Genomic DNA, 1,118,450 nt, shown 5'->3' with positions numbered 1-1,118,450 from the left:
TCACTCTCTCCAAGGTGCACAGGGCCCACCACTCCCCACCGGCTGTCCGGCTGTCTCCACAGTGGTGTGGCGGCTTCCCTGCCCTCTGCCCTCACGCTGCCGCCTCCACAAGGAATCCCTGGGAGGCAGTCGTAGGCCCCAGGCCAGGTGGCCTGCGTCTAGCTCAGATTTCCCAAATCACACCCAACGGGTGCCTCCTCTCAGTCCCCAACACAGCAGCACACGGGCCAATCCGGGCCACCATCCACCACCAGGTGGAGAGAGGAGCTGGGGCCGCTGCTGTCTGTGTATGGGCAGAGGACTGAGGCTCAGGTGCGGTGTGTGAGTGGCCGGCCATTGTCCTACGGACACGCCACCAAGGGCGTCCTCCCGTTGCTATGACCATCTCCAAACACTGCACCCCAAGTGCCAGACCCCATCTCCCCACCCCAGGGACCACAGGTGCCCCAACAGGTGTGCAGCGGTCTCTCCACCTGGGCGCCACCTGGCCCTCACCTCCCGCTGTAGTTGGCGGTCACGCCGGCCATGGGCACGTTGGGGCAGTGCACAAGGAAGACGAGGACGGCCAGCAGGCTGGTCAGGGTGCAGAGCAGGCAGGACTTGATGATGCCCGAGCCACGGAGCTTGAGCTTGTTCACAAGGAAGCCGCCCAGGAGGGTGCCTCCACCACCCGCAGGCACCACCAGGTACCCTGCGGAGAGGGAGGGGCTCAGTGGTGTCCTGGGGAGCTGTGGGGCTGGGGAACTCAACCCACTGGGTCTCTTTTCCGCTTTACCGAAGGGGAAACAGAGGCCACAGCCATCGGTCCCTGTCCACGTGGCAGTGCTGGGTTCCCCACTCAGTTCCGCCGACCCTGACCTGTGCTCTCAGAGCACAGGGCAGGGCACTGGGGGAGCCTTGGCCCTGGGCCTGGGGAGGCCACCTGGCCAGCTGCTCAGAGGCCGTGGACAGGATAGAGAATAGGAGCCGTCATTGGCCCCCGCCCACCTGTTGGGAAGGCCCCAGGACAATCGTGGTCCCTGGGCCCACCGTGGCCTCTGCGGAGTGCGACCATAAGGAGACATGTGGAGAAGCCGGTGGCCACTGCCCTTTGGTAGAAAGTCGGGATTCATTGGTGTGTGGCTCCTAGGCCATCCCGGGGAGGGGGTACAGATGGGGGGGGCTCTAGCAGGAGTGGAGCAGACCTCAAAGCCCCCGGGCTCAGTGACCCTGTTGCCCCAGATGGAGACCAGCTCTAGGAGTGGAGAAGGGGGACCCCAGAGAACGTGGCTGTTCCAGGGCGCATGCTGGTTGCTGTGGGGAAGGGGGCAGCTTCTGCGGGGGCACTCAGCTGAGAGGCCAGGCCAGGAGGGATGTCTGGGGACATTTATTAGAACTAGGTGGGGTTCCCTATCCTGACGCTCTCCTCCCAAGCAGGGAGTGGAGCCCTGTGGGGAGGGGATGGCCAGGGTTGACCCTGTGCTGCTCAGATGCCCCATCTTGCACCGGTAGCCCCGACCCTCATGTCCAAGATCGTCCCCCGACACCTCCTGCACAACGAGGCCGTGGCCGCCCCCATAGCAAGGGGCTACCCTGTGACCAGGGGCCGGAAGAGGGCGTTCGAGGAGGACCCTTGTTCTCTTGGTAGGACAAGCCTGCCTCTGGCCACAGAGCGCCTCCGGCCAGGCAGGTCCAGGGCTCCAGCCTTAGGAAGACTCCAGGACACCGGCCACCGGGCTCACGGGGACAGCCAGGTCCAAGGGAGCCCAGGGGAATCGGCCACCCAAACCCTTTCTGCCACGAGCCAGGGAAGACGAAGGCTAAGGCCCCAGGTGGCGAGGTGGGGGTGGAGAGAGCCGGTCAGCACGCTGTGACCAGTGCTTCCCAAACTGCCCTCAGGAAGGACCGCTCTGCCCGTCTGGGGGCGGTCTTCGTAAGTGGGAACAGAGCTGTTGTGCAGGAGCCCAGGACCCTGCTCTGGGGCCCCTGCCTGGGCTGGACCACAGGCCAGGACGTGCGCCCCAAGTGAGCAGCACTGCCTGGGACTTCCTAGCTGAGCCTTTGCGAACAGGGGAAGAAGCAGAGGCCCTGCCAAGACTCGGGGGTGTTCTCACCAAACAAGCTGGCAGCTTCCGAGGCGCTCAGGCTGAACTGGGACTCGAGGAACTTGGGGCCAAACGTGGACATGCCAGCGATGAGTGTGGCCTCGGTGGCCCCGGCCAGGCAGAGCAGGACAAACGTGGGGTTCTTCAGGAGGAGCCAGGTGGAGCTGAATGGGGGAGGGGGATGAAAGCCAGAGAGAAAAGACAGAGGGTCAGGGGGGGCCAGAGCCATGGCCTGTCCCACCTGAGCACAAGGAGCCCTGGTTCTGAGAGGGGAGGCGAGTGGGGAGCAGGCAAGCGGCAGGGCCCCTCACACTCGCTCCTGGGCCGTGGTAGGCGGCGAGCTGGCGCCAGGATCTAGAGCCCACGCTGTTGTGAAAGCCGCTGTCACAGAGCTCTGGCTCCCGCGAGGGGTGAGACCCCTGGTGACTGTGACGCTGTTGAATCACCCCGGGGGCAGCTGTGAGGACCAGCAGAGGGGCCTGAGCCAGGAGGGAGCTGGGGGGAGGTGGCTGTCAGCAAGTAGAGGACTTGTGGCCCCCCAGGAAAGGGAATCTGGGCCTGAAGGGGTGGGACCCCTTCTCAATCAGCAGCTGGCCAGGGGGACAGGAGATTCTGACCAAGAGGCCCCTCCAAGGAGCCCCTGGGGGGCTTGCTGGCTTCCCAGCTTCTCTTGGTGTGCTTGTGGGGCTCGGCCAGTGGGGTGAAGTCAGGAGCCTGAGAAAGGGTCTTGCCATTAGCCCCTAGGACCTGGCCTGCGAGTTCCCCAGCGAACCATCCTGGACACCCTTCTGAGGACACGGCCCTGCGGGGGACTGGGCCCCTCATGGGCTCTCCGTCAGGTCAGGGGGAGACTGTGCTCACTTTAGGTCACAGCTGACTCTGTAGGACCCAGGAGCACTGGGCGTGGCTGAGACCGGGAGGTGCCCGCATCCCCCAGCTCGCTGCCCCCCTGCGCAGGTCCTGCGCAGTCTACCTGTAGGAGGAGCACAAAGGCTGCAAGGGCCACGTGCTCTGGGTGAACGGGGTCCTGCATCCTGTCGGGGCTGGAGGCCTGAGCAGCGGCGATGCCTGAGTTCTCAGTGTGAATGGGTCAGACACTGAGCGACTCGTAAAATGTCAAGGGTAGCACAGAACAAAACAAAGCTCCTCACTGGGCAGTGAAGGTGCCAGGCTTAGAACAGGACGTGGGCAGAGACCCCAACCACAGGGGTCTGGGAACAGAGGCTCAGTGTCCCCAGGCAGCCATCCGCCGGTGCACACAGCTAGACGTGACACCTGCCTTTCCCGGGCCCGGCCCCTCAGCCCCAGACGGCAGGTCCAGGGCTCGTGAGTGATGTGGGCGGTGTCCTGGCGGGATGGGCTCCCTCTCCGGCACCGTGAGAAAGGGCACCGGTAACAAGGGACTGTGGTCCGACCGCTGTCCCCGGGGCTCTGACAAGTGCTGCCTTTGTTCATTCTCCGTGTCTGCAGCTAAGGCCTCATGAGCCTCCCACCCGGGGAACCAGCTCCCATGACCCCCCAGTCCTCCTCCACCAGGAGGGACCTTCCCGCCCTGTCCACAGGCCGGTGTGGACACCTCCCCGCACGTGTCAAAGCAGCTCAGACAGCTTGACACGCAAAAGCTCTTTGTTTCGAGGACGCAGGCCAACAGCAAATTGGATTCTGCAAGTAGGAACATACAGTGTAGCCACAATTAGCCTTTGTGCCCCGGGGAGGGGGGCGCTGATGCTAGGAGAGCCGCCCCGCCCTCACCCACCACTTCCCAGGGTGACCTCAGAGCAGCCTCGCTCCCTGTCCTGACCCAAATGGGGACTTGATTCCTTCAAAACTGACTTCTGAACTTGAGGACTGAAAAGGCTTCTTTCTGGTCAATGGCCTGCGTCCCACGTCCGTGGGGCGAAGAGGACACAGAGGAAATGCCGTCCTGTGTGGCTGCTGTGGCCGGGCGGGCTCTCAGTCCTGCTCTGTGTGTGTCGCATGGATGCCTTCCCAGCCCTGCCCAGCCCTGCCCAGGCTTCGGGGACGCTGGCCAGGTGCGGAGGGAGTTGAGTCTCCCCGGAAGTACGCAAACTTCCTACTTTCTTAACCCCAGCCTGCAGGTTGCTCGGCTGAAACTCACGTGTTGAATTTGCTCAGAGAATTAATCATGACCTTGACAGAGGGCCCATATTCTGGGATTTTTTTATCACTAGCAACTGGTTTGGGGAACCGAATCTAGGAATAAACATCCTTATCTCGGACCTTTGTCCTGGGTCCACTAGGGACCAGGCTGTTGACGCCCTCGGTGCCAGTGCTGCTCAGATGGGACAAGTGGCCCTGCCCCGGCTGGAGCAGCTCCCCTGTGGGTGTCCAGGACCGGGCGAGCCTGCCCCTGCGCCGATGGCCCCGCACCCCGGCCAGCGTGGCCTGGGCCAGCTCTGCCGGCCTTGAGGGCAGGCTCCTGAGCGGGTGGCTCTTCAGGGCGGTCTAGCCAGGCAGCAGGCAGCCCAGGGGCTGCCCTGACCGCAGGCCGCCCTTCCCGTGTTGAAGAGAGCCCGCAGGCTCGTTCCCTCCCCTAACGGCCCACTGCCCTCGTGGCCACAGATGGGCTCAGGAAGTGGAGGGCGGTGGGTGCTCAGTGAGGCCGAGGACTCGGGAGGCCCCTGCCAAGAGCGGCGCTGGCTGCCAGGAGCCCCAGGTGCCACACTGTGCCTCTGAGGCCCCGGGAGCCCAGGGCTCTGTGTGTCCTGACGGTGCGTGAAGACGGCAAAGTAAGACCGGGCCACGCACAAGACAAACAAGGTGTTGCTGCCCTGGGAGGCGGGGCGGGGGGCTGGGGGCCCCTCTTTGGAATGAACCGGCCGGAGGACGTGGTGCAGGGGCCACTCCCGGGGAACGATCTGGGGTCAGTCACCTCCCTGGGGGTCCAGGACCCGCTGGCTGTGGGGCCACTAGCCCGAGCCGCAGGGGCTTGCTCTGTGACCAGGTGGCTCCAGGTGCAGCCCCCGAGCCCGCCATGCGGGGCCGGTGCCACAGGGCTGAGGCCCTGGCCCTTCCGTCGGAACCAGCTCTCAGCGGCTCCAAGTCGGGAGGCTCTGTCTGATGCTCCTTACTCTCCCGCCCAAGTTTTGGCGCCAAGACCCGAAGATTGTTGGGTCATGAGGAGGTTTAGGGGCTGTGCCCCCCACGTGGCCCTGGAGGGTCACAGGGACTCTCCTAACTTGGGGTTCAGACCCAGCACACGTGGGGGCCCCAGAGTCTTCAAATCACACGGGCGCAGATGAGAGGGCCCCACCAGGTCCTTACAGAGGCAGGTCTCTGATGGTTTTCCCGAAGTCAGGGTTGCTGGTCGCCTTGTGGCCACTGTCCTTCACCTGGTGTGTTTCAGATGCTCTCATGACCACATATCGCTGGGAGCCTGGGAGGACACGGACGTCAGTGAGGGGCAGGGGCCAAAGCCCCCTGCTGGGCGTGGCACCAGCCAGCGAGGGGCTGGCAAGGATGGGGAGGTGGGAGGGACCCTGACGGGCTCAACCTGGGACCAGAGGGAAATGGGAGGAACTGAAAGGGGCCCCCACCCCCTCCCCCGAAACCAGCTCTCTCTGTGGGCCCCTGAGCAGGGAGAGGCCGCAGGGGTGGAGGGAGCCCGGGGGTCAGGTCACCCTGCAGGAAGGCAGCGACCCCCGCCCAGAAGACAAAGACCCCGGACCCTCTGCTGGTGGAGGCGGAGGGGGGAGGAGCCGGGAACAGAGTCCTGCCTTCCACACACCGTGGGCGGGAGGCACCCACCTGGCAGCTGCCGCGGGTAACCGAGGATGGGGACGGCGGTGAGGAAGGCGGCAGCTCCGGTGCCCAGGAAGCCGACCCACCAGGCGCCAACCCACAGCGGGCTCTCGGTGGTGAGCTCTGTCCTGCGGGAGAGGCACTTGGGGTCAGCGACTCACTCACAGCACCAGGACACACACACTGCATGCCCCTCCGCTTGCTGGTCAGGAAGAGGCAGAGCCCAAAGGCTCTGCTCAAGGTGCCTGCCCTGCCAGGTCTGGGAGTGGCGGGGCAGGGCACTGGGACAGCCGTGGAGGGGGATGCGCCCCGGTGACCGGAGGGCAGAGTGCCGCACTCCCAGGTCCACCCCGTCCTCTGGGGCCCCAGAGGCTGCCCCCCAGTGAGATGAGGCCCCGGGGGGCTGGGGCCTTGAAGGGGCAGGCTTTCCCAGCAAGAGCAGGCGAGGAGCGCACCCCAAAGCAGAGCTGCAGCCCTGGCCTCACGAAGCTCAGGGGACAGAGGGCCCCTGCGACCCTGACCTGCACACTAACTCCCTTGGAGTCCCCTGGGTGATAGGGGGTCCTTTGCTTGATGCGGCCCTCTTGGCAGGCCCCTAGGGAGCTCAGAGGGGCCTGGCCACCAGAAAGGCCAGCCATGGGCCTGGCGAGAAGCTTGGACTTCCCAGCCCTGCTTCCAGGGAGGCTGCTGACCGCTAACGGCCAGTAAGTCAGTTACTCAAGCCCAAGTGACACTGCCACAAACACAAGGTGACAGGGTTCGGAGAGCTTCCAAGGGGGAGCACACGGAGGTGAGGGGGGCGGAGCGCCTGGAGAGGGCGTGGGAGCTCTGGCCCCTTCCCACCCCGCCCCCCCCACCTGCTGCTCCTGAGTTCTGTTCTGTCTCATAAACTGGTGGTCGAGGGGGTCCTGTGCTTTCCTGGGTTCTGAGAGCCGTTCCTGCAAATTTCCGAACCCAAAGAGGGGTTGTGGGAACCTCTGATCTGCAGCCACGTTGGACGGAAGTGTGGGTCGCTGTGACCCACCACTGTGGCTGGCGTCTGAAGTGGGGGTGGTCTTGTGGGACTGCCCTTCACTTCGGGGGTCTGAGCGGACTCCAGGATTTCAGTGTCAGGTTGAGTTGAGTTGGAGACACTCAGCCAGTGTCCAGAGAGAACTGGGGAATTGCGTGGTGTGGCAAAACCTGACAGAAGAATCTCACATGGGCAACAGGAAAATCCTCTCCTGGTTCTGCAAAGGGCTTTAGAGAGGTCGTGGCCTGGTCTCACCAGCTGGGAGAGGACGTCCATCTATGCTGTCCCCTCCCCCAGGCAGCCCAGGGCCTCCCAGGTTCACCGGAGCGAGGCCACTAGGACCGCCCCCTGCTTGGGCCACGGTCCTTCTGCACCAACAGTGGGGCATGTTCTCTACGGGGCGAGAAGGCTGCTCTAGAGCCCAGGGCGCTCACCGTTGGCCAATGTCAGTGTAAATGTTCAGCAGGGCTCCTCCAACCAGGTAGCCAGCCGCCGGGCCGAGGATGGCCGCGGTGTAGAAGATGCCTGGAAGGGAAGCGGAGTCGGTGAGAACCAGCTGCGCCCTGTGCCGCTGCCCGGGGGCTCACGGGCGTCTGGCACGCAGCAGCCGCACCGGCCCACCTCAGAGAAGCCCCCGTACTCTGCGCCTCCAGGCCTGCTCCCGGCACAGACCCTGCACGTCGGGGTTCTCCCTGGGCAGCCTCTGCTGCATCTGCCACCTGGCTGCTGCCAACCCTTCAAGGTGTTTTTAAAACACTTCCCTCAAAGCCACCGCAGGCATCATTTGGACTCTTCCCTCCTCGAAAGAGCAAAGCTCCAGAGAGCCTTGCTCTGCAGGTTGAGGGCAGCACCGGGCAGCACCACGGGCTCCCTGCGACCCCAGTGCAGTGCCCCCAAGTCCCCGGGACGGCAACCACTAAGTGACTCAGGTGAGCGGAGATCAGGTGGATACGAGGAAGCAGGGGCCGCTGGCAAAGTCCGGCTGGGCTGGAGCGTCGGCCAAGGCTCCTGACCGGCCCTGGTGCCTGCCTCGGGAGAGCTGCCCTCGCAGGAGGGGCTCAGGGAGTGGCCGGCACGAGGCTGGAAACTCAGAAATCGCACCCCGGATAAACATGAGGGTCTGGGGCGGCGTGAGGCTTGAGCCCAGCCCCTGCGGGTGGCGTGGCAGCGCCCAGCTCTGCAGCCCAGTCACCAGCCGACCCTGTGCCCAATTGCTCCCCGCGCCCCGGACCCTGCAGGACGCGCCCAGGGATCACAACGGTCAGCAACCCCCCCCCATCATCCGAGGCGTCCAGGTGATACGCAGACCAGTGCTCACCTGCCACCTCACCCAGGAGTGCCGGGGCCACATCTGGCCACATGTGGCCCACGGGGAAATGCATGTAAGGGGCTTGGACGGGGCCAGACTCTGTGCAGGTGCCCTGCCAGTGTCACCACCATCACACCCACCCACTCACCGAGGTAGACGGGCGAGTAGCTGGACTTGACGTTCTCGTCCAGGTAGGTGACTCCCAGCGTGTAGAGGGGCGTGGCGCCTATGCCGTGCAGGAACTGGCCCAGCATGAAGACCAGCCGGTAGCGGGACAGGCTGGAGGCGCGGTCCCCACACGCCACGCTGCGGTTGGCCCCGCATGTCCCGACGGCCTCGTCCACCTCCGCCTCATAGGGGCCTGCAGTGAAGTGGGGCAGCGCGAACACCAGCGAGCCGGCGCCCATGACCAGCACGCCCCAGCCCAGCCAGCGGGGCTTGTGACCGTTGCCCCCAAAGTAGCTGACGAAGGTGAGGCAGAGGCAGGTGGCCACGTCGTAGGAGCTGGCGACGAGGCCGCTCTGGTAGCTGCGCAGGTCATAGCGCCGCTCGATGGAGGTGATGACGGTGTTGATGAAGCCGTTGACCGTCATGCCCTGCAGGAAGGAGGCCGCGCACAGGAACAGCAGGAAGCCCCGGGGCGTGTTGAAGGCCTGCAGGCACGCGGGGGCGAAGGCCCGCCAGCCACACGCCTCGCCGGGCTGCCCTGCCGCCACGTAGCGCACCTCCTGGGCCGCCCGGGGCCCGCACTTCTCGGCCCGCGGCTGGCACAGTGGCTGGCTGCTGGAGTCCAGGGGACTGTGGGCGGCGGGGCACAGGGCACCGTGGCCCAGGGGCGAGCCGAGGGACGCCCGCCTGCTGGAAGGCAAGCGGTCACACCTGCCATTGGTGGCCGAGGGTGAGCCGGGAAAGACCAGCTTCGGCATCGAGACGAAGGGCTTGTCCCCCATTTCCACTGAGGGTGAGACCACGACGGCCACGCCCAGGATCCCAGCAGCCGGCTCGATCTGTGGGAGGAAGTCCTGTGAGCATTTCCACCTGGGCTCCAGCTGGCTGCCGATGGCTCTGCCTGCCTGGGGCCCAGCCTGCAGAGGACGGACTCCTGACCAGCCCCCTCCCTGAACCCAGAGCTGCATACTCAGGGCAGCCCGGCCTGGTCGGAGGGCAGAGCCTGCCTGAGCGAGACCACACGCGGAGAGATGAGCAGGGCCTGGCTGGACGCCGTGCGAGCCCCTGGACCTCCCAACCTGCACTGCCCCTGCAGCCCGTGAGCTGACGGCACCTAAGGGACCTCCCCGAGTGGGCAGCTCTCTGCCCTGAGCACTGGCCCGGCCTCGATTCTCTCTCAAACTCACAGCCTGCTGGCTTCTGGGCTCTTTAGCTTTAAGGGAAACCCGTCCTAGTGCAGAGTGTGGAGGGAGCGGGGAACGGGTCCCTGGGGTTGCAGCAGCGCTGGTCGGCACAGGTGGAAGTGTTGGTCGGCGCTGGGCCTCACCCGTGGCGGGTCTTTGAAGATGTTAAAACAGCCGCGGTCTGCAGCCCCCTGGACAGGTTAACGGAAAGTTGCGCCAACACTCCAACTTCCCGCAGCCTCCCCGCCCAGCCTGTTCTGTTGCCCTGCCTGGGCCATCACTTCCCACTCCCGTCCCGTCGACCAAAGCAGCTGGGGCGGGCTGAGAAGTCACCACGTCCCGAGGCTCCCGGGGCTCCGATGTGTCCTCAGCACCCCTCACCTTTTAGAAAGGGCCGTGCCTTTTCCCAGGTAAACAGGTTCCATGGCTGCCTGGGAACCCAGGTGGCAACAAACACTCTGCATCTTAAGAGGAAGAACACGGGTTTTCCCACCAGAAATACACCAGTCGCTGTGATAGGAGACACCTGGTCTGGTTGGACCTGCAGCCACAGGCCCTCTGTGAGGGCCTTCTGCAGACCTCGGCACACTTCTCAGGTCGCCTCTCGCTAAGGGCTGAGCCGTGTGCCCCCCCCCCGTTGGAAGCCCAACCCCCAGCTCCTCAGAATGTGAGGCATTCGGAGGCAGGGTCTCTGAAGAGGTGACTAATGTAAAATGAGGTCACGAGGGTGGGCCTGAGTCCTTCAGGCGGCCAGTAACAGAGCCCTGCTCTGCTGGGCCCTGCGCTGGGGACCCGAGGGGGAGAACGGTGGGCCCCTCACAAAGACATGTGCACGTGACACTGAGCATCACCTTCTTTGGAAAAAGCGGCTTTGCAGATGTGGTCAGTGATCTGAGATACGGATATGCTGACTTGGGATGTGACCCAAGTCCCGTGACCGTGTCCTTAGAAGAGAAGCCACGTGACGATGGAGAAGGAGACTGGGGTAACGCGGCCACAAGCCAAGGGTGCTTGGGGCCACCAGGGGCTGGGGGAGGCAGGAAGGACCCACCCCGGAGCCTCCAGGGGGAGGGCAGCCCTGCTGACACCCTGATTCCAGACTCTGGCCTCCAGAATGGGGGGGATAAAGTTCTGTGGTTTTAAGCCCCCAGCTTGTGGCTCTCTGTGGGTTGAGCCTCAGAGGCTGGGGCTCCGGTCCTTCTGCCAGACCTCTGCCTGCTCCCCAGTCCTCGGCGCAGCCGTCTCGCTGAAGCAGTTGGCACTGTCTCCTGCGTGCACTTGAAGGTCAAGCGCTCTTAGCTCCTTTCAGCCTCACTTGGGTGCCTCCCTGGCCTCCCCTGGGGCCAGGCCGTGGGCATGAATGCCACAACAGGCTTCAAAGCATCCCACTTCCCACTTCCCGGCCCTGTCAGCTCCGACATCACGTATGCCCAGGCCGTGTGCATGCTGCAGGTGCCACAGCCCATCTTACAGGCCAGGGAAGTGGGCCCAGCGGGGCAGCAATCTCCCCAAGGCCACACAGCCAGCCAGGGCCAGGGAGGCCGAGACCACACGGTCTGGCTTCAGAGTCAAGTGTGCGAGTCATGGCTGTCCTTGCCAACATTTTATTCAAAGAACCGTGACCAGTTGTGTGGCATTTACACCCGGGGCCGACTGTTTACTTTGGAAACTGCACTGGCAGACTATCAGAGACCATATCTGGAGGCCGAGCCTGGACAGCAAAAATTCCACCCGGGCCCCCTCCCGGGGCCTGTGACCACGCCCAGAGCTGCACTGCAGCGCCCCCGCCCCCGTGCACCCTGGCACGCCAGGCCCGGGAGCGAGGGAGGCAAAAGGAAGGTGCCCAGGGAGGAGCCAAGAGGAAGTGCCAAGGCTTCCCCGAGGAACAAGAAGCGTTGCGCCCGCACACGCAGACCAGTGACTGAGGCAGCTGCCGCCCAGATGGCGCCCGCGCACACATTTAATGCAGGCCGCGGGGAGCAGCGGAGAGGAGGGCGCCAAGCGTGGGCCTTGGGTCAGGAATGCCAGCTGCCTCCCACCTGCCCGCAGCTCCGACGGACTCCTGACACAGAAGCACGGAGACACATGGAAAAGGCTTAAGTTGGCCCGGGGGCCGCCCGGGTTGATGTGCACACACAAAAGCAGCAGGGATCCCACTCCGGGGCTGAGGTCGACCCCTCAAAGGGAGGGCGCCCCAAACCAGGTTGCGTGGCAGCGGGGGCTCAGAGAGGCCGTCCAGTGGCCTGTCGGGGCGGAGGGTCAGCACCGGCCTGGATTGTTATTGGCGGTGGGAGCCAGCCCAGGCAGCAAGCTGCAGACCTGAACACCTGCTCAGCCCGCCCCCAGCTCTGGGCTTAACTCCCCGGCGAACCCTGAGCAGGAGAGATGCGGGGTTACAACGGGACGGGAAGGACCAGGTCCACGTCAGGGACCACGAGGCGGCCAGACCACTGAGCTCCCGTGGCTCGGATGGCCGCGAAGAAACAGAGTCCTTCCTATTTGAAAATAAATCCCTCAAGACACGAACGCCTGGCGGTGGGCGGTCCCACAGCTCCACGTCGGGGGCAGGTGCACGAGAACTGAGGGCTCTGCTCCCCGACAGAAACACGGGGAGCGCAGCCTGCAGTCACACACCCCATGTGCCGGTCGACTTGCAGACTGAAAGTCCTATTTAGACATCAGCCAGGCGACGGGTGGTCACAGCCCCCACAGGACAGGAGGTAAATGGTGCAACTCGGGCCCGCCAGCCCTGCGTCCGCCTCCCTGGGTCTGTCAGGAGTGGTTCTGACAGCCAGGACACAGCAGCCTGAGTGTGGACCCAGCCCCAACCCTCCATCACCACAGCGTGGGGGGCGGCACCTGTCCAACCTCCTATAAGCCCAGATTCTGCTCCACGGACTGTGTTCCGGGGGGAAGGCTGGAACTCTGTCTCTGGAGGGCTTTCGCCCTTATCAGCGGCATCTTGATTGGAAAGTGGAAGGCTGGGCCCTCCCGGTGATGCAGGCCCCAAGGTGCTAGGAAGGGTGAGCGGAAACACTTGCCACGTGGAGCCAGGGGTGCCTGGAACGTCCCCTCCGTCCACGGGCAGTGGCGAATCCTGGGTCTGGGGCTGTGGGACACTTGGCATCTTAACCACGAGGACCATCCCATGTTCACGGGTCTTCAGGAGGAAGTTCTTGAGTTTGTATCAAGATCTTATGTGGCCGCATCTGGGCAACGTGTGCTGGGCGTGCACTGTGTTAGGAGACTGCTCTGGAAGTGAACGCACAGATGGTCATGTCGACGCCTGCCCTGGACTTAAAGGACAGCTTGCTGCGTGTGTGGCTCAAGGACTTCATCTCGAGGCAAAGGTTTGTGCAGAAACAGGCCCGCAGAAGAGCCCCTGACACCCGCGGAGGGCATTTCGGTGCAGCGGCCGAGTCCGGCGATGCAGACACCGGGTGTGGGCTGGGCGGGCGCAGCCAGCCGCTCTGTTTGGGTCTCCTGGTCATCAGCTCCCTCCGGACGATGCTGCTGGGCCTGGGGCTGTAACCCTATCCTGGACCCACTTCTGAGGTGGCCAGAGCTGGCCTCCATGTGGTTCAGCTGGGAGAGGGTGACTTGATGGCTATCTTCCCTGTGGGTGGCCTGGCTTATGACAGCTGATCCCTGTTAAGGCTGGGCTGGCAGCCCTGTGGCCACTGCCCTTTGTTCATCTGTCTCAGGCCCCCACCGCCAAGACATGGGTGACGGGGCTGGAGAGTCCAGCGGCAGCAGCACACAGAAGCCACCTGGCTCCTCTGATGAGGATGAGGACAGGACCCCGCAGCTGGGCCCGGGGAGGGAGTCGGGCCCACCCTTCCAACTCCTCTTCCGGGGCCCGCTGAGCCTGCCCCCATGGCCCACGGTTTCCCCCCACTTGGAAGTGGTTTTGGCAAGAAGGTGTGTCTGCTTCCCACCTGCTCATGAGGCCTGATCCAAGGTGCGGGCTTCTCTCCTGGGGACCTGAATTCTCAGGCTTGGCTGATGGTGGAGGAGCCGGGTGACCTCAGCCAGATGGTGGATGAAGGGTGTGTACAGGAGACGGGAGGTGGGGGATTGGGGAGCCCTAGGGTGGGGACCGCACTGCAGAAGGGACGGGCGGCTCCAGCCAGCATTCCAGGTCCAGTCCATAGGCATCCTCACCCGAAAGCCCCGTTGGCATCTATCTCCTGGCGTCTCCTCCCTCCCTCTGCAGGGTCCACGGCCTCAGAACCAAGAGCAGTGTGATGGTGGAGTCTACCTGTCCGTCTGGTGGGCCTCAGGGTGCCTGGACATTGGGCAAACTGCCAGGAGTGTGGACTTGAGTAGCCTTTGGATTGGTAGACTCAGTGCCGGTGGGCCTCATCCAATCAGCTGAAGGGCCAAATAGCACCAAAGGCAGATCCATCCCCGAATTCCCTGCGGGACTGCCTTTGAACGTCAGCGTTTCCTGCCTCTAGACTCAAAATGAAGCATTACTCTTCCTGGGTCTCAAGGCTGCTGGCTTTCAGACGCGAACCACAACTTCATCTTTGCTGGGTCTCCAGATGCAGGCAGGAAATCTCACAACTTCTAGCCTCCAGACTCATGTGTGCTGAGTCCTTAGATCAGCCTCTTCGTTGAGCTGTCCATCCAGGGATCTCCTGTGGCTGGGTTTCCCTGAGAACCCTGCCCGATGCAGCAGGTCGTCCAAGGCCAGCACCTGCTGGGCAAGGCCTGTGCTGGGCGGGTTTGGGGACCCCCAGACTCCACCCCATCCGCGAGGAGCTCCCTGCCCCCTACACGGAGGTTGTCATTTAAGAGCCAGCAGCAAACTGTCCTGACTGCAAATCGGAACAGCGCAGGAGGCAGAGAGCCAGAGGCAAGAGACATGCAGCTTGGAGCAGGACTTCAGAGCAGGGGCACCTGACAGGACACGCCAGCACTGCCGCTGAGCCCCTTCTGTGCATGACAGACCCATGAAATCCCCATAGAGGGCAACCCCACGTTACAGACATAACTTTCACCACCGACTTGGGCACGCTCCCCACGGTCTTCGAGGTGCACCAGCCCCGTGACCCCAAAGAGGAGGGCAGCAGGAAGGGGCTCCCTGCAGGGGGCAGAGGGGGGTGATGGCCCTTGGGCAGTGCCCTCCCTGCTGCTCCACTCTGACCTCGTTGAGGGACTTTGGAGGCCAGGAGCAGCTCTGATGAAGCCTAAGATGGCTTTCCTGGCCTGAGAAGCACAGACAAAATTCCCATCCTCCCACCTGTCCCCGGCCAGATGGCAGCAGGAGGAGGGGTCCGTGGGAGTCACCCCTACTGCCAGAGGCCCTCCCCGCCCCCTCGGGAGAGTCAGAGCCTGCGGGCTTAGGCAGGGTGATTAGCAGAAGGGATAATGTTTACCCTGGGGCCTCCGGCCAGCCGCTCTGCACCTGGGGCCTCAGCGGGGCAGGCCAGAGGGCTCGCGTGTGTGCGCACGTGTGCAAGAGTGTGTGTGCACTTCTGTGTGTGCCAAGCTATCTTAGCAGGAGATCATGGGTTTCTTCCAGCTCCCGAGGGGCCTGGCCCATCAGCTGAGCCTTGGGTGTCTGTGCAAAGAAATCCAGGGCTTTCCCCTCCCCCCTCCTCACATCCTCACAAGCCCCCCACTACCGCTGCCCTGGGAGCCATCAGGGGCCCCATGTGGATAGCTCACCACCACCACCTGCAAGAATCGGGACCGTAGTTTCAACAAGGAACTGAAAGGATTTTAATATTCGTACGCTTAGCACTGCCCACTTCTTAGATGCTGACACAGGTCCTGTGCATTTATTCGTCTCCTAGTTGAAGGCTGTCTGCCAAGCGTAGCAGGTGGGAGGCATGCAGGGTTACAAAGAGTAGAGAGTAATATTTTAAGCCTCCAGTGGCGGCCCCTGGGCCTTCTGGGCCTCCTTCCCAGAGGTAGTCCCAGCTCCAGCTCCAGTAAACGCCCCAGGGAGGCCTGAGGCTGGGGATGGAGCAGGTGGGGCCCTTCCTCGCACTAGGGGTGCTCCCAGGCTCGCTCCTGGCCCCACTGGGAACTTGGCAGCCAGGGGAGAACCCAGGTTTCATTTCTCCTCTCTCCTTAGGCTCCAGCCAGTAGACTCCCGCCTCGCTGACCTGATCGTGCTGAGGCCACCAGCCAATGACACACCATTGTGCCATGTCCCACACCCTGATGGCAGCACCACCCCCACCGGCTCCGGCACCGCCAGCCCCTCGGCCCTTCCCTCCCTGCCTCCCCGTCCCCCGCCCCGCCCCGCCCCTCCCCGCATGGCCTCTGGGGCCTCCGAGTGAGTGAGTGAGTGAGTGAAGGGGCTCTCACTTTTTGCAGATGAGGCTTAAAGCTATTTATAGAACAGGGACCTGGGAGGTAGGCCCCTGGGGGCCCGGCACACCCTAATTTGCATAATTGGTGACCACACACAAGTGAATGGGCCGGAAGCTGGCTGCTTTGCATGGAGGCCCACAATGAAGGATTGTCTGAGGAAGACCTGGAAAGACCCGTCCCTCCCCTGGGAATGGGGAGTGTCCTGCTGTCTGCATGCTCCTGTTCCCACCCTGTCTCCACGGCTGAACCCAGGGTGTGGGAGGGCGGGGTGAGCAGACTGGCAGAGGCCCTCCCGGGGCTTGGGGGCACCAGGGAGTGGGTTCTGTCCACATGGTGGGCCTTCTCCAGGCGCAGGCTGGGCTCCGCCACTACCAGGTGGCCTCTTAGGCCCATGGGTCCAAATACCAGGGCACAGTATGTGCCACGTGGTAGACCCCAGACCAAAGGCAAGGGTCCGGCGCAAGCCCAGGTGGGGCAGGGGCACCGCTCTCAGCCCAGCCCAGCCCAAGCCCTCGGTACTCAGGGTGGAGGGGCCACGCCTCAGGAACCCCCAGGACTTGCTGGATAAAAAAGCCATTGAGGAAAGACAGCCCCGTGGATTAGGGTGTTCATGGGGCGTCCGGCTGCGTGGGATGAGAGAACCTGCTGGAAGCCCCCAGCCCGGGAGCCTGTGACACTCTGTACAGCAATAAGCTGACCCTCCTGGGCCTTGGTCAGCAGGCCCCGCCCAGTGCTGGCCTGCAGCCAGCCCCACCTGGCCACATGGGGAGTGTGCGCCTTTTGTGAAAGGCATGTGGTTTGTGAACGTGCCTCCCCACCCCCGGAAATGTGGTCCAAGAGGCTAATTCTGTGTCATGCTGGTGGAAAGAGGGCTGTGGCATGGTCACCAAGGGGAACAGGGATGTGTGAGGACAGAGGGCTGAAGGCTGACTCAGGGCACCAGCGGGAAGAGTCCCCAGGACCAGCCTACGGCGGGAAAGGCCTGGGCCCAGCGTGCCAGCAGCCAGGCTGGCTTCCATTCCCCCTGCAGGACCTGGATCCAACGAGTAACTCTGCTCACCTGAGGCCTGAGCTGGTGCCTCCCTCCCACTCTTGGGTCGGAATCTTGGGGGGGCCTGTCTGATTACTTGCCATGATGAAGATGGGGGCCCTGCCCTGATGTCGACAACCAAGCCCACCATGACCACGCCGAGGTCACATGTCCAGGAACAAAAGTGGCCCAGAGGTCCTGAGGCTTATTCTATGTCCCTCCAGAAGCAAACAACGGGCCCTTTGCCACGGCTGCCAACAGGAGGCTCTGGAGGGCGTCCCTGCCCACACTCCAGCTGGACAAAGCCACGGAGGAAGCGGAGCACAGCCCAGCGGAGTCCGCTGGGTCCCCCCGGGCCCAGGCTCTGTCCCGCTCCCTGCCTGTAGCACTCGGGGAGGTCTCGGGAAGCGAGGATTCGATCCAGGGCACGAGTGCGCGAAGCTGTGAGCTTGTGCTGCCCTGGCAACAGGCTCACACTCACAGAGACTCCTAGATCGAGGGTGTCAAGGAGATAACACTAAGCTCCCTAAGTCGCCTTGGACTTCACAGTGAGCAGAGGAACCTTCTCTGTTTGGAAGCCAGACCAGAGCCCACTGCAACTGTGGGTTTGTCCATCAAGGCCCCACCAGGGGCCCAGGGAGAGCCAGGCTCTCCCAGCGGGGTCACTCAGAATCCGGCTAACAGGACAGAGCGCCAGCCCCAAGACCGCCAACCACACGGCCCTCCTCCTGCCTGACCTCCAGGCACCCAGCCACCTCACCACGGTGGCAGGGAGGGACTGGGTTGGGACCTGCCCAGCACCTGCCGGGGGGGGGGGCATGCCCAGAGAACCATGGATTAGATCATAGCCCCCCAAAAGGGAAGCAACCTGTGAAGGATTTCCAAGTAGTGTCTTCCAGCCCTGCTCAGCAGGTCCTGATGCAGGGCAGTCAGCAACACGGGGGTCTGACCCAGAGGCCTCTCCCTCCATCCCTCCGCAGCAGGGGGAAAGGCTGGGCTGAGCAGACCCAGAGTCATCCTGCCTGCATCCCACAGGCACGGACTACCCCAGACAAATGCTTTTGTCCTCTTAGGTGCAGCCACCTTTGGGGACCTGTTCTGTGTCAGACCTGGCTCTCCCGGGTTTCCTTCTTCCCCAGGAACAGAGCTATAAGGTGTCTGGAATCACACAAACTTGGATTCAGATCTCTCCACCACGTGCTGCCTGTGTGACCTTGGACATGCACTTCACCATGCAGAGCCTCGGTTTACTAATCTGTGGAATGGGAGCGATAGTAGCTCCTTCGTGGGTTGTGGCAAGGATTCAGTGAGATAAGGCTCAAAGCCCACAGCGAGGGCAGGCACATTCTAAGTGTGCAATAAAGACACATGTTTCGTTAGTGTTACTGCTGGTGTTGGATTTATCTGCAAACCTGGCTAAAACCGGGTGTTCCCTCTCCTCTGAAGTCCACTTGCCCCAAGCTGCTCAGAGAAAACCTCACAGCACCACCAGGCTCACAGTTCACCGAGCCCCACCGGCTCTCCAGAGCTGGCTTCTGATTAGACAGAGGAAACCCAAGTCCCCCAAAGCAAGCAAGGAATGGCCACTGGGAAGCTGGTTCCTTCACTGTGGAAAACTGAAGTTCCTAGGGGCTCCGGACAGAAATGGGCCCATTACCAACGCTGACCTTGGCAGAGGGAGTCCCTAGCCCTCTACTTGGGGTTGCAGTGCCTGGGGGACAGGACCAGCCAGCCTCTCGTCCTCGCGGTGCTGATCCCACTGCCCGGCGGGCTTCTCCCATTAGGTTCCACAACCCCAAGGCTTGCTCTGCGGGGTTGGAAATCTCAACGTCCATCTGCCTCAGGTTTCCACGTCTTGGGCCGAGTGTGCCCACTAGGTGCCTCATTTCCACCCTGCCTCGCCCTCGGCCTGCATCCCGGGGCACCCGATCCCCCAGCCACCGCTCTGCACTGCGCACCTGGGGACCTTGCGTGGAGGGGCCGGGACAGCAGAGCGACTGGCGTCGCAGAGGCTGGAACCAGTCTCTTGCGCCCACACCGTAGCTGCACCGCTGGGACGACTCTGCCTGGCTCCCCTCCCCGAGGTGTCTGGAGCGCGATTGGCGCGAACAAAGCCCTCCATCCGCGAGAAACTTCTGTGCATGACCATTTCCTCCTTGACTCAGCAGCAGCGGCATCCGCCACAAGTGGGGCGCCCGCCGCAACCCTGCAGCTCAGAGAACCGCGTCTGACTCCGGCCGACCCGCGTGGCCTGCGCACCCGGCCACCTGCTCCGGCCCCCAGCCCTGGCCGCTCCCTCCCTCCCCACCCGAGCCTCTACCACCGCTCATCCCCTTCCCCTCCACCCTCCTCCTCAGAGGCTCCTGGCCCGGGGGGAGCCGCAGAGAGAGGGGGTGCATTTTGCAGCAAATTCCCCGGAGGCAGGCTGGGTCCGGCTCCTCCGGCCGCGGAGGGGTTCGGGGCCCACTGCTGGTGCCCAAAGTCCTGCCCCTCCCGGCACACGTGCCGCGCCAGCGCCGGCGCCGGCGCCACCCCGATCCCGCTGGCCCCTGCCCAGCGTCTGCGGGCACCTGCCGCGCTCCTAACGTCAGCAGGTCGGGGCCCGGCGCACCCGGGCAGCGCGCCCACGAAGGCGCCCTGACCCTCCCCGGCCCGCGCTGTCCGGGGCACTCACCGTCCCGAGGATCCGGCCGCTGCGCCGCGAGCCACACTGTCTGCCGCTCGCCGCCCTCTCCCGCTTCATTCATCCCCTCCCGGGCCCGCCCCGCTGCAGGGAGGCGGCCGCCCGGCCTCGCCTGCGCCGGCCAATGGCTGCGCCGAGCGGGCTGGGCCCGGCCCCCGCGCCCCGGGCCCGCCTCCTGAGCTGACAGCTACGGAGCGCGCGGCAGGGGCGGGAGCTAGGGGCGGGGCCCCGGGCTGGAGCAAAGAGGAGGGGGCGCGAGACCCGCTGGGGCGAGGGGGCGAGGGGGCGCGGGGCGCGGGGCCGGGGCGGAGGGGCGGGACTCCTCGCCATCCCCCAGGTCGCCGCCGCTCGGGAACAGAGCGACCCCTCGGCGCCCCGCGCCGGCCGCGTGCCTTCCGCTGACTAATTCCTCCCCAACCCCGAGAGACCCCGACGTCCGAGCTACAGGCCGGGAAGCCGAGAGCCGAGCGGTGAAGTCCGCTCCCCAGGCCATTGGTCGACTCAGCTTCGCACCGACTAGGAAATGAACCTGGGCGTGTGGGGCCGAGATCCTGGGAGAGGACGTGGGAGGGAGGGAGTTTCCCGGCTCACCCCTTCGGAAAGACCACCGGTGGCACGGCGGGGGCCGGGGCGAAGGCGCGGAGAGCGGCGGCCGCTGCCCTGGGTCGGGACGCCCACCTCTGCGCGGCCCCTCGGGGGCCCCCTGGCGCCCACGGGAGTCGGGGGTGTGGGTTTGCGGACGTGCCCTGGCGCATGGTGAGGCCAGCACCCTCGCCTGGGGAATCCACTGCTTTCTGCCTGTTGCCTTTTCGGTAAAATGACCCTCTATTTGACGTCAGGGCTGATGTCAGGCGGAAGGGGGGCACCAGGCACGCTGCCGTCCGTAGGAGGCCCTGTTTGGATCCCACCAATTTTCGTGTTCTGTGACCTTGAACACATTGCTTAATCTCTCTGAGTCTCAGTTCCCTCGTGTGTAGAACAGGAGTGACACGGAGCTTCCTTCAAGGGCTGTTGAAAAACTGAACAGAATAAGACAAGGGAGGAGTTTGGCGGGCATCGGGGCTCCTGAGAGCCGCCAAGCAGTGGCGCTTCAACAGCGGGGCCCAGCAACGTCCACAGTGCTTCCTTTCTATTTTCCTTACAATGAACTTACTTTAAAAGAAGGAGGAAGGTATAGTCCAAGTGGCAGAGCACATGCTTAGCATGGCCCAGGTCCTGGGTTCAGCCGCCGCGCCTCCTCTAAAGGTAAGCCTGGCTTCCCCCCACCAAAATGCCTTCGTACAGTAGCACAACAGTAAATACATGCGCACACACATACATATGTACGTCGAGAGGTCTACAGAATCAGCTGTGTGCGTCTGAGTGCTGAGGTAAGTGGGCTAAGGGAGTAGCGGCCAGAGCGTGACCTTGCTGGTCAGCAAAGCCCATGGACACACAGGGAGGTGCAGGGCTGGCCTCTTCCTGGGGGGTGGGGCGGAGAGTCACAGCCAGAGGAGGGGTGCTTATGGGGAAGTGTCCCCTCACACAGTTATTTATGAAATGCTCTTCCTTCCGAGCTGGGCTTTGGCCCGCTCCCATCTGGTCCCGGGAGTCCCTGGCGATGTCCTTGGGGCTCCCGGAAGCTGGGCCGAGGTCCAGCTACACCTGGAATACTGGCCTCCACTCCTGGCACTGCCCTATAAGAGAAAAAAACAACCCACTGTTGTTCCCGGATGGAGAAGTTCCCTCTGAGAGGATGAGGAACTGCTGGGAAACTGGTCGTTCCACCTGGAAGAGGAGGCTGCCTGCTGCTCAAAGCTCCCCCAATCCCACCCGGCAGGGGAGAGGGCCTGGAGCTCTGTGTGGGAACCCCGGAGCCCCAGCACTTCCCAGGGGAGCGGCCCAGGCTGCCCTTGGACGGGTGGTGAGCTCGCGGTGTGTGAGCAGGACTTGTCAGTCTTCCGACCACGTGCGGTGAAAGCATTTCAAATGTCAGCAGCAGGACCAGACTCGTGTATCCAATCTTCATGTTGGATTTTATTCTTTAAAAGCTTTATTTAGACGTTTTCTTCCTTTGAGCAACTCATGTATTTTACTCAAAGAGTTTACTTTGAAAAATGTTTATCTGTGTCATTGCCATAGGTTACCATAAAAAAAAAACAGATGAAAGAAGAGAGAAAGTGGTATTAGACTGTAGCCAAACAGTACCGAGGGCCCGAGTCTTAGACCTTGTCTGAGAAGGACACTGGGTAGGTCACACAGGTGTTGGGGACAGGCCGTGGTTAATGGAGACTCCATCCTGGATGTGACAGGCACAGGGGACCGAGTGGGAGGACAGGGCCAGTTCAGGCTCTGTGATTCACTGCTGCCTGCAGCCTTGTTGGAGCCCTGCCTGCTTCACCCACACACCACGGAGGCCCCCTTCCCCCGGGGAGCATGGCCCCCAGGCCCACAAGGCGCCTCATCATGTTGGCTGGTCTCCGCTCCAGGGACCCTCCCACAGGGCTTGGCCACAGGCCCAATTTGAAAAGTAAATGGGGAACAAACATTTCGGGCATATTCGTGCAGAAGGCAGCCTCGGGTCCTCCTGGCCAAGCTGGAGCTCAGGTCCCTGGGGAGGACCCTGCGAGGACCCCCTGCTATGCAACCTGCCACAGAGGCGGGGCGTGCCCTGGGGTGGGGGGGGCGACTCCACCCTCCTCTGGCGCTGGAGGAGTTAGGGGGGTGGGGAGGAGGCCTGAAGGTCAGCCCCAGACACAGCAGCCTCTGAGAACAGGGCAGCCTGACAGTGCGCCCTGGAACACTCTGAACTCGATAAGCTCCGTCCCGCTGGGGCTGTCTGGAGAGGAAGTCATTAAAAGGGAAAGAAAGCATGGAGCCAGGCCTCACCGGCTCCCCTCTGCTGCCCGTCTGGGCAGCTCCAGGAGGCTAGAAACGGTGCTTGACATTTTTCTGGGCAATGACTGTTCTCTGACACCCTGTTTGAAGGCCCCCCCAGAACTAGGAAATGAACCTGGGCGTGTGGGGCCGAGATCCTGGGAGAGGACGTGGGAGGGAGGGAGTGGCGGAGCTGGTACAAACACACCCCTTCCCTCCATGGCCTTCAGCCTGCCATCTGGACATCTCACTTCGGGGAGAGTGTGTCTTCTGAGATCAGAGGAGAAGCGAAGGGAGGGAGGCAGAAAGTTTCTCCAGGTCGTGGGACAGGTTCTCGGCCAGACAGGAACACCATCCCCGCAGTAAGGCTTGACGCCCCCGCCTGGGGGTCGGGCCCGGAAAGCGGGGCGGGGCATCAGGCACGCAATCCCGCAATGACCTCGCTTAGCCAGCACGCTTTATCTGGGGAATACTTAAAACCTCCTGTGAACACAGTGCCCGTGGTCACGGCTATGTCAGTGACTTTTGCATGTGTGTCAGCTGGACTGTTTGATGCTCTTCCTTTTTTGATTTCACAAGACGTCCGTTTCAACCCAGTGTCAACTGACACCTGCGCCCCTGCCCTCCAAGGCCTTCCTTAGAGCCTCGAGTCCTAAGGACACGTGGGGCACCCTAAGTTTCAGGAAAGGTGGACTAGGTAGAGTGGGGAGCAGCCCCCCTTGGTGCTGGCGGCTGCATGGCACAGACACTGCCGGAGCGGCAGGTACAGGCGTGCCAGGCCTGGTGCCCGCAGAGCCCAGCTCTTTTCCAGACGCAGGGCCACAGCTGCCCAGTGTTTCCCTGTAAAAAGCATTTGAATTTCACCGTGGACCCACCTGGGTGGTCCTTCTGCATTCGCTTCCACAAGAGGCAAATGACTTTGCCAGGCAGAGGGCATTGGCCCTGCCCAGGCCTGCCCGGGGCCCGCCGTGCCAGTCTGGGGCGGAGCTGGGGTCAGAAGGTCCATGTGGCAGAGACCTCACATTCCGGAAGGGCCTCACTCCAGGGGCGGCATTACGTAGCTTCAAACACAACTGTGCCTCACGGGTTCCACTGACAAGCAGCAGGGCGCCCGCCGGGCCTTCCGCCTGGCGCCCGCGCCAGCCCGCCCGCCTGTAAGGCAGAGTGGTGTCTGCAGGCCCTGCCACTGCCGTGTGACTCGGAAGGCGGTGGTGCACTGAGGGTGTTTTTGTGTTAAAAACATTAAATGCAAACACTCGGATTATCAGCAGTTACTCACAAAGCCGCACGGCGTTTCTTCATGGTTTATTTGGGTGGGAATCTCAGCAAACTCAGTGGACACGACCTTTCCCTGCTGCGGAGACACTGCCTCAGGGGGCATCTTCGCCCCCAAGCTGCTGCCCCCCCAGGAGCAAATGCCCCGACTGCTGCTCGTGACAACCAGCAAAAAGGAGCGACGGCCCAGGGGGGCGAAAGGCAGGGGCCCCTGCCTCCAGGGGCGCTGGGGAGGCTTGTCCGGCACTCAGCCTCTGGACCCCACCACACCCCTTCCACCCTGTCCTTCCCTTATCCAGTGGCCTTCTCCCGTGTCCCCCACTGGCCTGGTGCTGGAGCTCACACCCACTCGGGCTCTCGGGTCCTGGCCCAGCCCAGCCCACCGCCGGCCTTGCCCACTCCAGCCAGGACCTGGGGTCGTGCCCCCACCCCACCCCCAGCCTTTGCACTGCAGGGTTCCTGAACGTTCCCTCCTCTGCTGACTGTGCAAACCTCTACCCTGCTTCCTCCAGGAAGTCTTCCAGAACCGTGTCTCCTTCATCCCCTGGGAAGCCGAGGCATTGCTGAGCTCTGTGTCTCTGTAAAGAGCTATAAAAAGCCACCCCCACTGTCCCCTCTGCTCAGCACGGCCTTATCAGGGATCTAGAACAGCTACCTGGGATGACCCCTTCCTGCTGCCCACACTCACCGAGGCACCAGGGCTGACCGAACCCTTGACCCACCTTCTTCCCCCACCTTTTCAGCCTTCAGAGGGACAGCTGCTGCCAGACGTCCTGGACAGCCCTGCTTCCCCCGGCTGATCAGGCCCTGGAGCCCTCTCCTGGGAAATGAGAGACACGTTCCCAACCGAGAAACCTACCTCCGGGGGCTTCAACTGGTGACAGGGAGGTGGCGGCCGGCTGCCCTCAGGCGGGCCTCCGTCAGTGCTGGGAGGGACACGCCACCTCTGGGGGGGTATGCTGCCCGGGGTCTCGGCACGTCCTGTGTGTCCTGGTGTTGAAGGTGGTGTGAAATGGCTCTGGGGCAGCTGTAAAGGGGGGCCCACCGTGGTGGGCGAGCCTGCGGGTGTGGGCGGGAGGGCCGAGTGGGAGCTGTGGACAGAAGGGCTGCCAGGAATGCGGGGTCTGTCTCCTGGGGGGGCCGGGGTCAGCAAGGAGACAGAACCACGGAGTCTGCAGGTAGAAGGGGCTTGCGGGGCCTGCGTCTGGGAGGGAAAGTGATGCAGGGGGCAGAAGACCATGAGGTGGCCCTCCTGGGGACAAGCTGGGACTTCAGGGCTTTGCCCAAGGGTGTGTCCCCCAGAGGAAACTCGCCTGGGGGCACAGTGACCGGCTCGGTCCTCTCCAAGCTCCCGGCTTGTGGGTGGAGAGCTGCCTGGCCAAGGCCACTGCAAGGGCCTGGAGGACGTCAGGAGAGAGCCCAGGGGCACAAAAGAAGGGTGCCTCCTGGTCCCCGAGATTTCTTCCCAAGAAGAGTCTGCTTTTTGCGGGGCCCGGAAGCTGGCGGCCACCAACTTGCTCTGACCTTAACGGCCCAGTCCAGGGGGTGAGGAGGGTTCAGGTGGGTTCTCAGAGAAGGAGAACCGCAGCCTAGCCCACTGAGGGGTGAGGAACTCTCGCCCAAGCTCTCCACGAGGACGTGGCCGGCGGCCAGCGCCCTGCAGAGGGCCTGGGCCCTTTCCCACTGGGGAGAACTTTCATTTTCTCATTCCGAGGTAGAAATGCGATTTTCTGGCTCACTGAGAGGCCTGAATGTTCTATTAAACCCCAGAACATGGAGACCCAGAGGGCATTTGAAGAGCCGGCTCAATTTCCGGATCCCAGATGGCCTGTTCTTCGCAGGAAGTGGGGTGACTCAAGGCTCCACAGGGCCTGAGGGTGCCCGTGTGTGCAGGCCCCGCCGGGCCTCCTCCCGGCCTCAGCAAGGCCTTCAGAGGCTCCCCTGCCTCCTGGCCGTCGTCTTCTCCTGGTGGCTCCTCCTCTCGCCTGGGCGGGGGCCAGGCTGGCTGGACCGTCTCCGCCGAAGTGCTTCCCACAACCCCCCTCCAGATGCTCCTGGAAGGGCCAGGACCCACCAGGTCATGGGGCCAGCTCCGAGCCTGGGCATCCCAGTGACTGCAGCCGGGTCCCCCACATCCTCCTCCTGTGCGGACCGCACTGCTACCGCTTAAGATGAAGCCAAAACCCCTGCCCCGAGGCTGCTCCCTCAGCTCCATCGAGGCCCCATCCCTGCCCGGCCCCGCCCATCAGCCCCCATCCTTCAAACCACTCAGGTTTGTCCGGTGGAGGCCCACCGTCCAGCAGCCTCCTCCTGGGAACCTGCGCCCCTGCCCTCCAAGGCCTTACAAGCCCCTTTTCACTGCTTCTCTGAACCCACGGCCTGTGAGCTGGGGGAGACACAGGAGGGACAGCCCCAGGCAGCCCGTGGCAGGCCAGGCCAAGTGACCAGAGGATGGTTTTCGGGAGTCAGTCAAGCTGGTGGGCTGGGAGCTGCAGCTGTCAGGGTCAGAGACCAGAGCGGCCAGCCGCCTGCCCCCCAGGGGTCCTGGGTCCCAGATGGATGCCCTCCTGGGCCGGGCTGTTCATGGGGAGGTCCCCTTCTCCTGGCTGCTTCCCGTGTGCTGGGCTGTGGGGCCCCGGCCCCACTGACGACCCCACCCTGAGGCAGCCCCCCGGCCCCTCCTCCCCCCGCAGTCTTGCCCACCCTCAGGGTGCTACCCGTTCTACTTCCTGCCCTCTGGAACGCCCTCCCTGTGTTAGCAAGTGAGCCCGGCTGCTGCGGGGCCCAGGCTGCTGGGAGCTAGGACCTCAGTTTCCTGGGAATTTATGCCAGTATTTCTCAAGAACACACCCACCCCCTCCTGTGTCCTCTGGGGGCTTCTCAAAAGTACACCTGCATGCACTGCTGATGGAAATATAAAATGGTGCAGCTGTTGTGGAATACCGTCTGACAATTCTACAAAAACAAAACAAAACAAAAGCCCAAAGCAGAATTACCATACAGTCCTGCCATCCTGAGCGTATCATCCCCATGAGAACTGAAAGCAAGGACTCGAAAAGATCTTTGCACACCCGTGTTCACAGACACATTATTCGCAGCTGCCAAAAGGTAGGAGCAGCCCAAGCGTCCACCGGTGGGTGAAGGGCGAACGCAATCTGTGTGCCCACCTGGTGGCGTGTGATTCAGGCTTCGGGAGCCGGTGTGGGGCAGTCGTGCGGGGTGGGGTTCCAGATGGCAGGCTTCACACTTGGCCGAGCGAGGTGGGGGCTGCCCAGCCTGGATAACTCAACTTCCAGTGACAAGTGACTCACAGCCGGTTGCCTCAGATCAGGGAAATGGAAAAACCCCAAGAGTGTTTAATAAATATTTTCCTCATAACCTTCATTAGTTATGTCTCTAATGGCCTGGGAGGTGTTAACTTCCTTCTGTCCAGGCCTCGCTCACGGCGACAGGAGCACCGTCTGGGGCCCTTGCCTCCTGGGTCCCACTTCTAGGGAGACTCTCCCTTGCTTTGTAAGTGAGCTGTGAGGATGATGACGATGGTGATGATGGTGGCGACGGTGGTGACGAAGGTGGCGGTGATGATGGTCATGACGGTGGCGATGGTGGTTGTGATGTGATGATGATGATGAGAAAGGTGGTGGTGATGCTGGTGGTGGTGGTGGTGCTGGTGGTGAGGAAGGTGGTGGAGGATTACGACGATGGTGGTGACGACAGTGACGGGTGGATGTCTTCCTTATGCCAACGCCCCTCCCAGCACACAGCAAAGATCTTGAACTTTATGTGGAGAATAATGGAGAGCCATGGAGATGTTTGAACTGCTTTGTGACATGATTCTAAGTGTGCTCTCGGGAGATGTCCCACATGGAGTCAGACTGGTGTGGGTGCAGGGGACCAGAACGAACACAGGGAGGTCAGGCAAGAGGTGGTAGGGGCAGGAGGGGTGGTGAGAAGGAAGCTGATTCAAGAGATGCTTTGTAGGTAGGACCCAGGAGGACCCAGGAGGACCCAGGACGCGCTCTTGGAGCAGACATAACAGGTAAAGGTCACCCGTGCGGTGGGCGGGATGGGAGAGCAGCTCTGAGCTGGCCAAAGTTTCTGGGTTTGGCCAGACCGAGATGCTTGCTGGACACTCCAAAGTGACCGAGGTCAGCAGCTGGACATGCTGCTCTGGGTTTCAGGGACAGTCAGGTCTGGAGGCAAGAGCAGGGCGCCATCTGTGAAAGTTAGGTGGCACTTATTTGGGACCTGGGGCCCTCCAGGCGGAGGCTGGCAGGAGCGGCCAGGGCAGAAGATGGTGGCTAGGACGTGGAGAGGGAGGGCGTGTCAGTGTGTCCCCTGGGATGCTGGGAGCTGCCAGCAGCGTCCGAGCAGCCAAAGTGAAGGCTGCTGAGCTCTCCTCAGGTGTCCTTCTACCGGAGACCCCCACCCCTGGCCTGAGGCCTCGGTGGGCCCCGAGCTGTCCGGAGTAGAGAGGGGAGTCAGGTGATGGAAGGAAGGGCACCCAGGAAAGGCAAGGCTGCAGGAAGAAGGCCCCCTGCTGCTCGCTGCATCCCCCCACCCCCGTCCCCCTTCCTCGGCGGGGCTCTTCTCCCCGAGCCCAGCGCCTGGACCTGGCTCTGAGCAGCCCCGCACTGCTCACTGTGCAGAGCCCAGGGGCGTGGGGTGGGGGGTAACCGGCCCAGGCCGGCAAGGGTCCTGCCCCACGAAGCTCCGCCCACCTCCTGCAGGTGAGGTTGCGTGGGGGCCGGGGCGGCTCGCATCTCCTGGAGACCCACCTCTCTGTCTCCTGATTTCCCTGAGGCTCAAGCCTGGCTTGCCCACGGCCGCACCTTGTCGGGCAGGCCTTCCAGTCCTCGTCCTCGGTGTGGCTTCCCGGTGCTGGCCACGCCCTCGGCAGGACGGGCCCAACACGGAAACTGATTCCCTGGGCTGCGGTCCTGGCCCTGCGGGTGGGGAGGGAAGGCGCCGACCCGAGGGCTTTCCTGTGTCCTGGTTTGTTCTGTCTTGGTCGGGGCCACATTCAGTTATAAACCGTGTATAAACCGTGGAAACCGATGGAAAACAGCGGGAACTTCACTGTGCACGTGGAGCAGTGATGGTCAGGGCCCAGCCTCAGCCCACGGGGCGACGCTCTCTCGCCACCCAGATGTGACCTGGCTGCGCTCGCTGGGTGGGCTGCAGGGTCACCCCTAAGCACTTTCTCAGCTTTTGCTCTGCCTCGCGGGCAGTTACCTGGAAGCTGGGCAATGGTATACAAGGCGACCCAAGCTCATAAAATGGGGATTTGCATTGAGATTTTTTGCCCTCATTTCTGAGGAAGGGAGCAAGGGTGGGGGCCTCTACACAGGTGGTTCCGGGCTCTGCTGACCTGCAGGGACCCCATGGGGTTCTATGCAGACCGACTTGGAACTTTCAGTGGCTGGCAGAGACGCGGGGATGCTGGGACGCGGGGACATGGTCTGCGTTGTCCCCACCTGTTGGTGTTTCTTGCAGAGACTGGAGGCTGGAGACAGTGCAGCCCCCCTGGAGGTCTGCATTACATGTATTGAATTTGGAAAAATGCAAAATATTTGTAAGTTTCGTGTTGAAAAGCTAGGTAATGCTGCTGCCGTCAGCCAGCCCCGCTGCCCGGCCCGTCCTGCAGGGCTTGCCCCGGCCTTTCTTACACCAAGTTCCGGGGCCATCTGTGCCTTCTGGTCAGACTGGTAGAAGTGTGGTCTGGATGGGCATCCCCCCTTTTTTTGATAGTGACTTACCAGATAACAATAAAGAACTTCTTTAAAAATATCCAAATACAGAATTGCAGAAGTTGCTTAGAAGAGAGGGCACTGTTCTTGGCACTTCTGGGACTGAGGCTGCGTCAGTCCACATGAGCCCTGCTGTGCCACCGTAACAAGCTGGCCCGAGGTCCCGGGGCCTTGCCCCCCGGCCCCCTGGGTGCAGTGCAGGGGCTGAGGTCATCGGGGGATGGGAGCAGGTGAGCCTCGCACCTGCTGAGTCCTGTGGGTTCCCACTCAAACCTCACTTTTCCCGGGGGCCCTCCACCCCTGATGTGGGAAGGTGACATCCTGCCACGTGCCCTAGGGGTGGAGATGGACTTCTGGGCAGAGGTTCAGCCTAACACGTGGCTGCTTTTTTGTTTCAGTCTGGCTCAGGGTTCATCACGGGGGAGCTGAACAGCGCTCAGCCACACAGCCCCTGCCGACCTGCACAGTGAGTGAGTGGAGCCTGCCTCCGTGGACACTCCTGCCTTCCCCTGATGCCCCACCAAAGGGGACAGGAGCCAGTTACCTCTGTGGCCCCCTCTCCCACCTTCGGCTCTGATCCTGAGTCTGCCCGCTTGAGCCTCCTTCCCCAGAACGTTCCGTACCCATCAGTGCTGCTCACGTGGGCCAGGGGCGCCGCGGTCTGAAAGGTGGGGCATGGCCAGACCGCCCAGCCCCTCCCCGGCCCAGCTCTAGAGGCACCCTGCTGTGGTGGCTCCCCGGCGAGGCAGCGGTGCCCCCCCCCCCATCCCCGGGGCGGCCTGCACCCGCCCCCTTCCTGCTTCCTCTGTGCTGCTGAGTCACGCCCCAGCCCCGCTCGGGCGGTTGTGACTTGTGGTTGGTCAGAAATGTTTCTGGTTGAGCTGTGGGTGGCCGAATGTCCTTCCTGCCCCTGGAGAGGAAAGTTTCTAGCTCTGGAAAATTACCAGGCCAGGAAGCGAGGGAAGTTTCTGCCCTGGGGCAGACTGAGAGAGAAATTTCCCGACTGGTCTCAGCCTGAGAGAAGAAACACCGGCTCCTGGCAGCCTTTGTTAGAACAGCTTCCCCGATTGTCTGGCCGTCTGGCAGCAGGACGGCTGTGCCCCGGGCTGTCCTCGCGGATGCAGCCAGGTTGTGTCAGAGGAGAAACAGCCTGGTGACAGGTGCAGACTCCAATCTAAGACTTCAGAGTTACATGGACGGCTTCCAGAAAGCACGGCAAACTCCAGAGGCTGCCTGAAAGGACTGGCTTGTGCACAGGAGCCCCATCCCTCCCCACCCCTTCCTGGGTAAACTCCCTTCCAAAGCACCTGGAAGTCAGCTAAACACCGCCAGTTAGATCATTAGAGCAGAACACATAATTGCCCAGCAGCATGCGTAAAGCTGCAGGTCCCGGGGGGGCGAGCTCAGAGCCCGCCGAGCCCCCACCGACACGTGATGCCCGGACCTGAATATTGCTGTCTCCCCTCTTTCTCCTGTCTGATGGAGGAGGGGACGTGACTCCCCGCTAAGCCCCTCTGTCGCTGGTTGGGGCATTTGTCACGCCTGCGTGGGTGTCACACCAGCACACACGGTTTAACACAACCAGTCCCAGGGAAGGCCCCTAAACGCCCAGAGGAGGAGCCCCTGGGAGTAAGCCTGGCACAGCTCAGTCCGTCCAGGACCACAGGACGCTTGCCTGGGGGAACCCAGGGTTAACCGGACCAGCCCGACGGGGCTTCCCGAGTGAGGGAGCTTGGGGCCAAGTCTGACACGAGGAGTCAGCCTGTCGACAAGGTGCATCGGGCACGTCTGTCCTCCCATGTGACGGCATCCGGCTCCTCCGCGACCCAGTGCCCACGAGGCCGCCGTGCAGGCTGCACTGTGGACCTGTCCGTCCATCTGGGCGGTCCGTGCATCTGGGCAGTGGGGGGAACCAGTGGGGCTGTTGGAGAAGCACTGCCCCAAGTTGCCCAGAGCAGTGTGAGCCGTCTACCAGGCTGGCCTTGGGGCCACCACCCCACCCCACGCTCGTATGTAAGAAGCATGGATCAGACGGTGTCACTTTCTCGCCTCCTTGGCTCCGGGTGGCCCCCCGGTGCTGGGGGCACCTGCTCCTCTCCTGGGAGGCAGTGTGGGTCTCCTGCTGCCATGACAGCCCCGAGCCCGGGGCCAGGGCAGCACGCAGCCCTCAGTCCTGTGGCCAGAGTCCCGGGGCTCCCTGGGATCTGGCGTCCGTGGGGCGGAGCTCTCCTCGCTGGTTCCAGCTCACAGCCCTTTCCTCCGTCACCCCTACGCCATCTCCTCTGGTTCTGACCCTCCCACCTCCCTCCTCTTGGGACCCTGGAGGCTAGTGGGCCGCCCAGACCGCCAGGAGGATCTCCCATCCCATGGTTGACGCCCCTTTGCCAGGTGAGGTGACGTATTCGCAGATCTCGGGATTAGGCCGTGGGACTGTTGGGGCCCCTCTCCTGCTGGCCACTCAGCTGCTGTTCAGGCACCCTCCCTCCACTGGTCACCTTCCTGTCCTCCCTCCGTCCTTGTGCTTGCTTCCGGGGCCTTCAACCCCTCGGCCTGGTTGTCCTCACCCGGGTCTCGGCTGCTGGCCCTTCTGCAAGGTGGGGCTGGCCCCCAGGGCTCACGACACTGGCTCCTGGTCACTGTGGCTTTTCTGCTGTGTTGGCTGGGAGTCTGTCCCACCTTGCTTGTTCCTCAGAACACTGACACCATCATTGCATAGCTGTTAATCCAGGTGGGCTGCCTGTGGGTGGGGGTGCTGGAGACAGGCCTCTGAAACCCAGTCCCTTGCAGCAGCCACGGAGCCCTTTAATCCGCCTCTAAGTTAAATTTTAAAATATAAACTCGATACATGATGCAGTTACTGGAAACTTTCAAATGTATTTAAAACAATTTAGGTAAATGAGGATCATTTTCTGGCTATAAATTTTATGAAATTTAAGTATAAGCAACAACTTAAAGTCTGAATTTAGATGTGCTGTGAGTATAAAACACATGGGACTTTGAAAACTCCGAAGGAAAAAGGAAAGCAAAATATCTCATTAAGAATTCCTCACGTGGGTTATATGTCAAAATGATCATTTTTGGCTATTTGGGGTTAAATTAAAAGATTAAATTAATTTCACTCGCTTCATGTAAAATTACAAGAAGGGCTGTGCTCCTCCAGACACACACAAGTTTAAAAAACAAAGCCTGAAGTTGTCCATGCACCACCTAGCGGCAACTTCGGAAGGGCGGCTGGTGCTGCGAGCATCTCTGCCCCAGAGGGCGGGTGAGCGGGAGCGTGTGCGTGTCTGTGTGTGTGCGTGATGGGTGCGGTGCGGCCACACAGCCCAGGGAAGCCGGTGGCCTTTGCCACCAGGGCCCCAGCACACTGGGCCGAGAGTGGACACCTCACTGACCCCTCCTTGGCAGAGGGGGGCTCAGCTCACCAGCTGGGGCCCCGGGAGATGCTGGTCTCCGTCCAGAAGTGGGGGCCCTGTCTTGGGCTCACGGGCAGGGTGGCCCGGCCTGGAAACCTCTTCCATGAGCTGCACGGCTGGACCACACCGAGGCTCTTGGGGCCTACGGGGAGGTCCCACACCCCACCCTGCACGTCAGGGGAGGCGGGTTCCGGGCGGCTTGGGCAAGAAGGCCAGTCTGTGTGGCGGGGGTTCCCCCGCAAGGCCAGCAGACCTCGAGTGGGCGTTTCCCCGGGTGGGGGGCCTTTCCAGGGAGGGGCTGGGCTCCACTTGTCACTTAGGCTCGTGACCAGTGGCCTTGGCACACTCACATCAGGGCCACTTCCTGGGGCACCACGATCCCAGAGTTACTCAGTGCCCACACCCTGTTCTCAGGAAGCAGAGGTCACGCCAGGTCGCCTGGTTGCGCAGGGACCTGCCATCAGCAGCCGGAGTGGAAACGTTTGACAAGTCGTAACTCTTGCTTTGGGAAACTCTCCAGTCTCGTGTGGGGCCACCAGGCGCCCCAGGCGGGCCGGGCTGGGGGCCCGGGCTGGGGCTGCAGCAAGTGCCCTGGGTCACCTTCTTGGCTGGCCTTGAAGGGGGCCCATCAACCCCTCCGGCTCCCTGGGTGGCTGCGGGGTCAGTGGCCAGACGGACCCAGCGGGCAGTGGTCTGGTTGCCTTGGCCACGAACAGGCAGGGGGTAGGGTGCAAGCTTGCCTGACCCCACAGGCTGGAGCGAGGGGCCTGGGGCCTGTGACCGGCAGCCAAGCCAGACTGAAGCAAGAAGCATGGGAGCCTCAGTGGTGAGGGGACCAGGGACAGCCCCCCAGGATCAGGTCCACTGGGGACGTCTGTCCTCCTGTCCTAGGTCTGCCAAGGTGGCCGTGGCTTTATTCCTGGGATGCTCAGTCCTCCGTGCTGTGTCCGCTCAAGGTCACCCTTGCCTGGCCGCCTTTCCCGTGGCCACGGAGAGAGAAGGTCAGGAATTAGATGAGAATAGGCCTGCTGGACACCCGCTTCTCCTGGTGCCCCACGGGCAGTGGGCCTGGACAGGCTCGCACATAGAGCTGGATGCTGCCCAGGCCGCCCTCAGCACCCGCCAGGTATGGGGTCACTGTGTTTCCTACCTGTGTTCTTCTTTTATGTCATTTACGCTGCCCCTGCAGGCAGCGCCGCCCTGGGTGCGGAGAGGGCGGCTGTCCTGGCTGAGCCCTGGCTTCTGCAGACCCCCAGGAGACGGCACATGTCTGCTGTGTGCACTTCTTGGGTGCCTGGCAGGATCCTTCAGGGGCCCCCCTGCAGCCGGAATCTCCAGGGAGGAGCTGAGTTCTCAGATTAACTGCCCCCCGCCACAGCTGTGCCCGGAGTCGGGGGAACAGCAGGTGGATGGGTTGCTCGGGCCCAGGGAGGCACAGCTTCCACGTCCCCCTGCCATTTGCAGCAAAGCCTGGCTGTCTCTTCAGGGCCGCCGGCCGCCACGTCCCACCGCCAGCCCCCAGCTCCCGGCCCCCTTTCCTTCTCTCTTGGCCCGAGTCAGCCAACTCCCTGGGGAGGCTCTCCCGCTCTGTGCAGAGCTCCTCCCACAACCTGCTCTTTGTTGTACTTGGCAGGGCAGCACCCTCAGGACGCCCTGGTTCCACGACCTCGCCACACTCTCCTCGCCTCGGGCTCCATCCCCCTGCCTGGGTCTGCGGCTCTGCGTCCTGACTTGGACCTGCTGCTGTGGTGTCGATCACGTCCCCGGGCTGGTCTCACGTTGTCTGTCATCTGGGAGATTCCTTGTCTGTTTCTTCCCGGTGAGACAGCCCAGAGGGCGCAGCGCGGGCGGGAGCCTCCCTCTTCCCTGCTGTTTGGGTCTGCACCACTAAGGTCACCCCACTGCGGGAGCCGCCTGGCCCGCCCACGCCCCCTGGAGCCTCAGGCTTTGGTGAAGCCCCCAGTCTCCCTCCGCCGGCCCCCGGCCCCACCGTCTGCTTCCTGTCTAAGGATCTGACTCCTCTAGGGACCGCCTGTAAGTGGAGGCATACGCTCTTCCTCCTTTTGTGACTGGCCTATGTCACTGAGTGTGGTGTCCTCAGGGTTCGTCCACGCTGCAGCCTGTCCCTCTCTGAGGCTGGGTGGCAGTCCACTGCATGGACCACATCTGGTTTGCCCATTCCCCCACCCGTGAACGTCTGGGTTGTTTCCACCTTTTGGTAGCTGTGAATAATGCTGTTATGAACCCAGGTGTGCAACTATGTCTTCACAACCCGGCTTTCATTCTTTTGGGGCAAATCCCCAGAAATGGTCATGTGGTAATTCTCTGCTTGATGTTTTGAGGAGCTGCCATCCTGCTCTCCATTTTGGCCTTTTTTTTAACTTGAAGTGGAATCACTCAGGACTCACGCTGTGTCTGACTTCCTCCAAGAAGCCACGTAACGTGTGTGTATACGCATGCCTGGGACGCTGTGCTGGGCAACAGTAACAGACACATTGTCACTGACTGTGCTTCAGCTAAAAATAAACAAGCAAATAAATAGCAAGGTCGCTCTAAGAAGCCACACGGCGCCCACAAGCTCCGTCCTGGCCGCTGCGCACGGTGGGAGTGTGCTTCTCCAAATTGCCAGAGTGTCGGCTGCAGAACCGGCACACAACACGCTGCCCATCAAGAGGGCCATGGACACTGGGCCGCTTCCAGTTGGGGGCTGGTACGAACAGTTCTGCCGGGCACGTGGCGGGGCTGCCCAGGGGGACCTGCTTGCGCTTGTCGTGGCTGCGGGAGGGGCAGCAGACCTGCCGGGTCCAGGGTACAAATGTGCCTTAACTGGATTTTCATAAGCCTTATCCAAGCAAAATTCCCGTGGGCCGGAGCTGTGCCGTGCTCGCATGCATGTAGCAACGTACCGAAGTTGACAGTAGCCACAAACAGTTATCAGATACTTCCAAAGTGGATTCTAACCCTGTGCCAACTCATCTACGGGGCAGACACGATCGTTTCCCCAGTGTTGCAGGTTAAAACCCTGAGGTTAAGTGGCTTGCTCAGGGTCCCACTGCTGGTGAGAGGACAGCTGGAACTCAGAGGCCGGCGGGCACTGGTTCCCACGGTAGGCGCAGCCTGGGCCACGTCACTCACACTGCCCTTTAAAAAAGCAGTTTTAATTGCAAGGAACATATTATGGCAGTAGACCTGCCCCTGCCGCCCTGCCGTTCCCCCTCTGTTATTACAGTAGTTGACTGGCGGGGTCCAGGGCCGATGGAGACAATGGCTTCCGTCCCCCTCGTCTGTGTTTGCTGGTCCCCTACACGTGCGACCCTCTCTGCTTTACGATTCCAAATAACTCAGTGGAAATCAGCGGGAACAGAAAATTGCTTTGTCAGCGTGGCGGCTAGAAGACGGCCCACCTGTGATGTCATTTCTTCCAATTTGAAGCAAGAGAGTTTTCCAAGGTCCCTCGGTCATCCGAGAGCAGGGGTGACCTGTGACCAGGTGCTCTTGTCCATCTGTTTACATCCTGGCTCCTTCCTTACAAAGTAGCCCGCACATGACGTCCACGGCACTTTGCAACGCCCTCTACTCCACTTGGCTGTGTCTAACAGACACCACTCGGTGCCTATAAACAGTCTCCTACGGTGTTTCCGCGGCTGCACCCTGTTCTGCCGTAATGCCTCTAACCCACGCAGACTGTCTCCAGCTCTGGGGCTCATGTGGACTGACCGTTCTTGCAGGCACTTCTTCATGCAGAAACTTATCTCCTTAGGGCACATTTATATGCATTTTGCTGGGATTTGTGGTCCATCTCTCCACCCTCTGCAAACGACATGCCAGTTTACCCTCCTACTGGCAGGGCACGAGGGTGTCTTTTCTCGGTTCTTCGGCCAGAACTGGCTTTATAACTCAAAACATCATTTGTGAGTTTGACAGAAGATAAACTGAAGGTCATCCGTGCTTCTCTGTGTCCCTTTGATTCAGGTGAGGTTGAGCGTTTGTCCCGAGCTGATGGGCAGTTTGGAGGCGACTGTTCAAGACTTTTGCCCATTTTCTGGGGGTGTGCTTGTCCTTCAGACGCGTGCTGCTTTTTCAGAGAGCCATTTATCTGCAATATATGTTGATACCCTTACTCCTGGTTTGCCATCTGCTTTTAATTTTGGTTTATGGTATCTTTAACCACACAGACGTTTTAAATTTTCCTGGAGTCAAACATGTCAATCTTTTCCTTTGTGGTGTTTGGAAAGGCCTCACCCTCCCAGAAAAAAAAAGGATTCATCTGTACGCTCACGATTTTCTCCGTCTGGTGGATCTGGGTATGTGGTGATGTAAGGCTTCTGGGCTTGGCTTCAAATACTTTATTTAAATAATTAGCTGAGGGTCTTGCATTAGTGACCAGAGACTGCAGGCGGAATCTAATTACATGGTTTTAAATGGGTAGAAGCTGGTATTTCCCATAGATCTTCATCAGACCCCCTGAATACAAAGTTTGTCCCAGGTCAGTGGAGTTGGAGAGAGCTGCTTTCCCCTAGTAGGCCATCTGTCATCTACTGTGCAGTGACCACACCCTCCCCGGTCAAGTTCAGCTTCAGAGCCCCTGCTGAGCCCAGCGCGCAGGCCCGCACACAAGGGCTCAGAGAGGGGGCGGGTGACAGCCGTGAGGAGCGCAGAAGCAACGTGCCCCTGAACACACCCGGTGCCTGAGGGCGACTGGACGCCTGCGCTGCTTCTGCCGTACTTGGAGGTCAGGTGCCAGGGCACCGGGGCGCGGCAGGAGCCCTGCGCCCGCCGGGGCTGCCTGGCAGGACGTCGCTGCTTCTAACGCCGGGCAACATAGAGAAGCCCGACTTGCGGAATTTCATAAATCAAGGCTGTTTTCATTTCAGGGCTGAAAGTTGATTGCAGTCCGAGCCATCACGTGTCGTGTGGATCCCAGAGGCCCGACCCCCTCGGCTCTCTCTTTGCCAGAGTCCCGCGTGTCAGCAGTTTTCCCGGAAAGCAATCTTTTTATGTTTAGCATCATCGTGGCCGATTACTGTAATGCTGCCGCCTGGCCAGACAGGGGACACTGAGGGAGGGCGCTCTGGGACCGGCGTTTGCTCTGCCGCTAAGAATCGTGGTCCTCTGATGACCCTGGGGGAGAAATCTGAGCCCCTTGGCTGGGGGCCGCTGAGCCTTCCAGCTTCTCCACGGGAGCAGCCTGGGAGGGCTGGGGCCGCGGCCTCACCTGCCCGTCTTCCATCCTCTGGCCCAGGTCTGCGCTGGCACCGGGCAAACCCCGGGGAGGGGCCTTAAACTGCTTTCTGCTCCTAATGACCATTTCCCCTTAAACGGCTCAGTGCCGATGCCTCCCTCATCTCGTGAAACGTCTCCCCTGACCTGCAACAAGGTTGCTGGCCATTCCTGGTGGCAGAGCTCTCTGAGATTCTGGGGAGACCGGGGTATGCTCCTGGTCAGGGGCCCTTGGGGAGCGACCCCTTTGCTCCTGGGGCAGCCCTGGGGCCCCACGCCCCTGTGAGGGACCCCCCCGCCGCCGAGGGAGCTTTCCTCTTGTCCCGTAACTTCCACCGGCCAGTGGGACCCTGTGAGCATGACACAGCGAAGCCTTGGCCCCTGCATCGGCGGCTGGGCTGGGCTCCGGCTTCTGCATCCCCGGGGGAAGGACCGGCCCTGGTACCTGCTGCTCCCAGAAGAGTACAAAACACAGTGAGTAGAGCTTGTGGTTCCGCAGCGTGGAGCCGGCTGGGTCAGCCCACCCGCAGCGAGCCCGCAGACCCAGGACAGACGCTGGTTTTGTGGTGATGATGGACCAGGGCAGGAAGGGGCTCGGCTGAGCGTGACTGGGGCTCATGCTACTGTCTCAGCTTCTGAAGACTCTTCACATCTGCCCGCTTCTCTCCTTCCACCAGGAAGCAGCCACCATGTGTCCCCGACACATAACCCCCCCCCACCCCTGCTTCCTCCCGGGCCCTGCCCCCTCCAGCCAGTCTCCAGAGCAGTGACCCTTGATTCAGCCAGGAATTTGCTGAAAGTCAAAGGGAGGCATGTTTGCGCAGTAGGAAGATGCAGCTTGGAGCCAGAGAGACGGTCCTGCCACCACCCCGAGGGCCTCGGACTGGAGCCCTGATCTGCCTCTGGTTTGAGGGGCCCCCACAATTCTGGGGGTCTGCAGGATACAACACTCTGAACCCCCCTCCGACTCAGGCCCCCCCCCGACAACACTGGCAGCCCCCCCAGCTCCAGCCGAGGAGGGTGTGGGAGCAGCCAAGCCCCCGCTCGGCTACCAGGGCCAGCGGGCGGCATGACCGGCCGGCTGAGCGCAGCCTGGAGCTTCTCCTGGTGGGAAGGCAGGCGGGCGGGCCTCACGGCTCCTCATCCTACAGCTTGGCGGCTCCCACTGGGTCTCCCCGGACGCCTGACCGCGGTGGGGAGGGGGCGCTGGCTCTGGTCCACAGACCCGTGCGGGAGCCCTCGTTTACATGGGCCTGTCCTCAGAGGCCCAGTGGGGGCGTCCACGCTGGCCCAGCCCCGGGGTCCCTGCCGGGGCCTCCCAATATCACCCGGCCCAGGGCGGCAAGGGGCGGAGCCCTCCACCCGGTGCTCCAGGAGCCCCCTGGGCAGTTCCCAGTGCGGCCTCTTCCCTCTTCTTTCCACTCCACCTGCTCCTGTGGCTCCCCTGCCCTGGGCGGGCCACCAGCCAGGGCACAGCTCCGGGGAATGGGGGCGCCCTCCACTCCAGGTCCTTGGTCCTCCGTGTCTCTCCCTCACCCCCAGCCTGTCAGCAGGTGTCTTCTCCCACGCTTGTCCCTGCTGCCTCCACCTGGCCAACCGGCTGTTCTCTGCACAGCACCCCGTTAATCTAAACATTTCACCTTTATCATGGCCAGCGGGGCCTCAAATCAGCGACTCTCAGGTCTGACTGCACGTCTACAAACACGAGGTCCATCCCGCCCCACTTGGCTCGTCCTCGCAGGCCCACGGTTCCAACATGCAAGCCGCCCAGGGGAAAGGCAGAGCCTGCCCCTGTGTTGCTCCTCCCAGGACTGAGCGTCCTGACTTCACCAAGGTCATGTGCTCAGCCCTGGACTGGCCGGCTAGCCCCACCTGAGACATGTGGGCTGGAACAGGGTGGCAAAGGACCCCCCACAGCAGAACCAGGTCCACTCCTTCAAGAAGAGGGTCCCCCCAAACATCCCCTACAAAGGGGAAGGAAGCCCGACAGCCCTGTCTCCCTGTGGTCTCGGGGTGCCAGGACTCCCCTGAGAGTGGCTGCAGAGAGGGTGGCTTTTGACCTTCAAAGCTGCTGCAAACACTGCTTCCCCACCCCTCAACCCCATCTCTCCGTCTGGGGCTCCCAAGTCTGGGGCTCCCAAGTCTCAGAAAGCGAGAGCTGCTGGCTGGTTTTCCTGGGGCAGGGCCTGGGGAGGGGTGGTGAGCTCTGGGGGTGTGGAGTCCCCGGGACGTGGCCCCCAGAGCATAGCGAGGAGGATGCCGGGGTGGGGTGCACCCTGCCTGGCCCTGAGGATCGTTAGCCCAGAGGCCTGCATCCCTGTAGCCCAGGAGGCAGCTGGGGCTGGGCCAGCCAGCTGAGTAAAACAGCTAATGAATAACACCAGTTAAGACTGGGCCTGCTCTCAACTCCGAGAGTGCTTCGCTGGCCCCCAGCCCAGGACTTCCCAGCGCGGGGTCAACGTGTGGGTCCTCGGAGAGTCAGGGGGGCGGGGGCTGGCACCACTCCGCTTGGAGCGTGGTCCATTTAGCTGAGACGCTATTTTTACACCATGTTCTCCAACGAGGGGTTTTCTTGATGGCAAAGACTTCACCAGCCCCAGGCCCTCCCCTCCCCCTCCGTCTCCGTCTCTCTGACCAGTGGGGTCTTTCTCTCCTTTTGGAATTTCATAGGACGTCTTCCTCGGGCATGAAAGCCAAGTCTGATGAAGGGGTTGCCCTTAAGTGCGCGATTCGTGATTAACGAAAAGGTGCCACGGAGGCTGGAGCCGCTGTCTGGACTGGATGAAGCTGTTTGGACAGGTGTGAAAAAGGACCGTCCGGAGGAAGGCGCTTCACTGCAGTTCCCGAAGGCGAAAGGGCTTAAACATTCTGGGACGCCCAGCCCAGCTGTTAATCAAGCTGTAGAGTGACATTTGAGAGGCGACTGTGACAAGTCACACGTGGTGTGACTCAGGACGGTGAGCAGGTCTCCACCAGCGGCCCACTCACTGCAGCGTCACACTTGCACCTGGAACAGTGACCACCGGTGACGGGCCACTGCAGGCCCTCTGGGTCGTGAAGCTGCTCTGAGCTGCCCCTCGGCCCCAGGAGGACAGGCCTGCCGAGCACCCATCCTCCCACTGTCCCTGGGCGGGCGCTGGCTCTGGCGGAGGACGGCCAGCCACCCCTGCAGAAGTGCTGCGGGGCCTGGGGAGGGCGGCACGCGGACACAGGCGGGGGCCTGGTGGGAGCTTCTGGAGGCCTGGGCCGCGGGCCAGTCCAGGTGGCCCCGTCTCCCCACTTGGGGCTCCTCCAACTCGGCCTCTGTCTGTCCCACCAGGATGGTCCTCTGCTGCCCTGCACAGCCCGACGGGAATGGGGACAGTGTCCCTGGAGCTGGTGTAGGGGCCTTGTCCTCAGACCCCAGCCAGGCTGAGACCCCCACCTGTCATCACCTCCCCCCCATCATGGATAGGACAGAAGAGCCAGGCCCTCCATCAACTGTTGACCCCTTAGCTGAAATCCTGAATCTTTAGCTTACTGGGATTCCTCCCCATCAGGCGGAGTGACCTGGGCAGCTGTGCAGGCAGGCCTCTTCCCAGTGGGCCATTTGAGCTGGGCCAGGTGTGCACGCAGGTGAGTCGTGGGCCCTGCCCCTGCTGCCACAACTCCAGGTCCTCTTGTCCCCAGGAGTGAAAGGGAGTGACGGTCCCCTGCTCTCCCCACCCCCAGAGGAGCTGAGCTGGGTGTTCCTGTCCTATTCTGGGCTCTTTGGGGAATGTGACCAAGTCCCCTCTGACCTCACTGTTCTCCCCAAACCAAGGGATACCAGATCTGGAGGGGCTGGTGGGGCCCGGGATTCAGCACCTAGAGGACAGGCATGTGGTTCTGGGTCTTCCAGCCACAATGCCTGGCCGCCCAACTCCTGCTGGTGGGTCCTGGGAGGGACCCTCAGGGGAGGTGGGTGTCACGGTGAACAGGCAGAGTAGGGCCCAGGTCTGGCCCACAATCGTCCCCGTGTAGGTGTGGCTGGGTGGTCCAGGTCCCCAGGATGCACCCTCCTCCTCTGCCCACCCAGCGTCCCCCCGAAGCCACAGATCCTGCAGCAGGAGATGCCACCTGCACGTGGGAAGTGAGCCTGCAGCCCCAGCCCAGCCTGGCCAGATGAGTGGCCTCAGCTAAGAGCCTCCTGGTGCTAGCACATTCAGGGGACGCTTTAACCAAAGGCCATTAAGCTGTCACGGCCCATATGTCTCATGTCCCCCTTCCTGCCGGTTACCGATGGGCCGGGTGTGCGTGAGATGCCTCTGCTTCCCGTCTCTTCCTCCCCACTGAGTCACCGCCGCCCAGCCAGACGGCCCCGCCGCCAGCTCTGAGCTCATCGGCTCTACCATCAATTATTCACCCCTGGAGCTGGGTGTGGGGCCAAGGAAACCTGGGTCCAACAAGGACTCTGCCACCCTAGGCACCCTGGAGTAGCTCAGAGAACGGCAGGCAGGGCCAGAATGGGCTCCGGCCCCTCTGCTCCCACCTCGCTCAGTGCCCGGTGGTCCCCCTCAGGCTCAGAGTCCAGCCCCGCCCGCCCTCCCTGCGGCTGTGGCAGGGGGATGGGCGGCTGCCACCTGTGTCTGAGGATGTTGGTTCAACTTTGATGCAGGAAAGGAAGATGTCGCATCAATGTGCTGATGCCACTCCCCACCTGACCTAGCTCGTGGCCTCACTCAGCCGCCCACACCAGACGCAAGACAGCTCGGGCCGGTGCCCCGGGTAAAGAGCTGTCCACAGAGTCCTCACCACCTCCTGGAGTTAATGGCCCTGCCCAGGTGCCTTGCACACAGCCAGGTGCCCACTCCCACCTTCAGGGGTCATGAAGGTCACCCCACCAAGCTTCGCTGCCAGGAAACAGGTAACACCTCATATACAGCCCCAAAGGACTGATCTAGCTAAGGCCTGTCCCTCCCTCTGGCTATGACTAAAATCTGGACAGCATGCAAACAGTGGCTACTGAGGCCTCGGGGATGCAGGCAGACCACAGAGGGGCTACGTGGAGAAGAACCTGCCTGGAGTCTCTGGGTTTCCTTGAGGCTCTGCCCAGAGGGCAAGCCCTAGTCTCACATCAGCACAGCCACATGAGAGGCTCAAACTCCGAGAGAAGCCCCATCCTTCCAGCCAGAGGAACTGGACAAGGGGCCCTGCAGGCAGCAGGGTGGAGAGAGTGCAGAAAGGGGCAGAGCCACCCAAGAGGAGCCCCGATTCTGCGTGCGAGTTCGCATGCGTCTCAGAGCAAGCCCGGAGGGTGCGCGGCGGGGCAGGCCCAGCCAGCCACGGCGGCGGTGCAGCGCTGCCCACCGAGTCGAGGTGACTGGCCTGCTGGGGCGTAGACGCCAGCATCTCCGGAGGGAGAGAACAGCCCAGAGTCTGCACAGCACTGTGTTCACAACCAGGACGTAAAGCAAGTTACTCAGCAGAGTCCAGAAAAACGACTGCTTCTCAGAGGAAAGACACTGATCGGAGGCCAGTCCCGGGTGGGCCAGTGCTTGCAGCAGGAGTCACAACGGCCGTGTGAGGTCACACTCGTGCGCACACCCAGAGCGAAGACGACATGAGATGAATAAGAATTCTCGGCAGAGAAGTTGGAAACACAAAGTAAACAAGTGAGTGTTTTAGAACTGAAAAATACATCTGGAATGTAAAGCTTCACTGATGGACTTGGTAGCAGAGTGGAGTTGAAAGAGGAAAGTCAGTGAACTTCAAGATAGATAAATAAACAGAAAATATCCCATGTGAAGACCAAAGAGAAAAGGAAAAACTGAACAGAGCCTCACGGACCAGTGAGGACAATGTCAAAAGTCAGGGTACGTCTGGGGTTCCAGAAAAGGGGGAGAAAGAGATTGGAGTGGAAAAGCTATTTGAAAAGAGTCATGGCTGAGGGGGGAGGGTGTGGCTCAAGCGGTAGAGCACACGCTTAGCATGCATGAGGTCCTGGGTTCCATCCCCAGCACCTCCTTTAAAAATAAATAAATAAACCTAATTGCCAACCCCCCCCCCAAACAAAAGAAAGAATAATGGCTGAAATATTCCAAATCTGGTGAGAGACACAAATCTGAACATGCAAGAAGCCTGGAGAATCCCAAAGAGGATAAACTCAACAAACCCACACCTGGAAACATACGCAGCAAATCGCTGAAAAGCAAAGAAAGTATCTTGAAAGCAGCAAAGACAGGTCTCACCCAGCTCCAGCCTCTTCTCCAGCATGGCTGTGACCCCCTCCATGGAGAGGGGGTCTCTGTCCCCTCACTGGGAATCCGGTGGCTTCTGGAAGAACTGCACATTCCACGTGCAGAAACGATTCCCATGGCGGCAACTTCTCGTCAGAAACCATGGAGGCCAGGGAGCCAGAATTCTATTTCCTGTAAATACGTCTTTCAGGAACAAAGGTAAAATAAAGATGCTCTGAGATGAAGGAAATCTAAGAGAGCTTCTCTACCAGAAACGCTAAGGGCTGGAGGGAAACGACCCCAGAAGGAAGCCGAGCTCAGAGATGAAGGCGGGACGACAGAGATGGTGACCAAGGATGGAAGATCGCCTTCCTTCCCCTTAAGTTCTGTGAAACATATAAGACTATTTAAAACCAAAAAAAATGGTAATACTCTCTGGTGGGATTTCCAACATATGTAGGTGGAACACACATGACGATGACAGAATAAAGGCCGGGGTGGGGGAGGGGTGGAGAACGGACCTGAGTGTTGCAAACTTTTCCACACTTGGCGGGCAACAGTAAAACACTGACTCCAAGCAGACTGCAAAAGATTAAGGATATTGAAATCTCTAGAGCAACCTCTAAAAAATAACACGAGACAGTCGAAAAGCCGATACGTACGTGAAAGCAGAAAACTGAAAAAATATTCATTAGAAGGAATAAGTTTTAAAAACCCAAAGGAGACAAACAGAAAACAAAAAATAAAGCGGGAGCCCTGAATCCAACCAGGTGGATAACTGCAACAAATGTTCATGGTTTAAGCATTCCGGCTGATTAAAAGGCAGAGTGGATATGAAGAAGGCCAGATCCTACCACACACTGGCTACAAGAGACAAGCTTTCCACACGGACACAAGCAGATAACATTAAGTGAACAGGAGAAGATACTCCATGACTCAATGCAAACAGCGTAAGGAGACCAGAGGGGCTACTTCAATTTGAAGAAAGGGACAATACGCGCGTGTGCAGGGCAAGTGTACGATTCTGTGGGTTTTGACAAGTACAAATACTTGTGTCTGTAATCAGGAAGGGAAGAACCCATCCTCCTGGCCCCCCGAACCCTCGCAGTGCCCCCTCCACTCCCCCACGCAGGCACACGCTGATCTCTCGTCCGTCCCCGTAGCTTTTTGCCACGTAAAGGGAGTCGGATTGTGCCTCACCTTGGGGTCTGGCCTCCTTCGCTGAGCGCAGCGCCTCTGAGATGCGTGGACGTCAGCAGCTTCCTCGCTCTTAACCGCCACGCGGGATTTCATCGTACAGATGTGCGCAGCTTAGCCACCCATTCCGAGAAGGACGTTCGGGGCGATATGAACAAGTCCGCTATACGCGTCCACGGGTGAGACACGTGAGAGCGTACCTTCGTTTCACTTGGGCAAGTAACCACGAGTGGGGCTGCTGAGCAGGCTTCGCTTTGTAAGAAGAGCTGAGCTGCCTTCCAGAGTGGCTGCACCATTTTGCTTTCGCACCAGCGAAGTGCAAGGGTTCCAGTTGCTCCACACCCTTGCCAGCACTTGGCATTGTCCGATGTTTTCCTTCAGTTGAGCTGTTCTAGTAAGCATGCACGGGCATCTCTGCTACGGTCTTAACCTGCATTTGCCGAGTAACTAAGGATCTTGAGAGTCTTTGCATGTGCTTACTTGCCGTTCGTGTGTCTTCTCTGATGAAGTGTCTGTTCAAATTGTTCGCTTATTTTAAGCCCTGGGATGTCTATTGTTCCTGGGCTTTGAAAGTTCTTTATGTATTCTGAATACAAGTGACTCATCAGATACTGCGACTTGCAGATACTTTCTCCCGGGCCACAGCTTTCCTTTTCATTCTCTGAACTGTCTCTGAAAGAGCTGAAGTTCTTACTTTTGACCAACTGACAAATTCGTTCCTTTACAGATCAAGGCTTGTAGTGTCGTAGCTAAGCTCTCTGCCCAACCCGGGGTCACAAAAATTTCCTTTCTTGCCTTCTAGAAGTCTTATAATTTTAGACTTTATGCTTAGGTCTATGAACTATTTTGAGTCAATTTTTGTATACGTTGTGATGCATGAACAAAGTCCCTTTTTTGCATATGGGTATTGAATTTTTCCAGCGCAATTTGTTGAAAAGACCATCCTTTCACTACTGAGTCACCTTCGAACCTTCGCTGAAAGTCGGTTGACTGTGTATATACGTGGGGGTCTGCTCCTGGGGTCTCTCTTCTGTTCTTCTGATCTCTGAGTCTACCCTGTGGTGAACCCTGCCCTCGGTGGCTGCAGCTTTAGAGTAAGACTTGAAATCAGGCCGTGTGACCCCTCAACTTTGTTCCTTTTCAGACTTGTTTCGGTGATTCTAGCTCCTCTGCCTTTCCATGTACATTTTAAAATAAGTTTCCCAATTTCTACTGAAAATTTCTGCTGCTCCCCGCCCTGCCTCCCCAGAACGGCGTTAGCCCTTTAGGTCAGCTTAGGGGAAACGTGTAAACAATCCATGAAGGTGGTCTATCTCCCCATTTCTTTGCCTTTTGTTGACTTCTTAGACCAGTGTTTTGTAGTTTTCAGCTTACAGAAGTTACACACATTTTTAGATTTATATCTAAGTATTTCATATGCTTTTGGTGCCATTGTAAACGGTGCTGTTTCCAAATTTCAGCTTGTAATAGCTCTTGCTAGGGTATAGAAATACGACTGATTTTTGTATAGTGACCTTGTATCGGATGACCTTGCAAAACTCATTTCTTAGCTCTTGTCGCTTTTTTGGCTATTCCTCAAGAGTTTCTGTATAGACTGTCATGTTACCTGTGGTTGGAGACAGTTTCACTTCTTCTTCCCAAAATTACGTGACTTGTCTGTCGCCTTATTATACTGCCAGGTCTTCCACCAATAAAAATGCTGCTGGCTGTTGGCCTTCTGTTTACGCTTTGCTGTTGTTTTGTTTTCTGTAGATGCCTGTAACCAGCTTGAGGAAGTTCCCTGCAGAGGGACGAGAGCTGGAGATGGGGACACCACCCGCCTCGTGCCCCATCCCCGCCGCCAACCCACCTCCAGAGAGGTTCCTTGGGGACGCTGCATGCTGGGTCCTCGCCAGTGCTGGTGGTGGGGGAGGGCCTCCCCGGACATCCACCATGGCTCTCACCCTTCTGCAGGCCCTGGCTTCCCCGACGCCTTTGCCAAGTCAAGGGGTCCAGCCGCCCCCTTGGGAAGACCTTGGTGAGAAGCACTGGTGGGGGCTGAGGGGTGAGGTTGAGAGACAGAGGCCTGGGACCTGGACCAGCACGGGGCTCCACGCTGAGAGCTGAGGTGGCCGCAGCCTGTGCAGTGTGAGACCGCACTGTGCCTGTCCCCTGGGCCTTGGTCATTAGCCACCCCCCACCCCACCCGGCCCGGCCCGGCACCAACAGACACCTGTGGGTCTCGAGCACTTGAGCCCGAGGACCTCAGGACAGATAGATGGTTCAGGTCATTGTCCTGGGGAGCAGGGCCCCAGGGGTAGCTGGACCCCTTGACTTGGGACCAGAGCCTCCTGCCCAAAGAGGCCCAGGAGCCCGCCTGGACCCAGAAGCTCCATTGCCGCCGCCTCCAGCCTCTCCTCCCGCCCCTCCCCTCCCCTCCCCCTCCACTCGGCTTTAACTGATCATTAATCACCAGAGCCTGGGCTGGGCCTGGAGGAGGAAACAGGCCTGGTCGCCCCAGGTGGGCAAGGTTGTCTGCAGAGGCTTTAAAAACATGAATAAGCCCAAATAAAACTCGGGCTGCTTCTCAAGCTCCCCAGAGAGGCGACTCTGAGTAAAGCAACGAGAAAGCACTGCCCTCTGCCCAGCGGTGCCCCAGGCAGCGAGCTGCTGGCCACAGGGCGGTCACACGGGCCATGACAGCAGCTCGCCCTGGGCCCAGCGCAGGACACGCAGGTAGGCAGGCGTCTCTGGAGACAAGGAGCGTGTGCGTGCGTGTGTGTCCTGGTGTTTGGCCTCTGTACCTTTGCACAATGCCGTTGTTCGCTCCGCTCGGCGGGTCTGGAGATTATCCCACAGGGCCGCCTCCGCTGAATCCAGGACCCCCGACAGTCCTGCCCACAGCCCTGACCTCAGGCCCCCCTGGGCTCCAGGGGGCCGGCGTGTCTGCGCTCACCGGCCGCGCTGCCCGCCCAGCCCCTCCCTCTGCGTGGCTGCATGGTGTTGGACCACGTGCAGGACCACATCTGATTCACCTGTTCTCCCCCACTCCCCCCGCCCGTGATGGAGTCGTCCAGAGAACTTCGAAGACTCACCATCCGGCTCCTCATCTCTCTTCCCTCCCCCAGGTTCTGACGTAATATGTCTGAGAGGGGCCAGGCTTGGTTTTTAAAGCTCTCCAGGTGATTTAATCTGGAGGCAGGAGTGTGGGAACCCCCACATCAGTGGTTCTCAAGGCGGGGTCCCCAGGCCAGAAGCACCCTGGAAAGGCATTTTCTCAATGCCCCAGACCTGCTGAGCCAGAAATGGGGGGCCCCAGCACTCTGGGTTTTGACAAGCCTTCCAGAGGCACCCCAAGTTTAAGAACCACCTCCCTCCCAGGGCAGCTAGCTGGGCAAAACCCCAGCCCACAGGTCCACAGCCTCAAGGGGGCTCGTGGTCCCGGCCGTGCCCCTCTGAGCCATCAAGGGTCAGGATACTGCGTGCACGTGCGCGCGCGCGCGCACACACACACACACACACACACACACACATACACACACACACACACAGCTTCCAGCAGGGAAGCATTCTGGGGGCAACGAGGCATCCTTGTGGTCCCGCCTCTTTTGATCCCTGGAACCCCGCTAATTGGGCATTTGTGGAAACTTACGCAGCCCCAGAAGACAGGGGAACAGCAGGCGGGTGGGTGGGGGCAGGCGTGGGCTGGCACAGGCCAGTCCCCAGTGCTCTTCTCCCCCTCTCATCGCAGAGCTCCTCTCTGTACTTTGCTAACCTAACTCTGGGTTCCTCTCGAGGCAGTTGGAGCTTGGAAATCTCAGGAATCCAAGCTTCCCGTTTGTGGGTGAGGCGAGGAGATATAGGAGCCCCCGGGCCTCAAGGGGTGAGGGCACGGGAAGGCAGCAATGACTGCTTGGGTCCGGGGAGGCCCTGTGCGGCCCTGGCAGCTCGTGTGATCCCAAGGCTCACGTCCCCCTCTTTGGCTGAGGAGGGGGGACCCTGCTGCGGAGATGGCGCGGGAACAGCCACGGTGCCACACCTGACACGGGGGCCAGCTCGCTGCCCACTGGACGCAGGCGGGCGAGTCCACGGTCTCTTCACCAGGGAACTTTGTGCCAATAACTTACTGATTCACATTTATTGAACACGTACTGTGTGCCCACCTCACCGCACACACCGTGTCACCCACTGTCCCCCCCAACGCCCACCCCCCCGCCTCCTCTTTCCCTGCTCTCAGGTTCTGGGGCCCGCAGGGTTCAGGCCTCCCCTGCCAGCTGTCCACACCCTCCATGACCTCAGCCAGTCCTGAGGCTTCAAAGATCACCCAGACATTGATGACCCCAAATTCATGCCCACGTGCAGGCCTTTCCCCTGAGCTGGCCTTAGCCCTCGATTGCCCACTCACCCCTGTGGAAGTCCAGTGGGAGCCTCAGGCTCAGTGTGGCCAGGCAGCACCCCCTCCCACCCAGGCAGGCCCAGGCTGTCCCAAGCCTCTGCCCCCTAACACCCCAAACTCTGGTGCCCTCCAACTCAGCTCGCTCACCCCCGGGCCTCATCCAGGCTGTGGTTTGTTGCTCCAGCTCCCAAATAAATCTCAAATCCCCCTCCTGGCCCACCACCCACCTGGGGGATCACAGCGAAACTCCAGCCGCCCCAGCTGCCTTCAGGCTCCACCCCTCCCGCCCCTCCCCTCAGCAGCCAAAGGGCCCTTGTGAAAATGTGGATTGGATTAGATCCTGCCATCTCTGCCCCCACCTCACTCAGAACAAAACCCAGCTCCTTAGCGGGGTCCACAGCGCTCCCCCCCCAGACCTGTCAGTGGCCCTCTCTGTCTGGGCTCCAGCCACGTGGGCCTCCCTTCTGGGCAGGGACCACCCCCCCCAGTCCCATCTGCCTCAGGGCCTTTGCACCTGCTGCTCTTGCCACCTGCAGTGCTCTCCCCCACATGTTGTGTGGTGGCTCAGGCACGAATCAGACATTCCTTCCGGGAGGGGTCCTTGGCCTGCCATCCCCCATCTGCCTGGCTCTGTAAAGAAGCCTGACAGGATCTCAGCTGTTCTTTGCAGGAGCAGAACCCAGACTCCTCCCACTAGAATCTGGGCCCCTGGGGGCAGCGGCCTCCTCTGTCTGTCTTGTTCACTCCTCCCGGATCAGTGCTGCCTGTTGTTTAGATGGAGAAACTGAGGCACACAGCAGTGAGGGGTGGAGCAGGGCCTGGACCCAGCCATGGGGGCCACGGCCTTATGCGGTCTTGGGCAGGAGAGAGGTTATGCTCATGGCTGCCTATGCACAGGATTGCGAGGGCACCCTGCCACGCTCCGGCAGTGCCCCGGCAGGACGGTGGTCCTGAGGGGAGGCTGCTGCTGCGGATTCCACGTCCAGCCTGGAAAGGTTCCAGGCAGCTGCCAGGGGCCCACAGAGCTCCTGCTGGGTGGGGCAGGGCCTCCCAGGAAAGAGGGCTGGAGCCGAGAGTGCTGTCTCTACCAGCTGGGATGCCTGAGCGACCGACCAGTCTTGCCCACATGCCACCCAGCCCAGCCCCCAGGCCAGACCCTAGAAGGCGGCCCTCCCAGCCCCAGTGCTCCCTCTGTGAGGCCCCACGAGGAAGCGCGGCTTGCCTGGCCCTGGAGAGGGCCCGGGCAGCTACCCCAGGTGACATCCATCTCCAGGGACTCAGGAGCCTCGGGCCAGTCAGGTGCTGGGGACTGGAGACGACCCAGCAGCATCCTTACTGAACGGGACAGCTCGGTTTATGGCGTCCTGGGCTGGCAGCCTTGCTGCTTCCCCCGGGAGGTGCATTCTGCCCTTGGAGGCCCCGGGGTCCTGATGTCACAGCGGCCACATCTGTCACGGAGCCCAGGCCTCTGCTGAGCTCTGCGGGAACAGGCCCTGGGGTGCAGAGGAGTCAGCCCAGGGGCCGGTCAGGGAGCCCTCTCTAGACCTCAGCCTCCCCAGTTCCAAGTAGTCACAGCTCTCTCCAGGGCCGTAGGGATGGCATGGAACCCATGGAGCACGTAAGCCTCGGGCTCCGGCCTGCCTGCCTTTCCTTGGCCACGCAGAGCCGCCCTGCCTCCCGTCTCTGCCGTCCTGCTGAATTATTCACTCGGCACGGGGCTGGCCTAGGCCAGACGAGGCAGGGGAGCGTTCCCCTGGACCACATCCCATCCCTCCGGCGCTCTCTTAAGTCATCTCTGGCTCCAGCTTGGAGCCTCCATCCGTTAATGGACCTGCAGCACAGGCCGCCTCCCCCACGGGCCGCTGCAGCCCAGCTGCCCACCCCCTCCCTGCAGCCCGTCTCTCTGCACCTGGCCCCAGGCTGACCTGAGCCCTCCCCCAATGCCTGCCAGGCCCCTGGTCACCATGCAAGGCACAGGCTCTGACCAGCCACCACGCTGACCCCCACCCTCTGCTGCCGAGCAGGCAAGGACTCGGGCCGAGAACGGCCTCAAGACTCCCAGGACTGGGACAGTGCACAGTTTCACAAGAAGTGCTTCCCGGGGTGTGCAAAGGGCAGCTGTGGGTTTGCTTTGGGGTGCACGTGTGCAAACATACGTGTGTGTTCACGGGTGTGAGCACGTACACATGTGCCGCATGTGCACCGCTTTGCACTCAGCATAGCTTCCATTGCCCTCCGGCTCCCCTGTGTTCGCGTGTGTGCACTTGTACACACGCACACACACGTGTGCAAAGTTCCTGGCCAGGCAGGGCTTGGAGCTCAGGCCCATGTGCCTCAGGCCTGGTCAGACCCACACCCCGGGATCTGGTTTCAGAGCTTATCTCCACATGCCGTTTCCCGCTGATTTATTCAGACCCCCCAGCAGACATATCACAGCCAAGATGATACTTCATCTCACACCTGTCAGAATGGCTGTTCTCAAAAAGATAAGAAAAAACCAGTGTTGTCGAGGGTGTGGAGAAAAGGGAACCCTTCTACAATGTGGGTGGGAATGTAAATTGGTGCAGCAACTATGGAAAACAGTACGGAGGTCCCTCAAAAATTAAAGACAGAACTACCATATGACTCAATGATTCTACTTCTGGGTATTTATCCAAAGAAAGGAAAGCATTAATTCAAAATGTTATGTGCACCCCTGTGTTCACTGTAGCATTACTTACAATAGCCAAGGCATGGAAACAATCTAAGGGTTTGTCAGTGGATGAATAGGTAAAGAAGACGTGGCACAGATATACAATGGAATATTACTCAGCCATAAGAAAAGAACGAAATCCTGCCATTTGGGACAACATGGATGGATCTTGAAGGTATTACACTGAGTGAAGTGAGACAGAGAAAGACAAATACCTTATGATTTCATTCACATGTGGAATCTAAAAACACACACACAAAAAAAAAACCCAAAATGAAACAAAAACAAAAACTCATAGATACAGAGAAGAGATTAGTAGTTACCAGAGGCGGGGATTGAGGGGAGGGGGAAGGGTGGGGACGGACGACAACTGGATGTGTGCACAATGTTGCGCCATAATCCCATACACCGAAACTTGTGTAATAATAATAACGATGACGACAGATGTGTAGGAAATCGATTATTCATGCCCCAACTGAAAGAGTAAGTCTTGCCCCCACGTAAGCCCCTGCCCGAGTTACCCTTGGCAGCTGCCTCAGCAGGCCGGTGGCAGAAAGCTCTGACTCTAAAGTGATTTACAAGCCCTATTGGAGCCTGCCTCCTGCCCGAGACGCGGGGCGGGGTGCAACTTCTGGGAGAAGCGCATGCCGGTGCGGAGCAGCACCGGCACGGCCTCCGCTCTCCTTGGTGCTGAAAGTGAGTCACAGCAGGAGGGGGTGGCTGTGGACATCCCCGTGGACAGCCTTGGACAGTTCCAGCATCTCCCACTCACCCGAGAACATCTCTGGCCTGAGGGGGTGGTGTGTGGGGCAGGCAGAGAGCATCTAGGAGAGACCCCAGCCGAGAGGAATGGGAGTTGGTGGGTAGAACCCAGCGTCCCCCACTCCAGGGTCTCCGACTTAGGGCAGCATTAGAGGGTCCTCGGCGGAACCGAGCCTGGCTCCCCCTCTCAACTCACCCATTACCGTCTCTCTTGCCCTCCCATCCCTCCTCCTGGCTCCTTGCTGTGTTGCCCACATCACCTTCAAACAGTGTGACCAAAACTTTCATCCCAGAGTCTGCTCCAGGGACCCAAACAAGGACAAATCGTTCCCCATTTGTGGCGACCTTGATGCCCAGACCAGCGGTTGGCTCTGGAGAGGGTGTCACTGAGTTTTTCTTGAGGGAGGATCCCTACCTCTGCCCCCCAACCTCACAGGCCCCACGGCTCTGCAGGCAGTGCCAGAGAGGGCACAACCCCACAGTCCTGGGGGGAAGTCTGGGGGAAGCAGCTCTTCCCAGACTGAGCCCCCCGGACGCTCTGCCCCACCAGCACTCCGCAAACCCTGTGGCCGGAGGCTTGGCCCAAGGCGGGGCTCACATGGCCTGCAGCCGGCGTGAGGGGCTGTGAGACTTTGGGGCCAGGGCCTTCCGGTGGACCCCCCAGGAGTTCTGCTGACACCTGCAACCGTCTCCTGAACTCAAGTTTCCTAGTCACCCTCAGCTCACGGAAGGATGCATCAGACCCCCTCAGACTGGGTTTCCTTAAAGCGTTTAAATAGTGTGAAGCCACCAAATTAGATTTCCATGCTTGGCCTCAGGAACACGTGGTTCACATGTCTGTGAAATCCCAGAGCAGCAGGGACCTGGCACCCTGGGTGTGTTTCCAGAGCCACAGGGCAGAGCCCCAGCAACCCAGGAAGTGTCGGCAGCAAGGATGAGCTGTGTGTGACATGGGTCCCGCAGAGGGATAGACCTGGGCAGGCGGGGTGGCCTCTCCAACCCAGGTCTGGGCCTGAGCGCCCTCCCCTGCAACGGGCCCCACTGGTTCTCTGTCCTCCCACTTTACAGATGCACAACCGAGGCCCAGAGGCAGCAGCTTGCCCAGCTCACGTGGGCCTGCAGCCCCTGCCCACTCCCTGCTCTGCCTCTGAGAGTCTGGCTGAGCTGTGCCAAGGAGCATGGCCAGCAGGGGACACAGCTCTGGCAGGGCCACCTGCTGCCACCTTGGCCGGGAACATTCTGGATGCCGCCAGCTGTAGTCATGGGTACACTGCCCTGGATGTGTCCACAGCCCACCCTGACTGGACAGCTTGTCACCTTGTCAGTGTGGTGACCTGTCACCTACGGACAACGCGTGTGGTGTTTGTGGGGCTGTGTGGCGTCTGTATTTTGTGGTGTGTTGGTGTGTGTGTGCGTCTGCATCACACCTGACCTGTGGCCCAGGTGGGCCTCACTCCCCAGTCCTGTGCTCAGGAAGTGTGGGCTCAGCTGGCCGCCCCTCCAGCAGCCTCCGCTCCCGTCTTCTCCCCTCCCGTCCCCTCCCCTCTCCTCTCTGGTTTAAAAGCTCCCCACCCATCGGAGCCCTCGGAAGTGCCATGTGCCTCAGAGCCCCCCTCCCCACCCACCCACCACTCCTCAAAGGGACCAAGCCTGTCCTCGTGTCCCCCACACAGTATGTGCACAACAAAACCACAGTGACCAGGTCTCTCAGAAAGTGATCGGTACCCCATCGTGTCCGCACTGCGGTTGGGCCTGGGAGGGCGCCACTCACACGTCGTTTGTTCAGTTCGGCCATGTGTGTCCAGGTGAGCCCAGGGAAGGCGGGCAAGTCCGCAGTCACAGCAGACCCATGCCTCATGGTGGTGTGGCCGAGACCTGCTGGGGTGCGTTCCTGGAGCACACTGTACCCACCTACCCCATGCCCAGAGAGCACCCCAAATCCCAAGTAACTAGCGTGTCTGGGGACAACCAGAGAATTCACCCGCTCAGAACCCCTACCCATCATCTGGGTCTCATTTGACATGTCCCCTCCTCCAGGAAGTTTTCCTTGACCACTCACCCGAAGCAGAAAAGAAGAGCCTGCCACCAGCCCCCCAGTGACTTGGTCCCCATGGACTGTGAGCCTCGGGGCAGCAGATGTCCCTGGCGGTGCCGCGCCTTGGGGTGGGGGAGGTGTCATCTGGAAGGCCCATGGTCCCAGCCCCTCCAGCTGTCGGATCGGAGGTGGGGCACCCAGGGCTACGCTCTCTGGTTCTGGAACTTCTGCCTGCACTGAAGCCCAGCTTGGCCATTCCATGGTCACTGACCTTGGGCAAGATACTTACTTGCCAGGGTCTCCCTTTGGAGAGGGCTGTTACATGGGGCTAATGACAGTGACCCGGGCGGCAGTGCCACCATGAAGAGACACCACGCTCACACAAGTCAGGAGGGCTCCCAGCACCAGCTTCCAGCGTTCTCCACACTCCAGCCCTCCAGCCCTTCACTTTGGAACAAGCCTGGGCCGTGGCCCTCGCCCTCTTTCTGTGCCAGTGAGGAGGACGATGCTGGGGAACACAGCAATTTCTAGAATCTACTCCAGTGCTTTCCAAGGAGGGAAGTCAGGGGAATAGTAAAGCTTGTCCAGGCGCCTGCTTTTGCCAGATGCCGCACTCCTACCTGGTCTGGACCCTATGCAAGGTGACCCGATGCTGTGTCCATTCTGCAGACAACACCACGGAGACTCGGAGGGATGCAGAGACCTGCACGGGGCCTGGTGACTAGGAGAGGAGCTGGGACTGGAACCCAGGCTGTCCGGCAGCTCATGCCCCTACCCTGCCCCCAAGGGCCAGCTCCAGGAGCTGGAGCTGCAGCTGACAGCTGGGGACACCTGTGCAAACAGTCAGCTCAGGGATATGCCCAGCGGTGCCCTTGGGCTCCCTGCTGGGCACACCTGGAGGGGGCCTGCGTCATGACGCCATTTGGTGCTGCTTTTTCTGCACCCCTTCCAGCAGGATGGGGTGCTGTCTGGTGAGGTATCCACTGACCACCCCCACTGCCCTTCTGCAAGCCAGCGGCCCCACGGAGCTGTCCACTCTCACCCCAGGGAGGACATCACAGAGAGAGCGTGAGCCAGCAGCACAGGCTGGCCACAACGGCGGTTATTAGCGTGTCATTATTAATTATTAATATATCAATACAATTAACGCAGCGCCACATGAATAATTCACACATTGGCGCTCGCCTATGGAGGGCGTTTTAGAAGCTTGGCAGGCCTGCTTTCGGGCCAGGGAGTCCCCAAATATATTGAGTCTCTGTGTTAACTCCCTCATCCCAAGTTGTGCCCAGAACCATTAGTGAGCAAGCATTTTAATTAACTTGCTGAGACTCAAATTAATGGTCCTCATCTTCCAGCTTGAGGGTCGGTCGGATAGAGCTGAGCCTGTCCTCCTCTGGACAGAGCATCAATGCCTGGGGCTTGGGGGCCCATGGAGGGGAGCGGGGCCGGGCTCCCGCAAGCCTGCCTCCCAGGGTGCGCCCACAAGGGTCCCGGCGCCTCCCCCGCCTGCGGACGGCCCGGGGCGGCCGTGAGGGCGGCCGTGAGGAGCTGTCCGCGGGTAGGTACTGAAAAGGTGCTCGATGCTACGGAGCTTTTCTACTGTTTAACGAAGCGCCGTGCCCACATCCCCTGGCCTGACGCGGCTGGCCTTCCCGGGCAAGGTGTGCTCGGGTGCAGAAGGCAAATTAGTATCCAGGGTCCCTCCAAGAACCACTGGCCAGTCCTGGAACAAAACCTGGCCAGCCTTCCTGTCCCCAAGCCTTCATCAGTGCCCCGTCCAGTCCCTGAGCAGTCTATCCCCACATGGGGACCTCCTGGTCAGGGGCGGGAGGACTCTGTTCGGGGGTGGGGATGCACGTGGTGTGCAGACACAGCTGCTATTTTTATTATTGTGACATTATTTTATTATGTGTTATTATGGCATGACTGATTGGAAACTGCCAAATCAAGAGTGACGTGACCTTCGTCGACAGTGGCCAGAAGGCTGGTGCTGTGGGTGGGGAAGGGCCCTCTTAGGATGAATAAAGATTTGGGGGAGGGCCTCTCAGAGGGGGACTCTTCTGACCTTATAGCGTGGGTGGCCTCCAGGCAAGGCAGGAGCAAGGCGCACGAGGAGACCACAGCCCCTTCCAGCCCCGTGGGACGTAGGTCCCAGGGCGGGTTGGGGTGCAAAGGAGCATGCCCTGCATATCCAGGGGCTCCCCTAATCCATCTGCCCCCAGATGCCCTGCCGGCAATTGCTGCAGACGGTGTGAAGCAGAGCAGGGATGGGGCTGGAGGTGGGCCCCTCGCGGGCTGGGCACCCCGGGCTCTGCGTCTCTGACCCTCCACCCCTCTGTAAGGAGGGCTGCAAGGCAGCCCCGGCTTGCAGACCAGATCGGGCTCAGGGACCTTCCTCAAGGCGCCCACCCAGGACCTCGGCGAGGCCTGCACACCTGAGCCCAGGCAGCGTCAGGGCAACGCACAGCCACCCGCGAGGGCTGTGGCCCTCGCGGCTCAGCTCTTGAGCAAAGGGGCTGACTCTGCGTTTAGATTCTCATGCGAGGCCTCTCCTATCTCCCGGTGGGCTTGGCCCCCACCCTCCCCCCAGCGGGAGAGCAGCCACGTGCTGGGGTCCAGCCTGCAGCTCCCAGGGCGGAGGAGGCCGGCAGAGGGCCGCAGCCCCTCCCCACCCCAGCATGAGCTCGCCCGGCTCTCAGGCTCCAATTTGTCCAATTCATGACGGCCCCACTATTGGAGCCCAACGGTAGCACCAACAAATGGGGAGAAATGCGCTCTTTGGGGCAATTTCCCTCATTCTCAGTTCCAGGACTTAGCTGTCTGAGGAGACGCTGGGCTCTGCTGCCTGGGCAGCCCCGTGGACAGAGAAGCTTCTCTGACAAAAACTGAGCCAAGGACCCAGTGCCCTTCAGTTTTGTGGCTCAGATGCACATGGCCCTCGTCTTTCTCAGCAGACACCAGCTGGCCTGCCCTCCTGCTCGCCCCTGCCAGCAACTCCAGCCCCGCTTTGCATCTTTGGTATGCCCAGGAATACGGGGGCAAAAGACGGTCTGAGCCAGACCTGGAGTCCCCACCAGGCCCCCCTTCTCCCCTGTGCTGGTCCACACTCTTCTCCCTCCCTGATGGAAGGAAGTTTCCAGCCCCTGAGGGACGCTTGCCCCATTCCTGACACGTCTGTAAGCAGAGCTGCCATCCCCCTGCCTTGCTCCCTTCTCCTGGGCACCCAACCATCCAGGGGAACACGGTCTTCTGCCTGCCCCCCGACCCCTCCGCCGCCTTCAGGAGGAAGAGGGGGGCCCTGGAAAAGGGATATCAAGTTGGAAAAATTTCCTCAGAAATCTCCCCAGGAAACCATGTCTGAAGGCAGCCCTGGGAGCCTGTGCCTCCTGGGATGACGGCCCCCACCCCTGCCCCTTACCTCAGACAGACCCTCGAGGGGCTGCCCTGGCTGCAAACCAGAGGCCAAGCCGGGGCCGTGGGCATCCAGAAGCTGTTAAGGGATTAACGCGAGCCGAGCCCCCGCCCAGGCAGACCCTCTTGGCCGAGCACCCCCACATGGAGGGGCCGGGTAAGGAGGCCCAGGGCAGGGGTAACCCCAGACACCCTCAGGAAAAGTTCAGAGCCCCCAGAGTTGCTCTCCAGGGATCTGCCAAGTGCTGGGAGACACAGAACACCCTCGTCACCAGCCCAGCCCCTGGGGCCTCCCAGAGAGACCCCAGAAGGGCTGGCCGAGGGGGGCCTCCAGGGAGCTGCTGCGGCCAGCCCCCCCGTGCAGCCCCCAACAGCAGCAGGAAGGCAGGTCACACGAAGCAGAAGACCCAGCGAGAAGCGGTTTGTGGAAGCTGCAGTTTGACTCACGGAAGAGCGTGTGGCTATGAACCTGATATTTTTGCGCAGGACGGGGACACTTAGCAAAACACAGGGACTGGCAGATTTAGCCACGTCGCCATCAGCGTCTCTGCAGCGATGTCAGGCTTCCACTGACAAGATGCCAACTACCCCATCAGTCACTGGGTGCCCCGGTGGTGCCCGGTGGAGGCACAGCAACTCTTCCTTTAGAAGTTTCTGTGGGGTCTAGCCTCGCTCCCCCAAGAAACCCACTTCTGGTGAGAGAGCCGAGAAATATGGACACTGCAGGGTGGGAAACGCCTTTGACTCGTTTGCCCTTTGCTTTTCACTCCGATCTTGACTGGGAACACACAACCCCGCCGCCTGCCAGCGAACCGAGTGACGGACGTCGCTCACTAGTTGGAGAAAGTCCCCCTCGGGTGCCTGGCAGGGCCCCGTGTTTCCACCCACCCTCCCTAGAACGTGCCCAGTGTCTCAGACGCTGGAGCCCCCCGGGGGGGTGGCACACCCCCAGGGGCCAGTCTCAGTGTGTCCACCTGTGGGTCTCTCACTGCAGACACGTCGCATCCTGGAAAACATACTAAAATCTGCTGAAGTGAGCCCCCGGCCGCCCGATGTTGTCCGCGCACGCCGGCCTCAGCTACACGAAGCTTACAAAGCGCCGGCTTCTCGCCGCTGCCATCCTGTTCTGATATTTCTACTTTCATTTATTTTTAGAAATAAGGCAAGAGCAAAGCACAGGAAAGCAGCTCGACACCCGTCCACTGCTGTACCAAGAGGGCCGAGCTGTGGAAGTGACCGCTGACCAGTGGCCAGCCTGCACGTGGATGTTGCTCTCGGCCACTAAGGGTGGCTCCCGTGCAGGGAGCCTGTCTCTGCCCCCCGTCCTCCCCTGTTGGCAACAGAGCCCTGGTGTTTTCTGGGGAGCCTGGAGATTGTGGTGGGTGGCCTCCTCCCACCCCCGGGCAGTCAATGTCCCTGGCCTGGCCAATGAGCCACTTGCAGCCAGGCCTCCCCTGGATGTCGCCCCTCCGTCCCTTCCTCCCTCCTTCCTCCCCCTCCCCCTCCTCAGGTGGGCTGCTGCCCTGGTTGGATCGACGAGCCCGGAGTTGCCAGGGACCCTGTGTCCCCACCTGGACAGAGGGGAATGAAGCCCCAGAGTGAAGCCTGCCCGGAGGAAAGGAGCTGAGATGTGGAGAAAACAGACTTCGGATGGCACAGTGTGAGGTTCTGGATCCAGCCCTGTATTTGGACCTCTTGGCCATAAGAGCCAGTAAATTCCCCTTCTGAGTTGACTTTATATCCCCGGCCAGCACATCGCCAGTTTGGACCACGCGAGAGTGAAGGCAGCCGTGCCCCCCGTGCCTGCAGCCAGACCTTGGGCCCCTCCTCCCGGGGGCTGCGGCTCCCAGGCCTCCTCGAACGGCAGTGTCCACCCCAGGAAGCTCAGTGGTGGGACGACACAGGCGCGGATGCGGCACCAGGACGAATCAAAGGACAACGGGGGCCGGGGGAGATGCCGAGCATGTCAGCACGTACTGACGGGCCCTGCGCTTAACTTCCGGAAGAGACGGCGCTGATCTCTGGGGACAGAAAGCAGATCGGAGGGAGAGGAGACAGGACCCCAGGCCTCGGGGGCTGCAGTGGAGCGACCGTGTTGTCACAAAGGGAGAGAAAGACGAACCCCTTTCAAACGAGAATTTTCTTCTCTTTACTAAAATGCAATGGACACTTCGGGGCCACCTTGTAGGAAAGAAGTGGTCTGGGCAGGAGTGAGGACTGGGCTTCCCGCCCCAAAGCCACAGACCCTCGGCCACTGAGGCCCAAGGCCCACCCCAGCGCAGACGTCTGTCTGCTGGAACCGCTGGCTCACAGCCGGCGGCCACACCCAGCCAGGGGTGACACGGAGGCCGGGACTATGATGAGCAGACGGGGCGTGAGGCAGGAGGCGGTGTGGGCCCCCAGACGAGCCCATGTCCCTGCACTGTGACCCGCTTCCTGGGCCCTGGTTCCCCAGAGACACCTGCGCCAGAAACGGGAGCTCATCTGGAGGCATCTCTGGCTTGAGCCACAGGGGCTGCCTGGTGGTGGGGGTTTGGAGACGCCCACCCGAACCCTCAGGGCCCAGACCTCAGCCAGGGCCCAGGACGGAGCCTGTCCACACCACGGGGAAAGCGGAGCCCACGCCCAGCAGCTGCAGCCGTCCCGGGCCCGGCCCTGCGGCGGCCGCTGGGCTCCCCCTCCTCTGCTCGCCCAGGTGGGCCGGGCCTCCCGGTGCTGCTCCCAGGACCGTGAAAGCAGGCCCGGGCAGCAGCGGGCAGAGGGGCTTCCTGGGCCTCCCATTGTCCACCTACCAAATGCCTGCTCAGCAGCTGATCACAGCGACAGGCCGCCGCGAGGAGTACTGGTGAGCGCTGCTCAGCTGTCCGCTCAGCCCGCCCGGGTGCCCGCTGCCGCGCAAGGTGGGGTCCTAGCCACTGCTTTTCCGCTGACTGAAAGCTGGGAATGGCGCTCATGTTTTTAAAGATCAAGAAGGGATAAAAATCAAAGGAAGAATAACATTTGTGACCAGTAAAAATAATCTGGAGTCCAGACGCCAGTGTCCACCCACCCACGCCTGCGGGCTGGAAGCTGCCGCGGCTGCTCATGGGGCTGTCCGGCTCCTGGCCAGGCCCTGCCGGGCACGGCCTGCTTCTTTGCTGCACAGCACCTGTGTGGTCACCCGTGCTGAGTAAAGCAGAAGTGCAATGGGCCTGTGCGATGCTTCTTGGGGACCAGACCCCGGGCTGCCCAGGTGGGAGGGCGGGGACCAGCAGCACCCCCTCCACAGGGATCTAGGACCTGATGTCCCAGCCACGGGTGGAGGTCGGCCATCCTTGTGTTTACAGGAGAGCTGAGGCCAGGAGCAGGGAGGGGCCTGGGGCTCGGGCACCCGGCCAGCGGGGCTGGGCTGGGCCTGGGGTGACCTTCGTCCTGCCCTAAGCATCATGGAGGCCCTGAGGTCCCCGGGGTAGGGACCCTCTGTGCCAGTGCTTTTGGCTGCAGTGCCATCACCACTGGCAGGGCCCACGTGGGTCAGAATCAGAACCAGGAGTCGGGCAGCATGGGGCGTGGACAGGAAGGAAGGGAGGGGCTGAGCCCGAGGTGGGATTAGGCGTCCCCACCCTCGGCCACGGCCGTGTCCTGACTCGAACCACAGCTGACATTCAGAGGGCCTCTGCCAGTGCGGGGCGTCCTGTGTGGGAGCCCAGCCAGGAAACTGGCCCTTGGTCTGGGCCGTTTTTGCACAAAAGCCTCCCACTTGGACAGGTCCTCCCTTCCTGGGCTGCTGACAGCTCCGGCCACCACAGGAGCTGGAGAGGAACCATATCTAATCAATCGAAGGCTAACTGATCAGCTTCTAGGGCAGCAGCCAGCGTGGGGCGGGGGGGGGGGGGCGGCAGACTGCGGCGTGGGCCCGGCTTTTCCTTTCCCGAGGACTGGGATGGGGCCCAGGGTCCTGTGTGGGTGCGCCTTCCACATGGGACCAAGAAGGCGGCAGGGAGATGAGACCCCAAGCCCCTTTGTTTGGGGGACTTTCAAAGCGGCTCACCAGCGTGGGCCAGGCCCTGCTTCTCCCATCCTTCCCGGACCCCCATCAGGAGCCCGGCGGCCCTCCAACTGGCTATCCCAGGAGCTGGGGTGGCCGCAGTGATGCCAGGACACACAGACATAGGGATGCAGTGGCCCTCCCCAGCCACCACCCTCCCGGTCCCTTGGGCCATCAGTGGCCAGCACTGTGGACGGCTGCCAGGGCTGAGGTCGCTCTGAAGGAGAGGGCAGAGCAGGGCCGGTGGGGTTCTGCCTCGTTGGAATGGGCAGGGACCCACACGGCACAGGCTAGGGACACACACTCTCAAGCAACGCTCTGGTGTGAAAACGAACATTTATTTTCACGGTAAACGGGCGAGAGCTGGGGGCGGGGCAGTCACAGCTCTACTGCCACCTCGCCCGCGAGGGGCAGGCGTCTCTGCGGAACTCACACTTGCCGGGCGGCCTGGTTCCCGCAGACGCCCCGAGCCGCGTCAGGCGGGGTGGGCCAGATCCCACCCCAGGCTGGTCGGGGCCGGGCGGGCAGGGCTTCGCGTACTTGGAGCTGGCCGGGCCGTGCTGGGCCTCCGCGTGGCTGCCGTGTCCTTCAGCCGGGCCGACGGCGCCATCAATGCGCAGCTACAGCTGGTTGAAGGGGACCAAATCCATTGAACAGTTGATTTGGTTCCATTTTACCAGCTTTAGCAAAGCATTTGTGTCCCGGATCCGCGGGAAACAGCGACGTCGACGTCAAAGGCGGCTTCCATGGGACATCCGGGCGAGATGTGGGCACACGGGGTGTCCAGGCTCTGCGCCCCCATCCTCCCCTGCAGACCACCCACGTTGGCGGAGGGGCCCCAAGGTTGGTCGGGATGGGGCTGGAGAGGGCAGGGGCGTGAGGGGCATGTACACCCCGGACACACAGATAGACAGACATACCCCCAAACACACAGGCCCGGACACACGCACCCCAGAAACACACAGACACACACACACTCACAAACCTATCTTCACACACCATTCACACCCACTCACACTCACACACTCACCTGTCGGGACCACTGGATGCTGGGAAGGTGGGTGGGGGAGAGTCCTTGTTCCCCGGCGCTGACACCCCTGCTCTGTCAGCGTCTGGCCCCTCGCTTCTCCCTCTGTGGTTCACTCACTGATTCTTCAGCAGCCCTGCCCTTCGTCCAGTGCCCAGTGCATCACCCGAGCCTCAGTCCTGGGCACAGCCACAACCATCAGGACCTGCCCTGGTGGACGTGCATCCTGGGGGCCTGGACCCGGCAGCTTGGAGCCCTCATCCCCCGCCTCCTGCCCAGGTCACCTCCACAGCCAGAGCCGAGGCAGGACAGCACCCTGAGTCCCGCCTTGGGCCCTGGCTGGCAGTGAGCCCAGCCAGCAGCGGCCTCTGCCCAGCCTGGCTCAGGAGGGGTGGGTGGGCTCTGACCCTCCGCGGCGGGGCTGGGTGGGCAGGGACGCACACACTCCCGGGAAGCCACCCCAGGTGGCTGTGGGACAAGACAGGGGACCCGCACAGAGGAGCCTCACCAGGGCCCTGGGCCCTGCCTGAGAACCTGCGGCCTGTCGGGACGATGGGGCTGTCCCCTCGGCTCCCGGGGGTGGCCCCAGGGCCAGTGTGAGGACGGCACGGGGCCAGCCCCAGCCACATCTGCCTGGTCACCCTCAGTGACTCAGAGGGAGCAAATTCCTTTTGAGAAAACTAGTTTCCTGCCAAAACTCGACTCGTCAGGCGCGCAGGGGCACTGCGGCTCTGGCCGTGCCGGGGACGCGCCGTCCGGTGCGTGGGCTTCCCTCTGACCACAGCCCACCCGGCCAGCAAGGGCGGCCGCGTGCGCCCCTGCCCGGCCCAGCCTCGGCTCCGCTGCCTCTTCCCGGGGCCCGCTCTCTGTCCTCCGTCCTGACATGGCAGCCACAGATGCTCAGGCGGTGGGGGCCGGCTGCATGGCACCGCGCCCACCCTCCGGGGTCAGGGCAGGACCCCCGAGGCTGCAGTGCCCCCTCCGCAGGGCTGAGCTGGGCTGTTCCACAGGCCCCCGCCTGTGGTGGCCATGGCCTTGCGCCTCACGTCCAGCTCCCCGAAGTTTGCTGGGAGCCCAGGGGTGGGTACCTCACATCCACGACCAGACGGACGGCCCTCGGCAGAACTCGGCCCTGGAGGACAGAGGGGCTGGCTGGACCCCAGCTCTGCAAACAGCTCTCTTCATTTCACTCTGGGAGCACAGAGGGTGGGGGCAGACCGAGGCTCCCCAGAGCAGCCGCTCCCCGGCCCCCGGGGCAGCCCGGGCAGCGGGGCCCCTTCACCCACACTGTCCATATTCCTGACGAAGTGGAAGATCTGACAAGCTACGGAACTGCCTCCCGCTGGCGCCACACCTGGCCACCAGGAGGGGACCAAGCAGAGGGCCAGGCGGCTGTGCCCCATGTCGTCACGTTGCGGTACGTCATTCCTGGTCCAGTCTCAGGCCGGAGCCAGGCCCAGGCACCCACCTGGGCACGTGGCCCCCGCACCTGCGCGGGTGAGCCCCCACCGCCCCTCTCTGATTTCTACCCACGTGTCACCGCTTCTGGAGGGAAGTCCCTAAATGACAGACCTTTGCTTCTGCGCCACACCCTCCACTCTCCCACTGGAGCTGGCCCCACGTGCCCCTGGCACATTTCTGTCTGCCTCTGGCCTGGCAGGGGCCCTGCTCAAAGCCACTTGGATACCAAAGCAGGACACGGCAGAACACCAGGCCAGGGGCTTGGTCCAGAGCCCCCGTTCTTCTCTACCAGGAGCTGGGAGATTCTGCATCTGCCAATGAGCACAGCTAATGTCTCACTTATGGACACCAGGCCGAGTGTGTTGGCTGCGAAACCCAGTGCGACCCCGGGTGACGGCCGACGGCCTGGGGCTGGGGCTGTCTCGGCAAGCTTGCCGTGAGCCCCCGGTGCCTGCTCGCGTGTGCGCACCCGGGGTGCCGGCTCCCCAGCCCTGTGTGGTCTCGGTCTAGCGGACACTGTGCTCCCCTGACACCGCCGCCCATCCCCCACCAGGCGGTCCCCCGGGGGCAGTGGAGGGCCAGCCCCTCCCTCCCCGCGCCACCCCCACGCCCTGTCCAGGGACTGTTCCAGCTGCTCTGTGGTGAATGAGTGATGTCCACACTTAACTGAGGGTTTGAAGGGCACTCGGGGCTGTGTCCACCGTGGGGTCCCCTGTGAAGAGCCCGGCAGCCCGGGACCCGGCTGCCCTGCTTCTCGCAGTAGTCGCCCCAGTTGGTTGTTTCCACTCACTTTGGTAGGTGTTTCTGTGTCCCTTCCCTCTGCCTCCTGGGGCCTCACTTACCCTCCAGGGCCCCCAACTTCCTTGCAGTGTTTTTCTTTACTCTCTGAAAATGGCCAAGATGCTGAAGTCCCACAAGCCCCAGGCTTCTGAACAGGCTCATGGCTTGGAGGTGCCGGTTGTCCCTCAAGCCCTCCACCCTGCCTCCTCAGGCCCTGTGCTCACCTCCCCCGAAGGGCCCCAGGGAAGCTCTGCCCCAACCTGCAGGCAGCCTGCAGCCCCTGCCACAGGCCACCCCTGCGGACTCCACAGGAAGAAGGTGGGGCCGCTACCAAGCCCTTGTGACTGCAGTCACATGCAAACTGCATTTACATGAGCACCCCTCCCCCCGCCCCTGCCAGAAAGCAGGCTTGCCCAGGGCAGGGCCTGCACCTGGGCCTGGGCTGCCAGGCCTGGCAAAGACGGCCGTGTCCTGGTGAATTTACCATTTGCTGGAGGAGTGAGGCTGCGGCTGGAGCTGGCCAAGGTTCGGCTGGAGCTGGCCAAGGTTCCGCTGGAACACGCGCCCTCCCACCCCTGGCTCCTGCCTCTCTTCTCACCAGGGTGTGAAAGAACGAGGCTGCAGCTAATACCGTTTGTGCATTTTACGAACCAAACAATTAAATAGGTTTTAAAACATCTGCTGATGGAGTCGCCCCACACAGGGAAGTACACTCAGCATTTTTAAGCAGCAACTGACACGAGGTGTGGGGAATCGCTGCTGGAAACACCAGCAGCCCCGCTGACATCAATAGAAAATCAGCTGCTATGAAAATGCAATGTGTCCAATTAGTTATAATCGGAGCAAACAGTGATGTGGACAAAGGCCGGAGCTCCGTGTGTTCGCCGAGACTCCCGCCTGCAGGAGGCTCTGGGCCACGCCAGCCAGCCTCACCCAGAGAGGTCCCTGGTGGGCGGTGACACACCGACACCGGGGCCAGAGGGTAGTGGTGCCACTGGCGCTGCCCCTGCGCACCACCAGGCCCCGAGCAGCGGCCACCGCCTCGTCCAGGAAGCCCTCCTGCATTTGAGAAGGCCCCAGACCCAGGTGCAGACTCAATGAGCAGGATCGAAACTGAGCACAACCTCACCAGGTGAACGCCACCCCGGCACCCCGGCTGTCCGCGGGCCTGCCCTCCGTGGAGCAGAGGGTGACCTTGGGCTCACGAGCACTATGCATGGAACTGGGGGTCTTCCTTGGCCCCCTGAGCCTCAGTTTCCCTCCACAGGAGTGCCAGCGCCATGCAGCCCCTAGTCTCTGCCACTCTGTGCCCTGTCACCTCTGTCAGCTCAGTGGAGTCCCCTGGCCACTTGCTCCTCAAGGGCAGCCAGGCTGTTCTTCACAAGCCCTGGTGACCCAGGACCTCAGAGGACGGCAGCCACTTTGGGTGGAAACCGCACAGGACACCCCCCAGGCGAAGATGTCACTGTCTACCGAGAGCACGCACTACGGCCAGTGTCTCTAGTGAAGGTTGGCACCAAGTACTGCTCAGGGGTGACAGACAGCCCAGACACACCTGCAGCGGAAGACCCTGCCCTGGGGGCCACAGGGCGGGGGCAAAGCTGCACCCCACCCAGTCATCACAGAGACCCAGGCCCCAGGACAGAGGACCTTCCCTCTCCTCTCCAGCCCCGCCCGCACCGCCAGGGCAGGGGGCAGCTCCCAGCCACGTCGCCTCCCCGCGTGGTGCCAGGGTCCCTCCCCTCCCGGCCCAGGGGGTGTGACCGACTCCTATCTGGATCCATTTTGCGTTTTTCACTAAGGAGTCTTTAAAATTTAAACATAGATAACCTAATATTTCTTCGGCAGCGACATTACCTATTAACACTCAGATTCACCACTGAATTAATTTTTAATTCCAGATTTTGGTTAATTATTAAAATAAATAGCAAAGAATTACGATTATTCCTGAGAGTGTGAGCAGCCCTGGCTGCACCGCGGGAGCCTTCCCGGGGGCTCTGATCCGGCTGCGGGGCCCGGACGGCGAGTCTCGAGGGAGATTCACAGTTAAAGGCCAAAGGAAGCCCCGCACCCCCCAAACAGCCTGTTTCTTATTATCACCAGCGCTGCCCAGCCAGACACCCGACAAGACCCACTCAGCCCAGCACTAACTTTTCCATTCCAAAAAAAAGTACTATTTCTCAACCCTGATAAAAGTTTAACACAGAGTTGCCCTGGTCTTTAATAAACTTGTCAACAAAAGGGCAGGGCACATCGATGGGCCCCTCCTAGAGATAAATTTTGCCTTAAATAGACCCAAAGAGCCGGAGCGGGGGACAGGCTGGTGGGGGGATGGGGGCATGGGGGGACGCACGGTTTTTTTGCTGTTCTTTGCAAAACGGCAAGATAGGTTTTTGTGTCTTATTACCTCAAAGATACGGCCGAGGTCAAAGCTGGTGTAACCTGAGGAAAGCAGGCCGCTCGGCTGAGAGCCAGATGGGAGCACCCTGAGGGTGGGGAGGGGGCGGTGGATCTGCTGCAAATCAGTGGCCGATGGTCCAGAGATAACAGAAAAGCCACTTGGCACTACCGGGCCTCACAGGACCACACGGCATCCCACCCACGGCAGAGGGGGTTCTGGGCCCACAGGGCTCAGGGCACAGGGACGGCCGTGTCGCTGCGCCAGGCACACCAGCGGGAGGGGCCTGTCCAGCCAAACACACGCTGGGGCACTGTGGAAGATCCGAGCCGCACAAACAAATAGACAGAGTGTACCTGCCCCCTAGCCCTGCCCAAGTTCCCTGCCCTCCCCCAGCTTGGTGAGGCCTTCAGGGTGGAGAGACATGGAAGTGTGGCTGCCTGCCTCCGGGCCCCGGGACCGCTTCCTACACTTTGAGGGGGACCCAGCAGGCCTATATTCTCTCACTCAAGGTCATCCATTCCACTCCACAGGCCTTAGAGGGTGGTTTGAAATTCCACTGTTAGAGAGTCACTTCTTGGGTTATAGATGGAGGGAAAGCAAGCTCCCCTGGAAAGGAGAGTGACAAGCTGCTGGCCCGTGGCTGTGAGGCCTCTGGGGCATGTGGCTGCATCCGACACAGGAGGGAATGGCTAGGGACAGGTTCAGGGAGCGGGGGCTCAAGGGACCCAGGAACAGCGTCTACCTGCTGCAGGAAGGAGCCTGTGGGAAGAGGACCAGGCGGGTCCCCCTGCCTCGCCACACCACGTACACAAAGCCCCAGCCCCTGGCGGGAGTCCTGGCCCTCTCCCACCCTTCGGTAGGCAAAGGCCATGCCATGCTCTGGGACAAAGACCACCGGCGTCCCCAGGTCTGGCCGGGTTTGATGCCCACACCGGGCAGGGGAGGAGGGGGGCACACACGGACGGAGCCGGGGGTGGGGGCTTGGAGCCTCACCGCCCTCTCTGTCGCTGCCACTGCAGCTGCCATCAGGCACTCCGGTGGCAGGCGGGGTGCGAGGGGCCACCCTAGCCTCCCCCGGCCCGGAGTCACCCGAGTTCAGCCTCTCCAACAGGACAGCTGAGAATGTGGACTATTTATACCGGCCGCGGCGGCTGGAGGGGCGCACAGCCCAGTCGCCATATGTGGGCATGAACAACGGGGCGCAGGCCTGCCAGGGGGCCAGGGCCCAGAACAGCGTGTCTGTCCTGGGTGTCCTTCAACCTCCAGAGGCCCCACTGGGCATCCATGATAGGCCCTGGACACAGCTGCCCTCTCCCCTCCCTGCTGTTAAAAATATTCTGGGTCACTGTCCCTCCCACCCCACACTGTCCTCCACCTACTGGCACATGCATACACATGCCTCTGGCCCCAACCGTCCTCACTGGCTCCCACCCCGAGCTAGAGGTTTGACCCCATGGGGGACCCCAGCCTCTCAACCACCAGGTCCTTTGGGTGTCGCCCCGAACAAGGAAAAGCCAGTGACCTCCCCACCCCGTGCGTGTATAGTGGGGCCTTCTTGCTTTGTTCTCTGCCTGGGCTGGACACCAGGGGCCTGGAGGTCCCTCTGCGCCCAGCGTGCCTGGCCCTCACTGTTGCCCGGCCCTCACTGTTGCCCGCACCCAGTCGGACCACCTCCCTTGGCCCAGGAAGCACACCTGGCCTGAGACTTAGCGAGGCCTCTGATGCCCTGGGTGGGTCGTTTGAGGAATCTGGCACCTTTGCAAGATCTGCTGCCCCGAGTCTTTCCACCTAAGGAGCAGAGCAGGGCTGTCGGCTGTCACAGGTGGCCTGCCCTTGAGATGCGCAGCCTGCACACAGCCTGCCCGCCAGCCCAGCCCACAGCTGTGCCTCCACACTGCTCCGCCCCCAGCCCCTCCCTGCTGGCAGCTGGGCCTTCCCAGGGTCAGGGCCAGCCTGGAACTCTTGAGCACTAAAAGCAGTCGCCACTGGGCAGCCAGGATCACAGCCCTGGGGCGGCCCAAGCTCTGCCTGGCCGGGTCCTGGGCCAGCTGAGAGAGGCCCAGAGCAAGACACAGGCTGGACCTCCCGGGAGCTGCTGGTGGCCCCCTCTCTTCCCAAAAGGCCTGTCCGCCTCTTCCCATCTGGGAGTCCAGCTCCTGGGGGGTCAGGGACACTGGGCAAGGCTGGGGTCCCTCAGAAACCCCCAGGGGCTCCAGGCTCGGTCACCCCAAGGAGCGGCGGGCCTCAAAGGCCGGGAGCGGAGCTGCAGTGAGGCAGGAGGGCCCTCTGCAATCGGACGTGCAGCAGCCAGCGAGGCTGAGTCAGCACAGAGCTCTCAGACTGAGGGCCTCGGTTGCCCTTTATGCTAAGGTGGCAGCAATTAATGCAAACTGCTGGCCCCGCCCACTGCCCTGGCCCCGCCCACTCCACCTTCCCAGCCCGCAAACGGCTCCAGGCCCCATCGTCCCCGCCGCACCCTGGCCCTAAAATTACTCAGGTTCCCTTATTTTTCATTTAGGGCACTTTAGGGCGGGGGATTTGCAATTCAAGCCATGTTCGCTTTGATTGACGTGGGCTGCGGGTCAGTCTAATCATCTCAAGCAGTTTGTTCTCCAACAGGACGTTTTCCACCGGAGGCTGCCAGTTTCAGAAGAGACCGCTAATTCGCACCCCAAGACGCCGCCACCGGCCGCCCCCACCCAGCTGGGAAGCCTCGGCAACGAAGTGCTTCCTTGCACCTGACGCACCATCCAGCAGGAGCCACCGGCCGCCCCTCAGAAGCAGAGCCACACTGTGCGAGGCACCTGGCCCTCCGTGCAAAGCACAGCTGCGCACGCCTCGACCCTCCCCCGACCCGGAGCTGGCCGTCCTCCAGCGCGGGAGTCTCGCTCGGAGCGAGGCTGGAGTCTGCGGGCCGCAGCACAGGAGAATCGCACTGAGATGGCCCCACCACTCTTCGACTGTTTCCACCTGCGGGAGTGGGGGCCTGCTGCCCCATGCCAAATCCCCAGAGTGTTTTCAGAAAATTCAGGAGCCACCCCTCTCTCAGAGCACAGAGAAAGGGGCACTGGCCCCCTCGTCCAACCTGGGTTTCTCCCCACAGCCGCACAAAACCCACCCGGGGCCCCATGACATCAGGCAAGCCCCCCAAATGTGGGGCCATCCCGCTTGCGCCCTGCCCGGCACAGCCAGCTTCTTTTCCCTCTGCTGGAGTCCTAGAGCCCCGAGGTCAGCGTGTCTGGGTGGGTACCTGTCCAGCAGAAGCCCTCCGGGCAGAGCACAGACACCGTTCCCTCCTGCCTCTGCACTCCTGGACACAGAAAGGCCCAAGACCCTACTCGGAGGAACCCACCCTTGCTAGCGGGGTCCTCGCCAGCTGCCCCCCTGGGGAGCCAAGAGCTGCAGCTTTGAGTACAGAACATCCCAGCGGGGTCAGTGTCACAGAGAGGCAGCAAGACCGCTGCGCAAGGGGTGCACGCCAGGAAGGGGCTCTGCCTGCTGCAGGGAGGCGTCCGAGGGCTGCCCACTTTTAACTCGGCAGATGAGAGACCCGCGGTGACTTACGGCTCAGAGGGCCATGCCTCTTCTCTCTGCAAACTCTCCAGTTTTACTGCTCAGCCAAACCTAATTCCAAAACACTAATGCTTTTATTTAAACACCACATCCTGCCATAAAGCCTTAATGTGCAGCGGGACGCGTCGAGGGGGAGAGAGCGCGTGTCTGCGGCCGGCCTCTGTGGCTGCACCCGGCTACTTCCCTCCCTGTGGCCGGAGCTGGAAGCGGGCAGGACAGAGATGACCTTCCCGGGCATGTTGAGCTCTGGGCCCAGGGGCCGGAAGGAAGGCAGTGCCTGAGGACAGGCCTACCTCCCCGCTGTGGGTGTCAGCGGAGCCAGAGGTGGTGAGACCTGAAAACTGGGCAGCGGCCCCAGGCCACCCAGCCCTCCTGGACCCTCAACTACCATCAACTCCTTGGAAGGTGGGAGCCACATGCAAGCTTGGAACTGCCCACACCTCCTTGTCCCATGGCTCCTTGGAGGGGCCTGAGTGGCTCAGGGAACCTGGCTGCCCCCAGACCTGCTCACCCCCTCCTCCCCCAGCCCACACTCCACCCAAGAGCCAAATTCCTGCCAAGGTCAGGGTGCAGGAAGGTCTGGGTCACCTGCCATGGGTCTGGGCATCAGTGCTAGGAAAGGCAGAGCTGACACACACTCTGGGAAAACAGCCCTGCGGCCCACGGAGGACTCACCCCAGGCTGCAGATGCCACCGCTCCAGCAGCCAGAAGGGGACAGGGACCCCCTCCCACAGCTGCCCAGCCCCCGCCAGCTGCCCTAGGACCCCTGCCCTTTGCCTCCCCAGAGAAGGGCCGGCACTGCGGAGACAGGCTTCAGAGACCAGTCACAGAACCTGCCCTTGTCCCCTGGGCAGTCCTGGTCCAGCCGTGGGACCTTCAGGACGTCACCCTGCCCCCGTCCTGACTGAGACCTGGCTGGTGGCAGGGCAGGTGAGTGGTCCTGGTCTGCACGATGCCAGCCCGTGTGACCCAGCTGTCCTTCCTAGCACAAAGCGCTTCCAACCAGAGTTGCTAAACACAGAGGAGAGCAGTGTGGGGCTTTGACAGGAGTGGGGCGGGAGGCAGGCCGAGGTGAGAGACACACAGCCCCTTTGGTTTCTTGTCTGAAGCTTCACAGGCACCCGAGATGCCTCAAAATGCTGGTCTGTGGATTTCAGAGCATGGGCCGGGCTCAGGGCTGCAGGTGCCTCTAAGCCCCCAGGAGGCCAAGCTATGAGACACTGTGCCTTGCAGGCGGCCTGAGAGCGAAGACCAAGTGTCTTTCCCTCAAAAAGCCTCTCGCGTGTGCCCGTGAGTCCCTCCCCTCCCTGCGGCCGCCCAGCCGATGGGGAACAAGCTGCTTTGCTTGCCCTCTGAGTGGTTTTCAGCCCCCATCATGCAGACAGCCCTTTCTGCTGGAAAATGACCCCTTCTGGGGGGGTCACTGTCACCAAGTGACACGCCAGGGCCACTGCCACCCCACGTTCCTCAGCCAAGGCCTCGCACCCCCAGCCCCTGCATGTCCCCCCCCCCGGGCGGACCCCACGCCTGCCACAGGCCGCCTTCCCTCCGCCGCAGTCAGCACGCTGAATATTTAATGTCTGATGAACGCTTCCACCTGCTGACACAGGCAAAGTGACAGAACAATACCGGCGGGGACAGGCCGGCCACTGACACACAGGCGGCCTTCCACCAAGGCCTGCCCCAGGCAGCCCCTGCCTCCGGTGAGAGGGCCCTGACCTGGAACACACACTTCTCTACATTCCATAGCATAGCAGGTCCATATGGGCACGTAAAGAAGTATGTTTCCCAAGCAGGTAGTTCAATGGGCGCAGTCTGTGGGCTGGGGGGCCCCGGGGGAGAGAGAAGGCTGTGGGTTCCCAGGGGGTCCAAGCCCCGGAGCCTCCCGGTGCGTGGAGCCCGCACACCCGCTGCCGCAGCCCTGCTCATCACCCGGGCTCCACGGCCCCCTGCCCGGCTCTGACCTCCGCGTCCCTCTGTCCCCCTCCCACAGGCACACACCCAGTTCAGAAGGGCAGAGAGACCGTGCGCTCCAGAAAGACTCACGCGTCCCTCCGATCGCCCCCACAGTCGTTTAGTTTTGCATCAATGACACAAGAAAGGAGTCAGGCTGCCACCTCCCACCCTCGCCCCGAGAAGGGTGTGACTTTCCCTCCCCGAGACGGTGCCCGGGCCTCCGCCAGCACCCTTCCTCTCCACCGGGGCACCCCTGTCCTGCCGCTCAGGAGGACCTGGCCACAAGCGGTCAGGGAACAGGCGGCCAGAGCCAGCAGGGAGCCTGGCCCCCCTCCCCATAAGTGCAGATGATTGAGAGGTGGACAGGCCTTACCTGGGCAGCTGGGTGGCTTCCCGGGCGGGTCCCTGGTGATTCAGTCTCCCAAGAGCCAGCGCCCATGAGGGCGGGGCTTGTGCCTCTGTCTTTGAAGATGTGCTGAGAAGGGCAGTTGCAGGTGGACCCTGTGTCCCTGGAGGGCGGCTGGGAGCTACTGAGAAGTGGCCTGTGCTGCAGCCAGCTTCCCCGCGCCTTGGCCTGACCATGGAGCAGACGCCCAGCCGGCGAGGGACTGGTGCCGGCTTGGCTCCCCCACTCTGGCCGCCGCCTCCTCTGACTCCCTCCCTCCCTCCCTCCCTCTCTTCACCCTTTCTCTCCCCTTCACTCCTGGTGCATCACCACCTGAAACGATGCTTGCGCCAGCGGGCGGCTCGCTCGGGCATCCGGGGTGGCCCAGGCACCCAGGCGGCCGGACCTCACCTGGCTCTTTGTGGCCTGCGCCCAGCCTCCGCCGGGCCTGATCAATACCAATTTACAGTCAAACGCAGGGGCCGCCTTCCTGTTAATGAGTTTCCCCTGAGCTCACCGCTTCTAATGAACCCGTTAAAGAGGGTTTAAGTAAACTTAGCAAGCGGCAAACTAAGCACTTTGGAATATTTAATTGTATCGATATTATTTTCCACTGCATTTCAAAATTTCCCTGTGATGGAGCAGGAGAGGCCCCTCGGCCCCCTCACTTTCTATGGCCACCACGAAGCCAGGAGGTTGAAGACCACGGAGACCTGAAGGAGAGCGACGGGACCTCGGTCAGGTCCCCACCACAGGGAGGGGCACCGCCCCAGCGTGAGGTGCTTGGGGAGCCAGAGGAGCCGTCGGGTTGTTAGGAGCAGCAGGGGCGGAGGCCTTGCCGTGGCCCAGGTAAGGCCCACAGGTGACTGGTGGGGCCTGGAAGGGGGGTGTCACTGACTGCAGGACACACCTGGGGGCCAGGAGCCAGGCCAGGAGCAAACACAGAGGGTCTGCACTCTGGGCCCAGGTCTTGTGTGGCTGGGAGCTGACCCTGGCCTGAGGACGAGGCCCTGGGCCAGAGTGGACTTCCAATTCTTCCTCCATCAGCAAGATGAGATCCGGGGTGACCCTGCCCACCCCTCCCCACTGAGCAGCCCACTGGTCCCTGCAGATGGGCCAGAAGGGTGTCCAGATGCAGCCACCACCCTGGGCAGGGCAGTGTCTGCAGAGCCTGCATCACACAGAGGCAACTGAGCAATTTCTCGAGTCCCTGGTCTTGGCAGCTGCACCGGGCACGGCCGGGCTGGCGTTTACATGGGGGGCGGGGCATGGTCAGGGCTCCGGGGGGCACCCCCACTAACAGGAAAGAGCTACCAGCAGAAGGACATGGCGGCGCAACGTCCCATCTCTGTGTGACTGTGCTGTCTGTCATCTTCATGGAGCCAAGGATAACAAAGGGAAACTGAGACAGCTCTGGGCCCCCCACTTCTCCTCAAGCCCCTCAAGGTGCCCCTAGAGAGCCTTGAATGAAGTCTAAGGTTCCTCTCCACCCTCTGACAAATGAGGCCTCGGGTTCTGGGAAGAGTGGCCCAGACTCAGGCCTGGGACGCCCCCCTCGCCCCCACCCCCAGGCGTTTATATGGATGGTGTCTGGAGGTCAGAGGGAAGTTGGGAGCCCCCAAGGGCAGGAGAGTCACCCCAGTTCCAGCCAGAGCCCCCACGAGCTTCTGTCCACTCAAAAATGAACCACAGCCACTTTTGAAAAAGTTTCCCTGCTTGATGGAAAAGGAGGACCCAGTCACCTCTAAGGGCACCCTGTGAGGGGCAGTGAGCTGACCCCGGGCCCCAGGCCTCGGCCGGAGCTCTCCAGCTGTGAATGCTCCCAGCTCTCAGCCCCCAGCCCAGCGGAGGTCGCGATCTCTCGCCAAGACCACCTGGCTGCTTCCCCTCCAGCCCCCAGTCTCCGCCCACATGTGCCCCCGCTGTGCACGCCCAGCACAGGGAAGCTCCCTACCCTGACCCTGGCTGTGAGAGCCGCAGAAGTCCAGAGTCCCCACCTGGGGGAGCCTCGCCATGTCCTCTGCTCCAGGACCCTTGCCCCCAGCACCTCCACCATTATTGCTGCAAGTTCCAGGGTAAGTTTCGCCACACTTGCGTCTGCTCTGCGCTTTGTTGCAGGTTAATCACGCCCTCCCCGCCGAGGACCCCAACCCGGCACCCGACCCCCAGGCACCCTCAGGGCGTCCGGAACTACCGCTTCCTTGCAAAATGCCCGCATGTCAAAGTTCGTGCATCCCGGTTGGACGCGCCCTCCCGGCCCTGTTGGCTGCTGGCTCTGCAGTTTTCCAAATGCGGACGATGCCGCGAGCCAAGAGAAAACTCCAAAGCACCCCCGGCTGGAGCCACGCGGCGCCAGCACGACAGCTCCCACCTCGCCGGCGGGCACACCCCCACCGCGGCAGCCGGCAAGTTTGCGGGGGCCGCCCGGGCGGGCTGAGCGGGACTCACCGCGGAGCCCCTCCAGCCGGGCTGGCGACAGCGGCCGCGGGCGCAGGGTCGCGGCTCCTGGGTACGATGCGCCCCGTGCGGCTCCCAGGGAGATGCTGCAGCCGTGGCAGCACCATCCACCTTCTCCCGGAGCCAATCGTGAATGCAGAGGTGGGGGAGGCCGGAGCTCTCAATGCGTCCGCACTTGGGGGGCGGGGGGGGGGAGCAGAGAGAAAGAAGACACCAGGCACCCCCTCTCCGCACCCTTGCCCTTCCCCCAGCCCTCCTGCAGTAGCAAAGACTTAGCAGAGAGGGAGATCTTGAGAGAGAGAGAGAGAGAGAGGGAGAGAGGTGCAGGGGCGGCAGGCTATGCGGAGTTCAGGAGAGCGACCTTTCCGCCGCACACCTTGAGCGCTCCCTGCCTGGGCTGTGTCTGCAGGACGCTTCTGCACCCCGCTGGGGTCAGCACAAGGTAGAGGTCAGGTGAACAAAAGGGGAAGGTCCCGTGGGCTGCAGGCTCACACAGGCAAACGGCTGACCGCACGCGAGACCCACACGGGCCGGGGGAGGGGGGGAGGGGAGGGAGTGGAGGGCCGACCCGAGAGGCCAGCGCGGGCGTGGGCCCCCCCTCGGATCAGGAGCCGGCCTCACCTTTGCAGTCCTTATATACCCGGCCAAGCATCCCAAACACGCGCCCCGGCCAAGTGGCCCCCTCAGGCTGTGCTCCCTGACCATATTTAGTCAAGCAGGGGAAAAAATAGCCTGTCAGCTGGGCCGCGGCTGGCCGGCCACCGGGAACAGGGTGGGTGCGCCAGCGCCATTGACGGCCGGTCCTGGGCCCAGGCTGCCGTCCGTCCGCTGCCCCTCCCGGCCCCTCCCCACGGGCCTCCCACCGGCTGTCCCTGCCCTGCCGTCCCCCTGCTATTTTTAGTCCAGCCCAGTACAGAGGCGCCTCGCGCAGCCAGGCAGCAACCTCTCTGGCCAGGCAGACCGTTCCTAGGGGTGCTCCAGGGGGACCCAAGTGGCCCCTCCATATCCTGGGCCTCCAGCTGGCTGGATCCCACCAGTGCCTCCTGGGCTTTGTCCCTTTGCCCAGAATTGGGGCCCAAATCAGGTGGTGAGGGAGCCGCTGGGTTTCCAGAGGCTCCCAGGCTCCCCAAGTAATAAGGACAGGTCACCTTGGACAGAGTGCTTGCTGCCCTCCACCCAGGCCTGCAGCTGGGGCTGCATGTGCATGGGACACCCCGAGTCCACGCACTGGTTGAGCTCGGGCACCCCCACCCTGGGCTCACGCCTACATGATGTAATGGTTGCGTGCCGAGCGTAGCCTGCAGGAATCATCCTTGCAAGGCCAAGACGCAGAGACCAGTCGTCCCCCCTAATGTGTGGGCAGGTCTCTTTGCCTCTCTGGGGCCCCCTAGGACCAGGATGGGGGGCTGTAATAACAGGATGGACCCATTTCCCCAAAATCCAGGTGCAGAGTTTACACGGGGAGAGGCGGGGAGCAGTTGGCATCCCTGATCCTGGAGTTTTGCCCTGGAGAGGCCTATTGCTCCGGAAGGCCATTCCACACCCTTCATTTCCCAAACACTGCAGGCCTGGCCCAGCCAGGGACCTGTTCGGTGGGGGGTGTCTGTGCCTTTCGGAGTAGGTTCCCCTGTGCCTGACCCCCCAGGACATGCCGGGCCAGGCCCTGGAGCACAGGGTCCCAGCCTGGGGACCTGGGTGTGGTGGGGATGCTTTGTGGCTCACCCTCTGGATCTAGCCCTTCCCTACAGCAGCACAGGGCAGAGAAGGGAGGGCCGCACATCCCAGCCTTGTCCTTTAAGGCCCGGAGGAGGGGCAGGGCAGTGGAGGGGCCCTGGGGCAAGAGCAGGCCGGGGGACGGTCGGTAGTGGGCTGGGGGAGGTGGGGCCAGGCCGGAGCCCAGTGGGCCAGCACCCTTGGGAAGCTGTAAGTGGCTGGGAGGCCCAGACTGGCAGACTTTGCTCCCAGAACCACAGGCCCAGCCAAGGGATCCTTGGTTCACCCCGAGAGAAGCAGGAACCCTGGGAGGTTTCAAGCTGCCCTTGTTCAAATGCGTTTCTGGGAACCTCCTGCTGACAGTGGGAGGGCAGCCAGTATGAGGGGCAGCCCTGCACGTGCTCACCACAACCGCCGCCCACCGCCTCGTTCTCCGCCCGCCCCGCATCCTCTCCTCCCTGCCTCCCTCTCCGGGCAGCAGGTGGGCTCGGGAGGGAGGACCCACAAAGGTTGGGCAGGGAGGGAGGGTCAGGGCAGCCAGGGACCCTTGGCTGGGCCTGAGGTCGGGGCCAGCCCACCCTGTAAGTGATGCTCCTGGCAGTGGGGGAGGGGTGCAGAGTGGGCTCGGCCGTAAATCAGCCCCAGAATCACCCTCTCTCACAGTGGCAGCGCGGCCCTCACAGACCCTGGTGGGGTGCAGGGCCCTCTTCCCAGGAGAAGGGCTGGTGTGAGTGGCTGGTCCCAGCGGTCCCCAAGATCCCCAGGACAAAGCTATATGACAGGACGTGCATTCATTCACCCACACCACCGGCATCGAGGGAACTCCAGGAGCTTTTCTGTGGATTATCTCTTGATCTTCAAAGCACCCCTGAGAGGTGGGTACCCTGCTGTCCTCACTGTACTGGGGATGAGCGGGGCTCAGAGGGGGAGCTGACTGGCCTGAGGTCACACAGCTGAGGGCAGAGCTAGGCAGCATCGCGTCAGGACAGTCCAGCCACTGCTCCCGCCCAGCTGCCTCCCAGGCCCCCTCGTGGGGGCAGTAAAGATGGACCCAGTGTCAGCTGTGTTGGACGCTGAGTGTTGTAGAAGCGTGGGCAGCAGCCACGGGCCCCCTGGACCTGTCCCCCGGCTCCTCAGGGGGGGTGGCAGGTGGCACGATGGCGTTTCCCAAGCAAGGGTGGATAAAGCAGCAGCCGGAGAGCCGCCAGCCTGCCTCCTTGCTCACTCCTGCTCGCGGCCACCTGGGGCCAGCTGCTCGTGCCCAGTGGAAGGTTCCGCCGTGGCCGGACGTGTTGCACTCACCCCCAGGGCCACGGCGCCGCCCCAGGCTGCTGAGATCTCGAGCTGGGGCTGGCGTAGCTGCTGACTCAAATGCTCAATTTGATGTGATTTTGTTAGTTTCAGTCGCCACCTGTGAGCGATGCCTACTGTGCTGGGCAGTGGGAGACAGAGGACGGTGAGTGTCATGGAGGTCCAGATGCCCGCAATGGGGAGCAGGGAGGGCGCAGTCTGGGGAAGGTGTGGTCTTGTAGGTCAGAGGTCAAGTGAGGCCTCTATGGGAGGTATACGGGGGCCCAAGGGATGTCAGAGTGCAGTGAGCAAATGTCTGGGGAGGAACACCCAGGCAGAGGGCACCGGGAGCACACGGGCTGGGGCGGGAGCATCTGGCTGTGCTGGGACAGCAAGGGGGCGGGAGGGCAGGGCAGCAGTGAGGGTGGACTTGCCCACGGCCGGGGCCGGGGCCGACTGGGGTGAGGCTGCTCAGGTGCAAATGCTGCAGGTGCGAGGGGGTCCGGGGAGCTGGCTGGCCAGGGTACCCGGGCCACCAGGGCCGATGACAGTCCAGTGAGGCCCAGGTGTGGTGGGGGGAGGCACTGAGGCTCTGGCCAGCCCTTGAGAGTTTGCGCACGAGATCCGCTGACCAAGCAGAGGTGTTCACAGAGAAGGAGGGGGTCTGGTGCCTGGTCCCCCAGGGGAATAGGGTGCCTCTCCTGCGAAGGGGTTGGAGGAGGAGGGGGAAAGGGCAGGTGGGATCTTTGCCTGGTGGGAGAGGCTCTGCCCGATGGCTTGGAAACTGGCCTGCCCTCTATGGAGCAGGAGGAACCTGCCCGGCTACGGAGGGGAACTCCCTACTCAGAACCTGCTGCAAATCTCAGAAAGGGTCCCTGGGGTTTGGCCTGGGGAGCTACTCCTGGTGAGAAGCCTCCAGAATTTGGATAACCTGAGGCAGGTGCCTTTCTGGGTCACAGGACCCGTCACCTGGTGAACCCCTCACCCCCTGAGCCGGGAAGAGGGGGAGTGTTGCTGGAGAGCAGTGATTTCCTGGAAGCACGGAGGACAGTAATGGAGCCGGCAGGGCCCCCAGGAGCAGTGGCTTCTGCCTGAGAGCATTTCCTGAAGCTCCATCCCTGGGGGCACAGGGTGGGGGCGGGGGCTGGGCAGGCAGGCCTCACGGGCATCCAGCACATCTACCAGCCTGGGAAGAGGGAGGGGTGCAGGCAGTGCCCTCTGGGCCCCAGCAGAGCCAGGTTCCAGCCTCACCGAGGCCCTCAGGGGCCTGAGTGCAGCAGGGGCAGTGACAGCCCCTCTGACCTCTGGGTGGAGAGGAGGCTGAGGTGTGGACAGAGCCCCTGACCGAGGCCTCAGACCAGGAGGGCCCCCAGATAGGATCACTGTCTCACACGCCAGAGGATCTAATGAGTAGATGGATGAACGAATGAATGAGTGACTCAACCAATGGCTCCAACTGTCCCTCCACCACTGGGCAGCTGTGGCGGTGGGGAGCACGTGGTGGGGCTGGCAGAGTGCGGCTGGACCCATGTCAGTGTGTGCTCAGCTTTGGAGGTGGGGGCAGTGAGGCTGGGGTCTTATTGGTAGAGGATGGGGGCAAGGCAGTGCCAGTGCCCTTGGAGGGCCAGGCCCGGTCAGAAGGAGGAAGCCCCTCACCCCTGCCTGGGCACACCCCACCACAAGGTGTCCAGAGCCATTTGGAGCGTTATTCCCCAGTCAGTCAGCGGCGGTCCCCTCCGACAAGACTCTGCTCTTCCACGAATCTTTAAGCAAAACAAAATGAAACCTATGCTTTATTTTTAAATTTCACTTATAGTTTCAGACAACAGGTGACACTCTCCCGGCAGCGGCCTCTCTGTTCCGATGCGCCCAGGCTACCCCACGGAGCAGGTGCGGAGCACCTGGGGGCGTCTCTCCGGGGGCCGCGGAAGACGCTCACCGCCACCCGTCACCAGGGAAACGGCCGTGGGGAACACCGCCCCAATACCCTGGGATGGCTATAAAACACAAAAGCCCCAAACTGGAAAATGACAAGTGTTGGCGAGGATGTGGCGAAATCTGAACCTCACAAGTTGCCGCTGAGAATGGGAAATGGTGCAGCTGCTGTGGAGAACGGCCGGCAGCTCCTCAGAAAGGGAAACAGCGCATGCAGCAATCCCACCCCACGCTCCGTGCCCCGGAGTGAGACAAGGACCCAAACAGAGACCCCGTGTGCCCTCACAGCAGACCGCGCTGGGCCCGAGGCCGGCGCCTCGCCGGCTGTGGTGCGGGCGGACCTGGAAGGCCCAGTGCTGAGTGCGGGGTCAGACCTGGAGTCCACAGACACGGAGCAGACGGGGCTTGTTGGGGCCTGGGGGAGGGGGAGACAGGCCACTTGGTGGGAACCAGGCCGCCTCCGGGGGAGGAACGCTCTGGAACCAGAGGGAGGTGGTGCTTGGTCAACACTGTGACTGTGCCAAATGCAGCTGAACTGTTCACTTTAAAACGATGAATTTTATGTTACGAGAATTTCACCTCAATTAAAAAACAACAAGAAAACAGAAGTGGAGCTCAGGGTCCAGCCCCACGCCCTCTCCCCATTGACCCTTGTGGCCTGGACACAGGGCCACTTGGACTGCAGCACAGGCGCCTGATTGTGAAGGCCAGGCTCCTGCTCTCCCGGGACCTGAATGAGGGGGACCCCAGCTTCACCTCTCCCAATACCCCGATACCTGGCTCTCCCACAGATGAGAGCAAAAAGGAGGGAGGTGGGGGGGGGGAGGGAGATAGGGGGAGGAGGGGAGGGAGGATGGCCAGGGAGATGGAGGTGGCTGCTGCCTCTCTTGGCTAAGGACAGCCATCTAAGGACCACAGCCATAGATTTTTGGGGGACTGTAAGAGATACCACACTGCCAAGCACAGTCTGCTGCTGGAATATTCCCTGTGGGGTGGACAGAATAATGCCCCACAAAGAGGTCCACATCCTGATCCCCAAAACCTGTGAGTGCATCACCTTCTCTGAATGCAGCTTCTCTTCTGCCTGGATGGCAGGACCACAAACCCAGAAGCTCCGAAGGCAACATCCTTTGTGGGGGGCGTGGGCTGCACTCGGCAGGGGGCGTGCACATCGGCCTGCAGGGCTTCTCATAGCCTTTCCGAGGCCAGTGCCAGTGTGCACTTGGAGTCCCCAGCAGCCCAGGCTCAGCTGACCACCCCCTGCTCACCAGACACCCTCGCCACCCCAGCATACAGAGACGCGTGACATCTGGGGGAGCTCAGAGGAGGTGAGGCACGGTGGGTGCCCGCGGAGCAGAGCCCAGGGCGACATGCCCATGGAGCGAGGCAGGAGGACCACGACCTCTGTGCCTGGGAGGTCTCCTGCTGCCAGACCTCAGTGCCCACACCCCGAAATGCACATGTGCACACAGGCACGCGCTCACCCGCACATGTGCGCACACAGGCAGCAAAACAAATGTGCGTACGTTAGCGCGTGGCAGTGGGGAAGCCTCCCTGATAGCTCGTAGAGAAAGTTACATTTCATTGCCGTGACGTCAGCCGAGAGCAGTTTGTTTCCAGAGACACCCCACCCAGAATGGGGGCAGCTGTACCATCATGGAGACTCGGGGGGGGCAGCTGTACCGTCATGGAGACTCGGGGGGGGCAGCTGTACCGTCATGGAGACTCGGGGGGGGTAGCTGTACTGTCATGGAGACTCGGGGGGGGCAGCTGTACCGTCATGGAGACTCGGGGGGGGCAGCTGTACCGTCATGGAGACTCGGGGGGGGTAGCTGTACTGTCATGGAGACTCGGGGGGGCAGCTGTACCGTCATGGAGACTCGGGGTGCTTTAGGGGCTTGGCCACATGGCACCACTTAGGGCCCCCGTGAGGGCCAGTGCAGTTTGGGGCTAGCAGGGAGGCCTCAAGATGAGCCCCTACCAACCCAGAGCTCCTGGGGGAGGTAGAGGAGGGCCCTGGAGGGAAGGGGGCACTGGAGCAGAGTGGTGGGGCTCCAGGCCGAGCCCCAAGCCCATGGGCTCACCCGGGCTGAGGGCGGAGACTGGCCGGCCTCTTCCCCGCCTCCGTCTCCTCCCGGTTCCCCATCGCAGCGTGCGCCAGGGTAGCGGGGGCTTCTCCACCTGCAGAAGCCTCGCCCCTGTTGGGGACTCACATAGACTCCCCTCAGAAGAAAACGAACTGCCAGGAGAAATCGGGGAAGATGGAGCCAGCTGGGCTGCTCCGAGCCCACCCCTGTGCCCCCGCCCCTTCCTCGCAGACGCACCCCACTGCCCTCGGCATCACCCCTGGGACAAGGCCTGTGCCCCTGCCTCGCCCATGACTGGTCCTACAGGAAACAGGAGGCAGAAAGGCGAGGAGGGGTCTGGCCCCTCACCCTCTGGGCCCAGGGGCCCTTGGGGAAGTATTTTTCTGGGCTGAGGGACAGATGCCCGTCTCCAGGGAGAAGGAAGCACCTGAGTATGAAAAGCTGGAGACGGGCAGGGGTGGGGGTTTCAGGGCCGCTTCTGGCTGCATTCTAAGAAACCCTGCCTGAGATGCAGAAACTCATCGCAGCAGAAAGCTTTCCTGGCTCCTGCAGTGATGCAGAACAAGCTGTGAGACAGGCAAGTCCTGACGCCCAGCAGAGCCGGGGGCCTGGGGAGCTGGCGGCCCCCGTCCGGTGGGCTGCCTGCCGGTTCCGAGGGCTCCCGCCTCATCAGTCATCGTCGTTTGTCCCAGTCACTTCAGGGCTGGGGGGCCCGGCAGGGGGCCCGATCCATTCTCCCGGGAGTCTGGGGATGCTCAGAGCGAGAAGGACATGGCTTCAGGGTCCAGGGGACCAAGGAGGCGGCTCTGGTGGGAGGGCTGGTCTCGCGGCCGCAGCTGCGCTGGGAGGAGATGGAGGGTTTCAGACGACGGTGTCTGCCGTCATCCTGCGTTTGCCAGCAGAGTCCACTCAGTTTCCAGCCCCTGCCCCGCCCCCCAGGCATCTGGAAGGGCAGAGCAGGGGGCCCCGAGGAGCCAGGTGTGGACGCAGAGTGGGCTGGGCGGAAGCTGTCAGTCTGGCTCTCTGGCGGGAAGCCCTTCTTCCTACAGGTCACACCTCCCTCTTCGTTCCGAGCCAAGCAGAGCGCCCCGCCCTCCGTGTGACAGAGGACGGGTGCGAGGAATTGACAGAAACGCAGGCATCTAGACCACTGACCTGCAAAGCCATTCAGCCCCCAAAACGTTTCCCCTGGATATTGTTGGAAGTGGGGACAGGATCTCCACCCAGGTGAGCGAGCGTCCCTTTACCTGTGCGCAGGCTCCGGGGAGGGTGTGCAGAGCATACGCTTGGTAAAACCCGCTCCTCGAGGCCAACGCCAAGACGCTCCGTGCAGGTCAGCCCTCCCCCCGGCTAAGAGCAATGCCGGGGAGATGGCTGAGGGGCACCTGCTCCCTGCCTGCACCCCTCCCTGGGGCTCAGAGGACGTCTCCCCCCTAAGGCTGCCCTCGGGGGTCTGGGGCTGTCCTGGTGGATGCCCACGGGTCCCGGGGGGCCCAGAATCCTGGCCATTGCCTTGCACAGGCACACCGGGCCGCCACGGCCTCCCCAAAGGGCCAGCTCCTGAGAACACCCCAGCACCCTGATTCTCCTTGATCCTTGGCACCACGGTGCAATCCGCTTGGCAAAGGCTCCTCCCTGGGCCCTCCTTCCCTCTGCCAGGAGCCCTGGGACACGGGGGTGGCGTCACCTCCTAGGGAGCCAAGGAGGGTGGACCCACCAGGACCTCAGCCACAATTAGCCCATGTCCTCATCCCTGCCCTATAAATATTCATTCTGGGAGTGTTATAAAGGTGCTTTAGAAAAAAGAACAGAAAAGCAAAAGTCTGTAGCGTCAGGAACTGCAGAGCTGCCAACACGCAGGCCGCCACGCCAGTCCCACGTGGACGGGATGACACAGTCGCCTCCCAGGTGGCCTCTCAGGGCCACGTGGGCGCTCTCTGGGGTTTTGCTTAATTTGGGACAGTTTTCTTCGTTTTCTGCACGTAACATTTATAAATGTCACAGCGTGCCCGGGAAGTGCCAGGCCAGGGGGTGTGTCCCCCGCGAGCAAAGCCACGAGGAAGCCTGCCCCCACATCTGGCCCCCCCCGTGGCCATCAGGGGGTACTGGCGGAGGTGACCTGCTGGTCCGTGTCCAGCGCAAAGTCCCAGTCCCGGCACAGGGTTCCCGGTGGTGGCCCCCGAGTCCCAGGCAAGAGGCGTCTCCAGACAAATTCCCCACCCCACGCCAGAGCACCCCCACCCGGATCAGGGATCTGGGGTTCTGCCCAGGAGTCTTCATTCCAACAAGCTTCTCAAGGTCCCAACGCCGTCACTTTGGGAGAGATTCTGGAGTGATGGTTGTGAAGTCACCTGACAGCCTGGGCTCAGACACCAGCTCGGGTGGAGCCCCTCTCCTCGCCCTCCTCCCCATCCCAGGGGGGCCTCAGGCAGCCTCCTCATGTGAACTCGAGGTGGCTGCACCCCCACCCGACCCAGGACCCCAGGCGCCAGGGGGTGTCAAGAACTGGGGGCCGTCACAGGGCTGGGCAGCTGAGACCCCCAAAACCCATCTAGGGGAGACAGTTCCAGGGGTGCCTGCGAGAACCCTTGTGGAACCCTCCTAGAGCCCAGAGGGACAGTCCCCTCGGTGCTTTACCCTTTCCTGTGAGTAATGTTGACCCCATGATCATTTCTCGGGGGGTGGCCTGTCACACTCACGCAGGGGCCGCTGGGAGAGAGGGGTTCTGGCCCAGCCCCCCAGGCACTCAGAACCTTGTCTCACCAGGCACCCCAGTAACTAGCCTCAGCCCCCTGGTTGGCTTCTCAGCCTGGCTGGCAGCTGGCCACACGGTGACAGGCCTTCCCTCCAGCCCCGGGATGTGAGGAGAGGGTGAGGGCGCCCACAGCTGTTGCATTATGATCTAACCCCCCATTCCTGGGGCAGGCACGGCCCACTGCCTGGCCTAGAGAGGGGCGAGGGTGCCCCGCTCATACCGTCCTGGCCAGGGCGCCCACTGGCCAGGTCCCCCCCAGAAGAGGACCTGGTGAACGTGGAGCCACGTGGACCGCCCTGAGTGTGACCTGGGCAGCTGCATCTGGCCGGGAGTTCAACGAGCGGACTCCTCTCTCTCTCTGCACCCTGCGTGTCAGACGCCAGACCTGCGTGTGGCTGTGGCTGACCCCCCCTTCCCCCGGGAGCCCTGGTGAAGTTTCTAAGCATCTGAAGCAACAGATGATCTCCGGCTGGGGGCAGGGGTGGGGGGCAGGGAGTGGGGGCCACTCTCAGGGCCCCCGGAGGAGGTTTTGCCTTCCTGACAACACGGATTCCCTGACAGCGAGATTGCAGAGGCTGAGAGCCTTCGGGCCCTGAAGGGAGCCGTCCCACTTGACAGATGGGACTCTGCTCAGGCCTGACGGATGGCTTTGCCGGGTTCTCCGAACCTCGGAGATATTCCTTGAGTTTATTATGTGACTTAATAAATGATTGAATCCGAGTCCTGGCGTGTATCTTCCACAGGACGGCAGCGGGTCTGTAGCACCGCGAGGCCTGTGGGTCTGGGGACTTGCCTGCCGTGCGTGAGTCCCTATTGCTCTTCTGGGAACTTGGGCTGGAAATCCAGACTCTGAGGGCGGCTTTCCCGAGGTCAGAGGGCAGCAAAGCCTGAGAGGTCCCAGGGTGGCCTTTGGGACCTCTGTCCCCCACGGCCCAGGATCTTGGGCATTTTGCTGGGCAGACCTCCTTCCAGCCCCCTCAAGCCCTCCCTGGGGAACAAGGGGCTCAGAGTCCCCCAACTTCCTTTGAAAACAAACCTGTGGGGGGCAGAATCCCCCCCCCGCCCCCCCCCCCCGCCTGAGTGTGGGCAGGACCAGCAACGGGGACAGGGGATCGCCCCTGAGATCGGGGATGGCAATCTGCCGACCACGAGTTAATCACGAGGTGTGGGCCGGGCCCAACCAGGTGAGCTCTTTAAAAGGAAAATCATCGGAAGGATGGTGTCCTGCTGGCCTCAGAGAAGGAACCGACAGCCAGGCTTTGACTTGCCCATAGGGGCCCTGTGGCAAGGATCTGCCAGCGGCCCCCAGCCCACAGCCACAGACAACACAGAACTGCAGGAATGAGTCCTGCCACCCACCTCCACAAGCGTGGAAGCGATCTTAGCCCCCGGCCACACCTGGCTTCAGCCCAGGGAGACCCTGAGCAGAGGAGCCAGCCACGCCGTGCATGACTTCTGAGCCATGGACACTGGGAGGGAGTAACTGGGTGGTGATTTGTCCCACAGCACAGGAAGCTAACCCGCAACCGAATCTCAAACTATAAACTGTGTCAGCACACACAGTTCAAGCCGCGTCCACTGGCACCTCTGCCCAACCCGGGCAGCTGGTTCCCACGTCCTCGGCCCCCTCCCACCTTTGTGTGGTTGCTGGGCCGTGTTGGGAAGGATGCTGAGCATGCGTGGTGGCACGTGGGCCATAGATCCAGCACAGTCTGAGGGGTGGGCGAGGGTCTGCTGGGGAGGTTCCCTGACAGGCGCCCCCTCTCCAGCCCCTGCACCCAGGACGAGAAGAGAGTAACGGACCCTGTGCATCGCCGGGCCCCGCCTTCTCACTGAGATGCAGGGTAGCCGGTCCTGCATCCTGCTCCAGGCTGCAGACCTGGGACTCCCAGCTGCCGGTGGTCCCATCCAGGGCCCCCGTTACCCTCCTCTCCCCCTCACTCTGGTGCCCACAGGCCTCATGACTTAATGCAGGTCCTGAGGTCCCCTGACTCTCCTCCCCAAGATCCTCCATCACCCCAGCCCCCCGCTAAGCTAATCTCACCTAGATTTTCAAAACTGTCAACAACCTAACTCGTGCTGGTCCTCAGGGGAGTTGCCTGATGGGGTAGCATCCCCACAGCCACAGAGGGGGAGGCAGGGTCAGCCCCGGGGGCCCTGCAGCCCAGAGGGGCCGCACGCTCTTACGCAGAGAGGGGGTCTGGTCTCTGCAGTGCTCTCAGCCAGGACTAGCTGCAGCCCCCTCTGGGGCTTGCCTGTTGTGGGGGCCGCCACCCTGAGGCAACCTAGCTGAGCCCCAGGAGTGACCTTCGCCAAGGCTGCAAAGCCTGCAGCCAGCTCTGCTGAAGCACCGTGCATCCACAGTTATGAGCTATTTTATTGCCCAGTCAGTAAAAAAAACCTTCTGATTATGTCATTGCAGAGGCAGGCGGGTGCCAAAAAATATAAATTTTCTTCCGTCCACCGCTGACCCCTCCGCCTCCACGCCGGCCTCGGTTCTGGCTCTTTCCCTGTGCTCTCACTAATTAGCGGCGGCTGTGCCAGGCTGCTTCCAGGCCCAAGGGCTCCTTTCTGGAGGTGGGAGGAGGGGCGGGGGCTGGGGGGGCTGTGGGGAGTCTCAGCTCCGGAATGGGGAAGCCGCCTGCAGGCCGTTCTTCTGACTCTGGTCCCTCAGACCGAGGGTGTGGGCCCAGGGGAGGGCCCCAGGTTGAAGGCTGTGCCCACTGGAGCCGGGGCCCCCTCCCCAGGAAGCAGGGCCTCCCAGAAGCAGCACCAACCCCCTAGAAACAGGTCTTTGTGCCCCCTTCACATGGGTCACCGCTGAGGAGGGGTGCACTCCACTCACCCCTTCATTCAGAAGACGTTTGCTGGGCCCACAGCGGGTGCCCGGCTCTGTGAGTGCTGGAGCTCTGACCCTCCGGTGCGAGTCTGGTGGGCACTGCACCCAGCCCCTGGAGAGGGGCCTAGCACAGGGAGTGGTGCAGAGTTGGACCTAAATGCCAGCTCAGACGCGCCCAGGCCTCCCAGCCAGAAAGCCCAGCTTAGAGCCGGACGTGACGCGGTACCAGGGTGGGGAGGGGGCAGGGAGGGCTTCCTGGAAGAGGTGGTATCCGTCCTCACGTTAGGAGTTCACACCCTCTTTCTAGCTCCTGGGTGAGTCCTGGGAGCATCAGGATGCAGCCTGGAGCCCTCCCTGCAGAGCCAGCCTTGGGGTGCTTGGCTGGTGGGGAGCAGAGGTGGCAGAGACGCCCAAGCAGGACTCTTTGGGAGGCTGACATCAGCGTGGACTCAAGCTTCACCTCTGCACCTGTTGGGCAGACCCAGAATAGCCTTTTACAAGAAGCCAAGTTGGGTTGGGTGAAGGGAAGGCTCTGGGGGCGGGGCTAGGGCGGGGCTGGGGCGGGGCTTGGGGGCCAGGGCTGGAGAATGGGCACAGTGGTCATTTTCCCCTTTAGGCCAAGGGGGCCTGCCATCCTGCTCAGCCCGGCCACTCCTCCCACAACTGAGTAGCAAGTCTCCAGCAGAAAAGCAGGACCCCACTTTGAAAGGCATGGCATGTGGGATGCCCTGAGTCCCCTCCATCACTACGGGTCCTCTGGTGGCCGTCCCCCAGAGCCTGGAGCCCCTTGGCTGGGTCCTGGCATTCCCAGCCTCCCCAAGGATGGGCCCCATGCGCCCCCCGGTGCACAGTGGGTGGTCAGTTAATCTTCACAGGCCGCACAGCAGATGCTGGGGGAGCAGAGTCAAGGATGCCTCGGACACCAGCTCCCGGCCCGGTTCCCCTGCAGGGGCTTTTCTCGCCACCACCTCCGTCCCCTCAGACCCCCTCCCCTGCCTGGCCCCACCAGCCCCCTTAGGGCCCCTCACTGGGCTGGAGACAGAAATGCGGACGGATCCTTTCCAGGAGGATGAGGAGGCCTGTCGCCCCTCGGAGGACTGGGACCTGGGATTCACCCAAGTGCCACCACCCCCGCCCGGAGTCCCCACCTCCCCCGGTGGCAGCCCCACTTCTCTAGTAACTTCTAATCACCAGCTTGTGGTTTCCAGAGGTGCAGTTAAATATGACGACCACACTGCCTCCCCCGCCCCCAAGATCAGGTCGGGCCTTTCCATCAGCCTCACCAATAAATATGTCAGATGTGCCCCTTAGAAATGTGTCTGTCCCCCAGGGCCAGTGAGTGGCAGAGTAAGCAGGGACTTAGAGACCAGACACCATCGCCACAAGCTCCCTACATCAGTGGTCCCGCCTGGGAACGGAGGAGACCGTGGCCTGCCCAGGGTCTGAGTGCTTAGCCCCGCCAGGCCCGTGACCACAAGGCCCGTGACCTCGGGACGACCGGGAAACAGAGGGCTGTGGCTGGTAGGCTGGCAGTTTCCACAGCAGCCCAGGCCTAGCCCCCATCTGGGCCCAGAAGATGGGCACAAGGCAGCAAACCCCAACTCTGGCCAGGCAGCAGGTGTTTGGGCCCCTCAGCCTCCACCCACCTCTTAGAGGACATCCTGGTGTCTTGGGGGGGGTCCTCTCTCCAAAGACACTTGCCCTCTTGGGGTTTATACCTTTGCACACATCTCTCCAGCCCCCACTGTCAGTGGGCACCAGTCACAGGGGGTCAGAGAGAAGACAAGACACAGAAGGTCACATTCAGAGTGTGACCTGGTCTTCCTGCTGCCTGGGTGAATGGGGGTGGGGGGGGCAGGGAGGCTGTTTGACTTTGAGCCTCCCTGTCCCGGGTTAGGGATAATTTCCAGAGCACTCTCTATCTCCTGGAAGGTTCCAGACCCCCCCGATCTCCCCACCATCTTGCCTGGTGCTGAGCCCCAGTCCAGTGGGTGTCCCCGAACCCTCTCCAGGTGGCCCCAGCAAGTGCCTCCATGGAGGAGGCTGCTCGAAGCCCAGGTCTCCCAAGTGCGGGGTCGCCCAGGGGCTCAGCGTGGCCCTGGGAAGGGAAGAACGTGTGAGGAGGTTGTGACTCGCCCTGGGCGGGCCTGCGTTCAGGCGGGGACCTTCTCCACCTGCCCTCCACTCCTCCATAGCATCTCCCAGATGAGGAGGAGAACAAGGCAGAGGAGGCCACACGCCCTGAGCGGAGCTGAGGGGACCGGCAGGTGGCAGGAAAGCCCCCTCCCCGCCCCCTGCACCCACTAGGGCACCCGGACCTCGCTCCCCTCTGATGCCCTGGCAGAAGCAGGCGGAACGCGAGCAGATGTGGAAGAAGGTGGCGGCTCTCACTGTTGGTGCAGCCAACATCCATTGAGCACTTGCTGTATACCTGCACGTTATACTCTCCGCACTGCATCTTTACAAGCTTGTGAACCGGTTCTGGTTTTAGGTCCAGAGAGGGTGGCATGGAGGCCGAGGTCCAGTGGACAGGGCCGATTGCTGACTCCTGGTGAGGACTGAAGGGGTCCCCACCACGGCCCCAGGGCTCACCACCCCTGCCACCCTCTGGACGTACCCCCGCTGCCCCCTCTCAGGGCCCCCAGGTGGGTCCTCCTGCTGGCTTCCTGAGCACCAGAGAGCCTGGTATTGACTGAGTGCAGACTGGGCATTGATTGGCTGAAAGGTGAAACCTGAAATAGTCCCATTGCCAGTAAACAGGATTTTTAGTTGTTTAGGCAGCTAATCTCCGGTCACCGCCCAGGAAACTAGGGGGCATGGAGTGGGGAGGGGCATGGGGGCTTTAATCCACGCACAGCTGCAGGGCAGGCCTGGTGGGCGGCCCCCGCCACCCATTCCGTGCAGGGCCCAGCGGGAGGCCCCTCCTCCTGAGCCCAGGCCTCCTGGGCCCCTGATCAGGGAAGACGGCCTGGGACACGTCTGTGAGGCAGCTGTAGGAAGTGGTACCAGCTCTGAATCCTAGTGCTTGCTCCTGGCTCTGCCGTGTCGCCTAGGTGAATCCGTTAGGCTGTCTGTGCCTCCGATTCCTCGTCTGTAAAATAAAATTCCGACCGCAGATGACGCTCCCTGACTGAGCCAATGCGGGCATCCCCTGGAGGAGCTTCTGGCTTCGGAGGGTGTTCGGTTAAAGGCAGCCATCACTTTGAATGTGAACCTCCTACAGAATTCACAGAAGCTTTTCAGAATGCGCTCCTCATGTTCGGCTAGCCGTGTTGAGAGACAGGACACCAGCCTGCAGGGTGGGTTCTCTTACAGGAACACGTGCACGTCTGATGCGTGCAGTCATCCTTCCACGTTGGAGGGCTTCAGCCCCCTCGCCACGCTCCTAATAGATCGGAGCAGACATTTTCTGCAACACTGAATAATTCCAAAGGTGCTGAGTGCCCCCAGGTATGTGGCAGGCAGCCCTGGGAGGGGTGGGGGGGGCTACAAAGAACTGTACAAACAGGAAAGCAATGTGCAAGACCCCGGAGGCTGAGGCAGCACAAGACGAGTGGGAGTGAGGCTGGGAGAGCCTCCTGCAAGGTTGCAGGACAGGGTAAGAACTCTGATTTTATTCTAAGGACGCCGGAACCCCCTGGGGGTTTCCAGAGGACCGGAGCGGAGCCAAGGGGAGGCCAGAGCAGGGGCTGAGTTGCAGCTGCTGGGAGGGAGGTGGGCAGGCAGGGAAGCCTTCACAGCGCTTCACTTCTGGGCCTGTGACCCTTTGCACTCCACGGTGACCTCACCTTCTGCCACCGTCCCCCACTCACCAAGGCCACCAAGGCCTGGAGAGGGAGCTTCAAACCCCCACGTGCCCCACAGAGATGCCGCTTCCAAACACGGGGCTGTGCCCAGCGCCCCCCAGCCCCCGCTCCCCGTGCCCAGTTTGCCAGGGAGCAGCCCCGCCTGCGCGTCTCCAATTCATTAGGGCCCCGCTGACAATTCTCCCAGAAATAATTAACTTTGACATCACAAAGGGCATTTCCCACAGCCAAGGTCATCCCAGGGCTGGCCACTGCCTCTCTGCCCACGCGGTCCCTCCTCAGCCCGAGGCTTTGACGAATGGGGTTCCAGAGCCCTGGGCGCACAGTGAAGGAGTGATGAGAAGCCGAGTCTGCTTTTCCTGCAGAAATAACCGCTGCCGCCTCGGCAGCTGCCAACGGCCAGGGCGGGGGCCGGGCAGGGGCCAGGGCGGGGGGAGCAGCGTTGGGGGTGTTGGCAAGGCCGCTCCCTCTCCAAGTCCCCGGAAGGGCCGCAGGGGTGCAAGCAGGGGGCTGCTCTGGCCGCCCGCTCACGGTCCTGCTCTTTGGGAAGGAACTCCCCCCACCCCGGGCAAGCTGACCTCGGCCCACTAGGAGACGGCGAGAGCGGGGTGAGAGCAGCCCCCTGTCCCCAGCTGCAGACGGGTGACACCACCGCGACCTCACCGGCGTCCGAGGCCAGTGAGAGAATGTGTAGCCCAAGTGTGTGCTCACTGGGCGTGTAGCTGTTCCAGGGCCACTGCAACCGAGCCCCCGCAGACCCTCTCAGGCCCCAGGCCTGGAAGCCGGCCCTGCAGGTGTGGGGGGCTCTGCCCCAGGCCTCCCTCCAGCAATGTCGGTTGCTGGCGTCGCTGGCTCCCCGGCTTGTAGATGCGCCATCCAGGCCTCGGCCTTCGCCTTCACGTGATGCTCTCCTGTGAGCGTGCCTGTCCTGGTGCCCCTTCCATAAGGACACCGCTTGTGCTGGATTAGGGGCCACGCTACCCCAGTGCGACCTGAACCTAGCTGATTACATCTGCAACCACCCTCTGTCCAAATAAGGTCGCACTCTGAGGTCCTGAGGGCGAGGAGCTCGACATACAGATTCTCAGGGGACACAGGCCGCCGCCCAGCACCAGGCCTGAAAGGCGCTGCCCCACAGAAACTCGCACACGGGTGTCACAGCAGCTTCATCCACAGCTGCCAAACCTGGAGTGAGCCTGGGTGTCCTTCAGCAGGAGAACGGAGAAGTAAACGGGGTGCGTCCAGACAGAGGACTGTTACTCAGCCTAACTGAAATGAGCTGTCAAACCGTGGAAAGACACGGAGGAGACTTAAATGCATTTAACTAAGCGGAAGAAGCCAGTGCGAGAAAGCAGCTGTGTGAGCCCATCTAAGTGACGTTCTGGGAAAGACAAAACCATAGACAGTGAAGGATCGGGGCTGCCGGGGTTAGGGGCGAGGAGGCAAGGCCGGGCGGAGCCCAGGGGACCTTTAGGGCAGCGAAGCTGCTCCGTGTGACGCTGTAACAAAGGATGCGTGTCATCACACAGTTGTCCAAGCCCCTGGATGGTACCACACGGGAGTGAGCCCTGACGTCACTGTGGACTCTGGGTGGTGATGACTAGCCGGTGCAGGGTCATCGGTCGTGACAAACCTCCCGTCCGGTGGGGCATGTGGGTGACGGGGGAGGCTGTGAATGTGTGGGAACAGGGGCCACGTGGGAAATCTCTGGACTCACTACGCAATTTTCTGTAGAACTAAAACTGCTGTTTAAAAAAAAAATAGTTCACCAGAGGGACCCTGGACCACGTCTGCTCCCAACTGTGCCCGCCCTGCCTCTGCCCTGTAGTCAGGGTGACAGGGCGCCCCCCCCCGTCCCCCAGGAGCCGTGCTCCGCCGACCTGGGGGACCCGCCGTGAGCGGAGCCGGAGCTGGGCGCCACCGCCAGGCAAGGGTGGGACGGGGACACAGGCGTGGTCAGCGGTTGCCCCAGGAGAGGAGCCCAGGCAGACACCACCGCCGGGAGCGCTGGGGGAAGGGCAGGGAGGGGGGACGGCGGCTGGGCGGCTGAGGGTGATCATCTGTGGGACTCGGGGCGGCTCCCCCGCAGCCCTCCTCGCCTGCATCTCCTCCCGGCGTGCAGGCCAGGGGGGCCCCTTGTTCCGGGGCAGCCCGCCCGCCCTGCCGGCCCCCGGCCCCAGCAGCCCCTCTCTGCCTGGTTCTCGACGGCAGAACTTCCTTCAGGTCAGAAATCCAGCCCCGCGGTGACCTTTGGCTGAAGCAAGGTGATCGGATTAGATGACATGCAGAAGGGACGGGCCACTACACTGTCCCCTGGGAGGATTGACACCAAGACTTGTCCAGTTTTCCTGAAAGCCAGGTTGCAGCTCAGAAAGTCCACGGCGAGGTGCGGCTCGGGTGGCGCTCCAGCGAGAAAGCGTCCTCTTCCTGGCTGGTCCACCAGCACGTCGCACGTCACCACGTCCCCGTGTGGGAGGCAGAGCCACAGCCCCCAGGGACACAGCCCCTGTCCTGACCCCACGGCTGGTGAACATGTCACCTCCCAGGACAACAGGGCCTTTGCAGACATGATGCAGTTCATGACCTCAGTGGGGAGATTATTCTGGATCATCTTGGTGGCCTGAACACAGGGTGACAAAGGTCCTTGAAACAGAGAGAAGGAGGTGTGATGAGGAGGCTGGAGATGCTGGAAGGTGCAAGCTGCTGGCTTCGAGGATGCGGGGAGCCGGTTCACAGGTGGCCTCCGGACGCTGGAACGGACTCTCCCCGGTGCCTCCAGAGCACCAGCCCTGCGGATCCCTTGATATTAGCCCAGGAGACCCGTGTTGGACTTCTGACCTCTAGAACTATGAGATGACAGATCTGTGCTGTTCTAAGCCACTGGATTTATGGGGATTTGCTCCGGCAGCAACAGGAGGCTGGTGCAGCCTGTAAATTAATCATTGGGTTTGGCGCCAACAAGTGCTGTCCTGCCTGACCAGGGGCCACAGGGGCCACAGGGGCCACCGTCCCCTCCGCAGTGGACAGAGGGACGCCGGGCAGCCAGTGTGCCCCAGTGGCTGCCCACAGGGACGGTATTTCTGCTTCTGCGAGGCCTTCTTGCTCTCACCACAGGCCAGCGCTGGGGGAGGCGTCCCTGGCCGCGGCCCCGTCCGCCGTGTCAGTGGCGGCACAGAGGCTGCGAGGGGCCCCGGCGCCAGCCCTCACCCAGGTGGCGGGTACAGGCGCACCGGCACGCCCCGCCCCCATCGCCCGCCTGTTCGCGTCCACCTGGGCTGGGACCGGGCTGGCCCTCCCTTCCCCAAGCAGTGGCCCTCCCTTCCCCACACACTCTCCCAGGCTGTGAATGACGACCGCAGACCTGGGGGGGCGGGGGTGGGCTTATCCGCAGCAGACATTTACTTCTCCCCGTCTGGAGACTTGGAGTCTGAGATGAGGGTGCCAGCGTGGTCAGGTGAGGGCCATCTTCTGGGTTTCGGATTTCTTGTTGCATCGTCTCTTGGAGGAAGGGGCACTAATTCCATTGAGGGGGGCTCCGCCCCCATGACCCCATCACCTCCCGGAGGCCCCACCTCCTGATACATCACCTTGGGGATTGGGGTTTCAACACAGGAATTTGGGGTGACACACACATTCAGTCCTTAACATTCCCCTGGAACTGGGTGGGCTGGGTCCATGGCACGAGTAAGGAAGTGCAGCCGCAGACCTCTCTGGTCAGCGCAGGGGCCAGTCTGCCCGTCGCCAGCAGCCCCCAAGGCTGCTCCAGGTGAGCTCGGACCCATCTGGCTGCTGTCCCCTGCCCAAGCCAGCCGGGAGGGGGAGTGGTGCGTGCTCTGCTTGCATCAGATCATGCTTTAATGAGACCTGTTCTCCACGGCCCCTTCTTTATAAGGGCGCCCACCAGGGGTGAGGGCACCCAGCCCCAACCCCAGCAGCAGCTGAGCCGACTCCACCGAGTTCCTGGGTTTGCGGTGCACACGGGGCGGGGCAGCCCGCCACCCTGACATCAGGCGAAGAGCGTCATCCTGCTAAGGGGATTTCCCTCTCCTGTCCCAGAGCAACTTTGGTTGGAAGTTGCCAGAGAGAAACTTCACTTTTACTCAACATTTCTTGCCCAGTTCAGTGTGTAATTGGCTTTCCCCTTGGCGATTTAGCAGAGAGCACTGCAGCTTACCAAAAAAAATAAATCTAAATAAAACCGGAGCAAAAAGCCTGCAAAAGCACTCAGCCCTTCTGCCTCTTAAAGGGACACCGGCTCCAACTAAAGGAACTTGGTTTGGGAGGTGGCTTTTTAGATACGACACCAACCAAAAGCACGACCCATGACAGAAAAGACTGATGACTTGATGGCACCAAAATTTTAAATTCTGCTCTGCAAAAGGCGCTGTTGAGAGAACGAAAGGACGAGTCACGGTTGGGAGAAAGTATTTTCAAAGCACACGTGATGGGGGAGGGTATAGCTCAACTGGTAGAGCGCATGCTTAGCAGGCACGAGGTCCCGGGTTCAACCCCCAGCACCTCCATCAAATGAATAATTAAACACATGAACCTAATTACCTTCCCCCTCAAAAAAAAATGTGATAAAGGATAAACACATATCTGTTACCCAGTATTTACGAAGAATTCTTTACACCTCATGAGGAAAAACACAACCAGAACTAAAAGCAGGCTGATGACCCTGGGAGACTCCACACCAGAGCTGAGCTGCAGGCGAGAGCAAGCATGTGAAGAGACGCTTGCCATCGCACGTCTTCAGAGACGCAGGTCAGAACGATGAGGTTCCACCACCTTCCTCTTAGAACAAGCGGACCCCAGCGCAGCAGCACGTCAGGAGCTGGCGAGGCTGCGGAGCAGCGGGCGCCCCCCGTCGCGGCTGGTGGGAAGGCGGAGCGGCGCGGCCACTCTGGAAGGCGTGAACACACGCTCGCCACACGATCCAGCAGTTGTGCGCCTTGGTGTATGAGAACCCACGCCCACACGGACAGCGGCACATGGGTGCTTATCGCAGCTGTGCTCACAGCTGCCAGAGCTCAGAAGCAGCCAGGGTGTCCTTCAGCAGGTGAACAGGTGAATACACTGGGGTCCATCCAGACAGCGGAATATTACTCAGTGATAAAAAGAAATGAGCTATCAAGCCATGAAGGGACACGGAGGAACCTTAAATGCACTTAACTAAGTGAAAGGAGCCACTCTGAAAATGTGTGACTCCAACTGTATGATATTTTGGAAAAGGTAAAACTATGGAGACAGTAAAAAGCTGAGCGGTTGCCAGGGGTTGGGGGGAGGGGGGGAGGGAAGGAAGAACAGACGGAGCATAGAGGGTTTAGGGCCACGAAGCTGCCCTGTGTGACGCTGTGAGAGGAACACGCGTCATCATACATGCGTCCAAACACGCAGAACGCGCACGGCACAGAGCGAGCCCTGGCAAGGCCGTGGACTTCGGCTAACAACAGTCTGCCGCGCTGGCTCGTCATTATAGCAGACGAGCACGCCAGCACGAAACTCTAGTAAGAGGGAAGGGATATGTGAGAATTGTCTACACTTCACACTCAACTTTCCTGTAAACCTAAAACTTCTCCCAAAAATTGTCTGTTAATTTTATTAAAAAAAAAAAATTAACTACTATAGCAATTCATGGCATCCTCTATATTGAAAGTACTGCACATACTTGAGATCATCATGAACACATGGTTTGGAACCCAGAAAGCCACAGCGTGAATAAGAAGCTGAAGCGTGATGGAGAAGCCCGGACGTTCCTGAACCCGGCGTGACCGCCGCTTCACCACGCCTGGTGTGAAAGCCAGAGCCAGCGGTCTCGGCAGGTGCCTGCCGGGGACGGGGGCCCAGGGAGCCGCGAGCAAGGCCAGGGGGCCCAGCATAGCTCCAGGGGCTGTAGACCCCGCCCAGCATGGGGGGGCAGCAGCTCCGGAGGGGCCAGGCCTGGGGTCAGCGTGCCCCTCCTTCTCCCTGGTGACCTGCCCCAGGTTAATGGTTCCTCCCCCGAGAAGCCTCTGTCACCCCAGACTCAGCTGCCCCCCTGTTTGATGACCATCAGCACCCCGCCCTTCTGTTGAGTGTTCCTGAGGCTTGTCGCACTGCATTCTCCGTGTGGTCATCTGTCCTGCATGGCCTCCTTCACCAGGCGATGTGCCCCAGGAGGACAGAGTCCCCTCCCCACTTCTCAAACCTTCCCTCCCCACTGGTCAGGCTGGCCGGGCCCGCTGAGCGCTAAGCCCTGGGAGGGGCTCTCATCACCGACCCCACTTCCACCTGCTCGGAGCTGAAGGTGGAGGAGGGGCCAGACCAGAGAGGGCCGGCGTCCCGTCCTCACCACGGCCCCTCCCTAGCGGCCCCGGCTCCCACTCTCTTGTCCACCCACCAGCCGCTCCCTGCGCTCTCTCTCACTTCATCTGCAGTTCGCTCGGTCACTCCACAAACGTGGCGAGCGCCTGCTTCACGCCCAGCCCTGTGCGGGGCGGACTGTCATGTCCACAGACAAGTCCAGTCTGACAGGCCTGATGCCCCTGGCCGAAGCCACTCCATCGGTGCGCCTGCTGCGGCCCACACGAGCCAGCAGCCCTGAGCTCCTGGGACCTCCCAATAGGCACCGTGTACAGGAACTGGGGGCTTGTCCACCCAGGGGGCGGGCGCTCCCAGTCCTCCACAGGCCCCCTGCGCCCTGACGCCTCGCACCAGCCGGCTCATTGGACTTCGGCATCTGCAGCGCCGGCTCCAATGCCCAGCTCAGGGCCTGGGGTGTGGTGGGGGTCGGGGGGCCTGGTTTGGGGCAGGACAGGCCCCATGGTCTGGCCAGCGGCGGGGGTGGGGGGAGGCTTGGAGGCAGGCTCCGTACATCAGTGCCGGGGACACAGTCCTGCTGCAAGTTCTGGTTACCGACACCCTGCTCCCTGAGCCGCCGTGCTTGGCCTCTGCCCGGTGGGCATCACTTACGTGTTCACAAGCCCATGCCGGGAAGACACCAGGGCCTGCCAGTCTGCAGAGGGACCTGACTCCAGGACGGGGCAAATTTGGGATTCCCTGTGAACTCATTCGGAATGCTTTTTCCCTTTGCAGGGAGAAGGTAAATACTTACAGATTCACTCTTGACCTCGGGGACTAGAGGAATTCTCAACTTACGGCTGTAATTATATCATTGGCTCGGTGAATGCCCACGAGAAATTTTATACCACATGTGACATTAACGTAGCACCTCTGGAGTAAATGGCTGGGCCGGCAGCACAAGAAATCCCGGCGTTCACAGAGTTTACTGTTTAACAGATGGTCCTAGACTGTGCCATTTATCCTTGTCTGGTTCTCACTGGAGACAGCGCCACAAGCAGGTGGCTGGGCTTCGAGTCCCCGCTGGTGCTCAGGACCCTGGGGGGGGCAGTAGACGCAGCCCCGCCTGCCCCGCCCCCAGGAGCGCCCGCTGCTCTCCGTGGCCTGAGAACTCCAGCCGGAGGCACAGGGTGGGGGTGTGTCACAACGCAGGGGCAGCCCAAGGCCCCCCCAGTGAAGGGAGAGCTGGAGTGGGGGGTCTGGTAACAACGGGGCACCAGGAGAGGCCTGGGGAGGGGCAGGGGGACCCCAGCCTTGGGAGGGTCTGGCCCAGGCAGGGTGGGCGCTGGCCCTCCACCTGTGCCTGGCACTGTGTTACTGTCATTAAGGCCATCATTGCTCTTGCTAGGTTTTTATTTTCATCTTCTTCAAAGACGATATGTATGTGTTTTGTTTTAACTAACAGGGCGAAGGCTATGCTGCAGAAGCGACTCTCCCTCTCAGCCTCCCCCGCGCCGCACCCAGAGCAGACGGGTCCCCTCCTCGGTGCTTTCTGTCCCTGGGAGCCACACCCACCGCTGCTCAGGAACCCCGGGCTTGGGGTGGCTCAGGGCGTGCTCAGGAGTGATGTCACAGAGTGGGCGAGTCTCCCCAGAGCCAGGTCCCTCACGCGCCTGGAAGGCTCAAGGGGATCTCGGCCCCCCGCAAGCCCAGCCCCGGCCCGGCCCCCCCGGCCCCCGAAGCCCCATGGGGCCAGCGACCAGGGCAGCCCTCACCCCAAGAACAAGTCCTGGCTTCACCCTCCAGGGGCTGGGCCTCTCGGGCCACCATCACTCTGCCGTGCTCACTGGGGGACCCGGTCCCCAAACCCTCTGCCCCAGCTGTGGCCCCGGCACCAGGCGTGATTTCAGAGTTATATTAAGGAGCCACAGCGGTCTGGGGACGAGTGTCCGTAACTAGATAAGACCAGCAGAACACAGTTGTCGAAGGAGCCGGATTTATCCTGCCCCGGTCAGCTGCCGGGTTCCGGTTACAGCCTGGGCGGGCCGGCCAGTGCGTGTCCACGCCGGCAGCTGCGGGATTGATCAGGAGAGTGGTTTTCCTGAAGAAATGCACTTACCACACGCAGGTTAAAAATAGCCTCGAGCCAGAGCACCGAGGTGCCGCCGGAGAGGGGCTCTCAGGGCTCCGCTCGGCTCGGGGACAACCACCCCGACAGGCCCCCGCCCGGCCGCGCCCAGACCGGCCGGGCACAGAAGGGGCCGAAGTGACCACAGCCTTTGGGAGAAGGCAGCACACGGGCCCGGAAGGGTAAGGGTGGCCACGCAGGGACCACTCCCAGGCCTTGCAGACGGGCCACCTGGCGGCTGCAGAAGCCAGCCCCCTCACCCGGCCTCTGGTCCCACCTCACGATCGCAGCGAGTGGGAACCCGGGCGTCCTGGCTCTCCAGCCACCCAACCCGGGGTGTCCTCTGGCCACCTTCCTGCTGTGCTCAGGGCAGGCCAGCCCGCCCATGGGCAGTGGGAAGGGGCAGCTTTTTTGGGAAGCCCGTGTTCTGTGTGCTTGGCCCCAGCAGGGGAGGGAGGGGCAGGGGCCTAGTCCCAGCTATTTAAAGGCCAGGAACGGACAGGTGCAGGGACGGAGGAGGATCTGTGCTGGATGTGGGGGGGGGGCTGGCTCACGAGGCTCCCCCGCCTGGGGCAGGAGCCCCCCCGGGGCTCCCGGGCACACCTTGCATGTCCCCCATAGTCCCAGTACATGCTGAGGCGGGAAAGGGGAAACGTCGGTGCCCGCCCTTGAGAATGCCCCCCGCTGGGTCAGGACAGGGCTGGAGGTGGCCCAGGCTCCACAGCCTGTCCCTTCCCCAGTCAGCACCTGAACAGGCAGCTGGATCAGGCCTACAGCGTGAGCTGGCCCCAGCTGATCTAGGGTCCAGAGGCAGTTTACATGACCCCCAAAAGGCTGGAACCCTTGCTCCCCACACTGGGAATGTATGAAGCCAGAACCAAGCCTTTTCTGTCATTCCTACTGGGATTTTTGCCTCCCCACTAAATCATCGTTACCATCATGATGGCCAGAGGTCGACTCTGACCCTCCCGGGTCAGGCCGTGTTCCCACCACACACACAGTAAGACTCTGGGTGAGTTCATTTATCTGAGCCTCAGTTTCCTCGTCTTTAAAATGGGAGGGTGGGGGCACCCCTGCCTGCCTCAGGGAGGCATGGCACACCCAGCAGGCAGCCCAGGGCCAAAATCCAACAGACACACTGTAAACAGTGGCCACCGCAAAGCCCCTGGGAAGACAGAGCAGGCTGACTTAAGTCTCACTAAAGTGTTAATGACTGCTACAATCCCACTCTCTGGAAAGGGTTCCCAGGGGAAGCGAGAACAGAGAGGTTAAAGGGAGGGACTCTGCCCGAGCACTGTGGGTCTCACCCAGCACTCACTCACCCTATCGGGCTCCCCAGACCCACTCTAGCCTGACTCGGGCCTGGTCTGGCTGGAGCAGCAGAAGAGGCTGAGGGTCCCACCCCAGGACCCCCACCCAGGGTGCTCGGCACGTTGGCTCAGCGCTGGTGACTGAGCACAGCTGGGCTCCAGAGCGTCCGCTGACGCAGGTTTCATCCTGCAGCCAGGGAGGAGGCTCCGAGAGCACCCTTGCCCCGTGGGGCTCCTCCAGGAGGTGGGGCGCTCAGAGCGAGCTGGCCGGGCTGGCAGCGTCTCCCCGGCTCATGCTGGACAGCTGGGGGCACGCCCGTGTTTGCGGTTGACTCCCTCTGCAAAGAGGAAGTTGCCTCGTGCCTCTGGCCCCATCGGCCCCATTTCTGCACTCATTGAATGGAGGGCCCAGGCTGGCATCCAGAGGCCACCAGACCCCATGGGTGTGTAACGGGCAAGGGAGGGGTTTGGCCTCCACATCATTCATGTTACTGAAATGATGGCCCCTCAGAGATGTGGCCCCAATCCCCACTCCCCACTCCCCATCCCCAGAAACCACAACCATAAAGTCACATCCACACTCCTCACCAGGCAGGGTCCACCCTGGGAGGCCCCGTGCCCCGCGGGCAAGAGGGCAGCACAAGGGTCTTGGCAGCACCCCCACCCCCTCCTCAGGGCCGTGTCCCAGCTGTTTTGGGGGGCCCAGAAGAGCCCTGAGGTCCTGAGGCCGGCTGGTCCCATGGCCCCAGGGGGCGGCCGCTGCAGCCTCCGTGTGCCCTCCGGGAGCCCTCAGAGCGTCCAAGCCCCTGCCCTCCTTGCAGCTCCAGCCGCACCTGCACCGCCGCTTCCGCTGTCGGCAGTCTAAGGCCAGGTGGGGACGCACGTGCTGCGGGCCGGACCCGCAGGCCAGCTGGCCGGGGGGACAGGACAGGGTAAGTGGGGAGAGCAGGTGACTCTGGGGCTCCCTGAGCCCTGTCAGCCCTGAGAAGCTGCCCCCATCACCGTGGAGCTCTGAGGGGTACGGCCAGCCAGTCCGCCAAAGGAGGTGGCTCGTTCACGGGGAGCAGGGACCCCTGAGGGAGGTGAGGGCTCAGCTGTTTCCACGGAGGGTGCAGGAGGCAGTGTTCGGAGAAAGAAGCAGGGGGGACACAGAGACTGGGGGGGCGAGGAGAGGTAGAGGGAGGGAAGGGAGGGCAGCATCTCAGAGGTGGGAGCGCGTGAGGAGGACAGGGGACAATGAGGGCGGGCACCCCAGGCGGCGGCCATGGGCGGGCGCCAGCCTGCTCCTCTGCAGTGTGATTAAAGTGCCGGGACACCCAGGGCAGGCGTGCAGCTCAGCCAGCATCACCAGGCCACGCAGCCACGTGCCCACCACACTCGGCCCAAGAACAGAGCCCAGACGCAGCTAAGGTGGGCCGGGGAGCCCCCAGGTTTCACGGGAGGCGCAGCCCGGCAAAGGGGGGAAAGATGTGCCCAAGGTCACTGGGTGGATGGGGCCCGGATCCTGGGAGGCCGCAAGCTTCACGGTTGGTGGGGAACGGGGGAGGGGGCCAGCTGAGCCAGGAGGAGGGAGGCCCCAGGCAGAAGATACCCCTCAGTGTCCCCAGACTTCTTTCAGGAGACACGTGTGCGGGAAACGCAGAGCTGAGGGGCTGGTGGAAGGAGTCAGGGTGGGTCTCTCCTCCTTAGCAGTGGCTGGGACTCCCCCCTTGGGGGCAAGCCCACTCCCCACTGTGACTTCTAGTGGCTTGCTGGATGGCTGTGTCCAGAAGGATTCTGAGGCTGCATCTGGGCTCAGCCATCGAGGGCAGTGATTGATTAGTGATGTCTGACAGGGGCACAGGAGGAGCACTGAGGCGTGAGTGCTGGCATCCACCATCTTCACACTAACAGGTACTTCATTCCCGCATTGAACTTGACCTGAGCAAGTGTTAGCAGGGTCCTGGAGCAGAGGGCTTTTCCTCTGCCTTCGGTCTAAAGCATAGAAGATGGAGGCCCCCTTCCTCGGACAGGCAGCATCCTTGGCCTGCGGTAGCCCTGTCTTCATTTCTTTTGGGGTCACACACACCCACTGGACCCCTTCCTCTTCTTCCATTTGGACACCCGCTTCTCCACTGATTGGCTGAGAACCAGTCCATCAGCTTAATGTTTTCCCCATCAATGTGGTCCCACTCCTACGGTCAGATCTCAGTGCTTCCCAAGAGGCCACCAGAATGCGCCCAGGGCCCAGCCAACGCAGCGACCAGACGGAACCCCAGTGCCAGAGCACGCCCTTGGCCCCCATTTCCCACGGCTTGCGAACATCCTTCGGTATTTTTACAAAAACTATACGCGCAAATGTAAAGTGGGTTGAGCTGGCAGGGAGGAGGGAAGGCCCAGGACCCCCGCCTACTTGGTCTTACTCCCACCTTTCCCAGGGTGCAGAGCTGCCACAGCGAGGGCAGAGCAGGGCAGCCTCCATCTCACAGTGCCGCTTGGAAGGAGGGGGAAGGGACTTGGTGGTGGAGACATCCAACAACCAGGACTTCAGTTGGGTGGGGGTGGGGTGGGGGCCAAGGTCGGCGTCCCTGGGGATGGGCCCCGTTGACCACAGAGACACGATGGGCTGAGAAGCGCACTCACCTCTGTGGTCCCCAGAGAACCATCACGCTGCTCTAAACGCAGCAGTAGGTCTGTTTCCGAGTGGGGCAACAGAGGACACATGCGGTCAGAGCACGCAGGCGGTCCAAGGGTTCAGGCCAGAAGGCCCGACCCCGAGACACACGCGTCTGCAGGCGCCAGGCGCCCCCTGGGCCGAGGAAGGGGAGGTCAGTCTGCATGAGTCCAGGCACCTCCTTGGGCCACTCTGGGGTTAGACCCCCCAGGGGTGCTATTTGGTGACCCTGGGAACCGGCTGTTAGGGCGGTGTTTTCTGAAGCGGAGTATCCCTGGCTTGTCTCCCCCAAGGCCAAACCCACGTGAAATGGGCGAGGCGGAGGGGACTGTCAGAGCCGGCTCAGGGCCTAGGAGGCCTCCCTGCCGGGTGGCCCCACACAGCCAGGCCAGGCAGAGCGGCAGGCCAGTAGCTGAGCCCCCCGTCCCTGCGTCTGCCCCCCGGGTGAGCCCTGGTCTCGTCTCCAGGCCTGTCCGGGGCACGTGGGGCCAGGATATCACTCGCAGCCGGCCCACTTACAGCCCAGCTCTGCAGGGCGTGGGCGCCAGCCCGTTCCCGGGGGAATGTAACACCCGGGGGCCGGCGGAGGTGACCCTCACCGGCAGCGCCTCCACCCTCGGGCAGTTTGCTGATGACAGGAGCTGCGGCCGGTCTGTGTGGAGCCACATACGCAGACACGGGCTTGGCCTGGGAATCGCTGTGTCAACTGGCAGGGCCGTGTCCGGAGCTGCCGCCAGCAAGCCCTGCGGCCGGGCGTCCCCTGGAGGTGCAGCGGGGCCCAGTGCTCGCCCAGCGCTCCGAGGGCCTCACACGCTCCCCAGGGAGGTGGGGGGTGCTCAGGCCAAGCCCCCGCTTCAGAGGACTCTGGGAACCCTCGGCCAAGAGCAGCCTCTGGGCCTTTACTGGGTGCCCCAGGGCAGAGCTCATGGTCTCCCCTGCCCCTCGGGGGGCAGCCCAGCACTGCCCCTGGCGTCACTCTGAGTAGGTCCTGGAGAAAGAGGGGGTTACCACCCTGCAGCTCCGCTGGGAATGATGCCTATCTGATCGGGGGCCATGACCCCACCTCTCTGCCCAAAATATACAGGGGGCTGCAGCCCCACCCCACCAGTCCCGGGTGAGGACTCAGGAAACCTGAGGACTGATGAGGGGCACGTGGCCCCCCGGCATTGCCTGTGACACCCTCCCCAGGCCTGACCCACCTCGGGGCGGGTGGAGCAGGCAAAGGGGACATCTGGGTGTGCCCAGTACCTGTTAGAAAGAGGCCCTGAGAGACCCAGGCAGGTCCCTTCTCCCCAGCCTGTGTCCCTCTGCTGCATGAGGTCATCTGGGGGCCCTCTCAGGTAGGGAACTGAGACTGACCTGGAGGAAGAGCCCGTCTTTGCCCTGAGCTCAGAGGACACCAAAGCCGCCAGGCAGGTTGGTGGGCTGGGGGGCAGGTGGGCAGCTCTGGGACCTCCAAAGGGAGGGCGTGGGACTAAGGCTGGCAGTGAGGAGGGCAGGTGTCCCCTCTCCCCTTCACGGGGCGCAGACAGCAAGTCTCATGGGGCTGAGAAAGGGCCTCTGGCCCCCGTGACACAAACCTGATTGGGAGGCCAGGAAACTCTTTCCCAGACCCTCAGGGAGCCAGCAGCTCCCTGTGCATGCCCAGGCCACCCAGGAGTGAGAAAGGTGGCTCAGGCCCCTTTCCCACAGCACTCTCCCACCTCCACGGAGAGGACGCTCAGCCCATCAAGCCGCAGGGTGGCTCCTGCATCTGTGTCACCTGCCTGACTCCTTTGTTATCAGAGAGGCCAGAGGCCCAGAGCCCAAGGAGCCTGCTGACAGAGGCTGCCCCCACGGCACCCTGAGGTCACTGCCCCATCCAGGGTTTGGGAGGTCTCTGATGAGGAGACGCTGAGAGAAGAACCAGGACATCTGGCTATCAAACATTCCAGATGGAGGGAAGAGCAGATGCAAAGGCCCTGGAGCAGGAACAAGCTTGGTAGCGGCCCTGCAGTGGCGTCCAGGATGCAGTGCACCCACGTCTGCTGAGGGGGTCACCCACCAAGGCTGGTGGCCCTGGGGGTTGTTGGGAGCTGGGGGAGGCAGCTGGGGCACCCAGCTGGGCATCCTCCAGGATTTTGGCAGCACCTGGAGGTGAATGTGCAAATCACCCTCCATAGCGTGGAGAGCCTGGTGGGTTTGGATATTTTTAGCTTAAAAATATTCCCATCAGAAGGTCCTCTAAGAAACATGCATCCGTGACAGGAATTTGTCCATCTCACCTACCCAGGGTCTGTCCTGGGCTCCTCCGAGGGCTCCAGGGGCATCCAGCTTGGTGTGCTGGGGAAGGGGCAGCAGGCGAGGCTGAGCCGGGCAGGGGGGGCCTTTGGGGCGAGTGGCAGGGGACTTGAGGGTCACTGAGGGCCCACCTACCTGACCGACCTGCCTCCCCCCAGGCGATTGTTACCTCACTTCACACACCAGGATCTGGAGTTGACCGGAGGCGGCCTGGCCCCAAGCACTGGGCCACGTGGCCACAGCACCTAGAGGGCCCACCAAGTGACCTGCCACGAGTCACAGCCCCCCCGCCGCGGGGCTCGGCCCCAGTCACTCAGCCAGGTCTTTACCAAGCTCCTGCTGCGTCCAGGCTCTGAGCACATGGCCCAGCAGGAGGACAGGCTCCTCCCTCCTCCCTGCACGCAGGGCTGAGGCTCACGCAGGCCACCCCTCTGCGTCCCAGCTCCACACACACGGGGGATGCGTGCCCACCGGGAGACCGTGCTGGGCCGCCATCCGGCAGGGTCCCCGCCCCACCTGTGCTCAGACCCCGGGTGTGTGTCCCGCTGCTCCACGCGCATTCTGGGAGGTAGAGGGACCGTGGCAGAGAGCCCAGGAACCTGGACGACCAGTCAGGGCGGGCGTGCCAGGGCAGGCTGTGAAGTCGGGGTGGGGTTGGTGGCCAGTGGGGTCCCCGCTGTGCAGATCCTTTCCATCTGCAAGGGTCTTCCAGAGAGGAGAGCAGCGGGGCAGCCGCGCCCAGTGTCCGGGGCTCCAGTGCACACAGCGGGAGAGCTGGTGGCACACCGACAGAAGTCCCCGCCAAGTGTGGCGTGGCCATGGGCTGAGCCAACTGGCCGGGGCCGCCTGCTCCCCAGGAGGGTGGGGCTCCCACCACAGCAGACCCTCGGGGCCTCACAGGCCAGCAGCTGAGGGTTCCAGAGCCCCAGACCAGGAGGGCAGGGCCTGCTGGGCTCCTCTTGGTCAGACACCCTGCAACCCACCCCTTGCACCCAAGACCCCCACCTGGGTTGCTGCTCACAAACCTCTGGGGGGTGTCCAAAGGGTGCTGGGGTCACACAGAGTCAGAGAGGAGATTCTGGTCCTGGGGCCAGCAGCCGGCAGGCGGGCAGCTGTGTCCACTGCTCAAGGCTGGTTCCCACCCAGATCGGGATGGGGGTCCCCGCTTTGCAGCATAAGAAGCCAAGATGCCTCGTGACACGCCAGCTACTCGGAGAGCCAGCGCTTCTGGTTTTGCAAGGGAGTCGCGGCTCCGAACCCGCCGCTGTGCATGCAGACGCCAGCTCACACATCACACGTGGACAAGACCTTCATGCACAGATGCACCCTTACACGCTTACCCTGTAGGACGCTCCTGCACTCACAGAGACACACGTACACACTCTTGTGTGCAGACGCTTGCCTGCCCCCATCCGAGGCAAGGCCTCGGGGCTCCCCCTAGTGGTGAAGCCTCACAACACACCCCATCCCCGCGGAGAAGAGTCCCTTGTCCAGGGCTGTTTTCTCCACCAGAGGACAGGGCGGGCTGCCTCCCTGATCAGACGTCAGACGCAGCCCTAGAGTCGGGTTACGCGCTGCGGGGGGGCGCCACTGCACCCCAGCTCTACACCTGGCCTGCTCCCAGAGTCCCTGATGTCCCCGGACACTTGCACAAATAAAACAAGATGTCTTCTCCCTGCCCCGCGTCCCCACACTGTGTTTTCTCCTGGCTCTCACTGTAAGATAAATTTATTTATTCCACAAAAGTATTTTGCTGAAAAAAATTATTCTTCCTCCAGCGTCTCCCGAGTGTGTCTTGGAAGGACTGGCGGAAGGAGCATGAGGAAAGCTGGGGCCAGGCCGGTGGAGGCTCGGCCCTCCCGGGCGAGGGGGACAGCGAAGGGACACTCAGAGCGTGACCAGCCCCAGGCCAGGGGGGGAAGGACCCTTGCTGCTGGACCCTGTGTGAGCCGCTCTGAGCCACTCACATGCTATTCCCTCTGCCCTGATGCTGTTCCTCCTCTCCCCACTCACTCCTGCACATCAGCCCAGAGACCCAGTCCCCTGCCCTCAGAGCTCATCCTGGAGAGATAGACGTGCGTGTGTGTCACTGTCTCACGAGCGTTGTCCTGACCACTGGGCTGCGTTGGGCCCACTGGACAGATGGCCGTGATGTCCAAGGCCTGGCCCTTGTGCTCTTCATTGTACAGGCTCAGGAAATGCGTCTGGAGTGAATGAATGAATGAATCATAAATGAATGAACAAAGGCGCGAGCCATCCTCCTGTCACTGTGATCACAGCCCTGTGACTCCTTTCCCTGGAGTGCAGGGACCACGTGTGACCCAGCTATCCCGACGGTCTCCCCATTCTGTGGATGAGAACACTGAGGCCTTGCCCAAGGCCATGCAGAGATTTTCCAGGAGAGGCTGACCCCTGGGAAAGCGGCCATGGTGACCCCTGAGCCACCACTTCATATACACAGCTCCCACTGGACTCAGAGTCTTAGGCCTGGGCCCCCTGGGAATCCCTGCTGACCCTAACAGCCCAGGCGGAGGGTCCACCTCTCCCCACCCCCGGGGAACTGGGTGGAGACTGAAAGGCACGGGCTCTGAGGCCACACAGGCCCGTCCCCACCTGGCCTGTCACCTGGGCCTTCTGGCTCTGGGAATCGGGCTGAGGGCTGTGCAACACCTTGCAGGCCCTGAACACTCTGGGGGACAGGGTGCGCAGCCCCACCCCGGGGGGGACCTGCTGACCTCAGGCCCTGTCAAGCCTTAGTGCAGGATGTCACAGCTCTGCCCGCAGGTCCCTTGTCCAAGGTAACAGAGCAGGGGCCAGCCCACAAACACTGTCGCCTCCCAGCCCCTACAGTGGGAGAAAGACACAGTTGCCCCTCAGACCCATGACCAAGCACTTCAATGTCCCCTGCAGCCCTGAGCAACGCCTAATGGCTTTCCCTGATGTGTAGGGGGTGGGGGGCCTGCCCCCAGGCCTCATGCACCCCAGAGCCTGGCTCAGTCTTGGGGTTCCTGCTCTGAGGCCCAGGCAGTGGTGATTCTGCTCCATGGTCAGGAGGCCGTGACTGCCGGGGGAGGCTGAGCGGGGGCACGTGGGGCCCTCTGTACTGTCCCTGCATCTTCCTGTGAATCTGCAGTTACTTCAAAATAAATAACTTTAAAGAATCACATATTTATGTTTATGAGTCTATGTGGCATTTTAATCATCACATCTATGTGGGGTGCTGGCCACCTCAGCCACACAGCCTCCAGAGAGGCTCCAGGGTCCCCTCCACCATCGGCCAGTGCTGCCTGCCAGGAGTGGGGGGCTGGGGCTCCACCTCAGGGACCGACCTCAGGCTGGTATTTCAGGACAGAGTGACACCAAGGGTGACATGACGAGCCCCGGAGGGGGACGGTGTATTTCCCGTGTACTTTGATTTACACATAGCACGTCCCTGAAATCCCACCGTTCCCGTAAACTCAAGCCCCTCATGTACTGGGGAGAGGCTGGGGGCTCTCCTTTCCATTCTGCTGAGCCTCTGATTTTACACTGAAGTGTTTCGGTGGTGTGACATTGGGTAAGTTCTGTTCTCTGGCAGGCCGGCTCCCAAGAGTTGAATCCTATAAGCTCTTCCTCCTTGGACCACACCCCCACCCCCAGCCGTGGGGGCAGCAGCCCACACAGGGCAACGGCCCCAACCTGTCCCCGGGGCCTCACACTGCAGCCACCTCGGTGGCGGGGACTCAGAGAGGCTTTGGGGAACTGGTGCTGGGCTGGTGGCTCCACAGCAAACCCCACAGTGCTGTCACAGTGGCGTGAAGCCCGGGACCTGGGCCCTGTCCCTACCCTCCCCCAGGTGGCGGGAGACAGAAGGAGGGCAGAGCAGTGACCCAGTGCCAGCCCCACCTTGAGGTGAGCGAGGCAGGCGGGGGCAGCTCAGACCTCCCCCAAGGCCCTCACTCCCACGCCTCCACGGGGGCGGCTGCGTCCACAGTCTCTCCTCCTCGTCGCCCATGAAATAAACGGACGTCTGTGTCTGAGACGCTGCGGTTTTGCCTGGATTTAATTAGGCACCAAGAAATGAGAATTAATGGCCCGTCCATTTTCTGAACACATTTGAAGAAGAAACTGCATCTTTGTGGGTTTGAGTGCTGGTCGACGAGATTCGGTCTCATATTTGCACTGAGGCTGGAGGCCCTGAAGCCCTGGGGCTGGACGGTGCTCCCGTCTCCCCGCGACACTCCTGCTCCCACGCGGCCACTAGGGGGCGCCCGCTGCCCGCCCTCCAGGGTCCAGGTGGACACCCCTAGCCAGGACAGACCTGGGGCCATGGGAAGGGGGCTTCCTGCCCAAGACCCTGCAGGGTCCCCTGTGGGGTCAGCAGGAACAGGGGTGGGGTCTCCTTGACCTTGAACCTGAGGGGTTGGCCGTTCAGCCAGGCCTTCCCCAAGGTTCCGTGGCACAGTGAATGTCCAGAGCACGGGCATAGCAAGAGACTCGCCCCTCCGGAGGAAGGCCCACTGCCAGAGGTGGGTGCCAACCTCGGGCCCAGGGCCGCCCTTCAGGCGCTCTGTGTACAGAGATGGTCGCTGCTGAGCCACGTCGCTCCCACACCCCATGGGACAAGCCCTCCGGTGGAGGAAGGGGACTGCGGAGAGGAGGGGCGAGGCCAGGACCCCGGCGCCCACCTGTCCTGGACCTCAGCCCTGCGCCCGTCTCGCTCGGCGCCCCCTCACACTCCACAGGCCTCTGAGCTTGGTGCTCTGCACCCGCCAGGTCTCAGTCCTCCCTGGAGAAGCTGTGACGTAGGCCTGATTGGGCCTGCCAGGGGATACCCACCGTCAGCTCGCCCAGCCCTGGGCCCTCTAGGCTCCTGTCATCGGTGGCTCCTGGAGGACCCCCAGCCTGAGCGCCTGCAGTAAATCAGCTGGGCCTGGGCACCCCACCCCCCGCCCCTCCCCTACAGATGGAGCTGGGCTGCCCCTGCCCCTTACAGTGTGAGTGGAAGGCTGCAGCGACCAGCAAGGGGCACTGCCTGCTCAGGTGGCTGTGAGCGGGGCAGGCAGGTGGGCCGGTGGGCACCTGTGTCTTGCCCCCAACCCCCCGCGCCAGGCAGACCCTATGAACCACGAGGCCCAGTCCCTGGCCCAGCCAGATACTGGGCAGGGCATCGAGGGGGTCCTACAAAGCTCCCATCACCCCTGCCTGGTCCCTGGGAGACCCCACCATCCGGCCCTGGAGGGGCCCCCCAGCACACTTCCTTCACTGGGGGTACATACAAGCACCCCATAAATAATGATCTATGCCGGCACATCAGCCACCCATCCTCCAACAGCCCTGTGAGGAAGGGACCACGACAAACCCCACTTTGCAGATGGGGAAACTGAGGCACAGAGTGGCTCAGTGCTTAGCCCAAGGCCAACAGGGAGCAGCCACAGTCCAGCCCCGCAGGAGAGAGAGGATCTGCGGGGGGTGGCCAGCAGACAGGATGAGAAGCCGGGGGCTGGATGTCCAGTCTTGAGCTCGGCACCCCACACTGGGCCCCCCTCCACGCCCACTGTGAAACAGGGGCTTGCAGATGACCAAGAAACCTTGGCTTCCTGCTACTACACTGCTCCCCACCCCAGGCCTCAGTCTCCCTGGCCATAGCTGAGAGCAGGAATGAGTGGGTCGGTGTGATGGTCTGGGAGCCGCCCTGCGGGGTTGGAGCTCTGCTCAGCTCAGCTGTGGGGAGGCGTGGGGTGCGGCCAGGCCAGGGCTCCAGGGAGCCTGTCACCCTGACTTTATGGCTGGGTGAGCCATGAGTCACCACAGTTCCTGGCCATGCCATGCACCACCTAACTCCCCAGGGCACCCCAACTGCCACCAGCTCCCCACCCCCTAGACCACAGTCGGGGTGCTTCCAAAGGTCAGGGCAGTCTGTGCTGGGAAACACCCTCTCCCAGGTGCCTTGGGCCCAGGCGCAAAGTCCAGGCCTGCTCGCCGGGCCAGGGCGTCTGTCCCAAAGGCGCTCAGCAGGGCAGCAGGGGCCAGAGGAGCTTGTATCAGAAAGGCCCAGGTGAACCCCAAGTGGCCAGGCCACTGCCAGACAGCGGGAGGTGTCCATCTTCCTCACAGTCAGGGCGAGTGAGGGCAGAGCAGCCCGGAGCCTCATGACCTCACCCACCCAAGGGGCTGAAAGTGAAGCTGCCACCTTCGGCTGGGGAGGGCAGGAAACCGGCCTCAAGAATGGGGCGGCCTCGCCCGTCAGCACTTCTGGAATGGGGATCTGGCAGCATTTACCAAAATCACACATCCTCAGAGCTGTCCCCAGCAAGCCCACTTCTGGGAATTTATAAAGCTTCCCAGACGTGGCAGCAGGCCACTCGACAGGCAGTTGGCACGGGCCGAGAAGTCGACCTGGTCACACCGGAACGTCCGCCCCGGGGACCAGTCAAACCCACCATCACGTGTCCCGCTACAGAGCTCGGTGCAGCTGCTCAAAACACGTGCTCGTGTGGACAGATCCAGCGTGGACTCTTCAGGAAAAAATTAATGGCAGGAGACTCAGGTTTGTTCAAAATAAATCAAATGAGACCCTTTTCATAGACTGATGTCTGAGTGTTTATATAAAGGGGTGGGTGAGTCAGGAGGGAGAGCAGGTCTGGGGGTTTCCGGGGGGCCTGTGGGGAGGGGGAGGCAAAAGATCATTGGTTTTCTTTCAGAAATTGTTACTGGGGACATAATTACTTTTGTAATTAATAAAGAAAGGCCAAAAGGAAATCCAGTGGAGGCCTGTGCTTTGACCAAAAAAAAATTTTTAATGACTCCCCCTGCCAAGTCTTCCAGATAAAATCCCAGCTCCTCTGCCTGGAGCACGTGGCCCCCAGGTGTCCTCCCACCATCAGCCTCCCCAGCTCCAACCACTTGCTCATAGCCGTCTGTCTGCATCCTCTGCCTCGAAAGCCCTTTCCTCTCACCTCGTTTAACAAACTCCTACTCATACCTCAAAGTCCTGCCCAAACGCCCTCTCCTCTGCAAGGCCAACAGACACACTTCTATGGTGGGTAAGTTCCTGGCTGGGGATCAGATTGGCCTGAGGGCCTCTTGACAATTACTTGCTGAGCCCTGCATTGGCCCCCAGCTGTAAAACTGGGCAGAAGGGTCTCCTGGCCGGGGTGTTTCCAGGATCGACAGAGAAAGCTGTCCCCATTGGGCTCTCAGCATTTGATGAAGATGATAATGTATGTGAGAACCACGAGCCGGGCCAGGGTGAGCTCCCTGGGAGTCTGGGCTTATCACCCCACTTCTTAGATGAGGAGACTGAGGCTCATGGAGTGCCCTGACTTGCCCGAGACAAATAAAATGAAGGAAGTGCTGGACTTTGCTCCAGGTGTCCTCTTTTTGAGACAGGAAACAACAGACAGACATACATTCAAAAACTGGTGGGTCGGGGGTCCCAAGCTCACTTCCTAAGGACTCCAGGGTCCCCTGGTCCACTGGCCAGTGGCCACAGGGTCACACAGCTCAGGGCCGCAGCTGGGAAGTGGACGGTGGAAGGACGGCTCCCCTACTCCACCCAGGAGCAAGAGGAAGGTGTCCGCGGAGCAGAGCCAGTGGTCAAAGGTTGTGTTTCACTTCCTCCAGGGCTGCGGCTTCAACCTACGGCGCTCAGTCCTCGGAAGGAGGCCGGGCCGGCGCGCACACTGGGACTCCCCCAGGAGGGCCCTGGCGGCGCAGGGGACAGAGTGCAGGCCTGCAGATGGCTGCACATCCTTGTGCGGCTTCGGGCCAGTTCATCTCTCTGGACTCTAGTTCTCTATTGTCACACCAGAAATGGTGCCAGTTTGTCTTTCTGTGGATCCAGGCAGGCTGACCTTCCCAAAAGCAAAATCTCTCCAGGTCCCAGTCTGGAGCTTGGGAACCACTGGAAGTGACGTTCTGCAGCTACCGGGGACGTATGCGGCCGTGTGGTTGCAGTGAGTGGGGGTGCAGGAGCTGGGCGACCGTGTGGACAGGCCCCTCGCCCCCAGGACAGACGTCCCTACCCAGAGGGGCCTCCTCACCCACTGTGGCCCAGGTTGAGCTGAGAAAGGTGACGGGAGGGAGGGGGGAATTGATTCCATCCCCAGCCCCTCCATCTCCATCCGAAACTGCCCATAGAGGCCAGGAGAGGGGCAGGGAGGTAGGTGCTAGTTCCCCAGCCAAGGCCAGAGGATTATTCAGCCAGATAAGCCCCCGAGAAGGCTCTGGCCAGAGCAGGCTCATTTATCAGACCTGGGTAAAACCAACAGAGGAGAATGCCACGGCAGGGCTGGGCAAACACCCGCCCCGCCCTCCGCCCTGCGAGCCCTCTGCAGGGCCCTCACTGCCTCTTATCCCAGCGGGGAACTAGCCCCGGCTTCACAGGCTTATCTCCACGGAAAATACTCGCCTCCCTGAATCAACGAGCAAACCTTGCCAGCCGTCGGCTGCGTGACTTATCAGCCCCGCAAGTGGGGAAAGTGTGAACCGCCTTTGGGGAAAAAGCAGAAGGAGCTCAAAGGCGGCTGCTCCACGGGAAGCTCAGGGGCCCAGCACATCTCTCCCCCAGTGCCCAGAAAAGGCACCAGCAGCAGGGGGCCCCAGTCCTTCCAGCCTCCCGCTGAGATCTGGCCACCTTGGCCAGGAGGGGTCTCTGTGGGGCTGCTCCCGACTCCACGCACCGTCCGTGAGCACCTTTTACCTGACAGCCCCGCAGAGAAGAGACGGCCCCTCCCCCAGGGGGCGCAGGGCAGGGGGCGTGGCGGGCGTGCGGGCGGTGACTGCTCAGCAGGCGTGTTGGACGTGTCGTATTGCTTAGTCCTGCGTCACTTTAAGTGCTGAGGAACATGAGTCTTCGGAAATGCTCCTCCGGAGCGGGCTCACCGGCCAGTGCCTTTGGACAAAGCTGGATGCCGCTCTCCCAGCCCCAGTCCAGTGCTCGTCGGCAAACGAAGCCGAGGCGAGGAAGTCCTCCCAGCTGCGGTCGTTGTCAGCCGATCTCACTTTGATTCCTCCTCACTCTGAATCCCAGGCAAGGAAGGGTGGAGCCCGATGGTGTTGCTTTCAGAAACCTGCTCCACGCCTTCCATTCATTCAAACAGTTTGAGACCCAGAGAGGGTGACCCTAAGGTCTGTCCCCACAAGGAAGGAATTACGGATAGCCCCAGGGGCTCTCGAAGCCACCCCCAAACCTTCCAAAGTCCAGGTTGCCTCTTGATAGTGGAGCTGTGGAGACAACTCCCCACCAAGAGAGGGGCTGCGCTCGCAGCATGTGCCGACTGAGAGAGCACTTAAAGGCCCAAAGTTACGGCCGGCCTGGCAGCTCTCAGAGGGCTGTGAGTCTTGTGCGTGGCTTCAGCGGTGCAGACGCAGGAACCCAGTGCATGTGGGCACACGCTCCCCCCCGCGGTGGGAGGTGTGCGTGCAAGGAGGGCGGCCCCCCTGCTGTCTTCTGAGCACACAGGCATCAGCCACTCCTAGGGGTAAAGACACCGAGGCTCAGGGAAGGTCCTCACTAGTCAACCAGCAAGTCAGTGACGGGTGTCCAGCAGCGACCGGTGTCCAGTCTCCTGAGCCCAGGTCGAGTGACCTTCCCGCAAACCCTGTGGGAAGTCTGGTCTTTCGATGAAATAATGTCTGACTCGGGGGCCAGCCACAGAGAGACCTGCAGGGGTGGGTGAGCGGCAGGGAGGGGTGCGATCTGCGGCAGCCAGAGTGTCTCCGCCTCTTCTAGAGGCGGGGCTCTTCCTGGTGCAAGTGTGCCCAGTGTCATCCTGTTGGCAGCCTCTGACCCCAATGTCCTCAGACAGGACAGAGTTGTGGGCAGCTGGAGGTGTGCCAGGGGCAGAGGCGGGCACTGCTCCTCAGCCTCCATCAGGACTCCCTGGACCTCCCCACACGCCTCCCGGCCCTGGCGTGGCTCCTGCACTCCCTATGTCTCCATGCCTGCCCCACACTCTGTCCCCAGGCAAGGCCCATCACAAACTCGGTGAAGGAGAGGACACACTTGCTCCTCCTTGGCCAAGCTCAGCTCCAGCAGGCTCTGACCGGGAGATGACGGCTCCCCTGGAATGAGGGTGACCCCCAGGATTGAGTTCAGCCACATACCAGGCACCCCTCCCAGTCCTTTGCCCCAGGCTGGCACAGATACCCCCAGGCTTGGGCCAGATGTGGCCTTGGGCCCTGGGGACTCCTTTCTGCATCTCCAGAGGAAAGAAGGGCGGGGGAGCTGCCCGAGGGGGTCTCTGTTGCCTCTGACACACTGCCTGCCCCCTCCCTACGGTCAAGTCAGCACTCTGGGCGGGGTCACCAGCCCACCAGATGCCAGCAGCCCCTTATCTTCTCTCCAAAGGAAGCCAAGCCAGGGCAGGGGGATTCCGGGGCCTGGGACACCAGCCCATGTCTGCACCAGGAGATGAACACGCCGGTTTCCCTCGGAACGGTCCAGCTGCAGAGAAGGTCCAGCTGCGCTGCGAACGGCTGCACGGGAAATTCTTTGCACATGAAGAATGAGGTTGGCGGTCTCTGGGCGGGGGCTCGGAGGCAGGCGCAGCCTGGGACGGGTTGGAGTCGGGGCTTGAGCCGGGCAGCCGCCCTGGGGTCAGCCTGGAGGGGTGTCCACCGACTTGCTGGCCCCGCCTCCTGACCGAGGCATCTCCCGGGTGAGCTCGGCTCGGCATCAGACCCAGGATCAGTCTCATCCGGAGGGGTCGATGGGGCCCTGCTGACCAGTGAGGCCTCCCTCCGGGCCCTGCTGGCCGAGTGAGCCGTTGTGCCGACTTGCCGTCCAGGGCAGGGCTTTTCCAGCAGTGGCATCGCTCCCTAGCTCCCCTCGGGCCAGCTGGTGCTCCTGGTGGGCCCTTTCCGTCTCCAACAACAACCCCCACAGACTAGGAGACCGAGACTCAGAACCCACACGACATGACAAAGAGGATGCAGCCCTTAGGTGACAGAGCGGGCTGTAACCCCACATCCCAGGATGCACTGCCAGCCCCCAGGTCCCAGAGCTGTCACTGAGCAGACCGCCCACTGAACAGCACTGCGGGGAGGCGGGCCTGGGATCCTCACCCTGAGACACAACTGGCCCCCTTCCCAGGAGCGGGACCCAAGGTGAGGAGCCCAAAGGCCAGGCTGGGCCTGACAGCCTCTGAGGCGACACCCAGCTCCAAGCTTGGAACTGTCCGGCAGTGGTCCCCAACCACGGCCTCACAAGGGCCAGTTTCCTGGTCTGCCTGCAGCAGCAGCTCCCAGCTGAGGCCCCAGCTGCCTCCCCAGGGGACCTGGGCCCCAGAGGGGAGGTGGCAACTCCCTGCTGCCTGGGAGGTACCAAGGGAATCTGCTTGCTGCCACCCCCTGCCCACCAGGCCCCCGGACCAGCGGGATGTGGTTGGGGGTGCCCCTGGGCCTGGCCTCGGCTCCTGGCCCCTGGGGACCACAGGGCCTTCCCTGTCAGGAAGGAGGTTTCCATTAAAGCTGGGCCTGCCTACCGTGCATGAAGTCCTTGCTCGGCACGGAGCCTCCCTGGGCGCCGGGTCAGAGGCTCGAGCAGCCCAGGCGGCCCATTCGGAGGTCCATGTCCCAGCTGGCTGCCCACCCAGGGGTGACCAGTCCCCAGGCCCATCGCCAGCTCCTGCTCTGGGCCTGGCATGGCTGTCAGAAGTGACCAGCAAAACTGGAACGGAGGAGTCAGGACCTACTCTGCTGCCTCCAGTCAAGGTCAGGCGGCCGACCGGAAAGGGGGAAAGAAATCTACCTTCAAGGCACCTGTGTGCACAAACACCGTCAGGTGTGCACGCAGGCAGATGTGCACGTGCATGTGCTTGTGCAGCTGTGAGCGCGTGTGTGCACGTATGCCCGCCGGTGTGCACGCAGGACCTCGGCCCTTTGCACCGTTGCTCCTCTGGGGGGAGGGAACAGTCCAGAGCCTCGGAGGGGCACCCCACACCTCAGCCTCCAAGTGACGGTGCTTGAGCCAGGGCCGCCCCCAGGAAACACTGGCGGTCCTTTCCCGCCGTCGGCTCCCTCTCTGCTCAGGCAGAGCAGACACGTCCCTCTCTCTGCAGCCCCGGAGGGCCTGGGACTGCGCCCGACTCAGAGGCACCCACGCACTCTCTCTCTCTGAATGTGTTTTCCTGAAGCCACTGGAGCATCTGCAGCCAAAATCTGTAAAATGTTATTTATTTCCCACTGCATTTGTACTTATCTGCTTGCTCCTTGCAGAAAACATGGGAAACACAAAACCCGTCAAAGATGAAGATGAAAGGCACACATGGTCCCGCAGCAACCGTCCTCTGCTATCCAGACTGCTTGACGCTTTCAGAGCCCTTTAAGGTCCCTGGATTCTCACCATGGTCCTCTCCTGCCAGCAGGAGTGAGGCTGATGGCTTTGACACTCCCCGAAGTCTGTACATTGAGCAGACGCATTTGAGATGCGATAAACTTCTGCTCTTGGCCGGGAGACTCCGCCGTCCTGCCAGCAGAGGCGGCTGGGGTGCTGGCTCCTGGGCCCTCCTCCCCCGCGGGCCTGGCAGCAAGAGCCCGGAGGCAGGCCTGGGGCTCCCCACTCCTGTTCGCAGAGCCCAGGAGGCCCCCGGGCCCAGGATGGACACCTCGCAGGGGATGTCCTCAGGAAGACGGTGGAAAAAGAGCGGAGGGTGAGGCCAGGGCAGGAGGCTGCGGGCTCCCCGGGAATGGGTGGCATCAGGAGAAGAGAAGCAGGAGAGGCAGCAGGGAAGACAGAGGGGGGAGAAGGGAGGAAAGGTTTTGTGAGATGAGAGTGAAGGAGCGCAAATCAGGGAGACAGAGCAGAGAGAAGTGGGGCACCAGCACATCCCCAGGCAGCAGACGAGGCCGGTGCCCCTGCCCGGAGGGTCCGCGGTGTGAGCCGCCCCCCACTGGCCCCTGGCGCCTCCGAAAGCGGCCCCACCCCCAAGCCCTGGTGCAGCCCACCTGAGCGGCCGGGCCAGCCCAGCCCACCGGGCCAGCGCAGCCCGGCCGACCCAAAGCAGCACCGACTCCTGGAGCCGGAAGTGGGAAGTAAGCCCACTCCCGCAGTAAACCCCCAGCGGTTCCAGGGCCGAGTGGCCACCCAGCGCCGTCTGCAGCCCTGGCGAGCCCGCCGCCCGGGGTACTCCAGTGGGCGCCGAGGGCTGGCCACGGAGGACGGGCGTGAGGCGGCTCGCTGACAGAGCCCCAGGCCTGCTCCTATTTGGCTGAGAAGGGTTATTCTGGGAACAGCGTTCAGAGGAAGAGCTGCCAAGTGCTAACTAGCAGAATAGACCCAGTGTGCCCCCCGGTGGGCTTCTCGCTGCCTGGCGCCCCCCACCTGCCGGTGATCCAAACTCAGACCTAGGACTGGCCTCCGAGGGGCGTCCAGGGCCGGAAGGGGTGTATGGGGCATAGACCAACCAGGCGGTGCTGGCCCTGCCCTGGGAGCCAGAGCGGCTTCCAGACTCGGGAGGGGTCATTTACAGGGGCCGCAGGCTTGACCCCAACTTGGCACCACCACGGCCACCCCAACCCATTATCTCCCGGCCCCCGGGAAAATGGACGGCAGGGCCCCTCTCCACCCCTAGGCCAGCAAGGGAGGACTGGTAATTTACACCCTGCAGGCGAGGGGGCTCCCCCTCCCTGAGTTCCTGGGTGCACACAAGGTCCCGAGCAGACTGAGGGAGCCTCAGCGCCAGCGTCCAGTCACTACTTCATTCAGGGTCAGGCCGGCGGCTGCTCTGACAGGGCAGCCGTCCATCACCGAGTCCGGCCTCAGTGTCAGGCGATTTTGTTACCCCAGGCCGAGCCTGGTCACCAGGCGTCCAGCAGGATGTCACTCGAGGTGAAGTAATTCACGGCTAATAGGCATCAGGGGGCTGCCTCCACCAGCCACCCACCCCAACTGGAGCGCAGGCCGGGAGAGCCAGAGGCCCCTGAGTCACCCCCTCCCCAGTGGTCAGCCTGGCCGGTGCACCCTGCCCGTGACCTGCCCTGTCACTCTGTGCCCTCCCCTGCGCAGGCCTTTGGGGAGCTGGCCATAAACATCCCATCGTGTGACAGGACACTTGCCAACGCTGCAGTCGCACTGCACACTCCCGCCGTTGGCGCGATGAACCCTCTTGACGGTGATTACATCTCCCCGAAGACAAACTGGCCTGAGTCCCTCCCCAGATGGCTCCGTCCACGAGGGCTGTCTGGCGACCTGGCCTCGAGTGCCTGCGGCGTTTAATGCCGAGGGACTTCCGGAAGGGCCTTTGAAACCAGATTCAGTTACATAAATGATACGGCGGCCCGTGAACTCTGTTTTCATTTCCTGGTCCCCCTTTCTCGGCAGCCAACTGGAGGCCCCGGCTGGGTCATCCACAGTGCAGGCTGTTTCTAAGGCCCAGCATCTCCCGTTCACTGACGCCTGGGGGCGGGTTGGGCCACAATGCTTCCACCACACAGACTCTCTAGGGGCTGCAGGACTTAGAACAGGAAGACCCGGCCTTGGACAGGGAGGGGGCGGCGGCCCGAGGAGCGGGCAGACTGCAGGGGCAAACGGGAGGGCGTGGAGCAGAGCACAATGAGGCCCAAGAGCTGGGTTCGATTCCCGTCTCAGCCTCTGCCCAGCCCTGGCCCTCGGACAAGTCCTTTCTGTCCAGGCCTCACTTCTCTCATCTGTGAAATGGGCATGACAGCTCACAGGAATTGCCCCAGCTCTCCAGATGGCTGTGAGCATGAAAGGAGTTAAAACACAGATGCTCCTGGGCCCAGCCAGGCACAAGGGACACCCAGGAAACACCAAGCAGTGGTGGTGACCACAACGATGACAAGCAGCCTCAGCTTGGGGGCCCTCCCCCGGCAGTCACTGCCCCTGCCCCAGCCAGGGGCCCTTGGGCTGGACCGTACCTGCAGGAGAGGGCACAGGTGCACACCCCTATGTGTCCACAGTGACGTCTTGCACCTGCGTGGCTCCCACATCCAGTGCGCCAGGCTCCCCCAGCCCCTACCAGGTGTGCCCGGAGGGTCCCCAGCCTCGAGCCCCTCACTGTGGTGGGTTCTGCGGCTCTGGTTGGTATTGGAGTCTTGGACTCCTCCACAGAGACTCTGCCTCATCTTCTCAGGGCAGCAGGACCTGAAGACACTCTGAGGCTCCCAGGGCAGCAGACACTCCAGGGCACTCTGCTCTGCAAGGGTGGAGCCTGGGGGAGGAGGGGCCTCCAGGTACAGGGAGCAGGAGGGGGTCTTTGAACTAGGCCCCCCACCCCCGCCTGGGATGAGAGGGCATGGGGCTTACCTGAATAACTGGGGAGGACACAGACCTCTCCGCCTATCCCCACCTCCAGCCCCCACCCCAGCACAGCCTACCCAGGCATCCTTCCCTGAGACCCCACTTACAGGAAGGGCAGACCCCCGGGGCTGGGGTTCAGGGAGGCCAGGTTCAGGCCCACTTGTGCAGGTCACCCAGACAACCCCACGCTAAGGAGCTAGTTCCTGGGCACTGCACCCTTCCCAGGGCTGGACGGACACTGCCTCCCCAGAGCTCAAAGCCCCGCGTGGCCACAAGTCGGTGTGCGTGCAGCAGGGGCCCTGCTGGGGCCCTCCCTGTGAGGGGTGGTTGGCCCCGGGGCTGCCCTGCGGCCCCAGAGAGAGTCCTGGGTCCCCCCTGGGAGCCGGCCCAGAGGCCCTGACTGCCCGCCTTGCTCTCCCAGGTCCGTCTTCTCTTGTCATTGACGTGTCTGAGTTAAGAGGCAGCTGCTGGGCAAGTCGCAGACACCAGGGTCCGTCCCTGTAGCAGACACGGGAGCCTGCCCCCACCCCGGCCCCTCCGGCCCCGGCCATCACTTTCCCCAAGGCCCCCACAGGCAACCACTCATGTCCCGGAATCACAGAACTCAGCTCTGCCTGGTCACCAGGGGGTTAACAAGCCAACCCTCTAATCTTCCCAGGGCCTGGGGTAGGGTCCCCACCTCAGAGCTGCTTCCCCCTGGCCAGAGAGAGAAGCCTGGGGGCGCAGAGGGTCACGAATTCCTCCCTGTGCCTCCCTTGCCCATCCCAGCAGCCCCGTTCTCAGGGCCCCAGCACACAGCTCCACCGCCTCCAGCTGGCTGCAGCGAGATCCTGGGGCCCAGCCCTCTGCTCCTCTCACCTGGCTTCCCCTCAGCTTTTGCCCGGTGCCCGCCGGGCGCCCGCTCTGTGCGCATCCCAGGGAGACGCTGCAGCTCTTTTTCCCGCTAACTGCGCCCAAAGCCAGTGTGAGGAGCGGGCACGACTGACACCCCCACCTCACGGCTGAACGGAGACACAGAGGCTCAGGGTCTGGCGGGGAGGCAAGGCAGGGACGCACAGCCGCAAAGCGTGATGAGGCAGAAGGCAGGGGAGAGAGTACCGCGTGGGAAAGGCCACAGAAGGGAGGGGACTTGTGAGCCGGGTGCTGAGGGATGTATAGGAGTTCAGCAAGTAGAGAAGGCAGAGGAAGGGCCCCCCTAGTTGAGGAGCAGCATGGGCAAAGGGCCAGGGCACAGGCCGCTTACAGCGGATGGGCTGGTGGGGAAAGTGAGGTCCTGGTGGACTGGGGCACCTGGCTCCCTCCGGAGGAGCCCAGGGAGCCTGGCTGGGGCAGTTGCACAGAAGGATGACAGGTCCTTAGCCTTAGAAAGTGACTTGGCGGGTGAGGGAGGCTGGGCAAGGTGTGGGCAAGTGGGGAGAGAACTTGGCTTTGAGTTTCAGCTGAGACGCCTCTCTTTTTGGTTCAAGGAGAAGAGATCGTGAAGGGGTCCAGATGCTGCACAGATACCAGCGCCCCTCACCCTGTCACTGTGCCCCATGGCTGGCAACCATCAGCAGGGTGTCAGCTGATCGGATGAGGAAATCCCACCAGCAGCCTCTGCTTCTACTGGTCCGGGGGCGAGAGCCCACGTCCCACCTGGAGGGGCTGCTGCACACTGAGACTCCCCGAGCAGCAGCACAGCCCTGGCACCCCACAGAGAGCCTTTGTCGGGCCAGCCTGGGACGAGCCTTCAACGCCTAAATCTTCTGGAGAGACCAGGGATTTAGAGGCGGCTTCTGCCACCCCACCCCCACCTCAGGAAATAGTCTCAGCCTTTTAATTATTTTCTTAAATGTCCACTTAAGAGGTTTATTAATACAGGAGAAGTGGCTGGAGACGGCTTCCTTGCGTACATTTTGCGTCCTTCCTGTTTTAACCACCTTGTTTACCAGCTGTGTGACCTTGGCAGGGTATCTAACCTCTCTGTGTCCTATTTTCCCATCTGTAATAGTAATAATAATAAACTTCTCTACCTTAATGAGGGTTGGTGTGAGAATCAAACGGAAGCATCACAGGGCAAAGCACAGCACCCCCCGGGTGTTCGTGTCTCCAGGTGAGAACACTAGCCCCTCTCCCCCCCACAGCAGGGTCCCAGGTATCTTCCATTTTTATCTGAACCCTTTTTTGGCAGGGTGGAGGGGGTGTCTCAACTCCCGGCAAGGTGACTCTCCTCTTTCCTCCTCACCCCCGGGGCTGGCAGGGCATCTCCCCATGTCATTCAAACTCTCTCCCTGGGGCTCCGAGGGCCGAGGAAGCAGTGCGGGCTCAACCAGCGTCACTGCGCTGCGGCCCTAGCACAGCTGCCGGGTCTGCAGGCGGACCTCACCGGGGAGACCGCGTTCTCCAGCCATGCAGGGCCCCTGAGCGCACCCGGACCTCTCTGGGCTATCCTGGGGCTCACCATGAAAAAGAGAAAGATGGGAGAACCACTGGCGAGGTCTGGAGGGATTGGGGCGGGGCGGGGTGGGACCAGTTCGGACCCCAGAGGGGAGCACGTAGGGAGTCGGTACCATGGGAGCCCATCGCAGCATCGTGGACCCAGGGCCCTGAGGGCGGGAGAGGATGGAGTGACCCTCAGTGGGTGAGCATGGGGGGAGGGGCAAGGAGCAGAGCATAAAGGGGATACCTGAGACCCTACTTCCCCTCCCAGTGGCACACACAAGGCTTGTGAAGAGTCCGGAGCCGCCTGGAACCTTCTGTGGGACCCCCTACCCAGGATGAGAGTAGAGGCCTTGCCTACCACCTTCCAGAGCCCCTGAGTGGTCCAAAATGTGCCCTGAATTCTGGTCTGGTTCTGGAGCACATGGAGAGGAGCGAGTGCCAGGCCTCCCCACCCCTCTACAGGCTGAAAGTGCCCTGGCCTGCAGTCCATCCTTGACACAACAGAAGGGACAGCCCGTTTCTGCAAACGAAAAACATTCATGGCCCCGAGCACCAAGCACCGAGGCCAAGGGCCACCTGGTGAGCCCTGCTCTCACCCAGCCTTGTCACCCAGAGCCTGCTGTGCACTCGGAGAGTGCTGGTAATTCCAGTGAAGCTGCCCGGGAGACCTGTTTCTCCGAGGTGCTGGCACCATCGAGCCCACCCAGGGAGTGCCAGGGGCCACCTCCAGACCCAGGGGCCTCCCACCCATCCCACATTTCTGGTGCCTCTTCGGGAAACCCCCAGGACCAAGTGAAAGTCCCACGTAGGGGTGGAGGCAGGGAGCTGGGCGGTGACCTTGCAGAAGGGAAGTGCATGTGGATGGAGCCTGCCAACCCGACCTGCGCCCCGCAACTGGGACCAAGTATGGTAGTTGCCTTCTGGGTCAGAAACAGGAGACTGGGATTCTGCCAGACTCTGCACATGCAGGGTTGTGGCACACGGGTTTGAGTCCAGAGAAAAGGAGCTAGAAAGTCCCTTTGGAAGCCGGAGCTCTGTTGTGGACCCCAGACCAGAGGTCAGTGAGGGGTCCCCACCACCTCTACATCACTGATCGCATGGAGCCAGGGTCAGGGACTCATCCATAGACAGGGCACCAGACATTTAGCCAGTCTTAGGGGGAACCTGGGACTGGCGAGGAAGGAGGGCTGGAAACTTAAGAATCCCCGGAACAAATGTAGACGTCTCCACTCCGGGAGTACTCCAGGGCCCCATGGAGCACCTGGCCGGTTCCTGAGGCCGGCGCTGGCTGGGACTCAGCGCTGGGTGCCCGGCGCCCAGCGTTCCGTCGCCTTTCCCGCGGGAGCCCCGCGCGCCCTGCCTGCTCCGGTCACGTGCCACCTTGGCCGCAGCCCCGTCGCTGACCCCGCGCGGAGGGAGGGGAGGGCGCCGGGAGCGAAGGGGCGGCGCGGTGGGGGCGGGCCGGGCCGGCCCGGGGCGGGGCGGGGCGGAGGGGCGGCCGGGCGCCCGGGATTCCCTGTGGAAGTGCGCGGACCCCGTCTCCCAGTCTCCAGCCGTCGCAGCCCACCGCGCGCGCCGCGCCCTCTGGTCCTCACAGTCAGCCGGTGAGTACCCCAGCCCCGGCCTGGTGCCTTGTCCCAGACCCTGCGCCCCACGGACCTGCCGGGCCTCTCGTCCTCGGCACCCGCCGAGCCCACTCGGGAACCTGTGACGCCCTGGCTGTGAAGGAGGTGATCTCGGCGTTCCGGCTGTGCCGGCGATGCCCCACGGGCCGCTCGAGCCGCCCCGCCGCCCCTGCAGTTCTGCCCCTGCGGGTTCCGGGACCCACCCCAAGAACGGCCGGGGCTGGGGAGCAGGGATCGCGGCCTGAGCGACATCACCTGCGGGGCACAGCGGCCAGGACTCCGACGCCCGTCCCTCTTCTCTGCAGGTCAAGGCCGCGCCAGGGACGATGTACCAGAGCCTGGCGCTGGCCCCGAGCCCGGGTCAGGCCGCCTACGTGGACTCGGGCGCCTTTCTGCCCCCGCCGGGCGCGGGTTCCCCCGTGTTCGCTCCGCCGGCGCGCGTCCCTTCCATGCTGCCCTACCTGCCTGCGTGTGAGCCAGGCCTGCAGCCCCCCGCGCTCGCCACGCACCCCGGCTGGGCGCAGGCGACCGCGGCGGACTCGTCTTCTTTCGGCCCCGGCAGCCCGCACCCGCCGGCCGCTCAGCCGCCCGGCGCCACCGCTTTCCCCTTTGAGCCCAGCCCCCCGGGGCCCGGCGGTGGTGGCCCAGGGGCCCGGGACGGCGGCGCCTACCAGGGCGCAATGCTGGCTCGAGAGCAATACCCGGCCCTGCTCGGGCGGCCGGTGGGCTCCTCGTATCCTGCTGCATACCCAGCCTACGTGAGCACCGAGGTGGCCCCGTCTTGGACCTCTGGACCCTTGGACGGCAGCGTCCTGCACAGCCTGCAGGGCCGCCCAGCTGGGCTCCCCGGCCGCAGAGCCGCCTTCGGTGAGTGCAGGACTGGGAGGCGGCTCCACTGACTAGAGTCTGGGTGCCCGCCCGCCGTCCTGAGATGCAAACCCGCACCCTGCAAAATGCCTGCCGCCCCCCAGTCAGGGCTTTCTCAGCCAGGTCGGGCACCAGCATAGGGCAGCCCAGAACTCTGGGGACAAGGAAACCCGGGTGGAACCCAGCGGCTGCCACAAGCTCACCCGCCCCGAGATGAAAACCCCAGCTCTGAATTTCCTTCTGCCTTTCATTCACCTGAACCCAGTATTCTGGGATCATGCCATTTGGAGCCTGCATCTTAAACGTTTTTATGAGAAGTTTTGAAAATTATTTTCTAAGAGTTCAAAATACTGGTTTATTTAAGTAAACTGCCACACTCGTCTCTGTTCTAGGATGTTTATGTATTCCAACTTGAGACCCAGTTCCAATCGCTCTCCAGGGTATAAATTTGAGTAATCGGATTCCAGGCCTGTACAGAAGGGAATGCTCCCCATCCCCGCCTTCTCAGTAGTGGGCGCCACCGACACTTTCCTACCCCATCCCCGAGCCGAGGACCATGCCTTTTTTTGCTGCCCCAGTCTTTAGCGTTGGCCCCCACCCCAGCCCCCAGCTCCTCCATGCAGGAAGCGGGATCCACTTGGCGCCCACGCCCAGCGGTGATGATTGATCCCCGCCCCGCCTCCACCCGGGGTCCCCGGCGCCCAAGTGTCGCCAGTGCCTGCCCCAGTCTGGAGGGGGCCAGGAGTCCTCACCATCATTGCCGTGTGCACCACTCAAGTAGGGGACAGTGACTCTGGTCCTTGTAGGATCCAGTCTGATTCAGCCTCACCACCACTGCCCCTCCAGATCGGCCCACTTTGCAGAGGACAAGGCTCCCACCTCCCCAGGGATCAGAATCACCAATGCTGGTGCTGGACCCCCATTTACAGGCAGTTCCCCGTCGCCGCCCAGAGGCTGGATTTAGTAACCCTCCCCCCACCTTATAAAGCAGCCCTAATGAGTTATTTAAATCCGGCACAAACTTCACTGTATGTAAATTGAAAGTTAGAAATAAAATTAGAGAAAATAAATTTTGAAACAAACTAAAGTAAAGGCACAAAAAGGGAAGAAAGGGCCAAGTGCTGCGGGCTTGGGCAGAGCCTCACCCTCTCGCTGCCCTCCCGCAGCGTCCGACTTCCTGGAGGAGTTTCCCGGTGAGGGTCGCGAGTGCGTCAACTGTGGGGCCCTGTCCACCCCGCTGTGGCGCCGGGACGGCACCGGCCACTACCTGTGCAACGCCTGCGGCCTCTACCACAAGATGAACGGCGTCAACCGGCCACTGGTGCGGCCGCAGAAGCGCCTGGTGAGTGTTGGGCGGCTGCGGGGCAGGAGGGGGCCAGGGAGCCCAGGGGAGCTCTCTGGGGAGCAGGAGGCCCAGGCCAGGATGACCTGACCGAGCCTGGCCCACTGCTGCGGGCCCCTGCGCTTGGGGCTGTGCACCCGCAGTGTCTGCCGAGCGTCCCAGAAAGGCTCCTCTGCCCCTGAGCGGGCTGGGACCTGCTGGGCAGGGGAACCTCCGTGGGCCCTCTGGGGGTCAGACTTGCGGCTCCAAGGCTGCCTGGGGCTTCGGGCTGGCCAGGCGGTGGTGGGAGCAGGGCAGGGTGGGGGTGGCCTGACCCCAGGGAGGGGCTCGGGGGAGGGGCTGCTGGCAGCATGCTTTGTTGGAGAACGCTGAGCCCTCCAGGGGAGGGGACTTTCTACAGTGCTGCAGGGATGGGAGGAGACCAGGTCTGTGGTTGTTTGCTGGGCGAAATTTGTTTTCACTTTTGGTTCCTTCTGGTGTGTGTCTGGGTGGGGAGTAGGGGACTGGGAGCCCGACTTTTGCCCCCAGCAGGGCAGAGTCCCCAGAAGCTGCGTCAAGGTTTAGAGTTACTTTATACTGTACTGTTTCACGGGCGAACTTTGATGTTCAAGTCAGTTTGTAGATGAGTGGTAGGCCTGCCGAGGTTGGCCAGACGTGCAGACAGCGAGGCCGCAGTGGCTCCCGGTGCCAGGCCTGGGCAGGGCTGTGTTTCTGGGCTAAGGCTGGTGTGAGCGCCGTCAGGCCCAGCTGGCTGGTTCTGGTGTGTCGGGCCCCGGGGGTGCGTGGGTGGGCTTTCGCTGCCGGGTGCCGGGCTGACCCAGCCAGCTGCGGCGGTCGCTGGTCTGGGCGTCAGGGCGGTTGGTTGTCGTCCTTTACTGGGAGCTTGGAGCCCCGGCTATGACAGCGCCAGGGCCAGACTCTTCGGGGCCCCAGCCTGGGCGGGCAGGAAGCAAGACTGACTCTGGGTCCGGCAGCTTGAGGGCAGTCGCTGTTTTTCTTCCTCTGATTTTGCCTGGAGTTTGGGGTTCTGCTGGTCCCCCAGCCTCCCCCCACCCACGCCGTGCCTCTCGGAGGGAGAGAGGGGGGACCCTCTGAGTCTACCTCACCCCTTCGGTCTCTGCCCTGTGATCACGCCACAAGTCCGGTGTGCCTCACCGGCCCGGTATCTGGCGTGGCCTCAGTGAGGGGGAAACTGAGGTTAAGAGAGGGTCCTGGGGGACAGCAGCCTAGACCTCCTGACCCCAGGCAGCAGGCCAGCCCCCTCCTCTGACTCCCTGCACGCTCCCCAGGCCAAGCCCTGAACTGGGTGCCAAGGACAGGCTGGTGAACAGGAGATGTGAGTCCGCTCCACCTCGGCCCCCACCCCTCAAAGGGCTCACCTCCCAGCAGAAAATCTCTGACTTGAGGGGTGGGCGGGCAAGGGCCACCATCTAAGTGTTGAGGCTTTTACCTTCACAGCAGCCAGATGACCCCCCGGGGCTCCAAGATGCTGAGCCACTTCCCTGGGCTCGCGGCCTGCAAGCGGCGGACCCAGGTTCGGCCCAGGCCTGTGGCCTCGGTCTCCCGTGGGCTCCCCACTCCTGCTAAGCCCCCTGCCCCTGACCTGGGCCTTCGTGCCCAGGCCCGTGAGATGAACTCAGGAACTGCTCCCTCGCCTGCCGGAAAGATAAATTAGACGGCATGTTCAGAGCGCGTGGACGAGCCGTGCCCCAGGCCGTGGGTGGGCTGGGTCCGGCACTTGGCCTGGTGAGGTCTTTGTTTTCTTCGTTTCCTAGTTTAAGGATATGGAATAATCAACTTTGGGGTGCCTCCTAGGGTGCGTGCGTGCTCACCTCCCCGAGGCCACAGGGCCTACACAGATCTGAGTGTGGGACACACCCAGGGAGTGTTTGCCGAGTGGGGCTGAGGTCGGGGGCGTTCACACGGCCCCTCGGCTCTCCATCTCTCCCTGAGCAGATCCCAGAGGGCTCCTCTGACTTGCCACAGGGTTCCTGACTGTCACTCAGGGAGGGTGGCCCCACTGCTCGCCCGGTGGCTGGTCCTGGCATGGCCAGGCTCGCTGTGAAAACCCCAAGATCCTCCGAGACCTGAGACGAGAGCCCAGTCCACGTGGCTGGTCACCCAGACTTGCCCCCACGCCAGTGCCTCCCTCTCTCATGCGTGAGCTGAACTGACATCCCAGGAGGGGCCTCTCCAGGGAGAACTTATCCATTTTTCAAATAACTACAAACGTCCTAGAAGCTTGCCACCGAGAGCATAGGAGGGGGACAGTAGCAAGTGTGCTCCGCCCCCGACAGGAACCCAACAGGAACCCGTGTCGTTTTTACCCCCTGCCTCCCGCGTGCATCCTCGGTCTTACGCTGTGGGAGTAGGGTCACACCTTTGACCCGAGGCTTCCATCAGTGTAGACGAGCAGGGATGATCGAGGTGGTTCCACGGATCCCGGTGTGCCTGTGCCTATGGCCAGGTGAATTCCACGTGCCACTCGGCCTGGCCTGTCCTGGCCCATGAGTATCGGAGCCAGGCGGCCAAGGTCAGTGGACGGCAGGCCTGTTAGCCCACAGCCAGTTCTGGCACCAGCTCTGGAAAGTGGCCAATGCCACTAGGGCCCGGTGTCCTCCGCTGCTCACCGCCCTGGGTGTCCCTTCCTACACAGCCCCGCCTCACAGGCTCTGGTCCCTGTCACAACTTGCCCTGAGCAGCGAGGGACAGTGGCCCGTTGTCAGGTTAAGTGTCCTCACGGCTCCTCTTCCAAAAGCGTCCAGAGGCCCGTTTGAAATGGGTTCGTCTTTGCTGCTCTCCAATCTGCAGTTTTTACTTTCCAAAGCACGTCTGCATGTGAGCTGGCCACACCCCTCCAACCACCCCCCCGCCCTTCCCTCTCCTGTGCCCCTCACATCTCCACCAGCAGCCCCCTGCCCAGCTCCATGCTGCCCACCACCATGCTGCCCACCACCCTGGTCTCTCTGGATGTTCGGATGGTCCTGGAGCTCAGGGTGGCTCTGCAACAGGCTTTGAAGCTCAACTTCTTTTGGAAAGAACAGAGCAAAAAAGAAAAACAAAATGCAGCCGGGAGAGGCCTGGCAGTTCGGGGGCCCTGAGAGTGGCCCAGCCTGGCCGCTTGTCCTGACAGTGAATGAGGAAGGACGAGGAAGCGCCGGTGCCTGAGGGGTGTGAACGGCGCCGGGGACGTGTCCTGTCCACCCCGGGACGACCCCTGTGCCGCTGGCCCCTCAGTATTTCGGAGCCTCAGCCTTCCTCCGCAGAACGCAGTCTGGTGAGGGGCCAGGAAAGAGTAAATGAGCAGGGACTTTAAGAATTTTTTCATGATCATTCTTTTCTTACCACTTTCTTGATTTTAACCTCATTTCCAATTTCTTGACTTTAATTTATGCTCACTGAAGAAGGATTCAGAGGTGGCTTCCAGATTTTTCACCTCCCCTCCCAGGGGACAGGGGATGGGTTCGCATGCTGGGGTGGCGTGCTGCAGGCACAACCTCCGTCGGAGCGTAGCTCTGCTTTTCCCTCCGCGCCCCGGCGGCTGCGGGGGGCGCCCCGGGTGTGTGCGTCTGCAGATGTGCCCACGTGTGCGCCCCCTCTGAGCGGGCAGGCGGAAACAACACTGGGGTTGAGTCTTTGCATGGGTCCCTTTACGCCCTCGTGGGAGATTCCTGCAGGAAGGATTTTAGTAGGAAGTGGCCTGAGGGCCGAGGAAACGGCGTTCTCGTGTTGTGCTTCTCAATTTCAGTGACGCTGAAGTTTTCTTGGAACGTGGGATGGCAGCGTGAACTCTAAGGGAGCGAAGGCTGGTAGAAGTGCCTGAGGGAACGGGGAGGGACCTCAGGCCTTGGTTCCTCCTGGTCCAAAGGCACAGCAGGAGCTGGGATGGTGGCGGGGGCCGAAGAGGGCAGGTTAGGGTCACCAGATAAATACAGGATGCACAGTCAGATGTGCGTTTCAGATAAACAGTGAGTAGCATTTTAGTACAAGTGTGTCCCAAATGTTGCATGGGGTGAACTTATGCAAAGTATTTGCTGCTTATCTGAAATTCACATCCAGGTGGGCATCCTGTTTGCTTACTTGTTTGTTTGTTTGCTAAATCTGGGAACCCTGGGGAGGTCCCAAGGCCTCCTCTCACTTTAAGAAGGTGGATGGATTGGGGTGGGGGGGTTCAGGGGAACCCCGGGCTGGGGCGAGCAGCAGGGCTGGAAGGAGACCCTGTTTCACGCTGGACAGTGGGCTCGGGGAGGGCAGGGGGCCTCCACTTTGTGCACAGCTCCCCGGCACCGAGAGGCAGCTAAAGGGACGGAGGGGCAAGGAGGGGGATTCGAATCGTGTCCAGTAGCAGCTGCTCTGTAGATAAGGCGAGGATGTGGCCGCAGGCCCCCGGGGCGGGGCACTCGAGCTGGGGTCCCTGCCTCAGAGTGTGCCCCCCGTCTGCCCCGGGCTGCAGCCTCCACGTCCCTTCCTCTTCTGCGGGGCCTGGGCCAGGCGCCAGCGCTCTCCACGCCAGTGAGTGCGCAAGTCTTCCCCCGTGTCAGGCACCCCAGGGAGACAGCCGGAGACCCCTGCGAGGCTGGACATCAGGTCTGGTGGCCATTGGCCAGAGGATGGGGTCTCCCCAGCCAGGCTGGGAGCTCCAGCCCTGTGTTCCCTCTCGAGCCTCCAAGGTTTCGTCCCTTCCTTGTCTTGTGGTCCTTTTTCCCAGATCCTGGGGCAGAGTCTCGCCTGGAGGCCGAGCTGGAGACTGAACAGGGTGCGACTCTATGGGGTCTCCGGTGGCTGCCTGCAGCCTGTGGGAGGGAAGGGCGACGAGGCGGTTCCAGGTCTGAGTCTTCTTGGGAACCGCTGGTGCAGAGGGCTTCAGGCAGACCCCACTGTCCCTCCCAGGCCACTCTGGGGGGCAGCCTGTGCCCTCGACCAGCTGAAAGCCTGGTGGGAGAGGGGGTCAGCTAGGTGGCCCGAAAGGTCATTGCAGAAGGAAAGACCCCAGAGACCGCTGACCGACGGGGAAGCACGCTGCCCCCGACGGCTCGGCCCCAGCCCGGGACAGACCCTTTCTGCTGCCTGGTTTGGTTGGTCTGGTTGTCTTGCCTTTGGTTGCTCTCTGGCTTGGTCCTGGGCCGGAGACCCCGAGCAGAGGACGCACACCCTCAGGGCGATTTTGCGTGTGGAGACTTGTGGGCTTCTCTCCCGGCTCCCCGAGGTGCGGCTGAAACCCTAGAGCGGACGTGGCTTGGTCTCAGCCCCGGGGAGGTGGGAGTAAAGACCCTGCATCGCTGTTGTCCCGGCGAGGGGCGGGGACTGGGCCAGGCCAGAGCATTGCAGAGGAGGAAAGGGCCAGCGCCTGAGAGGCTCCAGAAGGTCCAGTCTTGCTCCAGCAGCAAGAGGCCGGTGTGGACAGGGTGACCTGGCACTGCAGCCCACTCTCCAGCGGAGAGCTGTTGAGCTGACTGTGTGCCCAGAGCCCCAGGTCTTGGGAAGCAGGTGCCCAGAGGGGCCGGTGGGCCCCCTGAATTTGCAGTCTGGGGCCTCATGGAAGGTGCTGCTGTACCCCAGAGACACAGCGTGAAGGCCCAGCATCGGTAGCTGAAAAGGGACCGCGGCAGAAAACCAGCGGCACATCCCTCCGGGCTCTTCACAACGGTCTGACCCACAACAGGCATGTGGTGGGCCTGCTCTCACCCCCATTCTACTGACAGGGAAACTGAGGCTCAGAAGGGTGAGGTGACCTGTCCCAGGGCTCGTGGGGCACCTGATCTAAGCGCCAAGGAATCACGGCCGTCCCTGTCCCGGGCAGGCCTCACGATCTGAGCCCCCAGAGACCGTCTCACCTGGCCCCCCGTGGCCCCCAACCTGTCAGCCAGTCAGTTCCGAGTCCGGCGTCCTTCCCTCCCACCCCGGCTGCCACTTGCTGGGCCAAGCTGAGTGGCAGGAGGGCCCTGGGTCCCCGGCACGGCTCACACCGGCCTCCCGTCCACAGTCCTCGTCCCGCCGGGCCGGCCTCTGCTGCACCAACTGCCACACCACGCACACCACGCTGTGGCGGCGCAACGCGGACGGCGAGCCGGTGTGCAACGCCTGCGGGCTCTACACGAAGCTGCACGGGGTGAGCGGGCCGGCGTGCAGGGGCTGAGGGGCTGGGGGCGGTCGACCAGGCTGGGCCTGGGCTGAGTGCGTGCCCACAGCCCACCTGCGTGTCACTGTCAGGCCCACTGTGCGGGTGGGCTCGCTGAGGCCCTGGTGTCACTGGCTCGTCCTCCGCCGTTCAGCCTCGGGCAGAGGCTGGACCCCTCAGTCTTGCCTCTCTGCACCCCCAGAGCCCTCCTGGCCCCTCTGGCCCTGGGAGACTGGGGTGGGACGGGCTCCTCCTTACCCTGCCCGGGAAAAGTGTGAAGCCCAGGGTGGCAGCTGCCCAAACAGGGCTGCGGGAGTGACCGGCTCTGTAGGGCCGAGATTAGGGCAGGCAGCCACGCAAGAGGCCCCAGGGGTGAGCAGAGAGAGAGCCCAGACACCCACCGCCTGCCCACCCTGCCAGGTGCCGCGGCCCCTGGCCATGAAGAAGGAAAGCATCCAGACGCGGAAACGGAAGCCGAAGAACGTGGCCAAGACCAGGGGTGCCTCAGGTGCACGGGCTGGGGCGGCCGAGACGCGGGAGGGAGCCCAGCCCCCCGACTCTCCCGTGGGGCACACATCCTCCCTGTGGAATCCCTGAGTGTCTCACATTCCACCATTAGACATTCACATGTTTGGTGCGAGTGTCACCCCCAGAAGGACATGTGCCCCCCTTGCCCTGAGACGGCTCCAGCTGGCGGGAGCCAGCAGTGGGGCGGGAGGTCTGGTGAAGGAAGCCACACCCAGCCCCTCCCTCACTGTGTGACCAGTGCAGCCAGACCTGGTGGCTTCTGTAAATACCCCACCTTCCCTCCCAGGGTCCACGGGGATCACTACAGCCTCCCCACCAACCTCTATCCCTGACCCGGAGGTCTCAGTGGCCACTCTGAAACCCGAGCCCAGCCTGAGATCCCCTTCACACCCAGGTCCCAGTGTCACCTCCCAGGTAAGGTGGATGTGGTAGGGGAGGGTGGGGTGCCTGGAGCTGGCTCCCAGACACCTCCTCGGGGAACCCTGTCTCCCTGGCCAGGTCAGAGCCCCTGTAGGAGCCTCTCGGGACCTCGGGGCTGGACACACAGCTGGTCGCTAGAACCAGAGCTGAGCACCAGTGGAGAGCCCTGCAGGTGTTCCACGTCGATCCTCAGGAGGGGTCTCCGCCCCATTCCAGGGATGAAGGAGGCCCCTTAGAGCAAATCACCCCGTTCTGAGGGCTCCCGACCCCACGTGAGGCTGGCCCGCTGTTCCTGATCTGATGCTCACGTGTGCCCTGTCCTCCCTGCAGGTATCCGGGCCGGTGGACGACCCCCTGGCCCCCAGCCACTTGGAGTTCAAATTCGAGCAAGAGGACTTTGCCTTGCCTCCTGCAGCCCTGGCTCCCCAGCCTGGCCTCGGCGGGGCCCTGCGCCAGGAGGCCTGGTGTGCTCTGGCCTTAGCCTAGGTCTCCGGCACCCACCAAACCCACCGTGCTGCCTCTTCACTCCAGCACAGCAGAGAGACCTCCAGGCCCGCTGCCAGAAGAGACTGGAGCCAGCCGGGCCCAGAGGCACTGGGCGCCCCTCAACACGGCGGCCCGAGGCCTTTTGTGCAGGCGGCAGTCTGGCCCCAGAGCAGGAGGAAGGCTGGTGGGGGAAGGGCTTGAGCCCCCCTGGACGGCAAAGGATCCCTAGGTGTTGTGAGAGGCTCTGGACCACACCGGCCACTCCAGCCAAGGCTGACCGGGGCACCACCACCTGCGTGAATTCCATTGTCAGCACTCGCCATCGTCACGTTTACAGGCTGCAGCAGTCAGAGACACCCCGACTTCCTGTTGTAAAACCAGGGCCACAAGTAAGAGGGTTGAGGCCGAGCAGGCAGCGCTGATGAGGGGAGCAGCCAGACGTGGACTCCTCGGGCCTCGGGTCTGTCCTCCGTTTCCCATGTTCGATGGATAGAGCCACGGCACGGGGAGCTTCCCCTCCTCGGAGCACAGGACTGCCAGGGACAGACGTGCAGGCCGTGCACTGTACCGGGACGCCACCCCAGGGGGGAGCGTTCACACAGTCATCATCGTAGACTTGTATTTATTTGGACAGTTATCCCAGAGGGGGCAGTAAAGGGCCTTGTTCCGACTGAGTCTGTGTCTTGAGACCATTTCTGAAGAGTAAAGTACCTGGGCCCCTGTTCTAACGCACACAGGCACTCTCAGGGCTGTGGTGGAGTGACCACATGGCCTGGCCTGTCTGCGACTGTCCCCGGAGAATCATTACTATCACCCCCTTTCACGACAAAAGCCGTCCCCTCACAGGGTTGGATGATAAATTTGTTGGCATCCAGGCTGGAGGCGGCTCTGCCCCAGGGAGCTGGTAAATGGCTGCTAACAGCTTGATGGCAGAGAGGCAGTAGGGAGTGGCAAGGAGTCGGGCGTGCCCTGCAGAAGGGCCACGCATCACTTCTGCCCAGTTGCTGCCCTTCACCAAAAAGACCTGATTTTTCCTTGGAAGCCAGAAACCTGGGATCTTTCTTGTTTTGTGTAAAGCCTTCCAATTGAAAGCTTTCTCCCCCTAACTCCCAATTTGATTCAAAATTTTGTACGGGGCACTGTCCACCTCTCACCATCTGGGTGTCCATAAGAAGTGGACACGAGCCTCGGTGCCCTGGTCCCTGGCTGGTGGTGCACCCCCACCCTCCCTCCCATACAGAGGCTGCAGCACGGACCGCCCAGATCTGGATGAGCTGAGGGGCAAGTTAAATGCAGTCACTCAGGGCCTGGGGCCAGTTTAGTGGTGGCCGGAGCTAGGGAAACCACATAGTCACCTGCCCTCAGGGCCCTGCAGCAGCCACGCCAGGAACCACGTGGCCAGGGCCAGGCAGAAGAGGAAACGCCTTGGGGACAGGGTCTGTCTGCGATCACAACCTGGTCTTTCAAAAGCGGGCTGGATGGGAGAGATGGGGATAGAGGGGCCTGCGAGGGCTGTGCCTGTGGGTGGACGTGACTGGTGGCTCAGACTTGAGGCCGCTGTTGTGGAAAAGAGCCCGCCGCTGTCTCGTCTCCACACCTTCCCAGGGGACTTGCAGGTGAGGAAACTGAGGCACAGAGAGGATATGTGGTCACCCAGCTGCGGGAACAGAGCCCCTTCCCACCCGCTGTCCTCAGGGCTCATGATGGGGTGTCGGGGCCCCGAGCTGAGCAGGAGACCAAGTCACTGGCTGGAGAGGAACAAGTTGGGGTGACATCCGCGGGTCCCCCACCCAGAGCTGCTGCCCCGCCAGGCACCCCCGGACCTCTCAAAGGCAAGGCTAGCCCAGCCCTTCTCGGGAGGGGGAGGGGAGGAGAAGCAAAGCGAGGTGGCGGGGAGAGCCTGGCGGGGGGTGCCTGGTGAGAACCATGTCGCGGTTGGGAGCGCCCCTCCTCTGGGCAGGCGCAGAGTCTCGGGGTCCAGCATCCCTACTGTTCCCTCCAAGGGGCAGGTGCTGTTCCCCCTCTTCCCTGATGAGAGAAACAGGCACCTGAGAAGTGGCATGTGGCTCCGCAGGGACCTGGAGGCATCCACGACGGGCGGGCAGAACAGGCAGGGTGGATGGGAGGAGGGGCTGGGCGCCTGGCCCTTGCAGAGAGGTCCCCAGGGGGGTACTTGACAAAGAGGGAAGGAAGATGTCATCTCTTCCTCCATTTTTGTCATTTTTTTAGGACGTGCCCTGGGAGAGAGGGGGTGAGCCCCTCCTCTGGACATGAGGAGCTTTGGGCAGAGCTGCTAAATTTAAGCCTTTCTCCCCAGTGCCTCTTCGGGGCCCGGAAGCTGTCGGGACCTGGAGCCTTAACATAGCTGCCTGGCACCCCCTTCCTGCAGCTCTTCCTCCCGCCAGCCCTCCCCGCAGCTCTGCCCCGCAGGCCAGCCGTAAACAACCGGATGAGCGGGGAGGCTGGCGGGTGTGGGCAGCCCCAGGCCGCTTATCAGACGACAGGATGGAAAGAAAGTCCAGTTCATCTGCACTGCCTGGCTGCCCACACCTCATTTTCCTCATCTTTTGAGCTAAAGCAGATGTCCAGGGAGCCCAGGGAAGGGGTGCCATAGCCCCTCCATCCCGCAACGGTCCCCTCCATCTGTGGGAAGTGTCCATCGAGCCCCCACTGGGCTCTGTCCTGGGCGCCTGGGGAAGGGGGAAGACCGGCCAGTGAAGTCGGAAAACTGAGCACACAGCACAGAAATGGGGAGACACCCAGGGTCTCCTCGGCTGGGGTTTCTTGATCCAAAACTGTTGGCCGAGCACCCTCTCCTCCCACTTAAAGCCCTTCACCTGTCACTTCCCTCCAGATCCCAGCAGGGAGGCCGAAAGCATCCCAGGGGCCGCCGGCACCCGCTCAACCACTCGGCGGCCCGGCCGCCGCCCCGTCCAGCTGTGCCCAGACCCGAGAGCCTCCCAGTGGGGCTGGGGCTAGGGTTAATTTTCCCTTGGCTCCCGAAAAAAATGGCTCTTTGAAAAATGGATGTCAATTCTCTAAGGCGCTTGTCTGAAAAATGTAACGAGCTTATTAAAAAGGGAAAGTTGTTCTATGGGGGAGCAACGCAGGCCACCAGCTTGCTGATGCTGTGTTCTTTGGGGGCAGTAATTAGGTTTATGTATTTGTTTGTTTGATGGAGGTGCTGGGGATTGACCCCAGGACCTGGTGCCTGCTAAGCACGCGCTCTGCCACGGAGCTGTACCCTCCCCACCCCACAGCTTCGTATTTGACCAAATAGGGGCATTTCTTAGGGAAGACCAGGTGCTGCTGTCACCGTCATCACAGACAGGCTACTCTGCCGCCAAGCACGCGGGACAGCAGCCTCAGGGAAGGGGAGACGGGCCGGCAGCCTCCGCCTTTCCTCTGTCACAAAACAGTGGGCAGCTCACTGCAGCTCGGGGGTGGCCATCCTCCAGGGTGTGTGGACGGGCACTCAGGAAGAGGGTGACCAGGCTCCTGGGTCCCAGCCCCCAGGAGGACCCCCCCATTCAGCAGACGAGAAAGGATGCCGGAGGGCCCAGCACCCACCGAGGCTGTGAGGCTGCAGGCCCCAAGGTGCCCCGTCCTCCCCACACACATCTCCGCAGGGGCTGAACCAGCTCCAAGCAGGGGGCTGGTGAGGGCGAGCCCCGCAGCCCCACTGGAGCTGGGGTGGGGGTGGCCGGCCCTCGAGGGCCACGTGGAAGCCATGGTGGGCAGCCCCCACACACACACAATGCCCTGTGAAGCCCGCCAAGATGTTGACACGGACGGCTCCAGCCGCCTTATTTATTATCTGATAAAGGGTTCTCGGCACCGCTGGTGGACAGCGTCTGGCCGCGCTAGGGCCTGGGGGAGGGAGGAGGCTGGGGGTGACGGGAGGCCTCAGCAGGCCTCCACACTGGACTCTGGGGCAGGACGCACTGAGGAATCTGGACTTTTCCTTCTCCGGCCAATAGCCTTCCTTCTCCGCTGCCAAGGAGCCAGCGGGCCAAGGAGAAGTTCAGCTCCTGCACGGAATGGCCCGGGGACCTCCCCAACGGGTGTTCCACCCCCTGAGACCTACCCCTTACCCCGCCAGACCCTTCTCCCCCTGGTACCCGGAAAAGCCCCAGTTGGGGCCCTCCTCCCCGTCCACGCCCTCCCACCCAGTTATTGCTACAGCCCATCCCCCACCCCTCCGCTTGGCCCGGAGCTCAGACTTTCCATGATGCGTATCTGGGCCTGCTTCTCCTTCGCTTCCAAACACTCGGGCCCATGTACTGCCCCAGCAACGGCACAGATGGCCCAGCCATGACTGCCTCCTGGCCTCTGGGGCCCCTTCTCCTGGCACCTGTGTGCACTCTGGGGTACAGGGGCCCTTACCAGCATCCAAACGCATCCCACCTCTGGGGCTCTGCACGTGCCATTCCCTCTGACCGCGCGCATGTGGTGCCTTTCTCCTGTTCACCTAACAGGTGACGTGGCACTCAGGGGCCAAGACCCTGATACCACCCCCTCCACAGTCTTTCTTGGGCAGCGCCAAGAGGTCAGAATCCACAGGCCTCCTCCAGGCAGAGCCACCACGGAGACAGCCTAGATGACCAACAAGAGGGATCAATTAAATGACCGAGGGGATGTGTGTGGGGAGCTTTAAAGGTCAGAGCTCCTAAAAGTATCTGACAATTACAACTTACTCTAAATTTTTCCCCCGAATCTTCTTCGAGTCGGCTTTCGTAACCACAAAGGAGGCAACACAGGCGCCGTGCACGGGGTCTCCATGGCCAGCCCCGCCCACCAACGTCTCTGCCTCCTTGTGCAGGGGTGTCTTGAGGGAGGCTGTGTGGGAGGGGGAGTTGGGGTGGAGTTCCAGGACAGGTGGGGACCACCCGGGGCCCCCGGGGGCCTGGTCATCCTTGAGAACAGGCCACAACACACCTGCATCTCTCCACCGACAGGGCCTCGAGCAGAGGGAGGTGCTGGTCACTGCGCCGGCCTGCCTGTGCCTCCTCTTTGGCAGTGATGCCTTTTCCCCTGTCTGGTCACTCCCCACACGTCCATTCTCGGCTTAACGGTCCCGGAGGCCCTGCTGGTCCACACCACTTAAGCAGTGCCACCCCACCACCACTGGACGGTGTTTCTCCCCTGCACTTCCTGGGGCCGTCCCGGTACTTGTCCATCCTGTAACCACAGATCTGAATGCTCCCGAGCTCTCTCGGTCTCACTAGAAAACAGCTTCCCTGAGGACAGGGGCCTCATCTAGCCCCACCTTGGCCCCCCTCCGCCCCGCCCAGCGATGAACCCAGTGCCGGGCTGACACTAAGTGATGGTGGAACAAATGTGTGAATGAACCGTGTGCCTGACCCCTGCTGACCAGTGAGGAGGGGGGACTGACCAGCCCCCCCCGGAACACGTCCACCCACCCGGGCAGTGGTGGGCTCCGAGTACCTTCCATCACCCTTCCAAGGCTCTTAGTCCTGCCGAGGGTGCCAGGGACGGGGACAAAGTGGGTGAGGGGGTCCCCAGGGGGCCCGGATGAGTTGGGGTCCCCAGAAGCACGTCCCCAGAGAAGGATTTGGTGGGGGGATTCACGGAGGCCATGCTCCCAGACGCCTGGGCAGAGCAGGGAGAGGAGGAACCAGCTGGTGCCCCTTCAGGCCATGTCTCAGCCCAGGCTGACCCCACAGGACCTCCAGCACCCAGTAGGCTCAGAGACGGTCCTGGCCCGAGGCGTGGAAGCCAGCTTTCACCCTCCACACCAGCAGGGCCCTGTGCACGCAGGCAAGGGGCTCCAGGAACCACAGCCTGGGACCTGCCTGCCTGCCCTCGGGGTGGGGAGAGGATGTGGGGCTGCAGTCTCGCTCCCCCCAGGCCACCGGCCTTCGCTCTCTGAGGTCCCCATCGCCAGGGCAGGTTCAGGCAGCTGAGACCCTGAGCCTATCCTGGGTCGGGGGCTGGGCAGGGCCGGAGGGACCGGGAAAGGAAGGGGCCATTTGGGGGCCCTGTGGAGCCGCACGTGCGCAGGGTGCCACGTGGCGGGCAGGCCTCGCCCAGAAGGCCCGTGGACACTGGCCAGGCTGAGTCTGCCAAATTCTGGTTCCCAGCAACTTGAAACTGACTCCGGAGGGGAGAGCAGGAGGCCCCAGTGTGCGCTGAGGGCTCCGGCTGACCTCTGAGCTAATTGCTTCCGAGTCGCGTCTCCTGTGTGGGGGGCGCGCCAAGTGGCTCGAGATTACACAACTTCCAAGTTCTACTCTGGCGCTTCCTGGTCTTCAGCATGCAGGAGACCTCTGAGCAAGGCCATGGGCGGGGGCCGTGATCTTGACCCCGGGTGCCCGGGGACACCTACAGCAGGCCGTCCGTGTGCATGGGGGGGGAGGGGGGAGGGGGCCGCCCACCTGTGTGGGGAGAAAGGAGTGAGGCCGTGACAGGGCAGGATGGGGACAGACAGTTCTGGGCTTGGATAGTTTGGGGGTGGCATCTTCACAGAGGATAGGTGACCATCCTCAGCTTGAGCCTGGCGCCCACTGGCCCATCTCTCACTGTTGGGGACAAGGGCTCGGGGAAGGGGGATAGAAGGGGGACCATTGGCTGGGGTGGCAGACTGGCCCTTGGTTCCAGTCACAGTGGGTGGTGTGATGTTCTCAGCCGAGCCTGGAAGTCCACCCGGACACGTGGGGACAAAACCGGCGGAGATGAACAGTTGGGGGGCCCCCCTCAGTGACTCCCCGCTGGGTTCCAGAAGGATGGGGTGGGGGGCAGCCACCGCACACGAGCTCCTCCGAGTCCCTCACTGCAGAGCCCAGAGCCATGAAGTCATGGTCCAGTGGTAGGGAGAGAGGATAATGAGTTTTTCTGAAGCTTTTAAACTAGTCCCAGAAAGCCCTGACTACGGCCGCCTCCTTAAATCAGGCGCGCCCGAAGCCCGCATGTGGCGCCGCTGAACTGACGATCAGGCGGTTCTCCTCGAGGCCACGCCAGGGTTTTCTGGGGAAAGATTGACGATACGCCAGCCCAGCCCCGTTAACCTTCCTAACTGAAACGTTGGGTCCATCCGCTTCCGGCCTGCAAATCGCCCTGGTCACGTTCCAAGCAGTTCCCTGCACTGTGGTCCCGGGACTCCCTGAGCGCCTGCGAGGGTTCACAGCCACTTGCAGATAAATCTCCCTTGTTTATTTTATGAATGAGAGGGGACATTAAATACTCACATGAAGCACATCTCCGCACTCCAAGGCCAAGAGACACTTAGAGAGCCAGCCCTTCATGGGGGCCCTTAAAGAATTCAGAGCCAGGTCCAGAGCAGCAGCCCCACGGGGTCTCAGGGTGGCAACAGGCTCCCTAGCCCCATCCCTCAGGTCCACCAGGCGGTCCACAGCTCCAGGGACAGCACAGGCAGGTCTCGGACAGGCAGAGAAACCAGCACTAACCAGGCTGGCAGAGGGCGGGCACTGGGCTCCATGACCTAGTTTGGCTCCGGAATCACTCTGGCCGGGATCCGGGTCTGTCTGCATCTGAACAGGGGCAGGGACGGGGTCTGGGGCAGGGGCGAGCACTCAGCTGCTCCATGCCTAGTCCCCCTGCCCTGTGCCCCGTCCCCCTACTCTGCACCCTGTCTCCCTGCTCTGCACCCCATCCCTGGTCTGCAGAGCCCGAGTGCCAGCTGTGAAGGCAGGAATGGCCCAGCCAGTGCCACCCGCCACCTGGCCCAAGAGAGAGCCTCGGTTGCTGGCCTCTGTATTCCCTCCATGTCCTGCAGGGGTTTTACGAGGACCTTGCAGCGTTTCTGACACCAGAGAAAATACAGGCCAAACCCATAACCTGTCTCCAGCTCTCTTACCCACCGACGCCTCCCCAGGCCAGCAGGCCAGAACAGCTCGTCCCGGCCCCACTCCAGGGCAGAAAGAGCCCCTTCCCGGGTCCTCCCCGCAGATCTTCAAAGAGAGATGCAGCCCCTGGGGACCCAGGAGGAGAGAAGGCTGCTCTCAGATCCTTGGGACATCTTGGCCTGCTCCACTGCCCCCTCGCCGCCCCCTCCACCACTCCCCCGTTGGGGAAGCCTTGGCCTCAGCCCTGCTCAGCCCCTCCCTGAGGCTCAGCCACTCCACCAGCCTTCCCTGGAGCCTCACACACACACACTTGCTCCCCTGACAAGGCGGGGGGCTCTCAACATCTCGCCCCTCCCACCTCCCCTAGCTCCCGGCTCAGGGATGGGCATAAACAGGTGTTCAGTAAAGACCAGTCCTGGGCAAGCCTAGGACCAAAGGGGTCCAGGGCCCACTCCAGTCCTGTACTGAGGGGGATGGGCACCCCCGCCTTTCTCTACAGGAGTCTCACGCTCCCTCCCCAGCCAAGATGCAGCTAGAAGAACCTCGTCAGGACAGACAATAGGCTCTAAAAATACCCCGAGGGCAGGCAGGATTTCCCAGGAACATCTGTAAGTTCTGTTCAGCGGAAGTTATAAATACTCAATAATGTTAATTCAGAGCCGTTAGTCATCTGGGGACAGCCTCGTCCTCTGTGGGGAGAGGGATGTTTTCCCAGATTTGTAATTTATTGCTTTTTACAGTTAAATCCAGCTACAGGCAAGAAAAGGAAATATGGAAAGAGCAGGGTCTCCCCTGGAGCCACTGAGAGTCGGTGCCCGGACCACCTCTGTCCTGGCCACCAGGCAGGTGGGCAGCAGCCCCTGCCATCGCCCCCACTTGCCCCACCCCAGCAACCCTGCCTCAGGCGGGACCAGCCCTCCGCACAAGAGCCCTGAGGCTCCCCAGGGTCCAACAGGGATCACTCACCGTTCCTCCAGGCTCTGCACGTTTGCTCCCCTGCAGACCCTCGCCCAGTGCCTCGTCTCCCACCTCCCTGCCCTCACACTCCAGCTGGACCTCTGATCTGCCCTGTCCTCAGACTGTCCCCAGTGGGGTCCTGTCAGCTCCTGGCATGGCCACCCCGCACACAGGGTCCAGCACAAATCTGGGTGCAGTCAGTCCCCCAGGGACCCACTGGCTAGGACAGCAGTGTCTCCAAGGGAATTCAGAGGCCACCTGCCTCCTCAGGCTCTGATCTGGCCTCCTTCAGCCCACTGGCCAGGGAGCCAGGTTGGGGGCCACCGGGGAGCCACGGGGGCTGTAGGGTCCAGACCACACAGGTCCAGGGTCTGGGTCAGTTAAGAACAGGTCAAGAAAGGATGGCCCAGGTCCCAGCACCCTAGGCGGGGCAGTGGGGTTAACACCCCTGGGGATGTTTGCTACATGCGGGGTGCATGGGGATCCCAGTGCAAAGGTCCCAGAAAAAGGGAAAACAGCCATAAACCAAAGGGCAGCGTTCCACTGAGCTGAGGGTTTGGGCTGCAGCTGGCTCCCAGGGGCAGGACACCGTGGGGGCTGGGACCTTCCAAGAGGCTGGGCTCGGGCTGGCAGGCACCAGCTGGGGACACCAGGCAGGCGAAGGCAGCAAGAGCGAAGCAAGAGGGCACCCCGCCCTCTGGGAGCTGCTGACCCTCGTAGTGGTCAGGAAGGACATGAGGCAGGGCCGACGGGATGAAGGGGTCACAGGGCTGCTCCTCCTGGGGACCTGAGGATCTAGAGGAGGGTCTGTCCCAGCCTCTGTCCCAGCCTCTGTCCCAGGGCCGATGAGGGGGACCAGGCAGAACCACACATGTGTCAGTCCCACTGTGCGCTCCCAGGGAAGCCCACGGGGGCCAAGAGAAGCAGCAGGGACCCCGTTGTGGGTGAAGGGTCCAAGGTGTTGCCTGCGCCCAGGGTACGAATTCTATTTCCGCTTCCTCTCGGGGCCGCTTCATGGGCAGCCCGGGCACGAGCGCCTGGCGCAGGACGAGGCGTGACCCGCCTCCCAGGTGCATGCAGGAGGCGGGCGGCAGAGGCGGCCGGGGCCGCCTGCCTCCCAGCCGCTCGCAGCGCGGGCCCTGTTGGCTCACAGCCACCCCTCTCCAGAGAATGGCTCTGGGCCAAAGGCAAGCCTGGAGACGGCCGATGCCCACCTCTGTGGGGGCAGCCACGGCCAGGGGCAGACAGGCAGGGGGCGCGGGGACCACCCCTTGTCAGCAGCGATGGGACTGACTCAGGGTATTTCCTGCTCGACCCACCCTGACCCCGTGGGACCAGGCTGAGGCTGGTATCCAGCCGAGACCACCTCCTTCTTTGTTCTCCCTGTCCCATCCAGCCCCCCACCCCCACCCCGGACGTAAAGGGCCCCAGGGAGCTGGAATAAAGCCTGGGAGCCAGGGGTGACTCAGGACCAGGCATCCCCGCACAGGCTCCTCTTGACCTTGGGGTTCCCAGCCCCGTCCTTTACCAGCATCAAGTGCAAGTCTGGTTTGGGGCCCCTTGCACACAAGACCAGAGCCAAGGGCTGCCCTGTCCTCTCCACACCAGGTCATGGCTTAAACCATCCCCACAAAATTCACATTGAAGTCCTAACCCCTGTATCTCAGACCGTGGCCTTATTTGGAAACCGGGTTTTGCAGATGTAACCAGCTCAGGTGAGGTCCTTTGGGTTGGCCCTGACCCACATTAGCAGGTGTCCTTAGAAGGAAAGGGCATTGGGACACACACTCTCTCACAGGGAGACAGCTATGTGAAGACGGAAGCAGAGTTGGAGTGAGGCACCCTCAGGCCGAACACCGAGGGCTGCCAGCACCACGGAGGCTGGGGAGGCTGGGACGGACCCTCCCTAGGCCCTCAGGTCCCCAGAAAGAGCCAGCCCTGTGACCCCTTCCTCCCAGACCCCTAGCCTCCAGAACCAGGGGAGAATGAATTTCTGCTATGGAAGTCCCCAGTCTGTGAAGCTGGTGACAGCGGTCCCTGGTCAGTCCCACACGGGGCCTCTCCCTGGAGTGTCTGCCAGGAGCGAGGAACTCACAACCGTGGCCTCCCCAGCTGCGTGGAGCCTGGCCAGGCGGCATCCTTGCCCTCGTCGCCCAGACGAGAAGATGAGGCCCAGAGCCTGGAAGGGGCCCTGCACCCGGATCCAGGTGGGCCGGTGACAGCCCCCAGGGCTCTGCCCGCTCCGGTCAAGGGGGTTGGGTGCGTGGGCACTGCTTCTCTGGTTCTGCTCCACGTGTGAGAAATGGGAGATGCTCCTGTCCAGGCTCACACAAGCCACCCTGTTCATGGCCATCAGGCCGTTACCGCTAGCTGAGCAGTTCCCATCCCGGGTCACGCCCTCCATCCAGGCAGTGCTGCCCAGTAGAACTATGGCTAGAGACACACGTGTGACTTCAGTGGGCTGGTGGCCACATTAGGAAAGACAAACAAGCAGGATTGGTTTTCATGATATATTTCAACCCCGAGTACCCGTGCTCAGATCACACGTAAGGGGCACGTACGACTTTCCCCACCCCTGCACGCCAGCTGGGCCTTTGAGAGATCAGTGTGTACTTCATGCTGGCCGCGCAGCCCAGACGGGGCCAGTCCCAGCAGCCACGTGTGACCCTGGGCCACAGGGCTGGACCGTGCAGGTACAGACAGTCCCCGGGACTGGGCCTGACACTCCTATGTCCTGTCTTCATCCCCAAGCAAACAGAGAGTGAGGCACACACTGCAGACAAGTGCACATTTGCTAAACAAACTGGTGACCCTGTGGGTGCATGCGCAGCCACCCAGGCTGGCCTCGTGGTCTGCGCCTGCGGGGGAGGGCGGGGCGGCCGGACGGGAGTAGGGTATGGTTTGAGGGCACGGGGCCCACACCTGGCTCCAAGGTGCAGAGGGGACAAGACCTGGGGACTGGGACCCAGGTGCAGGGGGAGGTATGGGTGAGGAGGAGGGGCGGGGGAGGCTGGGCCCCCCTCAGCCCCCTTCATGACACGCGGGGGAGGGGGCAGGACAGTGGCCTTGCTGCTTCCCACACCCCGGCCAGCGGGCTCCTGTGCTTAGTCTCCATCCCAAAGAGGAAGGCTGAGCCAGTATTTGGAGCCAAGGCCTCCGTGGACAGAAGGGTGCACAGGCTCAGCCCCGTCCCCCGTGCCCCATCGGTGGCAGATGGGATGGGCAGTGACAGGCAGCCTCCTGGCAGACACCCCAGAGTGGCCAGCCACCTAGGCGGGGTGGGGGTCCTGCCAGCTCTGCTGCCAGGCAGAGGTGTCTGCTGATGCCCTCGGGAGAGGAAGGGGTCTGGGGGCAGCCAGCTGCCGGGCGATGGGGGGAGACTCACATTTTCCGATGAGAGCACCGCCACCAGGGCTGCTGGAAGGCCCAGCCGATAAAGGGAGGGGGCCCCTTAATCCTTTCCTGGGTCTGCTTGAACAGTGGTCAGCCGCAGCCATGGACAGGGGACAGGCATGTCCAGGGAGGTCCAGGCCAGGAGCCAGTGTAACGTGTGCCCCACTCCCTCTGATGGGAGATGGTGACCTCCCCAGGCCCCTGGCCAGCTCCAGGCCCCAGAAATAGGCCATGGGTTCCGCACCCTGTTCTCACCGCCCACCCGGGGCTGAAAGAGCAGGGCTGCAGAGCGGATGAGTGCCGCTTGAAGGGAGGAATGAATGGATGGAGGTCCCTGGGGCCCTCAGGGGGGCGCATGCTCATCCCGCTTAGCCCACAGGTCCTGCAGTCCCGGGCCCAGGCTGCACCTCGCCCTCCGGGCCGGCAACCGGACAGTGGTGCGCCCAGACCTCCGGCCCTGGCCCCAGCGAGCCCCCACACAGCCAGAGGCAAGATCTGGACGGACAAACCCCACACCTACACGTGTGTGTCATCAGGGAGGGGCAGGTGAAGGCTGGCTAGGACGAAGGACCCAGGGCACACCCCACAGCTCCAACCCCAGCTCTGCACATCCTCGCTGTGTGGCCTTGGGCAAGTCACTTAACCTCTCTGTATCTCTGAGCAGCGCTGCTTGGACTACAGACGTCGGAAGCCCCTCAAGGCTGTCGGCAGGGCTGAACAGAGCCCAGGCAGGGGGCTGGCCACGTGGGGACGTTTCCTAGACGTTTCACTTCATGCAAAGCACTAAGGTGCCCAATGAGGTGTTTGTCCAACCACCACTTCTCTGGTCCGCGCTCCTGGGGCTGACACGTGGCCAGGTCCTAGCAGGATGAGGAGGAGGGTGGTGGTGAGGGCCTGCGAGTCCATATGGTGACCACGTCAACCAGAGTGCCTGTCCCCCTTCCCAGCGGCCCCTTCCATGCACAAGGGCACGAGGGCCCAGGGCTTGGGGTGTGGTGCCCAAGGCCCCTGGTACCAGCTGTGCCCCCAACCTGGCGCCTCCAGGGCTCCCACTGCCTCACTGTCTACAGGGCTCCAGGCCAAGCATGTGCACACAGCGGGCACCTCTGGGGTGGGTGTGGGTGGGATCCACCTGCATTATTGCTCCCAGGGGATCCCAGATAGAATCTGGGGCACTGTGGACAGGGGGTGAGCCCTGAGGAGGCCTGGCCCCTCCGGTTAGCCCAGTGCCTCCCTTCTGGGCCCCTTCCAGCTAAACTATCAGACACACGGGGGCCACCAGCCAGCTGGCAGGACTGGGTGTGTGTGGCCGGTGATGACCAGCCCTACAGTCACAGGAACAGCGGCTACAAGAGGGCCAAAGAAAGGGCGACTTACCAGAACATTCTCTCTGAAACCCAGGGGGGTTTAATCACTGTCCTGAGTAATCGTGAACCCCAGGTAAGGGTCCATGCATCAGCCTCGGACCCTGGACCCTGGAGATGGGCTGGACCAGCCCCTCCGCTCCACCCTCACCCACCTGCTCCTTGGTTCACCTGACTCGGTTTCAAGGCGAGCAGCAGAGACACCCCCACACCTGACCAGTGCAGTTTAGGAAGCCTGGCTGCCCAAGGATTCTGTGGGCAGGGGCTGGGGGGAGGCAAGACCTGCCCAGGCCAGAGGGGTCTGTGTCCGAGGGAACAAGACTGGGAAGCCTCCGGGCCAAGAGGTTAACCTGGACCATCATGGTGGATACTGACAGCATGTGAAGGTCGCCTGGGCATCCCTGAGGTCTCCCCCTTCAGATCCCAGGCCCAGTGACAAATGATGCTCAGGTGACATGTAGGAAGATCCAGAGCGGGCAGGCCGGGGCTGCACTCACGTGTCCCGACATCCGGGGCCGCCCTGGGGCCCCACACAGACCGGGTGCCCACACTGGGGCAGCGGCTCGGCCTCCGCCAGCCAGCTAGCTCCCTGGCGCCAGCCGTGGGCTCCGAGGCCTGGCAGCTGGCGAGGCGCCCTGCAGCTCGCAGGCGCCCACTGACCAGCACAGACTCTCCTGGACGGCCCTCACCGGCCGGCGCAGACTTCAGCGGTATGCCCTAAGACGAGTCTACACAACGAGAACTACGTCCGTGGAGCCCGAGAGGGCCTGGGCCACGGGAAGGGGCGTGGGCCCACAGCTGCCGAGATCCCAAGCCAGCTCGGAAGGACCCGCCTTCGGGAGGACCAGGGTGCGTTTCTCCTTGTCCTCTTTTCCTCCAAAAAGGAGGTCTCTGGTCCTGCCTTTGATCTTCCATAAAGCCCTGCGGCTTCTGCTCCATGTCGGCTGTGACATTGACAATTGTTTATTAGTTCTAAAATAGCTGAAATTCATGTCAAACATTCCGCATGTTAGAAAAATGTTTATGAAGTGTTATCACCGTTTATGTAACTGTGCGTGTTTGGGAAAGCAGCGTAGGATGTAAGGACCACACAGGCCTCGGGCCGCAGCCCCAGGACGCGCCTGCTCAGGCGGGGGGGGGGGTTCCAAAGGGCCCCCCTGCTCCGGGGCTCTCACCTCCTCTCAAGGTCAGGAAACTGTCCCCCACCCCCTGGTGACACACCAGCGTCAGGCTCAAGGGAGGGAAGTGCCCACCACCTCCACCTCTAAAGCAAAGAGCCAGGGGAGGTGGCCTTCCTCCCTGAAGCCGCAGGAAGCCTCTCCCACTAGCCAGCCCTCAGCTGCAGGCTGGGGTGAATGCCCTGTCCTGCTTGTCTCTGGATTTTGTAGCGTCCATTCGTCACCCAAGGGATGGGCTTCTCTTTGCAGGCTGTTCTGGGATGCAGGCACCAGCTGGCTTGGGAGGTTGCGGCGGTAAGAGTCCGGGCACCGGACACGGGCAGGCTCCGACTCTGCCGGCGACTCGCCATGCCGCCCTGGACGGCTGACTTTGCCACTCTGAGCCTCGGTTTCCTTCTCTTCAGACTGGGATGAACACCCACAAAAATGGCTAAAATTAAAAGGACTGCCACCATGTCAGAGAAGTCACCGTGTCAGAGAAGTCTGGGCAACGGGAGCTCTCCACGTGCAAAACAGGCCAGACGCCGCGGGAACCGGTGTGGCAGTTCCGTGCAGTTACATACACACCGTGTGACCCGCCATCCACTCTTGGGTGTTTGGCCTGAGAAGTGGAAACCTGCGTTCACACAAAACCCGCACACGAGCGCTCACAGCAGCTCCACTCAGTACGTGCTCACCAGCGGGGAGCAGACAGACAGGCTCGGTCCCTCCACGCCCGGAGCTCCGCTCAGCAGGGAAAGGACGGCCGCTGGGAGAAGGGCCGTTGTGTGCATCTCAGACGTGCGGCTCCGACCTGAAGCTACACGCCATGTGGCCCTGTTCTCACAGAATTCTAGAGAATCGGTTCACCTCTGGTGGCCGAATGTGGCCTCGCAATGGTGTTGGGGGGCAGAAATGGGTGACATTTCCCAGGAAGAGGCAGGAGGGAGGTTCTGGGTGAGGGAAAGCCCTGAGCTGTGATCTAGGGGTCACGTGGCTCTGTGTGTTCATCAAAATTCATCCAACTGAACCCTTCAGACTGTGTGACCCTTTAGCAAAACGCCTGCCACAAATTCATGTTCGAGAAAAGTGGTTATGGTACCATGAGACTGGCTTCACCAGGAGGAAAATGCATCTCCGTCCCGAGTGAAATGTCTGGAAGACTGACAGCAGGTGCTCGGGTTGCGGGTGCACAGCGGTCCCCGTGGTAGCCACGAGGGAGTCAACCCGTGTCCGCCCAGGGATGACAGACAAACAAGATGTGCTCCATCCACACAACAGAACATTATTCAGTCATAAAAAGGGACGAATCACTGGCACTGGCTGCCTGGGGATGAACCTCAGAAACGACGCAGAGTGAGCACGGCCGGACACCAGCGACCCCGTGTGGCAGGGGCCCCTCTACAGGAAACGTCCAGAACAGGCACTTCCACTCAGACGGAAAGCAGGCTGGTGGTGGCCAGGGGCTGGGGGAGAAAAGGGAGTGGCTGTGGAATGGACACAAGGTCTCCTTTCAGGACGATAAAAACGTTTTGGAACGACGTGGCAGTGGTGGGTGCACAGCACTGAATGTACTGAATGGTTCACTTTAACATGGTTAGTTTTAGATCACGGGGATTTCAACTTATTAAAAAAAAAAAACTGAAACAAAACAGGATCAAAGTTCTGGAAGACCCTACCTCGGGTGTGCAGTGCTCTGAGTACACGCAGGCGGCCCTCCCACACTGACCACAGAGCCGCGGGCGGACCCCGGGGCGGGCAGCGCCACGGCCGGACGAGAGAGGGGCTTCACCTGACGACCCCACCTCTCACCCTCGTGAGCTCATCAGGCAGCAGCTCCGGGTGAGCAGGAGCCCACGCGAGGGCTGAGGAACGGCCACCCTGACCCCTGGCCACCGCAGGATCTTCAGGGACCCCGCAGTTTGCTCATTTGAGGGTCATTCAAGCTGCTCAATACATAAAGACTGAAATTCCGCACCACAGAGTGTTACCATCTGACAAGGAACACGTGGTGGCCAGAAAAACGTCCTTCTAGAAAGAGCCGGGGTGGGAAGGAGCCAGTCCTCAGAGCATCCCGGCCACGCCCGGGGCCAGGGGTCCCTGCTGGAGGCCTGGCTGCTGCTGCATCTCGGCCCTGGACGCACGGGGGGCCCCTCTCCTGGGCCTGAGAAGGTTTGCACAACCCCAACACCCCGCTCCTGTCACTGGCCCTCCAAGCCTCCCTGAGGGGAAGGCCCCTAGCTGGCCCACGGTCCACAGAGGGGCTGCCAGGGGCCAGCCACGCCCATCAGAGGCAACCCACCACCTCCCGCCACCTCCCACCTCGTCCCAGGGCCAGCAGGGAGAGATTTTGATCTTCTTTCCCATTTCCCCATGATTTAACTTTTTTTAAGGCCATAAAATTCTGACTTTTAGTATTTTCCACTCTTGTTTCTCATGAGACAACAATATTAGTATTCCTTTAAAGACACACGGACCATTAATGTATCTTTATTATGTGTGCGGGATGGGTGGTGTATGGGCCGACATCACACTCCTGGCCACCAGGCATCGTTACAACATCTCTGTCGGCAGTCTCCCCCGTGCGCTGCAGGAAGATGCAGTTTTATTATCTGTGAGGGGCCAGTGGACAGCACAGCTCAGGGCTGGGATCACTCCCATCACAGACACCTCCTCGCCCCCCTTGTCCTCTCCTAAAACCACGACCGGCAGGGACGTACGGTCCCCGCTAAGTGTGCGTATAAACTCCCGCAGCTCGAGGAAGGCCAGGCCGCTCCTGCAGACGCGCAGCGCCCAGGAGCATGGCTGCCAGCGCTGAGGCTGTTCCCACCCAGCTTCCTGGAGCCAAGCGAGGAGGCCCAGAACTGCTGGCCCAGGCAGGCGACTCGGCCCTGGTGACCGGGACGCCGTGTCCAGTGGCAAACCCGCCTTGGCTGACAGCCCTGTCCCTCTCCCACCTGGCTAGGAGGCTGAGGGGTCACACCCTCCCCAGCCGCTGACCCCCAAAATGGCAAAGAGTGCAGCGACCTCAAGAGTGCATATCTGGGGGACTCAGCGGGCCTGGCACCGCCCCGAGCACCCCACCTGGGTCACTCTTTCCTAATCCTCTCGCCCGCCTGGAGACAGACATCCCAGGAGCCACCGTGTCCCACAAAGGAAGCTGTGGTGAGGAAGGGTCCAAGGCACCATCCGGCCCCAGGCCCCCGACCCCCCAGAGCCCCGCCCCACGGCCGCAAAGGCCGGGTCAGGACTGCGTGGGAGGTGCCGTGCGAGCCCAACCCGCATCCCGGCAAGTGATCTTGTGGATATTGACGAACTGGTTCTAAAGTTTATATGGAGAGAAGGCAGAAGACCCAGAACAGTCAACACAGCACTGAAGGAGAACAGGCTTGGAGGAATGACCACTCCAAGCCTCACTGTAAAGCTAAGTACTCAAGACAGTGGTGCTGGTGAAAGAACAGACAGATCAGTGGAACAGCACAGAGAGCCCAGAAACAGACCCCGTAAATGTAGCCGGCTGATCTTTGGCAGAACAGCAAAGGCCGCACGACAGAGCAGACAGTCTCTTCAACGAACGGTGCTGGAGCCACCGGACGCCCGCCCACACGCGCAGATGAACCCAGATCCAGGCCTGGCGCCACGCACAGAACGAGCTCAGAGTGGGTCTCAGGCCCCGGCGTAAAGCACAAGCCATAACCTCCCAGAAGGTAGCGTAGGACAAAACCTAGATAAGCCTGGGTTTGGTGATGACTTTTTAAAAATATTTTATTTTTTAAAAAAATTTTGTTGGGGTGGGAAATTAGGTTTATTTACTTATTTATTTAATGGAGGCACCAGGGATTGAACCCAGGACCTCGTGCATGCTGAGCACACGCTCTTCCACTGAGAGACACCGTCCCTGGTGATGACTTTTCAGATACAACACCAAGGGCATAATCCTTGAAAGAAAGTGGTAAAAGCTGGGCTTCATTAAAATGAAAACTTCTCCTCCGTGAAAGACAGTATCAGGAGAATCAGAAGACAAGCCACAACCAGGAGAAAATATTTGCAAAAGACACATCTGCTAAAGGACCGTTATCCAAACACACGGTGAGCTCTTACATAAGAAGACAACCCGAATAAAGGCGGGCCGATAAATCAACAGATAGATGGATACATAGATAGATGGGTAGATAGATGGATAGATAGATAGTTTAAATAAGAAAAACACATTTTTAATAACAAAAATGGGCCAAAGGCCTTAACAGACTCGCCACCAAAGAAGCCATACAGACAGCAAATAAGCACATAAAAGATGCTCCCCGTCCTACAGCATCAGGGAAACACAAATTAAAACAACAGCGAGTTACCATTGCACACCTACAAGGATGGCCAAACCCAGAGCGCTGACAGCACCGAGGGCTGGCGAGGACGGGCAGCAGCAGGAGCGCCTACTCACGGCCGCGGGGACAGCACGACGGTGCAGCCACTTTGGAAGACAGTTTGGAGGTTTCTTGCAAAACTAATCATGCTCTGGCCGAAAAGTCCAGTAACCGTGCTTCCTGGTGTTTAACCAAAGGAGCTGAAAAGTCCACACAAAAACCTGCACGTGGATATTTATAGCAGCTCTATTCGTAACTGCCAAAGCGTGGAAGCAACCAAGATGCCCTTCAGCACGTGGATGGATAAATGAACTGGGGTCCATCCAGGGAATGGAATATTATTCAGCCCTAAAAAATGAGCTGTCAAGTCATGAAAAGACGTGGAGGAAACTTAAATGCATGTTCCTAGTGAAAAAGCCAATCTGAAAAAGCCACATACTGTCTGATTCCAACTCTGGACTTTCTGGAAAAGGCAAAACTATGGAGACAGGGAAAGGATCAGTGTTGTCGGGGGTGGGGGAGGGGGAGGGGTGAACAGGTGGAGCCCAGGGGGTTTTTAGGGCAGTGAAACTGCTCTGTGTGGCACTGCAATGGTGGACACGTGACTTCATACACTTGTCCAAACCCCGAGAACACACAGCACCAAAAGGGACCCCTGATGTGAAGCTCGGACCGTGGGCGATGATGACGTGTCAATGTAGGTTCATCCTTGGTTAAAAAAAAGGGGGGGTGCTGTAGTTCAAGTGGTAGAGCACATGCTCAGCATGCATGAGGTCCTGGGTTCAATCCCCGGCACCTCCTCTAAAAATAAGTAACCAAACCGAATTACCTCCCCCCACACACAAAAAAAAAGTCCCGCTTTTGTGGGACATGTGGGTCATGGGGGAGGCTGTGCACATGTGGGAGCGGAAAGTGTATGGGAGATCTCTGTAGCTCCCCCTCAATTTTTTGTAAACCTTAAACAGCTCTAAAAAGTAAAGTACTTAAAAAACAAACAAAACACTAGGTGAACTATAAGGTACTAAGAATTTTTTTTCCTTTTTGCACAATTTTTAAAAACTCTAATAGATTTAATGGTTGTCTTTTTTTTTTTTTCACTCTATCTTCTTATCAGCAAATAATTCCCAAACAGGCCAGCAGTGGTCTGTATTTCTTTTCAGTCCACTGGAGTCCCTCTCGGAGACCTTCTCCTGGGCCACCTGGCTGCCTCGGCCCAGCACCTGGTGACTGCAGGGGACCCATCTCCCAGAGCCCAGCACGCCCCCCGCTGACGTCCCATCCACGGGGACACAGAGCCTGCAGCTGCCAGGGAGGCCACCTCGTGCCCCAGAGCTCACGCCGCTGGGGAGACACTTCCGGGTTAGAAATCGTGGTCCTGAGAAGGCAGACCTTGTGCCACTGCCCTCCAGCCTCCTGAGTCACTGAGGACAAGTCCGAAGGCCTACTGAGTCCCGACCCCTGCCTAGGACCTTCTCCTTCCTGTCTGGAAGCTCCCAGGAGTGCCTCCACATTCCAGGTGCTCGGGAACGTTGCCCCAACATGCCCCGGTATGGGGCTCGCCCGTCGCGGGGCTCTGGGCCCTCGGGGGCCTTTCCTTGTGGACCCGTGCGTCCTTCCTTTGGGGGAAATTTTCCTACATTATTTCTTCAACTGTGGACAAAATCTGCCGGGCCTGGAATCACATCGGGACCCCCTGTTCAGGCATTCATCTAAGAAATGTCGCCTTGCTGTCCATCTGAAACTGACAGTGTAAGCCGACTACATTTCAATAAAAAAATAAGAACTAAAGAAAAACAAAGATGGTTAACGGGGGAGGGGGATAAATTGGGAGCTCAAGATTTGCAGATATTAATACGTATAAAATAGACAAGTTTATACTGTGTAGCACAGGAAACCGTATTCAATATATAGTAGTAACTTATGGTGAAAAATAACATAAAATGAGCATGTGTGTGTTTACGTGTGACTGACGCACTGTGCTGCACACCAGAAATTGACACAGCACTGTAAACTGACTGCACTTCAACAAAAACACATACATGAAGTAAAAAGAGAGAGAGAGAAAGGTGTGGAGCGCTCGCCACGTGCCAGGTAGCGGGGCTGGGAGGTGGCAGTCTGAAGCTACGCCGACCGCCAGGAGGCCACTGAGACCCGCACCGTGTGAGCCTGGGAGAGAAGGGCCTGACCCAATCTGCAGTCAAGGAGGGCTGCCCCGAGGAGGCGGTGCTTGAGCCAAGACCTCAAGGATGCCCCGGAGGTGGCTAGCAAAGTGGGGCAGCTGGCCACAGTGGGCTCCTGTCCAGTGGGCGTCCCTGGGCCCGTCCAGGAGGGAATCAGACCCCCCAGGCTCTGAGGAGGCCGCTGGCTGGGCTGGAGATGCGGAAGCTTGGCCCAGGGAGCCGTTGGAGGCAGGTGGAGGACGGCAAAATTCCGTGGAGGGGGCTGCCCAGCCCAGCCTGGCCCTGACTGGGTTCGGAAGCCGCCCACCCACAGAGCAAACTGGGGAGGCGGAGGTGCGGTCAGCCCTTCTACAGATGAGAAGACAGAGGCCTGCGCCCGGGGCGCCACCGCCGGGGCCTGAGGCGGGTTCCAGCCTGAGCTTGCGCAGCCCTGAGAGCGGATGCTCCCCCGCCCCGCCCTGTCCTCAATTTGTTTAAAACGTAGATATTCTGTCATCGTGGGGGTTTCCTCTGCATTCTTTTAAAATATCGCATTAAAATATTCTTGGCCATTTCTCTAAAAACTAAACACGCACCCACGACGTGAGCGAGCAGCTGCCCCTCGGGCTCACATCCCAGAGCGAGGAAAGCCGATGCTTCCACGAACGCCCCTCACGCGTCCACGAATGGGGCCTGGACCCCCTTCCGCGGGGGGAATGGACACGCGTGGCCCGTCCACACGGCCGAGTGCCCCTCAGCCACAAAGAGGAAGGAGCTACTGTGCGAACCCAGACAGTGGGGAGGACCCCGGGGAGTGCAGGAGCTGTCCCCAAAGGTCACACGCGGGATGGTCCCATCCGCACCAGGTTTCTGGAGTGACAGATTTTAGAAGCAGAGGACGGATCTGTGGCTGCCAGAGTTTAGGACGGTGGCTGGAGTCGGGGGGTGTTTTTAGAAAGAATAAGGGGAAAGTCACAGAGGATCGCGGGGAGCGTTCTCTGTCTCAGCTTTGGGGGTGGGCCCAGGAGACATCAGAGGAGATAAAACTGGATAGAATTTAACACACACACACACACACACACACACACACACACACCAGTGCAGGTCACGTGACACCCCTGGGGACGGCCATGCCTTTGGTGCAAAAAGCACACAGGACCTCTCTGCATTCTTTCTTGTCGCTGCATGTGACTCCCTGACCATCTCATCAAAAATTTCAACTGAAGCAAGACCCAGAAGTGTACATTTTGTCTCTTGACTGCCAAGTGTTTGGTGCCACCTTAAATTTTGGAAACTCTCTTCACCCAGATCTAACCCTGGTGGAGACCTTCCAGCCACACGGACACCCCTCCGGTCCTCCCTCCCCCCAGGACCTCTGTGAGCCACGCTGGACCCTCGGCCTCGTCTCCTGCACAGCCCAGCTCGGAGCCGGGCACGCAGCCTCCTGGCCCTGCAGTGGCTGGCGTGCAGTCCACACACCCCGGCCGCCCCACTTCCTGTCTTTCTGCCCGAGCCGGTTGCCCCCAGGCTCAGGGAGGATGAGCCTCCAGCACTTTGTTGTCGGCAAGACCCGAAATGAACCGCGGAAAGGGAAGCGATGCGGAAGTCCATGAACAGGGGTGGCTGAGTCCCGAGAGGTGCTGCTCGGGGCGGGATGCCCTGGAGCGGGCTTCTAAGACTTGCCTGATTCTACAAGCCGCCTGGAGCTTGCTAAAACTGGGTTCCCGGGTTTCACCTCCGACCTGCTGAGTCCTGTCTCCACACCAGCCTGGCCACCCATCAGTCCATCCATCCATCCATCCATCCACCTGTTCCCCTACCCTAGATCCATCTGTCAGTCTGTCTGCCTGTCCTCGTCTGTCTGTCTACCAGTCACCTGCCGTCCCTTGACCCGCCTTTCACTCAGTACAGAAGACACATGAACAGCCGTTTTTAACAAGAACCCCGGGTGACTCCACCATCTGGTGTGCGGATGTGCTGGGTCCTCCTTAGCTGCTCAGTTAAATCACCTCCAGGTTGGTTAAAATCCTGAACCCTTTGGCGGCTCCCCAAAAAGTTAAACATGGGGTCACCTTATGACCCATCTCTTCCACTCCTAGGTATCTACCCAAGAGAACTGGAAACCAGTTTTTAACCAAAAATTCGTACATGAACGTTCATAGCAGCGCCGTTCACTGTGGCCGAAAGGCAGAAAAGCCCAGGTGTGCCTGGACAGACATGTGCGCCAACAAGACGTGCATCCGTACAACGGGGAGGCACTCAGCCGCAGAAAGGCGCGCTGACGCGGGCAGCAGCACGGATGAGCCTTGGAGACGTCCCGCTCCGTGAACGCCGCCAGGCGACAGAGACCACCAACTGCATGATTCCACTTCCATGAAATGTCCCGAACAGGTGCATCCACGGAGACAGAAGGCAGTCTGGCTGCTGCCCGGGCTGCGTGGAGTGACAGCTACTCGGTACAGGCTTTGCTTTGGGGTGATGAAAATGCTCTGGAATTCACAGTAATGTGAGTGAACGAAATGTCACTGCACTGGATGCTCTTAAGACAGTAAAATGCACAGTAAGCGATTACACAGAGAAAGATCTGACAGGAAAGCCCCAGCAGAGGTTGCCTTGGGAGGGGACAGAGGTGACAATAAAAAGAGACTTTGGCCGTATTTGTAGAGTTTTACTGCTTTGCAAGGCGGATCATCCCTACAGCTCTTGTGTTATTGAAAAGTAATTTTAAAAATAGAGTGCCTAGCGTTGAGGCCCCGTGGAGGGAGAATTGGGGGTGCCTCAGCCTTTCCCTCCCTCAAGAAATCCCTAGGTCCTCTCAGCCATCCCAGCTGCCCAGGCCAGGCCCAGAGCCCAGGCCCACAGCCCCTCCCCCCGCCAGGTCACCAAGGGCCTGCCTGCCGGGAGGGTGGGGACAGCAGCCCCAGGCTTCAGAGAAGGTTCCCCCCCTCACCCTGCAGGGCCATATTAATAGGTGACCCATTTATCTGGGGGCCTGGCCGGCGCTCCCCCCACCTCCCCACACGGCCTTCCCACCCCATCCATCAATCCAGTAACACAAACAGCAGGCAGACCAGGCCCTGCTTTTAAAGGTGCATTTGCAGAAGGCTTTGAAGCCTTATCTCCAGCCCCTCCCAGCGCAGGGATAGAAGCCAGAGAGAGCCCCACCCACGGCCAGCATTGTGCCTCCTGCTGTCTGTCCGGGGAAGCGAGGGTGTGAGGGGAGGGCTGCCGGGTACAGAGGACCCTGGGGCTGGGTTCTGGGAGCTGCCCCTGACTCCCTGCTCCCCTGCCAGGGGCCGCCTGGCCCGCTCGGGCCTCGGGCTGCAGCTGAAGACAGGGCTGTGGACCAGTCCCTGAGCTCTGGCGCGGCCACAGTCTGCTGGGTGGTGAATTTGCTGTGAGCCTGGACGGCGAGCCCTCGGAGGGGCGGGCGTCTCCTGGTCAGTTCACCCCGTTCCCCAGCTCTTGGCCCCCCTGGGCTGCAACGCCAAGCGACTCCACTCTTCCTTCCATCTTCACGTCCACCACGCGAGGTGGGCGTCTCTGGGTTACAGACGAGCAAACAAGCTCAGAGAGCCCCCTGTGCGCCGGATTCTGACAGCCAGACATCTCCCAATTAGGACAGAAGCGCGCACATCATGGTCACGACCGTGCGTGTGCCCGGAGCCCAGGACAGAGGAACGAATGAGTGATGAGTGAGTGAAGGAACCACCGGGAAGGACAGCCGGTACTCGCCGCTGCCCAGGCCCCTCCCACGGCCGCCGCCCTCACTCTCCCGTTGCTGTCCCTCCGCCCGCCGCACCCCCAGCCTCCAGGCCACGAAGGTCTGCCTGGTGCTCCCCGAAGCTGCTGGCTGGTCCAGCAGTGCTCACGCCCAGGGCCCAGCCACAGACAAGACCTGCACCCGAGCCCTGGCCCCTCGGTCACGGTGCTCCGGGAGGGTGCCCCCAGACACCACAGAGACTTTCCCTGGACTTTCACATCTGCCGAGCTGTTCAGCCTCCACGGGCAGGTCCTTGGAGACCTGGCGACTGCTGCTCAGATGAATGGGGAAACTGAGGCCTGAACCAGGGTCCCCCAGTGGATCAGAGGCAGCTAGGCTCAAGATCCAGGGCTCAGGATACCCAGCCCACAAGGAGGGGAGACGGGGTTCCCCCAGGCTGCTGGGCTTCGGAAGGGACCGTAACAGCCCTCCCTGACCTCTTGGGCCCTGTTCTGACCCGCCCCCCCCCACGCAGGTGCACACTCCAGCCATGGTCCTCACTGCCCACCTCCTCACCCGCATCGCCCTCCTGCCCCCCACCTCGGGCCTCAGTGGGCGCCTCCTGCCCTGCACCCTCTCTAAGGTGCCCTCTGCCACTGACCGCCCTTTGCTTCCTTTCCCCGTTGCACCAGCACCAGCTCACACAACCAGCATAACCACCTGTCACCCGGGCCCGCACACGGTGGGGCTCTGTAGATAGGGGCTCCCCTCCTACGTCATCCCAGTCTGCAGACAGCGGACAGCGCACAGCCAGGATTGAAGACTGCCGCGTCTCCCATCTCACCTGCGTGGGGCTGGCCCCACCCCTCCCCACCCACGTGGCACTCAGTGAACAGTGGCTGCACGTATGAACGCACAAATGAATGTCATATGTTAAGTGCCTGCACATGTCCGGGGTGAAGGGGTGAGCCTGAATGAAGCTGTGCACCTCCCGCGCCCCCGGGGACTGCTGGTCCCTGAACGGTGGTGGCAGGACTGGCAGGAGGTCCAGCAGTGTGCCACCTGGGAGGCAGCAAGGGGCAGGCCGATGTGGCCACCGGCCTGGCTGGACAAGGGAGTTTCATTATCTTCGGGGAGGGCGAGGGAAGGTGTCTGGCTGGGAGGACACAAGCTCCCCTGCCCGGGCAGGGTTTGTCAGGGGATGCACACTGGGGCCCTCTGTGTTCCCTGCCCGGCACCCCCTGCAGACTCTGATCCCTGACCATCCTGAGGTCAAGGCCACTTCCCCAGAACTGCAAGGCCCATGGCTGCATTCAGGAGCTCCTGTTCTCCCCAGGGCAGTGGGGATGGTTCCAGCCTCCTGGGTCAGCCCCAGGTCCGCCACCCCCTTCCCTGGGCTCACACCTCCCATGGGCAGCCACGTGGTGGATGCTGCAACGCCTCCGTCTTCACGGTTGGGACGGGCACCCAGGAAGAGGTGGGAATGCATCCTACCTGCACAGCCCAACCCTCCCCCGAGATGAGGGTATCCTGAGCCCCTGCCCTGGGGCTCCACAAGAGGACAGCCCTGCTCCTGCCCTGCAGGGCTGCGCGACCTGGGAGAGCAGGCCGCCACCTCGGACCTGGAGGTGGGCACCAGGCATGCCTTGGAGGCGCAGGGTGGGGCTTGTCACAGTCAGGCATCCAGGAGGCGCTCACCTGGGCCTCTGAGCCAGGCTGTAGCACTAGGGACCTGGTCAACAGCAGAAGTAACATTTATGGGGCGTCAACTGCATATCTGGCTTGTGTGAGGGCTTGACTGGCCGGGTGTAGGAGGGGCTGAGCCCTGAAGGGGGAGTGGATCCCTGAGCGGGGAGGCGATCTGATGGGGCCTGCAGAGCCTCCCAGTGTCACAGTCCAGACACCTCCCAGACTCTCTTAGAAGCAAGCACACCCACTCTCTCATCCACTGCAGGGGGTCTCAGACCCTCCACTCCCACCTTACAGCCCATCTGGACCCCAGGCGGGGAGCCCCTCAGGGGCAGAATTGAAAATGCGAAGCTGGGGAGAGAGTTTGAGAAAGAAACTTGCAGTGGAAGAATAGGATGGGTGGAGCCTAGGGCTCCAGGGGAGGGCCCACGCTCTCTGTGACCTCGCCCAAGAGACAGACCGCCGCCCCATCAGCCGGACTCCCCCTGTGTACAGAGGGGCTGCATCCTGGTGGGGGGTGGGGGGAGGCGAAGGTACTGCTCTCAGACAAACCCCAGTTCAAATCCTTCACCAGGAGATGCCTGGGACCTGGATTCCCCACCGAGGAGAGAGGGCAGAGGGGCTGGGGCCGGTAAGCCTGCGGCCTCTGGTCCATATTCAAGGACAGCTGTTGTGATTCCAGCAAGACGGTGGGGGTGGGGGTGCTGGGTGCCATGCGGGGAGACACCTGTTGGTCCTCTGGCTCGCACCCGCCTCCATGCAAGCATGTTGTCTGAGGGAGGTGACAGGTTCCCCATGGTGGTGCCGGATCCGGCCACTTACCTCCCCAAGGCAGGGTGGGAGCGGTGGCCTTGCCACAGCCCAGGGGCCAAGCCAGAACCCAGACAAGGCCTGAAAGAAACCAGGGCAAGCAGGGAGACTGAGGCTAGTGCCCAGCGCCAGTGTCCTGCCCCAAGGCCAGGCCGGGGCTGCGGCCAACTGGCAGGCAGGACAGGAGCCCGGGGCTGAGGCTGCGGGTGGAGAGTGGGCAACGGATGGTCACACCCAGCTGCCGGCCCTCAAGAGTGTTTCAGCTTTTTTTTTTTTTTTTTTTTTTGATGGGGAGTAATTAGGTTTATTGATTTATTTATTTTAATGGAGGTTCGAGGGATTGAACCCAGGACTTCGTGCATGCTAAGCACGCATTCCACCACTGAGCTACACCCTCCCCGCCAAGAGCATTTTTAAAAATCAACTTTATTCTTACAGAACTAAACATGCTTTTACCACACAACCTAGCAATCATGCTCCTTCATATTTACCCAAAGAAGTTGAAAATTTTGTCCAGACAAAACTTGCACATGGGTGTATAGCAGCTGTATTCCTAATTCCCAGAACTTGGAAGCAACCGAGATGCTCTTCAAAGGTGAATAGATAAATGAACTGTGGTGGAATATTATTCAGCTACAAGGAAATGTGCTCACAAGCCATGAAAAGACACAGAGGAGCCTTACATGCACTTTACTAAGTGAAAGAAGGCAGTCTGAAAAGGCTACCAACTGTGGGATTCCAGTTAAACGACAGTCTGGAAAAGACGAGCAGATTAGGGGAACAGATTAGGGGCTGCCGGGGGCTAGCAGGGAGGGAGGGATGAACCGGCAGAGCCCAGGGGACCTTTAGGGCAGTGAAGCTGCTCTCTGTGACGCTGTAACAATGGATACGGGTCCAGACCTACGGCATGTGCAACACCGGAGTGAGCCCTGGTGTCGCTGTGGACTCTGGGTGGTGGCGATGAGCCAGTGCAGGGTCGTGGCTTGTAACAAACCTCCCACCTGGTGGGGGATGTGGGTAACGGGGGAGGCTGCGCCTGTGCTGGGGCAGGGGGTATGTGGGAAGCCGCAGCGCCTCCTCATTTTGCTGTGAAACTAACACTGCTGTAGTAAATGAAGTTAATTAGGGGGAGGGTGTAGCTCAGTGGTAGAGTGTGTGCGCAGCAGGCACGAGGTCCTGGGTCCATCAGAGGTCCCTGGTACCTCCATCAGAATTAAATAAGTAAGCCCAATTACCTTCCCCCCCAAAAAAAACAAAAAAATTTTAAATAAAGTTAATTAATTTTAAAAAACAACTTTATTGGGGTTTAATTTGTATTAAACAAAATTCACGTTTTCTAAGTGTAAGCTGAGTTTTGCCAAGCAAGCACTCAGCTGTAGTCGCCACTGCTGCAGCCAGCGGACAGGGCTCTCCGCCGGCCCAGAAGGACTCTGCTGCCGGTGTGTCCGCTCCAACCCTGGGCCCAGGCAGCCTCTGACTGCCTCTGGCTGCTGTGGGCCAGGCGTGCCTTCCTGGGCTCCTGGCGGCGGAGCAGGACTGCGGCCCTCTCCATCTGCTGTGCGGCTGCCCTCAGCCGGCAGGATGCCTGATGCTCACGGCGTCCTGGCGCTCAGAGGTCTGCTCCTCCTGACGGGTGCCGGTGCCGGTGCCGGTGCCGTGGGCGGCCGCAGACTGACGACGGCTGGGCAGGGATGGAGCCAGAGCTGTGAGCACCTCGGGTCCCTGGCTTGTGCGGCAACTGTGAGTGCACCTTTAGGAAACCTAGCGCTTTTGTTCACTACTAACATCGTCCAGTCAGAGCCCCTGCCACGTCCGCTGACCAGAGACGTGAGCACCTGCTGGGGTGACCCTGGCCCAGCCACCATTATAAAGCCAAATTTGCAGATGAAGTCCTGGCTCAGAGAGATTGGGTCACTGGCCCGAGGTGGCCCAGCTCTCAGGGGGCAGCATCAGGATTCAAGCCTGGCTGAGGTGAAGGGAGTTAGGCTGACTCTGGCCAGTTTGAGGGCCAGCCCAGCTGCAGGGAGGGTCTGGCACTGCTCCCACGTCTGCCCTCCTCAGGGGTCACATGTGCACCAGCCACACGACAAGAACATACCGAACACAAGCACACAAGCCAAGGGGAGAGCGCATACAGGCACACGTGTGCACATGCGGTCCCCGCACACCAGGTGCGCCCACACGCACCACGTCCGCTCCCTCAGGCAGTGCCCGCACGGACGGCCCGCAGCGCCAGACATCGCTCACAAAGGGCCCAGCCGGAAGGCATCCACAAGCTCCGGGGCCTGGCTGGAACTCGGGGGTGCCTGGCTGACCACTACTCCCCTGAGAGCCAGGGCCTGCCAGCAGTGGCCGGTAGGGGTTTCACCAGGGCTGCTGGCCTGGAGCCCGGCTCCTCCCCACTGAGCCCAGAGCACTCCCTGGGGTTCACTCGGGTGACCTTGGGGCAGAGCTCCTGTGCAGAGCTGAGGATGGGGAGCTTGAGGGGGGTCAGGGTGAGGGGCTGGGGGCCAGTCGGGGCAGGGGAGCACAGGGTGGGGGACTTGTGGAGGGAAAAGAGGAGGGCTGGGGGACAGGGGATGCAGGGGGCAGGGTGTGGGGTGCCCACAGCCCTCAGAGGCCAGCTCTTTTCTGCATGAGTGAGGCCACAGTGTTGCTGTGCAGAGAACAAACACGGAAAACCACAATGCCCGGCTCCTCCCCTGCCCTTGACAGCGCCCCCTGGGCCCGGCCCCACAGGACACCCCTAGCCTGCCCTGCGACCCAGGGAGGCCCACCCACCTGCCTGCTCTCCTCTGGAGAGGGTGGTGCGGGGAGGAGGGGGCGGTGCTGGGCAGGGGCCCCCAGACCCACGGGGCCACTTCGAACCTCACTTCTGGATTTCCCTCTCCTGAGCTCTGATGGGGACAAGCCTGTGCTCATTATCCCCAATTTGCAGACAAGGAAACTGAGGCCAGAACGGTCAGCCTGCAGTGAGCCAGGGTGAGAGGCAGGAGGCCACACCCCAGGCCGAGGAGCCCTGCCGCCCTCCTCTGCCCTAGAGTGGCGACCAGACCAGTGAACGCGCCCCCTCCTGCCCACCCCACGCGCCCCCACTGCCCTGCCCCTCATGTCCATGTCTGAGCCTGGATTCTCCTTGTTAACTGGCTGCTCCGGCCAGAGGCACAGGGTAATTACAGGGAAACAACCCCATCTCTATGAGGGCTCAGACCCGACCCGTTTTGCCACTTTCTGTGCGATGGCAGAACCCGTCGGGTGGCTTTGGGCACTCTCTGCCTCCTTTCTGCTCTTGGTCGGGGAATCGAAAACCTGTCAAGCGGGTTTGGCCAAAATTATGTCTTGTTCCAAAGCAAGTTCACAGGGCTGGCTTCTATCTCTCAGGCGGGAGCCTTCCGGATCCAGCGGAGGTCCCCGGAGGTCGATGAGGACCAGGGGCCACGTGAGTACCTGGGGGACCGCTGGCCGGGCCAGCAGCTGCAGCAGTCAGGGTGGAGGGGAGGGTGGGAGCTGGGGTCCTCGTGGGGGTGCTCGCAGCGCAGGTGGAGGCAGGAGGCACAGCCCCTGTTCGCTGGGTAGGAGGCGGGGCTGGCGGCGGGGCTGGCACAGGGGCACAGCCACCTGCTCTGGGGCATCTGGTCCAGGGGGCCGAGTGGGGGCTTCTTGGGCTGAGGGGCTTGTACAGAGCTGAGGCTGAGTCTGGCACAGCTGTGCCAGGAAGTCCCCATGGTCTAGGGAGGGTCTGGGGGCACCAGGAAGGGGCTGGTGGCCAGACACTTCATCCTGCCCCCCTGCCTAGATCCTCACGGGGCAAAGGGGGTGCAGCCATGGGAGGGAGGGGTTGTACGTAGTGCAGCTGGCCACAGCTCAGTGCTGAGCCCCATGGAACACTCAGCTGCCCTCGACTCGGTGTCCCTGGGGAGGCAGTGACAGATGGCTCCTGGGAGACCCGGGTCCTGCTCAGCCTTCCCCCTACCCTGCCAGGCCTCAGGGAGGTAGCCAGTGAAGGCCCGGAGGGCACAGGGCAGGGGTGGGGGCCCGGCCCATCCCTAAGGAGTCAGGTTGCAGGGACCGCTGTTACTTGAGCCACCAAGCGACACCTCAGCCTGTGGAACTGAGCGAGCGCGCACCCGCCTTGTTCCTCTGTGCATGTGTGCATGCACACAGGCGTGTACAGCTTTCCCCGCGCCCCTGCTGAGCTATGTGTGCGTCGGGGGAGGTGGCTGAGGGTGGCAGCCCCGTGCGCGGCGTCTCTGTGGGGATGTGCACTCGCGTGTGTTAGGATGGTGTTAGGATACCGTTGTGTCTGCATGGGTGAGTGTGGGCGTCACACGTGTGTGCACATGCGTCATGAGTCAACATGATAGAAATCGTCCTGGCAGTCCCTCTCTGGATGGGACCTGCCACCTAAACTGACCCAGGAAGTCACTAGGAGACCGCACCGTGGACAGGTGCCGTCACTCTGAGCCTCAGATCCCTCATCTGTAACATGGGGGCTGCCGTGGCCACTTGGAGAGGGAGGTGTGCCAGTGCTGTTGGAGCCTGAGCCTCTGCCCTGACCTTGGGGTGCAGGGCGTTCCTATCCTCCTGCGAAGGGCCTCTGTGGCAATGGGACTTGGACTTGTCCAAGAGGAGGGTCTCTGGAGCGCAGCACTGCTAGCCTCCTAGGGGATGCCTGTGAGGGAGGTGCTGGGGGGGCAGCAGGCGGGGGCTGCAGGGTCTGCATCTGAAGTTGGCTGCCACTCGCCGGGCTCAGAGCTGAGTGCGTGTTGCCTGGACACGCCTTGCCTAGACCTGTGTCACTAGAACATAGGTCACCTGGACGCACGTTGCTCAGTAGGAGGCTCACGACAACCTGATACAAGGAGACAGTACTCCTTAGCTGAGGAGACTGGCTCAGAGGGGTAGGGCACTTGTCCAAGACAAGCTGAGGGTGAAGGCAGGACGGGACCCTCCGCCCAGGCTGACCCTGTGCCCAGTGTGAGTGGCAGACGGGCAGAGTCATTGGCATGGCTGACCCACCTGCCCTTCCCTCCCACCTGCTCCTTCCAGGGGTCTCAGCCCCAGTAGAGACCTTCCAGCCTGGGCATAGAGAGAAAAGGCCAGAGTACCCCTGGGCCGATCTGGGGGCCCAAAGGAGCAGAGCTCAGGCCTCTGCCCGCCCCCCACCCCAGCAGGTGACTCAGGCCACCTTCTCCTGTGTGCAGGCCCCCCAGGTCCAGAGGCAGCAGCCCAGACCCCCACCCTCATCCCAGCAACACTACAGCCTCCCCCTGGCCCTGGTGTCCGTGCCTGGAAGCGCCCAGCCCTGGGGGAGAGTCCACCTGCCTTGAAACCCCTGAGCCCCCAGCCCCTCAACGCAGCCCCAGCACACCCGGCAAACACAGAGCAGGTCTGCAGGGGAGCTGGCCCGCTGACCCCCAGCAGGAGGCCGTATGCACTTTCACAGCCTGGGTTCTTCCCACCCACGGCCACCACGTTCCTCCCCGAAGCACGAGAGCTTGCAGGCTCTGCCTCAGGTGGGGATCTGGCTCCCTCCGTCTCCCACCGCTTCCTGGGACCCTCCGCACACTCCAAGGGTGGAGGCTGGGACTGGAGGCTGCCCCAGGAGACTGATTCTGTCCACTCTGCCTCAGCCAAATGCACTTCTGTCACCTGCCCGCCCAGGGAAGTCACACCATCCCCATGGCACCGTTCCCGAGAGGCTAGATGGCCCTGGTCCTCCCAGCAGGATGCATTCATTCCAGCTCTGTCCCCAGCCACCAGCACATCTGCTCAGTGTGCAGAGGCCTGAAAGGAACAGCCAGGCGGGGCCTTTGGGCGGTTTAGGACAGAGAGAGGAGCATAGGGCATGGGGGACAGAGGAGGGTGTTCTGGGCCCCACCAACCCCCCCAAACCCTCAGTGGTATCCTCAGGGATGAGGCCGGCCTCCCTCAGGCCCCTCTCGGGCGCTGGCCCAGCCCGTGGCCCTGGGCAGGCACAGGCCCTGGCGGGGAAGGGCTGCCTGTCAGGCGGGTCTGGGTGGAATTTCAGGAGCAGCTGCTCAGCCCTGCCCTGGCCACCCTCCCCCGGCCTGCCAGGGGCCTCAAGCATGGAGGCCCTGCTCCCAGCCTTACCTCCCAGGAGCCCTGGTGCAAGATGAAGACCAGCAGGGCGGCGCAGCAGGGCAGCCGGGGAGCATGTCCCTGGCCCTCACCGGGCGGGGGTGCAGCAGCCTCCATCTTGGAGTCAGCTCAAACCCCAACTCACTCCCACTTCCCACTGGACGGCCGAGGAGCGCGAGTTGATCTCTGGGCCTCAATTTCCCCAGCTGGAAAGTGGACTCCGTGCAGTGTGGTCGGAGTCAGAAGGGCTCCGGAGGCAGGGCCGGGATTATCACGTCCACCCCGTTGGAGCCCTGGTCGCCCCCAGCCTCCAGAATTCAGCATCCTGTCCCCTAACCTCCAAGGGCATCCCTCATTAGGTGAGCTCTGGCCCCCCAGCCTTGCGATGGAGACCCTCCCAAGCTTCCCTCATTCCCAGAGCCCTCACCACACCCCTGCCCTGACATGGGGCTGGCAAGCAGGCACCCCCATCCCCCAGCCATCGCACAGGAGTGCCCTGGAGGCCAGGCGGGTCTAAAATGAGTTTGAGGAGCCCCACCTTCCTTCCTCCAGCACACCCGTTGGCCCTGCTCAGCCGGGCCCCACGGCCACCGCGGGACACAGGACTGTGCTCTGTCCTCCAGCTGGGCCCAGCCTCGCATCTGAAAGTTGAAGCTTCTCCAGTGCTCTGACACCTGACCCGGGGTTCAAAGGCCAGGCTGAGAGCCGGCCTCCACTGTCAAGTCTCCCCTCGGGCAGCTCCAGAGCCTTGCTCCCTGGCCCCTGGCTCCACTTGGGGCTGCTCCCTTCAGTTAGAGATGCCCCCCGGCCTACCCCTCAGGGCGCCCACCAACCGTACATCCGAGAGCCCAGAGTGGTTGTGCTCCACGCGTGAATCCTGCAGGCAGTTGGCTTTTGGTTCTGACTCCCCCTGTGCAGTGTCACCCACGGGCAGTGTCATCGTTCCACCGCAGGATGTGCGCCAGGAGACACTTAAGGGTGTCCAGCTAGGGGGCTGTTGCTGCGAGCCCTCCTGTGCCGGTCTTCAGGGCAAACTTTGAAATGCAACTGAGACCACACTCTGTCTCCTGTGTGCCTTGGGGAGGACTCTGGCATGGCCAGGGACAGTGGGACCACAAAGAGCTTTGAGCAGAGGTTTCCAGGGCTTGTGCAGAGTGCATCCTGGGGGGCAAGGTGGAGGCAGGGAGGCCATTGCAGTGGCCCAGGCCACCATCCAGTGGTGGCTTGGCCCTGGCCAGACACAGTGAAGGAGGGAAGGGTGAGATTCTGGGCTTACGTAGAAGGCAGTTGCTGCTGACCGATCAGCATGGGGTTCCAGGAGCCCAGCTGCTCATTTGCAGGGTCCAGCACATCCCAGAGCTCCTTGGGTGGCAAACAAGGGGGGACCAGGGGGCCGCCTCACCCTGTCCTGGAAGTGAGACCCAAAGGGGAAGACAATGGGCCTTGGACCCATGGGGGCCAGGGTGGGACCCTCTCTGTTCTTTGTGGGACTTGGGAGCTAAACTGACACCCAGAGCACGGGTCCCCTTCCTCGTACAGCAGGGCTGGGGTAGGGGCAGGCAGTCCCTGGGGTGGGCATGGGACAGGGGAGTGGGGCTGGTACAGCCTCAAGAAATGCAGGCCGGTGTCAGAATCAACATCCACAGTCACTCAGATGCGAGACGGGCACAGGGAGAAGGCGCCAGGGGCCTCAGCACCCAACACACATGCAGCGCACATGCACCATGTGCAGGGCACGTGCACTCGGGGGAAAGGGCAGTTCAGATGGGCCAGAGCGCGCCGCGGTCACACAGCAGGCAAGATTTGTCCAGCTCCCAGCCTGGGCTCTCAACCCTGCACCCCTGAGTTTTAGCAAAAACCTCATGGAAGTGGAACAGACAGGAAAAAGGGCCCAGGCCACGAGGGGTGGCTGGGTGGGCTTCCGCCAGCGCAGAGCCCACGGTCACCAGCTCATGGAGGGGAAGCACCTGGCCGGCCCCACAGGGTCATCACGCTGCTGCGGGCACCCATGCCCCACTGAGTGGTTTCTGCTGGGCGACGTGCTGTGGCCGGCAGACCCGCCGGCTGTGTGTAGGCCTGGTCATCCAGTCCGCAGCCCCATCGACATGCAGCACATCCTGCTGTGGCCGGGCACCAAGCTGGAGCTGGGGCTTTAGGCGTCTGCCTTGTGGTGAGGACTGGATTAGGGGTTGAGATTCAGTGAGAATGTCCCACCCCTCTACGTGCCTCCTCAGGTGTGGACATGACCCAGTGGGGTGGCAGGGGGTGGCCCACAGGACGGGACAGCACTCACCTGCTCTCTGGGCAGTGGCCCCTGCACTCACAGGCCCTTCCCGAGCCCATGTGACCATCTCCCCTCTTCCTGCTCCACAGGCTGGAAGCAGAGGGGCAGTAGAGGCTGAGCGGCCGTCCCTGAAGCTTGAGCACAGAGGGGCCCGGGCCAGGGCTGTGGGGAGCCATGGAGAGCTTCACGGAGTCACTAAACAGGCTGAAAGACATCCACGAGAATGAGGTCATGGGTGAGCGCCGTGGGGGCACGGCCAGCCCGCACCCGGACAGTGGCTCCCAGACAGCAGGCTGAGGCTCAGACCTGGCCGGGGGCTCCTGCACCTTGCCTCCAATTCTTTCTGGCCAAACCTGGGGACCTTGCCTTCCAGGCCCGGGGGGGAGTCCTGGCCCAGAGCCCAGAGCTGCAAAGTGGCCAGGCGCCCGGCCTCAGACCAGCACCCCCGGGTGTGGCCCTGGAGGGGTGGTCCCCGAACAGTCAGCTCGCGTCAGGGCAAAACTAAGCCAGCCCAGCTGCAGAGAGCTGAGAAGCTCGGGCCAAGACGGGCCTTACCGCGGGGTGTGGGCCTCCGCGTCCCCCAGAAGGGAAGTGGCCCACTCGCAGAAGCGGGCTCTCATGGCTCTGGAGGCCTGTCTGGAGTGTTCCGGGGGGTTAAGTTGCAATCCCTCTGCTTCCCTGCAGGACACCCAGGCTGAGGTCTGCCCCGTCCTGCACGTCTGTCCAATCCCCCACCAGCAACAGGGCTGCAGCCACCCCAGCCCCCTCGCGCCAGTGCCGCAGCCAGAATTTTCTGGGAGCTCTCAAACACACCCCTGAAGGCCCAAAGGACCTGGGTCACCTCCCCAGAGACCCAGAGGGGTGGAGCCTGCTTGGGCTAGCCTAGGGCCACAGCAGACACAGTGAGGTGGGAAGGAAGGGGTCTGCTGGGGTCTCCCCAAGGGCCCATTTTATTTCAACCCTGGAGGCACCCCCCAGAAACACCCCTCTCAGGACCTGGCCAGGTAACTGGTCACTGCCAGCATCAGGGTTCCTCCCAGTCTCCAGACAGACACCAGAGCCAGAGACCCCAGGGAGGGCAGCATGGCTGGGCCTGACCCCCTGGCCCTTTCCTTGGTCCTCCAGGCCTGCAGAACAAGCTTCTGGAGCTGAACTCAGAGAGGTGCCGGTGAGTGAGGACGGGGCCCTGGCCCAGAGGGAACCAGGGGAGAAGGGAGATGGGGAGACAACCCAGCACTCACTGCCCCTCACAGCCCCAGGGCGCCAGCACAGCGAACATCCCGATGCAGAAGGGGAAACCGAGGTTCGGGGCAGGGGTGGTGGAGAGTCACTGGTCCAAGGTTGTGCCTCTAGTAGCTGGTGGAGGCGGGACTGGAACCTCCAAACCCACCAGAGTGAGCAGGGGCCCTCCGGGGGCTGGGGGAGCCTCGTCCACACAGGGAACCTCCAGTACCAATAATTATCACTAGGAACGTTCCTCAAGCGTCCTGGAGACCCGCAGGGCATGGTCCATCTCATGTCCCTGTTTCACAGACGAGGCTGCAGTCGTTTTTTAGCTCTGCAAGTGTCACATGGATGAGACAGAGTCCCCAAGGTGCCCCCGAATTCCGTGCTGGGTTAAGCATTGCCCTTGTAAGGCCTCACTTCTCAAGGAGGTCCTGCACTGGGGCCCAACCCAGGACCGACGCCTGTGGCGGTGGGAGAGGCTGGAGGGGCAAGGGCAGCATGGGGCTCCCCAGGCAGAGCAGAACCCCGTCCTCGGGTCGTCCCCCCACAGGGACGCCCAGAGGGTGGAGGAGCTCTGCGCCAAGAACCATCAGCTCAGGGAGCAGCAGAAGGCCCTGAAGGAGAACCTGCGGGTGCTGGAGAACAGGTCGGGCCGGGGCAGCCAACGGCCTTGCTCATGGGGGTTGCGGGGGCTGGAGGGACAACGAGGACAGGGAGAAGTCACTCTGAGGAGGGAGCCTGAGTTTGAGAGGCTCTGGGGGGAGCTACTCCAGGCAGGCTCCGCCGCGGGACTTCTCAGATTGAGCCAATTGCACTTTTAAGGTTCCTTCCCAAACTCAAGAGCATGTGGCATGCTTAGCCCGCGGGGTAGGGGATGGGGCAGGGCTTCCAAGGACCAGCGCCTGGGGAAGGCAGGGCATGTCCTGGGAGCAGGGCGGTGAGGGTCCCAGCCCCTCTGTGGGCCTCAGTCTCCCTCCTCCTAACAGCCTCTTGCCCACTCGCCCCTGCAGGCTGCGGGCTGGCCTGTGCGACCGCTGCATGGTCACCCAGGAGCTGGCCAGGAAGAAGCAGCAGGAGTTCGAGAACTCCCTCCTCCAGAACCTGCAGCACGTCTTCCTCCTCAGTGAGCCCCGCCCCTGGGCGTCCTCTCCTGCAGGGGCCAGTGACCCCCAGGGCCTGCTCAGCTAGACAGGGGTCTCCAGGAAAGGGGAGGAGGCGATCCTAGCCCGCGCGTCAGGAGGACATCCCCACCCCAACTCACAGACAAACGGTGCCAAGCCCCCCGCTGGCCCCACGTGCCCTCTGCTCATCAGTCACCCAAGCCAGGGCATCCCTGCTTCTCAGGGCCTCAGCTCCCCACTTCCTGTGATGAGGAGGGTCCCACAGAGCCCTGAGGTCCCACCGGTCCTGCCAATGAGGACGAGCCCCTTTCCCTTGGTAGGGAGGCTCCCAGAGACAAGGGGTTCCCTGTCACTTTCCACACCCTTCAGGCTGGTTCTGTTTACTTAACATCCAACCACGCACCCACTCAGGCAGCAAGCATCTATGGGGCACCTGCTGTATGCCAGGCCCTGAGCCCAGTGCTGGAGTCACAGCTGAGGATAGGAAAGGAGGGGGCCCCAGGTGCAGTGAGGACCCCCCCACCCTGCTTACCCTCCCGCAGTCCTTCCTAATCAGTGCCTCCCCACAGCCAATGAGCTGACCCGGCTGCAGGAGGAAAACGACACCTTGAAGGAGGAGGTGAAGCAGCTGCGGGGTCCAGGGTGAGTGGGGGGCCAGGGCCTGACACCCTCAGTCTCCAACACCCCACTCACAGCAGGCACCCGGCATGTCCACGGGGCACTGGGCACGCAGCACGACGGGAGGGGGCAGAGCCCCTGCAGGACCTGCGCCCAGGGCTGGGGAGGAGACCCCCACAGGCCATCACCCCGAGCGGACTTGGGACCTCTCTAGTGCACAGGGACAGTGCCCGAGTAAATGGACACCCTAGAGACAGAGCTGGGTGCCCAGCTCCCACGGCAGCCCTGTCACTTGGGCTGCACTGGGACATCAGGACATCGGCCCCTCTTGGCCGCACAGTGGGGGCCAATGACCGTGCTCTTTCCTGGTCCCCTGGGTCTCCCGCTCCAGCCGCTTGGCCCCCAGAGGGCGCCCTGGCCTCTCTGATCATCTATGGGGGCACCGCCCTCCCTCACCTGCTCCATCTTTGCCTTCCCTCTGGAGACAGGCCCAAGCCCCTGTTCAGGGAGGGCACCTCAGACCCCCCATCCCCCCTGCTGCTCCCCTCCCTGGGCGCCGGGAAGGCTGTCGCTGAGAAGCCACTGGGAAGCCACGAGGAGACAGAGGACGACCACGCAGGTGCGGGTCCACAGGAAGAGGGTGCTACGGGGGACGGGGGAGGCCAGGAGGCTGGGCACCCCAGGACCAAGGAGCCCTCTGGCAGGGGTTGAGCTGGCCCCTCTGAGCACCTCCCTGGTGTCCTGCTCTCTGCTTCTCCCCTCACAGAAAGGCCGGTAGGGTACAGGGAGTCTCCAGTGGCCAAAATCTCTCCAGGTGCCAACCTGCCAGAGCCGCGGGCCCCGGACATGGTGAGGGTGAGGGACCCTGAGCCCACTCCTCCCCTCTGGGCACCCTGCTGTGTACCAGGCCCCACGTACCACCCCACGTGGCATGTGCCTCCTCCATGTAAGGCAGGGACCCCTGAGCTCCATTTGACGTGGGTGGAGGCGAGGCTCAGAGCGGGTGGGTGACTTGCCCAAGGTCACACAGAGAGCAAGGGCAGAGGGCAGCAGCCAGCCCCACCCAGGCTGACCTGTCCACCCTGTGCAGAGCCCCCAGCGCATCTCCAACCAGCTGCACGGGACCATCGCCGTGGTGCGGCCGGGATCCCGGGCCTGCTCCGTTGACCAGGGCTCCACCAACGGGACACCCCCACTGCCACTGACCAGGAGCAGCCCACCCAGCCCACCCTGCGGGCACAGCCTCTCCCTGGACAGGTGAGGCCCCGCCCACCACCACCACCACCACCAGGGGCGGCCTCAGCTGCTTAGTCTCCAACACTGGTCCCACCTTTCGGGAAGGGGCCGGCAGCCCAGGGAGTCCCTCCAGTCGTCCCTCCAGGAGCCTCCACTCTTCCTCAGCTTGGCTTTCCTAGGGAGCCTGCCCAGAGCAAAGTTCCCACATAGACATCCCCGAATGGCCAGTGAGGGGTGGGGGGACGTCGGGGGAGGAGATGGGGATTTACCCCGGGAATCACTCTCAGAAGGGCCCACACAAGGCCTTTTGTTGTGGTCTGAGACCCTTCTCAGTGTCTGAGAGGAGAGTGTGTGTGGGCTGGTGGCAGGTGCACAGGTAGGCAGGTGCTCCAGGTGACTGGGTGGGCAGCTGATGCCCAGAAGGGGGAGAGGCTCCGAGTCCAGGTCCCTCCTCAGAGCTCCAGGCCCCAGCTCAGCTCTGGCCAGGCCCACGATAGCCAGGAGCCCAGGACCCCACCCCTCCCCACGACCTGTATGTGACTAGGGCCACTCACCTCGCCTCCCTGGGCCCTGGTCTTCCCCGCCCGATGAGGGCTGACTGTGGCCCCTGGGCCTCTCCTCTCCGCAGCTTCCTACAAGCCCCTCGGCCCTCCGCCCAGACCCGTGAGTCCTTGCAGGGCCCCCTCCAGGCTGACCGCCTCTGCCTCCTGAGCCGCCGCCTGTCCCTGCACCTCCGGAGCCCCAACAGCAGCCCCCGGGCTCCCACCACAGCCCCCCGTGGCCCCCTGCCCCCGGGCCTGAAGGCTGGGGAGGCGGAGGCCTGGGAGGAGCCTGCAGGCCTGCTGGGCCTGCCCGGCACCCTGGTGGGCATGCGAGACCCGCGGCTGGAGGGCGCACTGCGCCTGCTCCTCGCCCAGCAGCTGCGGGCACGGGGGAGCCCCAGCGGTGCCAGGCGGAGGGGCCCGCCCATGCCGGGGGAGACGCCACCCTCCCCGCCAGCAGGCTCTGACTCCGAGGGTCCTGAGGGTGAGACGGCTGGGGCAGCCCTGCCCAGAGGGCAGCACCCGCAGACCACAGGCCCGGGCAGCCCTGGGGACAAGGAGGTCACAGCCACACAGGACCATGTCCCAGACACGCCCCTGGACCTCTCAGAGAGGGGCCGGGGCCGGGACGGCGCCCTTCAGCCTGCCAGCCAGCCAGGCTCACTCAGCCCCACAACTGCCCACACTCCCAGTCCGGAGCCACCCCAGGGAGCAGAGCCACCTGCCCAGCCTGGAGCCCAGGGACTCAGCAACGGCACCAAGGGGCCCAGAAAGCCAGAGGAGGCGCCCCCGACTTCCAAGGTGAGGGACCAAGCCCATTCCGGGCCTCCACATGCCCCACCTCAGAGCATCCAGACTCCCTCCAGCCTCCATCCAGGCCACTCCCTTTCCTCCGCGCAGCAAACCAGTTCCCAATGAGTGAGCCTGGCTGCCTGCGTTACATGAGACAGGAGGTGGCTGATCCTCTGGCTTCAGCCCCAGTCAGGGTCCTGCGGGTTGTGCCCGAGGCTGGGTTGGAGGGGAGGGCAATTGCCTCAAGGGAATTCAAGCCACTTAAAAAAACGTCCTTCTCCCCAGGACCCCCCACATCCTCTCCCAGAGCAGCCCCCAGGCCTGCCCTCTCCAAATGGAACGGGAAATGAGGCCAGAGGGAGGCCAAAACTGCTCTCCTGCCCTCAAAGGTCTGATGGAGACAGCCACCCAGGTAAGGAGGAGTACCAGGGTCTTGAGAACTCAGGAAGTGGTACCACAGAGGGGAGGGGGGTGCCATGGTCAGTGTCAGCTCAGCCTCCTGGGCCTGACCAACCAAACCCTGGGTCCAGGGCTTGGTGTCTCCCACATACAGAGAATTGAGGCCCAGGGTGGGCATGTCTCTGACCACAAGCACTGGAGAGGCAGCATCCTAGCAATTAGGGATCCAGGGTGGGTAGTGAGTTCCCCGTCACCCAGCGACCAAGTCAGCTGGTGGGATCTTCATCATGGTGCTGAAGACACTAGGCCTGGGTTTGAGCCTGGGCAGGCTACTCCATCCCTCTGGGCCTCAGTCTCCTCTTCGGCAGAGTCGTTGCCACTCGTCCCAGGCAGGCAGGCAGGCTGGAGAGGCCTGTGCTTCCCCTAGACTTTCAGGCCACCAGCCTGGCCTGACCCACGCCCTGTGTCCTGCAGAGCTCAGCAGAGCCGAGGTACAGCGGATGGAGAGGGACCAGCTGGATGAGCCAAACACCTCGGACAGTGAGGTGGGTACTCAGCCCCACACTGGGGCGGGGCTGTGGCAACAGGGCTGCCCCAGGCTTGGGGGGAGGGTCCTTCCCCTGACCACGCCCCCACCCCCCTCAGGAGGGCCTGAGCTCCGAGGCAGGGGCCACATTGAGCACACCAGGGAACAGGTGCTTCTGTGCCAAGGAGCATGCGTGTGGCCTGCAGCAGAAGAGGAAGCGGGCCTTGGACTCAGACCCGGACCCAGACCCGTGGAGAAAAGGTACCCAGGGCCAGAAGCAGGCTGTGGGCCAGTGCAGCATCGGTGCCCCCAGCCCACCTTTCTGGCCACTTGGAGCCCAGAAGCCAGCCCTGCAGCCTCTCCCAGGGCAGCCCAGGAGAAGGACCAGGGTCAGGCCAGGGAGAACCCTGACTGCACTCCCTCCTCCCTGGGCTGGCCCCTTCTACCCTAGCCTGTTTCCCTCCAGAAGCAGAGCGATACCAGGGCTTGGTGTGCGATCTCAGCGGGATAAAGCTCAGGACAGCCGTTGTCATCACGGGGGAAAAGCAGCCACCAGGCCTGGCGGTCCCGAACCCCTGCCCCCCTCAGGCCCAGTTTGGGCATGCGCAGGGGCTCCTGGACCCTCCTGTCCACTTTCAAAACAAAGTAGCAGCAGAGGGTGCAGCCCTCTGGGTGTGGGCGCGTTTGTTCCCTCCAGGGGGCTGGGGGCTGCTCACGTTTACCCAGGGTGGTGCCTGGGGGCTCCTGCCAGGCCAGCAGGAGCCAGGGGCCCCGGACCAGGATATCGGGATGCCCTTCCACTTCCTACTCTGGCCACAACGGTAGCTCCGGCCGGGCCTCCAGGCACCCGTGAGAGCCTCTGGACGCCTGAGTTAATACTGGGTGCTACCCTAGTGCTTGTCCAATAGGCCCGCGACGCAGGCTGGGCTGTGGCCGCCACAATGCGCCATTGTTGCCAGGAAGGTGATCGCAGCCTGTGTTTGCGGGCAAGCAGTGGAGGAGGCCAGCACACGTGTGATCTCATGGCACTTCCTGGGGGACACTGAGGAAAGCTGACCTGGTGGGCAGCTGGTGTCCGCCCCACCCTCCACTCTGAGTCAAGTCCGCCGGGGCAGGGGCTCCCAGCAGGCACCCGCATGCCCCAACACCCACAGTGCTGATCAGTGAGAACAGGGCCCAGCTTGTGCCAGGCAGGAAGCCACACGGCTCAGCGCCAGGGGCAGTACCCTGGCATCTTGTAGGGGTTCGAGGCAGCGTCCAGTCATTACTGCCTTTGGTCCTGATGCCCCTGCCCAGGGATGAATTATCACTGTTCCACAGTTGGGGATACTGAGGCTCAGAGGTGAGGTAACTTGCCCAAGGTCCTGAAGCTGGGCAAGATGGAATCCTGACCCATCTGACCCGGAGCCAGAGCTAGTTCTTCATCAGAGACAGGCCTGAGGCCCAGCATCTCAGCGGGTCCCACCTGTGAGGGTCTCAAGGACCAGATAGCCTTTCTTGTGGCCCCAGAGGGCAGGCCTGTGGAGGCACCCAGCCCGTGTCTCAGGGATTCTGAGCATGTTTCCCCATGAGCTTGGTTGATTCAGAATGTCCCAGAACCTCTGCAAGGCAGCAAGGGAGGCCCCAGGGCCAGACCAATTCCAGGCTCACACACCTGGGAGAGGGTCCACCCTCCCATCAAATTTCCAGGGTGTGCCCTCCAATCAGGCCACCCTGCTGCAGGGTCCATTGCTCTCAGGAACAAGCTGACTGCCAGCGTGGGCTCTTGAGTTCCCAGAAACTTCCCACGAGGGCCTGGGTGAGAGCCCGGTGTTGCTGCAGAGGAGGACACACAAGGGCCCCTCGTGCCTCCTGCCTAACCTCGGTCCACTTCCCATAGCCTCCAAGAAGCCGTCCTGAGGAAGAAGGAACCTAGGGGAGCCAGGAGCCCGAGGGATCCCGAGGACGGCAGCCTCTCACCCAGCAACAGCAGCTGGGAAGAGATCCAGGGGCACCACAGCCTGCCCAGGTGGGCTCCCCACCCACTGCCCGTGGCCAGGACAGCTCACACCACCAGCCCAGCAGTGGGGGAGTAGACTGAGTCCTGTCTCACGTCCAAAAGGGTTGGGAAGCCCAAAGCGGGTGGCCTTCGGCTGGTCTTTCAAAGCTCTCCGTCTCCACCCATCTCATAAATGGCCCTGCTGCCCACCCTTACCACAGCATCTGCTCACTTGGTCAGTGCTGGGGGAGCGGAGCCCAGACGGCTCAGGCTCCAGCCACACCCCCGCCCCTGCTGCACACAGGCAGCCCTTCCCAGGCAGCTCCCTACTCCTCCGGCCAACACACACTCCGCTGGCTTCCCGGACCCCCAGGGCCCTGCGTGCCTGGCCGCCCATCCCTGGCAGGCATGGAGCTCTGAGGGGTAGTCTCGGGCGCCCCCTCATGGAGTCCCACAGGCAGGCGCTGGACAGTGAGGGTGCAGGGCCTTCTGCAGAGAGGGGTCGCAGAGAGCCAGAATAAAGCGTCAAGAAGGAGGGCGTGTGCAGCTGGCAGGGTCGGGGGTCCGCCAGGTCTCTGCTTTCCTGGGCAGGTGACTCAAGAGGCTCTTAAGTGCGTCCAAAGGTGGGGAGGTCACTCCCATTCTGAGGGGCAGGGCCCAAACCAGTCGCATTTGCAGACCATTACAGGGACCAGAGCACACTCGGGGAGGGCTGCAGGGAATGGAACCCAGAACACGCAGCAGCCTCCACGGAGAGCCCCCTCCTCCCTAACAGCTCTGAGCCCCTGGCCCCACACCTGCCCCTGACTTGTCAGCCCTGCATGACCACAGCGCAGCTTCCACCCTTGGCACTTGGGGATATTCTGCTTTAGGAGGGTGGGTCTCAGAGCACCTCAGTGGGAGGAGCTTAAACAGGTTCCTGGATACACTCCAGACTCACTGAATCAGGATCCTCGGGTGGGCCTGGGAATCCGCGTTTTAAGAAGCTTCCAGGGGCAATTTCCCTGTGGGTGAAGTTTGAGAACTGCCCTTCCGAGGCAAAGGCAGGACACCGGGCAGTAGCTGGGCAAACTGGGGGTGCAGGCCTGACAAACAGAGCCACTGCTCCCCGCCTCACTCCCTGTGGCCCGTCTGCCTGCTGGCCCAAGAGGTCAGAGAGACTAAATTCCCAAGAGGGAAATCCAGGGGGAGGGGGGTATGCAAAGTTCCAATTGTTAAAGGTTGCTCTGATTTTTCTGAAATAAAATAAAACGAAACCTGGGTGCTCCATTCACGTCCGACATGTAGGCCAGGTTTGGCTCGTGGGCACCCAGGGTGGTGAAGAAGCCAAGTCTCCAAGTGCCTGGCGAGAGGGCACAGAACCTGGAAGAGGACCACATCCCTCCCCCCTGTCCCTGCAGCACCCCCAACACAGCACCAGCTGGCAGCGGAAGAGTCTGCACAGCCTGGCTCCCTTGTCATGCAGCAGACAGCATGGTTTGAGGGCTGAGGGGCACAAACAGGTGACACCCCTCCATTGCTCCATCGTCCCTTTTATCAACTTAACTACTAGCCACCCGTGTGTGAGCCCCCAGCCACCGGCCGGGTCCTCTCACTCGTAGCAGCTGGCCAGCAGGGCCAGCCCCTGGAGCCCTCGTCAATGATGGTGATGCCACCCGGACACTCTGCCTCCCTTCCCTGCTGCACGTCCATGCCAGCCTCCTCCAGGCAGGCAGGAGCTCCGCAGGCCAGGGCTGTGCCTGCCCCACCCTACCTGCACCCCCAGCACCTGCACAGATGAGACAAACGTGTGTGCCATGTGTGGTTCCATGCAGAGCTGCGGGAGCGAACCACAGGGCAAGTGCCAGGCCTCCAGCCGCACCACAGACCCGGCGCTGGGGTTGTCCTGGCCGAGGCAGCTCGGTCCTGACAATACCCTGAGGTCGCGAGCACTGTCCCCACTTGAAGGGAGAAGTAAACCTGCCGGCAGAGCGCTGGACAGAGCAGGCCAGTGGCACAGAGGTGGCTGCAGGACCCTGCCCACAAAACACAGGTGGGCTCCTGGGGGCTCCAGAAGGCAGCACGTGAGCGTGAAGTTGGTCCTGGATACAGAAGACAGACGAACTGAGGCCTGGCAACCCGCAGACTCAAGGTCGTTTGCTGCTTTGGGAAGAGCAGGACCGTACCTGGGGCTGAAGGCCCAGCACCGGCCCCACCTGCCTGTGGCAGGTGCCTTCTCCCTTCAGATCCGCGGTCTCCTCTTCAATGAGAGAGGTCAGGTGGCACGGCGGCCATTCCCAGGAGCCCGGGGGTTCCCTCTTCAAGGGACCGCCCAGGCGGCGGAGGGCACAGCTCCAGCCCCCGCACCCCAGCTCCCCCGCAAAGACACACACCCGCATAGAGGAAGTGCGCTGGAGCCTGAAAACGAGGCTCAAAGGCGGCTGGCCACGAACGCCGCAGCCCAGATAGTGGAACAAGGCACTTGCGCCCCCGGGCCGCGGCTTCCGAGGAAGGGACTCGAACTCGCGGCGCCGCCGCCGCCGCTCTGCCGCGAGCCAGGCCCCGCGGGGCAGCCCGGCTGGCAGACGCGCGGTTCCCGGGTCCCCCGAGCCGCGTCATAACCGCCTCTAGGACCCAGGAGAGCTGCCTCCGAGCCGGGCGGACCGCCCAGGGCGCCTCGCCCAGGGCGCCTCACTGGCCAATGGGCGGGCGCGGCGGCGGCTTATTTGCATGCGAGCGCGCCCCGGCCAATGGGTGGAGGGCGCCGGCGCGTGCGCGGGCGGTGGCGGCGGCTGCGGGCGGCCAGCGGGCTCAGTCGGAGGATGGCCGCGGCCGCGGCGGGTGGGTCCCCGGGCCCGTCCTCCGGCCCTGCAAGGGCCGCGCCGGCCGCCGGGCCCGGCCCCGGCCCCGCCGCCAGGGCCCCGCCGCAGGCGCCGCGGAGGCGCGGGGACTCTCGGCGCCGCCAGGCCGCGCTGTTTTTCCTCAACAACATCTCCCTGGACGGGCGGCCCCCGAGCCTGGGCCCGGGCAGCGAGAAGCCCCCGCCCCCGCCCCCGCCGCCGGCCGAGGCCCGCGAGCCGCCCGCGCCGCCGCCGCCGCCGCCTCCGCCGCCGCCCGCGCCGCCCTCCGGCCTGCCCTTGCCCGGTCCCGCGAGCAGGGCCTCGGCGCCCCAGGGCCTGCTCAGCCCCGCGCCCGCCCCCGTTGGCCTGGGCCTGGGCCTGGGCCTGGGCCTGGGCCTGGACGGGCAGCGCCAGAGGTGAGTGCCGTCAGGGTCACCTGCGGGCGGGTGGGCCGGGGGCTGGGTCAGCGCAGGGGTTGGGGTCACCTGGTGGAATCACCTGGGGCCCAGCTTGGGCAGGGTGGCCCTGGGGCCTGACAGCCTAGAGCACAGGGTGGGGGTGACCTGGGGGCCACCAGCACAGCAGGGGGTGGGGGCGGGCTCAGGTGACCTCTAGGGGATCTGGATGAGCCCTTGACACAGGGTTAGGTGGTCTGTCGGCATAGAACTTGGAGATCAGTAGGTGAGCCCCAGACTCACAGTTGGGGTGTTCTGGCCCTGTCAACAAGGGACAGAGGGTTGGGGCATCCTGGGCCTTGCCAGCCCTGGAAGGGAGTCGCCCGGGCCCCATCAGCCTGAGATGTCAGAGCCAAGGGTCATCAGGGGCTCTGTCACCACTCCTGAACATGGATGTGAAGGTTTCATTTGGGCCGTGTTAGTCCCCAGAGTTAAGGGTCAGGGTTCTCTTAATCTTGTCAGCCCCTGAACATGGGTCAGGGTTCCCTCAGCTCTTATCAGCCCCCAGACACAGAGCCCTGTCAGCTCTGGACACACCCCCTCCCCAACCACTCTGATGAGTCCCATGGACACAGGGACTCACAAACATCCCCACACAATCCCCTGCTTCTCTGAACTGGGTGACCCGCTCCGTGTGGCCCAGGGAGCTTCCCTGCGTTGTGACGTCTAGCCTCAGAGTCTCCTGCAGCCGGCCAGACCTCCCAGCCCTCCATGCCACAGCCGCTGGTCATTGGAGCCCCCACCGCCAGTCCCTGCCCTCACTGTCCCCTCGAGCTCAGGTTCCTGGGCCTGTCACATCCCAGGTTGCAGTTACTGCCCCTGCCCTGCTTGCATTTCTGAGAACCCCTCAGCCCATCTTAGAGTGACACCCCTTCCCCGAGTTCTGCCCCTCTTGTCTGTGCCCCCTGCCAAGGGTGAGTGCAGCTGCTGGACACCTCACATTCTTCGCCCAGAGACCCTTTCACAGCCACTTGCAAAGCTCCAGTTTCCAGTACCCTTGAGCACTGCTTCCCTACCTTCACCTTGAGGAGTGACGTGGTTCCTGGGTCTGGGACCAGGACTGGCTGCTCGCCAAAGTCCCTTCTCAAGGGCCACTGTCTGGGGACACAGCTTCTGGACATGCTTGCTCTGGGACAGGCCCTGGCAGTGTGCGGGGAGGGGCTGAGTGCAGAGTCTTGCAGCTTGGTGCCCCCCAGGGTGGTTGACACCTCGAAGCCACCACAGTTCCCTGGTGTCCAGAGGTGGCTCTCCTTACCTGGAGGTCATCCCAGCTGCACTGGCTGCAGTTGCCTCACACCCCTGGCCCTCAGGAGGGTCAAAGTGATGGGTCTTCTAAGGGACTTCTGGTTGGGAGGGTTGAGTCCCGAATATAGTGCTTCTGGCCGGACTCCTTGACTTTACATTCAGAGTTCTTCTGAATGGCCCTGAGGCCGCCGTCACGCTTCGTGGGTGGAATAAGAAAAGCAGCTGCCTCCTGCACAGGCCGCGAGGATGCGTGGCCTGACCCTGTCCCCAGGCCTGGCCAAGGCTCCAGGGAGGGTTGGGGGCCTGTTGGGACAGAGAGATCAGCTTGCCCCAAATGTGGCAGCCAGGCACCACCCTTCCCTTGTCCCCGGGGAGACGGAACTGCTTATCTGACAGGGCTGGTATCAAGAAGACTATTTTCTTGATGGAAATCAGACCACTTTAAAAACGGAGCCCCAAGGCCAGCCTGTTCTTGGCTGGCAGACCATCCCACAAAATAGTCATATCTCCTGGCGGCTGTCAGCCAGAGGATGGTCCCCTCATCATGCCAGGTCTTGTTCCAGCCACTCGGTGCCCCTCCAGGGCCGGGCCTGCCGTGCAAGGACCTGCAGCCAGCCCACGCTGTGCAGCTTTGTCTTCCTGTCCCAGTCCTGGGTCCTGTGTGTGGTGCTGGACAGACTGTTCAGCAAACACTGTAGGTGCCCCCGTTGTGGGCCAGGTCCTGTGAACCAGACAGGCCAGCATCCAGCCCCACGGAGCCGTTCTAGTGGAAGGGCTTCCAAGAGGGTGGATGCTGCGATGAAGCGGGAACCAGGAGCCTGGCCTGGCAAGGGTGCTCACGCTGTTTCTGGAGAATGCGCAGGTCCAGCGCCCTGGAGGACATGGGGACCAGCTGGGATGTGGTGTGAGTTGGGTGCCCTCCAGCGTTCCCACTGTGCCCTCCCTGGTCCCCATCTCCCTCCAGCTCGCCTGGCCCCACCTGTACAGTGAGCCCTCTCCTGCCCCTCCCTCCCACTTGGCCTTCAAATCCTGTTCAGGTATCTCTCCCCTCTTCAGGGCGACACCTGCCCATGCAGAATACGCCCCTCGGGCTCTGCAGCCGAGCGCAGGGCCCAGCCCTTGTGTCTGAGCGTCACTGCCCCTCCCCTGACAGACTGTGGGCTCTCAGGGTGGGGCTGTCCGTGTCTGTGCTCCCCAGGCCTGGAGGGGGCCACAGGCAGTCACTGCTGAGTGCAGGAGGGTGGCTGGTCTCGCAAAGGGGGCTGCTAGCTGCAGGCTGTGGACTTGGAAGGTCAGTTGTTTCGGGGAACGGAGAGAATTCTCTAAGGTTCTCTTTCCAAGGCCTGTGTCGCGAGTGCGGCGGTTTGATACAGGTTCTAGGAACAGACTGGGTTGGAATTCCAGCTCCACTTTGAGCAGGTAGCATGGCTCCTCTGAGCCTCAGTTTGCTTCTGTGTGAAATGGGTTTACGTTAAGCACTACCTCCTGGAGGGGCTGTTGTGAGGTCGGGTGAATGGCAACGGCTCCTCAAGGGTGGCAGTGGCGGGGCCAGGTCACCGGAGACACTAGTTACATCCACGTTGCCCAGGGAGCACTCATGGCTTGGTCCGTGGTGGGGAATTCATGTTTCACACCCAGGGCACAGTCTGGTGTGGCTTTTTCCACTATGCCAGTGAGCAGATCATCAGAATCTGTGTTTTCCTCCCCAGAACTTCTAACCCAGCGTTTCTTCTCATTTCAACGCGGTGGGCCCTTAACACTCAGGAGCACACCAGGTTTCCGGGCTTCCTCGGCTGGGTTGGAAACAGGCCTTCAGGTGCTCTCTCTGCCCCTGCCAGGCCCCTGCACCTCCTCCGCCGTCACATCAGCGCCCTCTCCTCTCTGTGGGAGCCCGGGGCTGCCGTGACTAAAGCATCATACACTTGGCAGCTTAAAACAGCAGCAGGTTTCCTCGCACAGTCTTAGAGGCCATGGGCCTGCGGTTAGGGTGGGGCGGGGCTGGGCCCCTGTGAGGGCTCTGGAGGGCATCCTCCCTGCCTCCCCGACCTGGTGCGGGTGTCCTGGGCTTATGGCTGCGACGCTCCAGTCTTTGCCTCCATCTTCACACAGCTTCTTCTGAGTCTCTGTCTTCACCTGGTGTTTCCCTCTCCTCATGAGGACCTCAGTCACTGGGTCAGGGCCACCCTAACGACCTCATCTTAACCTGATTACACCTATAAAGATCCTATTTCCAAATGTGGTCATAGTCACAGTCAAGAGGGGTTGAGACTTGAACGTGTATTTTGGGGGACACAGGACACCAGCCCTCACTAGCATCCCCGGCACTAGCAAGGCGGGAGGCAAGGCCAGGATGCTGCCGGCTCAGCTGGGAGCAGAGACCCTCGCCGTCCCGGAGGGCCCGCACAGGGATGGCTCTGAGAAAGGGCCTGGGCTCTTAGTTGCTGTCTTGGTCAGCAGCCACCTTGTGGTCCAAGTTAAAGCAATTTCAGTGTAGCATCTGGCAGTTTGTTCCTGTCATTGATTTTGGAGGCTGGAGGGGAACCAGAGGCCTTGCTGAGACCAGCCCCAGGACCGCTGGAATTTGGGGGTTTCATTTTGCCTGGCAGGGACTTGGTGGGACGAGGTACCTAGGACCACCCACATATTCAGCAGGTAGGCACAAGGGCCTGCGATGTGCCAGGCCCCCTGCTCAGGCGGGGGGGGGGGGGGCAGCTGGACGAGACACTGCCCACATGCTCCTGGCAGCGGCGGCCATTGGAGCTCAGACAGTCTGATCCCACTTCCAGCAGCCCTTTCACTGGGCCCCTGGCTGGGACTGGGTGGTCTTCAGACGAGACAGGAGCCCTTCTCTGCTTGCCTGGGGGTTTTCAGTTACAAAGAGAAGGAACTTTATCAGATGCTCGAAACAGTGTCTAAAAAGTAGCAGTTTCTTTTTCTGTGAGCACGTCTCAGGGGGAAGGGAGTGTGGGTCCCTGATTGTAAAGGGGCACTTCTGAGAGTGAGTGAGAGCAGTGGGCAGGCTTGGGGAGACGCAGGGATCACGTGTGCCCCTGACCCCCGACCCCTCAGTAACTGCACCTGAGCTCAGAAAGCAGGGGGTCTGCAAACCTGGGCCTCCCGTGCCGGCCAGCGGCCTGCAGGGTGTCCTCTTCCCTCACACCCTGGGTCCTGTGGAGTGGGAGGTGGGCCGGGGGTGAAAGCAGGGGCCCCTCTCTTGGCTGGCCTGGTCTGTCATAGCATCACCGGCAACACAGGCTGAGCTCAGAAAAGGGGCCCAGAGAAAACGGTGTAGGAGCAGCCTTGATCCCAGCTCACCCGCCAGGGCCAGGAGGGCCCCCCCCGGGGGGGGGGAAGGGTCAAGGGGCCAAGGCTGCGCCAAGGGGGCCGGTGCCCAGACTGCCCGCTGGGGCACAGATTGCAGCCCCGCCTCTCACCAGCTCTCAGTCTTGCCACCTGGAAACTGTGGGTCGTGAGGACTGAATTTATATGTAAAACACTTACAAGGAAGGAAAGATAGAGGAACACCTCAAAGTCAGATCCACAAAACCAGCTGGGGTCAGATCTTCGGGCTTGGTGGGACCAGAGACATCTGTGCTGCAGTGACTGGAATGAACAGGGCGAGCTGGGCGGCAGAGCTCAGACGGGCCCTGGGCAGCAGCCTGGTGGGCGGGGGAGCGTGCCAGGGGCCTCCGCAGCCTGCGGACAAGGCCCCAGGTGTGTGGGAGCCAACAGGCCAGCCGGGAAATTACCGGAGGAGACGAGGCAGGGGAAGCCAGGCCAGGCCGCTCTGCGCTCTGCGGGGCCACTGAGCCCAGCCGCTTTCCAGGGGCGGTCCCGCCCCTGCTAGGCCGGCTTCTCTGCCGGGGCCCAGGGCCCGCGCGTCCTCCTCCGGTGGGCGCTCTCTCCAGGCAGGCCTGCCTCACCTGGCCCCGCCCCGGGCCTCTTGGGACACTGGGTGTCTGCCTGACACAGCCTCCCGCCGCCCTCCTTCCCTCCCTGCTGTCCTGGCTGGGCCTGGGCCCCAGGTGCCCTTACCTGAGGCCTCCTGCACTTCCCCGTCTCCCCCAGGCACCCTCCCTCTGGCCTGGCCGGTGCCCTCCTCCCTCACAGGCGGCGGGGCGGGCGGATGAGCATCCCTTCTCTGGAGACAGGGCCGCTGTGGGGCGCCAGCGCTTGCCTAGGTTTAGGTCTGTGCTCAGTTCTAGTTTCTTTTCGATAAGCTCCTGCTGCCTTATCACTTAAAAGGCTTCATTAGAGCCTGGACCTTGTATCAGGGTGACAGCCCGGCTGTGTGACCTCGGGCAGGTGCCGCGCCCCTCATGCCACCAGCTGCAGTTGAGCAGTGGCATGAGGGGGCGGCTGTCACACCCCAGCACGTGACACCCCAGCTCCTGGCAGACACACTGGCTCATGGTGGCCTGGACCCCAGCAGGTAGCCTGACCATGCCAGGCCTCGTCTGTAAACCAGGGGTCCTGCTGGGAGGAGGGTCCTTGAGTTGCTGCGAGGAAGGTGGGCCCTCGGCAACGAGTCCTCCTCGCTGTCCCCCCACCTCCCTGAGCCCAGATGGAGCTCATGCTATTACTGAAGTGGCTGCTTCTGACACCCAGGCCCTGGGCCCCTGCCCAGCCTGTGCTGAGTGCGGGACCCGTGTTGCTGTGTCTCGTAGGCCACGGGCCCTGAGCTCCAGGAGCCTCCCACCCTGGAGCAGTAGGGTAGCAGGGCCCACCCTCACGGCTTTTCCCTGAGCGGTGCCTGCTGGTGAAATGTGCACATTGGCCTAGACCACGGTGGTGGCCTTGACCTGAGGGTGCAGCCCGCTCTGGGTTTCTGGGCCCAACACTGGGTGGAAGGCTGCCCTCCCAAGCTCCCTAGCACGTGTTAGGCCCTGGTAAGGCCCCCACCCAGAATGGTTTTGAACCAGACCAAACATCTGTTTGTCTCTGGGACAACCCTAGCACCTTCCCCACCTCAGAGGGCTGGTAGGAGCCCCTGTCATCGGGCAGCTAGTCCTCAGTCACCTGTGGGTACTGGGACACGCTCCTCCCTGGCCACCCAGCACATCTGTGGGTCTCTGGGCTTCAGTCTCAGGCCTGACCTGAGGCCACATGTGTCCCCTCCTGAGGAGTGGCTAAGGCCGTGCCCCCAGCCCACAGGGCCTCATGCCCAGATGCTCAGAGCCTCCTCAGCACGGGTCTGGTGGAAGTGCTAGTTAACAAGCTTTCTGCTCCCTGTCACTGGGCAGGGCTTTGCTCCAAGAAGAATCCCAGCCACTGGGCCTAGACCATGGTGAGGAGGAGCTGTTGGCCGACGGGAAACCCATTGGCTCCTCTGATGCTCAGTTGGGGATGGAGGCAGGAGAGTGCCAAGCACGGTGTCCGGTGTCTTCCGCCAGGTGACAGGCACGAGTGGTCCCAGGAGAGCGATGGTGCTAGGGCTGCAGCTGCCCTGGAGGGAGTGAGGGCCACATATGAGCTGAGTCTAAAGTCGGGGAGGACATAGCCACTGGAGGAGCTAGAGAAGGAAGATTCCAGACCAAAGGAACAGCGCTCTGGGGGCCCTTGGTGGGGGGCTGTGGTGCGTGCAGGGAGCGGAGGGCAGACAGTGGGCAGGCTGCGTCGCCTCCAAGTGCTCCTGGGTGTCCTGTGCTGGGGACAGGGGCGGGGTGTGCACAGGGCCCTTGTGGGGCCGAGGCAGGGCTATCAGCACTGGCGATGGCTCCAGGCGGGTTTCTTGGCCGCTGCATCCCCAGGTGGGCAGAGGAGGGTTGGCGGGACAGGTGCTCACCTGAGGGCCAGTCCTGCAGAGCTATCAGTGGACCTTACCCAGCCCACCACACCCCCTTCCCGGGGCTTCCACCTGGGCCCTCAAACCTGCAGAGACCTTACAGAAGTGTCTCTCCCTGCCTCCAGCCCGCTGTGGGCCAGCGTGGCCTGCCCCACCAGTCCTGGGCCTGAGAGGGCTCTTGGGACCCGTGGGCTGAACTCCGAGAGGCGGCCGGCAGACCAGGGTACAGCCGGCCACCCCTTCCAGTGCCGTGTCCCCCTCAGATTCTTCTAGCAAACTCTGGGCCTTGGGTGGCCCAGCACGCACACCTTTCCGCAGACCCAATGGCCTTCTGTCCCTGTGGCCTGGGGGGCCTCCCTTCCCAGAGGGGAGCCTGGTACCTGAGTAGCAGGTGGCACCCTGTGGGGCCTGTGGCCCTGGTTCTGCAGCAGGGCCTGCAGGGCAGCCCCCGGTGTGTATCCTAAGGCCCCGCGGTTTCCTCTTCACAGAAGGCGCATCGCCTCCCAGCGCTGCTCCCTCGAGTTTCTGGAAGACACAGTGGGATGTGCCTCGGTTCAGCGGTAAGGAGCCCCGCTGCCGGCCACCCCAAGACCTGTGCCCCTGCCACTCACCTAGGGCCAGAGAGAGTCCCAGAGGGGAAGAGTGACCTGCTTTTCACCTGCAGGACAAAACACATATCCGGGTCCCCGAGACACAAAGGCCTGAAGAAGACTCACTTCATCAAGAACATGAGGCAGTACGACACCAAGAGCAGCAGGTACCGCCCGGCGGCCAAGGCCGGGGCTGCCCTCCATGCCCCCTAACCTCGTGGGCCCGGGCTGCCCTCGTCAGCAGCCCTTTCTTCCTTCAGTGCACAAGTCTCATCCCCACAGCCCGCCCCATGTTCTTTTAGAAGTGGACCCTCCTCCCCATCACCTCCCTACCCTACTCCCCACATTCACTGAGCTCCAGGGCCCATGGTGCGTCCTGGGTGAGGAGCCACCCAGCAGGGACCACCACTGAGCAGGCGTGCTGAGGTGCAGGCACAGTGGAGATAGTGGGGATGGGCAGGGGCATCCAGGAGAGAAGGCCTTGCTCTATTTGGGAAGCACAGAGGGGACCCGTCCTCCTGGAACTGGGGTGCCGAGTGCAGCTGGGGCCCAGCACAGCCCTCGGAGGCCCTGTGTCTGTGGGTGCTGGGTGAGGGGCCTTTGGGGGCCGCTCCTGTCACCTGTCCTTCACGCCCCATGTCCCTCGTACCCCACATCCTTCACACCCCACCCTGCAGGTCCTGAGGCATCATCCTCGTTCTCCTGACCCAGAGGGTCCCCAGACCCTTCTCCTGCTGGAGGCCGTGCGCAGGCCTCCAGCAGGCAGCCCTGGTCGGGGAGTGCTGTGTCTTCCCAGCGGTGGCCGTAGCTTGGACGGTCCCTGATGCCCCAGCATGGTCCCCAGCAGGACAGGTGTGGCCTGGTATGAGGAGCAGGCCCTGGGCCTGAGTACTGAGCTGGCTTCAGTGGGCCCCAGTGCCCAGTTGTCACAGCCAGAAAAGGGCAGTGGGTCTCCCACTGTTGTCTTCCCTGCTAGACTGAGGCTGGGCCAGGCAGAGCCATGCCCAGAGGGAAGGGAAGGCCATCCTTCCTGCTGTGTCCCTCACGCAATGGCCCCTCAGGACAGTTTGGCTCAGGACATAGAACTGGGCACTTTCTGGACCTGTTAGGGTCCTGTCCCTCCGGGATGCTGAGGACAGACTCCCTGAACTGAACATCCTCTGGGCACCTCTGCCTCTCATGTCCTCCAAAGCCTGGCCTCCACCTGCACGGGACCAGGCATGACCCTCCATGTAGCGCATCACGTGGAGGTTGCGTGCTCACTGACTGGAAAAGACATGATGCCCTTGTTGAGTGCCTGGAGGAAACCAGGGAGAGCCAGCAGCCAGGTGGACTCACCGCGAGCCCTGGGCCTCCTGACCTGAGAGCCCCCTGGACACTGGGGCAGTTCCCATCACCTGAGTCTAGGCAGGAAGGACCCCTAGAAACCCCTGCTGCCCTGTTCTAACCCCCATCCTCCCCTCAGGATCGTGCTGATCTGTGCCAAGAGGTCCCTGTGTGCAGCCTTCTCAGTTCTGCCGTATGGAGAAGGCCTGCGGGTCAGGTGAGAGGCTGGTCCCCACCCGGCAGGGGCCTGGTCTGGCTGCACCCACTCATGGCAGCCTCACGCAGGGGCCAGCAGGCCAGCTTCCACCGAAGCTTCTCGGGAGTTCTGAAGGCCATCTGGGTCCAGGTTCTCTGGGAGGGGCGTGTCCGCACTTGTTATCTTGTGTGAGCTGCTGAATGCAGGTGCCTGGGACGTCCCTCCAGACAGGACACTGCCGTACATCCCTGTGACCAGCCCAGGCAGCTGTGTCCCCACGTAACTGGGGAGAGGGATATGGCTGTCGGGGTGGGGACAGCGTGACCTGGCACGAGAACAGGCTGGGAGGAAGCCCTCTACCCCCGTGGGCTGAGCCAAGCTGGCCGAGGGCATGGCTGCAGGTGGAGGGCACACACCTGGGGAGCGAGCTGGATGGAGTGGAGGTTGGCCCACCTCCAGGGAGTGTGAACAGGAAGTGCCTGGGCCCCGGGAAGGAGCAGGTTGCGGACAGTTCTTGCGACAGGGGTCCTTCCCTGTGTCCCCGCTGAGGCCAGTGCTGCTCTTCCCTCAGTGAGAAAACCAGTAGCACCTGGGCAGGCACGGAGGGCGTGGCAGAGGGAGAGCCTGTGTGGGGAGGTGGGGGGCCCAGCAGCTCACCCCATTCTGTGCGTTGCAGTGACCTGCGGGGGGACAGCCAGAAGCAGAGGCATCCGTCCGGCGGCATTTCCGTGTCTTCAGAGATGGTGTTTCAGTTGGAAGGTGTCGAGCTGGGAGCGGACGGAAAGGTAAGAGTTGGCGCTGCACTCAGCGGCGGGGAGACTTAGTGTATCCAGGAGGTGGGCTCAAGGTCGTTGCAGTTCAAGCTTCTAAAATGCAAGGTATCCGTGGGAGGGAGCCACGCAGCCTGTGGGGCGAGCCTGCCGCCTCTGGCAGCTGGGCGGTGAGGGTGTGGGAGGTCGGGGCTCGGAGGCAGGACGAAGCTCCCGGCTGCAGACCCCAGGTGAGGGATGGGGGGCTCGCGGAGCGAGCAGCGGCGGTCCTGGCGGCATGAGCCGCCAGGGTCCCTTCCTGGTCTGCATGTGGGAGCGTTTGTGCGGGGCCTTCCTGCCGCAGGAAGGAGCAGAGGGGAGCTGGCTTGACCTCTGGTCTTGGATGGGGTCATGGGGCTGAGCCCAACCCACTGCCTTTCCAGGTTGTGTCTTACGCCAAGTTCCTGTACCCCACCAATGCCCTGGTGACACTCAAGCCGGACAGCCATGGCCCGCCGCCTCCACCCCGGCCCAGCGTCCCCCGCACTCTGCCGGGGTCAAGATGTAAACCAGCCCCTGCCCGGGCAACACCAGCCGGCCCGGAACTAGGTAGCCTGAGGGCCCTGACCATGCAGGGTGAGCAGCCACAGGCGCTGGACCAGGGGCGCCACGTGGCAGGCAGACCAGTGAGTCACACTGGAGTCCACAGTGCTCAGTCCAGGCTTGGGGAGTGGGGTCCACTGATGGCTCTGGGGGTCCTTCCTTGTCAGGACGTCCATCCTCCCACTCAGCCCTAGGGGAGGGGGAGCCCCTGGACCCCAGAGTGTCACTCCCTTGGTCCACAGTGACGCCCTCAGCCCCAGCTGCTCCCTGGCTCCAGACAGCTTCTGACTGAGGCTCGGGTTGGCACAAGCTGTTGACCAGGGCGCAGGGCTCATGGTGGGTCAGGGCTGCCCTCTGCTTGCAGGGACTGACGCAGGGGATACCCTAGAGTACAACCCCGACCTCCTGGATGACCCTCAGTGGCCCTGCGGCAAGCACAAGCGTGTCCTCATCTTCGCGTCCTACATGGTACGGGGCCGCCGCCGGGGCTGGGCTGCGCCGAGGGGCGCATGCGTCGGGAAGCGGTGCTGGCACACACCTGGGTCAGCCCTCGCCCTGAGTCACTCAGGCCTCAACCGGGCGCCCGGCTGCGTGGGCCTGGCCCCTCTCTGTTGCAGACCACGGTGATAGAGTACGTGAAACCCTCCGACCTCAAGAAGGATATGAACGAGACCTTCCGGGAGAAGTTCCCACACATCAAGCTGACGCTGAGCAAAATCAGGAGGTGAGGAGGGTCGAGGCGGGCGTCCCCGGGCCCACCGCAGCAGCACATGGGCCTCACCTCCCATTTTGGGTAGATTCCTGAGCTGGACAAACCCAGAGGCACCCCTCCCAAGCCCACCCGCATGCCTTCCGGCCAAGCCAGCAGCAGCAGCCCCCTTGCGGCCTCCCCCAGGCAGGCCCCCAGTGCATGTCACACCTACTCCCACGGCGCCCTCCTGGCTGGCACCCACTGCACCATCCCCGCTGTGACCGTCCCCCCTCCCAGGGGAGGAAACCAAGGCCCCACAGCACCTGGTCCAGACTCCACTGCAGCACACCCATGCCTCAGGGCCTTTGCATTGCCAGTTGCACCCCACACTGGCCCATGCCCTGCTCTGTCCTCTGTGAGGCCCCCTTGAGGACAGTTGGGTGCCACAAGCCCCAGCGAGGGGCAAGTGGAGGCCAGGACTGGCCTGCTGCCCGCACAGCCAGCCCTGGGGCTGGGCCTTGCCCTCCGGGGAAGGGTGCTGGAAGGCACATCCCTCAGGAGGGTGTAGCCACTCCTGGCCCCACAGCCTTGGCTCTGTGTGAACCCACAGTTTAAAACGAGAAATGCGGAACCTGTCTGAGGAGTGTGGCTTGGAGCCCGTGACGGTGTCCATGGCCTACGTGTACTTCGAGAAGCTGGTCCTGCAGGGCAAGCTCAACAAGCAGACCCGCAAGCTGTGCGCGGGCGCCTGCGTGCTGCTGGCCGCCAAGATCAGCAGCGACCTGCGCAGGAACGACGTGAAGCAGCTCATCGACGTGAGTGGCTGTCTACCCCCCCCAACCCCGTCCCCACCCCGCCCTGCCCCACCTGCCCCTGCCCGCCCTCGCCCAGCCCAGCCCGGCCCGGCGGGACCCGCCGCTCACTCCGCCTCGCCCTGCTCTTCAACACAGAAGTTGGAAGAGAGGTTTCGATTCAACAGACGGGACCTCATCGGGTTTGAGTTCACCGTGCTCGTGGCCTTGGAACTCGCTCTGTACCTTCCCGAGAGCCAGGTGTTGCCTCATTACCGACGCCTCACGCAGCAGTTCTAGCCTGGCCCGGCGCCCCGGCGCCGCAGCACGCGCATGGGCCCGGGGTGGCTCCGGGCCCTGCGGTGCGGGCGCCCAGCCTCCCTGGCTGGTGCTGCTCCTCCTTCCCAGCCTTGCTTCCTGGGGACTCCGCTCTCATCCCAGCGCACATGCGCCGCCGCACACTCTCAGGCACCTTCCTGTGATCTCCCAGGGGCGGAACGTGGGGCTGTCGCTGTGTCTTTTCTCCCTGTGCCCGAGACCGTCTGGCACCAGGGCTTTGGTTGGCGACGTGTGGCAGCGAATCCTGACTTCGCAGCGTCTCCTTCCTGCTGGGCGTGCCCCGGCCTTCTGCAGGCTGCCATGGCCACAGCACAAGCACCTCAGTAGCGACCTGGGTTTCCAGATCTCCCTCAACACACTGAAGTGCTGAGTTCACCTGTTGAAGCATCAGTCTTGGCTAGTTCCGGTCGGTGTGGAAATTGCACTGTGGAACATGGCCACCCCAGCCCCGCCCCATCGGCCTGGCTGCCTCCCAGCCCAGCCCCTGGGGCTTGTCCACTCACCTCCCCGCAGCCCACAGGCAGAGCTCGGGCATCAGCCTCAGCCACGAGAGCAGGCTCTGGTTTGCTTGATCTCGTCTCCTACTCTCGGACCTGTTCTGAGGATCGCGTCACTGTGAAATCCTGTGTCACACCCCTCAACATCCTCGCCCACCCCGGGCGGGGGTCCACCCTTCGCCTCTCACCAGGAAAAGCCCTCTTGCCCGTGACACTGGGAACCCTCAGGACGATGGGACTGCCGGCTCTTGATCTTCCTAAGCAATATTATGGAGGAAACAGTTTATTTATTGTCACTTAGGATGTGGGGTTTTTTTAAGGCAACAAAAACTGGTTAAATGCAGTCTGCCGAAGCTGTGACTTGAACCACACTTGACCCTCGAGCAGGGAGACTAACCTCGCAGCCCTGCCTCTCCAACGGGTTGGTGCCTGTGCCTTCCCCCAGGGCAGGAAGAAGAAGCGCCTTGGCCAGTGCAGCCCGCCCCAAGCAGATCCCAAGGGCAGGTCTGTGCCCACGTCAGCTCCTCCGCGCCATCTCTGCTCATGGCCCCACCAGAAATACCGAAGACCGAGGACTGGAGTTTCTCCCTTCATGGGTCAGCTGCTCTAAGAAAGGACCATGCTGGCTGGGCCATTAAGCTGCTTCCCCATTGCTGTCCTATCAACCTGTCACTGGAGGGGCCCAGGACAGCCCACCCTACATGCCATCTGTGCAGACTGGTGCTTTTGCAGCAGGGAGATGCCAGCCCTCATCACTGCACTCAACCACCAGCAACTTGGCCTAGACCGCAGCAGAGGTGCAGGGGGCCACCTGCAGACCCGCTCCCACCCTGTTGGCTGCTGCTCCTCCTTCCTCAGTCGCTCACTTCCTGGGAGACTGTAGGGTGGCGCTTGAAGCCCAAATCTGTATCCCACCCTTATTGAGGAGTGCCTCTTCCCTGCCTCCCTAAGATGGCCCCCCAAACCCCGATGTGCACCAAGGGGGGCCTGGAGGATGAAGCTGCTATGCCCCAGGCAACTCTTCTGGAAAGTGACCTGTCCTGCCACCACAGCGTCTCAAGTCTTAGTGACACTCCTGTTACAAGCACTGCAAGGGACTGACTTCCAAAACATATGTCCTGGTTTACACTTACCCTTGAGGGACACACCTTGGGAATTTCTATACAAACGGAATGGCTGATACAGTAATTTAAGTTTGAATGATTATGTAGTCAGATTTAATCGTTTACCAAATCCTCCTGTAACCTTCCCCTTAGTGTGTTATTTTTAACAATGCAAGAGCTGCCACCGTGTGGTACTCGAGCAAAGCCAGTATTTAAGGCAAACTTCAGCCTAAACCCTCTCCCTCTAGAGCCAGCCCAGCTGTTCCTATGTCCAAGGGCCTGGTGCCACCCCCTCAGCCCCCAGCAGGCACTGTGGATTTAAATGTTCTAAGCAGGCTGTTGGACCTCAATGTCAAATTGTGTGTCACGGAAGTTTGCAAACAGTGATGTATTTGTCCTTTAAGTAAAATTTGGTTTTGCAACATGCTTCCTAGGCCTTCAGCTGATCAGCCCTGGTGAACCATTAACAACAAAATGCCGGCCCCTCCAGAGCCCACAGGCGTGTCCCCACACAGGCACAGGATGAAACAACACTGATGGGTTTTCACTGTTTTATTTATGACAAACATCCCACATCCATGATCCTCTCCAGTCTCAGAAATTCCTAGAACAAAAGGAAGGACAATGTTGAAACCTGATTTCTAGAGACGTCCCAGGCCTCTGCCCAAACTCCAGCTCTCTTACTTTGAAACGATGCCGTCGGCCTTGGCCAGTCGGAGAATGGAGTCATCCGACTCGCCCTAGAGGGAAAAAAGCACGCTGGGGCCATCTCCACAGCTGGCTCAAGTGAGGACACCCCAGCAGTGGGCAGACACCTGACTGTGCAGGGGAGGCCCTGGGGACCTGAGAGGGCCTGTGGTAACTGGGAAGCTCCAAGGTCAAGGCCTGCCTGAGTGCTTTCTCAGGGGGGCCCTTCCTTGGGCCCTCAGCACCTTTTCCACCCCCACGAAAGGACTGCAGAGTCCAGTCCAACAGGCTTGAGTCTATTCTGCCAACAAACCTGCTCAGGCCTGAGGACAAGGAGGGAGATGCCATTCCTGCTCAAAGGCCCCCCAGGTGGGCAAGGCCGAGGACACTCACCATCCTGCGAATGGCCCCGCAGATAGCATAGGTTTTAAACTGACCGTTGAACCTTCCTGTCACCTTGTCAACCTATAAATTGAGAATGAGGGTCACAAGGAGGAGCACCCAAGTGCCTTTAGATCTAAATCTGGGGTTTGGGAATCAACGCCCAGGCCGGCACAGACTCGCCCCCTCCCCAGCCGGCAGGCCCTCCCGCCGCCCGGCTCACCTCGGCCACGTTCATCTGGATGGACGCGTGGTCCTTGGCGCCGATGATGCGATTGCTGGCGGAGCTGCGGGGGGAGCGCAGTGAGCGGGGAGAGGGCCGGGCAGAGGGAGGGTGGAGGGGCCGGAGCGGGACGGTGCGGGGCGCTCACCATTTCCGGGGCACGTACAGGTCCACGAACTCGCCGGCGTCGTTCTGCATGAGTGCGGCCTGCGGGACCAAGCGCGGCGCCGTGAGGACCGGCCGTGTCCGCGAGCCCCCCTGCCCCGACCGACCGACCGGCCCGACCCGACCCCGCGGGATTGCGTCCCTCCCGGCTAAGCCCCGACCCCTACGCGGTCTCCAGCCCAGACCCCGAACCCCGCGCTGTCTGCTGCCCCGACCCGGACCCCAGCCCCCGCGCGGTCTCCTGCTGCGACCCCGACTCCGACCCCCACGCGGTCTCCCGCCCCGACCACGACCCCAGCCCCCGCGCGGTCTCCCGCCCCGACCACGACCCCAGCCCCCGTGCGGTCTCCTGCTCCGACCCCGACCCCGACCCCCGCGCGGCCTCCCGCCCCGGCCCCGGCCCCCGCGCGGCCTACCTGATGGCAGCAGGACGAGCGCGAGCGCAGAAAGGAAGCTCCGCTTTCCCCGGCAGCGCTATTGGCGGGCGAGGCGGGACCTCGGCGAGTACTTCCAGGTCCCGCACGCCGCGGCGACTCTGCGCAGGGAGCGCGGCCTGCCGCCGTGACGCACTTCCGTTTCCGGGGCGGGAAGCCTCGGGCGTCCACGAAGCTGTGTCGGTGTCCGGAAGCGCCGGTGTGGCCACAGCCTGGGTCGCGAGGGCCGGTCGGCGTGCCGGCGGGCGTGTCCCCGCCGTAGTGGGCTTCACCCAGAGTGCACGCTTCCCGCCGCCGGGCCCAGCTGGTGCCCACGGCCGCCCCGCAGGACCGTGTTCGTGTGAACGTGGGAGGTGCGGACCACGCCGGGGAACGCTCCCCCGGGGACGGGCGAGACAACGCGAAGATGGACACACGAGGGGCAGAAGAGCAGCGGGCGCGGAGAGCCCGTGGGGTCTTGAGGGTGGCCGGGACGAAGCCCCAGGCAAGGGAGAGAGGACGGCAGGGCTGGGGTGGGGGGCGCCCTCCTAGGATATAGAAGCCGAGGCCTGAGCAGGGAGGGAGCCTGGCCAAGCTGAGTGGCAGAACCCGGTTAGACGCCCCCACAGCCTTTGCCCCGCACCCTCCGCCCTTTCCCCCAAACCCCCTCCCACCGCACCCCCGCCTCCCACTCACCCCCACTCCATTCCTCCACAGAGCAGCAGTGACGAGAGGAGCCCAGCCAGGCCCGTTGCTGGTGGCAGGGGTCTGTTAAGGAAGAAAACAGAAAAAGCCCAGACTGCAGAGCCAATTTCCCAGCGTCCCCCTGCCCATGTTCCTGGGAGTGTGCCCACAGTCTCTCGGCTAAAATATCCTTTGGGACTTCATCTCACAGATGAGGCACAAGGCCCCTTGGGGTGGACTCCTGCCAGCCCCTGCTGCCCGTGGCCGAGCCCGGCAGTGGCCTCTGACATACAAACGCCCCTTTGCTTGGCAAGTCCTCTCCATTCTCCAAGCCTCAGCTCCCACATCGCTTCCCCACTCAGGTCCCTGTCGGGTGGCAGTTAGGACTCTCAGTGTTCATGCCATCCCTGAAAGGTGTGTGCTCTCCAGGGCCCCCAACATGTGCAGGGACGCTGCGTGTTTGTGGTTGGGGGTCTGCACAGCTGGCCTTCCTGTCTGTGTCTGCGTGTGGGTCAGCCCAGTTAGGCCTGCTGACCAAGAGATCTGTAGTTGGAAGTCAAGAGACGAGACAGCACCAGAAAGGAGAGGCAGTGTGGGGAGATCTTTGAGAGTCTTCCTTATTCACCAGAGTAAAGAGTATGGACAAAACCCCTTCTGTATGTGGTCAAATGATTTTTGGCAAGGGCGCCAAGTCCATTTAAGGGGGAAAGGGCTATCATTTCAACAAATGTGCTGGGTAACCTAAAAACCCACACGTAAAAGAATGAACTGGAGCCTCACTTCACACCATGTGAAAATTAATTCAAAATAGATCAAGGACATGAATGTAAAACCAAAAACTATAAAACTGAGAAGAAAACAGGGCACAACCTTCATGACATCGGCTTTGGCAGTGATTTCTTGCACGTGAGACCAAAGGCACAGACAGTAACAAAAAAGACAGGTTGGACTTAAAGAAAATTTTAAATGTGTGTGTCAAAAAGATACCATCAATAGTAAAAAGACAAGCCACAGAGTGGGAGAAAATATTTATAAATCATAAAACTCTTAAAACTAAACAACAACAAAAAACAACCTAATTTGAAAGTGAGCAAAAGACGCTAAGAGACAGGTTGCTACAGGAGATACACAAATGGCCAAAAAGCGCATTTAAAAATGCTTATCGTCCACGTGTCAGGGACACGCAAATCAAAACTTGGACACACCACACACCCATCAGGATGGCTACTATAATTCTAACAAACAAAAACATGATGAGGAACCCTTGTGCGCTGCTGGTAGAAGTGTAAAATGGTGCACCTGTTGTGGAGAACAGTATGGTGGTTCCTCAAAAAATTAAAAGTACAGCTACTGCAGGATCCAGCAATTCGACTTCTGGGTGTTTACCCGAGCTAACTGAAAGCGGTGTCTTGAAGAAATACTTGCACACCATGCTCACAGCAGCATTATTCACTATAGCCAAGAGGGAAGCAGCCCAAGTGTCTCTTGTTGGATGAATGGGTAAGCAAAATGTGGCCTATACACCTGATGGAATATTACTCATCTGTAAAAAGGAGATTGTGGCACATGCATGTGGGGCGAACCTTGAGGACATTATGCCAAGTGAAATAAACCAGCCACAAAAAGGTGAATACTGTAAAGTTTGGCTTCTAGGAGGTACCTAGAATAGTCAGATTCAGAAAGTAGGACGGTGGTGGTTGGGCTGGGGGAGCAGGACTGGGGAGCTAGTGTTCAGTGGGTACAGGGTTCCGGTCTTACAAGATGAGGAAGTCCTGGAGATGAGTGGTGGTGATGGCTGCACAACCCTATGAAGGTTTAACACCACTGAGCTGCACACTTACAGATGGTCAGGGTGTACTCTATCACTGAAAAAAAGCCTCATGTTCTTTAAGGCTGTTGGACACATTCACCCAGGCGCACACACAAGGCATCACGGTCTCCTCTCTCCTGGGGCAGGGTCCCAAGGCAAGTTCTTCGAAGGGAAACTCGGTGCCTCACTCTCCAGCTCATGAAATGTGGATGAGCCCCTCTTCAAGAAAGCCTGCTGTCCGAAGTCCCAGATCCCACAGGCAGAGGAGCAAGTGTTCCCTGAGGTAGGCCTTTCATCAGCAGCGCCTTCCAGCATCTGAAGTCGGGGTGGGGCTGGGGGCAGCTGCTCAGACTGGAGCCCCGGGCTGCCAGATGTCGGGAACCTGGGGAGAAGTGTCCCCATATCCCAGCTGTACTGCCCCCAGAGGCCACAACGGGGCACCCTAGAGCTGCACCTGGCCCTGCACGCAGCCCTGCCAGGGGCCCAAGGGCAGAGTCTCACCTGCCTGCTCCCTGCCTACTTTTCTGCTGGCGGGAAGGGGCTGGCCACCTCCCTCAGGCACCTGGCCCCTCACCCAAGGGGTAAGCGGCTTACTGGGCTTTCTGTGGGGTCTCCAGGTTGGGAAAGGGCCAGAAGCTGGTGGGATGAAGGGAGTCAGGGGCAGGAGGACATGGTACTTGCAGACTCTGTCAGGCTGAGCCCTTTTTGCAGATCCCAGGGCAGCTCCCAGGGGCTCAGAGCAGCACCCGTTCAGCAGGGTCCCTGGGTGCCTCCACGTCTCCCTCAGAACGTGCACCTGTTCCCACTCACCTCCCCCACCCCAGGTGCTCTAGATGACCGTGACCTCCAACGTCACATCAGGGTTACAGGCTGAGTTTGCACTCTCCCTCTGCCACCGGCACCCCCATCAACACTCCATCACCACCGTCGCCGTCAGTGTCGCTACCACCCTCACTGTCACCATTGTGGTCATGTGTCACCTCCATCCCACAGCTGTAGATCTGAATCCTGGGCAGGTGACTCCGACCGCTGCACCATAACCGCCCATGTCACACAGGTCCTCGTTCAGGCTGCCCAGCCAGGTGACGGTGGCAGTGGCGTTGGTTGGGTCTGGGTGCCGCATCCCCTGCCCATTCCCCAGCACCGCCCTTGGGCCACCTCACAGACAGGTAGTCGAGGCTCTCCGATGTGTGCTGAGGCACCTTCCAGGAGGGCCCCCCTGCCCCCAGAGCCGCTGTTTCTGGGCCAGGAGGGGCCAGGTCAGCCTGAAACGCATTGTGTGTGGAAGGGAACCAGCCCCAAAACCAGGAAGCTCTCCTTCCGGGCCTGGGCACAGGCCCAGGGTGAGCCGCAGGTCAGGGCCAAGGGACAAGGTTTTCCCTGGGCAGCCCCGGGCAGGAGCTGTGGCCACCGGCCCCTCCTGCCTGCCCTCCGTTCTCAGAGTCCCGGCCTCGGACAGGCTCCTGGGGGGCAGGGAGCATGAGGGCCTCAGGGAGCCTCCGCCGAGTCCCCAGACCGTCCTCTGGCTTCAGGGGTCCGTGGGGCTCAGGGCACGTCACAGCGAGCATGCAGCCCCGACACCGGGTCAGGCCTGGTGACCTGGGGTGTAGGGCCTTGGGCGTCACAGCTGCCACAGTCACAGGGAGCCTGTGGGCATCTGGCCAGCGTCATGTCCTGTTCCATTTTACCTTATTTTGTCACTTAATTTCATTTGTTTTCCTGTACTAGATTTTTTCACGGAGGTATAATCGACACGCGACAAGGAGTGCAAACCGTAGAGTTCCACCTGCGGGGTTTTCCATCCGCGCTCACCCCGGCGGGCGGCGTGGCCCCCTTCCCCGCCTGGCTCCCGGGAGGCTCTCGCGGGCCCCGGCCCCGGTTCCAGGTGAAGGCACTCCAGGTGAAGGCACTCCAGGCCTGGCCTGTGCCCCAAGTCCAGGTGGACGGCCAGCTGGCACCCAGCGGAGAGGACTGTGGGGCTGGACGCACCCAAGAGCATTCCGTCTCCCGGCCCCACCCTCCTGTGGGGCCTGGCGGCAAGGACTGACTGAGCCAAGTGGCAGGAAAGGAGGCACTTCCGCCCCAGGCACACAGCGTCCAGCTGTCCCGTCCCAGTGGACACTGAGGGCTCGCCACGCTGGCCAGAGGCCAGGACATTCAGCCGAACCGGGTGGAGCTTCAGGTTCAAAGGCAGAAGCTGTAGGGCACAGGCAGCAGGGCCCCGTCACCCCGGGCCAGGCCCGCTAGCAGCACACCCTAGGGTCGGTCCCCAGGCTGACCTCCGACCCAGGCCCCTCCATGTCCAGGCAGGGCCACACAGTCTGTGGAGGTACAGGCCTCGTGGCGGGACGGGCCCGGTTTCCAGGGCCGACCCCCCGCCCAGGTCCCCTCCTGTCTGCACCTCTGTTTCTGCATCAGGAGGTTGAAGCTGCTCCCGGTCCCCCTGGATGCAGTGAGGGGTCATCAGGTGGAGGGCAGCCAGGGGCCTGAGCACAGGCTGCATCTTTTCTGCACCCGGGGCCAGACCCAGGTCCAGGCCCCAGCAGCGGAAGGTGGCCCTCCCCGCCTCCCCTGTGCTGCTGTTCTCACTGGTCTGCCGGCCTGTCTGTCCGGGAGTTGCCCTTGGACCCGCTCTTCCGGCCCGTGGAGGAGCAGGCGGCAGGTGTGGATCAGCGAGCCGCCGCCCCACGCAGGGCCGGGCACCCCAGCGCCCGCCGCCACGCGGCCGCGTGCGGGGAACCACAGAGTTGCCAGCGGGTTCTTCCTCAGCGGGCTCGCTCTTCCTGCCTGGGAACTGGGCCTGAGGGTTGCTGCCCCCTCGGGAGCGTCCTGACCGCTGGCCCGGCCTGGCCCAGGCCCCATGGAGGCCCCATGGCAACCCTGTGGGGCAGTCCAGTTACAAGTCCCTTTACAGGGCGGGAAACTGATGCCGAGGGAGAGGAAATGGCTCCCCGGGGAGTCGGGGTGCAGGGCGGGGTCTGAGCCCAGCCCTGGGCTCTGGGTAGAGAGGGAGACACAGTGCAGGAGGGGCCCTGTGTGGGAGGAGAGGCGCCCCCGCCCCGTGCTTAGCCCCGCGGAGGGTTCATGGTGGGACTTCAGTCATGGACATGTTCAGAAACCCCCGTCTCCTCTCTGTGCCCGGGGACGCCAGCGGGGAGCCTGGGAGGGACTAGGGAGGGACCTCCGGTGCTGGGTGGTGACAGGGCCTGCGCTCCGGCAGCCTCCACGCACCAGGCAGCTGCAGAAACCTGCCCAGAGGCAGAGGTTGGTCTGGCCTGGAGAGCGACTGGAATCCAAATTCCCGCCCCAGGGGGTGGGCCTGGCCTGGGCTTGTCGGTGCAGCCTGGCCCCCAGTTCCTCCCCCGCCCCCGTGGCGCCCGGCTCTGCAGGCGCTCTGGGACTCTGAGGCCCTGGGATGTACGGCAGGGCCCAGCCAGGAGATGCCATTGCCCCCCACCTGCTATGACCCCGTGCAGGTGGCTGCAAGCAGGTGGCTGTGTGGGGCCGGAGGCCATCCTGGGCCCCAGGGTGGGCATCAGGCCCCAAGGTGTGCAGGACCCCTGACCCCTGACCCCAGGGAGCTCCTGGCCAGGGCAAGAAGCCAATCAGCATCTCATCTCAGGAAGGTCTGGGGCAATGGGTCGAATCCAGGTCGGTTCCCTCAGGACACATGGCAGCACTGGCTGTCACGACAGGGGAGGGGAGGGCACTACTGGCCACTAGAGGGTGGAGACCAGGGATGCTGGTCGGCGCCCGAGTGCCCAAGCCAGCCCCGCAGGGAGACATCCGCCCAGAATGCTGACTGCGTCGGTCCAGAGCTTTGAAGGGCGATGGCCCATCTGAAGGGGCTGTGGGTCGGGTGGTCAGGGAAGGCCTCTCCGAGGAGGAGACGTTGTCGTGCAGGGACCAGGCCTGGAAGGTCCGTCCCTTCGTGCTGGTCATCCCAGTGTCCCGGCAGCCAGAGAAGAGGAGGACCAGCCGCTGGCTCTGCGGTGGGGGAGGGAGAGCAGGCAGGGATCTGGTGCCAGGCCTGCGGAATTCCAGAAGGCCGAGGCCTCCTCACCAACCCCCTCCCAGGCTCCTAGCTCCCAGGAGCCGCTGCCACATTCCTCCCCCTGGGTGGGCAGGGGCTGGGGTCTTGGTGCATTCCTGGTGGAGATACGGGGAGGCCCTGAAGGCAGCCTGCGCCAGCCTCCTGCGGGACCCAGATAACCTTTGTGCGGGCTCTGCTCCACTCAGCTGCCCAAGGCTGGGGCCACAGGGCCTTGCTGAGGACGCTCGGGGTCAGCCATCGTGAGAGAGCAAGCATGTGGGCGCACATCCAGCCAGGAGCAACCTGTCGGGAGGGGGAATGAGCACCCTGCGGATAAGGTCTGGACTTACCAGCCCGGCGCGGTCAGCAGGCAGAGCCTCCTGACCCCTGAAGACCCCTGGCTGGTGGGGCCGTGTCGCCTCGGGGTCATAGTGCTGGGGACAGTGGAGTCCACACGGCCTTTCTGATCCCTAGTCTCCGTTCTGTAAGCTGGGCTTTTGTGAACATCAGGTGGGGGCCTGCCCAGCACTGGGCACAAGCCACCAGAAACAGCAGCTCCTTAAAGACCCACTGGGCACGCGGCCCCGGGAGGCACGGTGGCGCTGCGGTGCTGGGGCCGGGGACGAGGCAGGAAGTCACCATCAGCCCCTTCAGCTCAGGGGTCCAGAGAGGTTGCGCCTCCAGCCTGAGGCCACAGAGCAACCCTGGAGGCGAGAGGCGGCAGGAGGCTGGGCTCCAAGAGAGGGGCGGCTCTCAGCTCCCGGCCTCCACCTCCCTCGGTACCACTTCCTGGAAGGCCAGGCTCAGACCCCCAGACCCCCTTCAAGAAGGAGACGGCTCCCAGGAGACGCTTCCACCAACCCCCGACGGCGGACCGTCCAGTCTTGTGTGTTTACATTCCTCTAGGAAATGTTTCCCCAGGAGGGCCAAGGGACAAATGTTTTGTAAATGTTGAAACCCAGGCAAACAGAGGCCTGGCTCCCAGCCCACCCACCACCCCTGCTTTTCCACAGGGCAGAGGGGAGGCCCCAGCGGGGACCCTGGAGGGGATCCCCGCCTCAGCTGGCCCACCCCCTCTTCCCTTCCAGCCAGAGCAGAGCTGCCGGGACAGGCCGGGTGAGGACTGGGCACAGCACACAGCACGGGTGGTGCCCCCAAACATTCCTGTATTTTCAAGGCCTCTTGTTAAGAAATTGGGGTGAAGTAGGTGGAAGTGGTTGGGGTGTCACTTGTATCTGAAACACTGGGGACCCTGGGGAAACCCCCAGTGTCGGGCAGGCCGGGGTGAGGCCTGGTGCCTGGGCGGGCTTCACCCTCAGGCCTCCAAGGCAGGAGCCTACGGCTGAGCTGCGTGTGACCCAGGGGCCCAGGGCCCTCGGCAAAGGCAGGGTGGGCGGGGCCCGTGGTGTGTCACACTCCAGGCTGAGCCAGTCTCCTGTTCAGGGCTGGGTGTCTTGGGTTCACCATGGCCCTAAACACAGGCCTCTGCCTCCGTGGTGCTCACAGAAAGCCCAGGACCAGCGGGAGAGCAGCGCCGCGGGCACCTCCACGTCTCCACCGCCGGGCACCGCTCCCACCTGAGCTGCGCCCGCACACGTCTGCGACCTGCCCCTCCACACCTGGGAGGCCAGCGGCCCAGGTGCAGCCCGAGCTGCTGGCTCCTGGTCCCCGCAGCCTCTGCAGAGAGCCCGCCACCCAGGCTCGCGCGTGTTGTGGCAGGTGCGGGCGGCGAGCCTCTCTTCAGCTAACACGCCTCGCGCTGGCTCAACCCTTCACCCGCTGACGGACAGCTGAGCTGCTTCCGCCCTTCGGCTGTTATGGACGATGCTGCCACAGACAGGGTTCGCGCGCTGGGGACCTGGGAGCGGGAGCCCTGGGGATGCTGTGTTCCACCTTTGAGGAAGCATCACCCTGGCTTCCCCAGCAGCAGGGGGGACCCCGACTTCCCATGTCCTCGCCCACACTTGTCACTGCCTGGTGTTTTCACTCTGCCCAGCAGCCAGAGAGGAAGCTGTGGCTCTCAGGCTGCCCAAGAGGGACACTAGGTCTAGACACCGAGCCCTCTCCTTTCAGCCTGCCTGTCCCCACCTGGGGCCTCCTGGCCAGTGTGAAGGCGACGGGGCACAGGGGTCCCAGGGTCCAGCCACGATTGCCCAGCACCTGCTCAGCACAGGGCCTGGGACGCACAATAAATAATAAAATGATAAGATTAAATGAAATAAATGAGAATTTTAAATAGTTGTTGAATGAATGAAGGAAAAACTTACAGCAGACTAGGGGCCCCTGGGGCCTTCAGAGCTGGGGTCTGCAGGGTGTGCCTACAGAGTGCGAGGTGGGAGAAAATTCCTCGTGGAAGTTGTGGCTCAGCTTGTGCAAAGGCCCTGCGGTGTGAGGGGGCACTTAGTGTTTGTAAGGAGGCCAGTGAAGCTGGAGTGCTGAGGGCTACAAGGAGCAAGCTGCTGCTGCAGGTGGGGCCAGGGGCAGGGACGGGCCCTCCAGTGTTGAGGCTGCTGGAGGGCTGAAGAGTTTCCCACAGGGGCAACTGCACAGTTTGCCTCTGAAAAGCCACCTGAGGTGACAGAAGAGAAACCCCTCACCACAGCCGGGGCCCCAGCAGGGTGAGTCTCAGCGCTGGGCCAGCATCCAGGCCAGGTCTCCTGAGGGCCCCACCTTGTCCCCTCCTTCTCCTGCCAGCCCAGGGGGAGAGCTGGGCTGACCTGCAGAGGATGCACAGGGCAGGTGCTGCCCCAGGCCTCCTGCCCAACCCGGCCCAGCCGCCTGATAGCCCTTGTCCCTCTGCTGTGTCCTGTCAGAGCCCACCCTGGACAGACAGCTGTCAACACCTCTCTGTGTAGGGCCCCTACCCTTCCTGGGGCAGACAGCCCTGGCAGGTAGGAAGTGGCTCTGTCACCACTGCGGCTGCCTCCGTATCAGAAACAGATCCCTTCTCCAAGGGTCAGCGAGGTGCTGGTGGTGCTCTGAGGCCAGACGTAGGGACAGTGCCCAGGGCTCCCCGAGGAGCGGGGCTCGGCACACCCAGGGCAGCAGGCGTGGGGAGAGAGAGAGAGGCAGAGAGAGAGAGACAGAGGCGAGAGAGAGACAGGAAGAGACAGAAAGAGACAGGGAGACAGAAAGACAGAGAGACACAGAGACAGGGAGAGCAGCCGGAGAGTGAGAGCCCAGAGAGGAAGAGTCGGGAGACAGGGGAGGGCGACGGAGGGCAAGGGGGAGGGCCAGGGAGGGTGAGGCAGCTCGGGAGGCCCCTGGCCTGGCTGTGGAGGGGTGCTGCTCTGAGGGAGCGGCTGATGCCAGGCCAGGCCAGGCCAGGCCTGCCCAGGGGTGGAGGCCATGTGCTGAGGGCCAGTGGCCCGGCCGGTCAAGGCCGGAGCAGGGGCTGCTGGACCTCGGCCCCGCAGGCACGGAGGGGGCCATACCTGGTGTGGTTCCTGTGGTGCCGGGAGGGGCAGGCTGACCTGCAGTCTTGCTGCTCCTGCCAGGGTGACAGACCCGCAGGGCTCAAGGGAGCCTGCCTGCCCCGCCGGGAGCTGCCAGTGAGCCCCTCTGCCGCAGGGCCCCCGACCAGGTGTCCCAGAGCTGCTGAGGGGCTCGGGCTAATGTGGCTCCCCTTAGGGGGCTGCGCGCCCAGGAGTGGGGGGCGCCTTGCAGCCACTCTCAGCGGTTGGCTCCCGCAGCCCCTGCCCTGCCCTGCCCGTGGGATCGGATTCCTCCCGGGCAGTGAGGCCTCCTGGCCATATAAGGCCGTCCGCGGGCACCTCTTGCAGAAGCTGCAGAGCCCTCGCCCCCGCCCCGCGCCCCAGGGGAGCCAGAGCTTGGCCAGGTCCCCAGGGACGGAGGCGGGGGAAGGGGCCTGCTGGGCACAAGTCCAGTGAAGGAGAAGGGCAGGGGCAAGCCAGGTCCCAGGATGCCACCCCCTCCCTCCATGCTGGGCACCCCCGCCCCTCAGTTGACTCCCCCAGGGCTGCCCGTTGTGGAGTACAGAGCAGAGAGGTGGTGATGAGGTGACGGTGGGGGTGGGAGAGCCCTGAGGGCCAAAGGTCAAATAGGATAAAAAATGCCACTGCGGAGACGTCGGCTCCACGGACATCAGATGAGGATGCTGCAGTCCTGTGCGGAGGATGCAGCGACCGAGGTAAACTCAGTGGTCACTGCCTTCTTCCGAGGTCCCCCATGTGCTCCCCACAGATCTGAGATCAGAAGGCTGGACCCCCAACTTCACACCCCAGCAGGCTGCTGGGGGACACCCGGGTCTGGAGTCCTAAGAGCAATCTCATTACTGCAGCAGCCCCTCCCTTTACTCCCTGGGGATGGCTGGGTCTCCAGGGAGGTCCCAGGCCCCCACCCTGGGGTTCCCAGGACCACTTACCCCACCCACACCGTTCCCTGAGGCTGGGGCCCGAGATTTGTGGCTGAGACTTGTCCCTCAGGCCAAGGGCTGAGTCCAGGGGGAGCATCTAGTGAGCCGGGGAGGGGTAATGTCTTGCAAGGATGCAGACATCTGGGCCCATCACAGGCGGCCCCCTCCCTGCACCCCTTTCCACAACAGGGGCTGCCTCTCTAGACTCTTGGCCAAGAAGGGGCACGGGATGGGGACAGGATTGGGACCATCGGGGCTCAGAGGTGGGGCTTCTTCCTGGGAACCCGGAGACTTCCTCTAAACTCGCGAAGTCACAGGGCCCTCTGACACCTGGAGGGACCTGCGGGAGGTAAGTCCAGGAGGCCATTCCTGCCTGCAGTGGGCAATCTCTGGGTGCCTCCTCTTCACCAGGCCTGAGGAAATGGCCAAACAGGCAGGACACAGGTCGGATATAGTTTAATATAATGAACGCACCCAATAGATCAGGCTGGGCACACACCTGCTGGCTCTGGGGAGATGCCTGGAGGCCCATATGGTCAGAAAAAAGGGGCAAGGGCTCTGTTGTGTCCTGGGTGGAAGTAGTAAAGCCACTGTCCCCATGAGATAGATGGGGGACAGCCTGGAGGGTCTGCTGACTGACCAGACAGGCAGGGCATAGCTGGGAGGTTCCACGGGGCATGGTGGGCTGCAGTGCTGGGTCTGGTTTTATCCTAAGACAAGCAGAAGCCGTGTTTGGCCAGGGAGGAGGCGGTGAGGTGGGTGTGCTGCCCAGGGCCCAGGGCCCAGCAGGGCCTAGCTGTTATCATAAGGGTTCCAGCCCACAAGGTGACTGATCCGATTCCTTCCAGCTGATGGTGTGCTTCACAGAGCCCAGTGTCAGCAGGGTGGGGGTCCCCTACACTCAGCTGGAGACACAGAGGCCATGGGAGAGGGGTGTCCAAGCTGGACCCTGGACTCCAGCCCAATCAAGGGCTCTCTGCTCATTGATATCACACCAAACACCCCATGGAGAGTCACGAAGCCTCAAATTTATTTTTTTATTTTTTTAAAAATTATTTTTTTTTGTAGGGAGGAGGTAGTTAGGTTTGTTTGTTTGTTTGTTTGTTTACTTACATGGAGGTACCGGGGATTGAGCCCAGGGTCTTGTGCATGCTAAGCATGTGCTCCACCAGTGAGCGACGCCCTCCCCCCCTGAAGCCCCAGATTTCGGAGTATCCCGGGGTCATGTGCTTTTTATAGGGTCAGGCCTGCCAGTCCAGGACACCAGCCAGGAAGATGTTGGTCCGAATGGGAGAAAGGAGCCTTGGGGAACCTCTGTGGATAGCCCAGGACCTGGGGGGCTGGCAAGCCCAGGTCTCAAAGCACCTCTGGTGTGCAGGCGCCCACATCAGGACCCCCAGGGATCAGGCCTGCAGTGGGCACTCTGGGGGAGTGTGGCCTGTGAGCTGGGCACACAGCTGGCAGAGGTGGACCCTCCAGTGCTCCAGGGTCAGAAGGCTCCCAAAGGAGCGGCCTTGGCCAGGCAGCGTGGGGTCAGTGCCATCTGGTTGGGGTCAACCCAAAGTCTGGGGGCCTCTGAGGTTTCCCAGAGCCACATGCCCTGAAAGCTGGGGAGAGCCCAGAGGTGGCCCAGGTGGGCCTGCAGGTGGAGAGGAGACACCACTCCTTAGGGAGCAGCAAGGGACCTGTCCCCAGACCCTCCTCATGCTGGAAATGCTGGGACTCACCTGGCCCCATCCTACTGAAGGCAGCAGCCCTTGGAGGGCTGGGGACAGGTGGCAGCCCAGGAGGGGATGGGATGCTCCTGGCCTGCGGGGGTCCAGCCACTGCCCTGGGCCTCCTGCCGTCCTCGGGCCCTGATACCCGTTCGGTTCACTGAGGCTTGTCCTTTGCCCGCTAGCCTCCAGCTCCTTCAGCACCTGGGAGCTGGGCTCCTGGGCAGTGGACTGTGCCAGCCCCAGGTCAGGGGAGGACTCCGGGCTGAGCAGTGGCCAAGAGGCCTGAGAGCTCTCCTGGTCCCCGTCCTGCTGGGCTTACAGCCTCCTAAGTAACGAGGCCTTGTCTCAGGGCTCCCAGCTGGTCCACGTCCTCCTCCACCGGGCTGGCAGCGGCCACCAGCCTCAGCCTTGCCCTTGCCCACCCCCCCACCTGCTGCTCTGCCCTCGGGACATGGTACCGGTTCTCGCAGCTGGGCTCCCTGGAAGGGCATCAGAGCAGCCCAGGGGAGGGAGCGCAGTCTCAGATACGCCACACCACAGCCTGGGGGCTCCGAACCCTCTTCCTGCGGAGACAAACACTCCGGGCAAGGAGCAGAGAGCCTAGCGCCTCGCTCGCCCGCACGCCCGGGGATGGGGGCTTCCTTCTCCCCACATGGCGCCGCACAGACCCGCCTCGACCGTGCAGCTCCTCCCAAGGGTGCAGGGCCCCTTGCAAGAGCTGGGCTCTGGGACAGGCGCTCCGGCACAGCCATCTGTTACCGGTTGTGACGCGGAGATGCCGCGCAAGCGTAAAGCGAGTGGCTCCCCCTACAGCTGCTTCCCGGAGAGGTCACTTTTAGGGCTTAGGCTGAGGCAGGTGTGTCCCCACAGCTGCCCCGCAGATGGGGCCGAGCAGGGGGCTCCCGGGGTTGCTGTCAGGCTCCGGGCTCAGGAGAGGGGCGCTGTCCCGAGGGCAGGCTCCCCTGGCCCAGGCCCCACGTCCCGGGGCTGAGGGGCACTCCGCGAACCCGCACCGCGGTCCAGGAGCATCTCTTCCCCAGTTGGGCTGCCATCTGTGTCTGACCTCCCACAGGTCCTGGGGCTCCTGTTACCCTGGGGCTGGGTGGGGAGGGGCTCTGGGTCTGGGGTCATCCTTGGGGGTTGGCGAGAGCCTCGAAAGACAGAGGAGGACTGGCAGCCTCCACGCCCCTCCCCCGTGAGCTGACTCCTCCCACTCTGACCCCCCAAGAGTGGGCATCCCCCTCCTGTGGACTTGGGACAGAATGCTGAGCCAGTCTGCTTTGGGGAGGGGGCGCTACATTGGGGACCTGTGCCCGAATGGTGTCCAGTACACACAGGGGGAGAAAATGAGTGACAGACCAACTCCCTCCCCCTTGCTAGCTACGTGTTCTTGACCCACCGCTGGACCTTTGTCCTCAGTTTCCCAGCTCCTAAGTAGGAAAGTGCTGGGTAGCCCAGGAGTCAAAGCAAGACGGGAGACACACTCGCTGGGCTGTCTGGAGATGATTTGATGGAAAGGTGACACGGGCAGCAAGGGGGAAGGTGGGCAGAGGTGGGCCCCTCTCCCCTGCCCTGCCTACCACCTGCCCCCAGAAACCCCTCCCCCCACCCAAGAGGCCCGTGTGCCTGGCTGGGATAGCACCTCCATCCTCCACGCTGCCCCGGCTGGGGCGCACAGCTGGCACAGGGTAGGGGCAGAGGGTGGGCACCTCGCCCAGCCCCTTTCATCACATTCTCCTCTGCCCACTTCGCCCCACCATCCTCCCCTTGCCCAGTTGCTCCTGGGGCAGCTGTCGGCTGGGAAGCAGCTAGCCCAGGATTAACCCCCCCAGTGCCGGATGCTCGGCTGACTCAGCGCATTCTCCAGCAGCCGCCGCTCCCTCCTGCCTGTGCTTGGCTGCCAGGAGGCTCAGAGGGCTCCCACCCCTCACCTCTGCCCGCTAGCCGCACCACACGTAGAGAAGCCAGCGTGGGGGGTTTCCAGCCCCAGCCCCCAGGGCTGCCTGGGTCCCCAGCTGTCAGGGGGTGCCAGGGCCAGAGGGTACTGCTGAGATGTGTGTGATGGGGGCCTCTGGACAATAGGGAAGGCGGAGTGGAGCGGGGGCGGGTCAAATCCCCCATCTGGGGACCCTCCGTGTGTGCCTCCCAAGGGATCATAAATTACGTCTCGAGCTAGCCTGTCTGCTCCAGGACTCCAGATTCCTGCAGGTCCTCCTCCCCCTGGGCCAGCCCCTCCCCCACTCAGAGCTTCTCCAGCTTAGGGAACCACCTTTTCTTGCCTTCCGCAGGTGAAGGTACCGAATTGCTGGAAGAGGAGGGAGAGGGAAGGGGAGAGGGGAGAGGGGAGGGAGGTGGGGAGCAGGGTCATTTCATTGCCTGTTTCTCAACTCCTAGAGAAGCGTCAGTCCAGTCCCTTGGGATTCAGGATTTGCAGGAGTCCAGGGACAGCCAGGAAGACGTAGCTAGTGGTGCAACCTTCCGGGAACAGCTGCTGGGGCAGGACCCCTGCCAGGACCAGCTGGCCATCACCCCACACACTCACCCGGCTCCCCAGGACTGTCCAGGGGGTCCCACGTGGGGCAGACACCCGGCTGGCCTGGCTCAGAGAATGGGGGGGGGGGAGCTGCCAGCCCAGCAGCTGCACCTGCCCCGCCCCATCAGGGCTTCCCTTGAGGCCAGTTTGGGCCAGGAGCCTGAGGGGAGGAGACCCAGTGGCTGAAGCCACCCAAACACAGAAACAGCTGGGACACCGCTCTGAGCTCAGGCTTCTAGGTTCCGGCCCATTTCCCTGGTGTCCTTGAGCGCCTGCCGTGAACGGGAGGGTCTGACCGGCAGACAAAGACGGCAGAGTCCACAGAGCCCCAAAACAGGGCACACCCAGGCACGAGGGTGGGCCCACGCCTGCCTGCTCCCCCCCACCCCGGACACAGCAGGTGCCCAGGAGATGTCCTCTTTCACAGCCAATCTTCCTGGCACGCACTGGGCTCTGAGCATCCTGCATTGGACACAGGGCCCCCCTGGGTGGGTCCAGTCCCTCCTGATCCATTTCCGGATTTTAGAGTATTTTTAAGCCAAACCCTGGGCAGGTGGGAGCCAGGTGGGTTGAATCTGACCTGGCCACCCCAGGGAAGATGGGATCCCCTGTCGGGCTCTCCCTGTCTCTCATCAGATCAGATTCCCAGCACACTCACAGCTGGCAGAGTGCACCTTCCCACACACCTGCTAGATGGGGCGGATAAGGGCCAGTATGAGGGGAGAAAACCCAGAAACCTGCGGGGGTCAAAGAGGTGATGCTTTGTCTCCGGACTTCACCCCCTCAAGCCTGGGAACCCAAGCATCCAGGCTCCCGGGTGGAAGTCGTCTGAGATGCTGTGGCCATTCTGGAGTTATGGTGAGGACGAGCTGGGCCGTTGATGGGGGAGATGCCAGGACTGGACCTGTGGCGAACGTGTCCGACTCCCGGCCGCGTCGCCTGAGTTGAGGCCGCCGGGGGCGCTCCGCCACGATGTGCCCGAAGTTAGGGAAACAAAGAACCGAGCCGCCAGACTAGGTAGAGCGGGCCGGCCCGCCGGGGCGAGGGGTGCTGGAGGGCGCAAGGGGAGCGCCCGGGACCGGGAGCCACGCCCTGGGGGCCGCCGCGGCGTCGCGTTCCCACGGCCTGGCCCGAGGCCAGCAGGTGTCCTTTCCGGAAGGCCAGCCGGGCCGGGGTCCCAAGGGTTAAGGCCGCCGGCCGCCCCTCCCCCCGGCCTCCCCCGCCCCCTCCCCGGGGCGCGGGGCGCGGGCGCCCGGGCGGGCCGGGGCGGGGCCTGACGTCCTCGGGCGGAGCGAGCCGGGCCGGGCCGGCGGCCGCGCTGCAGACTCGCCGGGCTCCCGCCGCGCTCGCTGTCCCCGGAGCTGGAAGATGGCGAAGCCGGGCGCGCGGCCCCGCGGCCCCTGGGGCCCCGCGCTGCCGCCGCTGCTGGCCGGGCTGGCGCTGCTGGGCGCGGCGCGGGCGGCGGCGGCGGCGGCGGGCGGCGGCTTCAGCCTGCACCCGCCCTACTTCAACCTGGCCGAGGGCGCCCGCATCGCCGCCTCGGCCACCTGCGGCGAGGAGGCCCCGGCGCGCGGCGCCCCGCGCCCCACCGAGGACCTCTACTGCAAGTTGGTGGGGGGCCCGGTGGCCGGCGGGGACCCCAACCAGACCATCCAGGTGAGCGCGGGCCGCGGCAGGGTCGCCGCGGGGTGGGCCGGGGCGGGGTGCTGGGGACGCCGGCGCGGGGGCGCCACGGGCTGGGACTCCGGAACTCCGGCCCAACTTTTTCGGGAGCCCCGCGGGCCTCGGAGAGCCCAGGTACGGACTGCAGCCCCCTCATACCGTCCCGAGGCTCTGGTTCCGCATTTCGTGGGACAGAAGTGACCCCAACTCGGCCATTCAGGCTCAGCCAGAGAAGTGCGCGTCGCTCCGGGAAGGCGGAGCGCAGCGGACCTGAGGGCGGCCAGCGCCGGTCGAGTTCGGCCGAGGGGGGCCGATGCCTCGTCCCTGGCGGCGCCAGGTCCCGGGATCCCGGCGAGGGCGGGACTTGGCCTCTGCGGCCGGCCGTCTGTGGGGAGGGGGCGGACCCGCTCCGCCTTCCCCTGGGACAGGCTGGGACCTGCTGGCGTCGGGATGGGACTGGGATGGGGGCTGTGTTTAGGGCCAGGCACAGGAGGCTTCCTCTCCTGCTCTAAAGGGTAGAAGCCCTCTCCGCAGGGGTCTCCGGAGTTGGTGGGACCCTCATGGTGGGAGGGGAACACACAGAGGGAGTTTTAACTGGGGTGGGAGCACGCTGCTGCAATCAGGGACAGCCCCTTTGCCCCACAGGTCAGCCTCCACGGGATAGGGTCTGCTTCCGAGGCCCGTGTTCCCGCCCCTGCCAAACCTTAGGGACAGTCTGGGGGCCCCAGGCTGGTGTAACGTGAGCCTCGGCCGCCAGGGACTTACTGCCACCTTCCCGGTAGGAGAGGCTGGGGGAGGGGAGGAGGGTAGTTGGAGAGTGGAGTGATGGGGTGGGTGATGAATGAGGGAGCCTCAGCTGGGTCAGCTTCACTGCGCCTGCGACTTCCCTCGGCCCCTCCAGGGCAGTGAGGAGTGGGAGGGAGCACTGGTGCCGCAGAGCCACCAGGGACAGAAGGGCGCCTCCCTCAGGCTCCTGGACACCCCTCCCTGGACTCACTCCTCTAAGCTCTGCACAGCTGAGCAGGAGGTCTCGAGCCCACATTTCAGGTGGGGAAACTGAGGTCTGTGAAGCCCCAAAGCCAGACCAGGGTCTGGGGGAGGCAGTGAGCGGGGGAAATCTGGGCCCCCACCTCAGGCCCTTAACGTATCTGGGTGACATCAGAGGGACCAGGTCAAGAGGAGGAGCCTTGTGGGGTCTCCAAAGCTGCCCAGAGGGCTTGGCTGGGCCCCACCACCCCTCCTAGATGCTCATCTGGGATTCTGCAGCTCGAACAACCCAGGCTCCCAACCACCGCCTAATTGCCCACCTGGGCTGCCTGGCCCAGGCCCTTGAGGAGGAGCAGCTGTGTGGATCTCTGAGGGAGAGACCGTTTATTGCCCCCTCATAGTACTTAGAGCAGCAGCTTGGGAGCTATTGGCTCAGGGTCAAAGCCCCTCTCCTTTGCCTTTCCTTAGCTGTGCGACTTTCCTCCCTGAGCCTCCGGCTCCTCATCTGTAAAATGGGCACAGCCAGAGGGCCCGCCTCCCCTGAAGGTGTGAGCTTGGCCTGAGGAGCCTGGGAAGCCTGGTGTCATGACCTCTTGCCACATAGCGGTGGCTGTGTGTGGTGTTGCAGTCGAGGGAGCGGCCCTGGGTGAGAACTTCTGGCCAGTGCTCCCAGCCCCCAGCCCAGTTAGAGCTGAAGCCCTCCCTTTGAAAACCTGCAGCACTCAGCCGTCAGCACCCCTGTGGCAGGAAGGCTGGTGGCTAGCAGACGGGACCCGAACAGCCGTGAGACCTTGGAGGAGTCACAGACTCTCTGGAGCCTCTGCCCTGTCCTCTGGAGGCAGCGGGGCTGCTCCCGGCCCTGGCCTTCTGTTGGGTTGGTGATAGGGCCTTGTCCATAGGCTCCGTCTGGAGCTGAGTGGCCAGGCACACTTTTCAGTTCCAAGAGCCCAGTCCTGTGCCAGCCTGATGGGTGGGGCAGGGAGGACCTGGGCCCCAGGGCTGCAGGCCAGCCGCTCCCAGGGGCCTCCTGGGGGAAATGGGACAGAAGCTGGCTGGGGGCATACCAGCCAGGGCCTGGGGAGAGTCCTGCTAGGCATGTGGGCAAGGCGGTCCTGTGGGCAACTGGGGCAGGCAGGGGGCAACTTGGGAACCCAGCCCTGCGCCTTCAGGTGGGCCTCGGAGGAATCCGGGCTGGCCCCAGCCCCACAGGGGACGATGGGGGCTTGGCTCCCAGCGTGGTGACTCACTGGGAGGGGAATCCCTTATCGCTGCTCCTTGTTTCCTTGCTCTGTTCCTGGCAGGACCCTCTGCAGCAGAGGGGTGGGGGGAGCCCTCTTTCCCCAGCCCCATCCACTGCAAGCCCAAGTCAGGCCGAGCGGTCAGCAGGAACCGTGTCGCGGAGTGGCCCCACTGTGGCCACATGGGGGTAGAGTCACCTCTCCCTGATTCTCTGGGTGAGGCCTGAGCAGAAACTTCCCTTGGCTCCCTTGACCCTCGACCACAGGCAGCTTCTTTGGGAGGCCCAGCCAGAGGGCCCTACTCACCTCCTCCGGGAAGCCTCCCAACCCTGGCGGGTCCCACACCACTGCACCCACGTGCACTGTGCTTTCAGGGTGCCTCTGAGCCCCTACTCTGCTCGCCCTCTGGGATCCCCCACAGGTCTGGGAGCCAGTACCTGGGCTCTGGTTTGGGGTCACTGTGCTTGGGGACATGGCCTACACAGATCATGCGACTTTTCTGGGTGCCCTCCATCACCCCAGCCTCTCGGTATGCCAGCTCTGGGTGGTGGTGGCCTCAGGGGCGCAGTTAAGAAGAAGGCAGGTGCGCACCCCCTCCCACCCGGAGGGCTGTAAGGGGGTATCGCTAATCGCCAGGCAACTCTGTGTCTCATGCGGTAGAGTAAATAGAGCAGGGTGATGTTGGGGGTTGTCAGGCCAGCTCCTTGGGTGGTCTGGAGCTCTGGGGCCCTGCTGAGGAGGTGACATGTGAGCTGAGATGGAAGGCGAGATCAGGGTGCCAAGGCCCCAGGCAGGAACAGGGTCAGGGGTGGGGTGACCCAGAGCACCCAGCACAAGGGGTCCTGGGTGGGAGGCTTGGTGCCTGGTCTGCTGCCTTTGATCTCGCTGTCCTGGGTGCTCAGTGGAACCTGGGGCCAATGTGTCTGGGGAGGCAGGGGCCTGCCGGGGGTCTGTGGACGCTGGGGGCTCTCTGTGGCTGCCAGCCCAGGGATGGTGCAAGGCATCTCCCACGCTCCCACCTCCAACTCCTAGGACGAGGTCTGGCCCCCTGGGAGGCTGGGAGGGGTGGGGCGGCCGCATTTCCCAGACGCAGCCTCTCTAGGCCTCAATCAATGCCAAGTCTCCAGGCCCGCTTTTTGTGTGGAGGGCCAGCAGGTCTGGTTTCCTCTGGGGTGGGGTGTGGGGCCTCCCCTGGGCTGGCAGCCAGGCTCAGCTCTGCCCCCTGCCCCCGGCCCAGGCTTCCAGCACCTGCTCCTCCCCCACAGAGACAGTGCGCCCACGATGCTGGGAGCCTCCTCTGTCACCCCAGAGGACGGGCCCCCGGCAGGTGGCTGGACCATGGCAGAGCAGCTGCTTGGCCCCATGTGGGGTCCATTAATCCTCCGGTGGCCGAGGCAGGTGCCAGCATTACCCCCACTCTTCAGATGGGGACACTGAGGCTCAGTGGCTGCCGTGACTTGGCCCAGTTCCAGGGCTCGGAAGCAGCAGAGCCAGGAGGTCCAGGCCTTGTCTGCCGGCTGCCCACATGCCTCCACTCTGGGGCCTGTCCCCACAGGCCACAGGAATGGCTTAATTTCGTCTCTCTGGAGATCCTAATCCACATGGCTCTGGGCGAGAGCCTGGCAGGGAGATTTGGGGGGGACTGGCTGGTGGGGGTGGGGAGGGGCACACATCGGGCCTGGGCCTTCTAGCTGTAGCCCTACCTTCCTCACTCTTTCTTCCCCACCTGGCACCATCCTGCCAAGCCCTTCTGAAGCCCCCCTGCAGTGGCCAGTGGTGGTGGGGTGGGGGAGAAGTGTGTGACTTGGCCCTTGACTGGCCCGTTGCCCTCTCAGCTCCAGCTTCGTTGGCCTCCGTGCTGTTTACTGCTTGAGTCGAATTGCTCCAGGGCCTTTGCACAGGCAGTGCCTCTGTCTGGAGCACACCCTCCCCCACCTTTTTTCCCACAGTTGGCTCCCCCTCGCCCTTTAACGGGCACTGGGGGTTGAACCCGGGACCTCGTGCACACACCAAGCACAGGCTGTACCACTGAGTGCTGCCTCCACCCCACCTCCTCCCCTCGTGGTGCAGGCCTCGGGTGCCCCCTCCTCGGAGAGCCCTGCGTTGTTTCCCACCTGAAGTGGGTGCCCCTCTCCCTCCTTGCTCTCCTGTCTCTGCTGTAACAGGTGTGACCACCTCTCACATGAGCCGTATCCCAGGTTGAGAACGCAGTAGGCACTCACGTCTGTTTGCCAAGTGAATGAGTGAACGGCGGACAAGGGGCCACAGACTGGGGGTGGGGCCAGCGTGATGCGGTAGCAGGGTGACGGGAGGGGCAAGGGGTCCCAGCGCTTCTTGGCCATCTCACCACCCCTCCCCCACAGGGCCAGTACTGTGACATCTGCACGGCTGCCAACAGCAACAGGGCGCACCCCGTGAGCAACGCCATTGATGGCACGGAGCGCTGGTGGCAGAGTCCGCCGCTGTCCCGTGGCCTAGAGTACAACGAAGTCAACGTCACCCTGGACCTGGGCCAGGTACAGTTCCTTTCTGGTCTGCGCAGCCCGACCCCCGCTTCTCCAGCTGACAGACCGCAGGGTGAGGCACCTGCCCAGAGTGAGCTCGGGAGGCCGGGCCCGGGCGGGCGGCAGGCCCGGCGTGGACAGAGGCGTGGCAGTGGGCACTGTGTTTTTTCCACATCCTGTGGTGCACGGGGAGAGAGGGGGTGGGACACGGGGTTTAGCGAAGGTCATGTGGAGAGTTAGTGGGAAGGGCGTCGAGGGGACAGCATGGAGATGGGGCCAAAATGCTGAGCCCCTGGTGCCCTCAGCTGGCGCCTGGTGTTTACTCTGAGGAATTCCTCTGTGGACGGGCTCTGGCGGGGGAGTGGGAGGGGCTGCAGGAATGCAGAGGAGGCCTGCGGAAGTGGACATTCCTAGGATACCTGTGCTGCGCAGAGGCCACCAAGGGGTTAGGTGTGCCCCGCCTCCACCAGCCCCTGTGCAGGCAGGAGGGTGGGGCCCAGTGTTTCCCAGTGACCAGCAAGCCCCCTTGGTGGACTTGGTCTGGGTCCAACTCACACAGGCTGAGTCCCACCCCCATGTGATGTTGCTCGGTGCTGGCTTTGGTATCCCGGCCTGTGAAATGGGCTAGCAGTCCTGTTGCCTCCTTGGAAGGGGCAGGGGGATGGGGGCAGATAGGTGAGGCCAAGCCTGGAAGCCGCCAGCTCTGGGCCTACCTGGGAGCCAGGGCTACAAGGTCCACCCTGCTAGACCCCATCCCACCCCCTTCCCTGTTCACGGGCCTCCAGAGGCCTGAGTCCAGGCGGGCTTTGCCACCACCCCGGTGTGTGACCTTGTGGGTCTCTGCTCCTTGTGGAGCCTCCATCCCACCGCTGCCTGAGGACATTCAGGAGAGGTGGGGAAGCCTCGGCCGTGAGCCCGGCTGGAGGGGCGGCCCTGCAGGCAGGTTCTGGGGATAGCATTGGGTGCCTCTTGCTAGGGTTAGCTGTGAGGCCCTCGGGAGGGGTGGCCCATCTCGGGGCTCCCTGCCTGTTGGCGGGGCTTGTGCTGCCTGACCCAGGTCTGGATGGGGCTGGACCCATTTCCCTTCTGTTCACTGGGCTTTTGCCCCATGCTCCCCTGGAAGCTGGGAGGGCCCTCAGCAGCCCTGTGTGCCTCCGGGGTCCCCCTCTCTCTGGCACTGCCACAGGGGTGCCCGTGGGAGGAGGAGGGAAGTGGAGCCTGCCCCGCCCTGGGGTCAGTCACAGAGTTGGTGCCGAGCTGCTGGGTTCTTCTCCGCCCCCTTTGTGGACAAGCCAGGCTAGGGCAGGGTGCAATGGCCTGGTCTCCATGGCAACCCAAGGGTGGCCCAGAGCAGGTGGGCAGGTGCCCTCCCGAGGTGTGGAGCTCAGACGGCACTCAGCACCCACCCACCCGGCTCTGTGGCCCCTGAGGCTCAGTGTCCACATGTGTGAGATGGGCGGGAGATGTTGGGGCAGGCGGGCGTGTGCTTTCTAGACTGGGCCCGGGCCCAGGAGAGGGTTCCACTGTGTGTGCACCCGGCCTTCCCAAACCTAGTGTCCCCAACCTCAAAGTGACACAAACGGGGAAGGGGTCGTTTCCACCCCTGCTGGGGGAGGTCGACCCGTGACCCTCTTAGCCATCCTTCCCCTCTCCCGCCCCGACCTCTCCTTCCTTTTGCCATCCACCAGCCCACCCATCTAACATCCATCCATCCATCACCCTTTCCTTTTCCCTCCCTCTTGTCTCCCCCTTCCTTCCCCCTTTCACTGACTGCAGAGGGGTCTACCCAAGCCTCCATCTTGGTTGGGCCAAGGAGCCGCCAGCCTTGGTCGGAGGGGACTGCCCTCCAGGGTGCTCTAGAGTTAGGTGGGGCACAAGTACTCAGTTTCCAGTTCCGTGGGCGAGAGAAATCTCTTTCCTGGGCATGTTCTGAACCACTGTGGAATTCCAGAGCAAATTCCTGCATTTGCCACCTTCCCTGTCCGAAAAGGAGCTCCCTGCGCCTGCCCCCCTGAGCCACTGTGCACCTACTGGGTCGGGGGACAGAGACCAGGTCTTGCATCAGCAGCCAGGCCCCACGAAGGGAGGATGGAAGTGGCACCCGCTGGAGCTCTGCGGGGAGGCGTTTTGGAGGACGGGGCCTGGGACAGGTCCTACTGGCCCTCATTGACGCTGAGGTCTGTGCTCTCCAGTCCCCCCAGGTCTGGTGACGGGAGCGTCTGGGGCCCACAGTCGGACCGAGAACGTCCGTGAGGCAGGGCCCTCTGCGCGCCCTCTCTAGTGCACATGGGGAGAGAGGCCAAGGGGGAGGGACTTGGCTAAGTGAGCTCAGCCCGGGGTTCCCTTGCTCTGGGGCTCTGCTGTCCTTTGAGGTACAGGTCCTGGGGTGGGGCTGGGGCTTCTGTCAGGAAGCTGGGCTGAGCAGGCAGTGGGGCTGGGCACTCCCCCTGCGGCGGGCTGCCAAGGGCCTTTGTTCTGGGATCTGGAACGGATGCTCCAGGAAAGGGGAGGGGGCGGCGCCCTGGCATCAGGAGGACTTCCTGCCCAGGGAGGACCACGAGGGGCCTGTGCCGCAGCCCCGCCTCACACCTGGGCTGGAGCAGGGCTGGTGGGGCCAGGCCTGCGGTCCCATGTGTGGCGGGGCCCCAGGAGACCGCTCCCTCTCTCCTCCGGCCGCACCTTGTCCTGCTCTGACCTTCCCCACCCCAGGGTCAGGTCGGGGCCCCCTGGACCCTCTTCCTCCTACTTTGCAGATGGCGAAGTCGAGGTCCCAGGAGCGAAGTCCTGGCTGAGCAGGCGTGGAGGGGTCCCGGCCTTTGCTCCCTGCCCCGCTCGCCACGCAGACCTCAGCTGGGGCCTCTCAGACTGAGCCGTGGGTCTGAGCCTTGTGGGGTGCCGGCCTCCAGGGTGGGAAGGCACCGTGGCTGGTGACTGAGGAGACGCTTTCCCAAGTCCCAGTAATGCCTGCCCCGGGGCTGGGGGCTTCCCGCTTATGTCCTGTCTCCTCCAGGGCCTCCTGCTGGCCTCACTCTCCCCATTCTGGAGCCTCACCTGGACCAGGTGCCCAGGTGGTCTTCAGGAGCAGGGCAGGCTGAGTTGGGACTGGCTCTGGTGGGGTGTCCGCCCCCCTTCCAGACACCCCTCTGGTGGCCTGGCCATGGGGGAGGGGCTCTCCCCAGCAGCCCTACCCCTTCCCTGCAGATGAGGAATGCTGATTCTCTCCAACTGTGTCCTCCCCTTGTGCCCTGTGGCAGGCGGGGTAGGTGGGCCCTTTGTCCCAGCCTGGAGAGGCCAGGGCTGGAGGGAGCAGACTGGAGACCAGGTGGGAGGTACAGTGAGGGTAGAGGTGCAGAGCCGGGGCTGGGCTGGCCGTGGGGTGTAGGCTGGGGGGGTTGGGTGTGAGGCCAAAAGTGTTGGTTGGGGGACTAGAAATGCCAGGTAGAGGGGTCTGTACCCTTCCTGGGGGACAGCAGGGAGGGTGCCCTGTGTCCCCTCACCAGGTGGGGGTTTGAGCAGCAAAGCTGTGGTGAAGCTTTTGGAGGGTGAGAGCTCCCCCAGGCACTTGGGGAGACTGAGTGCCAGTGTGGGGAGAGGCTGGGCTGGGCCGCTGCAAGGCCGTCTGCGCCTGGGTCTCCTCTGCCTGTGGGCTCGAGAGCACCTACGCAGGGCCTTTGTGCCTCGGCGAGGACCCCAGACACACTGGCTCCGGGGGCTGTTAGGGGCCCCCATAAGGCTGCCCACCCCAGTTCCAGGCGGCACGCCCTCCGAGGCTGGCCCGCTCGAGGCTCCCTGGGCAGGCCTCCGGGTCTCCGCGTGCCAGCCGGCCTGCTGGGTTAAGAGTTCGCAGCCACTGGCCTGGCTCTCCGGGCCCTGCTGGGCGCTCGGCCATGTGGCCAGCACCCCAGGAGGGTCAGCGGGGTTGTTTAAGGGAAGTGGCAGGAAGTGTGACTGAGGTTGGCCAGGCCCTGGTTACAGAGTCCAGCGGCCAGCACAGGTGTGGGGGCTGGGCTGGACGTGGGCCTTGAGCTGGGCTCCCTGGGAGAGGACAGCGTGGGGGGCTGGAATAGCATCCCCAGGGTAGTCCTCAGGCCAGCACAGGCCCCATCTCTCCTCCTGAGCATCTGGACACCCTGCCTCTGCTTTGCTCAGAGGACACAGGGCCATTTGTCCCCGGCCCCGCACACCCTGCTGCTGCCACACTCGCCTGGCCATCCTGGCCCCACTCGTCTTTGGGCACACAGATGCCCCCCCCAACACTCACTTCTGTCTTCTGTCTGTGTTTAAACCAACCCTACGGTGTTGGCCTTAAGCAGTGCCACTCAGCGGAGAGTAAGCAGTTTGGGGGTCAGGGCTCCCCTGGGAAAAACTCCACTCCCCGTGGCCTGGGGCTGCCCGTCTGGCCTGACCCGGGCCAGCTGCAGGGAGGTCAGAGTGGGAGCAAGGAGCTCTGGGCTGGGCCTGGGCCTGGAAAACCGCCTTCAAGCCTGGGGGCCCAAGACAGCCCCTCGGTGTTTGGGGTCCCTGAACCCCCCCAGGCCAGCTCCACTGAGGTGCTGGGCCACACGGGGCATCTGCCCTCCGCCCCAGCTGGTGAGCGTCTGCACACCCGTCAGGAGTGCTTCAACCCCAACCCGCTCTGCTCCATACACCTGTGCCTCGGGCGCCTGGCCCCGCGGAGCCGTGGTGCCTCGGCCCTCTGCCTGCCCTCCCTGCACTTCCATGGTTTATTTTTCTTTCCAGCAATGGCTTTGGCACTCCTGGAGCTGCGTCCACATGGGGCCTGTTTTTGGCTCCCTGGTCCCGTTGTGTGGATGGCCGTGTGGATTTGCCCTGTTGGGGGCCCTAGCAGACACGCCTGGCTGGCCCCCCTCCTGTGGCGTTTCTCTTTATTGAGGTTTCCAGGTGGGGTCTCTGCCCCAGGGCAGGCACACTGGGGAGGGGGCAAGCCCAGGGGTGCTGGGCCAATTGGATCCAGCACACAGCACCCCGAAGGCCAGCCCAGGAGTCCAGAGTGGTGGGGGGGGGTCCAGGTGGATTCAGCACACAGAGCCCTGAAGGCTGGTCCAGCAGTCTGGGCCAGGGGGATTGGGAGATCTGGGTACCCCAGGACTTCCCCTGGGGGGAGCGCCTGGGCTGGGAGGGGCTTCCTGCCTCCACCGGCCCGCAGCCTGGGACCCTGGCCCGTCCTGGGAATCAGCACAGGGCCTGCTTCCTGTGGGGCCGGGGCTGAGTCACAGATAGCCTGGTGACTCATGCTGCCCGGCCCAGCGGGTGGGGGTGGGGGTGGGGCCCCCCCTTCCCCAGGACAGGGCCACAAGGGCCGGCCTGGGGCTTCCCAGCCCGGAGAGGCAGGGTGTGCTGGCCCCAACAGCCTTGTGCTGCCGGGGGCTCCAGCCTCAGCCCTATCCTGGGATGTGGGTGCCTGAGCCCGGGGGCTGCTGGCCAGCTGCCGTCTTCCGCACCCCCAGCCCTGGGGCTGCGGGGACCCGGCAGAGCCCGAATTACCGGTTTCCTCTATGGCCCCTCTGTTTTCTGACTGCAGCCCCAGCCCCTGTTCACTCCCCTCCCCGCACCTCTGCCTCCGGACAGCAGCAGCAGGTGTGGTGTGGCTCTGGGGCCTTCTACTGCGTCCCTGCAGGTGGCTGCTGGCTTCTGCTTGCCCACCTCCAGGGACAGGTGGCCTCTTCCCTTTCAAGGCCCTCAGAGCCTTCACACCATTCTGAAAGGCCTTGTGCCCTGACCCCTGGACTTTGACTTCTGCTGTGTGTGTCCCCTTGCCCAGGGCCCACCCAAGGCTATACAGTCAGGGAAGCCCAGAGCCCACCCTGCTTTCCAGGCTCTTGTCCCCCCCCCCATCCCCCACTGTCAGGCCGAGGTCACAGGGCAGGTCCCCTCCTGGAGAGCCCTGGCCCTCCCAGGTCAGGCTGGGTGTGGGGGCCCTGGGGGTGTGATGGCTGAGAGGCGGGTCCAGCTGCTGTCCTGGAGACGTGCCTGCCCCGAAATAGCCCGATTTTTAAAAATAACTCAGGAGGCTTTTGTTTGGCTTTTGCTTTAAAAGCCGTTTTTTTCCTTTCGCACAGAACTCTAGCAGCGGGAAAGGTCAGCCGGAGTTGGCAGCTGAGCGGGGCTGAGCAGGCGGGGCTGCTGGGAGGGCTGCGCCCAGGGAGGCCGGGGTCTCCGCTGGCTCCCCGGTCATGCCTAGGGCGGCTGTGTGGCCCCGGGAGCTACGACCAGGTCTGGGCCAGATGGGGAGAGCCGGGCACATGCCTTCCCATCCCTCCAGCCGGGGCCGGGGCCCCTGCGTGACAGACAGATGACCAGGTGGACAGGAGGACAGAAAGCAGGCTCTGTCCGTGAGCGCACCGCGGCGCGCCAGCCGTGGCCGTGGCCGTGGCCCCCGCGCCGCCCCGGCCTGCCTGAGCGCGTCTCCGCGTCAGCATTTGTGCGAGTGCTCTCAGCTGGGAAAAATGCGCCCGGCCCGCCGACCCCGGGGGAGCTAGAGCCGACCGGCTGAGGGTGCGGCCTGCTGGCCTCGCTCAGGGAAAGGCGGGGGTGGGCCCCAGCAGGCTTGGCTGGAGCCTTTAATCTCTGGGGGTCCTTTGGTAGGGGCCATGCTGCCGCTCCCCAGAGCAGCCAGTGTCCCGAATCCAGTGCACACCCAGGCCCCCCACGTCGCCATGCCCCCCCTTCCTCACGAAGACCCCTCCTGGCACCGGGGTATCCGAAGTCCCCAGAGCTCCCTGGAATGCCTGAGGGTTGGCCATGGTGCCTGTCGGGTGTAGGGTCCATCCCCTCAGAGGCTTGAGCCCCGTCCCTGACCAGGCAGGGCTAAGTGGAAGATGACCTCAAGGCCTGGCAGTGGGTAAATAGGCCTTCTCTGCCCCCCACACCCAGGGAAAGGCCCTTCCCTGCAAACGCCAGGCCTTCCGGGAAGGGCAGGACTCAGAATGGGTGTGCCTCAGGGTCCTGGGACCTTCCACCCCCAGCCACCCCACACCTGGACTCTTAGCAGCCTGCCCTCCTGAGGGCTAGGCCATAAGGTGTCCACGGCCCCTCCACTGTCCCTTCATGGGGTCACCGCAGCAGCTTTAGGCTAACAAAGGGTCAGAGGGCCGACTGTGGGCCTTGGCCGCCCTGGAGGGGACCCTCCACTCTGCTCCATGTGGCTCAAGGCTCGGGACCTGGCCAGCCACCAGAAGCCCAGGTGGTCCAGGCAGAAATCCAGACCAATAGACACCAGAAGGGAGCCTGCTCCCCTGGGCCAGGCAGGGCCCCACTGAGGGTATGGTGGGTGGTTTGCGGTGTGACATTGCCATCCCCTTTGAGTGGCCAGCAGGCAGTTCAAAGCCCACCTTCGGGTGCTCCTGTGAGGGGCCTGGGGTGGGGGTGTGGTCTGGGGGCCTAGGGCAGGGACGGGCGCCCTCCAAGCGTCGTGCACTCACTAGCTGTGTCTCCGCCCTCATCCGGGGCTTCCCACTCTCCCCGTGTGCAGGTTGGGTGCCCGTATCCCCTGCCAGCTCTGCCCGGGTCTCCTCGGAGCCCAAACTTCGTACACAGAGAGTAGCCTGGACAATGGCTCTGTTCTGCTTTGTTCTCTTGGCTTTGGGGCCAAAGTGAGGGTTGGGTAGAGCGCCCTCTACCCACTGGCCCTCAGAGCTACATGGTCCGGACACCACAGTCCCTCTACTGTGGTCCCAGGTAGGGCAGGCTGAGGCCAGGGTGCCACCCCCAGTGACAGGCGCACAGCAGAGGTGCACTCTGCCAGGTGCCACCTTCTCGGGGGTCTCCTTGGCTCAGCCCCTCATCGAGGCCACAGGCTGGGCAGAGGCTTCTGCCTGAGCCATTCTCAGTGGCTGTTCTCAGTGGACCCAGAACCCCTTCCCAGGGCTGTGGCCTGTGCCCTGGGCAGTGAGAACCCAGCTCCCCAACCTGGAGGGGCCCTTCAGCCTCCACAGAGCAGCTGCCTCTTGGAAGGGGCGTCTTAATCACCCCGCCCCCTGCATCTGCATGTCCAAGGCCCTCAGGCCAGCATGGCTGGGCTGCAGTCAGGAGGGCTTCCCCAGGCAGTGCCAGGTAGGGCAGGGGGCCCAAGGCTAAGACCGGCCATACTGCAGGGCCAGGGGGCAGTTAGCCGAGGAGGGGCACAGGACACAGGGACGGCCAGGGATGCTGACCTCTAGCCAGGACGAGGTGAGTAGAGAGGCCAAGACCCTGGGGAGAGAGTAGAAGAGGTGGGCGTGGGGCCTTGGTGGGGGTTCTGGGTGCCTCTGAAGAGCAGCCTCCCCCTCCCTTGGCTGGGTGCTGCCCTGATGTGCCCAGAGCCCCCCAAATCTCCAGCCTCTGACTCCTGAGTTGGCAGGGTCTCCCCAGCCCAGCTCTGGGAAGGCCCATTTTCCAGTCCATCTTCCCCCTTGGGGCTCCTGACATGGTAGGGGCTGGGCCCTGGTTGCTTCGTGCTGCCTGCCCCTGGGGCCCTCTGGGAGCGAGCTGGTCAGTGTTAGGTAAAACAGGCAGGTCCTGAGCCAGCTCTGAGAATGATGGGGGTGACTGGGGTGAGGCTGGGACAGGAGCCCCATCCCGGTACAGGGGTTCACCTGTCGGCTATGCCAGGCTCCTGGGAGCTTGGGACACTGTCTAGCCACCTTTTCAGGCTGGCCACCAGAGCTCTGGGGACAGTGGGATGAGTCTTGTCTTTGCCTTACCCAGCCCCACTGCCTGGGCCCAGTAGACAGGCTGCCCCACGTGTGCCCCATCTGACTCCAGCCCCCGTCAGGCCTGTCTGCAGCCTCAAAGCCCAAAGGACCATTGTGGCTCTCTGAGCTCCTGGAGTGGGAATGGGGAGGCAGGTGGGTCTGCGCTCTGGGCTCAGGTAACCCCAGGTCCAAGAGGGGAGCCCTTCCAAAATGATGGGTTCCTGATGGTCATCTCTGTGTCCCCAGTGCAGGCCTCGATGGCCTTGGGCCGGACAGCTGGCCCTCGCCCCTGGGTGCCTCTGGCCCTTGTGGGCAAACCTACAGATGTCCCCTGTGGGAAAAGGGAGCCCTGCCTTGCAGGGTTAGGGTGGCCCTCCAGGCGCTCGTGGGGCCCCGAGTAGCATGGAAGGGGCTCAGGGGTGTCCACACACTCCCTGCCCCACAGGTTTTCCACGTGGCCTACGTGCTCATCAAGTTTGCCAACTCCCCTCGGCCGGACCTCTGGGTGCTGGAGCGGTCCACGGACTTCGGCCGCACCTACCAGCCGTGGCAGTTCTTTGCCTGTGAGTGTCCCAGAGCTGGGGGCTGGGGGGGTGTCCCCTGGGATGGGCTGCCATCGTCATGCACGCTCAGGGTCTCCAGATGCCAGGCCTGCCCTCACCCCGGCTTTGGGTGGGTCAGGGCACGTTCCCGAAGGCAGGTGGGGGTTTGGTGGCTCTCCTCCCTGATGAGGGCGCAGCTGGGGCCAGGGCTGTTGGTGTAGGAGTCTCAGGCCATCTCCTGGCTCCTGTGGACTGGCCTTATGCTCCAGCAGCTCCAGAGATGACAAAGGCGGCCAGCTTAGCTGCCAGGTCCGGAGAGCACAGGAGCCCTGCTCACTGGCCGGCCATGCGCCACCCTACCAATCATGTTGATGGGGATGCTTTGATTGGGGGAGTCTGGGACATGTACCTCCCCAAACTCCAAGGCCCAAGAGTGAGAGTGGGGCAGTGCTATAAGGGACAGTCAGGAACAGCGGTCCCCTGAAGATGGGGATGAGGAGGGCCACCCAGGGGGACACTGGTCCTGTACAGAGAGCGGGGCAGGAACAGCAAAGGCCTGGATGTGGGCAAGTTCAGAGTCACTGGGACATGGGCAGGGTCAGCCTGGGCAGGGGCCTTGCCCTCCTGAGGGGGCGCCCTGTGATCCAGAGTGCCACACTCCTCAACAAAGCCCTGAGGGACGGGCTGGGTTCCAGCCGCTGATTGATGCTGCCTCTCGGTTGAGGCTGTGAGGCTCCAAGAAGCCCAGGCAGGCAGGGCAGTGACGTGGGACGGGACCTGAGGGCTTCCCGGAGCACGGCGCCCTCACCCTCCAGCCTTCCTGCAGCTTCCAAGAGGGACTGCCTGGAGCGTTTCGGGCCGCAGACGCTGGAGCGCATCTCCAGGGATGACGCCGTCCTCTGCACCACGGAGTACTCCCGGATCGTGCCCCTGGAGAACGGCGAGGTGCGCCCGCCCGAGGCAGCACGGCGCTGGCGGGCGGCTGGTCAGGGGTGGCGGTCAGTGTTGGGGCCACGACCCGGCCTGACCCTTGGCCCGTCCGCAGATCGTGGTGTCCCTGGTGAACGGGCGCCCAGGGGCCATGAACTTCTCCTACTCGCCCCTGCTGCGTGACTTCACCAAAGCCACCAACATCCGCCTGCGCTTCCTGCGCACCAACACGCTACTGGGCCACCTCATGGGGAAGGCGCTGAGGGACCCCACGGTCACCCGCCGGGTGAGTGGGCGGGGCCAAGGGCGGGCCGCAGGGGCTGGTGGGGAGGGGCCACGCAGGGCTCGGGCTGGGGGCTGACGTGCATGGCGCTCCGCTTACCCGCGCTGGGTGCAGTACTACTACAGCATCAAGGACATCAGCGTCGGCGGCCGCTGCGTCTGCCACGGGCACGCGGATGTCTGTGACGCCAAGGACCCGACAGACCCCTTCAGGTGAGACCTGCAGCTTCCTGCCCAACCTGGGCGGAGGAGGCCTGGTTGCATTACCCACCATGACCCTGGCCCTGCATGAGCTGCACTGGTTCCCCGCCCCGTGGCCTGTTTCCCCACGTGCACAGTGAGGCAGAGGGACAGTACCACGTGCGGCCTCCCTGGGCGCCCTGTGCCAGGCGTGGGCCTGTTTGCCCTGCTGCCCCTCCACACCGCAAGCCCAGGGCCCTGTGGAGGGGGATCAGTGAGGGAGGTAACCTGTCCCCCGGGACAGGGGAAGCTCCCCTACCTTCCTGGAGAACACAAAGGATACACTCCCTACTGCTTCCACCCTGACCTTCACGCCCCCTCACCAGCAGGGGCCAAGGCTCCGGGCAGGGAGCAGCCCAGAGACCACCCCCCACCCCGACATGCCCTGTGGTCGTGCCGCTGGGGCGGCCAAGGGCACTGAGCCCACAGGCAGCAGAACCCGGGCCCCACCCGGAGCTAGCCAGTGAGGCAGGGCCCAGGAATCTGCATCTTTACCAAGCTGCCTCTAGATGCTGTGTGCCTGAGTGGCTCTGGTCACCCTAAATTCGGCAGTGAGTACTCAGCCAAATTATCCAGTGGACCTGGCGCCAGGCCAGGGCTGTCCTCCTGGCTTGCACCCCCAGCCATGGGGCTTGTTTGTTCATCCCTCCCTTCCTTTTTCCCTTCTGTCTCTCCTTTCTTCCTCCTTCTCTCTTTCTTTCCTCCCTCCCTTCCCCCTATCCATCAGCAGCTGTGTTGAGCGGACACTGGGCTCTGTTCCTGCCCAGGGGACACAGGTGGGCTCCCAGCCCCAGGAGCGCCTGGTCTGGGTAGACAGGGAACGTGCAGACCTGTCCCCGGTGCAGAGGCCCCCACAGGGCTGAGTGCTGTGGGGTCATAGAGCAGGACAGGGCTGATCAGGAGGTGCCAAGAGAGGCAGCAGAGCCTGCAACGGGGAGCCTGGGGCCAGCCCCCTGGAGCCCCCACCCCCTGCAGGGCTAGCTCACCCTGCCGTTTCCCTCACCTCAGAATCATGCAGCCCCCCACTTCTGCTGTGTCCACACCCTAATTTATGGTGGAGGCAAGTGAAGCCCAGACAGTGCAGAGGCTCGCCCCGATCCTCACAAAGCCGCACCCACAGGTGAGCCCCAGACACCTTCAGGTGTGGCTGCTGGGGCTGAAGGAGGAAGGGGTGCAGTCGCACTCACTGAAGGGCTCGGGCCACTTCCCTCCTGCAGGCCCTCCGGACCTGTCTGGCCTCCAGTGGGCCCCAGGCATGGGCTCCTGCCTGCAGCTTTGGGAGCTGAGCTCAGGCGCAGCTAATTGCACTGGGAAATTAACTGCCAAGTGGGAACTTGTGATGCTTGGGAGGGGTGCCTGCTGGGCTGCCAAATTGGCCTCACAGGAGAGGTGGGCCTGCCCTTGCCTGCTGGGAAGGCATCGGCATCCGCCCTGACTCACCTGCGCCTGGGCGTGAACCGCGCTCAGCTCTCCCTGCAGGGCGTGTGCGGTGGCTCGGGATGGGCACCTTCCCCAGAACCACAGACACCAGCATCTCCTCCCACACCAGTGTCCCTGAGTATCAGCCAGGCGTGTTCTCCCTGCACACCTGACTCCTTCCATCTCTGCCTCTCTTCCGTGGACCCTGCCCCTTACCTCCACCGCCTCCAGCCTCACCTGTGTCCTCTCACTGCATCACCATCCCCATGGTTCTGAGTGCTGGCTGCCTGCCCAGCCTGCACTGAGCCCCTCACTCGCTCTTGCCCGCCGCCTGGTTTCACAGCCCCATGCTTTGATTCCCTTGGTGTCGTAGGTGGGTCAGGCTAACAGAGCGCCTGGGCTGGGTGGCGCATAAATGACAGAAGTGCACTTCTCACCATTCCGGAGGCTAGCGAGGCCCCCTTCCTGGTTCGCAGGTGGCTGTCTTCTGGCTGTGTCTGCGCAGCAGGGAAGGCCTGAGGGGGCTCTCTGGGGTCTTTTTGTAAGGACCCGATCCTGTGGACGAGGCCCCACCTCCAGACGCCGTCGAGCTGGGGTCAGATTTCACGTGTGAATGTCTGGTGGACACAAACAGTCTGGCAGTGGGTGGCACCATATGTTTCTTTCTGGTTCTGTTGCTTGTGATGGTGGCCCTCACTCTGCAAGGCATACTTGACATCTCCAAATCCAGATTTAACCAGCTGTCTCCCTGATGAGCGGGGACCCCAGAACACTCACCCCAGGCACAGCACCTGCTCCCGGCGCTGCCCACGGAGCTGCCCACCGGACGCCCTCTTTCTTGTTTCCCATCTTTTCTTGGCCCCCAGTACATCTCTGGGGACTCAGTTTCCTTTTCCTGAGATGCTCTGTTCAGTTCTTCTTCCATGAGAATCTGGGAGTTGTTGAAACTGCCCATTTTGTCCTCGCTCTTGGATGACAGACAGTTCAGCTGGCCATAGACATTCTGGGTGATGGCCGTGCCTCTCAACACTTTGGAGATGTCACTTCACCGTCTCTGGTGTCTCTTGGTGGTGGGGAGAGGCCGCTGTCGCCTGCGTGGTCACCGCTGTGGGTTTTCTGCCTCTTCTGGACACTTCTGTCGTCTCCCCTCCAAGCTCCACGGGCTTCTGTTCTCTGCAGCGTTGAGGAGGGGACGTCATTTTTGTTGCCCAGGAATCTCACTTTTCGAATTTGAAAATACGTCTTTGTTAATTCAAGGCCACTTCTGGCCTTTGGCTCTCTCGGGAGCCAGCTGCTCCCCTGGGCCTCTGCTCTCTCTCGGGAGCGTGTAGTGCCGGAGGTGCCCATGGCTTCCTTCCCTCCCAGGACTTCGAGTGTGTCTGACCCTCTGCCTTCTGGGTGGCTTCTTCAGGTCCCTGAATCTTCAGCTGTGTCTGATCTGCCGTCTAGCCCATCCTTCGAGTCTTTTTAAAAAATTTATTTTGTTGGGGAGATAATTAGGTTTTTTTTATAATGGAGTTACTGGGGATTGAACCCAGGACCCGATGCATGCTAAGCATGTGCTCTACCGCTGAGCTAGACCCACCCCCATCCTTTGAATCTTTAATTTCAATAATTTTATTTTTCATTTATAGACATTCTGGTGGACTCTTTGGTCACATCTGCCTATGTTTCGTAGCGTTGCAGTTTTTATTATGTTCTAGATTCTTTTGTTATAATCTTGAAACGTTCTGTTTTTGTGGTTTCCACTCGGCGCTCCATTTTTTTTTTCTTTTCCATCATAAGAAAACATTTATTGAGAGCTTGTACTATGGCAGGCATCCTGCTCAGTGCTTTAAATGCATAATTTAATGTTTACAACAACACTGGATTACAATGCTTATTTCACAAGTGAAAAAAAATGGAAACACTCAAAGATGTTAAGTATCCTGTTTTTCCTCAAATCTTAATTTCCTGCCCTCTCCTTGTTCTGTATATCAGAGAACTACATTTCCCAGGCTGCCTGCCCTGTGACTTTTGGGGGATGTGGCCAGTGGGAGGTACTTGTGGAACATGGGAGGGTGGGAGAAGGGGAGAAGTTAGTGTATTTCTCCTCTCCTCTTTCTGCTTCCTGGGGCATCTCCACGAACAGCTGCTTCTCCTCTGTGGTTCTAGCTCCCATCCACTCCGGCGCTCCATTAAGTGCCATTCCCAGGGTCGTGTCCTGCTGTTGGGTGCGTCGGCTGACCCTGTGGGGACGTTCCTTTGCAAGCTCTTCATCAGGGCTCCATCCATGCAGCAACCATGCGCCCTGGGTTGGACGGACCCTCTCCAGAGTGGTTTTGTGAGGGCTTTTGCCAAACACCACACTTTTTGCATCAACTTCTTGGTTCAGGCGTGCCCCAACCACGTAGATTCTTGAAGAATCAAACATCAGCCACAGGCTGCTGGTCACAGATCCTCGGGCCTTCCCGTGGTGAGACGTCTGGCAGGTTATCCCTGTCTCCTCCCTGGATGCCGAGGAGCAGCAGGCCTGACTCCCAAGGCCCTGATTTAACTCCCGTGATTTGAAGCTCCGGGGGTGTTCTTGGCCTGGCTCCTGGGGTCCTGCTCAGGAGATGCCCGGCACTGCCGCTGTGCTGCTGGCCCAGGCGGTGGAGCCAACAGCCCGGGGAGCGGGCCGTGACTCCTGCCCCTGCTCGGCTGAGCTGTGTGGGTGTGTGCTGGGGTGGGGGCTGTGCAGGAGGTGGCCACAACCTCAGTCCTCAGCTGCGGCCAGCTGTCCCCCTGAGCCGACAGAGCTGCTCTCCAGGACAGCAGGCAGGATTCCAGCCCTCTGACCGGTGTCCGCCCCCAGATGGAAGAGGAAGCAGTTCTTGGCCACTTGCCTCTGGGGATCCGTGGGGGCGTCTGGCTGAGCTCAGGGCTGCTTGCTGAGCGGAACCTCGATCTCAGAGCTGGCCCAGGAAAGCTGGAGGCTTGGCCTTGGGTCCTGGCCCTGGCAGGGAGGGCATGGCTCGATCCTGAAGGCCCCAGCGCTCTGGGCTGACCTGCAGACAGGTCACCTGTGCCGACCACTCAGCGCCCTGCCCCGGACTCCACCCACAGACACACAGCCCTGTCACGGCTCCCACCCCGACAGGGGCCCTACACGGCCCTGCTCCCACTGCTCTCCCGTGTCCCTCTGGGTCCACGGTGGGTCTGAGTCCTTCCTGTGCCCTTGTGTCCCCGCAGGTTGCAGTGTGCCTGCCAGCACAACACATGTGGGGGCTCCTGTGACCGCTGCTGCCCTGGCTTCAACCAGCAGCCGTGGAAGCCAGCCACCACCGACAGTGCCAACGAGTGCCAGTGTGAGTGCCCCACGTGTACCCCCGAGCCCTTACACACGTGCCCATGCGTGTACACACAGTGCTGGTGCACGTGCACTCACGTGCGCATCTCTTAGACGCCTTCCAGATTCTTGGTAAGACGTCATTTACATAGATGACTGCAGATTTTCCAATACTTGTCATGTTAATATAGACCGCGTAAACCCCCCTGCGCACACACATGCACACACACAACACCTGTGCTTGCTCTCGGACACATGCACACGTGCTCCCATAGTACATACAGCGCTCACACACATTAACACGTGCACTCACATACACACACGCTTACACATGCTCAAACACATGTTGTTGACACATTCAGGCAATAAGGCCCGTTCAGTCACCTGAGCCAGGCCACATCTGGGGTCACCCATGGTTTGTGGGATGTACTCCGGGGTCCCAGTCAGGGGGGGGTTCGTGGAGACCTGCTGACGGCTGAGCCCCCTGCTCTCCAGCCTGCAACTGCCACGGCCACGCCCACGACTGCTACTACGACCCCGAGGTGGACCAGCGCAACGCCAGCCGGAACCAGGACGACGTCTACCAGGGAGGGGGCGTGTGCATTGACTGTCAGGTGGGCGGGGCATTCTCAGGGGCGGGGCCGAGGACGGGGTTCAGTCACTGACTGTCAGGTGGGCGGGGCACTCTCAGGGGCAGGGCCGTGCCAGGTCAGGGGCGGGGCCGTGCCAGGTCAGGGGCGGGGCTGAGGACGGGGTTCAGTCACTGCGTTGAGCGGATGAGATGTTCTGGACTCAGCAGCCCTGCGTCCTTGCAGCATCACACCACCGGCATCAATTGTGAGCGGTGCCTGCCCGGCTTCTACCGCGCCCCAGACCACCCCCTCGACTCGCCCAACGTCTGCCACCGTGAGTGGGGCGGCCTGGGCGGGAACATCCAAGGACGGGTGCCCGGAAGCAGGGTCTGCCTGGGTTGGGGTGCCCTGGAGCCTCTGCGGCTCTCTGGGGGCCTGGCCACGGCTCCCATCCCACCTCCCAGCTTGGAGAGGCAGACCCTGCCCTTCCTAGGCCCTGACAGCCAGGAGCTTGGGGCGCCCTGACCTTCCGCCCGCATCCAGGCTGCAACTGTGAGTCGGACTTCACTGACGGGACGTGTGAGGACCTGACGGGCCGCTGCTACTGTCGGCCAAACTTCACGGGGGCGCGGTGCGACGCCTGTGCCGAGGGCTTCACTGACTTCCCACACTGCTACCGTGAGGGCGCCGGCCTGGGGTGGGGGGCCAGGGCCGGAGCCCCCAAGCATTGCTGCCTGTGGGCCCGGAGCCCTGGGTGGGGGGATCCAGGTGGACCCTTTTGTCCATCCCTGCACCTCCCGTGGTGTGGAGCCCACCTGACTGACACGTGGTGTCTCCTCCCTCAGCCGTGCCCTCCTCCCACAATGACACCGGGGAGCAGGTGCTGCCGGCCGGACAGATTGTGAGTAAGTGTCCCCCTAGGTCCCCATCCTGCCCTGGGCCCCCTGGAGTGGGCAGAAGGGGCACCACCTGGGGCCCCACCCAGGCCCGCAGAGAGGGAGCGGTTCCATTTTGCTCACCTTGTCTTTGGGTGTTTTATTTTTGTGCAAATAATACCTATTTATGCTAAAAAATCTTCAAAATGTAAGCAGAAAGCTGAAGACAAGGGTTACCAGAGTCGCACTGCCTGCAAACAGCCCCTCCTCCATCCGTCGTGCGTGTGCTGTTTTCATAAACACTGCCGTGTGCTGCTGTGTAATTGTTTTCCACCCACACGTCCTGTAAACACGTCATTTTAGGGTCCACGTTACGCAGACAGATGTAGCTTTTATTTAATCAACTTCTGATTCTTGGAAATTGAGGTTCTTTCCAGATTTAAAAAAAAAACACTGCGGTAAACATCCTTGCAGCTAAAGCTTTCCATGAATTCTTAACTGTTTCTGCAGTACGCTTTCCTGGAAGGAGGGTCTGGGTCACTAGACGTGCACGTCTGGGGACACTTTGGGCTGCAGGTTGCCAAACCGCTCTCCTAACAAAATCGCCCAAGCAGTGGTGTGTCCTGTAACTGGTGGCATCTCAGATTAGGTGGCATCTGGTGTTTCATTGTTTTTAGCTGCGTTTCTTTGGCTCGTTTGCAAGGTCGAATCTTTACTCGCGTTTCTGGATGCCTTTGGTTGCGTTCACGTGTGAGCCGCCCACCCGAGGTCGCCGCTCACCCCTGTCTTCATCTGTTCCTGGTCACAAGCTCTGTGCATATGAACTAGGTCAGCTGTTCCCCACGAGTCCTGGCCTCTCCTCCCAGCGGGTAATTTGCCCTTTTTAAACATTTTTCACGTGCAGGTGTTTTAAACTTCAGTTGAATCCGCTGACCTCGTTCTTCCTGGTCTCTGACTCAGTCACATTTTGATGATGGTCGCCGAACCCAACTATTTCCATATGTCTGGTTCTTTCGCAGTTTTTCTTTTTTTTTCCAGTTTTTTTCCTTTTTACATTTAAATGTTTAGCTTCTCATCAATGAAGTAAACCAGGGATCGGCAAACGTTTTCTGAACAGGGCCAGTGCTGGCGACTTTGAGAGCCAGCTCCTGCTGCTGTGTGTTGTAGCTCGGAAGTAGCCGTGGACCATGTGCACGTAAATGGGTGTGGCTGTGTGTCAATAAAACTTTATGTATAAACCAGGCCGTGGAGCACTGGACTGCAGTGTGACGATCCCTGGTGTAAACCGCTGAAAATCCCTCCTTTCTGCGCTGGCCCTCGGTGAGCACCGGGTCATCGCGCTGATGCAGGGTTTCACTTTTAATCTGAATTCTACGATGCATTCTTCTAACGTTTTTCCTAATGTGGACCCAGTGTTGGACGTACGTGTTTTGTGTCTTTATTCGTGAGACTGGGTGAAAGCTTTTTTGGGGTTTTTTGGTGCCGTCTTGTTCTGGTTTTGTAATTCATCCTGTAAGATGTTTGGGAGATGACCTCTGCTTGGTTAGGCTCCAGATCAGTTTGAAAATCACAGGAATGACCCATGTCTTCCAAGTTCGATAGAACCTCCTATAGAACCGCCTGGTCCCGATGCGTGCTTCGCGGTGGAGATCTTAGCTGAGGGGCTTCATTGCCGTTGTGGTTATTACGTCTGTGAGCTTCCCACCCTCACCTTAAGTCACTTTTGGTTATTTGTGTTTTCTTAGCAAATTGTTTATGTCATTTGGATTTAAAATGTGCTGGCCTAAAGCTAAACAGTTATAAAGTCACACAGCATTCTGTGTGTGACTTTTAAATGTCCTTTCATTCCTTTTGTCTGATTTTCTTTTCTTTCTTTCTCTTCTTTCCTACATTTATTAGACCTAGCAGAAGTTTGAGTGTATTGATGTTTTCAAAGTGCTGCTTAAGGTTATATTGATAGGTCTGCTGGGGTTCTTTCTTTGTTTAGTTTGGGAGAGAGATTTTACTTCCTAATATAGAAAATTTTGAACTAAAATTACTCATTTTTCCTTTCACTGAGGTGTGGTTGGTGTATAGCGTTATGTTAGTTTCAGGCAAAAAACACGATGAGCTGGTATTTTTACATGCTGTGAAGTGACCACCACATTAAGGCTGGTGGACACCTGTCGCCACACATAATTACATTCTTTACTCATGAGAACTTTTAAGATCTATTTTTTTAGCAACTTTCAGTCATACAATATGTTATGATTAACTGTTGTCACCATGCTGTGACTTAATTGTTTTATACCTGGAAGTTTGTACCTTTTGACCCCCTTTACCCATTTCACCCAGCCCCCAGTCTCCACCTCTGGCAACTACCAATCTGTTTTTTGTACCCATGAGCTCTGGGTGTGTGTGTGTGTGTGTTTTAAGATCCTACAGCAGTGAGGATGTAGAGACTAAATGAGATCGTAGCAGTATTTGTTTTTCTCTACTTTCTTTTGATTTATTACTCTTTTTATTGCTTCTTGAGTTAATTATTATTTTTTGTCTCTCTTAATTATCCACAAAATGCTCAAAGCAAGAGTGATTTTGATCCACAGGAAAATGTCTGGAGACCTCTTCAGTTGTTAGAACTGGGGGGAGGGTACCACTGGCATCTGGTGGGTGGGGGCCAGGGATGCTGGAAAGTGTCCCACAGTGACCGGGACAGTCCCCACTCCCGCACGGAGAGTTACCAGCCAGAGTGCCACTGGCGCCAAGGCTGAGACACCCGGAGTCAAAGCTCGGCACTTGCCCCCGCGTGTAGCTTCGGCTGCGCGTCGCCCGTGGGGTTGACGTCCTGCGCCCTCACTGCTGTCCCTTTCTGGGCAGTGCATCATTTCAGTTTTCATTTTCCTCTTGACCCGAGTTGTTCAGAAGAGTGTTTGTCGTTTCAGGTGGTTAGGTTTCCTTCCCGCCCATGTTTTGATGGTTCAGCCCTTGTTTTACTGCATCGTGGTCAGATTTGGTAGCCTGATAATTTCTGCTTTTTGTCTTTGGAATTTGAGATTTTCTTTCTCACCTAGTATATGACCCCTTTTTGATTGTTCTAGACATGTGTTCTCTGTCGGGGACAGATTTCTGTATATACATCTATCACAGTACACCTGTTTATTATGCCTTTTAAATCCACTCTGTTCTGAACGTTTGTCACATCCTGGGAACAGTGAATTCAGCCTTTCTCTCTGTAATGATGGTTTTGCCGGATTCCCCTCGCAGTTTCAACAGTTTTAGTTTCAGGGCCTCGTGACTGCTTTATCCTGCTCTTGGAGCTTGGGTTTGCGCTGTCTCTGGGGGCAAGTCCGCCTTCTCAGCACACAACCCCCGCTCCGTCTGCCTTGGTGTTTGTGCCTTGGGCTCCCTGGCTGTTGGGTCTCTGCGCTCACCTGCTCTGTGTCTGGGCCGCCACCCTCCCTTTCAAAGCTCTTTTTCCCCTGTCGGAGTCCTTGGTTCTTCAAGGTGCACACTTGACAGGACAGGCCCAGATTCTCCTTCAAGAGTCAAGCCTGCACCTTTGGGTGTATCTCCCGGGAGGCCGTGTGGCCTGGCAGAGGGGCTGTGGCTGCCGTGGGGCTTGCCCTGCCCTGATGGCATCATTTCTCCCTTTCTGCTTCAGTTTTTCCTTTCCTGACTTTAGCTGGATTGACCAACGAAACATGACTCAGTTGCCTTATGTTTCCCCCTCTGAGGCTTTGGGAGTTCAGTTTCCATCTTCTGATCTGGCCCGAGGCTACCCTCGCAGTTTTGACGAATGTTAAACCTTTTTTTTCTGTCAGTAACAGAAATTAAACAGCACTTACGACCCTCTTTTTGTGCGTAAGTGAAGACATTTAGCCAGCTTTTTCCTCCTTCCTCCTAATCCCCAGAGTTACTTTTAAAGAGCAGAGTTTTCTGTTCACCTGGACGCGGTTTTGTTGTGCGTCTTCTCTGGCTGTGTCCACGCCTGCAGGCAACCTGGTGTCTGCATCACAGACCCGAGTTTGTGTGTGTTTACAGTGGCTGTGAGTTCGCCACCCGCCACTGTTTTCCTGATACAGCAGCTCCCCCTTGTCGGATTTGTGTTGTCTTTTCCGTTCTGCATGAGTGCAGTATAAAGGTGTAAGGCGATGAGTTTGCGGAGAAGGGAGGGTTTCTGGCGGGAAGGCCTCTGAGGTTCCCCTCCCGCCCCCAGACTGTGACTGCAGCGCCGCTGGGACCCAGGGCAACGCCTGCCGGAAGGACCCGCGGGTGGGACGCTGCGTGTGCAAGCCCAACTTCCAGGGCGCCCACTGCGAGCTCTGCGCCCCGGGGTTCTACGGCCCGGGCTGCCGGCGTGAGTCCAGCTTCGTCCCCGCCCTGTCCCCCTGGGATCCCGTGGCCCTGGCCCCTCCCTGACCCAGCGTGGCCGCCCCTCCCCACAGCGTGCCAGTGCACCAGCCCCGGAGTGGCGGACGGCAACTGTGACCGCGACTCGGGCCAGTGCACGTGCCGGGCGGGCTTCGAGGGGGCCGCGTGCGACCGCTGTGCCCCCGGCTACTTCCACTTTCCTCTCTGCCAGCGTGAGCGAGGCCTTCCCAGTGGGCAGGGGGATGGGGCCCGGTGCCCGGCCAGCATGTCTTAGGGACGCCCCCCGTGCACCTCTTGGCCCGCAGTGTGTGGCTGCAGCCCCGCAGGGACCCTGCCCGAGGGCTGTGACGAGTCTGGCCGCTGCCTTTGTTGGCCTGAGTTCGATGGCCCTCACTGTGATCGCTGCCGTCCCGGCCACCACGGCTACCCTGACTGCCAGGGTGAGCAGAGGCGGGGGAGCCTGGGTGGGGTTGGGGGCCCCCGCGGTGTTCTGGGGCCTGACCTCACATCCTTTGCAGCCTGCGCCTGTGACCCCCGGGGGTCCCTGGACCAGCTCTGCAGCGCGGGCGGGCTGTGCCGCTGCCGCCCTGGCTACGCGGGGGCCGCCTGCCAGGAGTGCAGCCCCAGCTTCCATGGCTTCCCCGACTGTGCCCGTGAGTGCCCTGCAGGAGGGGGGAGGGCAGCGTGTCCCCGCCAAGTGCTCACGCCTGCCCTCCTCCCCAGCCTGCCACTGCTCCCCCGAAGGCTCCCTGCACGCAGCCTGTGACCCCCGCAGTGGGCAGTGCAGCTGCCGACCCCGAGTGATGGGGCTGCGGTGTGACGTGTGTGTGCCCGGTGCCTACAACTTCCCCTACTGCGAAGGTGAGGCTGGCGGCGTGTGTGCTCCGCGTGCTCTCACGTGTGTTCACCTGGGTGGCACGCTGCATTCACGTGACGATCGTGTCGGTGTACTGTGTATGCACATCGTCACGTGGTCTGTGGCCGTGCACCTCCACCTGCGTGTGTGCGCGTGCCGTGCCTCTCTTCAGGCTTGCTTCTGTGCTCTGTGCGTGTGTGTGCTCGCTTGGCCGCTCACACGCGGTGCCTGTTCACCCACAGGTGTTTGCGTGCCCTGTGCTCACTGCACGTTTGCAGCCATGTGCTCTGTGGTGGGGACCAGCACGCAGAGCCACACCTGATTTCATGCCTGTTCACATGCATGTGTTCACATGCGTGGGAGGCGGGTGTGCTGCTCCCACGGAGCCTTGGGTCCTGGCCAGGCCTGGGGAAGCCCTTGGCCATCAGAGTCAGTGACTGAGTAATGACGATGGCCTGCGCATCTCTCTGCAGCTGGTTCCTGCCACCCTGCCGGCCTGGCCCAAGATGACCACGTCCTTCCTGAGGTGAGCCCAGGTCAGCCCTCTGGACCTGAGGCCATCACTCCCAGAGAGACTGTCACCTCCCCGTCCCTTGGTCACCATGGCAACCTCAGGGCCCATTTGTTCCCCTGGCTGGTCTTCTGTCCCTGCCCCTGGGCCATGCCAGAGATGGAGCAGGGCTCCAGGGCTGAGGGTTTGTGGGTAGGAGGGCAGGGACCCACCCTGACCCTCAGTCTCATCCTCTCCCAGGCGCAGGCCCCCTGTACGTGCCGGGCTCACGTGGAGGGGCCGAGCTGCGATCGCTGTAAACCCGGGTTCTGGGGGCTAAGTCCTGGCAACCCCGAGGGCTGCACCCGTGAGTCTTCCCTGAGTGGGGGGGGCAGGGTGCTGGGGGGGGGGTCTTGTCATGGCAGGGAAGTGAGGACTGGCCCCACTGGTCCAGGGTGGGGACAGGCCCGGCCCTCCTGCTCCTCCCCCGCTCTCAGGCCTGCTCTGCCCCTCCCCCAGGCTGCAGCTGCGACCCCAGGGGCACGCTGGGTGGAGCTGCGGAGTGCCAGCCGGTGAGTCTGGGGCCAAGGCGCTGGGGGCCGTGGGCTGTGTGTGAGGCCCCTCCCCTGCCTGGTCCCACCTTCTCCCTCGGCTCCCAGGGCAGCGGCCAGTGCTTCTGCAAGCCCCACGTGTGCGGCCAGACCTGCTCAGCCTGCAAGGATGGCTTCTTCGGGCTGGACCAGGCCGACTACTTCGGCTGCCGTGGTAGGTGCCCACTTGCTTGGTCCTTGGGCCGCGTCCCGGGGAGGCTGAGGCACCGGGCGTGGGATAGAGGAGGGGGTTTTGGCCCGCGGTCCTCACCTGCATCTCGTGCCCCAGGCAGGCATCACTGATCAGTCCCGGTGCCCTTGCGCCTGGACTCAGAGCCTCCGTGTCCCGAGTCCCAGACAGCCCCGAGCGGGAGATAAAAGTTGGCTTCTCAGCCCCTGCCGCTGTTCCCGGAGGGAGGATGGAGCAGAGTCCTGCGGGGCTGCGGGCTGGGCTGCACTGACCGCGCTCCCTCCCTGCAGGCTGCCGGTGCGACGTTGGCGGTGCCCTGGGACAGGGCTGTGAGCTGAGGACAGGCGCCTGCCTCTGCCGCCCCAACACCCAGGGCCCCACCTGCAGCGAGTGGGTGCCCCTACCCCAGCTGGGCCGGGGGGCCGGGGTGGGAGCTTGTCCACTGGGCTTCTCCCTGGGGACCCTGGTGAGCTGTGTAGGAAAAGTGCCCACCCTGCCCAGACTGGGTGACGGCTGCCCTGACCGCCCCTGCCGTGTCCAGGCCAGTGCGGGACCACTTCCTCCCTGACCTGCACCACCTGCGCCTGGAGCTGGAGGAGGCAGCCACGCCCGAGGGCCACGCTGTGCGCTTCGGTTTCAACCCCCTTGAGTTCGAGAACTTCAGCTGGAGGGGCTACGCACAGATGGCTGCCATCCAGGTGGGTGCGGCGCTGCCCCGACCTGGAGCCCTGCTCAGAGGTCCTGGTGTGCCTGGCGGAGTGGGTGGGTAGATCCCTGAGGTCCGGGGACTGGGCTGGGAATGGCCAGGGAGGGGCAACCCTGATTTTCCATGCCCACCGCCCCCCCAGCCCAGGATCGTGGCCAGGCTGAACGTGACCTCCCCTGATCTCTTCCGACTCGTCTTTCGATATGTCAACCGCGGGCCCTCGAGTGTGAGCGGGAGGGTCTCCGTGCGGGACCAGGGCACGTTTGCCACCTGTGCCAATTGTGAGTGCAGGGTGGTGGGGAGTGCCCTCTCCCGCCCCCTCCCAGCCCCCCAGCCCCTGCCTCGCCCCCACATGCAGGTGTCCACTGGCCCTGGGGAGGTGCAGCCTGTGTGCTTGTCCAGGACTCTGGCCGTCTCCGCCCCCAGGCACAGAGCAGAGCCAGCCCGTGGCCTTCCCCCCCAGCACAGAGCCTGCCTTCGTCACCGTGCCCGGGAGGGGCTTCGGGGAGCCCTTCGTGCTGAACCCCGGCAACTGGGCCCTGTTCCTGGAGGCCGAAGGAGTGCTCCTGGTGAGGCGGGGCTGAGCGGGCTGGGGCAGGGGCCAGGACGAGGGCGGCAGCACCTGACCTCCCGCCCTGCCCCCCAGGACTATGTGGTCCTGCTGCCCAGTGCCTACTACGAGGCGGCCCTCCTGCAGCTGCGGGTGACTGAGCCCTGCACGTTCCGGCCTGCTGCCCAGCGCTCCGGGGAGAAGTGAGGGCCAGCCCGGCGGGGGCGGGGGGCCCAGCCCTCCCTGGGCTCTCACCGCCCACCCCGTGCTGACCACAGACTCTTGTGTCCCCACCCAGCTGCCTCCTCTACACCCACCTGCCCCTGGACGGCTTCCCTTCCGCCGCTGGGCCTGAGGCCCTGTGTCGCCATGACAACAGCCTACCCCGGCCCTGCCCCACGGAGCAGCTCAGCCCCTCACACCCACTGCTGGTCGCCTGCCGGGGCAGTGATGTGCGTGTCCCCAGGACCCCCGAGGGTGGGCGGAGTTGAGACCTGGGGGAGGCGTGCCCTTGGCCTGGAGGATGGGGTCCATGTGGTAGTGATGGGACACGGGCAGGACAGGCGTGACGTGGGCAGGTCACAGGCAGTGGGTCCCGGGCTCCAGGCCAGCCGGCTGGCTCCAAGGGCACCTGCTGCCTTCCACGGCTTAGACCTTGGGAGTTGGCACCCTCGGGCCTCATCTGAAAATGGGGTATTGATGGCCAGCCCTCCAGTTTATTGTGAGGAACTGTCAGGTCATTGATTCTTCCAGGCACTGGGCACTATTTAGTGTGAGGCCAGTGGGCTGCAGGCGGGCACAGGAGCTCAGACTGAGCAGAGGTTGGAAGGCCAGGTGCCCCAGGCAGCAGGGGTGGCCAGTGCACAGGCCCTGAGACCTGGTGGGGCAGAGGGTGGGAAGGGCCTTGTCCAGCTGTGTCCTGTTCTCCAGGTGGGGGACTGGGGTGGGGACCTCACGTTGCCTGCCCCCCTAGGTGGACATCCAGCTTCAGGTGGCAGTGCCCCAGCCGGGCCGCTATGCCCTGGTGGTGGAGTACGCCAACGAGGATGCCCGCCAGGAGGTGGACGTGGCCGTGCACAGCCCCCAGCGGGACCCCCAGCAGGGGGCGCTCACCCTCCACCCCTGCCCATACAGGTGTGTGGGGAGAGGATTGAGGTCTGGGGGCTGGGTGGGCTGGCTTAGGGCCCCAGGGCTGCCCGGCCCGCTGACTGCCCCTGTCCTGTCCCCCAGTACCTTGTGCCGGGGCACTGCTCTGGATGCCCAGCGCCACCTGGCCGTCTTCCACCTGGACACAGAGGCTAGCGTCCGGCTCACGGCTGAGCAGGCTCGCTTCTTCCTGGTGAGGCCCCCACCCCTTCACCTGAGCCCCGCGGTCGGGTTAGGTCTTTCCAAAGATTTTAAAGATGCACAAAAGGAGAAGAATGCGATGAGCCCAGGGACCCACCCCAGCCCCACCGTTAACTCACACCCGGTCCAGTTCTGGGAACCCCTCACCTGCAGGGTCTCTTTTTCCCTGTGGGTATGAAATGTTTATTTAGAAGTAATACGCCCGGCTGCATGAGGGGAACCACGATGCCCCGGAGGCAGAGCAGAAAGAAGGAGCAGTTTTAATGCTTTTGGGTGTAAGTTACAAAAATGTAACACCGTGTGAGCAAGGCCCCTGCCAGATTAGGAAGCGGTCCATACAGCATGGGTCCTGAACCGGGTTCACCAGCAGCCGGGTAGCTTGCTTGTGTCAGCCTCACAGAGTTGAAAACTAAATCGCAGGACTCACCCTCTGCCGAAAACCTGCTTTGTAACCACAAAAGCCCGTGCAATCTTTTTCACTGTTTTGATGCCCAGAACTAGGCACCGATGTTTATTTGATGAGTAACAAACAACGGCATTTGTTCTTATCAGAGTAGCATGCAATCTTACTGTGTTTTGTTTCCCCAGGCCTTTAAAAGTTTTAGCAGAGTAATATACGCACATATTTTTATACAAGCATCAAACATTGAAGAGACTTGCAACAAAATGGAGTAATCCCCTGCCCCGCCTAGTTCCACCCTCCAGAGTCAGCACGTTTCTCCCACATTGCTAAATAACGCATCACGTGCTGTCTCCTGATTTTCCTGCGCAGCACAGCGGTCATGGGCTCGGTCGTTGTAGACTCTCCGTGGAGCTGTGCCCACAGAGCACAGCCCAGCGAGTCGCCCCCGTGCCAGGCCAGGAAGGACAGGGGCCCACCCCGCATGCCTGCCGCTCAGGCCCCCACCCCGGGTAGCCACTGCCCAACACTCGCGGCACCGCCTAGCCTGCCTGTTCTGGAACTTTCTGTAACTGGAATCACACATGTTCTTTGGTGTTGCCGACACCGTGTCGAAGATGGGTGTGGCGTGGCCCTGGTCCTGCAGCTCTGTCTTTGCTGTGGGGTTTTTCTAGACACGCTGCTGTTGGTCACACTCATTCCGACACCGTTGTAGATGGCCCAGGGCAGGAACGCCCACTCAGGACCCCGTGCTCACGGAGCGCCCTCCTGTGCGGGTCCCTGTCCCTGTCCCTGTCCCTGTCCCTGTGAGCACAGCTAGCGTCGGGGCACGTGGCAGGGAGAGCTGGGGAGCATTCCAGGCCCCAAGACCACCCGTGGGCGAGGGCTGGGAGAGGCAGGTGGAGCAGGGCCGGGGACCTGGTGCGGAGAGTGTGTATGGACCCCGCACCCACGCCTGCTCCTCCACCTGCAGCGCAGTGTCACCTTGGTGCCCGTGGAGACGTTCAGCTCGGAGTTCGTGGAGCCCCGCGTCCACTGCATCAGCAGTCACGGTGCCTTCGGCCCCAGCAGGTAGTGGGGCCGGAGGGGACCAAGTGGCCCGTGGGTGTTGGCCGGGACCTGAGAACTCACCCTTGTGCTCCCCACCAGTGCCGCCTGCCTGCCCTCCCGCTTCCCAAAGCCGCCGCGGCCCATCGTGCTCAGGGACTGCCAGGTGCTGCCTTTGCCACCTGGCCGCCCGCTGACCCACTCGCAGGAGCTCACGCCAGGCGCGCCCCCGTCCGGGCCCCAGCCTCGGCCCCCTACTGCCGTGGACCCTGATGTGGAGCCCACCCTGCTGCGCCACCCCGAGGTGAGGCCGCGGCCGGGAGGGGCAGTGTGTGGGCTGGGTGGGGCTCACAGCCCCCCACCCTCCACGTCCCCGCACCTCCGCCCACTCACCGGGGCCTCTCCCCGCAGGGCACCGTGGTCTTCACCACCCACGTGCCCGCCCTGGGCCGCTACGCCTTCCTGCTGCACGGCTACCAGCCAGCGCACCCGGCCTTCGCCGTGGAGGTTCTCATCAACGGGGGCCGCGTTTGGCAGGGTGAGTGGCTGTGGCGGGTGGTAGCCAGAAGGACACCAGGCGAGGAGCCTGCCGGGGGTCTCACCCACGTGGCCCAGCGTGTGGTACCACACGACGTGGACAGGGCATGGGCTGGTTCCACGGCTCGCGGGGGCCACGGCACAGTGCCCGTCGCCTGGTGTGAGTGACAGGGCCGCACGCCCTGTCCTGCTCTTCATTCTCAAGTGAGGCGCCCCCGGGCGCGCTGCAGGGGCAGCCCCGGCCTCCTGGCCCCTTCACAGACCCTGCTCCTCGTCTGTGCTGTGACTCAGAGTTCACGCCGTCACGGGCTCAGGTGATCGAGGGCTCACTGACATGTGTCCCCACCTGTTTGCCTGTCCCACTCCACCAAACCCGGGGGCCTGCGCCTCAGCCTGGTGCCTGACCATGGCTGTTTCACACAGTGTGAGTGGGCCTAGCCACGTGGGCCTCCACAGGCCGGTCACACAGCCATGCTGTGTTATGCTTGCGTGCTCCTTGGTGGCTGGTGCTGTCCGTGGGCCCCCTCCTCTCTGGTGACTCCAGGAGGGCCCTGGGCCCTGGGTGAGGCCATGAGACCACGGGCCTGGGGCAGTCTGTGTGCTTGGGGTCCTGACCCACTTTTCCTCCTCCAGGCCACGCCAACGCCAGCTTCTGCCCACACGGCTACGGCTGCCGCACCTTGGTGGTGTGTGAGGGCCGGGCCGTCTTGGACGTGACCGACAGCGAGCTCACAGTGACCGTGCGCGTGCCTGAGGGCCGGTGGCTCTGGCTGGTGAGTTTTGAGGCTGGTGTCTGTGTGCAGACATCCTGAGCCTGCTCAGGGACCAGCTGTCCTCCACTGGTCAAGCCACCATGGGTCACTCAGCCGGAGTGTGCCCCCTGCTTGCTGTAGCCCCGCCCTGTGCCAGGTGCTGGGGGAAGCAGCCTTTGGGCACCTCGACCCATTATGTGGGGCTCCTGAGGGCTCTAAGAACCAAGATGTTGCCCACCAGCCCCCTGGGCCCTGCTGGTCAGAGTGGCCTGCCTGGAGGATGGAGGGAGGCATCCAGCAGAAAAGGATAGGGGTGGGGCTCTCCATCAGAGCTGCCACCTCACTCCCCAAGCTTTCAGCTGGCCGTAGAGGGTGGTCTCCCCCATGAGCGACCCAGGCAGGGACCTGGTACCTGCCAGCCTTGCTGGGACTCGAGACCAGGGTTGCCTCCATCACTGTCTCAGCTGCCCAGCCGGAGCCTGGCTGGTTGCAGAGGAGCCCTGCTGGTTTGCCCTGGCCAGGGTAGAGTGACCAGGCCTTGATGCCATAGGATTACGTGCTGGTGGTCCCTGAGGACGCCTACAGCCCCAGCTATCTCCAGGAGGAGCCCCTGGACAAATCCTACGAGTTCATCAGCCAGTGCGCCGCCCATGGTTACCACATCAGGTGGGCCGGGCATGGGGCCGGGCCGGGAATGGGGCCCCGGATTGGGGGTCCAGGCCGGGAGCCAGCCTCACCACCCGCCACTCGCTGCAGCCCCACCAGCTCGCCCCCTTTCTGCCGCCACGCCGCTGCCTCCCTCTCCCTCTTCTACAACAACGGGGCTCGGCCGTGCAGCTGCCACGAAGTGGGCGCCACGGGCTCCACATGCGAGGCCTTCGGGGGTCAGTGTCCCTGCCGTGCCCATGTCATCGGCCGCGACTGCTCCCGCTGCGCCACCGGCTACTGGGGCTTCCCCAACTGCAGGCGTGAGTAGCTCCATCCCAGGGCCACCAGTGCTGGGGCGGGGGTGGGAGGCACCGGACCCCAAGCAGGCTTCCTGGTGAAGGGGGCCCTCCAGGAAAGAGTGGTCGGGGGGAGTATTCTGGAGCCCGGAGGACCAGCCCTTCCGCCTCCAACCTGGGAGGCCCCAGGCCTTGCAGGGTCATCCAGAAGGTTTCAGGGGCTAGACGGTTCTGACCAGCTGACCCCACGTCAGAGGGGCTGCCTGGGCTGGGGCCCGGAGCTGGGTGGAACCCGGCTGGGGAGGGTGGGTGTGCCTGCGGTCCAGGCCCCTGATTGGGGCTGTGCACGCGCCCACAGCCTGCGACTGCGGTGGCCGCCTCTGTGATGAGCTCACGGGCCAGTGCATCTGCCCACCCCGCACCGTCCCACCCGACTGCATCGTCTGCCAGCCCCAGACCTTCGGCTGCCACCCCCTGGTCGGCTGTGAGGAGTGTAACTGCTCGAGGCCCGGCGTCCAGGAGCTCACGGACCCCACCTGTGACGTGGACAGCGGCCAGTGCAGGTGAGAGCTGGCATCGGAGGGCACTGTGGCCTCAGGGCAGTCCTGGCCAGGATGCGTTTCTGTCTGCCGGCGAACCCTGACCGCATGCTCCCCCGTCAGCACTCCCGGCTTCAGCGGTGCTGCCTCCTTCAGTTCTTGGGGGGCAGTGCCACTGTGGTGGGGGCACCTGTGGTCTCTCCCTTCAGTGTGAGGGGCCAGGGGGAGGGGAGGCCCAGCCAGCTCCTGAACCCTCCTGACAGGTGCAGACCCAACGTGGCAGGACGCCGCTGTGACACTTGTGCTCCTGGGTTCCACGGCTACCCCAGCTGCCGCCCCTGTGACTGCCACGAAGCAGGTTCCGCGCCCGGCACGTGTGACCCCCTCACGGGCCAGTGCTACTGCAAGGTGAGGGCGGCCAGCGGGGCCAGGCTTGCCACCCCCATCCTGCCTCTCATCCTCTCGGGGTGGAGCTTCTTGGCAGCTTTCAGGACAGTCAGGCCTTCTGTGGGGTGACGGTGAGCCAGCTCGGGCCAGGTGGCCTGGCACACAGCTGACCGCCCTGCCCCACCCTCCCGCCCCCAGGAGAACGTGCAGGGCCCGAGGTGTGACCAGTGCCGCCTTGGGACATTCTCCCTGGAAGCCGCCAACCCCAAAGGCTGCACCCGCTGCTTCTGCTTCGGGGCCACGGATCGCTGCCGGAGCTCGGCCTATGCCCGTCGGGAGGTGTGCGGGCAGGACGGGCTTGGGACCAAGGGTGGTGCTGCCTCGGGGAAGGGACTTGTCAGCTCCCAACCAGCAGGGACTTAGGACGGGGCCCTGCGACACCTGGGGGTGTCCGCCTGCGTGACCTGCCCTGTGCCCGCAGTTCGTGGACATGGAGGGCTGGACGCTGCTGAGCGGTGACCGGCAGGAGGTGCCCCATGAGCGGCAGGTGGAGGCCATGCTGCTTCGCGCGGACCTGCGGCGCGTGCCCGAGGCCTTCCCCGAGCTGTACTGGCAGGCCCCGCCCTCCTACCTGGGAGACCGGGTGAGCAGGCTGGTCGCCCCTGGGAGGGCGCCTCCTGGAGGCCTGAGGGGGAGGCAGCAGTGAGGATGCCGGCGTCCACGGAGGGGCGGGGCCTCGGGAGGGTGCCCAGCGCCCAGCCCCGTGGTTGGGGTCTGGCCAGGTCGCATCCCTCTGCCTGGCTTCCAGGTGTCGTCCTATGGTGGGACCCTCCGCTACGAACTGCACTCAGAGGCCCAGCGGGGAGACGTGTTCATCCCCATGGAAAGCCGTCCAGACGTGGTGCTGAAGGTGGCTGCCAGGGTGATCTCGGCAGGGTGGGCGGCGGGCACGGCCAAGCCAGGACGGTGGGCAGCCCGGTTCCCAGCCCTCATCCGCCCACGTGCCCCCTAGGGCAACCAGATGAGCATCACGTTCCTGGAGCCAGCGTACCCAGTGCCGGGCCACGTTCACCGAGGGGCGCTGCAGCTGGTGGAGGTGAGCGGGGCTGGCCTGGGCAGCCGGGTCCCTCCTGGAGCCTGGCGGAGAATGCCGTCTGTGCCCGCTCTCCGTGGCAGAAGACGCAGCCTGGGAGCAGGGTGCTTTGGGACGCCCCCCGCCATGCCTGTTTTCTGGTTCCCTGGGGCTGCTTGCCGGGCCGCTTGCGGATCCCTGCTCCCTGATGGGCACGCAGTCCTCTGCAAGCTGCTCGTGGGGTCTGTGACCTGTTGTCTTTCGGGGGCGCTCTGTGTTGGTCCTGATCTGAACGTAGCCACCGTTTTCTGGCCCGTAGCCCCTCAGCCTTTCACTGAGGTGTCTCGTGATGAACAGAAGCTCTCATTCTTTAACCTGTTCAAATTCACAGGATTTTCATTTACAGTTAGTGTTTTTGTGTCTTAAGAAAGTATTTGTGTCTGAGATCAGAAGTTACCTACGCTGTGTGTCATTCTTCTTACCCCGTGTCACCTGAGCCCCGTCCCCCATGGAGGGTCTGCTCGGCTCCTGTGTGCCCTGGGCTTGTGGCCCCACTGAGAACCTGTCGTGGTCCTGCAGGGGAACTTCCGGCACATGGAGACCCACAACGCCGTGTCCCGGGAGGAGCTCATGATGGTGCTGGCCGGCCTGGAGCAGCTGCAGCTCCGCGCCCTCTTCTCGCAGACCTCCTCGGCCGTCTCCCTGCGTAGGGTGGCGCTGGAGGTGGCCAGTGAGGCGGGCGGGGGCCCTCCGGCCAGCAGTGTGGAGCTGTGCATGTGCCCTGCCAACTACCGTGGGGACTCGTGCCAGGTGAGGCGCAGGGGCGGGCACCAGGCTGGGAGGCTGCCGCCCCCTGGTCAGTACAGCCCGCCCCCCGTGCCGGGCACATCCGTACCCGCCAGGCCTCCACTCTCGCCCTCCACCTCGGCCCCTCCCACCTTCTGGATGTCACCCTCCCAGCCTGCTGGCTCACCTGTTTGCTGATCTGCTGTCACCCGCCCCGCCTCCTGTGCACACGGCTGCTCTTCGTCCACTTACTGCCCAGTGCATCCCATGTCCTCCGAGTCACCCAGGCAGCGTGTCTCTAGCCACCTCCCCTCCCTTGCCCACGGGGCATCCGTCCGCCCACTGGGAAGGGGTGTTTGGAGAAGAAAGAGGAAGGCCCTGGCCCGCTGGGAAAGAGGGTGGTCGCCTGAGCCAGAGCATCCATGCAGCTTCGTGGGCTGTGACCTTGTGCCTTCCGCTAGCCAGGGTCAGGACCCCTGAGGGGCTGACCTGTGGTGGCCCCTGGCCTGCCCCCGCAGCGGGCTGGCCCTGCCCCCTTTCCTGATCCCTGATGCCCCCCCCCCCCAGGAATGTGCCCCTGGCTACTACCGGGACGTCAAAGGTCTCTTCTTGGGTCGCTGTGTCCCTTGTCAGTGCCACGGCCACTCGGACCGCTGCCTCCCTGGCTCAGGCATCTGCGTGGTGAGTGGGGACCCTGCGGGGCAGGGCAGCCATGAAAGGCACAGACTAGGGAAGACCGGAGGGCCTCTGGGTTAGCAGTTGTGGATACACTGAGGTCGAGGGGGCAGAACCCAAGTGGGGCCCCCCTGGCCTTGGGCGTAGAGCCCCACAGGGTTGCAGAGGGAGCTGACCAGGCCCTGCTGGTGGGAAGCGGGGCCTCCTCTGTCAGTGCTGACCTGTCCCCTCTGCCCCAGGGCTGCCAGCACAACACAGAGGGCGACCACTGTGAGCACTGCCAGGACGGCTTCGTGCGTGGTGGGTCAGAGGGCGCCGCGGTCCCCTGCGTCAGCTGCCCCTGCCCCCTCGCTGTGCCTTCCAACAAGTAAGCTGGGCCGCCCCTCCGGGGTCCCGCCCCTTGGCTGGAGCCAAGAGTCCTCATAGACCCGGGATAGAGGGCCACCACCCCCTGCCTGGTGGAGAAGCTCATTCTCTGTGGAGGCCAGGACAGCTGGGGGTCCACGAGGAGGGGACCCCCAACACCCGGTATCTGGCCTAGCCCGAGTACGCATCGTGCTCGCCTAGGGTGTGCAGGTGTGTAACAACCCCCTCCGTCTCTGCAGCTTCGCCATGGGCTGCATCCTGCGAGGTGGCCGCACCCAGTGTCTCTGCAAACCAGGCTATGCTGGGGCCTCCTGCGAGCGGTGAGCAGGGTAGGGGTGGCGGTGGGTGGGGCGGGCACTGCGCGCGTGCAGGGGCAGGGAGGGGGCACTGCGTGCGTGGACGGGCCCGGGGTGGGGTGGGCACTGCGCACCCAGGCCGGCACAGACTACAGACGCCGCCTCCCCCAGGTGCGCTCCTGGCTTCTTTGGGAACCCGCTGGTGCTGGGCAGCTCCTGCCAGCCCTGTGACTGCAGCGGCAACGGCGATCCCAACATGCTCTTCAGTGACTGCGACCCCCTGACAGGCGCCTGCCGCGGCTGCCTGCGCCACACCACCGGGCCCCGCTGCGAGAGCTGCGCCCCCGGCTTCTACGGCAACGCCCTGCTGCCCGGCAACTGCACCCGTAGGCGGGGAGGGCGGGGGGCCCACGGGTGTCCCCCAGGAGCAGGCTGTGTCCCATGCCGGGGCTCACGGTCAGACACCCCCACGGCCAGACTGAGGGTCACTCTGGGACTTTGGCTACTCCTGCGAGAGGGCGTCACCAGGAGGGGGCTGGCAGGACCTCTGGTTGAGCCCGGGCTACTGGGCAGAAGGCACGGGGCAGGGGCGGCGGGGGGGACAGTGAGCAGGCAGCTTTGTGGTCTGGACCCAGGTGGAACGGGGAAGGTGGAGAACAGTGAGGGTCTGGAGGCTTCACTTGGGGCGGGATGGAGATTGGCCTGGAGTAGGAGCCCACAGGATTTGGGGGTGGGAGGAAAAAGGCTGGGGTGGAGATCAGGGCTGTGGTTACAGCTCCCCCTTCTGTAGGGTGTGACTGCTCCCCGTGTGGGACGGAGGCCTGTGACCCCCACAGTGGGCACTGCTTGTGCAAGGCGGGTGTGACAGGGCTGCGCTGTGACCGCTGTCAGGTAGCCCTACATGGATGGGGTGGGGCTTCATGGCTGGAGGGGTGGGACTTGGGTATGGGGCAGGGCTCAGGGCTGAAGGAGGCTGGGTCTCGAGGGTTGGGCAGAGCCGTGACTGCTGTCTGTGCCTGCAGGAAGGACACTTTGGTTTTGAGGGCTGTGGGGGTTGCCGCCCATGCGCCTGTGGACCAGCCGCCGAGGGCTCCAAGTGCGACCCCCAGAGTGGGCAGTGCCACTGCCGGCCAGGGGCTGGGGGGCCCCAGTGCCGCGAGTGTGCCCCCGGCCACTGGGGCGTCCCTGAGCAGGGCTGCAAGCGTGAGTGTGGGTGGGTGGGGCACCTCGGGGTGGTGAGTACCCCAGGGCCCTCAGCCTGCCACTCACCCCACCCTTCCCACCCCAGGCTGCCAGTGCCAGGAGGGCCACTGTGACCTGCATACAGGCCACTGTACGTGCCCCCCTGGGCTCAGTGGGGAGCGCTGTGACACCTGTAGCCAGCAGCACCAGGTGCCCGTGCCAGGGAAGCCTGGGGGCCACGGCGTACACTGCGAAGGTGTGAACCTCCCCCCCCCGCCCACCTGCCCCCTGCCACCACCCGGCCCTCCCAGCTCCACCTGGGGGAGTGCAGGTCCCAGCCCTGTGCTGGCCTGGTGACCTGTATGTTAACCTCAACTTCCAGAGGAGTCCTGTGGCCCCAGTTCCCCATCTCAGTTTCTGAGGGGCCCCATATCCCATCCTTATGTTGACCCTGGGGCCCACACACTGATCTCTGACCGCTACTGACCTTGTCACCTTCAGCTCAGCATCCCTGTTTCATCCGCATGACCCCCAGTGACCCATCGGCACCACGCCAACCCTGTGACTTCCCCTTGGCCCCACACCGATCCCTAACCCCATGCCAACCTGCCCCCCTGCTCACAGTGTGTGACCACTGTGTGGTTCTGCTCCTGGATGACCTGGAGCGGGCCGGAGCGCTCCTCCCCGCCATCCGCGAGCAGCTGCGTGGCATCAATGCCAGCTCTGTGGCCTGGGCCCGGCTGCACAGGCTGGACGCCTCCATCGCTGATCTGCAGGTACTGCACAGCCCGGCCCCAGCCTCCCCTTCTCAGGTCGCAGGCTCTCACCTTCCCCTCCCCTCAGAGCCAGCTCCGGAGCCCCTCGGGCCTCCACCACGAGACCGCACTGCAGCTGGAGGCCTTGGAGCGACAGACCTCAAGCCTCGGGCAGGACACACAGCGGCTGGATGGCCAGGCAGGTCCTTGGGGACTCCTGCCCCAGAACCCCCTGGAATGCTTCTCCTCCAGGAAACCCCTCCCCTGAGGGCTCTCCCTCTCAGCAGACTCCTCCCCCAGAGGCCCCTCTCCCCAGGCCCCAAACCGTGCAGTGTCACCTCTGACCCTCACCTCAGGCTCAAAGCCCCTCCCCAGGCCCCCAGCCTTCCCCCCGGCCGGCAGGGAGTGAAGGCTGAGCAGGTACTTCATCCGCAGGCTGCAGGGGCTCGAGCCCAGGCCAGCCAGCTGCTGGACAGCACCGAGGCCACACTGGGCCGGGCACAGACACTGCTTGTAGCCATCCAGGCTGTGGACCGCGCCCTGAGCGGTAGGGGCTGGCCCGGCTAGGCAGGGGCAGGGGAGAGTTGGGCAGAATGGTGTTCAGGGCTCAGAGCAGGGGCTCATGCCTTCAGGGGGCTTGGCCTTGAAGAACTGGCAGGGTTTGGATGTTTGGATACAGAGACGGTACTTTGGCCATGTAAACAGCAGGTCAGAGTTGGAAGGTGAGAGAGGTGGCCAGTGTGGCCAGGGCCAGAGGACAGGTAGACCCTGCGAAATGGGCTGGTGTCCCCTCGCAGGTCCCCTGCCTCCCTAAGAAAACTCAAGGGTGAAACTGAGTTACAACCTGGGGCATGTCACCAAGAGGGGACTTGGGGGACCAGGCACAGCCCAGGGGCCCAGAAGGAAGTGAAGTTCCAGCTGAGTGCTGGACTGGGAGGAGGGGTGGGTAGGCAAGGAGGCCAGGGAGCAGGCTGAGCAGGTGGGCAGCAGGGGTGTTAGGGTGGGGGCTGTGAGGGGGAGGGGGTTGGGGGAGGGGCCAGGCAGGCCTAGAAGTCATGGCCTTGAGCCAGGAGCTCTGGGAGCTGTTCTGGGCATGCCGGGTTACATGTGGTCGTCCAAAGATGCTCAGGCAGGGGTTTCCGGCCTGGAAGCTAGTGGGCAGGGGTCTGCCCAGGCAGCAGGCCAGCCCTGGGCCCTGACATCCCCCTCCCCAAATCCGCACAGAGCTCGAGTCTCAGGCAGACCGCCTGTCACCAGCCAATGCCTCGGTCCCCTCGGGCGAGCAGCTACGCCGGACACTGGCCGAGGTGGAACGGCTGCTCCGGGAGATGCGGGCCCGTGACCTGGGGGCTCCGCGGGCAGCTGCTGAGACTGAGCTGGGGGAGGCCCAGAGATGTGAGTGGTGTCAGCCCCAGCAGGGCAGAGATGGGGAGGGAGCCCTGGGCCTGAGGGCAGCGTGGAGTGGTTGGGAGGGCAGGCACCAGGGTCACTGCCCGCGTGACCTTTCCTGTACTGGGTCTCGACCAGTGCTGGCCCGAGTGCAGGAGCAGCTGACTGCACACTGGGAGAGGAACCAAGCGCTGGTGGCGCGCACCCGAGACCAGCTGGCCCAGCATGAGGCCGGCCTCATGGACCTGCGGGAGGCTCTGAACCGGGCGGTGGGCACCACTCGGGAGGCCGAGGAGCTCAACAGCCGAAACCAGGAGCGCCTGGAGGAGGCCCTGGTAGGGAGCCTGGCCTGGCCTAGTCCCTCCCCTCCCCTCCCCCCCCATGATCTTCCCCTCCCCCATCACCTCCATGATCCCCCTCCCCATCACCCGTCCTTCCCCCATCATCCCCTCCCCCACCTCCTCCCCGTTTACCCCATCTCTCCTCTGTTCTGTCACCACCTCCTCACTCCCCATCACCTCCAGCAACGGAAGCAGGAGCTGTCCCGAGACAATGCCACCCTGGGGGCCACTCTGCAGGCCGCCAGAGACACCCTAGCCCAGCTCTCTGAGCTTCTGCATGGCATGGACCGGGCCAAGGAGGTGAGCGCCACCCCTCCCAGGGCTGCGCACCAGGCGTGTTCAGGCACTGGTTTGCATGCAGAGTGTGGCCCCTGGGGTTCCAGATCAGGTGGGAGTGAGTAAAGGATGAAGGTCCCACCTAAGCCTACCCACCCTCAGGAGTACGAGCACCTCGCTGCCAGCCTGGACGGGGCCCGGACGCCGCTGCTGGAGAAGATGCGAGCCTTCTCCCCCGCGAGCAGCAAGGTGGATCTGGTGGAGGCCGCTGAGGCCCACGCACAGCAGCTGGACCAGCTGGCGTTCAATCTGTCCAGGTACAGGGCCCAAAGTGGGTGCCCTGGGGGGCAGCCAGGGCCTGGAGGGGCCACGGTTGGTCTGGGAGGGCTCCTAGAAGGAGAGGCCATTGTCCCTGCAGGCCCAGGCTGGCAGAAAGCAGGAGAGGGACACGGGGCAGCGGAAGGCCATGAGCCAAGGCTGGGGGTTTGGAGCCGCTGGCCGGCTGGCCCAGCAGCTGGGAGGGTGGGAGGCCCATGAGACGCACTGAGCCCCCACCCCACCCCACGGCCTCGGATCCTCCCCACCTCTCCATATAGCATCATCCTCGGAGTCAACCAGGACCGCTTCATCCAGCGGGCCATCGAGGCTGCCAACGCCTACAGCAGCATTCTGCAAGCAGTGCAGGCCGCCGCGGGCGCGGCTGGGCAGGCGCAGCAGCAGGCCAGCCACACGTGGGCGGTGAGGCCCCCACCCTCCCTGCCGCCCCGAGGAGCCCCTGATCCCCCGACTCCACCAGGCAGGTGTGACCTGCGTTCTGTCCCCGCATCTGTAGATGGTGGTGCAGCAGGGCCTGGCGCCCCGAGCCCGGGAGCTCCTTGCCAACAGCAGTGCCCTGGAGGAGGCCGTCCTGGGGGAGCAGCGGAGGCTGGGCCTCGGTGAGTGCCGGGTCCACCTGGGTGTCCAGGCGCTGTGGGGACCCTCACTCTCCAGCCGTGTGGTATGGGGTTTGTGGTTGTCATCGTGTGAGTCAGGGTGGCGGCTGCCCTGCGTGGGAATTTTCCCCACCACCCTGCAAGTTCGCCCCTGGGAGCCCTGCAAAGCCCCCTCCCCACCCCAGGGCTTTGTGCCGGGTCCCCAGGATGAGGACATGGGGACCCACTGACAGTTTTCCTGCCGTCCTGGCTGGGCCCATGTGCACGCTGGGCTGTCAAGAGGGGCAGGCGAGGAGTGAGGGTGGGGCTGCTCCCTCTGCTGCTAGGACCTCAGCGCGCTGGTGGCTGGAAGTGGCTTGGTTTTTCTGAGCCTCTATTGTTTTCATCCATAAATAAAGGGTAATTACATCTGCTGTGGGACCACGAGCCTCGGGGTGCCAGCACATCCCCGAGCCCAGGCCTCTTGTGTCCGCATGTCTCCGTCTGTGTGCACATGGGCTGGTCCTCCCTGGTCAGGAGGGCTGCAGTGGGCCACATGTGTATCCTGGGGGCGGGGGTTCTTGGGGCTGAGGCTGCCTCCCCCGCAGCGCGGGCCACCTTCCAGGGCACCGGGACCCAGCTCCGTGACGCCCGGGCCAGGAAGGAGCAGCTGGCGGCCCGAGTCCAGGAGGTACAGGCCATGCTGGCCATGGACACAGGTGTGTTGGGTCTTCTCCCCATGCTGGCCTCACTGCTCGTCCCCAGAGCAAAGGGACGTCTGCCCTGCACAGGCGTCCTCCAGAGGGCACCATCCAGTAGGGCTTTTATGCAAGGGCATGTGTTCACACACTGTCCAGAACAGTGGCCAGGGCAGCTGAGGGGCTCCTGTTGTTGGGGGCCCCGGCCTTGGGAACCTGCCTCTGTTTGGGAGACATACCCAACAAAACAGCCCCAGGTAGTGAGTGAAGACCAGGAGGGACAAGAGGTGCTGGGAGAGAAATAACGCAGGACCCGCGGGGGTTGTGCGGCAGGGACCTTGGGGGCGTCTGGGGAGGGTGCAGGCGGCTGGCAAGCAGGGAGGTGAGGGGCGGAGGCCAGTGTGGCTGGAGCTGAGGGCACTGGGGTGACTGGGGTGTGGGGGCCCTGGGAGGGCTTAGGGCAGAGGAGCGGTGCGTCTGGCCCAGGTTAGGAGGGATCTCTGCTGACTTGAGGGTGGACACTCCCAGCAGATCTGGAGTGGTGGCCCTGAGGACTCTGGCAGGGCCTCAGGAGAAATGCTGAGGGGGCAGTGGTGGCCGTGGGGAGATGAGGCTGAGCTGACCTGGTCAGGCCCAGGGTGACCCAGCTCTGGCCAGAGTCGCCAGCATGGAGGAGGGACCGTCTGGCAGGGGACGGTGTCCACTGCTCTGAGGTTCTCACGAAACCTGTGGGGTGCGTCCCTCTTGCTGGTCCTGACAAGGGGGTCTCAGTGGTCTCCCCAGACGGGGATGAGACCAGGATGGCTCTCCCCTGTCCCCACTGAGCCTGCGCACCGCCCACCACAGACGAAACCAGCAAGAAGATCGCCCATGCCAAGGCCGTGGCCGCCGAAGCCCAGGACACAGCTGCCCGCGTGCAGTCCCGGCTTCACGACATGCAGGAAACCGTGGAGCGGTGGCAGGGCCAGTACCAGGGCCTGCGGAGCCAGGACCTGGGCCAGGTGATGCTGGACGCAGGCCACTCAGGTGGGCCCTGGGATTCGGTGCCCTGCGAGCAGGCGGGCCAGGGTGGGGAGGTCCAGCTCTCAGGGCTGCCCTCCCCCCTGCAGTGTCAGCCCTGGAGAAGACGCTGCCGCAGCTGCTGACCACGCTGAGCCTCCTGCAGGACCGCGGGGCGCGCAACGCCAGCCTGGCCCTGTCCGCCAGCATCGGCCGTGTGCGGGAGCTCATTGCCCAGGCCCGGGGCGCAGCCAGCAAGGTGGGCGTGAGTGCCGGGCGAGGCAGGCCTCCAGGAGACCAGGAGTTCGGCGCTGACAGGCCGTATGCTCCCCGCAGGTCAAGGTGCCCATGAAGTTCAACGGGCGTTCAGGGGTGCGGCTACGCGCCCCTCGCGACCTCAGCGACCTTGCGGCCTACACTGCTCTCAGGTTCTACCTGCAGAGCCCGCAGCCAGCCTCGGGCCAGGCCGCCGGGGACCAGTTTGTGCTGTACATGGGCGGCCGCCAGGTACTGGGCGGGCTAAGCGGGCTGGCGGAGCCGGGCAGCAGGTCGGAGCGAGTGGGCCGCACTGGGGCCTCGTCCCGCTGAGTCTCCTGCTGCCGCCATAGGCCACTGGCGACTACATGGGTGTGGCTCTGCGGGACCAGAAGGTGCAGTGGGTGTACCGCCTCGGGGGGGCGGGCCCTGCGGCCCTCAGCATCGACGAAGACGTCGGGGAGCAGTTCGCAGCCGTCAGCATTGACAGGTGGGAGGCCCGGCCCCACGCACGGCCCCCACAGCGCTCGCCCTGCCTCCTGGCAGGGCTGCCCGTCCACCCCGCATCCTCTCACCTCTGCCCTCAGGACCCTGCAGTTTGGCCACATGTCTGTCACGGTGGAGAACCAGGTGGTCCAGGAGACCAAGGGCGACACGGTGGCCCCGGGGGCGGAAGGGCTGCTCAGCCTGCAGCCCAACGACTTCGTCTTCTACGTGGGGGGCTACCCCAGCAGCTTCACGGTGAGCCGCTGCACCCTGCGCCCCCGGCCCAGCAAGTGCACTCAGCGTCTGGCTCCAGTCCGCCTGCGGCAGCCTGGGTTCCTCCCCTTGGGTCCGTCCTGGCTGGGGCGGCGCCCTGACCGCACGCCGTGCCCGCAGCCCCCCGAACCCCTCCGCTTTCCTGGCTACCGGGGCTGCATTGAGTTGGACACGCTCAACGAGGACGTGGTCAGTCTCTACAACTTCGAGGAGACCTTCCAGCTGGACACGGCCGTGGATAAGCCTTGTGCCCGGTACGTGCGGCCTGAGCCGACCCTCGCCACAGCCCGGGCCGCCCTCGACTGACCCTGCAACCTCTGGCCGCAGCTCCAAGTCGACCGGGGACCCGTGGCTCACAGACGGCTCCTACCTGGATGGCTCCGGCTTCGCCCGCATCAGCGTGGAGAGTCAGATCAGCAACACCAAGCGCTTCGAGCAGGAGCTGCGGCTCGTGTCCTACAGCGGGGTCGTCTTCTTCCTGCAGCACCAGGCACGTCCGATGCCCACACTGCCCGGCCGGCCCGCCCCTCCCCACGCTGACCTGTGCCCCACCCCTCACCCCAGGACCAGTTCCTGTGCCTGGCCGTGCGGGAAGGCAGCCTCGTGCTCCTCTATGACTTCGGTGCGGGCTTGAAGGAGGCCGTCCCAATGCAGCCCCTGCCTCCTCTGACCACGACCAGCAAGGCGGTAAGGCCGGGGTCCGGGAGGGCAGGACATGGGTGGGGAGGACTGGCAGGTGAGGGGGTCACGGCTCACCTGAAGCCCCTGCGCCGGTGCCTTCCAGATCCAGGTGTTCCTGCTGGGGGGCAGCCGGAAGCGTGTGCTGGTGCGCGTGGAGAGGACCACGGTGTTCAGCGTGGAGCAGGAGAACTCGCTGGAGCTGGCCGACGCCTACTACCTGGGGGGGGTGCCGCCCGGCCTGCTGCCCCCGAGGTAAGCACCAGCCCTGGGGGTGGGGGCGGGGCCCGGGAGGCGACCCCTGCCGCTCACCCTGCTGCCACCATCCCTGCTGCCACCATCCCGCAGTCTGCTGCGGCTCTTCCCCTCCGGAGGCTCCATCCGTGGCTGCATCAAGGGCATCAAAGCTCTGGGCAAGTACGTGGACCTCAAGAGGCTGAACACCACGGGCATCAGCTCCGGCTGCACCGCAGACCTGCTGGTGAGCCACCCTGCCCGGCTGGCTGGCGGCGCCGCCCTCTCCAGCCGCGGGCCTCACGGTCATTCCCCTCCCCTCCCTGCAGGTGGGGCGGGCCATGACTTTCCACGGCCACAGCTTCCTGCCCCTGGCACTCCCCAGCGACCTGGCGCCCCTCACGGGCAACGTCTACTCCGGCTTCGGCTTCCGCAGCACCCAGGACAGTGGGCTGCTCTACCACCGAGCGTCCCCGGTGTGTCCGCCCCGCCACTCTGGCCGCAGCAGCAGGGTGGGTCTCGGGCGGTGGAAGACAGAGTCTGGGCCCCCCAGCCTGCTGACCTGGCCGCTGTCCCCAGGATGGGTCGTGCGAGGTGTCCCTGCAGCAGGGCCACGTGACACTCCGGCTTCTGAGGACCGAGGTGAAAACACGAGGGAGCTTTGCCGACGGGGTTCCCCATTATGTCACGTTCTTCAGCAATGCCTCAGGGTGAGTCCAGCCTGCTTGGCCTCTCAGCGCCGTCTCCAGGGAGGGGGCAGCAGAGCTGGGGGCCTTGGGGACAGCCTGCAGGTTTGAGGGCAGGACGGGGGAAACACTGCTCCCCCCCCCCAGGGTTTGGCTCTACGTGGACGACCAGCTTCAACAGATGAAGCCCCACCGGGGTCTTTGGCCCCCACCCCCGCCCCAGCCCGCTCGGGCCCCTCGCCTCCTCCTGGGAGGCTGGCCTGAGGCCGACACCCTCCGGAACTTCAGTGGCTGCATCAGTAACGTGTTTCTGCTGCGGTGAGCAGGGCAGGCATCGAGGCAGGGCTGGCGGCCACCCCCCTGCCTGCTGCCGGCCACTGACCCCTGCCCTCCGCAGGCTCAAGGGGCCGCAGCGCGTGTTTGACCTGCAGCAGAACCTGGGCGGTCTCAACGTGAGCTCGGGCTGTGCCCCGGCCGCCCCACCCCTGGCCCTGGAGCAGGGCCCGAGAGGACTGCGGGCCGCCGCGGCTCGGAAGGTGGGGTGCGGGGGCGGTGTGCGCCAGAGCTGGGGCGGGTGGAAGGTGGCCTCCACGCACCCCTGCGTCTCCGACCCCCAGGCCTCCCGCCGCAGCCGGCAGCCCGCCCAGGACCCTGCCTGCTCGCCAACCCGGCTCCTCAGGACCATTCGAGACGCCTACCAGTTTGGGGGCCACCTGTCCAGTCACCTGGAGTTTGCACACGTCCCAGCGCCCCCCGGGGACTGGTAGGGCCGGGCAGGGCAGGGCAGGGCAGGGCAGGGCGGGTGGGGTGGGTGCGGAGGGGCCGTCCCAGGCTGACTCCCCTGCTTGGCTTCCAGGTCCCAGGTCTCGATGCTTGTCCGCCCACTCGCCCCCCAAGGGCTCCTGCTCCTCGCCGCCCCACTGACTGCCCGCAGCCCCTCCCTGGCCCTCTTCCTGAGCCACGGACGCTTTGTCGCTCGGACAGAAGGCCCAGGGCCCCAGCTCCACGTCCAGAGCCGCCGGCGTTCACGGGCTGGCCGGTGGCATAGGGTGAGGGGCTGAGGAGCGCTGGGCAACGGGCAGGGCGCCAGAGGTCCCACCCTGACATGCCTCTCCCACCCCCAGGTGTCCGTGCGCTGGGAGAAGACTCGGATCCAGCTGGTGACGGACGGGGTCTGGGCCCGGAGTCAGGAGGAGCCAGGCCAGCAGCACCAGGGGGAGGAGGGCCCCCGGCCCCATACTCTCTTTGTGGGGGGCCTCCCTGCCAGCGGCTTCAGCCCCAAGCTCCCGGTGAGAACCACCGCCCCCCAGCCTCTCCCCAGCCCAGCTGGACGCTGTCCGCCCTCCTCGGCTCCCCAGGGACCTGACCTGGCCCACCCCTCTGTGCCCCGCAGGTGGTCATCAACAGCTCCGGGTTCAGTGGTTGTGTGAAGAGACTGAGGTTGGACGGGCAGCTCCTGGGGGCCCCCACGCGGATGGTGGGGGTCACACCCTGCTTCTCAGGTCCTCTAGAGAAGGGCCTGTTCTTTGCTGGCAGCGGGGGAAGCATCACTCTAGGTCTGTCCAGCACTGGTGTCCCCAGATCTGCTTGTTCCTGGTCTGGGGAGGTGGGGGTGGGAGTGATGCCCAGAAAGGGAGGGGCCTGGGGCCGAGGCCTTCCTCCTCTCACGGCCCCTCCCCGCAGACATCCTGGGGGCCACACTGCCTGACGTGGGCCTGGAGCTGGAGGTACGGCCCCAGACAGCCACCGGCCTCATCTTCCACTTGGGCCGGGCCCAGGCGCCCCCCTACCTGCAGTTGCAGGTGTTGGAGAAGCAGGTAATTAGACCAGGTGTGGACAGCAGTCTCAGGATGGGATTCAGGTTGGCAGGGCCCTCCTGACCTCCTCCTGCCCTCAGGTCCTGCTGCGGGCAGACGACGGTGCAGGCGAGTTCTCCACGCTGGTGACGCACCCCAAGGCGCTCTGTGATGGGCAGTGGCACCGGCTGGCCGGTGAGCTGGGCACCCTACCATGTCTAGGACACCCCTGACCCCCACCCCCCACTGCAGTTGAGCCTGGGAGGGACTGGGCAGGGGGCGGCTACGGACCCCCAGGCAGGGGAGCTCATGAGCCACAGCCACGTGGCAGAGAGCCCCTGGCCGGTGGCTGGTGAGAGGGCCCCTCCCGGCCCGGCCACAAGGAGGCTGTGCCCCGCAGTGACCAAAGTGGGGCGCGCCCTCCGGCTGGAAGTGGACCTGCAAGGCAACCGCACCCTTGGCCCCACGCCCGGGGCCTCGGCTGACACCTTGGTGCCTCTGCACCTCGGGGGCCTGCCTGGTGAGTGGGACCTCGGCCTGGGGACAGTGGTGGCAGGGAGCTGCCCCTGGGGACTGGGCATCGGGGTCACCTGCTCTCACCCTATCCTCCTGTGAGGGGACATCCAGGGAGACAGGCCTGGTGGGGTGCTGGTAGGGCCCGGCCTCTGCGCCAGCCTGCCTCCCTCCCTCCCTCCCTCTTCCCCTGCACCCAGAATCCAGGGCCACGCAGGCTGGGCTCCCGACGTGGACGCACCCTCAGCCTCCAGTCTACCTCGGCTGCATGAGGAACCTGGAGGTGAACCGCTCCCCAGTGGCCCTGCCTCGCTCTGCCCGCGTGCAGGGGGCTGTGGGGGCCAGTGGCTGCCCTGCCACGTAGCACAGCTGCCCCCGGACCCTTGCCAGAACCAGTGGTATACGTGCAGGAGGGTCTTCAGGACCCCCAGGTGGGCCGCCCATCAGGCAGGGTCCTGCTCCTCAACCCCAGGCCCCCCACAGAACTTGCCGACAGCACCGCCCGCAACCCTTTTCACAGAGGAGGTTTGTGTGTATTTATCTAGGCTCCAGGTTGTACAGGTTGTGAGTCTTATTTCTGGAAATGGTTTAAGTTATGTCTGATTTCCTAATCGAAAGGATAAATACTGTAAAACGGTTTTTATACTTTTTATCTTTCAGTTTAATATGAGATTCTCTTTCCACTCATTTTAATAGTACAAGAAACCTGTAAACCACTGGTCCCTGCTTCTTAAAACAAAAATTAAAAATTTAACTCCATGTAACTGAGCGTTGACTTTGATTTTGAAAAGAGAAAGCTGTCAGACAGGTCTGGGGCAGCAAGCAGAGCCTAGCCCTGCCTGGCGTGGGGTCCCCGCCCCGGAAGGACCACCCCTCAGAAACCTGGAGAAGCTTCTCACCACAGCTCCCATCTGGCCATAGTGAGGACGGGCCAGCATGGTGCCCCGGGCACACAGACAAACCCAAGTTGGCAGATAAAAGAAAAGACTTTTATTGATCAGCAAGTGGGGATGGAGGTGCGAGGGTGCGCGGGGCATCACAGGAGCCACTGCTGCGGGCACGTGGCGTGGCCCGGCCCCCGGCCCCCGGCCCCCGGCGGCAGCAGACGGCTCAGTCCAAGCTCATGTCCTCCTCCTCGTCCTTCTTGTCCTTGCCATCGCCCTCCGGCTGCTCGGGGCTGGCACTGTTCTGCATGGCTTTGGCAAACGCCTCCACATCTGCAACACGTGAAGGACGTGAGCCGACCTTCCCTGAGCGCAGCCGCAGCCGGCGCCACTGATCGAGGGGCGGGGAGGCGGGACCCCACCCCATGCCCTCCAGCTACAAGGACAGAAGCAACCCGGGCTCAGCCGCAGCCACAAGGCAGCCAGGCAGGTACTCACCGCCCTTGTTGGCGGCCTCCACGGCCTCGGCGGGTAGCCCGAACTGGCACATGAGGGGGCCCAGCTGCCCCGAGGCCAAGGCTGCGCTGAACATGCCCAAGGCCTGTGAAGGAGAAGCCGGCTCCTCTGAGGTCACGCTCGGCAGGGCCCTGCCACACTGCAGGCGGCTGGGCGGGGTCCCCCGCCCGGCACGCACAGTGCGGGCGCCAGGCCATGGCTTACCTGCTGGAACTGGGGCGAGGTCAGCGTGTTCTGGATCTCCTCTGCCGTCTGCGGCAGCGACTCCCCAGAGGGGAGGTAGGGCAGCAGGCGCTCCTGGACGTCCGCGTTGGCGAGGATGGGGGCCATGATCTCGGGCGTCAGCACACTGGCCAAGTCAACTAGGGCACAGGCGCGTGGCCATCAGCGGCTGGAGGCCGGCCCAGAGGCCCCCGTGGGAGGAGCACGCCAGACCCCGAGCCAGGGGACTACCAGGTGTGGCCTGGCGAGGAGCACAGATGCAGGGCAGCAGCGCAGCCCCAGGCCTGGGAAAGCCGGCGGGCGGGGGCACCTTCACCCCCAGCTGCAGCCGAGGAGCCGTGTTACCTTGCTGGCCGCCTGTTGGCCCGGCCGGCACGTTCATGGTGGCGAGGATGCTCTGAAGGTCGCTCAGCTGGATGGGCTGGGTTGGGCTGGCTGCCGTGCTGGTTCCATTACCTGAACTGGGTGTGGGGCTCGGGCTGGTCGCTGACGCAGCTGCTGGAGCAGAAGGGGCTGGGGTGGCGCGGGTGGAGGAGGCGGTGGAGGATGGGGTGACCGCTGCCGACTGACTCCGGGAGCTGGGAAGAGGGGAGTCCACACTGGAGCAGCGACACCCCCACAGAGGTGCCACGACACATCCCCATGCTGCCAGGATCCCCACCCCCACCCCCCAGGTGCCTATTTTGTCCCTCTGTGTCTCCGACATCCAGCCTCCTTGGAGGAGGGGACACCTGGTGGCGCCCAAGGATGTGGGCATGAGGCTCACCTGGATGAAGAGCTGCTTGCCGGAGGCCCTCCGCTCCCCAGCAAGCTGGCCAGGCCCGGCCCAGTTAGGGCCCCCAGCCCACCTACAAGGAGCAAGGAGACATGCACTCACACCTGCGCTCAGAAGAAGAGCCCACCTCTCCCCTCACCCCTCGCCAAAGGAGCAGAAAGACCCCACACTAAAGGCAAGGGACAAACGGGGTAGGTGGTGACCACAGCACACCTGGGGGGGCCGCGGAGTAGGGGCTACCAGGTAAGTAAGATCCCCACTGTGCCACCCCTGCTAAGGCGCTTGGGGTCAAGTAACGTGCAGTCCAAGTCCAACACAAAGCAACAAGCCCCTGAGCTGGACAAGAGGTGGCAGAAGGCAGGCCGACGAGGGGGCCCTGGGCAGGGGCCCTGAAGGCCCAGCTCCCAGCTCCAATGCTAAGGCAAACCGGGCCCTTCCCCAGGGACATCAGCACACAGGACAAGCATTCAGACGCTGCTCAGACAGCTGGGTAGACGCTTAAAGGAAACACAGGTGGCAGCTGTCCGACTCAGGACCAGGCCCCGGGGCAGTGGGCAGTTACCCAGTCCTCCGAGGCCGGCAGGCCCGATGAGCTGCATCAGCTGGCTGTGGCTCATGTTCCCCAGCAGGCTCTGCAGGCCGCCCTCGCCTGGAAGACACGGCCGCTCAGACCTGGGCCTCCAGCGGAGAAAGTGCGCCCACCGCGGCGGCCCGGGGCTGGCCCCTGGCGGCTGCGGAGCTGCCCAGCGAGTGCCCCCCAGCACGAGCTAACCAGCAGGCTCGCACACTGCTTCACCACTGGGCGGGTACTGACTCTGCAACTGGGGAGAGGAGCTTCTAACTGGGAAGCCTCTATGTTCACTTAACGAGTGGCCCGCGCCATCTGAAATCCCCTCCGACCTCACGGCACGTCCTGGCAGGAGGGGACTGTTACCGCCCAGCGCGGAGAGCTCATGGCCTCCACTCCCACTGGCACCCAGGGCGCCAGGCATCGGGGGGTTGTTCAGATACTCGTTGACCTTCCGGCAGTGTTCCTCGTCCTGGTCCGTCTTGGGCTCCTGCGGGGAGGATTCAACGGGCACCCTGAGCAGCCCCTGCCACTGAGCACCTTAGAGGCGAGGAGCCTGAGGCGCTCACACCAAGGAGAGGCCCTGAAGGGTGGGTACCAGAACAGCGGTCTGACGTGCCCACAGAAGCTGGCGCCCTGCATACAGATGGGAAAACCCAAGCCCCAGGGGCACGCCCCACGCAGATCCCACCCTGCCGCCCACCAGGACGCAGCTCCTTACTCAAAGAAAACCACGAACTCTCCCTCAACACATGGGATGCAACGAGACAACCCGTTCCTCACACCGCTGCCCACTGACCAGTCCCGGCCCGCAGTCGGCTGGGCACCGACTGAGCACCCGGGGGTGCAGGGCTCACCAGGCAGCGCCACCCTGTGAGCACTCCCAGAACTGCGAGACAGCACCCACGACTCCCTGGTCACTAAGCACGTGCCATGGGCCTAGGAACACGGGGACACAGGGCAGGGGGACGAAACACAGTCCCCACCCTCGAGGCAGAGGGAACCGAAAGACATGCTCTAAGTCTGACAGCTTTTCTTGGTGAAACTGAAGAAACAAGCTCTCTGCCAGCAGCTGGCAAACCACAACCCCATCTGTGTTTGCAAATAAAGTTTTATAGGAACATGGCCGCACACAGTCATTTACTTGCTGTCCACACCCGTCACACAGCTTTGGCAAAGGTGAGCAGGTGCGACACAGGCCATGCAGCCCACAAAGGGGAAAACTTTTCCTGCCCTTTTCTAGAAAGTACTGGGGGGAGGGCAGGAGTTCAGCCTCTGTGGAGGGAGTATGGCGACATCCGTTGAAGTTGCGCACACACACGTATACCGACTGCACAAGCAAGCCCATCTCCGGGGGCACGAGGCAGCCCTAATGCGCCCAGAGCACACCACAGCGGAGGGCGGACAGGGAGACCACGCACAGCCACCAGGCTTTTGGTCCGGGCTCCTCGCAACCCTGGACAGGGCACTGGGAGCCACGCAATTACAGGCAGAGACGGGACCCAACCCGAAAATCACTGTGGTCTGTCAGCCAGGGCATCCTGTACCTCGAAACGGCACCTAAAGCCCAGTGACAAGAGTCTGGATCCTCCATGGCCCCCATGCCCCCACCAAAAGGAGACACATTAGAATTACTAAGTTCTGGGGCAACTGTGTTTCGTCAGCACCAGCTGATCTGTGAACGCAAATCCTACCGGATATCCAGTAAGCAAGTTTCTAGCCTCATTTTATGACAGGGAGAAAAGATAAAATGCAAAGAAAACCCACATACCTGCATCCAAAAGAAGAGCCGTTTGGACCCCGCCTTAAACTTGAGCACGTAGACCCTCCCGCTGGGGCACTGTGGCACACGCTTGAACTCACAGTCATCAGGGAAGATGATCAAATCCTACAAGAAGCCAGAGGATAAGACAGTCAACTTCACAAAAACAGCATCGTCGAGCCCCAGAATGTCCAGGAAAACATGCCGGATCCCGTGTTTAGTGTGTGGGGGTGGGGAGGGGAGGACACAGGACACAGAAACGGGCAAGTGTGCCAAGCACCTCACCAGCAGGGTCTCTGCAGGGCAGGTAAGCCAGGGTCGGGGGCACCCCAAGAAGGGTGGGAGGGCCAGGAGAGGGGCTCAGTGCTCAACAGGGAAAGAGAGCTTGCAGGTCTTGAGGAATTTTTAATAGAGACACTTTGGGAGCAGTATTCTAAGATGAGTTAAAAAGCCAACCCTGACCTGCTCTCAAACCTAACAAAAAGTGATCGAGTCTGAAGAACAAAGAACCCAAAACAAAATGTCCTCTAGAGAAAGCTTTCTGGAGGGCTGTGATGGAGGCGAGGGCCTCTAAACGGCGTCTCTGATTCTAGGACCTCATCTTCAGAGCTGAAAGGGAACAAACACATCGACAGGAGAAACCTGTACGACGGCTGAGATCAGAAAGACCCGTAAGCAAAGGAAACAGCCGATGAGAGGACCAAACCCAGGGTTCCACACATCCCACCCACACTCCACACTGCACAACAGCTGCCCTGCTCCCAGAATGCAGTGTCCCTTTGTGAACACCGCACTGTTCTGAAGACTAGGTGGGTCCTTAAAGTTCTAAGACGAGGGGCAGGCCACCAGACACTCACGTCTTCCACGTTACCAGATGTCCTGTCTTTCCAGCAAAAGTGAATGAGGGAGTCGTCGGTCTGCTGAATGTACACAAGCCCTTTCCGTTTATCTGGGGTGACAGTAGTTCCTTTTAATGACATTTTTCCTGCTCGAAACTCCACCAAATACTTGTTGGAGGACCCACGGGAGCCTGGCACTAGGCTTGGAAACAGAGCGCCTGAAGTCGTCATCCTGAAAGAGGGATCAGCGCGCAGACCCGTCACTACCACGGAAACCCTAACTTCCTCCTCGAGTGTGAAGCTGTCGCGGGCAGAGTGGAAGCCCCTCTCTCCGGACCCCCGGGTTCGACCGTGCTGGGAGCAAGTGAGCGGGCGTGAGCTGTCCGACACCTGCTGCGAAGCTCGCGCCGAGGTGGACCCGAGCCGGGCAGTACCTGAGCCGGAGGAGCCAGGTTCCCAGCTTCTCACGTTTCACAAAGAACAATTATAACCTCTACATCCAAACCGCATCGGAGCCGGGGACCCTCCTCAACACCACTTTCCGTACTTTTAAAAATAAACTTTTAAATCTGCAGCTCCGGAGAATTTAAAACCTTGCACCGGGCAGAGACACTGCCAACACGTCGTTTCTGACGGACACGGGCCCGGCAGGCTGCAGCGCTCCCTTAGAAAAGAAAAGCCGAGCAGCGGGGGGAACTCCGCGGTGTCTCCCCCGCGGGGCCCGGGCCTCCCCCCGCCCAGCAGACCTCACTGCCCAATGCCCAACGCCGTCGGCTGCGCGCTGGGCGGCGGGGCCGAGCATCTAGGGTGGGGGGGGCGGCGGCCGGGCTGGCCGAGAGTCCGGGCCCCGAGAGCCCCCGCCCGCGCACGGCCCCCGGCCCAGCCCCTCCGGCCCCCGGCGACCCAGCGCCCGAACAGGGGCCGCCGACAGCGCAGGCCCCGCCCCCGGCCGCCCTGTAACCGTCCCCGCCCCCGACGCCCCCCGCACCTGGCCCGCGCCGACACTCGGCCGAGAGGCGCCGTCCGGGCTCGCTCTTCCTCCTCGGCGCCTGCCGGGCCCCGCCGGAAGCCCCCGCTAGCCCCGCCCCACCCGCCGCTCTCGCCGCCGATTGGGCCGCGTCGGCGCGGGGCGGGCGCTGGCCAGCGGGCGATTGGCGAGAGCGGCCGCTCATCGCCCCTCCAGGCCCGCCCCCGCCCCTGCCGCTCTCTTCCGGCGGAAGCGCCGGCGAGGGATATGCGGGCTAGAGCGGCCCCTATTGTTGCTGTGTCATAGGGGCGCGGCGGCGGCCCCTGGCGGCGGCGCCGGAAACGGCCAGGCGAGCGCGGGCCGAGCCGTGGGCGTTGGACCCAGGTAGCGGGGCGGGGCGGGGCGGGGCGGGGCGGGGCGGGGCCGGGCGGGGGCACCTGCGGGGCGAGAGGCAGAGTCTCGCGGGTTCGCTGTCAGTGCGGGACGCCGGCTCCCGAGACGTAAGAGAGGCCGTCACCGGGTCAGGGGAGGGGTATCCTAGCCCGCTGGGGCCGGGCAGGACGGCTTTGCGTGCCGTGGGACAGGTGGCCGACCGCAGCCCCGGACGCGGGTGCGTGGACAGCACCGCCGGCCGGACCAGCGGTGGCCTCGAGGGGGCGCGTGCGGCGCACAGCACGGACTCAGGCAGTGGTCCCGCCCGGCGCCCCCAGACCCCGCTCCACAACGCCCCCGACCCCCCGTGACAGTGCGGACGTGGCTGCCCCTCATTCCTTGTCTGTGCTTCCGGAGGCTGATGAGCGGGGTCAGAACGGAGCGAGGGCCGCGTCCTCCGAGAAGCTAGGCAGATAAGCGCAAGGGTGTCCTCCCAGCTCTTTCATCTTCCCCGTCGTCTACACGCCTGCCCTTCCGAGCGCTGCGCCCTCCCAAGCCCAGGCCGACGGTGACGCTGGCCACCTCCTCCCCCAGGCAGGTCCTCCCCCAGGCAGGGCCTGCGTGCTTCCGTCCCCCCACCAGGCTTGATGGCTTGCTGTCTACGTATGCATGCATAGAAGTTTTTACTAAGTTTTTTATAAACGGTATAAAAGGGAAAAGAATCTTTCTTTTCAACGTTTCTAAGATTTATTAATGTTGATATTCGTAGCTGTAACCCACTCATCTTCACTCCTGAATAATATTCTAATGGACAAAGGACCTCAAGTTCTGTATCCATTGTCTTGTGGTCTAAGATTCACTTTTTTGTTTGTTTGTTTTGGAAAATATAGCTGTTTTTCATTTAAGAATATTATTTTGTGTTAATAAGAAATGGGTTTGTTATTTTTTAAATTAGTTAATATATATTTTAAAATTTCTAATATGGTAATTACCCATAGATAAAACCCACCTACACAAAAGGTCCTTGTTAATTTTTGAGGATCTAAAGGGTTCCAAAGACCGAGGCGGGGAAGGGCTAACGGTAAGCACTGCTGCGGCGTGTGAGCACGTGCACTGCCCGCAGACAGCAGCGTGCCGCGCTCCATGAAGCCAGGCACGAAAACAAAGCCCAATCTGGCTTCCCTAGAGAGAGGCCGGCAGGCCAGGGGCCACTTGTTCAGTCTTGGAAAGTTAAAAAGCTGCCCCCAGAGGTCACAGGGAAGCCAGCTTTCCAGATACCTGAAGGCAGGGACTTGGGAGGGGCCCCCAAATGAGCACCTCCTCCCCTCAAGCCAAGGGAGCCTGTGTCCTGGGATGGCTCAAAAAATGCCCAAGCTTTATGCACTTTCAATAGTTCCCATGGAAAATCAACAGTAGGAAACAAGATACAGGTAGCCAGGCATCACGCAGGTCAGTTTGTGTGCCCGCCCCAGCGGTCACACAGGTCAGTCTGTGACCCTGGCCATGTGCACCTGACCACCGGCAGCCACAGCAAAACAAAAGAGCAGACGCTGCAGCTCTTCCTGAGCCTCACCAGCCCCCTCCGGTGAAGGGCAGGGTGTGCGGTGCCTGTGGGGCTCAGGAGGGTCCAACACGGAGGTCGGCAAAAAACATGCCCAGACGTTTCACAAGGAGGGTGTACACATGGCCAGACGCGCTGGAAAGGCCGCGTCACTACTCATAAAGGAAATGCAAATTAAAACACACCTATGGGAATGCTAAAAACACCAGAAAATGCACAATACCAAGAGCTGGGAAGTCTTTGGTGCTGGGAATACAGAATGGCACAGCCATGTGGGAGGACAGTTTGGAGGTGGTTTTTGTTGTTTTCTTTCTTTTTTTTTTTAATACCAGACTTTCTTTTTTAGAGCAATTTTAGGTTCACACAAAAACTGAGCAGAAAGCCCAGAGTTCCCATACACCCCCTCCAACAGCCTCCCCACCACCCACACCCCCAGACCGATGCACTGGCTGTAATCCCGGCTCCCACCCAGACACGTCCTGTCGCCCGCGGTTCACATCTGGGCTCACTCATGGTCTCGTAGCCCCACGGCTGAGACTAACGCTGAAAGGCTTGCCTCCGTCCCGCAGCGCCGCCCTCTGCGCCCTGCCTGCCCGGCCATCCCTCCTCCGGAGCCCCTGCCAGCCACTGATGATGGTCTTCCAATTTGTTTTTATTGTGGTAAAATACACATAAAGAAAATTTACCGCCTCGATCACTTTAAAGTGTTGAGTTCAGTGGTAGCAAATACGTTCATAGTGTTGGGAAACCGTCACCACCGTCCATCTTCAGACGCTTTTCATCTTGTAGAACTGAAGCTCCGTCCCTTCAACACCAGCTCCCCACACCCAGCCCTCCCGGCACCACCTGCCTTCTGCCTCTGTGAACCTGACTGCTCTCGGCGCCGCACATCCAGGAGCTGACACAGGCTGTGTCCTTGTGTGACTGCTTTCTTCACTCAGCACAGCGTCCTCACGTTTCATGCGTGCTGTGGCCTGGGTCAGAACTTCCTTCCTTTTTAAGGCTGAGTACCCTCCCGCGGCATGTGCGCACAGCCCGCAGTTTGCTTGTCCAGCCCTCAGCGTGGGCGCTGGGGCTGCTTCCACGATTCAGCTGAGTGATGCTGCTGTGGACGTGAGCGCACAGATGTCTCTTCAAGACCCTGCTTTCAATTCTTTTGAGTAAACACTCACATGGAGTTGCTGGGTCACATGGTAATTCTGTCTTTAATTTTTTGAGGAACCGCCATTCTGCTGGCCACAGTGGCTGTCGTCGTTCCGTTCCCACCAGCAGCGCACAATTGCTCCTGTTCCTCCACATGCTCGCCGAAGCCTGCTGCTTTCTGGGTGGCCTTCTGTATTTCTGTTTTCCGTTTTTTTGACAGTAGCCACCTTAACGTGCGTGTGGTGGCCTCTCATTTCGATTTTCGTCTCTGATGATTCATGAAGCTGAGCGTGCTTCCATGTGCTTGTTGGCCACGTGTGTGTCTTCTTCGGAGAAGTGTTTTGTAAGCTCTTGCTTTTTTTTTTTTTTTTTTGATGGAAGTACTGGGGCCTGAACCCAGGACCCTGGGCGCGCCAAGCACGTGCTCTGCCGCCGCGCGCCGGCTCCCCGCCTCGCTCAGGTTTGAATCAGGTTGGTCTTTTATTGCTGCTGCTGTTACCGAGTTTGAGGAGGACTCTGTATGTTCTGGCTATTAATGTGGTAGCAGATGCATGGTTTGCAAACATCTTCTCCCGTCCTGGGGCTGCCTTTTCACTCTGATGATCATGCCTGAAGCACAAAAAATGCTTAGCTTTTCATGCCGTTCCATCTGTCTGTTTTGTTGTTGCTGTTGTTTGTGCCTTTGGTGTCACAGTCAAGGAACTGTTGCCAGATTCCAACTTGGGGGTTTGTGCCCCATGTTCTTGTAAGAGTTTTACTGTTTAGGTCTCACATTTAGATCTTTGACGCATTTTGAGTTAGCTGCCGTTTACTTTTGTACGTGAGGTCGGCTCAGCACCGTCCCTCTGCACGGGGATATCCAGTTCCCTGCACCACTTGTTGAGGAGACAGTCCTTCCCCCCGGGAGTGGTCTTGACACGCTCGTCACCTAACTGCACGTGACCGTGCTGGCGGTTACGAGATGGTGTGAGCTTGTTAGCTGCACACAGGGCGAGCGTCCCTGAGTGGAGGGGTTGGATTCCACTCACCTGCTGTGAAGCTCAGGCGAGCCCACGCTTTCCTCCTCCGTGGGTCGGACTGGTCGGTAATTGTGGGGATTAAGCACCCAGGACACCAGACCCGGGCTCTGTCAGGGCTCAGGACTCTGTGCTCCCAGCATCAGACACAGCGGAGCCCCACATCCATGCACCTGGGCCTGCCGAGAGCATTACAGCTGCGTGGACTGTCTGTCCCTTTGCCCGGAGCCACCGTGGCTGCTGGGAACACTGCCTCCTGCGAAGCACACAGCTTCTGGGCGCCGAGGGCAGCAGTGGGGCACAGGGACCCGGAGTCACTCACACCTCGTTCTGGGCATTTCCTGCTTCCAGCCATGGGGTCCGAGCCCCAGGAGAGAGACAGATGGTCAGTCAGGGCTGCCGGCGGCTCAGACAGCCCCGACCTCTTCATCCTTCATGTGGACCACCCGACAGTGTCTCAGGTGTCCCCGAATCCCCTCTGCTGTAATGAGCAGTCTTCTGAAACAATCCGTCCCATCCGCTGGGCCAGTCCTACAGGACACACAGGCCAAACGCCTGATGCCGTGGCTCGAGGACATGTCCACAGCTCACGCGCAGTCCTTCCCAGAGGGGCCGGGGTCGCCGAGATGGTGGAAAATTGTTCAGTGCAAGACAAATGTCAGCTACCGCCCATTTTCAAAGAATCTTTATTCTGAGCTCGGGTTTAACATTTCTCTCCACGGTTCTGTCCAGTCCCCCCAAAGAATCTGAGAATACAGATGAATATTGACCGTTACTACAGATCATCAAAGCGTTCAGATCAATCCCCATTCACCAGCATCCTTTCTTGCCTGACACTTCGTGTGGTGCTGGCAGGCTGAACCGTGCAGTGAAAACCAGCCCAGCACACGCACAGCAATGGAGGGAGGCCCCCGTCTGCATGGTCATCCTCCGCGGAGACCGGGTAGCCCTTCCCTAAACGTCTGGCCCAGGACAGTCGGTTCCCAAAGAGGCAAAGGAGCAGTGTCCCCCAGAAACTCGCACCGAGAGACACCGAGATGGCATTTTCACTCTGCAAAACCCTCACAGGCAGAACGCGGGAGGCGGCGAGGCCCGTCGACGTGCTGCGGGCATGTGCGCGGGCTCTGTGACTGGGGGCCCCCAATCTTCACGCCCACTGTGGACACAGAAGGGTGCTCTGGAAGGTATCTGGAGGTCTCCATGTTGAGACAGGAGACACCAGGACTAGGGAGACCTTTCTGCCGACAGAACGCGCCTGTGCGGCCAGACGTCAGTTCCAAGCAGGAGACGGCTCTGCAGGTGCTGCGCCCTCCCCGCCCCCGGCCGCGCAGCTCAGCAGGGCGAGGGCGCTGGGGCGTCTGATTCGGGGATGCTTATCAGCATTGTACACCGTTTCTTCGTTTCACTGTTCCTCGTGGAGACGTGGGCCTTGTGAATCTCCCTCTCTGTGGGGAGCACTTTTCCCAGGAGCAGGAGTTCTGCGAGGAAGCTTCTTGCTGGGGTGATGGGAGGGCTGGCTGGCTCTCGGGGAGACTCCCGGCCTTTCTCTCCTCCTGCTCTGATTTCCTGACCTGTGTCCTGACAGGGACCCAGCAAGCAGGTGGCATGCCGCCTGCACTTGTGGTTAACGCCTCCCCAGCAGTGTAGCTCTGAACTCACTTGACAAGTGGCTGGTGGCCTCGGCCCGGGGCCAGCCCAGGGCTCCCCATAGCCACCAGTGCTGTGCTTGGTGCTTCTCTGAGTGCGGGGCCTGCTGGGCCCACCTTGTCTCCTCGCCCCAGACTGTGTGCCGGGCAGATCCTTTCAGATCACAGGCATCGTGAGCTTTGGGGACAGTCTGAAAGGGAGACGGTGGCCAGGAACACCTGCCTGGGGCCACTTCAGGCTTCCCTGGCTCTGTGGCAGCTGTGATAACACACGGTCACGTTCAGCCGCCACCCGGCAAGACCTGTGATCCTGCAGAGAAGCAGGGCCACCTCTCCTGTGCCCCTCAGAGCCCAGAGGTAACGTGCAGGGTTCTGGCTTTTGTAGCGAAACGCGGAAGCGGTGAGGGCCAGGGCCTGCTTCTCTGCGACCTTCTCATGATGGGGCCATGCCCAAGCAAGGAGCCCACCGGTGCCGGTGATGCCCTGACCCTTGACCCCACCCGGAGAACAGTGCCCCTCCTGGGACAGACCTATGTGGCCCAGCAACCGAGCCGCGACCAGACGCCAGGCGGCCTGTTAAATCCAGCCAGCACCAGCATGCGCGTAACACTCACATTTCCATGAAATGTGCTCTGACGTGTCTGCCTCGCATGGCTGACCCCCGATGGTCCACGGTAAGTGTCCACTGAATCAGTGGGCATGTAACTGAATCCCCCCTTCAAAGGAGTAAAACCAAAACACAAAGTTCCTTGGGAAAAGTGTGCTCTGCTCCTCACCCCTAAGGATGTCCTGAGTTACAGGAGGGCTCTAACGAGCCCCCAGGCCCTTTGTCAAAGCCACAGTCACAATGGGGGCCAACAGCAAGGCCACCACTTCCCACACGGGCCAAACACGCCTGTTGCGGGTGGGCCTCCTTTAAAGAGCATCTTCCGTGGAGAAACTTTCTTAGAACCGTAACGGCCGAGCTTCTGTGTCCACAGCCGTCCCACCCTTTCTCCTTTGACTCTTGAACCAGCCATGCTCTGGAACCTGACCTCAGGGAGGACCCAGAGATGCAAGCCGGACGACAAATTCCTGGAGGTGACGAAAAACGGGATCCACGGAAGCTGCCAAGCTGCCCAAGTGCCGCTGTTGGAGACGTGTCCTGCGCTGCCCCCTCGGCACCCCTGGCTCACCCCTTCCTGCAGGAGGCCGGCTTGGCTGCGTCTCCCCACTCAGAGGCTGGCAGCTCCCATCCTAGCGCCCAGGTGTCTCAACATCTCCTCTCTGCATAATGTCAAACCACGTGTCCTCGGGGGCCTCTGCCGGTCGCCAGCCACCTGCGCAGGTCCCATTGGGTACATGCTCCCAGATTTGACACCACACCACGCTCCTGGTCTCCAAAGGGACGGAATCAGCCTTCAGAACAAGGATTCACTTTTAAAAGTGTTTTAATTACAAATGTGGTTTTGAAGCTTGGACACACAATGACGACACCCTCTCGCTGAGAACCCACCGCTCCACACAACTGCGTGTGCACACGCGTGAGACTGTCTTCCATTCAAAGAGCTCTAGCGTGGACGGGGCTGGCTTGTCTGCAGACAGAGGTCGATCACTGGGCGCAGACCGTGCAGAGACGGACGGCACAGCTGGATGCAATCCACTCGGCCCTCCCCCGGCGCCCGGCCCAGGCCCGTGTGTTCCATATGTGCATGCTGGGGAGACGGGGCCACGCGGGCCGTGGGGACAGGTGGACGTGAGCGAGGACTCCTGCTTGTGGTGGGGCATGGCCTGCGGGGACAGGGACCCCGGTGACAAGAGGGGCAGCCATGGCCGGAGGCAGGCTCCCTTCAGGGTCGGGAGCCGGCTGGGGACCTTCGGTCAAGGACTCAGTGTTGCGGGCCACCCTAGGTTGTCGTGGTTAACGCTTCATTTTGGACAGTGTACGAGTGGTGATTAACACGTACCTTGCTCTTCAGCAAAATACTATTCAAGTAGTTTTAACTTAAATATTTTAAAAGTAATCTTTACATTATTGAAGACTGGTAAAAAATACAGACTCTGACAACTTTTCATTTCTTTCAATCTGACGCTTTGAAAACCTTCACTTTGGGGTCACCACAATTTAGACAGCGACTCCCGGCCTTTGTGAAGCTGCGTGCAGGGTTAGGATCCATCTTTTCCTGTTACTGCTTCACATTCAAACGCTTTCAGAAGCCCTCTGTCGCTGCATGGCAAGGAGGAATGTGGACCCCTGCCTGCTACTTCCTTCAGTTATAACTTTTATAATTAAGAGGGTGCTGTAAGCTAAGCGAGCCCCAGCCAGCCTGTCACATGAAAGGGAGCTATAAGAATTTTCCTTTTCAAACCTTAATGGAAACATGATGATCCCAAGTGAAGCTTTATGAAGAGACTGCAACAGTAGTAAAATGTTTGGCAATCAATAGTTAATTAGAATTAAATCCTCAACCAGGGACAGTGCTATCTCCACGAACAGCCCTTGGAAAAGCTGGTTTCTGCCATGACCGAAGGTCAGAGCAGCCGCTCGACAGAGGCCAGCCTCTCGGTCTCGGGTCCGGGGGTCGGTCCAGCCCCTCAGTAGATGTCTGGGCAGCCTGAGAAATCCCGCTCAAAGTAGCCCCCTGTGTACAGCCAGTCGGGGGTCCCGGTGTAGGGGTTACTGCCTCGGTGAAACCACCTGCGACACAGAGGAGGTGGTCAGGAAGCCAGCGGACACAGGGACACACGGCTGTTGGTCTTTTCTTCAGCTTAGTGTGACCCCTCTAAGTAGGCAGCACCAGGGTGGGTGTGGGCCCCCCTCTGCCCCAGGTGGGGGGGTTATGTGGGCCCCCCTCTGCCCCAGGTGGGGGGGTGGTGTGGGCCCCCATCTGCCCCAGGTGGGTGGGTGGTGTGGGCCCCCATCTCTGCCCCAGGTGGGGGGTGTGGGCCCCCTCAAGCCCCCGGGGTGAGTAGGTGTCCATGCCCCTCCCCGCCCGTGGCCACTGGGTGCCTCACCGCGTCTGCCACTCGGCCTCCTCCCTGGCCCGCTCCCGCCGGGCCTCCCTCTGCTTCTCCTCCAGCCGCTCCTTCTCCTGACTCGCCAGGTCTAGGGCGCAAGCACAGGGTCAGGGTGAGGACTCAGGGGACAGGCATGTCGGGTGCACGTCGAGCAGGCCGGGGCTGAGACAGCACACGCGGGACCCCTCTTCGACCCCAGGTGAGAAGCCGCACTTAGGGGAGGAAACCACAGACGTAAATTCCATCACAGGAAACCAGGCCTGAGAGCAGGACGCGGCGAGGCCCAGACCTCGGCACGGCGGGCTGGACGGGTAGTGCGTTCCGGACACCAAGGGCAGGTGGGCGGCTCGGCGGCCCGTCGGCCCATCTCCCCTCGGGGTGGCGCCTTTGGTGACCCCTGGGGCACAGCCCAGGGCCACCTCCCTCAGGGATGATGGGCCACCGGACCTTCGACCCTGGGGGGCACTGCTGTGCTGGTTCCCGAGGCACCACCGGCCTCACTGGAAGGAGCGGGGAGCCACCCATCAGCCTCCTTCCTCCACAAGCACTTCCTTTACTGGAGCCACCGGGACACACCCGGGACACGAGACAGACGTGGCGCATTGCCTGGCCGACGGCGAGCCACGTGCAGGAAGCGAGCACAGGGGCCCCCGGCCCGCCAGCGTCCTCGCAGAGAGGGGCCAGCGTGGGACCAGCATCTGTCACAGCCGCGGGGCTGACCGGATCAGGGGCTTCCCTGATGCGTGACCTTTTTATTTGAATATGTGTTTATTCTAATGCTTTGAAAACTCTTTATTTTTGATCTAAAGGTTATCGTTAAAACTGAAACTTAAAACAAAACCTTCAATCCGTGTCTGTTTAGACAGAATCATTAACTCCCCCCGGGGGGCCGTAAGCCACAAACCAGTGTATTCCCCTTTCTTTCCCCTTCACTCCTCAGTTCAGCCTGAGTCGTCATTTTCCTTTTTCCTTTCTTTTCTCAGGTAAGTTACGGTAGACAACACACTGATGCGCAGTTGCTAAAGGTCACGCTCCACTTGTAATGATCGCAAAGCGCTGGCTGCGCGCCCTGTGCTGCTCGATGCGCCCTTGTTGCTTCTTTTATACGTAACAGTCGGTGGCCCTGAATCCCCTGTTGCTCACATGCCGCATGGCTTTTAAATAACATGTCTGGTTTTTGAAATACCACCTTATTCTCTATCGAACCTACAAAGAAAATAGGAGACTTGGATCTTGTAGGTATTAATTTTCATTCCATGTTTCTAGTAATGCAATCTTATTTATAAGAGGACCGGTCTGGGCCAGGCTAGGCATTTTCTCGTTCGCCACAGGCGTCTGGGCAGCACTGTCCTAGAAGGTTTAACGCTTGCTTGTTTAGTTGAACCAACTGCATCCCTCTTCCTGCATCTGCAGGTTCAGCCAGGCCTGGGCGCCCCGGCTCCCCAGCCCCGCCACGCACACGCCCGCCCCCGCCGGAGACGCACCCATGTTGCCGTTCTCCATCCCTCGGATGTCGGGGCGCAGGCGGCAGTCTGTGGGCGCCAGGATCTTCTCCATGCCTGTGTGCAGCTCGTTGAGGCTGACCGTGAAGCTGGTGAAGTTATACATCTGCAGGGACAGGCACAGGGGTGTCACCATCAACGGTGCCCTCTTCTGTGCACCACTCACAACTCGAAGCCACAGACACTCTGAACCCCTTCAAAGCAGTGAGCGTCACCGGGTCACTGGAGGTGCTCCTGTCAAGGTCGCCCAGGGCAGGACATGTGCTTGCCAGGTTGACCCTGGGGGCTCCCCTCCAACCCTGGGGGGTCTCCCTTCTTAGGTTGCCCAGACCCTCACCCTGACTTGCAGTCTGCACGGCTGTCTCCTCAGTCTCCTGTGGTGTCTGAGAGAAACAAACTCAGCACCTCCGACAGCCGGGACCCTGGGACCCGCCTCCCCCCAGACTCCCCCTTCTGTTCTTGCCCACGGGTCCCCTCACTGCTCAAATGACCCCATGGTGCCCCACGGACAGTGGAGCTCCTGCTCGGGCCCCGGCTGCCCCCTCTACCCGACCAAGGCCCAATAGCCACACGGCCCGCCCTGTCCCCCCAGGTCCTTGCTCAACGTCTCCCCGTCCTGAGGAGGCCCACCTGCCACTCCATCAGCACTGACGCCAGCACCCCGGGCCCCACGCCGGCCTGCTCCCCAAGCACCTCCTAACGGCCCGGCCTCCCGGCGGGACCAGGGGCTGGGTCCTCACCTGCCTCTTCTCTGCTCGTCCGGCCCCAGCGACTGGGCCCACTCACCCGACTCAGTAAATACTCCCCGAGCCGAGGGATGGAGCGTCATTTTTCAACATCAGCTTTTTCTCTCTATTATTTCACACTATCTTGTATTCTACTAAATTACAGCAGTGGCTGTGCTGGGGTAACGTATCTATCAGTGAATGCTTCATTTTGTTCCCTCTATTTTACACTCCGTGCTTTGCTTATAGGATGTGATATAATAAAAATTAAACGTACGTTGTATATGTATTATATATACAAACAACATACAACTTACATACTAAAATAACATGTAATTCATTACGTTATTATATTCAATCATCGCATTATTTTTACATATTCTACATTATTGTATGTAATATAACAAATGTATTAGATGTAACCCAAATTATAAGCGCAATTTTCCAAAATAAATATCAAAATGTATTTAAGCACCTAAACAGACAAGTCAGAGAGATAACCTCAAAATCAATTTGGAAACTATTTCGGTCAGGTGCTGCCAGCGTAGACCCAGGGCACGCAGTGTGGCACGGGTACTGTGGTGTGTGCATGGGCCAAGTGTCACCGTGATGCGTCGGGCGGGGTCAGGACCTGGCTCTGCGAGGGCAGGGAGCCCCCAGGTGACAAGGGACTCTCTGCTCTGGGACGATGGCCCGAGGCAGCTGGCAGGCACGGGGGTGGGGGGGCACGCACCTGCGCGGAGTTGGGGGGCCGGGTGTTGACCCTCCAGAGCAGCTTGCTGCCTGGAATGACCTGCACGGTGTCCTGCGCCTCCGGCACGGCATCCACCACATCACCATCAGCCTTCTCGGGGACGTCGTCCTGAGAGACAGAGCACCCTGGTGTGGTGGCCAGAGCGCAGCTCTCCCGGGCTCCCCAGCACCAGCTCCCAGCCCCACGCAGGGTGAGCACAGAGGACTGCTCGCCCTCTCCTTGGGGGCATGGTCTCTGGAGTCTGACCGCCGCTGGGTGGGGGGACACCGTCTCAGATAGCTCAGGGTAAATCTCCTGAGTGGTCACGTCTGGGCCGAGGGCCTCCCCACAGGCCGTGGTTCTGCTCTCAGCCGAGAAGGGAGTCATACTGGCTGATTTCACGGTATCTTAGCCTTTCTAGCCCGAACCTCAACTGGAGAGCGCATCTTAATGAAAAGATACAACTGGGGGAGGGTATAGCTCAAGTGGTAGAGCGCATGCTTAGCATGCATGAGGTCCTGGGTTCAATCCCCAGCACCTCCTCTAAGAATAAATAAATAAATAAATAAATAAATAAATAAATAAATAAATAAATAAATAAATAAAAAAAATTACCTCCCCACCCAAAACAAAACTTAAAAATTAATGTAAGTTACAACTGCACTCATTTGTCAAAATCAGTGGGACCTGGAGAAGGAAGAGCGAGGTCATTCAAGCAGCCGTTAGGGGAGCACACTGAGACGATGGCAGACTCGGCCAGGGACGCCCCCCCAACCCGGTGCAGGGCCTGGCACCACCGCCCGTGGGGGTGCGGTTTGATGCCAGAAGCTGAGGAAAGACACAGCTCAACGAGAGGTGTCCACAGAACCTCCATCTCATTCTGAGGTTGCCCAAAGGAGCAAGAAAGCTAAGCCTATGCTTAGGAGACATCACTAAGCAGATTCAATGTTCTACTGCAGAGTTTTAAATGGAACTTTTTTTTAATTTAAAAGAGCATTATTTTAAAAGATGTCTAACAGCACACACGAAATAACACGATATTAAAACACACTGACAGTCCTAGCAGAGGTTGAATATTTTGTTAGATAAATATTGAACACCTTGGGTTTGGTACATTCTAATTTATTATCTAGAAAAAAATGACACCTCTTTTGAACTATGACTCCCAATTTTAGGCTCAAGAAGAACCAGTCTTAAGGTAATCAGTATTTCAAAATATGCTCGCCGAAACTTTCCAGCTGCTGGATATGTGACCTGGTCTTCAGAAGTGAAAACGCAGAGATGACATTCACGTGACATTTAATAGGTCAAAGCTAACAGGGTGCGGGGAGACAGGAGATTTATCAATAAGTGCCCAGGAAAAAACAGCCCAGAGGGACAGATGCTCAGAAGGATGAGCCCCGGGGAGGCCGGGCCGGGGTTCCAAGGGCAGCCTCACACGGCCAGGATGCAGGCAAACTCCCCGCCCGCCGAGACTCAGGCAGACGGGCAGCTCACTCTTAGATGGGGCTCTGCGCATCGCTCCTTCCCAGCCAGGCCGCGAAGGCCCTGCACCCCAAGTGTTGGGCAGGCATGGCCACTCCCCAGAGCTGGCCTCCAGCAGGGCCGGCCCGGGCCATCGGATGGGCCCCCCCACCCCACCGGGGACGCCCGCGCCGGCAGCCCCTTACCGGCCTCACCTTTCTCAGGGAGTCGCCTCTCCTCTCCTGCTTCCTGAAGGACTCGTAGGCACCAGGGTCCACACCCCACAAACACTCCGTCCACTTGCCATAGATCATAAAGAGCTTCTTCCTGCTGTGGTCAAAGGGGGGAGTTTTAAAACCAAGTTCACAGCAGTTATAAACTCTTCATCTAAGCAAGCAGCACCTTAATTTTGACCATGGACGAAGTCCCCGTTCTGGCATGTCTTCTTATGAACTTCAGGGAGATCTCTGGACACAAAAGCAAAGGTGGAACGCTGCATTCTAGCATCTCTTTTCATGTCGTTTGAGACTGACTATTCGTGCTCATACCAAAGCAGAAACGCAAAAATGAAGGTACAAAATCCAGAAGGGAGGAAGACAGGCTGCGGGGACAGGGCGGGGGCAGGTGTGGAACAGCCGACGCACCTGATTACTGCCTCAAAGACACGTCACAGTTCCACGTGCCATGCGTCCTGCAGCCCTTTTCTATAAATGCCATGCACAGCCCTTCTGCTCAGCTGACACTGTCTTATCTTCATGACCACAGGCGGACGCCCCTGTCGGCACCCGCCTGCACTTTTCATTTAGCAATAACCTCCAGAGATCTTTCTAGATCAGCCACCAGGAGCTCTCGGCCTGGTTCCAAAGAAACAATGCCAACCGTATTGGGCCCTTGTTTTTCTTTTTTGCCTCTGCCTGGAGGGGAGAGCACACAGTGGCCACTCTGTCCCTGGAAATTCTGCTCCGCCAGCCACAGGACATGCCAGGAGGGCACCTGTGTCCAGGAGGCTCGGCCTGGAGAGCTGGCAGGTGGGGAGTCGTGGCCAGCTTCCCGCAGCAGCCAGCTTGGAGGACTTTAAGAAAGAGCTCACTTCAATTTGGGGTGGAAAACCAGAAACTCAGATCCGGGTCAGCACGGCTCGCCGAGGGCTGGGGGGCGTGGCCCTGATGCCGTGTCCGCGGACGCGCTGACCAGCCTCTCCCTGGGCGGATTCCGCAGGGAGAGGCCACTCACAGAGCTGTCCACGCTGGTTCCACCAACAGGACCGCTGTCCCGTGAGGTCCGCACACCGAGCCCTGACGCAGTTCAATGGGTACAGTGGTCTGCCCTTGAGTCTAGAGGCATGTTAAGGCCGTCTGAACAGATGAGTGTCTGGCACCCACAGGGTGGGAGGGGCAAGAGCGCCCACTGCTTTAGCCTGGAGACTTGTTTCTGCTGGAGAATGTACAGACGTTAGGGGCTGGGAGGAGTCTGATGGCCATTATATGGCCCAAACTACTTGCTGAAAAAAGAGAGAAATTTGAGACCTAACACATGAGGTAACTAACTGAGGGAAACCCAGAAAATTTGTTAAAATAGTACTGGCCGTTCCTCTGCTCCCCAAACCGCTGGAAGACTCCAGCTCACAGACGGACGGGCAGCCACACGAGCACAGTGCTCGTCAGCGGGGCTTTGCGTCTCGCCCGACAGCAGACGAGCGAGGCCAGCAGGAGGAGGACACGAAGGGTCGGACTCTAAAACCTCGCTCCGCCTGTGCGGCCGCGGGACCAGCAGCAGGGAGACGTCTGATCTCTCACGTCCAGTTCATCACAGCCAAACAGGCCCAGATCTCTCACCCTCAAGAGCAGGGAGCCGGCTCCATCACGCACCGAGAAATCACACCTAGCTTAGCCCTGTCTCCTTTGTGCTCAGCGAAGAAATGCTGTTTCCTGAACAAGAGTCGTAACTTTTCTACCACGGACAGACGTCCCCCTCACAACGCCATCTTTCGCGGAGAATGCGTGCAGCACTGCACCCCGTGATCCAACCCACGTGCGGACCTACTTTTTGTCTTGAATGTAGCCTTCTACTTTGTGAAGTTCCTTTCCAAACAGTCCACACGGTTTAAAGTGAAGCACACACTTGTCTCCAGTTCTGCGGGAAAAACAAACACAGGCTTCTATTGTGGCCATGACACGTCCAGAAAAGGCAAAGAGAGAGAGAGTGTGCGCAGGCGGGTGCTGCCCAGTACAGGGGCAGCGTGGGGAGTGACCGCAGACAGGCACGGGGACCTTCCCGGGTGATGGCAATGTCCTAGCACGGCCTTGTGGTGACGGCTGCACAATTCAGAACGTTTCCTAAGAATCATCTGAATGTCCACTTTAAGTGGGTGGATTGTATGATACGTAAATTATATCTCAACGAAGCTGTTAAAAAACAAAGCCAGACAGCCAGACAGCCAGCCAGCCAGGAGCTTCCAGGAGTACAAGGCAAGGCAGGCTGGACAGTGGGCAAGCCTTCTCACTGGCGATCACACGGATCTGCAGTGCAGGTTACAACATCAAAGCAGATGAACGGCTGTGACTGCGAGCAGAGCGAGCACCCACGTGGCGCGCTGCTGGCAGCTCCTGCCGATGCCGATCAGAATCAGCTCCAGCCGCCACCCGCGTGGGGTCTCCCGCCTGAAGCTGAGGGCCACGAGCGATGGTGGGGGGACCCCGAGGAGCCGGAGAACACGGCCTGGGGCGCGGCAGGCACCGCGGGGCGCCCCGCGGCCGTGGCCGCTACCTGTGGTTCACGATCTCCACCGTCCCGTACTGCTCTATCCAGAGCTTCCCGATGATCACGTTGTGCACACAGCAGGTGGGGTTGGTCCAGGTGTAGGCTTCATTATGTCTGAAATGAGCCCAGGAACAGGCGCGTCAGAGGCCAGCAAAGCAAAGACACTGTGTGACCTCAAAAGCAAAGTACCAGACGGAATTAAGCCGTAATTGACTTAAAACCTGGCGAAGGGCAGAACGCCGCTTTGAACTCCCTCCAACAGCAGCTAATGGTTCACATTTGTTTGAAACGTCCTTCTTTCCTTTGAGCATCAACAAAGCTTTCTACTTCAATGTCGAGACACGTTAATAAGCAATAAAAGGCAGACGAAGACAAGAGGCTTCCTGTGAAGTTGCCAACAGAACAGCCCCTCAGCCCCGTCCTGCGGGAGCAGCGTGGCCCGGGGCGCCGCGCGGGGGGGGGGGGATGGGGGGAGTGGGGGCTGGGCGTGCACACACCTCTCCACCAGCCTGTGTCCTCCCCAGACGCCTCCCCAGGAGAAAAGAAACCCCACAAACATGAGGGGAGCAGACCACCAGGCCCGGGGCTGCGTCAGAGCCATAACCAAGGGCGGAAGCCGCGCAGCACACTGGCATCTCGTGGCGAATATTTGGATTTCCTTGAATTTCCCAGCGGAACCCAGAAGGTCTGCAACCTTCCAGCTCCCCACGCCTCCCCTGAGAAAGCCAAGACCACGCGGGACGAGCACATCTCCCTGAAGGGGCTGCCCTCCCCGCCGAGGGACCTCTTCTGCCCCGAGGTGCACGGGGCAGGGGGGCAGTACTGGGGAGATAGGGCTCCTCAGCCAGGGGGGCCCCGGGAAGCAAAACCACATCAGGAGCTTCCTTACAGGCTCACCCCTCGGGGAGCTGCTGCGCACCTGGCCTGGACTGAGTCTGCGACGGGCCTGCCACACCACGCGGCTGCGAGACTCGAGACTCGGGTTTTGCCGAGGCTCTGAGCGACATGGGATGGGGAGTGCTGAGGTGGGACTGAAGATGCACGGGCAGCGCGGACATGGTCCCTGCTGCTCCCCCTCCCGGAGTTTGAGCCCCATGTCACCCCTCCCTACACTCGACCAGGGCTGGTCTGCGAGCTGACAGACGTGTGGGGGGCAGTTAAGGTGACGGCCGCTCCTGAGACTAGGTCAGGTCCTGGTGCCACTCCCCACCGTGGTCCTGGCCCTGGGGGTGGCAGCCCTGCATCTGAACAGCCCTATGAAGAGGCGGGCAGCCAGGACCTGAGGGCTCCGGCTGGTGGACACAAAGCAAGCTGGGAAGCAGACGTTCCGTCTGGCCCGCGGCCTGACCGCACCCCCATGGGACCCCGACAGACACCCCGCCCCGCCCCTAGGAGCTGCATGCGCCCAGACCGCCGGGGCAGGGGAGAGGATGGGTGGGTGCAATCAGCACGGACTTTATAAGGAGAGCTCTCCGAGGATCAGCCCGGCCCCGGCAGAGTCTCCAGCCCAGAGCTCTCCTTGGAAGACGTCTCAGCCATGGGAAAGGCTGCCCGCCCCAAGAACACGCACGAGCCCTCAGCCAGAGGGCGTCCCCGTCCTCAGTGGAGGTGGATCTCCTCCCGCTTACCTGAGAAGCTCCAGCGTGATGGTGCCCCGCGGCTCGGCCTCCACGCTCTTGCCCCAGAACTTCAGCTTCGGGTAGATGGAGCCGTGGAACAGGAAGTCCCGGTGCAGGCCCTCCGAGTAAAACGCGCTGATGGGGGGGTGGTGGCTGACCTGCTCGGATATAAATCTGAACCCCAAATCTTCCCTGGGTACAAAAACAGGAAAAGAAGGAGAGGGGCAGGAGGGACAGTGACAGAGCCTCGTCAGTGCCAGGAAAACCCAGTGAGGTCAGCCCAGCACCCCCCGCCCCCCAGTGCAGCCACAGCTCGACCCACAGGAGCCCCCACCCCCGAGTCTGGGAGGGGCCTGGGATGATGGGGCCACGCCGGGCTGCCACACGTGGCAGATACCCGACACTGCCCTCGACGTCACAGGTGGCCTAAGGCTGACCACGCACACACGCGTGCGCGCACACACACTGTGCCTCCAGGGCCAGCGTGAGCCCCACACAGAGAATGACGGTGCGGAGAGGCCTTCCCCCTGGCCCTCTGCTCAGCCCCCACACAGGTGAACAAGCAGCTCTTAGAACCAGTGACTCAGAGGCCTGAGAGCAAACTGTCATCCTAGCCTCGAGGGACACCCACTGCCCAATAAACTCAGAGAAGGACCTCACAGCCTTCCCGAGGGGGCTCCTCTCCAGCCTTCTTCCAAGGCTCCTGGATTTTTTGTGATGAGATGTCTTATGCCCCAAGATATTTCTGGCCAGGAAATAGGATTTTTAGTGCAGTCTCTTTTTCAATAAAAATGTCATTTTTTAATTGTTCCAGAACTGTGAATACACCTACAGTTGTAGTCTTTAAAAATTATAAAAGCTAAACCACATAATTACTAGCTTAACTGGAATTAGACTTTCCAATCATTACAGAGGAAAGAAAGTTGAAAAAATTAGATTTTAAAAGGTTGCCTACCAAAGTATGTAATTTACAAAATGAATACTTGTCTAAGAAAAGAAAGTGTTATTTTTAGCTCCCCAAGAGCAATCGTAAGGAGGAAAAGACACTGGTGAGCGACTGGGTTTAGTCGTGTCGCTCCCCAGACGGGGGGATGGCTCCGTCTCGCACGCATCACGCACGGAGACGCCGGTGGGAGCGGGACCTGCCGGAGTCTAGAGACGTGACTGTCTCCTGTCAGTCTGTGGAACTGCGTTCAGCCCGCGTCAAGCCCGGAAAGAGACGAGCAAGCAGGGGTCACGCTGGACTCGGCGTCTGGGGTCATTCACGGTTTTTTTTAACACATCTGCTCACTTTCCGGTGTCCAGAACTTCTTTCGTATTATGCTTTGATTTCTCTTTTCACATACTGCAATGATGCTGCTGATAAACCAAAACGCTAACAATCTTCCAGCAGCTGGATGAGAAGACTTTCCGACATGGGCACAGAAGCACACTGAGCGGAGGGAGGAGACCGTTGCTCAGCCCAAGCGTTCCGGGCAGGAGGGACACTCTGCACAAGGTCAAGACCAACAGGTCCCCTTGAGAGCGACACTCTAGGCCAGTCTCCCCTCGCCTGCAAACTGAAGACACAGGACTGTCCCTCCTGCCGTGACGTGCCGGGACCCCAGGTCCCTGCTGAGTCCCTCCGTCACCTACCAAGGAGCCCCACGCAGCACCCGCCGTGCTTCCTCCCAGCTCAGCCCGCCCTGGGTCTGTGGAGGAGGGGCCGGCAGCCGAGCAGGCCAGAACAGAGGAGAACTTGCATCGGTGACATTTGAGTCGTTTTCCCAACTTGGTAAGCGACGTGTACGCAGGTGTGCGGGCCACCCTCGTTACTGAAGATGCCAGTTTTAGACTCTTTGCACACCTAAAGCGTGCCCGTTTTAACCAGACCAGCATCCCCAAATCCCACAATCACCACCAATGGAAAAACCCTTAATAATACACGTGCAATAAAGAACCCAAAACCACAGCCGGAAGTTTCAGAGAAACTACATTTCTCTGAATCCCAGGTGCATCAGTCACACAATACCCCGTTCTTTGCTTTCTGAGAGAAAGAAAAGACGCTGTGAGTTGCACCACGCGGAAGCACTCGGGCGTGGAGACACAGCCGCCCCACGCTCCGCTCCGCTCCCCGTTCCTGCATCGAATGCGTTCTTCTGCTCCTACGTGTTTCTTTCTCGGGTCCTGTTATGTCATTAACATGACCCCCTCATGTGTGAAGCACCTCCCGCCCCCAGTGTCTCCAGCCCCTCAATTAGAAGGGCCTGTTCTCAGCGCGGAGACATCAATGCTCGTCTGTCACGGAGGGTCCCACACGCCAGACCCTCCGGAAGGGCCCGGTGCCCTTACCTGACCAACTCGTACGTCTCTCCCAAGAGTGGATTGAACGGCTTGCCGGTCCTCTCCCACTGGGAAGCCACAGCCGACACGGCAAAGGCAGCCACAGACTGGAAACAAGCACAGGGCGGTGAGGGGCAGCTGCCGGGACACGGGGGCCCGGGGCTGCTGAGGGCACCCCAGGCACCTCCTCCCTGGGGACTTCTCAGTCTTCCACTTGTGACACATTTGAAACCACAGCACTTCCGAGGAAATGGTGTTTATCACCCACCACTTCCTCAAAGCCACAGACAGCAAGCCATTGCCTCTCACCCCCCCAGCCCGGGCCTCCCTTCCTCGCAGGCCCTGCCTGTCACACATGCACACACCTACAGACACGCGTGCATGCACACGCACACACGCGCACGGGGTGGTGGTGCTGAAAGGACCCAGAGGGGCCGAGTGCCAGCCCCGCCACCCCTGCAGCTCCCTGGGCCCGGCCCATGGGTGGCTGCGACGCCCGATGCCACACCCTGGAGAACATGCCCGAACACACGCCCAGCCGCTGGGCAGGACAGCTCGGCGCGTCGTGGGAGCTGTGCCGGCCCTCCTCCCAGCGTCCCCCTGCTGTGTGCCCGGGTCCCTGGCACAATGAGGCCACTTGAATGGCAGGTGCCATGTCCCCTCAAGGCTACGGTCTGCACCCAACCGGGCACGGTCCCTGGCGCCCCCGCAAGGAGCCCACCGCCCACCTGCATCCTTTCCAGGGGCTGGGCCTGGCAGGAGGCTTTGTGAATGAGGTACACGTGCTCCATGTACTCCGTGATCCGCTGCAGGAAACTCAGGGGCTCGTTGAAGGCGATCGGCATTGTGATCTTGGACAGCTCCTGGAAAGAGTGGGGGACTGGTGATCGGCAGGCTCTCCCCAGACACCAGGCCCCACACCCGCCTCTCCCTGAGCATCACTTCAGGGGCCACAGCCACCTGCCCTGGACAAGATCTTAAGGGTGCTGTGGGTGAACCCTGGTCTGGGAGGGACAGCTGCCTCCCACATGCTGGTGCCCAGTACCCTCCACATCTCCTCCGGCATGGCCCATGCCCATGCGTGGCATGGGACCACAGGAGCTCCAGGACGGACTGCCCCACCCCAACGTGCTCTCCACACAACCTCCAGTTCTGTGGTCCTAAAGCATCGTTTGAAGCCATCACCCCCGGGTGACCTGGAAACCCCCAGCCCGGCAGGGGAGACCCCCAAGGTGGCCCTGCTCTCAGGCACCTTGAGGGCACAGGAAGCAGACAGCCCTGGCCTTCACGTGGCCACAGTGAGAGGGGAAGCAGGGAGGGTGTGGGGCACCATGGGAGCCGGTGTCCAGGAAGGCATCGCTCAGGAACTTTGAGAAACAGAGGTCCCTCCAGGAAGAGGACAGCTTCTCAAGGAAGGGCAGGGCAGGGGCAGAGCAGGGGCAGGGGGAGAGCTGGTCAGAAGGGAGGGAAGGGGAAGGGGGGAAAAGCAACACGGCAGCCGTGAAGCCAGGGCACATGCTGGCCCTGCTCACATCAGGAGAAGGGAAATAAATGAATGTGGAGTCTCCATTCACACTCCCTGAAGTGTCAAATCCCTAAACCCTCGACCCTGCCCGTTGGCAAGGCTGTGTGGAACCAGGACCCCACACCTGCTGCTGGGAATGCAAAATAGTGCAGCCTACAGGGCAGGGCAGGGGACTCTGGCCACACCAGCAAGCCTGCACACCCCTCATCCCCTGGTCCAGCCGTCCCACGTGCAGAAGCCTACCCCGCCATTCCTCCAGCAAACACACATCGGAAGGCCAGAAAGGACCCAGTCGTCCAACCACAGGGCCCTGACACAGCCCAGCGGGGCCGGCATAGCGCGGTGACCCGAGGACCATGGCTGGGAAACGGGCAGAGAGAAGCCCCTCGTCCATCTACAGAACCAAGGGGACCACTCCGCCAACTTTCTCAGCCGCAGAGAGAGCGACCAGACATTTAGCAGCCACCTCTCCGTTAGGAGGGAAGGGAGGCTGCAGGGAGGGCAGGGGGCAGGAAGTAAATTCCTGGAATACTCCTTGTTTGAGAGACTTGACTTTGGACTTACACTTTTAAAACAAAATTAAATTTAGAAAAGCAATCTCCAAACACCACAAATAAGATGAGACAAACGAACCCGAACCACCTGCCTGGGGCCCGATCACCCAGAGAAGAACCGCTCTGGAGGGCCAAGGGCAGAGCCCGGGGTGCCACCCTAAGGACAAGGGCGACAAAAGCCACAGCCGTGCTCTGCGTCCTGACACACGGTCGCTGGCGCTGCCCCGGCTCCCAGAACCCTCACGTCGGGGGCACAGCACTGAGTCTTAGCTTTGCGCGGTTCTGAACCCACCGGCGCCAGTGTTGTTAGAAACTGGGATTGTCGGTGCGGAAGAAGAGGGAAGAGGTGAGATAAGTCCTGGAGTCCCAAACTTGAAGCATCGTTGAAACAAATTAAAACAGTTCCTAACTCAGTCCCCTGAAAAGACCTAGAAACAAGACCGACCCAGCAGCCCCCCAGGCCCAGCCGGGGTCCTGAGCTCTCTCCCTGGGCAAGAAAGGCACCAGACGAGCCAGAGGCATCTTCTGTAAAGGACCATGGGCGGACTGAGGAGGCTCTCACAGCGAGAGACTGAACCACTTGTAGACTGGAGCGCATCCCAGAGGTTTCACTCCACGAGTTGGTTGGGTACACCAGCAATGCTGGGCGATGCCAGGAAACCAAACATGTCATCCAAACACTTTGACAAAGAGGAGGGCTCACTCAAGGATCCCAGCTTTCTTACGCAAACCACACTCACGGCAGAGGAAGGGAAACTTCTCATCATTGCAATATTCCAGGCACTACACGAAGACGGACAGGGTTCATGTAGCCCCAGGTTGCAGCTTACAGTCAATTAAGGGCTCTAGGCCCTGAGTATCCACGGCTCTTAAATTCAGAAGAAGAGCGACAGGAGGGTCTCGTGATGGAAGGACCCAAACAGGTCCACACACAGACCACAACACACACGAGATTCTCTCTGAGACAACTGGTAACCCCCACACAGAGTGGATATCTGATGATATCAAAGAATTATGTTACTTTTTAGAGTAGAGTAATAGTAACATGGTTGTGTTTTTTAAAAATCCTTATCCTTCAGCGATAGGTAAGAAATATTTACAAATGGAAAGGTGTCTGGAATTTGCTTTGAAATACCAGGGGCGGGCAGTGGTGGAGGCACAGGTGTGCTCAGCACAGTCGGACAGCGGCGGGGGCTGGTGAGGCGGGGCGGGGGGGGGTCGTTATACGACCCGGCTACTTCTCTATGCCTTGGAAATCGCCCATTTTCTCCAGTCTACGGCTGTTTCCGTGAGTTGATGAGTGGTGGGAAGAGAGCTGGGTCACCTCTCTGGAGGTGGTCCACAGAACTGGGCACCTCACGGGGTGCAGTGTGAGCGGCAAGAGGAGGGCCTCCAGCCCCAAGCATGTATCCAGCTTTACTCTGAATCCAGCTGTGGGCAGCTCCTCAGGGATGCAACGTAACGACGTCACTGCTGAAAAGACGCTCTCAGACAGTCAGCAAAGACCGTGAAAGGAAAGGTCTGCGGCTTCCGGACACTAAGGACCCAACTATGTTTCCTGTTACAAAGTCTGGGCATCTGCACCCCGCCTGCAGCCCAGGGACACGGAGCCTCCGCCCTAAGGGCCTGCCCAGTGGCTCACCTCCGTGTGCGGCCAGGAGCCCACCAAAACCCCCCGAAGCCGGCTGACCACAGCCACATCACAGGACACGAGCTCAGCGGGAACCCTTGTGATGCTCCTTGTGCCAAGAAGCTAACCCACAGGACGGGTCTCCTCCTGCACAGGAACAATTCAGCTTAAGAAACAAGTTTAAGTCTCACGCTTCAAAGCGCGTCCCTCCGAACTTACCAAGCCAATGCATTTTTTCAATATACTCCACACGCTGAAATCACTTCTGGTGAACATCGGGGCAGGCAGTGCCGTCCTGTGGAGGAGTAACCAGAGTAACACGTTTACTCATCCAGCGTGAGGTTCACTTGTGATGGCTGGTTTTGCTCAATGACTACTTTTTCCTTTAATTTTTATATCTAAGCATTAGCGCTTCTCTGCACTGGCGTGCCCAGGAATAGAAGAGACAGACTGCTGCTGAAGCCTCAAAGAGGGTTTCTGCACTGATGTTCTGGAGGGCCTTCTGGGAAATGATCCCGACCACACAGACCCCTTTCCTCCGGTGACCCCGCGGCAGCAGCAGGACCATGGACAGAGGCGGGGCCACGAGGACACCAAGAGGGAATCACATCAAGAAGACCTCGGAAACTGGCTCTCAAACCCCTTTGAGACACACGCTTGTTTTCCCTGAGGTGTGCTCCTCCTTAGGGCTCTTTCCACGATACCAGGGAAGCCCCGGCACCAGGAGGCCCCGCTCACAGTCACTGGGATCAGGGGCCCACGTAGGAGGGAGGCAGCGAGGATGCCTGGGGGATGCGGCCGGGCCCATGCACACTGAGGACGGAGGCTGCAGGCACCAGAGACGCCACAGCTACCCTGTGTGGCCCAGCCTGGCACCGGCTGCATCCCCTCAGGTGGCGCCTGAAGCTGCAGCAGAGGGCCCGGCTCTGACACTGGTCTTCAGGGTCACTCGATGGCAGCCCAAGTCCCCCCGGGGGTCACACTGGGGCAGCCATCTGTTTTGGGGGCAGGTGGGAGAGGAAGACAAGGCAGCTGGAGATGAAATGGGAAAGAAAACCAACATTCACTGGGCAGGATGTGCCAGGCTGCCAGCCACCAGCACGCGGCTCCACTGGGCCAGCTCTCACGGGGCACCCCAAGTGGCCACAGCGGGGCAGACCTCACAGCGCGAGGGGGCCATGAGGAGTGGGCGTGGCTCCATGGAGGGGAAAGGGCCCTAAGGATGATCTGTGAGCAGATCAGGGTGGGCAGGAGCTAAAGAGACGGAGGAGGAGGAGGGGACCTGGGCAAAGGGTGCAGAGCAGAAGGTGGGACCAGAGCCCATGGGGAGGGGCCGCCCCTCGTCCCAGGAGAACCTTACAGTTCACTGTCCAAACCCAGACTTCTGAGAGGAGGCAGAGCTGTGCAGCCCTGAGTTTTGAGCAAGGGGCAAAGGCGGCATGATCAGATCCGTCCTGAGACGGTGACTCTGCCCACAGCACGAAGGCCAGAGGACAGTGGCAGGGAGCAGTCAGGTACAAGAGGCACAGGAGGAACGGTGGTGGCACGGACGGGGCTGGGACAGAGTCACCGAGCACTAAAGGCAGCAGGATGCGTCTGAAGAGGCCGGCATGTCAAGTCGGGATGGGGAGGGGGGGCGGCACCAGGTCTGGCTCGTGAGCCCGATTCCTGGGGCGCGGGCAGGATGACGGCGGAGGCCCGGGCCACGTGAGCAGGCAGGAGGTGCTGCAACAACTCCGAGCATGAGGGAGCACCTGAGGCCCCAGGCGGAGACAGCAAGCGGGCCCTGGATCTCGGTGCAGGGCAGGGGTCTGGGGGGGACGCTGGCCTCCCTGGAGCCGAAACGCAAACAGCCTGGGTGGACGGAGGCTCTGCCCGACTGACGGCCTGTCCTGCCTGAGTCCTCCCTTCTGCTGGCAAAGGCCAAGGGCCCTGCTGTGAGGCCTGTGGCATGAAAATGGCATCTGGTGGGAAGAGAACGGAACGTGGTCTCGCTGCACTAAACGGCCCTCCGACCCCCACAGGGTGCGAGGCCACACGTGGGAAGAGAACACAGGCAGGTGTGCACGCAGCCAGCAGGAGGGTCTGGGAGCAGGTGACCGCGGGCTGCATGCCAGGCCCCGTGCGGATGCGGGGCATCCAAGCGTTCAGTGCCCAGGGCTCCACCAGCATCTACGGGGGTCGTAGGTGAGGAAGTGCCATCACCGGTCTCCAGGGGCCACACGGGGGCCGCGGGTCCCAGAATCTCTGGCTGAACTGGGCCCTGATCTGTGCAGGGGCCGCCCAGTGACAGGTGGGCGGCTCTTTGACTCCAGGCCCATGAGGGCAGCATGGACGCCACAGCACATCTGGGGCGAGTGCAGACGCTCGCGGGATGACGTACCTGTGCTTCCGAACCCCATTCTCCTGAGGAGGCCTCTCCCCGGCCTTCCCGAGCCTGTTGCTTTTGCTGGTGTCCACGTGAACCACTCCACTGGCTCTCGGATTCGCCTCTGAAAATTCCCCAGAAGAGTTATCAGAATCAAAGCCTGCGCGAGACAAGCAGAGTGGTGACTCCTGCAGGACTTGAACGTGTAAAGCCTGCTTCTAAGAACCCCGACCACACCCGCCAACCCCTCAGGCGCCACACTGTCTTTACTGACGCGCTCAGAGTCATCAACTCCGCTTCCCAGGAGCTGAAGGCGGAGGCCGAGACGGCAGGACCCCTTGAAGGAGCTTCCCAAGCGGGGCACCCAGTCTGCACGGCCACCAAGTGCTCCAGGTGCCTCACCTGCCGGGGCAGGCGGCCCGCAGCTCAGCCCCCGGGCAGGAGAGCACAGCTTTTCACCGCTGTGGTCAGTGACCCGCACCCCGTGGGGCGTGCCACCTCTGCAGGGTCCAAACCTAACTCCTGGCTGCAAGGCCCTCCTCCTCGGCACAGGGCCTGCGGTCACACTGCATTAGGTCCTAAAACACAAGCCACCGCTGCAGCTTCTAACCGAGCACCCGGCCCCCCCGCAAACACGGCCAGACCCAAGCAGACCAACGAACGGTAACCGAGCGTAAATGGGTGGTTTGAGCTGAGAGAGCTCTGGGTGCAAATGGAAAATTGAGAGAAATGAACTGATGGGACTCGTGTGAAACAGTCGTGGGGCCTCCCGGCCAGCACAGCCCCAAATGAGTCACACCTCCCACACCCCTTGTCCACCAGGAGGGCCTCCCTCCAAGCACCCGGCGGCTCCGGGGAAGAGGAAGCCGTGTCCCCTCCACCCACCCCGGCCCGTACAATTGCCCGGACACTCAAGTTCTGCTCCCCAGCGCCCGCCGGGGCGGGGCTCCTGGCGGCTTCACAAGGAGGCTCTCATTCCACAGAGAGGAAGGCCAGGCCCAGGAGGGTGACTGTCGTCAGACACAAAGCGTAAACAAACTTGTCGCTAATAAACCTCCCTGAGAAAACACAAGAATACCTTCTTTCACGTATTCTCTACTGACAAGATTCACAAAACTCACGTACTGAGATCTGTTACACAATAATTCTGAAAGGAGGTCTTAAAGATGAATCTCTTCACTGATGAACGCTTTCTGAAACAGCCGCCACCTCTGGTCTTGCTACCTAGCCGAAAAGCGGCAACTGCTAACCCCGTCGAAGCGAGCCCGGACCGTCTCCAGCCTGAGGGAGCTCCGTCCTCCAGCCCTGCACACCGCCCTGCACTGGCATCCCTGTCCCCCACGCCGGCTTGGGGCCGACCCCCTGGGACGTTGTTAAGAAGAAAGTTCACTTACATCACAACCCCAGCATGTGCCCAGGACACAAGGCAGCGCCTCCCTGACAAGCGCGTTGAAGTCTTGTCTCTGACGAAGCCGACGCTCCGGGACAGTCTAAATGTCCTGATACACAACGGGTACTTACCACAGAAAAAGAGAGACCACAGACAAGCCAAGGAGAGACTCGGCACCATCTGTGATCTGATCACCGGGAGACGCGCTGCTGACAGGTCAGTCTGAACTTCTATCTCCCTTAATCTGGACGTATTTTTCCTGCACTTTAAAACTTGGTTCTTGGAGGACAACTGCCTATGAAGCCACTCATTTAATAACTGCAGGGTTTACTTCCTTCTCAGAGTATCAGACACAAAGCGTCAGTACTAGTCGCAGAGCAAGATCAAGTCCACAGACGACGAAGCCAGGGCTCTGCACCTCACGCCGGTGTCTCACTGCACTGGGAGACTGAGTGTTCTTCGTCTTTCTACTGTTTGTTTTGAAACCAAAGGACTGAGGTGAGAAGTATTTTCACCAAGACAATTTCAGGAGACAAATTATTTTCACCTCCATCTCAGGGACACGCGGGGGCCCTGCCGTGGGAGAGGCGGGGGTGGAGCTCACTGACACACCGCACGACAGGTGCTCAGGTCCCCCCGGGGACCACCTCGGGAAGGAGTTCAGAGACGTTCAGGAGTGTGGCTTACACTGGCTCCCGGGTGAAAGGGAACTGCCCCAGGGCCCCTAGGAGAGAGGGACACACTGCGGCCGGGCTAGCTCGGTCTCAGACGTGGGCGCCCCACAAGGTGCCATTCCCAGACAAGCACCCCACCTGGTGGGAACTCAGCTGCAGACGATTACCGGTGAGTGTGCAGGTCAAACAAACACGCTTCCCAGGAAAACACACGCACGAGGAGCACGTCAGCTGTGAAGTCACGAGAGGTGACTTACTAGCTCAGCCTCTGAAAACAGTGGGGAGCCCAGTGCCTGCTCCTCCTGGGGTTTCAGACAAGAATAAGTCAGCATCTTCGGCTGCCAGTCCAGCGACCTGCTCCGACCCTTCGATCGGAAGAAGCATGCCTGACAGATGACACAGGACCCGGAGCTCGGGGACCAGGATCCACAAGACAGGCGTCCCAGCAGGGACAGCAGAGTGTCCAGGGAACAGGGACAGGGACCAGGAAAGAGCCTTCTGTTGTGCTGGGCACCAAGCCATTTTGGCAATAAGTGCGGACATGCCCGTGTGCCTGCACGTGGAAAGAAGGTCACTAGACACCTGGTGGCAGCAGCATCTCAGAGCTGGTGCGTCTGCGCCCAACCCCAAGGAGGGAGGGGCTCAGAGTCTCCTGAGGTCCCCTCCCACCAAGAGCAGCCCCTCAACAGAAAAGGCAAAGTGATGCTCCTATGCTGACGAGGGAGGATGGGGGGCAGACAAAGGGTGGCCGTCTTGAACGTAAGAGTTTGGGGGTCCCTGTGGTCACCTGCCCTGCAGGCTGGTTCACGGCTTCTCCCCGGTGACGGGAGGGGGAGGGGCAAAGGGGCTATTCTAAGCCAAAGTCAACGGACCCACCCAGCCTCTCCTTCCCCTGCCGGCCCTGCCACCCACACGCAAGCAAAATGCCCGCTCCGCCACACTCTCTTCTCCACCAGGCTCGACACCAGCACTTCACGTGGTGTGTGAAAAGCAAAGCAGAACTGAACTTTGAGACAGTATGAGCTGCTGTAAAAGCAAATCAATTTACTATCTGAGGGGTACTTTACTATTTTGGTGTACTTTGGTATACTCTAATAAAGTAGCTACTTGCAAAACAAGATACAGTTATAATGCAGGAAAAGAAGTTTTTAATCATTAAGTATAAATAATATAAGAATGCTGACCATCTCACTTAGGAACCAAATAAAAATACTTATATCCCAGGGCAACTCTTTTAAAGATTAAAACACAATTGTTCTCTCTTGTTATCTCCTGTGGTCCAAAGTTGAGGCTTTCCCCCCCCCAATCTGGGATACGGCACAAGCTTTTACTAAAACGCGGTGCCTGGGAACACGTCCCCTCTTGTCCACACGGCTTCCCTGCGCACTCCTCATGTCCGCAGGCTAAGTCTCAGGCCCCAAACGGAGGGCTTGGCGCTCAGGACTCTCTCTCTGAACCAGCATCTCTCTCCACTCACCTGTGACGGCGTCAAAGAATTCCTCCTCACCGTTCATCCTTCAGCAGCCAGGCTCCCCCGCCGCCTGATCCGTGGGCGTCTACTGAATCATTGTACTGGATCCACGTCAACAGTAGGAGAAACGTCGCGCTATTTTGAGGGTAAAAATCCGATGGGCACTGGAGACCTATGAGGGGAAAGACATTTTGGTGTAATTAGCTTTCAGAAGTTTTACAGATTAGAAATATTTAAAAATACTCATTCACCATTCCTGAAGTCAATCTCGATTACACCCAAGCAAAGAGGTGAAATGAATGCTCTCCTGCGAGAGGAAACAGGCGCGATATTTGTGTCCATCAACGAGAAGCGGTCAACACGCCACCGTCGTCTAAAGGGCCACTGTCCACAGCGGAACAAAACGACGGTACGACCCATCTGGGGAGTCACGTGGGTGGCTCGAGAGGCGGCTTAGCCACAGGGCGGCGTCCACACGCCGGGGCCCCCCGCACTCCTCAGGAGGTTTTGCTGAAGGTCACTTGAAGGTCACTGCAAATCTTTACCAGAAGCTGGAACAAGTGGTTACTAATAAATGCAAATTTATGTTAAAACACTTATTTCACATGGACCTTAAACCAATTTTCAACTCTAGAGAATTAAGGCCGCTGTGTAAGTTAGCTGTTACAGCATAAACTGTAATCAACTCAAATTTTCTCAAAATTATTTTAGCTCAATATTTTAGTAGAACTCATGCATAGGAACTCCTCCCACCACGAAGAGCAATAGTTCAGAAATGGCAAGAGACTGAAGGAAAAGGTCACCTTGCCCCAAAAGGTCTTTTTATGATATTTAATTGTGTGAGCAACATACCAAGGGGGCCAGAGCTCTCCACACCCTTCGGAGGGCAATGAGGAGCAGGCGGCCCCGAGGGGCATGTGCCCTGTCCTCGGAGTGGCCGCATGGTGCTCGGTGACGCCTGCACATCGCTGTCTCTGGGCTCCGTCCTGAGCATGTGGCCCCGTCTCCATCACACGACAACTGGCACTCAGTGACACCGCTCCTCCTCCCCGGAAAGGCTCTCTGAGTTCCCCGTCTCTCCCCCACCTTTTCAGCCAGCCCAGCAGAACCAGACACACGCGTAGCCTCTGGGCGCACCCGTACAAAGTCTCATTTCCTAGTCCTCAGTTTGGGTTTTTTGTTTTGGGTTTTTCTATTCTTCTCTTTTTGCAAATTAAAGAAGGTGTTATTACTTATGTCTGATTCCTCTCTGACACGACAGGTCCCATCTACAACATCCAGCTACACACTTTGCCTCTAGAAGCCCCCGAAAAGAACCAGGGTTCCCTGGAGGAGAAAGGCTGAATCCAGGGCTGGGACCCCCCCTCAAGGCAGCAGGAAGCTGTCAGAACCACCGGGGTCAGGGCAAAAGGCTGAGACGAACCTACAGAGGCTCCCACTGCAACCTATCTGAGCACCACAACCTGCCAGGGACCAAATGTCCCACATGCTTAAGCCCCTGAGTGCAGAGATGTGGAAAAAAATTAACTGGTCACCAACGGACAATGCCAACACACTCTTTTGAAAACCTAGACACAACAGGAATGCATTGTGCCTTCAAGCTGCCTTTCTGTGCAGGTCTCTGTACAGGCCACGGAGCGGAGGTGGGCGGGCTGCCTTATAAAGCCATCCTGCCCATCGATGCAGGAACCAGGGAGCGTGCGGGTTGCAGTGCGCAGCACTGACCAAGTTCCGCATCTGGGCACCCACCACCCTTGGCTGTGCCACCACAAGACCTGGATGCACTCTGCGTGCCAGGTGGGGGGGAGGGGGGTGCAGCCTGCCTCCTCCGAAGGGGTCCTGCCCAGAAAAGCAAGCCACAATCTGGCCCTCCACCAACTGGAACCCCAACTCAAGGAACAGAGGACAGAGGAATGTGTTCAACTCCACCACTGGGACGTGCTGGCTAGACGGGACCCTGGGAAAGTCTACAGGGCAAAACCCAGTGTCTTCAGCCACTAAGTCACAGAGGAGAAAAAGCACATGGCAGGGGGTGGGGGGTAGGTCACGAGGCTGGAGGAGCTGGTAGTCCCGCGGGGGTGCCCAGGTCACGTTAACTCACGTCCCACTGCCTCTGGGGGAACAATCAGCAACAGGAGACAGGACAAGACCTGGGTCCCTCAACAAATAAATGAGGAAGGAAGCAGCGCAACGGAGGCGAAGGGACACCCCATCATCTCTGTGGATGCGCACACGTCCAGACTCACACTTTGAACACCTGCAGTTCACTGTGTGTCCTAACTGTGTTTTTCAGAAGAGCCTTCACCTTTCAGAGCTACACGCTGGAATACGCACGGGGAGGCAGTGCCGTGGCCAGGATTCTCCTCACAGTGACTGCAGAGGGTGACAGGGCGACTCGCGGGATGAGCCGGGCCACGAGCTGGTGAACAGGTGAGGCTGGAAATGGGCTCGCAGGGACCAGTGCGCTATTCCGCCTGCTTTTCTGTATGTTTAAGATCCCCCACAATGAAAGGCGTCTTAAAAGTCACAGTATTTTCCTTTCTCATACCTGTCCTCACCCACGACAAAAATACTGCCGTGAAAAGTAAATGAATCAAAACACATAGTAAGTCTCTAAAATGAGGGTGTAAGATGTCAGGCTGGACCAACACTGAAGACAGACTTGGCTGACAAGTGGGACCGCGACCCGGACATGGCCCTGGCGTCGCTGCCCGGGCCCCCACCGAGCAACTGAGCCCCGTTCGGGGAGGCCGCTCCCTTCACGCCACCCGCGCCCCGAGGTCGAGGCCAAAACCCCCACGGCAGCCGTCAGACTGCGCGCCCGCAAGCTCCAGGTGAGCTGCACACGGCCTGCAGGTGATTCCTGGGAGGGTCACCTCAGCTGCCACACGCATTCTTTTATTTTGCGAGTAAAACCACCCACCACTGCAGAGCATCAACACAGAGCAACAGTGATCTCGTCTGTCCAACAGGAACGAATGCCAGGCCTGGGCTGCTGAGGGAGGGAGGGGTGGGCAGGCAGGGGTTCACCCCCGACCCCACCCCTGTGCGGGGCTCCCCCTTCCAACTGCAGGGAGTGCTCCCTCCCAGCCTCCTCGGGAGACACCAGCCCAGGACACCCACCCCCCCATCGCTTCCAGTTCCACACAAGGTGCCTGCCCGCCCCGCCCAGAGCCCCATCCTGCGCCCTTCAAGATGCCCACTCCGACTGCTGTCCCATACTTCCAGGACCCAGCTCAAAACACCAAACGTCCCAGCAGCACCTACACGAGTGTTTGCACTCAATTCTGACAAACCCATCTTTACGTTTTCTGGGAAAAACAGGCCTACTAACTTAGGAGTAAGGACTGGCTAAGGGACCGGGGCTTCATCTCCAGGGCCAACTCACTCGAGAGTCAAATTGCACGTTATTTCCCTTTTTATAAAAAATGGGCACGGCGACCTAGACGGGGTCTTCACCACGTACAGAATATGGAAATTTGGAAATTCTGAAACCACTTTTGCAGTTAAATATCAACTCTGAATATAAATTGCTCAAAATAACATAAATTCTATTTAGTAATTTAAATATACATTAACAAGCGTCAACCAGACAGAAGTAAAGAAACGGAAGACTCGAGCAATGCAATCAACAAGCAGTCTGACAGACGCACACGGAGCATACTGCCCCACGACAGGGCACGCTTCCTTCAAGCGCACATGGGACCTTCTCCAGGACAGACCCCGTGCCAGGCCACAGATTATACCTCAAGACATCTGAAGAGCCAGACGTCACACAAAGCATATTCTCTGACCATAAAGGAGTGAGTCAGAGATCAATAAAAGAAGGAAAACTGGAAAACTCACAAAGTTGTGGGAAGTAAATAACACACTCTTCAACAACCAACAGAGCAAAGAAAAGAATTACAAGGGAAATCAGGAAACCCTTAGAAACAGATGACAATAAAAACACACCACACCAAAATGCATGGGATGCAGTGACAGCAGTGCCAAGGGGAAAATTTACAGCTACCAGTGCTTACATTAAAAAATAAGACAGATCTCACTCAACAACCTGACCCTACAACTGAAGGAAGCGGGGAAGAAGAACAAACACCAAAGCCAGCAGAAGGAAGGCAGGCACACGGATAGAAAAGCAGAGAAGATCAATGAACCCGAAAGTTGGTTCTCTGCAAAGACCAGCAGCAGGCAAATGGACGAAGAAAAAAAATAGAATGTTCAGAAAGTTAAAGTTATAAATGCAAGTGGGGACATTACTACTGATTCAGCTGAAATAAAAAGGATTGTAAGTACAACCCCCAAAGCTGAATAACCTAGATGACATGGACAAACTCCAGAGACATGAAAGCTGCTAGACTAAGCCCCAGAGAAACAGAATTCTATCCGAACAGCCCAATCAGTAATCAGATCTCACAACAAAGAGAAGTCCTGGACCCAGTGGCTTCGCGGGTGAATTCTACCAATCACGGACAAACACACACCAGTTCTCCTCAAACTTTTCCAGAAAATCAAAGAACAGTAAACAAACACTCCCTCACTTATTCAATGGGGCCACTGTAGTCCTGACACCAAGGCCAGACGCCGACATTACAAGAAAAGGAAACTACAAACCAGCCCCCCTCACGGACACAGGTGCAGAAAGTCCTCAACAAAACACTAGCAAACTAAACACACTGAACACACTCAGCAGCGCACTACAAGGATTCACACGCCATGGCCAGACGGGGTTTACTGCTGGAACGCAAAGATGACTCAACGTATGAAACCCAGTTGGCACAACAGATCAAAACCACAGGGTCGTTTCAGTAGATGCGGAAAAGTCATTTGACAAAATTCAACACCTTTTCGTGATAGAAACATTTGACAAATTAGTAGTAGAAGGACCACTACAACATAACAAAAGCCACAGACGAAAAACCAGCAGCAAAGCTTTTCCTCTAAAATGAGGAACAAGGCGAGGATGCCCGCTTTCTTCAGTTCTATGCATTGTAGCACTGCAAGTTCCAGCCTGAACGACTCGGCAAGAAAAAGACATAAGAGTCACCTAATTCGGAAAGAAAGAAGTAAACCTGTGTTTGCAGATGATAAGATCTTACGTAGAGAAAACCTTAAAGATTCCACCAAAAAAAGAGAAAACAACATTAGAATAAACAAACTCAGCAAGGCAGCAGGACTCAAACATGAGACGCAGAAAGTAGCCGCGTTTCCATGCACTAACAACGAGCGACCTGAAGAGGGGATTCCAAACAATTCCACTCACAACAACATCTAAAAGAATAAAATACTTAGGGATTAACCGAGGTGGTGAAAGACTGAAAACCGTAAGACGTTACTGAAAGAAACCAAAGAAGACATAAGCAAATGGAAACACACCCCAGGTTCCTGGGTTGGAAGACTGAATATGAAGATGTCAGTACTGCTCTAAGCAATCTACAGATTCAACACAATCCCCATCAAAGCCCCAAAGATGCTTTTTGCATAGACAGAAAAACCCATTCTAAAATTCACATGGACTCTCAATGGCCCTGGAAGGGGCAAAACAATCTTGAAAAAAGGAGAACAAGGCCAGAAGACTCCCACTCCCTGATTTCAAAACTTACCACAAAACTACAGCAATCAGAGAGTGCGGCGCAGGCACACAGACAGACAGGCAGCCCAGAGAGCCCAGAAGTCAGCTCCCACATGTAAGGGCAAGTGACTTTTCAGAAGGGTGCCAAGGCCATTCAAGAAGGAAAGGACTGTCTTTTCAACAAGTGGGTCTGGGAAACTGGATATCCGGGTGCAAAAGAAAGAAGCTGGGTCCTATCTGACACCACATATAAAAACTAACTCAGAATGGATCAAGGACCTAAATGTAAGACTTAAGACTATATAACTCTTAGAAGAAAACACAGGGCAAGCGTTCACAACTCTGGACTTGGCAGTGGTTTATCGGATAAGACACTAAAAGCAGAGGTAATTAAAGAAAAGTTAGAAAAATCGAGCTTCATGAAAATTTTCAAAATTTGTGCCTCAGACACTATCCACAGAGTACAAAGGCAACCTCAGAATGGGAGAAAATATTTGAAAATCATACATTACATACATACAAGATTAATATTCTGAATATATAGAGAACTCCAAAAACTCAATTATTAAAAAAAAAACCAACCTGATTCAAAAATGGGCAAAAGACTTGAACAAACATTTCAGCAGAGAAGATAAACCAATGGCCAATAAGCACATGAAAAGATGCTCAACTCACTAATCACCAGGGAGCTGCAGATCAAAACTATCATGAGAGCACCTCACACCCAATCAGGATGGCTACTATCAAGAAAACAGAAAATAAGAAGTTTGGGTTAGGATGTAGAGAAACAGGAACCCTTGGGCATCTCTGGTAAGAACGTAAAACGGTACAGCTGCTGTGGCAAATGGTATGGCAGATCATCAAAAAATTAAAAATAGAATTACCATATGATCCAGCAATTCCACTTCTGGGTAGCTACCCAAAAGAACCAAAAGCAAGGTCTCGAAGAGATATTTATATACCCATGTTCATGGCAGCATTGTTCACAAGAGCTTAAACTTGGAAGCAACCCAAGTGTCCATCCGTAGAAAAACACATAAGCAAAATGTGATCCAGACATACAGTAAAATGTTATCCAGCCTTAAAACAGAAGGAAATCCTATTACACGCACAGATGAACCTTGAGGACATCATGATCAATGAAACAAGCCAGATACAAAAAGACAAATACTGTGCGACTCCACTTACATTCAGTCCCTGGAGAAGCCACATTCGCAGACACCGAGAGCAGACGGTGGCTCGGGGTGGAAGGAGGGGACTCGGGCACTCGGTGTTTCACGGCAAAGGCTTCCGCTTCCCCAGGTGCAAGGGGCTAAGGGGCGGACAAGCGTGTAGACACCACTGAACCGCGCGCTTAAAACGGTCAAGACGGCAAACTTCACGTTACGTGTATTTTACCACAATTTTTGAAATTAGAAAAAATTACATCAGCAAGTAGGACAAATAAGAAACAGACAGCTGCGCACAGAGCTCAGCGTGCTGGTGCCAAACTTGCCATCACTGGCCGGAGAGGACAAGCTCCCCCGGCCCCAAACCTACACGACACCCCAGCCTCAGCGGTGCTTCGCCTCCTGCCAGGTGAAGGAAAGCAGCTTCAACGTTCCAGCTCGCTCCCACCAGCCAGGGCAAAGAGGCCGAGGGAGACCGGGACCGCAGAGCTACAAGGGCAGCTGCCCGGGGGGAGGCGGGTTGGGAAACTGAGGGAGGGGGTGGGGAAGAACCGGCCAGGAACCCGCAGAGAGAAGACGCCACGAGGCCTGGTCCCGCCCCCTCCCCAGGGAGCAGGCGCCCCACGGGCACTGCAGGTGAGACCTGCTGAGGGCCTCGGCCCAGAGGCAGGCGACACTGTCCGGACACCTTCTCAAGCCACCGGACGCATGAAACTGGGTTTCTGTCGGACACAAGTCAGAAACAGAAGCCACCACACTCCCCCAACCCCCTGCACCCCTCAACAGCACAGTCCATCGGTCCATCCGCCAGGCTCTCACTGCCCCGCAGCTCTTAAGGTCAAGGCCAAACCCTTCCCAGAAACAGACAAGCGCGCACACAGGACGGCAGCACAGCAGCGGTGGGCACAAGGCCAGCCGGCGACGGAACAAGCCAAGGCACCGCCACACCCCCACAGGGCTCTCCTTCCCTGGGAGCAGCCTGGCAGGGTCCAATCTGGCCTCATCCCCTGAGGGGCCTGTCAGACCCCAGAAAGACGGGACAGAGATGCTTAAACGTCACTGGAGCACACAGCTGTTCCCTGCAGTGCCCACCAAGAACGTGGAATCACGTCACTTGTGAGTGTGAAAACCACTGGTATCAGGAGGAATTGAAGAACCGAGGGATGGGACGGGCACATTAAATGGGGAAAGTGAAACCGAGGCGGCTGGGTGATGGGACTACACCCTGGGGCAAAGCCGGCGGGAGAGAAGGGCGGACAGGGCTCCCCAAGGAAGGCGGGAGGCCCGGGCCCACCAGTCCTGGGGCCCCCTGGAGGCCGCACCCCACTCCGCACCGCAGTGCCACCATGGATGGACGGCGCTTCCTGGCCACAATGTCTTTGTGGTCACTGATTTTTCAGTGTTTTTGTCTTGAGACCCCTGCTTAGCCAAGGGAGCCCACCTGCCACCTAGAGGCCTCAAGAGCCTTATCTTACTCGGGGAAAGAGCCCAGCTTCTTTCTTTTGTTTTTTTTTAAAAAAAAAAAAGTTGAGTCTGTTTCCAAAGTCAGATTTTAGAGTCGCACTGCAGAACCCCGAGCCGCGCTGGAAACGCTCTAACCTGCAGAGGCCCCAGGCCACAGGTGGCTCGGAGCACTCGCAGCGCGGCTGGCGCTACAGTGCTGACTGGCTGAATTCCTCCACTTACGCGGACCAGGTGGTGGGTGGCGTCCATCCCAGACAGGGTGCTCTAGGGCCCCACTGGGCGGGGCCACCCGAGGGGCTCTAGGAAGCTCCAGGGGCCCCCCAAACGGAGGGAGGCAGCCACAGACAGAGCAGGCAGGGCCGGCCTTCCACAGACCAACCGCGGGCCCAAGCACACGTCAGGCCAAACCCACTCACTATTCTTATTTCTAAAACCACCTGGTTCTCTTGACTTGCACTCACTGAAACATGCTTCTTGCTAACTGCTGAGGAAAGGTCCGGCCTTCATATTCCTGTAACTGTAAAAGCCTAGTGGGCGAATCAAATGAACACCCCCAACTCTATCCACAGCAAAGCCTTCTAAATGCCTTCTAAGTGACTGCCCCTGCAGGGCAGTCATTCACATGCGTGTCCCGGTGACCAGGGGGTGGGGGGCGAGAGTGGCCTTTGGGACACTGGTTCCTTAGACTCGAGAGAAATCTGGTCCCGTCCAGTCGCGCCTGAGGCCCCATCAGAGCCGCTCTGAGGGCAGAACAGGCAGGTGTGTGTTTTCTGTCTATGCAGCTTTACCGGGCTCGGCTGTCTGCAAGGCTGCCCGACGCCGCAGGGACCTGAAAGGGTCCTCACTGAGGGCTGCGTGTCGGCGTGGGCCCCCAGGAGGCCCAGCCTGAGAAGCCCCCTGTCCCATCCTCACCAGCGAGCAGGCTTACCTGTCAGCGTGCGAACTGGCCGGTTTGGCTTGGGGTTCAGGCGAGAAACTGAAAGTTTCCAGACTTGAGGTAGGTAAATGAACCTCTCCTGCTATGTAAACAGCCACACTAATCGCCCGCTGTTTACCATTCCCCACCCCAACAGGGCGGCCCAGAAGGGCAGGCACAGGGCAAACCAGCCCGGCCACGGGAGTGGCCGCTGGAGCCACACTTCCTTCTGGGGCTCAGCAAGCAGGAGCCTAGAGCCCCTGTCCCTGTCCCCGACCCCATCCACAACATGGTCCCTCGAGTCCCGTGCCTCCCCTGGACCACAATGCCCACTACGCAACGGTGAGACCCAAGACACACCCCGCGCCGGGAGGAGTTCTGGAATCCAGTGTAGGGCCGAGGCGAACGGATGCTCTTCTGGGCAAACACGTTTGTTTGCATCACTCTCCTCTTTCTGTAACAGGGAGTAAAGTGGAGCAGTTTAAATGCAGTCCGAGGGTGGGGGGAGAAAGTTCTAGATCGGGAGGGTGGGCTCCGTCTACACTCCACAGGGCTGTGTTCCCAAAAAACCACAGAGCGGCAGCCATGCCGGAGAAATCAGACATCCATGGGCCCCTCCCTGCGGCGTGTCCATCTCTGACAAGTGGGACCAAGGGCTGGGACGGTGTGGCAGCTGGAGAACCCAGGCGGCCCCGCCGATGACGGCACATGCATGGAGGGGCAGGATGCTTCAGATGCCGTCTCCACCGCGCCGCGTCCAGGCTGATGTCCTCGCCCCTTCTCCTGCTTGCCTCCTCCCCACCGCCTCTTGCCCAAGTGCCACCTGCCCAGGCTCCTAACCGGTTTTACCTGCTGACAAATTCATCATGCCGGCGTCACTCCCAGCCACACTTCCTGAGCACTAAGGAGTGTGGGTGCTTAAACCGAGGTCAGGGAAATCCACACATTTCTACACCGTAACCCTAAAAAGGAGAAAATTGCAAAACTCTATTGCTGTTCATTTTTGTCCCCAGGAAGATGACTCAGACTCTTCGTTCAGTTCTCTACCAGGGGTCCTTGATCCAAAATAGGTTACAACCCGCAGTGGGTCCCAAGCTCCGGCAAGCACACCAGCCACATGGGACTCATGGGAGTGCACTGCACACCGCCCGGGGCCCCCGGGAGCCTGGGTCCAGGAGACCTGGGGCCAGGCCTCAAACCCACACTTTCTACAAAGTTCCACAGGTACTTCTGGTGAGAAGCCAGGTTCAAACACCCTAACACCCAGAGACACCTCAGTGTTCAGCCCAAAGCGCACCAGCTCAGACACAGACTCTAAGGCCGTGCCGGGAGCTGCATGGGCCCGGGAGCCCCCCGACCTCCTCCCTCCCGGCGACCTGCCCGCTCCCGCCTCTGCTGGGACGTCCCCGCGGTCAGGGTCTCTCGGGAACAGGGGCACTTGGTGCCTGACCTGTCCGCGTCAGGACAAGACGGCTCTGGTTCTACCCCTCCTCCACGGTGCCTAATAAGGTGGCCCCGGGTCACGTCTGCCACGACTGGGTTCTTCGCAGTGCTCCTTCCCACTCTCCCAAGTTCCCAGGTGGGCCATCAAATCATATGCTTGCCCTGGTCTTAGGACAACAGTGGAAGTCACTGCCCAGCCAGGCACGAGGGCACTGGCACCAGGTCACAGCTGCTCTTTTCTCACGGTCCGCCTCTCCCTCTTTCAGGGAAACACAGCTCCGCCCCCACGGCCGCCACTGTCCTGTGCAGAATCCGGGCTCAGCATGACTTCCCGAAAGACTCTCCCCACGCCGGGCCCCCCAGGCTTCCCGCACCAGCCCGGAACAAGCGCTCCTCTGGGCCCTGTGGGACCAGGGACCAGCCCAGAGGTCAGACGGGCCTGTCCGAGCCAGAGCCATGCAGACCACCGCCACTGCTGAGGTGACCCCAGCACCCGGGGGTGCGGGGAGGCCCAGGGCTGACGTCCAGGAGAGCGCACCGGCCCGCAGCCCTCAGCCGCGTGCGGCCCCCCACCCGGCCCCTGGCTCGGGGCCCCCGGCCAGCACTGACACTGGAGTTTGTGTCTCAGATAAATCCTGCAAGTGTCCCCGCTGAAGAAGAGAGAAAGCAGAGAGAGAGATGCACAAACACGAGGCAGCGTCCCCAGGCCTCCGTGCTGCCCAACCATGGGCCCCGCTCGCGCCGCGGGCTAGACGGCGCTTCTACCCGCAGGAGATTCCGTGGAAAGACGGGGATGCTTCGAAATTCTGCCAAGTGACCCTGAGCTCTTCTCTGAATTTGGAAAGAAAAGGAAATAAGCACCACAAAGCTCATGGACACGTCGGAGTGACCATCTCATCACAGGCGCGCGACAGAAGCTGCAGGGCCGGGCCGACGTCCACACGACGCTTCCAACCAGCGGCGACCGGGCAGCGACACCGACGCCTGGGCTTTGTCAGCAAAAACACTTAGACGGGGTCAACGTGCAGCACAGACACGAATTAATCACTGTGCGTGGAACCTGCATTTAGGGTGCCAAGCCAGAGCTAAAATGCCAACAATCCTCAGGGTTTAAGTATTTGTAAATAATCCGTCACGTTCAAATGCTAACTTCCCTTCAGTCTCAATAAATCACCCTTAAAGTGCACCGAGCTCCAGCACTAAACCCCGCCCCGCCGTCGGCCTGTAGTCCTAAACCCTCAGCTGAGGCCCAGCGGGTCCCCTCTGGGCCAAGGGTCTTTTTATAAACACAAGCTCCCTTGAGGAGTCATAACTTAACAGTGTTACTGCAGCTCATTTCTAGAGAACTGCGACCCACCTACCAAAGACTCCCTTGGCTGCTCTTCGACACCACGTGCGTCTGCGACATGGTCAGGTGGGGTCAATTTCAGTGCTCTCAGGTCAGGTCTGATGGTGTCCTGAGCACCTATTACAGTACCGCACGCTCTCCACTACCTTTTCACATATATTCCTCATCATAACTCATTTTACAGGCCAAGACCCTGGAGGCAGGAGCAGACAAGTAACTTTCCTCCCATCAAAGGTAGAGAGACCGGGGCCAGAACCCGAGAGCCCCAGGCCACCTCCAGAAAGATCCGTAAACTCCCCAGTGGGACACACGGGTCTCCTCAGGACCCTCACTGCTGCTTTCGCTCAAAGACGCAAGCCCTGCCCGCCTCACATCCGCCTCAGCCAAATTCCTAGGCAAGGAGGGGGCCTTGGCTTTTCACAGGAGTACCAAAGAAATCAATCATTTGCAACAGACAGCTAACTCCCTGTCTGAAGGCAGTGTAAGAGTACATAAAATGTTTCAAAAACTTCCTCACCAAAAAAAGAAATGTCACTTTTGTAATTAGCTGAATGTAACAAGATTTTAAAGGTCCAGCCAATTGTAAGGACATATCCAAGACTTATTTGCTAGCATTTCCTGAAGGGCGTGAATAAGAGGCCCCAGCACGAAGGCCAGACGGCACTTAAATATTGAAATAACACTGCTCATCAAAACGTTAACCAAGAGCCTGACCACTCGGGATGCACTTGGGAGGAGAAGGGGATGCCCTAAGCGCACACTTGACGGCTGTAAGCTTTACTGCATTAAGTTCGCTCAGAACTGGTTTCAGAACTACAACCTCACGTTTTAAACTGCGCAGCTGTCCATCCGTCATCACCCCTGCTCCACCAGCTCACCCGTCTCACACAATGAGCATCAAGGACTTCACTAAGAACCAAGGAAAGGAACCGGCAGCAGGTGAGGTATTTTGGCAAAATCTCAGCCAGATGGAGAATTACTCCTTTATTTTAGCAGAAATAAACTGGTTTTATAAACATTCACACTCACAAAAAATGAAACTCTATCAGTTATATGTACTGCAAGAAACAAAGTTCTGACACACAGCAGTGCAGCACAATTAAATGTTCTAACGAAAACTGAGAATCTTGGTTTTAAAGGGCCGTAGAGAGAGGCATGCAAGAGTGTGAACTCTGGAGCCAGACTGCCTGGGTTCAAATCCCTGCACCGTAACTTACTACCGTGTGATTTAGAGTCAGTCAGTTAACCTCTCTCTCCTGAGCTTCCGCATGAATAGACTAGACGTAACTAAGGACCAGCCTCGTAGGTTGTCGTGAAAGCCACGTGCACTAAGTGAGTGTGATGTGCTTGCAGCAGTCCTGGAATAACCTGTTACTCACTGTCATCACCTTGGACAAGCGCTGTTATTAACAGAAGGCCAGGTGAGGCAGGTAGGAGAGGTAAACTCTAAGGAGACGAGTCATCCATGTGCTGAGGGTCATGTTTTACACGAGAACACGGGGCACTGTGCCGGGCAAGGAGGAAGTGTAGCCCATAAGTTCCTGTCCTCGTGGGGGTGGGGGGAAGGGAACAACTGGACACCACAATTTGGAACTGTGGCGCAATCTGGAGCACCACCAGGGACAGCTGGAGATAATCCTTTCAATTGCCCCTCTCATCAGCCCTGCCAGGTAAACAGGACGTGTCGCAGGGGAAGGAACTGAGGCCAGAAGAGATGGGATAACACTGCTCAGCGCACAAACTCATTAAGGGCCTTTGCTCTGCCACCAGGGCAAGGGGCAACCGGGGGGGGGGGGGTCCCAGGACGCCTCTGCTCCCTAGCTGTGTCCTCTCAACACCTCCAGTGGATGGAGAGGTTCTGCAGCTCACAGCCAGGCTGGCAGCGGACATTCCAAAAACGTCTGTCAAACTGAACTGAATAAGACCCCTTCTCCAGATGTGCACAGGCAGCCCGAGAGAAGGGACTAACGCAAAAGCTGCTGGCTGCCAGTCCAGGGCTTGTCCTAGACTGACCTGTCAGGATAAAAGCCCCAAGGACAGGAGCACAGCTTCCTGGGAGCTGGGAGGTGACCCTCACACTCAGGAGTGCCAGGAACATCCTAACACCCCGCTGGCTTCTTGTCCCAGAAAAACCCTGGGGAAGACTGATTTGTGATTACCCAACAGTCTTGGTCTGGGCTTGCAAAGTCTCAAGACTCATCTGCTGATTACTGAAATGTAACTGCGGAGAAAGAAGGAACCTTCTAAAAAATCAATTTATCTAATTCATCTAACGTGTTAAGTAAGGAGCTCTGGACGGTATGGATAGTCTGCTAAGGGGGACAAATTAAAAACAAAACGAAGAGCAGGGGAAGGGGTGGACACATGCGCAAAGCCCTGCAGGGCCCAGACAAACCCACAGGTGGTCGCCGGGGCAGGAGGGAACCCTGCCTTACTGGCTGAGCGCGGACACGCGGGAGAAGCCGGGGGTCGCAGCGCCCCTGCCCGGCGCGCCCCCTCACTCATCCCTGGCCGCAAAGGCGGGCTGGCAGGCGCCGGGCCCCATTGCTCCCAGCCCGACTTCCGGGTGCGGCGGCGGCCAGGCGGGCCCCGGGTCCGCAGTTGCCCGGCGACGCGGGGTCTGGGCGGCCGCCGGGGGACCCAGGCCCGCCGCACCCGCCGCCGGCCGCCCCGCCGCCCCGCCGCCCCGCCGCCCCGCCGCCCGCCGCCCGCCGCCAACTTTTCTCCCAAGTTTCCTCGGGGCCGGGCCGCGGCCGGCGGGCGGGAGGGCGGCGGGAGGCCGGGCGGGCCGGGCCGGGGCCGGGGCCTGGCCGGCGGGCGGGGGGCACGGGTCTCCGGCTTCCCCCGGCCCGGCCCGCCTTACCGCCGCCCGCGGCCCAGGCCCGCCCGCCCGATGCCGGGCTCGGTCCCGGGAGATGCGGGGTCGGAGTCCCGGCCGGGTCACTCACCTGGACCGCGGTCCCTCCCGCGCCGGCAGAGCCCCGCTGCCCGCCCCGCCCCCGCCCCGCAGGCCCGCGACCCACTGACACCGAGGCGGAAGTGCGGCCGGCCGCCCTGCAGACTGACAGCCCGCGCCTGCCACTCGCTGAGCCCGGCGCCGCTGCGTCGGCCGCCTCCCGTCCAATCAGCGCCCGGCCCGAGAGCCGCGCCGAGAGGCAGGACTATGCTAATCAGTCTCTAGAGCGGCACCTCCCTCCGCCCCCCGGGGATCCCGCCCACGCGGAGGAGTGACGACCCGAGCGACCAATCCAGGAATGAGTGGGAGGGGTTATGCAGATATTGACCCGAAAGAGGCGGGCCGGAGGGAGGAAGGGGCGTGGCTGGGCGAGCGGAGTTTACAAACAGTGAGTCAGGTGGCTCCAGCGCTGGCGCTGAGGCTCCGCCGGCAGGGGCCTCTGTGCCCGCGACTCCCAGCCCCAGAGGACGGGTGGAGGCTTGAGTCACCCAGAGCTGCCTCCCTCAGCTCAAGCATCTTGCAGGGCTTCCCACCGTCACCCTCCGTGCCATGCGTTTCACCGCTCACCCAAACCCGGCGCCACTTTACCTTCCGGCTGCATCCCTGACAGTTCACTCCCTTGTTTGAAATCTTTTTGCTCTCACTGACCAGCAGCGGCTCCGCGGCTAAGCCCAGAAGCTCTGGAGTCAGACGCGAGCTTCATCCTTACCTGCTGTGTGGCCGTGGGCAAGTAAACTAACCTCTCTGAGCCTGTGGATACCAAGATTTTCCTTTGCAAACCAGATTTCTCCCATCCTTATCCCATTTGAGTCTTGGGTCTGGTTTGGGGTAGATGGAGTAACATGAATCAGGCTGCTGCTCAGAGTCACAGCGATTGGTTCAAGGGTGAGCAGGTGACCCTGTCCTGGCCAGTGAGGGTCAACCTTGGGTCTTCTGCTCAGGCCAGAGGGAAGATAGGGAATGACTCTCCCATCTGCCCACATATCTCCACAGAGCTGGGCTAAGTGGCAGAAAGATGTAAACCTGGGCCTACTGAAGGGTATCTTGTCACCATGAGGGAGGGGGACACCTGAGAATGACACCAACTCAGAGGAAAGCAAGAGCAAATAGCCCTGGGTCACCTAGAACCAGCTGCACCTTCACCAAGCTCCATCCTAGACTTCTCAGTAAAGTGAGCTGCCACATTTTCTTTTCTGCGTAAGCCAGTTTGAGTTGGTACCAAAAGCACACTGGGACCCTGGCCCCGTGAGGTTGCTGACAGACTCCCCGTGACTGTGCAGCTCATTCTGAAGTTCCTGCTTGTCACTGGCTCATCCGCAAAGCGAGCCCTAGTTGGGCCCTGCCCTCCCTCCTCAGAACACGTTTCCCCTTTTCCAGCCGGGGTGTGGGGGACTGGACCGTGGGTGCCTTGAGGGCAGGGGTGGGCCTTAGCTGCCTCCGTAGCCCCCATGCAGCTGCCGGTGCCTCCCGTACGTAGCAGGATATAAGCAAGGTTTCTGGGCCCAGAAAGCCAGTTGTCCCCCATCCCAGGGTCTGGCCCCAGCTCACTGGTGGACCCACTGTCAGCAGGCGCCAGAGACGTGCAGGGACTGAGAAGGAGCTCTCCCAGCCTCTGCTGAGGAGAAAAGCCCAGAGGGAGGTGGGGCCAGGCCTCAGAAACAAAGGCATTGCCATGGTTACCTCTGAAGAAACCGACTCTAGCAGGAGAGGGAAGGGTGTAGCATGCAGGCTCCCAAGCCAGGACAAGGACAAGGCCGGTTGCCACGGAGATGCCCCGCAGCTTCCCTTGTAGGCCTGGCCCGGGTCCAGCACAGGGTCCCAGAGCCACTGCCCTCCACTTCTCTCACCCTGACAAGCCTCTAAGACTCAGACCCCTGTGCAAAGGACATGCCCCTGAGGGGTTCAACCTAGCCATCATCCCTTGGCCATGAACTCCAGGAGTGAGTGCAGCATCAGACTGCTCAGGCCAGAGGAGGGGCTGGGTTGGGTGAGCCTCCTTTCTGCCCACGGCCATCCTAGGCTAAGTGTGGCCATCTCAGCCCTGGCTTTGGGGGTGGGCGTGGGGTCTGATCCCAGCTGGGTCCTGCGCCTGGGATGACGGTTTATCCCCTTTAAACAGATGCAGTAAACTGGGCTGAGTGTCAGCTGCTGCTTCCTCTTTCCTGGTCGCTGTGGCCAGGATTGGGGAGGACTCCTCCCTCAGGTGGAGACTGGCAAGAGGGTGCCTTGGGACCATCTCAGGAACTTTTTTTTTTTACATGATCTTCACTAGGTCAAGAGGCCAATTCCAGAGGCAAAATTCTCCAGGAATGGGATGGAAATTGGAGCAGAAAAGGAGACAAAGAGGGTTTGGGGCTGTGCAATAATGATGAGCGGATGATGACAGCTGGCGGTACCCAGTGCCTCATAATTTACATGCCTCACTCAGTTTCGTGTTTCAACAGCCGATCAAATAGATACTATGTGTCAGTGTGTCATCATTCCCACTTTACAGATGAGCAGACTGAGCCTCAAGCAGGGGAAGTGACTCACCTAGGACCTGCAAAAAGGAAGTGGCCCAGGCTCAGTGGGTTCCTGGCGCTCAGCAGCCTGGCACAGTCCAGGAGCTTGTCAGAAAGGCAGAGCCCAGCCCAGACCTCCAGGACCAGGATCCACACCTGAATAAGGTGCCCAGGTGTTCCTGGGACCTGGTGGGGAGGGGGATGGTCAGAGGGGGCTCGTGGCCAGGATCTCAGATTCCTGCCACCTGGCGGGGAGGTCGTCATGGTGTCCCCTCCATCCTGAGCACTCGCGCCTGGCTTGGCCCCAGAATCCCCGCAGGACCCTAGGGATCCATCCACATATGCACTCTCAGAGCTTGAGATGTGCTGGACTAGCAGATAACTTTTGGGGTGGCTGTCCCACTGGAGCTGCTCTCAGATCAGGCCAACCCCAAAAGTAAACCCCTCAGTCATGTCTGCCTGTGACCTTCCCCCCACCCCAGGCAAGGATGACAGGAGCCTCCCGGTCCAGCTCCTTCTGAATCAAGATCAGGTGATATCATGGCCCACAAGTCCCCTGGTGGCAGCTTGCCTTCCCTCGGCCAGCTGACCCTGTTGGCATGAAGCCTGGTGTCCTGGGGTCCCGCAGTCCCAGCGGCGTGGGAGGGAGCACGTTCACGGGCACTGCCCTCCTTCCTTCCATCTCACCATGAGACGGCAGAACAGACTCTTGGCCCCCCCTTCAATGGGGAAACTGAGGCTCCGAGAGCAGGCCACACTGCAGTGGTGCTAGTCCTCCCCACAGCCCATTGCTCTCTCGCTGGCTTCACTCCTCCCTCCCAGCAGTTTTCTGAGCCTGGGTGGATCCCTTTAGCTCAGTCTGTGGCCAGAGCTCCAGCAGAGCTGGGCACCGTGGATGCTGGGTGCCCTGCATTGCTGACCTGGCCTTTGCCCCTGCGGAGTTCCAGCCTGAGGCTCACTCCCCTCCCTGACACCCACCAGGTCCATGGAGAGGACATTTCCCCACTCCCTTCCGTGGAATGCCAGGGAATCTTCTGGGGTGCAACCTGGGTGGCCAGAGGACAGCCAGCCACCGAGGCCTGGCCATGGCCCTCACGTGGCCCAAGCTGATCCTTCCCCATGCCGCTTTCAAATCTCCTCTGCAACGTGACAGTGCTCGGCTTCCCTGCCGTCGAAGAGTATTTTTAGCGCTGAACCCACCACGTGGAGAGAGACAAGTTATCAATAGCAGCGGCAAAGGGCTTTTTCTTTTTTTCTTTCCCGTGGCTTTGGGACCTGAGCAATCTGCAACCGAGAAATTCTGCCAAAAGAGAACACATGTATTCCTCTTATAAACTTTTTATCCCGCGCCTTCCTCACTGCTGCATCTCTTTGCAAATCCACCCTTCCTGGTGGACCCCACCTGATTCAGTGGCGCGCTGCCCCCAGCCCCTGGGCCTCTGTGGGAGGAGATCGGCCCTGAGACTACTCTGCCCCACAAAGGCCCAGGCAGGAGCAGACCCGCGGGGGCAGAGAGAAAGGGCGGGGCGGAGGCAGGAGTGAGGCGTCTGGTGGAAGGGGGCGACCTCCACGCTCAGAGTTGACATGGGCCCACTGCCAGCTTCAGTAGCAGCCCTAGCATTTATTGAGCACTTACTGTGTGCCCAGTGCTGGGCTGAGTTCCTCTGGGTGCACTGTCTCAGTTAAACGCCCTGAAAAGTTTCCCAAGCGAGGTGCTGTGGACCCCCGGGGCCTGTCGGACTGCTGCTAGGTGTTTCTAGAGGAAAGGGTGCCGTGGCCAAGTGGGTCTGTGATGCTGTTTAAACAACGCCAAGTGTCCCCCTTCCCGGGGCCCTTTCCACTCCGGTGGGGTCGGCCAGGACATAGAAGGCACTGCTGCAGACCCATGACCAACTGGAACTGGGAAACATTTTTTCCCCTATGGAATGTCTTGTAGGACTCTGAAGTGGCCTCCTCTTTTGCTGGGGGGCCATTTGGGCCAACTTGACTGCCTGCTTTTTTAGGGTTAGTTAGAGCTGCATAGATGAGAAAACCCAGAACAACAGAGACTTCAACAAAACAGAAATGTACTTATCTCCCATGTGACACAAGTCTACGCTGTCCAGGGTTGGCAGGGTGCCCAGTTCCTACCTCATTGTATCACTGCTCTAGTGCTTGCTTCCATTCTCAGTGTCACCTCATAATCCAAGATGGCTGCTGACACTCCAGCCATCACATGCATATTTGACAACACACCAGGCACTTCTGCTCATGTCTCGCTAGCCAGAACTTTGTTCCGTGCCACTCTTGGTGAAACAGCAGCATTTTAGCTGAGTGCATTGTCAGCCTGAATAAAACAGAGGACCTAAAGAAGAAGATTATGTGTGGCCACTTGTCAAAGGGCGTGTCTACTGTCCTCCCCTGACAGAGACCCCTGAGACCACCCAGAAGATTACGTGTGGCCAGGCCTGCCCTTGGCCCCCAGATCTCCTCCAGCGTCCTCTGGCAGGTCCAGAGATGTGAACACCTGGCACGGTGTGGGCTCACAGTAGCTGCCTGAAAAGGAAGGACTGTGCCAGATGCAAAGTGGAACTCTCAGCTCACAGTCCCTGATACCCTTGGCACACACAGCCTGTGTGCCTACTGGGTGCCCCAGTGTGGTGCCAGGCAGGGAGCATCAGCTGGACAAGGAACCTGTGGCAAGGAGCCCTGGGCAAGTGGGAGTGTCTGGCCCTCCTCTCTCCACCCTCCCCAGGGGCTCACGTGGAGCAGGAGGGGTGTGGGCGCATCTGTGCACAGAGGACCAGGGGGCGAGTGGGAGCGGAAAGAAAGACAGCTTGGGCTGGGTTAAATTTAACTTGTTGGAGCTGCTAGCCCGGCCAGGGGAGCTGCCAGGCATGGGGGTGGGAGGGGGCAAAGTTTAAACTTGTCCAAGGAGCAGGGATGGGGTGCTGAAGGCAGTATGATTCATTCCTCTTCCTGGGAGCAGCCGAGGCCAGTGGGGAGGGGCCTGGTCGTGGCAGCCCCGCCGCCATTCCCAGCAGCAGCACTCTTGCTGGGGGGGTGAGATGGGGGTGCGAAAGCGGGGGGCTTGGGTAAGAGAGAGCTGGACATTTGGGGTCCTTCAGAGGAGAGGCGTGCTCTGCCCATTCCATCCCTGCAGAGGAAGGCAGGGAAGGGGAGAGGTGGGGACAGCTAGCCATCAAGTGCCAGGCTGTCACAGTGGGGGGGCCTGCCCTGGTGGGCTCCCAGTGGCAGGAGAGGCAGCCACTGCAGTGGGGGCAGTGGGTGAGGCAGGCTCACAGGTGTGCAGCCTGCAGTCTCGTGGGCTCCATGCTCAGTTTAATGCTCTGCTCTTGCCATCTTGAAATTTTTAATTTCGGGGGGAGTCACAGTTTTATGTTGCACAGGGAGCTGCAAATTCTGTAGCTGTGCTGAGAGGGGTTCAGTGCAGGAGCTGCAGCCCTCAGGGTGCTGCCTCTCCACTTCTGGGGCCATGAGAGTTGCGTGCAGCCAGCAGGGTGGCTCCGGCCCCCAGGCAGGGGATAGGCTGGGCGAGCAGGCCAGGCCTGTTCTGGGAAAGAGGCAAAGGGGCTGATAGGAGGCTTCGTGCTGGGCTCTTGGCCAGCCCTGCCCCAGCCCAGGGAAGGCAGCCTGCCTAGGAGTCCCACGGCCAGGAGCTTGGGCCCTCAGGACCTGGCCATGCCCTCTCCAAGGCACCCCTGGAGGCAAAGTTGCCTGGGACCTCTGCACACTTACCAATCTCAGGAACAACTCTGCCTTCCGGGCTCCTAGCCGAGCCGCACACAGTAGGTGCTCAATAAACGCCCCTGGAGGCCAGCAGGAGGTGGGTGGGGCTGGGCTGGGGAGACAGCTGGGGGTGTAATGGAACCCACGGGCCCAAATGAGCCCACTTGCTAGCAAAGGGGCTCTCCGAGCCTCAGTTTCCCCAGGGTGCGGTGAGGCCCAGAGGAGGCAAGGTGTGTGAAGGTGCCCCACAGTCAGGTAGAGGGGACTGTTTAGGGTGGGCTTGAGGGCAGAAGGGCACAGCCGTGGCCCCATGACCAGCATCTACTCCGTCTTCTGGGAATGACCCCAAATCCTCCTGTGGGGACACCCATCCACAGGCTGACCCCACCTCTGGCCCAGACCGTGGCATGTGACTGGAACCTGGGACATCACTACTCACTGAGATAATCAGCTGGGCCATGGGCTTGGGCAAGAGGCCCTGCATCAGTTCTGGGGGCAGTGAGCTGTGGGAGGTCAGCTTGGAGGTGCCACAGCAAAGGGAGTGACTGCAGGAGAGGCGAGTGGGGCTGAGAGATGCAGGCTCTGATGAGAGCAGTTGGGCTCCTGGATCCAGCCCTACCTGAAGGAGATACGCCACCAGTGAACGGTCAGATGAGTGCCCTGTTGAGCCAAGGTTTCCACGCCCACTTCTTCAGGCATGGGGAGGATGGCTACCTGTCAGGACAGTCTTTTGGACCCTTCCTCTCTCCTTCAGGGCTTCCCAGTGAAGAGCCTTGCAGTGAACATCGTTACTTATTGCATGAGTGTTTCCAATTCTATATGAATTGGCTCAGCAAACTTAGAAAATGTGAGAGAATAATGCAACGCCAGGAAAAGGTGGACCCAAACTAAGGTCGGGCCACGGCTGGGGAAGAGGACGGGGTCCCCCTGGGGTAACAAGCTCCCAGGGCCGTGGGGAGAACCCAGGTGGCCCTGCTGTGCCCCTGCAGATGGCAGGACTCTGGTCTGGGGCTCAGACTCCATCGTTCTTAGTCAAAACCCAGCCCTGCCACTTTCTGCTTGGGGCCTGGGTCAAGCAGTGTCCCAGCTGGAGGTGGGAAACCGCACAGCCACCTGGCCAGGCGGGTCCTAAGGAAAACAAACAGCTTCCTAAGCAAAGCTCCCTTAGCCCCCGGGGCAGGACACAAAGGGTGCTGCCTCGCCAGGCCTCTCACCTGCTGAGCTGGGCCGGGCGCCCAGGCCTGGCGGGGGCTGCCCACGCTTCGCGTGTTGTGTTGTCCTGCTGCGTGTGTGAGTGTGTGCTCAAGTCTGTGTGCAGCCGGCCAGTGACTGGGGGAGGGGCTGACTCGAGAGCTTCTTGCCCCCTTCGCTGGCCCCGGACCTGGTCCTACAGTCAATGCCCCTTGTGTAGGGAGAGGGGACATGTCTCCGACTTGACCTGTCCCTACAGGGTGGGAGGAGGACACGTCCCAGCTTCCTCCAGGAGCCCCTACCCCAGGCTCAAGTCAGAAACACACCCACAGACGGACACGTGTGCACATATGCACTTGGACACAGACACACACAGACCCACAGCCAGGCCCGCATGCACACATACACAGGCCCCCGTGTACACAGACATGCAGTCATACACACACACGTACCTACACACACATACACACGTGCACACAGACAGGCCGTGGGAGTCGCCCCGGCCCCCTCCTTCCTCCTCAAGGACTCGAGGGACGTTTCATTAACTGAAGCCGGCGCCCCCAGAACTGAGACAGTCGGCTCATTTGTTACTTTCCTGACAGCACAGGCTCCCAGGGGACTCGGGGAGTAAACGGAGGTGCAGTTGTGGGGCTGGCTCGGTCTCCGGCAGGAAGCAGCTCCCGGAGTGGGCCCCGCCTTCTCACTCCACCCTGAAGGCCGCCTGCCTTGGGAGGAGGAGGGCCCCAGAGGCCCACGCAGGGTCAGGGCGCTGCTCCTTTGCCCGGGGCTGACCCACGCGTCCGTGACACGCACACCTGCACACGCACGCCCTCTGGGCCCCAGCACGGAACAGCACGGGCAGATCAGGAGGCTGGGGTAACCCTAAGGGCTTCTGGGAGGGGAGGGTGGCACAGGGGCGGGGCAGGGTGGGGGGCGTGTGTTGGGAAGAGAAGGTAGGCGGCTGCTCCAGGATGGGGCTGGGCCTTGGGGGCCCTGATGAGGTCTGGGGAGGCAGCTGCTGGCCTCTCAGCCTCACCCCCAGAGCAGAGCAGTGCATCAGCCAGACAGAGGGTGACTGTGCCAGCAGTCAGACCCCCAGGATGGCCCCAGCGTGCCCAGCCAAGCAGCCACCCAGTCCCCTGCCCCAGACAGACCACTTTACCTGCACTGTGACGTCAGCTGCGCCTTCCACGGGGAGGGCATTGCAGGGCAGCTGCCCCCAGCCAGCCGTCCAGCCTCAAACCCCAGGCCTGGAGTCTGCAGAAAGGACTGGGGCCACCAGGCCCAGTTCAGCTCATCAGCATTCTCACCAGGGCCACCCCACCTGGCCACCGCAGGAGAGGCCCAGCAGGTGACAGGAACCCCAAAGGGAGGGTGATTCTGGGGGCGGGTCTAGGGGGCAAGGCATCCATGCTCTGACGCGCTGTGACTGGCGCTGCTGGGCAAGAGGTGCAGAGCAGGGACAGGCTCCTGTGGGGGGGGGGGTCCGCAGTGGGGAGCTCTGGGGTTGGGTGCAGCTGCAGCTGGGGAGAGGACCCTGGAGCAGGGCCGCGCAGAGCTGGGCATCGTCCCCCCTTCTAACACACGGGCGGTCCTCGCCCCTCCTCACCCAGTGCTTCAAGCCCCTGGTCCCAGCGCTTATCAGAGCAGCTGTCCCCACCTCTGGCCAGGCTCGGTGACCCTTAGGGTTTGACACTGACTGTCCAGGGTCTGATCGGGGCAAACCCTGGTCCAAAGGCCCTGGAGCAGTGCTGGCCGGGACTCCTGGTGTGTGCTTGGCTCAGGTCCCAGCCGCAGTAACACTGCTGGGTCACAGCCCCACCGAGCACTCTAGAGGGTGCAGTGAAGGTTCCCAGGCTGGGGCTGGCCCCCCACTGCTGGATTTGGGGACCCTCCTGAGGCCTCGTGCCAGCCCATGCCCAACCACGCCCAGAGCTCCGGGGAAGGCTCCTTGGAGAAAGACCTGTCTTCTCCCCTCTTTCTGGTCTCGTCTGTGGCTTATGCATTTTTAATCCATGGAGAGAACCTGCATAGGTGAACTGGTTTCATTTATTCATCCAGCAAACACTTAACGGCCAGCCCTGGGAGGCAGGCACACCCAGAGCCACAGGCTGGGCTATGCAGGGGGCCTTCCTGGGGCTCAGGGGTCCCCTTCCTTAGAGAAGGGCATGTATTCCTCTCCGGCCCCCTGGGCCCCCCCCCCCCGAGCCTCCCTCGGGTCAGACCTCCTGGAGGCTGCCTCTCCTCCGGGGAGCCCTCCTGAGACTTCTTCCCTTGTGTTTAGTGTCTCCACCCGAGCACTGTCCTTAGGGGAGAAGGGCAGGCAGTGAAGACATACCAGACCCAGGGCCGACTCCATGCTCCCTTCAGCTCTTCAAACCCTCTGTGCTCCCTGCAGCCTCCGAGCCTCCGCACCTCAGCCTCTCCTTTGCCTGCATGGAGACCGAGGCCCCAGGGGGTCTTCCCAGCAAGGCTGAAGCAGGAAGGGCCGCCAGCTTCTTTCCTGCAGGCCGACCCAGTGGGGTACTCCAGAGCTGTCTTGCCCAGGCTCTGTGGTCTGCTGCGTCCGACATGCGAAGAGCCGCCCCTCATCCCTCATGCTCTCCCTCACCCCCTCACCCTCACTCCCACCCCGGGCCCCGTGCTCCCAGCAGCCAGGCAGCAGACGACTCAGAGGCCCAGGGAGCAGGCCAGCTCTGCAGGCCCCAGTCCCCGCTGCCCCAACCTGTGAGCTTCATCTCGGGGACCTCCCACTGAGCTCTCACTGAGTGCCCTGGCTGCTGTAAGCTCAGGCCATGCTGCCCCAGCTGGCCACCATGATTGTCCCAGTCAGGCCAAGGGGGCTAATTCTGGAATTCTGTTGGCAACGCCGTTCCTCCTGGGAAGTGGATGAGAATACAGGAAAGCAGCCTGGCTCTTCAAGGAGAGAACTCAGGGAGACATTGCTTGCTGGGAACGAGGTGAACATAGAGAAAAGATGGATGAAAAGAAGCACCAGGTCTTTGAGTTCCTGGATGCAGCTGTATCTGAAGTCCACCCCCTAGACTTTATAGCCATGGGCAGCAATAAACACTCCTTTTCCTTAGGCTTTTTTGAGTTGGTTTTTGTCATTAGCAGTCAAACCACAGAAACTATATTCCTGATTCTCCTGTCCCCTCTCTCCTTCCTGCCACCTGGGCCCTGGGCCCAATTCAGCCTTGTCCCTAAAGACAGGGAAATCAGACTCGGTATTTATTCCAAATCAGTGGCCTTGGGGAACATTCTGATTACAACCGGGCCCTGATCTCTCAGGACGCACCGGGAGCTGCCTCAGAATGTCACTAGGGGGAAAAAAAGAAGACAAGGAACAAAAAAAGAAAAATCTGCATTCCCATATTCAAATGAGCTCCCGCAGAAAGAGAGAAAGCCAACAGCGGTTCCCCTAAAGAGGTGTCACAGCACTGGACTCGGAATCCTGACAAGTGCTTGGGCAAAAGTGCCTGGGCCGTGACCAGCAGGGCGATGGCCCTGCAGCTGGCCCCCAGCAGCTCCACTCCCTCATCATTCCTCGTTAGTAGCCACGTCCCCGCGCAGCAGGGTGGGGCTCCGTGGGAGCCAGTGCAGGGCATGTAGTCTGTTGAAGGAGAGAGGTTTTTCTAGCACAGTGAGGTGGCTGGAGGGAGAGCCTGCTGCCCTGTGATGGCCCTGAATGACCAGAACGGTGTCCTTCTGTGCTGAGGCTGTGACACCCAGCTCGGTTTCTCCAGCCCGGGGGTCCTGTGGCCCCAGACTTAAAAGAGGTGGGTGGGCTATGGCTGGGTCAGGCTTCAGATTCCAGGGCTGGGCCTGGGGGCCTGACGACTTCTCCTCCAGAAGGTCCAGTGGGCAATTGCCTCTCAACACTCCAATCCGACTACCCCATTGTCCCCCAAACTGCTCCTTCCACAGACTCCCTGGCCCATTTGTGTCAACGCCATCCTCCACATATTTGAGCCAAAATCCTGGAGTCAACCCTGACCCGTCTTTCTCTCACACACCTCTTGTGTCAGCTTCGAAAGACACTGGGAGTCCGGCCGGTCTCCCCTCCCCCACTGCCACCGCCATCCGCACCTGGAGCACTGCAGCCACCTCCCCACTTCTCTCTGCCTTCCCCTACCAGAGGCCGTCCTGCCCCGAAGCAGGCAGTCCTGCCACATTATCTCTCAAAACGCCCTGGGCTCCCTCTGAGCTCCTCACAAGGCTCGAGGCACCTTGCCCCTCCTCCACCCCAACCCTCCCCACCCTGAGCTGCAGCCACAGATGCATGGCCTGCTACCCATCGTTCTCGGCTCCCGCGGTCCCCTCTGCCAGACCACTGTTTCCTGCATCTCCACCCGCTGCATCCCGCCCCCTCCTGCAGGCCTCTGCTCCAATCCCCTTCTCAGCGGAGGCTCCCTGGCCATCCTTTCAGAATCAAAACCTGACTTGTGTCGACTTGGGTCTTCCAGGAAGCAGACGCCAAGTCAAGGTTCAAGGTCGAGAGGTTAAGTGGGGACACCTGTGAAAGATCAAGGGCGAGGGAACAGGCCAGGAGCCTTCAAACTGCTGCGCAGGTCTGATGCCCAGACAGGGAGAAGGGTAGGTGGGACTGAGGTGCTCCTCTGAGAAAGCCAGCCAGCCCCACAGGAGCCCCAGAAAGCATCACCCACAGAGGGGTCCCACACAGTGGCCAGGAGGGAGATGCTGGGGGAAGAGACTGCTCTCAGCTGGAAGGCGGCACTGCAGCTGGGGCTGACCATCTGCCCTCCTCCCAGCAGGGTCCTTCTGGAGGGCCCTCTGAAAGGCACACCTCTGTGCTGCACGCTCTGCTTCGTGCGGTGAGAGGGAGGCAGGCAGACAGCCCCTCGCTGTAGCTGGTCTCAGGGCCTCAGCACGTGCTCACCCCTCCTCCACTCTCCAGCCTACACCCCTCCTCAGCTGTCACCTCTGCAAGTTTGGGGAGCCTTCCTGGGGATGTGAACCACGTCCTCATTTCTGAGGCTCTGAGCCCCAGTGACTGTTCCTTCTCAGGCTGGGGTAGCTGTTCTGTCTATTCACAGTAAGAGTCACACAGCAGGCGCCACGGTGCCAGGAGGGCCCTGAATCCCACACTTGTCCCTGGCCACTTTGTGGACAGCAGCCCCAAACCCTCCTGCCGATGGGGGCCAATGAGCCCTAACAGAGTGGCGACTCCCCCTGTCCGCAGCTCTCTGGGCGCGAGGGCTCCCGTGCCCTGGCGCGGTCCACCCTCCGCCCGACTCCGTTTCTCTCCCCAGAACTCGTGACCGTCAGATGCACTGCATACTCCCCGCGCTGTGCTTGCCCCTCCACCAGGGCGACATAGCGCAGGGCTTGATGTTCAGAAGGAGCTCCGTAAAACCTTGTAGAATGGATGAATGAACGAGTCAGTCAGTCAGCGAGCTATCTCCTGTGAGAAGGAGGGGTTTGCAGGGGATCTGGTTTTGCGCATCCGGCTAGGGCTTATGTGAATGAGCTCTTTGCGCAATGGCCTCCATGTTGGACTGGACACTTTGAACCCCAGATACTGGCTGTTTGGACAAATGGAGAAACTCAGGCTTCAGGCCACTCTCTCGGGAGTGGGAGGGGTCTGAGTGAGCTGAGAATAGGGGCCTGTCCTTGTCCCCCAACCCTCAGCCAGACTTTCCCAGAGCCTTGGAGGGTTCCCTGCCATCCTGGGGCCCAAATGCCCACCCCTTGGGATGAGACCTCAGGATAAGATACCCTGCGGACAGCCTCTTGGGGACCTGATTCTTTTACCCCAATTGCCTTGGCTAAGTGGGGCCCGCTCCAGAGGATTCAAGGCTCCTGTCCAGCCCAGAGGATTCAAGGTCCTGAGAGTTGGTACATTTGCTGGTCTCAGGGGCCGAGACCTCAGGGCTGGGCCGGGAGTGTGGAGTGATCTCTGGCCTTGTGTGACCTTGGACAGGTGGCTTCTTAGCTCCGTGTAGCTGCTGGTCCTACCCACCTTGCAGGGCGTAGGGGATGCTAGTGAGGTCCTGCATGTAAGTGCTGATATGGGGCGCCCACCACCCACGGCCATGGTCAACCTCAGATCTCTGGGCAGCTGTGGCCGTCCCTCTCCTGATGGCCTCAGTTTGGAGAGGAAGCTCTCCAGACTCAGAGAGATTCAGGGACTCCCCCAAGTTGCACAGCTGGGTGCTCAGCACCTGGGTCTGCACTGAGTCCACCCCGGCTCCAGCTCCAGCTGCCGGGGGACAAGAGACCACCAGGGGAAGCTCAAGAACCCTGAGACCTACGAGGACAAGCGGGGCCCGGCCTGACTGAGACTTTAACTGGGCGCCCTCTGCACAGACTTCCCCTCAAATCAGCCCTTCACCCTGGACAGGAAGCAACACACAGCCCCCATCCCAAGACAGGGACACTGAGGCTGGGCAGGGGGCTCCTGGCCAGCGAGGAGAGAGCCAGAGGCCCCCTCTCAACCCCCACCCAACTCCAGAGGCCTGGGGCGGGGATGATGCAGAAGAAGCCCGACCTGGTGGGGTCCACTCAACAGGGAGCTGCTGGCTGAGCACAGGGATGGAAAATCCTTACCCAGCAGCAAAGCCCGGGAAGGCTTGGACGGTGGCAGCCACCTTGCTGCCCACTCCAGGAACTCTCCACCTCAGTTTGTCCAACCACCAGCCGGTGCCTGGTCCTGGTATAGTTCTACCCACCAGGCAAGTCGGGGTGCAGTAAGGGGGAGCTGGAGGAGCCTAAAAGAGGAGCAGGGCTTGCTGGTGGAGGGGAGACTGGTACTCAGAGAAGGCTTCTGGGAAGGTAGGCTGGAGCCCCACACCGCTCCTTCAGTGCAGGCTGAGAGAAGCCATGGAATCCTGCATCCACTGGGGCAGGGGTGAGGGTCTGGGGTCTCCTCCCTGCAATCAGCTGCAGGCGGGGGGGAAGAGGCAGCTCCGCACTGCCCACCCGCCAAAGTTTAAAGTACCTCTTGGGGCTGGGAGAGGGGTGGGTCCCAGCATGATCACGAATCTGCTGTAAGTATGGGAATGCCTGTGTGTGTCCCCGCGCCTGGGGTCCCTCAGCAGCCCCTCCCTGTCCAGCCTCGCTGCCCCACCCCCAAGGCGGACACATGCATTTCTCTCCTTTTTGAGGCTTCTGCAGATGTGTGCTGCTGGCAACAGAGTCGCAGCTTCCCTCTCCCTCGGGCACTGCTCCCTCGCTGTCTGCTGTCTGCTGTGTGTGTGTGTGTCTAACTGCCATTCGTGGGTCCCCAGTCTGACGCTGGGTGGCTGTTTCCCTGGTCTGTGGGTGTCTGTCTGCCCGTGGGCGTGTCTGTCTGTTTCGCTGTGTGTGTCGTCCTTGACCCAGTCTATTTGAGCGTGTGTGTCTGGGGGGAGGGGGCCCTCCTTCCCGACGCCTCTCCTCTCCCTTCCCCTCCGCAGGCGCTAACGCAGCACCACTGCCTTGGCTGCGCCCGGAGCGCAGTGACCTCAACTCTCCCTGCAGCAGTGACCACCCCACCGCACCGCCTGCTGGGAGGGACCCATGGCGGGGCTCCAAGCCAGTGGTCGCTCATCTCTAAACCTAGGAACATCTGAGTTCGGGGTGGACACGCTCCCTTCCGGGCTAGGTCCACTGGTTCCCCGTCTTTCCTTATGTAACTTCCACATCTGTCTGCGCCTTGCAGGTCACCCTGGACCCTGCGCTGGGCCCTGCCTATGGGGAGACTGAGACCCAGAGTCCCATGCATATGGGGGGTGGAGCAAACCCCTGGCCAGAGCACTGGCTATCGGAGACCCCCTCCCATCCTTTCCGCTTGGGAGGAGACCTGCTTGCCCGAAGCGTGCAACGAGGAGGGGGTCCAGCTGGGCAAGTTCCCCTGAGCTGGGTGCCCTACTCCAGGCCCCCGCAGGCGCCTGGGCTCCCGACGAGGGCCGGCCAGAGGTCACTGGGGCCGAGGGCACGGGGCAGGCGGAGCAGCCCAGAGACTGGCTCCTGTGTGCTGGCCGGCTGACCGCAGGCGAGGCCCCAGCTCTCGCGCCGCGGTGCACACTCGGGCTGGAGCTCCGGCGGCCCGGCGGGCACGCGGCGCTGTCCGTGGTGCTGCCGGCGCCGGGCGGGGCGGGGGCGGGGCGAGGGCGGCAGCCAATGGCGGGGGCGCTGCGCGGGGCGCGGGGGGCGGCGGGCTGGGCGCAGGGCGCACTCCGCTGCGCGCGGCACTCGGGGCGCACGGACGCTCCGGCAGCGGCTCTGGCTCCATCTCCGCTCTGGCTCCGCTCGCGCTGCAGTGGTCGTGCTGCTGACCCCATTCGGCTCAGATTCCGGACCGGGCTCCCTCAGCGCCGCCCGCCCCGGCCCCGGCCTCGGCGCCCGCGGACCATGAGCCGGGCACCCCCCGGGGAACCCGGCCCGGCCGAGAGCCCGCAAAGACCAGGCTCCCGGGCCGGGGCCCCTCCTGGCCGCCCGGCAGGCGGTCCGCGCCCTGCCCCGCGCCCCGGCGCCGCGTGAGCCGGAGGGGCTATGGAGCGCTCTCCGCCCGACGGGCCGCTGAACGCGTCGGGGGCACTGACGGGCGAGGCGGCGGCGGCGGGCGGGGCGCGCGGCTTCTCCGCCGCCTGGACCGCCGTGCTGGCGGCGCTCATGGCGCTGCTCATCGTGGCCACGGTGCTGGGCAATGCGCTGGTCATGCTCGCCTTTGTGGCCGACTCGAGCCTTCGCACACAGAACAACTTCTTTCTGCTCAACCTCGCCATCTCCGACTTCCTCGTGGGTAAATCCCCCAGCCCCCGCCTGAGCCCAGAGGCGCCCAGCAGGGTCGGGCCAGCGGGATTTGGAGCGCGGACCTAGGGTGCCGTTTCCTCGGGGACACGCTCCGCTAGGGGGCCCGGCCTGGGGAGGGGGAGTCCGGGACTTGTGGGGCGGTGGGCACAGGCGAAGTTCCTTGCCTCCCTGGCCGCGGGACTGGGACTGGGGAAGGATGTCCCGGGGGAAGGGGCGCCAGAGGGCGGGCTGGCGCTCGGCAAGGCGCAAGGCGCTGCGGCCGCGGTGCAGCGCTGGCTCCTGCGCCGAAGCCAAACAAAGGCTGCATTGGACTCAGGACATGGGGAGAGCTCTGGGGGGAGTTTGGGGGAGATTCGGGGTAGGCGACATGGAAGAGGGATTTTTAGAGCCGTGTTGGGGGAGGAGGCTATAGGGAAGGCGAGGGGGTGGGGAGATGCTCTGAGGAGCGCGCTCTCACGTGTCCGTGCGCTGCTGCCGGCTGGGGGGCGGGGCGCAAGGAGGGGGCCGGAGCGCCAGACACCTGTTGGGGCTGTGAGGTGCGTCTGCCAGACGCTCAGAGCGGGGCTGGGCGGTGGGAGCCGCCCGCGTGGCGGCGGCCAAGTGCCCTCTGAGTCCGGAGAAAGGCTTTCTCGGTTTCTGAGCTGATGAGGGAGAGCCGTCCAAAAGCCAGAACAAGAGCTGAGGTCCGGTGGCGCCAGAGGAGAGGGAGGAAATTCACCTTTCTTGCTTTGCGCCACCGGGAGGGGCTGGACGGAAGCCCGGGAATGACTGAATCAAGGCTCTGGGTCTTATCCTGGCCAGTGACCCTCATGCCTAGGTCTTCCTCCTGCCCCTGAGTCCAGGGGACACCAGTGAGGCTGGGGGCTGGGCAGGGGGTGAAGGCCAAGTGCAGGGCAGAGACTGTGCCCAGGTATGAGGTGGAGGGAGGATTGCTGGGCCCAGAAAGGGGCCCACGGTGTGACCCCAAGTCCTGCCTGTTTCTGCTGTGGCGGGTCTGACCCCAGACCCCTGTCCAGCCATGGCCCACCAAGGCCCTCCTCTTCCCAGGGGCCTTCTGCATCCCACTGTACGTGCCCTACGTGCTGACTGGCCGCTGGCCCTTTGGCCGGGGCCTCTGTAAGCTGTGGCTGGTGGTGGACTACCTGCTCTGCACCTCGTCCGTCTTCAACATTGTCCTCATCAGCTATGACCGCTTCCTGTCGGTCACCCGAGCCGTGAGTCTGGGCTGTGGGGGCCCGCACTCAGCCCTCAGGGACGGGCGGTCAGCAGTGGCCAGGGGAAGCCCTGGGCAGGGTGTGCAGCCACTGCCAAGGTGTGGGTGGTGCTGGGTGGCCTTGGTCCTCACTGGCCTCACACCTGACACACCTGGCACTCTATGGCCAGCTGCCCGCTCAGGAGCCATTTGCCGCTAGTAGGGCTGGTCCTGGTTCAGGCAGAGGTCACAATGTGGACCTGAAGGAAAGGGGTCACTTCAGCTTCCACTCTGGAGCAGGTCCCGAGTCCCTGGAGCTGAGGGAGGATCTGAGGGTGGTACCTCCCCGCCGGTGTGTGCCCCAGGAAGACAGGTTCCATAAGCTTTCCTGGATGTGGGTGGCCACCAAGAGTCAGGGACCCTGGACTGCCTGGACTTCCCATGTCAGTGCCATTCGGGCATGTGGCCAGCAGCACTGAGCAGAGGTCACTCCTGTGCCTTCTCATGTTCCCTCTGACAGCTTTATCGAGTACCCCAGGGCCCTCTACTGGGGCCCACACGGGTCCCAGTCTAGAGACGCACTGGGTCAGAATGCAAAGAGCGTGGGTTTGGGGTCAGCTCTGCCCCTTGAGCCAATTCACCTGTGATCTGTCCCTCCCTGCCCGAGCCTTCAAGAACGTGGAGATAATGGTGGAGCAGCTGTGAGGATTAAATGAGATGATATCAGCAGGTGCAGAGCCCAGAGCCGGGCACACGGCAGTTGCTCAGTAGACGGGGACAATAACATGACCCTGGGGGAGTGCACACTGGGGGGGACATGGTAAACAGGCTGCCTGGCACAAGGTTAGGATTTGGGTTGATCTGGGGGAGGTTCCAAGGCTCCAGGAGTGTGACACACACTGCCTGGGATTCACAGGAGGATAGAGGTTAAGGGAGAAGCGTTTGCTGTGAAGGAAGGCTGAGCACAGAAGCTAGAGGCTGCTGGGAGCGCCCAGGCCGACGTTCCTGCTGCAGCTGGGGGCAGCGGCTGGCCTGGGCTCTGTCCTTTCCCCTCCTGACCCAGTGTGTCCCACTGCAGGTCTCCTACCGGGCGCAGCAGGGTGACACGCGGCGGGCAGTGTGGAAGATGGTGCTGGTGTGGGTGCTGGCCTTCCTGCTGTATGGCCCGGCCATCCTCAGCTGGGAGTACCTGTCGGGGGGCAGCTCCATCCCCGAGGGTCACTGCTACGCTGAGTTCTTCTACAACTGGTACTTTCTCATCACGGCCTCCACCCTTGAGTTCTTCACACCCTTCCTGAGTGTCACCTTCTTCAACCTGAGCATCTACCTGAACATCCAGAGGCGCACGCGTGTCCGGCTGGATGGGGCGTGCGAGGCGGCGGGCTCGGAGCCCATGCCCGAGGCCCAGCCCTCTCCGCTGCCCGCCGCCTCCGGCTGCTGGGGCTGCTGGCAGAAGGGGTGCGGGGAAGCCGTGCCGCTGCATCAGCATGGGGCTGGGGTCAGTGAGGTGGCCCCAGGCACTGAGGCTGGGGAGGTGGCCCTCGGGGGTGGCAGCGGTGGGGGTGCCGTGGCCTCACCCACCTCCAGCTCCGGCAGCTCCTCGAGGGGCACCGAGCGGCCCCGCTCGCTCAAGAGGGGCTCTAAGCCATCTGTGTCCTCAACATCTCTGGAGAAGCGCATGAAGATGATGTCCCAGAGCATCACCCAGCGCTTCCGGCTCTCGCGGGACAAGAAGGTGGCCAAGTCACTGGCAGTCATCGTGAGCATCTTTGGGCTCTGCTGGGCCCCGTACACTCTCCTGATGATCATCCGGGCCGCCTGCCACGGCCACTGCATCCCTGACTACTGGTACGAGACGTCCTTCTGGCTGCTGTGGGCCAACTCAGCCGTCAACCCTGTCCTCTACCCGCTGTGCCACCACAGCTTCCGCCGAGCCTTCACCAAGCTGCTCTGCCCCCAGAAGCTCAAGCTCCAGCCCCACAGCTCCCTGGAGCACTGCTGGAAGTGAGCTGGCCCCCTCTGGCTCCGCCCCCACCACCAGGCCCCGGGTTCCCAGGCAGCTGGGCCATGCCCCGCTCCACCTGGCCACCCCCCAGGTGTGAGCCACGCCTTGTCTTTGGCCCACCCTGAATGCCATGGCAGCCTCTCAGACCATCTGCCGGCAGCTGAGGCAGCTTGGTGGCCTCGCTGGAAGAGCCCTTGCTGCCTGAACGGGAACGTGGCCACCCAAACCCCGCTCCACCCCAGGGGGGACAACCCAGAGGTCCCAGCCACTCTGACTGTCCCCCACAGACGGCGCGATGACCAGTGATGTCCCCCTTCACACAGTTACTGCTCAGCGTTCTTCCCAAAGCAAGCACTGGTGTGTGCTCCAGGCCTCCTGAGCCGGCGCTCTGCCCCTGCACCAGCACACACCTGCGCACCTTCCTGGTGCCAGACAAGCCCCGGCCACTCCTTCGCTGCGGCCTGTCCCCTGCTTAAATCTGGGCCCGGATCCTTCATCCCTCTCCGCTCCCACTTTCGCTGCTCCCAAAGTGCCAGGTGCCCCCCAGGAACCGCAAGGCAGTTCTCTGCTTCTCCATTTTGGGTGTTTCAAGAAGACGGAGAAGAAAACACGTCCGTGAACTTGCTGTTCCTTGGATGTTTAATCAAGAGAGACAAAATTGCTGAGGAGCTCGGGGCTGGATTGGCAGGTGTGGGCTCCCACGCCCTCCTCCTCTGTGCTGCCGCTTCCGGCTGAGCTGTGCCAGCTGCTTCTGCCCACCCCGCCCCCAGCTTGGGGTGTGTTGGGCCCTGACTGGCAGCTCTGAGCATGGCCAGAGCTCCGGACGCCTGCTTGTCCAGAGGCCACCCCTCCCACTCCATCTACTCAACCAGAGTTTGCTGGGGTTGGGGGTCCTGAGGCTCGCAGGGGCCATCAGAGGAGGCCGGGGCCAGGGCCCAGCAGAGGGGCCACCTTGCCACCCCCCGCACCTGCTTGGCGCTCTGCATGCCCTGCTCCCCGTGCACCTGTGGCGCTGCCCCTGCGGACCCCGAGGCCCACAGTAAAGTGTATTTTCTTACTGGTGCTGATCCCTGACGACTTTGTGGGGGGGTGGGCCGAGCTCCCCAGGGAGGCGCATGAGGGCACTCAGACCTGCGCCTCCTCTGGCCTCAGTGTTTTTTCCCAAGTCGGGGACTGCGGTCGGGGAGAGGCCAGCCCAGTGGTTGTACCAGGGTTTAATCCTAACAAGGGATGTGCGCCCCAGCGGTGCCCCACCTGCTGGACCGCCCCTGTGCCCTCCGTCCTGGAGGGTGGCATGGCGCTGGGTGGGGGCTCATTCGGTCTTGAAAATACAAGCCACAGCCCCCACTTGCTGCAGCCTGTCCCCTCCCCCGCATGGATCTCACCTTTCTTGGCCATGATCTTTGCCTGGGGAGCTTCCAAGGGCTGGGGGGCTGGAGCCAATCGTGAGGGGTGGAGGGGAGGGGAGGCCAAGGGAGCAGAGGTGTCTCTGGTAAAGGAGCTTTGTGGGCAAAGGCCTGGAGGCAGGACTGAGGGTGATGGACCGGAACCAGGAGAAGGACCTGATGGGGGTGAGTGCAGTGGGCACCACGGAGAAGGCCAACACTAACCTTCACCCCAGGTGCCCAGAGTCCCTGGAGAAGGGGCAAGCCCAGCCTCACTTAGGGGCTATACAAACTTGGGTGGGTCAGATGCTACCTCCTCCAGGAAGCCTCCCCTCCTTTCTAGCCACGAGAGCCCTCTCTCCCCTCACCTCATGCACACAGCCTCTGCTTCTCCCCCACCGTGCTAGCCCAGCTTCCGCAGTCCTTCTGACCACGGTAGAGAGAGGCTCTCACCGGCCTGGTGGTCCTCTCTCACAGCCAGGCACCCGGGGCCCCGTCTCCGGCACTCAGATGCACATCGGCTCTGACTGTCACCACTGCAGCATGGAGAAGCTGTCCACAGCGACATCTAAAACTGACAAACCTTCGTCTTCCAGACATCTTCTCACCCCACAGCTGTGCCAGCACCTTGTTCTCCCAAGCGCTCAGAAGACTTCCTCCAGAATCCTAAATTGGCACCCCTTCCCTCGGCTCCCCGACCGACCACAAGGGACCCCTCTGGTCCAGGCAGGACCACCTTCTTGGGCCCCCTCCTTTGGAGCCAGCAGGAGGGGTGAGCCTAGGTCCCCTTGCATGGGCAGAGAGGCTGGAGCAGGGGCAGCCTGGGAAGGTGGTGGCAGGGGCAGCGGACCCCGCCTGTGGCCCGGAGCTCGGGGAAGCCCTCACAGCCCTGGAGGCCCCATGGGGTGGCTGGCAGGCTGCCACTGGCCTCCCCTCTGGCCCCCGGGTGGGTGGGCCTCGGTCCGCAGCGCGGGGCTGCCTGAGGAAGGACAAAGAACCCATTCTCTGCAGCGGTGGGCACCTCTCAGCTGCCTGCACAGCCAGAGTCCTCACTGCCCCTCCACCCGGCCCTGCTAAATGGCCACAAATTGGAGGATAAAAGTGCAGGCTTTCAAGCAATTTTGCCTTCAATCTCTGGAAACTGCTGCTCCCCCAGCTCCCGCGCAGGGATGGAGGAGGAGGGAAGAAAGACACGGAGTCTACTGGGCCTGCGTCCTGCAGCAAACAAACACGCCAAGGGGGTCCTTTCTCCTTGGACCCGACCTGCTGGGCCGAGAGACAAAGCTGAGCCCCGGGCTGCGCAGCCACCTCCACAGGCACCGCCCACGCCAGCCGCTGCTCTTTATTGAGCACCAGCTGTGTGCCAGGCTCTACGGTGGGCTGGGCTGCTGGCAGCCAGGTGAACAAACAGTGGGCCCATGAGCAGAGCCATCTCTGTGGGGGCTGAGGACTATGGGGATGTTCAATGGGCAGGGGACCAAGAGGAGGGGGTGGCCTGGCTCGTAAGCCAGCTGGACCGGCAGCCTGTCTGCGGTGGTGGCATTTCATTTATTCATTCCACGAACCTTCATTAAGCCCGGTGGCAGGCACCCCAAGAGGCAGGAGGGGCTGAAGGAAGGGCAGGCAGGTGAAGGGGGTAGGGGTGGTGTGGGCAGCAGAGAGACCCCGGGAACTGGGGGCCAAGGTAAGGAGTGTGGCCTTGCTTCTGAGGACAGTGAGGCACTAGGGGGAGAACCTTAGGCCCTAGGGTGGGGCATAGGCTGGGTGGCCTACCTGTAAGTGTGGTCCAGCTGGGCCGGCAGTCCTAACAGTGGGTGCCTGGAGGAGCACGTGAGGAAGACTGGCAAGAGCATGAGGCTGGGGAGGGGACAGCCCTGAGGAACTCAGCAACGGCCAGATGCATGGATGGCCTGGCTCTTGTCAGGGCCAGCCCGCAGGGAACAGGGGCTTGAGGGCAACAAAAGTCTACAGGGTCCTCTCAACTGGGCCCCTCAGGCTGGCCCTGGCTGGGGGTGTCCAGTCACCTCTCCTGCCCTGGTGTAGCTCTCGGGGAGCCCCCCAGAGAAGAGGTTCTGGGCACATGCTGAGTGAGAGTCCTTCCCAGCCTGGGATGAAAACCATAAGTTCCCCATCCTTCTACAAAAGTCTGAAGTATTCAGTGATCTTTTTGCGGAATTAGGGCCATGACAAGGGAGCCTGGGGTCTCCCAGCAGGGATGTGGGGAGCCGTGCTGTGTCTGGCCACTGCCTCCCTACCCCTCACCCTGACCCTCATGGCTGGGCTCGGGGGGTGCAAAGAAACTTTCACCAACATTTCCTGGCACGCTGTGTCCTTGCAGCCACCCCACGAGTGGTGCTCAGCTCTCCATTCTGGAGGCCCCCAAGAGCTGGGGCCCTGGGGGCTAGGTGACTTGCCCCACATCCCACACTCAGCAGTCGGGGGGTGGCCAAGACTCCATCCCCACATTTGGCTGGGTTTTCCCTGGCACACACACCTGGTGGTGTGTAAACTGGTCCCCATGGCCCTGCACCCTCCTGGCGGCCCAGCTCTGTGCCCCCCAACCTCAGGATGGAGAGCACGGAGGGGAGACCTGCCTGGTGGCTCATCTGGGAAGGGCTCCTGCGAGCCTTGGAACCAGAGCTCAACTCTGCTGATTTTAACACGAAGCATGAACTGAGTGCCTGCTGTATGTCCTCCACTGCTGTGCAGAGGATCCAGGAAGCCTGAAGTTCCAGTGCTCAGCTGTTCAGGTTGGGCAGGAAATGTGCTTCGGGGGGAAACTGAGGCCTGGGGGAGGGGACTGCCCCTGGAGGAGGCTAGGACTGAAACCCAGGAATCCTGAGGGGACCTGGAGCCCAGTAGGGTGAGGGGCCAGGCAGGGGCTCCTGGGCTCAGTTTCTTCCTCCAGGAGGGGCTCAGTCATGGCTCAGTGGTGTGGCTGGAGCGGGAGGTGCGGGCACTCTGCCTGCCTGTCATTCCTGAAACAGTCCCATTGTTCAGGACACCTGCACCTGCACCCACACCGAGAAAGCCCCTGGGCTTCCCTGCTCCCCGCAGCCAGGTGGTGGGCTGGAGGGGCTGGGTGAGGTTCCCCCTCGCTGGTGCCTGCAAGGACTGTCTCTGCCCCATTCTCTCCTTCCTTTCTCACTGGGTGGGAATGAACTCAGGGCCCAGAGTCACCTAGATGGAAGGGAAGGTGGTCGTCTGAACCATGTCACGTCCCGGCCGTCTGACCTGGGCAGGTCCCTCAGCCCCTGCAGACCAAACAGCCTCCCTCACTGGTTTGGGGAGGACAAAGGGACATCTTGCTCCTGGTGCCTCAGGATGTGGGCCTGGCCCTCTTGGGCCCAGGACCCCTCCCCAGGCCTTGTGGTACATGGGGAACCGGCAGTGGGTGGGGCCCTCCAGGAGCTAGGAGCCTGAAAGAAGGGTCAGGGTCAAGTCCCAGAGGGGCCTGGGTTTCCTCTTGAGGACACACAGGGGTCAGGTGAGAGGTGGAAGGAGGCCAGGGCTGGGGGCCCTGGAGCAGCAGGGAGGCCGGGGTGGATGGAGATTAGCAGGTTTGGATCTGGGGAGGGGCAGGGCCTGAGGCTGGGGTCCCTGGTGCCTGCCTGGGAAGGATGGCCACGGCCCCTGGCACAGGGAAGGCGCTTAGATTATAACGGTAACTAACAACACCTATGACGTTCCAGGCACCACTCTGAGCCTGTTCTAGCCCCCAGACAGAGTAGTTAGGATTATTCCCATTTTACAGATGAGAAAACAGAGCGACAAAAGGTTAAATGACCTGCTCAAGGTCACACAACTAAAGACTTTCCCTCCATGACCACTTTTCCTACGCCCTCTGCTCTCAAGGTCACCTTCTCTTTCCTCTCCTGGAGCCCGATGCCCCAGGCACCTGCAGCACGACTGAGAAGTGCACACAGGCTCCTGAGCACATCCACGGCCCCTTGCTGCACCCCTTCTTCTGGAGACAGAACACCTGCTCTTTCTTTGGAAACCACTCCACCTTTACTCCAATGGGTCCAGGGGGCCAACCCCACCCCTGGGCTCCAGGACGGGAGATGGTCCCAGGTGTGGCTGGTCAGGATCACTGAGAGAGGTTGGGGTGGTGCCTGTCTCCAGTGCAGCCAAAGCATGGCAGTCCTGGGACTTTGACTGGAGCCTTAGGAGGCCGCAGTTGCCCTCCAGCTGGAGTCGCTGACCTGGTGGCCTCCAACATTGTCCTCATTGAGGCCACCCCATGAGGGAATATACCTGGTGCAGCCATGGCAGAGGAAAGCCACACCGAGAGCTGGACAGAGATGGCTTCCACATGCCATTCGTTGTCAGAGCACCTGGGTCCAGCCTGACCTGAAATCAGCCCCTGGACCTTTAGGTTTCATGAGTCATCAAACACTCCTTCCTCCCTAAAGCCAGCACAAGATGAGGTTTTGTGATGTAATGGCCCAGGCTGGTACCCTTCTGTCTTGGGGTGGGGTGGGGGGATGGAACACTTCTGCCCACAGGAGGTCTGCAACTTTAATAAAAAATGGGGAAGGGAATTAATTATTGGGTAAATAGTAATTAGTTGTTTGCAATGATTGTTGGTAGGAAAGCAATCTTTCAACATACCGGCTTTAAGGGTTCGAAGGTCAGGAGGCCAGCCGTTCACCTGTGATCCTTCCTGCCCACAGGCTACCGCTCGGGGGACCTAGACCAGGCACTCTGTCTTGGCCTTATCTGTTAAACAGGGCGTCCAACGCAGCATTCAGCACCTGCCCCCAGGGTGGCAGGCACTGTGTCCAGAGGAGGCAGGAGGTGCTCACTCTGAAGTCTGTTGGACACAAATCTCAGAGGGGCACAAAAATATCCTTCAAAAGAGAAAGATGAAAGAAGGGAGAGGAGAGAAAAAGGAGAGGTTTTGGGATGTAAGAGGGGATGGGGGTGGATGGTAATGTCGTGGGAACTGAACTGGGCTAAAAATGCATCTGTGACACTCCGAAGTCACCAGTTTCCAAATTCAAACATGACAAATGTGATGACCTTTAAATGCTCTCACTTTAAATGCTGGACGATCTTTTAAGAGTCCAGAAAACCCTGGTTCCGAGCAGAAGTGGGGGAGGCGGGCAGCTCAGTGGACGGGGAGCGCCTGCCCTCTGCCCTCTTCCTGGGCCGCAGCTTGGCAGAACCACAGATTCCTGAGAAGCCAGGAGGGTGGACAGGTGGGCAGATCCTTCCCTCGCTGGCCCCTCCCTGGTGCCCCAGGGCCTGGGGCTTCCTTCGTCAGCGAGTGTCTGCTCCGTCCTGGGAACCAGCTGCCCGTCCTCAGGCCCTCCGGTCCGTGAACTCACAGTGAAGTGTGATGGGCTGCCTCGTCCAGGCAGAGGTGGAGGTCTGCACTTTAGCAGAGGACGGTCTTTAAATCCCGGTGAGCCTAATTCTAATACAGGTATTTCAGACAGGAGGAGACACTGAGGGGCGAAGGGCTGGGGATGGACGGTGTCCGCACACCTTCCTCAGCTCCGGCTACCTGCTGGGCCCCGAGCCAGACCCTGACTTCACCAAGGATTCCAGATCCATCCAGCTGGGAGGTCAGAATCCCTTGTTCTGAAGTGCTGGATGGAGCCCCGTGGTGGGCCAGCAGCTCTATGGGGGCCACGGGGCAAAGGGATTTCTTGGGGCCACACAGATGTCTCCTGGGACCAGCACTGGGGGTTGAAGATGCCCCCTTTAATCAGCTGTGGGCCCCAGACATTCCTTGCTGGTCCCTGGGAGCCCCCTCAGTCACGGGAAAGTGGACATGTGGACAGGCGTCCACCATCCCAGGGTGAGGGCAGATGCTGCTGGGGCCACCCCAAGAACTCCAGGGGGCAGCTGGCTGGAAGTGACCAGCTGGGACTGCCCTGGGCCGTCCTGGTGCAGGCTGGCGAGGCGAGCCTCTGACCCCGCTGGCTCCCCTCCAGGGACTAGAAGAAGGCACGACTCCTTGTGACTGATACGCCTTGTAGGGGTACAGCCTCCCCTGCGCCCGCGTTGGCCCTGCACCCCCCTCCAGGCCGGGCATCCGTGAGGATGATTAAGGGCTGTGTTTCCACAGCACCCCCCAACCGCGCTTTACCCTGCCACCTGCGGTCAGATGCCGTACGGAGCTCAGGGCCACCAGGGTCTGTCACAACAAATAACGTTCCGGGTAAGTAGGCCCCGCACTACTTTCTTTGCTGCTAATCTGAGATAGAAGTCTAGCAGATGCTGCGACCCTCTCTGTCCTCAGGGACAGGGACACTTTGGGGAACAGAACTGGGCACTAAGGATCCACCCAGCTCCTTGGAAGGGAAGGGAAGGGACCAGGGCTGGCGGTGGGGGGGGACAGTGGCTGCTGTGGCCTGGACCCAGCCAGAAGGCATGATGCTGCCTAGGGGAATGGCTCTCTCGACCCTGGGCGGGGCTGAAGTGAGCAAGTTTAAGACCCCCAGGCCAGGCCATCGGTGGCCCTACTCTGCGGGGTTTTACTGTCCCCACTGTGCAAAGGAGGGAAGCCTGGCAGTGGGGGTGGGGTGACAGACCACTCCCCCTCCCAGTGGGCGTCACTGCCCCCAGTGCCACGTGTGGCAGGTACAGTGGCTGGGCTGGGTGACCTGCCCTGACCACAGCCACAGCAGAAACCCTGCCTCTCCCACCCCAGGGGCCACAGCAGAGATTATAGAGTGATTTCCTGGCTCTGGGGAAATAATGACCCACTGGTGTCCATTGATTTTTCTGCAAGGAAAGAATGTTTTCTATAAGAAATCTAAGGACTGCAAGATAGGAGACTAGCCATGTGCCCCTCTGCCACCACAGCCCCTCAGGCAGCCCTGGCTCCGCCCCACGAATTCGGGGGCCTGTAGACCATGGGGTCAGGGCTGTCCCAAGGGCCCCCTCTATCCTTTTCAGCCTTTTGCCCTTTCAGAAGAGGTGACACTCTGGCCTTGGGTGGGGCTGACCATTACATCCAGCCCTGGCCATGAGACTACAAGTAATAGCAACAGTGGACAGTGCCCGGCGCGCGCTCGCCTGCACGTGTGTACCCACGTGCATGTGTACGTGTGTGCGTGCCCGGTTCTGTGCACTGGTTTCACTGTGGCCAAATAGACATAAAATTTACCCTTTTAACCATTTTTAAGTGCACAATTCAGTGGCCTTAGGCATGTTCCCTTTCTGGTGCAACCATCTCCCCATCTCCAGAACTTCCTCATCTTCCCAGTCTACCTGTTAAACACTCAGTCCTGTGCGACTGACTTCATCACATGTGCAGACCTGTGGGACCTTTGTGGTCACGACACTAACAGGCCCTCCTGCTGCCCTTTCAGAGCCACGGCCCCTCCCCATCCCCAAGCCTGAACACCCTTGACGCCGTCTGAACCGACCACTGCCTCTGGGCAGCTGTCCACTCCGCAAACTTTGTGTGCCCCGTCTGTAAACACTAGCATGTACCCGACAGACATGTGTGATTACCTGAACCACTTTCCGCCCAGCAGGTATGTCCTCAGGCCTCTGGGTACCAGATCCGCCCCTTCCGGCCCTGGGACACAGCCCAGACCAGCGAGCCATCCGTGCTGGAAGAGCCACATGCACCGAGAGGGGCTGGCATGGCTGTCCTTGATCAGGTGGTCAGGGAGGCCCCCCAGCCGGGAGGCATTTGATGTGGCGTCTGAGGAAGGGCAATTGCATCACAGGGGTCGGCAGCACAGAAAGCTGGTGTCCTCCAGTGTCCTCAGTGTGGCCAGGAAACAGCTGGAGCAGAGAGCGGGCCGATGGGGGGCGGGCAGCAGGAGCGGGCAGGCCAGGGCAGGCTGGGCGAGGGCCGGCGCTTAGCCCGGAAGGAGAGGGTGCCCGGACGGGCTGCAGGAGGCATCTGTGACATACAGGGGTTGTGCACGCAGGCTGACGCGCAGGGAGTCGAAGGGGCCCGGGCACGTTATAGAGCTTACGCAAAGCCAGCATTGCATAGGGTACAGATGGGGTCAAGGAGCACTCCCCAAACTCACATCTACTGGAACCTTGGCAGGTGAACTTACTAGGAAACAGGGTCTTTACAGACGGAATCCGTTAAGGATCTCAAAGGGAGGCCCCCTGGGCCCCAAACCCAATGACTGGTGTCCTTACAAGAAGCAGGGACAGAGACACAGGGAGAAGCCACGTGGAGACAGAGGCAGACACGGGAGTGATGCAGCCACAAGCCCAGGGCCCCCCAGGCCACCAGGAGCTGCAGAGGCAGGAAGGACCCTCCTCTGACCACCCCCCCCCCCAAGGGAGCACAGTCCTGGGACACCTGGATTTTTTTCCCTTAACAGAGGTGCTGGGGATTGAGCTCAGAACCTTGTCTATGCTAAGCATGCGCTCTACCACAGAGCTACACCCTCCCCGCCCCAACAACTTGACTTTGGACTTCTGGCCTCCAGCACTGGGACACAACAAAATTCTGCTGTTTTAAGCCCCCCAGTTTGTGGGACTTTGTTACAGCAACTGGAGCAGATGGACAGGTTTGATTAAACTTAATTCAGAGCAGATGCACTACCGCCTCCCGCCCCCAGCACCATGGCCCCGTCCCAGGAAGGGGCCAGGCCTGGGATGACGACATGTGTCCCGGGGAGCAGCAGCTCCGTGCCAGGGCTGCAGGGCCTCGGGGTGGCTCCTGGGCCCAACTCTGCAGGAGGTGCTCACCCAGGAGCGAGGCCATCAATCCCAGATGTGCTGAGCTGGAGGCCCCAGGCCCCTGACCAGGCCACCCTCAGAGGGATGGGGAAGCCCCACCCTAGGGCTCATTTTGCACCTAAGCTATGTAACCATGCGAATCAGCCTGAGATGCCCCACACCACTGCACGGCTCAGATCCTGTGGTGGGCAGTATAGACGCTTGTCTTCCCTTCATGGGGCCTGTCACCCGCCAGCAGGCCAGCCCAGGCTTGGACACAGGGTGCGGGCCAGTAGGGACCAAGAGGGCAGAGGGAAGCTGTGAGGCTGGGGGCTTTTGCGGGCTGCGCAGCCCCTTCCCTGTATCCTACTGGCCAGGACCACGATGAGGAAGGGGTGCCCCTCTGCAGAGACAGAGGGTGGGAAGAGAGATTTCCAGAGCGGGGTAGGGGTAGGGCAGGGGCAGCACCCGAAGGCCCCTCAGAAGCCTGGAGGTTGGTACCTGGAGCAAGTGGACACAGGAGCCCTGGAAATGGGGATCCAGGCCTCAGGGGAGCCAAAAACTGGGGAATTTAGGAAATTCTGCACTTAGGACCCCGACTCTCAGAACTGCTTTCAGAGAGGCCGCAAGTAGCCAAGGATGGCCTAAGGCAGACGCTGAGAGGACGGCGACTCCATCAACAGGAGAAAAGCGAGAGGGCGAGGAAACGAGGGAGGCGGGGCAGCCTGTGCCCGCTGCGGGAGGCCGGAGGACACCGGAGAGGAAATCAGGGGACAGCTGGCGCTGGGGCAGCAGGGACGTGGGACCACAGGGAGGAGTGCAGCTGGGACAGAAGCACTGCTGGGTGAGAGGAAGTGAGCCACGGAGGCCCGGGGCCACGCTGGCTCCAGAAGAAGGAGGCCAGACGAGGCAGCCCAGCCCCAGCCCACAGCCCACGCCACGCCGCCCGGTGCGCACCTGGGGAGAACACAGGGAGGGTGATGTGGCAAAGCCCCTGTCCCAGGACGAGGAGTTGACAGGCGGTGCCCCCGGCGGGTCCATGTCCACGAAGCAAGAGCTGAACTGATCAGACTTCAGAGCAGCCCGCCTCTCGCGTAAATGGCTGTCAGAGGCGGGCCTGGCGCGCAGGGGCCCAAGGGAGGCAGGACAGGGCTTCCCTTGGTGTGCGTTCCAGCTCCCACCCCCTGCCTTTCAGACATGGCTCCAAACTGAAAGGCACCTAAACGCACCTGAAGTCAGCCACCACTCACCATTCATCCCACAATTGTTTATCAGCACCTTCTCTGCGTGAGGTCCTGAGGCTGCTGCGGGCACAGCCAAGAACAGGACAGAGACCCTGCTCTCTGGGGCTCTCCTGCCGTCCCACGAGTGCCCCGTGACGGGTCAGCCACAGGGAGGCGTTCTGAGTGTCTCCCCCTCTGAAGATGAGTGTGGTGGGGGCCCAGCAACCAAGATGAAAGGCCATGGATAATTAACGCTACTCAGACCTGGCTTTACTCCATGAAATCCTTTGTGATGGCCTGAGACAGAGAGCAAATAGATGCAAAGCCCGTCTCTGGTTTCCAGAACACAAGGGCCTCTGAAACTACAAGACATGAAAATAAGGCTCTGGGTAAAGAACTCCTGTTCTGGCTGCAGATTTGATGTCAGATCAAAACTGAATTGTTCCTGAAAGCTCGGGCGCTGGCGTATTACTGGAGGCATGCCCAGCCCCTATGTGCAGAAAAGACGTGGCCTGAGCGTGCCCAGCAGCCCTGCTGCCGCGGGGCCCTGAGGCCCCAGAGGCCCGGGGCCCCTTGTGCTGACAGCCCTCTGTCCCCTCCACCTCTCCCTCAGGCCCTCAGGGACACATCAGAGGCAGCAGACTTTATTTGGGGGAAACAGAAGTCCTGGACTATTTTACTGGACCTGCAGGCCGGCAGCTGCTGTGCAGTCAGGGGACACGGGGACACGAGGACACAGCGGCGGCCCCGTCAAGGCCTGGAGCCACGCGGCAGCCTCGCAGTTGCCGTCACTCTGGCCGTGAGGTAAATCTGACCTGGAAGACCCAGGGGTTCTCTGAACCACCGGAGCGGTCAGTGGCGCCAGGGCCAGCATTCTCTTCAGGTCACAAGGACAGTGGAGCACAAATCCAGCCCCACAGCGTCTCTGGGAGACGGCGCCTGTGCTTTCTCTCCACTCCAGCCACCACGGGAGACGGAGCTCGACTCCCTGCCCGCAGCTAATAACCCGCTCGCTCCTACTGAGCAGGTCAGTGTCCCTGGGTCGGATATTGGGAGCATTCAGTCGTGAAGCCTGGCTTGCGCGGAGTGCAGCACCGTGGAAACAACGTGGGGGTGGGGGTGGCCCTGTCGCTGCCTTCAGACGGCGCTCCTGCACCTTCAGCGCTCAGCGCCAGTAAACACTCCCTGTCCTCCAGCCTCATGCAGCAGACGAGCATCAGGGCGAAATGCGCTCCGCGGGGTGTGTCAACCTCTGTGATAGCTGCCACCGCCCGGGCCAATGTTGGGAATGCGGCTTTGTCCGCTGGGCTGTCTTCTGTGCACTCGGCAGCTTCGGCAACACCAGCCAGCTGTGTGGTCCCTGCCAATTAGCGGGGGCCCAGGGCAGGGGCGCGGTGGTGGGGGGAGCCCCAGGCTGGCGGGAAGGCGGATGCACCAACACCTCCGAGTCTTTGAAGCACCTTTCTCATCTCCACCCAGTGCTGTGCGTTCCCAGTCGGTGGCCTGGGTGGGCGAAGGCCCCAGCAACCCCCTAGCGCTACCAGCGGAGCGGCTGGTGGCCGAGCTCCAGCCCCACGGCCACATGGCCGTCGTGCAGCTCCTTCAGACGCAGCAGCAGCTCCTCCAGGTTCTCCCCGGTGGCCGCAGACAGAGCGATGGCCCCCTGGCCCAGGCGGGCCCGCAGCTGGGGCAGCCTGGCCCTGGCCTGAGGGAGGTCGATCTTATTTGCCACAATGGCATGAGGCCTGCGGGACAGGCCTTCTGCGTACTTCTCCAACTCCTGCTTGAGGTCGTACACCTGCGTCCAGGGCTCCGGCACCGAGAGGTCCACCACAAAGAGGAGGAAGGGGCAGCGCTCGATATGCCGGAGGAAGGCGAAGCCCAGGCCCCTGTTCTGGTGTGCACCACGGATGAGGCCGGGGATGTCGGCCACTGCGAGGAGACAGAGGGAGGGCTCAGGAGGGACACCCGGGGCCTCGGGGGTCTAGGACTGCCCCCTAAGGAACGCCTTGCGGCTGCTCTTCCAACTCACCGCCTCGTTGGCTCATCCGGCCAACTGCCATCCGAGGCGGTTTGGCTTCCCGTCTTGCTTTGAAATATTTGGGTGGCAGGCCTGATGACAGATCAATCTAATAAGAACTATTTAACACATTCCAGTCTTTCTGGCTTCAAAATGACTCAAAAATGGAAAAAACAGCTTCCTGCAACCTATTAATAATTTGATTACTGATTAAAATTATCAGAGTCCTTTGCAAATATAAAGTGCTACACAAAACACACTGCCAGCAGGGCTGCTACTTTTAATGGGTACATTGTCTTCTGGAAAAAGCTTTCTTCTCTCCGAATGGCACAGGGGGAACTTTCTCCATCACACACTGTCCGCCTGACGGACGCTGCTGAGCTCCTCGCAGATGAGAGAGGGTAACAGAGGCAGTGGAAAGGGATGATTTCCTCAGGTTTGAAATTTAAACTCAAATTCCTGAACTAACAGATGCCTGGGGGAGGGGTGGGAAGCAAATCTGAAACCTGATTTTGATGGAGAACCACAAGTTTCAAATGAAGAAAATGCTACGCGCGGTTACACAAGCATCGCTCTGAATGGCACCCCAGCCCCGCCTCCGAGAGAGCCCGGTGGCCCTACCTGCGATCTGCTGGTGGTCCTCGTAGTGAACGACCCCGACGTGGGGGTTTAGGGTCGTGAACGGGTAGGAAGCCACTGCGGGCTTCGCATTGGAAATGGCCCGGAGAAGCGAGGACTTCCCTGCGTTGGGGAACCCAACCTGGGAGAGAGTAAGGACGCTCTGTCACTGCAGAGTCTGCAACTGACCAAGGCCGGGACCTCAGGACAGAGGACAATGGGAGGAGGCGTGCTGGTGGAGGAAGCCCGCTAACCAGCCCTCGCTCTCTTCCAGGCTGGTGGCGTGACCCGCACCTGGGACAGCAGGCATCCTCCCACTCAGCATGTGGAAGGTGCCACCGCCTCCCGCCCGGGGCTTCAGGTGACACCCACCATCCCAGCATGGGCCACTGTCTTGAGCTCCAGGAAGAGGACGCGCTCCTGGCCGGGCTGCCCGGGGGTACAAGTCGTGGGTGCGCGGTTGTCGTTGGCCAGGAAGAAGCGGTTGCCCTTCCCTCCTGTCCCGCCCAGAGCTGCGATGTATTCATCGCCCGGGTGCGAGAGGTCAGCCAGGACTTCACTCCCCTCCTTCACCAGTGTGCCCACGGGGACCTAAAAAATAACAAAGTGCTTATCAGGAAACCAGGAGGAGAAGGGGCAGGACTGAGCGCCCCTTCACAGAGGCACAAAGTCCCAGAAGAAGGTCCTGGCCCTAAAGGGACCCTGCAGGGCTGCCTACACCCAGGCACTCCAGGCACACCACGTACACCACATACACTGCTTTTCCAAACCATGCTTCTGGAACATCAGGATGAAGAGAAGCATCTGGAAAAAGAGGGAAACGCTGAGGGAGGCACAAGCTATCCATTCACAGGGAGGAGCCCCAACAGGGTCGGGGCAGGGGGTGCTCGTGGGTCCCCTTTGTGAAACACAATTGTCTGATGATTTTGTGAGCTGGTCACACGCGCATGTGGTATGAAATCAGCACAAAGTCCTGTCCGGGGTTGCTTTGGGGAGGTCAGGTGTATTTCAAGCCAAGGGAGGGCCACCCCGACCACATGGCGGGAGCCGGGAGCCGGAACGGGACAGTGGGCTCTGCAGCCACCTACCCGGATGTGCAGGGGCCTGCCGCTTCGCCCAAAGCAGTTCTTCCTGCCACCATCCTCCCCGTCGAGTCCCTGGTACCGCGACAGGACCAATGACAGCGACTTCACCTGTCGGTCAGCTAGAAGTCAGAGCAAGGAGCATCACCTTCCTCTGTGCTCACAGCAGAACCATCCCCTGTGGTTAGTTTCTCTCGTTCAGTCCAAGAACGTTCAGAACGCACATGGGAACGTGGTGTAGTGTGATCTTTTTAAAAAGTGAAATTCTTACTTTAAAAAAATACTACAATTTCCAAAAAATTCTAAATTACCCATGATGTCATTACCAATCTGAAACTAGCTGTACTTTATCATGTTGGGAGTGGCTACTTGGTGTACTGGTTTACTGGTTTGCTGACGCCGGAGGCCGTCATGCCCTCTGCCCTCACTGAGCTGGGAGCCAGCTGAAGCCTCTGACAAACGGAACCAGAATGGTGGATCCCCAGCAGTAAATTACCTCATGCTCCTGAAATTAAAAACAAGCAAACCATCTACACTGGTTTCCAGTGGATTATTTAGTTGTGAACGTCCACAGAATTTAATACAAGGATGCGTCCACATCAACTTTTGAATTCAAATTCCTGTTGGGATGAGAAGGTGAGAACATCCCCCGAGACGTGCAGACACGGCCACCTCCCCGCGCCACCCCAGGCACCTGCCTCTCAGGATGACGGCGCCGCCGCTGCCTCCGTCGCCACCGTCGGGGCCTCCAAACTCCTTCCGGGGTTCGCTGTGGAAGCAGGTCACCCCGTCGCCTCCGCGCCCCCCACGGACAAGCACGCGGCGGTGGTCCACAAAGTGCCTTTTCTGCAGAGAGTATAAGGCACGCTGGTCTGATCAGCCCTGTAGTCCTTTCGAGAACCAAGCAGCCATTTGAAATGTCCCTTTTTTACCTGTGACAGGCTTTAATTAGAAGCTAATGGTATTAATATCGCTACTGTCTCCTAAAACGCAAATACAAGAAAGAGTCCCCACAAGTCACAGCTATTTGTGGACAAATCTAAATCAAACATGCAGACGTGAAACGTCGGCAGCACGGAAGACGCACCCCAGTGACGAACTTGACACCAACCTAAATAAAACCCGGTTGAGGAAATACTCCTTAAGTAAAGTGTCTTCCCAGCTTTTTTCAAAGAGAAACACATCTGTGAACTAACAGGTCTTTACTAACGGAGAGCTCTGCTCCCAGGAGGAGACGACGAGGGTGAGGGTGAGTCCCCGGGATCAGCAGGCTCCCAGCTGGGAAGAACTAAACAGGACGTGTTCGCTCGTTAAATGTGGTAACGCAGACCCGTACCTGAGAGCAAGCTTGTCTCTAGGTCCCTAAGGGAGACACAACCCACCCAAAGGTCTGGAACTAACCAGGTGAGCGTTCAACAAACACTCACTCACAAGTCCAGCTGCCTGGCGTGCCAGGACGCAGCTGCGGGGAAGCGCCCAGGCGCGGTGTCCCCACCTGCTTCTGGCAGGTACGCACACGGAGACGGGGTGGGGCCCAGGGCGGAGGGATTTCCATCCACTACTCCTTAAGCAGATTTTTTTAGAAGTACACAGTACTTCTTAAGATGCTCTAGCACCACCACGTGGAAAAACCATGAATTACTATTTCAGAAACTCAGCGTCTAATTCTGAACATAATTGAAATCAAGTGGACGTGAAAAAGGCACCACTGATGAGCGCTGCACGGAAGGTAAAACTTTAGACCCATTTTTTTCCGGGAAGAGACAAAATGTGGGGAAACTTGAGATCTGAGCCTCACCCACCGACTGCCAAGGACTTTCCCACAGCAAGTGCTGTCGTCCTCAAGAGGCTTATCCGGAGCCCCCCTCAGGCAGAGACAAAGCGGGCCACAAACACGCAGTTCCTTAAATTCAGTTAAAGATCATTCACGTCTTAAATAGAAGGTTCTGGCAAACAGAACAAAAAACGTGTAAGGCTTTGAGAACTATAAAACGAAAGGCCTATGTCCCTGGGTGTCGTAACTTAAGGGCCACTCACATACAGGAGGGTCTCAGACACAGGCTTGGGGAACAAGCACCCGCGTGCCCTCCTGGCGAAGGGAGAGCCGCTCGGCACTTCTGGTGCTTGGAGCCCCGTCCCAGGTCCACTGTAGTTCTCAGGTCACAGAGCATTTGGCACCCACGGGCCTTCACCTGATCTCCTCATTTTCAAGGCGCTCCGTGCATCCCTTCAATAACCTCACTGAGACAAGACCATGAGAGCTCACACACGTCCTGTGCCTTCCGAGGGTACTGCAGGCAAACTCCTTCAAGGGCAGAGGTCTCACCAGTTTTTTCTCAGAGAGCAGTTTCTTTCCGGGGGATCCCTGGTGCTTGGCGCAGTCCACACAGCAGAGCGAGAACAGCCGGGGGGAGGCGGGCCGCAAGGTCCAGCATCCCAGACCCTCCAACACGGCCCGGGGGCTTGCTGAGAAAAGCCTCAAAGATGCCATGGCTCCTTAACAAAAGGCAAATTGGCAAAATAAGGCATCTAGTGCTCATAGCCACATGTGGCCAGTGGGTACCAGATTGGACAGCACAGATTAGAACATTTCCACCATTCCAGAAAGTTCTGCTTCAAACAGAAACTGAAAAGGCAAAGATGTGCATAAGCCTAGGAAGAGATTCAAAATATAGAAAGCAAAATTTGATAGAATTAAAGAGAGAAACAGATCATTCCATAGTGATGGTAGGAAACTGTTAACACTGCTCTCTCTGGAAGAAGTTGAAATGCACAACAAGCAATCAAAAACAGTCCGAGACTAGAAAATCCAAACAGCGCTTACCGACAGTCTTGATCTAGCTGACGCTTACAGGCCAGCACACCCAGCAACTGCAGAACCTACACTGTCTGCAGGTGCACGGGGAGCACTCACTAGGACCGTACCATGGCTCATACAAGACGTTTCAGTAAGTTTAAAAGGACAGGAATCACACATACTGAGTGTATTCCCTAACCGCAGCAGAACGGAAGTCAGTAAGTACAATGTATCTAGGAAAACCCCAGATACCTGGAAATTAAACAACACTTCTGAACAATTCAGTAAGTAAAAGAAATCAAGCAGAAATTTAAAAAGATTTCAAACTGAATGACAATGAAAGTACAACTTACCCAAATTCACGGGGAGCAGCTAACGCACTGCTTAGAGGGAAACTTGGCTCTGAATGCCTCTATCAGTAGAGAAGAAAGAACTAAAATCAATAAGGTAAGGTTTCAAGTCAAGAAACTGGAAAAGAAGTGCAATCTGTCCCAGCTGTGCTGAAAACCAGGCTTCTCGACACAAAACCTGAAGGAGACCAATGGAAGAGGTGATCAGTTAATTGGAAAGCCAACCAGAGACCTGAACTCTGAATCCTGACACTCTGAATCTTGGAGTACTTCCTCCTTTTTGCCTCTTCAGTTTGTTTGAAAAAACCTGCTGAGCACATGCATGGCTCTCCCCTGCCAGGGGAACAAGTCCAGCTTCGTCTCACACTGCTCTCTGGTCTTTCTTTCCCTCCTAACGCTATGCTTGTGCTGTCCAGTAAAGTAACTAATAGCCACATGCGCTAAGTTTAAATTAACTAAAAATTTTTAAAAATTGATTTAACTTTTAATGGAAGTACTGGGGATTCAACCCAGGACCTCCTGCATGCTAGGCATGCACTGAGCTATACCCATCCCCCCTAAATTAAAAACTTCAAACATAAACATTCAGTCCCTCAAGCCACATTTCCAGTGCTCATAGCCACATGTGGCCAGTGGGTACCAGATTGGACAGCACAGATGAGAACGTTTCCACCATTCCAGAAAGTTCTGCTGGACAGCGCTGGTTGTTACTGTGCCGTGGAAGCTCAGAAAAATGAACTCAGAACTCCTCCTAGGAGCATCTGTTCCCCGGTCCCAGTTCAGTGGAGCATAGAGGGTGGGGGCGGTGAAAGCCCAGGGTCCAGGGCAGGACGCAGCTCACGGCCACAGGACAGAGCTTTAAAAATGCTGAGGGGCTCTTGGTGCGTGCACGGGCTCCACTCTGTTCTATAAAGTGTTACCTCAGTTCTCCTGCTCCAGACACATTATATTTGCCAGGAGCCACCTTTAAATTATTTCTACAGCAATTTTAAAATGTATTCCTTACAACAACCCTAGGAAGGGTAATCCTGCATGCTGGGGATTTTCCACTTGCTTTTCTAGGACCCCTTTCCACCCTGCTGTTTCAAGAGCCTACCCAGCAAGGCTACCCTCACTACCTCGCCCTCAGCCAGAGGCTGGAGGAGGAGCAGGAGGGCGGGACGCTGACCCCCTGCCCTTCTCAAATCCACAGACTGAAAGTCACACCTCTAGTCTGTAATGCTCTCTCCGGGTCCTGGTGACTGCCCCTCCTTTACCCTCTGGGTCGAGAGGTTGGAAGCAACTCCACCATCACCAGCTCCAGGATAAAACACCAACTCTGCTGCTCCCCTGAACCCTCCCTCTGACACATGTAGCGCCTTTACAAACCCTCCTTAAATTATCCTAAGGGGACGGCGTCATGATTTCTGACCCTTACATGTTAATGCTCATTTTAAAGCGGCGGAGGCTGAGACTCAGAGGATATCCACTTGCTCCTCAAGTCACACAGCGTCCTCCGGCACAGCGCTGCACCTGCACTTCACAGGACTCGTCTCACTGAGGTATGCTCACGCGACCACCGCCCAAGGGAACCAAGGCAGGATCATTTAAAAGAATCAACCTTGTGCGCCTTAACTTCTGACATATTTTCTCTGCTAAAACATCTGCCTGAGAAATGACCTGCATTTAAAACAGTGTCCTCCTTTCCCCTTCTCTCAGGAAGGGTCCTCTCCTTCACAAAGACCCACTCTGGGGACGCGGCCCCGAGAGCGCCTCACCCGCCTGCGCGCCGGCGCACACCGCAGACCGGCCGCTGCGGCAGCGAGGGCGCGCGGGCCGGCACCGAGAGGACCGGCACCGAGCCGTCTCACGCGCGAAGCCCACCGCGGACCGGACGCAGGCGCAGGCAGCCGGCCCGTCCGAGAGCGGCGCTCGCAGCAAACGCCGCCCCTGTCGGGTGACGGCTTCACCACAGAGAGGACACGATGAAGCAACATCCAGCGGGACCCCAGTCCCGGGAAGTCTGGAACCGGCCGGCCGTGCGCTCAGGCGGGGCAGAGCCCGAGCGGGGCCGCGGTCCCCAGGGGGCGCTCAGCCCCGCGCCGCGTCGCCCGTCCCCGCGTCCCCAAGTCCCCGGCCGCCCGGTTCCCCGCCCGCGCGCCCGCACTCACCCTCGGAGGGCACGTCACTTCCGGGGCCAGGCCTCCGCTTGGACCACTTCCGGGGTCGGCCCCGCCCCAGCGCGCATGTGCGGAGGGCCCTGTCCCTACCCGGTGTGATGGTCCTGCTCCTGGTTCTGGTACTCGTCCGCACCCAGGGGGCCAGGGTCCTGTGGGCGGCGGGCCCGAGGACGGCCACACCCCCGTCACCCCAGGAAAACTCACTTCCCGGGCTGGTTTTCGAAGAACCAGTTTATAAATCGATTACACCAAAAGCATAAACAACCTAGACGCCAAACTCCGACCGAAAAAAGAAACGAACCCATGGGATGATTGTCACAGGGCGCGTGTGCTCACGAATAAGACCACCTGGACTGCTCGGTACACGGAAGCGGAGGCACGGCCTCCCTGTATCCGAGCCCGGGGTCGCCCCGCGGTCAGGCCTCGTGGGAGAAGCCCGGCCGTGCGCGGTTATGTCCCCCGAGTGCCCGGACTCCCCTGACCCCCGAGGAGTGCCCGGACTCCCCTGACCCCCGAGGAGTGCCCGGGCTCCCCAGACCCCCGAGGAGTGCCCGGGCTCCCCTGACCCCCGAGGAGTGCCCGGACTCCCCTGACCCCCGAGGAGTGCCCGGGCTCCCCTGACCCCCGAGGAGTGCCCGGACTCCCCTGACCCCCGAGGAGTGCCCGGGCTCCCCTGACCCCCGAGGAGTGCCCGGGTTCCCCAGACCCCCGAGGAGTGCCCGGACTCCCCAGACCCCCGAGGAGTGCCCGGGTCCCCCTGTACCCACCCCACCCCCCAGTGACCGGACTCCCCTAACAGTCCCGAGTACTCCCCTGTCCTCCGCCCCCCCCCGACCCCCCCACTGCCTGGTCTCGGGCGGCTGGGTCTAGCGCCCACCCGCGGGGGCCCTCAGCTCGCCTCACTTCGAGAGCGGTCATTTCTCAGACCCCCACCTGCTAGGCGTCGGGGCAAGAGGAGGAAGACTAGCATCGGTTCCCAAGTCTTCCTTCCACCTTCACTGGCCTCCACCGTGGACGTAGTCGTGTAAAAGCAAAACATCAACCACGCTGCACAAACAATTCATTTTAGCCTAAGCTTTTGCAAACATTCATGTTACAGAAGAGAAGATATCATACAATTAATGAAAAAGAACTGCTGGCATCACCTTTCCCCACGATATTACATAAAAATGGACAACACATTAAATAAACATTCTGTTATTAATCATTAAATATATTAACACCCAAAATCATGTATAAATTAAGAAATAAATGTACAAACTATTTCACAAAGTGCTTTTTAAAATATATACACAACATTCAAGAAATTTCTTAATGTAAGACATTTCAGATTGAAGTTCTGGGATAAGTTTTTTAAGTGTCCTTTTCCTTCAAAAAGTATTAATACAGCACTTACAAAGAAAAAACATAAAAGGCATGTTCCACATTGGCAAGGAACAAAAATTAACTATTTTCACAGTTATCTGAAATGTTTAACATTTTCAACGGGGAAAGTTTAATCCCCGATTCGGTTTGCAAATTAGTTTTATGAAAACTCTCAGGAAAGAACAGAACCAAATCAAGGGAAGTGACTCCCTAAATGAAACTGCTAGTGTCTGTGTCGTTCAGTGGTTAAGAATTCTCACTTCAGTCATTTAATACAGACATGTATTTGTAAGCCCTTACCAGTGTTAAGGGTTTCTAAAACCCATATGTCTACAAAATTAACACTTCCATCCCAATGTAGGTGTGATTCTGTCTCCACAGAAGAGGGAGAATGTCCTAGAATAGGACTTGTACCCGACAGGGACTGTCTTTTTTCTGAGCCGTGATTCTTTATCTGTAAAACGGCAACAGTCATTGTGTCCGTATTTCCCAGCATGGACTGTCAGGGTTCGTCCCAGCAAAAAGCATTCAAATCCAGATAAAGAACTACTTTAAACTCTTAAAACAGAAAACTTAACAGTTGAAAACATCCTCAGTAGACCTGACAGATCAAGAACTTGATGTTTTTGTATTTTCCTGGTTGTCTTGGAAATAAGTCAGCATTTAGCCAAAGATGTTTTTAAATGATTCACAGTAAATATGGATATTATCAACTAGTAAAGGTTGATAAAATGTCCACATGACTTATTAGTGAAATGTAGAATTTTTCCTTCGAACTGACTTTTCCACATGAGCTGTCTTTAATGTCTGCACAGGATTTAAATGGGATTTAATGTCCTAGGAATATAAGAACACAATAAAATCAGCGGTGTTCCTTTTCAAAGTGAGGTGTGAATTTCGGATATCCCTAAAAGGAACGCCTGCTCGATGATCTGAGTAAGTAGGTCCTGGAAGAAATAGTATAAAATAAACAGCATGCCGTCTGTTTGGAAAATTTGGCATCAGTACTTTAAATTATAAATTTAGAATTGGGCATGTTAAATATTAAAATCCCAGAAATGACCGTCAGATAAACAAGATCCAAAGCCGAAGTGATTTCAGAGAACTACCCTCTCCTCCCTTCAGCTATTCCACTCTCCCTAGGTTAAGCTGATCGTACGTTCGTATTTACTTGGGAAACAGTCATTGATCCCTCTTTACCTTTTAATACAAAAACATGTAACTTTTTGGGTACACAGAATTGGTGAGAGACAGGTGACGGGTGAGCTCTGGAAACAACGGTTCACAGCCTCCCCAAATGAAGCACGTTTATCCTTTCCATTGTGTAACAGAAACTGACCCAAAGCACAGAAGATGCCTCCTGCCCCGTCCCCCTGCCCCATCGAGGCACAGGAAGAGGCTGCCATCCAGGGGCCGTGCGCAAGTGTCCGGCTGCAGTGTGACCAGTGAAGGACAGCTTTACACACAGCACAAGTGCGTGAGGAAGAGTCAGACCTGAGGTCTGTGTATGTGAGTACGAGGACTGTGGCATCTTGTAGGTGTCCCATGCCTGGGCACAGAACACTCTGATGACAAAAGGACCCCTAAAGCTAGCTAGAAACACTGGGGCGGGGGCGGGGGACAAAAGGGACCAGCTCTCCGTCGTACGGACGCACACCACTATACACAGCACCAAACACGTCACACCATCAGCGCACGTCTTGCACCAGAGGTGCACACTCAGCGTCATGCCCAGCAGGAGGTGTGCACGTCTCACATGCAGACGCCGCGTGGGACGGAGGCGCAACCCATGGGTCACAGTTCATTAGAACTGTCCCCAGCCTGTCCATCCCCAGGTGGACATGCCATCGCGAGACTCCACAAGAACGCTGTCCCTTACTGCTGGTAATTTCCGTACTGGCCCTGCAAGAGACCAAGACACCGATTACACCTCAACAGTCCTGCGGAAGAGTCTGCACCCGAAGGGAAGATGGCCCCCCGCCCCCGCCAGCACCCAGGTGGGAGATGGAAGGGGGCATAAAAGGCAAGTGACAAACAGCCTCTGCCAGTTTCCATGGGGCAGGCAGGTAACTGCCCTTCTGAACGCCACCGTCCAAGCTGCAGCTACTGGTTTAGATCAGGGAGGGGGGTGTTCGTTCAAGCCGTCACACAGCAGCTCAGGGCGGTGGGTGGGCCAGGTGCCTCACATCGCTTCTGCACCCTGACCCTGCCACGCACAGGATGCCCGCTGCTGGCTCCCAGTGGCAGACAACCTTGGTGCTGCCTCCAAGACTCAATGTCCTGTACGCCCACAAGGAGCATCCGAGCTGCGTTCTTGAAGGCCAAAGACGTTTGCTTCCCGAAGACCCTTCCCTGGGCTTGTTGACTTGGTGTCGGAAACTCTTTAGGTATGACTGTTGCATTCTCTCTCTTTAGGGAGCAGAGCTAGAAGCGTTCAGAAAATAAAGTACAGGACCTTACCTACTCAGTTCCCTGGGAAAAGCACCCATAGTCTATGTGGAGCCTTGACATTTCATTGGCCGTGTCAACTGTCACTAGTGTCTCTGATCCAGCACAAGAAGCCACCAGTGGGCTTTGGCCAAGGGCTCTCTTCAAAGGAGGCTCCAAGAATATGCCCAGGATAATTCTCCTGCCCCGAGCTGTAGCCACCGAGCCTCTTCCTCGCCATCTCCAGTGTGGCAAACCTGGTGGCCTCAGGACCTCTGCACAGCCTCCCCGTGGCTGGCTCACTCCTACCCTCGGTTCCTGGCCCTCTCGTTACCTGTGAAGGGCAGACCCTCGCCATTCTGGGAGCAGGAGAGGCTCTGCTCAGGTCTGACGCCCTCGCTGTCCCCTCAGCAACGCCAGGGCCCGACTCACTGTCATCTCAGCAGAGAGGGCCTCCCCGACCTGGGCTAAGCCAGCCCTGCCACCTGTGTCTTGTCCCCTTGCCCCTCCGGGTCCTCCTCCCAGAACCACCGCCGCTGCTCCAACGCGGGCCCCCTGAGCGTCCGCTCTGTCGGACCAGATACAAGCTCTGACTCTGGTGGCCGGGGTCCCCCAAGCCTGCGGCAGACACTCGACGCTGCCGGGCGCACGGGAACACCTGAGGGACGAGCCTCCGACAGCGAGTTTAGGAAGTGAACAGCCAGCAGCGTCTGACGGGCACACACGGAGACGCAACTTCTAGACCTCACAGACTCAGAGAACGGACGTTCCAGCAGGGACCCCGGGAGCCAACTCGCCCGCCTCACTGGCCCTCGCGACCGCAGGGGAGACCGTCTCACGCCTGGCACACAGGGGCCCGCGCTCTGGAAACACACGGAAGGCTTGCCTGCTCGTAGCCGTAGGGCCGCTGCTGCTGGGCGGCCGGGCCGGTCTGGGCCGCTCTGTAGCTCCCGTACTGCTGGCCCTGCCCCTGCTGGTAGCCGGAGTACTGCGAGGGGGCGCCCTGCGCGGGCCCTGGAACACACACAGGCCGTGAGGCCGCCGGCGCCCCGCCCAGGCCGCCCAGGGCGGGCCCCCCACCCCCACCCGGACGGGGCTGGGGGCCGCTCTTAGCATCCCGGTGCCTGTCCTGGTGGTCACTGCAAACGTGAGGTGAATTCACAGCAAATGGCGAAGGCACACAGCAGGAGGAACAGTTCAGTGGAGACTGGGGGGAGGCTCTGGGAAGAACTGATGACACCAGCGTTCCTGCCTCATGTGAATCGGAATCACCTGTGAGCCCAGTTCGCCGCCTCACACGTGGGGCCACGCTGATGCCCCACCTTGCCAAAGCCTCCCAGGTGACTCCACGGGGGAGGGTGCAGACCCACCGGCCTGGACGTGCGGTTTGGGGAAGGACGGCGTTTGAGTTGAACGAGGATGTTTCCGGGGGTGGCGGAGGGACGCCTTGCACCCACTGAACTCGCCCTCTCGCTGAACTGACACCTGCTCGTCCAGGTCAGGCTGGAGGACGGCTGTTACTGGGGTGGGCTTGTGAGGCCGTCCCCCTGTGGGGCGTCAGGACGTTGCCCTCCGGAGACAGAAACGTCAGAGACACTCTGGGCTCTGGAGGGCACAGCCCAGCACCTCTCGGGAGAGGGTCAGGGCATGACCTGCAGGCAAATGGCCAGGGTGCACTGCTTCAGGTCCACCCGCCTAGGGAGACCAGAGAGGGCTCTGGTCCTGGTGGCACGTTGCTCTGTGGGGCGGCCGGACCCCGGGGAGACTAAGCCTACATCCTGCTCATCTCCTCCACAGGACCGGGCATCTCCTGGAGCTCACTAAGCTCCCCTAGCCCACTTTTCTGTCCAACGGGCTCCCCTGGCCCCTTCCCACTCTGGGAGCCCTCCCTGGTGAACCAAGGCCGACGGAGGGCCGGGCGCTTCCAGGCGCTGCTGTCAGACGGGCCACACATGCACTGAGCCAGGTGAATGTCAAGTGGGACTGGGCTCAGATGAGGTCCACCTGCCCCTGGACTGTTCTCCAGTAACAGGAACCACGGCTCTTTGGGGAAGTGGCTGCTTCCAACACTGGGGGGAAAGCTGTGGCCCCAGAAACAAGAAAGCACTCAAAGCCTGGGGTGCGTCCCAGGGACACAGGTGTCAGCTGGATGAGCTCCTGAGAGCAGGGCTGGGACAGTCTGAACAACAGAATAAAGGAGTGTTGGATTGTAACCCAATGTGTAAGATCAGTAACCGCCAACGCCTACCAGCAGAAATAAACGATTCACAACTAAGCGAACAGGGAGAGACCCATCTTCCCAAAGATGAAATCCAAACAGTCTGTGTAGACAGTGCCCCCTTAAGTGGGGCTGGACTCGGTGACCCCGGAGTCTGGAGGGGGAAAGGGAAGGTGCAGCCCCATGGTCGGCAGGCCCGGCGACACCCACGACCCAGTGACTGAGGTCAGCCTCGGCAGAGACAAGCCATGCCAACCGAGGTGATGCCAAGGCCCTCCACCCCTGTGGTCTTTCCAAAACCCAGAACCCAAGACCACCCTGAGAAGAAGGCCAGGCAAACCCCACCTCAGGGGGTCTTCGAAGTGCCCACCCAGCCTTCCTCACAAGTGCCAAGGTCAAGAGAGACAAGGAAAGCCGGAGCTGCCCCAGCCCAGTGGCACCCCGGGAGCCCGGGGCTGAGTTCTGTGGGGCCCGGGTCTGCAGGGGACGGCGCCCCTCACCGTAGCCTTGCTGCTGCCCAGGGTAGCCCTGCTGGTTGGGGTACTGCTGCTGGGAGTACGTCTGCTGCTGGGCCGTGCCCTGCTGGTACCCCGCCTGCTGCTGGCTGTACTGGGAGTTTCCTGCAGAGGGAAGGAGACACGAGCTCGTTTCCGGAGAGCAGCAGTGGCTCCGTCGTCCTGGAGGCGCGGGCAGCGCCGGGACCCCGAGACCGAGTCCGCCGTTCAGCGCCTCTTCCTTCCCACGACAGTTCAGATGTTTCGTTACACTTTCTCTTACTGTCTTACAGAGAGACAAACACACGGCCAAAATGAAGCAGTTAATGCAATCAAGACAAAGGCCAGCAAGCCCCAAAAGATACACCGGAGTCCTGACCTGGGAACCCGTGAATGTGTCTTTCCTGGAAACAGGGTCTTTGCAGATGTAATTAGTTAAGGGGGGCCCCCACCCAGTGACCCACCAACCCACTGACTGGTGTCTGTTTAAGATTCAGACACAGACACAGGGAAGGCTGGGTGACGGCGGAGGCTAGGGCCCTGGAGGTGGACAGAGCCCAGGATAGCGCTTCCCTCACAGCCCCCGGAAGGATCTGAGTGGCCACAGGGTTAGTCTCTGATTTTCAGTGACCATCAATACTGAATACTTTTAATTCGATTTCTAAACAGGCAGATACACTGACGTGATTCAGAAATGTGAAAACAAACCAAGTCCACCACCGAGTCCACCTTGGAGGGGTCCAGGGAGGAAGGCAGGCACCTCCAGCCTGCCCAGCCCCAGCCTCACGGCCCCCGCCCTCTCCGCTGCTGTCCCGACCCAGCACCCCTCCAGAGTCGCTCCCGGCAGGGAGTGTCAGCGCTCACTCTCAGTGCACTTTGTTTTCACTCAGAAGGGGCACCCAGATACCTGATGCTGCACACCCGGCACGACCCAGGCGACCTACCACAGCTGTGCCCCCGGACATGTCACGGGACAACAGCTCTGTCCAGCCTTTGCTGCTGCAGACGTCTGGGTGGGAGGGAATGCTGTCGGGACTTCAAGGGTCCTGCAGGGGGCTCCGGGGTGGCCCCAAACCCCTCGTCCGGCCCGGCTGGGTCGGCCATGCCCTGGCCCCTTCCAGCCGCTGGCCCTCCACGTTAGTGCCTTTCACTCCGGGGCCCGCCTCCCGTGAACAACCCCAGGACCGGCCACCCGTGCCCACGGCTTCCTCATCCCGCTGGGGGACGAATCCAGTTCCTAGGAAGTTCTTTCTGTCGGCTTCAGTGTCCCCCTCACCACTCCCGCCCACAGCCCTGTCCTCCGAGCGGCCGCAGGCGGTCTGTGCCCCCGACGCGACCCAGCACGCCGCGTGCTGAGGGCGCCAGTGCCGCGGACACGTGTGTGGCCCCGTGCAGCCGGCGTGAACACGAGGGTGGGGCGAAGCACCTCCAGCTCCAGGAGGAGGCCATGCCGGCTGCCACACCTGCCTCAAAGGAAGTTACTGAATGTCTTTGCAAACTCCTCATCAATCACAGAAGGCAAGAATTTGTGACCCAAAACGAGGTGCAGAAACATGCGCTTCAGGCTCCGAAGGGCTTGTCCCGGGCGACTGTCCGCGGGACGCTCTTAGCTCTCAGGACCTGCTGGAACTGAGCCGCGGAGGCGCAGGGCGCGCAGGGCTGGGGAGGGGCTGCAGGGACCAGCCCCACGGGGCCGAGGGCTGCCTGGGTGGGACCTCTCCTCGCGGCACTGACACCCAGGCGCTCAAACGCCCGCCGCAGCAGACTCTGAATTTCACACGTGTGACTGTTTTTAAAATGGCTGAAACCAGCAAACATTCATCCACTTCAAGTGTGGCTGCTCGGGGTGCCTGGTGAAATGGAACCTCACGGGCAGCTGCCACCCACTGACAGGTCAGGGCTCTGCAGTTACGAGGCCTCAGACCTGGAGCCGCACTGCTGGCGACAAGACCTGGACTCATGGGCCCCCTCCCCAGGACCCACCTCCCCGTGGCCCCTGGCCGCAGCTGCCCTCCGCCATGTCCTGCCGTGAGGGGCCCCCTTTCGTGGGCACGGCCCTATCCCTCGAGCCTCCTACACGTGCGCCACTGGCACAAGCAGCAGCCAGTCAAGGGCCCGCGAAGCTGCCCGTGCGCCTAGGGTCCTGCCTCGGGGCCTCGTTCTCGAGAAACCTCCAAGGTGATGGGCACGTGGTGTGCAGAGACGGCTCGCTGACGCCATTGCCAACAGTGAGAGCTGAGGTGAAAAGCAGCAGGTCCCCTGGAGGACAGCGTCAGTGGTGCCCAGGTGTTCATGGGGGGCTACAGGTGCGCTTCCTCTGGTCGTGACTAAAGGCAAGACTGACCGTCACGCAGATGGCTGCCTGCATCGCGGTGCGGGAGAAAGCTGAGGAAAATCCACCTGTTCACGGAGAACAGCCAACACGCAGCCAGCCAGTGTGTGAGAGCGGCGGGGGGCGCGAGCTGCTCGTAAACAACTTGACTTTGAGATGCTTGAGCTCCTCGGGTCCCTAGTCTTACACTCGTCACAAGCGTTCTAATCCAGCCAGGTCACTGCACCTGCTCCGGGCACAGGCGGGGCCAGGGTGTGAGGTGCCCGCCTGGCGGGGGGACAGCCCTGGGTAGAGTCCTTAGGGAACCGACTCCCCGGCATCAGGTTGGTCTGAGCGCGTGTCTGGGAGCCAAGACCCACACGTGTGAACACAAGACGCCGCACGGGGAAACACAGGTGAGTGACCACAGCACAGCCTCCAGGGTGACTTCCCCCGTACTTCCCAGACTTTCTACACTCTCCTACCATGTGTAACCAAGAGTCAAAGCTGTGCTTCGGAAAACAGTACAGAAGTTCCTCAAAATGTTAACAACGGAATGACCACATGATCCAGACCCTCCAGCTCCAGGGACTCGCAGGCAGACCCTGCTTTACTGTGCTGCGCAGATAACCGCAGTGCGGCTCCAGGTCCGAGGCCTCGCGCAGCTCAGCGGTAGAGCACAGGCTTAGCATGCACAAGGTCCTGGGTTCAACCCCCAGCACCTCCACTAAAAAAAAAAAATAAACCTAATTACCTCTCTCCAACCCCATTAAAAAATTTTTTAAAAAACCAAAAAAACTGAAAGTTTGAGGTGACCCTGCATCGCAAGCAAGTCTGTTGGGGCCATTTTTCCAACAGCATTTGCTCCCTTCATGTCTGTGTCCCTTTGGCAATTCTCCCAACATTTCAACCTTTATTTATTATTACGTTTGTTACCGTGATCGGTGATCAGTGACCTTTTATGTTACTACTGTAATTACTTATTTGCTTTTCATTTTTAATAAGATATGTATACTTCGTTTCAGACATAATGCCACTGTACTCTTCACAGACTATAAACCAAAAACTCACGTGACTGGTTTTACTGCAATATTCACTTTATTGCGGTGGTCAGGAACCAAACCCGCAATATCTCAGAGGTCTGCCTGTGCCCTAAAGAACTGAAAGCAAGGTCTCCAAGAGTTACCTGTAGACCCATTTTCACAGCAGCGTTATTCACAATAGCCGAACGGGGGAGCAACCCCAGTGCCCACTGACAGGTAAACAGATGAGCAAAACGTGGTCTAGACATACAGCAGAATGCCATTCAGCCTTAAAGAGGAAGGGGGTTCTGACACCTGCTACAACCCGGATGAACCGTGAGGACATTACGCTGAGTGAAACAGACCAGTCGCAAAAAGGCAAATACTGTATGATTCCACTTACATGAGGTGCTGAGAATAGTCAGAATCTGAGACAGAGTGGGTGCCAGGGGCTGGGGAGGGGAAGCGCTGGGGGGTTAGTGTTTACTGGGGCAAAGTTTCAGCCTGGGAGCATGAGAAGGTTCTGGAGGTGATGGTGGTGGCGGCTGCAGCACAATATGAAGTGCTTAATGCCACTGAACCATGCACTTAAAAATAGCTAAACAGTAAATTTCATGTATTTTTACAATTAAAAAAATGCCACCAAAAAAGTCACATTTTCAAGTCACCCGTTTTGTATTTATTGTTTGTTTTTTCCTCTCTAGGGCCTTCCTGGAGCAGTTAGGTTTTCCCACCACTGACCAGGGAGGCTGGGATCGGAGCCGGCTGACCTCACATCCCCCGTGTTTCGGGGCCTCCTGAGGGTGGGGGGAGGTACCCTCACCCTACGGCCTGGGTCTAGCTGGCACCCACTTGGGAACAGACTATGCCTGCTTCTTCCCAGTTCCGTACTTGGTAACGTCACTTTGGCGACTTTAAGTCAGCCGGCGGGGACCTGGGTGAACGCTCCAGACCAGGGCTTTCCATCTGGGGAGCCACTTCCAGCTCGCCCTGCCTCACCCTCCGGCTGCCGAGGCCCCACCCAGAGATGCGCCTTACCTGGCCAGCAGGTGTTTGAAGACACATTCCGGCCACACTCAGCACAGCAACACGCCCACGGGTACTGCCTGCCTGGCTTGGGAGGTGGGGGCTGGGGGAGAGGTTGCCCGGGTCCCTGCCGTCCACCTTCCCGCCTGCTGAGTTTGGAACAACTGATGGTCTTGACTGAGGAGCCCTGAGACCAGCTCACCCAGGCTGGCAGCTGGACCCGGTGGTGGGTTTGCTTTACGAACACACGGGCGAGCAGGGACGCAGTGCCCAGCCTCCATGCCCACAAAGCCCGCATGCGACACGCCCCGGGCGTGGCGGCGGCCTTACCGCCCTCGTAGTAGTGCTGCGTGGGCTCCTCAAATGGCCGGTCGTAGCTCTGCTCTGGGTAGGACGACTGCTGGTAGGCGTAATCGCCGTGTCCTGCAAGCAAACGGGGGTGCCGTGCGGTCAGCGAGGCCCCCAGCCACCCAGGCCCCGGAGTGACAGCTGTGAACACAACGGTCGGGTCAGGAGAGCTCGGGCTTGGCGCCGGTCTGGTTCCCCACAGACGGAGCCCATGCTGTCAGGCAGCCGCAGGTCCCTTGCTTTAAAGTGCAGGTGGCCACCCTGCTCCTCAGGGAGTGTGCAGACAATGAGCCTCAGTTCACAGAGGACAGAGGACACTCGGTGCCTCACACGTGATACACACCAGAGGCTGCTGGCTTTAACGTTGCTGCAGGTCCCCATCCCGCCGCCTGCTCCTGCGGGTGTTCCGTCAGGGGCGCCCGGCCCCTCGTGAGGCCTGGTCTCCCTTACGTGGAGCAGCCAAGGCTGGCCCTGCACTGGTCTCAGTCACCTCCCCGCCGCCCACTGTCTGACCGTCACATGGTTCCCTGACTGGGGGTCCTCCCCAAATCCCACCCATCCTCTGTGGCCACTTTAAATGCCCCCAACATAAATCCGGGGGCTATTTGAAGGCACTGAAAGGTGATGTGGAAACGGAAAATGACCTGCAGAAACCGTAACGGAGCAGCTGGGAGGTGAGTGTTAGGAGACACGACAGCTCAATGTGCCCCTTCCTGGAGGCACTTCCCAACGTGATGGAACCCCCCCCCCTTTTAGGACGTTCATATCCGTCCACTCAGGGGACTACACACCCCGCCCCAAGGAGGCCAGTGGCTGCAGGCTGTGCTGGGAGCCTCCCTCTGCAGGCACTGGCCTGCCCCACGCCCTGGGGACCCTGGGTGGGTGACGGGGCAGTGGGGCCTCACCGTCGGGGTAGTATGGCTGGCTCACGGGCTCCGAGGCGGCCTGGCTGTGGCCATACTGCTCGCCACCGTAGTACTCTTCCTGGCCGAGGTACTGCTGCGATGAGCCTGTGGGGGGGCAGCAGGGCACGTCACCCTGGACCCGGGAGCCTCCCTGACGGGCCACCCTCCAACCAGAGGACACCCCACGGGGGCCCCACGGAAAACTGGGCAGTCTGCTTTCACGCGCCGCCCCAGCCCCAGCCCAAAGCCCAACCAACACCGATCCCCAGGGGCTCCCGGCTGGCCTCCAGGAACAGCGCAGGCCTTGAACGCCTGTGTAACTCCATAGCCCCCACATACCCTCACTCATCGCCAAAGAACTCCCCTGGCTCCGCGCCCCGCTCCCCTCACCTTGCTGGGAGGGCCGGTAGGGCGCCAAGGGCCGCTGCCCCATCATGCTGCTCCCCTGCCCGCTCGGGCCCATCATGGCCATGGACTGGCCCTGGTAGTGCTGGCTCCCGCCCTGGGCCGAGCCGTAGTGGGACGAGGCCGCCTGCTGGTGCATCATGGACACTGGGCGACATGACAGACCCCGAATAACCCGAGAAGCCCCCGGGGCGGCATCCTCCCCCCACCCAGCCCCACCGCTCTCCTCCGGGCCGGGCCATCCCCGCGCCCTGCCCTGTCCCTCAGGAACCGTGAGACTCCCACCCACCTGCCCCCAAGCCCCCAAGGCTGGTCCCGGGGAGCCCGGCACCTCGCCCGTCCCCAGACTCGGGCCTGTCCTTCCATGTAACCCCTGCCCGCAACCCCCTGGAGCAGCGTGCCCAGCATGGCAGTGGGGGAGCCACGTCAGGCAAGTGAAAACAAACAGGGGGCATCTATCTCAGTGACACGCTCTATCTGACTCAATATGCTCAAAATAGATTGTTTCCAACCCGCAGTGAACCTAACGAGAACGGGGGACATACTCACGTCTCCTTTATCTGTGCTAAGCCTTTGAAACTGGGCGTCTGACACTCATGGGCACCCCAGTCTGGACCTGATGCTGCCCAGGTGCTCAGGGCCCCGAGCGGTCACCGCAGTGGGAGGCCCACTCGTGGGGCCCCTGGGCCTGCCCTGCATGCTCCCTGCTCCTGTGCACTGGCCATGCCGTGCCCCCACCTGTCCTCCCAGTGAGGCGAATGCCACCCCTCCTCAGAGCTTCCCTGAAGCTGCTGCAGGGAACAGCCTAGCCCCTCAACACTGGCCCCCGCCTGGCCTGCACCTGCTGGCCCCCGGCCGTCCGGAAGCTGCAGGTGGAGGGCGGTCTGCGCCCGCGTGGGAGGGTCCCGGGGCCGGGCGGGGCGGTACCTGGGTTGGACTGCATGTTGATGTTGGCCCGAGACACGTAGTTGCTGATGGTGCCCTGGCCCTGCAGAGGCACGCTCTGCGAGGCCGGGCCTGAGTGGCTGTAGCCGGGCCCTGAGCCGTGGCTGCTGCCGGACATGCTCATGGAGGTCGTGGGCAGCGTGCTCTGCGCCGTCTGCTGCATGGACACGTGGTTCGGGCCTGCCAGGAGGGGCAGGGGAGACTGAAACCCACCGAAACCCCCTGACGGCAGCCCTGGCCTCGTGCCAGGACCTGCGCTTCCTTCCAGTGACTGCGAGGAGGAGGCCGACCGAGGTCCGTGGCCCCTCGGACGATGGGAAGGGGCCTGATGCTGAAGAGGAGCTGCTGGCCCACTGCTACACTGTCGTCAGTGGTTCCCGGTGGCTTTACTGGTTCTTGACCCAAGGACAGGAATGTCTACGGAAGCCCCCACAGAAGCTCATGCTGAGATGACGTGGCCCCAGACCGACAGTGTCGCAGCCAAGCAGGGGCCCTGGAGTGAGGGCTTTATTCCCCTGCTTGCTACCGCACACATGTGCCTGTGGAAGGGTCCCCCTGGAGCAGAGGGTCCCAGCCGCCCAGGGCCTGTTCTGTTCCCTAGACCCGACCTGACCCCGACACGCCCCGGCTACTGACCGTTGCCGATCTGGGCCTGCATGAGGGAGGACGGCGGCAGGCCCGCGCCGATGGCATCACTGAGGCTTCCCTGGGAGTGCAGGCCCTGGCTGGAGCCACTCTGGGACAGCCCTCCGGGGCCCAGCGTCATGCTCTGGGTGGGCGGCTGTGGCAACAGGAAGGTCACCGAGAGGACCGTTAACTCAGAACAGCCACCGGAAGCCACTCCAGGTTCAGCTGTCCCTGAGAGCTGCAGCCTCACTTCATGGCCACCTGGTGGACGCCTCTAATCCCCTGGCGGGACGACCACGGACGACCGGCTCAAACACTCAGGCCAAGATGGAGACGACACACCCACCAAGCGCCAGCCAAGCTTATCAACGCACGTTTGGAGGCCCAAAGCTGGGCCCCCTTCCTGGGGTTCGGGGAACTGCTCTGCCGGCCCGCCAGCTGTGCCCGCCTCATCCTGCTCCTCCCCCTCCCCGTCCCACTGGGTCTCAGCAGCCCGGCCAGCCCTGTCCCTCACAGCCCCTGCGCCCTAGGGCCCTTGTATGACCAGACCTGTGCCCCAGGCACCCTGCCCCTCCTGGCCCACCCCCAAGCCCACCTCTGGTCACAGGACACAGAAGGGAGGTGGAGCTTACAAGGGGCCCCCTGCATCCCCACCTCCCAGGTCTGGATCAAACAGCCGCTCCGAAGGTTCAGATCAAAGCTGTCTACACCTGGCCAAGGAAATGGAGTTTCCAGCAGGATCGCTGGCATCTGCAGGGTGAGGGACCCCGACGTGACTGGGCAATCAAGACTGGTGTAACATCCTTACTAGCAAAACACATCCTGGCGTTCACAATGTCACCGTGTTCCTGGGGCCAGGGGCCTTGGGAGGTTGGCTGCTGCCAGCACCACATTTGTGCTGGAACCCAGCAGCCACCCCGGTCACCACGGCTGTGACTCTCTGCTCACCTCGAAGGAGGCCTGAGGCAGCCGCTGCTGGACCCTGCTTTCCCAGCAACAATTTCATGTGGGGAAAATACAGTTTTAAAAGTCTAACAGAGAGTAACCCATTTACACTCACACTGGAAGGGTTTACTGTGCTGGCACCTTTTAAAGTTTTGTGGGTGAATCAGAGCAACGCATGCTCATAGGTCACAAATTTCAAGTCGCTCAGAGTGGCTTACAGTGACAAGCCGGAATCCCCAGGCCCTCTTCTTGTTCTCCCCCAGACCTGCTTCCCACTGTTTAGGTCTGGTTTCCTGGGTCACCTCCCTCTGCTAAAGAAGCCGACAGCAGGACCTCAACCAGTTCACTTTCTGTATGTCGGGGAGTCCCACCCACACCACTCACGCCATCAGTCCCCTGAGCTGCTGCAGGGAACCCCAAGGGGTCTGAGGCCCTGCCTGACTGCACTGGGCAAGGGGAGTCCCCTGCCCCCCGTTGGCAGGCACTCACGGCAGGCAGCAGGGACTGCATGTTCTGGTTGGAGTCTGCGATCGTGGCCAGGTAGACCAGGTTCCGGTGCAGAATCTGCTGGTACCTGCAGGGAGGGGTGCAGGTGAAGCAGAGGAGCCACAAGACAGCCTTGCCCAGGGGACGGGGCTGGGGGCAGAGCACTTGGTGGTCCGAGATGGGCCAGGCGGGGAGGGGAGGGGTGGTGGTGGTGGAGGCCAAGGAGGGGGGTGCCACCAGGTCTGCTCAGGGGACGGAAGTCGGGGTGGGTCACAACAAGGCAGAGCTGGAAGGACGCAGGAGGGGATGCCAGGGGACCAGCCTCCTCCAGTGGACACTGGCACTAGGCTAACTCGACACCGTCAGAATGCCCCCGTGACTCTGCATCTGGCCCCAGGGTCACACGAGGTCCTACCTGGAGGAGCCTGCTGTCCCCTGGTGTGGCGCCTGGGCACCCCCGGCAGCCATCCCCTCCCCTCACGCTCCTGTGTCCCTCCAAACCTGGCACCTCTCAGGGGGAGTGAGCCGGGGGGAGCGAGGCTGCCCTCCAAGGGGCATCTCAGCAGCTCAGCTGACCGCACAGCCCCACTCACCCAGGCGGCTAAGCCCCAGGGGAGGCAGGGACGGGCCTGCGTGGCGTGGCCACTTACTGGGTGCACTCGGCAGCCTTGCCCTTGCTCTGGTAGTCCAGGATGCACTGGATCAGGTGGTGGTTCTCGTCCAGCATCTGACAGAGAAGCAGATGTGAGCACGGGATCACCGCAAGTCTGCGGGCAGCCGGCTGGCGGCTCATTAGCCCGGTGGTGCCTGTCCTCAGCGCGCAGGCACAGTGCTCCATATACAGACCTGCCCGCTCACCGCCTGCCCGCAGGGTCAACCCCCGACCCAGAGCCCCCAGCTCTCACTCTGCCAAGGAAAACTCAACCTGCAGGACCCCATGTTCTAGGACCCTTGACCCCAGGGCCTCTGCCTGCTGGAGGGACCCAGCGTCCGGAGCAGGGATCCCAGGACCCTGAGCGAGTCTGGAGGGCGTGAGATTTGCCATCGCAGCCCCACAGCGGGTGTTCCCGGGGAGGCGGCAGGCACCCCAACAGAGCATCACGGAGCCCCTCTTCAGGTGGGCCACGTGGGGGCAGCACCTGTGAAGGCCGGGGAGAGGGAGGAAGGCCAGGTTGGAGTGTGGGGGGCCACACACAGGAGGCAGGGCCTGAACACCCCTACCTGGACGTGAAGGGGAGAGGCCCATGCAACCAGCTGCCCCCTCTGGAGGGAGGCGCAGAACCACGTCCAGAAAAAGGCCTTTGCTCAGAAACTCTCCTGAAGGAAAAATCTGTGCCTTCACCTCCTGTTGTGTCTGGTCATCTTGGCCCCAGGAGGCTCCTCCCAGTGGCCTCAGCTCTGCAGGCCCCTGGCAGCGCGGGGGACGAGGGGCCACCTGCCGCCACAGAGCTGGGGACCCCGCGCCCCATCCCCAGGGCTCTGCCCGTCCCTCAGGGAAACACGGCCCAGGTCTGGCTCCTTGGGAGGGTCACCAAAGCGCAGAGAGGCTCTCCCTGCCCCTCAGCCCCTGAGTCTTCAGGGTTGGCTTCTGCTGCTTTTTTTTTTTTTTTTTAAGTTACATCATCCTTCTCTGGGCTTCACCGTTTTCTCCCCACCGTGGAGAATGATGCCTCCACGCGGCAATTCCCGCCTTGGCCGAGCAGCTGGCCCGCGACGGGAACCACCAGGGGGCGCTGCGGGCCCGGAGCCACCCGGGGAGTTCACCTGTGGGCAGGTGCCTAAACCCACGAAGGGGCCATTCCCGCCGTTTGCACAGGAAGACTGCTTCCCAGATTAATAAGAAAGGAAAACGGCCGCAAAAGCCCGTCTCTGCTCCCCTCCGAGAGCCTCCCGGGAAGGCCCCAGGGCTCAGCTTCCTCAGCTCAGTCCAGCCAGGCTCTCTCCCCAGGACCCACATCGTGTTGTTTTAAGCACACGGTGTTCATTTCAGTATCATTTGTAACAGCTCAGAAAAAGGGGGGACACTTAAATGGTCAATGACGGGGTGCCTTAAGCCAAGAGAGTAAAGCCATACGAAGATGTTAACCAGCCATTACAGACATTTTCACAGATTTTTTTAAGCACAAGAAAGTGTTACACTGTTAGGATTTCTTTAAAGCAAGGTACAGAGTATGATCTCAGTGAACTTAGGACCAGTTGAATGAAGGAGGCGGACTGGGTGTGTGCTGACCTCCAAACCCTCCCAGACCCACCTGGTGACTAAGGGGGAAGGGTAACTGCTCACGGGGACAGAGAGCAGCACTGAGACGGCAGCGCAGGCAGCGGGCTCCTAGAAACAGCAGCAAACGCAAGCGCATACCTGAGCCAGCGAGCCCAGGGCGCCGGAGCCACTGCGAAGACTCCCCCAGCTCAGGAAGGTGGAAACTCTGGATCCCTCCCCACAGCTACCTAGGAGGGGGACGTGGGGACGGTGGGGGCATCTCAGGGAACATGACTGGCCCGGGAGGCCAGTGCCAGGACACTGACGGCAGGAGGGCACCCCCAGTGAAGCCCCAGTGTCCTCTTACCCAGCGCCCTGGTCCTAATAAGGGTGACGGATGGCCCGCACCAGCGTTCCTGGGAAGCCTGTAAATGAGATGAACCAAAACCAGCCACGGAGGCCAAACGCTGGGCGAGACGAAGACCATGCAAGAAGGAGACTCGAAATACAAAAGAAAAGAGAACCGTAACTACCGTTAATGTCCTCCAAGATGCAAGGACTCACTGTGTCAGGTTAAAAAAGGAGCTATTAAACACAGCAGAGACAACAAAGAGAGCTCTGGGGTACCTAGAACATATCAACCAAGACAAAAAAAGGAGGAAAGGGGGGTGGAATACGTAGTAGAAAACTCCTAGACCCAAAAGGCCAGGCAGAAAACAGAAAGGGCAGCTGCGGCCGGGCAGGACGCTCCTGCCCCCCGGCCCCCCCCCCCCCCGCCTCCCCGGGGCAGACCCGCCCCCACGTCCTCCACTTAACTCCTCCCTGAAGCACCCAGAGAACAGCGTCTGATGCACATTTCCTGAGTTTTTCAGATGCTAAAACCACCACCAAATGGAAGAAATGAACCGCGGGGGGGTCATGAGCACGCAGCCCCCAGACCTACTGGCCCCTCAGGACTGAGGACGTTAATCTGTGACACCGCCCGTTACCACACCGTCAGCCAGTCAGAGACTCGCGCGCAGCCGGGACCCCCTCCCTCACCTGGCCCTTAAAATGCGTTGCTGAACCGCTCCGGGAAGTTCGGGTTTCTTGAGCCCGAGCCGCCGGCCCTCCTCGTCTGGCCCCTCAGTAAACGCTGCACTTGCCCTCAGCACAAGCCGGCACCAGTAGAACGGGCTTCACCGCGTGCAGGGGAGTGGGCCTGAGTTTGGTTCGGGAGCACAATGAAATTAGAAGTCATCCAAGTGGCCAAAAATAACTGTTCCAGGACTTTAAGAAGACAGAAAAAATAAAGTCATCCAGAAATAACTGTTCAAAGGCCCAGCGTGACAGACACACAGGGGCCCAGAGAGGTCCTCAAAGTGAAAGGAGCAGAAGCCGCGTCACTGAGCATCCCACACAGCACAGAAGCCTTGGGCACCGGGGGAGCAACGATCCCACCCTGAGGAAGACTTCCTGGGAAGCCTGGGTCCTGAGGAGGCTCCATCAGGAGGGCAGACTGAATCCCGGGTCAGGAGATTTTCCAAGGAGAGGTGACCGCGTCGTTAAAAAGACCTTCTGAGGAGGAATAATCCGATCCTAAGGGACACATCCTGAAGAGAATGACCTGAGCCTGAGGGAGACCTTCAGGGGAGGGCTGACGGGATCCTGAGGGAGGCAATCTTAGGAGAGATGAGTTGATCCTGAGGGAGATTTTTGGAGGAGAAATGACCCCATCCTGAGAGAGAATGTCAGAGCAGGGATGACCCAGTCCTGCAGGAGACTTTCTGAGGAGAGCAGACTGAATTCCAAGGGAGACTTTCTGAGGCAGGTTGACGGGATCCTGAGGGAAACAATACGAGTAGTGTTGACCTGATCGTTCTGGAGGTCTCTGAGGAGGGGTGACCCGATTCTGAGGAAGAGTTGCTGACTGGAGATGACCTGCTCCTGAAGAAGACTTTCTGAGGAGAGTTCATGGGGTCCTGAAGGAGACAATACAAGGAGTGACGACCTGCTCCTTCTGGGGGTTTCTGAGGTGGGAGGACCTCATCCTGAGGGAGACTTTCTCAGGAGTGTTGACAGGATCACGAGGAAGACAATCTGAGGAGAGATGGCCTCATCCTGAGGCAAAATCCTTAAGGAGGGACAACCCAGTCCCTAGGGAGACTTTCTGAGGAGAGAGGATCTGATCCTGAGGGAGACTTAGAGATGACACCCTCTGTCTGAGGGTGACTGCCGAAGGGGAGAGGACTGGATCCTGGGGAAGTACTCTGAGGAGAAGTGAGGCAATCCCTAAGGGGACATCCCGAGGGACATTAATCTGATCCCAAGGGAGACTTCTCTCCAACTCTTTCGGCAGCCAAAACACTAAGTGTCAGGGTAGGATGAACATACTTAACACAAAAAGGAAAATTCACCTTCCACCCAAAAAGAGCACAATAACTGACCTTTAAAACGTCAGTTTTAAAGACAAAGAAGATGGAAGTAGAGTTCCCCACCGGGAAACTGAACACACATGGCGTGGGAGTTCCATGTACCACGAAGCACATCACTGGGGCAAATGGGGACTCAGATTGAGTCCTGCACGTCAGATAACAGCACCGTATCCATGTCGGCTCCCACACTCCGATCACTATACTGCGGTTATGTCTTTCTTTGGAGGAAAGTGATGCTTCAGCATTTGGGAGTGAAGAGGCTTCAGGTCTGCAACTTACTCTCAAATAGTTCCAGCAAAAATAGTATTTATATACAGGGCAGGGTGGGGCAGGGTGAGAGGATAGTAAACGAGGCAGTGTGTTAAGCTGGGGAATTCAGGTGAAGAGCATACAGGAACCCTTTTAAAGGTTCATGTCCCAGAGGGAGAGTGTAGATCCATGGTGGAGCGCGTGCTTAGCGTGCACAAGGTCCTGGGTTCAATCCCTAGGACCTCCATTAAACAAACAAGCCAACCTAATCACCTCCCCCAAATAAATAAATAAATAATACCCCCAAAATGTTAAAAAGATTTTTTTAAAAAAGGTTTAAACTGAAAAAGGAAGAAAAAAAAGGTTCACGTCCCATACACCTTTTCTCGGGAATCTACAACAGAATGCGGCCCAAGACAAGGGCACAAACGCCAAAAAGGGAGGATCTCAGACCAACACAGAAGCCAAAAGAAGCTCGACCATGATGGAGGGAGACCCGTGGAGGCCCAAGAAGAGCAGCCCTGAGACAATGATCCTGACAGAACACCCGAGATGAAGAGGCTCCAGGGAAGAACGTCCGAGATAAACTAGGGAGAAGTGATTACAAGCAAAGTGAGATTGCCCACTCCAGGGAGAATGAAAGACTGGGCAAGAAGAGTGATCCTGCGATCCTGCACGGAGCACCATTTATACCACCACAACCAGCAGGAAGCCCTCCGGGGGCAATGGGTGCACCGGCGGGTTGGGGGGGGAGGGGCACACACAAGTGAAGTCCCCACTTACCATCATCATCATGTGAGATCAGCAAATGTTATGGACTGAGTATCTGTGTCCCCCCAAAACTCCTATACTGAAGCCATAACTCCCCATGTGGCAACATCCAGAGGTGAGGCTTTTGGGGGTGACTGGGTTTAGATGAGGTCGAGTGTGGAGGCCCCACCATGAGATTAGCGCCCTTATAAGAAGAAGATAACAGCCGAGCTTCAGAGCTTCCTCTCTCGTCTCTGTGAAGAGCCAGAAGGCAGCCATCCACAAGCCAGGAAGCAGGCCCTCACCAAGCCTGCCAGCACCTTGAGCTTGGACTTCCAGCCCCAGAACCGTGAGAAACGAAGGTCCGTGGTTTCAGCCGCTCCGTCCATGGTGTTCTGTTGTAACAGCCTGAGCAGACGAATGCAACAGACGATGCCTAAAACTAAAACCATTCCAGAAGTAGCTACTTGGTTTAGCAACAAAAAGAGCGAGAGGGCGCTGCGCGGACGTGGAAACCCTGCAGCACTATTTGACTCCTTATGTGCACATGATGAGCATAAACTCTAACCTAAAAACAAGGAATAAGTGACAAGAGGGAAACCCTGGCTGTCTCCAGGGCAGAGATTATGAATATAGATTTTAATTTCTTTATGCACTTGTGTTTATGAAAATGTCTAAGACAGGCATGTGTTTGTGCTATCATTTAAAAGAAGCCTGAAAGGAGTCTGGGACTGCTGAGCTGGGCGGGTCCAGGGGCCCCTGGATGCTTCTCTATCTGGTATGTGTCTAAAAATGTGTATCTTTAATATGAAGTTGAAAAATAAAGAAACCACTTACACCGATTAGAGAATTAACAATCTACTTCTTCACATATTTATTACCGTCTCTGGTTGACACCCAGCTCCCGAGCTTTGTCACAGGCGATCCTGTCTATTCCCGCACCAGAAGGCACGCCCCTTGTACTCTGTCCTGTTGGGAAGCCTGATTTCCTACAGGTTCAGGGGTGACGGGGCCTTGATGTCACAGAGAAAGGAGTCTGAGACTCATGAAGTGTGAGGGCTGAAACCCAAATGCCAGGCATGGCTCACGGCCTCTGGAGGCGAGGATGTTGGGGGCAGTTAGTGGAGGAAGTGGCATCGCCATCTGGAGCTCAGCATTGAGGGCCAGGCGGTGAGAAGTGGTGAGATCCCATCTCAGAAGGCCTGTCCCAGGCCTTGGCGAATTCGACAAGCAGGTGGCGAGATCCCACTCTTGCTCATGGTGGCACCAGCGGCAGGGAGAGACAGATGTGGACACATGTCTGCTTGGTGCCACAAGGTGGCAGCTTGGTGAATATGATCTTGGCAGCGGGGGGCACCCAGGGATGCTGTCCAAGCCTTAGGGGGAGAGCGGACCAGGAGCGCATAGGTGGAGAGGGAAGGACAACCCAGGTGGAGGGCAGAGCACAGGCAGAGGCCTGGCAGAGCAGGCACATCCAAAACTGGAGAGAAGTTCTGGGAACTGGATAAGAGGGTATGGCATGTCAGAGATGTGGAGCTATGGGGCAATTAGGGGAAAGGGAGTCCTGAGCCAAACAGAGTGAGGGTGACCTTCTGAACTGCAGTCTGGGCTGACTGCAGGGGCTGGTATGAACAAAGTCACAACATACACAGACGTATCTATTACCCATTGCTGTGTAACAAACATCCCCACATGCAGTGATGAAAACTTCTTAGCTTGGGGCCATCTGAGCAGGTCTGCTGCAAGTCTCACATGGGCTCACCTCTGGGATCAGGTCAGGGCCTCCTCCACCTGGTCATCATGGTGGTCTCAGGGCTCTTAAGAGGGCAGCCCCAATGTAGGTGCTTACCAAGCCTCGGCTGGGTTAGGCTGGCTGACATCTCAGCAGTCAGAGCATCCTGTAGCCAAGCCCAGCACCCACGTGGGGGTGGGGACACGGGACACAGAGCCAGATGTCATTCCTTGGCTGCTGTTTCTCCCACGAGGCTTTACAAGGAACTGGACTTAGCTGCAAGGGAACTGGTGAATGACGGGGCTCAGAGGGCCTGAGCTCTGCCTCCTGTGGGCCCTGCCCGGCACTAAGGCCCCACAGGCGGAGAGGGAGGGCTGGGCACGGGGGACACGTGGGGTCCTGATGGGGTGGGTGAGGGAGTGAGGATGACAGAGAACTGGGGAGGGAAGGGACTGGGGTCCCAGAGGCCACAAAGAGAGTAGGGGAAACCTGGGTGAGGATGTCTGAAGGGGAAATGGCCCCCCATGACAACTGGGATGTGGCCCTGGAAGAGGGGCCCCGAGGCTCACTGCCGAGGGGGGTTCAGGTCATCCCACGATGGGCAGGAAGTCCCCTCACCACGTCCTCGTGGACGTTCTTGTAATTAACAAAGACTGCTGCTGTTCAAGTGGGAAGAGGTCCGCGGACGTGCCAGAGACCGGGCAGCCCCGCAGGAAAGGCGAGTCTCCCACCTCCCCGCCAAGGCCACCACTCGCGCCAGCCTCGGCGCCTCCTGGAAGCATCCCCCGACCCCTGCTGTCCATACACCCGGAACATTCCCGTCCCGCTGGTCTCCCCTGGCCCTTGTCCTCCCTGATGTCCTGGAGTGTCCTGTATCTACCATAAAGACCCTCCCCCCGACTGTTTCCTAAGCTCCAGAGAATTCCACGATATGAATGCACATATGGTGTCCAGTTGGTCTCCGGCTTCTGCTGCTACAACCAAGGCCGCAGTGTGTGCCATCCACGTGTGGGATGGACTCGATGCAAGGTAACTCCTAGGAGCCGCGAAAGAAGGAGCCCGGCGCTGACTGGCAGCTGTGCAGTGTCGCCAGGTGGCTGAGCCAGCGCTTGGCTTGTGTGCCCCCTCCTCCCCTGCCTCCTCTTGGGGCAAACATGGCTAACTGATCAGGGCTCCTTCCCCCAGGCACTGGGCAGCCACCACCCACTGGTGCCACAGACTCTGCTGAAGGAAGCCGACAGGACCCCTTGAAACGTTTGCCTGATTGGAGAACACATGACCTAGGCATTAAGGCGTAAGGCCCAAACCTTACACGCACGGTGTCCCTGGGAGGGGCTGGCCCCTGCCCTGTGGTCCTACCTCTGTGACTGACACACGTGTTCAATTTCCAAGGACTCTAAGGACACAATAAGACGTGTTAACATCGATGCATCAGCAAACACGCCCACCTTCCTTCCGTGGGAGTCACCTCCTGTCTCCAGCGCCCGGGCGCTCATCATCGCTGGTCATCGCTGCCCAGCCCGCGAGGAGTCCGGGCAGAGGCTGAGCTCGGCTTCCTTCGCCTCTTCACATGGCCCTGGACTCACACGGGTTCCCGCAGTTTGGAATCACCTCCCTTTCAGAACGCGCTCATCCATCCCGGTCAAGTGTCCGATCCGATCAAAAGGCCGAGTCAGTTACAAGGCTGGGCACCTTCCTGAGCGTTTAACCACAGGTGCAGCTGGTGAGGAGCTGGTGGCATCGCCCTCTTTGAACCGAGGAAGCTGAGGCATGGTGAGGCTGGGTTGCGTACCGCTATCAGCTGAATGAGACTCTGAGCCCAGGAAGTGCCCGCCCTGCTCCACAGGATTCCACGCCCACCCTTGACTCTGAGGGCCACTGCCCCTCCCCTCAGCCCCGCACTGGAAAGAAACATGAGTGGCGCCCATCTGCTCGGGAGCCAGGCCAGCCAAGTGGAACGGGACACGGCATCCAGACCTCCTCCCTGGAGCCCCTGCACAGGCAGGTGAGCTGTCGTGGTGCGCGCTGATCGGGAGACCACACTGGCCCGACTCTGCCCAGGTCCTGTGCAGCCTGTGGTCATCAGCGCCAGGCCCCCCTCACTCCTGCACTGAGGGGGTCGGCGCGCAGCCCCTACTCGCAGCCCGGGGACTGCAGGGAAGCTGCCCTCTGACTCCCAGCACGGAGGCTGGTGCCCAGGCCCTGACCCACAGGCCAGGGTGGCATGTTAGGTGGCAGAGGGCGGGGGGCCACGAGGAGAGCACCAGTGGGGACACCTGCAAGTGAGTGGCACCTGGCTGCTGTCCCCTCCCTCCTCCAGACTCCACACACAGCTGCTAAGGGGAGTCAGCCAGCCCCTGGAGGAGGCAGGTGACTGCTCTGGCTGGGGAGGCTGCACTTTATCCAGATGCTTCCATCTTCCACCAGAGGGCCCCGGACAGCACCTGCTCTGCAGGGGTGCACGGCAGGAGGGCTGCGGTCAGGTCTGACTCGGGGGCTGTCCCCTCCTGGAGAACACGCTTCCCCACTTGCAGGGGCTGCACTCACAGCCGCTGCAGCTCTGGTCCAGGTGCGCTCAGGGCGGCACTCCCAGCACAAAGAAGCTCACCAAGAGCAGCGGACAGCCCTTGGCTGCATCCCCCTGCTGCTCCCTGGGGTCCCATCCCCACACCCCCCCCCCAGGGCTGGCCCCAAGGACCAGAGAGAGGGGACACACGCCTCCCATCCCTGGGGATCCTCCCAGGCCTCTGCTCACTGGGAAGAAAGCGCTTCCGGTGACAACTGCCGGAAACTAGTCAATCAGCCAAGTTAATGGGAGGCTCAGAGTCCCCAAACCATTCCCAGTCATGAGACGGCTCTAATTTTAAAATGGCCAATTCACCCCCCTTACAAATTAGCCCATGTTCTTTAAGACAATAAACTCCAGGTCTGAGAACGCACAGGGCATCCATCCCCCGACCCAGCGGCCATCCGTCACCCCTGTGCCCCGGCACAGAGGACGCTGGGGCAGAGCATGTGCCCTGCTGGTCTTGCTCTCCTATACCAGACCCGAGCCAGCGAACACGCCGGGCGCCCACCCGTCTGTCAGCTCCCATGGAGCCCGACCCCGCACGCAGTGAATTTAGACAGACAAGACAGCACTCCCATCCTCTGGCCAAGGAGACAAACCAAGGAATCTGATACAAACAATAACAATAAAACTTACACCTATCAAGCACCTACTATGCACCAAGCAGCAAAGAGGCACCGGGGGCCCTCCAGTGTGCCCAGCCCAGCCACGCGGCCCACCAGTCACGCTGGGAGCACAGCCCCTGGTCCCACACCGGAGGAGAGCAGTGCAGGGCAAGTCCCCGCCTGCTATGGGGCCACCGGTGGTTGCTGGGACACTGCCCACCTCCATCCTATGTTCTCCAGCAAAGTCACGGCCCCGGGGGTTCTCACCAGAGTGCAGTTTCACCTGCGTGTCACGGCACGAACGCTGTGCTTGGCCACAAGCTGAAGCACCTTAGCGCTTGGCTCCGGCTCCCCAGGCCCTGCCGGTCTTGGTGCCTGTACCTGCTCCCTGCAGACCACAGGGGGGACCCCTCGGGACTCCCCTGAACTTCCAGACCCTTCCTACCCCTGCTCCTTGGTTCTCTTTGTCTGGAACACCCCGAGCCCCACATCCTCTCTTATGGGTTAAATTGTGTCCCTCAAAATGACACGTTCAGGTCCTGACTCCCAGTATCCATGATGGTGGCCTAATATGGAAATCGGGTCTCTGCAAATTTAATCAAGCTCAACCGAGGCCACATTTGACAAGTGTGGGCCCTGAGCCCTGTAACTGGTGTCCCTGTGAGAAGAGGGACACTGGACAGAGACACACACAGGGAGACAGCCACGTGGAGACGAGGCAGAGAAGGGGTGATGTGTCTACAAGCCAAGGAGCTCCAAGGACTGCAGCAACCGTCGGAAGCCCAGAGAAGAGCGTGGTACAAGTGGTCCCTCAGAACCCCAGAACGGAACCACCCTGCCAGCACCTGTGCTTTGGACTTCTGGCCCCCAGACCTGTAAGACAGTACCTTTCTGCCGTTTGAAACCGCCCCGTTTGTGGTTCTCTGTTATAGCAGCCACCAGAGAAGAACTCATCTACCTATCCTAGGCACCCCCGCTGACAGAACCAGTGTCACAGACGCTCCAGCGTGTCCTGGGCACTACCTGTGCCAGACATTGTTACGGCTGGGGACGCACAAGTACAGGTCAGCAACATGAAAATTTGGGAGCCCAAGCAATGTGTCAAAGTGCTGTACGCACCACACGACTGCCAAGGGGGCATGAGGAGGGGACATTTGAGTGGGGCCTTGAAGGTTCAGTAGGAGTTTGCCGGGCACACTCTTATCCAGATATACTCTAAGGACAGGAGTCTACTTCCTGCTCTTTCACTACCAAGCAGGCTTCCGAGGAACTCCTCGCTTTTCTCAACACTCTGAGTATGAGCACGTGGTGTGGACACAGCTCACGTGAGTGTAGAACACATACCTCTCACATCCCCTCAGCCTGCCAGTAAAGAGTCCTGGGTACACACGGTCAGTGTCAAAACACCACGGTGAGTACACAGACTGCCAACCCTATCGGGTCAAACCAGATGACAGCCTGGGCGGAAGGCCCATTTCAACAGCCATCAGGCAGATTTTCGGCTCCGGGGTGCAGTCTTTCTGATCTGATGTTCGGAAGCAGCGCTCTACTGCAGTTTTGCCTGGAGAATCTGGGAGCTTTAATAGGGGGTGGGCGCAAAGTGCAAATAACTGGAAGGATGTTGACGCCAAGGTGACTTCAGGAACACGACTGTGTTCTTCATAGCTAAGCTGCAGAGAGCCAGGACTCACGGACGGAGGCCCTTAGTGCTGCTAACATGTGCGTCTGAGCCGCACACCGGACCCTCTGCCTCACCAAGAGGCCCAGATCGAGCGTCACTGTGAGGGCAGGCCCTCCAGCCACTGTCTGGGTTTGACTCCTGGCTCCATCACTTACCAGCAGGCGCTCAGCCTCCCTATACCTCAGTGTCCTTATCTATAAAGTGGGGATGATGGTTAGTAACTAACCTGAGAAATTAAATGACTTGAGATCTGCAAAGCCTTAGAACAGTGCCTGGTCTGCAGTGAGCACCACATGAGTGTTGACTAAACAAATAAAAACGCCCCACTTTCAAACGTGTATCTCTGCTGCTTCTCAAACCATCTCTCTCCTATTTTGAGTTTACTGAGGCTCCTCGTTTGTAAAACCAGTCACAGCAAAACAGTGTCACAACAGGCAAGAGGCTGAAGCCAAGTCCACCAGGTCCTGGCAAGTCATCATGAATCCCTGGGGGAAATAAGAGGCTCCGGAAACCAAATACCACTGCCCGCGATCCTACGAATTCTAGATTAGAAAGAAAGTCATGTAGCTACCAAGGACACTGAGAAAATTGAAGCAAGAATGACTAACATCCACTTTCTTCCGAGCCTGTCTTACAAAGAGAAATAGGAGAAAATTTAAAACCTCAATTTCAAAATTCAAGGCTTCTGATAAAGGTGTCCCCAAACCCACCTGAAGGTTATCTCTAGAAAACCACAAAGCCAAACTTGCAGAAGGCGGGCAAGGCTGTAAAGCGAATCTGTAAAGTTTGTTAGGTGAGGAGGCTGGTCAGGTGTCACGCTGACCAGCAGGTCGCCCCGAGGTGTGGCACGCTCCTTAGAGGGCTGCGGGGCTGCTGGAAGGGCGTACCATACTCTGGATGAGCCCCTTTGTGCCTCGGAGTACCAGCACCAGAGTAAGGCGACAGGCGTGGCCGGCTGCTGGCCCCTTCGCCCCGTGCCCCCTCCACCAGTCAAGCTTCGCGCAGGGACCGGGGCCGCCCACCGCGCTGCGCCACCTCTTACGCCAGCCAGGTCTGTCCCCTTTGCGCGCGGGGCGGCCTGCGGACACCACCTTGCGGGCGCCGAGTCCCGCCGCCCTGCGCCCCTGCCCACGGCTCCTGGTCCCAAAGGCGACGAGTCACCACTGTGCCCGGCGCGGCCCAGGATTGTTCCCGACTTGGCTTCGCGGACACTACCTCTCCGACACCACCCCGCGGGTAGCATCCCTCGGACACCACCCCGCGTGCTCCCGGTTCCGCCACCCTGCGCCCCTGTCCCCGAAGGCGGCGGGTCCCCACTGTGCCTGGCGCGGCCCGGCGTTGTTCCCGGCTCGGCTCCGCGGACACCACCCCGTCGGGGGCCCTGCGCCCCTGCCCGCAGCCCCGCGCGCCCCCGCTCCAGTTGGCGCAGGCTGGCTGCCGGGCGCGCGAGGGGCCTCGGCGGGGTCGCGGCGATCGGCTGCGCCCCGGCTTTGTTCGCGCCCCGCGCCCACCGGCTGCCGGCGCTTCGGCCCCGCGCCTGCACGCACCCCGCGTCGCCCTGGCCCGAGGCCCCCAGCCCACCTTCTGGATGGTTTGCTGCGTGACCTCCCCTTTGCCTCTCGGCCGGGCGGACGCGAAGGCCACCGACATGGTCGCGGGCACGAGATCAGCCCGAGATCATCGGGGTTTATTCTCCGGCTGCGCTCCGCGGCCCGAGGCTCTCATTCCCCGCAGTCGCTGGGGGGCGGGGGGCGCGGGGGGCGCCGCGCCGTGGGCTCGCCCGCCCCTTCGCCGCCGCGCCGCTCCCGTGCCCGCCGCGCCGCCGCCCCAAGCATCGCCCCACTCTGAGGACAGACCCCGCAAGGCGTCCCCGAGCGGCCGCGCTGCGCCCCGCGCCCGGCCCGCCGCCACCGCGCCGCCCCCCCGCGCCCCCCGCCGGTGGTTCGGTCCGGCCCCGCCCCGGCCGGCGCGCACGTCCGCCAGACGCCGCCGACGCCGCCTGACGCCTCCCGACACCGCCTTACGCCAGCAGCGCAGTCGGCGGCGCCGGGGGTGGGCGGGCGCGAGGCGCGGGCGCAACGACGTCGTGAATCGCGGGTTGCGCCGGCCGTGAGTGTGCGCTTTTCCCGGGCCCGGCTGCGTCGCTCCGCCGGCATGAGCTACGACCGCGCCATCACCGTCTTCTCGCCCGACGGCCACCTCTTCCAAGTGGAGTACGCGCAGGAGGCCGTGAAGAAGGGCTCGACTGCGGTGAGCGGCTGGCCGAGGGGCTGGGGTCCGGGCGGCGCTGCTGGGGCGCGGGAGGCCAAGGGAGGCCTGTCCTCGGGGAGCGGAGAGCCCGGGCGTGGAGAGGCCCGCGCAGCCGGGGGCAGGGCAGGGGGCCCGGGCGGCTGGGTGGGGCCCAGGCGCCTCGTGCCCACCGGCCTCCCCAGTTCGGGGCCCGGGGTTAGTACAGTGGCGTTGGGCGCACACGGAAGCCGGGACTAGCGCGCTGCTGCGGGAAGGGGGCGCCTCGAGCCGTGGGCGTGGGGACGCGAGGGCAGGCCGGGCGGAACTGTCGCTGGGTGGACGGACTTCCGCTTGCCGGCGAACCAGGGTGTGTGTTTGTTGGCTGCTCGGCAGGCGCGCTGCTGACCCCCGGACTCGGTGCCAGGCGCCGGCCTCCTGCTCCTTCTCGGAGTCCCGAGCCCGTGCACGCGCCTGGTGGCGACGGCCATGTTTCTGGGTCGCGGCTGCCGCGGGCCCGGGAGAGCGGGGGCCGGGGCCAGGCCGGTGGGTGCGCCGCAGGCGGCGGAGGCGCGGGGTTCGGAGCGACCGGGCTGGCCCCTTCCCCACTCCGGAACGTTCTTTAAGGGAGCGAGTGACTTAGGCGACCCGCGTCTGGACAGCGCCTAGTTCGGGCACTTGCCCCACCGGGAAGGCAGTTGTCCTCGACGTCCAGGTCGGCTTGGAGAACAAAGGGCGCCGGCAGCCTAGCGCTGCTGACAGGCCCCCCCCCCCCCCCCGGCTGGCTGCGCTGGGTGCTCCCCCGCCGCGGCGGCGCGCCCGACCCACTGGCCTTACTGAGACCGCCGTCTGAAATTTAAATACATGATGTCTTCAAGACACTTGTCAGCTTGCTTATTGCAAACAATGTGATGGTTTTCTTTAACCTGGTACTTAAGAGGTTTGAGTGGACAGAGAGAAAACACACGATTCTGTGAATTTTGAAGTATTTTCATTTCTTGCATGTTTTGAAATGAAGGCCCCAAATCCATCTTGTGACTTACCTCAGCTTAGAGACTGCTGGAGGAGTCAGCTGCCACCCCCTGCTCCCCCATACTCTCTTGGGCCAACTACAGTTGCTACTTTTGCTTAACGCAGCTAGTGTCTCTGGCCTGGCCTTCTTTCCCTTGGGAACTTTGAAGACGGAGTTAGTTCAGAGTTCCTTGAAATCTGAAACGCTGCCAGCCAGTGCTTCTCTGCACCCCAGGGGGCGTTTGGCAGCACGTGGAGACTTCTAGAGGTGGAGCCAGGATGCCGCCAGTCCTCCTGCGGTGCTCATTGCTCGGGGACAGCCCTCAGATCAAAGAACTGGCCAGCCCCGATGCCCCTGTGCTGAGGCTGAGAAGCCCTGCCCTAAACTAAGGGGATGCTGCTGTGCTACGTGGTGGCCTCATTTGTGTCTGCTGCTGCCTCGCTTGGGGGGTTAACTGGCAATCGGCGACTTTTCCCACGTTTTAGTACGTCCTCCTCTGCAGGATCAGCCATAAGCAGAGAGCTGTTGGCCTCCCAGTAACAGTAATACCTTGTCCACCTGATGCTGCGTCGGGCCCTCCCCCACAGCTGTACACACTGGTTTCAAAAACGCAGGAGAGAGTGGGGTGGGTTTTGGTATGATTTCACAGCCACAGCAACACTGCTTTGAGAACATCCAGTTTCAGTGTTAGGGACTCCGGTGTGAAGGCCCTTCATTGGACTCTGGTTCACTGGGTCAAAGGGATACATAGGCACACTGACCCTACAGTAGCTAGTTCTTTTAACTGACGCCTAGTTGATTAGCAGTGTTGTGTTTCCAGGGTACAGCACAGTGATTCAGTTATACACGTCTGTGTATTTCTTTCTCATCACAGGTTGTTATAAGCAGTAGTTACTTCTCAGTTGTGTTGTAACTGAAACTGCGTATCAGTGTTTTAGGTTAAGGCACAGGACTAGGCACTTGGATCACGATCCCTAGGCTAGCTCTGCAGAAGTGGGCCCAGACGCAGCGTTTGCAGGGTGTCCGTGCCACCCCTAGGGTGTTCCCAGGACCATGCTATCATCTGCTACACCCACTCTTAGTGCTCTGTGCCGGGTGGCAGAACCTCATGTCACTTTCTTAAGTGCCATGTTGGTATTCATTGAAGGTTGGTGTTCGAGGAAAAGACATTGTTGTTCTTGGTGTGGAGAAGAAGTCAGTGGCCAAACTTCAGGATGAGAGAACCGTGCGGAAGATCTGTGCTCTGGATGACAATGTCTGCATGGCGTTCGCGGGTGAGTCTGCACCCAGCACTGAGGTGCTCTAGAGGCTAACCTGGTGGAAAGGCTGTTGGGGGACGTGTAAAAAGAAAAGGGTTGGCCACAGATTCTTGGGGGGGGGGTCCCTCCTCCCCAGGTGGCTGCAGCACAGGGGCTAAGTCAACAAACACCCCTAGGACGGAGGCTGTGCCATCGCCTCATGGCGGTCAGTCGGGAGGAAGGGTGGGCTTCCATGGCCGACTGTGCCGGGAGGCAGAGCGTGACAGCGATGTGTTTGCACACCACGTGGGTTCACTCGGTTCCCGCCTCAGCAGGGAGACCCTGGTTCACCTGAACTAGAGGTTGACTTACCTTGTGGGAGGATGAGTGTGTTTACAGTCTGACCCACATGGCGCCTGGTACACCCGACTTTCTCAGAGAGGCTTGTGGAGGCTGGTGGTTCCACGGCAGATCACTGAGAATGACCTCAGTGCCGGGTCTTGGAGGACCGGCTTTAGCATCTTTGCCGGCTTCCTTGGCTGACTGGCTGGTGGGGCTCAGGCGGGGTTCTCTGTGGTTATTGCAGGCCTCACCGCTGACGCAAGAATAGTCATCAACAGGGCCCGGGTGGAATGCCAGAGCCACCGGCTGACAGTGGAGGACCCAGTCACCGTGGAGTACATCACCCGCTATATTGCCAGTCTGAAGCAGGTGGGTGCCCGCCTGCCGGGGCTCGGCCCCGTTGGGGAGCCCCCTGCCGCAGCACTTCACATGGGCATTCGCGCCTGTCGCTACAGGGAAACCAGAAAAGTGCACTGGCTCCACACACGCAGTCCTGGCCTTGATTTCTGCCATCTCTTGCCCTTTTTGGTGGCATCTGTAGTTGCACAGGGCAGTCCAAATTCAGATTTCTAGAGGGAAATGATACGATGATATGACCAGTCACCAAGCAGTTGGGAGGGGACGAAAAAACACCCCCACTCTGTCGAAATCCTAGTCATCGTGAGCCAACTGTGTGGCCAGAATGTAGCTGCTGTCAGGATTCCTCCTGGTGGCCCTGCTGAGCGCGGCGGCGCGGCTCTGGCCCAAGAGTGGAAGCACCGCAGCACGGCGGGGATACTGGGAGCCCCTGGCTGGCCTCCTTCATGACCTGAATTACAGATTGCCAGAATGTGGGCTTAATCTCGTCCCTTTGCTAAAAGCACATTGTTTGGAACATTGTGTATTTTGTTCACGGTGGGTTCTGGGGGGCCTTTGTGCTGAGACAGCGGTGTCACGGTGTCTTTTTCCCCTAGCGCTACACACAGAGCAACGGGCGCAGGCCGTTTGGCATCTCCGCCCTCATTGTGGGTTTCGACTTTGACGGCACCCCCAGACTCTATCAGACTGACCCCTCAGGCACATACCATGCCTGGAAGGTGAGTCCCTGACGAAACGGAGGGGCTTTGGGCTGCCGGGGGCTGGCCTGGCCCTGTGATAGCATGTGCACCATGAGCTGTGTATCCATGACCCGGGCGACGCGGGAGCTGGGGAGTCACTAGGCGTCACCGTTTGGGGAAAAGGACAGCGAGCTGTAAGGATACGCGGCATCGTCAAGTCGCCTGTGTCTCTCTCAGTAGACACTCCCCTTCTTAGTAGGAATCGGCACTAACTCCAGAGGCCCTTTGCACAAGGAAGCCATGGGGCAGGGGTGCCAGCCGCACGGGGGTGACCGCTGCCCTGCGCTGTGTGACTAACACACACCCCTGCCTCAGGCCAATGCCATAGGCCGCGGGGCCAAGTCAGTGCGAGAGTTTCTAGAGAAGAATTACACCGACGAAGCGATTGAAACTGATGATCTGACCATCAAGCTGGTTATCAAGGCCCTCCTGGAAGTAAGTTTGAAATCTGGGAACGATACTGAGGACACCCATGGCGTCGTGGCAGTACTTGGGCTGGGTGGAACCCACAGAATGGGGCACCTGATGTGGGCAGCCAGGAGGCGGCAAGGGCACCAGCGGTGCCACCAGTCCCAGCTCCTGTGCTCCATGACCTCTTTACATGGCTGGGGCGGTCACAGCACCGAGAGGCTAGATTGCTTCCCCGGGAGCAGAGCTCCCAGCCATCACTCAGCCTCCAGGCTCAAGCTGCTGCTGAGGCCCAGGAATCAGAAGAACTGGGGGTAATGGATGTGAGCCGAGAGGTCTGGGACTCTGTCGAGACACTGGAAGTGCTGGCAAGTGAAGCCAAAGAGGCATAGGAGAGTGGTGGGAAGGCCGGGCCGGGTTCCAGACGCTGGGGCTCAGCAGTGGGAGAGGCTGCACGGAGAGGTGAGGGCCGTGAGCACATCTGCTGTGCAGGAGGGACCGGGGACAGGAGGGGGGGTGCAGGTATCCCAGAGGACTTTGCACCTCAACACACAGTTGGGACACGAGCTTTGGGTGCTGAGACCTCAGTGTCCCACCCCTCCCCTCGCGTGGCAGTGCTGGATTCGGGTTCACGTGACACCGTTTGAGGGGCTTGTCGGCAGGCTTCAGTCTTGAGGTAGGAGAGGTATCTGAAGCTTTTCTCTCTCCAAGGTGGTACAGTCGGGCGGCAAAAACATTGAACTTGCTGTCATGAGGCGAGACCAGCCCCTCAAGGTAATCACCAAGTGGGTTTGCTGTCTTCACCCGTGGGCACCCCCAGTGCATTTTTAGGACCGTTCTGCTGGGGCTTTAGCATCGGAAGAAGTTCTTTCCAAGGAGCCCCACGCACTGAGAGAAAAAGCATTCTGGTATTGCTCCCTGGACAGCACCGAGCAGCGCAGCTGAGCACGCTTGCTCCTGCTTTTCCGTTATCACCCACATGCCCGCTCCGGTTTGGTACCCGACCAGGCGCACGCAGCGTGGTGTCCTGAAGCAGCAGCTGTGAGGGGCAGTCTGGGGCCCCCGCTCTGGGGCACCTTGTGTGGCTTGGGGGAGGCTTAACCCTACACTGTTTCTTTGATAGATTTTAAATCCTGAAGAAATTGAGAAATATGTGGCTGAGATTGAGAAAGAAAAGGAGGAAAACGAAAAGAAGAAACAGAAGAAAGCGTCATGATGAATGAAGTCTTGCTTGTAGCGATTTTTAAATTCAAATCATGGATGATTCTCAGAATGATTCGTAGGCATTTCCATTCCATTATCTGTATCGTCCCCATGTCCTACAATAAACCTCCATCTTTTTTAATCTTTCAGAGTATGTATCGTTTGGGTGTACTGATAGCTCTTCAGGAAACGTGCTCACTTTGAGTCTCGAGTGTTCCTTGTGGCTTCTCGGTGCCAGGCTGAGACAAGGTGGTGGCTGAAATGGGCTCCTCCCGCGGGGTTTGTGGGGGCACGTTACCGGGTCCACGCTGCTGGAGACGGGAGCCGCGGGTGCAGAACTCAGGGTTTCTCTCCTTTAGGGGCCCCAGACACAGAATGACTGCCTGCCTCCTGAGGCCTTCATAGTCCTTTAAGAATGTAACATCAGGGACACAAAACACCAGCACAGAAAGTAGCACTCAGCTGAACTCATCACTTCGTGTTGCTGAGCAGGAGCTGTGAAGCTAGTCTTTAATTTCTGGTTTCAGTAGATCAAGCCAACATTCCTTTTACCTCCTACCTTAAGACTTCTGGTGCTGGCTCTTTCCTGCCCTCTCACCTTTTAGCCAGAAAGACGGCCCTTGTTTTAGCTTCCAGTCCAGCAGCAGGGTAATGGTTCTAAGTTTTACCTTCACAGAAAAATCCTAACCACCTCCTTTGGCTGCACAGCTCTGCTGCTTCTCATGAGGCCCTGCCCCCAGTGCTGGTGCCCTGGGAGAACACACAGGGCTCCTTGGGTCCTTGGGCTGGTCTCCTGGGACTCCAGGGCGGGACTCCGGGGCTCTGATCTCAACCACCTACGGCTTCTCTTGCTCTGCATCCTCATTTAATGGCATACGTACCTCTGGCTTCCACAGTGGAGTAGAGGCCCAGATACATTTTAAACTCAGCCTAAAATGTGCAGTTGTCAAAATGACTGTCAGTTTAAATTTTTAATAGCAAGGTTAGTCATAGGTGGTAAACTGACAACTATATTTAGAATCTCTAGGAGAGAAATACCTGTTTCGCTCAAGTGCTGAGTCACCTCCTAGTTCAGAGTTGGTGCCGAGGCTGTCGGCATCTCGCAGGTAAACTGCATGGCTTTCATTTGCCAAAAAATGGAAGGTTGCCAAGAATTTGTTCAAATTCCGAAACTACCCACAGTGTTCAGAGTCTGTTAGGGAGTAACTGCCTGCCCAGGAAGGGGAGTCTGCCAGGACACAGGCTGAGCCCAGACGCCACAGTCGGCCTGCTGCCTGGTCCTGCTGCGGCCTGACTGCATCACTGATGAGCAGGCAGGCCTTAGGCCTGAGAGCTTTTTTAAAAATCACCCGGAAACCCGTTAAAATGAAATGGGATGCTTCCAGTCTTCGCTTTTCTTTGTGGCCCAGGGTCCATCCAGCCCTGGAGCAGGTCCTGCGGTGTCAGGAACACAAGCCCTGGAGGGTGGGAGCTGCGGTGAGGGCAGCAGAGGGCCCCTCTGAAACCGGCTTATCTGTGAGCAGCACTTTGTAAACTAGTTTGTGTCCAAAGTGCGTGGAAAGCAGCCCCCTCACCCCAGGGGAGCAGCCTACACAGCAGACTCCGGCCTGGCTCACCACTCGGTACCCAGACCAGCTGGGTCAGTCTCAAGGGTGCCAGGTGTTCCCCACATCCTGCCAGCTGAACAGCACCCACCCTGGGACAGGCATGTCAGACGTGGTGTAATTCGGGCAACAGAGTCAACAAGACTACTTACTTTCAAAGCAAAACAAGTTTTAAAGGTTTGCATGTTTATTTGTAATTACAAGTTTACATTACTCCAACACAGCAGTCCCACTGCCATGTTCTAGTTCTTAGCCATTAAGTCCTACAAAAATAAACCTAAGCTTTTACAGTAACTTAATCAATACAGAACTAAAACCTTTGTAGCTATTTAAAGGGATTTAGTTACCAAGGTGCTTATGTTCACCATAAGGCCCTGTCAGCCAGAGGGACACATGCTTCTAGGTCTGACCCACTTACTCATGCAACAAATTTATATTCCCCACCCTCCCTCCACCCGCCAGTAAAACAAAACAGAACTATTTACAATTGAGAGGAAATATGCTCTCAGTCAACTGACCTTGCAAAAAAGACTGGCTCAATTCCAAGTGGAGGAGACATTGAAGAGTGTTCGACCAGAGTCCCAGCAGGGTCAGGGCCTGGCAGGGACTGGGCAGGAGGGCCAGGGATGCCAGAGAGGGGCCTGTCCTGGGCTTCCACTCCCGACTCCAGGTCCTGAGGAAGCCAGGCTCCAAGTGACAGCGCACGTCCAGGGCCCTCCTGCACCCCCACCCCACCAGCCCCTACCTTGACATCGCTACTCTGCATGTTAGGGTTGTGTGTTTGCTTAATACAACATGATCTGTGGGACACCCCACTTCCCCACCCACCCCTGCACGCCCCCGTGCTGGCCACACCTGGCTCCTGGGACCCCGCCTGCGGCAGTGGGGGTGCTGGGCCGGCAGCACCAGCAGCCAGCTGAGTTGCAGAGCTGCGCCTGGCTGCCGCATTTGCTAAATGAGATTTGGTTCCACTTTAAAAGTCAAAGCTGACCAAACAATCACCAAGTGAGGATCAAGCTTTCACTCTAGAAACCTTTCTGCAAAACAACAAAATCTTAGAATTAGGCTGTGCACAACTAACGAGAGGCAGGCCAAGGTCCCTCCCACAGGTTACCCGGCAACACTCCCCCAAACAAGTGGTTCTGACTCGACCACGTCCAAGTTCAGTTCAGTCCAAAACAAGTAGTAGCGTGGAAATCTTCCAAACTCAGTGAACAAAGTGACCCACGTCTCCCCCAGTAAGCGCAGCGTTTTCCGACGTCCTCATCGACACAGCCCGCTGTCCGTGCTGCTCCAGCAAGCGCCTGCAAGGAGGAGCCCCGACACCCAGTGACCACAGCACGTCGGGCAGCGCCAGCCCCAGCCAGGCACCGCGGCCTCCGGTGGACAGGAGCAGCCAGGGATCCCCAGACTTCCCCATCACAACCCGATTGTTCCTGTTCACACGGGGGACAGGGAGGCAGCTCCAGGTCCCACCCACCTGGCAGGGGTAGGTCCCACCCATAAGGGGCACCCAAGCCACCGTCGACATAGTTAAAAAAACAGACTCTGGAGTCAGTGTGGGGCCAGGCCGGGGCTGAGACCCCGCTGGCCACACTCTCCCTGCTGACCACACTTGGGGAGGAAGCACCAGCCCTCCTGCGCCCGACCCTCACTTTGACAACCCTGGGGCCTGGGTCCCACCGTCCCCGAGAGCCCCCTTGGGTAATTCAGAGGGTCAAGACCCTCAGCTCGGCCTCTCAATACCTTGAGGTCTTCATTTGGAAGATGGCTCTGAAGCTCTTCTTGAAGAGGCTTCCCCCCAAGGACCCCCGCCCCGGCGCCCTCCCACTGAGGGACCCGGAAGCTCCCCCTACTCACCCGCAGCCGCATCCTTACACCCTGCCCGTCCCAGCTCTGTGGGAAGTGGGGTTGCGACGGGTTGTACCGTTGCCCCTGCCCCCTCGAAATCCGCCCCGGAAACTCCGGCCACGAAGAAACCTCCCCGACACCCCGAAGGTCTCCGTGTTGAGCTTCCTCTCCTCGGCCCACGTGGTCCGCCTGGAACTGAACCAGACAAGGGGTGTGAAACTGACTGCAGCGGGCACCCCTCCCTGCTCTGAGCCGGGCCCCAGCCTCATACCGCCTGGGGAGGAAGAAAGGACAGATGGGCGGACGGTTACTTGGGTTACAAGGGGCAGGCAGTCCAGTCAGGGTCCTGGAGCCTGAGACCCAATACTGCAGGTGCTCCCAGCCAAACCTCCAACCAGGCCTCCTTCTCATGGACGGGCCCTCACACCTGTGTCACCTAAGGCCAGCACGTGACATCAGTGCGCTACAAAGGAATCCCTCGTTGCTTGTGAGGCTCCAGACCTGGAGCAGACCGTGGACCCTCCAGATTAGTTTCCATGAGATGGGGAGGGCGCTGGGCTAGAGGGGGCAGGGCCTGGAACACAAAGCTTATGCTTCGGAGGAGGTGGGGACGCAGTGCCAGCGCTGTGCTCTGCCCTGGCATCCTTCCTGCGTCTCCTGCAAGGACCCCCAGTGACTGACTGGGTGCCTGGAGCAGCCACCGGGGTGTTCACAGGCAGCTCACAGGCAACAAGCCAGCCCCAGCTCCTGCTCTGCCGCCCCACTGGCCTCCTTGCTCAAAGAAGTGGCTAACTGTGCCCTTCGGCTGTCCAGGGCAACAGCCTGGAGCGGCCTGGGCTCTCCACACACCCATCAGCAGGCCCGGTCTGCCGGCCCACCTTCAGCATGCTTCACGTTCACAAGTCCAGCTTCTCTCCTCTTCCTCCACCCGATTCCAAAAGCATGCAAAGTGGCCACCAGCTTCCACACGTCCCACCCTCACCCCACTCTCCACAAAGGAGCGGTGAAACCTCAGAAGACACTGCTCTCCCCACAGCGCTCAGAATAAATGCCAGGCATGACCGTGACCTACAAAGCCCATCCCCCTTTCACCACTCCTCCCCGTGCACATGACTCGCGGTCGTGCAGGCCACCTCCCTGTCCGAGAAAGCTCCCTTCATCTGTCCACACGCTCGTCCTGGGACCTCAGCACCCCCCTCCCCACACACCCACACCCCAGCCCCTCTTCACTACGCTGTTTCCTGGTGGGGGTCGGGGGACCTGCCAGCTTCTTTTCTGCTGCATCCTCAGTGCCCCACAGCGTCTGCCACTCCACGTGCAGAACAAAGAGATCCGAGTTGCCACGCCACCCTTTCCAAACGTCATGTACTGTCTGGCTTGTTCTCGGGCAACGTCTGGGCACTATCTACTGGTGCTAAATGCTAGGCATAGACAGGGTCCCCAGCCTCAAGCAGGTAAAAGAACACCGCAGACTCGCTTGCCCCCTGCCTCGGGCAGGGTGGTACAGAACTGAACAGCAGTGTGCTCACTCAGCTGGGGAGGGCGGTCCAGCCCAGCCTGAACGAGGAAGGGGCAGCTGAGCAACGAATGCCGAGGGTCCTGGACCTGGGTCAGACCCCTCGGGAGCCCGTGACTCCCAGGGCTTCCCACACCACCACCCACTGCTGGCGTGACTGGGCCTCGCCCGGCCCCCGGCCCCTGACCTGGTCTTCAGTTCAGAGGAGATGTTGTCAAAGAAGGACTTGGATTTGTCGTAGTAGCAGTTGGGCCCCAGGTGGTCCTCCTCGGCAGGCGCCTCATCACTCGGGGTCACCACCGCTAGGTCCTTCTCGTCCCCTTTCTCGGCTTTGTCATCTGCACAGAGAAGCAGACCACTGGGGTGCCAGGAGGCAAACCATGCTACCAGGACATGACCTCACGGGCCCACTCAATGGCCGTCCTCAAGCCTCTGTGAAATGCTCCTGGAAGTGTTTCGTGCCAAGCTGAAACCTCTTTTTCTAACTCCAAACCGTGTCTCATCCGCCCCTGGGCCACACAGTCTGCTGCCCGTTCCCCAAGCACCATTCTACGTCCCCAGGACTCCTCCCCGCCCTGGGAGCTCCTACCATGGCATGGCTTCCACAGACCACCAGCCCAGCTGCCCACCCCCGGCTGTCTTTCTTTGACCCGCTCTGTGGACACTCCTGGGGCAGGGGCAGATACTCAGACCTTTAAAATTCAGTTTCTTCTTAAATTCTTTGTCCAGCTCCTCTCGGTTGAACTGGGCATTAGCGCTCTCAAAGTCAAAGTCGCCTTCAAACTTGATTGTGTTCTCCTTGATGTTAGCTGGGCGGCTTTGCCCTCTGGAGCGATTCCTGGTCCGTCTGTTCCCTGTGAGGAGAAGGGACAGCCATGGCCGTAAGCCACCAACCCGACGTTGCTGAGTGTGAGATGCACAGAGGGAGGAGCACACTGAGGCGGCGCAGCGGGCAGGGCGGCGGGCAGAGCGCAGGGCGGGGCTCGCCCCTCCCCACAGCGCAAGCGCAAGCGGGCAGCTGTTACCTGAGCGCCGCCTCTGCGGTCTTCTGTTCTCGTCATTCACCTGCCCTTGAGTTTGCACGGCGGCCGGCTGCACTACATCTACGGCGCAGAAGGGAAGAGTAAGGCAAGCGGCCCGCAGCGGCAGAGCCCGGGGGCGGGGGCCCGCCGAGCCTGCCGACGGGGCGGGCGGGGGCGCTCATCTTTAAGAGAAGAACCCCCGGAAGCGTGCGCCCCTCTAAACATGGCGCCAGGGCAGGGGAGTAGGAGTTCAAATACCGCTGGCGGCCTTGCTGCTGGGCGGGGCCGGGCGCCCGTTGAGCTGCATCCCCACGGAGCCCTTGCCAGGTACCAGCTTTTTGGTGTTCAGGTTATCGAGAGAACCAGTCTGGACAGCCTGCTCCACCATGGGGCTCTTACTGACTGAGACAGACGGAAAACCAGCTCCTGAGTTGAGGAGGAGAGGAGGGTTTAAAAACGGAGACAAGGAGAAAGCCTCACACCACCCCCAACTCCCAACACTTCTCTTCCGGCCCAGAGACGTTCCACCAAACCCAGGCACAGCCCCCACGCCGGGCCGACCCCTCCGCATCGTGCCTAGGCAGTGAAAAGGCCAGCAGGCTCCCCAAGTCAGGGACCCTCAAGGAGGGAAGACGTCCCCCCCACAACAAGCACCTCCCGGTAAATCTGGGAAAAGCTGCCCCCAAACCAACAGGCTCTAACCCCGAGGGGCACGACAGTCCGGAGATGCTGGTGAATTCACGGTCTGAGACCGTGTTTCGTTCTGCGCCATGCTGGACAAGAACCAGGCCTGTCCAGCATCTTGCACAGAACGCAGTGGTCAGCCTTTGCAGTTAAAACTCTAGAACACTGCGGTTTTTGCTTAAGGCACAACAAAACCAAACAGGATGAAGTGATAAGAGCTGACCACAGAGAAACAATGGCCTGCGCTCCTGCGAGTGAAAGCTCATGGTAAAGAAATGAAGGGTTCCCAGGCGGCCCTTGGCAACACAGGGTACCGCGTGTTCCCAGGACACCGCATTCCAGCCCTGAGCACAGCCTCGGTGGAGGTCCCCGTCAGGAGATGGTCCCTGATGCCAGAAGAGAAGGACGTGCCACAACCATCAGTCCTTCTCCCCCTCCCCTCCCCCACGTTCCTGGATCTCTGGGTCCTGTTTGAAAGGAGCAATGTGGGGCTGGGTGGAGGTGCACAGACATTACAGACAGAAAGTCTATTACCAGAGGGGGTGTCTATTACCGGAGGGGCAGCCCAGCACAAGTGAGGCCTGGATATTCTACCTCCTTTCCCACATGAGACAAATCAGAGAAATTACTGTGAAAAATTCCCTGTAACTAGATCAAAAGAACTCAGAGGGCAGACTCAGCATACTGGTACTTGAAAGTGTCCCCTGTGACGGGCATTAACTAACCGAAACCACTTTCCCTGACCTATCCGCGTGGCCTTCCCCGAGCAAGACATGGCTCCTGACAGATTCCGGCTCACGCTCTAACTGGATGGGGCAGGCTTCTTGGGCTCATTTGCTTTTTATAAAACCAGACCAGTTAAAACTAACTACCTTGTCCTATGAGCTGTTTTACGTAAAATGTCCTAAGAACAATGAACGACCTTATGCAATTTTTAAGTGGGGAAAAGAACCTCCCTGCTTCTGTAACTCAGATACCCTGGCATCCAGGCAAGAAAGAACACAGGCAAAGTAACAGACTGACAGTGGTTGTGTGCCAGAATGAAAGCCCCAGGCATCATCTTGGACCGAGTCTCTGCACTGGTGACTCTAGCGTCCTGCACGTGAACTTCAGACCTCCAGGGAAAGGAGAGGAATGCCAGGAAAGGTCAAGAGACCCCCACAGCTGCAGGTGCCCGGCAGACAGGCGGTCCACCAGTAACAAGCTGGTCATCAGGTCCACACTGTTCACCTGGTCAGTGGCTTGGGTGGGGCTAGTCATCCACTTTAAAGGCGCTTCGTTTTACAAAGACACTGGAGACACCCGATTTGGAATGCCCTGGGTGGGTGAGGCACATGCCACACGGATCCTGGAGCAGCACGCATTACATAGGGGCTCCCCCCGGCAGTCTTACCCAGCAACCCAGAGTGCGTTTAGGACCAGCGGAAACTCCAGGGAAACGGCTTTCTGTGCAGACGAAGTTTCCCATGTACGGGAGTCCCACTACAGGTCAAAACAGACCCTGGACCCGGGAAGGGTGAGCAAAATGCACTGCTGGCTCTTTCTAGTCCCTTCTTGAAGACTGTGGGAGTCAGTAAGTCAGGATCACGTGCAGGACCAAACAGAAGCAGCCAGATGGACCCACGGCTTGGCAAATCATCTGCTACAGCTACTGTCACTCTGGTCTACTGGTTTACCCCCTTGCTCTTAGGATGGCTCGCAAGACAGCATGCAGTTCTCCGAAACTGCTGTTACCCTTGGCAGTGAGCTGGTGTGGCTCTGAGGACATGTCAAGCTCTGAAACGGGCTGAGGAGATGGAGAAGAACTAGGGCTGGAAGCCGCGGCTGAGGCTGGAGGGCTAACCAACTTCTCTAAAAGAAGATAAAGGAGAAAAGAGCAAAAAAGAAAGTATACACGTAAGTACAGAGAAACTTGCGTGCAGCAGGCCTGGAAGGAGGCCAGACCTCTCTCGCAGGACACTCAGCTCACACAGACCCACTCTAGAAGCAGGAGCCAGCCTGAGGGGCTCCTGCACCCTGGGGACAGCAACCAAGACAACGGGATCTTTAGAAGCAGGAGACCCCCCAAGCAAGGTGGCTGAGCCGCGCCTCCCTGGTGTGAACACCTCGCAGAGCTGCAGCCGGACGACCCTCACTCCGCACCCACAGGAGAGAACCTTACCCCAGGGTTATTCGGCCTTGGCAGAACCTTTACTTTTGAGCAAGGTGCTGACAGGAGAATGGTAAACGGACAGCACGGATGGGTGCTGTGTTTACCTGTTACATTTACGGGCTTACGAACGTGCAGGCGGTTAGAACTCGTCTGTAATCACATCTGTCAGCTATTTCCTCTCTGAAGCAGATGCACCACAACGTCCACCCAGACCCAGGCTGACATTTCAAATGAATTTTGATTCGATTCATCTGTTCCAAAACTCAGAGCGCTGCCTCTTTTACTCTCAATTGAGTAGTTACTAAGTGTTCTAACTAGCTAGGGTTGCACTGAGTGACATACTGAGCACGCACGAAAAGATGAACAGGACAAGAGCAGTGTCCCCACTTTCAAGGTCTGTGGCCCCGCTTCCTGGAGGTCACGACACAGGCAGTTTACCAGAAGGAAACAGGTTACTCACCTAAACCCAAGGAAGCGGCATACTGCTGGCTAAGCAGGGAGCTGGCGGCCAGCTGGCTGTAGGGTGGCATCCCTCTGAAGGGGCTGTAAGGCACGTGTGGCTGGAAGGAGGAGGCCGAGCCCGAGCCCAGGGAAGACTGAGCAATGAGACACACAGGTGAGAGCACCATTGAGACAGGGACAGGCAGCCTGGGTTGTCAGCCTGTGCCCCGGAGGCCGGGGTGGCCCTCGGGGGCGTGAGCTCCGGGATAGCCTAAGGGAGCGCAGAGCGGCCTTTTCCCTGTTTCTTCCCAGCTCTACCTGCATCCAGGTGATTCTAACACGATCTTCTCATGACTCAACTAATCCCTCTGATGGCTCCCCACAGCCTGTCATCAGGTCTAGGCTGTGAGCGAGGGACACGGCCCTGCCCCCAGCACGCAGGGGCACAGCTATTCCCATGCACCTTCTCTCTGGCCCCTGCCTTCAAGCACACTGCCGCCTGGGCTCCCAAAAGGCCCCTGTGTCCCTTGGGGCCTGGCTCAGTTCCTAGGGAGCCTCCCCCAAACCTGTGGAGGTCTCGCCTGGGGCCCGGCACGTGCGAGCCTGCCTCCCAGGGAGCATGTTCACTCTTGGAGCCTCCCGCAGTGTGAGCCCCGGAGCAGCCAGTCTCCACGGGAGTTTACAAGTAAGGAAAATACTAACGGGGCCCCTAGTGATCCTGGGCAAGATGTGCCGAAACACAGCAGGCGGACCCGCAGCGTGAGGCCAGCACGTCGGGTGCCTCACATCACTTTTGTGCACGTCTGCACCCGGGGTGGGGAGAGCATCTCTGCCACTCACAGCACACCACTGGGGCTTCACACTCACCCCACCAGGAACCAAGGACAAACGGCACCGCCCAAGTGCCCCAGGTGCGGGCAAAACTAAAAGCACTCCCTCTCCACCCCCCCCCCCACACCCGTATAGTCTCACCCCACAGCACACCCTACTGCAGGCTGCAGGAGCCAGACCTTCCACAGAAACACCAACAGCCTAGACAAAAATTAAAGCACTTTTCATTAAAAGGCTATTCCTCGAGTTGAGCACTCTGGCCAAACGACACCAAGTTCCATTTGGAAACCAGCATCTCTTAGAAACAGTGCCACAACAGAAGCGGAGCAATGCACTTACTTGGACGATGGCAGGATCCTGAGGGAGCGCGTGCTGAGCTTTCGGAGGCTCACAAACAGTAATATCTTTGATATCACTTCCCCGGAAAATGATGTACTCATAAATTTCCTCTCTTGGGGGGGCAGGCCTATCTGTGGGACGGTCTTCAGTACCAAAGGACCTCACTTAGGGGTTGAGAAAAAGAAGGGTTAAGTTGTCATCCTCAACCATGTGCATTCCATCAGCCCCCTGGAAGCGCAGCCCCTCTAGGAGCCGGCCACAGCACCCAGCTTCCACGTTTCAGCACCCACTCCGCCCCCTGATTATCAATGGACAATACCTGCAGGACCCCAGTTCCCAATGCTCCAAAAAGTTCTAAGCTACAAAGACAACAAAGAACAACTTCAGAGCCTGACAGTCCCATGAAGCTCGACATTCTCTCAGCAAGACGTCTATTTTGCAGAATCCCGTTCATATAAGACTTAGCAGATTCAACAGCCCAAAAGCCGCTTTTTGACTGAAACTTCCCAACACATCACCTCTGGAGGGGGGCTGTTTTCTTGGGAGAAAAGCTGGCAAGTTTGAGTGTCATCCCCACTCCTCTGCCCACAACCAGCCTGGGAGTACAGAGACGATGGGAGAAGGGGGCCCAGGAAGGGGCCCCACATCACAAGCTTCTGTATCTACATGAGGGATTGCCCAGGGCAACCCCTCCTGGCAGAGTTCGAGGAGCCCAACCAGGTATCTCCTCCTTAAGTCTCTGGGGCAGAGCCAGGCTTGAGTCGGCCTCTATCTAACCTGAGAGCAACTTCCTCTAAGGACCAGGGACTACCCTGAGCCTCAGTTTCTCCAACCGGGACCTCATGCCAAACGTCATCAAGAACCAAGAGTGCAAGTGACCACACAGCCCATCAGACGGCTCAGACGCTGGGCTTCAAAAGGGCTTGCCGGAAGTTTGGAATTGACTGCGACCCGAAGGCCTGAGGCTCCCTCCGATACAGGAGCATGTAAGCCATGCCCTGACCCTTAGAGGCTTAGAACGGTGTCTCTAGCCTAACAAGACCCGTCAAACAAACAGGGTTCCTGCAGACCTGGCTGCACTCGGCACTTCTAAGAGGCAGGGGAAGGACACTAGCCATCTTCCCTGGAGTATGAAGACAAAGAAACTTTGGGGACACTTCCTGCTTCGACACGTTAAAAGACTCAACTCTCGCAGAGCCACAATACAGTCATGTTTCTCTAAGTCTCCCAGGGGCTTCAGGGTGGTCACCAGCGCCTGCAGGGAGGGGTCTGTCACAAAAGGGTAAACCCACAGCCCGAAAGTCTGGATTCGGGTAAGAAAGCGCTTTGAATGGGAGTACCTAGCTGCCAACCGATGCTCCTATCCCGGCAGCAGAATCCATTAAGACGCGGTATTTGTTCAGGATCAAGGCCCCAGCTGCTTAATAGGTTCCAGAAGGACTTGCAGGAGTCGTGTTTTCTCACCCCCAGCCTCCCGGGGAGGCCCCGGGGACACTCAGGCCCCCTCGCCCCGCCCCTCCCCCGAAGGCACAGGGTTCTCCGCGCCAGCTGCCCCGCCGCCCTCGGGCAGGTGGGGAGGCGGCGGCCCTGCAACGCCGACCCCCAACCTGCAGAGGTGGGCTCCGCGGTGGAAGGGGCGGCGCTGCGGGAGCTGGACCCGCCCCCACCTCCCCACCCCAACCCCGGGCTGGGCGGGCCGGCCGCGCACAATAACGCCGCCGCCCGGCCTGGGCGCCCATTGTGCAGACCGAGCCCCGGGGGGCGGAGGCGGCGCGGAGGCCGGGCCCCCGCGGGGTGGGGCAAGGGCCGGGGAAAGGGGCGCCCCGGGGGTGGGGGCGGGGCGCGGCGCGGGCCGGCTGTTGGCCGGCGGGGGCCGGGCGGTTGGGGCGGCCGCGGGGTCGCTACCTTTGGCGAGCGCCACGGTGGAGTTGTCCGTGTCGATGGTGTAGAGGATGCCCTCGTAGCGGATCTGCGCTTTGGAGATGAGGCTGATCTTGCTGCCGAGGTACGGGGTGCCCGAGGAGCCGCTCATGGCGGCGACCGGCCGGGCCTGGCCCGCTGCCTCCTCGCGGTCGCCTCGCCGCCCACTCCTCTGCCTCGCCGCCGCCTCACCGCCGCCCGAGGGCCTGCGCGGGGACCAGCGAGCGGCGGCGGCGCGCGGCCGGGGGTCTGAGGGGAGCGCGGGGGAGGAGGGGCCGCAGCAGACACATCCGGGACCTGGGCCGCCACGCCCCGCCCCCGCACGCTCACCGCCCATTGGCTCACCCCGCCGGCTCCCTTTAAATATGGCCGCGCCGCCTGCTTGGGGGCGGGCCCACGCTCCGCGCCTGCGCTGCGAGCGCCTCCTGCCCGGGCGGGCTTTCCCCTGCTCTCAGCCCGGCTTCTCTGTCGGCTCCCGGCGGGCCCCGCGCAGGGTGGGAGCACGAGAAGGGGCGGGTGGGCCTGGGGGAGGGGTGGGAATCGCCCGGGGCGGAGAGCGCGTGCGCGGGGCGGGTGGGCGTGGGGCCCGAGGGGCGGAGCGCACGTGTAAGGGAGAGGGCGGGGCGCCAAGCCCCGCCCGCCGCGCGTGCCGTCCTACCAGCTACCCCGGCGCGCGAGCGGGTGGTCCGCTTTCAGCGGCCTCAGTTTCCCCTCTACGGAAGCGTGCCCGACGGCTTTTCTCCGCCCCAGGCCGGAAAGCTGCAGGGCTGTGGTGCGCCCCTACGCTCCTCTTCCCCAGGGGCGAAGGCTACGGGGGTCCCTTCCCCGAGGGCAAAGGCAGGGGACCAGGGTCATTGCCCGCGGAGTGAAGGGAGATGGCGGGAGCGAAGGCGAGAGGCCGGGGTCCTTGCCCGAGGGGTGGAGGCGAGCGCTGTCCTTCGCGCGTGGGGCGCTGTAGTAACTGCGGGTAACGAGCGCTTCCGGCGCGTCAGCCACTAAATATAACGCACTGAGCGCATCTTCTCCTTTAATCCTGCCCCTCCCCCAAACCTGCGGTGGCGTCCCTGCCCCTTAAAATAAATCCCTGCCCGCCACCAGGGCCTCCAAGGCCGGCCTGACCTCGCCTGCTCGTGGCCTCGCCCGGCTCCATCCCGGAGGCCTCGCTGTGAGGTAGAGCAACCGCGCCGCCCCTCTCCTTTTGGCCAGACCCCCTTCCCTGCCCAGCTCCTTGGTGACCAAGTGTGCGCCAGCCTTTGTTTCTCTCCCTCTTGACGTCGGATCAGGGACCAGTACTGGGTCCTGAAGAAACTTAGTGGTGACCAGCATTTTATGCAAATGAAACGATAAACTAGCTGTCAGAGAGCATCCCACACAGTGGGAGTACTGTTGCTTTGTGAAGAGTTTATTCTCACATGTATTTAAGTGGGTTCTTGGTCAAGATGTAAAATAGATTTCTGGCCGTGAGTGCAAAACAAAAAAGTGGAAGCCACTGCAGAGAACAACTTACCGGGCGGTTGTGCACCCAGGCTTCTGACTACCCGTTTTACACAGGAAACTGAGACCCAGCACAGGACAGTCGCCCCTCAGGCAAGCTGCAGACCCGGCAGGCTCCTGCCCTGGGTGTCCCATCAGCGCTGCTGAGTGTTGGGGCTGAGAAAAGGGAGCACAGAAGCCGAAGAGAAGATAGAAACGTCCTCAGCGTTTGCCTGCCAGGATTCCCCGGACGTTCTAGAGCTGCTTTTTCGCGTCGGGGAATTGTGCTGGTGAGGAGACCAGGAGCAGTGCAGCCCCAGGCCGAGCCCAGCTCCAGTAAGAGGGAGCTCCAGGGATGGGGCATCCTGCCTTAGATGTGAGGTAGGACTCTCCCTAGGCACAGCACAGCCTTCCCTGGGGTGCACCCATCTGGAGCAGGGGCCTCCCCAGGTCTCCTGAGCCCCCCAGCAGCCATGTGGCCTGGTGGGCCCCCTGCACCGCCGAGGTCCTCACCACCACTACCCCCACCCCCACCACTTTCTATGTCCCAAAGTCACAAGTTCTGTGCCTCACACCTATCAGTTTCTGAGCCACAGCCTGTGTGTGTGTTTGGGATGGGGAAAGCACCCTTCACCGATAGGAGCTGATTCTGTCTCGGAGAGGGGAGCTGGATCCTGAGCTTCGGGACCAGGGCAGGGGCAGTTCCCCGAGACAGAATTCTAAGAGCCCAGCAGACTCCCTAGTGCGGCAGGATGATTCCTGAGGACGTCAGTCACAGAGCAGATGCCTGGGCAAGGGAGAGGTTAAAAATTCAGGGCCAGGAACACTGCCCCTGCCATTCAGTCCTTGGTGTTCTGCCCAAAGTGGAGAGCACTTGCCAAAGAGCCGGGGAGAGTTGTGTGGGGGCCTAAATTTGACCCAGGAATGCATGGGTGTGGTCTGTGTTCCAGGCGAGGGCACACCCACCCAGCATCTTCACCCTGAGCAGCTCTTTATAGGGTCCAGCCCCTCGGTAATCACCTTCCACTCCTGAGCCTGGGAAGGTAGGGAGAGGAACTGAGAAGCTGGAAAACCCCGGGCGGTTTGGCCTCCCTGCGTGCTTCTCCTTCTGCCCAATGGAGATCATGGCTACGCTGCCCCTCTCACTGGTGGGAGCGAGGACCCTAGAAGTTAACGGCTGGACGGGCTTTTGAATGGGGCCAGGGCCATGGGAGACGAGGTGTGCAGAGGACCGCAGATGCAGGTGACCAGTTTTCCACTGCAACCATGAGCCACTTACTAAGCGCCTACTGTGTGCTTGGAGGAGCGCGTCCTTTATTAAGGACAGGTGTGATGATGTGGACACAGGATCCAAGCACAGCCGATGTCGCGCTGCAGGTGAGGGGCGTATCACCCCAGAAAGCCACTTTGTGACTTGTGCCCCTGAGAAGGCAGGGCCAGTGATTTCATTGCTTAGTAGGAGCAAAACAGAACAGGTGAGTTGATTCAATGAAACATTAGTATCCGAGAGGTGGGCGGCAGATAAAGCAAAAACTGTGGTCTGAAGCATGAGGACTTGCCAGCGAGGCAGGACCTCAGCTGTCCCCATTCCCCTTCAGGACCTGGCACACAAGAGGGGCAGGTGTCCACCCTGCTAGAAGACAGCCCTTGCCCACCTGGAGAGGGTGAGGGCGTGGGGAGCAGAGGGTTACAGGTGGACTGGGTGGGGGACAGGGCTGGCTTGGAAGGTGTCACTTTTGAGGAGTCGTCCAGGCAGGGAAGGGGGGCTGGGAGGCCCAGGGGGAGTAAGACTAGAAGGAGAGCAGAACTGACCTTGTGCAGCCAGGAATTCCGAGGTCTCTCCTCCCTGTGAATCTGGGGGAAAGCCTCTCCTCTGGCCCAGGGCCTGCACGGCTGTTTCCCTGGAGGCCCTGCGAGCACAGTGGATGAGGTTTGGTGCCTCTTCAGACCTCCCTCCCCTCCTCTCCTTCACACCTTCACCCCTCTTCTGTCTCCCTCTCCTCCTCCCCCCTTCCCATCCGCATGTCCTCCCCGCCCACCTCCCGCCCAGCTGAGCCTTCTGAAGTCAGGGGAAGGTGGGGTGATGAGGAGTGCTGGCGAGGTGAAGGCAGGTGCGTTAGGACTGACCAAGCAGTTGTGGCCCACCTTTCCAGGTCCCGCCGGATGGGAGTGGTGAGTGGAGCTGCTGGGACCCTGGGGCTGCCCTGCAGGGCTCAGAGACATGGTGGGAACAGGAAAATGGGCAGGCTGGTTGGCTTTCCTCTGCTGGTGGCAATTAAGGGCCTCCCTACTGAGAGCTTTCGAGCTCAGGAACAGCTCGGGGGGTGGGGGGGCACATCCCTGGGACCCCTTAGCCTCCCTCAGCTCCCAGGGCCGGTCAGGCAGACCTAGCTGGGATCCTGGCCCCAGAGCCTCCTGGTGGTACTCTCCTAGTGTCCCCAACTTCAGCTTTCTAGCATGAAAAGTGGGGAGCAGGGCCTGTGTCAGATGCTGCGAGGCTGAAAAGTGCAAGTGGACTCCTTGCACCAGGCCAAGGTGAGGGAGGGGCCCTTGTAACACCTCACACAGCGTCACCGCCGTCTGCTTGCATGCGGACCCTCCCTGTGAAGAGTGATTGGAAAGGTGGTTAGGGACCAGGGGTGACCACAGGCTGGAGGGTGGAGGGAGGCTCGGGTGCCCCTGGCCTCGGTATCACCAGCTGGGCCCCACCCCACCACACGAGGCCCTCCCACCCCTCCCTCTGCCTGGGGCTCCCTCACCACCTCGCTCAGGGGAGAAGAGGCGTCCAGGCAGGCGAGGTCAGTGCTGAGGGCTCAGCTCTGCCACCCACACCAGCAGGGATGCCTGCGGACCCCCTGTACTGTACGGAGGCACAGGCCAGCAAAAGGCCACACGCTGTTTGGTGAGCAGGATGGCCATTACTTGGGCCTAATGGCTGGAAGGGGCCTGGGCAGGGAGTGGCATTCAGGGCCTGGCGTGGGCACCCATTCCGCGGTGCATTCTGCCTGCGGAAACCCGTCAGGCCGCGCACTCGCGCCTCAGGCGCTTGTGTGCCCATGCGTTGCGCTTGGACAGCAGGAACCACTGGGAGGCCTGTTCCAGGCAGACTCACCATCAAGTGGCCAGGACAGCTAGAGTGCCTGGAGCCCCACTCTGTGCCAGCCCCAGAGCCGCTCAGCCACGCATGCTCTCCAGCTCCCCTTCCCAGCCCTTGGAGCTGTGACGCTGCCCCTTCAGAGGTGGAGAGACCTCTGGGCTCCTGGGCTGGGTGCTCTGTCAGGGCCTCACAGCCTGTGAATGGCAGGGTTGGGATTCCCATCCCAGTCTCCAGCTGCCGACCCAGACACTCGGCCTCGGCGCTCCCTGGTCAGCCCTGGGGGAGAGACCAGGTAGCATTTCTTTGCTCGGGCATGGGGAGGAGAGTTGCTTCTTCAGGGCTCTCTCTGGCATCTTCTCCTCTCTTGATCCCAGGCAAAGGATGCAGGAGGCATCCCAGGGAGTTGCCATGGTAACCCACAGGACTACCTGGGAAGCATCCTAGGGTGTGAACTCCAAGTCTGCTCCAAGCCTGGGCACCTGTCTGCGCACCTGCCTGGTGGTCCACGGGCCCTGGTCTGGTGGAACCGCAGCCCAAGAATGAAGTCGAGTAAATAAAGAAGTGGCGGAGATGGCAGAACCGATCCAGCCCTCAGAAAGCCTCCATCACCGGGCAGTGCTCAGAGCCAACTTGAGGGCCCCTGGTCCATGTTCTGACATTCTCACCACCTGGCAAGGGGCTGGAGTGTGTGGACAGAGAACATCCTGCCCGGCATGTTGATGTTTTTGCTTGCGTGAAGGTCCCACTTGTTAAACCATCAGCCTTCCTTTCTGCGGCTGCCTTAACCCCCTGAACACAAAGGCTTGGTGGCAAGAAGTCATGTGCATCTGGAGCCTGGGCACCCAGCGGGCACCCAGGCAGAGGCTCGCTGTGCTGCACACAACAGGGGGCGGGAGGCTGTGTGTGGGCCGGGCTGAGAAGGGGCTCTGCTCCAGGAAGATGGCCTCTTGGTCCAGGGCTGCTTCCACCCTTTCCAGGCAGTGCCAGCAGCCAGATGGGGCAGCCAGCACTGGAAACACGTTTCCCATGGCTCCTGTCACCCGTATGTCTTTTCCAGGCACTGAGCATGAGAACCGCGTTTGCCTTGGGAGGCTCCCAGGGTCGGGGCAATGTCTATAAAGATGGCATTTGCCAGGCCTGGTGGAGCCTCTCCATGCTGGGCTGGGCTGGAGCCTGGGCTTTGTTCATTTATTTGTCTGGCAGAGTTATTGAGGTGTTATTTACATACTATAATATGCAGCCATTTATGGTATTCTGTTCAGTGGTGTTTAGTATAGTCACAGAGTGGTGCAGCTGCCACCACTGTGTAATTCTGGAACATTCTCATCACCACCCCCGAGACCCTGTCACCGTTAACAGTCACTCCTCCCCACCCCCGTCCGCTGAGACCTAGGCAGACCCCCCCACCCATGGCCCCCTACACTGTGCGGCTCCTGTGACTGCCCGTCACTCTGCACAGGTTTATGAACGTTTTCAAGGCTCTCCAGGTGGCAGCGTGTATCCCTACTTCACTCCTTTCTGTAGCTCAGTGATAGTCCATTGTACGGTGCCGCGTATGTGTCCATCCGCAGACGGACATGTAGGTTGTTTCCACTTTTCAGCTGCTATGAGTAACGCCGCTATAAACGCAGCGCACACGGTGTTGCGTGGAGGTGTGCTCTCGTTTCCCTGGAATACACCGAGGAGCGGGGTGCTTGCTCCTCTGGCGAGTCTATGTTTAACATTGTGAGAAGCCACCAGGCTGTGTTCCAGAGGCTGCACCACTTTCTGTCCCCACAGCAACGAGTCGGGGGAGCCTGGTCCTCTTGTGATGCTATCTGGGGACAAGGCACCCGCATCTCAGCAGGCTGTTCCTCCATTCAGGGAAGAAAGGCATTTCCCTGCTCCGATGGGGACGTCAGCGCCAGGCGTCCACTCCTCTCCGCAGCCGCCCGAGGGGCAGCTTCCACGCTCAGATGAGCAGGGCAGGTAGAGGCTTCTTTTAGGACAGGCACTGGGAGAGGCCTGGCAGCCCGCTCCGGGGAGAGCTGTGCTGGGCTTGCTGTGCACGCGGCCAGCCTTTTATCCTAGCCAGTCACATGGCACACCGGGTCCCCATAACCTACAGCTCCAGGTGTTCAGGCCTGTTGTCACCACCCCTGCCCTGGTGCAGGCACAACTTGGAGATATTTCCGGCTCTGTTCCAGACCACTGCAATAAAGCAGATATCACAATAAAGCAAGTTTTTACATGAATTTTTTTGGTTTCCCAGTGCATACAAAAGTTATGTTTACACCTTCCTGTAGTGTCCTAAGTGTGCGATAGCATTATGTCCGAAAATACATGGTTACCTTAATTTTAAAATAATGCTGTTGGAAAAATGGCGCTGAAAGACTTGTTAAATGCAGGGTTGCCACAAAACTTCAATGTGTAAAAGATGTAATATCTACGAGGCACAATATACCAAAGAAAAATGAAACGGCATGCAGGATACAGACCATGCATTCTCATTTCTGCAGGGAAACCTGAGGCGGACCCTAAGGCTTTCACGGCCGCGGGCAGCGGCACTCTTGTGCCGGGCGGAGAGTCTCTTTGCAAGGAGGGTCTGTGTGCCCACAGGGCCCCTCCCTTGCACATGGCCGGGCTCCTCCAGGGGTACCCCAGCCCCTCTCCCTGCGGGGGACTTAGAAGAGGGAGTTAGCTGGCCAAGCCCCCATCCCTCCAGCTGGACCAGAGGCCTCAGCCGGTGCTCACTCCCTTCTCCACTCTCAACCTACACCTTCCTCGGCTGTGACCTCTGCAGGTCTTGGGGGCCTACCTGGGGGTGTGACCCACGCCCTCATTCTGGAGGGTCTGAGCCCCTGATGACCGTTCCACCTCAGGCTGAGGCAGCTGCTCTGTCCACTCACAATAACAGCCCTGCCAGGAGCACCACGGTGTGGGGAGCGGGGAGCACGCTCTGAATCTGACCCCATAGGTTCCCCCTCCTCCCCATCTTGGTGAGAGATGCTTGGCTGAGCCTTGCAGCTCCCTGGGGGTCAGACCCTTTCCTCCAGGATGGGCCCGCTATGCTGTGAAAATTCTGGTTACAGGCCTGGTGGCCCTGCGAGGGTGTGGGCACCGGCACCTGTAGTCTCTCCAGGGAGGAAATTCCGCGGGCTGGCTCCTACTGAGGAGGCTCAGATGGGTGAGGGCTCTGAGGAGTCAAATTCTGCTTGCACGCCTTCAGGACCCCACCCCTGGGGGGCCCCGGGGGCTCAGCCAGTGTCCTGACAGCCTAACGGTCCTGCCTCAGCTGAGCTGAGTCTGTGAAGATCAGCCACTCTGGCGGTCACACCTGCACTTGAACTTGAGTCTTTCCTGCTCTTCTGCCCAAGACAAGGGCTTCTCTGAAGCTGCTGGTGAGCCTGGCCGGCTCTCCCACTCAGAGCTCAGTTGCTGGATTGCCCTCAGCTGCTCATTATCGTCTCTCAGTCAATGCGACTTGTTAACAGCCTCGGTTCCACTCCTCCCTCCTCTACCGGCCACACAACTGAATCAGTCTCAATCACAACGCTGGGCGGGCTGCCGGCCAGGGCAGCCCCCGCACCAGCCGCCCTGCCGGCTCCTTCTCCCCAGTCCTCCCCGGGGGCCGTGTTAGCATGTGAGCCCTGGGCGAAGCTGCGTGCACCACCCCTCACCCGGGCTGGAGCTCTCCTCACTGACCGGGTGCTGAGTGACCCAGTCCGCAGATCCATCTCACTGCCTGCTTTCTGGACTGCCCTGTCCTGGTCCCTCCTGGTTCTCCAGGAAGCAGGTGCTGAGGTGGAGTTGGGAAGGTGAAGGTTTCTTGGCAAGAAGGACCTTCAAGAGGAAAAGGGGAGGCAGAAAGACTGGGCAGGAAGGACCGCGGTCTGTGGTGTGCCAGCCCCGTGGGCAGCTCTGGAGTACGCTGACCATTGGAGGGGTTCCCTGTGGGGCAGAGGTAGCTGTCCTCGTGCCACTGCCTTGCCACCAATGGTGGGGATAACCCAAGAGGAGTGTGACCTGGGCATGGAACTAACGCAGGAGGCTGCCAGTTCCCCCAGCTCCTTGTGGCTGGGCGGCAGTCCTCTCCTGGAGGGGACCTGACCACACATCTCTGCACCTGCACAGAGAGGGTGCCAGTATTTGTGGAATCCGTCCCTTCCAAGGAAAGCCCTCAGCATTGTCACCTTGGGCAGTGCCATGGGAGTGACACACCCACTCGGGAAGACCCCTTCTGGGAGCCCGGGCCCCCTGGAAGCTGAGCGTCTGCCCATCTCGCACAGGTCATTGGGGTACCACCCTTGGAGAAATGTCTGTTCAGATCCTTTGCCCATCTTAACTTGGGTTGTTTGTCTTTTTATTACTGAGCTGTGAGGGTTTACATATTCTAGGTGCAAGTCCCTTCTCGGTATGATGTGAATGTTTTCTTTCTGTCAATTGTCGTTTCATTTTCTTGACGTTATCTTTTGAAGCACAAATGTTTTAAATTTTGATGATGTCTAATGTGTCTTTTTGCTTTTGTTGTTTGTCCTTTTGGTGTCCTATCAAAAAAGCCATCGCTTAATCCAAGGTCTCTACCTGTTTTCTTCTAAGAGTTTTACAGTTTTTGCCCTCACACTTAGGTCTTTGATCAATTTTGAGTTAATTTTTATGTCTAGTGTAAGAGAGGGTCTAGCTCCACTCCTTTGTATGTGGGTATCCAGTGTTCCCAGCACCGCTTGTTGAAAAAACTGTCCTTTCCTCATTGAATCGTCATGGCACCCTTCTTAAAAATCATCTGACTACGTCTGTGAGAGTTTATTTCTAGGCTCTCTATTCGAATCTGTCAGTCTATATGTCTGTCCGTGTGTCAGTGCCACTCTGTCTTGATTACTGTAGTTTTGCAGTAAGTTTGAAGTTGGTAAGTGTGAGTTCTCCAACTTTGTTCTTCTTTTTCAAGATTGTTTTGGCTATTTTAAGTCTCTTGAATTTCCCACATGAACTTAAGGATTAGTTTGTCAATTTCTGCAAAGAAGCTAGCTGGGATTTTGATAAGGATTGTATTGAATCTGATATGCCAGTGCTATCAGGAAGATGCAAATAACTATCAATTTGGGGAGCATCACCATCTTAACAATATTCAGTCTTCCCATCCATGAACATGGGATATCTTTCTTTCCTTGTTTCTTTCTCTTTCTTTCTCTCTTTCTTTCTCTCTTTCTTTCTCTCTTCCTCTCTTTCTTTCTTTCTTTCCCCTAACAAGTATAGTTGGTTTGCAATGTTGTATTAGTTTCTGTTTATTTAGGTCTTCTTTAATTTCTTTCAACAATGTATTGTAGTTTTCAGAATATATGTTCAGAGCAGCATTCTTTATAACAGCCCCAAACTGGAGCCCCCTGTGCCAACCATCTGAAGAGTAGATACGTATCTGTGTGTGTTCAGCCATGGGACACTGCAGCCGAGAGCATGGACCATCTGCAGAGTCGCAACAGCACAGGTGAGCCTCCCCTACGGCTGAGGGAGAGCATCCCCCCACACAGGAGAACCCTGTGCAGTCAAACTGTAACAATTCTACCTAATGAAACTGAAAAAGAAAAAAAAAGAACAAGTTAAAAGATGAAAAATCAAGCAAAAATCATGCTTCTCTCTCCCTTTTTTTTAAATTATAAAAGAACAACACATCCATTCAAGAAAATGTGGAAACTGCAGAACTAGCATAGAGGAGAAGGAAACCCCAAGGGTCCTGTCACCTTTCCTGGCCTTTGCGATTCCGGGCTGTTCCTGGGGTGCCCTGGATCCCAGGGCAGCGGCAAGCACTGAGGTCTGAAGCTGGTTTCTGGAGGCTCAGGTCGGCTTGCTCCTGGGGGTCTGAGTCTAGGGCTGAGGGTGGGCACTCCCTCTCGGTCTCCAGGTTGTCTATGTTAGGTATCAAGTTTGTGCTTTGGTTCTTTCTCATGCAACTCAAGTTCATCACAGAGAGCCAGCGAAGTGTCTCCTAGTGAGAAGAGTCCACCTTTCCACTCTAGAATTGGGCTGTTTTTTTGTTTTCTAAGCTTTAGAAAAATAGCACGTTGGTTCTTGGGGCAGGATGTTCATTTTGCCAACTTTCTGAATGACACTGCCAGTTGTGATAAAATATGGCTGTTAGAATGCACATTGGCATGAATTTGGGAGAGGTTTTAATGTGTGCCTTCCCCACAGATGAGGCTCACAGGCTTGCTCATGACCTCTGACCTCGCTCTGCACGTGCTGCTTGTTCACTCTGGCTTCCCGAGAAAAGAGCAAATGCCTCATTTCAGTTACTCCCCCACTTCATGGAATCTGAGGGAAGACATGGGGAGCACCAGCATCTTTTGTATTAGAGCAGCCAGTCTTAACCTCCATGGGTGGGAGAATCATTTAAATGGTCTTGTCAGAATGCAAGTCCCACCCACACCTGCAGATGGAACTCCCGGAGAGAGGCTGGGTGCATCTGAATGCACACTTGTGCAGGTGTGTGCACCTTGTGGGTCTGCACGTGCATGTGAGTGGTTTTTACTTTTTAAATGCTAAATGTCTCATGTGTGTAAAAGAGTGTATCTATCACATGCATCTTTTAACTAATAATAAGAAAGTGAGCGCCCGGGTACCCACCATCCGACCTAAGAAGCAGAGTACAACCAGCACCTCTAAGCCCAGGGAGCTTTCTTCTATGGAGAGAGCGTCACCCAGTCCACCCCTGCTCCCACCTTGCTGGGCTCCCGTCCCTGAGTCTGGGGGGTCTTCGGCTTCAGTTCTGCAGGGGTAGGGCAGGGGTAGCAACCCAGGATCCAACTGCTCTGGACACTTTCAAGCAGGGCCCAGTTTCCAGCACCAAGCATCTCCTTGATCTGTGCACCGGGAATGCTGGAAAATGCTACAAATCGGGGGTTCCCTGCCTTAGGAGGGTCATTGTTAAACCCTAACCAAAACTGAATTGGGTAATTGATCCCTGACTTCTAGGGCCTCCAGTTTAGTTGAGGTGATAAAACCTGTAAGTATAAAATGACTTAAGAATGTTGATGAGACCACTACGGGTATTTATCCAAAAGAACTGAAAGCAGGGGCCTGAAGAGGTATTTGCACACCCACATTCATAGCTGCATTATTCCCAATAGCCAAGAGGTGGAAACAACCCAAGTGTCTGCTGACGGATGAATGGTTAAGTGAAATGTGGTCTATCCAAACACTGGAATATCATTCAGCTTTAAAAAGGAAGGAGCTCCTGCAATGTGCTACAGCATGGGTGAACCAATGAAATAAGCCAGACACAAATGCTGTGAGTCCACACATGTGAAGCACCTAAAGTCACTCAAAAATCACAGAAACAGAAAGTATAACGGTGGTCACCAGAAGCTGGGGGAGGGGGAGTTGTTTAATGGGTGCAGAGTTTCAGTTTGAAAAGAGGAAAGCGTCTGGAGCTCTTCGGTGCAACACGAGTATCCCCAACAGCACTGAACTGCACACTTCAAACCGGTTAAGACGGCAGCGGGCAGGGCGCAGCTCAGTGGTAGAGCGCGTGCTCAGCGTGCACGAGGTCCTGGTTCAATCTCCAGCACCCCCATTAAAGTAAATAAATAGACCTAACTACCTCCCCTAAAAAGCAAAGCAAAAGAAAAAACAGACAAAAATTGGTGAAGGTGGTAAATTTTATGTATGTGTTTTTTCCCACAACTAGGAGAAAAAGAAAAGGATTTGGTGAGAGCAAATCGCTGTGTTGGGGAGAGCCCTGGCTGGGAATTCAGGAAACGTGGGCTCTGGCGCACGTTCTCCCATTCCCTGGTGGCCTCAGGCACGTCACTTGCCATGGCTGGGCTCCAGTTTCCTTCCCTTAGAGAATGAGGGGTATGTTTTAGGCTCCCAGCTCAGAAAGCTGAGTGTGCACAGAGCCTGACATATCTCCTCATTGACTTTCACTCAAGTGTGACATTTACAGAAAAACTACACACATCAACACATTCTCTCAAACCAAACACACCATTTAATGCCACTGAATGACTGGACCGCCATTTGTTTACCCATTTCACTGGTGATGGGAGTCTAGGCTGTCTCCAGTTTGGGGTGATTAGGGACAGCGCTGCTTGGATAGCTCTGGCACCGCCCAGCACACAGAGGGCTGGCTTCTGTCGGGTAGACATGGAGGAGAGCTCCTGGGCCCGAGGCTGAGCATTACCCGGCTTGAGCAGAAACTGCCCGTTTCCGAGGCAGTGGAACCAACGTCCAGGCTCACCAGCAGGTGCTCCTCTTCCTTGCCGACTGGGTAGTATGGTCCTTTTGAGACCAGTCTGTCTGGCCGGCCCACAGGGGGTGTGGTTTGCCTTTCCCTAGTGCCTGGTGAGCCTGAGCACCTGATGCGCCCCCGTCACCCTCTCCACCCATCAGAAGTGATGTGTCCCTGTTTCTGCATCTCACACAGCTTCTCTCACTCTGCGGGCTGCCTCTCCTTTCTTTTGATGGGGTCTTTTGATGAGAACCTCTCAGTGTAGACCAATTTATTAATTTTTTTCCTTTAGAGTGCTTAGCACTTTTTGTGCTTATTTTCAAAAGATCTTTACTTTCGTCAAGATTAGAAACGTGTTTCCTTCTACGAGTTTATTAGTCTACTTTTCACATTTAGATCTTCATTTCAGCTGGAATTGGTTTTTCTGTTTGGTGCGTGGTTTGGGTCAAGATTTATTTTTCAACCTTATGGGTAGCCAGTTGACCCAGAACCAATTGTTGAAAAGTCCATCTTTTCCCTGCTACAAGTCATTGTCCACTTGGTCATAAATAGGTTGACTGTACATATGTGAATCTTCTTCTGGACTCTCTACTCAATTGGTCTATTTATCTACTCTTGCACCAGTACCCCTCTGTTTTAATTACTGTAATAGTCATGCTATCTGGTAGTGTAAGTCCTCCAGTGCTGTTCTTCTTCAAGCTTCCCTTGGCTATATTTGACCTTCTCTATTTTCATATGAATTTTGGAATTAGCATGTCAATTTCTTCCTTCCTTTCTTTCTTCCTTTCTTTTTCTTTTTCTTTCTTTCTTTCTTTCTCTTTCTTTCTTTCTCTCTCTCTCTCTCTTTCCTTCCTTCCTTTCTTTCTTTTTAATTTTTTTTTCTTTTTTGGGGGAAGGGCAGGTGATTAGGTTTATTTATTTATTTATTTTAATGGAGGTGCTGGGGATTGAACCCAGGACCTGTGCATGCTAAGCATGCGCTCTACTACCGAACTATACCCTCCCTGCTCAAGTTCTAAAATAAGCATTATAAACTAAAGCTCCCTCTATGCATTGCTATACTTGCAGCTCACCCATTTTGGTATGTTGTATTTTCAGTAACATTCAGTTCACATTCAAATGTTTGAATTTCCCTTATGATTTTTTTTGACCCGTTGGGTTATTTAGATATTTCCAAATATTTGGGGTTTTCAGCATGTTGTTATTGACTTTAATTAAATTCAATGTAATCAGAGAACATATTCTTCATGTGTTCAGTCCTTTTAAATTTGTTGAGACTTACTTTATGGCCCAGAGTTTGGAGTATCGTGCTGAATGTACTGTGTGCAATAGAAAAGAATGTGTTGGGTGCAGTGTTTGATAAATGTCCGGCCAGGACAGTTCACAGTGTCATTCAACCTGAGTTTTTTGCCCTTTTGTTTGAAAAGTGTTAAAATCTCCAGCAATGATTGTTGAATTATCTATTTCTCTGTTTAATTCTTTCAATTTTTACTTTACATATTTTGAAGCTATGAGGCACATACCAATTTATTGTTTTTGTCTTGAGGAGTTTACCATTTTCCACTGTGCAGTGTCCTTTTTTATCTCCAACAGCACTGTGTGGAGGTCCGTTTTATCTGATGTTAATACAGCCACTTCAGCCTTAAGCTTACTGTTTGCACGATGTATATGTATATTTTTTTGACGTGCCTCTCAAAAGTAGCATGGGGAGAGCTGCTTTTCTATCTTTTTAATTGAACTGCTTGATGGTTGACATTTACTATGATTAAGTGGGTGAGACTGAGGTCTGTCACCTGTTAGTTCTGTTTGTTCCTTCTAAAATGTTCTCTTTAGGGTCACCTGGATTATTTTTCATCATTCCATTTTAGTTTATCAGTCGAATTTTTAGCTATGCCCCTTTGTGTTAATTTTTTAAGTGGTTGCTTTAGGGATTACAATCCACATCCTTCACTTTTCAGTCTTGAGTCAACATTACCAATTCATATAAAATACAGAACTCTTTCCCTATGGTAAGTCTTCTTTTTGGCTGTCATTTTGCTACATTATATCTGAATATAATAAAACCCCACAATTCAATGTAACGGTTTCTGCCTTAAAGAAACATACGTTTAGAGACACTAAGAGGAAAGTATTCTTCTTTCAGTTCAGGGAGCTACCACCTCTGCTGTTCTCCCTTCTCTCATGATCGTGTTTCCATCTGGTATCGTTTTCCTTCAGCCTGAAGGGTTTCCTTCAGCATTTCTTGTCATACAAGTCTGCTGGTGATGACTTCTCTTAATTTTCTTTTTTAGTAAAATATCTTTATTTATCCCTATTCTGGGAAGATAGTTTGAAAGTTTGACATCCTACAAAAGGGTTTCTTTCAGTCTTTGAAGGTGTTGATCCACTCTCTTCTGGCTTCCATAGTCCCAGGCGAGAAGTCAGCAGTGTCGGTTCACTGTTCCCCGCAAGAGACGTGCTGTGTACCTCCAGCTACTTCTACAGTTTCCTCTTTCCGCCTGGCTTCCAGCAATTTGACTATGCTGGGCCTATGTACAGTTTTCTTTGGCTTTGAGTTGAGGATCATGGAACTTTCTCAAGTATGTAAAACTTATGGCTTTCACCAAATACAGAAAATTACAGAAACTATTTCTTCAAATACTCTTTCTTGCCCTATTCTTCCTTTCCTCCTTTTTTTGTGATTTTGATTACACAAATGTAGTCATTTTGATACTGTTCCAGAAATCCCTTATGTTCTTTTTATTTATTCCCTGCTCTTCCCTTTTCAGATTGAATAATTCTATTAATATACTTTCAAGTTCACTGATGTTTTTCCTCTGTCATTCTGTCCTCCTGTTGGCCCATTCAGTTAATGATTTTTAAATTTTTGGTTCTAGAATTTCTTTTTTAAAAATATATTTTCTACTTCTCTGGTGTGATTTTTAAAAAATCTTTTCACTTGTTAAAAGCCTATTCTTTACATAAGTGATTATAATAGTTACTTTAAAACCCTTGTTTGCTGATTCCATCATCTGGGTCATATCAGGGGTCAACTGCCGTTACTTTCATTTATTTATTTATTTAGGGAATGGTTAACATTCTCCTTTGGTTTGTACACTTAGTAATTTTGGGTTGTGTCCTGGGTATTGTATAATTTTGTGGTGACTTTGGATTCTCTTCTATTAACTCAAAGAGTGTTGGCTTCATTATTTCTGTGTTGGTGTTAGCAGATGACTTAGTGGGGCTCAGACTGCAAACACTGTTCCTTGTACAGCAGCTCAGATCTCAACTCAGTTCTTTTATTCTTAACCAAGATGCTTGGAGCCTGCCCTACGCCTGTGTTCCAGTGTCACCTGGAGATTTAAGCCCAGATCAAAACCAATTTGGGTCTCCTCTTCTCTCACTCCTTCCTTTTTGGGATGCCCCACCATTTTCCAGAGGATGTCACTGCCCCAGCTCCACTTCCTAGTTCTTCGGGCCAGAAGCACTGCAGGTATTTTGTTGGTGCTTATCTGCCCTGAACAGGCATGGCCTTCCCTTCGGCTAGAAGCCGTGAAAACAGGCAGCTCACCCAGGTGTTCCTTTCTTCCAAGTGTTGACTCCTCTTTGGCGTCTGCCTGTGCTCACTCTGGTGACTCCACGTAAGTGTTGTTTTGTATTTTGTCCAGAGTTCATGGCGGGAGCTGCCCGTGGGAGGCTGGTTCAGTAGGAGTTTTTTTTAATTTAATTTCTAATTTTTATTTTTTTAGGAGTTTACCATATTGGAAATGGAAGCTGAGCTTGTGAAAAAACCCTGCTGGGATCTTAAAATCCATTTTCATTGAATCTGTAGGTTATGCTGGGGAGAAATGACACTTTTATAGTATAGAATCTTCCAATTCTTTACCTTGGTATGTCCCTCCACATATTTATTGTTTCTGTTTTTTTTTTTTCTCAATCATGTTTCTCAATGTAGTATCTATAGGTCTTGAGATCTTTCTTGTTAGTTTTATATCAAGGTATTTGGTTTTTTGATGCTCTTGTAAGAGTATCAAAAAACCAAACAGTATCATTTTAAAAGTTTAATTAAAATTTGTTTCTTACTGAAGTACAGTTGATTTACAATGTGTTTGTTTCAGGTGGACAGCAAAGTGATTCAGTTATACATACATACACATATCTATTCTTCTTCAGATTCTTTTCTATTATAGGTTATTACAAGATATTGAGTATAGTTCCCTGGGCTGTACACTAGGTTCTTGTTTATCTATTTATATACAGTAGTGTGTACATGTTAATCCCAAACTCCTAGTTTATCCCTCCACCTCTTTCCCTTTAGGTAACGACATATCTGTGAGGTTGTTTCTGTTTTGTAAATAAGTTCATTTCTGTCACTTTTTTAGATTCCACATACAAGTGGTATCATACAATACTTGTCTTTCTCTGCCTTACTTCACTTAAAATGATAATCTCTAGTTCTGTCCATGTTGCTGAAAAGTTTAAAATTTTACATTTAATGGTCAGTGCCTAATAGCTTCATATATCCTATCCAAACAATGGATGCTTACTAAATGAACTTTACCAATGGTAAAACCTACTGTTTGGTGCAGGTCCCAGAGCTCCCCTCAGTGAAGCTAAAGATTTTCAAAAAGGTAGGTCTTCCAGAATCAGGGCTTGGCCTTTATAAAACAAGCATTTGAGCTGAACGAGCGATATGTCATGTTAGGAATTAACCCAAGCAACAAGCAATTCTAAGAAGCCACCAGATGTGCCCATCTTTAGAAAGTGGAGCCTGGCAGTGTCTCACCTTTCCAGGTAAAAGGAGGACTTGAGATGCCACCAGGCCCCTCTCACTTCATGGTAAGTCTATTTCTTGCACTTTGCCAGGCCGGGGGTGGGGCAGGGTGACCTGTTCAGTGATTTTGGGAGAGTGAAGTTCCCACCTGAACTATGAAACAAACTCCTCTCTGAGTTGAACTGGTAAAATCCATCCACAATGGCTACAGTTAGCTATCTGTGGGAGTCAGCCCAGAAACAGTTGTAAATGAGTCATTCAAGAGTTTGCAGACAGCCCCCATCCAGGAGATCTGGGCCAGCTGCAGAGAGGAAGCAGGGCTGACTGTGACCGTAATTTAGGACTGGACATCTAACCAGTGGTGTTTGATAGGCTGTGTGGATGGACGGGTTGGTCAGCCACGGCAGCCTGGATGGAGCAGCTTCAGGGTCTGAGTCTTGGGTTTCTGTCCCCACCTGGAAAGAGACCTTGGGCTAACGACTTAACCTTCCCAAACTTCAGTTCCCTTGTCTGCAACATAGGCTCAGCCTGGTGTGGAGGGGGTGCTTGACGCATCAGTTTGGTTACTAACGGCGGCCACCCAAGCAGATTAGTGCATTGTCACTTTCTTGGTGAGGCCGAAGTTTCTCCATAAGTGAACAAACTGGTCATCTGGTATATTGGGTTGAATGGTGCCCCCCCACCCCAGAAATTCAGGTCCACCTAGAACCTCATATGTGACATTTTTTGGAAATAAGGTCTTTGCCCCTGTAATTAGTTAAGGATCTTAAGATGAAATAATTTTGGATTTAGGGTAAGCCCTAAATCCAACAACAGGCATCCTCATAAGATGAAAGGACACCGAGACACACAGGGAGAAGGCCACATGACTATAGAGGTAGAGCCTGGAGCGATGCAAGCCAAGAATGATGGGGCCACCAGAGCTGGAAGAGGCAGGAAGGGTCCTCCCCTAGGGTCTCTGGAGGGAGTGTGACCCTGTGGACACCTGGATTTTGGACTTCTGGTTTCCAGAACTGTGAAAGTAAGTTTCTGTTGTTTCAAGCCCCCAAGTCTGTGATAATGTCATGCTGGCCCTATGAAATGAATGCCCCTGCCTCTGCCATCAGTTACGTGTTCATGAGCCTGCCCCTCGGATGTGGGTCCACTCTTGACCAGGGGCACGTTGGGCTGCGTCTGCAGCGCTGAGTGCTGCCAGCTGGAAGCCACTCAGGTGAACAAGGCTCTGGAACAGGGCTGGGCCACCAGCTGCCGTCTAGCTGCACGTATTTTTTTTTTTTTTTTTTTTATGATGTAGTATTTCAGGCAGACAACAAAAGCACAGGGAATAGAACAAACACTGCGTTATCTTTCCCGCGGCCAGAACAACACTGCAACTATTGATTCATGGTTGTGTTTATTCTTATATTTAAGGGAGAGTGTCTGCTGCTTTCTGTTTTATTGAAAGGACAGTACACTGCTTAATAAACCTGAAAGTCCCCCAGAGCTGCCGGCCTGGGAAGCTGCCGTTTTGCTCACGACTCTGCATTTTTGCTGTAGGTGGTGAGGTTTCTGGGTTCCGTCATTTTCACTTAACAGCAAACATTTTCCCTTGTTTAAAGCTGGTGTTTATATTTACACTCATTTTCAGTCCCTTTTTCTTTTTATGCTAGGTGGGATTTTTGTTTTAAGCTACAGGAGTCATAGCTGCTTGTGGAAACAAGTAAAACCACAGAGATACTCGAAGAAAATGCCCCAAGTCCCCAGTGTGACGGAGGTTAACAGTTCGGCAGCATCTCCCCATCCCCCACCAGGAGGGGAGGAGCCGTGTGGCTTCCGCCCCGACCCCAACTCTCAAGGTGGGCAGTGCTCCGGAGAGCTGTCTGAGCCGTCTGCAGCTCCCATTTTCCCGGGGGGCGCACCCCTCCCCGGAAGGGGATCTGGGGCGGAGGAGGTGGGGGACAGTCTCTTCACCTCCCACACTTCCTGCAGGACTGGAGGGTGCCCCGGAGGACTCTGGGGGTGATGTCAGCACCAATGCGGGAGGCCTGGCGCAGAGGGGAGGCGACAGCGGCGCGCACTCAAGGACGCAGGCTGAACCCAGCCCGGGGAGGCTGGGGCGGGGCGGGGCGGGGCGGGGCGGGGTACACACACGCGGTTGGAGGGGTTCTGGCAGGACTTCAGAGACGCCGGAGGCCACCGCTCCGCAGGGAAGCGGGAGTGGCCGGAGGCGCACGACCAGCTCCGTTTACGGAAGATACCCGCAACTACCGGGGCGGACCTGCGGGGACCCCTCCCCCGCTGTCTCCCCGCCCTTGCTCGGGCCTCAGAATCTGGGCTTCACTGTCTCGCCGCATCCAGGGATCCTCCTTGTAGCGCGGCGCCTAGCTCTTCCACCCCCGACTCCAATCCGAGTGTTTCGAGGGTGTAGGCTACGGCATGCGCCTCGGTTTCCCACTGCGGAGAGCGCACACGGGGCTGAAGTGCCTGCTGAAGCTTTGGTTGGCCTACTTTAACATTTTCTAGTTGGCCGTCAATATTTGAAAATTATGAGATTTTACGAGTAAATCCACATTTCTGCTCTTGTTGGAAAACCAGACCGTCCGCCCACGCTGGGCTCAAAGCGCCCCGGATTCACGGTCCCCCACCCCAGGCTTGTCCCACCCCTTCCCTGCTTTTCGGAGCCTAAAATTCAGGTGCGAAATTCCGGTTCTTTCTTTGTAGGGTTTCCCCCGTCACTATCCCCCGGAGAGGCCGCTTTCCGGGCTCCAATCCCCACGCTCGTTGTCTAGCACCCGCCCCGCTGAGATGGGCCTGCGGGGCCGGCGGCTCTTTTGTTGAGGCGGCTGGGAAAGACCAGTTACGTGTCAGCGGCTCCTCTCATTGTGCTGAGGTCTGCGCGCCCGCGGCGCTGCCCCTGCAGCTGGAGCCCGACCTGCGGTCCCGCGCAGCCGGCGAGGCTGGGGCCGCGGGCATTTCTCTCCCCTAGGGAGATCCCAGAATGCCTTCTTTTGGTGGAAAAAAAAAAAACCAAACAGAAAACGCACAAGAAGAGAACTTTACCAGAACAATTTCTATAGAGAAGGTGCTCGTAGGGCTGTTTTAGATAACTTACTTCGTCGAAAGGACAGAACGGGGACTCAGGCACCGAGAAGGAGCTCCGGGCTGGAGGGCTCCCTACGGGGGCTGCTGGTCCCGGCCGGCGCGGCCGCCTCACCCAGTAATTTACAGACACAAGTGTCTCGGGGCCGAGCAGCCGGATGGAGTGAGTCACCCCGGCGAGGCTTCGGGTGGCCTCGGGCGCCGACCTCCCCCGCCCCCGCCCCCCAAGCAACGGCACTGACTGCGCGAGACGCCGGCTCTCGGACCGACCGGGGAGTCGGGCCGGAGGGCAGGCCCCCGCCCGCCCCACCCGGTGCGCCGAGCTCTGAGGCCCGCGTCCGCAAGGCAGTAATGGCGCCGGCGCCCGGGCCGCCTCTCTATCCCGGACCCCAGCCTCAGCCTGCGCCCTCCCGGCGCGCCGGGACTCCGCAGGCGGCGGCGGCAGCTGCGCTAACGGGCGTCGGGCCCCGGGAGCACAGTGTCCCCGCTCCCTCGCCCGCCCGGCCCTCCGGTCAGCTCCGGCCGCAGCCATTTTGGAGCAACGGAGACAAAGAACGAGTCACCATCGCCGCCCCCACCGCTGTCCCCAACCGTCTCGTCTCCCGGCTGTCGGCCTCAGACCCACCCGGCGGCCCGGACACTGAACCTCGCCAGCCCGAAAACAACCGAGCCCACCGCCCGCTGCCCACTTGCCCGCCAAACCCGGCCGCCCGCCCGCGCCCCAGCCTCTGCGGCTCGCAGCCATTGGACGCGTCTTTTAAGTGCGCGCCGCGGCCAATCGCGGGACTCCGGGCGGACGGGCGGGGGGGCACCGCGGCCAATGGCGACTCGCCGGGCGGCGGGCGGGGGCGGGCGCGCCGCCGCGCATGCGCACCTCACCGCCGCGCCCTCCCCCCCCGCCCGGCCGCCCGCGCCCCCCGCCCGGCCACCGCCCCCGCCCCGCCCGGCGCGCGCCGCCCCCCGCCCGCCCCCGCGGCCGCCCGCCCGCCCGCCCGCCCGCGCGGAGCCTCCTCCCCGCCCAGCGCCGGCCGAGCGGCGGCGGCGGCGGGCCGAGGAGGAAAGATGGCGGCGGGCTCGGATCTGCTGGACGAGGTCTTCTTCAACAGCGAGGTGGACGAGAAAGTGGTGAGCGACCTGGTGGGCTCGCTCGAGTCGCAGCTGGCGGCCAGCGCGGCCCACCACCACCACCTCGCGCCCCGCGCGCCCGAGGCGCGGGCCGCGGCCGCCGGCGCGCTCGGGAACCATGTCGGAGCCGGAGCCGTGCCGGCCGAGGGCGCGCCCGCAGCGGCGCCGGAGCCGCCCCCCGCAGGTAGAGCGCGGCGCGGCCTGAGCGCGGGCGGCCGCCGGCCGGGCCCGCGTCCTCACCGCGCCGCCCGCTTGTCCCCGCAGGGTCCGCCGCGAAGCTGAGCGCGCTCGAGGCCGGCGCGGCCGGCGCGGCCGGGGCCGGGGCCGGGCCAGGCGCCGCGGCCGGGGCCTGCGCGCCGGGGGCCGCGGCCGCGCCCGCGCCCGATCCCGCAGCCAAGCCCGCCGCCCGCAACGGCCCGCCCGGCGGCCCCGGCGCCGCGCAAACTTTGAATGGGAGCGCCGCGCTGGGGAACTCGCTCCGCGCCGCCGCCGCACCTGCTGTCAGCCTGCTCCACAACGGGCCCGCGCCCGCGCCGCCGCCGCCCAAGCCAGCCGCCGCCACTGTCATCCAGACGCCGCCCTTCCTTGGCGCCCCCACCGCGCCCGCGCCCCGCGCCCCCTCGCCCCCCGCGCCCGCCGCGCCCCCAGCGCCCCCCGCACCCGCCGCCGCCGCCCCGCCGCCGCCGCCGCCCGCCGCCGCCAGCCTGGCCCGGCCGCCCGGCCCCCCGGGCGGACCCCCGGCGGCCGCGCAGAACGGGGGCAGCGCCGCGCCCGCCCCCGCACCCGCCCCCGCGCCCGCCCCGGCCCCCGCGCCCGCGCCCGCCCCGGCGCCCGCCGCCAACAGTCAGCCCGGGCCCGCCGCCGCGCCCGCGCAGGTGGCCAAGGCCGACTCGCCCAAGACCGCGCTGCAGCCGGCGCCCCCGCCGCCGCAGACCCTGGCGGCCAGCTGCCCGGCCGGCGCGGGGGCCGGCATGATCCTCGGGCCAACTATGCAAGGGGCGCTGCCAGCCGCCGCCGCCGGTCTCCCGCCACCGGCCCCCGGCACCCCCACCGGGCTACCCAAGGGCTCGGCCAGCGCGGTGACCCAGAGCCTGCCCAGGACGCCCTCGGCCACCACCGGTGGGATCCGGGCCACGCTGACGCCCACGGTCCTAGCCCCACGCCTGCCGCAGCCTCCGCAGAACCCGACCAACATCCAGAACTTCCAGCTGCCCCCAGGTGAGTGGCCGCGCTGCTGGGCGGGTGTGTGCTGCCGGGAGTCCAGGAAGTTGTAGGGCTGGCAGGACGCTGAGGTCATGGGTCTTGCACGGGCCTGCCGCGAGCGGAGGTGCACCTCTGCCCAGGCGCGAGACGGTTCCCGGTGCGTGAGAGAGCGCGCGAGTGAGCGTGCCTGAGTGTGTGTGTGGTGTGGCTGTGGGGTCTCTTACACACCGCGCAGAGTTTGGCCTCAGCTCACCTCTGTGCAGCGCAGAGCTTGTCCTCCAGGGCTCACAGTTCAGCGAGTGGGTCCTCCCCTCCCCTCCTGGCCCTGCGAACCCCTGCCCTGTCCCCCCACAGCGGACAGCAGTGGCAGCTGGCTCTCCGGGGACAACTTACTGGGTTATACAGTCTGGGTCCCTGGCCTTCCAACTCTTGGCACTTCCCTTTCTTGGTTTCTAGGATCAGGCGCCTGGCCTGTATCGCTCTGCTGAACTTTTCCTGCTCTTTTATTATTCTAAGCTGTGATTGGTGTCCCCTGATGGTGGGCTAGGGACCCCCCCCCTTTCTTGGGAGAGGTTAGCAGAGTGACGCCCCCTCCATGAGGCTGGGCAAGCCTGCATGGAAAGCTTTCGCCTCGCTGCCGACACCGGGATGGCAGAGATCCCAGGTGAGCCTGGAGGAGTCCCGGGGCACACACCCTTCCTGGCGGAGCCCTGCCTCTCGGCTGCTCTGCAGTCGTGTTTCAGCACTTCCCGTGGCCACGGTGTCGCTCCACACCGTGTGCTCACTTAGAGGACGCCCAGTTACCCTGACCAGAACTGCTGAAGTCAGTGGCGGGCACGCACTCTCCCATCAGTGGGTCTCTGGGAGGTACGGTCGGTGGGGGAGGACCGGGAGCCTCCTGGAGCCCCGTCCATCTCCTGTCTCCTGCCGTCTCAGCAGCTCTTTCGGGTTCTTCAGGTTCGCCAGCGGAAGGTCTCTCGCAGCGTTGGGTGTCACGCTGCTTTGTTTTGGGATTCCTAGGCAGAGAGAAACTCGAGCACAGGAGGCTCCCTGTTTTCCCTTGCATCCCCTCCACCTCGCCTGCGTGGACTCTGCTGGGCTCCTCCCCTGCTGTGTAGTAACATGTGCCCGTGTGGTCGCCCGGCAGCGGCGGTAGGGTAGTGGAAACAGCACCTCCTGTGTCTTGTCCCCTCGTGCTTTCTGAAAAGAGCCATTGGTCACCTTGGAAGGATTTTCAGCGTCTTAAAAGGGAAGGTTTCCCTGTCAAAGTAAAGTGAGGTTCGGAGCGGTGGTGAAGCTTGGTAGGGATCTGCTTTTACACGGGCACCAGGAGGGACGGTGACAGCCAAGAACCGAGCCATGTGTTTTCGGGGTGGTCGTGGCGGCTGCCCTCCCCCTCCGAGGAGGTGATGTGAGATAAGTACCTGAGAGGTGCAGGGTGCCCCTCACAACACATCGTGTTTGTTTTTGAGTTTTGTAAGGATGTTTTGTTGAAGGTTCTGTTTTGCTCATTATGCATATTTTGACCTTTTGGTGGAAAATACGGCTGATCTTTAATAACGTTTGAAAATGGGAATTCGTGGTTGTTGCACATGATGTAAAATGTCAAAATACTTCTATCTACTTATTCAAGTGCCCTCTCAGGACTCGGTTACTCACCGCTAGGACGGTTCCCCACACCACACTTTTGTTATTTAAAACTGGTATGAGCTTGTCATCGAGGCTGGCGGCCCTGCCTGGCTTGCAGGGGTGGTGGAGAGGCCCCCCTAGGTGCCAGTGTGGGGTCTGGGGTTTCTGGGATCCCCTCATTCTGAGCCTTTGCGGAGGCGATGCCCCTGCTACCTTACTTCTGGGGGGAGGAAGCCGTGGTTTAGAAAAGGCACCTCTGCGTCTTTGTCACTATTGACCCCGGACTCGCTTTCTTCTCCTGCTCTAACGTCAGGGTGAGGGATGTCTGCACGTGACAACTAAACGACTCCTTGAAAAAAATTGTCAAAGTGCTGACTTTTTGCATGAGTTCTCCCAAGTCTTTGCGTGAGTCTCTGCATTAGTCTCGTATACGTGAGAGCAGAGAACAGCTCATGTTGACACTCGGGTGACAAATGCTGAGAGCTGTGCTTTAAAGGGGCCAAATGCTTTCTAGAAAATAAAAGATTCACACCTATCTCTTCGTGCTCCCCTTCCCCCCACAGCTAATCTACCGATTAGGAGCTCTGATTAATTACATTACTTCATTTTAATAACAGCAGAAACAAAGAACTACTACCAGTGCCCCTGAAGTACCTTGTTTTAAATAGTACAGGTTTATTCTGTAGATCAGAATGACAGACTATGTGTTTCTTTTTTGAAGGGAGAAATAATTAGGTTTTATTCATTTATTTATTTTGTCTTTCAGAGGAGGTACTGGGGATTGAACTCAGGACCTCGTACATGCACTCTCCCACTTGGGCTATATCCTCCCCCCTTAAAATGACAGATTATGAATATTCTAATTACATCATGTAGTTGATCAATCAGAAATGGTTAAATTCTACTTGATGTCTTCTATTCATTGAAGTCTTTCATCACAAAAATGTATAAAGTGGAGGTGGAAATAACTTATAAAAATAACTATTGCTTGGTTAAGAAGGCACTCTTGTTACAGCTCTGATACGAATGTTTGGGAAGGGATTGGGGCGAGCAGGGCTTCAAAGCTCCACATAGGTGCCAAGTGAAGTAACAGACTGTTGGCAATTGGAGTGCATTTGTCCCTCCCAGCGCCCTCCCTTCCTGTAGGCCATGGGGGGCAGAGGTCTCAGAGCCCCCGAGGCCACTCAGGCCTCGCCTGTTTCACTCTCACAGCCCACCATGAGCTCACGTTGAGTTCCATTTCAGCAGACTGGATGTTCTTTGTCAGGAGTCTTGTAAAGAGGCATCTGCGTTATTGTCATTAATTTGCTTGTTGACGGCGCCAGGGCCTCAGTGTCACCCACCGTGAGGAATGGCGACGTGCACGTCTTCAGAGAGGTGTTGCCGCAGAGGCGGGGTCCCGGGGCCTCCGGAAAGCGCCGGTGAGCTGCGCACGGCTTAGAGCAGTCGTAACACCAGGGTAATATTATGATTATAGTTGAAAGAAGCGAAAAGTGATATGACATCAAAATTAGCACACACGTACGTGGTTTTAAGAGATCTTTTCAGATAGGTGTTACAGTTGAGAGGCTCATTTCTAAAGGCTATCTTTTGGCAGATTTGCATTCTCAGTAGTGTACGTCTGTCTCTTGTTCTGCCTTCACAGAGAATTTGCTCTCCTGTGGCTCTGAGGTTTGGCCGAAGTGTAGGCTCTCATTCCAGGATAGGACGTCTTTCCTCATCGTCGGCCTGGATACCTTGGCTTCGGGAACGTTTGCTGGGGGACTCAGAGTGGATACTCTCGAGGCTGATGTTCTGGGAAGACGGGTCTAGGGCAGTGATTCCCACCCTTGGTGAATTGAAGTATTGGTTGGCGGAGAAAGAGAAGGAGAGCCTGGGGCAGCTGACGGTGCTGCTTGGACGGGCTGAGGTCCAGGAGGCCTGACCCCGGGCGGCGGGGAGAAGCACAGAGAGCCCGGCCCAAGTCACGGGCACTGGGAAGTCTGGTGGCCAACTTGACATCAAGTGCTTTGGCACAAGGGACGTTCCTAGGAGTCTGCATTTTGTTACTTGAGGACACTCTGAGTTTTGACCTGGGACAGAAAATGTGATTCCTTGGGAGCTCAGTTTCCCCAGGTGGAAGGTGGGGTGGACCACTTGCTGAGGCTATGAAGATGCACTGGGATGCACAGTGCACACCACTGTTGCTGTCTCGGTTCCATTACATTTCTCACTGGCTTTCAAGCATTAGGTTGCTGTGGAAGTAACCAAGTCTAAAGGACAGTTTTATTCCCCTCAAAACCATACCCTTATTGGATGTGTTTTTGGTGACGGGGGAGCCTGGTGTTGGGGCTTGCCTTGGTTCTGTAAGTGAGAATTGCTGAGTTTGTCACAGATCTGGGGAACATGTACTGGCAGACACGGGAGACAAGGGGCACCGCTGTCTGCAGAGAGAGTGCACCTGGGCATGGGGTTGCCAAAGGCCTTCACTGAGTTTTCCTCTTGACATACTCGGATGACAGTGGCATTTGAAAAGAAAAGGAAAAGGACTTTTTGGGAGCTGTACACAGCCAGCGCCGGGCAGTGCTGTGGAGCGGAGCACGTCGGCTTGGGGGGAGGCCCTTGAGGGGTGAGCATCGGTCACTCTTTCTTGCTCTCGGTCCCAGCTTCACTCCTGGCTTCCTCTTGTCTTTAGGTGGACATAGCTGTCTGGGTGACAGGGATTGGGGTGGTGTCTCGGGCATGTGTGGGTGTGTTTTGGAGCTGACGATCCTCACATTTTAGCAGTAGCCGGGAGGGTCCCTTGGACCCTCCTGGGGAGTCTGTCCTCACCACTTACCGTGCGCAGGGACAGCGGAGGCCCTGCCATTGGGCAGTGTTACTGGAGTTTGGAAGGACCACTTTCCAAGTCCTGTTCCACGCAGGGTGGGTCCTTATTTGTTAGGGCTCCGCAGGGACGCAGTTAGGATGGCGTGTCTTGGCCCCTGGGCTGTCCTGCCCTCTGGCCGTGGAGGCGGAGGCCCGGGCTCTCAGTCCCGCTGTCAGGGTTGCCCCTTGAACACCTGCCCGGAGCGTCCGGCGGGTCGGCGTTGGGCCCGCAGGAGTGGTGTGTGACCTGAACAGGAGTGACCCAGTTCAGACCCTGCCCTAGTTGGGAGCAACTCAGTGGCACGGAGCAGCAGGGTGCATGTGCCTGTTACCTTGAGATCATAATAAAAAGAGGGAGTTCCTGCTGTGCTGCCAGAGTCGTGTCAGTGTGTAAACGTAAGCGTTTCTCATCTTACGTGGTGCGTTTGAAAAGCCTTTTTATAAATCACTAGTCATATATGAGTTGATCAAAACGTAATTAAAACTGTTTTTTAAAATTTTGAAGCAGAGATTTGAGAGGACTCTGGAGAAGCTTGCCTGAGATTTGGGGTAACTTGCACAGTCCTCAGAAGCACCTTCACTTTCCACCCTGTTGGTAATGAGCAGGGGTGTCCGATGTCCTTCATTGTCCTGGAAACAGGCACTTTTCAGGGCTCTCACCTCTAGAACGTGGCTTAGGCTGGAGGTCGACAGCCTTTTGTTTAATCGAGCCTTTGACAGCACAGGACAGGTGAATTAAGAAAATGACAGAGGGGGAGCTGTTGGCAGCAGGACCCTTCGTCCTGGGCGCCGGGCACCCGCCGGTGCCCGCCGCGTGCTGCTGGGCCTGGTGGCTGGCGTCCTGGCATGGCGGGCGCGGCCTCGCTGGCTCCCGCGCTTCCTGCCTAGAGTAGCTGCTCCCCCCACCCCGTGAAGGAGGTCGGGCGCTGGAAAGTTATGTGGGAAACTAGAAGCTTCATATTTCTAGCGGAGGGCTGTGAACGCCTTGAATGGAAATTTTGATTTTTATGGATCCTTGTACAGCTACACTGAATTAAACCTTCAGAAAACAAGGGAATATAAAAACTGTCCCCAATTTGAAAAGTGTGCGGATGTTGCCCCCGCTGCCCTGGCTTCCTCCTTGGCTGCCCGGGGCGCCCCGGCGGCTCTGCGGGCCTGTGAAGCCCAGCTGGCCTCCGGTTCTCTGTCCGCAGGCGGGCATCTCGGTGGGATCTCTCTGCCTCGCCCCTCCACGTGGCCCGGGGGGGAAGGGCATGCATGCTGGTCTTGAGCCCCAAACTGGGAAGGCGGGAGGCGTGTGACCAGGTGAAGGGGAGGGGTGTGGGATCTCTGTGCTGGCCCTGGGGACTTGCGTCCTACAGGGCTAAGAATGTATTTCTGAATGTATTTCTGAATGTATTCCAGCTCCAGAGGTTGGGGAAGTCCTAACACAACAGTTTTTTATGACAGTATCGAATTGAGTGTCAGATTTTAGAACTTAGGGGCAAGTGGTGAGAAGGTTCTGTAGCTCCGAGGTGACTTGTTTCGGGGGGTCAGCGGTCTGAGGCGCAGATGGCTGTCTCAGCACCGCCGGTGGGAGGGAGAGGAGGCAGCTCTGCAGCTCTTACACCTGCTGCTGAAGTGCGCAAACGAGGGCGCGGGGGAGGTGTTTGAAGGAGCTCTTAACTTTTAACGTCTTTCACAGAGGAGCTGCGGCTCCGTGAGGTTTGTGCAGATGGATGCGGGTGTTGGGGAGCGTAGCACCTAACACAGACCCTCCTCGTGCCTGTGTGATCTTGTAAAAATACTGCAAAGTGGTAGCATCTTAAGTATCACGACAGCTATTTGAAGGGTACAAAGGGAAACCGTTCTAGATAGATTTTTTAAAATTAGCTGTAAGTGTTATAGAAATTATTAGTCTCTTGAAGCTGATTTTTCCCACCTGTTTTTTTTCTTGATTATAAAATTAGTTTTATTCATTTTAGGGAGTTTGGAAAGAAAAGAAACTGTGAGGAGGAAAGTACAGTCACTTGTCACCTCTCCTCGCCGGACGGTGACGTTTCGGCAGTCATCTCAGCCTGTGTTGGTGCAGCCGTACTTCTGACTTTCACAAAATCAGGGTCGGGGTCGCACGTGTGTGACCGCCCTCGTCCTGCCCCTCAGCGGTCTGTGAAGGTCCCCTCGTCCGCCTGGGTCTCCAGCCATGGAACCCTGTGACAGGCCGCTGACCCTGTAATGTCCGCGGGTGTGTTGTGAATGACCCCTGGGTGGCTGTCTCTGTGCACTGTGTGTGTGTCTGCTGGGCTGAGCATGGAAACATGGCCAAATACAACTTTTGAGAAATTGATACCGTTCTAAATCCTTCTTTTAGAAATTGCTTCTGGTTTTATGTTGCATTTCATCGAATAAGTGAGGTTAAGCCCCTTGGTCTATGGAGAAGCCGATGGAGGCGGTGGCCTGAGGGCACTGGCGCGTGCCGGGCGTGCCCGGAGCCCGTGAGCCAGGCTGCTGTGGGTGCCGGGCCGGCCTGGGGTCCCCGGGGGGACAGGGCCGCTGCTGTTGCGGTGCATGGTGGTACTGGGCAGCCGCAGTGCGTTCCTTTGGCCTCCGTGTGGTGAGGGGGGAGGCACCACACGGAGACCCCGTGGCTGAAAAAGGCACAGCTGGGTGGACAGGCCTTCCGGGCAGGCGACCTGAGGCCTGGACGGCGATAGGGGAGCCAGTGCCCCGCCGCCTGGGACCTGGGCTCAGGGGGGAGGAAGGGCCAGGGGCTGCAGGCCAGTCAGAGAGAAGGTCCTGGGTGGGGGTGGGGGGTGATGGCCTGGGGGGACGGTGGGGCCGGCCGCGAATCCAGGTGTGCTGTGGTTTGAGTTTATTCCAGGTGCGTTGGGAAGGTGTTGGCGTGTTTTAGGCAGGACGGTGGTGGAATCTGAGCTGAGTTTCGAGAGCACCTTGTGTCTGGACTGTGGATGCAGAGGTGAGGTGGTCGGGGCAGGCGTCCAGGCGAGGGCAGGGCGCTGGAGGAGAGGTGAGGAGCTGCTCACAGGACTTACTGATAGATTTGAGGTGAGGCGTGAGGACTGAGGCTGGGGCCGTGGTGACACTGAAGTGGGCGGAGCGCCCCCTGGTGGGTGGAGGGTGAGGACAGACGTGCTCGTTTGGACACGTTAGGTTTGCGATGCCGTTTTCGGGAGGAAATATCAGAGGTAGTTGGATAAAGGGAGGAACCTGGGGGAGAGGTCAGATGAGGTCAGAACTTGGGCATCACGGCATTTAGTGGAATTAATTCAGTCATGGGGGATGAGGCCCCGAGGGGTGTCTCACTGGGGACCCAGAGAGCGAGGGCTGTCTCCCGGGGCACGGGTTGGGGAGAGGTGCCTACCAAAGAGGGCTGGAAGGAGAGGCCGGGGACAAAGGGAGTGGGGAGTGGGCAGCCCGCCGCTGGAGTGGAGTGGGGGAGGGCAGAGGGTCAGGGGTCTGGTGGCCCTGCATGCCGCCAGGCCTTTGGGGAGGGAAGACGCTGGTCAGTTGTTGTTTTCAGCGTTTTGTGCTGTAGGGTGTTTGTTACTGAGTTAGCAGTAGCCCCGGCCTCTTGGCCTTTTCTTTTATGACAGCGACTTAGAATGAACATCGTTACCGTCGATGGTACTTGAGTTGACAGACTAGGTGGTTTTGCAGTCCTGCCATCCTGCCATGTGCTGCTGATGGACAGATCTGCAGGTTTCTGGAACTGAACGGTCCCGTGACGATGGCCTCCCTTGAAAAAGATACCGAGACCTGTTGGGGTGAGTGGCTTCCTAGGACTCGGTGGCCACTTGCCGAGGGGCTGGGCCCAGAGAGAGGCCAGCGGGCGGGAGCTCCAGAGCCCCTTCCCTCCTCCCTGGGCACCTCTCACAGCTGCGCAGACTGGGGCAGCTGATGCACAGGGACAGGTTTCTTAAAGAGAAAGTCTACAGGATGAAGTGTTTAGAGCACGTGGAGGAGAGGCTGTTGCCAGGCGTGGATGTGAGCGTGCCCAGCACCTGTTCTGGAGACCCAGTGTCAGAGGGTGTGGACAGTGCCCCCGGTGCCAGGCTTCTTGGGTTAGCAGGAGCTGTGCTCTGTGGTCCCAGCTTTGGAAGACCTGGCATGGCTCCGAGGGCTTTGCTCTGCACAGGCTGAGGCCATCCTGCCAGCTAGACGGGGGAGGGCTCGAGAGGCACCCCTGGCCTGGAGGTGCAGTTCCCTTTTCTCACAGCTGAAGAGGCTGATGGCTCCTTCAGCCTGTGCCTGGGGTCTGTCTTGGTGGACAAGCAGTGTCCTTACTTGTGGCCTCGCAGGCCAGGGTGGTTTGTGAGTGTGGTACTTACTGATCAGCATTAATTGAGCACCAAGTTCGAGTCGGACCTTGTTCTGCGGTAACACAGTCCTGTCCTCAAGGAATGACCTTCTCCCGGGGCTGCGTTGGTGGACGGCGCAGGGCAGCCTGCAGGGGTGGAGGTGGGTAGGTGGAAGGTCACTTCTGAAATGTGGCATCATCAGTCACTCCCGCCCCGGTGTAATTTCTCAGAATAGGCACTCTGTCTGTTATATTCAGTTCTGGACACTCCAGAGTTTTCCCTGCTGCTCTGGGCTGATTAGATGGCAAGCCGGGTTTGGTGCCACTTGGCTGTATGTTTAGCAGTTAGGGAGCTCCGTCACGGATGCCCCAGGGCGACATGGGAAAGGCAGCCTGTGGCCTGGAACGGCCCTGAATGTGCGCTCATTAGTAACTGTGCGAGTCCAGACAGGGCTCCTGACCCTCGGGGCCTCGGCAGCCTGGCCGGGCGCCCTCAGGGCTGACCCCTGCTCTCCTTCCATGTTGAGAAGTTGAGAGACCACTGACCTGGTGCCATGTAGGGTCTTGATCCTGAAAGTGTGGGGGCTTCACAGGCCAGACACACCGCCACGTGGGTCTCCAAGGCTGAGTGTGGGGGTGGTGGTGGCTTGGCGACCTTGGGGGCCACTGGCCGAGTCTCCTGGTGTGGGTGGGGCTGCCAACGTGCCAGAGGCCTGCCACCCTAGAGAAAACCGAGGTGTCCCTGCCTAGCCTGAGTGGGGTGAGACAGGCCAGGTGTCACCTCCACGGAGGCGCTCTCACGAGGGATGCTGAGTGCAGGGCAGAGCTGGGCGGAGTAGCTGGGCTCCGATCTCGGTGTCCGCGCCGCTGGCCGGGCCGCTGCCCGGCCTGAGTGCACTTCACAGGCTGCGCAGGGTCCCTGCTCGGATCTGTGGACACCTGTGTTGTGCTCGCTCACGTGTGGGAAGGCATCCAGAGGAGGGCCTCCAGCTCCCTGGAGGTGGGGGGTTGGGCGCAGGTCTGTACCTGGGGGTGGGGTGTTTGCCTTTATGTGTCATGTTTTACTTTTCTTAGGGACCTGGAGCCATTATAATAGTGACTCTTAGCTATCACTGGTTTTGGGTGATGGATTCCTAGAGCAGTTTTTCTTGTTATTGTGTTCATTTGAAAACTTCCTGACAAACTCCTGGATGAAGTGATGAGTGGGTGGGCAGTGCAGGGTCGTGGGCAGTGCAGGTGGGTCCACACATGGGAGGTTGGTCTTGGTCATTCAGGTGCCTCTCTGCTCGGGGCGGCCCCACCTAAGGACCTCCCTCTGTGGGCTCCTCACTGCTTTAGGATGAAGCCGCACCCCAGCAGTGGCCTGACCGCGGGGCTCACAGTCTCGCCCCCCACTCCCGCACACGCCTGCTTGCTTCCTCATCGGTCAGCACCCCACTCCTCCCTTGGCCGAGAATGTGACGCTCTGGGTGCTTCTACACCTCGTTCCGGCGCCAGCTGCAGTGTTTCTCCTGGACTCGGGCCCTTGTGGCCCCCAAGGCAGAGCAGGGCCTTCCTCAGACCCACGTGTCTCTCAACGAGGCCTGTGTCCGTGGCTCTGGCGGGCAGGCGGCTCTGAGCCCACTCAGGTGGGGCTTTCTGCGGGTCACCTGTGGCCTCCACTGTGGTCTTGCCAGCGAGCAGAGCACCTGTGGGCAGGGAGCTTGGCTTGTGCCACGCTCCTTTTTGACCCCAGTGTCAGCTCAGTGCTCGCGTGGCGGGGGTGCCTGCGGCTGAGTCGGGGAGCCCTGGAGGTGTGTGTGGGCTGCCTACCGGGCGGACAGGCTGAGAAGAGCTGTTGGTTGAGATGGAGAGTAGTGGAGGACAGGCAAGTGAGTTCAGATCTCAGATCACAGAGTTGAGTTGGTGATGGCCAGTTGGTGATGGCCCGCGTGGCCAGTTGGTGATGGCCCGCGTGGCCCTCTTTGTTTATGCGGTCATTTAACAGTTTAGCGAGCACCCGCGAGCACCCGCGAGCACCCCCGCGCAAGGGCCCACCTCCCACGTGACCGTGTGGACCCTGCCTGTGGTACGTGCGCCTTCGTGTCCCCTTTCCTACCTGCCCGGGGCCCCGTCCTAAGTGCTGCTGAACGTGTGTGTTTGCTTTTGCTGTGATTTGTAGAGAGCCGTGCTGTGGGCCATCTTCTGGGACCGTGGTCCCTTGAGTGTCACGTTGCAGGGTTCTTTTCCTGTAGGATGGGTGAATTTTGTCACGTGGAGACCCCACAGCTTCTTCAGCCCCTTGAACCTTTCCTGGGTCTCCTGCAGGGGAGCAGGGGTCACAGTCCTGGCATGGGAGGAAGCATTGCCACTGCCCAGCCACGTGTGAGAGATTCTGTGAGCAGGCCAGTTATGTGCTTGCTTCTAGGCTTGGATTTGGGTATCCTCCACATGTCCAGGTGAGGCTCGGGAGAACTGAGATGTGTCTGAAATTCGGAAGTGGGTCCAGGGCTGGGGATCTAGCTGGGGGTGGCCCTAGAAGACTGACGGTACTTGAAGCAACGGGGATGGTGTGCTCACCTGCTTTGCGGGAGGGGCAGTGTAGCCAGGGAGAATAGATGGCCTGGAGACCTGTTCTGGGACCTTCTGACACCTAAGAGGTGGAACAGAGGTGGGCCCAGCAAAGGAGGCTGAGAGGAGAGCCGGGGAGGCGAGGGCCCACAGGGAGGCCCGGAGGTGAGCTCACAGAGGAGCACACAGGTGGGTGCACGGGGGCACCAGGTCACGGGGTCAGGACTGTGTCTAGAAGGTGAGTGTGTTCACTTATCGGGGTGGTGAGGACGGAGCTGCCCTGGGGTTGGCCCCTGGAGGCTGGTGGCTGGAACAGGCCCATCCTGGGGGAAGGTGAGGGCGAGCCCATGGGGCGCCAGAACAGAGCTTTGGGGACTTGAGTCGGGGGAGTACAGGGACATGGGAACGAGTCTCAGGAGTCTCAGCCTCTTTGGTTGTTTCTGGACTTGTCTCTTAAAGATTGGAGATTTCAGAGCAGAGCTCTCCAACGGTAATACAGTGTGAACCACATACATGACTTGAAGTTTCTAGTAGCAGTTAAAAAGTATGAAAAACTTACGAAAGCACAAAAAGATGGAATTAACTTTAATATATGTGGCTCGGCCCACTACATCCACGTCAGTGCGTCACCCACATCCCAGCCACCCTGAGCCCAGCTGCCAGGTGCTCTGCCCGCCAGCTCAGCACAGCTCACACAGGTGCTCAGAGGCCACCTGAGGCTCGCAGTGGCTCCTGGATGTGTGGTTGTGGACGAGTCCAAGGTTGTGTCAGGGCTGGGAGTGAGGAAGTAGTGGCCAGTGCAGCCAGGAGGCTGCGGGAAGGAGGCTGTGTCCCAGGCCCTGTGGGATGCTGGGTGTCTGGTCAAGCCCCTCGGAGGACGTGCCAGGGGAGGCTGTGGAGGTCAGTGGGCGAGAGGGCAGGAGCTGGGCGGAGGGACACCGAGCCAGAGGGAGGTGGTGTCACCAGGCGAGGGCAGTGTGGCCTCCCTGGAGGCGGCCTCTTGGATGAGGGAGGGAAGGAGCTGAAGTGGCCTGCCCCTTCCAGTGGGGGGGCGGAGGAGCTCGCCCAGGTAGGGGCCTCAGGTGTGTCCAGGCACAGCCAGGGGGAAGGTGTGTTGGAGGCAGTTGGGTGGGTCTGGGCTGGACGGCAGGGAGGGGCTTGAGACAGAGGTGGTGGGCATTCATGCCTCCTTCCCTGGGAGGAGCAGGGAGGGGGGCTGTCCTCGGCTTTGTAGGGGTCTGTGCGCTGTGGCCTGCCTGCAGCAGAGCCCTGTGTCACCACGAGAAATCAGCTTACTGGGAGCAGAGCAGAAGTAAGCGAGTTCTCTTGGAAGAGGGGCGCCCTGGCGGGAGAGCGGGCGGCCATGCCAAGGGGATTGAGGGTCCACAGAAGGCCATGTGATCGCTCAGCAGGGGCTTTTTTGAGAGTGAAGGGGGGACACAGCTGATAACGGAGCTTGGACAGGAGATGTAAACGATTGTTTTGGGCGGCTTGGCCCCAGGGGCCTGGAGTGTGCAGCCAGCAGCTGGAAGGGGCCCCTGCCAGCCCTGGGGACCCTCCGGGCCACCTCACCCCACGCGGATGTCCTGCTCGAGCCGTTGGCGAGAACACCCCGAGGTTCTGCCCAGGTGTCCGAGCTGTGCTGCGAAAGCCAACCTTGTGCTTCAGCCCGGCCAGAGGTCCTGTCCCTGGGGTCTCCTGAATCGCTGTCGAGCCGGGCCGCGGGGCGCTCCAGTTCTCCGGTCGAGGACCGCGTGTGCCGCTGCTCCTGCGGGACGCCCTCCCTCTCAGGGCCTTCCTGCCCGTGCTCGCTCTGAAACGCCCTTCGGCGGGGCCGGAGCGTTTTCTTGTGTGTGGGTGGCTTTTCACGCCTTCTCCTGGTCCTGGCTGCCCTCTTGAGTTGCTTTGTGAGGAAGGAGCCCTCTGGTCCTCAGCGTCCAGGACAGCGCTTGCCACGTAGCAGATGTGCAGTCCCTGTCTGGTTGGAGCCTTTCCGAAGGTCTGGCGGTCCTGGCTCATCTGAGCACAGTATGAACTGGGGTGCCCTGGTGGTGCCTTGGTCCCCTTACCTCGGGTGGTCAGTGGGACCTCTTGATGCCAGGCTCTTCCAGCCATTAGTTCTACCTAGAGCTGGGACACATGGCTGCCGGTGCTCCCCAGATGGTCCCCAGTTCCTGTGTCACCCCCCACCCCCGACTGTCTGCAGCAGACATATCCCTTCCCCAACCCCCTGGGGGTGCTGGGCAGACCCTCTTCCTGCTCTTCCTCCTGGAGTCTGCTTTTCCTCCTTCATGCCTCGGTTGGAATCTTGTGTCCCCCTAGTCTCTCCTGTTTTGGGGGGCCGCTTGAGTTCCTTTGCTCTTGGTTTAGTGGTCTTGGTGGGGGAGGTGCCTGTTGTACCAGCCACCCAGAGGCTGCCTCTTAAGCAGGGTTTAGGGGCACCTCCCTGACTCCAAGTCTAGCAAAAGCAGATATCATGGTTTTGTTTTTTTTAAAAGACTTAATTTTTTAAAAGCAGTTTTAGTTTCACAACAAATTATGAGGAAAGTGTAGATTCCCTTGTACCCCCTGCCCCCCCCCCCACAGCCTCCCGCGTCATCAACGTCCGCCACCAGGGCGGTGCACTTGCTACAGCTCGTGAGCCTGTGCTGACGCGGCGGCATCGCCTGAAGTCCATGGTCTGCGCTGCTGCTCACTCTGGGTGTCGTCCATTGTGTGGGTTTGGACGAACGTACAATGGTGTGTCCACCACGAGAGTATCAGACAGTAGTTTCACTGCCTAAAAGTCCTCTGTGCTCCATCTGCTCATTCTTCCTCCTGACCCGTTAACCACTCATCTTTTCACTGCCTGCGTCGCTTTGCCTTTTCCAGAAGGTCACGTGTTGGAACCATACAGCATTGCAGCCTTTCTGATTGGTTTCCTTCACTGAGTGGTATGCACTTACTGCTCCATTGTGTCTTTTCATGGCTTGATAGTTCATTTCTTTCTGTCAGTGAGTGACATTCCACTGTCTGCATGCGTTACTATTTTAGTTACCCAGTCGCCCACTGAAGGGCATCTTGGTTGCTTCCAGGGTTCGGCAGTTGTGAATGCAGCTGCTACAAACATCTGGTTGCAGGGTTTTGTGTGGGCATTTCAACTCCTTCGGGTAAACACCAAGGAGCAGAGTTGCTGCATCATATGCTGAAGAGTATGGTTAGTTTTATAAGAAACCGCCAAACTGTCTTCCAGAGCGACTGGACCATTCTGCGCTCCCACAGCAATGAGCAGGAGTTCCTGTTGCTCCACATCCTCGCCAGCGTTTGGTGCTGTCCGTGTTCTGGGTTCTGGCTGTTCTAAGAGCTATGCAGTGGTAGCTCGTCGTCTCAATGTGTATGTCTCTGATGACACGTGACGGGGAGCGTCTCTCCGTGTGCTTAGTTGCTGCGTGTACATCTTTGGTGAAGTTAGCTCTTTGGCCCATTTCTGATCGGTTGTTTTCTTACTGAGTTTTAAGAGTTCTTCATGTATTTTGCGTAACAGTCTTTATCAGATGTATCTCTTGCAAATACTTTCTTTCAGTCTGTGGCTTGTCTTCTCATTCTCTTGATACTGTCTTACGTAGAGCAGGTGGTTTTAACTTTAATGACGTTTAGCCAACTTTCTTTTTTTTGAATTGCCTTTTGTGTTGTAGCTAAAAAGTCATTACCATCCCCAAGGTCACCAAGATTCTCTCCTGTGTGATCTTCTAGGAGTGTTAGCATTCTGACATTTTACGTTTGGGTATATGAGCCATCTGAGTGAGTTTTTGTGGCGGTTTGAGGCCTGTGTCTAGATTCGCCTTCTGCATGTGGGTGGACGTCTGGTGGTCCCAGCACCGTGTGCTGAAGAGGCTGTCCGCTCTGTTGTGCTGCCTTTGTTGCTTTGTCGGAGTTCAGGTGACTGCGCTGATGTGGGTCTGTTTCTGGGCTCTGCTCTGTTCCGTTGATCTGCGTGTCTGTTTTTTTCACCAATACACTCTCTTCATTCCATAGCTTTTTAGTAAGGCTTGAAGTCGGGTAATCAGTCCTCCAACTTTGTTCTCCTTCAGTGTGTGCTGACTATTCTGGGTCTTTTGCCTCCTCTCCATGTAAACTTTAGGTTTGTCGATGTTAATGAAGTCACTTGCTGGAATTTTGATTGGGGATGTGTCGTTGGATCTGTAGATTGAGTTGGGAGGAGCTGACGCCTCGCCAGCATTGAGTCTTCCTGTCTGTGAATGTGGAACGTGTCTCCGTTGATTTAGTCCTGCTTTGATTTAATTCATCAGAGTTTCATAGTTAGCCTCATGCAGATTTTGTGTGTATTATGATAGATTTATATCTAAGTGTTTCATTTTTTGGGTGCTGAAGTAAATGGTACTGTGTTTTTAATTTCGAACTCTGTTTGTTGCTGTTGGTTTGTAGGAAAGCAGTTGACCTTTATATGCTAACCTTGTGTCCTGCAAGCTTGCTGTAGGCTCCAGGAGTTTTTTTGTTTGTTTATTTAATTTATTTGTTTTTTGTCAGTTCTTCTGGATTTTCTGTGTAGATGACCATATGATCTGTGAACAAACGTAGTTTTATTTCTTCCTTTCCAAGCTGTATACCTTTTACTTCCTTTTCTTTCATTACACTGGCTAGGACTTCCAGTTGAAAAGCAGCCTTGAGGGGGAACATTCTCACCTTGTACCAGGTCTTAGTGGAGAAGCTTTGAGTTTTTCACCCCTGAGTGTGATGATCGCTGTTGGTTTTCTGTAGATTAAGTTGAGGAAGTTCCCCCCACCCCCCCCGTTCCTTTACTGAGAGTTTCTGTCACGAATGGGGGTGTCCTGGGGAGAGTCGTCAGGGAGTGGCCTCCCTGGGCGGCTGAAGGAGAGCCCTGCAGGGAGCCACACCCGGCCTCAGGGCTCTTCTCAGTCTCCAGGTGTGGGTCCAGTGTTCTTAGAAAAGCTTTTTTGGGGACACCAGACTCTGCAAGGCAAGCCCTCTCCTTGGTCTGGGGTTCAGGTGAACAAGTGCCAGTGTCCGTGCTGGAGCCCGCCACCACTGGGGTTGTAGGGACTTTCAGGGGTAATTTGGGGACTTGCATTAGAAAGCAACCCTCCCCAGCAGCGGGCACCTGCTCACAGGAGAGAGTGGGGGTGGTGGCCGTACACTGTGGGTGGCGGGGAAGGAGGTGAGTGTTAGGTGGCCCACGGGGTTGGGCCGCGCTGTGGTGGAGGGGTGAGAGAGAAGGGGAAGAGCGGGTCCGGGGCATCGCTCGACGTGGGGGCCCTCCAGGGAGTGTGTCCTGGGTGGTGCTGGCCAGTCACGTTTGAACGCCCACTGAGGAGTCCCAGGTGCTGTGCGGACGCGCTGGGTCTCTGGCTCCCTGGGCGTGTCACTTCGCCGTGACTGGAGTCGATGGTGGGAGTTCGTGTTCTCTGGGGCGCTTGTCTGGCAAAGCCCGACTTGCTCCAGGGCAGGTTGGGGCACTTGGGGGCTGGGCAGTGTAAGTGCTGTGTTCGTAGAGGGGAAGAGAGGGCCCAGCATTTCAGCACCTTGGACAGGCGTCCCCTCCGTAAGGTTCCCCGCCCCCACCTTATCCCCCACCTTAGAAGTCAGGGTCTTTAAAGAAGGCTGTGCCCCTGAAGCTCCCCTGCATGTAGTTTCAGCCTAAGAGTCCACCAAGGACAGTGTCCTGTCTTGCTTGGTTAGGGTCTTCACGTTACTTGCACATGACTTAACGGTTTCCCTTTTATGACTCGGGCTCTGATTTTGGGGGAGGAAAGCCAGGCAGACCCAGGTCTTCCCTGTGTCATCTCATAGCTTCCACCACTACTGGGCAGGAGCTGTGAGGAGTCATCAGCTTCAGAAAAAGCCCACGGTCTTGGCACCTGCTTGCTCATGGGGGAGGGTGCCCGTCCAGGGGAGACGGCATCTCAGGCTGGTCCCCCGAGGGGGCAGGATGCCAGACCCCAGGCTCCCGGAAGTGGAAGCGCTGCCCGCTTGCTGTGACGTCCTGCAAGCAAGTGGCGATCTTCATACCCGTAGATTAGGAAAGAGTTCCTGGGACACAGCTGGCGTGAACCATGGAAGAAAGATCCACAAACTGGATTTGAGAAATAAAGGGCGCTCCGTTCACCCCAGGACATCCCAGACCCAAGCAAGCATTCTGCCTGCTCCTGGGCCCCGTGCTTTGGCTTGGCCTTTCTGAAATTTCATGTGCGTGGACTTGTGCACTGTGTGCTCTCTCGTGTCGGTTGGTCTCTACTCAGGGAATGGTTTGCATCCGTCCGCATTGCCGCGTGGATCAGCACGTGGTTTTTATGCTGAGCCGCAGTGCACCTTTGGACACACCGCATGTCAGGCCATTTACCAGGGGTGGACAGTGGAGTGGGTTTGTTCCCCATTTTGGCCATGATGATTGAAGCCTCTGTGAACATTAGTGCCAAGGCTTCATGAGGACATCCTTTCCTCTTGGGTAAACATTAGGAGTGGAATTGCTGAGTCACATGGAAAGCGTGTTCAGTCTCGTCAGAAACCACCAAACCATTCCCCCGAGTGGCTGTGCGGACGCCTCTCGGCTCCTCGGTGCACAGGAGTTCCTGTTGCTTCGCGTCAGCGCCGGCACTTGGCCTGGGACGCTGTTTTGTTATAACTGTGCTCATGGGTGTGCGGTGCTCTCTCTGTGTGTTTATTTTTTAAAGTCTCTTTTATTGAGGCACAGTTTTCATACAGTAAAATTTATCCTTTTCAGTGTATAGTTCTCTGATTAAACACCTAAAATGTAGCCATCACCACAATCAAGATACAGAACACTTCCAGAGCCACAGAAATTTTTCTTCTCGCCCCTTTTATTGGTGGTGAGCCCCTCCCGCACCCTTCCCACCCTCGGCAACCGGTGATCTGTCCTGTCTATGATTTTACCTTTTCTAGAATTTCATATGAATGAAATTATTCAATAGTAATCTTTAACGTCTGGCTTCTCTCACTCAGCAGAATACTTCTGAAATGTTCCCAGTCGTTGCATGTATCAGTGCATGCGTCTTAGTGGTAGAGCAGTGCCCCAGGCTATGGATGTATACCTCATTTTATTCATCTGGTTACCAGTTGATGGATATTTGGGTTGTTTCCAGCTTTTGATAGTTAAGGACGATGCTGCTGTAAATTTTCCCTGTGAGTCTTTGTATGGACATACGTTTTCACTTCTCTTGGGCAGATACTTGGGTGTGGGGCTGCTGGCTGTGGTGAGGGAGTGTTTACCTGGTTAATCTGCCGAGCTGTTTCTGTGGTGGCTGTGCGGGTGTATGCTCCCACCAGCAGCGTGTGACGGTTGTTTCTAGTCCTTGCTGAAAGATAACATGGTCAGTGTTTTAAACGTTCGCCATTCCATGGCCGTGTAGTGCTGTCCCGTTGCGGTTTTAGTTTGCATTTCCCCAGTGGCTGATGGGGAGCGTCTTTTCCTGTGTGTGTCTGTCGTTTGCATACCTTTCGTGAAGTGTCTGTTCACCTCTCGCGCTTGTGTTTTTTATTGGGTTTTTCTTTTTGTTACTGTTGGCTTGGTGAGAGTTTAAAAAATACAGATACAAGTCCTTTATCAGATAAAATTGTTTTATAAATATTTTCTCCTAATCTGTTTACCTTTTCATTTATCTAACAGTGTATTGCAAAGAGTAAGTTTTCAAGTTTAGTAAAGTACAGTTTATCAGTTTCTTTCTTTCAGCATTCACATTATGTGTTATCAAAGAAATTTTTGCCTAACCCAGTGCACAAGGATTTTCTCCCATGAATTCTCATAGGATATTTATGGTTTTAGCTCTTACTCAATCCAATTCAAGTTAATTTTGGGTGCTTATAAGGTAAGGGGTTGAGATTCATTTTTTTCTTCATAAAATATCCAGTTGTACTGGCCCCATTTGATGAAAAGATCCTCCTTTCTCTATTGAATTATCCTGACACTTTTATGAGAATCAGTTGACCGTGTATGTGTGGACTTTATTTTTGGATTGTATTCTGTCCCATCCGTTTATCCTTATGCATAAGGATACAGCACTGCTTGATTAGTAAGTCTTGAGCTCGGGTATTGTGAATCGTGACTGCTCTTTTCCAAAAAATGTTTGGGACTACTTGGGTCTTTTGCATTTCCGTGTAAGTTTTAGGATTAACCTTGTCAGTTTCTACAAAAAAGTCTTCTTGTATCTTGCTTAGGGTCATGTTGAGCATGTGAATCAGATTGACGGTTATTGACGCCTTAACAAAACCGGCTTCCGATCTGTGTACATGGTACACCTCTCCCTCGTTTTAGGTCTTTCGCCGCCCCTCCCAGCGTTGTTTTACAGTGTTTATGTCTTTACCATATTCTGTTAAACAAACGTACCTTTAAGTATTCATATTTTTACGCTGTGTAAATGGTACTTAAAAAAACTGCAGTTTCCAATTGTTTGTTGCTAATGTGTAGAAATACAGTCGCCTTTTAAGTATTGACCTCGTACCCTGTGGCCTCGCTCAACTCGTGTATTAGTTCTTGTAGCAATTTTGTAGATTGCTTAGGATTTTATACAAAGACAACTGTGTTATCTGCAATAAAGAGAGGTTTTCTCTTTCTTCTGACCTGTGCACCTTTTATTTTCCTTCTCGCTGTGTTGCACTTGCTGGAACCTCTGGTGTAATGCTGACTAGAGCAATGGGAGTGGACCTTTTTGCCTTGCTTCTGATTTTGGAGGACCGTGCTCAGACTTTTCCCCGTCCAATGTATGACGTTAGCTGTAGGATTTGCATAGATTTCCTTTATTGGGTTGAGAACATCCCCTTTATTCCTAGTTCAGTGAGAATTTTTGTCATGACTGGATGTTTGGTTTGTCAGGTGCCCTTTGCTTCATGCATTGAGATGCTTGTGTGGATTTCCTTTTTTAGTCTGTGAATAAGGTGTTGTGTGGATTCAGTTTTGAATGTGAAATCGTGGTGCATTCCTAGGATAAGCCCCCCTCGGTCATGAGGTGGTATCATTTTCTATATCGTGGCATCCGACTTGCTAGCATTTCTGTGTGAGCTGGCGAGGGCTGGCGGCCGCCTGGCTCCGGCGCTCGGAGTGCTGGCCGCTGCTGTCAGTCTGCCGACCGGCGGGCTCTGGGCCTCCGCGTCCCTGGCGCGCTGGGCGTCGTCAGGCTGCTCAGTGCCCCAGACCTGCTGCGAGTGAGGTGCCGTCACAGTGTTGCCTTAGTTCTCATTTCCTTCTTCAGCCTCGCAGGAGGTGGCGTCATCTTGTGTGCTTGCTGCCGTTTACGGGTGTCCTTTTGTGGGATGTCTTGTGTTTGTCTTTTTGTCCAGTTTTCTTTTGAACTTTCTCATTAATTCCTGGGAAGTCTGTCTGTGTCTTGGTTGCAGTTCCTTTACTATGTGGGCTGTATAGGTGACCAGCAAGTTTTTTCAGCTTACAGCTTATCACTTCCTTAATGGTGTCTTCTGATGAATAGGAGTGCTTGATTTTAATGTAGCTGAATCTGTCTTTTTCTTTATGGCAAATACCTTTTCCAATCATGTTCAAGAAGTTCTTTCCAACCCTAAGGTCATAGAGTAGTCTCCTCTATTTTCTTCTAAGATTTTAGTGTTTGCTTCCACTTTTGTGTCTTCAGTCCTCCTGGAATGAGACTCTCGTGTGTTGTGGTAGTTCTGTTTTTATTTTCCGTTTGGATGAAGAGTTGTCCTGGCCTTCCTTCTCTGGATGGCCTTCACCTCACTGATCTGCATGTCTTTTCTGTAATATTTGAAGTTTTATGCTATGCAGGGGTCTGTTTCTGGGTGGTTCTCTCCTGGTTTATGGCTTTGTCAGTACCGTCGTGTCCATCAGTAGGAGAGCTTCGTGCTGTCTCTGCTGGCCCAGGACCCCGCTGGATTCTTCCTGAGAATTGTCTGTGCTAGCCTTGGAATGTTGATCTTGCTGGTAAATTTTTGCATCAGCTCTTTGAGGCTCAGGAAAGTTCCTTCAGGTTATTTTGATCAGAATTGCACTGACCTGTGGGTCCGTTCGGGGAGGATCTGCCACTCTGGTTCGGTGTTTGTGCGTTCATGAATGTGGCCTATCGCTCCACTTGGATCTTCTATAGTATCTTTCAGTCAAGTTTTGTGTATTTTTCCCTGTAGGTGTTGTGCATACTTTGTTAGATTTATCCCAGGATACTCTCAGTTTATTCCTCTTACTGTAAATAGTAGTTTTTTTAACATCACAGTTTCTAATTCTTTGTTGACGAAGTGCTGAATTGTAGTAGAATGTTGGATATTAAGCTTATGTCTAACAGTGTCATCAAACCCTTTCACTAAACGGCGTGTGCAGATTTTGGGGTGTTCTCTGCAGCTGAGGACAGTTGAGTGTCACTCAGCTCCGCACGTTCCCGCTTCTCTGCGTGTCCTCTGGCCTTTGGGGCTTGCTGGGGCCTCTGTCGCGGTGCCGCACGGGAGGGGTGCCGTCCGGCACCCTTGCTCTGTGCCTGTCGCTCGGCTGACTCCCTTGGAGGGAGAGTCTGGGGACTCACTTCATCAGGTTAGGGAAGCTCCTTGTTTTCTGAAGTTGTTTGCTTTTCTCGGCGGGAAATAACATGTATTTTAGGCATGAGTGGATTTCGAGTTTATCAAGTGCTGTTTCTGCAGCTGTGGGATTGCCTTCCGTTGTGTTTCATGAGCCCCTTCTCCTCACCTTCCCTCTCCTTCCCGGGCCTCTGGCTTCCCGGCTGTGCCCCCAGGCTTCCTGGAGACTGATGCCATCGCTGGGATGCCCGGTCCCCACTGCCTCCTGCTCGGCCCGGGGGCCCTCCCGTGGCCTCTCCCGTGGCCTCTCCCGTGGCCTCGTGCTCTCGGGCCTGGATCTCAGCCCCCCGGGTCCCCTTGTTCCTCCCTCAGCGTGTCCCTTGGTTGGCTTTGCCTCCCTAGCTGGGACGTGGGGTGTCCTCATCCCCAGTCCTGCCAGCTTGTCCCCACCCTACCTTCCCGGTCGTTTCCACGTGGCTTCCTTCAGGAGACCATTCAGGCCCCTGGGTTAGTCCAGGCACATCCCCGGGCTGCACACCCTTCACTGGCTGATTGTGGGTGTGCAGCCAGTAGCTTGGTGACCGCACTGACTGGCTGGAGCGCTGACTGGATATGTGGTCTGTTGGCTGGTGCCCGCCTTCCCCACCCCGCGGGAAGCCCCAGGCCGGTGTCACTGGTTTCTGTCGGTGCCCGGTCCCGTCTGGAACCTAGCGGTCCTTGGTCAGTACTGGCCGGCTAGCTGAGGGAGTGAGTGGGTGGAGGTCGGGGTCCCTTGTTTTGCTCCTTCCTCTCGGGGGTGTTCTGATAAGTGGGGTTGCCGGGTAGTTGAATTTGGGGAGCTGGAGTTGTGTTGTAAATCACGCAAGGTGCGTGGCACCAGCCACCCAACCTCCGTGCCCGTGAGCCTGGGCGCAGGGTGGCCCTGGTCCGAGGTGCCCACAACGGGCCTGGCCCCCCGGAGCTGCGCCCCGCGGCCTGGGCCGCTCTTCCTGCCTCTGACTCTTTGAGTTGAATCCCTCTTCTGTGGCCTCTTGGGCCAAATGCCAGCTTGATGAGCAGTTGAACACGTGAGGGTGGGGACGTTTGTCCCATTCTGGACAGACCTGTGGGTTTTAGGTTAGAGAAGCTGGTACTGACCCATCCATCCGGGTCGGAGCTTGCTGAGTAGAGTGCCGGTGTGCGTGACTCTGAGAGGAGGCCCTTTCCTCTGCTCACTGATCTTGGCAAAGGCCCAGCATGTTTCTCCACAGGGTCCTGTGCGCCCTCCACCTGGTGCAGGTGCGGGGCCACCTGTCCTGTTTCCAGAACCGCTCTTGACATGGCGCCGCTTTGCAGAGGGAGGCGGTTCTCGGGGCCCTGCCTCCAGGCTGCACCCTTGCGGTTTTGCTTGTTCTTCTCTGTTTATTTACACAGACCCTAGAAAGAACTTAAGTGAACGGTAAAAATAATAGCCGGTGAAGTTCAGAGAAAGTTGGGATGTGGGAGACACAGGAAGGACAGGGTGAAACGGGTGAGCGCAGGAGTCCCCGCCCTGGGCTCCGTGGGCCGCTGTGTGTGTTTGGGGGTGGGGCACGGGTTGACTTCTGCTAGTCAAAGCCGGGGAACCAAAGCATTGTTTGGGGTTCAGAATCCTCAGATGGGAGAGAATGCAATAAAATTGTGCCTGGATACAGGTTCTCTGTTAGTGCAGAATATGTAGCTTTGGACAAGACCGGAGTGGAATACGCTCAGGCTTTATACCGGGAGTTCAGGAAACTGAAGGGGGTTGACTGGGCCGAGCCAGTGTGCTCGCTGTTCTCACGGGAGGGCCGCCCTGGCGGCTGACTCGCAGACTCTGGGCCACGGGCTCCGGTGCTGGAGAGTGGGGTTTGGATGCCTAACACCTCATCCTCGGCCGCCTCGGCCAAGGGTCCAGGGCCCCAGAGGAGAAGCCTCTGAGGCCCTCTGATTTCAGGGATTTTACAAAGGTGAGAAAATGAGAAACCAGTGTTGGCTGATTAAAATGAGGATATAAGTGAAGCAGAAGTGGTATCGGGCCCGAGGCTCTCTCTTCTCAGCAGGTGTTCCACGGAAAGATGCACAGAGAAGCCTGCCAGGGGCACAGAAGTCATTCCCCGACTACTGCACGTGTATAAGCGGGGACGAGGGCTTTCTGTGAAGTGTGCTCGGGCACTTGTGGGGACAGCAGGAGGTAAAGGGCGCTGACACCGTGTCGTGGTGAGGCCCGTGTCGTGGTGAGGTCGGAGGAGAGAGCTTGCACTCCATCCTGCTGTGTCGTCAGGGGAGCCATGTCTCTTTGGGGGAACAGCAATCTCCCTGTACCACCCAGAAAAGGAGTGAGGTGTCTGAAGGCATGGAGCACGGAGCCGTCACTTGCAGAGCAGGGCCCTTAGACTGTCCTCAGTGTTGATTGTGGAGTACAAGGCCCTGGCCACCCCAGGACATGGGAGGCAGGGATGGAGTATCCAAGACTGGGGGTGGGACAGTACATGGACCACTGGCCACCTTGAGCCAGGCAGGTGGCACCCCTTGGTGGTGGCCGTGGGGAAGAGGGAGGGGGAGATGGCCCTGGAGGGTTGAGGGAACCTTGGGGCCTGGGGAGTGTGAACCCCCCCAAGCAGCCTGTCACCACAGCACTTCTTGGCGCTGTTTTTCTTTCTGTGGTTTCGCAAAGTGACTGTAGTGCTCGTTTACAGATCTGTAAGCAGTGCACCCCTGTGTGTCCTCTCCTGAGACGTACACACTCTTAGGTGTATCTCTCTATTTTTAAACTTTTATTGAAGTGTAGTTGATGTACAATGTTGTGTTCGTTCCTGGTGTCCAGCACAAGCATAGTGACGCGGTTGTATGTACGTTCACATATTCTTTAGCATATTCCTTCTCATTACATGTTATTACAAGATACCAGATGTAGTTCCCTTAGGTGTGTCTTGCCCATAGGTTTTCACCTCCCAAGTGCAGAACTAAACGTGCACGCGTGACTTGTATGTGAACCAGTCACGCGTGCTGTCCTGCAGTTGTCTTTTCATGTCACTGGTACATCGAGGACTCGCATCCTCGCCAGCACACAGGTGGAGTGCTGTGGAGTGATATGAAGGCGCGTGTCCCACTACACAGGGACTGGAACTTGACCGCTGGGTCAAGGGACAGGCGTAGGTAACGGGGCTGGTGCTGCTGGAAGAGACCCGTGGTGTGTGCCTGCGCCGCCCCCGTCCGAGCTGGCGTGGAGGCCCAGCTGAGCGAGCCTGGAGGGCGGGCCAGCCACCTGAAGTGCCTCCCCCCTGCCTCCGCCGGCCTGTTGGTGAGGTTGAGGTCTCTGGTGTCGGCCCTTTGGGTTGCTTTCAGGAGTTGCTTGATAAGAGTTTCTGGCCAATTTTTAAAGTAGGTAAGACAGTTGTGGTTACTGGCAGGGTAGTCAAGTTTTTGGATACAATTTTTTTCCCCGCAGAAATTGCACGCTAAGCAGGTCCATTACAAAATTCCAACCTGTATGGAGAGGCTTGATGTCAGGGCAGATCTGCATCCCTCCCTGCTCCCCTGCCCCCCCACCCTGTCCTGTGGGGAGCAGATCTGTGGACGTGTGCCTGTGTGTGAGCACATGTGAGTTCTTCACCACAGTCCTGAGCAGCTCCAGCGGGCATCTTACTTAGAACCGTGACTCAGTGTCCTCAAGACTTAGAAAGTCACCGTATGGAGTGAGAAGTCAAAGTAACGTGCGGGGGCCTGGGACTCGGGCTGAGCTCTGTTTTGACCCCGAGTGGTGGCGGCGGGGGTGCTTTGCCAGGGTCAGGTGGGAAAGCCGACTTGAAGGCCAGAGGGCGGGAGGCATCAACCTGTCCTGGGGTTTTTGGATTTTTGTCTTGTCTCAATCAGACATTTCGGATACCTTTCCTAACCGCCAGCTTTGGAAGCCCTGCCAGCCCGGGAAAGTGCACGTGTGCATTTGCACCAGCAGCCCTGACAGCAGCCACCTGCTCGGTTTTCTTGGCCCTGGCTGGTCCCTGGCTGGTCCCTGGCTGGGGGGTGTGGTCTGAAACAGGTTTCTCTTCTGTGGGCCTCAGGTAAAAAGAGTGATGCTGTTGATGGATTTTGGTGCTTCTCTGCTGAGACGGCCGTGCTCAGCCTGAGGCGGGAGGGGAGCGTGAGGTGTGGCCTTACTGCCGGAATTCTTGAATGATGGGCTGTCTTAAATTGTGTCTGTCTCCACGCCAGGCAAACTTAAGTTAGTATTAGACTTCTATGTAAAAGAACTGTGCTCTGTAGTTTTGGGGAGACTTCACCTCTGGGGTGGTCATTCCATTTACCGCACCTGCTCAGTTGAGTGGGCTGGAAACTCGGCCTGTTGATGCGCTCTCCTGGCTCCGGCGGCATGGGTAAGCGTGTCCCCCGCTCTCATTCCCCTCCTGGGGCCTGGCCTGCACCCCGCCCCGGCCCTCCCAGCTGCGTGTGCTGTCTGTAAGTGCCGGCCCCGATCCATGGCCAGCTCCATACATGCACTTTACCTTGACGTGACCCTGGGTCAGCCCCAGACACCGTGGGTCTTCGGTTTTCACCCTGTTCTAGACCCCTGGCAGCGTGAAGGTGGCAGGGCTCCCGCTACGTGGCTGGTCTCTGAGCTCTGGCGCAAGTTGCGTTCCTGGGAGCACCTGTGGGCCTGGCCCTCCCTGCTCATGTCACCTGCAGTGGCGTCTCCAGATAGCGGAGCACTTCCCGCCTCCAGTTTTCATTTTGAGCAATTTGAAACTTGGAAGACTAATACGGTTAACACCTCTGTGCTCGGCCTCTAGACTTACCTGTTCCTGCAGTTTTATCAAAGCAATTTAAACTGTAGCTGAAGGGGTTAGTGTTTACAGGTACGAGGCTGTGCCCTGCGCCTTTGGTGTGTGTTGTTGGAGTCATTAGGTAAAGAAAGTGCTTTATGGCCTTGATGCCTTAGCACGCAGCTCACCGTGGGGAAGGGTGTCTGTGGGTGGGTGTCTGCAGCTTTGGGTTATAATTTGTAAGAGAGCTCCATCTCCAGCATAAGCTGGTTTAAGGAAGACTAGAGACACACGCAGGTGCAGGAGGCCATGGGAGTGCAGGGTGTTGGGTCCAGCACTTCAGGGAGCCCAGCTGTGGAAGTGGGGCTCATGGCACCCCAGATGGTGGGGAGGGGTCCGCGATGAGTAGGGAGGTGACCAGGGGAGGAGGAGCGTTCCAGGTGGCGGCCCTGTGTGCATGGCGGAGCCTGTGGCCAGCGTCCTCGAGGTGAGGCTGCAGAGCGGCGGGGGCTGTGGTGGGGGGGATCGCCCCACTCCCAGAGCCGAAGCTCTGTGGGGGCAGGGTCTCCACAGGCTCCTCCGCTGCGGCGGCAGGCTCGCCCCTGTTGCTCCTGTGCCAGCTGGTTCCACCTCACCTGGGAGTGCTGCTCTGTCGTGTGGGTGGGTCGGAAGCTGTCCTCGCCTGCTGCTGCGCGTTTGGCGTCTTTCCAGTTTGGGGCTCTTGCAGGGGCTTATTCTTCCTCTTCTCTTGTTTGAGCACCTAGGGGTGGGAGGGTTGAACTCTGTAGGGAACTGCGGGGTACGTTGAGAACCCCGATTCCTCCCCTGCCTCCTCGGCCCCTGGGGTGGCCCGTCCTTCTACTCTCGGCCGTTTAGAGGGCGTGCAGCGGCATTGCGTTGTGGGGTTGATTTGCAGGCTCCTGATGAGCAGCGACGCTGAGCGTGCTTTCACTGCTGCTTTGCCTCTGTGTCTTCTCTGGTGGAGCGTCTGTTTAACTCTCTTGCCCCTGTCGGTCCCAGGCGGTTTGTTTTCTCGCGCGGAGTCTGGGTTCTGCGTGTTCGGACGTGACCAGCTCCATGCCCTGCAGAGGTGCTGCCGCCCAGGGCCTGTCTCTCCGCGCAGCAGTGTCTTCTGAAGAGCAGGCGTTTTGAGGTTCGGCGAGTCCAGTTCGTTAGCTTGTTCTTTCACGGGTGTTTTCCTGGTGGTGTGTCTGGAACGTCTTTGCATGACCCGCGTCGCCGAGCTCTTCCCTGTGTCTTCGTCCGGGAGTTTTAGAGGGTTGGGGCCTGCATTCAGGTCTGGGATTCCCTTCGAGGTGGTGTTGGTGCGTAGTGTGAGGTGTGGCTTCCGTATGGATGTTTGCTTGTTCCCTGTTTTTTGAAAAGACTTATTTTTTTGCTGAATTTCCTTTGTATTTTTGCCAAAACCCAGCTGTCCACGTGTGTGCAGGCTGTTCCTGGACTCCGTTGCGTCCCACTGATCTGCTGTTTAACTTGGTGTCAGCTCTCCGCCCTGACCCTTGTGGCTTTCTAGCACATCTCTGAGACAGGCAGCGTCAGTCTTCTGACTCTTGCCCTTTTCCATAGCACTTTGGAGCTTGCGGACCTTTGCATTTCTCTGTGAGTTTAGAGTAGGCGTGTCTGTTCCCACACGCATGGCTGCCGGGATTCGGGGGGACTGTGCTGCACCTGCAGATGAGTTTGAGGGGAGTTGACATCTCAGCTGTCTGAGTTTCCCGGCCCGTGAACAAGGCGTGGTGAATCTCTTCACTGACTTAGGTCTTCCTTAATTTCTCTCAGCCTGTTTTTGTAGTTGTCAGCGTGCGAGTTGCAGTGTGTGACTTCGCAGCAGCTTTTGGGGTGGGTGGGAGCTGCAGGTGCTTTGCCTGTAGCGGGATGTTCAGAAATGCAGCCACATCGCTGCTCCTAGACTTCAGCACCGGCACTTCCTCTTGTGCTGTTCCTGCTTTGAGCCTTAAATTCGCTCCCTGAAACGATGAAACGGAAAACATCTGGCTTAGTGGGAAACCGGTTTTAGAAGCGACACGTGCTGCGCGTCTGCCGTTTCAGCGCAGATGCCCCTTGAAGAAGTAAGATGAGCCTTCGCGGAGAAGAGGGCGCCGGGTCGGGGCTGGGCTTCCTTCACCCCCGAGGTTGTGTCCCTGCTTGACCCTCGCCCCCCCCGCCAGCGTCCTGCTTCGGGGGGAGAGAGAGTTTTCAGGAATGGTGGTCGGAATTGTGCGGTGTTATGGACGAGGTGGGGAGGAGTGTTCCCAAGGTGTGGTCAGGCAGGACGCTGACCAGATGCTCTTGAAGGTGGGAAACCCTGGGACCAGGGGCCGGGGCCCAGTCCCCTAGTGAACTGGGCGTGAACTGGGCCCTTGGAGGGTGGCAGCGTGCTCTGCCCTCCCTCAGAGCTGAGGTCTAGGGGGATGTGCAGTCAGGACACAGGTGCCCCGCCCACTCACATCTTAACCCCTCCCCCACCGCCAGCTTTTCAGCCATCAGGGCTTCTGCAGGATTAAGCACTTAACTTTGGGTGATTTAAAAGACAAACAGCCAAAAGAGTAAAAGGCACATTTAGGCTGAATTTAAATCTGCTTCCCAGGGTCCGAGTTGGCATCTTGCTGAGTCTCTTGCACTGGTATAGTTGGGGGACCCCATCCAGTGGGGACCTGCTGGAGGGGAGCTCAGGCAGGGCTAGGGGAGAGGGTATGGCAGGAGGGCCACCGTCCACCCTGGTCTGGGGCTGTGCGGGCCTCGGGGAGGCCACCCAGCTCTCCTCCACCCGTGGGACACGCTGAGCGGGGCGCAGCTCTCAGGAGTGCATTCTAGGCTGTGTCACAGCACGTGCGGCGTTTCTCTGCTGCCTTAGTGTCCATGTCGGGGGTTGGGGGCCAGTTAATTGTGGGGGGTCTGCCCTTTGTCCCCCGTCTTTGCAGACCCTCAGTGCAGTCTGGCAGGTGACAGTGCTGGGAGCCTTGCCGGGTGATGGTGATGGTGAGGGTGGGGCCTGGTCTCTCTGACCTGGCTGCTGTTCGCTGCTTGTGCCATCACAGCCGCTGTTCCCTGGGCCAGGGGCCCCCAAGCCCAGGGGAAGGAGGCTTGTGGGACAGGGCGAGGTCGGGGCCTGGAGCCCCTGAAGGTTGTGCTGAGGAGTGTTTCCCCACGAGTGATGTCTTCCGGGTGGAGGTTCCCTGGCCAGCCAGAAAATGCCTGTTCACTCTGTAGTGTAGCTTTGGCTGACCTACATTTTGGCTGAAAATACAGTGAAAAATGTTGACACAAAAGGGATGGGAGCCACTCACGTTGGGGAAGAGCACGCGAGTTGACCTTGAACTCAGGTGCGTGAGGGATGGTGGGATTCAGTCTTCAAGAGCCATTGGCTGTGCTCAGGCTCGGGGGACATGGCGCCCCACAGAGCCCGCGGGCTGGTCCCGCGGGGCCTGTTACCCTGAGCACACGGGGGCTCGGTCACCACCACGCAGGGTGCCTTCAAACTCCTGGTGCCAGTTTGTGCTGCGCATTGTAGTTTAAACACCAGTGCTTCCACAGTAACGAAAAATAGAAAGTAGCTTGTCCTCACCAATGAAGAATGTGAATGTATTTTGTATGAAATGCCACGTAGCCACTGAAGAGTGTGGTTTTGAAAAGAAGAAAATACCAAACTGAGTATCATCAAAATGACCTCAGTTTTCTTTATGGTCATCAAACCACAGCTGTCACACATCTGCACGTGGGCCCGGGAACGCAAGGGAATCGGCCAGCGGAGGCTCAGGAGGCTTCTGTGTTCCTTGCGCGTCTCCATGCTTCCTGACAAATACTGACTCTTTACTGAGAAAGACAGGAAAGTTATTTAAAGAGAAAACCTGAGTTGTTTTCTGGCTGCTTGAACTGCATGCGTCATGACTGTGGGTCATGCAATTGGCTGGTTTTGGTTTTAGAGTGCCCCGAGTGGAAGAGGGGTCCTGGGGGTGAGGGGTACGGGCGGCGGCCTGGGCGGCGGGGTCGGCTGGGTCAGGAGGGGCGGCCTGGTCCCTGGCTCCTGCCTTGCCTGTTCACTGCCTTCAGGGAATCTGAAGAGCCTTTGGATTTTTTTGTTTTAATTTCTGGGGGGAGGTAACTGGGTTTATTTATTTATTAATGGAGGCACCAGGGATTGAACCCAGTACCCCGTGTGCGCCCCACTGCTGAGCTGCACCCTCCCCCCCGAGGGGCCTCTGAAATGGACGTTGCGTGTACTGTGACAGGGTGGACGTCTCCTTCCCTGATTTAAGGGCCAGAGGAGTGTCTGTGCAGCTCTTTTCTTGGCCACTGTTGAAGCCAAACTGCCAGGGACCGTGCAGTGGGCCCTCGGTGTCTGGGCACCCTCAGGGAAGCCACTCACCCGCTGGCTGCGGGGCCCTTCCTGGGCCACCCCTTGAGCCGCAGCTGCACACGCAGAGGGCTGGTGACGGGGGCCTCGAGGCACTGGGTGGCAGGTGCTGCGGTAAGCGCAGGAGACTGCTTTCTCGTGACCTTTTATCTAAAGCTCATTTCAGTTACATTTTGAGACAAAGCTGTGTTTTTTCGCCTTTGCGTGAATAGATATTACACAGTTTCCTGTTTGCAATGAGTGGTTATAACCAGAGTTTACAAGATCCAGGACAGTGACAGTGCCATTAATGCGGGTGTGCGGTGCGGGCGTCTGTGTTCTGACCCCCCGGGGTGCCACGTGCACGGCTGACTGCTTTTTGTTGAATCAGTGACTGAGCTGTTGTAACTGGGTTGGGGGGGGGCTGACAGGGAAGAGTGTCCCAGGACGGCCCCCGCCCCGCTGGCCCTGTGTAGTCCGCCTCCCTCCCCTGGGGAGCCACGCGGTGTTCCTGAGGCTGCGGCCACGCGGCCTTCATGCCTGGTGGCAGCCGTCCCGTTTCTCGCTTACCGTTTATGTATCTGCTCGAGACGTTTCTCGTGAGGGTCATGCCGTCGCTGCTGGGTGGGCGTCTGCTTCCGTCCCCAGCTTTCTTCTCACCAAGGGCACGGTGCTCTGCCCCAGTGTCTGTTTTTTCAGACTTCTGTGTCCAAAAGCCACTTACTTCATCGGCATGTTAACCACGTTGCTGTTTCATGGATATTATTACATAAATATTCCCTTTTTCCCATATACATTATTTTTTAAGCAAAAAAACCACCCGATGATCAAGGTGTTCACATCAGCTGCTACGTTAGCAGGTTTGAAATCGGGGTTGCCAGCCGTGTGGCCTGTGGGGCCTGCTCAGCTGCCCTTCTCCCCAGCCAGCTGCAGCGGTGGCTCCTGGGACGTCTGAGACGGGGACAGGGTGAGCTGCCGAGGGGACAGCTGGGTGCTCACCGAGCCCCCTCTTCCGGGGCCCCCGGCGTGGTTGTGGTCCTGGCTGCGTGGCTGTGCCGTCCCCCGGTGGGCCAGCCCTGAGTCCAGCTGCCCGTGGCTGCCCCGGGCCCTCCAGGCCGCTCCGACAGCGCTTCAGCAGGCGCCCAGGTTGCAGAGGCTTCAGTGGAGGGAGTTACTGGCAGGAGACTTTTTTTTTTAATTTCAGCATAGTTTCTTTTAAAAGGGCTGTTTTGAGGGGAAGCTCTTTTAATGGGCATGAACGTGGTTCTTCTGGGTCAAGAGTTGTAGACCTGAACCCAGGGAGAGGCCTGTCATTCCCTGATGTCGTGATGGGTTTGGAGGAGCCGGGACCCAGCACCCTCTGACTTCTAAGTTGGCTCCAACTACCGTTTGCTTTGGGAGGGGGTGCCTGATGTCACCGCCGAGATCTCCGGCAGGAGGTCCTCAGGCTTGGGTACCACTTTGAGCGCAGTTTCTGAGCAGGGGTGCAGGGGCTGCCATGCAGCGGCTCCCCGGGCGACCCTGGCCCGGCGCCTTGTCCTTCAGTGGCCGCTCGGTGCCGCCCTCTGCCGAGGCCTCGCTCCGGGAAGCGTGGTGTCTCGGTGCCTGTGGGCCCCCTGCGGCTCTGTCAGTGGCTCTGTCCTGGGAAGTTCAGTGTGAGTGTGCTGCTCTTCCAGGTGAGGTCTCGGGTAGAATTGGTTGCTGGTTTTTGAAGCTCGAGTTAGTGCCAAACCTGACCGCTCTGATTTGCGTTCCAGCACCTTAGCTGAAGCAGCATGAAGAGTGAGTGCTGCTCCGTGTCTGTGTCCCCGTGGTGGGCGTCCTGGGTTGCCCTGGGCACAGCTGGCCTTGCATCCAAGAGGGGTCTTGCTCGAAGAAGGAGATTTTGGGGCTTCACAGGACTCCAGGCAGGGAAGCCCAAGGGCGCGGCTGTGGGGGTGCTGTCCCCTGGGGCCCAGCTCAGCCCGTGGGGCGGGAGAGGAGGCCAGGCTGCCTCCAGAGATGGGCAGTAGGGGTCGGGGTGGGCTGGCTGTGGGGTCTAGGGCAGGGCTTGGGGTCTGAGGCTCCAGTCATGACCTCTCGCCTGACACCCGCTGCCTTGTGAACTTGGCTGTGCTGGGGCAGCCGTGGGCACTCTCACACTAGGCCCCTGGCCTGCTGTCCTGGCCTCCTCACCTGCAGGCCGTACAGGGTGGCCGAGGGGCTGCCAGTGTGGCTCCAGGAGCTTCGCTGCCTGGTTGCTGACGGACGGGTCTCAGCTGCCACTCCAAGTCCACGAGGATGCCCTGCGTTGGCTCCATCCTGTGCACCATCGTTGTGGGCACGTCTGCTCTGCACGTTTACAACTTCCCCTCTCACTCCTCAAAGCTGTCTGGCTCCCTGAGAGAGTCCGCGCTTTCGGGGCACGTTTCCTGACGCCGTCTCCTTCCCCCCCCAGGTATGGTCCTCGTGCGCAGCGAGAACGGGCAGCTGTTAATGATTCCTCAGCAGGCCTTGGCCCAGATGCAGGCCCAGGCCCACGCCCAGGCCCAGCCTCAGACCACCATGGCGCCCCGGCCGGCCACCCCCACAAGTGCCCCCCCCGTGCAGATCTCCACCGTGCAGGTGAGTGTGTGCGCGTCTGGGCGGCCCTACCGGAGGAGAGCCCTGTGTCCTGGCCCTGTCCCTCCTCTCCCGTGACTCAGCTTCCTGTGCCTCAGTTTCCTCTTCTGCAGAGTGGAGCTCCTCCCAGTGCTGCTCCCATAGGGCTGGTACGAGGGCCGAGTTAGGGCATTTCAGGGCCAAGGCCAGTGGAGCAGGGTGGACGCTGAGTCAGTGTTAGCTCTTACTATCCGGGAGGCAGGTGAGAACATCATGGGATGATGTGAACAGCACCCCCCCATGGACGTCTGGGCCTTTGGGGTTCGTGCCCTGACCCTGAGACTGTGGCGGGATGACGGGCTCTGATGCTCGAAGCCGAGTGCCTAGGACGTGCACCTCCTCCAGCGTCCGGCTTCTTAATTTCCACCTGGGCCGGTGCCAGGCCTTTACCCCTTCCTGTTCTCATTTCCTGATGCCTGCCTGTCTGATGCTACGGTCCTGCTGTTCCGAGTTGGCTGCAGGTAGTAACTAAAGTGGAGATGAGAATGGTCTTGAAGTCTTTTCTCCTGTGACTTGAGCCAGGTTGCCTCTGGAGTTGATGCTTCTGTGCTGTAGGCAGAGGGCATGGGGGTGCTCGGAGATTCACAAGTAGCCTCTTTTGCTGAATACGGTGTGTGAAGATTCTGATCAGACCCTTTTACTTTAGTAAGAAACGTATGGAACCAGGGCGGCCTCCCTGAGGATCGTGAATGAACTTGTAGGCACCCGTGAGCGCACTGGTTGCGTGCTAGAGGGCTGATTGTTGGGGGCGCCAGGCGGCGGGGTGTTACTCACCTGTCTCTCGTTTTAGATGACGACTCCTTGTTTTTCAGGCACCTGGGACCCCCATCATTGCACGGCAGGTGACCCCTACGACCATAATCAAGCAAGTGTCTCAGGCCCAGACGACGGTGCAGCCCACCGCAGCGCTCCAGCGCTCGCCCGGAGTTCAGGTGAGGCCGTGGCTCCACGCGGCAGCCTTGGTCAGGGGTCAGGCCTTGCAGGCTCGGGCGCTGGGTGTCAGGGGTTGGAGCTTGGGGGGGGGGCGGCTCCTGAAGGAGGTGCTTCCCTGACCACCGACACACACAGGCTGAGGCTCTTTTCTTTAAAGCCAAGCGGGATTGACACCAGCAGCGTTCTTTAAGAGTGCTTCCCCCTCAGCTAGAAGTCCAGCTAAAAGTGTCACCTCATTCAGAGTTGGCTGAGCAGGAGGGATGGGCACGGACTGTGCGTGTGTGGCACCTACGGCCTTGTCCGGGCTTCGCGGCCCAGACGCGTGCATCCTCCCTGTGTGTGCGTGTTCATGTGTGTAATTCTCACAACACCCCTTGCTGACGGGCCCTGGACACGTGGGGCGTGAGGGGTGTCTCGGAGCTTCCTCCCGCTGCCGCACCTTTACCGGCGGTGAAGTGCCATTCCGGAAATGTCTCCTGTCGACCGCATGGGGCTGGTGTGTTTTTTGGGTCTTTAAATAGCGTTTTAAGCTGTGGGAAGGCAGGGTTTTCAGGTCCTGGCCTCTCTCGGCGGGTTCTGATGCTCCTGATGGCAGCCTCCGGTCTGCGGAGCTGAGGCGGGTGGCTGGGCACTGGCTGGCCCCTCCGTCCCAGGATGCGGCCTCTGGGGGCGGCCAGGTGGGAGCCCGCTGTCCACGCCATTCCTGTTTTTACAGTGATCTCGAGTCTGCTGTTCCAGCAGGTGTCCCCCCACCGCCTCCCGCAGAGCTGCGGGCCCCACGGTGCCCACTTCCCCTGGGAGGAGAGCGAGGCTGAAAGGTTGCAGGGGCCCCAGGCTATACCCACCCTCCCGGGTCCTGTCCCCATTTGCTGCGTCGGCAGCGGCCACGCTGCTTTTTTAAAACAGCTGCGAGAGCAGTTGGGTCCCAAGTAAGTGAGCTCAGCTGTCTGCCCCACGTCAGGAGCTGTCCAGGCGACGGCCACGTCCCGGGACCAGGTCTTCTGGCTGAGCTCAGCTTGGTTGGCGAGTCTGACCTTCAGATCTAGTGAAAGGAGCCTTTTCCGAGGTCGGGAAGCTCAGGGTCAGTTTTTGTTTCCAGTTCAGTGGAAGATAAGTTTATCAAAACAGGTACAATCTCAGTTGTCTGGTGAGACGCGTGTTCATCCAACCAGCAGAAGCGAGTGTGCAGCCAGTCCTGACGTGAAGGGGGCGCCAGGGACGGAAGTGCCCGGGCGTGTTCTGGGTGTCCAGGCGCAGCTCCCGAGACAGCTGTGGTCGGTCCTCGTACTTTCCCTCCCTTGAAGTTTCTTCTTTGATGTTTTGTAATTACAAAAGCAACGCAGGCCTAAGTGACAAGTAGGAGAGAACCCCAGCCACCGAGAAGAAGCCGGCCCCCTCCTCCCCCCCGCCCCCTCCTCCCCCCCGCCCCTCCGTGGGGCCGGCCCCGCGCCCGGCCCTGCTCGCTCGGCCAGCTGCTGGCCGTCGTGCTCAGGGTTGCGCTGCCCCTGCCGTCGGAAGCCCTGAGGCAGTTACACTGGAAAACGGAAGGAGGCTGAAGTTTTAAGTTGGAAGAGGCTGATGAAAAGACAAGACAGTAAATACCTGCGCTGTGCTTGTTCACGCGGAGCAGAGGCCTCAGGAGCACGACCGAGGCCGGCGTTTGAGCTGCCCGAGTTGCCCGACGTCCAGCTGTTCGTTTCCTTAAATGTATTTGTTTAGCAGCAAAGCAGCCCCCCCTCCCAACACTGCCTACCCTTCGGTCCTCCCGTCTGCTCTGAAACCCCCCCTTTCCAGGGTGTTCTTGATGTGACCGCTTTTGGAGAGCAAAGCAGGGTCGGTCTGGCCGCGGAGGGGCCGGGACCTCAGCTGACCCCACCCGGGCTGCCCGCATGTGTGCAGGGTCCTGGCTTTCCTGTCTGCAGCTTCCCCGTGCGAACCAGATGATGGTGTTTTGATTGCAGTTTCTCTGTTTTGTCCTTTTAATTTCTGAGATGGGAGATCTGGTGTGGTTACTTAGAGATTATTTGTATGGTTGCCGTGTGGCTTTCAGGGTCGACTTCTGATAGCCAGGTTCTTTCCAGACATTGGCTTCATTTCCGGCCGTTTTTGCTGCAGGAGCGAAGTGTGCCTTCCTCGGTGCAGAGGAAGGCCGCCTCAGGGCCGGGGGCTGGCTTGGGTCCTGCGGGGGAGCCTCTGTTGACCTCGTGTTTTGGCTTCTCGTAGCCTCAGCTTGTCCTGGGTGGTGCTGCCCAGACAACTTCACTCGGGACGGCGACAGCTGTTCAGACGGGGACACCTCAGCGAACGGTCCCAGGGGCCACCACCACCTCCACAGCTGCCACGGTGAGTGCCGCCTCCCACGCCTCTCAGCGCCTTCCCCGCCGCCCGGGCCCTGCGCCCGCGGTCACGCCTGCCCGCCTGCATGCGCCTCCCCCTCCTCGAAGGCCCCGGGGGCTGTTTGGGGCCGTGTGTCTTATTTGTGCTGCCTCAGAGCACTGGCGACCCCGGGAGCCACGGCCCGGACACACGAATGTGTTGGGTTTCCACACGAGGTGGGGGCCCAGGGCAGTGGCCTCTGCAGGGCTGTGGGAAGGACCCCATCGCCCTGCACGAGGCTTTTGGGCCGTGGAGACGTCCACGTGACCAAAGCCCAGACCGGGTGCATTCACAGAAGTGACGTGGACTGCACAGAGGTTGTGGTCTGAAACGGCGGTGCCACCCATTTTTATGTATCTCTGGCAGTTTTCCTGCACACGGACGAATCTCTGAATCAGTGGGATTGCACTTTATTTACGACTTGCTCTTCTCATGTTTCTTGCTAAGTGTTTTCCGCTTTTAGCAGCCGTGTCGTAATTCATTTACGTTTACTGTGCACTTACACGTCAGCTCTTCTGTGACACGCAGCGTCACGCGAACACCTACAGATCATCTTTTCCACATTTATCGGTGTTTTACTTAATTACGTCCCTGCCAGTCGGATTGCTGGCTGAGAGAGAAGTAAACCTGGGGACGGCCCTGCAGAGCACGCGTCCTGGCTTATACCCCCCTCGTCAGGCCGTGAGAGTTACTGCATTTTCTTGAAAGAAGTTTAGGGAAGAAACACAGATTTCTTACGTGATGTACGTGTCTTAGTTAAACCAAAAGCAGTGAGGAAAATCTGCCTTTTAAGACTTTCCCTCTTTCATCTTTTTAACTTGTATCTAGGAAACTATGGAAAACGTGAAGAAATGTAAAAATTTTTTATCTACGTTAATAAAACTGGCTTCCTCGGGTAAACAGTCCACAGAGACAGCCGCTAATGTGAAGGAGCTGGTGCAGAATCTGCTGGTAAGAACCGTGCGCTGGGCTCTTTGCCTCGGGCGCTTGTGTTTGGGTCGCGTCCGGCGTGGAGCAGGGCCCAGCATCCTGGGGGCTCTGCCGAGGGCCCCCCGTGGAGGCAGCCCCCCTTGTCCGCAGCCCTGCTGTCTGCTCGCCCGGCGGGCTTCCTGGGGCGCTCACGGCAGGAGGGGCTGTGTTTAGTCTCCTTTTCCAAATCCGCCATCCGTCGTTCCCCACTTGAAAGGGGCGCACTGGCCTCATGGGCGTGATGTCAGCACCGCGGCCGGAGGGCGCTGCGAGGCTTTCTCTCGCTCCTCTACCTGTTTTACCTTTTCAGTGGGGAGTTTTCAACTGGTACAGAAGCAGAAAGCAGGGTCACGAGCCCCTCTGGCTCCCGGGCTCCGCTGGTCACTAGTTCTTACCTGACTCAGAGTCAGCTACACCCCCGTTGCCATCCCGAGCCCCTCCCCAATCCCACATGTGTGCCAGCCCGGATCCCTGGACACGACCTGCGACCGCAGGATCCCTTGCAGCCCCGTGGGCCCCTGAGGCGAGACCCACGTTGTCTGCTGGGATCCGTTAGGAGTCCGCCGGGCCCACCTGCCCCCACTTCTAACCCGAGGGTCCCTCCTTCCGAGTCTTTTTCTTTCTTTTCCGTCTCTCTGTCGAGGAGCCCTGCTGGGGTAACATCTGGGCTACTGGACGTTTTCTGCCCTTCCCAGCCTCCCTCCCGGGCCTCAGGGCCGGGCTGGGGGCGCTGCCCTCTGAGGACGGCTCTGCGTCGTCTCTGCAGACACATGGCCTTTGGTCTGGAAAGGGACGAAGTCACACTCTAACCAGCAAAAATGATCGCTTCAGATGCTACTTAAATATTTTCAGGAAATTCAGAGACTGAAAAGTTACCTCACCCCTGCAAGGAGCAGGGGATCCCAGCTCTGTTTGTTTTGGTTGTAACAGTTTCACCTTCTAGTGAAAATTGCCGGTGAAGTGAGTGCTGCCCCTTGTCTGTGGGCCCTCGTGGCTGAAGCATCGGCTTGGTCTGGTCTCTCACTCCCTAGACGAGTCCAGCACTGGCCGCCCCCACGCCGCGCCCTTGTCAGGGTGCTGGGGCCCGTTCTGCCCTTTTTACATCCCCTCTTTGCAGCCCTGGCTGCTCCCTTCTTGAATTCAGCGTTCGTCAGCCCTGGGCTTGGCTGCTGGTGACAGGAGACCCCAGATAAGAGGGTGCAGGTCAGGAGAGTTTTGTCCTGTAGGATTCCCGGGTGTCAGCGACCTGGACTGCCATGACCCGGTGAAGCCTGAAGCTCCCCCCACTCAGGGCCCCCACCTGCCAGGTGGCCTGTGATGTCTGGTCCCTGCCCACCTCTCTTGTCCTCCCCACACTCACAGCCCGTTCGCCCGTTTCCAGAACGGAATTGTGCCCCTCTGGTCTGGGTGCCTGCTGCCCTCTGCATGGAGCCCCAGGTGCTCGTGGCCCTGGGCCTCCTCCCAGAGGCTGAGGTTTTAGCGTGGGTGTTACGTCTTTGTGTAACGGTGTCCCTTGTCTGTGCCACGTGGTGGCACCTGTGCCTGCAGCTCTGACTTTGATAATGAGGTTACTTGTAGGCTAGTCTGTCTCCTAGCAAAACGCCCGACCCATGGTAGTGCTGGTTAAACATCAAGTGAAAGCTGGAGTGAGGCTCAGGAACCGGGGGGGGGGGGGGGGTCGGGGGTAGTGGTGGGGCGCCCGCTGAGCCTGCACAAGCTCCTGGGCTGCACCCCCAGTGCCTCCACTTAAGGGAAAAAAGAAACTTGGGAGTTAGACCAGTGAGCCCTCACTGGGGTGGAGCCACGGGTGCTGGGGGAGGCTTCAGCTGCGCGCCTGGGAGGCCCGTGTCCACTGAACGTGCCACACCCTGGCCTCCCTGTCCCCTCTGTCCAGCGCAAGGCCTGGCGGGAAGAACAACTGGTCATAAAATTTGAGACCAGAGAAATGCTGCATAAAGAGACGTGTGCAGACTTGTATTCATGGAGGGATTTCAATGTGAATTTTGTTTTTAAGGATGGAAAAATTGAAGCAGAAGATTTCACTAGTAGGTTATACCGAGAACTTAATTCTTCACCTCAACCTTACCTTGTGCCTTTCCTGAAGGTAACTTCAAGCCTCCTGTGCGTGCTGGGGGGGGTGGCGGCGGGGGGGGGGCGGGGGAGGTCAGGCTGTTTCCATGGAGGAGCAGGCTTGCATAGATGTCACCACGTGTTTGCATGTGCAACATGTCCCAAGACAGTGTTAAGTTATGAGACCCCTGCCACTGTGGCCACTCTGTGGTGACACAGCTGGGGACCGAGAAGGGCCCTCTCCCCACAGATGGGGGTGCCTGCACCTCTGGGATGAGGGTGTCACCAAGGTGTCCTCTGCTGTCCTTACATGCTCGAGGGCATTCCGTGCCACTTACTGGTTTTTCAAACGTGTCTCTGTCAGTTTCTGTTGAGGATAACCCTGCTCGGTGATGGCGGGGCTGGCACTGTTGGATGGTGACCCCTGGCGTGCAGGGGCATCTCCCGAGGCCCGAAAAGCTCGCTGTTGAGCTCGAGTCCGTGTTCTCAGAGCTGCCTGTCTCTGAGCCGGTGCCACCCGCCGACCCCGTGTCTGTCTTTCTGCCCAGAGGAGCTTGCCCGCCTTGAGACAGCTGACCCCCGACTCCGCGGCCTTCATCCAGCAGAGCCAGCAGCAGCAGCCGCCGGCCTCGCAGGCCACCACCGCGCTCACGGCTGTGGTGCTCAGTGGCTCGGTCCAGCGCACAGCCGGGAAGACGGCGGCCACCGTGACCAGCGCCCTCCAGCCCCCTGTCATCAGCCTCACGCAGCCCACACAGGTTGGCGTCGGCAAGCAGGGGCAGCCCACGCCGCTGGTATGATGGCCCCAGAGCCTTGCCCACCTCCCCTGCCCGCCCGCCCACCCGCCCGCCTCTTAGGTGAATGGGCCTTGGCTCCGAGGGGCCTCCTGGGTCACAGGCAGGTGGGAGAGCCCTGGTCTCATCCTCGGTGGGAAAGTGCCAGCTAGAGGCCAGCCCTGCAGTTTTGAGTTTATTTCTAAGACGAGAGAAGCCCGTGGGCTTTTACCCACTTAGACGCCCGTTACCTGTATTGTTTGCAGGTTTTCCTGGCTTAAATGAACGCAGTACAATGTAGTGTTGGTCGCTGTCTTTGATCAGGAACAATGGCCCAAACACAAGGAACAGACGACAAGTGCTGGGTGTGGGCCCGGCAGGCAGGGCGGGCCTTTGTTTCCCAGCCCAGGACCCGCTGCGGCTGTAGTTCGGGGCTCGGAGAGTCTCGGGAGATAAGACTGCAGGCCACTGGTGCTTCATCTGTGCTTCGATCCAGGGCTCTGAGTTGTTCGGCTCTGGAAAAATGTCCTTGCTGGGAAGAGTTATGTTTGGATGTGCTCCACAGGCAGGTGGGGCTCGCCAAGCGTAGAGAGGCAGCTGCTTTTTCTTCTTCTTCTTTTTGATTTCAGAGGGTTTTGTTCCTCTCCAGTCAGAAAAGTCAGTGAGACAGCGCAGGCCTCTCGTCACCAGTGTAGGCTGTGGAGCGTGGGTTCTGGTAACACTCGGGCGGCAGCCAGAGCTGGCAATCAGTCACCAGGGCGGGCGTGCTCTCTCCGCTCGAGTTAGAGTCCGCGTTGTTTTGCCTCGGTTGGCGGCATGGGAGACGGAGGCCCCTTTGGCTCAGGCCGGAGCTGTTTGGGGCTCAGGGCGAAGGGGCAGGTGGGACATCGGGACCCCACCTGCAGGCTCGGCTCTGCGTGTAACGGAGGTACACACGGGGGTCTTGAGGAGCCCTTGGCGCGTTGTCTGAGGGATGTCGCGGGCTCCGCGGCGTGTATACGGGCTGTCCTGCCTCTGCTTCCCTGGTCCATTGAGTGGCAGTGCGTGCAAGCAGCCCCGGGCGTGTGACCCACTGGTCCATCAACCGCTTTCCCTGAAGGCTGTAGAGACCTGAGTTTATGGCAGGACTTGGGCTGAACCTCCTGGCGGCAGTGGCCTTTCCTCGTCCTGGGTAGTGTGACTTGTCATGGGTTTTGTGTGGGACGGTTTGGCACACAGCAACCGCCACCCCCCCACCCCCGCTCTGAGAGCGTGCTGTAACGCAGCACGGGCCCCCCAGGTGACCCTCATGCAGTTCAGAAACTGGATCCTTAACATCCAGCCCCAGAGGCTCTGGGTGAGGCCGCAGGGCTCTGGGAGGAATCTGAGGCAGCCCCAGCAGGGCGGCCACCACGTGTCACCTGTGCTGATGCTGGGGAGAAATCCACTCTCTGTGGGCTCCGTGCTCAGCACACGCTGTGCCCCAGGCACTGACCTCAGGGCCCAGGGGCAGCCTCCGGGCAGCTCCCAGGTGTGTCCTGAGCTGCTGGAGGGCCAGGGGACCCTGCGGGATGGCGCGGGTGCTCTCCGTGCTCATGATTGTGCGGCGGGCTCTCCCTCAGGTGATCCAGCCGCCGCCCAAGCCCGGGGCGCTGATCCGGCCCCCGCAGGTGACCCTGACGCAGACGCCCATGGTCGCGCTCCGGCAGCCCCACAGCCGCATCGTGCTCACCGCGCCCCAGCAGATCCAGCTGAACCAGCTGCAGCCAGGTGAGCCTGGTGGCCCGGCTCCCAGCAGCCTGTTGGCCTGTGGGCTTCTTACTGTGGCAAGATACACATGCGGGCGAACTGACCACTTTAGCCATTCTGAGTGGACGGGTCAGTGGCGTTAGTTACACTGCAGTGTTGAACAGTCACCGCCCCGTCGACTTGATCTTTAAAATCACACACTCGGGATGTGAACGCTTTTCCAGTAGTTGTTCCTCATGTCAGACAGTGTGATGCTCGAGAGACGCCGTGTGTGCTTTTACCTCCAGCTTAGCGTTCGTCATCCGATGTTTGTAAACACGTCATCATGGCGGGTGGGGGTGACAGCCCTTCCCTCGGCCTGTCCGACCCTGTCGCCTGGGGACAGCCGTGCCACCGTGTCCCTGCGTGTTGGGCACACCCTTGCCTCTTGTTTTGCAGTCCCCGTGGTGAAACCTGCTGTGTTACCTGGAACCAAAGCTCTTTCTACTGTCTCGGCACAGGCGGCTGCTGCCCAGAAAAATAAACTCAAGGAGCCTGGGGGAGGCTCGTTTCGGTAAGGATGAGCCGCGCACATGAGGAACGGGTGTGGGAGCCGCCTGCGCGGTGGCTGCTGGTGCTGTGGGGCTGCGTTCCTGCCACGCTCGTCCGACCTTTGGGTGCTGCCTTCCCACTCGTAGCTCTGGGAGGTTCGCCACAGACCCAGGGTGGGAAGGCAAAGCCGCAAACCAATAGCAAGTTTGTGCTTACGCCGTTAACGGGTTGGTGATCCGGGTGCGTCCTGGTGGCAGTGGACCCCAGGACCCCTGAGTCCACATGTGGGTGTGGCGCGGGCCGCCAGTGCGCGCTTGGTGTGGAGCTGTCCTGGGTTTGGGGGGACACACCTTGTCCCTGTCACCTGTGTTGCTCGGAGCCTTCGTGGATGCTGGGCTCCGGTCTCTGGGCGCCGCCACGGGAAGGGCTGCAGAGGCGACTGTGGTTCACGCCCTGCAGTAGTGGAGTGTGTGTCGGGGGCCTTAGGGTCCCCTCCTCCCAGACGCTTTGTCCCTGAAACTGTCAGGGAGCTGGGAGCCGTGGGGGCCCGGCTGGGGTCAGCGCCCCCGCCCCTGGTGCGGGGGTGGGAGAGGGCAGGTGGTGGATGTGAGAGGCGCGTCCGCCTGCAGATCAGAAAAGGAAACGGGCGAAGAGCCCTGGAGACCACGGCTTCTTCCTGCTGGGGAGGGAGCTGGAAGCACAGAGACGGTGCAGACGAGGGTGAGCCCGCGGCTGGCGGGTGAGGGTTGGACACACCGATGGAGACTTTCTGAAGTGGCCGCAGGTGGGCGCTGCTGGCTCTGCTCGCAGAGGACCACCAGGGCGCCCCTGCGGCGCCCGGATCGCCTTGTCCAAAAGCCGCTTCCAGTACCGAGACCGGGCCGCCTTGCAGGGCTGCTGACCCCAGGGCCAGGGTCAGGAGAGTGTGGGACGAGTCAGGGCGTCTGGCTCAGTCAGGAAATAGGGCTCAAGGGTGTGTGGGCGCCGGTCAGGGTTCGCAGAAGGCCTGCCTCCTGCTGGCCACGTCTGTGGTAAGTGGATGGCTTGTGAGGAACGGGGTTTGCGCAGTCTCAGAACACCTCCCCAAGGCCCCCGTGACATGTGGGCAGGGACCCCTGGGCTGGAGCTCCGCGTGCTCGGGGGGCAAGGCCAGGTGCCTCGTGTGACGTTCCTGCCAGAGGTGTGTCGCCCACGTCTCATCGGGAGGGGCCGTTGGTCGGGGCACAGTGGGGACAGGCTGCAAGACCCCTGGGCTGGGACTTCAGGAATCATGGGCACTAGTTGGGAGGGGCTGTGGAGACGACAGAAACGCGGCTCCTGCCCCTGAACCGGACCCTTGGCTGAAGAAGATGCTACAGGGACAGTCAGCAGCCCTGGGGGTGCGGGGGGAGGGCCCGAGCACGGCTGGTGGCCGAGGAGCGCGGCGGTCACCCCGGTTCTGCAGGGGATGCCCTTGTCCGCATGGACCCAGGCTGGAATGTCCACCCCCTTCGGGTGACTCAGGAAGGAAAGAGTTCTCTGTGCTGTTCTCCAGCCTTTCTGAGAGTTTGTGATTGTTTTAAAAATAAGTTACTTCAGTGAGGTCACTTAAGAAAGGTCTCACGGAGCAGACTCCTCGAAGTGAGAGCTGGCATGCGGGCGTTGTGCTGAGGTCAGAGCTGACGTCCGTGTGCGGGGACTCGCGTCCTGCTCCCCCGAGCGAGTCTTCCTTTAAAAGAACAGACTCGCTTGCAGGGACGGCTGTGCTGCTCAGGTGACAGCAGTGCGGGAGGGAGGGGACAGGAGCCGGGACCGCCGAGCGCGCCTCCCTGGTGGTTAGGGTGATCTTTTCTTCCTGTCGGAAGGGACGACGATGACATCAATGACGTGGCGTCCATGGCTGGCGTGAACCTGTCGGAAGAGAGCGCGAGGATATTGGCCACGAACTCGGAGCTGGTGGGCACCCTGACGCGGTCTTGCAAGGACGAGACCTTCCTTCTCCCGGCACCCTTACAGAGACGGATACTAGAAATAGGTGCGCCCAGGTCTCGCTGTCCCCAGGACCCCTGAGTCCACACATGGATGTGGCGTGGGCCGCCAGCGCGCGCTCGGTGTGGCGCTGTCCTGGGTTTGGGGGGACACACCTTGTCCCTGTCACCTGTGTTGCCCGGGTTGTGCTTTCCGCATGGTGGGAGGTGATGTTCTCAGGGAGCTGAAGCAGGTGTCGCCCTCCCTGCATCTGCCGGCCCCCTGGGGACGCCCTGAGGCTGTACGGGAAAGAACAGTGAAGGAAACAAAAGCGCTTCAGTGTTGTGAGCTGTTGCCTGCTCCCCAGGTAAGAAGCACGGCATAACAGAGCTACACCCGGACGTGGTGAGTTACGTGTCCCACGCCACGCAGCAGAGGCTGCAGAACCTCGTCGAGAAGATATCGGAGACGGCCCAGCAGAAGAACTTCTCCTACAAGGTGCTCCGCCGCTATCCGGAGGGGGCGGCCTGCTGAGAGGCGCGGGGTGGGAGTGGCCTGAGCATTGACCTTGTTTTGAATTTTAACTAGAACTAGATTTGGGGCGGATTCCACTTTTCGCCCCGTGGTGTTCTTGGGAGCTGTCCACCTGGGCTGGGGAAGGGGGTGGGACCTGCGTAAAGATGTGCCCTGGGGGCTCTGCCCTCCTGGGTCCTGGAAGGCGGCCTCTTCAGCTTGGGAGATGGTGGCATCTTCACCGTGTCCGCTCTGGGCTCCGGCCCCTGCGGCCAAGCTCGCCTGCACCCCGCCCGTGCAGCAGTGCTCAGAGCAGTGCCCGTCGTGTCCTGCAGGGGGTCGCCCGCACCAGAGCCCCGGCCTCACAGTAGTTTTCTGGGCAGAATCCGCCTTCCTCTTCAGTCCCACGGGCCCTGTTCCGGAAGGCACTGTGGAGTGGCGGGGCGACAGCGCCTTCAGAGCAAAGTTTCAAATAAAAGCATGCAGCCATTTTGCTATAGAGATATTTCTTGTTGTTATACAGAATTTTAAATGATACCAAAGTGTGTAAATGGAAGTTGCCCCTGAGCCCCGGGGGCACTCACCTGAGAGCGGGACCCCACCCAGAGCGCTTCGGCCACGGGGAAGTCTGGACACAGAGGCCCGGGTCTGGGTACCGGCGTCGGGCTTGGACTGAGGGAGGGCGGGGCGCACACAGACTGTCCTGCAGGCTCCCGAGTTCATGACAAACGGTGCTTTCGCTTTTTTGCAGGATGACGACAGGTACGAGCAGGCAAGTGACGTCCGGGCTCAGCTCAAGTTTTTCGAGCAGCTTGACCAGATCGAGAAGCAGAGGAAAGACGAGCAGGAAAGAGAGATCCTGATGCGGGCAGCAAAGGCAAGTGCTTGCGGTTCTCGCGGTTGGACGGTTTTCCCGCCTCCGCCCGGGCACTCAGACACACGCGGGGTTTCCTGGAGCTGGAGCGGGGTCTGGGGCTGGCCTGGGAGGCACGGTGCGTGGGGCAGGGAGCGGGGCTGGGGCGGGAGCCTCAGAACCTCAGTGCGTCGCTCAGCACGCGGGCAGGACCCCTCTAAGCCTTCAGCCCGTGGGCTGCCCAGGCCCGCCGTCCTCACGTCACCTCTGATCAGATTCTGCAGCTGGTGGACGTGGCCCGACCGTGTTGCGTAGTTCTTAGGTCCAAGTGGTGTTGACTTTCTCAGGAGTAATGTTTGTTTTTCGTGGTAAATTTTCATCTTTTGACCATAAACTTCAGGAAAAGTTACTGCGTGTTCTGTCATATGACCTGCATGTTATTCTGTCTCCAATAAGATATCGTACTTGTCAGATGATAAATGTTTAGGTCATAACTTACTTTTCATTTTTATGTCTTTGAAAAATAGTCTCGATCCAGACAGGAAGACCCCGAGCAGTTAAGGTTGAAGCAGAAGGCGAAGGAGGTACGCGACTGCGCTGGATGTGTTCGTGCTCACGCCCAGGGCCCGGCGGCGGGGGTGGGGGGGCCGGCGGGGGAGCTCGGTGTCTCTGCACAGCCGGCCTTCACGTGGGGACTTCCGAGGTTTGCAGAGGTGTCTCCTGGGCAGGCCCTCTGTGTGCTTGCTGTCTTTAAACCTAATGGTGATTTCTCATTTGGTGCATCCAGTCTGTAGTTTTAAAATTTGCTCGTGTTTTCCGAACTCTTTTTTAAGATGAGCTTCTCGGCTTTATTCTTTTTCTGATTATAGAATATGCTTACTGTTTAAAAAAAAGGTCAAAACGTTAAAGAAATTTTAATTTAGAAACAAACTGGAAAGCCCTCGGGTATATGTGTACCTTTTGTTGTAAGAAAAAGCATGCACGAAATGACCGTCCTGTTTGCTTTTCCAAACGAAGATGCAGCAGCAAGAACTGGCGCAGATGCGGCAGCGCGACGCCAACCTCACGGCGCTGGCCGCCATCGGGCCCAGAAAGAAGAGGAAAGTGGACTCCCCGGGCCCCGGGTCGGGGGCAGAGGTACACAGCGCCGGCGCGGGGCTGGAGGGGCCTGGGCACCACGCTCACTTGAGGGGCCCGGCACGCCGGGTGGGCTTCCTCACCATTCACACGGGTCTCACCTCCCGGGGAGTGTCTGCTTTACATTTGATGCTTTGTATTCAGATCGGCTTGTTCGTGGATCTCACGCGAGCTGGAAGTTCTTTGCGTGAGGAAGTTTGGTCATGTAGTTTGATGTGATGGGATTTAGGCTGACTTTGAAAATACATGGACGTGGAAGCGTTCAGAAAGGTGACCCTCGTGGGGTAACTGTCCTTCCTGAGCAGCGGGAGTGAGACAAGCCTGCAAGAGAAAAAGTGATTCTAAGGAGGAAGGAAACTTGTTACCTGTTTTTGTTTGTCCAAGTTTTGTTAGTTTCTTGTTTGTTTCCCGTCACATCTTCATATATATTTACAAACCCAACTTTAAAGTATCGTTATTATTGCATTAAGCTGTCAGTTATCTTGTAAGTAAATGACAGGAGGAAAGAAGGCATCGTTTTTTCATGGACTGACTCGCTGTTTCGGGTCCTCCGTTCCTCCCCGAGCCCAGGTTCCCGTCATCGGCTTGCCTTCGGCTTGAAGGGCAGCGGTGAGCGTTGCTTGCAGTGCGGTCTACTGGCGATAGCCAGCTTTTGTTTGCTCGAAAATGGTTGTATTTCACCCTCAGTTTTGGATGAAAATTTCCTTCAATATTGACTTTTTTTTCTATTTTAAATTTAAGATTTACTGTCTCTTACATTCTTGAAGAAGCCAGGCAAATCCAGATACGTATCATTTAATTTTGTACAACAGCAGACTAAAAAGGGATAATTGATTCCAAGACTTTCAGCCGTTTTTTGTGTTTTCCTCTGTTCCTTGGATCCTCTGTGTTCCTGCATGTCTCCTTCTCGTTTCCCAGGAAATGCCTGCTCTGATTTAGCTGTGTTATCTCGTCCCAGGTCACAGCAAACGATGGGAGGTTGCCCAGTGAATTTTGCAAGATTGCAAAACTCTTATTCTTAAACCCGGAACGACCATAAACGTGTGACCACCTCTGTCCTTGGAGACGCCGTCCCACCATGCTCAGGCCCCGCTGGCTTCACCCTGTTTCCCGTCCTGTGTGTCACTTCTCTGGCTGTGTTGAGATGGTCGTCTCGCTTTTCTGACATTGGTCTGTGTTGTGTTCAGACTTGTCTCGTGGTGTTCAGTCTGCTTGGGCTGCTCTGAGCTTCTTGGGACTGTTGGTCAGTGTTTTTCTTTTAATTTGGAACATTGTGGCCTTTATTTCTTCAAAACTGCCTGTGTTCCAGCCTTCTTCTATTGGGACTCCCATGGTACCTCTGTGGGACGTTCCGCTGTGCCCGGTGGGTCTCTGAGCCCGTGTTCGTGTTTCGTGACCCTGTTCCCTCTGTTCCGACCACGTGGGCTCCCTGCCGCCCCCGTCCAGCCGCGAAGCCAGTGCCTGCACTTCTCATTTGTCTGTGTTTGCGGTTCTGGGTTCCTGCTTAGGTCTTTATGGCTTTTGATTCTGTGCAGAGACTTCCCTGTCTGCTCGCTTACTGAGGCCAGTTTTCCCATCGTCCTTGGAACCCGTTTATGACCTGCTCTCTTGGTTTTGTCAAGTCCAGCATCTGGGCCCTCTCCGGTCCAGGCCCTGCCGGCTGCTTTTCCCTCGACGGCGGCTCTGGCTTCCCTGTGTCTCTGGCTGCAGGTGCCGTTGCTGGGACATCGTATTGCTGTCCCCTCCCTCTGAGGGGCTGGCTGTTGGCTCAGACCCGCTGGGGGGCTCGTTCCGGCCAGGCGTGTTGTGCTCTGTTTGTCGCTCTGCTGCCTGGTACGGTCTGCAGGGAGCCCTCCGACCCAGCATGGCTCACCTGCAGCCTTGCCTCCCGGCCAGGTCCGGTCTGGGGCTTGTCGGGCGGGTGCTGTGTAGGATGTGACCCTGACACCGGGCAGGCTCGTGCGCGCGTCTGGCTCGCCGCAGAACAGTCACTGGCTGTTGCGGGCTGTCCTCTCTCCCTGTCCCTTCTTTCTCTTAGGGCACAAGGGACTTTCTGTTTAATGCCAGTGACTCTTCTCTGTGGTCTTCTGAGTCTCAGTCTCTGCTGGAGTCTTCTGGGATGGTTCGTGGGGCCGCGTTCCCCAGAGTCTTGCACGTGGATGGCGGTTCGTGCCTTTCACACTCGGAGGCCGGTGTCTGGCTGTGAAGCTCTGGGCTCAGCCCCCTTTCCTTGAGAGTCTTTCTTGAGTAAGTGGTTACTCCGGGTGTTTGCTTTCCTGGGAGAAAACGCTGCTGTCGGAGTCCGACGATCGTCTCGCTTCCCTCCCCTGGGTGCTGTGCGTGTCCTCTGCCCAGGGCTGCCCGCCGAGCTCTGCTGCTTCAGGCTGTGCCGCTTTGCCGGGGGCCGGCTGTCCTGAGCTGTGCTCTCGGGGGCAGTTTTAAACCCTCCGTTTCCAGGGGCGCTTCGCGTGACGCTTCTTTGGTTTCACCCTTTCCAGAGATTCCTGTGTTCACAGCCCATTGGTATTTGTCGTTTTTTTCTTTAATCCTTTCAATCTCTCTTTAAAAATACGTGACACTCCGCCCCTTCCCCCTTGTAGCTCCTTCTGCCTGTTTGTTGTGTTCCTGCTCCTGTGTCTCCCGAGAGCAGTCTTTGTTTCCCAAATGGAATTTTCTTTTGTTCCTCATTTTTTCTTGACTTCGTCACTTCATTTCTGAGTTCTGCTAATTCTGATTTCTGTTGTTCTTTCATGCTTTTTGTCATTTTCCCAGTGTTTTCTAGCTTATTTGGAAACAACATAACAGTTTGGACCTTTTGATTATGTCTCTTTGGTGTTTTTTCATCATCTGTTGGGAAGTTACTCTTTTTCCTTATGGCCCCTGGCGTGGGCTCTGACGTCTCTGCGTGCACGTTCATGGGATCCCAGTTTCCCGGACCCTGTGGAGGAAGGTTTGCCGACTTCGCTGAGCTCCTCTCAGGCTGCCTCCCCGCAGTGACGATTTCCGCCGTTGAGATTTCAGGGCTCTGCTTTCTGCCTGACCCTTACCTGGAGCTTTTTTGTCTCTGTGGTCCCTGCCTTGCTCAGTGTGGTTTCAGGCCCCCCCTACCCCGAGTCTCTTACGTGGGCCCCTGTGCTTGGGGGCCCGGCTGTCAGAGGTGGGGTCCTGGCGGCAAGGCTGCCTTCGGATGGGGGAGAACCCTCCCGGCTTCAGCGGCCGCCCCCTGGGAGCCTCCCCTCCAGGGGCCACCCACTGCTCTGGGCCTCGGGCCTCGCGGGTCCGGCTGCTTTCCCTGCACTGTTTGGAGCTGCTTCCCGGCCCGTGGCCGCTTGGGGCTCATCTCTGCTGATTTTGTTCTGAATGTTGTCCGCTGGCGCCTGGTTTTGCGGCCTGGCGGCTCTGTGCTTTATGTGGCCCTTTGGGAAGATTGGAAAACTTCGACGCCTCCGCCATCGTCTCTCCCGAATATAATAATAGTTTCCAAATGCTTTTCTTTTAATTTAAAATAGTTTCAAACTTGGAGAAAGTTGTAAGAACCTCTGTTCAGATGCTCAGTTCTGAACGCACATACCACATGTAACAGGCGTGAGATCTTTTTCTGAGGGGATGTTCCGTCCGTCACCCCTCGATACTGACCCTTCTGGACACGCTCTTCTGTTACTGCACCCCGCCTCCGCCCCCCGGCCCATCAGGAACTCAGCCCTGAGGCACCAGTGAGCCCCGGACCCCTGACCCCTCACTGCCTGTCCTGGTCTTTCTTTGTGACCCAGGCGTGTGCGGCACCAGTTAGTGTGCGGTTTGAATCCCTCCCCAGTGCCCCTATCCCTGACGGCGTGACAGAGGACAGGCCTTTGTTCTGTGGGGTGGCCCTTCCCCCCGTGGTCTGTCCGACTTGGGCAGAAATGCCTTAGTGTTGCTGGGCGCTCCGCCCAGCCGTCACATGCACGGCCCACGGTGTCGACCTTCTTACCACTGGTGACCTTGGTCTTGATCCCTTGGTTAAGTCGCTGGTTAAGGAAGCCAGCTTCCTCTGCTGTGTGGTCACTGTTAGGCCTTTGGGATGGAGGTGCTCTGGAATCACGCAGACACTGTCCCCCGTCACACCTCCACCCGGCCTCTGTGCCCAGCGGAATGGCTGCGGGCATAGGTGCCAGAGTGTGGCCTGTTCCCATCACACTGTCCCCATTTATTGGCTGCCTTCTGTTGTAAAGAAGAGCTTCTCCTCCCTCATCCATTCGTCTGCTCACTCATCCGTCGGCGTGTGTGGACGCGTGGACTCCTGCTGCATTCGGAGGGTCGTAATCAATGCTCTCGTTGTTTCTAGATTTGGTCAGTGGAAGCTGCTTCACGCTGGTTTCTATATCCTTTTGAAACGTTGCCCTCGTCCTTTAAGCGTTGTGTTTTTACTGACACGAGAGGTGTCCAGGTGCCTCTTGTGCCTCTCCCTGCCCTCACAGCAGTGACCCCCAGGAGCCTGGCTCCTGGCAGTGGAGGGTGGAACTTAGAGACCAAGATCTGAGCTCCGTGTGTGCTCTTTGCTATGGGGGCCCTGCTTCCAGGCCCCTCAGTGGTCAGAGCCCGGGGATGTTGTATGTCTGCAGGTGTGTGCGTATGCGCGCATGTCTGCGTGCCTGTGTGTGTGCATGTGTGCGTGTGCGTGCATATCCCTTCCTGCATCTGAAACAACCCTCTGCGTCTGAGATGCTCCGATTCCAGGCTAGCACCTCAGGGCTTCTTTGTAGCCTCCCCCTTTCCTCACTCAGGAAGCCCTTCGCAGACAGTTGAGAAATCTAGTTCCCATTATTCTCTTTTGCTCGTTGTAACCAATTCCACAACCCCTTTGCCTGCTGGGGTCTCTGTGTTAGGAGGGGCGGGCACGTGGGAAAGGCGTGGTGATTAACTTTTGCCTTAGGTGTTAAAATATCCAGGGTGACCTCTGAAGAATAGAAAAAGTGCCTATTTCCAAACTGACAGGGCGGGCGTGGGTGTGGGGAGGAGTGTGGCGTGTCGGGAGGGGACAGAGGGCTCCTCGGTGACAGCGAGAGGCACGTCACCCCACATCCTGGTGGAGCTGCTTCACCCGTTGTCGCCTGTGCCTGTTTCGAACTTTAGGGACACCTGTGTGTTGCGTGTGTAACAATTGATACGAAACTTGGAACTTTAAAAGTCTTATATGCCTTTTTTCATCAGTAAGATAATGCTTAATTTTTTCTTTTTTTAGTTGAGGATTATTTCCCTAGGGTGTTTTGAAAAAACACTGTATTTTGAACTAATTTTAGACTTGCAGAAAAGTTACCCAAAACAGTAGTGTTTCAGTGCGTGCCTTGCTCAGCCCCGCAGCGCGAGGCGTCGGCATGGCGCTGTTAACTGGAGGCCTTATCTGACTTCGTGTTTCAGAATTTAATTTTAAATTAATAAACTGTATTTTAGAGCAAGTTTAGGTTCACAGCAAAGCTGAACGGGAAGCGCAGAGACTTGCCACAGGCCCCGCCACTCAACATGTGCGCGGCAGCCTCAGCAGGCGGTGCGTTTGTCGCAGGCAGACCTGCACAGACACGCCGTAATCACCCAGAGTCTGTGGCTTACATCAGGCCTCACTCCTGTGTGTACTTCTATGGACGTGGACAAATGTGTGTGACGACTTGCACCCAGCAGCGCGTCAGGCCGGTGGTCTCACTGCCCTGAAAGCCCTCCGCACTCCGCCCTGGCAGCCACCGGCCCTGCTGTCTTTGAGGTTTTGTCTTTGTGTCCAGGATGTCGTATCGACGGAGTCACACAGCCTGTAGCCTTTTCAGACTGGCTTCTCTCACTTAGTTAGGTGCATCCAGGGTCCCTCCGTGTCTCTTCGTGACTCGACGGCTGTTTCTTTTCATCAGGGAGTGACATTCCTCTGTCTGGGTGGACTGCCGGCTACTAGCCCCTCACCCCCGGAGGACATCCTGGCTGACTGCACGCTTTGGCGGCTGTGAATGCAGCTGCTGTAAACATCTCTGTGCAGGTTTTCGTGCGGACGTGAGTTTTCAGCTCCTTTGGGTGAATACCAAGCAGCGCAGTTGCTGGATCGTGTGGTAAGAGCGTGTTTGGTTTTGTAGAAAACTGCCCAAGTGGCCCCTCCGGGCCGCGTTCCCACCCAGCAGCGGGCGAGCGCGCGCCCGCCGCCCCGTGGCCCCTCCGGCACCCGGTGCTGCCGGTGCGCTGGGTTGGGCCGTTCCGAGCGTGCGGCGTTACTTCACTGTGGTTTTAATTCGGTTTCCCTGATGACGCGCGGCAGGGAGCATCTTTCTTGCGCTTGTTTGCCGTCTGAACATCTTCTCTGGTGAGACATCTGTTAAGATCTTTGATCCATTTTTTAATTGGGTTGTTTGTCTTGTCACTCAATTTTCAGAGCTCTTAAGTCTGGAGACTTTCTTTTTTCTTTTTTCTTTTAACCAGTTGTGTCTTCTGCAGGTGCTTTCCCATGTTTGATTGTCTCAGGACCCCTCCAGGAGCCCTCCTGGCGTTCGGGCCCGCCGGCTGCACAGTGCCCCCAGGCTGTGGCGGGTCCTCGTGCCCCCTGTCTTTCCTGGTCTGGACGCTTTTGAAGAGCGTGCAGTTGTTCGGGGGCACTGGCTTCGCTCCGTGGGGGGGCCGCTGTGGCCCCACCTTTGCCATTGCCGCCATTGCCCGCTCCTTCAGTGTGGCTCCTCTGTCTCCTTGACGTGACGCGCCACCTCCTGAAGACTCTTAGTTTTCATGCCACACACGTTCCACCAACTTACCGTATATTTTTCCTGCCGTAAGTGAAAATGACCATTTCTCAAGGAGTCGTACTTCCTTTTGTTGGGGCTCATGTTTAGGAACCGGCGTCTGGGCACTGGGTGGCCAGTCCTGCTCAGGCCCCCTGAAGGGGCAGCCAGGTTACGGGTCAGGGGCAGCCCCAGCCCCGTGTTTGTGTTTCTGTCTGTCTGTCTGTCTGTGTACTGGAGACACTGGGCTGAGACTCCGATCTCAGACTCCGTCCTGACGTGACAGGGCTCCCCATGGCTGTCCCTTGTCCTTGCGCGAGAAGCCTGGTTCTCGTGATCACAGTAGATCTGCTGTTTGTCTCGTCCTAATTCGTAGATAAGGAGTTTCAGAGCTGCCAGGCCCTGTGAGGAAGAAACATATGAAGTCTCTGGAGTGTGTTTCTGCAAAGTGCTTTTTGCATCCAGCCGTACGGTGTCCACTCAGAACTCTGCGTTCCAGGGTTCCTGAGACGAGCGCGTTTCTTGCTGCCCTTTTGTGTGGGCCGGGCTCCCGTGGGCCTCGCCGTCAGAGCCCGGCGGTGCCGGAAGCGAGCACTTGGGGAGCGGCCCCTCCGCTCGGCGCTGGTGCGCTCTTCTTCCCCCTCTTTCTCCAAGGGCAGCGCGTGTTCGAGCACTGGGCGCAGCTGGCCGTTGTCACGGGCCACACGCTGGAACGTGCTCCGGTCACCTCGTGCGTGCAGACGCTCCCCGGTCTCTTTCACAGCCGCGTGTGCTTCTTGGCGCCCGTGCAGCTTAGTCTACCTCCCTTCCTCGTTTGCGGGCGGCGTGTGACCTTGTGAGTGTGTGTCGCAGTGAAGGTAGGTGCGAAGGAAGTTTCCTCGGGCATCGCCAAGCTCCCCCAGGGGCTGTGCCAGTTTGCACCCGCCAGTGGTTCTGATGGAGAGGGCTCCCCCCCCAGCGTCACGGCGTGAGGCGCGTGGGCTTTAGTTTCGCTGGTCTGCGGGGCACCGTGGGTGCTCTGTTTGGTGAACGTGCTGTGGGTGCTGGAGAACAAGGCGGCGTCTCAGGACAGGGGGTACGCAGCCTGCCCCTCGCTGGCCAGGCCGACTGTCTCTGCTTGGTTTTGCCCACTTGACGTGTTTTGTGCCGGGTGTGGGGTCCCAGAGCCTTGTGTTCTCAGTGTTTCCATCGTCATCTCCTGGCGCCTCCTGTGGTTCTTGCTCTGTGACGGATTGCAGTGTCTGTCGTGTCGCATCTTCCTGGGGAGCTGTGACTTCCCAGCATTAAGAAGTGTCTGTCTTTGCCCAGTGGGCTGCACGTCTCCTTCGACCTGCGTCAGGGCTGCTGCCTTGTCCTGTTTCCGTCAGCCCAGAAGAGGCTCTGCTCTTCCCATGAGTCGTAGCTGTTCCCTTAGGCGTGTCTCCCGTGCAGAGCGCGCGGCCAGGTCCTGTTCTCTGAGTCGCAGCTGGAGAGCTTTTCCGTCCGCGGGCAAGGTGAGCCCATCGCCTGTCTTGGTGTAGGTGGCGTGGCGGGCCTCCGTGCGTCTGTTCCACAGCTGCTGCGGTGGGTTTGTGAGATGCGTATTCTCTGCCCCTTAACTAAGATGTTTGTTTCTACTTGGGGACGTATGTCGTTGTGTTCTAGGGGTTACTTGTGTCTGAAGCCTTTCTGGATGTCCTCGGCCCCCGGGTCTTGGCTCAGGTCCGCCTTCTTTTGCCAGCCCCATGTGTGGAGGCACCGGAGCGCGTTCCGTGCTGGGTCCGCCCCTTTCTTTTGCTGCTGCGTCGGCTCTGCTCTCTCGCCCGCACACAGCTTCCTGCCTTCGCCCTGGCACCGGATGCACGTTTGTACAAGTGCTGACTTCCGCCTGTCTTTTCCTGCCGTTTCCCCGCCCTTTCTCACTGGGATGCCCCCCCCCGCGCGTGGCGGAGCCCTCATGAAGGCCTCAGGGGCAGCGTCCCCTGAGCAGTTCACGTTGGAACGGGTTTTCTGTGGCTCGATGTGGAGGACAGCCATGCTGGATGTAAAATTGCTGGGTCACGTTTGCGTTCCGCGGGTGTTAACGCTGCTCCGCTGCGTCCTGTGTTGGTGGAGAAGCCTGAGGCCAGGCTAGCCTTCTCACCTTCATCGTTAGTTTTCTCCTGTCACCTGGAGGCCTTCCCCTTGGAAAGCTGATGGTTCCGCGGGGCTGTGTCAAAGTCGACTTTTATGGGTTAATAATTTTCCCAGGTGCCCTTTGAGTCCACGTAGGTTGGTTTTTCCCACTTCTTGACCGTTTCCCCGGATCGCAGCTCAGGTGCCGCCCCTGAGGTGCTCCGGGCACCAGGCGCGTCCTCCATGGTGCCTCCCGTTTGCCCGCCCCTCCCGGGCCCGGCTCGTCTCCACGCCCGTGCTCTTCTGCCTCTCACTGCGTTTCCATTCCCGTCTTTTCTCCCCTGAGCGCCTTACCATTTATATTCATTTCTGAGATAATTTTGCCCCCCCCCCCCCAGTTCTTTCTTGAATCAATCAACTCTCATTTCCTTCTCGTTTTTAACCCCTTTTCCCCCTAAGTTTTGAGTTTTTGATTCAGGTGATTCTCATGTCCTCAAAGGTTTATTTTTTTGTTGGCTGTGTTGTCTTACAGTTTTCTTGTTTTTTCCAGACTGTTTGTCTCTGACAAGCGTGGAACTTCATTTTCTGATTTTTTGCAGTGGCTCTTCATGGATTTGCTACCTTGACCTTCGTTTTTTTGTGGTTTGGGGTGTTTACAAGACTCCGGTGTGATGGCGCCCCCTCCTGGCGGCTCTGCAGAGTCGGCTGGGTCCCCAAATGTCTGAGGTTTTGGCAGCGAGGCTCTGACTTGCAGGACCCTCCACCCCCATACTTCTCTCCCTGCCGCTGCCCAATTTCAAGGGTCTTGTCTCACATCTCGCTCCGCCCCTCCGCATCCGCTCTGGGTGCCTGGCGCTCTGGCGGGGAGGACCAGACCCTCTGGCCCCTCCAGTCCCCTTGCCCCCTCCTGGCTCCGTCTCTGCTGCTTGGCCTCTTGGGGGCGCAGTGGGACCCCGCCTGGGATGTGTCAATGCTTCTCATGAAGTCTGGGCGCGCCTTGTCCTCACCTGTGCTGAGGCGGTGCGTCCAGTAGGCCTCTGTGTCCCCTCCTGTTCTGCATGGTTTTGGGGAGACTGGGGGGGGCACTGGGGTGACCTTGTGTTCGGCTGCCGTGAGGGACGTCTGTGCTCGCGAGCCGGGTGCCCGAGTGTCTCTGTTACTGCTGTTCTGCCCTGTGTCCTTGTGGACGGTGAGGACGTGGCGGGTGCGGACGAGTTTAGGAGCCACGCTGCGCACAGGAAGCAGAACGAGCCCGTGGGAGCCTGTGCTGTTGGCACTTTGACCCAAACTGCTCCCCTCCTGGGACGCAGGGACAGCCCGGCTGGGTAGAGATGCCCTCATTTCCCTGCTGTTGCTAGGTGGGCTCCAGGGGAGCAGAGATGGCCCTGCAGTGGGAGCCCCCGGCAGTCCCGGGGCCGACGCTCCCAGCACCAGCTGCCAGCTCCGCTTGTGCACAGCCCTGGGGTCCCGAGCACAGTGACCCCGTGAGCCAGGTGGAAAGTGGATGGAAGCTGATTTTTTCCGTTTGGTTCCTACATCTCATGTTTGTTGCCTGTCAGTTGGTTGTGGCGTTTTTGACTGTGGAGAGATTGCCTTCAGAGGAAGGAGCAGCCTCTTTTTATTAACCCTGTGGACAGTCCTGTGACAGGATTGGATGAGTGTTCACAGCGATGCTTGGGGGGGAGGAAGCTAGTGTTCCTCCACGGCCTGCAGATACCAAGCGAAACAGAGCAGACCGACTCACCCCTGCGCCTGCGGGCGGATGCTGTGTGAGTCGGCGCCACCCTGCCCTCTCCTGGGTGGACGCCCACGGCCCTGCGGTTTCCTGTGGCCTCTGGTCCTTGCTGGCCGCTCCCTCTGGCTTCCCCCATGGGGCTCTGGGTTCTCCCACTTCCAGGCTGGGCACGGGGTTCCTGTGACCCCTTCCCGTAGCCAGGACGCCCCAGAGCCGTCCAGTTAAAGGGTGGCATTCGCCTTGTGGTATTAGAAGTAACTGAAGCATCGCAGGCGTTTTATTAACGTCCACAGAACCGTCCGTGAGTGACAGTGCCGTCCCCTCCCCCGTGGGCTGTGCTGACACTTGCCTGTCTGGATTTTCTGGCACCACTTTCGATTTCTAAAAAATTCTGCATTAAAATGTTACTTACCTTGATTTCTGATTTTTTAGCATCCTTTAAATTCTGTGCTTGAAGTGAGCGCCTCACCCTTGTCCCAGCCATTTTTGGCCGTGGAACTATTTTTCAAGTAGGAACATCAAACCCGGTCCAGAATTGCAGCAGGTGCCACTGAAGACGTCTGGCCCGTTGTTTAGATAGTGCTTTGTTCTCTCCGAGCGACAGGAGAGTCCCCAAGACCCGAGGCCAGGCGCTGTCCGTCTGTCCTGGAGGCAGGAGGAGAGGCCCCCCCCCCGGACTCCCTGCCCCAGCCGTCTTTCTAGAGACTCGGCCTGCGGGCAGCCCGGGTGCACAGCAGCTCCCGAGACGGAGCCCCATTTTCCTCCGCGCTCCTCTAAACTGTGCGTTTTCATCACAACCTTTTCAGGGTGCTGTTTGTCTCGTACACACAATGCTGCAGTAGGGCTGTTACGGAGACTCAGGGAAAACCACCAAGAAAACCGAAATAGTTGTTCCAAACAAGGAAACGTAGTCACCAGAGGACTGGTCTGGAGGAGGGACCCCGCGGTTAAGGGTGTCTGCAGGGGGCTTAAAGAAATCGTAATTAAGGGTCGAAGACGTGTCGTGGGCAGCGCGCGGCGCCCGGAGGAAAGGGGCCCCCGGTGGAGGGACTGGCCTTGCCTGCCACCTGCTGGCCGCTCGCTGTGCGGCCTCCTCCAGCCTCATAGAACTCGTTGCTGCCACCTGCTTATTAGACTTTGAGAAAATGTTGTAAAATGCCAGATTTAAGTTTTGCACTTGAAATGTACACGAGCAACTTTAACCATCAGAACCCAGACACTTAGTTCTCATTCTGCACGGAAGAGCGAGAGCCATCCAGCTGGAAGTGTGTGGGCCCTTGGGCCCTGAGTGTCGCATGGAGACGGGGCCACGCCGAAGGACGCTGCTGCGGAGGGCCACGCGCCACGTCCTGGAGAACACTGGCAGCTCCCTGCGGTGCAGGCCGGCTGAACTGCTGCCGTCAGCCCAGGGGGCTCCCTCCTGGCCATGGGTGACTGTGGTCACCGTGGAGTCCTGCAGCCCAGCCTGCCGACAGCCAGCCCGCCTGGCCCAGGAGTCTGGACTTTGTCAGCGAAGTGGGGATGACACAGCCAGCCGCAGGTGCAGCATAGCCCTCCTGAGACGCTGGACACTGGAGTTCGGGGGCACCAGCGGCAAGCCCTGGAGCTGTTCTGCGTCCCCTGCCACCACCTTTTCGTTCCCCACACCCAGGGGCCAGAGTCTGAGCTCTGTGGGGCGTCGCGGGGTTCGTGCTCTTGAGCGTGTGCCTGAGAGCAGCAGTCTTGGAGGTCGGCGTGGGGGTCCGTGCCCCTGCTCTCACCCCTCCCCATTAGGGGCTCGTAAAGCACCTCAGCGCCAGCGCTAGGCCTGCGGGAAGGAGCCTGTCCCGGGCCTGGCTTCCTCCAGCATCAGGGCTCCTTGGGGCACCTGTAGGGAAACGTGAGCCGCCCCAGGCGCGCGGTCCTGGGGCGGCACCTGGCCCCGCCCCCTCCTTCCGGCGCCCACCCTGCCACCACTAACTCGGCTGTCTTCTCCTTTCTCGTCACCAGGGCTCGGGCCCAGGCTCGGCGGTCCCAGGCAGCTCCGGCATCGGAACCCCCAGACAGTTCACGCGACAGCGGATCACGCGGGTCAACCTCAGGGACCTCATATTTTGTTTAGAAAATGAACGCGAGACAAGCCATTCACTGTTGCTCTACAAAGCATTCCTTAAGTAGCTCGGACACGGCCTCTCAGAGGGAGACGCCTGGGGACTTTTCATTTGTTTGCAGAGACGCCTTTTTGTAACAAGCAAATGGGATATTGTTTAAAAAACAGCCACCTCTTTACAATGGAGCAGTTTTATATTCCTGTTTCTAAGTCAACTCTTCTGTACGGAGGAAGACACGTTTCTGTAACAGAGAACACAGAGGCCCGTGGGTACTCTAAAAGGACAATTAAATCTTAACTCATCTTTGATTGAGTGGCCTTCTTGCCAAACAAGCCATATATAAAAACTGATGGAATCGTTTAGCAAATAATTAGCTGCCCTCTGTCAGCTCATAGCGGTTTCTGCATCGTTTGTGCATTTGGTTTAGTTCAACCCAACTTACTCCGTAGGTGTGTGTCTACAGCCGATGACCTCATTTCACTTATTTTATTTTTGTATTAGTCAGTTGGCAAAGCAAACTGATTTTTTAGACTATTTATCGTCGCCCCTCCCCCGCCCTCCGTTCGGGATTCCCGAGGTGCAGGTGGGCGTTCCTCGGCCACCCACGCCTCGGGGCCCACCTCCCTCCTGCTTCTCGGGGCCCAGCGCCGCGGCTCCTTCTGAATGTGTGGTCAGCATCTGTACAAATGCATTTTATTTGCTATAGTTTGTAAAGCTGTAAAGTTAAAAGAAATGAAAACCTTTTCAGCATAAATCTATTTTACTTGCACTGTGTTTTTTAGCTAAAAGTGAAAACTTAGATGAAATAAAATCAAAGTTGAGAAGAATCATCAAAAGACTGTTTCTCAGTGTGAATCAAGTGTTGAAAAATGGCTGGTGTATTTTGTCGGTAACTGTACATAGTTTTTGGCACATGACAGAAGACGGCTATGTAACTATAATTATTTTGCTAAGAGACTGTATGCAAGCTGTGGGCCCACTTTACAGACGTCCAGAGCAAAAGCCCCTTCTTTGTACCTATTTTTTTATTACAAATATACTAATTGGTTCTTTATATTTTCAGAGGTTATTGTATTAAATTGTCTATCGATAGGACTTTTATGACTGTAAATGCTCCGGCTTTCTCCGTGTGAATTCCCACGTTAGACTCTCCGCGCGCGTGTGGACTGAGTGCTGATAGTATTTTTTATCGACACCTGGAAACTGTTACACCTTTTATTTTGTCTTTTAGGAAAACCCTGTCTTTCCATTTTTTCATGTAAATTTTGCACAGTTACTTGTTCATATGTAAATATTTTACTTTCAAAATGAAGTTTTTAATCGCTATGGTTTTATATAGGATTGGAAGAGAATTAACCCCTTTATTAAAAACGAATTTATCTGCATTCGTCTTGCCTGTTTTTCCCAGTTTTCAGGTTTAGATCCTGCTGCCAGAGGCTCAGCTCTGGGCTCGCTGAGGTGTGTGTTCACAAGCTCCTTATTAGGGTCGGCGTCTAAAACCCAGCGAACCTGGCAGAAGCAGCCTCACCTGCAAGGGCAGGCCCTGCGCGCTGCGGCGTCTAACCCGGGTGTGGAGTCCCAGGGCCCGGAGGCCGAGCCGCGCCCGGCGAGCTCTCACGGTCTGGGCCGCCCCGCCTCGGACACACAGCGGCTCGTGCTGTGTGGACGCCGGGCTCCGGTCCGTGCAGAGGAGCTGGGGCAGCCCTGGGAGAGGGAAGGTAAGGCCGGGGGGCCCGGGGAGGGGGCGCGCACGGCTTCAGGAACGCCCCGGGAGCCTGCCCCTGGCCCCATGTGGACCCAGCACGACGGGGAAGGACCGGGGCTCCGGAGGTCTCCTGCCCCGTCTCGGTCAGGGGGCGTCGCAGGTTGGCCTCGAGGGACCGTCGCTCCTGGGAGGGCGAGGGGGAGTGCCTGCGTTCCACCAGCACGCTGCCTCCCCCAGTCGTTGGTGTAACTGGAGTTGGCGTCTAGTTTTCATGTTAACTTTGACCGTTTGGAGGGACCTCCGGCCCCACGAGGGTTTACTGACAAGTGACGCCTGGAAGCATGCCCTCCTGCGGCTCCCGGGCCACGGGAGCAGCGGGTGTTGTCCCCGCAGTCTGGAGGCTGGAGTGGAGACCCAGGCGTGGGCAGGGCTGCTCCCTGTGGGCGCCCCGGGCCCCGGGGTTTGCGGGCGTCTCCGACGTTCCTCGGCCACGGCCGCGTCGCCCTTTCACCCCCATGTGGCGTTTGCTCCGAGTGCGCGCCTGTCTTTGAGCCTGAATCTCCCCTTTCCCTAGGACGCCAGCCGTTTGGATTGCCCACCCGAGTGGCCTCGCTTTAACTTGATGCCCTCTGTGAAGACCCCGTCTCCGAGCAAGGTCGCGTCCTGCGGTCCTGGGGCGTTAGGGCTCCGACGTCATCTTTTTAGGGGAGGACGCAGTTTAACCTGGGACACCTGTGTTGGTGGGTGACGCGAGAAACTAAACCCGGGTTTTTAGAGCCTCCTCTGGGATGCAAGGGCACAGCATGCAGTCTTCTCTCCTCCTGCAAATGCCTGAGGCGGCTGGTTGGTTCAGTCACGCGTGCACTTTCTACCACGACTGATGCTTTGTGCTCGCTGAGGTCTTGGCCTGAAGTTAACTCAGGCCCGTCAGTGCAGGACGGAATGCCTGGGGTCCTGCAGGTGGGGCTGACTTGCCCCGGCTTCTGCGTACTCTGCCCGGTCCGGTCAGTGTGCGAGGCCCCGCGGGGTGAGGGGCGGCGCGGGAATGGACGCAGGGGCGGGCGAAGCGGGCAACAGCTCATGGTCTTCCTGCAGTGCCGTCACTGAGACAGACCTTGTGACTGTCCTCGGTCACTAGTTAGCCAGTTAATTGTTAACTAGTTTTCCCTTATCTCAGACTGTGGTCTCCAAATGTGAACTTTATCTTAAGAAAAGGCCCACCTGCCTCCCCGTGCTGCCCTTGGGGCACGGGCTGCCCAGGGCTGTCGGCCTGCGCAGCTCTGGGGGCCCCTTGGAGGCCTCTGTATCCTCAGTCCTGTATACAGCAAGCGCTCAACCGAGCATGCCATCACGGTGGAGGCATGCGCTTAGCCCTGCTCCGTGAGCCTTTCCAGAGCAGCCTCCTCTGGACCGTCCCAGCCTCACTGGGGACGCCTGGCCCAGGAAGGGGCTGCCCAAGGGAACGTATCCTGTTTCTTCAAGAGGCTCACGGGGACAAGTCACACTCCTGCTTAGAGTGGCTCCGGCTGCTCCCTGAGGTGGGCTCACCAGGCTGAGACCCGACTGCCAGCAGTTCTGTAGTTTTGAGGAGAATCGCGGTGCCCAGGTCTATGTTTTTCTGAAACAGATTTGTTCAGCAGGTGCCAGTGAGCACCTCTCCCCGCAGGATGCCTTCCTGGGGCGTGGGGCGTGGACACAGCTTGCCCCTCCCCAGAGGAGGTCCGACTTGGCCTGGGAGAGAGGCGGCCGGGGGCCGCAGCCTGGGCAGAGGTGGTGGGGGGCTGGGGATGGGTCCTCCTGCCGGTGCAGCTGAGGAGGAAGGCGGGGGCCGGTTCCTGTGCTTGTCTGAAAACTGGAGGAAGGGACTGGCCATGCCGAGTGTCCGGAGGGCGGGGATCCCCGGGCTGTAGGTCACACGGCCCGGAGGGTGGGGACCTCGGGGCTGTAGGTCACACGGCCCTGGGCGGTTTCTTCAGAAGTGGGCTGTGCGTTACCACGTCCGCCCCCGAGCCCCTGGGCACCGGCCCGAGGGACGTGAGGGATCTGACCACGCACAGCCGTGCGCACGGCTGTGCACCGCAGCTTCATTCCAAGTAGCTAAACACTGGGAAAACCCCAGCTGTCCATCTGCAGGTGAGTGGAGGAACTGGTCCTTTCACTCAGTGAAGGACCACATGGTGGTTCTCTGGTGACGAGGACCCCCGTGGGGTTCCCTTTGTGTAGCGCACGGGGAGGTGCCAAGTCATCCGTGATCAAAGGACGCCATCAGTGGGGCCGGGGGTGGGGAGTCGTGCAGAGGGCACCAGGACCCTTTGGGGTGCCGGACGCTCATTACCTTGATTGTGGCAATGGCTTCACAGCTGCCTACAACTGTCAGAACTTCTCAAGGTGCACCTTGGAAATACGTGCAGTTCACCGTACATCAGAAATATCTCAGAACACAAAAATAAGTGAATAAGAATAAAAATAAAGCTGTGTTCCCAGGTGGGGATTGTCTTGGGTGGGATGTGGTCAAGAGGAAGGTGTAGGTTGTGGGGGGAAGTGGGCGTGTTCTGGCGCTGGACGGATGTGGGGCGGGGAGGGTAGGGGACCCCTGTTCAGGCGTTTGGCAGGAGAATGAAGGCTGGTGCTTGGGCCTAGGTGGGGAGCCGGTGGCAGAGGGAAGGCCAGGGCGTCCCCGCCACGCTCCTGCAGTGACGCCCGGGGCAGGGGCGTTTGGCAAAGTCTGCGTGCCTACAAAGTCCCTGGGGCGACACCTGATGGGGTGAGAGCATGGTGAGTCGTCGGGTGGGGAGCGAGGGGCTCCAGAGAGGGGTGAGCCGCTGCCCAAGGAAGCCAAGGGCGCAGAGGGTGGGCAGTGCTGCCAGGGCCCCTGCAGGTGGGCCGGAATCTGTGCTGAGTGGGCGGGGAGGATGGGGCTTAGGGCCTGGAGATGCTGGCCCTATATGAAGGCTGTCTGGGAAGGGGAGGTGGGGCGGACAGCTGCGAGGGGTGGGAGGTTGGAAGGGGGCTTTTGTGCTGGCAGGTGGGGCATGCTAAGGAAGAGAGCCAGCCAAGGGCAGAGGGAGGGTGCAAGGAGGGGGGGGGACAAGGGGGTGCGGGGAGGGGGGTGGGTGTGTGGGCAGTCCACAGAAAGCCCTACATGTTTGAGTTGGGGAGCGGCTGGTAGGAGGTCAGCTCGTCTGCCGAGGGCCACCTTGGCTGCTGCTTCTCGAAAGCCCGGCTGAAGATGAGGCCAGAGCACCCGCGAGGGGTGACGTGAGGCCAGAGCGCAAGCGAGGAGTGGAGAGTCTTGATGTTATTGGAGCACCTGGGTCTGGCTATGCCTGAAGACCCAGCACGGAGCCTTTTTGGGAGATGTTGGGGCAAGGTGGTGACAAGAACTTCATTGTCCATTCAGCCAGGCCTGTAGATCCAGCCCAGCCCTGAGAACTGGCTTCCAGGAGTCTGGGGAAGGAGTGACGTCCTCCCAGCGTTGTAGACTGCACCCTGAAAAGAACCTGCCCAAGTACTCTGCACCCCACTCTCACGGCCCCTCCCCTCCACCCCCAGGGCAGCAGGCAAGGAGTCAAGGTGTAGCCACCAACCCTGGCTGGGCCAAGGACCCCCACCGGCTGGGGAGGGGAGGGGCCGCCCCCTGGGAGGGGGCCTCTGCCAGCTCCGGGCCAGGGCCTCAGGGATTCTGGAAGAGATGGGGCAGCGTGTAGAAGGAGATGTGCAGGCGGGGAGGTGCTGGGTGGTGCCGACCTCATCAGACTGAGGCCCCCATCTGGGCACCAGCGGCAGGGGTGGGGCCCCCAGACCTTGCCCTACCCCACCCCCATGTGCTGGGTTTCCCTTGAGGGTGGTCCCAGGCCTCTTCTCCCACCGGCAGAGTCAGGGCTCACATCCTCTCCTCTGGGTGCAGACAGCTTTTCCGTCCTCTTGTCTCTGGAGTGGAGACGGCAGTAGCACCCCATCTCCCCAGGCTCCTGGGTGGCTGAGAGGTTGCCCTGGGAGCCCTGACTGCAGCCCGCGGGTGGGGGATGGGACGCTGACTCACTGGAGCGCGCCGCCGGCAGTCAGGTGCGTGGAGGGCACGGGGCTTCTCCCTCTCGGTCTTCATTTCCACCAAGGTTTGGGAGGCACTTCAGGACCAAGTTGCCTAGGGATGCGCGTTCCCAGGCAGCTGAAGACTGTTGACGGGCCACTCCGTGTGCTGTTACTGGCGAGGCCGTGCTGAGGGGCAGCAGTTGCAGCCCTGGGACCGCCTGTCCCGCAGCCTGCCGCGTGCCTCTCCCTGCTCCTGGACTTGTTGCATCGCTGCTCTCATGGGGCTGTGTGTTTCATCAGTTGTCCCAAGTCATTTAGTTGTCATTATTTGTATTGGAGGCTCGGCCACACATCTGGTAATGCAAGAAACAACGATCGTGTGAGATCGGCAGCGCACAGGTAACATGGCTAGCGGTAGTAACGCGGGCGACAGTGCCGAGTGCGTGAAACGCGGCCCAGCATCTCCCCAGGTCTTCTGGCCTGTCTGCTCTGGCCCAGTGGGTGTCTTCAGGGGAAACGATATGCTGGCCTCGTGCACAAGGTCCGCCAGGGTCTGCACGTGCGTGGCAAGTGGAGGGTCATCGTGAGCCCTCACAGGGCTGGGAAAGGACGGTTGTTGTCTGGCTGGCGCCGGAAGAATGAAAACCAATCTTCATGGTTGAGCAGGTGTTTCTGCCGTGGGGGGTCTGATTAACAGACGCAGATCGCCAGCACGCTGGAGAGGAGGGAGGAGGCCCAAACGGGCAGAGTAGAAAGTTTATGTTTAAATTTTTTTTTGGTTGCCTTAGAAGATGAATTTTAATTTCATCCCCAACACTTCCAGGCAGCGGACTTGAGGGAAAGGCCCTGGAACCCCACGAAGCTCCTTCCTGCGGGCCCCCCAGGTCCCCGTGGGGAGAGCCCGGGACCGGCCCGAGCTGAGCGGGCCGAAAGCAGACACGCCCGGAGACAGGCATCTGGCCAGTCCTCAGGCCCCGAGCTGGCCTGGGCGCTCGTGCACCACGTGCAGGGTCCCCCGTCCTGCTCACGGAGGATCACGTGGGGCAGGAGTCGTCGCCTGGGAGGGCACAGAGAACCGTCACAGTCCCCCACGTGCGGTCACTGGCTCCTCCCAGGTCTCTCCTGCCACCCTCGCTCGGATTCCCTGCACGTCCGTGGCCTTGATCGCTGGCCCAGAGGGAAAGCCTGCGACTTCCCAAGAGAGGCCCTGAACCCAGGTGTTCTTTTTTGGTGGTGGTGGAGAGCCGAGGAGGGAGGTCGGTGGTGGCATTAAAACCTCCTGACTTTTCAGTGCTGACAGTTGTGGTTGGTTGAAAGTGGCCCCCAGAAGATGTCAAGTCTTTGTTCTCAGAGCCTGTGAATGTGGCCTTGTTTTGGAAAAAGGGTCTCAGCAGGTGCAATCAAGTTAAGGCTCTCGAGGTGAGGTCGCCGCTTCCTTGGGCGGCAGCTGGTCCAACGTTTCAGGACGAGCCAGGCAGACCAAACGACATGTGAGGCTGGGCTGGCCCGGTCTCTGGCACTGATGCTCCAGAGGTCGCCACTGTGGGGCCCCCTCCCCGGCCAGTGTTTCCATCACCCGGCTTCATCTCCATCATCTCCCCTCCCTCTCAGTGACCTCGACCACACCGAGTCCTCACGTCCCCAAGGAGCAGGCGGCGTGGACGGCAGAGGGGTGGGTGCCCAGAGGCATCTCCTCCGGCACTGTAACTGTCTCTGCCGGGCCCTCCCAGCAGGCCCCGCTGACCAGTGCCCAGCTGCCTCCTCCTCCTCAGCTGCTCCTGACCTCAGGCCTCTTAGTTTCCATGGCAACCATTCCAGAAAATTTAAAGGGAGGGAAAAGGCCAAGCTGCAAGCGCAGACTCACTCCTGGCTCAGGTGCAGAGAGTTCACCCCCCCCCCCCGGCCTGGACACACTGGCCAGCATGCTTCTGGAAGTTTCTCTGCTCCCTTCCTGAGTCACCTCTGGCGTCTTTCCTTGGTGTTCGGTGGTGGGCGGAGGTTTCAGCCAGTGGGGCCAGGAGTGACATGCCCACTGGCTACCTGGGTGTGTGGTGGAGGGAGACGGTGCACGCTCTGTGAACACGCACACAGCCCACACCCTGTGCGCAGGCATTGCATGCCTGGTGACCATAGCACGTGCCCCTGGAGGGCTAGCCATGCAGTGTGGGTCCCCTGCGTCCGTTGAAGTGCTCTCGGGCCCTTGGCCTTCGTCTGTCTCAGTTCATCTTCCTAACCACCCGTCGGGCAGGTGGTGTTGGCCCGGAGATCTTCTGGGGACTTGTCCAAGGTCAGGAGCTCCAAGAAGGGCAGAGTTGGACTCAAACCTGGGTCCTGACTCTGGCCAGGCTCTGGCTACACACTTGCTGCTGCCCCGGGGTGTCCAGGGCCTGGTTAGCGTGTCTTTCCATTTGGGAAGTGCCGGACACTGGGAACACAGTGGGGGCAACCAGGGAGGTCACTGTCCTGCCAAGGTGTGGAGGCAGGCTAGAGGAAAAAGTCGAGTTAAAATACATAAACATTAAATAATTAAGTTGTTTTAAGGAATCAGACAAAGAGAAGAGGCAGTGAGAGCCACAGGACAGTCCGGGGGAGGGGGGGGAAGCTCTCCCCACAGAGAAGTCTGTGAACATTTCTCCTGGGCCTTGCAAGGGGGCGCTGCGCACGTGGAGCCCCCGGGAGCTGCTGCCCTGGCGTCCTCCCCGCTGCGCGGCCCAGCAGGGAAGGGCCAGGAGAAGCGAGGTCTCTGTGGCTGGAGCTCAGCAGGGCTGACCTCACCTCACCTCACCCCATCCCCATTCTTGTCTTGGAGATAATTTTCCAAGCAGACGGGCAAAGTCCGCGCGGGCATGTTCTGAAGCCGCACGGGAGCAGGGCTGGGCGGCTGGAAGTCAGCACCGCGGACAGCACCCTTCAGCTAAGTGGGAGTCAGGACAGCCACGCGCTCGCGTGTGCACCTGAGTCTGAGTGTGACTGGGGGGGTGTGGCAGGTGGGGCGGATTGGGGGGCTTGCTGGGCATTTGGGGGTGAGTGAGGGAGCACATGGGTTGGGGGGAGGGCGGAGTGAGTGGTCTGCCAGACTCAGGCCGTGCGTGAGTGACCCCGACACCTGGCCACACGCCAGTGCTTCGGCCCTTCCACGGGTGCCCAGGGCCTCATGCTCCCTCGCTGTCGACCTCGAAGGCCCTTCTTTGGTGAGGCCTGATGCTGTCCAGGTGACTCAGTGCTTATGAGGCCATCAGTCTGCAGTGTCCCCTATGCTGACACAACCCCTAGGGGCCTGAGTCCAGATGTGGTTACTGCCACCCAGGCCTCCAGGAGGCCGCTGGCTGGGGCAGCAAGTGCGGGGTAGCGTGGGGTGGTCTTCAGGCATTCCAGGGCAGGCCCCCTCTGAGGGGCTCTGGGCCTCAGTCCCGCTTACAAAGGGGGCTGACTGGGCCACACACCCTGCCCTCCACCCACGGACCCAGGGACCAGACGAGGCCCCTTCTCTGACAGAGCTGCTTAGAACGGATGTGGTGGGTCAGGAGAGACCCTGGCTTGTGCCCTTGCACTGCCCCCACCCACCCTCGGTCCGAGGTGCTTCAGGGCTGTGCACGAGAAGCCCACCCTGGGCGTCGTCAGGGCAGGTCCAGGTGCGGCACTCCTGCCTTGGGAGGGGTTTGCTAAGGCAGCAGGGGGGCCCTGGACTGTGCAGGTGGACACAGGGCTCAGGGAGCAGTGGGACCCCTCAGCCTGGCGGTGTCAGCACGTTCCTGGCAAATGGTACCGCGATCAAGCTGGCCCCAAAGTCGGCCGCTGCCGGCCTCCGTGGAGTGGGAGTCAGCACGTCCCATGCATCTCGCTGTGAGATGCTCCGTTGAGGGGTCCAGCATGTGGCAGATTGGTGATAACTGAGTCCCACCTCCCATCCCCCCGAATCTCCACTCGGGGATGTTTCCTACACCACGGTCCTGCCTCCTTCACCCCCTGCAGCCGTGGGCTGTCAGGATGGGGCAGCCTCTGGGGGCAGTCGGTGGAGGAACGTATGTTGAGGGGAGAGAAGGAGGGCCGTTCTTGGGGCACCTGGGGCTGGGGTCAGATGGGAGAGGAGCCAAGGACACGCCCGGGAGAGCCGAGGGTGCTCCTGGCTCTCATGAGGCAGTGCCCAGCCTGTGTTTATCAGGTAAAATTAGGTTCAGAGTGGAAGTTTATCTTTTCCAAGTAAAAGTGTTATCGAACTCAGGTCCAGCTGCTGGCTGCTCAGAAATCAGTGGGCGCACAGCAGGTGTTGGTAGAAATGGAAAACGTTGCTTTGAATCAGAAAGCCAGGCCTCTGGGGAGAAGGAGGACTCAGTGCCCCCCCAAGACCAGTGCCCAGGACTCTCCTTGGCCATGAAAGTTTTAAAGGGGAAAGCAGAAGCGATCTCAGTGGCCCCTGGCGCCGGGGGTCAGAGTCGCCGCCTCCCCGACCGGTGCAGGCTTGTCGACTCCTCGTGACGTTCCTGAGGTGCTTGTTTGCTCTCACAGCCTGTTCGTGAGGCGACTGATGGGAAGGGGCCGCGGGAGCGATCTGGCCGTCTGCTGCTTACTCTCCATTGCTGCCTCTTGGATCTGTGGAAGGAACCAGCACTGGGCGACGGAAAGACTTGCACGGTGTGTTTGGGCCAGAGGCGGGTGAGTGTGGGGCGCCTGGTGTAAGGCTGGCGACGGAACAGCTTTGCTGAAGGGCCAAGGCAGAAGGGGCCCCTGCAGAGAGCTCGCCGCTGCCAAAAGCTGCTTACCAGTCCCCGCTGGTCAGAACGTCCTTCCATTTCTACGGGACTAGGGGCAAAGGCCGTCTCCTGTGACCTCTTCCTGCGGCCCCAGGGCGCCGTGTTCTCAGGGAGAGAGACGGCCGCCTGGGCCCGCAGCCTCCCCTTGCTGGCGGTTGAAGTTGTCTGTTTACATATTCGGGCAGAACAAGCCACAGTTACTTTGATGCCCGTGGAGATACAGGTTATCACGAGCAGGAGTGTTAGTCCGTTCTCTTGCGGCCAGTGCTGGCCGAAGCTTCGGTCTTGCTCGAGATGGAGCAGCTGTGTCATGGCTGCAGTCTGGTCGTTGTGCAGGTAGCTTGTCCCTCTGGTGGCAGTTACGGTGTCTGTAAACCGACTCAGGAACGTGCGTCAGATACTGAGTCTGCGACTCTGCTGTCCTCGTCGTCCGCGGCTTGCGCCTGCTCTTCTGTGGCTCAGGGAGGCCTGGAGGCTTCAGCGTCTCTACAGACAAGAGGCCGGGGACGCGGAGGGGCCGTTGTGCTTGGCGGGGGTGGGGCGTGCGGCTCGCAGGGCTCTTGCTGGGTTCCAAAATCAGCTCCAAGGCGTGCCGTTGCTCACTGGTGCATCCATCTGCAGGAGCCACCAGCGTCAGTGTGGGGGTTCTCGCATGGTCCTGAGTCTCTGCATGTCCCTGCCACACCCTCCTGGGGCAGTGCAGCTGCCCCCTCCCACAGCGTCCACTCTCCACAGTGGCCTGATCTCGCCAAATCTGTCCCAGCTGACCTCACCCTGAGCTGCAGACCATCCAGCTGCCATCCCACAGGCATCCAACAACATGGCCAGAGCCAAGGGCAGGTCCTCCCCACTCCTGGGACCTCCATGAGCCCTGCGCTCTCCAAGTGCAGCCAGTCCACTGCCTGACCCCCAGGCCACCCCCACCTGCATCCCACGTCTCACATCCCACATCTGGCCGCCCGCCTCCACCCACACAACTGGCTCGCCTTCCCTCTGCCCTGCTCCACTGTCCACTCTCCAAGCCTGGCTCTTTCTAGCCTGATCAGGCTGCTCTCCGGAGTCATGGAGACTTTCTCAGCACTGTGGCCCTCCCCCAGACCCCAGATAAGTCCAGTCCCGGCCTCCTGCCAGAGCGTGGGCATCGGATTTGTGGCCCGGGGCTTGCCCCATGTCTGTGCACATGGAGGGTGGGTTTGTATCACTGCATCTTCAGGGCCTCTCGTGTGCATCCGGACGGTTGCCCACTCCATCGTCACCCCGCTGGCTGGACCAGGCATCCGTGGTGGAGCACCCAGTTCCAGGGGCCTTGCCAGGGCACACCCGTGAACGGACCACTCTGCCCCTCTGGGGCCTGCTGTCTACAAGCAGGGGACGGATGGTGACCTCTCTCTGGTGAAATGACCCAAAAGAAGGCCCATGGTTCTCAGGAAAGGGGCTGCCTGGCTTCCCAGAGGCCCTCGCTGAACTTCATGGTTATTTAGGGCACGCCCCTGCCTGCGGACATCAGCCCTCCTCTGGGGAGCTGGGGCAGTGACCTTAAGCAGACTGATTGTCCCCCTCCAGGGCCTTGCCCCGGGGGTCTGATTACAACGAATGTGTGCCCCCCCACCTGTCCCAGGTCCTCAGCAGTTGCCTAATTGGGAACGTAATTAGCTGCTCGCACCCTTAAAATTAGGAAGCGCTAAGTGTGCCTGTGATCGTCAGCTGCGCTGACTGACCGCGTGAGCACTTCTTTGTTACGCAAGTCATGGTGGATGTGAATTTGAGCCCAAGAAAAGGCCAGGGAGGGAGGGGTCAGTGGGAGGGGAAGTCCTGGCTCCGCCTGGGGCTGAGGGCAGGGCTCATGTCTCAGTGGGGTGAGCTGGGCGCTGCTCAGCGCTCTGACCCCAGTAGCCTCAGCAAGTCCCCCAGGTGGGCTCGGGGTGTGGTTTCTGTGCGTCTTGGTGACCGGGATGTTGTGAGCCATCGCTGGGGCTTCTGTCGCTCAGACTCTGACCAGTGGTCAAGGGCAGACTGAGTCACATGGCCAGGCTGGGCACTGCGAGCTTCTGGGGACCAGCAAGCCTGGTGGACTGGACCTACCAGTCTCTGGGTTTTCGGCCGGCGTGGGGATGGGGCTTCAGTTCGGCTGGTCCTGCCTTTTCGCTGGAAAGAAGAGCCACTCTGGGGGGGCGGCGAGACACTGAGAATCAGAGGGGCACCGGCTGTTCATGCGGTTAGGAAGGCGTGTCTGCCAAGGCGGGAGGGGTTACACGGCGTGTGTTAGCTGGGTTTATAACCTCTATGAATTTTGAAATATTTAGACAGATGGCGCGGGGGCCCTTGTTTGCACACTCTCCCTGGGCCTCACAGATGTGAGGGTGGGCCTGGCTCGGGTCCTGACTGTGCTCTCGGGGCCTGAACAGTGCCTGGGGCACAGCAGGTGCCCAAGAAACGTTTGCTGAGCGAACAGATCCCGCTCCTTGCACCAACCCCCGTGTTCACCGTCTACTGCCCCTGCACACGTGGGTGTCCTCGGAAAAACAAGGCAGGTGAGGCCGACTGTTTAAAAGGGGGACTTTATTGACTCCTCCGGAGCAGCACGCCGGTTCCCCCACTCCGCTCCAGCACACAACAACTCCGCAAAGCCGCTACTCAGTTCGGAACCAAGACCGCCTGGCACTAAAAACACATTGAAAACATCAACGCTCTTCCCTTTTTTTTCCTTTTTTTTTTTTTTTTGGTACAAAATGATACAAACAACAATACAAAATAGTTGTGCTGTTGACAATTACAAAACAGTTGGAACGTTTGTGTAAGTGCGCAACGCTCAGAGGTGCAGCGTGGACACATCACACTCCAGTATCTTTCCCAGGACAGCCACAGTCATGCGGGCTGCTGCTCATGTCCGTTTTCAAAAAGAAACATGCAAAAAAAAAAAAATCAGAATGGAAAAAGGAGAGAAAGGAAAAGCGAACCGCGTTCCAGTTATACACAGAGGTGGTCCCCACCGTCCTGCCGCTTCGAGCAGGGCGTGTCTTTTGTGCACTGCGTCGCTTGCGGCTGTTCCCCGTGATGGGCTGCGTGTGGGAGACTTTGCTTGCTTTTCTGGTGTCGCTCCTTTCAGCACTGACAAACATCGAGACTCCCCTCCCTGGCTTTTCCCTGGAGAGAACGGAGTTGTCATCTCAGAGGACCGTGTGTGTCCACGGTGCTCCCGCCAGGGAAACTGAGGCATCTCTGAGGGCCTGACGACTGGCCCTGACGCTTTGGCGGAGGGAGGCCTAGCACTTTGGATGTTCTGAAAGACACAGGGAAGAGAAGGCCTGCTTGGCCAGGAGCTGGGGTGCTGAGCCCCGGCAGGCATGGGGGCCCCGGGCTGGGGGTGCCCGCTGACCGAGGCCAGGCGGTTCTTGCTGCTCTGCCCAACAGCGCACGTCTCTCCTGCTCACAAGGACAAAAGTTCCCTAGAGGAGCTGAAGAGGAACCCCCTGGAGCACTTTGCCAGTGCTGAGTCAGCCTTCACAGCCGTGTGCCCTGGTCTGGACACACTGCATCGACCAGCTACGTGAGAGAGACATTTGACACTGTCCGCTGAGCTGACGCTCACTCGTGGTCCGGATGGAGTTCTGGGATGCATCTGGGAGGGTGTGGGCACCCCGTGCTTTTCTGGCCTCCAGGGGCTGCCCGCGATGGGGGTGACAAGGGACAGCCGTCCAGCTGCCTGGAAGCAGGGATGGGGGTGGGAAGCCCCCTGTCGACTTGCCCCCAGCTGGCTGCCGCCGCCTCAGCCTGGGGCACATGGGCACAGTGCAGCGGGGGCCTGGCAGTGAGGAGAGGCCTGGGGAGAGGGGAGAGAGGCCGGAGGGAGGCGGTGAGACGGATCCCTGCGTCCCGCTCTTCTGGCTGGAGGGAGGCAGGGGCTCCTGGTGCCCGAGGGGTCGGTGGGGTTGGTGTTCAGGATACTAGGTTCGGCACATCCATCCCTGAGGTGAGCCCAGGGCCTGGGGACCCAAGGAGGCCTCAGGACTTCAGAGGGGAGAGCCCACAGCTGGCTGGGCCCCCTGCCCACATCCACACTTAGAACTTCGACTGGAGGATGGACTTTCCAAAACCAAACACAAACAGAGGATTCCAGCTCACATCACACCAAACCCGACACTGCCAGCCACCCGGAGAATGGCCACGCCCCCAGGTGCTGGGACAATCCTCATTGGCTACCTGACCCAGAGCAATTTGCATAGCATGGCTTTGGACTGGGGGCGTCCCCTCCCCTCCCCTCCCCTCGGCAGGCCACCCCCACGGTCTGGGATTCTGTGAGATGCCGTCCTCGGGAAGGGGCATCGGCACATGACACGGGTGACTGCCGCCTCTGTCCACCCGTCCCTCCCCAGCAGTCAGGGAGGCGGCGGAATGGATGGAGCCCACCTGGGGCCGCCATCAGGCCCCGTGCCTGAGCTCGTCTCTCCGGCTCAGCTCCAGGAGGATGCACTGAGTTAGTAACGGGTTTGGTTTGGGGGAGAACCCTGACGTCCAAGGGGGACACACCCACGCGTATCACACACACACGGGTACACTCTAGTTCACCTTCGAGGCCAAAGCTGTTTAGAAAAGAGAATGACCATGGCAATGGGGGTGGGCTGGAGGCTGGGGAGTGGATCAAGGACCCCCAGGTGGAGAGACCAGGGGACATGTGCACCCCAGACCCCCCACCTTCCCAGGCCCTCCTGAGGCCTCCCCTGACCCGGGGAGCAGGTGCGGGGTGGGGCTCCAGGGCGGGGCTCCTTGTCAGCGCTGGGGCTCTGACGCCAAGTCCTGCGAGGGCCGCCTACGCCGGCCTGAGAGCAGACGAGGGTTCCCCCAGGAGGGTGTCTTCTCAGGCTGGGGCCTGAGGCGCCTTCACAGCCAGAGCGGCTGTCCCTGGGAGACGGCGGGGGCAAGGGTTGCACCGGGGCCTTTCCTGCCCCAGTGACAAACACAGCAGGGGGCTCTCCAGGGGGTCCTTGGGACACAGCCCCTTTCGCTGTCTGCTCTGCGGAACTGACTCTGGGGTCTGGCTTGAGAGTCCGACTGCCCGTCGAGAGGGCAATTACGGCTCTGAGAGCGCGAGCAGCTGCTTGGTGCTGCCGCGGGTCCAGAGGGAGGAGGACTGTTTCTGGCGGGTGCGGTCTAGACACACCTGGGGGGCAGACGGCACCACCACGACAGGCTCTCCTGGGCATTCGGAGCAGATGTCTGCCGTCCCCGTCAGCAAGCTCCACGAGCGTCAGAAAGTCCGCTCCAGAGGGGCAGGGCAGCGGCAAGAGCCACCAGGGTCTCCCGCTGGTCATGCTGGTTTCCAGCCTCCTGCAGCCCAAGTGAGGCTCTGCTCTCCCCGCGGCCCGCACAGCCCTGTGGGTGGCCGGAGGTGTCCAGAGCCTTCAGGGGTTTGGCCTGGCGCGTGTTTGCTGGGCCTCTGGTGGGGCCCCTGGGGGGTCTGCCCGGGTCTGGGGGCGGCTCATGCCGGGGTTTGGTGGGGTGCTGGCTGGTTTTGGTTGTGGTTTCTTGGGATGCCATACTAGCTTGGACCAAAGCCACTGGGGACCTGGGTGGTATTTGGGGCCACATTTGGCCCTGGAGGAGGCCTAATCATTGACTGGGGGGCCCTGGGAATGGCCAAGATGGGGCGCATCAGGCACGGATGGCTCCTGGGAACCCCACCCGCCCCGGCTATTTCCAGCATCTGGGAGCCGGGGCAGCTGACAACTCAGTGTAGCCAAATCGCATGGTGGGACTTTGGTCCACGGGCTTGGCCCGCCCCAGGGGGACTTGCTGCTGTGGGAGCCGAAGGCCGGCCTCCCGCCTCCCACTGGCCTTGGGAACCCCCGAGAGGCCCAGGAGACCCCAACAGTGTACAGCAAAGCGCCAGGACTCAGAAGGGATGGTGGAGTTTGGACCCTAAACTATTTGCCAGTTTTGTCAAGTGAGTCACCCACTTTTTTTTCTTGATCATAGACTGAAACCCCCCACATCCTCCCCAGTTCCTTAACTGGCGCCTTCAGAGCCGGGCTGGGCTGGGGCTGGGGATGCTCAGGACTCGGCGGGGGCTTGGTCTGTCTCTTGCTTTCAGTCGCTCCTGAGTTTGAGGGAATCTGATACATGTACCAAAAGGCACTTTTTTTTTTTTTTAACAGTGCTTCTGTTCTAAGAAATTCAAGTTAAGACAGAGTGCCTCTCGCTCGCCTGTAGTGCTCAGTCAGCTACCGGGATGGGCGGCGGACCGCGGGGCTGGAAGTGTTCATGCCAGGCAGCTCAGTGTCGGGGGCTGGGGCGGGGGGGGACCCCTAGCACACCGCTTAGTGGCCGGCCGCGGGAGCTGGAAGGGCCAGCCGCCGCCTCCAGGCCTGCTCCTCCCGTCCGTCCGTCCGTCTGTCCGAGCGCTGCTCTCTCGCATCGGGGCGGTGAGGCCGGTTAGTCCTCCTCGCCGCCCCCGTACATGTCCGCCAGCTTCTTGAACCTGGGCCCCCAGTCGTTCAGGTAGTCGTAGTCCTGGTCCCCGGAGCTGGACGAGTTCAGGGAGCTGACGGAGCCCGCGGTGGAGCCGCTTCCTTCGTAGTCGAAGACCAGCAGGGAGTCGTAAGGGGGCGCCGTGGGGTCGTTGTCGGCCGCTCGAAGTCCCTGGGGGTCAGGGAGACGCGGGTCAGGGTGGAGGGGGTGCCGCCCCCACCTGGGGGCCCAGGAGGAGCTGGGGAGACAGGTCAGGGAGGCGCGGCTATACGGCCTGGCATACAGTAGGCGCTCAGTAAGTGCTCCCTGTGTCTCACTGGGAGACATGTCAGAGAACCGGGTAGGGACGTGGTGTTTGCACAATGGCCTGTGGAGGAGCTGCGGAGTCGTGGGGCGGAGGGCCGGGCGGGGCCTGCGGCGGGGGGTTGGTTCTTGATTCGTGACTGCTGCCTGTGGAATGAGACCCTGACGTGGACAGGCGTCCGCGGCCTGGAGTTGTTGCCACAGCTACGCCCAGGAGCAGGGCCTGGCAGTGCAGCAGGTGTTGCTGGAACCTGCCCTTGTGTCCTGGCCCCCTCTCCTCCGGTGCACCTGCTGGGACCTCCATGGCCAGGGCCTGTGTCCTCTGCCCGCAAGGGCTCACGTGTGGCCGTTGGCCGAGGGCAGCGCTCCCAGTGACCGTGAATGGGACTGCGCTGGGGTTCGCTGGCCCTGGGTCCCAGCAAATGGCCCAGGTGCCCATGACGGTGACTGTCTTAACGCTGCCCTGGCCAGGGAGGGGCCCTGGGCCATTATTCGGTCCCGAGTGGTTTGGCCTTTACCTTTTTGATTTCCTGTAAGCAACTGAAAAGTGGGCTTCTCCTTGTAGACTGGGGCGGACGTGGTTTTGGGGCTTTTAAGAATTTATTACACCGTCAGTGTCGTCTAAGCTGAACCAGCTTTCAGGAAGCTGTAGGAATTCCATCTGCGGCCTGGGGTGCGGCCTGTTCTGAGCCGTGTCTGTATCTCTGCTGAACCACTTCCTGGGTTCTATTCCATTTAAACTAATCTTTTTAAGGTCAGGTTCTGACATAGGTGGACACAAAAGTGTTGACAACCCCTCATAACATACAGCCTGTCTTAGAGAACAGCGGTGGAGCCCGGGGACCCACGCCCCAAGGGCGTGGCCGCCTCTGGGATCGATGGGGAAGCCCGGGGTGCTGACCGCCCGGGACGCGGCTCACAGGGGACAGTCTTGGGTGCGGCCACACGCCCTGTCCCTGTTGTCCCTCTGCTTTAGCGCAAAGGAAGGAGGGCGCCCGGGCAGGGGCAGGCCCTTGACGCCCTCGGACGTGTCGGTTGGGCATCTCAGGCTCGGCTACCAGAGGTGGTCCAGCTTTTCTTGCAAAGGGGGAGATCAAAGGTGGGGACGTTGCTTGCTGGGACTCTGAGCTACGTGGCCTCCAAACGTAAGGACAGGTGCTGCGGGCACGTGGTCAGGTGGCAGCTCCAGAGGACGCCCACCCCCCAGCAGTTCCCAGTGCCCTGTGTTGGGGGGCAGCCTGGACCTGAAGCCAGCAACTTGCAAGCCTGCCCGGGCACTGGGGTGGAGTGCACACCAGGGAGGACTCTCTGATCTGCAGCAGCCGCGGCCTCGGCTGGCCCTCACCCTCGGGGTGGCCCTCCCTCCCTTCCTGATTCTACGTGGCTGGGGCCTCACGTTTCCGATTTCTTACTCCGCGCCTGCCGTGGGCCCTGCCTGGGACGCGGCGCCTGGGGCTGGGGCAGCGGTCCCTTCCCAGGGGGTATGCCGAGGGGAGTGCTTGGACCCCGGCTGCCGGCTTGACAGGCCAGCTTTGCAAGGACCCAGCTCTGCATCCGCCTCCGTGCCTCCGCCAAGTGGGCTTCCTGGAGCACGTGACTGCGCTCTCACTGTTATCAAAGGGGCCTGTATGGCCTCCCGCTGCCGGGGCACCCACCTCGTTGATGAAATCACCGATGTCCCCCGGGTGGGGCACCACAGGCCTGACCGGGTACTGGGGCTCGGCGCCCACGGGCCGCTCGTCCACCCGCCGCACCCCGGGGGCCTTGCTCAGCGCGTGCTCCATGGCCTCTGGCTGCTGCAGCTGGCTGAGGTCGTAGTCCTGCGGAGGGGCCGCGCAGAGTCAGGCAGGTGGTTGGGACGAGGACGGCAGGCAGAGACACCAGAAAAGCCTCAGGGCGCATCCTCGTCCTGCTCTGTGACTGGGCTCTGAGCACGTGCCCTGTCCTATTCCGTCTCCTGGTCCCGGAGTGTGCCCCCGTCCTCTTCTGTCCCCTTACTGCCCTTCCTGAATCACTCCCCTGGCCTCCTTTCATCCTCAGGGCACCTGTGAGGTCTGTGCCCCGGGCTGTCTGACCCCAGGCGGCCCCAGGGCCCACTCCGCCTGTTCCTCGTTTGTTCCTGGGAACAGCTGGACCTGGGCTGCTGCTACCCCACTTCACCGTTGGAGGAGGTGGTGACTGAGCTCTAATGGGAGGAGGACTTGCTCCGAGTGCACAGTGACCAGTGGCGGATGCAGAACCACCCAGGCAGCTCCTCCAAGTCCACCCTCCTGGTCGCCCGACAGCCCCCGGCAGGTGGGAGCGTCCCCCGGCCCACACGGCCGGGTGGATGGCTGTGGGGAAGGAGGCGTTCTCACTGGTCCCCTGTGGGCGCGCGCCCGGGCCTGGAGATGCGCACGTGGGCAGGGAGAGCAGGGCGGGGGGAGTGTCCCCTCTGTCCCTGCCGGCGGCCCCTCACCTGGTCCTCCTCGCCGCCCCCCTCCTCGTCGTACTTGAGGATGTTGTCCCGCACGTCGTCCTCGGGGTCGATGAGCAGCTGCTTCGTGTGGCGCTCCTTCTCCCGCCGCTTCATCCACATGACGAACAGCAGGACCATGGCTGAGGGGCGGGGAGGGCGGGTGAGCGGGTGTGCATGCCTGTGTGCATCCCTGTGCCCTGTGCGCATCCGCGTGCCTGCGCGTCCCGATGCCCGTCTGTGCGTGTGCGCCTGCATGCGTGTGGGTCACTCATGTGAGTGCACGAGGCCGCGCTCGTGTGGCCGCGGGGGCCGGTGTCTGTCATCGCGTGGACCAGCCCGGTCGCGGTCTGAACGGTTCTGGGTGGGCCGGGGGTGGGGGGACGCCGGGAGATGCAGGTGCAGGGCCGGCCGCACTCACTCAGCAGGATAACGATGCAGATGAGGATGGCCACGATGGCCCCGGTGCCCAGGCCGGCCGCCGCCACGGCGCCCACGGTGGTGCAGTCGCCGTTGTCGTCACACGGGCACACCTTGACTTTGATGATGGACGAGTTGGACAGGGGCGGGTTCCCGGAGTCTGTGACGATGACGGGTACGTCATACACCCCCGCCTCCAGGTACAGGATGCGCAGGCTGAGCTGGGCGTAGTCACCTGGTGGGGCACAGGGCGTGCTTCGCTCAGGGGGCCGCCAGCCCACCTTTCCGAGCCAGGCTTCCGAAGGACAAGACTGAGTCTGACTGTGAACGTCCAGCACGTCTGTCTGGCCGAGGCACGCATGGACACACACCCTTGTGCACAGGCGTGCACGCACACACACACACACACAGCATCATACCGTGAGGTTAAAAGATGGGCAACTCAAGAATGGAGCAGTTGCAACATGCAGGATGAAGAAATTATTTGCTTAATGTATGAAGAATTCTACCAACCAAAAAAAAAAAAAAAACTCTCAAAGAAATGTAGGCAAGGACACTAAACAGGTAACTCACAGAAGCAAAAAACAGATTACGGAAAGAACGTCCACTGGCAGTGAAAAGATGCCAGTGGAAACTGATTTTGGCTCAGTTGGTAAAGTGCCTTCGGAAACAGTAATAGTCAGTGTTGGGGGCTGGGGACAGGCATATGCTCCCAGGACTCAGATCCTGGACGCCCTTTATTCACACAGCATGTCCACTTCTAGGAAAGGACCCTTAGGAAATAGATTGGTGGGGTCCCCTCAAGCGGAAACTGGCACAGGAAGAAGTCTCGGCCTCAGGGCCGTCCAGGGCTGTGCCCCTTAAAACACTGACACTGGGGACTGTCCTCAGGCCCCTCAGTGTCCGAGCCCTGGAGCCCGCAGGGTGCCCCGCCCCACGGGAAAGGGCCACGTGGCCCTCTTGTGAGACTGGCTTTCGTCTCCGCTGTGCACTCTGCCGGGGTGACCGGCCCCCTTGGGGGGCTGCACCCAGACTGTCCAATCTCCCCGGTGCCTGGGCTGCGGGGGGCTTGGGGCCGAGGGGGCTCACCGTTTAAGCGGGTGATGGTCCAGTTCTTCCGCACACTGGCCGGGACGAAGGGCAGCTCGAAGACGTAGGGGCCGACGTTGGGGTCGACGTCGGCATCGGCCGCGGTGATGTTGATGGCGTTCAGGCCGGGCTTCTCGCAGATCTGCGCCTCCTTGGGCAGCAGCTCAGGGGCGTTGTCATTGGTGTCGATGAGATAAATCTGGAGGGTCCCGGTGCCACTGGCCGGGGGGACCCCTGAGGGAGGGACACGGCATGATCACTCATGATACGCCACCAGCAAACACGCAAGGCCAAGCGTCAGACCAGCCCACACCCCACCCAGGACCCCACCCAGGACCCTACCCAGGGCAGACCACAGCCCCACCCAGGACCCCACCCAGGACAGACCACAGCTCCAAACACACACTGACACTCTCTCTTCGAATGCGTGCAGCCACTCAGCTGCACACAACATATGAACAGACGTCACCAGAGCACATGACTGCAGACGTGTGGCCACATCCAGACCCACAGCCGCACACATGTCCACACACATGCACACATGTGCACACAGCACACACGCAGAGCACAAGTGATGGGCAAGAGTTGTGCCATTAAGCTCAGAGCCACACTCAGGACCCCGTCCCCTCTGGGAGCCTGGGCGGGGGGGCTTCCGGGAGGGTGGGCCATCGCGCTGGCGCCTGCTTCTCCATCCTTCTAGGGAAAAGCCTTGGCCTGGCTCACGTTTTCCTGGCCCCGCCCAGCAGGGACCCTCACGGCCGGAAGCCCTGTGCTCGGATACTTAGAACCAAAACGGCCACTTCTGGAGCTATTTTGGAGGCAGGGGGAGGCTCTCAAGATGAGTTTTGGGTTGGGGGCCCCCCACCGCAGCAGGCTGGTCTCAAAGCGGCCCTCCACGGTGCCGGCCTTGGTGTAGACCCAGGTGACCTGCTGAGCCCTGACAGCTCTCGGGGCCACCACTGTCCCCGAGCCTCCCCTGCACCCAACCCCTGCCTCCGCCAGGCTGACCATGGGGATGGATGGGGGCCGGGAGGCTGGAGATGCCCTTGCTATCCTCTACGTTCTGACCATGGCTCTGCCTTCTGATGGCAACTCTGACCCCGACGTCCATGACCGCGTTTTTGGCGGCGGCAGGGGAAGCGTGTAAAGCATGCAGCCCTCAGCACGTCTCTGTATCTCCCAGAAAACGCAGCAAAACACGTCTCAGGCGGTGCAGCTCGGTGCCTCCTTTGCAAACTGCTTTGCTAAGTGGATGATGACGCAGCCCACGGTCAGGAGGAGCACAGGCAAATTCTGTTAACCGGAGGGGCCTGCGCTGCGTTCCCCGCCTCTTCCGCGCTTCCCACCGCTCCGTCACAGACTCGTTTAAAATCTCGACCTAAGCTAGTCTCACTGCTCTGGCCACTGGGAGGACAGAATGCCCGGGAGAGCAGCCTTCCCCGTCAGAGCCTGGCACTCCTGGTGGCCCGCTATGGGGCTGGGCCTTTGTGGACCCCATGGGGCAGGGGGGCGGGAAGGAGGCTGCCCTGAAGGTCTCCGGGGCCTGCTTTCATTGCTGTTGACGGAACCTTGGTGCAGCTCTAGGCCTTGAGACCTCAGTTGTGCAGCTGTTCCCAGAACCCGCCTGGCATGGGCTTGCCCCGGGGCCTTTGCACGTGCACTTTCCTAATCCTGGGACTCCCCGCCCCGTCCCATCTTTCCCTGGTTTGTTCCCTTGGCCCTGCAGGTCTTGGCCCCACAGTCACTCATAGCCAGGAGCACAGCTGTGGCCCTGGTCACTCTCCCATCCCCCATTCTGTTTTCTTCCATTTCTCGTTTCCTGAAATGATCTGGCGAACTTGTTTCTCATCCGTCTCCCTGGGGCAGAGACTGCTAAGTCCCTCAATCTCCATTTCTTCTTTGTTCTTTAATAAAAGACCCAGAGCCGCCAATCCGATCTGGCGTTATCACTGCCCAGCGAGAAGACTGCATTTCTCAGCATCCCTTGTAGCCAGGTGTCTTCATGACTGAGTTCTGGCCTTCATGAGTTGTGAGTGGAAGTCCTTAGAAGGGCTGGGGTATGCCCTTGACCTCCCTGCTCTGTTTGCCAGAATGTGGTCCTGATGGCTGGAGCACTGGCAGCCATTCTGGGCCATACTACAGCTTGCTGAGGACACGGGGGTGGCCAGAGTGAGCCTGGTTTCTTGTGCCTGACCCAGGGCTGCTGGCCTTCAGCCTTCTTTTATTTGGGAGAAAATAAACCTCCGTCTCGTTGTGATTATGATTATTATTATGTAGCCAAACCTGGTTCTAGCTGACACACTGGCCTCTGGAATGTCAACCATGCTTTTGTTTGTTTTGCTCACTGATAAATTGTGCCTGGCACGTGGCAGGAGCCCAGGAGGTCACAGCAGGAATGACGGTGCTGACTTGAGCCAGGCCCTGTTCCTCCAGCGGCACCCCCGAGCAGAGGTAGTGGTTGTCCCCATTTTGCAGAGGAGGAAACCGAGGCTTGGGGAGTTAAGTCTCTTCCCACACTGAGGGGAGGTGCTGGGACTCACCTCTGGTTTGAGTCTTCACTCCCACCCATGCCCTCCCTTCCTTTTTCAGAGTGGGCTGGACCCCCTGACAGCTAGGGCCCCCATGGGCTCCCGAGTGCCCTGGGTCCAGGGAGGGGGCACCAAGAGTCCCTGTACCAGCTCCTGGAGATGCTACCCATGTCCCTCAGAAGGCCCAGTGCTCTTGGACGTTCTTTCTGCTCCCTGCTGGTCTCCTGGCCACTGCCTCTGCCCAGCCCCCATTCACCCGTGCCCAGCACCTCTCCCCACCCCAGGCCCCTCTGTCTGGCTCAGGGGCCTCGCCATTGCCCTCTCTGAGCTCCCAAGGCACATGCCGCCATTGTGGCTTTCTCATGGGTGCCCACCCTGCCTCTGGGGCCCCTCTTGGGGACCCCTGCCCCCTTCTCTGACTGAAGGCCTCAGGGGTCCAAGTCATGGGTGGTTACAGCCAGGGGAGGGGCAGCTGAATGGTGGGGTCCCCCCACCCCGACTGTTGGCACAGCAGGCAGCTCTTCTCCGGTGCGGACGCGGCTCTAACGCCTGAGTTTACAGGTGGGACAGGAGGCGTTTCAGGTCATGCAGGTCAGCCACAGGGGCAGCGACAGACCTTGGCCCCACGCCGCCAGCCCGGCTCCCGCGGTGCCCACCTGTGAGTACTCGTGCCTGTGGACCAGTGAGCCCAGGGCTCTGAGTGGCCGGGCAGGGGCCACCCAGGGCCCCAACGCCGCTCCCCAGGCCGGGACCCTCAGGGCGCCCCCCGCCCCCCGGGCGCACCGTTGTCTGCTGCCAGGAACGTGGCCTCGTAGACGTTGTTCCTGATGTAGAGAGACTCGCGGTCGAGGACGGCCGCCGTGCTGATCTGGCCGTTGGTGGCATTGATGTGTAGCCAGTTTGCTGGGTCCGACAGCTTTGAGTATCTGGGGGAGGAGGTAGGGTGAGGCGAGGGGCCGGGGAGAGCCTCTCTTTGGAGCGCCGGCCCGGGCTGAGCTCCCTGAGGACCAGGTCTCACGCGGGACAGTGGCAACAGTGGCTGGTGGTCCCCGAGGTGGAGCTAGTTAAGCCCATGGGGACCCTGGGGGGGCAGATCCTCCGTCGTCCCACTCCACAGGTGTGGAGACCGAGGACAGAGAGGGTGGGTGGCTTGCAAAAGTCAGACAGCTCACGAGGGTGGAGTCAGGACCCAGCCCGAGTCTAGACACGGCTGATGCTCGTCTGGAGCGGAATCGTGGCGGCGCTCACGGTCTGTGGGGCGCTCGTGGCGCCGGGCCGACTGCTGTCAGGGCAGCCCGGCGGCTGTGGTCCCAGCTGTCCCCGGACTGGGCTTCCCTGCTTGGGGCACCCCAGGCCGGGAGCTTTCTGGGTTGCAGGTGTCATTAGGTGTTTCGGGACTCTATGGAAAACGGGAGCCCTGACCCCGGGGCGCGAGGGCAGGGCGTGGGGAGGCCCACCTCACGGCCTGCTGCATGAACCGGTCCGGGTCCACCGCGGAGAACGTGGTCAGCACGGTGCCGGTGGGCACACCCTCCTCCAGGCGGACCAGCTTGTGGTTGGAGGGGAAGTAGGGGGCCTCGTTGATGTCCACGACGGAGATGGTCACCCCCGCCGTGGACTGGAAGGACATCTGGATGCCGCTGGCCAGGGGCGCCTGGTTGGACACCATCACGGTCAGCATGAATGCTCTGTTCAGCTCGTAGTCGACAGCCTGGAGGGAGAGACGCCCGGGAGGGTGAGCTGGCCGAGGCGCCGCGGGGCCGGCCCAGCGGGCGCTGCCTGCTCTTCCCGCCTGCCCTGTGCCCGGGGACGCCATCCGCAGCTTCCATCTCTGCCTCCCGCTGCGTTTGGCCAGTGGGAGTTTGGGGTAAACTCCTGTCCCACATCATGGCGTGGCAGCGACTGGGCTCCTTGGGGCAGTCCCCCGACCCCATGGCGCCGCCCCCCATCAAGCGTCAGGAGGGCCGAGCCCGACCCGGACCCTCCCCCTCCCCCCAGCAGGTCAAGGCCCCGGCTGTTTGCCAGGGCCGCCTTCAGAGCTGGAGCAGGTGTGGGGGGGGTGGTCCACAAAGACGTGTCCACCTGGAACTTGTGCATGTGACCTTTTGACACACAGGGTCTTTGTAGATGTCAGCGAGTTAAAGATCTTGAGATGAAGTTATCCTGGATTGAGGGTGGACCCCAAGTCCAAGGACAGGGGCCATGGGAGAGCAAGGGGAGGGAGATTCGAGACCCAGGGACAGGGCCACGTGCAGATAGAGGCGGAGGCTGGAGAGGGGTGGCTCGGAGCCAAGGACACCGAAGACTGGTGGCCACCACCAGGAGCGGCCTCCCGGAGCCTCCAGAGGGAGCGCAGCCCCGCCAGCACCTGGATCTGGGGCGTTTGGCCTCCAGAGCCGTGAGAGAGTGTCCCGCAGCTGTTCCAACCCACCCGGCCTGTGGTCACGTGCTAGAGCAGCCTGGGACAGCGACCCATCAGGTGACGGGCCCTGCGCGGACATCCCTCCAGCCAGCATGCGTTCTGGGGGTGTCAGGACCCCGGCTGGTAAGTGCAGGTGTGGCTCTACAGCTCTATGGTCTGGGGGGTTTCTTCTCACTTTGAGGGGGGACAGGAGTTGCGCGGAGGTGCTGGGGGCCCTAAGACATGTAATTATTAGAGGCAAAGCTCGCAACAGCCTCACTGGAAAACACAAGCAACACAACACGTTGCCACTGCGTTCTAATAATTCTGCTTAGACACATGCAGAGTGTCAGGTTCGCAGTATCACCTGTTGTCACTCAGAGGGTGGACACTGGTGTCAACACAGACATACCCATGGCCCCGGCCGGCCGGCCGGCCGAGCTGCGTGCACACAGCGGAGACATTTGCGGCAGGAAGGCACGTGCGGAACTGGGGAGCCTGCAGGGTTGGTGGGTGAGCAGGAAGAGCAACGGTGTGTGTGCCGTGTCAGGAGAGAGATACGAGCTTGCAGGTGTATCTGCTCATATCTGCAGAAAGCAAGGCTCAAAGGAGAAACCAAGAAGCTCATAGAAACGGTCTCCCCTGAGCACAGGGAAGGCACGGGGCGGAGGGAGCCGCTGGGGGCGTGAGTTTGCTGCGTATGTTCCTGCCATTAGCTTTGGTTTTTGGAGCCGTATAAAATCTTACGTTCTCACACTTCAGGTGTTATGAGTGAAATTGTGTATACAAAGCAATCTCTGAAAAGTACAAACTGAGTTAAAAACTATCTGTGTGTCAGTGGTAACGCAGCTCCCAAGGAAATAACGGTTGCCAGTGACTGGACGGGACTTGGACAGGAGCCCTTCGGGGAGCTCGTTCTAAAGGACACGTACAAACGGCCAGTAAGGGCATGAACCGCTGCGACGGTCGTTGCGAAGAAGCCCTGAGCCCACTGCTCTTCTTGCTGTTGGCAGTGATTTTGGATTTGCTATTTTTCCAGCTTTTACGGTACAGCTGGCCCTCTGTATCCATGGGTTCCACATCCAGGGATTCAACCAACCATGGAATGAAAATATTTGAAAAAATTCCAGGAATTTCCCAAAAGCAAAACCTGAATTTGCTGCCCACAGGCAACCATTCACGCAGCCCCAGCACCGTGTTTCGTGTCGTAAGTTAAAGTACACGGGAGAACGCGTGCGGGTTAGGTGCAAATGCTGTGCCATTTTATATAAGGGACTTGAGTGTCTGGATGTTGGTATCTGCCAGGTGGTGTCCTGGAGTAACTTCCCCACAGATAGCGAGGGGTGACTGTGCATCGCAGGATAAAGCAAGTGGCCGTTAACGTCAGGAGCCAAGGTTCTCGGTGTAAGAGAAAGGAGACCAGGGGTAAAGTCAGCAAAGTCAGGTAAACCCTCTGGCTTTCAGTTTGGATGAAGTGATCGTGTGAATCGGTGAAATAGATCTGAGATGGTCAGGAAGCACCTGCTCTGAAGCACTGCTGCTCCTCGCTCTGCCCCAGACAAAGCCCAGCTGTGCGGCGGCAGCGGCGGCGGCGAGCGCCTCTCCGGATGCTGGTTTATAAATGCTACTTCTTGCTGGAGGAACGGCGGATCCAGACATGAGGCAAGGCAAACCCGGGGTGCCCACTGGGTCACAAAGCAAGGACGTGGCAGGAGCACCCAGGAACCGGCGGGGGAGGTGCCCCTAGCCAGAGGGCAGAAGCAGTGATGCCTGCGGCTGCCCAAAAACACCGTGTAAAAGTCTGTGCAGTCTTAGCCGTAGTGAGGAAATGAAGAACTCTCACCGCTTCACTTGTCACTTCGGGATTTACCCAGGTCCTCATCTCTGGAATCTGTGAATAGTCACTCTCCCTGGCAACAGGGACTTTGCAGGCCTGATGAAGGTAAGGACCTCGAGATGGGAGGTGATGCTGGACTGCCTGGGGGCCCTAAATGCCATCACAGGGTTGTTGTAAGAGGGCCACGTGGGGACGGAGGCCAAGGTGGTTCTGGCTTTGAAGATGGAGGAGGGGCCGCAGGTCCAGGAGCGCAGCGCTCCAAACTGGAAGATGCGAGCACAAGCAACCCCCCAGGGTCTGGAGGGAGCCGGTCTCGCCTAACCTCTGACCCCAGGGGAGAGCGGGAAGAAACGTGCGCTGTGCAGCCACCGTTACAGCGGCCCCCGGAGACTCGGCGGGGACACCCAGCGGCCGGCGAACCAGCTCTGCTCTGACAGCCGGGAGCCAGGTGAGGGGTGAAGCTTCATTCTCGCCTTTTCTGTTGGCCTCTGTGTTACTTTCGTGTTCCCACGGAGAGGCTTAAAACAACACGAATTTGTCAAAAATCTGTGCCACTGGGCCAAGGTCAAGGTGTGGCCAGGGCTGGGGCCTCCGGGAGGCTCTGGGGAGGGTTTCCTGGCCTTTCCCGGCTCCCGGTGGGGGCCTGCACTCTCGGCCCCTCCCTCCACCCGCAAAGCAGGTTAGCCTTTCCCAGTCTCCCTGCCCGACCTCCGCTGCGTCCTCGCGCCTCCTCCGGCTCTGGCCCTCCTGCTTCCTCTTTACAAGGGCCCCGTGATTACATGGACTGTCTGGTGTCCTCTCCCGTCTCAAGACCCTGGATCACATCTGCAGAGCCCCTCCTGCCACATCTGTACAGATCTGGGGGGTTGGGACCTGGCGGACATCTCTGGGGGAGGGGCGCTGCCTGCCGACCACAGACCTGCCCTTGAGCGCGCTCGGAGGCTCTGTTGACGAGGGAAAGCATTCCAGCTGAGGAATGTACAGGAACGATGGAGTTGTGAGAGCGCCTTTCTGTGTGCCCTAAGGAAGGAATTAATTTGGAAATGGCCAACAAGGGAGGCTGATGGAGAGCTGTGTTTTTGCAGACTGCCTGCTGGTCATAAGGGGGAAAGGTCAACTCCACGGTGAAGGAGCAGGCCGTCACACCTGAGCCCCGGGTCAGGCTCAGATGACCATGTGCGGGACATCCAGGCACTGCGAGCTCCCTGAGGCGACTCGGCTGCCCCCAGGGACGGGCCTGCAGCCCGGGTTCCGGGGCACGCGGGGCGCGGGGTACCAGACACGCCGCGAGGAAGCGACTGGACGGATTCTGCACAACGGACCTGGCGTCTGTGCCGGGGCAGAGGCGGGTGGAATGTGGAGAGCGATTCAGGAGGCCTTATGACCCGACGCAGCCTGGGAACCCTGTCTGGATCCAGATCTGAAAACCGTACTGCAGAGACGGTTTTAGGAGAATTAAGGGCACTGAATGTAGACCGGCACTGGCGGACACCAGAGGAACGCGGCTGGTTTCGCCCCGCGCGGCAGCGGTGAGGTGAGGTAAGCAAAGCGTGTTTCTGAGGGGGGCGCCTCCTGATAGAGCTACGGGTGGAGGCTGGTGGGGTCTGGGTGTTAAAACCATACGCGGCAAAACGTGTAGCCGACGCCCGAGACCCTGAAGTGCGGGCGAGGCTGCGCCTGCCGCCCCTGCTGCCAGGTGTGCTCGGGGCTGTTCGTGACAACTAGCAGAGCGCTCCTGCCGAGAGAGGGCCTTGTCTGCCGTGCGGCTGGTTCTCCCGGGAGGCCCGCGGCTGCTGGCGGCGCGCCCGGCCCGCCTCTGCGTGCCCCCCCGCGGCTCTGCGCTGGTGTTTGTGGGCCTTTAAGACCACACGCCTGGTGCATCAGGCCCCTGCCTTCTCAGCTCCTGCTGCTCAGTAAGGTGTGGAGCGTGAGAAAGAGCTTAAAAAGCGAGTAATAGTCCTGGGTGGGTGCGGAGAGGGGCCTGAGACGGTGGTGCCTGCCCGACCGGGGGGCCTGGAGCCAGGGGTCAGGTTTCTGGGGCTGACGCCCACATTGTCCTCTCCCCACAGCCCCAGGTGACCTTGGGGGAACCCTCCTCTGCCAAAGGAAGGGGTATTCCCTGCTGGCCTCACGGAGCCCCCATTGAGAGGGCCACGGCCCTCTCACGGCTGAGGTCCCACCCACTCCGTCTCTTCCAGCACCTTGGGGTGGGGGCTGCACTGTGTATCTCTGCCTCCCAGGACCTTGCTCTCAGCACGGTGTCAGTGTGGGTCAGCCATTCCCCATGGGTGCCTGGGCCATGGAGGGGGCAGCCCAACACCCCTGTGGCCCCCACCATTGCCCAGCATGGTGCTTAAGGGGGCATGATTAATGGGGGGGGGGCTCATGCCTGCAGGTGTCACCCTGGCAGGACCCTCAATGGCCAAGCTGGCTGCCTGTCCAACGAGGCACCTGATCAGGATAAACTGGTATCCCCTCATCTGAAGGACCTGCTGGGGCCTCAGGCCCAAGACTGTGAGCCTACCCCTGGGTGCGGGCTTGGTCGCCGTCCCAAGATGCCTCCAAGCACAGAGCACCCACCTGCACCCACACTGTGTCCAGGACCCCTGCCTGCCCTCAAGAACAAAGAAGCTGGGCCCCCAGCCACTCCCCCAGGGCCCTCTGAGGGCTGGCCAGGGGTGGGGGTCACTCCGTTTAAATATACTGTTTCATAAAATCATGGTGGATTTGTCCATGAACAAGTCACCAAAGGAAGCGAGCTCTCACCCATGTTTATTGGCGCGTGTCCCTGGCGGACGTGGAATAATGCCACATGTCACACGTTAAAAATTGTGTCACTGGTCTGAGCGAGGACACCTTCCGGAAAGACTATTCTGACCAATAAAAGTCCATAGGAGGGTAAAACAAAGCATATTTGTAATGGAGAAATCAATAGGCAATTTGCTCCAACAGTTCCCATTAGGGAGGCTGGGTGGACTCACCGGGTCTCCACGCAGCTGCCTCCGGACGTGGCGCCACCTATTGCTCAAAACCCGGGGCTGGGTCTGCGCCCTGAGGAGGAGCAGCCTAGTGTGGGCGCAGGTTTGGGGGGCAGGGCTGGGGGCACCCTGGCTGGAGGGCAGTGGCGGGGGGGGGGGGGCGGGGAAGCCAGTGCACATGGAGGGCCAGGCTGCATTCTGCTCCCGTGGTCGGGATGCTCACGATGGAGTGTGTCGACCCGGAGCCATGCCCTGGGAGCTGCCGGGGCTGGAGGGCCAGAGGGAACCGTGACCCTGAGCTGGGCCGCCCCCAGTGTTGCTGCTCCCCCAGCCCTCCTCCGGGCCCCTGGGTCACAGCTCACTCACTGCCCCAGACAAGCCTTGCTGCTGCCTGTGGGCAAGTGGAAGAGGTAGTCTTGGCTTCTGAGCTTCAAAAGCTGCGGCCCAGGTATCAGGCTGGGAGGGAGCTGTGTCTGTCTGAGTCTGACGTGCTCCTCCTTGGAGGAGATGGCGCACTTACAGCTGGAGGAGGGCGCGGGAGGGAGGTTTGGGACAGTGACAGACTCCCCCTGGGGGCTGGGCTCTGAGAGCAGAGGAGCTGTTCACTCATGGAGCCTTGAGCCGGGAGAGCAACTAGTCTGTGGCGACGATGACGATGGTGGGGACGAACGCGGTGGCGGTAGCAGCTCATCCTGACTGTGGACTGCGCGCTTGCTGCGGGCCCGCTGCTGTCGCGAGTCCCTTACATCCAGGATCTGTTTAATGCTGCCAGTAAACCTGGGCGCAGGTCCCACAATTAGCTTCATTTTTCTGTACGAGGAAACGGAGGCTCGAGGGGGCGGCTGGCCGTGCCAGGGCGGGAGCACGGACCCAGTCCTGGCGGCGAGAGCAGACGGCCCCAGGGCACCGGAGCCCCCGGGGCTGGGCCGCCGGGGCCCCTGCCTGCCCCTCCACCTCCTGTGCCCCCCGCCGCTCCCCAGGCCCCCCGGCGCCCGTCCTCGGAGACGGACTGTCTGCGAGGATGGTGCCTCTCCCGAAGCCCAGGATGCTAGTCGGGAGGCGCTTTCTCGGGTGGAACACCTCGGGGGCTTTCTGGTCAAGATGGTGGAGCGGCGGGACCACGAGCGCGCCTCTCCTCGCGACTACAACGAAACCACAGCTGGCTGCTAAACGACCACTGAGAAAAGGCTGGAACCTGGCAAAAAAGATCTTCAACTGGAAACATAAAGAGGGAACCACAGCAGGACGGTGAGAGGGGCGTGCTTGCGGTATGATCGGGCCCCATACCCCCCAGAGGAGGGCGACCCACTGCTGAAGAATGATTAAGGCACAGAGGCCCTCCCCCAGGGGCGAGTTGCGAGCGCCACATCAGGCTCCCCGGCCCGGGGTTCTGGCCTTGGGAGGAGGAGGAGACCCCAGGACATCTGGTTTTGAAGGCCAGTGGTGCCTAGCTCCAGGAGCCCCACTGGACTGGGGGAAACAGAGACCCCATTCTCTTGGGAAGCGCACACAGAATCTCACGTGCGCCAGATGCAGGGGTAGAGGCAGTGATTTCATAGGAGCCTGGGCCAGATCTGCCTGCTGATTTTGGAGGATCTTCTGGGGAGGTGGGGATGGCTGCGGCTCACCCAGGGGACATAAAAGCTGGTAGCAGACATTCCAGGAGTGTTCATCTTCATGAGCTTTCCTGGAGGCTGACATCTTGATTGGATCATTAGCACCAAGACCCAGCCTCACCCAGAAGCCTGTAGGCCTAGGGCTGGGACGCCTCAGGCCAAACAACATACTGGGTGGGAACAGCCTCACCCGTCTGCAGACTTCCTGAGCCACAAAGGCCTCTAGACACAGCCCTGCCCACCAGAGGTCCAGGACCAAGCTCCACCCAGCAGTGGGCAGGCACCGGCCCCTCCTGCCAGGAAACCTGCATAAGCCTCTAGTCCAGCCTTACCCACAAGGGGCAGATACCAGAAATAAGAAAACAACATCCCAAAGGCTGTGGAAGGAATCCACAAACACAGGCCAGACTCTACACTGGGATTGGCTAGACCCTGGCCCTTGGGTGACAAGAGAGGAGTGCACTGCGGGACACATTGGACGTCTCCCACAGAGGGCCACCTCTCCAAGGTCGAGAAATGTAACTAACCTACCTAAAAATACAAATAGGAAGATAAGATGAGGTGGCAGAGGAGTATCTCCCAGGCCAAGGCACAAGATAAAATCCCAGTAGAAGAAATAAGCGATGAGGAGATAGGCAATTTATCCCAGAAAGAGTTTAAAGTAATGATGGTGAGGATGTTCAGAGAACTCAAGAGGAGTACAGATGCACAGAGTGAAGTTTTTCGCAAAGAGTTAGAAAATATAAAGAGTATCCAGAGCTGAAGAATAAAACCACTGAAATGAACAACACACTAGGAGGAACCAAGAATAGACTGAATGAGGCAGAAGAACTGACAATGAGCTAGAAGACAGATTAGTGGAAATCACTACTGCAGAACAGAAAAAAAAGAAAAAAGAAAAAAGAAATGAGGACAATTTAAGAGAACTCTGGGACACGAAGCACTCTAATACTCGCATTACAAGGGTCCCAGAAAGAAAAGAGAGAAAGGACCTGAGGAAATCTTTGAGGCGATAATCACTGAAAATTCCCCCAACCTGGGAAAGGGAACAGTCACCCAAGTCCAGGAAGCGCAGGCAGCACCACACAGGATCAGCCCAAAGAGGGACACACCGAGGCACACAGTCACCACACTGACAAAAACTAAGGAGAAGGAGAAAATATTAACATCAGCAGGAGAAAAGCAACAAATAACACCCACGGGGGCTCCCGTAAGGCTATCAGCTGCTTTTTCAGCAGAAACTCTACAGGCCAGAAGGGGGTGGCACGATATATTTAAAGTGATGAAAGGGAAAAACTTAACCAAGAATAATTCTATCCAGCAAGGCTCGCGTTCAGATTTGATGGAGAAATCAAAATCTTCACAGATAAACAAAAGCTAAAAGAACTCAGCACCACCAAACCAGCTTTACGACAAATGTTAAAGGAACTTCTCATCAAATCATAAAAAAGAGAACAAAAAGAAGAGAAAAAAAAAAGACCTACAAAACAAACCCAAAACAATTAACAAAATGGCAATAAGAACATAGGTATGGATAATTACCTTAAATGTAAGTGGATTAAACACTCCAACCAAAAGACACAGATGGGCTGAATGGATACAAAAACGAGACCCATATACATGCCGTCTGCCAGAGACCCACTTCAGAGCTAGAGACACCTGCAGGCTGAAGGTGAGGGGGTGGAAGAAGATATTCCATGCAGAGACCAAAAGAGAGCTGGTGTAGCAATACTTATATCAGGCAAAATTTGGACTTTAAAATAAAGACTGTTACAAGAGCAAAAGGACACTACACAACGCTCAAGGGATCAATCCAAGAAGAAGATGTAGCAATTGTAAATATACGTGCACCCAACACAGGAGCACCTCCACATATAAGGCAACTGTTAACAGACAAAAAAGGAGAAATCGACAATAACACAATAACAGTGGGGGACCTAACACCCCTCTTACATCAGTGGACACGTCATCCAGGCAGAAAATCAATAAGGAAATACAGGCCCTAAATGACATATTAAACCAGATCGACCCAATTGATATCTATAGAGCATTCTACCCAAAAGCAACAGGATACACATTCTTCTCAAGTGCACACAAAACATTCTCCAGAATCAGCCACACGCTGGCCCACAAAGGAAGCCTCCGTAACTTTAAGAAAACTGAAGTTGTACCTACTGTCTTTTCTGACCACAACACCGTAAGGTTAGAAATCAACTACAAGAAAAAACTGCAAAAAACTGCAAACACGTGGAGGCCAAACAATGTGCTACTAAACCACCAGTGGATCACTGGAGAAGTCAAAGAGGAAATCAGAAAGTACTTTGAGACCAATGAAAACAAAAACACAACAACCCAAAACCTCTGGGATGCAGCAAAGGCAGTTCTAGGAGGGAAGTTTATAGTGATACAAGCCCACCTTAGGAAACAAGGAAAATCTCAGGTCAACAACCTAACCTCACACCTAAAGCAGCTGGAGAAAAACAAACAAAACCCAAAGTTAGTAGAAGAAAAGGAATCATAAAGATTAGAGCAGAAATAAATGAAATAAAATAAATGAAACTAAAAAAAAAATAGAAAAGATCAATGAAACTAAAAGTTGATTCTTCGCAAAGATAAACAAAATTGATAAACCTTTAGCCAGAATCATCAAGAAAAAAAGGGAGAGGGCCCAAATGAACAAAATCAGAAGTGAAAAAGGGAAGTTACAACTGACACCACAGAAATTCAAGGGAACATAAAAGGACACTAGGAGCAAGTGTATGCCAACCAGAAGGACAACGTACGAGAAATGGACAGTGTCTTAGGCACAACTTGCCAAGACTGAACCAGGAGGAAACAGACAATATGAACAGACCAATTATCAGCACTAAAATTGAATCAGTGACTAAAAAACTCAACCAACAAAAGTCCAGGACCAGACGGCTTCACAGGTGGATTCTACCAAACATTTAGAGATGAGTGAACACCTGTCCTTCTGAAACTATTCCAAAAAACTGCAGATGAACACTTCCAAACTCATTCTATGAGGCCATCATCACCCTGAAACCAAAATCAGACAAAGATATCACACAAAAAAATTACAGGCCAATATCACTCATGAACATAGACGCAAAAGTCCTCAACCAAACACTAGCAAGTCGACTCCAACAAGGCATTGGAGGGTCACACACCGTGACCAAGTGGGGTTGTTCCAGGGATACAAGGGTTGTCCAGTGTCTGTGAACAGTCAGTGTGACACACCACACTAACAAACTGGAGAGCAAAAGCCATACGATAATCTAAATAGATACAGAAAAAGCTTTTGATAAAATTCAACATCCATTTATGATAAAAACTCTCCTCCAGAGGATGGTCATAGAGGGAACACACCTCAACATAATAAAGGCCATATATGAAAAACCCACAGCTGACATCATACTTAATGGGGAAAAGCTGAAAGCATTTCCTCTAAGATTGGGAACTAGGCAAGGAGGCCCCCTCTCACCACTTTTATTCAACACGGTTTTGGAAGTCCTAGCCACGGCAACCAGAGAAAAGAAATGAAAGGAGTCCAAGCTGGAAAAGGAGAAGTAAGACTCTCACTGCAGATGACATGGCGCTATCACAGAAAACCCTAAAGGAGTGACCAGAAAACCACTAGAGCTCATCAATGAATTTGGTTAAAGTTGCAGGACACAAAGTTAATATACACAAATCAGCTGCATTTCTATGCACTAACAGTGAAATAGCAGGAAAAGAAATTAAGGAAACCATCATGTACCATCGCAGCAAAACGGATAACACACCTAGGAGTAACCCTACCCAAGGAGGCAAAAGACCTGCACTCGGACACTGTAAGACGCTGATGAAGGAAACTGAAGACGACATAAACAAATGGAAAGATAGACCGTGTTCTGGATTGGAAGAGTCAATATTGTTAAAATGTTCACACTACGCAAGGCAATATACAGATTCAATGCAATCCCTATCAAATTACCAATGACATTTTCCACAGAGCTGGAACAAAAAATGTTAAAATTTGTATGGAAACACAAAAGACCACAAATAGCCAAAATAATCTTGAAAAACAAGAACAGAGCCAGGGGAATCACACTCCCTGACTTCAGACTATACTACAAAGCTACAGTGGTCAAAACAATACGGTACTGGCACAAAAACAGACACCTAGATCAATGGAGCAGGATAGAGAGCCCAGAAATAAACCCATGCCCTGTGGGCAGTTGCTCTCCGACAAGGGAGGCAGGAATGTACAATGGAGGAAAGACAGCCTCTTCAGTAAGTGGTGCTGGCAAAACTGGACAGCTGCCTGTGAAAGACTGAAATTAGAACGTTCTCTAACTCCATATACAAAATAAATTCAAAACGGATTAAAGACCTAAGTGTAAGACCAGATACTATAAAACTCCCAGAGGAAAACACAGGCAGAACATGCTTGGACATAAATCATGGCAATATACTTTTTTGGGACCAGCTCCTAGAGTAATGGAAATAAAGGCAAAAATAAACAATAGGATATAATTAAACTTAGAAGATTTTGCACAGCTAAGGAAACCATCAACAAAATGAAAAGAAAACCTATGCAATGGGAGAAAATATTTGCAAATGATGCAACTGAAAAGGGACTAATTTCCAAAATACATAAACAGCTTATATACCTTAATTAAAAAAAAACAACAACCCAATCCAAAAATGGGCAGAAGACCTAGACATCTCTCCAAAGAAGACATGCAATGGCCAAGAAGCACATGAAAAGATGCTCAGTATCACTAATTATCAGAGAAATGCAAATCAGAACTACAATGAGATATCACCTCACACCAGCCAGAATGGCCATCAATAAAAAGTCTACAAATGATAAATGCTGAAGAGGGTGCGGGGAAACGGGAGCCCTCCTGCACTGTTGGTGGGAATGTAAATTAGGGCAGCCACTATGGAAAATAATATATGGAGGTTCCTTAAAAAACTAAAAATAGACTTACCATATGATCCAGCAATCCCACTCCTGAGTATATACCCGGAGGAAAATATAACCCCAAAAGACACATACACCCCAACATTCATAGCAGCACTATTTATGATAGCCAAGACATGGAAACAGCCCAAATGTCCGTCAATAGGTGACTGGATAAAAAAGATAATACACACACACATATACATACACACAATGGAATACTACTCAACCGCAAAAAAAGGATAAAATAATGCCATTTGCAGCAACATGGATGGACCTGGGGATCATCATTCTAAGTGAAGTAAGCCCGAAAGAGAAAGAAAAATGCCATATATTGCTTATATGTGGAATCTAAAAAAAAGGGACACAAATGAACTTATCTACCAAACAGAAACAGACTCAGACATGGAGAACAAACTTATGGCTACCAGAGGGTAAAGGGGGTGAGAAGGGATAAACTGCACCTCTTGGGGAGGGAGGGAAATGCTCGCTTTCTTGATTGTGGCGGTGGTTTCACTGGTGTGTGCGTCTACTAAAGCTCATCAGACTGTACACTGAAATATGTGTAGTTTACTGGACAGGAACCAGAGCATAATAAAGGTGTTAAAAAATATGATGGAACGTCTTGCCTTAACAGACTTTAAAAAGACATTTTAGAGGAACGCCCTGTATGGAAAAAAAACAACAGAAATGAAAGACAAATGGGGAAAGTGTGGCACCAGCTGCTGAATCCCACTGAGGACATAGTGACCTGTGACTTGTGGGGACCACATGGCTGTGTGTGCTTTCAGCTCAAATTTAAAAGCTTATTTTAAAGTTTACATACAGTAAGATTCACTTGTGGATTTTCACAAGTGCTTAGGGCTCTGTGTCCACCACCACGACACTGGAGGGCTCCCCCAGCTCCCTTGTGCACCACTTTGTGACCCAACCTTCCCCATCCCCAGTATTTCTTAAGATTGGTCCACGATCTCAATACCAAAACCTTAGATAAAGACAGTATGGGAAAGGAAATAGGCCTAAATTGCTCAGAAAAATACATGAGAAATCTTCAGGTATTAGCAATACAAGTCCTGCAACATATTAAAACCAAATACTCCTCCGTGACTGAAGTGGATTCATCTCAGGAACGCAAGGATGGCTTAACATTAGACAGTCTCCTAGCGGGACTCCCCCCGTAAGAGATTAGAGGGAAGTGGGGCTTTCAGGGAGAAGACGGGAGAGTTCTCTCTTCGGGGTCGGGTGGGTCGCAGGTCAGGCCTGCAGAGTCCCTGGGGGTCACGTGGCCAGTCCCTGACAGGCTGGGCACAGACCTTTGCCCTTGGATGAGTGCCTGCCCCTGGGGGTCGCAGGCACTGAACCAGACTAGCATTTCTGTTAAATTTGTCCTGGGGCATGTGGTGGGGCAGAGCTTGGGGTGCCTGGCAGGAAGTGTGGTGAGCACCCACCTTCACCACGGTGACCATGCCTTCGTTGGTGACGGGGTCTGTGCGGATGCTGAAGTGGCCCGAGGGGTCCCCGCTGATGATGCGGTAGACAGCATTCCAGTTTGGGGAGTGGGGCTGATCTCGGTCCATCACGGTGAGGTTGGCAACCACCGTCTCCACCCGGTTTTCGGGGACTTCCCCTGCATACTGCCAAGTGTAAGAAAAGAGAACGTTATGCTCCCGCATGGAAGCCTAGAGAGGTCAGATTCTCTGCCAACCCCCGGGGAGGTGCTCTCTGCCTCTAGCTGCTCCCAGACACGGTGATTCCCACGGGTGGGCCCAGCCCATGTCCATGTCCATGTCCATGTCCATGCGGACGAGGTGGCATCTCTAGAGGGCTCTGCTTCCTCTGGCTGAGGCTGAGCAAGGCCTGAGGCTCATCTGTACGTAGCCACCTCCAAACTAAGCCCTGCACACGCACGCACACGCACACGCATGCAGACGCACGCACACACATGCAGACACGCACACACGCAGACATGCATACACATGCACAGACACATACACAAATGCACACGCAGACACGCACAGACACATGCACACACAGACACGCACACACATGCAGACGCACACATGCACACATGCACGCACACACACATGCACACACATGCAGACACACATGCAGACGTGCACACACGCAGACACATGCAGACACGTACACATGCACACACAGACACGTGCACACACAGACACGCACACACATGCAGAAACACGCACACACGTGCAAACACGTGCAGACACACATACACACAGACACATGCGGACATGCACACACGCACAGACACACACACATGCAAACACGCACACACAAGCACACACGTGCAGACACATGCACACACATGCCAGGTCGCTCTCCTAGATCCCTTCTAGCCTTTCCCATGTGCGACTGGGGACCCATCAAAATGCCCAGGGCTTCCAGGAGACCATGAGGATGTGCTTGCAAGTTGGGAGATGAACAGTAGAGGGGTGGCAGCTGCACAGGGCTTCCTGAGCCACATCACCTCTGGGCTCTTGCCAGCCCCGTGGTCCCAGCACAGGCCTGGGGCCTGGGGTCAGCAGCGGCAGATGTGCAGACGACCAAACATGGAGCCTCAGCCCTTTTCCTGCCACAGCACAGTGAGGGCTGCAGCCACGCCTCCATAAGTGTGGCTCACGTGGCAGCAACAGTTACACGTAGGCAAAGCCTCTGTGTGTGTGTGTGTGTGCACGTGGGGTGGGGGATGTCGGCGTTATTGCTGAGGTGATGATAGAAATCTGAGCACCTCTTACCAGGTGCAGATCACTGCCTTGGAGATGTGGCCCCCCTCAGAAGGGCCCCGAACTTGCTTTTTGCTTTGCTGTCACCATCTGGAAATTCTTGATAATTTGTGAATGAGGGCCCTGCATTCTTATCTTGCATCAGGCCCCGCAAATTGTGTGGCCAGTGCTGTCACTGTGCAGAGGGCACAAAATCCGGAGACAAAGTCTGGACGGACGTCTAGGGATTTCTCGTTGTGTTCACAGCAGTGCAGCCCTTGACAGTTACCAGGGGCCCCTCTGTGCCGGGCCTCCGCCCACTGTTCCTCAGGGGACTCCTGTTCTTGCCCACATTTTACAGATGAAGAAACAGAAACAAGGGAGGTTACGAGACCTTGGGGGCCACAAAGGGATGGGGAGAAGGAGGTGACGTGTCCTGCAGATTCTCCCAGACCACCAGTGCTGTGTTTAGTGAGCATCTCCTGTGAGCGAGGCTGGGGGACGCGGAGATCACAGCCCCGCGGATAACGGCATTCAGGGGAAGATGGTCCAGGTGATGCACACGTGGACGAATGAATGAACGAGCGAATGAACACGCAGGCAGCCGTGATCAGAGCCTCGGTGTACGTGCACAGGAAAGGGGGAGGCTCGCCCGCCCCCAGCAGGAGAAGCGCGAGGGGGGCTGAGAGCGCACCGCTCCTCAGGCGTGGGGCAGGGTTCTAGGTCAATCCTGGGCGGGAGTGCAGCCCTTTATCTGTATTTCAGAGGCTCCGAAGTTGTTCTTTAGCCGGCGTCCTGGCCCTGACTCAATTCTAGATGAAGCCCCGCAGCCCGGCCGCTCAGGGCCCGTGTGCAGAGGGCCTGTCTGTCACCTGGCGCCGTGAGCCTTCAGACCCCGGGACCATCACCTCGTCAGCAAGAAAACCTGCATCTGTCCTAAGTGGGATCTTGTGCAGTGGGACCGCTGCTGTCTGGGACGGTGGCCCTTAGACGCTGTTCCCCCTCAGGACAAGGTTCTCCTGTGGGATTGGGAGGACGGTGCTGCTGCCCCTCCGGTTTTCCCTGTGGGGACAGACCCCCCCATCCCGTCCTCTTGCTCCCGACAGTGGTCGGGGCGGGGAACTGGCTGCCAGGTGCCCAGGCCGGGCTTCTCAGAGGCGCCTGGAGAAGTCAAGCCGGGCCCTGGAGGGGAGGAGTCTGTGCCCAGGGGGGTGGCGGCCGGCTCTTCCCTCGGTCAGACACCTGTCGAGCCCTCCCAGCCAGGCCCTGGAGACTCAGCAGGGGGCAGGCGGACGGCGCTCTGCCCTCGGGAGCTGATGTCCTTGTGGGATGGTGAGGCTCCGTGTCACAGCCTCAGGGTGCCCGCCAGAGGGACAGCAGGGCTACTCAGCCCGATGGCTGGATCCAGCCAGGCCTGAAGCCAGATCCTAGTCCTTTTCAGCATCTGTGAGGTGCGGGGATTCGCTCTACGTTGCAGGCCAGTGTAGTGGATGTCAGTTACGCTGCCATCTCCAGCACCTTCTGAATTTGTATCTTTATTTTCTGGGAACTTGGTTTCTCATCCTGCTCCTCAGTCACGACCTGGTCGGGTGGTCTAGAATCTGGCGGTGAGACACGCCTGCACGACTGACTCAGGAGAGAGGCGAGAGGCCTTGTGGCGCCTGCAGTGGCGGAAGGCAGGTGGTCGCACCTTGTCCGGCACTGGGGGGGGGGATCTGTGGTGTCCGCACCTGGCGGTGGCAGTAGGCGGGGGCTCTGCCAGGAGCACCCGGCCCTCGGATTTGGCAGCTTCCGTCTCTGCTTAAACAGCTGGGGTGGATTCTGGTGCTCACCTGGGACCCCCCGTCCCTTACAGCCGAGTTTCGGGTGCACCTTCTGAGGGGGGCGGCACGCCCGGTGAGGCCCTCACTCCGGTCCCCCGAGGACCACAGGCCTTTGACGGCGTGGGGAGAGTAGTGTGTCCCTGAGTCCAATTCCTTCCAACTTCCAGGTGAAGTTTATTTGAAAAGTCCATTTTAATTCATGCACATTTAATAAAGGTTCACAAAGGAGGCCTTAAGCTGGTAAGTCTGGTTTAGGATTTTCTTATTAACCTTCCCCTAGCCATAATGAGTTTTAAATTTAATTTTGGGGGGTTTTCAGGCACAGGGGAAGCCTCTCTCCTGCCCCATCGGATGCAAAGGCGGGTATTTGGGAAAGGACGGATCTTAAGAGCGTTGGGACGGAGCTTCTCGCCCTGCCGGCGATCCCCACGTACCCCCATCCCGAGGGCCACGGCGGATTTCCTGTCCACGCCAGGGCCGTCCAAGCACAACCCCAGCTGGGCGGCAGACACGCGCGCGGCTCCCAGGGGACGGTCACGGTAGCACAAAGGCGGCTGTGGGTGAGGACAGCGAGGCCCCTCTGCTGGGCCGAGGGCCCCAGAATGAGCCTGTCCACACGCGAGACCCGTGGCCCCGGCCTCTGGGAAAACCTGCAGTGGTGGTGCTGCTCCGACATTCCCACAGCTTTCATTTTTGTTTCTTTTGTTTTCAGTTTGTTATTTGCAGTTTCCACGGCTCTCCTCCTCGTGTCCCCCTGCCCCTGGGGCCTCCGAGCCCCTTCTCTTTCTCCTCTTTTAACTTTTCTGCCCCGCGTGGGCCCTGGGGGCCACGCAGTTGGGGCTCTGGAGAGAGGCGGGTCCTGACCGCAGGGACATCAGCCTGAGGGGGACAGAGGTGTTGGGAGCAGGATTGTGAGGTGGGGACGGCGCGACGTTCTGATGACTTTAATTTCTGAAAGTCAGTTTTCTACCCAGTGAAACAATGACGGTTTCTGTTGGTTTCTGAGTGCGGAATCAGGAGCTGATTGGTGGGACTGGAGGCTTGTGACCAGAGGGACCTGGGGGCCGGCTTTGTTCCTCCCCCCACAGGGAGGAGATGTGGCCAGCAGCCCCCGGAGCCCCCGCGGCCGCTGTGAGAGCAAGGGAGTGGCGCCAAGTCTGGGAAGGGACCCAGCCGTTAGCTGAAGAATAACTTGAAGTTCCCCCTCCCCGTTTGGTGCGCAGCGGGCTTGATGGCTCTCCTTCCAGAAAGGGAGGGCTCCTGGCCTCACTGAGGACCTGCCCATGATGTTCCAAGCAGCTTGCACAGACGGCTGGTTTCTGCCCGGGGTGGAATTGTTATGAATAACAGAGCAGAGGGACAACAGCCCTGTCACCTCTTATTCAGCGAGTCTCCCCGAGTGTGGGTGCCCGCTGGGTGACTGGCCTCCAGGGATGCGCCCCATCAGGCAGGAACCGGTGTCCCTCACCTTACAGACGAAGGACCCAAGGCACAGAGAGCTCTGGAGTCTGCGGAAGGTCAGTGTGGGAGCCAGGGAATCTGGCCCTAGCACCCCGCCCCCGGCTCCCCCGTCTGCGTGGGGCCCGAGGAAACGGTCACCACCCCCATGTGAAGATCGCTGGAAGGGCGGCCTCCCGGGAAGTGGGGGCGGCCTCCCGGGAAGTGGCGCGGCCCGGCGGCATGGTGGGCTGTGATGTCAGGAGGGGGCGGGGGCGCCGGTCCTTGGAGCAGCGGCTCCAGCGAGCTGTTCACGGCAGAGGTCTGTACCCAGCGTCCACGCACCACTAAGGGCACCGAGGCCGTTCCAGTTCTGAGACACCATGTCCTCACCCTCCGGAGCTCATGCTGGGCCGCAGCTTCCCCCTTCTCACCAGTTTATGGAAGTAGTTGAAAAGCTGAGATCGGGGACTCCCAGGGCTCCGGCCAGATGGGGGCCACTGTTGGTCTGGAGGGGCCCGGCAGCCAGTCCCCCGGGGGGTACCGGGGCGGGCCACGGTGCGTCTAAGCCCCAGAGCTGAGGCTGGCCCTCCGCCCGGCCGCTCCGAGGATGGCACTGTGAACACCGTCCCAAGAAGAACCTCGAAATGTGGGGGCCGCGACCCGCAGCGCCCCGAATCACTGCCCCGGCCTCTGAGCCGTGTTTCACCCCTTGCGGGGTGACCCACGTGGACCCTGGCTGAGCAGACGCAGGGCGGGGTGCCTGTCACCCTCTCGCCCCTCTTCAGAGGACCTGGAGGGGAGCCATGAGCTCAGCCCTGCTTTTCTCTAACACTTAGCTTCCTTTCATTTGTGCTTACCTGGGGGTAGACTGTAGCCTTAAACTGCAGCACGATGTTCCGTAAGGACCACCGCCCCCTTTTGTAACAGATAAGGAGAAGGCACGAGTGCTTCGGCACCTCTGCTGTGAGCCCCTCACCCGAAGCAGCGCTGGGACCGTCTGCCCAGCGCCCGCCCAGAGCCCTGTGATGGGGGCCGGGTGCCACCCACCGCAGGTTTGGGGCGGAGAACGAGCTTCCTGTAGGTCAGGGGACGCTCGGCCTCCACCTTGAGGTGGCGTAGCACTTAGATCTAAAGTGGTGCCCAGAGAGGTCTGGCTCCCAGCCCAAGGTCGCACAGCCGGGGGGGGGGGGCACAGGGGTGGGCAGTGGGGGCTTCCTGACTGTGGGCGTGTGTGTGGGTGTTGAGGGGCTGGGCTGGCAGAAGGCGGCAGGAGGCCCTGGGGGCAGGGTCTGCCTGTTGTGTCCCGGGGGCCCAGTCTGGCGAAGGGAGAATGACTTTTAATTAACATTTAAGAATAGGACTCGGATGCGCAAATCCCTCCCCACCTCTTCAGCGCCTGACTGTTCTGATCGAGCTCTGCACAACCAGCCAGGCCGTGTGGGGGGGCCAGCCCCGGGCCTCCGCCCGCCCGCCCCGTTGCGCCCCGCAGACGGCATCCTGCGGCCCTGCCGGGCACCTGTCCCGCGGGGACACCTCACAGCGTGTGGCCCTGGGACATTAGCAGTCCCGTCCCCACGTGCGCACGTCGCTGCCCCCCAGGTCCGACTATGCTGAGGCTGCACGTTTGTTAGGCCCCCGTGTGGTCCTCTGGCCGGGGACGTGGGGCAGAGGTGGGGCGGCGTCTCCGGGAAGACGCCTGAGCCCTTCGGGAGGCCTGGAGAAGCGTCCTTCTGATGAACAGTCCCAAGAGGGGCGGACAGGACGTCCAGGGACGCGGGCTGTGCCCACCTTGCTTCCCCGGGGTGTGCTCCGGGCACTTCCTTGGGTCAAATGCAAATTTCGCCCCTGGCCTTGGTGTACTTCCTGGGCTGCGGTTTCCAGAGGAGTGTGAGGGCCAGGGACTCCTTGCTGAGTATCTTCCCTCCCCTCGTGCAGACGCCGCAGTGCAGAGGGGCAGACACGAGAGCCGAGAGCTTCACACCATCGGAAGGTTAGCCCCCCCCCCCCCCGGCCTGCAGGACCTGGCCCCTCTGGGGGGTCAGCGGTGGGCAGCGGGGCTGAGCGTGGCTGAGGTGCAGAAGGGCGGCGAGGCTCAGACGAGCAGGAAGAGGCACCTGAAGCCAGGCCGTCAAAGCCAGGCCAGCGCTGGGGACGTGGGCCTGCCCGCAGGAGCTCGGTGTCGGCGCAGCCTCGGGGCCCCTCCCTGGAGCTGCAGGGGGTGGGGGAAGGGGGTGCTGGCAGGTGCAGAGGACATGGGGGCTGGGAAGGCAAGGATGCCCCGTCTCAGAAGACACATCTAGGGTCTCAGAGGACAGGGGTGTGGTGCAAAGCTGGGGCCTGAGGGCGCAGATGAGGGTTCAGCTCCGTCTCACTGCGTGACCTCGACAGCCCGGGATGAACCCTCTGGACCTCAGCTGTCTCTGGTACACAGGGGTAGCAGCCTTTTTCCTGACAACTGCCAGGGCCAGTCAGAAAAGCCCCCTTAGGAAATACACTCAGAAGCACTTGGACGGAGGGCCGTCGGGCACACAACTGGCCCCCGAGCAGCTCGGAGAGGAGCCCGCGGGCGCGTCTGCCGGGAGCAGCGGGTGCACAGCTGACGGTGCCCACGGGTCTGCGCGCTGGCCACTCTCCTGTTCCTGCAACTTTTCCGTGAGCTTGAAGTTACTTCTAAACACGCATTGAAATAAAATTCCAAGTCCGTTGAGAATCTACACATATGGAAAGGTCTCCAAGACGTACCAGGAGCAGAAAAGACAAAAACAACGCAAGGGGTGGGGTGAAAACATAAGGTAGAGGCTGGGCGCCGTCTCAGACTACGGTGTCTTAGACCTTTAAGTTCCTGTACTGTGTGTGTGAATTACCCAGTCAAAACCTCAGATTAATTCTTAGAAAAGAGATAACGATTAAATGGAGCAGGTGATGCAACGAAAATTTGTTCACGAACGTTCCAAAGGGTCCAAGCTGAGAATGAAAGGACCCAGAGGGGAGGGGCCTGTCGGCTGAGCTGAGGCAACAAGGTGCCTCCTGGCGCATTACACCCCGATGGGAGGCTCTGGAGAACGCATGCCCCGTGCAACTTCATTCACGTGACGTCCGAGAATGGGCGTCGGAGGAGGGGCTGCCCTGGGGGACGGGCGTGGGGTGGCTGCTGGCCAGAGGGAATTTTCACTCGAAATTTGTGCCGGATGCTGTAAGGACCTCAGACCTCAGAGCAGCGAACGGTGAGCTGCTTCCCTCATTTCCAGACTCACTGGGACGCTGGCCCTGAGCCTTCCCTGCCACTGCCCACTGCCCCCTAGAGCAAACAGAGCGGAAGCCATCCCCCCTCACCAGTGGGCAGGGGCCTGAGCTGCGATCTGCCATCCATCCACCAGATGGCGCTGTGTCCCCACGGTCGAGGCCGCTGTGCCACCTCCAGGGACAGCCCTCCCCGGCCTGGTCCAGCAGGACCCAGAGATGGGGCTCTGGGATGCGGGATGCGGGATGCGGGGACGGGGCAGGCGGGGACGTGGGACTCAGGGGGAGGGTGGGGCCAGGAAGCAGAGTTGCAGAGATGTGCGGGGATGCTTGGAAACTGTGCGGGGCTCATTGCCAGGGGCTCTGACCTGTGAGGGGCCTTCGCTGCAGGCCGACCCACCCACAGGGAGCAGGAGGGGTCTCCTCTCTGTCCCCCCACCTCCCTTCCCCTGGCCCCCCCCCCCACCACTGCGGCATGAGAGTGCAGCTTCTGGGGTCCAATCCCAGCTGCTCCCACTCACGGGCTGTGTGGCTTTGGCCAGAGACTTAGCCTCTCTGAGCCTTGGCAGCCTCCTCCATGTCTGGGCCCTGACCCTCCCAGAGGCTGACCGGGAGGCCCTGGCCCGTGCTGGGGCGGGGGGAGCTGCACAGCTTGGCTCGAGCTCTAGTTCTTACTGTTTTTGTTACTGCTGTCACTCCCTCATCCACTGGGCACTCAGCGGCCTGGCCCCCGGGGCGGAGCGGGTGACCCTGAGATCCTGGATGCCTGCGGCCTCAACCTCCCAGCACCGCCCTGGGAGCCCTCACTGACCCTCTCCTCTGCCCCCGCACCTGCCGTGTTTCTGGATGGGCACCCGCGGGGTGGGCATGCATCCGCACGGTCAGCCCCCAACCCCACCCCAGGAGCTGACCCCGAAAGAGGTGGCTGAGGTCCTCACAGCTGTTCAGGAGGTAAGGGAGCTCAGGGCGGGGGACGGGGAGGGGCTTCCCCTGGCAGCGGGATCAGGGCCGGGTCCCCAGCGCAGAGGGTGGGGCCCACCAGCAGCGGGCACAGCGGGTGTGAGCAGCGACCCCCTTGCCGCATTTCCCTCCTGCTGGCAGTGGGCCCTGGAGGGCCAGCTAAGGCTAAGTTCCTGCTGCAGGGACCTGCCCCGTCCCAGGCTCCACCCGGGTGTCCCCAGCAGGTCCCACCGCACACACGGCCACACGCACACCCCAAAGTGGCCGAGTCTGCAGCCTTTCCAGGAGCCTGAACCCCAGTGGTCTGCTCCTCCAGATTCGGCAGGAGTGTCCAGCACGCTGTGTCCTGGGAGCCTCTCAAGGCATCAGCCAGGTTCAGGATCGGGGAGTCGCCGTGCTGGATTGGCGCCCCCGCCCCGCGTGGACCAGCTCCCAGCAGAGCCTCTGACACCTGGACCTCCACTCCTGCCCAGGGGCCTTCGTTACTGCCATCTGTCAGGCTCCCTCTCTCAGACAGCAGCACGGAGAGAAGCTGCCCGAACACCAGTGAACTACCATGCAGCCACAGACGCCGCGGGGACACTGACCGTGCTCGCCGTGAACTCCGGCGGGTTGTCGTTCACGTCTGTCACGGTGATTATGGCGGTGGCTGTGTTGGAGAGGCCGTAGTTAAGGTTTCCTTCCATGTCTGTGGCCTGAACAATGACCGTGTACTGCTGAACTTTCTAGAAGGGGACGAGGGGGAAAGAACAGTGCATCAGTGTGGGTTTTAGTTTACAGGCTGTTTATAGTTTCATCAGAGACACATAGTCCCCAGGACGGAGTCAGCTGCAGCTGGGTCCCCTTCCTGGCGTGGGGGGCGCTGGCTGCAGGGCTCTCAGGGGATGACCCGGCAGTGGGTGACAGGGTCTGCTGCCTCATCTCGGCGGCCCGGCTTCCAACGGTGTAGATCAAGGCAGGAAGGAGGGGGGATGCTGGACCACACGGCACCGCCATGGGGTTGCAAAACCAGGGATGGACAATTTGCCAAAGAGACAACCCCACACACGTGTATCTGGAAAACTTCCTTTCTTTAGCATGCTCAGGGTCAAGTTCAGCTGCAGGCCAGAAATTCAAGCAGCAAAAGGAAAGACAAGCCTGTCCTCCCTCTTTGCAGTGCACAGATGCAAGCACCTTGCATCTGACCGCGGCCTGGGAGGAGCGGCGACTGTCCAGACGCAGGTGTGAGCTTTAAGACGCAAATGAACCTGGGTGGGAGAGGGAGGCACCGGAGGAGCCTCCCCGCCCTCCTCCATCCGAGCCTTGCCTGGAGTCCTTGGGTGCGGGAGCCCCGAGCCAGCAGAGGTGGCCTGTCCGCACAGCTGTTCTGAGCCGGGGCCCCAGGAGCTGCTCTGTGACAGGTAGGACAGGCCTGGTGGGCACCTCTCTCCTGGGACCACAGCCCCCCCACCCCTGGCACCGTCAGGGAGGGAGAATTCTGGAGTCCAGGGCAGAAAGGGACCTTCTGAAATGCCTCCGGGGGATGAATTACCCCAAGTGCTGCTCCTCTGGGAGCTTCAGGGAAAAGCCCAACTTCCCAGCCCCGTGCTTCAGTGGAACAGGCTCCAAGGGACTTCTCGCTGCAGACAGACTGCCCCTCTCTCCTCCCTCCACTCACCCCTCTGTCCCTCCCTCCGCCTGCCTTCACTCTCCATCTCTGCCCCCCAGCGCCCCTAAGCCGGCCTGGGAGCTGATGTCAGATGCACGAATGTGCTCAGCCCAGGCTGGGGCGGCCGTCCAGCTGGCCCGGTCCCAAGTGGCAGTCCGTGGGCCGGGGCAGCACCACGTCCCGGAAACGGTGGGCAGGAAAGCACTTCTCCCCTCCCCTGCCCGACACAGCCCACCCTGGGGGCCGCCCCATCCCATCCTGGCCCCTGTTCCACTGTTCCCAAGGCCACGAATCAGCTGTGGTGGTGTCTCCGGGGGAGCCCCCCCGCCCCGCCAAGGCAGAATGGGTCCGTTCCTCCCAGCCCCCCAGTCCTGGGATTTACCCCTCCGACAGTCACTCAACAAACATTGACCTGACTCTCCTGGGAGATGCAGAGCATCCTGAGGTCGGCCTCTTGCTCATGCTGGGTTCCTGGAACCCCTGCCTGGAACTGGTACCAACGCGTGGCAGGCACACAGTCGGCGCTGGCTGAGCGAATCGGGTGGGTGACGCCGCCTGGAGCAGCTGACATGTGTGAGTGTGGGTGGACAGTGCTCCCAGGAGACATGAAAAACCGTAGAAACAGCTTACAGTTGCTTGGGTGCTACGTCACATTATGAAAGCTTTCTCACAAAAGATTAACTCTTGCCTCCCCCCCTTCCTCTCTCCCTCATCCACCCACCCGCCCACCCACCCGTCCATCTACCATCCGTCCTTCATTTATGGAGACCCGCCTTTGTCAGGTGGATCACAACCACCCAGTGAGGTGGTGCGGTCCTCGCACCTGTTCACGAGATACAGGAACTCGGGGAGAGGGGAGGGGTTTCCCCTGGCGGCGCCATCCTGGCGGCGCCATCAGAGCTGGTTCTTGAACGAAGAGTGTGGGGCTCACCAGGGAGAAGCCGGGAGCACGGGCGGGGCGCGGAGGGGTCCCCGGGCCGGAGGAGACTGAGCGGCTGGCGCTGTCGGGGTGGCTGAGGGGAGAAGCCCGGCGACTGTCCTGGGCTGGGGGGGCGCCTTCGTGCTCGCTGCTTCGGTGGCCAGTGTGGCTGCTGTGAGGTCGCGGGCACCTGGCCCTGCCCCGCCCCGCAGATGGGGCCACGAGTCGCACGCGCTCCCCATGCACACAGCAAACCGGGGCCCGGGGAGCGGCCGCTGGGATTCCTGACACTGCTCACTGCCTTCAGGCCTTTGTGATGGGTGAGACGCAGGCGGCTCCGTGCTGCCCAGGCGGCCACACCGGCCGAGACGCTGGCGCGTGCCTTTCTGAACCCGGGACGGGCAGCAACCAAGAGCACGCCAGGGCCGCCCTTAACTGGCGGCCCCGACACCTGCACGGTCAGGACTCGCCTGCCAGTCTGCACCTGGCAGACGGTCCGAGGCCTCCGGGATGGGGTTGTGAAGGAGCCGCGCCCCTCCCTCCCCTGGCGTCTGGGTGCAGGGAAGAGCCCTGGGTGGTGAGCACCCGGGGCCAGGCCAGCACGGCCGCTGTCCGGCTGTGACCTCAGGCAAGGCCCGCCCCCCTCTCCCTGTGGGCAGCATTAGGGAGTCGGCTGACACATCGCCAGGCTGGTGTGCCCCGGCCTGCGGAGCTGAGTGCCGGGGGCGGGGCCGCGAGCGGCTGGGGACCGGAAGTTCCCATCCCCACAGCCCGGGCCTTCTGTGAGACCAGAGGCTGCCTGGGCTGCTGCTGGCACTGGGCTGGTTCAGTGAGTGGCCCTTGATTGGAACGTCCATCCCCAGTCTTCTGCATCCCTTGGCCTCCCTCTGGCCACGGGGCTGGGGTAGGGGTGGAACCCACTGTCCACCTGCAGAGGCTCATGTGGCCCAGGCCTGGTCAGTCAGCAACACCTGTTTCCCAGGTCCTGTCATTGGTACTGGGATGGCCATGGGCCTCAAGCTGCGCTGATGGTTGGACCTACTGGGAGACAGGGCTCTCTCCCCTCGTGGCTGCTGAACCAGGGGGCACAGTCTGGGAGGTTGTCAGGGCAAGGACATCCTGGGTACAACGTGGGAAGGGCCTACCTGAAAACACGACCAATGAGGGAAACAGCTGAGATGAGGACCAAGGAGGTGAGTCCTGAAGCCCCATCGAGCACCTGGATCCAGCTAGGCCTGAAGCTGCCCTTTGTGTTCAGTTACACAAGCCAGTAATTCCCCTTTTTCTGTTTGACCCTGTTGGGGCTGGTTTCCGCCCTTTGCCATTATCTCTTACTGTCAATCATTTTGTGAGGGACATTATCACAGGGAGGACCGGATGCCTCATGCAGGATCAGGGGGAGGACCGGACGCCCCATGTCTGAGGACAGACTCCAGGCCCGACTCCCGTGGCCTCAGTCAGGGCGTCACGGTGGAGGTTCCCTCACTCTGGCCTCACCAGGGTCACCCTCACTCTGGGGCCAAACTCCCTGCCCATCCAGTCCTGTCTTCAGGCTATGACAGCAAAGGCTTTCCTGCACTTTAATAAACAAATTTAAAAGCAGTTTATGCCTCTGCTATAAATGGCAACTCAGCATCACCTGCCATAAATAGGAATTAGTCCTAAACATAACCGTATTTTTGAAGGTCCATCTGTGACTGTCTAGGTTCAGCCCACGAGGCCCATCTGGGGACCCAGGCCGGCAGAGCCAGGAGAGACCGGGACCGAGAGGCACTGGGTGCAGGCTCTGCACCCCCCGCCCACCCTCCTGGGCCCGCAGGTGGTAGCTGAGCTGGCCACCCGCCCCTCTGTGAAAACTGCCCTGTCTGCTCGCTGTGGCAGAAGCGGAGGCCCGCAGGCCCCCAGTCCCAGGAGCAGGTGGCGGCCTCGCTGGCCCCGCTCTCGCCCGCTTTGCTGCGGACACAGGACCCCTTGCTGCTCCTCGAAGGCCGGTCCTCACCCCAGGGGTGACGCAGGGCTGTTTCGCCTGTCCCGACGCTCTGCTTACTCCGTCAGCAAGGCCTTCCCCGCCCCGGCGTGTAGAACACACACCCTGCCCCACAGCGGCCCTCCCCGCTGGACACCAAAGCAGGAAGAGGCACAGGAGGTGCTCCACGACCCCCGGAGGAGACAGCACTGCCCACACTGGTTTGGACCTCTCGCCTCCAGAGCTGGGAGAGGATGTGTTTCTATCGTCTGATGATGCAGTGCCCAGCATGTTGTCTCCCCCAGAACTGCATAATGGCCTCAGTTCACCATTCCCACCAGGCCGCTGGGGGATGAGGCACCCTAAGTGCCCCCAGCCCCACGCGGGCTGTGCTCGAAGCAGATGGGGAGATCCCGCTCGGAGCCTTTGCCCAAGACCCCGTGGCCTCACCGCTGGGGCTCTGCCCGTCTGACCACCGGCAGGAAGGAGGGATACCCAGGGCCAGAGGGCCGGGCAGATGCGATCGGAGCCGTCAAACCTCACCCCGGACCTCGCCTCCAGGGACCAGCCGCCATTGCAGAGGCCGGAGCGGGAAACACAAGAGGACGCAGGTGACAGCAAAGGGAGGGACTTGACCAGAGAAGAGGGAGGGAAGTATCCTGTGAGGGACTGCAGCACGAGGTCACTCCTGCAGCACGAAGTCACTACTCCGATCTTTCTCTCCTTGGTCATTGAGTCACAGCCTCCTCACGGGACCATGGGGGGCTGCTGCTCTCAGAAGACACTGAAGAGAAACCATCTCAGAGACACAGGGACACACGCGTGTATGTGCGCATGTGTGTGTATGTGTGTGATGTCCATGTACCCGTGTTTCTGTACCTGCATGTATGTGTCAGTGTGCACGCACACACGTGTATAGGTGTGTGTGTACCTGTGTGAATGCAAGTAAGCACACATGTACATGTGTATCCATGTGTATGCATGTGTGTACATGGCTGTGTACGTGTGCACATTCGTGTGTGAGTGCATGTTGTGCAGCCGACCACCACTAGAGGGCGTGCAGGCCTGGCTTTTGGGTGCAGGGTGCGGGTCCTTCCTGGCTGTGGTGTTGGGGGGTGGGGCACGAAGACAACAGCAAGAAGGAGGAAATCTGTGCAGGGACCCCCAGCAGAAGCCAGGGCCTCCCCGAGGGCGCGGCCTCTTGAGATCCAGGCCAGCTCAGCCGGGTCACGGGCCTGGGCACCGTGGGAGCACTGGGGTGGGCACGGGCGCAGGTCCAGGCTCTGTGCTGTGGATTTTGTTTTAGAAAGTTACTTTTCAGACTTAATAATGGTCACTGTTTTTCTCTTTCACCAAATGCCCCCTGGAAAGGCGCTCAGAGACGGGGTGGGTGGGCAGGACCTGCCCCCATCCCTGGAGACAAACACGCTCACACGACTGGCCCATCTTTCCTCAGCGGGGAGGGGGTGTCTGGTGGGGCTGGGAGTTCTGTTTTTATTCACAAAGCCTTCCTCCGGACCTGGTTTCCTGGCCCCAAAGTGCGTGTGTCTCATGGTTCACGTGAGCCCAGCTGCTGCCACAGACCACCCGGGCACCCTGACCTGCGCTCTGACCAGCCCTGGGGAGTCGGGGAAGCGTCCTCCCCACTATGCAGGTGACCACATGGAGTCTTCGGGGGCCAGGTGGCTCCCCAACGCCCTGGCCGGAGGGCAGAGTGCCTGGGCCCAGGCCGTGGGAGCCTGAATCCCAGCAGTTGGCTTCCTGGGCCCTCCCGGGAGGGAGGGATGACCCTGGTTCCAGCCCTGGACCGGCCATGGGCCCTTCTCCACAGGCTGATCGTGAAGCCTCCGCCTCTGCATTGACCCTGACACGGAGCAGCAGGAGGGGGTGGGTGGGGCAGTGGGCGGCCCGGCAGGGCGGTGGGTGTACTGAGCAGGTGCCCCTGCCCGCCAGCCCGGGCCGCTGCGCAGCGGTATCCACCCTGCCCCTGCTGGCTGCAGAGAACATGGCCGGACACCCCTGGAGCCGGGCAGCAGTGGTCGCAGCGAATTCATTAAAACGTGACTGGGCCGTTTTCAAGTTCAAGAGGAGGGAAGAAAACCGCAGCGGGCGTCCCTGGGGTTCTCACTCACCTCCCGCAGCTCAGCGTTTAAATTCTGCAGAACATTCATCAATAATGCAGCCGGCCGGCCTGCCCTAGAAAAGCATCAAAGATCCCTGTGCCCTCCCCATGCGGGGCCTCCCCACGCAGGGCCCCTAGGACGCGCACCGGTGGCTCACCCCCCACTCCTGTGTCAGCCTGCGGTTCCGACCCTGCCGTCTGGCCGCTCCCCGGGCGGCGTCAGCCTCTGTGCTGCCAGCACGTCTCCCTGCCCGCCTGGTGGTCAGTGTGTCGGGGAAATCAAGGCTGAGAGGCCGGCAGCCCACGTTCAGACTTGCAGGCTCCTCCCGCAGTCCCTCCTTCCCGAATGAGGTCTTCCTCCTCCCTCGCTGGGTCATCACATCCCCCGTGACACTGGTCACTGCCGGGGGACGAGGCACACTGAGGGCCGGGTTCTCGTTATCTCAGCCCGCAACTGCACGCCTGGGCATGTGCCCGAGGCCCGGAACGGGCAGGTCTGCCCCTGGGCTCACAGCAGCACCAGTCACAGGGGGAGCAGCCCGAATGCCCACCAGCAGATGTGGGAATGAGCCAATGTGGTCTGTTTGTACGGGGGTGTCATTCAGCCATCAAAAGGGGTGCATTACTGACACTAGCTACAATGCGGATGAACCTCGAAAACCCGATGCCCAGGGAAAGCGGGCAGATGCAAAGGCCCCCAGGTTGAATGAAAGTCCAGAACAGACCACCCCATTGGGAGGGCAGGTTGGAGGCTGCCAGGCCTGGGGAGCTGGGGGCATGGCAGTGACTGCTGTTGGCGCGGGGTTTTTAGGGGATGGAATAGACAGCGGTGGAGGGTACACGGCAGTGAAGGCACTAAATCCGCCGAAACTTGCACGTGGAAAGCGTGCCCTTCGTGGCACCTGGATGACATCTCAAGGTGCCAGCACAACTGTCTCATGGGGCCCCTGGGGCCGCGTACTCCGCAACCACGGCCAGGCATGGCTCACCGAGCTGGTGGAGCTGCGTCCGGCTGCCTGTGGTCCGGCACGGGCCCCACGCTGGGGCTGCAGGCTGACCCCAGGCTGAACAGACCCACAGGGCACCTACTCTGCACCCAGCAACCCCCCACCAGCCTCTCCCTGCCCCCCACCGCAGGCCGAGCCCCCTCCTCGGGCCCCTCCTTCCTCGCAGCCCCGCAGCCCTTCAGGCGCGTGTGCTGCTCTTCTGCAGGGAGAGGGGAGTCTCGGGGCACCTGCTGCAGGTGCAGGTCTGGGTGGGGCCGAGGGCCCCTTTCTGAGGTTCCTCTGCCTGGGAGGGTGGGGCTGGGTGCCCCCCGAGCCCCCTCCTGGGTGAGGACGCCCTCGGCTCTGTGTCAGAGCCCTCCACCGCGGGCCGGGCAGCAGCATCACCCTCTCTAAACCCTCACCGACCGCCTCTGGGACTCTGGCTTCCCTGGAGAGTGCCGCTTAGGACGAGGGGCTGAAACCCCCCCCACCCCCTTCCCCCAGGAAGCCCCCCCAGGCTGCTGTTTGCACACTTAAGATGTGAGGCTGGCTGGCTGCTGTCCCCCAGGCTTCACGACCACTCAGGGCCTCGGACCCCTGTGCAGGGAGCCTGGGGGACACGGTGGCTCCTCCATGCCAGCCCCCTCCTCCCTCTCCCCCTCTGTAACCGGGTTTGCTTTCTGCTGCACCGAGCTGGGCCACAGACAGACAACGCCAGCACTGCGGGTAGAGCTCCCTCCGGGGCCTGCTGCCTGGGCGGGGAGACGCCAAGGAGGTCTCTGGTTCCCAACGCGCAGTCCAGGTGTGGTGCTTGAGGCCTGTCCCCATGGCCTCCCTCTGTGTCTGTCTCTTCCTTTTCTCTCTCCTCTTCCCTCCGTACTCTGCTGGGCACAGAGGGAAGACACACTGCCGGGAGTGACCGCTCCTCAGGGCAGTCTGGACGCCCGGGAAGAACCAGAGCGCCGCGGGCACAGGCCGGCCCCCTGCTGCCGCGGGGAGAGCGGGCCCCACGCCCGGAGCCTCCGAACTTTAAGACAGTCCAGGAACCGGGGCTTGTGTACCAGCCTCCTGCTTAAGTGCCGGCCAAGTTTGAACAGCAAAAGGACAAGAAGGCGACACATCTGAGGCTGAACCTGTCTCTGGTCCGCCAGTTTGCGACCCTCGGTCTGGCCAACAGGGACAGAGGCCAAGGGCATGGGGAAAAGCCCCGCTCCTCCGTCCCAAGGAACCGGCCACCACGCTGCTCCCCAGGGAGGCAGGGGGGTGGCTTTTTGGCCACGCGGTGTCTGCCATTGCATCAGGAACGCAGCCACATGTGTGAAAAAGTGGGCGTGGCCGTGGCCGTGTGCCCATGAAACTTCATTTACAAAACCAGCTGCAGCAGCTCAGGTGTGGTCACCCCCAGCCAGCATTGCTCTGACCTGCTGCCTTCCTTGGAGCCAGGACCCCCGTCCCCAGACCCCCTCACACCCTTGGCTCCTGCCCACTTCAGGGGTCAGAGGTCATGCCATCTGACATTGTCACCTTTGCCTGCACTGTCCCCACTCGGACACCCTCTCCTTCCTCCTGCCGGTTGCCTGAGCCCTGTTCTGCCTGCACCAGGGGCCCTCACCCTACCTCCTCCGTGTCAAATTGCAAACCTACAGTAAGAGAGTGGCCTCCCAGTGCCCCTGCCCTCCAGCCAGGCCTCTGAGGAAGAGGCAGGGGAGGGGGTTGCAGGCAAGGGGCAAGAAAGCAGCGAGGGCTTCCTGGAGGAGGCGGGCAGGGTGGGCGATGCCCGGGTGGCCCTGCCAGGGCTCTCATCCCAGGGTGGGACCACCATCTTGCCATCCCACGAGGCAGCCCCCAGCTACTCCGATGGGAAGCCCAGCCCTCGATGTGCCTCTGTGGCCCCCTGCAGCCTGGAACTGTGAGCCCCCGGGGACAGTGCCAAGCCCGCTTCCCCACCGCAGATGCCACAGCCCTGAGCTGATGCTCGCAGACAGATGTGGGTCCCAGCCCGGCTCACCGAACAGGTACGGTGGGGAAGTGTCCCTTCCAGCCAGGCTGTGCTGGTGGGAGGCCCCAGAAAGCAGTTCTGGGCTTGAGGGCCCGGGGGCTCTGTGTGGCTTTGACGGCTCCATCCGTGAGTGGAGAGAGGCCAACGGGGAGCTCGGCACGGACGGGGGCTTTTATTTTGCGTTTTTCATCTTGCTTCACAGGAAACGCTGTCCTGCATTCTCTTGAGCTTCTTTTTTTAAAATTAATTTTTCTTTTAAGCTTTGTTTTGGGGGTGGGAGGTAATTAGGTTTATTTATTTCTTTCTTTAGCGGAGGTACCAGGGATTGAACCCAGGACCTCGTGCATGCTAAGCACGTGCTCTACCACTCAGCTCCATGTCGCTCCCCCTGCCCCATCTCCCCCCGGGGTTATTTCTTCCTGTGATGACGTTAAGTAGAGGTCGGCAAGGAGACGGCATTTGGAAACCCCTGGAAATGCTGGGAACCAGGAAGTGTTAAGAATCCCAAAGCTGGTGCCCCATGTGCTTCTGGACCACGCGCGTCTCGGCCGGGGTGGGGGTTGGGGGGTCCTCGGTGCAGCCCTGGCCCCGGGGCACTTACACGCCCCAGTCAGCTGAGACGCTGCCCCGCATCACCTTAGCAATTAGAACTCTCCCTGAAAGACACCAGGAGCAGAGCCCAGCGGGTTTTCTCTGTGAACACCCTGCCCCTTGGAGCTCAGGCTCTCCTGTTATAGACGAGGTCACAGGCATTCTGGGGGGGACGCAGGATGGGGGGCCTGGGAAGCACAGCAGGGGGCAGTCTACACCTGAAGGCGGGTTGGCTCCTGGAGGGGTCAGGGGAACAGGGGGTTGGAGAGGTGTGACTGTCTCCCGGGCAGGACGAGGGCTGTCTGAGGCCCCGGGAGGCAGCCAGGGTGGCCAGGGCATAGCGCAGGGCCCGGTGGGCCTGGGTGGGGACAGGCCTGGAGGCCAGGTGAGGGATTCCAGCTCCAGGAACAAGGGAAGCCGAGTTCCAGCAGGACATTTTGGGGCAGGTGGTGACGTCCCGACGCCCACACAGCAGGAGACACCCGCGCCCAGGCGCGTGCCCGCCCTCTCCCTCGTGCACACGCGCCGGCCGCTCTGCCCCGGGATCCGCCCCGGGCGGGGTACCCGCAGACCACACTGCCTCTCGCACACTTCCGCTGATGCGGCCCTGAGGGTGTCACAGCGTCCCAGCTCGGCCTCAATCAGCTACAAGAGCTCTTTTAACAAAACAGGGACTCCAAGTAGGAAAGCGTTAAGTCGGGGCTTAACTGGCAGCTTCTTTTTAGTGTTCTGTGAAACGAGGGTCAGCAGATCCCAGCGACGGAGACCCGGGAAGCCATGACAACGCGGGAAGGACTTCCTGGCATTTAGGACACAGCCCTGAGCACAGCCGCAGTCCCACCGACCCGCTCCTCGGGCAGCCGCCTCCGCAAGAGGACACGGACGTGCCCAGGGCGAGCGGGACGCCGCGTGGCCATGGGGCTCAGTCGCTGGGGTAACTCTTCTCTTTATGCTTACCCTGCTTTCTACCGTAAACTGCTGCTTTGGGGATTAAAAAAATTGAGACGTGTTACCGCACCAGCCCCCCCACCCCTGCTTCAGCCGCCGCGTCCTCACAGCACTTACAGAAGCTCACTTTCTAGGAACAGTTTCAGAATCTCCCGCGTGACCTGTCGTGACATTTCTCACGAAGCGAGGGCATTGCCTGTTTCGTCACCAAGTAAGAGATTCCACCCGAACTGAGCAACGTGACGAAATTAACTGTGGTTGGCAGCGGTGGTCGCCGTTGTCACCGGCAGCAGTGACCACCCTGTGAAATCTTCCCTCTGATGGCCACGTAGGGTGGGGACTCTTGAAAAATACAGAAAGGTGTCGGCTCTGCTTCCTTAGAAGTCCTGAAGACCATGCGATCGTAAGTTAGGCCCAGCCTGGTCCGGGGAGAAGCTCTGAGCTGCTGGGTGAGCAGCCCGCAGCCCACGGACACGAGGACCGAGAGGGGCGGGCGTCCGGACGCGGGCGGCCCTCACGCAGGACCCTGCGTGAGCGGGTCTGAGACACGGCGGCCAGAGCCGGAGCCCACCCTTGCCGCGGGCCGCAGCGGCGCCTCCGGCCACGACGTGCCAGCTGGGGCCGGGCGGGCGGACGCGGCTCGCAGACGGGGCGCCTCCGACAGGCGCACGAGAGAGCTTGATGCGCTGTTGTCTCCTGCGAGTCCTCCTGACATTTTAACCGTGCAGAAACGCCCAGCTTGCAAAGCCCTGCCTAATCAGACAGGGGGGCAGCTCTGCGGATGCCCCCCTCCCAGGGGCGACTCACTGCCACGCCGGAGGCCGGTCCTGAGGAGCGCCTACAGTCTTCTCCCCCGAGACGGTGCTGTTCTCAGGGGCGGGGGGTCAGCGTCCTTCAGAGAGGGGAGGGGGCTCTGTCCGGGGCCCTCTGCGGGGTTGGCTGTGTGGATGTCCCGCCAAAGCCACAGAGGCTGAGACACGGGCCACGCGAGGGACACCACACGGGGAGGATGTGGAAGTCTGGGTCCCAGCTCACGAGGAGACTTCAGGGTGCCTGGCGGACCCCCCTCCCCAGACGCAGCATCTGAGGCCTCACAATGTTTGTTTCAGAGTCAAGACGGACTGGCCACCACCAGCCAGAGGGGCCTGGCACCCTACCCTCGGGGAGCAGCTCGGGACAGAAAGTGGACAACATGGTGGCTGGTGTCCCAGCCAGCCCGGCACTCGCTGCCCCAGAAGTCTTGCTTCCAGTGCTGTTAGTAACGAGGGTGTGTGGCACACAGTAGGTGCTCAGTTAACACCTCCTTGCTCCCATCCTCTCCCCACTGCCCACGTGGACGAGCATCTCCTCCGGGGAGGCTAAGAACGTGCTCCCTCATGCAGCCTCCTGGCTCACCAGACTGGTTGGCTCAAGCCCCAGGTTGCCGACCCCTGTTCCCAGCTCTCACTGGTCGCAGGTCCCTGTGTGGCCCCTGGCAGGCCCAGGGCGGCCACTCCCTCCAGGCCACCAGCTCACCCCTCCACGCTGCGGCCACATTCTAGCCTCATCTGACCTGGGCCCTGGGGACTGAGCTGTCTCTTGGCCTTTCCATGTGTCTCTCCTCGTCCCTCACTGGTGCTGGGACACTGGCCTCCACCCTCAGATCCCACGCCTCCTTGTGGGGACACTGTCCCTCACTGCGGGAGGCAGGGGTGCTGGAGAGGGGCCCCTGCACATGACACGGGCCACACGGGCCCCCAGGAGTGGGCTTGTGTCCCCGGAGGGTGACATTCCCACACTCAGCAGCCAACCTCCTTCTCACCGGCCACTCCAGGGGTGGCCTGGGGGCTCGTGGGTGTCTGAGATTCCTGAAGCCGGGACCTGGAACCCCTGTGGCACTCAGGACAGGTTGGCCCTGGTGTGGCACTAAGTCACACTGACTCACACAGTGGGAGAATGGTTCCCGCTTCAACCTGGGCTGGGAGAAGGCTCTGCCCGCAGCTAGGAAGCTCTAGCAAGTGTTAGTCTTCCTTTGTGAGACTGAGAGGGAGGGAGAGGGCAGGCCAGGGGCTCCGATCTTGGAAAGGACACACCTGAAGGCAGAGTCTGAGTCCCCCCACCCCCGGCTGAGGGCGAGGTGCAGCCTGCATTCAAACCCTGGTCCTCCCTTCTTCGCTGTGTGACTTTGGGCAGGTTACTGCCCTTCTCTGTGCCTTGTCTTATCCACAAGCAGAGACAACACTCCTTCATTCCCTGAGGACCAGACACGGAGCAGCACCTGGATTCCTGAGCAGAAAGAGGACAGGTGGCTGCCGAGGGGTGAGGAGGCCCCTGGGCAAATGTCCAGAAACTCTGGGGCAAGTGACGCTGGTCCCGCTGGAGCAGGGCCCTCACGGCAGCCATGGTGACAGCAGCTCCCATTTCTTGAGCAGCTCCGATGCCCCAGACCCGGCCCCTGCAGGGCTTGTGGCAGGAGGGGAGCCCCCAGCAGAGGAGACAGGCCCACATGGGGTCTCCCTGGTGCTGGGCTCTGCAGGACCCGTGCCTATTCAGTGAGACAAGAGGGGATCAGGGAGGCCTCCCTGAGGAGGTGACGTCTGGTGAGGGGACAGGAAGAACGGGGGCAGGAGAAGCCCGCCGAGTAGGAGGCCTGAGAGGGGCCGGGCCTCACGTCCTGCGGGCAGTGGGTGCAGGGAGCTGGATGCAGCTGGGGGTCTCGGAGCACGAGTCCCGCTGCCCGGGCCTGCTTTCCACCCTCCCCGACTCCTTCTGTCTGCGGGCAGCCCCTTCCCGGCTGGGCCCTCCAGGCTCTTCCACCCCAAACACAAGGCCTTGCCGTGCCATGGCGGAAGTGGCAGGGAGACGTGTCCCCCAGCTGTCTCAGGACAGTCACCGCCCACGGCCCGCGGACGCAGTAATCAGTGCGGACAGCTTGTGTTTGATTATTTCCCTTGACCTGCTTAAGGTTCAGAAGCCACCTGCTCGGGGTGGGGGAGCAGTGAGGCAGCTGCCCCAAAGGAGAGGCCCAGGCCTCCGGGGTGGGACGGAGCGGAGAGGTGGGGGGGCCGGAGGATGTGCGGTGGGGCCGACTCCATCCCGTTCAGCAGGGCCGGGGGCGGAGCTGCTGTGTGTGCTCAGTGTGTCTGGGAACACAGGCTGGGGCTGGTCCACCCTGGGCCCAAGCGGGCGCGAGCCCTTGCTGGGCGGCCAGGTGCAGAGGGAGGGCAGAGCCTGGGGCGCAGGGCAGCGCGGGGTGAGGGTGGGAGGGAGGGTCCCTGGCGGGTCGTCTCCACTCACGTGTGTGGCTCTCTGCTGGGGGGCGACTTTGCCGCAGCCAAGAGCCTGAGAAAGCAGCTCTGGACGTCGTGGGTCCGCTGCAAGGGCCGGCCCAGGTCGGGGCAGGCGTGAGGGCTGGGCAGTGTGGTGGGGGGGGGGAGGGAGGCAGCCGCCAGAGTCCGTCAAGTGAGGGGGTATCTCATGTTCTCCTGGCGGCCTCGGAGCTGAGGCACCAGGAGCAATCCTCAGAGGCGGGGACACCACCGTCTCCTTCTGTGGCCTCGGACCCCGTGCTCACATTCGTTCCCAGGGAAGGGCTCTCTGGTGGCTGAGCGCTGCAGCTCCCACTGGGGGGCGCGAGACATATTGCAGTGCATCCCTGGCAGGCTGGGTGCCAGTCACACAGATCCGACCCGATGGCTGGCCTGGCGGGGCCCTCAGATGTCCCGTCCCCCTCCCCCGATCTGCAGGCCAGACCTCAGGGAACTTGCCACCCGTAAGCACCCCTCCAGGCTCCCCCCATCAGGTGTCACCCACCGCGGCACCGAGGAGGAGGGAGACGCACGCTGGGCTCTCAGAGAGGTGCCCCGTCCCCACCTGGGGCCCAGAGCGGAGCCGGCGACCTCAGGGTGATTGCCAGACAGAGCAAACCCGAACAGTGACCCCTCAGTTAAATGTGAACTTCAGACAAACGAAGGGTGACTTTTGGTACAAGTATGTCCCAGGCAGCATTGGACATACTTACACCGCACGTGACCCGTGCTTGTCTGAGGCTCTGATCTAGCTGAGCACTCTGGGTTGCACCAGCAGCATGGAGCCCCTCCCGAATGCCCTGGGAAGGGTTAAAAGTCCGAGTTGGGTGGGCAGGCAGCCGGTTTTAGACGCATTTCAGGGACGCCTCCTCCATCTTCAGGGCGGCCCACACCTCACCCAGGCCACACTCACGTTCCCATTTCTGAGATGAGGAAATCCTCCAGGGCTAAAGAGGGCTGGTCATTGTGGAAGGAGTCGGGGTGCCCACGGGGGCCCCAAGGCCGGACGAGGCCCAGGATTCATGCCAGTTGCCTTGCACAGGGTTTAAAAAAATGCCCACCTGTGGCCTTCCCTGATGTCTGCTCCACTGAGGCCCTGGGGAGGGCGGGCGCGCAGACACTCCCCAGGCCTCTCCAACCCTCCCCTCGCTCCCCAGTGTGCGTTGTGCGTTCTGCGTCCTGCTGGCGTCCAGAGTTTCCAGCCCTAGCACAGGGAGGGTGCCGGCCCTTGGGCAGAGCCTCTCTTGAACTCCAAGACCCTGTGAGCCCGTGACCGCCGACCCCCCGCAATTGGGAGCCCTTGCAATCCTGACTTTCTCGTCTGGAGAGGAAGGCATCACCTGAATTCTCCTCCCGGGGCTTTGGAGGCTCAAGCTGTGATGACTTGCAGGACACAGCCCCCAGCCTGCGCTGACCTCCGTGGGGCCCCTGGGGAGCCCCGGGGGCTGGGACAGGCTCCGCGCACGGGGAGCTCAGCGCGCACGCTCGCAGGAGGGTGGAAATGAGCAGCGGACTGCCCGCGAAACGCAGGCAGCATTCCTCCTCCTCCTGCTCCTCATAGGCCAGCTGGCCTGTCTTCCATCCGGCCCTCCCTCCACGCCTGCCCGTTTGTCGGTAAATAACAGCAAACCAGGACCAGCCTCCACCCGACCTGCCTGGGGAGGCCACCCTGGGTCTTCGGAACCCGCAGCTTCTCTGAGCTTTCCCAGCGGGGGAGCCTCTCCCTCCTCTGCAGACTTCCAGAGGGGTCCTCTGGGGGCCGCCCCCTTCTCCTCTAGAACAAGGCCCGACATCGCCAGCCAGAGCTCCCGGCAGCGCCGGGCGGGCAGAGCGCGGCCCCTTAGCTCACGCAGCTGAGCAGGCAGGGCTCTCTGATCTGGCCGGGCCACCCCTCCCCGCCTCCGTTTCCCTCAGGTCAACTCATCCTGCGCAGGGCCGAAGCCCTCTTTAGGGGTGGTGGGTGGCGGAGGACGGCGAGGCTGTGCGGGGCCGGGGGCCTCCAGGGCTGTGAGACGACACACTTGTCTTCAGGCCTCCAGCTCTGGCCCTTTGCTATGACAGCCCTGGGACCCTCCTACAGTGTCCTTCTCAGAGACAGGGCCGGGGGCCGCCCTGAGCGCCCCTGCCCCCACGCCCAGCGCTCTGGGACGGCGCCCACGCCACTCCATTCTGAGCCACGCCGCTTCCTGAACGTACTTGTCTTGTTGAGGATTCTGCCTTGCCTGTTTGTCCCTCCTGCAAAGGGAACCCCACGTGAGCAGGGACCCCACTCGTGGCTGTCTCCCCAGTCCCCTCGGCAGCTCCTAGCACCCAGTAGGCGCTCAGCGAAGGTTCTCGGTACAAAGGAGGAGCCTGCTGGGTGGTATCTGTGACTGCTTGAAACAAGTCAGGTGTGTGATGAGCAGGGGTCAGGAAAAGCGGGTCTTGGTCCCAAAGAGGAGAAAACATGGTTGATTCTGTCAGCTCCCAAGGCTCAGAGCAAAGCCACCTTCTCTGAGAAGCCTCCCCTGACTTCTCTATGGTCAGCTCAATCTTACCTGCTCACAACGACTTGTGCACACAATTTACTGACTACACGTGTGAAGCACTGCACACACGTGACCCGCCGCACTCACATGTGACCCGCCGCAGCACGCCCACTTAGGTTCTGCCCCCCAGCCTGGCCCTGGGGGACCAGCTCCACACCCCCTGTGCCTCATGCAGCACTTCTGTCCACATTTGCTAAATGAGGAAGGAGCACGCAGGGCATTTGCTCCTGTTCAGGGGTCCCCCTGCCAGAGCTCAGCCTTGACCCTGGACCTCAGACAGGAGTTTCCTGGGAGCGATCCTTCCAAAGCTGACCACGGAGAAGGATGTGTGCGTGCATGTGTGAGAGCGTGTGAGAGCGTGTGTGTGCGTGTGCACACGAGCACATTCAGGCACAGGCTCTGCTCACACCACGCTGCTCTCCCAAAGGTGTGAGAACGGGCTATGGGGGCGGCCGCGCCCCCCCAGCCCCGGCGCCCGCCTCACCTCTCGGTCCAGGCCAGCCGCCACCGTCACGATGTCCCCGGTCTCACTGTTGATGGTGAACATGTTCTGGGACGGGCTCTGGGGGGTCTGGGTCACGATCCGGTACCGCACCATCCCGTTGGCCGTGGTGCTGTCGTCCGCGTCGTTGGCCGTGACGGTCATCACGTAGGTGCCTGGAACAGAGCAGCTCACATGGGAATCTCCGGCCACGCGCTGCCGAGCCTCCACCCAGCGCAGGCATGGCCCGCTGATCACACATCTCCCCGAGCCTGGATGGGGCACCCGCCCTTACCCACACCAGGCACTGGAGCACACCTGCCCCTCCCACCCCACTCGCCCCCTACAGAACCCCCGAAGGACGTCTTCCCGAGCCCCGGTCTCCCTAAGTTCATCAGTGAGGGGAGGACTGAGGCCCTGGGAGGAGGCAGCGCACGGGGACAGAGCCAGCTCTTCCAACTCAAATCCTGGCTCTCTCTCCTGAGCGGCGTGGCCCAAGGTGCCGCCGTCAGCGTCTGCTGGGGCTGCAGACCCCCCGGGGGTGTGGGGTGCGGGGTGCGGCACGGCTGGGACTCGGCGCAGGTACAGAAACGGGGCTGGGTGTGGCGTGTAGTCAGCACACGAGGAAGACACATGGTAAACTGACTTAGAAGAGCTTCGTCAGAGGGGATGCTGCATGGGGGTGCAGAGGCAGACGGAGTAAATTTGGGGTGCGTGTGGAATGCATGACCTCCTGCCTTTCAGAGCCGAGGGGATGGGGATCCGCCCAGGTCCTCCCTCCACTCAGCACCTGTTTGCTGCCCACGTTCCAGGATCGAGGTCTGTAAGGGGTGCCGGCACACCCCGCTGCCTCCCGAGAGCAGCACTTAGAGCTCCTGTCCGTTCTTCCCTACGTTGGGAGGCCCTCGTTGGATTAGTTCATCCCTCCCCCTGGACACAGTGATCGGTTCAGTGATGGGCACTTTACCCAGTCGGAGCCAGTGATCACAGGGGAGGCATTTGCTGGGATTTCTGGGAAACCAACATGCTGTCCCTGCCACTGGACTTGGTTGAGTCAGCATGTGAGCCTGGGGGCTGTGGTCCCTTTGTGGCCACAAAGAAGGAAACTGAAGGACAAGGCCATCTCAGAGTACACAAAGCCAAGAGGGCCTCAAGTGACAAAGTCATCCTGGGCAGCCCCTGGATCAAGCTTCACCTGAAGCTGTTACCTATGTACTTAAAAAATTAAGACTTTTCCCCTAAAGACAGTTTTAGGTTCACAGCAAAACTGAGGGGCAGGTACCCCACAGACTGTCTGTGTCCCTGAGCCAGTGCAGTCTCCCCCCTGCCTTATGCCGTGTTAGTTTGAGTTCTTGTCGCTTGCAGCCCGAGTTCTGAATGGCCTGGCTCCGAGCCCTGCACCTGTCACTGGAGTTTCGGGCGTGGGGCCTTGGCCTCGACCTGCACGTTTGTAGTTCAGCTCCTTGTTCCAGGTTGGGGACGATGTGCTGTCCAGGGCCCACAGGGCCATAGGGAGTGCAGGTGCCATCCTTGACCGGGCCCTTTCTTGGCGGGGGAGGTGCTGGCTTCAGTGGAGGCTGAACTGGGCTGGGGGTTTGGCTGTGCAGCTGGGCCTCCAGGCCTGAGGACCGAAGCCCTGCTGGGGTCCCAGGTGGTGAGGGGTGGGGGGTTTATTCATCCAGCACTTACTGGGCACCTGCCCCGTGCTGGCACGGTGCTGGGAGCTGGGCAGACTCCGGTGGAGATGCTTAACGGTGAAGGAAGGGAATCCTTTTCAAATCTGACCAGCGCCTCTCACTGAGCATACGTGTGTGCAAGGCAGGTTCTCCTGCCTCCCGGGTCCGACCCCGCCGTGCGCAGTGAGGGCCCCGGTGTGTCTGACTGGGAAGCTGCTTTCACGTTCGGCTCTTACTGAATGAAACTTGTTCACGTAGACGCACGTTACGGAAACTGAAAGGCAGAAATCTACGCACAGGGCGCCGGTTTCCTGTTCTCATCCTCCGAGAGGGATGGGCTCAGGACCAGGCTCCTCACGCTTGAAGGGCCGGCAGCTCCAGGCCCCACCCCTCCCTGCTCACTTGTTCAATCCACAGATTTATATAGTTTTTCTTAAAATATAACCCATAGATCAGAAAATTCACCCTTTTAACACGTTGCTCGCCACATCCCCCAAGTCTGGCTTGTGTTGTGTTTCCTCAGGGGCGCCGGTCCATGGTGGGCAATCAGTGTGTCACTGTACACAGTGTGTTTTAGTATATTCACAAAGGTGAACAACTGCCAACAGAATGCATCTGGTTCCAGAATATTCCACCCCCCCAAAATAAGTCTGTATCCATGAACAGTCTCTCCCCTCCTCCCCAGCTCCTGGCTATACTCACCTACACGCTATCTGTAAGGATTGGCCTCTTCAGAACACAGCCTATAAATGGAACCACACACTAGGTGGCCTTTAAGTCTGGCTTCTTTCACTGAGCCTGTTTCTTTTTTATGGCTGAATAATATTCCACTGGGCACAGGGGAGACTCAGCCCATGGTGACCTAGCGCTTGCTGTGTGCAGACACCACACTCTGTGCTCAGGACAAAGCAAAGAGAACCGCCAGATGGACGCACTCCCACCCCGAACGTGCTCGTCAGGGGAGACAAGCCAACAGCAGAGACGTGGGTCTTTGCAGGCTGTGGAAAGCGCTTTAAAGGGAGGAAGACTGCAGGCACGCAATGGTGAACACGCAGAATGAGCAGGCGGCGGCTGCACTATGGAGGAAGCAGGAAAGGCCTCTCTGAGAAGTGAGGGTGTGGGGTGGGGACGGGAGGGGGAGGGCTCTGGGCAGAGGGGCAAAGGCCCTGGGGCAGAGAAGAGCTCTGACTGTGTGAGGAACAGAGAAAAGGCGCAGGCGTGGAGGGGGCAGGAGACAGGCTGGACCCAAGGTGAGGGTGCTGGACTTTCTCTAAGATTCCAGGGAGGCCAGTATTGCATTTTCACCAGGAGCAGGGTCAAGTCCACATTCCACAGACACGCGCAGAGCACACGCTGCAGGGGTTCCGGAGTCCTGGGGGTGGGGGGGCAGCAAGGATCCCAGTCCATCCACTGGACTTCGTGGAGACTTGGCTGTAATCAGACCAAGACAACACTGTGCCCACGAGGACGTTCATTCAACACGTCTTTATTAAGTGTCTTCTAGGAAAAAAAATACCGAATTTCAGCTCTGAGAGCCCTAGAAAAAAACTCACCAAAGACACCCAGCTTACTCCATGCACTGGATGGTCTCAGAGCTTTGTGCGCAAACCCGATTTTAATGAAGTTAATTATCAGCGGAATTTCCCCAGAGGCATTAAGTATTTAAAAGAAATCCAGGAAGCTCTGTGTTTAGCAAACGGTGGACTGTGTTACTTTAAACCAGCCTTCCTCCTGAGGAAGGCTACGCAGGCCGGACGCCCCGCGGAGCGAAAACAGCTCTTCACAGCCCCCGGAGGGCCGCCGGGGGCGGCCGCAGGGAGAGCCCGGGCCGCCTCTCCTCGCCAGGCGTCGGCTGGGTCCCGACGACTCGGCTCCTGACGGCTGAAGCGCTCCGTGGGGCGCTTGTGGGGAAGGGGCGAGGACAACGAGCTCCGGGCTGGAAGACCGCCTCGTCCTCGGGTGGGACGCAGAGGTGCGGCGGGGAGGGAGGGTGAGCGGAGACAAACTCACACCCGGGCGCGGCCCTCATCAAGGCGGCCGGGCCCTGCCAGGGGCCGAAGTCTGTCCTCTTCCAGAGAGACAGCCGAGGCCTCGCGTCACCTCCACCGCTCTTCGCGCTCAAGACGCGCCCCCGGGTAGCCGGGCGCGCAGGACGCCAGGCCCAACCGAGCGCAGAGGGGAACGGGCGGCGACGCCCGGGCCGGGCAGATTCTGAGGCAGCGCTGCCGGAGGCAGGCTCAGGAACGCTGGCCAGGCGGGCCGGCAGGGCCCCCGCGCACCCCCGCGGGGCACCCGTTCCGCCGCCCGCTCCCGGCCCGCAGCTCCGGCGGGCGCACCCGAGCCCCCCGCCCCGGGGGGCACGCTGGCCGGGCCTGTGGGCCTGACGCACGGCCTGGTTGTTCCCCTCTTTCCACATCGCCGTCGGGGGAGGCTGTGTGAGGGACTCTGACGTGCCACGAGCGTTATGTCGGTGGCCCATGGTCTCAGATAAAGGGGTCACTGATTCCTCCTCTGCTAGCGGAGTGGTCAGACGAGGTGCGTAACCAGGAAGTAGGTGACACCAGATGTGACAGCTGGGAGGTGGCTGAGTAAACTGCAGCATGTTCCCGCCACGGAGTTCTTCAAAGCCACGAAAGATGATGTGAAAGAATATTCCGTGGCACTTGAAGTGTTCGTAACGTCCACAAAACAGAAATCAGTCGGGCTTCTAAGCTGTGTTCGGTGCGACCCCAGCCCTCAAAATGACCACATGCTCGTGCACGAGGGGTCGTCCGCAGACGTGCTCGGTGGCGACCTCCGGGCGGCAGGCAAGACGGGACGCTTTGGCTTTTTCCTTTGCGATTTTCTCTGTATCTTCTGAGTTTCCTCCACAGAGTATCGCTTGATTATCAGAAAGTAAAATGTTACTTAAAAAGGAGAAAAAAAGAGATAAGGCAGCTGATGGGACTTTTTTCAGCCTTAATCACAAGTTAGCTTTTCTCAAAAAAGACAGATTCTGAAAACCTGGCTGGTCTGCGGCCACCAGTCTGTGATCAGGTGACCAGTGGGTGCCCGAGCGCTCTGAGCCCAAAGGCCAATGAGCAGGGTTGCCATGCAAAGACCCCAGATGGAGTGGGAGTGTTCAGGGCCCTGGAACTGAGCGAGGGCTCAGGGACTGTCACTTCCTTCCTAGAACGGGTGTGGGAGGACAGGGCAGAGGCAGAAGGAACTCCTCTCTGAGACCTGGAGAGCTGCCTGGAAGAGGCGGTGTCCGCTTCTGCCTAGGCGTGTGTCCTGGCTAACCCGGTGGGCGCTCGGGGACACCTGCTGGCCTGGGGGCCCAGCGCCAACCTCATGCACCCTGTCTCCACCCCCTTGCACTGTGTCCCTCCTCAGTCTCCTTCTGACACTTGAAGGCACCCCTTTCTGAACCGTCCAGCAAGCGTTCAGCAGCCACACTGTGTCACCTGTTGTGAGCAGGGCCAACCCCTGTGGGTCTGGGAAGGCATGATCCTGGCACCGATGTCCCCGTGGACCCTTTGCCTTCTCCAGCTGGGCAGGTCTGGTCCACAGGCAGCCCCGATGCCGTGGTGCCTCTGTGGAGATGGCTGGGACCACCGTGGGGAGGGAGCGATTCGGCCACAGTACCCGGCTGTGTGCTCTGCGTCTCTGGCAGCGTCTGTGGTGATGTGGGAGTTAAGTCTCACCCCCGCCTCCTGGGCTCCAAGAACAAGGAGGAAACCACCCTTCCAGGGCTTTCTCTGGAGGCCTCCCCGGGCTGCTCCCCGGGTGGAAAGACTTGAATGTTTCCGAACAAACGAAACTGAACATCGGGACTGTGTTTTCACCTAAGTGGGCGCACCGTCCGCTGTCCCAGACACCGGGCACCTTTCTGTTCGTTGCGCCGGCAGGAATGGGGGAGAAGGCAGAGGCTTGGTGCCTCCGAGGAATTCGTGTACAGACACTGCCATGAGCCTTAAAGGATTAATTTCACAAGCCTTAAATTGCAGTTTAATTTGAAAACTAATTCAGCCCCATAATTGGCTTTCTGCTCAAATCACTGAGGCTAAAGATTTAAATTCTTAATATTCAGATGACTTTCAAGTATCTGGCGCAATCTGTGCATTAGCCCGTGGCATTAGTCTCAGGGGGACCTCCGCCAGCACAGGAATAAAATAAATAAATACACGGCGCCCACTAACGGAATGATCTGCTTGAGCAAAACCCCTGCGTTACATGGATGAAGGTTTCCTTGACTTCATTTGCAGGATGTAGATTTCCCTGCTATTTAATATTTCAAAGAGACATTAATTTCAAAATTTATAATATAGGCCTTCACGCAGTTACAAGGGGTTAGGGAAGGCAGGAATTCCAACTAGAGCCTTTTTTAGTTAAAAAATAATAGATATGGAGGTTTGAGGAATGCCATGGGACTGGTCTGGCCGCCTCCAGGCAGGAGGCGAGACAGCAGCTCTGGTGGAGAAGGTTGGAGAGGCTGTCAGGAAGGATGCGGACCCATGGCGGGTGGTCCAATTGTGAGAACAGAGCCCTGGGGTCAGTCCTGAGTCCCTTGAGAAGCTTCTTGTTTTCTGAAAATCGGGGGCTGGGCAGAGTGGCGGGAAGTGCGTGATTCAGGGAGTGGGTGGGACGAATGCGGACTGGCCTCTCGTCCTGACCTGGGCTGAGTCACGCGGCCTCAGATGCTGCCGGATGCTGGGGCCTCGCTGCAGGCGTGGCCGGCTTCTGCCTCCTACTGCACAGGTGCAGACCCTCCAGGAGGCCTTCCCAGAACTAATCACTGGGCATCCTCAGAGCTTCAGGAAGCAGGGCTCCGATGGGTTCTACGGTGTGGGTCCACAGTAGGGTTCCTCACAGGCTCAGGATGAGGCTGGGCCGTCACTGAATCCCACCCTTGCTCAGGGACATGGTGGTGATGGAAACAGAACGGGTCTCTGCCCCACAGGGTAGCAAAGTGGCAGTGATGACAAACTAACTGGACGAGGAAGGAAGTGTTGACAAAGGACTCTGAGGGCAGGGAGGGGCTACTGGTGAGACCGGGTGATGAAGACACCCTTGGAGATGGGCTATGTGGGCTGGAGGAGGAGAGGAGCCAGGTGCTAGTGACTAGGGGAGGACGTCCATGCTGTGGGCACAGCACGTGCAAAGGCCCTGAGGCAGGAAAGACTCCTTGCACTCCCAAGGGCCTGGGACACGGGCTTCTCTGCCTTTGCCAGGTGTGCAGCCCCTACCCGTCGTTAGCACAGACCTGGCACACCTACTTTTCGGTTCCTCAACTGGAAGACGGGCGCCCACCCGAGAGGAAGGCACTCACACACAGCATGTGCCTTTCCAGGGGAAAGTACCCATGCTGCACACTGCTCTTCTCCCCTCCTCCTTCCTCCTGCCCGATAGTGGATGTGATGCTTGGAGCTGCAGCCATCATCTTGTGACCTTGTGGTCAGAAATCAGAGAGGGAGGCAAACAGCACAGAGACGTCGGCCCATGCTGGCTTCATGCTCCCACCCAAACCACTACTTGTCCCCACTGGGTTTTCTGTGGCTTGCAGCCAAATGCACCCCTGACATGGGCTGGAAAGGGGAGGCAGTTCAGCACAGTGGTTAGAAGGGCAGCTCACGAGCCGGGTCCCCCGGGCTTAAACCCTGTAACTGAACAGGACCCTCGGGGGCCTCCTGGGACAAGCCCTCCCCTGCATCCTCTGCGTGGCTCCTCCCTGAAGCACCCAGATGGCAGTCTCTGATGCACATTTCCTGAGCTGCTTTCCAGAAGCTACACCACCAAGTGCGAGAAATGAACGCCTAGGTGACCACGAGCCCCAGACCCTCAGCACCTGAGGACGGACGACGTTAACCGCCTTGTTACTGCAGCATCAACCAGTCAGAGACTCGTGCGCAGCTGATCAAACACCCTGGGACTACCCCCGCACCCGTCCCTCACTTGGACTTTAAGAATGCTTTGCTGAAACCCTTTGGGGAGTTCGGCGTTTTGAGCACAAGCCGCTCATCCTCGTCTGGCACCTTCACAATAAAGGCTGCACTTTCCTTCATCACAACCTGGTGTCAGTAGATTGCCTTCACTGCGCGCAGTGAGCGGCCTGAGTCTGGTTGGTAACACCTGCTGGGCACCGGCTGTGCCCCTCCGTACCTGTTCTAGCCTTGGGTCCCTCGTGGAAGCGGGAAGACGGGAGTGCCTGCGTCACAGGCGTGCTCAGGACGCAGCAGGTTAATCCGTGGGGGTCTTAGAAGAGCTCCCGGCCCCTAACGGCCCCAGGTAGGGGTGGCCGCTGTGTTCCTGCCTCGGCCGCATAATCAAATCGTCAGCCACAGGTGTGCCTGTTGCAGGGGGGCCCGAGGCCTCGGGCAGGGGAGTGGGGCCTCCTCCCGGCCGGCCAGGGTCTGGAGCTCGGGCAGGGCCGGGGGGCAAGGCTGTGGGTTCTCGAGCTGCAGGCCTGGCAGTCCAGCCGCTATTTTTAATCTGTTGCTCCTCTTTCTCAAAGAGGCCAAGTTCAAAGGAGCAGAACTCGGCCTTTTAAAGATAGGCTTGCACACCAGAGGCCACCCAGAGGGGCTTCTGATGAAGGAAACAGCCAGCCCTGCGGCGAGGCACCTCTGCTCCTTCATGCAGGCCTCCTGGGTCTGAGTCCACCCTGGCGCGGGGCCCAGAACGCGGCTCAGGGAGCAGGACTGGCGGGGTGGGTGGGTAAGGGGTGAGGGGCTCTGACCTGATGGGGAGAAGACAGCTCGGTCTGCAGTGGCTCCCCCTGCCGCTTGGACCTGAGTCTGTTCCCAGAGGGCCCACCTTCTCCTCCAGGACTGCCCTCCGCTGCTGGGAGCTCACTGGCCCCTGGGGCGGCCCATGGTCCAGCCGGAGCCCTTGTTGAGGTCGGCCCTGCCCCTTCCCTCTCCTGCGCATCCTCCCTCCCTCCCTCTGCCCCGATGCCTCCTGGGAGCAGGGAGGTCCCAGAGAAGCACCTGCACCCAATCCTCCCCATCAGCTCTGGGAACTGGACCTCAGCTGGGCTCCCACTGGCTGCCCCACCCTTGGCCAGAAAACTGCCGTTGTTCAGACATGGCCAGTGGGGAGTTTGCGAAAATTCAGAAGAACCCGTGTCCGGGGTCTCGCTCAGCCATCAGGGAGGAGGAGGAGGCTGCCCAGCAGACTAGCAGGATGACCCAGGAACGCTGGGACTAACATGATGGACAGCTGGTTTTAGGCGGGTCTTACGGTTCAGTCTGACCAAGGTAATTGCTGGAGTTGGGGGAGCGAGCACCTTGAACAGGAATGTCTAACCGTATTAATAAGTTAGCGCCCACTTATAATAACAGCATTAACGACAGCACAGGTGTCGGGGCCTCAGGTGGACACCCTCGTCTGACCCTCCGCTATTATTATTGTTATTTCCATTTTACAGATGACGTATGAGACCGTAAGTAGCTGGCTGAGGCCACACCATGCTACATGGTGGCTGGCCACACGGATTCTGAGAAGGGTGGCTGAGGGCCATGGGATGTGCGTGGCCCCACCCTGGAGGACACAGGTGACAGCCAGGGTCTGAAAACCTACTGTGCCCAAAAGCTATCTTTTCCACCCCACGTCAAGGCCTCCTGTGGAGCTGCAGTCACCCAGGCAGGGTGGGGCTGACAGGGGCAGACACACAAGCAATGGATCAGAACAGAGAACCCAGGAGAACCCAGGAATAAGCCCACAAACAGGCCCCACTGATTTCTGCCAAGGGTACAAAAGCACTTCAGTGGAAGAAAGACAGCCTTTCCAGCGAGCGGTGCAGGAGCACTTGGATGCCTGCAAACAAAGAAATGAGCCCACACTTAAGTCTCACACTTACGCTGAAATTATACAAAGATTAACTCGGAATGGACCACGGACGAAACATACAATGTGAAACTATAAAACCTTTAGAACAAAGCACAGAAGAACATCTTCAGGACCCAGGGCTTGGGGGCGAGCTCCCGACACCCAAGGCCAGCCCAGCCAAGGGAAGTGACAAACTGGCTTTCATCAAAATGAGAGTCTCGCTTCCAAAGACCCTATGATGAAAACCCAAGTCCCAGAACAGGAGAAAGTATTTACAAATCACACGTCTGACGAAGACCTTGTATCTCGAATAGATAAAGAATTCTCAAAACAGAGATGATCCCCTCGAGGGGGTGTACAGCAGACTGGGGGGACACAGAGCAGGGTGGCTACAAACATGGCTCTGCAGAAAGGATGGAGTTTGGAAAGGCAGGGGCGGTGTTTGCAAAGGGAACAGCGGGGCCCCCACCCAAGCAAAGCTTCCACGGTGGGAGGTTCGAATGCTAAAAATGACTTAAAAAAAAAAAAAAAGACATGCTTGCCCTTCTGCTCTTTTTTGGAGAGTCCGATGGAGTCTCCAAGGGGCTCGCTGGCCCCTGGCCAGTTCCCATCCAGGATCTGGGGCAATGACCGGGAGGGCACAGGGGCTCTGGGGAGGGCCTGCAGCTGTGAATCCCAGCTTCAGGGGGCCCTGTCTGGGTGGGGACCACCGAAATCACCCAACCCACCAGCCACTGCTCCCACGTAGCTATTTAAATTCTAAGTACAATGAGAAGCTCAGCTCCTCAGCTGTATCAGCCACATTTGTGTGTGAGCCCATTCACCGCAGCAAAGCCAGAGAGGATTTCAGAAAACTGAGGGGGTCCTGGTGCTGGGAGAAGAATGCAGGGAGATGTGGGGTGGGACAGAGATCCCGCCCCAGGTGGCTTGCGGATGTCCCCGTGTGAACTACCCAAACTTTAGAAGGTTCCTATCCAGCTGAGTCAATATTTAACACATCTTTTCATTTGTTTTCCACTAGAACGTACATCTGAAACCCTTCATTAGCTGATCACGCTGGAGAATAATGACTAATTTCTGGCGGTAGTTTTTCCTTACCCCGCAAAGGCACTGTGGAAAACCCTTCCATTGTTGTAATTTACGGATGTAAGGGGGAAGAAATGGTGGAGACTGTTTCCAAGTCCCGGGAGTCCCCTGTCTGCTTCGTCTGGACGTCCTCTCCTCGCCCTGGACCAGAGCGGCCCGACGGCGGCTTCGTGCAGCTCCGTCTTGGGCTTTGCACAAAGAGGTGGCATCAAGTTCCTCTCTGAGGGCGGTTCTGGGACCAGAGATGGAGCCCGGGGGTCCCTGGGGGCTCCGAAGTCCGCCAACTTTTAGTGCAAACAGACCTGGACAGGCCTGGAGTGTACCGGGAGTAAAGGCCTTCTCCCGGCCCCGCCCACCCGCAGGCCCCGCCCAGACCCCGCCCAGGCCCCAGGCCCCGCCCAGCGGCCTGAAGGCGGCGCCAACCTCCAGGCTTAAAGGCTTATCAGGATTTGGAGGACGAGCCACAGCAATCTGTTGCCTCTGTTATCCTAACGGGTAAAGGCAGCTACACCTTTGGGAAGACTATCTCTATCGATTTGTTTTAAAATAAGACAGGGGAGGTCTGATTTGTGAGACCCAGGATGGTCTTGAGGATAGAGGACCTGCGGCTTCTGTTAACAGGAAAGCCCCCGTTCCCGCCCCGACGCCCACCCTCATCCACTCCTGGGAGAGCTGGCTGTTGGCAACGTCATTCGTTTTCCTTAGTGGCTTGCAGCTAATGTGGCCGCCCACCGCCTGCCCCTGCCCCTGCCTCTCAGGGGGCTGCAGAGCCCAGTCGCCCAAAGTCTGGCAGGAATAATGTCACATGCCGTTCCCTCCGCTGACACCGGGCTGGCCTCACAATTCTGAGAGACAATCAATCGTAAAGGCAATTCATCTCGTTGAAGTAGCAGCCCCCTGAGACGGAGCTATGACAGCCTCGCTGGTGGGGAAGCGATGATAAATGTTTGCTTTTGCCGCTCCCCGACCCCAGCCGGACACACGCTGACCCCTCCTCGGGTGCCGCGCTCCCGGAAGCCCTGTGTGCTGGGCCTCAGGTTGCCCAGACCTTCCCCAGGTCCTCCCAGGATGGGCACTGGCCCTGGAGCCGGGGTGGGGCAGCCACGACAAGGCAGGGCACCCGGTTACAGGGCATACGTTCACCCTGACAAGGAACACCTTTTACTGTGAGTGTGTTCCCAATGGTGCACGGGGCATAATTGCGCATAAAGATAATTCCCTGTTTATCTGCCTTCAGAGGTAACCGGAGTCCTACGTTTTAGTGGCAAACTTCTGGCAGCCCCAGCTCCTCTCACCCAATCCAAGCTGAGCATTTGTCCCGAGGATACCCCCGGGCTCCAATCAGGAGACTGGGGCTGTGCTTCTCAAACTCCGGCAAGTGCAGAAATCACATGGGGGGCTTGTCTGCCCAGACCCAGGGCCCCACCTGCAGCGTGTCTGAGTCAGCAGGTGTGGGTCGCGAGCTGTGTGTTTGTAAAGTGTCCCCAAGTGACGCTGCTGGTCCCTGAGCTGAGGTTCCTGCGTCTACTGGGGATTCTCACCCACACACACACCGAGGGGTCCAGGCTGCTTGCTGTACCTCCTCAGCCTTGAGTCTTGCCTTAGCTAAAGGGGAGAGGGCCGTGCCCACTTCTTGGTAGATATGGGATCCAGAGACTAGACACAATGAAGTGGTTATTATCATTCATGCTGGACAGGAGTCCATGGGAAGATGGCTCTTGGGTCGGCTCTGAGGGACCAAGGGTCTCAGCCACATGGCTCACCTCTTAGGGCTGGGGAGCCAGGCCCTCTCATGGGCTTCCTGCCATGCCTTGAGTCAAATCCTAAGTGTGCCAGGAGGCCTCCTCTCTGACCTGCTCCCTGCCCCAGGACCTTTGCACATGCTCTCTCCTTCTCCGGCCTCCCTCCCAGCAATCACACCAAATCCAGCCCTTCTCTGCATGCTGCTCCTTATCCCAAGTCAGCATTCAGCCTACATATCACCTCTGTAGAGAGGCCTTCCCTGATCTACAGCTGCCCCCATGACTCTCAATGGCCCTTGGGTTTCCTTCCAATCCTTGGATTCACTGCAATGACTTCATTCACTGGTTTTAGTGCTTTTCTCTGTGTCCCCGTCTGGACTGTGAGCTCCGTAGAGCAGATGTCCCTGCTCCCTGGTGCATGCAGTAGGTTCTTGACAAATACCCGCTACAATAAACACATCAGCGATGAGTCCCGCGGTGCCATCACAGTGGTGGGGGCTGCGGGGCCCTCCCCAGCAGTGGGGCCTCCCGCTCGCCGGCCCCTGCCCGCCCAGGCTCACCTGGCTTGGAGCCCTCGTCCACGGAGCCGTTGTAGACCTGGTTGATGAACTCGGGGCGGTTGTCGTTCATGTCGATGACGTAGATGTACAGGTCGATGGGGTTCTCCACCTTGTTGCCGTTCATGTCCACAGCGTGGGCGCGGAGCTGGAGCACGACACAGACTTGGTCAGGGCTGGCAGCCGCCCCCGTGGGGATGCTCCTGACCCTCAGTGACCATCAGCCTCGGGGACGTGAGAGCATGTCTCCTCGGACCCACAGCACTGGGGTGAGGTTGACACAGCTCCAGGGCCCTCAAGGGACAGCCTGGGGAGGGTGGGGTGGGCTTCGGACACATTTCAAAGCTTCTCTGAGCCTGGGTTCTCTCCTCTGTGGAAATGGGGAAGGTGGGCGAGAAGAGCCACACAGGGGCTGGAAGCTGACCTGAGAGCCCACACTGATGCCTACTCAGACCTGTCCCTGCACTGTTGACAATGGCAGTTCATGTCCACTGACAGCGGCTGCAGAAAACCCACGGTGCCAACTAGGGGTAGGGGCTTAAACTCCTGCTGCCAAGAGGTCAGGCCTGGGGGAAACCCAGGGAGGAGATGTGGGGGGCCTTGAACTTGGGCACCCACCGTGAGTCCCCTCTGTAGGCCGTTCATGCCGCGGCGTGTCTGTCCTTAGGGGCAGCACAGAGGGGAGGGGTCCAGGGGCCCTGGGGTGGCAGCCCCCGCTCTGCACCTGGGAGCATCTCCAAGGAGGAAAGGGAAGACGCCCTCGACTTGGGCTGGAAGGTCCGGAGGGGCTGCTCAAATGCACCCCTGAAATTTTGGATTTTTTAAATTCGTTCATTCATTTATTCATTCACTCAGTCAGTGCTTATCAGGGCCTGCCTGTGCCCTGGGCTACTGCCCAGTGAAACGCGGGGCCTGCCCGGGGGCTTCTCTGTAGAAGGGAAAGGCAGCGGAGGGGAAAGGAAGCCTATACGATGTATTCTGTGTATATAGTGTGTGCCGGGTGGGGCTGCAGCGACCTGCCGGGGTTGGGAGGAGGCCAGGGGGGGCCTCTCGGAAGAGGTGACATTGGAGCTGAGCCCTGAAGAAGGGGCCAAGAGGACAGCCAGCATGGGGCCTCTGTGGGGAACGTGGAGTGACTGAGCCCCTCAGACAGCAGTCGGGGCAGGAGCAGGGCCCTCGGGGACCTGGGGTTTCGATGGGGAAACCGAGGCTTGGAGAGCGGAAGGGATCACCCGGGTCTCTCCAGGACAGAGCTGTGACCGTCATGCAGGCGTGTTCTAGCCCACATCTCTCCATGGAAACCACGTTGCCCTCCAGGCTGGACACACCAGACCTCAGGATCTCTGCCGTCAGACAGCGACCAGCCAAGGGTGCCCAGAAGAGCCTGCGCTCCAGGCCTGCTGGAGGGGAGAGCGTCTGAGCTGGGGCCTCCGCACAGTCGTCCGCGCCGGCCACCCTGCCGGCCTCTGGGGAGAGGAGGCTGGGTGCGAATCCGCACCTGTGGCAGGCGCCTTGGCCCAACAGCCCTGAGTGGAATTCACCCTTGAAATAGTGTGTTTGGGGGAAGCTCGAGGCTGGCTTTACGGAGGAGGCGACCTGCGTTGTCCCAGGGAGACAGATGAACACAGATTCCGGGGAACCGCAGCCATAGAGCAAGGTGCGGCTCTGCCCACCTCCAGATAAGATCGGCTTGGAGCTTTGTGTTTAAACATCTCAGGGTGCTGTGTGGTTGTTTCAACCAGCCACCTGCCCCGTTGTCATCCGGTCCCCCGGTCCTGGGAACCCGGGTTGGCACACAGTCCTGCTGCGGGAGTCCTTCCCGCAGGCGGCCACGTGATCCTTCATCTCCTCAAAGGGCCATGCAATCATGCACCGAGCCAAAGGTCGAGAATGCTTTGGAAAAAAGTAATTCCAAGCTAAAATTAAAGTTATTATCTTCTAACTAAAGTGACACCTCTGGTTCAGGCGCTCTTTTTAGTGGCAGAAGCAGCCCCAGTGGAGGTAAGGATGGAAAGTGGCTGGCGGGGCTCTCCTTGTCCCACGGCTGCCCCACCCCCTAAAGTGGAAACAACATTTGAAGCGTCTGTTGGAAATCTCGGAGAAAAGAGCCCACCCCACCCCCGTCCCTCCCTCAGGCTGGGCTCACAGCTGGGAGTTTGGGGGGGGTCCCTTTTGGTGGTGGAGACAAGAAACGTCCTGCCACTTGCAAATCTGAGCATCCCGTGCAAAGTGAATTTCCTGCAATGCATTGTGCGCGCCTGCTGACGGATGATGGTCCCTCTGTGTGCGGGACCCCATGCTCTCCCCTCTGGGTACTCGCTCCTCTCCCTGTCTTAACAGTGGGCCTGGGGGAGGGACTGGGAACGTTCCATGGCCCTGGAAGTCGCTTGTGGTGGACTCAAGATTTTCTTCCATTAACATCAGCAGCCAGCTCTCACCATGCGCTTGCTTGGGCTGGGGGCACCGGGCCGGGGCGCGCCAAGAACTCCACTCGCGCTGCCTCACCTCAACGTTCGCAAAAACCCGTGAGATTGGTATTGCCCGATCCCTGTTTTACAGACGGGGAAACTGAGGCTCAGGGAAATTAGGGAACTTGTGCAAGTTGTCAGTAGGCGGCAGGCCCCAGTAACAAGCCTTCATAAGGAATTCTTAGAAGAATCTTCTGGAGAATCATCTTGCAGAGCAGGCGGCGGCGGCTGGTTTATCTCATGCGTCTGCGTGCTCCCACGGGGCTGGTCTCACAGGCACCTGTGTCCGCGGTTCACCAGCTGGCTCTCAGATGGGGCACGTTGTCCAGCCCCCCTGACAGCCAAAGGTGCCGAGTGGAACTCGGGACAGGACTGAACGGCACCCAGCGGGAGGAGCAGGGAGGACCTAAATCGGCCCCAAGGATGTGGGGTGCTGGCCCCAGGTGTGAAGGCTATGGGGGGGCCACTGTGATCGGGTCACGCTGTGTGGCGTGGTTGAGCTTAGTGACTGGGAGACCGACAGCTTCTGCCCTGAGCAGGGCGTGTGACACCCCGAATCAGCCGTCCCGGCATCTGGGTTTGCGCACCACCTCTCGCCCCCACCCCCACCCCCACGCCTGCCCTTAGGGGCCGCGCCCGCAGACACTCACGTGGTAGGAGGCGCGCTCCTCCCGGTCCATGGGCCGCGTGACGTACATCCGGCCAGACATGGAGTCGATGCTGAAGACCTCCATGGGGGGCTGGTCGGCGCCCACGCCGGTGACGCTGTAGCGGATGGGGATGTCATTGTCTTTGTCCGAGCGGATCTGGAGGGAGGAGCAGAGGGGCGGGAGGGTCAGGCTGCAGTGGGCGCGGGGCTGCGCTTCTGACTCCCACACTGCCCCCACCCCGACGTGCTCACACTGGGCCGTTCCCGGGTGCGCCGGGACCACAGCCAGTGTGTTGTTCACTCTGGGAACCGGAAGGGCAGTCAGTGGCCAGGGATTTACTGAGGGCCACCACTGCATGTCCAGTGGCCCCCCAGGTGTCGGGGAGGACAGGACACGATACTCCAAAGGGTCTGCGGGGAGCAGGGACACACGGCTGAGAGGGACGGGGATGGTGGCTAAAACGGCCAAGGAGCCACGCAAATGCTGCTCGTGGCTGCCACCCAACCTTGGGGAAGACCAGGGCGGGAAGCAGCTCACACCACGGAGTTAGGAGTGAGAGAGGCTGGGGCCCAATACGCTTGTACCCCTGAGTAGGAAGGCAGCAGGCACTTCTGGATGCGGATGCGCAAAGATGGAGAAAATGTTCCACCTCGTGGTCCTCCCAGCGAGGACCTCCAGAGCAGGGGCAGCCACACAACAGGCCTGGCATTTAGACACAGAAACTTAACTCTGGAAATTGTGGCCAGTGTGGTTACAGGACTGACTACGAACATAAAAGCCATTTTTACAGAAACTGTGTATTGTTCAAAAAACAGTTTAATGATGGTTATCTGGGTCCCAGATCCAAAGTAAGTTAGCAAAGACTACAGGCTGGAAGAAGAAGGGAAAGAGCAGAGAAAAGCACACGACTCCGTGTTATACGTGGGGTGGGGGGGGGCCGGCTGTGCAGGGACAGCCCTTCGCTCTTGACCAGATCACTCAGATGAATGTACGTCTTCGGGAAACAAAACAGACGCCAGTAGAATTAAACCTGCGATGTACGCCTCTCATTTGGGTAAAGCAAAGGCTCGCGCAAGGATAAGGGGTAGCTGACGGTCACAGACACCGTGTATGACCACGGACTTCTCTGATGGCGGGAAAATGCGAACCATCAGTGAGGTCAAATGAGCAGCCTGGCACCCAGCCGTGAACACACCTTGCACGCACACGCATGGCTGGGACAGGCTGCTGTGCACCGGAGACTGACACGTTGTAACTGACTATACTTCAATTTAAAAAAAAACTTCGAGTATACCTTTAGAAACTACAACTTTTTAGATCAAAGCCCAGGGGACCATGGCAGCATTTTGTACTAAAACGGACCATGATGAAAATCTCAAAAAAAAAAAAAAAAAAATTCCACAAACAAAAACTGGCCAGGACCTTTCACTAGAATAACGCAATTAAAACTTAACGATAACTTAAAAAAAAAAAAAGACTTTCAGAAATTTAAAAAGCATCTTGAAGTGACCTTGGGTTCAGTAGGAATCAAAACAACTCTGAGAGGCTACGTGAGAACGTTAACGACAGCGAGTGGGCTACACGGGGAAACGTGAGGAGTTTGGCCAGACAGTGACTCAGAGCACAGCCTTAACTTTAAATGTTTTCATCATTAAAACAGGATTACAGCGAGTGACCTGAGCACTTAGCTCCAGAAGGAAAGACGTGCCCAAGCAGGACACAGCAAACACCGGGGTCGTCGGTTAAGACGAACGCAGAGATGTCTGAGTCTGAAGACAGAACACCTGGAGAACTGACAACGAGACTCAAGAAAACCCTTAAGAAAATAGGTGCACCCTTGGCAAATTTCAGAGAGAAAAATGAGACTTCTCTCTTCAGGAGAAGGACGTGAGGAGAACACGGGGTGGGGGGGGGTGTTTCCCAGAGCGTGTCTCTAAATAAGTCTTTTAAAAACGTTTTATTCTTTATATTTTACGCCAGCCCCATCGAAAATCCTGAGGAAACGTTATTTTTTGAAAACTTCAAACTTGGCCGGAAAAAAGAGCAAACCTGGACAGATCACTATTTCTTCAGCAAATTCCTGCAAAAAAGGGCCCCAGGGTCAGGAAGGTTCACCGAGGAGCTGTCTGGACGTTCTCCAGACAGAGGACACGAGAGAAACCGGGCCCCGGGTTTCCCAAATCCTCGCGGGACACCGCGCGCGGGGACTCAAGCCAGCCCCCCACACAGAGGCCGCGTGGTGGCTGCAGGGAGGTGCCAGCAGGCGGGGTGCAGCCCCAAGCCAGAGGGGCCCTGCCCGGCACGCCTGAAGGGGGGCACGCGGGCTGGCCTGAGTCCCCGTCACCAGCTCCCGCAGAGCAACCTCACGAGGGCCTGTGTGGGCCTCGCAGCTTTCGCTGAGCTTCTGTGAGCGGTCAGGCCAAGTGGGACGGGACCAGACTTCCTTTGCAGACAAACCGGTCTTCCTGTGATCATCTTTGGTAGAAATGGGGGTGACTGCACAGGGGAGAATCAGGGTTCGGTGCTGCGCCTGTGGGAACCCATCCTGTCCCTCGCCTTTGAGGTTTTGTTTTCTACCTGTAACTGGACTGGATCCAAATTCTTCCGGGTTCCTCAGAGATCCAGCTACCTCTCTCCAAACCAGCATTTCCAATTTTCTCCTGCCCTTCTGGCTTGGAACCACTAAGAACAAAACTGCCCTTTCCCCCAGAGCCCCAGCAAACTGAGGCTGGATGACGGGGCGTAAGCCTCAGGGATCCCCATGGCAGCTCGCGCATGGACAGCCTGCACGCCTGTTGCTGCAAGGATCCCCCCCCCCCCCCCACTGCCGAAAGCTCCCCGGGGCACGTGGTGGCATCACCACAGGTGTTCAGGCTGCAGAAGAGGCTCTGCGCTCCTCGACTGGCTGGCTGCCGCCCGGACTGGAAGACTGGCTTAGCGTCTGCTCCAAACATGCCCTGTTGTTTTTCTTTGGTTCCACAGAAATGACTCTCACTCAACCTCAGATTGCTTGCATCCTTAGAGCCTGAAATGAGGCGCCAGTTCCACTGAACAGACCTCTTATCAGGACGGAGAGGGAGGAGCCGTCAGCCCGGCTTCCAGGCCATGAAACCGCTTGCGTGAGCGTCAGGCGGGGATGAGGACGGCGGACGGGCGGCCCCCACATGTGCCCAGAGGTGTCGTGATTGTTTCAGCTGCAGGCCCTGGAGAAGCAGCCGACGCAGGGCAGGGCCACCTCCTCTGAGCGCCCCCATCTGCCCGGGTACGTGTGTCAGACACCCCGCTTCCCCAGGTTTTACCAGCCGGGGAAGAGTTTTGCCCCTTTCCTGGGAGGGGGCAGCACAGCCGGGCAGACCTGGACCACACCTGCCACCTGCCTTCCCGGCCCCGTCGTCTTTGCCACAAGTCACTTCCTCTCCCCCAGAGGCCCACATCCGTCTCCCTCTTTCCTCTTAAGCAGCTATTTAAGCCTGAATTCTCAGCCATCTCGGGGAGCTGCTCGTTTTCCCTGGGTCTCCCCCATGTACACAGGAGGCGCACAGGTTCATAAACTTCTGTTTGATCTTCTCTTGTTAATCTGTCTTTTATTACAGGGGCCTCAGCCAGGAACCCGGGAGGGCAGAGGGAAACGTACTTTCCCTCCCCTGCACGCCCACGTAGGACTTCTCCCAGAAACTACGCATGGCTTTTCCTGGGCAATGTACTCCGGTGGCGCAGAACAGTCACAGGAGGGTCCCCAGGGAGGCGCCAGAGGGACTGATAATCGCCTGCTTCCCGGCTGAACTTGTGCTGCAGGAAACAGCCCCTCCCCCGGGAAACAGCCTCCTTAGGAAATTCAGCCCAACAGCGGGCAGCTTTTTTTTTTTCTCAGACTAGCGTTTGCTGTTTGCACACCAGCGTCGTCCCCACCCAGGTCCGGGCTTTGGGGTGAGGACACAGCCACCCCCGATGGTGTGACAGTGGCCCCCTCTGGATGGGACGTGGGACAGAAACGTCGGGAACTGGTGGGGAGAAGAGGGGGACGCTTTCGTTTCACGGGCATCGTGGAGGTCAGGGCCAGTGTCAGCCTGGCGCTGCTCGGGTGCTGGGCGGGGCCTCCAGAAGAGAAGCACACACACGCGCGCACACACACGTGCACACATACACGCACTGTCCGTGAGAGACGCCTGGGCTCCGGTTTCCCCATCTTTGCCCTCCTCTCTCTCCTGCCATCAGGCTGGGCTCCCCTGTTCCTTGTCTGCCCTGAGCACGACCACTGACAGAGGGGCTGGGCCCGGATGCCCCCAGGCTGCGCTCACCTTGGCCAGGGCCGCCCCACCTGAACGCGGGGTCCTGCCTCTCTGGTTCCCAGCACTGGGCATCCCAGGACGAGGCCTGGCCTGTCTTCACGTCCCTTCTCTGCCCCCTGAGGACCGTCCTTCAACCACGACTGACCAGCCCGGCCTGGGCGCCAAGCGGGGAACGCGGGGAGACACACACCAGGCAGGTGAAGAGCTCTCTGTTCCCGGGGTCAGGTCGCAGACGGGCGGTCCTCCCTGGCTGAGTGCCATTTCTTCTCCACCAAGGCTTGGTCGCCAGTGAAGTGGGCGGAGCTCGCAAGTCCAAGTGGATCCTGGGCCCCGAGAGCAGACTCCCATCTCAGTTGAGGGGAAAGGGGGAGTGAGTGACTGATGTGAAAACTCACAATGCTCTGCCTCCCAGGAGTGTGGAAGGTTCTAGAAAGGCTGGTGGGTTGGGAAGCTTGCTTTGCCTTTAGGTTAAGAGTAGAGCACTTGGGGGTCACAGGAAGCCCCCAAAGGACATTGGCCGAGTTGAACTGGATTGAGGCGGGTGCGTGAGCCCCTGCGGTCCTGCAGACAGGGCGGGCCGGGGTGGGGGTGTGGGACACGCCCGGCTCACCCAGCTGCTGCCTGCGAGCTCCCCGGGCCAGCCTGCCCAGCCTTCACGGGGAAATTTAACCACGAAACTGTTGAAAAGAACCCGCCACACATGGAAAGATTTTACTTTTCACAAAGAAATCTCATTACGCTCGGGCCCCCGGGCCGCGTCCCCCTAATGCTCCGGGTGCTGAGCAGCGGCGCCTTCTGAAATCCGCGCCGTGTGGTCTCCTGGCGCCGGCTCTCCGAGTGCCCGCAATTCTCCCAGAGTTTGCCGTGTTAGGAAGAAATACTGTGTGAATGAATTCACCAGATCAGAGGAGAGCAGTTTCCCCTTGATTTGTGTCTGGAAGATGAAAAAAACATCACAGCGGCGTCCGATAGGGCCATGAATAAAGAGCGGGGCCGGCACTTCCATTACCGTCTCGCTTTTACAACGCCACGGAGAATCCTGCTCTTTTGCATTTGTTATTAAAGGACGGAACAGATGGTAACAGGTTAGTTTAAAGTGATGTCTACATTAAAATAACGTATGGTGCCTGGTCATTGTGTTCGCCCGGGGACCCGCTGGGAGGGCTGGCTCCGTCCTCAGGAAAGGCGGGGTGGGGTGAAGGGTTCTGGCAGAATCTCCCCCAAGGAGGACGTATTTGCCTAATTTCAAATGAACTTGAAACTGGAGAAAAGTCACCATGTGTGGTTTTGAACTGCAAACACCTTGGTGATTTATTCCCAAAGAATGGCAGGGGAGGAGAACCCCGATGGACTCAGCAGAGAAAACCTCGCCTTGGGCCCTCAGGCTGGGTCCCCAGCCCCCCGCCCCCCGAGTTATTTCAACAGTGTCGCCTGTGCTGTGGTCTGGGCACCGCGTGGACAGGCAGGGCCCTGCCTCCAGCAGGTCGGACCAGTGGAATTAGAACTGTCTAAAAAAGTGACAGCGTCTCAATGCAGAATGACAAAGTGATGATTACGAAATGGGGAAGAGACAGGGCCTGCGAGAGGCTCTGGTCGAAGGACGTGGGGGCAAAGGGATCTTCGAGAAAGTCAGGTTAAAATTGAGTGTTCGGTCTCATCCACGGCGGTACACAATTCCTGCACATTCACGTACAGAGAAACATGCAGACGTACACACCACACGCACACGTATAAATGCACACACGCATCCATACACACGTACACACGCACACACACACAACTGGATCACCCCTCTCCTTTTTGCACGAAGCCTCCCGCACGCCGACGGCTATTCCGCATCTTGATGGCTTTGCCACACCACTAACGAGGCCTCCCGTGACCCAGTCCTAGTGTTTTCAAGCCTGAATTAGGATCAAGTTCTTCCACGAGGATGCAATCCTTCAGTGAAGTGTTTCAGGCCTTTCGCCTCGTCTGATATTAAACCTGGAGTTTCCCCAGGAAAACAGGTTGCAGCCTCTCATTTTGGTCACCTGTGGGGAGTTCTGAGTTGCCTGCAGCAGAGTGAAAAGCTCTGAATCGTGACAGCAGACGGTTGGCCCCCACCCTACCCCTGGGCCTCGCCGGGACGCAGACAGGCAAATCTACACTTGGCCGTGACCGCGGCTGGCCGAGGGAGGCAATTTTCTTTTAAAATTTGAGTCTTGCCAGAGCCCAGAGGTAAGAGCACTATTTCACCTAAACGCATTTGCAGCCTCCCCGCGGCCCCCGCCAGGCCTCATGTCAGGCCCACATGTGGGGACTTCTTGATTTTCACGCTGATAGAGAATCAGCGTTTTCTCAGGTTTTCTGTCTGTTCTGTCTGCTTTGCACAGCTGGCCGGCTCGCCTGTCTCCCCTTCCTCCCCGTCTCGTCCCTCCTCACTGCCAAGCCCTGACAATGCCCCACACCCTCTCCTGGGCCCTATCTGTCCCCAGGGTGCTGGCCTCGCACCATGCACACAGTAGGTGCCCAACAATCACTGAATGAATAAAGGAAATGAGGACCTGCTGCCTGGGGCTGTGGGCCAGGGCCACGGCCAGGTGCTTAGGGAGACCTAAGGCCGCTCTGTTTCAAACGTGGACCTTCAGAGACCCCTGCATTCATAGAACTGGCAGGAGTGAGAGTGACACCCAGGCTTGGGTCTCCGGTTGGGGGCCGAGTGACCCTGGGAACCTGGAGGCCCTCTTCCCGGAGGAGAAACATCTCTGAGCCCGAGGGAGGAGGCAGTGAGCACAGGGTCGGGAGGGAAGGCGGGGCAGGGGTGCAAACATCCCAGGTGGGCAGGGGAAGCTCCACCCAGCCCTGCAGCTACCATCCCAGGGGAAGGAAACAGCAGAGACACAGGAAGGAGGGGAGGGGAGTCTGGAGAGAAGGGGCCGTGGTTCTCCCTCTCCAGGGGGCAATGCATGGAGCCCGGCGCAAAAGGAGGAGGCGGGACGGCCACCCCCAAGGGTCTGCCCCGGCCTGTCTGTCCTTGCAGAAACGTCCGGAGGCCCTGGGGGGGGCTGGGGGAGGGAGACGAAATAGTTCTGCTCCAGAGAGGCCGCTGGGAAGGGGACCTGAGGGGTGCGGTGTCACCTGGTCCCAGGCTTCTGGCAGGAGAAGAAGGGGGCTTGGGGAGGGGTGCTGAGGGGCCGGCAGTGGGGTGGCCCACCTTCAGCCTGCTTGCCCCCGGGTCATCAGGGGCCTCCTCACCCATGTTAGGGCTTCCCTCCGTATGTGTCATTATGCCTTGACACCTGAAGCTGGCACAGAGCTCCCCGAGGAGACGGGAGCCCCTGGAGCCTCCACCCCGCACCCCGGGAATCCTTAAGGGACCATTAAAGGAAAACCCCAGGGTGTCAGCCCCCCCGACCACCCGGTCCAGCCCCCCCGGCAGAGAGGCTAAGGGCCGAAGAGGGTCTCACAAGCAGTCGGGGGGCAGGGCGGAGTTCCCGGGTCCTGTCTTGGTCGCGCTGCCGTCCTAGGAAGCTTCGAAGAGCCGAAGGGGAGGCCGAGGAAGCCAGGCCCCTGGTGCAGACGGGAGGCTGGGCGCAGGAGGCCTCCCCAGGGTCACTCAGCTCCGCACCCGACACTCACACCCAGGTGCGGCTCTCACTCCAGCCGGCTCTGCGAGCGCGGAGGTCGCTGAAGGCCCGTGTGTTAAAGCCTCCGCGACTCTCAGGCCCAGGGTCCCCGTGAGGGGTTCCTTCACCCCTTTTCTCTTTGTTCATCGTTTTGCTCAGAACTTAACCACGAAACTAGACCACACGGCATCACTCAGCCCAGCTCCCAACCTCTGCTCTGCTGAGCACGCCGGCGCCTCGCCTAACCCCTTGCTTCTTCTCCTGGACTAAAAGGAGGAGGAGTGAAGGATGGAGAAGTTACACAACGCTGACTCTCTGCCCCCAGCTCCCCCTTGGTAAATCTGCAGGCGGACCCTGCGGGCAAGACAGCGCGGAGGGGCATCAGGAGGAGCCGGCAGGCCTGCACACAGCGGAGAAAGACAGAGGGCCCGACCCTCTGCCTTAATGATCAGCTGAGACCACTTCCCCCTTTACCCTTTAAAATTGCCACGGCCGAGCAGAGTCTTCAGAGCTGGTCTCTGGATGTGCGTCCATCCTCTCCCCAGATCGCCAGCTTTTCCGAACAAAGCACCTTTCCTTTCTATGGACACCTGCCCCCTCAGGTGTGGGCTTTTGAGAGGCGAGCAGCCGAGCCTGAGTTTGGCAGCATCAGAACCTCACCTTAACTGCTCTGGAGAGCGATCATGGAATTGCAGCCGAGCCCGATGTGTGTCACTTCAGCTTGCAGCCAAGTTTAGTTTAAAAGCACTTCGCCGCGGCGCTGGGCAGGCAGCAAGACCGGCCATAATAAGTAAAACTGTTCTCATCAAATTAATGGGGCTAACCTGGGGCCGAGGCTGAGGGACGATCCTTACCCAACCCCCCACTCTCCATTGATTCTTGAACATTAAGAGGCTTGAAGATGTTTGTATTTCTTACATTTTATGAAATACTTTCAATGCACGAAGAAATTCAGCTTTCAATTATTTTCAGTTAGGTTCTTGTAATGAGCAGGAAAACCCAGAATGCGATGGGAAAAGGCATTTGTTGTGTAGCATCGACACTATTATACATTACCACTCATGATTACTTTGAGTTTTATAAATCATGAGAAAATCCTCAAAGTTGTATGAATATTAATGAAGGCCATGAATATATTCTCACAGAATTTGCCTGGTGGGGAAGAGTGAATTAGATGCTTCTCAAAAGTGCCCTTCAGGTTGCACCGAATTAACAAAGACAGGCAGCTACTTAATTTGGGGTAGGGGTAACAGAAGACGTTACTGCCGACAACGGGACCGGCGCACAGTCCACTCCTGGCTCTTTTGGCAACGGAGGCCTGATTTCCTTCTGGGGGGTCATCGCTCCCCACTGTGAGTGGGCTTGGGGAGATGGCTGGTCAAGACGCCCTGACCTCCCTTGGCCAGCAGGCAGGCCCAGGAGCGCAGCTGGGCCAATCAGCTTCTCTCTCTCAACTGCAGATGTTGAGTCAAGGAAGAGTCGGGGTGGGAAGTGTGCTGGAAGTCCTCCACCACAGGAGCATCTCCCTCAAGACCCAGAGTCCTGGGGCCCCCTGCTGGCCAGCCTTCCCGTCCAGTCCCTGAGCAGCGCAGGCCCCTCCCGGCAGGCTCCTTTCTGTCCGAAGTAGCGGCAGTGGGTTCCCCAGGTGGAAGCGGTCAGCGGGGCGGGGGGCATGACACGAGAACTCACTACTCACGGGCTGGTGTCCACCCTCAGCCTTGTCACCCATGCCCTGCCTGTTGTCACATCGGGTCCCCCAGAGGAAGAGTCAAGAGTCTCGTCCCATTTCCCTGCACAGCGTGCCCTGAATCCGCTGACTCCCGCCAGCACGCTGGGATTGGCTCCAGGTGCGGAGCGGCCCCTCCTGCTTGGCGTGAGCGGGAGATGCTGCAGCAGCCAAGACTCAGGAAGCCTGGGAGCTCTAACAGACTTTTGGTCTGTTTGCTGAACACACGCACTCCAGCCAGGCGGCCCCAGGGAGCCTTGTCTCCAACCCGGGCCAGCCTGGGGTGGTGGGAGAGGGCTGCGCCGTGTCACCAAGAGGCAGAGCCATCAGCACCCAAGCCCTGTGAACGCGGCTGGCAAGAATGGGGCGACCCTCAAACCGCCAGTGGGTCCTGCCGGTGGCCATCAGCACCAAGGGTGCGTCTGTAGGGCTCCTGGACCCAAACCCGCCCTGCTGTCTGGTCTGTAGTAAATGCTGGGAAGGGAGGCACCCACTCACCAGCCCCCCGACAGGAGGCCCACGGCCACGTGGAGCCGGGCTGGCGGTTCCTTAGAAGTGAAACAAGGTCACCATGGGACCCAGCAGTCCCACCGGGCGTGTGGCCCAGAGAACTGAAAACACGGGGTCGAGGAAACACATGCACACCCGCATCCACAGCGGCCGGAAGGTGGAAACCGCCTGCGTCTGTCAGCTGTCAGCTGCTGAAAAGAGAAGTGGGATGCGGTCCGTGGACAGCGGAAGAGTCGACAGCCTCAGAAAAGAAAGCGCAGGGACACAGGCCCCAGCGTGGGGGCTCACACACATCGTGCACTGGGAGAGAAGCCGGACGCGGGAGCCCACGTAGCGTGCGATTTCAGGAGCGCCCAGAACAGGCAAATGCACAGAGAGCAGACGTGTGGTTTCCAGGCGCTGGGGAGCGGGCTCTGCCTTGGAGGGGATGAACATGTTCTGGAACTAGATGGCTGTGCGTGGACTGTGTCATTAAGGGTACATTTTATGTTGGGCGTCTTTTACCAAAATAAAAGCAGGGGTGGGGGGGCCGCTGAGGCTCCCTGGTCAGTGTCCAGTTCCCAAACTTCTGGACGCAGATGGCCTGTGGCCCAGAGTGATGGCCCCACTGCCTCCTACGCCCTGTTACATATTTGAGGGTCAGTGACAGGGCTGCTGCTAACTGTCCCAAGTAACTCCGGAGGAGTGGTTATCACCGTCGAGTCATAGTCACCTGGAGGGTCACTGGTGCACAGAGGAGTGAGTAGGACTCCGCCCACCAGACCCGCCCGGACTAACCGGGAAGAGCCGCTGCCCATGTGGAGGACAGGACGGCCAAGGGCCCGGCGTCCCGGGAGTGCAGCCAGGGGCGCGTGTGCTGTTCTCGCGGCTCCCGGCAGGCGGCGCTGTGGCCACAGGAGCCGGCGCCTCCGTTCCGGGCGCATAGACCGGGCGGCTGGGAGGGAGGACACGGGACGCTGCCAGGCGCCTGCCCCCTGGTGTCCTTCCCGTCACTGGGGTTGCATCCCCAGCCGTTTCAAGAAAGTCCAGCTTTTGTGAACAGGCACATCTCCCCTGCGGCTGGTTGCTCAGCTCCACCCGCTCCGTGAGGCAGGGCCCCTCCCCCCGCGTGAATTCCGGATGCTGCCTAAGAAATCCCTCTGCCATGCACTTGTCAGGTCACAAGCCACGTGTGTGCTGTGGCTGCTCAGGGTGACCGTTCTCCTATTCATTTAAAATTTAAAAAGCAATTTGTATTTATGGAAAACCTTTAAGAAGTGTCATAGGGGTCGAGGTGAAAGGTGAAAATGCAGGTGTAGATGCAGGTGCAGGAGCAGGTGTAGGTGCAGGTGCAGGTGTAGGAGCAGGTGCAGGTGTAGGAGCAGGTGCAGGTGCAGGTGTAGATGCAGGTGCAGGCGTAGGTACAGGTGTAGGTGCAGGTGCAGTCGTAGGTGCAGGTGCAGGTGTAGATGCAGGTGCAGGTGTAGGTACAGGTGCAGATGCAGGTGTAGATGCAGGTGCAGGTGCAGGTGTAGGTACAGGTGCAGATGCAGGTGTAGGTGCAGGTGCAGGAGCAGATGCAGGTGCAGGTGCAGGTGTAGGTACAGGTGCAGATGCAGGTGTAGGTGCAGGTGCAGGTGCAGGTGTAGATGCAAGTGCAGGTGCAGGTAGAGGTGCAGGTTTAGTTATGGACCCTTTATAACTGTTTTATGTAACCAAGAGCATAATGTATGTGTCACTCTGTCACTTTCTTTTTCACTTCTTGGGGATTTTTCCATATAAATTCTTAAGTATAGGATTTATCGTTTCAAGAGCATTTCATTGCAGAATTTGACTATAACTTATAGAATCAGTAAGGGGAAACCTTAACGTATATTCTCTTCTTTCATGTCTTTTTGATTCTACCAGATGGGAAGGAGGGATTCGGTGAGAGTTTACCAGGTTGTTTCCTACAAAGGGAACTCCTGAAGGGGCTCAGATAGTGCTGGGGGTCAGGGAAGTGACATCAGAAGTATCTGCAAGGGCTGGTACACAGGCTGTCACCATGGCAACCTCTTGGGTGCTTTTTCCCTCTTAATCTGAGTTTATTCTAAGCACTCATCATACTCAGGAACCACGCAGAGCAGGTGATTAATGGAGGATTATTCTTACCAGCAGTAATGGCCTTGAGCTGAATTCTAAGTTTTAGAAGACAGAGCTCCTCTTTCTGGATGTCCTCACGGAGCTGGGCTCTTGGGGCTTTGCTGTAACATCAGCAGAGGAAGGAAGGACCTGACGGTCTGCCACGAGCAGGCTGTGCTGCATCTCTGGTGGGTTATGACACACGGGACCCTCAGGCTCAGCCGAGAGGGGGCATGCTGGCCACCTCCTGCCTCTCCAGGTGCAGGGCAGTGTCTGGGACCATCCCTGCCAGAGCAGCAGTCATCTGCATGGGAACTTGCTCTAGCTCCAGGGCCTTCTGGCTTTGTTGGCTGTGAGAATGCTGGCTAGGAGGAGGTGGGCAGACCTGAGATTATCAACAAAGGTCTTGGCTTGACCCCAGAACCTACCCAGGCCTCCTTCCTGGGCTCTCTGCCCAGCCCAGCCTAGACCAAGTAACTGTTCCCCATCCTCTCCCAATACCCTACCAGGCCCTCCCTCCCTCCTCCCCAGCCATGCTGGCCTTCCTTTAGATCCTTAGATGCACTGTGTCTGCCCCTGCCTCAGGACCTTTGTGCAGGCTGCTCTGTCACCCACCTTCCTTTTCTGAGTTAACTCCTGTTCATGCTCTAGTTTTTAGTTTAGGTGCTACCTCCACCCCCACCGCCAGCCTGGATTGGGCTGACTTTTACAGCACGGCCTCTCTCTCTTCTTGGTGGTATTTGTCACAGTTTCCATTTTATCTTTATTTGATTATTTGACTAATACTGTCTTCCCTGAGACTGAGTGTCCTATGAGGGCAGTCTGTGTCTGGCACAGAGAAAGGGCTAAAGGGCCACTGGTTGTGAGACTAGATGAAATTTGCAGGTGCCACGTTATACCCAAACCAGTACCAAAATGTTAGTCTATTCCAATTCTAAGAGTTCTGTTGGCAGGGGAAGGGTTCCAAGGTCAAATGCGTTTGGCAAAGGCTGCCTATCACAACATGTTTCAGAGAAGCTCCCTAGGTGGGAGGGCGCCAAAGGCCCTGAGAAGTCCTGCAGAAAGGAGGCCTGCTTCATCTTGGTTAACCAAGCCAAAGCAATCTGACCTCTGGACACTTCACTCCCCCTGCCAAAACAGCCACTGCGATACCATGGTTGCTCCATAGGACATACTTTGGGAAAAGCTTTTATGAAAATTCATTTCATAAAAAATGGTCTATTAAAAATCAGCACAATGCAGTCCTAAATCAAGTGTACTTGTGTTTCTCCTTATTCACATTTTACAGTTATCTGATTCTCCCAAATAACTGAGAATTGCTTGTACTGCTGTTTTGCATAAGCTATTATAAAATTGAACCTTTGAGTTGGCAGTTGTGCATAAAATACACAATTTCCTTTTTCCAATTCCTTTTCCTCCAGATGGTGAGGAGAAGAGTAATAGAAATGATGTCTTGTTTCTCCTGTTGATTACTGATGGTGATGATGGTGATGATGATGGTGGTGATGGTGGTGGTGATGATGGTGGTGATGGTGGTGGTGGTGATGATGATGGTGATGATGATGTTGGTGATGGTGGTGGTGATGATGGTGGTGATGGTGGTGGTGGTGATGATGGTGGTGGTGATGATGATGGTGGTGATGAGTGGTAGTGATGATGATGGTGGTGGTGATGATGGTGGTGATGATGATGTTGGTGGTGATGATGATGGTGGTGATGATGATGGTGGTGATGGTGGTGGGATGATGATGGTGGTGGTGATGATGATGGTGGTGATGATGATGGTGGTGATGATGATGGTGGTGGTGATGATGGTGGTGGTGGTGATGGTGGTGGTGGTGATGGTGGTGGTGGTGATGGTGGTGGTGGTGGCGATGATGATGGTGGTGATGATGGTGATGGTGGTGATGGTAATGATGACGATGGTGATGTAGTGATGGCAATGATGGAGAAGATGGTGATGGAGATGATGGTGATGACGGTAAGTTTGAAAATCAAGTGGGCAGTTGACAATATAACAGAAATGCCACAGGGCGAGATGAATCAGAGTCCACTCTGGGCCCAGACCGCATGGGGTCAGCTCCTGGACCTGCTATTCTCTACCGTGTGATCTTGGGCAAGTTATTTAACTCCCTCTCTGCCTCAGTTTCCCTGTTGGTAAAACAGAGATACAAATAGTACCTACCTCCAAAGTTTGAGGGAAATTTGAAGGCAGTCTTGTATGTGAAGCAGTTGGACAGGACCTTGCCCACAGTAAGTGCTCAGCAGAGTTCTGAGTGAGCCTTGTGGTGAGGCTACAGTCAGAGGCTGGATCTGTAACTTTTCATTCTGGTATCATCACATAGTTTTCAAAGTCATGGGGTAAAGGAATGAATAGGGAAGAAAGGAAAAAAAATCCACCAACTCTAGGATCGACGAGTCAAGTGAGAAAAATGAACTCTCATGCCGCAGACTCAAACCTTGTAACCGTGGTTATGGGGTAAAGGAAATGGCCACTGGGTCCCAGGAGAGGGGTGGGCTTTGGAGAGACCCAACCTTCAGACATCCTGCTTGAAGAAGCCTCATGTTGAAGCTGCCAACACTCAGAAAGTTTCGCTCCATCTTGTAATCTTAGGAGGGTTAAGCCAGCTCTTACAATGCATGTGGCCCCAGTGTTACTACACAATTTAATGGCTCCTTTATAGAATAAGTTGAAAGAAGGATGTAGATGAAAAAAAGCCTTCAAATTAAAGGATTCTTTCTTCCCCTTCTAAATATCCCTACAATTGGATTAAATTTGACCTGGATCTCTTATTTGGCACTGGCTTACTCTTTCTTATCAAGACCTCTTTTCTCAGAAGTTTTCACACTGGTTAATTCCAAATAAATTTAATGAGGTCAGTATTAGAAAGATGAACACGTGCAATGCAGCGGCTCTCGTAACAGAGGCAGGCAGCTCAGCACAGGGAAGAAATGAGGGAAACTTCGCCTCCTCAGGTGAGACCCGTGACCCTGTAGTGAGGCTCTCCAAGAGCCTGTCTGCTTTAATTCCTTCCGGCCTCTCTGCCATCATCAATGCATGTAATTCACATCACGAGAGCATTGGGGGTGGGGAGGGAGAGCATCTTCTCTGTACTCTAATCCATCGCTAGAAGGTTCAAGGCATCTGCGGATCCAGCTACGACCAGCATCCCGCACTCAGCAGGGTAGCCACGGAGACGCCTTTGGAGAAAGATGGAAGATGACACCACCCTGAGGTCCAAAGGAAAGCCGGAGTGAAACGGAGCCCCAGTCTTCGAGTTACGGAGGACAAGGGGATTTGCCCCTGGGGTCCTGTTGCTCCGGACATCTGCTGGAGAATTATAATGGAAAAGAAAACAAGTTGATGGGTTTAATGTGGCAAACAGAGCAATGGTCCTTAGAGACATGCCTTCCTCCAGCAATTTCTTCCCGACCCTACAGACATTGTCTCTTCCAATCTTTTCAATAAAACACACCTTTTCCACCTAACAAAGCTGCCGCACTGCACGGCGTTACTACAGAGTATTCACTGATTGAGCCATGCTTTGATGTAGATTACTTCACGGAGGAGAGCACGTCCTGGTTCCCCGAGACTTCACGAGCACTTACTCTCATGGCGCCGATCGTCTGAGCGGCCATAGCGGGCTTCAGCGCTTCAGCTGCACAGGAGACACACAGGCTCATGCTGAAGGTATTATGCCAACAAGCTCGGGTGTAGAATGCAAATAGTTCTGGGTTCCGATCCTCATCTCACTCATTCGTGTGCCTGCGGACAGGTTCCACTTCCTCTTCGTCTCTTCTTCTGTAAAGGGGCGATGATACCTGCTGGATGGCAGTTGCCGAGAGCATTAAGAGGAAGGTGTCTGTAGTTACACAGACCCGTAGAAAGCGCTCAACAGATGGTGGCCGCACTGCCTCCTCCTGCACCGCCAGCTCCACCACGCCCTCATCGCGGCGTTCTCGGCGTCACCACCGTCTCCACCCACATCACCACCAGCAGCAGCACCACCTCCGTCACTGGCCTCTGCTGCCATTATCTTCGACATCATCACTGTTGCCATTGCTGTCGTCGGCACCACCTCCGCCGCCATCGTGGTCTGAGGGTTTGGCGTGACTCTCTCACTTCCCTCTCCTGCCTCTGAATCCTGCTTGTATGATGACACAAGACGCAAACTCAGGGAAGAAGTAATGGGACACATCTCAGCAGCAAACGCAGGTTTCTGAAGCAGGAAAAGGTTTAAGATCTGCTCTATGTCTCCCAGTGTCCAAGTGACAGTGTAGTTGGGTGTGACCTTCACATGGCCCTCCCTGGATTTAACTCAGCAGGTCCTGCCGTAACTCCACCTGTGTCGTGGAGGACGTCTCCACGCATCCTTGGGGAGGGGTGAGAAAATAGGGGGTGAGGGGCTGGCAGACTGGGGCCAGAGCTACGTGCAGAAGGTCTGTGTGGCCATGCTGAACTCTTGGCACCACCTGGCAAGAAGTTGGGCAGGTGCTGGTTTCCGAGTTGGGGTGTGTCTGCGCAGGATGGCAGGGTGTGGGTCCCCCCCCAAATCTGTGTGCCCTGGCTCCTGTCTCAAGGAGGCTGGAGCTGCGAGGGGCTGAACAGTCCTGAGGGGGCAGCTGCTCCTGTGCGTGGAGCCAGCGTGGGCGCTGGGAAGCTCTGCCTGGCCTCTTGGCCCAGCCACGGCCACTGTGGTGGGCGTCGGGGGCTGAAGCCTGAGGGGGGCTGTGAGAAGGTTCTAGCGCTATGACCCGGGCTTTGGAAATGGTGGGGCTGAGCGAGACGGTGCCTGGTTCCAGCGACACCCAGGATTCTGAGGGGGCACCTCCGTTTCCTACTGCAGACACAGAAAACCCCACAGTCCTGTGAAGACGAGGCCCCTCGACAGGCTTTTTTTGCCCCAGCATTTTCATATACGTATCTGGATTTTTGGCTCCTCTGGGAAAACAGGGACATCTGGCCGTGCTGGCCCACGGTGGCATCCTGGGGACGAAGACAGTAGCCCCCCCGATGGGGGCACCTGCTCTCATGTCCGCCACAGTCCTCACTACGCCTCTTGCCTCGCCCTGCCTGGCCCCAGGTTCATGACCTTGAGGCAGCCCCCGACCCGGGGTCTCAGTTCTTAAGTTTTAGTCCCAGATGGGCGGCCGTTTACATGCGGGGAGCTGGCCTTGCACGAGCTCATCAGCCTGGCCTGGCTACTGCGAGGGGCAGCCTAGAGCCACCATGGTCCTCGTGCGATCACAACACCGCCACCACCTCTCCGGACACGTGAATCTCAGGTCCAAACTCAAGGCGAAGTTTGGAGAAACTGCCGGCGTTTCCCCCAAGCTTCTCAGCTGTGAGGGGTCTGGGGCTCAGACAGGGAGGCCAGAAGGCATCTTCACGGAGCCACAGAGAGCAGGCGGGCTGCAGGGACCTCGGCAAGGTGGCCCGGCCCGCCCTCCGCATGCACACCCTGGACAGCGTCCCTGCCGAGAGCGTCCTGCCTGCCTGACTCGGTCCAGCCACGGATGGGGAGGCTGAGGTGAAATCCTCTAGGGGGGAGGTGGGGATTTGGGGAGAGATGCCTCTAGTCTGTCCTCAGAGGCGTCTGCACCCAGCTGGCCCACCTCGGGCCCTGCACAGGGGAGGCACCACTGCAGCCCTGGTTCGGACGGCTGAGTCACACCTCTGCGGCAGCCTCTGCCTCGCAGACCCTGGGAGCTACAGGTGTGCCAGCCTACTTTCTTCTGGTATCGGTTTCATTTTAGCACCGTAATAAAAACTCTGACAATCTAAACATGGCAATACTCTGCTCTAAATGACCGTCATCAGGGGCTCCTAGTAACACCCCCAGCATGAGGCAAGACGGTTACTGCAGTAAAATGAATGCGTGACAAAGGAGTTTTATTACGTGCGTGATTGTTCCAGGCATCAGGACGCTCTCTATGCTGCACTCACGTAACGAACACATAATTCGCCAACGCGTTGGCCTTGGAGTCTGAAGGCACAGTCACTGCAAATAAGTACATAACTAATGAGATGACACCTAAAAATGAAACCGCAAAGCCCCACCTTCCTCTCTAAAGAAGGAAAACAAATTCTAGTAGCTCTTGAAGCCAAAGGAGCTGGGAAGGGACATACCGCCACCATTTGCTGTCACAGCCTCCCCTGCAGCTCAGGGTGGTCTGTAGCCTGTCTCTGCAGGATGAGACAGAAGGGAAAGTCTGGAGGTTGCGGGGGGAGCAGTTACGGGGATATTTTGTTTTCTAGCAACAAGCATGAAAAGATAGTTACTACTGTTATTTCTTGAAGAGGAGAAGATGGCAGGAGCATTGGCAGCCTTCTTGCAACCACAAGGACACAAAGCCAACAGCTAAGGTCACTGGTGTCAGGAAATAGACAGTTTGACTCCTTGAGTGCATCACTGAGCCCATGAGCCATTACCAAGTGAAGAGAGATCTTCACTTCTCAAAACATAAAATAAAATCATAGTGCCCAGGTCACTGAAGATTGGGTGCTCTGGTCCTTGCCTGGAAAGCAGCCTCAAGGGTGCAGGGAAGAGCAGGGTGTTCTTGCCATGAGGCAGAGGGATCTCAGAGGGAAGCAGGGGCTGGCTGCTCAACCACAGGGTGTGCTTCCAAGATAGACAAAGGCCCCTGTGCTTGGAGACCCCCAGGAGTCTCCCTGGAATGAAAGAAGACGACCTGATTGCTGTGAGCTGAGGATGTGAGAACTGTGTTCTTGTCTTGGGCGCTGGACTCAAGGGAAATGCCTTGGTGCTATAGGTCCCTGGAGCTCAGACCTGGGGGCCCCGTGGGGGTCCTCTAACTTCTAAGCTGGCTGAAGACTCAGCTGTCTCCCCTGCAGCCTCTGGCCAACCCACTGGCCAGCGAAGGCAACTCTGCAAACTCCTCAGGGGGCCCTGCTGCCGCACAGTCCAGCCTGTCCCGCCTCCTCGGGGTGGGGCTCCCACTGGAAGCTTCACAGCGAGTTCACGGCGGGGCCGCAGGGAGAGGCGCTCAGAGGTGTGGTGTCTCGTTCAGCCCCACACGTGGCTGATGACAGATGAATGGATAAGCAAACTGCGGTCCATCCGGACAACGGTTACCATTCAGCCTTAAGAAGGAAGGAAATTCCCACATGTGCTACAATGTGGATGAGCCTTGAAGACACCGTCCTACGTGAAACAACGCGGGGACACAAAGGACGACTCCCACACGCTCCCACTTCTGCGAGGACCCCCGAGGAGTGAAGCTCGGAGAGGCAGGAGAGGCGGAGTGGGAGGTGCGGGGCCGGGGGCCGGGGGCTGGGAGGCTGGGGTTTAACGGGGCAGAGATTCAGTTTTGCCAGAAGAGAAGAGCTCGGCAGACGGAAGGCGGTGACGGTTGCACGACATTATGAATGTATGTTAACGCCGCTGCGCGACGCACTTACAGGTGACGCCGTGACTGCAAAGTTTGTGTTGTGTGTCTTTCACAATAACAAAACGAATCTCACATCTTCCTTTTCACTCCTTTAAATGTGGCTAGTAGGAGATGTGAAATGACACCTGCAGCTTGCTTGTTGTCTCTGGAGTGTGGAGCCCGAGGGAGGGGCCCCACAGCATCGGGTACCTCTCCCCAAGGCCCCGTGGTTACTCGGCTCACGTTTATTTCTTTGGGGTTGGGTAATGTTTACTTCCCTGCGTCTCTCTGGGGTACCCTGTGCCCAGATCACAGAGGGGCCCACTAAACGTGTGCAAAATTGAACCGAATTACAATTATAAGATTTTTTTCCTTTTCTCTTTCCAAACTGCAAAGCCATCGAACAAGTGTGGGGCTGGGTCATGGGGTCACAGACGTAGGGGAGGTGGAGCTTGAGGGGGTGGTTCTGGCTCCTTCACGAGAGACACTGCCTATAAACCCCAGGATGAAGCGTGTCCTCGCGCGGCCCGGGGCCCAGCACGCAGGGGCCCTGAGAGACAGCGCCCCGGGGGTCCCGAGTGACCTGGGGTTCTCTGGGGAAGGTGAGGCCGGGGGGGGAGACGAGTGTGAAGACAGGATGGAGTCGGGGGTGGGGACCCCGAGCGCAGCCAAGGGGACGGAGGGAGGTCGGAGACTTTCCCCGGAGAAAACCAGCAGATCTTGTGGGAGAGCGGGGCTGGCGACCTCAGATTCCAGGAGGCAGTGGTAAGTCTGTCACAGCTCAAGGTCACAGCGTCCTATCTGTAATGCGTGTCCCCACCCTGGCGGGTCCTGTCCCCAAGCACCCCGCGTGCCTTGCAATAATAGCTAAATAATCGAGCCCCCCCACTCCCCGCACCCGGCGAATGAATATGCATTTCATCAGCACAACTAAAATAGCTCCTTTAGAGACGCCTCTCCTCCTCAGAGCACACAAAGCCACAAAGAAGGTTGGTAATTACACGTGCATCACAAGCAGTGCCAGCCCGGCGGGGGCCCAGCGCCTCGTGTAAATCGCTCCAATCAGCCGCGGAGGGAACCCCACAAGGACACGGAGAGCGGCGCCTTCTCCTAACGGGTGCTCACGGGTCCTGGCAGAACAGCGCGGGGTCCGCGGGGCTCGGGGGCGGGCGTGAGTGGTGTCATCTTGGAATGAGTTGCTCTCCAGCTAGGCCGTCTTCATAAAGGCGGACGATCGTCTTGATGGTGTGTTTGGAGGAGACGTGATAACCCACAGAGTTAAGGGGCTGCAGATACAAACGCATCTGGGGTTTTCCTCGGGGGAAGGAATGATGTGTTTTAATGCGTCTGAGATGCGATGCAGGTACCGATACACTCCCGTTCTCTCTCTGGGTCCCCTTCCAGGAGGGGCAGCTTCAAGGCCATTTCCCTATTTCCCCACGGTTGCCCCTGACGCTCCTTCAAGGCCGCTCATCCCAGTCCCTCTGGGGCTGAGCAAGACACTCTCCAGGGGAAGGTCTTGCTGGGAAACGGAGATGAAGTCCTTGCAGGTCTGAAGACCCTGGACAGCAAGGATGGGTGGGGCTGAGAAGGGAGGAGGGAACCCAGAGGCCCACTGAGGCAGGAGGAGGGCAGCTGGGGGCACTTGGCCGCAGCCACGGGGCTCCTGCTGCGACACCAACCTCAGGGTGTCCCAGTGGGTCCCCCAGTGGTTCTAACTTGCTTGGGCCAAGCAGCCCGCAGGCCGGGACTAGCAAAGGCCACGAGCAGGAGAACCCACTGCTGTTGGTGCCGGCAATCAGGACGGCAGGCAAGGCTTCTGCTTGGACTGTTGGGGGACAAAGACGTGCAAGGGCAGATCTGTGCACCTTCCATCCTTGTCCCCAGGAGACACCCCAAGGGTCTGAGACGCTCCGAGGCCACGCAGGACCTGCTCTGGGGAGTGTCTGGAGCCGTTCCTGCACGAGCCACCGCTGTGGTGTTGAAGTCACTGATGGAAACAAGCGCAGGTGGCAGGAACGGGGTCAGGAACAAGCCCAGGCTCGGCGGTGGGAACGGAGGGCGAGGGAACCAGAGGGCGGCCCGTGGCGGGAGCGTGCAGCCGGCGAGGCCACGGCGGTGCCTCCTGGGAGTGACAGCGGCTGCTGCCTGTTACTGCGATGGCCAGAACTACCCCACAGTTCTCCCAGACTCTGGCCCCGTTCCCCGCCGCCTCCCGCCTGGGCACAGGCCTCCCCGAGAGGTCGCCTTTGGGTGTAAGCAGTCATTCACATGAGTCCCGGGAAGCTGAGGGCAGGGTTTCCTTCCACAGCAGGTGCCACGTTCTCTGTCTCCGGCTGGCAAAAGCATGGCCTCAGTTATTATAAAAATTAACATCTCATAGGATAGAAGAAAACAATGTGGTGTTTACGGAAGTGGAAAATAGAAATTTCCATCCCTTTTCCCTAAGAATCTCAGCCGAACGCTGCCTTCAGACTCGCTCCTGCTGTCTTCTCATTTAATTTAATTAAAAAAATTTTAAACTGACGTATAGTCAGTTTACAGCGTTGTGTCAGTTCCTGGTGTGCAGCGTGATGCTTCAGTCTTACACGCACACGTGTATTTGTTTTCATGCTCTTTTTCATTACAGGTTACTACAAGATATTGAATAATGACACGAATGACTCACCTACAAAACTGAGACAGACTCACAGACGTAGAGAACAAACACAGGGGCGCCGGGGGTAGGGGTGCAGAGGGCTACACTGGGGGTGAGAGCTCCTCTCCGTTTGTGTTTAGAAAACCAGGGAGCTGGCGCCGCCGCCCACTCCCGCTCGTGCTTCGCCCACGGCGAACACGCGGCAGCACCGTCATCGGGCCGGTAGCGGTGAGAGCAGACCGAGGTGGTGAGCGGGTGTTCGGGTGGGAAGGGTGGCCGCGTTCCCTGAATAACCCCCCTTCCCTACTCTCCTTCCTCCCGAGGCTGCTGCAGGCAGAGCTTCCAGATCACCACCCTGCGCCCCCGAGAGCCCTCCGGTGGGACTTCTGCTCCAGAGAGAGGTCTCGTCAGCCTCCTGAGGACCCCACGGGGGCGGGGGCCGCCCTGGGGGACCCCAGTCTGCGCCCGGAATGGAAGCGTGCAAGGCCCGGGTGTGGGTGACTTCAAGCTCCTCTGTGCCAAGGCCAAGTGATGTTGCCTCCTTAGACCTCTTTCGTAATCGAGGGAAGTGGGGGTTGAAAAGTAAAGCCGAGTGTCCCGCAGCAGCGGGAGGCCCGAGGACAGGTAGCCCAGCTCCTGGCTCCAACCTCCCCGGCTGTGAGACCTTCATTTCTATCCTGGGCGTAGTTTGCATTTGATGATCAAGGATTAAACAGTTTCAAAGATTCAGAATCAGAAAACCAGTGTTCCTCTGGTGTATTCTCATTCTAGCTTGGAATTCCGCTGCCCGCGGCCTCCGGGGCCTGAGAACTTAATCTCTAAGCCTTCAGGAGGCCGCCGCCCCCGCCCCTTTGCTGCAAAGATGGATCTCCCTTTCGGGGTGGGGGGCTCACCGGGGGGCCTTCAGGGCTCCTGAGCGCCCAGGAGTTGGATTTCAGATGGTCTGCCCTCCAGAGGTCTAAGAACGAGGCCGAATTTTTGGAGCCTTCCTGGACTAACGTGGTCAGGGGTCAAGGTCAGGTCAGTAGCTCATTACTGTTCCAGGAAACTGCAGCGGGCCACCCCAGCTCACGGGGAGACAGAAGCTGCTGGAGTGGCTGCAAGGGCGATTCCTGGGCTGTCACAAAGCTCGGTGCAGGGGCCTCGCCGCCTTGGGGCGGCGACCCGAGCAGCACGTCACTGCGACCCCGTTGTGGCCTCTCTCGGGTGGACATGTCCGGCCAGGAGCCGCGGCGCTGGGGTCGGAAGGACACCTCGGGTCCTGCGGCAGAAGCCCTCTCTGCCCGCCACCTTCTCCACCCCCTGCCCTTGGCACACACGGTGTCCATCTAACACATTCCTGGGGGCTCAGGTGCACTCGGGTGTGGAATTTTCCAGCATCCTGTTCAGTGCTCTCAGGGGTCCCGGGTTGCTGCAACGCCAGGCGGGGCTCCTCGGCTTATGGACAGGGAGAAACTCCGTTTCTCCCCAACACCCACACCTGAGTTCAGAAAGCTGTGTGTGTCACAGAGGGTCCCTGGGAGGGACCGCCCTGCTGGGGCAGGGGGCGCATAAAGGCGCTCCAGCCTCCACCAGGGGCTCTGTGCAAAGAAATGTCAGCGTTAATACCGCCCCCCTCACCGCATGGTCCCGGTGAGACCTGGGGCGGGAACGCGCTTCCTTTAAAACGCTCACCCTGGAGTGCGCGCCTGGCCCAGGGACTCGCAGCCCTGCCGGGGAAGTGCTCATCCCCGAAGCGGACGCCAGGCCAGCCCTGGGACGAGCGGGGTCAGGAGTGTGCGAGTGTGCCGACTGTAAACGCGCCAGCATCTCAGACGTGTGTTTATGGCACATCCTCCTAACGGGGCTCGTTCTCCTGTCACTGCAGAGCAGGGTCTGATTGCACGCTGCAAACGTTCTCCGAACGTGCCTCCACCTCGTGTCTCTTGTGCAAGTGAGTTTCCTGCCAGTCGTTTTGGGAGCCTCCAGCGCCCTGAGGGGGCGGCATGCCCCTGCTCATCAGGGGGAGGCGGCAGAAACCAAACAAAATGGCCACTGGGATGTGGCTCCTGGGGCAGATCAGCAGGCTTGCCACCCCCCTGTGGAGGGTTCTAAGGACTGCTCAGCCGGCCTGGGTCCCAGCCTTGCCCCTATGTCCTTGCTGTGTGACCTCGCGCACCTTACTTACAGTCTCTGTGCCTCACTTTGCTGGTCGACCACCTGGGGCGACAGGGTGAGGCTGAGAGGAGATGATTCCTGGGATGTTCTCAGGGGCCCCTGCCCTCACCCCAACTAGCAGGGGGCTGTTCCTATCCCCACGTCATAGATGGGGGGAGGGGACCCCGAGGGGTGAGCAGGTGGCCCACACACACACGCTGGAGGTGGGGCCTGAGGTGGCCCCTGAGCTCGAGCTCCCGACGCCATGGCCCCCAGCGTGGGCTCTTCTGGCCCACGAGGCAGGGGCTGTCGGTGGTAACGAGCACCTGCTGCCTCGGAGAGGACAGTGGACCGGCGGTGGGGTCCCCAGGGAAGAGTCCCACCACTGGGTGCAGGAAACGGCACACCACTGGCAGGAGCTGGGAGAGGCCGGCGCCCCTCCCGCCACTGTGGGCGGCCAGAGTCGGGCTGGACCGAGCAGGCGGCACCAGCGGCTCCACTGGCCCAGGTGCTGGTGCGGGGGCACCAGACACTCCTGCTGCAACGTTCACACTAGGGCTTTGGACGCAGACGGGCCTGGATTTGAAGCTGCTGCCTTCCAGCTGGGTGACCCTCGGGCAAGCGACGGAGCCTGTCTGACCCTCAGACTCCTCGTCTGTGAAAAGGTAAGTGTCACAGTGTCCTCGCTGAGCAAGTGGCTCCATCCGCGACAGAGACCAGGTGAGAGGCACAGGTGAGACACAGCACTCGGCACCCGGGTGCCCCACCCAGAGGGCGCAGTTCTCACCCACAGAACTCCTGGACGGAGTGAGAGCCGGGCGGGTTCCCGAGGGCGCAGCTTGGCTGGATGGATGAGAAGCCTGGCTCATTAGTGGATCGTCGGGAACGAGGCTGGGGGCCTCCGAAGTGCTGGAGGGAGCGCGAAGCCCGCTTTGAACATCCGCCTTGCAATCTTGTTTACACTGTTAATTCTCAAAACTGAAGGGGCTGGCTGACGGCGTCAGCAATTCTGTTTGAAATCCGTGGCAGTAATAATTTAAGACCCCGCTCTTTCTGCTGGGGAAGGCAGGCAGTGGCGCGTGACTCCGGATCGGCCTCCAGTCTAAGCCTGGCGACCTCCAGCCCTTGGAGCCCAGTGCCCGCAGCCCCTGTGGCTCCTGACGCACGGCGTGGGCCCTCCGAGCCGTCTGCTGGGTCAGAACACGGGGTCCTGTTTGTCACGGGGAGGCTGTGGTTCTTCTGGTCTGTTTCTACGCGTATGGCTGACTGGCTGAAGGCGCCCTGTCTGTTGTGACAGCCTGGGGTGCGAAGCAGCTGCTTGGGACAAAGCAGCCTCTGACACATCTCAGGCATGGTAGATGTGGGAGGAGGCAGCATGCATTCTGCACAAGATGCCAGCCCTGGAAAATGCCTGCATCCAAGTCCTAGCTCCCTAAGCCCGGGGCTCGGGTCAGTAACGAGCCGTCTTCCACAGAAACACGAAGATTATCTGCCATGGTGACTGAATCATGCACCAAGGGCGGGGAACGTTCTCATCAAATTTCAATGCCATGTTTGGGATGGTTGCACTTAAGATACAAGCCACACGGGGTAGGAGAAATCCTCTCCAGGGGTTAGAAAAACACTCAGGGAGAGGGGCAGACAGGTGTCCCCACAGCCGGCGCCCGGCCAAGACCCACCTCCCTGGGCACGGGACCCCCCTCCAGCCGCTGGGAGCAGTGGGGGCCCACAGCTCACAGCTGCCCCCTTCTCTGGGGAGCTGCCCTTGTCTGACAGGAGCCCCCTCGCTCGGGGAGGTCACTACGTGCTCCCCGCCCAGCAGCCGGCGACTGTGACAGCTGGGGGTACGAGGGATGGCTCAGGGGCCAGGCCGAGGCTGAGGCCACATCCTTGCTCCACTTCTCCCGTCTGCCTGGCTTCCCTCCCGCTTCTCCTGATCAGCGCTCCCGGCCCCCCATTTCGTGCACCTAAAGCCCAGGCTCGGCTGTGCTTCCAGGAAGCCACGGCGAAGCGGAGGCAGCCAGGCTTGACAGCGGATGAGTGGAGCAGGACGAAGGCCGCCCGGCTCCCAGCGGGGGAGACTGCCAAGGACACGGAGGGTGGACGGCAAACCACCGGGCTTCAGATGCAAACCCCAGGTTGATGGCTGGGCTGCAGCTGCAGGGGAGCGGCCCCCATGTGAGCACCCGCTGAGCTTACGGATAGGACGGGGAGAGGCCGGGGCCCCAGGCATCCCAGACCTCCTGAACTGGGCACCAACCGTTTTCCAATTTGCTTTTCCATTTTCAAGCAGTTGATTTCATTTGCTTGGCTCACTGCTGGTCGGGGAGCTGCCTTTTCTGATTGCAAAGGCACAAAAGCTCTTTATTGGTGTTTCTTTGCTTCCGAGGGTCCAAAGTTTGATCTTTACTGCAGGCGAGTAACGGCCACAGCTCTCCCTCCTGGGGTGCCTGTGTGCCAGCCCAGCACAGGCATTTAACTCGCAGCCTAGACCAGCGCCGTCCTGAGACGCCGGCGCGGGGCCCCCCGCGTCCAGGACGATCTTGTTCCGGAAGCACGAGTCATTAGACGTTTCCTCCAGCAATTTTCCACTTCCACCTGGATCACACCCGCAGCAGAGACCACATTGTTTCTCCCTAAGAGTCGGGGATGTTTGTGCTTTCTATTGTGTGCTTCCAGAGCAGCAGGCCCGGCGGGCAGGAGGGAGGCTTCTGCCGGCTTGGCGCCGCTGGCTGCGCAGGGGGAGGTGCGGGAGCTCGTCTGGCTGGCCCCCTCTAGCCCCCAGTACAGATGCAGCCCGCTTGTGGAGCAGGGTAACGTCTCTAGCCCCTGTGAGCCCAGCCTAGAAACTGCAGGGGCTGTGCACTCACATGGCCCCGCCCCGAGAAGCGGTGCTGGGGCCATGGCTCCGAACCCGAGGGCGACGAGGCTCGGGTCCCCGCCCGGATCTGCCCGGAAAGCAGAGGACTGATGATTTCAGAGTCGGAGGCGCTCACAGTCTGCGGGGTTGCTCTCGGCCTGTCGGGGGGCTGGGAGGGAGCTCGGTGGAGAGGGAGGAGACGGGGGAACAGGAACCTGGGGGGACACATGTAGACGCTGATCTCCGGCGGGAGTGGCTCGAGTTTTTATGAATCCTAATAATCTCACACTGAGTGAGCAGAGGCCTGAGCCCAGAGGTCACAGCTGGGTCAGAGAAACCAGGCCAGGCACACGCCCCGGGCCAGGTTTTATTACATTTCTATTTGGTTCCGATCGCAATTAGTCCGACTGTGAGGTGTCACTTACTCGCTGTTATTTAACAAATAGGTTTTGAGCGAAAGCAGAAGCAACGTTCCAGGCAACCACAGTTCAGAGTTACGGCGAACAACGTTCTGGAAAAAGCCGCCCCGTTCAGAGAGACCTGTGAGTCTGGCTCAGCATTTTCTATTTAGAAGACAGATTCCCCCCCCTTTTTTTATAAAGGCGTTTAGATTTCATTTTCTTTTATTGCTTTGCGTAACAATTCTTTCTTCATTGTGGTAAAACACGGAACATGAAATATGCTGTCTTAGCCGTTCTTGTGTGTGCGGTTCGGTTCGGTTCAGCACAGACGTCCAGAGCCTCCCTATTTTGCAAGGCTGAGCCTCTGCACCTACTAAACCCTGAACACCTTGCCCCTCCGGTCAGCTTTTGCTGGAAACAGTCCTGGTAACCCACCTGCTCCAAAACCACTACGGTTCACACAGGAACCAGCCATGATGATAGTAATAAGAAAACAACAACAGCACAGCACAGCCCGGCCCTGCCGCTCCAAGGCGATGGGGGCCCACCCCTCTCCCCGTGTCCCTGTGCCCCCACACTCCCTCCTCCCCTGGGCCCAGCCAGCGCCTTCCTCAGCCAGGACTTCCCCCCGCGCCCCCACTTCTCTCCGCTGCCTGGAGAGCGGTCCGGCTCCTGCTGGGGAGGGCGGCCCACCCGCACAGCCCAGCCCAGCCGAGGCCCAGGCACGAGCCCCAGCCCTCCAGGGCCACACAGACCACTGCAGTAGACACAGCGAGCTTTTCAAATAAAACCTAGTTCCTCTCCCTCCCCGACCACCCCAACAGCCGCTCCGATGGAGGACAGCGTTCACACTTCTCCCTCGGCCTCCGGGTTTTGTCCTGCTCCGACCCTGCCGAAGGCCCCGCCTCACCGCCTGCCAGCCCCACTGCCCTGACGCCTGTCTGTCTTACTAGCGGTGCCTGCCGGTTGTAACATCTGCTTTCAAGGTTCTGCCTTTGTCCACGAAGAGCCCAGCCACAGAGAACACCCCCTGCCCAGAGAACGCCCGCTTTCTGTCGCATTAACACCCGAGCTCACGTATTGAAACCTGAGTTCCTGCTCTGGTGTTCTCACCCGTCATCTCCAGCGGGACCCGGCCGCCCCTCCGAAGCGTGCGCCAGCGTCGGCCCTGCCTCCTCGTGGGAACACTAACGAGTCCTGGGGTCACGCACACGGATGTGATCGCCCTCAGTGGTGGGCGTGCGGGGACTTCGATCTCTAACACTGTGTCCCCCGTTCCAGGTTCCTCCGCCCTGGCTTTAGTTACGTAAACCGTGAAGACGGCGGGCCTGTGTGTCTCCCCGGCTGTCACTGACAATTCGCCACAACACTGAAGACCTGAGACTGACTCGATTTCTGAGTTGTGCTGACGTAGCACATCCCGTCCGCCAGCCGGCCAGCCCTGGAGGGACCGGGGCTGCTCTGACAGCACATGGTTGCCAGAAACCCTTCTGAGCGGTCACGGAGAGGGGGACTCCATCACTGATGTACTGATTCCAAGTTAAAGGACCACTTGCCACGTGGCCACCCCCTCGACCCGGGGTCTCCCAGGCTGGGGCCGGTGCCTCCCTGCTGGGACTCGACGTGGTTTCGGGTGGTGGGTGGACACACCTGGACTTTAAACAGCAACCTCGTTTTGCTGCCATTTGGGGTGGGGTCCATTCTGCTTAGGCCTGGTGATGGGGGTTTTTCGTTAAACAAGGGTTACATAACATGCCCTTTAGAACAAACGTCTTCCGTGTAAAAAGGGAGTTGATTTAACTAAGACCGTCAGGGAAACGACAGCATATGTGGAATCCAGCCAAAGGCAGACCGGGTGAGGGGGGTTGTGAAAGGCTCGCCCTGGCCAGCAGGACCGCCGGCGCACTGACGGTGCCCGGGGACGGGCACGCGGCCACAGCCCAGAGCCTCGGGAGGGAGGAGGGCTGGGTGAAAAGCTGCCCCGGGGTGTCGAGCCGACTGGGTTTCCGTTTCAAATCGCGTTAGGAGGGGAGTCTGCATGTACTGCCCTTAATGTTCCGAGACAGACGCGAGATCCGCGAGACCCGGGGGTGGGGGCAGAGCTGGGACGGGAGAGACGCCCCACACACCATTAAGACCCAGAGCTGGTCCTTAATGTGCCCACGTCTCAGAAGGAGGTCTAAATGGAGGCTTTTTCCCTGAGTACCGTGAGCAGCGGTTATAAATGTGTCTTTGCGCGGAGTCTTAGCTGTATTTTTTGCAGCTGGCATTGCTACATTTGAAACAAGTCCAAGAAAACAGATGTACCCATTAGGTTCGAAATCTGAGTCAGGATTCTGGAAGCGCAGGGTCCTGGGTGACGGGTGGAGATACAGCGTTCCTGGCCCTGAGCTCTGCGGCGGGGCTGGGGAGCCCTCACGGCCCTGCCCACTCCGTGGCACCTGCCTCCTCACCGTCTGGGCAAGGTTTCTAAGCCACTGCAGCACAACCAGTGCGCAGCTGCAGCCGGTTTCTGGGCCTCAAGCGTGGCGGGAGTGTGTCTCCCGCCTTCGCCAGTCTCGGGCTCACTTCTGTTTGGATTGGGGTGTGCTGGCCGACTGGCTCTGGAGCGCCCTGCATCCCAGCCCCCTGCTGGGTGGGTGTCATTTAACGTGACGACAGATGACATTGCCGGCTGTGAGCTCTCCGGCTTTGCTGAGCCGCCCGGGACGCCCCGGGGCTGGAAGAGGCGCTCTGTGCAGACAGAGCTCCGCATCGCCCTCCCGGTCCTGCCCCATTCCCGGACACCTGGCCGTCCTCTTGGCACCACCCGCTGCCCTGTCCGTTCCACCGTGTCGTTTGCACCTGAGGAACTGTCAGTAATTCCTCCGTCTGTCTCGTCTTCTTGCTTCTGTTTAGCTCCCTGAATGCTGTTTCGGTCATTACTGTGTGGCTGCTTTGCACGGACTATCACAGCTCACAAGACCTGCCCATAGCCGCCTCCCCACCCCCGCCGGATGGCCGAATCTGCCAAACCTCAGACGGGGCCCAGGGACAGCGGCCTCCCTGTGGGGAGGAGAGGGAGCAGGCGGGCCGGGGGCAGTTCTGGTCCAATCAGTTTAGCCTGGATAGCCGCAAACTCAGACACGGTAGGACCCCCACACCCGGTCATCAGCGGCTGATGACACTCCTCCTCTGCGTCCTGACGGCTCTAAGACCCCTGCCCCCTCCTGCTGCAGACACCAGCCGGGCCGAGCGAGCCCGGCGCCTCCCTGCGGTTCTGGAGCACAGTGACCACAGGCCTGACAGCGCCCGTCCTTCCACCACCACCGACCCTCTTCCCCACGGCGGCTTCTCTCCACAAGCTGCTCCTCAGCCTGGAGAGCCCGCCTGGCACCTCCTGGGCCTCCCAGAGCCCCCCCAGCAGCGCTTCAGCTGGGGTGGGTGTGGGGGGCTTTTCCACAGCCCTGGAGACTCAGGGATCAGGAGTGAACGTCTCCTCCGTTTTCAGAGCCATCCGCTGTGGCGGTTCCTTAGCAACCCATTATTAGAGGGCTTCTTGGCGGCTAAAAAAAGATCTCCCGCGCTCAGAAGTGTAGTTCTGTTTCCAGAAGCCCAGCTCTTCTCTGTACCAGGCATCGGGTGTCACCTGGAGGCAGACAGCACTCAGCTGCGTCCTGGCGGCCAGGGCGGCCGCCGCCTCCCTCTCAGGGACAGGAGCGGGCAGCAGATGGCCCCTCTCCCCACCACGCCCGGCCTCATGGAGATGGACTCAGAGAGACGTGCACATGCGTGTGGCTGAGACGGGCACCCCCACAGCCGCCGCCCTGTGCTGAAGGGTCCAGCCTGCACCCCTCACCTCTCGTCCCAGTAATCAAACAGCTGCCAGAGCCAGCGGCGACGCGTGTTTCCCCAGACACCACCCCTCCTCTGACCTGCGTCCACGCTCTGCTACGACACTGTACCCCCACCTCCGCCAGGAGCACCCCGCGGCTCTGCCAGCGCCTGTGTGCGTGTGTGCGTGCGTGCATATGTGTGTGTGTGTCTGCGTGTGCGCTTCTCTGGGGAAGAGTCTGGAACTTTCCTCAGGCTCTCAAATGGGTGTGGAACTGCACCCCATGCTGCAGTACAATTTTTGCCCACATTATGGCTTTAAATGGCAGCAGAGCACCTCCTGACTCTCTGGGGTGCAGGCCCACGCGGCGTGGGTGCTGGTGCCCGACTTCGGGGTGCAGCTCGTCCTCTCTCTCTCTCTAAACCATGGACAGAAGTGGAGCACGGCTCTGCTGCGGGCATGAGACCTCTGGAAAGGGAGTGAGAGGCCCACCCCTGCGGGGTCTCTGGAAGAACAAACGCAGTCACCCTGGTCTCGGGTAGGCGCTCAGGACACAGAGCCTCCGGCCCCTCCCCAGGCCCGAGGCAGAGAAGGCGGCATGGTGCGTGGGGCTCCGCCCCCAGAAGGCTTTCCCTTCATTTACTGAATCACTGCTTCCCAAAAAAGCACTGTCAAGGATTTCCAGACTTCATTTTCCAACGTGAATAACAAACCACGTAGGGTTCAGAGTTCCCGCTGGAGGTTTCCCGTGGGAGTGTCCTTTCCTGCCGCATGGGGTGGGTCCTGGTACGTCCCCGCCACGGCCTTCACTGCACCCACTCTTTAAGACTCAGCCCAGTGATGGGAACCCTGCCGCTGTGTCAGGGTGACGGGAGGCTGGCGGGCGAGGAGAGCGCCCTGACATCCACTTCTATGACGGGGACACGGCTCAGTCTGTGGCCGTTGGGGAAGCCCTGTCCTCTAGGCTGGTGCTTCTCAATCCTGGCCGCACACCAGAGTCCCCCGGGCAGCTTCTAACAGTCCCCAGGGCTCAGGCCGTCCTGAGACCAGGGTGATCAGAGGCCTCGGGGCCGGTCACTGAGGTTTCCCGGGTAAGCTAACCCACGCAGGCGTGCCCTCCCTGCTGCTTCTAGGATCCAGCTGCAGCTCCTTAACGTGGCCTGGCCTGTGGGGCCCCCCAGCCCCTCCCCCAGCACATGTGCCCTCGGGTGGTTTGTCCGCAGCCGCTGGGCTCTTCTGTGTCTTCCTGCCTCCTCGCCTGGCACGTGCATATGAGCCAGTCACAGACATGAGTCCCTCCTGGGAATCTGCTGCAACCACTGGCAGGAGAGATGCTCTCCTTCCACAGAACTGGGGCTGGAGCTGTAAGCTCTGTGCTGCTCAGGCCCGGGGCTGGGGGTTCTGCCGAGACCGGCTCACGTCAAGGGCAGCAGACCCACGGGATGGGAAGAAAGCCCCCTGACGATACATGTGAGCGTAGCCCGTGCTCCTGGACTCCGCCGTGCCTGAAGGCCATGCGGGGCAGCACGTTTCATTTCCAGGCGCCGTAAGTCCCGCCTCTGAGAGCTGGCTTCTGCCACTTGTGGGCAGAGTCCTGGCCCTTCTACTCCAGACCTCTGCCCTCCTGGTTCTTACTTAGGGGGCAGCGGTGTCCACCTCGGCACCCCAGCTCCAGACACACCCGAGCTTCTGAGTCAGCCGCCGGGTCCCTCTCTGGGCCCCCAGCTCGAGCCTGACACACAAGCAGCTGAACTCGCCTCCAGGGGAGGGGTGGGTGGGTCCAAGGAAGACATAGGGGGACGCTAGGGCATGCACGGCAGGAGGAGCAGGGTCTGGGGGCTTCAGGAAGGAAAGGGCACCCGGCACTCTGAGGAAGAGGAGGGGGGCGCCTCCCACCTCCCGGGCAGCGATGCCTTCAATGGAGCCGGACAGCAGGTGTGAATGGAGGCCGGCAATGGAGGCCGGCGTCGGAGGCCGGGTGAGCAGGGCTGGGCTGCAGCAGCAACCCTGCAGGGAGCCTCTGGCCCTGGCTCACTGCTGCCTGTCCTGGTCCCGTCTCCTCTCTGCAGCCAGGGTAGGACGGACAGCGCCTGGGGGCGTCTTTGCAGAGCCAGCCTCCGGCCGATGCTCGATGCTGAACCAAATTCTGATTCATCCTCAGCACGGCCCTTCGCGCTGCTCTCAGACCACCCGAAAGGCAGGCTGGACAGTTTGCCAGCCGGGGTTTCACTGCCTGAATGACGTACCCGCTGCCATCACCCCTTACAGAAAACACACCTCGCTGGAGAGCACTGCCTGTTCTTTGGCAAGATAATTCTCAGATTTGGCAACTTCCCTGACACGAGACTCATGAAAAAAACCAGAAAGTTTAACGCAGTCATAGTTCGATTAACTCTACAGCTCCTGCTGAGTCTCCTGGGGCCACGGGGCAGACAGAGGGGCCGGCGCTCCGCTGCATGGCTGTGCGCCTCCGAGCGCTGTGGGCTTCCTGCTTTGCCCGTCCTCGGATGCGGAGCCTGTGGAAATGGAAGCTCCTTATCACAGATTTTTGTCTGGACAGTTTAATAATCCAGTGATTTGACGGGAGGCTGGGAAATACAAGGCTGAGGTTTCTACAGATGGCCCTTCCTCGGGGGCCAAGCAAGGAGCTGGCATGTCCCCTCCTAGGACCACAGACGACACACTGTGGTTCCGCGTCGCCCCAGGCTGCCCCGCCTGGAGAACGCCCGGGTTGAACCTGGTCTGAGCTTCCCCGGGGCAGCAGCACCGAGTTCCTGGCTTGGATGGCTTCCATTAGCAGCGGGATAAGCTCTGAGGAGCAGAGATTTTGGCCACAATTCTCCAGCCAAAGCTGCCTTAACATGTAATCAAGTTACCCTTTCATATTTCCAAATACAGTTGAACAGTCGAAAGCAAAGATCTCATTCGGGAAACAAACTTAAATTTAAATACTGCCTGCCTCCCGGAATTAGGGATTTTCAGACTTTGAAATAACCAGCCCGGGGAGATTGGTTTGGACAGACCCTCTGGCTGCGTGTCTCTCTCTGTGGCACCGGTAACTGCTGGCTTGGACGGATCGCCGCCTGCATGCCAAGCACCCCGAGCACCTGGCTGGTCCAAAAGCATTAGGAGGTCAGAGCTAGTCGGGCCACCCAGAGGGGACCCCCAGCCCTGCACGGACACCCAGGCGAGGCAGGTGCTTCCAGACACTCACTGAGGACCCGGGGCGGCTCATTGACAGGCGGCTAGTTAGCAGTGGTTATGTGATGTGGGGGCGTGGGCGAAGCAGGGGGACGTGGAGACAGGGGAGGCTCCTTGCCATCCAGGACAAGTCGGACTCCAGCAGTGACGATGCAAACATGGACCCTTCCTCCCCACCTGCCCGCGTGCGAGGACTTCAGACCTATACCAGGTGGCGGACGAGGGAGAAACACCTGAAGCAGACTCAGTCTGTGAGCATCGTGCAAAGGACAGCAGGAAGAGGGGGCGGGAGCCCAGCACTGCAGCCCACACGGCGCCCCTCGCAGCCGCCCCACGAGTGATGCTTGGGGCGGGTGGAGAGCAGGACCCTCCAGTCCCACCTGCCCCCCCACACCCGCAGCAGCATCTCTGCTCTGCAGGCGCTCAGCCCCTGCGCTGCCCCGGGGTGCGAGGCGTCTCCTCCAGGACGCCTTCGCTTTTCCTCAGTCACTGTCTTGTTTGCAGCCATCCTGGAGCTGGTACGGCTGATTAGCTTGAAGCTGCAAGTGAAAAACACAAGCTTAGATTCCCGTTTTTCATTCCCTCCAACAGAGAAGCTTGTTTTCCTTCCCCCAAGTTAGTCTTCCTTCCAAGCAACATTCTGCGGAAGAGACGCACTTCTCCTTCGCTAACTCGGAGGCGGTGGAAACGGGTGTGACGGGGCCACCCACACCCGGGGGCTCTGGGCTCCCCGCGTGCCTTGCCAGGCCTGGAGGGGGAGCTCTTCACATAGACGTTATGGGTTCAAGGCCTAGCTCTGTGCTTCGAGCTGTGTGACCGCAAGTAAGAACCTTGTCCTCTCTGAGCCTGTTGCCCCTGCTGAGATCAGAGCTGGGTCAGAGTATGCTCCTCCTCCAGGGCTCTGGGGCCGAACAGAGCAGGGGTGGTGTCACATAGGTGAGCCGTTGTGAGCATCCTTGTTTCTAGGAGAGCAGGTGGAAGGGCTTCTCGGGAAAGGGGCAGAGGCTGGAAAGAACCTCGTTCTCACTCCACTTACGGGAGCCTCCAGCATCCTGCCTCGCCTCGGGCCTTTGATCAGCTGAATAGGACCAGGTGTCCTATTCAAAGATGTCTGGGTCCTAGTCCCTAGAACCCGCGAGTGACACCTTACTTGGCAACAGAGAGTTTGTGGATATGATTACGTGCAGGCTCTTGAGGTGAGAGATGGTCCTGGATGAGACTGGCGGGCCCTAATCAAGCATGAGGTCCTGACCCGACAGTGGAAGAGGTGGTTTGACCAGAGAGGACTCAGGGAGATGGGCAGACGCGGTGCTGGGGCCTCAGAGACGGAGGCAGGGCCACGGGCCGTGGAGCACAGTTGCCCCCAGAAGCTGGAAAAGGCCAGGATTCTGCCAGAGCCCTGATAGGAGGCGGGACAGCGAGGGGCCCGGCACCTCTCCCATCCAGAGGTGCCGAACCAGCACTGAGTCGACCCGGACCCACGGAGGGGTCCAGGTGCCACAGGGGACACCGCGGCACAGGCAGACCACACTTCCTGTCCAGAGGCTCGACTCGGAAGTGCCCGCACTGGGTCAGGTGCCGAGGCTGGCCCAGAGAGCCCCCTTCCCCAGGCCCTGCACTCCTGGGCCCCGCTGACACACGGGGTCCATCTGCAGACAAGATGCCCTGGACTGGGCCACACGGGAGCAGAACCTGACGTCCAGGTCAAGCTGTGTTTACCTGGGAAATCGCTAATCAGCGCCACAGCCCTCGGTCCCTCTGAGACCAGGGTGCTCGCACAAGGGTCACTCCAGGACCCCTCCCCTTCCTGATGGATCAATGTCCCTGCTTCCTCCCCCGCAGCCCTGTGAACGAACCTCGCCCCCGCGGCCAGCAGCTGGGGCCCCCCAGGAAGGCCTCTCTGACCTGTCGGGGTTCCGTCCACCCTCCCGGGCCTGGAGCCATGTCGCTTTCCTGAAAGAAGCATCCGTGTCTTAGGTTGTGGCGTCTTTCCTACTCCCAGGGGGTAGGTCTGGGGGCTTCGAAGCACTTGGAGGGGGGCCTTGCCGGCTGCAGGCCGCTGGCTCTCCCGGGGAGGAATCAGCCTTGCCAGGGGCTTCAAAGGGAGCCCAGCTCTGGAACACGTGGGAAGGGCCGTCAGGCTGTTCCGGGCAAGCGGGGAAGGTTAGGGAGGCACAGGGCTCCGAGCTCCTCAGCCCTGACGGCTGGCAGACAGGTCGGTGCAGGGCAGCACGGGGACATCTACTGCCCCCGGGACAGGGCCGCCCACTCCCCACGACGTCTCTGGAGGGACAGGGCACTTCAGGGACCCAGGAGACAGTGTTGGGAGCAGCTTCTCGCTGAGCTTGACAACCAGGTTTGCAGAAACCTCAGCCTGAGCGGCCTCGCCCTCGTAGGCGGACAGGCCTCACGTGTCTCCCGTGCTGGCCTCTGACCCCCGAAACCACGAGAGGCCACGCACAGCAGACGGGAGACTTGGGGCTGGGCTGCCGACTCAGGCGCCAGCCGTGAAGGAAGCCTGGGTCCCCACGAGTCCCCACAAGCCTTTAGAGCATTTGGACTTAGGAACGTTGAGCGCTTGCTTGAATTCTCCTGATGTGCATGGGAATATGGAGAATAATCCTCTTACATTTGGAAACATATTTAACCATTTTTTCCCTGGAGCCGAACAGCTGAGTGTTGACCACTGTTCAACCAGCCAGATCCATGGACCTGCCTCTGGAAAGTTCCCAATTTACAGCTGTGATTCCCGGACAGAAGGAAAGGCAGTTACTTAATTTATTTAAGTGATTCAAATATTATCTGATTATTTAGAAACATCTATAGGGCTAATTATAAGTAACAGTTGATCAGAAATGTCACTGCCATAAAATTAATCCTCAGTAGCCGCAGCTCTGACAAGTGGCTGGGAGGGACTTCACACAGATTAAAAGCTTTAAAAATTTGCATTAATAGGGGCTGGAGCTCAGCGAAAGCTCAGGAGACCCTTGATTTCTGTGAAGTAGACACCACCCTTCAGCCTCTGGTTCTGAAATGAGACGGATCAGCAGGGCTAGTTTTCATTGGCTTCGGGCTTTGCAAGGACACATGGACCCCAGGCAGTGACTGGACGATCAGGGCCAGCGGTGGGAGTGGTGCTGCTTGAGCTCAGATCCCGTGGGGACACTGACTGAATGTGCCGCCTGCGGCGGGCACAGTGACTGAGGGCGTGTGTGCCTCGCGGGGCGGCTGGGGAAGAGCTGCCGGGCCGCTCCTGTGGCCAGCACGGGATGAGATACCCTGTGGGTTCTCTGCGCTCCCCTTCCTCAACCCCGTCCAACCTCCCAGCCACCGCCGTCTCCTTCCCCGGGGGGTGAGGAGCCTGGGACCCAGAGTGGCCGCCGTGGCACCGGGTCCTCAGGTCCTCAGGTCCCCATCCCCAGGGCTGTGCTTTTCAGTCTGGTCTTCTTTAGCAAACAGCATCCCAAGTGTGAGGGGCCTGCGGGGCCCACAGCTGGCCTACAGGAGGTCTGCATCCTGGTCCCCGCCCCCGCCTGCAGGCTCGTCCACCTGGAATGTCTCAATCAGAACCCAGGGCTCTGTGAGGCCTGGCACAGGCATCTTTATCAGCCCCCCAGGTGTAATTATTATTATTATATTATTATTTCTAAATACAGTCAGAGCTCCATGTAAGCCAGAACTTGCTTGATTTAAAACCTGGGCTGTGGAAAAGAAGCTTCCGCCGAAAGACCAAGTTCTCCTTTCTGCTGCAGTATTTTTGCCTCTTTCCTGCTGATAAAAGAAACGCTCGTCCACTGAGGTCTGCGGAAGTTCTGGCTTGTCCAGGGGTTGACTTGAATTTGATGCTAAATAAAGCAGCCTGTTTGTGGCCCATCAAACACACACTGTTCGTCTGCTTTAATTATTACAGAAAAAGGCGCACTGACCAGAAGTAAAGAATGTCCCTGTTAAAAACAAAGGTTCAGTGCCCCGATCCTGGGTGCCAGCGCCAGTCCTCTCTTGCCAACAAGCCTCCCGTCCCAGGTGCCGAGGCCACGCCGTGCGTGCGGCACGTGCCGGGCTGCTTTCTGAGACCTCGAGGAGACGCGTCCTTGGCCTGTCTGATGTCCCCTGTTCTGACGGGACATGAACTTGTGCTGGACTCTGTCTCATTGTATCTTTGTGTGTCCTTTGTGCCTAGAATTGCACAGAGGGGCGCTCAGAGGTGTGCAAAGGCTTGGTGAACGTGTGGTGACGAACAGAGGACCTTCACCATGACCTACTGTCATCATTTCATACAAGAGAGGAGGAGGCCACACTGCGGACCCAAGGGCACCCCTTCCAGGAAGGAGCCCCTGGCAGCCCTGCCCCGACCCCCCAAAGACCCTGCACCCTCCAGGAGCTCATCCGCAGGCCAGCCTGCTCCACAGTGGCCCCGGGACCCCGCCCATCTGTGCAGGAACCTGAGGGGACAGGAAGTCGGCTTCCCTGGTAACGTGCAAATTGTCCTGGTGGTGAGTATGTACACGTGTATAACTGAGACATCGGCGCTGCACACCAGAAACAGACACGTTGTAACTGACTGCACTTCAATAAAAAGAAAAGAACAATGAACTAGTCCTGTTGGTTGATGAGGGGGATGCAGGCTTCTCCCTCACAGCCATCTCCTCCCCCAATTACTGGGCACTGCTCCCCAAGTTCTGGAATATTCCAAGCCCTGATCAGACCGACCTCCCCCCAGTCTTGACAGCGAGTCCCAAGTGCCCAGGTGGCTCGTGCCCACACCTGCGGACCATGTCTGGTCTGCGGACACGAGGCCCGGGGGCCATGGGCAAACCTCGATGGTGGGAAGCGGTGGGGAGGTGCCCTGCTGGGGGCTGACCTCTCCTGGCAGGTGCTCGGCGCTCTCGTCCTAAACCCCCACCCACACAGGGTGCTACAGCGATTCAACAGCTAAATTAAATCTCTGAATATTAAATTCATGATGGAAATCTAAAATATTAATATATTCTAATTGAATACTCTCCAATAAATTATCTGAGCGTTTGCAGCCATTTGATTTTACTTCCATTTCTTAAGGAACTTTCAGCTGCATAAATATAGCCATTAAAGCAATTCAAGAAAGGGAAAATTTTCTGCGCAGATGAGGGAGCCGTAAACACAAAGGGAGCCGCGCGTTTCTGGCGCACGACTGACTGAATCGCAGGGCCCAAGGCGGCCGAAGCCTCCAGCGCCGCCCTCCTCCCAGTCGTCCACTTCTGCGAGGACAGCGTGCGTTCCCCCGGGGCGCGACGGGACGCGCGATCACAGGAGGCTCGGAGGCCGAAGGTCCCGAAGGCACGCGCGGGCGGGGGCCGCGCTGTCCGGCAGCGCCGGGCGGAGGGCGCCCGCCCGACCCCGCCCGGGGGCGCCCCCAGCACCCCCCGCGCCTCCCCGCGAGCGGCCCCCCCGCGCGGCGCCTGTGACGCGCCACCCAGACGCCTCGCGCCTTCCCGGGGGCCACGTCTCCCTGCGCGGCCGCGCCGATGCCCCCTGGACTCTTCCTCCGTCGTTCCTGGCTCCTTCCACTCCAGGGGCCCCCGGGACAGTGGGCGGGGCGGTGAAGGAGAGGTGGCACTTCCACCCTCTCCTCAGACCCTTCTGTGGGGAGAGAACCCAACACAAGCGAACGCCTGGAGCACCCGGCTCTCTCGGCGTCTTCCCGGGGGCTGCAGCCTGGGAAGGCTCGCTTCTTCACGTCCGCTCACCCACAGCTGTTTCTGGCTTTGGAGAACTGGGCCTTAAAGAGCCGCTAGAGGGTTAGGAACTGGAGCACCTTCGGCCTCCGCCTCTTAGAAAGCCGCCGGGTCTGCCCGACACCTTCTCCCAGCTGGCCCCTTAGCCGAGCCTTAGGAAGGCAGCACCCGCCCCTGTTCCTGGAGCAGGGCTCTGCACGCCGGGGGGAGTGCCCCCTTGCACCTGCGGGAGGGGCTCCACGCACCAGGAGGAGGTGCACAGCCGGAGAGGGGCAAGGCCCAGTCACCCTGCAGCGGGCGCCAGGTAGTCCCACCCAACAGGCAAGCCCAGGGGTCGGCCCGCATTAGTCTCCATCCCCAGTGGGTCCTTTCGTTGCCGTGTTTGCTGCAGCCACGTAAGTTATAAACCCCACAATGCAGTGCTATGCTTTTGCTTCAAATAGTTAGCTGTCTTTTACATAAGTTAAGAGAAAAAATACAATCTTTTCTGTTAACCCACACATTATCTTTTTCTGCCCGCTCCATCCCTTCCTGTCGATCTGAATTTCCAACTGGCGGTGTGGTGTTTCTTTTCAGCCTAAAGAAGATCCGTTACCACTACTTGTGGGCCTGCTGGCAACGAGGAGCTTAAGTTTGTTCATCAGAAATGTCTTCATTTCACCTTCAATTTTGAGGGGCATTGTTTTCCTGGGTGTAGAATTCTTGACTGATCATTTCTTTTCATTCGGCAATTTGAAAATGCCATTCCATTGCCCAGAGGTCTCCGTCACTTCTAAAGAGAAACCAGCCCTCGTTCTCAGTGTGGTCCTCTGCGCTGCCTTTTCGCTCTGCTTTCACGGGTTTATCTCTAATTTTAGAATTCCAGCAGTTTGACAATAATCAAGGTACGGCTTTGTCTGTATTTATACTACTTGGGATTCACTGAATTTCTTGGATCTTTAAGTTTGTTTCTCCACCAAATTTGGGGAAATTTCAACTATTTTTCATATTTTATTATCTCTCTCCTCTCCCTCTGGACTCCAGTTACACACATTAGGCCGCTTGGCCTTGTCCCAGTGAAACTCTGTGTTTCAATCCCCTCCTCCACCGTTCTTCACACTGAATAATTTTTTTATTGATTTACCTTCAAATGCACTGACCTCTCCTTCTGCCTTCTACAATCTACCTGTGAGTCCACCCAGTGAGGTTTTCATTAGAGACATCACACTCTTCAGTTTCACCACTTCCATTTGGTTATATTTTCAGTTTCCATTTTCCTACTGTGATTACCAATACAGTCATTCACTCTGACCATATTTTCCTTTAAATCCTTGAGCATATTTATAAGAGATATTTTAAAGGCCTTGATGCTAATTCCAATATCTGGATAACTTCAGAGTTAGTCTATGAGCAATTTTTGCCTAATTTTGGGTCACGTTTCCTTTTGTGTGTGTCTAGTAAGTTTTGTTTGTATGCTCATCATTATAATCATTGTAGATGCTACACTGTAGAGAATCGGGTCCTGTTATCCTTCTCTGAAGGGTGTTACCTTGGCTGGACTGTAGTCTAAATCTGTCCACCACGCAGTAGCTGGAAGCTGAAGTCTCTCCTCGGTTCTTTCAGTCTTCCAGCTGCTGTGCTTCTCTGGGTTCACTGGAGTCTTCCCAGTGCACACAGAATTTAAGGGGCAGCCAGGGAGCTGGGCAGAGCTTGCAAGTGTATCTGGAGGCCCCAGCTTTGGCTACGTACTTTGTAGGGTTTATCCTCTTACATTCCAGCTGCTTTGTCAGTTCTAGCCCCCATCTTCCAACTCCTCTGGCCAGTAAGGCTGGTCTTCTGCCCAAGAGCTACCCAACTTTGATGCAAGGACAGACTGAGGAGAGCTCTCAGAGGGGAAGTCAGATAAACACAGATCTCACAGATCTTTTCAAGGGTGGAGTCCCCACCAGTTTCTGCTTACGATTGACCACTCTCAAATAACTTCAAATAATTTTTAACAAAAAGGTTCCCCCAGAGTTTATAGGTGTTATTTTAGGAGTGTTAGTTGACATAAACTACTACACCATTACCAGAAACTGAACTTCCAATTTCATTATTTTCAAGTATTATTTATCTAGCCTAACAGTCTTTGTAAAGATCCTGCAAGGCTGACCCGTGGAGGTGGGCGTGATGGTTGCACGTACTCATGTACTGACATCTACTCTGCCCCCATTGTTGTGTTTGACAGCTGGACTCTTCTTCAAGGACCTTTGCATTTAGTGGGGGAGACAGACTGATAATCGGTGACAAAAGTGTCAAAAACTCTGCCACCATGGCAAGCAATGGGGGAGAGCCTCTGCTGGTCTTGAGAAGCGGGTCATTCCTAGAGGAAGCAGGAAGTAGCCAGGCTCGGGGGAGGGCTCAGGTACAGGGGGAAAACACAGGACTCCAGGAAACCAAGGGTGTGATCCAGACTGGGAGCTGTAGGTAGCCCAGTACGGCTGGAATTTGGTGTGCTGAGTGAGGGGCAAGTCAGATCACGGGGTCCCATGTGACCTGATAAGGAGTTAGGGTTTCTCCTGGGAACAATGGGGAAACAGTGGAAGAGGAATGACACAGACATCATGCTTCGAGAGGTCATTTTGCTTCCATGAGAAAGCGTGCGGTGACCATGTCAGTCATTCATGCATGGATGGATGCCTTCAGAGCACCAGAGAACATGTTCCTAGGTGGGCTCAGTGATGACTACACTACTGGGTTACCAGGAAACATTTTGTAGAATAACATTGAGTTAAAATTCAGCCAGCTCCACCCAATGTGTTCAGACAACCCACGAACGTTTATGGAGAGTCTGCCCTGGACCAGATAGGGGGTCACTCACCCTGTCACACACCTCATACTGCGGACCCCAGCCCAGAGCACATGTCATTGAAAAACCAGCTCCTGACCTCTTGTCCCCCAAACCCAGATCATCCTCCATTCGCGCAAAAACGTCACAAACATTTGTCGTTGGGTGTGAGGCTATGTGGTGTGCGTGCACAAATGGGAACCAAATTTGACAAGGAAATGCGAAGAAACCCTTTGGCTTCCACTGGTTCAAGCCCACGTGGGCTGTCTGACGGGAGGGGCTGGTTTCTACAGCCCTGCCCACGCCGCCCGCCGCCGCTGAGCCTCCGCCCGCCTTCTCCACGTGACTCTCTCTCACGTCCAGCGATTATGCACAGACTCCCTCCCAGAGTCCTATCTTCAGAGCTCCCTTTCCAGGCCTGCTCTGTGGCAGGGCCCCGAGGACGAATTTGGATGACTTCTTGTCTGTTAAAATGTCGACTTCCAAAGGACTTGTCTCCAAAGATCACTACCTTCCTCCCCATCACCTTCAGCCAGGTCCTGCCGTTGCCCTGGACAACCTCTCAAGCTAAGAAATTCTGCATTTTTTTAGACTCAGCTAAGAAATGCATCTTCTTTTTAAAAGTTTGATTTTAGCCTCATTCTGAATCTTGCCCGAAGTCAAACCTAGCATACATGCTAGAAAAGCAAGTGTCTTTTCAAAACCCTCCTCTAATCTACAGGTGGAGGAATCCTTACCGAGACAGTGAGGGACTGAACTCCGAATGGCAAGCAGAGACCTTACTGTCTGATGGTTCCTGAGGTCACGGAAGGACTCTATGTCCTCTCCCCTCGGAATCTCCAGTGCCTGCATGGTGCTTGGCATCTATAGATGGTCCTAAACTGTCCCATCCAGAGCCCAAAGCTGGGATTTGGGAGCAGGAAGGCCCCCTGTTACCCTTTGCTGGGTGTCACTCCTGCCATCTCCATGACTCCCCCATAATGAAGAGCCTCCATCCAACTTCCTAGGGGATTCGTTTAAAGACGGTGAATTGCTTTCTCCTCTTTTCTGAGAAGAAGGACAGCCTGGAGCTTCTGAGTATCTCCGTGAAGCTGCTGCCCCTCCTCACTCACCAGCTGATTTAGATGGCGGTCTAACTCCGGTGGGCGCACCACACAGTGTGGCTCCACACTCCCCCAAGGACATCCTGGCCCCCGGCAGCCCAGCCCACCACCCGCCCTCCCGCCCAGGACCCCCTCTGCGCCCGAGCTCACGCTCCTCGGTCAGCGACTCTCCCCGTGGGGCAGAGCGAACGCTCATGGGGAGACGCGATCTTCTTTCCAAGGAGAAAGCCTGCAATTAACGGAGGTTTTTTGGGAAGAACATTCTGCCTGTTCCTCTCCCTCCCACTTTTTCATTTAACATATTTTATCAGAATGAAATGCCTTAATGAGCACAGAATTGCAGCTGATCCCAGCTGCACCTCCACACGCTCCGCCCCGGCTCCCCGCTCCCATCAATCCGCATTCAGGCTCGCTATGATTTGGGCTTCTTTCGGGAGCAGCACCCCCCCCCCCTTGAAAACACTGACAGGAAACTCGTCAACTTCCTGTAGACAGAAACAGGGCAGAAAAGCATCCCAAACTCTGGGGAAAGGGCGGAAGAGGAGGGAGCGAGAGGGAGGGGGAGGCGGAAAGTGAGCACATGAGAACGTGGGTGTGTGTGTGCACGTGGAGGGGGAGGGTGTGCGCGCATGCGTGTGTGCATTTGTGTGCCTGAGTTCCTGGGCTGAGTTCTTACATAATGACTTGGAATCCATCTGGAACACACAAAGCTTTTACAGGGCCCGTAACGGAGATGCGTTTTCCACTTGCTGGACACCTCCAGCTCAGCTTGGATGCCTGTGTCCGGGAAGCGCAGGTGAGGTTCTGGGGGGTGCTCTGTCCGTGTGGGACCTCTGAGAGCCAGGACTCGCAGTGCCTAGACCCTCTTCCCCCCAGTGCCACGCACCACGGCCACCACGGCGTGGGAGCCAACGGGCACCCAGCACAAGTTCACCATTGGTGTTGCTCCAACCGCTCACTCGCTCATGCACTCCTTCATTCATTCATTCAGCACACGTAGCACCTACTGTTTGCAGCACTAGAGATACAGGCAGGGCCTCTGCCTTCAGGAGGCCTGTCCTTGGGTGAACAAACCACGCACGGCGGCAGGTCACGGAGAAGGCGAAGCAGGGCAGCGGGCGAAGAGATACTAGGCTCGCAGCAGGGGTGCCAGGTTCGGTCTGCGTGCTCACCAAGGGCCGCCCCTCCTGGCGCAGTGGGGCCCTCAGAAAGGAAAGGACACCCACCGTTCCCTGAGGGACAGCCGGTCTCCACATGTACCCCTCCCCTGGGCGCAGAGCTGGGCTGCGTACCCCTGGGGTCCCTTGCAGTTAGGTGAGGCCACGTGACGGGGTTTTGGTCAGTGGAGTTCAGACCGGATGGGTGCATGCTGCGTCTCGGCCCGGCCGATCCTGCGGCCCTCGCTCTGGGGACCTGAGTGGCTGTAGCACAGGGGCCACCCCTCACGCCCAGGAACAAGAAGTGAACCTCTAGCAGGTTAGGCTTCTGAAACTTGGGGGATGCCCGTTACAGCGGTCAGAGCGTCACAGCCTTCCCGCAGCTGGTGTCCGTGCAGACATCCGGCTTGGGGGGTGGCCTCCCCCAGGGGCTGGTGGCCACGTCAGGGCGTCTGAGAAACAGATGACAAGTTCTCCCAAAGCACAGCGATACTGCAGACCAGCAGACACAGGACGCTGCCCCTCAGCGTATCTCAGTGGTGGCCGTGGGCCCCCGGCACGTGGAGTGTGCACCGCAGCTCATCCGGCGCCTGAATCCACGCCCGCACCTCCCTTCCCCGCGGCGCCAGCTTAGAAATGTCACTGGCAAGGAGAATCCTCAGGAACCTGCATCCGCGGGACTCAGGAGCTCCGGCCACCTGCGCTTCCCTGCCAGATCCGGCAGGGTCTGTGCTCAGGGGAGGGGCGCACTCCCTGCTTCAGAGCTGTTCAAGTTGGACAACCAGGACGCCCTCCCTCAGGGGTGCAAACATGGCTGTGGCCTCCTGAGAAGACGCGTCGCCCGTCAACACGCCCCCAGCGCCCAGCGGGAGGCCAGCCTCTGTGGATCGGGGAGGGCCGGCTCTTCCCTGCCCCGTCACCAGCCCGACTTCTCAGCCCTCAGCCCACCGGGGGTGGGCCGGGCAGAAGGTGCGGAAGTGTCTCGTGTGCCGTCGTCCAGCAGATCCTGGGAACCCTTGCAGGACCAGGGCTCTGCCCATGGTGGCCTCCTCCCCTCGTGGTACCTGTCAGAGGCCGGTGTACAGATGGGCGCAGAGGAGGGAAATTTCACGTGTTCGTACTAATGTGGCTCCTATCTGTCTAATGTCATTAACCCGAGAAACTCTGAGAGCCAGGGCAGCAGAACACTCCAGCCGTGGCGAGACGCCTGCCAAACGTCGTTTGTGTGTACGTATCCATGTACACATATGTATGCATGTGCACGTATATATGGGTGTAAGTGTGTATGTTACACACATATATGCATATATATGTTTGTGTGTGAACCTGTGTATCTCTGTGTGTACACGTGTATATGTATGTGTGTATGCATACACGTGTGTATGTGTATATGTGTAGTGTGTGTGTTTGTGTGCGTGTTCACAGATGCACCCCTGGACTCATTGCAAACTCACTCACCCCTTTGCAGTTTGCTTTCCACCCTGAGCACATGAGAGGCAGCTTCTGGCTCCGGCGCATCCAAGACGGCTGGACACTTGCAGGAGCCCTCCTCCCGAACGGACCCCGTTTGGGGTATCGGCCCTTGAGAGCTCCAGGCCGGCCTCACCCCAACCTCCAACCCGGGCGGGCCGTTCGGGGGAGGTGACGGCTCTGGAAATGAACCCCCACCTTGGGTGACTGAAGCTGGAGGGCGGCTGTCTCTCTGGGGAGAGCTGGAAACACACTCCATGTCTCCATTACTCCCGCGACTCCCACCCTCCGCGCTTCTGACACCAGGGGTGCCACCACACCAACCCTGCGACACCAGCGGGCTGTCCTGAGGTTTACCTTAGTTCCGACGTGGTCTGCCTGCAAAGGGTGTCCGTCCTCCAGCTTAGGGCTCAGTCCCACCAGACGGCCCCCATCCCGGACCCCAGTTACCCAGTCCAGGTTGTCTGACTGACTGGCTGCAAATCCAACGTTTCAACCACCCCTCCACCCCTCCTCTGGTTCCTCTGATTTGCAGGGCACCTCACAGGACTCACAAAAGCGTCTCACCCCCCAGGCTACTGGTTTCCTACAAAGGACAGACTCAGGGACGGTCAGATGGAAGAGGGGCATGGAGCGAGGTGCGGAGAGGGGGCTTGGGGCTCCCATGCCTCCTGCCCTCCAAGGGCTCCTCTCCCTGGATCTCTGAGTGTTCACAAGCTGGAAGCCCTCCGAACCGCATCCTTTTGGGGTTTTCTGGAGACTTTGTTATGTAGGTGAGATTGATCAAATCATGGGCCGTTAGTGATTGATTCACTCCCCAGCCCCTCCCCGCCAGGAGCCAGGAGAGGGGAACTGAAGGCCCCACCCTCCAGTCACATGGTCGGTCCCCCTGGTGACCGGGCCTGTCAACTCACACACAGAGACCCGGCTGCCCTAGAAAGGTGCTTGTGGTGAACCCCCGCGGACGTCTTTTCCAGTCTTACTTGGGAAATTCCACAGGTTTCAGGGCTCCTGCCTGAAACAGGGACAAAGATCAACTATACGTTTTTTATGGAAGTCCCAGTGTCACGCGCAGTGAAGGCAGGGCGATACTCACACCACGACACTGGGTGTGTGTGGTGGGCGGCCATCACACCGGGGACCCTGCGAGCTTGGCTGCCCCCTCCGCCCCATCTCTGCATTTCAAGCACTCCCCCCACCCCCGCTTTCTGCATCGGAAAGAACAGGAAACCAGAGACTAATCAGGCCAAAGACTGAAGACGATGCCTTGATGACCCTCAGGGACCCTCCTGTCCACATGGCGGGGCGAGGCGTCCACAACGGATGGACTGTTTAATGGCATTTTCACCATCATTTCATCAAATCATCGCTCAGATTGGGTTGCAATTTTCCTTCACAGGGAAGAAGAAAATGCTAGTTGATGGCCTTGGTTATTGAAACACAACTTCAGTGAGTCCTTCCCTCCCTTGGGAAAAGCAACCTCGCGGGGGCTGTCGGGAGCAGGTGACACCAGGGAAGCAGCGGAAGGGACAGGGCTGCCCCCTGGTGTCTCAGCCTCCGTCTCAGGACCCCTGACTTTTCACCAGGATCTTCACCATTGTTCTCCATTCAGTGTCTTAGTCATCATTGGACAGACGTGTGACAAGCAGACCAAAGAAAGGGGTCCGAGGTCAAAGGCCACGGCCCAAGTCCCCACCCACCTCGTTCCACGCACCAGAGCGGTCACTTGAGGGTAACCGGAGAAGAGGACCCGACGGCAGCAGGCCCGCCCGCCCTCCTGGTTTTCCTCGGCGCTGTGTAATACTCGTGACTGAAGAGGCGGAATCTTGACCCTAGACGCCCAGCGCAGAGCCCGCCCTCTGCTCCGGGAGCAAGCCCACCGGACCCGCCTTGCGAGGTTGCCGGCAGGCCCCTCAGCCGGCCGCAGCGTCTCCACTTACCCGGACCAGCTGCTGAGGGAAGGGCCCGCGGGAGTTCTCCGGCACGTTGATCGGGGGGATGACCCAGTCTCGCTTCTGCCGCCTCAGCCCGCTGGCGCTCGGGAGCTGGGGCCATGGCATCAGCGTGTCGCTCGGAGGCGGGGAGGGGTCCAGAGCCGCGCTCTTCTTCCCCGTCTGCTGCGTGATTCGGGGGAGGGGGAGAGAGAAGAGCCAAAGAAGCCTGGTTAAGTTTCGCACAGGAAAGGCATCTGTTGAGAGAATCTGGATCCAGGGAAAGATTAGATGATGTTGGTAAAAATGGCTACGTGGTACGGAAAAAAATTCAGCAGGGCCCTCGTCTCTACAAAGAAATGGATTACAGGATTAAATAGGGGTAGAGAAACTGTAAACAAAGAAAAAAACATAGCTGACTATTTAGCCAGGAGGGTGGATCAGGGGAAAAGTCACAAAGGAAAAGGGCTCATGTTTTAATTTAAACCCTTGTCGATGAAAACACACCCTAAAAGCAATTGGTGAATGTACAACAAATCTGACAAAGGGTTAAGAGCCTCCCTATAGAAAGAGTTCTTACAAATCAATAAGAAAAAATGGAATCTTTATAACAGGAAAAAGACAAGGATAGATAATCAACAGCAGAATAAATGCAAAGGATCAACAAACGCATGAAAAGCGTTCACGTCTTCCAGTAACCAGACAGTGCGAGTTAAAGCGATGTGTCTTCCTCACCCATCAAGCTGACAAGATTAAGCCAAACTGATCCTCAGCGCTGAAGAGGCTGTTGTGAGTCTGGAGAGGGTGCTGGTAGCGGGCGTGGGGTTTGGTGTTAAACCGACCAGGTGGCTTACATTTAACGGCTTCAAAGATTCGTGTGACTTGGGGCAAGTCCCTTAATCTCTCTCAACTCCAGCTACTTTGTTTAGAAATGGGCACGGCGAGAGCAGGGGGCTGCTCCGGGAATGGGCTGGTGAGAGCCCACGCCGGGCAGGGCATCGGCGGGACTGGCTGCCGGACGCGCTGACGCAGGCGGGGTCACCACTGCTGGGACCGGCCCTCTGCATTCGACCACCGAGAGCCTCAGAAATGGTCCTCGCTTTTGACCCAATTACCCCACAGGCGGAGATCTGTTGCCATGAAACTCTCTGTGGGTAAAACCCCCTCGATAGGGATGTTCACTGGCGTTGCTTCTGTAATAATGGTACGCGAATGCGAAGCAGTGAAAATGCCAGGAAACCTCTGGACTGGAGTAAATAAGTCAGACGCTTTACTCTACGCTCATGTCTTGGGACATCACATGTCGTTAAAAGCTACTCCTTGAGACGTGGAGAAATTCACAAAATAATAGCAAGTGGAGAAACGGCACCAAAGCATTAATGCAGCACGAGCCCCTTTTTAAAGGAGAGAAAGATGGGAAGGAGGCAGGTGGGAATGTGAAGTCTGGCTTTCTCTGTCCCCAGTGAGTCTCAAGCTACTTTATTTGACTTTATTCCTGTTGCCTCTCTGTATTTCTGAATCTTACAATGTACTTGAAATTTTGTAGTTAAAAGAGCCAGCGGAACTCGTGTGCCCACGTGGCGTCTGTGCATACGTCACCTCCATGTTTATTCTCAAGGCCCCTCCCCACCCCCGCCGGCCACCTCTGCACTGTTTTCACGGTTGAAGTTCATTTCGCTCCCAGGTCTCAGAGCCAGTAGCGTACGAGGGTTCACGTGGCAGAGGCAGACTGAGGACCAGGACAGCCATGGCGGAGGGGACACAGCTGGCTGGCGGCATCTGATGGCAGGCTGGCCCTCCTGGAGAGGACCCAGCCTGGCACCAGGAGACGGAGGGCAGGTCGCAAGGCGGCGTCTGTCAGTTTGCCTCGGGCAGACGATGGTGGAACATCCAGTTTCCGCAGACGTCCAGGCCGCAGGATTCACACTCCGTGCATGGATCCCTCAGATGCAGGACGGGAAGTGCCCTAGGGAAGCCTGGGGCTTCTAACTGCTGCAGACTCTGAAACGCAGGCGCTCAACACAGCCAGCAGGTCCCACCCTCCAGCCTAGTTCCAGACCTGGTGGTCTCAGCATTGCCCTCTGGGGACAGAGAACCTTCCCCAACCCCTTGTGCAAAAAGTTGCATGGAAATAAGTTAAACACATGCAGACAGAACTGTCTAATTGATTAAAAAGAAAGTCTTCTATCCGTCCTGAGTGTCCAGACTTCAGGCTACATCAGTGGCAAAGCCAGGGGACAAGGCCCAGTCCAACGAGACCTGCCGGGACGCTCCCCACCAGGGGCCCTGCTGCCGGCCGTGTTGAGCGCCTGCATTTCAGAGTCCACAGCAGTTGGAAGCCCCAGGCTTCCCTAGGGCACTTCCCGTCCTGCATCCGAGGGATCCATGCATGGTGTGTGAACCCCTCGGCCTGGACGTCTTCGGAAACTGGATGTTCCACCACCGTCTGCCCGACGCAAATTGACAGATGCCGTCTTGCGACCTGCCCTGTGTCTCCTGGTGCCAGGCTGGGTCCTCTCCAGGTTCCTCAACAAGTGTCGCAGAGCCAGGTTCAGGACAGTCCTGGCCACGCAGCCCTGCATCCGGGACCCAGACGACTGCCCTGCACGCGTCGGGGCAGCCCGCGCCTTGTGCACACCGAGCGTTCCGCGGTCCCGCCTCAGTCCTCCCTGTGGCCGGTGCAGCAAGACGGCCATCCCCGCTTTACCAGGGAGGCAACTGGGGGACTCGGAGAGGCCGAGTCACTTCTGCAGGCCACACAGCTCACTAGGCAGAGGCAGGACTGGAGTGCCAGGGTCGGGCCCCAAGGTCGGAGCACTTGGCTGAGGGCCCCTCACTTCTGGGTTCTCTTTGCCTGTGAAGCCATATCCTCCTGACAGGCCCTCACGGCAGGGCGGTGGGGGGCTGGGCAGAAACGGACATGCCACGAGGAGGCCCCGGGGCGTCGGGGAAAACCTCAGACCCGGAGAGGCATCTCTGAGGTCCTGGCAGCATCAGCTTCCAGGCTGGCAATGCAAAGTGTCAGAGTCCCGTCCAGATCTCCTACCTCCGGGGGGCCTGCAGTGTGTAGGCGGCCCTCCAGGTAAACGCCTGACCTTGCCGGGGGCTCCTCACTCACAGGCAGTTAGGGTCACCTGCCCCAGCTCCTGCCGCAGGAGAAGGGCTGGGGGTGTGTCTGAGAGTGTCTGTGTTTAGGGCCGCCTCTCAAGAGGGGACTGGGCGGGCTGGGGGGGTGGGCGCGGGAACCACGGCCTCGGGTGCGGGCGCTGGCGGTGTGGGGAGCTCAGCGTGCCTGCCCGCTGACTCTGGGGCCCCAGAGATGCTCCCCTGAGCCTCTGAATCTCAGACGCAGTTTGTGGGGAGCCGCCCTTCATCCTCATTTGCCTTGGGCAGCTCTCACGGCGCTCATCTCCCCGGTGTTGTTTAAATAAATTGCACTTATTTGCTACTGTTTTAAAGCTGTGAGACAAACATAGTAACAAAATCTGGCGAAGATCAATGCCAGACCTGCGCTGGCTGCAGCCTGGAAGCCGCACCCGCATCCCTGGGGAGGGGCGCACGGTGATGCGGTGCCCGGCGGGGCAGGCCCGCACGAACACGCCGGCTGACTGGGCGCCTGTTACACTAATTACAGGCCGTGCCTCTGGTTACTCTCCAAAGTCTTTCCTAACAGACCACGGCTGCTGATTGCCCCCGGCGCCCCGTCCTGTATTTCTGGGTGAATGATGGTGCAGAGCTGGGGAAGAATGTGAATGTGACCTTGACGCTACTGTTCCTAAAAGTTACACACGTGCGTGTTCACAGACAGGCCCGTAGAGGCACACGTGTACATGGACACGTGCATGGGCACACTCATGCCTGTGTAGGTGCATGTGTGTGCGTGTCACATGCATGTACGCGTGTACACACGTGTATGTTTTGTGTGTCTCCCTCTGTGTGTATATCACGTATCGGCCGAGCCCAACTCCAGTGAGCAGTTGGTGCTGGACCAGCAGCCCCCAAACGAGGGGTGGTGTGCGGTGCGTGGAGGCAGACGCAGCCCCTGCACATTCATTCACAGCCCCCCACGCCTCTGTCCTGCTAGGTGAGTCAGGGTGGGGTCTGCTGGCCCTGGGGACCCCTTGGAACCCTAGCCCCAGGAAGACACGACAGATGGGTTCCTACAGGGGCGCCTGAGGGGCCAGGACAACTCAGGACGCACGTCAGCCCTGCCTGCAGAGGGAGCCTTTCCCAGAAGGGGCAGATGGGGGTGGGGGCGCGCCAGCCGCCCGGGGACACGGCTGCCAGGCACAGGCTACACAGAGGCGGATGCTCCTTCGTGAAGACCTAAATCTGCCTGCTTTTTTTTTTTTTTTAAAAAAAGTATTTTAGTGTATTACTTAATACTTTTACTTTGGTGGGGGAGAGGTAATTAGGTTTATTTATTTTGGGAGGAGGTGCTGGGGATTGAACTGGGAACCTCCCTGCTGAGCATGGGCTCCCCCACCTCAGCCGCACCCTCCCCAGCCTGCTTCTGAATCAGCTTTTGTTTACAAAGCTCCTCTCCTTTCAGGCGGCCTCCCCACTGGGCCTGAATCAGTCGTGCTCAGTGTTGGCTTCATTCTGCTGACACTGCTCTAAACTGGCGGCTTACGAGGGGAGGCGCTGCCCGGGCCGGGGTCCTGCTGCCGGGCCTGGCACCTCGGGTGTGTCCTGTGCTGCCCCTGGGCCTCCTCCGTGTGCGCCGCCGGGGGCCGCAGCCCCGTGCTCTGGGGCACAGCGGGGCTGTGGGCAGGAGGCCAGAGCCGTCTCTCCTCAGCCTGGGAGGTGAGCGGTCCCGCTCCTGAGCGAGGCAGGTGGATTGTGGAACTGCAGCCCCGCCGGACATAGACTTTCCGAAGATAAAACCACACCTCGTGCTTCGCCGCCGCTTGGGCTGGTCCCCTCCAGGGAACACCAACCCCGCACTGGCTGCGGCACGTGGCGGGTCTGGGGAGCCCAGGACGGCGGTCCAGACCCTCCCAGATCGCCTTGGCTCTGGGCTTGGGTTCTCTCCTGGCAGGTCCTCTGGGCCAGTCTCGGGCGGACGCGCCCTCTTCCCAGGGACAAGGCACAAGCGAAGCCCTCGCACTTGGAACACGGGGTGGGGGGGTGGGGGTGAGCTCAAGAGGAAGGGGAGGCGTGCGAACAAGGACCAGGACGTCTCACTGGACGGCCGAGGCCCCGAAGTCACAGGGGAGCTGCCTGACGCCCCCCCCCCCCAGGTAAGGCCCACACCGCTTTCCGCCCTCCCCCCACGCCCAGCCCGAGCCTGGACCCCAGCAGCGACCCGCCCTCGCTCCCGACGTGCTTTCACCCCGACGGCTCTGCGCCCTCCAGGCCCTGTGTTCCACCTCCCCAAGCAGGGCTGGGCCCGCCGTCCTGCTCTCCTCCTAACAGGGCTGCTCTGCGTGTCTGACTGTGAGCGTCACCAAGTGCGGCTTCCGGGTGAGGTCTCGGGGACGCCTCAGCACCGGGAGGAAGCTGGGCCATTTCCCTCGTGTCGCTATTCACGAGCGAAAGATGAATAATGCGGAACTGACCCGGGGCAGGTTTTAAATTATTGCCTCTTTTCTTCTTTCTTTTCTTAAAAAAAGAAAAAAGAGGAGAGAAAACGTGCTGGGAAGACGCTGATCACACAGCCCACGTGCAAAAAGGATGCTTCATCGTGTTTCTCTGTTGTCCCACCATTGCTCGGTAGGAACGCAGGCATGAAGAGCCAAGCAGAAGCACTGGCTTTTAAGCAAATGGGCTGACTCACCAACCACTCAGAAGTGAGGCTGAACGGGGACCATAAATAATCCAGTCTGCCTTCAACGCAGACACTCCCTGAGCGCCTTCGCGGCCATCTTGGTTTGAGGTGGGTGTCAATCGATTCGCAGTGAACATGCAGTAAACGGTGTTCACATTTCCTGGTGATAGGAGGGCAGGTGACGGGTCCCCCTGCACAGCTTCCTGACCCAACAAATTAGGCTCTGCAGGTGGGGCCCAGGGGTCGGCATGGCGGGACTGCTCCCAGGCCCCTGGGAACCCAACGTTGTTGGTGCTGTAGACGTGGGCAGAATTGCCTCCGAGACGCACGGGGGCGCTGGAGAAAGGGCACAGGTGGGCTAGGCCTCTGGGACAGATGGGCCAGGGTGGGGGACTGGGTTCCCAAGCACGGGTCACCGCAGGTGGGTGCCGGCCGCCCCTGCAAAGTGCACCGGGCCACGTGAGCCCCACCGTTCCGCTGGGAAGGTGGTTCCCCCGAAGCTGCTGCCCTCAAGAGGCGACAGGGATGCAGGAACTGCTTCAGATCCCGTGCGCGTTCCTAAGCAGCGCCCAGGAGCCCTGAGCTGTGAAGACGCAGCCCCAGGTGGCAGCGCGACTCCCCCCACTGGCCGCCCCACGCGGTGGTCGGGTCCTGGCTGACCCTCCTCAGCACCTGAAACTCCTCCCACTTCGGAGAAGACAGCATGAGCGCAAGTCCTCCTGATTCGAGAAAAACTAAATGTACGGGGAAAGTTTCAGGTCGCTCCCCGAGGGATGTGGTAGCCAGGCGGGGTGACCACCGACGTCTGAGAGGAAGCCTCTTAATCAGGGCGCTGGAGGCCTGCGGGTGCGACCGCGGCTGTCACTGCCCAGGACGCAGCTCCCTGGGGAGGCGCCCTGCGCCCCTGAACGCTGAGGGACAGGCTTCTTTGGCGGCAGAAGCCCGGGTGCAGTTTGCACGAGCAGGTAACGGGAGAGGTGCAGGGCGGCAGCAGCGAGCTGCGGGTTCTGGCGCCCCTGGTTTCCCTGTTCTCTGGTCTCCAGTCTGGGCCGTGTGCCCGGGGCAGCTGCCCAGCCCTTCTCAGCGTGGTGAGCACGCGGCTGAGGGACGGGGCCTCAGGGAGCCGCGCCTGCACCTGGCTTCCCGAGAGAGGGGCAGCGCTCACTGCAGAGCTGGGGATAGGAAGCTCTCGGGATGGAAGGTTCTGGGAGCTCCGACGCCCGACATGAGCCCCGATGAGGCCGCAAGTGGCCGCTCCTTCACCAGCACAGGTCCGCCGGCCACGCCTCGTACCGGCCACACCTCCCGCCGGCCCACAACTCGCAGGGCACCGAGCGGAGGCCCGTGTGTCGCCTGGCACCTCTCTTCCAACTAGTGTCCAGCCTCTTACGCATAGAGTGACCGACATCCAGTCTGAGAGTCTCATCTGACCATCCTGGTGGCTCCCACGCTGGAGAAGCAGGTGGCCCACCCCAGCCGTGAAACACGACATAGTGCCTGGTGTTCCAGATCGTGGATTCCGTGGATCTGTACTCGGATGGAACCCTTGGGGAACGACGTCCCTGTCTGCACTGCGAACGAGCACTGGTTACGTTGGAACAAGGCTGCAAAAGGCTTATTCCCCAAACAGCACTGTCACGACTCTGCTCTCTGTCTCGGATTCACCTGCCTTCCTGTCCTCACTGCTTCCTTACAGCTTTGGGTTAAACACACTTTAATAAAGGAAATAGCGGCCCCTGCCCCACTCCCCGAAACGTCAAACCTAGGGCTGGTTTTCACTGAGGATAATTAGATTCATAAGAAAAAAAAGAGTCACAAAAATCTATAGAGATAGTTCATTCCTCTGTCTCCTAGCTCCCTTTCAATGTACATTTGAAAAATGGCACATTTTGTTTGCCTGCAGGCATGTATATTTAAAATATTTAACTAGGGTTCTGTCTGCGGCCTCCTGGCTGGTTTCCATGGTAGCTAAGGACGGACAGAATAAAATGGTATTTAACAAACACAAAATAAAACAACAGAAAGACATCTTCGTTCTTCACCAAATGGAGCATGGGTGCCATTCTCGATAAACATTTGCCAGAGTTCGGTTCTGAAAAGGCACTTAGTGGACTTTTTTTTTACATCCAAGACACTAACGGGGAGACCACTGCCCTATCTGTCCCCAGAGCACTGTGGTATTTCTTACTTCTGATCCCTTCGAAGGCGGGGAGACCATTCTGAAAATTCCCATAAAAATCACGCAAAGAAAGGTTTCCTGAGTGAAACGGCACGGCCAAGTCCTCACGCCTCTTTCCGGAAGCAGAGCCTCGGCGCCAACACTTCTGCGCCCGCGCACCGGACAGCCAGGGCGGGAGGGGCTGGCTCCGAGCTCACTCACACCTGGGCAGGTGGAGGTGCTCGAGGTCCCCTGGCTGGCCCGGGCTCACGCAGCTGTGACGGGGGGCTGGGGTCTGAACTCAGACCGTGCTCCTTGGCCCCTCTCTGCTCCTCGGCTCGGAAGGGGGAGCGGTGACACAGAGGGCGGATGTCACCCGCACGCCGTGGTCCTGACACCCACCGCCACTGCGCCCCAAGCAGACGGGCACTGGACGCTGAGGGCGGGAGCAGCCCTGGGGAACAGCCGAGACAACCTGTATCAACCACATCGTCTTGCGGGAAGGTTTCCTGTTCTTCCTAAGCAGCGTCAAAACCACATTTCTCTTAACATATCTCAGAACACACCCCCTTGCCCTCTTTAGCATTGCCTCCCCTCAAAAATGAAGACACAAGACAATGCTCCCATCTGTGTGGCACCGAAGCAGGCAGGGCGCAGGTGAACCACAGCAGCACGGATGCGTGCATCTCTGCTTCGTGGGCTGCGCTGAGGATCGCCGTCATGCACGGAAAATTGAGGAGGCTCCAAAATGTTGGACAGGCCTCCCCACCTGTGTGTGTGTGTGCTCCACCCGCATGAGCCCGGCCAGGTTGCTCGGCCATCCTCGCCCCCAGCACAGCAAGGGCGCCCAGCACCTGAGCGGCTCCCCCCGCCCCCCCCGTCACCCCCGTCCTGGACCAGGGTCTCTGCATGTGGAACCAGGGCAGCCTCGGGCGGTGGGGGGCATCCTGTGCATTTGCAGGTGTGAGCGCACCCCTGCCCCACCCACTCGATGCTGGAGCACCCCCTCCTCCCACAGTGACAGCCCAAGCTGTCTCTAGGCTTCTCCCGAACGCCCTGGTGAGAGCTTGCTCTAGGGAATCAAGACAATGATGCTTTGCTAGAAACAACTTAAAGGAAACTTTTTACTCTTGGGCTTACAGGAAAAAATGCAATCACAGAAAATGAAGTCAAGTTAGCAAGTTAAGCCAGAGTGTAGTACTTTCTTCCGGAGTTGTTGGTGGTGGGACTGCGTGGACGCGTTCACATGGGTGTCAGTGAGTTTGAGAAAAACGGTTGGTCTCGGCGGTGTGGGTGCTTCTGGAAGACATCGGTGAGGATGAGGGTGGGCGTTTGACGACACCCAGGCTTCAGCTGGGCTTCAATTCCATTTCCTCTCGGAAGGTCCCGGGGAGGCTCCACCTCAAGAGGGACTGCTGTCCACCCAGTGCCGTGGGTGCGGGATGGGCCCCACCAGCACCCGGCCAGTGGGGGTGGGGCTCACAGGTGCTCCTGTCCCTGCTGGGGGCTCTTTTCGTGGCTGAATATGTCCGTGACCACATCGCTTTTGTTTTCAACATCTTCAGAAACGAGAAGTTTATTTTTAACCGAATATCAAATGGGCACCAGGGCCTTGGATGGAACCACACAGCTGTGCACCTGGGGAACCCGGTTTAGGTTTTACTTTCAACAACTACAGGAGGGAAGCTCGGGACCCCTCCCACCTCCCACTTCCTGAGGGGGGTCCCCACAAGGCACCCAACACACATGCGCACACACTCACGGACACACGCACGCACACGCACTCACACCTGTACGCACGCGCACCAGCCCCTATCATGAGCTACAGGACCCGACTGGGACCAGATTGATGCTTAAACCTGAAACCCCGGAGGATGGGCGGGGGACAGACCCACCAGTGCCCGTGCGTCGTGCAGCCCCCATGCCCACAAGCACACGCGCCCACTGAGAGGTGGCAGGTGGTCTCAGCTCACTTGCCACCAGGAGACACGTGTCCCCGAGGACTGGCCACCTCCCGACCCCACACCCAAACTTGGATGGAGGACAGGAGAGGCCTAGGCTGGGGAGGCCCTGTGACAGAGCTCGGCCTGCAGGCGGGGACATCGAGGTCCAGCAGGAGGGAGAGCGTGAGCTCTCCATTTGTGACTGAGGCTGAGATGGGAGCAGCTCAGGACGTCTTCCGCAAGAGGAGGTGCCAACTGCGTCCGGTCTGAAGGAACAGCGGGGGTTGAAGGGGCAGCAGGAACAGGTGCAAAGGCCCTGGCGCAGGAGGGAGGCAGGAGAGCGGGGCCATGCCGGAATCCTGGGCTCCGCCGTCCCCATGAAGGGAGCAGGGCTGTGGGGTGACGGCCAGGATGGGCGGAGCTGGAGGGTCTCCCTTCTTTCCTCCCTTTCTGCGCCCTGTTGCCAGGCTTGCCCTGCTCTGGAGGGTGTGGGGGAGGTGGTGCAGGAGAGGCGAGGAGAATGCTGGAGGGTGGCCCCGAGCAGGGCTGGGCGGGTCCTGCAGGAGTGGCAGGTCGTCACCCCAGTAGGAACATGGGGGCAGAGCCGTGGATCTGGGGGGCGGGATGGCCTCCTGCCCTCCGATGCTTCTGTTTTTCCAGGAAAAGGAGATGCTGAGGGTGGGGAGCTGCTAGGATCCAGGAGGCGGCAGGACGTCCCGGGGCAGGGACTGGACAGTAGCCAGAGCACAGACAGTGAGGGATGATGGACCCCTGAGGCAGGAGAGGGAGTGCGGCCCGGTCACTGGAGGCCCCCATCCCACCGAGCAAACCAGCCCTGATCAGCACCCACTCCCTGCCCCTCCCACGCCTGAGGTGGCGCAGGAGCGGGCTGGGCGCCAGGCTGGGCTCCATGCTGGCCAACCCCGTGTGGCTGCAAAGGCAGCCTCCCCCCCTCATCCTCCACCCTCAGCCCTCCTGGGGCCTCAGGCGACCCTTCAGATAGATGCAAATGTTAACCAGGGGCTGCCTGGCCCTCCCTGTCCCCTACCCCACCAGGGGTTGGGGAGGTTCCCTCTGTCAGATGCTGGCTTCTTGCATTTCAGGTCTCAACTCAGATGTCGCCCTCCTGATGCCCAGGACAGAGCGGCAGCCTCTGCCCTCTCCCTGGCCCAGCCCCCTGATGGGCACCCCCACCCTAGCCTACCCTGCGTGCACCCTGTGGCTGCAGCTCGGTGGTCACATCAGATGCCACCTCGTGGGACTGGTCCTGGCCGTGTCCTCCCATCTTAGAACAGAAAGTGTCCAGCGGGGACGTGCAGTCTTCACTCACCCAGTGACCGAGGGAGCATCTGGGTATCTTTCTGACTCGCAGGACCCAGAGTCCTAGGAGGACACCCCACGGCGCACGTTGTCCTGGAGGCTCCTTGGTGATCGGAACGAGGCGGGGTAGGATCTGTGCTGCCCTCCCTCCCCCCGGGCTGGCAGTGGCCCCTCCTTCTCATCCCCTTTGCTCCCGATCTGGCCTTGGGAGGCCTCATTCCCTCGTCCCTCTTCAAGTCTCTGTCGAAGCAGCGCCCCCCACTGGGACAGTTCAGAGGGGTGCTCCTCTCCCTGGGCCATGGCATCTGGGCCAGCTGCCGGTGCCCCGTCACCTCTCCTCTGCAAAAGGAAGCCAAGGCCGTCTGCAGCTGGAAACGCCGTCCAAGGGGGGCCTTATCCACCGCATTACTCCCGCCTCCCCCAGAGCAGCAGGCGGCCGCGCCCAGAGGCTGCTCTCCAGAACCACAGGAGCTGCACCTTCCGTCAGTTAGAATAACCCCTCGTCCTTCACGCCGGCAGAGTTGAGAGCTGCAGTTGGTCTGGGGATCTCTGCTCCCCACCGAGACCTGTTACTGATCACCCATGGCGGTGTGGGGCTGCCAGGCGGGCGTGGGACCTCGGACGCTGGAAGGGTGGCAGCCTCCTTCCCAGCCACGCGGGTCCTTGACGAGGAGAAGTAAGCACACCTGTCCCGTCCCCCAGGCAGTCACGCCTGCGCCTGAAGCAGGCCCACGTGGGCGGCACCGTCTGACCTTGCAGGAGTGGCGGTCATTATCACTCACTAACGCGGCCGCCGTCCTCCCAACGTGGGCAGGTGCCGTGGGCTGCGGTCTGCGAGCTTGCCGACCGCACTGAGGTTTGTTTCTTGGGGGGTGCTGTTTCTCAGTCACACTGAGGTCATCTTTTGGAAAAGCATATAAGAGCCATCTTGCCACTTTCTCAAGACGCACACTCCATCACTCGGGCTCCACCTACAGACCTTCTGGTGTTTTCTCAAGGGGACATGGAAAGCCCCGTGGCCCCTCTTGGGTAAAGCTCCCGAGTCGGCAGTGGAGCGGTTCAGGCACGGGCATCAGCGCTCTGGCGCTCACAGAGGCGGGCGATGCGGGGAGGCAGGGCACGGGGGCTTTCCTCCCGTGGCCAGCCTTCCCCTGGGGGCCTCGTCACCAGGTGGACATCAGGAATTGTTTCTCAAGCAAACCTGCTCCATTCCAGTGTCCTGTAGCCAACCTGGGCGTCCGTGGTAACACAATGGGCTCCTGCCCACTCGCGGGGGCGGAACACGAGGAGGGGGTGATGGGCAGCGGGGCTCGAAGAATCGAGGTCTTGGCCAGATTTGTCCTTGCCGGGACTGGAACCCCGAGCAGCAGTAAGAAGAGGACTTGAGGCATCTGGAGCGCTGGGCGGGGGCCCAGCTCTGGACTCACATTCCGCCGTTGGGGGCTTCATAGTGGTCTGTCTGCACCCTCCGGGCTTGGGTGCCCATCTCCGCTGGAAGGCACTGGCCACACCCCTGCAGACTGAGTGTCCTAGAGCCACAGAACCAAAGCACCACAGCCTGGGGGACGTCCCCAGCAGGTGTGCATGGTCTCAGCTCTGGAGGCCAGAGCCCGGGATCCGGGTGTCTGCCGGGCTGGCCTCTGGGCGCCGTGTGGGAGGGGCTGGCTCTGTCCTGGACCCTGGGGGTGGCCGGCAGCCTCTGGCTCGTAGAAGCATCACCTCACCCTCCATCTTCATCTGCACACAGAATTCTGCCTGCGAGTGTGTCTGTGTCCAAATTCCCCTCTTAATACATTCACCCGTCATGTAGGATTCGGGCCCAACCTAAGGACCTTACCCGAACTAATGACATCTGAAAATCCAGTCCCATTCAGAGGGACTGTGCATTAGGACTTCAACATAGGACTGCTAGTGGGCAAAGGTCAGCCCAGCCGCCTGGGAGGCGGAAACTCCAAGGAAGGACATGCTCCAGCCCCTGGGCTCTGACCGCGGCGCGGGGGCCGGCCGTGACTGCGGCGCAGGGGCCGGCTGGGTTTGTCACTCACAGATGCTGACGCACCATGAGACCCGATATTAGCTTCATAAACAACAGTTCTTTCTTGCAAAGTGTCCCCATGGGTCCCACTGACACTTCAAAGCGCTACTGCAGCCAGTCTGATGACGATGGTGCGAGAAACTCCAGCTCCAGTGTTTACCGTTGGGCCGAAATACTGCTCCGACTCCTCGGGGGCGATTCAGCACTCCCGTGGGAAATATGTGACCTCATTTGCATTTTCTAATTGAATTGCTATCAGCTTTCCTGCAAGACTGAGCACAAAAAATGTTCCTCCAGATCCCAGCCCTGCTCGTACCATGCACAAAAAGACCGCCTTTAAATCGTTGCTGAGAGAGGAAAGGCAAAGAGAGAAGTTGCCAGGTTTTTATGGTTCACCTAACTGGGAAGCCGGCAGCTCCGCCAGCTCCACGGAGAGTCGCTGGAACACGGGACAAGGGCGGCTGCGCTTGGAGGGACCCCGACACGGGAGAGATGAAATTTATGGAACCGGGAAATGCGGGGGTCCCCCCGCGCCCGTCCTCCGGGGATTTGCTTCAAGGCTCCTTTCAGTAAGGGTTTCTCGGGACTTTGAAGGAGGCCCTTTGTGTTTTTAGAACCTTCAGCCAACAGAACTCCCGCTCACATTGTTCCCCTCTGAACTCCCCGCCTCTCCAAACCCAGCCAGGAAGCCTGCCACGTGCATTAAAAAACAAGTTTTAAAATTGTGACTTAGAAAGGACATGTGGAAAAGTGCTTCAAACAACAGTGAACAGATGCAGAATGATCAGAGAATGAACACCTGCCCCCAGGCTCCCCCACGTCCCGCAGGGTCCCCGCCCAGCCTCCTCAGAGGCCCCGTGTGCGGTGTGCACCCTGCCCCGCGCATCCACGTCTGGACTTCCCGTTTGCGTCTTCCTGCCCATGTGCCTGTCCTTCCCCCTCCTCACACGTCTGCTTCCCCAGAGCATCACTCCCTGTGTCTCCTGCATTGTCCCGTTCGTCCTGCACGCTCAGATTCACAGTCCGCCTGGGGCTGATTTTGGGGTGTGATGTGGGGCAGGGGGTCATTTCAGTGTTCCCCTGAAGGGTGCCCCACTGGCCCAGCATCTCTTATGGAAAGACGGTCCTCCCTCCACTGTCCTAAGCAGGGCTTGGCAAACCTTTTGTCAAAGGGTCAGATAGTTACATATTTTAGGCATCTCAGGCCAAGAAGCAAAGTCGAGGATATTAGCATAGGAACTTACACAACCACTTAAAAATACAGAAGCCATTCTTAGCGTGCAGGCTGCAGAGGCAGGTGGCAGGTCAGACGCGGCCTGTGGGCTGTCGCTGGCTGGCCTCTGCGGCCAGTACCACTCAGAGAGTCTGGGGTTGGCACCGGGTGCCTTTGACAAGGTCCGTCAGGTCGCATACGTGCAGTGGGCGGGCTTTGTTGTGTAAAAGTTAAACCTCCGTGAAGATGCTTTTGTAAAACATCGAGTATGTTTTCTGGGCTGCCCATTCTGTTCCTTTTGTTCTGCAAGCTAACAGCACCACTTTAATTGCTGTAATCCAGCGCTTCTCGATGGGGGGAGCATTCGGCAGTGACAGGAGAGAGCGCTGGTTGCAGATGGGGGTGGGGGTGCTGCTGGCTTCTAGCGATGGCGGCCAGCGATGCTGGTAAGCATCTCACACTGCACAGGACGCCCCGCATCGAAGAACGATTGGGCCCCCAATGCCGACGGCGGTGAGGCTGGCGGACGCTGCTGTGGTTTACTCGTCTGTCTTGATGTCTGAGCACCAGGGCCTCCCGTCTTTGTGCTGTTCCAGGCTACTCCTGGCCCTTTGTACGTCTGTCTAAAAATTTAAACTCAGACCTTAACCCTTCTACAAACAAGCAAAGGAAAAACACGCTGGGGTTTTTCTTGGGAAGGGGCTGAATGTATAGAAACATTTCGGTGGGACTGACATCACAACATTAAGTTTCCTAAGTTAGGAGCAGGGCACGTCCCTCTATTTTGAAGGAAATTTTTTGTTTTGTTTTGTTTTTTGGGGGGAGGGGAGGTAATTAGGTATATGTATGTATTTATTTATTTTTAACGGAGGTGCTGGGGATTGAACCCAGGACCTCGTGCATGCTGAGCATACGCTCTATCGCTGAGCTATACCCTCCTCCCCAAAAGAAATTCTTTAATTGTTCTCAGTAATATATAGGGTCTTTTAAATGTTTTGTTAGGTTTATAACTAGTTATATGCTCATTTTAATGCTATTGTAATTACAAATTTTATTTTCTGTTTATTCCTGGTCCATAGAGGTGCTTTTGCATCCAACACCCTTGCAAACATCATTCATTAATTCCAGAAAGTCATCTACAAATTCAGATTTTCTGCATTCACAACCACATACACTACACATAACACTAGTTCTGCGTATTCCAATTTCCTTCTCTTGCCTAACCTCACTGGCTTGAAGCTCTGGCATGTGACGTAAGAGTGTCCTTGCCCTATTTCTGACATCAGGGAAGGTTTGAGGATGCCAACAGTAGATGGGACTTTGTGAGATTAAGAATGATCTCTTCTTTTCCTGACTGGCTGAATGTTTTCATCCTGAATGGAAGTTAAATTTAACGGGCGTTATTCAGATGATCATGGGATGTTTAGCCTTCATTCTGTGTTCAATTACTTGGATTAATTTTCAAGTGTTAAACTGAAGCCTGCATTCTTGGGGCAGAGCAATGTGGCAGTAACTTACCCACGCAAACGCGGCTGGATTCGAGTGAGTTTGTGTCTTGCTTACTCCCCCCTTTTGTTTATGCGCGGACTGGCACACAACGACCCTCTGTCTCTCACCGTGTTTTCAAGGTTCTTGCCGGCTTTGGGCGACGTTCTTGCTGGTTTTCAATGGGTGCCCTCTTGGCTGGGGAAGCGACCCGCCTCGTAAGGTGAGCTTTAACTCCTTAGGGCTTGGGTGCAGCTTACCAGTGGGGCCACGATGATGTGGGCATGCCTTTGTGAATTCAAGCTTTGTTAGTCATAACAAAACAGTTCAGGTTTTCCTTTCATGTTAGTCTTGGTAAACTGTGTATTTCTAAAATGTTATCCGTTTCACGTATATTTTCAAATATATTGGTATGAACGTTACCTAATCCCGCAGGTGACCTTCTGGTGCCCGTGCCGCCGGTCACCGCGTCCTCCTTCATTCCCGATGGGGATTATTTGTGCTTTTACTTTTTAAACTCAGCCTCCAGGTTAGTGAAGAGCCCCCTTTTGTCTTGGCTGGTCCTGTCCCTTCCTGTTTCCTTGTTGTCTCCTCTTGGTTTTATTATTTCCTTCTATTTTGTTTGTGTTTCATTTCCTGTTCCTTTTATAATTTCTTGAGATGAATGTTAAACTTGCCGATTTTCTGCCTCTTTTATCCCCTAATAGATGTATTTAGGGTCAACCAGGCCCACCTGGCATGGCTTCAGGTGCATCCCAGGAGGCTCATTACTTGGTTCGAAGTGTTCTCTCATTTCCACGTGATTTCTTTTCTACCCAAGGGTTAATAAGAAGGCGTTTACTTGACTTCAAGTCTATAGGGATTTTTCAGTTTTTTTTTTTGTTGTTGTTGTTGTTACTGGTTTTCTAGTTTAATTGCTCTTGGGTAAGAACACAAACTATGTTTTGACTCTAAACTTTTGAAGCGTGTTGAAATTCACTTGAAGACTCAGCCTGTGGCTCATTTTTGTAAATGTTCTGCATGTACTTGAGAATAACCTGCATTTAGCAGTGGGTGGTTTCTGTGTTTCATATACGTCCTGCTAGGGTCACACGTCTTCCTTCCGAGCTCCTGATCGTCCGTCCCCTGACCGACGCTTCGTCTGCTTGTTCTATTATTTATGCAGAGATGTTAAATCAGATTTACCATTGATTGCATATTTGCTTATTTCTCCTTTTAGTTCTATCAATTTTTGCTTAAATATTTCAAAGTCATATTACCAAGCGCACAGAGATTTGACTCTTGTATTAACAGAAGCCGCACCAACTGTATTTTGATTGGTATTTGCATGGTATTCCCTCCACCATGTTCTGCTTTCACATCCTCTGTCCTCACACTTTTTAGATGTATCCTTTGTAAGCTGCAAAAGTGTAATCTTCCAATTTGTTCCCTTTTAATCACAAGAGTTAATCTATCTTCATTTATTACCATGAATAGTATGTTTGCAAATCTATCTTATTCAGAGAGAAATGTCTCACCCGCTCTGCCCTTCCATTTCTCTTTTCTTGCATTTTTTTGGATTACTAAGTTTTATTATTCTACTTTTTCCATCTATTATGTTAGAACTTAATTGTATGACTTGTTTTGTTTAAGAAAGAATGTTTCTTTGCAAATTCACATTGATTGCTGAGGAAAGGGACAAATTATGTTATTTAAGGCTCTTAAAAAATACTGCCTAAATACGAAGACAAGAAGAGGTGAAAATATTTGAACCTGGAATATGTGTAGAATGAGAGAGATCTAGCTGTCCTCCGCGCAGTGCTGTGTCACTGCTAAATTATCCAGTGACAGCATAAAGTCTTCATACGTAACAGTGTTAGAATTATGTGAAAATGCCAGGAGAAATAAATATGTTATTACGATAGATCTATTTTTTATCAATTTAGTTCTAGTTTAGCCACTATGAGGCCTTAGGTAACCCTGGAAGCTAAGATGTACTTTTGACCTAGAACATCGTCTACCTTGGTCAATGTTCCATGTGCAGTTTAGAGTCAGGGATCTGCCACTGCGGGCCTCAGTGATTTGTCTTGTCCAAGGGTCACATTGGTCTGGTATCTCCATCCCCGTCAGGGCAGCGCAAGCACCCTGGCTCTCTCTGGCTCCATTTATCCTTGCTCGGCATCTGCGCCACTCCTGTCACGACTGGGCCATCTGCTTCACGGCGCCCGGACGCCACGCCGTGACTGCCCTGGCGCTCCCCCTACTCCCTCATCTTCGCATTCTGGGTCTTCGACATCCTGTCGTCTTATTTTTGCTTGACGAACACAGCTTGTGACAGATTTTTTCGATACCTGTTTGTTTAAAAATGTCTTTATTCACCTTTACTTCTTGAAGGGCAGTTTTACTGGACAACAGAATTCTGTTTTCTTTTAGACCTTAAAAAATACCATCTCGTTGTCTTCTGAGCTCCACAGTTCCCGTCGAGAAGTCAGCTTCGTGTCCAAGGAAACTCTGTCTTTTCCAGTTCCTTCTAAGATTACCTCCTTGGCTTTGGTTTTCAGTTATTTTACCATAAAATGCCTATTGTGAACTGTGTCCCCCCCAGCCAAATTCATGTGTTGAAACCCCACCTCCCACTGTGATGGTATGAGAGGTGGGGCCTTAGGAGGTGATCAGGGTTCGGTGAGGTCCCGACGGTGGAGCCCCTGTGTGGGACTGGTGTCTGTAAGAGTCGTGACAGAGCCAGCCTCCTGTCTCCACTCTCTGCCTCTTGAGGTTATAAGAAGTCCGAAGGCGGCCGTCTGGAAGACGCCCCAACTGGGAACTTGACCCTGTGCCACTCTGACCCAGACTTCCAGCCTCCAGAACAGTGAAAACTGAATTTCTGTTGTCTGTAAGCCCCCAGGCTACGGCATTTTGTTGTAACATATTAAACGGATTAAGACAGTGCCTAAGTGTAGTTTTTTGTATTTATCCTGCTTAGCGTTCACAGAGCTTTTTGAATTGATGCCTGGGTGTCTTTTGTCAGTTTTGGAATATTTTCTGCCATTGTCTTTTCAAATACTACTTTTGTTCCATTTTATCTCTCCCCCACATGCCCTAACACACTCACGGTAGAGCTTCTTGCCATTTTCTCAGTGTCTCTCGCTCTTCCCTCGTGTTTTCCGTCTGCCTCTCCTTACACTTTGGCCTGAGTATTTCTGCTGATGTTTTTCCCTTTGTTAATTCTCTCTTCAACTGTGTCTAATCTGCAGATATATCTATCCAATGAGCTCTTGACTTTTTGTTACTTTTCCAGTCCTAAATTGTCCGATTAATTCCTTTTTACACCTTCCAGTCCCCTGTCAAAATCTTGTGTTTAACGTGCTTGAACATAGTAAGCACAACGGTTGCACAGTGTGTGTCTGATAGCTCCGCCGCCTGGAGCCCCGTGGGCTCAGGTTATCATCTGCTCTTTCTCTTGGTTTTCATTTAGCTTGTTTTGTCCCTCCAGCCATTTTCGGTTGAGTGCTAGACATTGTACCTAAAGGAGGTAGATACAATCTGAGGCCGGGTATGATACCTTCCACTGGAGAAGACTGACATTTGCTTCTGGCAGTGTGGCAGGTGACTAAGGACACCAGATATCTGGCATCACCGTAATCCATCTACACAGAGCGACATTATTCAAAGGCTGGCACTGGTCTCTGTAAGGGCATATCGACTAAGTGACCCACTGTCCCACACAGACCTTCCTCCCTGTCCCCCAGGCACCACCCTGAGGCCATGATGACCACAGGACCGAGAAGGCTGGGACCAAGCCGATGGCAGCAATGAGAGCTATGTGTTTTTTGCTTTTTTTGCATGGCCCTCACAGAGCCTACAACCTGCCTGACCTCACGTAAACTCACATGAACCTCTCCACCACCTTGGGTGGGATGGAGGCAGTATCCCAGTCCCATTCCCCAGAGCAGCAAACCTCAGAGAGGTTGTATGGTTTGTCCCAGAACATCAGCCAGGGAACTGGAGAAGCCTTGACCCAAACTGACAGCTCAGGGCAGCCAGGCTGTGTTATGATGCTGGGTTCAGCTGTCCCTAGAAAGCCATTCCTCACTCCTTTCCAGAACATTGGCTCTCCCATGCAGCAGAGAGGCCACGAGCAGTCCCACGACTCCACGTCCCCACCTGTACAGTGGGGACAATGATAGCGCCCACTTCTGGAGATGCTGTGAGGATCGGTGCTGACACACTTGGGGTGGGGTCTGGATGGGGTCCTGGAGAGTCAGGTAGGGCTCTTTGGGTCTGAAGGAAGAGGAGCTGGGAGCCACAGGAACGACAGCAATGCAATAAGCAGGGAGGGGCGGGCTCAGCGGGCCGCAGGGACTGCCTGCCGCCTGCATGACCACATTTCATGTACTCAGGTGCGACCCCACAGGCACCCCAAGGATGCTCTGAGCCTGTTCTGCGGTCTGGGTGCTTCTCGGGCCTACCTGCCGTGGGCCCTCCTGGGGAACGTCTAACTGCAGTCACCTTGTTGGAGGGTCAGGGGATTAACTACATCAGAAACTGCTTCATTAACAAGCCTGCGGAAAGGGGTCATTAGATTCTGAATTAGTGCCTCTTATCTGAGGCCCACGGTGGGCCCTCGGGAGCCCCGCCCTCTGCCCGCAAGGTGCAGTTGCCGCCTCCAGTCAGGGATGCCAGCCTTCCCACTGCAGGGAGGGGCCGCCACGTGGGCCTCGCGCCTTCTCACCATGGCGTGGCTCGTGATAGTCCCTCGGGAAGGAGGGGAAAACCACGTCTGTCTGCCTCAGGGTTTCAACACCCCCAAGGCGGGGCTCACGCTGTAGAGGCGCGCTCCGACCCCTGGTTGGGCGCACCCACGAGGCTGCTCAAAACCTCCTTCCCGCCAGGGGCAGCTCACCACCCGAGAGAAGCCCGTCCACCGTGTCACCACTTCCTCTTTCCAACCGAAACCACCTCCACCTCCTTGTTTAACAACAAGACAAGACAAAACACTGTTTCCCTAAAGTGGGTTCCTTGGAGCACCTGCCTTGCAAGATGTCCCATGAATTGGGTTCCTTGGTCAAACAGGTTTGGGGAAACTTGTGGACTGTCTCCCACTAACCAAATGTTAGTCCTGCAAGGTTTGGGCAAATCTCTAGGAAGGGATCTGGTCCACTTGGTGTAACCTTCACTCCTCAGGGCCCCTTCCCGAGGGAGTCCCCGGGAGCACTGTCCCTCGTGGCCTGTCCTGCTTTGGCTGGTGAACCACACACACAACATGACACCATGACCCCGAGGCCTCAGGTTGACTGTAAGGCTTTCCGCACACAGTCTCCCTCCCCACGGGTCCACCCTGCTCACAGAGGGACGTCTGCAGCTGGACCCGTCATGCAGGCCAGCTGGGCTGCAAGTTCTCTGCTGATCTGGGAGCCCCCAGGCCTGAAGCCAGCGCAGCTGCTGAAACACAGGGTGGGTGGAAGGTGGACAGAGCTAGTCCCTCTCTGACACGGGGACCTAACGTGAGGGTCCTGGGGCTGACGGGTCTGGCCCTGGGACACGCAGGGGAGAGAGGACTGTAAGGGCCTGGGAGGGTGAATTCACCCCTCCCGTCCATGAAGCTGAGTTCGAAATGAAGTGGGATCAGGGCGGGGAGGCCGGATGGCACCGGCGGGGATGTGTCTAGTGAAGCGCTCTCTCCTGCCCCCTCCCACCTCTCTCTGGACCAGTCCTGCACAGGCCACTCCTTGCAGGGCCAGCCCTTGGCCTCGGTTGCACTTCTCACCCCTCCAGGCACTGGGAGCCCCGGGGCTGGTGGCTACAGCCTCAGCAGGGGTGCCAGTGAGAGATGGAACCGTGGGGCCCTCGTTCAAGAGTATTAAGACTGTCAAGGTGGTGACAGCTGTGCATTAAACTGGGCGGAGGCCCAAGCACTGGCCTGAGGGCAGCCCTGCCTGGGGAAGGTGGGAGGTCGGGGGGCCTCTGGGCCAGCACAGCCCACTCGGTGTCAGCCTCTGCACCGGCCACCTGAAGGAGAAAGGGCACCCACCCAGCCCCCACGCGGTCACGCCTCACCTTGTGTCCCGAGTGTGCTGTCTGGGCCACCAGCAGCCGCACCACCGCGTCCCATCGCTTGGCCGTCCGGCGGTCCCGCGCGGTCACAGTGAACGCCACCTGCTCCGAGGGGATCCGCAGCTCCCGGGCGGCGAAGACCGTCCCGTCGGCCCCGACTTTGAAGTCCACATTGTTGGTCTCATACTGCGTCCCCTGGGTGCCCAGACAGCTGCTGAACGTGACTGCAAGAGGAGGGAGGAGAGGGTCAGGGCGGCCGGGGGCAGGCTCCCAGCAGCCGGTCCTCGGTCTCTAGCGCTTCTAGGATGTAGCGGTTTAACTGGTATTTCGACCTTCGGTGTTGGGTTTTCTCCCTACCCCTTAGGGAACTAGCTGAAGACTTAGAAAAGGGGGCGGGAAGCAGCAGATACCCTGCCATGAGGTCTGAGACACAGCTGTTCTCCGTTTCTGCAGCGTCTCTCCTGGTAACGACTAACTCTGGGTTCTACCGGCGCCGGGGCCGGGCGGCGCGTGGTGGCGAGTACCCCCCCCCCCACTTCAGCGGCTGCCCAGCGACCTCGGCGCCGCCAAGCGCTTTCCCCGTGAGGCGGCCGGACTGCTGACCCCGCTCTGCTTCCCAAACGTGAGTTAGGCACCGAGTTACCAGCCCCCCCGAAGGGCTCCATCGCCCGGCCGCTCGTGCCCCCGCAGCCCCGCAGGAGGGGGCACCGTCACTGGGCGCGCGCTGGGGCGTTTTTCTCCGTGTCCTTTGCCGCCGCTGCCCAACGCCCCGGGGAATTACGAGGCGCCCACGGGCGGTGCCACATTCTGCTGATAAAAACGACGGATAAAGTTGCCTAGTGTTTATAACGATGTGGGTGTCTCGGCAATTATGGCGGGAGGACTGGTTTTTGAAGCAATTTCACTGTCACAGCTTACGTGATTTAATTACTATTTATTCTAGAAACTAAAAAAAGCCCCTCGCTGTTACATTTGAAAAAGTGCTCCCCTCTCCGCCCTGTGTTCACCTTGTGTTGTTGGCGGCCTTGAAATAATAAATAACGTGTATGTTCCCTCGTCTCAAATACTCCACTCAGACCCCTCCCCGGCTCCCGGCACCTCCCGCTCATGGGTTTAATATAAAAGTGGTTTTAAATGAGATGAAACCAGGGAATCCCACGTGTGTACCGACTCCAGAGCCGCACAGACAGGGGTCCTCGGGGGACGAGGGCCACCAAGGGACGCCTGGGCTGTGGCTCCGTGGAAATATCCCCCCACCGAGGGAATAATCACATTTTTTTCAAGTGACAGGAAATTCCAAACTGTTTTTATAGTACCGTTCGCCCCAACGGTAAACAAATTAAAATCAGCAACAAACTGAGTGGATCAATCATTTCTGATGCCCAGTTGTCACTGACACAGATAAAAATGACAGCTCTGTGATGGCTGGGAGATTAGCGCCAAGTACATCAATAAGCCCTTTGTTCTCTGAAAGCAAATTTCTAATAACACGAATGAGACTGGACAGCAGCGGGCGGGGGGCTGTTCATATTTCTTCAGGATTGAGTGACAGTGCAGATGTAATTTAAAAAAAATAGGCACAGAGGTTTGGGGGCCCCTGAGGGCAGTGTGGGTGCTGCTGTCAGAGATAGCAGAGACGCTGGAGGTGCCCCGGCGGGAAAGTGGGGCACCGCCTGCAGGAACCTGGGACCTGTCAGGGGACAGACGCCGTCGGGGACGGGAGACCCTCAGGACATGAAAGATGGTGCCGCCAGTGGCGCTGTGATGATTGAAGGGAGGCTTCTCCACGCAGGTGCTCGTAACGTCTTTTCAGCCTGTCTGCCTGGGACCCTCCAATCACCAGGGAGCACCGAGGCTTTGGGATAATGTGTGACCAAGACTTGGCTGAGCTGCTCAGTCTGCCAGGTGGTCTCACCATCTTGCCTGGGGTTCCGTCACCATCGGTGAGGAAGCACGAGCTGCAACTCGGCCACGGGAAGTTGGGGGCCAGGCTTCCAGAAGGAAGGGAACTCAGAAGGGTGCCGTCCTGCGCACTGCTGGGCTGCAGTCTCTCTTTCGAAGGGAAAGAGCCATAAAGTACATTCTTCTGAGACACCAGGGGGTTCATGGCACATCAGCACTGAATAAATGAACTCCTGTATGAAACCCTAAGAAACGTGAGTTTAAATTAATTGTTCAACGTGTGGACGCTGCTCAGAAGGTTACAAGCACGGTGTCTGGCCACAGAAACGGCGAATGAGCTCCGAGAGGGCAGACCTTCAAAGAAACGTGTGACGTCTTAGGGCAGGAATGACTCCTCTCACCCAGAGGACCTTTGTCTTTTCCTGCGCATTGTCCTAAGGAGGCTTCCCTTTTCGCTTTGGCCACCGGGAAGCTCAGAGGCAACGCTGTAGCTGGTTGCTAGCGGCACTGAATCAGTTACCTACCACAGCACGTTCCACCCAATTTTCTCTTTGTTCATCTTCAACCCACTTCCTGCCTCTTGCTTACTTTAAAATTTTCAGTCTGCTTCTATCTCTGCAGGGTAAACACGCTCCTCTTTTAGGGGCCAGAGTGCTGCTGGGCCGTCGCATGCCCACGAGCTCTTGCTCAGGCCAGTGGGGTGCTGGGCGAGGGGTGAGGGGCTGGCCGTGGCCCCAGCATGAGGGCCTGAGAGAGCCCTTCCTCCTCGGAAAGTTCCCAGACTGGATCCAGACAAGACACCGGGACCATGACGGACGGTGTGGTCAGGACCCTGCAGGTTCCTGGCAGTGCCAGCTCCCACCCACCGCTCTGGGCTTGGCATGGATGTCAGAGGGAAGTCACTGGACCCCAGGCTGAACCAGCCCGCCCCGTGGTGGCAGCCCCTTCCCACCGTGTCACCCCATTCTGGATTCTGTCACCTTCCCTCCCTTTGCCCCTGGAACTCCTGATTTCCCTGCTTCTTGCTCATGTCCTCCAGGACTGCCAAGCTTCTTAGGGCAGGGCGCTGCCCTGGCTGCCTGCTTGCAGTGCCCCTGGGGACAAGGACAGTGCTGGCACAGAGTCAGGGTGAAATGAGGCTGGGTCTCCCTACGATGCCCCTCCCCAGGCACAAAGGGACCAGGGTTCCCAGTCAGCCAGGGCGCTTTGTGCTCAGCCCAGAAATGCCACATGCCACCTCCTGCACTGTCTGCCTCGGTGCAGGGTGAACGCAGGTTCCTGAGCTTGGGGGGCCTTCAGGAGCCCCTGTAAGAAGCAGGGGAGATGGACGTGACCCTGCTACACGCGACACTTCCCCACGGGAGAGGGCCACGCAGGACTGCTGCCACCCGTGCCCCAGGCCACAAAAGTGAGCAACGCAGTATCAGCGTGTTTGCCTCCTACTTTTTTCTCTTTTTTTTTTTTTTTACGTGGGACTTAGCACATATGACTCATTTTTCTTAATGTATTTGCTTTGATCTTCTAATTTCTCAGTCTTCAGGACACCAAAATCCTACAGGATTCTCGAACAGCCAGCACAGCACTCAACAGTAAAACACTCAAAACCTGCCCGCTAAAATCGGGGACAAGACAAGGCTGCCCACTATCACCACTCCTATTCAACACAGTCTTGGAAGTCCTAGCCACAGCAATCAGGCAAGAGGGAGAAATAAAAGGGATCCAAATTGGAAAAGAAGAGGTAAAAGTGTCATTATATGCCGACGACATGTTACTATACATAGAAAACCCTAAAAGGTCCACACAGAAAGTACTAGAGCTGATCGAAGAATTCAGCAAGGTAGCAGGTTACAAGATTAACGTTCAAAAATCAGTTGCATTTCTTTACACTAATGATGAATCAACAGAAGAAGAAAGTAAAGAAACAATCCCCTTTAAAATAGCACCCAAAGTAATAAAATATCTGGGAATAAACCTAACCAAGGAGGTGAAAGAATTATACACAGAAAAGTATAAACCATTGATGAAGGAAATTAAAGAAGACTTTAAAAAAATGGAAAGATACCCCATGCTTTTGGATTGGAAGAATCAACATTGTTGAAATGGTCACACTGCCCAAGGCAATCTACAGATTTAATGCAATCCCTATCAAATTACCCAGGACATACTTCACAGAACTAGAACAAATCATAATCAAATTTATATGGAACCATCAAAGACCTAGAATTGCCAAAGCATTACTGAGGAAAAAGAAAGAGGCTGGAGGAATAACTCTCCCAGACTTCAGACAATACTGTAGAGCTACAGTCATCAAAACAGCATGATATTGGTGCAAAAACAGACGTATAGACCAATGGAACAGAATAGAGAGCCCAAAAATGAACCCACAAACTTTTGGTCAACTAATCTTCGACAAAGGAGGCAAGAATATACAATGGAATAAAGACAGTCTCTTCAGCAAATGGTGTTGGGAAAACTGGACAGCAGCATGTAAAACAATGAAGCTAGAACACTCCCTTACACCATATACAAAAATCAACTCAAAGTGGATCAAAGACTTAAACATAGGACAAGATACAATCAACCTCCTAGAGGAAAACATAGGCAAAACATTATCTGACATACATCTCAAAATTTTTCTCCTGGAAGAAATAAAAGCAAGAATAAACAAATGGGACCTAATGAAACTTACAAGCTTCTGCACAGCAAAGGAAACCAGAAGTAAAACAAAATGACAACCTACGGAATGGGAGAACATTTTTGCAAATGAAACCGACAAAGGCTTCATCTCCAGAATATATAAGCAGCTCATACAACTCAATAAGAAAAAAACAAACAACCCAATCCAAAAATGGGCAGAAGAACTAAACAAGCAATTCTCCAAAGAAGAAATACAAATGATCAATAGGCACATGAAAAATGCTCAATATCACTAATTATCAGAGAAATGCAAATCAAAACTACAACGAGGTATCACCTCACACCAGCCAGAATGGCCATCATTCAAAGGTCCACAAATAACAAATGCTGGAGAGGCTGTGGAGAAAAGGGAAGCCTCCTACACTGCTGGTGGGAATGCAGGTTGGTGCAGACACTGTGGAAAACAGTATGGAGATTCCTCAAAAGACTAGGAATAGACTTACCATATGACCCAGGAATCCCGCTCCTGGGCATGTATCCAGAAGGGACCCTACTTCAGGATGACACCTGCACCCCAATGTTCATAGCAGCACTATTTACAACAGCTAAGACATGGAAACAGCCTAAATGTCCATCAACAGATGACTGGATAAAGAAGATGTGGTATATTTATACAATGGAATACTATTCAGCCATAAAAACCAACAACATAACGCCATTTGCAGCAACATGGATGCTCCTGGAGAATGTCATTCTAAGTGAAGTAAGCCAGAAAGAAAAAGAAAAATATCATATGAGATCTCTCATATGTGGAATCTAAAACAAAACAAAACAAAAAGAAAAAAACATAAATACAAAACAGAAACAGACTCATAGACACAGAATACAAACTTGTGGTTGCCAAGGGGGCGTGGGAAGGGACAGACTGGGATTTCAAAATTGTAGAATAGATAGGCAAGATTACACTGTATAGCACAGGGAAATATACGCAAGATCTTGTGGTAGCTCACAGAGAAGAAAATGTGACAATGAATATATGTATGTGCATGTATAACTGAAAAATTGCGCACTACACTGGAATTTGACACAGCATTGTAAAATGACTATAACTCAATAAAAAAATGTTAAACAAATCTTATGGGATTCTCTAGAAAACTGTTCCCTCAATGCGTTAGCGAATACCAGCATATGGAAAAACTCCCATCCTGACTTAAATTCGGATTATCCATCTTGTCTAGGGCTTTCTGGGAAGTGACCTGTTTCCCAAGCACCAGGCACTCTGCCACTCAGGCGGCTTTGTCCCCACTTTGCAGATGAGGAAACCGAGGCTCAGAGACGTCAAACCTCCTTGGAGGGGACAGGACAGGGAGGAGGGGTTGGGACCTCCCCCGCAGGCTCTCTGGCACCAGCCTGCCCAGTGGCTGTTCTAGGTGAGGTCGGTGGGGGCCCCTCAAATGTCTTAAAATGTTCTCATCTACGTCCTCGTGCCAGAACTTTCTGCTGGTGGCAGAGAACTCTGACCCTGGGTGGTGCCGGTGGCTGCTCCCCAAGGCTGTGGCCTCCCCAGGTCCCTGCGGGGATGGTGGAAGGTTGCCTGTGGCACCGGCCCCTCTGGGACTGCGAGGTCCCAGCGCTCAGCGTGGGGAGGAAAGTGGCTGCACGGGGAGAAGGTGCCTGTGTGGAAACCAGCTGCGGGGCACGGAGCCGTCCCGGGGAGAATCTGCTTGCAGGGGAGGCAGCTCCTGCTTCCACAGGGGCGAGGACATAGGGCCCACCGGGTGCTCGATGCCGCAGCCAGACCTGCCTCCTGCCTCTCTCTGGGGCTTGCTAATTACTTCCATTAGTTTTAAACACACTTGACAAGAGACAGAAGGAATCCTGAGAGAAATTAAGTCCAATTGTTTAAACAGGCACAGTCACACCTCGGAGGTGTAGCGGCCGCGGCCTCAGGCAGCGGCCCTGGGGGAGGCGGGGATGCCCCGGAGTGGGCCCTGGGGGCAGGACACAGCAGCACCTGCCGGAGGATGCGGCCCAGGAGGGTGGGAAGACGCTGCATCCCGGCCGTGGAGGGCGCGGGGGCTCCGGGCGCAGGTGTGCGCCAAGCCACGCCCACGCCCAGGCCCCGGGGGATGCGGCTTGACTTAGCGCCGCTCCAGCCTAGTCTCTGGGGCAGCAGCAGAGGCTGCGCGGGCCGAGTCGTGCCCTCGGGCCGGTGTGCTCGTACCCATCGAGGGAGGAGGAGACGGGGAGCAGAGGCGCAGGGCCAAGGCCACTCGTGGCGTTCAGGCCTCAGAAATCTGTGGGGCCCTGGGCTGGTCAACTCGTGTCTGCCAGCACGTCTCCCCCACCCGGCCAAGCATTGCTTTGAGAAACTCTGGGTGTCCTAATTTAATGTTTACGGCACCGCGCAAGGATCGGGGCGCCGACAGGAGAAGCAGAGCCCCCTGCCTGCTGGGACTGGCTGCATCACGAGGCTTAAGTCTCAGAACGGTTCTGAGCCCACATAAGGCGAGGAATTTCTCCAGGTTCCGGGACGAGTGCACAGTCCTTTGTTCAAGAAAACAGAGATGCAGGTGTCTGGGGCGATCAGGAAGCGGGTGGTGAGGGAGGCTGCAATTCCAGGTCTAAGGAGGGTTATTTACGCGACAGTTCTGTTCCCAAGCGGCTGAAGTCTGCTTTTCTCGCGAGGAAATCCCGCTGACGCCCCGGCAGAACGAAGCTCAGGCCTCTTAGGTGGGTGGCATCTCTGGTGAAACCCTCCCACCCGCACTCACAGAGGCGCAAGCAGAGGCTGACGGAGGCGCGTCCAGGCACAGACGTGCCAACCTGCCAAGGTGCCCGGGTTTCGGAAGTGCCCGGAGCAGTCAAACTGCCGTGGTCGGCTCGGAGGGCGGCGAGGCGAACGGCTGACCACCGCATGACATTCCCATGCTTAGAAAGCCGGGCCGGGGGGCGGGGGGACGTTCTCCACAGCGAGGGCCGGGGTCGTGGCCCCGACTCTGCCCAGCGTCCCTGGCGGGAGGAAGGACGCTTGGTGCATAGCTCCATCTCGGGGATGTGGGAGCCACCCTAACGGCCAAGGGTGCGGGGCTTCCTTGAGGGCCTGGAGGGGGTGGGCCTGCCCGGACCTTTGCTATCTCAGCCAAGTCCATTTGATTCTTTGGAAAAATGGGAGAGGTCTTCTGACTGTTAAGACGTCTACGATCTTGTTGAACATCTAGATTAACAAGCCTTTCAAGAACTAACGTGAACATTTGGTGAATTTTCATTCATTCACTCCTTCATTCATTCACCACTGACTTGGTTGTCACTCAGGTGTCCCGTGAGGCACCTGGAGTGAGGTGTCAAGCTGAACCTTTGCAAACCCGTCAGGAGTCTGTGAATTCCATTTTCCAGAAGGGGAAGCTGAGGTTCAGAGAGGTGCACCGGCCCCCTGAGGTCCACGCCAGCAAGCGGCAGAGCCGGTGCTGAGGGGGTCCCCCAGCCTCGTGCCGGAAGTGCCCCTTCCATCTGGTGGTGGACATGACCACGGCCGTCCCCTCCCGAGTGACACAGGCCAGACTGAGAGACCGCGTGCATCATCTGAACAGCACCGCTCCCCCCGACACCTCCGCCCCCCGTCACCCCCAGGCCTCCGATTCTCTCCAGCAGCTCTTGCTACCAGGAGAGTTACGTGTGAAGCCCACAGCCAGGTGTGGGCTCACAAACACGCAGTCATGCCTACGCTTGAAGCCTCCAGGAGAAACGCAGTGCGCGTGCGCGGACAGTCTCGGGGACGCACGAGGGCCGGTCAGGTGTGCGGCTGTCATTTTCTACGCTTCCTGGTGCCCGCCTTCCTGGCTCCCCCGACGGTGATGCTCAGGAGGAGAGGGTGAGGCTCGGGGGGTCCCTGGGCTGCCCGTAGGAGACGGCGCACGGGCTCTGGACAGGGCTCTACGCCGCCCACAGCTGCGTCCAGGGGTTCTCACTGTCCCCAGGGGTGGGGATGTCACTGCCACCAGTGTTGCTGGGAATAAGTGACCCTTCCTAATTCAGCAAGTGCAACTAACACGTCTCTCGTGGGGCCTGGTGACAGCACTAATGGGGATCGTTGTAATAATAATGACGGCTCGGTGGCTTATCGAGGTCCTACCACCCGCCAGGCACTGGGCCAAACCCAACACCCAGACCACACTCAGCCCCCACAATTTGGGCAGGGACAACTGTCACCCGCCTTACAGGTGAGTGTGCTGAGGGACAGATCAGGAACGTCAACCCCCAACGTGGTCTCTGTTCCGGGGGCCTCGGGGGCGGGGCTGCCAAGAAGAGATTCAACGCCGTCTCAGGCGGACCCATCCATGGCGGGGTTTAGTGGATGGACACCTGCCTCCCTGGCGGTCACCCCAGGAGCCCCCAGGTGCTTTTCTGACTTCGTGGCGCCTCCCCAATGCCCGGCCGGCCCCAGACAAGCCTGTCGCTACAAGAACGGGGTGGGTTTTCAGCGCCCTCCACGGCCGCCTCTCTTCACTGGCTCCTCCTTCTGCGGGGCTCGGCTGCGCCACCTGGGGCCAGGCTCCCGTCTGAGCGCCCGCGTGCGGGAGGTGTGAGGAGGACGGTGCTGACAGCCAGGCTGGGGGAGCGGGCCTGGGGGGACCCTCTGCAACGTAAGAAGCAGGGCCGGCTATTTTTAGACCCGCCAGCCTCTTGTTTTTAGCTCTTGCGCACGAGGACTGAGCTAATGAAATCACCCGCAATTAAGGCCCAGGTAGAGAGACAGCTCTTTCCTGTCCCCAGAGGCCCCCTCCCTCCTCCCCTCCCCTCCCCTCCCCCACCTTCCCTCCCTTCTCTCCCCCTCCTCCACTGTCCTCTCTGCAGGTGGGGAGCCCGTGAGAGGAAGGGGTGGCTCTGGAGGGACCCCCAGACCTGGTTTACGATTTTACTCCATTTTACCAAAAGGGCAGTTTGGGACTGTTTCTTGTTCTCTGTATTTTAAAAGCATTTAAGAGGTGCCGGCTCTGCTGACCGCCCCGCCTCCCAGGGTTTCTTTCTCCTGTCAAAGCTCCCACAAAGCTGTTCCAAACACTAGGGAGGACATGGTGTTTGAAGCTGGGTCAAGGTTTGGGAGGGCGGCTTCTGCTGACCACAGGGATGGTGATCCCAGCAGCGCGACCCCGGGGTCAGCCTCCCACTGCAGCCCCTCCCAGCCTGGGGGTGAGGGGACCCCAGCCGCACCTCACGCAGGGACAGTGCACCAGCACCCAAGGAATAAAGGAGCAGATCCAGGAGATGCGTCTGCCCCTCTGTCCATCTGTCTGTCCACTTGCTGACTGGCCTGGCTCACCCCTCACTCGCTGCTGCCTGCTGAGCACACACCCACCGCCTCCTCAGGGAGCCCCTGCTCTCCAAAGAGGGGGGGCGCCCGGGGGCAGAGTGAGCCCCTCTCCTGTTCCCGTGAAGGGAGCCAGCTGGGCGGGACGTCAGGGCGGCTTAGACGGGGTTCGGAGCCCAGCGGGGGGTAAGGCAGACCGGGCGTGGGGGGGCGCGGGGTGGCCAGGAAGGCCCTGGGACACGGGGACGGCGGAACGGACTGGGCGGTGAGTGAGGACGGAGGGTGGGCAGAGGCGTGGGCCCGGGCACGCCCAGCACACGCACACCCAGGGAGCGGCTCCCTGCTCCCCTGCACACGCGTGCTTCCTGGGGGGCAGGCCTGGGGGCTGGCACAGACGGGGTCCCTCCACGCTGGGGGTCTGTGTGTGGAGGGGCAGGTTGGTGCAAATCAGGACGCAGATCACACATTAACTCGTCTATGCCCCAGAAAGCGGCCAAGGGAGCCTCTCCTTCGGGGCTGCTGCTGCTGGCCCGAGGGGCCCGGCTGGGCCCCGCCTCACTGTCTGTCTGCAACGGGGAGGGACCCGCGGTGTCTCCGGGACGGTTCTGCTGTGCGGCGTCAGGACGAGCCCTGGTTTCACCACCGTGACTCGGAGACAGAACTGCGAGGCTGCAGCTGGGCGAACGGCCGCAGGCGTCACAGGCCTGAAGTGAGCCCCCGCGGCGGGAAGGACTTCTCCCAGGTTCTCTGCGCTTCCAGATGCGAGGCACCCACGTTTCCAAGTGAGGGGCCTTCACGGGAGTCCAGGCGGGACGTGGTGCCTGAACTCTGTGGCAGCCCCCAGGCTGCGGCCCAGCTGCCCTGGCCCCGAATTGAAGCCACCAGCGCCACGAGAAGGGGCACACTTGTCACTCTGGGACGGGGACACTCTGTGAAGGGGCCCAAGACAGTGTAGAGCCCCCGGCACCTGACAGCCCCTCTGGCGGGCACACTATCCGTCTCTGTTCACTGGGCTGAATCCAAACCTGACTCTGAACTTTACCAGCTGCTCCCTTTGCAAACACACGTGGGTTGGCGGCCAAATGTTTTTCTAAAGTAAATAAAAAGAACTCAGGACTCGCAAACACACATCCCCCTCCTTCTCAATCACCCCGACTGCCACCAGCAGCCTCCCCCTGGTCTTCCCTTGTCAGAACCACCGTTCTGGGCGCATTCATTTCATGCTTGGCTTGGAGATATTTGGGGACCTCCTTGAGATGAGCAGACCCCTGGGGTGCCTGTAACCCAAGGATGCAAACCTCCTCAGGGGCCAGGGGAGCCTTGAGCAAACGCAGTCAGGCTCCAAGGCAGAGGCAGCTTGCTGGGGGCTCCGGGGCGAGGGGCTGCCTGATCCTGGGCCTGGGGAGGGAGCCTGGACAGGGACTGAGGGAAGCAGGAGCTAATTCGACCAGGCTCAGGTGCCCCGGGCAGAGCCACCTGCCTCCGGCCCACCTGGGCTCTGAGAGACCCCGGGGAGGAGTCCTTCAGGAGTTACGAGGCCACGTGCGGCACCCCTGAGAGCTTTCCAGGATGGGCTTCTCTCCAACACACACTTTGAGCTCTGATGGCTGGGACTCGGGGACACGTTTGCTAGGCTCAGGACGAGGAACACAGTGCTGAAGAGTGAATTCTACTCTGACACAGAGAGAAAACACGATCCTTCCTGTAACTGTCTTCCCACAGCACCCCCTTCCTCAGCCAGGGGCTGCCCCAAAGGAAGCAAAGGCCCAATCACCTGTTTGGTTGTTCCTGGTCCAAATCCTGCTTCTGAGGAGCACGTAGGAACAGGGCACATTCTTTACGGGTCACAATATTGCTGTCCGAAGAAGGCCCAGGGCCCTGGGGCCAGGGCCAGTGTCGGAGGGGCAGGGACATGGCTTCTCATATGTGGCCACGGTGCACACGGTGTCTCTCTCAGAAATCTCCACTAGAACACACCAGCGCCTGGGAAGCCCTGCAAGGGCCTTAAAATGGTTGGATCTACACCATTTCTACTACCATTGGAAGAGATGCATATTGGGAACTCAGGATGTATCAGTCAGCATGAGTCTGGGTTAAGCTGAAGTAACAAACGGCTCCCAAAGCACCTGATGTGCTGCTGTGGGCCAACCGGGAGGCCTTGCTCTGCGGAATCCTCAGGGACGATTCTTCTGCTTGCACGGTCGCCAAGGCCAGGAGCATCTGGTGTTGAGAAACGGGAGTCACTGGCTCTTGAGTTTCCTCCTGGGAGGGATGTACCTGGCTCTCGCTCCTAGTTCATTGGCCAAAGCAGATGGCACGGCCAGCCCTAACTGCCCAGAAGTGGGGGAGTGACATCCTGCCATATGTCTTCAGGAAGAAGGGTGGACTCTGTCAGTTACACGCAGCAACAATGTAACGTAACATGTACGTAGCAACTAACGTAAGGACGGCGGCTCATGTGACTGTCACACAGTTGCTCCCGCACAGACCTGCCTCAACACCTCCAGCTACAATGAACAAAATGGCAGTTAGAAAGATAAACACCCAAAGCAAGTCCTGTATCTGCAGAAATAATTTTACAGACGCCTCCCAAGCCACTGCCGTCTCGCCTTGGCCCAGGGCGCACAGGTCTGGATGTGTCCCTGCAAAGGCTCCTGATCTCTCTGCCTTTTCGGATTGTTCTTCCTCTCCCATTAGACTGTAAGATCTGAAGGCTGAGGTCGTGATGTGGCTACTTTTCTCGTCTTGAGCAGAAAGGTGACGTTCAGGGAGCCCTCATCCACTCCTGCACACCCCATTTCTCTGGTGGAGGCCAATGGGGAATGCTGGCCGCTACATCCCAAAGCCGCTGGGCTGGGTCTTGCAGGAAAGTGTCTCTGTGATTCCCGCCCATTTAGGCCACACAGGGTGGCTCAGCGCCTGGCAGGAAAAACAGCCAGATAATGACATCATTTTGGAGGCAATGGATCCTGGCCTTACACGGCCCTTGTCTGGATCCCCAGACCCCTGCCCAAGGCTCCCTTCCAAAGCCTTGCCCACGGAGCTTTATGCAAATGCAGCGTTTATCCCGGGGTAATTATCCCTTTTACAAGTTTGACACGAAATCTTGATAAAGAATTGTCTTTTAACATAGTGGCAAAGAAGCTCAGCCAAATGCATAAAAATTATATGACATTTACTCCTGACTGTAAATTAAAATTTACAGAAAGGTCAATGAACCAGGAGTGATTTTTTTCGGATAACTTAGACAATGAGGACTGGGAAGGCTGGAGGCAGAGGGTGAGCCTCAGGCTGCCCCGTCCATCCAGCCCCCATGCCCTGGCCCAAACTCAATTTGTCCCCAGTGGGCCTCACTCCTGCCAAATGCACATTAGAAGATGGTGAAAGAAATTTCTGGACTTCCTTGGAAAGAAAAGGCATCTCTCAGAGAAGGGCAGCCTTTTGACTAGACTCTGGCTCCCGAAAAGAGAAGACAGGTGCAGGAAGCTGCAAGTCATCTCATGGAGTCCCTACTATGTGACCAGCACCTACTATGTGCACTGACCATGGCAGGTGCAAAAGGGCGTGGCGTGCTGCTTTGCCGAGAGCTAAGGCCTGGGAGCCAGTTGGACGAGCTGTGTGGCCTTGGAGCGCTCGCTAAACCTCTATGATCTTCATATCCGATCCAGCACAATCACCTTCAAACCACGAGGCACGAGCCTGTTACCCACAGTCAGATTTACGGACTCATTGCAACAGGGGAGAAGCCAAGCTAATGGTTACTCTCTCGTGTCAAGAGGAAGTAATGACCTCTACCTTGAAGGGTTTCTGCCATAATTCAACGAGGTGACGCAGGGAACAAGCCCGGCACAATTATGCCTGGAGGCCCCAGGAAGCTGTGACGCTCTCGGTGCATCTCCCCCAGCCGCCCCCGCCAGCTCGTCTCTCCCCGTGTCCTCTTCTGTGACCGAGAAACACAGGAAGATACAAGAGCAAGACGATGGCTTTTACAACCACAAGACGCAGAGGGGTAACTTCGATGTCTAAGCTCTGCGCGGGAGCACGGTGCAACGTCTTACCACCTTTCTCCTTTTAGCAAAAGCAAGATGCTCCCTCGCCAGCCGCGTCTTTATCTCAACAGTCAGGGCTGCAAAGGGTATCTTAATTTAAGAAACAATTATGAGTGAACCACAAACTCCTAGGAATTACCCGTGCTTTAGAAAGGAAGAACAAAGGGCGCCGACAGAAGACACGGGCCCCGCTTGTCGCAGGATATTAACCCGGATGTTCACAAACACTTTGGGGGCCAGAATCCCCACGTCCCGCCCAGCCCCCATTGTTTCTCTGGGAGGGGCACTGGGTCGGTGGCTTTGTAGGTGAGCAGTCTAAACACAACTCCGTGGATTTTGCAGTCACAGCTCTCAGGGCTTTTGTGATTTAAAGCAGCAATTATGCACGAGATAAAGACCCAGAGAAAGGACCTCCCCTCGGGCTGGGCGGCGAGGGCAGCGCACGGAGGTTAATGCTTTGGTGAAGTATTTCCGCTGTTACTTCACGCAGCCGTCCTGCAATGTCTCTGATGTTTTCGCACATTACGCACTCTTCCGGCGGAGAAACAGCTTGCGTTTTTGAAAGCAAGGAGGAAAAACCTAACAGGCCTCCGCAGCCACCTTGTACCTTGGAAGATCCTGCAATGAGGCTACAGCTTGGAGATGCTTTCCATTCAGGCACCAAGGAGAGGGCTGCGTCTCTCTTGTGCTGGTGATGGCCAAGACTTAAAAACATGGCCAAGACTTCAAAAAGGATCTGGTTGGAACCCTCGGAAGCTCCCTGTCTGGACGAGTATGTGGCTATGATTCGACCCCCAGTTGGGCTGCCCTTCCTGTAGGAGGGCCCTCCTCCACACTCGGTCTCATACAAGGGGAAGCCGTCGGGACGCGGTGTCCACCCGGTGCGGGGCCGAGACTGGACAGGGTGAGTTCCAGAGGCGGCAGGTGCCTCAGCCACTGCTCAACCCTTCCGGAACGGTAACTGGGCAGATAATCAAACCCAACCTCCACGGGTGCCGCATCCTCTATGGCCTGAGCGTGGTGGTGAGCAGGGCGGCGGGAGGCTCGCGGACCCAGCAGCGTCCTTGGAGCTGGCCACACACTCTTGTCTGGATGAATGCCAGCGTTCTGTCGAGGTCCTGGGGCATCTGGCACCACCTGTGCAGGTAACACAGTGGCACGTCTACCCGGTGGGTGTGCGGACCCCAGTGCAGCCCAGGATTCGGGGGAGGCGGTCCAGGAGCTGCCCCAGCAGATGGCGGTCCTCCTTCTGCATTTGGTGGGGGACACCTGAGTTGTCACCTCAGATACCCACGGTGCTGCATTCCCGTGGTCCCACCCTTCTGGGAAGAACAGAGCCAGGAGGGGGTGGGGGATTCAGGAAAGGTGCAAGTCTGTGCTTCCCCAGGGCGGCTCTGGGTCAGCAGGGCCCTGGCAGCCTCAGCCCGTCTCCCCTGCACCTTGAGGGAGAGGGTAGCAGGACCCCGACGGCTCTTCCCCCAGCCTCCGCTCAGTGCGGGACGCGGTCTTCCTTCTCTGTGACGGGCAGCCTAGCCCAGCTTGGCTTCCTAAGACGCGACCTAAAACTGTACCTGGAACCCGGCTGAAGTCCAGGGACGTAAGTGCTGGCTGTTTTTTTCAGGCCGTGCAGCCTACATTTGAAAAGCATCTTTTTTTTCTTTCCATATTTTCTGCACCTGCCCAGAGTAGAGAGATCAGGCTCTTCTAAAACGTCAGGGCGAGGAAATGGCCAGGCGTGGCCACGTGAGGGAACAACCCTGTTCAGTTGGCCCTGGCGGCACAGAACCTTTGGGCTTCTGTCTCCTGCCCTCAGTTGCTCGGTCACCAGTCCCAGGGCCGTCCCTCTGAGTCTAGACGATTCAACTATTTGTTACCATTAGTTCATTAACATTAAAAAAATATGACTTCCTGCCTACTCGACACAGAATTCTGGCCACCAGCACTGGCTGGGAGCTCAGAGGCTCTGTCTGCTGGCGGCGGGGGCCGGGGCACAGGGCACTGCACTGGCGCCGGTAACTGGCGCCCAGCGCGTGGCTGGACGCGGGGGCACTTCTGTGATGGGGCCGCCCCCCTCCCCTGCGTCGGGTCGTCCTGGCTCACTCTTGCAGCCCTTCTGACCGCTCAGACCCTGCCTGTGGTTTTGGGTCAGTCCCCGGGAGTGGACACTCCTGTACGGCCACGGATGTGCTGGCAGGACTGTTTTCTGCAAATGGGCCTGATGCAGACCTTAAGCTGTGGGGGGTGGGGGTGGGGCAGGACTGCGCCCCACCCAGGCCGCTTCCCTCCTCACCACAGCCCAGCAAGCCCTCCTGAAGCCGCTGCCCTTGCAGCCTGAGGGCCCAGAGGTGGGTGGGCTGTGAGTTCAGGCTCGCTGATTTGCATTGTTTTGATTACAAGTTGCGTAAATCCGCACTTGGGAGGGGTTCTCTGCCCCAGGGGAGAGGACTCACAAGCCTCACAGACAGAAAGCCTGGCAATTCCTCGGGCTGCCCCATTCATCCTCTGGAAGCTTCCGTCAAGACTAAGTGCGCTCGTCGTCACTTCCCGGGACTGGGAGCCCCGGGAGCCCATGGGCCGCACCTTCTCCCGGACGCCGGGCCCAGAGAGGTGAGCTCACTTGTCTGAGGACGAGCTGGCAGCAGAGGGACTTCCCACCACCAATTTTTCTAGAAAGTTCTCTGGCTTGGTTTTCATCAGCCCGGGCAGGGGGCACTGCCCGGGCTGGGAGAGTCGGCTGAGAAGTGCTGAGGGCAGTGGGAGGCCCACCCACCCGGGTTCCTGATCTGCATCCCCATCCCCTCCCAGACAGCCCCCAGACAGGTGAGGACCATCCCCCTCGGCCATTGTTTCAAAGTTTTAAACTCGCTGCTGGTGGCAAACTTTCCGCTAAATACGCAGATGGTCCTGCCTGATCCTGTTAATGGAAAAGCTCTCACACGGCTACAAAAACAGACGTGCTCATCTGTTTCTCAACATTTTGAAAAAACCCTACAGAGGTATAAGGTGCTACACAATGAGAATAATTAGCTTGTGCCATCTGCGAACAAAGAAAGAAGCCAGCCTCCCCATCGCCGCAACGCTATTTCAGGCTCGCATGGACGCCGAGGGCGCTGGGGGAGCGTTGCCCGCCACGTTCCCATCCGGGGCGCCCTTTCGCCTTCATTCGCTCAAGAGACTGTAGGAGCAGCTCTGGCCCGTGCCTGTGTTCACCTGTGATTAACTGGCAATAACAATCGTCATTAGAAAGGAGTAAGTTGACATTCTTGACAGCCCTGACTGAATCTGCGACAGCAGCTCCCTGGGAAGTGGCCGGCGTGGCTGCAGTCTCGGGGACCGGCCACTCTCCCCGGGAGAGGGGTCAGGTGAGCCCCGGGCTCGTGATGTGGGCAGCCCGCCACACTGTCCGGGTGTGGGGTGACGGCTGGCGGGCACTGGGGCCCTGAGGTTGTCTGTGCACACAGGCCTGTCTCCTCCGCGGGTTCTCTGAGGGATACGGGCTGGGCCTGCCTCCCTGTGGAGCCTGCGTTCAGGGAGAAGACAGGATCAGGGCAAAGTTCACTCCCCACTGTCCAGTCCATCCTGCTGGAAGCCCCGCGTTTGGTTTTTAAATCCAGTCTCCATCACACGCTGATACTTTTAGAAAATACAGTCGAGATGAACTACCAGGAAAAGACTGCGGGCAGGGCACGGCTGCAGGAAATGTCCACTCGTGGTTTCTGTCTTATCTGGTCCTGATCCATAACAAACAGTCTTGGGGCCTGTGTCCTTCTGGGCTCTCACTCCCGGAAGTGCCCACAGCAAAGGCAGACCTGCCCCATACGAGGGTAGGCTGAACAGAGCTGTGCATCCCAGAGGGAGAACCAAGTGGCTCCAGCCAGGGGATTCTAGCCGGCTTCCTGGAGGAGGCAATAATTCACCGAGACCTAAAGGATGGCAAGGGGTGGGCTGCAAACACCTGGGAAGCAGCTGGCTCCAGGCAGAGGTGGGCCTGCAAGGGCTGTGTGAGGCTGGAGTGGGAGCTGGGACAAGAGGTAACGAGGCGAGGAGCCAGACGGCTGTGTGTGCCGGGGTGTCGAGCAGGGAGAGACAGGCCCCCTGGCTGTGGCAGGATGGTTGATGGTGCTGTCACCCTGGTAGGGGACAATGGTGGCTTCAACCCAGGCTGAAGCAGAGAAAAGAGGGCAGTGGCATTCCAAGCCAATTACGAGGCAGAGAGGACTGAGCTGCCAGTTCTGGTTTGGGTAAAAATCAACAGTCCCAAATATAGATGCAGAAATTCTCAAAAAATTTTAGCAAATCAAATCCAATGATGTATAAAAATTATACAGTATGACTAAGTGGGTTTATCCCATGTATGCATGGCTGGCTCAACATTCAAGGATCAGTTAATGCGGGGGAGGGTATAGCTCAGTGGCAGAGTGCGTGCCTAGCATGCACAAGGTCCTGGGTTCAATCCCCAGTCCCTCCATTAAAAAAATAAATGAATAAACCTAATTATCTCCCCCCCAAATCAATTAATGTAATAGATTGCATCAACAGATTAAAAACAAAAACTCACATGATCATGTCAACAGATGCACAAAAACCATCTGACACCCATTCATGATAAAAACTCTCTGTAAACTAGGAACAGAGGGTATCTTTCTTAACTTAATAAAGACTATCTCAGAAAAACCTGACAGCTACCATCACACCTAATGATGAGAAACTCACAGCTTTCCTGCTAAGGTCAGGTACCAGGCAAAGATGCCCCGTCTCCTCCTTGCTTTTCAACATTACAGTGAAAGTCTTTGCTAATGTGATAAGGCAAGAGGAGGAAATAAAAGGCATACTGATTGGGAAAGAAGAAATAAAACTGTTTTTGTTTGCAAAACCGGAACTAATAAGGGATTATAGCAAAGCTATAGAATATAAGATTAATATATGAAAGTTCATCACTTCCTTACGTATCAGAAAGGAACAAGTGGAATTTGAAATTAAAAGCAAATCATTATACCCCTTAAAATGAAATACTTAGGTATAAACCTAACAAAATATGTATAAGATTTATATGAGGAAAACTGCAAAACTCTAATGAATGAAATCAGAGAAGGACTAAATAAATGGAGAGATAGTCCATGTTCATGGATAGGCTGACTCAATATTGTCACAATGTCAGTTCTTCCCAATGTGATCTAGAGTCAGTGGAATCCCAATCAAAATCTCAGAAAGTTGCTTTGTGGATACTGACAGTGTGATTTTAAGGTTTACAGGGAGAGGAGGTGACCCAGAATAGTCAACACAATATTGAAGAACATAGTCAGAGGACTGACACCGCCTGACTTCAAGACTCACTGTAGAAGTACAGGAATTAAGACAGTGGTGCTGGTGAAAGAACAGACAAACAGATCAATGGGACAGAACAGAGAGCCCAGAAATAGACCCCTGTAAATAGTGGTGATTGATCTTTGACAAAATAGCAAAGGCAACACAATGGAGCAAAAATAGTCTCTTCAACAAACGGTGCTGGAACCACTGGACATCCACCCACGTGTGAAGACGAATCTAGACACAGACCTTACACCCTTCACAAAAATAAACTCAAAGTGGGTCACAGACCTAAGTGTAAAACACAACAGTACAAAAACTCCTAGAAGGCAACAGAGAAGAGAATCTAGGTGGTCCTGGATATGGCGATGACTTCTAGGTACCACACCAAAGGCGTGATCTGGGAAAGAAATACTGGTAAACAGGACTTCATTAAAGTTAAGAACTTCTGTTATGAGAAAGACAATATTAAGAGAATCAGGAGACAAGCCACAGACTAGGGGAATATATTTGCGAAGGACACATCTGATAAAGACACATTTGGACTCTTATCTGAAATACATGGAAAATTTGAAACCTCAACAATAAGAAAACAAACAACCCAATTTAAAAATGGGAAAAATACCTTAACAGACTTGCCACCAAAGAAGCCATACAGACAGCAAATAAGCACATAAAAGGTGCTCCCCGTCCTACGGCATCAGGGAAACGCAAATTAAAACAGCAGCGAGTTACCATTGCACACCTACGAGGACGGCCAAACCCAGAGCGCTGACAGCACCGAGGGCTGGCGAGGACGGGCGGCAGCAGGAGCGCCCACTCACGGCCGCGGGGACGGCACGACGGTGCAGCCACTTTGCAAGACGGTTTGGAGGTTTCTTGCAAAACTAATCGTGCTCTGGCCGAAAAGTCCAGTAACCGTGCTTCCTGGTGTTTCCCCGAAGGAGCTGAAAACTTAAGTCCACACAAAAACCTGCACGTGGATATTTATAGCAGCTTTATTCATAACTGCCAAAGCGTAGAAGCAACCAAGATGCCCTTCAGCAGATGAATAGATGGAAAAACTGTGGTTTATCCAGACAATGGAATATTATTCAATGTTAAAAAGAAATGAGCTATCCAGTCCCGAAATACATAGGGGGAACTTAATGCATATTATTAGTGAAAGAAGCCAATCTGAAAAAGCTACATTCTGTAGGTTTCCGTCTACATGCCATTCTGGAAAAGGCAAAACGACAGAGACAGTCCAAAGATCAGTGGCGGTCAGGGGTTGGCGGGGAGGGAGGGATGAGCAGGCGGAGCACTGGGGATCTTCAGGGCAGCCAAGCTGCTCTGTTGGTGCTGAGATGGTGCACACGTGACATCACACATTTGTCCAAACCCACAGGACGTACACCCCAGGAGAGAGCCCTGCGGACCCTGGGCAATGACGGGTCATGTAGGCCCATCAGTCCCAACAATGTCCCGTCCGGTGGGGGATGTGGATGATGGGGGCGGCGGTGGTGTGCGGGGCGGGGGCTGTGGGAAGTCTCTGTGCCTTCCACTCAGTTTTGCTGTGAACCTAAAACTGCTCTGAAAAGATGAAGTTCGTTAAGAAACACTTCACGTGGCTTGCTGGCCACACTGCGCTCAGCCTGCGTGTGGGCATGCGTCTCAGCACACGTGGGCTGCGGCAGCCCCTTCCCACCGGGACTGTCTCCCCGGGGCCACTGCTGTGTGCAGGTGTTGGCAGTGCTTGTGCCCCTTGAAGGGAGCCCAGGTCTCAGCCTGCAGGTCCTCAGGCTTGGGGCCGGGGACACACCTGGCTAAACTGCCCGCTTCCCCGGGCAGCAGCCAAGCAAACGCCGCAGCCAGGCCCGCACTGGGATTATGGCTTCCGTGCCGTGATCCTCCCCGCACCCTGTTTCACAGTGTCAGAGGTCACTGTGGTGGGACTAAACCCAGCTAACATGTCCCTGACCTGGGATCTGGGCATGTGGAGGGCCCCTGGCACAGGGGCAGAAGGGTCAGGTGGTGGATCGAGGACCCCCAGAGGAGATGTGAGAGCAGAGGAGGGTCCCCAGGACCACCCGGGCGGAACAGCCTCAGGGCCCTCTCCTGGTTCCACTGAGGCAGCCGGGCCTGAGATGGCGGCCATCCTCGTGGGCCCCCCTGACACCAGACAGGGCCCTAGAGGTGTGGCCTAGTGGACCACACATGACCCTGAGGCAGGGCCGGAATCACCTGCGAGGACGCCCGAGCAGCCCTGCGTGGAGTCCACGTGGCGTGGAACGGAGGCCTCGTGCTGACAGCCGTGCGAGTCGCCCACATTGGGAGTGGATGCTTGAGCCTGGCCACGCCATCGGGGACCAGCCTGGCGCCCACAGGCGAGGCTCGAGCACTGCCCGGCCTGGGACTCATGAGCGGCAGAGCTGTGCAGCCGTCACTGGTCTCTTTGGAAGACTCTAAACTGGGGGCGATCTGCTACGTCTGTTAGTGACAGCGGGGCGGTACCACACGGTCACTGTCTGTGGTAGGAGGAGTTCCTGGCTGAGCTCAGAGTGAGCGGTGGTGAGGCAGGCCCTCCGCGCCCGCCCAGGAAGGAGCTCCGGTTCTCCTCCCACGTGCTCTGCAGACCTGCCCGCCAGCCCAGGACCTGTCTCCTCCCCGCCACACAGCATCCCTCCTGCCTCTGGCTCGGGAGGTTGTCCCCAGGCCGGGTGTCTGGGGCAGGTAGGGTCCGGCCACCCCATCCCCGTGGGCCGTGTTCCGTGCCTGGCGCTCAGTGGACGCACGGGAGCGCTGATGGAACAGCCCTGACGAGGGGTTTCGCTGCCCTCCGGGAGGGCTTGACCAGGCCAGTCTTGTCCTAGAAAGGTGTCTGACAGGCACAGTCTTTCCACCGCCCTGTCTAGCACCCGTGGGCAGGGTCTGGGGAGCCACCTGTCCCCAGCGTCACCCCTGACAGCCCCAGATCCCCCGGCAGCTCCTGTCTGCCAAAGAGGCCGCATGGTGTCCCCTCCTCAGCTTCTCCCTATAATCCGGCCCCACCCCATGTCCTGGAGTTCCTCCAGCCCGTGGGACCCACCCTGGACCTTCGGTGTCGTTGGTCCCTGGGAGTTCCACCCGCTTGGCCTCTGGCAGTGCTCACAGGTGGGGCGACAGGCAATGAAGAGGAGGAGCCGTGAGGGAGGAAGAGGGTGCGCCCCACTCCTGGCAGGAGAGGGGAACAGAGGGAGGCTGGCAGGGGGCCGCGGTGGCCTAGGAGCTGGGAGGCCTCGAGGGCCCGGGAGGCCAGCCTGGGATCTCTGGGAGTTGGGGGTCCAGCCAGCTCGGGCTGCCATCCTGCAACCCGTCTGCAAACATGGTCTTCAAAGCAGAGGCAGGCTCTCTCTTGGGGCCCCTTCCCACGGCTTTCCTGCTATGAGCGCCCAAGAGGCAGGAAAAGAGCGGCACAGAACACTCACGCAGGAAGCACTGGGACGCCCGCTACGTGGCAGGCAGAGCTGGACGCCAAGGCCGTGGGCTCGGCATGGGCTCCCGGGAGTGAGGCCGCGGGCGGGCGTGAGCAGCGCTGCACAGACGCTGCCGTGTGGCACTAATGGCGGCTTCCCTGCCTCTGTCTCCTCGGGAGGAAGCCACACAGGCCACATTTCCCCCGCGCAGGCCGCGAAGGCCGAGTTTGGTGCCCCCGAGGGAACGCTGGACTTTCCACCTGGGCCTGGGGGTGGCCGGATTCTCTGAGCCCCAGGGACGGACGCATGTCAGTGAAAGCCCCCAGCAGCCCTCCCAGGAGGGGCTCTTATCCCTTCCCCAGGTGAGGACACGGAGGCTGAGAGGTGGGCAGCCTCCTGCAGAGCCCCCAGCCCTGCAAGCCGTGCGGCGGGGCCGCGACCCCAGACGCCTGTGCTTTGAAGGCCGGGGCTCTGGCGCTCCCAGCCCTGTGCTTCCCGGAACCAGCACACAAAGGTGCTCGCTGGCCCTTGTTCCTTTCCCCCTTTTACGGGGAGACCTTTTCCCTCCCCACCAGGGCCGGGTGCTGTGCGCTCTGCACGGGCGAGGACATCAATGTGCCCTCTGATCTGGCTTTCACATCACTCCACCCCGTGCCCAGGGTGTTCCCGCATCACACGCTCACCGTGCACGAGGAGGGTGTAGGGGACCATGGCCGTCAAAGCCGCATGGCAGGCCAGCTGTCTTGGGTTCATCTTGATTAAAAGCGCTGGTTCCCTTTATGATGCAAAGTACATGTCCGGTCGGGCAGTTCAAGGGAAAGCCGGGGGCTGACGGCCAAACAATGTCACTCCAGCGCTGAGCCTCACTGTTAGCACCGGCCCGAACCCTGTTCCGCGGAAGTTCACTGGTCATGTGGACCGTGAGCACAGCACACTGAGGAGTCCGCCCCGCGTTTTGTAAATGGCAGGCAGCGGGCGCGTTTCACATGGAATTGGAGGGAGAACGGGTTCTAAAGGCTTAGCTCACTTGTCGGCCAGCAGACCCGACAATATGCGTCCTGGCTTGGGGAACCCACCTCCGAGTTGGGCCAGTCTTCCCGTCTGGCCCTCCTCCCGAGTCCACACTGGGCTAAACTTTCTCTGCTCCTGAGAGAGCCTCCTCTCATCACATGCCTTTTCTCCGCCGTTGTCTTTATGGAAACTGTCCACACGTGTTACTGCTGAGAGACGTGGGTCTCCGCCACCCAGGCCAACTGAAGCTTTTTGCCAATTGTCAGAGCTTCTCGGGCGGCGCCCGGGCTACGCCTGTCCCCTCGAGCTGCCTCCAGTCAGCACGAACCCTAAGGCAGGACCAGTGCTGCCCAGCTCTGAGGGGGGTCCTGGGACCACCCCTGTGGCGCCAAGGGAGAGTGCACCTGAGGGTTTTCCAAGCACAGCGGCAGTCCAGAGCGGGAGGTGGATGGCTCCCTCTGCTCTGGGGTGTGAGCACAGGGTGGGGGTGCAGGGAGGGTGCGCTGGCTGCCGCGAGGGGCAGAGGGAGTCAGCCGCGCCAGCACGCGGTGCAGAAATCTCCAGGCGTCTTTAAGGGGGGGAAGCAACGTGGAATTTACAAGGGGCTCCGAGCGCTGCACATCACATCTGGGGAATCTTGACACAACTGGGGTATTTGATTTGGCCGTTAGTGATGTAATTTTTCATTGTTGACACAAGTGTCTGGAGAAGAGCCCAGCAAACCCCTTGCAAGAGGAGCCTCCCGGCCATCCTGCAGGCTTCGGCCTAATTTAAAACTCCACTGAAGCGCCTGCTGTTTGAGAAGAGCAGATGCTGGCTCACAGGTCCGGGCAGGGTGAATGGCCAGGCGGCACCGCTGTGAACCCACCTCTTGTTTACGGCTCGTCTGGACCTGCAAGGGTCTGAGTGAGACCCTTGTGGGTGGGTCTCTGGAGGGAGGGTCCCTTTAAAGCGGCAGCAGAGGACACAGCTGCTGCTTCCATGAAGGGCATCCCCACAGCCCCCAAGACTGACAGGGACGCTGCGGGAGGGTCCTCAGGCAGGGCAGCCCCTGCTGCTGCCTGGGTTGGCCCGGGGGCACGGCGGTCTTGCCCAGGTCAGCCAGACTCGAAAGCCGCAGCGTGGGGGCTGGCCGTCTGCACTGTGGTTCGGGGTGAGCCTGGCCCCACAGGCGGGCTGTTACCCGTCACGTCCCCCATTGGCTGGAAGGCACGTCCCCCAGGTGGCTGAACAGCATTCTGCGCATTTCACAGAACTCACGACAAGGGTCCACCTGGGTGTCTAGAGGAGGGTCTAGAGGGAGCTTGGGCGTGGAATCTCTCTGAAGGAGGAACAAGCAGTTCTGAATGAAGCCACATCCCAGGCTCGTGAGCGGGTCTGCCTGCAGCTGGAGTGAGGCCCGTCCAGTGCTGAGAAGGGGGTGGGCGTGCTGGGGCTGAGGTGGGACCGGGCAAGGGGCCCGGGGCAGGGACGGGCTGGGCGGAGAAGCCCCAGGCACTCAAGGGAGCCTCTGAGCCCTGCGTGCATTTCTGGGCTCAGCTGCCTATTAACTCATACAAGGTCTTTTGGGTCGATTTACTACAGAATTCACAAAATGAAGGCTCACAGGCTAAATCCCTGGTTCTCACCCGGGGGGGGCTTTTGGCCCCCAGGGGTCACTGGTTGTGTCTGGAGACATCCTGGGTGGTCACAGTGTGGAGAGTGCCTTCTTGGCGTCTAGTGGGCGGGGTCCAGTGTTGCTGTTAAACATCCTTGAGGGCACAGGACGGCCCCACAGCAGTCCGTGGGCTCACGGTGACGACAGTACTGAGACTGAGAAAGCCTGGACTAGACCGCAGAGATTAGACACTGGCAAGTTTCGCATGAAACAAATCCAGATTTTCAGCTTGTCTGGAAAGTTCAAAAGATCTGGGGACACCGAGGCCTCTTTAAGGCCACCAGCGCAGGTGAGACATGACCCCACCCACTCAGAGCCCCCGACTTCTGCTTCGTCCCATGCTCATTGCCCCTGCTGCCTGCCCCCGGGGTTGACCTTGAAGTGGCTGGATTCCCAGTGCCCGGGGCTGTGCCTCAGGCCGGGATGCTTGAGAGCAGACTGCTGTCCTATCTTACAAGGACGTGGCCGGGCATCCAGAAGAGCTGGTGCTGCCTGGAAGCGAGAGAGTCCCCGCGAAGCACACCCTACTTTAACAAAGGCACCCCATATTGCTGGCGAGCGGGCCTCTTCCATTCCAAACCACCCGAATTAGCACCAGCGTTCTTGCTCTGCTGCAAAAGTTGGTCCTGAAACCTGCAGAGGGAGGAAGCAGTTCCTGCTGGTCTCCCTGCTAGACGGGAGGTTGGGATTCTGTAGGGTTCATGCCCCTCCGGGCAGCTGTGCACACTGGCCACAAGGTGGCCACATGTGAAGTGGCCAGGTACCAACGACCTTGGGGAGGTTAACTTCAGGCACTGACTCCTGATCCCCAGCTGGTTGGTTCTGCTGCTTCTGAGGGGCTCACAGCCTGGCCTTGGGGGAGGCGAGGGGGATGGGGCCCAGGAGGAACTCAGCTTTTCTCTCTACTTGAGACAGAGAGCAGGCTCCCCAGCGCTCACGGGTGTGGCCACCTGCCTGGCCTCTCCCGCGTCCCCAGGGCACAAATCTGCCCGCGCCCCGTGCCTGCTTATTCAACGTTTTCATCTCATTGGAAATGTTTAACTGGGAGTCTGAAAGGTCACAATCAGTATTTCCAAATGAAAAATGCAAGCCCCAGGAAAATATTATTTAAATCCACATCCAATCCAGGTGCTTAAACTCAAAACTAAAGGACAAGTGTTCTTGGGGGGGAAGGCCAACCGGGGCCCAGGGTCTGGTGTGAGCACAGAAAGCCCCAGCCCGGGGCCCCGAGAGCCACATCCAGGGCCCACAGGGCCCAGAGGAGACGCGGCGTGGGGGTGGTAGACCAGCTGGCCGCACGCGCTGGTCCCGGCGCAGGTCCAAGGGTGCACTGGAGGAGGTGGGAGGGGAAGGGCCGCGGGAGGGGGTTTAGAGGCTCAGGCTCCCCTGTTCTAACCTCAGCCCCCCTCTTCCCACCGATTTGTGGGAACAGGCAAATGATGGGTTTTCAAGATTGGGTTAAACATGCTGCAAGGTCACATGTCACCCCCACTCCCAGCCATGCTGCCCCCCCCCCCAGCTCCTCCTCTGCGGAGACTCCACCCCACAGGCGCCTCCTTCCCGCTCAGCATCTCCCACGTCCATCCACACCCGGCCTGTTTTCTCCGGAACCCTTACTGCCACCTCCCACTATGCCTCTGTGTTTGTGTTTTTCTCCCATCTCCTCCAGCTGGGAAGGAGCCCCACAAAGCTCCTGCCCGCACACAGCAGCCCCGCAGGAGGTAGGAGCGCCAGTACACACCGAAGGAAGGAGAAGATGGGAGCCCGAGGGCTGGACACAGCAAGCTTGGTCACGAGGCCCCACACCTCATAGTTAGTCTGATCTGTGCTGTGTTTACAGCATCCAACGGCCCCTGGTAGTTCTGTGAGCCCTCCCACCGCCTGCCTGTAAATTCGGAAAAGGAGGGTGACATCTAGTGTGTCTACCCCTCTCCCTGACGCGGGGCAGTGACTGCGGCACACGGAGCACGATCCGTCAGCTTTGCAGAGGAGGAGACTGAATGCCCTCTGCACAGCGGCAGATGCACACACGCACACACACACGCACACTCTCCCGTCTGGCACGTGCCTAGCAGGACCTCCTTGCACAACACGCAGGTCGTCAGGCGCCCCAGGCCCTACTGGCTTTGGAGAAAAGTGACAGATGTCGATTAAGAACTCTAGGTCGCCATCAAATGGAACAGCAGGTTAGTTGCAAAATCTTTCAAAGTGCTTTGGAAAAGGCAGGCACACACACCCTGGGCCTTCTCCGCGGGCTGCACTGCCTGGCCCGGAGAGCACGCCGCTCCTGGGACTCTGCGGCAGGTGCAGTCTCTGGTTTCGAGAAGCACATCCAGATAAATGAAAAAGTGTGGAACCACAAGCGGCCGCCTTGTGCCGCTTTAACTCTGAATCGAGGTCGCGCTCACCTCCACGTGGCCGCACAGTGGCCGCATCACTGACCGGGGCGCAGGGACTCCGGACGCTACACCACACCCACAGACCCGCCCCGGCGCTGGCCGCGCTGGCGGCGCTGGGAGGGGCCCCGCTCTAGTTCACAAGCGCGGCCCTGCGGGCTGGGGCGGGATCCTTCCCGCGGACAGAGGCCCGCTGCGTCCTTCCTGCCCGTCACCCTCGCTCAGCTCTCAGAGGCCAGCTGCCCCTCGTTCTGACAGCCTGGGGTTTTGTCCAGAGACCACCGGGGCATTCATGAAAGCCCCTCTCCTCACTCTCAAGTCCCACGACAACCCCCTCGGTGACCGCCAGCCGTGCCGAGCTGCCCCTGCAGATCTGGGGACACTCTTCGTTGGTTTCTTGGGGACAAGTGTGCGCCGGGGGTGCGGAGGAAGCACAGAGCCTCGGGGAGCCCCACGGGCTCTCTGCCCACTTCCCACACAGCCTGTTTCCCCAAGGTTCCTCCTTCACCCTGATTTCTCATCAGCTCCATTCTCATTTTAACGCCGATGACGCGGGGACCTCAGCGAGACAGTGGTGAAGGCCGTGGGGTGGGTCTCATTGGACCTGGAGAAGTAACTGGGCAAGGGCGCTGCTGGTGGCAGCTTGTCTGCTAAAAAGAGTAATTTCTTTTTTTGTGTGTGTACTTTGTTTTTGTTTTGGGAGGGTGGGTAATGAGTTTTTACATTTACTTTAACGGAGGTACTGGGGACTGAACCCAGGACCTCGTGCATGCTACGCACGGGCTCCACCGCTGAGCTCTGCCCTCCCCCTGGGAAATAACAACATCCTGAGTTGACAGCAGCCTGACGAGAGGTCTGCTGTTGGTCCAGAGGATGAGCTTGCTCTTGGGCAGGCCGGCCTCTGGTCTCCGGGCCCCGGGAACCAGCCCTGCCCCCACCAGCCCTCCGGGGTCGCCGCGCTGCCCCCCCCCGGGGCTCGCAGGGACTCGGGTTGATGGTGGGGGCGGCGTGTGAGTCATGGGGACGCGCCTCCCTGCTCCGAGCTTATCAGTTGTCCCCAGTGTGCATTTACAGCTCAGCGACCTTTACAGGAGGATGGGGTGATCAAGCCAATTAAACGCGGGAACACGGAGAAGGTCAGAGCGTCTACAAGCCACTGCATATTTCAAACCAAGGTTCTGATAAATCATGCCCGTGGCCGAGGCTGTAATGAGGAGGAAAGAGTCATCTTTCTCCAGATAACAGCCACGTAAACATGTGTCCCACGGTGGGGCGCGCAGGCCGTTCCTGTGTAACACGAAGCGGGAGGGTCTTCGGCTGGACCTGGTCCCCCGAGGACGTGCCAGCTGAACGACTTCTCAGTCTGTCCTCGGTCGGTCGTTAGCGAACAAGTAATTTCAGACACTGAGCACTGGGCTCCTCGCAGGACGACGTCCCGGAGGACGTGACGGGGCCCCACACCTAAGGTTTGGTGCCCGTTCCTAACGGTTACTCCCAGACAGTGGTTTTCAATCCGGGTCCGCGCGGTTTTGGGCGTCACAGCCGGGGGTGGACTTAGGGGTGTCTGATGCGCAGAGGCCAGGGATGCTGTTACAAGTCCCATGATGAGAACGGAGTGGAGGTGGCACCTGCCCCACGTGTCAGCAGCCCCGAGGCTGGGAAACACCATGAGGAAACACCGAGGCCGATGCCCGGGAAACAGCGGACACCCCGCCCTGCTCCCGCGGGGAGGAGGGGCCTGGAGAGACGAGGTGAGCGTGAAGGCAGAGGGGCGGAGCCCTCGGGGCGCGGCGCTGTTCCGGGTTAGCTGTTCGCAGAGTGGACGCTCCTCCCCGGGATGCCGCGACTGCTCGGCCAGTGTCTCACTCCCTGCGAGGCCCTGCTCGAGATTTTGAGTGTCCCCCGATTTCTCGTCCCCCGACACACAGCTGCACCAAGCCTTGCCTTGCAGGGCCCGGTGACCTCCTGACCACCCAGCTCCTGGAGCTCCGGCTCCGGATGAGAAGTGCTGGGGGCGGGGGGGCGGGCTGGGTGGGGGTCAGGGATCACTCTCTCCCAAACTGTGACCCCCCCAGGGTCGTTCCAGCAGGACGGCAGGGACAAAGAGCCACATAAAATCGAGTGGGCACTGCCTCCGGGCAGGGGGTCTCTCCCGGCCGGCCTGCTCACCCCGGGCCGTGAGAAGGGGTGTGGCAACCGCGAGAAGGGGTGTGTCTCGTTGCCGGGCTGCCGGGCGTCTGCCGTGCAGTGCTCATCCCTCTGAGGAGGCATTAGTTCTATCAACACTACCAACGTGGAGGCATGGCTTCAAAGCATTAAAATTCTGCTCTCAGAAAGCAGGGCTGTTTTGATCTTTCTCTGCAGCCAAGCAGAGAAAGCAGTGCATGTGTTTTCCACACCTACCCAGAGAAATCCCTCTCTCACACCCGACTTCATGCCGTATGTTGGGAGCAGAAAGAATGAAAGATTTAGCTGTCAGGCTCTGAAGGCGCCACAGGCCGCATTCCAGCTCTTGGCGGTGCTGGGACCTGGAAGCGTGACATTTCACTTAGCTGCTGTCAGCGCCGGCCCTGGGCCACGCCAGGCACCCAGCCTTCTGAGGGCGGCTCCCAGGCCCCGGAGAGAATCGCTGGCTAATCTCTTTCCAGTATCGGGTGGGAGTGGGGTGGACGGGGGCCTCCAAAGGATGCGGGAGGTTGCGGGATAACAGGCGGCCTGGCACTCCCCCGGACACATCTAGGGGCCGCAAGCCTCCGGTGTTTGCTTCTATCCCAGTGTCCCGATTCAGCCCCCTCCAAGTGAGCTCCTTATCCTGGGGGGCCCAGGAGCGTGGCCTCCAGGAAAGCACTGTCATTTCCCAGCCTGAAATCCCAGTTCACAGTTCATCTGCCAACAACGATTTAAATGCTGCTGCTCCCTCATTCCCCTCAGAGGGTCGTCTTGATAATTTCACCTTGACCTAAATAAGAAGTAAATTTCTCTGCGTAAAAACTGGGAAGGTGAACAGGCTGGTAGGATGGGGAGAAAAGCACCGGATGAAACAGAACACAAACAGCATCCTGGTTCCTGAAAAACGCACAGCAAGTGAGGGAGGGCTCACTCCTTGCCACTGAAACCCTTTCGTCTTTCTGTTTTGCAAGTTTAGAGGAGGGTGCCGTTGCTGGTGTCTGAGAATTACTTCTGGTTGGAGGGTAACTTGGAGCTACTAGTGACAATATTACCTTCTCACAAAGAGCGCGGAACCCGGCCATCCACAGGCGGGAGCGGGGGAACCACCACCGTCCGGTTCCGCACACGGTCGGGGCACCTTCTGCCGTCATTTCTGTTCCAGACAAGGCACGGCTGCTACTCTCCACATTCTAGCTGGAGAGGCTGAAAGTCCCCAGGAAATAAATGGACACAGACAAGTCCAGGGACCTACACTGCCGTACAGGGAAGCTGGGTGATCAGACAGAAGGGAGTCGGGGTGGGGGCCCCCACAGAGCAGGGCTCCGGGTGGCAGGGAGCCAAAGTGGGGCCTTCCTGCTCAGGGACCCGAGGCATCTGCACGTGTCTGTTTGCTGTCCTGGCTCAGGGGATCTTCAGCTGCTGCATCAGAAGTAGCCTCGAAAAGATTCCACGGAGCACGGGACAAGCCCACTTCTACCCGCTCTCCAGGCCTCCCACCCACCTTCCAGCACAGCGTCCGGCGCGCAGCAGGCAGTGGGGGGATGTGCAAATGAAGGAATGAACGCCAGAGGCCCTGGACGGGAGGCTGGCCCTGGTGCGGCCCCCGGGCCCGCCGTCCACGCAGGAACCAGCCCGTCACACTCTGCTCTGCCAGCAAGTGACCAGGAGATCCGGTGACAGTTAACAGAGCGCTCCCAGATCCCCAAGTGCCATTCAAAGCCCCAAATGCTGTGTCTCCGAGCCTCCCCAGGGCTGGCTGCCCTCACAGCTCATTTTAATTGGAAAACTGAAAAAAAAATCCTTTCATAAACCTCCCGGCGCTGTTAGTTTACAGGGTTTCAGGAAGACATGCTAACTTATGACCAGTATCCACACGGGCATTTCTGAGGCCCCATCCAGCATCTGTGAAAACACACTCCCTTGCTGGTAGAAAACAGCGCATTAAAATAGAATCTAAATCAATTTTTCTGATCAATTGTGGCAGAAATGTGTGTAAGTGGCTGCAAGTTGAGTCCCAGGGAGCACGGATGGTTTTGCGATGGTGCGAAGGTGCTGTAAATGTGCCCCCTGCCCCGTCACACCCCAGCGCTCGGGAAATGCTGGCCAGGGCGCCTGTCTGGGAAGATGTCCTGGTTCAGTCAATACACACTTGTTAGGACACGTGGCACAATACACACCCACGGTGAGCAAATTCCGTGATTTCAGACGGAGGCTGAGGCTTTTCCTCATCTTTTTTTTCTCTTTTAAGCCTAAAGGAGATGAGCGTGAGGTCAGTCTGTTTAAAACAGATCCTTTTAGGAATATGTTGACCAGAGAGGAAGTAAAATGCCTTTGATGCCTCTGGAAATAAAGAAATATCCCTTCTAAATTCCTTGATTAAATGTGAGGACACAAGTGATGGAAACAGATGTAAAAGGCACACACATCTGCACCCCTCAGGGGACCTCGTTTCCCCTCATGGTTGGAGGTTTCCTTGCACCAAGATGAGGTGAAGAGTTTTCCTTCCTTGGCAGAAACAAGGGGCTTTATTTCTTTGCAGATTCACATAAGGCTTAGAAATCCGAGGAGGGCTGTAACGGGTGCTGATTTATGTCAGGGACGCAGAGATTTACATGTTTCTATCTGCGTGCGCACGCACACACACACACTTACTTTCCCATTTCTCCTTTCCTTCCTGATCTGGTTGGTGGCCGTGGGCATTTGTGAAGTAAGTCCTGGGGCAGAGGAGGAGGGGAGGAGGGAGGAGGGGGGATGGGGATGGGGAAGATGGGGAGGAAGGATGGAAGGGAGGAGGAAGGGGGATGGGGAGGACGGGGGAGGGGAGGGAGACGAGGACCAAAGCAGGTCAGTTTAACTGGATTTGGTGACTATTTGCACAGTGATGTTTAATCTGATGCTGGTAGAGAGACACCCTTGTTGGGTAAGAATATTCTGGGCTGTGTGTCAACCCCTGGAGTTAAAGCAGTGGCGCTGTTTACGAAGGGCCTCTGAGCCCCCAGGGCTGGAGCGGGTGGGAGGACTGGCCCCCAGGCTGCAGACCCGGCTTCTGAGGTGCAGCTCCATCTTGGCTAGCCGGCCCCGCGTTTTGTCCAGGCCTGGGTCTGCAGAACTTCAGTGCTACCCAAGTGAATACTAGCAACATCAAGACTGAAGAACTAAACTGGTAACCTTTAACTAACAGGAGTTGGTTTCCTCGTAGGAAGAGCCCGGATACTGAAAAAATCCAACCCACACCGGAAGCCCCCGCACCTGCCTTGGTCACGAGGCGGGCTGAGCTCGCTCCCTGGAAAGTATTGTCATGCCCTAGACACGGCCACTGTAGGACCACGTTTTCACTTTTTAGAATAAATGCTGCCTCATCAGGTGCTCCTGAGATCAGTGCTGTCAGTCAGGGTGTCCCTCTGATCAGGCTTTAAGGGGGAAAAATTTCCAAATCATTTACTTGGGAATTTAAGGAATCTTAAGCAAGTTTGTTTGCCAGAAAGGAAGTCCTCGCCTATTTCACACTGTCAAGTCTGTTTTTAAATAGGGTTGTTCTTTGTGCTTAAAACTACTCCTAAAAATAACTCCCCAGCTGCTTGGTAGACTTCAGGCAAGCTCACTGACTCGAGGGCTGCTTGAGTCGGCGAGGGGCCTCCCCTCGGCCCAGCCATGGACGTGGACTGAGGTGCTCACCCCCCCGCCCCCGTCAGGTGGACACACCCTCATTCCTCCTGGCACCCAGCTGCCTCCCAGTGCCGACAAGTACCCGCCCGCCCGGGAGATTCTGGGTTTTGCAAGAAACTATTTTTAACAAATCATACCCACAGGGGGAAGAAGGGAAAAAAGACACTGTCTGGTTCTGTCCAGTGGGTTATATCTGGTGTCAGGAACCAGACAGGGAGAGGAGCCCCGAGGAGGAGGGAAGGGTGCCCCCGCAGCTCTCGTGAAAGGAGGTGCTTGGCCTCCGGGAGAGCTGGACAAGCAGCAGCTTTGCCAGTTAAACGGGACGGGCCTGGCCAGGACGCAGTGGGGCGGGGGGATGTCTGTTTATGGCCGCTGTCGGGGGACGGCACAGCCTGGTGAGCGCCTGTGTTGCTAGATGCTAAGACCGCGCAGCACCTTGTCGGTGGGCTTCCAGAGGCGGCTTCGGTCTGCCTCGAGGGAGGTTTGTAATGAGCTAATCGCCTTCGGTTGATGCATGCACACACGTGCACACACATGCACACACGTGCACACATGTGCACTCACACGGGCTTCTGCTTCTGAGTCCTAGTCTGCTCCGGGTGCTGTCACAAACCATCCCAGGCTGGGGGCTTATAAACAACTGAAATTTATTTCTCACAGCTCTGGAGGCCAGAGCCCACAACCAAGGAATTGGTGCCTGGTTCACAGGCAGCTGTTTTCGTGCTGTGTCCTCACATGTGGACGGGTGAGAGAGCTCTCTGGGGCCTGTTATACGGGCACTTATCCTATTCATGGGGCTCTGCCCTCACCATCTGATCACCTCCCAAAGGCCCCACCTCCTGACACATCACCCTGGGGACACACACAATTCAGCACATGGGTTTGGGGGACACACATTCAGTCGACAGCCAGCTCCCAGGGCTCCTGAGCAGAGCAGATGTGGGGATGGGCAGACACTTCACGGGGAGACGGGTGTGCAGGGAAAGCAGCCGTCATCAGATTCACAAACAGTTTGGAAAACTCCAGGAGTTTCACGGACATTCTGATTCCTTTAGGAAAAGCTGGCAGGACCCTTATTCTCTTGGCAGAAAAACTTGTAAAATTATCAGGACAGATGCCACTGGTCTATTTTCACTGGGAAAAAAACCCCCCACCTCTGATGGTGCTAGGATGGGTCTTATTTTTGCCTTCAGTGTTTATCGGAAACTTCAAGAATTGCAAAGTCTCCTCCGATAAAAGGAGGGAGAGGGGTCTGGAAGGAAAAGCTTTTCTTCCAGAACGCGGCCATCTGGGGTGTCAAATGGCCGTCTGTACATCCTGACATGACGCAGGTTCCCGCACTGGGCCCTTTCAAGGCTTCCGATGTGGGTGTTCCCCCGGGAGGACTGAGATCCTGGGGCTCGAGGTGGGGGGCCTCGGGTGTCCCAAGTCAGGGCCGTGGAAGGGCATCCGGAGGATGGCCTCACACCGCCCAAGGGCGGAAATGGCCATCGTGAGAACTCGTTGGATGTGCTGGGTCCAGTCTGGAAGCGAGCTGACAGAGCAAGCTGCAGTCCCCACAGGCGGCAGGACGGAGAAGTGTCCTGAGGGAGGCGGAGCGGGACGGATGAACGCAGTTCCCAGGGGAGCTGCCGTGTCCCGCATCCCGGAGAAGCAGGCAGGGTGGGAGCGGCTTGGTGGACAGACTTCCCGTTCAGTCCCCAGAGCGTGCCTACTTCACCCCTGGGAGGCAGCAGCTTTGGGGGATCAGTAGGTGGACGCCGGTTTTGAAGCCAGTGGGGACACATGTACGGTTCTGAAGAACAACATTAGGGGAAAAAACAGATCCCCAAACGTTGTGCTCAATGAAAAGAGAAGCTGGAGGCCAACGGCCACGTGGTGCAGGACGGTGTCCATGTGAGGTCTGCAGAGCAGGAGAGCCCACGGGGAGGCCGAGGCTGAAGACACGCCAGTGGTCGGCTCGGGGCCATGGTGACAGCCGCTTTTGGGCAGTAAAGTGCGTTACGTAAAAGGGTCCGAGATGCCCCCTGCCCCACTCAGTAATCAGACCTACGCCATGGATGTGAGTTTTGAAGACGAGGAGGCTCAGAGCCACCGGCTCCCTGACTGCTGCTCCCTTGACTGGGCAGTTCCGGGGGCCTCTGCGGGGGGGCCCTCCGAGCCCCCCTCCCAGGCAGCCCCCGCCCCCCGCGGCAGCACTCCTGACCGCATCCTTCCACGGGCAGTGGTTTTGTTCCTCCGTTTGTTTGGTGGTTCCTAGGATGCTCCGTGTCCGGAGGGTGGGGACCTCGTCTGGAAGGGCTGTATCTGCATCCCTGCCACACAGGAGGTGTCAGTCCTCCTCGGGGAGGAATCCGAGAGCTGAGGATGAACCTTAAACGTGCCCCGCTCTGGCTGCCGTCTGGACCATCCTGGTGGGGCAGAACTGGCCTCCTGTCTCTCTCTCTGACCACGAGAGCCAGGCCAGCCCTGCTCATACCCGCGTAGGCGGGAGACGCTGCTGCAGGCAAGAGAGGCTTCTCGAGAAAAAGGGCTTTAACCAGGCTCATTTACTCAGCACAGGGCCCGGCTCAGAGCATCAGGCCTGTCATGGTCTACAGAAAGAGTCACCCTGTGCGCAGGCAAACACATCTCAATTTTTGCTTTGAAGATGAGATTTCATATAAAGAATGTGTTTTGCCACATTGGCAGCTAAGGCACAAGTAAGGCTCTGAGCTGCCAGCCCACCTGCAGGATGATGACAAAGCTCAGGGCTGGCATGTTCCTCTGGCTGCCGCCGGCGGGCAGGTATCCCCACTGCCCAGGCCGCCTGCCCACTGGCTTCCAGGATCCGCTGTGTGGGGACCAGGGGGCAGGGGGACAGCTCGCGGAAAGCCAATGCGTGTGCTCACAGCCGGGGAGTGAGAGCTTCGGACCAATCCTTCTCTTGTGCGACAGAAACAGCGTCTGAAGTGGATCACTTCCTCTTGTGACGGCGGCTCCCCTCTGGCATCCTCGTGTCTCCTACCCCCCACTTTCAAGGAGCAGAATTTTGCAGACATATGGGTCTCAGGATTTATCATACGCCCTGTACCACACAGACGTGGAAAATACAGCTGTGTGTACTCATTTGCACTCCGAATATTTACACCCGGCACATAAACTCACATAAACACGTTCCAGGGAGGAAACAGAGCATCGGAATCTTAGGAGGTGAGTCCCGCCGCCAGCCCTGAATGGCGCGGTGACTTCGTATTTATTTTAATAGACTCCCATCTGTCGTTTCCATCTATATAAAAAGGCGCTGGATTTTTATAAAACCGGCCAAGTGAGGACCAGTCACAATTTTTCCTTTTACATCTTTTCACTAAGCGCATTTTTCCAAAGAAAGGCTAGAGCTGGGCGGGGGGCCGCTGGTCACTACTTGCGGGGAATTTGTTTATGGACTCATTGTCCCACAATTAACCAAAATGTCCCCGTGACAAATGCCATAAAACCTACAAATCTGAGAGGAACGCAGTGTTACACAGACCAGAGGCAGCTGAAAATTTTCCAAGTTTCCTCTTCACTAAGCCAGAGCCGTCAGGGATTTCTTGGGCGCCAAAACCCAAATTCCTCCAGTCACTGTTTTATCCTTAAGGAATCTTTAATGCCCGAATCTCTCCTTCTTTCCTTCCTTCCATTTATCCATCCATCCATCCATCCCTTTGTCCACCCAGCCCCCCTTCCTTCCACCTGCCCATCTGCCCATCCACCTGTCCATCCATTTGTCCATCTACCCATCCCTCCACCTTCTTATGCCCAGAAGGCAGGGACCTGCCCAGACACCAGGGCCAGAACAGAGGCAGACGCCCAGCAACAGCGTGTTGACCAGCAGTGCTGAACCCAACAGTCCACTGGTAGCTGAAGTCCCCTGCGTCCCCAAGTCCCAGCACCACAGGACAGCCACCCAGTCCTTCTCTGCGCTGAGGAGTCGGTCCAATGACTGTAAACGTGAACTCTGCCTCTTCGTCTTTGGTTTGCCTATTTCTGAGCCCCTTGTTGGGGGGGTGCTGATGGAGATTTGGTGGCCTGGGCCTCAGCCCCCACCAGCTGAGTGGACCCCGGAACACACTCCCCTTGCGTCGGGGACACGGATGTACAGTCCTGTCACCCCAGGGCCCGGTGGCTCACACAGGCTCACAGGGTCCGGGGTTCTGTATCACAACGCACGCCAGCCACACCCGAAAAGACAAACTTCGAAATTCTCTCTGCTTTCTCCACGGCCAGGAAACCAGAGACGTGTTAATGAGGAAATCATTTCCAAAAGCAGACACAGATCTTCCTACCGCAGGCGCTTCAAATACATCCCGTCCCCGGCTGCAGAGGGCACCTCGACTTCCCTAACGCCCCGAAACCTCTTCTGGGGGCCCCGCACCTTTTGGGAAGGATCCTGGGCCTCTCTAGGGGACCAGGGCTTTCTTCCCACCCGCTGGCCAGACCCCCCCCCCCCGGGAACAAGGATGGGGGATGAACAGATTCCTTACAACAGAGACGCCGCCGTAAGTTCAGTAAGAATTGTCTACTGCATTTTGGCCCCCTTTTGGGTGATTTAAGAGCTCATTTTTATGCGTGGCAGAAAATCTTAACAATTCTGAAAGCATATTTTGTATGATTTGGACAAAAGGGGAAATTCATCCTGAGCCCTGCAAAAAGCCACTTTGCCGTGAGGGACTGCATACAATTTGCAGGTGAGTCACATCAAATTATGTCTCGTATTTGACTGTGTGGTTGAAAGGGGAAAAGCAGCGAGGGTGGGTGGTGGGCGTCTCCCTGCCTGTGATGTCTCCTTGAAGGAAGTTAGAGGGTCTGAGCTCTCTCCCTTGGGTCACACCGCCAGGTGATTCTCAAGAAACCCACGGTGGAACAGTTATCAGAGAGGCCACGTCACTTTAAACGCATTTTTCTTTCTGGAAAGGGGCCCCCTAGTTTTCCCAAAGAAGTGGGGCTGAAGGTGGAGGCAGGAGAGGGGAGGCTGCCTCACCCCTCACGCCCAGGGGCCGTGGCCCCTCAGGAGCACCAGCTGAGTGTCCGTCTGAGAGGTGAGCAGCCCTCCCCCCAGCTGACCCGCAGGGGGCGCCGGACCAGAAGGAGGCACTCGGGACTCTGGGGCAGGGCCAGGCGTGGCAGGGCTCTTGCCGGTGCTGTCCCACACCTGTGTCACAGAGCAGGGTCACACCGACACCCAGGGCCCGCCGGCACCGCCAGGAGAGCATCCAGAGCTAAAGCCTGGGTCTAATGCCTGCTTCAGAAGTGAGACTCTGACACCCCGTCTGCACCTGGACTGTCACCAGCGTGGGCCGGCCCGGTGCTGGGCGCTCAGCCTCTCCGTGCTCCTGCCTCGGCCGCCCTCTCGGTCTCCACCCCTGCCTCGTTGTGCGAGAGGCCTGGTCACCGGAGAGAGGCGGATACATGCTCATGTTCAAAGGCAGGGGTCTTCCGGGCCACGTGCTCTTGGGTAAATGAGGCCCTGACAAAGATGCAGGCGTCCCGGGGAGCATCAGATCAGACACTTCACTGGAGGTGGGGCCCTCAGGCTGCTCCACGGCCCCGTTCCTGGCCGGGCCCACGGGATGAAGAGACCTGACCACCAGGCCCAGCTTCACGCGGCAGCCGTCGGGATGGTCACCATCACCCTCGCCACAGAGGTTTTAAAAGGATGCAGTGGAAAGATAGCTGGAGGAAAGGAAGCTGGTTTTGGGCTGTTCGCCCTCATTTCTTCAGGGTTAGAGACCCCGTCTGCAGCTGCAGGCCCGAGACTAACAGGTGCCGAGGGGCTGCCTGGGGCCCTGGGGCTGCTGTGACAAGCGGCACCCACATGGTGGCTTCAAACAACACAGGCCTGTCATCTCGCAGTCGTGGGCTCAGGAGTCTGCAAGGTCTCCCTGGGCTAAAATCACGGTGCGCACAGAGCGGGCTCCCCCGGAGGCTCTGGGTGGGGGGCGGTCCACTTCCCTGTCTTCCAGCTTCCAGGCTTGCCTGCCTTCCTCCACTGGGGGCCCTGCCTCCCTTTCCAAGGCCAGCGTCTTCCAGGCTCTCTCTGACCTCTGACCTCTGCCATCAAGTCTCCTCGGATTCTCCTGCCTCCCTGCTTCCCTTACGAGGACCCTCGTGACAGCATTTAGGGCCCCCCACCCCAGACAATCCGGGATCATCTCCTTAATCTGCTCCCATTTGCAAAGTTCCCTTTGCCAGGTGACGTCTTCACAGGTCCCGGGGAACAGGACGGTCTCCCCTTTGAGATATGTGTTCTGTCCGCCCCACATGTCCTCTCGGACAGGAACCTGGGTCAGTACTGAGGCGCCGTGTGGGTTATTTCTAGTTTCAAGCAGATGCCCCACCAGGAAGCCCCTTGTGCCCTGTGAGGCGGATGACTTCTACTTCATCTAAAAAAAAATCAGTCTTTCAAAAAAAAGATATCTTGGGGGGAGTAATTAGGTTATTTATTAGTGGAGGTGCTCGGGATTGAACTCAGGACCTCGTGCCTGCTAAGCATGCGCTCCACCACCGAGCTCTGCCCTCCCCACCAACCTTCCACTGCCTCCTGCACCCGCTCTGCACCTCGACTTGTTCATGACGCCCAAGCTGCCTGCAGCCTCGTCCCGCATGTCCTCGAGCCCTTCCCTCCTCCGGCCTCATGCTCACCTCCCGGCCCCTCACCTCCCCCCACGCCCTTGCGTCCCCTCCCAGCTCCCCGGACAGGAGCCGTGCTCAGCTGGCGGAGACGCCCGGCTGTGCAGGGACACGGAGCTCGGCCTCCGCAACCTCCTCCTGAACTGCTTCCTCCTCCTGCGCGGAAGCCAGCGCTTCACATCTCTTCCCGGACACACGTTGTTCCCGACGCCTCCTCTCCTCCGAGAACAGCACCTCCAAGGCTATGCAGGAAACCGCCCCTTCCCTGTCTCGGGCCAGCTCCTTGGCTGGCGGACTCCACCTGCAGCTCCGCTGGGGACACGTGACCCTGGTCTGGCCCATCCACAGGCCCCAGTGCCCAGGCTCCCCCGACTGGTCACGGGCGGACGCACCACTGAGGCTGAGTCGATGACGGTCATTTCCATCGCTTCCCTGGAACCGCTGGGGGAGGAAGTCTCTGGATGCTGGGATGGCTGGACCACCAGGGTGGAAGTGAGGAGGGCGGGAACCAGCCCGGGGGCCTGCACTGGGGGAGCAGTGAGGACGTCCTGGGGTGCCACGTGAACCCCAGGTCCACCATTCCTCCAGCCGGACCTCCATGGGAGCTGCAGTGGGAACCACACTGCTTTGAGCTGTGCTCTGGTCGCCCGCAACCGAGAAGCGCTGCCTGCCTCCTGCAGGCTCCACCTCTGGGGGCCGCGTGCCCCTTGTGCCATTGGGTCAGCTCCTTCTAGAAAGGGCGTCGTTCTGAGCTGAGAGGCTCTGGCCTCGCTGGAAGGGGAGGGGCCACAGCCCACTTTGGCCACTGTGGCCTCACGGAAGCGGAACTGGCACCAGCGCTGCAGCTCTGCCGCCAGCTCCGCGTTCTGCACGCATTTATACATTTTATTTGTACGAAAATGTCACATCCCCTCCCACATCAGCGTCTGGTAAACACAGCTGCCAGAAGTTATTTTCATTAGAGCCTTTTGTGGCTGAGGGGAGAGGGAGGGGGAGGGAGCACCCTCCCTTGCCGTGCTAAAATGAAGAGCGTTAACGGGAAAACGATCACTTGGGCTCAGCGGTAGATTCAAATTTCAGGAACAAGCTTCTCTCCGGGAACATTATGCCCGGGTGACTTTCTGACAGGGGTCTGGGGCATCCTTTCTCAGTTTCTTACTGCTCTCCAATTCCCCTGGGCTTGAGAATGGGAGCCACAGCGGAGGCCACCCAAGTTCAATTGAATCCACACCTGCCCTCCTGCTAGAACCGTCAATGGCTCCCCAGTGCTCTCAGAATACATGCAACGTTCGCACCATGGCCTCCCTCCTGTGATGTGCACCCCTCACTCAGTTGTCTGCTTTTTCATTTATTCTTTCAAGCACCTGCTTGGCCAGCAAATGAGCTGAGGCCCAGAGGTGTTGAGGCCAGTGGGCTGAGAGCAGCCGTGCAGGGACACAAAGCCAGAAGCCCCCAAGTCTCACCTGTGACCCCTGACTGCATCGCCGGGAGCCTTGTGCACACCAGACACTTTGGTGGTTAACCTCTGTGCTGTTTTAGTGGAAGTCACAGCACCGGGCCTCGTCACAGCAAATAGGATCGACCCTCCACCTGGGCAGAAGCGGGCCCTTTGGGGCTCCTGGGATGAGGCCCGGGTGTGCCGGCAGCAGCACTACTGCCCATGGGACATGGGTTCAGGTTGTCCACGAAGCAGGCCCCCCAGCCCCAGCCCCAGCCCGTGGTTCCCATCCACGCAGCAACCCCTGGGGAGGCGCAGCGGGTGTCTGATAACATGCAGTAAGGACCGCCCACTCTTCGGCAGAAGGGATCAGGAAGAACTTGACTGGGAGCAGGAGGTAGTCATCTTGCCTGCAAGCTGCCCAGCCAGCCAGTGGTGGGATAGGGGCTTCTGGTTTCTGTCTGCGTGGTCTGGTACCCAGGCCCTGGTGTCCTCCTGGGCTGGGCTGGGCTGGGTCTGGTTCTCAGGTGCTTTCTCCCCCCTTGGCCTCTGCCCTGACTTGCAGGAACGGGGCTTCCAGGACACGCCCTTAATATGTGTCCACTGGGGCCCTCACTCCTGCTGCCGCCACTATTTTCTCGGCTCCCTGTCCTCAGCCCAGATCGCTGCAGACGCACAAGTCTGGGGAGCTGGCCGTGGGAGCGCTGTGTTCACTGCGTGCAGCAGCCACCGGCGCGCACATCAGACACTCTAAGGTCAGAGACAAACTTGACGTTAGGGGACCCTGTGCCTCGCCAGACGCCTCTGCTGCTCTGGCGACACGTGCTCCTTATCAAAGATGGGTGAACAGGGGCCTGCCCCACAGCGCCCCTTCCACCGCCACCCCGAAGCCCTGCTGGCCGCCTTTCCAGACCCCCTCAGCCCTTGGAAGGCACACGTCGTGGGAGGCATATCTCACTCACTCGGCGGATCCAACAGGGGTCCTGCCTCTTGGAGGAGGCAGACGGTGGAACCTGGGGGAAGGGACGTGCTGCACATTCAAAAGCGAACCCCCAACGTGAAGTCACCCTGGTCTGCTGGTTTTTCTCTCCAACCCACAGCTGAAAATCCAGGCTGATTTTTTTATTTTTTAGCATCACTCAATTGATCAAAGGTCAAATAGTTGCAGGGGCCATTTCAGGAGAGAGCGTCTCCATCCTGGCCAGGTCAGCGTGCGGCAGAAGCGGCGTCTGGATCACAGCGAGTGACGGATGCCCTGCGGGCAGCTGCCTGGGTCTGGAAGCCAAGGCCCCACAGCCCACCAGGAGAGTGCCTGCCTTCTGGTTTATGATGTGTGACCGAGGCTTCCGTCAGCTCAGCAGAGCACAGGCCGTCCTGGCCCTCTCCCACGTTCCTGCTGGTGTTTGGGCGGCCCGGGCTGTCCTCCACACTCTGCCTCCCGATGGTCAGCACGTAGCCACCACCTCCAGCGACGTGTTTGCCTGGCCATCTCCATCTCTTAGCAACCAGAGACTTCTATTTACTCAACCCTGGATGTGTGGGCTGGTAGAAATCATTTCCTTTATCAGGCTTCTGTTCTGTTTTTGTTCAGATTTGATGACTCGTTAATTTCTAGAGACGTCATTCTATTCACGTGGCCTTTATCCTCTGAACATTGAAATGACTGTGGAATCCAATACTCAACGCTGCCACAAAAAGACTGAGTTTGTGGGTGTCCACTGACTTCTCAGCAGCAGCGCCTCCGGAGGGCTGGAGGTGCGTCTGGGTCTGAGCAGAGCCTCCGTGGATCTCACTGAAGGGTCTCTGGAGGGAAGCCCTTTCCCATCTTCGCACTGGGGTTCATCTCAGGGACGGAGTGTACGAGTCTCTGGTGGAAAACCTGCATTCGGGGGTCCTGACTTGATGTGGTTGGGCCCAAGGGTTACAGGGATGCCGGGGCCTGGCTCCCAGCTCCAGCAGCTGCGTTCTAACCGGCCGGACGGGGGAGATGCCACGCAGGCATGTGGCACTCAGCCCGCACAGGGGCGGGATGCCAGCCCACCCTCCGGCTAGAGCTGTGGGTCCCCTCCTCCCAGCTCCCAGGCCTGGTGGTCCCCCTGCCTTTCTCATTTGGCTTTTTTGGACTCACAGCAAATGGGAATGATAAGAGGTGCATCTCAGTGACTGACGGGCCTGCTGGGCCCCGGCTCCCCCAGTGGGGCAGTTCTGACAGTCACTGTGCTTCTGTGTGGGGAGGGCATCTCAGCTGGGCAGGGACCAAGATGGCCTGTAACTGGGGCGGGGGGGAGGTTGTCAGTAGAAACCACACATCCACAGACAGCACCAGTCCAGCCCCTGCAGACGTGGATAGTCATGCCCTGCGACCACGGCGCCCACCAGGCCAAGCACTCCGAGTCCACCATCCTGCCTGTCTTGCTCATGGTGTCCCCGAGGTCTGCACTCTGACAAGCTCGGGTCACAGGTGAGGGCTGAGGGATACCAGGGTGGGGACCTCTGGGATCAGCAGACAGTCACCTGCGGAGCCTGGGGCCTCAGGCCTGATGTCCTGACCTTTGGGTGGGGAGGGGCCCCCTCAGGCCCAGCAGGGCCACGTTCCGCCCGCCTCTCCTCCCGTGTCATCGTGAAGCCACGTTCACCACGTTTATTCCGGGTGGCAAAGCCACGCTCAAAGCTGGGAATGTTGACAGCTGATTGCTCCGTAATTAATTGAATAGCAGATTCTGGATACTTTCAATCACCTGCTGACAGGAGTTATTTTGTGCGGCTCTGGGAAGCCAGCAGCAGGCTGCAGAGTGTTCCCGGTGCGCACCCTAACCACCGCCATTTCCATGATCTAAACATGCAATTTGAATCAGCTCTGATTTGGAAGAATCCTGTTTTCACAACTTCCCTAAAGATGAATAATGCAGAAAATTTTGGGTGGAAGACACTCAGGGTGGTTAGCGCATGCCTTGCTGTTCTGTCTGTGGGATCTGGGACTTGGCGCCAGCCTCCACTCATGGAGAACATGGGCACGGGCGTCCCTGCTGCTGCCATGTGAGAGGGGCCCCAGCGGGCTGTCCCCCGGCCCTGGCGGGCAGCTGGGAGGAAGATTCGCGGCCGTGGGTAATGCAGGGACCAAGCACACGTGTCATTCTCCACCTGCCTGGGGGCTGCAGACACTTGCTGAGATGTGCTCCACTCGACCCAACAAAGGCCGGGTCTCCTCGCCTTCCTGGTGGCCTGTCTGGCAGATGCACTGAGAGCAGAGGTGGCCGTGGAAACTTCCAGAGAGGTTTCCTACCCACTCCCAAGCGTCTGCTTTCCTTTACCACCTTCAGTACTTCACTTCACAGTATCCCACAAAGTGCGTGCTATTTTTCTTTAAACTGACTCAGTTTATTACTGTGTATACGTATGTGCACACCACACATGTATGTGTGTAACACACACGTGTATATACATGCACACACACATACATGCACATGTAGGCACGCACACACACGTGTGTGTACTCACGCAAGTGCACGCACATTCAAATACATGCACACACATATGCACACATGCTCATGCACACACACCCTTTTCCATCACTTCTTTAAATCTCCCTTTAAGTAGAAAATCAGTATCCGATCACTTGCTACCAAAAATGGGCCATTGTGAGAAATAAAGGAATGTTACTCTATTCTGGCCACAAAAGGCTCGGAGGCAGGGAGCACGATGGTTACAAACAGGAGCTCCGTGGCTGGACTACCTGGCTGCAACTCCACTCTGTGATGTGATTTTTTTGCTGTGTGACCTCGGACAAGTTACTGAACCTCTCTGTGTCTCAGTTTCATTATCTGTGAAATGGAGATAGTGAAAGAACCCACACCATTGAGTCTTGGAACTAATGGGTTTGTCCCCAGAGGGCCTAGCATGGAGTCTGCTAAAGGACACAAGTGCCCCTGGCAGGGTTGTTGTCATCGCTGTGGCTGCTAGTATGGCTGCGACGCCGACTTCCTGGCTGAAGTTCTGTGACTGAGGTCCGTGCCTGCTCTTTGAAAGAAACACTTGTTGAGAACTGACATGTTTCTCCTTGAGGTCGTCAGAACAGATGGAAGGGCCTTAAAAAGAAAGCATTTTCCCTGATGGGATGGCTTTTGAACACATGTCCCTGTGCCCCCGCCCTCCACGCACCTCCCCTGGGCCCTTGTCCCCAGAGAGTAAAGGCCTCCCTGGAAACTGGACCTCTGCATGTGTCCAGCAGGTGGGGGACGGCTCCGGCAGTTCAGCCATCCTTGTGTTCCTCAGGGTTACTCCATTCAGGGTGGGAGGGAGGGAGGTGGGAAGAGGTGGGGGGTGGCCTGGGAACATCTGGGTGCTCCAGAACCTGGTCCATTTCTCTCCCTGCCTCCCGGGGCTTGCAGTCAGGGCCACTGCAGCAGGTCAGGAAGATGATGAATGGGGATTTTGCCTCCAGACGCTAATTCCTGGAGTGGTCGGGGATGCAGATTCAGGAGCCCCCGTCTGATGTCTTATGTAACTAAACAGCCCACACAGTGATTGTGCAGGCAGGGCGTTCTGCCACCTGCCGTCCTCTGCTTACTCCCCGGAAGCGGGGGCCTCACCAGGGCAGCCCCAGATCACCCACCCAGATGTCCCAGCCTCGCCAGAGCCTGAGACAGAGGCTGCCTGGCCAGGAAACAATTTTTCCAAGAACGCCAGAGACAGCTCAAGACCTAACTTTTTTTTTAAGTCTTTAACGAGCAGCTTCTCATGCCTGTGTTCGCGGGAACCAGCTGCAGAGCAGGGGGCATGAAACAAATTAAAATGGGCCCCAAACTGAGCAGGCGTCTCCTGAACGAAACATCAAAGGCAGCCCTGGGCGAGAGGCCGGGTGGTTATTTGTGCTGACGGCTATTTGTGGATTCCGAGAGCCTGAGTTATTCATCCCCGTGACCCAGGGGAGTCTCTCCGAGAGCGCGCGCTCACCACGCCAGCACCATCCGCGGCTGCCTTCACATCAGCCGAGAGAGTAATGCTGGCTCCCCACCCCCGGCCCTGCTGCAAACCCCCACAGAGGGGCAGTCACGGGGGTGAACTTGGGAGGGATGTGACGGGAATGCTGGGCACCTCTGCCAGGTACGCAGGCACCCTAAGTACTAAGTACCCAGCACCCCTGTGAGGTAGTGAGGCACCTGAAGTACTAAGTACGGAGCACCTTTGCTAAGTACCCAGGTGGCTGGTCACCCTGTAAGATCCCGTTTCATCCCTGGCTGTGCTTCACAGCCTGGAGCGTCACTCCAATGTCTTCCGGGCTTTACAGAGGAAAAGAGTCACACTTGCCTCCAAATGGTCCCCAATTTGCCCCTGCCCTACTCAGGGGCTCCACGGGGTGACCTTCCTTCCCCTCCAGGCATCGGTCCCCAGCACAGCTGCTGACATGTTTGCAGATTCCATCAGTGACCATCTGCCTGCGTGGACCACTGAGGCCCAGGGTGGCCTTTGGGATAAGGATAGAAAGTGGCGAGGGGGTCTCCCTGGGGCTCACGGTCGAAGAGACACAGGAGGGGGCAGATGGACACGGCTCTGCACAGGAGAAGACGGGGCTCAGGGACCAGGGATACCCTGAGGTGGGTCCTGTGCAAGCGTGTGTGAGTTGAGGGGTCACTCTGGGAGGTGGGCCCCAGGAGAGCACGGCTTGGGAAGGCAGAGAGGACGTGACATTCCAACACACCTGAGGTTTAACACTTTAAACCCTTTAAGAAAGGTTTTCACTATGAAATAATCACAGACTCCCAGGAAGTTGCAAAGACGGTGGAGAGAGGGCCCGTGCCCCCTCCCCGAGCTTCCTGTGGTAGCTGATGAACCACAGCACAATGTCAGACAAGTTAAAGCTTTTAAATGGGAATGAATGTAAGGCGTGCTTGCCCCACGGCGCCTCGCCAGGGGCCCGGCCTGGTCGTGAGATCTAAGTCAGAGTTCCGCGAACCACTGGCTGATACTCAGTCGTGGTCAGTCCAGACCCCAACGGGCCGTGTTTCGTGGCTGGAACGTTTCTGTGACAACTTGCTATAAGATTAGCAAACAGAAAAGGCTCCTGGGACCATTTTTCAAGTTTGAAATGGACGCGGGGGACATGTGGGCCTCACACCCCACGATGTACATGGCGCCAACCACAGAATTTCCTTCCGGACCCAACTCCGACATTTACGAGGCATCAAAGCAACGTGTCAGAAGCCAGGTTGATTTCAAGACCTCACAAAAGGGTGTTTTTTTCCTGATACGGAACTTAGGTTTGCATGGACATTTCCTCCCTCCAGGTTGTGGGGCACAGTGGTGCACTCACTTCCACACGCCAAATCGAAACCCAAGGCTCCTGAGGTCAGGCGTCAGGCTTTCGCATCCCGTCGTCTGCCTGGCCCCGGAGAGCTGGCCCTTGCTGGGAGAACCACACGCGGGTGTGGGACGGGTGGCTTCCTTCTCACCCCCCACCCCCCGGGCTGCGGCCAGTGGCTCAGGTGGGCTGGGCTGCTCTGCGTCAGGACAGACCCGGCCTTCCGTCCCTCCCTCCTCCCCCCCCCGCCCCACTCCAATCCATCCACGGCTGCTTTGGGGCTACTGTGCTGTGCAGAATACTTTTAGAATGTTGGAATTCACTTTTAGATGTTTAGAATCTGCTTTCAGAGGCGATTTGGAGGAGAAAAGGATGGAGGACCCTCCCGGCGCCTGGTCTGGGGCAGTGCTTGCAGACGCCAAGGGCTGCAGGCCAGCCGGGCCCTCACTGCGGCCCCCTGGCCAGGGAACCCAGCTGTGTATGTGAAACCCCTGATTCACTCATTTATTTTTTAAATTGAAGCACAGTTGATTTACAGTGTTGTGCTAGTTTCCGGCGTGGAGCAAAGTGGTTCCGTTAGACACGCATACACTCTTCTTCACTACAGGTTCTCACAGCTACGGAGTTTATCTCCCTGTGCTGTACAGCAGGACCTTGTTGTTTACCTACTTCATGTGCAGTAGTTTGTATCTGCTAATCCCAAGCTCCTAATTTATCCCTCCCCCACCCCCTTTCCCCTTTGGTAACCGCAAATTTGTTTTCTGTGTGAGTCAGTTTCTGTTCCGTAAATAAGTTCATTTGTGTCATATTTTATCATGTGATATTTGTCTTTCTCTGATTTATTTCACTCCGTATGATAATCTCTAGGTCCATCCATGTTGTTGCAAGTGGCATTTTTTCATTCTTGAAACCCCTGATTTTTAAATGTTGGCAGCTGGGTGAAACAAAAAACCAAACAAACAAACAAAACTGCCAAGCGAGCGAGACTGACTTGCTATTATTGTTTTGAACAAGGTTTTCTATTAGATCAATTAAGAATGAGGAAAATAAAAGACTGTATTTTATCTGCACTCGTTCCTTCTCTGATCCGAGTCTCTGACCGGCACATCACGTTCCTTCGCTGGGAAGGACCTCTTAGAATGTTTCTTGCAAGACAGGCTGACTGGTGACAAATCCCCCCAGGTTTTGTCTGAAAAAGGTCTTTATTGTCCTTCACTTTTGAAGGACATGCCTGCTGGACACAGAGTTCTCGGTGCTGGGTTTTTGCTTCCAAACATTTAATCGTGTCGCTCCAGGGCTCCGAGGAGATGGCCACTGTGACTCACCCCCTCCTCTCCCGGGAAGGTGCTGTTTCTCCGGCTTCCTTCAGGATCGTCACAGCTCCCCTGCTGCTCCCGATCCCCCGGCCAAGTCCTCTCCTGGGTCCTCGCTCCTGCTCCGTGTCCAGCTTTCCCGGGAGGTCTGCGGCGGCCGGTTCGGCGAGCTCCACCCTCGACGGCCCCCTCTGCACCGGGGGCTTTGTGCTGAGAGCTGGCCCCCTCGCCCCGGGCCCCCAGGACTGTGCCCGGGGAAACCAGCCCCCAGGTGAGGGCGACCCCACCACTCAGCCGGCTGCACGGGAATCGCCCCTTGCAGGCAGGAGGCCGCGTTTTACTCTGCAGGGTCTTAAGGACCGGTGCCTCCAGGGGCTCATCCAGAACGGCTCGAATGGTCCCCGTGCTGTGGGCGGCACCGTCTCACAGAAACTGACGGGCTTGCCACTTGTGAGGATGGCGGGTCTCAATGTGACCTCAAGACCACCAGTCCCTGGGAACTTGGAAGACGCACAGGTTTGGCCCCACCCAGACCTACTGACTCAGAGACTGGGGGTGGGGTGCCCTTCTTCACCCACTCCCACACATCCCTCCCCGCCACGCACCCCGAGGGAACCACAGGGGGCTCATCAGCAATGTTTTGAAAGGATTAGGTTCTTCCACCTGCGTGGATCTAACACCTTTGGTTTCTGGTCTGTCGACCACGAGGTGATGCCGTGTTAAGGTGACTTTGTTTATGCTGCAAACATCTCCCAGCCCCTCGGATCGAAGCCCGTGGACAATGCGCAGAGCCTCTCCGCACGCACAGGACCAGACGCGAAGCCCCTCGCTCGAGCTCTCCGCAGTGGTGGTTTAGTCCCCCTGCCGTGACCTTGAGCACGTCGCAGACACCTCGGCCCTACGTTTTCCTAATCTGGGAAGCCAGAGAGCAACCTACCTGCCTCATCACAGGTGCTTTAGAATGGGTTTGATACGCGCGAGAAAAGGGCATAAAACTAACAGCGTCAGACGGGCACCCGTAAGCGGCTTTGACAGTCACCTTGTGAATCTATCTTTATACCCCTGAACCCTAGGAATCACTCAGAAATGCCCTCACAAAAATGCACACAAGTTACCCTTTGAGACTCTGCTGAAGCGGCCAGTTCCCGGAAACCAACTTCCTTCTTCATAATTCAGAGAAGAGTTGTCCTTGTTTTGTTAGCAATTAAGTTTGTATGTTCATGCGTCAAAAACCCCTTTCATGGTGAGGGATTAAGAAAAACCTGGGTCCTGGAGAGGAGAGAGCACAGGGCCCCCTCACTCAGCCCAGCTGTGGGGGATCCCAGCAGACAACTCCCCCCTGAGACACCTGCCCTGTGACTGGATTCACTCACACACGTGTCAGGCCCTGCTCTGGTCCCAGAATGTTCTAGATGCTGGGGTGTCCTTGTGGCGGCCACAGTGGGACTCAGCCATTGTCAGCCGTGCCTGGCAGCCCCCGGTGGGTGCTTCTGGGCACAGCAGTCAGTCAGTGGCCAACGGCGCAATGACCTCACTGCATCCTTGCGCTGTGGCCCTGAGGCGTCCTCCCCAGCGAGGTGCTGTGCGCTCAGGAAGGAGCTGCAGAGGCAGGACGGCCGCGCCAGCACTCACAGTCCCCAGCCCTGGTCCACCTGGCCATCTGCCCGGCCCGGCCCCCGGCCCCAGATCTACACCCTGACCATGCAGCAAACCCGACCATGGGCACCTCGCCCCAGGATCAGGTCAGAGGGCCCCTGGGGGGCCTGTCTCCCACCAGCTCTTCCTTCCCCTGTGGGCCCCATCCCTCCACAGAGGCAAAGCTGAGCTCTTAAGGCAACTCCTCCAGCCTCACTGGCCACGTGTAAGCTGCCTCCCACGTCTCCTGGGACTGTTAAGAGGGTTGAGGCTGCATTTCCAGCCCGTCCTCACTTTCAGAACAGGGTCACTTGGGTCACTTCAGAGCTGTGTCTTGTCCAGGCAGATGCACCCCGGGTGCCTGGTTACTCCCAGCAGCTGCCCGCATTCACCTGGGCTGTGCAGGGCACCATGGTGGGCCAGGAACCTGTGTGGGCTGTTCACTGCGGCACCCCAGCCCAGAGCAGAGCCCAGCGCCTGCAGGAGGGAAGGAACGAGTGGGCAGGTGAGCCAACAGTGGAGTGGACAGACCCCCCACGACAGAGGAAACGGTGATCTGCCTGGCCGAGGGTAACCTTCTGCTGAAGCCACTGAAGTGGGAAGTGGCCTCTCCTCCCAGGGAGGGGGACATGCCGGCGGTCAGGGAGGCCGGGCGGTGCCTGGAACTGTGGCCGTTTCTTTGAATGAGTCCCACTTACCATTTCACTGTCCACAGGCCAAAGAGTCGTGTATGTGTGTGCGTGCGTGGGTGCATGTGTGAGTGTGCGTGTGCGTGCACTGGAAAAGTGATTGTGCTTGTATATCTCACTTGTTTAAGATGTAACATATTTACGAAAAAACTGGAGGCCCACACGACCGTCCAGCAGGCAAATCACAGCCAAACACCCATCCCCAGGAGGGCCCTGCCGGTGTCTTCACGCCTGCTTCCAGCCACTTCCCTGCGCCGACACGCACCCAAATACACACGTACGTATGCGTGCACGATGTTTTATACGGTTACAGACGTAACGTTCTTGTTAAGAAAACCAGCAAGACTTACATACACAGAATGAAAATGGGAGTCCCTCTTGGAGCCCCTGTTCCCGCCTGCCTCCCCACCCCAGCGGCCGGTTCGCACGCGTGGCCGGGTGCAGACCTGGGCGGTCCACGGCTGGGTCAGCCACACCAGGTGGCCGCGGCTCTGCCCGGCGGGTCTGGCCGCCTCTCGGTCCAGGACACCTAGTTCCGTCCTTGGTTTGATGGCTGTTCTAGTCAAGGTTTTCATTAGAAGAGACTATATGAAATTTTATATCCAGATTTTGTTTAGCCTGATTCGCAGCTGTTTTAGTCACTGAGCTCTCCTCTGTAAGCATTTTTAGTAAGTGCTACCGATGCCAAGAGAACGTCGACAGCGGGTTAAGACGCACCTCGTAGATAAAACCACGTAAGAAGTTACAGAAGAGCAAGGCGACAAGGTCAAGTACACGCGTACAGCTGGTTTCAAAAAAGACTGCACTGCTTCTCCTACTATGTAAATACGCAGCTAATTAACAGTCACATTCCTTTAAAATTCTCGCACTCTCTTCGGCATAATTATGGGAAATGAAAATGTGGTTTTTTTTTTTTCAAATTAAAAAAAATCATCCTGTGAATGTATTGTCCCAAGCACTACCCTGTGGACAGTAACCAGGTAAAATTAAATTTCAAGATTCCATGGCTCTGAATGGGTTTTCCTCAAACACTAATGGTGGGGAGGCATATAATCAATTTTTTTCTGAAGGACAATACAGTAGTATTTAATAAAAGCATTATAAACATCCATGCATTATGACCTAAGAATTTTGTTTTTAAGAATTTATAATGAGGAAATGATACTCAATTACAAAAATGATTAAGAGTGTTTATCACATTATTTATAACACTGAAAAATTGGAAGTAACCCAAATATCCATCGTATGGGACTGGTCATGTTACGGTTTGCCCGTAACAGTGAATTCAGTGATTTAAAATGATGATGTAAGTTTATAACATGGACAGCTCCGCATGGCTTATTAAGGAGCCAAGCACCTGACTATTTTGTACAGGTAGTGCAACCACGCTGGAACGAATGCACACGTACTTACATGCATAGGAATGAGCGTGCACGGAAGGAACTGTATAAAAGTAGTCTTACATGAATATGGGGGTTACGGATGATTTTCCCTTTCTTTTGTGTATTTTCCACCTTTTGCACCACGCATGTATATTATGTCCTTTAACAAGGTTACAGAATTGGTGACATTAAAAAATGCTGACATTGATTCAAACCTCATATTCAGTTCACTTTTTCTCTTTTCTGTGATCAGAGGCTGCAACCCTAACCAAGGACATCCTCGAAGTACATGTGCGGAAGATCACTTGTTGTTTTATGCCACCAGCCCCCCGTTACGGGAGTCTCCTCTCTCCTCTGAGCGTCACCTTGGGAGCAGACGACTGCAGCGACCTGCCCTTCAACCCAGAGCCAAGGGCTCTTCCCCGAACCCACAAAGCTCTGGACATCGGCCATCGGCAATCTCAAAGCTCAGAGAGAAACACCATTTCCCTTTATAATTGTGTTTAGGACTAAGGAGACAGAGAGAAGCCTGAGAGAGGTACTAAAATCACTAGATCATTGGAAAATAAATGAGCGTAGATAAAAAAATAATTGGGGAGTCTCTAGTCTAGAGAAGAGGAGGCTGGTGGGATGCCACGATAGCTGGGTTGACCAGATGGCCCTCAGTTTACCTGAGAGCTGGGGCAACCTGGCCAAGGTCACAGGGCCCTTACGTGGTGAAGCCAGAGTTCTGGCCCAAGTTCCAGTCCACGCCCAGGCACTGATCAGGGGAGGGGCTGACTCTCCTGAGGGCTCCACTGAAAATAAGTCGCCGGTCATAAGGGACATGATGCGGAAGCTGCAGAGAGGAAGCCAGCCCCGTCACGGGGGCGTCCTCCCATTCCTGGGAGGCTGGGCTTTCTGCGCACGGGCCCGGGAGACCCACGCAAGACTCAGCACCTGTGGCCTTGGGACACGCCCGCCGAGGGCAACTGTCCTTCCCCAAACACGAAGACCCAGCCAGAGGTCACTGCGTGGTGAGCCACAACTGTAGTTTGCTCGCAGCAGCAGAACCGAAGTGTCCACTCTGTTACTGGCTTTAAAACCTCCTTCAGTAAATTAAGGTTTGAGGTCAGTCCTGGGTAGAAATAAATACGAAGGCCATTTAAGAACATAATTATATAGACAGTCTACGTATGGATGTGCTGATTAAAACCCTTGCTAATGTCTAAATGAAATATATTCCACACCAGCGAGAGGGACTGCGTTAATTGTTGGCTCTTGGAAAAACTAACAAAATACTACTTATTTCTGGATTAGCAGCACTAAGGCCTGTAATTACCATCACCTGAAGTATGGAGATAAGCCTTTTAAAGTGTAGCATAAACGCAGTGTATGGGTGATCCCACATTGACGCTAAAGGTGAGAACCGGTCTCTCCTTTCAAGACTGCACCCCGGGGCTTAGCGCCACGGCCGACACACAGTGGGAGCTCCGTTAGCACACTGGGGGACAGAAAGGGTGACGTCTGGTGGCAAAGCTTCCCGGCTACTACTGAGATGAGCTGGGGGGTGACGTCAGTCAGCCCTTGCTCGCGCTTCCAGATACCGGGTCACACAGTCGCTGAAACATACTCAGGGACATAAACGCACATCACATCACAGGCAGCAAACAGCATTCGTGTGGCAGGTACGTACGTGTGTACTGACTGCCGACCACGTGCAAAGCACCACCCCCAGTACCAGGAATCCAGCTGTAACTGAACACAGCCCTGGTCCTCACGGAGCTCACCGTCTGGTGAGGAGGTTCATCTTGAATGATAAATAGATAATTACGGGACGGGAAAGTGCGCAGAGGGAAAAGGACAGGGCCGTCAGAGAGCAGTGGATGGTGCGGCAGGGGAGGAGCTAGTCGGCACTGAGGGGGTCAGGGAAGGCCTCTTGGAGGGGGTGACGTTTCTGAAGGCAGGAGAGGAGCTTGCCAGGTACGGTGCGGGGAAACGGCATCCCAGTAGCGGCGAGCCGCAGACTCCGAGGCTCAGAAGCACTTGGCCTGCTCAAGGCAGCCGGAGACGCAGTGACCGTGGGAAGACAGGCCCGAGTGCAGCCACCAGATCACGGAGGGCCTGGGGCCCGCTTCACTCCAAATGTGACGCAAAGCTATTGATGGATTCTAAGCAAAGCAGTGACGTGATCTAATTTTTATTATAAAAACATTGACTGGTCGGGCGGCTGCACGGAGAATAAATTGGAGGAAGTAAGAAGAAGTGGTGTGCGCGACAGGACACCAGGGGAGGTACAAGGCACCCAGAGAACGGGGCGGGGCCCTGCTTATTCCTGAAGCAGCAGCAGCAGTGAAGGCCTGCAGGTGTTAGCACCTTTAAGTACGGCAATGAACCTTGGGAGCCTCGGCCGCTGCCGCGCAGGCACAGGGAGCCCTCCCTCTGCGGTGAGGTTCTCTGTTGGATCACGGACAGCAGAGCCAGGCAGCTCTCCCTGGACGCTGTGTGCCCCTGCAGCCAGGCCGTCCCCCCTCTGCTGGGGGTGGGGCAGTCAAGCAAAGGTCCTTGCACAGCCCTCTCCCAGGTGCACAGCCCTGAGGCCCGGCCCAGGGAACATCCTGCGGGTACGAGGTCGCAGAGGCTGCTTATGGCCTCTGTGCTTTCTTGCAAACCAATCACAAGCCCAGACGCTCCCTTCAAGTTGCCCTGCAGTTTCCAGACACCCAGTCTTCCCATGCCAACCCCGAGCTGCCCTAGGAGGAGCTGAAGCCTGAGCCGTTCCTGGCAGGTGCCAAGCCTGCGAGTCTCTCCCCGCAGGAAGCAATGCATTGTAATTAATGCAGAGTTCCTCGATTCGCCGTCTTCACTGCAGGCAAAAATGTCGACTCTTCACTTCTGAAAGTGGAATTTTATGGCAGCTTATAAACTGTGACCTGGATGCACAACTTCTAGAATCTCAAAAGTGAGTTCGACCAAGTAGCATGCAAGAGGAAGATGCTTTTAAAAAGAAGCTGGAAAGACAGCTCAAGGATTTCGGGTAAATTCCAGGCTGCGCACCTGGCCCATGAGGCCCCGCAGAGCCGGGCCTGGCGCACGTCCTTGACCTCACCTCCCGCCCTCTCCCCTTGACCTTGGGCTCAGGACAGAGCATGGGGATTGAAGGTAAAAGGTGAGCCCCCGTGTTCCCTGGGCTTTGTCCCGATCTGGTGGCAGGAGAGGGGGCAGATCCCCGTGGCAGGGGAGGTTTAACTGGGCTGGACCAGCACAGCTGTGACAACCAGGACACTCGGGCCATCCTGAAAGGGAGGAGGGCCGTGAGCTCCTTCCCGAAAAGCCTTCCTGGCAACAACGAAGAGCAGACGCTGATCCCGCAGTTACCGTGCAGGCGTGTTCTAGGCACTTGCCTTCACGCAGAGTCGTGGCTGTTAGACCCTCTCAGCACAGGCAGGAACTGAGACCCCGGGAGGTGCTTCGACCTTGACTTGACTTGAGCCCAGGGAGGTGCACCTCTGCACCTGCTGCTCACCTCTGTCCTCGCTCACCACCCTCTTCACCGCAGCGACTTCACGATGAGGACACTGAGGCTCAGAGAGCGTGAGCGACTGGCCCAGGGTCACTCAGGAACCTGGTGGCAGGGGCAGGGTGAGCCTGCGCCCGAGTCGTCACCACACCCTGGGTCTCCCTGTGGGTGGCCTGACCAGGACGGCTCTGCCACGGCAGGCAGAGGGGGCGGGGGTTCCAAACAGGGGATGCTGCGCCCCCGCAGGATGAATGAGGTCCCACACCCAGAGGGACCAGCACGTGAAGGGCTCGGACACCTGAGTGACCGGGAGGTTGAGTTCCACCCAGGGCCGGAGGGGTGCAGCGGGTGGAGATGCGGTGGGTGGGGGGCAGCCGATGAGGGTGCAGTGGGTGGGGGGCAGTGAGTGGGAGGCAGCAGGTGGGGAATGACCCTGCTGTAGGGGGCAGTACCTTGCATCGCCCCCTTCTCACTGCACACACAGCACTAGGTGTGTGGCCCCGGGGGAGGGGGTGGGGGAGAGAGAAGCAGATGTAACTGGGCCCTGGTAGGAGTGAGGACAAGGTTTGTGAATAATCCCTTTAGACAATTACAACAGGCACCACGCACTCCCTGTGCTCTGCGGCGAGGCCAGCCTCTTTGGAACGGAACCAGAGAATCACATTTGAGCCTCAGGATGGTCTTACAAGGAAGAATGATGGTCACCTCCCTTCTGTGAAAGAGAGGCCAGGCTCGGTTTCGAGCCTGGCTCTGGGGTCAGACGGCCTGGGACTGAGTCACGGCTCCACCTCTTGCAGGCTGCGTGCCCTCGGGCACGTTCCCTAACCTCTCAGTGTGTGGGCAGTGACGCAAGTCCCCCTGGTTCAGGTTCGGGGTGATGTAGTGTGATGATGCAGGTACAGCAATCAGAACAGCTCCCCACACAGTGGAGCACCCAGGAAGTGCCAGAGATCGTTTTAACTTAAGAAACTGCTGCTCAGAGAGGTTAAGTAATAGGCCCCAGGTCACACAGCAAAGTTGTGCTGGGCAGTGCTGGGATTCCAGAGCAGGTTGTCTGTACTCATAACCACTGTTCCACGTGGCAGATGTGACCCAGTGTCACACACAACTGACAAGAGAAATTGTAGAAACACAGAGAAAGAGGAAGACCAGGGAGCCAAGAAGCTAGTGGGGATGAAGGGACAGAAGTGCTGAGTGTAAGCTGAATGTGGAGGTGGGGCCTCTGAGGAAGCCATTAGGTCAACTGAGGTCCTGGGGGTGGGGCCCTGGTCCTACAGGATCAGTGCCCTTATCAGAAGAGCCGCCAGAGCTGTCTGTCTCTCTGCCTCTCTCCCTGCGCTCCAAGAGGTCATATGAGCACGCGGCAGGGTGGCCGCTGCCGACCCGCCGGGAGGGGAGGCCTTGTTGGCACCCTGGTCTCTGACTTCCCAGCCTCCAAACTATGAGAGGTGAATTTCTGTGCTTAAGCCGCCCAGTCCCGGGTATTCTGTGATGGTGGCTGGGGCAGACTGGCACAGGGAGGGCTCTGTTTGTAAAAATGAAAGGGGAGAAACCCTGTTACAAATTTACATATTTCTCTACTGGGTTTTTTCAAGACAAGTGTGCCTGAATCAATTTATTCATTGTTTTTTAATTCATTTATGTCTACTTATATTTAAAAAGTAATATGCTAATTGAACACCAGGGCTCATCAAAGCTGGCATGTGTCTGGGACGTATGACTGGGCCTTCCCAAGGTCAGGGACACACCTGTAGTGGCTCACGTACTGAGCTCCCAGGGTCCCTGCCTCTGGGAGCGAGCTCGGAGCTGTGAGCTGCAGGGGGTGGAGCAGCCGTGGGTGTGGGTGTCCCACGGAAGGGGCCGTCCTGGGAGGCCGGGCTCTTCGAGGACCAAGTGGCTGTCCTTCCCTCTGCACCACTGAAGCAGAGAAACCCCAGGACCCTCGCTGGTGGGACAGTCATGATTTCTTCATGACAAGGCCTCTGGTTAATTCACCTTCAACGCCTCCACGTCACTCTGCGGCGCGACACTTCCGCGCCGACACCGCCTCTGTCTGGATGATGAAGACAGCGGCCGTCTTGGGCTGCTGTCTGTTGACTCGGAAGCCGTGAGCGTTTCTTTCTGCTGCACACACTTTTATGCCACTAGAAATCCTTGGCTGTTCTGAAGGCTCTCTGGGTAGGTTCATAAACCAGAGCAGTTTAAAGGAACAGCAGGAGCCACCCGTGTCTGGAATCTGGCTGGCGGGATTCCCTTCCACAGCATCCGAGCCTCTGTGGTCCTCCCTGAATGCTTTTGTCTTTGGGATCCAGCTTGAAGCGCCTGTTTCCTTGAGCCCTCGGAGGGTGAGGGAGGCTGGTTTCCATCCTGGCTCATCAGCGCTGCTGACCCGGGGGGTGGGGTGCTGCCTGTCCACACGCACAGAGCATCTCAGGAACCAGCAGGGAAGCAGGGCTGTGGGAAGAGGCCTGGCCCGTGAACGCGGCTCCTCCCGTCCCTGCTCAGGGCGTCCCCAGCGTTGCCCGGACGCCGCACGTGGTGGCCGAGGGCGGGCTCTGGGAGGGCTCTCTCCACCTGCTGAACCTACGCGGGTGAAGACCTTTCCTTCCTGCTCTGGCTGGCGCCCAGGCCCTGCCCGGCCGGCTCCCCTCTGTCACTGCCCTCTCCTGCATGCAGGCCAGGGGCTCTGTAACTGACTCATTAACAAGACCGGGGGCTGGCACTTCTGGGGAACCAGGGGACCCCGAGGCAGGATGGTGGGCTGTCCAAGGCATGGGCACTGGGATCACCACGACTGGCTTTGAATCCTTGCTCCGCCGCCCCCAATGGCTTGTGCGAGTCCACCTGCAGGGGCCGGCGACAGCGTCTGTTCTCAGGACTCAAACACGTGCCCACAACCAGGACTCTCTCTGACCAAACTTTTGCTGAGTTCCTTTGAGCCCTCTTCCCCATCCAGGCTTGACCTTGGCCTGCCAAGCCAGGCTCCTTCAAAGAGCCCTGCTCAGCCAGTTTATGGACCGCCTCCCCGTCCCACCTCCCCACATCTAACTCCTTGCCCTGCCTTTAGCAAGACTCCCCCACCCGATACCTAATCAGGTTTTCCTCCGTGATTTTCCACCACCGACCCCCGCCTCTGCCTGCCGACACCCCCAGCTGTCTCTGCTGCTCTGGGAGTTCGGGTCAGTCTGCCTCCTTGCAGTCTTCCTTGCCTTTGACAAGCGTCAGAGTGACCTCTTTTTCTTTAACTCCTGCAACAGAGCAGGGGCTCAACACACGGACAAGGTTACGACGCCAGGGAACAATGGAGAGAGACACAGAGGGGTCAGGGAAGGGCAGGTTCAAAGCGAGAACGTGGCCAGAGGACCGTCCGGACCCGGCTCGGCTGCGGTGGGCTGACAGGCAGACGTTTGCAGCCAGCTCGGTAGCAGGGAAAGGGGCCGCCACTGCCAGCAGTAACCAGAACACGCCAATCGTGAAACGTCCCCCAGATCCACTGGAGGAAGACCCCGTGCGGCTGTGCACTTTGCACGTCCAGGTAAGCCGCCTCCTCCAGGCCGCCCTCCAGGGGGCCGCAGGGCCTCCTCCCGCCGTCCCGCTCTGCCCCCAGCGTCCCCTGTCTCAGCAGCACCGGAGGAGGCTAGGAGCGTGGCCCGAGCACGCGGCAGGGGCAGGAGGCAGCACAGACCTGAGCAGCCGCCCACGTGGGCCTCGTGGTGTCACCAGGCCACGTGGCACCGACACAGGCCGCCCACCTATCTCCCGACGGAGACAGAGACGCACGTGGAACATCCCCGAGGGGCTGCGGTGCCCTGCTGCCCGGCATGAATCCCCTGTCCCCCTGGCCCGGAGCTGCAGCTTGCAGGATTAAGGAGTCATTAGTAGGAACGGAAGCCTGAATTGCCCAAAGACAGACGAACAGCATAGCCCAAACTCCCTTCTCTCTTCAAACATTAATTGATGTCTCATGTTTAATTAATCTTCGCTGAGTTTGCTGGGTGATGAAAGCAGACTTTTCCATCAGTAGGAAAAACACTTCTGCATTCAAGGTTCCTCTGTAACTCTGCCAGCAGTTCCTTCCAGGCCTTATAGGACCATCTCAGATCCCTCTCGCCCTGAAGCCTCCCTTGTCTGCCACAGGGTGTGACCGGCGCTCACATCCAGAGACGATTTTCACCTTTCTTCAGGTGGTGGCCGCGCTCCCTCCTGTTTTACTGGCTCGTACACTTGTCTGAACTCCCTGGACGGAGGCAGTCCCCGCCTGGGCCCGGCTGGTCCACCCTGGGTGCGCACCTGGCTAACCACGCACTGCCTTCTGCGCTGTCTGCATTCGCCCAGCGCAGGCTCACGTTGCCTCTGGGGGCCGGCCCCGCGCAACCCGGACCACAGCGGGCCGTCTGGGTCACACTGAGTGTGGCCACAGAGACACGTATGAAACCAGTATCCGTGCTCTGATGAGCTGGCTTTAGATCTCTCCAAGCAGGAAGGCTGGCCTGGCTGTGCCGTTCAGATGTCACCAAGAGCGAGAAAAGTGAACGGCTCTGAGCGCCTGCCCTCCTCCAGCTACAGACGTGTCTTGCTATTTTCTCCGGGATTTTCTATCAAAATCTACACTAAACATCAAAAGCTTCAACATTTCACAGGGACGCCAGATCCATGGCTTTCTTCCTCCTATCAGCTCTCCCAAGTGAGCTATCCACCAAGATAAAGCAGCAAAATCTCCTGTAAGAAAGTAATTACTTCAAACCCGAACAGAAGGCAATTAGGACAAACAGCACCGTGCTTGGGTTCAGCATCTGAAAAAACGGCCCCAGGATGACAAAGACGGCCATTTCCACTGCCAGACAGCCAGGCCGTTTTCCGTTCACCGCGGTATTCTCCCTGTAAAAAAGGGTGGGAAATAACTGGCTGGCGAACCTCCAGTCCACCAAGAAATGAAGACGCCGCCCCAGCCCCGCGAGTTCCTGAGAAGCTCGGCCTTCAGCTCCGCGGTAAAAGCGTAAATCTCCAGAGAAGACAGAGATGGGTCTTTAAGGAAAACGACCCCTTTCCCCTTAGGGCTCTGCCTGCGGCGGCCCACTTTGGGCGAGCACCAGCTCGACGCGCCCTCGGCCCCCAGCCGTCACGCTTAACTCCGGTTCTGATCAAGATGACCCACCACCCACGTCTCTTCATGTCTTCAACGCGGCCACGCGACTAACACTGTGAGCGGTTTGACTCCGGGCGGGGAGCTGCGAGCATCGCGCGGTGAGCAAACACACAGGAAACGGCAGCCCAGCGACTAGCACGCGGGGGGGAGGGATCGATGAATTCAGCGGTGCCCGCCGCGCCGAGCTGCCGCACTGGCAGAGGGGGTCAGCAGCCGCCATCAGCCGCGGGCCTGACGCGGTCCCCGCAAGAGAAAGACGATTGGAGAGGGTGCTCTGGGAGGCCCGGGTGACATGGGGGTGCTGACCAGCACAGGCCACAACTGCCCTGGTGGCCAGAGTTGCCGCAGGGTCAGGTCCCGCCATTACCAGCACAGCCCCTCTAGCATTCCCAACTCATCACCTCGCTGCGGCTTCAGAACTGTCACCAGTGGCCAGGGCCTTGCCGTGTGTGGCTCTACGGGGCAGTGGCCTTGCCCAGCTCCGTGTCTGATCGCAGTGGTGGCTGCACGGATCTACACGTGTGATCAGTGGTAGAGAACCTGGCCAATGTCCGAGCTGTGACTCTGTACCACGGTTATGGCGGGTGTCACTCCTGGGGGAGGCTGGGGGGGCAGTGTACAGGGCCTCTCTGTACTGGCCTCACAACTTCCCACACATCTACAACTTATCTCAAAATAAAAAAGTTAAAAAAAAGTATAAGAAGAAAAGCAGAAGAAAAGCAAAAAGCAAAACAAATAAACCCCCAAAGCCACAGGGAGATGCACTGGACCCCGGTCTCCAGGTGGATCCAGGAGCCTGCAGTGGACAGGAGTCCAAGGGTTCTCCTGCAGCCTGAAGCCGGAGGGCCAGGGCCCTGGGGTCGGTCAGAACTGAGAATCATGTAAACTAGCCCCCATGCTGTGCAGCGGTCACCCGGGGAGGTCAGCAGTCTGGCCGAGGTGCAGCTGGAATCTCGTCCCTGCCCCGTGGCTCAGGGCCCTCCACTCGGGCTCGAGTTGTAGTCATCCAGCCAATCTCGGAAAAAGCTCCCCGGGGGTCTGACCCCCTCACACTCTGAGTTCAGACTGTTTGCCCCCAACATGCCCAGTGATGGAGGGTCTCAGGTGTCTGGGGGTCACGGGGGGCACAGAGCCGGGAGCGCCGGGGCCTGGGGGAGGAGGCAGGATGGCAGCCGGGTGGGGACCAGTGGCCTCCCTCCCCAGCCTGGGCCTCAACTCGGAACGAAAGCCCTGCGGGAAGCGGCGTGAGGGCTCTGGGGGAGGGACGCAGAAGCTGTGTGCAGACGATCAGGTGCCGATAGGGCCCGCAGAGGGCCTGACGATCTCAACAGAGACGGAGACCCCGCTTTAGCTGGTAAATGAGAAAACTAATTACTCGAGCAAAAATCCTAGTTTAAAAGCCACGTCCGGCTTGTTAATGTAATCAGAGCCCCAGCAGGTCTCTTTCGGAGAAAGAAACTTTTCTTCTCTCTCATTTTTAACAGTTTGAGCCACTCTCCAAGATTAGATAGAAGTCGACGTTTGGCTGTTTGACGAAGTTCTGAGTCTCCAACGTTCCCTTTCAGGGTCTCCGGGACCCCTTCTCAGGGTGCAGGCAGAGGGTGAACGCCTACAGAATTCTGCAGTGGCCGTCAGTGCTGGTCCCCACGGCAAGCCCTTCATGTTGGAAACGAGATGAGAAAAAAATAACAGCGTGACACTGAGGTTCAGTCCCAGGGGTGAGAAGCCAGCACTGAGGAGCAGGGCCCTCTCCTCTCTCTGGCCCCCACCACCTCCAAGCAGAGGAGCGGCCCCCACTGTGGCAGCTTCCAGGCCTCTCTTTGTCCAGCCACTAGTCCTGAGGTCCACAAAGCAGGCCACAGCCGGGTAAGCTTTAAGGATACAGGGGGTATCCAGAAAGATAGTACCCTCAATTCCAAGGCTCAGCAGAAGGGGGTCCTGGGTGTGTGTGAAGTTGGAGAGCCACTAGAGAATCCTCCTCCTCACATTCTGACCTCTGGAATTCCAAAGCTGCTTCCCTCAGGGTTAAGCCTCACTGGGAATGATGCCCACATCATCTCCTTCCTGGGCAACTGGGTCTGGGATGGGTGGGTGGATGGATGGATGGGTGGGTGGATGGATGGGAGGATGGATGGGTGGGTGGATGGATGGGTACACTGATGGGTGGATGGGTGGGTGAGAGGATGGGAGACGGGACTGCATCCATGTCTGGTTGGGCTGGAGAGAAAAGCTGGGGTCTGGGGATGGTGCCTGAGGTCTCGAGGGTCCTGGGCTGAGGCTGCCTGCCCTTCTAGGCCTCCATGGGTGCCAGGAACCCTGCTAGAGCCTTTCACCCACCTCGGAGCCCAGGGAGAGGCGGACGCTGGGAAAAGACAGAGCTCCCTGTCCCAGGGGTCTGTGTGCCCCTAATTCCTATGCTGGGGTCACCACAGGTCCATCCATCTGTCCAACGAGAGAAGCAGAGTCCTGTGTAAAGACACACGACTGTCTACGGGAAAAGCTGGGAGGGGCTCAGCCCATCTGGCTGTGATGAGGAAGGGGATGGGGGACACACGGGACACGGGCACCTCCGCAGCGGCAGGGCACAGGGTGGCAGTGCCGCTGTTTTCCGGAAGCCCACCACCCTGGGTTCCTCCCCCCAGCGTCGGCCACCTCTGGCAACGGCCGGAGAGCCCGCGGCCTCCTCCAGGGATCGCTCTTAACGTTCTCCCTGTAACTGGAAGATAAAGCCTCCAAGTTCGTAGCTGTCTCAAATTCATCTTTAACTTAAAAAGAAGTATCAACAATTAAAGCCAGCGGCACGCACCTCGGTGACACGCGTGAGGGCCTGCGGTGCCTCTGATCACGGCGCATTCGGCCTTGGGGGGTTTACTCCCGGGACCCTGGAGTCCATGCTCAGAATTATATTTTTTATTTCATTTCTGGCATCGCCGAGGGCCCTGCGCGTCCTGACTCCAGCCCCCCAGCAACTGCTCTGAGGGACTCCCGCAGCCAGAGGGCCCCCACCCACCCTCGGGCGGCCACCGCTGTCCCGTGGGGAGCGGCTACCACCCCTCCAGGCCCAAACTCCTGCTTCCCCAAAGCTGCAAATGGGGTGTGCAGACAAGCCTCGGGCGCCCTGCCTGTGGGGTGAGGAGCAGAGGCGACGGCGGAGAGCTGGGCATGTTTGTGAGATGCCGCGGCTGAGAAGCGTTTATTGAGCCCCACTGTATGCAGCGCACTGCCCGGAACGAGGATGCAGAGATGAAGAAAGTTTGAGACGCCACCCTGCCCTCCAGGGAGGGGCCCACCGTCCATCCCTGACCTCACGCGGCCGTCCTGGGCGCGGTCATGCGGCGGCACCGGGAGGGTCCGGATGCGAAGGTGAGAGTGCTCACTGCTCTGCTGGGTCCGCGCCCCTCACACTTGAGTGTGGAAGCCCAGGGCCGGGCCCGCGAAGCCCGCAGCCTCACCGGCCGGCCCCGCCCTTGTGCAGGCTGGACGAATGGTCCGTGGGGCTCCGGCCGGGGACAGTGTCCTCCTGCACCCAGAAGACTGCCCAGGCTCCTGGCAGGGGCACTCGCACTCTGCCTTTGTGAACACGAATGACATGAATTCATGAAGCCTGGGTTACGTGGGCAAATGGATGGACTGAAAAATGAATGGAAGACCCCGAGGGCAGTGGGGAAGCTGGGCACTGCTGAGCGACCCCCATATGCTCAACCAAGGAGGCCCGGTGGGGAAGGTGCCCAGTTCCCTCTGCCCGGGGAAGGGGAGGCGGCGAGCCAAGGGGGGCCTGGGCGGCACCTGTCTCTACAGAAAACACAGAATCTGTCGGTATTTCCAACCTGACCATGGTCAGAGTTCCTGAGGGAGGAAGCAGCCCACGTGAGAGACGCACGGATCCCCGGGAGGCAGGGCAGGTGAGGAGTGGGTGGCGGAGAATTCCAGAGGCGCAGGAAGGAGGGCAGCCTTCAGGGGCCCCTGGCAGGGGTGTGCAGAGGCAGGGAAGCCCAGCAGGTCATCCGCGGCAGGGTGGACACGCCTCACGGTGACCCCCGCCTGCTGGCCTCAGGGCCCGGGCCTCACGTTAGCCACGTGCACGGCTGCCGTGGACTCCTCCGGGCGACAGCAGACGTCCGGGGCCCACAAGTCAACAGTGTGAGCTCCGCACTCGGCCACCTGGGGGTCCCAACGTGGCCCCCACTCAAGGTGACCTGCACAGGCCGGTGGTGCCCTTGCTGGCTGTCAGCTACATCTCCCCGCCTAAAACACACAAGCAGTCACTGTTTGTTCTGGACAGGACTGGTCCTTCCCCCAGGGACACTTGGCAGTGTGGGGAGGGAGGCATCTCATGGGTGGAGGCCAGGGAGGCTGCCAGACCCCCTGACTGCCCAGGCGGCCCTCAGCTGAGAAGGATCCTGCCCTGAGTGTCCACAGGGCTGAGGTGGGGGGACCTCAGTCTGCCTCCCAGGCTTGGCACACGTGGGGCTGGATGCCTGTCCTGGGGACACCATGGAAGTCCCTAAGCCAGAGGGGAGCCTGCAGAGGCCCACAGGACACAGGGACACCTCCACAAACTGGACCCAGGGGCACAGCGTGGAGGAGCCGTTGGAAGGTTAGTGAGAGTGACCACCATGGCCACAGTTCACAGAGGCCACGTCCCTGTGGGGGGCTGCCCTGGTGGCCCTGCTGGGGAGGACCTGTTGTCCAAGTCCTGGACGAGGTAGCCCCTCCAACAAGCCACAGACGCCACTGCTCCCTTGGGCTCCAGGCCCCTCTCTGCTCACGGCTCTGGTGGCCGAGGGCTCGGGTCTGCCTGCTTTTGAGGCCGTGCCCCCTCCAAGCTCTGTCGTGTGCCCCCAGACCCTCTTCTCACAGCAGCAGGCGTCCGTGTACAGATCCGCCGAGTCCCGGCCACACTGGGTGATCCTTCCTCCTGCTCCCTCCCGCTCCACTCAATGACCCTGACTTTCCTTCCGGAATGTTCCAAGCCAGTCTGAGGTACAAGGGTCTACTCTGGCTCCTGGACACACGCCACGGCCCCCGACGGTTTACGTCCAGGCCCTCCATGCCACTGCTACAGCGAGCACCTCCCAACGGCAGGAACTGCTGTCTCCTCCGTGTTGCCCACACCCGGGACCCGTCTGCCCCACCACAGGTGCTCAGACACATGCAGGAATGAAAGACGGGCTTCCCTCGAGGAGCGGGGGCCGAGACCAGCCCTCCCCCAGGAGGCCATCGCGGGGCGGCGGCGCACGGCTGACCCCTGGCCCCGGGCTGCAGCGGGAGCACGGACGTCTGTACGGTGCTTTCCGATGGACCAAGGCCTTGGTGCGCCATCCTGTGCAATCCTCACGGCAACCCTCAAGGCGGGGGCAGAAGTCAAGGCCACGCGACCTGTGCTCACAGCTCAGCTCAGCTAAAGGACCCTCCCGGGTCACAGTCTCCTGGAGCCTCGATTTCCTTATCTGAAACCTGGGTAGTGACGGGAAAGCTGCCCTGCCTTTGGGTCAGCACCAGGCTTAGAAGGTGAACCCACGGTGATGCACCCGAGCCTGTTGCAACAGCAGTGTTTTAAAAAATATGGAGGCTGTGAGCATCCGAACAGCGTCTGCTGAGACAGACAAGTCTAAAAAAAAAAAAACAAAAAAACCCTGGAAAACAAACAAACAAGCAAATCCCCGTTCTTTTCTCTGCCTAAAGTGGTGTGGTTCTCACTGCTTTCAGGGTTGTTTCCGTCGATCTGCTGGTGCGTGGCTCTCCTGATAAGGAGACATCATTATTTCTGACCCCGTGGAGCCCCGGGCTGCCCCGCTTCCCACTCCCACACAGGCTTCTTGGAACAGACGACCACACAGACTGCTCCAAACCGTGGACGCCTCAAATGCAAGATTCTGCCTAAAGATGCCAAGCTGGTTCGGCAAATGTCAGGGATTTCTGACATCACGGAGGAGGAAAAAGTTCTCATTAAATATTTGAATGTTGAATGAATACACTGATTAACTACCCAGAGGAAAACAAACTCGCGAAACACGGCCCTGGCCGTGTTCTCATGCCTGGCGTGGGGGATCCTAACGAGGCTCTGGGCACCGCTCAGGAGAGACGCCTCCCCCAGGTCCTGCCGGGGTTCTCGCCGTGGAGATTTTCACACATGCCACTGATGACGCATTAACCCCAAAAGGCACTGGAGGCCCCGGAAGACCCCCAGCCCCACGACTCAGAAACAGAAGCACCCCTGCTTGGGTGGAGCCCCACAGCTAGCCTGCAGTTGCAGGTAATTGGGCTCAAGTCCCACACTCACTCACTGTGTGGCCCTGGACAGCTGGTCGCCCTCTCTCAGCCTCCCGTGCTGCAGCTCCGGGGCGGCATCGCGGGGCTCACCTGGGCCGGCGCTGGGGGCGCCTGGTGACCTGCTGTGGTCTGCCCAGGGCAGCCCTGGAAATAAGCCGGCACTCGGCTCCCTCTCAGCCTCTCTTCATCCGCTGCCCCCCATCCTGCAAACATGGCTCTGAGCTCTCTGCTCCTCTGCTCCTCGCCAGGAAAGCCCCCACTGCTCCCCCTGGGCGATTTCCTCGGCAGCATCTGTGTCCCCTGTGTTGACACCGTCTTTCCCTTCCTCTTTGTCCTTATCCTCACATTAGAGTCCTCATCCTCTCACCCCTGGGTCTGTCCACCGAGGGCAGGCCTCACAGACTGTCCAGCTCGCCTTGGATTCCATGTGATGGACACAGTCCTTTGCAGACACCTTCACTCCTGTCTGGAGCCACCTTCCTGGGAAGTCGGGAAGAGAGGTTGCAAAGTTCCTTGATGTGGGCCAGGTCTGCTTCCCGGGGAGACATTCCAAGACCAAGAGGCCCAAAGGCAATGTGTCCTGGTGCTGGGACATTTTAGGCCCACTAGTCCTTGAAATGGCTTTCGGGACATGTTTTAGGAAAGAACGACACATACGAGGCTTTGTTTGGACCCTGCGTGGGGACGGGACTTCCCCACAATGAGGATGGCCACCTGTCCACCGCCCAGAGGGGTGGCTTCGTGGAACACTCCTGGGCACAGCGGGCATCTTGTTTTGTCCTTCCAAGACCCTCCCGGGTAGGAACTGTGACACCCTCAACGTACAGATAAGGAAATGCAACCGCAGAAAGAAGCAGCTCCGTGCCCCACGACCCAGAAGGGGACGTGGTCCAGGTTCGCACCAAGCCCCTGAATCCAGCTCCGCTGCCCCTCCACCCTCAGCACTGTGCTGGCAGGGGCAGCATCTGACGCAGGCCCCGTCAGGGGCAGGTTCTCCCCAGACGCTGGTCTCTAGGTTTCTCTCTGTGCTTCCCGTTTAGATTCTAAGTAAATTTTATTTTGTTTTCAAAAATACTTTGCACTCAATGACTTGCTAAAGCACCTTTCCTGTTGATGGCTGGTCCCCAGGGCGGCATGGTGACAAGTCAGAACCTCCCTAAAGAGGAGCTGTGACGTACAGAACAGGCACCGTGGCCACTGGATGTGACTCACGATCAGTCTGCCAGGCTCTCTCTATGGTTTAATTAAAATAAATCATGCTTTTGTAGGCGTTCAGCTTGTTCTCGAAGTTCTTTTTGTCGCAGCGGGACTCCTAAACGCGTGCACCAAGGTGGGGCCGCACGAAGATGACACGAGAATGAGCACCTTCAGCGTCTGCTCTGAAAGGGGGCGGAGAAGGGCCCCAGGCTGAGGGAGTGAGGCACCTGGAAGGCAACCCCCAGGGCTGTCCCAGGAGGGTGACCATGTCCCAAGTACAAGGGGGCCAACTGTCTGCTGTGACAAGATGTCCCCAGGACTCCCCCCGCGCGGCACCATGTGAGCCCTGAGACACGATCCTGTTAGACCCTCACGTCGCCTCAGCTCCATTTTGCAGGCAGGGAAACCGGGCCTCAGAAAGACGTCCAATACCCTCCTGGCCACCAGCTGGCCGGGCAGCGTGGGCGTGTGGCCCGGGCCCCTTCCTCTCCCGGGTGAGCTCGTCTCTTGCGTCCACACTCAACCCAAATGTTTATGCCGTTTCTTTAAATGAAGTTTGCCACAAAGATTTCAATTACATTGGATAATTTACTGTGGTCCACACTGAATACTCAAGCTCATCCCACTGCCCCACGTGGCTCCCAGGTGATGGCCTCCCGTCCCCGAGGCGTGGCCCCGCACTGACCCCCGCGGTGCTCTTTGCCTGTGCAGTCAGTTCCCCGCCTCCCGTCCCTTCTGACCCGAATGCAGATTCCCAGCCAGAGGGGGTTCTGTTCCCCTGGGGACATGTGGCAAAGTCTGGAGACACCTTTGGTGATGACCGACGGTCATTTACATAAGCGTGTTTCCTCTACAAACACAGACTTCCTCCCTCCCTGCCTCCCTCCCTCCTTTTCCTTCCTTCTTGCCTGTCTATCGGTCCACCCATCTTTTCTAATGGCATCACGGCACAAAACTTCACACATCCACACCCACGAAGACGCTCTCCTGACCCCACATCCCTGAGTTTATTCGGCCACAAGGATGCCCAGGAAGGCAAGCGCTGATGTGTGTTAAGTACGGCGTATTAGGGGCTGAATGCGTGTCCGCGAATCTTGTGCTGAAGCCCTAGCCCCCAGCGTGATGGTGTTTGGAGGTGGGGCTTTCGGGGGGCGGTTAGCTCACGAGGGTGGAGCCCACGATGGGGCAGTGCCCTCATGAGAGGGCACTTGTGGAAGCTTCCCCTCCCTTCCTGTGCCCCACGAGGACACAGAGAGGAGCCAGGAAGAGAGGCCTCACCGGGGCCCCCACCTGCCAGCAGCACCTTGACCTCAGGCTTCCAGCCTCCAGACTGTGCGACATGAGTCCTGTGGTTCAGCTGCCCCATCCGCAGAGCTCGCTAGAGTCGGCAGGACTGAGACCGGGCAGACACAACCATCGCCTCCTCCCGCAGCCCTGCACGATGCGATTGTGGCCAGGGAGCGTCACGGTCAGACTTCTCCTCCTCCCGCCTCTCCTGTGGGCTGGAGCCCTTGCAGGCCGGTGGGGACAGGGGGCCTCCCCCAGAGGACAGGACCCAGCGCAGAAGGCGATATATCGGTCTTTGCAAGTTACTGCCAGCTGCCGACCGCCCGCAGCCCACGCACTGCCAGGCGCCCAGGAAGGCCGGGCTTCGACGGGGAGCCTGTTTTAATACAAACAGCTTCTCATGTTAGGGTTCTTGAGATAGACACACACACGCTCTTGTTTCAGGGGGTTTTCATCTGCGGCAGATTAAGTAAAACAGAAAATTACAAACGTGATCATACTGACAATCTGAACCAAATACTAGAGCCGTCTTCTACCTCGGTGACCACGGATTACTTCCACGAAGGACCCTGAGCCACGCGCCACCCCCGCCCGGCGCGGCTCCCGGCCACCGGTGTTTCACGTCGCACGGCGTCTCCCCGGGCAGCTGCCGCTCTCGCGCGCCGAGGACAGCCGCGCAGACGCCCCGTCAGACAGTTGCGGGCGTCAGCAGCTCTGTTACTCTGATTGACTGCGCGGTATTTTAGGCAAATTAACCTGTCCAAAAAAATTCTTTATTACTGCGCTCAGGCACAGATGGAAACACGAACTTGACAGTTCCGGGGACTCGCTTTGCAATTAGCTGTAATGTTTCAATAGACTAATGAACTTCCATTCGAGGCATGTTCCCTGTCAGCAGAGGAGACAGGCTGCTGTCTGAGGAGGAGTTACTGGATGCCAAACACGTCCGGCAGCGTGTTCTGTGAGGAGGGGCAGGTGGGGACGCCCGGGGGGCACTGGGCGGCCCCGGGCAGCGGGAGCCCCGGGCTGGGATTGTGGTCCAGTCGAGTCCCTTCCTTATGTTCAGACTCTCCCTGAGGCTGAGTTTCCTACACAAACCCCAGACCTCAGTGCTGACCTTCCTCTAAGGTTGGTGGGGCTGTTTTAAGAAACACACAAGAGCAAATATTAACAGTGTGATGGGAAAACAGAAACAGATGCTCAGGATTCCCTGAACACATGAAAGCAGCTCCGTCCAGCAGAGAAGTCACACACACCCAGAGAATTCTCTGGACAGCCACCAGACTGAACTGGGCCAAACCCAGTGACGCCGGGAAACGGAACCTCCTTCCCTGGAGGACGGCCCCTTGCGGGGAGCGGGCTGGGGAGACGGGCCCCCCACGGGGAGCGGGCTGGGGAGACGGGGCTCTAGCCCCCGTGGGATTGCTGGGGTGCGTGCCCAGGGGTTGCTTCACTTTTGCATCTGACCCATTACAACCTACACGAACACTCTGCAAACAGGTAAACAAGTATCTCTCTCCAGGCAGCCCAACAGGAAACAAAAGATGTTGGTTTCAACTGAATGGACTAAAATTAAAATAATTTAAACATCTTCGCTAATGAATTAGGAAACATGTTTACAAATTGCAACCTCTACCTCGATTCTTCTAGACACATTTGCAAATCTATGTATCCGTCCATCCACCCACCCACACACCCATCACACCTGCCAGCTGTCTGTCTGTCTGTCTGTAGCTACATCTTTCTTTAAGTGTCATCTGCCCATCGATCTTGTCCCTCCCTCCCTTCCTTCCCTTCTTCCTATCCATCCATCCACCCATCCACCCATCTTTTCTAATGGCATCACGGCACAAGGCTTTACACACCCATGCCCACGAGGACGTCTCCTGACTGTGCCTCGCTGAGTTTTTTAGCCACAAAGAAGCCCAGGAAGACAGTATTGACAGCATCTGTGATTTCCTGCCTGCCCTCCTGACGTCTGGGCAGAAGACATCACCGGCTGCACCGCCCTTCCACAGGCGTCCCAGAGAAGATGCAGGAAGTGCCCAGGAGGCCGGGGGTCCATGGGCTCCGAGCTCCTCTGAAGCCAGACGCGTAGACAGGGAGGAAACGGGGCCAGAGGTCAGCTCTCGTCACCGTGAGAGTTGGGTCAGGGAACGAGAACCCGCAGGCATGTCCCAATCTGCTCCTCAGGAGCATGCACGTCCTGGATGGGAAGGTGACAGTGACAACGCTGGACATTGGTGGAGCCAGCTGCTCTGCTGGACACTGGGCCAGGCCTGCCTGTTTAATCCCATAACCTGAAGAGGGGCCACTGTCTGCATCTGCTGCTCAGAGAGAGACGGGCATGTGAACCGGGCGCCCTGCCACCCACCCAGGCTGACTCTTCTCGAGATGCCTGCATCCCCCGCCCGGTGATGTGCGGTGTTCGGAGCCAGGTGCACACTCTTCTCTGCTCAAGTGTCCCGGGAGGAGAAATGGAGGCGGCTGAGAGCGCCTGTCCACTAGAATCCAGCCCCTCTGTGCGATTCACCACCTGCCCTGGACGTCTCGGTCCTTAGGAAGGAAAGGGCAGTGCCCTCCACACCCAGCAGGGCTGACGTGGGTTAATTTCCAGTCAACTGGAGCAACGGTGCCTTCCACGAGGATGCTCTAAGGCGTCCCAGCATCTATAAAACAACTACCCTGTTGATCCGACCGCCCAGCGTGTTCTGAACGTCTGCCCACACCGGGCGCTGTGCCAGGTGCTGGAGGCGCCTTCAGTCGTCGATTCTGGGGACCAGCAGGGCTCTGAGTGGGGAGCCTGCAGGCGGGGGTTGGATTCCCTGGGAGGAGAGCTTACAAGCCAAAGGGAGGAAGCCCACTCCTTTTCTCTGGGGTTCCTCTCAGCACCACCAGGCACCCGTCCTGCATGGCTCCCTTGTCTTGTTCATTCATTCATTCATTTGATAACGACCCAGTGAGCACTGCCATGTGCCAGGCCCTCCCTGGAGCTGGGGACAGACGTACCCGCGGACAGAGCAGCGCTCCTGCCCTTGTGGAGTTCCCTCCTAACAGAGAAAGACAGATGCTTACTATGACCTAAATAGGTGTCTGTCCACATGCTCTGAAGACAGCACGCCACGCACAGCCCCACGCATAGCACAGGTGTGGCCGAGGCAGGGAGACTGTGGACAGGTCAGAGGTGGCTTCTCTGAGGAGGAGAAGTGACGCTCAAGTCTGAGAGGGTGACATGCAGGAGCCGGGACAGCGGATGAGACCAGGCCGTGCTGCCCTGCACACCGTCCCCGGCTCCCCCGCCTCGCTCAGCCTCAGGGATCCCTCCTACAACAGGTGCGCACCTGCACCCCTCTCCCTGCGCCGCTCTGGCTGTCGGGGGTCTCCCCGCGGCAGGGCCCCATCCCCTCCATCCCCTACAGTCCTTCGCATAAAGCCTTCCGTGGCTCCCAGGCCCCACGGCCCACCCTTCTTTGCCGGGCACTCTGAGTTCGGGTGCCCCTCCTGTCACTTCTCTGGGAATCGGTCCCCAGAGGACTGACGGAGCGATGCACGTGGGGCTGTAGCCACGGGGGCAGCTCCAGATGTCTCCCCTCCTCCGTGGTGGAGACGCTCGGGGCCGGGACTCCTGGATCTCGGAGAGGAGAGAGTCCTTGACTCAGCCGGGAGGAGCGGGCCGCATCACAGGAGCCGTGGGGACGGCAGAAGACGTGCCAGCACCGGACGAGCCGGCCTCACCGCCACCGCACGCCGGGATGCGCAGGCTCGGCGGCCCTCGCCCCGGTGCGCGCTGACGGCCACGGGAATCCTGCCACGGGAAGCGTCAGTCCCGCCGTCTCTCACGCCCTCACGTCGACCCTTACAAGGTCTGCGGGAAGCGCAGAGCTGGTCGGGCCCAGGCACGTGCTTTTCCCTCAAGACGCTACGAAGGACAAGAGGACAAGCCAGCCCCGAATCACAGAGTCAACAGGCGGGAACCCAGCACCAGAGCTCCCAACTACCCACCATTCGTTTATTTTTCTTGACGAAATATTAACTCAAAGAGTTAAGTTTAAAGGCTCGTAAGTAAGCTGCCCTTGAGCGCGTGGAGGTTTACCTGATTATAAATGTTTTTCACCACAGGAAGTTGCTCAGTTCAGAAAGCGTGTAAAATAGGGGAATAAGTTTGAGGCACCCAGATCCCAGCATGGCCGGAAGGGACCCTCCCAGCGAGGCGTGGGTGCCGTCCGGTTCCCGGCGCGCTCTGGGTGGGCAGGGCTCGCCGTTTCCTTACTGAGCTTGTCCCCAGACAGACCACAGGGGTGCGTAGCTTTCCCGGCGGGGGAGGGGGCGGGGGGGGAGGGGCCCAGGCCGCGGATCTGGACAGGCCGCCCCTGCACCCTGTCCTGTCCGCCGAGGGTTCACAGCTCGCCAGTGAACCGGGCTCCCTCACTGCAAAGTGACAGACCAGCGTTCGCACTGGTCACCTTCCAAAGAAGACGGTTTAACTTTTCCACAGCTTCCAACTCAAAGCCTCGGGGGTGTTTCCTTCAGCACCGACTAATTCTCCGACAGCAGAACTCAAGTCCAGCCACTCAGCTGCACTGGACACCGGCCACCTGCAGTGAAGGCAGTCCCCACAGGTTAAGGGCTTGGTCCCAGGAGACCATCCCCACTTCAGACCCAGTACTAAATCCCCAGATGCCGCCTGTGCTTCTGACCAACCGGAGGTTCCCATGACCCCTCCTCAGGTACAATAATTTGCCAGAATGGCTTAGGACTCAGGAATGCAGTTGCTTACATTCGTTGGTTTATTATAGAGGACACAAGCCAGGCACAGCCTGGAACAGAGGGAAGAGAGGCGCAGGGTGAGGTGTGGGTGGGGGCCGGCCTTCCACGCCCTCGCCGGGCACGCCAACCTCCCAGCACGCCTGGACGCTGCGACCCCACCGCTCCAGCTGTCTCTAGCCCTCCCCTTCCCCTTCCGGGAGGCTGGCGACCGGGCTGGAATCACGCGGTCTTTCTGGAGACCAGCCCCTCCTGAGGCTCTCCAGCGACCCGCTCTACGTCTCCCCATTAGCATAAACTCAGTGACGGAAGACAGCTCCTTCCGAGGAACGAGGAACGAGGAACGGAAGACGTCCCCACCACTCAGGAGATCCCACGCGTTGCAGGAACCCTGTGCCAGGCACTGGGGCAAAGGCCGGATGGATTTCTTACACCCCCGCCCCCTCCCCTGCACGCCCTGCCTCTGCCTCACGGAACAGCCGTGTCGGGCACGCGGCCGTCTCAGGGACCACACGGGCCCCACAACACGAAGCATTTAAGCTGCAGCACATCTGGAAGACCAGCGCCAGCAGCTGCCTTGGGAGCACGTGCGCCCCGCCCCTGCCAGGCCCTGGTCTGAGCTGCGGGGATGCTGGCAACAAGCCGCAAACAGCCCACAGGCCGTGGAGCTGCGCCCCCCGGGGGCAGGCCGGCCGCACGCGGCAGCACAGGGCCGGGGGCACAGGCGCCCGACTCCCCGCGTCCAGGCTGCGCCTCTCCCTCTATGCTCTCGGAATTAATTATTTCCCTGGCAGCTCGTGTGTCCAGTTCACAAGATTTATTTTTCTTTTGAAGCCTTTTTTACAGTTTCTTTTTTTCTTTCTTCTTTTTAGTGTCACATCCTGGATTCTGCTCAGAGATGGACAGTTTATAAATGACTCTTCCTAACACCAGCGTGGAGGCGATGAAAGAAAACGCATGTTCAGCTCGGAGGCAGCGTGCTTCTAGGGGGATATTAAGGGCTGAGAACACTGCTGCCTTGCACCTGAGGGCTCTCCGCTGACCGACCCAGGCAGACAGGCGTCTGGTCGGCTCCGTGACTCCCAGGGGCTGCTCTGGATGCTTGGTCACGGCCTCGGGCTCTGCCCCGGGGGCAGCTGTGTCCAAGCCGGTGGCTCTGATTTCTAAATCCCTCCTAAGGGGTGTCAGCTCTCTGAGGCTCTGAGGTGAGGACTGGGGTCTGGTAACGAGGCTGGGAGGGTGAAGTGGAGACAGAGCAGCGGGAGGAGAGAAAGTGGAAAACCCTGTGTTTTTCAAGGAAGCACTTGGAGACGAGAACAGAGGAACCTTCTCTGAGCAGGCGCTTGTGAAGCACGCGCTCAAAGCCTGGCTCCAGGCAAGCAGGACCCCTGACCACACCTCTACCTGCCCTCCCAGAGGGCGGCAGGCTGCTCCCAGGCCATTTCCTGCTTCATACGAAGCACAGAGAGCGGTGGAGGCTCCTGAGAGCTGAGTTCCTTAGAGAAGAGATGAGGCAGAAGGAGAGGCGGCCCAGGGCCAGACAGGCCGGCGAGAGAACGGGAAGCCGGGGAGCGGACACGGCGTGCAACCCGCCTCACACTGAACGCAGCCACAGCCCTGCAGGTGCGGTGCGCCGTGCAGAAGCGCAGCACTCAGGGAGGAGGAGGGGCTGTCTGTGCCGCGGGGGTGGGGAGAGGTCTTTGAATGAGACCCGAGAGTCTAAACATGGCATCAGAATGGCCTCAGGTCTTCTGTGCAGTCAAGCCCACAACTGACAGAGCTGTGCCAGGAGCACCAGGTCAGAGTCAACTTCCTTGTAAAGCCAGCAATGTGTGCGGCATCCAGGAAGCCTTTGCAAAGCCACAATGAAAGGCAGGAACAACATGTATTTTTAAAATCGCAAACGATACAAGTGGAGAATTCACAGGGAAACTCACATAGGAAATGAGTGCGTGAAAAGATGCGAAATCAGAGAAATGCTCCTCAAAGCAAAAAGACACCCCCTCTGCCCACCGGGTCTGAGAACACAAGAGGTAACCAGCGAGGCCACTGGTCTGCTTGCTGCATGCCCAGTTTTCACAGGACAACCCTTCTGGGTAACAGGTACAAGACCGTGAGGTGCCCCCTCTCCCTTTCCTCCTTCAGCTCCCTCCCGCCTCTCCAGCTGGTTAAGGCATATGCTTCTCCCCGTAGGGCCACCACAAAGCTCTTCTTTTCACACTTGCTCCAGCATGAAAAGCATTGCCCAGAAGTACTCTACATAAAAAAACGAAACAAGACAAGCAGACAGCCACCCTCTGCAGACCTTGGAGGCGCTGGGAGGAGGGGCTTCCACCCCCCAGGCCAGGGGCCTCGTGCAAAGCCTTGTACAGGCTTCTCCATCTCCAGTAAAGGTTTCTTCGTGGAGAAAACCACAGAGGTGGTTCCCAAGCAGGCAAACAAGCCCTTCCAGAGATCACATTGGTAGGTACCAGTGAAGGGAACGAGAAACTTTAGAATATTCATGCACGTTGGGTTTTCAAGTAACAATTAAGACAGAGCGAGATGTCCTCCCTATAAAAGGTTGATTGGACAATTTCAAAAGCTGTATTTGCACGCCCTGGCCCGTGACAGCCGGGGGGTCCACGCCGCCCTGAAGCCTGAGAGGGGAAACTGTTCCGGGATTTAGAAAAGATGCAGGAAGCGGGCATGATGCTCGATGTCCAGTGCTGCTCCGAGGCGTGGGGCTGCACAGCCTGGTCCTGATGGAAGGGTCTTCATGCAGCTGCCGCAGAGCAAACGCTGCCGTTGTGGCCTCGGGCCCTGCACGGAACATGGGCACCTGCTCTCTGACCCAGGAGTTCATGCGTGTCCCCCGCATGACAGCTTCCTGGGAAATGCATCCAGATAGCCTCAGCAGTGACGCCTGCATCCTGCTGGCCACAACCGCCAGCCAAGAGCGACGATGATCAAGTGCAGGTGGTTGGACCAGTGACGGGAAGAGTGAGCGTCCAGCGCACAGGGCTGCAGAATTAATCCCTCGAATAAAACAAGAGGAAGTGAGGAAAGCTGCAGTGGGCCCCGTCGAACATTCCTACAGCACAAAGCAAAACGGTGAGAATAAAGGGCAAAGAACAAAGCTCCAGAGCCTGGCCGCCACCCCCCGAGCCCGGGGGCAGTCGCGTTCCAGCCGGGAGCCCAGAGACTGAGAGCACGGGCTCCAGGCTGGCAAGCTCTGTCCAGGGTGCTGACGACTCCAGGCTGCAGCGTTAGGCGCTGGCAACCACCCGCTGGGCTTCGTGGAGGTTCCACTTGGACCATCCATAGGCCAGCCTGTTGGCAGGGAGGACGCTTTGTGTATCCGTTGACATTCTTTGTTCTCAAACTGACAGCTGCAACTTCCCATTTGACTGGAGCCATTGGGTAAATTTATAGTTAGCGTTTTCTTGACATAGTCAAGACACATCCCTGCCAAGCGGTACAGTTTAAAAATAAATCTGCCCTCCCCTAAATTGTGTGTGCTGGCCCGGGCACCTCATGTTACCGCGAGCCACATACAGAATCGCTAGATCCCTTGTCTTCCAGCCCGGGACACGGAAGCCACCCCAGGGGTGGAGATGGAGAGAGGCTGGGGTGGGGTGGGGCTCATCTGTGCATCAGTGGAGCTTCAAATCCAACAAGTGGAGAGTTCTTGGGATGCGGGAAAGCTGGAGGGAAGGAGGAAGGAGCAGGTGTTGACTGACTATTGGGGTCGGGGAGGTGGCGCAGAGGGTGGCCGACCTGGCAGGTTACACTCGGGCCAGGTCTCCAAACCAGCCATGAGATGAATGCATAGCACCGTCCACTTGCCAAAGAAAACCCTTTCTTATTCCTAATAAAAATCTCCCGAGCCAACTGTGAGGCCCCAAATGAGAACTCTGCCAGGAGCCAGACGGGTCTCAAGGGTGACCTGGCCCAAGTAAAAAGAGCTCTGAGCCAGGTAGAGAGACTGTCCCAGGTAGAGAGACTCTGCCCCAGGTAGAGAGATTGTCCCAGGTAGAGAGACTGTCCCAGGTAGAGAGACTCTGCGCCAGGTAGAGAGACTCTGCCCCAGGTAGAGAGACTCTGCCCCAGGTAGAGAGAGACTGTCCCAGGTAGAGAGACTGTCCCAGGTAGAGAGACTGTCCCAGGTAGAGAGACTCTGCCCCAGGTAGAGAGACTGTCCCAGGTAGAGAGACTCTGCCCCAGGTAGAGAGACTGTCCCAGGTAGAGAGACTCTGCCCCAGGTAGAGAGACTGTCCCAGGTAGAGAGACTGTCCCAGGTAGAGAGACTCTGCCCCAGAGAGGATCCGTGATGCTGGCCCTTCTCCACCCCTGACTCTCACAGAACTTTCATGAGTCCACATGCCGGAAAACTCCTTTAAAAAGTCAAATGTTTTTAGCCTCATCTTACTACATCAGTGCTGGTTTCACGGCTGCCAACCACTTTGTGTGTAATCTCCCTCTTTGTGCTACCAGGTTCGTTATGTTTTATGCCCATTTTTAAAAAGACTACACGAAAAATAATTCGGGAGAAACTCATAAGTAATGAGTGTGGGGCATCAAATGGGTTTTCAAAATAAGACTTTTTCTTCTTAAATGGAATCAAAAAGCTTTTTGGATTTTTAAAAATCTTTTTGCATTCCAGAAGGTCATGATGTTACTTAGCACTTTTATGAAAGAAAAAAGCAAACACATATTAAAAAGGAAAATGTCTCGGTCAGTGCCTGCTGGGGAGGGGGGCGTGTGTGCACACTCATTTGGTCCTCGCTGAGGGGCGTGTTTGCTTTCCATCATGTTTGTGTATTCAGCTGAGCATCCGTGTTTCAGGTCCGCGTGGCGAAGGCAGATTAAAACAGTGACGGAGTTAAAACAAGATCGTAAAGGTTAACAGACCAGGAAATGGACAAATTACGGCCACCAGCCACGGCCAGCCCTGCGGCTCCTTCCCTTCTCTGTTCTGCCACAAGCTGCTTGTCAGACCTTTGGCCCAGTTTCCCAAGAGTCAGTCAGAAAAATGACTTCTGGACACCGCACACCACCCCCTCCCCCTGACAAGATGTCACGGCAGGGCCCCCGAGGTTGAGTCAGAGGTGGTGGCATCTCAGCATTGTCCCCTTCCTCATTGGCCTCTCCACATAAGGTCACTGAAGTCACTTGAGTCAGGCTGGAAATTCATTTCCCTTCCAGAAATAACACTGGACACCAGCAAATGCATGTGCTATGTGAGTGGAGGGAGGCCAGGAGTGGATGATGCACCAGGAAACAGTGAATCCACTGATTTCCTGATGCATTCGGGTCTCGTCAATAATCAGCATTAAAAGACACAGAAGAATGAAAAAGAGAAAAGTGCACGTGAGGAGTGGACACTTGTGAATTCCTCTTTAGCTACGGAGAGCATGTCAGACTTTGCCATGAAGAGGTGAGCTCTGCAGCCAGGTAGGCCTGGGGGCCAATCCCGCCTCCCCGACTTTCACTGCTGTGTGACTCTGGGCGAGTTACGCAGCCTCCCTGTGCCTCACTCCTGTCTTCTATAGGATGGGGCTACAGCAGTGCCCATCCATGCTAGGGCTGTTGAGAGAATGAGGGCAGGCCAGGCCCTTCGCAGACTGCTGGACTCAGGCATCGCAGGCGGAAGTGGCCGTTGCTGTGACGGTCACTGTTGGTCTAGTCCCGTCTGCTCAGTCTGTCTTTCGGGCTTGTTTCCTCACCTGCCAAATGGACATGGAAGGCCTTCCCCATGGAGGCGGGGGTGGGTCGGGGTAAATAACATACCAAGTGGACGGACTGTGAGCCATGGAGAGCAGGCAAACTTCACGCTGCTCTCTGACATTTTCCATCTAGGTCTGGCCCTCGGGCACTGGGCGGGCAGCTGTGCCCACCATGCACGCCGGCAGTTCTGGCCTCTGTGTGCAAACGGTGCACACAGGTGCATCATGGGCCCACCGTCCTCGGGGCCAGAGGGACCACCATGGCCGGACTCCCCTCCCCTTACCAGCGGTGGATCCGGGTCCACCGGATGTCCGGGCACATCCTCCTGGGCCCCCTCCTCACGCTGGCAGGCAGATCCGCTCCTTCGCCTGCCCTGCTGCCTCACCTGCCCTGCTCCCTGCTGTATCTCCGCAGCGCTGGCGTGTCCGGGCATCTCTCTTCACTCAGGTCACGTGCTGATCCCCTCTCTGTACAGGGATCACGCCAAGGTGGTGCAGTGATGCTTTATTCATGCACAAAACCTCTAACCTGGGGGCAGAGCCTGTCAGGTAATAAGTCCTAATGGCATCTTGATTACTCTTCCCTGGGACAGAGGTGACAGAGCACAGGGAGGCTGGCGAGGGAAAGGTGTGCATGTGTATGTGTGTTTGTGTGCATGTGAGCACACGTACATGTGTGCACACGTGAATGTGTACACGCACACATGTATTTTACATTGCACATGTATGCACACACGTGTGCACATGCTTGTGTGCATATGAATGTGCAGCGTGCATGTTTGTATATGTGTATGCATATGCATGTGTGTGCTTGCATGCACACACACGTGCACTTGTGTGCACACATGTATATGTATGCATGTGTGAAGGTGTGCGTGTATGTGTATGCACATGCATGCATGCATGTACATTGTGCATTGCTCTGTGCAACACGTGTGCATATGTATGCGTGCATGTGTGCTTGTATGTACACATGTGCATATGTGTATTGCAGCACATATGTGCACGTACATGTTTGTGTACACATGTGTGCACGTACATGTGTGCACTATGTGTGCATGTATGCATGTGTATGTGTGCGCATGTGCACGTGTGTGCATGTGTGCATCTGTGTGTGTGACAGAGCCCGGCATTAATGACAGCTCACACCATCCAGTGGGCAGCAGAGCTTTGTCCTGTCTTCATGGAGGGACCCTCGTCACCCTTGCTCCCCAAGGTCCTTCCTTCATCAAAAACCGGCTCCCCTCAGGGGCAGCCCCTCACGACTGACCCTCGCCCAGGGGTGGGCAGGACTCATCACTTCCAGTCACTGTCACTCAGGCTCATCGCCTGACCTCACGGCTGCTGTCTTCCCAAACGTGTGGACCTGCATTTCATGGAGACGTAAAAACAGGGACCAGGAACGCCCCGGCCTTCCACGTGTTCACACAAAACACTGGAATTTCACTCAGGACGCAGCAAGCCTGAGCCCAGCCCCGACCACAAGGGTCACGAGACCTGTCCTTTCAGGGCCAGACCCCTTCTCCCCCATCCGCCTCCCCCAATTACATGCGCATCCCTGCTTAGTCCTGTTTCTCCTGAAGTGATGCCCACAGCAACGTTCAGCAGGAGCTCCTAATGAGCCCATTACCGCAGCTGCCGGGTCGGCGAGCAGCCATTTGTCAAATGCCTGTGCAAAAAACAGTAATAAAAAGTCTATGCATGTGTGCATCGGGGGCACGTGTGCGTGTGCTCTGGTGTGTGTGGGAAGTGGAGCTCCAGGAAGAACAGAAGGGCTCCTCTCACTGCCCCTCGGCCTCCACCCACGGAGCGCCAGGCTGCTTCTTTTCTGAGACTTGGTGCTCATGGCTCACGGTCAGGCTTCCGCCCAGGGGCTTGTCCAGAGCAGAGGCCAGAGAAGCATTTCTTCAGCTGCCAGAGAGCTCCCGTGGCAGGCCCTGTGCTCCTGGTGCAAAGACGGAGCTGCATGGCAGTGTCAGTAACTCACTGGAGATCAGCGTCAATGTCCAGAAAGGCTCGTTAGGTGCAGAGAGGAGCGCGCCAGCCGTGGGCGGACGCGATGATGACGTTTGCAGCTCATCCTCCACAGAAGCTCTCGGCCCCTCACTCCGAGGCCGTCACCGTCTCAGGATTCTTGCTCCGGGGCTTAAAACACTGTATTCTTGGCTTTGGACACAAGAGTTAATTGGGAAAAAAGCAGTGCCACCAGCACAGCGGGTTGGGAGCTGACCATCTGAACAGCCGTCTCTGTGGGACTGTGGTGGGCCAGGACTGTGGCCACTTCTGGCTGGACTTTAAAAAGCCTCTGCAGTGTGTGTGCGTGCATGTGTGCCCACGTGCACATGTATGTGTATGCGCATGCACACGTGTGGATGTGTGAGCACACCCACACGTATATACGAACACTCCCTGAGGCTTATTAAGTACCTAAGGCTTTTCCTGCGTGACCTGCTGTCTTATTTAACCCTCAGAATGGTTTAAAATGGGGAACCTGAGGCTCAGCCCAAGGCCCCGTGGCCAAGCGTGGAAGCACCCTGCCTGGCACTGAAGCCTGCGACCCCACCCACCACACGGCCCCGAGCCGTCTGAAGACCGCGTCCTCCCTGCGCCAGGAAGCGCCACGTGCCCTCGATGCGGAAAGCAAAGAATCCGGGGACCAACGGTGGAAACTGTCACCCTCCTCCACCACAGCATTCTTCTAAACATTAAATGATGCAACACAGCCCTTGTGGTTTCAGGAGACTGCTGCCTGGGGCCACACCCCCGCCGCTCCCGCACCGTGCACCCCACGCCTGGGCCGTGTCCTTACGTCTCCCCGTATTTCCTGGCAAAATTCTGGGAGCCGGCCGGTTTTGACAAACGCTCCTGAAAGACAGTCTGTTCAAATAGAAAGCACTCCTCAGTTATAATAAAGCCGTCACACTTCCCCAGGCATTAAAACCGAGCGCCTGTCACTTCAGCTCCGCCCGGTGGTGTCCCTCCTGAGAGGCTGAGCCTCTGTCCTGGGGCGGGGACGCCTTCCTGCCTGTGTTTCCTGAGCAACGCGCACGGCGGTGAAAGATGGCTCCTGAGTCACACGTGCAGCACCAGGGCGGGTTCAGCGTCACCCAGCAGCGGGGAGGGGCGGCGTCGGGGAGGGAAGGGGGAGGGCGGAGGGAGGAAGAGCTGCATGGCCGTGGTAGCTCGAGGAGGGGCACAGAGGAGACTCTAGAAGCTTCTCCGTTTCTGCCTCTCATCAGTTCACGGCTTGCACTCACAGGAGGCTCTCGTCTTCGAGGGAAAGCGCGGCCGCAGTCCCTTGCAGCAAGTTCCTGAACCAGCTGGGGCTGCGCCCAGGGTTTCTGAGCGCGGCGCCCCCCGCCCCGTGCTGCACGCCTGCCCTGCCTGGGTCGGGGTGGGCTCAGGTCGGGCTGTCCACTCACTACGTGGCAGCTCCTCGGGAGGATGAGGAGGGGAGACCTCTCAACAGCCCTTACCCTGCACCTGCTGGGCGCACCGTGCAGGGTGCTGGCGCGTTCAGTGATTTCTCAGCTCTGAGGAGAAGGGCGGGGCCCAGGGCGGCTCAGTGGATGTGTGCGCCCCCGCAGGGACAGGGGAGCCCGCAGCCCTAGCGCACAGCACAGCTGCCCTGGCCCGGCCACCTGCTCCTGCCCTCCTCGGTCACTGCCCAGAGCCCAGGAAGCACCGTCTCAGCCTCCTGCTGGGTCCTCGAGTCCAAATACTGCTGGGCTGGAGCCTGATCTAAGTAACAGCCCCTGAGGGATGGACTAGAACAAAAAGAGGAAGAGGGCATCTGAGTGACGGTGCTGAGATGGAAGGGGGGTCGCACTCCTAAGTGTCTCCCTGCCCCCAGCCGGGCTCCAAGTGTGTGCTCTTGGGCCCCGAGATGCTTCTCTGACCCTTTCTATTGCCAAAGTCTGGTGGAAGCTTCTGGAACCACAGGCACAGGGTCCTGAGAATAGCCAGCACCCAGAACAGGCGTTAGCGGGCAATCCTTACGACGACCCACCCCCTGGGGAGAACACTGGCCGCCATAACCTGCAGGAGCTGTTGGACCTTTTGGCCGCCCTGCAGTGGGGATCACCCCGGTACCGAGAGAGGAAGCTGAGGGACACGCCCGATGTTCCAACCCCTGCAGCCCCGACCTCGCCGCAGCCGCCTGCCCGAGGCACAGATGCGCAGATCCCAGCCCATTCTACAGGGTCCGGTGCGCCATGCACGGACTCTGCATGGGCCTCCTGACCGGTGTCTGCACAAAAGCCCTTCTCTCCTCGCTGCCCAGTGGCTGAGGGGTCATCCCTCCCGCCCTGGGTACTCAGTCCGCTTCTTCCACTCCGAGGAAAGTCGGGTCCAGCAGGAGGGAGGTATTGAAGCTCCAGACCCGAGGCAGCCTCGGGACGGAAGAAAGAAGTGTCTTCTCCTGCGGTCCTGGGGTCCTGGGGTGGGAGAGTTTTGGGGGGTGTGGTGAGACCAGCAGGGGGTTCCTGGGGCGACAGTGGAGGCTCAGGTTCTGGGGGAGCTGCATGGCCTGGCCGAGAAGGGACAAGAGGGGCTGGTGGCAGGCATGGAAAGGGTGGGTGAGCCGCGGTGGGTGGTGGGAGCGGGGCCTGGAGAGACCCCAGCAGCTGGTTTCCGGACGGCACAGGAGGAGAGAGGCCGTGGCGTCCTCGCATCGAGTGGTGCCAGGAGGCAGGTCCCCAGCTCGGAGCTGCCCTTGCGTGAAGCCGCCTCGGGAGCACAGACGGTGAGGGGCTCATCTCGGGTCGTGAACGTGGGGCACACACCAGCAGACCACTCCCCTCCCCACTCAGCATTCCCCTCCTTTATGCGCGTGGGCCGCACACACCGCGGCGCGGATGGCCTGAAAGGGCGCCGACGGTCGGCACCCCTGGGAAGTTTCAGCCTGTGCCAGGCCCACGACTGGATGTTGTCACTTACACGTTAATAACAGCTTGTGCGTCTATGTTACAGATTCGCCTTCCATACTTTGACAACCACATTCCAACATGATCGCACGTCCGCCAGCAGGATCAAGGGCACCAAAGGCCTCAGAACCAGACGTGCAGCCGCCCAGGGTGGGAGAGCTCGGGAGGCGGTGGGGGGTGGGGTGGGGAGCCTGGTGGCCCCACTGGGGACTCACCATCCCCGTCGGGAACGTGACGCGCTGTCATCATTAAACGTGAGAGTTCCCGGGACCTTGTCCCCAGACCCAGACCAGAGCTGGTGCCCCTGACCCAGGAAATGTTTACAACGTTAACGTTTTCATGTCCAATGGTAAATGACTTCAATTAAATGTTAGCTACTGGTTTTGTCAGCACGACCGCCACCTCTCCTCCTCCAACCACCCCCTCGTGTGGACGCTAGGGCGTCGGCGTAGACTGGGCTTCCTGTGGGGGGACCCTGCTGCAGCCCAGGAGCCACAGGACTGGCCACTGCTGGTGCAGCCGTGGGGCCAGGGCGCCCCTCCGGTCAGCACGCCGCGCGGGGGTGTGTCAGCCGCGGGGTGGAATTCCAGGGAGTGCCCTTCCTGGGGCCGCCAGGGGCGCCTGCGAGGAGCCCCTGTCGCCGATCCGTACGTACACCTTGGATACCTTTGTTTTATGGTGGCGGGAGGTAATCGGGGGGGAGTGGAAAGACAATTTTAGAGGAGGCTGAGATCAGAGCTACTTTATCCCAGTGCCTAATGCCATTCTGGCCCCTGGAGATTTCCCAACCCAACCCGGTCAAACTTCTCCTTGCGCTGAGGGATGTGTTTGTTCCGGGGCTGTCGCTGTGACAGAGAGCCCGTGTTTTCCCGGAGGACCATTCCCCGACAAGCTCACACATTCTGCTGGGGAGCGAGTGGCCTCTCCTTGCCCTGAGCCAACAGAGATTGAATTTTTATGGGCCGACGTTACATGGGGGAGGGTTTTATGGGAAACCATTATGGGAAACATTCTCGCTGCCCAAGCCCACGGCCGTGTCCTCAAGTTAGAGGCAGAGCCCTGTCCCCGAAAATTCAATCTTTCCCACCAACGAGCTCCTGAAATGCTGCCGACGGAATTAGTCCACGTGGCAGCGCTCCGCGGCACACGGTGCACCGCGCAGCTGAGACGGACGCGGGCGCCTCTGGAATCTAGATGAGTGCCGCTTCTTCCACTCTGCACGGCGCCGAGGAACCTCACCTAATGCTTTTCCACAGCAAAGAATCGATAAAAACATTTTCCTACAAGAAAAGCGGCTAGCTCCTTCGGAGTAGTTCTTGCTGCTTGTTCTATGGGACGTGAAGGAGGGACGGCGGGGTTCCCACAACTCAGCAGGGTCGTCACAAGCCCCCTCCTCCCTTCTCGGGCCCCTCGGTGGGGAAGGGGCTCCCGGGTCAATGCAGGCAGCTCAGGGAGCCCCGCAAAGGGGGCCCCACCGTGCACGCTCAGTGCGAGTGACGCTGCTCCTGGAACATCCGGTGGCTTTAAGGAGACTTGACACTCAGGACAGGGGCTGAGGCTGCCCAGAATCATGTCCTTCCCATGTGCAGGACCTGGTGGGTGGGCCACGTGGGGACGTGCCCAGACGCTGCAGCCAGGGCTGGTTAAGTCCTCAACGCCTTTAGGCTGCTGATGGCATCTGGCTTCCCTACTGGTGATCTCAGGGGGCGGAGCTCAGACACGTTGCTGACCTCTTTGAGCCCATTTCCTCGTGTGCAGCACGGGCCCAGTGACAGTCCCTGAACGGTGGGGGCGGCCATAAAGCAGGGACTCAGTAAATACTAGGTGAATGGATGGATGGATGGATGGATGACCACAGGGAGGATAGTGAGAAAGTGAATGTAACATCCTCAGATACTTGCTATTAACTTTATTCCATTCCTCTGTCTTGAAGACAAACAGTGTCTACGGTTTGGTCACATGGACTTGACCTCCATGGGTGTCCGTGTGGTTGGCCTGGGGACCCAGAGCTTGGCTGACACGGGCTGTGTTTGAAAGCTGGCACCAGCCTCTAGGTCTCTTCCTAAAGCAGCACACTGATTCTTCCTTCTGGGGTGTCCAGTCCTCGGCGTCCAGAGTGGTGGACGACACAGGAGACGTACAGGGCTGGGAGGGCCCCGAGTGCTTTCACTGCACAGGTAACGTGCCGTTTTGGGAATTCCTGCCGCTATTGGAGGTGAGCAGGTGCACAGGCAACACCCTTTCCTTCTGGGGCAGTGATGGGGCGGTCACTTGAGATGGATGCTGGAACCTCGGGGCAGACAACTTGTGTGCTCGGGCCCTCCTCTCGGTGCCCGTGGGTCCTGGCTCCCCCAGGGTGGCACGCCCCAGCCCTGAAGATGGTCCACACATCCACCCCGAACCTAGCCTGCTCTTCTGACCTCTGAGCCTGCATCTCCAAGTGCCATCGGACAATTAATCCCTTGCTTCAGTAAAACCCGAGTGTCTGCCGTGTGCTGGGGAGACACTGGCAAACAGCACACGAGTCCTTGGTGCTTCTGTTCTGACCGGGAGACCTGCGCTGGACGGCACACGTGATTTCGCAGCTGTTCTTGGAACACTTTCGGGGGCTCTGCTGTGTCTGACAATTTTTATAATAAAATTAAGACGTTGTTCCCAGAGAGTTCTGGAATGCACATCTCCTTCCCCAGTGAAACAAACGTAAGTGGTAAAAGTTATTTAAAAAAGCAACCATTTAACATCCCCGGGAACTGTCCTAAGAGCACAGAACAAGTGGAGAAACCCTCATCCAGGGAAATGCAGTCGGCCTCGGGAGGAACGGCGTGCGTCTGGGCGTCTGAGCCATGACTGCCCCCCTCCGCCCGCCCCCGTCCACGTAAGGACAAGTCTGCTCTGCGTGGTGTGGCCGAGAAGATGGGGCTCCCTCCCTCCAGCTCCGCATTTAGGGCAGCGGGACCTCCCTGGGACAAGCAGGTCTCCTGCGTTTCTCATGCCCCCGAGCTCTGGGTTGTAGAAGGGCTGGTCCAGGCCAGAGTGGCCTAGAGGCCTGGGGACCCCTCCCCGCCCCACCATTCAGAGATCAGAGGCCTGAGCATTGGGGAGAAAATACGTAAAAATGACACGTCTGATAAAGGAGCTGGATCCAGAACGCACAGAGAACTCTATAGCTCAACAACAAAAAGATGAATAATCCCATTGAAAATGAGCAAGAGACTTGAACAGACATTTCTCCAAAGAAGAGACCCAAATGGCCAGTGAGCACATGGAAGGATGCTCAACGTCATTCTCACAGACTCATCGCAGCCAAAGGAAATCAAAGCCACGGGGAGACGCCAGCTCGCTCCTACTAGGGACAACAGCGTTGGTGAAGCACGTGGATGAATTAGAGCCCTGACACATCGCTGGTGGCTGCACGGCGGTGCGGCTGCTTTGGGAGATAATTCGGCAGTCCTTCGACAGGTTACATGTGGGGTTACCGTACAACTCAGGAACTTCACTCCTTGTACACATGCCAAAGACTGGAACCTGTACATCCCGACAAAAACTGCACACAAAAGCCCCTAACAGCACTATTCATGACAGCCAAAAGGTGGAAGCAACCCAGATGTCCACCAGCTGAAGAACCGACAAACAACACGTGACAGATCCATACGCACTGTGTCAGAGTTCTGCTGTACTAAGCCACCACGCATTTGGTGGCTTCGAACAACACAGAGTTATCTGTGTCCCCTAGGCCAGAATCTGAGGTGGGTCAGCAGAGCCGTGTCCTGGAGGCTCAAGAGAGACTGTTTCCTTGCCTTTTCCAGCTTCTGGAGGTCACCTGCGTTGCCTGGCTCCTGGCGCCACGTCACCCTGCCCTCCGCATCCCCTTCACTTCTCTACCTCTGACTCTGACCTCTGGTGTCCTTCTTATGCAAGGACCCTTGTGATGGCACTGGGCCTGCTGGATAATCCAGGATCACCTCCCATCTCAAGGCCCTTCACTGCATCACATCTACAGAGTCCCCTCTGCCGCTTAAGGTGACACATTCACAGGCTCCTGGGTTAGGAGGTGAACTTTTTGTGGGGCCATTATTCTGCTATGACACGATACTATGACATACTAGTCTGCAATAAAAAAGAATGAAGTACTGATAGGTGCTCCAGTGTGTGTGAACCTTGAAACAGCAAGCGAACTGAAAGCCACCAGTCACTGAAGACCACAGATGCCGTGCCTGCATTTACACAAAGCATCCAGAACAGGGGAGTCTACAGAGACAGAAAATACACCGCCGACTGGCTGTCTAAGGGGTGTGTGTGTGTGTGCATGCACGTGTGCGTCCACACGCACAGTGAGGGGGTGGCTAGGAGTGGAAAGGGGGGCGACTCGCTAATGCGTATGGGGTTTATTTTGGGGTGTGAGAAGGTTTTAAAACGACGCTAATGATGACACAACTCTGTGCATGCATTAAAAACTCTGAGTTTCATACTTTGAAAGGGTAAATCTTTGTGGTATGTGAATTTTACTTCGATAAAGCTGATAAAAAGATACCCTTTGCCTTTTTCACTGTGGTGACTCTGGTCCTGAGGGTAAAACAGTGGGTGTCTCAGCAAGGACCAGGGTGATCAGCAGTTGCCCCATCCTTCACCACCGAGCCTTCACTGTGGGAAAAGTCATTTCCCTAAAAATGTCCTTGATGAAGAAGAAGCAGTCAACATTAGTTTTGTTAAATCGTGACTCTCGAACACACTCCTTTTTATTATTCAGTGTGACGAAAGGGTGAGCACAGATGAAGAAAACAGCGCCTGGCCTGACAGCAGGCGGCCGCGCTCTGCTTCTGCGCCCGCTCTGCTGCGATGCGTTGTTTGGGTTGAAAAATACAGACGTGGAAAGCGGTTGTGTTGATGTGAAGCACTTGTGTGAGTTGCCAGCTGAACTAGCCACCTTGTTCGTGGAAAGTTGTTATTACTTAAAAGAACAACTGGCTAAACCACAGGGAGCCACGTTTGAGTGTCTGGCGGACGTTGGCTTGAAAACGAACGAAGCGAGTCTGCCACTTCGAGGAAAACAACTGAACGTTTGTTGCCAAAAGGATAAAATCAGAGCTCTTTCAAGTAAAACCAGGGCTTCAGAAACCTCGTGCCTGCCATTGTGAGCCTGACAGCTTTGCAATAACTAAAGACTTCTCAGATGAGACTAGTGGTGATACTAAAAACGCGATTTTTAAAATAGTGTATATTTGAAGAGGTACATAACTCAGAAAACCAACAATTTCAAAAGACGAAGCCATGATGTTACGGAGTTACGCGTGGGTTAAAGACTCGTTCAGAGCACAAGACAGGCCAACCAGCTTCAATGTAATAGAGTATGAAAAGTTCAGTGAGGCAGTTTCTGCTTCCACACTGTAATTAACCTTTAAGAAATGAACACATCAACTTTGGGTAGAATATCAAAGAAGAGTATCCACCATTATCTGAAGTGATTCAAATACCTTCCCCTTTTCATCTACACATCTGAGTGAGGCTAAATTATTTCATACATTTTTTAACCCAAACAACATATCACAACAGAGTGAAAGCAGCAGCAGAATCCAGCAGTCTCCTGTTAAAGCAGACACTGAACAGACTTGCAAAAAAGTAAAACATTGCCACTCTTTTCATTAATTTGGTTTTGTTTTTGCAAGATACGGTTAGTTTTCGTAAAACATGTTATTTATGTTAACATGCAATGGGTTAATATTCTTATTGTTAAATGAATTAATCAATGACTAGTTTTCAGATGTCTTGGTTTGAAGATTTACTGTGGTAAATGTGGAAAGATTTCACCTGTATTCACAAAAGCTCTTTGGGTCTTCAATAATTTTTAAAAATAAAAGAGCCTGAACATCAAAAGATTGCAGAGGTGCTGGTACATCCTGTAGGATGTCAGCAAAGGGCGGCGCCAAGTGGGAAAGAACAGAACGAGAAATCCAGAACACTGTGGTGAGGAGATGGGCTGCTGAGTAAACTGGGTGGTCAGAGCCGACCTCGGAGGGAGGTGTGGGGTGAACTGTGTCCCCTCAGATCTGTACGTCGAAGTCCGAATTCCCCCAGGACCACAAGATGTGACTGTGTTTGGAGACAGGCTCTCTAAAGAGGTGACTAAGGCTAAGTGAAGTCACATGAGTACGTCCTAGTCCAGTGGGAGATCAGGGCACGGCACACACAGAAGAAAGGTGATGTGAGGACACAGGGAGGAGACGGCCATCTACCAGCCAAGGAGAGAGGCCTCAGAAGAAACGAGGCCTTGACCTTGATGTCCAGCGTCCAGAATTGTGAGACGATGCGTTTCTGTTGTTTGAGCTGCTCAGCTCGCCAGGCTCCACCAGGGCAGCCCAAGTACAGGGAGAGTCAGACAACGTTCGAAGGAGGTGAAGGAGTTCGAAGGAGGTGAAGGTGTTCGAAGGAGGTGAAGGTAAGCAGGTGGATATGAGGAGGAAGGGCATTCCAGGCAGTGGGAACAGTGGGGTCAAAGATCGTAAGGCGGGAACAGAGCCTGGACTAGGCAACAGCCCTGGAGAGGCGGCTGGGACAGGGTGACAGCAAGAGCAGAAGGGTGGGTGGTGAAAGGAGTGGCTGCTGCAAGACCTTACTCTGCTTTGAGTGAGATGTGGACGCTCCACAGTGCTGGGTCCAACTTGTGATGTGACCTGGCTCAGGCTTGGGTGGGATCCTTCAGCTTCCATGTGAGCAGGGACCAGGGCTCAGCAAACTACAGCCTATCCACCGTGGATTTTGTAAATAACATTTTATTGGAATGCAGTCATGCCCGCTCATTTACATATTGTCTATGGCTGCTTTTACAGTACGATGGCAGAGTTGAGTAGTTGCAACAGAGTGGTATGGGCGGCAAAGCTGAAAATATTTACTATCTGGCCTTTGACAGGACAAGGGCCCCTGACATTGACCACAGGGATGAGTGTGGATGCAGGGAGATCTGTCAGAAGATTTTGTCCCTTATGCATAAAATACTCAGAACTGTGCTCTTTGAGAGTGACATCGGCAAGATGATGGGATAGGAAGCCCCAGATCCTTCTTCTTCTGTGGGAACAATTACTTAACAACACATAGGTCAGTTGCTTTTGAGAAAAATCCAGAAACAAGTTAAGAGATTCCTGCAGCTGAGACGAACCAAGAAGAAAGAACCATATCACAATGGGCTGGAGAAGTCAGGACATTTGCTCACCATAGCCCCTCCTCCGGCACAGAGCAGTGTGATTGGTAAAAACTCCCAACTCTTGGCTTCTTCCTTGGGAGGGACAGAAAGGAATGGAACATGGCCCGATATTCTGACTTTTTAGGGGGATGGCTGAGAGACTGGTTTCTGCCCCACCTGAACCTAAGTGCTGACAGGTATGGGGGCCAGAGTGGAGGCCAATGAGAATAAAAGAAGTCCAATGGCAGTCCAGCACCAGAGAGGCTGACATACCATGGACAGAAACTAGGGGGAAATCCTGAGTAGAAACAGGTAAAGATCGGATAGGAGATTATATGCACCAGACCAGAGAATATCATTCCCAGAAAATGTCTCCAGAGGTCTCCAGAGTCTCTAGCCAGTGGGTTGATGGTCTGCCATGTATAAGCTCATATTAGAAAGACTGAGGAAAGTCACTGTTTCCAAATGTGAAAGTCCTGACAGAGAATCAAGGAAATATGACCCAATGAAAAGAACAAATTAAATCTCCAAAAACCAACTCCAAAGAAATAGAAATATATGATTGACCAGATAAAGAATCCAAAAGAACCACCACAAGCATAGTCATGAACAAAAAGGACAACTAAATGAAGTCAGGAAAATGATGCATGAACAGGATGATACATCAACAAAGAGAAATGATAAAAAAGGAACAAACAGAAATTGTGGAGCTGATGAACACAATAAGTGAACTGAAAAATTCACTAGAAGTGTTCAACCTCAAACTTGACAAGGCAGAAGGAAGAACTAGTCAACTCAAAGACAGGATATTCAAAATGATCAAGTGGACCAAAAAGAAAACAGAATGAAGTGAAGAGAGCCCGAGGGACTTACGGGACACCGCCAAGCAGAACCACGTATGCCTTACGGGAGCCTCAGAAGAAGGAGAGAGAAAGGGGCAGAGAGCCCATTTGAAGAAACAGTTGCTGAAAACATCCCAAGTCCGAGGAGAGAAATGAACACGCATTCAAGCAGCTCAAAGTCCTCCAACGATAATAAATCTGAAGAGATCTACACGGAGACACATTGCAACCAAACCCTTAAAAGTCGCAGAGACAGAGTCCTGAGAGCAACGGGAGCCGAGCAGCGGCCACCACGAGGGGCTCCTGCAGGGTTGTCAGCGGGTTCTCCGCAGAACCCCTGCAGACCCGAGGGAAGGGGACGCTGTGTCAAAGCGCTAAAAGGAAAAGAGAGGCTGCCAACCAAGAAAATGCACAAGGCAAAGCTGTCCTTCAAAAGTGAAAGGTAAATGAAGGCTTTCTCTGATAAAAGCTGAGGCAGTTCATTACCAGGTCTGCCCTGCGAGAAATGCTAAAGGGGGCCCTTCAAGTTGAAGGGAAGACGCTCACAGCGACACAAATATAAATCCACCTGGCATTGCAGTATCGTGACGTAGGAGCGTATATTACTTTCAAAAAAGCATAGAAAGCAACTAAAAATCCATGTTAATAAATATGCAATGTAAAAAGAGGTTAATTTGTGTCACAATAACATAAATGGGGGGGCAGACGTGTAAAGGAGCAGAGCTGTCACATGTGATGGAAGTGAAGTTCTCATCAGTGTAAATGAGATTGTTGTAACTTTTTGGTGTCTTACGCCATCGCAGCAGTGACCACAGAGCAAACATCAACAGAACGTACACAAGCGGAAATGAGGAGGCAATGAAAATGCGTCATTACAAAAAGCCAGGCTGCAGGTGTCTTTACGCCCAGTCCAAAGTGAGTCTCCTGGAGACAGCGCAGAGTTGGAGTCTGTTATTTTATTTTGTCTTGATCCCTTCAGTCAACGTGTGTCTTTTAATTGGAGGCATTTAATCCATTTATGCTTAAATCGGGAAGGACTCACTGTTGGCATTTTGTGAACTGTCTTCTGTGTCTCACCACTTTTTATCTCTCCTTTCCTCTCCTCCTGCCTTCTTTTGTGTTTCGATGATTTCCTTTCTCATAGAGACCAATCCTCAGCTAGACTAAGAGAAAAAGACTCAAGTAACTAAAATTAGACATGAGAGAGGAGGCACCACCACTGACGCCAGGGAAACAAGAAGGGTTATGAGGGAACACTGCGAGCAGTGACACGCTGACAGAGTGGGCAACCTGGGGGAGCGGATATACTCCTAGAAACAGCCAACCTACCTAAGCCGAGTCATGAAAAGATAAAAAAAGTCCGAACAGCCCCGTAACTAGTCACTGGAAAGGACGCTGAGGAGCGAGGCGGGCCCAGCGGAGCCGGCGGCGGCCCCGACGTCAAGGCCGTCCTGGAGCCGTCACCCTGGAAGGGGAGGCGTCCCCACTCCCCGCGCGCAGCCGGCCGGGGAGGCAGGTGGCGCTCAGTCGGAAGGCACCATGTGACACCAGCTTCCTCGCGGGGCCGGCTGCTGCCCGGAGGCTCTGTGCTGTCTGGATGCGTGAGAAGCAGTGAGAGGAGGTCAGGTTTAACTGCTCATCTTGGGAGCTTAGTGTCACAGCTGCCAGAACCGTCCTTCTGGAACGTTCCCCGATGGTGCCACTTTCCTGCTCTGACACGGCCGGGGCCACCGTGCTGCCCACAGGACGACATGACAGTTGCCCTCCACTGCTCCGTCCTGGCCCTGGGTCCTGGCCTGCTCCGGATGCTGGGACTCCAGGGTCACCGGATCACATGGGGCAGCTCAGGCTCAGTGCCCACGCAGCCCCTGTCCCCTGTCCCCTGCTCTCCACCCCGCCTCCTGCCCCACAGAGAGCTCCCACTTCCTGGGGGCACAGCCAGAACCCTACTGGCACCCCCAGCGCCTGCGGGAATGGGCACCCTCCCCACAAGTTTCTGGTTCTTTCTGCTCCTGGAACAGGACCCCTGCCCACCTCAGTCCTCCCCACAAGCTGTCTCCTCGACATGGAAGAAGGCCTCCCCTTCCTCCTGACCTCAGATTAAACACTGGTTCCCATGGGTGCCTCCCAGGCCAGCCGACCCCCTGTTATGCCCGGCGTCCTGCAGCTCCCCCTGCACTAAATACTCCTGCAGTTTGCAGCCAGGTTGGAACCTTCAGCTTAATACACGCTTCAGGCTGGGGGTGGGGGACGGGCGCTGGGGGCCTGTTTACTGGGGCCCTCCAGGTCTACTCCCTCCTTGACCAAATCTGTGACTCCATTCTCTCCCACCCCAGGGCCTTTGCACCTGCTCCTCCCCTGCCAAAGGCTCACTTTCCCAGCTCTCCTTCCTGCAGAGGAGCCTCAGCTGTGCCCCTGCCGCCCCTCCTCAGGGAGAGCCAGTCCCTCCCATGGCCTGTCGCAGCACTGGCTGGGCCCTTGGTGGTGCGGATGGCAGTTTCTGTTTAGGGTGATGGTCCACCTGCTTTCTAATTGTCTCCCCCCAAAATCCGGGGGTCCCTGAGGCTGGAAGCCTTGTCCTTCTATTTCACCCCTGAATTCGCAGCATCTAGCACTTTACCTGCACAGAGCAGGCACCCCACAGACACACTCTGGAAGAACCAGGTAAGCCCTGGGCTCCTCTCGTGGGCTCACCTGTTTCCACGTGTTACGACTTGCTGATGTTACACAAACTGCAGGCGTATTACAGTCACCCACAGACATTTTCCAGCAAGAAGAAAACCCTGAAAACGTACACATTGGAAACAAAGCTGAACGACGAGGCCGACGCAAGCGCAGCTCAGCCAGTTCCCTCCACAAACACTCGCAAGCCCAGAAGGAGAAGAGGTCGCTCCCAAGTAGCCTGCATCTGTCTTAATTCCAAACGGGACCCTTTTGTCTTCACAACGCTTAATGCTCAGGCAGACGGAAGACTTGCGTTTCCAAAGATTTAAGTCTTACTTACGAGTCTCTACGTAGCACAGACAACTCTAGGAAGCCTGCTTGGCACAAGTTAATCAGAAATTGGAGATTACAGCTTCCTCTGTAGTGCACGCACATTTAAAGTTATGAAGAGACGTCCTAAGCAAATAAGTCATGTTTTATAAATGACTAGTACCCGAGGAACAGATTAAGGCGTGTGATGGAGTCGCGTTCAAGTCCCAGATGTGCAGGTACACACGCATCTCTGATCTGTTGTCAAATGGCTTTAAATAAAACAATTATAGATGTTTGCATGTATTTATCTTCTCGTGTGTTTTTATGAGCAGAATGCCAGGAGTGCTCGGAGCTGCACAGAAGATGAAACAGGACGAGGTCTCAGCCCTCGGGGCCTGCAATCAAAGTGAGACGGATAAAACAATTCAGACATGAAATACGTCAGTTGAAAAGGCTGTTAAAATTTATGAGGTGCAAGGTTTTGTTGGCTTTTCCAGGAAAGGCAGAACCGAGGTGGGGGGGGGCACGTTACTGAAAAACCACCGAGGGTGAGTGAGTTTCAGGAGGAAAGTTGAATAAAAGGTACAATGGCTGGAGGAGAGTGCGGTGGCGAGGGAGAAGGTCCGTGCAGGAGGCCGGCTGGGGCCCCCAGGTAAGAAGGCCAAAGGGCCACCTGCTCCCCAGGTCCAAACGCACGGCTTGGTTTCCCCTCAGGGGGACGTGCCAGTGCGCAGGCATGACACAGCACCGCTCGTATCTGGGACTGGTCACTCCTCTTAGAGATCAGGGTCTCCGCTCTGCAGGTTTCTCCAGGCAGAGGGTCCAGAACAGCTCTGGGCGCAGGGCTGGTCTTCCAAGTGGCCGGAAGAGACCTGAGCAAGAACTGCCTTCTCCGCCCCCACTGCGCTCGCTCCCTGCCCGGACGCTGCCCTGGGGACCGGCTCACACTTCTGTCCACGGGACCGAAGACCTGACGGCTGCAGGAAGAAGTCAGCCCTCTTCCCGGGCCTCGGGCTCCGTGTTAATTTGGTTAAAGCACCTCAGAAAGCAACGTAGAAATCTGGAGCCCTCCCGGCTTACACGTCCCAGCTCGGCACCCAGCTCGGTCTCCCTCCCAACTGCGCTGTGACAGCGACAGGTGACGCTTCCAGGACGGCCACCGCGCACGCGCCTGGTGAGTGCCTTTCAGCGACCGCACCTCGGGAAGATCCCAGGGGCGGATCGCTCACCGAGAAGAGCAAGCTCTGTGTAACAGCACCACGATGTCACGTATGCTTCTAAAATGGGACGCAAACCCGTGCACGTTCATGTGTGTTTTTAACTGCACAGGGAAGTAAACACAAGGAAACAGCGGCGGACTCCAGGCGAGCAGCCCCGGAACGTACGGCCGGCGTCACTTGAACGGTTTGACTTGCCAACCACGGGGCATCACTCCTGCGCTGCTCAGGCAAGGAAGAAATGAGTTTAAAACAAAGTAACAGAAGTGTCTGCTTTCTGCTGCTTAGTGTTCCTTTAAAAAAGGCGCTAAGAGCTAGGGGGGCTCTTGTGAGGCTGTCCACCTTCAGGCGCCCGCACCCCGTCGCCTGGGGAACTGCCTGCTGGTGCCCTAGAAACAAAGTCACGTGGAAAATGCCAGTGGCCCTGCTGGTGACGGGGTGGGCTGGGGGAAAGAGGAAGAAGTGGTTCAGAGCCAGAATCGCCTCCTTCCCCCGGCCCTGCCTCCCTCGCTCTCCGCCCAGGACTCACATCTAATTGGAAGAGCTGAGACCAAGGCCGCAACAGGCAGGTGGCAGCCCTCTTCCCAGGTCTCGGAGTCAGTATCTCCTTGGTTAAATCGGCTTGGAAGTCAATACAAAAGTCCAGCGGAGGAGATGCCCTGCCCCCCTGTCCTAGCCTCCGTCTGCTCAGCTGGGATCTCCGGGGACAGGAAGTGAGCAGAAATACATACAAGGGCAGAGCTGGAGGGAGGGAAAGGCTTCCCCCATTGGAGTGCCCACCTGCCTGGCCCTGCTCAGCTTTTCATGCCCCACTTCAAGCCGCTTGGCCCTCCCCGCCCTCCGCGGGGGTCCTCACTGTTCTCTCCCAGGAGCCCGGGGGTCAGGTCTCCACAGGGTGCTCCCCGTTGTCCTCCCCTGTGCCTGCTCTGATGCTCAGTCTCTCTTCAGCAATCAGATGAAGACCCCGATGCGGGGAAGCCACGCCCACCCTTCTCAGTCGCTGCAGCATCCCTGCACCTTGAATCCTGCAGGCACCGCCTCCACACCTCCTTCCTCATGAAGGCTCACTCGGGACAGCAGGAGGGCAGCTCCTCCCTCCTGCAGCAAGCTCCAGGAGCCACATCTGCTTAGTCCACACTATTATCCCCTGGCTTATTAGCACACAGTAGGCATTCAGATGACTTTTCAAAGAATAAATTAATGAATGAACCACAGCAGATTATCTCTGAACTGTTATTTAGTTGCTTTGAGGATGCAGGGTGCACGTGTGTGTGTGTGTGTGTATGTGTGTGTGTCTTGTCTCCAGTAAGCTGGTGAGCTCCCCAGAGGCAGGTGGAATGGAGATTGACAGCAGGACCTGTGGTCCCAGGCAGCCTAGGTTCACACTCCAGCTCTGCCGCTCACTGCTTGAGCAACTCTGGAAGTCATTCCAACTTCCTGTGCCTCAGGCTCCTTGTCTGTGGAAGGAAGACCTCATAAGGCTATTGTGAGCATCAAATGAGTAACTGTGTGTGAAGGTCTTGGGACTCTGCCAAGGAATCCATCAGTGCTGAAGAGTGTTAGCTGCAGTCTTCATCTCACCACCATCACCACCATCATCACCACGATCATCACCACGATCACCACCATCACCACCATCACCACCATCATCACCATCATCATCATGACCATCATGAGCATCCTCATGACCACCTCCACCATCACCAACATTATCACCATCACCACCACCACCATCATCATGACCATCATGACCATCACCACCACCACCATCATCACCGTGATCATCATCATCATACTCATCACCATCATCATGACCATCACCACCATCAGCATGATAACCATCACTAATGCTTCCCCAAATTCCAGGAGGATGCCACAGTAGATCTTCAATAAAATCCTATTGAGTTGAATTTGGCCAAATAATCAGAAAGATAAAACCTCCTTGAATATGAAGATTGAAGCTAAGGGGAGATGGCACATAAGTAACATACATTTTGCAACATCTGCGTGTCAAGTGAGAGAGCTGCATCCAAGCAAGCCCCTGAGCAGGGGAAGTGATTTGCGGGTGAGCTTCGAGCTGACAGGACGGGAGGAGAGGATGGAGGAGGCACGAGTGGGCAGGGGAGACCCCGGGTCAGGAGAGTTTCTCCAGGGCAGAGGGGAGACAGCTGGAAACGAGCAGCGGCCTGCCAACGTGAGCCCTTGCTGCTCCACACAGCACCCGGCTATGCAGATGGCATTTTCCAGCAGAATTGTTTTGCTGGAATGTTTCAGAGCAGACCTGTGGCTGGGCTCCACGCCGGCCACTCTGAGCCAAGATTCCTGAGCGCTGGGCCCCTTTCCTTATCTGTGCTGTGCAGGTGGAGGAGCAGAGGGAGCCCGGTGCCGGGATCATGCGGAGCCCTGCACACGGCGGCGGCCGCCTGCAGGCCCGCGGAGGAGACAGAAGGCCCGTCGGCAGCATCCTCAGGGGTGGCCTCCCAGGGAAATGCCATCACTCCTTACGGGGGTGTTTCGTCCCCCGCTGGGCTCCTCCCATCAAATCCCACAGCGACCTGATGGCAGGCAAGCGTCCCGTGGGCCAGAGCGCTGGAGGCCAGGCAGGGCGCCCCCCCGGCCTCTCATGTGCAGATGGTCCGGGGCTGCGAGGCCTGCAGGCTCAGGGTCACTGCTTCTGTCCCCCGAGGCTCCTTTTCTCCCGCGCGTTCCTACAGCTCCTCAGCCCCAGCACCCTGCCCCACACACATTCCCGCGGGCATCTCTTTGATTTCTTATATATTTCACTATTGTCTTAGTGAAAAAGCTACCAAGACATCCCCAAAACCCTCACTCGCAGTGGCCAGGCCACGTGCTGTCACGGGAGACAGAGCAGCGGGCCATTCGGGCGCTGTCCCTTCCCGGAGCAGGCGCTGTAGTGGGAGAGACAGACTAAATCAATCCACAAGGACCAGGCGACCAGGGCAGGAGAACGGCGTGGAGGAGAATGAAGGGGGCGGGGGCAGGACGGGCACCCTGGCTTGTGAGGGGCCAGCGAGGCTGCTCTGGGTGGGAAGGAGCTCCTAGCCTAGATCTGCAGGAGTGGGTGCTGCCGCCGGCACCCAGGCCCTGGGGCAGAACATTCCAGGCCCAGGTGCAGGGCTGGCTGAGGCCGGGCCGTTAGAGGCGGGGTTTTACTCCAGCAGCAGCCGTGAAGCCACGGGAGAACCTGACCAGAGAACACTCTGACCTGATGCTTAGTTGAACGGCCACCCTGTTACTTGGAAGAGCTGCGTGGTCACAGGTGCCCGTCCCCGCAAAGGGCTGTCCTGATGCACGTGTAAGCGGAGGAATTCGGTGAGGACAGGAGCGTCATAAACCCTGAGCAATAAAACAGCAAATACAAACCCCGAGGAATGCAGTGTCGACTGAAATACCAAAATGCCTAAGTGTGAAAAGACGGGGAAGTGGCGACGCCAGCCTGACGTCAGTGAGATGGAGAGAGGGGAGAGGGCAGGCCGGCGGGGACCAATGCCCGACAGACACCCGCCCACGGCCCGCCTGCCTCTCGGGGTCTGCCTGCTTCTGGCCGCACTCCCCGAGGTGCTCACACCGGGGGGGGGGGCCTGGTTCTGTCTGTGGGGCGGCCGGGGGGCTTCTCCGAGGTGGGGGCTTGTGTGTGCATGTTTTCACAGAGGCTGGATGACAAACGCAGGGGAGGGCCACCAGAGCACTGCCCAAGACGATGACAAGACGACCAGAGGACAGGCCGGCCCCCCTCGGGGTGAGACGTGGGAACTCTGAAGCGGCCCCCCGGGGAGGGCACAGGGCGGGCCTGACCTACCACCTCCTGACGCCCCCCTCGGGGTTAGCATTGAGGGAAGACCCCGGCAATACTGAAAGTCATCATGTCCACATTCGGTCCCTGGAGCCTGTGAAGATGCCACCTTCCAGGGCAAAGGGACTCTGCAGGTGGAATTGAGACAAGGGCTTTGAGATGGGAGGTGACCCTGGATTACCCATTGGGCCCAGTGTTGGACAGGGGTCCTCGCAGGAGGAGGGCAGGAGGGTCAGAGAAGGAGATGCGACGTAGCAGAAGCTGTGACGACGGAGGAGAGGCCGCGAGTCAAGAAATCTGGGCGCCTCTAGCGGCTGGAAAAGGCCAGGATGCAGACTTCCCCTGGAGCCTCCAGGAGGAGCCAGCCCTGCCGACCCCTGGACTTGTGACCTCCAAGACGGTAAGATGATAAATCTGTGTGATTTGAAGCCCCTCGTGTTCCTGTGTTACCGCCGCACAGGGAGCCAGTACCCGTGACAGCCGTCCACGCGGGGGTGTCTGCAGCCAGGTCCATCCTCTGGCTCCCCTGCTCGCGCTCAAGCTTTCTGCCTCTTCTGCAAACCCGGCCAGGAAAGAGCACGATGACTCCAGGAGGAAGACCCCCCCCGCCCGGTTCAGCCGGCCCCTGGTCCTGCTTCACTCTGGGGTGGGTTCGCTGGCTGCTGGTGTGAGGATGAGCACTGGCGGACAAGAGGCCGGAGACCCAGCCTTGGACAGATTCCCTGCGGGGACCCCGACCCGCCCAGGCCCTCAGGTCCCAGACGGGCTGTCTCACGCCGTTCACGGCGGTTCAGGGCTCAGGGAGTCTCAGTGAGGCCCAGGGTCACCTCGACTTTTTGGCGAGTCAAGGGCTTAACCGTTCACATGAGCAAAGCTGGGGGTGGGGAGCTCACGGCCCACTCGAAAGCACCCACCGGGTGCCGACGCCCACTGGCCACGCAGGGTCTCGTGTCGCGCCCTTGCCCCTTCCACAGACAGTGGTCTGCAGACCGCACCTCGGCCTCAGCCGGTAGAAGATGCACAGGGTCCCATTTCCCCTCTCGAAGGTCAAGCTCAAAAGCAACGCAGCGCCTCGGCGTGCGGGCGAAGGAGCCGGTGAGCCCCGCACCTCTAACCCAGGCCCCGACAGGCCTGAGCTGCACCCGCCCCGGCCAGATGCTCGGGAAGCGGTCACGAAAACACACTCAGAAGGTTTTCCTTTTTAAATAGAGTTTGCCTTGACTTTACACAGATTTTCCCCTTCTTATACCAACATAGGAGCGTGCAAGTCGTACTGGGTCGCAGCGCACGCAGGAAGGGCGCGCGACGGCCAGCGGGCTGGTCACCAGCTGATGCAGACGCACCACGCCCGGAAGGGCGGGGAGACCCTCAGGGGCACAGATGTTTGTTCTGCCGGTCCTTCTCTTCAGAAAGTGTGTGCAATTTAAGTAGCCATTTTATTTTATACAAAAAGTACAATTTGGCTTCGAGAGCTTCTGAGTAACTCTGACACAGAGAGGCACCGGCACGCCCAGCGAGCGGTCCAGCCCCACGCCGCAGCTGGATGGGCTCCAGCGAGAGGGCGAGCGTCCCCGAGCGCTGCGTGGAGACGCACGGGCCAGCGACCAGGCGTCCACGCTGTGCTCTTCAGGAAGATGCGGGAGGGAGCTCTGTCTCACGGACCCCACCCCTGTCCCTGCCCCGTGGGGAAGGTGGGCTTTACAAGCTTCGGGGGGAGAGTCAGCGGGGACATCCAGCTCGCATGGCAGGTGTGGACCGGGCGGGGTCCTGTGGACGTGAGTTTGAGGGGTCCTGGAAGGATGCGTGCAATGCACATTTGTCATCTGAGACACCATCCCTGCATCTCCTTTGGGAAGCCCCTCACCCCCCATTCTCAGGTGTGGTGTTTGCGCAGCGCAGGCCCCCTCCCCCACTGCATGTTTGGGCCCCAAAGGGCCTAAGAGCCTTGCCCGTCCCGCCCCTCAGCCACCCAACGGCTTGGGGTGGAGCCCGGTCCTGGCCAGTGGATTCGGGGAAGAAAGAGAGAGAGAGAGAGCCCTCTGTCCTCCAGGACCCACTGGCGGCGCTGCCCTCTCTTCCCTGGGGGGGTGGGTGGGGGGGATGGCACCGCCTGGCTGCGGGCAGGAGGATGGGGCCTGCCCAGCCAGGGCCAGGGGAGGCCGAACCAGGCAGTCACGGAGGAAAAGGGACAATAGGAAGGAACGATGCTTTCAGTGACATGAGCTGTTATCAGAGGGGTTTTAAAGAGTCTGGGCTGGAGTCTCTCACCACCCAGGCTTTCAACTGCACAGCAAGCGCGGACGATACGCGATGAGCGGGAGGTGGCCTGACGTGCAGGGAGGGCTCCTGGCGGACGGCCGCCTCGAGATGTTCTCCCGAACGTCTCCAAGGACCGTCTCGTGAGGCGAGGGCTGCGTGCGCAAAGGGCTGGGCTGCAGACCTCGCTCCTCTCTGATGAGCTGGAAATGTCTTTCCGCGCCTGTTGCTCACTGCTCCCAGCCCAGCCAGCGGGACGCGAGAGCATCCCAGCTCTTCTGCCTTAATTTGAAGAGGAAGTTGACAGCTACAGCCGGTGAAACCACAGAAAGCCACGGTACAGAAACTTCTGACAAAACCAAAAAGGGACACAGTCTGAGGGTGCCCGGGTCTGCTCCGTCCCACACAGCAGCACGCATTCACGCCCAGACCCCTGGCCTGGCGCCCAGCAGACCATCAGCACGGCCGTTCTGTTTGGCTGGGCCTCTGCTCTCCAAGTGCCACGTGGCCCCCCGGGAGTCCCTCCCCAGGCCCTTCTCGGGGTGACAGCCAGGTGGGGGTGCTCAGGGGCAAGTGCACCCTGATTACAGTCGGGTCGGGGGTCGGGATGCTGTGAGATGAAGGCCCTGGTCCAGGCAGGCAGGGCTGGGAGTCAGGCCCAGCCTGGTGGGGACGCCGTGTGGGCGCAGGGGCCAGGAAGGAGGGAAGCTTGAGGAAGGGAAAGGAAATTAAAAGGGCCGAGATGGGAGAGAGGGTTAACACCACCACTGGCGTGCAACCCAGGGAGGATGAATCTGGACTGCCGTCTTACTGCAGAAAACAGCTTCATTTTAGGTTCACACACACAAACATAATAAAAACCAAAATACTACCCCCGCTGAGAAGCTGTGCTCCCAGCAGCTCGTTCCTGTTCCTTCTGCAGCTCTGACTCAGCGCCCACACCCGCCACTTCTGTAGGAGCAGCACAAACCCTCTGGGTCCATCTTTCATCTCCTCCTCCACGCGTCTCTTCTCCCCCATGCCTTCCACTCATAAAAGGTAATCCCAGAGGAGCATCATGTCTTAGAACCAAAACCCATTACCCAGAAGGTTGAGTCCCTGCCTGTCTTCCCAGCCCTTCCCACATCTGCTCTCCCCACCCACCCCTTGTGGAGTAAGTCCTGAGACCTCAGTTCATGCGTCCCCAGGGAAGGATGCACCACTTCCCCATGGGGGTCAGATTCCTCTACCACATGCCCTGTAGGAGTCAGCAAACATTTGCTGTAGAGAGTAACTATTTTAGGCTTTGTGGGGCATACGGTCACTATTGCAAGTATTCAACTTCGCTATTGCAGCAGGAAAGCAGCCACAGACAATATGTAAATGATGGGCATGGCTGTGTTTCAATAAAACTTTATTTGCAAAAACAGGCAGAGGGCCATAGTTTGCAGACCCCTGCTCTACGGAATCATGTTCCTTTCTTCTTATTGCTCTTTCTTCACTCCAAGATTTGATTAATGTCTATATCTCGTTAACAGATTCAACTTCATAACTACAAATTTGTGTCTTTTTATGATCATTATAGCCCATCTGATAAATGTTTGTGAAATGTGGCACTGAGCCTGGCACTGGAGCTGTGTGTAACCCATAAGCACATATCCTGGGAGTTACGTTAATGCTGCCAGGAAAAAAAACCTCTCTCTTTCCCCCCTCCTTAAATTGCAGAAGTGGTAGGCTTGGCTTGACCACCGTCAGCTTGCCTCCATGAGGGGGGAGCCTTGATCGAAAGGAGCCAAACTGGAGGTGGCAGATAGAAGAGAAACAAGGCCCTGATGACGCCTTACGCCCCTGGATCAAACCACACCTGAAGCTATCCCCTGGATTTCTCTGTTGCTTAACTTTTCTATGTTAGTTACTTTGAGTTCAGTGTGGTCACCTACAGTTGAAAGAGACCCAAATGAAGAATTTGATTAATAAGACAATTTCAACATTTTTCCAGTGCCTCGATTTTTAACGTGGCTGAACTCTCCATGAGCTTGTTAACAGGTTTCCAAGCTGCCCTATGGTTGTCTCTGCTCTATCCTGAGAGGACCTTCCCCCGGCAAAGGTTTTCCTCTCACCGGAACAATGCCTGGCATTTAACCAGCCACTGCTGGGCACGTGGCAGTTTGTACTTGGTCCAAAGCTTTACAGGTGAGACCGGAGCCCACAGAGAAGAGTGTGTGAACCAGCTCCTAGAGCAGAGAGGGGAACACGTCCCTCCATGGACAGCCAGGGCTTCAGTCACGGTGTCTTGCCCCATGACAAACGACGGCAGGGTCAGAACGGGCTCATCCGGCACAGACTTACTGCTTCTCTGATTTGGGTCATTTGCTGAAGCTTGGAAATATCTTTTTGACTTAAACTGAAAATCATCCTTTCTCCGTGATTAAATGGGATCCACAAGATTGCAGTGGCAGCCGGGCAGCGGGGCGGGCCAGCCTGGACCCGACGATGCGGCTGTGCGCGGAGCCCGGCTGCCGGCAGCGACGTCAGGGCTGTGGCTGCCACTCCTGCCGTGCTCCACGGTTTCCCGCTACGTCAATTACCTGCATCCATCTTCATTTCATTTTGCTACTCGGGGCTCACGTGCCTTCTCCCCAGCACATCCTCACTCAGTGAAGCATGCATGCGCCTGTCAGCTGGGGTGGTGATAGCCTGAGATCCCAGTGAAAATATTAACCTTGGCTTGGTTACAAGGGAGGAGATGCTCTTTGGAATCTAACACATGGGCTGGGCTGCAGAGCCAGGAGGCGGGGAAGGCACCTCCTGGGCCAGGGCCAGGAGGACTGGAGCCCGAGAGCTCAGCGAGGGCGGGGCCCCAGGCCTCGGGTGCCAGGGGGGTGGCTGGTGACAAATGGTTCCTGCAGCACCACCCAGGGCGCTGGACTCATTGGCTGGACTGTCCACCTGCAGACCCCTAGCCTCGTGGGGCCCCCATGGCTGCCCTGATCCATCAGCCAGTAGGCTGATCTGCAGCAATGAAAAGCTGTGCCTGCTGCTTCTCCAGCGGAAGGCGGGGCGAGGATGCAGGTGGAGCGACCGTGGGGAGGGGAGCGGGGCTCCAGGCAGTGGGCAAGATGTTAGCAGCACAGAGCTCTCCCCTCCATCTGTCCTGCATCCGAGCTGATCAAAACCGCATCTGTGTGCGGCTTGTGCACACAACCACAGTTGTGATGTGAGGGAGTTCTGCTGCGTGAGGACCCAGAACACACAGGCGGCTGCTGCCTCCTCTTGCTGCTGCTTAGAGGATGGCATTCATGGCAGTGGGTGTGGGGGGTGCGGGGGGCTGATTCCTGGCCCGGGGGGCACCTGGGGCCGGGAGTCCCCCTGAATGACACAGGCTCCCTGCGGGGACCTGGGTGTGCTCACAACTGGTCATGGGACCTTGGGGACCTCCCCACCAGCCCCGTCTCCCCCTCTGTGATGCGGGATGGTCACACACCACAGTGACCCCGCGGGGTCCAGGCCACATTCCAGGGACAGTGATACGTTTTCCAGACTAAGCTCCGCTCAGCAGCACCTGTCCACCTCCTGAAATGCCAAACCAGGTGACATTTCCACAAAAACCTCCAAATCCTCAAGAACACGAGAGGCTCTCAAGGCTGTCAAGGCAAGTGCCGGAGTCGACCCTGCGCACTGGCCGGGGCGGGGACTGTCCAGGGACAAGGCCTCCACCTCCCGTCCCCGCAGGTCCTGGGGTGCCTCGCTTCCCAGGCAGAGCTCGACTGAGACCGAAAGCCCCTCCCTGGGTCAGCGCTCCCTCCCTGAAGGAAGATTCTGTGCAGGGCGGGATCTGCAGAGGGGAGCTCCCCCAGCCCCACCCAGGGTGGGTCCCTGCCCCCTCACCCATCCGTCTACAACAGGGGCTTTTAAACAACCGCGGTAAGAATACACGGCAGCACGCTGAGCCACCTGAGCGCCTAGGCCTCACGTTTCCTCAGGAGAAGCTGTGAAGCTTCTCAACGGCCACCGCACATCCAAACACAGCGCACGGAAGGGGAGGGGGCGCCAGCATCCTGGCGCGGCGGGGAAGCTGATCGGCATTTATTACAGGAGCACATCGCGAACCACGGGTCAAGACACTCCTCCCCCACGTCTCGGTCGAGCCTACCCACTCGCTTGGCACTGCTTCTCCTGGAATTCGAGTTCCAGATCAAGAGCCCAACATTTCAGTACAAAAAAGTCGTCCACACACACTGCTTCCCTTCCCGGGCACAGCACCACCGCTCAGACCGCACAGAACCCGACGCCCGCACCCAGGATGGGCTGCCTCTTGTCATCTGCTTTTCCATCCCGTCCGCAGGGCTGCTCCAGAAGATCCCGGCATCTGAAAATGAGCAACGCGGATCAAACCTGACGTAGGTCAGGGCTGCCGGGACCCACGGACCCACTCCCGCAGCCAGGCCCGTGTGCACGCGAGTGGAGCACCATTTCCCGTCCGGCCTGGGAAGTGGCTGTGCTGGGGGTTGCTCAGTAACTCTGGCACCTGCAGATCCTCTTTCTGAATTGTAACTGAGGCACGTGTACACGTCTGTATACAAACGTCCTCTCGTGCTGGTACGCAGGCCGAATGGAGCCCCGCCCCGCAAAGTGGAGTGACGGTCTCATGATGCTGTCCCCAGCACTTCCACGAGGCTCCCCGACCGACGGGCCCTGGAATTTCAGTATTTTGCTGCGCTTGCTTTAGGCTAACAGCCCATTTCCCCACCAACTCCCCATGCACGCTAGCACCTCAGTGACTGTTTCTCCACTCAGCAAGGCACCAGGATGCTAAAATCGCAGCTCCGAGAGGGACACGCCGGCTCAGAGATACGCACGTTTTACTCGAAAAATTGATCTTGGTCGTCTAGAGGAGGTCCTGAGTCTATGAGGCTGATGAGAATATTAACAGCTTCATCGAGCGACATCAGACAAACCCAACCGGAAGGCGTCCCCAGAACAACCAGGCTGAGCTCTTCAAAAGTCAGTGTCCAGAGAGGCAGAGAAAGGCCTGGGATGGTTCTGGACTAAAGGCATGTGAACACCAAAGGACGGAGCGAGCTGAACTCCACCCTGATGGTGGGGGGCGTCCAGCGGGACCGTTGGCCAGACTGGAACATGGGCTGCAGACTGAAGTCCGGTATCGCCGATAACTTCCCTGAGTTTGTAGCGGTGCTGTGGTCAGGTAAGAGACTATCCTTGCTCTTAGGAAATCCACACTGAAGTATTTAGGGGTAAAAGGGTGTGATGTCCAAAACCAAATCTCAGATGGTTCAGGAAAAACATTGCGGATGTGTTTAGCTGGATGGCAGGTAGCTAGACGGAGGGTATGTGGATGTACAGATGCTGGGCTGATGATAGGTGACACATAGACCAGAGGTAGACGGACGATAGGTCAGCACACAGGTGCCAGGCAGAGAGATGCCAGCAGACATTTTCCATGTAGGAAAACGCTAACTAGCAGGTGGCGAAACTGTGTAAAGGAAACAGAAAATAAGAGTGTTTCTGTACTGTTTTTGCAACTATTCTCTAAGTTTGAAATTATTTCCAAATAAAAAGTTAAGCACGACAGTCATTTGTTGAGCACTTACTACGTGCTTGGCTTTGCTCTAAAAACTCCAAGTTTCTTATTAACATCATGGCCCCCGGGAGGTGAGGGACTAGACCCCTTGCGCAGGTGAGGAAGCCAAGGTGCACGGAAGCTCAGTCGCTCACCCACAGCAGGACAGGCGCAGCCAGGGTTTGAACTGGGCCCTGCTGCCCCGAGACGCACACAACCCAGTGCGCCTTGGTTTCAGGTTTGCGCTTTCGTCTGCGGTGTCTTCAGTGAGGGCCTGCTACGTGCCAGGCTTGTCCTGGGCGCACTGTTAACCAGAGATACCGTCAGCTCTTCCATTCCGGGGGGGAGAGAGTGAACAGAGCACACATGCGTAACACTGAGTAGGCAAGCTGCACCAGCACCAGCGAGAAACACAGACTGGGGAGGCTGGAGTCCTGGGGGGGACAGTGGGGTGCACGTCCAAGTCAGGGGTCAGGGAGGCCCCATTGGGAAGGTGACATCTGGGCCAGGACCTGAAGGAGGTGTGGGATTGAGCCGTGTGGGGAAGAGCGTTCCTGGCAGCAGGAACAGCAAGTGCAAAGGCCCTGAGGCAGAAGTGTGGCAGGAATGTCCAAAGACCTGGAAGAGCACAGGTTAGTTACTGTGTCCCCCAGAAGACTCCAGAAAGAAGAGGGTCCTTGTTTCTGGCCGTGTGCACGAGGACAGGTTTACTGACTGTACAGGGGACTCTCTGATGGCTGTTTTAATAGAGACAAGAACAGTGGCTTTTGGACGGCATTTGGTTGGGTTAAGGGGCCTGTGGATCCCAACACTGGGGGTCTCCTGTGCGCTCACACGTCCCCAGGGCAGGCAGAGCCCTCCCGGCCTGGCAGGACCGCAGGCTGACGACAGCACGCTGGGCTTTGGGCCAGGAAGACCCGCGGTCTGCTCTGCTCTGTACTGACAGTCTGCATGTTTTCAGTAGACTTCTGTGGCAAACCCTAAACTTGCCCAAGTTTGTGCAGGCCCAGAGAGTTGTCAGAAAGTGGAGCTGTCACTGGTCCCAGCGACCTTCCCCTGAATAGAGCGGGCCTCCCACAGCTGTTCTCTGGGGTTTCATCTCTCTGTCTCTCAGGCAGTGACCGGTGAGGGAGAAGGTGACTCAGTGAGGCTGGGGTAGATATGGGCCGCTGCTGAGGTTTTATGGGGTCCCTTGGACACCGACAGGTCCTCGGGGCCATGACAGCCTCTCCTGCAGGGTGCCGGGGCCCTGCAGACCTCGCCCGGAGAAATAGCGCCCCCCCCCGCCCCCGGCTCATGCAGTGTTCCATCCATCTCAGGGAAGGGCAGTATGGAAGACGTGGTTAAAAACTCGTAAAGTGCCCTGCACTGGCAGTGGCGACGGTCCCTCGCACTCGGTAGTCGGTAATCCACGGATATTTACTCGGCCGGCGTGTGGTCAATTTTTAATCCAATTCGTCATCATTGGTACAGAAGCTAAAAAATGATTGTGCTGTGGTGCCTGCGCACTTCCTGCCTTCACCACCCCGAGGACAGGACTCCGCAGGGGAACACTGCATTTGCACACAGCCCGAGGCAGCCTGGGGGAGGGGGCCCCCCCGCAGAATCCACTCCAGGGCAGCGAGACCTGGCCTGCTGCACCGCACGGCCATGAGGGCTGATGGGGACAACGGCCCCACAGCCCCAGAGCAGACCCAGCAGCCCACAGCCCTCGCTCAGTGCAAATAGCTGACCCAAAAGGCAGCGAACGAGTGGGAGCAAATGTTTCCTCCGAGTGATGGCAAGACCTTGGATGCAGTGGGCAGGAGGCAGGGGGGTGCCAGCCGGCGCCTGGAATCCCAGCGCTGGGGCTCCAGACCCATGGGGACCTCTGCCTGGTGCTTCGAGAAGCAGAAGCCACCCCGTCACACAGTGAGCGTCCGCCTTTGAAGGTGGCCATCTGTCCATGGCTTTCCTGGAGCCAGCAAGGGGACATAGGGAGAGAAGCAGAGCTGGTGCGCGGCAGCCAAGCTTGGGTTCCCACGAGTTCACGCCCACACCTCAAGGCTAGTAAAGGCTGGGCCCAGGGCCAGTGGGAACCGCTCTGATCCAGGCGGGCCGGCCTGGCTTCCGGGAGGCCTCGGCCCGAAGCTGAGACGCCCACTCGTGGGGCTCAGAGTCTAGGGTCCTATCAGGACAGTGATCTCACGTCAGGGGAGAGCCTGCGTCTGTAACCGGGTGATAATTCGCTCCGCCACGATTAACATAGAAAGTCGGCTTATTTAACTTCTTAAATTAAAGCTTAAAAGCCTCTAATTAAAATAATACATCAGAGAACCATTCCTGTGGGAAGGTGAGAGGAGCTGGATGGATTCTGGATTCTTCCCTTCAGCAACTCAAGGTCGGAACGGCCGCCTTACAAGGTGGCTCTCTCCGCTCTGCGGGCCGGGCCGCCGAGGGCTGCTCTGGGCTCCGGTCCCGCCAGACGCTGCAGGTCGGGGTGCACGTGGCCGGCCCCCACCTGGCACCCCTGCTCCTCCCAGATGACGGCCCCAAGAATCAGAGTAGGGATTGGGTACCACCCACTCAGAGGGACATCCTTCTCCCTGGCAGCCGAGCGGGCCAAGATTTCGGGGAATGGCATCGCCACCATCCTGGTCCCGGACTTGCCCAGAAAGAGGGCGCATTGGCAGCTAGAACCCGGAGAAGGGCTGGTCCTGAGCCCAGGGACGGAAGGTTTAGTGTTTGGGCAGTTCTCCGTTTCTCTCTCCCCACCCATGTTATTGGAGCAGGGCTGCACGTGAGCTGCCTGGTCTCACGAGCACTGCCTTGGCAAGCGAGAGGGCCCTGGGAGGCCAGCGGCACGGCGCCCGGTACCCAGGCGAAGGATGGAGAAGCCCCCCGGGAGCTCTACACGTGGTCTTCATGGACAGGCTCTGACATGATGACGCACCACCTCTCCTCTCTCACCAGCACGCGGGCTCCTGCCAGGGACTCACAGGTCCTCCTCTCTCAGAACAGCCCATTCGTTCCAATGAACAAACATGCTGTTTCCCGGTGAGCACCCCCAGGCCTGCCCAACAGGGAGAAAGGGATTTATTCCTTAAAGCCACTCAGCACAGCTGGTGACTGATTAGTGAGGGGAACGTGAGACTGGGGCCAACTGGCAGCCAGAAGCCCAGCAGCCCTCTCCCCGGGGCTGCGGCTCTCTGGCAGCCCTGGAGGTGAGGTCGCTGCTCTGCACGTCAGAGGGACCTTCCCCACGTCGTAGGGACGTAGGTCAGAGGGGGGTCTCCAACCACCCTGACGCGGTCAATACCGACTCCAGCTTTCTTCCTAGAGGTTTGCCCCCTTTGTGCCTCAGTCTCCTCATCTGTGAAATGGGAAGAGTAACCATGTCTGCCCCACAGGGTGGGGTGAGGCTCTGACGGGTGAATGCGATACACAGATGGTAGGAGGCGCTCGGTAAGCGACGGTGATGACTCGAGAGGATGACGAGGAGTGGTGACGCTGACAAGGGGAGAGGACGTGTGATACGTCGTTCGTGACTCTCCTGGGACCAAGTGCCACCAAGGCACCCTTGGGGATCCCCGGTCACGAGCCGACACGTGTTGACTGCGCATCTGCTACATTGTGTGGGGGGAATGGAAGGCAGACAAGGGGTTCAGTCCAGTGCGGCGGGCAGAGGACGGTCATCTGACTACAGGCAACTGTGGTTACACGCTCTTCTCCCAGCCCTTTGGTGTCAGAACGAGAGAAAGGGTTTAAGAGCAAATCTAATTACTCACACGTCTGCCCTGGAAATTAACTTCTCCATGGGCACTGTCTGCAGTGAAAACAGGCAAGGAGAACAGAAACAGGGCTTTGGGGGCAAGGCACAGCCAGCACCAGGCTCTCAGAGACAGTTCCAGGCTCAGGACAAACGCTCCCGGGCGGCCTCCTGGTATCAATTACCGAGGTTCCTTTTTATCCTGGACCCAGACGAGAACTGTGCACTTAGACTGAAAACTGCCACAGGCTAAACGGGGTGGGAAAGATCCCATTTCTCTGTGGACCCATAATCACAGTTTCCCTAGTGTGCTGTTACCACACTGGTTAAAAAAAATTGTTCAGAATTTAATGAAAATGAGTCAGTAAAACGAACCCACCAAAATTCCAGCTTGAAAACAGAACCGCTCTCCTTCTAACCGGCAATTTCTGCGCAAACCCCAACCTACTACAAGAACCATTTTATCGTCACAGCTGGAAATTTGCTTTGAATTACCTTGATACTAACACTGACGCTCACTTAGCGACGGCGCACCACACAGCTAATGCATCTCGGGGGCCTCGTTTCTAACATCCAGCATTGCATGGTTATCACGTAACCAGAGTCAGGGATGCTCCACCAGAACAGAACGGCCCGAGTTCGTCTTCGCGCGATTAACAGCAGGCAGCTGCACATTAGTGTTGTTAACAAGACTGGGCGGGTTCCAGCCGAGCCATCCACCCAGGAAGCTCACAAACGCTCAAGCACCCAGTGGGTGCCCTACCCCGCAGCCCAAGCGCACGCAGAAGGGCGGCGACTCCGCTGAGACAAAGGCTCGACCTGGAATAAGACCGCGAGCGAGCGAGCGGCAGTTTTGCCTGTGAATTTTCTCTCTTCCCGCCCTCTGAGCTGCCGGGACAGCAGCTGTCACCTTACGAAGCTCAGTTAGCACACAAGCAGAGCCAGGGCTCGCCGTGCGTAAAACTCGCCTCCACTCGGAGGCGGCCTTGGAGGTGAACTGCTTTCGCTCCCCCAGCGTCGTCTTGGCCACGTCACACAAAACTAAAGGTCTTCTGGGACAAAGGTCAACAAACTGTGGCCCGCGAGCTTGAATCGGACCTGCCACCTGGTCCTGGGAGCAGTTCTGGGGGAGGTGGCCCCCGCCGCTGGCTCCTTACTGCCCTGGCAGCTTTTGTGCTACAAGCAGAGTGGACATCGTAACAGAGGCCCTGTGACCGCAAAGCCTGAACTGTTTACCAGCCGGCCCTTTGATGGAAAACATTTCTGGACCCTTGTCTTCGACCACAGAACCCTCTGAACCACGGTGGGCTGCCTGGTGACAGGGTGGGTGGGAAGTGAGGCCAGCCCGGTCCTCCTGTCGCCTGTCCCCACGGGGCCAAGCCTGGCCTTTCTGGTTATTAGCTCGTGGCACGTAGGGTGTCCGTTCACCCGTGAACACAGCACCCGGAAACACACAACAGCAAGGTTAAAACTTATAAAAATTTCTCTGACTCATCAAGCGATGACCTTACATTTGGAAAGACCCAGAAATAAACTTCTCTTTTGGCCAAATGGAAAATCAATTTCCAGTGACATTTCTATTCATCAGGCCCCAAAGTGAGGCACAGACCAGAGCTGCGGGAGGAGGGCCAGGCTACCCGGGGCCCTGGGGCCTGGTGCCCCTGGTCTGGGACACCCCTGAGCAGGGCAGAGCCACCGCTCACCGGTCTCGGGGCCAGACACTCATGGGGCTGGTGACCCTGAAGCCTGGGGACCTGGACCGAGGCTACGGGACGCACGTGGATCCACGCGTGTGGCCTCTGTGAACAGCGGTGCTATGGTGAACGAGTGTGCACGTCTTCAGCGGGGATGGCCCCTGGAGCGGGAACTCCAGATCACAGAAGGGCTGTGTGACGGACGAGAGGGCGCCTGCGGTCTGTTTGCTCTCAACTGTGGCTCAGTTAAGAAACATTCAAGTTCACATTTGGACTCTGGCCACTGCATCTGAAGGACTCGTTGTATTTAATAAAAGTCTGTGTAAGGAGCACCCGGGGTCCTGGTGGTGATTGGAACACGGTCTCTGCACGGAGGACTGGACGACCCCCACCCCACCCACCAGGCTTTCCTCAATCACAGAAAGGTTGGAGTGGTTCCCCACCCGCCTCTGGGTCCTGGGGGCACACACATGAGGAGCCGACCAGAGAACAAAGCCTGTGTCTGCCCACGTCATCCTGGGTGTATTTTCCAGAAAAGACCCAGGCCTGGATGACTCAGCGATGCCCAAATGCACACCTTTGTCACCATCGCTGGCACATGCCATGGTCGAGACTCTTCAGAAGAAAGGCAGAGGAATGTGCACGTGTCCCTTGGGGGCAGGGGTGCAGGGAGCGATCCCACCACAGGGGGGGTGGGGGGCATCTGAGTGAGGGAGAGCGTGGGGCCACGCTCAGAGCCACAGGCAGAAGACACGCAGGCTGTCTCTTCCTTTAATACCGTTTTTAATGTGTAATCAATCTTTCTGGGCTGTCCCCAGAGGGAAGGCATAATGGAATCAGGCTGCCACACAATCGCAAGCCACGTGCATCCCGTTAAAAACGGGATTGTGTCGTGTCTCCTAGAGCAACCCCGATGATTCCTTGAGGTGGGTGCGAAGTGTTTCTAAAAATGAATGTTCTGTGTTAAAAATGAACGTTCTGTGTGATTTAAGTAAACTTGATATGATAGAGGAAGGCGCTCTGCCACTCTAATGAGCCTATAACTCATTGTATGGGTCCAATTCATCCCAAATGGAACTGCTGTTTACATGGAGTTTTTGAATAAAGGGTGCGATTTTGTGATTCATCACATCAAATCCGTTTTAGTCTCTGCACAAACGGCTCCAGAGGTGAATATAATCGGAAACACGGAAAGCAAGTGACTGCTTCCCCCAGGTGAGGGGCCCGGAGCTCGAGGCAGAGAGGCGAGGCCCGGTGGGGAGCTGGGCAGGCCAGCAGCGCTGTCCTGGTGTCCACAGCAGGTCGCTGTCCCACAGGAGAGTGGGAGCCACACCTCCCCTCGAGCTGGGGGAAGGAAGAAGCCCAATGGAGGATGCCGTGCGCTTCCGCGGATGGCGAAGGTGACCTGTGCTGAGGGAGTCAGGACAGCGGCCGCCTCCCAGGACAGGACTGGCCGAGCACGAGGGGCTTCTGGGGACGCCGGAGAGGCCCCGTTCTCCCATCTACCTGCTGGTCATGCGTGCAAACTCACTCTGTGGAAGTCCAGTGGTTTGCGGACTTCTCTGCGCTGTTCTACACCCCAGCGAGCTCTGCCAGGTAAAGCAAGGAAAAGGACCGAGTTGCTGTGAGTGAGACGCCGACAGCGCGGGGAGGAGGAGTCCTCACTTGCTCCTTCAGCAGCATGGATCGAGCACCTAGGGTGTGCCGGGCCCTGAAACACGCACGACAGTCTTCACATGCTTACTGGCTGACAGGCGCCCGGCGCCGGCCACGGGCCGAGCCCGCGTCTGAGACTCCACACACCCGTGTTCACTGAAGTGTCATGAAACCCTAGGAGGCGGGACCATTGTTACCCGCAGCTTGTCCCTGAGGATCCAAATGTCACGTTAAGGCATCAAGCCCACATCTCGCCGGTGGGCGGCGGAGCCCGGATTCTGACAGCCTGTCCGACCGCCTGTCCCCCCGCCCCACGCGCCCCTCTCTGCCTCTCGGCAACTTGCCACCAGTAGGGAAGCGCAGCCTCATCCCTGCCTTCCAACGGGCGGATCTCGCGCCTGCAGGGCGCTCGCCGGGGGGTAGGGGCGGCAAGGGGCGGCGAGGGGAGCGCGGCCCGGGAGGGATGCAGAAGGCGGCCGTGCGGGAGGCGTGGGCGCCTGGGAGCACAGTGCAGGGGTCCACCGGGAGACAGGGTTCCAGAGTGGGGGATGGACACCACGAGGGTGGGGCTCTCGCAGACCCCAAGGGAGGTGTGAACAGAGGGCGGGAAGGCGGGGTGGGGCCAGGTCATGGGAGCCCCAGGAGCAGGCAGAGGTGCGGAGATTTCAGGGGGGAACCCAGTGGAGAGGCAGGAAAGACCCCAGTCTGAGAGGGACGTGAAGGAAGGAAGGGGAGGCCGGGGGCCGACGGGCCCTGAGCTGGGGAGGCTGTGGGGGTACCCGGGCAGCGGATGCTGCAGAAGCCAGGGCGGGAGGGGGCTCCTTGGGGGGAGAAAGGCCTTCGGGAAGGAACGGCTGGGTCCGCACAGCCAGCCAGGCCTCCTCAGACGGCGGGGAGCTCCAGGGGAGGGCCGCCTATAAACCCAGGAACAGTTCATCCTGGGCGGAGACCTGCCGTCTCAGCTGTGGGTCTTTCTTCCCGTTTCGGGAATACTTCCCACACCCTCACTGTGCCTAGACTCCAGGGTCCACAAAGACAGTGACTCTGTCCCACACTGTAATTCCAGCATCCCAGACACCCCTGGGCCCCCAGGGGAGCCCTGAGACATCCTCTCTGGAATCTGAGTGCACCCCCTCATGAGGAAGGCGCTCCTGGTACAGATGCCGGGTGGAGGCTCAGAGAAGCCAAGCTGCCAGCCCAGAATCACACAGCAACAACACGGCAAAGCTGTGACTCGAGCCCAGGTCAGCCTGTTGCCGCAGACTGTGCTCTGGGCTGCCACCGCGGGCGGCCGCCCCCGCTGGGAGGCGACGGGGTCCCGGGGGAGTGTGAGGGGCGTGGCTCCTTAGTCTCTCCGCGTCAAGAAGACGCTAGGGGTGCGGACGATTCTTTCCCATGAACAGCACGAGGGGTGAACAGAAAGGCCTGCACATCCTTAAACAAGGAAAGTTCTGAATTCGTAAGTCTGTCCACGAAGAAAGCAAATGCGCACAGGCACCTCGCTTCGAGCCTGCCCCCCCCCCCCACTTCCTTCAAAGCGCCGACGTGTTTTTTAAAAGAAGCGCCTGCGTTAGCGTCGCTGAGCCGGGTGCTCTTCTTGGACGGACACCAGGGCTGTGCCTGTGGGTTCTAAGTGCCCTCCCGACACCCCCTGCCCTGCTCTGGCTGTCAGCTGACACCCCGCCCGCAAGACTCACAGCGCCCTGCCCGGCGACTGGAACGCTGTATCTTACATCAGCTGCTATTGGCTGGACCTCGGGGTCGGAAGGGCGGCTCATCGTGGCGTTAGAAGCAGGGGAGACACCGCTGCTCACCTCCCGGGAGGACAGGCCTGCAGAGTCGAGACTTGGCGAGACCGAGCGATGCTGCTTACAGCAGCCCTGTGGGCCTTCACCTAGCCCCAACGTCACCTCCTTCCTGCCGCGCCCGCCTCTCCCCCAAGAAGTCGGAGCCATTTGTGATTTCACAGAACAAGACGCACAACGTGTTCTCCCTGAAGGTGTCAGCTCCGCGATCTTCCTAACTCGTTTCCCCGAGCAGACCGCTTGATCCATTAGCTGGATGACAATATTCCAACCGCCCGCCGACTCCGTGACCTCCCAGGTCCTCCTTTCTCCGTCTCCTCATTGACGACACTTCTTTCTAGAAGAACAAGCATGGCGGTGTCCCCCTTAACCGTTCTTTAAAATCTTCTGAGGTTGGGCTGCGCCTTCAGAAGCTACTAATCTCTTCCTTTTTTTCTTTGAATTGCTTAAAAACGGGTGCTTTTAGAGGCAATTTATTTGCTACACCCTGAGAATTTAAATTTCTGTAAACATGCTTTAATTTTTTAAATAGATATTTTAAATCACGAAAATGCAACCCATCTGAATAAAAATGTTGCCCCAAGAATTTGGCGTGATGGTTTAAAAAAATTAAAATGTAAAACATCGTGGAGCTGGAACAGAGAGGGATTCATCTTCGCGTCTCAGACGCCCGCTCGGCCCTCCGTCCCCGGGCCTTGAGTCTCTCTTCCCCGTCTCCTCGCACGCTGACCCCGGCCCTGGACTTCCGCGCGGCCTGTGTTCGAGGCTGGCCCCTCTCCCTGACTCTGTCGCCCCCATCCCACCGCCTGAGCTTGGGCCTGAAGCCGCAGGACCCCTGAGTGCAGGGCTGGGCTCCTGTTAGCTATGCAGGTCGTGGGATGATTCTCTGTTGCATTTCCACCCCCACATCTCTTTGATCATTTCTAACTTTTAAAGCGTGTAGGGCACCGGACCTCACCCTGATGGAAGACCTGGCCACCTCAGAAAGTTGGACTCTTCCCCAAAACAAATTGCCAGGAAGCTCCTCGGGCCCCTGGGTCCGACTCCCAGCACCAGGGCACCCGGGGTAGGGGGAGAGGAGACTGTTAACCCCCACCTGCGGTGAGGATGCAAACCCAGGGTGGGGGTTCTAAGGTCACACCTCCACCTCCTGCCCCACCGGAAAGACAGAGCCAGGGCAACTCGTCAGTCAAAGGCATTTTGAAGGCGCCTCAGCTGACCACAGAGTGTGGCCCTGTCTGGATCTGAATTCAAATGATCCATTTTTAAAGAGGATATCTGAGGCCCAGGGCACGAGGACGTGATGCTGCAGACGTCAGGGGATGGCTGAGAACGTGTCCGCCTCCCAGCTGCTCCTGCAGCCCCAGAGCGGGCGGCGGGGGCTGGGAGGACCTTCCTCTCCGCAGCTTCAGGGCAGGGAAGGTACCAGCTCTGCGAGACATTACTAAAGGCTGGCGGACACTCTCGGGACCCCTTGCAATCGCGCAGCGCTCGGGAGAGCGGTGTTCCAGAGCTGCGGTTTGTGACTTTCTACAGCAGCCCTGTCGTGCGAGGTCGCTCGGCCGGGCTGCTTCTTGCTTAAACCCCTCAGCCTCTGTCTCCGATGTGCCCTCAGCACCTTGGGTTTTTAAAAATTCTTTTAATAACTGAAATTAGAACGAAAATGGTGCTCAGGTTGGCAGTGTCGCAAGTGACAAACGAAACCTATTAAGGCTGTGAAATTAGCAGAGCTAAGTGACATCCGTGAATTTAGCAACGTTTTATGGCCCAGCCCAACTCTGCCATCCAAACTTTTACTCACAAAAGAAACTCACTTTTCCAAATCATGGGAACTCGAAGCATCATTTGTAGAGTCAAGGTGGACCCTTTCAAAGGGCAGGTGCGGCTCCAACCCCACCTCCTGGGACAAGGTGTACGCGCATTGATGGCGCTTCTGATGCAGGAGTTATTTATTAAAAGGAACAGAAAACCCTTTTCAGATGTTCTGCTTATAAAATGTTCCCCACGTGCTACCAAAGTTCACTGAGCTGGTAAGGGCTTTCTTCTCTTGTGTCAGTGTCAGAAAGCTCCCCAATATTGTGCAGAGCAGGGATTCCTGTTCACCGCCAGGGCCGCTCCTTTCATGACCGTGGGGACTCCAGTGCATCAGAGCCTCACAGCTGACACTGCGTCTGCAGAGGGGCCATCTAGGGGAGGTGGGAGCAGGGAAGTAACGAACTTCACACGCCTCGGGCCAGCCAAAGCGACGTCTAAAATGCGCTGGGGCCGTCGGGAGGAGAGGGCTTGTGCGCACGCGGCACAGCCTTTGTGGAGAGCAAGTGAGCCACGCCAGGAAAGCTGACGGTGAAACAGCCCTTCGGCCCAGAGAATCCAGGCAGGCACCTCAGCAGGCGTGAGCACCTGGGCCAGGAGTTGCACATAAGGCTCCACGTTGCCACACTGCTTGCGACGACACAAAATTGGAACCGACCCCTATGGGTCAGGGCAGGGCGGGTTCTGCTACACCAGCAACCAGCCACCAGGTCTCAGTAGCTGAACCCCATACGAGGAGTCTGTCTCCAGGTCAGCCACCCCGGGGCAGCTGCCCCGTGGACCCGGGTCCAGCATTCCATGCTGCTTGGATGGGAAGGAGTTCCATACGAGAGGGAGGGTCCTGAATGCCCTCCCGGGGTGGTTAAACCTGGCGACATTTGGTGACACACCCCACCCCACCCGCATTTCACTGCCCAGGTCCACCCCTGACTCTGAGGGGCCATCTGGAGCAACCCTCTCAGGGGCTCTGGAGGGAGCAGAGGGGCACAGAACACCGTGCCCAATGAGTGCATTCCAGGACGGCAGGGTGGGATGCCACGTACACACAGTCCAGATAAGTCGACAAAAAGTTTAGTGTAACCTCTGCACACACATGGCATAGGAAAAGTACAAGAGCCTGGGTGGAGAGAGGCCACACTCAGAAGTGTCACTTCTGGGGACAGAAGGGGATGTCGTCTTTCCCTTGATGATCTCATTTCTGCAAAAAGTCAGTTAACACCTATTAATTCCGGGTGGTGGGCACCCCGTGTTTGCTTTGTCATTTGCACTTTTCAGTGTCTGATTGATTCTGTTTACAGATAGGAGACTCACCGATATGCTTGCTGAAAACAGAAAACCCACCCCACGTGGTAACACAAAGGAAGAGGCAGTGGACACTGAGCTCGGCCCGACTAAAGCTGGTGCTGGCGAACCCCTCCCAGGCCCCATCGCTGTTCTGAGGTGTGAGCTCCCTGCGCCTTATTTACCCCGCTCGTTCAATTGCACAAGCATCCTCTACATGCTGACTTGCGGGCGTCAAGTATGGGCTGCGGTGCTGTGATGGCAGATGATGGGGAACTCCGTGTTCTGATTAATAACCTGAGCAAATCCTAACGGAATTAATGATGACTGCGGTATTCAATGATTTTCTGGAGTGGTACGGAAGAGACGCCAAATTTCCCCTCTGACACCCTCTGGGCACGCGGGTGAATGGCAGGGAGCAGCCTAGTTCAGGGCCACGGGGACTCGTCAGGTTTGTCCTCCCACCCGCCTCCTGTGATGGAGCACGAGGGAGAGACATGAAAGGAAGCGGGGATTTCGGTGCCCGGAGAGGGGCCGGCAGGGCGTCCACCGCGTGGTCTGTTTGTTGGATTACTGCCTTAGCAGGACAACTCAGGAGCAACCGAATCGCTGGAAGCCACCGAGTTCCCACACATCAGGTTCTGCCAAGGGAATCTGCCTTGAAGACACACGGATTCCGTCCAAGTTCTGAAGAGTTTATCCCAAAGTCAGGTACTAGAGATGTAGACATCTACATAACGGGGCGGTTCTTTCGAATCCTCTCTCACTACTGGTGGCTTTGCAAGGTCCTCCCTGGGCCAGGAGACGCCCCCGGCTACCCCCACGGGCCCAGTGTTTGCAGGGTGCACTGAACACCCCTGGGAAGAGATTGTGAACAGAACCAAAACCCCAAGACCGGAAGCTGAAACCCTGTGACAGAAAGCACGTGAATTCCCCATGAATTAGCCATTGAAACCTGGGTATTTGTTCTCCCACATTCTGCAGCCTTCCCTTTCAAATGTGGCGTGGGCCGGCTTCATGAATATTTCCCAACATCCTCCCAATTTCCAGGGCACAAGCTGTATTAACCAATAGGCTTTTGGCTGGATTTTCATGTCTTTTCGTGTAATTTTTTGCCTTTCATAAAGTCAGTTCTTTAAATGTGCTACCACATGCAAGATCTTTCTAACTGCAGTTTCTAAACTGGATAAGGAATATGTTCCTGTTCCTTCACTGCCCACCCAGCTCCCCGCACGCCTGCCCGGAAAGGGCGGGGGCTCTGTCTAGGTGCCAGACACAGCAGGGGACCCCAGGTCCTGCTCAGTCTGTTCCGGCCCTTCCTCTGCCCACCTGTCCACACCTGACCACAGACCAATCGGTCACCTCCCTCGGCCGAGGCTGCTCAGGATTTGGGGGCGGCAGGGGAGGAGTGGGAGCTAGCCACCGATACCCCCGGGGACAGAGAGTCACCCTCTCCACCCTGGAAGGAGGCATGACCCCGGGACCAGCTCTGACCAGGGGGACGCGTGCAGAGCTCGGGGACTGTGCCCCTCTCGTCCTGCTGCAGGACGCTGGACAGGCGTGTAGGGGCTGGGCACAAGGTAAAAGCCACAGGGACTCTGGGCCAACTCACGGCCAACAACTGCGCAGGAGAGAACCCCTCGGCTGTGGGCTGAACTGTGCACCCCCGTTCACACACTGAAGCCCGAAGCCCCAGGACCTCAGCGTGTGACTGCTTCAGGAGACAGACTCTCTAAAGAGGTAATTAAGTTAAAATGAGGTCGTGGGGTGCACCCTAATCCAGCAGCCCTCGCAAGGAGGCAGAAGCAGGGAGCAGCAGGGGTGCGTGTCTGTCCCCGAGTGACAGGCCCAGCTGAGGCCTGGCAGGGGTGGCGCTGGCCCCATCTACGGGGGAAGAGGCTGCTCGAACAGGAAGAGACTCCAAGGAAAGCTCGCAGGGAATCGGGTGCCCCTGGTGCCCCAGTAACCAGAGGTGCTCTTTTCCTGGCTCTGCAGCACTGGGGTCTGTGTGACACGCGGGTCTCAGCGGGACAGTGGCACCGACCTCACCCCTGGCCTGCGGGTGCCCGCACGCTGCATTCCGCCCCACGAGAACTGCAGGTGGGGGACCCACCGCTGCCGCCCGTGGGCAGCTGGCCTTCACAGCGACGCAGCGAGGCTGCTGGGACCCGGGAGGGCACGGGTGGGGCCGCTGCTCGGCAGGGCCGGGAAGCGTCGGCAGGGCTGCCCCAGCTGGCCGGCCCCTCTCACGGGGCTGCGATGCCGGGCACTGGGGGGGATGGCTCTCTCCACACCTAAGCCCGGGGAGGCCCTTCTCAGCCTCCCCTTTGAAAGGCACAGCTGGTTCCTCCCGAGCCTCTGCCTGTGAGTCTCTGCAGGGAAAGGGGGAGGGGGCTTGAAGATGCTCCCGGAACTCTGCTGGGGGGAGGGGAGCGGGGGGCACACAGCACAGAGAACTTCCCACTCCCTAAGTCACCTTGAAATTCTTAACACTTAATGAAGGAAGCGCCCTATGTTTTCATTTTGCTCTGGGCCCCACAGATTATGGCTCTGGTCCTAACTTTCCCCACATATAATTTATTTCTAAAAACATTTTACTTAAAAGGCTTTCTGGACAACTTTAAATCGATTTTTTCCCTAAGCCTGGCTTATGGCTGTTATTTTAAATCCAGCTCTGTCCTCTCTGTATTAGTGGACATTTTCAACAAATGGACTTGTGGTCTTGTCTCGTGGGACCATGGGTGGGGCCTGCACACACAAGGTCGGTCGATCCCTGATGACCCTCCGGGTACGTCCCCAGGGCCAGGGCCCCCATGGGACTCAGCTCACCCTCCATGGGGCTGTTGGAGACCCAGGGGAGGCTACTGGATCCATTCCTTATCTAACTGCCTCTAATCTGCCCTGGAAGTCAGTAAACCCTTAGATCTTGCTTTGGAGCCTCAACTTCCTCATCAGTGAAATGGGAATGATCACAGCCACCCAGCCTGAGTCATGAGGTTTCTGGGAGATCCACTAAGTAAGGTGTGGGCTCAAGTGACCTCAGGATGAAAGCTCAGGTCAGGGCAGGTGCTCCAGGCAGACAGGGCTGTGACCGTCTCCGTGAAATGTGTCTGGGAGCCAAATGGGCAGGGCTGCCTTCTGAGTGAACCTGGGTGAAGGTTCGTTTCCCACCACGGCCACGCCTGCCAGAGGTTGCCACAAGAGGCGGCATGCTTTCTCTATGGTATCCCTGAGACAGAGGCCTCGAGAGACCAGACAAGGCCCAAGCTTGGGGAAGGACCTCAAAGGAAACAGGACCTGATCAGTGCAGATGCCCAGGGACCACTTCTCAGCTCCAGACCCCGCAACCCAACCCAACGACGCCCCGGGGTTCTCCAGAGCAGGCGCCCACGGACGGCTGGTCTGGGACTTGGTGGGCACCCAGCCCTGGTCAGGCCGCGAGCCCGGTTTTCACTGTTCACCAGCTTCTCAGCAACTGCATTAAATACAGAATGCACACACACAGTCACGGAAGCCAAGCAAGGAGGTACCCCTTCTTCCCCTTCGTGTGCTCCACCAGCCCCCAGCCTGGTTCCACACGGGTCACTCCAGCTCCACAAGGAAGTCACAGTGCCCCGTCTGCACGAGATGCGAGAGCACGTGGGAAATGAAGGGAAAAAAGCTGAATAACCTCAATAACATTTTAAGCCACAAAGTAATATTTCTAGAGCAGAGTGCAAATAGAATTTTACATAATGCACAGAATAAACGCCTCTGAAAAAATCAATATTTCCAGCTGGATGTACAAATTAAATGATGATATTCAAGTGCGAGATTAAAACAATGATTTAAGATAGAAATTGAGTTATATTATCTCCTGCCTGCCTACTGCTGAATACGTTAATAGAACAAATTTGTTAGCATGCAGCCAGTTTATCTCCCTAAACAGAAGGAGGGGGTGATTCCTGTCTAAAAAGCCAAAGGATGGCAAGAGAAACCTCTCAAAGCACGGTTTGGGCGGGGAGTCAGCGAGGCTGGATGCTGAGGTGGGTGTCGGGGAGGCTGGATGCTGACGTGGGAGTCGGGGAAGCTGCCGGGTCCCCCCTCAGGGAGACACGGGATTAATCTTCCAGAGGCGTCCAGGCTCCGTGCCTGCAGGTCTAACGCCTCCCGAGGCTCCCGGGCCCTCCCCACGCGGAGGGGTAATCAGGCCTGGCCCCTGTGAGGCCTGCGGGGCTCAGCCTCCCACGGTGAGCGCCCGCAGCCACATCCTCACCGTCTTCATTCCCTCTGAAGCCTGGGAGGCCTGCTCCGGCCCCCCGAGACTCCCACTCAACAAGGCAGCAGGAGGCGGCCCCGCTCACGTCCCCGTACCGGAGCGGCTCTGATGGCAGAGAAAGGGGACGCTAAGGGAAGGCTCGCTGGCCTCTGGGTTCCTGGATCTTCCCATGCCCAGGGGACACGGGGCACGGCTGGATGACCTGTCTGCACTGCAGGGTCTGTTCATGCTGGTGACAGTGCACCATTGACAGAGGGGAGCAGCCGGCCCACCCACTCAGTCCAGGACTGCCTGTGAACAGGTGGCCCCAGGGGTCTGCACATGCGGCAGCCTCGCTCACCTGTCGGCCCCAGACCTGCCCTGCGTCGCCTGCCCTGATGTTTCCCGCTGCGGTGGACCCCTTCTCCTTCAAACTGTCTTCCCCCTTGAGCTCAGTGCCACCAAGGGCCCCGACTCGTCCTTGGCCCCCCTGACCGTGCCTCCTCCTTGCAACCCCCTCCCCACAATCTCCCAGACCTTGCTGGCCGGCTTTCCTTGCGGAAGAAGCCACATGGAAAACAGGAGACGGAACTGAGTTCCACCCCAGCTGGTGGGCCTGGGGACCCCTGCCCTGATGAGAACAGAGCCTCAGTCCCAGCGGACCTACGCTTTTATACCCGAGACCCCGGGCAGAGAGCCGGCCTGGGCGTCTGCCCCACAGGACTGGGGCACATCACTGAGTCTCGTCTGCCGCCGCCAAGTTCGCGGTAATTGTGACCCCACGGCAGAAGGCCAGTATCTGTGCGTCTGTCGACCGCACCAGGCTGGGCCCCACATTCCCACAGAGCCCTGCGAGGGGCCCCCACACCCCAGGGCCTTCTCAGCAGTGACACCATACTTCTGGATTTTGGCTAATTAGATTAGCAGGCGAGGCCCTCTGGCTGGCTGCTAAGCGGTTTCCAGGCAGGGGGAGCACTTGCGTGAGGTGCTCTCCGCTTCCTTCTGTGTCTTCCCACGACGACCTCTGCCCGCGCTTCCATTCTGCCGCTGCTCAGCGCTCTTGTACTTCTTGATCTGTATGCGAAGCAGGTCTTCCTACAGACGAGCTGCTTTAGACACGAGGAGTGGGGGGTCTGAGACGCAGGGACCCGTTGAGTGCGTGGCCCGGACGACGCGTCTCTATTTTGGTATCTGCCCCGCGTGCCTGTCAGGGTGCAGAGCCCAACACGGCACCAGGCGGACCGTCCTTCACAAGCTGAGGTGAGAACAGAGGTTTAGTTTGGGCACCGTCCCGGGCGCTCGCGGAATCAGGCTGCCTCTTTGCGGAGCCACATGGGGTCCATTCTCCGGGGCTCGTCAAGGTGGGCCTGGGCGTGTTCCGCAGTCACGGGAGCCGAGCTGGGCGGTTTGTTTCAGTTTTGCTGGCTTGCTTTCGTCAGCGTCTCTGCCCAGGGTGGCAGAAGGCCACAGGGCCAGCAGCGGGGGTCACTCCGCGAGGCCGTCTGATGCTTTTTCCGGCTGCAGGTCCCCGCCCCCGCACCTGAGCAGCGCGGAAGATAAGAACCAACTTCAAAATCCCGGGTAACCTTGGCTTTACTAATAAGCAGTTTTAGCTAAATCCTGCTTTTAAGATTGGGTGTCCCTGTCTGATGCTGGTGGAAACACATTTCCACATCCAATTTCCAGTCTGCATTCAGACAGTGCAACCCCGGGGCTCTGTGCCCAGCCGGGGCTCAGCCCCCGCCCTTCTCAGACCCACCTCGGTCCCACGAGCGGGACTTGCTCGGTGCTGCCGCCACCATCCACAAGCGCCCCCATGGGCTGCCTGGAAGAACCAGGAGGGGTCTCAGTTTCTTGTGGATGAGCTCGAACCCCTGCCCTCCACAAGCCCACCCCAAGGGTGGCCCGTGAGCCCCATGCACAAAAACCTATTCATCTAAATTAACTCAGGGACACTTTTACAACACACAGCGTTGTGTGCCAGACATTCCAGCACTTTGACACGCATTCATTTAGTCCATGTAACAACACTGAGGCAGACCCTTTTGCTGTGCCCATTTTACAGATGGGGAAACCGAGGCAGATGGGGGCCACCCAGCTGGGGAGTCTTGGGGCTGGGGCTCAGAGGCCGCAGGCTGGGTCCAGGGCCTCCCGACTCAGACAGCCCTGATGGGCAGTGAGTCCAAAGGCGCTAAGATCGTTCAGTCCCATTTCCCCCGTGACCCACCTGTGTGGGGGCCTAGACACGAGCCACACGATGGGCACTAACTGTCCCGAGAGCAGCGCAGAGCAGCTCCATGTCTGAGACGCGCTGCAGCCCCGGCGGGGTGGACGGCATGGCGCCGGCGGACGTGGACCCGGCAGACTGGTGTCAAGACGCTTGTGATGTTGTGACTGCCTGCGAGCTCCCACGGACCACGGCCCCTTCTCTGGTGCTTAGACGAGGCGCACATGCTCCCGGGCCCGCCTCCTGGATCGAGCGGCCACAGCTGGTGGAACAGATCCCACTCTTTCGTGATATTGGACCCTCCCCATGTCGCCTCTGCCCAGACAGAGTGTTCTCGTCGCCCGTCTGCGTCAGCGAGGCCCCACCTTTCCCCGCTCTTTACTGCTGCCTCGTCCTGGGCACCTGGCGAGGGCAGGGTCGGGACAGCTTTGCCAGACCCCGGCTGTGCGGGTTCAGTGCATAAATCCTTGGGTCCCTCCACCTCTCTGATGGTTCACTCAGCTCTGATCTACAACAGAGGACCCCAGATCTCATCAGAATGACATTCTAGGGGTCATTGTGGGGTAACATCCATGGCAGCTAAAGAGTAACAATAAGGCCCTGAACACATCCCACCCAGCAAACATTTCTCCTAATAAAAGAATCCAGAGCAAGAACAGGAAGTTCTGAGTGTAGGCTGCAGATTCTCCAGGAATCACGCTGCAGATTTCCTGTGGATGGATTCCACGTCACATCACCACACACTTGTGTGAAATTATAAAAACCAATACCCACCCTGGGATTGCACAATAAATAGAATTTATTAAAGCACTTTGAGGCGCCTCCGGTGAGAAATTCATCTCTGATCCAGATTTTAATAAGGATTATATAATCATAATGAGACTGTAATAAAACAGCATTACCTGAATAATCCATTTTATTACCAGTTTTATTATGAGTTGCCATTTATTACAATTCATGGGATATCTGAAGCATACGTAAATGATGTGATAGGAAATACACGAGGAACAAGAATTAAGGTATACGTCTGTGTAAATTTATCTTCCTGATGGCCCAGATCTCCGGAATTCCGAAGTTTATACAACCAGAAAGGATCTCAAGAGAAGGGTGAAAACGTGGCTTTGGGTCTCAGGCATCGAATATGGACGTGTCACCAAGAAAATGGCCACCCCTTCCCATGGATGTGAAATCCAGAGTCTGCGGGATCAGGCCTTCGTTCGGAGAACACTCTGCATGACGCCGGAGAGCCTCTCCACCAGGGGCTCTGCTGGAAACCCTTCTACCCTGTCTGACCCCCGCATTAGTGTGTGGACCACACCCAGACCTGAACAGCCAAGGGGCACGACCGCGCGTTTGCACGAAGAAAACATAACACATCGAGAAGCAGGCTCAACACCGCTTCCCTCGCTAAGGACCAGGAGACGAGGAAGAGCGACTGGACTTACGCGGCCCTCCCCGTCTGTCCTGATAGTGTTTCTCGCTTTGATTCTGGGTAATTTCTAGACTGACTAAATGATCCGTCTTCTGCCTCTCGGTTCCCATCGTTCTGGTCTCTTCTCCCACGTTTCCTGCCCTCTCTCTTCTTTCTCCTTTATTATTATTATTTTGATGTGCCCTATTCTTCTGCAAATTGGTAAAATCCTTAAGAAGTGGGATCCCTCAGCTCCTACTGTCTCTAAAGCCCAGAATAACACTCCGTAGACTGTCTGACACGTCTGGTGGCACCAAGACGTACATCCCTCTCCCCAAACCAAAGTGCCCAAAACAAGAGGGAAAGCCGGATGAGGCAAGGAGGCGTCTGCTGAGCCAGTCCTGGTTAACGGACGCCCCTCTGCCGCGTTCTGCGACGTGCAAGGGTGTCCCGTCCTATTGAGGAGACACAGGAGACACACAAGTGAGTGGGACAAGGAACAGACGCCCCACACGGGTAGGACTGGGGTGACGTCTCATCAAAGCTCCCACTCACTGGAGGCCCCGGGGCAGGACCCCCTCGCTGCTCTTCCACAGAAACACACAGGGCGCGAGGGACGTGGGGCAGGAGATGTCGCAGGCCTCGCCCCTCACTGCACATCCCCCGCCTGTCCTCTGGAAGGCAGGCCCGGACCCCTGCTTCAAAAGCACAGACTCCTCTCGTGTGAGGCACCTGAAACAGTCAGAGGTCCGGGCAGTCAACAGTGGGAAGAACGGGGCTGAGCAGGGGCTGGGCCCGGGGGAGGCGGTGTTTCGTGGACCTCAGTCACCGTGCACGCGAGGGGAGAGGGGGCCAGAGGTCTGCCCTGCAACACGGCCCCGTGCAGCCCGTGAAAAGTTAGCAGGTACTTTGAAAACTGTGAAGAAGGTAGAGCTCCCACAGCAGGTTCTTATCACGAACAAACAAAAACCACAGTGCAGGGGCACAGAGGCTTTCAGACGTGACGGGCACGTTTACTACCTGGACCAGGAGTGCACACTCTTGCCAGCATCTACCAAACAGTGTACGTTAATCATGTTCAGCATCTGATCAACCAGTTATACAATGAACTTGGGGGTCGGGGGAGACACGGATCCGATGCTTAAAAAAAAAAACTTATTTATAAAAACCTGGAGTCCTGGTTCTGTGGTTGTCATTCTCGTGTGAAGATTCAAAAGGACAGACACACGACTTGCTCGCTTTTCTGGACGTGTGTTGCAATGCAGTCTAGCGGAAGTTCGAGAACGCGTGAGCCAAGAGCCCCCAAAGTTTCGGAAGTGCCCCTGGGAGCAAAGCGCACCCCTGAGCACCCAGGAGGTGCGGCTCCGGCCTCCCGCACGCTGTCGCTGCTGCCTCGGTGGCAGCGAACTTGACAACCAAACTTGAGTCAATTTTCAAAGAGCTTTCTGGAAGAACGTAATTAGATTAGAATGTTACATTTGTTAATTTTTCAGTTGCTCATTAAAACTGACATGTCATTTGATTTTGACAGAAACCTTTTTATCTTGAAGCAGGGCTGTAGGCTTTTTTTCCCCTCCAATAAAGCTATATTTAGGAAGTTCTGAAATGTGACAGCGGCAGTCATGAAACTGAAACCACGCTCCCCGTCTTTCATCTCTGAGAACCATGAAATGGATCGTCCTTCCCTGTAACGCGTAACAAGAAAAACAAATGAGGCTATGGTCTTTATGTAAACTTTTAAAAAGGTGAGTCCATCTTGGGAAGGAAATCCCCGAATCCGGCAGTGTTCAGGGCCCTGCTCCGTGGAGAAGGGCCCGGGACTCGGAGCACAGGATGCCTGCGCTGCAAAGGTCTTTGATTCCTTCCTGGTGATGTGACCCTCGCTAAGCCCCGGGTGACAGGTGTGACACAGATGCCAAGTGGGCTGCACTCACTCCTGCAGAGAGAAGAAAAAGCAGCCTCTTGTTTCGGCTGTGTTGTGTTCAGTGGGAGCTTCTGCAAAGTTAGAACAGAAACACCTGGGTGGTCGGTGCCCATCAGACAAGGGGTGGTGGGCGGCGGGATGCACGGAGACCCTGGGGGTGGAGAGCCTGGGTCCAAGCCCCCTCCCCTGTGTCGGCCACATGAACTGGGGCAAGGTGGTCTGTCCCTTCATCTGTGAAATGGGGGTAATGAGAGGATTAACTTTGTGGCAAAGCCGGGCATCTGACCACCACACACGTGTGCCCCGTCCACTGGAGCAGGTGCCCACGTGGGGACAGCCCTCTCTTCCAGGTGGCGCCCTCGCTGCTGCTGGACAGACACGTGTCTCTCTCGACTCCAGCAGTTGGATGGAGGGGACTCCAGGGACTCAGGGAAGCTGGGACAGAGGGAGGCTTGGTTTCTGAAGAGGGTGGGCGGGGACACCTGCAGTGCTCCGGGACGCCAGCAAGAAAGGGGCCGGCAGAGCCCCGGGGACCGGATTTCTTGGGTGTAGCCTCTCAACAAGGCGACAGTGGCTATTGCAGAGAGAGGGAGACTCGTGGTGCCGAGCACGCAGCAGACGCTTCATGAATCTTTGCTTTCCTCCCTCCTTCTGGGCTGTAAGCAAGTCATTGGCTCCTACACGTGGAGGGGGCTTAGCTGAGGTGGGTCTCGGATACAAACGACATAAGGAACATGTTTGCTGGGGTCACGGCCATCTCTGCACACACCTCCCAGAGAACCCCCCGTAGCCTGCGGAGATGCCCGCAGGAAGTAACCAGTGCCACCCTTCCCAGGCGCGTGTGCCGGGCCCCAAGCGATGGGAACCATCCATGGAGGCACCGTGCACACCCCGGGGGGAGCGAAAGAAACAAACCCGCCAACCCTCTCACCCCCAGAGAGACTCCCACGGAGGCCCTTCCAAAACCAGAGCTGCAGCCAAAACCCTGTCCAAACCGCTGCTGTTCCGGCCTGGTCTCCCGTCACCAGAAGCTTCCAGCTGCGTTAAATTACACAGAGGATGAGCGAGCAAGTGGGCATTAGGACGAGCCAGGGAATTCGCCCCCTGAGAGGTCTGTCCAAGGTACCACTTGAGCTTAATCACCGCGGAGCTATCGTTCAAACACTGACCCGCCCTAAGTCATTTCTGACCCGAGAATAAAAAGCTGGCATTGGAACCAGCCTTGCAGTTTTAACGCCTGTCTCAATGGTCACATTAGAATAAAGGTTTTTTTTTTTTAATTTAATGGTGGGGAAGGTGAGCAGAGGTAAAGAGAAGCCACGTTTGTGTGCGAGATTCTGGTTGCTCTTCATTAAAGGCTAGATGGGAGAATCTGTGTACCGTTTCAGCTCAAGAAGTCTGTCTGTAGTCTGTGCAAGACCTGAAGGTGGGGGATGTGGGCCTGTCACATTTTCATTTTGAAATAGTTTGACTCACAGAAGTTGCAAGCTCAGTGCAGAGAGTTCCCCACCAGGGTCCCCGATGCCACCTTACATGGGGGGTCTGCACTCAGGGCAGGGTGGGGACGCCGGCATGACACAGGAACTCGGGCGCAGACCTTGTTGGGGTTCAGCAGTCTGCATGGCCCTCGTGCCTTACATGGCGTGATTTAAAGTCACCCCTGCCCCCATAAGGCGCACATACCAGGAAGGAGGCTCACTCCCCGGGCCCCCGACAGCTCCTGGCCTGGGACCCACACTGCATCTTCACCAGAGGAAAGGTGGGTGGGGGAGGTTTGGCCGCATTCTCTGATACAAGAAGCAATTCTGAGACATTTTCTCAGCTGTTGCTCCTGTGACACAACCTGGTTTTTCTTCCTCAGATGCTGTGAACTCCTGAAAAATGAAGACCTGCCTTGACCTCGGCCTCCTCCTCGCTCTGGGGGCCCGGGCGGGTCCTTCCCCGGGGAAACAGAGGCAGGAGCTGATGAGACCCTCTGGCCGGAGGCTCTGATCCTAGGATGAGCCAGTCCTGGCTGACGCTGGGCCTGATCCCCAGACCAGCTTGCAGGACGAGCCCAGGGCTGCTTTCTTTGCAGGCCTGGGAGATGCTCTGCTGCACCAGGAGTGCTTCCTGAGCCATCCTCACGGGGCGGGGGAGGTCCTGCCCACCCCATCCCCACCCCAGAACCTGGGCAATGTCTAGGACATGTTGGTTGTCATAACTGGCGGGGGAGGGGGGTGCTACTGGCAACAAGCAGCTGGGGGCCGGGGCTGCTGCCGAACACCCCACAGTGCCCAGGACGGCCCCGCATCAGAGGACGGGCCAGCCCCAGTGTCGTCCGTGTCCAGGTCGAGAACCCCTGATTTAACGTCCTTGACCCTGTTATGCAAAGATTTCTTATCATCACAGGCTCTTATAAAAACACCCCATTATAAAACTTGTAGAAACATGTATTTTTGAGAATAAAAAATATTCTCAGAAATTGTTTTTGGTGGTGGGCCAGAGAGAAGAAAAAGAAAACAATGAACAAATACTTCATGATATTAAATTGGGATCCAATCCCTTTCCTGTTTTTTTTTGGACTAATCTGAAGCGGTGGGGGCGTGTAGATTCTGCTTCTGATTTTGTTTTTCCCTTCAAGTCACAGTTTTAAACAGGCATCCACAAGCCAGCTGTGATGCAGCTATGTTTCCCACCCCTCCTGCCCTCACAAACGGCCTGGATGTAATTAATGCATCAATGTTTTTCTTTGTTCCAGTTCAAGTTCAATTAGTTGGATCAAATGACATAATAGGTATGAAAAAAGCTTTGAGAAGACTTCAAAGCACTACAGACACAGAAAATGTCATCACGGAAACCATGGAAAACAACCTGCCCCCGTCACAACTACAGGCTGTTTGCCTGGGTTAGCGCTAACAGGCCCCGGTGTGCGCACCGCGTCAGGATTTACAAATTGCTTTCACATGCGTTGTCCCCCCACAAGAAGGTGACGCGTGAGCCAGATGCGACACCAGATCTACAGCGCCAGCCCGTCTCGCGAGTCAAGCCGGAGGCAGCGCCCTCCTCCGCCAGGCGGTGGGCAGTGAGTGAGGCGTCCGCTCCCTTCCCGCGAGAGAACAAGCAGAGCGGTGGGCTTGTCCGGGCACACGGCCGCCGACAGCTCTCGTGTATCAAAAGGAGTTTCCTCCCAGTGGTAACTATTTTGATTTTACTCTCACAGAAATGCTAAACTTGGCACCACGATCCCATTCGGGAAATGGGCGCAGATCTTCCTGGTGTGAGAACACACTACTTACAGGTAATGAAAGCAGAGTTACCCGCCCGGACGACCGGGGAGGAGGGCAGTGTGTCCTCCCCTGAAGGACGGCAGAAACGGGCATGTCCATCCACCGCCCCCCGGCCACTCGACCCGAGGGAAAGCGGCCCTGGAGGTGCCCGGAGGCCCGCTGTCCGTTGCATGCTGCACGTGGCCAACTGGCCAAGGTGTTCATAAACGAGTTACGGCTCTAGATCTGGAGGCTGCTGGAGGGAGAAACGTAAGGCCGTGGAAGAGAACGGTGGGCAGGGGTGGCCTGGAGAGGGGCTCTGGTTAACCCTAATCTCGGAGCACTCTGCAACCTAACTGGGGATTCATCTGTGGATATGACAGGCCGTGACCTTGGACAGAGCCCCTGATGATGTCTGAAATGTCCCGGCAAGCATGAGGACACTGGGCCTCACACACGTGGTTGGAGCGATGGCAGGAGGTGGGCGGGTGGGTGGACTGTGCCAGCTCGGGAAAGCTGGACTCACCCGTCTGCAAACGGGTGGGTCGAGGAAACATCAGGAGGGGAAGTTCAGACAGAAGCCAAACAGACTACCGGTTCTGAAGCGTCTTATTTCGAGGCACCAGCAGCTGATGGTGCTGGCCCGCCTGACAGCAGACACGCACGGTGAATGCAGTGCAGCCGCCCAGACGGGCCTCCGAGTCAACAGTGCTGTGATCTTGTCCACTCTGCTTAGAGCAGAGTGCTGGAAAGGGCTCAGCCCATCTCAGCGGTAAGTTTCTGACTCATCAATTGGCCAGGATGACCTAAAGTTGAAAAATTGAAGGGAAAGAGGAGGCACTGGAGCAGATAATAAGGCCACACAGGCACCTGGGTGGTCAATTAAAGTTTCCACGGCCGGTGGCGGCCGGCCACGCGTTGAGGGGAGGTTCCAGGCTCCGGCAGGAGCTGTTCGGCCGTGAGCTCTCCCGGATCTGCAGCTTGCCTGACCGAAGGGGGAAAATGAATCAATTAATAAAAATAAATTACCTTTTACCAAGTTAAATAAAAGCTAACATAAATGAAGCACCGTGTGTGTGGCAGATTTACGCTCGCTATAACCATTCCATTCCAGAATGGAAACGTTTCAATGTGATATTAAAAAAGATCAAATTAAACTGTAATGAATGCGACACTCAGTGCCAGAGACGGCACCGCTCTCCTGCGTTTTCAGGGTTCCCAGCTTCAGCCGCATCAACCTTCCGGCTGCAGTGGGGGGGGGTCTTGGGGGGTCTGATTTTCTTCTCATTGCTTTTCAGAGAGAAAAAAACTGCTGTGCCCCGGGGACGTGAGCTGGCTGGGGGAGGGGCGTGGCTGAAGGTGCCCTGAGAGAGGCCACAGGCCGGAGTGTGGGGCCCACGGGGCCCCCCACCGGCTCTGCTGCTTGAGAGCGTCGCTGTGGTCCATGGCAGCGTACGTCCTGCTTCCCGCGCTTGGCTTCCTCCGTGTGCAGCAGGGACATGCGGGTGCACGGCCTGTGGGCTGCGGGCACGGAGAGGATGCCCAGGAGGCTCTGAGGACGCGCGGCCCCTGTGGGTGCTGTTGCAGGGGCAACGGAGGGGTGAACTTCGGGAGGAAGTGGCCGCCGCACCCTCCATCTTGGGCCCTGGGCACCAGCCACTCACTGAGACCCCCCCCACACTGCACCCCGTGGCAGCACAGGCAGTGACAACGTCCTGGGGCAGGAAGAGGCCGGGGGGGCAGCCCCGGGAGGACAGTGCTCCGGGCTCGGCAGAATCGGCCCTGCAGCGGTGGGAGTCTGGACGTGGAAGGAAGCCCACCGCGTGGGGCCCCGTCCTTCGCGATGTCAAGGGCTGCCTTGTGAGTGGACGGCGGGGCTCCCTCCTGGGCTTCGCCATGGGGGTCACAGATGCTTTCATAATGGAAAAAGAGAACTTGACTGGTGTCCAGATCCTGCTTTGAAAAAACGATCCGATTTTGATGGACAGAATTCATAATTTGCCAAAACACACTAACAAACAAACAAAAAACCCAGCCTTGATCACAAAGCCGACACTGTCCTGTGAACGCTGACTTCTCTCTCAAACGTAAACCTGGTGAGTTTACACGAGGGGCGAGGACAGACCAAGCTGCGGTCTGCAGGCTCCGAGTCACCAGCAGCCTGTCTTCGAGGGACACCTGCCCAGGCCGCCAGGGACCAGCAGGGAAGGAGGGAGTGTGTCTTGAGAACGCGGCTCTAGCCTGATCCGCTGGTCCCTGGAAGCCAACACTGGCGCATTTTTAAGTGGCTGCTTATGGAATGATTTTTTCCCCCACCCACTTCATCTCTCTCTGATGACCTACTTTCGGTCTTTCATAAGCCAGCACTTGGAGAACTGGGTCATGATGGAGGGCGGCTTCAGTGATGGGTGTTTTCGTAGACTCAGCCATTTATCCTCTGTTATTCTGGGCCTGAGACAAGATGATGCTTATTGTTCAGACTGCAAACAGGAGAGCATGGCCAACTTAAATGGTCACAGCTCGTGTCCCCTATGTTTAGGATTCTTCTGTAAAAACTCCAGGGGTCTTCAGAGCAGCTCGCACCCTCACGCACGTGTGCACATCCTGGGTACCACCGTGGGGACTCCGGAGCGGCCACCGGTTAGATTGGAGAGAGCATTCAACACGTGCAGGCTGGACCACTGGGCGGCCCGCTGCCTGGCCAGCGGACAGGAGCCTGGCTGAGTGACCACCTCCCAGTAAGTGCGATGGGCTTGATGACAAAGTCTGCCGTCACCGCAGATGAAGGGTGTGCTTTGCAAAATGTCAGCGTCCCAGGAGGCAGGCTTCACGCTTCTCAAGAGCCGACAGCAAGCCGTTTCTCTGCAGGCGTCCCATCGGGAGCACAGGGATTTTCCAGATTCTTTCTCTGCAGAACAGCCGTGAGGAAAAGGAGCCTCACAACTCAGTGTCTCGGCGCCTCCAGGGCAGGGAGTCGGCGCGGCGCGTCCAGGGTGACGGTCTGGGCAGGGCGGTCAGCGCCGGTCCTCATGAGGAAGCTCGGAGCTCCCTTTAACGTCTGCCAGATACTCCCTATGCGTTAAACCCGCTCTCTCCGCCTTTCTTTCCCCATCTACACAAGGCTCACAGCGCCACGTGATGCAGAACCCATTTTACAATCCACGAACAGACTTGTAAAGAGCAGTGAATTGTCTCGCACGAGTGTCTGAAGGGAGCCTGCGCTGGCCAAAGCGAAGAGGTGTCTTCTAGACGCCTTCTCTTGGTGGCTGCGGAGGGGCCCGTTTCTGGGCCTACAGCCTCGTCTAAGCGGATGTGATTCAGTGCAAGGGCTTTTTAAACAAGTTCTCCTTTTCGGGAAACACGCAGGAGAGCCACACTGCGAGCCGGGAATTAGAGGGGTCTTGCAGAGGCGGAAGAAAGCACAGGGTGTCTTCCAGGCCAGGGGTCCCCAGAGGGGGACTTCCAGGCTCTGCCTCGGCAAACCGAGTGGGGCTGGGCTCCGACGCCTGCCCCACCCTGCCCCCCGGCGGTGTGAGGCACCCGCCCAGCACAGGTGGGTGGTGCTCCCCAATAGCTGACACTTCCTCCTCGACTGATAACCTGTCCCGCCTGACTGGTGTCTTCAGCCCCACGCACCTACGACCCGCCTCCCCTAACATAATTTAGGACACACGTTCCTACCACGTTTACCACTCATGTAACCCCCCGACCCAGTCCCGCTGTGGGTGTCCAACCACGAAGCTACGATCGGAAGTAAGGTGGGGCGGCCGGCCACCTCCTGGAACCCGCAGGCGGCTCCTCCAGCAGCTGGCCGCGGCGGGTTTTAGACAGGGTGCATTCCTCTTTCTTAGAGGGAGTCGGCAGCCCACCTGGCAGATCAGATGTAGATAACAGACGTGCCAACCACCCCTTGGAAGTGAAAGGGAGAAGCCAGGTCAGCCTCAGTTTCCACGTGAACTTCTGCCCTGAGCTCCCCCAGGGTTCAGCCTTGTGCCTTAAGTCACAGTCCTCAAGGACAAGTCAAAACTCACAGAACGCGAAGCCGCGGCCCGTCCAGAGCCACACGGCACACGCCAAGTTCGCATTTCCTGGAGCTGTCCTTTCCTAGGCATCACTCAGCGGGAGCCCCCAGAGCACCGTCACCAGCGAATTTCACATCACCGAATTTCTGGGTTGAAGATCTTTCTGATTAGATTTTCAAACAACTTTAAATGAATAACACTCCACTGAAAAACACAGGCAAACCTCACAGGCTTCCAGTGCGAGAATTTCAGATGCTGACCATGGATGCAGTTGATCCCTACGACGGTTTCCGAGTGACGTTAACCCAGCCATTAGCCGAGGTTACAATGGATTTTAGTGAGGAACTTCACCGTATGGAAACCCCCCTGCCCCTTTTTTCTTACCCCTGAAAAGTGGTGCTCTACTACTTAGCATCCTGACAGCAGCTGCGAGCAGAAAGCCCCTGGGGCTCCTGGGGCGGGCTGTGCCGGCTTCCCTCAGACCCGAGTGGTGCTGGGTTCCCCTCACTGGGCGGGCTGCTGCCGCCCCGGCCGGCGCTGCCCAGTGCAGCCCTGCAGCATCTGAATCTCAGCCTCTCCGGGGGCCACCACCCTGCCTGGGGTCCCGCCCCCACCTCTGGCCTCGCTTGGCCCCAGGCCCTGCCGAGTGAGTCCCCACGTGCCTCAGACAGCCTTCCCTCCGGGACGGCATTTGTTCGTGTACTGATTGACCCGTGATCGATCGACCAGATCATTTTCAGTGACACAGGGATGATGCGTCCGTTTCAACGTCATTGTGGGGGGAGGACGACACGGACCGTGTGCCTGGTGTGGTCTCACCCTGTGCAGGGCTGCGCACAGAAAAGCAGAACACGCCAAAACACTGACAGTGATGTGTTCCCCCAGGGTGAATAGTGGGCGTTCTAAATTGTCTTGTTTGTATGTTTTAGAACAGGCTTTTTATTTTAGAATAGCTTCAATTTACAGGAAAGGTGTAAGAGAGCTGGCGCGTCGCCGGCACCCACTCCCCCCTGCGGGTAAGAGCTCACCTTCCCAGGTGCAGTCGTTGTAATTAACCAACCAGCAGTGACACGTGGTTGTTAACCAAAGTCCGCACTTTACTCGGACCTGCTTAGTTTTTTCCCACTGTCCTTTTTGCCCAGGGTCCCGCACGACAGTTAGTTGTCGAGCTCCTCAGCCTCCGTTTGGCTGTGACCGTTTCTCAGACTTTCCTTGTTTTTGGTGACTTTGATAATTTGAGATTACGGGTCAGATTTTTCCTTCCACTGTCCTTATTTTTTGTTTTTACTCTCTAGATTCTGTTGTAAGGCCAGGTTCAACCATCAGAAATACAGATGAGCAGACAGTAACGACTGCAGATAAAACAGATAAACAACAAGGCCCTACTGTACGGCACAAGGAACCATGTTCAGTACCTTGTAGTGGCCTGTAATGACGAAGAACGTGAACAGGAGCGTACGTGTGTGAATCACTGAATCACTAGGCTGTGCACCAGAAGTTAACACAACACTGCACATCGACTACACTTCAATTAAAAAACAGAAGAAAGAAATATAGATGGAGCCCAGTCCTGACTAGGAATTTTCCGGTGAAAATGTCTGGGGATGGACAAACCTAGGTCACGGGGATCCAGTTTACAGAAAACCTTGACGTCAGTTTCTAGCATGGAGTAAACGAAATACCACAAGTCGTTAGTGATGTGAAGACCCACACTTCTCCTCAGCGCTGACTACAACCCGCTGAATAATTCCAACAATGACACCCGAGGCGCCACCTAAACCAGTTTCACATGATACAGGCGGCCAGCTTCCCCACAGCCCGACCTCCCCGCCAGGTGCTCTTGGACGCGCGGCCTGCTGCGGCCTGGGGGCGGGAGGGGCGGTCTCCCGAGGGTGCAGGTGCCCCTGCGTGATCCGGACCTCAGTCCTTCCGGAAGAACACCCAGCGGTGGGACTGCTGGTCAGAGGCTGGTTCTGTTCTTAACTTCTGGGGGCACCTCCACACTGTCCTCCACAGTGGCTGCACCATTTGCTTTCCCACCAACAGTGTGTAAACGTTCCAGTTTCTCCACATCTCTGTCAACACTTGTCCTTTTTTGTGACGACAGCAGCCATCCTGGCGGCTGTGAGGTGACGTTGTGGTTTTGACCTGCGAGTCCCTGAAATCACTGACACTGAACGTTTCTGCCTGTTTACCAGCTGCATGTGCTCTCTGGAGACGTGTCTGTTCGGGTCCTTAAGCCATTTTAAAATCAGGTTATTAGCTGTTCCCTTGTTGTTGTTGTTTGTTTGGTTGCCGTTTCTTCGTGGAAGTTACATGTATATTTTGGGTGTTAACCCCTTACCAGATGCATGGGTTGCAAATATCACCAGTCAGGTGTTCTGCAGGACGCACCCTTTCTTTTCAAGCGCACCATCACTGGCTCTTCCTAGAGTGGAAGCTTGTCTGAAACTCAGTGAACCTCAACTTTCCTGCCTGCTTTTCTTCAAACTTCCTTCTGAAAAAGCCAACTTCTCAAAGGAGCGGCCAGGCCAAGGGCCACCGGCCGCCTTCGTGGCCTCCACGCCCACTGAAACCCCTTCATCACCATTTGGATTCCTGGCTTCAAACGACGACTAAAAATAAACCAAATCTACTTACAAAATAGATGTTGAGTGAGCTAATTTAACAGCACATTATCTGAAGACGGTTATTATAATCAAGATGGCTCTGCGTTGTTCAACAATCTCCTAATTAGATGTGGTACCAAAAGCTATTCTGGCTTTCAGAAAAATTACCTTTGGGGAAAATGTATGTGTTTATAAATGTCTGTGTATGTGTGTGTATGTATATTTATTTTTGGCTGTTGCATCTGACTCAAGAAACTACATTCTACTGGAAAACTCAGACAGCACATTGCAGACTCACTTAGGAAAACAAAAAAACCCCGAACCCTCAAACGGGGCATATTTCACTAAAGTCGAATCCTGGGGAAGCCAGGTGGTCACAGACCACTGAGTCGAAAGGTCTTTGTTCTTCCGGTGGTCTGAGGCGTGCACAGCCTCACGTCTGAGTGGTGGGGCTCGGAAGTTTCCCATGTATTCTGGAAACTTCTGACCACGACATAGACCGTGGTTCCTTTCTAAGACATTTAAATCCTAACCAGCACCGTGACCTGCCACCCCATGTCCCACTCAAAGCTGGAAGAGCAGGCCGTCATCAATGTGTCTCACTTTGGGACCCCCAGAGAGCCTTTATTTTTTTTAATTGGAGTGTAGACAATTTAGAATGTTTTATCAATTTCTGGTGTACAGCACCATGTCCCAGTCATACACTCCTTTTCAGATTCTTTTCCATTATAGGTTACTACGAGATATTGAATAGAGTTCCCTGTGCTCTACAGTAAGAACTTTTTGTTTACCTATTTTATATATACCAGTCAGTACCTGCAAACCTTGAACTCCCAATTTATCCCTTCCCACCCGCTTACCTCCCAGGTAACCGTAAGTTTGTTTTCTATGTCTGTGAGTCTGTTTCTATTTTGTAGATAAGTTCATTTGTGCCTTTCTTTTTTTAGATTCCACATATGAATGATATCATATAGTATTTTCTTTCTCTTTCTGGCCGACTTCACTTAGTATGATGATCTCCATCCAGGTCCATCCATGTTGCTGCAAATAGCATTATTTTATTCTTTTTTATGGCTGAGTAGTATTCCCCTGTGTGTGTGTGTGTGTGTGTGTGTGTGTGTGTGTGTGTGTGTACACATACCACATCTTCTTCATCCAGCCATCTGTCGATGGACATTTAGGTTGTTTCATGTCTTGGCTGTTGTAAATAGTGCTGCTGTGAACATTGGGGTGCAGGTGTCTTTTCAAATTCGAGTTCCCTCCAGATATATGCCCAGGAGTGGGACTGCTGGATCACATGGTAAGTCTATTTTCAGTCTTCTGAGGGGCCTCCTTGCTGCTTTCCGCAGCCACGGTGCACGCCCACCAGCGGTGGAGGAGGGCCCCTCCCTGAGAGCCATTCTTGAATTGCTGTTCTCACCCCACCCGGGTCCAACTGAACTGGAGGTCACAGAGCCTTTTTCTTTCCCCAAATCTTGCAGGCCGGTGCATATTTATATCACCCAGGGAAAAAGTCTTTGCACTAGTAGGTGCCATATAAATAATCACTGAACTAATTCTTTGGCACACTTCGGCCTACCTCATGGAGTTAGTAAAATGGGGGGTTTATCCTAAATGGGAGAAGGAAAAACAACGCGGATACGACTTAACGCGGCAGCAGTTTTCCCCCCTCACATTTCTTTTACCAAATAAGCCCCAGAAAGTCAGCCACAAATGAGCACAAGATCACCAGGGTAACAAATGTGAACTGAAGAACCGCCACATGCAACCAAGCTGTTTCAACATTTATGTTGCATCCGTAATAGTCCAAGCTGAAGGCTGAGCTATTACTGTAATTGGATTTTAATAAGGACAGAGGGTTGCCTGGAGTTCTGGTTCCAGCTCCCACGACATTTGAAAATAAGATGCCGGAGCCTCTTCACTCTCCACCAAATGCCAAGTTTCCCAACTCGTAATTTTGGGGAAGACTCGTTTTCAATCATAACGTGTCGTACTCTGATTACTCCCCCTATAAACCATGTAAATATTTAACACTAATAATAAAGTCCCTTTATTTTTGCTCTTGTTCGCATCCAGAATTCTTACAGGGGAGCAAGTGCCTATCAAATCCGAAGCGGCATGAGGTTCGTTTGTGAAGCTGTGATGGCGTGTGTCCAATTCAAACTCCGCGTCTGGACGCCACCTCTGGTTCGAATGAACCCACCGGCTTCCACGCATCCGAGTCTCTCTGTCAACGTAGCAGCAGAGTCTTCCCACGTGTACGAGCGGGGAAGATTTAACAAAGGATGAAGACCACAGGCGGGAACTCCGCGTGGACCTCCCTCCGTGAGGAGGAAGCGGTGAGCGTGTCCACCCCCGTGGCAGGGGGCGCGGGGACGGGCTTCCACAGCGGAGCCCTCGCTTCTCGGGAGTGAAGACGCTCTCACCCGCTCGCTCCTTCCGGCTTCCTTTTCCCACCAGCGCTGACCGAGGGCCCATCCTGTGCCGGGCCTGATGCCAAGCGGGGGCGACGCATAAAGGGACAAAACCACCCCGCCCGCGCCCCCTGCCCCCCAGCACGACTGACCAGACGCTGAGAGCAGACTCACATTCCGAGGTTCCCCGGGCCCCCGTGAACAAGTCAGGGGCCACCTGCACGGCCCAGAGACGGGTCTAGGACTCCTTCACCCCCAAGAAGCCAAGACAAAAAAGAGGGTCCCAGCAGACCCTCCCCCTCCCCGGACTTCACATCCCACTTCTGGTGGTTGGAGTCCAAAGCGTGCTCCCCTGGGGGGACAGTGCACTCCTGGCAGGAATCAGGGGGCTGGGACTTCACTCTGAACCACCCTTAGATGGCCAGTCACAGAAAGTCACGGGGGTGGCGGCCCCGCCCTCCACTCAGCAATTTTGTTTGCCAAGACTTTGTGGTAAACTCCAGAACGCCCCACACCCCGTCCCGTCTGTGCCGCACACCTCACAGCCCAGACCCTCCCTCCGAGATGTGAATGAAGCAGGTGTGGATTTAAAGCAATTTCCACGAGGAAAACAGCCTCCAACCCCACATCTTAAGCAAACTGTTAAAACACGAAACAAAGGATGCTGAGCCACGCAGTGAAGGAGAAGCCCCTACCCACGCGCGAAGGGCGCTCCGGACCTGCTTCCGTTGTGTCGTCTGAAGCCCCATCCAGTCAGACGCTGCTCCTGCATCAGGCCCTCGGGTGGCACCGGGAAAGTGACGGGAGCGCCGTGTGGACAGATGCGGACCGTGTTGCCTGACTCACGCTGCGCCCAGGTCAAGGGCGGCGTCTCCACCCATAGCCGCCAGGAAAGAGTCAGGGGACCCGTGCTTCTGGTACCCATTTAGGTCATCGGGCAGACTCACACGTGGCAAAGGCACGAGGGCTGCGACGGCCGGGTCGTGCCGGAGGCCAGGTATTAAATGGACGGGCAGGAGGCTGGCACTCCGCGTCCCCTGGGAAGTGGTTGGATCTCCCATCGTGCAGGTTTCCTACCAGCCCTACTCCTGTTTGGGTGAAAAAATGCAGCAAAGTGATGCAGCTGTGGCCGTGCAGCCGGGACAGATGGGCTCTGTCCCTCATGTGCTGTGTGATCTTGGGAGGCCACCTAACCTCTCTGGGCCTCGCTTCCCATCTCCTGAGTGAAGGTAAGAACCACAGGCACCTCATGGAGCCAAGAACAAAATGAGCTGATGAACAGGGTTTGCACCTCGTCCTTAAATCAGTGTTTGTGTAGCGTTAATACTCATGCTTTTCAACGTGTCTGGCATCAGTTACCCTGGGGTGTTTCTCCGTTGGCCCTCCTGACGTCTGGGGCAGGATGGGTCTCTGCTGAGGGTCCGTCCTGTGCACTGTGGGATGGGCAGCAGCCTCCCGGACCTGTACCTTCTAGACGCGGCAGCACGCCGCCCCGAGCAGTGACAACCCAGAACGCCTCCAGACACTGCCGAGCACCCCAGGGGCCACCACCCATGGAGAACCGCTGAGTTAGAGCAAGAGAGAGCCCAGATGTCACCACGGGTGACCCAGGGGAAGAAACCCTCTTAAGACAAGGTTTAAGGACCGAATCTGAGCATCACTCCACAGCAAATGCGTCTCTGGAGACAGTGGGGAAACACAAGGTCTGAAATCAGATGTCGAAAGGGACTCAAAAGAATTTCAGACCAAGCCAGTATCTGCTCAGACGAAGACACAAGTACCTTGGACAGAATCACAGAGTCTGGCCCCAATGGGTGTCCGGCCACAGAGTTCCCTACCATATGGGCTCCGTTCTTCAGGGCCACCTGCAGGACACTCCCTGCGGCACTGAGGTCCTGGGACAAGAGGCCCTTTGAGGCATCTGTGAGTAATGAGGTCTCCATTCCAAGGACAGCAGTGTCTGATCCAAGGTTGGGATCCAAGAAAGGTCCCCACAGCCCAGGGCTGCAGATGCAGCGAGTCAGAAGGGGAATGTGGCCACCCCAGGCTCCAGCAGACAGCATGGGGGGGGGACTTTCCACAAAAACCTGACCACACACAGCGCCCTTCCTCTCCTTCCAGGTGACGGGAAGATCGTGTTTGCAAACAGTGCGACCGACAAGGGGTTAATTTCCAATGTATACAAATGGTGCATCCAAGTCAGTAACAAAAAAAAAAAAAAAAAAAAAAAAAACCCAAACAACCCAGTCAAAAACGAGCAAAAGACCTGAACAGACGTTTCTCCAAAGAAGACATACAATGGCCAACAGGCACATGAAAAGAGGTTCAATGTTGCTGATTATTAGGGAAATGCAAGTCAAAACTGCCACATGGTGTTGGCACCTCACACTGGTCAGAAGGGCCATCATCAAAAAGTCCACAGATGACAAACGCAGGAGAGGCTGTGGAGAAAAGGGAGCCTTCCTACCCTGCTGGTGGGGATGCAAATTGGTGCAGCCACTGTAGAAAACAGTATGGGTGTTCCTTAAAAAAAAAAATAGACTTAGCATATGATCCAGCAATCCCATTCCTGGGCATGTGTGCAGAAAAGACGAAAACTCTAATTCAAAAAGAGTCATGCACCCCAGTGTTCACAGCAGCACAATTTACAACTGCCTCGACATGGAGGCAACCTGAGTGTCCAACAACAGATGGCTGGATAAAGAAGATGCAGTGTACATACACACGACGGAATATTACTCAGCCATAAAAAGAATGAAATACTGCTATTTGCAGCAACATGGATGGACCTGGAGAATATTATGCTTAGTCAAATAAGTCAGACAGAGAGAGACAAACACCAAATGATATCACTTATATGTGGAATCTAAAAAATTATACAAATGAATTTATTCACAAAACAGAAACAGACTCACAGAAAAGACACAGTTACCAAAGGGGAAAGGGTAGGGGGAGGGACAAATTGGGGAATTGGAATTAACAAACACACACCACTGTATGTAAAACAGATTAACAACCAAGACTCACTGTGTAGCACAGGGAACTACGTTCAACACCTTACAGTGGATGCAGGGGTTATCTTACGCATGGATACCTACAGTGCAGAAGAATCTGAAAACAAAAGTGCAAACTAACCGCGTTGCTGTGTGCCTGAAACTAATGCAATACTGTAAACCAACTATATTTCAATAAAAAAAGAAAAAAAGCGTGTGTCCACTTTATGCACAGACTTATGGGTCATATTAATTAACACTGAGCAAAAGATAAACAAGAATTAGCCAGTTCGTTCAAACACGGCTCCTTCCGCTGTCTATCCAATTACCCTGAGGTCAAATGCTGTGTCTGAATTTGAGGTGAAGTCTGACCTATGTCCTTATGACATATGACCTCTGCCCTCCTGCAGACCCAGAGAGATTCCGGGCGAGGGGTCGACCCTGCCCTGACCTCTGGAACAAACGTCTAGGACACACTTGCCGCCCAACATGCACACTCCAACCAGTGAGCTCACCCAAGAAAACACAAGCTGCGTTTTCAAAAGAGATTTTACATTCACTTTTAGAAACACCATTGTCTTATGAACTCTTTCTGTGTCTCCTTGTCTTTTTTGTGAAGAAAGTCCTTCACATTTGCAATGAATTCTGCACCACGGAGCGCCTGATCTCAGGTGCCACCCACGGCCCCACGCTCCCCGCATGCACTCAGAGCTCTGGACCGACACCTTCTCCTTGGTCTGGAAGGAGCAGCTTCTCTCCCCTCAAAGGGCCTGATCTTGGATCTCCTGTTCCTTGCAGCCAACTACCCACTCACAGCCAAAGCCCAGGACGTGTGCTGTCCAGCCTCACGCGGGACGGCACCGTCTCAAGGTGCCTCTGTCAGTTCCCGGGGAGGGAGCTGCCCACAGAGTCTGTGATCATGTTTCTCCAGGGTCTGACCAAGCCATGAGAAGAATGTTCACCTGAGCCACTGGCCTGCAGAAATGCTTCCAATGAGCTGTATTTTAATGTTAGCCCCGCTGATTTGTTAAATATAACGGCCGAACAAGTAGCAACCACACAGAACCCTCCACCGTGTTTCGTCCAGAAACGTTCAGAACGTTGTCTCACACCCCACTGAGGGTCTCCAGCACGGGACACCCACCCACCCACCGCGGGGTAGTTCTTTTAGACTTTAGTTCTGGTGAGAGGATTTTTTGCCGGGGGAGGGAAAAAAAAGGACAGAAAGCATGTTGCTCCTTCATAGTGTCTGCAACTATTCGAATGGCTTGTATTTTCCTCCACCCTTTGGACACCAGGAAGCTCACGCCAGGCGTGAGGCTCCCCTGCGTGCCTGCGCCGCGCGTGGGGCTGGGGGCCCAGGCTACAACCCCCACCAACAGTCTGCTTCTACTTCACACTTGGCCGCCTGGCTTCTCCTGTAACCAGCTTGTCGTCTTACTCCCTGTTCCTTTCACTGTCCACGACACGAGCTGGGGTGACTATGGAGGTGTGTCGTCACAGGTGTGGGAGCGACAATGGCCTGGCCTTTTTTTTTTGTAAGACAGAAACACAAGTAAGTTTGGTCAAGAAAGATCAAGCAATGCCATCGTCACAGACCGGGCGACAGGACCACAGCATCGCGCACACGGTCTGGAGAGTGGCAGACGCGCTCACCGGGTCCGCCCGGCTCACCCCTTCCCTGGATGCCCGCGGAGGAGCCGGGGAGCGGAGACACGTCCTCGCAGGCCAAACGGGTGTGTGAGGACGCGCGTGTGCGTCCGGGCAGCGGTCACTTACCTAGGAGGGGGAGAAAGGGGAGCTCGTTAGCTGAGTCTAGCACCCTCCCCGTTTGGTTCCCCAACGACAAGCACAGGTGGACTACTGGTCACGATGCCCAGTCCAGCGCCCTGTGTTGTTGTTATTATTATTATTTTAGTTGAAGTATCAGCATCAGCAGTTACAATGTGGAAGCTTCTGGTGCACAGCACCGCATCTCAGCCGCACACACACACACACACACACACACGCGCCTGCACCACGCCACACTTCCCAGAACGCACTCCTCTGACTGCTCTTAGGGTCTCACGACAGAGGGCGGGCGGCGAGGGCGGGCGTCTGCGGGCCGGGGGTCGCGGCTCACAGGCGTTGAGCTGCAGCAGGCCCCGGGGGCGGCGGGTCTCCTGACCTCCCAACCAGGCCCCTTTCCCAGGGCATCACTCACCTAGTAAGCCATTCCTAACTGAGCTCTCAGTGTCCGCGCAGGTAGCCAGGTACATGCCAGCAACCTGCGGCCTTTCCCAAGGAAGCCGTATTCCGAGCGTCCCCAGCTCCCCGGGCCCCTTTTCCCCCCGGTTTGCCACTGCTCTCCTGCACAGAGGCTGGGTGTAACGACGTATTGTCTGTATCACCTTAAGCTGCAGGCTTCCAGGGGCCACGGAGAACACTGATCTGTGAGGCCTTAAACACGGATACGGAGAAGCGGTTTGAGTGAAGGTGCCGGGCCCCCTCCCGGCTCCGGTTCTGCTGCGGCTCAGAGCACAAGCAGAAACGGCCCCGCAGGGCTCTAGAAAGGCCACCGCTCAGGCGCTGTGCAGGAAAGACCTTGGGGATCACGGATTGTCCATGGAGGAGGCTCGCTCTCCCACTGCAGCAGGGACACTCCGGGGTCCAGCTGCCGTGCGTGTGGGAGCAGCAAGCTCAGTGCTGAGCCGCAAGAGAGCTCAACGTTCCAGGGCCTTGCAAACAGCGAGTCTGCCTTTCCCGTCTCCAAACCGAGAGTTCACGGGGATGCCAGCACTTGCCCCTGTCGGGGCCTTGTCCCCGGGCTGTTCCGCACTCAGGTTGGTTTGGGACTCGGGGCCACGGCGCTGTAGGACAGGTGCCTGTTGGACCAACGACGCTCGGAGCACACGACTTACAAGGATGAAATATTAACATTTATAGAAAATGCCTCCACCCAAAGCCACAGAGACCGCGCCAGGCGGTCCTCCTCGGCACTGTAGTGTCCTTTCATGACACTCGCACAGGCCTCTCCTTGCCACATCTCCCGGGAAAGAACACAAACAACAGAACGCAGTCACTTCCCTCCTCCCGGGTCTCTCCCCCTTCACGAGTAATGGGGACACGGAAGCCCTTTGAAGGCCGCTCTGTCGTGGCCTGAGATGGGCCTGAAGCCCAGGACAGATGCTGAGCAGAGCGGGGGGCCTCCCTGTCCCGAAACCCAGGAGTTTTAACGAGCAAGTTCCGTGCCCAGGCTCTGCTTCCAAACAGCGCGCTCGTTCACAAGGCGGCTCCAAAACGAGCGCGAGGAACGCCCCTACAACCTGTAAATGTCTCGAAGGCCCTCCTCTGCTCCCCTCCTGTCTTATCGCGACTGCATGTCCTGTTACAGCTTTAATTCCCATTGCTGGGCGCAGCCCACAGTGCTACACGGCAGTGATGTGAATGGACCACCGACACCCCTCCCCCACGCCAAAGCCGAAGGAGGGCCCTCAGCCGGGAGACCCCCCATAGTGACGAGGGTGCCCTGGTGGTGCCCGAGAGGAAGGTGACCCTCCTCCCATTGACAGCCACTGTCATGGCAGCAAAAGCCATCATCAAACCAGTAATGATAGTTGTAACGGCCCAGGCGACGACGCGGTGACACTTGAGACGAGCCTGGCGCCCTCCTGCATCCTCTTACGGGTGCCCTGAGGACCCCCGCCCACCCTCGGAGCAGACAGCACTGTCACCCCCCATCTGGGATGAGCACACGAGGCTCAGAGTCCCGGGGGGGCCAGGATTAATCCGAGGCGTCTGGCTCAGGGCCTCAGTGAATCCAGAGCCCCTGCCCACAGGGGCCCATCACTGCCCCTGAGCCTCACTTAAAAGCAGTCCCCCACGGGGAGAGCGGGGCGAGGACACTAACATGTCCAGAGAACGTGGGTTCTGTGAGCAAATGCCGGCTCCTTTACTGGTGGTTAATCCTGTTCAACGCACGCGTTTCGTCCACAGCCTGACGTGTCCATCTTCTGAAGAAGGTGGCAGCCGGGGGACGAACACAGAATTCACGGAGCAGGAGCAACGCCAGCTGTCGACGGGTTCCCTTCTCTCCAGTGATCCGTGACCCCAGACTGATGCCTTTGACTTGATGTCTCTTAGGAAAATTCTTAACTGCTGTGTAATAAAATCTATTAGTGGGTAATTCAACTTCTCCCACATAGAGATTTTCGCAGACACAGAATGTTTTAGAAGAAGTATTCTCTCACACATAGATTTATTAAAAAGCCCGGTACCAAACATCTCCCTCCTTAAAACAAAATCACTACCTGCAAGGAAACAGCTGTCTTTGAAAGGCAGGAAGGGAAAGGGGCTTCCAACCGTGCCCCCCTGTGCTTCACGGTGAGCTGTCTGTGAAGCGCTGAAGGAGCGAGGGACAGCAATGCACCTGCTAAATGACAAAACCCCAAATATAAAGACTCATTTGCGGGTTTCCTTCGTGGCAGCGTGGGATTCGCTAAGCCTCTTCAAGGTTTATAGGTTTTGGTGATTCGCACACAGCACGTGAGGGCGGAGATGGAGATTTCGTTACCAAGTTTAGAAAAAATAAGGAAGATGAAGGCAGCTTTTACGCAGAGCTTCTCTCAACCTTCAGGATGAACAGAGGCACTGGTTCTGTCGTCCCCAGGACTGGCGGGGTCTCCTGCGCAGAGCAGGGGCCGTCCCAGTGCACCCGTGCGCCAGTGGGCTCCTGGATTCAGTTACACGAATGAGCTGCAATCCAATGGCCACTTCCCTTCCAGCCCGCGTCTTGTCCAGCAACTTAGCTGGTGAACCATCTCAGCAACACAAACCTGGAGTCTCACGTCAGTAGCTTTTTGGGCCTTGCTTCGCAGGGAGACCCCGAGGGCCACAGAGGACCATGTAGCAGGACCTGAGGGGCTGCCTCCCGCCTCCGCAGTCCATTTGACTGGGCTGCCCTGGGCTGGGTGGGGCCCCACTTATTGGAGTGCAGGCTTTGGAAGGGGGACCAACCTCACGGGGTGGCCGTGGCAGGCTGCCATGACTCTCAGCCGCAGGTCATCCCCCAAGAAGGCTGGGAGGAGACAGGCTCACTGGGGGAGGGGCGGAGAGTGGAGGAGGGGACGGGGGAGGGAAGGAAAGACCCAGCCAGACCGGACCGGACTGCAAGTCTCCGTCACCCAGCTCCGAGGGTGGAGCAGGAAGCCGTCTCCTCGTGGTGGACGCCCTGCGGGACCACCACTTGCAGGCAGGCACAGGGGCTCCATGCTGTGGCCCCGCATTGGCCGCCGCCTCTGCCGTCACAGAGAAGCCACAGTGCACAGGGTTCCGGCCACAGAGGCGCCTCCTGTGGCAGCTCGTCTGCTCTCAATTTCCAGCTAATTTCCCAGAAACATTTTTATGGGCCGACAGAGGCAGTGACCCATGTTGGGGAAGATTGCTCCGTAAGAGGGAAAAATTCAGAGAAGCTAAAGGTTACTCCTGAGCATCACCCAGGAGAGGGGAGATCAAATCTATGAACAAGTGGGTGCAGCCTGTCTGGAGGGTCCACACGGAGTGCACAATGCTGGTATGGGGTGGGCTCGCCCTCGGCCTCTCCTAGGAAAAGGTCAAGAGAGAGAAAAATCCATTCTGGTGAATTTCCAGGGAAGTTCCTGAGCTGAATCTAAATGGGTTTGAGTGTTTTGCCTGAGACTCAGAATAAATTTACTTGCTTCATTTAATCCTGGGGGGCTCCAGCTTTGTCTGCTCCATTCTTCTCCCCCGTCTGGGCTGAGATCCAGGCCTTGGGCAACCAACCCGGGCTGACCACCACCAGTGCTCAGTGCCGGAAATGGTGCTCCGTCCCTGCCCGTCAGAGCCCCGGCTGCTTTCCTGCCCCACCCACGCCGGCCACGATTCTCAGGTCTCCCTAGCACGGCACTCGGGGGGTCTGCTCCCACAGAGCCTTCAGCTGCTTCACCCCATCTCTGTAACTGTGGACCCCCAAAGGGGCGTTCCCTGCCACTCAGCTTAAAGCAGCCCCTCCCTGGGTGCGAAGAGAAGGGAGCCCTCCTGCACTGTTGGTGGGAATGTAGTCTCGTGCCGCCACTACGGAAAACAGCATGGGGGTCCCTTAAAAACTAAAAATAGAGTTACCATATGATCCTGCATCCCACTTCTGGGCATACATCTGGGGGAAACTCTAACTCAGAAAGACACATGCACCTCAGTGTTCACAGCAGCACTATGTGCAACAGCCAAGACATGGCAGCCACCTGCGTGTCCACGGACAGATGGCTGGATAAAGCAGATGTGGTGCGTACACACACACACACACACACACAGACACACACAGACACACACACACACACACACACACACACACACACACACACACGAAATGAAATACTACTCAGCCATGAAAAAGAATGAGACAATGCCACCTGCAGCAACATGGATGCACTTAGAAATGATCATATTAAGTGAAGCAAGTCAGAGAAAGACAAATATCATACAATATCACTTATATGTGGAATCTAAAAAATGATACAAAGAAACTTATTTACAAACTGGAAATAGACTCACAGACACAGGCAGCAAACTATGGTTACCAGAGGGGAAAGGGGTCGGGGGAGGGATAAATTAGGAGTTTGGGATTAACATACACACACTAATATATATAAGACAGATGAACAGCAAGGGCCTACTGCACAGCACAGGGAACTGCATTCAACAGCTTGCAATGAATAGCCTGTAATGGACAAGAACCTGGAGAAGAGTATATATACACATAACTGGGGCGCTGCGCTGCGCACCTGAAACCAACACAACATTGTAAATCAACTATGCTTCAATAAAAATAAAATAATTAAAAAGTAAAGTAGGCCCCCGCCCCGTCCATCTACCAACAGTTCATGTCTTTACGGGACTTCTTGTCTCCGTATATTGACGTTGTGTGTTGACATGTGCACGACCCGCCTGCCCTCCCCAGACTGGGGGAGCCGCTCAAGGACAGCGCCTCATCTGACCTTCACCACGCAGTCCCCAGTCTCGATGCCACTGGCAGATAGTGGGCGGCCACTTGTCTGAAAGCATCTCCCACTGGGAACCCAAAAACTCACAAGGAAGCTCCCCTACACCAATTCCACCAACACCACCAACAAAACAGAGGAGATACACGCACATAGGGTCAAACTAACAGAGTAAAGATGGCAGACTTGTGTGAAAACTCCCCGCAGGAGAGTTTTCTAGTCTTCAAGCCCGAGGCACAGTTCTGGTGCATCTTTAATATTCTGCCCACTACAGAAACCCCACACGAGACACGGCCACATGTATCGCTCCGTGTTGTCCCTCCTTCTACCGGCACCAGGAGTCGCACACGTGCGGCTCAGAACTGTCCTGCGAGGGGCTTGGGGTGGGAGTGCTGGACGTCCACCTTGGAGAGCCAGTGATGAGCACCAGGGCTCAACTGCTGTCTTCACAGTGACCCGGGGGGCCGGGCAGGCTGGTCTGAGCAGCCGCGGCCCCACTCGCCACACAGGAAACTCCCGGAAACCCACGGGCTCCCTCTGGGCTCGTCCTGCAGATGCACACACTCGGGCTCGGAAAACCCCGGGTGAGGATGCTTTGCGGCAACACGCAGTTGGTTACGCCGTGCGCCATATGCTGCGCTGTGACGGAGTCAGCAATAAAATGACATGTGATTCTTCCATAAGGCACCTCACTTCCAAGGATCTGAGGCAGCAGGAGTCTGGTGAACAGCCACCCGTGCAGGGACGGGTTTCCAGTTAGTCAAATGCCTCCTGAGTGTGGCCACACAAATCTTCCACGGATTGTCCATTGTCGAGCAATTAAAGTACAATCAACCATCCTGATAGCACTTGGGTGATCCTGAAAGTCACTTTATCTTTCTTTTGCGATTCAGGGAGTGTTTTAAGAGCCCTGCAGTGGGTCTGTCGCATGGTGGCGGCGTAGCCACGTGCTGGGGGCATGAAGGGGCCCCCTCAGCCAGAGCACAGGAGGGGCCTCTGCAGACGCAAAGCCTGCAGAGTCACATAAACAGGTCTAGTAACGACACCAAAAAAAGGTGTTGAAAAGAAAGATCCAGGAACTTTCAGTGCGCTTAGCGCTGGGTGATGATGACAGCCGGCCCACGTTGCTCCTTCTAGACCAGACAGCGTCAGCCCTGCCGGACCCAGGTTCTTCCTCCTAAAGGCTTGTCTCCTGGAACGTGCTGTCCCCTGCCGGCCCCTCGCACAGCACCCTGACGCGTCACTGGTGAGTGAGCCTGCATCAGATGCACCTCGCACCCGGAGAGGACACGGGGAGCAAAGAATGACAGCTCCGAGTCTGGTCCTCCTGGTGAGAGCCGGGCACGGAAGGGTCCCCGGAGCCCAGGCCCAGCTGAGATTGGAGCCCATTCCACCTGGCTGCAGGTGTGCCCGGCAACGACGTGACAGGAAGAGGAACGCTTACCGGATCAGCACAGGGGAATCTGCCAGCAGGCAACGCCCACTTCAGAGGGACCTATTAAAGGGAAACTCCACTTACTCTTCTTTAAAACCGCTACAATTCCAAAATGGCAGCCCCTGTCAACAGGCCAACAGCACTTGGTCTTAAAAAGAGGAAACACCTGGGACAGGAGGAAAAGAGGGCCCTTCGCTGGGCTGTGTTGCCTGGGGCCAGTTCACTGTCCTGGACCAACTAGACCTAGTAGTCCTAGGTCCCTCCTGACCTGCCTCCTCTCTCAGTGGTACCTGCCATGTGGATCCAGAAAAAGACCACCAGAGCGCCCCCAGCATCCTCCCGTTCCCATCTGTGTCCAAGTCTAGACCCTGAGGGGGAGGCGGCAGCCCGCGCTCCAATCCAGGCTCAAGTGGAGACGGGTGCACTCCGACCCCCACCGGGCTCCCACATCCCAGCTATGCTGGAATCTACAGACCAGCACCTCGTGGCACAGGAGCATCCCCAGACCCCCAACAAGCAGGTGATCGGACGTGCCCGTCCTGCGTCTCAGGGCGGCTCCACGAGGGGACAGCCCCTTCACTCCTGCGCCAGAAGACAGATGTCACCCGAATCACAGCCCCCACTTGCTCTGTCAGACATCTGTCCGTCCCCCTAGCCCCCCGTCAATCCACCTTACTGGGGGAACATCAGAGGTGAGCGGCAGCCCTCAGAATAATCCGTCCCTGAACGTCTCCCCCTGCATGTTAGTAACAAGAGCTCAACGTTTCATTTTTTCCCTTTTGGATGTAAAATGTGTGCGGTGTGAAATGCAAAAATCCTAAGTGTGGCCAAGGCAGACACCTGTGTAAGGCAGCCCCCCTGTCAAGACAGTGAACATGGCCACTGTCCCCAGAGTCCCCTCACTGCCTGCTCCCACTCCCACCACTGCCAGAGAGAGGCACTCAGAGGGCTTGGCCCGCCCTACAACGGCGCGTCAATGGAACTGTGCGCGGAGCACGCGCGGGCCTCTTTTCACCTTGCCCGCCCCGGGACTCACCGCGTGGCTGCCTGTGTGGGCGGCTGGCCCCTCCCAGCCGCCAAACACAATTCCACGGGGTGGGTGTGCCTGTTCGCAGTCGGTTACCTGGGCTTTTCTGGCCTGGGGTCTCCTGTGCACACTCTGGTACAAGTCTGTCACTTCCCTGAGACAACACCTGGGGGTCGAAAAGCTGAACCGAGGGGCAAGTGTAGGCCTGATTTTCTTTTTCACGACAAATCACATGACTCTTGTCTACCAGGAATATGTGAGCTAAAACAGCAGTTCTCAGACTGGGTCCATCTGCCCGGATTCCTGGGCCCTCCACCTGCTGACTTAGAGTCTCCCTGTGAGGGGTCCAAGGGAGCTGTATTTTGCAGAATTTTCCCCAAATAAAGCTGATGAGTGGACCCGTTTGGAGGCCATTGGCCATTTAGCTGGGATTGGGCTCTGACTCCGAGACCAGCTGGATTGGGTTCCAGAAGCAAGTTAGTCAACCACCCCGCATGAGCAAGGACTTAGCGTCTGACCACGAAGCCCAGAACGCACCAGCTATCAGAACCAAGTGACCCGTCCACTCGGCCCCGGGCAAGAACTCGGCTCAGCTCCGGCAGCGATTATGGGCCGCTGGTGCTCAGTCCCGGGGAACGCGGACGAGCAAGTCAAGCTTAGTGTCAAGGTTAATGCTACTCTGTCACAACTTCATTTATCAAGCGAGTCATCCCTCTGCTGTGCTGGGTCCCCCGGGGGCTGTCTGCACCCCCAGGAGAGGCAGGGAGCTCCGGCGAGTGATGCCTGTCAAGCACTCGGAGACCCGCCGGCAGGGGTGCGCTCTTCTGAACGAGCGCGATGAGACGTGGCGCCCGGCGGGGAGGCTGGCAGGAGAAGGGCAGGGGACCCCAGGCCTCCGCACGAGGATCTGGAGCCTCCTTCTGGGTAAGCCTCCTCTGCTCACCATTTCCAAGCCCACACGGGGCTGGAACCACATGCAGACTGCTTCTGTGCTCAGGGCGTAGCCACTGTGAGTCCCAGTTCAGCTACAAAGCAGACTGGCATGTTGACAAGTCCTCACCGGCTGGACCTGGCAGCTGGGGGACCCAGATGTCGGGCTTTGATAGACGCAGTCTGAGGACAAGCGTTTCAAGTTAGATTTCTGGCTGGAAAATCAAGGGTCCTGGGCCTGTTAACCTGCCGGAAGGCGGCCTCATTAGCTGGCATCTCATTTCCCCCCGAGGCTCGTTACGGGAGGAACGGGGGAGAGCAGCGTCACAAAAGCAGCTGTTTGGGGGGCAAGTCGAGACACACGCTCTCTGGGGCTGTCTCCCTAAGACCTTGCTCCTGTTTCTTCAGGGGCTGAAGCTTGTGGTACTGGTGGAAGGAACAAGGCCCCACGATTGAGGCCAAGTAATTAAACATAGACATTTACGTCCGGCTCAGAATGATTCATGAACAGTCAGCTGTCGAAAAGCAGCAGGCGAGTCCGTCCCCGATGTCCCTGCCTGCCCCTCACCTTCCTGGGCATCCTCTCACCCTCAAGTTTCCCTGTCCTCCAGGCCACAAGCGACCGAAACACCTCCTCCCCGGGGACGCGAGGAAGCCCAGCAAACAGGCGTCTTAGCAGCTCCCTCTGCATCTGAGGCCAGGTCCGGCCCCTTGCTCCAGCCCGCCCGTCTCCCAGCTCCAGCATCTCCCTCATGTGCCCTCCTGGGGACCTGCAGGTGCCCGCATGTTCACAGGACCCCAGAAACACTCGCCATCTTTCCTGTCCCAACGCCCCCGCTGGCCCTGACCTGTCCCCCCCACCCCCGGGACCACTGTACCAGCAAATGCCACCTGGGCACGAACAGCCAGACGCCAAGTCCCCGGGGTTTCTCCCCAGGAACCGGGCCAGGATGTGGCAATTCTATCTCCAAATGCGCCTTAAGCCCACCCGCTAGTCTCCGTCCAATGGTGTCTATGCCCACCACCTAAGCGGGCACCGCAGTCTGACTCGGTGGCTCCTTGGGCTCAAAAGGCCACAACCTGAGGTAAGAGACACGATCCCTCTGGGGGCGCACAGGGCCCCAGGGGGTGTGGCCCCTGTCGCCCTCCCCCCCCACTTCAGGCTTCAAACCTCCCTCCAAACATGCCTACTCCCCGCCTCGGGGCCCTGGTACGTGCTGTGCTCGCTCGAGGTCTGTCTCCTGTGCTCTGAGTAACACACGCCCCACGCCCCTTCTCAGGGGCCTTCCTGAAGGAGGCCCCTCCTTAGAGAGGGGTTCCCGACCTCCCTCCCCAGGAAACGAGCCCCCGTCACACATTTCCCGAGCATCTCTTTTCTTGCACAGCATCTCCACATCTACCTATTTCTTTCCTCATGGAATGATTTGTGGTCTCTCCTCTGCATGTGAACAAGAGTAAGATGCAGTCACTCCCTTGAAGCACCTACGGTGTCCCGGGGAATAAAACGCGGATCTCAGAAAGCAGATTATCAGCTGAGGCAGCATAATGTGAGCAGCTTATTTCTAACAACAGCTGAAGTCATAATGGGGCACGTGGTCATCTTTGTCTCTGTTAGATCGTGGTCATTAGAGTTGTACGTTCACCTCGCAGCTGGAACCTGCCGCACCTTCTCAACCGTGGTACCTGGTGGGGCAGAGTTGGGTCCCGGCGGGGCGTCAGGACTCGTCCCTGGGACTGGACAATGACATCAAGTGACTGTGAGTCCCGAGATGCTCCTGGCCCCCACCCACCCCCTTGGTCCTCATCCCGGCGGCAGGCAGGGACTCATCACACCCCAGGGCTCCCACAACCAGACCCCAGGGCTGCCGTGCAGACATGCCTGTTTGTTGCTCCACGGTGTCCCAGGTGCGTTAAGTTTACAGCAGGATATGTGGTAGAAGGGAGAACGAAAGAACGCAGCGAGTCAGACATGCTGCCTTCAGCTGAGTTTCTTTTCTGTGGTTTATGGACTCCTCTGGCTCACAAGATCTTAGAGATGAAGAGCACTGCTCACCACGGAGGCCAACACTTGGCCCTTCCTTTGGAAGAAGGCACACCCCGGCTTTCTGGCACTCAGACCCGCAGAGAATTATTTAAGTGAGTGGGCTGATGGCTCCGTAGGTTTGTCGGTCAAGGCGTAGACGGAGGAAGCGTGTGTGAGCTCCATGCTGATTCCCTCTGATCAGGGGAGAACCCAGAGGAACGTAGGGCCCAGGACGGAGAGGAAAGCAATTCAGCAACTGCTCCCAGGGAACTCGGCCAGCAGGCGGGGGGATGTCGGCTGAAACCTGCACTTGGCAGGTGGAGGGAAGAACAGGGCCCCCCCTGGGCCCCGGGGCACGGACGGCTGCCCGGCCCGATCGGTAGTGGTGTGCAGGCAGCGCCAACTCATTCAACAGCTTCCCTGCTCTGTGCAAGAGGCAGGAGTATCCTTGGCCCTCGTCACAAAGCAGCTTCACTGAGGCCACAGGGGTGTCGACCCTGCACATCCCCGGGCTCACACCTGGGACACGTCCGGCAGCCTGTTGTGCAGAATCCGTCCTCTGAGATCAGCCTCCCCCTCTGCACATCCTGGGGACCCGACACCGTCCCTGGCAGAGCAGACGGGCCCAGCGCGCGTTTGTTGATTGAATCTATAAATCGGCAAGAGTCCTGGCGTGCTAGCCTGCAACCTCCTTCGCAACGGGGTATGTTCTGGGCGAGACTTTGGGGCTGCGACTCACGTGCCAGAGACGGGGGCGCTGGAGAGCAGGGTTGGGGGGGCAGGCTTCCCTGTCACCCTACAGTTACATGAAAACAGTAAAGCGAATACACTTCTCTCTCCGGGAGATCTTCAGAAGCTCGTCCCCACCAACCACAACCCACAGTGAAACAGGGTGCTGACTTCAGTTCTGAGGAACCAACTCCTTTGCCAAAATCATCAGAATGGAGCCCGGCGTGCCAGTTCATTCCATGAAGTGAAACCGCCTGCTGGAAAAGGACGAAATTCCTGTTTCTTAGCAGGGACCTGGCCTACCGTGTTAATTTTTCTCATCCTCAGTCCAGGTGCTGCCAGCAGCCTCAGCCCCAGGAGAAAGCTCAGCCAGCTCCGTGCTCGGGTCTGATCAGACCTGCTCCGAAAACGGAAGAGACAAGACAGGCTGCAGGAGGCAGTGTGGGGCAGCGGTGAGGACATGGGGCTCAGGTCCCGGCTGTGCCACAGGGCAAGTCGCCTACCCTCTCTGTGCTTCAGGTGAAAGGGGTTGGAACAGCCCCTCTCCAAGGGCTGGTCTGAAGGATCTGATGAGAATGGATGGACACCTTCCCAGGGTGCCCGCCAGGGTGGGTGCATGCAGCAAATACAGGCGACTAAAATTATCATGGACAGACTACGTGCAAAGCCAGCTCCAGCTCCCGGACTGCTTGTCACCTGGTTGTGGTGACAAACGAAAGAGAAGCCAGAGGCTGCTAAGCATCCAAGGGGCAAGTTAGCAGAAGACAGACGGTGCTGAGGAAGCAGTGAGCAGGTGGACAAATGGTGGCAGGACTCCCCCTCCACCATGGACATTCTGAGGGCAAGAGTCCAGAGGAGCAAACACTGCCCGGTGACTGGGTCTTCAGAGGCTTCACGGAGGAGGCAGGAGCCGAGTGGGTCTTAACTGTTAGTAGAATCTCAGGAAAGACCAGAGTGCACAATTTTGAGAAGGGACTATTGGGGCGAAAGAATAAAACATGGTGGCAGGTTTCTGATTGGCGAGGAGGATGCAGTGGGCCTGCTGCGTGGTGCCAAGTCTGGGGAGGCCGGGGAGCCTGGTCACCTCAGGGCAGAGGTGCAGAGTGGGGATGTGGAGGCCGACTGTCTGCCGTTCCCTAGCTTTCTGAGCCCCGGGCCTCAGTTTCCTCATCTGTAAAACAGGCTGATGATGGTGACGCATCTCACAGGGTGGCCCAGGGAGGTGGCCCACACTGTAAGTGCTGTATCCAGGCTGCTCTGCTGTTGGTGTCCTCACATCAACCACGTGGACCACGGCCCATCCAGACCCATCCAGACCTGGAGCTGCGGTCAAGACCGCTGCACATACTGATTGGCTGGCTCTGGGTCACATGACAGCACCTCTCCATTTGATACGCACAGTGATTGGCTGGCTCTGGGTCACATGACAGCACCTCCCCATTTGACACGCACAGTGATTGGCTGATTATGGGTCACATGACACACAGCCCCTTTGATGCACACACTGATTGGCTGGCTCTGGGTCACATGACAGCACCTCCCCATTTCACACAAACACTGATTGGCTGTGACCCGTGCCTCACAGGGGTCACCTCACCATTTCCAACCACACTGGGGGTGGGAGTCAGCAAAGCAATGTCCAGGCCCTGTGAGCTGAAGGGTGGCGAGGACCCGGAGAGGCCGCGTTGAGCAGGGCCTGGGACCTGGGACCCCGTGGGTAGAGATCAGCCCCTCTGCCCATCCAGCCACCAGAAGGCACCACCGGTGCTCTGACTGTGATCTGTGCGGTTAGACTGAGTGTTTTCCTGAGCATCTCCTTATGAATAAAAGAAGCGCAAACTGGAGACAGACATGCACAAATATTTTGAGAAATGTTGGTACGAGTGCATTTCAGCATCGTTCCGCTGCCAGCTCTCCGATAACACCTGGCGTTTTCAGGGCCCTCCAGAAATCACTCCTCTGTTAATCTGCTTTTTGCAGAACATGCGGCAGGCACAGGGAATTTAAGCAACTTGAATAAGCAGGAGCGGCGGGGCCAAAGCAGGCAGGATTCCAGGGGCTCCAAAGCAATGGGCACAGCTTCCCCAAAACTGAAGCCACAGGCCTTTTGCTCGGGACCAGCCACCAGGATCCCGAGAGGGAGAAGGACAGAGAGTCGGAGGAGAGAAATGGAAAGCCATGGATGTGGACGGACCTGCACAAAAATACCATGAGACACCGCATGAGTAAACATTTACGAGCATCTTACTGTATTTGAAAAGCATTTGCTGAAGCTGGTTCCTTGGGAGGAAGAGAGCAGATTTTGCTGCTCTTGTTTATACACAGAGATGCACAAAGAACTGGAGTGAGAGACGATCTACGCCTTCCTTTAGCTTGTTACTGCGTTTCCAGCACCGCGTGAGCCCTCCGTGCTGCTGTCTGCGCCGCAGCCAGCACACTGCAGCCTAGACTTGTGCTTCAGGAAGGAGGTGTCTTCCACAGAAAGATGTGGTTTTTGCTCACTCGAGCCTTGCACTCTCTCTGAGGAGATGCCTGCTGTATATATCTGGAATATTACCGTGATCCACATGTGTCAGTGCACAGACGGCAGACGGGATTTAAAGAGAGGCATCTCCTTTAGATGTGATGAGGGAAATAGAGCCGGGAATTTGACAACCACTGCATAATCGTGCTGGAACCGTGAGTTTTAATTTGTATGTCCCTTCATGGTTTTCAGAGCATTTTCATAAGAAAATGTGGACTAAGGGTTTTCCATCTCAACCCTGTCCCTCCACATTTTAGGCCACATCACTCCCTGCTGTGGGGCTTCCTGGGTGTGTAGGATGTTTAGCAGAGTCCCTGGGCTCCACCCACCAGATTCCAGTAGCATCCTGCTGCCCCACCCCAGCTGTGACAACCAAAAATGCCTCTAAACCTTGCCAAGTGTTCCCTGGGGGGCAAAATTTTGGTTGAGAATGACAGGTGTAGACATTTGGCATCGAGAGACTTGAGTTCTAGATGGTCACAGCCGCACTGTGATCTCTGGCCAAGTTACTCAGACTGGGAGCACTTGGGTTCATCCACCTGGGAAACAGGCACGAAGCTGCCTGCCCCCCCGCCCTGCCTCCCACAGAAGCTATCTGACAATCAGGTGGAAAATCCAGGGTGAACACGCCTGAGATAAACAGGAGCATCTGAGATGCGTTTCTTCGTTATTCTGAACCCACATATGGACTGAACGTGCAGGGTTAGCCCCAGTGTACAGCCAGAGGTGCTGAGGGGCAGAGAAAGGCACAAACTCCTTAAATTCAAACAACAAGCAGGCTCATAATTCTGGTTTTCTGGCCTCTCAGGGGAGCAGGGATGGAAAGCCAGTGGCCAGGTAGAGAAGTTCTCCTTTGTTCCCACGGCACCACCTGGACCTGTGTGCAGGACGAACTGGGGATGTGAACTCAGAGCAGCTCCCTGCTGGCCTCCACAAGACTCCAGCCTCCCTGCCTCCACCTCAGCCTCCTTCGTCTTTATTCACCCTGGCACTCATCAACCACCACGATTTGATCATGACGTGGATTTCTTGTTCCTGGGAAGAGTGGGAATTGGCCCCTCTGAGATCTTCAACGGATGTTACTAATTCTGCATCTGCTTGCTGGTCAGGAAGGAGGCTTCCTGAGGAGAGGGTAGCAGGGCCTGGACTGACCCATCACCCACCTCGGATCAAAAAATCTAAACAAAGTATATGGACGATGGTGTTCAGACACGGGACACTAGGGCACGTGGGACTGTGATCCAGGGAGAGGGGAAGCACACAAAGTGAGCCCAGCAGTGCCCGGGTCACCATCTGAAAAGAGTCTCCAGGCTGGGGCACCAGAAGGGGAACCCAGCTGAGCCCAGGGGTCCCTGAGTTGAGGAGACAGAGGTGAGGGTCTGGGACAGGGGAAGTGTTCAGAGATAGTAAGGCAGAGTATGGGGCGGGGAGAGAGAGAGGGGTGCCCAGAGATCAGCAGAGGGTTTCCTTCAGCCTTTAGCTGAACATGACCGGAGATCACATGTGGGAAAAAGTGACTCCAGTCTGGAAGAACCACTTGGGAGCGTTAGAGGGAATAACACCTGGAACTCACATGTGGCTGGAAGTGGCTTGTGTCCCGTCAGCCAGCACAAATAGGCTTTCTAACTGATGGGACGTTGAGGAGACAACTCAGCAAAAAACTGCCTCAGTGGTGGGACCCGCTTAGCCCTGGGCTAAACACTGCTCTAGTCCCACCTTGCACCGCTACAGAGCAAGGTCCCAAGGGGCAAACTGTTTCCTAGTAACCTACCTGCATACCAGAACAAAGATCAAGGATATTAGCAGGTGCACAAAGATGCCCACATCCACCAATGCCAACTTCACGATGGCCGGCATCCAGTAAGAAACAGCAGGCACACGAAGCAGGAAAAGGCCCATAATGAGGAGAAAAAGCAACCAATAACAATATCAGGATGAGGGGTTAGTGGGCAAGGGCCTGAAGGGGTGAATCTAACTCTACTCCGTATGCTCGAGGGTGGAGGAAAGCACAGGTGTGTCAAGACACAAAAGTGTCCCAAATCAAAGTTGCGTAGATGAAAACGGCAGCATCTGAGATGAGAAACACCCTGGATGGATGCACACACAGCAGATTAGACGCTACAAGAGGAAACACTGAATTTGAAGAAAGACCAACAGAAAGCACCCAACATGAAATGCACAGGAGAAAAGAATGAAACCAGCAAAGAACCAGCGAGTGGCAGGACCACTGAGTGGCCTGATCCACACGCAGTTAGACTCTCCAAGGGAACAGAGATATCTGAAGGAGTAACGACTGCAATTTTCCACATTTGATTGAAAACTATAAATCCAGAGACGCCAGAAGCTCAACGAAACACCCCAAACAAAAGAAACATCAAGTTGCTTAAAACCAGCGATAAAGAGAAAATCTTAAACGCAACCAGAGTGCATGTGGGGGGAGGGGGAGCATTATGTACAGAACAACAAGAACTAAGAAGGCCTGCAGGTTGCTTGTCAGAAACGATGCAAGCCAGAAACCCCAGGGCCATATTTTTAAAGACAAAAAACTGAAAACTGTCCACCTAGAATTCTATACCCAGCAAAAATACCTTTCAAAAATGGCAAAGGACTCTCTGAGAATACGAAGAATTCATCCCCGGCAGACGTGCGTCATAATGAACATCACAGGAGGCCCTTACAAGAAGAGGAAGAGTCATCAGAGCTTCCTGTGTCTCCTATGTGAGAACATAGCCAGAGTGTGGCCTTCTGCAAGCCAGGAAGACGGCTCTCACCAGGAAACCGAATCCACTGGCACCTTGGCCTTGGGCTTCCCAGCCTTCGGGCCTGTGAGAAGTGACTGTCTGCTGTTTGAGCCCCGAGTCTAGGGTGTTCTGTTATAGCAGCCTGAACAGACTAAGACACATGAAACCAGATCTTCTGTGGTCACAGCTGAGACAGAGCGGAGTACCCATCACTCCAGTGTGTCCACCACTGTCCCCAAACCAAGGGCAACTTGGTAACTCGTTTTGAGGACAAACATCCAACCCTGGCCTGGCTGCCCGGACTTCTTGCCATGGCGCAGACAACAGCTCCAACCCCCACCCCCACCACCACCAGGTGCTCTCCGGGCACGCCGGGCTCGCCAAGCTTCCCCCGTGGTTGCTTTGGGAAGGGGTTTCCTGCGTTCTAAACGCAGGCAGCGTGGGACCCGCTGAGGGAGGAGGCTGATGGCTGAAATAGAGGCACAGGGTCAGCCTGCCAGTCCGTGCAAATCCCTCTCCACAGTTCCACCCCAAAAGTCTCCAGCAGATCTTAAAAGACCAGGTGAGAGTCAACTTGGAAGTGCTGAACTTGAAATCCTGTTTTTATTTTTGTAATAGACTTTATTTTTTTAGAGAAGCCTTAGGTTCAGAGCAAAATTGAGCTGAAGGTACAAATTTCCCCTCCGCCTCCTGCCCCCCCTGCCCACCACGCACAGCCTTGGCCATTACCCACGTTGTCCCCCAGCAGAGGGGATGTTTCTTACAACTGATGAACCTGCGCTGACATGTCATCACCACCAACGTCCACACTTCACACTGGGAGCCCCCTTGGGGTCCGTTCTGTGGGTTTGGATAAATGTGTAGTGATTGTGTCCCTCACTGCAGTATCACACAGAGCAGTTCCTCTGCCCCAAAAGTCCCCTGTGCTCCACTCGTTCACCCCCCACCCCCAGCCTCTGTCTCCATAGTCTTGTCTTTTCCAGAATGTCTTACACTTGGAACCACAACCTCTGTCGCCTTTGCAGACTGGTTTCTTTCACTCAGTAGTATGCATTTATGGTTCCTGCATGTTTTTTCATGACTTGATAGCTCGTTTCTTTTTAGTGCTCAGTAATATTCCACTGCCTGGCTGGACCACTGTTTATTTACCCATCATTTAATGAACAATATCTTGGTTGCTTCCAACTTTCAGCGATTGTGAATAAAGTTGCTATAAACACCCATGTGCAGGTTTTTGCATGGACACATGTTTCAACCCCTTTGAGTAAATACCAAGGCGCGTGACTGCTGGGAATCCCGCTTTTATATCAGAAACATTTCCCCAAGTGATGCGCATTTGATCTAACTGCCTTCCCTCCAGCATTCTTCTTTCTGAGGCCACTTGAAAAATGAAAGAAAACAGGCAAACACTGGGTAGGGAGGCAATTTCTTTGGCGATGGGGCTGTTCTGTATCTGCCTTGTCCAGTATGGTAGCCACCTGTGGGACTGAGCACCTGAAGTGTGGCTAGTGTCACTGAGGAACTGGCCGCTTACTATATTGAGCTTGAGTTAATTTCGATCTACGTGGCCACGTGGGGCTCAAGGCTCCCGTGTGGGGCAGTGCAGTCCTAGGGGCCGAGGTGAGTGCAGGTGAGGTGTAGGCTCTGCCCAGGGTAGGGCGCCGTTCTCTCGCCTGCCGGGTTCCCCTGCCTCCCTTCACTCCCTCGGCCTCGGGACAGGGCAGACCTTCCCACTCTCTGAAGCACATTCCTCCTCTCGTCCGTCCCGAGGACGCCGTCCCTGACACGCCTGCCCTCCCGCGCCCACTCACTTCATTCCTGCTGTTGCTCAGCACAGTTCTCGCAAGCACCTGTCGCTGGCACAGCTGCTTCCACCACCGTCCTCGCTTGTCCTCTTGCCAGCAGCTTCGGGCACCTGCTTCCTCTCACGCTCTGCTTTGAACCCCATGGAACCCAGGCTACGTCCCCAGCATCACAACAGAGCTACTCTGACAAAATCTGCGTTTGTGTAGAGCTGGTACTGGGAGGGTGGGGTGAGGAGTCCCTCACCGTCCAAGTCTCACTGTCCAGGTTACTGTATCTCCGAGCCTCAGCTTCCTCAGCTGTAAAATGGGGACAGTTATGGAACATAACCCATGGTGTGGCCGTGAGAATTAAATCTTTATGGTATAAATTTGCATATATAAACACATGTGTCATGTCTATGTTTAGAAGAACCATATACACACCTCTATGTTTAGAGCATATGTTCAGAACACACATACACACCCCCCTCCTAGATCAGTCTGGCAGGCAATGAATGCTCTGTGAATTTTCACTCTGACTTCTGTCTTCCCAAGGACAGAAACCAGGAGTCGTATCTTCACACTTTCCTGGCATTCTTCATATTTCAAGGCTCCACACAGGACTGAAACTAACAAAACATTTGTGGAATAAGAAGTCAAAGAGATGCCAACAAAATGTTAACCCACAAGTTGAAACTATATTTCACATGAAAATCGTGTGGTTGTTTTTTAACTCTGATTAATATTCCAGCAAAGACCCATTAATCAGAAACAGCACGTCTGGTGTTTTTATTACTATTATTAGTAGTCTCACTGTCCATCCAATAATGCTGTCAGTACTACTGTTCAGTGGTGACACACCCAGATCCCTTCTGTCATTAAGGCGCACTCTCACTAAAAACAGAATTACCATATGGTCCAGCAATCCCCCTCCTGGGCGTATATCCAGAGGAAGCTCTAATTCAAAAAGACACCTGCACCCCAGTGTTCACAGCAGTACTATATACAACAGCCAAGACATGGAAACAACCTAAATGTCCATGAACACATGACTGGATAAAGAAGCTGTGGTATATTTATACAATGGAATACTACTCAGCCACAAAAAGAATACAATAATGCCACTTGTAGCGACATGATGGACCCGGAGATCGTCATTCTAAATGAAGTAAGTCAGACAGAGAAAGAAAAATTTGTATGATATCACTGATATGTGGAATCTTAAAAAAAAGACACAAATGAACTTATTTACAAAACAGGAACAGACTCACAGACATAGAAAACAAACTTATGTTTACCAGGGGTGAAAGGGGTGGGAAGGCATAAACTGGGAGTTTGGGATTTGCAGATGCACATCACCATGTATAAAATAGATAAACACAGAGACCTACTGCACAGCACGGGGAGCTATATTCAATGTCTTGTGATAACCTACAATGGAAAAGAATAAGGCAAGGAATATACATGTGCAACTGAATCACTGTGCTGTGCACCAGAAACTAACACAACACTGTACACCGACCACACTTCAATTAAAAAAGGCTTGCTCTCGCCCAGACCATGTTCAGCTCTGGGGCAGATTCTGAGAATACCTGGAATTCTGTCTTTGGCTACAGTACTCACAGGCAGATGCAAAACCACATTGCCAAAGGAAGAGTTCTTGCAAAACCAGTACACCCACATTCTGTAAATTTATCTCACACGTGGCGTTCATTTGCAGTCTGTGATGAAACGGCAATTGCACAAACATTTAGAGACCCCACGGAGGCAGCGGGGTGGACTATGGTGAGGCGTGAGGCTCAGTCCCAGAGTCCCGGCCTGTCGGCGCCCACGGCTGTGGGGGCAGGTGAGAGGGAGGGAGGGAGACACAAATCCTACTGGGACGGAAGGCAGGGACGGGGCTGGGGGCAGGCCTTTGAAGGCTGCAATTCAGAACACCGGCGTTTTTGGGCAAAGTTTTTTTTTTTTTTTTTTCTTTTTTTTGGTGAAACAGAATTTCGGGTCTGGGCACTCATTGGAAGACAGCTGAGCCTGAAGGAGACTAGGGGGTGGGGGCGGAGGGCACTTTGAAATTCCATCCCTGGGGTTCAGCCGAATTTTCTCTCCAGATGTGAAGTCAGCAGACACAACCACATTTCCACGCGTGTGTTTTAGCCCTGTGCTCAGAGGCATCGGGAGAAGGAGCGGCTCGCGCCGTTGACTCCACAGCACACACGCCCCCTTTGCACAGTGGATCTTGCAGCTGCTTTATAGACTGCCGGCTTCTCAAAGCACATCATTAATTATGTGAGGGCTGCGATAATCAAAAGGCATCACAAATCAGAAGTGAATAGGAAGACACTGCTTGTGGTTTATTTGCTTTGGGAATTTTAATATTTTCAGAGATGCTGGAAATAAATTATATTAGGAAGCATGTTTCTAAAAGGACAGCGAAAAACCCTAAGTTTACAACCAAACCCTGCAGCTCGCAGTCCCGATATGACATTCTGAAATGCTCAATAATGCTATAAAATCTCATCCAAGGCAGACACAGCAGACTGCTCCAGAGGATTTGCTGGCAGCATCTGCCACAGCAGGAATTTTCTTAATAGAACATATAAAAATGCCCCAGGCAGTAGCAAAAGAAAGTAAAAAGGAAAAAAAAAAAAGAAAGGATATTTCCAGAAAAGAGAATGTTGGAAGCAATCATAATTATGTCTTAAAGAGAGGGCTTGATTGCTTCACCAAGTCACCCAGGGCACAGTGATTACAAAACTCATCTCTCTTCCAATCTTGGTAACACAAGCCTTCTTAATAATCTAAAAAATATTGCTGTCTCTCTCCCAACCTCTGTGAATCAATAGTATTTACAACCCCAAAGGCACCGCGTTCCTTTTGTATCAAGGAACACCAATAATAACGTACTATTCCATCACAACAGAGCATCTCACCGAATGGGTGCTTTCTAAAGACCTGGAAAGTGGAGGACGTTTAAAACTCATCCTCTGTGGCCCTCAGCAAGACAGCCTGGATCTGCACGGAGAACTGGAGTGGTGTCACGTTCTGCGGTGCCTTTTTACAACAGAGGCCAGAAGAGGCACCACAGAAACAGGAGCTGGTGTCCAGGGAAAGAGGAAGGGGGGGGGGGGATGCGCTTAGAGCTGATTCCCAAACACAGATGTGAAGAGGGGGGTGTGCGCGCGCGCGCCTGTGTTCGATATCCTGTGCTCACTGCCTTATTAAAGTCGCTTCAACAAAATCATACAGATGTGGTGGGCTTTCCCCCACAACGTGTTTTATTACAAGTGCACAGAACCGAGAACTATAAGCAATTGGCTAAATGAACCGGAAGTTCAACTTTCTGCTTGCAAGCTAAGTTCCCGTGCCTACTGGTTAAAGCGTGAGCTCCCAAAGTGGCTTTTTTCTGGAAACAAAGCCCGAGCGTGGAGAAAACAACACTGGGACGCAGGGAGACAGGGGGCCCTTCACAGGAGGGCGCACTAGCTCCCCGGCCACGGCGCCCTGCGCGGGGCGTGGCCAGCCGGACGCAGCCGGCTCCTGCAGCCTGACAGAGCCCTTGGTAAAATACTTAGAAAAGTTGTCAGCCTGCGGCTGAACACTGCCACTGTTAAAAATTAAATTGTATAAATTCATAATTAACAATTATATTAAAACAGAGGTAATGAATATTCAGAATCTCCCAGTTTGGAATAATTTTACTACTTTCTACTAATATCGATGCTGCTGAGGTCAGTTAGGTCCGTCGTAGCCGAGGGCAGAGGTACCACGTGACGGTGCACCGCTCTCATCCCTTCTCAGCTCCACGGCCCGTAATGCCGCACTGCAGCTTGAGACGGACCACAAAATGACACCCCGGGAATCGGCAAACGCTCTCTCCTGTCCTGTCCCGAGAGCTCGGGGCCCGCTGCCAGCCCGCTACCAGGCACACGGCCAGGTGCCGCTCACCAATGGTACGTCCTACTTTTCAACTGGAAGAGAATTAAGTGAAAACAAAGTTTCAGCGCGCAGTCTAATTCTGTGGGAAACCAGCTAAGTCTCTTTTTTAGCAAAAGGAGAATCGACGATTCCTATCTGGGCGCAAAGCAGACACGTACGTTCAGTTCTGCTTAATGAGCAAACAGAAACCGACTGTACTGGTTGCTAAAGAAATTCGTCAGTGAATGTTGTAGACTTAACAGGACCAACCACAACAAACTCCGGCGTAATGATGGCGTCTGGGGAAGCGGCAGGAGTCAGGACGACAGAAGTATTCCAGCGACTCTGACGGTCAAGCTGCGTAGTGAGCTGCCAACCCGACCAGGAGCGGTCTGGCCCAACGCTCCGGGGACCCCTGCCGACAGGAGCCCTTCTCTGCCTGGGGACCCTGGACTAGCCAGAGAGTAGCCATGCAGGTAGAATGGGGGTTCTGGGTCACGTGCGGCCAGCCCACCCCGAGGGGCTGGAGGGGATGTCGGCCACGTGGGCGGTCAGTTCTGCACCCGCGTGGTGGAACCCACATCAGTGCTCTGGGCAACGTGCCATCACTCACAGATGCTGGGAGGGCAGCACTGTTCCGCCTCAGCGGAGAGACCCCAATGGAAACCACGCCCTCGGTACCCTCCTGGGCTCCACCCACGAGTCTCCTCCCCCCACTGATTTTAATCTGTGTCCTTTCGAGGTTAGAAACTGTAACCATGGGTATAAGAGTGAGTTCTGTGAGTTCTTTGAGCAAACGGTCCAACCTGTGGGTAGTCCTGGGGGGCCCCAGGCTCTGCGGTTGGTGTCTGAAGTGAGGTGGTCTCGTGGACTGTCCTCTGTAACCGCATAGCCGTCCAGCTCCACAGAGACCCAGATACCACTGGGGGCAGGCACGGCTGCGGGAGGGTCTGTCTTCACACACCCCTGGAGAAGGCTGCCCGCTCTGGGGGCTCTCAGTGCGGGATCTGTCATGGCAGCTCAAACAGTGAGGGCCAGGTCCACATTTTTTATCTCACTCTTATCACGTTCAAGACGATGTTTCAGAGGACTGGCCACAGAGCCCCGGAAAGAACTGAAAGCGTGGAGAACTGAGAACTTACAATGCAAACTTTCAAAAAGAACCAAGCGATAAGGAAACCCGGTGCTCAGTACGTATTTAACAAATGTTAGCTGAGTGAGTTACGACGTCTAAGGCACCCTTCACTGGTGCGACTTGGGCTTGATTTAGGTAAACTGGTGGTCTTGAGAATCCGTAACAAAGGGACTGTGACCTTGGGCACACGCTGTGACCCATGCCTGAGGCCAGTTTCCTCGCCCACGAACTAGAGAGGAGTCCAGCTTCCCCAGAGGTCAGTTTTTGGGGATGAACAGAAGTAATCGCGCAACAGTTTAGCGAGGAACCTGGTGCAGAGTCCTCACCCGCAAGCACCTGCAATCACTGAGAATGTCATTGCTTGGGTGGAAAAAAGGGAGTAGATTTGGGAAGTTCAGACTTGGATCAATGTTTTCAGAACCATTAGGAACAAGTCTGGTTAGCCACCCGAGCCCGGCCTCTTCGGTGGGGTTAGTTCTCAGCTCGCCGTCTCTGTGGTCAGGATGCGGCAGCCTTGTGCCTGTGAACTTGGGGTGATTCTGGGGCGGCACCGGCGCATCTGTCCTGCTGCTCCTCTTCCTGCCATGTGATGCGCTCGTTTGCTCTCTGGTTGTAACTGTGGTCTAGCCTTTCCCCTTCTTAGCCATATTTTAAAAGGAAAAAAAAAAAAAAAAAAGCAAGCAAGGGGATGAAATGTTATCTGCTAGGACTGTAGCAAAATCAACTACTTTGGTGAAGATAATCCAGCTGTGTTCACATATTGTCAAACATCTGGAGAGAAGCTTAAAAAAAGCATTTGAATCAAACTGATGTTTGGGCCTGCATGATTACAAACCCTGCTTGGTTCTTTGCAAGTACCTGACCGAATCTTTACATTTGCAGCTGGCTGTTGTGGGGGTACAGGGGTAGCCAGAGAGAGAAATAAATGGAAATTCACATCTCCTCTGGTGGCCGGGAGCGCATTATACGCCGTCCACAGGCTGAGCTCCAGGGAATGCACTCTGCAAATTAAAGACTGGCCCAAGGCAAGAGCTGATCCTACTTCCCAGCTATCACAGATAAGATGCTTTCCTCATCAGCGAACCCACGCAGGCAAGGTCATTTGGAAACTGGAGAACATAAGAAAGTCAACATCTGTCCAATGTCCAAAAAAAAAAAAAAAAAAGAGAGAGAGAGAGAAAGAAAATGAAAAAGGCCGTATTCTCTGTCTTATAAACAAACACACCAGATTTGAGAATCTGTTATTGTGGTTTGTAGTTTCTAACAATTCCCTGAAGTCAAAACCGAAAGTAAACTGCAAGCCTGAGTCTTGCTCACAAATAAAAATCAAGTTAAAAATTTGCAAGAATTGACAAAAACCAAAACCAGGAGATAAACATTCAAAATTAAGGTACAGCCATTTACCTTCAGACTGACAACAATTTAATAAAACGTCTGCCCAGACTTAATTCCTTCAGATGCGTTTAGCTGTGTCTGTGTAAAATCAGTACGTACACACGACTTACAGGGAGATGCCACGTGCATCCAGCAGGCAGGCCGCCCTGCGCCAAGTATAAGCACTTCTAAGACAACAGAAAGGTAACTTCATTATCACCAGTAAGTACATTTTGCTAGGAAATATTTAACATGCTTGCATAGAGATGGAATATAGGAGAGGCTTAAAAAAAAAAAAAACCTTGGCTTGATACCCATTTCTCACTCCCCATTATGGTATCTCCCTGGAAAGGTTTTTTAATACATAATTCCAACAGAAATTCCATTCTTCTGGAATGCTCTGATAAAAACTGGAAAGCCTCAGGTTAGTGATTCTCATATAATCAAAACGCAGACTCTGACAAACGCTCCCACAGACCCCTCCTCATTCCCAGAGGGACAGAAAAACACACGTGCAGTTGCCCCTTCCGGCTCTCCCTGTGCCTGATCGAAGTCCCCTGACGGCCACCCGGCTTGTTCAAATACACCTTTTAAATGTGCAGGCTTATGAAACTCGCACTCACGTTTGAAGGCCTGTGCACTCTCTTAGGACCTGCTTAGTGAAGGGTCCAAACTCGACATTTTCAGGCTCTTAGCGTATTAAACAGGGAAAATGTAAAATGCATGACCTGGATAAAAGAACCATTCTTCTCATGGGCTCCTGGACTTGAAGCCGGCTTCTTTGTTCTCAGTGAAAATTAGTTTGGTAACAGCTCCGAGTCCACGGCGAACTGCGAGCCCCATCCCCCACCCACTGATGGAAACTGGCAAGAGGGCCCCCTCGGCTCAGGAGGGGCCCCGGGCTCAGCGAGCAGGAAGATTGAATTGCTTCTCACCCCGGGGACAGCAGACGCGTCCAAGTTAGTTATTGGACTGTTAATAAAGCCGGATCCCAGAGACCTCGTGGTCCAGCTGGCCGCTCTAACCTCGACTCCAAGACCCAGGGAAGCCATTTGTGTCCAAAATTGCCCAAATCAATTAACCTTCTCTGGTATTATTCCCTACTCAGGGACAAAATGCTGCGTGCAAAGGCAAACTGAGGTCTTGGCCAGGCCCTCAGAGGTAGTAACAAGCCACACATTCTGGTCAGCAGCCCAGTACCGGGCGGCCTTTTCTTAATGCAATCATAAGGCGGCACTAACTTGCCCTGCCACCTAGAGCGGCCTAGAGCGCACTGCAAACACGCACTCTATACACTCAATCTGGACTCCGAGTGAGGCTAGTAAGATCACATAGTTAATCCTCACACCTGGAAACTAACCCATTGGAACTCTTTTTTAAAAAAAGGTAAGGTTCTGGCACTGAGGTGAGACGGCCCCTCTCCGCGCAGGGCTCACCCCACCCTTCCGGCACTGTCTTCCCAGCACCCATCAGGGCCCACCACGGCAAGCTTCCCAGAAAGTGGCATCTCCACTAATTCTGTTATTTCACCACAAGCTCATGAGGAGCATTAGACGGAAAACGAATTGCTAAGGGGAGGCCCCCTGCCCTGGGCTTTGGGTTAGAAGGGCTCAAGGTCAAACCCCTGCTTCATGCCTTCCCTGTCGACCAAGTTGGCAGTAAGTCCCCTCAGCTGGACCAAACTTCAGGCAAGTTTCTTCCTGACAAGGGGCCCCTGACCTTCCTTTTCTGAGAGCATCTACTTTAGAAAACTTTTTATTATAAATTCTTCCTCTGCCCTCCAAGATGTAAATCTTCCGCAGACCAGGAATGACTTTATCAAGGACCTGAAGTGACTCATGGGAGGAGACAGGCCACCTTGGTCTCTGTGGGAGGTAGGAGTCTGACTTCCACAGGTGACAGTCAGCAAGCCCAGACGGCCTCCTCACAATGACCGCCTCCCCCCAGCACCCTTCACGACTCCCCTCTAGCTCACCCCAGCCCTGAAAGAAATGCCCCCGGCCTCTCCACCGTTGCTCCAGCAGAGCTAGTTCAGTCTCCTTCCTCTGCCACAAGAGTCTGGGATACAGGGCCCCTGGCCTGAGTCGCACCTCTGGTGCAGTTTTTCTGCTGCAGCTCTGAAGTCTTGACTGAGCTAGGATGGGAGTCACCGCTGCACGCTCAGGCCTCTCGCCCAGGACCCAGGGGCTGCATCTTTGCTGTCTCTGTCTTCACTCCTAGCTGAGCCAGGCCACTGGTGAGTCTGACTCCTGACCCAGGGCCGGGACCACAGCCCGCCTGACCCAGGGCCGGGACCACAGCCCGCCTGACCCAGGGCCGGGACCACAGCCCGCCTGACCCAGTGTCCTGGACCACAGCCTGCCTGACCCAGGGCCGGGACAGCTTTGACTCTCAGGGTTCTGCGTGCACTCCCAGGCTGGGTTGGAGTTTCGGGCGTCTCTGAGAAGCTCCACTGGTTTAGAACGTGGGACATGCCCACTGAGATGTCACTGGGTGGAGCTTCAGTTCTCTGGTATTTAGTGGACGCTCTGTCTGTGTGGACCTCGCTCCGACTGTCTGTGTTGCTGTCACTTTGGCGCCTTCCTCTCCCGTGGGAAATCTCACTTTTTACATAATCTTTTTTTAAATTTACTTTTTAAGGATTTTTTGCTCCTTAAAAATGTTTTTTGAAGTATAGCGGATTTGTAGTGATTCGTATGTACAGCAATGTGATTCATTTATACAGATTATATATATATACACACACATGCACACACACAAATATGTATTCTCTTTCAGATGGGAAGTCACACTTTTTAATAATTTTAAAAACTTCTTTTTAAAGTTTTTTGCTCTTTAACACTTTTTTTTTTTTTTTTTGCAGTTTAGCCGATTAACAGTGATTCAGGTATACAGCGAAGTGACTCATTTATACAGATACATACACATCCACACACATAACTGTGTCTTCTCCTTCAGGCAGGGACTCGCACTCTTCTGACTACCTCTTCTGCAGACTCTTGTTCCACACTTGGTGCCAGCGGTCTGCTTCCCTCCTCCCTGGCATGGTTTTGCTACAAAGCATCTGAAACTTCAACAGAACAACGGCAGTACTGCCAGCGAAGAGGAGGTCTGTTCCGCTCTGGGTCTGTGAAAGGTCGGCCAAGGGCAGGGATGGAGGATGGTGCAGAAGCAGGGGTCCTGGCGGGTGTGGGGCGCACGTCAGGAAGTATGGTCAGCACAGCTCGGAGGCCGATGGGAAAAGGGAAGGACAGAGGTAGGACCCACAATGTGCCCAGATGTGCCGCCGGGCGATGGAGAGAGGGGAGTCAGCCTTGGGCTCGGAAGGGAGGGGGTGGGGGAGGGCGGACTCTCAGGACCTAGATCTGTGTGGGAACCAGACAGGACACCTATGTGATGGTTTATTTAAAGCAGCCTTATTACTTTCGGAATACAGAGGCAGAAGAAGATTGAGGAGCCCTTAGAAGCAGGACGGTCGGGTCCTCTGACTCAACAAACAGGCAAGAATAAATTTGACTCAGAACCCCAACCGTGTGCATACCCACGAGTCTCCGCCTTCCACGGCCAGTCCTTCCCCAGAGAGGGTGTGGAGGGGGCCCGCCATGCCTGCGGCTAGGCAAGGCCTCCAGGTGCCGCTCCGCGGTGTCTGAGCACTGAGCTCTCGCGGTGCTTCTGTCTCCACAAGGGCTCCGGGGAAATGAAGGCAGAATTTCAACAGAAAGTTCTAATCTGTGACGAGATTTCGGAAAGTCCGAAAAAGGAGCGTGTTCCCTGTGCCGGCCTTGCAAAGCTGCAGGGCTTCCCAGTCCTGGGCTGGTCTCGGATTTATTCATTAATCCAGCTAAGACCTCATCCTCGGCACTGTTCTTGTCAAAAGCCTCACTGTCCCTCAGTAATCTGAAGGGCCTGCGAGTGCCGCGCTGGAACAATCCTGGAGCATGACAGTGGCGGGCCTTTTGTCAGCTCGATTTTTAATGGCGCCTTAATTTTTCATGGACTTCGCCACCAGGCTTCACGCGGGCTCCTAGCCCCCGGAGCTCACGCGGCCTTCCGGCGGCCTTCCGGCGGCTTGGGCAGCGAAGTGCTGAGTCACCCTCCTCTCATCACTTGCCAGTCGAGTGTAAAGACAGCCTGCGTTTGCTCAGTCAGATGCCTCTGCAAACAGCACGCGTCTCCGGGCGGACGATTCCAGGTCAGCGCACAGGTTAAGTGAACAACCTCACAAGCGCAGACACGACACAGGAGGACAAGACACCAGTTCCAGAGAGCAGTGGTTCAGGGAAGAAGCAATCAAGCCCCCGCCCCCCAGCACCTCCCCTCCCACTGGGGCCTCTGCATCTCCGGGCGTCTGCGCTCCGCTTGGAGTCAGTGGCTCCTGAGAAGCCCATTTGGGAAAACGCCTCATCACCAGGCCCTCATCCTTCCAGAGGGAGGAAAGTCACTTCTAATTTCCTGCAAAGACGCTCTGCGGAGGCTCCCCGCGCTGTGTCAGGTTCTGACAGTCAGTATGGTAGCTCTCAGTGAGCTAGTGTAGCTCATTAACCTGCACAACTGACAATTAAGAGAGAGTGCAGGGAAAGCGTTGCTTTTCTTAATACCCTTTTTAATTTCAGAAAAAGCAGAGGGGCAGCATGCAAGCCTTCCTCCCGGACATGCTCAGGATTCCAGACCCAGGGACTTTGCATGTTAATCCAATTTGCTTCTGAAATTGCCACTATTCCTTTCAAATATTTTGCATAAAATCGGGGGAGGGAGGGGTAAGTGATACAACACTTACTTTTTAAAGTTCAGAGGTAGACACATGCGTCTACAAATGCAGCCCAGTTCTGCATTAGGAGCCTGGTCCTCCGCGAACTCTTACAGGTAACGTCCCTGGAAACAGGTGTGAGCAGAATGGCGCCTCTTGTCTGGGCTTCGGGTGGAGGGCGCCCCACTGATGAGGTTGGGGGACCTGAAGAGTTGAGCATCAGCTGCCAAGAGGGCCACTGAGGAATGACAGTGATGTCACCCGTGGTGGCCGTGACCACTGGCAGAGTGACTGCAGCCATGCTTCCGGCCGGGCACTCCCGCTGATGCCCTAGTCCAGCTCCCCCAGCCCCCAGAGGCCTGCTGACCCCTTGAAGCCAAGCTCATCACCTGCTGCTCCCTTGCCCATGAGGAGATCCCCTCTCCGGGAGAGCCAGCGCTGCCACCCCTCAGGGGTCCGTGGGACCCCTACTCAACACGTGCCCTCCTACAGCGGCCGCTTCACCGTTCTGCACCTGAGGACACCTCTGTTCACACAGACAGTGGCTGCATGGCCTCTGGAGACCAGGTCACTCCCAAAGGCAGGTGGGTCCAGGGCTCTGGGGTCACCCCTTCAGGACCCAAACCTCCCAGCCACTCCAACATGGCCAGGCAGCAAGGGGACCCGCCGGCACCTGGGCCCGGGGAGGGAGGCAGGTCTCACCTCCAGTGGCCTGGGCACACCTGAGCTCCGTGTAGGTAAGGTGGGGGTGGGGGCGCCCTCTCTCTGCTACTGAACAATGACGACAGTGGCAGGAGGAGGCGCCAAGTCTGTCACTTGTTCTCCTCCCGTAACCGAGTGGAGCTGCCCACAGACAACAGCGGTGGGGACAGCAGGGGCACGCACTTACTCTGTCTGTCCCACACCTGCTGTGGTGAAGGGCCCCCGACCCTCTGCTCCTGGACTTTCACACCTGTGCACGTTTGCTTAGTAAACACCCCTGGCTTCCTACCAGCAGAGAAGGCCGACAGACAGAGTGGTCTCGGACCAGCGCCCGCCTCCTGCTGGATATGCGGGCGGTTTCCTGGTTACCACTCACCAGGCCCCACCCCCTGTGCCTGTGGAGGTCCCTGGGGATCTGCTGACCTTTGCTCCTGGGTGCCCATTCCTGGCAGGGACCTAACATCCACCCCAAACCTGATGCACAGAAAGCTCTGGGTCAGGGAGCCTCTGTAGTCACTTCCCGTTTGAACTCCGCTGGCCAGCAACTGGGATACAGTGATGCCCAGTACGACCATCTGCTCCCAGGTACCGACCTTCTCAGCAGGGTGATGGCCAAACGGGCCAGAGAGAAGCTAAACCCGCTCATCGGGCAGTGCCAGCCATGGAGACAAGGAGGCAGTGATGGGACCTTGGGGAAGAGCCTCTCCAGGGTCTGTCTGAGATGCAAACTGATTCAGAAGAAGGAGACAGCTGGGGGAGATCTGGGTGAGAAACTTCCAGAGAGAACAGAAGATACAAGAGCCCAGAGGCTGGACCAGGCCTGCTGGGCTCCAAGACGGATGGTGCATGGGAATGGCCAGTGCTCAGAGGTGGTACCTGGGAGGAGCAGGAGGGGCTGAGGCCAAGGGTGCAGAACACTGAGGGGACCAGCAGGACCAGAGGACTGCTCTGCTGACCCTGCCAAGGCTTCACCCATCACTGTCACCATCATTATCACCACCAGCATCACCACCACCATCATCACTGGCACCTCCACTGTCACTTCACTGTTGCTGCCATTGTCATCACCATCCTCACCATCACTGTCATTGCCACCTTCATCGTCACATCACTGCCACCACCAAACTTCTGCAGAGTGGCTCTAACCCTGCTAATGTCTCTGGGTCTCTCCACCTTAGTGTTACTTTTAACAGAGTTCCCTGAAGGAGGATAAACAAGCCACCCCTTCATTTCAGGATGCACAGGGAGATGCGAAGCTCCGGTGAGCAAAGAAACCGATTGGAGATGTCAACTTCCAAGGCACACGGAGAAGCTGGGCTGCAGCAGCCACAGAGGCAGATGCTGGGAACAGCTAATTGTTTCGAGGCGGGCCGGGCAGTGGCTGCAGCACGGAGGCTCGTCCACGAACTCCACGTAGGCACCAGCTGTTTTCAAGTGGCTCTGTTTCAGCAGGGACTGTAAGCACTGGTTTGCTCTCTTTTAAGGAAAGTTCATGCTCTGAAAGGAGGGTTCTGGCACAAAGGGCCTCTTGCCAGTCAGCAATTTTCTGACAAATTAAAACACCAAGTTTTCTTCGTGCAGCGAGTTTCCATTTATCGCCCCATTGTGAACCCAGGCTTCTGGTTCTCTGTGTGTTAGCTCGCTCACCCCTGGGAGAAGTTTTCCTATTGTTCTCAGAAGTGCTACTGCATTTATGGAACAACTGTGTCTTCACGTAAGTACACATAATCACACAACTGATACACCCGGCGTACTGGGCACACTGTCTGCCTGGAGAAGCCTCTTCGCAGACCTCACCTCAGGAGCTGCCTCCCCCACGTCTTCTGTTTTCTGAAGGTGTGCAAGCTCTCTGTGCATCCATCTTGTTCAAGGCTGACTTTTGTATTCCAAAGGCCCATTGACTTACATTACAGTGGCTCTAAAAAAAAGTACAGCAGAGTTTGAGCCAGGCACTTTTGATAGTCTGGCTGGACCATTCCTTGTTGCGGGGCTGCCCTGTGCCTGCAGGACACTTGGCAGCACCCCGGTCTCTCTACCCACTGGATGCCAGTAGCATCCTCCCCTGAGTTGTGACAACCAGAAATGTTCTCAGGGATTGCCAGATGATTCCTGGGGGACAAAGTCAGCTCTTGAGAACCTGGCCTGCAGAACCTGGTGTTCTTACAACAAGCAAATGATGACTGTCATCCAAGTTATCAACGCTCTCCACTTAGGAGTGGGGAGGCCCATCCACGCCTGAAGGCCAGGGATGGTGGACTCAGCGCACATGCAGGGCAACAGGCTTCTGAGTGATTTTGAGGCATAGTGACAGTTCAGAGCCAGCCATCTCTTTTCCCTTCTCTTTCCTTCAGCCTATCACCATCCGTCTGTCCATCCATCCATCCATCCACCCACCCACCCATCCATCCACCCATCCATCCATCCATCCACCCATCCATCCACCCATCCATCCATCCATCCACCCATCCATCCACCCAACCATCCATCCATCCACCCACCCACCCAACCATCCATCCATCCATCCACCCACCCACCCACCCACCCAACCATCCATCCACCCATCCATCCATCCACCCATCCACCCACCCATCCATCCACCCATCCATCCACCCAACCATCCATCCATCCATCCATCCATCCACCCATCCAACCACCCACCCACCCAACCACCCACCCATCCACCCATCCATCCACCCATCCACCCATCCATCCATCCACCCATCCATCCACCCAACCATCCATCCATCCATCCATCCACCCATCCATCCACCCACCCATCCATCCACCCACCCATCCATCCACCCACCCACCCAACCACCCACCCACCCAACCACCCACCCATCCATCCATCCATCCTTCCATGCATGTTAGTTTGGCTACTTCACACCTGCTGGGGCCCACACTACAGATGACAAGTGAGGACTAGATACAGGATCCTTGGAGAACTAGCTCATAGTTGAGCACAGTGGTTCTTATGAGGGTGGTGCCACCCCAAGAAGCAGGTTTGGAAACACAGAGGGAACCTTTCAGTTGTCACGATGTCTGGGCACCGTAAGCACCTTGTAGGCAAGGGCTGGGGATGCCAGGCCTCCTGCAAAGAATGAGACGTCTCACGTGTGCACCCCGGGATGGCCCACCTGTTCATCTTGTAAGTCTAGAATTATTTGATACCGGCCCTTAATTTTGTTTTATATACAAACATCACCTGGTTTTGCAGGGTTTCAATCTACGGTGAATTTTTTAGGAGTGAAACTGGCATGGAAACAGAAGGAAGGTTGTCCTTTGTGTTGTTCGAACTTCCCAAAGAGTTCTTCACCATGTCAGAGAACTGTATCCCTGACAGCAGTGCTGACCTGGGGCCCTGAATCACTAGTCTAACCTGTGTCCATCAACATCTGCTTTTGTCACCCAGAGGTTCCCTGGACAAGCCGCTGGCCCCTTGCCGGGTCGTCCAGCAAAGCCCCGCCAAGCACTTACACACTGAAAGCCTCATGCTTCTGTGGACGTGGTCCTTCTCCTTCTCCTTCTCCTTTATGTCACAGTAACACAAAACATCAATTATTTTTAAAGATAAGCCTGTGGAGATGGGACAACCCCAGATCCTGATGGTGGTGGGTAAACCAATCTACACATGCGATAAAATCACATAGAACCTTCTGGGGTGATGAAAATGTTCTAAAATTAGATAGTGGTGGTGGGTGCGTAACTCTGTGCATAAACTGAAGAGCACTGAGCAGCATTAAAAGGATGAGTTTTGTGGCATGTGATTGTGTCTCAGTAAAGCTGTTAACAGAAGCGAAGTCTTAAATGGGTCCCAGCTGCTCTTCCACTAAAGCCCGAGTCCCCAGTCTGCTCCCAGGCCTCTCGGTGTGGATGCTGGCACCCACACGCTCCGGAGCCGCCGCCCTCACTCACACTGGGGTCACCAGCCAACCCCTTTCGGCTTCCTGCCCGGCCACAGCCCTCTGACCTCTGCGCCTACAGCGCCCCTCCCTCCCTCTGTCTGTGCCCAGCCACCCCTGCGCTGGCTTCAGGGGTCCCCCCTGGCACCCGCCCACGTCCAACGTGGGCACCCACCACAGTGCTCAGCCTCGGGCTGTGGACTCCCTCTTGATCCTCAGTTCCACGGGGACAGGAGCCATCTCTGTCTTGGTCACCTTTAAACGCCCAGAAGCCAGCACGGAGCCTGGGAGAAAGGGCACCCGGTGAACACCTGGTGAGTGAAGTGAGAGTGTTTCTGATCGACAGCGGAAGGGCTCAGCCCCTCCACACAGGGTGATACGGGGGCTTCGAGTAATTAAGTGGCGTGATTGATCACTGCAATGGATGGTACATAAATTACCACCTATTTTTAAAATTGTGTGGAACCCTCCCCCCCAGTGCAGGTCAACGTGGCGGCATGTGAATAAGGCTTGCGCACCATTATCCACGTCATTACACTGACGTGGGACTCATGACGATCATGACGCTGTCACCGGGGAACCTGTGAAGGATACAAGGGACCTCTCTGCACCTTGCTTTTTGCAACTTTCTGTGAACCTGTGAAAGTTCCACAATAAAGAGGTAAAAGCATGTCGAGGGCGGGGGCCGAGGCCGGGGCCCCGGGGTTCTCTTTCTCACAGGCACACGTGGGCTGAAATCGTCAGTTAGAGACGGCGGCTGAACGGGAGGGGCCCTGCAGGGAGGTCACGGCCGACCTACACTCGTGGATGATTCTCAACCCGAGTCTGATCCCCTGGGGCAGGCAGGGTCCCCAGGGGCAGCTGGGGCCCTGAGCACTCACTGGCCTCAGGCCAGGCCCACAGAGGGGTCCTCGCCCAAAAGATGGATTCTTCTCTGCAAAGGAAATTGGCCCCAGGACGGGACGGGAACCAGGCACCTCTCCGTAAACGTGAACAGGGTCACTCCCCTGAGAGTCCCGGACCACATGCCCCACCAGGGTGGCCTTCTTGGTGTTTCAGACTGCATCCTACAATCCCATTAAGGGAGGCAGGCAAAAAGTTTGGCTTCTAAATAAATATGAACCAATCTATGGCCTGCACACCATTCCTCCGTGGTGCTGAGCGCCTCCCTGGACGCAGACCCGCATGGACAACCCGTGAAGTCGGCATTTTCAGCATCCTCCTCCAATCGACACAGGACACGGAGCGAGGCTGGGGGAGGTCCAGCCACTTTTCTGGATCTCACGGAGCGGGATGGGAGGTGTGTGAACCCAGAGACTGCAGGCTGACCGCTCCGCCCGGCTCTCCCGGCCACAGCTGCATCTCCAATGTGAAAGCTGAGTTCCTTCATCATAAGCGTGGCTCAAAAACCCCCACCAACGCCACCATCCCACCCCAAAAGCCGGATGCTTCGACCTGACGGTTTTGAGAATCATAAATTGTTCGCGTTCCAAGATATCAAATGGTGACATTTAAACTACTTAATTTAATATCCTCCATATACCCTTTCATTGCCTCCCCGCTTCCTTTCAGAATTCTCCCGGCTTATTATAAACTGGGGTAATCGCTTCCCAGGAAGTCTGATTTTCACTTCTCCATTTGCTTCTTAATAAAACGCTTTTCTATACAGTCAGCTTGGGAGGAGACACGCCACGAGTCTAACTTTCCGAAGCTGCAAGACTAAATCAAACGCCGGCCCTGCGCCTGCCGCGAGTGGCGCTGGGGGCGGGGCGGGGACGGGCGGAGGGGGAGGAGGGAGGGAGGGGGCGGCCATGTCGCGGGTCTCTCCTCCTCTCACAGGCCTCAATTCCTGAAACACGGACGTGCGGCAAGCGAGGCCTCTGCACGTATCAGTAGAATGTGTCCTGAGGATTAACTGTGAAGGAAAAGCCAGGCAACTTTATCACCTGCTTTCCCCGCCTGACTTCCCCATGAAGTGGTGGAAAACTCTTCCACAATCACAGAAGTTTGGATGCAGAATCAATCAGAAAACTCACACAGCAAGCCTGCCAGGTAAGATGCGTCAACCACCGTCTCTGCCTTTGAAATTCATCAGCCGAGGCCACTCACCCAGCCTGCTCCAGGCGCGGTGCTCACTCCAGGAGACCCGCGCTTCATACGCGCAGAAGCCTCGCCTGGTCGGCAGGGTCTGAGCGCGCGCTCGTAAATTCCCACTAGGATTAGCAATCTTTTCAGCAAGTAGAGGACACGCGGAAGGCTACTTAAGTCCAGCTCTTCTCCATCAGGCAGCGCGAGGGGGTCTGCAGAGGAGGGACTCAGACCCCTTACGGGTCAGCGGAATCAGACATCATCTTGTAAAATTTTCTGACACGTGAGATTAGTTCTGAAGATGCTTGGAACTCGACGTGTGAATCCGCCCACCAGTTGGGCCCCCCGGCAAGATGAAGAGAAACAGATCTAATTGCAACCGGGGCAGCACAGAGCGACAGCCCCAGGGCCCAACAGTGGGGCTTGAGTTCACGACAGACAGACCAAAAAAAAAAAAAAAAGAGGACAGGAGGCGTCCTCAGGCCCACTGTCCTCAGGCAGGGGCCGGAGCAGTTTTCCAGGGGATGCAAAATGATCACGTGTCAGACTGAAGATCAAGGTTACATTTTACAAAATGAAGCCCTGGGCGATTATCTGGATAATTAATTTTCAAATGGGTTCTGCCTACATCATCCAAGTGCCTGTAAATGAGGGAGAAGCTGGAGGACTGTGAAGTCCTTCTGAACTTGGCTGTGCGGACTGGGTCTCCGGGAACCGGAGGTCTGTGCACGGCGGGTGAGTCTGCTCTGACCACATACCCAACCCGGGAGCCGTCCTGCCAAGAGCAGCAGCCCTGTCCCTCCAGCCAGCATGGTGGCCAGGGTGCCGGGCTGGGGCTGGGGTGCTCACTGTCATGGGCTCGGGGCCAGATCCTGCCTGGGAATCGTCCCTGCTGTAAGATCCTAGGCCAGGAGACGCACGTCCCTCTGACCCTCCAGTGACCCCCCTGCAAACTGGCGGGGAGGGTCCTCGTGCTTTAGAGGGCGGCCACGCAAACTGAGTACGTGGAATAGGGTCTGGAGGATGGGAAGCCCTCACTCCAGGTCAGTTCTGACTGTTTTTATTAAGGGAGCAGAGCAACCTCGTTTTAGAGGCCACTGACTGCCCAGGGCTCAGCCTCACCTAATGACAGGCCTGGGGGCCGTGGGCCAAGGGGCGTCTCCCTTCTCGAAGAGCCCAGATCCTCCTCCCAACACTCACCGTGTCCTCTGGGTCACCTGGTCCTGACACCACGCACCGCCTGCAGGACTCGACCCCTGTGCCCTGAGCAGGGCCCGGCAGGCGGCAGGGAGGGGAGGAACCAGGGGTGTGGTGGTGGAAGAACCCTAACACTCAGGCAGGACAAACCCCAGGGATGCTGGGCCTCTGAGGGGGGGACCCATGGGGGGTGAGAACCCAGTGGCCGGCTGCTCGCTCCCTCCTCTCTAAGGGCAGCTGCTGTGAGAGCCCAGAGCTCCCAAACTCCACCCAGACTTGGCCGCCAAGTCTCCTCGCTGGTAAAGGTGGCAGTCGCCTTGTGCACTGCACGCCGAGCCAGGCGCCAGGCAGCAGGCTTGGCCCGGGAAGCTCCGAGTCCCTGCCTTCTGCATCCCCTCTGTCACCTCGCCTGTCCAGGTGGCAGGTAAGGCAGAGGCGCCCTGCTGTCCCGAATGATCCAGCCTGGGCTCCAGCACCTCCACAGTCACTGTGCCCTGAGCCAGCCTCTCCGTGGCCTCCCGCAGACCCTCCTGGCGGGCCTGACACCTGCGAGGCACTCACAGCCCTGAGAGTGCTCACCCCGCACAAAGATGGTCTGACTGTGCTGAAGAAACATGCCAAGGCGGGTGGGAGGGGGCGGGAGGGAGGGAGGGAGGGTAGGAGTCCCTGAAGATGTGCCACAGGGCCCTTTATATAGAATACGGACCGCGTCTCTCCTGACCATTGCAGACCCCGCCGTGGGGGCTGTGGCCCTAAGACGTGGAGGTTCTTGAAAACGGGCTGTGCTGGGTTTCACACAGACAGGTGGCTGCACTTCCCCGGGGCTGGTCCACAGCCCCCGACTCCGTCAGAGCTGCTGGTCGTCCACGGCCTTCAGGACACAGGTGTGATGCTGGAGAGACCTCCGCTCCAGGACCGCCCGCTGGACCAGGGAGGAGACATTTAGATCCACAGAGGCATTCAGAGCGAAGAGGGGTGTCCGTGCAGCCCAGGGGCCTCTGCTCAGGACAACAGTGTCTAATGTCCTCCAGCAGAGCTTGCTGGGACACCCCCTGGGTGGGCAGGGATAAGGGGGCCGAGGCGGGAGTGGCAATAGGTGTAGACACACCCCGACCATATTTTCAAAGTTGAAAGCGCATTTCAGTGTAAGAGCAGCCTTTTGCGTCTGAAGTTGTCCTCAAAAAACCCTGTGTCACGTGAAGAACAGCCTGGGGTTTGTCGCTGTGTCACGTTCCAGAGGTGAGGGCTTGGTGTAGACCACACACCCGTTGCAGGGAACACCGACTTATCTGAGCACCAAAGGCATTTGGCAGAGGCCCAGCCCTCGGTCCTTTGCCTGGGGTGATGGGAGGGTGCGGGTCACGCCGTGGGCTCAGGCCTCCGTGTGCATGTCCTGTCCTGGGGAAGTACCATCTCCCCATCCCCAACTGGTCTGGAAGCTTGAGGTTTGGGGTCCCACAAATGTCAAGTCCTGGGCTGTGACCCCATGAAAGGGGTTCATACACAGACAGCCCTGACTCACAGACTCAGGCTAACATTTGCAAACATGGCCCACAGAGGACCGTTTAGGAAGACTCTCGAGAACCCACTGAGACACGTTCGCTCACAACGGCACCATCGTCAACACTGTAGAAACCAACACACTCTGGTCTCCCCGCCTGACCACGGGCGTGGATCAGTCACAGGTGCAAAGACCGGCCCAGCTGCAAACTGCCCGCTTGCCGAAACAGTTCTGGAGCTTCCCCCCTTTAATGATAAGAACATTAAGATAAAGCATATTCTGAATCGGTTATGGAAATTACGTCATACACCATCACGGGGTCCCGTGGAACCCGTGTTAACTCTCAGACGCAGTTGTTGGAAACGATGAGTGACATGGAAATAGCCACGGCATATAAACAAGCTGGGGCAAACCAAGGTCGTTTCATAGACTCTCACTTTTGTAGGTTTAATTAAAAAGGCTAGAAAGGATATTTGTAGCTCAAAATATCAACAGTGGTGATTTTACGTTCTTATTAATTCTTATCCGTTTTTATTAGAATTTTCTGCCATCGACACACACTGCTAGTAAAGCAATTTTTGGAAAGCAATACGAGCTGTTGAAACCCTTTCTTCCCCCCTTATTAGGAGACTGTGAAAAATTATCATTTAAGCAAGATGGGCTATAAATTCAACTACAAGTATCTGACGGGCCGTGTTGAGATGGACGAGAGTCTAGGGAGGCGGGGACAGGCGATTCTTATTAGCAGAGGGCCCTAGGGAGCAAACAAGGGAAGACGAAGGAGCCCCTCACAGAGCTTGGGAGGAAACTGAGAACTGAGGAATATGTAAATGAGCAGCTTTAATTTCCCCTCTCCCTGGGGCTGGTGGCAGCCCTCCTGGCATTGCATCCACACTGACCCTCCCTGCCAGGTCTTCCCCTCCAGGGGAGATGAATGTGCCAAGCTGTGGGCCTCCTAGGATAGCCTTGGCTGGGGTTAAAAACGCTGGCTCCGCCGGTACTAGTGTCCCCTAAGGCAGCAAGGATTAAGCCTGGGTGTCCCCTCCGCCACATGGGCAGATGCCGCTGATCTCTGTTCCCTTCCCTGGGGGCTGAATGTGAAGTGACGGAAGTTAATGACAACCCCGGTTTTTAAAAAAAGAAAAGCATTGCATATTCAAGACCCAGCAGTGCCCCCCCTCCCACGACCTACTGCATAATCAAGTCACCGCAGCTGCTTCCTAATGAAAATTTAAACGTTTCAGGGCCTTTTGATTTTGTTTTGTTTTGTGCGTGTGTGCTGTTGTTTTATTATTACTATTTCTCCATCACTAAGCTCGAAGATTGACCTAAAAAAAGAGAGAATAGCCTTTTCAGAGAATCAGGAAAAAAAAAACCCAGCCACCGCCGAGGTGCGGAGAGCTTGTTTGTATGTTCACTAAACAGCCCTGCACATCCACACAGGTGAGTTCGCCATAACAAGGTTTAACCCAATTACGATTTCTGAGGCTCAGTCTATTTAAGTCATTTCCCACCACCAGACGGACAATAATGCAGCATCTCCGGCCCCTCCAGCTCCCATCCCCGCGCAGAGCTAACGGAGTCACAGCCGGCTTTGTCCTCTTAAAGGAGCCTATTATCTTCCCAGAGAACACAATATGTGTTTATTTTAAAAAACCTCCAACACAAATGGAAATAAAAAACACATTACGGAGGAGATTAGAGGAGCCCGCGATGTGATTAACCACATCCCGTTGGGTGCGAGCAGCAAACAACGCCAAGCCATCCGCATTTCTAGTATTTTTTTTCCCATTAATTTCTACGTTCTGCTCATAAAATGTTCGCATAATACCTTTCCGGTCTGGAAGTGTGCAGGTTTGTTTCATAAAAATCTCTTACGGAAACTATACAAGCACGTTCTTTACAGCCAGCAGAAGGTAAAACCGGTCCCTCGGTGCCCACGACCCCGGGACACGGAGGGAGTAGGTGTGAACTGCCCTGGCACCGGCCAGCCCGTGTTTAAGGTCCTTCAGGCCCATTTCCAAATTGGTGCCGTAGGGAAGTCAGTGCCCAGGGAAGGAAAGGGGTGTAAATGCAGAGCTGTGGTGGTAACTCGGGGCGGCCAGTGAGGGGGAAAGAGGGGTTTACTGCCCGGTGTCAGCAAGTGAGGGAAGAAAGGGAGGAAGGAACCGAAGCATCAGGGAAAAAGAGACAGAAGGGAAGGAGAGCAGAGACGAAGACGGTCAGAGAGTGAAAGGGGGACTTAAAGACACCAAAGAATAAAGGGCAAATAAGAGAAACACATTTGGGGAGAGAACAGGTATGATGACAAAATAAGTGAGTCTCTAAGTCAGGAAACATGAATAAAACTGAAAGACCAAAGAAAGACAAGGGGCAACATGTGCAGTGAGCAGAGGAGGCAGGAAGGTTCACAGCGCGCAAAGAATTCATGCAAACCCAGCGTGGAAAGATGCGAATTCTGGCAGGAAAAAAAAAGCTCACAAATCCAAAGAGATAACTAATTTACAGAGAAAAAACCCAAATGGTCAATAATACATGAGTGGCAATAAAAGTTCAGCTTCAGTAATAATGACACACATAGATGTCAACAACAGATGTAGGTCTTCCCCTGACAGACCGGCAGGGACGGTCACCTTCATGAACGCACGTGCGTGGACGTAGGCCCCCGCCTTTCCCGCAGCCCCGGGGCCGACAGCTAGTGAGGACCGCATCTGCTGGGCTTTCTGAGGACAGCTCAGCAGTCCCTGAACCCACCCTACAGCTTCAGCCCCGTGATGCAGCCTCAGGGAAATGACCAGAAGCCCGTGAAAACACGCACAGAGATGCTCACCTCAGCGCCGCGCTCCCAGATGAGAAATGGAAACAAGCTGGCTTTTTAAGAGGACACGGGGCAGCCAAATAGTAACAATCCGGGTGACGGGACAGCTGGAGTAGCTACCGAGTGGCGAACGCTTGGCGCCCAGGACACCGCGCGTGAGCCTCATCGAATGAAAATGTTTGTTCAGAAGTATGACCCCTGGTTTGGTTTAAAATTGTTTTAATTCAAAATACGGGTGTGACTAAAGCGCGAAGCTTAATTTTTAAACGTGGAAAACTACCTCTCCCGGGCAGAACAGTCAGTCAGATACTTGCTTACACAACATTAGGTCTTTCTTTCAATGTTTTTCAAAATATATAATTGAAACCAAGGCAAATTTACGAAATGAGGTTTTGGAAAAACAGCAGTTAGCCATCCGAGCAAAGATGTATTTTACAAGTAGTCCTCTCTGGCCGACAGGGCCTGGTGTGTGGCGGTCTTTCTCCTTCCGAACGCGTCGCGAGGTGACCTCAGGAACCCTTCCAAATGCCGCCGCACCTCTGCCCGACTGGGGTGTGCGTGACACACAGACTTCCGTGCGGGGTCTGTAGGTAGATATCCAATTCATTCTTTTGCTCATGAACATGACTACTTTTCCATTTTACACCATAATCATATTTAAGTGGGGAGTATGAACTATATCCTTTCCCTAAAAAAGTCTGGGAGTTTGTCATCCTTCATTTTTTTCTTCTCTCCTTCTTTCCTTCCTTCTTTTTTTTATAGTCCAGTATACAGTATCAGACTTTATTAATTTGTTTGCATTTTATTGTTTCTTTTTTATTTAGACATATGTATTTTCACTGATTATTTTATTTTTGTTACCTTTTATTTTTAAGAAATTATTGAGGAATAATTGGGAATAACTGACAAATATAATTGTATATGTTTAAAGTGTTAACAGTTCTTCTGTGTGGACCTAGGACTCAGCACTTGTAAATAAGCTGCCCAAGGCCCCCCGGCTTCAGTCTTACTGTCCGTCGGCTATGTCGTAACCGGTCGCCAGGTGCCACAGGGAATGAGATGTCAGAGTGTGGGTTATTCTGGAATAGAAAGATGCCAAGGACTTCCCCAGACTCTGTCCATCAGGATGGGCCACCGCACCCCCAGATCAAATCTGGAAAGTGTAAGGGACCCAGCAACCACTGCCCTGAGCACCGGGCTCAAGGAACACACAAACACACACACACACACGGCATTTTGCAGTAGCTTCATTCTGCAATGTGTCTTTCTTTCCCTCACTTTTAAAAATTGAGAGCTCAGCTAAACATAGCATGGGCCAGGTGGATTTGGAGTGGTGAGAACACTGCATCTTCAGAGCTAACATTGACATCGCCGTGGCCCCTTCACCTGGTGCTGACCTGTGGGAGGCGAGAAGGAGGAGGGAGGCGAGGGAGGGGAGGAGGTGGTGGGCGCCCCTCCGTTTTCTCTCTAGAATTCCCACCCGTCCATTATTAGCACTCTGGTCTGCCTTTTAGGGACCCCCACTGGGTTTCATCCTGGTATGGGGCGCTCTTGCCTCCCCCTTGGAAGGGGCTGGCCTGGGGCAACCAGGCAGAGTCAGCGTGGACGTGGTCAGCCAGACCCGTCCTCGGTCGCTCTCCGGAGATGGAGGCTTGAACCCTAACTGGTCCCTGCGTGGGAGGCTCAAGGGCATGGTGTAAGGCTCCGGATGGGCCAGGCCAACCCCTGCTGGCCCCACAGCCGCCTGGTGGTCTGCACACAGTTCCTGTGTGCTGGAGATGCCAGAGCTGACCTGTGATTCCCGCAGGAGGAGCAGGGAAGCAGGGGAGGGAAAGAAGGCATTCCCAGTGCCAAGGCGGGGATGGAAAGTGCTTCCCCGGCACACACACACACACACACACACACACATGCATGCCCGGCTCGGTCCTACAAGCCCGGCCCATAATATAAATGAAATGGGTTGGAGCCATCAGATACGTTCATTTAAATAACTTAGCCAGCGGTCCTCTCTCAAAATTAGTATCTGCTCCAGTGGCTTCGCGCTTTCCTTGTAAAAATAATGGCAGTTAATAGGGAAGGGCTGTCACGCGTCCCGACTGCAGGTGCTGTCGGCGTGACAGCTGTGTGATCAGGAGAAGAAAGGTATGCAGAGACAAAAGGAATAATCACAATGAGCCACAAGAACCAGCCCTGGCTTTAAATGTTTAAATGTTTTAATTTAAAAGAACAATGGCGCCTTGAAGCGTCTTCACAACCGGTACTGACAACCTGCCATTTATTAATCAGCGTTAAATAACAGGAGCTCGGGGTTTGACACCAAACAGCAGGTGACGTGTGATGATCCCCCGAAGAGCAGCCACATGGTGAAGCTGATTTCTAAACGGCTCTGGCAGGCAAGGCCGGCTCTGGAATACTTCCTGTGAGCGTCAACAACTCTCGCGGCAAATAAGAGAGTCCAGGGGAGCGACACTCAAAGGTGCAGAGCATTCCGGGTAAATCGAGGTGCTCTGCATACAGGTGGGGCTTGGGGCATCTCAACGGTGGCTCACAGGACAAAGTGCACTTAAAGAAAGCCTGTCACTTTCTGTGGGTATCCACCGGGGGCTGTGGTCTCCAGGAGACATTTGGCAAATCTGAAGGCATTTCTGGTCCTCATCGCTGGGGGTGGGCGGGGGAAGGAGGGGTGCTCCTGGCATCCAGTGGATGGAGACCAGGGATGCTGCTGAACACCTTCAGTGCACAGGACGGCCCCCCCTCACAGAGTGCTCCAGCCTCCAACGCCCACAGTGTCCAGGCTGAGAAATCCTGCAGTGCTCACACCCAGGAAAGGCGTCCGTAGAAATGTGTATTTCCTCTAGTCAGCAGAAAGAGGGTTAAAGACCTGTGCTGCTTCTGTTACATAAGGAGCTGTGCCTGCACATCCCTGGAGCCGCCCCCCCACCCCCACCCCCCGCCGCTCATGCCTACAGGGCCCTGACAGTGGCGGAGGCTCCCATGAACACAGGTCAACACCTGCGTTTTGTATCTTTTTCTCCAGAACACAGGCTCTCGCTCGTGACTGCAGGCAGCTTAAACGCAATTCCACGTCCAGCCCCAAAGTGAAGCCCTGAAATGCCCAAGTGGGCCCGCTGGAAATGCCACTTTTACTTAAAATCATGGTTGGTCCTGCAGTCATTATACTGGAAATCATTATTCTCAAAATCTGTTATTACTTTCGCCGCAAACATTTTCACAGCAGGAAAGATAAGCATAGAGGATACAGAGAGGCTCATCGATCTGACAGTGCTGATGTTTGTTTCACAATACGCTCTGAAGCTACAGCGTGCGGAGGGCCTTGCGCCGGGGAGACGTTCGATCCAAGTCGGAGAGACAGGCTCGTCCACGCACACACGCAGGCTCTCAGCGCAGCGCGAGCCAGCTTCTCCTGCCTGCGGTTTTTGCAAAGAGTGCACGAACACTCCTTTAAATACATCTTGAATAAATCCTCGTTTACTTGCTCAATTTAGCAAAGACTGATAAAATCCATCCTGCTAATTAGCAGCAGTGAAATGGTAATAACTGCTTCTGGAAGCCAGGCTGCGTCTGCTTCTAGGCGGTCCCTGTGTGTGGGTCAGACGCATGTCCCGTATTGTCATTCTGAGGGACACACAGGTACACAAAGACAGGATCTGAACAGGGCTTGAGTTTTCCCAAAGCCACGTTTCCTTAGGTGACGCCAGGAAACCTGAGTGAACGCACTTCGCCAAGTGAGCAGTTCCGAGTCTTCTCCTTCTTCATGGACCGAATGGTGAGCGCGTGGCAGTGGGAAGGGGGAGGCTTTTCTCCCAAGTCGGGTCCGGGCGATCGGTGCCCTTGCCCACTTCTGTCCGGCTCGCCGTGCACTGTCCCCAGGCCTCACCCTGAAATCACACAGCTCCACTTTCCCTTCCTTTCAAAATCCCCGATCCTGAGACTGAGCCCTGCCTCTTTTTACTGTTCACAGAGGGAAGAAGCTCCAGCCCCCGCGAGGGGCTGGACCACGCCAGGGCTCCTGCTCGGACACTGCATTTGAGGTCTGAGGCTGTGGAGAGCCTGGCGTGAGCTTGCCACAAAGCACAGGCCTGGGCACACAGGAGGCACTCCCTGCCCCGAGACGTGCAAAGAACTGTATCTTTTCACCCAAGACTGATGCCAGAGGAAGGAAGTGCCTTGAAGTTCTATCTGAACTCAAGAGAAACCTCCATCTCAGACCCATGTCTGTGCCAACGGCTGCGACACCTTTCACGCGGGCGCCTGCCGCAGGTGTACCCCTGGGGCCCTTCCCGGTAACCACGTCCTTGCGAGGGTAGCACTCAGTCTCCAGACACGGATTCCAGACCCTCTCCCACTCCTCACGTGTGCAGCAAAGCACCGTGGCCACCGGAACGCCGGGACCCCTGCCGGGTGCGACCACGGCACCTGCTTCCGGGAGCTTGACATCCCAGAGTGGAAAGCCGGAATGCCACCCTGGTCCCCTGGGTTTAAATGCCAGGAGATCCTTGTCACGGAAGGCAACTCACACTCTCAGAGAGACACTTCAAGTAAATCATCGACAGCAAGGGTTAACATTTTACAGCATAATGCAAGTAAATAGTTAAAACTGAAAAACAAAACTAAACTATATTGAAAATACATCTATTTTATGTTTAATAAAATTTCAGCTGTAACTGCAACCAAATGCTAAGTTTTAGAGCGAAGGAATAATTCAAGAGGTGTCTGTTTCTCCAGCACAGGTTGCTAACGAGTCTCCGGCAGCCCCTCTAGGTCCCTCCTCTGACACCGACTTTTAGAGTCCAGTTGTAAAGGGAGAGATTTTTATTAAAAAAGACACTGCGGAGTTTCATTAATTTTCCAGCCAGACATGTTCTCTCATCCATTTAACATTTCAGTAATTCTCCTTTGATGAACGTGTGTCACCACCGGTGCTTCTCCGATGATTTTCTGGGTGAACTTCACCTCCTCTTCATTTGTCAGTAACTGTGAGTGTAATTCCTGTGGTTTTAAAAACACTCTCATCATTTCATGAAATCCTATATTTTTGCATTATTTCGCACTGTCACTCTGCAATCAGTTTACATTGCATTTGTGGCTTATTATGGGCCATTTGCAACACTGGACAATCAGCTGAGACTGACCTAAAAGGCAGTGTTTTAGGCTGTGAGGGACAGGGAGGACGCTTGGTGGGGATTCCGTGGGGAGTGGTCTGTGCAGAACGTCCTTCTCCCAGTGCCACCTCAGCTTGTGGTAACAGCGAGCCAGGGTGTGACAGCCCGCCCACGGGGCTGTGGTAGGTGGTCTCCAGGGACGCATGGCCGGTCCTTTCTTCCCTGTACTCGCAGGCTGCTCTGCTCCCCAGGGGGGTTGCAAAGTCCCTCCCCTCGAATCTGGACTGGCCCCTGACTGCTTTGACCAACAGGGCGCAGAGGGAGGGACGTTCCCGCTCTTCCGAGGCGGGGTGCAGGAGCCAGCTCCACCTGGGCCTCTGGCCATGCCTTCCTTTGGGCCACTCACAGAACCTAGTCCCCGAGCTGTGAGAAGCCTGGACCATGCCCAGTCCACAATCCCAGGTCATCTCCCAGGTGACGGCCAACACACACTACCGGCCACATGTGTGCTCCATCTTGGATGTCCAGGGTGCTTGTGGCTTGGAAAGACTCCAGCCCCAACGACCACCTGACTGCAGGTGCCTGGGGAGCCCCAGATGAACAGTTCAGCTGAGCCCATCTGCAGACGGACCCCCTCACCATTGCCCAGAACCAAGGAGGTCGAACCACGCTGTTGTCTCAGGCCTCCGAGTCTGGGGCAGGTTTGTTCCATCAGAACAGATAACTGAAACACACCCATCAACTCTCTTAAAAGACAGGCCTGCGTCTTCAGTAACACGACTTCAAGCGCCGAGACTGTTTTGACCATTTTGACAAAAAGTCAAACTGTTTTCCAGTTAAGAGACAAGTCTTTTAAAAGTTAAAAATACATTCAGTCAGAACAGTCAACACAGAAGACAAACGCTACGCCGAGAGGGAAAATAAAAGGCGTTGGAACACTCCACCCGACACGCTTCCGCTGGGTGAATGATAACGGAATTCTGTTTTCTTGACGTTTTTAAGTGAGTTAAGTCTCTTTTTTTTTAACTAACTTTTACTATTTGTTTGGGGCACAGGAGATGCACTGGGCTTCTGTGCTCAGGTTTCTGGAGATATTCTTGATCTAGTAAGATGGCAGGATTTATTTTTTGCCAAGGATGTGTTTCAGGACAGGGTTGTGGTCACACTCTGGGTGGGTTACTATCAAAACAGGGTTGCAAAGATTTGCCAGAAGTTTCTTGAAGCACTGAATATTCTTCCTGATACTTATGTTTTCTGGACAGCTTCCCCACAATATCCACTCAAAGTTCTGACACACCGATAAATTCTGCATAAGCGGAAACGTACAGCACCCGCGGTAACAACTACGGCCAACCAATTATACCCACGTGTCACTCTGCACTTTTACAAACCCCCGATAAAAGGGAAAAGCTTGAAGAAAGTACTTCACACAGAAAATATTTCTTTTATAGCAAAATGTGTCCAATTGATTTATGAGGTCTTTGCAAGGAGAACAAAACACACGCTATAAAAGTGGAACTTGCGGAGAGGCTTCCTGGCTTGTTCGCAAGAAACACACTCACGTGACATGGGGGATGGGTTTTCGTGTTTTCCAGTGTGAATTCTTCACTGAAGCTGCATTTTCCTACCGGTGGGAATGTATATTTTTATGACAGTATAAATTGAAAAAAAAAATGGTAAATCTTCTCGAGTGCTGGGCCTTTCATTCAAGGCATAATTGGTAAAATTTGATCCACAGATGAGGGAAATGTGCAGCACATTTTGTCTAGATCGGGACGTTGAATCAGAATTGTTGAAGAGACTGGCGCAGGCGCTGGGCAAGCACTGGCCACCGTCCACAGGAGGCACTGCTCCTGCGACGCGGGCCAGCCCCTGCGGCCACCCTGCCGTGACGGCAGAGCTGGGGAGCTGTGTGGGGAGGAAGGGACACACAGCCGAAGGCATTTACGGCCCAGGCCCCAGGGGAGGAAGCTGGCTGACTCCTGGACTAACTGACAGTGGCCATTCCCTCCGGAATTAGCAGTGTGGCTTTGGCTCTCCAAGGGGCCCAGTGGAATGTTCCTACCGGTCTCAGGGTGTGTCCACACAATGGGAGGGTCTACAACAGACCGTCCTTAGAGGATGCCAGGCTACTTAATTCCTCTTCCGTGGAGCACAGTGGACCACTGGGTAGTGATGCTTGGGAGCGAAAGAAAACCCCTTGCGCTTTTTTATCACCTGAACATGCTGAAGATCCACGTTTAGAAGTCGGCCCGGCCGGCACCGCCTGCACACAGCGTGGGCCTCCGCGCCGCCCAAGCTCCGATTACAGCTGCTCTTGAGAGGAAAGAGTGGGTCCTGAAACCTCACTTAGCAATCAGTGCCTGGCTCGAAGGCTTCTACGCCAGGGAGAGGAAAGGAGGCGTTCCCACTGGTCACAGCGTTTTTGCTGTGTCACAAGGAGACGCAGGGAGGGCTGCTGTTTCGGCGGCTAAATGCTATCATTGTAAGCACTGCTCCACAGAACACAGGGATCTTGCCAGAGGAGAGTAATAACAGACACCAAAAAGGGGAAAAAAACCCCAACATCAAGGTAAATAAACAGATTCCTCCCCCAGGTCCGGACTTGCCGGAGGAGCCATTTCGCTGAACGAGAAGCAGTTAAAAAGAGCGAGTAACAGACTCGGGCAGGGGTGTGGGGCTTGGGGGGGGGGGCAGGGGTGTTCTGGGGCCGCACTCTGGTCATCAAAGACACAGATGCATTTTGGTGAACAGTTTTTGTCCTTTCTCCCCCCAGGCCTGCTGCTGGCCCTGCTACCATCACTCAGGCCGACCCCCTTCTACTGTGAATATTTTGGGAGCACCCCGTGTTCTAGGCTCTGTGCTGGTGCTGAGACACAGCGGAGAGGAAGCACAGGCCAGGCCTGCCCTTCCTGAGCTTCCTGAGGGAGGGCAGACAAGACTGGGACAGCCGCACTGCTGTGCAGTGAGAATTGGGTCTTTGTCCCTGTCCCTGGCAGGGAGCTTCTAAAGCCTTGGGGTTTCCTGAGTGACGGGGTGTCTTTGTGATGCTGATGAGGTGACTCACTGTGCCCCCCCCACCCCCGTTTTAGGATGGGGGCTGGTCCTCAGAAAGATCAACCACCAGCCTGGAGAGCTGAGGACTCCGAGCCAGCCTGACCCTGGTGCGGAGGGCAGTCACATGGTTGGTGATGCAATCAACCATGCCTGGTAATGAACCCAGCAGAACTCAGGACAAGCAGGCTCGGGGGCTCTTTCTGGCTGGCGGACACACTGATGTGCTGGGAGGGTGACGCCCTGACTCTCTGGGGACGGGGGATGGAAGGGGTGCCCTGCCTCCCAGACCTTGCCTTCAGCGCATCCTTCAGAGTAAATATGTTATCACAAGGGCTGCCTTCCTGAGTTCTGAGAGTCTTTCTCCTGAAAGTTTGGATTCGAGGGGGGTCATGTGAAATCTGTAACGCGTAACCAGTTGGCCAGGAGTACAGGTGCCTGAGGACCCCTTAAGACCTGCGGCCGGCATCACAAGGGGGCAGTCTTTTGGAGGAATCTGCCCTTAACCTGTGAGGTCTAAGCTAACACTGGGCGGGCAGTGTCAGAACATAATTGCTTCATTCTGACCCTGGGCAGGTGTGGGACCAGTGAGTTGAGTCCACACTCACCTGTGTGATGGCAGCAGTGACCATGACAGGGTTTAAGAGAGGAACAGGGGAGTCAAAGCTGAGACTAGAAGGGCCTGACCCTGTTGGAGAGGTCAGGGGCAGCTTCCCTGAGGATCTGAAGGCTGAGCAGGACTAACCAGGCCAAGACAGGGCACTCCAGGCAGGAGGAACAGCATGTGCAAAGGCCCCGTGGCCGGACTGGGAGAAGACAGTGTAGCTGGAGTGGAGAGAGGTGGCCCCTCGCCTGGGAGCCCCTTACCAGCACCAGGGGCCCAGAAAGACTCCCCCAGACCCAGATGAGCACGCCTGGTCCTTCACCTCCACTGTCGAAACCAGTAACCTCTGCAGCCAGGCCTGGTGACCTGAAAAGCACCCTCCTGTGGCCCCACAAACCCTGTGATCTCTCAGTACTGTGGCTGTTGGGGGTTGTGAATCCTCCTTGTGAGACAGGAGGGAAGGGGGCAGGGCACAGCCATTCAAGGAATGACACAGCAATTAGCACCAAGGCGGCAGAAGATTCGACTCCCAGTGGACCTTGAGGCCCAAGATGGCAAGAGATTTGATTCCCAGCCGACCTTGAGCTTCATTACATGCTCACTGTAATATATTAGCATGCAAATGTCCCTCCCACAGGCGCCATGACAGCGCCAAGGACGACCATAGAAGGTCAAAGGTGGGCGATGGCCCAGTTGCTGGGAGTCGCCGCCCCTCCCCCAAAGTGGCTGGAATAGTCCTCCCGCGGGTCAGCACATGAGGCTCCGGAGCCCAGAAGACTAACAGCCCCGTGGCCGCAGCCCCTTCTGAGCGAGGCCCTCCCTCTGACTGTGGAGCGTGCATCTCTCTGAGTAAACCTACCCTTACTCAACTGTGGCTCGCTCTTGACTTCTTTCCTGCGCGAAGCCAAGGAGCCACACTTGGTGGGATGCATCCCAGGGACTCAACTGAGGCCTGGGGACGTGGCCCTTCTCCTGCCCCACATTTTCTCCTGCAGCGCTTGGGTAGAAGCCTCCAGAAGGGCAGAGGCAGCTCCATCTAGGGAACGGGCTCAGCAGCCAGGCCCTGCCGGGGCGAGGAGCCACGCGTCCCCAGAACGGCGGGGATGAGCCGGTCGGGGGACTGACGGTGAGCCAGGCAGCGGAGTCCCTGGGGAGTGGGAGTCTGAGTCCTGTGAGCTGCCCGCAGGACATCACCTCCTGGAGGTGAGAGGGCCTAGGGAGCGACTGCCTGGACAGGAGCTGGGCCTGAGTCGGCTGCAAACCCTCCCTGGCACCCCCTCCCTCCCCTGGGGCCATCTCACTAGCGTCCCCCTTTCCACGTGCGCCTTTGAAACCTCTCCTTCTGTCCTTCACCCCTCACCCCTCTGTGCACCCAGGTCTGGGCACAGGATGAGGCTGGACTTCATATCCTTGGAGAGCCCTCCACGGGGCTTGGCCCCAGGCAAGAGCCTCAGAAATGAATTCCCTGCAGCTGTGCTCAGGGCAGGGGACAGGCCTGCGGTCTCACTGACGCAGGTTCAAGTCCTCCTTGCTCTGCCTCTGACTGCCTGACCTGGGACAGAGCCTCCGTCTTCCGTAAGTGGGCACAGGGTGGGGTCCACACCCCGGGGACATCGTGAAGATGAAGAGGTCGTCCAGAGGTGGTCAGCCGTGGTGACCACAAACCCAGTCATCGCGAGTCCTGCAGCTTTACGGTTCCATGTTTGCCCATGCAGTCTGGCTGGAGCTAAGAGCCAGTTAATTCAGCTTCATTGGCCGGGGTGGGGGGGGCGCTAGGGTAGAGGCTGCGTGACGACTGTGCACCAAGAAAGAGGGGAAAGAAAGCCAACTTGCCGTTCTGTCCACTTTATGTCATGGGGGGCAGGGGGTGTCCAATAAGTCAATGGCTGCAGGAAAAGGAACTGGGGCCCAAGCCGAGGGGCAGCCGCCGAGGAAGGAGCCCCCAGTATCGCACAGGCCGTCGGAGCACTGCCGCGGGCCTGGCGCCACCTTTCCACCTGTCACACCCAGAAGATGAGTTTTCTGGTGGCCGCGGGGTGACGGTGGAGGAGGCGGGGCTGGGCCTGGAAATTAAGCACCACGTGAGGCACATAAGACTTTACGAAGTCCCCGAACGTGCTTCAATGGGCAAGAAGCAGGCACCTTCTCCCAGGACCAGCGCCGCGGAGGCGGCGTCCGCAGCAGCTTTCACGCTTAGCGCCCCGTGAAGCCCGCCTCTCCCCCGAGGGGCGCCCGATTAGGTGGGGATAGCCGTGCCTCTAATGCAACCTGATCTGGTCTCACCGCGCGCGGCGAACGTGCAGTCCATCTCATAAATGCATCACCGTGCTCCACAAATCACCCACGTCCGTCCCCGGAGACGTCTTTAACTCGGGGCTTAGAGTTACAAATGATTTCTCCTATGGATCTATTATTCTCTCAGACGCCGAGAGAGGGCACGGGCTCGTTTAGTGCTTTCTGAGCCGGGCTGGTTAGACCGAGCATATCTAATGAGGATCGTTCAGAAACTCGACAGAACTATGGCGGGAGTGAGCTGCAAGCCAGCTCTTACCTGGGCAGAGACCCCGAGGTCACACGTCGCTGGAGGGTTAGTTCCATGAGCTACTGTCTGACGCAACCTCCAACACTTGCCGTTACAAGTCACCACAGAGGTGGTGTATGGCATCCACCCTCGCAGCAGATGTCCCTCAAGATGGCGCGTTGCAGGGGTATGACCTGACTCCCCGGGAGCCATCACACCTCTCGGGAGTCAGGAGACTGACAACTGGACGCAGGAAAGCCGTGTGGCTGAAGAAAATACCCACATAGACAAGCAGTAGGTGGGTCTACGGGAGCTGGACTTAGATTTAAATCCAGAAATACTTGCAGCTCTCCTGCAAGGTGCCATATCTTCTTAATCCTCTCAACAGTATACACTCTTACCTCACATTAAAGCTGAAGAGTCTAACCAGTAAGACGGCTCTGAACACCCTGCGGGAAGGCCACAGAATCCCCGCCCTCCGGCCGCTCCGGGAAGGCAGCGGAGGCCTGAGCCGTCCTGCTGCAGCTTTGACTGTTCTCCTTGCCCGCCTTGGCCTCGTTCCCTGGCTCTCGCACTCCTATCAGGCAAACGTGCCACCTCTACACTAGGAAACACGCCGGTCTCACTCCTCCGTGCGCACACCGAGGGCGGCACACCCAGAGCCTTGCACGCTGCACTTGAGAGTCAACTTATGTGATTTTCAAGCGATTCTGACAATCTCGATCAAAATTCCGAAAGTTTTTTTGAAAGAAATTGACAGATTCTAAAATTTACATGAAAACGTAAATGGCCCTGAAGAGCCAAAGACATTCTGAAAAGAATACAATTGGATGACCACACCACCGGACCCCATAAAGGTGCAGTCGTCAAGGCAGGTGGTGTTGGCAGAAAGGTGTCTTCAAGGACAATGCACAGAACAGAAAACCTAAAGGCAGAGCCACATGTGGAGGCTCAGTGGTATCTGGCAAAGCAGCCAAGGTGATCGACAGGAAAAGGAAAGTGCTGGAACAATTAAACATCCCCATGGAAAGACGCACTGACCCTTATCACTGCGCACGCAAAGTGCAGCCTGAAACTGACCACAGACACAAACGCAGAAGCTAAATCTCTGAAACTCGTGGAAGAACGCACAGGGGACAAGGCGTGACTCCAGGGCAGGAAAAGGCTCCTCAGACAGAACACAGAAAGCGAGACCCACAAAAGGAAATACTGACCAACCAGATTCTCGCAAAAGAAGAACTTTTGCTCACTGAAAGACACTTTCCGAAAACGCTGGGAACGGAAGGCCACTAAATGGCAGAGATGGAAGTTATACCTCGGAAAGAGATCATTCCAACACAATGGCCATGAGACTAAACAGGACCCAGCGGCCCCCCCTGGGGACAGACGCCCGCCGCTCGCACCCCTGCCTCCCGTTTGTAGGAGGGCTTTGGCCTCCTGGGCCCCTCCCGTTCCAAAGAGCAAGTTTAATCAGAGCCGCGAGAAAATGCAGAAACAAAGGGAAACAGTCAAGCAAGACAAAATAGTAACAATTCAGCCACAAAACTAAGTTAAGGGCCTCCAGCTGCCCGGCCAGGGCTGTAGACGCTACCCTGGGCCACAGCCTTGGGCCGCTTTGCAGAAACTGAGACCCCCACAGGTGGAAGACGTTCGCCGTGTGCTGCCCCCCAGCAGGAGGCCCCAGGCCAGCTGGAGCCAGAAGGCTGAGGACTGAGATTTGCCTCCCCACCAGCCAGTCAGAGAATTGCGCACGAGCAGATCACATACCCCGTGACCCTCTCCCTCCCTTGGTCTTAAAAACCCTTCCCTGAAAGTCAGGGGGAGGCTTGGGTCTTTTGAGCACGCGCTGCCCGATCTCCGTGCTGGGCTCTGCTGTGAACGCGGCACCCTCCTTCACCACGACCCGGCGTCCGTAGACTGGCTTCTCCGCACGTCAGGAGAGCGGACCTGCGTTTGGTGCCGTAACAACGAGAAGACAAACAGTACAGTCTAAGAGTGGATGAAAGATTGAACAGGCACGTTACAGAGGAAGGCGTATAAATGAGCAACGAGAACACAGCAAGGTGCCCCACATCGGGAGCCTCCGGGGACAGGGAAACTAACCACCACGGGACCCCACGAAGCACCCGCCAGAATGGCCACCGGTTAAAGGACTGACCACACCCCGTGCAGGACAGGGCGTGGGGCCTTCAGGCTGCTGGCAGGAATACAAAATGGTTCAACCACTTTGGAAAGCTGTCGGGAAAGTTAGACACACCCCCACCAGCAGCCATTCCACTCCCAGGCGTTGACCCCAGACCCGTGACACACAAGGGGCGTGGGCCCAAATGCTTAGGGCAGCTTTACTCACGGTAGCGGAAACCTGGAAACAACCCAAATGTCCATCGGCGGGTGACGGATAAACACAGTGTGTCTCCAAACAAGGGAATACTACTGAGCAAAGGAAAGGGGCAACAGATACACAAACGACACGGCCGGATCTCGGCGTCGTAAGACTGGGGGAAGAAGCCAGGCGCCCAACGATTCTACAAAATTATAGGAAATGCCAGCTAATCTACAGTGACAGTAAGCTGATTAGCGGTTGCCAGGGGACGGCAGAGAAGAGTTGACTGCAAACAGGCAGAGCGAGCTCTTTGGGGGGATGAAAAGCTCTGAATCTTGGTTACAATGGGTGATGGTTTCACGGTGTATTTATCCATCAAAACTTGTTGAAATGTGTACTTTAAAGGGGTACGTGATATTGAATGTAAATTTTATCTCAATAAACTTGATTTAAAAAAAAAAGAGTAATTTTGACCAAGCAAGATGTTTCTCCTATGTTGGAACGTCAGACGTGTCAAACAGAGCTTCCAAACAGAGTACTTCATGATTTGAAATGGGGGGGTGGGGTGGGGAGTTTTGCTTGTTTGTTTAAAAGAAAACTATTTCAATGAACCTCTGCAGTTGAAGTCCACCCCGCTCCTCACTGACAGCTTCACCTGCCGGGGGATTCCCAGCAGGTGTCTAATTTTGCTTTCGTACATGGAAGTAGCAAGTTACAGCCAAGCAGAAAACAGAAAACAGCTCCAGTACGTTCCTCTGTGACCGCTGACGGCAGCTCGACCTCGGGAGGAGGCATCTCATCTCGGGGAATTCTGGAGTGGGGGCGGCTCTTGTCAACGAACAGCCAGGACAGCTGAGAACCCAGCTCCGCAGGGAACCCGGGCTGCGGGCTACAAGCACAGACGAACCCTTGGATTCTTTGTCTCTTGGCCGGCAGGAAATAGAGAATACACTGTTCACTAAACGAGAGCTGAAGTGTGTTGGAGGAGCGCTATACATTACATGCAGGCCAGCAAATAAAATTCAGTTTCCAGGTGACGTGAAGGTGAGATGCTCCTGCAGAAGTTGCGCTGTTATCACAGCAGACGGCAGGCACGGGGAGGGAGGCAGGGCTGGCGGCTGATCCATCACCGGCGGCGCTGTGATTGTTCCCTTCCTCTACCTCCTCTAATCGCAGCATTGCAGTGTTGATTCAGAACACGGCGGCCCATGAAAAATGTCACCGTTGTGTCAATGGTGTGGATCTGCCCACAATTCCGGCAAGCGGCAGCCACACATAAAGTGTGATAAGGCGCTATATCCTGCCATGCTCAGCAGGCGTCCCATTTCCTCCTGCAATTACACATCAAACTGTTTTAGCTTCACAAGCGTTGGCACCATAAATGGCCCTGAGGCAGAAGGCCGCCTGGCACACCGATGAGCAGGCTTCAAAGCTGAGTGCAGACTCACGTTCTGGGGGGCAGGGGCATCTGCCGAAGCACCGTGTCACCCCCTTCTCTGCACGCACACACCCACTCTGCAGAGCCCTGAAGACATGCCCTAGAAATCCTTCTCTCATTAGCTCTGCTCAGTCCAGTTAACAGAGGGTTTAAGGAAATGTCATTAAGTGTCGTTGAAAGAGACATGGCACCCAAGGCGCTGGAGAGCTCTCGACACCCTGCCTCCCCAGTGTGGCCCCAGCCCAGCAGAGAGCACTCCCGGGAGCTTGTTAGGGACTCAGGGTCCTGACACCCATCAGGGGCTGCTGACGGGGAGTCTCTGGGAGGTGGGCCCAAGAAGCTGTTTTAACTGGCATCCTCACGTGAGATGCAGAGGTCCAAGCCCTGCTGTCTGTGCGCAAGCACGCCTGTGCCTCTGGTGCTTTTCTCAGGAATCACTTACCTGCAGACACAGATGCCATACGGGCTCAGAGGGAGGCTTCAGAGGAAACACTGAAAATCCCACCCAACCATCCACTCATTCATATATCCACCCACACACCCACCCACCAATCCATCCATCCATCCATCCATCCACTCATTCATATATCCACCCACATACTCACCCACCCACCCACCCATCCACCCAGCCCACTCACCACCCATCTAGCTATCAATCCGATCTAATCCATCCATCCGTCCAACAGTCAGCCCTGGGCACTGATCTCCTGCCTGGTACTGGGTACACAGGGCTGGGAAGCCCTCTGGGTGCTGTGCTCTCTGCTCATCTAGTGCATAGTAGGCCTCAGGCGAACTCAATCCTCGCCCCCGTCAGCACTAGGAGAGGCGGGAGGGCCTGAGCGCAGAGCACGTGTGGGCGCGGAGGCTGCCTTCGAGGCGTGGAAGGCCACCTCTGATGCCGCCTGTCTGTGTGACTCTGGGTGCGCTGACCATGCTCTCTGAGGCTGGATCTGTGGGACAGAGATTACAACGTTCTTGAACCTCAAGAGCTGTTTGTAAAGATTAGATGATTTAATACGTGAAGAACTGTCTAGAAGGAGTGAGCAGTCAGATCTAAGCTGTGTTTATCAGCATCACTTTATTCTCATCCTGTCAACAAGGAATCTAGAGCCTGGAAAACGCAAACAGGTACAATATCATGTCCACAGAAGCAACAGACGAATGTAAACACACTGAGAACGCGGGGCCGGCAGCTGGGTCTGTGCACAGCTGTGCCGGGAGCACGGCCAGCATTCAGGGTCTCTCTCTCCACCCACCTACCCATCGTCAGCTAAGATTTACACTAAAGTACACATACGGTAAGAAGCACGAACCACAAGCACATAGCTTGATGAATTTTCAGAGTGCACATACCCACCCACCGTGTTAGGAGCACCCACCTCTGGGACCACGGAGCCCCCTCGTGCCCCAGCCGGTGCCCACCTCCACCGGCGACCACTGCTCTGCCTCTGCCAGCAGCACGTGCGTGAGAGCCACCCCGGGGGGGGGGGAAGGCAGCCGCTCATCCGCTGTGAATGCCGCGTAGTAGTCCACAGCGCAGACGCCCCGCGACTGGCTCATCCATCCCGCTGCTGGTGGGCATTCGGACGTTTGGGGAAATAAGAAATGACGCTGCTGAGGGTGTCCTTGTGTGTGTGTTCCGGGGCCACCCACACGCACCTGTCAGGGATCTGCCTCAGAGTGGGGTTCCTGGGGCGTGGGGTGCGTTTACACGCAGCTCCCAGGGCCCGTGTCAGCAGCCTTCCCAACGTCTCGCCCACAGCGCCTCAGAACTTCCGCCGCTGCACGTCTCTGCCCACGGCGGCCCGGGTCAGAGGTCCCCTTGCAGGTGGGCTTTGGGTGAGCCCATCTTCCTGGTGTTGAGAGGCACTGGCCCCAGGCCTCCCCACTCTGCCCCACTCGTCAGCCCCTGAGCACCTGTTCTCTGCCTGGAGTCTCTCTCAGCCGAGAACGTGCAGCCTAGAAGTGAGCACCTGCCCCGGGGACACCACGCAGAACGGTGGCCTCCGTTCTCGGATTTGGGCCCCTCAGGTCCTGGCTGCCTTGGCTGTTTTCTGATGTTTTCAAGTCTCCCTCCATCCTCCCTTCCTCCCTCCCTACCCTCTCCTTCCTTCTTTCCTCCCTCCCTCCCCCTCCCTCCATTCTTCCCTCCTTCCTTCCTTTCTTCCTCTCTCAGGCTCTTTCCCCCTCTTCCTTCCCTCCTCCCCTCCCTCCTTCCCTCATTATTTCTTTCCATCTAATGCAGCCTTCATTTCCACTCTCCCATGTTGGAACCGGAGGTCCCGGTCGACGCATATGGACTGATTGCCTGGTGTGAGGGCTGAGGGGAGAGAGCTACCAGCAGAAAAGTAGGCAATGCTTGGATGGCCGTGCGCCTGTCGTGAATGTGGGGGCCTGGGCCTGGCAGTCGGGGTGGCAGACAGAGCAGGGGCTGCACACGCCAGAGGCTCCACGCAGATGGCCCCGCTCAGGAGCCTGGAAGGAGCACCTTGGGGAATAGCGTGTGAGGGGCGGACAGTGGAGGGAGGGGAGAAGGAGCTGAGTGGCTGGGAGGGGTCAGGTGGTCCACAGACACCCTCGCTGGGAAAGAGTTCTGATTAACGCAGGATGACGTGTAAATAGACTCAGGGAGACGATGTTCTGATTTCACACAACGGTCCCTAAGGCCCCTGAAGGGAAATTGCTAACGCCCGGCCTTGAGATGGAGAAGGCTAATCCTGCCCCCGGCCCCCCGGGGGTCAGGCCCGGAGGCCGTCAGGGAAGCCAGCGGAGCAGGGCCAGCTGCCGGGACCAGTGCGCCTCGCACAAGGGGGCCACGGCCTCCTCTGCACGGCTGGGAGCACGGGGCTGGGCGGAAGGCGGGAGAGGGCGGGGCGTTTCCACCTCCGTGTTTGAAAACGCAGCCAGAAGCTACGCACGTGGCTTCAAGGCTGTCCTAACCGCCTGTTCCACAGGTGCCAGCCCGTGAAGCCCCCACTCCTCTGGTTTTCTCCTTCCTAATTAGGCCCGGAACAGCCATCGTGCACACAGGGCTCCCTTCGGTCACAGCTGAGTGGCACAGACCTCGTTAGAGAAAACGCCACCTACGAGGGGCGTGCTAACCAGTGACAGCAAAATCACCACAACTAGCCAGGAGCCAACAGCTGGCTTTACATAGAAGTTCACACGAAAGACCTGCACTTAGAGAGTGTCTCTATTTTGAAACCCTAATCACCCAAAGGCGTCCCTGCCTCTGCCCTGAGCTCTGGGACAGCCCGGGAAGAAGCCTAGGCAGAAACCTTCGCTCCTGCGTCTGTCCTCCTCGGGAACCTCCCTGGCCACACCTTCCGTGGCGTCGACAACCCAGCTGACCTTGGAGAGCGAGGTAACGCCACCCTCTTCAGAAGTTTGGGACATCCAAGCCCGCGCAGCACAATCGCAGTGTCATCGGCCACTTCGGTGGCAATTGTATCACCTTCATGAGCCACTGACACACGGAACAGGAGTGCAGGTGACGGGGAAGGAGCTGGCGCACAGGCCAAGCGTCCTCTGCAGCCTCTGAAGCTCAGAACTGAGGGAGACGCTGAGACTCCGCAATGCTCCACCTGGACTGTCAGGGATCCAGGACCCACCTGGACCGTCAGCCTGCAGCCCTGTCAGCGTGACGTAGGTGCGTATTCACTGAGCTTGCGCCACACGGCAGCGTGTGTATGAGCTGCAGGTAACACCTTGCAGGACCTCGCAGTGTCCACTGCTGTTCATACACACCTACATTTTCCTGTATTCTCGTCTTTAGTACATTAAGCCAGAGTATTTCCCAAGCAAAACTTCAATCACAATCAGTTGGATTAAAACACTCTGCTCTGTGGAAAAATAGGATTATTCCTTTAACTGACAGATTAAAAAAAAAAAAAAAACTAGTAATCTCCATGAAATACGTTACGCACGCCTCTGTCCTGTTCATTTTATTGCGTTTGTTTCCTCACAGTGTGAATACCTCTTCGTCAGTGTTTTAGCTGCAGATTCCTTGCTGGTCTCACCCAGGAGGGACGCACTGCTGAGCGCCTGTCATGCTTCCCTGAACCAGCAGACAGAGACGGTGAACGGGCTTCTGCCTCGCGGTTGGGCCGAGGCCACTGATGCGCTCGGCGGTGGGCGGCCCCGCCCCAGGCAGAGCCGACCAGAACCGCTGGCCTCGGGGCTACAGGGCGTGGGACTGGGAGGCTGAGGGGCCTCCCCTCCGGCAGACTCTCACCTCCTCTCACAGGCAATGGCTGCACCATCTTCCCTCCTCAAGGGCCTCTCCTGGGCTTGGCCTCAGGGCTGCTGCAGCCCCGGCTCTGCCTCCTCCCCACAGTCACACGGGAACCAGCCCCCCTGCCGCCCCCCCCCCCCGTGCTGAGGCTCCCAGCCTCCGCTGGGTGCTCTGCCCAGGCCCCTGCCGACCCTCCCTCACACACCCCCTCCCTGGTTTCACCCCAGCTGCTCCAAGCTGGGCAACTGGCCACTCCAGCTTCGGGGCCGACCTGCCCTCCGACCGCTGTCCTCCGCCCGACCCGCTTCCGCGGTGAGGGCAGCGCTCGGGAGCGAGGGCGCTGTCGGAGGGGCTGCGGCGAGCCCAGCGCCGCAGTCCGGGCCCTGCACACCGCACGGCACGGTCTTGGCTGTAAAATGGAGTGCTCGCCGCCTGTGGGGCTCAAAGGACCACATGTGCTGGGTGAGTGGGTGGAGCAGCAGCAACAACCCTCGAAGAGGGAGGGCCGTCCAGGGTCCCCCCTTGGAGCTTCCTGACCCCAAAGCTCTGCTCTGCGTCCTCAGCTGCATCCCCACCTCCCTCGCCCCACCTCTCACCCATAACCCTCACCACTCAAGATGCAGCTTCAAGGCCCTTCTTCCAGGGCCTCCCCTGGCCCCCACAGCACCCAGCGTCTTTCTGCAGCCCTGCACGGCCCCATCCAACTAGGCCGGCCTCTCTGAGTGTCGCCCTCCTGTGCAGACCTTCATTCGTGGAGGGGTGTGCCTGACTCTGGTGCCCAGGGCCTGGCACGGAGCCTGTCTCTGCACGTCCTCCTCGGATGCTCCAGCACAGGGGAGAGCTCGAGGTCACGGGTCCTCTCCTGCAGGGGGCCCCACGGGCTCTCAGGCGGCGGGTCAGTTTTCCGCTTGTGTGAATACACGTGTGTTCATTTGTATGTTTGTCTGTGCATCTATGTGCACTAACACCCTCACACCTGTATGTCTGCACGTACTCAAGGCGCCTCACACCTCGTGAGCACGCGAGTCTGTGGTATGTGCGTGTGCACACGTGTCAGTCTGCACACAATTTAACACGCACGTGCACAAGTGTGCAATGAGGAGTGACGAGGTACGAGCTGGGGAAGCAGGTGGAGGCCAGGGGCTGGAAGGTTCCAGGAGCCGTTGACAAGGTCTAGCCTGCATTGTGACAGGACCATCCATTCATGACTGTTTGCCTGGGTGCAAAGAGAGGTAAGGACATATTTTATCAGGACCGAGCAAGGTGCTATTAATGATGTAGAAATCAGAGGGTCTAAGAGTGTAGATCTCAAAGTGAAAAAAAGAAGCAAATGACGAATGGACCTGCCAAATAAAAGAAGGGACTTGATGCAAGTCACAAGCAGAGGAAACCCCACGCCAGGTCTCCCGCAAGTGCAATTTCTCAAAGCGTCATTTGAGTCGATTCGAACAAGTTCACCCAAGTCCATTTGCGATATTAAACCCAACCGGAGGCAGAGGAAAAGAGCCCTGGTCTCCGCACACCCGGCCTCTGTGGTAGATGCCATGAGAGCTCTGCTGTTGGCCAGTGCAGCCAAGATGCCAGAGTTCCCTGCACGGCCCAGGCCGGTGGGGCCGGCACAGGAGGGTGGGGCCGGCACAGGAGGGGTCTGACGAGAGGGCAGAGGGGTGGGCCCACGCCTCCCACCCCAGCCGAGCCCTGGTGCAGTTCAGAATTTGTGTCCAGACTCCAGGTCTGAAGTCCTCCACTGACAGAAGGATTTTTTTGGCATGCACCCTGGGTGTATTTATAAACGTGCTGATGTCACTACTCGGTATTTTAAGGCACAGGGTTCCCGGGGAGGAGACCTGGGCTCAGGGACAGCGAGAGCGGCCAGGACTGCGGGAGCGCGGGAGCAGACGGCAGCTTGCAGGGTAAGAGGTGGACCCATGTGGTTTCTGCATGTAGAAAGTGTCCAGACAGAAAACCTAATAAATAGATGGTGCCCTTCTTTTCTAAACATGCCTTGAGTGTGAAGATGGCCCGGCTGTCAGGGGCAGGACTGCTGGACTAAGACGGCCGGCGCTGCGCACACGGGAAGGGGGCCTGACTCCGGCGGCGCCTGCAGAACAGAGGCTGCCCGAGCCCGAGCTCCGTGGGGCCGCGGGGACCAGGTCAGGTCCTCGCGTGTGTCCCCTCCCACTGCCACACACGCACATCACCTGTCTCCAGCCCTCCCGGAACTGTCTTAGCCTTGAAACAAACAATGCGATGGAGGAACTGACGACCTGAGAGGCAGACATCTAGTGACCTCCCCCCCGTCTCAGCACCTTTAGACACCCACGTATAATAATAGTGCTGCTGCCGGGAACGGGCAGGGTGCACGGCCCATTGCTGGTGACGTCGACTCAGAAGGGGGAGCACCTGACGTGGCTGCTCACACTGTGCTATTTTTAGAGGAAACAGCTGGCACGTCCCTGCACATCCCACGCTGCACAGCTGGTTCAAAGTAGAAGCCAGGACCTCTGCAGACTTGCTGGTACCAAGGAGCGTGGGGGAGGAGGGGAGGGGGAGGGGAAGAGGGGGAGGGCGAGGGGGGTGGGGAGCGAGGGGGAGCGGGAGGAGGGAGAGGGAGGGATCGAGAGGGGAGAATGGCCCTCAACAGAGGCTTTTTCTTAAGAAGAAGGAAGTGGCCACAGAACCTGGGTCTCACCGGAAGCTGCTGGTCAGCTCTGCTGGCCACGTCCTTCTCCACTGAGAGTGACGCCGGGCTGGCCGGTCCTGCTGCATCCTGAGTGAGTCTTTCCAAACACCTCCTCAGTTCAGCCTCTCCTGGGGCCCAAAGTTGTTTCCACCCAACAACTGGGCCAGTGCCCAAGACATGTACCCCCCACACCTGTGTACAGACATCCAATTCTCCCCAAGGGCCGTGAGTCAGGAAAAACACCGTTCAGATTTTACCCCCTCAAAAACTTGCCTTTAATGAAAATGTATAAACCCACACCCCCAGAATCACACTCAGTAAACTGTGTCCAACATCCATTCGTGATAAAGACTCTCAACAGAGTGGGTATAGAGGAACATATCGCAACATAACACAGGCCACACGTGACAAGCCCACAGCTAACACCACGCTCAACATCATAGAGAACTGAAAACTCAGAATGCGACAATGAATACATGTATGTCTGTGTACAACTGAAAAACTGCTCTACGCTGGAAATTGATACAGTATTGTAAACTGACTATAACTCAATAAAATAAAATAAACACAAATCAATAAATAAAACTGAAAACGTTTCCTCTAAGATCAGGAGCAAGACAAGGGCTCCCCCCCACCACTTCAGTCCAACACGGCATTGGAAGTCTTAGCCCGAGCAAGTAGGGAAGAAAAAGAAATAAAGGGCATCTGAATCAGAAAGAAAGAAAGAAAACCATCACATTTTTGAGTGACATGGTACTATATATAGAAAACCCTAAAGACTTGACCAAAAAACTGTTAGGATAAACAAATTCAGTAACGTTGCAAGGTACAAAATCAATACACAAAAATTTTTTGCATTTCTAGACACTAATAATGAGCTATCAGAAAGAAAAATTAATAATCCCATTTACAATTATGTCAAAAAGAATAAAATACCTAGGAATAAATTTAACCAAGGATGTGAAAGACCTGTACACTGAGAACTATAAGACATTGATGAAAGAAATTGAAGAAGACGCAAATACATGGAAATATATTCTGTGCTCATGGTTCAGAAGACTTAATGTTGTTAAATTTTCCATACTGCTCAAACTATCTACAGAATCATTGCAATCCCTATCAAAATTCTAATGACATTTTTCAGAGAAATAGAAAAAAATCCTAAAATTTATATGGGACCACAAAAAATCCTGAACAGCCAAAATAATCTTAAAAAAGAAGAACAAGGCTGGAGGCATCACACTGACTGATTTCAAACTATATTACAAAGCTGTAGTAATCAAAATAGTAATTTACTGGTATAAAAACAGGCACAGAGACTGGTGGAACAGATTAGAGACACCAGAATTAGACCCACATATAGGTGGTCAATTATCATATGACAAAAAAGCCAGGACTATGCAATGGGGAAAGGACAGTCTCTTCAATGCGTTGGGAAAATTGGACGACCACATGCAAAATAATGACACTGTACACTGTCTTATACCATCCACAAAAATTGACTCAAAATGGCTTAAAGACTTGAACTTAAGACCTGAATCATGAAACTCTTAGAGAAAACACAGATTGTAAGCTTCTTGACATTGGAGAGGATTTTTTTGGATTTGACAACAAAAGCAAAAATAAACAAGGGGGATTCCATTGAACTGAAAACCTTCAGCACAGCAAAGGAAACCATCAACAAAATGAAAAGGTGACCTGCTAAATGGGAGAAAGTAGTTACAAATCATCTATCTGATAGGGGGTTAATATCCAAAACATATAAATAACTCATAGAATCCAAGCACAAAGCCCCCCAAACAAACAAAAACAGTCCAATTAAAAAGTGGGCAGAGGAACTCAATAGACATTTTCCCAAAGACGTACAGATGGCTGACAGGTCCATGAAAAGATGCTCAACATCACTACTCTTCAGGGAAGTGCAAATCACAACCACGATGAGATCCCACCTCACACTGTGAGAGTGGCTATCATCAAAAAGACAAGAGGTAACAAGTGTTGTTGAGGATGTGGAGAAAAGGGAACCCTTGTGCACGGTTGGTGGGATTATAAATTGTTGCAGCCACTCTGGAAAGCAGTAGGGAGGTTCCTCACAAAGCTAAAAATAGGATTACCATATGATCCAGCAATCCCACTCTGGGGTATTTATTCAAAGACACTGAAAACTGGATTTAGAAGAGATATCTGCCCTCCCAGGTCCACTGCAGAATTATTTACAATAGCCAAGATATGGAAGCAATGCAAGTGTCCATCAACCAAAGAATGGGTAAAGAAGATGTGGTATATACATACAATAGAATATTATTCAGCCTTAAATAGGAAGGGAATTCTGACACATGCTACAACATGGACAAAGCTTGAAGACTTTATGCTCAGTGAAATAAGCCAGGCACACACAAAAAACGTACACTGTGTGATCCCACTTACAGGAAGTCCCTAGAGGAGTCAAAATCAGAGACAGAAAGTAGACTGGTGGACGCCAGGGGCTGGGGGGAGGGGCAACAGGGATGGTGTTTACGGGGACAGTCTCAGTTTGGGAAGATGGACGCGTTCTGGAGGTGGATGATGGGGACGGTTGCACAACAGTGTGGATGCACTTAATGTCCCTGAACTGTGCACTTGAAATTGGTGAAGGTGGTCAATTTGATGTTCTGTATATTTACCACGATTAAAAAAATCAGTTTCAACAGTTTCTTTTCCTTTTTCGGACGTGGCTACGAGGACAGCTGAAGTCGCTGTGTGGCGGCATCACTCTTGGCTGGGTGGCGCCGCAGGGTGGGGTACACTCGGATCTCTGCCCACCCCCTGGAGGTTCTGATTCAGTAGGTCTCAGTGGGGCCGAGAATGTGAGTTTCCAACATTTTCTGGGTGATGCTGATGGCACTGGCCTGGGACCCTGCTTTGAGAACCACTGCTGGAGGGGACTCTGAACACCACCCAGCTCCCAGCGGTCCTGAAACTTCCAGCTGGCAGATGGCCCCGCCTCCTCTGGGCCCGAGAGCCACCAGGAGGGACGTAGGCCCTCGATGCCCCAAGCCTGGCTGGTGAGGGGCTCCCGGCGCCGATGCACACCTGGCAACGGGCCTTTGCTCCGGTCCTTGAGCGGGCGTTCCCTGGGGCCGTGGGTCCGGCCCAGCCGCTCACCAGACTTTCAGGAGACCTGCTGACTCTAACAAGGAGACAGAGGTAGGCTTTTCAAAGTCCTCTCCCACCGGAGAAACTTCTGACTGCGGCTCTAATCAGAATTATGATTCTGAGAAACACTAATTCCTGCACGGCGGACAGGAGGAGCCCCCCGGCCACGGCAGAGCAGCCCCACCCTCGACCCCGGCACAGCCGCAGGGCTTACTGCTGCCCTTGCGAGACGGGGATCAGATCACACTTTGCCCGGAGCTTGCCGGTGACAGTGGCTGTAACAAGCTGGCGTGACAGTGGGCTGGACGTGTCTCTGCCTCAGACTTGCAAGACACACAGGGGCCCCCGGACACCCTCTCCTCCCAAGATGGTCTCGTGTTGCAGCAAGTGGCATGAGCTGCCCGAGGGCAGGGACAAGGCGCAGCCATGCCTGCTGAGCGGGCTCGGGGGTGGGGGTGGAGCCAGACCAGTCTGAGGCCAGTTGGAGCCCCCGGATCTAGGGAAGGGGCAACACGTGGAAAGTTGTCCTGTGAGCCAATAAATCCCTTCCCCACCCCCCTCTCTCTTATTCTTTAGTCACTTTGAGTTGAGTCAGAAAAACAGAAGGGGATGCCATGCAAGGACTCAAGACCCCAGGCGGCCAAGCCAGTGGGGAGCTGGTGGACACTGACGTCCGGCTTTCTGCGCAGGAGGCTGGTTTGTAGCATTTGCCAGTTTCCACGATGTAGCTGCTCCCTCAGTGGCCAGTTTCAAGCTCCAACGTGCCATTAATGATCAGAGTTGGGGAGAGATGGCCCTGGCTCTGGGGAGGGGTTACAAGCCAGCTCCAGTCACCACTGGTTCATGCCCAGATTTTCTTGTTACCATTCACTGAAATTCCCCTTGGTACAGACTAGACTGAAGACAGATACTCAACTGCCTCCCAGGATTTGTTGATGAACCAGGCAGGGGCAAGCAGAAGAGGAAGTGGCCGGTGCCTGCAGCGGAGGCTCAGTCGTATCAGTGACCGAAGCTCTTCATTGGCGCTGGGTTGGGGGACAGGGAGAGAGGCCAGGGTCTTCTGCTTTAAGGGCTGGGGGAACTTACTCACCTCTTTTTGGATGAGGCAGGAGGCTCGGAGAGGTGAAGTCAGGTAGCTGTGGTCACACTGAGAAGTCGCCTCATCCACGGTCCTCCTGCCAGACCACGCTGAGCAGGGAGTGGGCCGGCAGCCAGGCACCCTGCAGGCCTGACCAGTGTTCGCCTGAGCCGCCGTCCCTCCTGCCCACACCAGCGGCTGCCTGCAGTGTTCCGTCCACGTGCTGACACGCTCCTGCCACACACCGGCCCCACCATCCGCTGCTCCTTCCCTTCCAGGCCCGCACTCACCGCTCACTCTATTTTTATTTTTATTTATTTCTTTAGCTGAAAACGTGCTCTGCACCAGAGAGCACTCCATGAAGTGAGCTGCTCAGCAGAGACGCAGAGCACATGGCGGGCTGTGTCAGAGCGGCGGCTGCTGGTGGCATCTGTGAAGCAGTGACACCGTGCGCCCGCCAGCAGCTGAGCCTGTGTGTGGAAGCCGGGCTGTATGGCCCTGTGGGGCACTGCCTGTGTGCAAACTCAAATAAGGAAGAGAGAGTCTCACCTGGCGTTGTGCCACGGCAACCATGTGGGCGCGCTCTCTGCCGCGGTCTGACATCTCGGAGTGAGCTACCCCCGCACGGCAGTGACCGATGCAGTTCTGAAGTCAGACTCACACTAGGTGGGCCTAAGGGGTCTTAGCAGGACACTGCATGGCCTCCCGTTGTGGTACAGGGTGGTGGTACAGGGTGGTGAAGAGTGAACAATAAGAACATGAGATTCATGAAAGTAGAGACTTTGTTAGCATTGTTGATGCAGAATCCCCAATATCTAGGAAGGATGGGTGGATGGTAAGTGGATGGATGGCGGATGAATGAATGGGTTGATGGATGGATGCATGGGTGGGGGGGGTGGAGGAATGGGTAACTGGATAGATGAATGCATCAGGGCGGTGGGTGTGTGGATAGAAGTGGATGGATAAGTGAATGGATAGGTACATGGGTGGGTGAGTGGATGGATGAATGAATAGATGAGTGGATGGATGGATGGTGGATGAATGGATGGATGGATGGTGGATGGATAGATGGATGGTGGATGGATGGGTGGATGGATAGTGGATGGATGGGTGGATTGGTGACGATGGATGGAGGATGGATGGATATATGGATGGATGGATGGGTGGGTGGGTGGATGCATGCATGCATGGGTGAGTAAACAGATGGCTGCCCAGGTGAGTAAATGGACAGGCAGCTGAGCGGTTGTGTGGATGGATGGTCACAGGTACTCTTTTACAAAAACTTAAAGGAAAGGCATTAAAGTGTCTCCAGGCTCCTCTACAACTGCAGCCTGTCTGGCCTCAGTATAGGAGCGGAAGCCACCTGATCTCAGGACTTAGACTAACTGGTTGAGATTCCTGCTCAGCCCCGAGCTGTGTGCCCTTGAGCAAGCTGCTTCACTTCCCTGAGTTTCCTAGTTCTTATCTGGGACAAGGGGATGACATGACACTCATGCAAGGTCTGGGCAGGGAGCCTGTGGTGCTAAAAGCCCCCAGACACTAACTACGATGATTAGTTCTCTAAAGCACCGAACGTTCTTAGCTACTTAATGTTACACCCTTGGTAGCTTTGATGGATCCCCTCTCAAAGTTTCTAAATTGGGAACACTAAAAAATAAATGGCATTTCAGGGCCACAGGGAAGTTGCCATGCTAGAGTTGCTAAGGTCTTTCCGGAAGGATTCCTGGGGCTTGTCTCTCACACATGGCAGCTTGCACCTGCTTGAGCTGTGCTTCGTGGTTCTTACCCTGTTTCTTCTTTAAAGCAACTCTGAAGTACACGAGGTGACGCAGTAGCACACAGCGAGCTCCACCCCAGGTTGGTGGCGGCCGTGGGCCCCCTTTCCGACGTGCACTGGCTGAGCTGAAGCCCGTCCTGGGCCCCGGAGAACACTTGTGTTTTGATGCTTAATTTTCAATTTGCATCTTTAAAAAGGTAACATTTGATCCAGATGAGTTGGTCTGGTCTGAAATATTTATCTGTGAAGAAGACATTTTAGTTCCGTATGGGGAGGGAGGAAACCCTTTCAAAATGGAAGTTACTTAAAGAGCATTCCGGGGGCGGAGTGCGTCTCCCTCCGAGTCCCAGCTGTTTCAATGTCTGATGGTTCTGATTCTGGTACCAGATGAGCAAGGAGCTCAAGGTCAAGGCCTCGCTCCCCGAGGTGCCCGCAGGCTGTTCCAAGGCCGTGCTGGACTGTGAAGCCCTCTGCGTCCGCGCAGTCCATGCTGGGCTTTGGAAGGCAAGAACATCGTGTAAGTGTCCACGCGGCCTTCCTTCTGATGCGACCACCCGGCGGTTTTCTATCCTGCTCGATTTGGACTTTAAATGTCAGGTTCAGGAGTGGAGAAGCCAGTGGGAGTCGGTGTCCTCAAAGGCACAGGTTCTGTGTGTGGTCCCAGTGGGCTCGGGCCCCTGGCCGCCATCTGGCTGGCCTGCTTGAAGACACGTGAGGGGCCGGGGGCACTAATGACCACAAAGAGCTTCGTTCCACTCTGCAGGCTGTCAGGAGCCCCACTGAAAGAACAGGTTATCCCACCCTCCAAAAGCACGTCGCTCCCATGGCATTTGTAAGCAGCATGAAATGGGAGGAAAGACGGTCTGTAAGGCAGGATGTCACCCCACTCCCCACCCACCCTGTGCCCCAGACCCCGAGCTCCGTCAGGGCGAATGAACACCGGAACCTGGCTCTTCCCCGTTCATCCCGCCGCCATGCGAGTGTCAGCTGCACCCAGTGCAGAATCTGGCGGGAGGCTGACCACAACTTTTTTCTTTTTTAAAAAATGTGCACCAGTATGTAACACGGATACAGTAATGCTGTGCACTGGTTTTCAGGTGGCAGCCTGATCGTTTTCACAGCCACACGTGCCCGGGCAGATGACACCGGGGTGCACATCTCCAACGTGGCCAGCGTCCCAGAACACTGCCTCCCACCCATTCACAGGCAACAGCCCCCAAGCAGCCCACAATCCCACTGTCGTCAACCAGTGTGGGCGGCAGAATCAGGGCCCCCAACCATGTCCACGTCCTGGTCCCCAGAACCTGTGAAGATGTGACCACAGAACAAAAGGGCCTTGCAGACGACGATAACTTTGAGATGGGAAATTATCCTGAATTCTAGCCGGGCCCAGTGTAATCACAAGGGTCCTTGTAAGAAGGGGGCGGAGTCAGAGAGGGACACGCGGTGGCAAAAGCCCCAGACGGAGTGATGTGGGGCTGGGAGCCAAGGAGCCTGGAAGCCTCTAGGTGCTGGAAAGGCCAGGAAACAATTCTCCCCTGGAGCCCACAAAGGAGCAGGACCCCGTGACCTACTTTAGACATCTAACCCCCAGAATGGCAGGGATCAATGTAGGTGTTTGAGCCACTCAGTCTGTATCAATGTGTTACAGCGGCCACAGGAAACAGGGATGGTTAGTTTGGTCTGCTCATAGACGTCACGTGACTGGAGGGGTTGGCACGTGCCCTGTGAGTGTGGCTCCGTTTGCTCAGCGCACCATCACTGACGCTCACCGGTGTCCCCGCGAGCAGCTCCGCCCTGCGGTATGGACCTGCCCTGGTCTTTCTCCCCGCCGTCCTGTGTGTGTACAGTGGGGAGCTCCCAGTCTTGAGACGCTATGAATAAAGCTTCTATGAACATTCTGAACATTTTTAAAACTAATTTTTTCATTGTGATATATGCACTCATTTCTCCTGGGACTATACCCAGGAATAGCATTTCTAGAGAACTTCACAAAGAAATTTCTGCTTGGTTTTAGGGAAAGCTGGCAAACCCTAGTCCAAAGTGTTTGCACTGATTTCCAGCACTATTCATGAGGTGTTGATAAGAGTACAGTTGCTCACATCATCGTGACTTCTAACCACAATCTTACCACTTCTTCACTGAGAACTATTTATTTGAACAACTACCAGGAGTTGGATCCTTGGATCATTCTTATATTTCAGCCTCAGATCTCTCAGAGGTGAGAACATTAACGAGTTTAATGACATGAACACGGGGATTAGGGCCGCGGCTGTGTGGGGGGTCCCTCCACTCTCATCTCCTATTCCTCACTTTCTGAGACAGGGTTGATCTCAGTCCCTAAGATCCTAAGCAGACACCGAGGTCTGTCTCTGGGATGTGGGACTCTGGCCACACGGGGCAACTCCAGTGCACAGGGGTGGGGGATCCCAAAGCACTCTGAGGAAGTGCGGGCTCTCCTGAATGAGGGGTGTGGAAGCAGTACGTCTTCACAGGACAGAGTGAGAGGGAATGGCCGGGCCGAGGAGGGCAGCGGAGCGGAGCGAGGTCGGCATGGCCTCTGGGAAGTGGGACCCGAGCTCCTGCACCCCCTGGGGAGGCAGATGCAAGACACAGAGGAGCAGAGCTCTCAGTGTGCTCACGAGGCCACACCAGGCCGGAGGAGGCATTTGGATGACGTATCTGAGACGATGGTGGAAACGTTGCCCGGTTTTCTCAACGACATTCTTCCTGAAAAGAATGAGCTCTCCCCCGACCCCCTTGCAGATCCCTGAAGCCCCGGATACGGGGCATCTCCCTTAGGAGAGGACTCAGACTAACAGGAAATTCGTCCATAAGAAAACAGGGTACTATTTCCATCCGAAGTCCCGTCCACGTGGGCTCCCTTCCTTTATCTAAGGCACGCCAAGAATAACCACGCCTCCCCCTCTGACCGTCGTGATCACAGTTAAGACCCGGAGCCCCAGGTCAGCGCCGGGTGCGCTGGCTGCTTCTAGTGCCACCCGGCATCTCAGAAAAGGCAGGAGGTGTGAAATTTACCTGAGGCCTCGACACAAAGCCACGCTACCATCGTGGGGCGAGTGAAAGGTGTGACGGTTAGACAAACGAACCCAGCTTCCAGGGAAGCGCCACCGCTCAGGACTTCACCAGTGTCCTCGCTGGTCTCGGAAATTAAAGCAAACAGAAGAAGAGCAGAGGACTGAAGGGGGAAAGAGCAGGGCCTCCTTCCCTGAGCAGCAGGGAAGCACGCGTGGATGGGGCGGTGGGGGCCGCGGTCCTGGGCCCCCGCCCGTGGCTTCCCCTGCAGCACGTGCAGGTCCTCCCCGCCCGGCGCCCGGCCCCCGGGACGCCCGCCGCACCTCGGAGCAGCAGCACGTGAAGGCACGAGGTCCTCTCATTAGTCCTTAACTGAGCTTGTCAGTCACCTAATTGCTTCAATAAAATATAATTAATTAAGAATAACACGTGGAGATATTTACATGAGCTGAAGACCGCACATTGCGATTTCCAGATTTTTCCTGATAAACTGTCCTGCCATCCATCTTGTCGTATTGGGGAGCTACTCCACAGTCAAAGCTGTGGCTTCCCCACTGCCTTTTGGGTTTAGGGGATAAAGACATGTAAGATTTATTGTTATCTGTTCAGAAAAAGGTGTCCCATGCAAAACCCAGACCACAGGCAGAAGCCGCTGGAAAAAAGATGCTGAGACGGGAATCTGTGAGGGGAAAACAGCCACATGTAGGCACATGGCCGCCTGGAGGGCGCCTCAGAAAGTGACACCCTGAGATCTGGGCAGAAATAAGGGATGTGGAAAAGGGTCCCTTCCCGTTCTCTGGACTCGGCCTACCCAGTTTCCAAGAGATTACGTGATTAGAGTCATTGCACCCACAAGGGCGGGCACAGGGGGTGGCACAAAGTGGTCACTTTCCAGAGTGTCCTGACTTCTAGAGAGGTGACACACGACACAGAGCATGACAACAACCCAAGATGAGTGAAGCAACAACCGGGGCCATTACCACCCCCGCCCCCCCGCCCCCACTCCTCAGGTCCAGAAAAAGTAAGTTAGCCAGTAGGAAAGGCTGCATCAGGCCTCGGCTGACTGTACATGCAGACACTACCTCAGGCTTGTAAAGCTGTCTTTGCTTATGTAAATGAAGCCCAGAGATGGGCAATCCAGGGGATAACAGGGGACGGCAGAGTGGGGGAGACTCAGCCTCCTCTGTGTCTCTGCCCTGTGTACATGTGGCTTCCAGTTTCAAAGTCCCTTCATGGTCCAGGACGGCTGCTGGACTTCCAGCCATCACTTCTATATTCTACACAGAAAAAAAGGAGGAAGGAAGGAGGCTGAGGGGGAGGCATAAGGGGAAATTCGCAAAAAAAAAAAAAAAAAAAGGCAAGTTTTCAAAAGTCCCACGAAATTTTCCTGCATAATTGCATTGGGCAGAACTCAGCCTTGTGGTGACACCTGGCTATGAGGGAGCCTGGGAAACAAGTCTTTTGGCTGGTAGATTATTTGTCCTGAGTGAACTTGCGGATCTATAAATAAGGAAGAAAGGGGAAAAGGATGCTCTCCAACAGACTCCACCATGGCAACCAGTGAAAATGTGGCTTAGCTTTTCCGTTTTTCCATCTGTGAATTGGTCTAACGCCCATCAGGTAGGACACGTGCATGCCTTAGGACCAAAACTCTCTGCAGACACTCGTTAGGATAAAACCCATTCTGCGCTGCAGAGCTGAACAGCCAGGGCAGACGCTGCAGAGGAGCTCTCCAGCCTGCGCAGACTGCCTCTGACATGTCTGTGGTCGCCCATGACACATCGATGCCACAGGAGCCACACCTGTGCCACCAACGGGCCTGGAACCTGTGGACTCCTCACCACTGTGGGGACCGCCCGCTGGTAGGAACCCATGGCCACTGCATGATAAATGTCACCTCTGCCCACTGGCTACCAGCCAGAACTAGACTCACAGCCACACCTGACTTCAGGGGGTCTTGGCAAGGTACCTGGAGCACAGGGGATGCTCAGTGAGCACGGCTCACCCTCAGGAACTGTGACCCCTGCTCCACATCACTTCTGAACAAAAGCGTGCACAACACGTGTATGGCAAGAAAACCCACAGGAAAATGGACACTTGCCTACCTTTTCCAAAAGCGAGGATGAATCTTAGTGAGAAAGGCAGTCTGGAACCCTGCCAATGCTTTCCTGGAAACTGCATCTGAAAGGCATCAGGACAGAATGGACAATCCCGAGAAACATGGCAAAATAAACGCTCGCTCAGCTGGATTCCACTGGCCCCAGGCATGGGTGTCCAGCCTTGGGGGGGGCATGCCTCCCCTGTTTACACAGAAGGCCTGGGGCCACCACGCGGGGAGGTGGGCTCGGGGCCACGGCTGGGGCTTTCTGGAGCTTGAAAGCACAGGAGTCCCCTGAGGCTGCAGGCAGGGGAGGAAGGCTGCCCTCGCCCTTCGGTGGGTGCGATTTTTCTTGTTAAATCAAGTTTCAGTGGCTCGTGCAGAACAACACTGCTTATTTTTCTCAAGAGGCAAGTGGTTTCTCCAACCTCAGCCATTAGTGAACCCATGGAAGCAGACCAAGTCTTGGGTGGCTAGTGTCGTGGGTCAGCTCGGCTGGGCCAGATATTCCATCCAGCACCAGTCTCCAGCTGAAGGTATTTGGGGGGTGAGACTAACACTGAAATCAGTAGACTCTGAACAAAGCACAAGGCCCTCCATGATGTGGGTGGGCCTCACCTAATCTGAGACCTTAACAGAGAAAAGACGGCGTTCCCTTGGTGAAGGGAGAATTCTGCCAGCAGACTGCCTTCCGATGCAACTGCACCATCCATCGGAGCCACTCTTCCCTGGGCCTCCAACCTGCTCTGCAGATTTCAGACTTGCAGGCCCCCATCATCACGTGAGCCAAAGCCTTAAGGTCAGCCCCTCTCTCCACACACACATCCTGTTGGCTCTCTTTCTCTTGAGAACCCCACTGATGCCAAGCCCTTCCTGCTCGCTTTACCCATATACGTCTCAAGTAACATTATTCTGATCTTCGTTTGTGAATAGCACCCTTGGGAACATCATCTCTCCTCTACCTCCGCTGTGAAAATCCAGGATGCAAATCTATCATAATGCAAAAAGCAAGCTTCCGTCAATATTTAAAGCTGAAAATCTTTCGAGGTACCTCATCAATTCCAAGATAAATAAGCAAGACTGATCCACTTGGATGCTCATTCAATGCTAATATGAGAACGCGAATCTCTGTAAACGTAAACAGCCAGCGAGTCTTGCAGAAAGAGCTCCTGGATGCTCACTCCTGACAGCCGAGCTCCAGCTTCTGTAGCTCATGGTGGGCAGAGCCGGCCACTGCCCAAGCCCTGGTTCCCATCCCACAGGAAGCCCCGGCCCCGGTGAAAAGTCCCTCCTGTTGACGAAGCGTGCTTGAAAAACAGTAACAGCGACATGGCCAGGCTTTTACAGAATGTCTCGGTGACCTGGTCCCTGAACCCTGACATGTGTGAGACTCCCATCATCCCTCCGTCTCTTCGTCTGCCCGCTCCGCCGCCACTTCCCGGGGGCAGGTGCCGGTGCCCCGCAGGCACTGCCCGCCCAGACGCCAACCAGGTGGGGGCCCCTCCTCAGGCAGAAATTATTTCTTTTCCTAACAGAAACTGCAGTGTAGTTTAAATGTTTAAATTCCACACATCAACACTTTAAACAAGAAAAGAAAAATAACACAACCCTGCAATGCAACGCCTCGCTGAAGAACAAGACGGGACTCGTGAGAAGGGCCACGTCTCAGGGCGGCACAGCCAGAACGGGGCACAGGCTTCCAGTTCAGTCTTGTCTGCACATCAGGGGCACTCCAGGTCACCTCGGGCCCACCTTCAAAAGCCTCTGTTTCAAAACCCGCGCGTCTAGGAAAGCATGTAATACATGCAACAAAGCACGGAAGTCGTCAAGGGTGCAGATGCAGTGGGTTTTCACAAACCCACCTGGAAACCGCCGCCCAGACCAGGGAATGATCCTGACAGCCTCCTGGGACCGCCCAGCCTCCCGCCTCCCAAAGGAAACTGCCCCCCACCCCCCACCCCAAAGAGGCTTCATTTTAAGTCTTCCTAGATGTTCCGTATTTCAATGAGTACTTTTATCAAGATAATTTTCACCGAGTTTAAAGATTTAAGTAGTATTAAAAAGTACATCAAGAAAACTGCTAGACTCCTGTCACACCCTCCCCAGTGCTGGGGGGGTCCAGCCCCCGGGGGCGCATCCCAGGGCGGATGTGGGACCACAGGCGGGATCAATCACCCCTCTGATGCCTCCGCTTGGCCTGTGGGGCTCTGAGCCCACACCCTGGGAGGGCTGAGCTGGGGGAAGACCAGCACACGAGCCGAGTGGCTCCGGGGCTGTGCCTGGCGTGGGCTGAACAACAGACTGCGCACCAGGCCGGCGGGGGTAGCGGCAGGATGTGCACCTGCTTCGAGCGCCCCAGGTGGGCTGGACTGCTCCTGCGCAGATGGTCCGAGGATGGTGCTCTTGGAGGGACTGGGCAGCAGGTGGGCTGGAGAAACGGCCCCTCAGCCTGGCCTCCCAGGTCTGGGTGCACACCAGTTGTTACCATCAGGATGTCATGGGGACCAGAGCATTTTCTGGATCCTTCCAAGACTGCTCCTGCCTGTCATAGCGATCTGAGGAGCTCAGTGAAACGCAGACCCGGGGCCCTGCCCGCAGGACCTGCGTGGGAGGAGCCAGGGTCTGGATCTGCAACGAGGCCCCCAGTGGGTCAGGGCGGTGCACCCAGGGTCTGGGAGTCATTCTTTCTTTCCAGAAGGGGCCACACAGCAAATGTTCCAGGCTTGGAGCGCCATATGGTCTCTGTTGCCATTACTCGGCTCTGCTGTTGTATAAAAACAGCTACAGATGACACCTAACAAATTGGCTGTGTGCCAATAAAACTTTATTTACAAAAACAGGCAGAGGGCCAGATACAGTGGCCCTACCTCTAGTCCCAATCCAAGCTGTCCATCGGCCACATTATGAGGTTAAAGACCACAGAAGAACAAAGCAGATTTGATGGAATCATCTAAAATATCTGAAATAAATGAGACGACCCAAATTTAATCTGGATTTACCCCACCCCATTAGTGATGGAGCCCGTGCGGAGCGTGTGCTGTGCCCTGAGGTAACGCAGTGATAGCAGAGTCAGCACGACCTTTAACAGCTGGGTGTGCAGAATACTAGCAACGTGGCTAACAGTGCCATACATGCATTAATAACACTGTATATATTCCAGCAAAAGGCTCTAAGTTAAGTAAACATCTGTTTTTCTCATCTTTTAATGCGTCCATTTCTGTTGTGTGTTTATCTAGATGACAGTAATGCGAGGGCTCCTGCAAATAATGTATAAAGTGACAGATAACTGTGTTTGGGCCTAAGTGGTCAGATCTTTTTCTCCGGGGTTTGGGAATCACTGAAGCAGTCATGAGTCCCCTGGGTCTTCTTTTCACAAAGCCTCAAAATGTCAGGTGCTCAGACAAAGGCACGTCGGCCCCTTTGCCACAGTCCTCACCCCTCCCTGGCGCCTCCCTTGGACTGTGGTACCACCTTCCACCCTGTTCTTACAGCACAGTTCAGAGGAAGGGGCTGGTCTGACTTTTATGGCCCTAAGTCTCTACCAAAGTGGAAACATGAAAGTGTTTTAGAAAGCCAAGTCTCTAAGGGCTCTGAGCAAAATCTTTCTTTATGGAAATACAGCCATTCCCAGAGCCACTTCCTCCCTCCCCTGAGAGACAGGCAGCAGTGGGACAGCCTTGGTGGGGAGCAAACACTTACAACAGAAATTTGTAACCATTCTGGAACTATTGTCACCATGACGACGGCGGTGATGTGGGTGGTGATGGCTAACTCCTACTCTGCCAGGTGCATCACAGACCCACTTACAGGCGGCGGGAGTGCCATGGAGGTGGAGCCCAGGCCCAGCTTGGTAGGGAAGGCGGAAGCAGCTGACAGTTAACTGCATGATCTCCAGGTCAGACAGCCTAGGTTTGAATCCAGACTCTGCTGCTTCTTAGCTGTGTGACCTTGGGCAAGTTACTAAACTTCTCTGGGCCCAATATTCCCGTTATGTACATTGTAAGAGTATCTACAATACTCTGAACACTGTGCGCTAAGACTAGAGTGCTGCTTGGACCACCGCCCGGCACATGCACGGATTTAATGAGTGCTGGCATTTGCTGGGGGGGAGGGGTCGTCGTCCCTAATTATTGCACATTTATCCCTGGCATGGTGCTCACCTTCATGCATGCCTTAGCTCATCTGATCCTCACAAGAACCCAGTGCTTATTCTGCTATGACAGAGTGATCGGGGTGCACAACCGGGGTCCCTCCAAAATTCATGCTGGCCCTGCTCTACCCTGGGTCCTCCTTACTTGACAGCCACGGGGCAGACACTGAACATGGGGCCTGGCTGCAATAGTCATTCAACAAACACCTGCCCAGCGGTGGGCGTACTGGACGTAGGCCTGGCTGGCGCTGACTCAGAGCCACTTTTCTGAGAGCATCTTCACGCCCCCGTCTGCCTCCAATCAAAGCTCCAGGTTTAATTTTGCCAGTGCCCAGGGACCTTCCAGATCAGAGGGGCGGGGGGTCGCTCACCATGCATCAGATGCTTGGTGAGGAAGCCCCCATGGCCCTGCACACTGACGGAGGCCAAGTGCAGCCCTGCTTTTCTCTCAAGGAACATGGGGGCCCCCATCAGGGGAGAGAGAGACGAGGCCACCCCAGGCTGGCTCACGTGAGGACCGATTAAACAGTGTTGTCAATGTTACCAAGACTTCACTGTAGAAAGCAAAGGCCCTCAGGTCAAACAAGATAATAAAAAGGACCTTCCTACAGAGATTCAGCGGGAACTGACTTAGACAGAAAGCAAAGTAAATGGCACTAATCACCGCCTGGGCCCAGCAGGTGGCAAACATGCTGCTGTCCCCACATTTCCTGTCCTGTTGGTCCTCCGGCGGGTGACAGGCGCACCCGGCCGGGACCCAGAGCCTCTCCCGGGGGGAAGAGGGCTCCCGCGACTTCCTCCCCATGGGGCAGCTTTTGTGCTGGGCACCGCGTTATTTCCACGTCAAGCGACACGGGAAAACAGCGGTGGGAGGAGTGAGGGCTAATGCATTTGACATTTCTGGAGAAACGCGGTGGGGGGAGGTTCGTGTTTCTCTGTCCCCAACTCCTCATGAAGTAAACGTGCAATACTGAGCTTCTGGTGAGTGCCGCGAAAAACAGTCTGAGATTCTTTGAAAATGTCAGATTTAACAGCACGGGAAAATGTCTTTTGACTCAGAAGATGGGAGCTCAGGGGAGCTGGATTAACAACAGAGCACAACATTTTACCAAGTAATAGGACCATATTTCCCCTTTATGGGCCACTGCTCAGGGCAACACTTAATCTCTCGAGTTTAATGAACTTTTAAAACTACTCAATAAATACTCAAGGCCGTGACAAGCACTGTCACAAGATAAATCCAGCCCTACTTCAATGGACTATATCATTTTTGTTATTAAAAAAGGTTAATTTTCATATTCAGGGAACTCAGTTCTCTGGAAAATAACGTCAGAGTCCTGCGCATTCTGTGATGGCGGCTCCCCGTGGTGGCGGCTCCCCGCAGGGGCGCACACCCAGTGGGTGCGGGGGCTTGGGAGCGTCACAGAGCGAGCACCTGCAGACCCCCAGCTCCAGATCCCTCCCCACCACCGGGGGGACAGGGGGGGTGGGGGGAGCATGTCCCCACTCTGCTGCCAAACACTACATTGGCCAAACCTTAGTTGTGCTTAGAAGTGGAAAGCAGTTCTTTAATATTTTAAAATTTATTTACTTATTTACTTGAAGTCTAGTTGGTTTACAACGCTGTGTTAGTTTCCAGTGTACAGTATAGTGATTCAGTTGTATATATTCTTTTTCAGGTTCTTTTTGGAGAGCTGTTCTTGCAGGGTGTCCCTGACCCACATTCTGCAGCACAAACGGTCTCCACCCAAAGTGAATTTGCTCTGTGAGGTTCTCTGGGTTTTCTAAGAGCCCAGGGTGAAGCTTAAAGCCGTGCACCCCGCTCCATGCACCCAGACTCCAGCAGGCGTCACAGCTCACAGGACAGCCCCTGGCGTGCCAGGCCCGGGGAAGCCCGGGGAAAGGCTGCGCTCCTCGGCTGCCCGTTTACCGGGATGCTCTCTGTGCACTGCTGACAAAGGGCTGCTTCCTCCACTGGCTTCTCAGCGTCTTCTGCTGGATGCAGGGAGAGGGAGGGGTGCCCAGCAGAAATAGATCCCCCAAACCCTGCAGCCAAGGTGCCCCTCCCACCCCGCCGGCTGGGTGCACGTGGCCGGGCAGGCCCTAGGAGAGCTGCCTGAAGCAGGCAAATCGGACGCAGGGCCGGTAATCAGGGACAGACGCGTCCTCCACTGGGATTGCCTGTCCCCGGGGCCCAGAGGAGGACCGCCCACCAGCACAAAAATACCGTCTCCCCATTTTTAACCTAGCTTGTTCTGCTTATGTTCCCTGAGGGAGGAGGAGGAGTGGGAACAACTGGTCTTCCTCCCCAAGCACGGATATCCCGGATCCAGGGAACATTCCTGCAGGAACAGCACAGAGGATGTGGGATGCGCTGCTCTGCCTCCGCTCAGACACCCGGAGCCCCATGTGCGGATGGGGCACCCCCGAAGTCTGTGGGAGTGGGGTTTGAGTGGTGGGGACCCTGTCCGCCCTGGCAATGTCCCCCCGCCCCACAGAGTGGCTCAGTGGGTGGATGGGCGCCGGGGCGGCCAGTCTCACCCGGGCTGACCCGTCAGCAGTGATGCTGCGGGTGCGAGCCCCATGGGTCCAGCCGCCTGCTTCCCGCCCCATCACACAGCCTTGGCCCCCCACCCCCCAAATGATGCTGCTTCTGTCTGCTTGGGTAAACTCCCGCTTTCCTAGGCTCACTTGTGTGGCTTATCAGGGTGCGCACACCGCAAGGGAGTTTTCTAGAACATTCTTTGAGCCTCCAAGGGTCTCAGGACGCGTGCAGACGCGCACTGGCACTTCCCCCAAGCACGAAACCTGGCGGGCAGGAGAGTCGTGCCTGCTTCCCCACTCCCAGCCCATGTTAGTCGTGACAACTCTTTCAGAGGTAACTCTTAATGACAAAGAAAATTTGGAAAAATGACACAATGGAAAGGAAGAAGTGGTCTTGTGACCTCGAATGGGGTCTCTCGAACTCGGCGCTGCCGACAGTCTGGGCTGGGGCCCCTCTGTGGCGGGCCGTCCCGTGCCTTTGCGGGATGTCTAGCAGCCCCCCGGCCCCCCACCCACCAGACACCAATAGCGACTCTCCCCCTGATGTGCGACAAACACAAACGTCCCTGGGCGCAGCGGGACGTCCGGATCTCCACAAGCACCGGAGCACGCTGGCCGGCTCTCTTCCAACCTCTCCCCCACACAGCCCTTCAGCATCGGTGAGGCGCCCGCTCTGTGCCGGCGCGAGGGACCACGACGAGCAGAAGTTTACAAGTTGCGTCAAGAGATGGAAGGGCTCGCTGGGACACAGGCGGCCCCGCGACAGCGGGCATCAGGGACGGACGCCAGCGGCTGCGCCGGGCGGGGGAGAGGCCCAGCCCCCCAGCTCGGCCTCCCCCCTGCCCGGCCTGCGCTGGGGCCACGGCTGACACCCTGCCCTTGCCAGGAACAACCTTCAGTTATTTTTTTTCTCTGAAAACAAAAATCAAACGCCCCCAAAAACCAAACCAAACCAGACCAAACACCCTCCAAGCTTTTAGAGTATGTCCCTGACTTGACGCTTCTCCTCCTTAGAATATCTCCTGAGGGGAGAGACATTCAAACATAAAAAGATTTAACTTCAAGGCTGTTTATCCCAAAGCTGTTTATAATTGTGAAAAACTGAAACAACTTTCACATCCAAACAGAAAGGATTAGTTAAATATAGTATGCTGTGCTCACACAATAGCATAATCAAGGTTATGTTTTGGTATATTTTGTTTTTATGAAACTGCTTCAGAAGATGCTGTTAGATGAAAAAAAGCAGACCACAGAAGTGCAGAACATGTGTCTGTGTGCGTCTGTGTGTGTGTACGTACGCAACATCCATCAATTGTCACGATACGTTTGAACATCCATCCGTTGTCCAGGACGTATTCAAGAATCAAGCCGTAGCAGAAGATGTAGTAGATCCATTTGTGTTAAAAATAACAACCACGAGACAGAGAAACGGGCAGGAGGCAGGACTAGGGGTGTGACAGGCCACCCACGTGGCGCTAAGCACTCACGGAGATGTGACCTGTAAGTCGCGCATCGCTGGCCCGGGTCCCGCGCGCACACTGCCCAGCCCGGCCCGACCACACGTGGGAGGGGCGCGATGACCAAGCGCTCCTGGCCGCGGCTCATGGGCGTGTATTTTCTTACTTCCATTTTGGAGAGTAATTGGGTGTGATGGTGGCATGTGGTACGTTTGACTTCTTCAGCCTCTACCCAAGCGAGAGAAACTCTCACCTGTGCGTCCACAGAAACGGGGACCACGGCTCACAACCGCAGAGACGTGGAGCAGACCCTGAAGTCCACGTACAGGGGGGCGGGCCGACTGTGGTACGACGGAGTGTGCTCTGGGGGGCAAAGGTATGCTTTGTGATGTGCCAGTATGATTCTGAGTGACAAACAGTAAGTGTCCAAAGATTACATACAAAGATGCCCATTTATGAAAATTAAGATAACCAAAACCAAAGGATACCTACTTCTCAGTGAAACACACAGATGTGACAAGGCTGATTCAGACAGCAAGCGGGGCTGCGCAGTGGGGTGATTTAGGACAGGGGTTCCCTGGGTGGAGGGGGGAGGGGAGGGGGCAGTGGGAGGTGGGGAGAGGGTGTGGGGGAGGGGCCGTGAAGGGGGTGCAAATGCTCATCTATGCTCTTGTTTTGGGGGGTTATTACTAAAAATGTATTTATAAAAATGAGAATGCGCCGTCAGCCAAGAGTCAGGGTTACTTGAATGTCCACCTAATTTAATTTACATGCCAGCTGACCAGGGGTCTGCGTGCTCCGTCGGGGGGGCTCACTGGCCGCCTTCAGACGAGAGGGGGGAACGGGCACCTTCCGCCTTCCATCTTTCTCTCCTGCAGGGTTTTCTTTTTCTTCTAACCATGGGTGTATTTTCCTTTTCTCATTCTTTTTAAACAAAATAGCAGCATTTAGAAAGAATCCCAGCCAGTAATGTAAACCCAAGTCAGAGACATGGGAAACCGGCCCCTCCCAGGTCACAGGCCCGCGGCGCGGACCCCGAGCACAGCCGCCGCTCCCCGTGCTGGTGCCGCGGGCGCACCTGCTCTTCCTAGAGGCCCAGCTCTGACCTCCTTGCAGGAGCCCTCTGGCACCTGTCGTGCACAACTGTTTCCTAAGGACACAAGACACCCAGGACGGCAATCACGGTCTACTGACTCGAGCCTCACTTGGGTGCCGGCCCCGTGCTGGGCGCCACAGCATAGCTCCCACATTCAGCCCTGATGGCGACCCACGGGTACACGCCATCACCCCGGAGTTGGGGAGTAAAACACCCCGGGGGTGAGAGAGTCTCTCCGAGCCCTGCAGCAAGAGCAGAGTCAGGGAAACACTGGTCCCTCCACAGTCACCCTGTCTCCTGTGCCTGTCGGAGACCTCGGGACTCTCCATCCCGCCTTGTTCCCCCAGAGAAGTGAGCGTCCGGCATGGGCTCAGCGGGGAGGGCTGGTGGGGAGGAGAAAGGGGGTCGGCAGGCTGGTCGGAAGAAATTATTTAGAATGTGGTACAAAGGATTGGACGGAACGTCGGGAGACACAGAGGGCAGAGGGAGAACTTGTAAGACGTCTTGACGGAAGTTCAAGTAGCCTTGCAGGGCTGCAGGCCCCCAGCTCCTGGATCTGGGGCAGCACCCTGACCGCCAGTCCCCTCGTGGGCGGGGGTCTCCTCCATGCCGCGGGCCTGGATGAGATGCCAGCTCGCCCACAGCCCCACCCAGCTACTTGGGGTTCGGTTCTGAGCCAGTTTCCAGACTTACATTTCCTCCCCTGTGTCAGTTCCAACAACCCTCCGTGGCGTTCACTGTCCCTGCTTTGGGCTGCGTAGTGGGATGAATGGTGTCCCCTCAAAAGATAAGTCATGCTCGGACCCTGTGAATGTGACCTTATCTGGCAAAAGGGTCTTTGCAGATGTGATTGAGTTAAGGGTCTTGAGATGATGGGGTGGGCCCTACGTCCAGTGACAAGTGAACTTACAGGAAGACAGAAGACAGGACCCAGAGGAGCCACGTGGTGGCGGAGGCAGAGTTTGGAGGGAGGTGCCACAAGCCAAGGACGACACCTGGGGCCACCAGAGCTGGAAGAGGCAGGAAGGACCCTCCCCAAGACGTTCAGAGGAGGAGGCCTGGCCCCCCCAACACCTTGACTTCAGACTTTAGCCTCCAGAATGGTTACAAACTTCTGTTTGTTGCTCAGTTGGGGCGATTTGTTGTGGTGACCCCAGGACACCAGCACTGCTGTCACACACTCTGCCTTTTTTCAGGGGGGCGGCAGTGGGGACCCTGGCAACCTGCCCACGGGGACGTCCTCGCCCAGGGGCTGCCTCCTTCCACACCTGGTCCCCTGTTTGCTCACCTGCACCCTCTTCAGAGGCTGCGTCTCTCCCTCTTCTTATCATCCCGATGAAAACCCCACCCCTACCCCCACCCCTCGTCTTCACACAGTAAGTTAGCGCCGCCGAGTTAGAACATTCCACCAGCCATCTGGGGAGTTACAGGCAGCAGGTAAACCCGTTTCTAGTTCTCATTTCTTATTTTCACATCTATGCCACTGATTTAAGTGAAAGATTTGGGTGCAGACATCAGAGATCCCCTCTTCTGGGCATTTCTGCTGATAAAGGTGATGTTTTTAAACAGTTCTCTGAAAGACATTACCTGATTGAGGTTTCTCCCCGTTACTTGATTACATAAAAATCAAACTGGATAAAAAAAGGAGTAAATAACTCACATGCTCTTGGGTGGGTGGGTGGGTGGGGCTCAGTTTTCAAAGTGGGGCTTTCCCAGGTCAAGGCTCTGCCGGCGCTGTCGGGGTCCTCCTTAGGAACGGTGCCATTTTGTTCTGAGCTTCCAGCATCTCGAAAAGGGACAAGGCGCACAGAGGCTGGGGGTGGGGGTGGGGGTGGGAGGCGGACCCCACTCTTGCCCGCTTCTCCTCCTTTAAAACTCAAGATCTTCTCACTAAGTGGATGTTTTTGTTTACTGTAAACCACAGGGTTATGCGCAATGGACTAATTATTTCCGCGCCGTCTAAAACAACCCCAGAATAATTGTCTACAATAATTGCTTTCTCCCAAAGAACGCATTTTTCTCCCTTAAATTTCAGAGCCCAAGTTCCTGATTGGGCCCTGGTGATACCATCCATGAAATAAGCAGGATCTTGTATACTGAGTGTCAGTCACAAACGTCCTAGTGACCTTTCAGGGCGCAACACTTGTGGCTTCTTCAAAGGACCGATTAGGGAGAGCCCAGGCATCCCAGGCCCCATCCCGGTGGCAGTGGGGCAGGGGCTGGGCGAGCAGGCCCTCCGTCCCCGCTCCCTGCCCATCCTAGGGCCGGCCCAGCCTTCCCCTGCGAAGCACCATCCTGAACACCCAGATGGCGACGACGCTGCTCGGCAAGGCTTGTAGTTTTCAAATATTTGCTAGATTGTAAAGGAAGACACTCCAGCGTTGTCACTACAAACACGCTTGTCCGGATGCCCCCGCCTCAGGGTGGACCCTGCCGGTGGCTTCTTGAGCAGGTGCAGCGGTGAAAACTCCCGTGGAACAGAGCCCAGATGTCATCTTTCTCTGTAGAACCCGAACTTCCCCTTGGCCAGAGCTGTCATGGGCCCCGCACCCCCTCTTCTTGCTGTTAAAAATCTCCAAGTTGCAAAACCCATGTCCATATTGAGCCATTTAACAGTTCATATGGTCTTTAAAATGCATGTCGTGCGACAGTGGATCTGGATTTGTGAATGACAGCTTTTTATTAGAGCTGCCTTCCGTCCTCCAGAAAGACAGCACCTTCCTGTCTTTGCTACTTGCCAACAACATCTTGAGGGACCAGGGAGGGGCGTACGTGGGGAGGATGGAGGCAGCACAGGATGAGGAGAGCCTGCGGACAGGAGCCCCCAAATTGTGCGAGTTTACGCAAAACGGGTAACACATCTGCCCACAGACACGGAGTCCGAGAGACAATCACAGCTCCACCAAGAAGTGGCCGGGACAGGGATGAAAGGAGACGAGGGTGACTGACCCACACACGCGCTGGTTCAGCCACTGAAGCAGCAATAAAGGTATCAGCTTAGTGGCCACCGGTAAACGTGTACGGTGAGATGGGCTTTTAACAGCCCAGTGTGGCGTAACCTTAACGCTGGACAGTAAAGTCACTCATTACAATGAATAAATAGCTTAATGGGGTTGGAAGCACCGAGCAGTCTCCCCATAAACGTGTAGGGAGGTGAAGCAGGCGACGGCTGTCACTGAGCATAAATTATGCAAAAATAATACCCTTAATACCATGTCTCCTGCTGCACTGTTGCTTTTGTTGAATATTCAGAGGGTCGGCTTCCCAGGACAGTATCAAATTAGTCTGTGTGATTAAAAAAAAGTCTGCAACAAAATTATCTACACATTCCTTGTCTGCATAACTCTCCGCTTTAAACAAAGGCCAATTATTGTCTGATTTTCTTTGAATGATTTGTCCCTGCTCCAAGCAACGCTACCTGCCGTAAGTGATTTTTCTTTTTGTTTAATATTCCTGAAGTTGACACTTCACTTCTAAAACTTGTGATGGGGATTTAAACAAAGACTGCTCAAGCACAGGGGCAGTGAGCAGAGTTAGTTAAACAGTGGGAACAGGAAAGAATGCCACTGCAATTTTTCAATTGCTCCATAGAAGGATCCTTAATGAAATCAGTGCATTTAAATGAGGCATTTGAAAATCCCCCACCCACTTTTTAGGGTAGAAACATCCCTCCTCTCCATTTTCGGTTGCAAAAGTGATAGTTATACAGTAAACTGTGGGGAGGGGCAGGGTATTTAAATACTGGCCCTAAGAGCTTCCTCACCCCTGCTTTCTCCAAGGCTCCAAATTTGCTTAATGACCTTCAGGATTCTCCTACAGATGCAAACGTTGGACTAACTTCAATAATTAGAAAAATCGCGGATGCAACTATGCCGTCCTGCTTGGCAGTTGCAGGAGCTGCATGAACACTGTGCATGGCGGACCGCCTCCTGGTCAAGGCAGCGCCGCGGCGGGCTGGCCCAGCAGGGGCTGAGTGAGCAGAGCTCTTTCTGGGGCCGATGAGACCCAGCCAAGGGGCTCACTCAACACCGCTTGCATGCTCCCCATCTGGTCTGGAGCAGATCCTGACTCGTGCTGCGATCCGAGCTCCAGCTTTGACCTGTCGAGAAGAGCGCTCCCAGGCCACAGACAGGCGAGATGCCTCAGCGCTGCGTCCACACCACCCCCTGATTTTCACAGCCACCCTACCCGGCATCCTCAACCTCCCCTCTCATACGTGAAAAAAAAACCAAACCCAGGCTCAGGATGATGAAAAATTTGCCTAAAGTCACAAGGTGAAGGGGGACCCAGGATACGTACGCACACCTCTCTGACTTGAAATTAAGCCCTGGAGAGAAGACTCTGCCTCCAACACCGGGCTTGTACCAAAGCCAACGTCCCGGGTGTGATGTTGTACTAGAGTCACGTGACGCGTCACGGGGAGGGGAGACTGGGTAAAGGGACCCTCCGGGACCATCTTTGCAACGTCCCTATAAATCTATGATTATTTTAAACTAAAAGTTTATGAAGTATGTTACGCCATCTTTTTATCCCTCTATCCAAAACTATGCACGGTGGGTTGGGTGGCGGCCCTCCCCCCAAGAGATTCGTCCTCGCCAAGCCCTGGAGTTGTGCATGTCACCTTATTCAGAAAAAGAAGGTTTGCAGACGTAATTCAGAATCTTGAGATAAAGACAGTGTCCTGGCTGATCTGGATGGGCCCTAAATCCAATGACCGGTGTCCTTGTAAGAGACACTCCGAGGAGAGAGACCCCGTGAAGACGGCAGCAGAGATGGGAGGGACGCGGCCACAAGCCAAGGACACCGACAGCCACCAGAGCTGGAGAGGCAGGAAGGACCCTCCCCAGAGCCTGTGGGGGCCACACCTTGCGTCAGCCGCCGCCCGGGAGCCCACTCCGCCACACTTTCAAACTAGGAAAGAAAGGGAGGTAATCTGCACCCCAGTGAGCCTGCAGAACCACGGTTCCCAAACGCACGCACTCAGATCAGCAACACCAGCACCACGCTGAGAGCCCCTCAAAGGACACGGTGGGCACGTCACTGCTTAAAGTTGGGGACACACAGGGGGACCCTTGCACTGCCTGTCCACCCATCATGAGGCCCGTGCTGACCGCTCGTCAGCCACAGTCTTGGGAGCGGCCCCGCGAGGTCCAGCCCGTGGGAGGCCCCCTTATGAAGCAGAGGGGAACCGGCGGCAGCGCTATTTACGTGGCATGAACCATCACTTAACCCTGCAACGTGATTCCCAGGTCACAGCTTCTGCAAGGGACCTCAAGTGAGCTCGACAAGGAGCTCTTTCTGGGAATTTGGGGCACACTCTTCAGACCAGAATAAAGACTCTGAGGTCTGGAAACTTCAGCGATCAGTTGGCTACAGAAAGCCATCACCAGAGCGCCCCAGATACCGTCCAATGTCAATGACACTTCAAGGTCACCTGAACGATCACATCCCATCCAAGTTGCACTTGGCAAAGTCTGGGCACTGGAGGATTTTGCGCTGAGGCCAGAGATGGAAGTGGGAGAAAATGACGGAAGGGAAGGGGCCACGAAACAAGTCAGCCACCGACTGACACACATGGGATGGGACCCTCTGGACTTGCCGGGCCCAGGAGCCCCCACCTGTGGCATCTTGTAAAGGAAGCAGGAAGAACAGAAGCAGCCCGCGGAGCCCCTCGCGAGCATGCCACGGGAGAGGGCCACGCTCCCCGCGCATCTTCTCAGTCTCAGACTGAGCCACAAAGTCTTCAATAACTGCAGAGCGCTGCTCGCAAAACATGTCACCGGCCGTCCCTCCAAACCCCCAGTTACTGCAGCAACGCAGACGTGAGTGACGGCAGCCTCGCCTCACGTCTGGGTGGTGGGTGCGCGTTAGTGTTTTGGTCGTCCCGCAGCTCCGAGCTTGCCTAAGCAGTGCTCACTGTGGGGCATGAAGGCGACAGCCCCACAGCAGGAAACACAGGCTCTCGAGTCAAGAAGCACGGCTGTCCGTGCACAGCCAGCCAGGAAGCCGGTCAAAGCAGGATGTCTGCCGAGGGGAGAGGTGGCCCTGGCTTTGGGGCACAAATCTGGGTGACTCTGAGCAGTCTTGCCACGTCCCTGAGCCTGCGTCCTTCACCTATGATGGGAGATCTCAGCACCCCGTCCCCAGGCTTGCCTGAGAGTCTGCTGAGACAGGTGGTCTGGACGGGGCTGGTCACTTATAAGAGGCGCTCACGCCAACCACACCATGGGGGAGAACACACGGGAAGCGGCATGTTCCCTCCCCCAGGGCTGATCGAAACGCGGCCCGGAAGGCGTCCTCCATGAGCACTCTGCCCAAGTCCACGCCTCCACCCCACCCCCTCGCTCCCACCCTCTCTGGTCTGGCCTCAGGCTTGTCCTGCCTTCACTTCTGCGCTGGGGCTATTTCTCCAAGCTGGGAGAGCTGGCCTCCCTTCCCAGCCTGGTCCAAGCCCAGCTCTCTCCAGGAAGATGGCCCCAGACACTCCTGCCCTCCCTCCTGGGACCTTTGATAACAGCAGTCACATTCTACACCACAGAATTCCAGGGTGATTCATCCTTGCGGCCACTTTCTCACGGAGTCTGTGCTCATCTCACCAACACCAGTGGGATGCAGAAAACAGAACATCACCACCCACTCTACCATATTCATTACCAACACACAACCACCGCCATCCCCAACCCCATTGCCACCACAGTGACCACCGTTACCTCCACCACCACAGTGGTCACCACCATCTCCAGTCCCATCTCTACCACTTCGACCACCACACCATCACCTCTACCATGAACTGTGACCCCAACACCACCCCAGAACAAGTTATTTCACCACCAGCACTACTGTCGTCACCACCACCACCACGGTGGTCACCACCATCACACAACCACCGCCATCCCCAACCCCATTTCCACCACAGTGACCACCGTCACCTCCACCACCTCCACTCCCACCACCACTGCGTCTACCGGCACCATCACCACCCAGCTTTACAGAGCACTTGGTAGATGCCAAGCACACTTCTAAGCACTAACCTTATAAAGACGCTGTGAGGTAGGTATTATCATCCCATTTTACTGAGAACACGGAGACCCAGACAATTTAACTTGCCCGAGGTCACAGGGGAGGTGACTGGAGGACCTGAGTCCAGGCAGGCAAGCCAACGCTCTTAACCACAGCCCCGAGCGCCCCCCGCCCCCTCTCAGCACTCCCAGGGACCCCCTGGGCGCGCGGTGACGTGTCGCGGCGGCCTCACGGCTCAGCCCTCCCCACCGCAGCTGTCGCGGCCTCCGAGCAGCCTTCCCGGACCCCGCGCGGAGGGCTTGTGCTTCTCTGCATCACACGTGCTGCACTCATTTCCTCAGTCCTTGTCGCCTGCCAGACAGGGAGCCCCCAGCAGGGCCGCGCCGTCCTGCCGTCTGACCGCCAGTACCCAGCTCCACGCCTGACCTGTCACAGCTGTTGGACACGTGTTCACAAGCTCGGAGCGCTGATCTGCCCAAGCCTGTGGACCCACCGCCGTCAGGAAGAGCCGGGATCCCCGCGGCGCCACGCCCCCCCTCCCCCCGACGCCCGGCGCTGGGGGGAGCGGCCTCACGCCTGTTTCCGTTATGTTCTGAAGAGGCCAGGGTGTCCCACGTGCTGAGCGTGAGCAAGTCCAAAGGGCGCGCACAGCCGCACACGCCGTGTCTCCACCACGTGCACAAACCACACTCAGCGCTCCCGTTTCCCTGCCTGTCATAGCCCCACCGCGCGCAGCGGGAAGAAGCAGCATCGTGACTTCACGGTTGGCAAGAGAGCCCCGGGCACGCTCACCGCTGGCCCAAGGTCGCCCGCCGACGCGGGCGCAAGCCTGGGACGAGGACTGACGGCCCCCGGTTTCCGTCTCTAATCCCGTTCGGCGGGGAGGTCACAGACAGCAGGGGGTTCTACAGTTTCATGTGCTGCTTTTTCTCCATTAAGTCCAAACGGTCCTGAGAGGCCCAGGACCGCATCCATTACAAGGGATGCGATGGGAGAAACTCTGCTGCGTTGTCTGCACAGAACAAAGAATATCATTGCTGTTTTTAGAGCAATAAAAGGAGCCTCTGAATGTCTCCAGCAATTCAACAGGAGTGGTCAAAGGGCACAGCCCGTTCTGCTCCTCTGCTGCAGAACGGTGCAGCCGGTCTGCACCGCCTGTCGCCTTGGAGCCACAATTGTCCTGGTCCCGGACTTGGATGGTGCTGCCGGTCACGCCCACAAAGGGCCTGGCAGGAAACACAGGGGCCCAAGGCCTGGAGGGAGCAGCGACGACACAGGGAACCCACGGCTGCCAGCAGGAACTTGGCCCCGCAGCCAGAACCCCCATCGTGTTAGAAAACAAGCCAGAAATCATAATTTTTACGAAAAGTACGATCAAGTGTTGACATCCGAATGAAAAAACAAAACTCCGAAGCGCTGCGCAGGCGTAGAAGAGACACAAACGTTCTCTTCCATCGTAGCCTGGAACAAGGCACTGAATATGGTTTCCCGTGCTCTTCAGTGGGACCTTGCTGCTAATCTGTTTTACCTACAGTAGTCAGTACCTGCAAATCCTGAACTCCTAGCTGACCCCCCGCCCCGGCACCCACAAGTCTGTTTTCTGTCCGTGAGTCTGTCTGACTGTCCTTTGGCTGCAGGTTTAGCCCTTTTAATTCCACGTGCAAGAGCGTCACTGTGCTCTGCGGCCTGAGCCGCAGGCGTGCAGTGATGCCTCTGGTCTGGGCACCCAGTTCTACCAAAAAGCTGGCCCTCCTCCCACCCGGCAAAGGCCCGGAGACACGGCTTATTCCTCCTCATCGGAGATGGGCTGATTGCTGGCTGGCCCAGCCTGGGGGTCCCACACAAGTGGCGCCTGAGACCAAGATCTCTGCCGGCCCGTGAGTGTCCCCGAGGTGCCAGAGGTCCAGCCAGGTTGTGGGCAGCTGTCGGTTGCTCCTACTTTATTGAGAGAGGAGTCCACCACTCCTGGTCTGAAGCCACTGCATCTGCAAATAGATTTCCAGAAACTACAGGCCCACGGAGCACAAGCCCTGGGCAGGACGGGTGGGGTCCTGACACAGCTGCGTGCGCCTCTGGCCACGCCATGGCTGCGTGACTGCAGGACCAGGGCCCAGTAAGACGTGAGGGATGGGGCCCAGGAGGATGTGCTGTTTGGCTCTCAGGGACGATCAGGCAGCCAAGCTGGCCACGTGCTTATTCTGGGGCCAAAACGTCCAGCCAGCAAGAAGTGGCAGAGGTGGAGACAGGATCACACACGCAGAACAAAAGCACTCAATTCAAACGTGGAATCACAATCAGGAAGCGTGGATTCAGGGGGAGCGATTTCTTTAACCTGAAAAGGGCACTGTGTTTACAAACACAAGCGGCCCGCCCGTCACTGAGTCATCTTCACGAGACCGGCGTGGGGTGTGTCCCCAGAGGACAACAGCAAATGCTTGGCAGGGGTGAGGGGTGGAGGACAGAGTGCACATCACGGAAGGAGAAGACTTCAGATTCCAAGCCGGCCGGCAAGGTGTTCTGGAAGCCGTGGTGAAGCCCGCGTCCTGCAGCCCCGAGCCTTCAGCTGGGCTCGCCCGGCAGCTCTGGGCGGCACCCAGGGTCCTGCGGGAACACTCCACTCCCCTTCTCAGGGCCGGGGTCCAGGGACCCAGCTGGAGGCACACACTCCTTCGCAGGGAGGTGTGGGCCTGTGACAAAGCCCTGCCCAGCCCTGGGGTGGGGGCGGGGGGTAAGATCCAAGTGCAGAAGTGGCCAAAGGGCCGAGAAGCCCCAGAAGGAGACACGGGGAGAAGTCTGGAGGACGACCAGACGGTCTGTCCACTCCACACGCGCTGGACGGCCTTTCCCGACCCGCCTGAGGCCTGGTGGGATGAAGGACATCCCCAGTGTCACCCAGTTTCTGAGCAGGAAGCAAGGAGTTTATTGATGCCTCCTGGATGCCAGGGGCCTGTCCCAGGAAGAGTCTCCGTCTCTCCGACCTCCCCCCAGGATCACAGGCCCCAAGGTGGTCTCTGGGAGACAATGCAAGATGACAGAAGTGCCCCATGACCTCCCAACCTGGAGGTGGGGCTGGCCAGTGCTGAGGGTGCCTCCTCCCCTCCCCGCAACTCCCGCACCATCACTGCCGAGCCCCATGCAGCCCGGGGCCAAACCACTCAGGGCGGCTCCAGAGATAGGCTGAGAGCACCAGGCCGCAGTCAGATTACATGCTCCAGTGCCCAGCCCTGCTCGCTGCAAGCAGAACGAATCCATTCATTAACACCAAGGCCAATTAAAAAGTAGGCAGGCTCCCAAATGAAAAACCCTGAGCTGTGTGTTCCCACCCTTTCCCAGGAAGTGACCACACGAGCACAGCCAGCACCCCTGGGGCACAGAGGGGAGAGGAGGGACCCTGCGCTGACAAGAGGGTGGCCACCACTACCGGACCCTCACGACCGGACCCAGCACTGAGCCCCACCAAGCCTCCTCCAAACCCAGTTTTATAAGGTCGCTTTGTGTTCTCCCATTAAAGAGCTTAATATCCAAGTGACAGGGGGAAAAACTGCCTTCTCATTACAGTCTATGTAAAAACAATATTGTAAAAATTTACCATTGTGTTATTTACCAAGTAAGAGAGGCGATCGGTACTTAAGCAGCCCGCCGGGGTGACTTCTTGCCTTAGTGCGGTGGTGTCTCAAGCCGGGGCCGGCAGCGTCTGACTCTTTCTCCTGCACTCACACCCAGGGACCGGTGGTCTCTGTCCTGGGAGGATGAAATGCCCAGTCTTGGTGGAAACAATGACCCACATTGGGTCAGAGGCCAGCGAGTCGGGAGGAGGTGGCGGTGGGAGGGCGTGTGCGGCTCCTGGGTGTCCGGGCCGTGGAGAACAGCCCCCGGCCCGCCATCGGCTCCTTCCCATCCCGTGCACGCGTGAGACACGTGCCACTGCCTGCTCTGGTCTCAGAGCCAGGAGCTCCTGCAGGCATGGAGCCTCTCCTGCTCAGCTGCCCCCTCAGGAGCTCAGGACTAAAGGACAGGCTCCCCTCCCCCGGTGCCATCAGCTCCACCTCCAGAGTGTACCTGAGCTGTCCACTCCCCTCCACGTCCCCCCACCCGCTCCGCCAGGTGGGCCTGCCTTCCCGGCTGGAAGCCCTCCTCCCAGGGCCCCGTGGATTCTCCAATCAGCAGCAGACAAGGCTGGGGCACTGCGATGCTTGGAAACCTCCCCACAGGCTCCCCAGCACCTAGAGTTGAATCCACATCCCAACCCGTGAGCTTCGGGCCCCTCCCCAACAGTCCGCCTCCTGCTCCTGAGCTAAAGCCCCAATACACGGCCTTTCTGCGGCCCCAGGACCCTGAGCAGCCCCCTCTGTGGCCGCCTGCACCTCTGCTCTCCTGCTCTCCTGCTCTCCTGCCGCCAGCGCCTCCTCTGCACTCAGCTCTCAGCTCAAGCAGCACCTCCTGCAGGGGTCTTCTCTGACCGCCTGATCTAAGGAGCTCCCTGGATTCCTGTCTCTCTCAATTTCAGCTTGCTCACTTCCTTTTTTTAAACCCTTTTTTTTAACATAACTTCAAACTTTGAGAAAAGCTGCAAGAATATGACAAATAATTCCTGTCTTCCTTTCATGTAGGTTTCCTCAACCCCATTTGCTTGATCACTAATAAATACTCAAATGCATATTTTCTAGAACCGAGGACATCCCCCTGCACACCCCAGTTCAGAAATCAAGGTCAGGATGATGACATTGATGCAATCTTATAATCTCATCCACAGACCTCAGCCAGAGTTCACTGATGTTCCAAGCTTGTTCTTTAGCAAAAAAAAAAAAGAAAAAAAGAAAAAAATCCCAGATCAGGCACTGAACTCTGTCGTTTCCACTCATGTTTTCTCTAACCTAGAAATTAATCAGCCTTCATGTTTCACGACTTGGACATCTTTGATGGGTACAGGCCAGACACTGCAGAATGCTCCTCAGTCTGGGTTTGTGTGACGCTTCCTCATGGATAAATTCAGGAGATTTTAGGGTGTCACAAGATGATGCCATGTCCTTCCCGCTGCCTTTATCAGGAGGCACATGGCATCAACTTGCTCCATTCCCGGTGATGCTGACTTTGGTCGCTTCCTAAGCTGGTGTCTGCCAGGTTTCTCCCACGTAAACTCACTATTCGTTTTATGAGTAGCATCTTCAGGGAGGAATTTGGAGTCCATATCCACATCCTGTTGCTGCTCAACTAGATCTGACACCTACTGATGCTTCCTGCCTGAATCAGCTGTCATCAGGTGCCTGTCAGACGGCGAGTCCCTGAGTCCATCACCCATTCCTCTCATCAGCTGACATTCTGCTGTGTGGAGGTCTGCTCTCACCGCTGTGGGTTTTTTTTTTAAATGTCCATGTGGACTTTGGGGTTCTTACTTTGTTCTCTGGGTTCTGATCCGCTATGTCATTACTTACTTCCCGACTGGCCGCAGGAGCCCTCCGGGCTGGCCCCGGTCTCTCCACCGCGCCCCCATCGCTGGTGGGCGCTCCCTGACTGTCTACCCTGCTCTTTTTCAAATCAGGCTCAGGCCACTCGTGTGTCTGCCTCCTGGTTTACTAGCTGTGTCTCGCTGTCAGCCTTGTTTACCGCTGCCCCTTCAGCTCCAGAAAGCGCCTGGCCCAGAGCGAGCAGTTAGCTGAAGACAAGCATCAGGAGTGTCAGGACGCGGCGAGCTGGAGGCAGCAGGTGTTGGGGAGAACCTCAGAGGACACCCTGGGCCCCAGTGCGGGAAGCCTGCTGCTCGTCCACGTGTGAGTCGGGGTCCGGGCACACTGGGCCAGCCCGTGGTGGGCGGGTGGGCTGTTGTGGGTGAGCAGCAGCCTCCTCCTTTCTTGCGGTGGGTCCTACGTGGTCTCCCAGCGGGTCCTCAGAGGGGCTGAGCTGTAGTTGCCCAAGGCTGTGATGCCCATTAATATGACCTTTTTTGGTTTTCCTCCTTGCTCTGCCACCCGCCCCCCTCCCCAAGCTTCCTGGCATCATCCCCCAAGGAAGCTGCACCCCATCCCTTGTCAGGCACCACTTTTGGGGACTCTAAGCCAAGACGGGAACCTCGTCTTAAGACGAGCCCCCAGTGCTGCAGAAGCTTGCCGGAGATGAACCAGATGCAGGAGCTCAGTGATGGGCAGGGTCCTGAGTGGCACCCACTGGTCCTCTGGTCATGAAGAAGACAAGCTGGTCCTCAGTGATGTTCACACACACACACGTGCACACGTGCATGCGTGCCCACACAGGCACGAGTGTGTACCACACAAACACGGCCCGGGAGAGTTACAGGTAAATTCTACCAGGCGATCAAGAGAGGATTCTAATCTTACAGGATTCCTCTAGAGTGTAGACAAAGAGGGAGCACCCCACTTTGTTTCATGAAGCTGGTGCAACCTCAGTGCTGAAACTGAGCCAGAAAAGCACGAGGGAGAATGACAGGTCATCGTCCTCTTCCACACAGACGGAGGACCTAGTCCACTAAAGCCAGCACGGCGCGGTAAGCGTGTCTCCCTCGGCCAAGCAGAGCTTATCCCAGTGACGCAAGTTTGTTTATTAATGCAATTTTCGATGTGAACAGATTAAAGAGAAAAATCACAAGAGAATCTCAACAGAAGAAAAAAATCACAATAAAAATTAGTCACAGCACATTGGGGATGAAAGAGGACCTTCTTAAACCTCATGAAGAGTATCTATTAAACCTACAGCAAAAAACACCATCTAGTGATGAGTCATTAGAGCCTCTGAATGAGCAGCCAGACAAACTTGCCACGAATGTCACTACTGAACATTGAAAAGTACAAAGATGGGAAAGAAAGAATTAAAAATAACATCATTCGTAGATGAGATGATTATTGACCTGGAAGAACCCCAAATAATCTACAACTTATTAGAAGTAAGAACTGAGCAGATTGCCAGGCGTAAGATACCTTCACGAATGTTCACTGCTTGTCGATGCCAGGAAAAGTATAGAATGTGTAATTCAATAGGAGATGGTATTTCTGATCATATAGATGAGGTCACCCTGAGCACCTCTAACAAGAAACGTGCAAGGACTTCTGGGAGAAAATTATACAGCATTACAGAAAAATTAGAATGTTTGCATAATCAAAATTTCAGAATGTTTTTGTGGAAGGGGATTCCAAATTTACACGTAAGAACAAAGGAGCAAGAACGGGCAGGACCCGGAGGCGGAGGAGGAAAAGGGCCTGCCCTCTCCAGAGACTCAGAGTACGGCGTCATCAATCTGGGTGTAGGTTTCGACAAACACAAAATCCAGAAACACATCCACACACGCGTGAAAAGTCTCCACACGAAGAACTGGTGTTGAAAATTAGTAGGGAAAAGAACAGGCACCCAGCGTCCTGTCTGGGATCATCAGCCACCCACAAAGAATGGAGTGAAACTGGGTTTCCATCTCACAGAATTGACAAAATCAGTTCCCAAAGGTTGAAGAGCTTAAACACGAACTTTCAGAAAAGTTTTAGAGGCAAATGTAGCAGAATATTTATGTGACCTTGGAAGAATTTCCTAAGTAAGACACACACACAAAAATCAATATGTACAGAAAACGATTGATAACTTCCCCGGCACTCAATTAAGAACCTGTGTTTGCAAAGGACGCCATAAAGAAAGGTGAAGGACAAGGTGCCAATTGCTAGAAAATATTTCCCAAACACAAATCCAGTGATGAATTAGTATCTCGAGTGTATAAATAACTACTGCAGTCAGGAGGAACCGACAGGAAAACGAGGAAAAGACTCAAAGTGAAGGTTAACAATAGAAATAGTAAACGTCAAGAAAACATACAAAAAGATGTTCAGCCTCGTGAAGGGTTCTGGAAATGGAAATGCTACCCCTCCATGGCAAGGCAGAGGTCTTTTTTTAGAAACCTGACCAAACCCTTTGGGAAGTATCTGGAGTGGTGGGAATTCTTACACGCTGCCGGTGGGAGTGTCAGTTTTCCCAATTGCTTTGGAAAACAATGTGATGTTTTCTACTAACGCTGAAAGGGAGCAGATCCCAGTCTACAAGCCAGCAGTTTCGTCGTGGGTCTGTTAACGAGGGGAACTCTTACTTGTCAACACCAGAAACACGAAATAAGACGTAGTGTTCACAAAAGGAAACCCTGGAAACAAGTCAAACGCTGGTCAACAGGAGGGTGAGTGAATTACACTGTATTCACCCCACAGTGCCCTGTGCACTGGGGACAACGCGTGCATGACGCCCACAACAGCACTGTGAGTGGGTCACATAAAGACACCGCGTTTTCTTTATGAATGGCATATATGTTTTAATACAATTGGAAAAAAAGTTATTTCACATGCATTATCTCAGTTATTCCCCCAAACCTAAAGGAAGTAAAAAAATATTAACAGAAGTATCTCATTATGTACTCCTAGCTTCTGATATATCTCCCCTTCAAGAAAATTAACAGAGTTGCAATCTTATGATCACTCACGTGATTCTATGGTTATTGCCATCCCTCCCATTAGACAAAAGATCCAGGTCTCTTTTCTCTTTTCTCTTTCCATTATATCTATTTTCGTAAACTTTTAAAAATTTAAACTAAATGCAAAATCTTCTAAATACCTAACTCTTTCTCCTTTTGTCCTGAAAAGTTTTGTGCCGTGGAAAACAAGCTGAGATGTAGTTTTTAACGTAAAAAGCTGCGCGCCCAAGTAGATGCAAGTAACTGTCCTCAGGGCTTTGGAAACAACGCAGAAATAAGTGTTCCAGGCAAGAAGGCTGAGGCACAGGGACCTGGGTGGGCTTGCTAGACCACAAGGACTTGAACCCCACAGCCGGGCCCCGAGTGGACACTGTTCATCTTCTTCTAGGCTGGTTCTCAGCACTGAGTGAAAAACGACAGGTCAGAGTACATGCCGTACGATCGCCCGTTTTTAAGACACTCGGTCAACAAGCGAAACAAAACGACGTGTGTTAGATAAACGCAGAGCTCCGTGGAACGGCTCCCTCTGAGAGGCAGGCAGGGGCTCCTATTGCACTGCTAAGGTTCTGTCTTTAAAACATGCTTACCCACGCTCCGTTTCACATTCTGTTTAGACGCTATCCCAGGAAGAAAACAAGGCTGAAGTGAGAACAGCCACACCCAAGTCTAAGGAGGCAAGATCGCCAGCCCGGACGCCGATCCGCCTGGGGCGCAGCCCTGGAGTGCCACAGGCACCCCAGCTGATGGCTGGGCTGAGGCCAGTCTGAGCATGTGGCCCAGGGCCGTGGTTCTCAGCCTCAGTGTCGTCAGAGGCCCTGGAGGGCTTGTTAGCACAGCGGCCGGTCCCCACGCCACGAGCCCCTGCGTCAGCAGGGCTGCTGAGACCCCGGGTTTCTAACAGGTGTTGCTGATGCCGCTGGCCTGGGGACCACACCGCGAGAACCACCAGGAAGCGCATCCTCCTCCTCGCTCCTCATTACCTCTTGGGGAGACAGCCTCACCGTCACTTGGGTTTGAACCGGAGATGCTCCCCTCCTTTCAAAGTCCACTCACTAGAAGACAGACACAGGTCAGATCGCTGTCCTTGAATCTCAAAAAAGCAATGTTTTCTGCACGTCTGTGCACCTGCTCACGGGAGAGCACGCACACCATGTGGATGCCCGTGGAAGCCCGAAAGCCAGAAAGTCGGCGGGCTACGACCCAGATGGGTGGGAGCCTCCGTCCGGACGTGGAACAGAGACGAACCCTGGCCGAGCCCAGCGTCAGCAGCGGACCTCGCTGGCAGACGCAGCTGGAGGAGCCCTCCCAGGGTCCAGCCACGAGGCGCCGGGGGCTTCAGCAGTGCCACAGACGTTCGTGTGCCTGATCTGAGGGTGGGGCAGTCCTCAGAGCGCAGCAGCTCAGAGGCATCGGCAGAAGGAAGGCAAAGGGCTTCAAGGATCCTGCTGCCCGCCCCTCCTCCCACAGGTTGTGTCACTGGGAGCGTCCGCGTGGCCTCCCTGGGGGATGTCACTTCTCAGGGTGCCCTGCCACTGACCAGAAGCCCCCAACAAAGGAGGTGCAGACAGTGCAGTCAGAACCAGGGATCTGCTGAACCGGATGCCATGTCTTTTCAAGGCCTCGCTTCACAGGAGATTCTGGTCTGTGGGTTAATTCGCGGTGAACGCAAACAAGACACACAGAAATGCTGGCCTGCATGACTGAGAAGTCAGGGTTTCCAGAGCTGGTTCTTCTAACTCAGTCACCAGGAGAAACAGCCCCTGGCTGCGTCTGCTCACCCATCCACCTTCTTCCCTGAGCTCCAGCCATGCTGGTTCTCGCCTCCCGGCTCTGGAGCTGCCCCCAGAGTGGACCTCCGGGCTCGGGAGCTGCACCCGGTGTGGACACTGGGCTCCTCCCCCATCACGCTCCACCTGCCCTTCAACTTGAGCATCAGCACAACCCTCGCTGCCTCCGGAAGCCCCTTAGCACTTTTGTGGGCTCAGGACTCCATCATAGCATTTGTCACACTTTCATTTGTGTGTGTGCGTGTGTCAGAGAGAGATTCTCTAATGCTACTAGAAAGACTGGAACCCCCCAGGCGAGAAGGACCCATCTATTTTTTTGGCCATTGCATCTCCCACACTCAGCTCAGCACTTGGCAAGTAACAGATGTTCAGCAAGATCTGCTGAATGAATGAGAGAATGAACCACTGATGTGATGAATGGACGGGTGGGTGGGTGGAGAAACGGATCAGCTCACAAATGCAGGTCAGGCCCAGCGGTCACCCTCCAAACTTGCTACCAGCTGTCCGGGACCCCAGAAGGGATTCTGAGGCCCAGACACAGCACGTCCAGCCCAGGAGGCGGCGGGATGTGGGGCTGGGACAGGCCCCACCTTATTTCATGATCAGGACATCAGAGTCCGAGCCACTCCTCAGTCACCGAGGCCGCGTGTGTCTGACATGTGACCTGCGGCTGTCAGGTGTGCGGGAGGCCTTCCCACTCATGTTCTTGAGCAGTTAGGAGCGAGACCGCTGGACTCTGCCGGCCGACGGTGCACGCTTGTGACTTTCTCCCACTGGTAGTTGCGAATCCCTCCTCCGCCAACACAGACCATGTGACACGACCCCACCCCGCCCTCCCCGGTGCCGCCCTAGGCACCGCTCACCCCTCAGCAGGTGTCCTGCCCGCTGGCCGGGGGCTCAGCTGACTTGGGATTGTCCAGGGCTGACCTGTGCACCGCTGTCCAGCCAAGGCAGGACTCGGGCGCCCCTCCTTCCTTCAGCTCACATCTTGGCCGAGTGCACGCTGCCTTTGCTGGCACACTCGCGGCTTCTTTCCCACGGCCCACGCGTGGCCTCCCTGCTCTGCGCACCACACCATCCTCTCCGGCCCTTGCCCGCACTGTGCCCTCGTCCAGACCTCTCTTCCCCCAAATGCCTGGCTCTTCCTCACGTCAGGACTCAGCCCAAGTGGCCGCCCCTCGCTCGGCAAGGTCCTCACTGGCCTTGCTGCTGAAGGTCGCCCAGCAGCCCTGCGAGTTTGCTCCACCAGCACCTGCCCCCGGCTCTCAGGTTAGACATTAGCTTGCTGGCCAGCCCTCTGTCCCTGGGAGACCGAGACCTGCATGAAGGCAGGACCCCCGCCTGCACGCCATGCATGGAATCCCCGGTGCCTGGACGAGTCCCCGGGCTTGAGTGGTGGCCAGATACCGGGCAGGGCAGGGCAGGCGCCGCCGTTCCATATCACAGCACCCCTTCCGTAAGCTCTGGGCTTGGTGCCCGGAACACTGGGTGCTTGGAGCTGAGCACGTGGAAGAGGGGACGGACGCAAAGCCTCTTCTCCCCTGACTTCACACCTGCCCACTCCCTGGCTGGACGCTGGCCCCTCCCCTCTGGCCCCTGTGCTCCTGTCGCTCTGACACCTGCTGTCTGTGGATATCTGTCCAGGGAGGGAGTCGGGGCTAGCCTCCGCACGCGGCTGTCAGGAACCAAGTTAAAACGGGAGCGTTTTTCTTTTCCGAAGGGAAGCCGACCGACAGACGCTGTGCAGATTAGAAGGAGGTCCAAGCCACATGTCTGGGACTCATCCCTTGGATCAGCAAAGCCGTGAGCACCTCCCCCCAGAAAGTCACACCTTGGAGGGATTTACAAATACTCGCCGACATGCCAAGCGCTTCTCTCATCTCCCATCTCCTCAAGTTCGCTTTCCTCTTTTTGACACATAACAGGTACAGAGGCTAAGAAATGACCTTTCCTTCTCCCCCAGCCCACCCACGGGGTCGTGTGTGCACACGGCTCTCACCCCCCCAGCCCACCCACAGGGTCATGTGCGCACACGGCTCTCACCCCTCCAGCCTACCCACGGGGTCATGTGTGCACAGGGCTCTCACTCCCCCCAGCCCACCCACGGGTCGTGTGCGCACACGGCTCTCACCCCTCCAACCCACCCACGAGGTCATGTGTGCACACAGCTCCAGCAAAGGGAGGTGTCTGCTCTCGTGACTCTAGAAGAGTCCAGAAGGGTCTGGAAGGGTCTCCAGGGCATCCAGGGAACCCCGTGCTCATGCGGATGGATGTGTAAACTTCCCGTGGCCTCTTCTGTCTATGTCTCAGCCTGACAAACGCCCCCAGGCCCCCAGGCAGTTTCAGTCTCAACATCGCTGCTTCTGAACTCTGTGACGCCGGCCACCATCTTACCCACGTTCCCTGAGGCTCTCATCTCCTGAGATCGGACCCGAACTCAAAGGATGCCCGTTCCTGGAATCCAAGTCCTCCCACGCCTCGTCCCAGATTTCTCTTGCTGCAGCTAATTCCCTTCCTTTTGCTGGAAACTCTGTTGAGGCGGGAACAACCGGGGTACATTCTTGGGTGACAGGTTTAAAATAATCAGTTCAGGCGTGTTCAGCAATTACTCACCAAGACATTCTTCCCGAAGTCGAGTTTACGTGCCTTTGATCGTTTCGGCTGCTTTTCAACAGACCGTGTGAAGGCTTTTTTCCCCCTATTTTGTGTCAAATGCAGAAAGCCCATGACTCGCAATCTGCGTATCTGGCCCAGAGCTGAGCCCCAAGGAGTACCTTTGTCCTTCTGACCCCCCCCTCCTGGACTCCTGCCCAGGCGGCCTCTTTCTGCCCCCGTGACACTCGACTGGACCTCCATCGCTGTGTTCATCACCCCCGGCTTTGACCCCCAGCCCCTGGACGAGGAGGGTCTTATCTCTGGAGCCCTGGGCAGAGCCCTCCGTCCGACTCACAGTAAATACAGATGCATGGGACTGTCCAGGATGGAAGGAGGACTCATAACTGGGACACAAGCCAGGGATCCCGACCGCAGCCCCCTCCAGCATCCCCGCTCTGCGGGGCCCCGCATGCCAGCCCCACCGGCATCTCTTCTGCTTCCCCCCACTGAAGGGAGGGTCTCTCCCACGTCTGCCTTATGCCCCTCATCCCTCGGAAGGCTCCGAGGGCGAGGGTCTCACTCATCCAGTCCTACAGCGGGGCTGGTGTCGAGCACGTGTGGGCTCAGTGTTCCTTGATCCTCCTAACAAATCCGCAGTCCCGCTTCCCCAGGACACTAAGTACGCAGAGACACTGTCTCCAAGGCGGCCTCGCTCAGATTTTAATGACTCTGCTTATAATCTGGGTTCAATGAGAAGAGAAAACTGTGGGAGGCAGTTTGCTTCTATTCAGAACCAGGATCTTGCCAAGAGTCCCAGATTTCAGCTTTTGGGTGTTAGTTGTTGTTCCTTCCAGAAAGTCTTCGTCTCTGTTCCCTTTCCTTCCAAAGGATTGTTTGATCTGTTGTCTCATCCGAGCTTATTACGGCTAATTACTCAATAAAGAACTTCTTTCCAAGGCCTTTCCCGCTAAAATGTCACCTCACAGGGTGAAACCGCCGCCTTCTGCTTTTGATTTTGCTCATCACAACAGGCTTTCATCCTGACACGCCGCAGACTCTGACGGGAGCAGCTAGTGCAAAACGCACTTCCTTCCCGCTGCCTCTCTCTCCGGAGCCGAAAGGTGAAGCACATGGGGACGGAGACGGTGGCTCCAAATCCCTTGCCCCAGAGAGAGGCACCGAGGTCCGCCAGCGCCGGGGGTGCAAGCCGGGGGTGCAAGCCGCGGGCTCCATTTTGTGCTTTGTGGGGCAGAACAAGCCCTCAGCCCAGCCCGGGAGCCGCTGGCACCACCAGCCTCCTCACTCAGGCCGCCCTGCCCTGGGAATTTAGGAGTTTTAAAGCACTTGGGCCCGTGTGCATTTTACTGCAGGTTTTCCCAGGAAAGGGGAGGTGGGGAGCACACACTCACACACGGACACGTGCACATGGACACGCACAGAGACACGTGCACGTGAGTGCCCACATGGACACATGCACAGACCTGGGCACACGGGGACGCGCACACACAATTTCAGGGGGATGTGCAGGGCGGCGGAAGAGCAACCCGTGTAGCAAGCAAGCCTTCACCGCCCGCAGAAGTGAGCACAGGACACAGAGTAAGTAACTCCCCGGGTTTAAGAGGGCCTTTCCCGTGGCGGTGACGTGTGAGTTCATTGCTTCTTTATGAAAAGAAAAGCCAATATGAGAAGCCACTGACCCAAAAACTCCCCTTGGAATGAATGAGCTCAGGCTGCCAGGGAGGGAAACACGGGATGTTTCCTTGCTGGCTGACTTCTGGGCCCCTCGGCCCCTCTCTCCACATCCCGGCTTCCCCGCCCGACCTCACAGGCTAGGGTGTCAGCGTGGCGGGCCGTCCGATTAGAGCTTCCTCCCCAGCCGTGCTCTAGGGAAGGCGTCCCGCGCCCGGAGGCCGGGCGCACCACGGAGCCAGCCCTGTCTCCCCACCCAGGGCTGAAGTTTACGGGCACGCTTGGCAGGAGGGCTCCATGTGAGGTACACGGTTTTACGTGGTTTTATGCGGTTTCCTCTCCTTCAGCTCCTGCATTAATGAGATTGTTCCCTTTGGTAAGAATTATTGTCTTCGGCCTGAGGCCAGGCTCAGGGTTGCCTTAAGCCTCTACACCCAGCCCTTAAACAGAGTGAGTGCGCTCTCCAGACCACGACCGCACGAGGTTTGCAACAGAACTGGGGAAGGGCCATGCACCTGAGCTGTTTCTGAAGAAACACAGGCCCTCTGTGCACTAGGGGCTAGGGTTTAGGTGTCACCAATGAACAGTCGGTGCTGGTGAGTTTAGATACCCTCGTTTACACAGCAGAAAGGTTGGAAGGGAGCTGAGCAGAAACCCCTCATGCCATTCTCCCCTTATCCAGCAAACACTTAGGGACGGTCTCCTCCACCCAGGACCCTTTAGTAGGCATGGGGATCTGGCAGAGGAACAGCCAGGCCTGCCCACCCCCCACCCCACAGAGCTTCCCGGCCACGGGAAACGCCCCTGGGCTGTGGGAATAAGGCTTGGTTGATGTCCCGGGTGCTGGGCCCGGGGCTTGGTGCTTCCAGGAACACGAGGCAGCAGAATAAAGACCCCTCTGAGCTCACAGCTGCGTGGGCTGCAGGAGAGGGAAGCAGACCCAACCACTGATCATTCCAAAATAACAGCCCAAGGAGAGTCCAGCAAGGGGTTGGAGACCTCATGCGGGAATCACTCCAGTGGCTTAGCTCATGGGAATCTCTCAAGAAGTGCCTACCCAAGAGAAGTTGTGCTGTATGTATACACATGCAGTGGAATACTACTCAGCCATAAAAAAGAATGCCATCATGCCATTTGCAGCACCATGGATGGCCCTGGAGATCATCATACTAAGTGAAGTAAGTCAAACAGAAAAAGACAAACACTGTATCATATCACTTATATGTGGAATCTAAAAAAAGACACATATGAACCTATTTACAAAACAGAAAGTGCTGACATAGAAAACAAAATTACGGTTACCAGTGGGGGAGGGGGGTGGGGCAGAGACAGACTGGGAGTTTGATTTGCAGATACACACTATTATACATACAAAACAGATAAACAACAAGGCCCTACTGTAGAGCACAGGGAACTATACTCAATATCTTGTAATAGCTTATAACGAAGAAGAATATGAAAAAGAATATATATATATGTGTGTGTTCAACTGAATCACTATGCTGTGCACCAGAAACTAACACAACATTATAAACTGGCTATACTTCAGTTAAAAACAAAACAAAACAAAACAAAATCCCAAAATGTACACATTCAGGAGGACAGTGAAGGCAATTAACGTGTCTTATTGGAACTAACGGTCAGAGCACTAACATTTGTAAACACAAAGCATCAGGTTAAATTGCTCTAAATGTTGAACATAACAAAAAACTATTTTTTTCCCAAAAGATTACTTATTAAGAACCACCAAGAGCTCAGTCACAGAGGTGTTGGAGGGGATACCAAGGAAAAAGAACAAAAGGGAACTGTGGCTGCTGCCCTCAGGGGTCGTCAGATCAAGATGGGGAGGGCTGACTGCCTCGCGGTTCTTGCTGGGGGGGGGGGGCCGCTTTGTGTGGCTTGCACACTGTTTTAAAAACACTTGAATCAGCTGCCAATATTTGAAAATGGGAGATTTCACACTGAATTCCAGATTTCTGGTTTCTTCTGAGAAACATGAAGATCTGGCCACGCAGGGCCCACATTCAGGGCTGCTGCGACCATCTGCCAGCCTCCCTGCAAAGGGTCCTGGGCTGCCCACATACTCGGGTTCCCCGAGGGGGCCGTCTTCCCCCGCAGAAGTGGGCACCAGGACCACAATGAACAGGTAATCAGAGAGTGGATAACAACTCCTCCCACCGGAGACCCAGTGGGGCAGAGGGAGGGATGCTCTGGGGGCCGGAGGGGCCGCGAGGGTTCCCGCAAGCCTGGACGGGTGTGGCACGAGCTGCTGGTCAGCCGTGCCCATCTCTCCTGTCCCAGTCCGCCCAGCAGAGAACGCCACGAGAGACACCGATGTCCAGGGAGAGGCAGGGACAAGCGCAGACGTGACGGGGGAGGAGAGGGGGCAGTTTCTACTCAACGCAGGGCAGGATGGTCCCGGCACAGAGCCTTCCAGGTGGCAGAGCCGGCCGGCCGTCCTCAGGCCTGGAGGTGCGCGATCCGGGCGGCTGCGCGGGGATGTGAGGGCCTGTGCTGAGCCAGACCCCGGGGGAGAGGCCGCCCGTGTGGGCACTGACACGGCGAGGAGCCCAAACCCACTCGTTACCTTCCTTTCTTACAACACAGGGTCCTGTAAGAGCCAGCTCCTCCTCCCAAGCAGCTGCCAAGGCGAGGAGGCTAAACCAGGAATAAGCCCTTTGAACTTCATTTTACATTTCTAAACTCCGTCCAGTTAATCCCAGCCTAGATCCTGTCTCCTGACTTTACGTAAGTGTTCCAAACTGGCTGGTTTCCAGTTGCTTCGGCTTAAATTTTTTTTAAAGGGATATTTTCTAATAGATGAAAAAAATTTCTTTTCATGCTTCACTAATGCAAAAACAGCTGAACCAATTTAGCTCAAACTTTCTCAATAGCTTGTTACAATCCTAATTAAAATATTCACATACGGCACAAGCTTTGGGGAACATAATATTGCCCTGCCAATCAAATTCTGGCTGAATATTTACAACCAGCTAAACAGAAAAGCAACTGCATAGTTTTCACTCTTTGTTGCCTCTTGCAGAAAACGTAGTCAGACAATTAATGGTGAGGGGGGAGTCGTGCAAGTACCAGCCGTGGCGTTTCTTGCTTGGCTTAACTCATAAACAGTCGGGCACAAAGACTCTCGGGCTCCTGGCTGGGACGGGGTGGGGTTCACGCAGAAGACCTCATTTGCCAGGATCTCCCGGGAAACGGTGGCTCTCAGCTCGGTGCTGGGGGGAGTGTGGGCACCAAGAGAGAACAGAATGGGTCAGAGACCAGCCCTGTCACCTTCCAGCGGCAGGACCTGGGGCAAGGGGCTCCACCCTCCACACAGATGGACTCGTCTGTCCAGTGGGAACAGCGATGTCCCCCACGAGAGACAGTGTGTCCGAGCTCCCCATTGGGCACACAATAAATGCCCCAGAAATGTCACTGCAGTATCTTATCATTCCACCTCAACGGAACACCCAGATAAAGACAAATTCCTAAAGTGAAAAATAGTAAGAAAAAGGAAAAAAGTGACCTTTCTGGAAACAAACTTTCCCCAAGAGCTTGAGTGTCTCTTCACCTTCTGAAACCCCAGAATGCTCTCCTGACAGTCTGGTCATTTCCAGGATAGTCTGTCAGCCTCCAGTTCCCATCTTACGGGCTGTGAAGGAGGGAGATTTTCCAAATTTCCAATGCTTTTCAGTTCTTGTGCTGCTGTGTGTCTGCGTGTGTGTGTGTGTGTGTGTGTGTGTGTGTATGGATAGGTACAGAGATACATGGATAAGCGACAGCTAGGTTGACAAAGGGATGCAGAAAGAAGACAGACACACGTGTGCACGAAGTTCACGCAGACAAGCGCAGAAGCGGGTGCACGGACGGCACAGGCGCTCACACACACGCAGGTGCACACGCCCACGTGACTGGCCGCGTCCTGACGTCAGCTGCTGTCTTTCAGAGTGAGCGTCCTTCGCACCCTGCTTCTTCCCTTTAACCAGAGGACCAGACGGCTGCACGTGTGTGCAACGGAGCAGTCTCTAGGCTCCCGCAAGAGCTCGGACGGACTCCGTGGCTTCCGTTTTGGGTGCGGGTTGGCCTTTTGCTTTAACTTTGGTGTCTGTCTTAGATCCAAAAGTCTCCACAGGAGGCAGGCTGACCTGCCTCCCCACCACACCCCACCCAGCCCGTGGGCCTGCCAAAGTCCCTTCTGAGCCCCAAGGAAACGGGAAACCCTCTGGCTGACTGGCGGTGCCTCATTTCCATGTAAACACACGCTTTTTTTAACATGGCAAAGGCGGAGTGGGCGCCGGGCCCCCTGCTCCAGCCTTCCCCAGCTTCTGCTTTCTTGCTCGTCTTGGGTCTGCAATTCTCCAGGGGAGGTCCGCTCAGCGTTTATTGCCTGGGCATGAAAGGATTTGGGGGTCTCTGCTAAAGGAACTAGGCTAGGGCCCTCTCCTGCCTACTCAGTGAAAACAGCCACGTTTGAGGAATTTCATTCCTGCAGGGGCTGCAACGGATGTGCTGAGTGTAAAAGCCAGCAAGAATTAAGTCGGCTCTGCTTTTCTTTACGAGCAAACGGCCCATTAAATGTTAGCTCAGCTCCCTGCGTGGCCATGACGCCCACTTAACAGGGGGTCCTTGGGCGTGGGAGATGCCTGAGCACCCCTGGGGGGCCTGGGCGCCACTGTCCCCTCCAAGAAGCCCGCCTCCGCCTCCGTCCAGGGCACCCCTGGCCGGCTTCACTGAGACTGAAGCTTGATGAGGAGCGTGGTCATCGAATCTGGGACAACGAGCTACAGCAGCAGCAACGTGGTAGAAAGTACCCCCTGGATGCCTGCCACATGCAGGTGTTTTGCCAAAGTCTAAACACAGACTGTCCTGTTGATGCGTCTCCATCAGGACCCCCTGGGGTGGGGGATTATCTCAGGGAGCTTAGGGTCCGAGAGGCTACGATCCTAACGAAAGGTGAGGCCTGGGCCTCGGGAAGGTGAGGAGAGGTGAGGCTGGGGGCCTGGGGCCAGCAGGGCACCTGCGGGCAAAGCCTGCGCTCCTCCCACCCACATGGACCACACGAGCGTCCCAGGCCTGCAGGGCGGCAGCGTCCACCTCGGGGCTGTTGGCGCCGGGGCCCCAGCTGGCGTGGGGGCGTCCTGGGCCCTGGGGGCCGCTGGGCAGCATCTCTGGCCCTCACCCTGACAGCCAAAACTGTCCCCAGGGTGTCCCTTGGGACAAAATCACCCCTGCTTGAAAACTCGTGCTCTGGAATCTTCAGAGTCACCGCCGTGCAGTGAATCACTCCCTCCCACACCTGGAAACAGGCAACCAGGTCTTCCAACACTGAGAGCGGGACAGGCCCTCTGAGCACAAGGCAGGCCTGTCGCGCTGCAGAGGCACCACCCCCTCTGTGCCTGAAGGTAAATGTCATTAACGCAGCCGAGCTCAAAGCCGTGTTCACTGTCAGACGTTTCTAAAGGGGTGCATTCCAGGCTCCAACCTGCAGGGCTGCCCGTCTTCTGGAAGGTGACCTGGGATGGATCATAAACATTGCACTTTCATCAACTTTACAGGTGAAAACAAAGAAAAAAGAGTAAGACGTGGAAGGCAGAATCAAGTGGAATTAACAGCCAGGCTGCAGGAGGAGTGGTTAATCTGAACGGTGTCTACTCACGGCTGTGGAATAAAGTGTGACTTTCTGTGAAGACCACGCCCCTGGGACCCTGGGACGTGAAGGCAGTTTACCAGGGGGCCAGTCAGATGACAGTGGTGAAATGAATTTACAGGCCAGAGTCGCAGGTGTTATGGAATCACCGCGACCCGGCACGTCGCCGGGGTCTGACATTAATTTTAATGGAGGAGGCGGCTGTCAGCTGGCAGACAGGCTGCCTCAGGAGGCGTGGTGGCCACAGGGTCTGGGGCCCCGGTGCCTTTGCACCCTGGGCTCCACCTCCACAACCTTGAGGTCCACCCCCAAGCTTGGCCTCCAGTGGAGGAAGAGGCAAATTCATCCTTGAAATCCTGCAGGAAACTGGGAGGTATCAGGGCAAACTCAGAAGGGGGGTGTGGTGGGGCAAGAAAAGTAGGGGGCCAGGCAGGTGAGGGGCCCTGTTAAAGGCCAGAAACCAGGGGAGCTAAGAACTTCATTCTTCATTTCCTCAAGGTCAGAGCTGAGGAGAAGCTGTGCTCAGTCCCTGCAGTAGGGGTGGGGAGGACAGGAGAGAGCGTTCTCGGGTCCCCCCCGGGGGCCTGATGCCAGCAAAGGCCCTGTCAGTCAGGCGGGGTACAGGCAGACTGAACTGACCTCAGCATGCTGGACTTTGAGGTTTCAAGGTTCCTGAGTTCTCTGACCTCCTGTGCCAGGTGAGAATAAAAACTGTCCCCGTTTCTCACCTTCAGCATGTCACACATAGGGTGTCAGGTTACGAGCCACACTGTTCAGAAGAACTCAGAAGAGCAGAAAAAAGGCAGGTGACGGACTGCCGGAAAGTGAACACAGTGTGTGACAAGTCAGTAATTAGCATGCAGCATATATAAAGAGCTCCTGCAAATCAACAAGAAAAAGCCCACCCCTGGGATGTATTCAAGCAGAACTGTGAATGGTCAATATAAAACACGCAACGTTCAGCCCTACTAGGGATCAGGGAAACAAAAACAGAAACAAAATGCAGTGCTTTAATTACCAGACAGTCAGAAATTCATGGGGCTGAACAGACCAAGTGCTGGAGGGGCTGAACAGAAAGAGTGCACGCACGCCCTCTGAGGGGCTTGTAAACGGAGGGGCATCTTTAAAGGAAACTTGTCGGTGTTTCTCACGTTCAGGTGTGTTTACCACAATGCAGAGGGACTGGTTCTAACAGCGGTGACACAGCAACTATCTAAATGTCACAATCGTTAAATAAATTAGTGGGATGCCCGACCCCTGGGACACTCTGCGTCTTTTTTTAAATCAGGGAAAACTATACATTCCGACAAGGCATGTACTGCAACATAAATGAAACAAAAAGAAATACATGCATAAGAAAGCCCATCTGTGCTACAGGGGGCTGCACGTAGGTTCGCACAACCACACAACGCACTGAGGTGCCGCCAATGCCCTCTCTGCCGAGGGCCTGAGAGGAGGGGGAATATGCGGACCCTTAGGGTTTGCCTGGTACACGCTGCACGGGCTGTATTTCCTGTATTATTTGTGGGGTGGGAGAGAGAGAGAATGGCCAAAATGATGATGCTGAGAAGCTGCTCATGGAATAGTTTTATACGTAATAATTTTTTAAAATTTAAGATCGTGGGTAGAAAGAGAATTTGTAGAATAATACAGTTTTCACTCAAGCGTTTGTTTTCCATGCCTGAGAGTCCCATTCAGACGACACCCAGGCCCTGCGGCCACATTCAGAATTCCCCGATTTTCACACCGGCGTGGGTGGTGGTCAGCACAAAGCATCCCACGGCCCCCGCGGTGCCCATCTTCCCCGTGGGGTCCCGCATCCTCATTCTGGGACAGGAGCCCTTCCTGGGCTGGAACCTGGTACAAATCATCGCGCCCTCTGCGGAAGGGCGCTTCCTTACGGTGACACGGGGTGGGGTGGGGGTGAGGGGGTAGGGTCACAGAGCTCAGGACTCCTCCCGCCTGTGTGTCTGGAGTGTCCACACTCAGGAGTGCAGCTCACGCCTGGTCTCCACTTCAGGTTTGTTCAGCCTGGGGCATGTTCTGTGTCTATCATGACCCTCTCCCCAGTTTGTACAATGCTTCCTTTCCACATTATCTCTGGAAAATAAAGAAAAGCAACACACAGCATGTGCACGGAGCAACAATTCCAAGTGAAGCTCGGGTTCCCAATTCCACTCTCTCTTACGGGACCACAAGGTCTCAAAACAGAACATCTTCCTCAAGGCCACGTGAAGGGGGGCCCCGTCCCCGCGAGGAGGGCAGAGAGGCACCAGCATCGCACACCTGGCTGGGTGTCCTCTGACCTTGGGTGCGGGAAGAACGAGGTCATGGCTGTTCAGGCTCAGAGGTCCAATTCTGGCGTGGGCTCCCAGCTGCACAAGCGGGTGCTGATATATCCATTTCCCTTCCCACGTGACTGTCCCCAAACGGGGCAGGTCGAGGTCTGGGAGGGGGCACCTCAGGCTCGCAGCGCTGGGGTGGGTCTGACGCAGGGCTTCGTAAAGGCTCTGTGCTCCGGGCACGGGGGGAGCGCTGGGCCAACTCCAACCCGGACGCGGTCCGGCCCCCTCACAGTGAGGCCTCCTTCTTTAGCTCCGGCTTCCTTCCAAGGCGTATTATTTTCCAGATGAATGGGCTTGACTTTTCCCCCTGAGCTGCTTACAAATGTAACTTTATTCTTCAGAACAACAGGGCTCACCCCTGAGCTCCTAAAACCAAAAGGAGCTCTGGGGAAACCCCACAAGCTCACCCCACAAGCACCCCCACCAAGGTGTGCCTGCACGGAGCGCCCCCGGCCCCCAGTCCAGCCCCCAGCCCCCCGACCTGAGGCGGCGGAAGGCGGCAGAAACCACTCTGAGCGCCCTCCAGGCTGCTTGGGGGCGGACGTTTCTCCTCTGCGACTTTGTAAATTCACTGGCTCACACTTCAAGTGGCTGTTTTCCCCCAGGATTCAGTTCACAAGGGGGCAACTCCCAGCGCAGACATGGCACATCCCACCTACAGCGGGGACGGGAGGGGCGGACCCGGGCGCCGTTCTGCTCTCTCCTTCAAGCACCCGGTCTACCTGGTGCAGAGCAGCGCTGGTCAGGGGTGTGCGGGGCTCTCTCAGCGAGGACAGTGGGCTCCCCGCCATCTGTCGGTGATGACAACGATCTGTCTCTGGACCACAGGCCAGTCCCAGAGGTCTGGTCCCTGTCCGTGTAGACGTGCACTCCGGCCCAGGACCAGGTGTGATCTCCCAGCAGGAGGCCCTGGACGCCAGGGCAACACAGCACGAAACAGGACAGGAGCTGGAGCACATCACAGAGTGACTGGCACAGCCGGCCCCGCCCCCACCCCACCACGTGTAGAAGCCCTGGACCTTGGCCAAGGAAGGACCAGGGCTGCATCCTCCCAGACAGGTGGAAGCAGGTGGGGCATCTCTGTACTTTTTAATCCAAACGTGTGGATTGAAAACAAAAACAGAAAGCAAAGAATAGGAGTTTCTAGAAACCCTGTGTTAATTGTATTAAAAACTCCAAGTGGTTTTCTTTTCCGTGTAGGAAATGAGAGGCAGCTATTAGGCGTCATCGGATTGCTTGCTTCAAAGCCGGGAAGGAAGCCACTTCTGGAAGGACAGGCCTTGTACTTGCACTTCTGCTCACCTGTCCGTCCCGCTGGGGGCTGCAACCTGCATGCCGCTTGGAGAGGCTGGGCCAGGTCATCAAAAGAAGACACCACCCAGGGCCGACTGACCCCAGAATATTTACACGCAGGAAGTAAAAGAACGTGAGAGAGAATGAACGTGGTGTTCTGGGAAGTTCGGTTTTAAGGTTGGAGAAAGTCTGGGCAGAATCCAGTCTTCCCACTTTTTTGCTGAAGAGAATTGCTGGCCGTAATTCCTCAGTCAAGGGGGCAACCGATTTCCTACTGTCCCCTGCTTCCTCCACTCCAAACGTAGGACTTTTTACCATCGTGGTGAGAGAACAGCCCAGCGGAAGTCCCCTGTGACAGGCGCACCTGTGCACAGAAGACACTTGTCTCAGACGTGGGTTTCTGGAGCTCCCCCAACTCACGTAAAGGGCTAACTGTAAAACCGTTATCCACTTTGGAGGGCAAGACTTGAAGGTTCTGTGCAGGGTTCGAAGGCCCACGTTCACCCAGCCCAAGACATCTACGGTTCAGACTCCAGTCGGCCTAACCAGCTGGGGTTGGAGAGACCGTCCCGTTCCAAACAGAGGCGCCGCAGCCCAGCCACCGCGGCGCGGCAGGAGGTGAGCGGCTCCTCACGGCGCTCACGCTGGGCTTGCTCTGCTTTCTAGGCGCCGTGGCTCCTGGCGTGGCTGAACGGCGCAGGTCCGGGTGGAAGATGGATCGGAACGGCCTGCAGTGTCTCTCGGTGTTCACTCGAGGGGAGACGGGAGGGTCTCATTCACTTTAAGTAACACGGACAGCTGCCACTAACCGCTCCTCCTGAGACGTGTCATCGGTGTTTATATTTAGCCTCCACAGGAAGAATCGTGGGAGGTCGATATCCTGTTACATTTTTCCCCTTCGGTAAAGTATGAAGTAGGAAAAATGTGTTGACATATATTTATATTTTTTAAGCGAAATCCAAGTAAGAACATGTAGAACCATCTAAAACAGAGGGCTTTTTGAACCTGACCACATGTGCGTTGCCAAAAAGAGGTCGGCCCCCCCACGTGGCCGAGGAGGTGCTAACACGGTGCGTCTGCCGAGCGTCTGCCAGGTTGGGAACAGGGTGGGAAACGGTCCTAAAATTAAAGCTGGGGTCCTGGGGCCACGCTGGGGATGAAGCTGGGGGGCTGGCCTCACGAGTGTCAGGTTCTAATAAGCGGAGGCAGCAAGTCGGGACGCTGCGAGATCCTGCAGTGAGGCCAGGACCCACTCGGGGTCCTGGAGATGAGACACAGGAAGGCAGGGTCCCTGGCCTGGGAGGACCCACAGGCTGGTAAGGGAGGCAGGCAGGCACACAAAGCACGAGATGATGTGACCCGTGGCTTATTAGGTACGTGTGCCAGTCAGTAGGGAAACAAGAGAAGCTGGTGGACGGCCCTGTCTGGGGATGTGTGGTGGGGCGAGGACAGACGGGCCGGCCGCCTGGATACGGAATCAGCTGGACTCATGTGCTGTCCCGAGGTCCCTACCCAGGCCTCTCCCTGCAGGAGGCACAGCAGAGATCCTGGACCCCCACTCTCGCTCCTGTAACCCACTCTCCACATGCAGCAGAGGAGGGGTTGTTACAAACCACAGTCAGTCTACACGCTGCAGGTGAAGGCCTTCCAAAGCCTTCCACTGCACTCAGGATGGAAACCAGACTCCCTCCCGTGGCCCCAGAACTCTCCAGCCACAGATAGCCCCTTCCTCCACCCCCCTGTGCCACGGGCACTGGGACCTTCCTGTTCCTTTAGGACTTCCAGTCCATCCCTGTCTCAGTCCCTCTGCCCCTGCTGTTCCTTCTGCTGGAAATGCTCAGCCCCGAGGCTTGACTGAGTCTACACGCACTCCCGACCCAGAGAGACCCACCTGAGCCCTGAGTCTGAGGCTGCACGCAGTCCCCATCCTACCGCTCTGCTCTGTTTCCTTCACAGCACCCTCCTACCTGACATCACCTTGCTCAAGTACTTTCTTGGGTGTTTCTGCCTCTCTCCCCAGAATGCAGCCCCCACGAGGGAAGGAGAATTCACAGCTAAAATGCCTAGAAAAGTGCTGGGCCCAAGGCGGTGCCCAGTACATATCTGTTGGGTGGAAGCCAGTACCTTGGAGAGCACCCCACATGGTTCCCAGGTCCACCTGCCCAGCACAGAGCCCGTAACTCAAAGCACAGGGTCCCCTCCTGAGATCTGGGTTGGCAGATGGTCCCTGAAACCACCTTACCTGCTTCCACTTACGTCCAAGCACACAGTCGACTACCAGACTCCCTTCCCGCATCGTAGTTAAAGGTGAGAGTAAAGCTGACGTGTTTACTCCACACTCACTCAGTCAAAAAAGATGAACACATTATTAGCAGTGTCCCAGTCAGGGTGCCTCACGTGGTTAGTGCAGATTCGACACCAGGTACCCCACAAAGGCACTGTCCCTCACCGGCGCTGGCTTCTTTTAGCCCGTGTTATATCAAGCTGAGTAAAAATTAAACACTGGCTGTTCAGTGAAACATTATATTCCCAAAGAAACACGGCTAGTTAATTACGGGGACGAATGCTGCTTTTAAAACCTGGAGAGCCTGGATTTCACTGCTAGGAATTGCCGGGCCGCGTCACGTGAGGTTTCAGAGCTACTCCAGGTAAGAAATCAAAGAAGACACGGCCCGCTGTGCACCTCCACTTCTCTAGGGGAGAGACAGCACTTCCACAGATGAGTGTGTCTGACACGCACGTCAACAACGAGGGGAACAATTAGGACAGGCACAGAGTGCGCATGCAAGGCTCTCCCTGCTCCTCATTAGGAGGGTGTTGAATTTGATCACTTACCCCAAGGGACAGCTGGGAATCAAAATGAAGACATTCTGCCCCTAACGTTATCGGAGCGTAAGTAATCCTACCCTAAAATCTTTGTACAATCTCACTCACTGCACTGCAGAATTGAGCATCAAGTTACATCCTGAACCCCAGTTCTGCAGATAAGTGGCTGGAGTGTAAAGTTACTTCGTTTCAAAGAAGATAAACTCTATACCCTGGAACCCAGTGATTAACGGTTATGTAATTCTGCCGATCTTTGTTCCTTTAGAGTGGTGACTTGATACTATTAATTTTGAAGTTAGGAAAGCCTTATTTTGAGTGTGCATCTAGAAATTTGTGTTGATACTATAGTTATTCTCAAAAAATTTAAATATCAAAATAAAGTTCAATATAAGACACTGGAAAGAAAACAGGGGCTCAGCCAAAATTTACCATGGAAAATTAATATAGAAGATGTCAAAACATATAGAACTTAGTGAATTAATAAGCACCAGGGAAAAGCCACTCTCTACTTCTTACTGAATAGGTTCCTTGAAGTCCCCTGGCCACCTTGTCACTGGGGAAAACAGCAAACCTCGAAGACAAAATACCCAAGGGCATCCATACGAAAGGAGCAGACGTTTCGGTGGGCACCTTGCTCCCATTCTCCATCTTAAACTCAGTTACCTCAAATCCTTTTTGAATGTGGACAGGAGAATCATGACCAGCAAGCAAGTATGGAAAATCCTGCAGCCTAGCCAAGTAACTCCCCAGTCTGAAGTCAGTCCGGAACAAACCCGTGATCCCGGCGGGATGGAGGCCTTACAGCAGGTCCCTTCAAAGAAGGGCACAAAAACAGACACCAAGGGAAAGGCGGCAGTGTCCCCTCTGGCCAGCACCATCCCCCTAACCCTTTGAGTCCGTGTGACCGCCTCCTTCCCCACCGGCTGTCTCTCCACCGCACACAGAACCCTCTCCTGGAACTTCCAGGAAGTCCTTGGCACACGTTAAGATCTGTCATGTCTCTATGGCTTTGTCCAGACGTCTTCTCCCCCCTGGAACATGCCCTCTTCGTTCTTCACGGAGATACAATCCTTCCATCTAAGTCAAAGTTTCTCAGGGAGCTAGTTGCTGTTCACTTACTAGTTCTCTCGGCCCTATGGTGTCCAGCCTCGCAAGGCCCCCTTCCTCCTACGGTGTGACCGGCGGCATCGCTGTGATGGGCTCCGCTCTAGGTGCCGACACAACGGTTCAGGAGCTGCAAGCCTAACAATTACATATCAAAGACTCCATCCGTCTGTGAGAGTTACAACAGGAACGCTGAACATCCTTACAGAAAAGGCAAAGATGCCAGAAGAACAACTAGCTTCTCCGGCCAGGACTCCGGCGCAGGGAAGACACACAACTCACCCACAGCAACGTTTTCTGAGCGAGACATAACCCTTTTCAGAAGCCGCTGTGAGCCTGGGGTCATTTGTTACTGCAACCGTAACTTACCGATGCTGCCTGATACCAGAGCTATTGAAGGTTTTTACGCAGGAACACAAGGAGAGAGGAGCGAGCATACGGGAACAGTTGCATGAGTTCCTGCTGGGATCTCACACACGCACACAGACCTAGCCTCCTGAGCACACCTGTCTGGGTCCCGCACGGACACCCGACGTACACACGCACGCTGGTGCACACACGTCCCCGCAGAACTGCTCAGAAATCCCAGCTAAATATCGTTCTTTTTATGCTCTGGCTCCCAGCCAATCTCTTGATACAATCTGAATGGAAATTATTTTTTGGCAAGGACTGTGCATCTGAAGTTTTGTACCTTAATTCATAATCACTTTGTGTCTTATTTTCTAGCCTAGAACAGATACTCATCCACTAATGTCCACATTATGTTGACTGAGCGAAAAACCTCTTTAGGAACAGAACATATTCCCCAAGAGGGACCAACAGACGCTCACCTCCTCAGCTGTAGCGCAGGGAACGTCCGCCCCTTCCCCAGCAGAGTCCTGCCAGGACGCGTTCAGACACGCAAGGTCCCGTGGGCTAACAAGCACCAGTACCGCCCGAATCCAGGTGCAACAGCCTTTTCTTAATGATAATCGGTGAGATCATTGGTGGGTCAGAGGAAAAGCACATCTGATGGCACTGGCCATGGTTAGACGGTTACAAATATTTAGGGTCCTTCAATTCCTTGCGTTACTGTTTTTTTTTTTAAAGGCTAAATGTTTAGTTGGATAAATTCCATTTAAGATACCATGTGGCCAGCACTGCCATGCGGAATTTTACAACAGATTTTCCACTCATGAATCCATCTGCTGTCCCTGATCCGGCTCCCATGGCCTCGGTGATTTGGGAGAAGCCACTTTGGAGTCAAGAAGATAACCAGGGAGTGTCCATGTGGGGCATCCACCCTCACCGTCCACCTTCCCCCGCCACGAACAAATGCTGCAAATCCTACAGCTGAATCTTTACGATCGTTGCTCTTCCAGGAAGTTAACGATCACCATTCTCCACACCCGCAACACAAGACCACAGTGACCCATGAAGCGTCACAAAGTCACCATGGCCAGCAGGCCTCACAGACTGTGGCCTGTGCATTTTTAGAGAGTTTTATGCTCTCTAGACCCCTGGATTAAACAGCCAGGCTGCAGTGCGCTCCCTGCCATCCACTCATGCCTCCTGGGCAGCGGGAGGAGGCGCTAACCCTTGCGATTCTCCTCCCCTTCCCTGGGTCAAGCCAGCGAGGGTCGGCAGCGGAGAGCCCTGCAGCTCGGTCTCTGGTCCCCCCTGCTCGAGCGTCACCCTCTCGCCTCAAAGATGCTCTGTGCTGAAAACGGTCATAAAAATGCAACAAGCAGATGGGCCTACAAGACCGTCTGCCAGTCACTTCCAACTACTCAGCTCCCATTCACAGCACAAGGCAATCAGCCAGCACAGGTGTTCACCGTCTTAGAAGGGGCTTCAACTGAGGCGTCGTGTTATCCCCAGACTTCTCACTGCCAGTTTCCAAGACGGCAGAGATGCGAGATCTCCACCTCCTTCCTCAGCTCCAGCTCATTTTAAATAAATACAGATGCACGTTAAGTGACCGAAACCACGTCGCCTTTCCCCGGACAGTCCCGTCAAACCAGAGGGGCTGTTTCCTTGGAGCTGCTTCGCGTCTCCCAGCTTTGGTCGCGGCCGGGCCGTAAGATCTGCTTTGTCACTGGAGTGCTGAATGTCTCCCCTGAGTTTGCGTAGCCGAAGTAAAAGTTTAACAGACACCAGTGACTAACATTTATTGGGGTCAAGCTGTGGGCTGAATTTTGTGTTCAGCACTCACGTTGTCTCCGTTGGAATCCCAACCAAGGGCGACACCACCCCCATGTCTGCCTGGGAGGTGGTGGAAGCGGGCACAGACCACCCTGCCACCCCGGTCACGTGCTGGGAGGCACCTGCGCGGTGCTCGCCCTCCATCGCTCCGGGATGGCCAGCGAGCTGACTGTGGAGGGCGGGGTCGTGCCTTTCAGGCAAAGGTCTGGGGTTCTGTTCCAAGACTCCTCCCGTCGGAGGGGACTGGGCTCTGCCACCTGCCGCTGCCCTTCGGCGGGAAGGTTACTTTCTGTTTCATGGGAGACGTCAGGATGCTTCTAAAACCGTGTTCACGCATCTGGCCAATGTCATCCTTGCTGGGCAAACGTCAGACGTGACGATTTGTGCCTCAGTATGCAGGGCTTTGTAAGGAAACAGAATCAAACGTAAACCTGAAGGGCTAAGAGACGATCATTTGTCTTGTGGCACGCTCTTCATTCTTGGCCCGGCAGTTACATCAGGACGAACAACTTTAACATAAGCCATCGTGGAAGCAGATCTAGGAAATCCAAGATGCCGTCCCTTCAGCAAGACCCCTGACAGATGGACAACTTGCCTTTGTTTACTCACCCAAGATGGCGACTTCCTTCTGCGGCCAACGGAGGAATGCTGGCGGGCGGCCCACTGCTGGAAGGCTCTGGTGGTGAGTTAACTCAGCCATATGTCCGTGTAGCCACCTCCCAGATGCCCCCGCGGGCTTCTGTGACCGCGGGACCGGAGCGGGTCTCCTTCCGCACCCACCTGCGATGCTCCCAGCGGCCACCCGCCCTCCCTTTGCTCACTCTCCTTCCAGCCCCTGGCCCTCCCGCTGGGATGAGCGGGCCCAATGTTTTCTAGTCTCCCATTCAATGTAAGGTTTTAAATGATAGGATTACACTCACCTGGGTTTTAAATTATGTCAAAGAGGCTTTCTGGGAATTATGATTTCTTAATTAACTCAGCATCTTAAACTCGGTAATACTCTATAGGCACAAAATGGACTCAGAAGCAATGAGGCAGCATTTAAACCTGCAAGCGACGGCTCTGTAAGAGTAGGACTAACTCACAGGGCTGCCCCCTCAGGCCTTTGAAGTCGGTTGCTCTACATGGGGTTCCGACTCGTTGCTCTTATCTGAGCCTGTGGAGGGTCCCTTCTCAAACTCTCCGTCAGGTAAGAAGTCCCTCTCAGCCACAAGGGGCCCAGCGGAGCCCGGCGGGGACGGAGCCTGAGGAAACACCAGGATGCGCACGTTACGGGGCTTCAGCAGGCAGCACAGAAAACACACGGTACGGCCTGTGCTGGAATCCTCCAGCCGCTCCTGCAGCGTTCGGCACGGCCCAAGTTTTATCTAGACCTAGGAATTCTGCCTCTTCTGAGAGATTCTGATGTTTAAAAATAATTATGTAAAATCTCTTCCAGCCCATAACGTGGCCAACAGTGTTTATTTACCTGTGAAATATCTCAAACCTACAAAAACGCACAAGAAATGCACACACACACACACACACACCCCACACCCTGCCTAGTCTAACAGGTGAGAACAACCCCGCGCTGGCCGTTCGTCTTCAGGAACCATCACACGTTGCGGTGGGGGCTCTCACCGCCCGCCCTCTCCCACCCCGTCTCCTCCTTCACAGCAGTCGCACTCTGTGGGATTTGGCCTGTGTGCCTTCCCCCTCCATGTTTACATGCCCATTCCACACGAACACACACCAGTTGAAGGCACTTCGAAGCATCATGTAAATGATACCACTTAGTCAATACCACACGGCAGTTTTTGTAAACATTACATCAGAGATTTATCCACGGGGGTATGTCTGTATAAACAGTGCATCATAGAATTACACTGTGTGAATGCGCCGCAAATCACATATTTATTCTCCTATCATTTGGCATTTTGGTTTCCTTTTGTTTTCCTTTGTTTGTTGTTGGCATTATGAGCAACTTGACAGTAATGTTCCTCTGTACTTCCCTTGGGGATGTGTTCAAGAATGTCTCTAGGGGATAGATGTAGAAACAGCAAATTCACTTTAGGACTTCCAGGAATGTAAAATGGAGAACAGGATTTTCTCTAAGATCCTCTGAGATGATGTTATCTTGGCCCGAGGGCTGGTTCAAGAATTAAAAAATAAACACTTTCCAGAGAGCCTTTAGTACAACTATGAAGTCCCCTTTCAATTCCAACTTAAATCTTTGCATCGGCAAAGTGCTTGACATCATTATTAAAAATAAACAGTGATGGTCAGTCAGGGACCAGTGAGGTTGGAGGGTCGTGTCTGACTCCCTGAGAACAGGGCTGTTGACCCTGGCTCAGAGGACCGGTTAGAGAAAGGAGCAGGTAGTGTTTGGGCAAAAGAAACGGTGAGAGCCCCGTCCTGGAGCCCAGCAGGGCCTGCCCTTCTCTGGTTCCCCTTCTCTGGAGAACACGTCTTCACAGCAAGGAAACCAGCCTCCCTCACTTCCCCCACTCCCTCTCTCACCCAAGTCTTACTTACAACTGCTCAATCTGCCAAGACAGAACGTTCTCCTTTGAAATTTTTAGCTGCAGGAAAAGCCTTTTTGCTGGTTCTAAACCCCTGCTTTTCTTCTCCTCGACCTTTCCCCGAGCTCCCGTCTTCAAGTACCTTGATACCCTGAGCTCCTTAAACTGCTCTGAGGCAAGGTCTGCAGAAAGGGGTAGCTGAACAACAGGTCCACAGAACGGCCGCTGTCTCTCCTGGGGCAGGCCAAAAAAGCAAACCCAGCCCCGCAATTTTCTTGGGAACCACTAGTGGTGACTCCAGCGACTCAAATCTCCCCCGTCCCTGGCTTTTCTGCAAGCCCACCGCCCTGCTGCCCGGCCCTGCGACTGAAACCTCACAAGAGACCCCAAGGAGGAAAAGGAGACAATTGGACAATTGCCCATTCATGAGAAACTGCAGACACCATCGTGAAATAACCAAACCAATTAGCTCCTGCAGTTCGAGAAAACTAAAGCCCTGGGGCAGAAACTCACACACTTCAAAACTGCCAGGGGAAGGAAGGAAGGAAGGACGCGCCATTTCTGTCCTCACAGCAGTGTGACTCTCTGGTGTGGTACAGGTTTCGAGGGCAGGAAGATGCACCCACAGAAAAGGAAAAACCACAGCTCAAAGAGAGACATCTTAGAGATGACAGAGGTCACAGAACGGGATGCCCAACCTCCCATGCAGCGAGGACACAGCATCATGGTGGGAGCGTGTGAGGTGGACGCCCACAGGGAGACGGCTTTGAAAAGAAACCACCAAGACTCCTGAATATAAACACTGGAGATATTTCAGGACTAGATCGGGAGGTGTCTGCACATGGCCATTATGATCAGTACCATCTTCATCACTGTCATCTTCGTCTTCATCACGTTCATAATACTCTTCATCATCAACACCACCACCATTAACACTATCCTCTCCATTGTCTTCATCTCCATTGTCACCATCATCACCCCCAGTTTCTCCACAATCACCTCCACCCCCAGCACCTCCATCCCCATCACCGCCGTCACCTCCACCACCATCACCCCCACCCCCAGCACCTCCATCCCCATCACCACTGTCACCTCCATCCCCATCACCTCCATCACCTCCACCATCATCTTCATCTTTTTTTATCACCATCACCACCGTCAACTTCATCATCTCACTGCCATTGTTTTCCTCATCCCCATCATCTTCACCATCATCATCGTCTTCCTCCTTGTCATTACTTACAACACCGTTATCATCCCGACAGTTCACTCTTCCAGTCACAGTCAAGAAAAATCCCCTGCCTTACAGTAAAGCCCCTGCCACTCAGAGAAACAGTAACTTGTCTGAAGCAAGGCCAAGAGGAGCGGAGTCAGGAGTCCAGCTCAGGCTCGTTTTTCGCAAGCCGTCACTGGGATCCTCGCAGAGAGAAGGAGCGTGGTGGCTCCCAATCAGCCAGACCGAGGTCGATATCCAACTGCCACTCAGAGGGTCTGTCTTCACCACGCCATGTGAGTGGATGTGTTTCTTTACTGGGTGTTGCTTCCATGGAAGAGACACAGGGAGGGAAGAGACCCTTCCCTGTGGGGTCCAGTGTGGGAAGCAGCAGACAGGAAGGCCCCAGGACCCCAGGGGCTCCCGTCTGATTCTCTGACTTGGGCCACCTGCTCTCTGCAGTGAGGACCAGAGATTCTGCATGGACACCCTCCCCCATTGTTGGCTGAAAGGAGCTGGTTCCTACATGCACAGATGGGTGAATGTGGGAGGCAGTGGCCTCCTTCCATCAAACACTTAGCGAGGACCTACTGTGTTCACAGGATTGGCACTGACCAAGGGAGACTGAAAGAGGCTCACTAAAAGGCCTTCCTGGAAGGCGACAAGGGGGGGATGGGAGAAAGACCATGCACTGCGCTGGGAACAGGCCCCAGGAGACAACAGGCCCCTGCGCAGCTGGTGACACCCTGCGAGGTAACAACAGTCATGCTGACGGTGGAGGAGGAAGAGGAGGAAACACGCCCACTGTGCCGGGCACAGCGCCCCGTTTTACACACACGTCATCTTACTTCATCCTCAAAATGACCTGTGAGTGAGGCAGGAACTGCTCTGATCCCCTGGAACAGATGAGAAAAACAAGGTTACCAGCTCTCACAAAGTCACTCTTTAAACATCCCTACTGTAGAGGGCGAGAGCCCTTTAGGGCTTATTCCCCAGCAGCGGCCTGGACCACACTCCTGGCCCAGGTGAGCCCACTGTGTTCTCCACTTTGGTGCCCCCCCAGTCTGCACAGTGTACGAACACCGCTCGGTGTGAATCCCCTGCAGGCCCCTGGGTGGGAATCTGAGTCGTGGACATTCCTCCCGCTTTGCTGGTTTTCTCATCAGGAACAGTCCTCGTGCAATCTGGGTCCCGGCGGGGCCACCCCAGGACAGGCAGACCTCCTCATCCCCAGAAGGCCCTGCTGAGTACCTGGCAGGCAGGTATCCAAACCAGGTGTGATGCAACCATGGCAAAAAAATCACACGTTGCCCATCACAAAAAAGGTGCAATTAAAATTTAAAATATCAGATCCACGTGTCCAGAATCTTTAAAAGCGTCATGTGTGGCTTATTCCTAAATTTTTGAACAAAGTGAATATAATTACCCTCGCTCTCCCTTGGACCAGAAACTGCAACTTGAAAGTTTACACGAAAGAGAGAAAACCGCTGACCTGGGCCTGCTCCTTCTTTCCACGTGGGCCGGCTCAGTAAGAGGAGAATCGATACAAACACACTGACTTTTGTCCACAGCCACGCCCTCTGCTCCCGGCCCGCGGGGCTGCTGGAGCCGCAGGACAGGACCACCGCACCGCTCGGACGTCCTGTCCCCAGAGCGCCCCGCAGCTGCGTTACCGCTGCCATCCCGCTCGTTCATGAGGTGCCGGTACTTCTTGATCTACGGGGAGGACCTTGAGATTTTAGCGGTGATACCGAGAAACCTCCAGCCCCTCGAAGTCGCTTCAGGCTGGGCGGGCGGTCTGGGGCTCGCGTAGGAAGGTCCTCGTCTTCCTGCTGGGGCGCTTTCTTGGACGTCACACGGTCTCTGGTCCTACGTCGGGAAGGCAGGTCTCATTTCCGCCCCACAGAGGAAGCACCTGTGGGCGGCCTCCACCCCTCAATGATTTGGGGCTTCAGAGCTCCCCCGGGGGGGTGGAAAGCCCAGCAAATGACACTTCTGCCCATCACCGGTTCATTCTGCAGGGTTGGAGCACCTACTATGTGCCAGGCACGGGGCAAAGAGCAGAGAGCAGACACCTCTCACCAAAGCGCATCCCCCCTCGTGGGGGAAACAGACAGCAAACCAGGCAGGAGGGCAGTGTCGTGAGCGCTGTGCGGCCACAGGTGGTCACACCGCAGAGAACGCGGGGGGGCGGGGGCTGAGGACCGCCCGCTCCAGGCAGCTGGTACCCAGAGAGGGGGCGCGGGAGGTCAGGGCACTGCAGGCCTGTGACTGTGAACGTGCCTGGACACAGGGGGCGTGTCAGGCCAAGGTCATTCACCGAGAGGGGGTGGGGCGTCAGGGAGGGGGGACGGGCAAGGCAGTGGGGAGGGCTGGGTGGAGACAGTATACTTTTTTCCTAATAGCTTCATTGAAATGTAATTTATATACCATCAAGTTCACCCGCTTGAGGTGTACCATGTGAGGATTTTAGTACGCTTCCAAAGCTGTGCCCATCACCACTCTAGTTCCAGAACATTTTCACCACCCCATAAAGAAACCCCACACACGTCAGGAGTCACACCCCATCTCCCCAGAACCCAGCTTGGGCGGACATTAGTCTACCTTCTGCCCCTGTGGATTGGCAGCGGGTCCAGCATGACTCCCTGCTGTCCCTCTGCAAGCCTCACCCACGCTGTCATGGGTCAGGACGCCATTCCTTTTTCACAACCAAATAATATTCCCTTATGTGGATGTACCACATTTGTTTATCTGTTCGCCCTTTGACAGGTGTCTGGTGGTCTCCACTGGCTGGAAGCCACGGAAGGAAGGTGGCTCTGATCACCACACGGCCCAGAGCAGCTGTCCCCGCTTTCCTGTCACAAAGCTGGGCCCTCAGTGCCCCAGGCCTCCGCCACCCATCACCCACCATGGACACAAACCGGCCACTGAGCTGGCCCCTGCACCAAAGTACTTCCGAGCTGCACTGCTCTGCAATGAAAGCCACTGGGCCGTGTCCCTCTGGCTGGTCATCTGGCCACCTGGGCAGTGAGCAGCACTGCTGGGGTCTCAGTAAGCCAGAGCGTGTGAGCACTCCCTGCAGCCCACACGGCTGCAGCTCTGCGAAGTCGAGGTGGAGGCTGACAGCCTGGGCTTGCCAGACATCCAGGAAAGAGACCCTCGTGAGCCCCCCGGGTGTGCGGGTGCACGTGTGTGTGACTGAGATGCTGGCTGCAACTGCTTTCAATTCTTTTCTTTGCTGAAGTGCCTCTAAAAATAATTCTCAGACAGCCAAGCAGGCAGTCAACACCCAGGCAGTTTCTTCAGAGGGTAAGAGCACGCCCTTTACAAACAAACAAAGTCAGGCTTAGTCCAAAAATACAGACTCCCGTTGGGGGCAGGGGCAGCTGAGGCTTTGTTTCCAGATAAGGCCACCTGTATGAGGGCCAGATTCCCCACAGCCTTCCAACTCTGAGCACCAGTGTTTCAGTCTTTGCCTGTCTGAGTGGTGAAATGATCGGGCAGGATTTTATTTTGCATTTAAGTGAATGTGAGCGAGTACCTTTAAAATGTTCCTCACCATCTAAAATCCTTTTTCTCCATTGGCTGCTTGTTGGCAAAATTCAGCTATAAATTTCCATAATTTGGTTCAACACCCTCTTCCCCACCAATCTGAGCCTTTGGTCTTTGTCTCATTGATTTTAAAGAGCTCTTTATTTATTAAGGAAAATTGCCAAATACAGTAAGAACATATACCCCAGGATTTTATTTTTTTCCTATGAAACTTAAATGGCAATGCTTTTGACAGTCAGGAACTTTTAATTTTTGTACAGTCAAACATAACTGTCTTTTCTTATATGGCTTCTGGACACATGAATTTTTCAGATAAAATATGAAACTTCAAAGCAGTTATTTGCTTCCAGCAGACCACTTCAGGCAGAGCCCAAGAACCTCAGGGCTGTACACCCCCCCCTCCTCTGCTACAGAACTGCTCAGGGAGAAGGATGAAGGGGACAGCCTAATCCTGCCTGGTGGACGTAAATCTTCAACCTTACAGCCAGTACAAATGTGCCCCACAAACAAGTTATTTGGAAATGACATATAGGAAGGCAATGCCAGAAACGGTTATTTCACACATCTCACTGCACTTCACAGCGGGCGGCAGCTGGGTCCTCCGGATGCTTAAGGATTACCCAGATGAAAAGCCGTAAGAAGGAACATGTCTTGCATTTATCCGTGCCCTCGGACCACCTAAAACCCAATAAATTTCTCCTCCTAGAAAACGAAAAACAACTCATTTTGTGCCCCTGACTGACATGACCTAGGAGAGAAACACCTCTGTCCTGTGGAATCTCACCCCGAATGCTCTCAGACAGCAGGTGCGCCCCCCGCCAGGCAGTAACATGGGGTCTCCAGTGACCCCCTTGGCCTCCTCCACGACACCTTCTGGGTCAAGGAGGAATTTAATTCTACGGAGGGTGTTAATTCTAAGGAGGAGTTTAATTCCAGGGAGGGCAATTTTAAAGCTCATCACATCTTCTTATACTGAATCTCTGGAAAAACAGTCACCTGCTTCATCTGCTTTATATACAGGGACACTCCCATGCCCCTGCCCCATTGGAGTCACCAAAATTCCACGCCCTCCGAGCTGGCCAGACAACACGTGTGCTGTTCTGAAGAATTCCGGGAGATTCCGGAGCCACACCGTACATTTGGGAGGAAATCGTGTATTTTTAAGAATAACCCTTTCTTTTTCTAAGCAAGCTTCCTGTTACACGTGCAGTTTTGCAGCAGTGAGGCAGTATAGTTCACAACATGTCACTCATTCATTTGTTCATCCGATAGATATTCATAGAAACCTACCATGAACTCAACTTCGGGCTAAACGCTTCCTAAAACAGATCACTTAAGTGGAGAAGTCTGTGGAGAGTAACTGTTAATTACCTGCCTAAAGAAAGATTCCATGAGGGAAGCGCAAAGGCGTTGCCTCATTCCATCGCTGTATTTGTCGCCTAAAGTTAGTGTCTGAAAAGAGAAGGGACAAACAAAGTCACACCTGGTTCCACTCAACTTGGTTTCTCTCCAGGCTCTGCCTGTGCACAGACGTCCCTGACTCACGATGGTTCAACTCAGGGTTTTATGATGGTGCAAAGTGATATGCATTCAGAAGAATGCACTGTACATAGTTTTGAGTTGTGACCATCTCCCAGGCTGGCGAGATGCGGAAGCATCCTCTCTCGAGCTGCAGGGGAGTGGCAGCCACGGCTCCGTCAGCCCCGCCACCAGGAGGGCAGACAAGCAGCTCGCTCACGGCCACCCTGGACCCTGACCGCACCCCGCAATGCACTCTCGGCACAGCGCCCTGCCGCGCTTTCTTAGGAAGCAGGCTTTGTCAGGCGATGCGGCCCGACCGCAGGCCGGTGTGAAGCGTTCTGGGCGTGCTGAAGGCGGGCGAGGCTGAGCTATGATGTGTGGTCGGTCAGGCGTGTTCGATGCACTTTTTTACTTAGAATAGTTTCAACATACAGTGTCTGTCAGGACAGCCCCACCGTGAGCGGAGGGAAAGCAGGGCTGGGAGTGGCAATTCCTCACCTCCCAGCGGTGAGGACCGGTGCCGCCGTCACCAGGGAGGGCGAGAAGGGTGGGAACGGGGCGCGGGGCTGATGCGGCCACCCGGACCGGGCCCAGCAGGAAAAGGAGCTCAGACCCATTTGATGAAGCATCTGGGACAAGAGCACAAGCTGTGTGCAGGCGCCCACTCCGTTTCCCACCCCACACGGCGGTGGCGTGGGGCAGCCCTCCAGCGCTTCGGGCAGCCTTCCCGGGGCCGCGGAACTCCCACAGGGATGAGCCCACAACACGCCTGTGGACAGAGCACACGGGCGAGGCTTCCGCGCACGGGGGCTCCCGGCTCCACACTTACGCCAGGAGCCCCAGCCCCATCCCCGCAGCCCACTCCCCCCCCTCCACCGCTCCCCCTGAAGTCTTCCCGCTCCCCAAACACACACCGCCCCCCTCCGACACCCTCCGGAGGGGTATGTACACCGTCTTGACTTCTCTACCTTTTGTCAGAAAAATGAGAAATTCTGAGGCCCTGCTACGCATGGGTGAGGGAGCACCACCAGAATTTAAAACAGCGGCTTCACACCACAAAGGTGTGAAAAATACAGAAATGTGTCTGGATTCGCCCCCGGCTGCGGAGACAGGGTTGGGGGAGGTTGTTCCTCTGAACACTTTCAACACACTTTCTACACGAAAAGGTTTAACCTCAGACCTTTTTCTCAAGGACCACTTACCCGTGGCCCACAGGGGAGACTGAGGAACGCTGTTCTACACAGAGGCCCGTGTAAGCACCCCCGGGGGTCACTCAGTGCCAGGCTCTGTGCGAAGCCCCTGACCCGCATCATCTCACTTAGGTTCCGCGGGAGCCCCGCGAGGAAGGCGTGCCGCCGTGACAGCAGAGCCGAGGCCGGCGGGGACCGCACCTGCCCGGCGTCTCTCAGGCCAGGAGTCACTCCCAGAGACTGAGGGTATCTCCTCCACACTTGGGAGGGACGCTGGGCGACGGCCCAAGGCGCTGTTGTGCACCTCCATGACGGGCGCCTCCAGGGGCTCCACGTCCGGGGTTCTCTCACGGGTCGAGCGTCTGCCGTTGCCTGGTCTCTGCGAGGGGGACGTGCAGACCGACGGACGGCCGCGGCTGGTGACCTTGGGGTGAATGAGGGTAACTCTTTCTGGGTGCACAGGACTCTTCCTCTGCGCCCTTTCACATTCACGCTGAGCAGCGTCCTGGGTTAAACAGGGCCCGCCCCCCTTCATGTCCACCTGGCACCTCAGAACGTGCCCTTATTTGGAACTAGGGTCTTTGCAGACATAGTCAGGTCAACATGAAGTCACACTACTTAGTGTGGGCCCGGAACCAGTAACTGGCGTCCCCACAAGAAGAGGGAAGTCTGGACGCAGAGGAGACAGGCACATGGGGGAGGCCATGTGATGGCAGAGGCAGAGGCTGGAACGATCAGCTGGTACCCAGGGCCTCTGGCAGCCACCAGAGGCTGGAGGAGGCAGGAAGGATCCTCCCCCAGAGCCTCTGGAGGGAGCAAGGCCCTGCCAAGATGCCCTGATGTCAGGCATCTGGCCGACAGAACTGGGAGAGAGACGCTCTGTGGCCTTTAGCCCCCGGATCTGTGTTAGTTTGTTACGGCAGCCCTAGGACACTAATACAATCAGTTTCAGTTTAAAATGCAAACTCCTCCAGGAAGCCTTCCTGGACCTGCAGCACACACAGAACCACTGCTCGCACCCCCAAACCAGGCTCCCCAGGCCTGGCACTCATGACACACCTGAAGGCTAAGGTCGCATCAGGACATCCCGAATCTCAGCCAGCACCGCATGTTCTCACAGTCACCTGCCAGCCGACGAGGACAGAGGGACCTTCACACAAAGGTAAATGGAATAACTGCTACGCAGCGCTCCAGCTCGTTGGAAGTCATCTCTGTGGGCTCCCTTCAACGTGCTGACAGCAGAGCTGATATTTTCCCATACTTTCAGAAACAAAGGCTGTGTCTCCGGGTAAGTCATGGCCATAATCTCCTCTCTCCACGCTCACCATCACAAAATGCTGAGTTCACTGTTCCCCCAACAGGGAGCATTAGTTACAACAAGCCTCTCTGAGATGCTCTGAAGATTTATGACCAACATGGTTCCAGGGATGAAAGGTCATAGTGTTCTGTTACTCCCGTGATAAGCGGACCCCCGTCTCACCGAGAGCCTCCTTCAGGGACTTGGCCCCAATCCAAGTTACCCCAGGGAACCTCCTTGAGGATCCAGAACGCACTCTGGTGGCTGCACCGACGTTGGCAACTAACCCATCTGCATCACGACCAGCTCAGTAAATCAGCACCACTGGGGCACCCAGGGGTGTCAGAGGTCCCCAGGGACAAAGTGGCAACAAGCCAAGTGTCACTGGATCTGACCGCAGGGAGCTTCGGAATATGTGTTGCGTATTATTTTGTGTGGTGTGTCATTTTTCCTAGTACATGGATCCCGCCAACTGGACAGACGGTTCCAATCAAACTGCATGAGAGCAGCCACCCCATGAAGAGGTCACTCCACAAAGAGTGTCCAACCCCCCGCATGTCAGGATAATGAATGATGCTGACAAGTTCAAGGCGGGTGAGGGTGCTGACCTGGCCGTCCACCGGGCACCAGACCGCACAGCCAGTGACCACCTCCAAGGAAGGGAGCTTTTCTGGCCCCACACAAGACGAGGGGAGTCTGGGTTGATTCTCAGACAACCCAACATTGCAGGAAATCTTTGCCCATTCTTGGGACCCTCTTGCCATTGTCATTATTGACATTGGAATAGGGGGGCGAGGGTAGGTTGGGCAGACGAGCTGACTCTGCACCTGTGGGGTGAGCCCGAGGGTCCCCATCGCTCCAGAGCGCAGTTCCCCATCTGTCTGGTGCAGGCGGTGAGGGTCCTGACGGCCGGTGGGGTCATCAGGGAGAACGACGCTCCTGAACTTGCCGCCGCCACTGCCAAGGCACCTGGCTTCTCTATGCCTGGTCTCCCCGTCTGTGCTGCTGCTAATGCAGCCGCCCCCCGGTCACAGAGAGGACGGAGTGAGCCGCACGCGGGAGCACGTGCACCAGGTACTGAGCGAGCTCACTGGCCGCCGCCGCCAAGATTCCTGCGACCAGGTCGTCTGCTCTCCACAATGTCGAGTGACCTTTGATGGGACCAGCCTCCGCCAAAGCCTGTCCTGAGCAAAGCACTACTCTGACCCCTCTGCGAGGCTCTGCCAACAGGTAATGGCAACAGCTCCGTGTGACAAACCCAAAGCCCTTTACTCCTGCAGAGTCTCCACTGGAGGTGCCGGCAGCGGGGAGGGGGGACACAGTGTCTCCCAGTGGTACTTGCCCTCGGGGGAAGCCCTGCTTTCAGCACACGCTCACTCGCACACATGCACACCCTCTCACACGTGTACACACATGCACGCACCCACACAAGCACACACTCAGACACACACAGGCACACACACACTCACTCACAGACACACACAGGCACACACACGCACACGGTTACACATGCATATGCAACTACTTATATTTTTTAAGGAAAATCTTAACAGCATCAGCATTCCAAGGCCCTCATTTTAGGAGACGTAGGAAAAAGAAAAAGGAAAAAAAAACAAATACAAAAAGCAAAGAGGATCAAGGTGTTTGGTAAAAGGTGACGTCGCCCTCAGAATCTCCCACCTGCTGGAGCCCGTCCCTCTGCTCCTACGGTGAAACCGCGTCCCCAGATCAATGAGACGACTGTATCCACTTCCCAGGAAATTAACTGGTCTCATCTGCAGAGTTAAGTACATGCCGGAGCTCTCTGACCTCAATCGACAGCCGAAGAGACCCATGGAGCCCCCCGCCTGGAAACGTGCAGTGTGGCTGGTTTCATTTTCTGACCACTGGCCAAGGGCCAGTAGGCAGGTCAGCGCTGCCTCACGGAGGACCCAAGTGTTGGGACCTCAGCGGAGCTGGACCTGAGTGGCTGGAGCTGCACTGCAGGAACTTCCCCAAGCGGGGCAGTAGGCTGGTGCCCAACCACCCGGCAAAGGCAGCTGTCCGCACCCCAGTGCCTCTCTCCAGCCCAGTCCTGCCGCCCTCCAGCCCTGGCCCACTCCCAGCCCCTCCAGCCTTGGTCCCTCCCACCCGGGCCACACACCCCACTCCCTGACGGATGCCTGCTTCCCTCTTCATCTGCTCGGCTCCTGCTCACCTGTCAGATCTGAGCTAAAGCCAGGTTTCTCAACCTCAGCACCACGAACACTGGCTGGACAATCCTGTCCTGAGAGGCTGCCCTGATAAGCTGCAGGATGTCTATCAGCACCCCTGGCCTCTGCTCACCAGATGCCAACAGTATCCCCCCCACTCCAGTCCTGACAAATGTCAGTCTCCGGACACTGCCTGGCGTCCCCAGCGGGGGACCTGCGGGTGAGGCTGCCCCATGTCCAGTCGACTCGCAGCCCTGCTCCGCCCCAGCGCCTCCACCTCCACCTCCGTGTTCCCAGGGCTCGTGCTCTGCTAGCCCGCCGCGGACCAGAACCACCGATCAGCCCTTGTGCTGAGCACAGGCTGCCTCTGGTAGGTGTTCCCAAATGCTGGGAGGATGAATGAACCACAACAATGAAAACAGAAGAAACAAGGAACCAGAAGAAGGCCCACACCCAGGCCAGAGACGTCCAGGAAGAGACTCACTCACAGCTCCCTGGGACACACTTAGGTGCTGCTGCACTGGCAACACAGGGGCCCCAGGTAAACCCAGGCAGTGGACACTGCCCCAGAGACAATGACAAAGGAAGAGCATTAAAACTCGTGGTCAGACATTCAACACGAGGTCTGCTCTCTGAACAACCTGTCACGGTGTTGCCGGCTGGGGGCCGCGGAGCTCTGGAAGTTACTCATCTCACCCAGCTGAAACATCACCCCGTCTCCCCTCCCCCAGTCCTGGCGTCACCCACCACATGCTCCAGCAATCCCACGTCTGGGTCCGTACCCAGAACACCTGAAATCAGCATCTCAAAGAGGTGTTGCACGCCCATGTCCTCACAGCTCACCCACAACAGCCAAGATGTGGAGACAACCCAGTGTCTGTGAGTGGATGACAAGTTAAAATCTGCAGTATTAAGGATGCCACCTCGCCCTACCTCTTGGCAGGGTGTGGAAGGAAATCTTTAATGCCTGAGTTCTCCAACCCGGGAAGTATCAGAAATGCCAACCTGCCCTGCTGACCTCACACTCATGTCCACACTGGTATCCAGAGCCAGCCGCAGCTAAGGCCAGGGCCGCCAGCCCGAGGAGTCTTCTGCTCAGCCTTCCGCCCCAGTGCCTAGGCAGTGGCAGGCACACGGGGGACAAGCAGATGTTTGCTGAGTGAGTGGACGAGTGACAGGAAACATTAGCAGGGAGAGGAGGCTGTGTCGTGAGTCAGTCAATGGATATCTGCGGTCCCTTCTCTGTGCCAAAGGCAAGCTAGTAATTGGTGACCTGGAGCCAAACAGGACTCACTTCTGGACCTCAGGGAGCTTATAGTTCTCTACCCAGGAGCAATGCCCTGAGCTGAGCGTGTAAGCGGGGGTTCCACGATGTGCAGCGTGCCGTGTCTCACTGTGTGCCGGCAGAAGGTCATCCCCAGCACAGCCACCCAGCGCACCCCAATTCGCGGCTCATGATGGAACTGTCGAGCAGACGTGGCTTCATTAGGAGAAAGTCAGCGTTAATTCTGAGAGAGCCGATGGGCGAAGGGGAAGGAAAAAGCGTCATTTTGAGGACGTTTCATAGGCTTGGCTTTCATCGTGCAAAGCAGTGGATCTGGGTGAGATCAGACACGAGGCAAGGCTGCATCCCACGGTGACAGGCAAGGCTGAGACCACGTGGGTGGTGGGTGTGACCGAGTCCATCACGGCTCCGACGTAGACTTTAAGGTTCTGGCGGGTGGGCACGGATCTCCTGGCCTTGTGGCCTCCATGTCAAGCCTCCTTCGTAAGTTCCCTGCTTATCAGCCTGCCGCCCACCCACCTGGCGTGGCTGGCCCTGCCTCGGGTCTCCCCTGTCCTCCATGTGTGGGGCCAGTTTTTGAACCAATATCAGCCCTTTTTCTAGAGATGCAGTTCTTAACCCAGGGGGTTCTCCCCCCAGGAGACCCTGGGCACAGCCCGCAGGCACTCTGGGTTGTTACAGGTGGGTGGCATGCTACTGGCATGGAGTGAGAGGAGGCCAGGGTGCTGCTGGGCACCCTACAGTGCACAGGACACCCCAGAACACAGTCACCCACTAGTGCCCAGGCTGAGAAGCGTGGCTGGGAGCACGGGCCGGGCGGGGGTCCAGGCCCCACGTGTGTGACAGCTGCAGCCTCCCCGCCCCTGTCAGGTCACTTGGTTGGAGCCTGCTCATTGATACCTCAATTCAAGCACGATTTGAGGGAACTGCCGTGCAGGCACCTGGAGACTGGGCTGCTCAGGCACCTTCATTCATCCGGTTTCAGAAATAACGGGGTGGGTGGAAGACGTACAGCTCCACTTGAAGGCGTGTGCTCTGAAGGCTGCCAGGAATGGACAGGTGAGGGGGACACGCCTAGGGATGGAGGCCTGAGGACTGGCATCCAGGGGCCTCCCCAGCTGGCCCACATCTCAGCTCTGACTGTCACACGGAACAAATGATTGTAATACAAACGGTGGACGGTTCCCAGCTCTGGGCAACAACGCAGAGGGACGCCTCCCCCCATGCAACGCGGAGCGAGGCTGCTCTCATGACAGTTGGGTCCACCTCCTCTTTCATCCTTTTTCACATGGTCAACATTTCTTCGCTACCAATTAACCAATCTGTTTGATCAAATCTTACTCCCAGCATCAGCAACATTTGTGCCCTACTAAATTAATTGCACCGAAAAGCAACCACTTCTCCTGTAGCAGGCAAAGCCGTCCTGCTCAGAAGACACGGCATATGGCGGACGGGCAGCAGCGAGAGGCAGGAACCTGATCAGAGGGAGCTGATGGCTTTATTCTTCCTTCCAGCCAGAGGCTTACTCCGTCTGCGTCAGGACAACACATCAGTTTGCCGCCTGAACCTGATTTGAGGGGGCAAGGGGACTTTTTCAAACTCGTTAGCGTCTTCAAATGATAAACTTAGTTAAGCCGGGTCCCCATCTGCGAGGTGCTGGGCCTTTTCCATCTCCGATGTTCCAGAAAATCAGATTTTCCTTTTCTTAACTTCTCCTGATGGAATGGATTTTGAAAAGTGCAGATCCTTCAAAAAGACCGTCTGAAAACATCCTTCCGTTTAGAAAATGAGCTTCCACTTCCTTGTCTCACAGGCTTCTCTGAAAGGGGCCAATCCTAACCCACAGAAACCTGCCAGCACCAGGGTGGTGAGAGGACAGGGAGCAGGGACGCGAGGTGGGGGGAGGCCCCTGCCTCCCGCCCCCGAATAGCCCTCACCACCTGCATCCCCAGTCCACCTCGTGGAAGCCCACTTCCCCTGGACGTGCTCCCACCCAGCCCACCCCCGGGACGGGGAGCGGCGCCTCGGGACCAGGTCCCTCGGGACCAGGTCCCTCCCCCCGCCTCCCACCGCCTGGCCTTGGACCCGTTTGTCCTCTTTCTTCAGCAGAAGAAAGCCTGACTCCAAGGAGTGTATGCCACCGACACGGGGCTGGCGTGGCCCCACCACCGAGGAGCTGGAGTCCGGTCACTTCTCACCTGTCCAGATCACCATCCCCAGGTTGGCTTCCTCTCTGCTCTGCGCTCCATGCTCCCCAGAAACCCCACTTCCAGAGGCTTCTCTCCTTCTGGGCACCAGACTCCTGCCTGGCATCGGGACGAGCTTCTCTTGCCCAGGAATCCAGAAAGCCGCGAACGTCTCCCTGGCCCTGTCTGATCACCGCGGCCCCAGGCAAGCAAGGTGCTGCCGACGAGGCCGGGCCCCTGAGGCCCCGTGCACCCTGAACCCAGGGGGACCCCTGTAGAGCACCTGGCTCTGAACAGGGGTTCCTCAGACACAGATGGAGGTTCTGTTAACAAAGACCTGTGAACAGCGAGGGACAGACAAGCAAACCAGAAGCCCCTGCTTCTTCCCAAGCTGCCCTCAGACCCCGAGGCCCAGGAGGTAAGTTGTGTGCACTCCCAGGGCACCCCCCAGGCACCCACCGGTAACTCAGTTCCTCCTTCTGGGGTTCTTCAGATCAGCAGAGACCACCGGGAGATTTCTGTGCCTGGGAGGGGGTCCGGGGGGCCCTTGGAACAAAGGCCCGACCCCTCGCCCACACCAGCGGCCAGCGGCCACCCACCACCCACTCTGTCTGGAGGGGAAGAGGCTCATCTGCCTGAAAGAAAGATGGAGACAAAGCCACCTCCTGGACATCCCAGTCCTCCCTCCTGTCACGCAGGCTGAGACCAAGGCTGCCTTAACTTGGACGTGAAATTAACAGCTCCCTCCATTTGGTTCTGAAAACGTATTTACCCGCGGCCTATGCACTGTGAGAAGTGGTGGCCAGGGCAACCCAGCGGGAGCTAAGAAATCAGGGAGACGTACGTCCTCCGTGAAGGAAATCCAGCAACGCTCACACCCACCACTGGGACTCTCACCTGAACCCACTTCCCCGCCCGGCCCCCAGGCCCGGCTGGTGCTCCTGGCCCGCGTGGCGGGGGATTCAGCACAAAGCACAATGAGGACACTGCCTTGGCGGGTCCGCTATCTCACAGCTGGCTAAACCAGGCCCGTGTGGCACACGGGGTTAGGAAGGAAGGAACGAATAGATGGTAAACATGACCAGGCCCCGAAGAGCCACCACGGGAGAGCCACACGGGAGCAGGGCCAGCCTGTGACATGACTCTCCTCCCTGCGTTGTCAGAATGGAGTCCGCTGGGCAGGCACCGACCTTTCATCTCTGGAAAGGGGGCCTGCCCTGTAGCAGAGGGGCGGGGGGCTCAGCAGTGGGAAAGCATGCTTGCCCCAACTCCGGGGGAATGAGACTGAATGTCACCCGTGGGGGCCACGGTGGGGGCGAGGGGCCGACCGAATACTGGACTAGGGAGGCCAGTGCTGGCCTAGGCAGCTGCCCTGGGACCTGGGGGCCCGGGTCAACAGCAGGCAGAGGACGCGGGTAGGAGCTGCCGGGTGGAGGGGAGGGACGGGAGAGGGGCCGGGTGGTGCTGGCCACCCACCTCCGGGGTGCAGAGACTTGAGGCCCATGCTGGAAGGTGGCACCAAGTGCCACACAGAACTGACCGCCACCCTCAGCCCAGCCTTCCACTCAGGCAGCACCGGCCATCCATGTGCCTGCTGCGTGCAGTGGGGGACAGTAGGACGGAGGGAGCCGGGCCCTGCCTCCAGGGGTTCCCGGCTCACGTCAGCACAAAGCAGAAAGAAGCTGGAGGGAGGGGCCGGCACCGTGCAGCCCGGGAGGGGCCGGCACCGTGCAGCCCGGCAGGGCCTGGTGTCTCCTGACCCTGCAGCTGGCGCAGGGCAGGTGCTGCAGACACCGCGGGACTGCACACGCTACAGCAAGAAGGCGAGCCGCTGCGTGGGGGCCCCGGGGCTGCGTCCCACGGCCCCCACCCCCACCACGTGGATTTCTCCTTCTCTTTTTTTTTTTGGACTTTTAGGTCTGGAATTACTGAACAAAAGCACAGAAGCAGTTCTCTGGCTCTTGGCATCTTTTGTCCATTTCTTTTCTATTTCAATTTGACGTTTCTGGATGCAGTGTGAAAACGCTCACTCAACAGATTCGGGCCCATTTTGAGCAACATCACTTAGAAGGAAAAGAAAACCTGGAGAACCGGCAGGACACAAGCCGTTTCCTTAGTCACTGGTGAGGCTGCACCTTGCTTCACTGTGATCATTAAACTTCTGCTGCTCTGTGACCTCCCTCTTTAAGGTTTGGTCGTTTTCTGATGTGCATTGTTCTCACAATCCATGTCACCTCCTTGTATTTAAAGGTGTGAAATTCTGTGCCATACTCATCACAATTATTTTTCCCTCACCTGGCTTTCAATGTGAAAAGGTATTTTTATAAAAGTTTTTTTAAATCTTCATTGTTTTCAGATCCAGTCATTGTCCCCTTTCTGACGTCATGTTCCCACCCCTATTCAGAGCTCGAATCAACACTCGTTCCCTCACATTTTTTGGTTGTTTGTTTTGCTCTGTTTTCTAAGGGACTGCCTTTGGGGTCTGACTGACCCATCTGGGTTCAGTGAACTGCTCGTCTCGCCTGGAACATCCGGCCCCACCCCTCTGGACCTTCCTCTGTGAGCTGGTGCTCACGCGGTGGACAGAACAGACTCAGGGCCCAGCTCTCCATGCCTGCTGGCGGCACCTTGGGGGGCAGTGTTATGGGCTGAATTGTGGGCCCTCCCCCCCCCCCAAATTCACCTGCTGAAGTCTTAACCCCATCCCCTCAGGATGTGACTGCACTGGGAGGTGGGGCCTTTGAAGAAGTAATTTGTGTACAACGAGGTGATTGCGGTGGGCCCGGGTCCAAGAAGAGGAGGAGATCGGGACACAGACCTGCACAGAGGGGTGACCAGTAAGGGCACAGGGAGACAACGGCCGTCCACACACGCATGAGAGAGGCCTCGGGAGAAGCCAACCCTGCAGACCCCTTGATCTTGAACTTTCAGCCTCCAGGACAGAGAGAAATAAATTTCTGTGGCTTCAGCCCATCCACTCTGTGGTCCTTTGTCACAGCGGGTGGCCCGAGCAGGTGAACAGAGCGGAGGAATAAAGGACACCTCTCCCTCCCCACCTGGCTGGTAAGAGAGGGCCCCCCCCTCTGGAGTGAGAAGCCCCCACTGGCTGGGGACGTGGAGCTCCCATTGCCCTGGGCCCCAGCTGGTTCAAGGCCAAGCCAGGCTGCAGGCAGCCCTCTGTGGGCACAGCTGGGGGTCAGAGGTGGGCAGGTGACCTGAGCCGTCCCACAGGCATGAGCCTGGACAATGGCTGTGCCAGCTCTGTGGCCAAGGACAAAGTCCCCTGCAGACACAGTCATGCTGCAGGGGTGAGCAGAGCAGAGAGTGGGGCTGAGGCTGAGAGGTGAGGAGTGGCCAGCTCTAACCCCTGGCGGGAACTTCCCTTCCACGCATCAGCCACATCTTTTCTGTCCGACGGTTCAGCTGTATTCAGCTGCTGGGTTCCTGTGGAAGACGCTCATCAGGACGGAGTCCCTCCGCTCTTCCTTGGACTTTGTTCACTGTTACATCCAGGCCCCAGCACTTAGTATACATTCAAGAAATATTTGTTAAATGAATGAATGAAGAAGGCAATCTACAAATTAATCCTTCCACTGCTCAAACCTTCTATTAAATATTATAATTCAGGTCACGTGTTTCCTTCAAATAGCGGCATGAATGGTACTGACAATCTGGGGAAGTGGTTCTGGAAGTCTCATGATGTCTGTGAGCCATTTCTCTTCCTTCCCTCTGTGCTATGTTTGCTGTTTTTCCTTGTTTTACTTTGCTGTCTGTTCACAACAGCCTGCCCACCCCTACATAAGCCACCTCAAATAAACATCCAGGGGGCAGAGGTGCCCACGCTCAGGGCAGCTGCCAAGGGGAGAGGATAGCTCTGCACCGTGTGGCCTGTACTGGGAGCCGCCTCCCCACATCTTAGGGGGTTCAAGAGAGGTGACTGCTGATGTCTGTACCTGAACTCCCAAGAATGGGAACCCCCCAGGCCCCCACGTCCCAGCATTGAGCCACACCTCAGGACCAGCTCCAAGATGGTCACAGGATCTTCTGGGCCCCAGGTGGCCCCTGAGCAGGGCTTGCCTCAGGGCATGTGACCCTTGCAGTCACACGGGGCCACCCCGGTGCTCCAAAGGGCTTATGCTTGGCTCCATGGTCTGCTGTCACCATCTTGAAACTCTTGATAATTTTTGAACTAGGGGCCCCACACTTTCATCACGCACAGACCCCACAAATCTGCAGCCAGCCTTGCCCTGGACAAGGGCTGTCAGGGCGGGAGCAGTCTGGGCGCAGGCTTACCTGCCGGAATCCAGGTCCAGCAGGAATCAGTCCTCCTGCCAACTGTGGGCCGCAAGCCCTGCTCCCACGGCCCGGCCTTTGCATGGGTTCTGAGCAACCTCAGATGTACAGGAAGGGACTATTTCAGGCAACGAGACAGGCTCTGGTGGCGAAGTCTGACCCCCAGAAGCCGTGGGGCCTTGCTCTCCTCCACCTGCCACCAGCAGACGCAGGATCTCGAGGGGCTGCCTGGACAGGCTCCCACCAGCGGAGGAAGACCACGCACCGGGTAGCCAGAGGCCCCACACATTTTGTCTGGATTGTGCCAAACGGCGAGCCTGGCTCCCCCGACTTCCTCCAGCCCCCAGCCCCCAGCGCCCAAGCGCCCAGCCCCCAGCGTCCAGCACAGGCAGTTATTCCGACGAACAAAAGCAGCAGCCGCTCCAGCAGAAACATCTCAGGGGCCTGCTGGCGTGTCTGACTTCTGCCAGGATTTGCAGGTGGACAAAGATTAATCGTCTGCGAAGCTTTCTTGCACAATGCAGTGCAGACGGGGTGTCACTGGACTTCACAGCTCCCTGCCTCCCCATCCCCACAAAGGACACTGGATCCCACTAATTCCACCTGCACAAAACCAGTTCCTTGCAGCTCAAGGTGGTTTTGCGAAAGCTTTGGGTAGGTGTGTGCACGCATGCAGTATTTAATATCAGAGAACCCATCTGCAGACCCCTTGAATATCACACTGCCCCTGGCATAGCACAAACCTGTGTGAAAATCTGCTACGTACACTTAAAATCAAGAGGCTCACTGGGAACTGACCAAAAGATGCAGGGATATTTGCATTTGCCCCCTGGGCACTGAAGTTCAGCCTCAACACACTCCACCGTTTCAAGCTTTCATCGTAAGTCTAAAATTTCATTAACACAAGGAGAGCTGTGCTCCAGGAGGCCCCTGCAGAAGCTTGGCACGTGGCTGTCCAGGGAGCTCCATGTGACACCGCCCGTGGTGGCCCCAGGAGAAAACCCCAGATGCCATCATTGTAGACTAAAGAAGCCAGATGCAAAAGGGTAGACGCTATGGGATTCCTCTGACCCAAAGTTCAAAATCAGGCAAAACGCGTAGCAGACCCCTTCGGGGAGTGACCACCAGGAGAGGGCCCGGCGCGCGGCCCCACTCTGCCCCGGGATTAGGCTGGTGCTGGCGACACGGCGCTTAGTTTGAGCTTTGCCACCTGGACACTCACGACTTGCGTGACTTTTCTGCACATTGTCACAGGTCAGCCAAGAGGTTTTACAGCCTTCATGGCATTGCAGCAACGTAGCAAAGCAACCACTTGTGTAGCATAAATTGAGGTTCTGAAGGAACCTCATGTCTTGCCTACAATTCTCTAAAGTAACTGGCAGAGCCAAGATTCTCAATCGTCATCCTTCCCAACAACCTTGGAAAGGCCCTTAAACTCAACAGATGAGAAGGAAGCCCTCAGCAACAGAGAGCAGAGGGGAAGTTTCCCAGCCGGGAGCTGAACAGACACGCAGCCCCTCCCGTTCCGTGTCTGAGCTGTGTTAATGTGGCCGCTATTTGTAAACGCATAGAAGGGCCCAGAGCGAACACAGTAGGGGCACAGCCGGGAGTTTATAAAGTTCAAGAGATACTACAGGCCACAGATATTTGCTGCCCCATCGCTTCGACCTGAGGCCGATGTTCACACGTGAGGCCGGCGCACAGACACTGCCACCCTGCAGGTGTCGGCTCCTATCACGTCTCCCCGGGAGGCGTTGGCCCAGCCCAGCAGGGACGTGGAGGCCTCCTTCCTGTGCTTACTTCTGCCCTCTTCTCACAAGTAGAAATGGTGAGTACCCGATCGCAGCAGCTCCTTTGCATCTCGACAAAACACTCAGCCACTCCACTGCCCGGAGCGACTGGCCAGACTCCCGAGCAGATGCAAACCTGTGTCCGTCAGCTTCCTGGGAGGCTCCGGACTAAGGGGCGGAGGCAGGAGAGCAGGAAGGCATCAAGGGTTTATTTATAAGCTCTAGACTTGGCACGGGGACTCGGCCTGAAGCAGGCATGTCCCAAACCTTAAAGTCTCCCTGGGGGTGTGCAGGGCACGGTCAGGATGACACGGAGGGGGTGGCGGGACAGAGCCTGCAGATTCCCTGTCCCCACCTCGACCTCAGTCAGAGCCTCTGGAGGAGGACACAGGGACCCTCCCTCTCTTGGGAGAAGAGGAAAGGTTGTGACAACAGACCCTGACACCCAGGTTGAGGGAAAACACACACACCTAACGTTCCTTCTGCTTTTAGTTTTTAATCTGAAGTTATGCACTAGGGCTGGTGCATCACTCCAGCTGGTTTGGTTTTAGAAAGACCTGCTCGCAGAGTCTGGAAAACGCGTCATAAATTGACAGATGGTGCTGGAGCGAGGACTGGGCGCGAGGCGCGGCCACAGGAACCGGGCTGGGAACTGCCCTCCATATGCCGGGTGGTCCGTCACCCAGGTCAGCGCCCAGGCCTACCGCTGAGAGGCCTGGTGGCCCCAGGCTCGGACGCATCTCAGCCCAGACTCCAGTGCCTCTCCCTCCAGCCGTGCGGCTTTGGGTGGGGTTCCCAACCCTTGCCAATCAGATCTGACTGAAAACACTGAACTAACCCTCTCTTACCTCTGCCTTGCCCCAAGTGCTTCAGTCTTCACTGCACCTTCGTCTACCTGAAGACGCTCTGGGCGACTCCCAACGCCGCGCGGCAGCCTCAGAGCGCAGGGCAAGAGTGCGTGTAATTTCCAAGCCCCGGTTGCTAATGAAATCCCAAACGTTCAGATTTTAATTGAACTAGATAAAGATTAAGAAGCTTAGCAGCAGCTGGCATTACGAATTAGTTCTCAGCTGAGCTTTATGTTGTTCCCTAAATCACCGCCTTTGTGACCGTCCTAAATTGTCCTTTATCTCGCTAATGCAGACATGATTCTTGGGGAACATCAGGCTCCCCATGTCCCCACTGCCTGAAATATTTTGATGTGTGAAGTCTTAATAGTCATTTTAATAATATTGTGATCCACACGTATGATGTATATTCAATATATTTTTGCACTAATTAGAAAAAAGAACGTCAAGGCCTTTATGTGACCTATTTTTAGAGATGAAGTTTATTGCCTGAGAGTCATCCCTGCATCGAGGAGCGAGGCAGCAGGACTCGGCGGAGGGCGTGTGCCCACGTTGAGGGGCTTCGGGAGCAGCGCGGACTCAGCAGACCAGGGGCCCCAAATGTTGGTGACACCCCCCCACCACAGGCAGGGACGCACAGCAGCCCCACTCAGGTAAACCGACATTGGAGTCGTGTCGATGCAGATGCCCCTGATGATGCCCACGGGTGTTTGTCCGTCCCCCACGTCCGTATGACAGTGACCAGAGGGCCAGCTCACGGTCTGCTCCTTCCCCAGAGGCCTCGGCAAAAATCTTCCTCCCGCACCTGCGAGGTGGGCTGACAGCAGGGGCCCCGGACCCTTCAGTGAGACGCTGCGACACACGCGGGCACAGAGCTCGCACGGTGGGAACCCCCCTCCCCCTCCCCCTGGAGCCTGGGAGGGCTGTGGGGTCAAGAGTCCGAGCGCAGCTCTCCAAATGGCTCAAGGGAGCAGGTGGGAGTCCGGCCAGCAGTCGGCCGCGGTGCAGGCCGATGGCTGCGGCTTGAGGATGTTCTAGATGAAGGACGCGAACGGGTTTGCTTCCTGGGGTGCCCGCCTTCCTGGGGGTCCTGCCAGGAAACCAGGCTTTCCCACCTACAAGAAGTGGCACCATGGGAGGTGGGAGTCGGCCTCGCCCCCTGCAGGGGACCTGCGAGTGTGTGGGCAGGTGGGGGGAACCATGAGTGTGTTCTCTGTATCTGTGAGTCTCTGTTTTATAAATATGTTCACTTGTATCTTTTTAGATTCCACATTTAAGTGATACCATGTGATACCTGTCTTTGCCTGGCTCACTTCACTTAGCATGACGACCTCCAGGTCCATCCCTGTTGCTGTAAATGGCATTGTTTTACTCTTTTTATGGCTGAGTAGTATTCCATTGTATACATACACCACAACTTCTTTACCCAGTCATCTGTCGATGGACACTTAGTTTGCTGCCATGTCTTGGCTGTTGCAAACAGTGCTGCTGTGAACACTGGGGTGCATGTGTCTTTCTGAATTAGAGTTCCCTCCTGATACGTGCCCAGGCCATGCCGGTGCTCCCAGGCCTGCAGACATGCCGTCCACTCTCTGCCCACCCAAACTGTCCCCTGCCCTTCTCTTGTGGGTCTCTGCCCCAAACTGGATGGAGTAAAGGTCTCCTTCCTTCCTTATAAGAACACCAGCCACGGGACTTCAGGCCCACCCCAATCCCGTGTGACCTCACCCTAACTGGATTAAATCTGCACAGACCCTCTCTTCCCCCAAATAAAGCCGCACTCTTGGTCCCAGGGAGCTAGGGCCTCAGCACATCCCTGTGGGAGACACAGTGCAGCCCGCCACACTTGGTGATGTTCTTGGTCAAAGTGCTGCCACTAGGGCTACAGCGTCACTGTGTTCAGAAACCAAGCGTGTGGCCTTCCCAGTTCCCGACTTAGACAAACACCGTGCTCACCACACGCACGCACACACATACACAGACACACATGCACGCACTTGGTCGCACCATTGCCATGAGAAAGGGACCCTCAGCAGCCTTGAATTTCTGTGCAGACTCCTCTGCAGCTCAACTTGGAAGTGACTTTCTTTTGTGTGTGTGCCTTGAAATGTATTTATTGTTTTTGGCAAGAGAAAAAGGCGGTGATTATAGGAGAATCTGAGGTTCTGCGGTTGCCAGAGGCTCAAGGTGTCTGCCACAGACGATGTGTTACTTCTCTGAGGAGAAGCAATGCTGACATGCCCACGCCAGCATCAGACGCTCAGACGGTCCACGGCAACGCACACAGGGCATGTCCTCCTGCCATATTCGGAGGACTGGAGAGGACCTGGCTGGTGAGAATGTCCCAGGAACACGACCCAGGAGAGAAGAAAGTGGGGATGCTGAGAAGAAGGGGTGACAGAGGGACAGAGCCAGGCCTTTGGCCGGGTTGGGGGTCCTCGGTGCTCTGAGGGGACGGCTGATGGGCTAGGACGATGGATCAATAAATCACATGGACTCAGTCTAATCCAAGTGACGTGTGCACACTGGACTTCACTGACCTCCTTGCCAGTTCAGAGCCAGTGGCCGGGATGCCTGCGGTTGCTCAGGACCCAGAAACTCTGCTGGTGTCCAAGGTCACAGCCGCCAAACATAGGCCAGGAACGCTGCTCTAGGACAGGTCACCCTGACGCCACCACCTTTTCCCATCTCTCCGAGGCCCAGCCAAGGCAGCTCCCTCAATACCAGCGTCACTGAAATCACCGCAGAGAAGCCACCTCCTGACAACCAAAGCCTTCTTGGGATTCCGTGCAGGCTTCCCCAAAGCAGGATAATGTGCCCCCAGAACTGGCCCCAAACACCCAAACCCAGGAGAAGGTGGAGCCGTTTGTAATGGTGAAGACGCCTCCAGGCCCAGGAGAAGGGGCCTCCTGATCGCCGTTCAAACCACACCCTCACGGGACACTTGCTCTGGCCTCCCCACAGACTCGTGAAGTTTCAGCCACCAGATGAAAGGAACACACTAAAACAAGGGGGAACCCCCAGTAAAGGGTCTCACATGCACTGATGTCCCCATCACACACGAGACGTGGGAAACAGAGAACATGCTGACGACCTTCCAGAATCCAGCCTTCGCAGTGAGGCAGGAAGACACAGCTCTTCACTCAGTGGACAAACAGGTAAGCATCCACCATGGCCAGGCACTGTCCTTGGCCCTGGGAATAGCAGCGACTGAGGCAGGCGGACCCCTGCCCTCACGGAGCCGGCCCGTTCGTGGGATGACATGCATGTGCTCAATGGCACAAACTGATCACCGACAGTCACCTGGTAAGTGATGCTTTATGGTGAACACTGCTTTATGCCAGATATGGGAGCTCTTCATGCTACAAGGCCAATGCTTTTCCACGTTTTTAAAAATAGAAGGACCCACATTAGGAACACCATGATACACTGTAGGTAAAGATTGCTGCTAGCTTTCCGGGTCCTGCTCACTTAATTCAGCCCCCAAGTGCTCTTAATAACACCAAGCACCTCCAGAAAAAAAATCTGCTGAGTAACAGCCATTATGGAGATACTCAAATTGATCCATCCATCCTTCCCTGCACCCATTCTCACACCCCTCCACCCATCTGTGAATCTATGCATCCATCCACCCTCCATCCTCCATCATCCGTCCATCCACTCTCCCTTCCATCTGACTTGGTCTGAAACACCCAGCTCAGGGACCTTGGGCCAGACCTGTTTCTCCCCACACCCTGTCCAAATGCCCACCCAGAGTTTGCCCTCGAAAATGTGCTTTTCAAACCATGGCCACCAGTGAGCCGTGATGAACATTTTAACATAAAATACAGCAGAATGGAAAGCACCCATGTAAGCAGGTTGCCTGTGCTAGGAAGGCAGACGCTGCGCCGTGACAGTTTATCTCTGTGGGGGGCTGTTTGTGTGTCTGTGTGTGTGTGTGGGGGGGTAGTTTACTGCCTTACATTTTAAAATTCATTTTTTCCTGTGAGTCATGGTCAGAAAACTTTGAGAGCCCACACCCAGCGGATCCCGCCGTCTGAACCGTACACTCCAGGGAAGCAGGAACCTTATGGCCTTGCTGCCTAGAACAGCTCCAGGGCTGGGAGCTGCGCCTGGCAGGCAGCGGGTCACACACACACACACACACACACACCCCATATTGTTTCACACAATCCCTAAGGGTTCCAGCATGGTGGCTGTTTAATGTGCAGTAGACAAGTCATCTGGTCTACCCGCTGCCCCCACCCCTCTCTCCTTCTCTTGGACGCTCTGCCTTGTCCCCTGCCCTCAGCATAGCCATCATCCTCCCGAACCCCCAGCCACCACCTCCGTGTCCTGGCCTGGACCCCTCCCATGTGCTCCCACTGCACCCACTCATCCAGCCCGTGGCCCTGCCTCACTGTACAGCTGTCCTTCGGCTTGTCTGCTCCCTCCTGCAGACTTGGAGGGCAGATGCCATGTTTACTGCTTTATCTTTGAGCCCAGCCCAGCACTGGAGCCAAGGTGACAGCAGGGCTGTGCACCAGATGGGCGGACAATGCGCTTGAACCTGTGGGTGGGGGCGGGGAATCCAGGAAGGCAGGTCCCGACAGAGCGGGTGGTCAGGGACAGTAACCGAGGTTAAGGATAAAGGGAGTCAGCCTCCCTCCCCCCCACGGGGGCAACGGGACCACCTGCTTGCAGCTCTGAGGAGTCGGGGAGTGGATGTCAGGTGCTGGGTCTTCCGGCCTGCGGGGCTGGGGTGCGGGTGAGGGGCCATCCATTCATCTGCCTCAGCCTCGACTCAGCCTCCTCTGACCGTGCTGAGGGCCCCCTCGGCTCCTGGTCTTATCTCCTCGCGTGTAAACACAGGAGGCCCAGACGGTGCCCAAGGCCACTTCCGCATCTACAGCTTGCTGGAATGAGTGTCGATGTTCCATGGGCTCGAGCATCAAAAGCACAGATTCCGAAAGCCGGGAGGACTTTCTGGCCATTACTACTGAGTCCGCTCTGCAACATCATGGAAGATTTCAATGTTTGCAAAGTGCGTTTGCATTCACGATAGCATCTTATCCTCACAACGGTCTGGGATGTGACGGGAACGAACGTCATGACCCTTCTGTGCAGACGGCAGGCCTGGCGCCCAGTGTGAGGCTACACACTTAATCGGTGTGCCTCCAGGCTGTTGGACTCCAGAGCCCCAAGGGAGCCTTCATAATTCTAGGTCTCTATGAAAAACCTGCATTAAAACATCGATAAACATGCCCCAACCTCAGCAAACTTAAAACTCTTTCCACGAAGCAGGGAGGGTGATATAATTGCATTTTAAAATGCAGAGCATCTTCAGCCCACATCCCTGCCTGTGGTGGCTGCTGGGTCTCCTCCCTGTGACGCAGGCACCAGGACTGTGTCCGCCTTGCAACTCTGTCATCTATCCATCAGCCTGGAGGAGGCCCCCACTCCTAACTGCCACATCCCCTGCACACGTGTGCCAGCGGAAGGTCAGGACGTGTGTGGTCAACACACAGGGCTGTCCCTGCCACACTGACCACCTCCCCTGAGCCGGGTTTCTGTGGCACTAAACCCAGGGGGCCTTGCTGGCCCTGTGGATATTCTGGTGTCACTTCATACTTCACATGAGGTCACCGAGCAAGTGTCTGACACCTGCTTCATACAAAGGCCGAGAATGCTGCTGGCTGTAGCCATCCTCTCCAGGCACCCCCACCCCCAGTGGCACCAGGGAGGCTCCTCTTGAGCGCTGCCAGCTGGCGGGGCTCTGTGCCCTCACTGTGGGAAGGCAGGGGAGCAAAAGCAGGCAGAGTTCAGGGTCGACCTGCCCTGGAGGACAGGGAGGGCTGCAGGGGATGGAGAACTCAGGCTGGGGTCCCACTGCACCCCTGAGCCTCGGCGTGCACCATAGAGTGAGTGCCTGGCAGGTAAGATGGGGAGGAAGCCCTGAGCACAGCGCCTCTGGGACCCGACAAGGCCAAGCAGGGCGGGGTGCCGTGGAGCCACTCCCTCCCCTGGGGCCCCATCACCCCAGACCCACAAGCAGGAGCACCTGCGAATTTCCCTTGTGGCCTGGGAGCAGGAAAGAGAGGCCCCTTCTAAAGCAGGTGAGTGCTCCGTAAAGCCCTTCCCGCTATCATCGCAGGAGAGAATGATTTCCCGGCTTTTCAAATGTTTTTTTGTTCTTTCCTAATAGGATCTCTTTAAGCCACTTTCCTTTTAAGCCCCAGTTTACTTGCAAGAGGCTCGAGTCTCTGACTTTCGCCTCAGAACCTGATGATTTTATTATTGCCCAAGGACGACGAATCCCTTGACCCCCAGCTCAGATAAAAGCCGAGGCTGCTTCTACTGTGTCAGCAGGCCGCCTGCCCTCCCCGCGCAGCAGCCCCTGCAGCGCCGGCTCCAGCCGGCGGGCGGGCCGGGGTCTCAGGCGCCTTCCTTCACCGTGTCTCCCACATGCAGCAGTGGCTGCCCAGGGCCCTGGGCACGGCAGCTCTGGCCTGGCTGCCGTAGCCGGGGCCCTGGGGCCGCTGGACAAGCAGGCCCGTTCATCAGGGGCTGCCAGCACCCCCCACTCAGGTCACGACAGCACTGATGGATCTTGAGGTAAACAGGCGAAGCCCTGCCTGTCCGCCCTCCCCTGGCCCTGGCCCTGGCCCTGGCCCCGGCCCCAGGGAGGCCCACCCGCAGTGCCCACAGGGCGCCCGGCCACCCCGCAACACCTGCTGGATCTCAACACCAGGGACAGGGGCGATAGGCTGTCAGCCAAGACCAACAAGAGCGATCTTTTCAGCCAAAAGAGGTTGCACAGGTCAACTTCAGGGGCCTGAGCCAAAGACAGGAAAGCCCTGTTTTTACGGTTCACCCAGGAAGTCCGGCCATTCTACTAGAGGAGACTTTCTGGGAACAGGTAACTAGAGGACCCCACCGAGGGATGCTTCTACTCAGGAAAAGCAAAACTGTGAGAATAAAAATATGCCAGCAGCGTCTTTCACCAAATGGACTTGGATAAACACAATTAAAGGCTGATCACTGTCCTTGCACATTCTGCGGGTTGTCATTTTTCTCTCACTGCATGAAAAGCCATGACACTGACTGTCGGCCACTGGGACGCACAGCAAAGCATTCATTTCCCTGGAGATGTGGGTCGGGGCGGAGTGACCACAGGCACCTGGGTCGGGGCATCTCCATGCATCTTGGCTCCTGGGCTGTCTTCCACCCCAGAAACTAGGGCCAGGGTCATGGTCATGCCCCCACGCGGGACGCAGTGTGTGGGACTGATCAGAACCTCTCCTGCCGGGCGGCTGGCTGGACCCAGGGGTGCACACCTGGGCCTGGAGTGGTGCTGGGTCCCCAGTGAGCGCAGGGGGCCGCACGTGAGGCAGGTCCTGAGCGTGCCCAGGCCTCGAGCCTGTGACGGCCCGCTGACCCCAAGCTCTGACCCGCACGAGGATGCCCCACGAGGGAGCAGGAGGGCGGCGGTGTCCGCTGAGAACACCACGCCACTGTGGGACATAAAAGGGGTTCACGGCACCCCCATCCGTGCCCTGGACTGTGGTTATTTCCAAAAAGAGCCGCGGGGGGCTGAGTGACACACCCCAGCCCGCCATGTACCCGCAAGGTCGCTGCCACCCAGGCTCTCCCTACACGTCAGGACATTCCGAGGCGGCTGGATTCTTACCTCAATTCACAGAGAAGACTGAGGCTCCCCGAGGGCGGCGCCCGGAGTCCAGGGCAAGTAGATCCTTGGGTTCGAGTCCCACCAAAATTAACTAGTCAACAATCCCAACTTTCTGGAAGCGCCGTGGAGAAATCCGACCTCCGCCTTGTTTACAACGTCGCTTTTCTGGCTTTAATTTTTCCGTCCTCCGACTGGCCCACTTGACATCAAACCTGGGGTGAGTGTCCGTCACACAGGGTCCAGATACAGCAGGCGGGGACGCGTGCGCAGCGGTCACCAGGACTGACGTCGTCCCCCAGCAAGTGACCGCCAGGCCGCCGGAGACTCGGGGTGGGGGGGGCTCCCCGCGACGCCAGCTCTGGCGGCGTCCTGGGCCCCCGCCCAGCCCGCGGGGCGCGCCTCCCGCCCCCGCCCGCTCGTTCCCCGGAAGCTGCAGCAGGAGGGGCTGCTCCTCACGTCCCCCTCGGCAGGAGCACCGGCCTGGCCGCCTCCTCCCAGCCGGCCCGGAGGGGGCGGGCGGCCCGCGCGCGTGGGCGGGAAGCGGCTGCACATCCGGCCCGCGGGGGGCGGGGCCCCCCGCCGTCGCCCGCGCCCCGCCCCGCCCCGCCCCGCCCTGCGGCGCCCCGGCCGCGGCCGCTTGGGTGGCCGGCTGGTCTGAGGGGACGGAGACCCTCTCGCTTCTCACCTCGGCTTTCTTGACGGAGCATCGGAAGGCAGGTGACGGACAGCGTTTCCCTCCACTGGCCGCCAGCCCGAGCGCCAGAGGTCCCTTCAGGTCTCTCAGCTGCCGCTGAACCGCCTCCTCAGCTCAACATGGCTGCCCTGCCCTGGCGCTGACCCCGCCTGACCCGCCGGCCCCGGATGCAGAGGGCGGAGGCCCCTCTGGAGGCCGCAGTCGTCTGGCCCTGGAGCACGGGCTGCACCCGGCCCAGCGGCCGCCCCGGGAGGCCCACGCCCAGGCCCCCGGCAGGAGCGCGGGCCCCTCTAGCGAGGCGGAGCATGGCCGCCTGGAGCCGGGGTCCGCGGAGCCCCCGTCTCGGGGTCCTCGTCCGGGGCCAGCAGAGCTCACCGGCGGCGAGGAGCCGTCAGCTCTTAACTCCAGCCCCGTGGGAGCAGATCACTGGGCTGAGCACTGAACACACCAGCCAGCAAGTGTTCATTTCCCTCATCTTCCTTTACTGTGGCCGTGGTGGTGGTGGCATTATTAATGCCCAGCAGAAAACGCTCCTGGCAGCACTGGAAGGGCCCAGTCCTCTGCGTCCCTGCCTCTTCTGCCTCCTCTTTGCGGGTCCCTGGGACGCGGGGACTGCAGCCTGTAGGCACATGCCGTGGGCTCTGACCCAACTCTGAACTGCACTCACACGGCCACAGTGCTTGTCAGGCAGACGTGGGTTATAAGCTCCCTGACCTTGGCTGTGGCATCTAAGCTTGCTGGCCCCAGTTTCCTCATCTGTCAAATGGGGCCGTAACGCCAAGCTTCATAACGTTGCTATGAGGGCTAAAGAGTAATGCATTCAGAGCAATGGTTCTCAACCAGGAACAGTTTTCCTCCACATGCGCAGAAAACTAGGAACATGAAAATGGGAGAGTCTGGTAGAGAAGCAGAAAGTGGGGGCTCTGTGTGGGGTCAACTCCAACCTGCAGCCTCTGCTGTAAGCAGAGTCTCCCTGGCACACAGCTGCCCCATTCATCCCAAATTGTCTACGGCCACTTTTGTGCTGCAGCAGCCGAGGTGAGCAGGTCCCAGCAGACCTATCCTGCAAAGCCTGAAATAACTGTTATCTGGCCCTTTACAGAAAAGGCTTCCCCATGCCTCATCCTGGCAGCCTTAAATTTCAGTGCTGGATCCCAGGCCTTCAGAAAACCCCACTGCCTCTCAAAGAATCTGTGTTGGGGCTTCAGCCAGTCTGGATGGGCTCTGCTTACTTAGTCCTACAAACCACGGTCTCTAGATAAACAGCTTGCACCCAACACCCATCACCAGCACCGCCACCCTGCAGACACTCCTCACACAAGAGCACGTGTTAAGCACGTAGGGACAAACTCTAAGAATATACCAAAACTACTTGAAAAAAGTTACAAAACTTTCCTGAGGGATCTCAGGGTGACAGGGCTAACAGAAACCCAAGTCGGGTTTGTAGGTTGAAGACAGAGGTCAGATTTCTTCCAAATGAATCTGTTTTCATACGAGGCCACTCCAGTCACCCCGAGAGAGAAAAACTGACAAATATGGACACACAATTTGCACAAGAAAACATGGGGAGGAATGGCAAATTTAGAAAAATTCCCAGCCGCTCTAATTAAATAAATGCACTATTAAACGATGCTCTCTTACACCTGTCAGACTGGAAAACGTCTTTAAAAGAACAGCCATGTACAAAGGAGGCACGGGAACCCCGGCGTCTCCGAAGTCCTGGCTGGGAACATAAATGGCTGCCTCCTCTCTGAAACATCCTTCAGACACGCGGATCCAGGCCCGCATGGCCTCGGGAACACATTTCTGAATTCTGCTTCTCACAATGAGAAATGTGCCCTAAGATGCGCGTGTGTAGATTTTCTTCACGGCATCCATCATTTTCAGCAGCAGAGAACTGGAAATGTCCTTCTGTCCCTCCACGGCGCAGGCCCACCACATGCACACGCACATGCACACGTTCCACACGCACGCACGTCTGTGCAGCCATGTGTCTGCACATATGCGCACAGACACTCACATGCTTCTGTGCGTGCATGCACCACTCTCACAGCACCCGTGTGCATATGTGAACGCTCGCCACACACGCACATACATTATCGCATGTGTGTGCATACAAGTGGTATGCACACATAACACCCATGTGTGCACGCACCACACTCACACACTTGACACAGATGCGTGCAACACACAGATGTGCCCACGTGACTGCATACCACACGTGTGTGCCCACGTGGTAACACACCACACCTACACAAGCTTATGCACATGTGCACACACACACACACACACACACACACACACACACAAGCCAGGTGTGCCAAATGATTCAAAGTGGTTGTTCAGGGGAGGGAGACAAAATTACACTGATTTATTCTTTTCGTATTTTTCTGTTTTTCAAATTTTCAAAAGTAAATTGTTCAGCACTTTAAAAATACAAAATGATCTATTGAAGTAAGAGAGAGATGAAAGGTAGATGGTTCTGAAACAGAAGCCGTCGCACCCAACGCATGCCCGGGGCGACCTCCCGCCCTGGGCCGGCCCCTACTCCAGCCGGCCCCTCCTCCGCGCGGCTCTCTCCACGGCAGTCGGGATTTTCAGACGAACATCCGAATGGGTGCTGAGCAGGGACAGCTCGCTGAGCCTGCAGGCGCAGCCAGTGTGCTGTTCCTGTGTTTAATGTTAGCAGGCAGGCTGGCTGACGGGGAGACGACGGGGTCCCCTCCCACGGACGCACAGCTTCCAGGGTGTGTCCCCTCAGGCTTTGGTGCTGGCAGTGCGGACCCCCCAGGATCCCTGGTGCGGCCCTGGGGGGTGACAGGTGCACACGGAGCTCGCCTGGGTCTCTGCCTGGCCTCACACTGGTGATGGCACCGGGCTGGGAGGGGAGACACCCGCCCACCGCGGGCTCTGGGTCAGAACGTGCTGCCAGCTCTGAGCCTCGGGCAGGAGAGGAGCCAAGAGAGCCCCCGCGCAGCTCTGTCTACAGCCGGCCCAGCCCAGGCTCTCTGCCCCATCTGTGGACCATCTTACCCTTTCCCCTCCCATCCTCCTTACAACCTTCACGGCTCCCATGGGAAACACTTCATCACCAGGGAAAACAGAAAACCTACCACAAAGGGAAGCAACCGTCAGGAACACTGGGCGCGGAGCAAGGGTGCGAGCTCTCACCTGGACGCGGCCCTCGCCGGGCAGGTGCCGTGGGCGTGCTGGCCGCGGGCCCCTCCCCAGGGCGGCAAGCGCACACCTCGCACGCGGACGCCGCGCAGCACGCCACCCCGGGCTGCCGCCTGGGCCCCGCGAGGCTTCTGTTTTACGGGGCACATGCGTTTAAAAGGGGAATTTGTGCCACTGCCTCACCCTGTGCTTGCACGTAAGCGCAGTGAGAGCAACACAGTGCCGTTAAGCTCTCGCTCCACACCTGGCGCTGGCTTCCTCTGTGAAGAAGCGAGGTTCGCAAGAGTAAGGGCCTCCTGGCGGCCACCTGAGGCGCTGATGTTGGGTGAGAGCTTACAGGACAGCTGCTGTCCCGACCCTCCCCACCCGCCTTGCAACATGGGAGCCCCCTCAGGACTCAGTCCCCACCCCCCATGCCTTGGGAGCCCCCGAGGGTCCCCGGGACTCACTCCCCACCCACCCTGCACCATGGGAGCCCCCGAGGGTCCCCGGGACTCACTCCCCACCCACCCTGCACCATGGGAGCCCCGAGGGTCCTTCCAGGTGTTCACAGACCCCAAGTGTGGGCGTCACTGCAGAGCCTGATGTTTTGGACGTCTTCAGGCTCTGATAGCCTGTTTTGAATAAAGTGCAGTTAAAGTCTGCTTACCTGCACCAGCCTTCTCACCTCCTAACGCCCAGCCCCAGGTGTTCAGCCCCGAGGGGCCGCACACCCCACCCCACCCGGCCCCTGTGGTCGAGGCTCATGGCCAGCAGGAGAGCAGAGGGGTCTCCAGCCCTGCCTTGGAGGCCCAGAGCCCCGCTGTCCACTGGGCCCTCCTCTGGCCTCTGGTCAGCACAGAGCCCTGTTTTAAAGATGCCAGGCCCGGTCCCCAAGGAGGTTTTCTTCCTTGCAACCAGCAGGCCAGATTGAGGTGTCCCCTCCTACCCAGCGGTCCAGCTGGACAAGGGAGTCCCAGACTCACACACGTGCTGGCCTCAGTGCATCGCCTGTTACTTAAAACCGACTGGAACCGAGTCATGGACCGTTGGCCTGAGATTTGGCCCAGAGACCTGCCGTGCTTGCCTGGCTCCCAGAATGTTACAGGATTAGGAATTTCCACACCAAAGTCCAGTCTGCCCGCGTGTCTGGGAACTGGAAGCAGGGAGCCCGGCCCTGGGGGCTGTGGGGGTGCCCGGGTTCTAGCCTCGGTGGACAGGGTCCTTCCCCTACTCAGGAGGACAGCATCCGGGGGTGACTGACCCCAGCAGGTGCACTGGGCGGACGGGAGGTCCAGTTGCTCTCCTCCCCGGGCTGAGCCGCACCACAGCTCCAGCAGTCGTACCTGCCAAGGGGCATAGGACATGGGGGCCCAGCCCCCCTGGGAGAGGACGGGGTCTCCGGAGTGGACTTGCCACCCGAGGTGAGGACAGGTAGGCTCTCCCCAGGGAGAGAGAGCAGCCAGAAGACTAGCCAAGGGATTCCAGCCACAGGGTTGGGGGAGGGGCGCAGGGAGCTGCACTGGGGGGTGAGGGGTGTGACAGTCACCAGGCCTGCTCAGGAGGGGGCTGTGGGTGACGTTGGGAAGCAGAGCAGGGACACGACCTGTGACCTGCTTGGCGACGGGCCCTGACTGCGTGTCCGCTGCGCCCGGCCTGCTCCAGGCCCTGGGGCACGGCCAGAGCAGGGCCTGTGTGTCCCTGGCACCACAATGTGGCAGAGGCGGGTGATGGGCGAGACAATAACAGTGAGGGGAACCGGGCAGCACCAGGGCCCCGAGGGGGCAGACGGAACTCGGGGGAGGAGGAGGGTGACAGCGGGACCAGACCCACCAGCGAGGGGACAGGAGCTGAGCACAGTGACAGGAAGTCCTGCAGCAGCGGAGGAGAGGGAGGAGAGGGTCCCGGCAGAGCAGGAGGGAGTGGGAGCTGGGGCGGGGCGGGGCGGGGGGCGGTGCAGGACGAGGAGGGCGCACACCCTGCGGGGGCTGCAAGGCCCGGGCAGAGGGCGGGTCAGAGCGCGCGGGCGGAGAGGCAGCCTGCAGCCCGGCGGACGCCCTCCAGCTGCAGTGGACGCTCTCGGGACGGTGGTCATGGCTGCAGGGCCGCTAACCCCTAGAAATACAGGAGCGGGCGGCCCTGGGAGTGAGGGAGGCCGGAGCCCCAGACAGAGCAAGCCCCAGCAAGCTCAGCACCCCTGCGTCACCGCAGCGGCTCTCATGGCACCTGCCACGGCAGAGGCCGGAAGTCGGTGTTCAGTCTCTGCAGAGAAGGCTCCTGGCCGCCGGGCTCTAACGGAATCCAGAGCCAGCCCCGCCTAAGAGGTGGAGCTCACCAAAGTAAGGCCTCGGGTCCCTGAAGTAGCAGGCCCCTCGGCCTCCCACAGGGCCCGTCCAGAGCAGCGTGACAGGTGACCCGTGTTCCCGGAGGACAGGGCGCACCCCGCAGACCAGCTCCACTCCCCCGCGTTCCCTTCCCAGTTGCCTGTTTCTCCTGCACTTTGAACATTCTCCTCTGGGAACACTTACTGTGAGCCCTGAGCTGCTTCCCGAGGGCCGAGCCCCAGGACAGAGTCTCCGGTACGCACAGAAGGAAAGGCATCCCCTGCCCCTCCCCCGGCCCCCGGCCAGGGGGGCTGCTGCCTGACGTCACTGGGAGCCACGATGAAGATCCAGTCCTCGGCCCACGAGCACATCACTTCAACATCGAGAATGAGGACTTCCGTGCACCACGACAACCCCCAAACACCACCACCTCATCTGGGAGGCCTCTGGCTCAGCAAAGCAGGGAAGGGAGATGGATCGATACAATGTTATCAGCCAAGCGGTTTGATTCCTGCACATTTAAGCACCAGGCACCTCTGGACCTCAATTCCCTCAGGTCAATATAATTTTACAGAGGTACCCAATGCTCGGCCGTGAAATAATGCTGGCAGACAGGCCTACTTGGGGAAGGGTGGAAGTGGCAGGGAGTAGGGGGTAGGTCAAACAATTTTAAAAACAAAGCAGAAGGCAGTCCGTGGGCCTCCTTGGCCCCCGGACCCCCAGCGAGGAACTGCCTGCCATGCAGACACCTGGATCAGCCGAGCAGCCCCCTGAGCAGGAGTCCACCATGGATGTGACTCTTGCCCAGGTCACAACACAGACTTTGAATCGGAGAAGTGGGCGGGGCTGATGTGTGGGGGCCCTGTTGGGCCTGATGGGCACCTTGTCTGCAGCTGCAAGCCAGGACCAGAGCCGGAGCACCCGCCTGCTCCTGTGTCATTGGAGCGCCCGTGAGCTGCTCTGCACGAAGAGCACAAAGGGAGAGGCTGTCCGGCACGAAACCCCACCGCAGTCGCTGTCCTTGTCCAGTTACGCTCGGGGACCTGAAGCCAACACGGCCCAGGGGGTGATTTCATCAGGCAGAGACCCATGTGCCCCACTTTACTCCGATAACAGCCCGTAAACAAACTGAGTGAGCCCTCACACGGAGGTGCGAGACGGAAGGCACTTTGGCTTTTCCGTTTTATGCCCACCCTCCTCTAGTTATCTTGCTTTCATATGATCTTGCTTGTCAGTTCCAGCCCCTGCCCCCTCCAAGAGGCGGGAAAAGCTCATCTCCTGAAGGCCCTTTCCCGGGAAGGCGGCTTTCCGGGCGTGCGCCGGGCCACCCGTCTTCTCTCCCCAGCTCCCCAGCACGCCCTGCCTCACCGCTCCGCTACCTGGAACGCCGCACACGCTGTGCGGCTACAGTGGGGCAGACACGGGGGGAGGACCGTAAACATGACATTGCCGCATATCCCAGTAAAACCACGAGACGAGGGCGGCGGACGTACTTAAGTTCACTCAGCTCAGGCAGAAGGGAAGGGAGAAGACAGCAAAAGAGGGCCCGGTGGAGGGGTGACATTTGAATCAGGAGGCCCCGGGGGAGCCCCACAGACGCTAGGGCAAGTGGGAAGGGAGGCAGCCAAGACGGGGGAACAGAGCAGGGAAGGGCCGGCAGGTTCCAGCTACCTGGGCAGGGATTCAACGCCGGCCCCGCGGGTCTAAGACTCTCCAGGGTCCTGTGGTTAACGGGCCAGCAACACCCACAGTTATGCTGATCTAGGAATCCAAAGATCCACCGTGTTTAGGAAGCTGGTCACCACCTCCTGGGGCCAAACGAACAACGTGAGGTCCTGATGACCGTGTGGCATCTTGCTGGCCCCCAGGGGCCCCGGGCCTTTGTAGAGGCGCCGTGGTAGGTGAACAGGCCCGTCTCTGTTGTCCAGGACCACAGTCCTGGGCTTCCAAGGACACGCCTACCATCAGAACATCTGGCTTGAGCACAGGGGCGGGGGGACCTTGGGCACAGCCCTGTCACTGTCCCAGTGGGGACAGGAAGATGGCAGAGGCATGGGACCACACTGACTTACCGCTCCAGGGTGGCCTCTAACCCTCTCTTCCTCCAACCCCCAGGCAGAACACCGAGCTGAGCACCGGGTCAGGAGCAACTCCCGTGGATCAAGGTACTTAGATATTAAGTCGAACCGAGTGCCTCTAATCTCAACACTGCAGGTCATTTAAAAGCAGAGGCATAAACACAACACGGGCACAGAAACCTCTGGAATATGAAGCATGTTTAGCTCGAAACCGCAGACTTGCGCTTCTGGCCCTACGTTTTAGCCTGAGAGTTCAAACAGAAACGAGACTTTAGTTTATGCTCGGGGAAAATAAAAGTAGATTAATAGGCTCCAAGTCAAGCTGCTCGAAGAGGTTTCCCTGTGCCAAGAGACAGGCACTGTGAGCCTCCCTGAACAGGTTATCATTTCAACATTGTAAAGCACTAGACCTATTTTTTTTAAATAGCAAAACTACAATTATCTCCGCATGTCCGGCATCGCTGCTCTGCAGTGCTCCCACCCAGCGAGCCACCTGTCAGCCACACGGCCGGGATGAGTGTGTCTGAGCCACGCCGGCCTTATCAAAATCCAGCCACATGAATCCCTTTCCTTACATCAGAAATCAAATAACTTCCCGGAGAGTGGCTGCGGTCCCACCGAGAGCGGCCCCACTGGGAGTCGGCGAGCAGAGATTAACGGCGCACGTGTCGGGAAATAAATTGATAAGCGTTCACCTCCGCTGCTACCGGCCGACACCCAGAACTCAGGACTCCTCCAGAAAAACCCAGGCGAGGGTCTGGAGCGGCGAAGGTGTCGCCGTCCACATTCACCACCCTGGAGAGACCAGGATACCAGGCTCCTCTGCTGTAAACCGCCCGCTCACCCACAGTGCCATTTCCAACAACATAAGTTTTAACCTGCACGGCATTTAAGCAAGAAGGAAATAATATTTCAAAACTGGTAAGAGAAAATACAGTAAGACAATGCCTCGGTCACTGCTGGACGGACGCCTTCCTGATAAAGTAACCACCTTTCAGCGTGAGCAAACAATGGGCCATAGACAGGCGGGGGCTGCAGCCTCCTTATCTGGGGAGCGTCCCTCTGCTCCCCTGGGGTTGGAGGAAGTGATTAATTAGTGCCTCCTTGAAGCTGCAACCTTAGAAAACCGCAGGGGGTGGGGAGGAGGGGCTTTTTATTTGCATGTCACAGAACAGCACCCTTCCTGAATCCTCCTTTTAGGACCCAACAATGGAGTGCGTCTCCTAGAACCCTGAGTGCCAGCGCAGGGGCTGCTGGGAGAAGGGAGGCCTGGCTTGGAAAGAATCCTCTTCCTGGTGCCCCACCATACGGGAGGCACAGCCGTGGACGTACGGCACGATTTTCAGTGAACGAGGGAAGCCACCAAGTGCAGGAGTGGCGTCCTGCTCCCAAGTGCCCTGTTCTGCTGGCCCTGCCCTCTGCCCTGCACTCCTCCCCACCTCCCCATCAGTCCTGGAGTCCAGACCTGCCCCCACCAAACCCCCAAACCAAACGTGGGCACATCGAGGGGAGACCTGCTACCTTTCCTTTTAACTTTTCAATTGGGAAGAGTCAAAACCAGGATTCTCATGACAGGACCGTCTCGTGAGCGGCTCCTTTTCAGGGGGAAAGGCACAGGCTCCAGGCTGACAGAGATAAAAGTCAAATTCCCATTGTAGGTTCACATGGCCCCGCCCGCCGTATGAGGATGACAGGTGAGAACCACGGTGCAACATCAGGCGAGCACGCGAGTTTTCAGGATTTAAACCTGGACACGTGACCCCCCAGGATGGAGCTTCCTGGGATAAGATGCTGGAGCCTGGGGCTCCACGCCAGCTGGAGGGGAATTCAGTCCTGCTCACAAAGAAGTGAGAAAGGCAGCCGCCTGGCCCCTCCACTGAGCTGACTCAGCGAGGCCGGGAGTGAGGGCGTCTTCCATCACTTAGGAAGGAGCGCGGGTGCCGACAGGACCCCAAGGCACCGGGCCAGTGATACACCAGTGGTGTGATCCCGCAAGCCGGGTCCTGTAGGTCTCCTCTAACTGCACTGCATCCGCTCTGCCCGTGCAAAGGATGCTTTACCTCCATCCCGCCCGTGCAAAGGATGCTTTACCTCCATCCCAGGCAAAGCTCACAGCACGGAGCGAGGGTGGAGACACTAAGGCGAGAAGGTTCTCCCATCTCACCCCCACCCCACTCTGTTCCTGCGAAACTCCGGGAAGTTCCAGAATCTCTGTGCATTGGAATTCCAGTCTAAAGAATGGAGGCACCCCCATTCCAAGTCCAGGGGCTGCGGCAGAAGTCTGTCACTGTCGTCACACTTAAAACCAGGGATCTTGGAAATGTCTATGCTTCTAGTAGTCCGTGCAGATCCCCCAGTGCGGCCAGATCGCGGACCCACAAACACAGCACAGGTCTACCGAGGGGGACAGATCTTCCGCAATAAAGACGCATCCACAGTGTCTAGGACCCGGAATCCACAGCACTGACCAAGTGATTAACCCAGAAATACCCCAGAGAAACACTCCCACCCACTCAGAGACGCTCTCCTTTTGGTGAAGGTGCCCCTGCTCAACCAGAGGGAGAGGTGCTCAAAGCTCGGGCTGTGTCCCCCCAACCCCCTCGTTTCCAAGGACCTAAGACTTCAAAATGGATTTCAAAGGCCGCTGCAATGGTGGCAGCATGACATCTTATGTCTCATAAGCTATTTTGATTAGCCAGGATAGTAGAAAATTGGCGTTTACTAGCCGTTAACCTTTCAAGCATGTAACTCTTTTTTTCTCCCCCCTCACATGGAAGCGTATCTTACACATCTCCACGGATAACCGCTAAGCTGTCCAGCTCCTTTAAAAAAAAAGTCAGTGTGAAACCTCCCTGTTCTCAAAAAAACGTAAGTTCTATAATTTTATGGACTTTTGACCACAATTTTATCGCCTTCAGCCCTTTTCTGGAATTCTGTTTTTATCTTAAAATACAAGAACTAGATGAGACAAGTTGTACGCTCCCGTCTTTGTACCTGAGGGAAGGGGGGAAAGAATAAGACATCCTGAGAAAAAAGTGTCCGGCTCTCAGCAGTTAGGTGCCTGCGTGTGGCGACGCCTCCCTCTGATGCTGGGTCTCCAACAACGCGTCAGCTCATCGTGCCTTGGCATTAACGAGGACGTGGCAGAATCCTGTCACACCCAGCCCTACGGACAGATGACGGTACTGAGATGACATTCGTGTGCTGCCTCCTGCCCCCACGAGCCTACGGAGCTTTAAATACGCCACTCCATCATTTATTTACTCAATTTTGAAAACATGCCTTTTAACAAAAGGTCTCTGGCCACACATAAGAATGTAAAGGTCAGGAGGGAAAAAGTCCCCAAACAAAACCATAAAAATATCAAATCGAGCAGCCGTCTAATGGAAAAAATGACCACTTTAAAGGCCACCTCCTCACATCTCAGGGCCAAGACTCTGGAGGAGGAGAGCCTGGATCGTCTGTTAATAACAGCGGCGACTGCAGGGCAGGTGAGCAGCGGCCTGCTTTCCACAGGCCAGACCCTGCTTCCTGCGTGTCATATGCCCATCCTGCTGGACCCTCAAGACTGGCCTGAGCCGTGGGAACGGTCACCCCCTCCCGGGGAAGCGGCCACACAGGTGCCTAGAGCCGCACGGCCGATGATGGGGGCACTGGGTCTGCACCCCTGAAGCTGATCAGACCTGCGCCTCGGGGTGTCCGTTCTCCTTGAGGGGGTTAGGGCCGAGGTGATGGACAGGACGGGGCGAGGGCGGGCCTCAGGAGGCAGGCTGCCCCCTGAAATGAGTGACCCAATGCACCCCGCATTAGATCCCCTGCTTCGCAAAAGGGCTAATAACGTGTGCGCGATGCAGCTTGCCCGTTTGCAGCGTCCATAACCCAGTGCCTGCCGAGGCCCTCTGTAAACACTGAGCTGAAGAAACAAGGGAGGAAGGAAAACGGGCATTTTCCCCTTCAACCCTCGCTGAGTGCCAGCAGCCTGCACCTCAGGACAAAGCAACGACACAGCTCATCTGCACGCTCCACCCAGAGGCCCTTCCCCTCTGCTCGGGCTGTGCTCCTGGGGAGATGTGTCACCTGCAGCCCGAGGGGCTGGAGCAGCGCAGGGGGCCTGAGAATCCTGGCGTCCAGCTGCAGTGGTCCTTCTCTGGAGGGGCCAGCCTTTGGGTTGCCCGTCCCGACCCAGAGAGACAGACAGGATGGCCGCAGACACTCACTCCCAGGAAGACCGGGAGCCTCTGGGTACCCAGGGCTCTCCATCAGCGCAGACCCAGCGGGCAGGGTGGCTTGCAGGTCTGGTCCCAGGTACCCGTGAGGCTACCTGCCGTGCAGCCGCAGAGGGGGGCGGGGTGCTCACCTCTGCCTGCAGGAGAGCGAAGCGGCCGGGCAGCAAAAACGCGAACGCTTGAAACACAGAAATGAGATGCGGGCACCAGAAATAATGCCTTTTTGCATTTGCAGAGCAAAGCAGTTCAGGGGAGAGAAGAGGCTTGTTCTATAAATGCTCTCCTGCCGTAGAGCACCCCGCTCCTGCCCGCCTGCCTCCACATCTCAGCGGCAGAGGGAGCGAGCCTCCCTCCTCTGCAGCAGCAGCCCTGAAACCATCCATTCCCAATGCAAACCTTTACATCAACAAAATATTTACAATGCACTCCGCGATATTATCTGAGCCATAATCTCGTTAAGATTCTATTTGACAGGGAAAGATAATGGGAGAACAAATGTTCCACGCACATTTTAAACACAACGAAAGTGTTCTGTGTCACGCTTTATAATACGAGATCCTACACTTCTATGTGGAAGCGCCCCATTTACTGCTCCAGGGAGAGGGCAACGCACAGCGTCATTCCAGCCGCCCCCTGAGCGATGCCAAGAAGCCGTCACCCCCCGGACACCCCCTTGTGGACAGCATGCTTTCTCGTGAGGGACTCTGGCCACTGGGGTTCTGAAGCCAGAACTCCTCTGGACCTGGAGCCCTCGTGCTTTAATGAACATCGGCTTCCCTCGGGGAGGATTGAACAGGCAGAGTCCTGGGCCACAGCCCCATGGCTTCTGATTCAGTGGGTACTTGAGTGTCCTGGGGCTGCTGTGACAAATGACCACAAACTTAGTGGCTTAAAATAACAAAAATTTACTTTCTGGAAGCTCTGGAGCCAGAAGTCTGAAATCCAGGTGTCGGCAGGGCTGCGCACCCTCCAGAGGCTCCAGGAGAGGGTCCTGTCAGCCTCTTCCAGCTCCTGGGGGCCCCAGGCGTCCGTGGGTTGTGGCCTCATCACTCCAGGCTCAGCCTCCATGGTCACGTGGCTGCTCCCCTGTGGCTGAGTCTCCTCTTCTGCCTCATGTAAGGACACCCATTATTAGATATAGGGCCCACTGGATAAGCCAGGATAGTCTCATCTCAAGATCCTTAACTCTGTGAAACCCACAAAGACCCTTTCTCCAAAATTGGTCACAGGCACAGGTTCTGGGCTGACGTATCTTTTGGGGCCACCGTCCAAGCCACTGCCGTGGGTGTGGGAGGGTTTAGCCGTGTCCCTGGGGCCGGCAGTTCTTGGACCACACTTGGTCATCCTGCCCCTTTGCTCTGCAGACAAGGAAACTGAGGCCCAGAGAAGCCCCTCCACTCATGAGTGCTCCCTGCCCCAGCCAGGAGCCCCCCGCCCCGTCCTGCATCTCAGCCTATGCTTCTCCCCCACCACCCCTTGGAAGGAGAAGGCTGGATGGCACACTCAGCACCCCTGTCCACTGAGGTTTTCCAGGCAGATCAACACTGATAGTGTTCAAATTCACATTTGGGCTGCAAAAGCCAGTGCAAGATGAAAATCCAACACCTCTCCAAGTCAGACGCACAAACACGGGTGCACCGCAAGCTCCTGAATGGGGGTCCGGGAGGCGCGCAGCATCTACCTCTGACCCAAAGATAAGGAGAGTGGGGGCCCCCTTCCTGGACATACATGGGGTCCTCCCACCAACTGGGACTTAATTAAACTGTATTGCAAATGGAAAACGCACCTGTGCCAGGCGGCGAACGCCCCTCTCAGCACCTGCGGCTTCTCAGAGCCGCTCCAGGGCAGGTAAACTGCTGCGCAGGACCGTCCTCCTGCTGGCGCGGCGGGGGGCAGCACTCTCCCACCCCGGGATATTTACCTGTCACTGGCGGCTTACCTTAATCCTTCCTAAATCCCCACAGCTGTCGACAAGAAATGCGGTGAAGCCAAATAAGGCGCAGTTAAAGCGGCGCCGTCGGTAGCTGATTCCGGCCTCGCAGCCACCGTTCCCCCTTCAGTCTCCAAAGGGGCAAAGCCCCGTCTCAGGACCCAGGAAGAAGCTGCCAACCAGAGTCCTAACTGCAGACAGAGGAGCTCCTGGAATGAGGCAAATGGGATGGGAGCCCCGCTAAGGGTGGCAAGTAGGCCTTCCTGACCTGTGACTCACATCTGGGCCGCCGCTCCCTCCACTGTGAAGTGGGGGGGGGCACCTGAACTGCTGAGGGTCCACGGGAGCCGAGTGAAGAACAGGACACGGTGCCCGAGACGCAGCAGGCCCTCAGCACGTGGCAGCCAGGAACGGCCGTGCACGCTGCTGGGCACTGTCCGCCACCCTGAGGGCCTGTTGGAGGTCCCCTTCATGGCCAAGGGCCTCCACAGATGTGCTCAAGCTCAGGACGTGAGGAGGGAGGTGAGCCTGGACTATCCAGGGGCCCAGTGTCGGCACAGGTCCTTATGAGCAGAAGGGACAGTCAGGGAAGGTGATGTGACTGTGGAGCACGGCACGGGAAGGGGAGGCCAGTGCTGGCGTGAATACAGAGGAAGGGGCCACGAGCCAAGGAAAGCAGTGAGGCCTCCAGAAGCTGCAAAGGCAGGAGACAGAGCCTCCGGGAGGAACCAGCCTGCCCACACCTGGACTGTAGCCCAGGGGGACCCGCGTTGGATCCTGACGTCCAGAACAGCGAGCTAGTAAGTTTGTGTCATTTAAGCCGCTGCATTTATGAGTCGCTTGTGCCACACTAAGGGACGAATGCCATCCTTAATCTAAGCAAACCCCTCCTTGGAAAAGGCAGCGTGCCAGGTGGACGTCCTATGGACAGACCTCCACACAACCGGGTGACGGGGGTGTGGCCTCTAAGTGCCCTGAGCGCACGTTAAGTGTGAGCCCATTCGCGTATGCCAGGTCCTCAGAAAACTCCAGCGTGCCCAGATGGAGGCTGCAAGGGAAATGGCCTTTGGTAGCACACGCTGGACAGAGCTAATTAAGTGCGGTTTTGTTCTGTTTTGTTCTCTTTCCTTTAAGAAAGAGGTGGGGGTTGGGGGAGGCAACCTGAGTCAGTACCGGAGGCCACCAGGAGAGGTCAGCCTAGAGCCCGGGCAAAAAGTCCCCAAAATTTTGAGTCTAAACATAAAGTGAATGCTTTTACTGGCCCGTCTTACAACATACCACAGTCCCCTCGGAAGAGTCAAAGAAAAAGCAAGTACTCTGAGGTTTTACAAGAGCACCCTGGGGAGGACTTTGCCACTCTTCGCAGAAAGGAACTCACTCAGGGTTGTGCAGAGTGGGATTCACTCAGGAGTAAGAACTGTTCCTTCAGAAAGTCAGAATGAGAGGGACGTTCTTTGAAAAGACGAGCGCTGGCTTCCACACCCACTCTCCGTTTGTGATCGGTACTTAGCCATGCTCCAAAGGAAAGGGGAGAGAGAGAGAGAGAGAGAAAGAAAGAGAGAAAGGAAGAAAGGAAGAAAGGAAAGAAGCACCTAAAACTCTAGGCTCAGAGGACCCTGCAAACATGGGGACCCCAGACCTAGGCAGAAGGACCCCTGCAGATGGACATCCCCCAGGAAGACGGTGCCGGGAAGCCCGCCTGGGCAGGTGGGCGGCCTCCTTCAGACCAGTGTCATCAGCTTTTTCAGGCTCCTTCATCATGAGCCTCATTGACGTCCCCTAGGCTCTGTGCCCCAGTGGGAGTGGCCTACATGCCTCAACCCAGCTCCCCTCCGAGGTGTCCCAGGTTCCCAGGACGGCTGGACTCCTCACGCCTCTTCCTTTGCCGTGTCCCCCAACCCGGGCAGAGTCTGAAAGTTGTGTGAGAGTGCCGCTCGGGGACTGTTTGTTTGCTACATGCCTAGAGCTGAAGGCTCCTGCTGGCATCACTCCTATTGGCATTGTTCTAATCCCAGGTGCAGTTTTGCAAACCCAAGGTGTCCACCGGATCTGGACCCACTTCAAATGGGCCCTCATAGGCCTGCGACTGCCGTCGAGCCCTCCTGGATACGCTGGGCCTCTGTTCAGGGCAAACGTCCGAGGTGAGAAACTGCACATGTGAGTGCCTGAGGACTGCCGAGTTTATGGTGCTGCCCCGGACACCTGGGTGTCCTTCTGTCTGCACACAACTCGAGCGCTCTAGAAACCAACTCTGTTCATGTGACCAGGAGCCGTCAGTGAGCTGACTGCCTGGGTCTGGACAAAGAGGGGAAACAGAGTGAACTGCGTGCATTGAGGCCAATCCCTCAACCTCCAAAACCACATCGGTTTCTGATCCACAGAACGGCAACAATGTTACCTCCCCAGACAGGCTTCAGTTAGGATTACATGAGGTGTGTGCAGGGCCTGCTGGCAGAGTCTGGCCGGAACTCAGTGTTACAATTACACAAAGTCGCACACTCCCTCATCTTAAGACTCCATTAAAATACATATTTCTGAAATGCAAAAATCTTAATCTTTAAGCTGCAGCACGGATGAGCCCGTCACCCACACGTCTAACTGGTGTGTGCATCTTCTGCAATGAGGATTTCTAGTCACTGCCCGGCGGTTAGAGGGGCCAGAGGTTAGAGAGGCCAGTGATCCATCGCCCTCGGGCCCCAGTGTGGACGGCCAGGCATGAGCACCTCCCTCTCGGCTGCGGGGAGGTGGGGTGGGTGAGTGCCGCAGTGGAAACAGAGGCTCAGGCCCGCAGCAGGCAGCGGTGGCCGAGCGCCAGGGGCCGCAGTCCCAGCCTCCTTTTGGTTTTTAACACGGCTATCAGGGCCCTCCATCTGCACAAGCTTGGCCTGTGGGCAGCGCATAAAGCAGGCTTTTCGTGCTCTGTCACCGGGAGTCTTGCCTCTTATCTGATAGAAGCCACTTTCTAAGTGTATAAACTTCCCTTTCTAAACCTCTTGACTCTGGGACCAGGCAAAATTACAGCAGGGAAAGGATGCTGGGGAGCCCCAGACAACACTGGCCCCTGAAAAGGCAGGACCGCCCCCAAAGACAGTTAGAGGGGCACCGCGTCTCCACCACATCTCCACCATGGGCTCTGGACGCTCCTCAGGGGACCCTGAGACACCCCCGAGAGAAGGCAGTGGAGGTCTGGGTGCTCAAAGCAAGCTTCCTCAGGCTTCAAGAGAAGGTACGTCCTGGCTTAGAGCTGGTCAAAGCCCCCTGCTGGGGCCCGAGTTCTGCACCTCCACTTCTTTGTTGAAACCTGCATTCCCAGTGCATAATCCCCTGGCTCCTGGAAGGGGAGCTAAGACAGCCAGCAGAGAGCTCACACTGGCGATGGGTGGATTGAATAGACAGCATGAACTTAATATTTTTAATGATTCAGCCATATCCTGGCCAAAGAGAGTCTGTGGTGGTGACTATTCATTCCCTCTGCTCAACAAATATTACCCAGTGCCCAGACGTGGTCTCTGCAATCCAGCGGGCTGGACATGGATACTGATTTACAAAGGATGGATACATGGATACTACGTGGATACTAGTTTACTAAAGCAAGAGTAAGGCCAAGGCCCAGGGAACAAAGGATGGGCAGAGGCTCAGGACAGAGTATAAAACATGCTCTGAGCTTTCAGAGGGATGGACAGGTATCTGCTAGCGTGCACAGCTCTTGCTTTCCCTAAGGCAGGGATTGCATTTGGCTACATGCCACAAGGAACTCAACTGCGGTATTTTAACCTTATTTTTCTCACCTCTTAGGGGACAATGAATCCAGAGGTCTGCAGCTGTTCAAGAATTCCTGGAATCCAGTTCCTGCTCCACCATCCTCATGGTCACAAGATGGCTGCTCAGCCCCAGACATCACACCCACATTCCAGGCAGGAGGAAAAGGTAAGGGCAAAAGGCAGAAGGCATGGCCAGCTGAGTCTGCTCCTCTTTATCAATGAAAACAAAGCTTTCCTAGAAGTCTCATCTAATAGAATAACCTAGTTAGATCCCGCTGACCAGAAAGGGGCCATATTGCCACGTTGGTGTAAGAGTCTACTATAGGTGGGAGTATCTTAAACAGGCCTCAGTATGAGCCAAGTGGATCGGGACAGAAGAGGTTTCGTTAGTAAGGAAGAGGGAGAGAGTGGATATTGGACAAGTAACTTGCAGTGTCCAGCAGTTTTGGTTTGTCATTACTGCCATTTATTTGAACATTCACAGCAGCTCCAGCTCCTCTGCAAGTTGACCGAGGGGGCTCAGAAACATCCCGGTGTCAGCGTTTTCTGGCTCATTCATGACTTCAGTTGACAATACTGGTTGCACTCCCACCGCCCCACGAGGCAGGTATGGCACTGGGTGTTGGGTGAGCAGTCAGACTTGGTTGGCATCTGGACCATGCAACCAGCAATGCCTCCCATCCTGGCAAGAGTTATCTATCTTCACAGAGGGTAAAGGGGCTATTTGCAACATACTTGTAAAGACAAGATCATGACTTCTGGCCACACTCATTACTTTGTGGCAAATTCTTAGATGCTGATTCCAGACACCTGTGTGCACTGGGTGTCTCCTCAATCATTCCTCTCTGTGTGCCTTGGTGGCAGATGAGCCATTCACTCAACAATGCATTGCCTGTTACTCTGCTTCAGCTGGGCTGCTGGAAGCTAGGGAAACCCTACGAGGCAAACACCAGTGCTTGCCTCCTTGGGACTCACTCCTCCCTTCTTCCTTCCTAAAACAGACTCTCAATTCTGTTCCAAGTAGCAATTTTCTCATCTACTGGGTGATGAATCATAATAGGCCTAAGTCAGACATAACTATGCAATTCTCTGCTTCCCAGCCTCACCCCCTCCCCCTACCTCTTTCCACTGGGAGTGGTATTTGACTCAGTTCTCCCCATGAGAACTTCTGCAAGGATTCTGAGTAAGCATTTGCATTCCTGATACAAGGAAGAGATGCAGAGGGTGCTACCACTCCCTTCTTTTTCTTGCTTGCTACGAACTCGAATGCAATGCCTGGAGCCACAGCAGCCAGTCTGCAATGATGAGGCAATAAACTGACAAACTAAAGATGGTAGAATGATAAGAATGAACTTTAGGCATGAAATGGTGCCGCTTGTCTCCTGCTGCAGCCCTCAACCACCTATCTCTTCACTGTTATGTGAGGCAAATTAAGCCCCCATTCATTTAAGAGCCTGTTAATTGGGTTTCGTCCTACTGGCCAAGAACATTCTAAATGTTAAACCGAGTGACAGGGCTGCTGGCCTCATGAATCTTGCAGTTTAAGTAAGAGAGATGACTGACCAGATAATATAAATTCTCCAGTGAGGAATCAGAGTGTGGTTAAGGGCAAAAAACGGTCCTAAACTCACCGCGAGAGGGAAGGCTTTTCTGAGGCAGTCTTTTTAAATGAAGTCATCAGAAACAAAGCTCCTCTTTCTGCAGTGTCCGAATTCATGGGGCCATGTCCAGACCCCACATCCTCCTGCCCCAGCAGACCTTTCTGCTCACTCGTCACCCTCTGCTCCAGGAGCGAGGGCAGGTAAGAGCTCCCACCAGGACACCCCTCACTCTCCCATCCTTGTGGGGTTTTGCCTCCAAGCTGGTCTGGGTTTTGGCAGAGCTGTGCCCGCCAGGAGAGAACAGGTCAGTGCAACAGCATGAGAGGCAGCCTTGGGCCGGGCTGACTGTTAATTATTTACAAAGCAGAGAAAAAGACACCGCTCAGCCACTACCCCACGCTAAACTATGGTGTAGAGAACGCTCCGTTTTAGCCTAAGGAAAACGGCTTAACCATCCTATTTTAGACATTACCATGCACCAGTGATCATGGCCATCGGTGATTTATCCTGAAAACAAAACTACAGCATGAGAGTATATGCAATTACGTTCGAGTGCTCGCCAGAAAGTGCGCGGACAGGAAACACAACACGCAGGGTGTCCTCGGAACGATGCACCAGCTGCACAAACGCCCTGCGCTGCGGCCCGCAGTGGCTCCGCCATTCAGAAGGTTCGCCACAGTATTTGCTACCCTATCGGGGGAGACTATTTTAAGCCTAATTAGCGTGAAATTTCTAGAATGCACACGCTTTTCATTTAGACATAAAACAAAATGCCACGACATTTCTTCCATCCATTTATCATAAACAAGTTAATTACGGTGTAACAAGTCTCTCCTTCTGGAATCTGGATGTTTGGGGCTGCCCGTGAACTGACTCAGGCAGAGAAGGAGCCACAAGGCAGTCGTTAGTAGCTTATGGCACACTTGGAATAAAACGGGGACTCTGTGAAGCTCTGCTTGTCAAATTAAGGTTCAGCTCTCTCCGTTGGAATAACTCAATTATATGAGTAGTCATTCACTATCTAAGCTGATTTCTACCAGAATAACAGAAGTATTCTGCCACTCATTTCTTTTTGACACACCCATCTTGACTGTGGTCTTGTGCTTCGCAAAGTTTTCTGCACAAATAGATTTTTATCTGCCCTGGTTCAAGTGTATGTCAGTGTTGGCTTTTGCCTCCAGATGTGTAAAATTGTTTCTAAGATAAAAAAACAGCTCCATCCCTGAGAAGAGTGAGGGGGTGGCACACACGGGGGAGGGAGATATTCTGCCATCTTCCCCTTCACCAGGGATCGGCTGGGCTTCATCTCGGGCGTAAGTTAAGTGCTTAGAATATGAGTCTCGCGTCCACAAAGCCCAGGAGCTGGTTCAAGTTCTCCCACGATGACGGACGTTTTGTCCTCCACCAGGTGAAAACCACGTGGGTATGTGGGGCAGGTCAGCATCCAGCCAGAGATCAATGCTCCCCCCACCCAGCACGGGCCAAGAGCAGAGGGCGGTTCAGCCCGGACCCCCACGGCCCACCAGGAGAGGGGGAGACGCTAGTCAGAAGCCTCACACTTGACTGTGAAAAGCATGAGCAGCTGTCATTCTCTTCCGTAGTAGGTGGCACTTGCCGTTATGAAAACAGAGGCACTTTTTCTTCAATTTCTGACTAAGCCTGGTCCTCCAAGATCTTATCAGGTTCTGCCGCAGAGGGAGGTGGCAAGGATGCCAGCCTCTGGATGCGCAAACGGCAGTACAACGCCCTGAGCCTGCGAGAATCTTCCAGGCCTTCTCCTGGGCACACAGGGGCTCTCATAAACCTGCAGATCCTGAAAGACGGTCTACGCTTTCTAACTCTAAAATGACACACACCGTGCAGTGAACAGAGCATCTCTTGAAAGCTCTTCCCATATCCACCCACTCATAAAGCAAAGCCATCCTGCCTCTGGGCCAGCTGCCAAGAGGTTATTTTTTGTTTTTGTTTTTGTTTTGTTTTGATAATCAATGAAAGAGTCAATAGTAGCAAACCTCTATTTTGACAGTCAACTCAGGGGACAACAAATAAGTAGGAAAAGTTGGACTTGGTGCGAAATAAGACCCTGATTTGTATAATTAGTCACACACAGTAAGTCAACAAGCTGTCTCCAGGAGAGGGTCTGAAAGACCCCCCCCAACTCTGTGTGAGTGTGCCCCCACCCCCATGAAGGATCTGTTGTCAGAGCTTAAGGGAAAACTATTTCCTAAAGCAGAAGATGGGGGGAAAGCCAGTGGCCTGAGGACAGTTTGGTCGTGAGACCGAGATGTGGCTTTGATGCTTTGCGAAAGTTTGTTCCCTCCATCGCTTTGAAATTGGTTAAACGCAGTGGCTTCTGGGAAACTGGTGCGGGGATGGAAGGCACGTGGCCCAGGTGGTCGAGCTATTTGAGGTGCCACTTTGAAATCTCAAGGAAGAATGAGGTGATACATTTCCCCTCCCGTGCAAAACCAAAGTGTAATGAGTTTGTCTTGAAAGGGAGACCGATCGACTTGCAGAGTGGTCTCTTGTCCTTTGGGCTTTGAAGCTGTCAGTGACTTCCCCGTCACAGGCGTGGGTATCACCCGGCAGCTACGGCAGAGCTAATGGGTAGTTCCCTCTGCATGTGTGTTTCCGTGTTGTCAGTGGGACGGGGATGAAAACGAATGCCACATTTGTGAACAGAACGTCTGTGGGCTTATTTACCGCATTCCCAACAACATCGTCTGCTTTATCATCCATTTCAAAGCAGGCATAATTTAAGAATCCAGAATTTCATACACAAAAATACTTGGTAAGAAAGTGTCTCTCTGCACACTATTTGGGTGACGCTGCATCCGAATTCCAATTTGTTGCCCAGGAAATGATTCACCTCACTCAGAAAATGACAAGGACTCTGAATCATTCACCTGGGATGCAAAAGGCCATGAGGCCAACCAGTCTCTACTTCCCTTGACCCCTGGACCATCATTTTACAAAGAGCCTGGCTCAGAGCCAGCCCAGCCTCTTTTTCCATGGGTGGCCATGCTTCCCTAATCCAAAGCACGGAATGCCATTTCATCTCCATGTCTGCCTTACCTTTGAGGACCTTCTCTCCTTCCAGAATATTCTGGGAGATTAACGCCGTGTAATCTTCTTCAGAGAATCCCGCCTTGCAGGTCTCCCTGGCTGTAAGATCCCCATTGTGGGCCTGAGAACGGAATGAAAAGAAGTTAGGACAAAGAAAAGTCCACAGAAATTTCATCCAGCCAAAATTAAGCAGGGCCTGCTGCTTGCAAGGTCTCAGGCTATGACAAACTTCCATCAGCCACAGCCCCACCCAGATGTAACCCAGGGTCTGCCCCCATGGTTTCCATGTCCTCCTGAAGGGGGGGGTACTGCAGGGGGGACAGGCCAGCTGACAGCAAGGCTGAGGGCCCTGACACATGGCGGAAAGGAAGGTCTGAGGACTGTCCAGGAGGAGGCAGGAGGGCCAGGGCTTAGCCAGGGGAGACGAGGAGGAGGGGGGGCCAAGGCAGCAGGCTCCTGCGAGGGGCCATTTCACCTCCTGCCCCAGTGCCCAGGCTCTGGGTGGGGTGGACGAGGAGGCTGCTCCTCCCTGTGGTAGGCAGGGAGGAAGAAGAGGGGCAGAGCAAGAAGTCAGGTTCTCGGAGACTCAGCTCCGAGCTTTGCTCTGAGGGAGGCTGCAGGAAGGCAGGGGAGGTTTCCACCCTCCAGTCCTCTTCCCCCACTTCTTGGAGCCCCCATCTCCAGCCTAACCAGGCCAGAGAGCTCCCCTAACTGACGGGGAAAGGTGAGTGTCCTCCTGTCCTGTCCTCCGCAGCACGCTGGGCTTTCCTGCCCAGTGGGAGGTCTAGAGCTCTGGGCACCAGGAGGGCAGGGAAGGGGGGAGGTGGGCCAAGGGCCCCCTCCCAGGCTGCAGGTCCACCGTGCAGGGATGGGGAGTGGAGGGAGAGACTGCATGTGCAACAAGGAAGCCAGCCGCAAGACAGGAGAGGGAGCAAGACGGCTCAGCGTCCAGGCGATCACAGGGAGAAGGGGCGCAGCCCGCACCCTGCAGTCGCGCCTTCGCGGGGCTGCCGAGCGGAACGCGCTTCCACGCCGCCGCCCGCCTCCTCCAGCTCAGCGCGCCGCCGCCCGCCTGCCTTCGTCTCCGGCTCGGGAGGCCGCCCCAGCCTGGAGCTCCCGGCACCCTGAGGCCGGCCCAGACGTGGCTCCCCCACCAAAAAGCACCGCGGGGAGGAAGAGCAGGGCGCGGGGTCATTCCTAGGATAAAGCTCCAAACTGCGGTTCCGTGCCCCGGGAGCGAAGCTCCAAATAGGACAGAAGCCCGGGGGAAGCTAACTCGCCAAGGAAAGTTTCCACCCGCCCCGGGCGTGGGTCGAGCGCACCGGAGCGCCCCGCGTCCTCAGAGCGGGCCTCTGGCCGCGGCACTTGTTTATTTCCGAGGTTACAACAGCGCGGCCCGGGAAGAGCAGCGAGGCCGATCGGCCACGAGAGGGGGTTCCTGCAACTCTCGCCGCCCCTCCGCCTTCCCCTAGGGGCGCCCCCGGGCGCAGCCCTCACGCTGCCCCTCGGCCCTGCACCCAGCAGGCTCAGAGCAGGGCAGGGGACCGAGCTCTCGGGGCTCCGCAGGAAGAATGCGGGCGCCCGGATCGCGCTCTCGGCTGCATCTCACCCTGCGCCTGCCTGGCGCCTGGCTCCCCGGCCCCGCTCCGCGCGGCGAGGGCCCCGCTGGACACCGGCTGCAGCCAGCGCCTCGGGGAGTAGGCGGCGAGGGTGCCCCGCGGTCCATATTCACTGCCCACCCGCAGCGGCGTCCCAGCCAGCACACAGAGGACACGGATGGAGGCGGCGCCTGAGTGCTTCAGGAGCACTCAGCCCCTAGCAGGGGAGGCCAGACAGGTTGTCCCTAGCACCCTGATGCCCGGTCCGCTGCCGCCAGCTCCCCTCGTTTGCAGCCCCAGCCCGGGCTGGGCTCGCCAACTCCGGAGGAGCGCGGCGAGCGGGCGATGGAGGGCGCGCCGGCTCCGCTAGCGGGCAGCCTGTCCTGGCGCGGGCGAGCGAGCTCCGGGCAGCGGCCGCGGACCTAGGGCGGCTGAGGGATGCTCAGCGAGTCCCGCTTCGGGCAGATCTCCCTACATCCTCCACCCACACTCCCACCTCTCTCCGCACCGCCGCTCCCCGCTAAGCCGGCGGCTCTGCGCTTCTGCCGACCGCAGGCGGCTTCGCGGAGCGCGGGAGCCGGCTGGATGCAGCGGTGCGCGCGGCGGGGGCAGCCCCGGAGAGCCCCGCCGGGCGAATGCGCGCCCTGCCAGCTCCGGGGGCGGCCCCGCGCTTCCCGGGCTTCCGAAAGGCCGGGGCGAGTGGCTGCAACTTACCCGGAGCGCGCTGGAGAGCGAGAGCAGGACGAGGAGCACGCCGGAGCCCCGGGTCATTTTCCCCGCCGCGCCGCGCCCCGGCGCCTGCCCGGTGCCCGGCGCCCGGAGCCCGCTCCCCGCCGCCGCCCCGATCGCGCCGCTCCGATCGCCGCCGCCGCCGCCGCTCGAGCGGGCCCCGCGCCTCCAGCCAGGCTGCGATGCCGCGACCGCCGCCGGGCTCCGGGAGCGAGGCCAAGTCGGGCCGGCGGCGCGCTCCCTCGGGCCGGTGCGTCCGCCGGCCTCACAGCCGCCCGCGCCTCTGTTCCTCGCGCTCGGAACTGCAGGTGAAGCGGCGCGGCGGCCCCGCCGAAGCCCCGCCCCGCAGCCCGGCCTGACGCGGGCCTTAAAGGCGCCGCGCCCCCCGCGCCGCACCCGAGCCCCTCGCGCCCGCGCCCCTCCGCCTCGCTCCACCGCACCACCCGGCCGGGACAGGGCATCTGGCACCCATGTTCTACAGGGGAGAAGTGGAAGGGTGGGGGTCGTGAAGACTGAACAAGGCGCAGGGGTCCCAGCTCCCAAACCCTGGGTACCCCTTCTGAGTAGGAAGCCCCTGCTGCCTAGGTCCAACTTCCTGCCTCGGCCCACAGTGGGGGTGGGCACACCCATCTGTCCTGTATGTTTCAAGGGTCTTCCCACTGACCACCTGACCCAGGCCCACCTCCTGGTCTTGCACTGCTTTGGGCCTGTCAGGAGTTACCCTTCAGAGACTAGCCAACCAGGAAGAACAGAGGGGACCAGGGCTGCAATTCGTCAGCAGGTGGCATAGACCCACAGGGCACAGGAAGATCCAGGTCTGGGCCCCGGGCTGTGATACGCCCTTAAGGACCGGGAAGGGGCTAATGCTGATTTGTGCATCAAAATACAGTGTTAGGCCTGAGAAGCCAAGAAGGAAATTAGAGGCCCCGGGAAGGGAAAGGCAGAGATGCCCACCGTGAAGAGCTGTCAGGAAGGTCGCCCGCAGGCCGGCGGCTCCATGTCCCCGCTTGGGCGATTTCTGAACTGGGGGGACACTTCTCTAAGGGATCATCAAGTGAGAAGTATGTACAGCTTGGAAAGGGAGTAGCTGTTCCTGCTCCTTCTCGTCTGGCTGGGAGACGTAAAGAGAAGCGGTGTTTGCTCAGGTATTTCAGGTTTCTTTGTCTTGGCTTGGAGAGCTCGTGTCCAGAGCACACTGGTTCTGGTTTAAGAGAGATGCTGCAAAGGAGGGGATGAAGACTGAGTGAACCGCTGAGCCCAGGCCAGAGCCAGCTCGGGCAGGAGGGCAGGAAAGCTGTGGCCCAGCCCCCACCCATCCCACCCAGAACCCTTGCACAGGGGCCGGGCATCCCGCCGGGCAGCCTGCTGCCTTGGACTTCAGGAAATCAGACTTTAGAGAACTCAGGATGGTCAGGGTAAGTGATGTGTCCAAGATCACGGGGTGACTTTGGGTTTTTCACCCAGTCACTGGGAGACAATGAAAGGGGACACTGGATCAGTACCGGCCTGCCACACCCGGCCCGAGCATTGCCCATTCCCAGCCTGATGGGAGAGGAGCAGGGTGACCCTGTAAGTGGCTGAATGTGCCTGGCCCATCTTTATGTTCGGACTCAGCACAGATCCTGTGTCACCAGTGACGTTTCGTGGCCAGATTCACCCAGATCCCACGCTGGGGACTCCATTCCTCAGCAGTGTGCTGACACCTCTCAGAGACCCTTCAAACTCTCCCCTTGCTCAGGGGACTTCATCACTGCCAAGGGAGCTAACAGGGGCCAGCCCAGGTCCTCGCTATTGTCCTGAAATGTCCAGGGCTGGAATGCGCCCTTGTCTCCAGAGGCCTGAGCGTGATATGGAGTGTTTCCCAGGAGGGCGATCCCAGCACCCAGCACCCAGCACCTGCTCTGCCAGCCTCCCTGAAACTGCTTGGTGCAAACACGCATGCCAACTGGAATTGTTTTAAATGGTGTTGAGTGGGGCGTCCTGAGACCCAAAGACTGGAGGAGACTTGGCACCACGCTTCCTACCACTGAATGTCCCAGAGACTTGATGCTCCCGAAGCTCGAGGTGACTTGCAGACCAGGTAGGCTATCCTGACAACGACCAGCCTCAGGCGACGCACAAGGCGGAGCTTCATGTGCAGTAACTCGCAGAGCCATCCTGATGCCACGATGGGGTCTGTTATCACCGTCAACGCTCACCAGGGCAGGTGGGGGAGTGGACTTCAGCACTAGCGTTCCCACCCGGGCCCTGCGCCCCTGGCCTGGGGAGCACTTCCCGATCTCACTGGCCGGAGGAAGCCCGTGTGCGCAGCACATGATGTCTTTGGGAGCTCGCATTTCCAGACACACTGCAGTAACTGATGCAAGTCCAGCAGAGAGCATTGGTTTATCAGACTTGCTGTGAATGAGGCAGTGAGGATACACTGGGAGGAAGGAGGAGACGTCTGAAATACGAGGCAGCGGATTCCAGAGGATAGTTCTCAGGCTGGCAGCGCGGACTCCCCGAGGGGGCTTCTTGACAATGCAGAACCTCAGGCCACCCCCCAGACCTACCAAATGGAAGTCTGCACATGAACGGACCCTCTTCCAGCCCCACCTCTGTCCTCAGATGAGCTGCTGCAGAATCCTCTGAGGCTCGTGAAGATGCAGACTCCTGGGCTCCACCCGGGACCCGCTGACTTGGCACTTTGGGAAACAGAGCCTGGGGCCTGGCCTTTTAACAGCCTCTTGGGCTGTTGTTCACACAAGCTCATGTTTGAGAACCACTGGCCTCTCCCACCAACGTGGGCAGCTCCTGGGAGCATCATAGAAATGCTGCTTGCTGGACCCCCTTGGATCTGCTGAATCTGGGTGTCCTGGGGAGCTGGGGAGCTGGAGACACAGCTGCCCTGGGGCAGAGCTCCAGCCAGCCCTGCTCTGCCCAGCACCAGCGGGGGACGGCCCACCTGGAGGAGGAGCTGTCCTCTCAGGCTGCTGGCTGAGAAGCCCAGGAGAAGAGCTTGCTTTTGTTTCTAAGAGAGATTAAGAAAATTCAGCTGGGAGGGTGGCGTGTCAGTGACTGTCTCCTCGTGACTGTGATGGGCCAGCAGACGTGTGCTAGGTGAGCGCCTCCTCCCTCCCACTTGTTGGGGAGGCGTGTGTGAACCAAGGGGTTCACCTTTGGAAGCTAACCGAACACTTGCGTTGGGGCTACGTTCCCCTGCCTTGTCATCTGATGTTAATTTGTTTTTCCATTATTTATCATTATTTTTTTTAGACACTACAATGCTAGACAAAAAGCTGCTTTATAAAGGAAGCAGGTAGAAGTTAGCAAAAGGTGTGTCCTTGGAATAAAGCAGAATCTTTGTGGGCAACTGAAGGTGTTCAGATGCTGCAGAAACGAGTGCAGACTGCCACCCGCTCGAGCAAACCTCCCCGCGTGGAACCCACGGGAACAGTCTGAAGGGGAAAACGTGCGAGCGACAGAGACAGGCCAGCACAAGCGGCTCTCTGCCTTCAGCTCCGCTGACACTCGCCCCAGCGGACTGCCCCGGGGGAAAGGGGACGGCTGCTGCCATTACTGTCTTATTTTCACCAACATCGTCCTTCTCCCTCAGTGTTTGTTGATAATTTGTTTGGAGGGGCTGGGAACTGTCACCTCGTGTGTCCTCACACACCCAGGAGGTGGGCTTTCCCACGTTCTGCAGACAGAGACAGACCTGGAGGCGTGGGGGGGCGTCCGGGTCACGGGCCGGCGCTTGGCCAGGCTGCGCTTCTGCACTGGGCAGTGTGACACAACCCAGGGGGCCGCCTCGTGCTCTGGGGGCAGACACCCCAGGAAGGAAGGCTCAGACGTCCCTTCCCAACCTCACTGCATCTTCGTCCTTTTCCAGGCTTAGGATCAGTCGCCCCCCTCCCACGGCCCCAGCCCCACCCTGAGAACTTGACCTCTGGCTCCACCAGGAGCACAAATGTGTGCCCCCGCTGGGACCCAGTCAGTCAGCTTTCCTGTGGGAGGTGACCTCTCTGTCTTGCACTGGCCTTTCTTCAGGGACACAGGGCTGGCTCCGGCTGGCCTAGGACTTCGTACATACCTCCTACTGTCACACTGTCTCACTGTCGAGGAGCTGTTTTCCGTATGCCTCCCCTGATACTCCTCCAAGGGCCTGGAAGGTGGGTGCCCAGTGTAGCCACCCCTCCCCACGTAGCCCCACATCCAGCCCCCAGTGGCCGGCTGGATAAGGCAGTGAGGACCACTCTGGCCCTAGCCAGCAGCATAGGAGCACCCGGGCAACCTCCGACACGCGCTCATCAGACAGAGCAGGAAGCCACGGCCTGGAGCAGGCGGAGGTCTGGGACCTTGACCCAGGGCTGCCTGAGTCCAGACCCACACCCTGGCCCATGCCAGTGGCCCTAGGAAGTTGGTCAGCTTTACTGGGTTTTGAGAAGGGCCTGGGCTGTGCTGGATCTGATTGCCCAGGTGCCGCTGCTCCTCTGGGCCTGGAAGGAGTGGGGCAGGGACTTTGGACCTTTGGGAACTTCTGTAGAGCAGAAGGGAAAAGGGTCAGAACAACAAAGCCGAACCGGGACGGTGCAGGCACCCCAGGTCGTCTCAGGATCTGGGGGGCTCTGGTCTCTGTGCCTGTTTTGCTACTTGTTTCCCATCTGCTGTTAGGAAAGGGGGACTCCGGGGTGGGAGCAGGGAGCACGTGTCACGGGAAGCTAGTGACAGTACCTGCTCATGACCCGCACAATGTCTGGCTTGTCCTTGGCTGGTTTTCACCAGGAGGAGAAAAGGAGGTCGCAGTGGCCTCAGCGGATGTGTGAAGATGAGTAAACATCAGTGAGGGGGGCGCTCACCCTGTCACAGCCCCTGTGTCCCCAGGATGGGCGGGCCCCGACATCTAGGGCCATGGCACTGCCCATACCCCTCCACGCCCCCTGGGACCCCTTAGCATGGGGTAGCCATGCCGGCTGTGTCTTGGAGGCCTGGTGCTCCTGTGCCCTCCAGGTTGGGGCAGAGAATCGGTTTTGTTCCCTTTTACTTTCTCTGTTGCTGTTGATCCTTCCCCGAAAGCAGATCTCAAGTCTGCCCACTGCCCTCCAGCTGGGGATCGAACCGTCCCCCCACTCTCGTCTCCCACCTGGATCCCTGCAGCGGCCTCCCCTCTCCAGCCTCCCCCCTTCTTTGCAGACCAGGCCCCACAGGGTCCTCTGAAAACCTTGACTCAGAGACGTCACATCCAGCCCTGCTTCATGCCCTCGGGTTGGACCCTCAGTAATGGTCTCTCTGTGGCCCACAAGGACCTGCGCCACCTGGCCCCTGTCCTAACCACGCCCCCTCCACTGGCCTTGCTTCTCAGAGCTGGGTCCTGCTTCCGAGGTCCTGCACTTGCTGTTTGGAACATTCTGCCCCAGGTCCTCGCAGGGCTGACTGCTGCTCAGCCTGGAGGCTGCAGATCAGAGGGGCCCTGCGGGACCCCCAGCAAGGCTGCCCACCCACCCCTGCTCAGCAGGGACCCTTCGCCCCTGTCGCTCTGGTTCTTGTTTGTCTGATGTCCGCGGTGCTGAGGCACCTCTCCCTGACCCACTGCTCTCCCCACCACTGGGACGGTGCGGCCCAGAGCGGGCAAATGTCTGAATAAGTGAATGAGTGGATGACTGAGAGAGGAGGAGCATCTCCTGGACAGTCCGGGGGCGTGGGGAGGGGTCCCACAAGGCTGCCCCCAGCCTGGGAGGAAGGACTTCGGGCGGTTTTTCTTCTCTCTTCCCGTGAGCGCCGGGGCGGGAGGACCAGAGGAGGTGATTCAGCCTGAAGCACCAACAAGGGATTTGGAAGGTCGGGAGGTGGGGGGCTGGGTAGGGAGGGCAAGGGGGATGATAAAAACAAGTGTTGGAGGAGAGGAAACCAATTAAACAGCAAAACAGGTGATATGAGATTCAAGGGGAGGGAGAAAATGGGGGAGATGATGGAAATACGAGTAGACAGAAAGTGGCAATAAAACACAAGAGAGACCAGGAAGGTGGAACAGAAGCGGAGTGTGGACTTTACAATGACAGGCCTCTCCGAGCCGTGGGGCGTCCTGACGGCGTCAGCCCCTCGGGGTTCTGTGGGGAAGCACCTTCCACCTGTAGAGTCGCCGGTCAGATCCTTTCAGGTTATGGTTAACTGGTTTTATTACCAAACTTTGGGGGGATGACTACTGACCGCCTTCTCCAGAACACAAGTCCCAGGGCTGTCGAGAGCTGGCTGGATTCCTTGGGGGGCATGACAGCCCCTATTCGTGCTGCTTGGGTGCAGGGGGACGAGCACTGGAGGACTGGGCACAGGCAGCCCGCTAAGTGCAGGGCCCTCCGTTTGCCTTTGCTTCTGGGTCCATGGCCGAAGCACTGATGGAGTAGAGGCTGCAGAGGCAGTTGGACAGACACCTGTTCGAAATCCCGACCCCTGCAAAATTCACATCTTTGGGATAAGGCAGGGGTTCTCCAACCACCTAACAAGCGTCTTAAAATATGGGTGCTTGGACCCCAGCCCAGCCCTGCAGATTCCTGTTTGGCAAACATCAAGCTGGGGCCTCAGGGACTCTGCTCTCCATGTCCCCAGGTGGCTGAGCGTGCCCACTGGTGGCTGAGGCATGAAACCACTTCGAATGTTTCCATCTTGAGCAGCTTATTGTGACTTGATTTCTGATATAATTCTAATAAAGGGGCTCCCATGAGTTGGGCCAGTGAGTACCCGATTTGATGGAGGGGAATGTGACTGGGGTCTAGGAGCGGCAGGGGTATCACCTATCCAGGTAGGGCAGTGGGGAGGGTCAAGGCTGCTGGGCTCTATGTGGGAGATGAGGAGCCCAGAAGAAAGAAAGTGGGGGGCAGTACAAACATGGTCCCCCGCTCTGCTCAACAGGTGACCCAGCTCTGAAGCTAACCTGTAGAACTGATCCCCCAGAACAAGACCCCTGCCACAGAAAGTGGACTAGGACTGATCCGCGGCTGCACGTGGAAAAGGGGTGTGCTGGGTGGCTCCGGGCCTGGGTGAGCCACCTGCTCTGGACCCTGCTGGTCACACCTGTCGTCTCCTGAGTCCTGCTGAGCACTGACCACATCAGGGATTTGTAGATGCCAATGAACAAAGCTGCCCTCACGCTCTCCCGCTTAGGTGCTCAAGACTTGGGAGCTGGCAGCATGAAGCACACTGCACTTACCAACCATCTTCTTCTTTTCGGGGTTTCAGTGATCTCTTTCATGCATAAATTATTGCTGGAGAAGGCACATTCTCAATACACTCATTGCTCTTTAGAGATTATGGTCTTCGCTGAGCCCCATGGCCCTTCCCACCCAGGAACCGATTTATTGCACTCGAAATTCAGTGTCCAGAGGAGCACTGTGAAAGCACCAGAGAGATGATGTGGCTGGAAGAGGCTGGCATGGCTGGTGGGCACTGGGACTCTGGTGATCAGGAGCTTCCATCCAGCCTGAACCGCCTTCCCTACTGACCCTATTCACGGGCCAAAGGCCGAGTGCTCTAACTGCACTGTCTTATTTTATCCTCATGTGCATTTCCTGAAGTTGGGCCCATCATTGTCCTTATTTACTCCGGAAGAAACGGGGCTTGTAAACGGAGTGTCAGCTCTGCCTGTTCAGAGACAGGATGGCATCCAAGTGTTTGTTACTCTTTCCATCTAGAAGTGAAGCTGAACTCCCCTCCCCTGTGTCTGGGCTGGCCTTCATGGCTCGTTTGGCCAAATGTGACAGAACTGACCCCTGAGTCCCCTGATACTACATCATAAGAAGCCTTGCGGCTCCCAGGCGGCTTCTTGGAACACACTCTCTGGGATCCTGAGTTTCCATGTAGGAGGTCTAACCCCTGAGGCCACCATGCTGGAGAGGCCGTGTGCAGGGGGACTTCCAGCTGTGACTGAAGCCCACCTTGTGAGTGAAGCTTCCCAGGACCTTCTGGGCCAGCCTATCCACCAGCTGAGCAGGTCCAAGTGAGCTTCACTGACTTTACAAGGAACAAGATTCCTGGCCTGCAAAACTGTAAGATACCATTAGAGGCGGATGATTGAAGACACTAAGTTATGGGTGATTTGTTACACGGCAGTCGATAGCTAACTGTAACATGCGCAGCTCAGAGGCAGGGTAGACGCAGACCCAGCCCAGCTGTCTCCAATGCCAGCTCACTTAGCCGCTTACAGGGGGACACAGGGAGGAACCATACTCTCACCTCCAGGAGCCTGTGATGCAGGTGAGCTCACAGGCTGTCCTACTGCCTTTTGATATTGTTGGGGAGGGAGGCAATGTCTGTTCTTCCTGGTACCTGCAGGGAACAGCCTGTCCGAGGCAGCTGAGTTAGCCCAGCATCTAGTCGATTCAGCTGTAATCACAGAACTTGGACCCTGAAACTCCAAGCATGTCCCTAATGAGGTTTGCTTCTCTCATGCAGCTGCAAGGAAGTAGCCATTCCCAGGAGGCCTCAGCTCAGCACGCAAGCCCTCTCACGCCTTCCCTTCACATACGGAATGCCTTATTCTGCTCACACTCTTGTTTGCAGAGGAAAAGCAAGATAGGAATCATGTATCTCAACTCATTTTTCTCCAACCCCAAAAGGAGACGGTGAGGAGGAGGGGAAAGACCAAAAAAAAAAAAAAAAAAAAAAAAAGTGAGACAATGCATTTCAAGAGACTAAATGCAAGTTACATGTCCCTCCTTGAGACTCTGCCCTGGTGTTTTCCTAAAGACGGAGCAGCCCCGGGTGAGGCTGGAGGGTTCCCAGGAGGCGCAGGCGGCTGTGCGAGTTAGGTCTGGAGCAGAGGCCAAGGAACTAGGGAGCATCAGTTGCCTGTTGTTGCTCCCTGCATAGACGTGGTGCCTCGAGAGGAAATTATGCTGGGGAAAATGGAGGGTAAAGCGTCTCTAAGGTGGTAACTGTGGGAGCCAAGCCAGGGATGTGTTTCTATCATTTGAAAACTCCCTGGCTCCCCTGACTTTGGAGGCCAGACATGTGACACTGCCTGAGCCCACGCGGAGTCATTCCTGCACTGGGTAGGGGTCGGGCCTCTGAGAGGCTTGGTCTCTGATAGTCCAGAGGCACAGCTGAGGAAGGAACAAACCTCCCAAATGTGACTCCGTGGAGGTGGTTTGTCAAACAAGCAGCCGCAGGAGCCTCTGTCCCCAGTGGCTTTGCTCTACAAGCTCACCTTGCAAATAGCATTTGGGACATGGCACTTGCCAACTGCAGTCCCAGACCCTGAAACAGCCGAGCCACCTTTAGAGTCCTGACCAGGGTATGGGGTCACCCCAGGGCGGGCTGTACACTGAAGTGTGTCACTCCGGCTGGGTCACATCCCTGACGTGCACAGAACAGCCAGGAGGCAGCTGCCCAGCTCAGGGCCCAGCAGCATCTTCTTCCACCTCCAAGGAACCCTCAGCCCTGCCTGGCTAAACCCAAGTGTGTGTGTAGGGAGAGGTGGGGGTACAGATCACTCCCTGGGGGCAACCAGTGGTGGGTGGGAGTTGGTGGATAATGTCCCCTTTCCCATCCTTTGTCAAGTCAACGTCTCAAGTCCTCAGAATGGTCCAACTGTATGGATCAAATGTGTCACTTAATAGTGAAGAGGGGATAGCAACTTTCTGGATGGGAGCCCAGGTGCCCCGCCAGAGACCAGCTCAGTAACACACCCTCCACCTTCCCAGTCTCCCTGCTCCTGAGATCGTCTCTATTTGTTATGAATGCAAATTCATTCATTCACTTTTTTATAGTAGTAAGGACAGTTAATGTGGGATCTACTTTCTATTCAAATTTTTAAGTGCAGTATCGGTAACTGTGGGCATCACGGGGAATTAGTTCAAACTTCATACCTGTTGAACAGTAACTTCCCATTTCCCCCTCCCCCAGCCCCTGGAAACCACGGTTCTACTGTCTATTTCTGTAAGTTTGACTATTTTCGACAACTCATGTGAGGGAATTGTGTGGTATTTGCCTTTGTATGTCGGCTTGCTGCACTCGGCATATCTGTGCTGTTGTATAAGGTACTTTTCCTTCTCTGTCTGAGGCTGAATAACATGCCATTGTTTGTATGCACCACATTTTTGGTCAATGCACAGACAGACTGCATCCACCTCTTGGTTATCGTGCTGCAGTGAATATTGCACACACATTCTTCTCAAGCACACATGGAACAGTCTCCAAGAGAGACCACACGTTAGGTCACAAAACATGTCTTCACAAATTTAAGATTGAGGTCATATCAAGTATCTTTTCTGATCAAAACTGAATGAAACTAGAAATAAATAGCAGAAGGAAAACTGGAAACTTCACAAATAGGTAGAAGTTGAACAGCACACTCTTGAGCATCAGTGGGTCATGGAAGAAATTAAAAGGGATTTTAGAAACTGTCTTGGGACAAATGAAAACAAAAACACAACATAGCAAAATTTATGGGATGCAGCAAAAGCAGTACTAAGAGGGAAATTTATAGTGGCAAATGCCTGCATGAAAAAAGAAGAAAGCTCTCAAAAAAAAAAAAAAAAAGCAAAACAAAACAAAAAACAAAAACAACAGCCTGATTTTATACCTCCAGGAACTAGAAAACAAAAGAAATCAAAACTAAGCCTAAAGTGAGCAAACGGAAGGCTACAGCAAAGAGTAGAGCAGAAATAAATGAAATAGAGGCTTAAAAAAACAAAAATAAAAGAAACTAAGAGTTGTTCTTTTGGGAAGATAAACAAAATTGATAAAACTTTAGCCTGCTTTAGAAAAAAGAGAAATCAGATAAAATCTGAAATGAAAGAGATTACAAAGATTCTAAAGAAACTCAAAGGGCCATAAGAGACAACTATGAAAAGTTGTACACCACCTAATTAGACAATTTAGAAGAAATGTGTGAATTCCTAGGAATAGACAACCTACCAAGACTGAACCAGGGAGACAAAATCTGAACAGACCAATAATGACTTAGGAGATTGAATCAGTCATCAAAACCCTCCCAAAAACGAAGTTTCCAGGAGCAGATGGCTTCACTGGTGAATTCTACATTTAAAGACAAATTAATACCAATCTTCAAATTTTTCCAAAAAAATTAAAGAGGACAGAACACTTCCAAACTCATTTTATGAGGCCAGCATACCCTGATACTAAAGCCAGAAAAAGGCACAAGAAAATTATTTTCATCAGGCAATATCCCTGATGAACATGTGCAAAAGTCCTCAACAAAATACTAGCAAACTAAATGCATCAATCCATTAAAAGGGTATCCATTGTGGCCAAGTGGGATTTATCCCTGGGATGCAAGGATGGTTCAACATACAAGCGTAATGTGATGCACCACATTAGCAGAGAAAAGGATAAGGAATCTCATGATTATATTAGGAGATTTGGTGAAAGCATTTGACAAAGTTCAAGATCCTTTCATGATAAAAATTCCCAAAAAAAATAGCCATAGAAACAAACTCTATTGGCATAACAAAGACCGTCTATGACAAGCCCACAGCTAAGGTCATGTTCAAGGGGGGGAATTAATTAGTTAACAATTAGTAATTCAGTAAAGTGGAAGGATAAAAAATCAACATACAGAAATCAGTAGATATCACCTTTAAATAAACTATCTGCAACTCGGTCTCTGTCTCAGGCTCTACCTTCAGGGAATCCAGTTGAGACCACAGGACCCAAAACACAGTCCACGTGGATTTTCAGCGGACCCTCCTCCCTCGAAGCGTCCCCACATCAGGAGAGACCGGCCCTGTGTCCTGTACAACCGCAGCAACAGACTCTGCAAAACCTCGCTGCCGGCTGCCCTGAAAGTCAGTAACAGCACAGCAGAGGCGGGCAGGGGGTTTAAACCACACTCATACACAACAGAAAACTGAGTCCTGGTTTTTCAACCACGCAGCTGGCATTGGCCTCTTACCTCCCAGGCTCATCTGAATCACGGAAGGCTTCCTATCAACAGGGGACACGGGCCTCCAGCCCAGCCAGCGTTTACACTGCAGTCGGAAACCCAAGTATCGTCTGTGGTTCGACTGCTTTTCTGAGGTTAGAACAAAGTGAGGACTCGGGCGGCTCGTGTCACAGAGTCCAGTGGCAGCCCTGCCGCGCCCGGGGGCACGTTTGCCTAGCCGTCTCCGTAATTGTGTGCGCTCATTTACATAGATTTTCCTGTTGTGTTCTAATGCCATTGACTCCATCTATGTAAAACAAAGTAAATTTTACAATTCAACTGAACCGTATTCACGTATAGTACTCACACGTGACCCCTCCACTGGGCGAGGGGAGCCAGAGGCCGCCGGCTGGGCAGGGATCTCAGCCGTCTGCCCCTTTCTCTGAACCCAAGGGCAGGGGCTGGGAGAGCTGAGACTGAGGCCTTTCTAGAGCCCGGGGAGGATCAGGTTGTCTGCACAGCAGGAGAGTGTAGGGTGGAGGATGAGGGGCTGAAGATGCCAAGAGGAAGAGGTGACACACATTTACGAAGAAAAGAATGTAGAGAAAACTGGCTTTCCCTTTTCATTTTAAAAGGACATCTTCCTTCCACACGATCGATCTGATCACTGCACTCTGACAGGCTGCGAGGTTGGATTTACGAAGGATAGCACTTGAAGGAACCCCAAATCCACTGCTAACTTGGAATCAGACACTTGAGACTGCAAGGAAAGCCGAACAATTGCAGGAACGGTTGAGGAGACTCTGATTCTTGGTATTCGGGCTCTCAATTGTATTATCAGGATATTGTTTTTCAGTCAGAAGAGAGTGAATCCCAACTCATAATTTTAAAAAGAATAGAAAAATATATGTTGGCTCAGGTAACCCAAAACCAAGACATACACTGGCTTCAGGCATGGCTGGATCCAGGTGCTGACTAGACCACTCTTGACCTCTGGGCTTTGCCCCCTTTCGTTTTGCACATATAGCTTCATCTTGAATAAAGCTTTCTCCTTCTAGTTGCAGGATGTTTACATTAGCAGCTCGATGCTCATATCCTGCCTTCTCAGAAACACAAGAAGTAGGAGAACTGACCTTATTCAACTGCCTCAGCAAGAGTCCTGGAACGAGCCTCACTGGACCAAGCTGGTCTGTCATCTTAGTTCCCTGAACTAGTCACCATGCTGGGGGAGCTGATGCTCTGATCGGCCAGCTCTGGGTCACATGACCACACTGGAGGCAGGGGTGGAGTCAATCCCCCTGACCCTCATGGATGAGGAAGTCACCTGCCCCATAAACACCGAAGGCCTGCTACCAGCAGGGGCACAGATGCTGGGAAGGCAGAAACCACAGGTGTCCACAAAGCAGTCATACCCCCACCGTGAAGGCGTGCCCCCTGGGAGTGTATATACCAGAACATCTACGGGATAAATTTTGGGAAATGAGGGTAGTATCAAAAGGTTTGTGAAATTCCTAAATGTCCATTTTGCTATTTTTGGATGCAGCCCTAAAAGAAAAAATAAATAAAAGACTTGCCCTAAGCAAGCAGCTTGCATCTCTGGCCGGAACCACTTTGATTATTCAGACTGCTGCACCGAGGACCCTTCTGGTGACTCCAGGCCACTCTGGGGGGAGTGGGGGCAGTGCACCCCATGTCCCGAGCTCTGCGGCTCCTGCGGCCCCAGCCCCCTCTGCCCGGGTCGCCCTGCCCGTGTCCACTCGCCTCGTACACAGCGGGGTGCTTTTGGCGCAGGTCACGGAACAGAGACCACCGAGTGGGCGGGCGTGGAGGCGTCTCCTCTAAATCAATAGGAACATGACGGCCGCGACATTTCACCTTCACGGGGAGCAGTGCCCACAGAGCCGGCTGGGGCAGCAGCGCTGAGACTGAGCGGAGTTCCAGGGGTGAGGGCGCCGGGGGATGGGGTGGCATAAATTCATACGCGTGATGAAGAATTCCGCCCGGCGGTGAGGCCTTGGCGGGGGGCCAGGAGACGCGCGGGCTGCGGCCGCGTGTGTACCCAGCATGCTTCGGCAGACTTTCAATCTATTTACAGGTATGCATGACAAACTGCCTTGAATGTGTGAGTTATCGGCTCTGCTATAAATGAAATTAATAACACGCGGTGGAGGAGGTGTCGTAATCACACATCACTGAAGCCGGCGAAGCTCGGAGAGCAGAGATCCGTTTTTGAGAGAGAGAGGGAGGTTTCTAGCCAACCGCGGTGCATCGCTCGTTGAAGCAGACGCCCTGGGGTTCCCTGAACAGAAGAAGCTTTCTTGTACAGGGGGCTAGCGAGTCCTGAGGAAGGGGGGGGGGCTGTCAGACAAGATCGCGTCCCTCCATTATGGTGGTCTTGTTGGTCCTCCCCGCCTGTCCTTCTCCCCGAGGGCGCTGTCACTTAATCAGGAGGTTGCCCCTCATTTACAGATGGGAAAACTGAGGCCCGGTGTCCGTCTGCACGTCTCCTGATTTCTCAGAGGGGACCGTGGGGCAGGGTGGTGAGTCTCAGCTCTCAGTGCAAATGGCCACAAAGCCCTGCTCCTGGCGGGCCTCACCGCCAAAGCCACCCTCGAGCCTTTTCCCCGACAGGGCCAGAGGAGGCTCATGCCCTTGACCGGGCAGACGGCAGATCCTAGTCCGTCCAGTCCTTGCCAGCACGCAGATTCGTCCCCGCACACGCTGTAAACAAGCGTCCCACGCCCAGGGCAGGGGCCCTGTTGTTACCACTACTGCCCCTTCCGGATAAGGATGGAAATGCCGCCCAGAGAGATGCACAAGTCTCTCCCTGTGAGCTCGTGGCTGGCAGGGCTCCTGCCCACCCAGGGGGCTTTGCTTGCCAAGCACAGAAGATTACAGATAATTCTTTACGGGAAGTAAAAGTGGGGCAAAGGTGACGTTTGTTTTCCCAAATCGCACAAACATGCACGTTCCGTGTTCTCTCCAGGCATCTTTTTTTTCCCATTCATCAAAATATGAGAACTGAATAATTCACCCCAAACTCACATCCAATCATGTAAAACCTCACCGAGATTGACAGGGGTGGGAAGTGAGTAAGGAGTCTGCCAGCCTCTGGATTTCCCATCGCTCTGAGCAAACACAAATTGGGAAGAGCAGACGCCAGGCGGGAGGGCGAGGCCCAGCTCTGACACCGTTGCCTTTCCTGGCTCTGCTAGTGTGTAAGAAGGTTTCCCACTTATTTGTCAGAGGCCAGGAAGCTTTATAATTGTTGAAATAAAGCAGTGGTTTGAAAATGATGTCGAGTAGCCGGCAGCGTAGTGACTCCATGATCTGACGTGCCGTCTAACAGCCAAGCGTGGGTGCGGACGGCGGGGGGGCCCTGGACGCCGACCTCTCTCAGACGTCGTCAGGGGCAGCAGCTAATTGGGAAGGACGTGCCTTTGAGGAGCATTCAGTGGCCCTGAGACGGATAGAATTGGGCCGTACCCTCAGTTTCCCCCATCTTTGGAACTAAATGACTCGTTCGCCTAGTGACAATGTTGCTGAAGGCCATTCAGTGCGTTGTCCTGGGCTGGCCTCGGCTGGCCTGGTTTTGAGCACCCTCCCAGGCCCAGCCTCCCTTGGGGCTTCTTGGAGGATGCGCGTTTCTCCCTGGAGGGCTGCTCTGGGGCCACACACCCTTGTCTGAACACACGTGGGGAAGCTTCGGGGGCAGCATGGGGGTGCCAGGGGCTCCAGCTGGATGACTGGCACAAGCATGGATCCGGGGGCATGTGTGCAAGACTAGGAGCCAGGACCCATCCAAGCGCAGCTTCTTGTCCTGGAAAGAAATCACAGTGACGCCTGGGCAGGCAGGCGGTGAGGAATGGAGACTGATCTGTGGAGGGCAGGGGTGAGCTTGCCCCACGTGACGTCTTGGCAATGGACGTTTTTACTGCCACAGCTGGGGTGAGGGCAGGGCTGGCGAGGGGGTCTGGTGCCTGGTGGCGAAGGTGGGGGTGTCGCGAGACATCCCACAGTGCCCAGCTCGGCCCCGCTCCTGAGCCTAGTCTGGCCTTACATGCCGAGAGTGCCGGGGCCGGGCAACTGGCCGCCCACAGTGGGCAGGACTGAGCTTGGTTAGAATAACCTCCAGCTCCAGCGAGAGCCGAGCTGATGGGCCACTGGCCCTGCCCGGGGGAGGCAGCTCTTCCTTGACAACTGACCACTTTGTCCTTGACAACCGAAACTTTGGCCTCTCCAGACCCTCGACAGCGGGAAACACATTCCTCCCTTGGGTTAACCCTCGCTGGTTGTGCCTGGCACGTACGCAGGGAGGCTGTGGAAGGAACCAGGCTTCCGCCTGGTGGATACACGGACAGACACGGGACGAACACACCAGAGACTCCCAGCTGGGGGGGCCCAGGCCGACAGCACAGAGGACAGAACTCCTGGGGGAGACTGTGGGGTGACCGCAGGGCATCCCAGGAGAGGGAGTGGCCAGGCTGAAGCTGGGAGGAGCCCGTGCTGGCCAGCCCCTCCCGGCCGTAGCTAGCAGACTGAGTGGACACGTGCCCCGGAGGGCAGTCACTCCCAGTCCCATCTGGAGGAGGGGCAGCTGAGAAGGAAGCGGGTGTGAGCCCCGGAGAGCAGGAGCCCAGCCTTTGTGAGAAACCGGACCGTGCCTTCAACAAGCCAGTGCGCCGATGGAATCGACTGCGGGGGAAGAGAGCTGGTCCGGCCCCCTTGGGGGGCGCCGCCCGCCCTCCGCCGGACACCCACACGGCCCGCTTCCCTGCCCACCGACCCGAGCGTCTCCCGCTGACCACTGGGTCTGGAGCCGCTCGGGGCCCAAGGCTGAGCCCCTGTCCCCCAGCGCAGGGCACCCCGCCCCAGCCCAGCCCCCAGGGTCTGCGTTTCCCTGCCGAGACCCGGATGTCGCCGCACAGCCTGCAGACGCACCGCGGTGGGAAGACATGTGCCTGGGCCCTGCATACGATGCGGTGTCCCTGGTGCTTTCTCTTCACTGCGTGGCCAGCACTTCCCTGCGACGTGGGGGGGTCTGCATGTGCGTGCGGCAGACAGGAGGTCGGCCGACGGACAGATGAACTGCGACGTGTGACAGACAGACTCGCTCTTCCTTACTTACTTTCACTGCAGGACGGCCGATCTGCCGTGTTGCGTCGGCGTCAGGTGTGCCGCCAGTGGCCCAGCTGCACGCCTACACACTCTTTCTCATGTTCTTTCTCATCATGGGCTGTTACAAGCTACTGCGTCCAGCCCCCGTGCTGTACAGCAGGCCTTGCCGTTCATCTGTTTGGTACACAGCAGGGTGTACCTGCTAACCCCGAACTCCGAGTTTATCCTTCCCCCCACCTTCCCCTTTGGTGACCATGGGTTTGTTTTCTATGTCAGTGAGTCGGTTTCTGTTTTGTCAGTAAGTTCGTTTGTGTCATGTTTCAGATCCCACATCCAAGTGGTATCATCTGATATTTGTCCTTCTCCGTCTTTACTTCACTCTAGGTCTGACTTTTGAATCACAGGTCCCACACACAAGGGTCAGGCTGGACCACTGGACCATTTCATCATCTCATGTGGTCCCCAGTCCACCAGTACACACCTGTGCGCGTTCTCTAATTCTCTTCCACTCATAGTTTGCTGCTCTGTGAATTCCAGCATAGCTCTCAGATGCACAGAGATCTGTAGGGACAAAATGAAAAGGTGACTTAAAAACCCCCTTTTCCCCGCCAGGCTCTGAAGCGTGTGTGCCCAGCAGGGCGCGCCTGGGGCTCTTGGCCACTAGGCGGCGCTGTGCGCAGCGCGGCTGGGCCTGGAGGGGCAGCCACGCCGGGCAGTGGGTGGAGGGGCAGGGGGCATTATAATCCGACCAGCAGTGAGAGACCCCCTCCAGACCAGCCGAGGGGGAAGCAGGGGGTCTCCCCCAAGGAAATGAAGACACCATGAGGCACACAGGGCGGCGGGTTGCAGGCAAACTGCAAAGAGGCAGGAGTTTACTTGCAAGAAGCGATGAAGGGCAGGTAAAGCACAGAGATCGTGTGGCACAAATGCAAGGACTTTGGTTTTATCTCCGGAAAGTAAGAAGGAAACAGAGTCGCTCACATTTCAAAAAGCGCAGGCGTGTGGGAATGAGGCACTAATGGGAACGTCTTTCCTTCTCGTGTCGGGAGCAATGCCGCCCCGGCCAGCGCCGTCAGGAGACCGCGTGGGGCTGGCCTCAGACCCGGCCTGAGACTGTTTCCTCACGCGGTTCCTCTTTATATTTAGTGTCCATTCCGTCGGCCGAGGCCCTGCCCGGGAACAGCGCGGAGACCAGGGCAGCCCGTGTCTCCCCGGGCCCAGCAGGGAGGACCTCCAGGGCCAACTCCACTTACAAGTGGAACCACTGCCCTGAGAATCCGTACCTGCTAAAAAGAACCCAGCAACGAGCCTGCTGTCCCCACAGTCAGGATTTAGAGCCTCGACATCACTATGAATCCTACATTTTGCATTTTGTGGCACACAGCCCCTTCCTTTTTTTTAAAAAAAGAAATCCTTTTAAAACCTTTTTACTTTCTTTTCTTTACTGCTTTTAAAATTGTGGCTTAAGGAACGTGGAGAACTCACCAGGGGCAAGCACCTCTCAGGCCATACCTCGTTTAACCCTTCAAACGGTCCCATGGCGCGGACTCGCCGACTGCCTCCACTCTGCAGAGTCGCGTAGGGGCCGGGAATATACTTGGGCGCTTCAGACTCAGGCAGCCTGACTCCAGAGCCGTGTTCGTTTCCTGTGCTGCTGTAACAAAGCACCGCATGCTTAGTGGCTTAGACAGTGTGAGTGTATTATCTCCCGGTCTGGAGGTCAGAGTCTGAAATAGGCCTCCCGGGGCTGAGATCAGGGTGTCCGCGAGGCGGGGCTCCTTCCGGAGGCTCCAGGGGAGAACGCGCTTCCTGCCTTTGCCAGCTTCCAGAGGCACCTGCACCCTGGCTCTGGGCCCCTTCCTCCATCTTCAAACCCAGGAGCAGTGGGTCCAGCCTTTCTCACCCCCACCTCTCGATCACCCCTCCATCACTGCGTCGCTCTCTGATCACAGCTGGGAACGGTTCTCTGCTCTCAAGGACTCACGTGGTAAAGACAGATAACCCAGGGTTGTCTCCCGTCTCAGGGCTCACAACCTTAACCACAGCTGCAGAGTCCCCTCTGCTCCGTAAGGTGGCACTGTCACAGGTCTGGGGTGCTAGGGTGTCAGTGCATTTGGGGGGACTTTACCCCGCGACTGCGAGAGCCCGTAGCTGCCCGGGGTCGTCTGACAGACCTCACAGCCGTCCTTCCCACTGGTGACTCCACCTCCCTTTTACATCTCATCATCGGCCGCTCTGGCTCCTTCCATCAGCTTTCGAGAGTTTTCCAATTTCCAGCTATAAAAATTGTTTCCTCCATTTTAAATGCCCCCTCCACACACAATGTGTACATTTTCTGCATTCTGCACAAGCAGTGTCCCAAACCCACGCAGCATTCAAAGCCCCTCGCCGCTGACGCTCCTGGCTGGACAGCTGACCTCTGCCGTGAGTGGAAACCCAGAGCCCTCGGGGAATGGGGCTCCCCAGGGCCGGTTCGGAAAGAGACACCTGGGGGCTGCTGGCTTGCTCACGTGTCTGACCCAGGTGACAGGGCCAGTGTGGCAGACCTGGGGACCGTGGCCACTTTACGCGGGAAGTTAGTCAGAATATTATCTCCTTTTAAGGCCATTTCTGCCTGATCTGATTTAATTTGCTCAGAGTGTGTGTGAGATAGATTTGTAAACTGCAGTTTGCGTGCGGGTCCTGAGCGTGTTGTGAGCGGTAAACAGCACGGCCTGTGCCGCAGCCCGGGGGAAGGACAGGCGCCCCGAGGTGTGTCTGCTCCTGGGCTCCAGCCTCCTGGGCTCCTGGTGTCTTCTGAAGGGCTTGGCCCGCCCCACACGCTCTACAAGTGACAGCTAACTGAACACGTTCTGGAGGTGGACAGAGGGGCGGTGGGCTTCACGCCACTGCGCCACAGTCGTTAAAATGATGACGACGGTAAATCTGAAAAATACGAAGCGGGGAGGCTCTGTAATTATTAAAATGTTTTGGGAAAATGTGGTACATCGTCTTCTTGTTTCAAACAGGTTTGTACTTTTTTTTTAACCCATAGACTTACTGTTATTACTATTTTTATTGAGCTGCAGTCTGCTTACGATGATGTGTCCGTCTCTGGTGGGCAGCGTAACGTCTCGGTCACCCACACTCATACATACATTCGCTTTCATATTCTTTCCATTTTAGGTTATTACGAGGTATTGAATCTAGCTCCCTGTGCTGACAGAAGAAGCTTGTATATCTATAACCCAGAGACTTTAATATATATTTTCACCCCAGGATACGCACCCGTTGGTGGCAGAGACCATGGCTGGTGGGGGCACCTCAGGGCCCAGCGTCCACTCCCCTGGCTGGTTTCACTCCAGCCTCCTGGCTGTGTGTGTCCGAGGCGGGGAGTAGGTTCCGCCTCTCCTCCCACTCAGGAAGCAGGGGGACAGGGGCGCCTTCCTCTCAGCCCTGGCCACCGAGGGCCTGGCTGCGTCCTGAGCGCCGTCAGCTTGAGCGCCGTCAGCCTGCTCTCCAGGAATTCAGATCCTTGAGCCCGTGGTGTGAGGGTGGCAGAGGGGTGGGTCCTGTCCGTGGGACCATCCCCATGGCTTTCAGGAGCTTCCCTGTCTACGCCTGCTTCTCCAGTCACCTTCCCACTGGGGAGATTCCGGACCCCCCCACCCTCCACTAGTCAGTGGTGGCCAACCTGCTGCATGGTAAAATCCCCCGGGGGTATTTAAACTAAGGGACTGATCCCACTGCCCCGGCCCTACAGGGAGCACTATCCAATGGGCTTCGGGATCTGGGCACTGGCATTTAAGTCTTCCCAGGTGACTCCAACATAAAGCCAGGGCTGAGGCTACTGCTCCAGAATTAAGTCCCCTTTCTCCTTGTTAACGTGGTTGCAGTCTGTCCGCAGCCTTGACTTGTGTAGGAAAACCCTGCCGATTGCGGCAGTGTGCCTGGGAGCACACCCTGGGAACCAGCGTTGGGCCTGAACATAACAGGCTGGGCACAGCCGTAGTTGGTTTTTGTTTCTTTGTCTTTCCTTAGGAGTGAGGAATGTTGACTCCTTCTTGCCAGAACTCGTAGGCAGTGGTCTCCCTACCCGCTGCGGGGCACCACACCACCTCCCGAACGCCTGGGAGGGCGCGCCAGCGGCTGCCTGTTTACCCCGTGCCCTTTCCCGGCTCAGGAGCGGCCGCGGCCTTCGCTGAACAAATATTTAAGAGCTGCACACCCCGCCGGTGCAGGGGGAGCTGGCTTTGAGAGATCACGTTTCCGTAGGACCTCTGCTCCCCAGTGGTCAACAAAACAACTTCACAGCAAGCGTGCGGACCAGAATGTGGGGCCTCAAGGAGAGCAGGTGATACCCTCCTGTCGCGATGGGCCGGAGGAGCGCGGCCGGTGTCAGTGTGCCCGCAGCCGGAGCAGAGCCTCGCGGGCTGTCATTTCCCTGGGCGGCCCGATCAGACAGCACCCTAGACAACCCTTCTCAGGTGTAGGGTTCTCAGTATGAGGATCAAAACGCTGAAACTGGCAAGTAGATCATAAACCTCGATTTCCTCGTTTAAAAATGTCATTTAATCTGGATTATGGTCTGGGTGCTCTGACGCATCAGGAGATACTTGCGACTGCTAAAGTGAAGAGGAAGAATGTGAGTCTGGAACGGTCTTTCTCCTGCCAGAGTGACAGTGGCTGTGAGGTTCTCCACTGGGTCCCAGGAGTGAGACGAGAGAAAAAGTGCCCCAGGTGCGGAGAGCCCGGGTCACCGCACCCAGGACTGTCCTTACCCAACAGGACATCCACCCACGTGTGGCTTTGTTAACTCCAAAAAGTTCAAGGGCATTTTTATTACAAGCTGTGCTTTTAACTGACAGCTATAATTAGCCCTCGTGTTAATTGCACGTGTGCAATAAAACGGCTCCAGGAGGGGCCCAGCCCAGGGCACGTGTTTCAGTCAAAGTCCAAAGTGTAACACAGATTGATAGGTCCGGTAGCAAAGAAACAGACACAAGACAGGCGGGCTGAAGGGCTGTTTACACACAGACAGGATGATGGACGAGGGAGCACAGCTTTTCACAGAAGGATTACACACCTGGATCCTGGAGGTCGGGGTGAGCCTCGCTCGCCACGAAGCTGACCATTCCAAGGCCAACGGGCCAGCGGGCCATTGGCCACTGCAGTGCCAGGGACACGTTGTAGGTTCACACACGTTTCTTCAATTCTGTGCTGTCCAATAGAAGAGCCACTAGCCAGATGTGAGTATTTTAATTTAAAAATTAATTAAAATGAACTAAGCTTCTGTGTTCAGGTCCTCAGTCACAGGGAACCAGCCGCTTGTCGCTAGAGGCCGCCTTATTGTAAAGGGCACCCATGGAGCGTGTCTGGCATCACAAAGCTCCCCTGGGCAGTAGGAGCTGGCCAACCCCCAGCCACACCCGTTGGTCCCCCTGGGCAGTAGGCGCTGGCCAACCCCCAGCCACGCCCGTTGGTTCTCTCTTTGAGTCTTTTCACCTGTGTCTTCCACGCCTGTAACAAGGCGGGCGATGGCCGACGCGGGGAGGATTTCTCACTTGGACGCGGGGCTGCTGCTTCCTCATCCTGGAGTGCACCGCGCTGTGGCACAAGACCTGGCCGAAGACCCGGCCGAAGACCCCCACGGGCTGATGTTGGCAGACCGCCCCTCTGTTTGTGTGGTAAAGGCTGAACCGAGAGCCCTCTCGGCATTCTGTCCTTTCTAACCCGCGAGCCTTGTGGGGAGACAAGCGGTGTCGCCTATGCCCCCGGTGCAGAGACTGGTGTAAATCCAAGACCCCTCTTGGCAAGGCCCCTTCGCAGGAGCAATGCAGCAGCAACCCACTGTCGGCAGCACACGTTTCCCACGCAGAAAGCGGGCCTCGCCGCTGCGTCTGACTGTGGCTGTGTGCTGAGAGCCGTTGGCATCTAGGTATTGTGGGACAGTGGGCGGGACCCGGCTTTGGGAGCCAAACCTCAAGGAGGTTCAAATTCCACTCTTGAGCCTTACCAGGAGGAGCTCTGAGCTTGAGCTGGACCGGCTGATGCATTTCCTCGGCGCCTGAGTCAAGTGCGGCCTCCCTCACCATTGAGGCTGAGTGAGGAGAGGGAGCTGGTTGGAGAGAGGGCCTCGGGACGGGCTCAGCGCCTGGGGGTGTCGCCCCCCGCTGCCTGTGCGCTGGTGGACACTAGCCGTGGGTCTGTTAGTCCGTCTCTCGTGAACCTCTCCTCTGCTGCCGAGATGCCTGCGGTGGAGCGGCTGGGCCTCAGCAGCCACCGAAGGAGCTGCTCGTGGGTGGAGGGCGCGCCCTTGCCGGCGTATTAAGTCTCCAAGTTTCCACCAGGAAGTGCAGGACGACATTCCAAACAGTGCACGCGTTTCCTTTCTTCCGCTGCTGGAACAAATGGCCGCCAACTTAGCGGCTTAAAATTAATTTATCGCTGGGTGGATCTGTAGGTCAGAAGCCTGACACGGGTCTTATGGGCTAAAACTCGGGTGTCGAAAGGGCTGCCCTTCTTCCTGGAGGCTCTTGGTGAAGATCTGTTTTCTTGCCTTCTCCAGCTTCCGGAAGCCGCCTGCATCCCTGGGCGCCTTCCTCCACCTTCGAAGCCAGCGATGCGGGTGGAGCCCTCCCGCCGTCCGGCTCAGACTCTGCTTCTGTCGTTGTCATGGTCACATCTCTCCCTCTGACTCCACCCTCCCTCTTCTCTTGCCTCCCTCTCCCACTTCTAAGGACCAGGATGGTCCCACAGGCGCCACTCGGGTAACCCAGGATTCTCCCCCGCCTTGGGGCCAGCTGATTAGCAATCTGCACTTCGCTCTGCCGTGCAGCCTAACGTGCTCCCGGGTTTGGGGAGTGGGACCTGGCGTCTCTGGGAGGCGGCGCCATCCTGCGGACTGCTACCGAGAAGAGGATGGTAAAAGGCAATTTCCCTTGGCAGGATCACAGCTTTCTCTGTAAAACGGGCTCTTCCGACACGGTCAGGGTGGAGATACTGAAGGCCGTTCCACTGTGTTCTCCAGTTTCTTGCTGTCAGGGAGGAAGGCTGACAAACGGACCCACTGTGTCATGTTTCCTTCCTTCCCCAGCAGCACGTCACAGTAACACCGCTCCTGGAATTCTGGTCGTGCGCCAGGCACGAAGGGGCAGGACCAAAAGTGGGCGGGCAGCTTTCTCCCCTTTCTGAGTTAGTGATCTGGGAACTGTGGGTTCTCTCTCCGGAGGTGTTTTTCAGACCCGCCCACCCTCTCTTTCGAAGCCCTTTGGTGGCGTTATACGTGCAGGACCTTGCTTATTAATTCCCTGACCTGGAACCTTCTGTAACGATTACATCACGGCTGGTGACAAGTCGCCTTTGTTTAATGATACTAGTTTTCCAGTGTGGTAGTTAAGGAGATTATTTAATGAGGCTGAAGTCAGTGCTACTTAACATCGCATTACTTAACATAACATCACAGCATTATTTAATAAAGCAAATTTTAAAACGATGCTGGGGAATTAGGTGCATCCCTCTCATTACTGTTAATGGCTGCTGCATACCTAATCCCCTGCTCGCGCACTCGAATCTTGGCTGCAGCGCCTCCTTCTATGGAAATGAGGTTACCGGCAGCTGCACAGAGCACCCTGGGCCCCGGTATGAATAACCGCGGTGATGGTTCTTTGTGTTACGCAGAAATTAGCCCTGACCCCAGTCGGGGCAGCGCCTGCACATAGATTCAGTTTGAGAATTGGAGGCGTGTCGGGGTCGTTACCGAGGAAATGAGGTAAACATCTGATTAGTTTTTATTGACTTTCACGCTTGGAAAGTAAATCTTGGACGAGCTAGGACTCATCGCCTTCTGGGGTCTCAGTCTGGCGTTCTGTGTTTTAACAAGATGGTTTACCCCTCAGTTGGCGGCTGGAGGAGGGGCAGGCCTGTGGGTGACGCTGGAAGGTGGCCTCTGTTTGGACTGGGGCACAGTGGCGACACGGTGAGGTCTCTCTAACAAGCCCCCGACCATGTGACCTGCTCTCTGTTGAGAGAAGTCCCGGGGCCGCCTGAAGACTTGGCTCTGGGATTCGGCGCTTGGCAGGAGCTCAGCTGGACTGGAGGACAGCCTTCTTCTCTCAGACCGGGCAGCACGGCGTGGCCGCGGCCTGCTGGCAGCCTGTCTAGGCGTTAAAGTCAGCTCTGAGAGGGCAGAGGACGTGCTTACCTTGCTCATGCTGGGTCTCTGTGCTGGTCACACTGCCTGGGACATAGCAAACGCTTAATACATGATTTCTGGCCAGGACAGATTTCAATAGACTGACATTTAAATGTGGGGAAGCAGGTGTTCAGGACCATTTTGTCGGCAAGTGGCAGAGACCCACGTAAACCTGTATTGAGGGGGAAAAGAAAGAAATCAAGAAAATTCAAGTCCGAGGCCATCAGCCTTCAGGCATAGCTGGATCCAGGTGATCAAATTACTTTGTCAAGGTTCACTCTCTTTCTTCTTTCCTTTGTGATGGCTTACCGAGTTGGAAGCCCCTCCCAAAAGAGAGTCCTCTTTCTCAGTAACTTCCAGCCTAAGTGCTGTGACTGTCTCACTGGTGTGTCCTGGGTGTGGCCAGTGAGCGGACAGCCGTGGCTGGGGAGGAGGGCTCTGCAGACTCTCCGTGCCTGGGTCTGCGATCAGTCCCTCCTGAACACATGGACTCAGGATGGGGCAAGTTTCCTTCCCAAGGAAAAGTGATGCCACAATGACATGCTGTGGAAAGAGACACGATCACCTTCTTCCATGGAAAGGGTCTCCTGTCCCACCTGTAAAGCCGTGAATGTGGCTAAAATAAAAGCCAGAGCTTGGTGAGAGCTCTGCCGTCTGCTGGCGCTGTGATTCTTGTTGAACACCTTCATGTCAGTGCAGCCAGTGACCTCTGCTCTGCCCACCGAGCTAGGCTTTTGTGCGGAGCGAGCAGGACGATGTTGTCCAAGACAGCATTTTGTGGCCGGTGAGTACAGCTTAGGCAAAGGCACTGTGGTCTCAGGTAGTCCCGTAAATACAAAGCACTCAGTGAAATTTGAATTTCAGAGAAACAATGAATGATTTTCTAGAATAAGTCAGTTCCATGCAATATTTGGGACACACTAGCACCAAAGAAATTATTTATCACATGGGACATAAATATGCTGAAAACTATCTGACACTGAAATTTAACTAATTAGATGTAGTTTTTTCTCTTTTGCTAAATCTGGCAAACTTACTATGATTATCATGTGAGCCCGCACACTGTCCCTCTTTCACACGTGGGCTTTTTGTCGTCTTTCTTTCCCAAGTGTCCAGCAAGGTGGCGGCCTGCGCACCTGGAGGACATCTGCGGTGCTGGTCGGCGTGACTCAGGAAGCCACTCTAAGGTGGAGCAGAGACAGGGGCTTCCCCAGAATCGGGCCCCGAGGGTGCATCGTCTCCCAGACAGAAGTTCAGGGGATGTGGATCAAGTGTGCTCAGTCTCGAAGGGAATGGAGGGAGGGAGAAGCGTTTGTTTTCAAAATCCCAATTCCCAAATTCAGGAGGTAGTTTTGTGCAGCGTATAGAAAGTCGTCTTAGACTAAATAAAGGAGGCGTGATTTCACACATTTGGAATTAGGCACGTGGAAGTCATTTCGTCAAGGCCCCAAAGGTGCACTGTGCATAAAGAATCTCTGTTCACAAGTGTGTTTATGGACGTTGGCGGAGAGCTTCATGCGAGTCCTCATGTGGCTGGTCCTGGGGGAGCAGGAGCTCGCTGGCCAGTCTGGGAAAGGGAGGTGTAGAGGTAGAGGTCGATATAGAAGCAGATGGAGATGGTCCTACATCTGTCTCTACCCTTAACTCTCCATCTGCTCTGCCTCGTCCTCTACCTCTCCATCTCCATCTACTTCCGTATCGACCTCTGCCTCTACACCTCCACCAGCATCTGTACCTACACCCATCTCTACACCTACTTCTATATCTACATCTACTCTACCCTTCCCTCTCCACCTGCTCTCTCTCTACTTGTACACCTACCTCTACTTCTACGTCCACACCTACTACTATATCTGCCTCCATCTCTGCACCTCCATCCACAGCACATACATGCAGAGAGAGAGACACCCAAGTGTATAGATCTTAAAGATACGACTTTCTTAAATGAATCCCTATCCAGATGCAGAACATGACTAGCACCCAGAAGCCTCTCTTCTCTCGAGGTGACACCTGACTTAGATACTGAAGCATGGATAGAAACTGGCCACTGAAGAAAAGTGGAAAGGAGTTTGCTTGGTGGAGAATAAAGTGAGACTTAAAGTAGTTATGTTGCTTGATGGAGACCTTGCAGTCACTCCAAGGGCAGTGGTGGCTAGCTCCCAAGGCGATGTGCTCTGCCACGATGCCATCTGCTGCCAGCTGGGATTGGGGCAGCTGCCCAGAGGAGACACACTCTCCTCCTACCCAAAAGCAATGGCTTAAAAAAGATCAAAGTTGATATCTTGCAGGTAGTAGCCTGGAGGAAGGCGTCAGTAACCTGGAGGAGGGACATAGGAGAAGATATTTCCATAGCGTCACCTGGGGTGCTGGATTCCATCTCTCTGCCCATCAGCTCAGCACATGGCTCTCATCTTCCCGATCAGCTGAGGGTCTGAGATGACCCCTGGGGAGCAGCCTTCTGAGCTGCAGGCTGGAAGGAGAAGAGAGGCAGGAAGGGGCGCTCTCCATCAAAATCCCACATTGCACTTTTGCTGTGTCTCATTAGAGGGAACACAGCCAGGTGGCTAGGTGTCTCTGTGTGCAGATCAACATCAGAGTTTTCTCTAAGAAGGAAAGGGGGTGGGGGCTGAGGAATGTATGCCACGCATGTCAGCTCGTTTACTCTGCAGGAGGTAATCCTGGCATAAGAAGCCAGACAAGTCATGAGAACTGCAGAACAAGAGACCGTCATCCGAGGGAGAGTTGGGATTCACACAGCACTGAGTTTGGAGAGGAAAACGTGGTGCACAAGACGTTTCTGGGTTAGATCTGGCAGAGTCTGGTTACTAAATAGAGAAATTGGGTGACAGAGAAAGGAGGTGACATGTTTAAGTCCTGGAGACTGGGTGGGTGGTGATGCCTTTAATTGAAAGTGAAGTGAGTGGGTCTGAGATGTCTGCAGGGCATTGAGTATACAGTTGTAAACAGCGGACTTGAGCTCTGGAGACAGGCTAGCACGGGGACGGTGGCCTGGGAGTTGGCAGGGTATAAATTATCACGAAAACCTTGGGAGGGGTTGACGCCATCCCAGGAGAGCCTGGAAGAACTTCACGTCGGCGTCACGTAAAGGACCAACCGCAGAGACATACGTGCAAGACAAGACCGCAGAACAAGCACAGAGGCGGCAGTGGGGCTGGGAAAGGTGTCGCTCTGAAAGTCAAGGGGAGAGCGTGTTGGAGACTCAGAGTGAGGTGCTGGCTTCTCAAGGGTGTTCCCTCCAAGAGGAGCCAGGGCAGCGAGACCCCACGGATTCGGTGGGGGGTGGGGGGCTGGAGCTGGAAAGAACAATATGAAATGGGAACATTCTCCTGTGCTCAGATGAAGAAAGTGCTCACAAATGTTTGGAGACAGAAAAGAACACCATGGCCAGTCTGAGGGGTTCCCACTGGCCAGGTCCAGGAAATGAGTCAGAACACATAACATAAGCGGAAAAAACCCAAAGAATCCACAAGTCCACAATCATATAAATAAGTGAATGAACATTTTAAAAATTCAGGTACATGGGAAAGCTCTTCTTTACAGAAAAATATCAATTACTAAATGTAGAAGAATAAAAGAAACAGGAAATTGCCACTGTACAGTCACCATAATAATTACTGATTCAGGCAAGAACCTTCTATGAACGCTGAAATCACTGCATGGAAGATTGTTGGTGAGGAGGCTGACTACGTGATCGAAGTCTGGTGTCATAAATTACGTATTGATTACTATGGGCAAAGGATAGCTTAACAGGAGGGAAACGGCAGACACCACACTAACCAAATGCTCAGACTTAGCACAGCGAGTAACGGGAACCGGTGGTTGCGCGTATCCCCTGATGTGGTGCACAGTTCCCAGGAGGTGTTCCGACCACAAGTGGTTACCTTGAATCAAATCAAATCAGATAAATACACTTGAGGGATATTCTGTAAAATAGCTACCCTGGACTCATCAAAAGACCAATGCCATGAAAGGCAAAAATAAAAATAAAGCTAAGTGAACTGTTCCAGGTTAAAAAGGGATTAAGGGAATTTTGCAGCTAAAGGCAATTTGTAATCTTTAATTGATCTTGGACTTTCTCTTGGATTAAAAAACAAAACATCTGTAAAAGGTGTTTTGGGGACAATTGAGAACATTTGAATATGAATAGCATTCTAGATAGTAAGATAATTAACATTGCGTTTCCTGTGTGTGATAACTATGTTGTAGTTACGTGGTGATTTTCTTTTTAAAATACATGCTGATATATTTAGTGCTAAAGTGTCCTGATGGCTATCTGATTCCAGTGGTTCAACAAAACCGTATATACTGTAAGTATATGGATCAGTGTCGGTGTGTGTGCACATGCTCGTTATGCTAGTCTTGAAACTATTAATTTTTCCAAATTTGGGACAAAAGAAGAGGTAAATGTGCACATTGTGAGATATTGCAGGTATGTGTGTGACTCTATGTATCTACAAATACAGCGTCCTGTGGATATAGGCGTTCTGGTATTTTGAACCAGTCCTTCAGAAATGGGAGCACACACTCATAAAAATGCATGCGTAAGGACTCTTTGCATCAAAACCAAACCAAACAATCTGGAGACAAACTGACTATCCATCCAACAATGATTAGAAAGTGGGACGTTTATAATGTGGAATTTTATGCAGCTATTACAAAGAATGCCTTCTGGCAGAATGGTTGGCTAGATATGACAGACTCCACTGAAACCAAACCAAAACGCTGGATTAAAAAAAAAAAAAAACAAACCTTTAAAATGCATGATATGCCGTCAAGAAAGTAAATTATACTTGGAGGCCAGCAACTGATTATTACTGGAACCCAGAGAGGCGATAAGAGCAGGGAAGCTGGCTCTACCTTGAGGGCATCTGACAGCCAAGCATGTCAGAGCTTCATTTAGAGCCTCAGGCTGCAGGGAGAGAAAGCAAAGCTGGGGATCTGTCCAAGGTGCTAAGTAGACCAAGCGCTCCTTCCCCATAAACCTGGGCGCCCAAGAGTCTGCACGCAATGCAAGGGGAAGTGGAGACAAACCCACCCTCAGGGGCTGCGGGGCCACTGTCCTCTCAAACCTCGAGGCAGATGTGAGAGAGGGAAAATCTGCCCTGAAATTGATAACTTTAGAATTCAGCATTGCGGGCTGAATTTACATTAGTACCTAGTCTGTAAACCTCAGACGGAGAGTGTTGTTTAATGCAGGTCTTGTTGGTGACGTTCTCAAAAACTTGCAGAACTGAAAGGAAATAATCACACCTTCAACACAGAGCAGGAGGAATGGCCATAGATGAGATTCTAAATAAATATGAACTCATTCAGAAGTTATAAACTCACAGAAACACCAGGCACCACGAACAAGGACTCACAAAACAACAGACAGTGTAACAACAATGTAGAATTCTAGATATTAACATTGTCAGTTACCAAATATAAAAATGAGTGTGTTTAGTTTGTTTTTGGAGATAAATGAAAGGATTACAAATATGGGGAAAGCGAGAGAGTATAAAATGACCAAACACATTTGGAAAAGAACCAATTACAAATGTGAAAGAAGAGAAGGCATCAGAACTAAAACTCAGCAGATGGGTTTGACAGCAGATTACACACAGATGAAAAGATAATTAGTTTACTGAAACATGTATCTGAAAACATTATCCAAATGCAGCCCAGATAGACACAGAAATGGAAAAATATGAGAGAAAAACGGACATGAAATACAGACTATAAAAACACAATACATGTCTATTTGGAGTTCCAAATCAGAGGAAAGAAGTAATAAGCTGGGAACAGTGTGTGACTGAACAGCAGATAGAATCTTCCAGAACTGAAGAAAGACACCAATTCACAGATTCAGGAAGTGCAATTAATCTTAATAAGGATAAATAAAAATTTACCCTCCCCACACAATTCTAGACATATTTTAGTGAAACTGCAGAAAACTAAAGACAAGATACGATCTTCAAGCAACTAGAGAGGAAAGACAGATTGCTCACAAGTTCAGGACAAATAACAGCCAGTTGATTGGTTTGTCGGGAGTGACTGCACTCATTCTCCTCTACAGTTTCCTACGATCTACGGAAACAATTGCCTTTCACATTTATTCCTTTAATCCACATTGAACTGGTTGTTGCATATGATGTGAGTTAGAAGTACCATTTTTTTTTTCCTGCAGGAAAGTCCAATTGTTCACCACCATCTATTGAAAGCCATCTCACGTCTTGCCAGGACTCATCCTTCAACTCTGCACTCCAGCCCTACCAAGTCCCTCCCCAACGTCCTTTGAAATTTTACTTTCTGAACTTTCTGCTTGAAACATATGTCCCTTGCCCCACAAGACTCCATCATTCAGATTCACCTCACATGTAAGTCTCCCTTACGAAACCCCCCTCAATTCTTCAGACTACACCATGTACAATCAATCCATAAACCCTGGTAAGTTATATAAGTATATCCCTTTTTTACATCTATAAAGACATATGTATAATCGTACCTTTGGTCCCAGACAGGATAAGGCTTGAATCTTAGCTCTGCCTCTTCCAATTTCATGAGTCTGGCAACCACTAAAAAGCTGAATGAACCAGAAAAACATTATTAAATTTGAAAAAGACACCATTATCTTCCCAGACTCTTAGTTGGAGATCCGTACGTCAAAGGGACGTGTTAACAAGAGTTAAGAACACAAGAGATTAAAGAAATGTTGGTGAAAATGTGGAGAAAAGGGAACCTTGTGCACTGTTGGTAGGTGTATAAATTGGTTCAGCCACTGTGGAAAACACATGGAGGTTCCTCAAAAAATTACAAATAGAACCGCCATATGATCCAGCCACCCTGCTTCTGGGTATATAGTCACGGAAATTAAAATGGGATATCAAAGGGACAGATGCACTGCAGCATGAGCCACAGTAACCAAGACACGGAAAGAACCCAAGTGTCCATCAGGAGACGAATGAATAGAGGAGATGTGAGATTTATGTCTGTACACACACACACACACACACACACACACACACACACACACACACACACAGGAACATTAATCAGCTGTGAGAAAGAAGGACCTCCAGCCATGTGCCATGTGCGATAATACGGATGAAACTTGAATAAGTCAGTCAGAGAAAGACAAGTACTGTATAGCATCACTTGTATGTGGAATCTAAAAAAGCCAAACTTATAAAAGTAGAGAGTGAAATAGGGGTTGAGGGGGCAGGATGGGGGCTAGGACAGAGGCTGCTGAAGGGCACAGACGTAAAAGCAGCAGTGATAGGTCCTAGAGATCCGGGGCACAGAATAGTGAGTGCAGACAACACGGTCGCATTACAATCATCAAACTTTCTAAGAGACTAGATCTTAATAATTCCAACCACTAAACAGATGATAATTATGGGCTTGATAGAAGTGCTAATTATCGCTACAATGGCAATTATGTTGCAGTATATAAGAGATCAAATTAACATGCACACCTTAAATTTACACATTATATATCAAATATATTTCAATTAAAAAAAAAAACACCAAAAAAACCCCAAGAATTAAAGACACGTTAAAGACTTTCTAATCCTGGACTGAACCTTTTGTCTGAGCCGTCAAATCACTGAGTTAAGATGCACTGTTATTCAGCACCCATGCCTGCAGCAACAAAAGTAACCCTGGTAGCGTCCGCACTACCTGGGGTGTTTCTAGAAGATGCCCACACTTAGAGGCCTCCCCCGGCATTCTGGCCTCACCAGCGTGGGGTGGAACCCAGGCTCCCTGGCGTTTTCAGAGCCCCACGCTGCGTGCAGGTCTTCTAACCACCCATCAGTGTCTGTGATTTGTGTATGTTTGCGACACTCTTCAAAACTAGCTCGGTTTACAAGAGAATTCTCCACGTACCACCCAAGTGAAGCAGCTCAGCAAGTGTTTCCTTACTGCCTGCTAGAAACACAGTGCTGGGTCCCCGCAGGTGCTCAGGAGGACGTGAGAGTGCGCTCGCCAGCACGCAGTGAAGAGGGGTGGAATTTATAGGTGTTTTGAAACCTGAAGAATTATGTCAGGTTTTCATGGAAATGGCTAAGTGTACGTGCACTGCAGAAACAGATCACAGTCGCCGCACACATTTTTCCAGAAACTGTGATTTGCTCTTTGGTTTTATGCTTTATTTTGCTCTGCTAGGGAAATGTCACTGTCCCAAGTGTTCTTCTTGTGATGTGTCAGGGCGCTGCGTGGCGAGGGTGCACACAGGCCCTGAATCTTCCTTGCTCCTTGAGGGGAACCCTGATCAATGAATTGGGAACTGCGAAGTGTGCTGTGGCTTCCTGAAGGCAAATAAGAAGTTCTTTGAAGCTGGGAGTCTTTGGAGTGTGTTAGATTTTTGCGAGTGCAGTGTTTCTCGACTTAACTCATCAGAGTAGCTTTAAAAAAATACACGTATAGATGGGCCCCCTTTCTGGAGACTTTGGTTAAAGTTATGTGGGGGTGGTATCTTCAAAAACTTCTCGTATCTCTCTTACATCCTCCATGCCTCTCTCTATGTGATGTTTTGAACATATGGAATAGAGTTACAATAACTGTATTAAGGTCTTTTTCTGTTAATTCTAACACCAGTTCTGAACTAATTCCAATCAATTATTCTCATTTGGGTGGTGTTTTCTGCCTCTTTGTATGTCTGGTAATCTTTGGTTACAGCTAGGCATTGTGTGGTTTGTATCTTTTTGAGAGCTGCTTATTTTTGTATTCTTGTTGATATTCTAAGTGTGTGTGTGTGTGTGTGCTTTTTTTTTTTTTTTTTGAAATGCATGTAAGTTACTTGGAGACAGGTTAGTCCTTCTGGGTCTTTTATAATGTTCTAGGCGGCTCGAGAGCTGCATTTAGTCTGGGGCTAATTTTTCGCTTCTACTGATGCAAAACCCTCCTGAATACTTTGACAAATGTTCGATGAATTACAGGTTTTTTCAGCTAGACCGAGGAGCAGACGTACTGTTCCCGGCCCCGTGCGGACGCCTGTTACTGTTCCCTCCAGTCCTTTCAGGTGGCTCTCTCCCCGGCCACAGGTAGGCCCCTTGGGCTGTGTGCTCTAATCAGCACTCAGCTGAATATGCCCGGGGGACCCTCTACGGAGCTCCAAGATGCTCTTTTTGTGAATTTCCTCAGAGTTTGTCCTAACGCGAAGCCAAGGCTGATAACACAGCCCTGGTTTGGTGAATCAGAAATGGTCGTGCAGAGGGGACTCGCTCTTTTCCCTGACTTGCATCACCGCATTTTCTGTAGCTCTTTAACTTTCAATGAACTGAAGATCAACCTGTGAAGAGCTCTGTTGTCATCGCTGACTGACTCTGAGAGGGACAAGCGCAACAAACCAACAAGCCAGACGCCAGCTGTGCCGTAGAGACTGCCGCTACCACCGTGGCGCGGGCACTCTTAGCCGAAGTCTTCATCCGTGATTGGGAGATTAGTTGTAGTGAAATTTGACTAATCCAACTAATTAATTGCTTCTTTTATTTGTTATGTTGTTGTTGTTGAACCAAATAATAAGCTCTCTTAACAAAAAGCAAAGTCATACTGCTTCTTTCACGCCTCTCCAAAGTGTTACACTGCCTTAGAATCGACACGTACGCATCACCATTGTCTGGGGTTCTTGACGGAAAGGAGAATGGTGACGTCAGAATACATGGCATCTCTTCCTGGATCTTGTATCTCAAAAGTCCGGGTCCCTAGGCAAACAAAAAGACTCAAGGAATAGTCAGTTCATTTGGGAGAAAACAAAGGACCGTCTTTCTTGCCCTCAGACCAGAAGAGCCTCCTTGGGAAGATGGAGGGGTTCCCATGATCTGAGGGGCACAGCCACTAGCTGGCACTGTAGAAATGGGCCCCCTGCCGTCACTCCGGGACTAAGCACCAGGAAAGGAGGCCAAGTCTGGAGAGGCTTGTCGGGCCCAGCACAGAGGGAGAGGACACCTCTCTCTAGGGATAGTTCAGGGACAATGTGGCTGCTCTGACGAGTCAAAGGAGAAGCAAGGGCACCACACAGAGTAGCTCAGACCCAAGCACGTGGTTGGAACAACAGGAAGTCCCCATGTGACAGATGTGGAAGAGAGTGACTCTATGTCAGAAGGGCTCAGGTGGGCGAGATGTCCCCAGGGCGGTCCAAATGGGCCATGACTAATGGACATCTCAGTAATCAGCTTTGTAGGTGGATGACATTAAGGACCACAGGGGCCCCTCCCTGTCTTCGTACTTTGTAAACTTTTAGAATTTTGTTACAAACGCAGGGTAAAGGCAATGGGCAGAGTTAAACAGACTGAGATTGAATTTATCCCACTTAAGGAGCATAGGGACTGGGGACTGGGTTGAGTTTTGGGGGGAAAATGCCATAAATATGTGTATCAGTTGGCTGAGTTGCATATCTGTCACACTCATTGCACTACATGAAAAAAACACTATAGGAGGTTGTATCAATCAGGTAGTGCTGTGTAACAAACAGCCACAAAGCATTAGTTGTGGATAAAAATCAGCATTTAGTTTTCACACATCTGTGCATTAGCCAGGGTGGTTTTGCTGGTCTTGTCTGGGCTCTGCTTGGCAGTTTTAAACTCCTGTCCTAGGCTTAGAATTTGCGAATATTTCTCTTTCCAAGCTCCGTTGGCCAAAACAAACAATGCGGCCAAATCCAAAACTTAGGTACATGGTAACAAACTCTGTTTAGTAAGAGGAGCTGGAAAGTGACAGAGTAAGGGCATGGATTTTAGAGAGGTGGAAAGGGGGGCTGACTGGTCCACTAACCATGGAGGCCTGCAAGGAGAGAGCGGTCAGCGCAAGACGTCTGGAGAGAAGTTTGTGGGAAGAGAAGAGTGAGCCTGGGCCTCGAGGAAGAGCAGAGTCTGGCTTCCCTGTGAAGGGAGTGGCCTGAGCAAGTGGTCAGCTCCAGGCTGAGTGACGGGGAGTTTGGTTGTAGCCATTTTTATTCTAGCAAAGCCATGAGTGAACCTGGTCTTTGGGGACCCCACTGCAATTTATGCTTTTCTGTCAGGACAAATGAAAATGACTGTTTGATCCATAAGTGAATATAATTTTCAAGCACCCATAAGGTGTTATTGGTTAAACAGAAAAAAAGCGTCATAAATTTCCTAGTAGGAAACAGCACAGTTATTCTTCTCCATGGAAAATAAATACTGGGTTCTAAGTGGTACTTTTGGATGCATCCATTGAGTCGCTAAATCTGTCAGGCCTCCTCTCCATTGTGTCTCGTATGGGTGGTAGACAACTGCTGAATTACTGTATGCAGCTGGTAATTTTGCCATCCACAGCCCCATTCTGCTCATTTACCATTAGGAAATCTCAATACGTTTGTAAATGACTTAAAATATTTGACATGTATGTCTCAGTCCCTTGAATACCATGGAGGTTGTGGAAAGAAGTCTTTGTTAAAAATTTGACACTCAGGGAACACTGAGCAGGGGAGCTCCAATTCAAGAAAACATGGTGTGTGAGGGAAGGAACCAAGGCAGACAAATCTTGGTGCCAAGTCGCCTGTCCTGTCGCAACGAATTCAGCATCACACACCTGGATGTGTTTTGGGAAGTTAATGAAACAACGGAAGACTGCCGCCCCCTAACCCCTTCTTGGAGAAAGAACCTCTTCATTGCCAAGACATGTGATACCACGATGTGCACCAATGACCCCAGTGGAAGTCTGGTGGAATTCACCAGTGACGCCGTCAGGATAATGATAGATATTACTGGTCCTGCTAAATGGTTCCGCTCCAAATGAAGCATCACCTTTTGCCAGCAGTTTTGAGATTTGAGAAGTGAAGTGACACCCTGAGAACCAGAGCTAATGGGAGTCAGAAAGGGACTCACTGAGAATGTAGAGACCGAGGTCCCAGATGTACCCCTGCAGAATTCCAAAGAGTGAGAAATCTGTCTGGAAGACCAGTCAGAATAAAAGGAAGACCCAGTGGTGAACCGTGTCCCTTCCTGGGCAGTCCTGTCAAAGGCCACAATGGCTGCACCCCAGCCTGGTTTCCTGCTCTTTGTGGGCAAAGCTGACTGGAGAGGAGGAGGTGGGGGGGAGCCTCTCCGTGTCCTACAAGCGCGTGAACGATCTAACCCCATCAGCCGCACGTTAGTCATGGTGCCGGGAGACCCAGGGTTCTCAGAGTTCTTCCCCACCGACCAGGAGGAAGGGGGGCTGGTCTTTCCCAAAGAGTCCTAGGTTGTGCATGGGGATCTAAGTTACTTGTTGCTTCTTAGCTGATTTTTACTAGAACTCCAACTCAAACCAGTTTAAACAATAAAGGGGAAAGGGCTGCCGTGAAGTCTGGGTGAGGCGCTGACTCACAGCACACCTGTTTGTGCTTTGCTGCGGGCCCCATGGTGGACGCACGTGCGGCCGGCGCCTTCACCGTGAGTGGCGAGAGGTTTGTTTGTTGGGTTAGAGCGGGGGCTGCCGGGTCCCTGCAGCGTGTGGATTTTCTCCCATCAACCAGCAAGTAACCTGCGGGCTTACAGTCTCACACCAGCTCGTCTCCAGCCGCCGCCACCCTTTCGCAGAAGCTTTGCAGGCTTGATGCGCGCCTCCCCTGTTTTGAGTATCAGTCTAGGTCCGTGGTTTTTCACTGAGGCGACTTAGTTCTGGGTACCGGTAATCACCCCTTTCTTGGTGATGCTCACATTGTCACAGGGCGTGTGCTGGGAGCCTCCTGGGTCAGCTTCTTTTGTCCTTTTGATATGATTCCCAAACATTATAGAAAGAATTCTTTCAACAGGATGTTGCAAGATCATCTTGACTTTATTCTTCTGCAGAATCTCAGATCAATTGCTCTCTGAGGAGCTCCGATTCCTCTTATGGAAGACTAATATTCACGCTCAGACCCTGGGTAGGTCAGCGTGTCCTGCATAAACCCCAGTGGCTCCTCTGCAGGCGGACATGGGGAAGGTACTTACTGTTTAAAACACGGGGTCACAATTTAATAATTACACCACTGGTTCTATTAAACACTTTTTATTCTACTGTCAGCTAAGGAATGTTTTTCCTTTACTATGTTTACCTACTTGTCTCACTGTAGTTCCACTGGTCACTCCTACCTGTGCCACCGGCCACCACGCTGCGGGCGCCTAGTTGACATGCTGACCCTTTCTTGAGCTCACTCCTCGTTTCTTCTGGAAGCCACTTGGCCCCAGCCTGCAGCTGTGTCCTGGGCACACGTGCTGAACCAGACTCTCACGGGGGTTTTACTTTGAGCCTTTGATGGTTCAGAGGAGGACACACAATGGTGGTGAGAGTGAACCACGAGTACCGTACAGATTACGCATGGCTGGACCCCAGGCTCAAAGCAGAACCTGTGGGGTCAGGAGATGTGGCCATCTCCCTGTCTCTCAAGGGCTCACCACCTTTCCTTTCTGTTCTGTCCCCTCTTTCTCTCTTTGCCTCTTTCAGTGCCCCCACCCCATGTCCCTCTGGCATTCAGCATCCTTCTACCCATACAAGCACCGTGTCTGAACCCCTGGGCCTGTCACCTGTGGTGGGACTGAGGGTTCAGTGTGGTGTGGGTGGCCCTTCGGGGTTGGGTGGGACATGTTCTCCAAGACAGAACTGTGGTGGAGAAGCTGATGGTCTGATGCCTCCAGAATAACCCCGCCAGGGACGCGGGGGTCTGCAGTCATGGGGCAGGAAGACTGACACCGCTTTCCCATCTGAGCACCCTGGTGCCCCCTTTCCACCCTGTTCCTCACTCCTGCCCTGATCCCAGGCCTCCTGGCTCTGTTAGGACGTGTGCCCTGGCTCCTCACAAGGAACTCTTGTCTTCAGAGGATGCTGGTTCCCTACAAGGACGCCCTAGAAGTCCAAAACCCTGGGGAAGCCCAGGAGTTACTGCCACTCACGTGAGATTATGGAACTTCCGTCCCTGCGCAGCTCCGGGAGGACCGTGGCTACCTCCTAGCCATTTTTGGTGATGGACTAAATATGCATGTGAGTAGGAAATCTAATCCCTGAAGGGGAGCCCGTGCAACTGAGTGACACATGTTTCCAGACTTTGTAAAGGTGGTGCCTGCACATCCGAGACTGGTCAGCTTCTCCTTGAAACTGAGATCTTGTCAGTTAATGGGCTCGTGTCAAAGTTTGAGGATGTTGTATTGAGACACTCAATTTTAAAGTGGTCGAGATTAAACATTTCTTACCCTATAGATGAGGAACACAGGAAAGCGAAACGTAACTCTCCCTAAAACTTACAGAACATAACCCCCCCCCAAACTGAGAGAACCAGACAACACGGACCCACAGTGAAAGGAGGGGGCAGAGTCAAGCAGTAAACACGCCAGTCAGTAGATGGTGTGACCGAGACCGAACAACTGCAGCTGCACGGGGGGAAAAGCAAGATGTTCGTCAGGAACAATTACCCTTCGAGTAACTTGATTCTGGAGGATTTGCTCAAAAAAAGAGTCAATCAGAAATAAAACAGCTGCTTTCCACCGAGGGGGAGGGTGATGTTGGAATAACTTGTATCGCCGGGAGGGGACCAGAGAGCAGCGGAACGAGCTGGGGTCAGCGGGTGCTGCAGACACGGAGGCAGCTCCCTGCTGGGACCCCAGACAGCCTGGCCTGGGGAAGGGTCTCAGAGCTGCCAAGCTGGGACTTCCCTCCCCATCCTTTGGAAGAATTAACAGACTCAGAGAAATTAATTCTCCTAAAGGTTTGTAGGTCCATGTGTGCATGTTTAAGGCTCTCTCGTGGACTCCCTGGGGCCCCATTTGCATGCTCTTCTCGGGAATGGGATCCCAGGTCGTCTGAACGGCTGGGGCGCGTCACTGTCATTTGGTGATGGAAAGTGAACTCACATGGACGCGTACTACGATGGCTCAAGGTGAACTGTTCGTTTCATTTCTGCTTCATTCCACGAGGACCTGAGTGCTTGATAGGGTCTGGGCGTCTAGGCACCAGCAGGACTGCAGAGAATCAGAGCTGGTTTTTACTGAGCCTACTGTGTGCCGGCCACTTTCTAACTTCATTTCATCTTCAACCCCAGGACATAGCTATCCATGGGGACAAGGAGATCGGGGCTCAGGAAATTACAAGACTCATTAAGATTCAGAGCAAATCAGTGGCGGCATGGAGGGTGGAGGAGATGGTCTGGTCACAGCCACAGTCCCAACTCCAGGCGCCCTGGCCGCCTGGACACTTCCCCGAGTGCACGAAGCAGCGCAATGTCTGCCCACACCCATGTCCACGTCTCCGAATTTTGCTAGCTCACTTGCTCTGCGCGGCTGGGTCCAGCCCGACTTCTCCGCAGATCCAGTGTGTGCCAGACCTTGCAGAGAGTTGAATTTCCTTATCTCGTGGTGCGCAGCGCTCTGCAGTGGCTGGACAGCCTGAGCTGCAAACGGGCCTGTTTCCTCGAGCACAGCCGAGTCTGCAGAATCCTTTCCAGCATCGCCCTGGAACGGGGGCAGAGAGCTGAGATAGTGTGATTTGTACACAGCACTGTTTTAAAATCCCTGCTCCGTGCGTTTGATCCACAGGGGAATTCTCTTCCGTTCAGAAGACACCGTGTACAGTGCGAACGATGGCGCACCCCCTACAGTTTCCTTACCTGATAAAGTACCTGTTTCCTCAGATCGGGCACTTAACAAATTTCAGTATTAATTGTGTGCAGGTCCCTTTTCAAGCCACCAGGTGATTATGGCTGTTCAGAATGTGTCACCATTGTTTCCGTGACGCGCTATCATTGTCCTGCGTGTTTTGCCTCAAGCGTAAAGAAGCTAAATAATAAATTTCAACACTTTGGCAAGAAACATCCAAGAACACATGGTACAAAGACTGCCCGCCTTCAGCCCCCACCCGCACTCACGCTCCTTTCCACAGCCTGCCAGAACGAGCTGCCTGTCCTTTCCGAAGCCAGGCCAACGAGGATGAAAGTTTAGGCACTGGCCCCTCCCATCCCTCTCTCCGCATCTGCCTCCAGGTGCTCACAGTGGACCTGAGCCCACTGACAAAGCGCACAGGACCCAGACTGGCCGGTTCTTCTTCAGGATCCTGGGGAAAGCGCGATGTCGGGGAACAAATGTCCCTTCCCACAGCCTGAACGCACAGGTTAATTTTCCAAAACGAGTGGCCCTGGGCAGGCTGGACCCCTGGGGTGCCGAATTCTGAAGAATGCTGGCCGGTCTTGGATACCTTCCAAGGAGTTAATTGCCAGAAGGTCACCATGGAAACACATCCTTAACTCGTGAGCAGAACTTGTGTTGGCTGGTTACCGAGACCGTAACTTGTGGGAAGGCAGGTGCACATTCTGTCTCTGAAGCCAAAGCTGTGTGGTTTCCCTGGAATAAGGCAGCCCCCGGGGACGCGTGGCCCCACGTGTGAGAGAAAACGTCTCAGGACTCAGAGCAGGACCGGCGTGGTCAGCAAGGATGGGCCGTTTCTCTCGTGCAGTCCTCTCTGCCCTCTTTGTCTTTCCCTTCCGTCCTGGACCGGGCTCTCTCCCTCGCCTACTCAAGTGCAAATATTTATTGAGTCTCTACTGTGCCAGGCACTGTGTTGGGTGCTGGGGAGCAGACGGTAAAAGAGATGGGGTTGCTGCCGAAGGTCCCTCCTGGAGCAGGGACCACAGTGACCGCAGACGAGCAAATGCGCCAACAAGATCATGAGTATGGAAGCCAGGGAGAGCTGAACCAGGGCTGGTGGTGCGCGGAGGACGTGCGCGAGGCGTGGGGAGTGTCAGTGTGTGTGTGCCTCTGCGGGTGGGCGTGTCTGTGTGTGGATGTGAGTGGGCAGCCTGTGTCCACGTGTGCATGATGGGGGGTCTGTGTCAGCGAGTGCGTGTGTGTGAAGGAGCAGGTTGTGGATTTGGGAGAAGGTGACCCCAGAGGAGGGGCGCTCCCCTCTTCTCCCGGTGCAGGGGTCCCAGCTGTCGGCACGCGTGACCGGCGGTGTAAACCCTGCCACTTGGATAAGGTGCTCTCCCGGATTCCTCCACTGCAGACTTACCCTTTCTCCCTGTCCAGGCTCTGGTCATTAGGAGGCAATTGCTAAAACCAGCCCATCCTCAAGGGAGAGAATTAAGCTCCATCTCCCGGAGGGAGGAATGTTAAAGAATGTGTGGACGTTTGTTAAACCCACTCCAGGAATCAGTGAACATTTTAGGGAGAGAGGCTGAGGCTATGACAATGCCCTTTCCCCCCGTATGGCCTCTTGTACTGAATTCCTCTCCCAGCCCCACATTTGATTAATCACTGGTCTCTTTTCCATCCTGTGGTTTTGCTTTTCCAAAATGTCTCATAGATGGAATTACACAGTGTGTTGCCTCTTGGGTCTGGCCTTTTCCACTTAGCAGAATACACTTGCGAGTCATCCACGTTGTTGTGTGAACTGATGACATTCTTCTGTATTGATGGGGAGTTTCCCATTTTACAAAAAATACCATGGTTTGATAATCCATTCACCTGTTAAGGAGCACGTGAATTGTTTCCAACTGGGGGCAGTTCAGAATAAAGCTTCTATAAATACCTGTGTACTGGTTTTCCTTGACCACACATTTTCAGTCCACGTGGGTAATACTTAACAGTAGGATGGCCGGGTGGGATAGCTCAGCTGTGTGAGAATGTGGACGCCTCCTGACCGAAGCTCCCGGGCCACTTTGCGTTCCCTCCGGCACTGGCTGACGGTGCTTCTGGCTCTCACTGCACGGTCAGGCGCACTGGGCGCTGTCCCTTTGTATTTCAGCTGTTCTGACGAGCGTGTGGCGGTGTCTCGTTGCTGTTTTAGTTTGCAGCTCTCTAACGACTAAGGATGTCGAGTATTTATTCCTATGCCTGCTTGGCGTCCATTTATCACCTGGTGAGGTGTCTGTTCAGATCTTCACCCACTTTTAAGTTGGGTTTTTGAGTTTAAGAGTTCTTTATGCGTACCGTATGCAAGTCTCTTATTGGATGTGTGGTTTGAAAATGTTTTCCCAAGTTTGTAGTTTGTCTTCTCATTCTCTTAACAGTGTCTTTCACAAAGTGAAAGTTTTGGTTTTAAAAAAGTCCAGTTTACCATTTTTTTTTTCTTTCAAGGATGAAAGTCTTGGTGTTATGGCCACAAACTCATTGCCAAACCCAGGTCACGTGGATTTTCTCCCTACAAAATCTCTAGAAGACATTTTCTTCCATAATTTTAACATTTTGTTTTACCTTTAGATTTTTTTTGTGTGTAGTATGTGAAATTTGTGTTGAGGTTCCTTTTTCCCCCATAAAAACATCCAGTAGCATTTGTTGAAAAGACTATAGAAGAGGGGCGGGTACAGCTCAGTGGTAGAGCGTGTTCTCAACATGCACAAGGTCCTGGGTTCAATCCCCAGTGCCCCCATTAGGAAATAAATAAGTAAACCCAATTACCTCCCCCAAGAAAGAACCAAACAAAACCCCAAAAGATTATAGATTCTCTGTCAAATTATCAATGCACCTTTGTCAAAAAGCAGTTGACTATTTGCTTTTAAAAGTTTCAGAATCCAACTGTTCATTGATGGAGCAGAGGAAAACAAGTCACTGGCACATTGGCCTTGCATCCTGAGATCCTGCCAATCTCACATGTCAGTTCTGGAAACTCTTTTTGGGATTCGTTGTGATTTCTCCCAGGAAAGACTCATGCCACGTGCAGATAAAGATGGTTTCATCTGTCCCTTTGTAAGCTGCATGCTGTTAGCCTTTGATCTCTTTACTTTCTTTATTTCACTGGCCAGGCCTTCCAGGGTGGAGCTGGATAGAAATGGGGGTTGGGGATGGCTTTGACTCGTTCCTAATCTCAGGGGGAAAAGCATTCAGTCTCTCATTATTTACTATGTTGTTAGCTGTAAGTTTTTTAAGCTTTTATTTTTGTAGGTGCCCTTTGTTAGGTCAAAGATGTTCCTTCCTTTTCCTAGTTTGCTGAGACAGTCTAACATGAATTGATGTTGAATTTTGTCTGATTAATTTTCCTACCTTTGTTAAAATGACCTTGTGTTTTTCTTAATTATAGTATTAAAAGTAATGAATTATTTTAGTTTTGATGTTGAACCAGCCTTGCATTCTGTGTGTGAAATAATACGGCCACTCCAGCTTTCCATCAGTTTGTGCTTGCACAGTACGTCACTCTCTCTACTTTTCCTTTCATTGCATCTGTGTCTTTAAGTTTAAAATGGATTTCTTCTGGACAGCATACAGTTGAGTCTTCCATGCTTTTAATCCAACCTGACCATTTCTGTCTTTTGTCATTTATTTAGACCATTCACATTTAAAATGATTATTGACAACACTGGGTGAAAACATACCATTTTGTTGCTGTTCTCTGTTCGTTTCACTTCTTAAAAATTTCTCCCTCTTTCGGCCTTCTCTAAGTTTAACTATGCATTCTACAATTACATTTTATTTCTTCTCTTACATGTTTATACCTCTTATTTTTTAATGTTTGCCCTAGTATCTACAATATACTTTTAAAAAAATCTAGGTTCACCTTCAAGTAATATGATGCCATTTCACGGGTAGTGCAAGGGACTTAGGGCAAGGCGTCCCTGGTTCCACCCTCCCCCCGCCCTCCATGCACTGTTGCCTTATAGTTCACACATATTTCACTTTTGCATGCAAACCTGTGACACTGGGTGTGTTCGTAAGCTGGTGCGAACCTTCCCCACGTCTATAGTCACCACACACTTTACACACTCAGGCTCACCTGCACTCGGCCACTATCGATTAGTTAACAATTTAAAGCTGAGTTTTCCTTTAGCATACGTGCCTTCAGGTAACATCTGCTCTGCATAAGTAAATGTGTGGGTCTTCTTTTTCCCTGCCAGCATCTGTCTCTCCCCAGGTTTTGGGGTTTTTTGTTTGCTCTGCAACTTAGGTTCTGTGATGGGTTCAAGGAAAGTCAGTGGCTGGCAGTTTGTCTAGTCCTTCACTTGCTATAAAGGTGGAAGTAATAATCTCTCTGGGTCTCTCCATCATTGAAGTAAAATCTGAAGGCTTTCACTCCACTCTGCTTGAACTGTGTTTCACTCGCTCACAGTGAACAGAAATTCCATTACAGAGACTTGATCTTATCTGGCTACCTGGCTAGGGCATCTTCTAAGCAACTGTCAGAGTACCTGCCAAGGCTCGTGAATGCCCACCAATTGTATCTCACACTGGAAATCTGCAAGATGTTATCTCACCTTTTCATTACTTTCGAGATTTCTCTCTTTTAACCCCACAAAAGAATTCTTGAGAATTCTGCAAGGTGCCCTTAGGATGGCAATAGGGCCGGGACTCAGGCCGATCTGGGTTCAAATTCATGTTCTGCTACTTCTAGTCGGGTGACAAGTCAGTTTTTTGACTCTCTCTGGGTCGTCTTGGATGGGGTGACTGTGTGTAATTACACAGTATTCCTGTCCCATATGTGACAGCCTGGACAGCTGCCGTTTTGTTCTGTTTCACAGAGTTACTCCTATTAAACAGTCAGTACTTGAACAACTCAATAAAAGCCTCAAGCCTGTTTTTTTCCTTTAGGAAAGATTCTTTGGTAGGCACCCAGGAAGCACCCAATCCTTTCTTATTCCACAATGGCTGCATCTTCCTCACCTGTGGCCCTTTCCCAGGGGACACTGTTCCAGCGTTTCCCACTCCAGGCAAGGACTGCACCTTCCACCCAGATATGGAAGCTCAAAATCTCAGAGCCATTCCTGATGCCTCCTTTTCCTGCACCCTCGTATCCAGTCCATCTCCGAACTTCATCTTCTGGACAATCTCCCACATTTACTGGCCTCCCTTCCAAACTACCCTCATCCTCCCGTCAGAACAGTGCAGCCGCGCGTGAACTGGCATTCCCTGTCGCTGTTCTCAGCTCCTCTGCCACGTGCTCTTTCTAAAACAGAGTCATGGCTCCAGCCCGAGCCTTCGTAGATCCCCACCCTCCCTTTGCATCCCCCGCCGCTGCCCCTGGCAGTTTCCCTTGATATGCCCTTTGGCACCTGCACCGCCACGCCATGCCTCTGCTCCCTGATTTTAAGTTCTGCTTTGTTCACAGCGACTAGCTGAGACCCTGCCACCAGCTCATACTAGGTGCTTGATAAATATTGGTCGTATAAATGAACGGATGAGTGAGTGAGTGACAGTGGGTGCCTTCTGTTGAAGAACAGGGGATCCAACTTCAGAAAGAAATGACATGAACTCTCATGTCAACACTGCCGTAGCCTGTATCACGCACCCAGCACTGCTTCTAATTAAGTGGCTTCACACGTGCCAGGCCTACAAGGCAGGTGCTATCACCTTCACTTTACAGCTGAGAAAACGGAAGCCCAGAGATGCTTGCTCATTTACAAACGTCATAAAGCGAGCCGCGTGTCCAGCAACTGACTCAAAACTGACTCAAAGTGATGTTTCAATTTTATATTTATTACCAATGGGGGCGACTCACGGTTAAAAACTGACGTGAGTTTAATACTAAGTCAGTTCTACCCGGAAGCAGTTACATTTAACTAAATGCAGGGGGACTCCCAACGGTCATCCCGTAACCTTCCTATACCCAGCCCAGCGCACGGACCCCCGGCCGTGACCGGCGTCTCCTGAAATGAGAGAGTCCACCTTGGGCGGCGTCCTAGTCCTTAGAGGGGCGTTTCTTTCCTGGGAGCCGCGATGACTCTCCGCACAGGTTCCCAGACTCTTGGAATCTGCTGGGGCTGGAAGGAGCGCTGGGCAGGGCGCGGGGCCATCGGGTCCCCGTGCTCGCCGGCCGGGACTCCTCTCGCTCCCACTGAGTGTCTCGCCTCGAGCCTCCTGATCAGAAAGCCACGGGTTGGGATGTGGCCCCCGACAGAGGAGCCTCTCGTAACCTCCGGGTGGGGAGCCACGTTTGTGACCCTTCTCTGGGGGCTAATCTGGCGTCTGCTCAACATGTGATCTTTCAAAAACGCAGAGTGGGCTGCTGTTCAAGAGAACGGAGGGATGCTACTCAGAAAGGTGCTCTCGGGCCATCGTTCAAAACTCGGTTGCCACCTAACATCTGCAAAATCTTCTTTCCCTTGAGTTTTCATCACATAGAGGGCTGGTTAGGTGCGCTCAGAAACGCTAGTAACGTAATCTCACGCGATAGCGTGTCCCTGTGAGACACGATCATCATTTGGGAGAAAAAGTCTGGTGAAGGAGTTTGCTCACTGGGACAGACGTCTGAGGTCCCTGGGAGATGTTCATCAAGGTGAGACAGAGGCTGTGAGGGCAGCACGCTCACCCGGTGCTGGGGCTGGTCGCCCCACAATCCAGGGTGCGGGGTGGGTGCTGTGTCTGCGAACCTGACGCACAGCACACCCTCACCTGGATCTCCCACACTCATTCGTAGGCGGAGACAGGTGCCTGGGGATGTGGAGTTACAGCCCGGGGAGGGTCAAAGTGCACACGGTGGGTCAAGTCCCAGAGGGGTGACGGCAGGGCCCTTCCCTCCAAAACCCTCTATTGTCTATAAAGTAATTTTTAAAACGTATTAAAGTAACACATGCTGGAAAATTATTCCAAAACTGAGGTAAAATTTCAAAGCCTCAGTTGTACCTTGTGGAGGGAAGTGCTAAGAGTTTGATGTGAATTCTTCTACGTGATGAAGCTGCAAACACGCACACACACCCCTTGCGTAGGTTTGTGTACAGATTGACGTGGTGCTTTAGGTATATAAATAAATGCATATAAAATGTACAAATATATGCGTGCATATACGTGTGGCAACTACCTTGGAAAGCAGCCTGGCAGTGTCTTAAAAAGGTAAGCCTTATACAAATATGAAATCTTTATGTTGTACACTTGGAACTGGTATAATGTCGTATGTCAACTGTGCCTCAACAACGAAAAAGGTAAACTTACATCTACCATGTGAGCGAGACGGCCCATTCCTGGGTGTTTGTCAGAAAAGCAAGCATTCGTCTGCGCAGAAACACGTCCAGGGCTGTGGGAGCTATTTCATGGGCATCAACCCCAAGCTGGAAACACCCCAAATGTCCATGGACAGAAGCGCTGAGAAACCGTGGAGCATCCACGCAATGGAAAGGACTCTGATAGAAAGGCTGAGCTGTGGGCACAGTGGCCACGGGGACGGATTTGAGAGCAATCACTCGGGTGAAAGAAGCCAGACAAGGGTGAGCACGCACGTGCCCTTCCACGTCTGTAAAGCTCGGGAAGATGAAAATTAATCTCTAGTGTTGGAGAGCAGCTCATGGGTGTCTGGGCAGAAAAGCCGGAGTGGGGCCGTGCAGACGGGCAGAAGGGAGCCTCTGGTGGGGACAGAGTCCAAACTAGAAATGGACTAAGGGGGTGGTCTCACGGGTGTGTCCTGTGTCAAACTATCAATTACACACACGCTAAATAGGTGCACCAGATGTCAGTCACGCTCTCCGACAGCAGGGCCGACAGCCCTGCTGTTTCCGTTACGATGATAGGGAGGTTGACCCTGTCTTCGTAAGGGCAGTGGGGTTGTGGGGACACGCTGCCACGTGGACAGATCCTAGGGGGACCCGTGAATAGAAGGGGAGGGTGGCGGTATCGTGCATTTAAAAAGTAGCTCAATTTCTAAAGGGACAAGCAGGAATCACCACTGTCAGGAAGACTTCTATTTCAGACAATTGCTCACACCATCGGGAGGGCCGGGGCCCCACCTCTGCTCCAGCGTCGCACACGCGGGGCTCCTGCGCCCAGGGTCGGGGGCAATGGTGAGTGGAGGCGCCCAGCTGCACGTGCAGGGGGACCCTCCCTGCGCCGCCGCAGTGCCCAGATGCAGTGCCCAGATGCCGCGCCCGGCCGGGGGCTGTTTCTCTGCAGCCCACACTCGACCTTTGACGCTACCTTCGGAGACACAAATTTGCACCAGCAGCTGTGCTTCGAGCCTCATGCTTCGCCCACACCTGGATTGCTGCTCATCGGGCGAAGAGGCTGCTCTTCCCCGTCCGTAACCAGGACCCCTTCTTGGCCTCTCTCCTTCCCGCTGACATGCACACACCCTCAAAACAAACACAAGACAGAGTCAAAGCCACTTGCTGGCGGACTCTGCAGGCCGAGGGTCCTCTCCCTTCCGCCTCCCCCCAAGCCCTTTCCTCGTCTCCTCAAAGCAGATGGCGGACCTGGTTCCCGGGCTCCCGGGCTCACGGGAGAGGCAGTCAGGCTGCGCCCAGTCCAGGCTCTGGGGTCTGATCTCCAAGCCCCGGATTCACAGGACGTAAATAGTTGGGTTTCTATTCAATAAGACGCGCCTCCTCTGCTGCCAGGAGGCGGGACCAGCGGGGGAGGTTGGAACTTGAAACAGGAGAGTCGGGCTAAGAGGAAGGCTTCCCTGGGCTGGGGGCGAGGCGAAGGACACTTGAGGTTTGCGGCTCCTCGCGTGTTCTGACCCCTGCCCTGCGTCTGCTCATTCCGCTGTTGGTCTTACTTTGAGGAGGCTGTTTCATCGGATTCCCCAGCGTGTTGCCTGTGTTTTTAGAGCTGCAGAGACGTCTTCCATGGAATACCCGAGTTAGGTGTGCGGGCTTTCAATCCGTTTCGTTAGGTAGTTAGGGAAGTGCTTCCAAAGACTCAGAAGGGCCTCCGGGAACACAACAGCTGATAAGCACTTAGGAACGAGACTTAATCTAGTTTTTTCTTGCAGGTTCTGGTAGCCGGAGGTGGGAACCGTCTTCCGCTCGATGAGGAAATCAAGACAGAGGGGATGAGCAGACATGGGAGTTGGGCAGCGGGGCCAGGCTTCCTCAGAAGAGGACAGTAGGGCCTCCGTTCCCTTGAGTGTCCAAGTTGCTGCAGGAGGTCGACCAGCACGCCGGGTAACAAGCATGTCCCTGCAGGTGGCGGGGTCAGCGCTGTGAAAATGTGACACAAGGTGTGTCACGGGTAAGAACCGAGCTGGACCAAAGGGAGCAGATCTTGCTGCTCCTGTGTCCTCTCTGGTGAACCTAAGGCGCCCTGGTGTTGGAAGCGGCTCCTGGGACCCATGAGAGTCCCCTGCCCACCCCTCCCCTCGTGGGACCCACACTGCTGACTCACAGTTGACCGCAGTGAGAGTATTTACACCAGGGAAATGGGTGGACACCGCAGATGGAGTCCTTCCCAGCCCTTCTGCTGAAAGCGCGTTGTTAACCCTTGCCAGCCCCCCGCAGGCTCTCTCTGTCCCTAAAGTCTTCCCCTGGCGTCCTGAGCTGCTGGCTGAAAGGAGGACCCTGGCTTCCCAGTTTGGAACCGATGGGCCGTCTCCCCAGGCATCTCCTAGAGCCCAGACAGGTGGGTAACACCCTCGGCCACATTTGCAAAGAGCGCCAGGGGGTCACAGTCACCTTTCGGGCAGGGGCAGCAGGGGAGGAGGGAGGCCACATCTTGGGAAGCCCTGGAACATGCTGCACCGAGCACTTGAGAGGGAGTCGTAGCTGCTGTGCAGTCAAACCGCCTCAGGAAGGAATTGCAGGTGCAGAAAATGAAGGTCCAGGTACTGGGGGGGAGTCCAGTGTCGCTTGGGTAAATTGTGATGGGTTGACTCACCTGAAAATTGTAAGGGATGGAGTAAAGGGAAATAGAGCAAAGAATATGGACATTAATGAACAGGGAGTAATTCTGGATTTAAGAGGTATTGGATTATGGGAGTCACCAAGAATAAACTTGACTAAATTGCTTGTTTATTTTTAGGCTCAACAGAATTTGCAAATCAGGGCATTGATCAATTGATTGATTTATTCATTGAATCAATCAGAAACTTATGGAGACCATACTGGGTGCTGGGCGAAATGTTCTGGGTCTGTGATATTGAATGAATGAGCTGAGGGCCCCAGAATCAGTACGAATACACAAGAATCCAACAATGACATCAATAACCAGGTGATTACAGATCTTGTGTGTGAGCTTTGTAGACAGGAAAGAGCACATGCAAAGGTCCTGGGGTCCAAGGGAACTGTGAGTAGGAAGGGCAGGAAGTGACAGAGTGGCAGGGTGTGGCGGAGGAGAAATCCACAGGCCAAGCCAGGGCCACGGCAGCCACGTTGGTTCTTCTGGTCTTGGGGGCAGAGTGACTGGAGGCTGCTGGAGGCGTAAGCCAGGCGGGTGGGCCGTCAGAGGTGCCGATTTAAAGACCACTTTTGAGAACTCTGTGGGGGGACAGACGGGACAGTGGCAGGTCCTTGAGGGAAAGCACAGCACCCCCCTTGCTTCCTGATCCTACAGCTTTGCGGCTCCAGGGCCTGGGGAGGCACAAACTTGCACCGGCTTCCCGAGCTCATGTTTTGATTTTCATAAATGCAAATTAAAATGCTTATCTGCTCTATAAAGACCTGGCATGTTTAACTAACCGTTATCCCTTCAATGTGGTCCCGGGATGTTGGCACCATTACTCTCCCAGGTAGAACAGGCATTGAATCCACAGGGGAGGCACTGAAGACGGCTCTTTCTGTCTGTCTGACCGCAGCAGCAGTTGAAATGTATTTATTCGGGATTGAGAAAATAGAATTCAATTAGAGCTGGAAGGGTGTTAAGTTAGGTAATCCCCGTCGTCTCTGTCTGACAGACGGGGGCGGCCTGACCTGGGAGGGAAGGGCTAGCAGATGTCACTGGATGCTGCTAAGCCCCTTAAACACTCGCTCAGTTCCGTTCATGACGTCTAAGAACCATGCAGGCTTACTGATACAATCTGATACCCTAATAGGAATCATCTTCTTTATTCAAATTGTCTGGTAGGGGCGTCCCTTCCCCGGGGCTTCCGTCAGGTGCAAGCCATGTGGCTAGATCACGCTCCCTTCAAATAACAAGGTGCAATGAGAGGACAAAACAGATGCAAACGGGTACGCCAGCTCACTTTTTATCTTACTTTTTTTTTTTTTTTTTTTTTACAGTGGTGGAGTTTGAGATTTCAGTGACAAGGAGACTTTGAGATTTTTGGAAAGAAGCTGTTCTAACACCTGCCCTGTTGCAGTTAAATTCTTGGTTGCCGTTTACCAAAGAAGGTGGGTTTAAGGTAATTATCATGGACCTGAAGACAGAGTTTTCTAGACGACTGGAAAACAAAATGAAAAATAATTATTATTTAAGAAAACCAACGCCCTACAAAGAAAAAGGAACACACGGGTTTTGGGTTTGGCCGCCTCCGCCAGGTGAATGCTTCACACCGCGGTTCAGCCTTCCCCCCCGCGTCACAGTCCCCGTGTAATGGCACATTCAGATGCTTCACCGGGACAAACGCCCACAGACAGGGTTAAGACGCACACCGCTGTTACAACCACCACACTCCGAAGGCAGAAGCGGGGTCCTGACTGGCAGAGGGCCGTTCACCCACTGGCGGTCACAGCTGGAGCCACGGCTCACTTCCGCTGGTGAAAAAGTGTGCTCCCCTCCCCTAAGCTGCACGGTTTATTTGTATAGACAGCGAACCAAAGGCAGGGACACCTTCTATATTCTTAGAAAATAAATGCTAGACGGTTTGGTTTTGAGAGGAAAGGGAGGGAGGGTGCAGGGCTTAAAGCAACCGAGACCGGATTTCCCTGACGGGTGTTGAAATCAGAGAATGAATTGAGGCAAATGGTAGGAAATGCTTTCAGTCCCTCGACGAATGTTTCACACGTGTAGACAAAACATTTCTGCACGCACAGGAGTGGTGACCGTGTGATAAAACCCCCTTCGATGTGGACAGTCCCTCTGGAGCATCCAGGAGCAGATGGCGTGTCTCTGCGAAAAGAAGGAACAGTTGCCAGACAGCTGAGGCGCGTGGGTCTCGGAGGTCCAAGTTAGCAGGACGCCTTCCACCCAGATGCCTGGAATTGTTTGCTGAGCGGGAGAAAATTCCAGAGTTCAAATGAAAGGGTATTTCCCTCGAATCCACCGAGGAAGCCGTAACTCATCACACGGACTTTCGTGGCCGTGACTCCCCTGCAGGCGACTTCCGGAGATGCTCACGCAGCAAGTGCTTCCTCTCGAAGAATGAGGTCATCGGCTGGAAAATCGGCTCAAAACCCCGTTGCACCAGACAACCAGAGGCGTCCCCAGGCCTGGCGGAGAAGGCGGGGACTGAGGGAACAGAGCACACTCTGCTGATCGCGTCAGGCCTGGCTGCGCGGGGGGCGAGTCGGAGGGCTGGCCGTTCTGTGCCACGGAGGCTGCTTCCCACGATGGTGGGTGTGTCAGGACACACCAGAGTGCACGTGCCGTTTAAGCAGACAGATCTCAGCTTCCTTCTGATGGCGCAGGCTGGGCACCCCGACAGGACACCTGTCCCCCCTCCTCTCTGGGGTCACCCGCGAGCCCCAGGCCTGCTGCCCGAGGAACGCCCAGGCCGCCCCTCCGGGGCTCGCGGCCCCTGGAGCCCCTTCCACTCCTATTATTTGGAGCCCTGGTCATTTCTACGAATGGCCTGTAGATGGTTCCAGAGAAGACCCCCGCCGCTCCCGTAGTGGCTTCCTGTGATCGCTGGCCTGCCGGAGGCGGCCTACAAACCCGTGGTGATGTCGTGAAGTGGGAGCCTTGTCGAAGCGTTGACACCTGCGGATTTCAAAGGGAAGCCGAGAAAATAAAGCCCTTGCTTGGCGGTGCCCTGGTGCAGCCCTGGGTCGGGGGGGCCTTGTCTCCGACGGGCTGCACTGACTTAGTTAAATCCGTATTTCCTTTCTCGAGAGCAGGAGTGGTAATAATAGCCAAGTCTCTGAAAAGAAAAAAGTTTACAACACTCATCCTTGGTGCAACACTGCAGCCAGCGGCAAACAGCACGGCCGCTAAGATCGCGCAGGGAGCCTTGGTCTCAGCACGTGGCAGGCGCACGCGGGGACAGGCCTGGGGTCCAGGACCTCCGGCCGCTTGGCCACCTGGACGTCTGCACCAGCTGAGGCAGTGCACAGGCTGCGGGACCCCTCCTTCCTAAATCGTCGTTGGAGAAAAGTTGTTCTGAGTTACCAGCGCAAGGGCCGATCACCGTCCAGTTTACTAGGTCACATCCAGTCCACTCCTGAAAGGTGAGTCCTAGGGAAACATCGGCCCTACGGGATAGTAGTCATAACACAGTGTCTACCTGGCTGCCTTGAGCTGCGGTGCATGTCACCTGGTGGAATCCTTACACAGTGGGAGTTACTATTCTAGTGTCATTGGTGAAACTTAGCAATTGAGTAACTTTCCCGGACAACAGATGGGGGTCCGGGATTTGAATCCTCCCCCTTTAACTGTTACCCGGAATGGCAGCTGCTCAGCGTGGAGGGCCGGCTCCTGCCCACCGCGTGCTGTGGGCTGGCCTTCACCGTAAGCGTGTTACGTCGGCGGCCACCCGCACCGGAGATGCTCATGAGGACTTTCTGCTGGTCAATAAGGCACATCGGTCCTGGAGAGACCGACACGGAGCAGACAGCTTCCTTTTTTTTAATTGAAAACAAACTAATGGTTACCGGGGGCAAGGGGGAGGGAGGGATAAATGAGGAGTTTGGGATTAGCAGATACAAACTGCTTTATATAAAACAGATACACAACAAGGTCCTGCTGTGCAGCACGGGGAACTGCATTCAATATCTTGCAATAGCCTCCAGTGAAGGAGTGTGAAAAAGAACATGTACATATATGTGTGTGTGTATGTGTGTGTGTATATGTGTGTGTGTAACTGGAAGGCTTCTGAAGCCCACTTCCTCCCAGCCGAGCAGACGAGCCCTTGGACGGGGCCTCGTCACAGAGCCAGGCTCCAGGCCACCTTGGAACACCCGTCTCGTCTTCCAGTGCAGGGAGCTCTGCCTCCCTCTCAGCTGCGTGGTCAGTGTGGCGCCCTAGGCCCACACCCAGGGGGCAGGCAGTGCCCAAGGTCACTGGCTCCCCTCGCAATGGCTTCCGCAGCCGTGCGGCATGACAGTCAGGCTGAGGAGCCGGGCTGCGCTTTTCATGGAAAGTAAATGGCCAAAAAAAAAAAAAAAAAAAAAAAAAAAAAAAAAATCACAGCTTCCGAACTGCATGCTTCAATCCTTCGCTGGTGATTTAAATTTTAAAATGTTTCTATTATAAACCCCAAAGAGTGGTTTCTGCTGGGTTCATTTTCAAGTCGCCCTGTAACAATCTCGTCCCTGGAAAAACCAGTCAAACTTAATAACAGGAGAGTTGAAAATAGAATGATAAGGACTCTGCTAACACTCTTCTTTCCCCCCATTCGAGTTAGAGGACAATTTTGTTTACCTGATCTGGGTGAGGCTCCAGTTGCCCTGTGGGCCTTTCAGGAAGATGAGGAATTTATCTCCTCCCTGTGCAGCATGGCGCTCACAAACCCCTGAGATCGTGATGTAAGCTTTACAACGGTCGGTAAAGAAGGCCGACACTGTATGTAAACCCACAAGGACCGGGCAGCCGACATTTTCCAGCCCCCGGACCCCACGACACTGAGCTGCCTCATCGGTCCCTCAGGGAAGAAGACGCAACTCACACGTACGTGCGCTCTCAAACAGGAGGCCTCAAGTCCAGCGTCGCCGAGGTCAGGCAGGGCGTGGAGGCCAGTGCGGCGCAGCTGGTGCGCAGAGGACAGAGGGGAACTCTCTCCTCCCTCCCCGTCCCTCCAGCCCCTTCTGGTCACGTGGGAGGGAGGCCACAGCGCTGCCAGATCTTAATTTTCCAGGAAAAGCCGGGAATCCAGATACTTTACGTGGAATTTCCCCAGTCTTAAATATTGACAGGTCATTAAAAAGCCACACGCAAAGCGCAGCACAAACCCAGCCTGCGCCCCGCCCCCCACGCGCCCCGCGGGCCCGGCCGGACCTAAGCGCCTCCTCGGAGCTCGTCCAGACGGGCGGAGTGTTCTGAGCGCCTGCTCTGGACGTCGCGAATTGGAGGCTCACACGTTTTTCACCTTGTTTTCGTTCGTCCGTCCAGGTACGCACTTCAGGGCTCTGCCTCATCGCCCGTCGTCACCCGGGTCACTCCCACGAGCAGCCTGGTTTGGCGGGTTTTCTCAGTTTTCTCCCATCACCACTCCACTGTCTGTCCCCCCGCGTTGCTGTACTTTATACACACGCTGAGACACACCGGGAGCTTCAGACGCACTCAGCACCGAGCAATCCGTTTCACAGAGTGACTGCTTAGCGCCCTTCGCAACAGTTGCGTGTAAAAACGTGCCGTGCTTTTATTTACCGCTCCGGTCCGAGCGCTCTCCTCGATGCTGACGATACTTGACTTAGCATTCCATCAGTAATTCCCGAGGACAGCTGCTTCCCCTGAGCCCCCACCAGGGTCCTTAATTCCCCTGCTTTAATTCCCAGAGTCATTTGTGTTAATCCCCAGTCTAGGGAGCTTACAGCTTTTGGCTGTTGGTTGAGAGGGACCCGTACAAAACACTAAAAATCACGCAGGCTTGTGTTTCCTGGTGGGTCTGCAGCATCTCCCCTCTCTGCCTTTCATTTTTCAGCCTTCAATGAAGCATCTGTTTGATGTGTGTGCCCTCGAGTCACCGTGTTTTGAATTCATATGGGCCATCATTTTAAAAAATAAAGTCACAGATGTGTCTAAATGTATGGTAAGTGCCCAGACAACATGGGATATGGACAAATTTAGAAGCTCTCTCCTACAAATGTTCTGTGAGGACCCAGGCCGGAACTGGAAACCCAGAACGCCAGTGGCCATTGCTTCTCTAGCAATTTGCTTTCGCAGATAAAAGATGTGCTCTCAAAACTGGACATTAACAGGGTACAGTGGAAATTGACACGAGCAGCGTTTTCAACAACTGTGTTGTTGGGTTTCCCAGCGCTGGTGCAAAGTTGGCTCAGTGAAAATCAATGATTTTATTAGTATATATAGGACCCAGATCCTCAACCTGCTTAGAGGCTTTTTAATGAGGTGGATGCTGCAAACTCGAGGTTTTGAAAAAAGGTGAGTAAATGGCATGTCGGTTCTGTGAAGTCATGATTGGTTCTGTATTTTTTTCCTTTTTCTCCCCAGATGGAACAAGCTAAATAGCCAGAGCTCTCTGATGCATGGGGTCTTGTTAAAACAGGCTCCTGGATTAAGTCACAAAAACGAGGCTGAGACCACTCCACACATACCAGCCCCGCCGCCCCTGTCTCCCGCTCCCAAGGTGCCCACGCAGCTGCCCCTCTCCACCCACCACCCCACACCACGGTGCTCATTAGTGTCGCGATGGTGTAATATTAACTTTCAGAGCTGCTGAGAGATCTAATTAGATGGAATGACTGATTTTTTTAAACACTTCAGGCTGTGGATGACACCCACTTTGCAAAATAAATCAAGCTTCCCGTGAATCTATCCGGGCCAAGTGGGTTAGAAGGAAAAGAATGCAACCCTGTCTTTGTATGAGTCTCTGGAACCCTCGTCCTTATGGTTAAAAGCACATCTCGCTGTCGTAGAGGGCAAGCGAGAGGACATTCTGACTTCATACGTAGCTCCTTAGGTAAAGCCATTCAGTCATCAAATCTTAATTGGAATGTTTTAGTCTTCTAAGACAGGAGGGAGAAAGACATAGACCTGGGGCAAGCCCACTTCAGTTCCCTGCTCTCTATTTCTAATTGGCTACTTCAAAGGCAAGACATGTCCTGCCCTGTTCACAAAAGGAGCGTGGTGAGGAGTGACAGAATTTAGTGCCCTCCCTAAAGCTGCGGCCCCTCCCGAGCAGACGCCGTCTGTCGCCAGCAAAGATGCTGCCGGGTGCGGGGCTTCCGCGGGGCTGGGAGCCCGTGACCTTCGGCGTGCAGTGGTTATTAAGATTTCACAGGAGTTACGTACAGTGTCACAATATTATGTCACCTCCTTCGAGACAGTATCACAGACATTATGACAACATGTAGCTCGTCAAACAATTATCAGTTGAGGCTGATGAACGTCGACAGTCTGGGGGAACACGTCAGGTGGTTGCGGAGCTCCGGGCTGGCACTCGGACGAGCTTCATGCAGGCGTGGCTGCCCTGACACCCGAGCCCATTTCTCTGGAAGAATTTAATTTAGAGAGAAGAGAACACTGTGTCTCCCCTGGTGTTCCTTCAGGTCACGGGTGAGTTCTGTCCTATAGGTGTGCCAGCGCGAGTGTGCAAGGGCGTGTTAAAAACAAGGTTTGCTGCAGCGCTGTCCCTTTTCATCATAGCTCTCCATCCCCGCCCCACACTCCAGACCGACCTTCTGTCTCTGCACCTCCCTAATTCTGGCTACTTCACACGAGCAGAGCCACACAGGATCTGCCCTTTCGTGTCTGGCTTATCTCACCAAGCGCCACGCCTTTAATGTTCGCCCATGTTTCGGCATCTGCCAGACTTCCGTTCCCTTCTGTGGATGACAGTGCTCCCTTGGATGGATAGACCCCCTTTTGTTTATCCAGCACTTGGGTTGCTTCCCCTGCTTGGCTGATGCCAACAGAGCTGCTGGGGACGCTCGTGTAAAGTACCTGAGCTCTGGTTTCAGTTCTTCTGTGTGTAGACGTGGGAGTGGGAGCTGGTGTAATTCCAGTGTTACCACCAAGACCGTAAATCCCGCAGTGATGCCCTTCCGAGGGCTGCCTCGCACCCCCGCACACAGTCTCCCCCTGAATTGAGAAGGAGAAATAGAGTCGCTACGTGGAAGAGGAGGTGCACTTTAACTCCTAATCAGCCTGACTTCCCCTCCGTGGAACAGACTAGGCGAAGCACCTGCGTCCTATCAACGCGGCAAGTGCAGCTGGAGCTTCGGGGTCACGAGGTTCTCATGGCGTTTGGGTTTCCTGAGCGCCTGTGGGTGACCCTTGCCAGCCTCTTGTGTTTCCAGGACGTACCCCGTGGTGCTCTGCACGGCTCTGATATATCCGAGTGGTAATTACCTGGCGTGACTGTCCTTGATTGTCCAGATTGTGAAGCAAATATTTGTGTGCCCCATTGCCCGCACTTTTCCCAGTGCCGCCCACGCTCACCCACCACCCCCTGCACCTGGCCAGCAGGTGCTTTGTCCTGCAGGAGCCTTGCCCCTGACATCCCTTTTGGGTTCTGGGTAACTGTGCTGACCCTTATGGGTGGTGGAACACGAGTACACATCGATGTTGTCCAGCGCCTCTGGTTGGACAACAAGGTGCCAGGTCTTGAACCCCTTGGAGGACGAGGGTGCGGGGAACTGAAATCTGTGGACGATTAGGATTGCAGAAGTCCCTGGGTCTTCCCAAAGGCACTGGAAACACCAGTGCAGCCAGGCAGAATGACGGGGACTTGAATGGAGCTGGAAGAGGCGACAGCTGGACAAATCAGGACTTGAGGTGATGGGAGAGGAGGGGAGGAGCTGCCAGGGAGAGGATGGAGACCCCCCCCCCCCGGAAGGCAGCACCACCGACGTCCAAAGAGCCCTGGCCTGCCAGCCCTCGCCTTTCCAGGGCCACCGCGGTCTGCCTGGGGTCTGTCTACGTGGCCTCCTTTGAATCTGTAGCTGCTTCTGCTGATGGGGAGGTCGGCGCCTGCGGTACTGTTAACGGACGTGAGAACAATCATCGTCACCATCATCTCTGTCGTTGGCTTCCTTTTGTTTTCCGGCCAAGCAGCTGCATGGGGAAGGGGGCGGCCGCTGTGGATACACACACACACACACACACACACACACACACACACACGGCTTTCCAGGACGCAGCGAAGAGGGCCCAGATGTCGCTCCCAACACCTCCCGCCTGTTTCTCTTCACTTTGCAGATTCAACACTTTTTCAGGCAAAGCAGCCTTGTCCTCCTGGGTCTGCAGCTGTGAGGTCTGCTCTCTGGCTCCTGGGACCCGCCTGGAGGGCCGGGCTCAGCCGCAGAGGCCTTCCTCATCCATGCAGGCCTCTGAGTGCGGGGGCTGCACATGCCTCACCTGACCCGGGGAGGTCAGGAATCCGCCCGGAGCCTCTGGCCCCGGGAGCAGAGTGGTCTTCCCCTCTCCCAGACAGCCCAGCGCTGACCAGCTGCTGATGTGATGTTGGCAGAACAGGGACCAGCCCACCAGTGGAGAAGGTCCCCGCTCACAGTGAAAGGAGGATCTGGACCGTCCGCCCTCCTGAGCTCAGCCGAGGGGACAGCAGGGGCCTTGGCGCCCAGAGATGCTGCCATTCTCAGCCAAGCAACAGTCCAGGTGAGCCCCTGCCTCAGGACGACCGGCTGCCTGGCTGAGTCAGAGACACAGACCCCTGACCGTCTGGCTCACACATAAGCAAGGCCAAGCAGGCTCCACGGGCACCTCCCGGAAGCAGCAGGTTCGGTGCAGTCGGAGAACCGGGGCCGGCCCCCTGCTGAGCAGTTCCGAGCCGCAGCTGGGGACGGACTGCCGGGGTCCCAGGCTAGGCTCAGGAGCACGGGACAGGGCTGGAGGAGGGGGCGGCGGCATGGATGCCCGCCTGCGTGGAAAAGGGCCGGGCAGGCTGCTGGCCTCATGGCAGTGGGGCCGTTTCACCTCTGGTGCTTCCCTTCCCAGACGGACACGCCGTTGGCTCCCAAAGGACCTGGAGTCCAGGACAAGCGCTCGAGACCCCAGAGCCGGGTTCTTATGCCCCGAATGGGCTCACACGCCGCCCGCCGGGCCAGAGCTGGCCAGGCCCCCTCTGCCAGCTGGACTCCTGCAGGAGGACCTCTCTGCCATCGTGATGCGGGCTATTTTAAGACCCTTTGGATGTGGTCCGGCCAAAGTGCACGCGCTAATTACGATCCCTTTTTGTTAATCACGGTGATCATCGTCAGCGCGGTGATTTATCGCCTCTTCGGGGGCCTCGCTCAGCGCGATGATTAGACCTGCTCTGACAGCCGCCGGGACACTTCTTCATTTTAATTATGGAGGAAACGCTGTTTGTGAAGGAGACAGCTTCATTTCCTCCCCCTCCGCAGACGAGGAGGTTTTGTGCTGGGACGGAGCGTCCCCGGCAGAAGCAAGGGCTCCACCTGGAGCCCAGGTGTTCACTGCGAGGTGGCAGGAGCACGGGCTGGAGTGACCCCCCGTTGGACGGTGTCTGGTTAAGCACTAGACTTGTCCGAGCTCTAGCCTCTGGCCAACCGGGAAAACACGCCCGCCCCCAGTTCTCCCGCCTCCCCCCGACCCCAGCAGGTCTGTGGCCAGGTGTGGCCCGACACGGGGCCCTGGCCCCGGGCTTGTGTAAGGAATGCTGCGGCTTGGGGAAAAGTGTGCATTTAGTGGCGGCCGATTCCCTTTTACTGCGTCCTGCTCAAAGACTTTATCCCTGACAAGTTTGCAAGTGAGCGGAGCTGGCTTTCAGAAGAAAAGCCACAGAAGTGGGTGTGTTCTTGCACAGACAGATGTGTTTGAAGGATCCCCGAGCACTTGGCACCTGAGCAGAGTAACCACAAGCAGCTCGCTGCTCAGGTCTGGTCGGCCACCTGCTCCAGGTCTTCCTGGGTGGAGGGCGTGGCGGTAAAGGGTCACCAGGATGCCTACGGTCTCAGCTCTGGTGGAGCCTCCATCCTGGGAAGCAGCCATCCTGTGCACCTGCTGCGAAGGTGACCCCGAGGTCATCTCCGAGGTACCGTTACTGAAAGGGGTCATGTGGACTGACTCAAAGTCAGTCTCCTGCAAGGATGGTGGGGCCCCTGAGACAGAGGAATCAGGGGCAGGAAGACCAGCCGGCACTCCCTTGCAGCAAGTTGGGTGGGCCAAGCGGCAGGGGTGGTTGACACTCAGGGCTGGTTGTGACCAGTCCACTCTGGCAGCAGGCGTGGACCACGGAAGACAGTGTGTGCTGCGGGGGGCCTGGGCCTGGGCAGTGCTGCCTTCCCCTGGCTGAACACACTAAGGCAGGGCTCCCAGGATCCATGGTGGCTCCAGTGTCTGGGCAGGCGGTGACACTGCAGTCCCCATGGGTGCTGGCAGCCATAACAAACCCCAGAGGTTCCTTCCAGCTGCCTGGGTTCTGACTGTGAGCCAGGCACCCCCACTCACACTTTGGAGGAAGAAGTTTCAGCCCTGACGCCACCACGAAGAGCTCCTTGCTCCCCCAGCTCCACGTGAGCCCTGTGGACCCAAGCCAGACCTGGGGGGCCTTGCAGACATGCTGGCAGGGACCCCGGTGCTGCAGGAGGGCAGGACTGGACTCTGCCATCCAGACTTGGAAAAGCTCCTGCAGTTTGGGGGATGCATCGGAAGGGGACAGAACCCCAGGGCCTGCTGTCAATACCAGCAGGGGCAGAGATAGTTCTGCTTCTGTTTGACCAGCCGAGGCCCTGGCACGTCCAGGAGCATCGCTGTTAGTGAACAGTCGCTGAGTAAGGCGGGATGTAATTAGTGGGTGGACGCGCATGAAGGCACATGGCTCCTCTTCCTGAGGTCTGTCCTGGGCCTGACAGAGCATCCGGAAATGATGGAGGCACCCCCGCACAGCCATCAGGCTGCCTGGTGCCCTGTTGGCTACAGGATCTAGACGTGGGGCCAGCAGTTCCAACTTTACGTTTATGATGCTTAGAAAGAGCGCATGATTCATTGTTCCTGTTCCATCTCGCCGTGGGCTAAACGTTCCCACAGCATCCTTGCCTTGGTGACTTGCAGAAAGAGAGCTGTTTTTGCTACTGTTTGCTTTGTGTACAGTGCGGCATATCCCAGGGAGTTGACTCCACAAAGGCCAGACTGGAGGAGGAGGTGGCAGATGGGAACAGGAGGATGGAAGGAGGCCACTTCCACATCCTATGACACGTGAGGAAGAGCAACACCCGTTTGCTGCTGCGAAAAGGCTAATCCAGCTCTGCAGACAAAGGCAGGTAAGATCCAAACAGCACATCCTTTCCTTTGAGACACGTGGCATCATTAACGGGCTCTGTAGGGGTGAATTTTAGGTGTCGGTTGGATGAAATGCCCAGATAAGTGGTCAAACGTTATTCTGGGTGTCTGCGAGGGTGTTTTTGGCTGAGATGCATGTCTGGATGGGTGAGTTGAAGAGAGCAGATTGCCCTCCGCCATGCGGGTGGGTCTTGTCCCATCAGTTGAAGGCCTGAATAAAGCAGAGAGGCTGAGTAAGAGGACCACTGTCTGCCTGACTGCTGAGCTGGGATGCTGGTCCCTTCCTGCCTCCGGACTTGAACTGAAACTTCCACTCCTCGGGTCTCCAGCTCATTGACTGCAGATCTGGGGACCTTCCAACCTCCATAATCATGGGAGTCAATTCTCTATAATAAATCTCTCTCATGCACTATGCGTTTTATCAGTCTGTTTCTCTAGGGAACCTTCACAAACACAAGCCCCCAAGGTAGGTGATCCAATGGCATCACTGAGAGAGTCCACCCCACACCAGGTCAGTGCTAAGGTGTGTGTGCGGGTGGGGTTGCAGGGTCCAAACCTGGGGAGCCACCTCCCGACCTGGCCTTCACCAGTCACTGTCCAGGGGCCTCGGTTCCTTGAAGGGGGCTCTCTGAAGCTTCCACCCAAGCTCAGGCTGTAAATCTTGGCTGGCGTTGGAAGCCCCACCTCTGGACACCAGCCTCCCAGGGGGCATCCCTGGGGCTGTATCCCGTGCGAGGGCAGGACCCGGACCCCTGACCCATCAGGACCTGCACCTTCACCTTCATCTGCGTCCTCCAGCCACCTCTGCTTCCTCACTTTCAAAGGCACTGCCTCTTCCTCATCCCCTCAGGGAACCTAAGCTCTCCTCAGTCTGGGCTTCACCTGCTCTCCAGGTGGCTTCCCATTTGGCTCTGCCTTGGGGTCAAGGGCACACGTACATTCTAAGAGAGTGAGCAGAAAACACAGAGCAAAGTCTCCCAAATCTCATCCTCTCGCAGCGAGACCCAGCGACGTTGCTGAGATGAATGACACCGTCCATGGGCATGTTTAGGTGGATGCCAGCCTCCACGTTTATGGGAAGTTCTGTTTATTTACAAACAGCTGTATTACCCCCAAGTTGACCTCCACTTGAATTCAGCCGTAGGGAAGTGCTCACTGGGACCCACTTAGTAAAAACAGGCGGGGACGGTGGTGAGCCGTCTCCACCCGCGGAGACGCGCAGTCCAAGACAAGCTCACGCTTTACTTTATGTGCCTTGGGACTGGCTTCTTATTATAAGAAGCCATATTACTCATAATAGAAATTAAACACAGGTTAATATGGTTCACAGTGAGTATATAATAAGAATTTGTAGGAAGAGAATGTCTCCATCCTGCTTAGAAGCAGTGTGTGCTCTTACACAGGTCGTGGGTGTCCCCGGTGATTAGATTTGTACTGAGGTTTGTCTACTAAATCGAATTCTCCTCATGAAGATTATAAAGACTTTTTTTAAAAGCCAAAGCTCACCTGCAGCACAAGTCCTGGAGTAGCAGAGGACAAATTAACGACAATTTACTGCATTTCCAGTTGTTACCGGGCAACTGACGGGTCACTCCTTGCCGGCTGTGTTCCATGAGCTGCACTCGGGGGTGCGTTCATTTTGCTGAATAAACAGGTAAAATGCTTCAGGAGCACAAACACTTGTTTTCCCTCGGGCTTATAGTATCCTGTTCTTTGCTGATTGCAGAAAAGGAAAAAAAACCCACGTTTTTATCTTTTGATTCATAATTCAGACGCTTGGTGCACGGGATCTTCTTATGATCTCAATTGTTAATGTTTTCTCTTTGTAAGACAGGGTTTGAGCAAAGTCAACATTTTAATGTCGACAGTTAATGCTTGCTTGACATAATTTGTGTATTACTTCCTTTAGAAACTGGAAAGAGAAGAAAAGCACCTTTCCTGAAATAAAAGTTTGCAGGATGAAGATAACCGCCACGTTGAACATTCAGGATCCGTTTATCTTAGGACTTTCAAGAAATATTAGAAATATTCACAGCGGCAAGATATCACCAGAGCCGTCTGCAAGATAAATTAGAAACAGTGGTATCTTGCCTTTGATTTATTGCACAGAAAATGTAAATGCGATTCTATGAATATGACTCAATGAGTGAAAAATGCCAGGCGCAGTTTACTGTGATTATTCGAGGCTGAAAATCCTGTCCGGTTGTTCTATTAACGGACTGGGCGCTGGGAGCTCTGATCCAGGGACATCCTTCTCTTGAAGAGCGCCGGACGCCTTCTCCTCCCCTCTGGCAGAGGTGGGCGGGAAGGGCCGTGCCGCACGTAACTGCCGACGGGGGGCTACGCCTTCCTGGCTGAGTGGCTCTGCTCCGCAGTGATCGCTAAGGTGGTGCTGGCTGTGATGAGATGCGGGGCGCCTCGCCAAGCCCAGCCGTGGCCTGCGCGGTGGCTTTTGATACGCGGGTATTCAGGGTGCAGGTGGTCCCCTCACCGCGGGGCTGCTGTCCCCGACTCCTGATGTGAGAATCGGGCTCTGGGGCCTCCCCATGGCAGCAGCAGTGTCCGCCCCGTCCGAGAGCCACCATGAGAGTGGCAGAGCTGGTGCGCCCCACCCGGCCCAGGGCGGAGCGGGGGCCCCCGCGCGGTGGGGAGAGACTTGGAGACCCAGGGTCTCTCACGACGGCTTTTCCAGAGTCACTATTTCATCGTTTTTCTAAATCTCAGTTCATCCATCTCGGAAGAAAGGGGGCATCTCCAGCTGCAGCCCGTGACCTCCGACACCACCGTCAGGGCTCTGAGAGGTGTCCTCGCCCTGTGGCATCGGAGGAGGCTGTGTTCCCGGAGCATCGGGCCCCGGGGAAGGCAGGGCGCGGTCTGACCCCAGCCTGGCCGCTTACAGCTCGGCCGGGAACCCGCATGAGACTTGACGCGACGAGAAGTGAGCTTCCGTAAAGGAGGCCGTGTCGCGGACGGAGAGGACGAGCTCGCGGTTGTGGGGGCTGGGGGGCCGTCTGGGGGGCGGGGAGCGGGAGGCACAGACCACCGGGTGTAAGACAGGCTCGAGGCTCGAGGGTGCATTGCACACGCGGGGAATGTGGCCAATGTGTTCTAATAACTGTAAATGGAAAGTAACCTTTAACACTGCATACGAACAAAATACTTTTAAAAAAGAAATGAGTTTCCCACAGGGGAGCCCAGTTTCACATCAACACGTGCAAGCTCTGGTCCCTCTGGTGGGAGGTCTTCTCAGCCCCTTCCTCCCCTTGGGAAGCCGGGGCAGCAGTGCACTCCGGAGATGAGGGTTAAGGAGAGACAGCGGGCGCCTCCGGCTCAGCCCCGCCTTGGTTGAGTGCGGTTTGGTCGCACTCCCACTCAGTCCGTTTCGCCGGAGCAGAGCCTCGCCCTGCAGGTGCGTCTTGCTTCCCAGAGCAGAGGGACGTCCAACTCGGAGCTTCCTCATAGCCAGCTTGGGCGACTCAGTTCTGGCCGAATCACTCCGGACTCTAAGTGCTCCTTCGAAAGCACAGCTGTGAGCCTGTCTCTCGATGTCTCAATATTCTAAGCATCGAGGTGCCGCTCAGTTCTCACTGAAAATTACTAAAAAGGGCTCAACGCGCATGAGCCTGCACACACGTGGCCCACGGCTGCCCACGCGGCGCACCGTGCCTCTGGCCTGCCATCCAGCTGGCCTGGGTCCCCGGGCTTGCCCGTCTCAGCCATCGTGGGAGGCCCTGGTGGAAGCCCAGAAGCAGCAGGGAGAGCCTGGTGGTGCGCGGAAGCAGCATCCTGACGGGTGGCCTGGAGATGGCCGCCTTTGAAAATAAACTGAGAAAGATGAACAAGGACACAACTCTCCTAAAGCAATAAAGAAGACTTTGACACTTGAGAGCCAATATGGTGTCAGAAATAGATTTTTATCTCTATTTTTCATGTGCAGTCTATAGATCACAATTTCCGTAAAGCAAATAAAAGGACCCATGTTACTGGCTCTATATTTCACACATGATGGAGGCAGCACGGTAAAGCCTTCTCTTCTACATTGGTAAATAAAAGAATACTATTACAGAGGTAATCGAAGAAAAAAAATATACAATGGCCATTGAGGAAACGGGCCGCTACTCGGGGCACTCACTCTCTCAGGAAAGGAGCAGGCACCAAGGGAGGATGAGTCCGTTTTCTCTCTCCCTGGCTGGTCGTGTCTCTTGCTGGCATAAATAGAGATCGGATGCTTCTGCGTCCGTGGGACCGAGCACTGCATGTCGCGGAGCACGGCGTGGCTCCTGCTCTGACGCTGCATGAGACACACTGAGTTCCGGGTGCTCAGCTCAGCTCCCTCTCGGGCTGTCGGAGAGGCCGGGGACCTGTGACGACCAGAACAGCGTCTGGGGGAGGAAGTGTCAGAAGCAAGACTCGGCGGAGGAGGCGGGGGTGACAAGGGCAGGCGTGCACGGGGAGTGACCTACTTGGTGAACCGCATCCATGTTGGACGGACACTGGCAGGAAGCACCTGCTTGGCATCACTGTCCGGAGGGGTGGCTGAGTCACTGGTTCTAGAGCATTCCTCAGATGTTACCGTCGGAGCCTCAGCCCTGCCCACGGTGGTCTAGATCCATCAGTGAGCTGCACTTCGATTCGTTTCTCACAGCCTACGTTACCCCCACTTTATCCCCTCCCCAAATCCAATCAGTCTGCCTGGTGCAGCTCAGCGGGGCACGACGCGGCCTTACGTCCACCACCCCTCGGGGGCACGTTTGTAGGGGCTCAGCACCCGTGTCTGAGTTCTGCAGCCTCACGTGGGAAGAGGCACCACTATAGACAAGCTGGAGGCTCAGGTGCTGCCTTTCCCTTTCCTGAAATGTACGCTGGTTTCTCCTTGGATATCGGGACCCAGCCGGTTGAGGTGGAGTTCAGAAGGGCGGAGTGTGGACACCGTAAAAGGCCAAGAGAGGAGGGGCAGGTCTTCAGGGAGACGCCACATGGAGAGGACTTGCTTCTTGCCGTGCGTGTGCGGGAGCCTGGCCAGCCTGGGTTTGAAGGGAAGCCTCTGGGGCGTCGCCCGGGGCTCAGCCCCGCCCCGCCCTCTGCCCCCGAGATGGTCTGGGCGCCGGCTTGCTCCCGTGGATGGATGGCTTTGTGATTTTGCTGCAGTCTTCCTCAATCTCAATATGTTTTGCAGAAGTAAAGGATGGCATAATTTATCGCAGTTGAACATGTGCTTTGTTCAGTGACAGGGTAATTAGACATTCTTTCAGCAGACACATTAAATATATACTTATGCATTAAAGCTCTGTGTCTCCGATCAGCGCCGCTGATTTATTCTTTAGGCTTGGATCTTTGCCTGTTGATGGCCATATAAAGTGAAACTTCCATGCCGAGAAACAAAAGTGACAGGGAAGGAGAAACGGCTTCCATATGCTAAGTCAAGGTAAGGGCTGGGGGGCTGTTTAGGGGGGCGGGGACACGCACACACGTGCCTGTGTATATACCTGTATGTGTAGATCTAGAAATACTTAGCGGTCCCGAACAGGCTGGGGCTGGGTTCTTCTCTCCCTGCCTCCCTCCGTAAACATTAATTATGCAGCGATCAAGATAATTTTGCGTGCATAATGCTGACCTCTCTCACTAGAGGGCAACACAGCCTCAGCATAAGGATCTTCTGCCTTGTGCTTCCAGCGACAGGAGGTGTTTAATAAGGTGCCATGTGGATTTTATAATGAGCACCCGATTAATTCTACATCAGCGTAAAGTTACTTTTGAAAATCCGGTGACGCTCCTGAGTACACATGACTTGGCCATCTCAACAGGTGGCAGGGAGCTGGATCCTAATTTTGGCCGCAGTGGACAGGGCCCCGCCCTGTTTTCACTTGGGGTGCATACCTACAAGACTGGGGTGTCCCACGGAGGCACATGTCAAATCCACTGCTGCCCCCCACTCCAGAGCACAAGGCCACCTCCGCATCCCAAAGGTGTCCGGGTGGGCCTGCCACGGCGCACCGCCACCTGCGCACCTCCTGGACAGCGCCTGCCTGCTGGGCGTGCCCTCTGGCCTTCCGCTCCGCGCCCCCCACCCTGGTGGGGGTGCAGGGAGGAGCCGCTCCTTGGGCCTTAGAGTCCAGCTTCTAGGAGCAGAGTGGATTTTTCATCTCTGTCCCCAAAACGTTGAAGGCAATCCGTTCGCCACCAGAACTTGTGTCAGCTGCACTCATTTAATATTAAAAAGTCCATTTGCTTTAACAAGTGGGGCTCCTGGAGCTGCCTTCCAAGTTATACGCAGGAGTGTCAACCTGCCCCCCGTGCTCGGCCGAGGATGGAGGATCTTTAAAAACCCTGAGAAATTGACTACACAGATTCTGCCAATTGAAAACGTAATTGCGTAAATCTGTCGTGCGTTCCTAAATATGTTAAAAATACTAGGAATCATTAGAGAAATGAAACAAAGCCTCAGGTTTCAAGAATCTCTTTGTCAAGTGCTGCGTGTGCGAAGAACACACTGAATTTCTTCTCTCAGAAGCTTTTCAGGCCAAGATGAATAATGAGGGCCCGGTTTTCCTTTGGAGGAAGAAGTCTGACATTTGACAAACACCCTTACTCAGCGTTTGCAGTTTTGCTTCCAGAAATAACCACGGCCTTTTCTTTGAAGTGAGCTCTTTGGAATAGGTGCTCAGGTTTGTAGAGTGGCTTTATTTCCAGAGGAGGATGGATGTGTGGGTCCTGGGGTCATGGGGGGAGGAGGGTAAGAATATACAGGTGTGTTTTTTCACTGGACAGCTGGCCAACAGCCCTTGGGGAAATGGGGGATGGGGGAAACGGGGGATGGGGGAAACGCAGCTGTGAACTCCTTGCAGCGTGTCCGGAGTGTTTGCAGTGTGAACCTGGTGTCCTCACACTCCAAGTCCACAATCACTGGCAGCATGAGGCTGGAAAATACCTCCAGAAGCCTCCTGGGCGCCCTTCGCTTTCTCGTCCCTCTCTTCTCGGGATCCCACCGCTGTGGTCCAGCAGAGCCGGCCGCATGTGGAAGTCAGGTCGCCAAGGCGCCTCCCTCTCCAATTCGCCAGGCCACGCCGTGGCCCGTCCGTGCTGGAGGGTCTCACCATTTCCTTTGAAATGTAACTCATTATCCCAAAGCAGAACTAAATAACAAACACTCCAGAGAGGGGACAGATGGTGAGCTGCAGATTAGAAGCTCAGCCTAACCCTTCACCAGCATTAAATATTTAACATAATCGCACCACAGGTGCCAGGGAGGAGCCGGCATTGTTTAATTAGGCTTAATTAAACATAAGGAAAAGTCTAGTACTGATTCAGGTTGAGTTTTTTAATAGATTACACCCCCCCCGGCCGTCCCTGTGTATTGGCCGTCTTGCACCCCACCCTCTGATTAACCAGAAGACTAGCAGGAAGAGTCAAAGTCGGGCAAGAAGATGGAGATGCTGTCAGTAAGCAGCCAGGCTGTGCATAAACAGACCAAGGAAAAGAGTGTTTTTGCAGTAAAGAAATTGCGTGAACACTTGGCGATTTCCAGCGCCTGTAAGGTGGGCATAGGACTTCTGTCTGGCTGGCATCTCATTCTTGATCTGAAATCTTTCCATTGGGAATGGGTACAGCGGGAACCTGAAACTGTCCATGCATTTGTGCCTGTGCGTGTGTGTAAAGGATAGTGTTCAGACTGCATTGCCCACATGGGAATGCTAACAAGAAATGTGGCAAATCCAACTTTGAGCACGTGCTTGCAACACTAAATCTAAGACCTCTTAAAGGGCAGGCAGAGACACTTGCTACACAAAAGGCATGTTGTAACATTTCGTATTTATCATCGAAATAATAACCTGTGTTGACACCAACGCCAGAGTGTGAAATTATTTCAATTTCCGGCACCTGTGTCTCCAAAACGAAGAGGAACACGAACCTCAGATGCCGCTACGGAGTCATGAGAACCACTGTGTTTAATGTCAGTTTTCTTAACGCTGGCTTCTGCGGGTAAATTGTGCAGCACACCTCTCGTGTGAATGTACGTTGGCTGCAGGAAAGCTGGCTGCTGTCTCCAGGTCAGCGGTGCAGGTTTGCAACCTAGGACGAGGGATTCGCAGCGCTTGGCTCTGCCAAGTCTGTCCTTGGGCCAGAGATGCCTTGTCCATCTTCCCTTCGCATGCTCCGCCCACTTCCGTTCAGGAGCCTGACCCTGGACTCTTCCCCTGCGCTGCCTCCCAGGTGTGCTTTCTCTCCACCCCCCCACCCGGCCTGGGTTCCCCGGGCTCCCCAGAGCCCGCCCTTTTACACGGTGAGGATGCCCTCTCCAGTCATGCCTCACGTGGGCAGATCATCAGCTTTATCACGTAATTTCCCTCTGAAATCCATCCGTAGCTCTTCCCTGATTATAGGATAAAGTCCTAACACCTACTGTTGGATGCAGATACTTCAAAATCCAACCCTGCCCAACTTAGCCAAAATCACCTTCTATCTTCAAATGAACGGTGAGCTCCACGCCAGCAACGTCTGCCCTGCACGCAGAAGAAACCACACTCATTCTCGCCTCCAAGACTTTCCCACCGCGTTCTTCCTGGAGACCCTTATCTTCTCCCTCTTCCCATGTCTTTAGGACTGGCCCAGGTCATTTCTCTCCAAGGTGCCAGCCCTGCCCTCTCTGGTCACTGTTGGCTGCCCCTTCCCTGAGGTCCTGCCCAAAGGAAGGTTTCTCTGAACCACTCACCATTACACCATCTGCTCCTCTGAGTTCTTACCTGTTTCCCTGAGGGTCTAGTCTTCCCAGGGGGTTGCAAGTTCCTATAGGGCAGAGACTAATTTACATAATTATGTGTCTCCCAGGTTCTACAGCACAGCACCTTGAAAGGCACCAACGGGTAATATTTATCAGGTCTGCAATGGACCCCAAGGAATAGAACTGACACCAGTCACAGCTCATGAGATGAGGTCCTGAAAGGGTAAGTCCAGATAAGGGAGGCAGCTGGGCACAGAGGAAAGATACAGTAAAATACACACAAAAGTGGAGAGCTGTCCCCGCCTCTCTTTCGGCGTTCCGTTTGTGACAGGCTGGATCACGGTCCCCGCAGGTGTGCACACCCTCCTCTGTGGACCCTGTGGCCGTGTCACCTTCTGTGGCAAAAGGGATTTTCACCTGTGATTAAGGATCTTGGGATGGGAGACTATCTCGGACTAGCTGAGCTGGCCTAACGACGGAATCACGGGGTCTTCATAGGAGAGCGGTGGGAGGGTCGGCGACACTGTGGTCAGAGATGTGATGAGGGAGGCACAAGGGCGCAGTGATGGAGGACGGAGCCCCGGATGCAGGCAGCTCACGGAAGTTGGGAAAGGCAAGGAAACAGATTCCTCCCTGGAGCTTCCAGAAGGAACCAGCCTTGCCCACGCCTTGATTTGAGCCCCGGGGCAACTGGTTTTGATTTTCTGGCTTCAGAATTGCGAGTGAACACATCTGTGCTGAATTTGTGGTGATGTGTTCTAGCAGCCACGGGAAAATAATTCACCAGCAGCTCGTAACCGCCGAGAGTCTGCCTGGAGGCCACTGGGTTGGCGTGGGTTCCCTTACCTTTCAGGCTGCAGTGGTCATGGGGGGGAACCGGGACTGAGGACCAGAGGGAGGGGCAGCCCAGGCGAGCCCCGCAGCCTGAGACCCTGGCCCCGCGCCGGGTCGGCGTGCGGCACCTCCGGCGGGATGCGCTGCCCTCGGCCTCGCGGGGGACGGGAGCGGCGCTCCTCGCCTCCTCCCACTGCAGACGGATTCCGAAGCTAATTTGAGGTAAAACTCAAAGAAAAGCTTCAGCCTCTTTGAAGATTCCACCAAGATGTTCATTGAAAATGTTGGAGCAATGCTTTTTAAGGGAAATGCCTTATGGTTCAATTAAAAGATCTATGTTTTTCTTTTTCAGGTTTTACGGAAATTCGGCCGTGTCTTAAAGATAAGCGGACTGGAAGCATAGTGCCCCCTCCCCAGAAAGCTGTTCGGAATGTGCCGCGTGTAGCTGGCAATTCATGGTGTCAAAGAGTCGAGGAAGAATGGAACAGGTTTTTTTGTTTGTTTGTTTTCACCTCCACAATTTAACAAGAGTTGAAAAGCATTTTCGTGATGACTTTTGGCCGGGGCGGGTGGGGGCACATTTCTGGAGCCAGTGCTTCAGGGGAAATGAGGGTTAAGTAACCTGGGAGCTCATTGTTTCTGCAGAGACCGGCCCACCCCCACCCCACCCCACCCAGTAAAAGAGGGATGAGATGGGAACGGGTGGCGGGGGGTCTGATTCCAAAGATGCGGGGGGCGGGGCTCAGTGACCTTGCCAGCTAGAATGTAAAAGAGCCCCAGACTTACAGAACGCCACTGGCCATTTCAGCTCTCCTCGAACTTTAGCCTCGGTCACAATTTTCTGTGTGGTTTGTTTAAGGGCTTGAATTCATCTCCCAAATAAATTGCTTTGGCTTTTCTGGAAATACAGAGGTTTACAGCAATTTCTGAAATAGCTTAATGACAAGACCAAGGAGACTGTGGGGAGGGAAGCTGCCTGGGCGACTCGCTGTGAAGAGTCATGGGTCCCCTTTCGGTGTCCTTGCACCTGGTGGGGGCTCAGGGTGTGGCCGCCTCCAGCATCACTCACTCCTCATCACTGACGGCAGGAAGCCTTCAGCAGCTCCAGGCATGATCCAAGTAGGGCCATCGAGGGACACGGAGACGGTCCAGCTTCCAGGAGCAGCCAGTCCTCCCTGCTCTCTGTCCATCCCCCGCCCCGCGCTCTCCCGGGTCTGCCTCATCTCTCACTCTGACTTGGTGCTATTTTATTAAATTGTGGAGCTGAAAACAAACAAACAAAAAAATCTGTTCCATTCTTCCTTGACTCGCTGATAGAATTCTGTGACCAGAGTCCTCCTTTTCTTCTGCAGTAAAAATGCCCGCCCTCTTCCAAATCTCTCCAGGTCTTGCCTCTGGTGAAAGCATGGCCGTGAAGACGCCCCTCAGACCTGGGACGCTGGCGTCTGACCCTCCGACTTACACGAGTGAGGTGCCGTGGGAGCCCCTGGGGCTGGGGGGGTTGCTTGGTTTCTCTGGTCCCAGTGCCTCGCCTGTGAGAGGCTGCCCGCCTGCTCACCCTCCGAGCTGTCATTGGCCTTGTCTTAGGACGCGGGACATTTCAGAGGCTGATGTTCCCAAGTCAGCTGCTGCGGTTTCCCAGCCCAGCTCTGCCCTTGCAGCCGGAGGGTCTCGGGCAAATACTCAGACTCGCTGAGACTTAATATTCTCCTCCGTGCAAGGCAGGCAATCACTCTGTCTTGTAGATTGTTTTGAAGAGTAAATTAAATGAGGTTTTGTAGGTGAAGCCTTTGGCGTGATGCCCAAGCAAACTATGACGGATAGACATTACGATGCTCACTGTACGTGCTCCCAAGCCCCAGATGAGTTATTTTTATCATCATTGTAAAGACGAAGAAACTGATTTGACATATTCATTTTTACAGAAGTCTGGAGAAATTCTCCCCTCCCAACTCACCCCCTGCCACCCCCCCAGCCCAGAGGGTGAGCTTTCTAAGCATTGGATCTGATCATGTCAACTGTCTTCTTTAAGATCCGGCAATCGATTCCCATCCCTTCCAGGGTAGAGAGTCCAAGAGCTTTAACCTGAGAAACGTGTGGCCAAGTGACCAAAAACCTTGTATTTCTCCAGCCGTATGAGACATGTGGACAGATGTCTCTCCATCCAGGTTTGCTCCTCTGGCCATGCCCCACACCCCCGACCCCTGACACGCACAGACCACTCCTCTCCTCTTGGAACGCCCTGCTCACCTCCTCCGTCTCCTCTGCCACCGTTTCTCAGCTGGGCAATTGCCGCAAGCTCCAGAGGATCCGTGCCCACGCCCACCCCCCCACCTGCTCACACAGGCATCTATTCAAAGACACACATGACCACTGTACCCTTGAAACCTTGGCTCCCCAGGTTCTCAAGACGCAGCCAGATTGCCTGGCGTTTAGCGGGTGCTGGGGAACCCTGCTGCAGCCGGCGTGCTCACCGTCTCTGCTGTGGCCCCGCCAAGCCCGGTTCTGGCACCTGGTGGGACTGGGTCAGTATCCCTGGAGGGAACAGTGCTCTGAGATGCTCCCAATGGGGTTGGGGCCATGCCCTAAGACCCTCCCCCAGCCCTGTGGTCCGTGGCCCTCTGCCTTCTGAGGGGAGAGTGTCCCCACTGAAGAGGGGCTGAGGATGGCACGTCCGGTGGAGTCTAGACCCGCCCCCTGGAGTCACAAAGGGCCCCACCGACAGGGCTGGAGATGTGATCCTACTGGTAGAAGCCTTGGGGTCTTCCCCCAGCCCAGGTTCCCTCTCACCTACGAGCCAGTCCTGTCGCCTGAGATGTCCAGAAACCATCCGAAAAGAGGCGTCCGGGTCAGACTGGCCTTGTTCTGCAGGACGACACTTTACTCTGGCACGGGGAGGAGGTTCTTCAGAACGGAGGGTCAGAGTCCCATACACGCTCTCAGCAAGGGGGAGCAGCACCCGAGCCTCATCGCACCTGCCACCCAAGGAGAGGAGCCAGACCCCTGAGACACTGACACGGCCCCCGACGGCCACCATTGCTGCCTGTGTCACTCCCCAAAACTGAGCTGACCCTGTGCCTCCAGAGGGAACTCAGCCCCACGGGCAGACGTCACGCTCCCGGAGAAGACAGGCAAGTCACGGGTTCCAGCAGGCCCGCCGGGTGCACAGAGCTGTGTCCAGTGTCGGATGCAGTGAGGACCAGATGGTCTGCGGCCTCCCCATCCTCGGGCTCCCTGCAGTGGCCTCTCCCTTTGACCCCCAGGCACCACTGGCCACGTGGGTCCCTTGGAGGCCTGGCAGGGACCCAGGCTCTGTCTGGATGAAGGCTGGGGTCTGACGGGGGCTGTGATACATTCTGACTTGCTGAGAACAAGAGGGGTCTGACGAGCCCACGATGCAGGGAGGAGAGCCTGGCGCCAAGCCTCCTGTCCCCGGACAGCGACTTCCCCAGTAACTTTCCAGCACAAACCAGGTGGTCTGTAAGACAGATTGAACTTGTTGGATAGGCCATGTTGGAAAACATACGTAAGTTCCATCCAGATGTGCTCTGGTGGAAAAAGCAGAACATACTTTGTAGGTGACATTGTTAAAGAAATGGATGCAGTGGACAGACACCGGACGAGGGAGGTGCCCACTGGAGTGAGGCCGGGATCGCAGCGGCGGCGGGACCCGCGGGGGGACAGTCACATGCTGACATAACATTGGCAGTCAGGGAAGAGCGTTCAACCTCCCTGATGTGATGCAAAATTATAATAAGTACCTGCTGTACAGCCTGTCAAATGAACATATTTTAAAAACTGTAATCTTTATGAATTAGAATTTTCTCCAGAGACATGCCCAGAGCAGGATACTTGGATCATACGGTAGCTCTATTTTTAGTTTTTTAAGGAATCGTCATACTGTTTTCCATAGTGGCTGCACCGAATTACATTCCCACCATCAGAGCAGCACTATTCACAGCAGCCAAGTCATGGAAACAACGTAAATGTCCATGGACAGATAACTGGTAAAGAAGCTGTGGTATGTATATACAATGGAATACTACTCAGCCCTAAAAAAGAATGAAATAAAGCCATTTGCAGCAACATGGATGGACCTGCAGATTATCATACTAAGTGCAGTAAGTCAGACAAAGACAAATACCATGTATCACTTACATGTGGAATCTAAAAAAAATGACATAAATGAATTTATTTATAAAACAGAAACAGACTCCCAGATACAGAAAGCAAACTTATGGTTTCCAAAGGGGAAAGGGTGGAAGGAGGGATAAATTAGGAGTTTTGGATTAACAAATACAAACTACTATATATAAAACAGATAAACAACAAGGTCCTACTGCACAGCACAGGGAACTGTATTCAATACCTTGTAATGATCTATAATGAAAAAGAGTACATATACACATGTATAATTTCATCACTATGCTGTGTGTAAGAAACTGACACAACATTGTAAGTCAGCTGTACTCAGTTAAAAAAGAAAGCGAAAAAACAAAAATAACTAAATAAAGAACTGTCATCTTTAATATTATTGGGGCTATCGTGTGCTACTGTCGTAAACTGCTGACGGCACTGTAAGTTGGAAGCACTGTAATTTCATAGTTCCTTGTGAAAATAATTTGACAAAATATAAAAATAAACACAGAAATACAAACTTAGACAAAAAATTTAGCTCCCAAGAACCTAGTCCGCGGCAGCAGGTGCGTGACTAGCAATGCTGTGGTCAGAAGACCAGCTCGTAACCCATGTTTCCCCAAAGCCTTGCCCCCCAGATTACGGCGAGGGGGGGTGGGTGACGAGGTGCAGTCTGACCCAGGAGTGTGACTGTGTACAGTGGTTTCTCCGGAGAGTCAGGACCACAAGGGAACTCAGGATCATGGTGGTAAACTTGTCAGCGACTAAAAATGAAAAGAACATATTCACGTTGTCTTTAATTTGGCTTGAATTATCCATCTGAAAAATAAGAAAAGGAGAGGGACAAAGACCCCTCCAGCAAATGAGAGCAAGCGGCAGCTCGGTCGCCTGTCCCCAGGCAGCGTCCGGCAGCGGTGTTATCGCCGCACGAGCTAGCTCCGGAAGGGCCTGGTTTTGGCCGCTTGAAACATCTGAGCCACCCACCTGGAGCCGGGCCCCGGCGCCCAGACGCAGCTCAAGTCGCTCGGACGCACGCCGGGGTCAGCTCTCTCATTCCCAGCCCGCTGCTGCGCCGCCGCCGCCCCGCTTACTGAGCGCAGGCTCTTCATTCCGGGTAAGCGTTCCCCTGTTGGGCTCCTCCTCTGAGCGGGGAAGGTGTCATGGGAAGCCAAATTGCCTCCTTCCCGTTTCACAAAACGGCTTCTCATTCCTCGTCACTCCACTCTGAAGGGCGCACAATGGACTTACCCACGCCGACTCCGCGTGGACCCCGCGTCGGTGCCCTGTAAACGGCTTGGTTTGTTCTGAGGAGTTGGCAGCTATCTCAGCGGTGAGAGGACCTCGGAGATGTTCATGCTGATTGAGTCCCCCCACCACCCCAAGTCAGATTTCAAGGAGCAGATCCTTTCAAGAGCAAGACGAGCATCTGAACCTTTTGTAAGAAGCACTGGTCTGATGGCTGCCGTACTTATTACGGGCATTAAAGGCTTGCAACTGAGAATCATGCGCAGCTTGGTTTTCACTTGAATTCTGCCTTCCTGGTTCTTTTGACGGAGGGAAAAGGAGAGCCGGTGAGGGGAGCGCGCCCTTCATCTCGGCCTCTACTTCAGCTGCGCGCAGCGAGCCCTCATCAGACCCGTGCCACGCCCTCCACCGCCACCGTCAAAGGTGGAGCTGCCGTGAGCCCGGAGCCAGGCGGCCCGTGAAGGCCATCCGCCTGCCAGCCCGCGCTCAGAGCTAAGTCTTTGGCAACATGAGGGCAGTTCACTGGTTTGCCATCCCCCAGAACAAGCTTGGAATCAGACTCTGACTTTTTTTTTTTAACAGGTGAATTCAAAGAAGTCAGTGAGAGAAATCTGCCTCTGAAATCCCTCCTCACCCAGGCGGCGCCGGAGCCCGCCTGTGAGGGCTGTGCTCGGCTGCGTCAGTAACGGGCTTGCGTGGGCCCCCACACTGCTCGCTGTGCGGGGGGCGCCATCACTGGGGAGGACTGTCCAGCCCTTGGCTCTTTCACAAGGTGGGCAGTGAACCGAGGGGCCCAGGAGGGCGAGGATCTTGGACGGAAGCCGCCGCGCTCGGGGCCCAGCACGCGGCTGACCCAGGGCCGTCCTGCCGCCCGTGGCCTCTCTCTGCAGAGCAGCGGTCCGCACGTGGGGTGCTGTGTCATGCCAGTGATGCGATGACCCGTGCCTGACTTTTCATGTCCTTGGCAGGGACGGTTTGGGAGAGAAGGGAATAAACAGCCATTTTCCCTTTGAGGATGACTGTCTCTGCAGGCTGCAGGTGTCCGCGGGGGTCAGTGAGCTCGCCGCCCCGCCCCGCAACGCGTGCACGCCGGGGTCTAGGTGTGCGCGTCAGCCTCCCTCAGCAGAGCCCAGAGAAGCCCCTACACGTTTAAAACTTCCAAACCAGGTTAAGTGTGAGAGAAGAAAGGGAGGGAGGGGAGAGCCCCAAGAACTGACATTAAGCGACTAGAAGAGAAGAGAAGATGCCATTCACGATGGCAGGCTGCTGATCACCCGTGTCCCCGTGTCCCCGTGTTGAGACCCTCCAGCACACGTGGAGCTGCTGCAGCCGGCGGCCAGTGCCGTGCTCCGGAGGGCGCAGCGGGGCCACCACCTCCAGGATGAGGCGACGTCCTCCTCCTTTACGAGTTGATGAGGTTTCACGTAGTTTTGCTCAGATTGTGCTCAGCTCCTCTGCCTGGCCCCCCGGGGGACTCTGGGTGGCTGCAGTGGTCCTGTTCAAACCTGGAACGCAGTCCCCGAGATCCTCCTGGCTCCAGGCAGCCCAGGCCACAGGCAGGGTCCCCAGACGCCTTGGTCTGCCTGGAAGGAGGCAACTGTCCTGCGTCCCTCAGTGGTCGAATCCCCCCCGCCCTCAGGCCCCAGGTCCCGTGCCCAGCCCTGCACCTGACTTGGCCGCACATGACCTGAGGCTGTCGGGTTCAGGACAATCGTGTCTGTTCTTAAAAAAGCAGGCATACGCTGCTCAAGTCATGAGGCTCTGGGATTCTAGGCCTGCGGGGACGGGGGCAGGGGAGAGACCGGATGTCCCAGGAGCCCCTTGGAAGACGAGATGGAGCGTCTCTCCTGAACCCTCGTTCTGGCAGCGAGGGAGGAGAGGTTGGTCTCAGCGACAATCCAGGATGGTTCTAAATTGTTTTTCAATGCTTAAATTTTAGAAATACCAAAAGCTAAGAGTGTGGTACCTGTATAGAAGTTAAAGAAAAGGCATTACTCACTAAACATTTCTAACATGAAAGGAGAGAGAATGATACCATGACCCCCCCCATCCCCCAGACTCAACAGTGATCAACACACGGCCGACCTGTCCTCAGCCCGCCTGCTCCCAGATCTCAGACCCCGGGTTCTGCTCAGGCTTCTGTAAACGCCGACATTCGGCCTCTGAGAAATAGTGGAGATTGGTTTCTCCTTGGCCTCTCAGCTTCCGAATTCAACCTGATGAACATTAGAGTGTGAAACTTATATGTAAGCTAATTAATGGTTCTGGTTTGTTTTCTCTTTAGGCAACCTTGTTCGTTTCTCTGTGGGACAGAAGGTCGACGGGCGGGTGGCAAACGGGCGCTAAAACATCGGTGCGGTTAGCTGGCGCCTCCCCTGGGTTAGTCAGCCGTTCCCTCCTTATAGCCGGGTCGTGCTCTCACGGGTGGTGCAGCTGCCCCCACTCCCGTCTGACGTCCCCCGACGTGGTTCCAGGGAGCCCCAAAGATGTCACACGGAGGCCCGGGGGCCTCAAGCAAGGCCTGGGAAGTTTCTACCAGTCCACGGTCTGTGATGAACCAACGCCACGGAGGCCAAACCTGCCCCGACCCAGGGCTGATGGTGTGCGCTGGGCCGCAGAGCCAGGCGGGGAGGCCCCCACGGAGCAGACAGAGGCACCCTCGGCCGGCCAGGGGCAGGGGCCAGTTCAGAGCATCTCTCTCGCGTCACTAAGCCACGCGAAGGGTCTGCGGGGGCCTCTTCCCAGGCCTACTGCTGCTGAAGTCCAGCTGCGCGGGGTGGAGGCCTGACCTCCAGCCTGTGTGGCTGCGGAGGGCCCGGGCTGCGTGGCCCCGGCTGACGCCCTCCCCCGGAGCGGGCCGGGCTCCCGGACCCCGTGCTTCCAGGCGGCATCTTCTTGTTCGGACCTGGGTGGGGAATCAGCCAGTGATTGCGTTTCTCTCTGGGCGAGTGTTTTCCTTTTTCCTGTCTGTGGGGAGCTGTGTCCTCAAGGAACAGAACGGGACCTGCAGAGGGGGAGGGGGCAGTTACTGGAGCGCAGCGGCCTCGGGGATGGAAGGTGGCCGTGGAGTCCTGCTGGTGGGGGCGGGCCCTGGTCCATCCCTCCGCAGCGTTCCAGCCAGAGGAGGCTCACGGACGGCAAAACATTGGATCATTTTGTTGTTCTGAATCATTTCCAACCTTCCATTTATCACCACGGGAGTTTGGCTGCGAAGCAGAATCTTATCCCCTGTAACCAGGCAGAGAAGCGCGGGTTTGACTTTTCCTAGAATTCTCCTTATTCTGCCCGTGGAGCTGCCTTCAAGTCCCGTTTGGAAGACGTGAGTGGGGACAGTGTTACCGAAATGCAGGTCCAGCCTCTCGCAGCTTGAATGAAAGCCAACACTTAGAGAGGCACATGTCGGTAGAAAGTTGGGTGCTCCATTCCCGAGGCCGGCATCCCAAGATGGGGCTGGGGGTCGGACTCCTGCCCCCAGGCCAGCGCCTCCCACCGCTGGCAGCCAGTGGGCGCGGGCTTCTGAGGGGGAGTTTCGGGGTGCACAGGCGGAGGGAGGGGCTCCGTGCGGCGCAGCAAGGCAGCTCTGACAGGTGCCTTGGAATCAGTCATGGTGTCACGTTGACTGTTTTGAGTGCAGTTAGCCTTCAGCTCCAGGGTCGTTTGTTCACATCTCCTTGAGGCCAGTTGTTGGAGTCGTGGCAGCTTCTGTCTTGGCTCCCATCTGGTCATCACGGGGTTCACATCTCCCCCCCGGTGGGGTCTCAGTCTCTGCAAACCAGCTCAGAGGACACGGCTCAGAAGATTGTCTACAGCCCTTGAGGAGAAACTAAAGGTCCGTGACTTGGTTTAATGGCTAAACTATTATTCTTCTGTTTGGCTTGACTATTTCCTCTATCTTCTGACTTCTCTGACTAAACTGACTCTTTGACTAAAGATTTTCTACCGAAAAGAAGCAGGCAGAGGGTGGAGGAGGGTGCGTCCTGGGGAGGCCCCACAGGGCCCTGCTCCGTTTCAGCAGGACCCACGCTCGCTTACGCTGGGGGCCGCTTTATCCGCTCAAAGGATGCTCACGTCCATCGTCTCACGGACATTCGCAGAAGCCCCGGGTGGAGCTGCCATGTCCCTGTGCTGTGGAAGAAGAGGTGAGACGCTCCCTCGAGGTCGCACGTCGAGTCAGTGCAGCCTGGGCCAGGCGCCCGCGTGCTTTCCACGGCGCTGCATGTCCCTCTGGGCCCAGCCTCACGACCAGGCGCTTTGGGTCACATGTCGGGCTCCTCCCTGAAGGAGTCTCCTGAAGAATTACTTTCAAGTTTGTTCTCACTTTGCTTTCAAAACCGGCAGATTTTATAACCCCCGTCTTCTCTCAGCAAGGTTTTGTGGTCATGATCGTGTTCATTTCAAAGCATTTTCGAAAGCAGCTGTTTATTAAAATGCCAACAGCCGTGATTAATTTCGGAGGCTCTGCAGTGCGTCTGCCGCCCGACGACGTCCTGGGCTGGCGCCGGGGTCTGTGCAGCGAGTGTTGCCAGGGCACCCCCATCCACGTTTATTTTGTCCAGGGAAGATCTGTCCGTAAGCCCAACGCCCAAACAACGTTCATGCCATTTGGCATCTTTGCAGACAACTGGCACTTCTTTAAAAAAAAGAAAGGCAAAGAAATCTGTGGGTTAACTGTTTGCACTCGACTCTCTAAAGAGGACATCTGTTAGCTGATAGCCCAGGACGGTGATTGATTTAGGACGCCCTAAATCACATCTGTGTGGGGACAGAGGGCGGACGGGCTGCAAACTCTGGTGGAAAAAAAACATCTGTCAATGGCCAAACAGGGACCCACGTTTGCACAGTCGAGGATGCCAACCTCACTGTGGTTCTGGGGTGGCGGGCAGAGCACTCATTTCACGTCTCAGTGGGAAAGGAGGAGGAACTGACTCCTTGACCAAATAATGCTTAGCAGAGTCGTTCACGGGGCAGCCCACCAACTGGTAAAGTCAAAACGATGAAACGAGGCTCTGAATGGAACACACACACGTCTGGAGATAGCAGAGGACCAGCTCCCTGGAGAAGGGCAGTGTGGTCGCGAGGGTCTGTGGCTAAGTGGGAAGACAAGCTTTTCACCCAGAACTAACTTGCGGTCAATCAGTTCACGAAATGAACGCTTTGCTGCAGGACTGAATCCCTGAAATCGGACAAAATCCACTTCACTGAATTCAATTTGCAAATTTATCAACTGGGTGCGTTACCTACGTGCTAAATGTGCTTCTGTTAACTGCTAATAACATGTGTAGCCGTTGCAAATGCTACTGGTTTCAACAGCCTTTGAGGATGTTTCCAAACAGTTTGGGAGAATAAAAACACACCCTGGGGACTCTGAGTTTCAGGCCTGGTGCACGTCACGGATGGACACATTGTAAGGGCTTGGACAGACTCCCCCGCCCAGTGCATTTTTCATTTCCAGCTTTCTTCCCAGCTTCCCTTACTTCATGGAGTTGATTCTTAGAATGGAAGAGAGGGCTGACGTGCAGCCCCGGAGGTCGAGCCTGGGAAAATGTTACAGAATTGGAAGACACGTGCCTGTTTTACCAGATTATCCTAGGAGTCAGAGGGATGGAGTCGGGGGCATGGGGTGTCAAAGTGCCCAGCTGGCAAGGAGAACTCGGACGAGGGCCATGCACCCTGCAGCGGGTGTGCAGCCCCCTCCAAGCTCCTTCAGCGTCACTCCAGAGACTGCTGTGAATTCCCCGTGTGACGCGCTTGCCCCCCTCTGGCATCCAAGCCAGCTGTTCATCACCTGGGGGAAGCCCATCTCCCTCTCTTTGACATAAGGGCGACCACAGGAATGCCGCAGACTGTGGTCGAGACTGGAGAACCGACCGGCGTCTTGAACGCCCGAGCCCGCGTCTCCGGGGCGAGCGCACCCTCGGGGAGCTCGGAGTCCTGGCAGCCCAGCTCCTGCAGAAGCAGAGCGGCCGCGGCTGGGGCTGCGCGGCTGGAGACAAGGTAGGTGGGCCACCCGCCCCGCTGCCGCCCCCGGACGCCGAGTCCCGCACCTGCTCCTGTTCGCCAGGCGATGCTGATGCTGTCCCGCTGTCGGCCCTCTCGTCCTTGTCTTCCTCGCTGCCCCAGGACGAAAGCCTGTCATCTCCTCCCTCTGCCCGCGCCCTCGCGGTCTCTTCCTCCTCGACGCAGCCTCCCTGCCCGGCTCCTTGCACCGCCCTGTTTCCCTGTGGAACGTCCTGGGGTCAGCGCAACAGTCTGCATTCCCCACACGCGCACCCAAGCTCCCCAGAACTGCTTGAGGAATCCACACGCCGACTTGTATCATCATTAATTCAGGACTCCTCCCTGCGCCCTCACACAGCCCAGTGGTGTTTCTTTTTTTTTAATTTTTTAATATTTTGCTTTTTAAAATGGAGGTGCTGGGGACTGAGCCCAGGACCTCGTGCGTGCTAAGCGCGCGCTCTGCCCCCGAGCTGCCGGCCACCCCCACCCCCCGAGCAGTGTGTCTGAGTCCCCTGCTTGGAGCGGCCTCCCCCCTCTGCTCCAGAGACTGTCAGACCTTCTGGATTTCCTGCTGCTGACTCGCCTTTGAGATACAAGAGCGAAAACTCGGAGCCCCCAGAGGCCACCACCCCCAATGGCACTGAAGATGAAACCGGGGAGAAAATCCGCCTCCCCTCCCCACAAACCCTGTGCCCTCTGGGGGCGCATGTCCTCGTGGAAGGAGGCAGGGTGCAAGTAAAGAGGGAAAGCGGAGTTGGGGGGGAGGCGGAGACGGCCAGGTTGGCTTTAAATTGAAGGAAGGTGTGCAGGAAAGAGACAGGGCGGCAGTGCCCCGAGAGGCTACAGGGCCAGTGGTGCAGACGCCCCCCTGCCCTGAGGACGGGGACCTGCCGCTCTAACAGGCCAGGAAGCCCGGGGTGCGGACTCGACCCCCGCGAGCCCCAGCTCCCTGCTTTCCAGACATGCGCGCCATCCTTCATAGGGTGCCTCCCTCTGAGACGACAGCTCCCCTCCTTCTGAGACACTCTCCCCCCTCCCCGCCCAGTCTCCCTCCTGCTTGCCTATCACTTTGCAGCGTCTGTGTCCCCAGCAGCCACACCTAGGTCAAGCCCCCGTGACAAGTTCTCATGTCACCCTTCGGGCGTCCCTGTGCTGCCACGGCTAGTGAATGTTGGCCTCCCCACCAGGCTGTGGGTCCCCCAAGGTCCGGACTGTGCTGCCCCCGGGTCCAGGGCCATGGATAGTCCACGCCGGGCGTGGATGAAGCGCCTCAGCAGAAGAGGAGCGCCGTCTGTCCTCGTCACCAGACGGTGACCTCCTGCAGGACAGGTGCGTGTGCCTCCACCTCTGGGGGAGCCCGGGGTGTCCGCATCCCAGGACGATGCGAAGTTGGGTTGAACTTTAGGTCAAGCCTCGCGTTTCACTTGCTCGCTGCTCTGGGTCTGTGACCTGATCCACTGGCCGTCCCCAGCAGCTGGCTTTGTTTACGAGAACTAAGCCTGTGGTCTCTGCCCCGAGCGTGAGCCCACCCAAGTGCTGCTGGTGCCCTGATGGATGGAAAACGCCGCTTCCACACAGAGCCTGTCAGCCCCCCGTGAGCCCAGGGTGCCGCTCTCAGCCGTTCCGGGGTGCGGCCTCTGTCTCCCGAGCTGGGTTCCCAACAGCATCACGACACTCCTTTGTTCTCTCAGCAGGCATTCACAGAGCCCTCCGTGCTCGGCCCTGCGCCGGCGGGGAGGCCGGCGAGTGAGACGTCGGGCCCCCTCCCCTCCTCTCTCACAGGGAGCTCGGGTGCCGGCGAGGGTCCGGCCTGAGTGCTGCCATGAAGCCGTCTCCTCGTCACCTCCTCTACTGTGCGCAGGCGGCCAATTTCCAAAGAATTGGAACAAAAAGCTCTTAACACTAAAGCTGTTTCAAACTTAATTGCAATTAAGCTCCTTATGAGCATCAATTATCCCTGTGCGGTGTGATCGCCAGTTAATAAGGGTTTGCAGCCGACAGAACGCCAAATTATGTGCCTTCGTTACTCTCAGGGCTGGGCCACCAGAAAGGCATGTTCCCGCCCGTGTTTTTACCTGCAGGAGCTTTGGACAGCAAGTCCAGCCGAGGGCTGGCCACAAACTCTGTCGGCGCAGGGTCTCCCCGTCCCTGGACCTCATCTTCTCATCAGCACGTGTGATGGCGCCAGCCCACCAAAGGGTGCCGTGGCAGGGACGTGAGATCACATAGTGACCTTAGTCAACGCTGGTGCGCCACGTACCATGAGCTGCCCCCATCTGAAGTGTATGATTTATTCCCATGTTATATAATAACATCTGTTACAATAAAAGAATAATGATTGTGTTATTACTGTTCCCATTTTACAGATTCTGCACCACGTGACAGATGAGAAGACTGAGGCTTCAGGAGGGGACTTTGGGGGGATGAGGGACTGGCCCAAAGAGCCCAGCAGGTGGAAGCCAGTTCTTCCCGACATCCCAGGTGGGCTGGGGGAGGCTCTCTGGGGAGTTTCTCCAGCTGGGAGCAGGCTTGCCCCCGGGGGGCCCCGCCCTCAGGCCTGCCCGAGCGCAACTCTCCCCTGCGTCAAGCTGACACTGAGTGATTGAGGTCGGTGTCTGCAAGTACCCACCACGCCTGAGCCGCCGTCGTCTGGCTTCGTGCTCTGCGGACCTGGCCCTTCGTGGGGGACCCCTCAGCCCCACCCCGGGGCCCAATCCCCGGCAAGATAGGTGGCCGAGAGCCCCCTGCCCGGCTCACCGCCTGGAGTTTTCATGACCAAAATCCTGAATTCTAAACTGAGATTTTATTTCAGTATGCCCTGCTTTTGGTTCCCAAGGCTTGTATCTTTATAATTTTGTTTTTAAAAAACAACCGTATTGCGGTTTTATTGAGTCATTCTGTCTTCTGCGTCCCTATTTGGTTATTTCTTTTCACGCTTTCTTCCAGGGCTGGGGGAGGGTTTCTTTCCCTGAGGACGGCGCTGGCAACTGAGGCTGGGAGGACACGGGCTCCGAGCAGGTGCAGACCGAGGAGAGCCCCGTGGCGCCCGCACAGCAGCGCGTGGTGTAGGGACGGGCTGGGGTTGGGGGCGGGGGGCGAGCTGCAGCCTCCGGAGGGCGGAGTGAGGAAGGGGGGGAGGGCTGGAGCACGGACACCTCCCAAAATTGTGATTGCATTGGCCGCCTCTAACTTTTGCTTTTCTGTTTTGTTGTTTCCTTTCTTTTTCAGTCACTCATTCCTCCACATCCTCTGGGTTTTGCTGGGCGTCCTGCTTGGGGGGGCAGCATGGAGCAAGGTGGAGGGGGTGCCCGGCCTGGGGCACACGGCCTGCTGGGACCCCTGCTCCCTCGCGCCCAGGCTGAGGGGTCCCGGCCTCTGACTGGTCCACTCTGAGCCCCCTGTCCGTAAAAGCAGGGGTGGTAGGTCCCTACCTCAAACTGTCATTGCGAGGATTCAAGAAATAGTGCTTCACGTGTTTGATAAAGAGTGAGAACACAGAGCATCTTAGGCCTGATTTTTCCTAACTTTTGAATTAAAAGCTTAATTCTTTGCTTTTTAAAACAAGTTTATTTTAAGAGCAGTTTTAGGTTTACAACAAAATTGAGGGGGAGGTACAGAGATTTCCCATATACCTTCTGCCCCCAAACATGCACTGCTCCCCATCACCATCCCCCACCAGAGTGAGGCTTTTATTTTAACCAGAGATGAACCCAGATGGAGCATCATCACCCAGACTCCGCAGTTCACATTCGGGCTCACTCGGAGCCATGCATTCCACGGCCACGGACAAGCGTGTAACGGCACGCGTGCATCGTTGTAACATTCCATCCTCACTGCCCGGAAAGCCTCTGTGCTCTGGGGGCTCACTCCTCCCCCCACTCACCCACACCTTGACAACCACTAGTGGTTTTTTCTTTTACTGTCTCCATAGTTTTGCCTTTTCCAGAATGTCATAGAAGTGGGGTCAGACAGCCTGTAGCACTCTCAGACTGGCTTCTTTCTCTAGTAACATGTGCTTAAGTTCCTCCCTGTCTTTTCACGACTTGAGAGCCCATTCCTTTTTAGTGCTGAATAATATTCTACTGCCTGGATGGACCCCAGCGTGTTTATTACTTAGCCTCATAAAGGCTTGAGTTGGGCAGTGTCAGTCCTCCGACTTCGCTCTTCTCCGGCACTGTTCAGTGGGCTATTCTGCGCCTTCTGCATCTCCATGTAAACTTTAAAATCAGTTTGTCAATATCCTGCAGAGATCTTGCTGGGGTTTGGACTGGGATTGCGATGAATCTATAGATCAAGTTGGGGAGAATCGACATGGTGACAATTGAGTCTTCCTATCTGTGAACGTGGAATCTCTCTCCACTTACTAAGTTCTTTGATTTCATTCATCACAATTTTGCAGTTTTCCATATATATATATATATATATATATATATATATATCTTATATTAATTTTGCTAGATTTATACATAAATGTTTCATTTGGGGTGTTAATATAAAGGGTATTTTGTTTTTAATTTCAAATTTTACTTGTTTAATGTTGGTACATAGGAAAACAATTGACTTTTGTATAGTAACCTGGTATCCTGCAACCTTGTTATAATTGCATATTAGTTCTAGGAGAGGGGGGTTTTTGTGGGTTTTTTTGGTCAGTTCTTTAAGATTTTCTTCATAGATGATTATGTCATCTGTGAAAAAAGACAGTTTTATGTCTTTTTTCCCAGTCTGTATACATCTTATTTCCTGTTCTTTAAAATTCATTAAATGGCGTTAACAAGGACTTCTGGTACAGTGCTGCAAAGAAGCGATGAGAGGAGACATCGCTGTCTTGTACCTGCTCTTAGCGGGGAGCTTCAGGTGTCCCACCCACCATGAAGTATGACAATTTTTTGTAGGTGTTCTTTGTAAAGCTGAGAAAGTTCTTCACTATTCCTAGTTTACTAGAGGGTGTTTTTAATCATGAATGGGTGTTGGGTTTTGTTGAATGCTTTTTTTGCGTCTCTTGATACGACCATGTGGTTTCCCTCGTTAGTCTGCTGAGGTGATGGCTCACATTAACTGATTTTTGAGTATTGAGCCAGCCTTGCATACATGGGATGAGTCCCGTTTGGTCAAGGTGTGTAACTCAGTTTACACGTTTTTGGGCTTGATTAGCTGACGTGCTGTTGAGGATTCTCATTGTATGTTCGAGACAGATACTGGCTTGTAGTTTTCTCTTCTTTCAAAGTCTTTATCTAGTTTGGGTGTTGCAGTAATACTGTCTGCATAGAACGCATTAGGAAACGTTCCTTTTGCTTCTAAACTCTGAAAGAGATTCTGGAGATTTGGCATCACTTGCCACCTCCAATGTTTGGCGGCACTCACCAGTGAGCCCATCTGGGCCAGGTGCTTTCTGTTTTGAAAGGTTATTAACTATTTCTTTAATTTATTTAATAGATACAGGCCTGTTCAGATAGTCTGTTTCTTCTCACATGAGTGTTGGCAGATTGTGCCTCTCAAGGAACTGGTCCACTTCATCTGGGTTATCCAATCCGTGGGCACAGAGTTGTTGACAACAGTCCTAGGTTAGCCTTGTAGTGTCCATGGTGCCGTAGAGATGTTCTCTGCTTCTTTCTGCTGTTAGCACCTCGTGTCCCCTCGCTCAGTCTTGGTTAGTCTGGCTGGAGGCCTGTTGGCATTACTGATCTTTTCAAGGTATCAGCTTTTGGTTTCACTGATTTTTTTTCCTGGTGATTTCCTGTTTTTAATTTCATTGATTTCTGCACTAATTCTTCTCATTTTTTTTCCCCTTCAGCCTCTTTTGGATTTGATGTTTTTCTTCTTTTCTAGTTTTCTGAAGTGGAAACTTTTACTATTGATTTTAGATCTTTCCATCATATGCATTCAATGCTGTAAGCACTGCTTTCACTGAGTTTCACAAATTTTGGTAAGTTTGTTTATATTTTGCTTTAGTTAAAATGTTTTAAAATTTCTCTTCAGTTTTCTCCATTGACCCATGTGCTATTCTGAAGTGTGTTTTTAACTTCCAAATGTTCTGGGATTTTTCGGGACATCTCTCTATTACGGATTTTGGGTTTAATTGTGCAGTGGTCTGCAGGCGACACTGCGCGACTTCTGTTCTTTTAGACTTGTTACGGCGGGTTTACCGCCCAGAACGTGGCCTTCCTTGGTGCGTGTTCACGTGAGCTTGAAAAAAATGTGTGTTCTGCTCTCGTTGGATGGATGTGTCTATAGACACCAATTACATCCAGTTGATTGATGGTGTTGTTGAATTCAACGCCATACTTACTGACTTCCTGCCTGCTGGGTCTGTGTTTCTGATACAGGATGTTGAAGTTGCCAGTGATAACCGTGGGTTTATCCGTTTCTCCTTGCCGTTCTGTCCGTTTATTGCCTTATGCAGTTTGATGCTCTGTTGTTAGGCTCACACTTGTTAAAAGTTGTTATGTCTTCTCAGGAAAATGACTATGTTATCGCTGTGTAAAGCCCATCTTTATCCCGATGACATCCCCTGTTTTTAAGTCTGCTCTGTCTGCAGTTAGGTAATTTCTCCTGCTTTCTTTTGATTAGTGTTGCCAAGGTATATTACCTCCATCCATTTACTTCTAATATGTCTGTGTCTTTATATTTAAAATGGGTATTTGTAAACAGCATAGAGCTGGATCTTGTTTATGGATGCTCTCTGACAGCCTCTGTCTTAATTGGTGCATTTAGGCCTTTGACATTCCAAGTCATTACTGACACGGCTGGATTCACAGCTACCATAATCATTACCGCTTTCTATCCGTTGCCCTGGTTATTTGTTTCTGCTTTTGCTTCTGTCCTTTATCTGTCTATTGTGGTCTTAATTGAGCATTTAATATTATATCATTTTCTCTCATTTCTTAGCAAATTAGTTATACACCTTAGAAAAAAACATTTTTGTACTTGCCCTAGAGTTTACAATATACATTTACAACTAATCCAAGTGCACTTTCAAATAGCACCGTGCCTTTTCACTAATAATGTGAGTTCCTTATAATAGCAAAATAATCAGCACTTCTTCCTATCATTGCTGGTACCATGCTTTCATCCATCTCACTTACATCTGAGCACACACAAGCACATATATATTACATGCATAAGCAGACACAATCAAACGTGTTGCTGTTATTATTTCGAACAACCTGCTATCTCTTAGATCAGCGAAGGATGGGGAAAGCACGTTTTTCTTTTACCTCACCTATCCTTTCTTCAGTGCTCTTTCTTTCTTTATGTAGATGCGAGTTTCTGACCTATATTATTTTCCTTTTCTCTGAAGAACTTCTTTCTTATTTCTTCCAAGGCAGGTCTACTGGCAACAAATGCCCTCAATTTTTGTTTGACTGAGAAAGTCTTTCTTTCCCCTTCACTGTTGAAGAATAATTTCACAGGTTACAGAATTCTAGTCCAGTGGGGATTTTTTTTCTCTCAACATTTTAAATATTTCACTCCACTCTCTCCCTGATTGAATTGTTTCTGTGGAGAAGTCAGATGTAATTCTTGTCTTTGATCCTCTACAATAAGGTGCTTCATCCTCTGGCTCCTTCAGGATTTTTTCTTAATCTGTGATTTTATGTAGTTTGAGGACAATAAGCCACTTCTGATATTTTCCAATATTTATCCATCTCGGTGTTCTCTGAGCTTCCTGGGTCTGTGATTCGGTGCCTGCCATTAATCTGAGGAAATTCTCTGTTGTTATTGTTTCAAACATTCCTCCTGTTCCTTCCTTCCTTCTGCTCCTGGTGCTCCTGTTAAGCGTGTGTTACACCTTCTGTAGTTGTCCCACAGTCCTTGGGTATTTTGTTCTTTTTTTCTTTTCTTTTTTCCCCATCTTTCTTCTCTTTGCTTTCTGGTTTTGGAGGCCTCTATGGAGAAATCCTTGATCTCAGACACCCTGTCCTCAGCCGTGCTCAGCCTACTAACAAGCCTGTGAGAGGCAGTCTTCATTTGTCTCGCAGTGTGTTTTATCTCAACGATCTCTGTTTGGTTCTTTCTTAGGATTCCCATCTCTCGGCCTGCGTGGCCCATCTGTTCTTGCCGGCTGCCTATTTTATCCATTAGAGCACTTAGTATATTTTCACAGTCGTCTGAAGTTCTTGGTCTGATCGCTCGGTGTGCCTAGTGGTTTTCCTTCCTCGTCATACACGGCGTTCTGGGTAAAAAGAGCTGCAGTAAACAGACCCTCGGTGCCGTGGCGGAGAGAGGTGGGGGGAGCGGAAGGGCTGGACGGCTGCGGTTAAGTCTCCGTCTCTTAGGGAGTCTGTGCCTCTGGGCGGTGAACTTTACCGGGGTTTCTCGGTTTTCCCCCCCTTTACGGAGAGAAACGGGCAGGATGAGAGGAGCAGACTGGAGCTGGCGTTTCCCTGCCCCGGGTCAGCTAGGCTCTCACAGTCCCGCGGGTCAGGCCCTGGTTACCTAGCGCCCCCGAGGGCAGACCTTGTTGGGAGAACAGCGTTCTCTAGAGTGGTTGGAAATGGTTCCTTTCCCTCCCTGTGCTGGAAGCCTGGGGGGCACTTTTCTCCAATAATTACTGTGGAAACCTTGTCGAGCTGCTGGAGGTAAGTCTCATGATACTGTGGGGCCCCTACGACTGGGACCCTGGGGTTTCCAGAGCTGAGCCTCCCACAGTTCATCAGCTACACTCAGCTTCTCCGGCCTGGGTGCCGGCTCCTGCGTGGGTCCCCGCTGTGGGATGCTGTGACCCCCACGCTCGGCTGTCTCTCCAATCTTGCAGCAGCAGCTTGCACTGTGTTTCCCTTTTCTAGGAGCCAAGAAGAATTGTTGAGTTTTCAGTCTGTCCAGCTTTTCATTTGTTAGTACAGTGTAGTGACTTCCAAGCTCCTTAACATGTAGCATTGGAAACTGGCCAGTTCTTTGTTTTTAAATATTTTTCCCCAATAAATGCAAATAAAGTTGTGCCTTTGACTCTGAGCACCGCTGGGACAGATCCCGGTGTCCCAGCAGGGCCGTGGTCCCTTTGTCCGTTCCTGTTCATTGTGAGTGACCACCTTACCCAGGCTCTGCTCCCCCTACCGCCTCCTCCCCGCACAGCTCCCTCTGTTCTCTGTGCTCGTGAAACATCGGCAGCCGCCCCAAGTTCCATCCTGTGGGCTCCCTAGTGTTCCCAGCTTCCAGGGGAGCAAACTGAGCCTTAGAAAGTTGCACACCCCTCGAGGGCACTGAGACAGCAAGCGGTCATCCGGAGTTCAGGCAGGACCTGTGAGAGTCCACAACCTGAGCTGTGGACCCCGAGCCCCGGCTCCCCCGTTTCCTGCAGTGGCCACTGAAGGGGTTTGGTGGTGGGTGCGGGTCACAGCCACCAGCAACCAGCAAAACAGACCTGAGAGCAGAGGCTTCTGATCTCACTTCTGGGAAGGCCAGGGTGAAATAATCAGGGCTATTTTTAATGTGGCATTTTATCATCTAATCTATGAAGGAATACATACTCAGGTTTCCAGAGTAACAATTTAGATGTCTTGTTTGGAATTAATATCTTGCAGCTCTTAAAGCCCTGGAAAAAATGGAGTATTAGTCAGGTATTTTGTTGCTAAGAAACCGGTGCAGAAGCAGGCAGCCCCATTTACAGAGGACCATGGCAATGCTGCTCACCCGCCGCAGGGTTTGAAATGCTTGGTTGGTGGAGAAGAGAGCTCCCCCAACCCCCAGGACAGCCCCCAACCATGAGGACATCCCCCATCCACCAGGGCAGCCCCCAACCCCCAGGGCAGCCCCCAACCCCCAGGACAGCCCCCAACCCCCAGGACAGCCCCCAACCCCCAGGGCAGCCCCCAACCCCCAGGACAGCCCCCAACCCCCAGGGCAGCCCCCAACCCCCAGGGCAGCCCCCAACCCCCAGGACAGCCCCCAACCCCCAGGGCAGCCCCCAACCCCCAGGGCAGCCCCCAACCCCCAGGACAGCCCCCAACCCCCAGGGCAGCCCCCAACCCCCAGGGCAGCCCCCAACCCCCAGGACAGACCCCAACCCCCAGGGCAGCCCCCAACCCCCAGGGCAGCCCCCAACCCCCAGGACAGACCCCAACCCCCAGGGCAGCCCCCAACCCCCAGGGCAGCCCCCAACCCCCAGGACAGACCCCAACCCCCAGGGCAGCCCCCAGCCCCCAGGGCACTTTTTTTAAACACAGAAGGTGTCTCCAGTTAAAGGTCCCCTTGTTCCTACACCCACTCCTGGGAGAATGAGAAACGAGCCCAGACATTCTCATGTTGAAAGAAGGAAGCCCCAGAGAGGAAGGGCTCTTTGTGGGGAGGTGGGGGGGGGTGTCTTTGCTCAGTGTGCACTGTGGTCCCCCGCACCCTCCCCTCATCTCCCAGTTTGGGCCCAGGTTCCAGCCCTGCCCCTCGTGACCTCACACCTGGCCGTAGTTGGATGGACGCATGACCTGAGTGGGAACCACTGGATTCTGTGTCCTGGGAATTTGGACCTGGGTCTGAGAGATTTTTGAGTGGGAGTCTCTCCAATGCAAACAGACAGAGCACGGGGGTCTCGGGGTGACTGTATGCATGGCCATTGGTGTGGGAAGCAGAGAGAGGGCGGGGAGCCAACGGAGGTTTGTGGAAGCCCAGAAGAGCGGGTGGCGGTGCCCGTTCCTGCCTCAGCCCGCATCCCTGACCTGGTCTCCCTGAGACGCGGGGGTCCTTGTCATGGGTTCCCTCCCTCCTGGCTTATGCTAGCTCAAGATGGTTTCTATTTCTTGCAACCAAAAAATCACATGGAGAAACACACTTCCATCTCCGGTGTGCTCTCTGGGGACTTGGATGTTCGGCGTCTCTGTTTTCAACCACCCTGAGCCTTAAATCCTGGACTCGCAGCCTCAGGGCTGCAGCCCTTCAGGGGGCTCCGAAGTCCAGGTTAGTCCCTTTTTCCGTTTCTCCCTCCCCGGCACGCCTGCCTCGGCCTCCCCACCTGAGGGAGCCCCGGGTTAGGGGACACCCCCGCCTCCTCAGCAAAGACGGGGTTGCCCGCTCGTCTTGAGAAATGCAGGCTGGTGACAGCTGAGCGCGCTCTGACGCCGAGGAGGAGGCATGTGAGGAAGCGTATGCAGGCGGGGCCTGCTGGGGCCTGCGTCCTGGCGTCACCGGGCACAAGGCTCGCAGCGTCCGGCTTGTCATTTGATCTTTTAAAGCCTCACTTGCCACATCTGTAAATTGAAGACAGCAACACTGTCTGGTCCTGGGGGTGAAATGAGGAGATGTCTGTGGTAAGCTGAATCGCCCCCCAACCCTGTTCATGTGCTGGAGTCCTAACCCTCCAGGACCACAGAATGTGCCTCTGTTTGGAGAGAGGGTCTTTACAGAGAAAACCAGGTTACCATGAGGCCAGTAGGGTGGTCCTCAAGCAGTATGTCCTTATCGAAAGCAGGGATCTGGGCACAGGCAGGCACGCCGGGAGAGGGCCAGGTGAGGGTGGCGGGGGACCCAGGAAAGAGGCATCGACGCCTCGGGAACAGCAAGGGTTGCCAGCAAACCCGCAGGACGGGAAGAGGCCTGGGGCAGCTGGTCCCTCCCGGCCCTCGGAGGGACAGCCCTGCAGGCGTTTGGGTCCTTACATGTCCTCGCTGTAATTTCGTCCAGCACGATCTTCTTTCTTCTGGCTGCCTTCCCAGTCAGGACCCTGTGGCTGGTTCTGGCCCCGGATCCAGGTTCCTGGCGGGATTCGCTCCTCTCCCTCTCGGGGAGGCCGTCCGAGGGCCCTGGCAAGGTTCAGGCTGCGAGCCACGTGGGGCCCCCAGCTTAGCTCAGGCTAGTTTGCACTCTTCCGCCAGCTCCTGCGAGCCTCCACTGGCTCCCTGCCGGCTCTCTGCTTCCCACGCCCATGGCCCTATGTGCATGCAGTCGCTCCCGGATCCCCCACTGGAGAGACTCCAGCCCAAGAACCGCTCAGACCCAGGTCCAAGTTCCCGGGACACAGAATCCAATGGTCCCCACTCAGGTCATGTGTCCACACTGTGGTCCATCCAGCTGTGGCCGGGTGTGAGGTCACGAGGGGCAGGGCTGGTGCCCAGGTCCAATCTGGGAGGCGAGGGGAGGGTGACGGGGACCACAGTGCACACTGAGCGAAGACCCCTCGCCAAGAGCCCTTTCTCTCGGGGCTTCCTCCTTCCAACACAAGAATGTCTCCCAGGACTGGGTGCAGAAACAAGGGAACTGTGATGAGGGATTGGGGACAACTTCTTTGTTTAAAAAATACACCCTGGTGATTGGCGGTGGAGCTCTGTTCTTGACCAAGAGTTTCTGGGGGGTCCCCACGTGCCCCTCTCAGCACCGCACACACGATGATTGAATCCCTTACACGTGACCCACAGAGGAGGGTCTGGGCCAGAGGCCGGAAGAAGAAGAGGGATGGGGGACGAGCACAGGTCACCTTGGATCATTGCTTCTCAGCCCGAGTCTCCTGGATGACAAGCAAGAGACAGGGAGCTCAGTGTCACCACGGTCCTGCCAACTGTCTCTGTCCCCAGGGCCCAGGAGGGTCAGCCTGGACGCAAGCACTGTCCCCTCAGGCACCACCGCAGCGTCTGTGACCCCGAGTCGTAGCCAAGCTCAGCCCTGCACCCGCTGGAGAGGGAAGGACAGCCACTCTGACAAGGGCACTGGATGGAGGGGGTGCCACTCGGGGCCCTGTGGCCTCCACGCGTCTTCCTTTCCAAAGCTTGTCACTGGGGACACCAGGGCTGGAGTGACGTGCCCTGGAGGCCACACTTACTGCCTTTCTCCTTCCCGGCCAGCAACCGAGGGTTCCGTTTCTGTCCAAGGAAATCGTCCCTGCACGGTCACCCTGCCTCCCGTCTCCTGTCCCTTCAATCGCAGCCACAGCAGCTGCCCATCAAACTGTGAGCAGGTTAATGACGGTTTGTGAAAATGTTTCGCGTTCCCAAGACTCAAAGCCACTACCATGCAGGCCGTTCCCATGGAGACGGCGTAAACAAAGCGGCTTTCCCGGTGATCACTCCCGTCGGGGGCACGCTGGGGGCCAGGCTCCCAGGTCAAGCCGCGTGCCGGCAGGACGCCCAGAGAAAACTCGTGCGTCCTCTCCCGACCCACCAGGTGGCCCCAAGCATCTTACTCCCAGAAAACCTGCTGGAGAGAAGACTCTAGAACATTCTACACCCAAACGGATTCTCCAACTATGACAAAATAAAAGCAAGTGCAACCATTCCAAGATTTTCATTTTCCTTGTTGTTGAAACAAAGAAATCCTACATCAGTGCGTTCTTTAAAAAAACCCAAAACCCTTTTTAGCAAGGAAAATGGTACATCCCTTGCATAGAGTGTGTTTTTCCCTGTCGAGGGAGGAGCAGCCACGTGGACACATCCTGATGTTTCCAGATCTGGAGTCTCAGTTCACCACAGAGAGGACCAGAGGATGCTCTCTGGTTAGTGTGGGCAGCTGAGTAACGGTCCCCGAAGACGCCCACGTCTGAAATCCTGGAGCTTGTGACTGTGTCATCTGACCTGGCAAAGGGTCTTTGCAGATGTGATCACGATAGGGACCTGGAGGTGGGAGCTGACCCTGGATTCTCTGGTGGGCTTGGTGCCATCATAGGATCTTTGTAAGAGGGAGGCAGGAGGGTCGGAGTGGAGGCAGAGGCGGGAAGAGGCTACGTGCTGGCTTTGAAGATGAAGAGTCCGGGAATTGAGGAATGTGGGCGCCCCTAGAAACCGGAAGAGACACAGAAAGGGATTCTCCCCTGAAGCCTCCAGCAGGTGCAGCCCTGCCCACACCTTGATTTTGGACCTCTGACCTCCAGAACTGGGGGCGAACCAGTCTGTGTTGCTCCAAGGCAGCGCCTTCGTGGTGATGGGTTTCAGCAGCACAGGAAGCAGGTACAGTCCGCGTGCAGAGTTCAGTGCACACGCCACACACTTCTCTCTGGGCAGCCTCTGCTCCTCCCTCCAGAAACACATGGCGCTGAGTTAGGACTGAGGGCGAGGAGGCAGCGCCACAGGAGGGGTGCTCCTGGCTGACAGCACCCCTCCTCATCCCCGCCTGCTTCGTTGCTCCTAGTTGCACACGTCACCACGTGACAGGCTCAGCGCTTGGGGCTGGGCTGTGTCCTTCCGAGAGGCGTGGAACTCCGTGGGAGCAGAGGCTTGGTCTGTCTGCTGCAGGGCGCCCTCCGCACCCCCGCCCGGGGGCACATCTGTGGAGCACGTGGCGACCGCTCAGTAAATATTTGTTGGCTGAGTGACAGCATTCTGCTGGAGCCAGGCTCTTGGCCATGTCGGGTCAGTAATTTGTTTGCATCCAGATCAAAATGAAATAAAAAGAATGCGGTAAGACATCTCCCTGCGCCAGTGTGCCCCTGGCTCCAGGAAGCCAGGCTCCCACCCACCCTTTCCCCACCCTGCGTTTCCCTCCTGTGGCCCAGGGCCGCCAGACGTGCTGTTTTGGGGAAGTGCTTTCCTGCAGGTGTCCTGGCTGAGCCCTGCGTCCTAGACATTTTTATTAAGGGTGTTCTTTAAGGTACGCATTATCACCCCAGGTAGCAAGTGCCAGGCTGCTCTGGACTGAGTTACTGTGGTTAGCAGCTCAGCTCACAGGGTGGACGTGGTCCTGCATAGAAATGCAAACCGTTCCAGGCGCTTGGAGAGAACTGGGCCTTTCAGAATTGTCCAGGGTTGTCATGCAGGGTGAGCTGGTGGGCCTGCCCACAGTGCAGGAGATGGTGACCTGCCCAGGGGGTGAGGGTATTGCATCATTGTGTCCTGGATCAAACCAGACCTGAAAGTCACCTGCTGTGAGCCAAGAGCTTGCTTTTGTCCCATCCTATATAAAGTACCTAAAGTGCTGTGGCATTTACAGTGTCAGCTTCTCCACTTTACAGCGAGGAGATGAACGCTGAGGGAGATCAAGTACCTCTTCCAAAGTCTAGCTAGTAAGTGGCCAGCAGGTTTGACCCCACAGGCTGATGCTGGAATCAAAGTCCCAGCCCCTCCATGCCTCTTCCTCCCACAGGTCATACAGTTTACAGATGTAAACTCAGCACAGAGAGGAGCTTGCTGCAGATCAGACAGCCTGCCCTGTTAGGTAGTGAGTTCCACATCCACAGAGGCATTCAAGCAGGGCATGAAAGGAACGTCTTTCTCAAGAGGCCAGGGCCCTTCACCCTGGAGTGTGTGTTCTGATTTCCGGTAGCCTGGGTCTATGACAGGGCCTTGAACAGCAAAGTCCTCATGGAAGGTACTTACTCTAAGACTGAACTTGCTTTTAGGGCCCTCCCCCTGCTTTCCTGTATCCTCCGCCCTCCCCTATGTGCTCAGTGCCTCAGACCTCACCAGCAGGTCTGTGAGGTGGGAGGGCAAGGACTGCTTCTTTCTGTCTGTCCTCAGGGTCCACGTCAAGGCTCCGAGAAGCCCTGGACTCGTAAAGACAGTAGGAGGCGATGCGGGAGCCAGAATGGCCCCTGCCTGGCAGGTGCGAGGCTCTGGGCAGATGGCGTCCGAGTGGACCCGGTCACCTGGAAGCCTCTCCATCCGCAATCACACGTCCCACAAAACACGCAGCACTGGGCACCGAGGGCCTGTGAACTGGCGGCTTTCTCTCCCCTGAGTGCGGGAGGGTGCTTGTTCCCTGACCACCCAGGAGAGGAAGTAAGGTGGCTCTGGGCCGCCCTGGGCTCTCTGTCCTCCAAGCCTCCACTGTTTCCAGTAGTCAGTGATGACACCCTTAGGTTTTCTGCCCTTTCAGATGCTCCTGGACCCCTCCTCGCCCTGGCTTCTGTTGCAGAGCATCCAGGGATGCAGTCAGCCTGGGGCTGCTGCTCTGCACCGCCCTCGCAGGGGTCTGATTGCCCCGGGTCTGCAGAAGGCAGCCCGGCTCCCTGCCCGCGGGCAGCGCAGACAGCGTGGCTCAGCGCGGCCGCAGCCTGAGCCGGACGGGCTAGGACTGGCCGGGACAGGCCCGCACTCGGGTTCCCCCAGCGCCCCCAGCTCCGGGTCGGGAATCAAAGGGAAAGAGCACTTTGGATGCAGCTTGTTCCCTGGGATTGTGTTCCTCCTGCAGCTCAAATTCTGGGGACTTTGCTTTAAAGCCAGTTTTAATAATAACAAAGCAATTAAACGTTCATATGAATGCTATTGTTTGCCTGGGGCCCCTCCGGGAACTTCCCCTGTGCTGTTTCATCGAACCCTAACAACCACCTTGGAGTGTGACCGCCTTGGAGTGACCGCCTTGGAGTGACCGCCCTGTGAAGAGGCTCCTGCTGTCAGTCTCTTTTTAGAAGGAAGGGAAATGCGGCTTTGAGAGCCTAAGAAAGCTGCATTCTTCTGCCCAGAGGTGCTCAAGAATGACTTGTCTGAGACATCTCTGCCATTTCCCACTCCCTCCCTCCTTCCCAGACACAGGCTCCTTCACCCGCAGAGGTCAGAAAACTCATGCGTACACAGACGTCTGCAGCCTTGGAGCCACACGTGTGGACCTCAGTTACTCTGCAGGTTTGGGTTTTTGCAGAGTGAGCTTGGCTGCTGGAGTTGAAATGCTTCTGCAAAGTCACTGGTTGGCTTGGGAAGAGTTCCGGGAGCTGGCATCGCCTCGACTGGGCAGCATAAGATGACTAGGAGTGCGCATGCGTCCATTCATTGAGCAAACATTTCCTGGGTGCTGCTCGCTGCCAGGGACTCAACACCCAGTGAACAACAAGGAAATTCACTTGCCCTAACAGGACTTACGGACAACGAACAGAGTGAACACTAACGTATAGATCATGTTAGATGTCGCGTGAAAAGCACACTCCCACGTGCTTACAGCACGTCGCCCTGTTTCCTTAGCTGCGAACATGGGGGTGATGCAGTCACAGCCTGGGGATCCCTGGAGGGGTGGTGGGGTGACGCGCTCGGCCAGCACCGGGCACACGGCGACACTCACGCTCGTAGCTGGTTATTATCCTGTTGTGGGAACAGCCCCGTCACCCGTTTTCTGTCCCTGCCGCAAAGACACAGGTGCACACGCACAGGATGAGCTTTGCTGGGAATAACCGTGAAATAACGAAGCACGTGTGTTTCCGCAGCAGGAGGGATGGGTGAGACCTGACCAAGTCTTTGTTGTTTTTGCACCTGCGGGTACATCTGTTGGGTCATTCTAAGTATTTCTGGCTTTTCCACATTGGCCACAGGGAAGGAACCCATTTGCATCATTCCAAAGCTTCAGGTGGGAGTGACTGTGTCTCCGGCTCCCCTGGTGTTGGGGGCACCTGCCCAGTGTTCTGAAGATACTGACCCATCTGCAGCCAGGTGGGTGTGGGCTGAGAACAGGGTGGAGGTAAACACAGTGAAGCTGTGTTTGAAACTTGTAACTATGATGAGGTTGTTCTATGATTATCCAGTTAGTGTGTCCTCGTCCCCGGGAAAATTCATGCATCACTCCGAAGTTAAGGCAGGGGAGTAGAAGAGGGAAATGCAGTGTTTCTCTCCCTTGAGTGCCCGCCTCCCTGTGCACACGTCCCCAGACCTCCCGCCTCCCCAGGCTTTCCCGGCAGCCCATCGCTGCTCGGATCCTGCGGGCTCCCCGGAGGAACCCTTGAGGGTCGCTGTGTAAATGAGGAGAAAATTGGTTATAAATCAACTTAATTGCCAAAGATATTAGTCCAAGGAGAACCCAATTTTGTGTGAGGTGGTGGCTTTATTAAGAAGTTACCTGAACCGAGAAGGGAAAAAACCCCATAAATGTGTCTCTTAAGTCGAAGTCATAGGAACATTTCAAATTGTGGCGCTCTTAACATGTTCTTAAATGTTTCTCCAGATTCACTCCCTTCTTGTTTTTCCTTTATTGCATCAGTTGGGCACAACGAGGAAACACCGCGTGCGGGAGGACCACGGCAGAAACGGCGTCTGTGCGCTGCCAGAAGCTCAGCGTGTCTCCGCCCGCTCTGCTCCCTTCTCCCACCGACTGGGTGAAGACCCTCCTTGTGGAGGCCCCCTGGGCAGAGGACAGGCTATGGGTCACCTGGGTGGTGGGGAGACCCCGCCACCAGGTTCCTCCTCCAGGAGGCAGCAGAGGGGACCCCCGGGAACCTTCCTGGGAGGGACGGCCCTGTCCCCAGGCTCAAGGGGAGGGCACAGGGGCTGGAAACCACAGGCAGTGGGAGACAGAGAAAGAAATGCAACAGGTAACTAAGGGTTTATCTGTGCTTGAAATTTGGTTCTTGGGTTTCCAAGATGGGATTTGGTGCCCTCGGACCACAGAGGGCGTCCTCTCTGAGTGCCTCACAGCCGCTACGGCGTGCCCCTCACCTCCGGATTGCACCGCCTTTGGTACAGAATTTGCAATATTTTCTGTAATTTACTTATGCAAATATGGTATTTTTCTAATTAAAAAAGAAACCCATGTCTTTCTGTCCATTTGGGAAAGTGTAGGAAATCATTTAGAAAAACAGTGAAGTCTCCAGTCGCCCCAGCATCCCTGCGTGCCTCCCTTCAGTACCTCCCGCCGGTGCCTGGGTTCCCTGTGCGCGCGCGCGCGTGTGTGTGCGCGCGCGCGTGGGCTCAAAAGCGAGACAGCTCTTCATTCACGTTTTTCTTTTGCTTTTTCTCTCATATTCATAGAGCGTGAGCATTCCTCATGTTCTCAAAATACTTTTCGAGAATGAATTTCTCCATTGTTTCATATTGCATCTTGCGACTGTTGTATTTTTGACACCTGGGCCCTTACTGTAGAATATGTCGGCCGTATGAAATTTTTCATCGCAATTAACCTGGTTGCAAAGCCCATCCTTCCACAAGAGGCTCTGGCATGTCTGCTGGGGAAGCCACTGATGTTTCAGATGGAGTGGGATTCACGGCCCCTCCGGGCTGAGGCGCTGGGCACCGGGAAACGTGGCCCAAACTCCCAGCTCTCTCTAAGTGGGATCTCGCTCCGGCTCGGGGGTCGGGCCCATGGCTGAGCCCACAGATGAGGCTGGTTAGAAAGGGTTTCTAAAAGGCTCACGTTGACTGGTTCCAGACGGTCCCAACAGGGTGAATGCGGTGCTGGCTTCCGAGTTAACAGACACTTTTTCAGAGATGTGCAAGCAGAGGGACCAGGTCAGGAAGGACACATCAATTTCTAACTGACAGGGAAAAACAATCCAAAATAAAGCCCTCATCATTCAAAATACTCATGTTCCAGCTTTGTGCTGTGTCCAGCTGGTCAGACGAGAGGGGTTCCAGGACAGAGGACTGGGAGAAGTGCAGCAGAGTCGCCCGGAGCCCCGCAGGGAGAGGCAGGCTCCCCGGGCCACTCCGCGCCAGTCCCGCGCCAGGCTGCCTGTCTCAGCTGTGGGCGCCGCGGGGCACCCCAGACCCGCCAGGCCCATCGGAGGAACAGCGGCCCCTCGGGGCCCGAGGAGTCTGGATGAGCAGAACGTGACCCCAGAGCTCGAGGCCAGAGGATCGTGGACGAAGTGGTGCCTTTTCTGGAAGGTTGTGTTTCATGGGACGAAACTTTGCAGGATGTGTCCCCAGGACTAGCGGGCTGATGTCACAAGGACGGGTCCCTCAGTTTGAGGTCTGTTCTTTGCAGGTGGCTCAGGGAAAAAAAGGCAAATTTAGGATAAGGATGGAAGGAGATATTAGGGAACCCAAAAGAGGAAGATGCCAGCATCTCAAGAGGCAAAGTAGCTGGGAAAGGAGTCTCGTGGGAACCCAGGGCCTCTGTCCCCCTTCCTGCCTCTCACCGTTTTCCTCTGCTTCTCTGAGTATCTGGGTCAAAAGTGGCTTCCTTAATGTTTTCTTCTTTACCTTCTTTAAAGCCACTGGACTAAGTCACTGGCGGGGGTGGATGACTCTCTCTCTGCCTCAACTGTGTGTCCGACAGAGGGACCCACTGACGGGCTCAGCTTGGATGGGGCGACCACCTGTGCTTCTGTCCCCTACGTCCAGGGCCACAGCACTGACTCCGCCTTATCTCTTTAGATATTTATGCTCCAAAGGTCTGAACAGCATGACACAGGGGAGTCGCCAAGAAACCTGCGACGTGCTGGCCTCGGCGGACCGTTGGTTCCCTCTCCTCACACGTCTGCTGCACAGGAGGCAGGGCGGGCCCCGGCAGCCCTGGGGTATCCGAACCCACGGGACGGGTCCGATGGGACGGCGGCCAGGGCCTTGGGCTCCAGCTGAGAGGCGGTGCTGCTCCTCTTCTGACTGCGCCTAAAACATGGCCCGCCAGCCCCGCTGGCCCCGCCCCACCTCTGTCCCTCCGCCTGCAAGGGCCTCTGAGCACCTCGGCTCATAGTGATGTTGGCTCCACAAAGGGTGTCTTTAAGCGCGATGGGAAATCAAACCGCCATTTCACTAATGGGCCCGTTACCAGGAACCGCCTGCCTGCGGTTACTACAGCTACTCCTCTCCTCGGGCGCTCTCCAAACAAACGGCCGCGTGGCTTTCCTGGGCTTCGGCCCCGTGCGTGTTCTTTGATAGACGTGATTATCCCAGGCATGCTCCATGATCTTTATTTGAATGCTTCGAACTGGTGGACAATGCTGCAAATGCAGACTGCAGAGGGGGAAAGAGAACAGTGTGAGTCACAGCCTACCCGGTATTATTCCTGCTGTAAAAAAATCGGAATCGGCGGGGCCACTGCCTGCCCCTGACTTATGGAGGCAGCACGTTCTCATCTGCAACGAGCCGCAGGGAGATGGTCACACTCGGCTGCCGCCGACGCACCAGGAGTCACGACACCGCGGAGCGGGTGCCCGGTGCCCTGGGAGAAGCCGGGATGATGCGGGCTCCTCACGGGGCGGAGAGTGAGGTGGGAGCCACGATGCCCAAGACGGAGGAGCCGCAGGGGTGCGGAGCCGGGCGCGTGGGAAGTGGTCATGGGATGAATTACTCCTCAGTGCTGTCTCCTTCCGAGTGTGCAGAGAGTAAGGGGTCAGGCCTGGAGCTGCCGATGACGAGGTCCCCGGATCCTGCCTCTGACTCGGTCGTGTGGCACTGATCCCCCCGGGCCTCTGCCCTCTCACGCTGGCTGGGCAAGCCAGGCCAACATGTGGAGAGCACTGGGGAGCGGCTTTCTCTCTACTGGGGTTTTACAGTCGAGGCCACCTGGCCCACGAAGGAGTTGGTTCCTTGGTTCAGGTGTTCCCCCGAGGCAACAGGTGGCTCTGATGGGAGGTGGGGAGAGCCTCCCCAAGTCCACTGGAGCGATTTCTGACCTGGGCGTGCAGAAGAGCTGGCCAAAGGCGGGCCTGGGAGGTGAGTTTGGCTGAGACTGAGCCGGCAGCTGTGGGTTGGAGAACGTGCAGAGAAGATGGGTTAGCAGCGTGGCCTTGGCACCCGACGGCTGTTTCCCAGGGGAGGAGTGACAGTGACACCTTTCTGTGTCTCCTCGCAGTGTCAGCTGTGTTCTCCTCTCACAGGACAGGGTGGGAGCCGGGAAGGCAGGTGCACTTCGTTTTCCCAGAGGTTCCCAGCATTATGGCCAGACTGACGGCCTCGGCTGGCGGGTCTTAAACCTCATCTCCAGAGCGGTCTGGGGTTCCGTCCTTGAAAGGCTCAGCTCATGTGTCCCCGACGCAGGCAAAGGCTCTGCTGCTGGTCTGCTTGATGTCCCTCCTCCCCGGCCACCTCCCTGCGCCCCAGGCCCCCGCCCGGCTCTCCCCCTCCCCCTGACTCCGAACTGCCCTTCATGAGACAGGCAAACGGTTCCATCAAGGCATGGACTCGGGTCACATCACTCCCTTTCTTGAAACTCCTCTGGGTGCCCCCGAGTGGTCATGGGACTCTCCCATTATCTGGACTTCGTGCCAGCACCCCGCACCACATCATCTTCTTTCCCTCCATCCCGCCCTCCCTCAACCTTGGCCTCGTGAGACGAACTCCTTGTGGGACCCTGACATCACCATTCTATTCCTTCCGGGCCAGTGTAATGCAGTGTCCCCCACCTCCTCCTCTGGGGGGCTCCTGCCCGTCTTCCAGGCTCATTTCAGATGTCCCTTCCCCTCACTGGGAAGCCTTCGCTGGTCCAGCGGCCGGGGAAGGAGACCTGCTCTGTCCCAGTGGTACCCCAGCCCCTCCATGGAGACCTTGTTGGAGATCGTCCACACCGTCTCCTCTCCTGTATCCTGACCTGCCTCTGCCGGCACGTGCACCTCCGTCCGGCGCCCTCTCTGCCCTGCACAGTCCCCCTTCCATGCCCAGCAGGCCAAGGGCCAGACACCCAGAGCTGCCCAGGTGCCGATCCGTCCCTCCTGGGAGACCATGTAGAAACACTCCAGCTCCCACTGCCTTGGTGGGGATGACACCAAGGTGCACGCTCTTTGCTGGATCCCAAGGTCCCCACAGGGACTAATTTCGTGTCCCACGGTGGCAGTTGGTTCATTTTCTTCCTGCTGGGGTTTCCTGGGGCCCCCTCCCAACAAACTTCTCGCACTTGAATCCTTGCCTCAGGCTCTGCTTCTGGGGACCCTGACAAAGGCAGGAACCCTGGCCGTGCTGCTGCGGGTCCTGCTCTGAGCTCACTGGACGGGTGAGCGCCTGAGGGCGCCAGGCATCTTCCCGCCATGCTGACCGCTGTCCCCAGCCTGGAGCTCTGGGCACGGCGACCCTGCAGCTGATACAGAGGAAAGAAGGCGCAGGAGCTCACGTCATGGCTCAGCCAAGCAGACCATCGCAGGAAGCGCTGGCGCGGGGGCCGGGGTGGGGTCTCTGTCGGCGCAGGAGCTGACAGCTGTCACCGAAGACGCTGCATTGTTTTCTCTTCCTTCACGGCTGTGCGTCATGTGCTAAGCTTTTCACAGGACTTACAAGCTGGTGGGGGCGGATGGGGGGAGGGGGACACGTGTCTGTAAAACGCACGGTGATCTTTACCCTCCTCTCGCTACAGAAATTCACAGGCTCCTTGGCACTTGGGATCCCTGTGAGAAATGCAGCCCTGAAGCCAGCTCTTCCTCTGACTTTAACTAAATTGAGGGTGACATCTCCCCTGCAAGATCAGCCGAAAAAGAGAGAGAGAGAGACCATGAGACGTCCTCTTCTTGTTTCTCTCTTCTTTAAATCTGCATGGTGAGCATTTTTTTTTTTAAAAGGAAAAAAATTAGGTTGTTTATTGATTGAAATCTCCAGTACAACTTTCTTCCTTTACTAATAATTTTTCTTATTACTATAGAAACAGAACCCAAACAAACAGAAACCACCTGCAATTTTCTGTTGTCATCCTTCACTCGTAAGATTTGGCAGCTGAAGTGAATCCCCAGGAACACTTGAAAAATTATATAATTATCTATGAAGTGTACTAATGGCAGTATAGCAAATGGCTTTTTATTTCTCTTGCCATCCTTGACCTCTTAGTACAAATAATTCCACAGAGAGACGGCAGCCACTTTCTCACTAATGGGTAGAGGTAACTGCCGTGAGATTTGAGGCTATTTCTAGCAATTTCAGATAATTAATTCTCTGAAACAGAGAAGAGGAATGCCCCGTAAAGGGTGGAGAGACAGATAAAACCACAACAGGGATGGTGTTCGAGGTCTGTGCTCGGCTTAGGGGAAACCCTTACAGGGACAGATGGAAGGGCCCCCAGTGAGGGAGGCTTGTCCCGCTTGTGTTTGGGGAGGTTGGCTGGAGAATGTGGGGACGAGGTCTCCGTGGCTGGCAGCTGGTCCAGGTGACCTCAGCCTGCAAGGCTGTGTGATCGGCTGGAACCCAGAGAGCATCGCAGCTGCAGAGCACCAGCGGGGAGAGAGTGCAGCTCTGGGGGAGAAGTGGACTTAGTGGAGCAGAGCCGGGAGGGGGAATCCACGTGGGCTGAAAACCAGGAAAGGGGGAATAAAGACAGAACTTTCTCAGTGAATAAATCATCATTTAAGAGTACCTCCGACTCACAACTGCATGTGCAGCTCACGCTGAGTTAAGTAATCCCCACGGTCAGCTGGGTAATTATAAGTTCCAGAAACGGAAAGTTACGGAGTGTTATTTTAGGTTGATGGTACGATGAGGATAGTACTGGCCACGGCTGATACAGGGCCTCTCAGCTTACAGAGCCCTCCCATGGCCGGGCACCGTGTGAGTCACCATCGTGGGTGAAGACGGCCATCTTGAGAGGTGGGAGGTGGAATGATTTGCTGAAGGTAATTCAGACTTGACCATCACTGATCAAAAGTGGGTATCTTGTTATTAATAATTAGGAAGTTTCTGGAAGAAACTTCAGTGTCCATCAACACATCACTGGATAAATAAGTTGTGGTATATCAATACAATGGAATACTACTCAGCCATGAAAAAGAATAAAATAATGCCATTTACAACAACAACATGGGTGGACCTAGAGATGATTGTATTAAGTGAAGTAATCAGACAGAGAAGGACAAATATCATATGATATCACTTATATGTGGAATCTAAAAAAAAGATACAAATCCTATTTACAAACCCAAACAGACTCACAGACATAGAAAACAAACCATGGTTAATAAGGGGAAAAGGCGGAGGAGGGATAAATTAGGGGTTGGGGATTAACAGACACACACTACTATATATAAAATAGATAAACAACAAGGACCTAGGGTAGAGCACAGGGAACTATATTCAGTCTCTTGTAATAACATAATAGAAAAGACTCAGAGAAAAATATACATGTATGTGTCTGTATAACTGAATCACTTTGCTGTACACCTGAAACTAACATTATAAATCAGCTACACTTCAACAAAAAATTTTTTTTTAATTAGGATGTTTCATTTCACATCACACAATATTCTTATTAATGGCATCTATAAATTTTGGTTCATTCTCAAATTTAAGAAATCTTTTGCCAAATTTACTTCATCTGTGAATCATAAGATTTGGGAGAACTTTCCAAAGACCAGCTTCTGGCTTCTTGAATCTCTCTTTAACTGTCCCCGGGCTTCTAGTGTCTGGTGCCCGAGGGGTTCCTGTGATCATAATAGAACTCCTGCTCCCAGCTCGGTCTCTTCGCGGCCGGATGGCGGCTTCATGTCCTTCTCAGACATCCTGGAAGGCCACAGGCGATGGCTAGATGCCGCGGGAGCACTTTGTGCTTGCAAACCGGGGAAATCTGGACCCTCAAACACAGGAATCATTGTGTTTTAACTGGCATTACCAGCTTGCTGGGAGAAACCTTTTCCTTTCAAAATAAGAAAAGGAGAGGCGGGAATGCCCCTGGAAGGGGCTCCGGGAAACTTTTCCCGGCACTTTCCTGGACACGGAGGCCGCGAGCTCCCGCCCAGCTGCTGGAGTTCCCGGTGACCGAATCGTTTACAATAAACAGTTTGGACAAGTCGGAGAGGAAGTTAATTTACCCTCTTGCTGAAACATTTCATTAGATCAGGGGTCTCCTCATCATTCATTCTGGGGAGAGCAGAGAAGGAAGGTCCTTGTGGGCTGTGGGTGTCAACTCCCTTGTCCCGAGGGACAGATGGGGTCACATTGGTGGGGACCTCGGTGCCCACGCAGCCCGCAGTGCCCACCACGCCGCCGCGGGCAGTCTCCATATTAGCTCTCGTTTCTTCAGTGGCTGGAAGTTCCGGGTTCTTCGTGGAATAAGAGAGGGAAATGACGGGGGACGAGCCGGGGGCTGGGCCTGTCTTTCCTGGGAGCAGCACCGTGGGCCTCTGGGAGGCGGGAGCACGGCTGCCTTGGTGGCCGGTGAGACATCAGGGCACTGAGCCTTCTGCCCCGGCCACTGCAGCCCCACTGTGCACAGAGAAGCGGGGACTTGAATGTCATCTCTGGGCGTCACTGCGGTGTGGCCTTTGGCCAGTTGTTTAAACTCTGTGAGTCTTCCTCGTCTCTGCTCCCCTCAGCCCAAGGGCAGTGGGAGAACGAGTCAGGTGGCGCAGGGACTCGCTGGGGCACAGGGCTGGCGGGAAGGAGGGGCTGCGCACCTGGTTTGAGCCACTGTTACCACTGTGCTGTTGTTACTGCCTGTGCACACCAGGTCTTAGCAGGGAGGGAGGCCTCCATCAGTGCCAGATGCCGCTGCTGCTAGTCAGTGCCATTTCCCTGCGTCACACCCAGGACCCGAGGTGGGGCGGCCTTCCTTCCGGGAGGCGAGGCGGGCGCTGAGCTTGCCCAGCGCTGGACGGTCACTGCGGCAGCACCGTGCTCGGGAGAGGGGCTGCTTCTTGCCTTTTTCCCTTCTTTTGTTCATTTTTTTCTTGCTTGCTTGCCTTTTTTCTTTCCTTTCTTTTTTTTTAAAACCTCTGCTGGCCTGTTACTTTTCTTTTCACGGGATGAAAGGGCAGGGAACCAAATCTGAGGTGAAGCAGCTGGCAGGAATGCATTTTCTCAATTTTTCAGACTTGTATCCTGGTAAATTACCCTGGCGTCAAACACGGAGATGAATATGGAGAGTGTGCGTCCGTGGAGATTCTTTTATCATCTTCAAATACACTGTTGGGGAGAGAAAAAGCCAGAGCAGACACCAGACACACTGGCCCAGTGGGCAAATGCATCTTTTGGGGTTTGAGGGGGGAGGGTAGGAGGGCCCACATGCCAGGGTTGATCTCACCTGCTTTAATGATCCTCAAGCAAACAGAATGACACTGACTGCACCAAAATTTACAGAAATACAGTATAAACAGAAGTGGACACCATTCTATACCAATCAGATTTGCAAAAAGCAAAAAAAAAAAAAAAAAGGTCAAAGAAAAAAGTCTCTATGTGATGACAAGGATGTGGAAAGGGAGGAAGTCAGACAGCAGGTGGGCGTCCACTCCGTGGAGAGCAGTTTGCAATCTGAGGATATGGAAGAACACAGGAGAAACCCAGGTCTCTACCCGGCAACTCCACACCCAGTGCCTGCTCTAGAGAAGAACGGTAACCTGTCCGCCTGGAGAGCGTCTACGGCTGCCCACTGCTGCTTTGTTAGTCAGAGGGCAACAGTGGGAAAAACCAAATTCTCATCATTCGGGGAGGCGGCCGAGTCTGGACCACCAGACAGCCGTTGATATGAACAGCCCTGACTCCACCCTGCGGCGTGGATCGGGGTGGAACGGCATCCTGCTGAATAACCCAAGATGCAGACAGGTTCCTGCAGCACGAGGCACCTCATGCAAACCACAACCCACGGACCACACGTTCTACAAGAGACTCCGGCGTCTGCCTAATTCTATTATAGCCTTAATGAGCTCAGTTTAATTGAATGAAAAATAAAAATGGGAATGGGGTGGGGAATTTTTCATAACAAACTGGGCATGCCCAAGGCTTTCTGCCAGCTTGATGAGTGTCAAAACCTCCCCTTTCACAGGTTGAAATGAACCAAAATTATGACCCACCTCCGCGCATGAGGCCGGCCGTGAAACAGGGGAGGTGTGCATTGGCATTTCTTGATGGGCCCAGGACCTCCTTGGGCTTCCTGGAGAGAAAAACCAGCTCCCATATTGTTTTGCTCTTAAGGAGTCACAGTTCAGCCCAGGATGTCCGTGCAGGAGCCAGTTCGTCAGCAGCTGGGTGGGCGTCTGCTTTCACCAGCAGCGGGAGAGGAGCGATGCTCGTGGGCGGGTGCGGGGCTCCCGGCCACGCCTCCTCTGGGGCTGCGACCTGGGTGTGGGACGCTGCCTTCCAGCTCACCGCAGACTCCGAAGCCAAGAGGAAGTCAAAAGCCAGTCAGAAGGAACCTTCTCTCTTCAGTGACTGAAGAGGCTCAGAAGTGAGGGGTGTGGAATGAGTGTTGACACTGAGCCGGCCTCAGTTAGAGTGGGAAGGCTGTTTAAATAATAATAAAACCCTAACTGAATGGGAAGACCCACGTGTGTATTGCTTTCTGAAGTGAGAGCCGTGGACGGCCTTCGCCTGTAATTGCTGTCAGGTTTTAAGCAATCCTCTTTTCAGATCCCTCCTTTCCATGCAGCCGTGAAAATTGTTACCAAGCAACAATCAGGTCTTCAGCGCTGAGAACGCGGCAGTGAGGGACGTGGAGAGCTCCCAGCCAGCGGCCGCTGCCGTAGCCCCAGCCCGGCCGGCGCCAGGTCAGCATACTCCGGCTGGGGTCGGGGGCAGGTGTGATGTTCAGGACGGGGGTAGGGGTGGGGAGGCCACGAAATTGAAAATAAATAAACAACCAGAGGAGACGCGCCCTCGCTCACCTCACAGCAGCACAACGTGGGGCTATTTTGCTGCACAAAGGCGGCTTGGAAGGGTGGGCGGGCCTCTCCTTGTAGGGGCTCTTGTGCCATTTCAGTCTCAGCCACCAGAAACGGCCGAGAAGTCCTGCCTCCGGACTCCACGGCGGCCTGCGGACAGGGCAGACCCCAAACCCCAGCCAAGCCCAGCAGCGAACTGGCCATCAGGGGCCTTGACGTGCTCGGTCTCCTTCAGTGGTACCTGGAAGATGCTTTTTGAAAGGAGAAGGGATTCAGAGAACTCACGAGGCCTCTTCACTACTGCTGAAGGATGAAGGCTGGTGGGACCATTTTTTGCCATCCTTGGGCCAAAAATGAGCCACAGAAATAGCCAATCATAAGTGAACACCCTCAGGTGAGACTCAGTCGGCCTGTATTTTGGGCCAAGACGGGTCTCTTCAGAGGCCTCTCGGGCTCCGTGGCGCCTGTCCCGCTGGCACCGTGCCGGCCGAGGCTGCCCTGAGTGGTTAGTTCTGTCCTTTTCCACACAGAACTGTAAACTCACCACTTGGAGGGTCAGCACCCAGGCCTTCAAAGGGGGCTGGACTCTTGCCAATGACCCGTCCACGGGTTATGTTCACATTAAAAGTAATTCTTGCTCGCAAGTCCTTGATCCACTTATCATCGTCCCAGCCACTAATGGTGTGCGTTCATTTCCTTAAAATTTGAGTTGGCAAGTAACTTCCAAGACTCTACCAACATGCCAGGCACTTGGGATACTCGGACCCTAAGCTCTTGGATAGATGTCCAGGAGTCACTCTCTGAATAGTGCCTCTGAGCAGACCCGCGGCTGCAGCGAGTGGGAAGAACTTTCCAGTCAGAGAGTGGCCTGTGCAAAGGCTCTGGGGTGAGAAGCTGGAAGCAGCAAGGAGGCGAGTGTGGCTGGCCCAGAGCTTCAGGGGAGGGAGGCCAGTCATGGGATCAGGCCCTGTGGGCCCTGCAGGCTGCGGCAAAGACCTTGGGTCAGTACGGGGCACTCTGGGAGCCACGGGTGTGGTGTCAGCAGAGAGATAACGTCCTGGAGCAAGGGACTTTCACATGCCTTCAGATGGAGAGCGCACTCTGCAGGGCCGTGCGGCAGGGCCAGGGCCAGGGCCAGGCGGGCGGCGCAGCCGCAGGGCTGGCTTCTCCTTTGGGGCCAGCGCGGTCCCCAGGCTCGCTGGGCTTACGGGACACAGTCACAATTCAGTCTCCTTTAAAACCAGAAGGAGCACAATCCAGCATGGGTTGTACTTGCCTTTATACCAACACAGCCATTACAAAGTTTACTACATATAAGCCCTGATCTGTATTGTATAGAACACACAGCCATTAAAATGTTTTACATACATTTTACATGTGACATTTTTGACCACTGTTATACAGATGACATAAATAGACAGAAAAATAGATAGACATACAGTGGTCCCCGGGTATCCATCCTCAGGGCTTTGGTTCCCCACCACAGGCACCCAAATCCAGGACACTCGTGTCCCATAGATTCCCCTCTGCATCCGACGTTCCCCACCTGTGGATCCAACCAACTGTGGAGCCCGTAGTAATAAATGTGTTTATTGAAAAAAGTCTCAGTGTAAAAGGACCTGCGCAGTTCAAGTCCACGCTGTTCAAGCGTCAGCTACAGACAGGCACGTAGTAGGTAGACACATGAATAGCAGATGGATGGGCAGTTGTCTGCAGTGGAAGACTGGGCCATAAAGGCAAAACTGATTGATTAGGGCATGAAAGTCCTTTGCGTCCCTGACTGCTCTTGGCCCAGCCAAGGGTGCCGGGGGGCCCAGACCCAGGCAGTGACAGTGGAAACATGTTCAGATTCCCCGTGTACATCACAGGTAATCCTGGCCAGGTTAGCGGACACATTGGAGGTGGGGTGGACGAGAGTCAGTGCTGACTTCGGGGGGCTTTGTGCTGCAGGGGACACCCATTTCCTCTTACCCACCATCATGTACCTGTCAGCCTCCGAGGTTCCAAACCCTGGTGAGCTCAGCTCCTCCCCGGACAGAGTGCCATCTCCAGGAGACCTGGAACCAAGCAGAGGAGCCAGCGGGCATCCAGCAGGGAAGCCAGCTCTGCTCTCTAAGAGGAGCTGTCACCATTCAAGGCATCCCTCGGGGATGAACACTTGCCCCCTGGAGCCTGCTGATGTGCAGACATGGCCCTGCTGACATCGGCCCTCTGCGGCGTCCGCGGGGCGGAGTGGAGGTGGGGGGGCTACCCCTTCTGAAGAGGGTTGTCTTCCCTGGCGTCTGCATCTCAGGCGCTGACACCAGGACTCTCCTGGCAGAGCGCTTGATGGAGATCAAAGTGTGTGTGTGCACCGTGTCATCCAGGGCCTGTTCCCTCCTGCCACTTTCAACATGATTTCCGAGTCGTTCCGGGCACCTTCAGAGGAAGCAGCCCTGTCGCTCCAGCCGGCCGCTTCGGAGCAGCTCAAAGAGAAGCTACTTTGAAAGCTTCCTCGCCTGTGCCCTGCTCCTGTGAGCGGGTCCTGCTTTCCTGGGCTCCCGGCTCTGGCCTGCCTCTCTCTGATCCGTCTCATTTCCAAGCCCTGTGTGGAGAGTCCTAGCAGCTGGCACAAATGGGAGCAGTTAGCTTCCGTGGGTAATTAGTCTCCGCGGCCGGCCCTGGGCTCGGGACACAGTGGAGATTTTTATTTCAACTCCATTTTGTGTCACTTCTCCCACGTCTGAATCGGATGGTGTGGTGTTTAGAAAACCCCATTGTATTCCAGTAGCTTCTGGAATATTCCCGATGTGTTCCAATGTGGGTTCTTGCCGATTACTTTAAAAATGAGTCTCTTTCTGACCTTGGCTATTCAGCATTCACCTGGCTGTAAGAAAGGGACGCCTCCTGGCCTTCCTGTCAGAGGTCAGATGCAGGGGCTCGGGTGGAGCGTTTCAGCAGTGGGAGGAGAGTGAAGGTGAGCGCTGTCGTCCTGGGAAGCACTCTCCACCCAGTGGTCCCTTGAACTGCACTGAAAGGTGCTCTGAGGGGTCAAAGAAGGACTGACGGGAACTCCCACAGCATCACTTGCTAAGATCCCGCTTCCTGCAGAGGTCACACCGCTCCCCCCTGAGTGTGCAGGCGGTCATCCAGGCTCGGCCTGACCACCTTCAGAGACCGGGCGCTATCAGTGTCAGAGAAGGCTCCTTGCCGAGAGCTTGAATCATCAGGCGTCCCCCGTTCTCTCTCCCAGACACTTCTCTTCATTGCTCCTAACTCCGGTCTCCACACCCCACAGACTGGGAATAAACTTCCTACAGAGTGAGGGCCTTTGCAGTGAAGAAAGCACCGTGTCCTTGGGAAGCCTTCCTGTCGCTGGTCACAGACTCCCAGGACCTCCAAATGTCCCGTGATCACCTGCGTTTCCAGCTTGGACAGGGCAGCCACCAGCCAGCGTGGTGGCTTTGTGCACAGAAGAGACAAGCCACAATCTGAGTGGGTGGACCAAGGAAACACCATCCCTCTGGGTGGGCACAGCCCTGTGGGTACAGGGCTGAGCTAGAGGACGGCACTCCTGTGCAAAGCAAGGAGCCAAGGACGCGTGGGAAACGTCCAGCCCCATCCACCCCGACAGCCAGGGTCTTTGGACGACGCCCTGATCTCGCCAATAGCAGGCACTCGTGTTTTAGAAGTTGACAAATGGAGGGCAGGTTCTCACACAGCAGGGTTTTGCTCACTGGACAGGCAAGTGTCCGGGCGATGCACTGAGGAATAGTGTCCCAGGCCCTTTTCACCTTGGGGTTCACGTGTGTAGAAACTGGAGAGTTTAATGGGGAGTAATTTAGGGAGTCAGAACAATAGATCACAGGAAACGTCATCACGGAGAGGAAAGGACTCCAGCTGCCGCGGGCCTGGGTGGTGTCCTGGCTCCGTCCCTGCTAACTTCGGCCACCACGTTTACTCCCTCTGAGCCTCGGTTTCCTCGTCTGTAAAATGGGGCAGGGAGCACGCCCCCCCTCTTCAGAGAGCTGTTGTGAGATTCAAAGGCCGTGATTTCTGCAGCACCTCCTGGAAAACTACAACGTCCCTTATGTGCTTGAGGTAGGATTAGGCCGTCTAATTCGTGTTTGGCCAAGATTCAAAGTATCTCGAATTCACACGGAGGAAACACACTCAGGTACATGGTGAGAAAATTGAAGGGCTTTCTTGACTTTCCAGGAAATAACCCAGAAGCCAGGCGGATGTGTGAGGGCTCAGAGCAGGAAACAGAAAGCACTCGAGGCGGCGGGAGCGGGAAGTGACTTGGTACGGGGACTCGGGTGCTGCGCAGGTGGGAGGGGTGGACTTCCGGGACGCCCGGACCGGCCAGCCGGCAGAGGCGGCGTGTCCTACAGAAGCGACCTGCCAGGGGGCTGCCCCCTCCTCCACCGTCAGGACGGTGGGAAACCAAACATCTGATCCGCAGAACTAAACACTCACCTGTTGTTGCTCAACAAATTGTAACAACGTAGCACACGTTAATTCTCTCACAGTTCCTGGGGGCCTGGGGTCTGAGTGGGCTTGGCTTGGTTGTCTGCTTCGGAGTTTCTCACGAGGCTGCAATCAAGGTGTCAGCCAGCACTGGGGTCTCATCTGAAAACTCAGCTGGGGAAGGGCCCTCTTCCAAGGTCACTTAATTGTTGGTGGAGTCCATTCCTCCAGGGCTGTTGGCTGGGGCCACCCTCAAGGGATCATGGGGGCCACCTTAGCATCGGCCTCCTGCACAAGGGATTTTGGAAGCTGTGGCTTTCAGCTGGTCAACTTTGGCAGGACAGGAAGCACTTGGGAAGGAGGTGTGAGTGGATGCTAAGTGCCGATCGACCACATCAGAGGGCAAGAGGAAATTAAAGAGCTCACAGTGCAACAGGGAAGAGCCTGGATCTGGTTGAGCCAGCGGCAGTCCCTGTGTGCATGTCCAGTGACCCGGGGCCCCTGTGGGCTGGGAGGCAGCTCAGAGGCCACTTTGTGCAAATGCCGCCACAGGTGAGCCTTCTGCGGTGAACAAGCTGTTCAGCGGCAGACTGTCAGTGGAGTGTCACCACCTCCTACAGCTGGAAGGAGTCTTCTGCTCGAGGGAGGAGGCAGGGTAAGAGGGGCAGTGCAGCAGGACCCGGGGACCCCTCTGGTCCCTGGGTCCCCACTTGCACAGTGCCCACCTCTTGGCCCGTGTCCTGATCTGATAAACAGGGTGACGACCGTCTCTACCTCCCAGTGTTGGGGAGCATTGACACTTGCCTATAATTATTAAATGCTTATAAATCATTAAGGCCTTAGCACATTTCCCAGAACATGATAAATACTCAAGAATGTGGGCTGTCATTAGTTCAAGATGAGGAAACAGACAGACGGCTAACCTGACCCGGAGATTTTCAGTGGCCAGGTGGTCCTCTGGCTGGCTCGTGGTGAAGGTGGGCCTAGAAGCCAACGTTCCAACCAACTCCCATTATACCTCAGGAGAGCAAGTCCAATAAAATTGACCATTCTTTCCCCTGGTTAGGCTGAAACATATGAGACTGGCACTTTAAGAGGTTAAAATGTTTGCACGTGGACAAGTTCATGTGCTGTGTGAGACGCGCTCCTGCCTGCAGCCTGCCTGCCTGGGCACAGGTAGGGCTGGCCGTCCCGTGTCCACAGAAGTCCCTGTCCCCTCGGTCACGGACATACCCATGCTGTGACCTCTGCCCCCGCTGGCCACAGATCTGGTACAAACAGCCCTGAAGCTCAGGCTGGGAGTCGGCTGGTTTCCCACGATGAGTGCGCACCACAGAAACCCACCAGTTCCTGTCTCCTGACCTGTGTGACGTCTGTGCTTCCAAACAGCGCCTGGCTTGCCCTCCCTGCCCTGCCCCCGGCGCTTTCCCGCCAGGTAGAGCCGGTGTGACTTGAGGCTTCATCAGCTAGGCTGAAGGGAGAACGTTCATCATCAGCGTGCTGTCGGAGGCAGGTGAGTCCCAAGGGCCGCGGCTCTGCTCCGCGGCCAGCGGGTCTGCACGCTCACTGAGGACGGGCAGCAGGGCAGGGAGGTGACAAAGAAGACCAAGTCAGGGCAGAGGCGCACGGGGGAGCAGGGCAGGTTTAGCCTCCTTTATATTCAGCCCAAAGGGGCCGGCCTCTGTCGAGGAGGCTGCTGAGAACACAGGAGCTGGATGAACTGGATCCATTGCAGGGATGTGCCGTTTTTGCCACAAGGAGAGTGACTGCACTTGCAGTGGAGCATTGCAGTGGAGAATGATAGCCGCTCCCTGTAGTGGGAATCCCACAATCCCCGGGGATGCACGGCGGATTAAGCTCCCAACGCGTGGGGTTGTTTGCTGGGATCCCGTTACACAGTGTAACGGGAAGATGAGCCAGGACGATAGAATGTGTGGCCCACATGTTTACTTTTAGACACTAAGATGCATTTTGTGCACAGTGGGTCTCCAGGGGAAGCAGCACAGTGCCCCGGTGGTTCAGAGTGTGTGTCCAGGGGACGCAACGCGGTGCCCTGGTGGTTCAGAGTGGATGTCCAGGGGACACAGTGTGGTGCCCGGTGGTTCAGAGGCACGTTTTGGAGCCTGTGGAGTCCAGTGGATAGAGACTGTTTATGCTCGAAGGGAGTGCCTGGCAGTGTGGGGACAGGTGGCTTGGGGGAAGAGGAGGGATTCTGGTGGCAGACTGCTGTGGGGTCAAACCCTGCTTTTCCTGCTCACATGCCCTTATCCGTAAGACTAGGAGAACTGACAGCTGCATTGTGGCTTCATGCAGACCAGAGCTGAGTCTGTAACGTACTAGGCACTGCAGCTGACACACAAGAGGTGTTTAATGAATGGTAAATGAGCTGGGTTGTATCAGCTACCTACTGCCTCAGCCTCAATGCCGTGTAACAAACCATCCCAACTCTAACTGCTTGAAGGAACTACTATGCAATACTTTTTCCATGAGCATATGGGTTGGTTGGATTGTTCTGCTGATCTGAGCCAGGCTCAACTGACTCACCCAGGTTGGTGCCTTCTGTCTGAAGTCAGCTGCAGGTGGGTGGGAGCTGCTGGGCCAGGACACTTCTGCTGGCTAGCCTCCACTCTCCTCCAGGTGGCTCTCACCTTTTTTTTCTAGCAAGTTACCCAAAATGTGTTCTCCAGGTGGTGGAAGGAGTCAAAGCGTGAAGGGAAATGTCTGAGTACCTCTTCAAGTCTCTGCTTGTGTCACATTGCTAACATCCCACTTACCAAAGCAGGTCAGCTGGCTGAGCCCAGAGTCAGCTGCAGGGCCAGTCACGGGACAGAGGATGGAATGGGGCACCAGGAGGTCACTGATTGGGCCAGTGGGGCAACCATGCGACCATGGAATTCATGGGAGAAAGGGTCAGAATTGGAAGATAGTCTACCAATTTCATCATTTCTCCTTATCTGATCTGAGGTGCTGTGGTGCCCAGTTTGGTGACAGGGGTGGCAAATCATTGTGATGCTGAATATAAAACAACTGCCCAGACCCAAGAACCATCGTGCTGGGAGAGTATGGAGAGGTAGAAACCAGGACGGACCGCGGCATCCAGGAGGTTGCAGTGATCAAAAAAATAAGCCAAAAAATAGGGTGTGCCTTAGAAACAGCAGAAAACCCTCATTTTTAAAAGACCTTTCAGAATGTGTCTGTTGAATGTACATTTTTCTTTTGCAGTTTTCTCAACAGTAAACATGGAAATAATTGAATGTTTGCTGTTCAGAGGTGCCTTTTGTGTGAACTAATAAATGTCTTTCCATCTTGTGTTTGGGGGAGAAGTTAAATAAAAATGGTCACCAGGGGTTAATTTCGCCCACTGCCAAGATGTTAATTGTTCCCCTTTCCTTCGTTTCAGAGTCTGAGCAATGGGTCTTCCTGGGCAGCCCGAAGAGCCACCCGGAGAATGGAGGCTGAGGGGTGCTTGCGGGTGATGGGTGATCCCCCAAAAAACAGGAAGGGGGAGGGGGTCCTTCTCCACGCTGGTCTGGACCCAAACCTCCTGCAGAGTCTGTCTTCCCTCTTCCCTCCCAGGGAGTCCCTAACCTGTGGGTGGTTTTGAGGGACGATGTGTTAACCTTTGCCCACGATCGGTCCCCTGATCCCTTGCAGGAGTTGTTACCCCCATGGTGACACGTTGCCGCCTTTGGGAGAATAACTGTAAGGAACTCAGCTGCTTGTGGCTCATGAACCCACTACTGAGAGACAAGTGCTGGGTAAAGGGAGAGAGAGCTTGATCGAGGAAGTCAGCAGTCCTGGGGAGAAGCTGGACTCACGTCCCAAAGAACCAATGCCCTGTTGTCCAACTGAGCTGAGCAAGCTGAGCAGGAGCTTCCAGGGGTGCACGGGCCGGGGGCTGCGTGCGGAACAGCACAGCCAGCTCCAACAGTCGTCTTGAAACAGGTCTTGCAGTGGCCTGAGCGGCGCCGTCTTGGTGAAGTGCAGTCAGTCTTCAGCCCCAGGGTTCGTCTGCACCCATTTCCTTGAGGCCGGGTCATGGAATCGTGCACGACGGAGCAGCGCGTGTCCTGGCTGCAGTCTGGTCGGCGTGTAGTGGGCTCTTTCCCTCTGGCGGCAGGTACAGTGTCTGCGAACCGCTCAGGAATGTGCATCCGACACTGCAGTCTGTGTCCTTCAGGGAGGAACTGAAGGTCCTGTGACTCTGTTGTCCTCATCGTTAACCACTCGCGTCTGCTCTTTCGTGGCTCAGGGCGGGCGTGGGAGACGACAGCTTCTTTTACAAACAAGAGACGGGGGCATGGAGGCGCATCCGAGCCTGGGAGGGCCCCTCAGGGCCCTGCCTGGTTTCCTCATTGCCCAGTCTGGCCAACGTGGGACCCGCTTGCATCATCTTTATTTCCTCTCTGGGGATGCCCTGACTGGTATTTACTTTCACTTGAAAGAGAGCAGTTCCTTCTGATGAAGTCAACAGCTTCCCCTGTGTGCCAGGCTTGTTTTATGATATTAAACATTTAAATAAAAAATTATAAATGTACCATGAAATGCTGATGGGACGATTCATTTATTTTTATTTTGCATGTTTTGAGGCCGTGGGGATTACTGTTTTGAAGCAGACTCAATTATAGTTCTTGAATTCTGCGCAGCGTGGAGAGAATTAGTCCCCGGCCGTCCCTGTGCGAGGGCCGTGATGCAAAGACCCCCACGCCTGAGCCCGCCGGGCTGCCGCGGTCCCAAAGAAGAGAGAGCAAAGACACGGGGGGCACAGGAGGCTGCAAGGCCACCAGGGGCGTGGGAAGAAGGGAATTCGCTCCTTTGTGCCCTCTCTCACTCAGCCCAGGAGCCTTCTAGGGAGGTCAGGTCCTGCCCCCTGCAGCGGCATGGCCTTTCAGGGTCAGCTGAGGCTCTGGCCAGGACCCAGTGCTTGAGTGGGGACGTCTGTGTCTGAGCCATCGCCCTGCTGCGTCTAGCTATGTGATCTGTAGCAGCATGGAAACTCCCTAGGCCTCAGTTTCCGCATCTGTGAGATGGGCAGTTGCCTCACCTGCTGGGTTTGCTGGGAGAATGTGGTCGGTATCTGTGGAGTTTCTGAGTGCTTACGCCCATCAGTTCCAGCTCGCACCCGCCTCCCTGACCCAGGACTTCCTTTGCTGGTCTCCTGAATATGCTGAGTGGTTCAATCCATTTTTTTTCCCCCAATTACAGTGGCCAAAACTGGGGCTCTATTCAGTTAAGTAACTCGTCAAAGCTCAAGAGCAGAAGTTGAAGCCCAGTTGGTCTAATGCCAGAGTTTGCACTCTTTTTTTTAAATTGAAGTTACACTGTGTCAGTTTCTGGCGGTGCAGCGTAATGTTTCAGCCATACGTGTACATACACACATTTGCCTTCATACTTTTTCATTATAGGTTACTGCAAGACTTTGAATATAGTGCCCTGTGCTTCACAGAAGAAACTTGTTTATCTCTTGTGGGTGTTGTGGGGAAGGGGGTGGGAGGGGAGAAACTGAGAGTTTGAGATTTGTGAGTATTAACTAGGATATGTAATAGAGTTTGCTCTCTTAATGCAGATGGCCCCTGCGGAGCCTGGAGGGACAGTGTGGCCCTTTTCTCGCCCCAGAAGCACCTTAGCCCCTCCAGCTGTTCTTCCCTAGCCGCTGGCAGACCAGCTCGCCCTGACTCAGAAGAGGGCTCTGAGAGCTCCAGGAACCTTGCCCTGCCTGCGCGTCAGCTAGGGAACGCTCACCCGTGTTTTAAAATATCGTTCCTTAGTGGGAGGGGCAGGGGTGATGCAGGAAAACACAGCTAAAAAAGTAAATTGAAAAGCCACTCATTTGGTTTTGTGTTTGTATCTGATGCTGACGGAGCGGCACTAGGTTGCAAATTCACAACGATTTCCTTCCACTTGCTGTTCTCGGCTCGGAACCCATCCTGCAAGCCCTCCGGCGCCTCTTCCGCCCCGTGCTGCGGAGCGGGGCCGGCACGGGTGCCCTGTGCTGCGGAGTGGGGCTGGCACGGGTGCCCCGTGCTGCGGAGTGGGGCTGGCACAGGTGCCCGCCTGCTGCTTCAGTCCAGGGTAAGGGATGCAAATCTAGGCCCTTGTAGTCATAATCCCATTTGAGACGTCGCCTCCGGTTGCCATGGTGATGAGTATGTTATCAGGGGATTATTATTTCCTGTGAAGGATGGGTCCAGAGAACCAGACCAGCCTCGAAGAAACAAAGACCTTGTGCATAAGCAATCATTCTGAAAAATTAAAACAGAACACAAGAAGTAACACATTAGCTGCCAAGTGCGTGACCCTTCAGATTCTTCAGCTCCAAATAACATGATTTTCAGGTCTTTAAGTCCAAAGCCTGTGTTAGGGGAAGAAGAGAAAGAGAAAAAGAAAGAAAGCCGTCATAACAAGAGAACGACGAGGGGAAATTTAATGAGAAACATGACAGGAGAGCAGAGAAAGTCCGAAAGTTGAAATACAGCAGATAACAGAGCGGAAAAGCATTGGATGGTTTTTAATGAAAGGATTACCCTGAAAAAATGCAACTGGAAGGACAAAAGTAATTTATTTTATTACAAGGAGAAGGTAGGTCAGCTGTCACGCATGAACAAAAAGTCCGCACCTGTGAGCCAAATCTGGGGAGAAGGTTTTCAGTGGAGAATGACTTGAATGGAAGGATCCTGTTTGTCAATTGCGCTACACGTAAGTTGAATGTTCTTCCACGATCCTCCCAGATTATCAGCTGACATGAATAATCTAACGTCAGTGAAGCATTAGATGTAAACAAAAAGCGTCCAAAAGTTAAGTTGAGAAGTAAGTGTGTTTACAGACATCTTGGTATTGCATTCAAAAGACCTCATCCGAGGACCACTCCATCTTCTATCCCACCTCAAATTCGAATTTCCTTTTAAATGTGAAGAGCCACCCTGAGTATTGGCTTCCAGTCAGTTAGACTTGGTGTCCAACTCCATTCTGGGTTTCACTTTGGGCTGCCTTTCTGGATCAGAGGTTGCTCCACTGATGTTCTTTTTGAGATATATTCCATATTTGCTAATTATTTAAGCTTTGATCAATCTGTATCAGCCAGTAGTTGCTACAATGCTGAGGAACAAACCACCCTCCCGCCCAGACACTGGAAGCAACAAGTGTTTCCTTCTCACTCACGAGTCAGCGGGTCAGCTGCCTGGCTCCCTGGGTGGCCGAGGCTGCACTGTCTCCCAGCTCCAGGCTCCAGGCTCCAGGCCGCAGCCGAAGTGGAGTTCTGCTCAAGGTCCCTCTCCTTCCTTGAAACCCTGGTCACCAGGGGCAACAGTAGAAGCACAGCCGGCCGTGAGGAAGCCCCAGATGCCATCAAGACTCGGCTCTGGAATGTCACCTGTCTCTGCTTAGGTTCCATCAGCCTAAACAGGCAGCATGTCCCGGCCCTGCTCCAGTGGGAGCATGCGGTATGCTGGCCCCAGGGGAGCGGGGAGGGACTGTTTGCTGAACTGTAATCCAGCGTTTGGTTCCATCCGACCCTGAGGCTGCTGCACCTGCTGTGGGCCCCAGAGGAGGCAGCAGCTCGTAGTGGAAGAGCCGGGATGGGAAGTCGGGGGATTTAAGCTCTGTGTCTGCCACTTCCCAGCCCCAGAATCACAGAGACTCATCCCCGCATCTGTAGAAGCAGACCAGGCAGGGGATCCAGGAGTGCGGCCTAGGGAGCCACTCAGATTGGGGTCTGAATTCTGGGGCTTACCACAGGCTGGTCCTGTGTTCTCTGATCCTCAGTTTTCCTTACCTGTGAAATGGGGGTAAAGCCACCTCCCTTCCCCTTTATATATTCAGTGCAAATCCCAGTGGGTGGGGGTAAGGCAAGGGCACCATCAGATTAAGTGAGTAAATAAAAGTAAAGTGGGTAACGCCACTCAGGGCATAGCATAGGTGTCTACTTGGCAGGCGAGTCAGTTACCCAGGAGAACAGCGTCTCGGGGACCCTCAGAAGGCGGGCTCACCTGCCAACCCTGGAGCCTCTGAGCGTGACTTTATTCGGATCTTTGCAGATATGATTAAGGGTCTTGAGATGAGCTCATCCTGGATTTTCCAGGTGGACCCTAAATCAACAACATGTCTTTGTAAGTGACACAGTGGTGTGACAGAGGGAAAAAGGACAGAAGCGCCAGGTTGAAAGCAACCCTTGCTTGACCCTGGACTGCGTGGTGCACAGAAAGTCCCGTTTACTTCTGGCCGCAGTGGCCGTGAGGTGGCCGCTCACCCTCACGTGACTGGAGCCTGAGTCGAAGCTCCAAGCGGCCGCGCGCCTGGTCAGAGTTGGCCAGACCTCGGTGCTGTTTGGAGAAAACCGTAGCCTTTCTGGCCAAGTGCCCTGAGCTCCGGTTGTGCAGCGAGAGACGTGGTCCAAGAGATGCTCTCTGGGCGCCCAGCTCCCACGGCACGTGGTGAGGTGACGACGTGGCGGGAGCAGAGCTGGAACCTCACTGACTGTCCACTCTGGTGACTCAGTGGCCAGGTCCCTGCCGTAGTCAAGGCACTTGCTGGGCTTCCACATGCAGAGGAGCTCAGGGAATCCACTCGCCCGTGAGGGGCACAGACGTCCCTGTCCCCGCATTACAGGTAAGGAGACGGAGGCTTAAGGGCAGCACATCTCATCCCAGCACCCGTGCCCGGATCCACAGGTGAACAGGTCCCTGGGTGCCGCCCCACCGCCCCTCCAGTACGTACATGCACCTCTGTACATACAGCAGGTGCTCACTAAGTGCTTACCAAGGGAAAGAATGAATCCTGTGTGACGTTTCAGTGGGGTTCCCTTGTTTTGTTTCAAGGGGGTCTTCCTAGTGCACAGGACGGAGCTACACCCCGGGAACCGGAACACGGGGTGCACAGCGAGGCTGCTGTGATGGGGACTCTGCTGTGTGAGCCTCAGATCTCTCGCTCTCCTCCTGCCCGGCGGTTGCAGAGTTTTCTCCTGTCCCTCTCCGGGGCCCAGGAAACTCCATCCCACAAGCCGAGAGAAATGTGCAGAACGCGGGGCCTGCCTCTAGACCTGTCTTTGCTAAAACCAAGCAGACAAAAAGGACCTCGGAATTCCGGACACCAGATGTCCAGCCACGGGATCAGGGAGAGTCTGAATGCCCGGGACGATGCTGGGGCAGCTCAGCTCCCCTCTGGTTCTCCGCGGCCGTCTGGAGCCAACCTGCCACAGTGTCGCTGCGGAAAGGCTCCCCCCAAGGGCAGGTGCCGCCCGGTACCCTGTGAAGGTCATTCTGTTCACCATCTGATCAACTGTAACTCATTGAGGATAAAAAAAAAACAAAAGAAAAAACAACGGGCCCAGAAAGAGCAGAGACCCAGGGCAGGAAGAAGAGAGATGGTCAAACTGAGCATGCGCCGGGGCTGCGGAAGCGGTGTCCTTTCCTTTTCTAATAACCTCATTAATACGCAATGATCAACCTCCCCATCACAGGCACTTTGAGCTCCCCCGCATATCAACACAAGGTGGCTTCATGTCGACGGCTCTGACGTGTCCCCGATACAGACGAGAGGCGATGGGCGGGCATTCGTCTCTGAAAGCCAAGGACTGTGGTGGCAGATCAATGCACGTTGAAGTGCCCTCATTCTTCATAAAATCACACTCTTATGACGGTAATTAAGCCGTGAGAGTGGGTCTGGCTGAACCCAGCATTCTTCTGCCACGAACAAATTTCTCATTGATCAAACGGATTTTATTTTTAATATTCATGGATTAGCCACACTGTCAAAACACCCCATTACTGTGTGCTTGTGGACTGAGCCCTGCCCAAGAGCCCAGAACCAGACGGCTGGTGGGAGGCAAATGCCTGGAATAGCCAGAGGGCCTCTCTCGCCTGGATGAACCCCACCCAGGAAGCCAACTCCGCCTGTGGTCCCCACCCTGCCGTCTCCTGTGAGATGGAGAAGCCAGGGGGGAGGAGGCCACAGGGACACCTGGGACATCCCCTAACCACCTCTGTTTCGTGCCCACCTGACCTCCACTGTATGGTCAGGTGCTGGGAACAGACCATTTAACTTGGGGAGAGACTGGGGTGTGGCCCTGGGGGTGTGTGCAGGGTGCGTGTGTGTGTATGAGTGCATGCGTGTGCACATGTGTGTATATGCGTATGAATGGTACGTGCTGGATTATTTTGGCCTCTAATTTGGCAGGCCCTACTCCACCTTCTGTAGCGCATCGGACTGAAATGGGAAGGTGACCATTGCCTTACATTTAAGATAAGGTGCTCCTGACAGCCGTGCGATGCTGTAGAAGTTCGTAGGAGGTTGAGTCCCGATGGCATTGAGGGGGGGCAGGGACACCCTGAGAAGACACCTGTCGTGAGAAGTAACCATCACATAACCATCCTCAACCACCAAGGGGGGGTTCAGTTACATTCACTCTATGACTGCGCTGAAGACAGATGGGCATGTCTGTATTTAGAAATACGCTCAACAAGGAGGATTCTCAGAGCAACCACGAAAACGTTCGCTGATGACTCTTCAGTTTGCTAGAATGTCCTGCCCAAGCCCCGCAGTTGGCTGAGAGTTTCCATGGTGGTTCTTGCAAAGCAAGAGAAGACAGAAAAGTAACGTGAGAGAGGAAGACCCCACAGCCCCGAGAGGACCAGACGGGAGTGGCGCGGGGCTGCGGGCGATGCCAGGAGTGACTGGCGGTCACGTGCACTGACGAACTCTTTCGACAAATGGCTCTGAATTTCTCCTCTGCTCAGGCTCTGTGCTGGGCACTCCCAGGAGACAGAAGGATAATGAACCAGACCTTGTGTTTAAAAGTCTTCTGTTCTTGCAGGGGAGATAATACAAGTACACACACAAATTATGATGCACTGTATTTGTGGAAAGGGGTTGAAAAAAGTTGGGAAGAGATGACTAGCAGGTTCAGAGAACTCACGACTCACCCCTGCCTGGGGGCCGGGGGGGCCAAGTTGGGGAGGATGGGATGGGAGCTGCGTTTGGTTTGTACACAGTTGTCCTGATTAACCTCCGAAGAGTGGATGTGTGAGGGGTTTGGGCGTTTCCTGGGATGGAAGGGAATGCTGAGATAGATTTACTACAAGAAGGAGCCAGTGAGCCAGTCTGTGACTCCTGTTGGGCTCTGTGTCAAACAAGCTGTTCACAAGCTTGACTGACAACAGGCTGCCGGCCAGTCCCCATGGTCAGCGTCTGTCTTCCTCCTCCTCCTCCCACAGGCACACCTCTGGCTCACCTGGGCCCACGGCTCCAGGGGAAGCACAGAAGCTTTCACAGGTTATTATACAGGCATGTGTGGGCTTTGCCAGCACAGACAATCTCCAAGGGGAGGCCAGAAGGTCGAGGGGACGTAGTTACATCCAGGACAAGTCCTTTGTGCCCTTCGGGACACCGATTCTGCTATTAGGGCATCGCACACTGAATTACTACTGGACCCCACACCTGGGAAAGAGCTGGTCCAGATCAACCCAGCATCGGCTGGGCAGGAGGAGAGGTCGGTGCATTCACCTGGTCCCATATTGCGAGCTTTTATTTTTCCTTTTGCACAGCCAGCTGTATAAAAGTCTCATATTCTTGAATTTCACTTTGGATTTAATTAAAAATACCAAGGTCATTCACCGACTATTCCACCTCGTTCGGAGGTCTGTTCAGTTTTTATGGACTCCCATTAAAGTTCACTGCTGGCGTGCTAGAAACGTCGTGTTCTGCAGAAGGTTTAAACCACCTCGTGTGACTTTCACCGTGTGGAACAGGGTGTTGGGACCCTCCGACGGCACCTCAGTCTGCAGCCAGAGTGGAGACAGAATCTGGCAGTGCTGGGACCCACGAGCCTCCATGAGGGCAACACTGCAGGGAACTGACTCCCAGGGGACGCAGCTGTTCAGGCCGCTGCTGCCCCAGCCCCGTGCTGGCCGGGCCCTTTGCAGGACTTGCAGGCAACGGATGCAGGGCCTGGGCACCCCTGTGCTGTCCAGTATGGCGGCCAATGACCACAGGCCACAACGGGATACTTGAGATGTGTGACTCGTCAGGACTGAGAGGGGCTGCAGGGCTCAAACGTGCACCAGTTGAAGGCCTGGTGCAAAAAGGGCTCATGGAATAGCTCGTTCATGCTTTTACAAGGATTGCGTGCCGCAGCGATGGCGTCTGGATATGCTGGGTTAGCTGATCCACGTTATTAAAGTTCGTACTGCCTGTTTCTTTTGCCTGTTTTAATGCGGCTACTGGAAAACAAAGTCTCACTCGCTTGTGGTCCTGCCAGAGAGCTCTGCTCTCAGCCTCCCGACACCCCCCTGCCCGCCTCCTCCCATCAGCCCAGGAGACGGGCCAGTTTGCAGTGGGTGGAAGCCTGGCTGTCTCCCTGGACGCCTCCCCTTGGGCGTCCTCTCCTGGACCACTCTGTCCCGCTGTGCAGGGACTTTGGGAACGGACACGCAGCCCCGTCAGTTTGTGCCTCCCTTGACTTACACCGCCATCAACAGCCCCCTGGCTTCGTGGATCAGGAGTGGGGTTGACCCTTCCAGGAGGGAAAGGACCAGCTTGCGCCCCGACACCCACTTCCATGAGCATCGGTCAGTCCACTGCACAGATAAGAACGGGACGACGTGGGAGGCGAAGGAGCGCTGAGATCCGAGGCGAAGGAGCGCTGAGATCCGAAGCGAGGAGGCCAGATTGAAGTCTGACCCCAAGTCTGAGCTCTTGGTTTTTAAAAAAGCGATGTTTAAGACAGCCTCACCTATGAGCACAGCTCATTTGTATTATTCCTGTCGTCCTAACGAGTTCTGAGCTCTCCGGGGGTGGGCAGAGCTCGGTCACCTCCCTCTGCAGGTCTGCGGGTGAGCGGCAGCCGCTGCCTTCACCTTTGTTTCTTCTTTCTTTTTCAAGGTGGCCGGAGAAGGCTGCCACATCGGCTCCCGCGAGATCTTTAGGGATCCACGTTTCCCCAGATCCCTTTAGTCACCGTCCTGTTCTGGGGGTGGACGCGGCAGCAGCATTTGGGTCCGGGCTCTACTTGCCTCCAGGAAGCACGGAGTCGCTGCCCAGCCCTCAGGCACGGCCAGCCCTGGAGCCCACAGACGGAAGACTCGGACCCCCACCGTGGGAGACGGATCTCACTGTTTCCCAGTAAGTGGTCCCCGCTCTGTCCGACGTAGCACGGGGTGCTCACACCTACACCAAGACGCAGGGGTGGCTGGTGCACCCTTCAGCCTTGGCCGCGGGGTCAGGGCTCCTGGGAGCGGGCGGATCAGGGAGACGCAGCTCCACCCGCAGCACGTTTCTCCGGTCCTGGTCCATCTGGATTTGCTTTAACTCCACTCCAGACCGGGGGCAGGTGGTCAGAGGAAAACATTTTGCCCCCTAGAAATAACTAAGACTCAGTAATACTAGGAAGACCCATTTGCACATTTGCCGTTGAAACCACATGGAAATTAAAGTCCTATCAGTGACGACACGGACACTCTCCTTCCACATAAACACCACGCACAACCTGCTCTGGGAGTGTGCGTACACACCGAGCAGTAGCAAATGGTCATTAGTGACAGACCGCTGAGGCTTTGGGCTGAAGACGCCGCCCGGCCGGCAGGGTCCTGGCTCCGCGCCCCGGCTGCTCGCACCGGCTCTGGATCTACCTGGAGCGCGCAGGCCCCTGCTGGCCGGGACCGGAGTGATGGCGTGGAGGCAGGTGGTCTCCCCGGGCTCACGTGAAGGTGGCCTTTCTCTTCGGTTAAAGATGTGAAGACACCCGGTCGCTCGTCTCTGCAGAGCAGCCCTGGGGAAGCCGCTACCTTGCGCAGGTCAGCGTCCCCACCTGCCCCCTCCTGCTGCTCCTCAAATCCCCACTCCCCGTCCTGAGCCCCCAGGCTGGCTTCCTCCCGCCCTGGCCCCGTGTCCTGCATCAGACCTTGACGTCCCCTTTTGTCACAGGCACCCCCCTCTACAGGCTTAGGTGTTTACCTTCCAGCTGCTTCCCCAGCACGAGGCCCGACTCAGGGCAGGCCTTCATTCATTCCATCACTCATTCCTTCGAGAAGTGCTGCTGAGCACATCTGTTATCCACCTGCCAGGTTCTGTCATTCAGGAGAGCTGAAATTGAGGGGGCGGCAGAAGGCGATGAAGAGTGGAAAACAAAGGAGCCTGTGAAAGCATCCTGGGGTCCGGGAGGGTCCCCGCTGGTGTCCCCAGGCCGGGGGAGGGGAGGTTTTCTCGGAGGACGCGTGGTCTCAGCTTTCGTATTTGCCAAAGGAGTATCATGCTGTCACCTCGGGCGTTTCTACGAGAAGCCCATGAAATAATGAGGATGTGAAAATGCCAGGAACAGAGCCAAACACGGGGCCCAGGGTGGCTACTTAAGAAAGTTCATGCATCCTGTTTGCTTTTGCTTGTTTGTCTGTCTTCTGTTTTGCAAAACTCCAGAGGCTCTGGCCCTTCTCTGCTGCATGCCTGCAGGCCGCCACCAACCTCCGTGGCCGGCCGCACCCCCGTGGCAACGCAGGAACTGTCCTCCAGCCTTGCTTTCTCTCTGCGGACGGCGGGTAAGTGGAACGCTTATTTTTTAATTTTTGAAAATTTAAGTGAGTGGTACCCGCTTGCCTCCTTCCTCGGCACATTAGGCTGCCCTCCCTGACCTGCCTTCTAGGGGTCATCGTTCCTTTTTTGAGCGCTATCTTGATTAAAAAAAAAACAATAAAAAAGGCAGTTCCAGATAAGCAAGTCCTTGTTTATTGATTTGTTGTCAAGTGCTTTTATGCAGACATACGTTTTATGCTAAGACTTCAGTCTCGCCTTTTATGACAATGAATATCGCATCCTGCTTTTCCAGCGTCCCCTTGGCTATGGGAGGTCCGCGCCAGCCCTGGCCCCAGGTTCCCAACAGGACTCGTCCCCCCAAGTCGCCTGCTTCCAGGGGTCCGATCGATGTTCTCTTTCTGAAAGATGAGCTCAAGATGGCCAGCTGGAGACCAGCAGCTCTAACGGCCAATTAAATTCCACCATATGCTCTTTTGTTCTGTCTTCTCAGCTGAGGGGTCTCGGCCACGCACGCCTTGACCGGAAGTTATCACGGCATCTCCACCTCAAAACCCCTCCCTCCCTCCTGTGCCCTAGGTCCCCCCAGAGGGAAGCTGTGGCTGTTGGAAGGGCATGGGGTGCCCTCAGGTTTTCTGAGAAGATAAATCCTGGCTGAGCCCGCTGGAGGAGGAAGGGAGGCAACCCGCCCCCCACCCCGTGTTCCCCACGGAGGCGTCTGGACCAGCATCACCTGAGGCCCAGCCCGGGCATCCTCTTGCTTTCTGCAGCTTTGAGGCGCTCGGATTGCTGAGACGCGAAAAAGCAAAGCGAGACTCTCTGGTGAAGGAGGATGCAGAAGCTCTGGGGGTCTGGGTAGGTGGCCACTGGGAGCTGGGCCTGCCCGCTGACCCATGCAGGGTCCACGCGCAGGCAGGAAGAGGACTTTCCAGAAAGGTAGGGGTGGGAGAGAAAGGGGTGGCTGGTCTTTCCTGAACCACCTCCCCCCTCGGGAACTCACTCATGTCTAATTCCACCAGGGATGAAGAGGCCTGGACCCACCTCCGTCGTGGACAAAGGCCAGAGCCAGCGAGGCGATTAGAGCCAGTGAGTGCCTTCCCGGAGAGGAGCCGGTGTGCGCACCGCGCCTGCAGATCCAGCGCAGTCTCGCCTCCAGCCCCTCCCGAAGGCCGAGGAGGAGCCCTCGGCCTTGGCCTCGCCGTGGCCCCGGGGCAGTGGCAGGGGAAGCGTTGTGCTGCCCGGCTGTGCGCCCCCGCCCCTGAAGTCCCTTGGCTGCTGCACAGTCATGCAGGGAGCGTTCGAGTTCTTTGGTGATGATTGCAAACTTAGCGGCTCCCTGGACGAACCAGTCGCTTCCTGCGGTTGTAAAATGAACAATTCACCCAAGATTATTTGAAGGCAAATCACTTTAAGTGTAAGAAATAAAAAGACAAATTGGCAATTGGATTTTGTGCGAGAACGTAAGTGGATGATTTGCATTGGCGAGTGTGCTAGGAAGACTTAACTAGACAGGGTAGGGGGAGAGAGAGGAAACCAGGTCAGGCGGAGACGCGGTCATTTCAGGACTTGAACTTGGAGCCCCGGGAGAGGATTGCGGGCCAGGGACGAGGGCTTCCCCCGGAAGCTCTTTGCAGTGCACTTTGTTAGCGCAAGTGACCTGCCTTCATAACTGGATTAGCCCCGGAGGACCTGAACAGCTTGTCAACAACGTAACTGATGTTTACACCACACTTTCTAATGGGACAAATATTGATGTTGTCCACAATAAGTCTTTCTTGGATTGTATCCAGTTCCCCAGAGCACCTTCGATGGAGGCTGTGGGTTCTATTCGTTCCAGTTTCGCAGGGTGAGCCCAAGAAGCAATTGCCTCTTTAAATTGCCAAGGTCTCCTGGGACAGAAAGCCAGCGCTCTGCTGAAACACACTCGCAGAGCCAGCCCCCTCCACTGACCAAGCCCCTTCTCTGGCATGTGCTGCTGTGCGGGGAAGAGGCTCTGGAAACCTCGCTGACGGAACTCCCACGGAGCCCACCCGGAGCGAGAAGCACCCGGGCACTGATGCAACCGCAGCCCTTCAGACAGCAGCTCAACCCACCCCCAAGCTCCCCCCCAGGTCCCCCTCATCCTACCCTCTCTTCTTTCCAGTCTTTCTCAAACAAATGTCTTTGGATGCACAGGTCCCGAGGAGGGCTGAGATGCTGCACTCTGCTCTGGACCCCAAGAAGGGTGTCTTGCCCTTCACCTCCTGGTCCCAATGTCCTGCTTAATCCCTGCAGACCAGCATCTTAACTGGACACCGCCGTCACCAATGTTGTGAGACAAGAAGAGAGCTTCCATCTTAATGAAAGTGTTCTGGTTGAATGTATTTGGTATAAACCAAGTGTAATGTGAGGAAACCAGGTCTGCTTATTGCAGGACGTCTCAGCCTTTCTCGAGCTGGCACGTGAATTGCAAACCTTCCAGGGAGGGCGGAGGGGGCCGTGTAGTGTTTCCCAAGGGACGTCGTTCAGGAGAAGCCCTTTTCTCTGTAGCTGGTGGTCTGCTGGACACATGCATGAGAGTAGAAGCTCCTTTTCTGCACCCCGCCTGGGTCCCCCAGCTCTGGATGAACACCTCCGGTGACCGTTTGCCCACATCACCGGGCCACCCTCTAACTTTCTCCTTCTGCACATCAGCCTGAGCACTGTCCCCTTCGAGTGTCTTGGACCCAAACCCTCAGCCTCCTGGGCCCGTGAGGACCTGTCCTGCTCTTCCTGAAGAAACTTCCCCACATTTGGCAGAACACAACCAGTTCCTTCCATGGTCCCCCTTGTCACGTGACCCGTCTCCTTGCTGCCCGGGCCACGCCCCTTTGGACACTGGCCAGCCCGTTGCATCGCTGGGATGGTTTTGAAAGGAAATTTGTGGAGTGTTCGGGGGTACTTAGCAAGGCCCCTTGGCAGCATGGTGGCGAGGAGGCTGCGGGGGACCAGGGCGGGCAGCACAGCCTGTTGGGCCTGGCCAGTCAAGGTGAGGCTTCGGGGCAGGAGCAGGATGGGGCTGGGGGCTCCCCCGGGGCCAACCTCCCCTGGGTGCTGGAGCCTGGGAGCTCCAGGAGGCCTGGCGGCTGGAGGAGGGAGGAGGGACCTGCGGGCCGGGACAGCGGCTTCCACTCCCTCCTGCAGCCAGGCTGACTGCACATCGGCCCGGGCAGCGCCCGACAGCACAGGGGCTGCTGGTACTTCATGCGTCTGTGCCGTCACCTCCACCGGCCACAGTCACCTCTGAGGGAGCAGGGCTGCCCCCACTTCCTTCAAGATGCCAACAGAATCCAGGTCTGGGGGACGGAACCCCTCGGAGTGGGGAGGGCGTTGTAATCGCACTGCGTGACTTAAAGGAGCAGAGAAGTGGGGTAAGTCCACTGTGATCTGGCCTTTCTCCCAGCCGGGTTTAAGCAAACAACCTCAAGTTCATTGTCAGTATTTTCGGCAGATGACTCCGACCTGATGCTGGGGGGCCGCTCACTCACCCGGGAGCCAGTAGTGCCGTCCTGAAGGAACCCAGGGCCCCGCGGTCTCTTTACACAATGACGCTCAGGTGCAGTCTCGTCCTGGCCCCGTGGGAGGGGACAGCGGGCCCAGAGCTGCCCAGGAAACGGAGGCGCCTCCCTTGCGGCTGCGGGGTCTGGGTGGGGACAAGGTGCACCTGGGCAGAGGGGCCGGTTTACCCTCGGAGGGCCTGGGGTCAGAGGTGGAGTGGAAAGCAGGGTCCTGAGGGTGGTGGCAGGCCGGGGGAGGCCAGAAAGCCACCTGTGTCTGCCTGCATCCGCCTGCCTCACTCTCGGAGTTGGAACCCTCTGCTCCACTTTCTTAGAGAAAAGCAGAGGCTGCACCTCGTGTGGAAGACACACCCAGCCTGCGCAAGGCTGCCATGTTCTCCGCCTGGAGAGGGGCCTGCGAGGCGCTGGGGGTGGTGAGGGTCGTCCCCGAGCGGTGGGCAGTCACGGGGTCTGTCTTCCTGGCTGCAGCCTCGGCTGGGGCGGGGTCCGCACTCACTGGGGATGCTGTGGTGCCGTGTCCATGAGCTGCACGGAGCGGCCAGTGTCCTTGAACGGACACCAGCAACACGTGGGCTGCCTGGAGCATCACCTGGGAGAACCCAAACTCTGTGGAGACTAAACAACGCATTTCTGAAGAACACGTGGGCCAAAGAAGAACTCCCAAGAGAAGCTTAAAAATAAATATTTTAAACAAAATGGAATTAAAAATGTAACATCAAACTTTGTGGAATACAGAGAAAGCCGTGCTTAGAGGAAAACGCGTAGCAGTGAGTGAACACGCGGGGGAAGCAAGACGGAGAGCCAGGCGTCTGAGCTTCCGCCTCAAGAAACCAGAGAAAGGAGAGCAGTCCGAGCCGAAAGCAAGCAGAGGAAAGCGATGCGAACTGAAGCAGATGCTGGTAGAATTCACAACGGGGACAACGGAGAAACCAACCAAATCCAAGGCGATTGTTGTGAAAAGGTTATTAAAGGGCACGTCTCTGGCCAGGACGCCCACGCTAAGGACAGTGACATCAGAAACGAAAAAAGGATCGTCGTTCCTGACCCCACAGACGGTAAAGGGCACGGAAAGAATTCTTGAGCAACTCTACGCCCATAAGTGCGATAGTTTCAACACAATGGACCGACCCCTTGAGAGACCCAGGTTCCCGAAACTCACAGAAGGATAGACGGGTAGCATGAATAGATCTGCGTTTGTAAAATAAATTGAATTAATAATTAATAATTTCTCAAAAAAAGTTAGCACCAGGGCAAGACGGGCTCACCGGCAGGTGCCACCAAGTGCCTGAGGAAGAAGTGGTGCCAGGTCCCTGCAATCTCTTCCGGAAGCAGAGGGGACGCTCCCTAACCCGTCCTGGGAGGCCACCAGTACCCTCACACCAAATCCAGGCGAGGACACCGCAAGGGAGGAAGACGGCTGGCCAAGGCCTCCCGTGAACACGGATGCGGCCGTCCTCAGCAAAACAGCAGCAAAGTGAATCCAGCAGTGCATGGAAAGCGTTCCACACCGTGACCAGGTGGGATTTGTCCCAGCATGCTGGGCTGGCTCAGCACTCAAGGCCAGCTCATGTCTCCGTCGCCTCAGTAGGCCAAAGAAGGAAAACGGAAAGACCGTAGCCATAGATCTAGGGAAAGCATATGGAGGGATCCAGTGTCCATTCACGGTAACAACGCCTGGACGAGGACAGTCACTAGCCACCGGCAGGGCTGCAGTTTTAATCGGCAAGTGCGCAGCCCCTTGTGTCAAACCCCTCCTGGAGGCCTGCGCAGCCGGCGACCCTGCCGGTTGGAAGGCCCGCGGCGTGCCGAGCAGGCTGCTATCTGAGCTGCCCCTGCGCAGGCACCGCAGGACCGGCTGGGGCGCCGAAGGAGTGCGGGCCCGGGAAAGATGCAGGTTCCTGGGCCCCATGCTCCGGGGCGGGCTCACGTGGCGGCCCGGGCAGGGCCAGGGAACGCGAATCCCCAGAGGGCAGGCGCTCCTCAGAATCAACCGTCTGGGAAGCACAAGAACAGGGAGGGAATTAAGTCAGGAGCAAACACGGCAAGTCGGGAAGAAAGCCCCCAGGAGGCATCGAAAGCCGAGTCTCATGACATGAAGAGAAAATCAAAATCAACACAAGTTCTCAAAACTCATCCCCTCGTCCCCTCGCGCCCGGAACGGCGGGCTTCAGGCACGTTGTTATCACAGGGACAAAGCGACAGACTAACGCAGGGGGCGTCCACGTGTGACCCTAACACCGAAATATCTTCTGCAAAGTGTCATTCAGAACTCTCAGATCCTTAAACATCGGTGCCCTCTGGGAGCAGGGGTCGTCACCCCACACTGAATAACTAAATTATTACCGTGGTAACTGCATGATTACCTGCTATTGCAGCAGTGACCCCTGCTCAGCCGCAGGAGGGGACAGCACAGAGCACGGATGGGGTTAAAAACACCGGCACGGCCCCGTCCGGGGTTTCCGGGCCCGTTGCTGGGAGGCACTGGAACCCCGGCCTCTCTGACTTTCAGACAGAAGATGGTGCTTCCTCCTGAGTTGGAACGGGTGCCCTGGACCCAAGGGAAGACGCGCCATTTGGAGGAGCCGCTGCGGACGGTCCGTCTGGGTCTCTTCGCAGCGGCCAGTCCTGGCCCATCGGGAAGGGGCTGCTGGGCCCCTCCCGGTACTGAGCAGAGGTCGCCCCCTCTTTCAACGTGAGCTTGGCGATCAGGAGTCGGAGGCAGCTTCCTCCCCGGGGTCACACCTGGTTGACGAAGCTGCTGAAATGACTCTCTCTCGCTCTCTCCCCCCGTCACCGCCCCTTCTCAGCACTCACTGGCATTTTCAACAGAAAAGTCTAGAGGGACGAGTCAGGCAGAGGTGGCCAGCGAGGGTCCCAGGCTGCTTCTTCCCCTCCCTCGTGCTCGGCCCTCCCCACTGTGGTCGTCACTGTGGCCCCAGGGCCCTGAAGTCTCAGACTGAAGGTGGTGGAGGCAGGGCCGGGGCCGGGGTTCTGCCTGGGGCCACGCTCACCCCATGGGTGGGGCTGGCCGGTTACCTGATGGACAGCCCAGCAGGTGGCGATTCTCTGGGAGGGTGGGGTCTGTTACTGGGATAGCGGACAGGAGCCTGGACCTCTGTGGGGGCTCTCAGACATGCACGTGGGATGGAGTGAGGGTGGGAGCAGGCCCTGGGCTGCCATCTCCCCGCAGGGGCCGTGGTCCCGGGAAGACACACAAAGGCCGTCCTTTGTCACCATGGAGCCAGCCCAGGGTGCATCCAAGTGCCTACAGGCTCATCCCCTGCGGTTTCCGTGTGCGGTTCATGCATCCCCTGTGGTTTACAAGTGCGATTCATTTGGCTTCACTTTCCCATGGCCTGTGCCTTCACTTTCCCATGGCCTGTGCTCCGCTCTGTGAACTGAAAGGGACAGAAGCAGGGGGTGCAGGGTGGGGGGTCCTCCCGGTGCAGAGGCGGGTCCTCATCCTCCTCCTGCAGGGCCCGGGAGGCTCCCAGCCCTGCGGCCTCAGGGGAACCGCTGCTGGAGGGAGGAGGCTGCCCTGCTCTCCAGGGATCGGCCGTCTGACCCCAGAGGCTGTGAGACTTGGGGGTTGTGGAGGGCCTCCTGGAGGGGGTGACACCCTGAATTAACATATGAGAGAGGAGCAGGAGTCAACAGGGTGAAGAAAGGGGAAATATCTGGGGCAGCAAGGACCCAGGTTCTGGACCGAGGATGCTGGAGAGACCGCAGGGCCGGCCCTCAACGCTCCGTCCAGGGTTTTGTCTGAAGACACGACAGCCCCGGAGAGAATGCAGAGACAGGGCTCGAAGCAGAAGGCCCAGCTCTCACGCCCAGTGCCAGGCGGCCAGGCGCCTGGGCTGTTGTCCCGGCTACGTGGAGGGATGAGACACCAGGCGCTCGCGGGGACGTGAGCCTCCCCGACTCCCAGGCTACTTGTCAGCCTTAGGGTTGAACCAAGGAGCTGCTTTTAACTTTCCTGCTCTTAAAACACTCCGTCTGCATAAGAACCAGCACAGGGCCTGAGGAGGACGGTGCCTGCCGCCAGCCCGCAGAGCGGCTAAGAGCGCTGAAGGCGGGCCGTCTTAGTGGGGTGTTAAGGTGTGCTTTAGTTCTGGAATTTTCCCTTCTTGCGTCTGAAAGAGGGAGGTGGCAGCTGCTGACATTCAGGACGGATGTGACCTCACTGTTGTGACAAACCTGTGTGATGCTTACAGGCGAGCCGTGTCGCTCTGCTATCAGACACGAGCTGGGCACGAAGGCTCTCGGGGAGGTGACAGAGCCCGGGCCCCGCGACGGAGGGTGGCTGCCGCTCTCCGCACACAGCTTCATCCTCTCCCTGGACTTCTCTCCTGTAGGCACGACCGCCTGAGACCCCCCCCCCCGTCACAGACCCGCCCCTTTCCGACCATCCCCAAGTCAGAGCAAGACCCCACTTCCTCTGGGGGTCTCCTCACACACCTAGCCCCACCAGGTTCTTCCAGTCACCCTTGAAATGAGATGTCCTGACTCCCCAGGGTGTGTGGTGTCCCTTGCTGCAGCAGGCGACAAGCCGACGTGTTCCTCTGTGGGTGTGCTCCGGGGTCCTTGCGGCCGACAAGTACATCCATGGCCCGGGAAGAAAGCCGGCCCATGGGTCTCCCCCGGGGAGCAGAAGTGGCCTGGGGACAACATCGCCACTGATTCAGCACGAAGGTCAGAGCATCTGATCGGGCTTGTGGGGTGGCCTGAGATGAGGGCAGAGAAGGATGATTTCGGGGGGAGGGGAAGGAAGGAAGGGAGGAGGAGGTAGGAGAGAGGCACAGAGGGAGGGAGACAGACGTGCTTCACCCTGGGGACGGGGCACGGGTCTGAGGGCCCCGGGCTGTAGCCCGCGGGCAGTACCGGCAGCTGGGCCCCTGGGGGGCGTGGAAGCCCCCTGGCACAGTGCCTCCCGTCCTGGTCTAGTGCCCCCAGGCCCATGTCCCCCGGAGACAGGAGGGAAGAGGAAAGATGACACAGGGAAGTGGGAGTGAGAGGATGGCTGTGTCCCAGGCCTCAGGTGAGTCCCTGGGACGCTCCCCGCCAAGTGTGGCTCCTTGGCTTCGCGCAGGAAAGAAGTCAAGAGCGAGCCACAGTTGAGTAAGGGTAGATTTACTCAGAGAGATGCACGCTCCACAGTCAGAGGGAGGGCCTCGCTCAGAAGGGGCTGCGGCCACGGGGCTGTTAGTCTTCTGGGCTCGGGAGCCTCATGTGCTGACCCGCGGGAGGACTATTCCAGCCACTTTGGGGGAGGGGCGGCGACTCCCAGCAACTGGGCCACCGCCCACCTTTGGCCTTCTATGGTCGTCCTTGGCACTGTCATGGCGCCTGTGGGAGGGCCATTTGCATGCTAATATATTACAGTGAGCGTGTAGTGAAGCTCAAGGTCCACTGGAAGTTGAACCTCCGCTGTCTTGGCGCTAACTGCTGCCATTCCTTGAATGGCCGCGCCCTGCCCGCTTCCCTCCTGTCCCAGCCTGGGTGGCACAGAAGGTGGTGCCCAGGGTTTCCTCTCCTGGCTTGGACAGAGAGGATGTCAGCGTGGTCAGCAAAGACTGAAGACCGGGGGTCCCTCCAATTCCTTTGCTTTATATAGGATCCTGGTGGTCTTCGCAGGACCCTGGGGACTGGAGAGAGGCCGCAAAATGGCTGAGCTTTAAACTGACTAAATTTCGGGCACATTGGAGCTCGCTGTTGCCACGTGTCACCACTGACTGCGTTGTGCCCCACAGAGCAGTTTCATCGCAGAGGGAGCCTGTCAGCCACAAAGCTGCCACCTTTTGGAGTAGAAACCCTGGCTCCTGACCTGGAAAAGACTGGACTCTTTTCCCAACTTGTTGAAGCTGTTTCTACTCAATCATTAAATCTCACAATCATTCCGTCTTCCGAGCAAACGTTTTGGAGCCAGCGGAAGACGTGTGTGCTGCTGGCGCGGGAACGTCACGTCTGCGGCGCGTGGCTAGCTGTGCTGCTGTCAGCACAAAGGGAGAACAGCCCATCAGCATGAGCCCCGCAAGCCTTTCTTGTCAACGAGAGGCTGGCCTTTTTGAAAAGAGGCACACAGCTGGCTCGCTTACCCGCAAACCCTTGGAAAGCTGCAAATTCATAAATAAAGCCCAGAATAGAATTTGAGCAGCGACTGCCTTACCCAAGGTGTGAAACACTTAGCACTAAACAAGTCCTCTCACTCATGGCTGCTACATAAACAGGGGACTGGACACAACCAGGGACGCACAAGGAGCTGGAGAGCAGCCGAGAGGGAGACGCGGACTGAAGACCGAGCACTTACGGTTTCTGCTCAGCCGTCTCCGTCCACGGATGATCCCCCTCAGGTTTGGAGTGTGAGGTTTCTTCTCTTTGCCTGAATTCAGGAGGCTAGTGGTGGCAAACATATTCTGATTAGTGGCTTGATTTGGGTCCAGCCTAAGCTGACTCTGCCTTTACTGTGAAAACCAGAAAGGGCTCAGGAATCCGGGGGTGTCACAGTGCGGCGGAGCGACGTCCCACCCGACACACGGAGGGCTGTCCACAGCCAACTGCTGTGAAGGACCTGAAGGCTTTCCATCACGGGGTTTTTGTAACCCCAGCAACACCACAAACAAAAGACCTTATAAAGACGTCCGCTGACTCCGTTTCACGTAGAATTAAATACTGTGCCTGAGAAGCACAAGTGTGTGCATTATTTTGGGGGGACAGGCGCGAGAGAGGGGAGCCAGCTGAGGCCGCAAAGCCTCATTTAGATTAGAAGTTCCTTATTTCCTCATAAATAACTTATGTGTCAGTTTTTTATAGCAAAGGAATAAATTTACACTTCGACTTTCTAACACATTGGTTGTCACTGAAAATTCATCACACAAGAGTAAGCAAGTGTGTAATGCTGAAACGTGCCGTTCGAAGGGATTTAGAGTTGCCATTTTGATTCCAGTCTTGCCAGAACGCCTTGCCTGAGCTCACCACCCTCACCCATTGCCTCAGGACATGATTCCCGCGTCTCCAGTGACCCTCCCATCGCCAGATGACAGGTCCCGGCAGAGTTTCACGCAAGGAAGAGGTAAAAAGCGTAATTTGCCGACATTCAGTTCTTTTGTGTTGCATCCAAGTTTCACACTGAGCAGTCTGCACCTCAGAAAGCATTATTGGGTTTATGTTTCTGGAAGTACTTTTCATTATTCATATTTAAATTATGTTCCTTTGAGAAGGAGATAAAGGCCCGGAATTTTTATCAAGAGACAAATGATGTAGGTTGTGAAAAATCTCAGCCTTTTATTATTAAAGGTATAAAGCATTCCAACAGTAACCAAAATACTGAAGTAGCATAAGGTCTGGTGGTAACGTGTTTAATGGGGGGAGGAATCGGAGGGGCTGCATACAATAAACTGCCCCTTAAAACTTTGTGCGTTGGATCAGGTTTACCAGATGAGTCTAAAGGGCTGACAGTTCATTACACTGCAGGACGTTGGCAGGACCTTGCTCCTCTGGTGTGCTGGACTTGGGCACAGGTGTGTGTCACCTGCCGGACAGCTGCCCAAACCCAGAACACGCATCAGGCGAGGCGCAGGAAGCAATTCCCTCGGGGAAACGGAACAGAACACCAGGCAGTAGCGCTGTTACCGCAAAGAGGGCATTGGGTAGTAATTGGGTAGTGTTTAATACAAAATCAAATCAAATAAATAAATACATAAATGCACCACTTTTTAATTCTTGTAAAAGCAATAAACCAGAATAAAGTCATTTTTAAGAAAATATTTTAAGGTAGTTGAGTTTGTTAACACACAAAAGTAAATGAAACCTACAGGGCTGAAGAATCTGTCCTTGGAGATTCACACGGGTCAGCGGACGCGATGGCCTTTGATTTTGCTAAGCCAGGACGCTCACGGCGAGACGGGGACTCTGGGATCTGTACGGATGGTCGTAAGGACAGAAGCTGCTGATTTGAGTGCCAACCAGGTACCAGGCGCTGCCCTAAGGCTTAGGAGCCACCCGGGACTCTTGCTAAAATGCAGGATCTGAGTCCATACGTCTGGGGCTGGCCTTGGGGCTGCCTTCTTAAACACTCCGACGATGCAGGACCCGTTTGTCTGCGACCTTCTAGGGCTTTACAGACAGGATCTCTTACAAACGTCATCAGACTCCACAGGACAGGACCGTGATTGTTCCTGCTTTCAAAATGCAGAAACTGAGGCTCAGAGCGATGAAGTGGCCCTCTGCAGGGGGTGGATGGTGCCCCGACCCCAAAACGTGTGTCCACCTGGAACCCGTGATGTTGATCTTATTTGGAGAAAATGTCTTTGTAGACATAATGCTTTAAGGAACTCCAGGTGAGACCAGCCCAGCTTAAAGTTAGGGTTAGGGCCTCTCAAAGGGTTCGCTGACCACCTGACCCCCGGCACCGCCTCCATCAGGTGCCCTGGGAGGGAACAGGCTGACCACGCTGCTTCTGGCCCCACCGCAGACTGGCTGCTGTAGCTTGAGGGGAAGCCTGGGCGGGGCCAGGGCCACCAAGAGCACCACCTCGTCCTCATCATCACCTGAAGGTAGTGGGTGGCCCTGTTGCCCCAGGAAAGAAATTACACCTTACGGGTTCCCAAAGCCAGAGCCGGAGGGCAGAGGCACCTGGAACACGAGCATCCCCCAGGAGGGAAAACGTGCCGAGGCAGCATTTTTCTGAAGCTGCATTTAGCTGCACGGCAAAGAGTAAAGGAAATACAAACCAGGGGCGCGAGAGGGAGTGGGGCTCCTTCCAGGAGGCCCAGGCAGCCCTCGGCCCACCTCCTGGGAGCGCTCTCCCTGCAAGGAGGCCCTGTGGTGGAGAAGTAGCTCCTCCAAGGCAGCAGATCAGAAGCCCTGACTGCAGATAAAAGGATGAAATGCAGCTGCAATTCTTTGTTATGGGATTTTGCAAGGACACTAAGAGGACAAGGTTAAAACATGTTAAATGTTTAAAACGGAAAAGGAGAGGAAAAGAACAGGAGAGAAAGAAACAGATGGTGCAGGGCCCACCGGTCAACAGAGCCGCCGTGTCTGAGACGGGCTGACACCGTCTACGTGTGGCGACTTCTTGGTTTTTAAAACAAAGCCAGGAAGAGTGTTCGGGTTAAACGTGGAGGGACTTGACTCCCCACCTGGCCTGAGGTATGAAATTCCATGACATCTGCCCATGAAACACCACGCTGCAGAGCACGGGCCGTCCATCCAAGAGCAGGGGGAGCCTGGCGAAGCCTCGACGTCCCAGCAGGTGACGGGGTGTGAGGCAAACAGTGATGCCAACGCAGATCGACCCATACTCGTCCTTAGATTGTCAACCTCGACTTGTCGTCATGGTCTGTCCTCCACCAGCCACGCGGCTCAACCCTCACCAGCCACAAGAGAGCTGGTGAGAGGTGTGTTTCAAAGCTCTGGGTCTCGTAACCCTCCCTCAGGCCTTGCTTGCTGTCCGAAGCGTGCAGTGTCCCCGAGTCCCATGTCTGAGGGTGACACTGACCTTCCCAGCTAGCGTCTCCGGGAGTCGCACCAAACGGGAGCTTTATGTCAGTTTAGGCCACTGGCTCCTGCTGCTTTGCTCTGACACGAGAACAGAGAAAAACCTCGTCAAACCACTCATGGGTTAAATTCTCACCCTCCCTGCTGGGGGAGGGGGAGAATCTACAGTCTCACGGTTCCGCAGGGAAAGGGGATGCGAAGGGATAAATTTGGAATTTTGAGATTTGCAAATGATAACCTCTCTATAGAAACATAGATACAAACAAATTTCTGCTGTGAAGCACATGGAACCATATTCGATATCTTGTAATAACCTTTAATGAAAAAGACTGAAAACGAATATATGCATGTGTGTGCATGACTGGGACGCTGTGCTCCGCACCGGGAATGGACACACTGTAACTGACTGTACTTCAATTTTTTTTAAAAAGTTAAAATAAAACCATGAAATATCACCCAGGGATGATCATGGTAGCATCTTGCATGCTGCCTTCCTGTCTCTCAGAGAGACAGAAGAGTATTTTCTTTTCCAATAGAATGAAAACACTGCACAGCCTACTTGGAATATCGCCGAGCTGGGACGTCCTCCACTTACACAATCCGCCGCGGGTCCGGTTTGCCGCCGCCCAGAGCTGCGGTGACGCCCCCTGTGGCCCCGCCCCCGGCACGCCCTCGCCCCGCCCCCCAGAGGCGGCGCTGGCTCGTTCCTGGCGTGAGCTCGTTCCTGATACGCTCGGATTTCGTGCCTTAAACCTCCTTTATTTCCCACCGGCTGGTCCGATTCCAGGGGAGCTGCGGCCGCCCGCGCACGCCCGGGAAAGCTAAGCCGGGAAGTCAGGGGGACCGGGCTGCCCGCTCTCCCCGGGCAGAGCGTTTCACTTGCCACTCACCTTTCATCTGAGTTATTTTCTCGTGCCTCCCCGTCCGTAAACGCGGTAGATCCCTAGGGCATGGTTTTGAGGATTAAATTGCATCAATCAAGTTTAAGGTTAAAGGAAGACACAGGTCAAGTGAGTTTGATGCACAGAGGAGTGTGCGTGGTGTTTCCAACAATCGTGACCCAGATTCCTTGTCTGCACAGCCCCAGGTAGAATTAGGCACTCACTTACTTGCAAAAATACCCTATTTTAATTTTAATTTTATTTTAAAATCAGTTCACAGCGATCAAGTCTGAAATAAAGATTATATGAATGAGGAACGTAAATTTAAAGTATGAAAACATAGAATATAGAAATGTATTAACCATTTTGTATTTCCTGTGGAAAGCCATTGAAAGACAGGTTCTCCCAACCTTTCTGCCTGCCCCTTGCCCTTTTCTTTTCTCCCTTGTTCACTTACTCCAAGGACTCTGCGGGGAGCGTGGGGAGGGAGGCCGTGGCCCCGGGTGACCGTCTCTCTCCAGCCGGTCAGTATCTGTGCTCCTGGGCCAGAGGGAGGCGGGGTATCGTTTGGTTTCCCTGTTCCCAGTCTGTGCTGATTCTAAGCTTGGTTCTCTCCGGTGTCCACCTCTCCAGGGCCTCCAAATAGATGTTGGGAACTGGACAAAGATGGGGCCCATCTGAAGCCCATCTATCAGGTCAGGCACCGGCCAAGGAGCCCACCAGTAGGACTGGCCTGTGGGCCTTTGCCCAACATAGGGAACTGAAAAGCACGTGTCTTCCACGTCCTGCAGCGCCGTCCATCCTCAGCGCCCCTCTTAGCTGCCTTTTACACCTCACTCCTTCAGAACGCACAGCTCACGGAGAACGAGCTCACGCCAGGAACGAGCCAGCGCCGCCTCTGGGGGGCGGGGCCACAGGGGCGTCACCGCAGCTCTGCGGCGGCAAACGGGACCAGCGGCGGACTGCGCAAGCGGAGGACGTCCCCGCTCGGCAATTCCAAGCAGCCTGTGCGGTGTTTTCATTTCATTGAAAAAAACACTCATCTGTCTCTCTGAGAGACAAGAAGGCAGCGTGCGAGATAATGGCCATGATCATCCCTGGGTGATATTTCGTGTTTTTCTTTTAACTTTTAATTAATGAGATAGTTGTAGATTCACATGCAGTTGTAAGAAATAATACAGAGAGACCCCATGTGCCCTTCAGCCAGTTTCCCCAGTGGTAACATCTTGCAAAATCATAGTACCAAGTCACACTGGGTCCTGACACTGGTACAAATTATTGCCCAGTTTTGTGTATACGTGTGTGTTTATTTCCATGCAGTTTTATCACGTGTATAAATCCCTTGACTACATGCAGTCAAGACATAGAACAGCCCATCACCTGGACCCCTCATGCAGCTCGTATAGTTACGCCCTCCTCCCTCCCTCCTCCTACCACAAACCTTAGCAGCTGCTAATCTGTTCTCCATCTCTATACTTTTGTCATCTCAAGAATACTTTATAAGTAGAAGCACACGGTAGATGACCTTTGGGGATTGCTGTTTTTTTACTCAGTGTGGTTCCCTTGGGATCCATCCAAGTTGTTGCATATCAATGGTTCACTCCTTTTCTTTGCCAAGTAATATTTCTTGGCATGGATCTGTGCACCCACAGTTTCACCCATTGAAAGGACATTTTGGTTGATTCCAGTTTGAGGCTATTATGGCTAAAGATGCTTTGAGATTGGTGTACAGATTTTTTTTTTTTTTTTTGAGCATAGGTTTTCATTTCTCTGGGATAATGGCCCTAGAATTCCATGGTTGGATCCTGTGGTTGGATCACATGTTTGGTTTTGTGAAAGACCACAAACTCTTTTCCAGAATGGCTGTACCATTTTACATTCTTGCCTACTTCACATCCTCACCAGCATTTGATGTTACCATCATCACCACTGTTATGTTTTGGATGTTAGCCCTTCTGTTAGACATGTAGCCACGTCTCATTGTAGCGTCAGTTTGCACTTCCTGAATGGTCACAACATTAAACGTTCTTTCATGTGCTCATCTCCATCCCAGCATCTCCTTCCATGGAATGTCCCCTCAGCTGCCCGTTTTCTAGTTGAATTGTTGTCTTTGTTTTTGCTCTTGTATTTTGAGTTAGCAGTACATCCCAGACAGGCGTCCTTTGTCAAATGCATGCATTTTCTCCCCATCTATAGTTTATCACTTCATCCGCTTAGCAGCATCTTTCTCCGAGCAAAAGTTTTACATTTTGCTGAAGTCCTATTTACCAACGTGCCCATTTGCAGAACGTGCTATTGATGTCAAGTGTAACCTCTCTCCGTCCAGTCCGCGGTCCTGAAGACTTTCTCACTTTCCCCTGAAGCTTTGTAGTTTGATGTTTTACATTTAAGTCCACAATCCAGTTTGAATTAATTTTTGTATAAGGTGTGAGTTTTAGGTCAGAATTCACTTTTTGCCTTTGGAGCCCAGTGGCTGTAGCATCATTTGTTGAAAAGTTCATCTGGGGCTCAGCTCTGTTAGCGGGGGTGGGGGTCATTGTACTATTTCCCTCTTATCTTTTAAATTTATGTTGTAGTTCTAATTCTGGCTCCTGTTTAATTCTTAATATTATTGGCTTTCTTGTAGTCCATCTTTCTTTACCAGCCTTGCTCTATCTTTTCATAGAACAAAGTTTTGAAAAATTTTATCTGTTTTGAAATCTTAAATCATGGAACAATGCCTAGAAAAATATCGATTACTGAAAAGTAAGTTAAAAAGAATGCAGAGACAGACTGCAGTGAAATCTAATTTCACATCATCTTCCCGGCTAACAGTGACGGTTTCGGGTGATTTCAGCCAGGCCGTGCACGCAGCGGGAGTGAACATGGCATCCACCCCTGTGCAGGTGGCTTGGTGCTTCCCGGTGGAGGCACCCACCTTGTGATTCATCACTCCTGTCCTGGGTGGACGCTTACACAAACACCTGCTCCCTGTGACAGGAGAGGCACCCAGGCCTTGGTCACCCGGCTGTTCTGGACGCCTGGGGAGGACGTTTATCAGCAGCAAAAATGAATCGATAAACTGTGGTGCCTGCAGGGCACGCAGTGAACCAGAGCTACGCCAGCCACACGGTGACCATCAGAGAGAGACTTGAGTGCGATCAATAGGTTGGGGGGGTGGGGGAGGGTATAGCTCAGTGGGAGACGGTCATTCTAAGTGAAGTCAGCCACAGAGAGAAAGAAAAATACGAAATCACTCATATGTGGAATCTTAAAAAAAGGACACAAATGAACATATTTATAAAACAGAAACAGACTCACAGACATAGAAAACAAACTTGTGGTTACTGGGGGCTGGGGGGGCAGAGGAGGGATGAACTGGGAGCTCGAGATTTGCAGATGCACACTGCTGTATATAAAATAAGCAGCAAGTTTATACTGCGGAGCCCAGGGAACTGTATTCAGTATCTTGTGGTAACCCAGAATGAAAAAGAACTGAAGCGTTACGCGGGACACCAGCAACTGGCTCAACATTGAAAACTGACTAGACTCCAATTTTTAAAGATGGAATAAAAGGTAAGTTACAGGCAGTGTGTTTTTTAATAGAAAGTTCCGTGTGCACAGGGCTGCGTGAACATGAAGGGGTCCGTCAGACACAGTAAAGTTACAAAGTGAAAGAAGAGAATGAGAAATACAGATCTTATTTATGTGTATTTTGCATTATTATTTTTAACTTGAAGGTCTAATTGGCTTCACTGAGGCATGCACGACTGGGGCGGGGTCTCATCTAGCAACTAGAGCGGTGACCCCCGAAGACGGTGGGGCGCCCATGGGCGTGCCGTCAGTGTCTGAGGCGCACCTGCTTCTCACACACGCCCTCAGGCACTAAGAGGCAAAGCCGCCTCGCTCTCCGCCGGGGGAGCTGGAGGGCAACATGGCGGCGGGGTCTGGGGGGGGCCCTCTGAGCCTGCTCAAGGATGCTCGGCCTCTGCTCCCGGAGGCCTGCGGCCGGTCCTGCTGGCACTGGGAGTGTCCTTGCTGTTCACCCAAAGGTCAGATTTCGCGGGGCGTCCTGCCCTTTAACTTGCTAATCTGGCCAGCCTGGCTCCCAGGGGGATGAGTGGGGCTCTGAGCAGCAGGCGTCAGGTCGGGGAGGAGGGTTTGCCACCTTCTCCAAAAGAAGCTCCCCTCTCCTGTCCCCGTACTACTTGACCTTCTCACAGAGCCACCCTCAAGATGACAGATTGTAACCAGCAGAAATAGGTTATAACCGCAAGGAAAATCAGGCTCACGTGTGACCATTTGGGCCATCTTTGCAGCCGCCCGGTGGCCAATAAACAGTCCCCTTGATGAGCGATATCTCAGGACTTATCATCCAGGGGCAGCGTCTCCCAGCGAGCTGTGGGCACGGACGCTGGCAGGAAGGTCTGTGGGGATCTGACTGGGGGGCTCTCGGGACTGTAAAATATTTAAAAGGCAGATGTGATTCAAGGTTATCTCTCTGATAAGGAACATGGCTCATGGAAGACACGAATCACAAAACCCCCATAAAAATGACTCACCGCAGGGATCTCTGCTTCCTCCTTGGCTGACCCAGGATGCAGGGGGTGCCTGGCATCCTGAGGGCATCACGGGGTAGTGGAGCCAGGTGGTCCATGGGGGGCTGGGCTGGGGGGTGATGGCAGGGCTGCGGGAAGCCACGTGGGGACCCACTGGTTCTGGGTGCCGGGTGCATATGTTGGCAACATGCAGCAGCCCCCCAAGAAATCCCTCCTTGGAAATGCGCACCTGCTTCCCTCACAAAGGTGCTTGTAACCGAGAGGCTGCTGCTGGCGGGGCGGCTGGAGATCAGCCTCAAAGGTGGTGCCTGGGGGTGGAGGCATCACTGAGCATCAGGGGACCTGACCTTTCCCCTCACCGCCTGCCCTGCTCTGTCACCTGATCTTGCAGGGAAGGTGGTCCCCCCCCACGCCCCCACCCCCAAGCTGCCGGGGCCCCTATGGGGACCTGCCTTTGCCTTGTGTTCTGACGCTGGCATAAGACTGAATGTCCTGCCCCAGGATGCTTGAGAGGGTTTAGGGGCAAGGCAATGGGTTCGCCACGTGATGTGAAAGCTGGCTTGCCGTGTTTTCAGAGCTTACATAGAATAATTAGTCAATTATCACCTCTAAAGACAAAAGACAAAACTGAGAAATAATGGCCCTGTAAGCCTGACCTGCAAATCCTTCCTTCTTTTACTGGTGGAAAAAAAGGCGTGTGGCGTTGGGCTGTCGGTGTTCTGTTTTGCATCCTAATGACTTGCTTAGTTATTTTTTTAAGTGATTTTAGTTTAATTATCCCAATGAACAATACCTTTGATTTACTCTTTTCGTTCTAACTTGACGTATCTCTCATGCTTCTTGCTGTTTGCTGAGTTTTTGGTAAAGAAATCATTAATTTACGATCAGCACTTCCGTACACTCATGCTATACTTCACGGATTCTGAAGTGCGTTTATTTACTTGTGTTTCATAACTTGAATAATTTCGCCACGTGAGTGCCTTTAGGTCTTTTGTAATGAATTCTTCCAACTGTTGCATTTTGCTCGGTACTTAAATATGCGAAGATAAGAGAGAAGTAATTTTTCTGTATTCTGCCAACATAGTTTTATATAATAAAATCATCCATTTTTACCTGAAAAAAAAGAAAGGACTGTTTGTCAAAAACAACCCTACGTCTGCCCTCCATGGGGACCAGCATTGCCCCATGGTTCTCGCTGGGGGTGGTACTGGCTCCCCGGAGGGTGTTGGAAACGTCACCGTCGTGGCTTGCGGGGTGCGGCCTGTAAGCCTGGGCTGGCGACAGCGTCCTGCTACGGACCCCGGGAGAACCGCTCCGCTCACCCCCAGGTGCCCGTGGGCCCCCACTGAAAGCAGAGAAGACCCAGACGCGCACGCCCAGGGCTCTGCCCGTCGTCCGGCGGCCCCAGCAAGCTCTCCACGGGGGAGCTGGCGCTCTGGCTGTGGAAGGCTGGTCGGCTGAAGTGTCCCTGAGTTCCCGAGGCGTACGCTCCATTCATCGATCCCACATTTTACAATAGGGAGGCGGGCTCCCTGGAGAGGGCAGAACATTTCACACAAATAGGGGCAAGAAGGAAACTTAGGCGTCTGCAGAGGGGGAACGTTTGCTGATCACCGCCGATGCTGGGCGGGGAGCGTGGATGGAAGCAGGAGCCCAGCCTGGGGCAGTTCCCTGGTCCTCGGCCCCGCAGGTCCTCGGCCCGTCTCCCCCGCGAATCCGCTGGCCACCTGTCCTGCCATACTGAGACGCTCTTAAGGGCGAATCAGATAATGTGGGTGGAACATCTTGAGCAACTCAGGAGGCACATAAGCTCAGAGTAACCATGCTACAGCCCTTCCAGAGCACAGATCACCACCAGCTCCGAAGTAAAGAGGTTTTGGAAGGAGATGGAAAAAAAATGTAATCCTAGCTGGGGGCTAGAAGTAATGAATCTGCCTAGTGGTAATTAACACTAATAATGACAAAAATAGCAAAACCGAGCACCCGCTATGTGTGCTACATGGTAATTTAAATTTCCCTCTGTGACCCTCCCCGTTTCCCTGCTGGATCCGACAAGCTCTGTGGATGAAGCTTCTCGTCCTGGATTACAAGCTTCTAGGGGCTAAATTATAATCACAAATATTGTCATGGGAAGTTCTAATAGTAATTTTCATAGTGATATTGTAATCATATCATAATAGCACTTGTTAACAGTGTTCGAGGTTTTTTTGGCTTATTTTTTTTAAAGGTAATATGATTTAATCCCTACAAAAATCCACTGAAGTCGGAATAAATATCCTCATTTTCAGGTAGGGACAGCGAGGCTCAGACAAGTCCACTGACTTGCACAAGGGCACACACTACCAAGTGCTGAACAGGGATCCAAACTCAGAGCTTTAGAAGGACGTGGCTCATGCTCCAGCCACACACTCTGCTGCCCGTCTCCTGCTGGCCTTCCCGGGACGGAGCTGGGGTCCAGGCATCCAGAGCTGCCCACCTTACAGAAATCTCAGGGTCAATAGCCAGGCTTATAATGTTCACATCTCCAGCCTTCAAAAAAAAAAAAAAAAAAAAAAAGGTGATCAGGAAAGGCACAGGACTCCACTGTCCTCCCAAACCTCACTCGATCTGGCTACTGGGCTCCGGTGAAATGGGTGAGACTGTTTCAGGTAGCTGAATGGATAAGTCTCATTTCCTGTGATGTCCGCCTGCTAAGACGTGCGTCTGTCCCAACACAATGGCAGGCGTAAAGACACCTGTCTTCGTGGTGGAAGGCCTCCTCTGGGGTTGGCATTCAGATGTAGAAGGAGAGGAATGCAGTGTTTGCGCTGCTCAGCAGGCGGCCACAGCTTGGAAAACCATCTTCAGTGTCTCTTTTCAAGTGGAAAAAACCCCAAACATGTGGAATGTGTGTTTATTTCTTTTTCAGTTTGTGGTCTAGAAACACAGGCT

At 57.8% G+C, this 1,118,450-nt stretch overlaps 17 protein-coding genes and 6 long non-coding RNA genes across 76 annotated transcripts in view; 11 read left to right on the top strand and 12 right to left on the bottom strand.

The window, feature by feature from the left end:
- The window catches only part of SLCO4A1 (solute carrier organic anion transporter family member 4A1), a 25,414-nt gene extending 4,589 nt beyond the window's left edge, over positions 1 to 20,825 (bottom strand). Inside the window, exons 1-9 of one of the 7 annotated variants that reach the window (XM_074347575.1) lie at positions 19,554 to 19,569; positions 9,901 to 9,983; positions 9,523 to 9,710; positions 8,316 to 9,174; positions 7,293 to 7,383; positions 5,853 to 5,974; positions 5,370 to 5,481; positions 2,094 to 2,248; positions 496 to 691 (exon numbers count right to left, since the gene is read on the bottom strand). In XM_074347575.1, coding sequence (XP_074203676.1) covers positions 496 to 691; positions 2,094 to 2,248; positions 5,370 to 5,481; positions 5,853 to 5,974; positions 7,293 to 7,383; positions 8,316 to 9,117 — 1,478 coding nt within the window. In that variant the 5' untranslated portion in view covers positions 9,118 to 9,174; positions 9,523 to 9,710; positions 9,901 to 9,983; positions 19,554 to 19,569. Of the gene's footprint in view, positions 1 to 495; positions 692 to 2,093; positions 2,249 to 5,369; positions 5,482 to 5,852; positions 5,975 to 7,292; positions 7,384 to 8,315; positions 9,175 to 9,522; positions 9,711 to 9,900; positions 9,984 to 18,837; positions 19,180 to 19,553; positions 19,694 to 20,153 lie in introns of those variants that run through there. The other 6 variants (XM_074347576.1, XM_074347577.1, XM_074347573.1 and 3 more) reach the window with 6 other exon arrangements.
- A 6,268-nt stretch (positions 20,826 to 27,093) lies between these two features.
- On the top strand, positions 27,094 to 30,405 carry LOC123616649 (uncharacterized). Its single transcript, XR_006724654.2, has 4 exons — positions 27,094 to 27,206; positions 27,675 to 27,732; positions 29,190 to 29,268; positions 29,842 to 30,405. It is a non-coding gene; the product is annotated as an uncharacterized LOC123616649 (long non-coding RNA).
- Positions 30,406 to 63,094: 32,689 nt separating this feature from the next.
- Positions 63,095 to 76,945, bottom strand: LOC141574076 (uncharacterized). The gene is made up of 2 exons (XR_012500712.1): positions 76,808 to 76,945; positions 63,095 to 75,072 (listed from the first exon to the last, which is right to left on the bottom strand). It is a non-coding gene; the product is annotated as an uncharacterized LOC141574076 (long non-coding RNA).
- On the top strand, positions 74,931 to 82,352 carry LOC105068497 (uncharacterized). Of its 2 annotated transcripts, XM_074347569.1 has the most exons (5): positions 74,931 to 75,208; positions 76,478 to 77,258; positions 79,193 to 79,404; positions 79,928 to 79,985; positions 81,636 to 82,352. In XM_074347569.1, the coding sequence occupies exons 2-5, from the start codon at positions 76,576 to 76,578 to the stop codon at positions 81,820 to 81,822; spliced, it is 1,140 nt and encodes a 379-aa protein (XP_074203670.1). In that variant the 5' UTR covers positions 74,931 to 75,208; positions 76,478 to 76,575; the 3' UTR covers positions 81,823 to 82,352. The 2 variants fall into 2 exon arrangements, 1 of the variants encoding a protein (XP_074203670.1); XR_012500711.1 differs by lacking the exons at positions 74,931 to 75,208; positions 76,478 to 77,258; positions 79,928 to 79,985 and adding an exon at positions 75,417 to 76,434 and having other exon boundaries at positions 81,636 to 82,326.
- Positions 82,353 to 127,018: 44,666 nt separating this feature from the next.
- Positions 127,019 to 137,616, top strand: GATA5 (GATA binding protein 5). Its single transcript, XM_074347568.1, has 7 exons — positions 127,019 to 127,160; positions 127,487 to 128,048; positions 129,215 to 129,390; positions 135,374 to 135,499; positions 135,929 to 136,016; positions 136,323 to 136,450; positions 136,787 to 137,616. Exons 2-7 carry the CDS (start codon positions 127,508 to 127,510, stop codon positions 136,940 to 136,942), a joined length of 1,215 nt encoding a protein of 404 aa, XP_074203669.1. The 5' UTR covers positions 127,019 to 127,160; positions 127,487 to 127,507; the 3' UTR covers positions 136,943 to 137,616.
- A 30,028-nt stretch (positions 137,617 to 167,644) lies between these two features.
- Positions 167,645 to 182,516, top strand: RBBP8NL (RBBP8 N-terminal like). Of its 2 annotated transcripts, none has more exons than XM_045516230.2 (14): positions 167,645 to 167,800; positions 172,837 to 172,982; positions 173,873 to 173,915; positions 174,525 to 174,620; positions 174,985 to 175,097; positions 175,665 to 175,737; positions 176,202 to 176,332; positions 176,480 to 176,562; positions 176,804 to 176,970; positions 177,578 to 178,292; positions 178,569 to 178,695; positions 179,157 to 179,227; positions 179,328 to 179,469; positions 181,088 to 182,516. In XM_045516230.2, exons 2-14 carry the CDS (start codon positions 172,922 to 172,924, stop codon positions 181,105 to 181,107), a joined length of 1,842 nt encoding a protein of 613 aa, XP_045372186.2. In that variant the 5' UTR covers positions 167,645 to 167,800; positions 172,837 to 172,921; the 3' UTR covers positions 181,108 to 182,516. The 2 variants fall into 2 exon arrangements, with proteins under 2 accessions (XP_045372186.2, XP_045372185.2); XM_045516229.2 differs by having other exon boundaries at positions 176,480 to 176,568.
- Positions 182,517 to 183,969: 1,453 nt separating this feature from the next.
- CABLES2 (Cdk5 and Abl enzyme substrate 2) lies at positions 183,970 to 198,801 on the top strand. 2 transcript variants are annotated; one of them, XM_074347551.1, is made up of 10 exons: positions 183,971 to 184,421; positions 191,979 to 192,050; positions 192,155 to 192,247; positions 193,546 to 193,623; positions 194,279 to 194,387; positions 194,795 to 194,960; positions 195,319 to 195,422; positions 195,572 to 195,678; positions 196,256 to 196,460; positions 196,596 to 198,801. In XM_074347551.1, the coding sequence occupies exons 1-10, from the start codon at positions 183,988 to 183,990 to the stop codon at positions 196,734 to 196,736; spliced, it is 1,509 nt and encodes a 502-aa protein (XP_074203652.1). In that variant the 5' UTR covers positions 183,971 to 183,987; the 3' UTR covers positions 196,737 to 198,801. The 2 variants fall into 2 exon arrangements, with proteins under 2 accessions (XP_074203653.1, XP_074203652.1); XM_074347552.1 differs by lacking the exon at positions 193,546 to 193,623 and having other exon boundaries at positions 183,970 to 184,421.
- Positions 198,802 to 198,912: 111 nt separating this feature from the next.
- RPS21 (ribosomal protein S21) lies at positions 198,913 to 200,281 on the bottom strand. Its single transcript, XM_074347566.1, has 6 exons — positions 200,248 to 200,281; positions 199,815 to 199,873; positions 199,667 to 199,730; positions 199,456 to 199,527; positions 199,060 to 199,115; positions 198,913 to 198,979 (listed from the first exon to the last, which is right to left on the bottom strand). The coding sequence occupies exons 2-6, from the start codon at positions 199,862 to 199,864 to the stop codon at positions 198,970 to 198,972; spliced, it is 252 nt and encodes an 83-aa protein (XP_074203667.1). The 5' UTR covers positions 199,865 to 199,873; positions 200,248 to 200,281; the 3' UTR covers positions 198,913 to 198,969.
- Positions 200,282 to 201,939: 1,658 nt separating this feature from the next.
- LOC123616652 (uncharacterized) lies at positions 201,940 to 210,876 on the bottom strand. 10 transcript variants are annotated; one of them, XM_074347563.1, is made up of 5 exons: positions 210,206 to 210,876; positions 209,039 to 209,152; positions 208,860 to 208,947; positions 206,952 to 207,074; positions 201,940 to 206,725 (listed from the first exon to the last, which is right to left on the bottom strand). In XM_074347563.1, exons 1-5 carry the CDS (start codon positions 210,874 to 210,876, stop codon positions 206,357 to 206,359), a joined length of 1,365 nt encoding a protein of 454 aa, XP_074203664.1. In that variant the 3' UTR covers positions 201,940 to 206,356. The 10 variants fall into 10 exon arrangements, 2 of the variants coding, with proteins under 2 accessions (XP_074203664.1, XP_074203666.1); XM_074347565.1 differs by lacking the exon at positions 206,952 to 207,074; XR_012500706.1 differs by lacking the exon at positions 208,860 to 208,947 and having other exon boundaries at positions 209,039 to 210,538.
- Positions 210,829 to 267,762, top strand: LAMA5 (laminin subunit alpha 5). 3 transcript variants are annotated; one of them, XM_074347550.1, is made up of 80 exons: positions 210,829 to 210,921; positions 221,648 to 221,800; positions 230,927 to 231,044; positions 231,850 to 231,968; positions 232,069 to 232,239; positions 232,351 to 232,448; positions 237,108 to 237,223; positions 237,700 to 237,818; positions 238,020 to 238,110; positions 238,320 to 238,454; positions 238,622 to 238,681; positions 242,847 to 242,987; positions 243,076 to 243,213; positions 243,307 to 243,441; positions 243,520 to 243,654; positions 243,725 to 243,862; positions 244,331 to 244,383; positions 244,609 to 244,714; positions 244,867 to 244,919; positions 245,007 to 245,112; positions 245,418 to 245,517; positions 245,669 to 245,825; positions 245,976 to 246,114; positions 246,260 to 246,402; positions 246,480 to 246,586; positions 246,682 to 246,835; positions 247,357 to 247,517; positions 247,614 to 247,722; positions 249,104 to 249,201; positions 249,280 to 249,481; positions 249,589 to 249,715; positions 250,348 to 250,487; positions 251,017 to 251,132; positions 251,223 to 251,434; positions 251,769 to 251,973; positions 252,213 to 252,357; positions 252,535 to 252,675; positions 252,818 to 252,979; positions 253,145 to 253,246; positions 253,349 to 253,432; positions 253,988 to 254,218; positions 254,762 to 254,875; positions 255,109 to 255,236; positions 255,475 to 255,555; positions 255,703 to 255,917; positions 256,322 to 256,422; positions 256,554 to 256,734; positions 256,820 to 256,969; positions 257,338 to 257,489; positions 257,557 to 257,667; positions 257,904 to 258,015; positions 258,693 to 258,863; positions 258,996 to 259,192; positions 259,382 to 259,498; positions 259,637 to 259,791; positions 260,071 to 260,212; positions 260,307 to 260,409; positions 260,994 to 261,104; positions 261,930 to 262,109; positions 262,193 to 262,341; positions 262,419 to 262,589; positions 262,691 to 262,827; positions 262,925 to 263,078; positions 263,217 to 263,350; positions 263,424 to 263,586; positions 263,661 to 263,783; positions 263,881 to 264,029; positions 264,123 to 264,255; positions 264,338 to 264,484; positions 264,588 to 264,718; positions 264,842 to 265,012; positions 265,092 to 265,230; positions 265,312 to 265,457; positions 265,551 to 265,743; positions 265,819 to 265,983; positions 266,088 to 266,250; positions 266,378 to 266,511; positions 266,592 to 266,685; positions 266,891 to 267,010; positions 267,204 to 267,762. In XM_074347550.1, exons 1-80 carry the CDS (start codon positions 210,844 to 210,846, stop codon positions 267,365 to 267,367), a joined length of 10,899 nt encoding a protein of 3,632 aa, XP_074203651.1. In that variant the 5' UTR covers positions 210,829 to 210,843; the 3' UTR covers positions 267,368 to 267,762. The 3 variants fall into 3 exon arrangements, with proteins under 3 accessions (XP_074203651.1, XP_074203649.1, XP_074203650.1); XM_074347548.1 differs by lacking the exon at positions 210,829 to 210,921 and adding an exon at positions 216,751 to 217,053; XM_074347549.1 differs by lacking the exons at positions 210,829 to 210,921; positions 243,725 to 243,862 and adding an exon at positions 216,751 to 217,053.
- Positions 267,763 to 267,970: 208 nt separating this feature from the next.
- On the bottom strand, positions 267,971 to 273,703 carry ADRM1 (ADRM1 26S proteasome ubiquitin receptor). Of its 3 annotated transcripts, none has more exons than XM_074347561.1 (10): positions 273,558 to 273,703; positions 272,588 to 272,801; positions 271,740 to 271,856; positions 270,335 to 270,458; positions 269,963 to 270,049; positions 269,392 to 269,473; positions 268,971 to 269,224; positions 268,608 to 268,765; positions 268,386 to 268,488; positions 267,971 to 268,220 (listed from the first exon to the last, which is right to left on the bottom strand). In XM_074347561.1, exons 2-10 carry the CDS (start codon positions 272,798 to 272,800, stop codon positions 268,114 to 268,116), a joined length of 1,245 nt encoding a protein of 414 aa, XP_074203662.1. In that variant the 5' UTR covers position 272,801; positions 273,558 to 273,703; the 3' UTR covers positions 267,971 to 268,113. The 3 variants fall into 3 exon arrangements, with proteins under 3 accessions (XP_074203662.1, XP_074203663.1, XP_045372190.1); XM_074347562.1 differs by having other exon boundaries at positions 268,971 to 269,203; positions 273,558 to 273,701; XM_045516234.2 differs by lacking the exon at positions 273,558 to 273,703 and adding an exon at positions 273,004 to 273,233.
- An 83-nt stretch (positions 273,704 to 273,786) lies between these two features.
- On the top strand, positions 273,787 to 284,892 carry LOC123616653 (uncharacterized). Its single transcript, XR_012500710.1, has 3 exons — positions 273,787 to 273,920; positions 283,685 to 283,977; positions 284,366 to 284,892. It is a non-coding gene; the product is annotated as an uncharacterized LOC123616653 (long non-coding RNA).
- On the bottom strand, positions 281,639 to 318,002 carry OSBPL2 (oxysterol binding protein like 2). Of its 7 annotated transcripts, none has more exons than XM_074347558.1 (16): positions 317,866 to 317,984; positions 312,976 to 313,088; positions 312,487 to 312,580; positions 303,015 to 303,180; positions 299,489 to 299,633; positions 297,325 to 297,400; positions 294,125 to 294,259; positions 293,406 to 293,503; positions 291,084 to 291,266; positions 289,462 to 289,569; positions 288,739 to 288,828; positions 286,911 to 287,025; positions 285,232 to 285,360; positions 283,756 to 283,879; positions 282,269 to 282,359; positions 281,639 to 281,951 (listed from the first exon to the last, which is right to left on the bottom strand). In XM_074347558.1, exons 4-16 carry the CDS (start codon positions 303,049 to 303,051, stop codon positions 281,849 to 281,851), a joined length of 1,434 nt encoding a protein of 477 aa, XP_074203659.1. In that variant the 5' UTR covers positions 303,052 to 303,180; positions 312,487 to 312,580; positions 312,976 to 313,088; positions 317,866 to 317,984; the 3' UTR covers positions 281,639 to 281,848. The 7 variants fall into 7 exon arrangements, with proteins under 7 accessions (XP_074203659.1, XP_074203661.1, XP_074203654.1 ...); XM_074347560.1 differs by having other exon boundaries at positions 281,709 to 281,951; positions 299,489 to 299,597; XM_074347553.1 differs by lacking the exons at positions 281,639 to 281,951; positions 282,269 to 282,359 and adding an exon at positions 283,049 to 283,477 and having other exon boundaries at positions 317,866 to 317,987.
- Positions 318,003 to 333,506: 15,504 nt separating this feature from the next.
- On the top strand, positions 333,507 to 338,305 carry HRH3 (histamine receptor H3). The gene is made up of 3 exons (XM_010954358.3): positions 333,507 to 334,040; positions 335,099 to 335,265; positions 336,322 to 338,305. The coding sequence occupies exons 1-3, from the start codon at positions 333,791 to 333,793 to the stop codon at positions 337,249 to 337,251; spliced, it is 1,347 nt and encodes a 448-aa protein (XP_010952660.3). The 5' UTR covers positions 333,507 to 333,790; the 3' UTR covers positions 337,252 to 338,305.
- Positions 338,306 to 349,136: 10,831 nt separating this feature from the next.
- On the bottom strand, positions 349,137 to 357,543 carry MTG2 (mitochondrial ribosome associated GTPase 2). Of its 7 annotated transcripts, none has more exons than XM_074347543.1 (9): positions 357,526 to 357,543; positions 355,379 to 355,553; positions 354,555 to 354,724; positions 352,927 to 353,074; positions 352,235 to 352,350; positions 351,519 to 351,737; positions 351,150 to 351,288; positions 350,541 to 350,621; positions 349,137 to 350,440 (listed from the first exon to the last, which is right to left on the bottom strand). In XM_074347543.1, exons 3-9 carry the CDS (start codon positions 354,717 to 354,719, stop codon positions 350,046 to 350,048), a joined length of 1,263 nt encoding a protein of 420 aa, XP_074203644.1. In that variant the 5' UTR covers positions 354,720 to 354,724; positions 355,379 to 355,553; positions 357,526 to 357,543; the 3' UTR covers positions 349,137 to 350,045. The 7 variants fall into 7 exon arrangements, with proteins under 7 accessions (XP_074203644.1, XP_074203642.1, XP_074203641.1 ...); XM_074347541.1 differs by lacking the exon at positions 357,526 to 357,543 and adding an exon at positions 356,582 to 357,517; XM_074347540.1 differs by lacking the exon at positions 357,526 to 357,543 and adding an exon at positions 356,793 to 357,517.
- On the bottom strand, positions 353,438 to 354,415 carry LOC141574074 (uncharacterized). The gene is made up of 2 exons (XR_012500700.1): positions 354,266 to 354,415; positions 353,438 to 354,174 (listed from the first exon to the last, which is right to left on the bottom strand). It is a non-coding gene; the product is annotated as an uncharacterized LOC141574074 (long non-coding RNA).
- A 1,034-nt stretch (positions 357,544 to 358,577) lies between the features above and the next one.
- Positions 358,578 to 387,139, bottom strand: SS18L1 (SS18L1 subunit of BAF chromatin remodeling complex). Of its 14 annotated transcripts, XR_012500695.1 has the most exons (13): positions 386,840 to 387,139; positions 376,300 to 376,459; positions 375,626 to 375,683; positions 375,418 to 375,506; positions 373,709 to 373,785; positions 373,062 to 373,146; positions 371,638 to 371,781; positions 370,983 to 371,184; positions 370,041 to 370,202; positions 369,651 to 369,755; positions 368,728 to 368,820; positions 362,213 to 364,320; positions 360,781 to 360,801 (listed from the first exon to the last, which is right to left on the bottom strand). XR_012500695.1 is itself a non-coding variant. In XM_074347536.1 (11 exons), exons 1-11 carry the CDS (start codon positions 386,906 to 386,908, stop codon positions 360,775 to 360,777), a joined length of 1,209 nt encoding a protein of 402 aa, XP_074203637.1. In that variant the 5' UTR covers positions 386,909 to 387,106; the 3' UTR covers positions 358,578 to 360,774. The 14 variants fall into 14 exon arrangements, 4 of the variants coding, with proteins under 4 accessions (XP_074203637.1, XP_074203634.1, XP_074203635.1 ...); XR_012500690.1 differs by lacking the exon at positions 375,418 to 375,506 and having other exon boundaries at positions 375,626 to 375,757; XR_012500694.1 differs by lacking the exon at positions 375,418 to 375,506.
- A 142-nt stretch (positions 387,140 to 387,281) lies between these two features.
- On the top strand, positions 387,282 to 392,933 carry PSMA7 (proteasome 20S subunit alpha 7). Its single transcript, XM_074347546.1, has 7 exons — positions 387,282 to 387,508; positions 389,644 to 389,770; positions 390,321 to 390,445; positions 391,030 to 391,152; positions 391,489 to 391,608; positions 392,293 to 392,355; positions 392,705 to 392,933. The coding sequence occupies exons 1-7, from the start codon at positions 387,413 to 387,415 to the stop codon at positions 392,795 to 392,797; spliced, it is 747 nt and encodes a 248-aa protein (XP_074203647.1). The 5' UTR covers positions 387,282 to 387,412; the 3' UTR covers positions 392,798 to 392,933.
- A 2,051-nt stretch (positions 392,934 to 394,984) lies between these two features.
- Positions 394,985 to 405,499, bottom strand: LSM14B (LSM family member 14B). Of its 3 annotated transcripts, none has more exons than XM_074347537.1 (10): positions 405,130 to 405,485; positions 403,225 to 403,388; positions 402,074 to 402,209; positions 401,196 to 401,312; positions 399,036 to 399,203; positions 398,781 to 398,858; positions 398,448 to 398,609; positions 397,943 to 398,093; positions 396,249 to 396,434; positions 394,985 to 395,692 (listed from the first exon to the last, which is right to left on the bottom strand). In XM_074347537.1, the coding sequence occupies exons 1-9, from the start codon at positions 405,479 to 405,481 to the stop codon at positions 396,263 to 396,265; spliced, it is 1,500 nt and encodes a 499-aa protein (XP_074203638.1). In that variant the 5' UTR covers positions 405,482 to 405,485; the 3' UTR covers positions 394,985 to 395,692; positions 396,249 to 396,262. The 3 variants fall into 3 exon arrangements, 2 of the variants coding, with proteins under 2 accessions (XP_074203638.1, XP_074203639.1); XR_012500699.1 differs by lacking the exon at positions 394,985 to 395,692 and adding an exon at positions 396,667 to 396,813 and having other exon boundaries at positions 396,299 to 396,434; positions 405,130 to 405,499; XM_074347538.1 differs by lacking the exon at positions 401,196 to 401,312.
- Positions 405,500 to 405,804: 305 nt separating this feature from the next.
- Positions 405,805 to 411,948, top strand: LOC141574075 (uncharacterized). Its single transcript, XR_012500701.1, has 2 exons — positions 405,805 to 410,006; positions 410,089 to 411,948. It is a non-coding gene; the product is annotated as an uncharacterized LOC141574075 (long non-coding RNA).
- A 14,805-nt stretch (positions 411,949 to 426,753) lies between these two features.
- Positions 426,754 to 489,515, top strand: TAF4 (TATA-box binding protein associated factor 4). Its single transcript, XM_074347531.1, is given in 16 exon segments — positions 426,754 to 427,101; positions 427,104 to 428,091; positions 461,454 to 461,620; positions 462,469 to 462,588; positions 464,813 to 464,932; positions 465,794 to 465,916; positions 467,949 to 468,038; positions 468,553 to 468,798; positions 470,379 to 470,526; positions 470,944 to 471,058; positions 472,881 to 473,050; positions 473,351 to 473,481; positions 474,248 to 474,373; positions 474,877 to 474,933; positions 475,367 to 475,486; positions 488,030 to 489,515. Coding segments are annotated over 16 exon segments (3,180 nt in total). The 5' UTR covers positions 426,754 to 426,810; the 3' UTR covers positions 488,198 to 489,515.
- Positions 489,516 to 501,160: 11,645 nt separating this feature from the next.
- Positions 501,161 to 966,383, bottom strand: CDH4 (cadherin 4). 5 transcript variants are annotated; one of them, XM_074347529.1, is made up of 17 exons: positions 941,864 to 942,013; positions 941,179 to 941,390; positions 863,460 to 863,535; positions 640,124 to 640,344; positions 618,173 to 618,349; positions 569,311 to 569,466; positions 566,196 to 566,340; positions 553,326 to 553,498; positions 536,435 to 536,572; positions 527,110 to 527,295; positions 513,336 to 513,589; positions 512,662 to 512,804; positions 509,351 to 509,584; positions 508,263 to 508,496; positions 507,845 to 507,984; positions 507,042 to 507,206; positions 501,161 to 505,254 (listed from the first exon to the last, which is right to left on the bottom strand). In XM_074347529.1, exons 3-17 carry the CDS (start codon positions 863,533 to 863,535, stop codon positions 505,048 to 505,050), a joined length of 2,649 nt encoding a protein of 882 aa, XP_074203630.1. In that variant the 5' UTR covers positions 941,179 to 941,390; positions 941,864 to 942,013; the 3' UTR covers positions 501,161 to 505,047. The 5 variants fall into 5 exon arrangements, with proteins under 5 accessions (XP_074203630.1, XP_074203627.1, XP_074203628.1 ...); XM_074347526.1 differs by lacking the exons at positions 863,460 to 863,535; positions 941,179 to 941,390; positions 941,864 to 942,013 and adding exons at positions 964,024 to 964,135; positions 966,327 to 966,383; XM_074347527.1 differs by lacking the exons at positions 863,460 to 863,535; positions 941,179 to 941,390; positions 941,864 to 942,013 and adding exons at positions 964,024 to 964,135; positions 966,327 to 966,383 and having other exon boundaries at positions 618,173 to 618,346.
- Positions 966,384 to 983,669: 17,286 nt separating this feature from the next.
- On the bottom strand, positions 983,670 to 985,164 carry LOC141574073 (uncharacterized). The gene is made up of 2 exons (XR_012500688.1): positions 984,829 to 985,164; positions 983,670 to 983,877 (listed from the first exon to the last, which is right to left on the bottom strand). It is a non-coding gene; the product is annotated as an uncharacterized LOC141574073 (long non-coding RNA).
- Positions 985,165 to 1,118,450: the final 133,286 nt, after the last annotated feature.

This window comes from Camelus bactrianus, chromosome 19 (assembly GCF_048773025.1).
Source record: "Camelus bactrianus isolate YW-2024 breed Bactrian camel chromosome 19, ASM4877302v1, whole genome shotgun sequence".
Lineage (NCBI taxonomy): Eukaryota > Metazoa > Chordata > Mammalia > Artiodactyla > Camelidae > Camelus > Camelus bactrianus.
Note: the sequence above shows the minus strand (reverse complement) of the source record. Positions and strands in the feature narration are given on the sequence as shown.

Excerpts from the sequence above, each read along its gene's own strand:
- ADRM1 (XM_074347561.1), bottom strand. The coding sequence starts at position 272,800 with ATGACGACTTCAGGCGCTCTGTTTCCAAGCCTAGTGCCAGGCTCCCGT. Across the intron at positions 268,489-268,607 it reads CCTCGCCCCAGTTCCAGCAG|GCCTTGGGCATGTTCAGCGC; the intron begins GTAAGCCATGGC and ends TCTCCTTCACAG. Across the intron at positions 268,221-268,385 it reads GGAGGCCGCCAACAAGGGCG|ATGTGGAGGCGTTTGCCAAA; the intron begins GTGAGTACCTGC and ends CACGTGTTGCAG.
- CDH4 (XM_074347526.1), bottom strand. The coding sequence starts at position 966,383 with ATGACCCGGGGCTCCGGCGTGCTCCTCGTCCTGCTCTCGCTCTCCAGC. Across the intron at positions 964,136-966,326 it reads CGCTCTCCAGCGCGCTCCGG|GCCCACAATGGGGATCTTAC; the intron begins GTAAGTTGCAGC and ends TTCCGTTCTCAG. Across the intron at positions 618,350-640,123 it reads CAGCACACTCGGGACACAAG|CAGACGGGGAAGAAGAGCGC; the intron begins GTGAGGCGTGAC and ends CGAATCACGCAG.
- RBBP8NL (XM_045516229.2), top strand. The coding sequence starts at position 172,922 with ATGGAGAGCTTCACGGAGTCACTAAACAGGCTGAAAGACATCCACGAG. Across the intron at positions 175,098-175,664 it reads GCAGCACGTCTTCCTCCTCA|CCAATGAGCTGACCCGGCTG; the intron begins GTGAGCCCCGCC and ends GCCTCCCCACAG. Across the intron at positions 176,971-177,577 it reads CACAGCCTCTCCCTGGACAG|CTTCCTACAAGCCCCTCGGC; the intron begins GTGAGGCCCCGC and ends TCCTCTCCGCAG.
- LOC105068497 (XM_074347569.1), top strand. The coding sequence starts at position 76,576 with ATGTCAAAGTTCGTGCATCCCGGTTGGACGCGCCCTCCCGGCCCTGTT. Across the intron at positions 77,259-79,192 it reads CCCGCTGGGGTCAGCACAAG|TGGCAGCGCGGCCCTCACAG; the intron begins GTAGAGGTCAGG and ends CCTCTCTCACAG. Across the intron at positions 79,986-81,635 it reads GCAGTGGGAGACAGAGGACG|TTTCAGACAACAGGTGACAC; the intron begins GTGAGTGTCATG and ends TTTCACTTATAG.
- LAMA5 (XM_074347548.1), top strand. The coding sequence starts at position 216,766 with ATGGCGAAGCCGGGCGCGCGGCCCCGCGGCCCCTGGGGCCCCGCGCTG. Across the intron at positions 231,969-232,068 it reads TGCCCCTGGAGAACGGCGAG|ATCGTGGTGTCCCTGGTGAA; the intron begins GTGCGCCCGCCC and ends GCCCGTCCGCAG. Across the intron at positions 259,193-259,381 it reads AGCGCCTGGAGGAGGCCCTG|CAACGGAAGCAGGAGCTGTC; the intron begins GTAGGGAGCCTG and ends CATCACCTCCAG.
- PSMA7 (XM_074347546.1), top strand. The coding sequence starts at position 387,413 with ATGAGCTACGACCGCGCCATCACCGTCTTCTCGCCCGACGGCCACCTC. Across the intron at positions 390,446-391,029 it reads ATATTGCCAGTCTGAAGCAG|CGCTACACACAGAGCAACGG; the intron begins GTGGGTGCCCGC and ends TTTTTCCCCTAG. Across the intron at positions 392,356-392,704 it reads GGCGAGACCAGCCCCTCAAG|ATTTTAAATCCTGAAGAAAT; the intron begins GTAATCACCAAG and ends TTTCTTTGATAG.
- GATA5 (XM_074347568.1), top strand. The coding sequence starts at position 127,508 with ATGTACCAGAGCCTGGCGCTGGCCCCGAGCCCGGGTCAGGCCGCCTAC. Across the intron at positions 128,049-129,214 it reads CGGCCGCAGAGCCGCCTTCG|CGTCCGACTTCCTGGAGGAG; the intron begins GTGAGTGCAGGA and ends GCCCTCCCGCAG. Across the intron at positions 135,500-135,928 it reads TCTACACGAAGCTGCACGGG|GTGCCGCGGCCCCTGGCCAT; the intron begins GTGAGCGGGCCG and ends CCACCCTGCCAG.
- CABLES2 (XM_074347551.1), top strand. The coding sequence starts at position 183,988 with ATGGCCGCGGCCGCGGCGGGTGGGTCCCCGGGCCCGTCCTCCGGCCCT. Across the intron at positions 184,422-191,978 it reads CTGGACGGGCAGCGCCAGAG|AAGGCGCATCGCCTCCCAGC; the intron begins GTGAGTGCCGTC and ends TCCTCTTCACAG. Across the intron at positions 195,423-195,571 it reads TCATCTTCGCGTCCTACATG|ACCACGGTGATAGAGTACGT; the intron begins GTACGGGGCCGC and ends TCTCTGTTGCAG.
- OSBPL2 (XM_074347554.1), bottom strand. The coding sequence starts at position 303,051 with ATGAACGGTGAGGAGGAATTCTTTGACGCCGTCACAG. Across the intron at positions 288,829-289,461 it reads GTGGAGATCGTGAACCACAG|AACTGGAGACAAGTGTGTGC; the intron begins GTAGCGGCCACG and ends TTTTTCCCGCAG. Across the intron at positions 285,361-286,910 it reads GAGGCGACTCCCTGAGAAAG|GACGACGTCCCCGAGAAGGC; the intron begins GTGAGGCCGGTA and ends TCTGTCTCTCAG.
- SS18L1 (XM_074347533.1), bottom strand. The coding sequence starts at position 375,745 with ATGGTCTTCGTCTCGCCCAGCGTTTGGCCTCCGTGGCTGGTTTTGGTT. Across the intron at positions 371,185-371,637 it reads TGCAGGCCCAGATCGGCAAC|GCAGGCCCGAACCACGTGTC; the intron begins GGTCAGTAGCCG and ends CTGCCCCTCCTG. Across the intron at positions 364,321-368,727 it reads GCAGCACTACTACGAGGGCG|TAAGAGAAAGTGTAACGAAA; the intron begins GTAAGGCCGCCG and ends TCTGTAAGACAG.
- MTG2 (XM_074347543.1), bottom strand. The coding sequence starts at position 354,719 with ATGGCATCTTTGAGGCTTTTCTCAGCAAGCCCCCGGGCCGTGTTGGAG. Across the intron at positions 353,075-354,554 it reads TGCTCTCTGAGAAAAAACTG|AAAAGGCACTTTGTGGACCA; the intron begins GTGAGACCTCTG and ends TACTCTCTGCAG. Across the intron at positions 350,622-351,149 it reads GGACCACCAGCAGATCGCAG|GCCTGCCACCCAAATATTTC; the intron begins GTAGGGCCACCG and ends ATCTGTCATCAG.
- LSM14B (XM_074347537.1), bottom strand. The coding sequence starts at position 405,481 with ATGGGCGGTGAGCGTGCGGGGGCGGGGCGTGGCGGCCCAGGTCCCGGA. Across the intron at positions 402,210-403,224 it reads AGGATCCTGCCATCGTCCAA|TCTTCCCTGGGCTCGGGCTC; the intron begins GTAAGTGCATTG and ends CTCATTGCTCAG. Across the intron at positions 398,094-398,447 it reads GAAGAAACTGAATTTTAAAG|ATGACAAAGCCGAGAAAGGG; the intron begins GTCTGAGTATCT and ends TTCTCTGTGCAG.
- RPS21 (XM_074347566.1), bottom strand. The coding sequence starts at position 199,864 with ATGCAGAACGACGCCGGCGAGTTCGTGGACCTGTACGTGCCCCGGAAA. Across the intron at positions 199,528-199,666 it reads TCCAGATGAACGTGGCCGAG|GTTGACAAGGTGACAGGAAG; the intron begins GTGAGCCGGGCG and ends CTCAATTTATAG. Across the intron at positions 199,116-199,455 it reads GCGGGGCCATTCGCAGGATG|GGCGAGTCGGATGACTCCAT; the intron begins GTGAGTGTCCTC and ends TTTTCCCTCTAG.
- HRH3 (XM_010954358.3), top strand. The coding sequence starts at position 333,791 with ATGGAGCGCTCTCCGCCCGACGGGCCGCTGAACGCGTCGGGGGCACTG. Across the intron at positions 334,041-335,098 it reads CATCTCCGACTTCCTCGTGG|GGGCCTTCTGCATCCCACTG; the intron begins GTAAATCCCCCA and ends TCCTCTTCCCAG. Across the intron at positions 335,266-336,321 it reads TCCTGTCGGTCACCCGAGCC|GTCTCCTACCGGGCGCAGCA; the intron begins GTGAGTCTGGGC and ends GTCCCACTGCAG.
- LOC123616652 (XM_074347563.1), bottom strand. The coding sequence starts at position 210,876 with ATGTCCGTGGAGCCGACGTCTCCGCAGTGGCATTTTTTATCCTATTTG. Across the intron at positions 208,948-209,038 it reads CCAGGGGCCCCTAGTCTGCT|GCCCTGTGCTGAGCAGGTGC; the intron begins GTAAGTTTTTCC and ends TGTGCGTCCCAG. Across the intron at positions 206,726-206,951 it reads GGAGCAGAGCCCGCACAAAG|AGCCAGCGGCTGGTCCTCCT; the intron begins GTTATCTGGGTC and ends CCCCCACCGCAG.